Source organism: Mauremys reevesii, linkage group 10 (assembly GCF_016161935.1).
Source record: "Mauremys reevesii isolate NIE-2019 linkage group 10, ASM1616193v1, whole genome shotgun sequence".
In the NCBI taxonomy this organism is placed as follows: Eukaryota; Metazoa; Chordata; order Testudines; family Geoemydidae; genus Mauremys; species Mauremys reevesii.
Genome location: NC_052632.1, coordinates 19,787,722 through 20,895,172, shown reverse-complemented (window position 1 = coordinate 20,895,172; position 1,107,451 = coordinate 19,787,722). Strand labels below are relative to the sequence as shown.

Below are 1,107,451 nucleotides of genomic sequence, written 5' to 3'. Positions count from 1 at the left end.
TCACTCTATGTGGGATTAAAATGAATAAAACAGCCAACATGTTATGTGTTTGAAAGGAGCTACTGTGAAAGGAGCCAATGATTTAATTTCTTAAAATGGTGTAGTGTGTTGGGCTATGGAGTAGTTTGGGAAGAATTAAACTCCTTTTCATCAACAGTTGTAGGCTGGTTTTTAATTCCCTATTCAGCAAAGCACTTAAACAGATACTTCACTTTAAGCAAGTATTTAAGCTCCCTGGACTGGAATAGGATGTAAGCACACGCTTAAAGTTATGCACCTGTTGTAGTGCGTTGCAGAATTGGGGCCTTAATTTGAAAAGCACAATGGTACCATCTAGGTGATGTTCAACGTAATTATTGTGCAGCTAGAATACTATAAATAAAGTTACTTATTGTTTCTAACTTTACTTAGGCTTTGTCTACACTATTGGGGTAAAGGCATGGCTACACTCGCAGATGTAGAGTGCTGTGAGTTAAACCCGCCTTCGTAGAGCGCAGTAGGGAAAGCGCTGCAGTCTGTCCACACTGACAGCTTCAAGCGCACTGGCGTGGCCACATTTGCGGCACTTGCAGCGGCATTGGGAGCGGTGCATTATGAGAGTGTGTCAGCATGCTGTCTTGTAAATTCAGACCCCCCCCGCCGCCTCTCTCTCACTCACTCAAAGCAAACAGTAAATGTTTTCTTTTTCTCTGAGCTGATAAGCAGCTGGCTTCTCTGAAACGGAGCTTTGAAAGGGCATTTCGCATTCCTGCAGCTGATTTCACAACAATGAAAAGAGTGGTCACTTGACTTAAGGGGATTATGGGACATTTCCAGAGGCTGATCACAGCGCAATAATGCAACACCTCGTTCACACTGGCACCACGACGCTCCAGCGGGGGCGCAGCAAATATTATTCCACTCGCCAATGTGGAGTGCCAGCAGCACTGTAGCTGCAGAGTCAGAGCACTCTACGTGCCTTGCCAGTGTGGATGGGGAGTGAGCTAGGGCACCCGGGGCTGTTTTATTGTGCTGTAACTCGCAAGTGTAGCCAAGGCCCAAGTTACACTACTCCAGCTAAGTGAATAAGGTAACTGGAGTTGACGCAGCTTAGGTCAACTTACTGCGGTATTTTCACTGCATCAATGGGAGATGCTCTCCCATCAACTTATCAGGACGTGGAGTACCAGAATTGACTGGAGAGTGCGCTGACGTCAATTTAGCGGGTCTTCATTAGATTGGCTAAATTGAAGTATAAGTCTTCATTAGATTCACTAAATTGACACCGGCTGCATCAATTGCAGCCGCGTCAATCTCCCCAGTAGTGAAGACAAGCCCTTAGTTAGTCCCAGCCCCATAGAGTTTACAGTCTTTTTGTTCTGTGTTTGTACAGTTCTTAGCCCAGTGGGGTCCTGGTCCATTACCAGGGCTACTATGTATTACAATTAATAATAATACAAATAATATTAAATAGTAATCCATAATTAATTATTTAGCACAATTTGTCAAGCAATACATATCAAGTAGTAAAGCTTTTTGTCTTGGTCCATATGAAGCCTGTGAAAAGCACAATCTGCCATATGTGTTCCCTTCTAGTGATATTTACAGAAGAGGACTTCACGGGAGAGAGAATTAAATTTTAACTTTATATTTCATGAATTATTTTGTGGTAAAGATCTAAAGGCAAAACAATTATATATATGTATAATTTTTAATTTAGAAACCTAGCCAGAAGATTACTTTCTAGAAATGTTGACATAAGAACTATTTTTTATGTAACTTTCTGTGGTGAACAGATTGAATAATGTTAACATTCATTTGCTGCTACAGATATACAGGAGGTTCTGCCTTTTGCAAAACCACTAAATATGTAAATTCTAGAGAGAAACTTGACCTGAACTTTAGACCTATGGTCTCTATCAAGATTCTTCCATTATAATCTAATTCATTCACAGTCAGTCAGTATTCAAGGCATTTGTTTCATTCTTTCAGTTTAACAGTCATCTGTTTTTGCCATGGTAAGGTACATAAAAACAAATAACTGTTTCCTCTTAACTTTTTTTATGTAAATGAATTACAGCAGCACTTGTTAGTTGCACTAAAATTAAGGGGCTGTCAGTATATCAGTTACAAACCTCTATTTTCAGGGGCTTATAATTCAGTTGTAAAAATTCTCTCCAGTACACAATTCACTTGGCCAGGGGCGGCCCTAGGATTTCCGCCGCCCCAAGCAGGGCGGCACGCTGCAGGGGGCGCTCTGCCGGTCACCGGTCCCGCGGCGCCGGTGAACCTATTGCAGACGTGCCTGCGGAGGGTCCACTGGTCCCGTGGCTCCAGTGGACCTCCCGCAGGCATGCCTGCAGATGCTCCACCGGAGCTGCGGGACCAGCGGACCTTCCGCAGGCATGTCTGCGGGAGGTCTGCCGGAGCCGCCTGCCACCCTCCCGCGGGACGCCGCCCAAAGCGCGTGCTTGGCACGCTGGGGTCTGGAGCCGACCCTGCACTTGGCAGACATAGTCTTAAGTGAAAAGCACATTTATTTACACATTTTTTTAGTGATCTTGGGATGTTAATGTTTGGAAAGTGATTTGAGATCCCTTATATGGCAGACACTGTATAAGTGTAAAATATTGTTAATAGTTGGGATCATTAATACACATGGACAGCATATGCTAGAAGGACTCATTTGAGTCAGTGTTAGATCCTACAATGCCTCTATTAGCAAATGTCTCCTGGACGTTATTAAAGCTTCAGTTGAGATTTGGTGGTGACTTTGGCAAGAAGAAAAATTGCAATAATGTGGAAAGATGCAAAATATCCAGCTCTTAAAGATGAGATAAAATGTGCAATACTGGAGAATTCTCTTAGGCTGATGTTGTATAAGAGGGAAAAATTGAAGCTATAGATCATCCTTTAAACTTCTTGTAAAGTGAATGGGGAGTCAACACACTGGGAGTGAGGATAAGGATAAAGTACAAGGGTTTCTGTTATGCATTGATGCATTTATCATTGTGTCCCCCATTAAAAAATATTAGCCACCAATCCTGCAAACAATGAAACATGTGCTCTACTTTATGCACTGAAGCCAACAATCAACTTATGTGCTTAAAGTTAAACAGTACTTATTGTTTTTTAGGATGGGACCACATAGAGACATTGCCATTTGTACTAGGGCTTCAAAACCCAAAATAAGGCTTAAAGTTCTGAGAATAATTTCCTTTAAAGTTTATGCTTATAGCTGTATAAAATGGGCTGGAGGGGGGGGGCGAGCATCATTTAATACATTACAGGGAAATGCCATTTTCTAATTGCACTGAAAATTGATTTAGATAAGAATTCATTTGAACAAACAGTAACTCAGCTCTGTAGCTAACTGTTTACCTCTTTCATCCCCTGAAACAAATCCACAGGTATAGTCAGGGATATCCAGGCCTGTTCTTGCTGGGACTTTAAACATCATTTTTGCATCTTTCCTAATTTTCTCTTACTCAAAGAACAAATTAAAGGAGTTTTAGAAAGTGGAGTTGTCAATGTTCAATAATTATCTGAAATACAGTGGCTATAAATATCACACTGCTACTAAAAATATATTTAGAGCTTCCATTTGGGGGTTTATTAATTTCTTTTTAGAGGTTATTTTTAGTATGTTTTAAATTTTATTAGCTATGCAAAAATCATAGATTTCAGGACTTCCTTTTTATATACTGTATATATTTATATTTGCTTTAACAAGTATATGCATTAGTCATTACAGTAGTATGACTGTATTGTACTATACATACTACTGTAATAAGTAATCTTTATGTAATGTTCCCTAGAGCACTTTAACATAGCAATGTCTCATACAGCACTACTTTAAAGTGTGCTAGGGACCCTTTAGTATGCACCAGCACCTATGGACCAATTAGTGTGCTTTTACAGGAGTTCCTGCGACCAATTTTTTGGTGGCCTCAGAGTGCAGCCACCAACTCTTGCTGGTGGCCGCACTGACACTTTTTTTCCTAAAATTATTTATTTTTTCTAAAGTTAATAAAGCAATATGCATATATATAGATCCAAATCATTGTAATTTATTTATGTAAGATTTGGGATTTTTTTTTTCAGACTCAGTAATAAAAATCATGCACAGTTATCTCTAGTCTTTACTGGACCTAACAGAATAGAAACACAAATAAGGTGCTTTGCACATTCTTGTCTTTTTCTATTATTGTTTCTTTTGTTTTTTGGTAAAAGTGGTTGTCCATGTAACAATTCTGAAGTAAATTTAAAAATGCTTTGACATAATAGAAGTCCAAATAATAATGAAAAACATATCTGGGTGGCTTGGGTCTGGGGAGGAGAGGGGAGGCATGGCGGCGGCTGGCCCGGGGCTCCTCCGGGCAGGTGCGGGGCCTCAGGGCTTTGGCCAGCCCAGAGCTCCTCTGGATGAGGGGGATGGGGCGCTCTGGGCTTTGGCCAGACTGGGGCTCCTCCGGGCAGGTATGGGGGGGGGCAGATCTTGTGGCACCAGGTGCAGGGGTCTTGGGCCTCCATCTGCTGGGGAGGAGAGCAGGTAGAAGGGGTGGAGTCAGGGGCTAGCCTCCCCAAAGGGGGGCTCTATCCACTGCCCATATGCCCATCTCTCGCCTTCTCACCCCCCCACCCACAGCTCGCCTCCTGTGTCCCTCCTCACTTCCCCACCCACCGCTCACCTCCTCAATCCCCTGCCACAGACACGCCCACCCCCCCGCCCGCTGTGAGAACTCCCACTTGCTGGTGGCTTACTGCTCACCTCCTCACTCCCCCGCTTGCAGCCAGACCCCCCTGCTCACCTCCTCATCCTGCTGCTGGCTCGCCTCCTTACTCCTTGGCCAGGGCCCTCCCCGCCACTCGCCTCACCCCCACCCCACTGCCCCCTGCTGCTCACCTCCTCAACACCCCCCTGCTCACTCCAGCCTCCTTACCCCATCCCCACTCATCTACTCCCCCGCTCGCAGCCAGACCCCCACCCGCCCTCCTCACCCTGCTGCTGGCTCGCCTCCTTACTCCTCCGCCAGGGCCCCCTGCCACTCGCCTCTTGTTTCCTCATCTCCTCACCCATTGCTCACCTTGCCGCTCGCTTCCTCCTCCCCCGCCCACTGATGGCCTTACCTCTCTCCTCCTCATCCCCCCACTTGCCTCGCCGCTTGCTTCCTCACCCCCTGCTCACCTCTCGCCTCCTCACCCCACCCCCACTTACCTCCTTTCTCCCCTGCCAGGCCCTCCCGTCCACTGCTCATCTCACCACTCACTTCCTCACCCCCTCGCCCACTGCTCGCCTTGTCGCTCGCTTCCTCACCCCCGCTCACCTCTCGCCTCCTCACCCCACCCCTGCTTGCCTCCTTACTCCCCTGCCAGGCCCCCCCATCCACTGCTCGCCTCGCCGCCTCACCTTGTTCCTTAAGCGTTGTGTGTCCCACCTGTGTCTCCAGAGAGGTAGCGCATGCAGGAGCAACAGGGAGGAAGGTGAGTAGCTGATGCTCCCCCCCCACCATTGCACAGGAAACGGCCGTGGCCGCAGAGAAACCTCCTGGTCACGGTGGCTGCATTTGAGAAACGGTGCTTTAGAAATCACACACAAACATTATCCTCTGCTGGAATTAGTCTGTAGCCCAAATATTTTGATTTTGAATTTCACATATTTTAAAGCACGTTAAAATGTTGTAAAATCAAATAAACAACCTGATGAAAAAAATCCTTTATTTTACTGGAAACTTTTGACTCTTTACAGCAGTTTAATCTTTTCTTTGTCCTTGATAAGTGCAGAAACTATATCTAGTTGCCCTAATTTAAAACGGTCTAATAACTTTTATTGTTAAATCTGTATGTTATACCACTGTGTTTTTGAAGGTGACCTTTATAGCCAACAAAAAGAAAAAGTTTGAACATTTATTTGTATTTTCCAATGGTCTATAAACTCAAATTAGAAATCTTGGACTTTTTTGTAGTATCTGGGGATCAGCCAGCATGGGTTTGACATGAGTTTTGAAGGAATCCTTCAGATGTATTTCCCATTTGTTCCTAAAGCATTGTACCATCGACAACACTGTAAATGCAAATGAAGCTTTAGAAAATAAAAATTGGTAACACTGAGTAGGAAAATAACCCTTGTGATGTGACCATAATGGAATATATATATATATATATATAAGTAAATCATAACTTTTCAGGGTCACCTTTCTTACAAACTCAGTTTTAAAGTTTCCTCACTGATTATTTTTGAAAGTAAGAAATGTGGGATCAAATTAACAAATGCATGCACCTATTAATATTAATGCAAATCCCCATATGTACACACATCAGTGGATAGTGACCTGCAGACATGTGCGCACACACATAAAAAATCCAGTAGTGCCAAATTAAGATGTGCAAAAACCATGACTCCGGACCTCTCCAAATAATCACAAGATTGATTTAAAAATCATGAGGTTATTTTTTTTAAAAGTACTGGATTATTCTTATGTGACTTCTGGTTTCTGAGCCTTGAGGGTGCATTCTGTTCATGTTTCCAGGCTTTTCTCTGCAACTGTGAAGTCTAAACATTAAGATTATTTCAATGAAAATGGAGGTTCTCATATAATCATAGGATTGCAGGGGTAGAAGCTTTAAGAAAAACTCCATATTGTGACAAAATCATGTGGTGGCAACATCTCACATGTGGTGATCCACAATCTGCAGACAATGCACATGATGGGAAGTTCTGCCTTGAGTGATCTGACAGTTGTTTTAGCAATCCCTGATTGGATCCTTGATCCTATATAAGCCCATGGGACATACCAGGAAGTGTCCAGGCAATAATGTGGAATTTACCTATCTGACATGACTGTCCTGCTTCTCTGTTTCTGTATTCACCTCAGCTGTGACTTGGGACTCTGACCCCTGGAACCTTAACACTGACTCTGGTATCTGTTATTGACACTTGGCTGGGTCCCTGACTCTGTCTCCAGCTTTGACCCTCAGCTTGATTCTTGATGGCTCTAACCTCAGCTGGAGCTGCAGTTCCTGCTTCCCAAGCTCCTGCCACTAGCTCCTGCCTACCTTTGCCCAGGATCCTGACATTAAGTACATGCATCTTTGGAGAATTTGGGGGCTGATCTTGTAAGATATTTACAAATTGTTAAGTGGCCTTAACGCCAGCTCAAATCAGTTGAAGGTAAGGGCACTCAGCAGTTAGCAATGAGGCCCTCTGGACTGCAATCCAGTAAAGTATTTAGGTCCTGATCCTGCAGATATTTATTCACAGGCTCAACTTTATGCATGTCTACCCCATTGCAGTCTATCCCTTCTGAATACCTGAATAAACTTAAAAGGTGTGCACACATTCATGAAGTATGTCTACATTGCAATAACAAACCTGCTTGGGTGCTGGAGCTGTGAAGCTACGACAGCATGGACTTCAGCACGGGCTAACTGCCCAAGCAATTACCCAAGGTTCTGGGTACAGTCTGTGCTGAAGCCTGTACTGCTGCAGCTTCATTGCTCAGGTACCTAAACTAGCTGGATGAAAGCTAACAGGGACATGAGCTGCAGACGCACCCTGAGATACTGTACAGAGGTGTCACAATAAGGTCAGACTATGATGCATGCTGGTTACAGTATGTCCTTAGTTGTTTAATGCATCACAAAATGTTTGGATTCAAACATTTTAAGTAAATTGTTAATAGAAAATTACTATGTCAAACCTATCATGCTGTTGCTTTTCTAGGAACATTTTTCCAACAGATGTGAACATTAAAATTTGTAACACAGAGTTTAGTTTTCAGTCTCGTTTGGTTTCTTCATGTAGCTTTAGTCTTGCTAAAATGCATTTTTAAATAAGATGGGTTTCCATAATCCTTTTAATATAAGATAGATTTTTTCCAACCTACTCAGCATCTAATATTTCCATCACCTGTAAGTGAAGCAAACACATCTGTTGGCAAATTGCTTCATACAAGACTACAAAATTGTAGTCTATAGTCTCTGTATAAAAGCTATCAGTGTATCATTCAGTTCATCTACGTTCATAGCTGGGGTAGTTATTCAAGAAGCATATGCATGGGCTAATTGGATTTTCCATTTTGCATTTCTTCATTGTTGAATATGTGCAGACTTAGAAGATTCAGGCTAATAAAACAGGCATAATGCTACATGTATATGATTACCTCTGTCTTGTCAATGACTTAATCCTGGAGCTAGTCATTTTTTTCTCAGATGGGAGAACAATCCACCATCTATTACAATATTAAACTGACTCTCATACTGCATTATTAGATATGCAGAATTAGAACTATATTTAAAGTTCTTTCTGTCTAGAAAATTTACTCAGATCTACCATTTCTAGATAGTATTATAGAGCTCTGAGACTCTGTTGCTCCATGTTGTCTGAACAGCTGTTAAGAAGGGGGTTAGTTTGGTAAAATTTTAAGTTGACCAATTTTTACTGCCTTCATATTAACAACAGTGAAGGTATGGGGTTCTGTCACCACAGTGTTGGTTTTGCTTGTTACCACTAAAGAAAAATAGCATTTTAAAACACTGAGTAGTTCCTGGCTCCCAGTTCTGTGCTCAGACTACTAGATAATGTCTTTCTCCTGTTCGGTCAGCAATTCCCAGGCTTTTCTCCAGGATATTTGATATTATAGGCTCATTCACCCCATTTTTTTGGGAGGATTTGTGCTAAACATACTGATTCACTTTCATTCACAGATAGTCATTATAATAATATTAACACAGTCCCTGATATTTAATAAATAGATATTTTTTAAATCATATGCAACTTGAAGGACACAACAGGACTCAAATGCTTATAGTTTTTACCTATGGCTTTAGAAAATCACATTGTACATCTTTATATTATGCTGTACAATCTTTCAGGAAACAGCTCCTTTATCACATACAGCCCATGGTATATCCAACACAGGGGCAGCTCCAGGCACCAGTGCAGCAAGTGCGTGCCTGGGGCGGAAGCCGTGGGAGGCGGCCTGCCGGCTTTGGTGGCAGTTCAGCGGCGGGTACCCCGAAGGCGCGGGACCGGCAGATCACCCGCAGGAACACTGCCGAAGGCCTCCTGACTGCCGTGCTTGGGGCGGCAAAAAACATAGAGCCGCCCCTGATCAGACAGCATATTGAATTCTGCATAAATGACTTTCAAAGAGTCCTCACAACTCATCATACTGCTGAAGCTGCAGGAACAGTTTTCTGTAAGGCTTACTGCCAAATCTTTCACTTCTGTTATTCTCCTATGAAACTATTGCAATTTAGCACAGACTTGTAGTAAAAGCTCACATTTTATATACTTAAGAACTGCAAAAATCAATGCTTGAGTAGATGTACACATACTAAAGTGCCAGCAGTCTGAAAGGGGGGTTCTTTGTAAACCCACTTTATCATTCTGAATAAGCATCCCAAAGTCTGGAAGCCTATATGACTCTAAGCTTCCTAATGATGGAAATCTCATGAGAACACAGGATTTCTGAGATTTCCTGCTTTCCTTCAGTCTGGAATACCATGAGAATAGCCTTTTCTTCCTTGCAACTGGATTTTTGCTTCTGTCCTCAGATAAAACCAAAAAGTGAAGGCAGCTGAACTTTTGCAAAAGGTAACACATTTTTTTAACCTCCAGAAAGTTTGGTTTATGTTTAAGGGCAAAGATTCTGGACAGTTCTTACTCCGTCTGATCCAGTTCATTAATCCGTAACTGGAGATGCTCACCGTGCTTTATTTCAATGAATCAGCTCTCACAAAACAATCTTGTTGCATTGTCACATTCATCCTCATCCCCTCCCCTAACTATACATCTCCCATGCTAACATTCTTGTCAGGTGATAAGGTGGAAGTCATAAATAGCCCTGAAACTGCAATTGAAGAAAATATATGTGAATAGTACATTTAATTGCAATGAAATACATATGTTAAAAGAATATTATTAAGGTTGCAAAGTCAAGCACTCCAAAGTGAGAAAATGCCACATATAAGTCTGCCCATGCAAGTTTAACTAGGCTTCCTTGTGTACATGCATGATGATACAGGCTTTAATTGCATGATCACACTCTTTTTTCCACAGGACTCATGCCTCATTCAGTGCACAGGATGGATTATGCTCACCAAATGAGCAGCTATTCAATATTTTGTTTTCTCTTCATTGTTCAGTGTGAGCCCCAGACTTTATTTACTGCATGCTGCCCAAGCCCTACTCTGAAGACAGATTTATTAATCCCCTCATTCCCTCATAGTATCTGAATGCTTCATAAACATTAATTAATGCATCTTCACAATACCCCTATCCAACGAGGGGTATTATCAGCCCCATTTCACAGATGGGGGAACTGAGGCACAGAAAAACTGAGATGAAAAGTTTTTCTACTAATTTTGAGTGCCCAATATGAGATGACCAGAGTGCCTAGCATTATATAGTATGTGGTATATTCAAAACACAGCTCCCAGTGACTTCAGTTGCAGCTGTGAGTGCCCAGCCCCTCTGCAATCTGGACCTCAAGATATTAGAATGGGCAACCAGAAAACGAAGAACACATAAATAGTGCCCACCTGTGAAAAGATTGGATTAATCACCTAGGAACTCTATGGCAGAGGCGGAGATAGATCCAAATCTCCAGGGCAGCATGCAAATGCCTTAATCATAAGACTGTCCTTTCTCTTCCTGCAGTTTCCTACCTCATTCACTACCTTCCAACGTCTGCAACAACTGAAGCAAGGGTCCTACAGTCACCAGCCTCCGTCACCACACAACCCTGATTCTTCCCCAGAGCACAGTCCAGTCTGTGCATTGAATCAGGGAGGGGGCCTATGGAGAAATAGTATGTGAACCTGTAATTAAAAACTCTCATAATGCATACCACAAAGTGGCCAAATTAAGGTTTCATAGGTAACATTAATTCCAGCATTTTCTAATTTCTGAGTGTGTGATCTCGCAGTTTTAATAATGTGCTTTTAACATATTTGGTGTGTGTAATTTCCTGTAAAATGAAAAAACAGAAATTGCCTCATGTGGCATTGTATTGACTCCCAGATGGATTGTCGGTAGAGGTGAGCAATTGATTTTTTGGTTCAGGTGAGCCAAACTGAAAACTCTGGGGAAAAAAATAGTTTATTTTGAACTGATACCGATTTTTTAAATTTGTTTTTGTGTTTTTCTCACCAAAACAACAGCAACACACTCTGAAAGAAATAGTTTTGGATTGACAAACACTCAAGATGAAACAAAATGAAATAACTACTAATATGAACAAAAAGTTGAATAAAAAAGTTTGATTTCCCTGGTAGTTTTTAATATGAAACCAAACTTTTTGTTTATTTCAATTCTGGGTGTTTTCCACCCTCCTTTAAAAATAAATATAGGTAAATTTCAAAACAAAACATTATTTGAAAATAAAATAGTTGAATGATTTTGTTTCTAAATGGCCAAAACAAAATAAAATCAACCTTTTAAAAAATACATAATCAATTTTTGGGCAAAACTCTTCACCAAATTCAACTGAAATTCACAAATAGCTTCAGTGCCCTGAAAAATGCATTTTCCTGAGAATGTAGTATTTGCCAAAAAAAATTCGCCCAGCTCTAGTCATCAGCAGGCTTGGTACCTTTAGATCCATTCCACAGACCTCTGCCATTTGAGCTATCAATAAGAAGCAGTAGGTTGTAATTCTTTGTGGACCAGTGGTCTTGGTGCCACTAGATGGGACATAACACCACACCCAGGAGGTATGTCGGTTATATATTTCTCCTAGCTGAGGAAATGTGTCCCAGGCTCCAGAGACTTCCCAGTTGAAATCCTGGACGAGCCCCCACTTGTAACACCAACAGACTCTGGTTATCGTCAGGCGGGATCAAACCTGGGATCTCAGTGCATGAGCCTCTACTGCATGAGCTAAAAGCCAACTGGCTGCTAGCTAAGACTGTATAGCAGACTCATTAATATCTCTCTCTCACTAGATGGGACACGCTCACTCACTCTCTCTCCAGCCTTAACAAACAGCCAGTTGACTTTTAGCTCATGTGGTAGAGGCTCATGCCCTGAGGTCTGAGGTCCCAGCTTCAATCCTGCCCACCAACAACCGGGGTCTGTCAGTATTACACATACCTAGGTGGCATCTGGCAAAGGCACGGCGCACCTCTTCTCTCAAGTCCACATGGCTTAGCTTCGGAAGATGTATACCTGAGCCCTAATTATTATCAGGAATATGCACATGTATGTATAAAATGCCATATATGAAGAGAATGTGTGTATTCCATACAAGGAAATGTGTATAAACTGGGTGATTTAGTGCTGTTAACTGAGCAAGCCAGTGTCTATTCCAAAAGTGAAGCTAATCCCCCAAATCCAGGGAGACTGTAGTTAAAAACTGCCCTTCAAACTCCTTGCTGTTAATGGTACAGCCTAGATAGAGCACTTAGATCTCCTTGCTCTCTCTCTGGGTTAATTCATCTCCAGAGCAATATTACAGATCAATCACTCTGAATCAATAATATTTGCATGCACTTATGTGTAGTTCATGCTAAGGAGGGTAAGTCAGAGCTAATCAAGCCAAAACATCATTTGTACCCTTGGCAGCTCCCTGCTAACTTTGAACAGTCCATTACATTAAAGTGCAATGATCAAAAGATCTAGAACTGAAATAGTGAGTACAGCTGATTTTTAAATGGAATTACTATAAAAGTCAAAGTGCCTCGTGAAAGCATATGGGTTTCTGCAAAGCTAATAGACAGATCTAGCTAATACCTAAATGCAGGCAATACATTTCCCACAACCAGCAGACAGTTCTCAACAGGGGCGGCTCTAGGCACCAGCAAACCAAGCTGTTGCCTAGGGCGGCCAAATATAGGGGGCGGCAGGCTGGGCCGGTGGACCTGCCGCAGTCATGCCTGCGGCAGGTTCACCGGAGCCCCGGGACGACCGGACCTGCCGCAGGCAGGACTGCGGAGGGGGCGCTCGTCCCGCGGCTTGGCTGGACCTCCCGCAGGCATGACTGCGGCAGCTCAAGCGGAGCTGCGGGATCCGCGAACCGTCCGCAGCCGTGCCCGCAGGAGGTCCGCTGTTCCCGCGGCTCCGGTGGAGCTCCCGCAGTCATGCCTGCGGCAGGTCCGCTCGTCCCGGGGCTCCGGTGGACCTGCCGCGGGAGCTCAACCGGAGCCGCGGGAAGAGGGGACCCGCCGCGGGACCGAGGAAGGGCGGCGCAGCACACCGCGCTGCCTGGGGCAGCCTAATTTCTAGAGCCGCCCCTGGTTCTCAAATCTGTCTGTCTAATCTGTCCATCACGGAAATGTGGGGAACCTTAATCCCAGCCGTGCCTATATAATCTAGCTATCTTCCTACCTATGTATGTAGCCCCAAGAGCCACACTGATATTTAAAAACTGAAATAATATTGCTCTTCCTGCTTGGCCTGTAGGAGAAATAGCTCAATTTGTTTATAGTGGACAAATTTTTTTTTGTTATTTTTGCCTGTTTGATTATATGTGTAAGTGAGTGGGTGTGTTGTGTGCCTGTATGACTAATCAGGATTTCTTTCTTTGTCCGGAGGTGAGGATTTCTGAAAAAAGAGACTGGATTTTATTTTAAGGCCCTCAAGCCAGGACAGTTATGAGTTTAGGCACTTCTACAAAGCTGTATCTGTATTCTGGTCTCCTCTTATTTGGCAGCAGCAGCAGCAACATTCTGGCAGAATTTTTCAAACTGCACAGTTCACTAACAAATTACATGAACATGCAATTAAATATATCTGTGCTTTTGGTTTGCAATGGATTGAACATTAATCCAATATGCTTGCATTTGTGTATAGGATTTTTATATTTAAAGAGCCTTATTTTCATCTTTCGGCTTCTATTTGTGGGCATTCAAAACCGCATGTGCATATTTTGCTACATACACACACATTTTGCAGAATCATAATTCTGCATGTGCAATTACTAATTGTAATACCTGCATGTATGATATAGGCAAATGATAGATTTTGCATCCTCAAAAGCCATTTGTCCCACCAGGCTTTAGAGAGCCATATTCCGCCACTTACACACCTGCAAAATTTAACATGTTTTAAAGTATGTGCACAATGCTTTGAATCTGCACAGTGTGGCTGTTTGTATGTGTATGCATAGGTAGGGGTGTGCACATGTGCGTATAGATGTGGAGACCCGAAAGACTTTGAGAAGAAAGTTGCATTTACTACTATGAATAACAGTTCTTTGAACATTTTATAATTTACAGCTTAGGATACAATAGTAGCAATGATTGTGAATCTCCATAAAACATCACTTTTTAATTGCAGCTAGGGTCTGAGAGAGAGAGAGAGAACTTAGCTATTCCGCCAGGCCATACCACAGTCATTAGCTAATCTTGTCTGGGTAAAAATCCAAATTTAAAATTGTCAAACTGAGCAGCAGATGTTGAAAGGGAATTGGGCATTGCCAGAAAGTTGGTGTGCCAATGTAAGCTAGTGGATGCAGCATGGAGAAAATTGGAGAGAAAGGAAGTTCCTATTAAATAAAACCCAGCAGGTGACAGGGACACTGAAAGTTAAACTAGAACATCTAGCCAGGTTATATTTTGGCAACCACATTCATGTTTTTTACACTTCTGTAATACATCCCGACTCCATTCTCTGAAGGCTTGGACTGGCTTCCTCTTATTCACAGGTGACTCCTCTATAGTCTTCTCCTAACTTATTAGATGTCATGATCTGGTGATTTAATGACTCTGTTCTCTCCTCTGCCCATCGAGTTGTCTGCCCATGTAGCTCCACTGGTGCATGCAGCCATAGGCACATTACGCACAGCATATACAATTGGCAGCCTTGCTCCACTTCCAGCACCCTGTATTCCCTCTCAGGGATGGGGAGTGACACTGATCTGGAAGATGGGGGCTGAGTGTGGCATGGATTTGATGTGCAAGGAGCTGTGGGACAGTGGTTGCAAGGAGGATGATTCCACAGGTACTGATGGTATGTACCATTGGAAAATTTCTGGTGGCACCCCGACTACCTCCACCTGCACACAGTCAAAGAGGCTTCTATTGGGTATTTGTGGGGATGTTGAATCCACCTAGATTTGCCAGAGGAATAACACCACTGGGTGAATTGTCTGAAGGGAATATATATACATACCAGGTCTCTGATTTAGTTGGTCAAGAGGGAAGTGACTAGGTTGCACATTTTCAGCCAAAACATTAGCATTTTCATTCTTCTTTTGTATGGCGCTGGTGAAACGGTAAAAGCAACTGTGTGACTACAGTTGGATCTTGAGGTCTCTTATCCAGTTCAGAGCAGAGAGTGTAGCCATATGAATAGCTGTGACACCTCCAGGCTGAGCAGAGATTGGACAATCATCTGTGATATGTCTGACAATTTGCACCACGCCACAGTTGCAGTTCAACAATTCCCTCACTTTCCATCTTTGGAGTAAGTTATGAACATCTTCCATGTTGGGTGTGGATACAGTTTAGAGCTCTTCGTATGCGCCCTGGGGAGGGGAAGCCCAGAACTTGTACAGTTGGGTCATCAATTAGATATTTTTTTGGTACGTCGACAGCCATCCATGCTTCAAACCTCTTCTGCGAATGTCCTCTAGTGCCACAGCCCACTTCCACAAGGAGGGCTGTGGCACTAGACCAGATGGCTTTTCTTGATTTTAATAGGCAGGGAGGGGAGTGTTCTAGGTCATTGTGGAGCAATAGTGTGGTATTTGCCATGATCTTTATGTGCTTCCTATCTGTCGCAGTGTCTTGAGTCTTTGCTGGCACCAGTACTGGGTATTTGCTGGTGGCAGCCATGAAAGTGGCATTGATGTGAAGGTGCTGTTAATTATGCGAAGAGCGGTGTTAATTTTGGCATCCACTAAAATGGTGTAGGCCTTCACGCCAAACTGGGGCACAGTATTTCACTGTGGAATGGACCAGGGCTAGTATCAATATAGGGAGCGTGTGGCCATCACTTCCCCAAGATGTTTCTGCAAGCTTTTGTATGATGTTGACGCTGGTCTTCCTTTTCCTTTTAGTTTGTTCAAGATTGCGATGGAAGCTGAGCATGAGGTCCAGAGTTATCCCTAGGTATCGTGGATTTTCATTAAACCTGGAAAAAAGTCTAATTTTCTGTCTTCTCCCTCATCCAGTGTTTTCTGTGTGGCGGCTACTGCTGCTTTATGTGGCAGACAGCCCTGGGTTTTTTTAAATTTCCTTAGTTTGATTCATTTCTCTTGAATATAGATTTTTTTCTTGTTTTTGGCAAGCAGAGAATTCTGGCCTCAGTGTAGATTTCTGTCTCAGTCTCTCACACACATACTTCACTTCCTTTGCTGTGTCTCCAACCTTTTCAACTCTCTCTTTTATTGCTTGCTGCTTTCCCTTAAATAGGCAGTAAGCAATGGTCAGTATCCATGGGCCACCAGGAACTGTTAACTCATTAATAGATATAATGTGGTGCATGGATTTGGAGCCTCGCATGTGTCTGAAAAACCACACACATTAGCAAAATAAATTATTTTTCTTTATTTGTGGGTGTGTGTGAGAATTTAAGCTGTGCCACTGCTGCCCGTGCTATTGTGGCTACGCTACTATTTATCCTCATGCTAGCTTGGTGACAGCTGGTGAAAGTATGTGTACACCAGATGGGAATCATACCCCTAGCTGGTTGTGTAGATAAGGTTGCCAAGTTTCTAATTGCACAAAACCGAACACGATTGCCCCACCCCCTACCCCGCCCTTTCTCCGAGGCTCTGCCCCCCCCACTCCATTCCCCCTCCCTCTGTCACTCGCCCTCTCCCACCCTCACTCACTTTCTCATTTTCACCAGGCTGGGGCGGGGGGTTGGGGTCCAGGAGGGGTGAGGGCATCTGCTGGGGTTGCGGGCTGTGGGGTGGGGCTGGGGATGAGGGGTTTGGGGTGTAGGAGGGAGCTCCAGGCTGGGGCTGAGGGGTTCAGAGTGTGGGAGGGGGTTCTGAACTGGGGTAGGGTGTTGGGACGCAGGAGGGGGTTCAGGGTGCGGGCTCCGAGTGGCGCTTACCTCGGGTGGCTCTCCACAAGTGGTGACCCTCGGCTCCTGGCATAGGGGCGGCCAGGTGGCTATATACAGTCCCAGCCAATGGGAGCTGGGAGCTGGCACTCAGAGTGGGGGCAGTGCACAGATCCCCTGTGGCCTTCCCTCCACCTAGGAGCCAAAGGACATGTTGCTGCTTCCGGAGAGCCATGTGGAGCCAAGTAGAGAGCCTGCAAGCCCCGCACCAACCAGACTTTCAATGTCCTGGTCAGCAGTGCTGACGGGAACTGCCAGGGTCCCTTTTTGAATGGGTGTTCCGGTTGAAAACCGGACACCTGGCAACCCTAATTGTAGACGTAGCCTCAGTATGTGTTTTTGCACGGTACTTATCACAATAGGGCCCTGATCTTCATTAGGGCCTATGGACTTGATTCTGTGCCAATTGAAATCAAGAGTAAAGGTCCCTTGGACTTCAGTGATGCAAGATCTGGCCCTATACATGCTACTGTGATGCAAATAATAAAATAAAGGGTGTGGGTTCACAGCTAAAGAGATTGGAGTTCTATACTTAAGCACAGCCAGCAACAGCAGTGCTAGCTTCCCCACCCTGCTAATGTGCTTCAACACTTCCCTTGTATGACCCATCTCTCTGGATGAGATGGTAACTGCATGCCTTCAGTTCTTGCCATATCAGTCAATGCTTCCCATTAATATAATGGTACTTTTTGCAATATGGACACCTGTCCATCAGGAAATGTGCCAGGACCAGCAAACCCTTTTACATTTGTCAAAATGGGCAAATTGTCAAAATGGACATTCTGACCGTTTGAAACATTATTCAAAAAAATGTCGAGTAGAGAAATTTGTCAAAACCAACCATATCCCACATAAAGAAATTGTTTTTGACAAATCAGTATTGTTTGATGAAAAAAAATTTTGTCAAAAAATTCCTGACCAGCTCTACTCATTATTCTATTGATAATCCTCTGACCCAAATTCTATGTTGTTTCCTTGGAATGTAAATGAATATAGGGGTGTAGCTGAGATATTTTTGGTATATTTCCCTGTATACTTAATCCCAAATTGCTCACATATATATCTTGCCAATTTAGCATCACACTATCTGTATTATCTAATAATCTTACATTTTGCTACCTGAAATAATTCTTTTGTATTCTGTATATTTAGCTGAATTTCATCCTCCTATTTCCATCCTTACTAAGGGCAACTAGACTAATCTTAGCCAAGATTCCAACACAGAAAGGAAGGTGAAATTGCAAAAGAGAAAGCAAATGGCGATATTAAGAATAGGCTCTTTGTTTTGCTCAGTTCTCTAATCATAAACAAAACCCAGAACTCACCGAGGTTCAGTGAAAAGTTCATATGAACACTTTGCTAAATTTTTTTGCTGTCTGGCTTTTGGACAATTTGGTAAATGTTTACCCAAAATAAGCAGATTTTGTTGTGAAACTGATGAAAGTCAACAATCCCCTAGCCAAATCATCAGGGTTTGTTATGAAACCAAAGATATTTATCACTGTCCGAATTTCACATTGAGTTTTTAGGTTTGTATGAGAGAAAAGTGCCAGCCAGGATCACACTTCATTTCTCTGAACTTTGGAAACTTTGGAACTTTTTCTTCAGACCTGGATGTTGCAGTTTGGGTCTATTGTGTTTGAACCTGAAACACTGAGCAAGACAGTAGGATCTGAAAACAAGTAAACTGAGCCTAATCACTAGGGTTCACCAAGAGTCATGCAGAACAAAAGGAATGATTCATGACAAGCCCTAGTCTTACACTGAAGTAATCACCAAGGTGAGAAAGGGTGGTATGTTACCAAATACAGTAAAAGCTGTGTTATCCGGCCCTATCCAACCGGAAAGCTCTATAAACTGGCATTTCTAATCTTCATAGAAAGTCTGTTTATAGCCCAGTTGTCACGAGGCCGGCAGGCTCCCTACGTGGCTCCCCAGAAGCGGCGACATGTCCCTGCTGCTCCTAAGCAGAGGAACGGCCACGAGGGGTTCAGAGTGAAGGAAGGGTGTGGGGCGCAGGCTCTGGGAGGGAGTTTGGGCACAGGAGGGGTTGCGGGGTGCCGGCTCTGTGAATGCTCCCTCACCCCAGCACTAGCTCTGCACCTCCCATTGGCTGGGAACTGTGGCCAATCGGAGCTGCGGGAGTGGTACCTACGGACAGTGGCGGGGTGCGCAGAGCCACCTAGCCGCACCTCTGCCTAGGGGCCGCAGGGACTGGTTGCCACTTCTGGAGAGCTGCCCGAGGTGAGCCCCTTGGATCCAGCACCCTGCACCCCCACCCAGTCTTCTCTTCTCCAGACTAAACAAACCCAATTTTTTCAATCTTCCCTCGTAGCTCATGTTTTCTATACCTTTAATCATTTATGTTGCTCTTCTCTGGACTGTCTGCAAATTATCCACATCTTTCCTGAAATATGGTACTCAGAATTGGACACAATACTACAGTTGAGGCCTAATCGGCACAGAGTAGAGCGGAAGAATTAAATCTCATGTCTTGCTTACAACACTCCTGCCAATACATCCCAGAATGATATTTTCTTTTTTTTCTTTTTTTTGCAACAGTGTTACACTGTTGACTCATATTTAGCTAGTGATCCACTATGATCCCCAGCTCACTTTCCACAGTACTTTTTCCTAGGCAGTCATTTCCCATTTTGTATGTATGCAACTGATTGTTCCTTCCTAAGTGGAGTGCTTTTCATTTGTCCTTATTGAGTTTCATCCTATTTACTTCAGACCATTTCTCCTGTTTGTCCAGATCATTTTGAATTTTAATCCTATCCTCCAGAATACTTGCATCACAATACTAGTGATCAAGTATCAGAGGGGTAGCCGTGTTAGTCTGGATCTGTATACCTGCCCCTGGACATTTCCACTACATGCATCTGACGAAGTGGGTATTCACCCACGAAAGCTCATGCTCCAAAACGTCTGTTAGTCTATAAGATGCCACAGGACTCTTTAATACTAGTGATGTTCCTTTGTGCTTTAATCAGAGCATATGAACAGCCAAACTGTATGGAATTGCAAAAATGTGTCCAGAATGTAGCGTCAAAAATGTGGTATGATACTGAACTTTAGTAATGAATCCTCTGGTATTGAAATTGAGAGGGAGAGAGAGAGAGATTTATCTTTCTCTCTTTCTGCATCTATTCTCTCCACATTGAATAGTCATGCTTCAGTTCAGCAATGGTGACTGTTACAAGACTAAAGAGAATGGATATCAGAAATGGCACAAAGCATGACACTAGTAATTAGAGATAAGTGAATAACCGACTTTATTAATTTGACCATTCTTCATTGTACATTTTCTGCAGTTTCCTCCAATGTATTTATTATTCTGCATTATTCAACACATAACTTCTATGAATAGTTTTGGCAGAAATGAGTGTTTGATATTCCTAATCCACTACTAACTCCACGTCAGGTCGTTACAATGGTCACAATACTGTTCGTCGTCTCTGATTGGTTGAGTATATTTTTTAGAATTAACTTTCTGGAGCAAGTATTCATGATCATTGATTTCTGGGTGAAATTCACCCCTGTGCAGATGGCCAGAACCAGGCCGCACTTAAGTCCAATTTAAGCCATATTTTGAAGACCTATAGTGCACAAGGTATTGTGCTGGGCCTCCACATGGGGGAGACATTGATCCCCTCTGAATGTTCTTTGATAGTCACTGAATTGGGCAAATCATGAGTCCAGAACTTGGTTCTACTCTCTCTATCCTCTAATACCTGCCGCAGAGGGAGCCTGCATGGAACAGGGCTCTGTGCTAGTCACAGTGCGCTGTCTGCATAACCCCACCACCACACACCACTCCCCGTTCTTGCAGACTTACTGTCTCGTTTCTGTTTCCAAGAGGTGCTCTGCAGCAGAAGCTAGGGCTGTATTTGTCCCCAGATATACTGCCCTTTTGTGAATATTCCTACCAGCAAGATCATTCCCTAGAATATTCATGAAAAACCAATGGAAAGAATGCAGAAGAAGCAAGTTCAATTTTTTATTTAAGCAGCAAAGAATCCTGTGGCACCTTATAGACTAACAGACGTTTTGCAGCATGAGCTTTCGTGGGTGAATACCCACTTCTTCGGATGCAAGCCGAAGAAGTGGGTATTCACCCACGAAAGCTCATGCTGCAAAACGTCTGTTAGTCTATAAGGTGCCACAGGATTCTTTGCTGCTTCTACAGAACCAGACTAACACGGCTACCCCTCTGATACTTTTTTATTTAAGTGACTATTATAAATTTGCTCCACAGCATTCACCCCAACTGAATACATGATTTGGCATGAAAATGTTCGGAATGGAAGTATCTGTGCTTATTCACTATTCATGAGTCAAGAAAAATAATACCTCCGACATTCATGGAAAATTCAGTCTAATTACTTCAGAGGCTGATGATTCTGCTGTGCTCAAACAAAGGTTACAGGTTCTTGGATCTACAGGTAGTGAAATTAAGGAAGGAAATTAAAATGGCTGGTCAGCTTTAATTTTTAATGGTTCATAAATGTCTAGGTAATAAACATACACTTTTTAAATGAAGAACAGATTATTCCTATCATATAAAAATGGTTCTTTTCATGTCATTCTTTCATGCTGTTTTTAAGGATTGCATGAAAGGCAGCTTTCCCTTGAATAATACACTAATATCAGGACCATTCTACTCGGCCTTGCAAAGCTCTACTCACCAGAAAGCCCCAGTCAGTAACTTCTGTTAATGGATGAGTAAAATACCACTCCTCTTTCCTATCACTATTAGAATGATAGGGTGAACAAGAAGCATAAGTGCTTCGGCTGCTAAATTTAACAAGTGTGGCCTTAGGCCCCTCGGCTTCACATATGCGTTAGCAGAATCCTCTTTCTGCATGTACTTGTTTCTTTGTGTAAAGATTTATTAGTAAATAGATAAAAAGATCCAAACAGACACACCAAAGCCACAACTATGCATGTTACTACAGCTTGTTTCAATACAAGCATATGGATTAAAATATAGCAGGGGTAACCGTTTGCCTCTACTGAAATACTAGGCATTTATTAAATAAGAAGCCTCATTACCAATTCTGTATGCCACTTTGTTCAGTTCTAGCCTTTCAGAAAGCAGGACAATAACCATAATGTATGTACCTATATGATGGGCAGAGAAAGGGTCCTTCTCATTGTTGATGGAGATGGTGTTTGTATTCAATTTAAAAACTATTAAAAATAATTGAACAATGAGGGTGCATAAATTTCTGGAGCCTGCCTGAGCTTGACATAACTTACACAATATACATGAAAGATTTGCAAAGGGGTTATATTCAACATTCATAAAATAAAGAAAAAAAAGCTTATTAAATCACAGCAGCTCTACTACTCCAAAGATAAAGAGCTCTGTCTTGAACAATATTTACTCATGCACATTTCTACAAGACCAAGAGGATGAAATTAATTCACAGACTTTTGGTTAATGTGCAGCAGAGTTTGTCTTCTACTCAAGACAAACTGGTTAGAGAGCAGAGCATCACACTTCTGCCCTGGGAATATAACCCATCAGCACTATTTGATTCAATAACTGAACCCGCCTCCTTTCCAAACCAGTGCCCCATTCCTAAGCTCAGACTGCATAGACTCATCACATTCAAGTTTTCCCCACCACTTGTGAGTGATGAGATTCATCTCCAACTTATGAAAGTACCTTGATCTCAGAAACGGGGAATGGCTGACACATTTTACTGAAGTTATAATCCCTGTGATTGGGAAAAAAGCACGTTCTCTATTATTAGGGCCCTGCTGAGCTCATCATTGTAGAAACATATTGTAAGAGATGGCACCTGCCTTAAAGAGCTTCTATCCACAATAGATAAAATATGAGGCAAGGATGCATTGTTACAGATGGGGACCTGAGCACACAGAGAGGAAATGACTTGCTGAAGGTCACATAGTAAGTGTGTAGCAGAGCTGGGAATAGAACCCATCTCTCCTTAGTCCTGGCCCATTGCCTTAACCTCAAAACCCTTCTTCTCTCACTACGCTCATCTGGAGTGAATGTGAGTTCTGGGGAGATGCTATGGGTCCAAGTTGTTGCAGTCAGTGTCCCATTACACTCCCTATATGCATGTGTACTGCTGCTGCCAGAGGTGAAGGTGAGACAGAAGAACCCTCTAACCCTATCTCAGAGAGATGGGTTATGCGTTTGCAGGAGTGCCCTTAGATGGGCTGCGGGGAGAAGTCCCCCAGCCTCTTAGATTGTCCCCCTTCTTTGACCAGGCTGGCCCCTGTGGACCAAGGGGCAGGGCATTTCCACAGATCCCTCCCCCTCACACCCTCCCCCTCAGCCAGGGAAGGTTTTTCTCCTTTCCATGTAGTTTGAGATTTCACAAAACTGGAGCCCATTTTGTGAGGTTGTCAGACATTTGACAAGGCTCCCTCCCAAGTCCTCAAACTTCAGTGGGGCTTGAACCTCTCCAACAGGAACACACATTCACCCACCACTATGAACTCTCCCTTCAGGTGGAGAAAGGGCCTGATTCTGACCCCAAGGGACTCAACTGACAAACTGCCATTGACCTCAGTGGTACAGGATCAAGCCCATATGGCTCCATGAGCACCGTGTTCTCTAGACTAATGCTCTCCCCAGAGTCTGTCATTGCTCCACTGCTCAATCTGCTGCCTCCTATAGAAACCAAAGACTCTCTACTGCCATTGCCACTGTTACTGTTCTCTCTTCAGGCAAATGCTGTTCTGTAAAAACAAACACTATGGTGTAAAACAATGGCACTAATCAAAGTCAGAGGGCAGCATTCTCCATCCACTCATAGCATTGCAATCCAGGACCAAAACTGTTGATGCCAACAGAGGTATGACAGTGTAAGAGCAATGAACGTAGGTCCCAAAGTATTTTTTTCAGTGCATCCGGCCTATACTTCATTGAAGCCTCCACTTACAACACCACAGCCTGCCTGGAGTTCAAGTCCAAGAGCTCCTAGATTTCAAAGCCAAAGAAATGTAGCAGTTAATAGATATTAACTGTTTCATAAAAGAGGCGGAGCACATATTTAAATTAATACATTGTCTTAATTTCTTGTCATTCTCAATCTTTTCCTTGTATTTTCCCCGTTAATTTCTCTCCCCTCAACTTCCTCCTATTTATTCTGTGCTTTCTCTGTCTTTAAAATTCTTTGCTTTCTAGTCCCCACCATTATTTTTTGCCTCTCCGTTCTTGATTTTTCCCCTGCATCTCCATTTCATTGCTGTCCTTTATTCTCTCTCTCTCTCTCTCTCTTTCCCTAAATCCCTATGCCGCCCTGTCATTGATCTTCTTTTAAACACCGAAGAATGTGTAATTTTGTACCCTGTACTGGCCAAAGTATTGTGTGTCTTAGCTATACGTTAATCAACTGATTTTTAACTTTCTATAAGGCCAAATATGTTTCCATTTTTAGTAATGAGAAATCAGTGGTTTATAATCACAAAACAGATTTGACACATATTGAACACAAAGAAACAAGCGTGTGAGCAAAAATAACTAAACTATATATAAATAGGCATCCCACTGCATGTTTTTGTATAATACCATCTCTATATAATAATAATAAACTAGAATATAGTCTTCCAAGAAAAACTGTAGAGGCTGGGGTATGAACAGAAGATATATGCACTAGGACAACTCCATTTGAATGAGCTAATTGATTAATTACGTGTGCAAATCAGCTGTTTGCACATACAGATAATTGTGTATGGAATTTCCAGTTCATAAGTCTGAACCAAAGCCCAATGAAGTAATTGAGAGTCTTTCCTCTGGTATCAGTGTGCACTGGATTGGGTGCACAGGCAAAACAGATGGGTTTGCATATGCAAATGTGGGGTGCAATTAGGGTGACCAGATGGCAACTGTGAAAATTTGAGACAGGGTGGGTGGTAATAGGCGCTTATAGCAGAAAAAGTTCCAAAAAACGGGACTGTCCCTATAAAAATGGGACATCCGGTCACCCTAGGTGCAATGGACCTTTGCCTCTACATTTTAAAATGTGGCACAGAGATCTGAGAAGAGAGCAAAGTACATGGAGTGACCAGTTGTGCTGGTAATTTCATAAGTAAACTACTACTGCCTATACTGAGAATTTCTGATTGGGAGCTTGGCACAGCAGCTGTAAAAAGCAGTTCAGCAGGTAAAGCTGGAGGTAAAATGCGGTCCAGTCAGGGCCACCCTTCCTCCCTCACACCTCTAATCCCAGAACTGAGCAGGGGAGATCACCCCCTACGGGGCACTAGGAGCAATAGGTCAACCTCTCCAAAGTCATGTGACTTTTGAGAAAGAACCTGCAGAGAGAAACTAGCCAGAGACTGAAGCCAGTACGTCAACTGCAGAAGCAGTTTAAGCAGGGACCAATAGACATTGATGTTGTCTAGCTAGATCTCTGTCTAGCTAATCCCCTCTGAACATAACCCCATTGAAAGGGCTTAAATAATAAAAACAAAACAAATCATGGAGCAGACATGACATCTGTTGCCATCATGTTTACTTTTCTTGTGTGTTCTACCTCTTCCTTCTTCCTTTTGTCTGTCTTGGCTACTTAGATTGTAAACCATTCAGGGCAGGGACTGTTGCTATTCCATGTCTGCGCAGTGCCCAGTACACTGGGCCTCCTTTCGCCATTGGACCCGAGGCTCTATTGTAATAAACATGATGGATAATAACTATGCTGGCAACAATACATTTGGCCTCAGGTATCTTACATATGAACAAACCAGCCAAAAACAAATCAGCAGCTTTGGGAGGGGAAATGTTGGCCAAGGATGTGGATCAATCCCAGGTTCTACGGTGGGAGCTTTTCTGAATAAAGAACCTTAAGAATCCTTGGTAAAATGAATGCTTTTTGCATGTATCTGCACTTTCTCATCTGCCAGGGAACAGAAATGGACAAAATACAGTGAAATAGGATGCTCTTGCATTAGGTCTATCCCAGTACTGAAGACCCTAAAGGTTTGGATAGGGTCAAAATTTTGCTCCGAACATTTAGGTGCTTATCCAAACCCAGAATCAGCTTCTTCCAGTGATATTAGTGTTGCCACTATGTGGTGCAGGAGAAGAAGATTTATCAGACACTTTGGCAGCTACAAATCAAGGTAGTAAGAATGGGCCAGTTAATGATACCTTTACCCACAATCAATAGTACCATAATCCACAAGTGGTTCCTTTGATTTCAGTGGTAAAACTTGTGGAGTAGGCTTCTATTCAACATCAGTATCAGAATCTGCCCAGTATCATCAAGTTTGGTAGGATACAGGTCTATCTGTAAATAAACTGAACATAATTCTAGTGTAAATGTATTGTGTTTAATGCGTTCTTGGCAATTCACAGGGTAGTTTTTCTACCAAGTTCTATTCTTTACAATATTTTCAGTGCAAACTATTTTTCTTGATTTTGCCTGATTGATGGCTACATCTCTTCTGTTTGTACATGGCTTATATTTGTTCTCCACCTTTCTCTTGACCAGATTCTCAAATGATGCAGCTCCAGTGAAGTCAAGTACAATTATACTGATATATATGTCACTCTGTGAACCAGTGCTGATTTACTCCAGGTGAGGAAGGGCCCCGGATTTGTGCTGTCATTTGCTGTGTTGAACTGAGGGAATATGGCAATTTGTTGGGCTCTCAGTAAAAATGTAAAAGCAATGTAACTTTTGTTCCTCATGTCATATTTGTACATTCTAATTGAATCTGTAAAGATGGAGCTACAGCAGTTATCCATCTCATTAGTCCAATTCCAAGTTTCAAAAGTTTTCTCTCAAAATTTGGCTGCTTTTGGCCAATGATCTTTTTAAAAAAAACCTAGCATTTTCAACTTTTAACCCAAATCACCAAGAACAAGGGCTGAAGACTAGTTTTGAGTGGGTGTGTGACTGTGTTCCCCACCCACAGGAAAAGCTCATGCTATTTATCTTAAATGAGTGACCCAGTCTATTGGCCTGATTCTATAATTTCACAGACTTCAGTGGCAATGGATTCTGTTCCCTAATCACTGACAATACAACCCATTACTATGGAGGCTGGGTCTTGGTCCTTGGCTTCCCTTCTTTTTTACACCAAGGCTTCTCACAAAACATGATATCAGTAAATTGAGGCACAAAGCCATATTCCTCTCTTCAGATCCTGTTGCTGCTAGATGCTTGAGCCTGTTAATCTGCTTCTCACTCTCCTAAATAGAGGTTTCTCTTTAAATGCTTTGCTGAATTGAGACCTTTTGCAATATCCTTTGTTGGGCTTAAGGGTATTTGAATGTTCTTCTGTAGCTGGGGAAAATCCCCCCCAAAATCTGTCCTGATTGATACTGGGAAATTTTCTTAATGAAGTAGCCAGGGAAGGGATTCTCAGCCAGGGCTTGCGAGGCCTCCTCTGGGCAGCCCTGATTTCCCCTACTTCTTTCCCTGCCATCTATTTAGACTTAGTAAATATGAAGCTGGTAATTTGATACTTTTGCCTCTAAAGCTTACGTTATCCCTTGAAGGCACAGGCTTATGGCAGGGTGGATCAGTTCCTCCCCTGGAGGGACTGTGCCTGGAGCTCATGAAGGGGAGCACATTCCACCATCTTCAGGGCATGCACATTTCCCCCGTAATCCCTGGACTGCTGGGGGGGATTGTATTTGCAGGAAGTAGAGAGGGAGAAGAAAGGTGCTGCATGGTGCTTCACCCTCCCTGACTGGCCAGTGCAGAGGAGGAGAAGGGACATTTTCCTGCCTTTCCTCTGCTCCCTCATGGCAATTAGGGCTCTGACGTGCTAGGAGGAATCCACCCACACGGCAAGGTGAGCACAGGGCCTGTGATTTTTGAGTGGTTCTTGCAGGGAGGTAGCTGTGAGGGTGTTGGCACCCCCTCAGTGTGCATTCACACAAGGACCAGTTGCAGCCTAGCCTGTGATTTGGGGCACTTGAAGCCACTTAACTCTTCTCACAGAAACAGAATGTCAAAGGCAAACAGAAAGACACAGCAATTCCAAACACCCAGCTCAGAAAACAGTGGGGTGCCATACCCGAGTCTTCAAAATGTAGGGAGATCCTAGGAGCACTTTTTTAGAAAAATGTCTGATCGTGGTTGAAACTCCTCAGTGTAAGACCATTCATTTACAGTAGGAAATATATCCCAGCATTCTTTTGTGTGGTAGCTGGCCCTTTAAATTTGGTAGAGAAATGCAGTTGCAGCCCTAGAGGGGTCGTTAAGTAGTTGACTGCTTGTTGGTGCATTTCCCTTGCTTCCAACTGGTAAGTCTTCTTAGCCCTTAATATATTTTCCCCTACTGTTATTCCAGAAAATAGCCCATAGGCTGGGCATAGCATGTGGCAAGTCTTTAACTAGTTTTGAATGGATATATTATGTTTTCCACTTTCTAAATAACTGTTTTTAAAAAGCACTTCTCCTGGCAAGTGGTTTTTTTTCTTATTACAAATTTTAAAATGTCCAGTAAATCCTTTGTACAGGATCTACAAGATTCATGTTGGTTCTGTACATCCTGACTAGGGAGCCCAAGGAAATTACTAAATGTACTGGAGGAGTAGATTTGTTATGGGATTTAGAGCAGTTGTCTATTCAACTCCAGCCCAGAGCAGTAGTGACTAAAAGTTATCAGCTGATTGTCACTGAGTGGCCTCAGTGAAATGAGTATTGGTGGTCTCAGTCAATTTCCCTGTAGATAGTTTTCACCATCATGACTGACACCATCCCTTGCATTCTTATTAGACAGGTGAAGAATTCAATGGACCATAGATAATGAACCTTCTAGATCAGGATTGAGGTATATTGGCAGGGCAGTGTGAGGGGGAGTGTAGTATTGCTGCTTGTGCTTTATCTGTTCTGTGGATTCCATACAAAAAGAGTTTCAGCAGAATCAATCTGGCATAATTCACAAAGACTTTATTCACATACCATATTTACAAAGCGAAGAAATTCTGTTCCCAGAGCTGGTCTAACAGCCTCAGCGATGCTGATGCACAAATGAGGGAATAGCCCAAACAAAAAGAAAAAGAAGCCCAGCTGATTTCAGTTTAATTGAAAATGCACAGGAAGAAAAGGGAGTATTTCTCAAAGGGAAAAGGACAGAATTGGTAGCAAAAGCAATGTTAGTTGCAAACTCCTGCCAAACAACACAGAGACTAAAGAAAATTGCTTCCCCCCCCCCTTTTTGTTTTTGTTCGGATTGTTCATTATAAAACCAATAAACTAACACTGAAATACAAAAGAGAAAACAACATTAAAGACCTACAATGAAATGTTACTGAGATTAGTAAGGCTGTGGGCCAAATTGACAAATGTCTGCGAATGCAGAAGTGCACAAACACTTTGCCATGTGTTTGATTTTAGTTGTGCAAATACTTTGGTGCAGACTTTGGACAGATATTGGGCTTACATGCACACATAGCTAGTCACATATGTAGAGTCAGGAGAGTATAAAATTGTGGGTGCATTTTTCTCAGGCCCATTTACAAATCTGTCCTGTAAACCAACAGTGTCTCTTTATCTATATACATCTTCAGTGATGTGCCCTCTTCTTTCACACTTCCAAGGCTACCTGATTGTGGAATTGGAGTTTGTCTCTTGTGCTGATTTTCATAATGACTTGGTATTTAGTGTGTATAATGTAGTCTTACCATTTTTTTTACATTTTGGCCAACTTTCTGTTTCATGAACAATTCATCTCCTGCAGTGTGTTTTTTGCCCTTTTGATTAAGGAAGGTTAATGGCCTGTATTTGCAGAAAGGGCTTGTTTTGCTTTCTCACCTAATCTAATTTAAATGTATGCTGGTCTAATTTTTGCTAGTCTTTCTTTTGATCTAGTGACTACTATCACAGATTCTGAATCATTCCTCAGTGGTAAATATCACCACACCAACATTTGTAAGAAGCACTGTGTGACTAACTAATGCGCTTACACCTGTACCTTTTCTGGAGACATAAGGGGCCTGGGCCAGAGGGGATATGGCTTTTAGTATGAATTTCTACAACTCAGCATTACTTTTTCTAATTTATTGGAATTTGTAATCATTTTGGCAAACCAAGACATATTGGAAGCATGCAGGAAGTTACTAATCTTTTCAGATTCCTCATTTATCTCTAGAGGTATTAGGGGGATCATATAAAAGTCTGTTGCTGCAGAACTGTCTCTCCCCTTTCTTCACCCCATCCTCAATTTCCACAGGAGAAAGTAATTAGTGTCTTAAGAATAACCTCCCAGGACTCTTGTTTAATGGAACATGAACAATTTATTTGAGTAATTTTCACTTCCCAGGATTTTCAAAGTGCTAGTCAGAATAAAGTCTATTATGAATATACATAATGATGTCTACACTGAGTACTTTTGAACCTGAAAAGGAAGGCAACTTCTGTCTTTTTGTTTAAGATAATTTAGTCCTTTTTTTTTGGTCCAGTTTCCCTAGTGCCTTGGCAGCCTATTGCCATGTGGGAGACTTGGGTGAGGTTGGTGTTAGTAAATCTGTTTGTCCCTGGCCCTTGCAAGCTATTCATCATGCAACAATCTGGCACTAACTGCAGTAGCAACAGCTGCCTAAAATAAATGGTGGGCTTCCAGTAGTGAGTTCCCCTCTCAAGGACCTCTTTCGTACATTCCCCTACAGGATGACCATACTTTCAAAAGTAGAAAAATAAGGACATGACAGTCAGGGAAGTATTTAGGTTGGGGACAGGAGAGGCTTATGCAAAAGTTGGAAGTAAAGGGATGATTTCTTCACTTTCTTCCTTTCCTACGCCTTTCAGAATGAAACATTGGGCCAGTAAAGAGCCAAACTATAAAAACAGTATAAACAAAACCAGGTTGGATCTCAGCTAATGCCTGTGATTAAATGTGAGGAGGTCAAGGTGTCCAGTTTGCACTTTGATTACATAAATCAGTCTCCCTCAAGAGAAATCACTGGAGCTATGCTGATTTACGCCCTGTGAGAATCTGGCTCATGCTCTTAGCTGGGCTTGATGAACCCTACTGATTTCTGTGTGGATAAAAGCAGCAGCACAGAGTTGGGAGGGATTCATCTTAATTTCATCCTGTTGGCAATCCCCAAGCTGCTTCTTGTCAATTTCACATCACTGCCTCTCCCCATGCTGCTATTTGTCAATTTCACTCTGCTGCAGAGTGCTAAAATGACAAGAAGTGATACAGTGACCCTCACCGACATTAAAGTTATAATGAGAAGCATAGCAGTTGGCCAGCCCATATATTTTGCTTTCCATTCCTCATACATATATTATGTATGCCTGTTTTATGAAGTTGAAGGAAGAAGATTCAAGGTTGTTTAAAAGTAGGAGGGAATACCTGTGTCAGAGCCACTTTTCAATGCTAGGAAGGAATAAGTGCAAGAATATTATTTTATCAGCAAATTATAACTCTCTCTTTTTTGAAAGTTTAAAAACATTAACCTCAGGCCACTATGTAAAATCATATTTTTCGCAACAAATGCTGCTCTGGTGGCCTATTTCAATAATAAAAGACAACAGGAGACCATAAAAAAGGACAGTGCAAGATGCTGAGAAACATTCCTTTCCCAGGAGGGTGTACTTAGCTTTGTCTTCAGACACTTGAGAAGTATCATTACCATGACAAAGCAAAATGGCAGACCCTGGGGAACATTACAGTAATTATAAAATGATCCTCTTTTAAAAAGAAATTGTGACTTATTTGGGCTTTGCTCATTGATGTTTGTCACTTTCATCATTCAAACACTTGTTCACAGCTGCAGGGTAAAAAGCTTTATTAGATGAGAGATGGAGAACATGCTGGAACAAAGCATCACACATTGGCACCTCGGTTACACTATTTGGCCATTGTACAAAAAAAATCTACATTTGCAAATGCAATAGGCATAGACTCATCATCTTTATGTATATATTTGTATTACAATAGCACCTAGAGCTCCTAATCATGGACCTAGACCCCACTCTGCTAGGCACTTTCCAATCACAGAACAAAAAGACAATCCCTGCCCCAAAGAGCTTACATGTGTTCTGTGGCTGCATTGTAGGTGTTGACATTTGAGAACTCAGCCTATTTCTCTAATACATTGTAAAGTGCTATAGGAATATGTGTTATAATGTATTATTATTAAAATATTGATTTTTATTGCTCATTTTAAAGAAAGTTAGAGCCTAAATAAAGGTGTTTTTTAAAGCTTACGGTATCGTCTGTTTTACTAAGCCCCGTTCCCCGGGTTTAGCATGACATCAGAAAAACCAGTTCTTTTAATCAGAAGAATTGCTCTTTGGGAGCCTGGGCAGGGAGAGTAGGCCAGACGGGTTTTCATTTGTTTGTATTTCTGCTGTGTCCAATGGCTCATATTTAAAGAAGTCACCTTCTAAGGACAATAGCCACTTTCTTCCTCTAAGAAGAGCAATCAGGCTAAGCATGAATCAAATTAATTCCAGGAGCCAGAGAATGAGTAGGTATGCAGATGTGAATGGGAACTTCAGAGAGGGAGCTACCCAGAACTCCAGGCCTTAACTCACATGTGCTGGCAACATGTGTATGGGATTAAATAAATCAGTTAGGCGCCTAATAGAGCAGATTGCAACAGTCTTTATTGTAAGGCAAGGAGAAGACTGCACACTCAGAGAAGCTTTGCACTGTATACCTAACAATCTGCCAATATAAAGAGACTGTTTGGACAAACTCCATGAGGAATAGTTTTTGGGTGAGTTTCTTGAGGAAAGACACCACACAAGTACTTAATTAATATAGCACTTGCATGCTGCCTGTGTTGTCCATGCACACAGTGCACAATATCCAATAATAAACACTGCTTTTAAATGTACCTTTTACTACCTCATCACAAGCTGCATTGATTTCACCTCACATGCAGTGTCCTTAGCACAGAACATAGCAAGTCAAAAGAGAAAAATAAATAACCCAGTTTTCTGGGGTGGGGGGTTAAGTTCCATCTGGGCACATATGGAACAGGTTGTGTTGCAATGTAGCAAAATAAAATATTTCAAGTAAACGACCTCATTATCATCAACAAAAATAAAGCTATCCACCCAACCTTGCTATTTCAATTTTCTGCTGGTTTTCTTTAGTTCATGTCAGTCTCAGCACCCATTTTCTTTAGTTCCTGAAAGACTCACTGAAATAGCAAACCAATGAGCAAAGACCACTTTCAGACATGGTAATTATAATGAAAAAGGAAAATATCAGGAAAAAAGATTGAATTTCGACAGACTCTGCCATTTATAATCCACCAAACCCAAGTTAGAAGGGACTCACCTTTTTCATTTCTTCATTCCACCGCTTAAACTGTTAGGAGACTTGTGGCATGTGTAGCGATGTAGCTCTGATGCCTTTGCTGTCTCTCTATGGCACGTTTAAATGTCTCAGAAGGCTGCTTGTCCATAGGGGCAGCTGCCAGTGTGTGAGGCAGAGCTGATCTAGGGTATTGCAGAGGAGAGGAACTCCATGCCCTCTCATGCTGATTTTATTTTTGTTGTCATTTCTCTCGTTTCAAAATAAATCACTCATGCAAAATGTATGAGCTGTATAAAAACAGACCAAGGTCTACTGAAGAGATATAATAAAGATTTTTAATTGTTATTTGTAGAGGTATCACATGCAACCTGAGAGCATCTTTGTCCCATGGATTAGCCAAAGGACTGGGACTCAGAAGACCCACCTTCTATCCCTGGCTATACCTCAGACTACCACTGCCCATAATACTTCTGTGTTTAGTGCTTATCTGGCACCCATTATCATAGGAGCTGAACAGCTTGAAATCTTTAACGTATTTAATAGTGACAGTGCCCCTGCAAGGTTAGGATTCATCCCTATTTTACAGATGCGACATTGAGGCACAGAGAGAGTAAATGACTCACCCAAGGGCACACAGGAAGTCTGTGGCAAGCAGGGATTTGATTCCAAGGCTATTGCCCTAACGACTGGATGGTACTGTCCCACCTTGCAGTGGTATTGCAAGTCTTTATGCATTAATGTTTGTAAAGGGCCTTCTAAACTTTGTAGAGAAAGAGCTTTATCAGTGTAAAATGTTGTTTTATTCATGAACGTACAAAGCTTCCTATACTTTGCTGCAGGGGAAAAAAAGAAGAATCTAATAGGAGGCAAAGTTGGTCTGTCAAAACCTCTGTCTTTCCGTTTAATTAAGGAAGGAGAGGAGAGGGAAGTAGTGATAAAATCTAGAACCTTTTCTGAAGTCTGGGTCAGAGGGTAATAATGAAACACAAATTGAGTCAAGAAGTTAAGGGAAAGCCACACTCCAAAGTCACCATACAGAGGTCCAGGTTATTGCAATCGAAATTATTTTCAGGCAATGTCGCTCTCCCTAACCAGCCTTTAATGCCATAAGGCAGAAGGCCAAAGCAGTCAGCAGTCTGACAGCTTAGTTTTCTTACATCGATCCAGAAAATATATACTAGACCATTTGCACCATCTGCCACACAGGTGTCATTCACAGGAAGTAGGGTGGAAACCTGGGACTGTCAGTGTTGAGATGCCATTAGAGGATAAATAAAGGCTGCGGTGGGAAAAGCCTGAAACAACAAGAAACCTAAGAGAGCTGAAAACAACAACAAATAATACTTACAACCTCAGGGTAATCATGAGAAGGCAGAATGGGCATGCTCCTGAGACCTGGGGAAGCATACGACAACTTTCCAGCCTTTATCACCCAGAAATGGCTTAATATAACTCACGAGCCTGGCAAACAAGTTGACATTTTAAAAAAGTGTCTTCTGCAGCACAAAAGTGTCCCAGCATAAAAAGGGAGCTGCAGAAGCAAGATGTGCACAGTACACAACGAGCAGCCCACCTGCACGGATGTAGCAGACTGTAGTATTGATAAATCCACTGACAAAAAGTAACATTACCCTGATCCTTTTGCGATGTTTTTTCTTTGAACAAAACAGACTATTCGGTTTATGAAATTGTGCGAGGAAGATTAATGTATGCTGGGTCAGGGCCTCAGCAACTGTAAGGTGGAATTGCATTTCTGACTTCAGTGGAGCAATGCTGATTTACTCCAGCTGAGGATATGGCCCTCACTATAGAGGGAAGGGAATAAGGCATGAAATTCAGCTCTAGAGCCATACCTTTGACTCTCTGAATGTAGGGAATTGTCAAGTCCAGGGTGTTTGTTCAGCTGGGTACGGCAATAGCAGCCCACTGAGAAATTCAGATTTGGGTTTGGATTCCTCCTTCCCCCAAGTACTGGTGTGCTGGATCTGAGTTTTGGCTCATGACCATCAACTAGTCTAAGGCAAGCGGAGGCACTTCAAGGTCACATCAGCACATGTAATATGCAGCCTTCTGATTAAATGCTGGATGTCAGTTACAGACAGATTGGAGAATGTACCAGTCTGCCAGCTGTGTCTTGTCCTTTTCCAAGGCAAGTGTCATTGGGAACTGTTTAGCTTAATTTATTAAAGGTTTTGAAATAGATCACATTGTCATCGGCTTGTTTCAGCACCTGCTTGGAATGTGGTTCGTGCCCACTTCTGTCTCATTTATGCTAGCACATTCTGAGTTAAGGCTGTCCGCACCATCCATAACGTAAAGAGTAGTGGCCGCACACACTGCTTTGCATGCCATTTAAACTGGGCTTGCATAACTCCCTGCACAATTAAGCACAGAACTAGAATATGTGATTGATGTCACTCAGTGCTTAATTTGTGCCAGGGTTGAGCCCCGGCACCTCTAGGTTTGGCAGTCCTTAGCCCTGGCACCTCTGGGCTTGCCACGTCAGTTATGAAAGTAAAAAAATTGCTTCAGCCCCAGCACCTAATTGCTTGAGCCTCAGCACCTCCTTCATTACAAATTAAGCATGGGTGTCACGTATGATCTTTGGCCACTTTGGCTACTGGCCATTACATCAAAAAGAGTTTGGCTTGTTACAGGAAGGGAAAAAGCAAAAACAAACTAACAACTTGCCAATACATCAGCTCAAAGCAGGAGGTTCAAGCTCATTGGAAATTGGCATTCCATATGCTCGAGAGACTTCTGGAACAAGCACACTCTACATATGCTTCTGTTGGCAAGCTCATAAACAGAAAGGGAGATATTTTACTCTTCTCACCTAACATTGCTCCCACTCACTTGAAATGCTCACTTGCAAATGGAGAACACTCAAATATAAGAATGACGCTAGCTTATACCCAGTATATGTAACGTTGGAGAGAGAAAAATGCTGAATGAATTTGAAACTAAAGAAGTCATTGATGTAGTTGCAGTAGTAGAAAGTATAGCTTGTAAGATAGCCTCCCACTCCATAATCAGTGGAATAGTTAAAGGAGAATAACATTTGTTGTGCTGTGCTGGCCACATTTATTTCCATCCCAAGTAGATCCAGATTGCTGGGAAGATGCTTTCATGGACAAAAGATTTTAAGCCTGTCTAATTCTCTGCTTCTACTTTTTCTTCATAATAATGAAGCCATGATATGTGTGTATATATGGGTGCCTCTTGGGACATTAGAGTGTGTAAAAGAGAATCACCATGCTGGTAGCAGCAATATCAACAATAGACTATAAATGCACCTATTGTCTTTTTTTCAGACATGTCTTTTGGTCCTTTTTCTAAAAGGTCAAGGTAGAGCAGGAAGATCACCCCATCTTCTTAATTTGCTCCTACAAACAATATGCATGTACAAGTTCAAGTGTTTGTATGGGGGGAAAGGGGGAAGAAAAATATCTCTACAGTTTGAGAGGCCAGGTTGAGACAGCCTGTTAATCTACCCTTCAGTGACTACCTTGGGGAAGTTGTGTCACTGTATAACTAAACTCAATCTTAAAAAGAATAGTTCCTCAGTACGGAGTTGTTACTTCATGAAAGGAAAACGGAAATGTCAGTGAGAAAATAGTGCAGGAACCCGTGCTTGAAGTGGGTGGTTTATATGCATAGTGGTCACCATTAGTCAGCCTTTGCCAGAACTTGCAACACAGGAGTACCAAAGACTTTTTTGAACATGAAACAGCTGTGGGTAAGCAGTTGATCTGTTGACAAATTCTAAGTTTTTAAATGGCAAGCATTGTAATTATGCAGCACCCATCCTTCTCACTCGATCTGGTTAACATTTTTCAGATTTCAGCATTTTCACAAAATGAGAGTTTCCATTAAATTATTGTGAAATTTCCCATTATTTGTTGACCAACTCTTAGAGCTCGTGGAAAATTTTCAACATGTGATTTTTCTTCTAGAGGGGAAAATATTTTAAAAAATGAATTGTGCAATGTTTTCCCTGCCTCAATCAAATCTACTTCCTTACCCTGTCCCCTGGGAAAGGGGAAAAAAAGCTTGGGCACCCCGCCCTGCTTGGCTTGAGTTGAAGTTATAAAAATGAAACAGCCCCCACCTGCAAGACCTAAGACAACTGTTTATCAGATGTTAGATAAGAAGATAATGGAAGAAATTATTTGTTGTATGTTTTTATCTGTATGTGAAATGGTTACTTAGTTCAATGGACAGCACTGAATATAATACGTAATCAAGTACCTACAACCAGTAAACCTGACTTTAGACTGTATTTCAAGTTCCCTGATAAGCAACACAAAAGGCCCTCTGCTCCTCCAGGTGGTAGTGATGGAGTCCTTTCCCTGTTTCTAGCACCACACAATTGAATTAGAACATCCATGTCATTCAGCAAATACCCAGGGCTACATTCTGCACTGACCTGACTCCGACTGGCAAGCTCACTGAAAATCATTGAGGTCACACAAGCTGTAAGGCAGCAGAGAATCTGCCCCACAGAGGTTGATGTTAAATCTGATCTTAACAAATACGTGCCCACAGTATTAGCAATGATGGAAAAGGCTTCCAAGAAAAATGAGCACAAAGTAATTACTGGTATAAATACACACTGCTTCCATTAATTTAGGTCTTCTAATGCAACACATTCATGCTAGCAGAAAGGTAAAGCAAGGCAATGTATTTAGAACAGTTCTATCAACTTTAAAAAAACACACCAAACTTTCAATACCCAGAATTTTACACTGAATAGTTCTAATGTGAAACATTCCTTATAATAACCAACCAAAAGGACACAAGCATCACAAAACTGGCAGTCATGCTATGATTCTGATTCAGCTAAGAGTTTAAGCACATATTTAACTGGCAGGATCCCAATCACATGCTCAAGGGAATGGACTGGGGGGTATCACTAGCGCCTCATGCTGTCTGGAACAGCAAATCTGAGAAGCCCTTGGCTGGTTGCTATGACTCATAAGAAGAGAGAAGAGTGACACAATGATTTGCTTAATCAGAACTTTGGGGGTTGGCATGCATTGCGTCCAGAACCCCTTTGCTGAGCATTCATTGTATTTATACTTTTGCATGCTTCTGCACTTCCTGCTTTCACCAGGGATGAGAGATGCAAGTTCTGAAATTCTGTGGAGAGAAAAAAAGTCTGTTCCTTGTATATGGAAGCATGTAATTGTGACATTGTGTAAATAACGTGAGGGAAGACCTCGTCTTTGTGACATGCTCCAGGCTGTGTCCTGACTGGAATGCTTGGATAAATTCAGATCAGAGTTGTGTGGAAGTCAGCAGTTTTGATGTGGAAATGGTGAGGAGGGATCATGTGAATCTTTTCTTCTATTTGTATTCATCTGGCTATAGCGGTCACACAAGGTCACCCCATGGAAGAGCGTCCTGGACCTCAGTGGGATTTTTGCTCAATAAAGCTCTGCAGAATTTTACTTTACATTCCCAGATAGTAACGTGTGCTTAACTAATTGGTTAAGCCTGCGAGGCCCTCGAGGCCCTCGGCTCAGCTTTGTGGCACTTCTCTGGCTGTTTGGGTGTAATGCAATAGCTTTTACTCATTGCAGCTGATCAATTCCAAAAATTCAGGGGCTGTTCTAGGGGGAACCTTACTGATTTCAGTGAAAACTGGAAAACCAGTGTGTGAAATGGGGGGACACGTGGAAGCCCTGGCATCTGGTTACCAGACCCAGCAACTTCAACATGCACTGTTCTCCATCGATCAAAGAAATGGCATTCATTAACACTTTCCAGCATTGCAACGCCACCATCACAGGCTGCTGCCCTCCTGCTAGAGTTGAATATGTTGATGCCCCGAATGACTCATCTCTCAGGCAAAAAATAAAAGAAATTATAGTGAGGGAATGGGAGCCACACAGATTTCTGGCATAGAGGGGAGGGGATGAGGGGCTGCAGTACGGGGGTGGGAGGTCTAGGCAGCCACACAGTGACCCTAGCATTTAAGAAAAGGGGAAAACGAGCAGACACACACAGCCTCTGGCATGGGGGAGGGATTGAGGGGCTGCAGGGGGGGGGGAGTCCCTGCAATAGAGTGGGAAGGGGGCCAGTGACACACAGGGAGCTTGTGGGAGGGAATGGATGAAGGATCTTGGCCTATAGAAGCCACAGGAAGTGTAATCCCATACTTACAGGGAGTGTGACTTATAGGCAGTCGCATCTCCCAGCTTTACTAACGAGCCAGACTTCCATGCTGCTCTCCCCCCTCTCATTAGCAAAAACATACCTTGCACAAAACCTTTTTTGTTTGCATTTAGCCTCCATATCTCTCGCTGTCTGTGCCTGCTTGTTCTTCATTATCACACCTCTATCTTTTCATCACCTGGGGCCCAACCCTGTGAGATGCTGGACACCTGCTGCAATGCACTGAATGCTCCCAGGCTCCCACTGAAGTTCAGTGTTGTCACCCTGGGCTCTTCTAAGGCACACAAAAGAGCTTTGTTCCCTTTTTTCTTTTTTTCTCTCTTTTAATGAATGACATTAGCAGCAGACAGGCAAGTCCATTGTTCAGGAACACAGACAATACCAGAATAAACACAGCAAAGTGGGCAGCTGAGCCGAAACGTATTTATTTCTGTGGCCTGTGGGATGGTCTCTCCTGCATTCTGTTGCCTTTTCAAACATTTCTGAAATACGAGGTTTTTCCAGGTGAGTGACAGTTCACCTGTGTGCCTTGCCAGTCACATGGCTTCCTCTGGTACTAGCAGTGCCTATGACTAGGAAAGAAATAATGGATGTCAAGCCACTCAGTGGATGTTCTTATCACTGATACGTACCGAGATCTTGATTGCTTCTCCACCTCCTCCTCCGTCTATGCCTCCCTATTGCATAGCTGATGATTGCCTGCATGATGTGCGAAGGTTTTTCTCCCCATGCTATTGCATGGTTATTTTTCAGTGTACTGAATCTGCAGCATCTACCTTCCTGCCCTCTACTAATGCATTCTTCGACCCCATTTGAATGCTGATCTAAAAACACTGATGGTTTTATTTCCTCTCTCTCCAATAGCATTATGGCTATATTCTCTAGGATGGTTTTTCTCTTTAGATTCCCTCTTTCTCTTTAGATTCCCTGTGCCTTGCACCCAGAACCAATTCCTTCAGTCCTTCATCATTGAGATCAATGAGAATAGGATCTCATCTACAGGGTACGGAGTACAAGCATATTTTTAAGAGGCTACGGCATGAGAGATGCTGCTGCTCCTGCTGTACTTGTACCAGCCTGTTCCTCTCTCCTCTTTGCAGAAGGAGCACCCTGTCCTTTGCTCCTGTTCTCCCTCTTCTTCAACAAAACAAAAAAGAAATCATTTGGAGCTTTACAACTTTTCTTTTCCACTCACAAGTAGAAGGATTTGGCCTGCTGTTCACCCTTCTTCCCACTGCTAGAGCTTTCGCACGGTGGGAGTTAGAACGAATGAACATATTGCACACAAAAGTGGCATAAATACCATATGCAAAAGTAATTTTCTGTGTAGGCAGCAAATACAAAACTCAGCTTTTGACACCAGCATTTGGGATAAGGGAGAATCACACCTGGTGAAAAGACGTCATCAGGCAAAATGCAAATGTATCCATTTTTCATGTTAAGCGGGGGTGAGGGAGGCCCATGGAATACCTGGTTTGCAAACCTCACAAGCCAAGTTTACAGGGGTTGCAGGTCCATACACCTATTTTTCCCCCTTCCCTGTTGGTTTCTAGGGTAATTCAATTTAAAAAAAACAAACAATCTAGGTAAATGGAAGAATGAGCTAAATTGGGAAAGAAGGGCAATCCACAAAACCTAGGTTGATACTGGGGTCAGATTTAATACAGCTGACACAAATCTCAGACACCACAGCAGTTAGAAAGTCCACCCAAAAATGGCTTGCAGCAGTGCATCATACCCACACCCAAGGTCGGCGCAACCCATTAGGCGACCTAGGCAGTCGCCTAGGGTGCTAACATTTGGGGGGCAGCAACCGCAGCAGCGGGACCTTCCGCCGCCTCTGTTGGGGATGGCATTTCGGGGGTGGGACCTTCCGCCACCTAGGGTGGCAAAAGAGCTGGCGGCGCTCCTGCCCACACCCTCCTATCCACTGGGGGCCCCCACAACTAGCCAGCAAAATTCCAAACATGGGCAGTGTTGAATAAAGAGGGTGTGTGCTGATTCCCCACTGCAGCCTTAGATCCAGCTGCCGAGATTTAGGCTGTCCGCTCCCTGGAGGAAACTCCCAGGCAAAGTTGTTCTGTGAAGACAATTTGCACCTCCCTGCACTCACAGTTGTGACTTTATCCCAGATATTCATGCTGCCTGCCCGTTGCTCTGTTTTTTACCCTGGCTTTTTTTCGCTGGCCATTTTTCTCCCTGTCTCTTTTCTGCCCCCTTCTTTATACTCTCTCCTAAGCAGAATATGCACCCAGTAACTTCAGGGGTCAGACAAACTTCGGAGCCCACAATAGTTATGTGGGTTTCAGATTGGTTGAGCTGGTTTAAGAATGGAAACCTATTATTGTGTACAGTTGTCAATTGTTCAAAACTGGCCAATTCATTTTTTTTTTCAGAATCTTTTAAGGGCGTTGGAGTGAGTGAGATGAAATTTATATTGGACACATGAATGAAATGGTTTTTGAAATTTTCATTCAGCAAAAAATTCAATAGCTATTTTGCTAACAATTTTGGATTTTTTTAAAAAAAGGTATAGGGTAAAATCCTGGCTCCACAAAAATCAATCACAAAGCTCACATTAATTTTAGAAGTTGCAGGATTTCAGCCATAAATTTTTTTTAAAAAAATGTTTTTTAAAAAGGCCATTTTTCAATTAAAGCAACTTCAGAATTTTTTTGGTCAGCTCTAGAAATTAGATTAAACATGTTTGCATTGTGAACTGGAGACGAGAGCACAGACTTTTATTTCTAGGTGATTCAGGGACTCAAAATCACACCCTGTTTACTCCATACTTACAAGCAATAACAGCATCTTATTTTGCCCGGGAGACCAAAGTAGCTGATCTTCTCGGGGATAGAGAAAACAAGGTGTAACTTCATTTCAGAAGCTGTCTTGAAAGAGTTGGACATCTGAAATCTTTCCCAGATGTACTGAGAGCATAACTTGCCTCGAGCCATGAGCTATCAATTTGTGTAGTCCCATTAGCCTCATCTGACCATGTATTTTGGTCTTCTAACTACTTGCATCAGTGCTAGAACCTGACTTGGAAATGCGGTAGCAATCTAGGAATGTATTTCTCTTAATTTTTTGGTCACTTCTCTGAATTGGAATGTGGCAAATATTATAGCCCAGACCCTCAGCTGATGTAAACTTCTGCAGCTCCATTGCTGGGGTTTTACACCTGCTGAGGACCTGGCCCTATGTGTGTGCATTATAGGGGCTGCATAAGAACATGTTGATTCAGTTCCTTGGAAGGACTTAGCAGAAGGAAAGTCTCAATTACAGGCTTCTTCTGTAGCTGACTTTAAAACTCCCAGCCCCCAACTGTAAAATCTCAAACATTTGTAAAATAAAACAGTTTCAACATGTTGTTCTCTCTTCTGTTTAGACTGAAGAAATTAGGGGGAGGGCTCTTGTCAGTCTTTGCTGAATTTTCTGCATTCAGTGATATTTCCAAAGCTCAGTACATAAAAAGAAGGTACAATTAATTCTTCCTGAATTTGGACAGCTTGGAAGTTTTCTGTTGCCCTCTGTCAAGCTTGGCACATTGAATTCTCTCTTTGAGATGTCTTACAGCATGCTGTTTCAGGCATTTCAAAGATGTCTCTGCCTGCTCCCCTAGAAATACTCGAGATAGTTTGTGCAGAGAATGTTTCTAGGAATTGCATAGCAGTGGCAATCACCTGTGCTTGCCCTCTTCAGAATCAGAGAGCAAATATGTATTTTGTTTATTTGTGCAAATGCTCCATCAATTGGTAAGTCAAATTGCTATTACGAGATGAATAGGGGTCTGAGGTACAGACCTAACCTCTCATGCCTTTATATTTCATAGGGCATTATTTCGATGAGTGGGTATTAGCTGCCTCCAGTTGTACCTGCTAGTAACCTGAGTTCCAGTTTCCACTCCCTTCAAAGTTTGTGCCTAGTATCCCATAATACTTGTTTTCCATGTGGTTTGTACGCCCAATATTTTCAGTAGCAAAATGTTTTTTGGGTCCTCAAGAAGAACAAAAATGATTAAATTGTGGTTTTAGCAGATGAGAGAGTGGGGGAAATCCACAGGTTTCTGCAAAAGCAGACATTTTCAGGGGAACGAAAGCACTCTGAGCCTGGAGAAGCTGTTCATGACAGTGTGGGACATGAGAGGTGAAAACCTCTTCATTTATCCACACGTTGCTCTTCTCCTGGATCGCCTCAGAAATATCATTCCTTCAGCTCAGAACTAGGTAAATAAATTAAACTCAATAACATCAATTAATTCCACTTTTTTTTTGGTTCATGAACTGTCTGGGTCCCAGATTGTGATTGTCTCCAATTGATTCATTATCTGTTGAACAATTTTTGTGAATAATTCTTGACCTGTAGATTGTTCCTGGTTAGCACTTTAATAATCCAGATGTTTTGATCGAACACATTAGTCACGTGGTATGTTTCTGTGCCCTGATTGGACAAGTGCAACTCTTCAAGCATCTAGTATGGTTACAAATTCACAACTTGTTTCTCATTAATATTTTGCATAAAATTCACCATTTTGGTTAACGATCATGCAAGTGAACTAACTCATATTAAGTGAACACTAAAGGGCTGCCAGCATTGTCAAAGACAATTTAATAGAGCGCAGGCCAAATAAACTCCGTTCTGCAAAAAATCTCAGTTCAGCCATATGTGATAACTTCCTGTAGGTCAGATTACCCCCGGCTGTGAAAAGACAAATGACAGCTTTCAGGATTTTTGTAAAATATCATGTTCCTCTGAAATTAGGATACCTTCTCCTAAAGAAATGACTAGATTACTGTTCTATGGTGCCAGTTCTTACCTTTACTAAGGGACAACGAGCATATCTAGAAGGACTCGGCATATGAGTGTTCTATAGTTACACACTGTCTCTTAGCTTCCTTCCCCCATTAGAGTTTTATCAGTTATCAGATCCTCTCAGATGCTCTTTTTCCTCCAGCTGTATCTTTCAAACATAGTATTTTTCTTGATTTTGCTCTCATTTGGTTCCAAATTAAGCCAAGGACCTTGCTGGGCTGCTATACAGGTATCAGTATGGCTAGTGAACTCAGACTTTAAAATTGTGAGCATTGGGAGGAAAGCTCTTGCACAGAAATGGAGGTGGGTATTCCTGAGGGTTAGTAGCCAGGATTACTGCCTCCAGATTAATAATTTACAGCAATTAGCATGGAGATGGTGTTTTTTCACACCATCGAACAGATTGTTTTGCTCCCTAGCACTCCAGTAGTCTGGAGTCAGCCAAAACTTTCTCAGTGGGACCAGGGGCGGCTCTAGACATTTTGCCACCCCAAGCACGGCGGCATGCCGCGGGGGGCGCTCTGCCGGTCTCCAGTCCCGCGGCTCCGGTAGACCTCCCGCAGGCGTGCCTGCGGAGGATCCGCTGGTCCCGCAGCTCCACCGAAGCCGCGGGACCAGCGGACCCTCTGCAGGCACGCCTGCGAGAGGTCCACCGGAGCCGTGGGACCAGTGGACCCTCCGCAGGCAAGCCGCTGAAGGCAGCCTGCCTGCCGCCCTACCGGTGACTGGCAGAGTGCCCCCCGCGGCATGCCGCCCCAAGCACGCGCTTGGCGTGTTGGGGCCTGGAGCCGCTTCTGAGTGGGACTGGCCTTTATATATGTCCACAAGTTATTCTGTAATAACTAGTGTCCTAGCCCTTGCCCTTCACACAAACTATTAGACAAGGTTACCTCTTTCTCTCTCTTCTTGAGGCCTGGTTCCAATCTCATTTACAACATCAATTGTTAATAACTCCGTGGAGATCAACAGAGTTACACCATATGAGTCTGGTCTGAATCGAGTCCTTACTACTTTAGTCACTGAGTCTTTAGTTTTCTGTTGTTTGAGCTATTAACAGAATTCAAATAAATTGGGCCTCAATTTTCCTTCCTTTGGAAGGAACTTAGCTGCTTATGTTAAAACAATTGTTTTAACTCAATAGTCTCCCTCTTAGGAGACAGGTTTATTTCTTTTAAACATATTCCCTCCTTCGACTGAATGTGTGTGGGTATGGGTTTTATGGAAATATCTGCTTCTGACTCCTAGCTCATCAGTCTTAAATTTCTGCCATGTTATTTATTGTGTTTGGTATAGCACTGCCTAAGGACCAACCAAGAATGGAACACCATTGTGGTAGGCACTGTACGAACTCAGAATAGTTGACGATTCCTGCCTTGAAGAGTTTATACTCGAAACATGCCATGAGACTTCTGCAGGGTTTGGTTTCAACTGTGGGAACCATTAAATCTTAAGGATTACTAAGTAAAGAGAGATTGTGATTATCTACGTTGAGTTACCTAGACTATATTTTATTTTGTTAGGACAAGGGCTTCCCTTTATCAAGCTTTAATGGTTTAGCTGCCAACGTTAATTAGTTTCTAGGGCTTTTTTCACTGATTTTTACAGGCTATGGATGTGTTAAGATTAAGAAATGTCTGTTTCCCTTTTACTTCAAGGGATTCTCTATGAACTCAGCATGGTTCTTTTATGATACGATATCCATACCTAACTACCTGATCAGCCATTCTATCACTGTTCTGTACATGGTTCAGCATATGTGAAGGAGTTGGCTATTAGCCAGAATGGGTAAGAATGGTGTCCCTAGCATCTGTTCATCAGAGGATGGAGATGGATGGCAAGAGAGAGATCACTTGATCATTGCCTGTTAGGTTCACTCCCTCTGGGGCGCCTGGCATTGGCCACTGTCGGTAGACAGATACTGGGCTAGATGGACCTTTGGTCTGATCCGGTACGGCCTTTCTTATGTTCTTATGAGTTCAATTTTTTAACTGAGCAAGCAGGCTGATGCAGCACCCCCACCCCACTGCATCGCACAGCAGTGACTGGCTGACTTTGCAGGGCTTTTTCACTTCAAATAGCATTTGTAATTTGCTGCAGTGGCTCCAAAAAGCTACATAACCTTCTTTTATATTCATATTTGCCTGTTCAGTGATGGGGTTTTTTGGGGGGCAGGGGAAGTTGTTGAAAAATACACATAATTTATTAATTCAGTTAGGGATGTTCTGAGTCTGGCACAATTATTCCTTTTCCAGGCACATTGGAGTGGAATTTCTTGCAGTAGAACATCATGGGTTGTCCTGATTCCCATACATTTTCTTTGTGTCTCTGTGAAGTGTCCTCATGATAGTTCCCTTCTGCATGTTGTCTGGAAATCACAAAGCTGAGATTCAAAAATTAATGAAAATGTGGAAGCACAAAAAAGAAAATGAACAGCTGTAGCTATTGTAATGATTCCTACACCCACAGGCTCAGCAGGTTCTGGAGCAATCAGTTATAACTTGGCTTAAAAAGCGTAGAATTTCTGGTACTACATTAGCTGCTGCTTTGCCCAGTTTAATTGGTGGGGACTCTTCAGAAAGGAATAAGACTTGAGGTCTCAACTGAATTCCAGCCTGACATAACCTATGAGACCACTGGAATAAACATCGACTTTCAGGCCAGTATATACTGTCCTACAATGAACAAACTGTAAAAGACCATGATTTGTTGCCCAGATAGAAGAAACGGTATATACTTTGCAGCAGATATTAGGAATGGAGATGTTGTACATTTTGGGACAACCTCCACCTCTCTAATTCAAGCCAGAATCGTCTCCAGCTGAATTAGATAGATGGGTAGAGAATCTGACAGTGACACAGAGCAAGGCAGTGAAAGCAGAAACTCAGGATTCAGCACGGTGGCAGAGGGAGGATTAGTGCCAGTTGGACCCTCTCTCTCTCTCTCACCTGTCTGATTGCTGCTTCTTAATCCATCTAGGGAGGCCAGGGACCTCATTTTCCCACCCTCAGGCTACATGTAACTCCTATCAATGCCACGTATTCTGCAGTGGGAGAGGAGAGGCCCAGCTGTTTTACGGGGGTGACTAAAAGGCTCTAAAGAAAAAGGTTAAGCACAATTCAATCTGTGTAATGTTTTCTCTGTATGAAATTTGTACTCGATGCAGGTGGGGGATTTGCTCCTTGTCTCTGCTGCAACGGCTGCTCCTTCCATTGACCTTAATTCATTTCCATACCCTGGTCTCAACTTACTGCAGACTGGGGGGAGCAGTAGCCCAAGATAGCCATGTAAACTCTGTCATTTCAGAAAGAATGATGCAGGGGGCTCAACCTCCTGCGTAGTCAGAATGTGAACTGCTTTTCTCTCAGTAGATAGCTACATGTTCATAAAATCATAGCCACATCAGTTTGATTAAAGTGAACAAAAAGAGAACTCAATGCCTTTCCTTCTCCCTGGCAGAGAATGTGACACTCATACAAATGAGGTCCTTGTTTCCCTTCCATCCTATCTTCTATCTGTTCTCTAGCTGGTACTCCCTGTATTGCCACACTAACCCACATGTGGATCCAAATGGCAAAGGTTCTCTGTTTTTTATTTCTTGCTTGAGAGTCACTGGAGATGTCTTTTCCGCTTATTCAGGTTGTAGGGGGGAATCTTTGCACAGATCTCCATCTTCTCTTCCTGGCTGACAACTTCCTAACTGTTGGCTAGAAGATCCATCTTCAGGTAATGCAGCCCCTTTGAATTCCTCCCAGTCAACCAGAAACCCACATTTCTGGATTTGGCCTGCTAACCCTAAAAGCTGGCATTGAATTTTGGGAAAGGCTCAATGTATGAAGTATAGCCTTGGCCTTTCACAACTCCTGCTGCTCTGCAGAGTGACTTCCATTGAACAGCACAGAGTTCCTCACCACTTCCTGTTGAAGAAATTCTAAAGGGCAGAGTCGGCATGCACTATAGAGTACCAGTGATACTACCCTACAAGTTACATCATACTGCATCTCTGCAAAGTCCCCTTCATTCAGTGATCACACAGTAATTTACAGACTTTAATTAATTAAGCCTCAAACCTCCCTGTCAAATATATAAGGAGTATTATTGCCTATAAAATTGAGTAAGATGAGGCACAGAGAAGTTAAGTGTCTAGCCTAAGGTCACTTGTCATTTCTGTTTCTGATCTGTTATGTCCTGAATCCTCGTGCCTGGCTCAGAACATTAATTCACACTCCAGCTCTGAAATGCCATGACAGAGAGTTTGGGTAGCTACATCATGAAAGAGAGATTTGTGTTCTGAGTGGCACAAGCTGTTAATTTTCCTTGCTCTGAGCCCTAATACGCAACAGAAGAGAAAGGCACTCAGTTATTCTAAGCAAGAACAGAGCAAGGGAAGAGAGATCCAGTTCAGATAAAATACAATAATAGTTTGCCTTTATATAGCGACTTCCATTCAAGGTTCTCTGAGTGTTTTGCTGTTCAAAGGTGGGTGGAAATTCAACAATGTGTGTCTAATTAGGAGTATAGCTATGTAGCTAATGGTACCAATGCTCTAATTTGTGTTTACAGCTGACTTTTGCTACCTGAAAGTAATTTTGCAGGCTCATTTTTCAGCCACAAATAAGGAGGTTGGGCCTGAGGATTAGCCTTGTAACCATACAGTACTGCCGCGGGCACCGTACACAGCTGTCATTGCCTATAGTTTGCTTTCTCACAGCCCCAGTGGTATTGAGATAAATGGCGAACTGTTGCTTAACCTGATGCCATTTTTGTGCAGGGTATGTTTGTTTGTTTGCTTGCTTGCTTGCAAATCTGTTGGGTGTGGAGAGAGGATAGTGGGTGCTGTTAACATTTTGTCATCAACATTTTATCTGGGAGAAAAGTTATTGCCAGTTCCAGTGATATTAGGGAGGCGGAGCCAGATTTCCAAAGGTATTTAGGGGCCTTTAGCTAAAGCCACAAAGGGGTCCTAGGCTCAGCATTGAATATTTTCTTAGCTTTTCAATGATAGGTAATATGCTATTGTTGTTGTATATTATTTGTATTCCTATAGCACCTAGTCATGGAGCATGTTGTGCTAGGCACTGCACACACAAGGAACATAAGACCGTCCCCAAAGAGCCCCAGATACCATACAATGTAAGTACTAGTTTAAGTAGGTAGGGCCAGATTTACAGAGGTAGTTAGGTGCCTAAAATGCAGATGGGTGCCTAGCGGGATTTACAAAAGCATCCAAATAAATTGGGTGCCCAACTCCCATTGACTTTCAGCAGTGCCAAAGGGAGTTAGGTTCATTTTCAAATACCATTTGGGGCTAGATCTACAAAGAGAATTAGGCAGAGGCGGCTCTATGTTTTTTGCATCCCCAAGCATGGAGGCAGGCGGCTTTCAGCGGCATGCCTGCGGGCAGTCTGCTGGTCACGCGGATTCGGCGGCATGCCTGCGGGAGGTCCACCAGTGCCGCGCCACCGGCGTCTCCAACGCCGAATTGCCACCTAAGCTGCAGGACCGGCGGACCTCCCGCAGGCGTGCCGCTGAAAGCCGCCTGCCTGCCACCCTCACAGCAAACGGCAGGCCGCCCCCCACGGCTTGCCACCCCAGTGCCGGGAGCCACCCTTGGAATTAGGTGCTTAACTGCCATTTTAGCTGCCTAAGTCCAAAGTCACATCCTCTAAAAATCCGCTCAGCTGCTGCCTAACGCTGTACACCCCCGAAGTTTCTTCTAGTAAAATTCCTTAAAAATCTGCCTGTGAGCATGGGCACAGCTGGCCAAGTCCTGACTCCCAGCAGAATCCTCAGACTAGCCATGCCCCCCATCTCCTGCAGGGCTCGACCTGATAGATGTTCTTAGAGACTGCCCAACAGCTATCACCCTGCACAAAACACAGCTGGAGGGGAAAGAAGTGATGGTGTGAAGTCCCCCCACACCCAAACCTTTAGCCAGCGGTTAGAGCATTCACCAGGATGTGGGAGAACCAGAATCAAATCCTTCCTCTGACTGACGTGAAGCAGGCTTTTGAGCCAATATCTCCTACCTCTTAGGAGAGTGCCTAACCACTGGGCTATGGGATATCTGGGGGGTGGGGAGGGCCGAGAGGGAGTCTCTCAGTCTTTCCAATTGAAACTGTTCCTTCTTCTTCGAGTGCTTGCTCATATCAATTCCAATTAGGTGCGCGCGCGCCGCGTGCACGTTCATCGGAAGATTTTTACCCTAGCAACACTCGGTGGGTCGACTGGGCGCCCCCTGGAGTGGCGGCGCCATGGCGTCGGATATATACCCCTGCCGACCCAACCGTCCCTCAGTTCCTTCTTACCGCCCGTGTTGGTCGTTGGAACAGTGGAGTGTGGTTTTACTGACCTCCACCTCCCTAGCTACTCGTAGTTCTCTAGTTATTTTGTTGTGTATATAGTTCAAACTTTTTATAGTTATAGTGTAGTTAACATTGTTCATAGTTAGTTTATAGTTAAGAGGGGTTCGGGGTTTAGCCCGTTCCCCATACTCGGTGCTGGGGTCTATGCCTGGTTCACCGGGTTTCAAACCGTGCTCGGCCTGCCGCAAGCCGATGCTGACAGGAGACCCACACGACTCCTGTCTTAAGTGCCTCGGGGAATCGCACCTGACAGATAAGTGTCGCATTTGCAAGGCCTTTAAGCCTAGAACAAAAAAGGAGCAGGACTCTAGGCTAAAACAGCTCCTCATGGAGGCAGCTCTTACCCCCCCATCATTGGCACCGAGCGCTGGACAATCGGCGAGCAGAAGCGCCTCCTTGGTACCGGACCGCCCCGGTACTGCCAAGACCTCTCGGCACCGGCCGTCGCCGGCACCGAAGTCGACTAGACACCGCTCCCTCTCCCCGAGGTCGAGAGCCTAAGACTCCTGCTGCTTCTGTGCCACCTGTACCGCAGCCAGAGAGCTCGTCTAAGTCGGATCGCCCGGCACCGACACCTGCCACGGCACCAACAACGTCGGCACCGTCGATTCCGGTCCCACCAGGATCGTCGAGTCCGGTGCCTGTCAGCTTCCCGGCACGACCTGTGGTTGAGCTTACTATTCCATCCACGCCAAAGACATTCTCAACAGCGCGGGACCTGATTGCCATGATAGAGTCGACTCTGCCTCATGCCCCGGCACCGCCTGTGCGGGTAATTCAGTCTATCGGCAAGCCGGCCATGATACGACCATCCTCTGTTGGCACGCCAGAGCGGCACCGTTCCCGGTCACGGTTCTGCAGACATTCTCGGTCCCGCCGGCGCTCCCGCTCCCGACGCCGCTCGCAGTCCCGGCACCGTTCCCCTCACCGGTACCGGTCACATGCGTGGCGTCGTTAAGTATCCTGTTTGCCGACCCGCCACTCCCGGCACCGCTCCAGGCACCGTGACTCCCGTAGCCGCTCCCGACACCGAGCCTCGAGATCTTGGTCGACCTCCCAGCACCGCTCCGGTTGCAGGTCCCGATCTCATTCCCAGTACCGGTATGCCTCCCGGTACCGGTCCCCGATGCTGAGTGGAGCAAGGTCTGCTAGAGACAGAGGCTCTGCCCAGGGCTTCTCAGCTCCTCCATGGCCGTCCAGATATGCATCAGGGTCTTCCCACGCAGACAGCTCTTATGCGCAGGACCATGACTCTGATGTACCCACCAGAGTCTTCCAAGAGACCCAGGCTCAGGACCAAGGGCCCCAGCAGTGGTCATTCTGGACACCCTGGGCTTACCACCAGGCCCAGGGCATACCAGTAGTGCCGTCCCGCTCTGTTCCATCAGAGCACAGAGAGCCATTGGCAACGGTCAGCCGTCCCCCTCCGACTGCTACGGAGGATGCCGCAGTTCACCCACCGGACTCCCAGGTTCCACTGGAGCAGAAGCTTTAAAATAGGCAGCAGGTTTAAAACAAATAAAAGGAAGTTCTTCTTCATGCAGCGCACAGTCAACTTGTGGAACTCCTTACCTGAGGAGGTTGTGAAGGCTAGGACTATAACAATATTTAAAAGGGGACTGGATAAATTCATGGTGGCCAAGTCCATAAATGGCTATTAGCCAGGATGGGTAAGAATGGTGTCCCTAGCCTCTGTTCGTCAGAGGATGGAGATGGATGGCAGGAGAGAGATCACTTGATCATTGCCTGTTAGGTTCACTCCCTCAGGGGCACCTGGCATTGGCCACTGTCGGTAGACAGATACTGAGTTAGATGGACCTTTGGTCTGACCCGGTACGGCCTTTCTTATGTTCTTATGTTAAGAGCAAGAGGCCACACAGGACGCGCTCGTCCCCGGCATCTCCTCTTCCTCTTCTCCAAATGAGGCGGTGGCAGGAACATCCTCCTCGGGCCCTCCTCCAATAGACCTGAGAGCCCATCAGGACCTCCTCAGGAGGGTAGCACTCAATATGAACCTCCAGGTGGAGGAGGTCCCGGAGGTAGAGGACCCAGTAGTGGACATATTGTCGGCAGATGCCCCCACTAGAGTGTCCTTACCGTTTATTAGAACCATCCAGGCCAATGCGGACACTATATGGCAGTCTCCAGCCTCTATCCCTCCTGCGGCCAGGGGAGTCGAGCGTAAATATATGGTGCCCTCTAAAGGGTATGAGTACTTGTATATCCATCCTCCTCCCTGCTCACTGGTCGTCCAGTCTGTTAATGAGAAGGAATGCCATGGTCAGCAGGCGCCAGCCCTGAAATCGAAGGATGCTAGGTGCATGGACTTACTTGGCCGCAAAGTTTACTCTGCAGGTGCCCTACAGCTCTGGGTGGCAAATCAACAAGCCCTGCTTAGCTGCTATAATTATAACACCTGGGTGGGTGTGGGTAAGTTTACGGAGCTTCTCCCTCAAGACTCCTGCCAAGAGTTCGCTGCCCTCTTGGAGGAAGGGGAAAAGGTGGCCAGAACTTCCCTCCAGGCTTCGTTGGACGCCGCTGATTCAGCAGCCAGGACTCTGGCCTCGAGTGTTGCCATGAGGCGCATCTCATGGCTTCAGGCTTCAAGCCTCCCACCGGAGCTGCAGTATACCATCCAGGACTTGCCTTTTTTCGGAAAAGACTGACCCCAGGCTGCAAAGCCTGAAGGACAACAGGGTCATAATGCGTTCTCTGGGCATGCATACGCCGGTGACCCAATGTCGGCCTTTCCGTCCCCAGCCTCACCGCCAATTCCGTGCACCTAGGCAAAGACAGGACTTTGGCAGGCGGCGCGGCCGAGGTGGTCACAGGCGACCTTCAGGATCCCAAGCGGGCCAAAATCAAGGTCCCTCGAAACCACCACCAGGACCAAAGGCGAACTTTTGAAGGTGCGCCTGAGAGCAACGTACCAGTTACAGGCCAGGATCCCTCTCCTCCCTTCTCCAACCGTCTCTCCTACTTCCTCCCGGCGTGGTCCCAGTTGACTTCGGATCACTGGGTCCTGCACACGGTGGAGTATGGCTACCACCTCCAATTTCTTTCAACCCCGCCCTCCCACCCTCCAACCCCGTCCGTCTTCAGGGACCCCTCTCATGAGCAATTCCTCTTACAAGAGGTGCGGACGCTCCTCGCCATGGGAGCTATCGAGGAGGTACCAATGGATGAAAGGGGCAAGGGGTTTTACTCCCATTATTTCCTAATCCCCAAATCGAAGGGAGGTCTCAGACCTATCCTAGACCTGCAAGGACTCAACCAATTTATGATAAAGTTGAAGTTCAGCATGGTATCCCTGGGGACCACTATCCCGTCCTTGGATCCTGGAGACTGGTATGCCGCCCTCGATATGAAGGACACGTACTTTCACATCACCATTTTTCCTCCACACAGGAAATTCCTTCGCTTCGTAGCCAACTGTCAGCACTTCCAGTTTACGGTCCTGCCATTTGGCCTTTCTACAGCCCCAAGGGTATTTACAAAGTGTATGGCCGTAGTCACCGCCTACCTCCGCCGTCGTCGGATACATGTTTTTCCGTATCTGGACGATTGGCTCATCCGAGGGCCCTCCGAGACTCTAGTCACTCAGCATGTGGGCATCGTCAAAGACCTATTCATCCGCCTAGGCCTGATGATCAATGTGGAAAAATCCACTCTGGTTCCCACGCAGAGGTTAGAATTCATAGGAGCTATCCTGGACTCCAATCTAGCCAGAGTCTGCTTGCCACAACCATGCTTTCAGGCGATGGCAACAATCATCCAAGGTCTACAGAATTTCCCAACGACCTCGGCTCGCACTTGTCTCGGTCACCTGAGTCATATGGCTGCCTGCACATTCGTAACCAAATACGCCAGGCTCCGCCTCCGCCCTCTCCACGTTTGGCTCAACTCGGTATACTGCCCGGGCAGGGACCCAATAGACACGATAGTCACCATTCCCCCGAGCACCCTAGGCTCCCTAGACTGGTGGCTAACTCCCTCCTTGGTGTGTGCAGGGCTGCCGTTCCATCCGCCCCAGCCCTCAATGTCCCTGACGACGGACGCGTCGTCTCTCGGCTGGGGTGCTCAGCTCGGACATATTCATACTCAAGGCCTCTGGTCACCTCAGGAGCTGACATTACACATAAATGTCCGAGAACTGAGAGCAGTCCGCCTGGCGTGCCAGGCGTTCCAACATCACTTACAGGGCCATTGTGTCTCAGTGTTTACAGACAACACAACGGCCATGTACTACATAAACAAACAGGGAGGGACACGATCCTCCCCCCTTTGTCAGGAGGCCATCCGACTCTGGGACTTTTGCATAGCCCGCTCGATAGACCTGGTAGCGTCCTTTCTCCCGGGGGTTCGGAACACTCTGGCGGATCGGCTCAGCAGGTCCTTCCTGTCTCAGGAATGGTCCATCCGCCCAGACGTGATTCATTCTGTTTTCCAGAACTGGGGATTTCCCCACGTAGACCTGTTCGCTTCCCGTGTGAACAGGAAATGCCAGATGTTCTGCTCCTTCCAAGGTCTCTCCCCGGGATCGATCTCGGACACTTTCCTGATGCCATGGAATGGCCAGCTCCTTTATGCCTTCCCACCGTTCCCGCTGGTTCACAGGGTCCTGCTAAAACTCCTCAGGGACAGAGCGCACCTCATCATGATTGCTCCAGCGTGGCCCAGGCATCATTGGTTCACCATGTTGCTCGACCTCGCGATAGCCGACCCAATTACCCTGCCACTCCACCCAGACCTCATAACTCAGGACCACAGCAGACTTCGCCACCCGGACCTGCAGGCCCTTCACCTCACGGCGTGGCTGCTGCGTGGCTAAACCAGTCAGAGTTGCGTTGCTCTGCATCAGTACAACAAGTTCTCCTGGGTAGCAGAAAACCTTCCACCCGGTCAACGTATCTGGCCAAGTGGAAGCGTTTCTCCTGCTGGTGCGAAACGCATAATCTTACTCCCACTGAGGTCTCAATCTCCTCTATTTTGGACTACCTCTGGTCTCTCAAACAGCAGGGCCTAGCAGTATCATCACTGAGGGTACACCTGGCAGCCATCTCTACCTTCCACCCAGGGGAAGGGGGCCGTTCCGTGTTTTCACACCCTATTGTTTCGAGATTCCTCAAGGGCTTGGAGCGCTTATACCCCCAAGTACGCCAGCTGGCCCCATCCTGGGACCTGAACCTGGTCTTAACCAGACTTATGTCTCCCCCATTCGAGCCGTTAGCAACCTACTCGCTACTCTACCTGTCTTGGAAGACAGCTTTCCTTGTAGCCATTACATTGGCCAGACAAGTCTCCGAGCTTAGGGCTCTCACGGTAGACCCGCTGTATACTGTGTTCCATAAGGACAAGGTGCAGTTGCGACCACACCCGGCATTCCTCCCTAAGGTGGTTTCATGTTAACCAGGACATCTTTCTCCCGGTCTTCTTCCCGAAGCCACACTCAACACAACGGGAGCGGCAATTACACTCCCTGGACGTCCGTAGAGCGCTCGCTTTTTATATCGAGTGGACAAAATCCTTTCGGAAAACGCCACCAACTCTTTGTCGCGATAGCAGACCACATGAAAGGCCTACCTGTTTCCTCTCAGAGGATCTCATCTTGGGTGATGGCGTTCATCTGCACTTGCTATGATTTGGCTCATATTCCTCCAAGCCACATCACCGCGCATTCTACCAGGGCTCAGTCTTCATCTGCCTCCTTCCTGGCTCGTGTACCTATCCAGGAGATATGTCGTGCAGCTACCTGGTCTTCGGTCCACACCTTTGCCTCACATTATGCTCTCGTTCAACAGTCCAGAGATGATGCAGCCTTTGGCTCAGCAGTTTTACATTCTGCAACATCTCACTCCGACCCCACCGCCTAGGTAAGGCTTGGGAATCACCTAATTGGAATCGATATGAGCAAGCACTCAAAGAAGAAAAGACGGTTACTTACCTTTGTAACTGTTGTTCTTCGAGATGTGTTGCTCATATCCATTCCAAACCCGCCCTCCTTCCCCACTGTTGGAGTAACCGGCAAGAAGGAACTGAGGGATGGTTGGGTCGGCAGGGGTATATATCCGGCGCCATGGCGGCGCCACTCCATGGCGGCGCCCAGCCGACCCACCGAGTGTTGCTAGGGTAAAAATCTTCTGACAAACATGCACGCGGCGCGCGCACACCTAATTGGAATGGATATGAGCAACACATCTCGAAGAGCAACAGTTACAAAGGTGAGTAACCATCTTATTTTGTATAACATACTTCAGTAGTCACTAGAGAATGAGAATGATTCTATAGCTCAGTGGTTAGTGCACGCTCCAGAGATGGGGGTTCAACTCCACATCAGGCAGGGGAGGGATTTGAATTTGGGGTTTCCACATCCTGGGTGAGTGCTCTAACCACTGAGCTACAGGTTATAAAGGGGGCAGCTCCTCCTCGTGTGTTTTAGGGTTTTTTATTTTTCTTGTGAGAAGTGGCTTAAAGGCCTAATTCCAAGAGGAGGGTTCACAGGTGTGAACCTCAAGTGAAGAGAGTTGCCTAACTTCCCTTGAGCGGTGGAGCTTGGGCCACACTTCTCTCATCAGTATTTCCAGGTGGCTGTCGAGGTGAAATCCTGGCCCAATGGAGTTCAGTGAGTTTTGCCATTCAGTGTGCTGCCTTTTGTAGTTCCCATTTTTAGGCACTTAACTCTTCCCAAGCTTTGTACGGGGAGCCTGGGTGCCCATCTCGGGGCTGTGCATTCCATTCAGTGGCAGCATGCTTAAAGTTACATCTTGACTTTTTGATTGCAGCCACTGTAACTGATGTTATCCGATATAACCTCTGGTACCATTTAATGTTTTAATAAGCATTCAGGAATCAGGTTTGTCCAGAGTTAAGATCAGGCACTTGCCATTAAGATCACTAGCACTCACCTCATTCCGAGACTGCTCAGGTTTCTGAAAACATCTTGTGAAAATCCTAGCCCTATGGAAGTTAATGGCAAAACTCACTGAATTCCATAGGGTCAGGATTTCACCCTTGTTTTAGCATACTGGGCATGCTCAGAAGCTTAAGCTAGACATTAGCATCCTCAGTGGGTACCAACATCAGCTCATTAGGAGACTCACTCCCATGCTTGTAACTTGATACCTTGCCTTACACCCGTCACTATTTCCTCCACTGTCAGGAATAATAGCCTCTGTATCTTCCTCATTATTGCCTTCACTGTCATTGAGTTTAAAGGAGATAGACAGACACGCCACTGTCACCTCAATCAGTATCAGCTGTACCTGGTAATGTATCAGCTGAGTCTGACCTGACACACCGTTCTCCTGATATCTTTATTATCCTTATTCGTAATTTCAAGTTCAGACTGAATGACTGCAGCAGTTCCTTGAGAGTTTGATGTATCTGAGCTGCCTGGTTGGGAGGTGAACAAGGACTCCCCTATCCATCTGCTCTGAGTTGAGCTCCTTGCAAGCTCTGCTTGTTTCTCACAGATGACTTGGTGGTCATTCTCTGAGGGCTGATGTCTACTGCTTGCCTTATTTGATCTATTGATTGATTCTGTTTATTTTATCTTGTGCTTTTACTGGTGATGAGAGAGAGACTAGGTTGGATCCAGACACACAAACTAACTAGTTAATTGTTCTCATTCCCTACTCTTTAAACTGTTCCTCTGTGTGTTTGCTTAAATTGGAGTTCACCTTGTTTTTCTTCTTTCTTATGTACTTGCACCCGTTTTTACATATCCCATCTATATAACTCATGCTCCAGTTCTTCTCCCTCCTCACACTGGAGGACAATTGGATTGTGCCCATCCTTGTTGGGGCACAGCCCAAGGGCATCCAGTAAGCATAGCAATAATTTATGCTAGCAAGGGAATTTGTCTGTCTTTGCTCTGAAATTACACTCATCGAACTGTGCTGGGTAACCTTACCTGAATGCCAAAGCCTGCACACTGTGCTTCACTGAATATTTGTGCTGTAAAGTGTGGCAGATCATGCACAAAGATGAATAAAATGAATTGTACAAATACCAACCTTCATGCTGTTAAAATTGATACATTCCAGTTTTATGAGAGTGACCTAAAATCAAAGAGTTGACTCAGAATTACTGCAGTGGAGGAACTGGAGAAAATGTTAAGACCTTTGTGGTAATGAGCAACAATCCTGAATTATTGTCCAAGACACGAGAGCTCCTTGCCAGGATACATAGAAAGTTTGAGGTCAGAGGATGACTGAGAACTCAGTGAGAGAGAAGAATATTGAAATGGTAGCAATAAAGAAGCCCTTATGGTCAGGAATAGAAATGGAGGGTGTGTAGAAACAGATGGATACTACATGCTTAGGTCTCTGAAGATCCAGACATATAGTGATTTCGCTGGCTGATTATCAATATTGTATGTGTGTTGCAATCTAAAGCCTGGGACAGATCCTGAAGAGACATTCATGTCCATATAAAGCCCTGACAGAGCATAAACACAGTTTCTACCACAGCAACAGGCCAGACAGCAGAGACATCCTGAAGGAAGTATTTGCTTCTCCTGCACAGCAGGGTAGCCCTCCATAGCATTACATGGAGGGCTAGCAGAAGGGTTGGATGGGTTTGCATTGTGCAAAAAGCAAATCCAGAAGAGCCAGGCTCCCTCCTCTCTGACCCCTTTGAAGGACAGGAGGGCATTGCCTATGCAGCAGCCAGCTATGGGAAAGGTCTGAAGAATTCTGAGGCAAGCATTGTAGTTGTGGATTATTTTCCTCTGTCCTGCTACGGTTCAAAGCATTTCCATTGTATACTCTGGCTTTTCTCCATTACCACAGAGCCTCTTTAAGTCACAGGTGGTGGCCATAGCAAGAGTGAGCCTCTTCTGCGAGAAATAAGTCAGACAGTAATTATTTATAGAGATAGGGCAACCGAATATTAATTGGAATCAATGGCAATTACCATGCTAGGAAAAAACAAATTAAGATTAAATCAATTAAAGGTAATGCCTTGATGGAAGGACAATGATATTTAAATTAAATTGTTCTAAAGGGTACTTCACAGACACAAATTGTTATTTCCATTAAAATATTTTAAACATTTTAACATTGAAAATGAAATTGAATTCTTTTTGAAAGGTAAAGAGCAAAAGTGGTATTGGCAGCTTTTTTTATTCCCTCGTCCGGGTCTGGAATTGCATAAGTATCATTTTACTTAGCCTGCTGTGCACATTTATTTTATACTTTCAAAGTACTGTATATGGTCTGCTTGTGGGAGAGGCTTAAATGGCAAAAGGCATTCACGTCTTTTAAAAATGTACAGTTCGTACATTCAAGATCTTTTCTTGAATTTTTGTTGTTTTTCCCCCTACAATGAAAGATCGAGATCAAATCATCTCATCAAAGTGTCAATTACAAACCCCTTCAAATTAATGTTTCTTTGCTGATCAGTAGGAGATGTAAGATGTTTACCCCATGGTTTTTACATTTCATCCTGTTCACATACTTAAGGCTACAGTCTCTGAAGTTACATACAGTTGGCATTCTTGATTTTCTAAGCCTGGATTAATAGTAACAATGCTCAGATGTTGCCCAAAAAATAAGAGTACTGTCCATCCATCATCTCCTTCTCCTCCTCCTCCTTTATTATCATCATCCCTTAAAATAAGCAAGCCACTTTCTAAGTTTTATATAAGGCTATATATTATGCACTGTATGTGAAATACTCATCCTATTGAGATCAAGTGTGATTTGCTGTTGTCTGGGTGTTGATATATGGAAAGAATATAATAGGAGACTTTCAAAGGCATGTGTTAACTCTTCCCATCCCATACTTCCTACCCTACACAGATATGTAACACTGCCTGATGTGACATAGTATATACAGAAGATCTGCATCCTTCACATAGTAAAAACTCCTCATTTACTTCATTTTGATGTTTCATTGGGTGAAGACTGAAGGATCAAGCCCAATACCAGTATGTCTAAAAGAATTGTTTCCCAACTGGCAATGGTTTTGTACTGTAATTGATATGCTAGGTTTCTCTTTTCTTAATGATGGGCATGTGCCCTCTTCCCCATTGGGTACCCGTGTGCCAGACTCAATTCAGTTATGCAAAGTTTAAAGGCTTCTTTATAGTGGTACAGCTTTTTGCTAACTATTGTGCTGGTGATGTGAATACATTGTTCAGAACAATTGCAGATAAAACGCTCTAGTGTGAACAGAGACAGTGCTAGGGGTTGGCACAGGCTGAAATGCCAGCACAGGGAAAGCCTAACTCACAGCAAAGCTTGGTCTGATTATGAGACAGCCTCCAGCATGAACTGAGGTGAGTACAGCTGTTTGGAAGGCAGCTCACACTACCAAGGGTTTAGCCAGATATAGTGTTATAGTTGCTTGAAAAGGCTGGGAACCCCACTCCTAAGGCATATCAAGTGCATCTTAATTGGACTTGTTCTGCAGAGTACATCAATCTTCAGCAAAGTAGTCAGAGTAATAATTTCAAAGAAAAGCTATAATTACAGATACCCTTTATCAGAAGCTTTGCATGTTCTCTGAAGGATGTAGGTTTTGAATGTGTCAGGCCATCTATTTGGGGGATCCTGATAGCTTAAGCTGCTCCATGGCTTAAATTGCTTCAAGTTATTAGTTATATTTCACAAATGTCAGCGCTGCTCTGTAGAAACTTGAAGTGGCCTTACCCAGGCAGTGCTTCATTACTGACATTTCTTTCCCTAGCTAGTGCCTTGTCCTTGGAACCCATTGTCTTGAGTTGTCTGTCCCTGTCTCTGGCTTTTAAACCCCAGAGAGCTGTCAACTGAGTATCAAACTGGGGCCGAGGTAATGCAGGTCAGTGATGTTTTAACTGACACATTGCTTTGCATAATGTGCAGAAAACATGGGGGCTGAGCTTCAAGGTCAACCGCAAAATACGGGCACTCCTTCTTAATATTATTTTTGTAATAATTGCGCATACTCTCCATAGTGATGCCCAGTAATTTTAGGCTATATTTAGGAAAGATTTTTTTTTCCCCAGAAAAAGGCACAGGAGGTAAAAAAGGCACTTGTTTTTACTTTACTTTCCTGCAACGTTTCCATCTAACTCTGCCAACATGTGGAGAAATTAGCTCTGAAGGCAGTTCCTCACTTTATTCATGAAGTAGAGCTGCCATGAATACCATACTCCTACTTTTGCTGTTCTTTTTGGTGATAATCTAGAGAAGGTTCATGTAAACCATCTAGACCTATATAAATAATGCAGCATAATATCTGAAGCTAAGGCCAGATCCTCAGCTGGTGTAAATTGGCATAGCTCCATTGAGTTCAACAGAATTATGCTGATTTGTCCAGCTGAGGGTCAGGTCCTTAAGACTTATTCTAAGATAACATGGTTAAAAAGGAAGTTTCATAGGATCTGATTCAACTCTCAGCTTTCATTAATATGTCTCCATGGACTTCAGTTGAGTTACTCCCATTTTAAGACTGATTTAAATGAGAACACAATATGACCCACAGTGTACATGAATATCTTGATGACATTTATTTTGAAAAGGAGAACCAAAGAATTTATCAAACCAGATTTGGAGCTTGTCTATCTCATTATCTCAGTGAGCATCAGGTAGGAGAAGACATCCCTGTTCCAACTTAAGCTGTTGCGAAACTCTTGTTACAACAAGTATTCAAGCTTTCCCAGCATCTGATGATTTCAATGGTTTTTGAGTTTGCTATGTACAAGAAAAGTGGTGTTTGCTGCCTTTACAAACCTCTAGAGAAACATTCTGTGTAGCTCTAATTCAAACTAGACCAGCTGGGCAGATAAATCATTATGTAAAAATCCATCATTGCCATCAGAATATTTTAAGGAAATGAGCAAAACTAGGTATGCTTCCCTTCAAGAGTTTTCCCCCAAAATGCTGAATTTACTATAATTAGTTTTGTTCTCTACAGAAACCTTCATTTGGTGGTAACGCCATTAAACAAGTGAAATACAAATTACAAGTGACATTTATATGATCATAATCACTCCTTCCTGGCTGCCAGGAATATTTGCTCATAGAGAACCTGCATTTCTGCAGATGGTATGAAAAAAAATGAGGCCTGCAGAACACACCATTATTCCTGTGAGGCCGTCAGTTCATTAGTCGAAGCAGCCAAGTCTTGACGAGCCGCAACTGATCAGCAAATGGGAAATGAGCAGGAGTATAAATTCCCAGCAAACTGAATCATTAACATTTGCCGCCTGCATCCTGGAAACCCGGTAAATCAAAAGTGTCATGATGTATCAAGACAAAATATCATTACTAATTGGGATTAATTTGCTGCCGTGGGAATGCCGACCTTTGCTGAAAGAAAATAAAACTGCTCATTAACTTTTCTTACTTATTTTTTATTATTATTATTATTATTATTTTATTTAGGATAGACTAAGGTGCCACTATACCAAATCTTTCACTCAGTTCCATTCTTGTTATAGTTTGGTGCTTTGAATGACAAATGTAATATTTTCTGCTTGGACTGGATATTTGTGTTCAGAGAAAGTAACACACATCCACGCTATGTTAGTTCTGATTGAGAAGTGTGAAAAACATTATTAGAAAAATAATTAAGGTGGAATTTTGTCTATTTGAAGGAAAATAGGTAAAAATAAGACATTTTGGATTTACTTTCCTATTTCTTTTCATTGTTAAAATGAGGCATGGGACTATTGTGGAAACACCATCTCTGTCTGGCACTCATTGGCATTCCCCAATGCTTGATAATTCTTAGCACTTACAGAGCATCTTTTCATCTTCCAAGGACTTTGCAATTGTTATCCAGCTGATCCTCAAAACACTCTTCTGAGAAAATGCTACTGAGAATACGAGCTACAGAGCCATTTATGGAGGATCAGGCCTATTATAATTTTTCATCAGTGGCCGCAAGGAGCCCTGAAAGAGCATTCATTGATAAAGTGAAGGCCATCAACCCCTATAAATGTGTGATAGGGCAGTTTGGGTGGAGAGGACCTACTGTCAAACACATGGCACCTAACCACCTGTAAGCTGCTGGTGAATGTGTGTTACAGATCCCTCTTTGTGCCGATCCACAGAGCATATGAGTTGTTACAGCTCCCAGCTATAAAGTCTTGGCTATTTAGTTCATGCTGTAGCACCTAATGTTTTTAGCTCTGGGGGGTCCCCAGTTCAGTCTCTGGTGCATCGGCCATTGTGGATACCATCACACACTTGTGTCCTGGACCTCATTCATAGACTAGTACAAAGTGGAGGTGTGATGGGGTATTCACCCCACCCCAGCCCAAAAGGATTAAGGAAGCTGAGAAAGGGCCAATTAGTGAGATAGGCCACATATGAGGGGTGTACTCTGGAGAAGCAACCCCAATGAGAAGATGGAGTTCAGCTAAGCAGGTGTGGGCTGAGTTAGTATAAAGCCAGGAAACTGGCAATAGAAATGACTGCAGTGAGGAAGTCTGTAGCCACCCTCTGTGCATTAAAGAGGGAAGCCTGGGAAAGAGTAGGACCCTGGGAGCCTGGCCCTGAGGAAAGGGTGTACCCAGAAGAGAGAAGGGTGAAGATGAGAGCCTGTGGGAGGTGGGTAGGAAGCAGCGCAAGGCGAGAGCAGCAAGGGTAGGGACTGAGCAGATCTTGCAGTGGTGCTGGAACAATGTGTATAGTGGGGGTGCTGAGAGCCTTGAACCAAACTGTAAACCCTGTATATGGTGGAAACCACTTCAAGCCAGGGCGTGCCGCCACACCCCCAATGCCCCTATTTCCAGCACCTATGTTACCGAAATATTAAGGGGGGCCACCAGTAACTTTCACACCTATGAGACCTTTGCTGTGTGTTGTAGGGTCTCTGGACTGGAACCCAGATAAGTGGTAGGCCCAGATTCCTCTATCAGTCACTAACTGATTGGCTTTGCCTGGACAATGGGTCCAGTGAGAGACTGTACCTCAGAAGGGGAAGCCACATAGTAACCTGGCCAGAGGAGGAGTTCTGAGGAGGAAGCTGCAGCTCCTGGAGCAAGAGAGTGAGAGGTATGACAATGGGCTGAGAGATGGCAAGGGGAGGCATCAGATCTGGAAGACAGCTAATCCCCAGAACAGCTAGGAGCAGGCGCCAACTGCAGTGAGTACCCCATGATAGGCGGTTCCATTCTGACTGGTGAGCATTTTAAATTCAGTTGCATTGGTGTAAATGCCTACACAATGTCCAGGGCGCAATGAATAGATCAGGAATGACGATTAGGCCAAATAGTTGAATCCTGAAGATGATGAAGTTGAGTAGGCTTGTTCTTTCCTCAGAAGGCCTGCCACAGCCTTGGGTTGAAGTGAGGGATTGTTAGGCAGGGTTGTGGTAAAAAATATAGGCTTCTCTATATGAGAGGAAGATCTCCGGAGAGAGGTCCTTATCCAGTTTAAGGCAAATATATGGGTGGTTCCTACTCATCCATATTGATCAGGGAGAAAAAAGGAGGGAAAGAGGTGGTCAGGAAGGAGAAAATAATAGTGGCAAGGAACAGACAGCACTGTTGGGGATGGAGATGTCTCCTGACACCCCCCGTACCATCACCTATCAACACCCAATTGCCCAGTTCACCCCTTTACTTCTAACACCAGCTCCTGACCTACCCATAACAATATGAAAAATGGACTAAAGGAGAGTACACTGCTCAAACTCCTCCCCTCTGCTCCCCTTCCCCCTGCCCCCACCCCCCGGCCAGCTGTGAACAGGAAACATTTCACATGGAACCCATTTCCCACATAGTTCACAAGAGGGTGCCTTCCTTTATTTATTGTGAGGCTTGTGAGATTTTAAAAGACCCTGCCAAAATACGTTTGAGTGTTCAAATAGGAACAAGAAGGGTAAATGATACCTGAAAAATAACCCATGACATTACTGAGACAATAATATACAATTAGTTTAAAAAGTTGACAAAATATTCCTTTTTCTTTCCATAGTATTAAGCATATTAAAAGTTTTTCAGTGCCTGTTCAACATGTGCGTGAGTAACCATGTGCTTGAATCCTTGCCCACTCTGAGCTGCTCCCCAGGTCTGCCTTAATGCGTCCCCAAAGCCCTCTTCAAACAGTAGTTAAACATATATTTAGTCTGCCAGGTTTATGAATGTCCCTCATTACTTTCTCATGTGCACCCCAGCCCCTCATGATTCCTTGGCTTTCCTACTTATACACTAACTAAATCATAGTTTCTCCCATAAATACAGTACAACATGAAATTATTATCAGAGCTCCATGATTGTATTGAAAATGGGGAATGGTAGAACTGTAACACCTTCTTCTAATGATTTAAGTTTCTAATCTTGTGACCCTCCCTGCGTGCTGTCTCATAAACTGTAATAACATACTAGAGTTCACCACATATTTTGTCCGGAGCTTATTACTCTGTGTTGGGTTTCATAATGTGTGTGTTGGGGGCTCATTTTTATCTGCTATTAACAACCCCATTATTTTTCTGATCAACCCAATGAGGGGAGAGGATGTATTGTGTGTGTCTGCTCAGTCGCCTCACAATAGGCTATTCTATCTCCTGGACTCTTCCATCATTGTGAGACAAGGTAACGGTTATAGTAACATTGACAGTGCATATTTGGGGTATTCAAACTGACACTAGAAAGGACAATGGTCTATAAATAATTAAGAAAAAGTCATTTGTGCACTATGTTTAGCGCTCAGAGATAAGCTCTCATTTCAACTTCAGGCATGTTGCAGCCAAAATTGATAGTCCAAGGTCAACTTGAGTGTTGCACATAGCTCCATCTGAAATAATGTTGTCCTTTTCAGTTATAGGGGCCAGACCCAGCCTTGGTGTAAACCTGGTACTGAAGTCAATCAGAGGTTTCTTCACTGTTGTCAGTACTAGATTTGCCCCATAATTCTTTTTGAATATCTTTGGGCTGAGACTAACCTGCTGCAGTGGTGTTTAGGGGTCGTAAATGAACCACTAAGGTCCAGGGAAGAATTCTTTCATCTCAGGAGCAGTGTAAGGCCAATGGAAGCCTTACACTGCTGCTTCTTGCAAGCCACACAGAGGGGAAAAGCTGGGGCTGGCGGAGGGAAGAGAGATGTCGAGGAGAGCGAGGGAGTAGTGGTAGCACTTGATGCTGTGCAGAGTCTGGGCTGCGATCCATAAGCGCCTTGGGACAGGCCACTTTTGCCACCCCTTCTTGCTGTGCAACATCTGCTGTGTTTCTTCTCTCAGGAGACGCCAAAGACAGTCGGGGCGGGGGGAGAGGGGGGAATCAAGATCTTGAAATAGAAGGGCCATATTTACAGCAGAGATGGATTTGGCCAAATATATTTATAAACATCACATTAAAAAAAATGTAGGAAAAAACTGCTACTGTGTTTTCTGGGCATTTGTTATGTATATGTTAGGCAATGGACTCATCAGAAGACAATACAAATATTGAGAAATACTGTATGCTTATCAAAGATTAAATTAAAAACAGTTCTTATTACGGGCAGCTGTGTTATTCTTGTGCCCCAGACCTTGTGGCTCATCTGTTTAATATGTATGTAGGATGGCTTTCAGACACATGATAAACTACCAGCTTGTCTACTGAGCACAAGCTGACTTTATTAACACCATCATTAAAAACACACAGACAGTATTTCATTTATTTAGAAGCAAGAAGCTGTTTTAATTAGATACTGTAACTCAGTTTAAACTTCTCTTTATCTAACTTCAGCGTCAGACACCTGGATTGTGACAATGTCTTTAGTGAAGCAAAAGGTCCTTTTTCCAGCCAAATCCATAGGAACTTGTAACATTTACCAGTACATTTGTATTATTAAGATAAGCCGTGCCAGTCCACATCAAGAACAGGGACTCTCAAGTCAATAGGCAAACAGATGAGCGGCACGTCAGCAGTACAGTGGTTGGGGCACCAGCCTAGGACTTGGAGACCTGGGGTCAATTCCCTGCTTTACCACAGATGTCCTGACTGACCTTGTTGCAAGTTACTTAGCCTCACAGTGCCCCATCTGTAAAGTGGAGGTAAAAATCATGCCCTACCTCACAAGGGTCTTGTGAGGATAAATACGGTACAGGGTGTGAAGCACTTTGAGATCTACTGATGAAAAGTGCTATATAAGAGCTAGGCATTTTTTAATTTAAGGTAGTCTGTCAAAGTGAACTATTTATTCTCTGGCCATTCCTTACATAGTGAATTTAAAAAGTTGCATTAATGTGACTATGACTCAATATTAAAACAAGAATAAACTATTTCAAATCCTCCTCTAACATGGGAGTTATTTTACCCCTGAATATAGGTGTTGATGTTAATAATTTTACATCCAAAAGACTGTGAGGACTCTTCTCACATGGTGCTAGATGAGGATGAATGAAGGTGGCTCTGGAACTGAAAGGGGTCTAACACAAAGGTTCCTCCTCCACATACTCTAGTTCTGCCATATTTGAACTTTAAGAAGATTTTTCCAATGAAGCCAGGAAGCCAGCCAGCCAGCTAGCCACCCATATCTGCCCTAGCTACTGATAGAAGCTCATCAGCTTATCTACCAGGTGGTACCATTTTGTGCACTGTGTACGATAATGATCCTCTTTTGGCAGTAACTTCTGCAGAACCCCCTCAACCATTTTCCAAACTAGGACTGGTTATTCTGGTTTTAAAACTGCTTTTGGCTCACATCTCCCATGGATTTCCAGTTATTGCATCAGCCACGTCATCCAGTGGCACTAGTCAGTGCTGGATGTTCCTTTGCAGTGGTACAGGCTTTGTTTTGATAAGAAAATCAGAGATCAGCAAGGCATTTCTGAACAGGTAATCCTTCCTGAAAAGAACACAAGGCTTGTTGTGTTGGTTGAAAAAACCTTTCTGTGCAATACAATATAGAGCTAACTTATGAACTACCCCAAGCATCTTCTTCAAAGTTTCAAACTCATCACACACAGTGACATATTGAAATGTACAAGTTGTTAATGAAAGACCAGAAAGACTGAGCATTTCACACAGGTCTGGTAGCTATAGGGTAGGGATCAGCAACCATTGGCACGTGACCCATCAGGGAACTCCGCTGATGGGCCTGGAGGGTTTGTTTACCTGCAGCGTCCGTAGGTTCAGCCGATCGCAGCTCCCAATGGGGGCTGTGGGAAGCGGCATGGGCCAAAGGATACACTTTCCGCTGCTTCCCGCAGCCCCCATTGGCCTGGAGCGGCGAACTGCAGCCAGTGGGAGCTGCGATCAGCCGATCCTGTGGATGCAGCAGGTAAAGAAACTGTCCCGGCCTGCTAGCCTCCTCACCCTCCACCTCCTGGCCCAATTTTCAACACTTGCTGTCTGCAGTGATGAGCTCCCCAAATCCTAAGAACAAGTTCCCTACCAGGTCCTCGGTGGCACTTTGGCGGGGCGGGGGGGGGGGTCTTCACTCGCTCCAGGTTTTCGGCAGCATTTTGGTGGCAGGCCTTCACCTGGAATGAGTGAAGGACCCACTGCCGAAGTGCCGCCGAAGACCCAGTAGGGAACCATGTGGTGAGTACAGTACAAGCCCCACTTGCCTGTCTCCTCCCCACACCCATCCGACCCCAACCGACGTCCTGCCCCCGACTGCCCCCTCAGAACCCGCAAGTTTCTCCTCCTCCCCTCCCTCACCGGGGTAGCAGCAGCAGCCCAGGGCTCCGGGGGTTATTTAAAGGGCCGGGGCTCCCCTGCTTCTACCGCCCCAGTCCTTTAAATAGCCGCTGGAGCCCTGGAGTACTAGCGGGGCTCTTGCAGCTATTTAAAGGGCCAAGGCGGTAGAAGCAGTGGGAGCTCTGGACTTTTTAGTCCAGACCTACCCCAGGGCTCTAGCAGTGGGGCTCTGGTGGCAATTTAAAGGGCCTGGATATGCTGGAATGGATTTTCAACCCACCCATGAATTACAGATGCTGCTGTTTTCTCTTAAGCAAGGAGATGCTATATACTTTTTCAGAATGACCTTTATTTTAAAGACACGTTGTCATTTTGAAATCTGGTCAGTTTTCAAAACTTGAGTTAACAGGTAATGACATCTACCTCTTGGTCTCCCTGCCAATTTTTTTACGATTTTTTTTTCAATCGCACTTTCCAATTTTATAACATTTTTCTTTCCCCTGTTTGTTGTATGAAAGACCTATACAAACAACAAGGGAATCCAGCTAACTAAATTGAAAAGGAAACAGTGAAATTGAAAATGTGCCAAGTGCTGTCAAAAGCATAATATAAACTGAAAAATAGAGAACATTTTTTTCTAATCCCTTTAATTTAAACCAATCTTAGGTGCTACTTGACAAAAATGGTAAAACATTTTCTAACATAAGTGTGAGGGGTTTTTTTTTAATTTGTTGATTCTTTAGGAGAAGGGCTAAATAAAAGAGCACAAAAGGTAACATCTCCAAAAGAGAACATGCGATCTGTGGCTGCACTGCTCTGCTTTAGAAAATGGCAGCTTCCTTCTGTGTGTTGACAGCAGCTGTCTAGAAATTCAAAGGTTCAGTACACAGAAAACAAACAGGAAAAGTGGCATAGTTCCATATACCATAAATATAGGGGTGCCATTTCTAGCATAAAGAAAAAACTTCTTTTTTTCCCTTTGTACAGTCCAAAGGAAGGTCACCAGAAGGAACTTCAAGCAATTAGCTCCAGCTCTATCACTCCACAAAGCCTAGGTAAAGCTCAGCTGGCCTCTGCTTGCTTAACTGTGGTGGAATAAGAGCTTGAATACACAGCAAGACTGAACCAGTACCTCTGTTTATCTGTAGTAATAGGGTGTGAGCACTTCTGATTTTCCTAGAATGTTTTCTTAGGGTATGTCTACACTACAAGAGTAGTTCGATTCAACTTCATTCGAATTTGTGGAATTGACCTTACAAAGTCGAATTTGTGTATCCACACTAAGGACACTAATTCGACTTTGTGATTCCGCACTAACGGGGCCAGCGTCGACTTTGGAAGCGGTGCACTGTGGGAAGCTATCCCACAGTTCCCGCACTCCCCGCTGCCCATTGGAATTCTGGGATTTCCCCCCCAATGCATGCTGGGGGGAAAACTGTGTCGAGGGTGGTCTTGGGTAACTGTCAGCATTCAACCGTCACTCCCGCCGGCTGGAAATCAGTTCGTGCACTTTTCCTGTTAGTGACAGCGCGGACGCCACAGCACTCCACTGCGATCATGGAGCCCGCTGCGATCATCGCTGCACTTATGGCCGTTGTCAACTCCTCGCACCTTATCGTCCACCTCTTCAACAGTCAGATGCTGAGAAATCGGGCGAGGAGGCTCCGGCAGCGCGGTGAGGACATGAAGTCTCAGAGTGGCACAGACCTCTCAGAAAGCATGGTATGCCGCACCGTGGACTAATGTGTGTGTGACCTGCTGTAGATCCTGCCCCCGTGTATGTATCCAGGTAATGGTGACCGTCCTATGCAATTACCAAACCCCTCCCCCCCCTTCACACAAAGTCTTCTGTAAAGAAACATGACGGAAACAGTAATGAACAGCAAACTATTTTTAATAATCAACTACACAGTGAGGGAACGAAACTGGGATTTGGGCTTGGGTGATCCAGGAAGGGAAGGACTTCTCAAAATTTAGGGTATGAGAGCTTTTTGGTACTTGAGCACTCTGCTGGGGTGGAGTGACAGTTTTCACGGCCCCTGGTGCACCTCCTTCTTGTTATTTTGGGTGAGGGGGATATGGGACTTTGTGGCGGGGGAGGGCAGTTGCAGATACACTGCAGGAGGGCTCTGTCCTCCTGCCTGCGGTCCTGCAGAACATCCACAAGGCGCCTGAGCGTGTCCGTTTGCTCCCTCATTAGTCCAAGCAGCGTTTGAGTCACCTGCTGGTCCTCCAGACGCCATCTGTCCTCCCGTTCGCTGTGTGAGCGCTGCTGCTGGGAGAGGTTCTCCCTCCACTGGCTCTGCTGGGCCGCCTCGGCTCGGGAGCAGCCCATAAGTTCTGCGAACATCTTGTCCCGTGTCTTTTTCTTGCGCCGCCTAATCTGCGTCAGCCTCTCTGAGGGGCATGCTGGAGCAGGTCAGGATACAGGTGCAGCTGTGTGATGGGAAAAAGGGATTGACTTCCTTATAAAGATACATTTCCGCAAAGAGGAAACATAGTCTAGTCAGTCTCTGTGAACAAGACCATGCACAGCACTCACTCAGGGAAAGTTCGAATTTTCGGAATTCGCTTTCATTGCCTGGGGGTTGCACTGCAGACCAGACAAGCGGGGCGGGACAGCATAATCCGTGGAGCAGCCAGGCATGGTAAGCCAAAAACTTTTGGCTGCTTAAAAGTCAATGTATATCACTGTCCTCTTGCTACAGGCAATCCTGAAAGCATAAACTCTGCCCCTGTTGCACCCCCTCACGTCTGTTCCCTGTGAAAGATCCCTGTATAATGCCACTCTGCAGCCTCCACCACGTGGCTGTAAAGTGATGCTCATTGTTATGCAAAGGAACAGTGAAGCACTCCCAATACTAATAGTACACAAATTACTGTAATTAAATGCAGGAGTCTCCGAGCGAGATCACCCTGAGGAGGGTCACTGAGGCAGATAGAGAGCGCATGCTGCGTGAAAGCCAGCACAAACCAGGGGCCTATGCGGCCATGCTCGTGGAGTCAATGCTCCTGGAGTACCTGATGATAGCCTGGCGCGGAAAAGTGTGCTACCACGGAGCACCCAATAAGGCAGCTCTCCCCAGGAACCTCATGCGGAGGCTTTTCGATTACCTGCAGGAGAGCTTCTTGGAAATCTCCCAAGAGGATTTCTGTTCCATCCCCATATATATTGACCTTCTTTTCGCATAGTTAATATTCCTGTTCTGTTAGAAAAAATGTTTGCATGTTTAAAGCACTTACCGACTGATCCTTCCCCTGATTCAGGGTCCGGGGTAACGGCTGGGGAGGGTTGGTAGGGGATCTCAGTGAGGGTGATGAAGAGATCCTGGCTGTCAGGGAAATCAGTGTTGTAAGCGCTGTCGACTGCCTCGTCCTCCTCATCTTCCCCGTCCGCGAACATCTCCGAGGAACAGTCCGTCGACAGTATCCCATCCTCAGAGTCCACGCACACTGGTGGGGCAGTGGTGGCAGACCCACCGAGAATGGCATGCAGTGCCTCGTAGAACCGGCATGTCTGGGGCTGGGCTCCGGAGCGTCCGTTTGCTGCTCTGATTTTTTGGTAGCCTTGTCTCAGCTCCTTGACTTTCACGCGGCACTGCGTTGTATCCCGGCTGTATCCTCTGAGTGCCATGGCTTTGGAGACCTTCTCGTAGGTCTTTGCATTCCGTTTGTTGGAGCGCAGCTCCAAAAGCACAGACTCATCGCCCCACATAGCAATGAGATCCAAGACTTCCTGGTCAGTCCATGTTGGGGCCCTCTTTCTAGTCTGAGATTGCATGGACACCTCTGCTGGAGAGCTCTGCATCGCTGCCAGTGCTGCTGAGCTCGCCACGATGTCCACACAGGAAATGGGATTCAAACTCGTCAGACAGGAAAAGGAATTCAAATTTCCACGGGGCTTTTCCTGTGTGGCTGGTCAGAGCATCCAAGCTCGGACTGCTGTCAAGAGCGTTAACAGAGTGGTGCACTGTGGGATAGCTCCCGGAGCTACTAAGGTCGATTTGCATCCACACCTAGCCTAATTCGACATGGCTACTCCCCTCGTCGGGGAGGAGTACAGAATTCGAACTAAAGAGCCCTCTATGTCGAATTAAATGGCTTCCTGGTGTGGACGGGTGCACGGTTAATTCGAATTAACGCTGCTAAATTTGAATTAAAGTCCTAGTGTGGACCAGGCCTAAGAGAAAACAAATTTAACAACACAGGACAGTATTAAATCAGCTGGTTTGCATTGTCTTATGTGCAGATAAAGAAATGAGTTTGTGTGGCTCCATTACCAAAGCTTTAGGAAGAATGAACAATTTTTCTAAGATATACTAGAAAATAACACTTCACTTTAATAGTTAAAATATTTAAAGACAGTTATTCACCAATTTCTGTGTTTTAGCTAATAACTCTGAAACTCAATCCTTCCTGCACTATGAAATTTTGCTTAGGGCTGCTCTTTGCAATTCCTCTGTTGTTAAGTTCTCCATATGTTTTCCCTCTTGAAGGACATGTTCAATGGAGGGATTCTTTCCTCCAGCTGCCTAATGGTACACGTGCCATGGCAGACATTGTGGCTTCATTCTTAATATGTCCCATATCTTCTTTTCTAGATAACTTTGGACATAATACATTGTTGAACTCTTTGACAAATCTCAGCAATTGTCATAAATTCATTCAATTTCAGACCTACTATTCTTCTAATGCATTTGCTTTCAAAGGCATTTAGACATCTGTCTACCTTTGGTGGAATTCCAGCTTTCGCATCAGTTAGACATTTTTAAACCAACACTTTTAAAAAACAAAATAAGCTTTTACATACATTATGAACAATAGCCTGTGTTTAAAAAAGCATAGGCGCAAAAGTATGGGCCTGATCTGTGTGCTCAAAACACATCTGATGTATATACAAGTTGTGGCTGCACGGGTGCAAAGGTATGAGCAGATGCAAATCTCAACCTTATATGCAAGGATCAGACATACTTTCATACATTCATTTTTAGAATTTTGGGCCAAAGCATGTTTCCATATCTTTGCAAACAAGTCCCTTCCTCACTCTTAGTATTGTGACCTTTTCATGCTAGTTATGCTAATCTTATTCAGAGAGTAAATATTTCAGTTTTAATTGTATCAGAACTAATTCAGTCTAGCCTATAGATGGGGCTCTTTGAATTAGCTACGATTAACTTGAACATCTCAATTTCTTTGTATGAGAAAAATAAGACACTTTTTCCCCGTTCATTTCTGTTAGCTCAGAGCCGTAATAAATGAATACTGTAGGTGTTAACAAGCATGACTGTGCTACAGAGTAAGTTGTTCTTTTGCAATATCTTCTTATAACACAAGGGAACTGTTGTTTCAAACACAAAAGAAATGCCTCCAACATGTGAGATGTCTGACTGCAGCACATTTTTTGCTGCACTTCGTTTCTGCAGCTGCAACCCAACCAGAGTGTTAAAGCATTATGACTAAACATTCAAAGCTAGGAATGCTTATTTTAGATAAAGTAGGGAAAAGCACTTTTGCATTGTTGAGTACTTAAGTAATAAGTCTGACTGATGAAGAGGCTGTGTGAGCGGCAGCTCATCCTTATGCTGATATAACTTTGGATGTAGCTTTTATTGAAATTGCAAAATTATTTAGGACGATGTATTTAGAGTGCTTAGATGAATCAGTGTGAAAATATATGCACAAGTCTATTCCTGTTTAGTAAAAGCACTTAAGCATGTGATTAAAGTTACACAGGTTCTTAAGTGAATTGAGTCATGTGTTTTTTATATTTACTGTAAAATATCTAGTTGCTTCTGATGAATCTTCAGAACATTAAGGGTGTGTTTGCGTGTATTCTTCTCCTCTGGTAAAGAGGATAGGATTCAGACATTGTGTGCTAATTCTGCAGTAAGCCAGGTTGTTGAATCTGTAATTAAGATCCTACTGTGTAAGGTCCTCACTCCTCAGATATACACTCTAAGGAAGATTCTAACACCCTTTCTCCGTGGGTAGTGCTGATGACTATGATGGAGTAAGATGTTATTTGGGGTGAAAATCTGGTACTAAGTACTTAATACCATGTGGAAGAAATATGCAGGTTCTTCTGAAGTTAAGGCATCTCAAATCCACCAGCAGTTAGCTTTGTTGGATGGAAGTCTGCATAATGATGTTCTTCCCCAGCCTAGATAGTGAAGGCATGATCCTTTTTCTATTGAAGTCAATGGAAAGACTCCCATTGAGTTTGGCAAGAATTGGTTTAGACCCTGAGGAAGCAACTAGAATATCAGTGCTTTCCTTTCTGCAATAACTAACTTGTACAGTACGGATGTTTAGCCCACAACTTACTGTACTGCTCTGCATTTTAAAAGATTAGCATGGGATTTAGGCACACAAATCTCATTGCATGAGGAATTAGCCAGCCAATTCCCATTCTAATCAATGGGAACCACATGGCTAAATCCTGTGTAACTCATTGAAAACATAGAAGTTTCTCAGTTCTTTGTTGCCATATGGCTAGATAATGCTGGGAGTTGTGCAACATAAACATTAGTTTAAGTTTCTAGAGTAAAAAGATTAGGTTTGGCATGTTGTTAATAGAGCTTCAATCTCCTCAAATGGTGTAGCTTATCTTCATAAAAGTTGTTATGGCTTTAGATCTGGCTGCTGCTGCTTCTCCAAGCCTCTCCTGGTTATTCAGTCTCTCTTCCTTACTGCACTGCATAGTAAACAATAATATGTGTCAATTAATTCCTAGATTTCCTCCCTTCCTCCTTGCCCCCAAAAACCTGGGCTGAATTCTGTCCCCAGTGAAGTCAATGGGAATTTTGCCATTGGCTTAAATGAGGCCAGGATTTCACTCATCATCTGTCTGAGAAACAAACAAAATTGGAAAATATTATTTTCTCTTTCCTAACTAATTTGTCTGCAATTTGAGTGGTACGTCAAATTACACCTTTACCCCGATATAATGTGACCCGATATAGCACAGGTTCACATACAACATGATAAATCTCTGACATGCTGCTCTGAGCAGCATATTAAGGGTGCCGGGCCAGGCCGGGACTGAAGGGTTGGATAAGGGGCAGAGGGTCTCGGGGGCGGTCAGGGGCTCCCCCACCCAAGGGTCTAGGAGGCAGGAGTTGTGGGGGGACAATTTTGGGGGCCTTGCAGTTCCAGAGTGGCCTGGGGGATTAGCAGGGGGCCAGGAGCAACCCACTCCGCTTCCCTCGCCCCGGCCCCAGCTGTGTCGCTCGGGGGAGGGGATTTGGGGGAACGGCTCCCCCCGCACTCACCAGCAGCAGCGAAAGTGGAGCAGCCCGGCCCCAGCCCACTCCACTCCGCCAGTTCCCAGCCACGGCACTCCGCTTCTCGCCGCAGGTGAGTGTGGGACCTTTCCCCACCCCTCCTCCTTCCCCCCAGCGACATGGCTGGGGCCAGGGCAAGGAAAGTGGAGCGGGCTGGGGCCGTGTCACTCCGCTTCCCGCTGCAGGTGAGTACGGGGAGCATCCTTTCCCCAACCTCCCCGCACTCACCAGCGGCGGGAAGCGGATTGCTGCAGCTGGGAGGTGGCGGAGTGAAGCAGGCTGGGACCACATTGCTCTGCTTCCTGCTGCTGCTGGTGACTGTCAGGGGGCAGGGTGTGTGGATAGGGGTCGGAGCAGTCAGGGGACAGGGAGCGGGGGGTTGGGTAAAGGGTGCGGTCCTGGGGGTGATTAGGAACAGGAGTCTCTAGAGGGGGAGGTCAGGGAACAAGGAACAGGGTGGGGCAAAGCAAGTTCAATATAATGCAGTCTCACCCTACAACACGGTGAGATTTTTTGTCTCCCGAGGACTGCGTTATATTGGGGTAGAAGTGTATGATTTTTACAATGGATAAACGTTTTGAGACATCTGCCCACTTCATTATATATCTTAGGTGTGTTTTAATTAACCCATTCTCCTGCACGTCCCTCCAGCTCATCTTTCAGTTATGTTGATGATATTTATTTATATGTTTGTCTAATGCCTTATGATTTATTTTCACTGCTGTCACTGGTACTTCTAAATAACAGTCAAGAGCTCAGACAATTGATAGAAATGTTCACTGTGCTGTAATATTAAATGTCTTACAGCCAAACAACCCAACTATTTGTGTTGTACGGTATTCTTCTTTTCTTCTGAGAATGTAATACCTTCCTGTTCTTTCATCTCTCACTCCCTATTATCCTCAGAACAGATAATAAGAGCTCAAATTATTGTTATGGCCCCCAAATGGAGCATAATTTGATATACCATAGAAAATGCTAAATGACAATTTTCTCCACATTTTGAGGTATTGATATTACATTTGTGCCAACCATAGATCATTTATGGGACAAATTGCTTCAACAAATACATTTAACGTTGGATAATATAAATAAAAATATGCCTATATTGTTCTTTTATAACCCATGAATATATGATTTAATCATTTAATCAGATATACAAGCATGCACTGAGTGAAGGACTGAGTCCATAGAATGGATAAAAATGCTGTGTACTGTTGTCATAATATCTAGGGAATTTTGTATCCAAGTTTCTCTGTGTGATCATGCCGAGAAATCTTTTGTAAATGTGCATTAGCATGCAACCAAACTGAGGCCATGATCCTGCAAATACTTATAAATGTGCTTAACTTTTTATGCATGTGAGCAGTTCCATTGAAGTAAAATATTTGACACCACAGGGATTAAGCATAGACAAAAGTGTTGGCAGAACTGGGGGCCTTAAAAAGTACCAACTTTATTTTATGGAGCTAATGCACATCTGTCCTGCTCTATTGTATCAATAACACTATTTCCAATCAAGATTGTAGTGCCTTGTATTTAATAGGTGCTATTAGAAACTCAGCATTTGCTACTCAAGGTTCCTGCACTAACTGTGGTATCTACCTGTACTTATAACGGGGTGGCCAACCTGTGGCTCCAGAGCCACATGCGGTTCTTCAGAAGTTAATATGCGGCTCCTTGTATAGGCACCGACTCTGAGGCTAGAGCTACAGGTGCCAACTTTCTAATGTGCCAGGGGATGCTCACTGCTCAACCTCTGGCTCTGCCACAGGCCCTGCCCCCACTCCAACTCTTCCCACCCCCTCACCCCCAGAGCCTCCTGCACGCCACGAAACAGCTGATGGGGAGGGAAGGGGAGGCGCTGATTGGCCGGGCTGCTGGTGGGTAGGAGGTGCTGGGAGCAGGGGGAGGGGGGCTGATTGAGGGCTGCTGACATATTACTGTGGCTCTTTGGCAATGTATATTGGTAAATTCTGGCTCCTTCTCAGGCTCAGGTTGGCCACCCCTAACTTAGAATAAGAGATCCCAGTGTACCACAGTCACTGCAGTAGGTCAGATAGTGAGGTTTATTTTCTAATAACCTTTTACTTTTCAAAAGAACTTAAGAACATACATTGACTTAATTATGTATGTTATTTTACACTTCCTTGCTGTTCAGCAGATATTGTTATATACTAAAAAAAAGTTAATCAGTTTTACAGCAGCTGAATTATACATTATCGATAAAAGAAAGTCCGTTATCTAGGTATTTGCCAGGAATTTTTTGTCTCCTTTATTGGGTTTTCAGTTAATGTGTGTATTTCTCCATTACCATTATATCTTAAGCTTTATTATACCAGGTAGGAGTGTTTTCTTTTTCCATTTCCCAGCTAATGAGAAACTCGCTGCCTCTAGTAAATGTGTTATTAATGATTTAGGTTCTCCAAAGGCCACATCGTTAATTGGGAAACCTAAAAGGACCTAATGGCTCTTTACATTACATGTACTAGATTACATCTAGTCATTGATCTGATTTGGTCAGTTATCCTGCCCCAGTAACCTCGTGCCTCTGGACAATCCCACCTGGTATGCATAAAGGTCCCTGTATCCCCACATGCCCTAGAGCATCAGTCACTGGTAGGTTACAAATATTAAAAGCTTTGCTGAATTAAGGTACCACTGATAAAATATTTTAAAACAGTTTTCCCTTGTAATGGTATTTCTCTGGTGACATCTATTCCTCTTCTCTTCAGGATGCCAGCATTCCGCTTTATGTCCTCAGTGATCAGATATCTGCAGAGTTGTAGAAAGGTATCTTTTCCAGTTCTCCAATAACTGGCAAGTGACCCATACCAGCATGCTGCAGAGGAAGGTGAAAAATCTCCAAGGTTACTGCCAATCAGATCTGGAGAAAAAAATCTTCCTGGTCCCATATATTGTGATCAGTTACATTCTGAGTATGTTTTAACAAGAACCAGACAGCCGAGCACCTAGAGAGAGAGGAATGCTCGGTGCCACCTCACAGCCGTCGCCCACCACATCCAATGTCCCATCTCCAGCCTGGGCCATCCCTGATGCTTCAGAGGAAAGAAATTTTTTAAAATACCTGGCATAAACTGGGGGAAAGGAAATCCCTTCCTGCCCCCTGCAGGTGGCTTGCTGAAACTCTGAAGAATGAGCCTTTATATATGCTAATTTATGTGAGTGAAATGTGTGATTTATTTATAAACATTCATTAAGGAGATTTCTATAATACAACTGTGAATCATATCATCAATGGCAGAATTCACCCTAACTCCATTTACTGTCTTATCTCACTTAAACTTTCACCTAGATATGTTTGCATTATTGCACACACTCATAAGATAAATTTAAAATGAAAATGCCTGAAGCAATACCGTCCACTTCATTATGACAGCAATACTTTATTGTAAATCTCCTGCAGAAGAGTTAAGTCTATTCATTTCAGTGAGAGTCAATACAACCCTAACTATTAGTTCCTTGGTGTTGTAGTTTGGTTGGTTTTTTAACTCAAACTTTCTTGATTAGTTACGACATATACTTAGAGTTGGGTTTTTTAAAGCATTCAGCATTGGCCTAACTCTGCTTCCTTTGAAGTCATTGCTCCTAAACCACAGATCTCTACTTGCCACCTTAACTATCCCTTAACAAAGCTTGTTCTCTAAACATCTTCTTCAGCTTCTCTGTTGTATGTTTGTGAAAATTATTAGGAATCCTAATGAACACCATTGAAAACAGCTATCATGCAGGCCCCCACGCTGAAATTAATAGATGAAATGGAGAAATCTGCATATTTGAAATGACTCTATGTTGCTGTGAATGTAGAACTTATATTTAGCTCCTATAATTCCCTGCGCCCAAATTTTATAATGAAGTAAAAATTAATGTAAGGATAAATTCTCATCACAAAGTACAGCTCATAACTGTTGAAGTTCAGTTTATGGTCTGTTGATTGGGTAAGTCTGAGTTAATTGAAAGTAATTATAAATAGGCAATTTGCGAACTGTGAAAAAAGAAAATCAGAGTGAAAAATTAAGCTTCCATGGTCCAATTCAGCGAGTCTTATAGTTGGAGCAAAGAAACTCTGATATAAATGTAATTCCTCAGCGACCATGCTCTTCCCACGACTATTATTTGAAAAATAAATGTAAACAGATTCTGCACTCTCCAGCCAACAAAAGGTCCTATTGGCATGAAATTTCTCTAGTGTAAAATGTCTTCTTCCCTCTAAACAGATACCATACATTGTACCCAAAGCCAAAATATATTACAAAATATCTTTATATATATTACAAAATATCTTTAAGTTATGGTCTGGTGATAAAACATGACCTTATAAATATTTTGGGGGTTCAGTGATATTGTATGAATGTTAACGATATTTACTAAGAACCTTGTCATCTTATATTTGTCTGTAAAGCACTATGCACACCAGCAGAAAATAGCAATGAATAATAATAGTGTGATCCATGTATTTAAGTGGCATAAAAGCCTACCTAGGCTGTAGTACTTACCAAAAAAGAAAACATGTCATTATTTATATACTTAGTTACTCTGCAGTATGATTGTAAAATAGCTTTAAATCCTACTCAGCTCTTCTATCTCGGTTGATTACTTTTATCAGAACAGTGAAATTAATTTTAATTACAATATGACATTTCCATGAAATATTCTGATAGATGTTTGTCTTATTTCTCCATCAGTCATCATAAACAGAAGGAAACATTCATGATATTCAGCTACCAAAATACCTCCAGTACCGCCTACCAAAGATACCTTCAGTGTTCATCGATTAGCTCTGATGTCACACAGACGCCAAAGTATTATAATGTTATTCCCCAAAACAGCCCCTCCTTCTGAAAGTGGTTCTTCCGAGAATGATGTAGAAACATGTTGATGCTAAGCTATGAGGCAAACTGCTTGCCTAGCCATATTGTGAAGGCCCCTTTATATGCAAAAGTATCTGTCTCCTTAGCTGGGTAACCTGCAAATCTTTAGTTGATAGTTGTTCAGGAAAATGTAACACATTTTGCAGTCTGTAAGGCAGGATGCTCTGCTGGCCTATCTATACTCTACTGGCCTTACAGTCAGCAGTTTTGTGATCCTTAGCCTGGATTTTGGATATTCCAGAGATGATATCACACCACTTACTGTAGCTGCTGAATACTAATGGAGGAGTTAGGGAAGATTTGCAACAGCTGAGCCTGAAATTGTTTGAGAATTGTATTTGTACATTTCCCTTTGCAGGTTTTGTCAGGACTCACTTATCTCTGGCCTCCCACATCCTATATTTATTAAGAAACAAATATAAATTCCAAAGATCAATAATCTTGGGCCTGAAAGCTCTCTCCTCTGAGTGAAATACATCTTTAAAAGTGTAGATCCATGAGTTGTTTGCATACACTTGAAACTTCTGTTTAATTTCTGTTCTTGAGCCTCCTTTTTTAAAATCTAGATAAATGCTGGACTAGGTGTAATTTGTTAGCCCAACAGTAATATGCTTTCACGTGTTAAACTAATTGAACTGCTGTCTTCCCTCTGAATATTCCAACAGGCATACAGTAAGGATTCAGATTTTTTTTAAACACTGCAAATTAATCACAGAATTAGAGCAATTATGTAACAAGTTAAGATCACAAAGACTTACTTTCATAAATGCAACTCAAAATAGGAATGTAACCCTTCCCAGCTAGTGGGGGGACTGACATTTACTTTCAAGTGAGCAGAACAAGTCCAGAGTATCCTCAGTTGAAACCCCAGCCTAGAACCAGAGTCTCAGCACATTCAGGAAGAAGGGCTTTGTGCTTACTGATTATTGTACTTGATGGGGATTTTACAGGGTCCCGCTTACCCCAGACACAAGTTTTTGCAGGCCATTGTAGGCCAGCTTGACATTAAGGCATAGGAAAATTTGTAATAGTTTGGGTGGCATAATCAAGGGGCCAACAGGAGAAAGAGGAACCAAAATCAACTGATGGTTCTGCAATATGGCCTTAGTATAGCAGACAATGTGACCGCACGTAGGTGGGCACACAAGTAGTTAGGAAAGGGCTTATTGTGCAGCATTGTTGGAAATGGTGGCATTGGGTGTGTGGCAAGGGCGGGGAGCGTCTGGGACAGTGACAGGGGGGCCCCTGGGTGGTAAGGGGCTCTGATTGGCTTGCTGGTGGCAAGGATTATACCAGGTAAGGCGTTGTTGACAATTGAAATTTGTAATGTGATAGGGAATTTGCCAGACCCCCCACCCATAGGGTCAGAAGCAAACTGCATCCTAACCCCTGCCTTTCAGGCCCAGGCCTGTTAGCAAAACCCAATTGCTATATAGGACAAAGGTTAACTTCTGCAAAACTTGTTTGTCTGTATACGGGGCACGAGTGGGGGTGGTGGTGGTGAAGAAACCAGAGAAAGGGGAACTGAGAGAAGCTCAGCTAGAATGCGACAAGAGCCTTATCCAATGCAACCGCAAAGGAGGGGTCTTAAAGGCAGGCAGACTACCAACAAAAACCACATTTGGGACAATAACAGGAAAAACCCTAGATGGTGAGGGGCAGTGACAGGCTCACTAAAAGTAAGAAAGTATGCCAAATAAGGAGTTAATAAAGTATAATGTGTGTGATGTGTAATTATGCTTTGTGGTTTTAGCCTTTATAAGCTTGGTGAAAATCTGTTAAAGACAAGGCAGCTACCCCCCCTTATTGCGTGGGGTCATGTTGACCTTCCCTATATGCATATTTGTATTATAATAAAGGAGCATCAGGCTGTGTCTGACCCAAAATCAACGGTGTGGTCAATTTTTCCACAACATACTACTGCAGAGTGAAGGGATGCATTCATAATCAATAATTAGTCATTAAAACAGCATGGACTATCTTCCACAGGCAGCATCATTTTCGTTGGTAGCATTTCCTTCTTTCAAGTAATCTAAATGAGTCTGCTGGTTTCGTTTTTGTTTTCCCAGTCAGCATCTGATATACATGACGATGATTTTCTCTTTGTCACAGAGGCCCATTGCAGCTTCTGATATCTGAAAGGTCTGAGCCTATGAATATATAAAATATGCTAATAGGTATGTAACAACTATATAGAGAGCTGGTTGGAAATGTTCTGTCAACGTGATTTTTTGATAGAAAATATGTTTTTTGCAAAACTGAAATTTTCCACAGGAAATTTTTGTTTTTGATGACAATTTTTAATTTTTCACCAGGAAAATTGTATCAAAGTCTTTTGTTTTGGGTCAATTTGACTCAGATTGAAGCATTTCAGTTGGTTGAACAGAACCAAAATATTTTGAGTCTGTTCAACATTAAACTGCATCTGTGCATGGTGCCATGGTGCATCATGGGAGCTGTAGTTTGGGTGCTTCATCCTCCATTCTCATGTTCATTTGCCAGGCATTTCCTATGATGCACTGTGCCCTCCACTCTTACTGAGCCACGTGGTGCTTCTTAAGAGTCACGTAACTGTAGGTGCATCATGGAAGACATAGTGTGGCCATAGAGCCTGGCACATTGAGGAGACCAGGGGCAAGAGGCACCTATACCACACTTACTATGTGTCTCCGCAGCATGATAGGCAGATGCAATTTCCATTCAACACACTGAGACAAAATGTTTTGACATTTCTGATTCAGTTTTTAGAACTTTTCTTTTGATGAAAGTTTAGATATTTGAATGGTTTGTCTCAATTCAGGACAAAAACAATTGTTGAAATGGTAGAATTTCCCATAGGGCAGAAATTCAGATTTTTTTCTTGGCTCTAGTTATATGTATATAAACAAGTCTGAAGTCAAAGTGTTGGCCAAGATGGAAGACCAAAAGTTGGCCATTGCTTGCATGCTAGTAGTCTCAATATTAGTTCATATAATGAAAGCATATATCTTTCAGGATTCACCTATTACTGATGTAACTAAACAAGAATCTTTAAGCATTTAAATCAGGATTTAGACTGTAGCTCACTTTTGGGAAGGTATATAACACTGCTTGTTATTAAGGCATGATAAGAGGAATCTTGTACCATCTAGAGATTAAAAATGTGTATTTAGGGCATCAATCTACAAATAAAGCCTTCTAGTAGTAAGTAAAATAAGAAAGATGATGATAGATTCATGATTCATGGCATAAGCCAGATGCATTATGAATGATCAATGATCATTATCATCAGAACAATGTCCTACTATTACAATTATGGTGCATCATAAATGCAAATATAATTGCATTGTATTTAATGAAATACAAAAGCCTCATTTAAATAATAAAGTTAAGGTTGTGATTCAAACTGACAAAACCTTCACTATTAGAGAGACAAGGTGGATAACTTTTATTGGACCAACTTCTGCTGGTGAGAGAGACAAGCTTTCAAGTTTACACAGATCTTTTCTTCACATCACTGTTTATGCTTGAAAGCTTGTCTCTCTCACCAACAGAAGTTGGTCCAATAAAAGATATTACCTCACCCACCTTGTCTCTCTAACACCCTGGGAACAACACAGCTACAATAATATTGTGTAAAACTTTGAATACTCAGGTAGGCTGACATGATTTCATCCTTAACGCTTTTGTTACTGCTGGAACTTAAACATGTTTTGATAACACTTTCTTATGGACCATCAGGACATGCCTAGTGATAACATTGAACAAGTACTTTTGTCACAGGGAACTGAGGGACCACAGTATATAGACGTCTGTTCTTCCCATCCCATTTTGAGGTCATCTTATTGATTTCAAAGTATGCTGACAACGCTGCCAGGGAGTAAGATGCTATTTCAATAGCCATTCAGAGTGAAGGGTGATATATATATAAGTGTGTGTGTGTGTTTGTGTATATAATATACACAAACACACACACACACACTTCATTGTATAAGTGAACAAGCCTACCAGTGAGTTGAAATGCCATGATTACAGTTAAGATTTTTTCACGGTTATTTTTAGTAAAAGTCATGGACAGGTTGTTGGCAATAAACAAATTCATGGAAGCCTGTGACCTGTCTATGACATTTACTAAAAATAACTGGGGTGGCAGGCTGACTGTGGGGTAGACTGAAGGCTGAGCCCTGCTGCTCAAGGAAGAGAGGTTCCAGCCCCCGCTGTAGAGGCTGACAGTTCTAGCCCCCACTCCCCTGAGGCACATGGCTGAAGCTGAAGATGTCACTGAGGTCTCACAGAATCCGTGACCTCTGTGATGAAAACATATCCTTAGCCATGACAGTAGCCACTCAGGGTGAGAAGAAATATATACACTTAGATATATATTCACTGTGTAAATGGATAATGGAATCACTGATGGGAGTATGTTCATTGGAGTGTGTGACAAACACTCTTGGCCTCCCTGATATACAGTAGGCCACAGTTAGCTCTGATCTTAAACATTTTATGTTGCACTGAACTTAAATTGAAAATAGTGAGTCTGGTCCATTATCTGAACAAATATTTTAAATAATGTTCCAAGGATGAAAGGCGTAAGTTAGACTGTGCGGGTGCAAGTAAGCAAGGGTGGGGAAGGGGATACAATGAGTTTAACTTACTTGCCCCCTGTGTACAGGCTGAGTGCACCCCAGCCTCTTCACTCAAGAAATGCAAATAATCCATGAGTCTGGTGCCATCTGCAACAAGCTGCAGAGGGATTGGGGTGAAAACAGGGCCATGGAGGAAATTCTGCCCTCACTGAAGTCAATAGCAAAAATTCCATGGACTTCAATAGGGCCAGGATTTCACCTCACAGTCTGTCCCCGCCTCACCAGCCACCATAGCTGGTCCTATACTGTGGTGAGACCATGCTGTACCCTTTGCTAATGATGTACCAGTTGTCACATTCTGGGACGCATCCCAGAGCAGTCAGGGGTTGTGTTACTGCCTGCCCTGTAATCCTGGATGCCTTCCATGCTCTGCTGCTGTGGCTCACAGCTTGAACACCGATGGCTAGCCAACAAGCATGCACTGAGTATCTGTGTTAAGCAGCTCTGACTCAGAAACTCTGAGCCTGCTTGTTACAGCTCAGTCACACTCTGGCACACACCAGCTCTGGTTATGTCTGACAAGGTGACCCCAACACAACCTAGCTCTGAATTTTCCCCAGACCATGAGCTCTGCAATGTCCAGGACTTTCCTGGACCATTCAGAGGAATAATAAGGTTCATTTGGTCCTCTAAAAAGATAAACTGCACAGCTTATCACTGTAACTGGAGTTAACAATCACTTTAAGTCAGGCACAGAACGGGCTTGGTTTAGACTGAAAGTAAAACAAGTGTTATTAACAAAAGAATATAGGTATTCAAGTGAGTTCAGGTATAAGGGATAGAGTCAGAAATGGTTACAAACAGATAAAAGTGAAAAATGCTTCCTAGAGACTAAGATGTAACAAAACTACAGTCATGTTTCAAGGGGCTGGTCTATACTACGGGGGGAAATCGATCTAAGATACGCAACTTCAGCTACGTGAATAACATAGCTGAAGTCAAAGTATCTTAAATCGAATTACCTACCGTTCTCACTGCGCGGGATCGATGTCCGCGGCTGCCCATGTCGACTCCGCTACCGCCATTCGGGTTGGTGGAGTTCCGGAGTCGACAGGAGCTCATTCAGGGATCAATATATCACGTCTAGATGAGATGCGATATATCGATCCCCGAGAAATTGATTGTTAGCCGCCGATACGGCGGGTAGTGAAGACGTACCCAAGGTAAGACTCTTATCACTCTACCTTCCAGCGTGATGACTAGCCACGTGTATAGTGAGGATCCCCCACAAAGTCCAAAGTTCTCAGTTCCTTTGTCTTCTGAGGTAAAAGATCATGTGGGGTTCTTTGCCCCTCTTTTATAGTCCAGTAAACCCTTGAAATTGATTCTTTTGAAGATTACTCCCCAAAATAAAGTTCATTCAAGCTATGAGGAAGGCAACATGTAGTCTCCTGATGAAGGAAGTTCCATGCTGGTGTTTGCTAAAATGCTAATTGCTCTGTTTCCCATAATCTTCTGCCCTGCTGTGATGCTGAGTGGTTATCTTCTTCCCTTGTTAGCTGGATGGTCCTATTTACCTTTTTATGTAAATTGCATTGAAGGTGGCAGAACCACATTCCCTTTTCTACAGTGCGGTGGACATGCTTTAAGAACATAATGTCCAATATGCTTGTAATTTTGAGTTTTCCCACTGTACATGCACCACACAATAATAATAATCAGTATGTTATTAGCTTTCTATTGAGCTCTTACATGACACCTTTTAGGTACGGTTATGACATTCATGAGTTGGGGTGGTCAGTCCAGCTGAAACTCACTATCAAATACCAGTGAGCCCCTTGCCCTCTTGCACTGAGATGCTGTAAGGATCACACAAGCATCTGCCCTTCCTTTGCACTCCTGAAGGCACTGTGCTTCCCTTGTCCTGCATATCCTAGAACTGGTCTGGATAAGTACTCCAGTCTCTATACCGAGGACAGTGTGGGGAAGGATTTGTGGTGACAGGGAGTACACCACTTGGAACTACAGGAGGTAGAAGCATATCCTTGTTTTGGAAGCTCTGAATGTGCTCATATACTATGGGAAAAAATGTTAAATGACAGCTACCAATTCTCTCATTTACTGATTTCTTGACAAAGCCAGCCATTTTAAAAGGTCAAATCTTCTGCTTCAATTGATTGAAAACTGCCGACTGCTATATTCATAATGCTCGACAGGGAGATAATGATGTCACTCTTCAAATTATTTAATACATATATGCCTTTTGGGGAGCAGGTTTTGCAGGAGTCATGGCTTTAGAAAGTTTCTAGATGCTGTACGTGATGCCTGGTATCTACAGTAAATATTAGTCTCCTTATCTTATATAATACTCTGTGCTGTTTGTTTCAATAAGAATATAATATCACCTAAATTTTCAGAAGCAGTTTAAAGAAAATCAGATCCTACAAGATATACAGTAATAACTAGAATCTGCTTCAATATCTTTTTGTCATTTTCAATAATAGTGATGCCACAAAATGAAATTCTAAGCACAAAAGGCAACCCCATTCCTCTGCTATGGGAAAAATATAACTTTTATTGACTTCAATGGGCATCACCTGTATCCCATGATAAGGAAATACTAGGGGTTCCAATTCTTCTCTCAGCTGTAATGGTGTAAATCGGAATAACTCCACTGAAGTTAATGGCATGCCTCAGATTTGTGCTGATGTAATTCAGAGCAACATTTGGCCCACTAAGTTATCTTAAATATAACTGGAGTTTAATCCTACTCCGAAATTTCAGCTTAAGATGGGTTGTATCACTATTCTCCATATGAATGTTTAGACTCAATATGGGGTTATAATGAGAAAGAAACTTATTTACTAAATGTTCCCTAATCACCAAAAAATAAAGGTCTTTAAAGAGGAGCAAGGAGTTCTGTTATGGGCTGATGTCATATGGTGAGTCACCAGTCTAATAATCGCCAGCAATCAGAGAGGAGCAGAACGCAGTCTCGGTTAATTAAAAGACAGAGGTATAACTGGGCCACTGTCATTGGCATCACTGCAGTATGTTAGATTGTCTAAAAGTCTCCATTAAACTCTACATGAAAACACTTGACCCTTTGTTGTTATTAAAACTTATTAGATTTTTCAGCATATCAGTGGCTGAATTACAAAGAGCAGTTATAATCATAATAGTGCCCAGCGTGGAGCTAATATTGCTATCTATAGAGTACCAAGAGTGTTAAGACTGCTTTCAATAATAAAGCACTTGACCCTTTTAGCCCTACATTTTCCCAAAGTTTATAATTCTAACATTAACAAGAGCATTGTCATCAGCAAGAACATTTTATTTCGGGGTAATTTTAGTTTGGTTAAGAAGGTAGTCATAAAATATTAGATAATGAAAGATTTCTTTCCTATAAATGCACTTTAATCAAGCGTGATTTACATATCTCTTAATATGCAGTTTCTGTTAGAAAAATGTTCTAAAATTTGCAAAGGGTGATTCAAGGTAAATTGTCTATGGCAGGGAGTGATAAGAGATTTGAAAAAGTCAATACCTCAGCTGTGCATCCCACAACAACATTTTGAGCAAAGATAGGCAGGTATTCAAAAAACTGACAAGGATTAGAACTGTGTTCTGGAATAGGGGCAACAGCAACACATGTTGTGGAATTCCAAGTGGATCACATTTTGCAGGAAGAAGCTATTGAGAGATTAAACATGAGCTTTAAGGTTAAAATTATACCTAAAGACACTGCACTCTTTTGGGGATCTAGTCAAGGTATCTATAAGAATGTACTAATGAGATGGCTGGTGACTGAACAGATAATTAACAATGGAAAACTATGAAAAGTCTCAGTATATTGAACGGGTATGTTGGGTTGTGTGACTCCTGAAATTATTTATTTACTGGTAGCACCCAATATGTCCCAGGAACTTTCCAATCATTCCAGAATGTCAGTGTCTGTTCCAAGGAGCTCAAAATCTAATACCCGACTCCTTCAATGTACAATCAGCAGATAATTGCTCCACCCACACAGATCCTCACTGACTTCTGTGGGACTTCATGCGGGGACAGCATTTTACCCATGCATTATACATTGCAGGACTGGGCCCAAGCACAGAAAAATGTAGCGATTAAGAGAAAGGGAACAGAAACAACCATAAATCATTTCTGTGCAGTTTATAGGCAAGCTAACGCAATTTGCTGTAGGCAGTATGGCAGAAGTGGGTCCTTAACGGGGACTTAATTGTGGACACGTGAGTCTATTAAAATATATTAATTTCAGATGAATGAGAAGATGGAGGAATGTAATGGAATATGTTTTGCCTTTCTGAAGCGATACTACTAAATGAAAACATAAGTTTTTTAATCAATAATATAGGTCACATGTAATATATCTTCCTTGTAAACGGTTGCAGTAAAAATCTGTGTGTTGTTACTGCTATTTATTATTTCTTTTGTGCTAGTGCCCAAAGGCCCCAATCAGAATATCTGTTCATTTTCTCTGTCATTATCCATTTCTCACTAATCCCTCTTGCTTTGAAAATCTAAAATATATAAAACCAAGAAAGAAGAAAAAGGAAAGAAGAAGGGTTTCAACTGAGTACTTTCCACTAATAGTAAAATATTCGGGATATGGCTTGGAACTGCCTTATCTTTACAAGCCTTCAGTAACATGGGAGTGAAGGATATTTGGAAGCCATTCCCCCCTTCACCTGCTGATTTCCCGTGTCCTACAGGAGGCGAGCCTCACTTCTGTACAGTGCCCCAGATTCACAAGAGGAACTTGTCTCCTGTGGTACTGAGGGGTTGCACAGAAGCAGGGTTTCACTTCAGCGAGTGCACCATCCCCCAGTGAGCTGTAAGAGGTTGTTCCCTCTCACCTTGTGAGTTGGGTGCTTGTGACCAGCAACCCTCAATTTCTGCGAATCTTAGGAGGTTGGGTCTGAGCCTCCTGAAACCACCTTTGGTTTGTGGGTGCGTCTTACACACACGTGCCTCTTACACACACACACACGTTCAAATATTGGCATGTCCCTTTCACTTCCAAAACATAGATGGATGTCTCTTTCTTTTCCTTTGAATATGTCTCTTCCCTTTCCTTTGAATTCAGGGTGTCCAGTGTTGCTATGAGCATAGCTTGTGTGATGCGGTAGAGCAGCATAATCAGCTCCTGGCCACATCTATAGAGAAAGAGTTTATCAAACAGCTGCAGAAATACAGTTTCATCTTTAACTTTATCTTATACAACAAACAGCACAATGGCTGTGTCTATCAGTTTGGCTTGCCTTATGGTAGCATAGTAAAGGAAGGAAAGTTGCATTTGCTGAATTTAGTACTGTGCATCTTGGGAGCTCACAGTGATTTGCAAACACTGTAGAAACTCGTTTGTATTTAGGAGGGAAGTGATGAGACCTCTGGGGGTGAATGCAGGTGCCATTTTATACCAGTTACTACACGTCGCTTTCCATTGCTACAACCAGAGTAGTGTGTCCAATATGTCTCCCTTTCATTTAGAAAAGAGAAGATCATGCTGGCTAGATTTCTCTTCCTTCCCTCCACCCCCTGTATTTTGTGTTAGTAACATAGTGTATTGTATATTTAGATTCTTGACCACGAGGAATCACTGCAGCAAGCTTTAAATGTTCTATGAAATGCAAAATTCTTGCTTGGTGCATAGATCAAGAAAGAGTGCACATAGAGCCACGCAGTCATTGCTAGTTTGTGCTATTGGCTCCATAGAATTAAAGGATAATTTCAGAAAACCAGCAAGACGTTTGTATGTGAGAGGGAGAGCATTTAGCTGCTAGCAGTTCTAGGAACTCCTAGAGCATGAGATCCCCAGGCAGGAGCAGTTTCTGAGGGATCTATCGCACCCCACATTTTCCCTAACTCAATCACTACATCCTCATCTTCCCACCAAAAGTCATCACCTCCTCTTCACAAGGCTTATTTGCATAAAGGCTGTTATGGGGAATTTCTGTGATGATGTCACAAGATCTCAAGGGTCCCCTTTTGTAAAGTTGCAGCCACGGCTGCTCAGACACTGCTGGTCCAGAGTTGTTGGGACCTTTTATAAGCCACTCCCAGAGAAGTGGATATAGGAACCTACTGTCCCACATGGTCTGGGGAGAGAAGAGCCTGGTGCCCATAGTCCTGAGATTTGGAGATTCTAAGGGCAGGGAGAGCCAGCTGCTCTCTGTGATTAAACATTCTTTTTTTTATTTAAATGAAGAATATTTTAGCCATTGTGAGTTCCCTTTAACACAAGTGATGCATCCGTTCTATGGAGACTTGTGAATCAGATCATCAATCTGTAATACCTCTTGATAAATCATTCACAAAATATGCACTGTGGTTCATTCCGTTCCTTATGGAGAACATTATGAGAGAATATGAAATAAATGCATTTTTAATAGTGTCTGATAGCAGGAGCATTGTCTCTTCATAAGAGAAAGGAGTACCAAAATAAACCTCTGCTGTCTGTGTGTTAATTAAAGTGGCCTACCTCCTTCGTCTCTACATCCCCTCCACCTGCTAAACTGATAATTGGCCGCTGTGAGCTGAAAATGAAATTGGAAGATAGAGAATGTCAGGGGAGGTGCGGATGGAGGAGTGTGTGTGTGTGTGTGTGTGTGTGTGTGTGTGTGTGTGTGTGTATATCATCTATATTTAGGGTTGCCAACTTTCTAAATGCAGAAAACTGAACACCCTTGCCCCGCCTCCTGCCCTGCTCCTTCCCAAAGCCCCACCCCTTCTCAGAGGCTCCACCCCTGCTCACTCCATTCCCCCTCCTTCCGTTGCTCCCTCTCCCCCACCCTCGCTCACTCGCTCATTTTCACCAGCCTGGGCGGGGAGTTGGGCTGCTGGAGGGGGTGAGGGCTCTGGCTGAGGATGCAGGCTTCAGGGTGGGACCAGAAATGAGGGGTTTGAAATGTGGCAGGGGGATCCAGGATGGGACAGGGAAATAGGCTCTGGGCTGGGGGTGTGGGCTCTGGGGTGGGGCTAGAAATGAGGGGTTCAGGGTGTGGGGGAAGGTGCTGGCCTGGGGGTTGGGGTGTGGATGGGGATTCAGGGTGCAGGCTCCGGGTGGCCTTACCTCAGGTGGCTCCCAGAAGCAGTTGCCCTTTCCCTTTGGCTCCTAGGCAGAGGTGTGGCCAGGTGGCTCTGTGCATTTCCCCTCATTCACAGCTGTGGCCCTGCAGCTGCCATTGGCCCTGGTTCCCAGCTAATAGGAACTGAAGATCCGGCGCTCAAGGCAGGGGCAGCATGCAGAGCCCCCATGGCTGCACATCTGCCTAAGAGCCTGAGGGAAATGCTGGCTGCTTTCAGGAGCCGTGCAGAGCCAGGGCAAGCAGGGAGCCTTGCCTTACCCCCGCTGCATTGCCAACCGGACATTTAATGATCCAGTCAGTGGTGCTGACCAGAGCTGTCAAGATCCCTTTTCGACCAGAAGTTCTGATCGAAAACTGGATGCCTGGCAACCCTATCTATATTCTCTTATGTATTCTTTCTCCATTCTTTCGCTTTCCTCTTTTGGTTTCATTGTGCAGTATTATATTTCCCTGGGGTTTCTGGTCTAGTTAGAATCAGGAATTTCCACAAGACAGCCTACCCTCACCATGTTTTCAGCCCAGAGATATTTGGATGATTCAGACTAAGTTCGGATAAACATCCAAAAGTTTGAGTGCTAATCTGAATCTCAACCTACACATCTTTTCAGCATTACCCATTACTGCACAAGATTGGTATATGAGCTATTCTTGTGACCATAATTTCTGCTGCATTTGTCTGCAAAATTAATATCCTACTGGTTGTAATTTTGTAGACAAATTTGATATCTGTTTTCCTGATTTGCGGAGACAGTAAAGTAACTAACTGCCTAAGTGACAATAAAATGCACCCACACATATTTGTCTCTATGGTTATCTGAAAAATGTAGACAAAAAACCAAAGGCTGAGGCCCTTTTGAAAATCAGGGCCTATATATCTCCTTTGCAACAGGTCAGACCACTTATTCCTGATCCTGCACCCCTGAGTGTGTGACAGTCATTTAAACTGAGATGAATTCAAATCATGATTCTATACAGTCATTCCATAATGGCAGAGTGAGCAACGGTCACCCTGTTGCTTCGGTATCCATCAGGTACAAGGATTATTTCCAAACATCAGTAATTTTACATAATAGAACTGAAGTTAATAAGACAGAAAATTATCACAATATCAGTGCCTCCCACTTTGAAAATAAACATCCCTGCTTTTCCTTGCCATATATCTAGCAAACGAGAAAGCATTATCCTGTGACAATATTATATCCGTTATTAGTATCTCTTCATTATTGCAAATAGAATCTGTATTACTCTGTTGCTAGATGGCTGATTTCAGACTAATTTATATTTTTAGTACTATTTTCTTTTGAAATATTGAACTTTTGGCATTATCAGCTAGACCAGGATTCAAGAAAAGAAACATTACATATGTTACTTGCTTCTTGATGTGCTCTCTGAATAGCCTAAGACAGTATTTTAAGTCCTAACACAGTTCCATGTTCACACACTTAAGGGCTGATCCAAAGCTCATTAAAGTCAATGGGACTCTTTCCATAGAATAGATTGGGTTTTGAATCGGGCCCTTAGTACTTCTGAAATATATTACAGTGATTAAAGACATCCTCAAAGGGTAATTACTTTAGAGAGGTAGCAGAGTAATTGAAGATTGAGTGAAAAAACATATGCAGTTATCAATAGAGCTGGTTGAACATTTATTATTTATTATAATGAAGGCCTGCATACTCCCCAAGAAGCTAGACCTACATTCTGCCGCACTCTGATGGAGCAGACTGAAAATTCTGCAGCAGCCTCAGTCATTCATGTTAACATATGGAGCTTTTTTTAATGAATTAAATAAGAAAATGTGTGGTGCAATCAGTACATTAGTCCCTGAGATATTTCATGTGTCATTAAATACAATTTGTTTTAAGATCCTGTGTTTCCAGTTTCAATGCAGGGCAGATATTTGTATTGACAATGAATTATTGTATCATAGAAGTTGTCAGAGGCAGAGAGAGGTTTTGGGAGCTGGGCAGAGGGTAGCTTGGGCTTTCTGTGCCTGAAGAGGGATGGGAAGCAATTTGAGGGGAATAAGGACAGCAGCTGGATGTTTCTGCTATGATGATCAGCACTGAATTGTTACTGGTGTTGATAGTCACAATGTTATTTTTAAATTTCAGAGTTAACAACCTTTTGGGGCAAGTGAGTTACTTCCCAGAGCTATTCTTTTTGGGCAGTCTGCAGACTCAGGAAGCCAACACTGCACTGGTTTACATGCAATTCATGTTTTCGATGTTCTCGTCACAGCCATGAGAGCTGGAGATAGATACAGATATATGAAATGAAAGGGTAGATTTTGGAGAACAGTTCTGAGGCAAGGAATGGATTGTGAAGCAAGTTCCAACACTGTTGAATCACACAATATATAGGACCTTTATTATCCTTATTATTATTACCATAATACCCCCCCCCAATTATGCTGAGTCCTCCACAGTAAACATAGGAGATATGGCCCCTACCGTGATCCCAGAATTTCCAACTGTATGCAATGGGAGGATGATGAGATTTGTCATCCAATACCAACTGCTCAAAAAAACCAACCTCATGAGAGCAAAAGAAGTAAATGTTATAATTACAGATGGGGAACAACTCAAACAATTTTTCCGTTCCCCTCCACTGGGCTTTTGGGGCTTTGGATGAATTGAGATCCAGATCTGAACCACCTTTGCTGTCAGAAATGAGCAGTATGAACTCTCTGAATGGCACAAATAATCAGACCTATATTTCTGCGATGATTTCACTGGCAAAATGAAAAACATGTCCGTAATCTAACAATTAAATCAAATTCAGCTTAGAAGTAATAAGTGGAGGACCTCAAAGATCGAACAACAGCTAAAAAGAATCTAAAATGAATGTAGGGCAATTACTTAAACCGAACTAACAAACTGGTAAATTTCCAGTTTTGCATGATGATAGGGAAGTATAGTTTTAGAAAAAACAAACAGTTCAGACATTTATTTGATCTATTGTTATTTTCATCCAAGGATTTCAAAACATTATTTAAATAAGATGCAGAAAAGTACCATAAGCTACTGCTGGAAAGTTACATTATACCCATGTTACAGAGACGGACTGTGAGGCAAAAGCATTTTAGTGAATTATTGCATGGTGGATTGAGGAGGGAAACTAATCCAGGATTCATGACTCCCAGCCTCTTACTTTAGCAACTAGAATAAATTGCCTTTGGAATTTGAGTGATTGTTTTACATTTATTAATTTAGCTCTTCAGATTTACTGCTCTCTGAATTTTATATGTATACTGTGTACTACAGCTAAACTGCTTTTTCTGGAAAATCTCTCTTCCTCTTTTTTTCCAAAGATGGTCCTTTTCATAATTCAAAATACCCTGTAGATACTTTTCACACTTCCCTTTTTTTTAAAAAAAAAAGAAAATTAAAGGTGCGATTACTCTCCTACATATTAATTTTTCATATCACCAACAAGCAGAAAAAAATGTGTCATCAAGTTTTTCCCCATTTAAGCACTTTTGTGTTTGGATCTTTGCATAAAATCAAATAGCAGAGATAATAAAATTAGGATAGAAACATCTTCAACCCAGCCTACCCCGATGCAATTAATAATTAAGATCAAATGGGTTGTAAAATCCTAGCAGTACGATTAAAATGCTATGGAAAGGTTGCTGTAAGAATAATTGCTTTTTGTTTAATGTAACCAAAAAACAAATCTGTGCTTCAATATCTGTTGTGTTGTATGTTTTCTGTTTTTAAAATTAATATGACATAAGCCATTCTTTATGCTAATGTTATAGCTCCTTGGTCGAGTTTAGCACCATTATCTTCTTTAATGAATAATTCATTCCCTGTTGAAAACTTAACTATATCATTTTTACAGTGTGTAAATGAAACTTTGAAGTGCAATTTAACTTTAAAGAACTTCAGATTGTAGAGAATTCCCATAAACCACCAAAAAAAAGTGCTGTGCTGGTAATACTGCCTCATTCTGAAGTGTAATCACTTTATGGTAAGTATGTGTGAGATTTTTAATTTTGCTTCTCATTTTAAAAAAATCTTGGAGAGAATCCTTGCCATGATTTTTCTTTTAACTGATGTAATTTGTTAGTACAACAAGGCGTAGCTTCCTAGTGCCTGTCTTTAGAGGGTGGGCTCGGTCTTGAGGAACACATAGGAGAAAGCTGTGGAGTGGGAACAAAACCCTTTCACTGCAGTAGACTCCAGCCTTGTTTCTGGAGAGCCTTTGCCACTCAAGCACAGACTTATATTTAGGTGGAAGGAGAGGGAAAGGGAAGAAAGGACCCGTTGAATTGTAAGAGCATCTCACCATACCCAACCCAGATCTCTCCTTGCCTCCTTGCATTCTTTCAGAGCCATGTTAGGAGCTCAGCATCACACTGGGGTTACTTAGTGGTCTTTTTGTTCTATAACAATTTTGCTGTATATAAACAGGACCCCATATGCTTTAAGATTGCATCTTGCTTCACTCTCTACTGCAGACTTGGGATTTTCAATCTAAGCTTTCGCTTTTTTTGTTTGCCTCCCAAAGAAGTTGGGTTTCATCACAGTTTCATCAGTGTTATACTGCTGTAACAGAATGCAGAATGGGACCCAATATCTCTAAGGGGAGTGAATTTATCCATTCATCTCAATAAAGTGTTAACTCTGAAACCTAGATTCAATAAGTTAAAAATCAGTGTTGCTACCTGTTTCACAGCTGATCATTTTAGGCTCAACATTTAGTTTTTTTGTCCCAGACAGTCTCCCAGATGCCCGAATATGGGTGTGTTTGTGTATACTTCTATTTTTTTTTATTTAATTAAGTTCTTCTATCATCTGCTTCATTACATTTACACAGGCGTCCATACATTCTGCAATCTATGGGCATATAATTTGCAACAGAATGGAATGGAGAATCAGACCCAGTTTTTCTAGGATGTTAGATGACTCAGCATTGTATTATTTAAGAGGGTCAGATAACTGTAATATATATCTATGCCTAAATAAATATTCTAGTTACCTGATCCTTTGCCTGATACGTATTGAGACCCCCTTGTGGTGAGACCTCATTGATTTCAATGCCATGGTAATAACATGGCAAAATGCACTGCATGTGTCCAACAGATCAAATAAATGCCTTTCTTGGTGAGAACTCTAAGACAGTGGAGTGTTTAGATGAAGACATTTCCATGCAATAATTTTCATGCTAATCCATGCTTGTTTTGAAAGTTTCCTGATAAGACTAAACCCTCTCTCTCAAGGCTGGAGACATATCATTGTGTAAATTGTTTTGACTCCCTGTGGCAATAATAGCTACTGGTGATGGTGGGAGCTGTGTGTTTTCCCTTGTCACCAGGGTGTGCATTATCATCTTGATTTGGATTATATCCTCACAAAAGATTTTCTTTTGAGCCATTTTAAGGCTCACAGCTTTGAGGGTTTGTAGAAACCCACTTAATAAGTGCATTCTTTTTTCCCACTTCCTTCCAAGCTCCCTCGGTTTGCAAGCCAAAGGACCCTGAGGTGTACTCATTTAAAGCCAACAGTGAAATCTACCGAAAAATAAACAATGTACTTAATTTTTTCCCTGAGATAATCTCTTTCTGTAACTGGTATGATTCGCAGATAAAACAAATGAATCTCCAAATACATGCTAGCTGATTTCATGCAACTTCCCATGGCAGAGAGTTCCTCAGGCACTCTTCTACCAGTGCTTTAAATAGCACAGACACACAGACCTGTTCCTCTCAACTGTGGAGGAATTGATTGTGGGACACATCATCAATCTCAACACCAGACTTATCTTATCTGATCATGAATCTGCAGTTAATTTTACTGTATGTTCTTGACCTTCTGACTTCAGAAATGACTTCTGAAGTTGAGTTTATTGAAATGTTATAGAACTGATATTATTTCTACCTGCCTCCTCTGAAATTTTCTGTTGGATCCTATACTTGGAGTCTTAGCTGCACATTTTAAAGGCCTGTGGTCTTGGCTGCTTTTGAAATGTATATATAAATTCAGTATAAAGTTTAAGGTGTCAATTTACACAATGGGTCAGGGCATAAGAAATTGTAGAGGTGTAGCGGGGTGGTCACCCTGCTCCAGCCCTGAAGGGGTTAAAGCTGCCCCGGAGAGGGCTGTGGCTGGAAAAAGCTAGGCTGATTGGGGGAAGCAGCTGCAGCTGGCCCTCTAAGAGGGCTGAGGGCCAGAGGCTGACACACTCTTTCTAGCTTCTTGAGAAAGAAGGACCGGGCTGTTTGGGAGCTGAGATGGGTACCTGAGGTGGAGCAATGCTGGGGAAGGGCAGAGGGAGCTGGGGAACTCCAGCCTGGTAAAACCCCAGGCTGCAGGCCTTGCTAAAAGGCCAAAAAAGGTATTAGGGCTGCAGAGAGGCAGCCCAGAGATTGGCAACAGCAGCAGGTCCTAACCCCTTTGCTGATGATGAGTGGTTTACAGACTGCAGCCAGCCCCAGGAAGCGGGGGCTAGATGATGACTGGCAGTAGCCACTGAGGCAAGGTGGGGATAGAGGGTTGGGGGTTCCCCTGGGTGGGGAGACCCAGATTGTGGGTTACTGCTGGGGGCAGAACACTGATGTAGAGGGGCACTGGGGTCTGGGAGGGACACTGGGGCCAGCAGCAGATGATACACCAGCCTGCAGAGGGCACTCTGGCTGGAAGAGCTGATTCCCAGGATGACAGGCAGGAGGTGCCATGCTGGTGAGTCTTTGCCCTGCCACAAGTGGTGGAGAATGCGGGCACTGATCTGCCCCTGATACAAGGGGCAGGGCAAGGATGGTGGGACTATTGCCTGGATCCGAGAGGGGAGGAACTGAAGGTGGAGAGACCAAAGATGGACTGGTATTGGAGGGACTGGGTGGCTCAGCTTGCCGAGCAGCAGAGGGGGTTGTTCCATCTACTGCAGGGGTGGACACTCGGACCAGATGGGAGACCAGGCCCCAAGGGCTGGAGGCCAGTGCCAGGGCCTAAAAACTGTTTTGCCTGTTGTGGGCGACTGGGACACTATAAAAGGGAGTGTCCCTACCGGGATGGAGCACAGAGGCCCTACCCAGGGGGCCACAAACTTGTTGGGCCTGCAAGGAGCCCGGGCATCTAAGGAGGAAGTGCCTTACTGGACTAGCAGGGCCCCGGCTAACCCTGAGGGAAGGGCTAAGCCAGAAACAAACTGTGGGAGGGCCATGGCAAAGGGAAGGCATAGGAGGTGCTTCCACTGCCACACCAAAGGCCATTTAAAAAGACACTTCCCCCAGAGAAGGAGGGGGAGGCTGGAAGATTAGGCCAGGTCCGAAACTTCCCCGAGGGAGGGGGTGGTGAAGACCAAGGCCCCAGAAAGGAGAGGGTCTGGGACAGAGGGGCCCCAGATCAAAAGGGGAATCCACACGAGGGCAAGACAGGCCACAGTGGAGACCCAGACAGGGAGGGAAACCCACGTGGGAGCTGAGCAGGCTACAGTGGGCGCCCAAACCCTTCAGGAGGGAGGCCGGTTGCTCCTCACACTGGAGAATCTGCAGCAGCAAAGGGATGTCCTGCAGGCCCAGCTGAGGGAGAAACTGGGCAGGTAGAAACCCCCACCCCGGTGGGAGATTTTAAGGGGGAGTGTGTGTAGCGGGGTGGTCACCCCGCTCCAGCCCTGAAGGGGTTAAAACAGCCCCAGAGAGGGCTGTGGCTGGAAAAAGCTAGGCTGGCTGGGGAAAGTCTTCACCCCACCACAAGAGGATAGAATAGAAACAGGTAAACCCAGATGGGGAGGAGGGTCAGACTGGGGAGAGAAGTATGAATCATACCTCTTTGCATAATGTGTTGTCCTTTGCATAATGTGGCTGGCTGTGAGTGGAAAACAACATTTCTTCAAAGGAAAAATAACTCCTGCGGGTATTGTAGGCTCTTTATAATGGCAATTCAGCAATCTCAACTTGTGGTCGAGATTTGTGATATTTTTATTTTATTTTCATGGGATGCAATCATGGAAAGCTTTGCATTTGTCCAGCTGCACGTTACAAAGCATTTGAACATTTTCCCTTTCCTTAATGATAGCAAAGCTTCTTGAATCAAGTATATTTAAAATAGTAAATTCTTACGTTTTTCTAATGAGTTTATATTGTACAAAACATTGAAATAATCACAGTTAATCCCCTTCTTCAATCTAGGGTTCCAGCCCCTATGTCCCCTTTCTGTTCCTTTCTCTTTCTGACAATCAAAATCCTTTGAAGTCAAACACACACACAAAACCATTTTTACCTTGCATAACTCAAGCAGTGATCAGCAGCAGCAGCTATTATTACAGGAGATTAGCTTTGTCATTAAGGGACATAATCCCTACAATACTCCTATTCATCAGGTACCATTTAAATGAGGAAAAGTCTGTAGTCCTGGCAATTGTAAAATTGCTTATTAAAACATTATACAGTATCCATGCAGACTGCATGAAACAGTGATTAGCATGCTGCTCTCCCTTCCTTTTGAGATTATTTATTTTAAGGACATTTCAGATGTTAAAGTGAAAATTACAACCACAGTTTCAATAACCGTGTTTTCCATTTTATTGTTAGCCATTTCCTGGCTTCTAGGTTTCATTTAGCTATTTTTATTCATTTGGTCTATTGATCTCTCTCTCTGTTCTATGATGCATCTCAATATTTGTCTCAAATTCTAAAAGATAAACTAAGCCTGATGCTAATTTGTGCTTTTTAAAAGGCAATTGGATTCCTTTAGTCTTTGCTTATGGCATTGAAAAGATGCACACAAAAGAATAAAGGTAAAACTTTTCCTCTGTCCCAAATAACTCTGCTATTATGGTATTACCTGAGAATGAGACCCCGTTTTGTTTTTCTTTGGGGGGCTACCAAAGACTAATAGTATTCAATGAGTTAAGCTAACATTTGCCTCATGGCAATACAGTTATTAAGATGGTTTAACTTGAGGCTGGTCCAGCATTTAATCAGCTAGGGCTGTGTAAAATGATCACAACAAAAGTTGAAATCGTGCAAGATGTGTCTGGGATGGGTGTGTATTTTTTATTACAGATTCTAAATTAAGGCCAGGTTGGCAAAACTCTTGAGCAAACTTGGACCTAGGTTTGAATACGCCTGGAACAATGTATTGTTTTGCAGTGCAAACAGGCAAAAAATGCTGGTTTCAATTGAGTTTCGCTCAGTGTTTTCGTCTTGGAACCTGGAAACTCAAAGGGAAATGTGGGGAGAGATCTGAATCTCATATGCATTAAAAGCAAAGAAAATGTTGGCATGAACTCCTGTGAAGGGAAACCACTATGTTTCTCACAGCTCCGTTAATTGTGGCATTGTAGCAGGGTGGACCCCTGCTCCTGCCCTGAAGGGGTTAAAAACAGCCCTGGGAAGGGGCTGTGGCTGGAGAAAGCAGCCTTTAGGTTGGGGCAAGGAGCCTGGGCTGATTGGGGAAAGTAGGCTCAGCTGTGGCCATGCTCCAGTCAGGCCCAGCTGGCCCCTATAAGAGACTGTGAGCCAGAAGCCCAAACAGTCTCTCTCTAGCTGTAGAGGGAGATGGGCCTGGCTGCAGGGAACTGGAAGTAAGGTATCTGAATGAAGTGGGGCTGGGGAAAGGCAGAGGAGCTGGGGAGCTCTGGCCTGGAAAGCCCCAGGCTGCGGCCTAGTATTGGGCTAAAAGGTACTGGGGGTTGCAGAGGGCAGCCCAGGGGTAGGCCAAGGCAGCAGGTCCAAACCCTCCTTGCCAGTGATGAGTAGGCTGATACTGCAGTCTGCCTCAGAGCGGGGGCTAGACAATGACTGGCAGTAGCCATATACTGAGGCAAAGTGGGGATAGAGGGTGGGGGTTCCCTGGAGATGGGAGACCCTGAGAGAAAGGGGTTACTGCCCGGGAGCAGCACCCCATGTAAAAGGGCATCAGGCCCAGGGAGGGACATGGGGGCCAGAGGACAGATAGATCACTGGCCTGCAGAGGGCGCTCTGGAGCTGGAACCGAGCTAATCCCCGAAGTCACCAGCAGGAGGTGCCGCAGGGGTGAGTCTGCTTGTCTACAGGCACAAAGGGCATCCATGTGGTTATGAGCCTGAGACTTGTGCTTGTTCCTCGTTTCTGGTGCCATCGTGAAGTGGAAGGCTAGAGCATGGCAGTGGCCTTGTGTTCAGCTCTGGCCATTTCAGGGTGAAAGTTGATAGCCCCAGAAGAAACTGCTTTCCATTCATCTCCTATAGAGGAATGATCATCGCAAAGCCAAGTCTTTGTGGCTTAGGGAAGGGGACAGAGGTGTCTTCTCTTCTGTAACAAAAAAGATTGTGCAAGTTACAGTATTGTCATTTTCCTAATATTTCCCCCTTTGCACTGGTGGTTGTATCTTCGTATATGAGTGAATGGTTTCCTTGATTTACAAGGAGAAAACTAATTAAAAAAAAGTTGGCAAGGTTACTCAATGGACTGGTGCATTCATCTGTTACACTCTGATGCAAGTGCTGGCACAATCAGTTACATGATCATTTTGTTCTTTGTGTCAAACAGCCAGTTTTCAGATTCTGACCTCACTGGTGTTTGCTACTTGTAGAGAGCTATGTATGGCTTGTTGATTGAATTCAACAGCAGGGAAGGCAGCAGTGATCAGTTTTGTCCTAACTGAGTATCATTGCAGTCAACAGGAAATTCTATAAGAGGTTTCCAGGGATGATCTGCCAGCCAAAAAGCAAAGGCAGAACTAAATTATCATAGAAAATTGCAGCAAACCTAATTAAGCTGGGTTTGTGGAGAGAGAGATTGTTTTTAACCACATGAATGGCTATTATCTTCAGTCACTAAAGATGCTCAGAACATAGCCCATCCTAGCAAATCATGCAGCACCTAGCTAAAATCTATAAGGACTCTCATTCATATGGTTCCATATGGCACAAGGTGTTTATTATTATCCTTAAGGCAGCAAGTTTCTGTGACGTTTGAAAAATGCACACATATGCTCATGGTGAGGACCAATATGGCTACAAACAATTTGTGAACAGTGTGGATGACACCGCAATCTGCTCTCTCAAATGGCAGTTCTGCAACATGGAAAAATCAGAGAAGCGTTTCCTGAGCAAATGCAGAATATTGTTCCTAACGGGCCTGGAGTCTACAACCCACTGAGAATCGCATATAACATTCATTACCATCACTCTCCATTAGAAAGGAAAGCTAAGCAGTCACTAAAATCCAATAACATCTTTATCAAGCCAGCTGACAAAAGAGCGGATACTGTCATTCTAAACCAAGAAAATTGTATTAATGAAGCAGACTCAGATTTCTTACAGAAAACTATTGACTGCTCTGAAGATTATTATTATTCCATTAAACTACTGCCCAGAAACCCCAATCAAGATTAAGGCCCAGTGTTCTGGGCACTACTGCCCCAAATTGCTTACAGAACACACTGCAAGACCAACTCAGTTCTTAATGAGCTGTCGTCAGAGATGCTCTATGTTCCACTCCTCATGGCCATTATTCTCCCCAGAGACCACACAGTTGTACTGTATTGTCATCACTCTTACACCCTTGTGGTGGTTTTTCCACATATTTATGGTAAGTCTAGGAAATTAAAACTCTATAGCATCAACCTGTTGACACATTTCAGGGTGTCAGTAATACAGTATGGACAGAGACAACAGCTCCCTTAGGGAAAAAAGAAACTCTACCCAGAGCTGGAATACATCAGCACCTGCATCAAACTCCCTGGATAGTGAAGTAACTAACAAAGATTGTGGCCCTGCTAATTGGGTTGGCTGGGTTGTGCTTAGCCCAGGACTCTTCAAAAGAGGGGTGGAGCAGGCAGGACACCACCTTTATGACCAGCTTTATGACCCTGGACTGTTCTAACTTGTTTTGGTAGTAATGCCTCCCCCCACTAGGGTGACCAGATGTCCTGATTTTATAGGGACAGTCCCGATTTTTGGGTCTTTTATTTATATAGGCTCCTATTACCCCGCCCCCACCCCGTCCCGATTTTTTCATACTTGCTGCCTGGTCATCCTAATCCTCCCCCACCCCCCATGGGCCACTATGATGGCTGGATTGCTGGAGCATGTTCCCCATGCTGAAGGACAGGAAGGAGTACTGTATAGCTGCCTAGTCCAAGAATATCCACCACTCTTATCGCTAAAACAACCCTTACCACCTTTTATTTAATTGTTGGGAGGAAAGCCTAAACTAGGGTGTAGCATGAAAGTCACAATTTATGTTTGTTATAGATTTTTTCATACGAAAAATTAAAATTTTTCACAGGTTTGGGGTTTGCGGTGGTTTCATTTTGAGCATTCAGGAATTTGTCCAGGGCAAATATTTTCTTTTTCTCAAAGAGCCAAAGAGGTAAACATGGCTCTTTGAAATGAGACTATAAGAAATCCATCATTTTTTCTCACATTTGGACAAAATACCGACAAAGTGTTGTGGGGCTAAATGCAAAGAAAATGTTTGTTTAAAGTGCTAAATACACCTCCCATAAAGGAGTTGAACTTAGCCATCTTGTCATGCAATGGAAATCTCTCTGTCTTATAGTTATGCAATTCACAGTTAAGAAGTCACCAAAGCCCTGTAAAATCTTCCAGCATGTAAAGAGAATTGGATTTTGGTGCAAAAGCTCTATAATAAAATTCACACTATGTTGATTCAATAAAGGTATCACATTTTCTTTACCTTGTTCATAAATGGTCCCTCCTCTTTTTCATTACAAAAGCTACCATATTAGTATCCTCATTTCTTCCTTGCCTTCAACCAGTAACTCCTAGCATAGACCTATTGACCTACAGTATTCTAATGAACGTATAGGTTTTGTACAGTAGTCTTGGAGTTTACAGCTCGTATAGCAATTTTCTGCCCAATCTAGGGCCATATATTTTTCCTTTAAATCACCTGCAAGTGAAATTAATTATGGGCCAAAATTTTAGTATTTGAACCTGTAGCAACTGTCTGATTGATTAACTCGTGTGGGTGCAAATACCTAAATACTAGCACTTGTGCCTGAAATTAACTGCACCTGCAATATTGGAGGAGAGAGTTGAAACTCCTTGTAAAATTTGATCCCTAAAGATATGTGTTCAATGTAGACTCACAGATACAGTAGCTGCCAGTAAATAGTCAACAGCTGGCAACAGATATCATCACACAATTATATTTTATAATTGATTTTCAAAGTATAGAGAGAAACTGTGTCATCTGAGATACAACCGTGTGGCAAATGCTGACATTTTAAGAGAACCAGCTGTAGAGGTAATCAGTGCACTTTCTTATTTGTCACTGAAGGTAGAATTTGACCCAGAATTATTATGCTGAGTTATGACACAAAGGATGTCCTAGCCCTCTGATAAATTTCACCCATGCTCAAATGTGCCCTATTTATAAAGACATTGGGTTAATTCCTCAGTTGGCATAAATGGTCAGAGCTGCATTGAAACAAGTTGACCTGTGCCCATTTACACCAATTGAGGATCTCTCCCTTTGTACATAATATACAGCTTGAGGAACCAAAATAAACAGGAAGTTAAAGTAGTCACTGTCCTATTGTAACTTACTTTGTCTTCCAGGTTTTCAGCGCTCATTTAGACTCCCTGACACACAGATAGAGCTGCTGTAAGTAGATGACGGAATTTGAATGAGTGTAAAGAAGTCCAACTATTGCATCACCTTACGCATTACTTCTGAATTTTATCCCCAAGCACAATAAAATCTCCTTGCTTCTCCCTGCAAAGGGACTCTTTCTCCCCCCCCTCCCTCCAGCTTAGGACCAATGGGCCCTGCTGCGTTCCTTTATGATCCTTGGGCGATGTTGATTCTTAGCCTTTAGCTTGCTGGTCACTGGAGCTCAGTTGCTCAGTGCCTCCACCTAGTGAATAAATCCATGAGCAGCCTCTATGACCTGGAGAACATTAAAGACTAAACAGTGTCAAAACCCAACCAATTTTAAAAAGGAACAAATGTAACTATGTAAATGTGTGTATAATAACTATATTTACTAAGTAGTAGGACTATTGGCAGAATACAAGGGACTTATCAGGACACATGTGAAACATGATAATGTCAGGTCAACTTGTTACAGATAGAATATCAGGGAAATGCATAAAATAAAACAGATGGCAACCATAATGTTGCAAGAACCAAGGGACTTGGTTTTTACAGAAAGGCTAAAAAAAAATCCCCATCTCTAAACTCTTTACAGATGAGAGAGAAAGAGATGAACCTATTGAAGTATATACAATTCTGAAGAGAAGTGAGAGGATAGATGCTATGATCCCATTTGAACTTGTGTCAAATGCAAGAACAAGAGTCATGAACTGAAGCTAAGAAAGGCTCAGTTCCTGAAGGAATGTAAGTAGAATGTCTCTGAGCAGAGAATAATTATGCTTTATAACGAACAGGCAATGATATTAATTTCTAGTATAAATACCTTTAAAAAGGAAGTAGGCAAGTAGCTGGGGGAAAACATTGTGTGTTGTGTGACTACAAGGTTAAAACAATGGAATGAATCTTAATGGATATTAAGGCTGATTTTGTTTTCATAATTTCTATGCAGTTGTTGTTTTTAGATAAACTATAATTCTGATGCAAGAACTGTTCCCACTAGGAGTCATTGACATACAGTGGTACATACAATATGGAAAATAACAACAGGTACATTGCATATATAGTCTATCTGCTAAAACGGTTTTATATATATAAATGCAGGCGATTGTTGGATAGAGCCCGTATGTGTCTTTGAGTGTAAAATCATCTATACAGCACGCATTAACAGTAATCACTCACTTATTATAATAATAGCACTATATGGTTTGTTACTGTTTTTTACTTTCTAGCTACAGCTTATTTGATTGACAAAAAAGACAAAGAAAAAGAGCTCTTTCCAGATGACTACAAATAGGGCCAGATTCTCTACTGTGTCCACCTTATGCTGGGTCTGGAAGTTGGTTCCACTTCTCTGATTTTCTGCCCTGGCTCCAGCTGTTCACAGCAGCAGGGGGGCTGCTCTAACTTTGGCAGGTGGTAATTGTCCTGAAGGAGCACTCTTGCTGCCAACTCCAATATAATCTGTGCTAGAATCTGCAAGGGAGGGAATGTGGAAGAGCCAGCAGAGGCTCCTCCAGTAGACCTCTGCTGGGGACTCCCCCTTGCTGGATATATCCCAAACTGGGAAATTACAGAGATTTCAGCTTCGTTCTTGAGCAGCGCAAAGGCAGCAAAAACAGACCAGAGAACTTGGCTCATATAGTGGAATCTGTATTCAATCCATCATAACTTAGTACTTTCATAGTAAATGTCCATCAAGTTATGATGCAAATCTATTAAGGATATTAACATTTCCTAAGCCTGGCTATGCCTAATAAAAACACACTGCAAAGCAAGTTTTATTTCAGAATGCTGAGTGTCCAGTTAATGATTAATTTGCACCAAACATCTCATTAATAGCCCAGATTGTTTTGCCAATGCTCTTGAGCAAATATAATTGGAAAATTTATCAAAAATTTCTTAACACACTTAGGGCTGCGAAAGATAAAAGTGTGAAATTAATAACACTTGCTAATGATTTATTTACTCATGTTTTGATGCAGTGCTTTATCTGTTCCAGGGGTTCTCAAACTTTTTTCTTTCTGAGGCCCCCCTAACATGCTATAAAAACTCCGCAGCCCGCCTGTGCCACAGCAACTGTTTTCCTGCATATAAAAGCCAGGGCCAGGGTTAGGGGGTAGCAAGCAGGGCAATTCCCCGGGGCCCCATGCTACAGGGGGCCCCACAAAGCTACGTTGCTCAGGCTTCAGCTTCAACCCCGGGTGGTGAGGCCCAGTGTCCCAGGCTTCAGTCCTGGATGGTGGTGCTTCATCTTTCTGCCCTGGGCCCCAGTGAGTCTAATGCCGGCTCTGCGTGGTGGCCCCCCAGGGGACCCCGGACCTCTGGTTGAGAACTGTTAATCTATTCTGTGTGTTTGGGGCAAAAGCTATATTTCCCTGTGACCAGCATGCTCATATAGTGACATTCTCCTAGCACAACTGCCTTGTGTTCAGACTTCTCCTATGAGAACCAAACTTTGAACCCAGTCTTAACATTAAAGAAACTTGGCAAAACTCCCATTGATCTCAATGAGAGCAGGAGCAAGACCTTTATTTAGGAGTGTAGGTACAGACAGAGTGGCCTGTCCTGCCATCGTTTCAAGACTGGAACTTCCTTAGAAGCCAATGGGAGTTCTCTGAGTAACGCAGAGTAAATATTTCACAAGGAATAGCTTCTAAGACAAAATCAGCTTCTTTTCTGCTTTGCAGGCTGTCTGCAAGGAGGTAGCAATTCCCATGAATGTATTCAGTTCTCCAGATTACTCAGATGACTATTAAATATTTTTTATCTCTGTGGTTTGATTTGGAACAGTTCTGTGTGCTTGTTCAATATTGGCTATTCAAGCTGTGTTACTTGCTTATGATTGGTCACATGATATCATCTCGGTGTGCCCTGATTGCATGTGTGTGCAAATTCTTCCAGCACGAGTGGTGACTTGTTGCCTATTTAGCATTTGGTTTCTGTGAATTCTTTCACATGGAACTTTCAGATGTGCTTTCTGTGAATAAGCATGCGAGAAAATGATGGTTTCTGCAGTGGCGGTAGAAAGCAAACACAAAAGGATCATGAGCATGGCTGAAATTAATTAATTCATTTGTTTTATTCCCACAAATTCTATGAAAAATCCTTTTCACTATTTGCCCACCTCCAGCATTTGTGTGTACATTGGTAGCAGGACTGGACCCTGGGTCAGCGCAGATTGAAAACACAGCTCACTAACACACAAGGTCAAGCAGCAATCTGGAATTTGCCAGCCCTTTGGGCATGTCCAGAAAAGCTGGTATCAATTTCATTAACATGAGGTGTCAAAGATCAAGGGGTAGGAGGTCCATTCTTTTTCTAAAGGACCAGGTTTGGCTGGAAAATAATCTTCGAACAGCTAGTAAGTTTTAATGCCTGACTACTACCCCGCTCCCCATCAACTAAACCTCCTCTGAAACGCAGCTGTACTCGGTAAATGGCAAATTATACACAGTACTAGTGGTCAGCAATGTGTCCATACACAGACACCATTGTCCATGGTAAAATTTTTGAGGGCCATGTTAATTTTTCAAAATGTCCACCCCAATGTCCGTCACTATGTACAGTAATTTTGTCAAGTATCCGTCGTGCAAGATGGTGGTGCCAACCCCTGCACTTGTACATGTTGTGATGAGCCATAAATACTAACAGTGCAAATACTATGGCAAAGAACATACCTTAAAAACACAGATGAGGAGGTCAAAATTGCAGTTCTTAAAATGGGAACTTTCCAAATAAGAGCTACAATAACAACTTTCTTTTCAGATAGGTTCTGGGTGCTTCTAGGGGTCAGTATGGATATTTTCACCAATTCTAATTTGATTTTAAAAATGTATGTATTCCCATAAGTGAGTAACTGGAAATTAATTTTGTGGGGACTAATATTTCATGATATTTGATGAGTTGATGCCATGATAGGTTCTTAATGCCATTTCTGAGAGAGTCATTAATTATGTTACTATTTGATTGTTTATATTTCTTTTTGGTACTTATGGTTAAGGAACGAGAATGGGGCTTAGAAGATGTGGGTTCAATTCCTGGCTCTTCCACAAACTTTCCTGTGTGATCTTGGGCAAGTCATTTAATTTCCCTGTACCTCTGTAATAATCCTTTCTTTCTCCCACCCTATGTCTATCTTGTCCATTTAGGTTGCGGGCTCTTTGCGGCAGGGAATGTCTCTTTCTGTGTAATGCGCTGAGCCTGAGGCTAGTTTGGGGGCTAGTTTGGGGTCTGTAGGTAGGACAAATACAAAGACTACTCAATAATATAATTAAAGCTTTGAGTATGTCATGGAAGTCACGGATTCCGTGACTTTCCACAACCTCAGTGACACTGGGCCTCGCAGCAGCCCAGCCACCACCGGTTAGCGGGGGGGACCCTCCCATGCCAGACCAGCTGCTGCACCCCCTCCGGCAATTCCCCAGCCCCTGCAGGCAGCAGTGGATCCCATAGATCCCAGCCCCAACCAGTGGCAACGGACCCTGGAGTTCCTGGTTGCCGTGGGCAACAGGGGACCCTCCAGCTCCCAGCCCTGCAGGGCAATAGGGGATCCGGCCCAGCTCCTAGCCCCGCGATCAGGAGTCCCTCCCAGCCACGGGCATGGGGCCACAGCTCCCTGCTGCTGCATGCATTGGGTGCTGGACCCTCCTCCCCATTTTGTCAGTGATGGTTTTTTAGTAAAAGTCAGTGACAGGTCACAGCTTCCATGAATTTTTGGTCATTGCCCATGACCTGTCCATGACTTTTACTAAAAATATCCCTAACAAATCATAGCCTTAAATATAATTAATAGAAATAAGGAGACGACTTGTACTGTCTGTAGTTTAGAGGAAATGCTTGAAAAATAAATGACTACACCCCCTAATCAAAAAGAGCTGGTTATTCTGCAGTGTCTCAGAGGACTTGATGTGAGCAAGGCATCAGTTAGTGCAACCAGCTGATAGGTCATGTAGGTTCAAATTCATCATTAACATTCATAGGCGCCAACTTTCTAATTTCCCAGGGGGTGCTCAAACTCCCGCTCCATCGCAGGTCCCATCCACATCCTGCCTCTTTCTGTTCCCACCCCACCTCTTCCCAGCCCGTTCCGCCCCCTCCAACGAGTGCGCCCCATCCTTGCTCCGCCTCTTCCTGCCCCCTGCTTCTCCCCCCGAGCCTCCTGCATGCTGTTGAACAGCTGATTCACGGCAGGCGGGGGGCACTGAGAGGGAGGGAGAGGAGCTGATTGGTGGGGCTGTCAGTGAGTGCTGAGCATCCACTATTTTTTTTCGTGTGGGTGCTCCAGCCCCGAAGCACCCACGGAGTCAGCACCTATGGTAACATTAATGGGACTTAAGCACATAAGTGCTTTGCAGAATAGGGACAGCCATTAACATGTGCTTACCTGTTTTGCTGAACTAGGGCCATAAATTTAGCAGCAGGATTAGTGATGAGAGCAGAATCCTTAGGATCAACTATAGTTCCTTGGATATTATAATCTAGTCCAGGGAGCTTATCATAATGGCATTCTCATACAGCAGGCAGCATTTACCAACAGTTACCAATTTACCACTCATTGCTGTTTGAGCTATTACAATATTTCCTGTATCTAGAATTGGAAGTAATAGCGGAGTCTCAGCTGCCACTTTATGGTAATTGTTGATAGCCACTGACTTTTTAATAACAACTACTGTAGTGAGCTGTATTGGTAAATAAAATTTATCTCTTGCTACCATTTGGCACCTCATGATCCTACCCAGTACTCTCATCTTCTTCTCTTTAGTGAAGAACATTGCTTATTGAATGTCACATGCCCATCTAAACTAAAGAAACCTCAGATTAGAAGGAGTGGGACTGATATAACCTTGATTTGGTCATAGGCGGTTGGATCTTCAGATGATGTACCGGTAAAATGCTGTAGCTCTTTTAAAATCAGCTGTCCATTGAAGCTGATTTACACCAGCTGTAAATCTGGCCTAGATCCTTTTTATGACATGGTTCTGGCATGTCATCATCGGACATATTTTCCAAGTAATTATGTTTTGTGCCATAAAGGTGCTGGCTTCTTTACAAAATAGCTTTTGAAGTACAGATGTCAAACATCAGTGGGACAATTCTGGTAACTTTATTAATGGTTGTGAACAAGCTAGCTTGCAGTTCTCCTGCTCAGTTAGGGTTTGTGTGGCCCTTGTATGATGCAATGTGTAAAGACAGTTTACCATGAAATTTATGATAATTGTAAATCTGTTTCTCATGAATGTAAATCATTCCCCATTTTCACAGATGGCAAAGTAACTGAACAGCATAACATTCTCAGGTCAGAGGTCATAGAGCATCCTAGTACCATGCTACCTGGGCAAACCATAATTTCAACACAAACCCCTACCACACCAGCACTGAACCTAGTAACTAGAGAATATGCCCTCAAGAAATACATTACACATTAATGTGTAAAAAGAAAATACTACTTTATTTAAAAGCAGAACAGCATCCAATAAAACATCAATCCAGTTTAAAAGCCAAACACTGTTAAAATAAATCACGCACCCAACTTTCCTGCTGTTTTTTTAAATGAAAGAGGGTCATACAAGAGCACAAATAAACAATCCCCCCCCTTTTCCCATTTACATTAATAATTATTTACATATCAATATATTTGTGGCAGAGATCATTCCTTTTATATGTCTTTAAAGTGCTGTACAAACAGTGTTGTATAAATAATAACAATAAGCTCTTCCTTGCTATTTCTGAACCCTCTCAAACAAAAACTGTCTCTTGAAAGTCATAAAGGTACAGAAGAAAATCCTTCTCTGAGCTGGAGACAGGCCAAAAGAGATAAGGCCAAAAAATCTTTCTCCAAGTCCTTCAGATGATTGGCCCCTTTCTGCAAAAAACAGCAACGAAGAGCTAAAGAGAATTCACATTTCTGAGTAAAACCTAGGAAGGAAGGTTTTACTTGAACAGAAAGTGGGGAACCATTTACCTGTAGGAGAACAGATTCCTGAGTTTCCCCTAATTTTGCATTGTGATAGTTTGATGTTTGGATCCATAAGAAAGATGAGGCTGAGATGTGAATTCCGAACTGACCTTGGAGCTGGGTTTAAATTTTGCTTCAGACTTGAATGCATTTTAATTGAAGTTACATTTTACAAGGGAATACATTCTGTTTGGGTTGGCATGTGACCTCTGACCTGGCATTGTTATGTTCTTTTAAGGCCCAATCTAAAGCCCATTGAAGGCAATGGAACATCTATTCTGTATGAGACAGTTTCTTGTGTTTGTTTGCGTGTAGTGGGTTCTCTGGTGATGAGGGTTAACTAGACCTCAGTCCAATCTCAAGTAATACAGGTGCAATTTTGTGCCCATAATTAAATGATGGAGCATTTAATCATGTCTGCAGTTACCCCCAGCTGTCTGATTTGTGAGTGCTGTCAGTTGGTTAGGCTCATAAACAAGTGCATTTGCAGACCCACTTAATTTTGCATCCTCATTTAAATATGGCTGCACAATGGAATAAAGTAATTTGAGGCTGCTTTTGAAAAATTAAGGCCTGTAAATGCATTTAGGCGTATGTTTAGGCCTTTTATGCTAACTGTACATAGCTGTTCTCTTAATCCCTAGACATATCAATCTGAAGAAGTAATGGTTAAAGCAGCCAGTATACTCTCGTCTTGTGCATTACGAATATCTGTTGTAAAGAACTGTCATCCTACTCCTCCCTTCACTCCCCCCCCATTCTACCTTTCCCCCATGTTTATGAGTTGGGTTCATGAAACATTTTCTCCACGTGATTCTAAAAGGTATGGGGGGAAAGGGAGGCTATTGCACAGCATTATTTAATCTTTCTTACTTCCTTATACATTTGAGCCTGTAATATTGTTCAGTCCCAAGATATAGAACAGGAGCTCGTGAAGTTGAACAGAATGACTCACTTGTTTCACCATGAATTCAAAGTGGATATGAAGCATAAATCCCCCTTTTCCCTCCGTAATATAGTAGCCATGAATCACAATGTCACACCGAGTCGATCATAATCTAACACTTCACGCCTCAGCCAACAACTTGATTTGTCAAGAGAACAGTCCTGCAAGCTGCCAATAGAATTGTTTCCCATTGGAGAAGAAGGGATAATTAAGCCCTCTGTGAGCTAATTTCTTTGTTCTTTTATAAGAATAACATTTACTTTCATTTTTTTAGTAAACACAAATGAAGAAATATTACATATGTATTAGATCACTAAAGTGTTTACTTTCTCTAAATTACCAATATGAGTTTTCGTTCCATTAAAGTATATTCAAGAATATTCTATTTTGCCACAAAACAGTGCACTGTGTTATATCTTAATTAGGTAAACTGGAGCTAAAGCTAATTACGCTGTATCTGGACGCTAACTGGAGCAGGGCATCATTGCTTCCTGGGGATAAGTATGAGGCTGTCTATTTATGAGCTTGGTATTTTCTGTCCAGCGACTGAATAATCATCATATTTTGTTTAATGTTCTGGTTAAATTCTACTCCATGTGACCTATATAATGTGTGATTATATCAGGGTGACCAAATGTGTTTCATGGGTCTTGAAACATGTCCTCAAGTCATCATCCAGTGCTCTGTATTTGGTATGTAGAGAGTATTGATTCTACTAAGAAAAATCCCAAACTCCTATTCCTCCCTCATGACTAAGAAGAATGCCTTAATGTTTTGGATTCATGGCTGGTGAATTGAGCCAATAAGTGATTCACCTTCAAGGACAGTATTCAAGGACACCCTCTTCACCTATCAAGGACAGTATTGATGCAAATAAATATCATGCTTGGGTTTTTTTATATTATGTTATGTACATTTACATACAAATTAGATATAGCCCTGGCTGTCATGGAGAGTTGGCTATAAGGCCTCACTGTTGGAAACTTGTGATGTGCTAATGGCCAATTTTCCCTCTATGCACACCCTAAGTAAACAGTTTATGCAGAGAGAGAGAGAGATGTTGCAAGGTGGAGAGGAGGAATATTGAATTGCTTAGTGCTGCAGTAGACCCCATAGAAGTTGCTCCCTTCCTCTGTAGAGGAGAATAGCCAGTTGGTTCATATAGTCCAGGATTCACCAGTCTCACCACCACTCCTTCCCCGGGCTCTGCCTTGCTGAGCTATATTTCTTGGCAGTACATTAGGAGCCCTGAAGAAGGATGCACTTTCCTAGTGTCCTGACCTACCCTTATGTCATAGAATATCAAGGGGTTATCTAGCATGGGGAAAGCTCCTTCATTTACAAAGTCACAGAATAGCCAGGTAGAATCTGCCCCATGTGAGTATTAGGTATTCCGCTAATGACGTTGGGCCTGTTCCCCTACTTCTTACTAGCACTGAGATTAGATATCTAGAGTTACAGTATCATGAGGATGAATAAGCTTTTGTCCTCACAGTTAGTTCTTTTCTCTCTTCCTACAATTGTACTACAGTCACTGCCTGGCTTCTTATATATATTCCTTAGCTGCTGGGATACTGTCATGAATAAGTTTCATGGTTTTCCTTATTTTTTTGCATTGATGAAGCTAAATGTGGTACGTATCTTTCTCTAAGTATTTGCTTTGATAGTATTTCCAAGACATCTAGACTCATTTTCTTAGCTGACATTCAGTTATGTCTTTCCACAGTTGCACTAGATCAGAATGCAAACAGCATCCTTGGATATGGCTCTTAAAAAAAAACAACAAAAAAACTAATATGTTTTCTATATTTTCCTCCATAAGAGAGAAATTTTCCTCAGCCGTCCATATGCTATTCAAATTAAGCTATTCACAAGCTATGCTTATGAAGTGAATTTCGTAAATGGAAACTTATTTTGACATCTGTTTAAATTTTCTTCTATTTTGTTAGTAGTTAAAAGCATTTTGAGAGTCTGCCTGTTAAAAACGCCTTCGGCTTCAAATGTTGATACTGCCGGGGAAAAGCAGGCACACATTTACGGGGATCTATGAACTGTGACCACTGTGTTTAACTGGTGTTTGGAAGCGGTGAAGTATTTTTTTTAAAAAAAAGCTGGATCTCCCTGTTGTCCAGTAAGGACAAAGCTCCCTGTGCAAAGAGAATTGTTTCCTAAGCTGTGTGGTGGTAACTCCTGGCCAGCAGCTAGATGAGAGTGTAGGCTCTTTGGGGCCAGGACTGCCTCTTTAAAGAAATGTTTGTACAGTGTTTAGGAAGTCTGGCACCAATCCCTGATGGAGTCCTTAGGCATTACCATAATATAAACTTGTATGTACAGTGCCAAGTTCCTTGGTAGGAGCCTCTTGGTAATACTACAGTACCAATAAATAATACTAGATAATACTGGGTGATCGGGCGACCTAACATACAGTACCTAATGAATGTCAGCCATAAACAACTGTTGTTTATGGAGATATACATGCTAATTATACAGTATATGTAGCAGATAAGAAAAATAACTAAATTGTGTGGGGAGCAGAGAGACTCAAGTCAAACCCTAGAGTACTGTATAATTCCCTGGTCCCTCAAAGTCTGACTGGCAATATCAAATCTCTCTCTCTTGCACAGTTTGCAATTGCTTTTCAAAGTATGGTAATGAACATCTCTGTAATATTTGCAGCATTCCCTATGCTGTATATAGGGAATATGGCAGAAACTAACTACATGAAGAAGGAACATAGCAAATGTTTAATGGGGACCACTTTTTGCATGCATCTATTCTTTTATGGTAGAGATATATTCTTCTGTAATATACACAGCAAAGTTGGAGCTTTGTTGTTAATCTTCAGCAAAATGCTCATATGCTTGTCACTATACCACTCTTCCAAAACCAGAGCACATGCACTTTTCTAATTTGGGGGGATAAATCCTTTTCTGCAAACAAGGGAATGGCAATCCATTTTTTTTGTCTTTTTTGGTCTGTATACTGACAAGAAATCCTGCAGTAGATCTAAGTTTGATTTATGTGGTAATTTATTTATTCCATGCAATTTCTATGGAATTTGTTACACTAGGTATTTACAATGTTGCTTTATAATTCGGTGCGTGTCACATTGCCACCCATGAGACAACACACATCATTGTCCAGTACATCAAACTCCAACTAGTGTGCAGGAATCCAGTAAATTCTTAGTATAATTTTCCACTTCGCAGATTATTATTTATTTTGTGTTATGTGTTGTACAAACACAGTATAAAAATCTAGTTACTGCCCCAAAGTGCTTACAAGCTAAGTATAAGACTAGAGAGAACAGGTGGATACAAACAGAGCGGGGGGAAACTATGATACTATTGATATTATGATGGTAATATTGCTCAGCATGATAGGCAGTAATATCAGTACATCAGCCTCCTAACCATTGTCAAGTGTTTTGTAGGCATCATGGCAAAGGAGAGTTTTAAGGAGGGAGGATAAGGTAGCTTTACGACGAGGAACTTCCCCCAAGAGTGAGAGATGTAGGAGATAGCACAAAAGTGCTTGTTTGAGTGATGGAGGCTGGCATCTGGGCCAATTGGAGGCGAGGACTCCAGTAGTCCTTAAAAGAAATGCTGCATATAAATATAACAGACCAACTCCTGTGCTGCTTTAACCCAGCATAGCTCCATACACTTTAGTTGGACTGTGCCAATCAATACCAGCAGAGAAGCTGATCCAAACATGTTAAAATACTTACTTCTGAGAAACCCGATGCCTTTTTCTCTATCATTTTATAGAGGGTTATGTAGATGTGATGGATCATATAAAACAAACTTGTAGGACAATGCTGGACAGGGTTTAGCAGTGTCTAACTGGAAAAGGAGAACAATTGTGCTCCAAAGCAGCTCTTTATGCTAGTTCAGAAAGTAAATGCTCCATCCTGCACAGACATATTCACCTCATGCCCTCTTTTACCCCCTTTCAGCATTGCGGTGACACTTCTTGGAGTACCCAGAGTTGTGAGGCACCTTACTACCATCGGTCCTTAGCGTGAGAAAGTCTGATCTGTGTCTAGTGGGGGTCAGCTCCACATCACAACCAGACAGGGGCAACACTCCCCTCTCAGTCTATTCAGGCTCTGGTGTCTCTCTGCAGGTTAATGATAGATGTACTCCAAGCCCTCAGAACCGTCTTCCCCCTCCTCCCGGGAGTGTGCAGCCCCTGTTCCACTGGACCCACACAGAATTCACAGATTTGCTGATCCCAAAGGAACAGTACACACCAGCTTACCAGTTCCAGCTCAGGATCATCACTCCACTTAACCCACTTCAGTTAGATATGTGTATAGTGAAAACAAGGAAAGGCTTATTGAACAAGGTAGAGAGATCTGAGATGTAGTGAGTAAAGTTTTGGAAACAGTAAAATAAAATCATAACACACATTCTAAAGCCTAGTATGACAGAGTGCTAGCTGTAGCACCCTGATCATTGATATTGCTGCAGCACAGAAAAGGCTGCAGGCTCATCTGGGAGTAATTAGCCATTTTCTATTGGGGGGATGATGAGCACCTGGTGATGATCACTTGGCTATTGATACAGTTGGCAGTAACTGGGAGGGTATAAGTGAGAGGAACAGGAAGTGGGATGGGGGTGAGTTGTGCAGAGGAGAGAAGCTGTGTAGAAGTCATATGTGCTCTATTCTGTTTGCTGGAGAACTGAGGAACAAAGGTACATGTTGTGAAAGGGAAAGAGTCTAGGCTTGTTTGTGACTGAGGGACCATGGCAACAGGGTAGGACATGAGGCATGCAGGGTAGCTGAAGAAGTACTCTGTGATACCTAGGTTTAATTAACAAGATAATTTTCTATTTAATAAAGTTTTTAGTTCAGTCAAAGTTTCTGCAGCATTTTCCAGCCAGGTTGGCTGTGACCTTCCTTTCATAAGAGAGAACATGCTGACAATTCATCTCCTCTGTGAAGGTTCCAGGTACTACAATACCCCAGTTATATCCCCCAAATTCATTGTCTTTACTCATAAACAGGATACCTCCTGCTGTTTTTGTTTTTTTCCTGCAGCTCTCCTCTTGTGACTTTTTTGCAATCTCTTGATTAACCACAGACTCAGCAATGCAGATAAGCCTCCAGTGTGATGCATACAATACACACCTGACCGGAGAGAGAGCAGTGTGTTTCTCTCTACTCTATACCTGAACAGACTCTTTCCAAGACCTGTCATCTCCTGGTGACCTACTTTTAATGTCAAGGCTTTAAGAACATAATTCCCAGTATAGATATGTAACTTCTTAGATATTATCTGTACATACACTGTGCAATGACTATAATGACCAGTAAGGTACTGGATCTTGGTAGAGACCTTACACGCCACCCTTTGGTGAAATATTATACATATACTTGACCCAGGGGATCCCTGTGAAACCCAATGCATCCCCTCTTTGCCCTCTGTTAGTTGGCATCAAGAGGTCCCTGGGTCATAATTGCTACAAAGAGAATAGTGCAGAAAGGGGAGGAAAGTAAGAGTGATTTGGAGGAAACTGACCTACACAAGGCCGTAGGCTAGTACTCCTCCATCTAATATTAGAGAATAGAGCCTCTGCTCTCAGAGAAAGTACTCAACTCACACTGCATCGGATAATGAGCCTTGGGGGGGAGACTTAAAAATAGAATCATACATGAAGATTTGGATTCAGATTATGGAAAAATTACTAGCATATAGTGGGAACAGGATATCTTCTACTCACTGTAGTAAAACCTGGTGATTTCTGAACAAGATTTTCTGAAAATGTTGGCCTATCATAGAGCTTGATTTTTCAGAAGAGCTCAACTCCCATTTAGGCACCAAAATCTCGTTATAAATGTCACAATAGGAGCTGCTGGGAGCTGAACACTTTTGAGAAGTTGTCCTTTTATTTTGGTGCCTAAAAGGGAAATGAGGTCTTTGTGTAACCTATATCTTGTTGTGAGTGCAAAATAATGTGAATAACGAATATTTTGCTTTGGTGGCCAAACCAAAAAGTTGAAAACAATTTTCCTTTCAGATTGAGCCAAAACAAAAAAAATCATAATTTTTGGAAAACCAGGAAAGTAGAAAAAATTGTTTTGGGTTAAATGAAACATTTGGTTTCATATTCAAGATTGTTTAGAAAATGTTGAAATGGAAAGGTTCTGATTTTTTCCAAAAATATGTTGGGGGAGACTTGACCCTCAGAAAACGTGGCAAAGTTCAAACTAATTCATAGAATGTTTTAATTTTTTTCATTGAAAATGTTTTGGTTAAAAAAAACTGCCCCACTCCAGAGCCGGGCACTTAAAAATCAGAGGACCTTGCTTTCTTTTGAAAATCTGATCCCAAAATATATATTCAAACAATATATGCTAGATAAATTACACCCAAAACATTTGCCTACGTTAGGATTCACCTTCAAATATTTTTCATTGGAAATTTTTGTTTAAAGTAATGATGTGCCTATTCATTATTTACCTAACTTTTCAATTTTAACTAAATCAGAGGCATAAAAATAATTACTAGATGATTATGCTTATAGTAAAACAGAATTTCATAAAGATCGCATTTTCATCTCATGTAAACAAGCTGGTTTTCCATAATTTATGCCCTTTTTCATAGAAAATTGGAGATGACACTTGAAGTGATATGCATCAAAATGAAGTGGGAACAAAGATTTTATCTAATTTTGTGCTTTATTTCTTGACATTACTTTGGTGTATATTATTGCAGACATTTTCAGGTTTTCATTCTCGGAGAAAAGCTGTATAAACTTCAGTGGCAATTAGGGTGCAAAAATGACTTTGAACTAAGCAGGACTATTCTCTTAGCATATTGCTAGATCATTGACTTTTTAAAAATTATAAAAATCTCTGCATTAGCTAGAAATAGCTTTCTTAGCTGACAATAGGCCCATGAAAATATATTTTTTTTTAAGCAGGAGAGCCAGCATTTTATCATTTAGGCATAGAACTTCATGCATTCTGTAATACAATGTAACAACATAATACACCTAAATGACACAATATCGACGCCCTTGACATATAATTATAGTATTATTTTCAGCTGTGAAAGCCACTATTAACTCACATAAAGACTTCCCAGTAGACAAAATGGCAGTAAACCTGTACAAACTAAATATGCTGAACATGATAATTTAAATAAGAGGACAGCCCATTTCTATCTGATATTAGTTAAGTGTTTTCAGTCATTAGCTGATGTTTGAGGAAGTAGTCTCTTGGGAATGACTCCATATTAACTCCTCCTCCACATTCTGGATGTAACCAAAATGTCCTCAGATAGGGACATGTTTTAGTAAATGGTTAAATAAGTGGGTTTGCCTGAGTTCTCTAGGACCATGTTAGCACTGTTTCCATGACCATCATTAACTTTGATGAAAGGTTCTGTGGCTTTGAATCTAAACGTGTCTGAGTCAGTTTCAGAATGGATAACTGGCAAGTGGATAATGTGAAGCAGATGGGGAAGGAGGGAGAGTGAAGTCTGGACTTCTGTGGCAGGACTTTCATCAATTAATAACCAAAAAAATTGGTGACTTGAGGCATGTTGAGATTTGGTTGGGTTGATGTGATAGTATCAACTGAATAAATTTCAGTGAGAGCTTTGCAAGCTGAGAAGTTAAATCTCGGGTTGTTGGAGGCAAACAGTGTGTGTGAACTCAGGAATAACACTGCAGTTACAGAACGGGCTTGATCTTGGCTGAGGTGTTGTGGCCCCAGTCTACCAAAGTGCTTAAGCAAATGCGTAACTTTAAGCATGTCATGTCATGCTTAAGCTAAGCACATGCTTAATTGCTTTGCTGGACTGGGGCAGAGTGCTCTGCACTCTGTAGAATCAAGCCTTAAACCAGTGGACGCTCAGTGAACGCTTTAATTCATCCATAAGGGGTCCCATCTTGCAAACTTTTATACAATGAGACTTCTTGTGAGTAGGGTGACCAGGTGTCCCGATAAAATCGGGACTGTCCCGATTTTGAGGAGTTTGTCCCGTGTCCCGACCAGAGTACCATAACTACCCTAAAAATGATCATGCCAAAAGTCTATAGTTAAATGTTATGGGCCTGATCTTTGTCCCATTGAAGTGAGTGATAATATTGCCATTGACTTCAGTGGGAACAGGATCATGACCAATAAGGAGGAAATGTGGAGCAGAATGCAGTCACCAGTGCTATATATTTATGATTATTCTTGGATTGGTCTGAAACAATTAGGATGAAATCCTGGCCCCATTGAAGTCAATGGGAATTTTATGATTAAATTCAACAGAGCCAGGATTTCACCGTTATTTCTTCCTGGAATAGAAATCTATTCTATAGCTTTCCTAAATCCGCACCCATTATATTCATGCACCATGTGGCTAAACCTTGTAGCCGAGAGGTTCCATATGCTGTTTGTTCATTGTCTCCAGTTTTATTTACCTGAAATGAGCTGCTTTTGTTCCATAAAACACCTTTATTCCTTCTCTCATATGTCCATGTGACTTACCAGAGGAGCTTCAGCCAAATGAAAATCAATGAACTCCATTCTTGAAATCCCTGCAGTACTTTCTGGCCTTCTCATGCAGAATAAACAAAATTGCTTTGTCTTAACAACAGTATGTCAATATTCATAAGCATTTAACAGAGCAGGAAAAGATGTCAATGAAAGCCATCCCGCAGATACAAGAACAAATGTTTAGCCTTTGAGAGATGGGACCAGTTAGCTTTGTGATGGGGGTGTAAAACTTACTCATGACCAGATTATGCATGGATATTAAAAGTAGTGATGTGTGGATGTTAAAAAAACCCACCACCCATGTCTACTTTCAGGTACTACTATAAGAGCCTATAGGATATGATTTCCTGGCATACCTTCAAAAAATTAATGTTAGTGCCATGAAGTCATTCTCTTTGAGAATGCAACATCACTTTTTTATAAATAACTTTAAGAATATCATGAACCACCCAATAGGAAAATAAAGAATTAGGTGGTAGCAAGATACTTTAGTTATGTTCAAAGTTTATATCTCCTCATTTGGAGTCTGCTTTCTATATTTGTACCATTGTCCATGGTGACTTCTAAAACCGGACTGTTAAAAATGCTGGTTCAAATTCTGTTTCCCAGTTATTCTGTTTATAAGTTTGAAATAACTCCATTGACTTTAATGGGATTACTCTGGATTTGTACTGGTGTAACTGAGAGCAGAATTTGGCCCATCAACTAGAGCTTTTCATGCATCTAAATGAACAAGATTATCAAAGAAACTCCTTTAAAAATCCTATATTGATCAGTCTTGTCTGCACAAATTCTTCTCTAATTGAAAGGGGATCTGAACTTCAGAGACATTTTTAGCACATCTGCATCCTTTAACTGAGAGTGGTTATGAAAATAAAAACTCTTGTAGTATGTATTGGTTGTCAGCTCGATCTAAAATCTGAAAAAGACATCTGAACGTTGGAGGTTAGAAATTAGTTGCCCAATCTTGCATCTTGTTAGTGTGCTAGTCCTTACTTACATGTTTATTGAAGCCAATGGAACTATTCACATGAGGAAAAGCTACTCGCTTGAATTAAGAAGGCAGGTTTTGGTCTTAATTTTGTATCATGTCGTTGTCAGTTCAGTTACAGCCATAAATGCAATTAGTTTCAATGTAATAATGAAAATGATTGTTGTAGCTATATGGGGGTTTTAGCTCTATGTCACAAACAGAAGAGACCCTTCATTTACCAAAAGTGAAATTGTATTATTAATGAATTCAATAAACTGCCAACAACATATCGATAGTTTCCCCCTTGTTGGCTGTTAAACATGCTTAACTAAAACCCTGATTCTGATCTCACACCTGAGTAGCTCCATTGGCATCAGTGAAGTTATTTCTGATTTGCATCATGGTAAATGAAATTAGAATTAGGACTTCAAACTTGTCTTCTTAGTAGTTCTAGTGTCTTTTTGATGGGCATATAATTTTATTATGTTTCTTGTGTTAATGTTTCTTGTGCTGCCTTTTCTTTATTTCTCCAGCTGAATATCAGCTTCATTGAAGATGTCCACATAATGGTCTGCTCATGAGACAGGAGCTCTTGTATAACTTCTGCTGCAGGACAAGAAGTCACACCAAAATGATTGTTACAGATTATTATCCTAAACATATATTACTTAGATTGCAAGCTCTTTGGGGTGAGGACTGTTTTTGTTTTGTTTTGTTTTTCACACCTCACCTAGCACAATTCAAATTTAGCCAGTTTTTAAAGGAAAAACATGCACAAAAATAGTGACACCCTCCCTCTAAACCCCCCCCTCCCCCAAAAAAAGGCTGGATCAAAACAAAAATGGTTCAGACAACTACGATTTGTGGTTGACCAAATTGGTCAGCTTGAAACAATGTTTTTGGTGTGGGTTTTTTTGAGCCTTGCAATACAATGGGTAAAACTGGGTTTGGTTCAAATCAAGCTGGAGTGTGGTTTTTTCGGTTTGTCCCTGAACCAAACCCACCACCCAAAGTCTCAAGTCTATAGGACAGAGAGAGACAGACAGAGCTAACAGGGAAAGGGAGCACTGTATACTTTTTTCCTTTTTGTTTATTGAGTATACATGGCAACAAGCAGCCCCAGCAGAAGTGCATTTCCAAGAATGACCATAATATGGCGAGGATAGGGGACTTTGTGGATAAGCTCAGGAGGGTTGTACTATGTGTAAAGGGAAGCCTGGAAAAGGTGTGTAGGTGATTGAAAGTGGGGCAACAGTCAGTTTTTTCTAAACAAAAATGCACTCAAATTTATGACACTGTAGCTAAAAGATTATATTCAGATACTTACATCCCAAAGACGGATGGTTATTTGTAATGCTATTATTTGTATCAGGACACTTTCTGCAGTACTAAGATGAATGATTACTGTCTAAAGTTCATTGTATTAAGCCATTTCCTTCTAAACAGGAGCCCACTTGAATCGGATTTTAGGGACAATTGTTTTGAAACCAGAGCGGTCATACTGTTACTGAGCCAAAAAATGCCTGAACAGGCTCATTTGCTTACTCTGATTATCACAATAAGGCATTTTGGGCCACAACATCTCTTTCAATTTTTCTGGCAGTGGGGAAGGATTCAGCGGCGGGGGGGAAGGAGCAAAAGTTGCTAAAAACCTGTAGGAAGCAAGAGTGGCATGCTGCATCCCTCCATCTGACACCCTACAAGCTCATTTATATGAACTGCATACAGCCAGAGCTCTGCAGATTCTGAGGGGTCTGTCTAAATGGGAGTAAGGATTGGAATAGATCTTCTTCCTGTGGAATCACCCCACACCTCAGCAGACTCATGGGGGAACATGTACAGGATTTAATGGAGACTCCGTCAACATTTTGCACAAAGTGAAATTTTAGGCTTGGAGTTACAGAAGTGTGCAGAAAATGGTGAACTATGTACTATTTTCTGGAAGAAAAATCTGAATGTTTTTGTACATTTCCAAACAAGACGCAGATCTGTAGTGTGGCAGGTGTGATGCACTACTGCTTTTTCAACCTAATTCAAATCCTTCACGCAGCATAGAGTTGCTTTTGTTTGGCGTGCACGCAGCAACCAGGACCATTTTTTTTATTCTTGCCACGCATAGCACCCTGCTGTACAGAACACTCCTAGCAGCGATCACTGAAATAAATCAAGTCCTTTGATTTAGTGCCAGAGTTCAAAATCATCCAGTTCCAATCTCCACTTCTACGCAGTATTGCCATCCATTCAAGTGAAGCAATGTAATTTAAAGATGATACTGCCACGTTAACAATACATCACCTGATTTAGAACAGGTCCTTCAGGTTATAGTGCTGTTGATGTTGCACTTCTAACGATGTCCAATCTAATGGAAAGTCCCAACCTAGTGTATGTTTTTACGGTAGCTTTGACTTCTGTATTCGCCCAGTGCCAGTTCTTTGATACATGTGAAGAACCAAATTCTGTGCTCAGCTACACCAGGGTAAATCCAGAGTAACTCCATGAAGTCAAAGGAGATCAGAATCAGGCCCAAATTTTTGAACCTGGTGTATATAGATTGTGGGCCTGAGCCTGATTTCCTTGAGCCTTTTAGGCATTGGGCTATATGGGAGGTGCTGAAGACCCAACTTGATTAAGGAGGATCTTAGGGAGTTTCCTGGTGCACATGAACCTGCACAGATTGACCCCTCTCTTCGGATAGTGCAGCCTGTTCCCTCCAGTATGTCCAGCGCTCTCTCTGGTCATTACAGAGGTCGGGGTGGGGAAGGGGGAATCCTATCTCCTCCCTATCACTTGTGACTCCCTTTGGGAGCATGTTGAGGGAATAGTCTAGGCAGTCCCCCATGCCCAAGGACTGAAACTTTAACAGGCCCTTGTGGGCAGAGGGCAGAGACACAAGCAACCTCCTGTCTTTACCACTCACCTGTGCAAAAGCCAATCACAATCTGATCCTTTGTCTTCAAGGAGGCAAAGCCAGGCCTCTCATTCAGTTAACTTGATGGTGTTTAGATTCGTCCCAAGGAAATAGCTTGGTATAGAAACAGCCTCTGAGATGCTGTATTAGCCCTTTTACTTACATGGATTCTGTCTAATACCACCCTACTTCCACTTCCTATTCTTCTCATCCTCTTTATCCTCTTGTATGAAAATCACATCTTCCTCTCAGATATTCTGTTTGTGCATCGTTAGCTTTCCTAGTGTTGCCCAAAATTACTCTGTCCTTGCTCTAAATGTCTTTTAGTTGCTGCCAGTTCCAGTTATAAAGAACCACTTCTGAGTGGTGTTTTCATTGAAATAATCTCAAAGCTCAGCCATGTGCATACACTATTTTCTCCTTTTCCCACCATTCTCATCTCCTGTCCAACTGACAAATGTTCTCTCAACAATGGAAATAAAATTCCTGGATCACTTGTTTCATTCTAAACTTCTGGGCTTGCTATTTGTGATGCTTTCCCTCTTCTTCAATTTCTTTTTATGCAGGCTCCATTCCTGCATGTTCTGTCACTGTGACATCTCTTTAGAATGCATTGTTTCTAGCATTGTAATGATGTTGGAAATAAGGAGAAAAAAAGCGTTGTTGAGCTGATCAGATTGATAACATTACAGGTGTCGCTGACAACTGACTGAATCAACCCCAGAGAGAGGGAGGACAGAGAAGTTAGAGGTATGGTATGTTATGTGCAGTTAAATTACTGATCAACTGGCCACAAAATTTCTGTTCCTGCATTCTACAAACCAATCCTGGGGAAATGCCCTCTACCCATTTCTTGGTTAAAAGCACCATCTTTCCACGAACATATGGCCAGTGTTGTGTTCACCATTAATCAACACTTCCTTAGTCTGCCTGTCTGATGAGCAAAGGATGGTCTCGGGGCTAAACTACAGAATAGGGAATGCAAAAGATCTGAATTCCATTCTTGGCTCATGACCTGAGTGAGTCATTTCCCTTTCTCTGTGCCCAATTACCTACTGTCAACAATGGCTGAGGTATGGGATAGGACAAAAGCCATTCGTTCCCCTGGGGATCTTCAGTCCAAAATAGCAGGTGGTATCATGCTGAGAGCGGGTATGGCCAGTGTGCCCTGGAGATCCAATAAATTCAGTACATCCTCTGGATGAAGCTGCCAGCTTGCCTCTGACAGCTTCTCTGTAGTTGCCTCCCTCTGCAACAAGAACCCATAGGGTGCCAACAGGAAAACCACTGCCTGCCCTTCCTCCAGTTGACGTCTCTTCCCCTATAACCATGTCGCAGAGGTGCTGGTGGGATTCAGAGGGGTGTAACTCACTTTCACCTCCCCCTAGATTTTCCCCAGCAAAACCCACTTGACACTGTTTGTTCCAAAATATCCATTCTTGTCTGGCATATTGTTCAATATAGTCTATTGAACCCCCAGGTCTCGCATCTGACACATCCTCCCAACCACAATCCCAGTCTACAATAAATAAACCATTCACTTAATACAATGGACCCCAAAGATACTTATACTTAATTCAATGAGATCTCCCAAGGATATTGCAGGAAATTGTCATATGTCACACCAACCTCTTTTATAGTATAAGACGCCTTCGGATTTTCTACAGCCAAAGCATGGTGTTTATTTTATCCAGGTTATCTCTTCCCTCCTTATGTGGTGGTCATGGTTTGTAATATTCATAAAATACAAATCTAGATTCCCCACCCCCACCCCCTCCCTCTGTTTCTCATGCTTGAAGTTCACCAATCTAGCTAGGATGTAGGTATGTGTGATGTAAGGTACATTTATAAGGTACTGCTGTTACACTTCATTCCCCATGTGTCACACTGGAAACTTACCCCAATGGCTCTATGGGCTTGTGTGTTTAATAACAGTCATTTAGAGGAGAAGCCATTGTTAATACCATAACTGGAAACAGATGTTAGCTGTAGACAAGCACTGAAGAAAATGAGACAGAACTGTTTTGCCAGCCAGTGATTTGAATGCTTTGTTTGCTACAGGCATTCCTCTGTGTGTTGGTGATGATCACTGATTCTAGTCCAGTGTTTTACTTGATTTCCGATTCTGATAATGCAAAGATAAAGCATCAAGCTATGAAAGTGCACCCATCCAAAAAGTCTTCCAGCTGTGGAAATAACTTACTCTAAAAATGGCCGGTTTTGTGCAAAGCTGCTCAGAATACCCCAAGCTACACAACATTTTGTGAAGACTTTTTATTCTTTTGGGGCATGAAAACTGTTACAGCTTGAGCAATAAACAAAAAGGGAGAAAATTCCATAAAATATTGGAGATAATGGAACTAGATACCTGTAGTCACATCTAAAAATGAAAATGTAAATTATTACCAACCTTCAGGAGTCTATTGTTTACAGTGCCTGAATTATATTTAAAAGATTCATTTAGATGCAGCAATGGGCTTGTTTTCTGGGTTTATCTCAAGATGGCAGACTAAGAGTAATTACTCTCTTCAGGAAAACAAATGCAATTCAAAAAGATTTCTAGAAGCCAAGGACAAGAATAATGGATACAGCAGTTTGCCAGGATAAAAACAAACTTGTTCATCTGTATCAAATAAGATAGGTTTAAAATGATACTGTTTCAAATCATGAAAGAGCTCAAGTGCATATGTGCATACATCTGTTTTATTTAGCAGGAAAACTGTGATTAAAATATTCAGAGCCCATTCTAGATCTGCATCCCATGAGTCATTGGCACAACCCACAAAGGCATAGGAAATAGGAATGGGAAAACCTCAGAAGGTTTCAAGTTCACATTCAGGTCAGAGAAGCATATAAAAGACTGAATGCTTGCAGTGGTTGCTGTTAAAAAAGTTATTTGCCAAGTCTCTGATTCAGCAAACCATACCAATTCAGCAAAGTACTTAATGTGAAGCACATGCTTAAGTATTTTGCTAACAAAGGTTGGACTTAAGCATGCATTGCAGTGCCTTGCTCAATTGGTGCCCACGTTACTATGCAGTGGTATCTGAAGTATTGCAACTTTATAGATCCTAGGAGGAATAGTAAATAAAGGTGATTGAATAAAATATCATTTAAAAAAAATAAAGTATTCAACAAATGGTTTTCAAACCTGAATCGAGAGCACCCTATTTGAACCAACAGAACTTTGAGGAAGTTTGGATCTGAAGCTGAACTTTGAAGCTCATTTGTACAATACTGGGGCTCTGCACTAGCACAGGGATCCATGCTAAAGCATCAGATGATAGGATCACACCCAGAGTCTGCACACTTGGTTGATATGTCTTATTTTAACAGAAACGTTTCATCCCTCACCACTCCAAAGTTGCTCTATAACAAATTCTGCTCTATAAAGATTTAGTCCATTAAATCAGGGTGCTGCTGAGATACTTTCTAAAGTACAGTTGTTGTGATTTTTAAAAAGATGGACAATCTGGTGGTAACATGATGGCTTGAGTGTATTTGGCAAGGTGATAAAATTGTACTCTGATATTCTGTATTTCAAAGACCAGAAAGACAATTGTCAGTCAAATTGTTAGAGATTTTCTGGCTAGAACTAAGATGTCTTTCCTTCCTTACTATGTATTTAATGTGACAGATGTTGGATGGCTTTACTTAACCTCCTCCTTGCTCTTTGAAATCTTTTTCTTCTTATGGTTAACGTTTTCAAAAACAAGCCATACAACATTTGTGTCACAATAAATGTCTCTGCTCATTTGTCACCTCACTCTAGACGTGTTGCTGCATCTGAGTTAAATTTAACTCAACAAGCAAGTTAATTCTAAAGTGATTCCTAAACTAGAGAGCGCAGAGTGTATTCTGCACTTGTGCTGGAGTAATTTTTTATTAATAGTCATGAAGGTATGTCTCTCTTGAGGAGTGAACACACATGCATTTTTGTGTGTTATATGTGTATTGATCATCTCTTTTAATATTAATGCCCTCAAATTATTTGTTGAGTATCACTTGGAATGGGCTTTTTCTGAGACTAAAGAAAGGCTATTAATATAATGCATTTATTAAAAAGTTAAAATATTAAACTATATTTCATCAGCATAAAAACTACTATATTAATGCAGATGCATCATTATGCTAAAGGAAATGCTTCATGATGTTGGAAAATACTGTGCACCCTAAGGCATATTGTCTAGTTAATTACTAAAGAATAATCTCCATCTGGTAGACTTTTGTCTTCCCCAGTTCCTTCTAAAACAAGTCTCCAGATAGTCTCTGCAATAGTCTCCTTAAACACACTGCTTCCAAGGTTATTAGTAGTAATTGTGTTGCACAACCAAGGGAATTTTGTTTAGGAAGCCATGTCATTAGTTGATTCGTGTGAACAATCTTTGACAATATGTATTACCAGCTATAGCTTCAACCAGTGACATCTTATTATTCTGATTGCAGTTTGATTTGTCATGTTAAGAGGCAACAGGAAAATAAAAAGCAATCATCCCATATAAATTTCTGTGCATAGAACCATTAGAGAGTTTGTGTGCTTGGCCACCTTCTAGAAATTTCCTTTCCTCAAGAAAACTAGGCTCAGAGGTTGACAAATTCCTGTCACTGTTTTTGTAAATTATGAAATATGCTCTATGATTTCAAAGACTGGTAACAAGACTAGGTCATTTGTAATTAAAGAGAATCTAAAGAAAATGGGTCAGATGTTCAGCTGGTGTAAAGTAGCGTAGCTCAAATGTAAATCTGACCCAAGAAGTAGTTCTCAGTAAAAACAACTAGCCTTTTTCATACAAAAATACCTTGGGCCAAATTCAGGCCTCTATTGCACCATAAATCCAGGTTAACTCTCCTGACTACAAGTGAGGTTAACAAACGGTTGTTTAAGATTTGTACCAGTGTTATGGAGAATGGAATTTGGCCTCTTCTATCTATGACAGACACCCCAAAACAATGCAAGTGAAAGTAGGAATGCTGAGGACGCACTCTGAAGCAGTGAGAACATTCATAGGCAGGGTGGGTGTTTTTAATTCCCTGATACCTTTGCCAATCTGCACAGTAAACCTATGTCCCTTCATTTTATTCCTGGAGGCACTGTCCTGGGAATAATATCATACATAGGTCAGCAGCTCTGTTGGTAGGTCCCATGAGCACTAAAATACCTGTTTGTATTTTGCAAAGTAAGCAAGGGGAGCTACTTTTTGCAAATTTGGCCCATGTGGTGGTGTGATAATTGGGCCTACACATTTACCCTGCTGTGTGCTCAACTGTGAAAAATGCATGAAAGTTCGTAAAATGTCACAGTAACCTGTATTAACAAATGTTGATGGGAAAAGGTGCAAAAAAGGGGGAGGGGCAAGGACTGAATTAATCTAAACAAAAGGGGCTACTAGTATAATTCAAAGACTGTGTTAAGATCGCACCTGGTAAATAAGAAAAGTGGGGGACTAGAAATAAATGAACCAAAATTGGTGTGTCAGAAATTGGGCTTAATTGGTGTATAAAATAATGAAGGGAGTCCATCACTCCCTTTTGAGGTCCTTAGAAAGAGAGACTTTGGGGTGGAAAGTCTACCTTGACACTGGCTGACTAAAAGAAAGAGAAGGCGCGGGCTTCACCATCATGACTACTACCTCCACCATCTCCTGGGATCCCAGGTTCCAGAGTGACACCTTCGTGCCTTCTTTCTAATGCTGAGATGTCCTGACCTGATCAAGCCAGAGAGGGACCTAAATGACACTGACACTGACACTGCCATCATAGATGCTGGAACTAGGAGTGTTGGGGGTGCTGGAGCACCCCATGGCTTGAAGTGGTTTCCATCATATACAGGGCTTAGAATTTGGTTCATTGGCTCTCAGCAGTCCACCTCCCTATACAAATTGTTCCAGAACCCCTGACTGCCACTGGCTCCAGCTAATCCCAAACACCACCTGAGATGTGAGACTTTGTTGCCCCATGCCTCACCGCCTTGTATGTTCTTTTCCTTCCCTCTAATTTCTTCTCTTTCCTATCCTTCTCCTTTTGACTTCTGCCTAATAAGTCTGGCTTAGCAGGCCAAGACTGTATGTTTTGCTGTAAGCTTATGATCAGAAAGGCAACTAAAAGCCGTGCTCTAAACAGCCTGACATTAGTATGAGTTTGCCAGGTCTTAGAGAGGCTGATAAGACCATGTGCTGTGCCTGTGTTTTTCCACTATTGAGGCTGCAAGAGAGAGTCAGCAATGTAAGCTTCATTTTCTATCTTTTTCTGTTCTTTTCTCTCCCCTTTTGTGTGCGTCTGTCTCTTGTCTTCTAGGAAACAGGATTGGACTTCAACAGCAGCAGCTGTGGTCCATCTCAATTAACTGCTTCTCTCCCCCACTGCCCCATCCCAAAAGGATGTTGTTGTTATCTAAAATACTGTCAAAGAAAGGGGCTTTCCTTCTAAAAACTTTGTACACATAAATGAAAAGGGAACAAGGGATGTTATAAAAAGGAAAGCTTTTCTTAATACTTTACATTTCAAATGCTTTAACTCTTTTTCCCCTTTTCAGTATCTTTAATACACAATTTAAAAGATTTTTAATATTTGCTCCAGTTCTAAGAAGCCTGAAATCTCTGTATACCGAATCCAATCCTTGTTTTAAATTGTTTAGTATTGGACAGTGATGTTAATGCATTTGACTCTTTGGGCCTATATATTCCATCAAAACGAATACAACAATGATCAATAGTTTCTGTATTAGCAGTCATGTTATAAACCCCTATTTTGGTGCATTGTAAGTGATCTGTAAATACTAATCTATACCAAAACCCAGTTTTAGATTCTATTTTAACCCAGAGGTGACCTTTTTGCAGAAAGAAAAAATTCAAAAGTCGTGGAACTTGTTGGCCTATATTAAATGAATGAAAAATGCCTCCAATCCTTGTCTCCCCCTCCCCAAGGTGCACCAATTTAATTGTTTAACACTTTTTTAATATGCATGTGCCATTGGTTAAGTGAGTGACTGAGGCACACAATACAACTAGTGGTAAGGAAAGCAGAATCTGTGTATAAGCAGGTTATGTTTCAAGTTAGGATAAGTAGTTTGCATTACTGTCCATACTAGACTGGAATTAGGTAAATTAGCATCTATTCAACCCATGAGTAACAGAAGATAGAGCTGCACTGGAAAACAAAAAGGGAGTTTAGTATAAAAGGGAAGACCTCTTCCCTTCCCTTCTTCGTCTTCTATAATTGTGTAAAGGAATATCACTTAAAATCATAACTTGTGCTTCCCAACCTTGGAACATTTTTACTGGGTCAAATTATGCTCTGTTACACGTTGGGAATTGGGGTAACTCCATTAAAATTAATGGATTCACTCCATTTATGCCAATGTAAGTGACAGCAGTATTTGTCCTGTCTTGGAATCAGGTAGGCCAACAGTCTGCATTTCCATTAGTTTCTCCCTACTTGTTGAACACCATCTGCTCTAGGATAGTGCTAACACTGTATCTGGGAAAGGATCTCTAACCAAAATGGAACCATCCACAATTAGAGAGGCCTATAACATAATTAAATAGAACAAAAGCCTTAGTTTAGTCCTTCTATCTCTGATTCATGGGAAGCCATTTGGGCCAGTGGCTAGTGTCATGTGCTAGGTGCCCTATATACATACATAATGCAGTCTGGACCTGATTGGTCTCTAGCTACTACTGCAATATAAATGTTACGTAATAGCAATAATAATAATTAAGCTGAGCGGAGGAGGGGTTGTATCACAGAGCCTATGGTTGAAAAGGATTTGTCTCATTGGCAATAAGTAATGCAGCAGGCAGAGTTGTAGGAAAGAAATCTTTATTGAGCATGTGTAAAGGCCTGTGTTACTTGCAGAGAGGCCTGTGTATGGCTGGTATCAGCCTGCATTCACTAGCCCGGGGCGGCTCCAGGCACCAGCGCACCAAGCACGTGCCTGGGGCGGCAAGCTGCGGGGGGCGACCTGCCGGTCGCCGTGAGGGCGGCAGTCAGGCTGCCTTCAGCAGCGTTTCTGCAGGAGGTCCGCCAGTTTCAGTGGCAGGACTGGTGGACCTGCCACAGGCGTGCCGGCAAAAGCTGCCTGACTGCCGTGCTTGGGGCAGCAAAATACATAGAGCCGCCCCTGCACTAACCCCTGTTGGCACAGAAAACTAGATCCCACCTGACCCTCCTCCAGTTCCACTTATACTATAGAAATGTGACTAGCAGTTTTGGCAAGGGGTGGGGGACGGCTTCTAACTTCTATACGTGACTGTTGCGGGTTTGCTTCTCAACGTTGGCAAAGTCACTCATTGTCTCTGTGCCCTCTTTCTCCCCATCTGCAAAACAGCTCCCTGAATTCCTTTTTTTTTTTTAAATATTGGGATGTTGTGGGGCTCAATTAACTAATGTTTATAAACTGCCTTGAGAATCTTCAATGAAAGCTGTAAAGAAAAGCAGAGCCTTATAATCATCATAGATTGTATTGTTTTCATACTTAGTTATGTTCATATTATGAAACAGTTTTAGAAAGGAGTATTTGTGTTGGCTGGCAGTGATGTTATCAATATCACTAGTGTCCAGCTAATGCACCAACTGTTTTCCCTATTTGTATTATATCTGCAAAATTCTATTTCATAATGTAATAAGACATTCTCAGACATACATTTCTAGGGAATTATTGCGCCTCTCAGGTGGTAAAGTAATTTGGCCTTCACCTTCATACCTTATGACAACACTCGAGGAGCGCAATAATCGCTCATTCACCACTGCCTGTTATGTCTTATAGATTAAATACTGTGTATGGATTTAGAAGAATTGAGAAAACAAGAACAGAGTATGGTTTTGGCCAAACATGAAATGCAGTTTGCTGGCTGAAATCGATTCAATGCACTCAGCTGATGGCACTTGAGAGGTAGCAGGAAGGAACTTGTATTGTTTTGACAGGTAGGAAAGCAAATAAATGTAACAATCAACTAACTCATGCTCTCATCTAAGCAAGCACTGACACGCAACAAGGTGTGTGGCTATCCCAGGACACTTGCGTGCCTCAGGAGCAGTGAGGGGCCTAGTGCACTGAATCACCTGAGTTAAGTGCAGATATTCTTGTACCAGCACCGGTGCTTGAAGCATTTTATTGCATTTAAAGGGGGGGAAGGGACAAAAAGTGTACGTGTTTCTTTAAGTGGCATTAAATGCACTTTGGGTCATGAGTCCCATTTTGAAAATAACAAAGCAGTGGGCTTCAGAGGCTTTGGGATTTGAAAATACATTCTAGCTTCTGAAGAGCAAGTGCCTTGTACAAAAGCAGCTCTCTTTGGCAGCAGAGCCAAAGTCAAGAGTGGCTTGAGGTCATTAGGCCACCTGAGAACATCAAAACAAGGAACCTCACACCTACGGCTCTGTAGGAAATCTGAAGCTCGGGCCAGAGTTGCCAAGGTTCACAAATCTCTCTCTAAACCTGGGCTAAGTTTCAAGTGAACTTGAGCTCATTTATGGTTACATGTGGAACTAGAAACCGTGACAAGGTCTGTGGTTGGGACTGAAACCTGGCTGAGGTTCGCAGTTTCAGATGTGTTTTTTGCAATGTGTTTTTCTTTGTCTGCTCAAAATTCAAAGCAAAATCCATGGGTGCAAAGTTACCCAAGCCAAAACCTACAAAATGGTTTCCACAAAACCCTGTGAAGCAAAAGCACCGTGTTTTTCACAAATCTGACCATACAGTGCTATAGACTTTACCCACTTCAAGGCCTGCCTGTTTGTGGGGCCTCTAACAACTGGATGCAGAGACTGGGGCGGCCACTGATGTTGTAGGATCCATAGATATCTGGTGTCAGCCGTTGGCTATGTGAAAAATGTTGAAGTAAACATAGCCATTTCAAAGGCAAAAATTAATCAGGTTTTATTAAACTAATAAAAAAAATTTGCTTTCTCTCTTCCTCTTCCACCTTGCCTCAGAGCTGATTCCTTTGTAGATGACAATAAGTGTAATGGCAGAATATCTTTCCTTCCTCCTCCCCACTCTCCACTGCCCCCGCATGTGTCTGTCCCTCCTGTGCAAATATGCAGAGAATCCACACCAAACCCTGCGAGGCAGAACAGCTACTTTCCAATTACAACAACACAGACCCCCACTATCCATTTTGTGTTGATATAAGAAACAAGGAGATGCAAAGGTGTGCAGACAACCCAATCTGAAACTAGAACTCAGTCTCTTGTTCCCTGAGGAGGAAGCAATCTCTGGAAGCAGCAAGAAGATGGTTATCTGTGTATCACGCTCTACATCCTTTGGATGGTCAGGAGTGGAATTAAATGAGCTTTGCAAGTAAAGTAAAGCTCCTGCTAAAGTAAAGCTCCAAACAGTTCACTAATAGGTCACACAGAGGAAAAATAGGGACTGTGTGTGTGTGTGTGTGTGTGTGTGTGTGTGTGTGTGTGTGTGTGTGTGTAAGTAAAGAGAATGCTCTTATTTTCACAGCATAAGGTGAGAGTTTCAGCATAAAAAAACAAATGTCTGGAATGTCAAGGCATGAAACATTTTGATAGTCTGAAAACGCTGATGAGTGAGGAGTAGAAGGAAATTAAGTTGGTTTAACATCCATGTTGGGTATTACTTATCACCCCATTATTCTTTAGGTGCTCCAAATTGATCATTCAATAATTTGTTCCAGTATCTTTCCAGGTATCAAAGTTAGACTGACTGGTCTATAATTCCCTCCCTCCCTCTGTTCCCCTTTTTTAAGATAGGTACTATGTTTGCTCTTCTTCACCTGTCCTCCATGAGTTCTCAAAGATGATAACTAATAGTTCCAAGATTGTTTCATCTAGTTCCTTAAGTATCATAAGGTGGATTTCATCAGGCCTATCAAACTCATCTAAATAGTCTTTAACCTGTTCTTTTCCTATTCTGATTTGTGTTCATCTCCCTCCTTGTTGCTGTTAGTTGTGTTAAGCATGCTGTTACAATTCTCTTTTTTTTTACTTAAGCAAAACAGACATTAAACACTTCAGCCTTCTTGTTATTGTGCTCTCCTTTCCTGCCAAGTAGTTGACCTACACTTCCTTTGTCTTTCTCTTGTTTCTAATGTATTTATAGAAGCTCCTATAATCTTTTATATATTTTGATAGGTGTAACTCAATTTTTTTTCCCTTAGTCTTTCTAATTTTCTCCCAACATGCCCGTGCTATTCTTTTGTACTCATCTTTAGCAATTTGTCCATGTTTCCATTTTTAATAGGATTCCTTTTTGATTTTCAGGTATTAAAGAGCTCCTGATGCAGCCATATGGACCTCTTATTATTCTTCCCATCTTTCCTTTGTGTCAGAATAGTTTACAGTTGTGCCTTCAATGTTGTGTCCTTGAGAAACTGCCTGCTCTTCCAACCTACTTGTTCCCTTAGATTTTCTTCCCATGGGACCTTATCTACCTGTCCTGAGTTTTTAAAAAAAGCAGATTTTGAAGTCCAAGGCCCATATTCTGCTGCTATCATTCCATCCTTCCCTCAGAACAATGAAATCTGTCATTTCAAGATCACTTTCACCTACCTTGAGATTCACAATCAATTTCTCTCTGTTCCAAATAAAGTCTAAAATGACTGCACCCCTGGTTTCTTCTCCACTTTCCAAAACAAGTTGTTCCCCATACAGTGAAAGAACTTACAGCAAAATACAAAATGTCCAGTATTTCTTTTCTAACGGGTGTCTACATAGTTAAAGTCTCCTGTTACTACCAGGTCTTGCAATGGATATTTCTGTTGGTTGTTCTAGAAATGCTTCACCCACCACCTCATTCTGATTTGGTAGACTACAATAAGCTCCTCCCATGACATTGCCCCTCATTTATCTTCACACAGAGGCTTTCCTTTGGTCTGCCTCTCACCTCCTTCTGGACCTCAGGACAAGGGCATACATTCTTGATGTACAATGCAACTCTGCCTCCCTTTTTATACCCTCTCTCGCGTGCGTGCACGATCTCTCTCTCTCTCAATACTGACGCCCCCCGGGTTACGCAAATCCTCACTTGTCATAAACAGACAGTTAAGGGTTAATTCCTCTTTTACCTGTAAAGGGTTAAGAAGTTCACAATACCTAGCTGACACCTGACCAGAAGGACCAATAAGGGAACAAGATACTTTCAAAGTTGAGAGGAGGGAAAACAGTCCTTTCTCTGTTCTGTGTGTGCTTTTGCCTGATGGAGAGGAACCATCACACTCCTACAGGGTAATGAGTAATTAGAGAAGGAATGTACTAAATTACTTTTATTTCTATTTGTGGTTTCTTTTTTGCAAAATAGAGGGAGAATTAAATTGGGGTTCTGTGTACTTTAAAGTTTTGCCCAGAGGAAAACCCTCTGTGTTTTTAAATCTGTCTGGGAGATTATCTTGCATGTTAATCTCACAGAGGTATTCCTTTCACCTTTTTCTTTAATTAAAATTCTTCTTTTAAGAACCTGATTGATTTTTCATTGTTTTAAGATCCAAGGGTTATGGATCAGTGTTCACCAGTGTAGACGGGCCGCACTCACCCCTGCGGCACCTCCTGCTGGTGACTTCCTGGAATTAGCTCAATTTCCAGCCCCAGATCGCCCTCTGCAGGCCAGTGATCCGCCTGTCCTCTGGCCCCGAGTCCCTCCCTGGACCCCGGTGCCTCTGTCAACTGGGTCTCCCCCTCCCAGGGGAACCCCCACCCCACTATCCCCACTTTGCCTTAGTATTGGCTACTGCCCAGTCTCCATCTAGCCCCCACACCCTGGGGCAGACTGCAGTATCAGCCATTCATCATAGGCAAAGGGGTTTGGACCTGCGGCCTTTGCCTACCCATGGGCTGCCCCTTGCAACCCCCAGTACCTCTTGGCCTAATGCTAGACGGCAGCCTGGGGCTTTCCAGGCTGGAGCTCCCCAGCTCCTCTGCCTTTCCCCAGCCCTGCTCCACTCTAGGTGCCTTGTCAAGCTCTCTGCAGCCAGGCCCATCTCCCTCTACAGGCAGAGAGAGACTGACTGGGCTTCTGGCTCACTGCCTGTTATAGGGACCAGCTGGGCTTGGTTGGGACCTGGCTACAGCTGAGCCTACTTTCCCCAATCAGCCCAGGCTTCTTGCCCCAGCCACAGCCCTCTCCTGGGCTGTTTTAAGCCCCGAAGGGCAGGAGCAGGTAACCACCCTGCTACACCAGGAATTGGTGAGGAAATTCTCTCGAGTCTATCCAGGAAAGGGGTGTAAAGACTTGGGGGATGGGGAGGAATTAGTCTCAAATCTGCCCAGGAAAGGGGAGCATTAGAGACTTGGGAGAGATTTGGGGAAAGGCAGAGTTCCAAATGACTCTTCCCTAAACGTTTGTTTAAATCATTTGGTGGTGACAGCGAAATTGTTAACCTAAGCTGGTAAATAAGCTTAGGGGTCTTTCATGCAGGTCCCCACATCTGTACCCTAAAGTTCAGAGTGGGGAGGGAACCTTGACAGCACTTACGGAAAAAATTCCGTAGGCTAGAACTAGTTTTTTGTTTTGTTCTTGTTTTGTTTGCATAGTGGTCGGGTATACGTTTCCGACTTATGCAAAATTGGAGTTATGCAAGGCGTAACGGAACGCTTATGTAAGTCGGGGAGCATCTGTATTCTACTCATGAGATTTATTCCTGATGCTGGTTATATCATAATTGTGCTTGTTTACTAAGACTTCTAGTTCTTCCTGTTTGTTCCCCAAACTCCTCGTATATTTATATGGATATATAAGATGATGAGCAGATTTTCCCCAAATTTTCCCCCTATTTTTCCATAGGTTCCAGTCTGGTACTTTTTGCAAGCAGTACATTTATACATAGGACTCTCTTCTCTGCAGCTGAGCACCATTCAGGAAAAAAGGACTGGGCCAGTAATGATTCTGTGCCAGCTCAGCACTGGTGTGAATTAGAGCAGCCTAGGGGCTGCTTGCACACTACTGAGGTCAAGTCCCTAAAGTTCAGCATAGTGAGGTTGGACCCATTGTCTCCCTTTCCCAACATACCCCATGCACTGGAGGTGGGGGGATGAATTGCACGGGTGTCTACAGGCTTTACACCAGCAGAGAGTTTCATGAGCAGGCCACTTGTGATCAGAATCCAGTCAGCACAAGGCCTGTGCACCACATAAATCCCATATACGCCCTCAAGAGATTAAGTGGACCTAAGTGATGCACAGAGCTATGTTGGCCCTCAGCACAGGGTGAATTTCACCCTTTTTGAATACAGCTCATGCTGGTTTAGATTAGTTTTACTAGACTTAATATACTGTGAATGCTACCTGCTTATAAAAGGACACTCTTTGTGTAATGATGTTTTTTCCTGAAACAAGGCTTATGTCCCCAATAACCTGGTAGGATTAGATTAAAAAGCAACAAGGGGTAAAATTTCGACGTGAATAAATCTGCACAGAACCAAATATGGCCTGAAACAGAGAAGTGTTACTGAACTGTTACATGTATTTTTTGAGAACGGTTATTTTGCTAATCAATAGTGTACGTAGTTAATCAAATTCAGCAGGCTGGGCAAAAGGTCAAGCACTGATCACACACTACTGATCACGACATCTGCTGATGTTTCCTGAGAATTTAATTCTGCGTACTAATAAAGCCCACTTGCTATTAACATGCTTGAGAGGATGTGAAAAAAGGTTCAGTGCAATCATGTTTGGAAAGCATAATAAAATGTCTTTTTGTCAGGAATGCTCCCACTGTACAACAGGCATCAGAGAATGCTACATTTGCTATTCTGTATATATAATAAATAGCTGGTTAGGTATGTTACAGCTGAAACGTGAAATGTCAGTTTTTATTAATGAGTGCAGAAGGCTTGATTAAGACCGATTTGCTGTGTGTTCTGAACAGCTGGATGTGACTAGGTATGGCATGTAAGGCTGGCTTGGAATACTTCTCAGAACAAGCATGATCCAGTCTAGGAATATGCATTGGTCCCAAAATTTGTGATTTGGGGACAGTTCAGGTTTGGGCTTTGTGTTAAGGTAAAAGGAAAAACATAAAAAAGCTACTATGATGGAATGAAGGGCCTGATTCAAGGCCTATTGAAGTCAATGGCAGTCATCACATTGCCTTCAATGGGCAATGGATCAGGCCCAGAGCAGATGCAAAGCAGCCTACTCTAATAGTATGTAATCTCCATTAGGATAGGAGTGAGAGATCTGGTGAAACATGCAGCATTTCAAGTTTAGGGATAATCCACACCGTTGAGTTTGTTTCTGTACTGCAACAACCAATAGAATCCGTGTACTACGGTGTCATTACCAGCGTGTCATCCATATTGAAGTGTTTTGCCTTAGGTGATAGATGCTGTTGATCTTAATGTCTCTCAAATGTCAAAGCTCTGGAAACTGAAAATCTGTGAGAAATGGTCTGTGCTGAAATTTTGTTTGTTACAAGCAAGGTTGTTTCTCTTTTCCTGCTCCAGGTAACTTTCTGTGGGTTGTCAGGTGTCTCTTACAGTTGCAGAACACACTAATATGCACATCAGTTTGGTAACAAGCGAGAAATTATGGCCTCTGTTAGTAGCAATAAAATACATAACTTTCTCTAGATCTAATATGGAGCATGCAGCAAAACTCTTAGGGGGAGGGGAATTCCACTACAAAGAAACAGGGTGTTATTGGTAGGGTGGATACAGTAATACCTGCTGCCCTTGTAATTAGCAATTCAACGCTTTTGAATCATACCCTGAGTTCTTCTTTTGGAAGTTGTACTTCTGAGAATGATCCTGCAATGAGAGAGAAACAATGATTTGCTGATCCAGAGGCAACATTCCCAGAGGAATCACCTTTCCAGAGGCAGTAATCTGGGGAATGATACAATGGCATCCCAGTATATCCCTAGGTGTGCATACATCTGGTAAGCAAACAGCCAGGAGCAGTGGAATACACAGTTCCAATTAGGGATCCATAAAGTCAGACAACAGATTTAGATGACCTACAAAAAGTCCTGGGCTTTAAAGTGTGTGATGCCATAATGTGAGGCATGACTGTTGCACAGCATTGTGAATATTGTTAATATAGTGACTAGAGGATAAATTATGTGCATATATTTACTCATAGGAGAGTTGGAAATTTTTCTTCCAAATCAAATGAACAATAAAAAGACACATGCCATTATTTTCTATTGGGATAAGGATCTTGGGATTTCACTTCACTACTCCACTTTCAAAGACAAGGGGAAAATGAGCTAGGTTGAAATATTTTTAATTTTTTTTGCACACACAGTTGTGTAAAGGCTGTGCTCTCTCTGAGTGGCCAACTCTGACTAATGTGGCTAAACAAGAGCAGCCCACCCATCAGAGCACCAAAGAGTTCAGCGATCACTTCGTATAAAGCAAATAGCAAAAAAATTGAGTGCAGTAGCTTTCTTTTTTTGAGGGACAGTAGGCACAGAAATCCCATTATTTGCTAATAGGATTTTGCACATACCACCCCCTCACCACTTTGGAACTAATTTGAACTGCCCACACAATGTCCTCTTGGGTTGTCATCGGTGGAGCATCCATCTGCTTTACTTCAATACTTCAAAGTTAGCCAAGAAAATCAGGAAAAATATCTCTTGGTATTTTCAGTAGGCGCTTGTGGTTTTGTTCCTGCACCTGAAACCATCTTTCTTCAGGGGCAGAGTTCACAAATGAGGATTTAGGTCCAAAAGTCTGAGAAGTGCAGCCATAGAGTTAAGAACAACACAGGCACTCTGATGGGTCATAGTGCAGTACCATCATATAAAGTTATTATTAAAATGTACATAGAAATGTGTCATTTTTATACAGCGGGATTCATATATATGTTAATTATTTGGGCAGGTTCAGGTGAGATTTACTGTGGCTAAATGCAGTTTTCTTTATATATTCTGTGTTCTCCTCACAGCACGTTGCCGTGTGCTTCAAAGGGGGCATTTAGGTATATTTACAAAACCACAGGATAAATCCACATGAATAGGCAAAATGATTAATACTTTTATGGCATTTTTCCACTCAGCTAACAGGATTCTCTCCATAGGAATTTTTATAAATAGAGTCAGACACAAGATGTTCCAGGTGGAAGTCTCTGAGTATTTTTAGTCCTTGGAAATACCCTGTTTGCATCTCAGATTTCCCTTCCATTGACAAAATTAGTACAATAACTTCCTGCTGTCTCCTGTCTCTGAAGACTTATTCCTGTCCTGTAACTCTCATTTCCCTGGCTCTGCTGCAAAGCTGTCAAGACATGCTTTGAGTCTTCTGAACCAAAATGCCCCTACAGTGCAAAGTGTCTGTCCGTTTTGTGGGAAGGCTATTGTCAAATAAATAACTAGTGAGTGAGAGAATCCTAAAGTTTTGATGCGTGCTTTTTAAAAAATGTATTATTTTATCTAGTTGGTCTACTTCTGGTTTTGAATGTCAATAGCAGCCCTTGTCCCGATGATGAATTTAATTTCTCTTTGTTCTCTGCTACATTGTTGGTGTCACTTTTTCCCTTCTGCTTGCAAACTGGAGAGTTTTAATTCAGACCTGATATCTGTGTGCTCCAATCCAGAGGCCTGATCTATGCTGATCAGGTCCCTTTCTACAGTATCCTTGGTGTCACCAAGGATGATCATGCTTCATCACAGATGATGACTCTTCCAGATCAGCCTAAAATGTCATGGTTGCCAGAATGATATGAGATTTTCCCAAGTAGGGTGAGTGCCACTTATAATGCTGGGAAAATTCTGGATTTGAGGTTTTGGTTGAGAGTGGTGTTTGGGAAGGTGCCTATTACACAATTGTCATGGATTGGTCATTATCTCCTTTGGTTTGAGTCTGGGCATACCTAACTTGGATGGCTAAGGGACCTGTTTTGATGGGCTCCCTTCGAAGACTGATGAAACCAGTGAGCTTCCAGGCAGCCTTGAAGAAAAATATTGCTAGACCATTCTGTTGATGGTCTGGTAGGACTTTACAATGATGTGTTGTCTTCTATTATTGTACATGGAGTACTAGCCATCATCAAAGTCTCTGTAGTTCACAGATGATCTATGACCAAGGCAGTTAAAGGGGAGGCAGCTAGAGTCTGAGGCTGAGTATGACTGTGTAGCACACAGGTATTTTAAAATTGTATTCCATGGCAGTTTCAGAAGTGAAGAAAGGTGTGGGGTTGTTTGTTTGTTTTTTGTTTGTTTGGATGAACTCCTGAGGATTTTGCTATTGATTTCAGTTTTGCCGTTTTCACCTTTTGTTTCCATCCTGGCATTTGCCAAGTCTTGCAGAGCAGCACTGTTCTGGGAGGTTAATAGCATGAGTAATCCCAGCTCCTTCCACTCAGTCAAATTTTCCTCACTGTTAGTAATTGCCATAGTATTTTGCAGACAAAATCTCTCCAATCTGGATTCAGTTTTCACCGATGCCACTCATGTTGGCTCTCGGGGTGCTAGGGCTATTCTACAGCCCATGGGAGCTGGACACAAGATCTTCCTGGCCAGTGAGGAGAAAATGGCTCTACTGTTGGTGGAGATTGTCTCTTTGCTGAGGAGGGGGCACCAGCCTCTCCTGAGTTGTTGTAAGGCCTCTGCTCAAAAAACCTACTCTTCATGCTTAATTCATTCCAGTGATCCTGGAACAGGGTCTTCTGACCTCGTTGGGGTTTAAAGGGCCACTATATCCCCATTACAAGATGCAGGCTAGAAATAGGACTGTTTCAGATCATGTGTCTGTGGTTCTTGTGTGCTACAAATGCCTAACTTTTCCCCAGTCATTTGCGGAGAAGGTGGATTGAAAGGATTAATTGATTGGCAACAGTAGGGGGCGTACGATAGTTTTTTAAAATTGTTTGAGTCTTATTGTATTTTGCAGCCATTTATAATTTATCTTGTGAAAATAAAACTACATACGAGCACCCAGAGCATGAGAGAGATACTTGTGTGTGCTTTATAAATCTAAATAATAAATAGTAAACAAATTTACTTTGGTACTTGATCATGTTGTCTGGTAACATAAGAGCTCTGATTCTGTAAATGACCTTTTTCCCAATTAAAACAACTGGCAAAGAGTATGGTAATCTGCTACCTTTTTATAAATGGGGCGACTGAGGCAGACTAAAAACGGTATTCGGACCTAGAAAAGAGAAGCCAGCCAGTTTTGCACAATTATTATTGAGCTGATTTAATTCTTTGCTTTCATTTCTCCCAAATAATGTTTTAACCAGTTTTTAAAAAATTATGCATAAACATTAAATCCCATTATCAATGTTTTTTCTTTTCTGTAATAAATGCCTCTTAAGCAATACAGAATAAAAGCTATAGGATGTTGGGAAATATAAAGACCTTTCCCTCTAGCTTGCTAGTGACTTTTTTTTTAAACCCTCAATTATGCTGGTAACTTTTTTTTTGAGTTTTTAGAAAATGCTCATTGTAACAGTTCAAAGGTTTGAAGCTTAAAGAATAATCTAAATTCTCCTGGTTTCTTGGCAGCAAGTGTCCCCTAGCAGCAGTGATAGAGTTCCCACACTACAATGTCACTAGCAAGGTGTCCTGTACCAGACTCTTTTACCACAAGTAATAAGTTGCTATACTTCTGAATGCCTCCTGGATGATTGGAAATAGGACACTTTGTACAGTGTTAGGTTTATTACATTTCCTCTTGATAGCATCTTCATTTTTTTTCCAGAGCTGCATTGAGAATGTACCTGAGCAATGAATGAAATAATTGGGTCAAAAAATAAGGTTTTAGTTACTGATGGGCAGGATGCTGTAATTGTAAATAGGTTGAATCATTTGGGGGGATATTTTAGTCAGATACTATGTAATAATGGGGAGATAATGCACTGTTTTACTGCAGTTAACAGGCATATACCCAAATCTTGTGCATATGTCTTTCAATACTCACTTACAGCCAGATACTCCAATGGCTTCAAGGGAGCCACACCAATTTACACCAGCTGAGGATATGATCCATAGAGTGAATTTAGTGCATGGAATGAATGCTCTCTAATGGGAGCATTGCTCTCCTGTCATTCCTCCATCAGAGCTTGTTGTCAGAGTGCTCATACTCCCAGGCAGAGCCACGCCTCTTCATTTAGATAATGCCATGATGAAGAGGTGGGTCAGACTCAGAATCAAACTCCTCTCTCTATTGGAAGTTTAATCCACAGACACTCTTCCTCTGGTTCGAGCCCCTGTGATATGGAAATTGTCTTGTCAGCCAAAATGTTCCACATAAATACCTTCTGGGGAAAGGACAGAGGAATTCAGTGAGATGGCTGTATCCCAATCTGTTTAGAGGGGTGTTGTAAATGACCAGGACCTTGCACTGAATTTGGAAATGGATAAGCAGCCAATGTAGAACATGAAGCACTGATGTGATGTGCTCCTGATGCATTGTAATGGCTAGGAGGCAGACCACAGCATGCTGGTAGCAGCTTTGATTTCCAAGTGGCCCTTTTGATTACACCCACATAAAGCAGTCTAAGCAAGAAATGAAAAGGCATGGATCACCATGGCTATTAGGTTTTCCTCTGTCAGAAAATATGCAATTTCCTGACCAGCCATAAATAGAAAAAGGTAATTTTTCCCACTGCAGCTATCTGTGATTCAGAAGCAGAAACAAGACCACCAGGATTCTAAGGTTAAATCTCTTTTGCGTCAAGGGGCAGATATACTCAGTGTAGAATAAGGTCATAGACTCTGACAGTCCATATTGGACACCTTTTTGAAAGGTCCAATCAGTTCTTTAACGATTGCCAGCTGATCAAAATTTGGACATAGGCTGTCCCAAGATTAATTGTATTGTCAGATCACACCAACTAAAGCAAAACATGTTCTCACTTTCCTAAGGGGTTTGCTCTGATTTACATGCCCTGTTATTTTTGTGTTTTCTCAGACTTTATTCTTTTCTTTGCTCCATCTTCATACTATCTTTGATTTAATTTGGGTATAATTGTGGCCCTGTTGTAGTCAATAGGAGTTTTGCCATTGACTTCAATAGGGTCACATTTCCACTCTTTGTATCCTTTCCTTTGTCACACACTCATATCTATGGTTCCCTCTCCAGATCTACTTTCATGTTCATACTCCATGTCATTCACTTTCTTTTCTTCAGATCTCTTCTCTAAACACTATCTTTGGTGAAGCCCATCATAGTGAATCCACTATTAAAAAGAACCTGTAGTTATGTGATGCATTCACTTCTGGCAACCTGGTGCTTTGAATCTGTATTATTTGCCTTTGGGCCAAATCCTGGTCTGATTGAAGTCAGTTGGATATTTGTCAATCATTTCAATGGGTTGTAAGCTCCTTGGAGCTGAGGCCAAGTTATTCCTATTTTCTATATACAACAATGGCGCTTTAATATTCCACTTATCCTTGAAGGAATTCCCTGCCTGTCAGAGTGAATTCCACTGGCTAACACTGAGTTCTTGTATTAAAGACCCTCCCATTCTGCAGGGCAGGAGAAATGTGAAGGCCCCAGAAATGTGGTGCTAAGCATGCTGTCCACATTCTACAAGTATTGTTTTATGGTGTCTGTGCCATAACTTGTGCCTGGAGCACTGTCTTCTGCAGTTGTTTCACAGTGTGCCTTTACCACCAAAACCAATACACATTTTAAAAATAAAAAGAGATGTTTTGGAATCTCTTGTCAGAAAATAAAATCCACCTAGTAAGAGCCCACCTTTCTAAACAGATAAATGGCGAAACAGGTCTAGTCCACAAGTGTATTTAATGGTAATGAAGAGAGTATGGACCAGTTATATTGGAAAAGCAATAAGTTCAAAAAAAGCAAATAGCTAAGTTTGCTATACATGACATCTAATGTTGGTATCTATTGATTCAACTCTTATTGATATACCCTGCTCCCGAAAATGCAACATTAGGTAGAGCAAACCTTCCTTCAGTGCTGAATTCCAGTGTAGTTATTGTCTCTGCTGGCTTCTGATTACCTTGCTAATAGAGTAGTCAAAGATCCTGAAACCACAAGTTAGTAGCTTTAATTGGAGATGTTATGAGCTGCTTTGACTGTAGGTGAATGTTTCAATTTATGTATGAGTTTCAAGTAGGATTTTCAAAGGCACTCAGTGTTGCCCTAACTTTGCTTCCACTGACGTCAATGGGAGCTCCTATTGACATCAGTGGGAGTAATTAGGCCAGTTAAAGCAATTTTGAAAAATTCCATTCCTCACTTTTTAGTTTTGAGAAGAGAATTGGATGGCTCAGGAGACATTGGTAGCCTTTCACTGGTGCAAATGTGATTCCAATGCTTAGCACCCAAAAGTCATTGCAATGGGATAACTGTCACAAGAGATCATGGTTTGGAGCTAGAATCTAGTGGACAGGCACTACTTGATGGGCTCTTGTCTTGGCAGTCTCAGCAAAGACGCCAAGGGCTATGAAGGAGCTAATGAGCATGAGGCGAGAATCACATTGTCACTACGAGGTTATCCATCAAGGTCAAGCTGAGGGGCATTGGTGGGCAGCATGCAGGAAGCCTGAACTGCTGATGTAGCTACTCTGTGGGTAAATGGAAGATATCCATCTCCAAGGCTGTGAAATGGATACTATTTGTGAGCACCAAGCTCACTTAATAATTTTTGAAAATATGGAAAATGTTAATTATTTTCCATGGGATATCTCTGCCCAGTTCATATTGTGCTGGAAGCAGTAAAATATCCTTCAATTAAACAGTTGCATGCCCCTGGGGGCAGAATGAGGGCAGGAAATGGCATCACTCTACCTAAGCTCTGTTCACAATTCCAGGTGAGTTGGATGCTTGTGCTATATAATGATCAGGAGTGAAATAGTTGAAAACATTGAAATTTAATGTCATCCTTGGGTTTCAGGGTAAACACTTCTTCCCTTAGATGAATGCAGGCAGTTCACACTGTTCTTTCAAAAGTTCATGGTGGCATACGTGCTTGCTAAAGTGGAAAAATTTTGTGAGCCCAGTTTTATGGTTTGTGCAGAAAAATGAGGAATTTGGCTGGAAAAGCAAACAAGTGAAACAGAACAAAGAGACCAGTTGAATCGTACATCCCAGCTCAGGTAGACAGATTTGCACTAGCACCGCTCAAGCTAGCGCACTAAAAATAGTAGTATGGCTGTAGCAGCACTGGTGGAACTTGGGCTAGCCTGACTCCCAGGGCTGAGCTCTGGCAGCTAGCCTGAGCCACCAGCAGCCCCCCAACATCCAGGCTGCTATTCTTAGGATGCTAGCTCGAGCTAAGCTAGCGCAAGCCTGTCTACTTGCGCTAGGATTTGCACCTCCCAGCTGCAGTGTAGACATACCCTTAATCAGGGGTCTCAAACACGCGGCCCGCAGTGCAGGGCTCTTCTGTGCGGCCAGCCAAGCTCCCCCGACACCCTCCCCACATCTACCTCCAGGCCAGGGGTGGGCAAACTACAGCCCACGGGATGGATTCGGCCCGTGGGATTGCTCCCCATGGCGCCACGAGCCCCGTGCCGCTCCCTTAAGCAGCTGGCAGCACGTCCCTTCGGCCTGGAGCAGAGGGGGGTGAAGGCAGAGGGCCTCTGCGTTGCCTCGCTTCAAGGTACCGCACCCCCACAGCTCTCATTGGCCGGGAACAGGGAACTGCGGCCAGTGGGAGGAACGTGGGAGGTACGAAAGCTCACGCTCCAATACATCTGTTAGTCTATAAGGTGCCACAGGACTCTTTGTTGCATGTTACAATATGTTAGGATTGGTTAGTTAAATTTCAGTAAAATGACTGGTTAAGTAAGGTATAGCTAAGCAGAACTCAAGGTTTACTACATAGTCTGCAGTCAATCAGGAAGTAATGCGGGGATTGGAATCATGTTTTGCTAAGGGGGGAGTGGGAACAGGGAATGGGAACAGGGACACAGGCAAGGCTCTGTGGTGTCAGAGCTCGGAAGGGGGACACTGAGGAAGGACACTGGAATCATGCTTGCTGGAAGTTCACCCCAATAAACATCAAATTGTTTGCACCTTCAGACTTGTTGCTCTCTGTTCACGCTAGAAGGACCAGGGAATGGGAGGGTGATAAGCCCTGTAACAACAACTGGGGTTAGGGGTGTGATTTTTTTTAACCAATATAGTTACACCAGTACAATCAGATACTTATGTCCACATCGGGGGGGGGGTGTTATATAGCTTTAAGTATAACAGTACAGTTAAAGTCTTACAGCTTTTGTGTGTAGACAAGAGTTTAGACTCTCTAATCTATAGAATCAGCATCTGAGCAGCTCTCTTAATTGCCACAGCTGAAGAACAATGGGTTTTCATGTTGGTTTCAGAAAATTGTTAAAAAGGCAGCTTACATATCCTGTTGCTATCAACCTGCACACATGCTTTGTGCTCTGCAGCATCTCATCAAATACTTTAGTTAATTACTTGCTAATTATGACATTGTTGAATGGCTATACTGTGGCAACCATATAATTATGGAGCACAAAGTGCTGAGCAGTTATAAGCCTGAGCATATTGACTGGTTATAATAAATCCCTTGCTCATTATTTGTCACCTGTTTAACATTCCAAATCTGTTTGCATATCATAACCTCAAAGAAGAAGCATATGAAATGCTATTAGTGATATACAGTAATTTAAATTAAGAGCAGAGAATACAGAGAGGCTATGTTTTGTTTGTGTTTTGAAGTTATATTTTATATGAATGTACATTGTACATCAAAATAACCTGGAAATGAACCCAAACCCACCTTCAACCCCTCCAGAAAAACCCTTCTCAATTGTCAGTGCGTGTTTGTGTTCTAGCTAACACCAGTATAACTTCAAAGACTTCACTAGAGTTAATCCGAGTTTATACTGGTGTAAATAAAAGGAGAGTTAGGCCCAATGTGTTTTCATGAGTACTATACTGTGGGCTAAATCCATAGTGGAGCTGGCAAAGTGTAGGAAAGGTGCCTGCCTTTCTGATTTCCCAGTTCTGGGAACATTACAGGAGTTGAAATGGCCTCTGAAATTTAGAGCAGCCTAAGAGCTCTAACTAGGGTGACCAGATAGCAAGTGTGAAAAATCGGGACGGGGTCGGGGGTAATAGGAGCCTATATAAGAAAAAGCCCCAAATATCGGGACTGTCCCTATAAAGTGGGGAGATCTGGTCACCCTAGCTCTAACAAGTCTCTGATATGTGCAAGAAAGGAGAGCAAGTGGTGTAGAGATCTCTGTGCCACCTTTACACTCTCAGTGCATTCCCCTGCATCAGTGGAATCCTCAACTGCTGCTTTAGGGCAGCTTCCTGGCTGATTTTGTGCTCAGTAGCACAAAGTAAAGGGAACAGGGGATAAGAATCTGGCTATGTGTTTTGTCCTGCTAAATAAGTAAAATGTGCCATCTATAAACAAAATATTTTCTCCCTATCCCCTCCCCAAATCCCTGTTCTCACTCCCTTAAATATAGTTCTGGAGCTGGGAAAACTTTGAACTTAGTTGTCATTCATATTATACACGCTACCACCAAGACCAAGATACCAGGATTCCTACAGCTGTTGAACAAACAAGATAATTCATTAAAACTCAGTGTAAGTTTTACACTCATCTCTCATCCTCGCCATGCATAGTTCTCACTTTGTTCTCAAAATGGAATGTTAAAGCAGGAAATGTCTGATCAAAGGATTTTCAAGATTCATTTTAGAAAAGTGAGTCACTCAACATTTGTACTGTCTGGGTTCTCTATTCAGTAACAATGCCACCTGCAGCATAAATATGCACTTAGAGAAAAGCTTAATGACAGTCATGTACAGAATATCTAAGTAGCACATAGCTAACTTCTGATTTCCCAGTAAATGTAAAGATCTTTCCATAAAAACAAACCTTTGTTCTACTGTACTGTAAGTTCCTTGCCAGTGAAAGGAGCTTGACTCTTTCTGACTGGCTACATCCTTTCTCTGTAGTTGTCGAGAGGCTGGAGGTTGACAAGGCACCTACGCTGTCTGTGTGTGCTATTACTATATGAGAACTGAAAATACACTTTGAAGCTTGCTGCCGTTATTGTTGCTGTTCTTTTCAAAGGGGGGAAATGTTTTACCAAGCTATTTAAAAATTAATGTCACATGACATGTCACACCTTGATGGGTCTGGATTTGAAATACACTAGGAACCAGATAACTGCTGGCACAGCCATGTCCAACCCCAGCCACTGATGCATTTGACCTTTGATCATTTTTGTGACTGTACCCAGAAAGTGCAGTAACAAAGTATCGCCCCATGACAACTGTCATCTACAGCCCATGCCTGCTTTACTGATAGTAATGCTGCTATGTATTGATGAATTAACTGAGATCATACAACAAGAATTTGCTTTGTGTAACTACCAAAGCACATGGGACTGAGCATGTGCACCTAAAAATAGGCATGCTTAGGCACAGTCTCCCATTTTGCGAGCTAGTTGCCTCATCATGCAAAGACGTCCACTGACTCAGATCAAGGAGAGCTGTTGCATTATTACCTTCCACAAAGAGAAATGGCTGTTTTAAATCAGCAAACGTTTCTTGGCGTTGATAAGGGAAGTGTCTGTATAAACAAGAGAAAATATTCTGAGGCTGGGGAGAGCCACACTCCTCTACACTGGTTCTCCACTCATTCTCTGGAATGGCTCATTTTGGGGGGCAGTTTAGGGGGACAACACCCTCCTACCATTCCCCAAACTACGCCCGTGCCTGCACATAGAGTTGGCATAGAGCAGGCAGAGCTAGTTCTTTGCCTGCTATAGGGACATTCTGTGCCAGAGGTATTATCTATGAGACTTATGCCTGCCCCGTGACATCTGTGTATGCTAGCTGAGCTGGCACAACAGCACCTTCCAGCAATGATGAATTTGGCCCAGTATGTTAATTCAAGTAATCAATTAATCCTCACTGTGTGCATTCCAGTTAAAAACACCAGCCTTATTGTATCCATCTACTCTTCTTTCAAATCCTTGGGTGAGGACGGGTGGGAGAAATGTTTTCCCAAAAAACTTTTTCAGTTTGGTACCCAGAAAGCATTGTTTGCTACCTTTGTGATAAATGCTTTGGATTTGCCTCCATCAGAGGGATTTAGGCCGCCAAAAGAGTAAATCAGACGTGAGAGGAACCACTGCTTTTCTGTGCATTAATTGTAGAAAATTGCAAGGTCTGGAAGATTATTTTTCACATTTTTACTAGCAAAAACAATCCTAAGCTGGTTGAGACATAACCATGTAAAGAGCAGACCTTTTTACCATAGGAACAGGAGGGGAAAACATAATAGATGACTGGACTGTCTCCTTTCATTGTTTGACCTTTAATTGAAAGATTGAAGATAAGTAATTCCTGGGAGAAAGCAAAAGGCTGATTCACTTACCCTGTAGCTTCAAGTGAAAAAGCTTCCTGGAAGCCTTACTATATATTATGAATCATTCTCTTGTCATTCCAAGAAGTTCATAGCCAAGTAAAATGCTAGAAATGGATTTATAGTACAGTGATGGGCAGTAGGGCCTAAGTGAGAGGTGAAAGACCTCAAGATAATACATTCAGGCATCCCTTAGGAGTTTTTTGTAAAGCTGATGTTTCTGACCTCAGGAACGGCTGTCTCTCTGTATCAAGATTCACTGCTCTCTTAAAATAATGCCATTTTGGAAAGTTCACTACTTTACATGACGTTTTTACAATGTAGATAGACTCTGTTCCTGTTTCGTTTCAAGGAAAGCATATCAGGATCATCACAGCTTTATCTTTCTAGGATGTCGAAGCTTGCCAGCTGCAGTGATGTTATCTGGGTTGAGCGCCAAACTGTAAATTTCATGGAATCAGACTAAAGAAAAGCAGCCGCAGAACAGGTTTGTTTATAGCTAGTTGTGAAGTGTCCAATTAACAAATCCTAGGGATTGTGTGTCCACATGTCATAGAGGTGAATTTATTGTCTTGAACAGGAGCTGAGTTTTCAAGCTGTGTTGCCTTCTCCAAAGAAGTGGATTCAGGGGTAAAGGTGCTTACAACTCCGAAGGGTTTCTCAGTATGTTTTCATTTAGTTGGGGAACACAACCCCGTTCTCACTTTGTGATGTGAAATCAGTCTTGTCTGATATTTACAGTGGCTGTTCCTGTTTCTAGCTCATAGGACCACCAGCAGATTCTGGCTGGCGCATGCTATCAAAATGCTATCAGTGGAGGAACTCTTGTAAGAACACCTCACTGATTCTGTCTCCCACAGGAAACATCCTATTCTGCTGCAGGAGCTAACTTCTTCTGTGGCTCCTGTGTCAGGCACTTGTATGACAGGGAGTTTGACAGGCCAGGGGTTTATAGTATCTTTTTAAAAAGATACTACCGGCTACACCTATAAAGTTACAAAGAGTCCTGTGCCATCTTAAAGACTAACATATATTGGAGCATAAGCTTTCGTGGGTGAATGCCCACTTCGTCAGACGCATAAAGACTATAAAGTTGTTAGATTTCCTAGTAGAGAAAGGGTTCAATGTAGACTATCAGAGCTGAGATCCCTGGTGCCCTGAGCAAGTTCTCAGCTTAGCAAGACAAACATACTCCAGTACATTGAAGAGGCTCCCTTACGCTTCCCAGATGCCATGTATAATATAAGAAATGTCACGTTCACTAAGAGAATTCATTTTTTAATAAATAGGGGAGGGTGAGCAGTCCTCTTGCTCGGCTATCCTCCCCAGCATATATGTAACCCATACACCTTCTGGGTGTGGTGTTCTGACCCATCTAGTGGCACCAAAACCACTTAGAGAGAGAGATTAATGAGTCTGCTCTACAGCCTTAGCGAGCAGCCAGTTGGCTTTTAGCTCATGCTGTAGAGGCTCATGCACTAAGCTCCAGAGATCCCAGGTTCGATCCTGCCTGCCGACGACTGGGGTCTGTCAGTGTCACAAGTGGGGGCTCATCCAGGATTTCAGCTGGGAAGTTTCTGGAGCTCGAAACGCATTTTCTCAGCTAGGCGAAATATGTAACCTGCATACGTCCTGGGTGTGGTGTTCTGTCCCATCTAGTGGCACCGAAACCACTGAGAGAGATTGACTCTGCTCTACAGTAGTCTGTAGGCTGTCATACACTAGTCAGTCTGTCGTTATGTATACACACTGATCACTTTGTTATATAAATACTTTATATTTTCCACATAGCTAACACCACCCTCCCAAAAACTCTCCTTTCTGGAGAAGGATGGCTGGCTAAGGAAGATTGTATGGCAGTGGAGTTGTCTGCTTCCACAAGCGCTAAATTTGGCCAGATGTTTTCAAATACATTGGACTTGATTCTCATCTGTCACGCTGATACAACTCCATTGACACCAATGATCTCACTCTTCATGTACACAAGAGCAGAATCAGACCTCGTTTCCAGTTAAGAGTCATTCTTAGATTGTCTGAGCAGTATTACTAGGGTTGGCATTTAAATGATCACAGCTAGGACTTGAAGTGAACACTTCACAGAGGTGAATAAGGTGCTGGAGAGATTTTTCTTTTTTCTGAATCTATTGTTTAACTGGAGACAGCTTTCTGCAAGGCAAAAGTGCACTGTTTTACATTCTGAAGGTTATCTTTCCAATGGAAAAGGGTAGAATAGATTTCTTTTTTTATTATACTTTATTTTCTTTTTTGAGGAAAGGTTCTCTAGAAACACTGTTAATAACTGTCTTGAGTGGCAGTAGCAGTGAAGGGTTCTCTAAGCAATGGGATTTGATACTGGATGGATACATTTTATATTTTGGTTGATTTCTCCTTTGTTTCCCCTTGCACACTAGCAAGTGTATTATCACCCTTGCTTTTTGTTTTATCCATAGAATCTTTGGCTCATGTTGTGTTGATAATGGATATTCAGTTGGAAGATGTCCACTAGAGGATGATTAGGTATTTGACTTCTATTTACCCCATCTCACAAGTCCTTGATATGTGGAACTACAATTGATTTCATTCATACAGTAAAAACCTAATACTGTGTTATCCGAAGTGCGCTGTAGGATTGATTTCATATTGAATACTCCTGTTTTTAAAGTAATTGGGGGGTGGGGAGAAGAGGAAGAATTGTTAATCCCTTTAAAGGCCTACTTCTCTCCTTACATGAATAATGAAATTAACTTCAGTAGATTTACATGTGTAAGTAAGGAGAGAAGGGTTTGGCCCTTTATAAAGCAGGAATAGCTATAGTACACCAGCATCTAGATATTGTTATTGGGCAGTACAACTTCAATGTCTTATCACTTGGCTACAAGTTCACTTTACGTCTCTTCATTGCTCGCCTTGTTTGCCTTGTCAACATCCCTCGGAATTTCATTTGAAGATGGAGGTAAAAAGACCACAGGGAAGGTGTCTGTGATGGGGGTGTTTAACCCCACACTTACCCTGACCTAGACCATCCCTAACAAGTGTGTGTCCAGTCTGTTCTTAAACACCTTAAATGGTGGAGATTCTACAGCCCAACAAACCACAGCTAAGGGGAATCAGGTGGCCAAGTAATCCCTTGCCCTGACTGAGTGAGGGAGCCCAGCTGAGGAGGAACAAGCTGGGGCTATAAAGACAGGAAATGGAAGCAGAAGGGGTGGCTGGGAAAGTCTGCAGTCACTCTGGGAGCAGAGAAGAGTTCTTGGAGGCTACAGTTACTCCCAGAGTATGGGTGGGTTAGGAGGCTGGCAAACCCTAGAGAAGCGGGAGTGCCAGATGGTAGTAGACAGCTCAGGGAAAGGCAGTAAGGTCTAAAAGGGACGAGACCTTGACCTCTGGCTAGAGGGTCCCTGAACCAGAACCTGGAATAGAGGAGTAGGCCCAGGTTCCCTTGCCAGCCACTAAGGAAGTGGCATTGAGGCGGTGAATGGGAAGACTGTCTCGGATTGCTGAAGGAAGACTTTGTACCCCAAAGAGGAAAAGATGTAGGGTGACATGGCTGCAGGGCCAAGTCATGAAGAGGAGGCTGAAACTCGTGGAGCAAGAGTGGCTGCAGACCCAGAGAGAGAAGTGAAGAGATGGTGTGCAACTCACAAGCTATTCCCCAGCGTGACCAGGAGGAGGCGCCATCTTAGCAGTGAGTGGAGCACCCCATCATTGTACCAGACAGCTTTACAATCAGAGTGCTCACAAAACAAACTGGAGTTTGTGGTTTGATATATATATACTAGCATATATTAAATCATCACATATGGAAATTAGGCACACACCTGCTATTTGTGCCTTTGAAAATCATTCCCATAATCTAACACTTCATGTAAATTAATGTGGTAAAAGAAACTGTGCTCTTGCTTTTATTCAATTATTTTTTGCCAGTGTTTACTATTGAGATATTAACTGATTCCTTGTATTTGTAATGAGCTCAAAGGACTGGAATTAACATTTTAGTATGTAAGATGTTATCTCCTTCCATTCACTATATTTTTGTTTTAAATTCCAATATGTATAATGTTTTACTATTGAATCATGCAGGGGTTTCCATAAAGTCCGGTGAGAAATGGAATGAGGCTTTATACTTGGATTATTATAAGGACAATTAGAATTCAATTTGTGAACAGGTTGGGATGATTTTTATTAATACAAACAAAACCAACAAAAAACTCACTCAACACCTCTGTTAAATTTTCAGCATAGAACTTGCTTATCGCCTGATAAGTGGCAGATATTTCAGAAGGCTTGGAACTATTGGAGAATTAATGTTTTGGTTTAAAATAACTGTACCAGTTACAAGAGTTTCTAGAATTATTCATTCTGTTAGTTTATTATGGTGCAAATCCTACATTTCACCAGGAAGTCCCCAGATGCAGAAGAACGAGTGCAGTTCTACTACATAGGATTCAGGGAGGCCATGTCACCTTTGTGTACCACAGAGCATAGCTCCATGAGGGCTCCCTGAACTGCAATGTGGAGAGGCATTGGCAGGACAAAAGAAAGGCAGGCCACTGCTGGTGAATCCACAATTATGAATGTCTACCAGGCCATGGAGTGGCAGGCACAGCATACAAGTAGATACTGCTTCAGCCTTGAGACTGCCATAGTAGCCGTGCACACACTCCCCTGATGTTCTGCAGAATTGGAAAGAGGAACTCTTTCTTGGAACTCACTAACATAGAGCCTGTGTACTCAGTACATGCTAAACAACTTTGTGTAAGGTATTATATTTTATATTAAGGATATGTATCAAATCACTAGTATTCAAAAGGATATGCTAATACCTGTTATGTCTCTAAGCATGCCCATTGTGAACTAGAATATTTTCAGAAACCTGATTGGTTTCAATCTGACATGACTGATCATTGGTTAATGCACATGCGTGCCTTCTCACCAATTATCTGACTCCAGAGTGCTTACTAGACATTCTGGTCATTAGTCCAGCCCTTGGGTTGGAATAGGTCCCATGACGCTGCAGCACCATCATGTTTCAAACCCAGTGGATCTGTGCCAGAACTACTGGCCATATTTTCTGTCCCCTGACCCAACTCAGTATTCCCAACCCTCAATATATTGGGCTGCAGAGAGCCTAGTTCCACATGATACCGAGGCTGCAGAGCCCCCCTGTCTGCCTGCTTCTCTCTCACATGCAGTGCAACCATGGCAGTTCTGCTGCTTTGAGGGCTTCCATGGCCCTTTTATAATGGATGACATTTTAGCATAGAGAGCACTGGATATTTGTGGAGTTTCTAATGCATCGCACCTACTGATGTGTGATGGCCTCATTAGACGTGCATAGGCAGAGTTCAGACAGATATTTCCATTCCAACATAATGAATAAATGTGTTGCTGATTGGGGTAGTTTGTTCAGTTTTAGAATTGATTGAATGAGGAAAAATATTAGTAAATTTATTGAGTTATTGACCAAAAATATTTGATCAAAAATTTTAATGTTCACACTATCACTCTGTAATGCTGTGTTCTACCTTTTACTCCAGCTGTACATTTTCTCTGTTATATGTTTAAACAGGACATTTAAAAAAATAGCTTCCACAGAAGAAACAAATATCCAAGCAAATATTTGATTCATACAGAGTAGCCACCGGGCAGACTATTTCTCTAGTGTAAGCAGATGCAACTCCATTGACTTCAATGGAGATATGCCAATTTATACTGGGGCTGAATTAGCTCGTAAGTATTTTTTCACTGTAATATGAATTATTGTGCATGTGCAGCAGATACAAATCTGTTGTCAGTAATACTCCATGAAATATAAAGTGTCTCAAGAGATATATATGGTTCCATGGTTAATCATAACAATGGAAATTAAACCTGCAGAGGCTAGGGAAGAGTGATTAGGTGTCTGACTTCGGTTTACAAAACAAAGGAAATAAACTCCACCGTTAAGACAATATGTAGGGCATCAGCATAGCAGGGTTCTCCAGAAAGTGGATGAGCAAAAATGTTAAGCTCAAAAAAGTTGTGTTTTATGTATTATCTGCATATCTGGGGCCAGTATGCCCAGGGGCAGAAGGGGTAAGGAGGGTACAAGATGCCTCCACCACCTTCCAAAGCATAATCTCCATCAGTAACCTCTATAATTATAGCCCAGCCATTCTAACTTCAATACCTGGAAAGATACTAAAACAAATTATTAAATGATCAGTTCAAAGCACCTAGAGAATAATAGAGTTAGAAGGAATAGCCAGCATGGATATGTGAAGAACAAACCAACCTGATTTCCTTCTTTGACAGGTTTACTGGCCTAGTGGATGAAGGTGGGAGAGAGCAGTAGGTGTGATTAAAACTTGATTTTTAATAAATCTTTTGCATAGTCCCCCATGACAGTCTCATAAGGAAACTAGGGAAAAGTGATTATAGATGAAATTACTATACGGTGGGAGCACAATTGGTTGAAAAACCATACTCAGAGAATTATCTATAGTTCACTGTCAAAATGGGAGGATGTATTTAGTGGAGTCCCATGCAGGTCAGTCCTGGATCCATTGCTGGTCTTTATTTCCATTAATGACTTGGATAATGGAGTGGAGACCATTTTTATAAAAAAATGAAATTCAATAAAAGAAAATACTTCACTAAGGAAGGAAAAATCAAATGCACAACTACAAAATAGGAAATAACTGGCTTGGAGATTTAGGTAAGATATTAGGAAAACTTTCCAAGTATAAGGGTAGTTCAGCTCTGCAATAGGCTTCCACTAGGAAGGTTGTGGAATTTCTGTCATTGGAGGTTTTTAAGAACAGGTTGGACAAACACCTGTCAATGGTCTAGGTTTACTTGGTCCTGCCTTAGCTTGGGGGCTGAACTCGACAAATTTTCAAAGTCCCTTCTAGCCCTATATTTCTGTTAGTCTGGAGGGTGGACTAAGGGCTGGTCTACACTAAGGGGAAAAATCGATATAAGATCGCTTCAGCTCAGTGTGAATGAAGCTGCTGAAGTGAAAATATCTTATATCAATCTTCCCCTCCCTCCTCACGGCGGGATCGATGGTCCATCTCTCCCATGTCGCCCGCGCCACCGCCGCGGTGGTTGGAGTTGAATCGATCGAAGCGCGATATCGATCGCATATATCGCGTATATATATGATGATGATATATATCGATCCGATCAATCAAAACGCGCCCGCGCGTGGTACGATAGGGTAGGTAGAAAGTAACAAAAAAGCAGCATCAATCAGTAAAGGTAGACTTTAGCTGGAGCAAATCTTTGTAACCAACAAATAAGAGGGAAGTTAAGTCAGAATTAACCCCTTACTTAGTAGGGGCCTGATACTGCACCCTATGATACAGCTCTTGTGTTCTGGGTGCCAGTGTCCTCACATTTCAGAGGGGTAGCCGTGTTAGTCTGGATCTGTAAAAGCAGCAAGGAGTCTTGTGGCACCTTATAGACTAACAGACGTTTGGGAGCATGAGCTTTCGTGGGTGAATACCCACTTCGTCAGATGCTGGTGTCTTCACACCAGCCTGTGGAGCTGACTGCACACAGGGTATTGTCCCTGCCAGCAGGTAGGGGATCTTGGGGGACAATTACTGCACTGGTGGAGTGCAAAATAAACTTTATTAAGCAAATGCAAAAACAGAGAAAATTCAATAGTGGGGGTTATGGGGTTTGTTAAGGTAGACAATTGGGGAGGGGTTTCTTTTGGTGAACAGTAAGGGGGTTTCAATAGTGGGGTACAATACAGTAGGATACAATACAGTAGGTAACCAATTAACGCAGAAATATATGATGTAACAGGTAGTTAACAATTTCTATGTAAAGGGTGTGTCACAGCAGCATATAACCAACTAACAGTTATGGAAAAATATGTTAAATAACAAACAATTTTTGGTAAAAATGTGTCACAGTGGTGTAAGTGTAGAATGTGAGGTGTATCAGAGAGGGAAAAGTAACCAATGGGGTTTTATGCTAGAGATTTAAACTTAGTGAGACACAGAGAAAGCTCGGGGGAGGGGGGCTGACAGTGAGAAGACAGACTTAATTACAATCATACAGAACACAGCAAAATCTTATCTATGATTTAACTTAACCAAGAGTACACAAATTAGTAAGTAACAAAACACAATGCAACAATTCTCTAAGCCTAACTTACAGCGTACAATGTTAAACCTAACTTAACCACAGCTATGCAAAATGAAATTACAATTTATCTACACTAAAGGCTAAACCTAACCTAATGGGTGCACCTTATACTAGGGGTAGTTCTCCAAGGGTGTGGCTGCAGCAGTGGGGCGGCTGCAAGCAGGCTTATTTCTAGCAGTAAAGGTGCTGCAGAGTTAAAAGCCGATTACAGATACAGACCAAGGAGTTAGCTTGGGTCTGCCTGCTGGGGAAAGAAAGCCAGCAGCCAAGACAGGGGGAGTCTGCAAGAGGGAGTTCTTACCAATCCCCAGGACAGCAGCAAAGGCAGAAGCAGGCACAGCAGTTTCAGCATCAGAGGACTCAATTCGCTCACAATACTCAGGAGATCTCCAGGCAAAATTCGTTGTTCGTGGGAGGGGAGTTTAAAAACGGGGGTACGCTCAAAAATGAAACGAGAGCGGAGAAAGGAACCCCAGAACCCCTGGCTGATCAGACCAGGCAGCAATGCAGGAATCTTTCTAAGGTCTTATCAGAAAATGTCTGGTTATAAAGGCAAACTTAGGCAGTTTCCCGCTAGTAACTTTGATTGGTTCCCCTTCTTACAGGGAGGAGAGAAAGCAGGGAAAAAACTGCAGGTAGGCATAGAACATGTCTAGGCAAGTTTTAAGCCACAGGCATGACTCATATGCTCAGCTATGTGGCCATATAAGGTCTTGCACACCTGGGCAGAGCACCTCTACACCGAGCCCAGGTCTGAACAAAGGAGCCAAAAGCCCCCCTCCCTAGGCAGAGCAATGGCTCCAGTTAGTCTGCCCAAGTCATTTCCATGAACAGCAGGGCCAGGCTGTGACTTTTGTTAGCCCATGTCCGGGAGGGGCGGACACACAGAACAAGCAGACAGGAGAGGAAAACAAAAAAGAGCAGCAGGGGGACGGCTGTAACAGACAGGTATGTCTACGCCAGCGCTGGAAGGTGTAATTCCAAGCTTGAGAAAACATACCTGCTCTAGTTCTGATCAAGCTAGTGCACTAAAAATAGCAGCGTAGTCATGGTTGTGTGAATGCCAGGAGGGGCTAGGTATCCAAATACACACTTACTTAAGATCTTATATGAGATTGTACTTGAGGTAGCTACCCCCTCACACAGCCATGGCTACATTCTGTTTACTGCACTAACTCTGATCAAGCTAACATGATATGTGCTGTAAATTACACCTCCAGCTCTGTAGACCTATCCACAGAGGGCCGTGCTTGTTACATAACTAGGCTTTAATGATCCTTTGCATATAAAACTGAGCAACATCAATGGTGCCAACCTAACACTGGGAAAAATATGCTCCCTAAAAGTAGAAGAGTGGAGCAGATACTGAAAGATGCAGAGGAACAAGCTGTAACCATGCCAATGCTGGGGGACACTTGGGAGGTATTTGATGTTATGGGGGAAGAGTGCTTCACTGAGGCTGACTTGATACCAGGAATGCATTGCTGCTCAGACACAGAAGGGGGATTGAGGCAACTTTACAAATGTTGTTAGGCAGGCATATAAATAAAAAAGTTACTCTAATTTCTATTATACTTAATATGCCATAACAGCATGCTAACCTGGATACATTTTTGCACATGCGCACACACACATGTTCACAGCGTTTCTTACAAGTTATTAGCCTGGCACATCAGCTGTGAAGGCTTTTAATAAAAGTCTGTAAGTTTCAGTATAATACACTGTGGAATCCAATGCATTTCAAGATGTTAAGGCTTAGAAGTAATACAGCAATTAAAAATGGGAGGTATCAGAAGCTGCAGCCCCATGACTAATTAAAATTAAACTGGAAATCATGTAAATGTTTTTGTCAGGGGCAGCGTTAAACTTTACAAAGAACAAATATGCTGTGGTAAACCAATTAGAAATATTTATATTTCTGATTTTTCTGTAATGTGACTTTTATTTACCATGTTTGTCTAGTTATCTGGCTAATGTTTATCAGAATATACTATGACTGATGTTTGCTTTTTGGTTTCACTATGGTCTTAATCTGCATTTTCTAATCCAGAATATCAGAAAAATACAAAAGATTGTGTTTGAGATTTTTAGCATTGACTAGCATCTGTAAATTCCTTCTGGTTCTCAAGGGCTAGATAAATTCATAAATCCTTCATATTTTACACACATGAGCAGCCCCAACAAAGTTGCATGGGGGTGGGATAGCTCCTGTGGGAAAAAATTGTAGAAAAGGGCCACAAATGTGGTAACTGAAACCTTTGACCATATAAGTGTTAAAAATGAGATATGACAGGTTGTCAGAGAGAGAAAGGGGCTGGGATTTTCAAAGAAGCCTAAGGGAATTATGTGCCTAAAGCACATAATTCAACAGATGAGTACCTAATTCCCCTAGGTTCTGTTGAAAATCCCAGCCTGTATCTCTCTATGACAATCTGGTTTCTGATGCTGGTTCACCAAGCATAGTCCTAATAATACAGACATGTTTATGAAGATGTGAGGATTATGGAAATGCTTATATTCAGTCCTTTTATTTCGGAATAATGGTTTAAAGGGTTTTAGATGAAAATTAGTAAAGTGAAGCAATTTCCTGCCGAATGCCTAGCAATACAGGCTTTAGTCTGTATTAGGGATATAAACATATGCCTTAAACTTCATAATGGAATTTATGAAACTTAATGGGCAAATTTTTATTGTGTTGCAATGCTACAGTGAAGCTCTTCTTCCTTCTCTATTCTTTGCCTGCAGCTACAAATAAATTTCACACTCCGGAATTATGTTATCCCAGTTCGCTGCAAGTTTATAATGTTACCTGAAACCAGAACCTGTATTTGAAATTGCTGGCAAAAGTGGTTGCACGTCATGCCTTTCATTCAAATGAAAGAGGAATATCCAAATGCGTCTGATCACATGTAAAATGAGTTTATGGCAAATACGTTGTGTTCTATTTAACTATACTGTTATTGTTACTGAGCCTTCAGCTAACTGGAACAGCTGGAGTAATCTTCCCACGTCAAGGATTTGCGGTGGTATTGTGAGTAAATATAAATAGACTGCACTAATTGTAACTATCAAGTGTCCACCATTGTTCAAAACCATCTCTGTAGGAACCATATGTAATGTGCAAAATTCTACCCCACTGAAGTTTATATGATTGCATGAGTGTAACCAAGAGTAGAATTTGCATTCTGATTGATAAAGCTATGAACGTGGATTAATAATAGTAGTCTGCTTTATTTACAAGGTGGCCAAATTTGGCCCAGTGGGTTGCACAGCTGTAATGGGAGGTTTCATAGCTCTCATTACATTCTAAACCCGAACTCACCCCTCTTAGTTTCGTGTCTCATTACAAAACCCAAACTCATGCCAGAGTCGCCAAAAACTTTACTGAGGACTGAATGAGCCTAGGCTGGTATGCTGAGGGTTGGAGCAATCAAAACTTAGAAGGCTGAGTTTTGATTGATCCATAGTAACTGCAGGAACTATGGATGAATTTTGACTGCATTTTACAAGTTTCACTCTGATTTTTTTTAAGTTCATTTGAGCCTGAAACTTGAAGTGAAATTGAGGGTGCAAACCATTCTGACCCAAAACAAAAGAAAGGTTCCTACAAACCCCATATGAACCCAGGCTGCCAAGTTTCACATGGTTTGAACTGTAACAAGCCTTTACATTTGTAATTAACAGGGAATATTTTAGCAGTTTTAAAAATGTAAAGTTTCTGGGGTGGAAATAATTTATTAATTCAGTGTCTGTTTTAGCTAATTTCCTTCCCAAGAATAAAATAACCCCATGAATTCCAAATCTTCCTGACCAATTGGAAGTTCTGACAATTTCTTAACTTTCCAGTTAAATAATTGATATTTTCTTAATGTTACTAATGAACTGAATTAGTAACTATGGTGCCACTATTCCTTTAGTCATATGGCCTACTTCACCATTATTGCTATTGTAAGTACTAAAATTAAACCATAGATCAAATATGGGCATTTCCTTATGGAAATTCACCACAAAAGCTAGACAGATTTCGAACCAGTGAACTGTGATGGTTAATAAACCATGCTCTGTTCTAACACTGTGGGATAGGACAGCTAATATTTCCAAAACAATGGTCCTTTTAGCGTAGCTTAATTTAGCTTTACCTTAGCTTAGCTTAACCTTTCAGCTTACCTTAAGAGTTATAGCAAAGCTAATAATGTGTATAAGTTATAACATAAGTACAATTACTAATAAAATATTTTGCTCCTAGATAGAAATGGTAATGTAAAGTCCAAAAGAGTTAGACTGTAAGTTCTTTGAGGAAGGAGCAAGTTTTTGTTCTGTTCACAATGAGGGTGGTAGGCACTGGTGCAATACAAATAATAAATACCGCTAATAATCATAATACTCAGCATCATTATGCTTCACTGTTCTGTGCTGGGTGTAGCTGAAAGATGATTAATCACTCACTAACTTAAAGGGAACATTGGGAAGAGACCTTTTAAAAACTAACCTTGTTTTGTTTGGATGGTGAAATTCTACTGTCTTTTATAGCAATTTTATTCCAGAGTAACTCCACTGAAGTCAATAGACTTACTCCACATTTAGATTGGTGTAACTAAAGGCAGAATTTGACCCAGAAGTTCCAGACATCCCCCATTCAAGATGTTTGGAAGAATGGTGAGATTCTGTTTTGATGAAAGATAATGTTGTGGTCTGCCATTCAGAAGCTGTCACAAGGCCACAGAAGTCTCAGACTCATAGACTTTAAGGTCAGAAGGGACCATTATGATCATCTAGTCTGACCTCCTGCACAATGCAGGCCACAGAATCTCACCATTCTTCCTTCAGACTAAGGGTTCAACCCTGTTAATACTTAATACAGAAGTAGCAAAGCTGGATGAAATTCTTTCTTTTTTCCAAATTTAGAAGAATAAAGAGAAAAAAATTAAAAACATTTTTGTTAATTTTTTTCCTGCATAGTTCTACCAGTTACAGAGCTGGTACTGAAATTTTTCAATTTCAAAACTTGAAAGAAGAAAGCAGGAAAACAATTTCTCATCATTTCAGTTTCCCTGCTCCCTGTTTTTGTTTTGGTTTGGTTTTGGTTTTTCTCTCCAAACTCTAAAATTGAACTTTGTTCTTGCTACCCTTATTTAGTCTCATTGTCCCAGGCGCAAGGATGCAAGGATCCATAGTGTTTGCAGGCTATAATATAGGGTCTCCTGGGCTCACAAGCCACTTTCATCTCCCTACTAAGGCAAATCTTTGGAATTCAAAAACCATACTGAAATATACAGAGTGAAATCCTGGCCCAAATTAAGTCAATGGCAAAACTTCTATTGACAAGATTTCACTCCACTGTTTTTAGCATATATATGCCCTACCATTATGTCTTCGTGGTTTTATTTTTTTAGTGGGGTTCTAATTTAATCTATCCATCATCATGGTGTCTGTGTTAAAGAAACTATTGACGATGTTGTCAACCCTGCTAAAGTCAATGTGATGAACACTAGAATTGTCAGAATCCGCTGATAGGGAGAGGAAAGCCCTGGTTTTCATTAAGTAATTCTACCCACAAAAATGTAGAACAGTCTCCTCGTTCTTGCTTTTCAAGTGCAACAAAACCTTTTCTTTTCAAAAACATGTAAAATGTCACTTGCTGAGATGACATGCTGTGCCTTGTCATGCCCATTTATATGAGATTGATTGTGTAGTATTAATCCACAGTCTTTGAAACTGCTTCACTTGCTAAATCTTGTTGAGGATTGAAAGGTGCTTGGTAAATCCCTATAGTGCCTTGTCTCAGAAGAATTCTTTTATAGCTGCAACCAAGACAAACAGGCCTATGACGCAAGCCCCCTCACAAGGGAACTCTGCATCCTGTTGGCATTGGCATGGCGCCCTTGCAATTTTCCTTATCATTGACATCTGTTTCTTGGAAAGGTAAAGAGATCAATATGTTTATAGCAGCAGATCTTTTGCTCTCCTCTAATGAAATACCTGTCCAAGTTTCCATAATAAAATCTTGTGCTTCAGCGTTTTCTAACAGTAGAACAACTTGTTGTAGGCAGCATCTTCTCCGATGGAGTCTGATCCAAAGCCTGGTGAGGTCAATGAGTCTTTAATGAATTTCATAGGCTCTGGATTAGGCCCCAAAAGTTTTATCCCAGAATCATATTTTGCTGTTTCAAATCCAGTAGCCCCAAAGAGATCTTACTATTAAAGAGGTCATAGATGAGCAAAACCTCAGATGGCCAGCAGAAGTGATCGTTGTACAGACGTATGGGCTCCTATCATGTACGTTTTAAAATGGCTGTTTTCAAAATGAAACTTGACAGGACATTTAGGGTCCCTGGCCCTTGCACAAATAAATGGGACTGGGCATGCAAAGAGATTTTACCTCTGACTCCTGATACAAAGGCCAGTGACAGTCACAGGTCGTTGCATTCAGGGTAGCATGGGGATTTCTTCATCTGGTAGCTGACAGGAGTGGGGTAGGGAGGGATAAGTGGGCCTTTTTCCTGCCAATTCCTCCAAACCAGCCAGCAGATGTGGTGCAGTGTGCTGGGGTAGTATGCACTACACAGTGGTGAGTTCAGGGAGGGATTTTCCCCCAAGCTCCCATAGGTGAGGCACAATGCTCAGCACAGTGCTGTGTCTAACAGTTCAGCGTTTTCCATTTTGGAATTTTTATGCAGACAGTAAAAAGTCAATATACATATTTAAAAAATTAAAATTGACAAAATCCTATCAAACTCAGGGAACCAGCAAGATTCCTATGCTAAGTGACCTTGCAGGACGAGTAGAATCTCTCCACTCACCCACTGGAGCCACCTGCTTGACTATACATCATCTGTTTGGATTGTAATCTTCCCTGGGCAGGACTTTACTATGTGCAAAATATCTAGTCCAATGCTGGGACTGTATAAACAAAATACTTTCACTTGGTACATTTTTTTTTTCAAGAACATATTTAGTATACTGAAAAGGCAATGTTGACAGCTCTTCATGGTGAATTTTCATGATACAATAGAATGTAACTACCTTAAATTGCTATTTGTTTAATAGGTAAATAGTATACAGTTTAAAACCTGCCTGCATAGATAGATATTTGACAGGCTTTAAGAAGGACCGATAAGCCACTCAGCTCTCTCAAGTATAAATAATACACATGCTAAAAAACTGTAATTTGTGGCTGAATGATTTCTTTTTTAATGTGGAGACATTGCAAATATGTATCTTTATTTCTTCTGACACTTCATAGAAAAGACAACAGAAAATGCAGACGTGCTTCTCTCTGGCAGATTTCCCAAATGTACTTAGAGTTACCAACCCCATGTAAGAGCTTCTCTGTATAGAATATGCAATGACTTTATCACTATTATGAGCATCAAACAGAAGGTTTTCACAATCCTTCATTCTGCAGATGTTTCAGCTCAGTGTGCTGATCAGCACATTGCCCCAAGGAATTGCCTCGCTGATCAGAAAGTAAGTTTAAACTCCTCTGGTACATGCCTAGCACACCCTTTTCATGGCAATTATTAGCTTGGCACTAATAGAAGCCAATAGATGCAATAGACGAGCAGTTTCAAAATACCAGTGGGGCATCTTTCCTCAGAAGAGGGACCATAATTATTCTATGTGGAGACTCCCCTACTTAGAGGTAAAGTATTACATTGAGGATGTCTCTAAGGATGCATACCAGCTCCTCTGTATAACACCATCCCTGAGTAGACATATGCATTTGGAAAATCAGGCATAAGGACTTGGATATTGGTGGTGTCTTTTTTTTAGAAGATCTATTTACAAATATTGCTATATATAAATCCTGAGTATGGGGGCAACTTTATTGGTACTGTAGTCTTAAGACAAAATTCTTTGCTGGCATAACTCCATTGACTTCAGTGGCATTAAACCAGCAGTGAATTTAACTCAGTTTTTTTCCATATTCTCTCCTTTGCTAAAACAGAATGTGAGCATCAGTTTATGCATGGTTGGCTGGAGCAATGTTTGTTTTTAAGCAGTAAGGCCAACAGTTTCCAAAGCAATTGACGATTTTGAGTATCTTCGTTTTTGGGTTCCCAACCTGAACCTCCTTGTACTTGATTTTTAAAATGACTGAGCAGTGAGCACCAGCAGCTCCTAATGACTTGGATTAGAGGTGGGAGTACTCAGCACTTCTGAATACAGGACCCACATTAAGCACACAAAAATGAAGGTACCAAAAATATCAGTGGCCAAGAAAATTTGGACCTTAACATGTCCTTGAGATGGTCAAACTGGAAGCTAGCCTCTAGTGTCCTGTATTATTCTAATTTAAAACTTGAGCAGTCACTGCCAAATTCTGGCACAGATAATTCATTCATAGTAAGACATGGCCACCCAGGAGAGTACAGAGGCAAAAGGCAGCCCTTTGATCTTCTGGACTACATGGATCAGAGCTTGGGGGGAGGAGAGCAGACATGGGTAGCAGCTTCATTCTATACTCACCCAACCAACATGGTTCCATCAAAGCTAAACAAGTGCAGAGGGGAAGTACTCAATCTAGGGGAAGTAAGTAGCAGAGTATTTCTTCTTGAGCAAAGGGGGAAACCAGAATGTGACTCTCAAAGTCACAGATTGTGTCCTGCCCTGTTCCTGTGGTCCCCTCATAATGTTATAATCTAGCCCTCCATCATTAGCTATAGGGAGTATTTGCATTTTTCTTCATATCTGAGAATATGCAAGGATAGCGTCTTTTCTCTCCCCCACCCTCCATAAACCTTTAAGCTTTGTTAGAGTACATTCCTTATTTACCATGATGCTAAATATTTGACAAGTAATCATCTCTGGAAGGAAAATGATTTACTGCTGCAGGGGTGTCCATCAATAACAATAATAATAATGCTTGGCACTGTTGTATCCAGATGAAGGAGGATTTAGTTAATTGACATCCAGGACAGAATTCCAAAAATCTAGCTGTATGAGTATGTGCTGCTTCCATGTGCTGCTGAGAAGGTTTTCCAGGAACCAAGCCTGTTGGGATTCAAAGGACAAGGAAAAACATGAATGGAGACTTTATACAAGCTTGTAATTATGTTTAAGAATGGATTACTGGTCATGACTGGTTTTCTCCTACTTTACTTCACCCAAGTAGGATTCATTATGTGACTTTGAGCCACATAACAGAATTGCGTGGAGGGATTTAATTTTTGAGATAGGAGAAGGAGCAATATGAGCATGATTCTCTCTAGGCCTGGTGGAAAGTTTCCCATTGAATTTTTTTTCCAGTGAAAATTGCAGGTTCAGTGAAACAACTTTCACAGAAGTATCAGCTTTTGTCAAAATAAGTTTTTTGTTTTGTTTTTTAAATGAAAACCCCCAAACTGGAAAAAATCAGTTTTTGGCTGAAGAATGTGTTTGGGTTTTGGTTGCCCAAAAAAAAATAAAAATCTGTTTGGTTTTCTCAGTTTTTCAATTAAAAACTAAAATGTTGTGGGGGAAAAAAAAAACCATTTTCTAACCAGGTCTAAATTGGTCATTACTTGGTCAAACTTCCTGTTTCTGCACCTGGTATAATGAGAAGCAATGGGGCTTCCTCTGTAACCCAGATACAGCGGTTTCAGACACTTGTATGAACTGTCTATTCATTGGCTGTGCATTGGCACAGTGGATTTTTTTATGGGTGATTGCTTAAATAGTGCAGCTGAGAGTTGTGGGGCCTGGTGGTGGAACGTGGTAGGTCTCACAGGCACAGCAAAAGCCATGTGCCATTTAAATTACTTCATTCTGCATGTGATCTCTAGCTGAAGTGTTCAAGTTGAAACCTAATACCTTCCCAAAACCCTTCTGGAATCTGTGTTGTCAATCACACAGTGGTCTCTAACAATTTATCTCCAACCTTTCATTCAATTACTTACACCTTTTATTGTCTTCTTTCCAGGTATACCTATTTGGAATGGAAATATGAGGTGTTTTTTTAATGCACTTGAGTGGTTTTCATTTAGTGTGTGTATTGTAACTGAGCTTCCTTTTTTCTCTTTTCTATTGTAAACTTTATTGTGTTTGATAGATTTTATTACATATTCTCCCTGGTTTCACACCATTTACTTCATTAGTCATAAAAGAATCAGGTGCTCCCATCATTCAATCTACTTTGTTTATTACCCTTTTTTCTTTTCTTTTTTTCCCAATGAGTTCTTTAAAAACACACCAGCCTAAAATTAAAGAACCTTTAATCTCAATAATAGCCATCTTGTGTGTAGAAACTCTTTTGCACATGAGAATACAAAGAGATCTTTACTGACCACCTGGGTCCAGAAACAGAAGCTTTGCCCATGGAAAGCTGCCAGCATTATTACCTTGCCTTTCTTTAAAAAACAAAACAAAAAAAAACCCTCTTTATTAAAAAAATAAATAAATCTCAACGTGCACAGCCACAATGGTTTACTAGCATGATGGTTTATTAGACTGATTGAGGATGCTGATTCAATCAAGCTGCTTCTAATGACACTAGAAATACTGTAATGGATGGAACATTCCTTGCCTGACCTAAATTGGATTAGATGGTTCACTAATGTGATGTAGGCAAGCCAAATCAGTCTCTGATGCCATGAGGATTAAACTATGGGGACTATTTGATCTCTAATGTCCATGTTTGTGCTGAAGCACAGTTGTATCTTTTGATTTAATAAACCATATTTTAGACTTCCCAGCGGTATGCTCATTTGAGAAGAATGAGCTAATTAGTAGAATCACCCTTTTTAAAGGAAGTTTCATAACTTGTTGCTAAATTGAAGAACACTAAGTACTTCAATCTTAGGTGATTTGGGTGCTCACAAAAATTCTCTTTGATAGTTTAAATGCTGAGGACAACACAAGAATCTGGTGCTCTCTGTTAAGAGACCAAACTTAATGAGTTACTGTATCCCATTAAAAACTCGTTGTTATTGAACTGAGAAGCCATAAAAGGCATATGTCCTTATAAGTCCTAATATATTAGATTCATCAGAGTTTATTCCATTCATAACAGAACTTCATTAAAAATTAAGCCTTATAACCCTTATAACGTGAGAAATGTGCAGCTAAATAAATGCGTAGGAAGGTGTGGGTATATGTGAGAGAGAGAGAGGGAAAGAGTGTTTGCACAACGGAGTGCTTTTTGTTGTTGTTTAGAAAAAATTTTTATAGAGCCCAGATGTGTGTCAGGCACTTCTCAGAAGACATGGAAAGACATGTTTTCTGTCCCAAAGATCTAAAATTATAGCTGAGACATAGCAAGTGAGGGTGGCAAAGAGATGAGGAAGGATGAGGGTTACAGATATGTGAATCTGAGGTTACATGGTTTAGGCATGTGCACATCTGGGTACATCTGTCATAGTATAAAGGTGTTATTGATATGAATGTAAATGACTGCATTACTCAAAAGTAGCATAGTCACTAAAGGGTGGCATGACTGCATTACTCAAAAGTAGCATAGTCACTAAAGGGTGGCCTTGCACCCACTGAAGTCGGTAGCAGTTTTGTCATTGACTTGAATAGCAGCAGCAGAAGTGTCCTTTATCAGGTTAGGATATCCATAGTATCATTTTCCTTTCTTTTTCTACAGCCATGACATGGAATAAACTATGGACTCATGGAGTAAACTATATTTATTCTGTACCCTTCACCCTCCCAACTGCACTCTGCCTTCTACTCTCAGCTGGAACTACTGATAATATTCCAAACTTCTGGACTGGTGAAATGGTTATGAAGCAGAACCTACCAAAATTTTGTTTTCTTCCTTCCACAAATAGGGAATTTCCCCACCCAATTATACTGGTCTCAAATCCTAGACTGACATTTTTTCAGTCCTAGAATGGTGACAATTTTTGGATCTAATATCCTGACTAACACCAGCAAAACATGTGTTTCTAACCTTAGCCACTCACAACATATTAGATCATAAAATTATGCTATTCTGATATATAGAAAAGCTATTTTAGATCTTTTTCAGGGTTTTAAAAAATGTATTAGTAATATTAAGTCTGTCACTCCAAGGTCTGTTCATATAACTAAAGTAAATCTACCTTTAGAAAAGAAAGTATATGAAAAATAGTAACAATAAAAAGGTAGAACTCTTAAAAATGTTCCCCATACCTTCTGTATACTGTAACATAACCAAAAAATAATTATGGTGTTTGGTGGTCTAATGATGTTAATGACAATCATTTCAGATGACCTGTGGAACCTACTCACGGTTTTGCCCACTTGGTCATCCAAAATTAATGTCAGTAAAACTATTATACCACCAAGCACCATCATGTATTAGGGCCTAATTTTTCTCCCAATAAATTCAATCCAAGTCTTTCCATTGATTTATTGGTGATTGGAGTGGGTAGTTAGCTCCAAACTGAAACCTGTCATACATATCAATCAAAACATAACTACACGTGTGTTTAGCTTCCTGCCTTCTTCAGGTGGTAAAATGTGTGATTCATTGGCCACAGGACTGACTTTTCCCCTCCCCACCAAAACCCCAAATATCCCTAGAGTGGAAATTACATGGTGTTTTGTGTTACATACAAAGAGTTCCATTTGCTGTAGTGTTGTTTTACATTTCCATGGAATTCTCATCTTCAGCTGAGATTTTTCCAAAGGAGTTGAAGAGCTATGGGATCCAGCTTCCTTACACTTCACCATAGTATCTGACAGTTTGAGTCTATAAGGAGACATTGTTTTAAGAAAATAGACCTAGAAAGTATTTCCTTCAGACAGTTGTTCAACCATGACCTTTTTTCCCATTGGGAAAATGTTGATATCTGATAAGCTGTAGCATCTTTCAAGTTAGGCCACTGGCTGTAGATCTTGATAACTGACTTGTGATATCTCAGTCACGTCTGGAGGTCCCTGGAGGTCTTGCACATATTGTTTCTAGTATTTCTGTATGTTACTGATGCTGAGCACCAGCTTTACAAATACATGTGCTTGAATTATACATACAAGTACACCGATGCATGTACATAAGTTGAATATTGCATTTATGCTGAGCAATTGTGTGTGTTTCTGTCTGTGAATATACAAATGCCAATTTGTTTTTGTACCTTGATGCAATTATACACTTGGGTTGCCTACATGTTTGGAAATTTAACTCTGAGGGATATAAATCATATCATGTGGTTCTGCATACGAACTATTGCTAAAATTTACCTATAGTGTCACTAGTGAATTCAGAAGTTGGATGCAGGTGGTAATAAGATTCACAGCTCTGAATCGCAGTAGTCCATTCTTTTAATGTGAAATTCCTAACACCTGTGCAAAGCTAGTGTAAAAGGCATTTTGGGATGAGAGGGATGGAATTTATCACCCCAATTTTAGGACGGGACACAGAGTAACAACATATGTTGTGTACTGGTTACAGTCTACTGTCCCTATTGTAAATGGGGTTTGAGACCAGTGAACTCGGGCAACTGATGAATCCATTGGCATGTCCCCATCACTCTACCAACCCATCCTGCCATGGAAGTAGTGCTCATTGATGTACAGAGTTTCAGAGCTTGCTGGATGGCTGTCCTGTGGTTAGGGACAGACACTGTTGAAGCTGGAAAGTTTGTGGGAGGAGGGATAATTATTCTCACCCATAGGGAGAACAATTCTGGGTATTAATTCTTCTCTGACAATGAGTTTCTCCAAACAAGGAGGCTCGTATGAGGCAGGGAATGGAGGATGTGCCCTTTTGTAACTTAACTGAATATATCAAATGGTAAGTGTCTGATTATTTCTCTCTATTTAAGAGCTGCTGGATGAATATATTGATATTTATTTATACCATATGAAATGGTAATATCCATGTGGCAAAACCCTTTTTTGCTACCATATAATAATAATTAATAATAAATACCCACATGAGCTGTATTTACTTTGAATTTGTGACTTGCTCCCTGCACTCTGTCCACTAAGACACCAAACCTCTGAACTGCTTTGAAAGTTTTAAAGAGGGTGCCACAAACATGTCCCTTTCTTTCCCCACATGTGGCAGGTCGTAATAAGTCAGACTTTGAAATCATGACTCACTGGTATAAGGAGATGCTATTTTAAATAATCTAGTCTAACTTTCCTCTCTGTCCGAGACTCATACCTGGTTACAAAGGTACCTGGCTTTACAGATGTAGGGCTGCAATATTAAATAGTCCCAACAAAAAGTTTTCTGATGATTCCATTTATCAGAGTAATTTGAAGACAGTGTCAGTAAAGTATCATTTGTGTTTTGTTAATGCACTGTTATATCACCACCAAACTGTGTGCACCATTCCTCAGACTATTGCAATATACAGTACGAAGACCAGGTCTCATGCAGAGCATAGGAATAACTGTAGGGTGATGACCTGGAACAGCACAAGAATAATACTCTGATTTTTGTATTTCACCTCTTTGTACTCCTTGACTTTCAGAAGCAACCATTTCATAAAAGTCGTATTTGCTTTCCTTTGATTTACAATTATTGAAATTTTAATAAGGATTGTGCAGCGACTCCAGACATCACATACTGTCAGTGAGGAATTATAACTTTATTGCAGCACACACTGACAGCCAAATCATAAAAATGAATGACATTCTATATCATAACATCTCGTAGGCTGTTCGGCATGTTAATAGCTCACTTCATCTTTCTTTAGCATAATGAGGCAGACAGTGTACCAATATTCAACGTGAAAATGAAGATTAAGAAAATTTGAATTGAAGCAAGAAAGTAACATTTAACAGAGGATCAGACAACATTCGGATTAAAAGTTTCAATTAAAGTACTGTTAGCAAACATTTTATCACTCAAGCAAAGCTTTGTTACCAAAGACCGACAATTATTACAAGAAATGACTGTTTCCAGCTGCACTTGGCTTTTGAAACTGTTTCTAATAGGGTCTATAGTCTTTTCTTGCTGCTTCTGCTAATATTTCCCTTCTAAGTTCAGTTGGATAAAATAGTTAGATCATCCTGTAAAAAGCTTTTTTTTTCTGATAGATCAAATTAAAAACTGGAGAAACATTGACACGAGAGGATTTTGTGGCTCAGCCACATTTCTAGTGTACTTTTCTGCAGTCTAGAAACAAAATATTTTCTTCTGTTCATGGAATAATCTATAAAATGTTGTCGTCTATACCATTGATTGGCATATTTGAACATATCTGAAGGTATATTCATCAATGTATTTGAACCCCAAAACATGCAGTTAGAACAAGAACTGCATTGTACAGAAGCAATAACTTGTAAATGACTGTTAACTGATCATCTGTACTGCAGATCCAAGTTTTCTACATCTACCACTGGCAAACCACAAAACGCTGTCCTAGACATAACTGTTCATGGTGCCCAAACTCCTGTAGTCATGTTGTTCAACAAATCTATCATTGTACAGAGCCCTTGTTAATGGAGAGAGATGCTCATGAATTCACTAAAGTAGGGCATGGGCTTTTCCATACTAAGGCCCTGATCCTAAAGTACATTCCATTCAATTAAATGGAATCGTTGACATGAGTAAAGTTTGCACCTGCACAGGTCTTTGCAAGATCAGGACTATAAGTTGCAACTGGATTTTTGCTCCCACCACCTTTGCTAAGTGCTATGAGATAAAGAGATGAAAAGCAGTAGCTATGTGCAAAGCATATTATTAGCCATAATTTAGACGAGGTAACTAACCAATCCTGGCTGAGACACACTATGGTGTATGAGAGTGTATCATCTGCTGTGGAACCCAGCAATATGAGTTCTAGTTTTGGGTATGACACTTGGCTAAGAATTTCTAGCACATTTTTTTCCAACATTTGGCAACATTTGGCTAAAATAACTATGCAGAGAATACGCATATCTTTTCTGGTGCTCTTTGGAGCAGGCAGGCTCTGCAGCAGTTATTACCAGGTTGGCCAGCATCCTTCACCTCTTTAATGTGACTCAACCTTACTCTATACTGGTGCTACCACCCCCGTGTAATAAACTGGTGATATGCCCCATCCCATTTATTAATTTTTTTAATATTGTCTTCATTTAGCTGTGAAAAAGCAAAAAGGGGGAGAAAGTACCAAAAAAAAACTACCCTGGGGAATCCCAAAAACAAAAGATCCATTCTTGCCAATCTCTGCAACAGAGGTTTTTTGGATTTGGAATAACTAATAAAAATAATTTAGAGGATTGCTATTGCAATTAAATAATGTATCTGTCACAGTTCTTGGACCAGATTAGTCTCTGCTGATGCATGGAGGTGCACTGTGCCTGGGTTAGAGGGGTGTTTATCTTCTCCGACTGGGACAGTAGGTGGCCTGTTTCCACTGATCCCCTTCACAGTGGGTCCCTCCAGAATAATGACCGCTAAACCCTCTCTGGGGAAGATTTATTCTGTCCTAGTGACACTTATTGCCCAGACATCACAGCCCATTTTGGGGTCTGCACTAACTAGGTTGGGTCCTTCAGCATAGGGGAAGTTGCATGTGCTATGCAGTACTGCAGTCCCTCACCAGATAGACTTTCTGCCACAGAGGGTCCTCTGTTGCTAGACGGGGGCACTGGAGCTGGTTGAAACTTGGAATTTCCATTGCATGGGAAACTTCAATGATTTGAAGTTTGTTTTTGTTACGAATCAAAACAAAACCAGATATTTTTGAAATTTCCTGTGAATTGAAATTCCAAAAAATTTCACTTCAAAAATATTTTTCCGTGGGCCATTTCATTGAAATTGAGACATTTTCATGCAAAAAAAAATCAGTTTTCGATGAGGCATTTTCCAACAGAAAATTGTTTTCTGGCCAGCTTTGAAAAGAAGCTTTTTTCTGACCATGTCTGTATTGTTGTCAGCAGAGGGCTAAGAGACACAAGGTAACACTGACATGCTAAAAGAGCGACTAATGTCCAAACTTCAGACAGCTCTCCCTTCTCCAAATATTAAGAATGTTGCTAAAATTTATTTGTGCCATTTGTGGAAATCTGTGTGTGTGTGTATTTAGTTATTTTTCCTTTACCTGATCTATTTACTTTTAAATGGTCATTAATTCTGCTTATTGTTTACTTGGTACAATTTTGGGTCTCTATCGCCAACCATTCATTTTGATTTGTTAACTAATTGTCTAAGCTTGCTCCTGGTTGATTCTTCACTCTTTCAGGCTTTTTATTATGGGTGATTTTGAAATTTATGCTGATGCTTCAGAACATCCACTTCTACAGTGGATTAATGATTTGTCGAATCTCCTTAGTTTATCACATTATGTTAATTTTCTTTCTTGTAAAATGGGCCATATATTAGATTTGGGTATGTTACTTAATCTTCATCTCAGCCATTTAACACACTTTATCCTTCTCATTCATTTCCCCATTATTGACTGACTAAAGGTTTATCTCCCTTTCCTTTCTTATCCTGTGATATTTGCTAGCCATTCTGGGCCCAATCCTGTCCAGGGACCAGACAAGTGGTTCCTTATACCCAGGCACAGTTCTGTTGAAGTCAATGTACCTCCTCACAGGCAAAACTCTTTACAGGACCAGAGCCTATAATGCTGTCACCCATTATGGACTTATGTGGCTTCGTCCTTTTTCTTCCTTTTTATTTTGCATAACTGATGAGCTATTATAGCTTATCCTGTGCCAGTTTAGCTAATGGCATTGCCCTTTCAGGGCCAAAAAGTGATACCTGTCACTGATTGTTGAGTGTGTGTTACTTATCTCAGGTGATTAGGGCTGCCCACGAGGAAAACAAGGGGGAGGACATTGATCTGCTTGTGGGAGCACAGGGCAAGATCAGAGACTTTATTAGATTCTCAGCTCTGCTATTGATTCACTGTTCAGCCTTGGGCAGGTCGCAGATAAAATAAATACAATACTTTGTCTATATCTTATGGCAGGATACGTTTATTGGTGTGGGATTCTCATTTTCAGATCTGAATCAGTGTGTCTAAATTTTTGGGGACCCCACAAGGCCCCACCTCTTCTTAGAGTTGGTTTGTATAACTGGAAACAGCCATGATGAGCACCAGTGAGGGCAGCACAGACTGCCTGAAGAGAGGACACCACATGGACCTGGCTGCCTTTGGCAGGAGCATTTCTCAATTGCGGCCACTGCAGCTGCATGCGGCCACCAGGGGCTTCTCTTGTGGTCACAGCCTCCGGGGCAGTAATGGGGTGGGGGGGGAGCAGAAACAAGCAGCAGCCCCTCCCCTGGGGCTGCCCCTTTCTGGAGCCACAAATGCTAGAGGAGCAGGCAGCAGTCGTGAGTTCCCCTCCTTCCTGGGGGCAGGGGCTCTGGCTTCAGCCCTAGTGTGGTGAGTGGCAGGCTCCAGCTGCATGGCAGCATGCTCTGTCCCCCGGCTGCGGGTTCTGCCCCTCTATTATCCCTGGCCCCAGCTGCCTCCCTACCTACCTCCCCATCTAGGGCTTAATTTGTCCCCTGGCTTGCCAGGGCTGAATAAATCTACTGTGAAAAGTGATATTTGTATGTTTGCTAATATCACTTTTCGCTGTCTGCCAGATAGCTAGCAAGTTTGCTGTGAAAAGTGATATTAACAAACATACAAATATCACTTTTCACAGAAGCAGACTTACTAGCTAGCAAGTCTAAAGAAAAAAGCAACCAAAAAACCAAAAGAAACAACAACAAAAGATAATATGCAAAGCACCTTATTTATGTTTCTATTCTATGTAGGTCCAGTAAAGAGTAGAGACAACTATACATTTTTATTTTTGAGTCTGCAAAAAAACCCTACACAAAGAAATTACAATGATTTGGACATGTATCGGTGCATATTTTTGTTTTTCCTAAAGTTAATTATTTTAGGAAAAATTGTCAGAGCAGCCACCAAAAAGTTGTTGTGAGAACCTTCTAGCATGCCCTCTGCAAGGAATTTGACAGCCAGAGAAAAGTCCCCTCCTAGAAATCTGGTAGCCAATGGGGTATAGAGAGAAGGGCCCTCTTCTGATATGTAGAAAGTTTTCCTGGGAGGGAAAGGGGAGTATGACTGACCATCCCTGGTCTCTTCTAGTTGGGGGATTTAGCATCACACCCAAGCCCAAAAGACTAGAGGCTGGGGTGTGAAATACTCACAGGTAGATTTGCAGCTGGTGAGAGTTCAAAGACCCAGTGAAAGAAAGGCAGGGGTGGCCGGAGGGATCTCTGCTGTCCACTCACAGCACCCCATTCTGACTGAAAGTCTGTAAGAAAATGCTGTTTTGCCACATTAAAAGTTTCTGCAGGAACGGGTCCCTTGGCGTGAAATTTAATTTAAAAAACCCCAGAAAAAACAGCATTTTAATAAGGTCAAGACCTTCAATTTTGACCTTATTCAAATGAAATATTTTAATTCTTCTTTGTTATTTTATGTTACATCATAATTTGTAATATAAATTAAGAAAAGTCAAAATTATAACCAAAATTTGTATGAAACAGATTGTTTTGATTATCCCAAAATGAATTATTTTTGTTAAGAAAATTTTGTTTCATGGGAAATTTAAGAAGACTACTGGGGTAGAGGGGTTTCAGCAACCTCCAGTGCAAATTTGGTCCTAAGCTCTTTTGAAAATTTGGCCTATAGTTTCCAATCCTGCCAACATGTAAATGTGTGCTTAGCTTTTGACTTAGGTGGGAGCACTCATATTAAGCACCTGGAGAGATGTTGGCATGACTGAGGCCATAGAGAATCCCCAAGTCTCAAAAGTGATATAATATTTAAGAAATCCACAGTTTGGTGGTTTTTATTGATTCTTTTTCTGAAAAGTGTTAGTAATTATTTTCAAAGGTATATCTGTTTAGATTTCTTATGCCCTACCCCAATTCCACCACAGCATGTGAGCTTCACATACCTGTACCAAAGAATGTACCCTGGCAACACCCCATTGAGGCCTGGAAGTGTTGTTGTCCCCACATTTCAGAGTGGGTGACTTGCCAAAAGTCATGCTGAAAGTATGTGGCAGAAGCAGAACCAGGAACTGAACCCAGCTCTCCTGAATTCCAGACCAATATTTTGACCACAAGATCATCCTTCCTCCTTTCGGCAACCCAAAAAGCACTTTTTTGCCAAACTTCCTATTTTCAACACAATAAGCTTTAGAAATTCAGGGCAATGAGCCTCCAAAATTCAGAAAACACCATATCTGACACATCCCTATGCATTAGTTTGCTTCCCATTCCTGCCCTGTGAGTAGAGCAGTGAGAACAGCTGGTTGTTTGTTTTTTATTTGGTGGCCAAACTGAAAAATAGACTTGTGTCAAACAAAACAAAACATTTCATTCAATCAGAAATGAAACTTTTTGTTTCATTTTTGGGTTTTTAAGCCTTTTTATATATAATATAAATTGCAGTGAAATTCAAAACAAAAAGTATCAGAGGGGTAGCCGTGTTAGTCTGGTTCTGTAGAAGCAGCAAAGAATCCTGTGGCACCTTATAGACTAACAGATGTTTTGCAGCATGAGCTTTCGTGGGTGAATACCCACTTCTCGGATGCAAAAGCAGTGGAAATCCAGGGGGCAGTGTGTATATATAAGCAAGCAAAGAGCAGGAGAGAGATAACGAGGTTAGATCAATCAGGGAGGATGGGGCCCTGTTCAGCAGCTGAGGGTGTGAAAACCAAGGAGGAGAGAATGAGCTGTAATTGGTCTCTTTTTCACAGTCTTTGTTTTTTGTAAAAAAACTGAAAAAATTGGAAATAAATGAAATGCTCAGCAGTTTCTCTTCTGTCTCTTTCTGGAGTTTTTTTTTTTTGGATAATCTGCTATTGTGGGCCAGGAGGGTTGAGTGTTGTCCCTAGGTTTTTTTTGTTATATTGCCATTCTAATGTCTGATTTGTGTCCATTTATCTTTTTTCAGAGAGACTGTCAGTGGCCGGATGTATACAGCAGAGGGGCATTGCTGGCATATATGATGTATATTTTATTGGGGTGGACGTGCAGTGAAATGAACCGTGTGTGTGTGGCTGATCTGGTTAGGTCCTGTGTTGCTGATGTGGTGGTGTAGTGCAGAGGAGGCACAGAGGTTTGTTTGTTTGTTTGTTGGTTCCTGAGCTAGAGTTAGGGTTACTATGGTGCAGTTTGCTGTGTGCTGGTGCTTCAGGTTGGCAGGTTGTCTGTGGGCGAGGACTGGCCTGCCACCCAAGGCCCCTGTGGGTGTGTGGTGGATGTCCAGGATGGAGGATGGGATGTGATGTATGATGGTGGGAGGGGGGAGGGGGGGTGAGTGGTGGCCAGTGGGAGTGCCATTTCTTTCTTTCTGGCTTTGGCTTCTAGGTGTTTTGAACTGTAAAATCAAAACAGTTTGTCCAGATAAACCTTTCAATTTTTTTGAAACTTTTTTCTGTTTTTTTCCCCTTCCCCTGGCTGAAACAATTGGCAGATTCAAGCTGAAGTCACAAATAGGTTTGATAAACCCAAATCTACATTTTTGCACACACACACACACACACACACCCAGGTCTTGTGTGAAAAATTTCACCCAGCTCTACAGGTGGGAAGCTACCAGTCTCCCGCTACATACCTCTGATTATGTATCTATACACACCTCTCTACATCTGCATCCACTTTCTCCCCTGCAACTTCTCCTCCTCCTGCTATCCCTTTTTCCCTTTCACCCACTACCCTTCCTCTATTGCTTTCTCCTCCCATCTTATGTCTCTTTCCCCGACCCTCCTCTCCTTTCAGCCACTTACCTTCTATCTCTGCTATCTCCCCTTCCCTAACTGTCTCCTTCCTAGTTATAATTCACTTCCCCTAATTCACCTGGTTCAATAAGCTTCCTACTCCCTAGCAACAATGTTGATGACCATCCCATTTTCACAAAACTCTGGGGTTTTTGTGAAGAAAGATCAGATAAACTCCCTGTCACGGGGTGGCACTGGCCTTTTAAGGGTACGTCTATCCAGTGCATGGCAGCGAGCCTCCCAGCCCAGGTCAACAGACTTGGGTTCACAGGCTCATGCTATCAGGCTACAAATTGCTGTGTAGAAGTTGAGGTTTGGGCTGGAGCTTGGGCTCTGAAGCCTAGGCGGGAAGCTGGCCTTGCTGCAGCTTAAAAGTGTTGTCTTTGCAACTATTGTAGTACAGTAGTGTGAGCCTCAATCGTGTGGCCCAGGCTCAGTGGCTCATTGCCGCTGGCTGTGTAGATATACCAGAGGAGGAGAGAGGCTTGTGCACCTGTGACTGGTCATTTGATACCCAATTAGGTTTAAGAGAGGGCCCCTGGCCCCTAGAATGAAGCAGGCCTGGTGAGACACAGCCTTGGAGAGTCAGGAAGGGCAGATGAATGCTGCCTGAATCAAAGAGCTGAAGGAGAACAGTAAGTGTGGGCTGCCAGTAAGGAGCTTGGAGGAAGCTGTTGGTGAGCACTGACTAAATCTTTGGACCCCTAATAAGTGGGAGGCTCGGACAGTAGCCACTAGGAAAAGGGAAAGATCCAGTTTGGTCAAGGAAGCCAAGTTCAGAAGCAAGATGGTTGTTGCAGGAAGGTAGGTCCCCAATGCAGGGATAGAACTCCAGGTAGGGAAGCTTGGAGGAGTGGAGCACTTGGGGTGAAGACTTGAGTGAAGTGTTGTAGGAAGACTGGTCACTTTCAAGCGGGGGGACTTGAAGAGTGGAGACCTGGATCAGGGGCTATAAAGGAACTGAAAACATAGTGCTGCTATCGACTTTTTTGGGTGGCTGACTTGGAAATGATGTCCCCAGAGAGGGCAATGGAAAACCCCTAATATCTTTATATGTTTACTGTGGGAATTGGAGAGTGGTTTTGCTACAAGATTTCTGGGGAACTATGACTAAATTATGACCGGGGTGGACTTTGTATCACACACTGAGTGACTGTTTCTTTCATGGGCAGATAAAGGGAAACTGAGGCAGATACAGCCTGCCACAGGTCACCGCAGGTGTGGGTTGCCCTAGGACATTCATCCTCCATTTGTAGTTTTCACAGTAGTTTTGATGTTTAGTTTTTCTTTGTTGCCATTATCAACTTGTTTCCCTACATGTATCCACTTCATTAATGATGAGACTGCATTTATTATTCAAAAAAATACCTCAAATCAGTGGATTCATTCATCCTTGGTTGCCTTGCTTTAAATAGGCCATATCCCTTCCTAGGGCTCTTCACCAGTCTAGTTAATATTCCTGCTTACTCAAGATCAGCTTCCACCTCATTAGAACATGGCTGCAATTACTGTTCTAATTAAAAAGCTCAATTAATCTGACTAGATTCAGTTAGTTTTCATCCAGTCTCTAACCTTCTGTTTATTTCAGTGGCAGGTAAGAAGGTGGTAGTGAAATAGCTTTTGCAGCAGTGGCATATATTTGATTTTATCATTAAGTCTTAGTTCTCAGATCTCATCTCATATTGGTGAAACTCAGGAGTAACTCCAATCAAGTGGTGGGGCCAATTTATCCCTGTGTCATAAGTGAGTTCAGCACAGGGCTTGAAGGCCTGATGCAGAAATCCCACTCTAACTTTTATGTGGCTGCCAGTGGCTCATAGAAACTATTGCAGCAGTCAGGAATAGTCAGTATGCAACAGCAATCTGGCCAGACCTCCTGCACCAGGGTCTCCTGTGGAGGAAGTCATAGAGTCCGCTAACCTGGCTCTACAACAGGCAGGGATGTCCCCTGTGTTGGTGGAAAGAGCCAGCTTGATGGTTCCGCCACCATCACCAGAGCCAGCACAAATGAATTGGGGCTCAGTAGATTTATGCTGATGTGAAGCCAGTGTTAGTGGGCAGGTTTAGTTACAACCTCACATACGTAGGTGTAAATTGTGGATATTTCTGTTGAAGTCATAGGTGTTACAATGGTGTAAATCTGCGATGGGAGGTGAATTAGGCCTTTAGTCTGGCTTTGCACCAGCTCGTAGAGTTGAAACTGCTCAGCTGCAAACATGCAGACATGTCCTTCCTGCATCTGGTTACCACAGAGTATGATGCCATTTACCTGGTCATGAACTTTTTGTGGCTTATAATGCTACTAACCACAGTCCTTTCCTTTTCACCTGAGATTTTGGTCTGGTTCATCAAGCTTCGTTTATCTGTTTTCTGTTGTTTGTCTCATGCCATTCATCTGGGGAATTATTATTGCAAACTACCGACTGACATTTGTGGTCCCTTTTTATTTTTCATTTACAGTCTTCCCTTGGGTAAAATTATTCAGTCTCATTGTTTGTGGTGTCATTGGTATGCAGAAAATACTCAAATATACTTTCCAGTCCCTACAGATCTTGTGAGGCAGTTGATGTTTTGCATAATTTTCTGTGTGATATTCAATCATAGATGTCTTCAAATTCCCTTAAACCTAGTAGGTAAAATATAATCAAGCTCTTATTGAATGCCTGGGTTTCTATTCAAAGATTTCTAGTGTTGCACCTCAGAAGTAGACCATCCAGAAAAGAAATATCAGCTTTTTGCTTTTTTGTTGTTACAGATTTTTGCTTAACTGTTTTGGCACTGTGGTTATCTTTGGTTTATTTTGGCTTTTTAGCGTTATGTTTGACCATGCAAGAATCTTTTTTTTTTAAATAGTCTGACCTTTTTTACAAAAAAACCTCATGGTTTTAACCTTTATCAACAAGGAAAATGGCCTTCTTATATGATCAGTGCAGTCTCTTCAGTACCACCTAGGTTTAGCTGTGTACAGTTTGAAGGTTATGTGCAAATCATCTCAAAAACTTTTGTTAATGCATGATTCTCATCCCACTTGCACTGCTTTTATACCAGGATTCCACTGACTTATCAGGGTTACTCCAGAGTTACACTTGTGTAAGAGGGGAATCAGGCCCTATATGTCCCTAACTTTTTAAGGATGAAGACAGCCTTGTTCATGGAAGTCCATCAAGGAAGTCCATCAAGGCACCTGCGTCGGGACCGCTCGTCCAGCCGCCAGCGCCAGCTCCTTCGGCACCGGCTCCGACAGCGCATAGGCCATGCGCGGTGCCGTCAACTCCGGCACCGACAGGGCCGTTGAGTCCGGTACCTCCGTGCTCCCCGGTGCGCACCGTGGTCGAGCTACCTCTCCCGTCGACACCCGAGACTTTCTCGACGGCGAGAGAGCTAATAGCGCTCACTGAACCTGCGCATATCCAGCCCCCGGCACCGCCGGTGCGGGCTGTGAAGTCAGTGGGTAAGCCGGCTACCATGCGGCCTCCTTCCCCTGACAGGCATGAGGAACGATACTCCAGGTCCCGCTCCCGGTCCCGGAGGCGCTCTCGTTCCCGCCGTTCCGGATCTCGGCGCCGCTCGCAGTCCCAGTACCGCTCTCCATCGCGGTACCGGTCGCACTCGAGGAGACGGTCCCGGTCCCGCTCCACCGACTGGCGATATCGGCACCGTTCTGGATCTCGGTACCGGTCCCGGTACCGGTCACCCCGCAGCCGCTCCCGCCGTCGGTACACAAGATCCCGGTCGACCTCCCGGCACCGCCATGGTTGATGGTCCCGGTCTCGCTCCCGGCACCGAGATGGCCGGCACCGTTCCCCGGCACCGTCCAGGGACAAACCGGCAGAGTCGATGGGGCAGTCTCATACTCTCTCCGCCCCACCGTGGCCTTCATGCCAGCCGTCCATCTCCTCGCAAGTGGACAGCGCGGGGGATCAACGTACTGACCCGCAAGGGCAAGACCAGGGGCCTCCACAATGGGGCTTTTGGACCCCTTGGGCCTATCATGAGGGACAAGGGGTTCCCTTCTCTCAACGCCCCAGGTCCTCCGACCATAGAGCGCCTGAGGCCACGCTCTGCCGACCTCCTCCCTCCCCAGCAATAGAGGAGCCACTACCAACGGGGGGCCAGGAGCATCCCCCTGTGGCAGAGACCTCACAGCAGGTGGACGAGCCCCCACCGGATACGCTGCTCCCGGGTCAGTCATCCTCCTCCTCACCGGACGAGGCTGTGACAGGGGCATCCTCCTCGGGCCCTCCGCCGATAGACCTCTGAGCCCACCAGGACTTGCTCCGCCGGGTGGCCCAAAACAGTAACCTGCTGGTGGAAGAGGTGGCGGAGGACGATGACCCGGTGGTCAGCATAATCGGGGTGGACACTCCTCTTCGTGTCACACTGCCATTTATACGCACGATACAACGCAATGCGAATACGATTTGGCAGTCACCAGCTTCCATCCCTCCCACCGCTCGGGAGGTGGAAAGGAAATATTCGGTACCGTCCAAGGAGTATGAGTACTTATACGTACATCCGCCTCCATGCTCATTGGTTGTACAATCGGTCAATGACCGTGAACGGCATGGCCAACCAGCGCCGGCGCCCAAGTCAAAGGAGGCGCGGCGGATGGATCTCCTGGGCCGCAAGATCTACTCGGCGGGGGGGCCTCCAAATGAGAGTCGCCAACCAGCTCGCTCTCCTCAGTTGGTACACCCACGACCTCCTGGTGTCTTTGTCAAAGTTTACGGAACTTGTACCATCTGCCTCCCGCCCGGAGTATTCGGCCCTAGTTGAGGAGGGTAAAAAGGCGTCCCGGTCGGCCCTTCAAGCCTCTCTGGACTCCGCGGATTTGGGAGCCAGGACTTCGGCCTCGAGGGTGACCATGAGGAGGATCTCGTGGCTGCAGGCCTCCACGTTGCCACCGGAGGTCCAGCATACAATTCAGGACCTCCCATTTGATTGCCAGGGTCTGTTCTCGAACACGACAGACTCGAGGCTTCAGACCCTTAAGGATGGTCGAGTTACTATTCACTCCCTGGGCATGCACATGCCGGCTACCCAGAGGAGACCTTTCCGACCACAGCCTTACTGTCCGTTCAACCAGCCCAGGCCGCGCCCCGACAATCGGCGCAGGGGCAGAATGAACCGACGTAGACAGTCGGGCAATCAAGGGAACCAGTCCCAAGCGCCCTCCAAACCTCCCTCGGGCAATAAGCAAAACTTTTGATGGGATGCCCGAGGACGGCCCACCAGTTTATGTACTGGATCCTTCCCCATTATTTTTCAACTGCCTCTCCCAATTCCTACCGGCGTGGTCCCAGATAACAACGGACAACTGGGTACTTCGCACAATACAGTTTGGTTACCGACTCCAGTTTGTTTTGCCCCCTCCCTCCCATCCTCCCTCCCCGTCCCTCTTCAGGGACCCCTCTCACGAGCAATTCCTCTTACTCGAGGTTCAGTCTCTGTTGAGTTTGGGTGCCATAGAGGAGGTGCCGGACGGCATGCGGGGCCGGGGATTTTATTCCCGATACTTCCTAATCCCCAAGGCGAAGGGAGGTCTACGTCCCATACTCAACCTCCGAGAGCTCAACAAATATCTACTCAAGCTCAAGTTCCGCATGGTAACCCTGGGGACCATTATTCCTTCCCTGGATCCGGGAGACTGGTTTGCCGCCCTCGACATGAGGGACGCGTACTTCCATATTGCAATTTATCCTCCTCATCGACGCTACCTCTGCTTCGTCGTCAACAGCATGCACTACCAGTTTACGGTGCTCCCCTTCGGCCTCTCCACAGCACCAAGGGTCTTCACCAAATGCATGGCGGTGGTTGCAGCGGCCCTTCACCGTTGTCACATACATGTTTACCCGTATCTCGACGACTGGCTGGTCCGTGGGTCATCCCAGCAGCGCATAGCGTGCCAAACCTCCGAGATCCTGGGCCTGTTCCAAACTTTAGGCCTACTGGTCAACGCCGAGAAATCTATCTTGGCCCCAACGCAGAGGTTGGAATTCATCTGCGCGGTCTTGGACTCAAACTTAGCCAGGGCCTGCCTCCCTCTGCCTCGACACCAGACAATGGCTGCCCTCATCCGTGGCCTCCAATCTTTTCCTACAACAACGGTGCGGACCTGTCTCAGCCTCCTGGGCCACATGGCAGCATGCACCTTCGTAACCATGTACGCGAGACTGCGTCTTCGCCCTTTTCAAGCTTGGCTGGCGTTGGTGTACCGTCCGCACCGGGACCCCATAGATATGGTAATCACAGTCCCGAGGTCGACCTTCAAGGCGCTCAACTGGTGGCTGGACCCGGAGGTGGTATGTGCCGGAGTTCCATTCCGCCCACCCCAACCCTCCGTCAACCTGACCACAGATGCCTCGGCAATGGGCTGGGGTGCACACCTGGACACCCTGCACACCCAGGGTCTTTGGTCACCCCAAGAGCTCTCCCTCCATATCAATGTCAGGGAGCTGCGGGCGATTCACTTGGCGTGTCAAACCTTCCGCGCCCACCTTCAAGGTCGATGCGTGGCCATGTTCATGGACAACACAACAGCGATGTTTTATGTCAACAGACAGGGCGGGGCTCGTTCCTCCCTGCTTTGCACGGAAGCGTTGCACCTGTGGCATTTCTGCGTAACCCACTCGATTCACGTGGTAGCATCGTTTCTTCCAGGAGTCCAGAACACGTTGGCCGACCATCTCAGCAGGTCATTCCTCTCCCACGAGTGGTTGATCCACCCCGATGTTATCCACACAGTTTTCTGGCGGTGGGGCTTTCCCCAAATAGACCTGTTTGCATCCAAGGAGAACAGGAAATGCCACCAGTTCTGCTCCTTCCAAGGTCGCTCTCCCGGCTCCCTGTCGGATGCATTCCTCCGGTCCTGGACGGGTCACCTGCTCTATGCCTTCCCCCCGTTTCCCCTCGTGCACCGAGTTCTGCTGAAGCTCCGCAGGGACAGAGGCAGCCTCATACTCGTTGCCCCGGCCTGGCCGAGGCAGCACTGGTACACCCTGCTGCTCGACCTCTCTGTACAGGACCCCATCCCTCTTCCCCTCTGGCCAGACCTGATCACTCAGGACTTCGGCAGGCTTCGCCACCCAGACCTGCAGTCCCTCCACCTTACAGCTTGGTTCCTGAGTGGCTGACCCAAGCGGAACGTGGCTGCTCAGCGGCGGTGCAGCGAGTCCTGCTGGAAAGCCGGAAACCTTCCACTCGGGCTACCTACCTTGCCAAATGGAAGCATTTCGCACTCTGGTGCGATCAAAGGAGTCTAGATCCCTTCGTGGCCACTATCCCTATGATCTTGGACTATCTCTGGTCGCTCAAGGAGTCAGGCCTAGCGGTCGCGTCCTTGAAAGTACACCTCGCCTCCATTTCCGCCTTTAGGTCCGGCATCGGGGATCGTTCGATCTTCTCCAACCAAATGGTCTCCCGCTTCCTGAAGGGATTAGACTACTTATACCCACCGGTACGACGACCTATGCCGACCTGGGACCTGAACTTTGTTCTATCCAAGCTCACGGGAGCCCCCTTTGAGCCCTTGGCCACATGCTCCCTGCTCTACTTGTCATGGAAAACTGCCTTCCTCGTCGCTATTACTTCAGCGAGATGAGTTTCTGAGCTCCACGCCCTTACAGTGGACCCGCCATACACCATTTTCCATAAACACAAGGTGCAGCTTCGGCCACACCCGGCCTTCCTCCCAAAGGTGGTGTCGGCTTTTCACGTGAATCAGGAAATTTTCCTACCCGTGTTTTTCCCGAAGCTGCACTCATCACGTCGCGAACAACAGCTTCACACCCTGGACGTCCGTAGGGCCCTCGCCTTTTATATAGAACGAACAAAACCCTTTCGGCGTTCGCCCCAGCTATTCGTAGCAGTTGCTGATCGCATGAAGGGCAAGCCAGTGTCCTCTCAGCGGATCTCGTCCTGGGTGACCTCGTGTATTAGAACATGTTACGAACTTGACCATATTTCGGGTAGCCGCCTTACCGCTCACTCCACGAGAGCACAAGCCCCTTCGACGGCGTTCCTGGCCCATGTCCCAATCCAAGACATCTGCCGCGCAGCCACATGGTCTTCCATCCACACCTTCGCGTCCCATTACGCGCTGGTACAACAATCTAGAGACGATGCAGCCTTTGGCTCAGCGGTTTTACACTCTGCCACGTCTCTCTCCAACCCCACCGCCTAGGTAAGGCTTGGGAATCACCTAACTGGAATGCATAGGAGCAATCACTCGAAGAAGAAAAGACTGTTACTCACTGTTGTAACTGTTGTTCTTCGAGATGTGTTGCTCCTATTCATTCCAGACCCGCCCTCCTTCCCCACTGTCGGAGTAGCCGGCAAGAAGGAACTGAGGAACGGACGGGTCGGCTGGGGTATATAACTAGCGCTATAGCAGCGCCACTCCAGGGGGCGCCAGCCGACCCACCGAGTGTTGCTAGGGTAAAAATCTTCTGGCAATCGTGCACGCGGCGCGCGCACACCTAACTGGAATGAATAGGAGCAACACATCTCGAAGAACAACAGTTACAAGGGTGAGTAACCATCTTATCCCTGGAGATGCAACTACTTTCCCCTGTTCCTGTTGCACCCCATTTCTAGCTCTTCTCAAACACTCCATTCTCCATGGATCACCCAGAGCCAGATGCACAGAATGAGACTGATCTGGTGTCAAGGGTCATTGTCAGTATATTTTAACTGACACACACACACACACACACACACACACACACACACACACACACACACACACACACACTGACCTATCTCAGTAGTCAACTCCTTGCTGGACTTTTTGTGGGGACCTTAACAGCTGGTATCTAGTCTCCCAATAGTTTTGGGGTAAACTAATGCAGAGCTGGAATATGACTCTTATAATGCAAGTATGAAATATGTGCTCCGTAAAATATGTAACTGACTTTAACACTTTCAGAAGAAAAGATTTCTAGCTGTTAGGAAGATAACTATAATTACATGTAAGGAGGTACCTCTTAATCCAAAATCTATAGATACGCTGCCAGGTATCTTGTAAAATCTGCTTTTGTGTCTGTGTGCTCATACATTGTAAGAGGTTTTTCAGGCTATGCAGAGAGCCATATGGGAGCATCTCAAATTAGCCAAGCCCTTACATTCTAATTATTTTTAGAAAGCTGCAAGATAATTGCATTCATGGTTGAAGTATGTGTAAGGACAGTGAATGATTTACATTAGTCAGAGTAATAGCGCTGAAATATTAGCAAGGATAACGTATGATGCCATAGTTCATTTACTACTTATTTTAAATCTTTTTTTTTTTAAGAAAATCTTCTACCTATCTCACCAACACCTTTCCATAATGTCTGTTTCCTCCCTCCTCCACCCAGTTGTTCGATGCTACACCCAGGCTCTTATTTTATATATTTCATTTAATATTAATATGAGTATTATTAAAAATCTTGTGTAACAACCCACCATTGTTAACCTTATCACCATCCTATCTGCTGCTTGCTTCTGTTCTATGAGTTTGCAGTTGTTCATGTACTGTCCAAAGGAGCAATCTTTGTTTTGGTCAAGTACTGAACAGTTTCTTCATTTTGCTTTACAAAATGACTTTTTCTATAAATTGTCATCTCAGAGTTGGAATTGGGCAGCTGGGAGATGGAGGGATGGAGTTAAAAATGGCATGGGCTTCACCTTCAATAAAATACATCTAATGAGACCCAGAAGGAAGAACAGAATGTACATAAGAAAGCCGTGATATTGGCCGAAACCAAACTTATCAGTTGGGAAAACACAGGACTTTGTGGGATAAAACTGTAGAGTCTTATGCTTGCATTTATAAGAGAAACAAACATGTTTGTTGAATCTATAAGGACCATGAATTTATTGGTATTAAGTCTGCAGTCTCGAGTGCTGCTATGAATCTATTATGGTAAACTATGGGGTTCTTTGTATTCATGGCACATATCCAGTCTTTTTTTTGGGGGGGGAGTTATACTATTGCCCTAATTTGGTCTAAATTGCTATTATTTGACTGAAATATGTCCTATAAACTAGAACACATAGGATATTAAATATTGACTTTTCCCTTGGAAAGACCAATTCATTATCTAGCAGGAATTACACTATAGTAAATGGCCACAAGAAAACAGACTCTTTAGTATTGTATAATTCCTGTTGAAAACTGAGGTTTACAATAGCAGTTATGCCTTTCAGACCTTGTCTTCTGTAAACTCTGATACCTTCAATTACCTGGTGCTAGATGCTCCCTCTCAGGCATTGTTGTTTAAATAATGTCTGTAATCTAATTTAAACTAGCTGAGTGGTAAACCATCTAAACAATCACTGCTACTAGTTTGCTGAAAGTGGCATCACATTTTCTAATTTTCTGATGCCAAGTGCAGCAATCAAACAAGTGGTGGAAATTGACCTTGGAAACTTTGTTGGGGGTGTTAAGAGCTCTAACAAAAATATATAGAACTGACAACTTCAGGAATGAAAATGTTGCAGCCTTTTACTTTATCTATCTATCTATCAAAAATCAAAACTAATGGGATTGGATCCTCATCTGTGCTCTGTTCACAGTTGGTATAATGGAGCAGGGCAGGAAAGATGGCTCTAAATCATTGGTATGCCTCCCCAGATCCTGGGCTTCCTGGGGTCTGAATTAGCCCCTGGTATAACCTAGAGCAACTCTGTGTTCACTCCAATTTATGGTAACAGAAATAGTCCAGTAGCCCAGACTGCTAGAGGGCAGGACTCTCTGGCCCTTGCCACAACCCAGTCTTCCAAGAATGCCACTAAGCAAAGAGCAGAGGGATCAGGTGACATAAATCAAGTTAAAAGCCACCAGGTAATTTCCTTACATCAGAGCAATCTCATGTGGTGCAGTGCAAAGGAGATTTAACAAGGGCTCTGTGTGTGTGTGTGTGTGTGTGTGTGTGTGTGTGTGTGTGTGTGTGTGTGTGTGTGTGTGTGTGTGTACACACATGCAATGTCTAGGTTTGGGCACAAAAATTAAAACAAACAAGACGGCCATAAAATCAACCAAATTATTGGGAGGCAATTTTGGAGACAGCCTCTAAAGCTCAGGACCATTCTATCATCAGCTTCCTGAACCACATCCAGGAGAATATAGGAAGGTAATACAGTGATGTTCATATCAGCCTGTTCCACTTTACAGCTGGGCAGCCACCACATTCAACACGGCTTGTAGCCTCAGAAAGATCTTCGAGAAGCCCCAAGTACAGTGCACAGCAGCAGTCCAGCCTAGAAATGACAAAAGCATGGTTAATCATAGAATCTTAGGACTGGAAGGGACCTTGAGAGGCCTTTTAGACTAGTCCCCTGCATTCAAAGCAGGGCTGAGTATTATCTAGACCATCCTCGACAGGTAAAAATCTCCGGTAACAGAGATTCCACAGCCTCCATAGGCAATTTATTCCAGTGCTTAACTACCCTGACACTTAGGATTTTTTTTCCTAAAGTCCATCCTAAACCACCCATGCTACAATTTAAGTCCATTGCTTCTTGTCATATCCTCAGAGGTTAAAGAGAACAATTTTTCTCCTTCCTCCTTGTTAACAACATTTTATGTACTTGAAAACTGTTATCATGTTCCCCCTTCCATCTAGCTCTACTTCAGCTCTACTCTAGACCTACCAGCCTTATTAATGTATGAGAAAAGACAGGAAAAGGGTGATTTAAAGCATGAATATAGGATCCCATTATTTACATTACTGCAGAAACATATTTGTGGCACTGAACCATATGTCTTCTGCAGTTTAACCACCAAAGAGAAACCGATTAGGTGAACCACAAAAAATACTTATTCCAGTTTTCGTCCAGTTACATTATTATCTCTCCTGTATGACAGAATTTTAAAAAAGATTCTACAACAAACCCAAAATTGTGAATTAGAGTACCAGCCTTTTCTTGAAATCACAATGGTATTAATCACCATTTCAATAGCATTCTTCTTGAGTGTGGGTCTCAATAAACTGACATTATGAGGATGATAAATAGAGGCTTTTCTAACATGCAAAATCCTTATCAAATGTGCCTCTAAAGACAATACAGCATCCAGAGGTTTTAAATTTAAAGAAGCATGAATGCAGATCCAACCAATCTCCCAGGTTAACTCTTAGTAATATTGTTTTATTGATTATCTTAAAATTCCATTCAATCCAAGCCTCATGCAAACAGATCAATCATAGCTGTAACAGATCTAAGGTAGAAGGAAGCATGAAATCTTTGTATTATCCATATAAACTTGAAATCCTAAATACATAGACAGCAGCCTGCACTTTATTGTATATGCTAAAGATCAAGGGCCAAAATTTCAAATGTGATTAGTAATTGTGGGTGCCTTTTTTGGGGGGGGGTTCAACTTGACACATTAAAGAGAGCTGAATTTTAGAGGCTGGGTCTTCAGCACTTTAAAAAAACTCAGACCCTTTTAAGTCTTTCAAGTGGGGCACCAAAGAATCACTACTTACTTTTGGCCAAACATCCTAATATTAGAACTTGTGGTACACCTTAAGGAGAAGCAGAAGTAAAGGCCTCTAATGATGTCACTACTGATCACTAAGGGCTGGTCTACACTTGGGGAGGGGGCGGGGATCGATCTAAGATACGCAACTTCAGCTACGCTATTTGCGTAGCTGAAGTTGAAGTATCTTAGTTCGACTTACCTGTCCGTCCTCACGGCAGCAAGTCAACTGCCGCGGCTCCCCCATCAACTCCGCTTACTCCTCCTGCTGAGGTGGAGTACGGCGGTGATTCGGGGATTTATTTATCGCGTCTAGATGAGACTTGATAAATCAATTCCTGATAGATCGATTACTACACGCCGATCTGGTGGGTAGTGTAGGTGTGGCCTAAGAGGAAGTGAGCCTGTCCTTATTCCAGACAGTATCATAATAGACAGGAAGTAAACTAAAATAACATTGTAATCAGCAGTATCAAAGGCTACCAAAAGTCTAAAAGGGATATCATGTCTGGTGCAACTCCAAAAGAAATCATTATAAACTTAAATACCGTCAAACTTTTAAAGATATGTTCTCTTTTTCCCTACATATGTTATTTGGACCAAAAATGTTGTTATGAACTGGAAAATCATCCAGATGTGTTTCTACGTTTATATCCACCTGCTTATCATCAAGAAATTAAAACAATATTTGACACTCACAAAAATTTGACTTCCTTTTTAGAGACTCACAGCAAGGATCATTTGAAGAGCTGGTTAGAAAATGTTTGGGGTTTTTTAGTGTTTGGTGTTTTTTGTTTGTTTTTTGTTCTCCTGTAGACTTTCAACAAAAACAAAAATGATCATTGCATTGACATATTTCTTCAGAAGTTAAGGTTTGTCATAAAATTGAAAAACCCCAGACAGAATGTTTTGGCTATCAGTTACTGAAAATAGTAGTAGTAAAAAAAAATATTTTTAGGGAGCGAGGTTCAGTTTCCTAACAACACTAACAAAATTTTTTTGTTGACATTGGACACTTCCTGCAGAAATTTCCATTCTGACTAAAAGGCCATCATTTTAAAAATAAAAATTCAAACCCAAAACTTTAACCAGTTGCTTTTATAATATGCTCCCTCTGCTGATTCTGCAACATCGCTTACCAGGTTAACAATAGCCTCTGGCTTGGGTCTACATCAGTAATACTGGTGCATAAAGCAAAGATGAAAACAAAAAATAGCCATTTTAATATCACCTCCCTTTTAAACACAGGAACAAAATCAGGGCCAAATCTACAACTAGCCTCCAGTAGACGGCTTGCAACATTTTTATTTGCCCATGTTTCTTCATGCACGCACTCATACTAGTACGTGAACGTCCGATAGTTGTATGCCTCACTACCTAATTTATGCAAGCAAATGTGAGCTCTGCAGAATGCACACAAAGGTCACTTGAAAATGTGACTATCTGGTGGAAATGCATTTCCCTACCAACTATGCTTTCTATTTCAAAACTTCTAAAAGGCAGTTAAGCCCTGTATTTTAAAAAAGATAATTTATATATATTCTTCACTTCATCCTAACTTGACTGCTTCTGTTTTTTTATTAGTGAGTATTCCAGCAACTTCCCTTGAATGTTGCTTTTTAAGTACAGAATTCATAAGGTGCTGAAAATAGCTTCCCAGACTAGGTGAGTCTTTCCATTGTATTACCCCTATTTGAAAAGAACCTAATTGGCCTACAGTAATAATACGTTAGATTTTAAAGTCCTGATACCAACTTACAAGGCTTTGCATGTCTTGGTTCTGTCTTCTGGAGACTTAATCAAGGGGCTTTGTTCCGCTTCTTAAATAGCTTTTATCTATTCTACTTGTACAGACAATCTAATGGGTCATATCCATTTACTCACTGTACTCCACAGCAATGAAATGCGATTCCTTTATGTTTTACAACTCCAAAATGCTGTCTATTTTTAGGTCAAAATGAAAAATCCATTTGTCTTATTTAGCTTTTTAAATATTTATTTTACTGTATTTTACAATCTTTGTGCATTTGCCCTAGGGCATTTGTACAAAACGTGCTGTTGAAATGTGCATATGATTGATTTGATTTTTAAGGCTGACACAACAGGACTCAGGTTTCACTTTCTGCAAAACTACAGGAAAATGATCCGGACATAGTAGAGAAAAGGGAATATTGCGTTTGCAGTGCAGGAAGAATTAGCATTCCATTAAAAAGGAGAACATGATTAAACATTTAAAAAAAAATGGGCCAGATTCTCAGCTGGAGCTATGCCAATTTATGCTAGCTGAGAATCTGTCCCAGTATTTTTTACTGCAGTCTGTAAACCGGGGAGTGAGCAGTATAAAGACAAACCAGCAGCTCTTTATTTCCTTTTCAGCTGAACTCCTACATGGATAAAAATGATGATTATTATAACTGAGATGCAACAATAGACTCCCTAGCTGAAGCCTTCCTAAGACATCCCCTCAATAGGCCAGTAGTAAACTAACATAGTATTAGGGATGGAAAAATTGGTCTCCAGGACCAGGCTAATTGAACACTGTAATCCTGATTCTGCAGTCCTTATTTAGGTGGAATAATACTTACTCATATAAGTAGTCCCATTGATGCCTTTATAACCTTTATATGCCTTTGTAGTGGGTCAGATCTTAAAGTCATGACTCAGTTTTTACTCAGTCAGAATTCTCACTATAACCTACCTTGTCTCTTTCCTAGTCTGGGACCAACACTGCAAAGCTTGCAATCAAGGGAGTTTTGCTTGAGTAAGGATTTAGTAAAAACAGAGGGCAGCAGGATTTGAGCCTGTGACAGTAGCTTTGGAGAAGGCTATGCTTCCTGCCCTCTCAGCTAGAAGTTGGGTATTGTGAGGGAGCCAGTTATTCCAAGGAAGTTGGCAAGCAAGCACAACAAAAATAATAGAATTAGAAGGGGGGAAGGACTTTTTGTAATTAAAATGGCAAGTACTGGCATTTCTAGTATGTGGCAGAGATCCTGCACATTTTACTCCTGAGTAACAAAGAAAAGAGCTGTGTATGTCACCATGGAAATGTGAATGGAGCTCCTTTTACAAACAGAAATTTATGCCATCCCTTTCTACTCACGCTGTTTTGTAGTGGGGTAGAAGAGAAATGGGGTATGTCTGTAATAGAAAAGATACGAAAATGTTATTGTATTACTTTGATGCCATAATATTTTATTATGTTATACATTAATATTCAGTTTGTGTAATGCAGGACCAAAATTCTAATTGTGTGTACTTTTTAAACTCTTCAATGAAAAAAGACAGTATTAGTAATCAACAACATAAAATGGCAGAGATCTAAGTTGGAGCAAACAGCATAGAATGAAATACAAAAAAGGTCAAATGTGTTATATCAGTAGGGTGTCCCCACCCCCTCTTATCCAAAAAACTGCATTTCAGATTTCCAAAAGTCTTTTATTTTATATAATCTCCTATTTATTTTGTCACATTTTAAAAGGTTTAACTACAGTAAGTATAGAAATGTATTACTTATACAATGCACCATTAAAGTAGGAAAGTGAATAGATAACAGTTCATAAATGCAGTTTCCCATACATTATTATCAGCTATTTTATAATAGTGATCCTAAGGAAATGGAATAATTATCTTACTTTTCCTCTGTCTTCTCCATTGAAGAAGAGGAAGGGTTATTTACTTGTTTCTGCTGTCTCTGGAGAGGAAGTTGTATGGTGTGCAAAGACGGGACAGAGAGGCTATCTTGTTCTTCTTTATAGCAGTTCTGTGATGTAGTTGCAGGGAGAGACTAGCTAGGAAGCTGCCAAGTCAATGGAACTCCTGTGCAGTTGGAATTACAAGGTTATCAAGTGGGGAAATGGGTCCAGAAAGAGAACCGGTATTTTGGGGAGTGGGGAAGAGACTGCTAGAACAGCATATTTTATCCTGTCCTCCCATCCCCACTCTCAAACCTCAGGAAATCACAGTCAACATTTTAAAAAGTACAGCATGGTGCTGAGGTGGAGAACCTGCCAAAAGGAGCAGATTCTGATTTCATTACTTGCTTCAGTATCTAAGTTCTAGTGAAATGCTATGGTGTTTTGCCATTGTTAAGGTAACTTAATAAGACTGTTGTCATCAGATTTAGTGGACGTCATGGATTTGTAGGCCAGGCCACCTGCCTTGGACAGACTGTAGGGAAAATGCAAGACTGGTAAGGACACTTCTGTACAGCATGTAGGCAAATCTAACTCTGAAACTTTGCATTGTTTCTCCCTGAACTGGCTTCTCTCTTTACTTAAAAGACAGCAGAGTCTTCACTGTGGTTGTACATGTTCTTCCCAGAGAAGGTAATAAACAGCAATATTAATCATCAGCTCAAAAACTCTTGGCTAACTTCACACTTTTAGAAGAGATATGTAGGTTTTATAGTCCTCCTTTCTGGACTGCAGAGCCAGATGAATATCATAAGATATTTTCCATAAGCAGTTGCTTGAATTTAAAAAAGCATTCACATTGGTTATTCTTACACAAATGATGTGGGAAGTGCACTTCTAGCTCGTAAGCTTGACGATTTGAATCAAAAGTAGAATATTTAATTGTAGATGAGCAAAAGGGATGAGGTTTGCAAAACCCCTTGCCAGACTCATAGTAGAGAGGCAATTAAACCAAACAAGGGTCTGACCACAAACTTCACAACTATGACCATATTTACACAGACTTAAATTTTGTGACTGATATGAGAACATTAAGTTTAAATTGTACCTCAAGCAAATAAATGTTACAGTAGCCCATATTTTTTTTTCTAGGAATGAGGTTTAGAGAAAGTACTGTGGCTCAGAATGGAAAATTTTAATATTTCTTAATCCTGCTTATTTTCTACCTTTCCCAAACACATAAGAGCCCAGTAGCTTCTTCAAAGTATGCTCCTGATTTATTTTCATACACTCAGAGAACAGAAATAGAACAAGATGATTTACAGATCAATAACACCTCACCCACACCACTCAAATTTTGAAAATGAGGTTTAAAACATTTTCGGGGAACAGTTTTTTTGATCAATGCACAGTGTAATTTATTTTAAAAGTTGCAAAAACAATTGAGTAATTTTGATTAACAAAGAAATTAATAGAAATCGTGAGCTGCTTGAGGAACTTCCATTATCAGAAAAAAATCACTAAATGAGTAATTACCTCTCAAGGATAATTATTAAGATTGCCTAGCACCTATATTGGCTTATTAAAACTCGTTCAGGAGTGACCATTACCATATTTATTATGCATGTTCATAAGTCTCACATTTTTGATTTGGGCAAAATTCAGATTAGGAAGGATTACGAAAAAGGCAGAGTACTAAAAGACAATAATAACCACTTATATTTTATATAATTCTTTTTGCCACAATGGCGACAAGGTAATGTTCTATGTTTTAACCCATTATTGAAATGCAGCCAGCTTTGAAATGAAACAGGGCTGCTCTTCAATACCATGTAACAATACTACACAATAGTAAATAGAAAGCATTTACTTTATCTAGTTGAAAATATAGGATCATTTTAGGTAGGCAGAATGTTGGAAATTGGCTAGGACACAACTACTCTTATGAAAAATTCCATGGGAGCTTTAATGATCATGTTAGCAGAGACCTCTATTTTTATGTCTCTGCTAAAAGTTGGCACCTCAAGCATAGTAATAACCCTTTAGCATTATAATAGGGTATTTGTTCAGTCAATATCTACTCAGAGTACAGTACTACCTCCTGCATTTGGAATAGTACACTTTCTACAGAACCTAGATTTTCATTGACTTCTCCTAGTCAAATAAGAAGACTGGTATTGCTTAGTTTATGAAATTGTTATAAGTACATGGACATCACTTACTGTACTGAATTTTCCCTGATACACAGATGGGCCAAATAGTGGACTATTTTGTAGAAACTTTGCAGTGAATAATGTGCCCAACATCTTTGCATGACACTAAAAATCCCAGGATTTTGCTAGGACAAAAAAATGACTCTTGGATGAAACATTCTTTTGAATTTACAAAATAGGATGTGCCATAAAAACTGGTGGCTGTTATCCATATGTAAAGGTCTGATAGCCAGTTGATACACAAGTAATTTTCCAATGAATCTGTTCTGACTGGGAGTTACCCACATAAATCTTTTGCTCATCAGTGGGAGGATAGACCACATATGGCACATGGCTCATTTCTTAAACTTATTATTCTTTTGTAGTGTAATAATGGTATGGGTGGAAATGCAGGTGCGGGCACATCTGTGAATGGCAACTGCAGCTACTTTGGCGAGGCTAGAAAACTCTCAATGAACTATACAGCTAGAGAGTTTGTCACCGGAATAATTGTATCAAGAAGTTCCAACTCATTGAATCTGTTCTCTCCATATGCTTGAACATCTGGAATATGAAGCAGTTCTATATATGTGTACATATGTTGATAGGAAAAACAGTTGTACTGACTTCCACCTACTACAAACTAGTATCCCATTAACTTACCATTTTCTTTGTTTAAATGCCCAGGGGATACATCAGAGCCAAAAAACTGACAAATCAGTGGTCTAAAAAGATTTATGGAGGAAACTAAAATGAAGTCTTTGAAAATAATGTAAAAAAGAGCATGAAGTTTTTCTAATGACTGCTTTTCAACAGTTCAATTGTTCAGATGAAGTGAGTTGAAAGATGTTGAATATTCATATGTGTAACATTTCTTTCAGCCACATAGAGACAATCATTGACACCCGTGTAAGTATGAAGTAGGTCTATTGCAGTCAATGGAATTACTCCAGATTTATGTTGGTGGAACTGAGATCAGAATCTGCCACACTTAAAGTCCCAAACCGTTCTTACCTCCACTATTAAAAAAAAATCTATAGGATTTTTGTAGTAGTATTCACAAATAAAAGAAGCTAAGCTCTGTATTCATTCACACAGCTCATTTCTGATTTAAATCTACAAAGATTAGCATAGTGATTTATAGTAAATTAATAGAAAACCTAGTGCCATTGTACCACATTGTCAGAAAAAGTCTCATTCATTTTGTCGGCACCAGAAATGCTCACAGCACACTTCACAAGAAGGTATTCTCATCTGAGATATTGCATAACTAAATTCATTCATAAAGTGAACATAAAATAGTCCCCTTACATCTCTTCTTCTTTCTCTAAGGTGGATGGTGACAGCACTAAGAAAGGGTAAGTAGACTGAAGCAGGCTTTGTAGCATAACTGAGATCTCAGATATGTGTTGTTTATAGGAGAAAACATTGTAGCATCTACCACATCATGTGTCATGTCAACTGAGAAAAAAATCAAATCCAGTTCTCAAATGTAATTACTATAAGTACAATTAGGGAAGAAAAAAGAATCCTATTAGGTTTGAAGACTTGGTTTGTAACTATCTTTTTGTCTCCTTCTAGTTTGTTTGTTTTTGGCTTTATTTCCTACACCACTTTTTAAAATAAAATTATATTGATTTCTATATTGAGGTAATTATTGAAATTGAAGCTACAAGTACATGTGGCAGAGGCACAAGATAGTCTTTGGTACTGCATAGAATCATAGAATATCAGGGTTGGAAGGGACCTCAGGAGGTCATCTAGTCCAACCCCCTGCTCAAAGCAGGACCAATCCCCAACTAAATCATCCCAGCCAGGGCTTTGTCAAGCCTGACCTTAAAAACCTCTAAGGAAGGAGATTCCACCACCTCCCTAGGTAACCCATTCCAGTGCTTCACCACCCTCCTAGTGAAAAAGTTTTTCCTAATATCCAACCTCAACCTTCCCCACTGCAACTTGAGACCATTACTCCTTGTTCTGTAATGGCTATGCATGGGGAGGAGACAGTGCAAGGAGCTTCCCTTTGCTGTGCACAGGATCCAGGTTTAGAGAGGGAGGCCATCTCAAGAGATGGGCAGTAGATGTTCAGGGGAACAAGACTGAGACAGAGGAATTTGTTGAAGGAGTCTGAAAAAGTTAGGCTTGCTTAATTACCATGGGAAGACTTTAGGTAAAATATACATGTAAACCATTGTTTTAAAAACTTTTCTGTCTTATGCTTTACTCCTACTGCTAAATGAACAAATTTTGGCTTAAGAACCTACCTAATCGTTGTATACCCCGGTCACAGACTCCCAAAGGAAAGAACAGCAGGTGCCAGAACTCGGACTCGCTGGGTAAGCAGGGTGGATACACAAGGTACTGTAGCCCAGGGACAGACCTCAGAGTGGGAGAATTGTGAAATTCCACCCTGAGGTAGGTAAAGTCATGAGATTTGACACCTAAGGAAGTGTGCTCAGTGAGCCCAGAAAGGGGACTGAGGTGTAGTTAGCCCTATAACCATGACACAGATGCCTGTACAGTCTGAGCTATCCCTGGGGTGAAGGCCCATCCATCCAGTCCATCCTCAAGCAGTGGCGTAACTAGTTAAGTTCCACTTCACTCTTAAGATTAAAGACCAGTATTCTTCCTATCTGTTTTCTGCTAAGCAGTAACCCTAGAAGCAGTGAATCCACCCTTGTGAGGTTATGGCTGCTTTCTACCCCCATTCACTAATGGAAACACAGGGTGCTCACCATCTCATGGGATTAAGTCCATTATACCAAGGATGATATGATATAAAGTGCTCCAGGAAGTGTAGAGATGCCACACTTCCTGTATACTCTAGATATAGTCTTTGGTGTAGCCGGTGATACTTCCTTCTGGAGCCAAAACAAAGAAGCCCAGGACAGGGACATCACCAGCTGCAGCTACACAGAGCAGTGGGAAGTTTAGTTGCCTCTTTTCTGTAAATAGCTCCTGTTCATAATAAAGGGTTTATCTTGACAGTGGTCATCAGTAAGGGTAGGTCCATACTTACCCGCCAGGTCGACGCGGAGAGTTCGACTTCTCGGAGTTCGAACTATCGCGTCTAGTTCGAACTCCGAACGCGCTCCCGTCGACTCCGGAACTCCACCACCGCGAACGGCGGTGGCGGAGTCAACGGGGGAGCCACGGAGTTTGATCCTGTGGCGTCTGGACAGGTAGGAAATTCGAACTAAGGTAGTTTGACTTCAGCTACGCTATTCGCGTAGCTGAAGTCGCGTACCTTAGATCGAACCCCCCCCCGTAGTGTAGACCAGGCCTAAGATACTCTGTGGTACTGGGATGGGAGGCACAGTGTTCTGAGAGACCCAGTGGGAGGGGTAACATTGAAATGGCTGCTACAGACCCTGTGCCACTGCAAGTAAGTCCTCCCACCAGCCCTGAGACTCATGGGAAGTGCTAACTATGCCTGGCATTGGTTCAGACAGCAATTTGAACTCTCTCTAAAAGCCACTATGAATGTTATAGACCCTAAGGAGCTGTGTATGGAACATAAAGTGAATACTCCCACTTGTCCACAAGAAGTGAACTATTGCCTGAAATGGCAGGAATGAAATTCTTCCTGCTGATGCATCTAATTTGCTGATTTTGGCAGTTCCCCTTAGACACTGGGAGCTACAAGATCAGCACCCTCAATGCACCATTTGGCAGATACTGCTTCCTAAGACAGCATTTAGGAATATGTTTGGCTCCAGAAGTATTTCACTGTACAGTAATCCAGATGCTAGCGGGATGAGCAGGCATGACAGTGTACACTGATGACATAATTTGGGGCAGCACTGCAATTGAGGAGCGTACTGAAAGTTGAGAGAGCTAATAACCTTAAACTGAATAAGGCCAAATGTCAATTTCAAACAACGGAAATAACACACTTGAGAGAGAGAGGGAGAGAGACTGACCTCAAAAGGTATCTTCCCTGATGAATCAAAGATTCAGGCAATACTGAATACTAGGGAGTAGAGCAAACCCACAACTGGGCATCTTTATTTTTGAAAAAAGATGATTGAGTGTGGTGCAACCTGATAAATCTTCTAATATGTTAAGGGGTCTTATAAAGAGGATGGTGATTAACTGTTCTGCATGTCCATTGAAGGTAGGACAAGAAGTAATTGGCTTAATCTACAGCAAGGGATATTAGAAAAAGCTTCTGAACTATAAGGATAGTTAAACACTGGAACAGACTTCCAAAGGAGGTTGTAGAATCCCTGTCACTGAAGGTTTTTAAGAACAAGTTAGACAAACATCTGATAAGGCCTAGGTGCACTTGGTCCCACCTCTGTGCAGAGGGATGAACTAGTTGCCCTCTGGAGGTATCTTCCAGCCCTACATTTCTATGATTCTATGAACATGCCAAGACCTGAAGATGATAAAGGAATTCAAAGGCTGGTAGGCAGTTGAATTATATCAGCAAATTCATACTTAACTATACCGCTCATGCAACTCACCTAAGACATCTCCTCCACAAGGTCACCAATTGGGCATGGATACCAGAACATGAAAAGGAGTTCAATGATTTAAAGCACATTCTGACATCCGCTCCAGTGCTGCAATTTTTTGACCTCTTAAACACCAAACTCTCCACAGACATCTCGAAAGGAGGTTTGGGAGCAATACTATTAGTGTCATGGAGCTGATTGGTTGCCGGCCTCACATAAATCTAGGGCTATAATAGACGCAGAGAAATTGTAACTATGAACTGAATAAGAAACGTACATTACATACACCAGATGTAAATATTTCATGACTTTCTATATGGTCATAGCTTCAAAACAGATTACAAACTACTGACTTCAGGACACACAAAGGAATGCAGTGACTACTTTTGAAAATACAGAAGTATGTTGTGAACCTGAGAGTTCCAGTTGGGACACCACATAGCAATGACAGACACATTCCCAAGAGCATATGTTCCATCTGACAGTATTCAGCCTGGTGGTCTGGAACAAGCAGTAAACATACAGCACATGACACTTTTATGTTCACATGTATCTCCAGATATATGGGATAAATGGAAGCAGAAACAGCTAAAGATGGAATTCTTCAAGCAATGAGTAAAGGAGAAGGAAAAAAATCAACATTTCCAACCTTCTTAGTCCCACTATAAAAATGAGCTCTCAGTGATCTCAAGCATGCTCTTCAAGGAGACAAAGACTGTGATTACCACAGTGATGAGAGGAAATATTGGAATGAATATACAAAGGGCACCTGGGAATGACCAAATCAAAAAGGAGTGCTCAAAGTTGTATTTTGGCCACAGATGAACAGTGACAGCGAAGAAATGGTGAGAACACATCAGAAGTACAGCAACTCCCAGCAGAAAGAATCAATGATACTGTGCAGTTCCATGAGACAGAATTAGAAATGACACATTCAGCCTGGGAAGATGTCATCACCTGGTTACAATGGACTACTTCACCCCTCTCCCAGAAGCAGTCACACTTGAAGATACTGAAGCAGCAACAGTTGTCAGGTACATTAAATCTGTATTTGCATGTCATGAATTCCAACAGTAATAACTGACAAGGGACCATAGTTCAAGAATAAGGAATTCCTGGACTTTTTCTAAAATGTATAATTTTCACCATGAGACATCCAGTCTCAAATATCCTCAAATCAATGAATTTGTTGCATGTGGAATACCTATGGTGAAGAATTTGCTCAAAAAAGCCCTGGATGCAAGAGAAGATCCATATTTAGCATTACTCAGTTACAGAGCTACACTGCTGCAATGTGGAATATCACCTGTTGAATTCCTCTACAAGAAATACCTATCAATACTTGATGACAACAACAGGATGACTAAGGAGTCTGTAACAGTGAGGAAAAGTCTAGGAAAGCAAAGTCAGTCAAAATATTACACTGAAGGAGCAAGACCTCTTCCGCAGTTTTAAAAAAATATGAATAAGGCAAAAATATGAAAAAATGAAGAATATGGCAGGATGGGCACTGCCCAGGGAAAGCTACAGTGATCAGAGAAGTCACCTCACTCATACTCAGCATTCACAGATGAAGGCAAAATCTTACAAAAGAACAGTAAGCATCTGCTCAAGATACCTGACCAATTGGCTGAGACAAATGAAATGAGAGTAGACACACAAGGTGAAACAAGTCACAGTCTGACCCTGTTATTGATCATGAGACTGAACGGTCTGTTGCAGACAAGGATTTGCCTTGAGGGTTTGCAATACCAAATCAGGAAGATTGCTGAATAGGCTGATCGAAATATGTTGTGTTTAGGTAACTTGAAGGTATGTTAAGTTAATTATTGTGTCTGGTATAGTTTGTTTAATAGTGTTTTAGTTCAGTAAAGAGATCTTAAAAAAAAAAAGGAAAATGTGCTATAGGCTAAGTCATCCAGGACGTGCAGAGATACCAAACTTCCTGTACGCTCTTTATGTAGTCTTTGGTAGCCCATGACACTTGCTGCTGGGGCAGAAATGAAGAAGCCTGCAGAAGGTCAGTTGCAGACTGCAGCTACACAGAGTATTAGGAAGTTTGGATTCCTCATTTCTGTACACAGTTCCTGTTCATAATGAAGGGTTTATCTGCACACAGTAAGACACTACAGATGACACCCTTTGAAACCAAACTGTGTGTCCTTGCTTGTGATTTTGCGTTTGCTAATCAGAGTATTATTTAAAAAGAAAAATCCTAGTATGCTCTTGGGAAAACGATGCCATTATTAAAAGTGACCAAATGTGTTCCAAGAGAGTGGGCCAATTTTTCTATTAATTGAAGTACCAATGTATTAGAATGGAATCTTTTGCCAAGGCTTTGAAGTCTCTGGCACACACAGCCACTCAGACAAATCTAATAAAGGCTGCATTATTTGCATAATTACTTTCTATAGAGAACAGGACTATTGCAGAGCAGTAGGTGTTTTCATAGTTTACAGGAGAAGAGCAGAAAAAGGTCAAGAATGTGCTGTATGCTATGAGCTCGTGCTTGCGCTCGCGCTCTCTCTCTCTCTCTCATATATATGTATTGTGAAATGACACTCCTGCTTCCAACACCTAAGGGACCTAGCACCCTGGTGATCTGTTTCAAAGTTCAGTGTTTCTAATATGAATTCTGACCCCTTACACCTCACTTTCTCTTGCACTGATTGAAAACAGTGGAACAGCAGAGCTGTGGTTCTGCTGCATGGGGAAAGAGAAACTACAGAGGCCATGCAGACTGTAAACCCTCTAAGCTGAAAACCACTGCAGTTAAATGGCTTTCTTCACAGCAGTGCAGCCACTTTGGTGAGGCTGGTTGGGCCAATGTTGAAGTAGGAGCAAAACTGTAGTCTGCGGGGCTGTGAACTTGTATGTACAAGCCATGGAGCAGCTACGTGGTTGTTTTCTTCCTGGTCACAGGTTGGAAGGAAGAGGGCAGGACTTGTAAGTTCTATACAAAACCTGGTACCTTATGCTTTGCATGAAGGATTTGTGGTCTATACTTACCGATGTCCTTAAAGTTCACCTTAATAATTTTTTATTTACATAAATCTTAGTACACCGTCTTAAACTGTAGGCACATTACACACAAACCCTAAAGATAATTCCTGCGCATCCTAGATCTTTAAAAACAAAAATATGTTTTCCTTCTGATAACCAACAAAATCTCCCTCATGGCCTCCTTTATACTTCTTATTTACCTCTCTTTCCAGGAAATGGTTGGTAGTACTAGTGAATAGAGCTGGCTGGAGGATGACAATTCCATTCTTACAACAACTTTTGAGGGTTTGAAATTGGTTTTCATTTGGCATTGAAACAAAAGCAGAGCCTTTCAAACATTTTTCTGAAACAAAGTTGTATCAAAACATCCATTTTTGGATCCAAAAGGTCATGGGTTTTAATTCAACTCAAATGGCCAGAGAGCCTTGGACCTCAGAAAAATATCCCCCCAAACTTTGATGATATCAGGATAATTCTGTGAAATGTTGTAGCTTCCACAAGACAGCATATTTCAACAGAAGCATATTTTGTCAAAAATGTTCCAATCAGCTCTACTAGTGAGTCCGAGAGTAAAATTTTCAAAAGCATCTAAGTGACATCAGAAATTAAGTCTCATTTTCAAAACAAATTTAGACATTTTGGAGCCCAAGTCCCCTTGACTTTCAATGGGATATTGGGACCTAAGCATTCTTGAAAATCCTATTAAGCACCTATCTGGATCTTTAGGGCCCTAAATACCTTTTAAAAATCTGGCCCTAAGTGGTTTAAGGTTCTTATTCCCATTTTCAAAAGTTCTTTTTATAAAAATTACATCAGTCCTTCTCTTTGGTTGTACTTTTAGTTGCATAAGACCCACCAAAGAAATCTTTCTAAGAAAATTCACGGAAAAAGTTCACTGTGTATTAATATTCCTCATATCACTTTGTTTATATAATCAATTATTGTAAGGACAAATCCTGAAGCCCTCACTCAGTCAAAACTCTCACTGAAGTCATTAGACATTTGCCTGTGTATGAAATTAGTAATGCCTTCATTATTTGTCCCATTGTGTGGTTTGAATTCTGAGGGTCATAGGACACTGGGGTGGAGAAGTCCTGCCAAATATAATCACTGGTCAAGTGACATTACTGTTTCATCATTATGTACAAATGGCCTTAAATTCGTCTCTTACCGCTGAAATATCTCCTTGCCATCTCATGTGTTGAGTTGTTTTGATATGTTTTCTAAGTGATGAGTGTGTTTCTGTTCCTATCATCCATGTGTGCTTCATTACTGGGCAGGAATGCTTAGGGTCTTTATGTGCATGTGCGCCACAGAATTCAGAGCTTGACATATGCTGCCCTAGCACCTCTCATGGAATGTCCTCTATTTCTGCCTCTGCAGATGTCAGTGGAATCATTTGTACTGTACTTGAAGGCTTGTGGACAATTTTTCAAACCTTGGAATGTTCGTTCTTCCCATTCCCAGTGGGGCACAAAATGTCAAAGAAGAAACTTGCCTCTCCTTTCCCCCTGACCCCCCATAAATATGTTACAATCACTTTGTGCAATGTTTCAAGGAATGATTTATGGTTGTGAGAGCAGCCAGCAGATATGTAAGTGACCTGTGCCACAGACACCATTTTTACTGCTCTGATTCTTTCCCATATGAGGTGTCAAGATAAATGCATTCCTAGTGTTGCTCCATTAAGTTGAATAGACCAACAGGGATGGATTTTGTCCCAACTATGTTTTAAAAAAATCCTACAACAAAACATATATAATAATCCAATAGAAACTGATAAGTCATTCTAAAAATGTCAAGGAACATAGGCTGCATTAGTTGGCAAAGAACATGTGCAAGAATTAACTTGTGCGATGGTAGGAACCTTAAGTAAGACATCTGATGGACTTGTGAATGCTGACCAGAGGGAGCTGCAGCAATACATCGCCAGACATTCTAAAGTCAGCTTTGAATATAGTTAGACCGATCCTCCAAATGGTGTAAATTATCATAGGATCATTAACGTAAAGGGAGCTATGACAATTTGCACCAGCTGAGGTTCTGCCCCAGCATCTTTAGCAATCTTAGACCTATATCCTTCCATCATATGGATAGGATTGTAACAAATCTACTATGCTCAATGCAGAGGAAGATCAGCTAAACTTGTGTAATGCTTCTAGGGCTCAATCCAGCACTTTGCAAGATTGAGCCTTCAGTATATTTATTTTAGTTTATTACAATGACATTTACAAATTTCAGACCTTCTCCTCTGTGTTAGATGATGGGTTTTGCCTTTCGATCTTTCTTTCAGTGCTTCATCAGGTGCATTAGGGTGCCCAGTATCGTGTCATTTATGCTAATAAAATGCATAGTCATGAATCTGCCTTGAGGAGGTTTTAAATAAGCCCTTGCACATTTATGAATTCAGATGAATATATCATTCTTAACGTCCTCTTTAGTTACATGTTAAATAATTGTCATTTAATGCAGTCATTTCAATTTCAAGAAGAAAAAACTTGTTGCTAAAACAATAGAAAGAATTGTAAAGGCACTGTAGAATAGAGGTGACTTTCTCTTTTTAAAAAAAATCTTTATTGGCTATGGCATATACTTTTTACATTCTATATAACAGCAGTTCCTCCTGGAATATTTAAGGCTAGAATAAATGATCATTGTATAGCATATGGAGCACAATTATACCTCCTGCTGAGGGAGTGGGACGCTGAGGATGTGGACTAGGTCTACTGACCAAACAGCGTTGACTGAAGAAACATACTGAAAAGCAGGATATTATTGTACAGCTGTAGGCATAATCTCCCAAGAGCGGCCCTGCTTGGGTTCAGAAGGCACAACGCTATGGATTGCCCAGAAAAACCTCAGTAGTTTCTACTACTTCCAGCAGTGCAAGCAAAATTATGGATGAGAGGGGAGAGCCATCTGCACCCTCTTTTGCAGTGGTGGATTTAGAGATAGTGGGGCCCTGTATGCAGATTCATTTCAGGACCCAGCCAAGAAAAAGAACATTCTTTTATCTCTCCCTCCACCCCCCAACTTTTCATTCTTTTTTTCTTCATCCTCCTCCTATATTATAAGTAATAGGAAGTAAATGAAAATAAAGTGAGGTACTTTGATTGGGGCAGTGGGTTGGGGTGTAGGAGGGGGTGCGGGCTCTGGGCTGGGGCAGGGGGTTGGGGGTATGGGAGGGGTCAGGGAGGGGGGACTAACCTGGGGTGGCGTGGCTCTTAAAGCGACCAGCACACGCCTCTAGCAGTGTCTCCTAGGTAGGGGGGAGAGCCAGAGGGGTCTCTGTGCACTGCTGCCTGCCGGTGCCGCCCCCACAGCTCCCACTGGGCGCAGTTCTCGGCCAATGGGAGCTGCAGAGTCAGCACTCAGGGCGGGGGCAATGCATGGGGGCCACGGGAACATGCTGGCCACTTCCAGGAGTGGCATGGCAGGGAGACAGCGCAGTCAGGGAGCTGCTTAAGCCCTGCTGCTGGCACATCTCTGCATGCCCCTTGGAAGAAAGGGGCAGTGGGTCTCCATGCGCTGCTTGGGGTGGGGGCAGTGCGCAGATCCACCTCCCCCTGCCAGGGGCATGCAGAGACGTGCCAGCAGCTGGACGCTTCTGGGAGTGGCATGGGGCCACTGGCCACGGAATGCAGGCAGCCTGCCTGCCTGAGCCCTGCTGCACTGCCGACCAGAACTCGGGGGCAGGTTGGCAGATGAGATTTGTCCCGCATTTTGGGGGCCGCACTGTTTGTTTCATGGTAAATCCACCTCTGCTCTCTCATCTAGGGCCTGATACTGCAAGGTACTGAGAATCTCCTGAATAGTGCTGACTGCTTTCAGCTTCTGTTGACTTCCATATAAACTGAGGTGCTCTGCACCTTTCAGAGCTAAACCCTGAGGACCATTTGCACTGGAATGTCCATAATGTGGCCCACAATTAGTATGGTACAGAGAAAATGGGAGGAAGGAGATTATTCAAAGTCACTTTTTTAATCTTTAAAGGCTAGACATACATTTAGTCACTATTATTGGCTATGTACTGGCTGTAGGCCTTATCCAAAGCCAGTGGGAGCCTTTCCATTGATTATAATGGACTTTGGAGGAGGCCCTGTTTGACTGCTAGAACTGTCTGGGGAAAAAAAATTATACAGAAAATGTTGACCTTTTTGTTGAAAAGAGAAGACTGAAATGTTTTTTCCCCAAACCTGCCAAACACTTAAATACTCTCAGATTTAAAACTGCAAAAACTGGAAAGTTTCGAGGTGGTTTTTGTTGGTTTTTTTTTTTTTTTCAAACAAAAAAAATAAAAATTCCAAGAGAGCTGATACCTTCTGCAAAAATTCTCATGTGGTCAAACACAATTTTCTGTTGAAAGAGTTCAATTAACAAAATGTAATTAGCCCTAGTGACTGTCTGTAATGTAACTATTCTGATGATGATTTTTTTTATTTTGAGTTTTGAGGTGTTAAGTTGTAATTGATGGGTAGATGAAAACTACTGAGTCTAGTGGCTGCTTTGCAAGGGGGAAATAAGGACAGCTTGCTTGCTGTGGCAATTTTCTTCTGTTTTCATTAATCTTTACCTATTCAAATGACTTGTAATTTTACAGTTGAGCTCCAATGGCCCAATTGTGTGAGGATTCAGCTAGCTCCTCTGAGATGCCAAGTGCCTTCAGCATCCATGGGAGTGAATGAATGATTTTATTTTTTTTATGCAATGGTAGCCCTATGGGCCCCAACTAACAATAGGGCCTTATTTGATACACAGAAAATCTTGCCCCAAATAGCTTTCAGTCTAAATAAACAAGCCAAATGAAGGGTGGGAGGGGAAACTGAGGCACAGGGCAATGAAGTGACTGATCTAAGGTCACACAGCAGGTTAGCAGCAGAGTCACCACAAGAACTGCAGTTTCCTGAGTTTCAGTCCAGTATCCTAACCACTAAACCATACTGTCTCCCTTCTAGAACTGATAAGGACCGTGAAAAATTGATGCCCCAATTTTCCAACAAGAGGATGCCAAGTATTGTATCTGAGAGTCATCATGTGGTATGGAACTCCCCTAAAGTAATTCCAATAGAGTAACTGGTTAATTATGTATTTCTAACTAAATACTCATGTAATTTTAAAGGTGTAGTTTTCCCTAGGTGGACATAAATTTGAATGATAGATTGCATTAGGCAATTACCATTTTGAAGAATAGATGTTGTCACCATTCAAAGTGGGTACTTAGGACATATAATAGCAGTGTCACATTTGTCACAGCATCTAAGAGACAGGATGCTTAAATGCAGCGGAAAGGCTATTAATGCAGAAAGGTTTTAAAACTGCCATCAGATCTCTTATAGTCAATACGAGTACTTTACATAAAAATTGCCTGCACTGATGATAAGGTAAGTTGTCTGAGCTCAAATCATTGAAGAACAATCAGATATGATAAATGATTGCCAGGCGCTACCACTTTCAAAGCACAGACACAAATTTATAATAATGGAGGGAAGACAGAAACTTTAAGGGGGAGACCTCTTGAAGTATTGTGTGATTCCTGGCAATTAGGCAATGTAAAAGGGAGCCCCACCTTTAGGGATAATACTGGGAATGTTTTCAGCTGTGGGTCTCAACAATATAGTCAGAAATCTATCTACCTACAGTGGGCACAATTTACACAGAAAAGCAATACAGTTCCCCTACTTTATTTCTGCTGGTTATTTGAATTCACTGCATTGTCTTTACTGAGGTTCACCGAATGTTATCAAACCATGTTAGAAGATTTTCAAAGGTGCTGAGCACCTCCATTTCTTGCTGGTTTCACTTGGAATTGTGGATATATCTAAAAATTAGGCCTAAATGGAGCCCAAATTCAACGTGTCAGCATGTTGAGCGAGTTTTAGGCTGAAATTGTTATAAATACTGTATCCTCATTTTGTGTGTTATGCTTAGCAGAATTCTTTAGAATCTCATACTTTAAGCACAGGCTGAAAATGTATCTAATTTGCGGGGGAGGGAGGAGAGAGAAGAAAAAACACCTGTTTTGGACCAATTATGAACTGCAGAGAATTATTAGTCCTAATTACAAAATAGCTACAGGATTCTCATTTAAGCAAAATCAACTATACTTGAAAACTAAACTTAGAATGTAAATGATGCAATCATTCTTAATTCATTCTGCTACAGTGGAGCCCTAGTCAAGGCTGAACCAGTGGTAGGATTTGCACTTTTTAAATTTCTGAGTGTGCTTTAACACAACTTACACTAGATTTCAAAAGATGTCAAGGAGAAACCTAACTTTTATAGGCATGCTTTCTTATCCATATTTTGAAAACTGATCAACTGATTAAGATCATTCTCATACCTCTGCTGTTCTTCAAAAAGAAAGGGGTATCTCTCAATTCTCACTCAGAAAGGAAATATAAATAGTCTATCTTTGAGGAAAAAGATCAATTTCTGCTGCTTAACACAAATACAAGCTGCTCATTAAGGAATGTATGTTTTACTACTATTTGCATGACAGGTGCCTACTTATAACTGCTAAGTCAGTTCCTATATCCTGCAGCAGATATTATCTACTACCCATATATTAGTAGAATCAATGATCCAAGGATAATTTCTCAGGCAAAATAACTGAGGGCAAGACCTTAAGATCTGATATGCAGCTACAGTTCTCTTGGGAAAAGCAAAAGACTCTCAATATTAATCCTTGATTTGCAGGTCTCAGCCTATTTTCATCCTAGAACTACTGTACCATGCTCATGCTGGGTTGATTGCTATTATCCTTACCAATGGCAACTCATTATAGCAACTGGATATTAATTTGTTAAACTTCATTTTTATGTCTTTTTTTTGGTCCAAAAGTAACACCCTCTACACACACACACAAACACAATCCTGTGGATAGTTGATTGCTAGTACAATAAATTCAAAAGCAAGTAACTAACTAGTCCATGGTCTGTAGTGATACTCTCTTATCAATTGCAAAGGTTAGCTTTGAGTTCAACAGCTTTATCTATACGGCATTTCTGTGCACTGTTACGAAAAACTAAGTAGGCCATTGTTAATTATTTCAAATACTTTCCCAGCTTTTTCACAGGAACAATTTGTTCAGAAAATTTAGGTGTTTTTTTTTCTATTTGCAAATTGGTTGAACAGATTGTGAGATCCATTTATTTGTTTGCTATTAGCATTTGTTCGCCAAATATTTTGGTGAACAAATTTCAGCCTATTGAATGATCATAAATTGTTTGCTACTGTAACTATTCCTTTAAATATTCTTTATTCTTGATTCAGCATTCAAGCTTTGTGATTGGTCACTGTGAAAGAGTGTACTACAACCTCTTCAAGGGACAGGCTGGAGCCTGCAGATAATCAAGAAGGCCTTGGCCCAGCCTGGAGTTGAGCTATTTAAACAGGAACAGAAAACTGAACATAGAGCTCCAGTATGGATACGATAGAGGGGAATACAGTAATTGAGGTGCTAGAAAATCATTATATATCTTCTGGAGCTATCCTTTAAAGACTATACAATAGACAAAGGGTATGTCTATACTGCAGCTGGAAGCGTGCTTCCCAGCTCGGGTAGATAGACACAACATGCTTGCTTTGTTTAAGCTAGCATGCTAAAAATAGCAGAATAGTCAGAGTTAGAATGGGTGGCAGTTCAGGCTAGCCACCTGAGGAGAAAGCTACCAGGGGGGTATGTGCTGGGGTAGGTAGCCCGGGCAGCCACCTGTGCTATGCTGTGATTTTTAGCACACTAGCTCAAACAGAGTTTGTGTGTCTGTCTACCTAGGCTGGGAAGCATGCTTCCAGCTGCAATGTAGATATACCCAAAGAAAGAAGGATGGTTGATTTTGTCCAATAGAACTACTGCAAAACTATGTCCTTAAATGGGCTACACATAACTCTATAGTAAGTAAAATTAGTTAAAACCTACTACTTTTAACATATCAAGAATAAAAATAACCTAATAGGATAAATCACTTACTGTCATCCATTAATGTGTTAGTGAACCCTACAGTGATTATCATGTATGTGCAAAAGGTTTTGCAATGTGTTGCTGGTGTTTCTCATAAAAACTCAGTATTCTATGGATGTCAGTTACTTCCTTTTGGTATCTGAGTGTAATTCAACTTTTTGTTTTTAACCTGTAAAGTCCTATAGGGTTTGGGTCCTGATTGTTAGGCACTGCCTTATCTTCTTGCTCTGCTCCAGAAGCTGAGATCATTTGGGGTATTCTTGCACACTGTCCCTATATTAGTACCTCTAGGGATGGAGATAGGGAGCTGAGAGTGGAGGAGAGGAGGACCTTTGACTCTGAGATTTGCTTCCATAATTGGTCTGACAGACCATGAGTTCCTGACCTTAAGGCCATGTTGCAAGGTCTATTTATTCACTCAAGCCTTAGCCTCAATTGGTGTTTGGGATGAGTTGAATTTCTGTGATGGTTTGGCAATTTTTTTGAGTTTGACATTGGGTCATTCTAGGTAAAATTAAAGTATGCATATTTATATTTTATATGCACAGAGAGGTGCAGAAATTGACACTTTAAAAAATTTCATATCTTGAAAATCTGTAAATGATTTGAATTCTGCTATTAATCACTTTACATTTCAATGGGAAAGAAGGGTGAGAAAATAAGTCATAATATTGTTTCAGAGTTTGAAAACATAGCCTTACATATAAGCCAATATAAATGTCCACAGGTGATGGAGTAGTATTATTACACAATAATTAATGTAACTAAAGTGAAAACCCTACTGTCCACTTAGTGGGGTTAAAGGTGTGAAGTGGGAATATAAAGCAGGCTAAGCAATATAACTCTTGACATAATTGCATTTGCTATTGTGGATCCCATTCTTAAGAGCAAAAGGGACATGAGTGTGTATTTTAAGTGTAGGTTTTACTTTAAATCAATCTTTCTACTCATGTATTAGAAAATGTAAAAAGGAAACCTAAAGTTCCACCGCTCAATATGTTTAACCATTTATGAGTTATTTTATTAATATTTTATTAACTAACACTTAAGAGAACAGGAAAAATGCTCTTCACCAATTTAGAGGAAGCAAATGATCATTAGCTTAATGATCTAACATATAAGTATTATGAAATGTGCCTGTTGCTATTGTTTACACGCATTTTTCTAACAGAACATAGAGAACTAGCACATAGTCAAAGCCCTGCAATTAGGTTACTGCTATCCAGGGGGCTGCATGCTTTTTTCCCAAAAACCTTATTTTCTATCTTATTACACACATTTTTTGTTTGAAATCAGAATGTGCCACCTTGATTGACTTTGCCTCCTTTTTTGAAAGTGCACATGCTCATGATGCACATTTTAAAAGTAGTTGAAGCGCATAGAGTACTCAAACCTAAGTTTTGAAAGATTCCGTCAGTTTGAAGATATCCTATACTTGAAATGAGGCATATTGCTGTTATAGCTCTGAAAAAAAGAAACAACTTTACAAGTCTAAACACTGTACGCAAAAGGAAACAGGGTTCAAATTGGGGTGGTACGTGTTGATAAGACACACTGAACCTTTCCTATGGTGCTATCCTGTGCTCCAGACTCTTTCTTTTTTAAGTGTTTCTCACTATTGTGGTTGTGAAGAAAATTCTGTGAAGCAAATGTAACTGATGTAGTGATGTTGGCCTGAGTTTGCAGAGAGCCTGAAATAGTAACTCAGAGGAATGACCAATGCCATTCATCTCAGAGGTGAAAATTCAGATGCCCAACGATGATTCTTTGTCAGTGTAGTGGGGCAATTGCCCCACTTTGGCAGACAAAGAGTTAATAGCAGCCCTTGGAGCGGCCATGCAGAACCCAGCCAATCAGATAAGGGCAGAAAGTCAGCCAATCAGGGCCAGCCTAGGACCTACATAAAGGCTGCAAAGCAGAAGAGAAATCAGTCTCTCCCTGACAAGCAAGGGAGGAGGACTGGCTCCCAGGGATAGCACCTTTAGATAGAGCAGCGCTGGGAAGGCTCAGGGGAGCGGAGGGAAAGCTCCAGCCTGATACCTGCCAGGCTGAGGCCCCTGAAAGAAAGGGCTGCGAAGATGCAAGGGCCAAAGGGGAAGTGGCCCAGGGAGCACAAGCAGTAGAGGGGAGAGGAGGAGGGCAGGACATAGCTGCCACCAGAGGGTTCCTGGATCAGGCCCCAGATTAGTGGGCGGGCGGGCCTGGGTCCCCCCCCTCCTCCCACTTGCACTGTACCTGGCTGTGGAGGAAAGTAGCCCAATGCAGACTGTGGCTTGCCCTGAGGGAAGGGACTAGACTTTGGGGCTGCAGTTGACCATGAGAGCAGGTGAAGACTGAGGACTGTGGATACCTCCAGAAGAGGAGAGAACCAAATGGGGAAGAGAAGAGGACGCCGCAAGCCAGGGAGCAATGCGGGTCCCAGACAGCACAGCAGAGCAGGCAACAGGCGGACACCACCCACAGAGGGTGCTCCATGGCTAGGACAGAGCTAATTCCCAGAGCAACCAGCAGGCGGTGCCACCATGGTGAGTCTGCAATCCGTTACAGTCAGTATTACTAACTACTCACTGCTGGTCAAAGCATATAAGAAAGAAGAGGGAGGATAATATTAAGAATATCTATATAATCTATTGCGTCTCTCATAAACCAGTCTCTTATAACTGACCAAACCATGCAAGTACTCAGCTTTGATTTGCTATGGCACTCATGGGCCCTTCTGAAACTAATTCAAACAGGCCAGGATCTGTTTGCCTTCACAACTAGGGCCAATAAGAGGATCCCACATGTGGTTGTGGCCAAAGACAGATAATGTCACACAACTGCCTTCTGACCAGATATGATGGTGGACTGAAGGCTCTGCACTTCACCGTTGAGGCTGTTGTAAATTGGCTTGGCAAGTGCCGCATCTAATAAGAAGAATAATCTGTTGTGTGTGGGTCTCATTTTGTTGCTTCAAGTGCATAGAGGTTGGACTGGTATCAATTAGAGCTGGATGGGATTTTTTTGATGGAAATACTAATTTGTCAAACCCAAAAGATTGTTTTGGAAACACATCCAGTCCAATGAACTTCTGATGAACCACAGGCAGGGTAACAAAAGAAGACTTCCTGCCAGGTAAGGTTCTGCCCAGTTTCCTGCCAGCTCCTCTGGTGGGCTGCTGTGGACTCTAGGCTTCCAAGGTCCATAGTACCAAGGCAGTTCCCTCTCCCCCCCTCCTCCCCACACCCCCTCAACTAAGGATCCCAGGGCTTGCAAATTCCCAGGCAGCCTAGCTCCCTGAGCTGCCAGATACCTGTAGCCTGGTGAGGCAGATACCTTGAAAGTCAGGCAGCAAAGTGAGCCAGCTGGCCTGGGAGTCGGGAAGCCCTGGGGCAGTCCACATGTCCCAGAGCTGTAGATGCTGGAAGACCCATCAGCTGCTGCCTGAAATTGACTATTCTTGTCAGTTTCATGATTGCCAACCACTGAATAGCAATGGTGAAACAGTTTCACTACTGCTAGTCAACAGGGGAGCTTTGAAACTGACAATAATCTTGTCAATTTCAGGAATCAGCTGCTAGGTCCTGGGGAGCATATCTTGTTTCAGAAACAACATGTGTCATTGTTTCTGAAATGAAAACTCTCCAGAGTTTCTGGTTTACAGGTGCCTGTATTAAAAAATGTAGGGTTCACAGACCCATGACAGTTCTCTTGGTACTGGGAGACAAAGGACACAGAGTTGGGATGCATGTCTCCCAGCAACATTAATTCTGTCCTAAGTCTGCATCTCTCATGCTAACCCAAAGACTTTCAGATGCTGTACTCCAGGTGACGAATACATTGTTTTACTGTTATGAAAAGGCTGTCTGGTGTCATTGCAGATACTTAATGAGAGCATTGAGTCCTGAAGTCTAGCTTGGCTGGACTCACTGCAGTGAGCCACTGCAAGAAACAAGGATTGCTGGAACCTGAAGGCCCAGTTTTGGAATTGTGGAGGCCTGCCTCTGTGGAACAGTGAGGATTCTTGGGGTCCAGCACAGTAGAGGGGTACTCCCAAGACACTGGTTAAGGGCTGGGGCATAGACCAGAACCTGTGCATCTATGACACAAATATTTTTTGGTTAACTGTGTCATCTCAATTAAAAATGTGAATGATTTTTAAATGACCTAATTAAACTTTTATATATTCAAAGGGCTTATGTTTTATTTTGCCCGCTGCTTTTCCCATGTGTGTAAGACTGCCTACCAATTCCTCCAAAATATTTCTAAAGCTGTCTTTTCTCCAATTACTCTACATTCTCTCTAAGGCTTCACTCTGATTTTTTTAATTTTGTTTTGTTAAATATATAGTTGCAGCATTGTGAATCCCAATCATTCAAAAATCATGAATCATGCATCCAGAATCATAAGATTGGCTTAATCATGAGATTTTAATTTGTTTTCTGATTTTTGAGCATGGAGTGTTCATGTTCTCAAACTCTTCTTTTCAAATGTGGGCTAAATGACAATTGAGAGTCTCCATAATCACATGACTCTAGGAGCTAGGGCTTTAACACCAAATATGAGACTTGTGATTAAGTCATAAGAGTTAGCAACACTGTAGTTGCTCATCTCCTTCTTCATACATGGAAATATAAATATATCATTTCCATCCTCAGAAATCTTCAGTAGCTTTCTGCCCATTTCAGAATTTAGTACAAAATTATCCCTCTAAATATTCTAGGTTCTCTGTGTATTTGCTGTCCCTTTCACTGTGTCCTCATCTTTGTTAAACATATAAATCTTGACTCTAATGGCACTCTGTCCGGGTCCAGGGGCACTGATTAGAGTAACTTGTAGGATTGTGGCCTAAAGCATTTATTATGATTTCTGAACCTTATGCCCCAATCTCTGAAACTCTGGGTAATATTATTCTTTAGTATATATATTGAGAGTATAATAACTAAAGGCATTAATTTAAAGTTTTAACACCTAAATGGTACATTTATTGAGTCACTAATTTTGAGCTTGATTCATCTAACTTTAGTTGTCAGAGTACAGCTCCTGCATTTAATATTGAGAATATCTTTGCTTCTGAGATCATAGCTACCACTTCTTTAATGGTTTTCATCAGAGAATGTTAATGTTTTATGGCATTATTTAAAATCACATGGATCAATGCATATCCATACTTTATTTGCCTTTTCAATTACAACCCTAGAACTAAACCATTCTGTAAGCTGTTCTACCCTTTAAATATATCCCAGGTTTCCATATTATCAAATTCATTTTTTACTTTATCTGTTAAGGAAAATTGAATTTTTCTTGGTGTCTTCTTCACTAGCATTACTGATTTGCCTAACTTATTGTAGTATTCTCTTTTTTCAGACATCTTAAGCTTTGGAAAACATCTGAAAATTCTCACATTATGTCTGTTCTTCGTGCTATCTGGTGGCATTTGCAGCAAACATCTATTTTTTTTAAACTAACTTCATGTCTAGGCAGTGTTTTAAGATTAAAACAAGTGCTACATCAACATTTGCTATGTGGAAAGTTATCAAGTGATATTGAATTTTAAAATAAGATACAGTTTCTTGCCCTTTTACTGCTATTTTCTGTCTTGAATGTGAAACAAGTTCTGCTTTACACCTCTGTCCTTTTTTCTTATCTGAAGACGTATATTGGAATAACATTTCATTTTATGCCATTATCCATGTTAAAGGATAGAGTTTTGCTACTGATGTTTAGCTGTATTTACCAATCTGCAGTCATTGGACCTGATTCTCAAGCTCTAGCAGCTTGTGTAATCATTTACCCCATGTGTATGTGAACACTACCGAAGCAGAAGAGTAGCATTTTTACATCAACTTTGCACAGGGGTAAATGAAAAAATAAGATGAAAGTCAGTAAAAAAATCAGGCCTATTGAGCCTACAGTTTTCTTTGCAAGGAATTTTTAAAGCTTTTTACAAACTCAGCTGGGCATCATTTTACAATTTCTTCACATGTTAAAGGTTATCTTTGCAACCATAGGAACTAGAAACTTGATTTTTTTTTAAAAAAAGTGAGATTCTGAAGCATGATTCTGCAATGATGGGTGAATTCGGCAGCAAATTTCAGAACTACAGATTACACTGGTTTCCTGATGAGATGGTGTTCACTCTGAAATGAGACACTTAGGACACAGATTCTGCAAATGGCAATGTCTCAGGCTGAAGTTAAATCACTTCTCCACAGTGGTCTGTGCCCCTCTTGGTTATTCTGTATTCCACAAAGGAGTTTTGTTTGTTTTTTGTTTTAAATGCAGTCACATCATTCCCTAAATCATGTTTCAGCTTTAGTCTTTATTTTAGTCACATATTCATCAACTGGTTCATACTGCAAGGATAAAACAAACGTCTCATAAATACCATTTTATGGGGTTACAGTACCTAACAAATCGATCTATAATCCCTGACAAATAGTCATTGTTTTCTTTCTTCTCCCATGTCAAAACCACAAGTACCTGTAACATAGCCAAACCTGATGTGAAAAGTCAGTCTCTCTGCTGCATCAATGGCATTTAGAAAAAAGCCAAACTATTGTTTAAGCAGGTGCAATTTTTCTACTAACTTCCTTTGCAAACCCAATACACTTGAAGGAAGTAACTGGTTCATTATTTGTTTGAGATTCTTTAAGATGTGATGTAAAGAGCTGTACATTAGAAGCCAGTTGCAGTACACAACACATTTTTATTGTTGTGGCCTAGAGGATAGAGCACTGGAGGTGAACTCATGTTGTATTCCTGGCCCTGCCTGCTCAGTGACTTTAAGCAAGTTACTTACCCTCTCTGTGCTTCAGTTTCTCCATCTGTAAAACAGGGATAAATGATACATGGCCTTGTAAATCGCTTTGAGATCTACTGATAAAAAGTGCTATCTAAGAGCTAGACAATATTATAAAATTCCGGAACTATATTACATATTTTAGAGTGCCATCCTCTGGTGCTATCTATATAGATATAAGACATAGAGCACTATCATAACACTAACTCCAGATACAATATAACATGATTCTTGTCAGTTTGAACCAGCAACCAGCTCAGACTGACATTGCTTATGCTTCTGGAAAACATTTAGTGTATACTGGACATACTCAATGGCTTAACACATATCAAAATCATTCTAACATTAGTGTTATTTCTCCTTGGCAATAACCGCTCCCATCTTTATAATTATAAAAAATAACTGGGCATGTTTAGTTTTGAGAAAAGAAGACTGATGTGGGACCTGATAATGGTCTTCAGATGTTAAGGGCTTTTAAAAAAGAAAATGGTGATCAATTATTCTCCATGTCTGCTGGAGGTAGGACAAGAAATAATGGGTTTAACCTGCAGCAAGAGATGTAGGTTAGATATTAGGGAAAACTTTCTAATTATAAAGTAGTTAAGCACTGGAATAGGCTTCCAACAGAGGTTGTAGAATCCCCATCATTAGAGGTTTTTAAGAACAGGCTGGACAAATACCTGTCACATGGTCTAGGCATACTTCATCCTTCCTCAGCATAGGAGGCTGATCTTGATGTCTTCTCAAGGTCCCTACCACCTCTAAATTTCTATTGTTCCTATCCTTACAGAAGCATTCTGTAATTTGTTTAAAGAAATTATAAATTATGCTATACCAAATAGATTATCTAGTAATCTACTTCTGCCTCTATTTATTCACAAAAGCAATTGATCTGAACTCAAATACATACCAAACATATAAATATCTTTCTAAAAAATTCAGAAACAGATTTAAAACAAAGAAATTTACAAAGCAACTGCAGACACACACTTCTTTATAAAAATTATTAAAATATAGTTAAGAGTCCAAGAACAAGCTCACCTTTTTGTTGCTTTAGCCAGTTACCCTCTCTCTGAAATATAACTGAGTTATTTACTGTGCATAACTACCACTACAAAACTGGTAATGATGCCAAAAATTCAGAACTCAGCCTATGTTTGTGAACCCACAATGATTTATATGCATGAGAAAATACATTTTCAATGTGCAACCATATGACATTCACCAGTTTGCTCAAACCCTGACCTCTATTGCATGGATAGAAAAGAAAACATCCACACAAACTGGAATAATTTATTTGGCCCAAATCTAGTATTCTTTACTGTTTAGGGTAAATCAAGAGAAGAACTTTGTGTTTAAATTTAAACAGGAAACTTCACCAAGAAGTAAAGTAAAACAAAACATTTTGAAAAGAAAAATCTCTGTTTGATATCTTTCCTCACAGCTAAACCAACTCAGTGCTTTATTGATTACTGAAGAGCATGTGTGTGTCAGCTGGGGATGGGGGTGGGGAGCTGGTTCAGTCAGCCAGGCTGTTGAATTCCCTGAGATGTAGGCAATGCCGGCAGTCAATGCACCCTCATTATGGATAGTGTCCCTAACCCTCAGAAGAATTTTAAAAAAAGCCCAGTGAATTGGATTGCATTACAGGGAGGGCAGTAGAGACACAGGGGACTAAGAAAGACAAGGACAGCGGAAGAAACTGGGGAACTGCAGGGAGAGAAAAGAAAAGAAAAGGGCACAGAAAATAAAACTGGAAGGGGAGAGGGACAGAGTAAATGGAGAGGCCAAAACCAAGAAAGAATGGCAGACAGGAAGGAGAGGTAGAAGGACAAGGAGGAAGACAGTGGGATGAAGGAAGGACAGGCACTGAGAGGTGGAAGAGAGGAGGCCTGTGAGGTACAGCCTTGCCACTGTGGAGCACCATGAAGAGTGAATAGGTTCCAATAGCCCTAAGAGGGGGCTTGTGGAAGCACTACCTGTGAGACTGCAACTGAGGTGTAGGGGAGGGGGTCTGTGTGTCTGAGGCAACACACAGGTGTGGGATCTACATGGGCGGAGGAGACATTGGGTCTGAGAAGCTGCAAGACGGGGGTGTCTCTGAGATGGGGGCTGCTTTGGGGACAAGGGAGAGGGTGTAAAAGTGGTGCATGGTTGATGGAGACGTGGGTAGGACTGGGCTGTAAGGGGGTCTCCAGGAAATACTGGGATGAGGGGGAGAAGGCCATACTGAGACACCCAGTGAGGAGAGGAGGATGGAAGCAGGCAGAGGCGCTGGGGTGTGGTTGGGTCGGAGGAGGCACAGGCTGGAGGGGGTGGCCCTGGGAGAAGGGGACGCTGGGCGCGGCGATGGGTGGAAGAAGGAGGCTCTGGGGTTCGCTTCAGGCTGGAGGCTGCGGCCGGAACCCGCGTGGGGCTCTGGGGGTGGGGGGCGCTCAGCGGCAGGGAGGTCGCTACGCGACGCGCGTGGGGCGCTGAGGCAATGGCCGCGAAGGGGCGTTAGGCGCGGGGAGTGGCGGGAGGCGGGGGGTGGGCGTGGGGTTTGAAGTGGAGTCACCCGGGGCTGGGAGGGAGCCGGACCGGGAGTTTGCCGTGCCGGGAGCTGAGCCTGCACCGCCTGCCTGTCGCCGCTGTCAGAGCCCGGAGCAGGTGCTTTCCTGAGCGAGCCGCAGCCCCAAGTAAGTCTGTTCTCCTCGCTAGCAGGCTGCCAGGCCGGGGACAGCGCTGCCCGCTCGGCTGCAGCGCTCCCGGGCTCCCCGGGCGCCCTGACCGAGCCGGGGGGAGCCGGAGCGCTTCCCAGCGAGGGGCTGCAGCTCGCAGCCCAGACGCGGCGTCCCCTGGGTGGCGGTGAGCGTCGCTCCCACGCGGAGCTGCTGCACCTCGGGATTTGGGGGAGAGGGAAGGAAAGCGAGTGAGTTGGCCCGTGTCTTATTTTTTTCCTCTTATTTTTCAATCTTTATTTCCAAAGAGTAGCTCTATGCAGACTGTCTGGAGGTGAGACACCCCTACACACACACGCACACACACAGTCCTCCTGCGGTTACATAGGTGCTGGATCATAATGTCAGTGAGTAGAAAGATTTGCTACATTTAAAAAAAAAGGGGGGGGAGGGATCGGTGCGTGGGAAAAGTCCTGTGTGTGAGAGAGAGAAGGAGTGTGTGTGTGTGTGTGTGTGGTTTTTGTTGGAGAGGGGTCCTTTCTTTCTCAGGGTTTGGTCGGTTTCCTTGCATTTCTCTGGGTGGGTCTCTTTTCTCTTGGCTCATTGTTTTGCAGTGTTATTTCCATCCGTGCCAGTGGCCGGGAGACAGGGACGCTGCTGCTGGTCTCTAAGCGTGAGGAGATGTCAGGGTTCTGTACTTTGCTGAGAAGGATTGGTCTGGGGGTAAAACTGACTTCCTCACCGCAATCTCAGGATAGATGAGGGATTATGATAATAGTTGTCTCAATAAAGCAGACAGCTCCTGGCTTTGAGCGTAAAACTTAGAGCCTGTTCCCACCGTAAAGGAAGCACACGCTTGGAGATGAATGAAAGCCTCTCTGTAAAGCCAGTGAACGCATTTTAGGGGGAGGCAGTTTAATAATGGATTTTTTAAATTTTAAAATATTGGTATAAGAGATTCAGTGTATATAGTCTCAGTACAAATATGTACAATACGGTATGTGCTTTTCTTTCTATGCACTGTGTATGTGTTTGCACCTATATACCTTCAATGGTTTTTCTCTTGGTTTAATTCGTTCAGGATGTTTCCACTTTCCAATTATTGTCTCAGCTGGAGTGCTCAGCAGTTTCTATTTGATGGGCTGAGGAATTCTAATTTTTTTAATGATGTTATCCACTTCTCAGATCTTACCGTATATCATAGACATGCTATTAAAGATTCCTCTCCCCCCTCCACAGTGTCCACATGAACTCCTCCTAACACTAATGCAGGTGCACCCAGAGCAGAATAGATCAATACATTATTGATGCACATATATCACACACATATGCCTTTCAAATAATGTGTGTAACTGTATACACGCATACAGTTTCCCCTTCCTGTTTATAATTCCATCTCCCAGTCACTTTGTTTACTTCTCCCACAAAGGGGGTTTGATTTTAGCTGAACAAGATGCTAGTGATTTTTTTTAAAAAAAAAAAAATCTTTTGGTAACAACTGGTACAACTCTTAACACTAAATTGTTCATGTGCATCAAGTGGTGCTGGGTGTAAATCCCAATGGACTCTAACATATCTAATGCCCTGAATGTATTTTGGTTTGACAGTTCTTGACGGACTTGCTAAGTGCTCCAGTCTGCTGAAGCTTCGTTTCTAGCCCCCAGGAGAAACACGTTAGTTATATGAAAACCTCTGTCTAACTCAGAGCTTGATTTCAAAGGGAAAATCCATGACATAGAACTGGTGTTATGATTATGGAAAGTGATGTATAATTTATTTGAAGAAATAGGAAATTCAGAAGTGATTTATAAAATTAAATATAAGTATTTTACTAGCGCTAGATATGTTTTATCTATCATCAATGTACCCATTTATTATTTCTCTTCTTTAGTAGCAATCTGTTTTAATTTTTCAATTTATTGTCCTTTTCACATTGATTTTTATTGATTAAATGCTTTTGTTTGCCTGTCATCATAGCTGTCTGTCCCTAATTCAACCTTTAACAGTATTTCTAACTACTGTTCAGTTTGTCTCCACTTTAAAAAAAAAAAAAGCATCTATTCTATTGTCCTCTTCATTTTAGAGCACTGAATTTATATTATTGCGCACAGCATTGATCTTTCTATTGTACATTTGTTGTTGTTCTTTTCAAATGTTAGAATAACATGGACCATTTCAAGCAGATTTTGATTGAGATAAAGTGAAATATAAATTTGACTACCATTAATGGCCTTTTTAGCTCCTTGCATACTACTTGCATTCTCAGTTCCCCAGACTCCAAATTATAATGCAATGTGAATGGTAAGTCAGTACATCTATCTTTGTTAATGAATTTATTCATTAATAGTCTTGATCATACTTTTGTCAACAAAACGTGTGTCTAGCAATCAGCAGATTCATGTTTTGCAAAATTCATATTTGATTAAATGCGGCATTAAAATATGTACATCTTGTATGAATGATTTAAAAATCATGTAGAAGTTCAGAAGTAAATAAGAAAAGGTTTAATAGATTGTTGGAGACCCAGGGTTTTCTTTCTTTTGCAAAAGAGGCTTTACCAATGTTTATTGAATTTGCTTGTCTGCATGAAGAAAAGAACTGTTGTTTTGTTATGTAGCAGCTGTAAGAAGATTGACAGCTATAAACTGAAAATCTATGAAGGATCTGTCCATGACAATTTTGACTTTATTTAGATGGCCTACACGTCTTATTTGCAAAATTATATAAACAGATACATTTGTGGAGAAGATATAATATGTAGATAGTAACTATAAAGATTCTGAAGCTTATTGGGATAATTGGCAGAGCGCGGTCTTGTCTGGGATGTGACAATTAATTTAAATCTTATTAAAATATGAATACACAATTTAAAATTAGAATAAATACAAGAAATACTTATTTTAACCATGCTGGCTTAACTGGAAGTATATTAAGTGTAATAGCCTATTTATTGAGATAAAGAGAACATCATTGATGTCATGGCGTGCTTTGCATGTTTAAACAGAATCTAATGAATTACAAACATTCATTACACTACAAGCAATTGCTGAAACTTCTCAGGACCCCAAAATAGAGAGTTATTTGTATACTGATGCTCACATGTTTTCTGATTTTGGATTCACTGTAAAAAACAGAAATAAATAAAAAAGCCATTGTTTTGAAATGAATTCTCTGCTAGCTCTAAATCTTTTGTTGGTCTACTCCTGTCTCATAAATTTATGTTTAAATACCTCCAACGTCTTCAGGTTATAGAACTTTCTGTTGAGAAGTGTGGGAAAGCTGCATGGACGGAGCAGCCTTTATTAAATCTTGTAAGAGTAGAGGACATATAACACACTAGGGAAGGTCAGGTTTTACTAAATGTCTGAGAATAGAATGAAGATTGTTCCTTTGACCTTTCTAAATTCAAGCTATGTACTAATTTTAAAGGGCATCTTATATAAATATTGGTAATCCACTGCCTAGCTGCACATATCAAGATGCAAAAGAAAGATTAGGTCAGTACTTCTTGGACTGTTATACATAAGTATTTATTTTACTTTAACAATTGACTTCTACTTAAGCATGAGTATTATTAAAACAGTTATTGTCATACAGAACAAAAATCACAGTATGGGTTTGATTGAAAGCCCACTGTAGTCAATGGAAGCAGGCCATATTTTTAGGTCAAGATTTTTAACAATGACTTGTGATTTTTGGGTGCCTCAATCTGTAGATACTATGGGGTCTGAAGAAGAATTGTCTACAGAGCAAGTTAGTGCATGGCAAGGTAGGGTGTGAATCTTCAGCACACTAAGTTGCCAAGCAGTAATTTGCTGTAGAGAAACATCCAGAATATGGGTTATCGGTACTTTCTAAAAATCAGGCACCCTTAATAAGTCTCAAATTTGGCACCCAAAAATAGAGCCGCCTCCTCCCTCCCCACCCCCCGCCAAAGTAACAAGCCACTTTTGAAGATCTTGACCTGCAGAAATTGGAGGAGAGAGTAAGTAGGATAAGAAGAACCTGCTAGAACTGTCCATTATAAGGATTTTTATTTTGATATTGTCAACAGTAAAGATTTTGTAATGTCAGTTCAGATTTTGGCCAGCAACACTATATACCTACTTTTGTGTATATATGTGAGAGACAGCATGATGGTGTTCTGGAGTTACAAGATATTTTATTGGCATCAATTTATAATGGCCACATTAATTATAAGTAATAAGTCATGTGTGACGTATGCAGGTTATCCCTAACAAGTGCCAATAAAAACCTCATACCATCCTATCATCCAGAGTATTCTGCATATGCCTTGTATTTTAAATAAAATCTATTTTCAAAATGTCTTAGACAGATTTACAAAAATGTCTGTTTTTCATATCCCCTTTTGTAAAGCTGGACAGACTTCATTGCCACTAGTTCACTGCACAGAAGGAAAAAAAAAGTTATAACTAATACCTATCCTCTGAATGCCTGTCCTTCCTGCATGATAAAGGGTAGTAAGGAAGTATGGGGTCCATTTTTGGTGGGGATTGTCAACATTTCCCTTCAGGCGGTCTCTTAAGGAGGCAACTCTGAAACATTTGCTTCCCAACCAACCCTTGATGCTATCGATCTGATTAATTATTGGCCAGTATGACATCTTCTATTATGGGTTAAGATCATAGAGAAGTTTGTGGTGGTGAGACAACTATTTACATACTTAGATTCCTCAGACCTCCTTGATGTTTTGGGTACAGATCTGGGTATATGGTAGAAATTGTGCTGGTGGCATTAGTAAATGATCTGGGGATGAACAAAGACTGGATGTCTATGCTGATATTGTCAGGTGTATCAGCAGCCATTGACATTGATGACCAGAGGGGGTATTGATTTGTTTGCAGACTGTAGTGGGAGTAAATGGAGATGCTCTTGAGTGACTTCATTATTTTCTTAAGTGTTCCCCTAAGGTGGGACAATTGCTCTTCCTCCATAGGGTGCTATGGTGTGGAGTTCCACCAGGTTGCATCTTGTTTCCAATCTTGTTCAATCTGTATATGGTGCTGATCGAAGAATTAGCACCACAGTCTATAGTTACTCTGTTTCAATATGCTGACAACACCTCAACTCAATAGTACTGTCTCACCTGACTGTACCATAACTGTGGGAACACTGCCCTAGTGTTTGGAAGTGGCTGGATCTTGAATAAGAGTTGGCTGAAGCTTTATCCAGATAAAACCAAAGTGATGTTTCCTGCAGGAAACAGCCAAATGCGGTGATGCAGATGATCTATTGAGTGAGTGCACTGGCCATTTGTTACTCAAGTTTGCAGTCTGTGAGTACCTGCAACCATTTATCTTGGGTGTGGGTCTGACTGCATAGGTTTATGTGTTTATTATGTTGAGGCTAGATTCTTGCAATGGGGCTACACTTCAGGTTAACTTGGAAACTTGAGTTGATTTGGAATACAGCAGCCCACTTAGTAAATGGTATACTTTAATGAGGGCACAGAACACAAGTATTCCATGATGTGCACTGCCTGCCTGTTGGTTTCTGGGTGGATTTTAAGATGTTGGCTTTAATCTGTGAAGCCCCAACTGGCTTGGGGCCTTCCTACATGAGAGACTGCTGCCATACTTTGCTCAGCAGAGACACATGAGCTGGATTCTTTTTTATCTGACATAGAGGGGATTGAGGATAGAGCTTCCTCCATGAGGAGCCTTCAGTTGTGGTAGAAGCACTATCTTTGGTCTGAAAAGTCTGGGATTCTTCATTGGGAGGCCACTATGCAAGCCCCGTCCTTTCCCCTCATGTCTGAGTAGGGTGAGTTTGATAGTGGAAATTTGGTTTATGGGTGGTTGAGTTTTAGTGAGGAAAGCCCTACCTTTTGAATTGTCATGGATGGGATTTTGCTGGAGTTTTTGCTGCTGATTTGGCTTTGGTTTGTTGTTCAAATAATGTAAACTGTCTTTAGAGAAGCAGAAGGGATGAGAAACTTTTTATTACATTTATAAATAAAAAAAAGAGCTAGGAAGGGGAAGAAAGATGTTATAATTTTGAAGTCTGATATCTTGGGAAGTTCCAAGACTTACAAGCTAGTTGCTATCACATTGGAACACTAGGAATCTCCTCTTTTTGGTGGTGTAAAGCTCTTGTTTATTACCTTGTGGGGTCGAAAGATACTAGATTTCAAACACAGACTTTGGTTGCTAAGGCCAAGCTTCCCTTGACAGGAAGAGCGTTATTGCTTTCTCAGTATGTTGTATTCCACTTAAGTGCCTGGTCAACATAAAGGATAAATGCCTACTAAAGCTATTAACTAGTACAGTTACTCCTTTAGCTCAAATAGCACAGGAGTCTTTCTTGAAGCTGAAGATTCTAAGTTTTATCCACAAAGACAAATTGGCACAGAGGTTGTTGCATCAGTTTTGTGGTACCAGTTAATAATCTGCTTCAATCTTATTCCCTCTCCTCTAGTTTATTAATTCTGTCTTTACTCTCAGTCTATTGAGTTTGCATCCCCTTTCACTCAATCAAATGTTCATTATTATTCCCAGTCTATTATATTCTCAGTTCCCCTTCCCTAGTTCATCAAATCAGTTATAGCCTCACCCAGTCTATCAGTTCCATTCTCAGTTTCCCTCATCCCATGCAGTTCTCAGACCCATTCCAAATTTATCAGTTCTCAGCCTCATCAACTAATAAGTCTTTTCCCCAGTGCATCTAATATAATTCTAATACCCATTCCTTTAATTCAACAGTTCACCTACCTGCTGCCCCCAAGTCCCCTCCTACCTACTGTTCCTTCCCCCTACTCACTCACTCACTAACCCCAAAGAGTGTTACTATGAGAAGACTAACATTTTCTTTCCCTAACTTTACAGCATTAAAGTTTTTTAATTTAATATTATATGAAGATTTTATATTTTGCATTTTTAATTCCATGGACCAGTTTGTGACATCTAGTCCTACATGTGGATGGGTCTCTCCAGGGACATATCTCACTTCTCTTATACAGAATATTTGGGAAGGAGTCAGGTGCCTCTACAGCACTATTCTCACAACCCAACAAACAGTGCTCCAAGGTGTTAGATTCTGCATAGGGGAGAAGGAGGAGATTGGGCCCACCAGCCACACAGGGTTATCTGGGAAGTATAATACAATACCAGGCTTTTAGGCTTGTGAAGTTTACTTACAACCTTTGTTCATGGAGCTTGTTAATTTCTTGAACAGAAATTATGGGCTTTCTCAAGGTGACAGCCTCTACTCCTTTGCTAGCAGATCTTCTGCGGCTAACAATTCTCTCTTGTAGTGATAAATTTTGCAGAAGAAAGTTTCCCTTTTGCAGGGTTTATGAGCTCCACAGGAGCATAAGGATTTCTGTACAGAATCCTCCTGCTTTCTGATTTTCCTACAGAGAAAGATGTTGAAAACTTACAACCATGCTTGTTAACTACAGTGCTAATTCAGCAGTGCAGATGATGATGTAGTTCCCAACATTAGCAAAAATTGCTACCATGCATGCACAAATTATATCTGTTGTTTGGGTGTTCTTTTTTTTTCCCCCTTTGCAAGTAATGAAAGTGCCCGGTACCAAGTCAGAGCTAGCCAACCTGAAAATGTCAGTTCGTAAAGATCAGCCATTTTCAAATTCTGTATGTTTTTTAAAAAAAAAAAATCACTTAACATTTACTTGAAATGGGAAAAGTATACTTTTTTTTCACCTTTCCATAATTCAAAAACAGGTGAATGGATTTCTCTCAAACTTGTGTAAAAAAATAAAAATAATCTCTGGGTGAAGGGAAGTCAAGTATGGAACAAAGCAAAAGATTGATATGGAACATCTCATCTCAACTAGAAATGAGAAAAATCCAAAAATGATAAGCTTTAGCTTTTGATATTGTAATATATACTACATACAAAAACTATGAAAAGAACATTAAGGTTGCGAAATCAAGCACTCTAAAGTTAGGAAATGCCGGAATGAAGGTTTCCTGTACAATCTTAATTTAACCTCTTGTGCATATGCATCACAACACAGTCTTGTATTACATTATCACATACTACCCCCCCCCCCCTTATTCAGTGCACAGGATGGATGGTGCTCACTTAATGAATAGCTATTCAGTATTTTGTTTTATCACCATTGTTCAGTGTGTTGCCTCATGCCTTCCCCTCTCCTCCTCCCCCTCCCCCCCGTTCAAAGCTTCTCTGAAGACAGAATTATTTCCTTATGGGCTTTTCTCTGGTGCTCATTGCTATAGTATCTGAATGCTTCACAAATATTAATTATTTTATTTTCAAATATTTTGAAATGCCTATGACCTGATTTTTAGAGCACTTAGCATTATATGTTCAAATCAGGGCTCCCATTAACTTCACTTGCAGCTATGAGTGCTTAGCAGCTCTGGAGATTCTAGGGTCTCAAGTTGGTCACCCCAAAAATGAACATACAGATAGTGACCAATTGTGAAAACTTTGGTTTAAATGTCTTGCCTGGCATCACATAGGAACTCTGTGGCAGTGGAAGGGATAATATCCTGTACTTCGGGGCAGCATTCCACTGCTTTAACCAACCTTTCTTTTCCTGCAATCTGTCTTTTTCACTACACACCTTTCAACTGCTGCGACAAATGAAGCACAGATACTATAGACAACAACCTCTTTCATTACACAACTCGAATTCATCCCCAGCTCATTGTCCATCCTTTGTTCTGAAAGAGGCAAGGATCCTGTTTGGAAAGACCAGTATGTGTTCATATAATTAAAAACTGTATCATAACTCATAATTCCATCTTTTGAGTTCTTTTTAGCATTCTTTTAATGTTGATTTTTATGTGTAATTTCCTATGGTTTTAGAAAAGCAAAGTGAAAAAAATAGAAATTCCACCATATAGGTCATCAGCAAAAACCTTTACATCTGCTTAATAGACCTCTGCCATTTGTTCTAATGCTATTACCATTAACAGTAGTAGATTGTTATTTACTATGTGGACCAGCACAAGAGGGGAATGAGACACATGCTTTGTCAATGGGTTTCACAGATATTTGCTTACAGCAGAGGAATGATCAGACTTAGAAATCTTGGGTTCCATTTGGGGTCTGGAAGGGAATGTTCTATAGTGGGCACAGACCCTTCTGCCCCTGTTTCTGCCCACTGCTCTCCCTGGTTTCTCATCCCAGTCTTCCTCTCACATCCTGGCAACTAGTCTCAACCTCCCTCCCCAGGCTCCTCCTCCCAGACCCAGTCTCTTTTCCTAAACAATCCCAGTCTTTTTCTATTCCCCACCTCCTCCCCTGCTATTTCAAGTTGGCCCTTGCCTCCTTGTATGACTTTCCCCTCCCTGACCATGCTGACTTTCAATACCAGTCTCCTCTTCTTCCAACCCCACCTCCACAATGCCTTGTCCCAATCTACTCCCTCTGCTGACACCCCATTCCAGTTTCAGCTTCTTTCCCCTTTGTATATGAGTCAGGCTGCCTTCTCCTCCATGTTGCCTGGCCCCAGGAGGGGACGCTAAGGATATGTCTACACTGCATTTAGAGATCTACGGCTCGCCTGTGCCAGCTGACGCTGGCTCACAGGGCTCAAGATAGGGCACTGTTTAATTGCAGTGTAGACATTCGGGTTTGGGCTGTGACCTGGTCTTTAGGACCCTGTGATGTAGGCAGGTCCTAGAGCTCGGGCTACAGCCTGAGCCCAGACATCTACACCACAATTAAACAGCTCCTTAACCCAATCCCCATGAGCCTGAGTCAACTGGCATGGGCCAACCACGGGTGTCTAATTGCAGTGTAGGCATACCCTAAGAGTACAGAAGAGAGCGTCTCCTTGCTCTTTGTTCTGGTACCTGGTGGCACAGTGGCTCCAGCAACTGGCAGCAGCAACTGAAAATAAAGTCCTGCTCAGCAACTGAAAATAAAGTCCTGGGATGGAACATGGTCCATGCAGGCAGAATCTTCGCAGAATGTATCTGCCAAACACTAACAAGTCTCTACTAAACATGTGCAAATGGAGATTAAAACCTTATAACGTAGCCAAACGTGGGAGGTTTTTCACAGGAATGCAAAAGGCACATCCTCGACACCAGGGCGACACCCTCCCTGTACTAAATTCCAAGGCCACGCTTCTAGCATAGGAGTACTACAGCTTCTCAATGAAACAGTTGTAATAATTTTTAATATAGGTATAAGTGTATTTTCCCTAATCTTGTTCTCCAAAACATCTAAACTGTTTTAGTTGATAATACCTAGGTACAGTGCTGCAAGTTACTCTGTGCCTTCAGACTCCTGAGCCCATTCGGAGTGTCTTGGAGGTTTGGTCTCATACATTGAAAAGCAATTTTTTATGTGTGCATCTGTGTGTATATATAGATATAGACAGTGTGTGAGAGAGAATATATTAAATAAAATGAGAATACAAGATAGGATGGGTGGCATAAAGATTTCAGCAGCAATCCAACAAGAGTTTGAGTAGACTGCATTACTCAGAATTGGGAGATGTACATATGTTAATAGATAGATATGCGAAGAGAAAGAGATTGAATACCTACATACAAACCATCTGCTTGAGAGTGAAACAGCATGAGGATAAAATGCAGTTGAATTCTATAAACCGGTAAAGTTTGGAAAATAACATTGTTATGCAGTTATAATCAATGTACCTCATCTAACTTCACATACATGGTTCATCACTTTTGACAGACATCAAGGAGTTTCTGAAGATTGCAGTTCATTACTAAATTAGGATTTACCTTGCTGGTGTTTAGAATTTTAAAAATTTCTTTCCAATTAGACTCTTTAGTTTTGTATGTGACAGGAGAAAGTACACATTTCATGTTTTTGTTTTATTTTAATTGAAATGGTGGATTTCTTTTTATCCTGTGCATTAATTTAATGTGCTGCGAGTCTTTTTAACAGATGTGTATTCACAAGGAGATTGCTGAATGTGTTGTCACTGCTTTACTGGCTGGCAGACAGTTCAACTCTCTAAGCCTGTTTTTGTCAAATGAATTTTCTTGATTGTGCATGTGCAAAGCTTCAAAATGTTATAATTACCTTTTTTTAAAGGGGGAAAAAAAGAAAAGAAACTAAAGCTAAAATTCAGCCTCCCATTCTCATTTAATATACAAAGAAAATGGTATGATTTAAAGGAACCGCAGAAGACAGAGCAGAAATGTTATAACATGAGCAATCAAGATTTTGAAAATGCTGAATAGGTGTTGTCGCTGAAAAATCAGACTGCAATTTAAGACTTTGAATATGTACAAATAAATGTAAGAGAAAACTAACCTTAAACTTTCACACAAACTTGCTATCAATTATCAACATAATCTGAATGTTTGATGGACCAGTCTTGCAGGAGCTTTGGCAATGACATTCTCATTAAAATCAATGGGCATCCCTCTCCTCATGGAACATGTGCAGGATGAGGCCCACAGTAAGTTTTAGTATTAGAAATAGTTAATTTCATTTCAGCACTGTTTTATTTATCTAAATATTATCCCTAATCTATCCATTTAATCTACCTAAAAGTGTTTTAGTTTTGCATATCAGAGCATTAGCACGTTATAGAGAAGTCGTTAGTTTTTATAAAGTGATGGGGGGGAGCTTTTGATATATCTTGTGCTTTCTGAGACACATTTCATTTTACAATATTGTTATCTATGAATTCCTATTGTAATTTAATCCCTCCCCAAAATAGTTGCCAGCTCTATTAGTCAAGAATCCATAGAGGGTACAGATGTAAGATCTTGGTAAATAGACAATATTTCATAGAGAATTGTGAAACACACTTTGCAAGATTCATGGCATGAATTAAGGTGCTAGTTGATTAAATTTTGCAGCTATCTTTTCAAATACCCAAAGAAAGCAAATCCTTGGTAAGATAAATCTAGAGACCTTCTTAAAGAATGATACTGGAGTATTTTAAACTCAACTCATGAGATTCTGAAGTGCCAATACTACTTATAAATCAAAACTTTTTTCCTAGTATTCAAGACAATGTGCTTATGATGCCAAGGTTGAGGACTTCATGGTTGCCTTTTTGCCAAAAAATGCATGAATGCCTTGCAAAGTAAGTTCTCTAGCACAAGCTGCAAAAGATCTTCAGTCTCTTACCAGGAGGTGTCACTGCCGTTCAATATGAACTATTGAAGTACATCTGTAGGGACAAAATAGATTCAAGGTCTCTTCAGATATGAATGCTCATGTCATCAGATTCAGCGATGTGCTGCCAGTGTTTTAGAAAAGGAGTGCCATAATTTCCTCCTCCTACCTCTTTTAAACCTTGTGTACCACGTGCCTGCAGAAGGGAGAGTGAGCGACTATGGAATTTTTTTCCATTTAAACAAAAGTGCTTTCTGCTAACCAAGGAAAAAGGCAACATCACTTCGCGAAGAAATGTATATTAAGTGCACTTGCTAGATTGACACTTTGTTCCTCAAAAATATACTTAGTGCAGTGATTGTATAGTGCAACTTTCGAGGTAATATGAAGTGTGTGTGAGAAGACCTTGTAGAGGTAGTATCTTGGTGTATCCTCTCCTGGGATACATGGGATCCTGTTATATACCTGACACTTGTTGTAATCTGATCCATTCTCTTGGCCCTGTTCATTCTTTCAGAATAGTGGCAGACTTTAATACAGGGCTGCTATGAATCCCCGAAGCAATTCCCAAAGGTTATGTTAGGAGTTACTTTATAAGAAAATCATTGTAGACCTTGGGTGAAATCCCCATGTGAAAGGGAGTGGAGCGAGGGCCAAATTCAGGCACTGATTCATCTTGTTTCTCAGAACAGTTCTCACAATCAGTTTTACTCTGAGTTTAATGTATATTTCATATAGCCTGCTAATGAGGTGAAGATTTATTAATTATACCGGTCTGTGGAGTTATGTTTATGGCTCTTATTTTTCTATTCTCTGTTTGTGGCACACAATAGTTCAGTCTCCTTTGTAGTTGTAATATTTTAGTGTAATCTGGTTATTGGGCTTAGTACAGGGGCAACTGGGTGGGATGAAGTGGCCTGTGATGTGCAGGAAGTTAGACTACATGATCTAGTGGTCCCTTCTTTCCTTAAACTCTCTGTGTGCAAAAAATAATAATCAGCCTGGCTGGGTTCAAGCAGGTGATCTTCAGTTAAAAGGCAAGATTTTTTCCTCTGTCAGTTGAATATATGTGATTATACAAACAATAATTATGGAAATAGTTGAGAGACATTTTAAAGTCTTACGTTCAAGATAACCAGTTTTGGAGTTTTTTAACCTACTTGTTTCATAAAGGGCTGAATCCTCTCTGGCTGAGTCAGTGCACGGGGCAGTCTGAATGGACCAAGTGGACTGCCCCTTGGCTGCCTCCACTTGGCTGCCACGTTTGGAAAAGGGAAAGAGGAAAGTGGCCTATTGTGGGAAAAGCGAAGATGAGCAAGTCTCCCATGCTATCTCCTCTCAGGATTTGCTTCTGCCCTGGAGACGCACTAACAATCTGGGAGAGAGGAGCTGCCCAAGATTTCTGGATGACTGGGAGAGGGGGGCTTAATTTTCGCGAAATCCTTGTCCAACCACCTCCAAACAGCTCTGTGTCTTGCTGCAGTGGAGGAGGGTTAGCATGTATGTGTGCCTCTTCTTCACAAAGTCTTATTGTCCTTACAGCTAGTCAAGATAATGCAGACACAATGGGAAGTAGGAACTAATTAGCCCTAAACATCTGTGCAACTCAGTTTGACGATTTGGCCCAAAGTAAAGGGAACTGCTGGACCCATGGGAGCTCCACCTGTGAATTGCATGACAGATTTCAGCTTGTTTCTTGGAAACAAATTACTTGTATTCAATGGCCATTTGTAGCACTAAATGTATACGTGAAGGGTCTCAATAGATTCCTGGAGCTATCTATAGAATATTCTCGTAGGTGTTAATCTGCAAACTATTATAAAACTAACAAAGAAAATGCAAAGTTAACATTGTGTAATTACTCTTAAGAGTCAAGAGGTTTCAATTAACAATTGTTTTGGTGATCAATATTTCATTACACCCCTGAACTAGTCTGCAATGTTTTTGGAAACAATTAGTATTAATTGCTCATAACGAACTTTCATTAATTAACTGATCATACTTATTTACTGACTTAATAAAAATTCATGTGACAGAAATTGTCTAGCATATTCAGCAATCATTTTAATTATCATAAGTGTTAAAATACTTTTTTTACAGTCTTCCTTTGATTGTTTGCGAGTACAAATATAAAATAGGGTGATAGAATCAGTCTCTTCAGCAGGTATCCTTATTAAAATCATATATATGACTAACCAGGAATTTCTTAAAATTAATTTTTTTTTAAACTTAGATCCAGCTTAGAAAATGACATGCATGTCCCTTGATCAGCAAATTCAGGAGCACAAATAGGCACTGCCTTAAATAAATTCTTGCTAGAATTAGCCATATTTGTGTGTTGTGGGGGGAACCCTATAAACCAGGGGTGGCCAGACTTACTGACCTGCTGAGCCACATACTACAATCTTCAGAAGTTCAAGAGCTGCGCCTGATGGGGCTTGGGGCTTCAGCCCCACTCCTGCTGAAGCTCTGAAACCCGGCAGGTGTGCCCCGTTGGGCTGAAGCCACGAGACCCTCCTCCCTGCTGGGCAGAAGCCCCTACCCCACTACCCCGCTGCAAAGCAGAGGTCCTGAGCTCTTCCCCCAGTCTGGCAGGTGGAGAATGGGGGGTGGGAATGGGGGGTCCGCAAGCCACACTTTAACGGTAGAAGAGCCGCATCTGGCTTGCAAGCCACAGTTAGGCCACCCCTGCTATAAACTGATGTAAAATCTGCACTCAAGGTGGCTCCACCTATGTGCAGCTAAAATAATTCCTATCTTGCCCGTCTCTTATGTGGAAAAGTTATGTGACTTTGCATTTCATGAATGCTCATTTGTTCTAATTTATGTCCTGACCATTTGTTTCTACATTATAGCTTTGTTTGTTTAGAAGAATATTTCAAGAACCAGAATTGAAAACAAGTACACTCTATAAAGTAAATTTCAAAGTACAAACCATTAAGGATGTATGACATGGATTGTATAAATCTCCACTATATGCCTGAAGTGTGTATGTTGCAGTGAGGTTATTTATTTTATTCTTGTAGACTAATTTGTCTAGTAAAAAGGGTTATATTTGCCAGGCTGAGGGGGGGAAAAACAGAATGAGAATGTACATCCAGGGCCAGTATGTTTGCAGACTTCACTATGACCTTGGTTTCAATGCTTCCTCATGGATTATCCAGACAAAGGTGTCACTCAGGAGTTATATCACAGAGACAGCCAATATTTAAGAAACACAGGAGAAATGTCCTTTGTTTTTCATGCTGTGCCACAAATACACTGCAAGCAGAAAGAACAGGAGAATGATTCCTTTAGACTCATACAGACTGGGGGGTGAGGAGTCATATCCCCTTGCTACCCCCAGTGGAAGAAATGCTTCTGCAATCAAGTTACTGTTTACCCGTGTAGGGGGCCTGAACAAACTGTTGATGTTGCAGTGGGTTTAACTGATACTAACATTTGCCCAGTGCACTATTATACACTTTTTCAGAGATGGATCTGTTGGAAGTAGAGTGGAGGTGTACATTGGCAAGATGGTGTAGGCCAGTGCTTCTCAAAGCCGGTCCGCCACTTGTTCAGGGAAAGCCCCTGGTGGTCCAGGCCGGTTTGTTTACCTGCCGTGTCCATAGGTTCGGCCGATTGCAGCTCCCGCTGGCTGCGGTTTGCCACTCCAGGCCAATGGAGACTGCGGGAAGGGTGGCCAGCACAGGGTTCCCACAGCCCCCATTGGCCCCCTTTCCATTGGCTGTCCCAAGCACCTGCTTCTTTCGCTGGTGCCTGGAGCCGTCCCTGCAGGGGCTTTCCCTGAACAAGCGGCAGCCCGACTTTGAGAAGCAGTGGTGTAGGCAACATGCACTGCCACTGCTTCTGTAGTGCCTGTGTTGTAGATAAATGCAGATTTCAGGGCCTGAATCTCCTCTCCCTTGGCCTGATCTGCACACAGAAGCACTGATTTAATTAAACACATTTTTTAAAAAGTTAAACTGGTGCAAACCCCTGTGTGGATTCTCTTATATGGGTTTGAAATGTGTCTTATTGGTTTAGCTTATACCATTAAATTTACTAACAGGATTTTGCACCAGTTTAAACACATCAGTTTAAGAATGCACATTTTAGCCTGGCCTATGCACAGAGTTGTGTGTGTGCTTGTTCATTTTTGTTACAGGTGCAAAACCTTGTGTGGTCATATTGGTTTAAACCTGGCTTCTATGGGTTTAGCTTGTACCAGTAAACTTACAGGTGCAAGCAAAACTGATGTAGCCTCTCTCAACCCAATATAAGTGTGTCCACATGGGTTTCTACCAGTTTAGCTAAATTGGTTTGAACTGATTTTGGTTAAACCAGTGCAGTTTTTGTGCTGAGACAAACTCTTAGTTTATATTGATACCATTTTATGTATAGGCAAGCCCTTATATTGGTTTTACATCAGAGTAATTCCATTGACTGCAATGGGATTACTCCTGCTTTACAGTGGAAGGACTTTCACATATCCATGCTATCGCTCAACTTTCACAATCACTCAGTTTACTTCTGCCACCCCCTCAAAATGCATTTACAATTCCTGAAGGAGAATTATTGCTGCATTTTCTCTTTTTGTGTACACAGATTCTTTGCTACTCATCTGCCATCTCAAAGGCTATGCCCTGGACACATCACAAATTTAGTACTGCTGCTAGAGTTTCTTATTTTGAGTGAGTCAGTAGTCAAACAATAAAGATACTTAAAAAGGTTTTAACAAATGCTAAATAAGGGTGTTTCAGAAGTAGTAGTTATCCATTGGGAACCATGATCAGAAAAAAAAAAACTTTGGGCATTTTAATATCATTATGCAGTTTGTGTTTTCTGTAGCCAATGTATATTTAAACAATAAAGTGTGACAGGGAGTATATTTCAGAGGCATGAATGTACACCTCAGGCATATTGTGGCTGAAGGGAGAGAGGGTTTAACTACCTGAGTAATGCAATAATCGTTTTAGAAATGCATTACCTGATATCTTATTGCTATTACTAAACAGTAATTTTTAAAAAATCCTAAAAGAGCTATACTCTGGGATTTACTTGGGATTTTGATATGTTTGGTATCAATGGCAGCTCGTAAGAAAAGATACATTTACATGCTGAATTCTAAAGCTATTTGCTTCATTCATATTTTCACTAGCATGCAGTGAGGTAATAGCTAACAGAAGCATCAAACCACAAAATGCATATGCAACCGTAGTCAGTAGTCCCAGTGCATTTTTCCTATATACAGCATACATAAATGACTTCTTCGTTTAGCTTTGCTTAGAGTAAATTATATGTTTGAAGTTGAAAGCCGGCAGAAACCATAATGCACTACAAGCCCAATTTGTTTTTAGCATGACTAAAAAAAGCTTCACTAACAATGTACAAAGAATTTTTTTAAATGTACCTGATTTTTTTTCAGTATGAAACATCACATCAAACAATACATTAATGTGATATTTAGTGAAATTTTTGGATATACAAAAAGTGCAGAATCAGTCTGATTGCATCAGAAAAAAAGTAATAAACTATGTTTTATAGGAGAGTGTTTTTAACTAAAAAAAACCAAACCCAAATGATCTATAATCAGAGGTTTTAACATCTGTTCTTCTCCAATTGTTTTCTTACAGGCTACTGTAAAAATTACAGAAGAAATCAAAGGCTTATTAAACTTCTAGTAAGAAGGTGTGGTGGGTTTTTTTTCCTTCGTTTTTTCTCAGGGAATGCAAAAGGCTGCCTTTAAATAAATGTTAGCAAATTACATTCAAAGGAAAGGTATAATAGCTTATAATTAATCTGTGTCATAAAGGAAACCTGCTTAAGATTATTGAGTCTTCTCAAATTTCTTTGGATGAAGTCTAACCTCCCTCTCAAAAATAGACAAATAGGAAAGAACAGTGAGCATTAGTCATACTGGTTTTTGTGTGAAAGAGAAGTTTGTTTACTTGATATAATGTTTTCGTTGTTCTCTTTTTTTGGAGACAACCATAGGGGGGACAGAAAACCTTGACAGTGTAGAAGGGTTAAAGAATGTACAAAATTGGTGGTTACTGTATGTAAACAATTCTCAATTACACTTAATGCAAACATACTTTAGCTCTTTAACAAACTAATACAGGAGTAATAGAAGCAAATTAGTGTCTGGTACTGGTGCTGTCGTATGTGTGTATATATATGTATAAAAAAAGTAAGTGTGTGTGTGTGTAATATATAAACTTTTTTATACCTGTATCTGTGATCATACGAATTACTGTAGATCAGACTAGTATCCAGTCTCTGATTGTGGCCATTACCAGAGGCTTCTGGGTAAGTTTTTTTTTAAGGAAACCCATAGTGGGCAATAATAAAATAACCTGTTCTAAGGGAAAGTTTTATCCTAATCCCCATCACTTAGTGGTTAGTTTAGGTCATGGAACATGAGGGAATACATACCTTCATATATTAAATATATATATTTTTAAGCCAGATCTGTGTATTTGTAGGTACACTCCTTTATTTATTTAAATGTCTAATGCATTTCTGAATCTCTGATTGTAGGCACCCCGTATTCACACCCTACACACTATTGCAATAATATTCGTATATAATATGCCTTGTGAGTTATTGTATGTAAGCTAATAACATGCTGGTTATTAATATTGCAAAATGTGTGTGTGTGTTAATGGTATATGTAAAGTGCTGAATTCCCTCTAGACGTTACTAGACAGCCTAGCCGAGGTAAAGGTGATAAATAGGTCTGTCCTAGACCTAAGAATGTGGGTTTACATATTAGCAGAAAACAAAGCTATCAAGCTAAACCAGTAGGGGTGATCCTGCTCCTGAACTTGAGAGACCGAGAACTAACATGGCTCCTGCATCTCAAAGAGATGCAGGAGACTGTGTCCCTAGGAGGTCTTCCTGACTTGTAAGACAAAGACATCACTTTGGGAATATATGGAACAGAGGAAGAGACCTTATGAGACAAAGATACCAAACGATTTGATCTTTGTGATGGGCCCTGGCCAGGCTGGCCAGTAAAAAACCTGGAAAAGAGACTGGAGGTAAAAAACTATCTTGAACAAAGACTGTATCTTGCTAGATTAAGTTTTAGACTTTTAGATGCTTCTTTTCAGTTTTATTTGCTTGTAACACTCTCTACCTTTTATCTCTTTCACATGGTATCACTTAATCCATGCTCTCATTAATAAACTTGTTTTATGTTTCCAATTCAGTGCTGTGTTTGAAGGGAAGGGTGGAAAGTGAAATTAATAACCTGTGATGTACTGAATCTTTAACAGAGTGGCAAACTTAATTTCTTCTGAGACTGCACAGTAGGGTAGGGGCTGTGCATTGCAGAGAAACATCTAAGAGGCTGGAGTTGAGTGACTGTTACCTGCTAGGTGAGGTTTGGACAGGGAGAACTTCAGGAGTTTGCTGGTGAGGAAGACAGATTGATATGGTAGGGAATTGACACACAATCCAATTGTCAGCAAAACTCACACTTGCTGAGGCAGAGAGGTAAGAGAGTCACTCACAGCTCCGGATATCTTGGCCTCAGTTATGTCTTGTGATGATATGTTCCACAAGTTAGTTATGTACTGTGCAAAAAATGCATTTCCTTATATCTGTGTTAACTTTTTTGCCTTCCAATTTAGTTGAATCTCCCCTTTTTTCTTGTATTATAAATAGGAATACCTGATTTGCCTTCTCTATTCAATTCATTATTCTGTATAATTTTATCGTGTCCCCTTTTATTCAGCTCTCCACCTCCTCATAAATATTCCCAGTCTTTTAAATATTTCTTACAGGCCTCTAGGGATAGGTGATAAAAGTGATCGGAACTCATTTCTACTTTTTTATATTGTTGACTTGTGTAATGACATTATAGTATGTTAAATATTGATTTAATCTCATTCATTTTACATCCTAATATTTTATTTGCTTAAATTTTTTTCCCTGTAAACACTGAGCGAAGGCTTTCATTGAGCTGTCCACAATGATACTCAGGGTCTTTTTCCTGTGTGGCTGCAGTTCAGTTAGAACACCGGAAATATGTATTAGTCATCCATGTTATTCCTTCCAGAGAGAATTACCTTGCATTTATCTACTCTGAAGTATTTATTTTTCATATTATCTTGTGCTCTGATTCCATCATATCTTCTAATCTAAGCAGGGCTAGATCAGCATTTGGATAGGAGACCGCTGAAGAACATCTAAATACTGCAAAAGTGGTACAGATGATTCAAGATATGATTCAGTCTTCACTGTCTCTGTTGAATCAATGCCTTCACATAAAGTTAAGGAGCACTGTGCTGCCAAAGGTGCTCTGTTTTGGATATGTAAAAATAAGGTCCTGACCACCTGTAGCCATTAAAGATCTTGTGGCAACCTTAGCAAGTAGGGGGATATTCAGACCAGTGACCTGGCCAAATATTAGTTTGGGTTCTCTGCCTGCATTTCCCTCTAAAGTTTCAATTGGATTCAATATTCTTTATCCTTTTTCCAAACAGCTGTATAATGTGTGTCCTGCTTCCTTTATGTAATTTGGGCCTTTCATCTCTCTGTGCTGCATACACACAGGGGAATATATAGTTCTATGTTTGTAAAACATTTCAGGATCTTTGGGGATGAAAGACAGCATATAAATGGAGGAATATTATTATATACTCTGAGACCCGATTAAAGCCAGCAGAAATCTGTGGCTGCAGAAATTCTCTTTCAAAGAGGGTTAAACAATCAAATCAGCTCCATATGAATCCTATAAACTATATTTTGGTAAAAATATTAAATCAGAATGCTTTTTTGTACTCTATGTGAAGTCTGAGCAGAATTTAATTACTAAAAATGAGGCTACTATAGCAAATATACGGATGCATATCAAATTCATTCTTCAAACTGGGTGAGGACTATTAAAATTGTTCTACAATTTCAAAATCAGATCTTCCTTTTGGAAAAAAATCATAAACAGTTGAAATTTATCAAATGTAATTAGCTGTAGCCTGGAGTGTTGATTATTTGCTTCTCTTTGGCCAGCTGTAATTCATTTACTGAACACCTGATGATATTACAGTTGCTGAAGGAGCTTATGAGGAACTCGCATATTGTTAAGCACTTGAGTGCTAAGAGATTTTTGGAGCATTTAAAATAAAAGGAGTGGAAGAGAAAAATAAGTCCCTGGGAATTATGACAAAATTGTGGGCACAGGCATCCCACATAATCCATCCTAAAATGCTTCTATATTGTACTTTTATCTAGGGAATTAATATTTTGGCATTTCTCCCAAAGGCCATTAGTTTGTCTGTAAGAGGCAATTCTTCTTATGGCATGATGCTGCCCCTGCTAAAATTATTTGTAATGTTTTCAATACTATACACACACATTAATTATTCTGTATGTCTATACATATATACATAATTAATCAAGTCTTTCTCTCTCACACACGCATGCATGCATGCATGCATAATTATATATAAAAGAAAAATACAACCTGAGGTAATAATTCTCAATGTAGATTCATAGATTCCAAAGCCAGAAGAGACCATTATGATCATCTAGTCTAACCATCTAAATAACATAGGCTGTAGAGCTTCCCCAAAATAATTCCTAAAGCAGATCTTTTAGAATAATTTCCAGTCTTGATTTTAAAATTGTCAGTGATGTAGAATCCACCACCACCCTTGGTAAATTGTTCCAATGGTTAATTACCCTCACTGTTAAACATGTATGACTTATTTCCAGTCTATATCTCAAGTGTAGGTTTTCTCAAGTGTAGGTCATTGTAAAGTCTAAGCAGAGGATATACAATTGACAGCTGAAAGCATTTGTGTAACTTTGAATATTTCAAATTTCAGACCTGTCCCCCATGTGGCTAGTTGGAGTTTACTTTGTATATGCATCCTAGGGTGACCAGATGAGAGGGAGAAAATATCGGGAACGGGCGGAGGAGGGGGGGAAGGATTTGGGGGGAGGGGTCTGCCAGCGGAGCAAAAAAGCCAAGTGATCGGTCGGGACGCGGGACAAAAACCTGATTTTATTGGGACGTCTGGTCACCCTAATGCATCCTGTATGCATACACGTATATTTGAGGTTGAAGGAACCTGGCCCATTTCTTTCACATTGCTGGAGTTGCACCGGTGTAAATCCATCCCACAGGAAGGAGAGGGAGGACTGAGGTACATAGGGGGCTGCTGAGCAGAAAGGGAGTAGGCATCTGTGTTGTAGAGATGAGGCTCCTTTTCTTCCATATCTGCACATTTATGAAACTTCCTCAAGATTTGTCAGCCCAGTACACAACCAATTTATGTAGTCTTATGGGGCTTACATGACCATACTTTGTGGTAACCTGGGATCAAGATTGGTACCATGGATTGTTTAGCAATACACGAGTCATTTTTATATGTGCAAGTCTTTTGAATTTTTGATAAGGTTGTCACAGTATTTATTGATTTATAAAAGAGCTAATAAGAATTTAGCTCACAGACTATAATATTAAAATTATAGTCATATACTTTACATGTAATAAACAGGTGCCTTTTAACATTTTGTCCACTGCTGAGACCCAGTGAGCAAAACAGAGTTCTAACTTCTCTGTTTAGAGATTGTTTGAAATGAGCTAGCAAGGAAGCACATTTATAGAAGAAGGGAGGTGAATATAAAGAGGTTACAGTTGCTGTTATAAAGCCAATAATTATCAGTGCAAGGTGCTATATCTCAGCTAGCGTATAACGCATTTCATGGCCTACTAGGAAGGAAATTATACAACAAATATTTAAGTAATTCCCAAAGGAAGTAGGTGTAAGTCCATTGACAGGAGTTAGTGGAGGTGCACATGCTGACACCAGTGCTTAGTGTTGTCTGTGAAAGGGTTTTTTTATTATTATTATTATTATATTATTATTTAGGGCTTGTGACATTATGATCTACTCAGTATAAAAGGTTTTGGTGCATTGCTGTGGTAGGGAAATTGTGACTTGGGGGACTGCAGTCTCTCCCCCAGCTACTCCAGAGAAGTAAAGTGCTCTGGGTCTATAACAACACAGCATATGCATACACGAGGAGCTGGCATAAGGAGGTGCTAACTGGGCTGCAATTCATCCCCTAATATGTTGCTTTAATTTGGCTTTACAATAATGTGGTTCTGAGTGAAAGAAATATAAATTCAATTGATAATAAATTAAATAAATAAATTGATTGTTGACAAATAAGGAACTATTTGAAATTCTCCTACTTATTGCCTATTTATCTGCAGCCACCTGGAGCAAAGTCTTACACCTCAGAACTCTTCCAGAGAGCAGATAATTTTTGGTCCTCACTCAGCTGGAATAGTATCTTGCTCCACAAGAAAGCCTTTTGAAAGTCAATGGAGGAAGGTGATTGTAAAGAGTGTCAAAATCTGTCCTTAGTAAACTAGTCTTATTTAATTCAACTACAAGAAAGAGTCTCTCTCTCACTGTAAGGAATCATTTCTTCTTTGTCCCAGAAAAGATCACCTGCATCCAAGGCAACCCTATGAATTCCCAGAAACAATAAACCAATCCCACATTTGGAAATATAGTGCCCCATTGCAAGAATTTGGCCCCTTTACACAAGAAGAAGTGATATATGCTCTCAAGCATACTATTTGTGAATCTGATTCTTGACCTTTCTTGCTGTGAAAATGAGTAGGGAACAATGTCTAGGCCTTTGATTAACTAAGACGGTTAGTACTTCCTTGGATGAATGAAATCTAATTCTAAAGAAGTCATCAGTACATATAGTAAGTTTCCTGCAATTCATAATTGTTGCAAAAACAACATACCATAACGTTCAATAACTTAACCAAGAGCGGCTTGTCTGGCATCATAACTGCTTCTGACACCATGTAAAATGCTCCAAATATTTGCCCACATTTGATGAGGTTAACAGATCTGATGTTTACATTATTTAATTCTTTCTATAGCTTTAGATACTCTGAAGGACATAATAAGCACAAGGAGTTGCAAATATTCTTTTGTGCTTTGAAGGATACAAAATTTACCATCTCTCTCAATATTCTTGAAGCATTTTTACCTGAAATAATGTATCATCAGTGACTATACTGTATTGCATGTGGCTTGCTGGTAGCTAGTTGCCATACTGAAATGGTGCAATGGTGCTTCCAGAACTGGCATCAAAATGAGGCCCAGACTGGAAGAAAAGCTCTGTGTAGCTCATAATCTTGTATCTATTACCAGCACAAGTTGGTCCAATAAAATATATTACCTCACCCACTTTGTCTCATCAAAATGAGGGTGAATTCAACAAACTGTGAAAAAGCAAAACAAATGGAAAGTGGTGGTGGCTTAGAATACTTAGTACTTTGCATTGTCAAGGAACAACAACATCCATAATAGTCTATAAAGCAATATTATAGACTTCACTATTTCTTCCTATTTACGGACACTTTATTCGCACAGCTAAATGACAGATTTGTAGCTTTGTTTCCCAGCAAATACAACTACAGTGAACTTGCACAATCCATTCAGTGCTACTTTCCAAATTTACTGAAGTTAAGCATTAGTTGTGAAATCCTGGCTGAAGTGAAGTGAATGGCAAAACTCTGACATCAGTGGGGCTGGTATTTCACCCCAGGTCTCTATTGAGTCTGAGGCATAGAGTTCAATACTGGCAAGGAAAGAAGCCTGTACCACACAATATCATCCTGAAACTGACTGAACATGACCTGGTATTCTTTTGCCATTTCTAAAGATATTTGATATTTTTCATGTTACTACATCTACCGGAAGATGTGGGTTTTTCCCCCCACTTCTGTTCACCTTTAGAACTATCGATGGACTGCTGGAATTGTGTAACTTCAATGCTTGTTTATTGAAACCCAAGTCACTAAAAATCTGAGATAAAATACAGTTTACTAATTTACAACACATCCAGCATCTTCAAGATTATTGCTTGTATAGGGCATTGATGGCATACCTTTTACTTTCTTTCATCAAGATGTCGCCAATACTGGTTTGTTTGTTTTTTAGTGTCATTTATCTGCATGCTAGCTCCACCCACCCTCCGCTGCATAATTCTAAACCGACTTCTCATAAAGCAGAGTATTGTATTTATAAGACAAACCAAACCAGTTATTATTGTCAAAACATTTATCAACCTTTCACCTATTAGTCAAGTGCAAATTAGCAGAAATGTTTTTACTAACCACAGCTACTATCAGGAACTCTATTAATAATAAAAGATAACTTAACAGTACAATTGTGTGAATACAACAGCTCTTTCAAACAGCCTATGCTCATGACTTTAACTGAACCATTCTATTAGTTCCTTATACATTTCCACTCTTATTTAAAACATAATCAAAATAATGAAATAATAAACCTTTATAATAGAGAAGATCCTATATGTTTGTAACATCATTGCATTTATATGCTGGTCTATTAAAACTCAAAGCTCGCTTTCTACATGGGATGTTTTTTGTAGCTCAGAAAAAAACCTATAATGGGTTACATTTTCCACATGGGACGTTATGTACAAAGCTCCCATTAGTGATGACGTGTGTTGTGTGAATTACTCCATGTGCATCATGCTGAAAATGTGTTTTAACAAATCAGTGTAAGCAATTAAAAATGGAGCAACAGCAAGGCCCGGGCCGCTTCCTTTTTCATGTTCAGTGAAGAAAGAAAATGCAGAAAAAGAAAGTTTAGTGCTCTAGTACAGTTTTTCTTCCCTTTTGGTTGGTAAAACTGTTTTTGCATGCCTTTAAATGAGCAAATATAACATTTGAAGGAGTAACTATAGCAGATATGCACATAGATGCTACTGTGGCATGTTGAGAAATATTTGTTTTAAAACTCCATATAAATAAGTACTGTATTTATCCAGTAGACCAGAAGAGTTCCTAATGATGAACATTATTTAAAAATACAGGAACTGCCTAAATCCTTGAGGCTAGATTCTCCAAGAGAAAAGGGGATTACAGGGAGCCAGCTGTACCGCTTCCTGATCTTCACTGCCCATCTGCATGAGAGGCATTGTGGAGCTCTGCTCTGCCATTTCCTCTCACCCCTACCGCACCCCATTACAATGGTGGTTTGGGAAGCATCTGGCACAGAAGGTGACTATGGCATTTCCATTCTCTTTTCAGCAGCTGAGTTCATCTATGCAAGTAAAATTCTCCACTGGCCTTCCTCAGCAAGAATATGACCATTCTATGGTGACTGAATGCTCCAAAGCAGCTATATGCTTACCAAAGAATCCAGTTTTCTAATTTTTTTTCAAAGTTGCTTGAGTGCTCAGTGGACATGAATAAATTTGGGCTGACAGACAAATATGAGGCAAGAAAATGTAGGATGAAGGGAAAGGCCTACGTTGAGAGGAGAAGTGAAGATGGAGAATGTAAGGGAAGAAGGAGGAAAAGAAGTGAAAAGGTTAAGGATGGGAAAGAGAAAGTTGTGGAGTGGGGAAGAATGTGAAGATCAGAAAGGAGGAGAGGTAAAGGAAAGACTTTGAAATGAAACCCGTGAAAAAGAGAACAACAAAGAGCAAAAGAGGAAATTGAAGGGGAATGATTATTTCAATCTCTTGAGTTAATAATTCCTTATTCGTTATTTTTTCCTTGGAAGCTTCCTTTTTTTTTAAATCAAGGAAATTGAACTGAAAATGTATCTAAAAGATTTAGCACGGTTAAAGTGGCCAATAAAAATCAGGAAATTCAGAGTTAACACTGACACTGTCACCTTTACATATGCTATTGTTGGTGGTGATTTTTGCATTATTTTCCTTATCAGTATAACCGAGTTTGTGTCTCATATCAAAAATAGGACATGGTTCCCAAACTGATACAGCAATTACTTCCTTTATCACTCTCTGTGTTAGACTTTGCTTCAGGTACTTTTAAATGAGAATTCCTGAAATCTTGAAATTAAACCACTGGTTATTAGACATGATATTTCAAATCTCACACCGGGAGCAACTCCTTTTCATATTACATTTATGATAGGCAGTTCCTTGCATGAATAATAGAATGGCCTTGAATGAATTCATAGAGGCTTTTGCCTCGGGGAGAAACACTAGGTTAGGTAGATGACTTCGAGTATGATCCTTTGTCTGTTGACATTACTTTTAAACTTTTCTTCCACAGTCTGTGGCAATATGTATTAAATAAATGATAAACACTGATTCTCACAAAGAGCTTGCTAACCATTTGAGCCACAAAGGACACTTTCCAGGTAGTTGAGAGGTTAATATCTATGAATTATTTATTTGTTCTGGGTGGTAATTTTCTCCCCTCTTCCCCCCTCCCTATTTTCTCCAATGACTGGTATTCTGTGGAGGAAATGGATAGAATCCAGCATCTTTGTTAACTCAAACACATCAGAAATATTACACTGACTAACTGGTTTGTGTCTAAACCATTCAGCCATTGGTTCAATCCAAGGGTGGGAGAAATTGCCATTTTTAAAAATGACTGCAGTGCTATCCTATGAAGTTCAAATATTGGTAATGGAAAAAGTAAAAATACCAGGACAGGTTGTTTCTTTGATATAAATAATATATTTATTAATTGATCTAACTCCTCACAGTGACTTGCAAACTACTGTAACATTTTACTGACTGTGCAACTTTGATAAGCCTATCAAGGAATTTATAGGAACAAAAACACATGCAACAAATGACCTCTTCCTAAAAAAACATTTCCATCCTCAACTTATATTTTAGTATAAGTAAATATATTATATCCTTTTATTGAGGATGTGCCTTTTTACAGGTGAAACATTAATTCAGATGAAACACCAACAGCAGTGTTGTCATCATTTTGAGATTGATCCTTTGCTTGTCTCTTGGAATTTCAAGTTAATCAGAAAGATCACTTGGAGAATATGTGTATTGACCTTTCTATGCTGATGTCAATGGGAATTTTGCACATGTAGGCAGAGCAGAATATCAGCTGAGATCACCCATTTGGATCTAAGAGAACAATTTTTATCTGTAGATTCCTGCTGCTATTTTTGAAATTTTCCATGTTAAATATTTTTCTTTTAATCTGCTGTTTCTAAAGCTGTTGTTTGCTAAATAAAAAGCGAGTACACATTTTGTGTCCCGTGCAATGTAATTACCTGTATTTACAGTGAGAGTTAGGTTGACCTATATCAACGGAAGAAGTCTTCCATTGACCTAACTAAAACATCAGAGAGGTGGATTACCTACATCGATGGAGAAACCCCTTCTTTCGATTGTAGGAAGCATCTGCACTACGCCACTACAGTGGCGCTAGCTGTAGCGCAGTGGTAGTAGTAGTTTAGCCACTGTGGTGTAGATGTACCCTGACACACCATCAAAGAGAGGTAGGATAGCATCAAAATGGAAAAGAAAATGAATGGGTGAGGCATTGATTTCCTTAGTAACATTCCTGCAGATCGTAAATAGGCTGAAATGCAAAGTTTAAAGGCCAGGGAACTAACCCAGGACTCTAGAAAAATGCTGTGGTAATTAGTTATATATTTTCTTCTGTGCAGTAATAGAAGCAAATTTCCTAGATATGTAGTTGTGCCAATGCATCTGGGATTGGAAGATTTACACAAATAAAATCAGAGGTTTTGACTTTATAAGATGCGTAGATCTGGCCCCAAAAAGACAGGGAAATAGTGTTTTTGCAGAATAAATGTTTAGATTATTACAGAAATTTTGGAATGAAAGTGAATGCTTGTCTTCTACTTGCATTACTTTTATATAATGAAATTAACTCCAAAGTATTTGTAGAACTTCAAAATTGCAATTCTATCACTGAACCAATAGAATTTTTTAATTGGTTTACTGTGTTTAGTGTTTTGAGAGATGCGAGTAACTGCCAGCCCTCTGTTTATTCACAGAATACATACAGTAGAGAAGCAGTTTTCTGCACAGTGCCCCACTACTGTACGTTAGCAGTGAATAATATATACCATGGGCAGCAGATGAACCACGGGCTCGGGGAGGCTAGCTCTGCATCCCCGCCCCTTCTGCCTGAGGCCCCACCCCTTCCACACCCCCTACTGGAGCCTAGAGCCTCCTCCCCAGGCTAGCACTCCCAACCCCGCTGCCCGCCCCCAGCCCCAGAGCATCAGGAGGCCTGGAAGCGTGGCCCCAGCCCCGGAGCACCAGGAGTCCCAGAAGTGCGGCCCCATCCCCAGAGCCCTGGGTGGCTGGGCAGTATGCCCCAGCACCGGGAGGGCAGGCAGTATAGCCCCAGTGTCAGCTGGGGCCATGGCACAGGGGAAGAGCCATCTGCAGAGCGGGAAGCAGGAAGGAGATTTGGGGCGGAGTGTGGGTGGGGCCACACCTGGCTGTTTGGGGAAGCTCAGCCTCCCCCAGCCTATGATAACCTGCCACCCATACCAACTAAGTATAAAGAATTGTTCCCTCCTTACTACCTAAATCAGGGTAGCAGAGATTTTGGGCATATTTTCCCATATATACTAGTCAGTGGCACTGTTCAGATGCAAGAGCTGTTGTAGAAGGTACACAGCCTCTGTACAGGGCTTGTCTACACATTTTTTGTTTTTGTTTTACTGAACCAGTTAACTTGAGGAGGTTAACACCTTTGTAAAAAACTAGTCTGCACCCTCCCCAAAATTTGTTGTAAACAACAAACATTTGCAATTTACCTTAGGGATCAAACATTTGAAGCCTGGAATTAATGTTTGGGGAGTGTCCAAACTAGCCCTTACAAAAGCATTAACAACCTTGAGTTAATTGGCAAACAGCTACAAAATGTAAGGTAGTCAAACCCTTTAGGGTACATCTAAAGTGCAATAAAAAATAAACAGCATCAAGTCTCAGAGCCCGGGTCAATTGACTCAGCCTCACAGGCCTTAGACAGCAGACAGGGCTAAAAATTGGAGTGTAGACATTTAGGCTCAGGCTGGAGACTGGACTCTGAGATACTCCCCTTCACAGGGTTTCAGAGCCTGAGCTCCAGCCCCAGCCCAAACATCCACACTGCAATTTTTAGCCTTACAGCCAAAGCTCCATGAGTCTGAGTCAGCTGACCCAGGCCAGCCACAGCCATGCCGTACATATTTATTGCAGTGTAAACATAACCATAGAGACCTTTCTATGTGCTTCCATCTCTGAAAATCCAGCAGTTCTTTCTGGCTAGTCAGGAAGTCATCAGCTTCTCCATGTTATACCCAAATTTACCTGTTTTGGTGTTAACTAAGTTAAGATTCAGTCTGCATCTGTGCCTTTGTCACACAACAGTCCACTCCCCCAATCATCTCAATGGGATCTTAACTTAGAAGACTCTCTTTGGAGACTAATTTAAATGTTGACAACATTAGCGTTGTTGGGAGCTGTTTAAGAAGAGTTTAGTAGATGGCCAAAAAGCCATATTTCCACAATGAAAAAAGAGGACATCTTTTTCAGTGGCCAAGTGAAGGCAGCAATTAGAAATAAAATAAATAATGGAAAAGGGGAAATGAATAACAATCAATCTAAATTAGAAGTGATGAAAGTATAGAAAATTGGTAAGGGAAGCTAAAGACCTCAGTGAAATATCTATGGCTGGCAGTGCTAAGAATGATAAAGAGGATTTTTTAAAGTATGTTAAGAACAAAAACAATCCTAGAAATATATAAGCCTATTAATAGATGGAAATGGTAAAAATGTTAATACTTATACTGAAAAGACAAAGTGTTCAATAAATATTTCTGTTCTGTATTTGAAAAGAAGCAAGATGATAAATTCCAATCACAGGAAAATGAAAAAGTATTTTTGAGTTATAACTTAACTAAGTCTTAACTAAGGAGGATGTTAAACGACTTATAGGGATAAACATATTTTAGTCAGCAGGACCAGGTAACTTGCACCTGAGTCCTGAAAGATGAAGATGAGGAGATATCTGGCCCATTGATGATGGTTGATAAAGGTAACTGCAGAGATGTAATATGCCTAGACTTCTGTAAGGCATATTTGCTGTTGCTGCACACCAATATGATATTTTAAGTACTATATATCAATAAAGCACACATTAAATGGATTAAGAACTGGCTAATAGATCTCAAAAATTTGTCATATATGGGAGATTGTCACTAAAAGAGGGGTATTTCTAGTGGGATTCCACAGGACTCAGTACAAGGGCAGATGCTATGTAACATTTTCATCAATGATCTGGAAATATATATAAAATCACAGCTGATAAAATTTGCGGATAACACAAAGACTGGCGGAATGGTAAATAATGAGGGCAGGGTAATCATACAGTGCAATCTAGGTCCTTGCTAAGCAGGGTCCATTCAAACAAGATGTGTTTTAATATAGCAAATGTAAAGTTGTATATCTAGAAAAAAGGAAGGCAGCCTATACCTACTGAATGATGGCAATATCCTGGAAAGTAGTGACTTTGAAAAGGATTTAACGGTCATTGTAGACAAGCAACTCAACATGAGCTCCCAGTGCAATGCGGTGGCCACAAGGGCTAATGCGCTTCCTGGATGTATAAATGTGAGGACTGAGTAGAAGTAAGGAGGAGATTTTACCTCGTTTTGTGGCATTGATGAGACCTGTACTGGAATACCGCATCCAGTTCTGGTGTCCACATTTTAAAAAGAATATTAAAAAATTGGAGAAAATGTGAAAAGGAAGATCTATGGAAATGATTTGTGTTGTAGAAAATGAAAAGGCTTAGAGTTTAGTCTGCTTAGTTTATCAAGAACAAGATTGAGAGATAAATTGGTTACACTGTACAAGAGCTGGTCTACACTAAAAAGTTAGGTCAACCCAGCTACATTACTCAGGGGTCTAAAAAATTCATGCCCCTGGGGTATGTATGCCAACCTGATCCCCAGTGTAGACAGTGCTAGGTTGACAACGAATTCAACCACCTCTCAGGGAGATAGATTTACTATAGTGGCAGAAGAATCCTAGTGTAGATGTTATCTTATGTACTTTCATGAGGAGAAAATACAGGATAGTAAAAGGCTCTTTAATCTAGTGGAGATAGGCATAACAAGAACCAAAGGCTGGGAGCTGAAGCTATACAAATTTAAATTGGGAATAAGGCACACATTTCTAACAGTGAGGGTGACTAACCACCAGAACAACGGGAAGTTGTGGATTCTCACTCTCTTGATGTCTTAAAGACTGGGTGCCTTTCTGGCTGATGTGTTTTAGCCAGACATAAGTTACTGGGCTCAGTAGAGGAGTAATTGGGTGAAATTTAAAGGCCTGTGATATTCAGGAGGTTGGACTAGATGATATAATGGGCCATTCTGGCCTTAAAATCTAAACTCTATGAAACCAATTTACTTTACAGGTGGAGGCAAGAGGGGTGAGAATAGGGGAGGGAGGAGGAATAAATGAGCCTCTCTTCAAATTTAGCAGGCATGAGAATGAGAAACCCATCAGATTTGCAGAGACCCAGACAAATTATTTAAGTAGCTCTAAAAAGAATGTATAGCCTGTTTGGTCTCCTCTTGGCCTTAGTTACTCAAATGATTGAGTAGCAGCATCCCTAGGAGTCAAGAGTTTCCAGAGTAGAACAGACAGGCCTGAGAACTTTCAGCAAGTCATCCCTTGAGAAAGATACAAGGCCCAGCCATCATTTGAAAAGACATATGGAAAATGTCAGGTTTCTCTGGGGAACTTTCTGTAGTTAAATGAAGCACTTTTAATTTAAAATGATACTCTTTTGAAAAAAAATAGCACAAAACCTTATAGATACAGTTAATATGGGGTGGGCTAAGGAACTTTATCAGTATATTTTTCTTCCCCTCTTTTGTGCCTGAGAGGAACTGGGTCCCTGATCTCTCTCAAATCTATCAATTGTTCAGTCCTTCAATCAACTGAAATGCAAATAGGAGGCACAGGTAAAAGTGCTTTCACCGATTTGGTTGGGAGGCCACTATCCAAGGTACCCCAATAACTGATGGGACAAAGACTCAATTGACGGAGGCTCATTTGCAATGTACGACATACTGGCACAAAACTCTGACAGTTCCCTCAGGCTGTGAATGAAGCAGTTTGCCAGCAGAGAGTTCTGTCTCTGTCTCCTTGCCAAATTCCCTTTATCACTGGACCCTATCCCCCCACCTAGAAATTACCCCACAGGTAATGGCCTTGATATTCTCCCCTGCTTTACCCCACAAAATGCCTCATGGCTCCTGATCTGCCAATTCCAGGTCACTGGCTGATACTACCATTTCTGCCCCCCAGTACCCTCCTCCATACAGTATCTTCCTCCCTACCGCCCTCCAGAAAGACCCCTGATCTGATCGCCATGCTCCTCCTTTGTATTTTTTTTCTTCATTTTTAAAGGGCTCTCTTTAGTCACCTTGTTTTTCCAAAACAAACTGAAAATTAGTCTGGTTTTAAACTGGGTTTGTTTTGGTTTGACCATGTGTGGTCCAAACCCATTCACTGACTCAAGAGAAAAACTAGAGAAAATTAAAATTCACCACTTTGTAAAGCATTAGATATTGTGCTATTCACTGACCTTATAAAGATGCAGCTAATTTGCATAATAAATTGAATAATATTTATTTGCATGCCAGTCCCACCCACCTCTGTTTCAAATTTCTATGTCTATTATTGCTCAAAAGTGCACATTATGAAGTAGCACAGTAATGTACATTGTCAATCACTGTTCATTGCTTTTTGTACTGGAAAAGTCTTCTGTCTGTTAGTTACATTTGGGACCCTATCTTTGCTCTCATTGTAATGTTGCCTTCTCATTCAGTGGGAGCAGGACTAGGCCTTTTGTGCATAATCATTTTCACAGTGTAACCGCTGGTGAGAGGTTGCAATTTAGCATTTGGCTTCCAAGAGTGGGTATGAACTGCTAGGAAGATAAAAATGTGTTCCTGTTACTTATCTTTCAAGGACAAAGTCAGTTTGCCCATAAGTGAAGTCTCTCACTTTTTTGACCACTACTTTGGGGCTTCAGCCAACTTCCATTAACTCAGTAGAAAGGCTCCCATTGACTTTAATCAGAACTGGCTCAGGAACATATTGAAGAGAGCTTAATTGTTGTGTGGAGCTAAAATGTCATGGTGAGAGATACTTTGTAAATATCACTGATATAAACTCAGTGTAATCAAATCTATTTATTTGTACAGATATAAGAAGGAAGTGCCATTGTCCAAAACACTTTTTTTATCTTTTTCTATTAATTGTTATGCTAAAAAAGGAGGGGCACCCGAAATCTGAAGTGAAACTGTCCCATTGACTAAATACAGGAAGCCTCTATTCTAGTCCAGAAATGAGTGATGGATTATTTGCCTGATTTTTAGTTTTTAAATCTGTCATTTCTTTAAAACAACAACAACAACAACCCCTCCCCTCCAGGTGGTGATGGTGGTGTGTATGTGTGTGTGTTTGTAAATTAGGAGACTGACCAGAACATGGTAACAAAGAGTGCATCTGCAAACATAGATTTTCATTACTTGCATTATAGTTTTTATGTCCAGCTATTTTACTTACATATATATATAAATGTCAAACAGCAGAAATGATTTTCAGCCAAATAGAAAAGATTGGTAATCCAAGGGTGTTGCCTACGTGCATTTTGAAGGGACATGGGAATGACATCTGAGATATACTGGGCACTAGCCAATTAACTATTGCAAGTGGGGATTGCAGACATGCGATTCAATTAGAGTGGAAAGTTGCATAGCTTGGAAGATGGCAAAACTGAAGGAGGAAAGAACAAATCTGAAGTGGAAGAAGTCAGCCTGGTCCATGGGATTTCCACCAGGGATGCTTCACAGTGCAAGAGCAGGAGTAGATGAAGCAGATGCTGGAAGTGAACCAGGAGTGGTTGGCCTTGAAAAGGGACCGAGGGGCAAAAGTATGAAGGCTGAAGAAAAGTGAAGCATGGAGAAAATAAATATGTCAGTAGAAGAAAGGGAAAGGAAAGCAGGGAGGAGAGGGCTAAGAGTGGAAGAAAAATCATCAGTGCGGGTAGGCTGGAAGTCACAAAAGAGCTGGGTGAAGATGAGATGGAGGGGACAGAAAGGTGATCCTGACAGAAACCAGATGATGGTTATACAGGTGGAACTCCACATCAGAGAAACCAGAGACTACCTAGCTAAGGGAAACATTGCACATTACCAGAGAAAATATATAGTTTCTACCAACAGGAGAAAATTTAAGGTGAGATTATTGGAGTCTACTTCTATGATACCAAAATTGTAAATATAGATTATTGTGGGGGTATCTTGTATTTAGTACCTATTGGCTATATACAATTTCTTTTTGGACTGTTTTTATGATTCTTCATGAAACAAAGACTTATTAAATTTAGTTGGCAGCTGTAAGGCAAGGTAGAAAAAAAAAGCTGTGCTTGTTTTTCTTAAAGCAGCCTTTGGCAGTTCTCCATCTTTTATTTTAAGCTGATGAGACTCAGAAACAATTATTACATTTACTGCCTTTGGAAACTTTTTAACTTCATTTTTAGATACCATTTATTTTAATGAGAAATGTCGTGAAGTCCAGTTTGTGACCTAATTCAATAGAGGTTTAGTGAATTAAGTCTGCTTTCATGAAGTATAGTAATAGTGAACAACCAACCTTCTGCCGATGAGCCTAGCAAACTATAATAAATAAATATTACACTAAATAAAGATTGGCACATTTAGTTTATACCAGATGGGCCCCCTGTACAAATAATTCAGTGGTGGATGACTCCTTTTATAGGGTGAAAATATCATCAGTGTTTTTTATTGGAAGGGGTTTTTTGAGTCTTGGGTGCCAATCCAAATATTTGTTTTTGTTCATTTCAAGTTACTTTTACTTTTGTAACCTCTGTTTCCTTTACTCAAAGTAGTTAACAAGACCTTAAACCATAGTTTATGCACAAAGAACTTGCAACGATATATTTTTCTTAATAAAGAAATCGATTTCCTTTCATTTGTTTCAGAGGTTACTAGCCAAAAGAATGTAACAGATTAACTCACTGAAAAATGTCTTTGCTCCATCTCAGCTGGTTTATTGAGGTGAACTTCTACATTATATCCATGTCAGTTGTCACGGTTGATAGTCACCGTCTTGGTGGCAGAGCTAGCAAGAACAGGTGAAGCTACCTTCTTTGCCAGCATATGTGGCACTGCTATCATATGAGTACAGCCAGTCTCCTACACTACCTGTTCACTTTTTTCTCTTTTGTCCTTCCTTTGCTGCTTTCCTTTTCTTCTCTTCTCTTTCCTGCAGGGAACTACAATGCAAGCTAACTCTTCTGTTGCCTTTCCACTCATCATAAGTCCTTATATTAAGAATTTGTTTGACTGCCATATAATTTCTCCCCTTTACACATTATTGTCCAAATCTATCCTCTTTGTAGTAGATTAGATAGAGTATCATCTTCATACCAATGCCAGGCATATGTTTTGTCCTGTAATACGTGGCATTAAGGGAGATGCAATGGAGGGTTATTTTGTTGAACTGTCTGTCTAGATGCTATCTGTCTAGACAAATAGCATCATTTTAATGAAGAAGATATAACGAGATTTGTGTCCATTGTAGCTGACTGTTATAGGAATATCTAGTTTTTACTACTGTAATTAAAGTACACTCCAATGTTCAATACATTTATGCCCTAAAGAATGACAAACCAATGCAATGAACTACCACCCATGTTAAGGATGATGCTCAAATATTGCATAAAGCATACATTGTAAGAAAAAAATCTACTTTCTTCTTGGCATGGGCCAATATATATTCTATGTCATGTCAGTAATGCTAGTAGGCAAAATGGAAAGCTATGAGTACAACATATTTTGTTACCATTTCAGCATTCTTAACAGCTGTTTGTCTTAAAGTACGTACTGTATTAGAGAGATTTGGAGAAATTGAACCAGAAAATACTTTGGTTTGAGAATCACTGGTCTCTCATCACAATGAGGGGTTTGGTTTCATTTTTCTATTAATGTATAAATCATAATTGACTAAAGTCTCTCTGAATAATATTGAATTTTGTCTTCAGCCTCTGCAATTTAATTGATGATAAATTGTGACACTTTGGGCAGAATGAATGGAGCAGCAGCTGCCTACCGGAGAGGAAAACTGATGATTTGGCACTCAGCAAATATCTTGTGGTCATCATGACTTTTATCTGCAGAATCATCAATTTCCTTCAAGGTCTGTTCCATTTGTTTGGCAGGAAGGCCTATTTCCAAGCAGTCTTGAGAATGAGTTCTTTATTATATTTCTCAATGCTTGAATTTCCCGCTCATCAACTGCTTACCTGTCAAAGCAGAGACAACCTGTAATTCTTGATTGGGGGGGGCACAATTTGAAGGTTTGGGGGGCACATGACTGAACCTCGCATTGCCTCTAGTCTCTTTCCCATCCTCCCTGTGCCTCCCATACCCGCGGCAAGCCGGCACCATTCCCCTCATAGCTCCTTTCCCACTTACTTCTCCCATCGCCTTGCTGATGTGGGCACAGCACGTGCCAGAGCAGACAGCTATTGCTGAGCAGGTAATTACGGCTATGGGCAAGGAAGGGATGGGACTCAACTCAGAGGGCTTTACCATGTCCTCTCTGGCAGAGCTGTGCTACCAGCCCCATCTATCTTCCCTGCTCTGGGCATCTCCTAGTGAGAGCACTAGATGCCAGGGCCTTTCCCAGGCACGTCCGCCTCAGCATGCTCAGCCCAACTCCCACCCTGGTAGAAATCTGGTGGGGGGGCAAAATTGCCTCTCTTTCAATGGTAAACTGGGAGTTGAAAAGCAATTCTTTGTTGCCATAAGCTGAATATGTTTGAGTCTCTGAATATGTGCCAGCATTTAGAGACGATGCTATAAAGTTCCGGCTTATATGCATTTCTAGTAAAATCCATAGCAAGCATTGTTTGCAGTGGCACAACAGTTGATGGAAATTCCAAGCCATTGGAGACTGCACTTCATTTTTCTCCATGGGTGACTCTATATAATTTTATATTTTCCTTCGTATCTATTGTTAAAGGTCTATATATTGACCATAACACTGCTGTATGGTTTATTATTCTACTTTCAATCACTCTTTAATAATTCTTTAGTTATTACAAGAGAGTTGGGTTTATTCACAGATTTGTTATTCTTACCTTACATAATTATCGGAATTTACTACCTGGTCATGAGAATCTATTCTTCTGCCTTTTTATCATGATAAGGAAAAAACTAACAATATGTTGCTACACTGTCAAAATATACTTGTCCCAGGTAAATAGGCAACTGGAATTTTTAGAATGATTGTCTAAATTTAAAAAGTAACAATAACTTATTATATGCTGCTTTTCATCTTAGAAATACTCTGATACCAGGTGCAGACAACTCAGAAATTGGTTGCAGAGGAAATTCTATAAAGGTTTGACCAGCACAGAATTTTGAAATATTCAAGATGTTGTTCTCTCTATATTTTATTTTCATTCTTTACTCCTGGGGAATTCTGCACCAAAAAAAAAATTCTGTGCACAATGTTTTAAAATGATGCAACATTTGGCATATTTTATTTGTCAAAATAACACCATATAATCAAACCAGTTTCAATTATTTTTGGTCATTTATTTCAAAATGCCTGTCAGCAAGTATGCCCTGTAACTCCATTCCCATTCAGCCCCTGCCCTAGTCTGTCATTCCCCACTAACCCTTATGATCCCTTGTCTGCTGCCCCAGCACCCACACTGTCTATCTCCACATAGCCCCTATCTGCTGACCGGGCCTGACAGGCACTGCAAAGAAGGCAGGCTCTTCCTCTTCCCTTGCTGCCTGGGAGCTGCTGCTGTGTTCTATCACCACAGCATCCTCTGTGGGCAAAAGAGAGAACCACAGAAGTTATTTTCTGCTGGAAGCGGCTGCTGTTCTTGCACCACAGCGCCCTCTGGTGAGCAAAAGTCAGAACTGCAGCAACATTTCAGCAGAAGCTTTTTTCTGCACAAAATTTTTAAAATATGTGTGGCTCTTTAATTATGCATGCACACAGTAGTGCAGAATTTTCCCCAGAGTAATTCCTTAGGGCATGCTCCTGCGCACACTTATTCCAAGCAATTTTCTTAATTTGAGTAGCCCTACTGAGTTCATGGGAATGATGTTATTCCTGTGCACATGTGTTGGTAGGATCAGGCTCTTAAACATTACAAGAACTTTACAGAAATTATCATGCAGGTATCAGTAGCTCATAGTTCATAAAAATGTTTGTTAATAGAGAACTAAAAGTTATAGATAGATTAAAGCATAACATGTGGGGCATGGCCTGACTTAGCCGAAAACGTGCTAATTCAATGTCTTTTATTTTTGATAGTTCATCTCTTCCATTTATGACGGAGTGCCACTCATAGTGAAAACAATGTCAACAGGCAACAATGTGCCCAAAGTTTTGTAAGCTGAATTCTCTCTCTTCAATTTGTCTGTATCGTTCCTGTCATAATGGACATAAGGCCCAAATATACAGGCTGCCCCACTGAATGATGATCTCCAGATCCTAGAGGAAATAATTTTGCAGGTTAACTAACTTAAAATAAAAATTGGGCTTTAGGACAAGATGGAGTGAAAGAACTCTCATACTAACAGTACTGAATCCAGAATAGATACCTTTTGTGATCTATAGATGGGGAAAGAATAGCTGTCAGAAAATAGATACAGAAAGAAGGGTGACAAAGTACTAAATTACAACTGAAATGTTCAGGAATAAAGCCATATCTGTAGTTTATGATGATAACATCTCTATATGTATGCAATATTCATACCATATATTATGGATCACCCATTAGAAATGAAAGAGCATATAGAGTGCCCGGCAGAAATCCATCTAGAAATTCAGGCGGTGTAGAAACTATCTTCTGTAAATTGCCTGTTAGAGAGAAATATTTTCTCAAAGAAGTGAGTTTTTTCTGAGCATGGACCTGTTATGCAGGCAAAAAGGCAAGAATTAATCCCAATAAAGAACAGTTTCCAAGGGTGTGTGCATGCACACTCATAGACACAGAGAGACAGACAGAGATACACAATCCACCTTATTAAAACCAATCAATTTATGGAATGACAGACAACAAATACCATATTGTGCTAGGACTGTGAACAGGGCTGGCTCCAGGGTTTTTGCCGCCCCAAGAGGGACCCGCCACCAAATTGCTGCCCCTTCCCCTTGGCTGCCCCAAGCACCTGGAGCCGGCCCTGACTGTGAACATGCAGAACAATTATTAGACACCGTTATTAAAGATGTGGAAAAGAAAATGTAAAAATTCCATTTGACTTTACTAGTATCTCAATCATTTCTGATCCTTACTATTAAAAGAATAAATTGTAAATAGTTAGGTAGCACCATATTAGAAGTGTGAAGGTCTGAAGTTTTGTAAAGCAAGACTGTTAGCTGTGTGACTGAATACATCTTTCTGTTATGTTATAATTAAACAGAAAGAGCTATGTTAGTGTGGCATTAAAATGCAGTTCTGTTCTGAAAGGTGACTGTGAAAACAACACCTCTTTACTCAGCAGATCTGCTCCCTGCCTCTATTCAGAGATACACATGTTTACTTTGGAGGACAGGGAGTCGGGATGATTTTCACTGTTTTCAGGCCATACAGCCGTAGGTGAGAAAACTGGAATAACTTCTGTCTCGTATAACTGGGTAGCATTTTTTAGGACTACCTGTAAAGTCCTTTCTCTTCAACTAATGCTTTCAATGACCATGAAATCACCAAGTTGGTAGTTATGTCATTGAGAACAGATTTTGAGGCTGGTGTGGTTGTCCAGGTATAAATGAGGGCAGCTGTAGGTGATGCATGAGCAAGAAAGAACCTAGTTTGACTTTCAGATCCCAGACTTAGTCTGCAGGCCTGGCAGTTAGAAAAACATTGTTTCCTTGTAAGCTAATTAGATCTGGACATTTAATGGGGGGGGGAGAGTAATCATGGAATCACATAAGGCTGTGTTTACAAAGGCATTCTTAAAATAGAACCCGCATGTTAAAATTGCATGGTTAAAATTAGTCCAGAAATGCAAAATCTGAGATTCCAACAGGAATAGGTAATACAGTGTATGGCAATGTGGCCAAGTTGGTATTGATGCTGGAACTTGCATCTTGTGACTTTTTGTTGCTTTAAATGTTCAGCCTTATCATTACATTAACATAGGTTCTCTACATTTAATCTCCCTGTTTGAAAAAGAATAGGAAAAAGACATTTTCTTTGCATAATATTAACATTTAAGTTGTCCCAATATAATGAAAACGATTTGCAAATTTAAATATAGCAGGTGTTACCAAACTCTGACTATACTTTTCCATGGGTCGGAAAGTATTATTGGTTGATATCAAAGGGGATTTCTGGTTAAGAAATAATGGTATTATTTGGTTGTGTATAATTATAAAGTTAACTAATGTATGTTTTGTATGCTCATCCTCCTACAACATCTCTGGAAACAAATAGTAACAATTTTATTTTCCCCCCTTCTCCAAGAAAGCTCTTCATCCAGGGCCAAACCTACACTCTTTGCTCACCCCAAACTCCCACTCATGTCTGTGAACATTTGGGGTTCATGTAGTATGGGGAGAGTCAGGCTCTGTTTTTTGTAATTCTCAAAACAAAAAGTAGTAGTAATGGCCTTACAATAAATTGTTACAGAAAATGTGGTTGAATGTATAATATATTAGGAGTTTTGCTTCAGGTTTTGAATATTTTTATTTAATTAAATAAAGTAATCATACTGACACATCCTTTGACATTGTTGCTGAATTTTGAAAAATATACAGAAGCAGCCCAGATTCTGATCTCACTTACACCACTGTAAATCAAGTGTGACTCCTAGACCTGGTGTCAGATCAGAATGGGCCCCCCACTTTTAAAAAGGAGCATTTTCTGGCCAATATTCTAAAAGCGGGGGAGTGGGAGGGGGGCAGGAGAGGAGGGGTTAGGCAGGCTTGTCAACAATTAAACTAGGGCCTGAGAAAACATTGCCCTTCGTACCACAGAAGGACCACTAGTCATATAACCAGCTGGTATTTATGCAAATTCTTATTCATTGAAGCTTGAGTAGATGAAACAGAAAATAAACTGGGAGAAAATGTTAACTGAAAAACAATTTATGTGCTCTTACATAGTTTACAGCAATGTAAAAACTACGGAACTGCATATATTAGTTTAATGAGTATGTTCTTTAAAAAAGGCACAATAGATGACTATGATAGTATTTTATCAAAATACAGGACTTGAAACAAGAAATACTCCTGTTTTTCTTTAACAAATGAGTAAATAGTCCAATAAATATCCACACAAATGATCACCAGGTGTAGTTAATAAACATGTTGCAGAACAGTTTCTGTATGATTTTTTTTAACACCTGCATTTTTCTTTCCAGTTAACTCAACACAGTAGGGTATAGTAGATTAAAAAAAAGTGGTGGTTGAGCTGAGAGCTAGGAAGGAGTGGGAAAATATTAATAATGCCTAATAACTCTATATTTTTGTAGTATGCTTCTTGGAAAATCTAATAAATAGTAATATATGATATTATGGAGAGACACTACGCTCTCCATAGTTCAGTTTCTCAACTAGTGAGTAATGTGATCACCCTAAACTCATACTAATTAAGACCTTTATTCTACAACATACTGTACTCCAAAAGTGGCATAGCACAAACACTCTAAAATTGTCTTAATATGTTAGGTCTAGATTGTATTTTGGACTACATGCCTGTGCAGGGTGTTTAGAAAGGGGGAGTTAGACACCCCTTTCCCCCAATCCTCACATGGGGGTTACTCAGATCTTGGGTCTGATCAGACAGATTTGGGTGAGTGAAGATAGATACAAAAGGGTGAGGAACCCTGCATTGGGGGAATTTCCCTGGGGGGCTATTCCATTCTCTCTACTGCTCCTATATGTCACAGGTCAGAATCTGGCTCATGGTGTAATGGGTGCCCAGGGTTGACCATAAGTTTGGGACAGGAGCTGACTTATGATCTTTCAGATGATCATAACTAAAATTTCCATACCTTATTTTTAGGTGCAGACTTAAGTTTGAATTTAGTTTTGCCTGAAAACTTGTACTGGTAATAACAATTCACATTCTTACCCTTGTACGAGGGGGCAAAGTGGGTATATCCATGCCAAATTAAGGTGCCCATTCAAAATAACTGTTGCAAACACAGTGGGAATTATTTCAGCAACCACCTTGATTGAGCTATGGATAGTGAAACTAGAGCCAATACCTTGAACCATGAGAGGTGAAACTGTGTGGAAGTGGTCCCTTCGGCCCTTAGCTCATGAGCTGAATTTAAGCACTTCCCGCAAGGTATCTTTGATTTTTCAATGTAATTATTTTATTTACTTCCAGGGCACACATTTCTAAACACAGCTGAATTTAGACAAAATTATTTTTCCTAGCTGTGGAAGCAGAGCTATATTTTAATCTCCAAGAAAAGAAAAGAAGTATACTGGTATTGTGGAAACTTAAACGATACTTTTATAAAGCTGACTACCACTAACAGATGAGTATGTGACCTTTGAAGGCTACATTTACCCAAATTAAAGAGCAAATGATGCACATCCAGATTTTCGTGCAGTGTAATTTTGGATTGCTCTGGGATATTTAACTTTGGCAATAAGACTAAAGTTGATCAGCACAGCCAAGAAACAACAGTTCTTCCAGTTTTATCAGCAGGAGTGCTTTATTGTGGGCAAATAATTTAAAAAAATATCTGTGGAGATGGGATTAATTTGGGGAGATGAAACCAGGTAAGGTGATGTCTAGTAAATCAAAGAGAGAGAAGTATTTCAGTCTTGTAGATAAAGTAATGTTTTTTTCCTGTTGAAATACACAAACTAGATATGAATGTATTGCCCTAGGTTTGAAGAACCTGTATTCTCTAAAAAGATCTATTTTCATATTATGAGGTATTATTTAACATAAGCAATCATGAAAAAATAGAATATGTTAATGCTAGCCATATAACTCTCCATTGTGTGCAGCTGCACTGGAAGCTAATATGTTAATGTTTAGATTTATCAGAGATATTTTCCATTAGCTCGGTATTTAACAAATGATCAGTAATTGTGTATAATAGCCAATCTCCTCCAGTCTTAATGATCATGGATATACATAGTAAGAGATTAACATAAAATTAACACTGATGCAGCTATTTAAGAATCTCAAAAGAGTTTGAGATTCTAAATCAAGTAGGTTCCAACATGTATTGGAGCCTTGTCAAAACCTTCAGGCTGCTTGTGCTCAGACATGTTCCCCACACTGCACATCAATCTTTGTCCCTCCCCTTCCCCTTTGTCTACTACTTTGTACTAATATTCTAACTCCACAGAATAATTTATAAAGCTGTAGGGGGCACGTTCGCTGCTGAAATCTCTTGCACCCTCTTTGAGGCTTGTATCCTGAAAGGTGCTGAGTCCTTCCTGAGAAGTGCTGAGCATTTTCGTATCCCAATGACATTCATAGATAGTGCTTGGTCTTTATTTCTTTTAAAACCTGAGTGTCATAAAAGACACACAAAATTTGCTATTATAATTTGTTAGGCCTTTCATCCTGTAGGTCTGATACTGCTTTACATTACCTGGTGCTTATTATGTCTGGGTATCTTTCAATTAAAAAATAAATTAAACATTTTCTGACTGGTTTATGATTCTAGTGCTTCACCTTGCCATTCTCTTGTCACAGCAGTATGCTAAATCATAACACTATCCTAAAGCCTTCACTCTGGCTTTATTGTTGACAATCCATCCAACTCTACTATAGTTCCAACTTTTTTGGGACCCTTAACAGGACTACCCATGAGCTCAGTAAAGAAAAGGAGGAAATCATCAGCAACCCTGTGAGCAAAGGTATTAGCAAAACAAAACATTACCAAGCTAATGCAAATCCTTCAAATGGTTCTGAATGAATTCTGAATGTTTTCAGAACCAGAGTTTGTGCTGTTATGTTTTCTCTCAACCTGCCCTTCCCCGCTTTAAACTGGCTTATCTATCCCTACTGGGTAAAATTTACTGCGACTTGCAAAGCAGCAATTATCCTAATTACACTTCACCATTTAAAGCCATCTTCTGGAAGATGATTTACAAGAATTGCATAAAAGAGATCTATATACAATGACACACTTGCTTGTTTGGCCTGAAGCATTTTGTTTTCCAGCTTAATCGGAATGCTTATGATGAGTAGAGAAGTTCTAATGAGTTTCTGCACGACTCTTGCGCCTGAAGATATATTCAGAAATATACTTGGCTATTTTTTTCTCTCCAGTACAGCTGAAAGGGGTCAAACAATCCTTATTACTCTGACATACTATGAGGCATTTGTTATGGTATTCCTGAGATCACAATTGATACCAGTGTGTTTGTTCATTTCCAGAAGCTGAGAAAGTTAAAATGGACAAATACTTAACCTAGTCTAAAATATCATCAAGAGGAGCAGACACTTTTGCCAGTGTGTACCAATGTTTGAATGTTCTTAGAATCATAGACTTTAAGGCCAGAAGGGACCATTATGATCGTCTAGTCCAGTGGTTCTCAAACTTTTGTATTGTGACCCCTTTCACATAGCAAGCCTCTGAGTGCAATCCTTCTTATAAATTAAAAACACTTTTTAATATATTTAACACCATTATAAATGCTGGAGGCAAAGCGGGGTTAAGTTGGAGGCTGACAGCTCACAACCCCCTATGTGAGAACCCCGGGTCTTGTCTGACCTGCACAACGCAGGCCACAGAATCTCACCCACCCACTCCTGTATCAAACCCCTAACCTATGTCTGAGCTATTGAAGGTGAAGGAAACCATCAGCTATCGCATCCAGGAAACTCTGAGCCCTATTATTATTACTAGCACTTGTCCTCCAGTCTATATCTCGGAAGTTAAAGTCTCCCTGATCACACAATTCCCATTAGTATTTACTTCATTAAAAACGTTAAAGAGGTCTCTATCCATATCCAAATCAGATCCCGGTGGTCTATAGCACACCCCAAGCACTATCCCAGGGGAGGCTCTAATAGCTTTCTTCCCCATGTGATTTTTGTCCAGACAGACTCTGTCTTATCCATTTAATCACTTCTTATTTCTTTACAGGTTTCAGAGTGGTAGTTGTGTTAGTCTGTATCGGCAAAAGGAATGAGGAGTACTTGTGGCACCTTAGAGACTAACAAATTTATTTGGGTTTTTGAATGTTATAATTCTTGACGTCTGTGCAGTTTCTCTTTGGAGTCTGTTTTTGAATTTTTTTTGTTGGATAATTGCAACTTTTAGGTCTGTAATTGAATTATAACATTAAAAAACCAGTCGGAGAACAGTTCAACCTCCCTGGTCACTCAATTACAGACCTAAAAGTGCAATTATCCAACAAAAAAACTTTAAAAACAGACTCCAATGAGAAACTGCAGAACTGGAATTAATTTGCAGACTGGACACCATTAAATTAGGCTTGACTAAAGACTGGGAGTGGATGGGTCATTACACAAGGTAAAAACTATTTCCTCATGCTAATTTCCCCTCTACTGTTACTCACACCTTCTTGTCAACTGTTTGAAAAGGGCCATCCTGATTATCACTACAAAAGTTTTTTTTCTCCTGCTGATAATAGCCCACCTTAATTGATTAGTCTCGTTAGAGTTGGTATGGCAACACCCATTTTTTCATGTTCTCTGTGTGTATATAGCTTCCTACTGTATTTTCCACTGCATGCATCAGATGAAGTGGGCTTTAGCCCATGAAAGCTTATGCCCAAATAAATTTGTTAGTCTCTAAGGTGCCACAAGTACTCCTTGTTCTTTTTATTTCTTTACAGTCTACCTCATCATTGAATACAATGCTACTCCACCACCTTTGCCTTTATTTCTCAGTACCTGTACTTCCCATAGTAGAATTGGCAAAATTATGGAAACGAAAGTGCTGGAGGTTCCCCTACTCCTTCATAAACACAATCAAATTTTATTTTGTTTATGAAGGGTTGAAATTTGGGGACTAAATAAAAACAGCTGTTCAACTCTGGTGTTGAAGCCACCAATACTGAATTTGGGCCACAGCTGTATCTGTTCATCAGAACAATTGCTAATGCATGATGGGCAAGATATGGCAGTAATTTGATGTATGCTTCTTTGAAGTTTTGTAATAATTTATAAGGTCTCAATTTTGCCCTTTGTGAATATTTTGGAAAGATGCCTGCTGATGCTTTTGTACATGCATGCTCAGTAAACCGATATTCAAAAATAGCACAGTAATGAGAGCCATGAATCAGAGGGCTGAATCAAACCTCAAAAGTCCATATGATTGTGACAATATACCAGAAGATTTAGGTTAGAAACCCATTTTGAAAGACACTAATCATAGCTAGACTGGTTTTACTGTGAAATAAACTTGGCTGTGAGTTTCAGCTTCTTTCCTGAAGCAATTTACTACAAAGTTCCCAAGGTGCAGTTGTTACTAATATATTTCTGGAGTACTGCACTTGCTATAGTGAGACACTGAAATAAAAGAGCTAACCTTAAATGATTAATACCGACTCCAGAAATCTGATATCAAATAATTTAATATGGAATTCTCCCGACTGCACCATTTTTGTTTCCTATTTTATTATTACCATAAGCAATTAGTGTAGCATGTTAATGTTAGTATATTTGCTGATTGTACAGTGTACTTAACACTGATTACAGAACCATTCAGGAGCTATGCTTTTGAACATTTTAAGGAGGTGCTGCTACAAGAATGATTGTAATGGGGTTCAATATACTTGGGAATGTAGAAACTACTGCAGCTTATATTGGTTAGACCATTATAATAGAAAGCTTTGTAATGAAGGAGAAGAATAATTGAATCATCTACCATAATATTTTCTGCTTTCAAAATGTTCAGGGTATGATGATATGCAATTTAGTTTTACAAAACAGTTGAACACTCTTCTTATTTTAGATGTAACTGGATATACCAAGCTGTTCTGTTAGGCAAAACACCTTCCTCAAAGGCCTTAATGTATGTTACTGCTAGCACTGGGGAATAACAGAAAATAAAAGAATGGCTGATGTTTTCTTAAAATACAGTTTTCTTTCAAGCACATAGTAATCCCAGTTTTCCCTTTTTCCCTTCAATAGTAAAAAGGTATTGCATCATCACATAGTGCTTATCAGGTTGTAAACATTTCATACTGGGCAGATTTCTGAACAGACATTTAAATAAATGTATGTCCTGTATTAGAATCTAGCTGCTGACATTGATCTATAGGTGAAAGGCTCCATATACACTGAGTCAAATCCAGTTCAGGCTGATAGTGACCTGAAGTTATTGTATAATGGCTCTTCAATGGCCTACGTGAAATGTAGTTGTAGTCTCGCCCCAATTCCTGGTGGGGAGGTGTCCTCATCACCAAAGTTACCATCACAGTTCAGACTACTTGGTGTCTATGATAGCAATTGCTATAGAGATGACAAGGTTTGAATGGGCCTGCAGAATACAAATGGTCTCTTCAGGTTATGTTTGGGAAACTGTTGGCAGGGCAAAGTATAGACAAGATTGTTATTTAGATAAACAGAGGACATCAGTTTCAGGGCTATCAGTGCTGTAGCTATCATGAACGCTAAACTGATCCAGAAAAGCTGTATGAAAAGTATGGGGTCAATCCTGCAAAGCCTTATTCACAAGTAGTCTCATTGTTCTTACTGGGACTATTTGCTTAAGGACTGTTCATGTAACAGAGTGCAGGATTGGGACCTAAATTATTAATATTCAGTGTTGTTCAAGTCAAAGCTTGCTCTCAGAGACATAACAATCAACTTGTTTTCCAATTTCATGCTCTGTAGTCCAGTTTTGATGGTCAGACATAACCTCTGATTAGCAGCTGATGGGAATTATCTGTGCTCAATAGGTCAAACACTTCTCTGTTTTGGAAAAATGGATGAACAGTGAAGTGATGAAATTTGCAGAGAACTCAGAATTATTTAGTGAAGTCAAAACTAAAGAGGACTGTGGAGAACTTCAGCTAGGTGAATGGACAGCACAATGGCAGATGAAATGCAATTTTGGCTATTGCAAAATAATGCACATTTGGAAGGAATCGTTTAAACCAAACATTACAATCTTCTAAACTATAAAGACCAAGAAAAATGGCCTGGATGTATTTACAGAAAGTTCATTTTAAGGATCTTTACAATGGGCAGTGGTGGTCATAAAAGTTAACAAAATGAGTAAGTATAAAAAACCATTTTAAAAATAGTCTGAAAAAATGTGTCAGTATTTGAAAAAGCGATAAACTGGATGATCCTGGTAACTATAGTCCTTTCAGCTTGACATTGATCCCAGGCAAAATAATGCAATGGCTGATACAGACTTGATTAATTAAGAATTAAAGGAGGCTAATATAATTAATGCCTATTAACATGTGTTATGGAAAATAGGTCCTGTCACAATAATTTGATATTTTTGACTAGATTACAAGTTTGGTTAATAGAGGTAATAATGTTGAGGTAATATACTTCGACTTGGCACCAAACAACATTTGATTCAGAAAATAGAACAATACAGAATCAACATGTCTGTCACAGTAAATGGATTAAGAATGGCCCTAAACTCTGCCCCTCAAAGGGACTGAGGTGTCTTAATCTGGTTGGAGGAAGGCATCTTCCTCTGCTAAGGATTCACAGCCATGATGTCTCTCCTGGAATTAAGTGCCTAAAATCTTTCTGGCAAAGAACAAAGAGGAGTGATTGTGGTGATTCCCCCATTGTAACTTTTAGTCTAGTGGTTAGTGCATTTACCCAGGAACCTGGGTTTCTTCTTCTGTCTGATGCGGAGCAGGGATTTGAACTTTGGGGGTACCTTTCCCAGGAGAGTGCACTCACCACTTGGCAATGAGGTATTCTGATGTAGTTTTCTGTCTCTCCTTTTGTTTCTGCTCCACTGTGTATAAACAGTAAAATACCGAGTAGGAGTAGAGAGGTTATATTACTTCTGTATTTAGCTATTGGGATATGGTGTCTAGTCCTTGTGTCCTCACATCAAGAAGGATGCTGAAAAAATGGAGTGGGTTCAGATGACAGCCATGAGAAAGATTAAAGGATTGGAAAACATGCCTGCTAGAGGAAGACTCAGAAAGATCAATCCTTTAGCTCATCAAAGAGAAGGTAAAGGGGTTACTTAATCGCTGTCTGTAAGTACTGTACCTACATAGGGAACAGATATTTGATAATAGAAGGCTCTTCAGTTTTGCAGATGAGGTATAACAGGAACCAATGGCTGGAAGTTGAAGCTAGACAAATTCAAACTAAAAATAAGGCACAATTTTTTAACAGTGAGGGTAATTAATCATTGAAATAACTTATCAAGGGTTGTGGTGGAGTCTCCATCACTGGAAATTTGTACATTGAGATTTTTTTTTCTCTTAAAAGAAGTGCTTTAGTTCAGGCACAGTTTTTGAACTTAAAGCAGGAATTAATACAGGAGTGTTATAAGGCTTGTGGTATGCTGAAGGTCAAACTAGACCAGGGGTCGGCAACCTTTGGCACGTGGCTCACCAGGGTAAGCACCCTGGTGGGCCAGGCTGGTTTGTTTACCTGCCGCGTCCACAGGTTTAGCCGATCACAGTTCCCACTGGCTGCGGTTTGCTGCTCCAGGCCAATGGGGGCTGCGAGAAGCCCTGGCTAGCACATCCCTCGGCCTGCGCTGCTTCCCACAGCCCCCATTGGCCTCGAGCGGTGAACCGCGGCCAGTGGGAGCTGTGATCGGCCGAACCTGCAGACGCGGCAGGTAAACAAACCGGCCCGCCAGGGTGCTTATCCTGGTGAGCCGCGTGCCAAAGGTTGCCGACCCCTGGACTAGATGATCGTAATGGTTCCTTTTGGCCTTAAAATCTATTTATTACAATGCTATTATTCAAAATTGATGGTATGCCCTCACTGGAATGCTGTGTTCAGCTCTGATCACCCTTTCTAAAAAAGTATAGCAGAATAACAAGAATTTCTGGGAGGGAGTTCATGGCCACAAGTTGCCATTGTAGCAAAAAGCTACAAAAGGATTCAAAAATGGATTCGATATTTCTTTGTAAAATGAAAACACCCGTGTTTACAATAAACAGGATAAAGCATTTTTATACTAAATGTAAACTCTATAGCTTTAGGGCATAAGCCAACCACTAACTGAAGGTGGTTAGAAAGAAACTTCTGTATAGGCCAGTTATTCCATTATGGGTTTCTCTCTCCTTCTCTGAGGTGTCTGGAATTGGCCTCTGAGGTAAGTAGTGTAACAGAGAGATGAAACGCTGCTCTCAATTGCTGTTTGTAAAACTCTCCTTCTACTCTATAGGAGACATTGGTGCAATCGTGTTTACTCTGATGAAAAACACATTCTGTTTGGTGCAAATATTAATTATAAGTTTATGCTTTTAGAAACAAAAATTCTGGAAAAAAAAAGTCAACTATAAGCCTGTATTATTCAGTATAGGAATTATCAACACAACCAAAGATACACCTAAGGCAACTCACATTTCCACTGGATTGTAACCTCTCTTGCTGTGGGGTTTAGTGTTTCTGTTACTGATCATTGTAGAGACGCCGTAGCAAAAAAATAACTTCATTTGCAAATAAAATACTTTCACTGTGAAGTTGAGGGAGCCAGCTAGTCTGGATCTTATGAAGAAGAAAATCTGCCCCCCCACCACAATTGTTCTGAAAAATTCCACAGTAAAACATTCTCCTTGTTCCTGGACTTTGCCATCCAGTTTTATATAGTAAATATTTTTTGAAAAAACAGCAAAATCTCTCAGGAGACAAATGTGCACAGTAGAAACCTTGTTTAAACTTCTAACTTTAGAAATATTATTTATCAACTAGGATGGGGAAAAGGTTTAAAGCTTTGCTGTATTCCCCCTCGTTCCAAACTATCCCCAGTTTTCAGAACAGTCAGTCACACTGAATAAGTTTGGTTAGTGTTTAAAATATATATATTCTCTGGTGATCTGGCTTCTTTGCCTGGCCTGAACAATAGAAAGGGACTAGAATCTAACTGCAGCTGTGAAGCTGCAAATTCCACTGGCCAAGAGGAACTCTCAGCTGGCACCTATGCCCACCACTTCCCCATATTCCCCCACCCTGGCATATGAGGCATGTCTGGTGAGAAGAGATGGGGCATAACTCCTTACTGCCAGTTCACTGCTGACATTGGGTCCCTTATGTGCCATAGCCTGATGTCTTATATCAGACTAGCCATGTGGCCAGAGCCTCCTGAGAATCAAACAACAGCAAGTGACTCCCTGACAGACACCCACCCCCTACGTCCTGCACCTTTTCAATCTTGGTGCAGGAAGAATTCTAATCTGATAGCTGTAACATAGTGGGTTTCCATCTCCTCAGCGAGCTTTTCTTCCCTCTTGAAGACTAGGTAATTTTGTACTTCATCAAGTAGTGGGCAATTGCAGCAGCAAACAGGCTGGTCTGCCAACAGCCATTGGCTGTGGGGACAAGTTAATAAATGTCCATGCCTTCAAGAAGCCAAACTTTAAGCTCTGTCACCCCACCTCCATCCTTTCTGAAGTCTCTCCATTTTTATACCTATAGTTTGTCACAGATTTCATCTCATAGAATATCAGGGTTGGAAGGGACCTCAGGAGGTCATCTAGTCCAACCCCCTGCTCAAAGCAGGGCCAATCCCTAGACTGATTTTTGCCCTAGATTCCTAAATGGTCCCCTCACAAACTGAAATCAAAACCCTGGGTTTAGTAGGTCAATGCTCAAACACTGAGCTATCCCTCCCCCCAAAAAGCCTGACAACTGGCTGTCAGGAGCGGGATCTCTTAGTTCTGCATGTTCGTAGAAGCACAGTACCTAACTTCTTTAAAACAATCATTTATAGCATTTATATTTATCATAGTCACTGCTCGTCTGCCAGATCCCACTCTGCTGAATTAGCACTTCTGGAAGCAATACCTCCTGTCAATCAATTGACAGGAGGTATTGCTTCCAGGAGTGCTGATTAAGCAACATAAGGCACCCACAGCCTATAGGCTCAGCTGAATAAAATTGCAGTACAAGAATATTTCTTTTAAAAGAACAGGGTTTTTATTCTTTAAATGAGGGACAGAAGAGAGGGAGAGAAGGGCACCAAAAGAAATGGAAAAGTGCAAGACACAATGAGAGTAAGATAGAAAAGGTGGAGGAGAGTTGATTCATTTTTTTCCTATTCTGGCACTGCCCCTTTGTTTAAGAGGCAGCATCTTCTCCTTTTCCTCAGAACTGTCTCATTAATTAGTATTGCCTCTTCTTCCACACTAGTGTCACTCCTCAGTCATGTATGTGGTAGCAGAGTTCTGAGACCTTGTAGCTTGGCTTCCCAGAGAAATGGAAATCAGTGATGTGGAATCTAGGTATATTCTAAGTGTAACTTGCTTTATTTACACATCACTCCTGGCAGAGAGGGAGTCACAATAATTCCCCAAGCACTCCCCTCATCCAGAAATCTCAGTCCACACACCAATGCCTGGTTTCCAGGAAGCTACTTTGTCTCTAGAATTGCCTGAAAAATATCGAGAATAAGGCAGAGAACAAACTGTTATATGCCTCAGCTTCTCTCAGAGGACCACTGCATAACACAGCTAACAATAACACAGCATTTCTTCAAAGACTAAAAACTTGCTTGTGCTATAAGAGCATTTGTAAGTCTGTGTGTTACAGCACCATATGGCGACTCTTGCCATAACTGTATTATTTATTTTTATTTCTTGAATGCTCACAGGGTGCTTAGTGCTGTGCAAAACACAGACAAAATTATGGACTCTGCTAAGGAAATTGTAATTGAAATCACTCAATATTAGGGTGGAACCGCCACTCCCAATCTATGTAGCTTCACACAGGCAGCTATGTAATTTGTGCATTAATGGCCTGATCCCATGAAGAGCACTCTGCTTCGTGCAAGGTGTTGAGCACCACAAATGTATACCTGACAACTAAACCACATTGTTTAATGCCATCCACAAATTATGCTCCTCATACCCATGTTTATAGAAAGCATTTTATCACCCACATTTTGGCTGCAAGCCATAGGTGCTCAAAGACTTTGAAGTGCTGTTCAGTATTAGCACTGGCCTGCAACCAGGAAAGCCCTCAGAGAGGAGAGCAGGACAGGAATTCCCAGTAAGGAAGGGAAGTGGGGCTGTGCAAGCAAAAGAGACAGGGCCTGCACCCTGAGAGGGTGTTGCTGTTGAGCTCCAAGTGTGAATCAGATAAACATACCAGAGTTCTCATCAGGTAAAGACTGGGGGATGCAACAACCAGGAGAACATGCCTGTTCTCAGCCGCGTATATTCTCAGTATTTATATAGGTTTAGCCCCTTATGAGCCAGACAGTGAGAAGTGGTGGGGGCACTTTTTCTGAAGTACAGTGGGGTGGGTAGATTAGAGGTGACCATAATCTGGCCCCTAGTTGTCTCTGTGGAATGCGTGGGGTATAAGGGACTTGTAGACATCTTTTGCAGTCCATTTCATTTCAAGATATGGGGTACATGGGACTGGGAACTTATGTTTGTCTTTGGGACAGTGTTGAGGTGGAAGGAGGGCTATTGTGCAGAAAAAGAGGGAGATGACCAGGTCTGTCCTGATTGATTTTTGAAGGTCTAGTGAGGACATCCAACACTTCTATTAAATTGAGAGTTTAAAAGCCAAGAGCTTCAGTTCTTTGGAGATTCTAAACTCTCTGGAACTCAAGCCTGAAAGTAAACTGCAGAGCTGCAGCAAAGCTGCATTCCTGTTGAATTTAGAAGATCCTGTCATGCAGAGTTCAGTAGCTCTACAAGACTGAAATGGCGAAGCTCCTGTCTAGCAGAGCTTCAGTCAATGTGAACACAAAGGCCGTAACGACCACCTTTAGTTGAGTTAATGTGAGTTTGGAAAACCAGAGTTGTATTGTGCTTCAAGATGCAGCATGAGCAAGTGAGGAATGCCTCCTCCCTGAATGAAGGCTGAAAATATTTCAAATGGTCTTATTTCCATTTTTATTAAGGTAGCACCATTTCCATTTATATTTGCAATACCAGTAATCTGGACCCAGAGTGGGGAAAAAAGTATATACCTCCCTCCTCTAACAATTACAAGTGACCCCTTTTTTCATAACACTCTGTATTATTACTACAGTATTTTTCCATGGCACAGAGTTTACTTATTATTGTAAATTTAAAATCTCTCTTCAGATATAGGTCCCTGAACAGTATTTCTGCCTAAAAATATCAGAGATGTTTCTCAGCCTTTGGATAAGAAAGAAGTGATACCAACTTCCTGATTCCTACCCATTAAGGACAATATGTTTCACCCTTACTTTCCAGCCAGGAGCGCTCAGGATCAAGCCCCCAAACTAGGCGGTGATATTGAATGGATCAAAGTGAAAAGCCTGAGGCCGCCTCATTCTTTCCCTGCGCCATGTCAGCTAGAGGGGAAACATTAATTTTCATTGTGTACTGCTGCAGATCTGACTAATACTATTCTTAAATGTTTCAATAAAACCCTTTGTCTTTCAGGTGTCTCCCATAATCCCATATCACTGATGAGTTTAGACAGTGACAAACAGCAAACTGTATCTGACTGCCATTTTCTCTCTCTTTCTCTATCTCCTCCTCCTCTCTTTACCTCACCGATATGCATAATGCAGCAGTCCCTGGTTAAGCATCCTGTACAAATGGTGTTTCCTTTTCAAATAAAAAGGGGAGCTGGTGGTTGGTCAGATTTGGTTTATATCGCCCAGCCTATGCGTCTTGGCCACTGATGTTCCAAAACTGGAATCTGTCATTCAAGAGCCGTAACCCAAGGCACTGAATTTTGGTGATCATGATCAAGTGGAACGTGGGTCTGAACTCCCCCTCCCCCCGTTATTATTATTTTTTTTTTTTGCTTTACAACATGAAAAAACAACCAGTATCATTTTGCAAAACTAAACTTTTATTTCTTCACACAACCTAAGCTGGGCTATTTGATTTGTCTTCTTTCTGTTCTGCCTACTCGTGTTGAATATCTTTAATAAATGTGCCATTTCCCCCAACAAGCATTACTTCTAGGAAAACTAACCTAACACCTGCTTCTCCATCTTTTGTTCCCCGTCCACATACTGTTCCAATATCTTGGTGGTGTCTTTCCGCTTCTCAGTCCGCTCATTAGAGTTTATTTCCCTTATAGCCCCGGTCGTGAAATGTTAGTAATAACCCAGGTGCATTACATGGCTTCCTGTAGTTCCAAGCTTTCCGTGTTGCTGCAGAGTTGACACCTTCTTCCTTCCCTTGTGTAGATGTTCTCTTCCCTATTTTGCCTCCCTTTTGTTCAACCTTTGCAGTTGGCAGTATATGAATGGCAAAGGAGCAGGATTTCATTAAGACATTTCAGTATACAGTTGTTCTTGTATTTTTCTGTTCCCTGCTGGAGAAAAATGCTTGAAAGTGACATGGATTTGTTGCTTTAAGCAGTGTCCCAGGTACCAAGAAAACACTTGTGTAGTCACTGATTAGTTCCTACTAAGGTAATTGAATTTGGATTTGTAGAAAATTTAGAAGGCTTTCAAGAATGGTAGTTGGTATTAAATTACTTTGAACATTAGGAATCCAAACTAGTGCAGCTGTCCATTCTTCATTATGAAAAACCTCCATAAGCAGTACAGCATCTGAGAGGAGCTATTTTGTGAAAAACCATTAGAGGAAACTGATTTTCTAATGCAATTTCCACTAATTTCTTAGCTGCTGGGCAGAAGAATAACTGGAACTAAATTTGTGTACAATCATACTTAGAATCTGAAGTCTGCAGCTACTGCAAGCAAGTAACTTAAGAACATTTATTAAAAAATGCTATTTTGTTTTACGCCCAACAAAATAAATGCTTTACAAATGCTCTTAACAAAGAGAGGAGTTCAGTTCAGATTGTGTGTGCATGTGTGTGTGAGAGAGAGATACTGTTTAGTTTGAAACAAAGAATTATTGGCTTGTGAAGGCTCACTGGATTCCTTTAATTATTAAAATGGTTCTTCTGTTGTTCTGTAATATTCCCAGGATCTTTGTATGTACAGGACACGCTGTCTACAGCTTCATTCTTTCCCCCAATCTTTTAGGCTTTCAGCCATAAGGGGGAGGATTAAGTCAATATGCAAAAGTACACAAGAAATAAAGAGATTATGATAATTCCCCTCTTTCTTCACAGTAAAGTGCATGTGTACACATTCTGTCCACCTCTTCAGTTTGTGCTCTACCTTATTTACATGAAGGGAGAGGTGAGGACATGGAAAGTATATCAAAAAATGGGCCAAGTCCTTTATTGTGTTTCACAGTACAGAGGAGATAAATGTGTGTGACTCGTGAAATTTGTCTAGGGAGTTATAGCTACATTGTCCTTCCTCTTTCTGAGCCCAAACCTCCCCTGTGATAATGTGCATTTGGGGCTCTGTGAGAGTTTGGGCACGTGACCAACAGTATTAAGGGGCCTGGCAGACAGAGGGAACAAATGCCAGTAGGCAAAACATTCTCCTGAGAATACAGCACATTTCCCTGCCTAAGTTAATACTGGTCTTTGCAGCACAAATTTCCCTTATACTTTCTCTCTAATGAACAAGTGTATAGGCAAGACACAAGGGACCAAGAGCAGCCAGGCCACTGAAGCAGCTGTGCTGCAAGAAAAGAGTACATGTACCTTGGCCAAACCGGACAATCTCTACACAAAAGAATAAATGGACACAAATCAGTCGTCAAGAATTATAACATTCAAAAACCAGTCCGAGAACGCTTCAACCTCTCTGGTCACTCAATTACAGACCTAAAAGTTGAAATTCTTCAACAAAATAACTTCAGAAACAGACTCCAACGAGAAACTGCAAAACTGGAATTAATTTGCAAACTGTACACCATTAAATTAGGCTTGACTAAAGACCGGGAGTGGATGGGTCATTACACAAAGTAAAAACTATTTTCCCATGCCAATTTTCCCCCTACTGTTACTCACACCTTCTTGTCAACTGTTTGAAATGGACCATCCTGATTATCACTACAAAAGTTTTTTTTCTCCTGCTGCTAATAGCCCACCTTTTAATTGACTAGTCTCGTTAGTTAGTATGGCAGTACCCATTTTTTCATGTTCTCTGTGTGTTTATATCTTCTTATTGTATTTTCCACTGCATGCATCTGATGAAGTGGGTTTTAGCCCACGAAAGCTTATGCCCAAATAAATGTGTTAGTCTCTAAGGTGCCACAAGTACTCCTCGTTCTTTTTGCTGATACAGACTAACACGGCTGCTACTCTGAAACCTGTCAGAAAAGAGGAGGGAGCCCAAGGCAGTACACTGAGGGCCAGGCTAAGCTCTGTAGGGCCAAGATTGGGATTCATGACAGTAGAATATTTTTCTATTAATTTTTCCTCTTCCACACACTTCTTGGGCAGAATGTCATTCACCCCTCCAATATTGCTAAGATAGTGGATTTGAAAGGGAATGTGGGAGCTGTCAAGCATAGGTCGAGGAGCATGATCAGCACAGAGAGATGTCACATGCTGCTTTGCAGTATAAAATGGTTCATCACTAGATGTTCAGTGAAGAATCATGCCCATAGATTAAACAAAGCTACCTGATGACAGCAGGTTAGAACTTAATTGTCTTGATATTGTCCTATAGGTTAGTATCCTAAGGTAACTTTCCCAAGCATTGCAAAGGACTTAACTGCACATACCATTTAAATCAATGGGAGCCACAGAGCTAAAACCCCATGCAATGCTTTGAAAATGTTTCTCTTGGGTGTTAATTCCATCATCTAAAATATATAGGATAATGGAAAGTTACTGTATGAATACAAAGTTTTAAGTCCCTCTAGGGACTCTGCCGACAGCATAAACTCTGGGAGTATATATCAAGTTGTTTATGAACAGAAGCAGAGTCCCAAGAGTGATATACAGCTATAAATTCACTCCAGTCTATGGCTATTTATTGTTGTTTGTAATAAAGAGAGAGTGAGAGCAAGAGCAGTTTTCACTTAATATTACCTCCTTGAAGAGTTTTAACTGAGGAGCTCCACCTGAAAATCAGTGCTGATAGATTAGCGGCTTTGACAGAGGAAGGATTCCATTTTCTGTTATGTGTTATATGTATGTTTCTATTTTTCCATGAGTTCAGTAAACAAGTGAGCCATGTGAATGTATCAGGTGTTTGTGTGTAATTTTTAAAATAATATGCATTTTATTTACTTACTAGACCTATTATCAGATAAGTTATTCTGGTCCTAAACATTATTGTTTTAATTATATTATATGTGCTTGTGAATATGTACAGCTAGATACTGAATATATTCACTGGGTGATAATACACGCTTGTGCACACACAAATATGTGTGCTAAAGCTCATAACAGTTGCTTGTCAGCTAATATATCAGTTGCTGGTTTGTGTACAGAAAGCTACAATCTGAGTGGGAGTGTAATATGGAAAAATAGCCTAGAAGTGTTAGTGGACTAAGCAGTCAGCTGTACAAGACATCTGGTTAATAAAACAAGGAGTCTGAGCAAGGCAAGCTTATAGTGCTCACCGGTATCTTGAGTCTCTTCGAGATACAAATAAAACATGTTATGTGTTGTTTCTGTATTTATTTAGGAAGAGGTTCCTGATCTTTGTTCTCATGATGCCGTGGTTTTGGCTGCTCCCTGAATGAATTTACCACTACATCTTGTATTTTATAATGTCTCGGAGGGTGTTAGCTTTCCAAATGTCAGGGTAAATTTTGCTTAAGTTGCACATATGTGTCAAAGAACACACTGTGGCTGAGGGCATTAATTTTGGAAGTTAACACACTCCAGGTATTAGTATGTAAGAGTTCTCTCAATACTTTAACAATAGGAGGGAGAATGCAGTACAAATAAATCTGATCATTATGTGAGATTTTTTTTTACTTGCTCTTTTTTAGGAGCCATTGTTCCCACTTCATTTTTTTTGTGCTGTTCTACTGTAAACATGTTCACTTAAAGGGAATGCTTGAGTGTGTCTGTGCATGTATGCACTGTGACCTCCCATTTCAGAGAACAAACACAGAATATCACTAGTGGTGACTCTTCCATTTGTTAATGGTTAAGCCCAAAAGTATGTTATTTTAGTGTGATTTATATTTAATATAAGGTTAAAATTCTAGGTTATATCATGGCTTTTATAGCCCAGCATAGGGAGCAATGTGACAAAGCACTGTTCCAAGGAGAGGAGCACCAGGGTAATCAGCCCTTAGGCAAGCAGAATTTCTCCTTGGACTTCTCCATGTGCATGGGGACAAAGAGGGTAAGCGAGGGGTGTGCAATCTGCTCCAGCCATTTAAGTCCGTTTTGCACATCTCCAGTCTTGGAACCATTGTGTACTGGTCAAAGACTGACATAGGTTAGAACCCAGGTCATCTGACTTCCAGTCCGTTGCTTTATTCGCTAGTCCTTGCTATTTTCAGAGCTGGAGGTGAGGGCAAAAAAGACCTACTTCTCGTCCCCCCCTCCACCTCACCTAAGCCAGTCATTCCTGTTCTCTTTCCTTGTCAATCTCCCCACTTTAAAAATCAAAAGTAGGACATAAATGCTGGTATTTTCTTCCTGGTACCTGTACCTCCAGCTTGTTTCGTTTTAAAATTGCCCTTGCTCCAATTCTTGCCTTATTGTGCTCCTCCTCTCTCTACTCTTCTGCTCCCCCCCCCGCCTTGAACATTTCATTTACAACCTCTTCCTCTTCCCTTTACTTCTTAGCTCACTCTCACTGCCACATGAATTCATGCTCTCATCTCATTTAGTCTCAAATTGTCTCCCCACACACCCTTTCCCCATGCCTACCCCCCCTCCCCGCACACACAGATAGAAACAATGCTCTGCCACAAACCACGGCCCATTTCTAGGGTGGGGGAGATGGGAATGAACATGCCCAGGCTAGATCTGTGGTTGCTTGTACAAACTAACCATGTGGCTGGATTGCCTGAAGTAGCACTGCCTGGAGTCAGAGGAGAGTCCTGACTGTATGCAGATTTGACACTGCATGAGGGAGGAGGAATGGCTCATGTGCGAGGGATGTATAGTTCGTGGGGGTTGGGGTTGCACAGTTGGGGTACATCCACACTGGAATAAAAGACCAGTGTCTAGAAATTGATGTGTATGCATTCGGGCTTGGGCTGGAGCCTGAGCGGTGGGACTGTTCCCCCTTGTGGGGTCCTAGGGCTCAGGCTCCAGCCCAAGCCCAAATGTGCAGAAGCCTGAGTCAGACCCGGGCCAGCCACAGGTGTTTAATTGCTGCATAGACTTGAGAGGGCTGGGTGGCAACTTGCAATGGGCCTGATTGTGGAAGGTCTTTGAGACACACATGCACCCTGTATGCAGTGGTGTTGCCCCAGGATATTAGAGAGATAACATGGGTGAGGTAATATCTTGTATTCAGGGGCGGCTCTAGAAATCACGCTGCCCCAAGCAGCACGGTGCGCTGCGCCGCCCTTCCCCGGTCCTGCGGCGGGTCCCCTCTTCCCGCGGCTCCGGTTGAGCTCCCGCTGCGGCAGGTCGACCGGAGCCCGGGATGAGCGGACCTGCCGGAGGCATGACTGCGGCGACTGCCCGGGTCCCGCGGCTCCGGTTGACCTGCCGCAGGCCTGCGGGAGGTCCAGCCGAGCCGCGGGACGAGCGCCCCCTCCGCAGTCATGCCTGCGGCAGGTCCGCCGGCCCAGCCTCCCGCCCTCCCCGGCGACAGGCGACGCCCCCTACATTTTGCCGCCCTAGGCACCAGCTTGTTTTGCTGGTGCCTAGAGCCGCCCCTGCTTGTATTGGAGTAACTGTTGTTGGTGAGAGAGACAAGATTTCGAGCTTATACAGAGCTCTTCTTCAGGTGCACTTTGACAACTTCCTGTCAGTTTCACCAACTCATCTGCCTGGGGTCTCTCTTAGGTGACCAACCTGCAGGGGTAGCTTTAAGAAACACGACAAAACGTTTTTTTGGGGGGGAGGCTATAGTGGAGATACTGAAAACAGGTAGATTCCTTGTTAATAGAGACACATAATCACTGAGTTCCTACCCTGTGTACCGCCTATAAGGGGAGCAAGTCAAAGTTTGACCCCAAATTAAATTTCATGGTCAGATTACATATAATATGTTTGATTATAGCAGAACTTTTATTCCAGAAATGCTAGTGAGTGTTTTCTTTCTCTGCAATAGATGCCAATCTTTATTTATGCTACAACTCCTGTGATCCACCTTAAATGTCTGAGTTTTGTGAAGATGGCAGTCGTCTAAACAAATCAGTATTGTTTGTGTGAAGCTGGAGGGTAGGAAGCAGTTGGTAAACACTCCACTTACTCCATTTTAGCTGTAAACTTAGCTTGACTGCCAGTTTTGAAAACTGACTAGAATGGGCTCCATGATGCCAGGTGTCCCTGCTGTTTCTTTAAAAAAGTATTGTTCCACTGAAATAAGCACTCAGGCCTAAAATGTAAACTTTTTCAGTACCTTGTGTTGGACCACTGTGTTTGTTTTGATGGAATTATGCTTTCTTAAAGAGGATTTGGTGATAGCTGCATAGTGGAGTTTTATGTATAGGAAGAAACATTTTTAAATGAAAATTTGTATTGTGTGCATAGCAGTGCTGTTCTTTCTAGTAAGTACAGACATCAATTGTAAAGGGCGTGTTGGAATAACACATTGCAACAAAAAATGACATACAACTGTTTCAAATCCCTCCAGCCATTAAGATCAAAATTGATAAGGTGACAAATCTGATATTTTCCTTAGTTTATGTAGACCACAATAGTATTCTGAAAATTCAAAGCACAAGTGATAAGGGAACAGGCATAGGAGTTGGTATGTCAGCTTTGATGTGACTAGGACATCCTACATTTTACCAATCCATTTATAAAAGGTTGGATAATAGCCACATGAGCAGCCAGCCTAAAAAGCAATAACAAACTGGAGGTTCTATTCAGGATCCTTTACAGTCAATGGGAAGCCTTTTATCAGAGGTGAAAGTAATATTAAACTCTTACCGGTATGGGGGCCTAGCTCCGGGCCCCCGGAAGAGGCAGGGCCTCGGGCGGAAGCAATGATGGGGGGGGTCAGCCTCCCCCAGCCAGCCCATCCATGCTGCCTGGCCCCCACTGCCCCTCAGGTTCCGGTGGCTATTTAAAAGGGCCCAGAGCTCCGGCTGCTGCTGCGGTAGCAGTGGCGGTGGCGCTGGGACCCCCGGGCCCTTTTAAATTGTCAGCCCCAGGGCAGCAGCAGTGCTTTAATGTCGGCTGCATATGGGCTGGTGCCGGCTTCATACCAGTATGCCATACCAGCCTACTTTCAGCCCTGCCTTTTATTGACTTCAGTTGTGTATACATATATATATGCTACTGTTTGTTTACACTGAGTATTTGTATTAAATACCCTTTTAACAATATAAGATTGAGGAAATTAATAATTATCTCTAAGAAAAGATATAGCACACACTGTACAGTTGTTCTGCTCAAATCTATGTTAGTGTTTTTGAGCTATAAGATGGTTCTAGAGATGCAAGGGTCTCTTTCAATTAACATAAATATGTATCTTAAAATAGCCACTTATTACTTCATGTGCCTTAATTAATATCTTTATTAATAACCTGGAAAAAGGAATAAACAGCATATTAAATCTACAGATGGTATAGATTATGAGGAGTTGTGAATATCTGTTAGAGAAATAAAATAAAGGAGATTATGAATGTGGATAGAAAATAACAAGAATTCAGCTTTATAAAATTGCAAGTGAACACATTTTTGGAAACTGTTTGTGTGTGTATATAGGTGTCTGTATATTTATTTATTTGGTCAAAGTTCAAAGATTGCTCCCTATGCTACCAGACACTGATCTGACTGTGGTGATTATTGCAACCTGTTATATCTAGGTATTAAACTACATGCCCTGAAAAAGCTTTTCAGCCTGCTGTCCGGACTGGTGCCCCTTTGAAAACAGAGTCCTGTCTAGCCTTCAGTGTGATCACTGCTAGCTACCAGGGAGATTCTCTCCCTCTGTGTTTGACCTCCTGTGGCAACTGCATTCCACCAGCACAATGCAGCAGTTGACCAATAATGAGAAACTCAGTGCAGGAGACACAACTTTCATGAGACCTAGATCTGAACCTGCAGGAGACAGAACTTTCATGGAAACCTGGCTGCAAAAAGAGAAGTATCATTGTGGAGCTAACTACTTTCAGAACTAATTGCAAAACTCTTTTCTTCAACTTAGCTTTTTCCTCAATAACGTCTTCTCTGTTGTACGCACAGCCCACACGTGAACATAAACCAGCCAAAAATTAAAAATATTGAAATTATTCAAGCTATTTCTCTAACAGATTAAGAAGAAAGAGAGTACTATTGATTTCATTTTAAATACTTGAGAGGCATTTAGATTCTCCAGTGATAGTGGCCAAATGTCACAATCTGTATGTGTTCATAGTTATAAGTTCTCTGAATATTCTTGAGTAAAATAATTGTAAAGATGTATTTTGAACATAGTAGTATAGTTTACCTACAGTATTAATGTGGGAAAATACATGTATGCAAGAAGGTTAAAGATATAGCTGAACTACTCATAGTGAAATATATATGTGGGGGTTAAAACTCAGACAGTAAGTTCATTTATTATTTACTAGAAGTTTCTTCGTTTGTTAATTCTAACTGTGAAATTAGGGGCTAGATTCTCATGTGATTTACACAGATGTAAGTTAGAGGAGAATCTGGCTCTAGGAAGTAGATAACAGTCTAGCTAGAGATCAGTGTAGGGAAAAAGTGGTGGATTATTTTTAACGCCGCAGTGTTAGGCCAAGTAAAATATGGGGAAGCAATACAGAAACAGGACGATCAGAGCTTTAAATTGTCTGTTCTCATTTTCTTCTCATTCAGTAAGGACCTGATTCTGCAATTTTTACTCATGATGAGTAGCTCTAATGTGAGTAGACCTCATAAAAATCCATGCTACTCTGTATGAGAAAAGATTGCAGAATTTGTTTTATTGAAACTTACTGTAACAATGACAATTTTTGTTTTCTCCTCAGGAGACATGCTGGTTCTCAGCATCTTCTGGAAACAGAAAGTATCTGAGCTCGGCTCCTATGAGATCTTGCTAACTCTGGGAACTGAGCAAAACAAATAAATTGGATCCTGGAGTAGTTGAATAGACGTCCCAATGACGCCAAAGCCGTACAACTAATGTGTGACATTGTGAGAGTTCATCTCTAGACTATTGCATTCACATTTACTCCTCTTAATTTAGGCTATTAGCATAGTGAGAAAGGTTAAGCTGACTATTATGAATAGCAGATCTCAAGAACATGTGCTCCAAAGGGCTGGTTGAAAGTCTACAAAATGTGGATTAAAGGAGCCGATTCATAAAATATTATTTGGTCTGTTTCCATGGAATTCTTGAAGTATTTCTCACTGATAACTGTTCTTTGTGTACAGTTTCTAAGACAGTTTTCACTGTCTTGGAGCTCTTCCACAACCCCTTTGTGCTCTTATTTTCAAATAAGCCTTTTATAAGGAAAACTTTTTTAGAAAATCTAACAGGGAGAGGACTTTAAAATGTTTGCATCTCTCTGCATATATTACATTTTTTTCCAACCTTAACAAAAGCTTGTTTGTTTATCATTATTGTTTTTAATTATGTTTTTCCAAACTATGCTGGATATTGCATGATGATCTCTTTTTTTTTCAAAACAATTTACTGTTGAGTTTGTTAATGAAAGCTTCCAGCAGTGTTTGGTATAGTAACAGTACAGTGATTGGTGTGAAGCAGGAAATGAGATTGTACAGCAGAACTAAAAAGTGGCATGGCATTTGCCAATATCCAGTCTTGTAGCTCATCGGACTTGGAAAAAATATAATTCAGCTCCACTACTCCCTTCTGTTACTTCTTTCAAGGTTTTAGTGTAGTCTGAAACACTTTTCATGCTTCTTTGTTTTGCTTTGAACAAGACAGTGGAATATACCAACAATAAAGCTGATAAAGCCAGAATCTAGTTGGTTGCAAAAACAAAATTAAAGGGACTGCAGGTTTTTTGAGAAGTGAAGCTAAACGACATTGTGGAAACTCACTTTGGCAATAGGAGCTTGTCTATTATCTTTTATAAATAACTGAATAAAAAGGTTATGATTTGAAAAAATTATGAGTTTTGCCCATCATTATGTAAATAACATGACTCAGAGCACTCTGATCTGCACCATATGATTTCATCTTGATTTATACTGATTTTGTTGGATTTAATACAAAGTATTTAATGTACAATTATACTTTTAAATTCTTTTTTAATTTGGTAATTTTCTAGTAAAAAGACACAAACAGGTTTACCCCAAATATGTTGTTTCCTGCTTAAGTATTTATCCATTAAAACTTGACATTATTTGCAGGGGAAACTAGTTGTATGGTTGTCATCAGAGATAAAAGCAGATAGTAGTTATGGTTAGAAATGGCTGCTTGCCATTCTGTTTAAAAGAAAACTTTTGTGGTTTTCAAAAGGGCTTAAAATCCACATTGTGCCTCAATTGCTGGCAGCATCAGTATAGAAAAGAGAGATGAAGTGGGTTTATTTAACAGTCTAATCTGCCTAAAATGTGTGTGTCTAGTTGTCCATCCACATGGAATAAAAATGCACAGAGAACAGGTTCTGAATTCATTCTAAGTTTATCGTCAGAGATTTTGAACATCCCTTAAAACCTATTTAGAAAAGAAATAGGCAGGAAAGCAAAGTTTGAATATCTGATTAAAGATGGCAAAGGTTTAGATTTTCCCATGAAAGGCACCAAAACATTGTCCGACTTGCCAGCCAAGGTTCCACGTTCTCATCTATTCTTCTGAGATGATCTTGCATCTAGCATGCTGGAGAGGTGATAATGAGTAAGTTTGTCTATAGGGTAGCAGATAAGAGTATGAAGATTAGCATCTAATTCTAATAGTTTTATGCAGAACTAAATCTCTAATTAGAATTTCTATCAGTCTTAGATTTGCTGCAACATTTATTCTGTTTTGCTGCTCCTGGAGCATAAGGAAAAGCATCATATGTGTGTGTGATGTCTTCACTTTTTTTAATTGTGAGTAATCCCATCAAAACCAGAAATTAACCCTAAAATATATGTAGTGAAAACAAGCCTGGCAAAATCCACATATATATATTTTAAAAGCATGTAAAGTGTGCCTATCATCTATAGGCATCAAAATGGCAATCTCACTAGCAAATAAAAAAAGAGGTCAGCACTTTGAAAATGTTCTCACCTCTTGAGCCACTTTTTGGGATGTATCAGTGCTTTCAGTGGAACTGGATGAATACTGAAAATATATTGTCACAAATGAGTTTTAATTCATAAATGCCATAGTGGTGCCTAATTGATGTTATAAATTGGGCGCCTCATGCCCACTATTTATGGCCAGACTACATCTCCTATGAGGCACCATGGGCTCCCCTCTTAGAGTTTCTGCAGTGAATCAGGGGAGTCCCATGGGCCTGGTGCATCATGGGATATGCAGCCTGACTGGGGAACCCAGTCTATAGAAGAGAATGGGTCATGAGGCACTGCAACAACATTTCCAAATTGAAAGTTTTTAGGTTTGGGGTGTTGGTTTTTATAGGGAAAAAAATCACAGGTATTAAGATGTCCAAATGCCATTATTTATACGCACCCATAATTAATTGCTGGTGCAAAAGTGAAAGTGCTGCAGATATTCCTTTTAAAAATCTATCCCTCAGTTGGTTACCTGCACAAATAGTCCTGAACTTAACAATACCATTGCTATCAAAATAGCTGTGTATCTGGTTGCATTGTTTCCTATTACAGACCAGTGTATGTCAGACCACCAGAGGTGGAAATGTAAATATGAAGGTCATTGAACACCATGACACAAACTTTCAGCAGGCCTCTGCACATACACCTTAAATGCCTTGCCATTATTTGCTAATAGTATATCTATGCGCACATATGAAAATATGATTGTCATGGACTTGTATCTGACACATTTAGATATTTTGGAGTACACCAACATCTATTAAAAACGTTAGGCTGAAATCCTGGCCCCAGTGAAGTCAATAAGAGTTTTGTCATTGATTTTAGTTGGGTCAGGATTAGAGCTGGGCAAATAATGGATTTTCTGGTTTGCTGGCAATTCTGAAAAATTCAAAAACATTTAGTTTCGGGTCGAATTCATAACAGTCATTGGCCAGGGAAATAGAGTGAGAATAACTCTATAGTCTCATGGTTAGGACATTCACCTAGAATGGACACTCAAATTCACGTTCCTGTTTCAATGACTATTTAATTATTTTATACACAGTGGAAAAGCTTCACCAGAAAAAATTGAGACAGACCCCCCCCCCCACACACACACACACAAAATATCCCCAGCCTCGTGATTAGGGCATGCTCCTGGACTGTGGGAGACCCAAATTCAAATCCCTTCTCCACATCAGGCAGAGAGGGTAATTAAACCTGGATTTCCCATAGTGCGGGGGAAAAAATTGCCCAGTTCTAGTCAGGATTTCACCCTTAGACTATGTAAACAAGTAAACGCTTACACTTCAATCCTATAAAAGCTGAAGTTGAGACTTCAGTTTGCCCACTCAACTGGGGTGAGTTTATTTCAACACCGATAATAGTGAGCCGCATTCCTCAACATGTTAGTGCGGGGAGAAGTCTAGAAGTTATGCAGACAAATTAGGATCTCCTGATTGATTAGAAATCCAATTTTTTCTCTCTCTAGAGACTGACAGCTCTATCAACCTGTATTTTCTGAGACGTTTTTAATTTGTTTATAAAACATTAGGAGTGCAACCTCGAGTACATTAAATAAAAGATTAATTTAAAAGATTTTTAATGAGAAGTGCCAGCTGTTTGACGTGACATAAGGCAGCAGTTAAAATTTAACCTGCTTAGTAGTATAGTCATGCTATATGTTCTTATACAGTTCAAGGTATTTTTAAATTGCTCGCAGCTGTTTTACTTTTTCACAGACAAGACAAGATTTATGTTAATATCTGTATAACAAACTATCCTAAGTCTACTTTTATATAGAATTTCCACTGTAATGAATTACAAAGAATATTATAGTGTGTAATTCTTATAGTGTGTTCAGATGAGGACTGCAAACTATTTTACAAACATCACTTAATTACACCACACAACACCAGTGTTGCTCACTCTTGCAATATTTGGTGTTCTTTTGAAAGCCCCAGGTCCTGGAGGCTAGTGATTACATAAGAACCTCAGCTTTCATTTAAAAATAATAGTAAGATTCTAGTTATTGTGGTTGTGCAGAAATGCTTGAAAACATGGTCAAAGTGTGACCTACAGACTTAGGAACCAGAAGGCAAAAACACACCAAAACTCAAAATAGGTTATTGTTTTTAGGACAAGCTCATTATTTTTAAGCAAATCTCATGCTATTGGGGGCCTGACTCATGATTTTTGTGTGCTTGGGGTTGGCACTGATGTGGTGATGTGTTTTATCCCCATTTTCCCAGGCAAGTAAATTTTGGTTACAGAAATATTCAATAATTTGTCTTAATTTGCTCAGTGAGTCACTGGGATGGCCAGAACTAGAACTGAGATGATTTCAAAAATGTATTTACATAATGGTAAAAGAGAGTCATTTCTTTTTTTAAGTGAATAAATAGAGCTTTTCATTGATTTGTTTAATGTTTATGTGAAAATAAATTCTGTGTGTGGTCCAGACAAGGGAGGACAATACAGTTTCTATTATTTTATGGTTGTTAGTTATTTATATTACAGTAACTCCTAGAGGTCCCAGAGAGATCTGAGCCCCCTATATACAAAAACAGAGCATGAGACACCCCCAAAAAGTTTACAGTCTGTTTAAGACCAAACACAACAGATGGCTATAACAAATGAAGCGGGGGTGGAAGGGAGGACAGCATAACAATAATACAGATAGTCTATGCAAAAATATGTTTGCATGGACAATTTTTGGGTATAAATATTCTTATTGTTGGGGAAGAAGGTGGGATTATATAAATCATCAGTAGCATAAAGCCCAGGTCTCCCCCTTTTCTAGCCATGGTCAGATGGAAGTGTTCTGTAAGCATTCAGATAGAAGTGGGACATGAAGAGAAATTTGAAGGAACATCTGTGTTGCCAACCCCAGGCATTCAAAAACTATGAAATTTAAAAAATAATGGGGATTTTTTTTCTTGCTTTCTGGTTTTAAACCTCTAGGGTGCACTCAGGCCATGAATTCAAGCTTTTCTCCACAACCATGAGAGCTACAAACTTACTCTGTTGTTTGTTTGTTTGTTTCCTTCCATAAAAACTGAGGTTTTCATGTAATCACATAACTGCATGGGGCTTTCAGAAGATCACCAAACATCATGAGCTTGCAATAACAATTGTATGAGTTAGCAACACTGAGGAAGATAAGGTAGTAGATGCTTATCGGGCAGTCAGGAAGGAGCATTAAGAATGAGGGAGAAAAGTTTATAACAAAGCAAACATCCTTAATGAAAAAATCTTGGGGAAGAAAGTAAGGTTCACAGATGAGACTAACCCCTGAGTAAATGTAATGTCCAAGACTTGCAATAAAACTATAGCTAAACTGGCATTGCACATTACATAAGAATGGCCATGCTGGGTCAGACCAATGGTCCATCCAGCCCCATACCCTGTTTCTGACAGTGGCCAGTTCCAGATGCTTCAAAGGGAATGAACAGAACACAGTAACTTTGAGTGATCCATCCCACGTTGTCCAGTCCCATCTTCTGACAGTCAGAGGTTTAGAAACACACAAAGCCTGGGATTGCACCCTGACCATTTTAGCCAATAGTCATATATGTACCTGCCCTCCATGAACTTATCTAAGTCTTTTTTGAAACCAGTTATACGTTTTGCCTTCACAACATCCTCTGGCAATGAGTTCCACAGGTTGACTGTGCATTGTGCGAAGAAGTACTTCCTTTCATTTGTTTTAAACCTGTTGCCTATCAGTTTCATTGGGTGATCCCCGGTCTTGTGTTATGTGAAAGGGTAAATAACACTTCCTTATTCACTTTTTCCACACCATTCATGATTTTATAGGCCTTTATCATATTCTCCCATAGTAATTTCTGTTCTAAAATGAACAGACCTAGTCTTTTTAATCTCTCCTCATATGGAAGCTGTTCCATTTCCCCAATTATTTTTGTTGCCCTTCTCTGCACCTTTTCCAATTCTAATGTTTTTTGAGATGAGGCAATCAGAACTGCACACTGTATTCAAAGTGTGGGCATACCTGCTGCATAATTGTGTATTCTGTTTTATTATCTATTCTTTTCCTAATGATTCCTAACATTCTGGTTTTTGACTGCCACTGCACATTTAGCTTTTTTCAGAGGACTATCCACAATGATTCCAAAGATCTCTATCTTGAGATCAACAGCTAATTCAGACCCCATCATTTTGTATGTGTAGTTGGGAATATGTTTCCCAATACATTACTTTGTACTTATCAACATTGAATTTCATCTGCCATTTAGTGTCCAGTCACCCAGTTTTGGGAGATCCCTTTCTAATTCTCCGCAGTCAACTTTGGATTTAACTATCTTGAGTAATTTTGTATCGTCTGCAAATTTTGCCACCTATTTGCCCCCTTTTCCAAGTCATTTATGAATATGTTGAATAGCACTGGTCCCAGTACAGATTCTTGGGGACCCTGCTATTTACCTTTCTCCACTGTGAAAATTGACCATTTATTCCTACCCTTTGTTCCTATCTTTTAATCAGTTACTGATCCATGAGAGGATCTTCCCTTTTGTCCATCGACTGCTTACATTGCTTAAGAGCCATTGGTGAGGGACCTTATCAAAGGCTTTGTTGATCTACATAGTTTACAGTGTGCCTCTTATCCACTCTTTTAAATCACTGATTTTTGCAGCTAATTCAGCCGTTGAAAATTCAATTTGCCATTCTGCTGGGGTGAGTAATTTTTTTTTATGGGTGAGTAAAATACCATTAGCTTTCATTATCAGTCATGATCATGGTAAGGGTGGGTGAGATTTTATGCTGGGGCTGGTAATGTTTCATGACCCTATTGCATGACTGTGCTGAGTGGAATTTCACATGCACACTAAGAAAGAAATTATCCCTAGGAGGTATAAGTAGTTTTACTAGGATTGACTTATCTTGAACATTTTGCCCAACATGTTCGATACAAAAATGGAGCTCAATTCAGTCTCTCTGATGCAAGGAATTTCATATTGCAAACTACCTTCCTAGAGTAGTGGGAGCTGCTGAACCCCTGAAAGCCAGTTTTAAGTTGAATACAGGTCTCCTCTGCAGCTCCACAAGTAAAGGCCACCCAGTGATGCACTGATGAGTCAGGGCATACATTGGTCTCACTTCCCAGCCAGAGCCAGTCTGAGGCAGTATTGCATAGCCATGCCCCCCCCCCCACCCCCACTTCCCTGCGGAGGAAAGATTACAAACAGAAGTTAGTATAACCTGGAGCTGAATCTAGCCAATGAATTTCATCATCTTCAGACATGCATGGACTCTCACCTATTTTTGTCATGCTCAAATCATTTTTTAACAAATAAGAACCCACTCTCCACTTGTGTATGAGATCCTTTTGTTTCTTTCACACACTATACCAAAGCAGGAAGAAGATTTTGTCCAAAACCCATGTCTCTTTTTAAGACTTTGAAACCATAGTGCCATATAGCAGCTGTTTAATGTTTAACTGCAGTAGTAGTTCAGCCTTGAGGGTAGAGCCCTGTGTGGGACTATTTTTTTTTAATTGTGCTCCCATCCCATCCTGCAATACCTGTTCCCACATTGTAATTTTTACCATTAAATTAATAAAACAAATTTTGCTTAAACCAAGTAAAAAATATTTTAACTCCTGTTATAATAGACATCAAATCTCGTTTTATCCCTCACTTAAATGTAAGTATTAAAACCTTTATTTTAATAATAAACTTGCTTTGCACTACTGAAGTTCTATTTATAACAAACTGGTGAGAGATTTAGTGTTTGCCTGCAAATTACTGCAGTCTGGGTTTTTTTTTGCCCACCCAATTCCACCCACAACAAAGTACATTTTACCATCTCCTGCTATTAGGGTCCCGCAGGATCCCATAATAGCTCCTTTTTAGGGTCTTCCTATTGATTTTCCTCTTGGGAAATTTAACTCTATCATTCTAAAGTAAACAGTGGCATCAGGAGCTATAATGTGAAGGAGGAACATTTAGGTCATCATAAGTAGCTCTGTGTTCTGACTGGCCTTCTTCTACAAACCTGACCTGGTCCTACTCTCCACAAGCTGAAGGAGGCTGTTTCTTGAGTGGGGGATTGGGAATAAAGTGTTCAGTTCACAGTAATATGTGCAGTTATGACACAGTATGTGGTTAAAGGAAAAGTGTTTCTTTTCTCGTTTGAGATTCATACTCAGTTGAGTGACTGATCCAATTCACTACTGTATAGTTCTTTATTTTTGTGGTGACTAGTATACAGTGAATTCAACTCCCCGGTCATGTAGAGAATTCACTTACTAATGAATGTACTGCATAAAGGCTTTCATTCTCTTCTGTACGTGAGACCTGAGTTCTATTCCCAGTCCCAGTGCTTTGCTCACTTGGTTGTCAAGGGTTGAGCATGCTGCAGAAAGGAATTTTTTGTCATTCAGAAGTGACCCCTCCTGCTGCTTAGAGCGTGGCATTGATCGGCTCTGAAGGGAGTCCTGTCCACTCCTCCTCAGTCAGAAGGATGATGGTCACATTGAGGACCTCAATAATACAGAAGTATAAAACAATAGGGAAATACATGTCTCTTCAGTGCTGCGATATAAACATGGAGGATCCACCAAACATAAAAAAAAGATGTAGTTATATGTACAGAATACACTAATAAATAGAATCCTAAGGGTACGATTTTAAAAGCATTCAGCGTTGGCCTAACTCTGTTTCCACTTTGTTGACTTCACTGGGATCACATTTGGGCCAGTGCTGAGCACTTCTGAAAAATCTCACCTTAAATGTAATATACTGATGCATCAATATGTTTACAGATTGTTGTGATGATAAATTACTGTATTATTGCAGCTTAGCAAGTGAGAAGATCTAATGTATAGCAAATCCATGAGCATATTCTGCATATATATGAAAGTGCTGGGGTAATATACTGATACTGGGAATTGCCCAAAATAATAAAAATATCCTGAATTTTTTACTTGGGCAGAATTCCCATTGAAGTCAGTGGCAGCTGCAAGTGCTCAGCACCTCTGTAAATCACGTTACTCTTCTTCTTTAGGTGTATGTAAGTTTAGGTGCCTAATTTTAAAAATATTTGTTTTTATTTATATCTTTTAATGCATGCCTAGCTTTTAACAGGCTTAATTTGTTTTCTATACCAATGCACTACAAATCTGTGCTCTGTTCTTTTGATTAAAAAAATAGTTTATTTACATGTGGATGATACTAGCAGTTAATTTTTGTTTTAACAAAAGCATATTTCCTTTCTGCCTTAAACTCTTATCTGTTCTTTGAGTCTAAATATACCTATAATTCAAGATGTCACGGAACAGCCATTACCTGGGATTTGTGTCCTTTGGACTGTGTAAAAATAGGATTAACAGAACATCTGGCTGCACAGTAGGAATATTTCACTCTAAAGTACAAAAATAAAACCACAAAAGATCAAGAGAAAAAAGCATTGCAGGCAAGAAATTACCCTTTCTTTATGTCCCCATTGTCCATCAAGTACTAGCGTCTTAGAGAAAGAAAGCAAGGAGATAATGAAAGAAAAACAGGGAGAGAATTAAAAAGTAGCCTTACCTCATTATCACTTTTGCAGCTTTGATAGCCTTAAGTAGCACTCACAGTTGCTGCCATTAGGATCTATAGGAAGTCAGTGGGAATGCAGCAAATTGTCTGTGGCTCTCAGGAACAAGCCCTCAGTTAGCAGCAAGTTTCCAGAAAACGGGCATCCTACACTTCCACTGTGGCAGGTAAAATGAAATGAGAGATTAGGCTGTTCAAAATATGATTGGAAAATAATCCCCAAAATGTCATATTTCTCTTAAACCACGAACAGCCACAAATCTCAAATGCTCTGAGTGATGTTTGTTTTTAAAAGGCATAATTTGCAAACTGCGGTTTATGTGCAGAATTCACCTGTTCACATCTTCAATAAAAAATTTTCTTTACATGGTTAAATGCGCAAGAGGATCTTATCAGTTTGTATCTTTCAGTTTTCCTTAGGATATCTGAGACGCTTATGACTCACTGTATTTTCACTTTCAGTTTGTCAACTGAAGACTGAACTGGCACTGACCGTCATAAAGGAAGTAAAATAGTAACTAATAAAATAGTAACTAGATATTGATTGTATTGCCAGGGAGCAAAGATTCACATTACATGTCATAATAATTTTAAATACTGGAATTAAAAACACTATAAAAGGGTGAAATACTTTACAAACATTAATTAAGCTTCACAACACCCCTCTAAGTTAGGTAGGTGGTATTATCCCCACTTTAAAAATGAGGAAATTGGGCAAATCATGTAACCTCTCTTGTGCCGCAAAGTCACATAGAAGGTGGGTCAGGAATGGCAAATTGTATCTGAAAAGACCACACTCGAGAGATATCTATGTGATACAGTGGAATACTACCACATAACGTGCAATGTATTCAATATGCAATAGAAAGATATTGGGGATGCGCAGTGTGGTATGTGGTATGTGGAAAGTGGGAAGAGCCAGAGTAAATGAGATATTGCACTTATGCAAGTAGTATAAAGTCTGACAGTGACATTGCCCTTCATGGCACAAATTTGCAAACAATCATTGGTGCATGTCAGCCATGCAGCCAACCAATGCTGCAGTATCTTGGGAGTAATTTAGGGTCTTTCTGCCCTTTGTGTGCTTGTTTTCAGACATCAGGACTTTGTTGTGATGAAATTCACCATCTTCAGCAGATACAATCAGCATGTTTTTGTGCTGCATCCATTGTACATTTTGTATATGTATGTAAGAAAAAGATATGCCATAAGTTAGTAGGACAGCTCATTGAAACACTTTTTCTTGTAGAAATCAGTAATTTCCATGTTAAGATCTACAAAAGATCAGCAGCATGTGTCCCTTTGATCTAATGAGTTTTCTACTGTTCCAGAGACTGAGATCATTATTACGTCTATTCTAAAACAAATGTCTTGGATGCAGATCTTATCAATGTTTTTATCCCCATACATTTCTGTCTAATCTTAATGAGTCATATTTTACTTTGAATGGATGGAGATTAGATCACTGGACACACAGGTGATCTTCTTCAGTGCTTTCTTTCTTAGCGGCTTCAGAATTTTCAATTGGAAATGTGTCAGGGCTGTAGACTGAAAGCTGTACCTACTAATCCAGCAGTCTGTCATGGTCCCTGTGTTATTAAATATGCCTGCTACCTTAGGCAAGTAATGGTGCATTTTCCAGCGTTTATGGTGATAACACTGACATCTATTTAACATTTCAATTAAATAATGTTGGAGAAATCTCTGTACAGTCTCTCTTTTATGGTTGATGACAAGGCTTGGCTCACAGTCAACAGCTTCCAGTTTAGCTTTGACAAGATGAGACCCACTTCTTCTGAGAGCAAGTGTTTCCTGTAGCTTAATGCTCAGTTTTTTTTCCTCACACGGGTACGTTCAACATCTGACTAGAACATTGTTCGGGCATAATGGAGCCTAATAGGAATAAAGACATTTTACCAACTTTGCAAATCTTCCTCTGCAGATACACTCACTGGTATTTCTCTGCTTCTGGTATTGTTCTGGCAGTGCAAAGTGAATATTAAATGAAATGTGATCTGTTGGTAGGAGGTTTGCATCATTGTTGTTACTAAAATAAGTTGGATCTTCTATAGAGTTTGATGTAACTTCTTCCAAATTGTTTGACACCTTCACAGTGCATTAAACATTTACTGAGAAAGACAATAATAGTTAATAACAGCTGTAATGTCATCTTAGAAAATAGCCCTGCCATATATTTTCTCTGCTGTTTCACACACTGTACAGGATTTCACTGGAGGAGCTGAAGCCAAATCTGCTATTGTGGCTTTAAATACTTCAGTTGAAATTGCAAAGGCACAATTCTTTTTTTCTATACTAAAATATAACAATTATATTGAAATGAGGTTCATTCTGAACCTTGCTGATCATTATAATAATCACTTACTGTATTTTAGCAGAAACATACCTTTTGGATTTTACATCTCTGCTAAAGCACATTTTATAAATATCAGGAAAAAGGGAAGTGTCATATTTTTAAGAAGATTTATTTTAATTGCAAAGCCTTCCAGTGATAAATTATGGAAATCTTACATATTCAGGTGTGTGTGCATGTGAAAAACACATACGTTTTCATACTATATAAACACTGAGATATAAAAATACTTCAGTGTGCCTTTCCTTCATTCCATCTAAATTCAACCCCATTATAATCACCTTGTTCTAACATTATGTTGCTTTTATTATTTATATCACAGAGGACCCCACTTAGATTCTTGCCCTGTTGGGCTAAGTGCTGTACAAACACATAGTAAGAAACAGTCCACACATAAGAACTTACAATCTAAATGGACAAGGCAGAGGGTGGGAGAAAGTAAGTGCTGTTATTCCCCTTTTGCAGATAAACAGCTGAGGTACAAAGATATTAAATGACTTGTCCAAGGTTACACAGGACCATCTGTGCAAAGCTGGGAACTGAACTCTGATCTCCTGAGTAGAGCTGATGAAAACTCAGAATTTCTATTCTGCAGGAAATTCTGACATTTTTTTAAAAAAGGGTTTTGTTCTGATTCAGAACAAAACCTAGACATTTTAAAATTTCCCAAAGAAAAGAAATTTAAAAAAAAAATTCATTTTGGAAAAATCAAAATGTTTCTGTTTGAATTCTCTGAAACAAAATAGAGCAGCCAGGAATCAAGGGAGCTCCCACCACATAGTGGGGAGCTCACAAGACCTGAGAACCCCAGTTCCATCCAGAGCATCCAGTTCCCAGCTGCATAACAGAGAGGCTGAAACCCTTGGGGTCCCTGTCTCTGAGGCAGTCAGCATGATGGGGCTGCCCTGGAGACATGGACCCTGGAGGTCTGGGCTCCCCAGTAAAGCTGCCAAGTGAGGTGGCAGGAAGCCAGACAGGTTTCCTGGCTGGCAGGGGTCCATCAGAACACTGCCTGTGTTTTTGCAGAAGTTCTTTGAAAAAGATACTTTCCGCAAATCATTTTGGTTTTGACTAATCAGTATTTTCTGATGAAAATTTTTTTGTCAGAAAATTCCTAACTAGCTCTATTCCAAGCCTTGGTCCAGTGTCTGAACCACACGACCATTCTACCTCTCGAGTTGAAAAGCTCACAATATTTGGCTTACAATGATGGCATTACAATGAAGGTAGTTTGATCAACCCAAGATAATCTACTGCACACTGTGTGTTTCTTGTTAGCAAAGCGCGTTTAAAATAAGTCCTTCCAAATGGACCAAAGTATGTAAAATTTAACAGCTGCCTTCTGGCTTTTTGTTAGTTTCTTACTTCATGTTTATTATTGAAACATTAATAAAATTATAGATTAATCCTGACAAACTTTAAAAAAATGAGTGAGACACATACACTATACCCAGACTGAGCCAGGTCCTGGTGCATGTGCACCAGGAGGAACTTGCAACATGGAGTATCATCTCCCTTGTGCAGCCTGTGTAAAGGTCTATTGATGTGGTCCCAGCTTCCATCCACAGGGCCAGATGCACTGTGTGAGGAGCAGGCTGCGCCATTCTAATTACTCAGTGGCCCTGTACATCGGGAACTCTGGGAAGGATTGTGCCTCTCTCAGTTCCCATTGAGCTGTTTGTTCATGGACATCCCAAAGAGACAAACATTGCATGTAAAAATATATGTACCATGGACTGCAAGGGAAAATGCTCATACGGCATGTTGACCTATAACATCTTAAAATACCAAAGAGCCATGCCCTCCCACCCTTAATAGCCAATAATCAAAGCTCCCCATAAGCCTTATGTATACACAACCTAGTAAAGCAAAGCCATTATTTCATGTTCCTATTAGTAGAAATAGCTCCCAAGATGAAGAGACTATATGAAGCAAGTGATCAGTACTGTCCCTGAAATTACACTGGGCCAGATTCTCTGCTGGGATAAATCAGCACGGCTACGCTGAAATCCAATGTTGCTACACCAACTCTTTACAGCAAATGATCTGGCCTATTATTTAAATGAATATTAATTGAGACTGCTCATTGAAATAACCCAGGGACACAGCCATTGGCCAAATTATGTTAGTGTATGCTCTATTTTTTTCAATTTACATATTAAATACAGTTCACTATCCAAAAAAGAACTGTTTTCTACCTCTTTATAGGAATTATACTAACAGGTATATGGTTCGCAATTAATCATAAAGTGGAAGTATAGACTCCTTCATTGGAACCATATAAATTTATTAATAGCTACCTCACCATTCCTGTTTTTAAAAGTTCATTGAGAGAGGTTTTAGCACTACATTATATTTTTTTAACTTCTGCTGTGATTTGCAGTTTAGCAGCAAGGAGAACAGGCATATTAATATGGCTGGCCAAAATCATTTCCATTTCACACACAAAAAAAATAAGGTTTCAGGATTTGTGTTTGTTTTAAAGTGGAATGAAATGGAAACCTTCTAATTTTTTTTGCAACAAAAAAAGAGAGAATTCCTAACCCCCCAGTGGGTTCAGTGGGCAGGGTACTCATATTAGAGACCCACATACAGGTCCCATTTTCATCAAAACTGATACATGTCCCAACTGTGTCAGTTTTGACAAATCTGCATTTTCTGACAAAAAAAATAAAATTTTAACAAATTCCTGGGAAGCTCTATGTATTACAGCTGATCTGTAATTTGAGCCTTTTTGTGGTAATTAGGTAGCCCCAACCAAATCTAGGAAAATATAAACTTGTATTATGTTTCAGAATACCCTTTCAATTCCATGCAATACTTCTTGCATGACTCTATCCTTATCCTTTATAAGTGTAACAAGTTCTACTACAACTAATGAGTTTAGCACAGTAGAAGAGGAAATGTCAATAGAATTCAAAAATATTCAAAAATGTTCAAAGGAGATGTTAAATACATCATCCAATGTTGATACATTTTCATTAATATTTTTCCCATTTCCAATCAGCTCTAAACTGAAAAAAGAATTAAGGGCATTTTGTTTGAGTTTCTGGGATTGTTTTAGATATTTTATTCTTTTCCAACCCTCGGTTATATAAATTACATAACTGTTATAAATTACATAACAGTCACTTCCCCATATGTTTTTTCTGAATAGCTTCAGGGTGAAATTGACCATTTTAGCTATTTAAATAAATTCACTCATCTATTACAGTACAATACAGCTCACTTGTACCAAAGGGAAACTGAATTGCTCACTCATGATGTTGTCCCAAAGACGGAAAAACCCCATCAGACTTCAGCTCCACAATTTCTAATCTGTATGCTGATACCACTAGTTGAGGCTCTGGTAGATGATGTGTCAAAATCCTATGCTGCTTATTCTGACAGATAGTTACAGGCCATCTAGGGACATTCCCAAGCTTCTCTTAAGATATGAAGAGAAAATCAAATGTACTGCCAAAAATGAGAGCACAAGGAACATCTCTGTGCAGTGAAGGAAACTAGAAGATGACCAGCCCTTGCACTTGACCTCACTCCATACAAGGAGAGAGAAAAAGAAGCAGTAGCCACTCTATCCATACAAGGCAAAGATACAAAGTGGCGTCATGTAGACTTTTTGTCTTTACTAGGCCATGATTCTAAACTGGGTACAAAGAACATTCAGCACAGCTTAAAGAGGGAATATAACTATTGGCAGACCTTGGACTGATCTGCATTGGGCCAGCCCTCAGCACAGATTGGGAGAAGCATGAGTTGCTTTAATGTGTGTACCAGCTGGCAATGCCCCCATGGACTTGTTACTCCTGCTGGGGGTTGCCGGGGCATGTACATGCTCCAGCCATGTTTCCTTTTTCCCTTTCTCTACCACCCACAGTTAGAGACATGGGGGAGGAACCTCAGACAGCTCTGCCACTCAAAGGTCCTATACATTGGAAGTTTCTTCCTTTGGGTACTTACGTCAGCTGTGCTCACCTGTTCAGAGCAGGGGTAGACAGCAGGATGGTAAAAATGCTGCAACCCTGTCAATGCCAGCACTTCTTCTGTTGCTAGCACAAATAGAGCTGCAGTAGTGCTAGATAAATGGTACAAAATACCCTAGTGCTGACACAATCTGAGTTGACAGGAGAGTTCAGTATGATGGCAATTTATTATAGCCACAAATATGTATCATTTTAGACTCTCATTACTCCCAATAATATTTAAAAATAATAAAAGTTCTGAGAATATGCATATGCACTGACAGGCCCTAAACTGAAGCTGAACAAAACTAAGTTGCAAGCCAAATACTTTTTGTAAATAGGCTGTTCAGAGATGAAGTATTGTTTCTGCAATGATGCCAGATCCCTTGATAATGTCTGTTCGTATGAAGCAGTAGGGGATGAATCTGGGTGGAATATCTACAAAGTGTACCAGAGATAAAGAATTGACATGGTCTGAAACAGGTATCCAGTATTGTTTTCCAAAAGTGTAGATAGCATTGCTTCAAAATGAACACAAAAGATGTGTTTAACACCTGGTCAATTCACTACAGTACTAAGAATTAATGGTAGACAATTAGAAGGATGAATTAAGTCGTGGATGGCTAACTCATGCTCTTTTTGCTGCGGTTTTCTCATTCAGATATTCATTTTGCATTGACACATTTTTACTTCTATAGTTGTCATTCGTGGCTCCTTTGTTCATCGCTACCTTTATTTCAATAGCACTAATTCAGTTTGATCCTGAATGTAGTAGGAAGCAAACGGCTGTAATCTCTGTTACAAATTGATTTGTCCTTTTGAAAAAAAGAGTCAAACTTGTTTTACAACAGAAATGCTGAACATAAGCATTGGCTCCGACACAGGGTCCACCCAGTGGTTATATGAATGTTTATAGTTTGTGCTTAGCTTTCCAGCCAATTCCTAGTGTCTCCTGAAATTACTACTGTAGGAAACAAAAATGTTAATCTGCAAAACCAAACTCTTCATTTGAGTGGTATACAGCTATTATTCTACTTTATTCATAGTTTGCTAAAGGACAATAAACAAATGTGCCTAGACAATGCAGAAATAAGGAACTCGTGCTCAAGAATCAAAAGCAAATTCGGCAATGACTCAAATAGTTATTTCAATAACACATTGGGGTTGATTCTCCATTGCCTTGGACCTTGTGTAGTCATTTGCACCAATATAAAGTGGGTGTCAAGTATAACCAAATCATAATGGCAACATTGTACCTATACTTCTCATAAGTGTAAATTATTCCCCAAGGTACAAGTTGGTAGCGATTCAGGCCCTTTGTGTAAATTGGCTTGAAAATGCAAGTATTAAAGACGTGTCTACACTTGAAATACTACAGTGGCAGAGCTGTAGCACTTCAGTGTAGACTCTACCTACACTGACAGGAGGGGTTTTCCTGTTGGTGTACATAATCCACCTCCCCAAGAGTCAGTAGCTAGGTCAATAGAAGAATTATTCAGTTGACACAGCACTTAGATAATTTTTTCACATCTTAGCTCATAGAGCCAAGAAGTGATCTACACTGGGGGTTAGGTTGATTTAACTATGTCTCTCGGAGGTGTGGATTTTTTCACGCCACTGAGCAATGTATCTGGATTGACCTAACTTTTTAGTGTAGGCCAGGCCTAAGTAATGTAACTTGCTCTGAATAGGCATGTGAAAAGGATCTGGGGGTTATAGTGGATCACAAATTGAATAAAAGTCTGCAATGTGGTACAGTTATGAAAAAGGTTAATATCATCCTTGAGTATATTAACAGGAGTGTCGTAAGATGCACAAGGTAATTGTCCCACTCTTCTCAGTGCTGATGAGGCATCAGCTGGAGTACTGTGTCCAGCTCTGGGTGCACACTTCAGAAGAGATGTGGACAAATTGGAAAGAGTCCAGAGTAAAACAACAAAAAATGATAAAAGGTTTAGAAAACGTGACCTATGAGGAAAGGTTAAAAAAAACTGGGCATGTTTACTTCTGAGAAAAGAAGACTGAGAGGCAACCTGATAGTCTTTAATAATTTAATTTTAAGGGTTGTTATAGAGAGGACAGTGATCAATTGTTCTCCTTGTCCACTGAAGGTAGGACAAGAAGTAATGGTCTTTATCTACAGGAAGGGAGATGTCGGTTAAATATTAGGAAAAGCTTCCTAACTGTAAAGTAGTTGAGCTCTGAAATAGGCTTCCAAGGGATGTTGTGAATCCCCATCATTGGAGGTTTTTAAGAACAGGTTGGACAAACACCTATCAGAGGTGGTCTATATTTATTTGGTTCTGCCTTAGCACAGGGGGCTGGACTTGATGACCTCTCGAGGTCCCTTCCAGTCCTACATTTCTATGATTCTATGTGATGGGGGAGCAAAAGGGGTGTGACTTGCACATGGATTTGGGGTGAACTGCAGAGGAGACCCTGCTGTTACTTTGCCTGCTCCACACCCATCTCCCCATCATTGTGTGTTACATTTTCTTGCACACCTACTGAATGCCTAAAGCAAGTTATGCACCCTAATTTGGATGAACGGAGTACAAATTTCAGGAGTGAGCCTGCTGAATTTCCACATTTAAAATAGGGTTCAGTTGTGCCCTATAGGCACTGGTGTGTATCAAGATCAGCTTGGCACTACACTTCCCTAGGGAGAGCTTTGGGAGGATTCTGTGCTGCATTTCATTGGTACAAATTGCTCCTTTGAAGTCAACTTCAGATGTGCAGCATATTCCCTGGCATGCCTGTGCAGTTGTGCAGGACTGGAGTGGGTGCACAAAGTCACGATGCCACCCGTTCGCTTTTCCAGTTGAGTGGCTTACACCCTAGAAATGGAGCTGGAAAAAAACAGGGATGGCACAGAAATAATAAACTCTCAAGTTTTTTGAAAAACACTTTTTTCTCCTTTTGAAAATGTTCTGGAATGTTTTTGCTGAAAATTTTTGTTTTCTTTTACACACACACACACACACGCGCGCGCATTGGAAGGGGGAGGGAATAGAAAATTACAAATGAAAATTAACAAGAAAAATTCAAAAAACTAATTGTTTTCCAAAATTTTCATTTAGTAAAAAGGCAATTTCACAGTGAGAAACAAAAGTTGCTGGAAAAATGTAGAACAGGAGGGTGTGCAAGGTCTGTGACTGTACCCATCTGCTGTGCAGGGACACACAACAAGGAAAGTCCTTGAGCCTGCTACAACCCTTGAGCAACAAGGTACAATCTGGGGCCTTTAGTTATTTTAAATGACTGATATCAGTAACCATCTAATGAACATATTGATATGTATGTCTGTTTCAGACCAGAATGTATATTCTAATCTTCCACTCACTTAACATTTAGAATTATAAAATCAAACTCTTTAATAACACCATCATTAAATAGTGCACAGGCAAAGTAGATTTAAAAACTTTAAAATATAAGTTATAGAGCCTGGGATTGTTCTACAATACTACTCTACCACTTTTTCTGAACGGGATACTTCATATCCTGACTCATAGTTAAGGCTGCAAGTCTGTCACGGAGGTCATGGATTCCATGACTTTCCGGAACCTCCATGACTTCTGCAGCTGGCAGGTGCGACTGACCCCAGGGCAGCCCGAGCGGCGGTCCTGGGCCACCCCCGCAAGCAGCGGCTGCCTTGGTCCCAGGCTGTCCCCTGCTAGCAGCAGCAGCAATGGTCCCAGGATGCTTCCTGCCAGCAGTGGCTGCTGTGGTCTCAGGCCACCCCCCACCAGCAGCGTCGGTGATGATCCTGGGCCCGTGGGGCTATCCCCTGCCAGCAGCGGCTGTGGCGGTCCTGTGCCATCCCCACCCTGGGTACCAGTGGGTACCCTGGAGTCCCCACCCCAGGTACCAGTGGGCTCCCCAAAGTCCCCACCCCAGTAGCAGCAGGTGCCATGGACCCTCCCCCCACCCCAGCATCAGCAGGTGCCCCAGAGCCCTACACCAGAGCAGCAGCTGCACCTCCGGAGGTGCCCAGAACACCAAAGATTTAGTCAGGGGTATATAGTAAAAGTCATGGACAGATCACAGGGCCGTGAATTTTTATTTATTACCCTTGACCTGTCCATGACTTTTATTAAAAATGCCCATGACTAAATCTTTGCCTGATTCATAGTATGTTCATTAAAATGAAAAACCCTCTCTGAAAAAAATTGCATATCACCTGCTGCCATGTGAATTGGATAACTACAGGGAAGTACATGTGTTAAATTACTCTGATAGGAGGAAGAAAAATTAGAAGGTCAATGTTACTTTGTATTTCAGTATTTTTAAATAAATTGTGTTCAATTTGAAATATAAAGGCAGCATTCAGTATAATATTTTATTACTGACATTTAAAGTTTGAACTCTCACATGCATTGGTTCTAAAATTTAGGCAAATAACAACAGTCACTAGGGTTTACTCTTAGAATGTATAAACAGATTAGATTAAAGATTATATCTTGAACATGAAGCATGATTCTGAAAGCTACTTCAGTACTTGAGAAGTGTGGTGGGGGGGGAGATGTGTGTGTCTATAATATGACATACACACAGACTCAGCCAGATCTTCAAAAGCTGACTCTACAATGTTGTCTGATAAAATGTATTTGTGGATGACAAAGATTCATTGTGGATTGCTTGGTAACCTGGGTCCATTCAAATAAAATGCATTTTAACAAAACTGAATTCAAAGTTCTGCATCCTGGAATGAGGAATACAGGCCATACCTACTGAATGGGGAACTGTAACCTGAAAACAATGACTCTGAAAATAATTTAGGATCATATGAACAAGCATTCAAGGTGAGCAATTAGTGTGATGCTGTGATAAAAAGGGCTTATGCTGTCCTTGGATATATAAATGGGTGTAGTGAATAGGAGGACGACAATGATTTTACCTCTATATACAGCATTAGTGATACTGGAACATTGTGTACAGTTCTGGGACTCACATTTTAAAAAGGATGTTGAAAAAATTGGAAAGGGTGCGGAAAAGAGCCACAAATGTGATTTGAGGACTGGAGGAACTGTCTTACTGTTAGAGATTTTAAAAGTTGAATCTGTTTGGTTCATCAAAAAGAAGATTAAGCTGTGATTTGATTAATGTACAAGTACCTTCATGGGGAGAAAATATTGGATGCTAAAGGGCTCTTTAATCTAGTGGAGAAAGACATGACAAGAACCAATGGCTGGAAGCTAAAGCCGGACAAATTCAAATTAGAAATTAGACACAAATGTTTAATAGTGAGGGTGATTAGCCATTAGAACAAACTGCCAAGCAAAGTGATTTTGAATTCTCCATCTCTTGATGTCTTCACGTCACGACTGCATGCCTTTCTGGAAGACAAGCTTTGGTCAAACACAAGTTACTGGGTTCGATACAAGGGGACTTAATTAAATGTAACGGACTGTGATATACAGGTCAAAGTAGATAATACAGTGGTCCATTTTGACCTTAAACTCTTTTGAGTCTATCTTGCATGGGCATGGAGAGGGTTGTGAGTCTGTAGCACAGAGCCATTGGTATAGCTGCTGAGCTCAGTGCTTTGTTATTCACTAATGAGGAAAGGTAACCTGAGGAGAACTGGCTCAGTGAGAACACTATGCCCAGTGTAAGCCATGAGGCACTAAGCAGCTGGTTTTATGAGATAATGTTTAATGGAAACCTTTGGAAGTGTTTCTGTCAGTGGCTGTCCATCATGGCTGCTCAGTCTCCCACCTTCTCAGCATAGCTCTTTTGCACGCTTAAGTGAGCTATTGCTTTTACTGAGAGTAGGAGTAACTGAAAATCCTAAAAAACAAAGACTGCTGGGAACATCATTTCCGAGCAGCTTGGTACGGGGGTGAGGTGTGGGGGTGGGGGGTTGCATACGGGGCACGGGGTTCTGGGAGGCAGTCAGGGGACAGGGAGCAGGGGGCGGTTGGATGGGGAGCAGGTGTGGTTGGATAGGCATGGGATTGGGGGGAGGCCATCAGGGGGAAGGGGTGTAGATAGGGGTTCGGGCAGTCGAAGGACAGGGAGCGGGGGGTTTGGATAGGGGGTGGTGTCCCGGGGGCAATTAGGGGTGGGGGTGTGGATAGGGGTCAGGGCAGTCAGGGGACAGGGAGCAGGGGAAGGTTGGATGGGGCTGAGGTTCTGTGCGGAGGTCAGGGCAGGGCTGGCTCTACCATTTTTGCCACCCAAACTGCCGAAGCAAAAAAAAAATGCCAAACGGACTGTGCCGCCCCAAGAATGGATGGAATGCTGCCCCTTACCATGTGCTGCCCCAGGCACTTGCTTCCTCCGCTGGTGCCTGGAGCCAGCCCTGGTCAGGGGATGGGAAGGGGGGCGGGGGCCTGTCTGGGGGCAGGGGTGTGGATAGGGGTCGGAGTCCCGGGGGGGCCTGTCTGGGGGCAGGGGTGTGGATAGGGGTTGGAGCAGTCAGGGGACAGGGAGCAGGGGGGGTTGGATAGGAGGTGGGGTCCAGGGCGGCAGTTAGGGGCGCGGGTCCCGGGACAGGACGATCAGGGGACAAGGAGCAGGGGGGGTTGGATGGGTCGGGGGTTTTGAGGGGGGCAGTCAGGGGGCGGGAAGTGAGAGAGGGCAGATAGGGAGTGGGGGCCAGGCTGTGTGGGGAGGCATAGCCTTCCTTACCTGGCCCGCCATACAGTTTCGCAACCCCGATGTGTCCCTCGGCCCAAAAAGTTTGGCCACCCCGATCTACATGCACATTCCCTTCCGAGGTGCTGTAATTTATGCTAAAGGACTGGTTCGCTCCCTCTCCCCATCTTGTGCCAAGCACAGCTTGTCCAAACAAGAGGATCTGGCTGTCTGTGTCCATACAGACACAGCTGGGTTCCAAATAAGCCTGTTTGCTAACTATGTTGTAAATATACAATGCCAAGTTACATATATATGCTGCAGCTCTCTCATGTTCTGATGGCCTCTGCAATAGAAGACCGGGAGGCCCACTAAAGTGGGAGACCCCCAAACTATTTAAAGGGCTATTACCCAATTCCTGTGCACTAGAAATAGTAACAGGAGAATTTTCTTTGGAAAATGACAACAACAAAAAAACCAATCTCATGGAACCTTATAGCCATGTAGGTATTTGCCCATGAGACGCAAAAGTGGGATGGAGGGGAGGGAACATGTGATTTTGAGAATGCTGTGCTCTCTAAAGAAACTGATCCTTCTCTATCAGAAAGCACAAGGGTTGTTCAATAAAGGCCAAGAAATGAGAAATATTTAAAAGAATGGATGGTAGGTAGGATGGATGATAGACAAGCAGAAGTACCAAAAATAATAATACTAAACTCCTATCTTGGGGAGGCAGGAAAGCAACTTATAACATTGAGAGAACAAATAAATGAACCTGAAATCCTGACTAGTGAAGTTACGTAGGGAGTAATTTTTTTTTTCAGGAAAAGTAAGACATTTTTATGAATCACCCCGAGCTCAATGTTAATCCATTGGGGCACCTGGAGGGTACCAAAAGTTATTAAAGTTGAAGATTTTATTGAAAAGATGATGAATTTTTTACCTCCAACAGAATTTCTGTATTTCTTTTACTTTAATGGCATGAGCTAGTCAATCCTTGCCATCACAATACCCAGCCCAGGAGGGGTCCACTCTGCATGTTAATTTTTTAGTACGGTAATGATCTAGACTGAGATACCAATTCATATTTAGCATGTACTAATTCTGATTTAATTTACAGCTCAGCTAGACTATAATTATTTTCTGATTATATTTTAGGTGTTTATACTAGAAGGAAAGGTGATTTTTGAAGTTAAAGGGAAGTTGAGAAATCCGTAAGTTTAAATAGTCAATGCTTATCTTCAGCAAACTTGCATATGAAGGGCAAGACGAAAGTTTCCACTAATGCAGAATAGCCAATGAGTTTTGCTGAGTGTTACTTTGCACAGAATAAGAATAAATCAGCAGTGCATCTACAGCTCAAGATTAGTAAAGGTTAGCAGGTTTTTTTATTACACATTTTATGAGCCCTAATTAATGAGTGCACAGAAGACTTTTGCTAATTTACATTAGTGACTGAGAGACCCTTTGCAGATAAGTGAATATTGCAAATTAGCTAGTAAGTAAGCAAACAAAATTAGTAAAAAGTAAGGCTATGCATCACAACATGTATTTGTTCATTAATTTTGACAACTGCTATTTAGGTTTTGATTATCTGTTATAATGTTTCATAATGTACTTGTAAACATGTGGGAAATAACGAAGGCTTAGTAGTGTGGGACCTCACTGTAGTACTCTGCTTTTAAATCTTTGCTGAGAAGCAAGGAAGAGAGATGCCCAGTTTTTCGCATGAGTCAGAAAAATGCAGGTTCCTGCAATTCCGCTGTACATGGGGCAATCAAATGAAGCAATCAACTCTGATATTTCTTTTTAAAACATTTTGTGTTGAGAACTGGTCACAATGAGGTATCCTTTGTTTTCCTAGTGGTGTTACAGGGGACGTTATTTATGAATAACTGCTTCATTCAAAGCAGTCCTGGAGTGGATGATTATGACAGGAAAAATGTTCAATTGAAATGTACAATTTGAAGTCATTTCAACTGGGAATACAAGATTTATGTTGTGCCACAGATACACATTCAGGTATCAGCCTTGTCTTGCCAAATAGAAAGGGGGTCAAACACCTCCACATCTATACTCCCCTTTCCTCTAGACCCTACTGAGTGGTCTTGTTGGATCCAGGGATCTGTGCAGAGAGGTAGGGGGAAACAGGGGGCAGGTCAGTGCTTATGAGTTTCAAATCATTACTCACTGCCGGTCCAACAGTGATCAGGATAGACGTAAGGTTCAGCCTCAGGATTTAGTATTTTTCTGCAGTCTTCTTTCCATGTGTGGTGAGGAACCTCTTTGTGGGTATCACAAGGTAGCTGCTGACTGGGTAAAACTGATAGTGCAGCTCCAGAGGAACCAGACTACCAGGGAACAAGGGGCCTGGAGACCCACAGTTAGCATAGTCATGTAGCCACTGTACAGATTCCTGCTCTCCTGAGGCATCCACTTGGTTCGGGTGCACAGCCTCTGTTGTATGAGGACAAACCCCATGGAATGCCCATGAAGGGGCATCAAACAGGGTTGAAGAGAAGGAAAGTCAAGCTATAGAGCCAGCACGTCCTCTTTTCGGGTTCACTGGGTTCTACAACTTGCCATTCATGGAAACGGAGGCTAACACTGTGCCAGAAAGATTAAATTCACGCCAGTGGAGGGCATGAGTTGACCTTAAGGCCTTCTGAGGCCCCTCTGCTTTGAGGTGAGTTCCACACTAAATGAATAACAGCTTTATAGATAACATCAATGTCCTTGAAACAATCTCTTTACTTTCTGCACAATAGAAAATTACATTTAAACAGTGAAATAAAATAGTTATTACCTTTGGAATAGAAGCAGCAAACTATTGGTATGGCTATTGTATAAATAAGTAGTTAATAGAATTGCTGTATACACAAGATCCAACTTTCTGATGGCTCTATAACATATAATCCCATACTTACTTAATAAATGATTTAAAGAGTATTACAATAACATTTTTTGCTTACAGCCTTGTAATAACTCTCTTGATATAGGAGAGTTAATTAGATAAGCAGATCTTGCTCAATTAGGCCTAACCTTGCAGGGATTGGAGGAGTACCTCTTGTAGAGAGAGATTTGTTTTTTTTAATTGTTAACAAAAGCTTCTAAAATCTCTGAATTTCTCTATTCTGAGGATAACATTAGAAATGGAACCAAGGACTTTGTGAGTCCTGTAAACCTATTGCTTTATTAAGCGCATTAAGCAAATGTTTTAGCAAAATTAATTGCAGCGGGTATTAAAATGTTAATAATTTAATTGCTCGAGACCAGTCTGGCAATATGTCAGGTCAACAGAATGCTGACACTTTATGATACTTACTATCTTTAACTTCTAAAACAAGAGGGAGTGAGGGCAAGGGGATGGCGGGGAAATAATAGATACTATTAGAATTTTGTAATAGAAGTAAAAAAAACACTATTGATTCAGTTGTATTTGGCTGTTTCTGTTCAAGTATTTAAAATGGTTGGAATGAGATTAAATTATTATGTAATGTCCCAGAAAGGATATTTGTACTAATCAGGAAATATTTGAAAAAGGGTCCCAAGAGGACCAGGCACAGATGTCCCAAAATAGCTAGAGCTTCTAGAAGCAGTAATGAGAAAAGATAATGGAAATGTGAGCATTAAGGATCAAAACCTGAAAGAGGTGAAGCCCCTAACACAAGAGTCCATTAAGAAACATTTCCTACATACATTTTTTCCATTAAAAAACTTAACACATCTAAAAATGTCTATACAATGTTAAGGGAGTCTCATTTAGTTGTCAAATAATTAGGGACCAATCCAGAGCCATGGAGAATCCACAGCACAGAGCCATCAACAGTGTGATAGATTCCTAGGTATTAAGGTCAGATGGGACTTGTTGATCATCTAGGCTGACCTCTTTTATATCACAGGTCATTACATTTCACCCAGTATTGAGCCCAATAACTTGTGTTTAATAACTAAAGCATATCTTCCAGAAAGGCATCCAGTCTTGATTTGAGGACATCAAGAGATGAACAATACACCACTTCCCTTGATAGTTTTGTTACAATGGTCAGTCACTTACACTGTTAAAAGTGTGTGTCTGATTTCTAATTTGAATGTGTCTGGTTTCAGCTTCCAGCCATCAGTTTTGGTTATGTCTTTCTCTGTTAAATTAAAAAACCCTTTAGTACCTGGTATTTTCTCCCCATGAAGATACATGCACACTGTAATCAAGTCACCTCTCGGTCTTCTTTTTGATAAACTAAATATTGAGTTCTTTACATTTTTGAGTCTGTCACTGTAAGGCATTTTCTCCAGCTCTTGAATTGTTTTTGTGGTTCTCTTCTGCACTTTGCAGTGTTACTGGTCTGCAGCTGTGAAGGTTTCCTCTACTCATCAGGAGGAAGCACCCCCACTCTGAGATGGCTGAATTAAGTTTGTGCTTATCAAACTCCTCCCACTCTCTGTCCAGGATTGAGTCGCAGACTGCACCAATGTGATAGCCACATATAGCAACTGGACATAAGGTGATTACCAGGGAAATACTAAATGTGCCCATAGGCCCTGTCTACACTACACGATTTTGTCAACAAAAGTCAAGTTTCATCGACAAAACAGTGGAGGTGTATACACTACAATGCTTCTGCCGACAAAAGTCTCCTGCTTTGCTGACAAAATAAAACCACCTCGATGAGAGGTGTAGAGCTTTTTGCAGCAAAGTTATATTGACAAAGTGTCAGGGTAGACCCCATGCTTGGTTATGTCACTGTAAATTGCCTCCAGGAAGTGTTCCACAATGCCCATCCTGACTGCTCTGTTCAGCAATTCAAACTCCACTGTCCTGCACCAAGGTACACAGGCATCTGCCCCTCACCCTTTAAAGGCATGGGGATTTTTGAAATATCACTTCCTCTTTGCTTGGTGTGGACAGCTCACATCGCATCTTTCCAGCTGACTGTGGCGGCTCCATGCAGCAAACGCTGAGTTGTTGAATCTGCTGGCACTGAGTGGAGAGGAGGCTGTACAGTCCCAGCTCTGCTCCAGCTGTAGGAACTTAGATACCTATGGGCAGATTTCTTGTGGCTTGTTGGATAAGAGCTACAAACGGGATGGACAGCAGTGCCATGCAAAGATAAAGGAGCTGTGGCAAGCATACCAGAAGGCAAGGGAGGCAAACTGTCACTCTGGTGCTGCATCAAAGACCTGCCACTTGTATAAGGAGCTGGACGGCTGCCCACTGCCCAAACTTTCCAAAATAGTTCAGCCTTAGGCAGACACCTGGGATAGAAAATGGTTTAATTTTGTGAAAATTATAAGCAACTGAAAACAAGATCTTATAATGGAAAGTGTTGGGCAACTTTAACTATAGACAACATTACCTACACCATTTATAATACCAATGTAAATGTATTGATATCTCATAGTGAGAGCCTAATTTTTATAGGAGCTGGTCACCTGCAGCACCCCTTCACTGTAGCTGGAACGGCTGGCATTCATTACTTCTGAAAATCAGACTCCAAGTGAGTAAGAGATTGATCTGGGGAGGTGGTGAGCTGTCTCAGCTCCCATTGAGGTGAATGGGAGTTGAAGGCACCAAGCATTTTGAAGAAGTTCTCAGCACCTCACAGAATCAGCTCCTTACGTAAATCCTAACTGATCTGCGGATGTTCAAAACTTTTACAAAGCACTCAGATTCACATTGCTTCTTCATTCATTGTTGTTTTATATAATTGAGTAAGGATATTCTTCAAAAGGAAACAGTTGAAGAAGTCCAACATTAAATACATAATTAAAATGCTGGTAATATATACACTAGGTTGCATTTTTCCCGTTTATCTACTTCAAAATTATGGTTGCTTAGTAAAATTATTTTCATTTTTAAATGTTTCTTGCATTCTGTGGAAGATAATTTGTTCTTTCTCTGTTTCATTATTGTATATTTCTGGAATGCTTCAAGACTGATTTAGAATAAAATATATCATTGCTTTTTCAAGCCATAATAGTGATCAGTCACTTTGGTGGCTGAAAAATTATATTCATAGAACCAGACTGCAATATTTTACCTCCAAATTCATGCGGCAATGTCCAGACTCTTATATAGTAATTTTCTGAAATCATGCAAATATTTCGCCAAGCTTTTAGATAGATGTGTATTTTTCTATCTTCCCACTAATATCATTTGCATTACAAACAGGGCTTTAAATAAGGTATTCAAAAATGAATAAGAGGAAAGAAGTCATAAGTCATTCCATTAGTGTAGTCACCAGTAAGGAATTCCACTAGTCTACTTTCTATTTGCTTGTTTCAAAGAAATATGACACATAATCATATGTTAGTCACATTTAGTGTGCTGTTGATGATAACAACTGAGTATTGAAGGGAGTTTCTGGGGAGGGTCTCTGGGATCAGATCCCCTATTTATTCGCTATGCCGTCATCAAAAAGCCTTCAGGCCTAATTCTCCAGTGCCCTGCACCTTATGTAGGATTTTACATTAAAGAGGGTGTAAATACTACTAAATCAGAATGGTAGCATTGTTCACCCACTTTGCATTTCCTTTACTCTGCTGTAAATGATTACATCAGGTGCAGGGCAGCAGAGAATCAGGCCTTTCATGTCCAGCTGGCACTTCCCATTGGCTGCAACTCCCTCCAGACTTGTGAGCTCCTGAGCCACTCAGAGAGCATCTCTTTAGAAAAATGCAAGGCCTTTCACCCGAGGTACTGAGTGCACTGGCTCCACAGAACTCCCATCGCGCTCAGTTCAGAACCCAACCTCCTATCCCCCACTGGCCAGTTTAGCTAGGTGTTTTCTTAAACACTTTTAAAAACTAAATTAATTTTGAAAGCCTTGGAATAGAAGTAGTGATCCTGTGTTTTACTTTCCAAATCTCTTTATCATTCCAAAATGGTGTATTCAAATTATGTTTATCTAAAACTCAATTCCTTGTGAGGTTCAGAGGAATTTGCTACAGGATTCCTGTCAATTTGCCATCTTATATACAGTCTCTTTCACCTTATAAATATCCTCCCTTTAATCCAAACAATAAGGTATTTTAGCAGCAAAAATAAGGGAAAGCTGGCACTGTTGTTATGAAGGTGTGTTTGTTATAACACCTAACCTGTTTTAGTGAAAATTTCATTTGTCATGATAGCCGACTTGTATATAATATAAAATTTGTGCAACTTTTTTGCACCCATTCCCTATCCATTTTTGAACAGGGTTGAAAAAAACTCATGTAGCATTTGCATGCTATGACCACTTAATCAGACATTTTGAGTCAGAAGCAATGGAAGTGGTGCATTTCCAGTTTGCAGAACACACCCATTGCATTTGCAGCCCTCTGCATACAGCTTCTCAGATGGACTGTAGGGGTGGTAGAAGTGGGGGTATTGGAGGTATGGGGGTAAACTCATGCATGCTGCCTCCTGCCCACGGCAATCAGCTGGCTTATGGCATTCAGGAGGGAGGGGAAGGAGCGAGGACTCAGCGCACAGGCTCCCCCTCCCTCCCCTGCCTCCTGAATGCCGCAAACCAGCTGATTGCTGCGGGAGGGAGGAAGGGGGGAGGAGCGAGGACGCAGTGTGCGGAGTAAAGGGGGAAGAGGGGAGAGGGGAAGAAGAGGCAGGTTACGGGTGGGAGCTTGGGGAAAGGGGGAAGTGGGCGGGCCGAGGGTTGAGCCCCCCCGCCCCTGGTGTTTGCAGAGTAGGGGAAGCTGCTGCTGTGCAACCTGCTTCTCCTACCTTACACCACCTTCAGCCTCCTTACCTGCCTTACTTGTCTCCAGTGCCAGTGAGCTGTGCCTGTGTGGGGTAAGGCAGGGGCACCTCCCAACTATAGTACAGTACTGTATGGCAAAAACAATTTCCGTGGAACCTAACCTCCACCACACACACACACACACATTTACATTCATTCTTATGGAGAAATTGGATTCCCTTAACACTGTTTCCCTTAAAGTCGCATTTTTCAGGAACATAACTACAACGTTACGTGAGGAGATACTGTACACTGAAATGGCTCAGAGAAGAATTTGGCCCATTATATGTAAAGATTGTCTACTTTACTTCTAGTACAGAGTTACCATATAGTATTCAGCTTCAATTTATATTACAAATAAAACCCACAGGATTTTTAGTAAGAAAACCTTGAAAATGCACAAAGTTCAAGTGAGGTGAAAGTTTTTACTTTTGGCAAAAATTATTAGTTTCAACAGGGTTTTTTTTTAAATCTATGTATTTTCCCTTCTAATTTCTCTTAAGGTTGATCTCCTTCCATACAGTTGCCACTGAACTGTGGTTTCTTTTGATAAGTGGCTAGCTTAAGCAACTGGAGTAATACAAATGGGGTGAAATTTAATAGTGCAAAATGCAAGGTCATGGACTTAGGGACTAACAACAAGAATTTTTGGTATTAGCTAGGGATTTATAAGTTGGAAATGACAGAGCGGGAGAGAGACCTGGGAATACTGGTTGATTACAGGATGATTATGAACCACCAGTGTAGAGGGACTTAGTGTGGGTGGAATCCAGGTATGGGTTGAGAGGATTCTGTGTGGGACAATCTGGGTGCGGGGGGCTCAGTGGGGGATCCACGTGGCGGAGGGGGTCTGGATGCACACGGGCTTGTTGGGGGTGGGGGTTCTGGGTGCAATGGTAATGGGACAATGCGGGGGGAGGGATCCAGGTGAAAGTGGTTGGGGCTCAGCGGGAGGGTCTGAGTGTGTGGGGGGCAAATAGAGCTCAGCAGGGTGGTATGGGTGTGGGAGACTCAGTGGGGGGTCCATATGCTGGGGGAATGGGGCTCAGTGGGCTTGGGATCCAGGTGCAGCTGGTTGGGGCTCATTGGGGGGGAGCTGAGTGTGGGTGGCTTGTTGGGGTGGTCCAGGTGCAAAGGGGAGTAGGGCTTGTCAATGGGGGGTCTCGGTGTGTGTGGGGGGGTGAAGCTTAGTGGGAGGGTCTGAGTATGAGGGGGTCTGGATACACAGGAGTTGGAAAGTTGGGGGAGCGGCTTCCTGTAAAGTGATTCCTCCCACTTCAGCTGAGGAGTGATGGGTGCAGTAAGCATGAGGTTGGGGGTGGGGTTTCAGAGCTTCCTACAGCCATGGGAGAAATCTGGGGGTCTGACCCAGCCCCGGATGCCATGCAAGGAAAGAGGAAGCTCCATCCTCCCCAGCCTAGCCAGGACTAGCAGCTGAGCCCAGCACAGAGTAGGAGCCACCAGCTGTGTTTTTCCCCCTCCTGCCCCCACCCCACAGTGATTTACCTCTCTGCCGATTGCCCTGGGCACCCAAAACATACTGCTGGGGAGGGTTGCATGACCGCTTTTGTGGTTTCCCTTTGCTTCCCCATCAGAAAGTTTGTTTTTTTTTTGCGGGGAAACAAAGAAATCTGCGGGGGACATAAATTCTGTGCATATCCAGTGGTGCAGAATTCCCCCAGGAGTAACACTTAAACCACTACAGCAGCACAGCTGCAGCACTGCAGCTGCACCACTGTAGCGCCTCACTTGTAGACACTGTTTATGCTGACTGGAAGGTTCTCCCATCGTGGAGGTAATCCACCTCCCCAGGAGGCTGTAGCTAGGTCAACAGAAGAATTCTTTCCTCAGTCTAGCACGGTCTATACTGGGATTTAGATTGGCATAGCTACATCTCTCAGGGGCATGGATTTTTCACACCCCTGAGAGATGTAGCTATGCCAATGTAGGTTCCCAGTGTAGACTAGCCCTAGGATACATGCATGCACATTGGATATTAAAGGCTTGGAGGGCATCCTCTGTGAGCCTCGGCATGTCCCACATGGGGAGGGGGGGATTAACCAAGTCCACAACACTGTCCCTATATGTGCCCCCACCCCAAGACTTCTGCAAAAAGACAGGAGAAAGTTAATACACCCTGTGACTATACTAACTCGTATGGTTCCGTCTGTATAAGGGAACCCACCTCTCTTTGGAAGGGATTACAGAGAGAGCAGAGTATGGGGGGAGCCTTGACAGGTTTGTGCAGAGCGTGGGGGTGAGAGAACTGCCATGATATACACAGACCTGCTCCAGTGGGTATTTCCATGGGAGGTGGTGATCCAAGCTAATCAAATTCTTCCCAAAAGCCCATTTCACCTGAAAAGTACATCTAAAAGTAAATATAACACAATGGCTGTATCTGGGGTTGCCTGTACATTTGTGTGTTTATGTGTGTGTATCTATATATTTATGTAAAATGTCATTAAACCTTTGTTATTGGGACATGGCCATAACCATTCCACCACTTGTCTGCTGTCCTTGTCTGTTGTCCTCTTTTCCCTTTCTCGCCATCTGTCTGTTACTTTATTTTGTCCTTTTTGGGTGTGAACTTTTGAGGATGGAGACCATGCCTTCTTTAGTGTTCAGAAAGCACCCATCACACTGTGGGCATTATCAAAAACAAATAATGAATGATGAGGATGATAATAATAATCACCAGTACTATGACTGACATGCTAATAAATGTTGAGTCTGTAGATTTTCTGGTTCTTCAAAGACTGTCAGTTATCTTTAATCTTTAAATAAAAGATGTGAATTGAAAATAACTTTATGACTGAGATTTTCAAAGCTGCAAAAGGGATTTGGATGCCAACTTCCTATTAAAATTAATGGGAGTTGAGCATCCAAATCCCTTTGGTGGCTTGGAAAATCTGAGACACTGTTTTCAAGTTTATTTTACTATGGCTCTACTATTCTCACACTTGGGGCCATTTTACTAGTATTCCTTGCATCAGAAGACAAGAAGGACTAGGTCTGAACTATTACTTTACTAATAATTACTGTTTTGTGTTACCTTCTAAATTATATACACCCCTTCAGTTAATTCAGTGTGCAGAGAGATATATCTCTCTGAAAAACTTGGAATGGTATCAAAGAAATAAACACATTGTGAGTTCAGCCTTTAGCTTTATATGAAAAACATTGGATTAAACACAGTAGGTATTGTAGGTCAACTATATTCACTAATCACTACCACAACAAAAGAGATGGACTTTGTTGCATGCTGACTTCAATGAGAATTGTAAATCACTCCATAGACTCTCTGCTTATTCAGTTCACAGCATGATCACTATTGTTTCACCTTTCCTTTGAAATACAGTAGCACTCTCCACTTGGTCCCCATACATGAAAGTCACACTCCAAGTCTAGTTATCTGTTTTAAATGAGCTGACAAATACAGTCTGTGCCCACTGATCCCAAAATAAAACAGATTTCCTAACTTAACGATGTCGATAATTAAGTGTGATATTAAACTATTGAAGAATGGTGGCTACATGCAATTTTTAGCTTGAAGTAAGAAAAAAATCTATACTGTATTTTTTTACAGCTGGCTATGACAGATGATTGTGCCTGCTTTGTGAGTTAGAGTTCTCTATAAGTTAGCAGTGACTATGAAGTCTGTTGTAATATAACTTTGCAGGTAGAGCTGTGGGCAGGCATCCTGTGCAGAAAGAGCCCCCTGGGGTAGAGATTGAATTACCATGCTAAACAAAATTGCTTGAACAAAAATGTTTACCCAAACATCCATAGAGACAGGCAGAAGTCTTCCAAGTGCATTTTTTAAAGAATATTCTACACTGGAGGAAAGGTCTTTTCAAATACAATATGCAGAGGGGAGTTGAAAGACTGAATATTTGTGGGGATCTGATGTTACTTTAGAAATTTAATTTTAAAACTTAGAGTTCTTTTTTTATTAAGGATGAAGCGATTGAAGTGATACTCTAAACACTTCTGAAAACATTGACGTGTCTCTGCCAAAAGCAAAAGAATATATATATATTCTGTATAAATATCTATAATATTCAGATTATAAAAGATGGATCTGGGGTGTTAATTGACTAGACTGGCACACTGCCACACTGGAGCTGGGATTTGGGAACAGGCAACTTCAGGGGTCTAAGGGCCTAATTCTACTCCTATTAAAGTAAATGTCAAAATTTCCATTGATTTCATTGATACAGGTTCATGCTCTAGGAAACAAAGATTCCTTCAAGTGTGTTAGCTACCAAGTTCAAAGGTTTATAACTATAAACCTAAGTTTTATAGTCTTCTAATGCAAGTTTTTGTAGCCCATGACTAGATGAAATTAAGTTTAAATGTTTTGCTTGGTTTTTATGTGTTTTCTTCTCTAGTTCTTAACTAGACAGCATTTTTTTAAGCGTTGCTATAATTTGGATATGACTGTCAACATGTGGGTACATTGGCTGACTGGGCAGAGTAAGGATGTACATCTCTGCTTTGGGGAAGGGAGAGAAAGTGGGTAGGGTTGACTGACTTCAAGGTATTCAAGTTCATTTAAAGGGATCTCGGAAGGTGCTGATGTTTTTTCCCATATAGATATTGCAGATGATATGAATGGTAAATGCCATTAATTGACTGACAGTTACGGTGTCATTCTAAATAACAGAATCAGGTTAGACCACTGTAATTTGGTAGTGACAAAAACATCTCAATGACAGAGTACAGAAAACATGCCATCAAAGACCATGAAGATGTGTACAGCCACACAATTCCATATGCAAAGATGTACATCCTATGTTTGTGACTGAGTACACGAATTATGTGTATGCACTTTTACACACATGCAATTCTGAAAATTTGGTCCTTATTGCTTTTAGGCTGTTTTCTTAAAACACAGAAAAAGGTTATGATTGTAACTCTGCGCAGACTATGCCTCTGTATATATGTAGGCCCACTCCTTCCAAATGCAGGACCACTAATTTTGATGTAGACATACTATTGTGAGTTCCTCTTCACAACAGTGTCCCCCTTGATGTCTTCAGGGTCTTCTCAGGATTATGAGCAAATGGCCACTAGCACATTAGTTACATTAACTTTCAAGCACTAGTTACAGGCAGAAGAACTCGCCAATGCAACCCTATTGGGGTAGAGTGCTAGAGATGAAAGCTAAATCAGCTACATATGGGAAAGGATTAATTCCTGAGATGTGGTCATGTTGTGGATATGGAAGGATCACCTGGAAAAGTTTGGTACCAAGTGACTAAACTCAGTTTTGCTGCTCATCAGAAATATCCCTGAAATGTGTAAAAAAAAAAAAATCACTGATACTTGAATTAATCTGGCAGAAGAAACGGGAGACCCATGACATTCATTAAAGACAAGTGTAAAGTACTTCCCTTAGGAAGGAAAAAATCAAATGTGCAACTACAAAATGGGGACTATCTGGCTAGGTGGTAGTACTGTAGGAAAGAATTGGGGTTTATAGTGGATCACAAATTGAATATGAGTCAACAATGTGATGCAGTTGTGGAAAAGGTTCATATCATTCTGGGGTATATTAACAGAAGTACCATATGTATGACACAGAAGGTAATTGTCCCCTTACTTGGCACTGCTGAAACCCCAGCTAAAGTAATATGTTCAGTTCTGGGCATGACACTTTAGGAAAGCTGTGGACAAATTGGAAAGAGTCCAGAGGACAGCAACAAAAATGATAAAAGGTTTAGAAAACCTGACCTTTGAGGAAAAGCTAAAACAACTGGCATGTTTAGTCTAGAGAAATGAAAACTGAGGGGAGGCCTGATAAGTCTTCAAATATGTAAAGGACTGTTATAAAGAGGACAGTGATCAATTGTTCTCCATGTCCACTGAAGGTAGGACAAGAAATAATGGGCTTAATCTGCAGCAAAGGAGATTTAGGTTAGATATTAGGAAAAGCTTCCTAACTTTAAGGGTAGTTAAACTGTGAAATAGGCTTCCAAGGGAGGTTGTAGAATCCCCATCACTGAAGGTTTCTAAGAACAGGTTGGACAAACACCTGTCAGGGATGGTCTAAGTTTACTTGTTCCTGTCACAGTGCAAAGGGCTGGACTTGTTGATCTCTTGAGACCCTGTCCAGCCTTACGTTTCTATGATTCTGTGTTAAAATTAAATATTTTTCTTCTCTTTCCCATATTCCCTTGCTCACAGTATGTAACTGGATATCTAACCCTCATACATACTGTGGGTACACAATGGTCCCACACCTGCAGTTCATGGGTTGCCAGCCCAAGAGGTAGAGGATGAAATGATATTGTAATATTTGCCCCCACATACTCCAGTGGCACCGGGCATGAATTGGGTACTAACTGCTTTATGCCTACTGAGAGCTCTTCGGGAATATCTTAGCCCCTTCCTCTCCATGCACTTTAGTTCCGGTCACAAAAGAACATTTATATGCAAAAATGGTTGTCTTCAGAAGTGATTTTTTTTAATTTGTTTGTATTTTGGCTAATTGTATTTTGGCTATCCCCTCAGAAATAGGGTGGGACCACTAATTGCATTGTGTGTTTACAGTAGGCTCAGAATATTGTGTGAGAGAGTCTTGCCTGTCTTTCCAGAGTGTGGAAGGTCCTGCCTGTAAAAGTTCCAAACAGAACTTGGTTTAATAAACTTATTTCAAAAAGCAAGCCTCATTTATGGCTCATTCAAAATGCTACCCTCCCAGACCAGGGAAAGTTTTAAAACTGAAGGTTTATTAAACTTGGTATAAAAAAAAACAAATACAGCTTGTGAAAGCCCCATTGCTGCTCAGTCCTCTTAGAACACACACATTTCTACTGCTGCAAGCAGAGCTATCCCCTTTGATCCCATAAACAGACCTTCAATCTTTAAAGGAACAGGACACAGGTAAATCTAACCTTGACATTAATTTATAAGTGCTACAAAAACACATTCCTTACTAGCCTCTTACCTGTAGCTCTATAACTTTCCCCATCTGGCATGGCAGAGATGTCTAAAGTAGCATGAGGAGAAAAAGATTGTACACTTAATATTGGGCCTTTCAAGATGGGAAAATAGATGAGTCGCTTTTCAAGGAGGCCCAGATATGTGTGGCCCAGCTCCAGTTGTGACAACCACTTCTTTTTTTCCCTAGAAGTTGATAGTCTTAGCCACTGAATACCAATTTTGTCCTACGGGGGATTTTCTTCCTTCTGGGGTGGGAGACAAAATAATCTTTGAAATGTTTCCATGGTGGTGGAGGTCTCCTGTATCTGTGCCAAGGCTTAGTGATATGCCAGCTGGCTAATACCTATTACATGCTTTTACTCATTCATTTCTTTAGCTGATGTTCATTGAAAGTTTTCACTATCCCATCAGGCTAAGTAGAGATTTACACACCATATTTATTCTTAGTACAGGTTGAGCATATTTTTATATTACTTCGGTTTTTCAATTAACCTCGCTTCTGTGTATTTTATAGCATTATGAGCAATGTTGAACATGATTCATTTTTCCCCACGTAAAACTTCAAAATGTAACATTTCCTTGATGTATGCAAACTTGCAATATTTTGTAATATCAGGGTTTTGAAATACTTTCAGTATCAGATTTCCATTATTTGTAGGGAGTTACACCAACAACTTCCTGCAGAGTTTTACATTACTGTTGGTTATATTAGTAGTGGCCTATGCTGAATTGTATTGCTGCCCTATAGTTAAGTTGGGGTAGCAATGTTGTGATATACTGAGGCCCTTGATATAACTTAGAGTGTATGGATAGATGTAGGATTACCAGATAGCAACAGTGAAAAAACGGGACAGGGGGTTAGGGGGTAATAGAAAAATAATATAAGTAATATAAGAAAAAGTCCCAAAAAATGGGACTGTCCCTTTAAAAATAGGACATCTGGTCACCCTAGATAGATGCACCTTTTTAGCATATATGTATATACATAAATATTTTGGAAACTTCTATGGTATTTTCAAAGCATTCAATCTAATGAAGGGAAAATGAAACACAAATGCATGAAAGGGAACAAAAATAGTTATAGATCTCACTCCAAATGATCCATTATGTTTTGAACTGCTGCATTTTCACTCCTATTATGTAGCACAACTGAACTGGGGAATAGTCTACACCAAATTAATGGTTGTATGTGTGAACCAATGGATTAAACTATGATGGTTGACTAGGATAAGATATATTAAAATTAAGAATTATTATGAATCATTCCGCTCTTAGCAAAAATTTGGAAAAAGGTTCCTTTTCTCATCTATTAGACCATCCACTGCTGTTTCTAATCTGGCTGTGCCACTTTCAGATTTCTGAAAATGCCCTTTGACATGTGACTAATAATATTCTCTCTCTTTTTAAAACCTCATCCATCCTCTCCCTCCTTGCACTTGGTTCTAGAGACCATGACACAAAACTGTCACAGGGTAACTGCCTCTGTAATGGCAGATGGGTCCAGCCCCACCTGTTACACAATCATCTTGCCACCCCAGATGGAGGAAATAAGCAAAGTGACATGACAGACAAGTCATGCATCTAAAATCATCCCACTGTGGTGAAGATGATTTAAAAAAAAAAAGCCTCTAGAGAGATAAAGGAACAGAGAAGAGGGGCCCTATGAAGCAGAGCTGGAACCCTACTAGTAAATCTGGGAAGCCAGCTTGAGCCATTGCACTGCCCCACGAAAGAGGCCTGTGGAATCTCTTAACCAGGGGGAAGGATTTGGTCTGTGAACAAGTTATTTGGGAGAAGCAAGAGGAAACTGAAGCTGGCATGCCTGCCTGGCCATGCTGTGCCTTGAAGAGGTGTGCTCTGAGACAGCACCCTGCCACAACAACTTAACCAGCTAAGGTCACAGGTACTTTGCTGTCCTGGATTTGCCTCAATGTATCCAGCTTCTCCTTTTTGTGATTTGGAATGTAAATTCCTCTGCTAATGGATTCCTCCACTAAGGGCCCCTCTGGATTCTATGCTTGGGCCCCTTTACTCTTTTAGTTCCCTTATTCCCCTTAGCCACTTCCTTTCTGAATTCACATTTGGATGTCAGTTGTGGAAAGATGATACTTAAATCTCTGTTCCCTTCACAATTTTGGTCTCTTTTTTACTCTCTCTGCTTCTGTGTCATTAATCTCTGGTTCTGCTAAAACTGTGTTAAACTCCATTACTTTCTCATTAATAAGAATAGCTTCAACCAAAACTTCATTCTCTCCATTTCTCATACTGGTTTACCTTCACCCCTACTTTCAGGAACATGAGTGTTCGAATTCTCCCCAAACTCTCCTTTTATTTCATATCTCCCAGGCCTTTGAGTTTGCCTTCTATCAGCTCCATAACATCATCCACATCAGGCACTATATCAACCACTCTTCTGTCAAAGCTTTTCTCTAAGGTCTCCCTTTGTTTATAAATTATCCAGACTATGATGGTTCATCTTATCATCAATCTTTGGAATGGTGTCTTCTCCATTCCATTTTCCAGTAGAGAAAATTTCCCAGACCTTTAAGATCCTTCACTGGCTTGCAAATTCCATTACATTCTGTGCCCATCTCTATTGAAGATTTTTTTCCCTGTCACTTGGTCATTGCACCCTTTTTCATGCTTATCCTACCACATCTACACATGCCCTGTCTTTGATACATTGTAACCTCCTGTACATAGCTTATTGATGCAAAGTTTATGTCTGACTTCAATGTGTTCTATAATACTTTTGCATGAGCAATGTTATACAAAAAATAATAATTGCATTTGAAGTGAAAAGTCTTCTAGGCCTGTTGTACTTATTCAGTGATAGTATTAAAACACCAACTTTTCTTAATTTCCAGAATCAGCTAGAAAATGTGTTTGGAAGTGTCAGAAACAACAATGAAATTTGGAGTAAAGCAACTGAAAAATAAAATAAATGTAACATAAAAAGTTGATCTACTCTCCATTACCTGTCTCAAAGATCTATGATCAACAAAGGTACAGCATCCCTACAATGGATCTCCAAGATCTGGGAACTGGGATGACTTTCTCTTTAATGGCTGAAGATGGAACCTTTGGCCACACAGCCCTAAATCAGCCCTCCCAGTTACCAGCTGTGAACACTGGTGTGATTTGGGAGATAGGATGTGGCCACTGAGCCAAATATTCCATTCAGGATAATTAAGGAAGACCCAATATCTGACCCCTCACTCTTAATCATCAACATTCTCGAAAAATAGGGATCCTCTCTCCCACATCATGAGTGCAGGGGTTACTGCAGCCCCACAGCAGAACTGAACAGGGAGAGAATGGGACTGAGATCCACTGAGCACTTTGGGTGGTATGGGGGAGGGGGCAGTTTGGAGGAAAAGATTGCCTACCTTAACTCCTTGCCCCAACCCTTAGATGACTACACTTGGTTCCCACATTGTAGGGTGTCTCCACTTCTCTTGGCACATCAGCCCAATCTGACTATGGATAGGCTGGCCTGGCAGGGAGACATTTTAATAAGTGATGCTGTGTTTCCATGCCCCTTGTGTCCACCTTGATCACTCTGTGGATTTGGCTGAGAGAGAGAGAGGTTTCATCTGGCTTGGCTTTTAAGATTTCATGCAGTCTGGCTTTTGAGTACATTGGCTCTTGAGTTCATTTTTATGTATCAAGTCATGCTTTACATTCTGCAATATAGATACCAATTTTCTCTCAGCTCCAATACCAAGTACTTTATTCTAAACTGAAACTTGTACATCTGTTGCCCCTTAAACCAATATAACTCATGTGTTTCTGCAGCAAGCTTCAGCTTCTGTTCAAAACTGTATTAAATGCACTGAAAATCCCTTTGTGCTCCCAAAACTGCAGTGGATTGCTAACACACCCAGGCCTGCATATCCCTAAATTTAAGCATGGTCATGAAAAAAGTGGAAGGTTTCAACCCAGTGAATCAGTTGTTCATGTACTTCCACCTAGGTATGGCTATGACCAAATTTCAAGGAAAAATGGGAGCCTCCTAAGATGAGAAGTAAACAGGGTGTTCTCTTCCTACTTGTGATTTTACACATCTTTTAGCCAGCTCAGAGATCTAAATATACAATCCAGCACTGAGAGACATGGTGTGGATTTGTAATAGTTGCTAGAGGACTGTAATTCCATGGCTAGATTAAATTAATCAATTCACCTTGTTCTTTTCATCTGTAACCTATATAAAGATATGTTTTCATGTAGGGTCATACTGTGGTTTGCATTAATATGGGGGGGGAGGGGAAGGATATGTACAAGGAGCTTCCGTTCCGTCCTCCCTTGGGTCCCATGCATAAAAGCCATACACAACTGCAGTTCTTGAATTCAAGGAGTGAAGGGACTTCCACCTCAGTGTGGCCCTGGGATGTGCATCACCCCAAAGGGGTGATGAGGGGCTGGAAGATGGTAGGAACATTGCCAAATACCTGAACAATTGGCCTGGAACATTGGGGGTGGGGAGGTACGTTGTACCACTGGAAAGGATGGCCAGCATAGCAAATTGCTCAGGGAAGAAATGTTCCTTCCTGATTCACAACTCTTCCCAGCGGTACTCTGGAGGCAGCACAACTCTGCTGTCCTTAGTCCAGGTCTGCGTGCGTGCAGTGTGCACAATTTCGTCCTTTATACGTCATCCAAGTAGAATTCAATTCACATTACTAACAGGAGTTCAAAATGTTCTTCATTTTAGTGAACTCTTCCATAGCACTTTGTGCAAGAGAACATAGCTGGATGGAAATTGCTTTTGACAATGTGAGAGGAGAATGCAGCATTTATGTGTGCGTGTGAGAATGAGTGAGTTGTGGCAGCCTCTTGGCATATCACACTTTTGGTTTGTGTACCTAAGATATGCCATGATCTATATAACTGGGTATAAACATAGCTATATAACTATATATAACCGTTTGTGTACTATGAATTTGACACCACATACTGATTTAACAATCAGTATTTTCGGCTGAAACATATATATATTGAAACCACAACCACAGCCAAATGTGCACACAGGTGCTGCAAAAACAAAGAGTGGTATACAATGTAAGAGATGATTTGCCTTAATAGAATGTGCAGAGATACTGCTCTTTATCTACCTTGGGAAATGTGAGGGCTGAATGAACTCTGCTGGGATCTGAAGCTATGGTTCTAGGGTCACTGAGGTATTCCAAAACTGATGCTTAAATTACTAAACCATCACTTCCAGCACCCTTTTGATGGTATGCTCTACCAAAGGTATTAAAAGTCCAGACACCTTTGTCATGTTAAAGTTGATCTATTTTACAAAGAATTCTCTGAGTATTAGAAGCTGAGAACACTTTAATTGTAATTTTTTAAAAAATGCATTAACTATACAGTAAATTATCAGAATAAACCTTTGATCAAAGACTACTGTGTGAAAATTTAAAGATTTAAGCATGTAGATTAATGTGAAGGGCATTGGGAAATTGTTTGGTACATAAGGAACTATCTAATGCATTAATGGTGGGATTTTCAAAAACATTTGAGAGAATTAGACATCCAGTTCTCTTAGGTGCCCTGGAAAATCTCACCCGAAAGGACTTGTTACAAAGTAAAAAATGATAATATTTTCACAGGGAGCCTGAACAATAGAGAAAGAAAGAACTGTGGAGTTCTGCTATACAAGTCTAAAGATCAACTATAGCGCTTTGTAGTTTTTTAATTTTAAATATACGACGTATATTTCAGAGTCCTTTCCTGATTGCCTATTATTGTATATTACAACTTGAATTTGGTGCCCACTATGAAAATTAATAATTATCCTGATGTGAGAATAGACAAGGGTCAGATGATACAACAGTCTCTTTCTTGTCAAGTCCATTTCTTCTTTGTTGCATTTTGTCAAGAAATTCAGCATCCTAAACAGAATTTATTTTGAATAAGTCAACAAATTAGTTATGTAAAATATATTTTTCAATATATCTTTTTGCTAGAGATTTTAGTTTTCTTTGTGTGTGTGTGTGTGTGTAGAAACTTAAATAGTATTATTAAAAATGTTCCGCATATGGTAAAAATTACAAGTTTGCTTGCTCCTAAAGTGCTTTTGTACAAGTCCGCTCTTAAATGCCATCTCTGAATATTATTTTTCTGATGTCAAGAGAGATAATCCCATATTAGAATTACTAGGAGGCACATTTCCATGAACTTCAAAGCATCTTAGATCTAGAATTAACAACTGTGTTTGATACTACACTTCATTAATCTTAGATTGGCCACTGGCTTTTTTTTCTTTTCTTTCCCCCCGGCCCCATGCCATTGACCATCTTTCTAATACAGTTTATTAAAACTAACCATGCAGTGCACTGTTATTCTTTCCTGGTAGGATTGTTTTGTTGCATTCATGAAAGGACAATTTCTCTATAGAAAATGCCCTTTGGGAATCAGTATTCATGTTCACAGTTCCTGAAAAAGTCAACAAGTTGGTATGTTGCATTCAGATCTGTCTTAATGGTCTTATCATTAAACCTGCAGCAGGCATATTTAAACACGCTTTCTGTGGATGCTGAGAAAGCATGAGTAAAATAAATCATCTGTCCGATGAATATTTTTCTCTGACTTTTGGCAGGATCACCCACCTGAGCTCATGCCAGCCTATATGGGAACACTGATGCCAGCAGTTTAAAGATCTTCACATTTGCTCTAAGTGGTAAGATCTAAAGATAAAACAGTAAATAACATTATAATATTACTGTCAGATGTTAAAGTGCACTAAAAGCAAACTCGTATAAGATTAATATTTCTCTTTGACCATCACAAGGCGATAAGGCAGCTTATTACTGGATAGGACAACAGTTGATGGTAAAGTCTGAACAACAGAAGTAATGAGCAGTTTTCATCATAGTAATAATAATCGATAGTTTACAAAGGAAAATTGGAAGTCTTTATTTATGCTCAGGGCAGAATCAGGCCATTTTCATTGTCCACTGTATTAGAGTAGTTGCTCTCAAAAGGCATTGCTATTGAACTGGAATGGTGTGCATTTTGGAGAGCGCATCCATTTTCCACAAGCTTGGTGATCACCTGCAATAAAATGACCTCCAACATTTCTCCTCTTGGAGGGGAAACAGCAAATGTGACGAGACCTACCAATACCTTCCCAGTCTAATGCTGTCATTATAACTATAACCTGACTTTCCAGACACAACCATATTCTCAGTTCTTGTTCCACACCCTCTGTGCTCCTGAGAACTAAAAAGCAGACTTTTTCTGGCTATATGGTGAAAGCCAAGACCTATCCTGGTGAAGGGAAATTCTCAACTGATAGCAGAGAGGGGTCAGAGCAATTCTGAGCTGTCATATTGCCTCTTATAACCATAGCTAGGTCTCATAAATTAGAGCAGCCCCCAAGCTCCCACTCTGACTGACATACACATTCCTTCCACTCCTCAAATACCCTTAGTGCAGGAGTATGTAGGGGATGCCTGGTCTATAGATTATAATATTGGACTTGATGACATTTAGATGGGGATGGAGATGTTTAGTCCCATCATGCTGTCAGTCTGCATTTAACATTTCCATTTTCATGAATGGATGTACTGTATGTAAAATGATTGCAGAACCGGACCCAATATTTATTGTTCTATGTATTTTTTTCTAAATATGTGGGATAGGTATCCCATTATGATACCAGTTCACAGGTACCTTACAGTACTCGTGACAAATGCAACCAATATCTGTTACCGGCATGTGTGTATACACAGAACAACAGAGAGAAGGTTAGGAGTAGCTATAAAACTAGTATAGATGCCATAACATTTTAATGAAAATATATATAAAACATGTAGCGCTGTTGTTCTTCCTTTATTAGTTAAATTTTACATCATTCTTAACCTAAATAAGACCAAGAAATAGCAACATTTAGCCTAACACTGAAAATCACTAACAAATTCTTTTAAATTTGTTTGTACTGGGCCTAGTTCTGTGAGATGCTGCGCCTCAACCCCCTCAAATGTACCAGTTTTCCCCTGGCAAGCAGTGTGAATTTGCAATGATACATGGAACTAGGAGTAACAACCTTGGTACTGCTGGTCCTTGTGTTGTTGGGAGCAGAGAGTACAAGATTGTGCTCTGGTGCAAATTTGAGCAGTCTAGATGACCATGCAAGGTCTCAGTGCTCCACAAGGAGGCAAAATTAGTCTTCAGCATGTTTGCTGCTTTACTCTCAAGAGCAGATGTGAAGAAAGGGGGGGCTGGGTGGACGGCAAATGGATGCCCATAATCCTTAATATGCAAATAAGACACTTGGCAAAGTACTTCCCAATTTGGCCTGACTCCTGCTACTAGACAGGATTAACTTGGTGGCTGTGTAGCAGCTCTCTTCTTAATGAAGGGGAATAATTGACTTGCTCTCCAGTTTTTACTTGATGTTTTTATGTGCAGCACATAACACCTGTGTTGTGCAGGATACAGCCCAATGAAGTCATGCACCTGAATTTGCTCTTCCAACCAGTGAAGTCATTTTGAATCAGACTATATACAAAGTTAGCACTAAGGGGGAAACACAACCAAACTTTTCATACTTAACATTATTGCGCATTCCAAGAAATGACAGAATATAGCCCAAATGACTTCTAGTTTGGATTTGCAACTGTTTTTCAGCATTTCCTTGTCACAGTTTCCTGTCATTAATCTTGCAGCTTAATCATAACTACCGATTATTAAGAAGAGGTATCCTACAACAGCCATGTCTGCCACATTCCCATCCATCACATACAGGTTTCTATATAATAAAGTAAACATGATATCATTTTATATTATGAAGCCTCACTGCAGATGAAATTTCATTATTGTTGAGTGACTTTGTAAAACTGGAACATGTTGAGTGTCCCTAGAGAAAAACAATATCTACATCAGGGCCCAGGCGACCAGTATACTTCTTTATTAGAAACAAAAAGATACAGTTTTAATAGTGCCTTGCCTCATCAAGTGGCCATGAAAAATCTAATTAAGTGCTGAACAGCAAATTGTAAAGGCTATTGTGTAGGCAAACATCATGATCCTAGTAACAATTTTAGAAGCTTTCTAACTGTTCTGTATCACTCTTTGATTTCTTGATGTACTGTAACCTGGGGACCTGCAAGTCAGTGCTGCTGCTGAGAGGTGGAGAACCTGTGAGAACCAAAGGCCAGGTGGTGCTGAATGACAAGACCTTTTACCCATGGAAAAAGAGAGCTCTAATGATTCAGTAAAAGAAAGCAAAGGAGCCTCATTTGTTATTTCTGAATTAAAGCAAATGAAAATCCATCACAGGGCATGTAAGGCCCAGTCCTGTGGTAATACTCCCATTGACTGAAATGGAAGTAAGCCAAGTACTACTTAAGGACAAGAAAACAACATTTTAAACACTTCAAGATGTAATTGCTATTAGGTAAAGTTAGAGAATGAGTCTCTGGGCCAAATCTGCCCTCAGATTTGCTTGTGCAACTCCCATTGCTATTAGATAAAATTCAATATACCTTTGTGTACATGCTAAAACTACATATAAAACTTCCATGCTTACATTTTCAATATATGTACCATGTATAGCAGGAGCTATAAGAATAGTGACCTTTAGAACATCTACAGTTACCAGTTTAATTCCCTTATTACTAATTAAAAAAAAAGATAATCTGTGCTATTAAAGTAAGTGTGTCTGTCTGTCTGTCTGTCTGTATGCATGTATGTATGTAAAGGGGGTGAGAGATTTCCTTGTTATTGAATTTCTTTATTTGATCATCCTTTCACACTTCATTTCAGCCTTTATACAGCTTTTGTATTCAAACTTTATTATATTCTTGAGGCAAGAAAGGATTTCAATGAGAATGTGATGAATGTCCATATTAAATTGGATCCTCTTTTTAATTAAGTTCATCTAAATTTAATTTTGTAATTTTACTTCAGTAAACTCATCTGACTCCAGATGTTTAATGTGCCTTTCCTATTGCTGTTCTCACATAATTGTACCTGTAAAAGATTTATGACTTAGAGAAGCATTACTAAACCCTTTAGAGTGTTTTCAGCATATGCTTCATGGATGGCTAGTAACATGAGCAATTAGCATCCTAAAATGCTGTTCTGCTTCCAGGATTTCTTTTAATAGGGTAACTTACTTTTATTAGCTTGAACTTTACACAAATAATAAGTTTAAAAGAAACATTGTTATCAAAGTATCTCAATTGAAACTGTGAGATTACCCCCTAAAGAAACTTTAACAGTGCAAGTTAACACCTTGGAAACTAAAAAAATACTATAACAAAAATATAATAAAATAAAGAGGAATAGCTCTTTAATAGAATGAAAAAGAGTCTATGCAATTCACTTTCAATTAGCAACCTTCCTTTCAGTCAAATACTGTGGGATAAAAGTATTTGTTTCTGTGTGCAATGGTGATGTTTCTTGTTACTTTGTAACGTGGTAAACTCACTTCCATGAATGTCTTGATTTTTATATGTTTCAAAATGTTCTTGCTAACTTTGGTAATAGTTAGCATTGACATTGAGAATTAATTAACATCATTTCCCTTATCCCATTCTGTCATGACTTCTTGACCACAAAAATTGCTGGCAAATTGCCTGTCTTATTACAAGAATTACTTGGAAAACTATAATTATTCTGGTTCTGCCTCTATGCTTCTTTAGTCAAAGCATATCTAATATAATACTCAATATTACATGTGGGATCTGGTATAATGAAGCCCTTGGTCCTCATCAAAGAATCATATACCACAATTAAACCTTTAGACTATTATAAAGAGAAAAAGGCAACTGCAAACCAAAAAGATAACTGAACCTTTTTTCTCAAGTGAAAATCAAATTTCTTAGGTTTTTTATGCTATTATAATTTGTCTTGATGTGTTAGTCTGAAATATTCATCAGTGCAGTAAATAGATCAGTTTATGGATTTTGCCCAGAATTTAAGGTTCTCAATACTAATCACACTCTGGAACAGATTCACTATGACATTACTCCAGCTTTATGCTGGCATTTCTTCATTGAAATCAGGACTTACAACAGTGTAAAACTTTAGTAATGGTAGTGTTTTGGGTGAGAATCTGGTCCTATGTTTTTATTCTTCTAAACCCTCCGTAATAATACTTTGCACTTACTATTTAATTCTGTGAGATAGTCTTATTCCCACAGTGCACATGCAGGGAAGTAAGGCAGAGAAATTATTAGATCCTGCAGCCTCTACTTTGAGTAATCTCAAATTGACTGATATGAATGAAGGCTACAAGGTAGGGTCTTAAGCAACTTTCTCTAAGCCACAGAAAATCAGCTTCTGAGCCAGTATGAGCTTCTGACCCAGGAATCCTGGCTGGTGTTCTGCTCAGACCACTAGGTCACACCTATCTAGTGGCAACTATATGCAATATTAGACAAAACCTCTTTCTCACAATCATTTTTTTCTTTTTCTTTATTCCAGTTTATTTTTGGCTTCTAACAAGCTTTTTTAGTATGGCAATAGAGAAAGTGTTGTTCTTTCCCAGACTTCTGAACAATGCTGGATTAAATTAACTGCCATACATAAGGCGAGCAAGTGGACACTTATAAAAGTTTCAGCAAAGTCACTCAAGTAGCTCATTTAATTTCCAACAAAAAAAGAAGAAACATAACAATCATCAGACTGATGAAATGCTTCTGAGTTTTAAAGACTTGATGTGGGAGTCTGGATGAGACCCAAAGGAGGAAACACTTCAAAATTACAAAATGACAGTTATGTTTTTTTGTGAAATTGTCAAGATTCATTATTTATTTGTAGAGAAGGTACCCATACAAGGGTTTTTTAAAAGATACTAACTAGAGGAGGATATGTTAAACCTCCAAAGCCTTAAGAATGCCTAATGACTGCCTGCCAGTACAGCTGAATCCTGCTGGGTAATGGGGGAATGCCTACCATGTAAATATAAAGGGGGTTATTTAGGAGACCCAGTGAGCTGTGAATTATTGCCTAGGTTGTCACAAAAAAAGGGAAAATGAGTTGTGAAGAGGAAGAAACGTGCACTGGGTTCTGAATAGCTTTCTGAGACTTTTTTGTGATAGATGGGAAAACTTATATATTCTCTCTGCAAAATGAAATATTTGTTTTGTCAGATTGTGAATCTCCCAACCCACCTAGATTGCATTGAAAAACCCATTATGGAAACAAAAGTAGGCTATTTTTATACCTGACGTAATGCAGATTCAGAGGAAAATAAATTGGAAGCCCCATTGAATTATCTAACTTTTCAATATTTGCCCAGTAGTTGAAGTTAACAACTGTATTGATCCAGCTCTCGCTGAAGTCAATGGGAGCTGGATTGGACTCTTGGGGAGGTAAAGAGTTAATAGCAGGATTGAAAGGGGTGGTTGTAGGCAACAGAAGCTTCTAAAAACCCGTTTTTTATTGTGCATCGTTAGCACGAGCCAGTTGAAATAGAGAATTTTAAAATGATAACTTGGAAACACTTCAGAATGATTTTCTGTCACTTGCCATGCCAGAGTTCATAAACCGAGTCCTAAAAGAATGGAGTGAAAATCTACAATTTTTATTTCCATAAGAGTATGACTGCTAATGAAGGTTTTTTTAAGTTTTCATATAAATTACAAAGCTCATTCTTTTCAGCTTGCTTCATAAATGTAATTCATTTCCAAGTAAAATCTACCAAAGGGAAACTTTTGGATTTCTTGAGTTAGAACTTCCTCAAAACTGCTTTGTTTTATTACTCTTGATGATCCATGCTCATTCCACACTGTTTCTATCATAATAAATTAATACAATGTAGGTATTTTCTGCCATGTGATGCAGTTCTAGAAACTCATCAATCTAAATTATTCCCATCCTTAACTAAAAATAGCATACTAAGTATTTTTACTTTTAAATGGGAGACATTATTGTGTGTCAGTTTAAAAAATATATTAACAACCATAGGAAATGGAAATTTCTTATGTCACTTACCTATAAATTGTTAATTTTGAAAGGTCCAGCATGGTCAATTCCAACACAAGCTAGTTGGAAATTTTCCACTGAAACCTTTTTTTAATGGAAAAGATTTTCAAGTGATAAGATTTTTTTTGTTTTGTTTCAAAACATGAGTAAGATTTCTCTAGCAATCAACTTACATAAACACAATGAGAAGCTTTGCACAGCCTTCATGCAAATACTCTGAAGTGCATCCTGCTATATCAAAAGTTTACAGTCTGTACAGTAACTGGCTATATAGTAATGGTGGACCTGTTAGGTCATTACAGAACTGTGGGATGAGATATGGGAGACCTTAAGAGAGTGCTTGGAGAATATAAGTGTACTCAGCCATATTTTCCAGAATACATATATTTTATTAATCTTGTAGTGCGATAATTTCTTTTTCTTTCTTTCTTTCTTTCTTTCTTTCTTTCTTTCTTTCTTTCTTTCTAACTGAAATGCCAAGAAATATGTTAGGAACCTCAGTAAACTAGTGAAGAAACAATCTGTCTCAAAGAGCATAGAAGGTAAATTTAATATGACAAAACTGGTTAGGATCCTAATGGACAAGCCAGGGGAAAGGGGAAAAGGACAAGAATGACAAAATAAGATGCCATTGTTACTCAGTTAGACACGTACTTATAAACGTGGTTTAGTTCTTGTTGTTTATCATTTTTGTTGGTTATTTATTCTGCCTCTCTACTTGGCTTTTCAGCAGGAGGAGGAGTCAAATATGACCCCATGATTATGGGATCTGGTCTCAGAAAGGAGGGGGATGTTGTCAGCTCTGATGGAGAACAGAGGTGGGAGAGCGGGTGTTCTTATAGAGCTTGGGATGATAGTGAGATGACAGTGAGAGATCTGAGACTGGAACACAAGAGATTGCTCTTGGTGGCTTTTACACATTCCAGTTGGGTTTGAATTGTAAATTAATTTTTGTAGTGAAAGGATATGTTGGCTAAAATATCAAAAATCCTATCTGGGAGAAAATGAAATGTATGATATAGCATTAAGAAATCTTAAGGTGTGTCTCAGTGTTTCATTAATATACAAATGGTGTAGAAGACACTCTGTCTGTGGCTTTACGGCTCACTAAGGCATACCTTAATGGATCACTGGAACACTCACAATTGAATGCTCTAATAAAAATAGGATACTTCTGAGTCTTGAAAAATACCTGCAAATTCGCTAGTACTAGTGATGTATACTGCAGTACAGTAGTTAACAAACTTATTATTATATTACTATTTTTTATTCTTCACTGGGTTTTTCTTTCCTAGTAAATGTTCATAGCCAGTCGAAATGTAAATAGCAAATAGTTAAAAAGAAGAGTAATGGCCCTTCAAGTGTATCTGTTACGTTGTTGCAGAGAATTCCTAATGAGAACAAATTTGTGTATAAATAAATCTTTTATCCCCTTCATAACTCCTCTGTGTTCGTACAATGAAGTCATCCACCCAGACCTCCTTGTAATGAGTTGAAAGCCTCAATAGGCCCTTTTATTTATAATAAATATTGCATGCTAATGTTACCAACGTAATTGTATGATGTCTCAATAGAGGATTATGACTTCATGTAATAAGTTATCTTCTGATAGTGGAGTCTATTTTTTTCTTATGAAGAAGAAACCCATTTATTCCCACATCTTTTAATGAATATTCTGTGCAAAAACTATGTTAATTCAATATTAAGACTGCACAGTTAAGCACAAGTCAAAAAATATATAGAGTTAAAGTCATGTTTAATGTTAGCGTTTTTATGTGTGTATGCACTAAAGCAGTGGTTCCCAAACTTTTTCAGCCCACAACCCCCTTTGGGCTCATCTAGGTTAACATGACCCCCAATTCAGGTATTTCTTGTGACAGCAATTGTTTCAGCCCTGCTCCCCACCTCAACCCCCTCCCCCCATCCCAGCCCTGCTCCCATCACCCCCCTCCCTCCCTTCCTCCCAGGAGGGAGTTGCCATTGCAGCTCAGAGCGGGCAGAAGGGCATGGACTGGGCACCCCTGCCCCAGCAACGGCAGCTAGCTGCATGCATCTCTACTCGCCGCCCTGGGATGAGACCATGAGCAGCCTTCCTGACTTCTCCTGCCCTATCTACATGGTGCCCTTACCCTCTGCTTTCCCCAGCCCTCCCCGTCCACCCCCAACTCCTTACTGCTGTCTTGAGGCTTCCGGCAGCAACAAAGGAAGCAGCAGCAGGTTCCAGCAGGAGGACCAGGAAAGCAGAGCGGGACCTGGGTGCTGACCATGCTCCCTCCAGAACCCTTGCCTCCCCTATCCTGCTCCTTACCCCTCCTTACTGCTGGCTCAATGCCTCACAACCCCAGTAGTACTCTTTCATGACCACCCTTGGGGATTGCGACCCACGTTTTGGGAAATGCAGCACTAAAGTATGTATTATAGTTACACAACGCACAATATTTCCCAAATAACATGATCAAAATTATGATTAATTCATTTCCACGTACAGTGTTACATATGCTATATGACATGTTACTAAAATGTGTATGGATGCAGGAGTAATACAATGTTCTTATCACATATATAGTGTAAGTAGAAGACACACCGTGTTTATATTAATAAGTAGACAGGAAAACAGACTATCATCATGTGCTAGAGATGAACTATATGGAATAAGGCCTCAAATCAGAAAAGCTCTTAAAGCACATGCTTAATGTTGAGCATTGACTTCAGTGGGACTTGAGAACAAGCTTAAATGTAAACACTAGAAGAAGACTAACAGGTTAGCATGAGGATTCATATTTATATAACAATGCAAAATATTCAGAAAACTATAGTGTAGTTCTGTGATCTGTTAATGTAAATATCCAGTAGTACAACTAGATACTTAGCTCTTAGATATATAAAAAAGAATTTATCTGAAAGCTTATGAGAAAAATTCAATTTCAGATGAAAAGCAAAATTACATTTCATTTTAATAGTGTGTAACAAGTACAGGAGCTATATAACATAGCTATATAGCTAGATAACATAGTTATCTAAAGGCAAGTGTAAAATACAAGGTTTTAACATAATTCAAGAGTCAAATATCCCATCCTGTGTGAAAATAATACTTAAAGTTTTTATTAATAAAATTTTCAACCTACATGAAAAAAAGAAATTAAATAGCTATGTAAGAGAGGAGTTTTGGTAAAAACAAAACAGAAATGGAAAATATAAACTGTTAATAAAACAGCATAAAAGGACTCCTGTAAGAAGCAGTTTCAAAATTAATACCATAAGCTTATCCTAGTCCTATCCTATTCTAGATGGCGGGGGGAGAGAGTGTAGCAGTGTATATGTGCAAGACCAAGAGAGATTCTTAAATATACAAAGTGACCTTTTATGGGGAAGAGAATATATAATATCTGAAAAAGAATCTTCTATCACTTACGAGTGTAACTAGCTCCCTGGTGGCCAAGATGGAGTTCACTCAGCTGGAGCACCAGCCAAGAAAAGGCATGGGCAGAAACTCAGCTGGAAAACTCCCTTCCACCTCAGGGGCACCTCTTCCAACCCCCCCAGAGAAAACACACTAGAATAGTACAATTAATATAGGAAAGGGAAATATTTATTTACAGAGGAATGAATGGAGAAAAACAACAGGGGGGAAGACAGGAGAAGTGGTAAAACAGGGTTACATCCACAGGTCCAGTGGTACCACAATAAGAAATGGCAGATGCCAAGGAGTGTATTTACATTCAGGGTTCAGGAGTCCTGGGCAGAATTCCAGTCCAGCAGTGAGTCTCGGGTGCTCCAGGTCATCTTTGGTGCCAGTAAATTTCCCCCAACAAACCCCTCCAGTGCCCTCTTCTGCCGCTCTCTGCAAACCCATACAGAGCAACAACCTTCCCACTTAGCTAGCTACAGACTCCCTCCTTATTCCCAAGGCAAGGTCACAAGTCCCAATATACATGGTCCCATACAGCTCTGGGCAACCATGATACTGGGTCCAGCTCCGGTTTGTCCTTCCTGGGTGATTTCTCCCTCACTCCTGTCCTGGGCATCTCTGGTTGGCCCTGCCAGGCTTCAGACTCATTCTCAGCTGCTTCACTACATGAGGGCCTGCTCGCTATAGCCCTCTTGTCTGGAGCTACAGACATTCACACCCTGTTGCTGTCCCTCTCTCCACTCCCCTCGAACAACTAACGCTTCCTCTTCCTGGTACCATCAGGTTTTAAAGGAGCCATGCTCTCTAAACCCCAAGAGGGTTAACAAGTATAACCAAAAGTATATCCTATCAGTATGAAAATAGTGTGACTATTACACATTTGAATATAGGGACTAAATAACAACAGTAGAAATTCCATGTCTGGAGTGACTGAAGGATATATGTATCTAATGCAGAAAATATGTATTATTCAAGAAGCATTATCTAATCCAGTAATTAAAGACTCTGAACCAGATTCTGCTCTCAATTATACATACCAGTGTAAATCCAAAGAAATGCCATTGATGTCTATAGAGTTATTCCAGTTTTACATCAACATAAATGTATGGCACTGACTTGTAATACATACTGCCAATAGTTAAGGTTGAACATTGGCCTTTAATTGCACTTCCTGACTCTTCTATTTCTTAATTTAACTGTACAACACTAACAGTACAACACTAACACTTCACTAGTATCATTTTTGCACAGAATTTCCTTTATTTAAAAAATAGGAACAATTTCAAAAAGTGGTGGCTGTATGTAGGAATGGACAAATCTGTGTGTACTTTTTACATGATGTCCACTGACTGAAAAAGCATATGAATGGATTAATCTTTGTGCAGTTATAACTGAGCAGGAATGGTCACCCAGGTTGCATAGCTGCATAGGATGTGATTGGATATGGAATCTGTGGGCTTCTATGCTGTCCTCAGCATTGCTTGTGCAATGACCATTGACTGTGTTGTGAACTGCATTAGTAGTATATCTGAGGGAAGAATTGTGCCCTGTGTGTTTGCAGCGTGTGGATGAATCTGCAGAATTGTGTTTTACTAGGTGACTGGGGGCATACAGGGTAGATATACTTTAGCACGGAGAGAAGGGTGCATATAAAACATGCCAAATTCTGCTTAGGCTTAAACACTTTGTGACCTCCATGTGCAATATTGTGCTCTTGCTTACTCCAGTGTAAATCCAGAGTAACTCTGTTTAACTCAATGTCACAGCAAAATTCAGAACCGAAGGTTTAGTCGGATCTCACGGAGGTGTAGATTTGAATAGAAATTAGTATAGTAACTTCTATGTGCCCTATGGGTGTGTGTATCTATTGGGTTTCCAGGAAACAGGGCGGGCGAAGCCCGCCCCATGCTAACGGAACCCCCCCCCCCCCCCCCGCAGCCTAAGGGGAGGTTCCACAGGGCCTCAGAAACCCACTAATTGCGGGGGACAACTAATAAAAGAACAGGGACAGGAGTGTGGTCAAAGGGTCATAAGAAGGGAGCCTGACGGGGACACCGAGCAGAGAACCCCGGACAGCGCCCACAGCTCCTCGAAGGCATCAAGGGAGCCAGCGGACGCCGCCCAGAGGAACTCCGCCCGGAGACGTGAACAGACTAAGGATCGGAAACAAGCCCCACAGTCGCAGGAGTCCCCATTGGCCAACCGCCTCTCCCTGGTCACATAGATGGCCATTTTTGCCAGGGCGAGGAGGAGGTTGACCAGGAGGTCCCGCGACTTCGTGGGGCCACGGATAGGGAGTGCATGGAGAAGCAGGTGGGGGGAAAAGTGCAGCCAGAAACGCAATAGGAGATTGGTGAGGAGCCGGTATAGGGGCTGCAGCCTGGCGCACTCAACGTAAATGTGCGCCAGGGTCTCCCTCACGCCGCAGAAGGGGCAGGTGTCTGGGATAGGGGTAAACCGCGTCAAGTACACGCCCGTGCTCACAGCCCCGTGGAGGAGCTGCCAACTGATGTCCCTGACGGGCCTCGGGATCAGGGTGGAGTACAGGCTGGCCCATCGGGGCTCCTCACCCTCCAGAGGTGGCAGGAGGTCCCGCCACTTGGTGTCAGGGCGGGACACGAGGGTGAGGAAGTAAAGGGTGTGGAGCACGAGCGCGTAGAGCTGCTTCCTTGGCGCGGTTTGGAAATGGACCGGCTGCAGATCGTGCAGCCGGCTGGCGGTGAAGGGGCGGGGGGGCCGGTCGGGTCCACGGGGCAGGGGCCCGATGAAGAGGTCCGGAGGGCTCGGGGTAGGGGGTGGGCGGGGCGTGCCCTCACGCAGGACCCGGTCGAGGTAAGCCCGAGCAGCAGGCGGCAAAGCGGCCTTCACCTCTTGTAGTACGAGCCGGGGAGTACAAGGTCTGGAGAGCCCCATCCGCCGAGTGAGCGTCAGGGGATCCAGCCAGTCTCCCCGGTCGTAGTCCAGGAGGTCTCCGACCCTGGTGGCTTCTGCCCCCTATGGGTGTGTGTAGCAGGGTGGTTACCCCGCTCCTGCCCTGAAGGGCTTAAAACAGCTCAGGAGAGGGCTGTGGCTGGGGCAAGGAGCCTGGGCTGATTGGGGCATGGCCACAGCTGAGCCAACTTTCCCCAATCAGGCCCAGCTGGCCCCTATAAGAGGCTGTGAGCCAGAAGCCCAGGCAGTCTCTCTCTAGCTGTAAAGGGAGAGGGACCTGGCTGCAGGGACCTAACCAGGTATCTGGAGTGGAGCAGGGCCGGGGAAAGGCCAAGGGAGCTGGGCAGCTCCGGCTAGGAAATCCCCGGGCTGCAGGCCTGGTAAGACCTATTAGATACTGGGTTGCAGGGGCAGCCCACGGGTAGCCAGAGGCAGCAGGTCCAAACCCCTTTGCCTGTGATGAGCAGGGCTGCCCAGAGGATTCAGGGGGCCTGGGGCAAAGCAATTTTGGGGGCCCCTTCCATAAAAAAAGTTGCAATACTATAGTATTATGTATTTGAAAATGTAAAAAATAACCAGTGAAATACATTCAAAAATTTAATTTTTAATAATTTGAAAATACACCTCTACCTCGATATAACACTGTCCTCGGGAGCCAAAAAGTCTTACCACGTTATAGGTGAAACTGCATTATACTGAACTCGCTTTGATCCGCTGGAGTGCGCAGCCCCACCCCCCCGGAGCACTGCTTTACCATGTTATATTCGAATTTGTGTTATATTGGGTTGCGTTATATTGGGGTGGAGGTGTAAACGAAATACATGATTTAAAAACATTAACTGCTTTACTGGTATGTATACCTTTGCGATTACATAATGGGCTGTTGCTGGGTGATGGTGATGGTTGGTGCCAATAGGCTGTTGCTGCCTGGGGATGGCGCTGCTGTTGCCCAGGGCTGGGTGGGGAGCTGGGCTCTGGATCGGGGAGAGCCTGGTTCACAGGGGCTGGACTCAGAGCTGTGAGGGGAAGGGGCCAGGGGGTGCCCGGCTCAGAGGGGCTGGGCTCAGAGCTGGGGGTCAGGGCTATGGGGGGATGGGATCAGGGGGTGCCCGGCTCAGAGGGGCCGTGCTTAGAGCTGGAGGTCAGCGCTGCAGGGAGATGGGATCGGGAGGTGTTTGGCTCAGAGGGGCTGTGCTTAGAGCTGGAGGTCAGAGCTGCAGGGAGATGGGGTGGGGGGGTGCCCAGCTCAAAGGGGCTGGGCTCAGAGCTGGGGGTCGGGGCTGCAGGGAGATGGGGTTGGGAGGTGTTCGGCTCAGAGGGGCTGGGCTCAGAGCTGGGGGTCGGGGCTGCAGGGAGATGGGGTTGGGAGGTGTTCGGCTCAGAGGGGCTGGGCTCAGAGCTGGGGGTCGGGGCTGCAGGGAGATGGGGTTGGGAGGTGTTCGGCTCAGTGGGGCTGGGCTCAAAGCTGGGGGTCAGGGCTGCAGGGGTATAGGATCGGGGGGTGCCCATCTCAGAGGGGCTGGGCTCAGAGCTGGGGGTCAGGGCTGGGGGGGGATCTGGGGGTGTCTGGCTCAGAGAGGCTGGGCTCGGAGCTGGGGGTCAGGGCTGGGGGGGGATCTGGGGGGTGTCTGGCTCAGAGGGGCTTACCATGCTGCTTACTCCCGCCTCCCCCCTCTCCTGGAGCCTCAGCATGCCGCGTCCAGGAGCTGCTCTGGCCCCTGGACAGCACTGCAGCAGCCTGGCTCCATCGGGTCCTGAGCTTGCAGCCCCGCCCTCTTATCATGCGGCTCTGAGCAGGAGGCGCTCAGGCCCCGCCCCCTTACCATGTGGCTCTGAGTGGGAGGTGCTCAGGCCCCGCCCCCTTACCATGCGGCTCTGAGCAGGAGGCGCTCAGGCCCCGCCTGAGCCACACCGCTTTAGCTCTGTCCAGGGCCGCTCCTGGATGCAGCGCGCTGAGGCACCAGGGGATGGGGGAAGGCGGAGGTGGGTAGGGAGCCTCTGACATTCTCTCGTTGGGGCCCCTGTGGGGCCCGGGCCTGGGGCAAATTACCCCACTTGCCCCCTCTCTGGGCGGCCCTGGTGATGAGTGGTTTATACTGCAGTCTGTCCCAGTGAACAGGAGCTAGATGGAGACAGGGCAGTAGCCAAGACTGAGGCAAAGTGGGGATAGTGGGTGGGGGTTCCCCTGGGAGGGGGAGACCCAGAACTGTGGGGGTACTGCCAGGGGGCAGCACCCAGTTAAAGGGGCACCGGGGTCCTGGGAGGGACACAGGGGCCAAGCTGTGGCAGATCACCGGACTGCAGAGGGCGCACTGGGCAGGACATCAAGCTAATTCCCTGAGAGACCAGCAGGAGGCGCCACAATGGTGAGTCCGCCCCCTTACAGTGTGCAAGGATCTGATGTGTGTGTGAATGTAAACTGGTGAGGGGAGACTGAGTGTACATGGGATTCAGCTTGCAGTTGGCAAGGTAAGTGTGTATGCAAATATCATCTGATCGTCAATATTAGATATTGGATGCCTGGGGGCACTCAGTGTACACATACTTACATATGGACTTTGTTTCTTTGTGGTAACCATATGACTAAAAACTAAGTCTTCCATCCTCCAAAGATCCTCATGTGAGCAGGCTACCTGAGCTTGTGCAAAACTCACTGCAGGATTCAGGGGGTCTTAGAAAATTTATAATGATGAATGGAAGCAAATTTTCCATTATTGTTAACTTAGTTAATTTTACTTTGCTTGACTTCTGTGGCATATGCTCACAGTTCAGCCCATTATAAGTGTTGGCAGGATCAGTGTATTAAATTGTAGCTGTTTGGGGTACAGTAGGCCACAATAGTAGGCTGGAGCCTTTAGGTGCTATTGCAATATACTGTAAGTACTAGTAATGTGAAGTTGTAAAGTTCAGCCATTTTTAGTTATTCATGCCCAACAACACAAACGTATTTTTAAAGCAGAAAAAGGAGGATTATTTTGATCCCATTTTGATAAAGCAAAAATGTCTAAAGGGATTTTTCTTCAAACTTAAAAAAAATCAGCCAATATCATGAAATAGTTCAGTTGAATTTTGTGGACATTGTAAATGAATTAATACAGGAATGTCAAATGGAACATGAGTTTCCACTTTACGGGCTGTTTTTCTCTAATCAGATCTGGCTTGTCTGCACCACTCAATGAAAAAAATGTCTGGAAACTGGGCAAAAGCTGTCAACCAAAAATTCCCCTAACATCGTGGAACACATTGCTGGTAAAAGTATGCCACTACCCTTCCCAAACCTGCCATCCCCAACATCTCAGCAGAGGGGGCATGTGAAGTTGTGCAAATGGCTGGAAAGCGGACATGCTATGACTATCCTCTGTTGGCATATGGTCCACTAAGGATCCTAAATCAGTAAGAGAATTTACAGATTTCTGGTAGCATCTTTAACTAGCATCCATGCTAGGAATGTGCCCAAGAATCAAGGAATAGGCCCTTTTAGCATTTGCTGCTGTGAAAGTTCAATAATAAAAAAGACCTAAATGATATAGTCAAAAAATAGACTGAACTCAATTTTCATTAAAAAAAAATTAAAGAGTTTAAAATTTCTTAGGTTTTGCCATCACATGTATTAGTAAGATGCTCCAAGAAATTATTACTTGAATAAACAGGCCTCCATGAAGACAAATGAAAAAGGAAGCGATACTTGAACTCTGATTATGTTCTGGAGAAAATTAGGTTTCATCTAATTTTTCTGATTAATTTGTACTATTAATATACATTAATATGTACTATTAGAATAAGGTCAGTGAAAAAGTTAAAGTACTTTGATTTTTGTATGACAAAAAAGAAAAGCTGGAATAGACCAAAAAGATTGTAAAATATCTTCCATGGCTAGACCTGTGATAAGGGAAAAAGCTACCAAATTAATATGAGATGTGAAGAAATAATCTTTTGTTTTTAACCCTGAATGAAAAGGTGTGTTCAGAAGATCAGTTTTAGGATTTGTGAAATATTATATCAATATATTTTATAGGTTTAGCAATGTAACAAAGAATCTTATCATAAAATTTTTTATTGCAAACAATGAATGATATCTCAGCATGCAGAACAAATTACAGGGATCTAAACTGCTTTCACCTTGACAAAAAACTCAGAACACTTCTGTAGTTAACAGTAAGTTTTGATTTTGCCAAAATAAAGGAACATTAGAGTTTGGACTCTGATAAAACTGGTCTGAGGGTAGGGAAGTGTGTCTTTCAACTCCAGTTCATGTGCCCTTCAGTTCATGTTGCCAAAAAATGTTATGCCAAGTATTGCTATTAAATCTTTTTATGTTTCTGAGATTTTTGTCAACACACACAGGGATTGGGTTTTAAGTGGAGTTAATAATTGAACTTGGAAAAGAGAAACACTGTGGGTGTACTTGACTTAAACAAACAAACCACCACACAAGCTTCAGCCATTTCTATAATTATTACCCTGTTTCCAAGGTATGGCAGGTTAAGCATAAAATCTGTTTTACCATACCATATTTATTCATTTTTAAGTCTTGTAGAACAGATTACAAGAAGCACATATTTAAGATGGTGAGAGCTATATATTTGCCAGCAGCCACCTTGTGTCCCATTGAAACGGAATCTTTTGAAGTCAGCTTTAAGCAATTATATCTGAGTGCTTGTTTTGGAAGCCTTAAGAAATAATACAGAACTTTCTAAAGTATCATTGTTTTCCAAACCTTTTTGTCCAGTAAGTGTTATTTATCACATTAATGATAGATTAAAAATTAATTCATTCTGTCAGTAAAAACAGACCTTGAAATAAAATAGTATCCATAAAAACTATCCATAGAAGAAAGTAGTGTCCTTGGTTTATTCCCCATGCTCAAGCAAAAATGTTCATAAAAAAAACAGCATATTTTGTGAAAATGCACTTAGTAGCCAAAAATGTACAGTACATTACCACACTTAATGGTAAAGCATATTTTCTACACTGAAGGGTAAACATATATTTAGAAGGTGTGGTTAAATGATCTTACTATTACTGTGTGCCACATGTATGCAATCAATAAATATAGGTTAACTCTGCAATGGGAGATGCTAATAATTTTAGTAATTTAGAATGTGATCATAAGAACATAAGAACGGCCGTACCGGGGTCAGACCAAAGGTCCATCTAGCCCAGTATCTGTCTACCGACAGTGGCCAATGCCAGGTGCCCCAGAGGGAGTGAACCTAACAGGCAATGATCAAGTGATCTCTCTCCTGCCATCCATCTCCATCCTCTGACGAACAGAGGCTAGGGACACCATTCTTACCCATCCTAGCTAATAGCCATTTGTGGACTTAGCCACCATGAATTTATCCAGTCCCCTTTTAAACATTGTTATAGTCCTAGCCTTCATCACCTCCTCAGGTAAGGAGTTCCACAAGTTGACTGTGCGCTGCGTGAAGAAAAACTTCCTTTTATTTGTTTTAAACCTGCTGCCTATTAATTTCATTTCATTAATTTCATTAATTTCATCTCAGGACCAGAGAATATTGCGAAGAGCATGCTCAATTTAGGAGAATACAGAATGAACTTTGGCAAAACTAAGCTGCATTTTTATTAAGAACACAATAATTCCTGAGGAAAAACCCACCCTTCTGCACGGTGCACCCATCCTGAATAGCCAGTAAGACGAATGGGAGGCAGTCCAAAAGCGTGAGATGAAATCTTCCCCATAGGTTATAAACTGGCAATAGGGCTGCTGTTACTTTCTGTTGCTGCAGTGGCCTCTACCATTCCTGCACTCCCACTCTGTAAGGGTCAATGGCTTGTGGATCTATGTGACCCTGGCCTGCTTTCTCCCATACTGAGCCCAGATCCTACAGTAAGGGAGGGGCATTCACATAATTATGGGAAGGTGGGGGGATGACAGCCATAAAGTTATCCCCTCACTCTTTCCCACCCCAGCTTCTTCAGCAAAACACCATAATCTCCCCCTACATTTCTTATCTATAATAATCACCACCCCATGCACATGTGTCCTACAACACCTGATAGTGAAAGTGACACCCTCTGTAATGAACATGTTTGGAGTGGCAGCAGATTAGATGGCAACCATGGCAGAGTATCATTCCTGATCAATTTGCAGCACTCAGTCCCAGATGGGGACTAAAAGTGGCGGCACAGAACAGAAGGTCAACACACTCAAAGATAGCACATCAGTATGTTCATCAGCAGGCTGGCTGCTCTCTGTATTTTGTATCAAACAGAGGTCAACATGAGTGCCCTTTGTTAACGTCTCTATCAGTGCAGAAGCAATAACGATGTTAGGAGAAACATGTTGTAATCCAGGGATATTGTTTGGGAGGCAATGGCTGCAAACAACAAAAGGTACGATATCACTTTTGGTATGCCACATGAAAATGGTCATTCCTATTAATATTTGGGTAATGAAGTGGTTGATATGGATGGCAGATGTTAAGATAGATGGCTCAGCAGTAACATGCAGAAAATAGGTGTGGTTCCAAACTCAATCTTTATTAGCAGGCTGGCTGGTTCTGTTCTGTTACAGAAGCAGAGCAGTCAATCCAGGCAGCAGTATTATTATTCATTATTCTTATTATTTATTTGGTGTTACACCCACTGTGTGCCAGGTGCTTTCCAAGGAGGACGAACCCTGCTCCAAAGACCTCACTAGCACAGACAAGTAAACAGAGGTCAGAGGAAGGGGAAGCGCAATAGGCAATTTATATAGAAATCCCTCGTGTCACTCTGGTAATGCCCAATAGATCCTAAAGGGAGCAGGGCTGACCCTTTCTGGTGAAGCTGCATCCATTACTCCTTATTCAGAGAAAAAGTGCTGTACCATAAGATTTTTAAAGGAGGGGAATTTAAAGGCTGTAATGTCTTTATCGGTTGAGCTGATTAAAAAAAAACTTCCAACAAAAAATTGTGTTCAGAAGATGTGATTTTGTCAAAATCAATCTTTCTTGCAGGAAAATGCCCACTTCAGCAAAATACATATTTTCTAAAAGTGACATTTCAAGATGGAGCAGAACATTTTGTTTCAACATAAGAAAAATTCAGCAATTTTTGTTCCGTGAAAATTTTGCCTAATTTGTCTTTTTGCCCAGATTTGGGATGAAAACAAATGTCGACATACTGGAATTTCTTGCAAAATGGAAATTCCGTTTTCCGACCAGCTTTATTTATGTGTAAATAGTTAATAGAATATGTGACAGTTGATGATGGTCAAGAATATGCAGCAGTAAAATGTGTTCTTGAGCTGCACAAAGGAAGCCATTTGCAGTATACTTTACCTGACCTCTTAACAGGGGAAAGTTAGAAGCAGGGATAATTCGTTTAACTCTGAGAGGATCTTGGAGGGAGACCTCTGGAGAAAAAAATGATATTTATCATGCAGAATAAGGCTAGAATAAGCCTTCAGGCTCAGCCCCTGTGTACAGAATGGTGTGTAACTTCTCCATCCCAGCAGCAACTCCAGCAAAGAATTGTCACTCAGAATTTCCCTTGCTTCCCCTCTTGCTCCCAGGGAAGTAAATTACTGTAGATCCAGGAAGAATGCTGGAGATATATATATATTCTTCCCCATATATATAGTCAGCTACTCTGACCAGCAAGTGAGGGATTGGAGCCAAAGCTCTGCCTCTTCACCACCCTCTCTGACCCTACTTGCTCACACAGGGAGCAGGAGCAATTCTGTGCACCAGACGATGATTCAAGGTCGGGGGGGAACAAGGACAGGGGAGGAGTGTGCCTTCTTCTCGATTACACCTTTGTTAAACAAGGGCACAATGTAGCCCGAAGACAGGCTACATTTCAAACTGGCAGTGTTCCATTATTTGCATTTTTGTTCTTTTTTTTAAAAAAAACCCTCTTTTTTCCAGTCTAGTTCTCTAGCAGGTACAGCAGAAGCTGCTCTGGCAGGTATTTTTTAGTAAGGAATATTTTTCTAGAAGGAGGGGAAGCAAATGGATAGTAATAGCTCTGTGTTGCTTTGATCAAGAGCCAGAGAAATTGCACCCCTGTCCACTGCTTCTAAGCCTCAGAGCTTCCCTCCTTTATCTTTTATGCACATCATAAGGTATTGCCCTCCAAAAACGTCAGTAAAAAGGAGAAAAGATGCTCTTTGATACATTTGCTTCGAGCCCAATATTTTTCTACACTGAGTAGCAGCTGTGGCAATGCCCTGCTTAATGCAGGGAACATCTGGGCTGCATTCCGTGACAGCAAGAGAAGTGGCAGAAGTGTCATAGACATCCTTGAGCAAGGAGGGATCTTTACTTTTATAACACAGAAGTGTCAAAAACAGTATTACTGAACATCAGGTTCCAATTTGGCATGAAACATACAACTCTGAATAGATGTGACAGTTAAATTCCCTCTTAGGATTCTGCCACCTAACATTATTTTTGCATGGTTTCAAGTTAACTTAGGGAAAAGGGGGGGGACCAAAACAGGGGTAGCTGGATAGCTCAGTTGATGAAAGGCATGATCTCTCATCTTGTGGTACTTACTTCCCAACCTCACTGACTGTCCACTAAGTGAAATGAGATTGATTAATTCATAGTCATCCTCAGCGGAGCACATTGCATTGATCCAGCCTGAATCACAAAACCAGCACATGTGATTCAACTAACTTGACATAATTGAAAGTTCTGACCCTGGAAGGTCACCGAAATGAGCTCTCAGATATCCTTTTCTCCTCAAAAAAGGGTCATCCCATCAGATCAAATATGATGGCTTTTGCTTTCACGTTGTTAATTGCCCTTTCTGTGCTTAGTTTGAGGGCAAATGGAGACCTTTTTATTTTTGGGGGGGAGAAAAGGGGGTTACTTTAGCCACCTTTTTTATTCTTTTGCAAGCAATGTTGTAACCCCTAAAATGTTACCCTGAACCTTTAGTACTGAATCAAGCAAAATCCCAAGGGAAGTCAATGGGTATGTTCCCATATAGGGATCAGAGGACCACACATGTATGTATGTTTTTAATTATTATAAAAAAATACTAACTGGTCCCAGTTAAAAATTCATATCTGTAGGAATGGTAACATCGGAGAAAGCAGTCCCTTCCCCTTCTCTCTCTCTTTCTTTTCATCTCTTCTTCCTCTCCTATCTTTTTTCCCCCTCCTCTTTTCTATCTTGCCTCTCTTCCATTCACCTGCTGCTGTTTTCCCATGAATACCTCATTCTATACATCCGAAGAAGTGAGCTGTAGCCCACGAAAGCTTATGCTGAAATAAATTTGTTAGTCTCTAAGGTGCCGCAAGTACTCCTGTTCTTTTTGCGGATACAGACTAACACGGCTGCTACTCTGAAACCTGTCATTTTTGAGTGGTGAGACAGTGACATTAGAGAAGGGTCAACCTTAAAGAGCAGGCTGTTTAGTGTTAACTTTGTGACATCAAAAGTAAGTGGGTGATGTAACCAGGGGGCATGAGCGTCACAGGCAGACATACAGGCACACAGCTAAAATTGTGACCAAGATTTTTAAAGTGAGTAGTGATTTGGGGTGTTTTCAGTTAAGGCCAACCTTAAAGAGGTCTGGTTTTCTGAAGAAAGATGATTGGTACTTTTTGAAAATCAGGCCTTTTTAAGGTGTTTCAAATTGGGCACCCAAAAGTCACTTTTGAAAATCTTTGTCTATAGAAATAACAGTGTATAATTTGCAGTATATAATTTGTAATGTGTGTTACAAATGGACACATACAAACCACTCAAGTTTGCTGTGATGTGTTTATATTGGTACTAGAAACTAATCACAAATTTTGTCTGAATCTATACAGTGCAATGTGGAGAAAGCCAATGTCTTAAGAGGTGTATAGGCTTTGTGCTAGACCACTACACGGGGTGAATTTCAACTGTATTTTTATTTCCCTCTCTGTGATTGCCATTAAAAAGTCAACAATTACCAGCAGTTACCCCACAGAGACATTTCCATTGTGTCCCATTCTAAGTAGAGGGCAGTAAAGATATTGCAAAATGTTCTTAACAGTGATCACTGTGTATAATTTATCCCATAAAGAGCAGATTACAATATCTCCGCAATAGTTTTTTTGTCTAGCTTTGTTATTTAATTAAATTGTTTTTCTAGGAAGTGTTCCCTCTATCAGCTACATAGATAAAACCTGCAAAAAGAAAAAAGCTAAAATGTTACGTTCTTGTAATTAAGATAAAGGACAGCTGTTGAACTCTTGTGGGATACTAACTTGACATCTCTTTTTAAAAATAGATTAACATACCCTCATGTTTGAATCAATCAAAAAGTAATTTGTGGGGAAGGATTTTCAGAAAGTTAGCCGTATGCAACCATCAGTTTAACCATACAACAAAGCTTCCTGATAATAAAAAATACCACTGGGCTAAATCTGTTGGCTTATTAGAAGAGTGCATTTTGTATACAGAAAGCAAATAACTCATTTAGAGTGTTTGATACGAGTATCATGTTATGCATATTCAAATATATAGGTCTTTTTCTAAAATAAGCCTTCAGTTCCAAGCAGAAGGGAAATGGAAAGACACAAAGCAATAGTTTTATTGTATATTTTGTGACTCTTCTGAAAGCTAAATCCTGAATGTTTTTCACATTAAAATGAAACTTGCAATTGATAATTCTGCTGGATTCTTATCTATAGTATCATCATTTTAAAAGGAGGCAAATCAGATACCAGTATTTAGCATGAATAATATTGCTCCCAGCACTCTCCCTGCAGCCCACACATTGTGTTTTTTGGCATTGATCATGGCAATTTTTAAAAAATAAACATTTCATCTTAATTTTTTTGTCCACGAGCTATTGCAATCGACATTGACACAGCTGGCAAAGACGCTCAGTGAAAGGTAAACATGGTTCTTAAAATGTAATATAACATATTGCTGTGTTTGTTTGTAGAAATGTAATCCTCCACAAAGAATATTTTAAAACTGTTTATTTTGTTTACTTCTTTATGGAATATCAAACATAGTGATACTTGATCATAAAACTAGCCTTTTTAAACCAATGGCATTTGCAAAATTATATATCCTACAGACAATTTATTTTTTAATTTCTTTTTATTCTTACAAAAAAACCAGGAAAGTAAATGAGATACAATGTTATATTGTTCAGCAAAGCGCAATAGGCAGAGTTACTAAAATCAATTTCTGTTAATAAAATCATGGGAAAAGAGGGAGGTTAAATAACAAATGAGTTGGTCCATTTTTCAAGGAAGAAATTTCTAACAGGATTAGGATCAATTTATGAGACTTGATTCAGCAACAAAAATTGTCTCATTCCATGACAGAATTGCTATGATGGCATGTAGGTGGGGCTGTGGTAAAATAGTCCATACATAGGAAAAACGAACTACAGTTGTAGAAACAGTTAGATGGCAACTTGTGGGTAAGGCCGAGCTGTTGTCATGTGTGTTCTGGATTCCATGAGCTGCATATGAGTCTGTTTTTTTAAATCCATGAATTTGCATGATTGCTTATGATGGAGGTGAGTGTGATGGTATCATGGTGACATTTTTTTTCCTACAGTGGGGCCAAATCCTAGTCTCTGTCTCTTAGACAGCACAGAGTCAGCCACAGCTTCATGACCCAGTAGGGCTCATGGGTAGCTGTGTGGTGCTTATATGGACTCCAAATCCTGCCCCCTCCTTAAGAGTTCATCTGCAGTTAGTTTTCTGGCACAAGGGAAATGGATTTAAAGTAACAAACATGAAATACTTGGGCTCAAGGGCACCCATGACAAGTGTGGCAGAAGTCCAGGCCATATATATAGCTATATTCACACTTTATCACATGACACCCAAATGGCTATTGAAAATCCTGATTGATGTTTGCCAGTCTACATACTAGAACACTGGATGTGTTGTTTTGCAGTAGCTGGGCAATGCACTAGCTTTCTGACCCTGGCCATCTCAGAGATCCCCACAAACAGTGTCCCTGTCAACTTGCCTGTCATGCTTTCATTACATTTAAAATGAGTTCTTGAAAAGATCCGACTGTTCCTTTTGCTGATTAGAGTACTTCCCAGGCATTTGAGTTTCCAGCTCCCACTTATTTCTTCTTTAAGGCTTAATTATAAAAAGAATAAATGTGCTGCAAAATGGATATCTGCCCTTTTATTATCTAGGAAGTAGATCTCTAAGTACATTCCATGTGTTTAAAAAAAAGTGTAGATTCATTTTTAATTTATAATTTAATGGCATATGATAATACCAGATTAAAAGAAATGTTTGATATTTAAAATTTAGCCCAGCATTTAATAGTGAAGTAAGATGATTATCTTATAGAATCTAATACAAGTTTTCAAAAGCAATTTAGATGTTTGGTGGAGGCTCTAATGATCTCATAGTTAATGATATCCTGTGTAAATCAGGAGTAACTCCACTGAGGTCAGGGTAGTTATATCAGTATAAAACCAACATAAAGGGTGGGAGGGGGGAGGGAATTACCTCCATTCTGGTGACTAGGGAGTCACATAGGGTGAGTTTGATGCAAGGTCTCAGGCATCCCAGGCCTGGCTAGTTATCTGAGGGAAAGCTAGGAGGCCTTGCGAATTCTCTGGTGGTCAGAGGCAGTACAGTCTGTAGAACCCAGCCAGCTGCAGGAAACACAGACTGGAACTTCCCAAGACACAGTTCCCATGGGATCATTTGACTTTGAGAACGTGGTCCATGTCTCACAAAATCCAAGCAGAACAGCATAATGAACAGGCTGGAGGGTGAAGGTTTCATGCTGTGGGCAGGGTCCTGTACTTGTAACTGAGTTCAGAAAGCAAGCTCTTCACCAAATGGCAGGACCCAGATGAGGTGATGAGGAGAGTAGACAAGGTCCATTATACCATATGTACCAATTATATCATAGGACTAGAAGGGAGCAGTGAGAACATTACTTTCTCCCTCCCCCATCCTTGCAGGTGGCTGGGGACTGAGCAGGTATGACAGGGGAGCATGTACTTGGCTGCACTCTCCAGTGTGCTGGGCAGCAGATCTGAGCAAGCACAGAGGAGAGGTAATCTGTGGCTATTATAACCAATTACTCTGCAGTATAGACTGTCTCAGTTGGAACATGAGGGAACCAGAGAGTAATTGTAATTCTCGGAGTCCCAGTCCATTCTTTGTTGTGCTCAGTGGATGGCACAGCTGCAGGCTGCCCCTTACTTGGGACAGACTGTAAACTTTCAATGTAGCTCAAAGGTAGGATGGAAAAGACTATAAAATGAAAATGTTCATAGTTTTCTTCAACAATAAGGGTTATTATTAGAGAACCTGCAGTAGTTCTGTTTAAAAGGGAGTTGTTGATGTTAAATACAAAATATACAAGATAATTTTATCTCTATTCAGAACACAGGAAAAAATAATCGATGTTTGCTTAATAGAAAAAAGCAGAATCAGTGGGGAGAAAAATATATTTCCAAGCTTCTAAGCCAGTATTACAAGGTATTTAGAGTAAAAAAAAATAGTAGTAGTAAATAAATAAGTAAATAAAAACTATAAAAAATTAATTCACAGTGTGCTTTTTTTTAAAATCTATTACATTTCAGCGAACACTCTAATAGAATTTTAAATGCAAGTGAAAATGGGGAAGGCCTTTTTCCATTTCAGGGCTCTGTATTTTCATCTATAGATTTAAGCAAAAATGTTAATAGAGAAAAAGATTTTTTTTTTCTTTTATGCTCGGGTTCAGGATTTTTTCAGTCCAAATCAATAATTAAAATGCGTATTAGTTATTCTAGGGAACAAATATACTACATGAATAAAAATATCTATATATTGAGCATAAGTGAAATATTTATGTCTAGAATTTGTTTTGGGTCATAAGCAGAACTTCTGGGAAAAGACAGTATCATATTTGGTGGATACTATGTTCACTTACTGACAATTTGGCACATTTTCAGTCTGTTAGAAGACAGAAAGTAAAAGTCTGTATCTTCAAGAAGAAGCAGAATCAAACAGATTTATTTTAAAAGAGGTATTAAAGCAAGCATGGGTTTTGATGTAAAAAATTCTAAAAGATCACAGAGGAAATGTATCAAGTGATTATAGAAACTAAACTCCTGGTGTATCCCGAATTTCAAACACTGAATTAATTAAAAATGTTGGTTTAATCAAAATACACTTACCACTAACTAACCACTCCTTGTGGTTATATAAGACCACACAGACATACATATACATATATAGACAAATAATATAGATATCTAGGGAAAACAGTGTTGATCATGTGGAGGACTTAATGTTAAAAAAGCATTTTTTTGTGGATGATGCCTTTATTTTTTGCTATCACTTGGCGGGACCTTCAGAATATCGCAAACTGTCCCAAATAAGGGCTAGTCTTGGTCACTGCTACTTATCATTGTTAAGTTGTGTTTTAGAAGACTCATGTGTAAGTGGGTAGGATGTAATGTACATGCCAAAACCTAATGCATCTTGTGTCATAGTTGCGGAGATTTGACAAAGCAGCACTTCTACAATAAGTTGGCACTGTTCTGGTTAGAATGCTTTCCTTGCTAAGAGATAAAGATATATTTCTTGCTTCTTAGGTACCTGGGACTGTAGCACTGAAGATAATTAAGATGGGGTAGAGGGTTATTGTGTTAAAAATCCTCTTAACAATTCCAAAATGTCCATTACTCTTCTTAGATTAACTAAATTCAATTTCCTCTCTTTTTTCTTCATACTCCTCTCCAGCGCTGAAGTAGAAGGAGAGATCAAACCTGCCCATCTAGCCAGCAAGGTGCTAATAGGGAGTGCCACTTCACCCCTCAAATTTAAACCCATGGGGCAAACCAGTTCAAAGTATTGTTTCCCCCTTGTCCCACTCATTACAACAATGATTCGAGCCTGGAAAGCCCTACTGCCACAAATGTGCGTGTTTTCCCCTCTCAGATGGCCCTTATGCATGGACTGCTTTCCTTTAATGAGTCTGTAAAGCCACCACACTCCTGTTCCAAATCTCTCTACAAAGCCAGCTTCTCCTGCAACACTTATGAGAAATTATCTATCCAGTGATGGCTAAATTGTATGCCAGCTAGAATAAATCGAGCTAATTTAACCTTGTTTAAACCTGGTTCAGGTGTTTTGCATCCACCAAGTTGTAAAATAGCTACTTACGTAACCAATTTGATCTTATACCCATAACACTTGTTCCCCTTTCCTCCTGTCACAGCTATTTGTTGCATCTTGTTTCAAATAGAATTGTAAGCTCTGGGGCAGGGATCATGTCTACTTGTGTACAGCACCTAGCACCACCACCACCAGCATACTAAATACAACCAACCCCATCAGAAAAAAACTAGGTAAGCAGATGTGTTTTCAGTATGCTCTCAACACATTTTATCTATAGGTATAGCACATATTGTAATGCAGTATATTTCTTAGCAATGATATTCTCTGGGCTGTAGTATAAGTAGGTTTTATTCTAAAACAGGCCACATCATCCTGTGGGACAAATTAATACCACTGAGTTTTAAATGGAAACTGTCTTTTTTTGCGAGAGAAGAGAAAATTGAGTCTAATAGCAAACTCATGACTACATAATCAATATAATAAACAGTAACTAGCATATTTTGAAAAGGATGTCCATAATATGCAATAATCTGTGCCATATTCTGCTCTTGCATCAAAGACAATCCATTAAAGTTATACTGGATTAACACCAGTGTAACTGAGAGCAGGATCTGGCCTTTTGACACACCAACTAACTCTCTCTAAGAGCATTGATTAATGAGAATATCCTTCCTCCTGGCTTCATGAAAGGTTTGAGGATTGAAAGGCTGCTATACTTGAGAGTAAAAGAAACAAGCATGGTGAAGGAAATGCTCTTTTTCTGTAGGGAAGGAGCTATTAGCTCGAAGTGTAGCATCCCTAATTGGCTTCTAGTTAGATCTTTGGAAGCCTCCGGAAGAACAGTGTTCTGGGGTTCCATGCATCTCTGTGGTATTTGAGAGCATCTTTGAAAAATTTGCCAATGATTATATTTCACTTCTCTTTGCTTCCATTTCCTGAAAATGTAAAGCACTTTGAGATCCTTGGATAAAAAGCTCTCGAAACGAGCTAGTTTATTGATGTTTTCTGGTGACTGTAAATAATTGTTTAAAAAAACCTTCCCAAATCGAAAATCCAGGATCTATCAAAAGGCCAATCCCAGACAGTAGAGGCATCAGCAGTGCTTAATTTGTGCCAGGGCTTGCCAAGTTCATAGCTCCGACACCTCTGGACTTGCCACATCAGTTATAAAAGTAAAAAAATTGCTTGAGGTCCGGCACCTCCTTCCTTACAAATTAAACACTGGGCATCAGTCAGGTGTGGAAGTCAACCACCAGATGGACACCATTTTAAACACTTGTGCTTTTCTTTAGCAGAACCTTCCATTGCTCAGTACTGAGATAGATTTAGACAGTACGGTGAGGTGAAACCTACCCAAATTACACTGTACAAAGAGTCACAAATGCAATGTAGCTGGAAATACAAAGACTCAAATACTACCAAAACCTTTGCAAAAATAAGTAACAAACAATTTTAACACTGTTGAGAGAGTGGGGGATGAAACAATGATGTAGAAAGATTTTGACCTCCCTCCTCATCTCAACTGGAGAGAGCTGATCGGTCTTGGAGCTGCAGCTGCTTATATCACCTTGCTTGGAACATTCAGTGTTGTGAGGAAGCATGCCCCTCCAACCGTCAGAACTTTCTGGAGGGTTCCAGCTCCAGGGTCTATACCAACAGTACTTGAAGGGGAAAGGTAAGCTTTAAAAAAATCAGGCTAATGAGAGAGGCCCAGCCTAGAGAATGTGGTCACAGGCAGTGATGAGCTCCCAAAATCCTAATAACCGGTTCCCTACTGGGTCCTCGGCTGCATTTCAGTGGCGGGGAGGGTCTTCACTTGCTCCGGGTTTTCTGTGGCATTTCAGTGGCGGGTCCTTCACCCGGAGCAAGTAAAGACACTCCGCCCCTCCCCCGCCACCGAAGACCTGGTAAGGAACCGCGTGTTGAGTATAAACCCCACGTGCCTGTCTTCCCTCCTATCCGACCCCAACCCAACCCATGTCCTGCCTCAGAACCCACAACCCATCAACCTCCCTCACTCCTTGTCCCCTGACCACCCCCTCCCAAGACCAAGGGTGAAAGTAAGTCCAGTGACTTACCGGTATGCTGGGGCCAGCCCTTTAAATTGCCCCCGGGGAAGCCGGGCTGCCTCGGTACAGCAAACCGGCTCTTCACCTCTGCCCGAGACCCCCCACCCTAACTGCCCCCCAGCACCCCACCCCCTACCCAACTCGCCCCGCTCCTTGTCCCCTGACTGCCCCGACCCCATCCACCACTACCCCGAAAGACCCCCGGAACTCCCACGCCTACCCAACCTCCACATCCCCTGACCGCCCCCCCAGAACCTCCTCCCCCTTCAACTGCTCCCTGCCCCTTATCCAACCCCTCCTCCCAGCCCCGGCCCAGCAGGAGCTGCAGAGCTGCCCAGAGCACTGGCGCTGGCGGCATGGCCCGCTGGGGCTCTGCAAGGGGGAGGGGCTGGGGGGAGCCTCCTCAGCTGGGAGCTCAGGGGCCACACAGGACGGTCCCGCAGGTCGGATGTGGCCCGCGGACCGGAGCTTGCCCACCCGCTGGCCTCTTTAATAACCGGTTCTACACCGGCTTCTAAATTTAACCACCAGTTCTTGCGAACCGGCTCGAGCTCACTACTGGTCACAGGCTTGTGTCAAATCCCATTATATTGTAATATAGTTCTATAGTATAGGTAAGTATACAGAAATGTAAGCTCTTTGGGGCAGAGACTGTCTTTTTGTTCTGTGTTTGTACAGCACCTAGCACAATGAGATCCTGGTCCAAGACTGGGAGCACTACTGCAATGCACCATAATAAATAAAGTGTACAGGAAGAGAAGTCTTTGATTGCACTGACCAAGGGATCATATTGGTAAGCTGTTTGATGTACCTCCAAAGTAACAGGCAGAGGGAGAGTAACTGGGCTGAAATGACAGGAACTGACTGCACTAGAGCTGTGCAAAACTCAGCAGTTTCATTTCGGAGCAGGTTCGCTTCTTGTAAATAGTTCCTTTGCTTTCAGTTTCATGGGCTCAGACTCACAGATTTTGCTTTGATGTTCGAATGAACAAAGTGTCCAAGTGAAACTCAGTCAAAACTAGAGCTGGGTGAATACCGGAGAGGGTGGGGTCTGCATCTTTGAGTATTTGCGTTGATAAAACTAGTGAATGTGATCCACGTGGCCCTCGTCTATTTGCTGTTGTGAATATTCAGATAGACACGTTTTGTTCATAGGAATGTTCGGGCAATCGATGTCATACAGATAGACTTGTTCGCATGAGATTCTGCATGTTCACCAATACATACATGTGTGAGCAGCAGCAATGTGAAACTATGATAATTATGGTCATCCAAGCACGAACCAGAAACAATCTCATCTGCCTTTGCTATTCAAACTGCAATTGTGTGAACAGTGAATGAATAGTCACAACAAGCAGTTTGTGAGCAATCCATAAGCTGAACTGGTCACATGAAGTGTTTAACAAGCAATTGAAAATAATGACTAAATCAGGTGGGGGGAAATAGTGGGGGGAAAGTTGGTTTTGGATAATTTGCAACAGACAGAAAAATGGGCAGAAGGGTAGATTGTGTCTAGGCACGGCCCTGAGTAAGGGAGTGCCTACCTATGTCACTCTAGGAGACACTACAGAGGCACAATTCTTTCCTCCCTGCTTGCTCTTGGGGTAGAAGTAAACTTCTTTTGGCCTTTACCAGTAGCAGATTACTACACCCTACGTTGAATGGAAGGAGGATCTTGAAGGATGAAGCTGAGACTCTATTTCCCACCTTTCCCTGGCCTAGTCCACTTGCAGAAGGGTGGGGAGCCGTGGCCTCATATGACTTGCTTCCCTACACTATGCCTCGTTGTAAAGTCTAGGAAGGCCACACAGCACTGTATGTGTGTGGGGACGAGGCTATGGGGTGGTCTTACTCTGTCTTGTGCCTCTGCACAGCCTTATAGGGCCAGGCTATAACTGCCCCTGACTTCGTCTAGCAAAGTTGTGAACTATAAATGGATTGACCAGCTGGTCCTGGAACCACGTACCTTGGGGAACCTTTCTAGAAATCTGGTTTGAGTTTCAAGTTGCAGTGAAATATGAAAGTAGCTGGGTTTTATTGGTTGTAAGGTTTTGTTGAAAACCTTTCACACAGCTCTAGTCAGTTACTGTTGCTTTTTGCATTTCTCTGTAAAAAATGGTTAGAAAAATGGAATTCAGAAAGGGAGGGGCACCCATTTTTTCTTGTTTTCTTCCTGTTTTTAGTTCCCCTCCTAGTGGAGCTTCCCTGAATATTTTCCTATGGAGATGTCTGAGCCATTTAACTAACTTTGACAATAGAATTGTAGCCCCATTCTTCACTGGCTTAGGCAAATGGAAAAAAGAACAGGAGTATTAGTGGCACAAGTACTCCTGTTCTTTTTGCAGATACAGACTAACACAGCTGCTACTCTGAAACCTGTCATTATGCAAATGGAAAAGAAGTTCTGCAGACTCTGGCAAGTAGACAAGAAATCTGGAAAGGTGGTCCAATTCCCAACTGGCCAGTGGTGTTAGAAGTCTGGAAAGGCAGGCTACCCAGTGACTGGCACGTGAGACGGGAGGGCCCAGGAGGTGGTTAAGTTCCCAGCTGGCAAGAGGAATGGGAGGCCTGGAGAAGTGGGCTGCTTTCTGTTTGGCTTCATAGGTTGAACAAGAGGCCAAGAAATGAGGTTCAGTTCCCATTAGCCTGTCTGGTTCTTGATTTGCTTCCTTAGTTAAGAGAGGCAGAGAATACTGATGTTGTTCTGCCAGGGACAGGATTGAAATTGAGCAGCATGGAAGAATACAGACTTAAATAAGCACAGCTCACTGTCTCCACTTGCTTTTGTCAGTTGTTCAACAACTCTGCTGCCAGCAACCTTACTTACTAAAAGGCAAAGAGGGGAAGGGAAACAGGGGTCATGGGGAGGTTTTGTGTGCAGTTCTGTGTTTGGTTTTTAGCTTTTTTGTTTGTTTATTCCAGAACAGCTTATGACACAACAAACCACTTGTTAGACCCTCCAGTGTCCTGATGATCTGAATATTTAGAATCAAATTAGTATTTACTGAGAGCTTTTCAGGTGTTTTATGTACTGTACTTTATGGTCTAATTATTAGATTTGTCAAAGATATTTTACACACTAGACAACAGTGGCTTTATCAGCTGTATGAGGTGTATGTGTTTTTTAAAAAGGTGTATTATTTACCTGCAAAACTAAATGGCTCCTTTTTAAAAACTGGATTTTTGGATTTTTCCTTCATTGACAGTAATTGTTCTCTTGGAACTCGTTGGGCTATTGTTTAAATCATTCTCAAATTCTATACCAGGCTTGCTGGTTTTGTGATAGTATATTGTAGTTCAGTAAATAGGACACCTGTATCGTACCTACCCCTTATAACTTTCACTCAAAAAATTCCTTTTGGACTTAAATTCTCATCATCGAAGGCTTTAGACTGAAGATTATATTTTAACACATATACAGAGTTTCGATAAAATCTTCAAAGACACCTAAGTCCAAATTTCAAACTTGACTTAGACACTTAAGAAACTGAGGGTATGTCTACACTACCTGCCTGGTCAGCAGGCAGCGATCGATCCAGCGGGTGTCGATTTATCGCATCTAGTCTAGATGCACAGGTGTAGTCGACGGGAGTGGCAACAGTCAATTTATGGTAAGATGGTAAATCAATCTAAGTACATCAACTTCAGCTACGTCATCCCCTCCTCCTCCCTCCCAGTGTGGACCAGGCCTAAGTCTCAGTGAAAGTCAATGGAACTTAAGTTTCTAATTTCTTTTGAAAACTTTGACCTTTATCATAAACTTTTTAGCAGATAACTCTGAAATGGTTTGGTTACTGCATCATCTCTGTTATTTACCTTTGGGCACACCCAGTCCCCTCCGCATGGCTGCAGAAGGCCCCTTGACAGTGAAACCAATCATCCAGCCATACCACCCCAGGGCCAACCTCAGATCCAGTGACTGTGGATGAATCTGTGAGTGCGCTGCTTTATGAACGTGCTCCTTGGTGCATCTACTCATCTCAGTACCTCAGAAAGGTGCACTGAAGCTTGACACAGTGAGAGGTTTCTAAGGGCACTGAGTGTGTTGGGGTACATGGAGAGGATGAGCCAATGGGTTGAGGCAATCAACTTATCCACCAATCCCAAGACCTCAAAGAAGTACATCAACCAACGCAGCCCTACTATAGAAGAAAGTTCTGAAGCACATTAGTGCTCGGGGAATCTTCAGCTACATAGCTCACCCTATGTGGCCTAGCAGAAACAAAGGGAAGGTAATGTACTTAGAGCTAAGTTACAAACAAAGAGCTCAACTGTGATTTTTTTTAACCACAGTTGGAAGTAGGCGTCACTGATCCTTAGCAGGTGTTAGGAACATAGGACTGGAAGGACTTCCTCAGTCATCATGTCCAATCCCCTGTTGTTGTAGACAATCCCATAATAAAATCCTACTCATGAACTTATCAAGCTCCATTTTAAAAGTAGTTAGGTTGTTTGCCCCCACTGCTCCTACTGGGTGGCTGTTCCAGAACCTCATTCCTCTGATGGTTAGAAACCTTCTTCTAATTTCTGGCATACATTTATTCATGATTGGTTTTACCCATTTGTGCTTGTACCAACATGGTCTTAAATAGCTCTTCACCCTCCCAAATCTTTACACCCCCCACCAAATGTCTTTGTAGAGCGTAATTATATCTCCTCTCAGCCTTCATTTTGCTAGGCTAAACAAACCAAGCTCTTTTAGTCTCCTCTCATAAGATAGGCCTCCATTCCCCTGATGATTCTAGTAGCCCTTCTCTGCATTTGTTCCAGTCTGAATTAATCTTTCTTGAAATATGGGTGTACACAGTATTCCAAATGAGGTCTTACCAGTGCCTTGTAAAATGGCATTAATACTTCCCTGTCTCTACTGGAAATACCTCACTTGATACCGTAAGATCCTAGGATATATGTCTACACTGCAATGTAAGCCCAGGGTCAGTAGAACTCGAGTTAGCAGACCCTGAGTTTGTTTACCTTAGGCTTGAGACTGTACATTCATTTGCTGCTTCACAACTTCAGGAGTAGGATCCCTTTTCCTGGAACTCAGAGCATGCTCAGAGGACAGCACAGCTACTCAGGCTGTGGAAGAACATGGGTTTGGTCCTGCACTTGCCCGCTACAGAATCCTACAGAGATTTTTGTTGAAGTTTCTAAGTATCTTCCATAATCACACTTTAAATCTCAATATATCTGTAATTCCACCCCTTTTTACTTTCTTGTTTAAATACAAGCTGATTACTAAATTGTTATTGCTGAGTTACTCAAGCAGCAGTGCGTTAAACCAGCAAATTGGGGATTTTATACTCCTAAAAGCTTAAAATAGAAAACAAATTTCTTTTTTTATTAAATGGTTAAAAAAAAACCTCTGTCTGAGACTTTGTATGCCACCTTTCATCCTGGAGCATTTTTTTTCAGTTGAGTTCTAAACCCCTCATAAATGGGTTTTAAAGGAGATGTGCTGACACAGCCTTAACTATGGAATCTTGAATGGCAAACTGCAATAAAAGATCAGGCTTGTCATGCTGGAATAGGGAGGAAGAAATACGGTATGCAAAAAAGGAAAATGTTCACAGAAGTACTGGACCTCAATCCATTTAACCAAGGCCCTATATTTTCTTTTGCTGAATAAAGTTTTTTTTTTAATGTCAACAGTATTTTAGCTTTTTCCTATTGATCACTAAGATAGATCAGGCTGGAAAAGAGTAACATTGCTGGAAACAGAAATTGCTTCCAGGCAAATTCTTAAACCAATTCTTCAAACACTAGACGTTCAGATTTCAAATCAAAAGGGGCTGCTGCCCAAGAGGAACTGAGTTGTTGGTATAAGAATTGAACCACCAGGTCCACTAAACTTCCACTGAAGCTTAACTCACTGTAGCAGGTTACTGTCAGTCACATTTGGTATGGTGCAAAGGGAAGGCCTATCTGACAGAGCTGGTGAACAGTAGCCCATTTGCAGAGCACTATGCAAGTAAAAATAAAATATGTTCCTGACATGAATGTGCTTCTGTACGGACCTGTTAGCCAAACAAATCCATTGTGAGACATTTCAGCAGTGGTGTAGAGTAGCCACTGTCAGTGCAGCTTTTTGACAGTGGTAAAAGCATCCTCTGGGTCCAGGGTTGGTGCTTTGTGTTAAGCTAAAATATCATGCAAGAAAGGTTCATAAGAATCCTTATGGGATTCTGTTTTCCCAATAACTATGTTTACTGCTTACACTCTTCACGTTAAAGGATGGTTTGTATTAGCAGAGATCATGAGGAAAATCACCAGTCGAGCAGAAGAAAGAGATGACGGCTATTGTGCTTTTATAACTAAAAAGGCTGGGAAGCCTCTTGTGGAAGCAATCTGAACATGTCACTCCCTTTGTTATTGCTGAGCGTGGATGTACCTGTAATGTAGTGTACCTCGTGCAACTGAAAATCAGTTTGTTTTTTTCCATTCAAAACCAGTTCTCAAATTAAGCTTTCTAAAACATTTCCAATAGAACAAAGAAAGCTGGCTGAGATAATATTTCATCTTCTGAAATAAGAATTCTTCAAAGCCAGTCATATTACACTGGGCAGAAGAGGACACCGCTCACTTGAGAGTCTATTGAGAATCAATGAGTGCTCATAAGTTCAAGTCCATCTACTGCAGACTTCATGCACTACTAGCTATTACACTAGCTTGACAGTAATCTTGGCATCATCTTTTATTCCAGTCACAAATGGCTGTCAAAAAGCAAATAGCAAAAATTACTATAAACAGCAATGATTCAGTTTCAATGTCTATGGCTTTCGATAGTCTAGCAATGTAATCTCGTACTCTACCCTTAAATTGGATATAGCATATGAAGTCCATCAGCCATGCAGAAAAGGAAAATGTATATTGTTGAGGCCTTTGCTGTCTGGAAAACAGCTGATGAAGAGTCACAAAAGGAGTTTTAAATGCACTAGAAGAAATTCCAAGTAGCATTAAAGTCACAAATAGCAAATTTAATAACTCCCGCTGGACTAACAGACCTCTTTCAAAAGTTTTTTTTTATTAGCTTCATGCATCATTGTTATAATTTATTAATATACAAGCTGATGTTTTTTTCACTCTCTATGACTGGAGAAGAGTTACTGTAACTTCTTTTTCATGATAAACAGCTGTTGAAAAATTTGCCAGTATTCTCTCCTCTTATAATTCAAAAATACCTGCAGTGCTATTCATATTTCTACTGTCCCCAAAAGCATAATAAGATACTATATTTATGATTTAATCAGACACTTATCCTCTATAGATATTATTACATTGTTTAGATTGCTAATATATATATTTTCACCTAATCTCTTAAAAAAATAAGATCTCAGAATTGTAATGTTGTATCCACTGGTTGAAAGTTAGCTTCAGCGCTTTGCCTTTTTCAGTGTTCAGTAATTCTCTGACCATTCCAAATATTCTTAGATTACCGTCTCAGGAACTAAAAAGAAAGAGACAAAACTTAGATGTAAAAGTACAGGCTTTTGAAGAGGTCATCTACTGCAGGGATTAAAAGTTTGATTCCACCTGCTCATTATAAAGAATGTACCAAACAGGAAATGGCATAACTTTAATCTGTTTTTCCAACAATGATTGTTATGGGGGTAGGAAATGCTGTACATAATTCTTACTGCAGTCCTGACACAGTAAACCTATAGCCCTCCTTGCGTGCTGTAAAGTGTACCATCCTCGGATACCTGTGCTTCTGTTAAAGAGGAAATTTCAGACTTTCCCAATGCCTGGAGCTGCTGTAGTTTACAATGCAAGTCTATTCTCTATACAGTGTCAAAACAAAACAAAACAAAAACCCCAGTGCTGTGAGAGTTGTGCATTGTGATTTGTTTGAATTATGAACTCCAAAACTAATTTTAATCATAAACTTGCATAATAAATCCTTATAAACATGAAGCATTTACCAGGTGTCCTTCATTAAGTATTAAAACATCATTCAATTTGATATAGGTTAAAGACCAAACTAATGTGCTTTAAAAGGTTAATCAAGTTTAATGAGCTTGTTAAAGTAATCAATATTTGTTTTATAGACACATTTTTCATTTGGTCCCAAACATGCCAAGTCTCAAAGGAGGCCAAAACAAGGCTCAAGTGAGATGGGAGGGAAATGAATCACTAGGGAATAAACTGCAGTTTTCCATTAATGCCACTGTTGGCTTTCCAACTACACCACTACCTCAATATAATGCCACCCGATATAACACAAATTTGGATATAATGCAGTAAAGCAGTGCTCCGGGGCGGGGGGCTGTGCACTCCGGTGGATCAAAGCAAGTTCAATATAACACGGTTTCACCTATAACGCGGTAAGATTTTTTGGCTCCCAAGCACAGCGTTATATTGAGATAGAGGTGTAGTATACTCATATTTCTTGCTGCAAAATCTGGGTAACATAAGTCTCACAACTACTCCCATTGAAGTCAATGGCAAAATTCCCATTATTATTATAGCTTCTGTGCCTCATAATTAGAATTAAGTACAATATATTTGTTCTGGAAATGGTATGCTAAACCTGACAACAAAAGATCCATGGTATAGTATTATTCAGATACCTACATAAAAATATAACAATATTCTGATTCTCTGCATCACCATAGGTACTTCCCACATTCTGTGCTACCTCCCTATGGGGATGGATTCCAATGGCCTCTTTGCCTTCTCCCATACAGGACAGTAGTTGTATATAAACTCTGTTGCCACCTTAAGTAAGGAGTAAATAAAGCTAGATGGAGGAGGTGTTGAAGGAGGTGGTTCCGGAAGATGAATGCAGGACAAAGTCAGAGAGTAGAAGGAATGGGAATGTGGAATATGTGGAGGATGATTAATATTTTCATCAGCTATGTGCATATACTTAAATAACCACCACTATGTGCATATACTTGAATAACCACCACAGAATTTTTAAAAGAGGGGGAGAAAAAAGTAATACAATCTCCACTCCATTGGTTTGATACTAACTCATTGTCTATCACAGCAGTTATTTTAACATTCTATTCCTCAGGCTATTCCAGCACACATCACTGCAATGATACTAAGGCACAAAGAGAAAAAGTCATTTTGGCTTCTGCTCCATTACAAATGAAACAAACCAAAATGTTTCACAAATGTTTGCACTGTACTTTAGATCAACATCGTAACAGCAACTATTTTAATCATTACCCAGGGATTGATAAAGTAATGGTACTAGCAAATGTTTGCTGTGCATGCATTTAGCAATGGATCTAATAATATACAATATGATAAAGCAATATTATATTCCGCATGTTTGGCGCCAGAATGGCCAGCGTAATCTTTGCACCCTCTCCTCCTCCCCTCTTTAGCGGCACAAAAAACTCTTCAGCAGTCCAGGATCTAGCCCTTCATGTGTCAGTTCTACCCATTTTACATAGAAAGCCAGATTGGTCCTGGTTACACTAATTAATCACTTACACCTAGGGCTAAATTTTGTTCCCCTTTACTCCACTGCAAATCCAAAATAACTGCATCAATTTCACTGGAACTGCTCTGCATTTATATCAGTGTAACAAGCAGCATTTAGTCCCTGAAATTTAACATTAGATCATGGATTATGCCACTGCTGAAAAAGGCCCGTAGATTTACATGGGTATTGAATCCACTTAAACTACATCTGAATTTGGCCCTGCATATTTTGATTTTATTAAAGAAATTAAAATGTCTTAAACTGAATGTGTGGGTGGAGGGAGGAGGGCATCCTTTCAATTTCAGCCAACTTCTTAGTGGAAGGTACTTCCAAATCTCAACAGATTCGTGTCAGACTAGAGGTCAGAACAGGTTTTAATTCCATCTTTAACAAACATCTCACCCAGAAATGCAATACCTTTAACAATATTTAAAAACAAACATTTTCATTTTCTTGAGGATAGAGTTAAACCATAGGGAAGAGAATGTAGACAATACAAATTAATTTGAACGGGTTTGCATTTTGTTTTCCATATGTGCTGGCTGTGTATTGGCTTGCACTTCATCTCCTTTCTAGCACATGTTATAACTTCAGCTTGAGAGGCAGGAAGTGCACAGTTTGCTTTGATATGAGCATATTCTGTCTTTATTTTCCCACTCGGAAATTGCCATATCATTACTTGATAAATAAATGAGGACCATACTCTGCTCTCAGTGACCCTTATGAAGAATGTACAATGTTCAAGAGAGGAAGTTCTTGCTAGCCCCTCCTGGATCACATTTTGGCCTGGTATATTACCCTTGTAGTGCAATAGCAAATAGGATAATTAATGTAAGCATTTTTATAACACTTCCTATTTAAACATTTGAAAATAAGTCTAACAACATAGGTAAAAAGCATCATCTTCCAGTTATAGCCTCCCAGTTCACCTCCCATTGCCAATATGTTTCTGTTCCCCTTGCTGTTCCTCTTCGCCTCCTCCCCAGCATCGCTTTTTTCAACCTCTCTGCAATTTTCTCTCACTCACCCCCACCTCTCCCACCTCACCTCCATTTTCCTTCTTCTAAGTCTACACAGAAACAGGATCCCTACAGCCCCACTGGTGACTGCTGTTCCCATTGCTAGCCTCCATTCTGTCTGTGTAACATCTCAAGTAGCAGGGCATACCAGGGCATTGGCAGCTGTATCTTCTTCAGCCTCCCATGGAGGGCTTTGACTATCAGTACACAGAGCTTGAACTGGAGTCTGCATTCAGTGAGGGCTCAGGGCTGTGAGCAGGGCACTGGAGTGATGATCCCACATGTGTTGCTAAGCAGATAGGCTGTTTCCTTTTGTACTAGTGAGTTACAACAGTCAAGCATGATGCTCATGAAGACCTGGGTCACTGGCCAAGGCTGTCTGATAGGTTGGAGCACAGTCTTCTAGTCAGTCGCAAATGGAACTGGGTGCCGTTTGCCCCCATGTTTATATGAGAGTCTACTAGCACTGAGTCTAAAGGACCCCAAGGCAGAGAAGGGATGTGACAGTCTATGAACAGGGTGACTTAGGGGAGGGGAGTTCTCTCAAGCACTTCCCTCTGCCTACCAGCATCTCCTCATTCTTACCTGGGCTGAAGTCTAGCAACCCATCTGTTGTGAAGGAGACACTGAGTTGGGAGCACACTGCACACAGCTGGCAGTTCAGCCCCAGTGCATAAAGTGCACCTGGGGCAAGGGGTCACCGACCCTAGCAAATAAAACGTCTACCTCTCCAGCCAGGTGGCTGAGGGTCACACATTACAGTCCTGCCTGGCTGCCTTTAGATTGGCTGCCCACCCTACTTCCCCACCTCCTGGGATGTAAGCAGCCAAGCAGAGATGCTGCAGGAAACAGTCAGAGCTCTATGCCCTCCCTTAGGAGCTGATGCCACTCACACAGCCAAGGGAGGGAGCCCAGACACCCTTGTTCAGATCACTTTAAGAACTGTTTAACTCATGTTGTTTTACTAGTTCTCCCAACAGCTTTTTAATATTTATGTTGACTAATACGGTGGGAGAGGCTTGAATCTTATAGGGCTCTCCTCAGGTACAGGCTCAACAGGTGCAGGAACAGATGTCCATAGCAACTCTCTGGATTTAGCCAAAGAGGAACCATCATCAATCTGGTGCAGATGGGAGCAAAACCATTGGAGGGGTGGAAGGAACCCATACGCAGGGGAATGACAGCAACATGAGATGTCTCTTATACATCCTCTACTTTTCCTTTCATAACATAAGTGTGCAGCCAATTGGCTGCTTGGAAAAAGAGGAGAAGTGGTGAGGTTGGAAAGAAGCTGAAGAAAAGTCAATCTGTTTAATGTGTCCTGTTGCTTACATGAACTAAAGCCTACACAAATGGTGGGGATTAGTTAATGGTGCTTGAAACATCAGTCACTACTCCTTTGCACTTGTGACACAGAGTGCAGTGCCTGCATCCAATAGCACCTGGGACTTCCCATGAATCCAGCCAGGATTCAGCAAGAAACCAGCCTGGATTCAGTAAGAAACCTTAAGCCCAGTTCATTCCTGCCTAGCCTCACAGATCTTAACAGAGCATTTCTCCCTCTCTTCCAGCATGGCTGAGGAGTCAGCCACCTCCTCAACACCATCCTCTTTTACTAGCTCCAGTATCTCTGGTAGGGATGGGGCAAAGACTGGCCATGCCAGGGGCAGGGCTACATAGGACCCACATCATTCCCTGTCTAATCTGGGACCATATTTTTCTTCACTGAGTTCTCCTCTCCCCACCCATACCAGTCCCTACGTGTCACCATGTCCAGAGATGTTTCCAGTAGAGCAGCTCCAGGGCAGGCTGGTCCATTGGGGGGGGCCAAAGCCAGTGTAGAGATATACGATCTCCATGCCAACACCTGGGAATCCACCAAGTTTAAGGGTGGCCCCACATAAGAGCAATCTCTCTCTCTCTTTCTTTCTTATACACATACACACACACGTACAGAGGAATGACAGTGTCAGATGAGGAGATCATCACTGGGATTTCCTTCCCAAGAGCCATCGCCTGTGGAAGGAAATGATCACATCCCAGTTCTTAACTATGTGGTCTCCATGGTCACATCTCTCCGTAGCTCTACATTTCTGATGGTTCTTCACAGAGTGTGTGTTTGGGGAGGAGGTGGGGGAAGAGCATGACCCCTGAGGCACACTTAAATAGTTGGAGTGTTTTGTTCCTCTCCCTACATTTTTATTCCAGGAGGACACATGTGGGCAATTATGATTAGTGGGATGATGTTCCCACAGATAACTGGTATCAATAGTATTTTTAGTTGTATCAATGTAATAGCTTTATGACTGCTGTTAGTGTGACTATAGGTATAAGAGATACAAAAATCATCTAATTCAAATAAAAGCAGTCCTTGCAAGTTAGGCTTTAGTCATTTCTGCAGCTGTATATCGTTCTCCAGTGCTCTAATCTTTAAAAGAAGAGGGAGTATCAACTGAAATGTCAGCATTAGTCATTTACAGACTAAAATATATTTATTTGTTCAGTTTGCAGTTTGGTCTCAATCTGTATTATTTTCTGAAGGTGTCTGCTGTATACAACTGAAATGTTGTTTTTTGTGGGTCGGAGTCACAGACAGGACTAGCAACTTGTAGAATTGGGCCTGTAAGCAATGCCATCATCTCAGCCATGCCTAGGGAGGAATATTTATCACAGGCAACACAACAGCTAAAACCTTGAATGATCTTTTCTCGACTCACTGTGAATAATGCCCAGATTTATATCACTTATTATTATTATTATTTCCAGTTGTTTAACACAAGGCTGTTGTATTTAAGGCCCAAATATGTGTAGCATATGTTTGGCTATTTATAGCTTTACAATTACCTCAACAGCCAGAGTAAGACAGATGGTAAACATTACTACTAAGCATAAGTACATTTAGAATTAGACATTTAAATAAATTCAGGTCTGTCTCAAGCTTATTTAAGGGATTTTATCTCTTAAGCCATTTTAGGTGTCTGGTTCTGCTGAACGTCTGTATTGCATGCAGACATGGTCTATATGGCCTTTACTCTATAGATAGTTGTAGAAGGCAGATGACATTAGTGCCTGTACTTTGAACCTGGTTCATGCAATTAAGCTAATAAGACTAATTAATTTGAAAATAAAGAGAGATTAAAACTTTGAGATTGTAAATGACAATGGCTAACTTCTTTCATGCTGCTGAAAGAATATACATGCTTCAGGGAACATCAGTTGGTCTCTCTTAAAAGCCAGAAGACTTCATGCAGAGATTAGAAAACTGACAAAAGTACATGCCAGAGGGCCAAAGCATAATCTCCCAACTTCCAAACCTCAGGCTATGGTGGCTTTTCACATGAATATCACAAAGCAGCAAAAATAAAGGTTAGAACTACAGCTGAGGATTGGGTGAGCTATTTAGCTGAAATATGTTTAAAGATTCTTAGGACTGCTTAAAAAATCTTTGGACTCTTAAGAGTTATTACTAGACAATTTCAAAATAAAAATAGAGTCAAATTGTGTTGCAGAGTGAAACTAAACAAGGTTATAAAACAGATTTTGAAATTGGAATTGTTAACTTGATAATTTTTTTATACTGTTAAGATGTATTTACTGTATATCTTTGGACTTCTTCATCCAATATACATAAAAACCTCTAAATCTGTTTTTTCTATAGATAGCGGGAAAAGGATGCTCTGATCCAAATTCTGCTCTGTTACAATGGTGTAAATCTTAAGTAAATCCACTGAAGTTGATTATGTACCATGTAGCTGAGAACAGAATTTGGCACTATGTTTCTTCCAGACACAGGAGGCCAAATGGTCTCATGAAGCACAAAGGAGAGCAGAAAATGAAAATGTGCATACAAACACACTAGCTTAGAGAAATACTGTGTTTACTCTATCATGCTCCATACAGTCCATATCCTGGCCCTTGCTTAGAGGCTGCAGGGGATGTATTCACATTCTCCATGTCTGAGATGCTGTGAAATCCTCACCTGTACAGCAGGTCTTACGACAACAGAGTGTGGCTTTCAGACCTGTCTCTACACTGTCAATATTGGGAATCTGGGAGCTGTTGTGAATCATCTCCAATTACTTGGCACGTCCATGAAACAGCATCTAATACGTCCCTGTTTCCTGTGTATGTTGTCCTATTCCTTTTGCCTTGAATGGCTTGTTTCCCTGCTTGGAGATGGGGATGTGTGAGTTTGCCCATTGCTAGAGGCATACTTCAAACACATGTTCAAATCTCTCAGCCAAATGAGGCACGTACCAAGATGGATATACTTCACTGCTATCCTTAAGTGTTGAGTAGAGTTGTGGGGAGTTATTAAGCAACTAATATTTTCTATTCCTCAGATGGCTGCATTTCAGTGGCAATTCCGATAAATGCCTTACCTCCCTCCAAGAGGTTTGTGAGGCTTCATTAGTTACTGTTTGAAAGGCACTACATATCTATATTCAAAATTATTATGTATTTCCCTAGAAGAAAAAAAATACTTGTTTCTGATTTAAATTGGCTATGTTCAAGCCCCTATATATAATGTGTTTATGCAGGCATGTGAATTGCCACATAATCACCATTCTTTTTCAGTTTTCCATGTAACTGTGTTCCAGAATCAAAGCTTTCATTTAAAAAATCAAGTCCCTAGCCCTTACGATTGAGAAGAAAGCCTTAAAATTATTGAAAACCTACTAGAATCTGCAGAAAATAATAACGCTGAGAAAAGTGTGAATTGTCCTTATTAGACTATTAGCACTGAACCCTAATGATTTTTAAACAGCAGCATTGTCAACTAGAATCATAGAATCATAGAATCTCAGGGTTGGAAGGGACCTCAGGAGGTCATCTAGTCCAACCCCCTGCTCAAAGCAGGACCAAACCCAACTAAATCATCCCAGCCAGGGCTTTGTCAAGCCTGACCTTAAAAACCTCTAAGGAAGGAGATTCCACCACCTCCCTAAGTAACCCATTCCAGTTCTTCACCACCCTACTAGTGAAAAAGTTTTTCCTAATATCCAACCTAAACCTCCCCCTCTGCAACTTGAGACCATTACTCCTTGTTCTGTCATCTTCTACCACTGAGAACAGTCTAGATCCATCCTCTTTGTAACCCCCTTTCAGGTAGTTGAAAGCAGCTATCAAATCCCCCCTCATTCTTCTCTTCTGCAGACTAAACAATCCCAGTTCCCTCAGCCTCTCCTCATAAGTCATGTGCTCCAGCCCCCTAATCATTTTTGTTGCCCTCCGCTGGACTCTCTCAAATTTATCCACATCCTTCTTATAGTGTGGGGCCCAAAACTGGACACAGTACTCCAAATGAGGCCTCACCAGTGCTGAGTAGAGGGGAATGATCACATCCCTCGATCTGCTGGAAATGCCCCTACTTATACAACCCAAAATGCCATTAGCCTTCTTGGCAACAAGGGCACACTGTTGACTCATATTCAGCTTTTCGTCCACCGTAACCCCTAGGTCCTTTTCTGCAGAACTGCTGCCCAGCCATTCGGTCCCTAGTCTGTAGCAGAGCATGGGATTCTTCCGTCCTAAGTGCAGGACTCTGCACTTGTCCTTGTTGAACCTCATCATATTTCTTTTGGCCCAATCCTCTAATTTGTCTAGGTCCCTCTGTATCCTATCCCTACCCTCCAGCGTATCAACCACTCCTCCCAGTTTAGTGTCATCTGCAAACTTGCTAAGGGTGCAGTCCACACCATCCTCCAGATCGTTAATGAAGATATTGAACAAAACCGGCCCCAGCACCGACCCTTGGGCACTCCACTTGATACCGGCTGCCAACTAGACATGGAACCATTGATCACTACCCGTTGAGCCCGACCATCTAGCCAGTTTTCTATCCACCTTACCATCCATTCATCCAGCCCATACTTCTTTAACTTGCTGGCAAGAATACTGTGGGAGACTGTATCAAAAGCTTTGCTAAAGTCCAGAAATAGCACATCCACTGCTTTCCCCTCATCCACAGAGCTGGTTATCTCATCATAGAAGGCAATTAGATTAGTCAGGCATGACTTGCCCTTGGTGAATCCATGCTGACTGTTCCTGATCACTTTCCCCTCCTTTAAGTGGTTCAGAATTGATTTCCTTGAGGACCTGTTCCATGATTTTTCCAGGGACTAAGGTGAGACTGACTGGCCTGTAGTTCCCTGGATCTTCCTTCTTCCCTTTTTTAAAGATGGGCACTACATTAGCCTTTTTCCAGTCATCCGGGACCTCCCCCGATCACCATGAGTTTTCAAAGATAATGGCCAATGGCTCTGCAATCTCATCGGCCAACTCCTTTAGCACCCTCGGATGCAGTGCATCCGGCCCCATGGACTTGTGCTCGTCCAGCTTTTCTAAATAGTCCTGAACTACTTCTTTCCCCACAGAGAACTGGTCACCTCCTCCCCATGTACAACTAGTTCAATTCTGATCCATTTCAGGAGAAACATCAATCTCACGTAGTTGTCCATCCTTGTTGGATGTGGTGGCAAACAGTGCAAGGGCATGTAGTGAAGGAGCTAGTTGTTAGTTTGCTTTGTTGGAGTGGGGAATGACAAAATCTGCCCATACTTAATTTCTGTTCCTGTCCCAGCAGAGACAAAAAGAAATAAAATTAAATATCAAATAACAAGAGAAACTGTATTGATTGTAGTGGGATTGGTTGGGGAAGGGCACTGAGAAAGAGAGGACATGGGGGCAATACTGCATAATTCCAAGGTTTCTGCCACATGATCAAGTTGTATATGCCGCCTAGCACACAGGGTCTTTGCTGTAACCCCTGTTAACTTTATATATATGTGAAATAGCAGTGGTTATACATCTATATCTGCAAATTATGAGATGGCAAACAAAACATCTTTATTTGCTCCATGTGCAGGGCCAGCTCCAGGCACCAGCGCAGGAAGCAGGTGCTTGGAACGGCCAATGAAAAGGGTGGCAAGTCCGAGTCTTTAGCAGCAATTTGGTGGCGGGTCCCTCAGTCCTTCTCCGGGGGAGGACCGGCCGCCGAATTGCCGCCGAAGAATGAAGCGGAGCGGTAGAGCTGCCACCGAAGTGCCGCTGATCACGGCTTTATCTTTTTTTTTTCCTTCGCCGCTTGGGGCAGCCAAAAAGCTGGAGCCGGCCCTGTCCATGTGTATGTTAAACCCTAGACTTATTGAGGGAAGGGGAATAAATAAAATCCACTGCTAAAAATACAAACTGGAGTTGGTGTGTAATTCACTAACATTTTGCAATTGACAAGGATTCTTCACAGAGCTTGCAGCACTTTCTGTATATAGGGCATTATGCGAAGGCTTTAAACCATTTTATGCCATACTGAATTAACATGCTAAACCTAATCCCTGCTACCCTTGGAGACGAAGAATGAACATAACTCTCTTATTGCAGGTGGCTCAATCCACATTTCTAGTTGCCTGCATTCACTCCACTCTTGTATAGCTGCATATTGAAACTTCTCCTTCTCCTTGCATTGCCTTTGTAATAAATGAAGTCAGATCGGGGGAGGAGGGGAATTGATGAGCCTTCTACAGATTAAAAAAATATATAATAATAGGCTTACCTTCAAAATGCTGCCTCACACCAAGGATAAATCATGGACAAACAGAAAACCATTTGTAGTTTGACTAATTATAAATGGCTTAATATAGCATATAGTCATCCCCTAAATATTTAGTGTTGTGATCATTGTGAAATGTAATTACTTCTACGGTGGTTTAGTATTACAGAATCAATATGATCACTATGCTAATGTACTGCGGGTTTGTAGGGTTTCAATTTATGCAGCCCTGGCTAGTGATGTCCAAATTACAGTACTTCATATAAGAATGTTTCTTATTCTTTGTGATTGGTAAGTAAGACCCAGCTAAATAAATATGCCATCAGTTGCATTCCATGTAAAATCTAATAAGCTTTAATTCTGAAAGATCCGTATGTATACTGTCACTTCAAGAAGATATTAACGTAATTAGTATGTGTAGGCCGGTCATTTAGGTCCCTGATATTGTGTGCTTGGCCTGTTTCATAAAGGTTTCCATATTTCACCTTTATGAAATTAAGAGCAGATTATTTTGATCTGTGTTCTGTTCAGCATCTCTAGATTCTAATGAGTGAAACTTTATTGATAAAAATTATACAAAAGCAAAGTATTGTATCTGAGTTTTTATAAGTCAATGAGGGAACAGAGGAAGTAAACTATGTCTGAAGAGAGCTATTTTTTGTTTTTCTACTACTTTTCTGGAAGAGAAAAAAGTTGGGGGTCGAGGGGAAGCTCTAACTGTCAATGAACCAGCAGTGAGTGTCTTGATTTCAGTCCTCTTTAAGTACGAACCCTGAAGAGTACAGATGGGAAACTGTCTATTTATAGGTTTACAAGTTCTTATCTGAGAAATGTAGAAAAATACAAAGTGATGAATTTTAAGAGTGTACCAAATGGCTATTGGAAGCATTACAAACATTATGATATCTGGCCTATTTTCTGTACATTATGGTCAGAATTTTCAGAAGGGCTCAGCACCTACAACTATTTTCAGAACAGTTCATCTCCCACGTAGGCCCCTAAATGAGTGGATATTTTGAAAATCTAGTCAACAGTGCCACTGTGAGAGCTTCAGTGTGCCAAACTTTTGAAACTGTGCCCCTAATTTAGGTGCCAAATGGGAACTGACCTCCTGAGAAAACTTGGTCCCAATTTATATGAGTACTAAACATTTGAAAATCTGGGCCCCAAACACTTTTGAAAATTTGACCTTGTAACAATTTGTGTACGTTTGTTGCATATCCAGTTGCAGTGGTGAAGTGGGAAATCTCTCCCAAGTTTCCGGTTAAAAACTAGTGGTTTGGGGGGGAAAGGTGCATTTCTCCTCTATTCCTCCAGTGGGAATTGGACTGTTGGACTGGGTGCAGTATTAAAATTCTGGGGAATCATTTTAAATCACTGTAACTGGTTTCTGAACTTCATCACAACCTTATTTTTTCACCATTCCAGTGGGTCCCTGCAGGCCATAAAAATAATTCAGAAAAGATTTTTCACATTTCACTTGTCAGCCACAGACATGTGCAAGATCAATTTACAGAAATTCTGGAATGTGGAGTCTGCAAAGATAACTCTTCCCTCCAGCAAAAGTGTTTGATATTTGATTAAAATTGGTGCAAAGTGATAAAGAGACAAAAGAGCTGCTAGCTGTTTGTTCGCATTGTATCAACCACAGTAGATAGAAACATTCCCCATAGATTTCAAAAGATATTGCATGTCTGTGCACTAATGTACGGTTTTTTTGTTGCTGTTGAAAGCCCTTGCTCTCTGTAATATTTAACCAAAAAAAGTTGTTATACAGTCCAAATGAATAATTGCTCTCCTGCTCACCCAAGGTAATATTACTTTACATTGGTGGTAGGAAGCGGGTGCTTTGCCATACGGGTTCTTCACAATATTAATTCACTTAGATTGCATTGTATGGATGTGATGCACTGAGATGACATAACACAAGCGCTCTGTTCAAAAGCCTAACATGGTATATACATTAGTTTTCCGCAAAGAAAGCCTGATATCATTTCTTTCTCAGCTGCAATAACTCATTGTGCAGGTGCAAACTAAATGTTCTCACTGATAAGCAAACTAACTCCGAGTTTTCAATGTTGAATGATAATTGGAACAGAAACTGACAAGCTTATCTCCAAAATATATTTATATTTATCTTGATGTTTAGTCCATGATATCAAAGCCATCGAAATAGGAAAATAGTCACTCTGCTGTAAGGAAAAATATGTGACAGGAATAAATCTGAAAACTGTGAGAGAGAGATTTTGTAGTTGAAAAAAGTTCAGCACAGCTCCAAATGGCATGGCTACCTTTGAACTGCCTATGGACTCCAAGCATACTACTTTGTGTCTCGGCAAGTTGCACACACAGCAACAAACCCAGCCACAGGATGTGTGACTGTATTAAGTGGGATTGGCGGGCACATCAGGGCTATCATTACAATCACATTAAAATGATGCATACTGACATGACTGAGAATTATTTTTAAAAAAACAACAACCCCCTGGTGACACCCTCATTTTTAAGGATGTTCAAGGGGACACAGGCAAATGTACTCACATTTCCCTCACAAATATGAAATAAGCTAATTAGCTATATCAAAAATAGAGTCTCTTATAATTAGTTAACAGCCCCCCAAAATAATTACTTTAATACAAGCTGTTATAATGTAAAATATATCCAGTTAACAGATATTTCACAAAAACCTTAACTACAGTATAATATAATTAAATTTGATAGATAGCTGATTAGCTGATATAATTAAAATTGACATCAAGAAAGATAATGTACTGTGCTGGAATGGCTTTTGGATGTACATTATGGAATGGAGAAGAATGCTACTTTTCCTAAGTTCAGAATAAAAGAAAATAGAAATCCAGGCTTTATACTAATATATCATGGTAGGAAAAGTATGTCTGGCAGACCTAAGAACACTTAAAAGAAACAATAAATTATCTGAAATGTGATGTAAAAATAGAATGTTTTGCAATGTCTCTCAGTATCCATGGAAATATTATTCCAGTGATCACGTTAAAGTTATATACAATAAAACTATACTAAAGGGTTTGAGATTTTTTAGAAAAAGGTAATTTTATCTTTAATGTGAAAAAAGTAACATAAATGCAGATTATGATTTGATGCATGCAAGAAATCTGGAAATTCAGTTAAGGTTCCCAGAGCAATACTAAATTTTGCCTCCTTGTGAATATGTATTACAATAGGCTTTTTAATTCATGACCATATAGCAGTGGGCAATATGCCATATTAAGCAAACTATACATGTTATTTAATGGAAGGAAGCTAACCTTTCTATAATAATCACAAACATTTTATATGACTACTTATGCAGAATTGTAATATTATTCCTGCAGTAAGACTGTGTAAGTAAGTTGGCTGTTATACTATTGATTTTTTGTTGAAACAGCACTTTTTCCTACAACCTTATTAGATGTGTGTCTGTTTCATTTTATATTTCTGCATCTGTGCTGTGATCCTATAATGAAAGATCTGCATGTGTATAAGAAGCAGAATCAAGGCTGTTAGGAGAACCTTGAAACAGAATTTCTTAATTTTGTTCAGTCTAAATCTCAAACTTTGTTACATTCATGAACTTTTTACATATTCTTTTACCTTATTTTATTATTATTATTTTGTATTTATAGAATTCCAATTCTTTGGAAAGATAAACACATGGTCCCAACGTCAGAGTGCTTACAAACCAAAACAAAGATAATGCATAGGATGACATTCAGACTGGGAGGTAAGGGGACCGTCTAGAGCTGGTCAGAGATGTTTTGATAGAACCTCTTTCTGTTGGAATATGCAGTTCCATTGAAATGGACCAACAAAATCTTGTTGATCTTGTCAGAATTCTGTTTAGGAAGAAAACTGGAGAAAGAGATTTCCAACACTGTCACATGACTGTGGTACTCTACTGAGGCCAGGGAGCTCAGCCCATAGGGAAGAATGAGGACATGAGGCACCTGAACTACAACTCCCATGAGGCAACATGGCACCTTAGGCAGATTCAGTTTGATGACAAATTGATTCAAAACCAAATATTTGATCATTTCCGAATCTAAAATTTCTCTAACTTTTCATTCCACAAAAATGTCAATATTTCAGCATTTCATCCACATTTGTGATGAAAACAAGTGCAAAGTGTTGGAATTTCTTACAGGACAGAAATTCCAGTTTTCACTCAGATCTAATTTTCAAGCATATTCATCTGCTGTTTCTTAAGTTTGCAATTTACTATGGCTCCATCAAGCAACAATCTGTGCATAGGTAGGCCCCTGTGTTCTCACAGAGCCCCACTGGACAGAACAGGGCTCTGTGTGGGCTCTGGGGTTCTGCAATTTTCAAAGAACTCTCAGCAGGCCCTAATAGGGACAAAAATTTTAAAGGTATTTAGGGGTCTAATTCCCATTAATAGCGATGGGAGTTAGGCACACCTAAATGCCAACATGAATTTAATACCAGGATGACTTAGACTTCTATAACATAATATGAATGTGCTAAAGTTAGTTTTAAATTTGTGTTTGAACCACGACATACGTAACAAGTTGAGAAGTTTGGTCTCAATCCAGCAAGGTACTTAAGCACATGCCTAACTTTAAGTACACGAGTAGTACCACTAAGGCTTAAGTGCCTTGGTGCATCAGGGCCTTAAAGAGGTTTGTTCTGCAGAGAGAGGATGTTTTAGTTTTGTCAAATTATAAACTGCCTCCTAATCCTCATTTCTGCTGTAAAGTCAACTAAATTCACTGATGGCCAAGAGAATATAGCACTTTCTTTGGCTTATTTCAATTCAGGAAAGCAGTGTAATATCCACACTCATAACATGATCTTTAGGTAGCAAAATGATTATTTCAATGGCTGAAAAACATCATCTCTCCAGATCTCCCCCACCCACCAAAGAGAACTCAAAAAGGCTGAAAGGTTTTCTTCCACTTTCCAAAACAATTCACTCTGAGGCTACGGGCAAGCATGAGCAGCTGTAGCACTGAAGGTTTTTGGAAGTTTTTCTGGAACATTGAAAGTGATGAAAATAAGATAGAAGAATGGAAACATTGTATCAGCCTTAACTCTAGAGCCACTAACTGTATAAATCCTGGGTTATGTTTTAATTTCTGTTAACTTTAAATTGTCAATTTTGGAGTTTGACTATAAATAAAATGTTTGGTTGAACATACCTAATAAGAGCTTGTATCAGCGCCTGTCTGAGTTGATAATAGTTACCATAGCAACTTCACAATTTTGCTCTCTATCATTATTCGCCACCTTTGGTCACATTTTTTTAAAGCTTTGGTTGCTGGAATAGCACAGTGCACATGTAAATGCCTTCTCATCATTCTGTTTTTAAAGGGCATTCACTTCTTATTTCTGTCCCTTTGCAGAAGTTCTTAGTAGCAACATTATCAGTAACCAAAAATACAATTGATGTTTACTCTGCCAGTCTGAAAGCATCATAGAAGGATGGTCTTGTGATTAAGATATTGGACTGGGACTAAGAAGACCTGGGTGTAGTTTCTGGCTCTGCTGTGGACTGCTGTGTGACCTATAGAAGTCTCCCATTGACTTCAATGGACATTGGATTAAGTCTTTAATCACTCTCTTCCTCAGTTGTCCATCTGTAAAAATGTGGATTACAGTATTTTCTTTCTCCCACTGTCATGGGATGTACAGAGCCTATGATCTCCCAACTACTGAAGACTAGCTGCCTTCTCAGCTGTGTCTGATTGGTGGCCCTGCAACAGCTGTGGAGATAAAAAGGCTGCAGGTCTGAAGGGAGAAGTAGTTGCCAGGGAAGCTGAAGAATCACTGAGAAAAGGGACTTTCAGCAAGAGCCTGGTGAGAAGCTGCCCTCGTAGCTGGACCTCCTGAGGAAGAGGATCACAGAAAGTGAACCAGGGAAACAGCCTACAAGAGTGGCATGGTAGAAAACAGTAAGAAATAGGGAGAAATTGATTCCAACTGTTTCATACAGAGTCACTAGATTGGAAACCAGAGGAGTGGGCAGGCCTGGATATGCCTACCAATCCCAGCAGAAGGGGTTTTTTTTGGTTTGGTTGTTTTTTGTTTGTTTGTTTGTTTGTTTAGTGTTTACTTCAGTCTAGTTTTAAAAGCCTTGAGCAATGGGGCTACCACCACTTCCCTAGACAGGCTATTCTACATCTCTCAATAATCTGAATCCTGGCTGTATATGACACTGTTGTTCTCTTTGTGTGGTATCATGACAATTGAGATCAGCTCTGACACTCAAAATAATAATCCCCAGAGAAAAGGGAGGGAAATATATTTTTAAGTATTGTAACTGAGCTGCTTGTCTCTTCTTCATCTGACAGATCCCCAGTCTGTTGATCCTCATGGTGTGTAGAAAGGCTTATCAGGTCTCCCATGCTTTTTGAGAAAGGAGTGGAATAGGAGGGTAGATGTGAGTTTTGTGGGGATTAAAGCTAATGGAAAATTTTCCAAAATGCTGATTATCAAACCCAAATTTTCTCATGAAAACAAGTTGGATTCAACCAAACTTTCACTGAAAGGACCCCAGGAACCCAAAGCTTCTGGGGTCTGTGGCTCCAACATGTGGACTGCCCACATGACTCGTAGGGGCCACAGCTTTAGGGTAGCTCCACCATGCAATCTGTCCCAGGGCCAGGAGCCTGCAGCTTACAAGCTGAGTCTCACAGAGCTTTCAGGGTCCCTGCAGTAGGCCTAGAGCCCTGTAAACCCCAGCTCAAGCCATGGCTGCCAGCGTCTAGACTCCCAGCTCTTCAGCAAAGCATCTGGAAACCCTGGGAGCTGGAGTTCTCAGGATTTCCAGGCTCCCTGCTGCTTTGGAATCTCTGGGAGATTTGGCTCAAATTGTGGCTCTCATGGTCTAGGTTCCTGATACTTCAGCAGGGAGCCTGAGAGCACCAGCTAGATTTGGAGAAACCTGAAAGCCCTGAGAGCCATGGCTTCACTTGGGGCTTTCAGGCTCCCAGCCACAGAATCAAACTATCTGGCCAGCTGGCTCCCTGGGCGGCCCAACTCTCGGGGCAGCTAGCTCAGAGCTAGCTGTAGCTGGGCAGCCCAGTAGGGCAGCTGCCCCAGGATCCCTGACAGCTGCCAGGGATCTGGGAAGCACATTTTTGTTTCAGATACACTGTGGTTTGGTTTTTCTGAAATTAAAATTCCAGTTTGCAGGAATTCCCCTTTTTGGACAGTTCTAATGGCGAAGTTATTGACAGTCCTGATGCATTGATTGGGCGAGGAGGAGTTTATAATTTCTTGTTAATTTGTGATACTGTAGGTGTAATTTCATTGGACACGTACCTCAAGTGACTAGGTGGATACATTTGAAGCATCTGAATATATAAACTAAAATAGGCATTCTGGCCTGGAAGCTTTTATTGGTATTACACCTAAAATGACCCTTTCTTAGTTACACTCTTACTAAATAATTACTCTCTCTCCTTGGTCTTTGTACCCTTCAAATACTCGTACAGTTATTGTTGCCCTTAAGTCTTTACATAGCAAAGTTCTATATGTTTAGCACTTTCAGTATTTCCTCACAAATCTCTCCCAATGTATCTGCTCTTACTGTGTGGACTTTCCCCTATATCCTGCATTCCTTCAGTGACTACGACCTCCACCTCCCATTTATCCAACTTCTTTCATAAATATCTTTGTGCTTCCTTGCTGCTCCTAACACACTGAATGACCTTTCTGAACTGATTCACAGGGCCTCAAAACCCAGCTCTTCCATGATGCTTACAAGAAATTGGCCAACTAACAGTGAATAGGTAAAGGGGCAGTGAGGTACAGGTGATGAGTGTTTATCAGGAAAAAAAATTATAGGCAGTGCAAGAAGCAGTGCTTATAGATCAGGTTGCTCAATTCTTTCCATTCTAGGATCCTGTTTTCAGTTGCTTATAACTTTGCTCAACTTAAACTTTTGTGCAATGCCAAGTGTCTAGCTAAGGCTGAATAAGGCAGAGGGCTGCAGGAATAGAAAGGGCAGTCTCCCAGTTAAGTCAGCTGCACTGGAGTCTATCCCTGCCTCCTCCACAGAATTCCTCTATGACACTGGGCAAGTCATATAAACCAAAAAGTTCATAGGTGGCCACTGTGTGGTCCTCATTTTCTGGGTTCCCAACTTGAGACACCTGGAGTCTGATTTGCAGAAGTGCTGAGCACTCATAGCTGAAGCTAAGATCAATGGTAGCTGTGCTTTGAACATATAAAGTACTATGCAATATTAAGTTTTCTGAAAAATCAAGTCCTAGGCATCTCAGATTGGATACCCAAAATTAGTGAATACTTTTGACCTTAATCTTTTGTGCCTCAGTTCCACATCCAGAAAATGGGGGAAATAATATCACCTCATCTCACGGGGGAGTTGTGAAAATAAATTCATTAACATTTATGAAGCACTCAGATACTAGAGTGAAAGGCACCATAGAAAAGCCTATGAGGAAATTAATAATTCTGTCTTCAGAGTGGTGTTTGGATAACATGCAGAATAGAAGGCCTGGGGCCCTCCACGCACTGAATGATGATCAAAAGAAGTATTGAATAGCTGCACTTTCAGTGCACAGCCCCCATCCTGTGCACTGAATGAGGGAGGGATTCCATGGTAAAAATGGCATGTGATCATATAATTAAAGACTGCATCATAATGCATACACACAAGGGGCCTGAATTAAGGTTGCACAGGTGGCCTCAGTTCTGGCATTTCCTAATTTTGGAGAGCTTGATTTTGCAACCTTAATGTTTTTAACATGTTTTACACAATGATGTATAAAATCTATAAATATATCTACATCTATATATAAATATCATGCATATTTTGACTATATCCCTCTCCCTGCCCATTTGTATGGAGCTTATCTTATATTGGGAGCTCTTCAGGTAGGGACTGTGGCTTCTTGGTATGTGGATAGTGCCTTGCCACTGGAGTCACAAATAACTAAATAGTTTTAAATGAGCCAGTAGTAAGGCATCCCAAAGACATATTCAGACCAATATCATCTTGTTTAATATTTTTACAGCTTTTACAATAGCAATAAAACCCAAGTAAAATGTCTGAACAACACTTAAGAACATCTGAAGGCAACTCAAATGTCCTGTATTAAATACATTACCTGCAGCTACAGGGTATAGTTAACCCACATTGCTTAGCTCTCTTTTATTGGTCTCTCACTGATGTATTAGAAAAGAACAGAATTAATCCATGCATTATCAGGATTACCAAGACTTGAGAGAGCACAGAGAGATATGCTGAAGGGGAAAAAAGTAGAATGACCTTGAACTCTGTTCCCCATACATCACTGATTCTATTACCTCCACTGGCACAATTCCATTGCAGCAACATTGCAGTCTACCATAGCGATGATGCTATGGACACCAGTAGGAAAGAGCCAAATGTGAGGTAGAGAAAAGGCAAGGAAAACAAAAAGGGGAAAACACTCAACTAAAAAAAAAAAGCTATGGGTACTAATGGAGCAACGCTACAATTCCAGCTTAGGTCCTGGCACAAACAAGATTTTTCAGCTATTCCAAGAGCGGTGACAAAAAAAATCTGTCTTTAAATAGCTAAATTGTACATCTGCAGCTCATCTGTGGTAATAAACCAACTATATTTTAAAGAGAACCTGTATTATTCTGATATATTTCGAGTGCTGGATTTTTAAAACTGTTTAATGCTACAGCTGTATACTGTTAATCCTCCAAGAGAGCTGCCAAGAGTAAAATGAGAAGATTTAACTTATGGTTGGTTTTCACATATACTGTACAGTGCTATTCCGACTAGGGACACAGTAGTGTCTGAATATTTTAACAGATCTGAACTCTTTCCTGAATATCTTCACTTATGCAGCTGCTTTCCCTTTAAAACTCCATATAGGAAATACTTTTCATATCCCTTGAAATTTATGTCTCTCTCTACACACAGACATACATATGTGAGGGGGGGGTGCACGCACACACACCCTTTAAGTTATTTACATATTAGAAGACTAAGGAATATTTACTTGTGATGCTAAAATACAGCGATAGATGAGTGAAGATGGCTCCTACAAGTATTCACCACAGAACAGCACCATTCACATTTGAGGACATTTTTTAAAACTGTTTTCAAAGAAAATCCCACAGAGACCATATTTCAGAGCCTGTAATTACATGTCTTAAAACAACTTTGACAAAAATATTTGACTTAGATCAGGTAGCCAATACCATTCAGGATGATGGCATCAACAGGTTCTACTCTATCCTATTCCTACATAATAATACACTGAAGAGGAGACCTTAGCAGGAAACATCTAAGGCTTTGAGGTTGCTACTGTTGTGTAACCTTGGACCTTATGACCAGTGGAAGTGTGGAATGAGCAGGGGCAACAGATATATAAACCACCCTACGCTAGAGATCCATGGGAACACACTACACACTCCCTGCAAATGTCACTGGGCTCATATGGAACCATTGTGTATCCGTACTGCTGCTTCCAGCCCTCATAGTGATAGAACTGGAAGGCAAATACACCTAGCTTTGGATAAAATATCAGCTCAGACATTAGACATCTGATCTCAGTTTAAGGCAGATGGTTAAGATTCTGTTATCTGCTAAAAGTGAGTAATTTTGTTCAGCCTTGAACCATACACAGAAACTAGAACATCTGATCTATATCTCTCTAGTAGGCACACTGTAGATATGGCCAAATTTTTATTATTTTTTTCTGAAAAAAAGATAAAGGAAAAGGTAGTTACTGTGTAACAAATAATTCAAACTCCTGACCTCAACCTCAGAAAAGAGGTGAGTATGTAGACAACACTACTCTGGGAATGTAAATGACAATCTGGTCCTTTGTGTTAACAACAGGGCAAGAAGTTGGCCACGGTAGTTATAAATACACCTCTACCCCAATATAATGCTGTCCTCAGGAGCCAAAAAATCTTACCACATTATAGGTGAAACTGCGTTATATCAAACTTGCTTTGATCCGCCGGAGCGTGCAGCCCCACCCCCCTGGAGTGCAGCTTTATCGTGTTATATCCGAATTCGTGTTATATCGGGTTGCGTTATATTGGGGTAGACGTGTATATGCTGACGATAGAAAATACAGTTTGCAATTATATTTAAAGCATTAGGCCTTATTCAGGAGTAATCTACAAAAGTTAAAATCATTTTGGAAGATTGCTAACTTTATGTTTGTGCCTTACATGCATGTTAGCGAGAACTCCTAATGTGTCCCCATCCCCCAATCCCTGAGTTTGCTATAGCTAGAATTTGAAATAATTCTAACACGCCTGATAAGTAGATGGTTATTACCATACCTTTCTCCTAAAAATAAATACCGGATACTTCTTTTTTTCTTGAAGGACTTTCCACATGGAGTGGGTGAACTCCAAAAAATGTTTGGTTCCAGAAAACATTTAGAAGTTTTTGAGAAGCTCTAAAAGCTTCAAAGAACAGTTTTTCATTCTTTTGGGGGGAAAACAGCATGTTTACATGCGTGCTCTCTCTCTCTCTCTTTGTGTGTTTAAACATATTGATTTTTTTCCTAAGAGTATGAAAAACTGTTGTGTATGCATGCGCCTCCTTGATTCTATACTGAACAAACCCCCATGAGAAGAACAAGTTGAGGGTGGAAGGAACATATGATCATCTCTGTTGTTAATGACACTTAGAACCCAGCTCTCCCCTTTGGCATTCTACTGCTCTGATAGGGTAATGCACAGGAGTTTGGCGAGATAGAAATGTACAAGAGTTTGGGGAGAACGAGAAATTATAATGAAAGGATTCTGAAATCTAGCAACAATACTCCTATTCCCTTCTCCTCATTCTGAAACTGCTGTACACAGTACTTCATAGGAACAACATGGACAGGGAACATTGTTGTTAGATAGGCTTGATGGTCACCTATGTTCTCTCTCCATCCTTCCTTGATATCTGACTTTTTTTCCCCCCCTTTGAACTGAAAATAAACCTTGAAGGCCAGTTTTGTGGATGAATATTAGCCAGCTGTCCAGAAAAAAATCTTAAGATGCACTCCTGTATAAATGGAGATTAATTTGTAAAAGGGAAATGTGAACAGAAAGAAGACTGCTTTCAGAGGCATTCTGACATTAGAAATATCCCCCAGAAAACACTATCCAAAGGTCCAAAAAGGAACAAAGATAAGTACAGCAAATATCCTCTGGTAAATCAAAAATAAATAAACAAACAAAGACTGTAGAAGAAAACATCCCAAAGGCACTTAAACAAAATCACTTCCAAGGTGCAAAAAAGATAGGAGGGTCAATAGTCAACAACAAAATGACATTTCAGCTTCAAAGAGCCTTAATCATACCTTGATCCGGTATCATGTGAGGGATGATAAGTGCCCATTTCAGACAAAATGGTATTTCTTTTTTTTTTTTTTTTTGGTACCTCATTTAAGTGCCTTTTAGCTGTGACTCGTTTGAAATATTTTTTGAGTTATCAGTAGAAGTTTCCCTGACTTGACTTTGTCTTTTTTGCTGAATTGTGATCCTGCAATGTCCCAATAGGTTTGAATTGTAATGAAAAGAATCCTCCCATCGCTGTTCCGCTTTTGCATTAATCTATATTATTTCATAGTACCTTATTGTGATGCTAGAGCAGCAGATCAAATATGGAAATATATACAATCCTTACATACAATAATAATAAAACCGATAACGAGGAAAGAAGAAATGTTACATATGTGCTCAAAATAACACATACTGGGACATCTTGATTTTACTGGCAACATCAACAGTAGATAAACACTTTTTTCTAAGGAAATAAAATGTAAATATAGATTAACACATGACAGTTGAGACTTTACACGTACTTTTTTCAAAGTTGTGATTCCAACAGCAACTGTAATTTGAACTTCTGTGCTGTTTCAGAAAGGCATTAGAATTAACACCATGCTGTGTATAGTAGAACTATGAAGTATTGTAACAGGGCATATTATAGCTGATGTAACAGGACTTTAGATCCTGACTCAGTAAAGCACTTCAGCCAGTGCCTAACTCTAAGCATTAATAATACTGAAGTCAGTGGGATTTAAGCTTGTACTTAAGATCCCATCAAGGCACTTGCATCCGTGTGTAACTTTAGGCATGAGTGGTCTCTTGACTTCAGTGGGACTACTCTGCTTAAAATTACGTGCATGCCTAAATACCTTGCCAGAAGCAAGGTCATAGTGAAGACTGCCTACTCTTCTCCATTCAGAGAGTCTTTGGTCAGTTGCTCCTATCTTTTTGAACCCTTCGCTTTTTAGGTTAAAATTTTCCATGCTTGGTCTCTGCCTGCAGGTGACTTTGTTTTTAATAAAACTTCAGCAAAAATGGTTCATCATTTTTAAGAATAAGAAGAGTGCATTTCTCACTATGCAAATTGCATGTGACTATTATTGAACAACTCTAAACCCTCAGTGAGTGAGGACAGGAAACTGAATTTTGGAAGGAAGGCAGGTATTTGGGGGAAGAGATGCGCCTTTTAATGTTCCAGTGAAGATTGATTTTGATTTGCTGAGTGACAACTTGAAAACCATCATTCATTCCCATCTGGTAGTCTTTTCACAATAGCACTTTTTTATCCACCAACATTCTAAAGGGAAACTAGTCACAATGTAAATGTTCACTTAGTTGATTAACTGCTTAGTCTTCGGGGAAAATGTGGTGAACTTGTGCACTGAAAGAAGCAGGGGTCACATTGTTAAACTCACTTGTTGTTATTCCTTTAACTCTCTCCCAGACTCTTAATTTACTATTGCACTAAACAAGGTGCTGATGCTGAATTTATACAATGTTTACATACCTAACATTTCATTCATGCTTCCAAAAGTTTTTTAAAATCTGTACAGCGAATATATCATGAGATTTAAGCCACCACAGCTCTACCAGCCTGAGATTAAAAGGTTGGTGCTTATCAGACAAAGACACTGACTTAAGGTCAGGGACTTATTGTCCAATTTAAATAAAATAGGTGATAACTCAGAACTGCAGATATCATTCTAAGCAGTTTGTGGATCAAATGGTTAGCAATTCTGCAGTTGATTCAGATGATCATGGAAGCTGGGAGGTTTTCAGAGCAGGGTTTATTACTGCAGAGCTAGCTGGGGCTCAGAGGAGGGGGCCGTTGTCTTCTGCAACTTTTATTATCATAAACTACTCACTAGAAATAAATAGCTCTCTTTGGAATAGCTTATTCACTTTTTGGCCTCTGCATCCAGGAACTGCATGCATACAACAGGGAACGTGCACATGGCAGTTGAGAAAGGCTCTACATGTGAAGAACACTAAGCTATTCGTCACATTGTTTCAGGTGTTACTGCTATTGAGTGACTCACATAAAGTCAGTATAAAAGATTCATACAGTCATTAAATACTGTAAAGCTTTTTCTATTTTGGGTTAGCCTGCCCCTTTAGGTACAGCCTAACAGAAGGTGGCAGTGCAATGGAACATAGCTCCCAGGGTCATAGCGTCCAAGGCAGGCTCCATGGTTCTGGATCAGTACTTGTGGGAGCTTCTGCTGCAGACTTAATAAGGGGACAGTATGCAATTCTAATCCCACATGGGGCCCGTTCTGCTGGCTGGGAATTGGGAGTGACATAGCTCCAGCCCTAAGCCCCAGGGGAGATTCTTGCCTCCATAGACTCCAGCCTCCAATGATCGTTTGAACTCTGAGTGCAAGAACTGGGATGGTTTGGTCCCCATAGAGAGGCACAAAGCAGAGAAGACTCCTTGCACCCTCCCTGATCCTCATACTTGCACATGGCCAGATGCAAGCTGTCTCTTAATGATCAACAGGAAACAAATGATTGAACTCTTCTTAATGTGATGTTTGGGAAAGTAGACAGAACATTTAATATTAAAATAGCAAAGTAAAGCATGAGAAGTGTTTCCGCATCAGTTTTCCATTAGATTTCTGTGCAAAGATAAGGAGGGATAAATAAATGGTTACCGCAATATTGTTATTTCCCCAGTGAAACTGGAGTTGTTGGGGTTTTGGAATAGATGAATAAATAGGGAATTTCCAGAGAGTATTTTACAGTTCTTGAAATTTACAAGAAAATGTTAATTCAAATGTGCCGGTACTCTACTGGATGGGTATAATAAATCCACAAGAGGAGAAGATGCAGTTGTTGCAGGAAAGGCTGAAGGATCATTTTTTAAGGGGAACTGGTTTGCTCAGAAGATTGGTAGTTTGCCTGTAGAGACTTTTGTGTCCAGGTTCTCAGAGACCATATTGACAACCATAGTGATGAGCATTATATGGTGGAATGGATGCAAGTTTGAATCCAACCAAGGTTGGTAAGGAACTAAAGTCATTTTCATCAGGTGGCCATTCAGTGAAATGAGGAGTTGATTTTAGTCATATCCCTAGTCAACAGGTATCAGAATTACTCAAAGATTTGTTAGGCTAAGTATTCAAGGGATATGGAGATTCCCATCTCTAGACTTGTTCCTTCCGGGGCAGGATTGAAGCATATGGGTGGATGGGCCAGTGTTCAGGAGCTTCCGTAGATCAGATGTCACACAGATAGAATCAGTGACAAAACAGCAGACTTCAGTATCCACTCACCTTCCAGAAGGACAAAAAACGAAGGGAAAATTATAGTGGAGCAGTCGTATTACTGTACTTAAGGCTGCAACTAGATTACTCTTTAATAATCAATTTTTCTAACTGCTCTAAAATTCGCTTGCATACTTGGACTGTCTGTGCCTCATGGGGGTCCAAGGCAAGATTACTGATTCAGATTTGAGGTGGTTTGAGCAAGGTACCTTAGATACAGCCCAACTTTATAAAAAAGCAAATAATATCAAAATGTTATGGTTTGTATGTATTTTTGCACACAGCTGGGGCTCAGTCTGTGGTTCTGATCCCATGCAAATTGATATTGCTGGGTCAGGATGCATTGGTATCTAGAACCCACTGGCCCTTTGATAAAGCAATACTTTAAAGTTATTTGGGTTAAGGCTGGATCTGCAGTGTGTCACAAGCCAGGGAGTACAAAAAGAACAGGAGTACTTGTGGCACCTTAGAGACTTACAAATTTATTTGAGCATAAGCTTTCGTGGGCTACAGCCCACTTCATCAGATGCATAGAATGGAACATATAATAAGAAGCTATATATGCATACAGAGAACATGAAAAAGTAGAAGAAGCTGTACCAACTGTAAGAGGCTCATTAATTAAGATGAGCTATTATCATCAAGAGAAAAAAACTTTTGTAGTGATAATCAAGATGGCCCATTTTAGACACTTGACAAGGAGGTGTGAGAATACTTAACATGGGGAAATAGATTCAATATGTGTAATGACCCAGCCACTCCGTCTCTATTCAAACCCAAGTTAATGGTATCTAGTTTGCATATTAATTCAAGCTCAGCAGTTTCTTGTTGGAGTCTGTTTTTGAAGCTTTTCTGTTGCAAAATTGCCACTTTTAAGTCTGTTACTGAGTGACCAGAGAGATTGAAGTGTTGTCCTACTGGTTTTTGAATGTTATGATTCCTGATGTCAGATTTGTGTCCATTTATTCTTTTGCATAGAGACTGTCCGGTTTGGCCAATGTACATGGCAGAGCAGCATTGCTGAAGCCAGAGAATGTCCTTTGCAGATGTGCAGCAGGACAAGGGCTCTGTTGCAAGCCAAGGTTTGCAGGCAGGCTGATGTTAGAGTGGCTTGTGGTAGTGTACGGTGGCCGTTGAATCTAAGCTGTACCTATGGCTGTGAGTTTGAGTCCTCCCTTTGGCAGTTATGTGAGAATGTGTGGTGCATATTCGCTGTTTTCTTTTTGCATTCTGCAGGGACAACTTTTTCCCTGACAGCAAAGTTTCTGGTTTGAAATTTATTTCAAATTGATCTAAAATCCATATGCATACGCAGAGGGTTTTGAAAATTGCTATTCCTCATCAGTGACAGAGGTAGAGTTAGGAGAGCAAGTAGGGGGTCACTTGGTCCAAGACTTCCTCAGGTACAGACCCCCAAATAAGGAGCTTAACTCTTCAGTGCATAAACATTGTTTTATGGCACATCTGTACCCAAAGACCTCTTCAAAACACCCTATTTGTGTTTAAACTATTTGTGTAATGCACAATGTGTGTAATGCAGTCCACTCTGCTCCTCATCAGTTAGTCTTAGCTGAATTGGCAAAGAATTGCCCACTAACAGCCCTCACAAGCTGACACACTAATCAGAATTTACAGGGAAAATGAGAAGATAAGAGAGTAATGGAGGGAACATACAAGTAGGAAAATATGTGATCACAGAACACTCTTGGTTGCTAAACATTTAATAAAATGACACTGTCAGTGTTAACTGCCTAAAAACTTTGTTAATGCTGAGTTCAGGTTATGCAGTGGTGCCTCACAGAATGTGGAGAGCGGCTACCCTTAAACCTCAGAAAATCAGGAACCACCCAGGAACATACTGTGCCCACAACAGAACCTTAGATCCTCCCCCCCTCCCCTCCCGAGCTGGTAGTGGCCACTGGGAATGGTTCAATAAGGGTAGTGCCATAATGACTAGAAACGACAAAATAAATGAGTGTTCCATTGTTTGTGTTGACACAGATCTGAATTCCAGTGTTAATCCGCATGCACTGCTGCATTCACGGTGTTAGGTGCAGCAGTACTAAGGGATGGAGAGATTAGTTGGAGCAGATGGAAGAGCTGTGATTGTGATACGCAGAAAGATGCAAGTATATCTTAAAGGATCAAGTGAGCCTCATTTCAGTACTAAATTCTGTAGAAATGCACCAGGGTATCTTCTTGCCATGGAGATTGTCAGCAGTCTGGCGGCACACATGGCACTGGTCTCCAGGGCTTAGTGAGGGATAGGTGCAAGCATTGTCTCTGAAGGAATCTTCAGGGTGAGGGTGGTGTGTGTGGAAGAGCTTTCAGGATTAAGTGTAGGCAGCTCCTATTTGTTACACCTCACCTTAGCAAATGGAAGGTGTGAGACTTTGTTTTACAGTGCTCATGTGCTCCGTTCCCCAAATGTTCAGTAGTACCTGTAAGGGTAGGGTTCTAATATGTGTGTTAGCATGTTGGTGCGTTGCTCAAAGAAGGCAGAATTAAGGCCATGACTATACACTTACTGCTGATCGATGCTACTGCGATAGATGCAGCAGGGGTCAAGTTAGCAGGTCTAAGACCTGCTAAATCGGGGGAGGGGGGGCTTTTTGGCCTGAGGGCCACATCAGGGTTCCGAAACTGTATGGAGGGCCAGGTAGGGAAGGCTGTGCCTCCTCAAACAGCCTGGCCCCCACCCCCTCCTACTTCCTGCCCCCTGACTGCCCCCCTCAGAACCTCCAACCCATCCAACCCCCCCTGACCACCCCCTCCTGGGACCCCCTGCCCCTAACTGCCCCCCCGGGACCCTACCTCCTATCCAACCCACCATGCTCCCTGTCCCCTGACTGCCCTGACCCCTATCCACACCCCTGCCCCCTGATAGGCCCCCTGGGACTCCCATGCCTATCCAGCCACCCCCTGCTCCCTGTCCCCTGACTGCCCCCCCCGGGACCCCGTGCCCCATATCAACTCCCCCGCTCCCTGCCCCCTTACCATGCTGCTCAGAGCACCAGGACTGGCAGCCACGCCACCACGCAGTCTAGAGCACAGGGGCAGGCCGGCGGCTCTCGTAGCCGCGCTGCCTGGCAGGAGCTCGCAGCCCCGTGGCCCAGAGCATTGGCAGCTCAGTGAGCTGAGGCTGCAGGGGTGGGGGGACAGCAGGAGAGGGGCTAGGGTCTAGACTTCCTGGCTTGGGAGCTCAAGGCCAGGCAGGACAGTCCCGTGGGCCACATCCAGCCCGCGGGCCTTAGTTTGCCCACCTCTGTGCTAAATCGACAACAGAGCACTGTTTGGTCGACTCCTATACTCCACCATAACGAGAAGAGTAAGGTAAATCAACAGAAGTGCATCTCCCATTGCCGCAGCATGGCATAGACACTGCAGTAAGTTGACCTAAACTACGTCAACTCCAGCTATGTTATTCACGTAACTGGAGAAGCATAACTTAGGTCAACTTACCGCGGTAGTGTAGACAAGGCCTAAGGTTGCATTGTAGGGATGTTAACTTAAACCTCTGGAAACTAGGCAATACATAGTCAAGTCTATGTTACCTTAAATCTCCATTTCCTGGTTTTCAGGGGTTTAAGTACTGAAGCATTCGACATTCTAGAAGGGCACAAGCCACTATGGGCCAACCTTACATCTGTGTGAATGGAGTTTTGAGGAAGTGAATATAAGAGAAAGATGGAATTTTTATTTCAAACATGTAAATCATGCATAATTTTAATCATAAACCTAATGCTTCAGAAGTTGTAAGTGAAACTATTTATAAATTTATCATGCTTCAGATGATACTTGTGGAGCTTTCATTTATGATTTTAAGAATGCAAATATTGTGTTACTGTAGCATTTCACTGCTGAAAACTACCAATTGATTTGTTTGAGACTCTGCTTGTAAAAATATATTCTAAAGCAATAATAGCTCAGTGGGACAATATGAACTATCAATGCATTTGGTACAAGCTCACATCTAGTTACCTTTCATTATTATTTTGTATATAATGACCCTGTTCATGATATATTTATAGATATGATTGTTTTGTAAAGAAATTCTCAGTTTGTCTGTATGATTTAGAACTTAAACCTGGGTCTCTTACATCCCAGGTAAATGCTCTAACCACTGGACTGTTGTCTGTGTACTAGCTCTCTATGGATTTTCACCAAAACATGTCAGAAGGTCTTGGTATTGTCCCATTACAGAATGGGAAAGTTTTTTTGAAATCTCAGAAAGATTTCATGGGACAGAAAAAATGTTTCCCACTTAGCTGTAGATACATATATTAACTGAAAGGAAGGAGAGAGTTATTGATTGATTATTGAACTACTGGAGCACTAAAATGGTGAATATCACTTGAAAATAAGTATTAAAGAATGTGGACAGTACATACAGCTTTTCTATAAATCAATTTTAAGGTACAATGGGGAAAGGTCTTGCTTCAGTCAACACATTCAACAATTAATGGGTATCCATTCTTAAATATTTTTAAAGTGTCATCATTGGATTAAGATGCTAATTTTTCCCAGTGGGCGCTATTACCACCAATGATTTCATAAAAATACCATACTAAAAACCAGATGACCTATTAAGTTCTGTCATGAAAAATAAATGTAAATATATTGTCGTATGGCAGCCCCTCACCAGTATTCTTGTTCAGCAGAAGAGAATAAATAACTGTGTTTAAATATTAGTTTATATGCAAATAAGTAAATTAAAAAAAATTAAAATACCATTTGGGAAGTCTTTTGGATAAAAGAGAGAATGCAGTTTGGATTGGATACTGACCTTGTTAAGCATATCCATCTTCCATCAAAGCCCCAGCTCATCTTTGCTCTGACCTTGTATTCTTAGTAACATGAGTGCAAATCGCTACCATTCTGATCAGGTAGCCTTTTACACTGCCTTTGCACTGCTGTAAAAAACTGCACACTACGTGGATGGGAGCAGGATAAGACCGTTATTATTAATTAGCTCCAAAGACTACTATCTATTTTACCAGAATATTTTTTTTGTACTTTAAAGTGTTTCTAGACAAAAACTATTGCTTAATGGGTTAATTAGCATTAGTTTCCTCCACTTTAGCCAGTGAAACCCTGTGTGTTTAATGGGGAAAAAAGCCACTACATAACATGTATGCAAAACATCTAAAGCACAGCATCATTCCATTTATTGGAGGTTGTAATATTTTAAGACATTAGAATGAAAGCAAACAGTCTGAGGAGCTGCCATCTAGCTTACAAAATCAGGTATAGATATTCAGATAAGCTTTTGCTTAAAAATGAATGCATGCATGCTGCCTTCATTAAGTACAGCTAGCATAAGCACAGCATTAACTAACTAATGCACAGCAGAATGCCAAATACAGTCCAATCATAGAGATTCCAATGTACAGAATAGATGAACCAGTGACTTGATGTCATCTTCAAACTGTGCTGATATTGTTGTTAAAATTTATTTATTCCTCATTCCCTATATTACAGTCTGAGCTGGGTCACTTTCCTTTGGATTTGTGAAGGGATCATATATGGTTCAAATTCACGTTCCAGTTTTAAATCTACTTCCTTGTTCAAGACTGTGTATATTGACATATTATCATAAAGGAAAGAACAGAACTAGCTAGCATATCTTTTTTAACTGCACAACTAATGCATTATGCTGCAATTAGCACAAGGCCATATCTACATTTTTAAGGGTATTAATGAAAAGGAAATGAATATATGGGGAACACTAGATAAGACAAAAAATGTTGACACCCTTCTGAGACTTTCTTTTTGCTATGGTGTAACATTACTGCACAGCCAAATCTGTCATCTTAAAGTCTTGTTTAATCTCTCTTTTTTTTCATTGCACATTGTTTGCATTAGCTTGAGCAGCTGTTTTTATTGCCCTCTTGAGCTATTACTCAACAATATATTTAATGAGTTCTTTATGCAAATTAATACAAGTTCAGCTTTACCTTTCATTGAAAAGGTCAGAAGTTCATTTCCCAGTGAGAATGACTTTCCAACCCACTTATTTGAAATTATTGTTTCCATTTTTAGCTTTACTGCTATGTTCATTCCACTGTACAGAAAAACATCTTGGAAAAGCACTTAAAAAATAAAACAAACAGCTGATTTTATCATATTCTCCTGGGTAAGTGCTCACCTGGAATCTGTGAAAATGGTCCCTGCAGCCATAGATGCTGAGAGCACCAAATACCTTCTAATGGATCACAAGAGGCTGTGAGTTTTCCAGTAGGATACTAATTCATTATTCAGTTTTCAAGCTCAGATATTTTCATCTAAGCCCTAGTGTTCTGCCCTTTACAACAAGAAATTTGTCAGCCATACGGTATTATTTGTTTCAATTTTAGTCATAAAATGCCATAAGTGACAGGGGAGGGGGGATTTTTTAAATGTACCATTGAGCCTAAGGGCTTGTCTACACTGCGACATTGTCAACAAAACTTATGTATTTCACGGGTACTTAAAAAAGCCCCCCTACAAAAGACAAAAGTTTTGCCGACGCAAGTGGCAGTTTGAACACGGCTTTGTCGGCAGGAGCGCTCTCCTGCCAACAAAGCTAACGCCGCTCGCGGGCTGGAAGCATTTTGTTGGCAAAAGTGCCAACAAAATACCAACAGAGAGTATTCACACATACTGACTTGTCGCTAAAAGCTGCATAGTGTAGACAAGCCCTAAGATATTCCATTTTTATAACCTGATACTGTGGAATTAGTTATAGGGATGTGAGTTCCATTCCTTTCCTCTACACATGCAACTACCTCATTGATGACATCATGGTCTAGGGAATAGGGTACATGACAGGAAGAAGTTTTGCCATTGACTTCAGTGAGGACAGTACTGGGCCCTGAGTATTCTGTCATTGATGGGAGCAGTATAAGGCTGTTGTATTAATTACATTTCTACTTCTGCTACCGCCACACTGGTTAAACTTAAGCAGTCACTTCACTTCCGGGCTTCCATTTTCCCAACTGTACAATGGGTATAGTGATACATACCCACCATTGTACACGATGTTGAGGTTGACAGATTAGTGTTTGAAAATACTAACTTGTCATTACTCATGTGAGCAAGATGATCAGGATTTGATGCATTACCTGGAATAAAGTTACAGAGGATACTGTGTTAACTGAATAGTTGTTTCTTCGTGGCTATGAAGTGTACGCAATCCCTAGCCATGATATAATGAGCAGAAGCTGCACATTAAGTACACACAAGCAGCATCATTCAGAGTCACAATTATCCAAATCAAATATGCCTATTTCTTTCAGAATTTCTTTTGGGGGATTTTTATTTTCTCCAAAAACCCAAGTTCATCTTTAATGCCATGGAAACAGGCACAAACATGGCAAAGGCCTGAAAAGCTAGAGTCTGCAGGCTTCCGTAGGGTGTAAGATGAGCATATTGTTTGTTAAATTGGGCCCTGAAAATGACACAACTTTCATTAAAAAATCTTATGAAATTTGTTATTATTTCAGCATCATGCCAGAGTTTGGAATCAATCAACGGTGTTTTCTTTTAAAAAGGAGTCCAGGTATACTGGAAAAGATTTGCTTTCAAGCAGTGACTTATCAAGCAATTCTGCATAAAACTCAGTTAGGGAGAGAGACAATGTTTTGGGTATATAATTTTGAATATAACTGAGTGCAAATAGAAAGGGCTGGGTTCTCTGGACAAACTCTGCTTCCTCCACACTGCTCCTGTGGTGCAAAGGGAACAGAAAATCTCTGTGTCTCCCCAGCTTAAGGGAATCATCAGTGGTTGTAGAGACAGCCCTCCTTAGCCCGTAGCAAAGGGAGCCTGTCAGAGGGGGTAGCCATAGCACACCACACTCCAACAATCCCCAGTTGACACATGGTTTGTTGGTGACTGTAAACAGTTGGCACATCTTAAAGCAACCACTTAACTGCTCTAACCTACTCTATGGCCAGGGCTGGAGCAGGTTGGCCCAGAGAATTAAGGAGCTGTAACTAGCTGTCAGATGACCATCCCACCACCAGATTTTGGACCAGAAGCTTTCCATGGCTAATATGTTATGTAAGTATAATGAGATTCCTATAAAATCAAACACTAGATTGGTTAACTGAGTATATCTTCCATGCACCAAACTAAAATATATACAGAAATGCAGTGCAGTACCTCATGATGAATACACAATAGAGAACTATAATAAAACCTGAACAACAAGTCACATGGTAACTCTTGGAATCCACGTTGCTAAATGTTTTGCGCTTTGTGTTTTTGCATCAGTTTGTCAGATCTGATCCTTTGCCAATGCTCAGATGAAATCTAATCTGACCTGGCACAATGCCGTGCTCAAGTCATCTTCCAACATACTGTACTTTGAAAGGGGCTCTGATTTTTTTAATGTGCTGTAGTGGGAGATTATTAATTACAGTGCTTATCTGTTGTGTTATTTTGCTGCTGTTCACAGCTATAAAAGAAGCATCTGAAATTTCACTGTTGGCACATCTCACGCTTAAATATATAGTTTCTATTAATAGTACCACACTGTTATTTTAATCCACAAATCACATTTGGCAGGGCCAATTCAATAAAAAGGGGCTCCTGTGCCCAATATAATTCCTGGCAGCCCCAGTTTTGGTGGATAAGTGTTGATTTTCAAAGGACTGTTATGCCCTGAGCACATCATACTCCTGCTTGCCTCAGACCAGCCATCCTATGAAAGATCAAGGGGGGAAAGCGTGTCTGTTAGTAAAATGGTTAGTCTCCTCAGGCACTGAAACACAGATGGATTTTCAATCCAGCCATCCCCCAGAACACAGACTGTTTTTCAACAGACAACTGTTGAAACAGGGATGAGTGGTGTGAGTAGATAGGTAATTCTCTACTTTCCTAGGAGACATCAAACTTCCAAAAGCAACGATGAGCCCCAGAATGCCTCTGCCATGACTTCCTTTTCTTTTGTATGAAAGCTCAAATTCTGGTGCACGACTGAGATGTGTGTGCAGAGCAGTAAAGTGTTAATGAACAACAAACTGTGTACTTTATGTGGCACACATAAAAACAAAATGTGTAACAAAGAGCTGGTGAGCACCAGCTGAGAGAGGTATAGCAAATAGGATGTTGTTTTTGACTCATTCTAGATTGTGCAATACAACCTATACAATAATACATGCAGCATTCTCATACTAAAAAGGCAGTGCTCAGCGCAAGAAAAAATGTGAGCATTTGAAGTGAGCTTAGGGGACAGGGAGTCATACCTATGGCCACATTTGGTGAGTAACTTCCTCCAGCAGGGCTCTTGAGGATCCCAAATTGGGGTTGGAAATCTGTCTTCCAGAAGGAAGTGTGGTTACAGTATTGCTGCTTGTCTTCCTCTAGTATGCATTCCCACATCTATACAAAAGCTTCCACTGGTGAAACAGCACTAGTGGTGGATTACATGTCTAGTGAAGACAAGGTTCAAGTCCTAAGAAATCTAATTGTAACAGTCACGGAGTGGCTGAAAGAGAGGAGTGTAGAAAGAAAAGCAATTAACAGGAGGGTGAAGAATGTATAGGTGATAGTAGGTCACGTATACATTGACTTATACTTTCTATTGGCTTTGCAGTGGGCATATTGTGTCCACTTACACTCCCATAGCCTCTGACTCCCTTACCAATGTATAACCAATACCACCTTACATATCACCTTTGTTTGATTTGGGTACACACCTATCTGAAGGCTAACATGCCTGATTTGGATTTACATGAAGGCTTTGCACTCTACTTTTGCAATATAAAAGGGCCTCCCCACAAGTGAGAATCAGACGCTAGTATGGAAGGGAACTATGAGATGTATTTGGGCTACTGAGAATCAGGCAGCTTTACTGGGGCTCATTCAGCAGCAATTTCACTGACCTCTGCTGCCAGAGCCCAGAGCAGAACTACTGGCAGACCATCCAATTTGGAGTTCCTCTGTTGCACAAGAGTTAGAATTCTTTAAGAACCCTCATTTCCTTGCATTGCCCATGTGATTATTTTAAGAAGCAAGTGAAGTGTTTCTGCATTTTACATGTTTATATACAAAAAAGGTTAGAAATGAAAAGTAAAACAGGTGGATGCCCAATGTGCTAAGGGGAATTGGGATAAGAACTCTTGCTTCCACAGATCTGAGCTGATCTTTTCTTTCTAGGGCACCAAAGAGTCAGTGACTCTATGGCACCTTCTAGTCTCACTTCCTCTGGCCTAAAAAAACAGGATTCAGAGTAGCAGCCGTGTTAGTCTGTATCCGCAAAAAAAAACAGGAGTACTTGTGGCACCTTAAAGACTAACAAATTTATTTAAGCATGAGCTTTCGTGAGCTACAGCTCACTTCTTCGGATGGTACCCAGGCCTCGATTTCAGTCTTGTCACTGAATGGATGCATTTGGAGCAACAGTTTTGCCATTCTGGCTTTGTATGTTGTTTTTTAAACTTCTCTAGCGCCTTCTGTCTGAGGAGCTCAAAGCACTTTATCGATATTAGACTTAAGCCTCACGGCACCTCTTAAGATGGATACGTTTTGCAAAGGGAGAAACTGAGACCCAGATATTAATGTGATTTGACCATAGTTACCCCGTTTCAGAGCTGAGGGGTAGGTGGCCAGCTTTAGTGGTCAGAGCTGAAGTTAGAGTCAAGGAGTTGAGTCAAGGGTCGGAGCCAGGTTCAGAGACCAGGGCTCAAGGTTCAGGAACAGGTGAGGAAAGCATGGTTCAATGCAGCAGCCACGTCGAGTTCAGCTGTGCAGACAACTTCCTGTGCCTCTCTTTGGATTTAAATAGGAAGCCCTGACCCATCAGAGTTCATGGTGTTCCTCCAGTTTGGCCCAGAGAAGACCTCCCTGATGTAACCTCATGATTCATGGTCTTTCCTGATCAGCTGGTTAGTAGCAAGCTGCTGGGTGGAAGGAGGGTAACAACAGTAAACTGAGGGGTCATGACATGCAGTCAGTCTGTTGCTTTAACTAGCAGGCCAACCTTTCTCTCAATATGAAGACTTTCATTTCCTTTTTAAAAAGAGAGATGCTTTGTAACCACTGATTATTATTGTGTCTGTATCTACTCAATATATCAGGACACCAGGTGTTTGGGGGTTGAAGCCAGGATTAAGCACTGTTCAAGACGAAGGCCCTTTCTTCAACTGACTTGAAGTAAGAATCAGCAGGCCTTGATTCTGATCTCAGTTACACAATCATAAGTCAGGAGTAACTCCAATGAAGTGAACTAATGCTGGTGTAACAGCTCGAACGAGATCAGAATCTGGACTTCACACTTCCTACAGTAATAGTTTAGAACTGGTAGGCATGGAAAGCTCTTCCTCTCTGCCATCTTCATTGGCTATGCTCCAACTAGGCATAAGTTAAATTTCCTAAACCAGACAGAGATTTATTCTTAGTACCCACTTTGGGTAACATTTCAGCAGCATCCTGAGACAGACAAAGGCTCAGCTCAGCACAGATCCTGCAACTTAGGATGTCCTCTACCTTAGGCTATGTTTACACTAGAGACCTTGCAGTGGCACAGCTACACCAATGCAGCTGCACCAATGCAGCTGTGCCGCTGTACGATTTCTTTTGTAGCCACTGTATGCTGACAGGAGAGAGCTCTCCCATCGATATCATTACCTTCTCCAATGAGCGGCGGTAGCTATGTCAGTGGGAGAGGTTCACTACCACTTATGCTGGTGAAACTTATGTCGCTCAGGGGGCTGTTTTTTCACACGCTCAGCAACATAAGTTTTGTCGTCATAAGTGATAGTGTGGACATGGCCTAAGAAGTAAATGAAACATTTGCCAGCAGGAGAAAAGTTATATGTCTTAAAGTAGAAGATAGCCTCTGGCATCTCTTTAAAACTTATGGCAAACAATGGAAATCTAAGCAGCTACAGTAGCCTGCATATTAAAAAGGTTCCAATAGTAACATGCAAAGATAATAAAATCAGATTGTCCTCCGTACGCACCCAGCTTTTGAATTGCCATATGATTTCATGCTCTCTTCTGATGCCAAAATTTCTCTACCTAAATATCTCCCTTCTCTGTACAGAGTACATAGAAGGCTCCAAGAAATGTGGAACTCACCTGGGTAGATCTACCAGCAGCTCTGTTTGAACAGAGATCCCACCTAGATCCTGATTGTCTGAGTCACAAATCTCTAGGTCTGTTTTGTGGCTCAGACTGTGAATAACTTTGCATGGTCACAAGATATTTACCCAGAGAAGTTAACGTGAAAGTGCATAAGGGCCAGAAATCAGGCATGTATATTGGTCATGCTGGCTGTCAGTTTGAGGAGAATGCACATAATAACATCCAGTAATCTGAAGTGTAACTATGGGGAGCAAATTTTGCCCCCGTTATTCACATTAATAGCCCCCATTTACTTAAATATGACTCAGGGGAATAGGATTTGGCCTATGAGTTTTATAAACCCATGTTTCCAGCTCTTTTTTAAAACCCTCTCATGTCTGCATTTGTAAATATTTTCCACTGTCAATTTTAAAACTGTATATTTCCCTCTCTGTGTTAGTGGAGGATATATCTGACAGCCCTTTAATTACACAGTATTTAGATACTAATTACAACATAGGACTCGCTGTAAATCAACCAGTTAGAATAGTAATTCTTAATCTACACAGATTTTTTTATACAATGCATGAGTATAGATTCAGTAAAAGGAGGGATAATTCTATGAAAACATACATAGATTTTTGTCTGTCAGATTTTACATTTTGCGTATTCCTATGGATGTGGGATACTGGACGTTTTACATTCGGTGTATACCTATAGATGCGGGATACTGCCTTCTATGCTGGCTATAAGGGGTCTGATTCTCCTCCCATTTGCACCAGTTTTACACTGGTGCAATGCCATTGGCTTTAGTGATGTTATTCCTGGTTTATACTGGTGTAAGTGAGAGGGAAATCAGATGGACATTATGTAAAAATCTTACATTCCATTATTATTGAGTGTAACCATATGGCATGTCATAATTTTGTGTGTGTGTGCTTTAAGAGAATAGCATTAGCTGTGGCAATAAATTTTGTTTAGACAATTTTGTGACAAGTTACGGTGATGAGTACTCATCTCCCAAGATATATCCATGTAATGAATAATTGAAACTTGGACTCTTCATCTTACAGCTCATGGAAAGGTTGGTGTGTCCTTCTGATTACACTACACTAAGCTCTTGGGTAGGTAACCTGGTAGATGGACTGGTTCTTTGTATAGTCTGGATTCAAAGTACATCAAATTATCTGTGTTCCAGGACTATGCAGGCAAAATTTAATCTATAAGCAAAGAATTTTACTTGTGTCTTTCAATTTTGATTTTTAAAAAGGGAGACTTTTCAAATGTTCAGACTAAAAGTATCAAAGGTATTGGGGGGTTAGGACATTTTATCATACATACATAAAAGTTAAACTATAAAGGTGATTCAGCTTCAGTGCAGATAATGCCAGAGGGAATTGTCCTCATTGAATACAAGGTTAATTCTAAAAGCTATCACCTGAAAATTGAGAGAAGATTACTTTAAAGTTCAAACTGCAAAAAGAAACATTTTTTCCTGTTTCTGGTACATGTTGCTGTTTTATTAAGAGATAACTGTAGTTCATTAGCATTCATGGAAACTCCCCTAATTTGCACAAAGAAGTTGATCTATATGTACATGATGATAAAAGATTTGGTCACTTTAATGCTCTGATTATATTTAATGTATTTTATTTGAAAGCTTTGTGTTTTCAGTAGCAGAACATAAAATACAAAGCACAGAGCTAACAAAAACAGGGTAATTCTTAGTAACTTAAAACTCATTCTTTATTTTTAAGTAAAAGGATTTTAACACACTTCCATGCTTTTCAGTTTTTGAGGTAAATTATCCTGTGAATGCTAATACATATTGAATTTGAAACAGTAATATCTACAGAGGAATCACTATTGACATGTAGGAGAAGATATTCTGAATAAAATGTATCAACTTTATAACTTTAAAAGACTCCAAACTATTTTAATACTTTCTGGTATATCCAATGTTAAAATAGTTTTGACTGTAACATGTTTTTTAAGTCACATTGTGTTGTTTTCTATAAAGGAATATCTTTTTTTAATTGTGCAAAAACATTTCTTCGTTGGGTAAAGAAAGAAGGAAAGAAAGTCTTCAAGCCAAAAACAGGATCTCAGGAAAATGTGTATACATTTTGACAGTAACTAAGGCTCCTCAGTGTTATTTCTAAACTAAATGTTTCTATACCAATTCCAAAAGTTTAGTAAGAATGTCTATATATACATTTAATTGCATCAAAATAGCCCATCCATCTGTGTGCTTTGTTCTAAGCTTGCTGATAGAGTTGAAAATAAAGAATGTGCTCTGCAAACTCAGCAAGTTACTAACAGCAAGCTCTTTTGGGTGTTTTGTGAACAAATACTTTAAAAAGTAGCTGAGGAAAACTAACCACTGAATTAGTTGGAAAAATTTAACGGATTAATTCAATTGTAACTAAGCTAAACGTTTCATGGCAAAGTCAACACAAATGCATTTTCACAACAAATATACTTATGTGAACTGACCTGTTTCCCTCTTTTGTTTTTCCCCACTAGTTTTATTACTGAAGAGACAGTCCCCTGAGAAAGGTAAGCATTGCTTTAATATTCATTACCTTGGATCAGTGTGGTCAAGACACTTGTATCAGCTGTGTATGTATTTCTGCTGTGACAAACAAGGTCTCTTCTCAGTGCATTAGTGTGAGTGTTCTCGAGTCCCCAAAAGTTACTTTTTTCTGTTTGTGTTTGTGAACTAGGAAGACCCGACATAAAATGAAATGTAGTGGCTGAATACTCAGATCTTTAACAAGAGAGAGACAGTTTTTGTCTTTGGTTTTCCAGTCTGATTAATCCTTTAATAAAACTGAGAGTTGCTAATCTGGGTAGCTAGATCACATGACAATGGTTGGGGTTTTTTATGTCTCTGTAGTACAGCATTGCACCTTCAAGAAAGTCTATTCTTGAGACTTAAAAAAAAAAGTAGGTTGCCTCCACATACCACTGTATTGTCATATTTTCATTATGGTTTGAAATGCATTTCAGACACTGCTCCAGTAGGATTGCCCAGTTAACAAGGTGGTTCAGCATCGGCATATGAGATCAAGACATTTTCAGCAACTATTTGATTGTCACTATGTGAACGCTGAAGTATGAACAAAGGACACTTTACTCAGTTGTTATTAAATAAAAGGTTGTCCAAAATAGGCAGCATCTGGTCTGCAAATATAATATTAAAATCTCTGGAAATGTCTGAGGCTTCAGACTAGCAAGGCAGTCAGCACATGCTTAACTTTAAACATGTAGTTCTATTGACCTCAAAGGCAATCCTCACATGAGTAAAATTAAGCATGTGCTTAAGTAATTTCCTTGATCAGGGCCTGATAGGCCTCATTTTCAAATGCAAAACTATTTTTTTCTGAAAAGAACTACATATTGTAGCAATTAGTACTTGCACTAGAGTTTTAATATCTTATTGGATATTGAAAATCAAGGCATGCATTTCAGATAAAATTCAATAACAATATCATAGAAAATAAAATCATTTGGAGCCTTGAAATTAGATAGACCACCAAAATCTTTGAGAATACATTGAGACTGTTGGAAGGAAAAGGTGAGAGATGTACTGTGCGGGAGAAGGTAAGAGAGAAAGAAAACTAGTATAACTGGGAAAAATTCTAGAATTTAACAAAACAAACATTTCAGTTTTAATGTCAATTTAAAACTTAAAAAAAAGACAAATTACGGTGAGAATTGTTGTCATAAATCTTGATAGTATTGTAAATGTATTCGGGTGAAAATTAAGGTTCCAGTGAGGTGCAGTTATCTTCACTCCCTAATTTGCTATTTTCTGTAGAAGTCAATTGACTAGAAAAATTCACCAAAATGAAAAAAAATGTATTTCCTCCCCATCTTAAGGGTAAGTTGTGGATTTACCACTAGCCTCAAAGAAGGGACAGTGCATAGTTGCAGTGCCCCAGCAGCAGACCAGGGGCCAAAAGCTTATATAAGGAGCAAAATTCAGTCCCTGAGTCCCTCCTCCCTCCAGCTAAGAAGCAATGTGCACCAGCCCATTATGTGGCACAGATTACTTTTCTCTCCACTCAGGACACACACAGGGTGGAGTCAAGAGTCTGCCTACTCCTGTCCCCTTCCCACTACTCCCCATCTCTGTGCAGGGAGAGAGGTGGCAGTCCTGCAAAGTTTGCTCCTTCTCCCCACATTATAACCCAGGATGTAGATAGCCCACTCAGTGACAAAGGGAGATGCCTTACACCCCCATACTTCCTTGTGCAGATTTATAGGGCAAGACCTGTCTTGCACTTACTGTGGTGAATGTGATCTCTGTATGGAAACAAAACTCAAGCTTTAAAAACTGAAGACAGGAACTTTCCTCATAAGGGAAAAATTCACCTGGTGTAGAGGTCTATGCACCACTTAAATCCTGTTTTGTGTTCCATTGCATTCATGCAATTTAAAGGGTGCACAGGGGTATATTTCATTGAGGCTTTTTAGTCTTTGGTATATCAGAAAATAGATTAACATTTTAGGTCCAAAAAAGATATTCCACCTCTCTCTCTCTTTTTTTTTCTTTTTCCCCAAATAAGATTAATTATTTTTTCTCAATCAGTAGACTGAAAAACAAGCAATAATTGTGCATGTGCCAGGCCTTGCAGAAAGAGCACATACAATACCCTTATATATGTAGGGGGGGGTTGAAGTCAGAAATAGAACTCTAAAAAATGAATCATAGAAATATATAATTCCTCCCCCTCAGAAAACCCAGAAATACTTGTAACTGATTGTAGTATGTTTCAATTTTCCTGTGAAATAGCACTGTATATTGTCTTTAGTAGTTGCAGTAGTTTTGATAACAAATATGTAAACCATCCAGTTGTAGGAAAGCATACGTCACTTCAAGCTTCTGAAATGCACGCTTTATACTTTAAATTATATTAATGGTTAATGTCTTGCAAACCTAGAGCAAATGCCAAACCCTAATGCTTTTCATATTCCTTTTGCTTGTTTTTGAGCAGGTTTCACACAGTAGCATAAGCTTTAATATGATGGACTTAAAAAAATTAAAGTCAATCAAATTAGTCCTATATTTAATGTGTGTTTTTAAAAGGAGATGTTCTTTATTCTATAAACACTGATATGTTATAATGCTATATCGAAGAATATCAGTGCAAACACTGGGAGTTGCAATGTGCTGAATAGCTAGCAACTATTTAGATGAAAAACTTCAGTTCCTCTGTACTGCGGTTATCTTCAGAAACCACGTAGCAGTAAAGCTTTGTGGATCAGCTTTGAATCAGCAAAGCTGCTTCAGATTAACAATCCTTTTAGCTGCTGCCATATATTTTTATTCTATACAATAAAAACATGATTATCACAGAAATACCATGCTCTCCTTAACCTGTTTCTAATTGGGAGAATCTATAGTATGTATTCTACAGTCCAGCTGACACTGAAGATTGACGTGTAATTACAGTACAGGCAATCTCATCTCTGGTAATTACAGCTGTCACCATCGATCCAATTAACCAGGATAACTAACTCTGCTGAGCCAGAGTCGACAAAGCTTTCTTGCTAAATCCAGATTGCTTTATAAGGGGGTTTGTTGGGTTTTTGAGACTTTTCAATTGCCAAAATACTGTTGCTTAAAGAAACAGATAAATGTGGATTTCAGATTAGGGGCTAGAAAGGGAAATCTCATTTCATTACATTTTAATAAGTGAAACTTTTAAATGTGCTTGCAAACCAAGTTTTCAAAATGAGAAATAGGCTTTTGGGAACATAAAATGGGTGGGAGAGAGAGAGACCTAAAGGGCTACAAGTTAGGGTAGAATTTGGCCTAATGCTTCTAGTAAATGGTCAACACAGCACATAACAGCCAGCTTGCTTCTATCTCTTTCTGTCCTCGTTCTGCACCCTTTAATGGAGTTCCTCAAGATTTACACTTGTGTAACAGAGAGCAGATTCTACCCCAATTGATTGACGTATCCTCCCTCCCCCTTACCTGCCTCCCCACCCCCAGTAACTGGAATTGGTTTTAGATATACCCATTTGAAATATACTGTCTGTAATGACATCTAGAGGTGAAGGTCTGATTCACTGTGTACATAATACTTGAGCCCAGATTTGAAATACAAGCAGGAAGAAACCCTGATTCCAACAAGAAAAGGGAATTAGGTGCACCTCAACACACAATGAATATTTTACACAAGATTCAGCACAAAGACACACTTCTGTCAGACATACTGCACTGGAACTGGAACTGGAACAAGGGCAGGAGAACCTCCTTACCCACAACCTGCCCATGCTACAGCTGCAACTTCTGATGCATTAGAAACTGTTGCCTTTCCATCCTCTTGGTTGCTGACACTGTCTGCATTTAGGACCAGACTGTGATACCTTATTCTCATTAAGTAGTCCCGATGACATCACTGGGACTATTCAAGGGGTAAAGTACTATTCTGTGTAGATAACCACAGTCTGGCTTGTAGGGCATAGAGAGGGCTCTCAATTTCTTCATGTCAGTCATATTTCACAATGCAATCTGCAATTGTTCTAGAGCATTTGAGTCTTGAAGACATAAGTGGAACAATAAGATCATTTTGGAAGACCTCAAAGTGTTTATAGGTACAGGCTGGGTTAGTTGTGTCACTGGTGTAATATTGTGCTGTTCACTTCACTGGAGTTGACTCTGGTCCACTATATCAAGTATTACATTAGAGCTAGTCAGAAAATGTTGAAATTTAGTTGAAGAATGGAAAGAATTTGTGATTTACCCTCTGTTCCTAGTTTTCTGTCCAACAGTGTATTGTCTAGATTTTATTTGACCTCATCAAGACTACAAAAAATGAAATATGCCTGTTGTGACAACATTAGTGAGGCTGCAATGTATGGAATGAGCATAAACTCATGAAATTGCGAAGTCCAAGCTGGTCCACATGCATGCCCACGAGATTTAGGGACACCATTTGTTTTAACATACCATGAGCTTTGATGGGAGTATGCAGAGAGGAAGTCAGAGGAAAGTTGTCACTGCCATTACAATTCCTCCTAATTGCAACTCAGACTGTAGCATAGTGGAAAAGTCTATAGATCCCCCTCCATAACCAGATGGTTCACAAAACTACCATATGGGAAATTTTCCCATGAAAGAATTGCCCTATCTGAAGAAAGAAAAACACAATGGACTATTTCAAAATATAACCTCCCTTTGTTCAACATGCTATAAAAAAGAATGAATCGAGACAACTAAAATCTGTAGCATTATTCACTCCTTACTAAAATGACATAGTTACTTTATGTGCAGTACTTTGCTTGTAGCTGTATTTATGGCACTACTGAAGGGAAAAGAATACTAGATGTACTCCCTGTGGGACCATAAGCACAGCTGCATCTGACTAGTGTATAAAAATCAACCTGAGAATACAGTGAATGACTGTGCACTGGACATTGCTCTCACTATAATGTCATATATTGTATAGTCAAAATATACAATAAAAATTGTGAATCTATGTCCCATAGATTATAGGGACATAAATGGAAAAATAAGATTTTTTTTGCATTAGGTATGTGAATGGGTATGTCCAAGAAAAATATAGATGAAACAAGATAAAAATTCATGTTTGATGTTATGGCTGAATCAATATTTGAGGGGGGGGTTAGAGAAATATCCCAACCTTACCCTGAGCAGCAGAATTGTCAGCTAGACTTAATCAACTAGAATTTCATCATCTTTTAAAACTATTACTTTTGTTTCCTTAACACATTCGTGAGTAACAGTATTTTTAATAAAGGGGTAATTGTAGAGGAGCGCACCATACTGACTCACTGTTTCAACAGTGAGAGTAATTAATCACTGGAATAATTTACCAAGGGTCATAGTGGATTCTCCATCACTGACCATTTTTAAATGAAGATTGAGTGTTTTTTCTAAAAGTTCTGCTCTAGGAATTATTTGTGGAAAGTTCTATGGCCTGGGTTGTACAGGAGATCAGATCAGATGATTACAATGGTCCCTTCCAGCCTTGGAATCTTTGAATCTATGACTAAGAACTGATGCATCTTTTATCTATTGCCAAACCCTTTGCAGCATCGATCAGTGGTGTTACTGAAATCTCTAGCCTAGTGCATCCTGGGAAATCTTAATAGATCAAGAAGATGGCAATTGTTGAGGTCTAGGAGCTATGTCACTAGGAGCCATTAAAGAAAATTAGGGAAAGGGAATATAGTACAATTTGTTGTGTGTTCAGCCTGCTAAGCATGTATATTTGAAAATGTTCATTCTCTCTCCAAGCAGCCTGCTGTATACTGTTTACTCAGGCAAAACTTCCGTTAATTGGACTAGGACTTTTGCCTGTGAAAGGAGTGCAGAGAGAAGACTTTTTTTTACTTTAAAATATTATTCAGTTAGTACATTAGTTATGTAGCAATTAAGTCCTGTTAAGACCAGTGAATCCTGGCATTTTCTGCCCTATACGTTTGACTAATTTGTAACATGTGCAGGTGTCTCCTTAGAAATATTGTAGATGTTTTCTGTTTATGAACTTGTGTTAATTGTTCAGGACCAATTCTCTGCCCTTCTCTGTTAATCTCTCCCTGCTTTGGCCTTGTGCATTCTTACAATATCTGCCAAAAGGCTGTCCCATTGCATAACAAATATCGTTGCTCACACATATCGGTGTCATCCAAGCTAGATGGGAGATTTGCCTGTGTAAGTAACCCCTCTAACCTGTAGATTTAGGGCAGGTTCTCTCCACATTAGCAATCTGCTTGGTTCTACCTGTTTCTGAAGGCCAATACTGGCCCAACATGACTCAGAGCTGCTGCTAGGCAGCTCTAAGTAAACCTCTACTACAGGATCCTTAATAATAAAGAGGCAAACATATATCCCCTACAAAGCATACACACATTATTGATTCATTATAATCCAGCAGGTATGCAGCCTACTGTGACAGAAGACGTGGTCCTATATAGCCTCCCCATATAGTATTACTTAGTGTTTGTATTACAACAGTGCCTAGAGACCCCATTTGAGATCTGGGCCCCATTGTGCTAGGTGCTGTACATTCACCTAGTAAAGACAGCCCCTGCCCCAAAGAGCTTACGGTATACGGATGGAATTTTCAAAAGTGATCAGCACTCCTGTAACTCTGCTCCCATTGAAGTCAATGATAAAACTCTGACTTCAATAGAAGCAGAAGTAAACAAATGTAGCATGCTTTTGAAAACCCAACTCCAAATAGACAACACACACACACACACACACACACACACACACACACACACGCGCTTTTTACGATTGGGGGTCTGAGGCACAAAGAGATGATGACTTGGCTACAGTCAGAATGTGGTAGAACAGGGAATTGAACCATGCTTTCCTGAGGCCTGGTCCACACTAGGACTTTAATTCGAATTTAGCAGCGTTAATTCGAATTAACCGTGCACCCGTCCACACCACAAAGCTATTTAATTCAACATAGAGGGCTCTTTAGTTCGACTTCTGTACTCCTCCCCGACGAGGGGACTAGCGCTAAATTCGACATGGCCATGTCGAATTAGGCTAGGTGTGGACGGAAATCGACCTTAGTAGCTCCGGGAGCTATCCCACAGTGCACCACTCTGTTGATGCTCTGGACAGCAGTCCGAGCTTGGATGCTCTGACCAGCCACACAGGAAATGCCCCGGGAGGGAGAACCTCTCTCAGTACCAGCGCTCGCACAGTGAATGGGAGAACAGGTGGCGTCAAGAGGACCAGCAGGCGACTCAAACGCTGGTTTGACTAATGAAGGAGCAAACGGACCCGCTCCGGCGCCTTGTGGATGTTCTGCAGGACCGCAGGCAGGAGGACAGAGCCCCCCCGCAGTGTATCTGCAACCGCCCTCCCCCGCCACAAAGTCCCATACCCCCCTCACCCAAAATAACCAGAAGGAGGGGCGCCAGGGGCCGTGAAAACTGTCACTGCACCCCAGCAGAGTGCTCAAGTACCCAAAAGCTCTCATACCCTCAATTTTGAGAAGTCATAGAATCATAGAATCTCAGGGTTGAAAGGGACCTCAGGAGGTCATCTAGTCCAACCCCCTGCTCAAAGCAGGACCAAACCCAACTAAATCATCCCAGCCAGGGCTTTGTCAAGCCTGACCTTAAAAACCTCTAAGGAAGGAGATTCCACTACCTCCCTAGGTAACCCATTCCAGTTCTTCACCACCCTACTAGTGAAAAAGTTTTTCCTAATGTCCAACCTAAACCTCCCCCTCTGCAACTTGAGACCATTACTCCTTGTTCTGTCATCTTCTACCACTGAGAACAGTCTAGTCCTTCCCTTCCTGACTCACCCAAGCCCCAATCCAAGTTTCATCCCCTAACTGTCTAGTTAATTATTAAAAATACTTTGCTGTTAATTACTGTTTCCGTCATGTTTTTTACAGAAGACTGTGTTTTAAGGAGGGGTGGGGTGGGGTGGGGAAGGGGGTTGGTAATTGTATAGGGCAGTCATCTTTACCAGGGTACAGACACGGGGGCAGGATCAGCAGCAGGTCACACACACAGTGCAGTCAGTAGGCACCCTGGTCGGTATGGGAGGTATTTTCCAGGTTCTGTGTGGGTGGGGGGGTATGTGACTTTGTAGCGGGGGAGGGCGGTTAGAGATCTTATGCAGCGGTCCTTGTCCTGGACCACAGGGCCACGCCACAAGGGAATCTGTAACCGTCCTCCCCCGCCGCAAGGTCACATAGCCCCCGCACACAGAGTCCCAAAAAGGAGGGATGGCAGGCTCCGTTGAAACAACCAGTCCAGCACTGCGGACCGCTCTAGGAGCAGGAGCCTGTCATTCCTCGAGTTTAGAGGCGGTCTTTACATCACCGCACACCCTACCCAGCATAGTCTGCGTCCCAGTTTCAACCCTTTAACACAAAGTCATTAATAAATAAACCTTTGTTAAGTGACAATGGAACATGTATTTTATTTTTACACGTGTGTTGGAAATGGGGTGAATGGGATATGTAACTGCAGAGAATAGTCAACAGTAACTGGGTAAAGAAACAGGGGCAGGTTCAGCTTCTCTGTAAAGAAACTGAACAGTCACAGGTCTCGCTGCTCGCTGGTACTTGAAGAGTTCCTTGTCGCTGTCCAAGGCGCCTGTATAGGGCTTCATGAGCCAGGGCATTAGCGGGTAGGCTGGGTCCCTGAGGATCACTATAGGCATCTGCACATCCCCAACAGTTATTTTGTGGTCCAGGAAGAAACTACCTTCCTGCAGGCGTCTAAACAGACCACAGTTCCTGAAAACACATGCGTCATGAACCTTGCCCGGCCACCCGAACGTTGATGTTGGTAAAACGTCCCCTATGGTCCACCAGTGCTTGCAGCACCATTGAAAAGTAGCCCGATTTCTCAGCAGCTGACTGTGGAAGAGGTGGACGATAAGGTGCGAGGAGGTGAAAACGGCCATAACTGCAGCGGGCTCCATGCTCGCAGTGCTGTGGCGTCCACGCTGTCACTGACCAGAAAAGTGCACGAACAGATTGCCCGCAGGCGCTTTCAGGGAGGGAGGGCGTGATTGACGGTTCAATGATGACAGTTACCCAAAACTACCCTCGACACATTTTTTCCCCCAGCAGGCATTGGGGGCTCTACCCAGCATTCCAATGGGCAGCGGGGACTGCGGGAACTGTGGGATGGCTTCCCACAGTGCACCGCTTCCAAAGTCGACGCTGGCCCCGTTAGTGTGGACTCACAAAGTCGAATTAGTGTCCTTAGTGTGGATACACAAATTCAACTTCGTACGGTCGATTCCACAAATTCGAATTAAGTTGAATCAAACTACTCTTGTAGTGTAGACATACCCTCAGTGCCAGACTAGTGCCTTAACCAGGAGCAGACAAACTTTTTGGCCTGAGGGCCGCATTGGGTTTCAGAAATTGTATGGAGGGCCAGTTAAGGGAGGGGGTCATGGCCCGGCTCTCACCCCCTATCCGCCCCCCCGGGACTCCTGCCCCATCCAACCCCTCCTGTTCCCTGATGCCCCCCCCGCTCCCTGTCCCCTGACCAACCCTGGAACCCCCACCCCTGACTGCCCCCCGCCGCCTCATCCAACTCCTCCTCTCGTTCCTGATGGCCCCCCTAGAACCCTTGCCCCATCCAACCACCCCTTCTCCCTGTCCCCTGACTGTCTCCAGAACCACTTCCCCTGCCTACCCCCCACTGCCCCATCCAACCCCTCTTCTCATTCCTGATGGGCCCCCGGGATCCCTGCCCCCATTCAACTATCCTGTTCCCCGCTGTTTGACCGCCCCGACCCCTATCCACACCCCAGCCCCCTGACCATCACCCCGAACTCCCCTGCCCTCTATCCAACCCCCGCTGCTCCCTGCCCCCTTACCATGTTGCTTGGAGCACCAGTAGCTGGCGGCACTACAGCTGCGTCGCCCGGCGGGAGCCAGGCCACGCTGCTGCCACTGCCATCGCCACCGCGCAGCCAGGCCTGGCTCCCGCCAGGCTCTGCAGGCCAGGCTCTGGCTCTGCAGCTGTGCTGCCCCAGGAGCTCGCAGCCTCGCCACCCAGAGCATTACGCTGGTGGCGGAGTGAGCTGAGGCTGCACTGCGGGGCAGGGGGAACTGCAGGGGAGGAGTCGGGGCTAGCCTCCCTGGCCGGGAGCTCAGGGGCTGGGCAGGAGGGTCCCGCGGGCCGTAGTTTGCCCACTTCTGGCCTTAACCATCATCTCCATCATTAATTTCAACAACAGTTCTGTATGTGTTGGCATTGTAGGAGCTGGCACAGGATTTCTTCCTTTTCGTGTAACCTTTAGGCCACTTCTGTTCAATGATTTGTCTTTGCCATATGTGTTTTCACAAGTAGGTGGGTGTGCTCTGTATTTTATTGTCTAACATTGTCCATTATTGGCTGCACTGATTCATATAACAGTGTAAGCAGAACACAAACAATTTATGAAGTGTTTGCACAATTCCATGTGCTGCCATGGCTCTGGGTGACATCTTTTCTGATTGATTAATACAGTGTGCATGTTTTATTAATGTACGGTATCAGATCTTTAAATATCTTAACAAACACTGAAACGAATCATGATTCAATATTTCTTTGTTCATATTTTCTCTAGAGAAAAATTCTAATTCTAATCTGATTTTTTTCCTTCCAAAATGTAGATCCACAATTTCTCTGAAATAGTACAATCTTTCCCACTTCTACACAGCATTTGCACTTGTCTCCATATGTTTATTGCTTGTGCAATTTGTTTCTTCTGATATCATATTATGCAAATATCATGCACAGCCTCGCAGTATAAATAAGGAGCCTTTCTCAACATTAATTTCTTTTTCAAGCTCTGCAAAGCACATTTCACAAACATAGTTGTTTAAAAACAATTGGTTGAATTGGACAATAAATGAAACAAGATGCAATAGAGGAAATTCCCCAAACTGCTAATCTTAAAGGTCACAGACTAAAGTAGTTTAACTTCATAAAATGGGACCCTGTGTTCTGCAGGCTGGCTAGGAGAACCTCAGAACATCTTGATCGAAAGAGAGGTGAAAATCTTTGAGTGTCTAATGCCCGATTTATGGCTCTGAGGAGATCTGTGGTTGTTTTTGTAATCCCAAACACAGCTGTTTGGTTAATTGGAAAGACCTTTAAATAAAGCTGAATGGTGGATGCTTTTCAAGTAATGCAATTCAACAACTGAAGCCTTACCTCAGAGCTGACACAATGACACTGCTTTGCCCTAGCAGCATTGTTCATTTTAGAAACAAATGTTCTTCTTTGAGTGCTTGCTCATGTCCATTCCAATAGGTGTGCACGCGCCGTGTGCACGATCTTCGGAAGGTTTCACCCTAGCCGGGTACCCGTTGGGTCGGCTCTGGAGCCCCCTGCAGTGCTACCTTCAAGGCGGTGTATATAGTCCCCTGCCAACCCGCCATCTGCTCAGTTCCTTCTTACCACCAGTAACAGTCATTGGAGCAACTTGTCTCTTGCTTGAGCAAGTGCTTTCCTAGTGTTTTTTGTCCTGCACATAGTTGTTAATTGTTATCATAGTAGTTAGTAAGTTTCTTAGTTAGTTAGTAACTAAGTTTAAGTTTTTCCCCGTCTAGGGCATGCCGGGGCTTGGCCCCAGGGATTCAAGCCGTGTGATAGGTGCAGTAAGCCTATGCCCAGAAGGGATCTGCCCGCTGCCTGTCTGAAGTGCCTGGAAAGGGACATTTGCAGGACAAGTGTAGTATTTGCAGACGCTTCAAGCCCAGAACCAAGAGAGAGAGAGACTATCGGCCAAAACTCCTTTTAACGGAGTCTGCTTTCCAGCCTCAACTGGCACACAAAGCAGCACCGGCAGCCTCAGTGCAGAGCGCACCGGCCTTGGTGCATGACACCTCGGCAACGAGGAAGGACTTGCATAAGGAGCATGGGCACCGCTCTCCGGCATGGAAGGCCGGCTCATCGGAGCGACACTGATCACAATCCCTGGTGCTACATAAGAAGAAAAAGGCAGAGGGGGGCTGTTCCCCTGTCAAGAAGAGCACACAGGACACCAGTGTGGTGCATCCCACGCCAAGACACCAGAAGGCTGGTCCATCGGCAGGGGCAGCTCCAGGCACCAGCACTCCAAGCGCGTGCCTGGGGCGGCAAGCCGCAGGGGGCGCTCTGCCGGTCGCCGCTAGGGCGGCAGGCAGGGTGCCTTCGGCGGCTTGCCTGCAGAGGGTCCACTGGTCCCGCGGTGCCTGCGTGAGGTCTGCCGAAGCCACGGGACCAGCGGACCCTCCGTGCTTGGGGCGGCAAAATGTCTAGAGCTGCCCCGTCCATCAGTCCCAACACGGTTGACTCCAGCCTCGAGGGGAGGTCCGTCAAGTCTGGTGTCGATGAACTCCCCGGTCCTGGAGATGTTGGAGGAGGACCCAGACCTTTCCTCCACACCAGATACTTTCAAGGCCATCCGGGACTGGATTGACATGATGGCACAGTCCCCCGCCTCACATTCCTAGGCAGCGGTTCAGGTGCAGACACCACTTCAAGCATGGACGGTGGCACTGATGGCAGTACCACCTATCTGGCACCAGGGCAAGCCCACCATGATTCGGGGCCGTTCCCCATGGCCTTGGTACCACTCCCTGGCACCCTAAGGGTCTGCCTCTCCCTGGTCAGGCTTGGGGACCCTGGTGGTGGATGCAGCAAACCGCAGGGAGCGGCAGGGGAACTGAGGCCTGCCCCACAAAACAAGGACGCCAAGAAGTTGGACCTCTTCAGTCAAAAGGTATACTTGACCAAGGACTCCAGCTTTGAATTTCCAACCAGCAGATGGTACTTAGCTGCTACGCATACAATTCTTGGAACACCCTCTCCAAGTTTCAGGAACTGCTCCCTTCGGAGTCACAACAGGTATTTGCTGCAGTCCTAGAGGAGGGCAGAGTGGTGGCTAGAACCTCCCTCCAAGCTGCTTTGGACTCCACCGAGTCATTGAAGCGGACTATGGCTATGGCCATTACAATGAGGTGTAGCTCATGGCTACCAGTCTCGGGACTCCCAGCAGAGGTCCAGAATACAATACAGGACCTTCCATTTGCTGCAGGACTGTTCACTGACAAGATGGACTCGAGACTGCACAGTCTCAAGATCTCACAAGCAACCCTCAAATCTCTGGGAATTCACATGCCAGCACCTCAGAGAAAGCCCTTCAAACCCCAGTCCCCCTTACGCTTCTATCCAGGACCCCTTAGGCAGGACTATAGTCGATGGAGAGGCAGAAACAACAGGAGGCGACCTCCACAGTTCTCCTCCTGCCATGGCCAGGGCACCTCCAAGCAGCCCACTTGGCTCGAAAGCAAACTTTTGAACATGTGCCCGAGGACGGAGCACCAGCCCAAGTCTCAGATCCTTTCCCTCCCTTTCTGAATTGTCTGTCCAACTTCTACCATGCCTGGGCCCAGATTACTTCAGATCACTGGATCCTGAGCACGGTGGGGATGGGATATTCTATCCAATTCTGTGCCTTCCCACCCACCTTCCCCGTCCCTCTTCAGGGACCCTTCTCATGAGCAACTCCTTCTACAGAAGGTGCAATCGCTCCTCGCTCTAGGGGTGATAGAGGAGGTTCCTCAGGATTTCAAGGGTAAGGGATTCTACTCCCAATATTTCCTCATCCCCCAAGGCCAAATGGGGGCTCAGGTGTAGCCTGGATCTGTGAAGTCTCAACACGTTTATAAGAATACTCAAGTTTTGTATGGTCTTTCTGGCCACCATCATTCCTTCCCTGGATCCAGGGGACCGGTACGCTGCCCTCGAACTGAAGGACGTGTACTTCCATATATTGATTATTTTGGCGTGCAGACGATTCTTGAGATTCGTGCTCAGCAGCCGACACTATCAGTTCTCTGTACTCCCGTTCGGGCTTTCAGTGGCCCCTCGCATGGTCACAAAATGCATGGCAGTTGTGGCATCCTTCCTTTGCAAATGCAGGGTACAGGTTTTCCCATACCTGGATGACTGGTTCATCAAGGGTGACTCTTGAGTACAAATGCAAGAGCATGTGGCATTGGCACACGCCACTTTCAGCAGGCTGGGGCTCATTCTGAATGGGCCCAAGTCTACCCTAGCCCCAACCCAAAAAATAGAATGTATTGGGATTCTCCTGGACTCTACTCGAGCCAGAGCTTCCCTGCCCGAGCCCCGGTTCCAAAGCATAAGGGGAATCATCGAGAGACTCTGCCGGTTTCCTACAACTATGGCCAGAAACTGCATGAAACTTCTGGGGCATATGGCAGCCTGCACTTACATAGACAACACGCCATATTGTGCCTTACCCGCTCCAGGCTTGGTTGGTGAAGGTATACAGACCCAGCTGGGACTCTCTGGACAGACTTTTTACCGTCCCACCCCCGATTCTCAAGTCCCTCAGGTGGTCTGTGTGGGAGTGCCCTTTGCCAAGCCTCAGCCCTCACTGTTGCTGGTCACAGATACATTGGAGATGGACTGGGGAGCGCACCTGGGCAGTATCAGAACTCAAGGCCTGTGGTCACAACTAGAACTATTGCTGCATATCAATGTCAGAGAGCTGAGAGCCGTTCGCCTGGCTTGCCAGACATTCAAGACCCATCTTCAGGGCAAGTGTGTCTCAGTGATGATGGACAACACCACAGTGATGTTCTATATAAACAAATGGTGGTACTTGCTCCTCTCCCCTGTGCCAGGAAGCTCTCTGACTGTGGGACTTCTGCATCACACATTCCATCCAGCTACAGGCCTCATATCTGCCAGGAGCACAGAACGAACTAGTGGACCATCTCAGCCGCTCATTTAACACTCACGTGTGGTCACTCAGAGAAGACATTACCCTTTCCGTCTTCCAGAGGTAGGGCTTATCCCCACATGGATCTGTTTGCGATGCAAAGCAACAGAAAGAGTCAGCTGTTCTGCTCCTTTCAGAACCACAGCCAAGGCTCCATAGTGGATACCTTTCACCTATCATGGACAACTCACCTGCTATATGCATTCCCGCCCTTCTCTCTCATACACAAGGTCCTCCTCAAGGTCCCGCAGGACAGAGCTTCAGTGATCCTCATAGCACCAGCGTGGCTCCACCAGCACTAGTTCACCACATTGCTGAACCTATCAGTGGACAGGCCAGTAGCCCTTCCTGTGCTCCCAGATCTCATCACACAGGACCACGGTCAACTACAGCATTCCAACCTGGAGTCCCTCCATCTCATGGCATGGAAACTCCATGGCTGAACCTGCTTCAATTACAGTGTTTGGGACCTGTTAGAGAAAACCTCTTGGGGAGCAGGAAACCCTCTACTCATACAACGTACCTGGTGAAGTGGAGGCGTTTCTCCATTTGGTCCATACAGAAAGGTACCTCCCTGCAGCAAGTCCCTATTCCTCTTGTCCTAGACTACCTTCTGTACCTGAAACAACAGGGGTTGGCAATATCATCTATTAAGGTGCATCTGACTGCCATCTTGGCATTCCACCCAGCCGTGGTGGGTAGGTTGGTCCTTGGACATCCCATGGTTGTTCGGTTTCTCAAGGGCTTGGACAGGCTTTTTCCTCAGGTGTGGCAGCCTGTTCCCCAGTGGGATCTCAACCTGGTTCTCTCCAGACTTATGGGGCCCCCATGGCAACCTGCCCTCTATCCTACCTGTCCTGGAAGGTGGTTTTTCTGGTGGCCATAACCTCAGCCAGAAGGGTCTCTGAACTCAGAACACTGACTTCTGAGGCCCCCCCTACACAATTTTTTATAAAGATAAGGTGCAGCTACGCCCACACCTAGTGTTCCTACCCAAGGTAATCTCACACTTTCATGTAAACCAGGAAATAGTTCTACCAGTATTCTTTCCTAAACCTCATGCCAGCAACAGACAGCGAGTACTCCATTCTCTGGACATCAGGCATGCCCTAGCCTTCTACATTAAGTACACAAAGCCATTTCGTAAGTCACCACAGCTCTTTATTGCAATCGCTGAAATGATGAAAGGGCTTCCCATCTCATTTCAGTGCATTTCGTCATGGATCACGTCCTGCATCAGAACGTGCTATGGCCTGGCTAAGATTCTAGCCCAAGCATTAACAGCACTCTCCACAAGAGCACAGGCTTCTTCCACTGCATTCCTCGCACAAGTCCCTATTCAGGACATATGCAAGGCAGCAACATGGTCTTCCACCCACAGCTTCACGTCGCACTATGCCATGACTCAGCAGGTGAGAGAAATGATGCAGCCTTCGGCAGTGCAGTACTTCAGTCTGCAGCTCAGAGAACTCTGACCCCTCCTCCGTGGAAACTGCTTGGGAGTCACCTATTGGAATGGACATGAGCAAGCATTTGAAGAAGAAAAAACGGTTACTTACTATCTCATAACTGTTGTTCTTTGAGATGAGTTGCTCGTGTCCGTTTCAAACCCTGCCCGCCTCCCCTCTGTCGGAGTATTCTGGCAAGAAGGAACTGAGCAGGCAGTGGGGCAGCAGGGGACAATATACACCACCATGAAGGTGCCACTCCAGGGGGCTCCACAGCCGAACCGACAGGTACCACTAGGGTAAAACCTTCAAACAATCGTACACGTGGTGCATGCACACACCTATTGGAATGGACATGAGCAACACATCTCAAAGAACAACAGTTACAAGATGGTTTCAGAGTAGCCATTTTTTTTTCAGCTTTATACTTTTTCCCAGGGATGTCAAGATGCAGGTACTGGTAAAAATAACATTCATTTTAATAAAAAAAACAGGAGTACTTGTGGCACCTTAAAGACTAACAAATTTATTTTAGCATGCTCAACCCCCGAGCATGCTAAAATAAATTTGTTAGTCTTTAAGGTGCCACAAGTACTCCTGGTTTTTTTGCGGATACAGACTAACACGGCTGCTACTCTGAAACCATTCATTTTAATATCATTGAGATCACTGTCAACATACCTAGTTTTAAATGATGTGTCAAGCAGTTTATGCTAAAGTGGAACTAGCAGCATCTCCCACTAGGCCCACCCAGGTGAGGATTGCTGAGGCAGTACAAAAGTGCAGGGTTAACCCTAGGTCAGAATAGCTTTCTTTCATAATGCATGTGCCAGCTCGCTCTATGACTATAATCCTGTTATCTCCAGCCAAAGATTTGTTTTCACTCATATCCACACATATCTAAAGTCCAACCCTGCAAATACTTGCTCACACAAGTAACTTTTATTGATGTGAGAAGTCCCTTTCAAAGCAGTGGGCCTACTTTCACTACACCCAGCAGTGTGTGATCTGTTCTGCATTCTGTAAACAAACGCTCTACATTCAGTCACTTTATTTGTATATGTTAATCTTTTCCAATATTAAGAATGTTCTGGTAGAAAAGTTTTTCCACCTCAAAGATTGTCAGCCTTAATACCTAAGAAGCAAGAACAAAGTCAACATGAAGGCTAATGTATTCTAACACATGGCCCTAGGACCTGTTATTACTATATCAATCAGATAAAGAAGTATGTAAGAAGCACTACAGCACAGAAAAAGCAATATTAACCCAGCAAAAGGACCCTTTTTTATTTTAAAGAAATACACTGTACATGTATTGAGTTTTCCAAAGTATTCCAGATAGTTTTTTGAGAAAATGTTCAGGATAATTTTAAACTAAAATATTATTATTATTATTATTATTTAAACTGTATTTTAATGTCATTGAAAGCTTTTTCCATAATAAATCTAACTTTAGAGGAAAGAATCTGTTTTGACAGGAATACTCTGTAGTATACAGGTTGAGTGAGATAACAGTGAGTAGAGATGTGTGATTCAGGGCAGTTTCAATTTACAAAGAATTGGTGTACTTTTTTTAAAAAGTGGTTCAGCATATGTAGGCTCTCATCTCCAAAATTTTGTTGTGAATCTTGTACATACCCAAAAACTCAAAGCAAAAGTTAGTTGATGCCATCAAGCTTTTGCCTGGTGACAAAACCATGTGAAAGAAGTCAGTTGCCTATAGTTCCACCAGGGAACCATAAATTAATACAGATATATAGGCAGAGAAGACCATTCTGCATTCTAGACCATCTTAGTCCAATTGATGTGGCATCTGTTACTGATGGATTTTAGAACCAATACTAGCCATACAAATTATGGAAACAAGGACACAAGGCTTTGTAAACTCATACATGATTTGATAGCAATAGTGCAGTATGTGGTCAGCCTAGATGCCATTTGAATGGGAGTTACCCAGGTTAGTGAGGGTTTCATTTATATAGATGGTTTGTGAAGAGTGGTTAGTGGTGTCTTGCGGTGCCCTGCTATTCGCATGCACCAAAGCATACTGAAGCATCTAGATTGTGATCATTTAAAGATTCTGCTTAAATCCTAGTAGAATGTTTCCAGAATTTTACATTAAATCTTTATCAATCTTTCTGTTAGTTTTACAGCTGGGCATATACTGAAAAATGCAGAGAAAAATTTTAAATGATTAAATTGACTTCAGTCAGCTTTTAAAACTGAATTTGCTTTGACTGTACCCAAGCCTCTTTTGTGTTAATTTTCCACAGACATACAAGCAAATGGGAATACTTGAGGTGGGCGAGGTGAGCCGTGGGTGAAATTCACACCCGTACAGAGGATCCTCAACAGGTCTATGCACCACTTACATCCCAAGTGCACCCTCAAAATACACCTAAATAGTGTTTAAATGGGACGGGAGTTGTGCACAGGCTTTGAGTTGGCACTTTGCATGTGGAAATTTCACCCAGGCTGAGGTATGAGAACCAGCTTGGTATTCTTTATTTGCTTAGAAACAGTGAGGATGAGATTCTCATCCCCTTTCTGGCATTTTATACAAGGTGAAAGGGCTAGAGCAGTATAATCAGGTTCTAAAAGCCCCAGATCCAGCTGGAGGAGAATTCACCTGGCACAGGAGCTGAGGTAGACCGATGCAGGCTGTCTTCCAAGGACCCTTTTGCAAGCCCTGGTGTAGGGGGCTCCAGAGTGGGACGGGAGTGTCATGGACAAAAGCCGGAACTAGGTGGCAGTACATAGTGGTTCAGATTGTGGACAGCACTTTTGCTGTAAGTTAAGCAGCTCCATAGTGCTGTCTGTGTTACTTCAGCCCCAAGAGCAGCCCACAATCAGTAGGGTGCAGAGATTATTTAACCTTAGTCTCTCTTCACCCAGGGCTGTGAGTTCTGAGCTGTTCCTGAGCTGTGCCTCTTAAAGGATTTCACCCTGAGTGACCAATGACTACCTGGATAGTGTAGTAGAGATACATGGGACAGGAAATACAAGTCACTACATGTATGTGGGAGGTGGGGAGGGAGAGGCCTGAAACAAGCACTCTAGCCCTTAAAGAGAGAGCATAATGGGGAAAGAAGATATTTAAAAGGCCTGTACCTCCAAGGTAAATTTTGAATATACATATTAATAATTTCTCAGGGAAAGTAAATGCATAAGAGGCAAATTGTTATATTGTGCAAACCAGAGAGGGGCAGCAAACTATAAGAACATAAGAGCTGCCATACTGGATCAGTCTTGCCCAATAGCCTGTCTCCAACATTGGCCCATACCAGAGCTGGTACAGAACAGGGTAATTATGGAGATCCACCCCTGTCTTCCACTGTGGTAGTCAGAGCTTTAGGGTCACCCTGAGCATGCAGATGTATCTCTGACCATCTTGTCTAATAGCTGCAGTCTATCCTCTATGCATTTATCTAGTCCTTTTTTTAACTTTTGGAAATCACAACATACCATGGCAATGAGTTCCACAATGAGTTGTGTGAAAAAGTATTTCCTCTTGTGTGTGTTGAATCCATTGTCTGCTAATTTCATTTGGTGACCCTGGTTTTTGTATTGTGGGAAAGGGTAAATAACACTTCTCTATTCACTTTTTCCACACCATTCATGATTTTATAGACTTCCGTTATATCCCCCCTTAGTTGTCTTTCTTCTAAGCTGAACGGCCATAATCTTTTTAGTCTCTCCTCATATGAAAGCTGTTTGATACTCTTGATCATCTTTGTTGCCCTTCTCTGAACATTTTCCAGATCCACTATATCCTTTTTGAGATGGGGGCAACTAGAACTGCACACAGTATTCAAGGTGTAGACACAACCATGGATTTATATAGTGACATTATGATATTTTCGGTCTCATTTTTTATCTCTTTCCTAATAGTTCCTAACATATTGTTAAGTCTTTTTGACCGCTGCTACACATTGAGCTTAAGCAGGGCCGGCTCCAGGCCCCAGCACGCCAAGCGCGTGCCTGGGGCAGCAAGCCGTGGGGGGCGCTCCGCCTGTTGCCGGGAGGGCGGCAGGCGGCTCCAGTGGACCTCCCACAGGCGTGCCTGCGCAGGGTCCGCTGGTCCCGCAGCTCCAGTGGACCTCCCACAGGCGTGCCTGCGGAGGGTCCGCTGGTCCCGCGGTTCCAGTGGACCTCCCACAGGCGTGCCTGCGGAGGGTCCGCTGGTCCCGCGGCTCTGGTGGAGCATCCGCAGGCATGCCTGTGGGAGGTCCACCGGAGCCGCGGGACCAGCGGACCCTCCGCAGGCACGTCTGCAGGAGGTCCACCAGAGCCGCGGGACCGGCGACTGCCAGAGCACCCCCCGCGGCGTGCCGCCGTGCTTGGGGCGGCGAAATTGCTAGAGCCACCCCTGAGCTTAAGTTTTTAGAGAACTATTCATGGTGACTCCAAGATCTCTTTCTTGTGTAGTAATAGCTAATTTAGAATCCATTATTTCATAGGTATAGTTGGGATTGTTTTTTCCAATGTGTATTAATTTGCACTTATCAGCATTGAATTTCATCTGCCCTTTTGTTGCCCAATCACCCAGCTTTATAAGATCATAGAATCATAGAATATCAGGGTTGGAAGGGACCTCAGGAGGTCATCTCCTGCTCAAAGCAGGACCAGTCCCCAATGAAATCATCTGTAGTGCCTCACAGTCTGCTTTGGACTTAACTGTCTTGAATAATTTTGTATTGTCTGCAAACTTTGCCACTTCCCTAATCACCCCCTTTGCCATATCATGAATGAATATGTTGAATGCCACAGGTCTTAGCGCAGATCTTTTGGGGATCCCACTGTTCACCTCTCTTCACTGTGAAAATCGACCATTTATTCTTATCCTTTATTTCCTATCTTTCAACCAGTTACTGATCAATGAGACAACATTCCCTCTTAGCCCATGGCTACTGAGTTTCCTTAAAAAACTTTAGGTGAGGGACCTTGGCAAAGGCTTTCTACAAATCCATGTGTTCTGTGTTGAGTTTATTATATCATTTGTGGAACATTGATGTTTTAGCTTATGCACACAGGGTGGTGAGTAAAAGCTGGAGAACTCTTCCAATACTATGGGCTATTTCCTGCTATAGGAAGAACCTCTCTATTCCAGCACTCTCTGGTCTGGCAACATCCGTGGGCTGGCATGATTTTAGTTAGCCGGATGTCCGTTTATCATGGGTGGAGCCAAGTTTCCTAAGGTCTGGCAAAGTTTGTTTACAGCCACCTGTCCTGGCTCTCAGTGTTCTGTGCTGTTAGTTAGCTCTAATTTACCCCTAAATATGTCTTCTAAGAGACCAGCAAGCAGTGGAAGTGTTGGTAATGCTGCTAAGCGTAAGCATGTATCAATATCGATACAGCAAAAGGTGGAATTGTTGCAGAAATTGGAAAAGGGCACATTGGTACGTTGTTCCGTTTATTCGCCTTGGCGAAATAAAAATAAAAAGAGACCCGCTCGCTACAATACTGTATTGACCTCCCGTGGTTTGGCAAATTCTCTGGTTCGGCGCCAGTCAGGTCCCGAGGGTGCTGGGCTAGAGAGGTTCAACCTGTATAAAGAGGATTGAGCTGAACAGCCGAGAGGCCCTTCTCTCCTTAGGGTTTAGGCACTGGGGGAGATAGCCAGTGCTTAATTTGTGCCAGGGTTTGCCAGGGCTGAGCCTTGGCACCTCTAGTTTTGACAGTTCATAGCCCTGGCAGCTCTGTATCAGTAATGAATGTAAAAAAATGCTTGAGTCCTGGCACCTAATTGCTTGAGCCCGGGCACCTCTTTATTTACTAATTAAGCCCTAGAGGTAGTATCACAGCAGACAGAAGACTGGCTCCAGGAATGAGCTTCAGGCTACAAGCTTACCTGCTTGTTTGTGATGCAGTTTAGCAGATAACTCTTTGCGTAATAGTTATTTTTGGTTGTTGGAGGTTTCTATTGTTTTGTACTTTTCTATTTGTCTCTCCTTAATTTTTTAGGGGAAGTTTTTATTCCTTTAAAAGACATCAGGCAGAAATGTTCATGGAAACAGCAAATGTTAAGAATATCATGGAGTGTATGTGCAAAAGGTGAATTTTAAACACATACAAAACATGTGTCTGCATCAGAAATCTGATTCTTAAGAGTGATACTCACCCAATCATGAAAGTGAAATGAAGTCATGTGACCTACATGGCACTCAGAGCCCACCAACACATCTTGAATATCACAAAGAACTGCTCACAGTCTACCTAACTAAAATTATTTGCTGGAATTATTTGGCAAATAACTTGGAATAATGATTGAAGCAAACCAAACTGTAAACTGCTCATAGGCAGATCATGAACAGAACAAGAGGCTACATTTGTGCACTACATTATTCACTGTAAATGGTTTACTCAGTTCCAGCTAGTTTATAGGCTGTGTTACACCAGATCCCGCGGGGGCTGAGTCTAAGTAATCCAACAAGAAGAAACCTTGTTACCGCTCATGATAGGATGTTCTCAGTAATCCTCATGATGGAAAGTCAAATGAAATGAAAATAGTCCTCACAGTATCTGATATGGAATTCCAATACTGCTTGTAGGCATGAATCAAGTCACTTGAATACTTCCGCCAGTGCTGCCTGAAAATAAGGCTGAAGATTAAATGGCAGGATTATATCTCAAACATTAAGGTCCCTGAAAGAACCGATATTGCTGAAAATGAAGCTATGGAAGTCAGTTCAGATGATAGGTCATGTCATGGGATGTTCAAGATTACTATTTGGTCAAATGACTGAAGAAAATTGCAGGCATGGAATGCTTTAAAGAGTCTCTTAATACCCTTAAAGCATGCTCCATTTCTACATACACTGCAGAGCAGATTATAGATAACAGGATAGAGGGCAGCAATGGAAAACAGCAGTGTGAGTCTCAACAATCAATGTACTTTGCATACCAATGATAAACTTGCATGGGGAAAACAAATCCTAACAAGACCTGTAATAACAAAACATGCAAGCAGTGGAGAAACTCAGGAAATGTCAGTGGAGATTCCACTGTTTCTTCGGCCTTGTCTACTCTTGCAAGTTTCTGCGCAGTAAAGGAGCTTTCTGCAATGTAGCTCCCAAGGTTTACACATTGCCAAGCCACTTAGTGCGCAGAAACAACACTGTAAAAAAAACACCCTGAAAAGAGGCATACAGCTTTCTACGCCGGGGCTACAGCACTGCGGTGTCAGTGTAGACACTGTGGTCGATTACAGAGCTGTGATTGGCCTCCAGGAGGTGTGCCACAATGCCTGTTCTCGCCTCTCTGGTTATTGGTTTGAACTGTACTGCCCTGCCCTCAGGTGACCAACCATGAGCCCCACCCCTTAAATTCCTTGGGAATTTTGGAGGTCCCCTTGCTGTTTGCTCAATGACGCATGCAGTGGTCTCGGTGCATCTTTCCAGGTGACCAGGCCTGCTCCATGACCAGGCAGTCCCCACCTTGGAGCAATGCCAAGCTGCTGGACCTCATCAGCATTTGGGGAGAGGAGGCTGTCCAGTCCCAGCTGCGCTCCACCCGTAGGAATTATGATACCTTTGGACAGATTTCATGATGCATGACAGAAAGGGGCCATGACTGGGACACACTGCAATGCAGGGTCAAAGTGAAGGAGCTGCGGAACGCCTATCACAAGGTGTGGGAGGCAAACCACTGCTCTGGTGCTGCACCCACAAGCTGCCAGTTCTACAAAGACGCAATACTCTTTGGTGACCCCACCTCCACTGCAAAGCCCACTGTGGATACTTCAGTGGTTCACATGCCAGTCGAGAGTGGACTGAGGCAGGAGAAGGATATCTTGGAGGAGGATGTAGAGGGGGAGAGGGACCCAGAGGCAGAGGACGACTCGGAGGTCAGAGATGCATGCAGCCAGAAGACCTTCTCTACCCTGGAAGAGGCTAGCCAGTCACAGCTTGGGGAAGCGCAAACAGGAGAGGAGGCCCCTGGTAAGTGGCTTTGATTTTGGGAATTGCTGAAGTGAGTTGTTGGGGGCAGGAGGGTTGCAGAAAGCAGGCTTGTGTCTGTATGATGCGCGTACCACCACATGCCTAGTCTGAGTGACGGAACAGGGTGTTGATTGACTCCCTCACTTCACGGCAATCTGCTGCTGCAGGTGCTTTGGCAGAGCCGCTTTGCTTCCTGCCCCATTAAGGGTAACTTTCCCACACCACTCTGCCATCACTGGGGGGGAAGGGGGGCATTGTTGCACACAGGCGAGCTGCATAAGGGCCAGGGAGGAAGCCACAGTCTTGGAGAAGACCCTCCCTTGATTTCCTGCTCACCGTCAGCAGTGAGATATCTTCCATGATGAACACAGCCTGTGGAAAATGTGGGGACAGGAATGATAAAGCCCCCCTACAATGCTGGCTCTCCCCAAGAGCCATGTGCCCAGTGTACAGTACAGTCCTGGAACACTGATTTCCCCTGCCCCTGCAGTTACTCACCATTTTTGGGGTCTTGTGGCTCATGTGTGCTTGCCTGGGGTTAGCCAGTTAGTGACGGGTATGTGAATAGTGGCTGGGTTTTAAATCCCTGAATCAGTGGTCTGTGCTTTGCAAACAATACTGCTTCTGTAAAATGTTGTGTTTTGGTTTCACAGAGATGACTTTGGGAGCCCAGGCTCCCTGTCTGTTATTGACGGCTGAATGGCTGGGCAGAATTAGAAAGTGGCCACGAAGAGCTAAAGAGGACTTTCTGTAGACGTCATGATGCACTCCACGGCCGAAAAACAAGAATTGAAGGAGTGGCGGGACAGCGAGAAAAGGGACTGAAAGGAGAATGCAGCATGCCATAATGAAGCCACAGAGCAGCTTTTAAAGGTTATGGAGTGCCAAGAGGACACACTCCAGGCGCTACTAGCACTGCAAACCGAACAGCTCCGCGGCCGCCCTCCCCTGCAGCCACTGTCACAAAACTCTTTCTCATGCACCGCCCAGACACTGCCAACACTCTCTTAGGCCTGGTCTACACTAGGGGGGAGGGTCGAACTAAGGTACGCAAGTCGAACTACCTTAGTTCGAACTACTCACCCGTCCAGACGCCGCGGGATCGAAGTCCGCGGCTCCCCCGTCGACTCCGCCACCGCCATTCGTGGTGGTGGAGTTCCGGAGTCAACGGGAGCGTGTTCGGAGTTCGAACTATCGCGTCTAGATTAGACGCGATAGTTCGAACTCCGAGAAGTCGAACTCACCGCGTCAACCCGGCAGGTAAGTGTAGACCTACCCTTAGCAACATCCTGGCTTCAGTCTCTACTCGCTGCACTCAACTCCTGCCCTGTCACAGTCCAGTCCTATGGATTCCCAGTACCCAGTGCACTCAGCACCCGTCCCTCTGCAGTTTAGCCCTGCTGAAGTACAGTACCTGCTGCACTGTACTCCAAAGGACAAAGTTGCATATGATACCTGGACATACATAAATCTTTAACCATCCCGGGACCCCACCTCTTCCTTGGATCCTACCTTTCCCACAGTGCTGATGTGTTATTTTGTTTCTCTCTCTCCTCCGGTTGTTGTTTTTTTTAATAAAAGAATTGTTTTGGTTTGAAAGCCATCTTTATTCCATTAATTGAAAGCAAACAGAGCCCTGCAAAGCAACAGGCAACTTTCTTAAACCTTCATAGTGCATCATCTGCACCAATCAAAATCACCTCCTAGCATTACAAGCACTGCACTTCCGAGCATAGCAACAAATATTAATGGATTTCAGCCTCAAATTGCTGCCTCAAGGCATCCCTGATCCTTATGGCCCCGTGCTGTGCCCCTCTAATAGCCCTAGTCTCTGGCTGTTCAAATTCAGCCTCCAGACACTGAGCCTCAGCGGTCCAGCCCTGGGTGAAGTTTTCACCCTTCCCTTCACAAATATTATGGAGCATACAGCACATGGCTATAAGCAGAGGCATATTGTCATTGGCCAAGTCCAGCCTCCCATGTAGGCAGCACCAGCAGGCCTTTAAACATCCAAAAGCACACTCAACAATCATTCTGCACTTGCTCAACCTGTTGTTGAATCGCTCCTTGCTGCTGTCAAGGTACCCCGTGTATGGCTTCATAAGCTGTGGTATTAAGGCAACTCTCTTTCTTGTGTCATTGCACTGCAGGGCTTGGGGTGAGCTCATCACACAGTCCCATGAATGTGGCTTTCCTCATCCAAAAGTTCTGCAGACATTGCTCATCATCCCGGATGTGCATGATGATGTGATCCCACTACTCAGTGCTCATTACCTGAGCCCAAAAGTGGCATTCCATTGTGGTCAGCACCTCTGTGAATGCCACAAGCAATCTCGTGTCATAGCTACTATGCGTGATGAGATCAATGTCAAACTCCTCTTGCCTTTGTAGTTTAAGGAATAACTCCACTGCCACTCATGACATGTTAGTGAGAGCAAGCAGTGTATTGGTCAACAGTGCAGGATCCATTCCTGCAGACTGAAGGAGCAGACTGCTCAGTACACAAACTGTTGGAAGATGGCACCAAATGCAGACAGAAGCCTTTAAACAGCCAAAAGCACTCAACAGTCATTCTGCACTTGCTTAGCCTGTTGTTGAACCGCTCCTTCCTATAAGCCTATAAACATTTGGGCCAGCCTCTCCGCTGGTGTACATTGCCTTAGCTTCATTGATTTCAGTGGCGCTGTGCTGATGTACACCTGCTGAGAAGCTGCCCATTTATTATTGTTGTCTTTAAACTCCATTATTTTTAATCCAAGAGTGTCTCTGTAACTAATTAAAATAAATTAGGTTAATTCTTAAAACATAATCTAATGTCCTTTACTGTTATGAAAATGGCCCTTTGTCTAAAAACCTGCTTCATTTTTAGAGTTAAACAATTTACTACTGCTAGAATCAGAGCTCTTGGTAATGGATATTTTCCAAATGTAGATTATATGCACTTTAAATATATGAAAATATATGAAATATATGAAAATATATAAAAGTTAGAAAATTAAGTTGAAATAACTGACTTGTGAACTATGGCCAAAACAGAAGAATACTAGCTGGTGCAAACTATGAAACTTGAGTGAGAGAGAGACTCATTGGAAAGGTTTAATTCTGAAATGGTACGTGTGCATGAGAGACACGTGAACACAGAATTATTACCATGTCCAAGCTTTTCATGCCCAGTAGAAGCAACGAAGGTAATTTGTATCCATTTTCATTTACCAGTCATGCATTCTGAAGTGATGGAGTTTGGCAAGACTATGAATTAACAATTATTAAATGAGCCTTACTGTAAAAAAATAAAATAAAACCCATGTTGAAATAAACTCGCTTATCTTTCTGATTATATGAGACTAAAAGATGCTTTGAGACCAATGCAGAACTGTCATTTACAATATTAACATTTATTGAATGAGCAAAGATTATGCTGACCTGAAAAACAATACACAAAAAACCCTAGGTGATTATACAGATAAATGTACCAGTCTTTGATTTGGAGAGCTGTGATCTGACATGTTGTGGCAATTTTCAATTGCTTCCCAAGTGTTCTTTTGGAGATATTTACTGGACCTCCAACTGTAATTGCTGAAACTGAAATTTTAAGGTTTCATGTAATGTGATTTGAAATCGGTATGATAACCCCAGTGCTTCTCTTTAAAGATGAAGCTTTACAAATTTTAAAGAGAAAGTCACTCACTCTGCAGATTTTGCACAAGTAATATGTTCTCGGTTTTTATTTTCATTGGATGGCAACATGTTAGCATCAGTATTTGCTTACCCATATGTTCCATAACCCTATGAATGATAAAGGAAAATGATGTTTAACTATATGTATTGATATTTTACCTTCTGCTGCTAATTAAGGCAATCTTAATTTAAAAAACACCTTAGCTTTCAAATGTGGCAGCTGTTTTTTATTTTTATTTTTTTATTTTTTTAAAAAGCTTTCCTCCGTATATTTAGATTTCTGTACAGTGTTACATGTGGACAACTGTATTCTGTATTTAAGGCTGCTAAAATAAAATGTATATTGAGTTAGCATACTGAAGTCAGTACATTAAAAATCATCTTTACAACATAAAAAATGTGTGACTCATTTATATAGTTTTTGGTGTCAAATTATGTTTGACAATAATCATATGATAATGAAATGTATAATTAATAATAAAAATGACAACATCTGTTAGCCTGTTAATACAGGCTGATTTCGAGTGTAGTGTTTGGAATGTGTTGTTATTAACCTAATTTTTATTAAAATTCCTCAAATACAATCTGCTTTCATTAGTTGCTAATTTAGGCTGGCACATGGCATATAGAAGAGGTTCTATTTTTTTTCTTTGTCTATAACCAAATTTCACAAATGTTTTCAAACCTGCTAAAATAACCCAAATGTCCTATCAGCAGATGGATCAGATTTGCCGGCTGGGTTACTCTCAGCTGTGATTGATCGGCCACCTGAGCCTGAGTTGGTATCACTCATTCGTTGGAACAGTGCCTCTCTCCATGGACACTGTCTGTCTCCTGATGCCCTTCCATGCACTAACCTGTTTGTTTGCTCTATCTGTGTCCTCGTTGCCAAAGTACAATGCATTCAGAGGCCAGTGCAGTTCACAGCTGCACCACAAATTTCCTTGAATGTACAAGGCTAATTTACACAGTCATACAATGGATGTTCATAAACCTGAGACATAGTTCTACTCCTCAGTAAGGGGAAATGCACAGTCCTGGTCTTAAAAGTCAGATTTCCATAAAGGCTTGACCAGTAACCAGATGTCGTTACTAAATGAAAAACTTTTTTTTTAAAACATTTAACAAGAGAAATATTGGACACCAGGGATAGTTTGTTGTGTGGCAAACAAACAGAGGCTGTGGCAGAGGAGAAATTCCCATGCACACGCTATCATACCATCTGCAGGGAAAATCCTACATATGGGGCTAACTATGAGGAATTGCAGAAAAGAAACCTATAAAGCAAGTCTGCCTGTCTTTTAACATGCAAATTAAAGGCATTCTGTAGTAGTCTGAAAACTCTCTGGGGAGTTGCAGTGGCCATCTGAAAGCTGCTAAGCTTCACAATAACGTGACCGGGTGAAAACATCTGGTTCTGGATGAAGATCTCACAGAAATATCCCATTCTCTCAGCCTGAGCTGAATTGGGAAGCATTTTGTCACTTTTGTGTTCGGAGTCTGTTGGTGGCATGTGTACCTATAGTCCTTCACTGAAAAGCCATTCAGTTCTACTGAAAACAGCAGGCTCGGCAACTCAGCACAGAGCTTCACCCCATTAAGCTTTCAGAAATCCAATATTTAAACATTTAGTATAAATGCTAATTGGTTATTTTTAAATAATACATAAATTGTGGATCTTGGACTGTTTATTAACAGTGTATATAGTAGAGAGTTTTTCTTCTTTGCCATATATTAAAGCTGTCCATAAAAAGAGCCCGATCCTCTCCTGATTCTATTGGTGGAGCTTGAGCTGTAGTAAAAGCTGCAGGATGAGACCTGACAATCTTCTACCTCTTTTTTGTTTTCTTTAAATTTTATTTAAACACATGAATATGCACTCTGCCAAGCAAACACAAGCAGCTCTGTTTCAGTGAATGCAGTGGGGAACAGCTCTTGGTGTATTTTTGTTGGTTTATATATAATTCACAAGTCACAACTAACAGGTCATAAAAATGTGCTAATTACTTGAAGAAATAAAGGGAATCCAAGATTAATGCTAACCACAGCACTAAGCCATCTTTCTTCAGCTTACAATGACATTGTTATATAAATGAAAAAAACCACCAATCTTTGTAGTTAATTAAAAGCAAACGGCAATGCCATTTTAAAACACGATATATAATCATTCATATCATGTGGGCTTAGCATTTACAATGGTTTCTTTTTTGTATTGACTTCCTCATACTGTACCATTGGCTAAAAGGGAATAACATCTATTGACCTCAGGAATTATATGCACCAAGCCAAGAGAAGACCGTGACCCAAATAAGATTCTAAAGGCTTTTGTAAACCTAAAAACCCAGAAAGTGATGCAATAAAGAAAGCCCTTCAAAGGCTTTGTTTTTACATGAACTGCTTCTTTGTTTCATAATTTGTTTGTGGTAATAGCTTGGGATAACTTTTTCAGGCAGGCTATATTATATTATTAGGAGGTAGGGTAGAGCTTCAGAGGTGGGTGCAATTCCAATTTTAAAATGGTCTAAATTTGCTATTGTTTTGTTTTATTTGTTAATACCAGTGATTCATCTGTTTACAAACACCTAAAGGCCTGATCCAATGGCCTCTGAAGTCAATGGAAAAACTGCAATTGACTTTGGTGAGCTTTATAGCAGGCCCTATATCAAGCAAACATAGCGCAAAAAACGTATTTTTCACTCTCTAAACTTAGTGGCTAGACAATGGGCATGATGCTGGGGGACTATACCATGCTTACTCTATGAAACATGCGGTTATTGTGTGTTACCTCACCCTCCATTTGTTAGATTGTTAGCTCCCTGGGGCACAGACTGTCTTTTTTTTATTATAAGTGCATACCTGGTTGGGGTCTGTTAGTGCTATCTCAATACAAATAATTAATGAATTAGTCAGTGTGAGGGGTCCTAGCAGGCCTTGTGAGCATGTGACACTCAACCCCCTAAAAATATACGCTCCTGAAATGATTGCTTAGCCTAGAGAGTTCACAGTCATAGCGCAAACCAACCAGGGGATTTTCTGCTCCCAAAGCAGAGGCCCCTATCCCAATCTCCCTTAGCACCTGTAGGTCAGCCTCCAGAGGGCGGTGGAGATGCAAATGCTTTAGCAGATCTCACACTGTATGCTGTAGAAAGCGGTAGTGCACATCCACACAAAGAATTACCAAACATGTACGCACTAGCATATAGGCAGAGCATGGCCAATACTTTATCTGGGCCATATCTTGAACCCATTGAAATTGGTGGCAAAACACCTATTTGCTTTAATAGCAATAGGAATTGGCCCTTTGAAAGCAGAAATAAGGACAAAGTAAAATTCTTCAGAGACAACTAATACACATATGTAATATTCCTACCAGGACTGTATCAAATTCTAAGATGAATGGAATAGGGCAGCACAAATACAACATTCCCATTGGTTCCTGTGTGTGCATTAGCTCACATAGGTAAGAACTGATCATATTTAAAAAATATATTGTTTTCCCCATAGCACAGGGAAGCTGCGGATGGCCCAAGATCTGGCTTACTTCTTTCAGCTGGTGGAGAGTCCAGCCATTATATTTCTGATATCAAGTTACATCAGCTGTGCACTGGGTCCCAAGAGTTAAAGAAAACACAGACCAAAGTGTCTGTCCTGAATTTTATTTTTCATTTGATAGCTATACTGCAAGCCCTCCTCTGCCATCTCCCTATGTCAGTCCTATGAAGACTGACATAGTGGATATTATTCTGTAATCAGTGACTGAAATGTGCATGTAGCACATTAGCACATTTTTCTCTGTGCTGTTAATGTTTATAATAATGTAGCTTTGAGGGATGTAATTGCACCTTTGTTGAGAGTTTTAGCACTTTGAATCCCTATGAATAGTGTCCATGAAGAAGACAAAGCATATCCTTTTGAGGCCATATCTTAAAACATCCAGGGACTTTTGAACACAATGGAATCTATTTTGCTAAAGCTATTTTTTCCATCAGCTGAACGCCCATCATATGTGAGGGTGTAATGAATATGTCATACACCAAGTCAAACTTTAGATTTCAGTGTCCTGTTTGTTACAGTGTTCATGTGATTACCTTGTTGCACCTTTCCACCTCCTCTCTGCTGATTTAAGATTTGTTATTCTCAGCTCACATCTGTTTCTGACAAAAAAAAAAAAAGTGTTTTAAGGGAATCAACTGAAAACTTACATTCACTAAATACGGCTTCCGTCACCTAAGTTTTTGCTAAGGAAATTGGTGCTCAGGTGAGCCGTGCAAAGTAAAGTGCCCTCCAGGTAAGAAATCTAGGTGACCTATCAGACATTACAACTGATTGCTATGTAACTGATTTAAATGTGCAAAGCCACTTCTGAACTGTATAGTTCTTGATTTGCATATGGCAATTCCAGACCAGTTCAATGGGTTAAAAGGTTATCAATGGACAACCTGACAAATAAGAATTTAATTATAAGGATGGCTTTGCACTCAGAACCTTCATGAGGTTTTTCAAACCCAGGTGATCCTGTTTCTCCTATTAAAAGCTACACAACATTAAACCCAGTGCTTCCCACTCCTCTAGCATAACACAGAGCATCATGCCACATTATCCTCTCTTCTCTCCATTCATCCCGAAAGAGAGTGTGGTTCAAATGCTGAATGTATTCAACTGACTAAGCTCCGAGAGTACATTGTTGCCATCATCTCTGGAACCAGAGCACAGGCTTATGTGCCAAGGGTTCAACTCTCTTGAGAAATGGCACCAAGTCCTACAGACATGAATGCAAGCAGGGCAAAGAGCAGGTATGTCAATGAAGTAGTCTTGCCCTAGGCATAATCCCCATGTAGGAACTATGTCTGCTCCTCCTGCTATAGAGGACTTAATACAACTCTCAGATTAATTCGCTTTTAATTTTAAAAGTCTCCTATGGTCACATTTTGGAACCCACAATAAAATGGAAGCACCATTATCTTTGTGTGAAGGGGAGAGGTTGGAGAGACATTAAATTAATGTTTTAGTTTTTTTTAATTATTTCATAATAGGCAAAAAATGGAAAGAACCATATCAAACTTGTATAGCTGCACACATTTAAAACATCAGAAGAAAAGATCTAGGCATAAAAAGGCCATAAAGGCTAGTAAGATGAGATCCCAATGGGCTTAGTTCATTCTGGACTTCAAGGGCTGTTATGAGTTGCAGGAAGCTGGTCAATCTTCATAAGCAGGCACATAATACGAATATTTTGTGCATGTATGAATTACAGTGGCAGCTGGGAGCTGAAAGTTGAGGCAGGCACTAATAGCAAAGATTGCCTTCATTCATCATTGTGGATTTACTTAAATGTGTTGCAAATGAAACAGGCACCCTTCAAATAAATACGGCATTATCTGAAGTAAGTATTCATCATCTAATTTGTTTGACATAAGATATGGATATAGCAAAAAGACTGCTTAAAGACAATTATTTTTGCAGACAACAAATTTTTGGTTTAGTTTTTATCAGGGCTGCAGTTATGGCCACAAATAGCTAAGCGGAATACCATTTAATTGGGGAGCAACTGATACCATAGTATGTTTTCCTAAACTCTGAGGCACTAGCTTGTCTAGTCACTGCTGATTCAGTCACAAGCATATATCTAGATTTTCTTTGGCTATCAAAAAAACAGATAAAGTGATTTGCTTTACTATATTTTTATTAGTCTAAACTTTGAAATTACAATTTTCCTAAGAGAGTAATATTTTGTATATAAAGCGTACTTTACAATGTATTGCATTTTAACTACAAAGATATACACCTTCATAAGTAGAGGCTATTAAAACAATTTAATAGTGTGTCAACATGCACCGATATGTACATAAAAACAGAATCATTGGGTTTGTTTTAATGCACTGAACCAATTCAGCTCTGCACCGTCAAGTGCTATTGAGAATCACTTTGCACTAACAGGATTACATGACTGGAATTGTTTTCAGTTTAAGTCTTAATTCTCTTGAATGACACATAGAGTTTAACTGAATGACTGACATTTTGTGAACACATGAACCAAGGAACTGTGTCACAAATACTGCACTGAAGGTTGAAAATTTACTTCCATTATATATTGTATACAGAGTGACTATATAAGAGTTCATTAAAGTAGGTGGAGGAGTGGAGCTGAGTAAATAATTCACAATGAATCATTTATCAGACAAATTTAGCCTGTTCTTCTGCTTGTAGAAAACCCGCGAGCAGATCACAACTTTCTCAAATCTAATTGCTATTCAGAGCTATTTTGGGATTGTTTTTTCAATTTCCAAAACCATCGGTTGATTGCAGATAGTCTCCAAAAGAGTAAGATGTTTGTTACTCATGCTGTGCTGGTTAGTTGTGATTGGACAGGTAAGTCACGTGGTATTGTTTCTGTCTCCTGGTTGGGTGAGTTTGCAAGCACTTCCTACGCAAATATTAGTAGTGCATGTGCAAATATAAAATTTGCTTTCCATCAATATCTCCACATATGACATTGTGAAATTCACTTTCCATGTATGTTGGTGCCACTAAACATAGACTGCATGAATATCTGTGAAAATTAAACATAAAAGGTGTGTCTGAAACAATCAATTTTAAAATATAAATGAATATTTGTAAAACATTTTTCAGTATTTGTTTCTTTAGTAGGTGGGCTAGGTGAATATGTAAGTTCAATAGAAGGTAGGTAGTCAACGGTAACTATCTGTATCCTGCTGAAGATGTGCAGCAAATATCCATCATGTGCATTACACTACCTAATGCATTGCTGCAGAAAGGACACGTCAGATACAGCTGCACTGAGGATATCTTTAATGGTATCACTCCTATGGATAAGAGGTGAAATCCTGATCCCACTGAAATTAGTGGGAGTGTTGCCATTGACTTCAATGGAGCCAGGATTTCACCCAGCCATGGCTGTCCTCTGTGAAGCTGGTGGCACAATGTACGGACTTCTGCTGCTTTTTTCCTTTAAGAGTTAGGATCCTTTATACCACAGATTTTGTTTTTCCCCCTCTTCCCCCCCCCCCCCCAGTAGTCAGTGCCACTATCTGCTTTGAGATCTGTGGATTAAAAGCTTTATATAAGTGCTAAGAGTTATCATTATTACCATTTTCAGAAGTATTTCCCAGGAGAGCAGAAATTCTAGGAATCAAGATCATAGAGTCGGACAGTGTTGAGTGGCTGACAATATAATAGCAAAAGAACTATTTCAGATGGCAAGGTGGCTGTTCCCCTATTCGTTCTGATAACTCATGAGTGCAGTCTGTGCAGAGGATATTTGGAGGATGCCTGTGGGTAGAGTTCCATCTCTAATCAGAAGGGAACAGTCAAAAAGTCAATAAAATCAAATTCCCATTGAGAGCTGTTAGAAGAAAAGATGCACTTACAGTAATATTCAGACACTGAATCCCATTAGCAAAACCAACGAGCACTTGATATTTAAAGACATATAAAAGATTTCTGTGGATGCCTTTTTAGAACTCTCGTGTTGCCAAAGGTTATGCCCTACCTCTTTTTCTTTTTATTTGACAAACATGCCTGTACACCTGGAAAGCAGCAAGCTGTGTTCTTAGGCACAGAGGGTGGATTAGGTTACAGGAGGAGGGGAAGATGATGGGAAATCCTCAGGAGGCATGTCTGAATTATTTTGAAGACGAAAAGCTTCAAATGGCACTGTAACTTGATGCTTTTTAAATGTGTAAGCATGTTTAAAGAGCAACACTATTTGGTTTCTCTCTACTTAAGAGAAATTTAAAGCCTCAGTAAATAACTCCTCTTCAAGTGCCATACAAACTAAAACCGCATGATCAAAATGCAGACAAGCTCCTACTCTTGGTGCACCTTCCAGATCATTCAAGGAGGGGAAGGATGGGGAATTATTCTTATTTCCTAAGACACAGCAGGTTCAGCTTCTCACAACAGAAATTACAAAGGACCAAATTCTGCCTTTGGGATACATGCACAACCATCCTACAGTCAACAGGATTGCATGGATGTAATCTGAGGGTAGATTTGGAAGTCTATGGAGGAGGATGGCATGCTGAGTGCACCTCTCTCTTATTAGTCACTTTGCTGGCATTAGTTTCAGAATAAGAGTCCGCCTCACCTTGAAACAAACACAGAGGCACACCCACAGACTGGGCAATAATAGACAAGAGAGAGAAGGCAACTGGGAAAATAAAGAGACAGTGAAGATTTTGAAAGGTACCTAACAAATTAGGAAATTCCTCTCACTTTCTTCTAAGGGTCTTCAGTCACAGGTGCTAATGTGAATACACTCCCTCAAAGCTAAGGCTGCAGGAACAGGGGAAAAAGTAAAAACAAACTATCAAAATGATAATACACCCTTCCATAAGGTCACTGCTGGCTGGGCAATGTGGTTATACTAGTTTGAGAGTATAATTAGTGGTCAGCATGGGAGTGAAGTGGGGCATGAGTGCCAATGTACTTCAACACACAGATCAGTGTGCAGGGAGGGAGGGTGTACAAATCAAATGCAGGGGCCTCAGTCTCTCCTATTGAATTTGTTCCATTGTGGATAAGGAAAGAGTCATTGGGCCAGAGAAAGCATGAGAATGATTCTGTAGCCTGATGGTTAGAGCACTCGGGTGGTAGGTGACCCAGGATCCAGCTTCTCTGCTCCAATGACTTTTTAAATTGTTTATCCACAGTGAACAGCTTCAGCAGAGACTGAGGGAGCCTTGCATCAGAATAGCCCATATCCTAGTGATTAGGGCACTCACCTGAGAGGTGGCAAATCCTTGTTCAAATCTCTTCTCCCCCTCGGGTGTAAGAAGGACTTGAACCAAGGGTCTGCTGCATCTGACTACCTAGTCCCTTACCACCGGGTTAAAAGTTCAGAGGGAGGTTGGCCTTCTCCCTGGCCTCTTACAAAAATGGCACTTAATGACAAGAGAGGGTTTGCAGCTGAGAATCCCAAGCAGAGATCGGTGCCTCCCTGTAGCTGGATTTAGGCACCTCTCTCTCTGAGACAGGTGGGGCTGAGGACGCACCCCTTGTATTGACATCTCCCATTGGATAGCTTAGATGAGGAGCTACCCAGCTGGTTGGCTTTTGTGAATCCCATTGCAAGGCACCTCTCCCACGTCTGGTATAGGGAGCCCAGTGCCTCACCCAAGCTTTATGAATCCCAATGATTTTCTAGGTGGCCAGACATTAGGCATGGTGATGCTCCGTGTTGCCATACCTAAGTTCATTTGTGAATCTAGCCCTCAGTACTCTGCAACTAATTGCCTGCTGCTCCAAGAGGGACTCAGGGGAAAGTTGAGGCGGTATCCCCAGAGCAAATGGCTGTTGGCATATTCCTTGCAGTTCTCTCAGTGATCATTCAGAAGGAATAAAGAGTGACAAAGGGCATGCAGAACCCTGCTTGTATGTGCCCTAAGGTAAAATAATAACCAGCTGATGGAAATGCCTCAGCAGCAACGAGTGTCAAATCAGAAAAGTAGAGTTTGTTGCCCAATAACATAGATGATTTATAATGAATCTAAACAATTGTGCTGCTGACCAAACTGCAGATACACGTTCACCAAGAGAATATACTGAATACAGTTCTTGGCACTGCTCTTCTAAATATTTGCTGTGCACTAAGAACATTCACAGAATAAGATTCAATCCAGCAAGCTATGATAATGAAACAGTTTTGGCTGAGATTTAAACCTACAAAGCTCAGAAATTCAGAGGGAAGGCTAGCTTACTCTTTGTTCCCATCCCCCCCTATTCGGTGACTAAAGTTGAGAATGTTTTAAACCTTCATTGTAGGAAGCAGAATGCCCAAACACCCATATTTTAAAGAAGAACCTTGCCATGTACACCTGAATTATTAAGATACCATGTTGGGAAATGTATTACAATGTTAACACAAACAATCTGAAAGAAAAGACCCATACATCATTTTTTTCAGCTGGTCATGAACTTAAAACTGTGCATTCATCTCAGCAGTTTCATTAAGCAGAATAACCTTATTTTCTTACTTCAAGATGTACTAGAGTTTTCTCTGTAACAAATGATTCTTTTGTTTCAATGCTAGTTTGCAGTATCACTGACATCGCTGAAAAAAAGCCATACTTGTGAAATGTTGCCTAGAAGTGGGTAAATTGAGGAATGATGGAGATGTTGCCACACTTATTGAGACATTCCAGGTGGCATCAAAGGAATGTGGTATGCAGGTTGAAGACGAGTTATGCCAATGATTAATGGACTCAAAAACAAACTATATGCATATCAGTCTGGCGCTCAACTTCTAACAGCTACTTACAGATTTCATTACTATAGTTATCTTGTCACACTGGGGTGCTGACTGGTAGGTGTGTTACAGATGTGTTGATTGCGTTGCTTTGATAGCGTGAGGTTACTGATTCAATGTAAATTTACTTAAATAGTATTTCTTGTATAAGGACGTCCTAACCCCTTTGAGCTCATCTGCCTATGACCACATTGGTTTTACATACAATGAAAAATCTAATGTTTCTCAGTTGCAATAACTACAATAGTCTAGTTAGGTATATTCTATTGAGGGCTTATAGTGAGCCCACATGTAAGATCACAGTTTGAGATTGATCTAGTAACATACCTTATCTTCCTGGATTTTATTGGATTCTGAGTCTTGTTCTAAATATTTACCAAAATTAGTGTGTCATCTTAAGGCCCAGTTCTTCCCTGAGATATGCATGCACATCTCCCATCCACGTCAATGTCAAATAAATGGAGGTATCGGTAGGAATGATTGTGAACTAAGGCTATATCTACACTAGCATCTTTCTAAAAGCTTCTTCTGATGCAGTACTCCACCCTCCATAGTAGTAATGGAGGAAGTGTTAGTATGGACATGACACTAATATTTTAACTGCCATATAATCTAACCTTGTTTATAACATTCTCCCATTTTAAAAAGCTCAAGATTTTCTGGTTTTCAGTTTTGCAGACCTTGAGCCCAATTATGCACTTATCAAAGTTGATGGAAAAACTCCCATTGACTTCAACAGGAACAGGATTGGGTCTTTTGCAATGATTAAAGTTTAAAGCGAGGTCATAAACTGTGTAAATAACAATGAACTGTCATACAATATTAAGTGCTAGCAAATCAGTTGAGTCATTTTCTTAGGCTTACTATAAAAAGTGATAAGGCCTTGGGCATAGCAAACATTAAAACTAATGATAAAGTATGAGACATTCTGGCCTGGCCTTGAAAGTTTGGAGCTACTGCAGCTGCTGGTGCTTTATATCACTGCACATCCTGTTTATAAACAGCTGGCAAAAATATGTAATTTTCTCTGATTTTTAGCTGTTTGCTCTGGGTAAATATGTATGATAGTGCATTGAATTATCTCAGCCAATCAGAATACATTTTTCCTTCAGCTATACAATTCTCAGATCACTAATTGATTGTGGTCATCTGCTGTGTACAAACACTATGCAGTTATTTCTCAATAATCATGCTAGGAATATGCAAATATCTCTATTCTAATTGGTTCCCATTATAAGACTTTTCAAGCTGTTTGTCTGACAAGCCTGCAGCTTATCACTCTTTGCAAGCAGACAGATAACTCAAAATTGTACACAAAAAGAAAAAATAGCACACCAAAAAGCAAAGAAAGTTGGGCTGTCAAGCTGCTGGAAGAGAAAAGCTATCAAGAAAAAGAGTTTAAAAAAGAAAATTTAACTTAGTTACTTTTTTCTAAGGGACTACACCCATTTGTGAGTATTATGCCCAGCAATAAGTACTGCTCATGGCAATAAACCGGGCAGTGAGTGTTTGCAGGCTTGGGTCCATGGATGAGCCACATTCCCAGAAGTCTTAAAGTTTATGCAGTGTAGACACTCAGCACCACTTTCCAGTTCAATATTCAGTATTCATCTATACTGACTGTACCAAGTGAAAGTGTTTAGGAAGGGCTTTTTAAAGGGTGGTGCTGTCAAATAGTTTTCAGCCTAAAATACAGATTTTGTTTTTAAAGGGAGTGTTACCGTATCTTTGTGTGAGTTTGTGCATGTATGGATAAATGTGTGCCCAAGCTTCTGCATGTTTTCCATCTCTAAGTACTGATCCTGCAAAGGCCTATGCACTTGTATAACTGTACACATTATTAGTAGTCACTCAGAGGTCAGTGGGCCTTGGGTCCTGATCCTGCAATGAGATGAGTATCAGCAGAGCCTTATGCCTATATGTAGCTCCATTCAAGTGAGTGGGGCTCTGTGCTGGTACACAAGTGTCTCCTGACACACATCTCATTACAGAATGGAAGCCACAGACCTCAGTTAAGCAAAGCACATAAGCATATGATTAAGCCAAAACTACTAAATGGGACTTAAACACATGCTGAACATTAATCATGTGCCTAAGCGCTATGTTGAATGAGGTCCTCAAAGGGCAAGTTTGATCTGAGCAAGGACTTCAGAACTGGTCCCAGTGTGAATGGGCAGAAATGTGCACATGATTTCTTTAAAAATTCAGTTAAAGTAACATAAAAATATATGTAAATATTTCCCCTGCAATGTTGGAAACAAATATAATTGCATTGTGCTAGGGTGGGAACCAGAAAAAAAAGGTGAAACTGACCAATCTAATCTAATTTCTCAAACTCAAACTAGATTGGACAAAGTAAACAAACAATACAAATGGAGAAAAGTTAGATATTTAAATGTCTTTCCCTTTTACTAATCTAAGGTACTGTGGGTCACATAAATAAGGAGGTTTTTAAATTTAACTTTAGAACTGGATGAATCATAAAAACAATCAAAATATTTTTTAAACTTTGCAAAACTTCTCTAATTATTTGGCAACTATGTTCAGATTTGCAAGCTACATGAGTTTTGAAAAACAATTGCCTCATCATTGCTTCAAAAATATCATGAAGTTCATGGAAGAAGTTATATGGGGCTATACTGAACCTTTAGGCTCAGCCTCATGGGAGATGCCTGGCTATACCAACCCAAGGGTCACAGTTCCTCCTCTGCTCTTTTGCGCCTGTGAGAAATAAGTTCTAACACCCCTTCAGAATGGCTCGGCTAATTTTCCCCCTTGCATTGGCATAGTTCTGCTTGTAGGCTCTTAGAGGAGTGGGGAAGGGGAAAGTAACATGACTGTGCAGAGAAATGTGTTGGAGGAGGTAGTTTTACTCGCCCCCTGACTCCTATATGGTCACATTAGGGCCAGTCATGATCTAGTGCTTGACAAACATTGTTTGACTAGCTCTAGTCCTATTAATGTTTTAAATGATAAGAGCGCAGTGATATTTGTATATGCAACCCTAGGTTGTGTCTACACTAAATCTGACTGGGAAATCTTCTACCATTGGTGCCACCACGCTGGTGGGAGAATGGTGGAAGCCCTAGTGTAGGCAGGGTAGATGCAATTTTACCCTCGTGTAATGTAGACCAGGCTTCTCCAAGCTGTGGGTTCAGGAATGCTGCTTTTGCATTGGATTTGTATAGAAAATACAAATGGCTATGTGGAGTGTTCTGTAAGATTCTCCAAATGCCTGTGCCAGCTACAGTATAACTAAAGTCTTTCTGCAGTGACTCCTTGGAACCAGGGGCTGCTGGTGGGGCTCCTTCACCAAGGGCAGGTTAACTATCTCCTCCTCTCTCAATGCTCCCCCTGCTGCTGCTCAGACAGCTGGGAATTGCTGGGTAGGAAGCAGCAAAGTGGCTACTAGCACAGTCTCCTTAGACACCCAGTGTGAAAGAGAGAGAGAGGGGGGTCAGGAGAGGTCACGCTACCTTGCATTCATACAGACAGCAGCTTCAGGCTCAGGTCCTCAGGCACCCCCTACAGCCTCTTCACTCAGAAAACCCACCATCTACCCCCAGTCAAACCCAGCTGCACCCAGTTCAAAGCAGAACAAAAGCCTTCCCTGCTATCCAGTTCCACAACGTCTGCCGTCATCCCATTCTGCAGATTCTCTATTGCTAATGGCTCCGGATTGTCACAAATAAACAGGGCAGTTAAACTCCTCAAAGGTTAGAAGAACTTTTTAAAAATGTTCACTTTGTGTAATTATTTTTCTGCATAATAGCACTAATATGTGGCTGCGAGTAGTATCCTCACAGTTAATGGCTTTCAGGTCTGGTAGACACTTCATCTGGCAACCATTAGACTAGTCACGACCGCACATTATCACTTAATTATGCTGAAATGATATAGGCTTATCTAGTCAGAGTGCAGAGATGCTACAGGATTACTGAATCACAACTGTATAACAGATTTCAGTAACCACTCAGCATGCATTGCCCTGCACACCGATTGGATACAAACTGCATGCTTGTTTTAGTAACCATACAGTGTGTGTAACCCTGAACTCCGACTGCTTACTCTACAAGCCTATATCCATCATGGTCACTTCCAACTTCTCAATATGCCCAGCTGGCAGGACAGTTAAATCTTCAAATACAGTCACTTATTGGGATTTCCAGGCAACATTTAGTTGATGGTGCTTCCTGTTTATAACAATACTTATCTCTCATATAGCACATCCTCCATAGATCTCAAAGCGCTTTACAAAATAGGGTAAGTATCATTACCTGTATTTCACAGATGGAGAAAGTGAGGTCAGAGCAGGGAACATAATCCAAGTGTTCTGACTGAAGCCAGCGCCCTCTCTACTGAACTATATTGCTTTCCTTCTTTGTGAACATATCAAAAACTACATGATGTACTCATAAACACCTTGGCCTCAGAGTTTATTTAGCCCAGGATTCAGTTATGGCTTCATAAACAAGAAACACCCACCAGCAGGGCCAGCTCCAGGCACCAGCGAAGGAATCAGGTGCCTGGGGTGATCTGTTATTGGGGGGCGACACATCCAGATCTGCAGCAGCAATTCGGCAGCAGATCCTTCAATCTCGCTCTTCCTCTTCAGCAGCACTTTGGCAGCAGCTCAATTATTTGGGTTTTTGTTTGTTTTTTTTGCTTGGGGCGGCAAAAAAGCTGGAACCGGCCTTGCCCACCAGTTATCATCTGTCATTTACTCCATCATAAAAATGATTGAAGCAACATAAAAAATATTTCACCATTACTGGCCCAAATTCTGCTCCAAGTAACACCATACATTAAAGATCTCCTGGCAATTTTCTTAAGAGGGAGGATTTTTTTCTGGTGTCCTTGGCTAAAATGTTCTGCTCTCTATGCTGTTATGTAATGCACTAGCCAGACAGTGGCTGTCCTGCACTCCACAGGTAGCAGTGTTTCAGTGGTGCTTTCAGAATTTAGTTTTTAAAGAGCTTGGGATTTTCTAGATGAAAGTGGCTGTCTTTACGTAAAATGATATTATTACATGAGCAGAGCATTTGTCTGTAAGTAATATGTTAGGAAATGCTGAACCAATTTAAATAGCAGTGAAGTTTTTATTGTTTGAGCTTTAGAAAGGGAGCAGGCTAGATTCTGGGCTGACCTGCAGCCTGTGTAAACTCACTCTTTACGAGCATAGCTTGAGGTATAAATCAATGCAGAATTAGCCCAGTATCTTTTCCAGGTTATGACTCAATAACTGAGTTTTTACATTAGTTCGATTACAATTTCATTGCATGGAGGACTTTCCTGCATCTATTTCACAGATATCAACCTTTTAAATTTTATTTAATTTGTATTGATTTTTGCTGCACTTTTATAAGCAGACATCACACATCTGAGCACACACAAAAATGATTACTTAAGTGATAATTTAAAAATAATGGATGTACATTAGCACATGAATGATTAATTCCTTTGTGAGTACAAGCATCCAGGCTATGGCTGAGTAAAATATTGATGGTACAGAGGAAATGAGCTGTTTCTTAATTTAGTTTTGTTCTGGTAATGTGTAACTAATGTTGTTTCCTTCTAGCAATATGCATTTAGTGACCCTTTTAAATTTTAATACCTAGTGATAGCTAAACTAATAGCTGCACAAGGATATACAGGGTGAATTTTTAAAAAGTATGGATATGTTTTACATACATTAATTTGGGGCCCCTCTCTAGCAGATAGAATACATGAAAGCTGTAGAAAGACCCAGATAAAGCCTCAACACTTGAGCTGGTTTTCAATAGGACGCCAAGACTAACCTGTAGGCATTTTGCCAAGATATATAGCTATAGGAGAACTGCTGAAGGCTGGAGACTTCATGCTATCACTCCCTTGCCCTCATGGCACACAAATCCTAGCTCACCAAGGCCTAAACAGTTACCTTAAACATCTATGAAAGTAGCTTTATCTATACCATTAGTAGAAATAGCAGAGCTCTGTACTCCAAACCACAAGCATGGATGTACTTCATCACCTGACATTTTGATGTTCTTGGATGGGAATCCAGCTCCTTTTACACACGGCTAATACACAGACTGGTTCTCTGGCAGGCCTAGCCTCTTGTTCATCTGTTAGAGTGTAATTTGCCCACTGATGTGGTGATATGCTAGTTTTCATTTGGAGTACGGGCCTTCTAACAATGGGTTTAGAAAAGCAGCCTCTTCAAGGCAGCAACTGACACTTCTTCCTTCAATAGGCTATTTTTGGAATGGGAACACTGGTAGCAAGCAACACAAAAGACCCAACCCTGCTTCTATTGAATCAATAGCAAAAATCCCATTGACTACAATAAGGGCAAGTTTGGCCCCAAAATTAGAGCCATTAAGAAGATCGCCTCCTTTTGCACTTGTTAGGGTCTTCAGGTTAGCTATTAGGAACAGCTTTCTAACCAGATAGTTAAGTACTGGAACAAGTTACCAGGGGAGGTTGTGGAATCCCCATCACTGGAGGTTTTAAGATCAGATTAGTGAAACACCTGTCAGGGATGGTCTAGGTCAGGGGTCAGCAACCAGCGGCACATCCCTCGGCCCGCGCCACTGCCCCCATTGCCCTGGGACGGCGAACCACTGCCAGTGGGAGCTGCAATCGGCCGAACCTGCGGATGCGGCAGATAAACAAACTAGCCCAGCCCGCCAGGGTGCTTACCCTGGTGAGCCACGTGCCAAAGGTTGCCGACCTGGTCTAGGTATACTTGGGCCTGCCTCAGCACAGGGGGATGGACTAGATGGCCTCTCAGGATCTCTTTCAGCCCTACGTTTCTATGACATTGAGTGATGACAGGAGAGAAGGAGCTGCAGAAGGTGAAGCGAACTTGTGCAATTAAAGGAGCAGGAGTCTGGCAGTGCCAAAAATCAAGGTTGCCCGTGTGTTTGCCTCCTAGATGATACACTGGCAGTATAATACTGATGCCAAGGCTTAAGTGTGTGGTTTATATTGTGTGTGTTAATTCACCTTCTGTAAGTGGAAATTTTTATCCTGGACTCTCATTAACTTGAAGAGCACAGAATAGAGAAAATTAAATCTTTCATGGATAGTTCCACTGTGGCTATTCAATGGAAAGATTTTTGCAGCCGAATATTGAAATACACCAAAGAGAACACTGATGTTCACTCAAAACCAGAAATATTTTTTCAAGCAAAGTGGCATGTCAGATAAGACCAGCAGTTGAAAACTAATTAAGGGGATCCACCTATATCCCCAAAATAAAATGCTATAGGCTAAGGTCTGATATTGACATGTTAAGGGGCATAATACTAAATGTGAACCCAAGTGAATATTGCCAAAGGCAAAATCTCATGTCATTACTGAGTACATGTATGCTATGAACCTTATTATGTGTTGCGGGGATAAAAATAAATATCATCTTGATCATCTATGTCCAAAGCTACACTTAGACAGATAGGTTTAGCTAAGTGTCTAAACTCAGTTGGTCAGGAATACCTGTGAGGAACATGGGAAAGCCTTTTCTTAGAGTTTAAACAGATATAAACTAACACACAGTTTATTCTTCTGTCTTTAGTCAGCAATTTTCTAGGTATACTACATACATCAAATGTTATCAGATTTGTGGTATTTACTGCCCTTGATGCATAGAGAGTTATATAAGGTTCGCACACACATAAAAAACTCGACTCTTTTTAATGTAATGCTAAAAAAAACCCTCCAAATATTATACAATACTATCAGCTGTTGTCAGTGGATTCACCTTTGTATGGGATTTGAAAATTGTTATATGAAGCCAAGCTGATTCATGTTGGATTTTGTGGACTCTGGCATGAATAAAATGATACTATTCCACAGATAGAGTGAGCAACCAGTGAACAGTTGCCTCATCCATTATCTACAGGTTTCAATATGCAGTAGTTACATACAAGGTAGTTTTACTACAACATTGTTGAGTTGTTTAGTGCTATCTATGAAACTTGTGTTATTGCTAAAGTTCTAAGAGAATATTTGATCTACCTTAAAGAAAAATCAACACTATAAATATCAATATAGTAAATATCTCACCTTTGAACATTTTTACTGATAGGTAGCAATGTATCTTTTGAGACAATATATAAAGCATTGAAGTGTGTGTTAGGATATAGATATTCAAGCCTGTCTGGCCTGTGTATTCTTATCACTTAGCTAGTTATAGAGGTATAAAAGAAAGAATCAAAATAATTGTCTAGCTGTGTAAGGGCCTTCTCTCACTGTGACAGTCTGAGGCCCTGTTTAGTCATATTGAAATAAGGCAATCTGGGGCTGTAAGGAAGGTGATCCGATCTATCACCTCCAGAGAAAGGAAAGAGCCTAAAACATATAAAAGGAAATTTAGTTTGATAGTTTTCTGTCTGGTAAGAACTCACTTATCAATAGACACAACTGGAGAACCCTTATGTCTGTATAGATGTAGTTGTGAAATCCTCACTTCTGTACTGTTTTGTGTGTTTATTTGCATGGTCTCTGTCTGGTTCTGTAATTGTTTCTGTCTGCTGTATAATTAATTTTGCTGGGTGTGAACTAATTAAGGTGGTCGAATATAATTGGTTAGCTAATCATGTTACAATATGTTAGGATTGGTTAGGTAAATTTTCGTAGAATGATTGGTTAAGGTATAGCTAAAAATATTACTATATAAATTAGGGGCAAACAGGAAGTAAGTTGGGATTCGAAAATAAGGAAAAAGGAACTTGGATTTAAGTTTGCTGGAAGTTCACCCCAATAAACATCGACTTGTTTGCACCTTCGGACTTCGGGTATTGTTGCTCTCTGATCATGCGAGAAGGACCAGGGAAGTGAGAGGGTGAAGGAATAAGCTCTCTAACAGTGTGATGCTGATGAAGTCAAAAAATGGAAAAATTATAGTTCATCCCCATGTTTTATTTTCTTTTAATTTAACCATAAACAAAAAGGAATAATGAAATGTTTTCAGTGCCAATCCGGCCATTGGAGTTGGCAGGGGGCCAGCCACACAGAATCAGTTGCAGGATCAGGGCTTTTGGAGAGAAAAGTCATTTTGTGTAATGCAGATGTTGCTACATGTAATTAAATGTATCCTGTTATACTCCTTGTAATTTTGTTTGCAGCTACACACAACAAATATAAATCTAGTACAAAGATTTTTTTTCATCCAACTATGTCCGATTTTACTACCAACGTGGGAAACTGTAGGCGAATGTTGATGACTTCAAGTGTGTACTGTATGACGAATGAAAATCAGAAAATTAAAAGTGCAGATGTTGCTGAAGACCTTCCATTAGTCTTGGAAACATGCCATTAAATTTAATTAATGTAGTCCACTGTTTTTGCCCTAAATGTCTGAAACAAACTCTCTCTGTCCAATGATAGGCAATGTTATGTACCAAACTAAGAAGCTAATAACTATAAAATAAAAGAGATTTTCCGCTTTATTTTCATGTTTCTTGTAGACACAGCATTATAGTGAGCCTTGTGAAGTCTGCCACTAACAGTGCAGCTAAAACATTCAGAAACACCTATCATTGTCAGTGCATTAGATTTAATCATTCTCTTAGTTATTTCCATTTATTTCAAAAACAAAAAAAAAGATGAATTGGACACTAACACCCTCTGAGACAAGTCATGTGAGCTACAGTCAGAGGTTAACTCAGGTCTTACAAAGACCTGTCAAAAGAAGCAAACAATAAAGGCTTCCCCTACCCATGTACTTAAACTGAGAGTTCAAAAGAGGCTTTTAGTGGCCCAGATCTCTTTAAAAATTAATAAATGATTGCTCTGTTGCAGCCAAAGTTCAGGATCTTAACAGAGTGGATTTCTTCCCACCTCGTCTGCCCATACCATATTCTGTTCTGTTTAGGTTCTCTTACTACATCTATCTCCATTGTTGCTGAGCCTGACCCGCAAAGGTGTGGCTACTTCAAAGCCCTTGGAGCTGCTTCTTACAGGGCCTGATTCTGCTCATTCAAATAAATGGGAGCTTCAACGTTGACTTCAAGGGCTGTTCTTGGAGCATGAAGAGAATGATATAATTCACCACAGCTGGAGCTGGCCTCACTTCATTCAGCTGGGTCCCTGACAGTGCCTGCACTGAGAGCATGCAGCTGGACTTCTTTCCTCATGGAGAGAGTAAACCCTCTCTCTGCCAGCCACTGGATGGGGCCTATACAGCCTGTCACACTTGGTTTATTTACAGGGTGGTTCTTTTTAAATGATTAGGAATTATGTAGTTTTTACCACTGCAGCTTTCTTTGCAAGGGAACGCCAAAGCAGAAAATTTCTTGAAAGAATGTTTGCTTTGCACTTCATTTAAAATCAAAAAGTTCAAGGGGAAAAGGTGTTTGTAAAAGCTATTTTGCCAGCTTCTATAGACTTTTTAAAAAAGGCTCAATGTTGTGACTAGGGCTGGGGTATGCTAGGGCCTTGCTATGTTCACTCTTTGAATTGATTTTATTCTCTTTGACTTCTAAGCACCCAGACTTCACTTTAGGTGTTTGGCAATAATTAAAATATACAATACAAAGAATTTACAAACAACAGACCAGTGCCTTACTCCATCTTTACTGAGGCAATCTTTACTCTGCAGCCAGCTATGAGGGGCCTAGAAATTCCTTGCCCTGCACCACCTGGCAAGTAGCAGAATCCTTCTTGTTAGTCACTAGCTGAGCAGGGGAGTAGGACAGAAAATAGGCCAGGTGCAACACCAAATATTTGTGGGTCTCTTTTATTATATTAATTGTTACTACCACATTGCATCTGCCTCCACTGAGTGGATTGGGGGTGTAGAGACAGACGCAAGGCTGAGCAATCGAATACCCAGCAGAGGAGCCCAGAGACAGCAAGCCTGTCGTCCTGTCCCAGGACATCCTGGCCACCGAGGGCTCTGTGTCCTGCCGCATCTCCCCAGTGGCAGCATTGGCTTCAGTCTGGATCTGACACTTACTACTACATTACATCTGCCTGCATCGAGTGGATTGGGGATGTAGAGACAGATTGAAGGCTGAGCGTGGATTTCAAGCTTATCACTTTAAAATCCCAATATATGGCTCTCCTGCCTGCAGCACACACCCCAAGCTTTCAGTGGCTGTTTTGTCTAAGGAATGCAAGATTGGACCCCCTGTTCATATTTTAAATGAAGTGCAAAGCAAACATTCTTTCAAGAAATTTTCTGCTTTGGTAAAAACTACATAATTCCTAATTATTTAAAAAGAAAGAAATGTAAATAAACCAAATGTGACAGGCTGTATAAGCCCCATCCAGTGGCTGGCAGAGAGAGGGTTTTGTCATTTATATTTCTAGATAGTGTAAGTGTATTCAGACATTGACGCAATACAGTTGCCAAGCTGGGGTGATGGTAGAAATCCCGTCCATGTTAGCAGAAAATTATCCCCATGTCTCTGAGATGACAGGTATGTCACCTAAGGCTGCCACACATCTGGAGACACAAGGCAGGCTAGAAAAATAGAAAACAGGAGAACAATGATTTTAAAGTGAGAGTTTGACAGTCAGAAGCATTTTAAGAAAAACTTTCAACTCAACCATCATGAAGGTGCTAAAAATGTTATATGTCTATTAGGCATATTTTAGAAAACTGTAATTGCTTAAAAAATCTCTCCCATATTTTTTCTTGAGGAGCAGTACACTGGGAGTTATTACAGAAAACTGAGGAAATACCATTTTTAATGTTGTGGAGAATGCTGGTAATGTACAATGTGGACTGGATACTATTTAGCGATAAAACTGTGATCTCTACCTTTATGCTTGCCGTTGGTCGGTGCTGTACTTGTTATAAATATGTGTTTCTCAGCATCCATACAACCCAGCAGTCTTATAATAGCAATTTGTGTGTCTAGTTTATTGCTGTAAATCACAGGCGGAAGTAGTCCTCTTATGACTTACATTATTGGAAATCCGGGCCTCAAGGAACAAAAGTGGCTGGCCAACTTGTAATGCTCTGCCTGTCAAGCAGAGGAATTTGAATCCTAGTCTTATATTCCCCAATCCAGCAGGAGCTGGGAGCACTGAATAGGCAGCACACTCAAGTCTGAGCATAGAGCAGCTCCACTCTGGCAGATTAAAGCCTGGTGTTAATGTGTTCTAAAGGGAGGTCTGAACAGTCAGCCACTAACGGGATTTGGTGGCTGTGATGTGGATTCATAGGGGCAGGAGGCTAAAGCCAGGGAACCAAAAGGTTCCTCAGGTATCCATCAGGCATATTAAACCCCTTTAAATTTTGTATAAGGAAATGGTAGGATTTGAACACCTGGTAATTAGCAGCTACAGGCTGTAGACCCATACCCCTGTACCAATGATGAGAGAAGAAATATCACCGTTTGGGCTTCCTATTTTCAGCATGTAGGCTTTTAAAAATCCAGAGAAAGGCATCAAGAAGCGGGTTCTTTAATAATCAGTGCCGATGAAAAGCCCATTTTTCCTTGAAGAGCTCTGCATGTATTCACGTGGTGCTCAATATACATGTCTGTGACTATCAGCCCTGCCCCCTAGTACCGCTCCTCAGTGTGATATTGACTGGGGCTAATGCTGCATGAAACCAAAAGCTGCATGAAAATAATGTTTTGTGCATATCGGTATAAACTAATATCAGTACAAATTATTATTTACCGCTGCTTTGGGGGTTTGGGAATTAGTCACTAAATAGCACCTTAAATCTAAAATTGTCAGCCCTAATTACAAGCAGCCATAATAACTACAATCTAGTTCATTTTTTATCTTTGTTTATTACAATAGTGTAAGTCATAATGTATCTGTTCATTTTGCAAGGCTGAGTCAAAGGTGGTTAATACAATAAGAACTGTGCACATCTTCACAGCAATTAATTACATATCTAATAGTTCTGTACAGTAGGGAGATGCCTTTTAACTCCATTGAAATGCATTGGATTAGGAATGTTTATTGAAGGAAAATAATAGAAAAACTGGTAAATATTTTTGTTAAAACATAGTGACTGTGATGATTTAACCATTATCAAATCCTAACATTATTGTGATTTGACCATGGCACCATAAGTGACACCCCTATTCTTACAGAAAGCGTAATTGGTCCTTAAATGAGAGCACAAGACATCAAACACCACTTTTACGACTTATCCAAAGGACATCATCTTGATGTCATGTGTTAAACTGAAACCTCTTTTAAAATTATATGCGCATTCTCTGATTGGTCTCCCAGTCTGGTATCTGGAATGTTAAGGGCCAGATTGTGAGTGGGGAAAACAGATCACAGGGAGTCTTCCTCCCCCTTTGCTCACCTGAGCTGGAAAGCATGCAGACAGCACAAGGCGAGTGCTGTTGGGTGTGCTAGACTTCCCATGGAACCTATGCTGTGGTAATCCTAAATTTAAGTGCTAGGTAAATTTTTAAGGATCAATTACAAAACCCTTGAAGAATGAGGTTCAGTATGAAAATACTGGTATGACCTCATGGACTGCAGTTTTCCTAGTAAGAACTGCTGTAGGACATGCAGAGAACAGGGAGACTCACCCCATGCCCAGGTTTAATTTTTTGGCATGGGCAGCCTGCATGCATGAGTCTGAAAGTTCTGTAAAATGAGAGAATAGAGGCTCTGTGCAGCGTATATGCTTCTGAGTATAAAGACTGCAGAGATATTTAGTGAACTGAATCCTTCTCCGTGATGCAGTCACACTGCACGCTATAAGCTTTCTCTGCCCTCAGGTTTGCATCTTGATTCCTAATCAAGCCAACAGTCACCATCCCAGCACTTTCAGTCAGTGTGAAAATTTTAATGCCTGCAGCATAGAGTTGTTCCCTCAAAGCAGAAAATAAAGAATGTCCTTACACCTCTAAAGAGGCAAAAGCTTCTGGGTCACAAAATAGCTATGCTGGATGTCTGCTGTACAGAAGCCTGCAATGATGTAGCTTTCAGCCTGTGGCCACCAGAGAACATCAGAGTGAAACAGACAAAGGATTGATGTGCCAGAAATGTCCTAGTCCCATGACTGAGAGTTTTTTGGAACAGTCAGTGAAGAGAATTCACTGTGGGCCAAATCCTGCAGTCTTTACTTAGTTTACTTGGCTCTCAACATGCAAAACTCCCACTGTGGAGGCAATGTGAGTTTTGGCTGAGTACAGACTTGCAGGATCAGCTCAGCATATTTCTTCAGTGTAAGTAGCACCTACTCACAAGTTCTGTGAGGGGAAAAAAAATTAGGGGAAGGACAGTTCAGCAACAACCCGCAGGGTATTTACTGTTGTTCAGTTTCACAAGTTTAGGTGAAACAGTTGGGGTATGGATTTCAGAGGGGTAGCCTTGTTAGCCCGTATCAGCAAAAACAATGGCATAAGCTTTCGTGGGCTAGAACCCACTTCATCAGACGCATAAAGTGAAAAATACAGGCGCCGGACCTCAAGCTTGAGTAACTCGAATGCTTTCCCAGTGACAAGCTGTGCATTATTTTAAAGATGAAATTCTGTTTTCCCACCATAAAAGTGAGCACAGATGATAAAGTTTGGGGAACAATCATTTTTTCTTTTCTTTCTTTTTTTCCCAAGGAGCCTCCAAAGTCTTTCATGCCATTTTAAGCTTTAAGTGATTCATAGTCCATCTGAAAATTAATAAATAATAGCTGGCTCATGGAATTAATTTCTAAGATTAAAACCTTTGTTTCTGAATATATGACTTTTTTTCTGCTGATGATGGGCTACTTAAAATGATGTCACTTCAAGGACATCTTTTTTTTCCCCCTTTCTCCTCCTCTTTCACTGTAAAACTGACTTTCCTTAGTGTGCAAAATTATACTGGACTGAATGGCTTTCCTTCAAAGTGGACATAAGAGTGCCTGTGTGTACTCCACACAAAGATAAAATGTCAAGTATCAGAGGGGTAGCCGTGTTAGTCTGGTTTGATTGCCTCTTCCCAACTGTTTCCCTTAGAGGTGCTAAAGTGGTGGTGTGATGGGGAGGCAAGAAATTGCCTGACCGAGAAAAACTAAGGCTGAACTTTGCTGAAAGACTGTGCATGCAGCTCCTTTTGGCAGTTTGTCCTCAGGATGTCTGAAATATGCCCTGCATAAGAAAGGCGGGGGAGGGGGGCGAAAGCGGGAGAGAGCAGGCTCCTTCATGACCGGTGCCAGTGTGGCTGAGGTGCAACTAAGGCTGAACTTTGCTGAAAGACTGTGCATGCAGCTCCTTTTGGCAGTTTGTCCTCAGGATGTCTGAAATAAGCCCTGCATAAGAAAGGCGGGGGAGGGGGGCGAAAGCGGGAGAGAGCAGGCTCCTTCATGACCGCTGCCAGTGTGGCTGAGGTGCTTGGAGCTGGTGTAGCAGCTCCTGGGCGGTGGGGGCTGAGGCGGAGGAGAGGCCGCTGAAGGGTCACCCAGCGCTGGGGGCCTCAGCAACAACAGACAGTGAGGGCGGGCGGCCCAAGCCTGCCTCCGCGAGCCTAGGGGGGTGGGACCCTGGGCTCCAGCCGCTCTTGACGGATTGACTGGAGCGGGATCGAATTACACCATTTGCTGTGCGCGCGTTTGTTTTGCTCCCGGTTTGTCCCGGCGCTGGCGGGGTTCAGGATTACGCCGGAGCAGCCCGACGCTCGCCTCCGGGTTTGGGTTTTGCCGTAGCGCTCGCCTTTCCTTATGAGGTAAGCGCTTCATTTGCAGCCCTGGGCGCTGGCAGGGCTGAGGCTGAGCCGCGGCAGCAGCCGCCGCATCTCTCGCCGTCGCTGGCTGCACAGTGCCCAGGCGAGGTTTGCAGTGCGCATTGCCAGGCTGGCGTGTGAGGGACAAAAATAGGCTGAGCAAAGGTTATTTTTACTTGCTCGTTGCCGACTCTGCGTGCCTGGGGCGGGGGGCGGGGGTCGAGGAGGAGACAGGAGAAAGGGTAAAAACTTCCCAGCGTCTGCAGGGACGGTGCCGAGCCCGTCCCCGTTTGCGCGGTGATTGCCTCGGCATTAGCGGCTGCGTCCCCGGGCTGCGACGCGCAAGTTGGTCTCGGGAGCCCAGTGGTGTTTATTTTGGGCAAAGGTAGGTGGGTCCGAGGCCGGCGGGGAGGTGCCGTCTAGAGGCCATTGGCACTGAGCGGGGCTGGGCTGGAAGAGCTGCGGGCTGTGCTGGGGAGGGCTTGTTTTGAACGCCTCCCCCCCGGCTGTGCCAGCCCGCGCTGCCCGGAGTGGGATGGGGAAGCCTGGCAGAAGGCACCGGCCAGAGAGCGCCCTTAGCAGCCAGCCTGCCGTGGGGACCCTGGGGCGCCCCGGCTCCAGCCGCCCGCTGCACAGCCGCGGGGGGAGCAGCGCGCCGGGACGGGGGCAGCAATAGGAACTACCTGTTACTCCTGCCGCGGTGCTGGCAGCCGCCTGCGGTGCCCCGCTGCATGGCTCCCCCGCCGCTCCCCAGCACCGCCTCGCGTGCGCTGCTCGAGCCAGTCCTGCCACTGCCAGGCGCCGCCGCTCCCCCAAAGCAGCCGCCCCTGCCCCAAAGGCGCCCGCTCCTGCGCCCCTCCCTGGGCACGTTAAGTGGCTTTGAGGTTGCATGTGAGTTAACCAGCCGCTCGTGAAGTCAGGAGAGCACGGGGTGCTGAACTGTGTGTGTGTGTGTGTGGCGGGGGGGGGGGTGGCTGAGAGCCACTGAACCAACCTGTAAACCCCGGAGATAATGGCACCCACGTCAAGCCAGGGGGTGCAGGAGCACCCACCACCCCTAGTTCCAGCACCTACGGGAGAGCGCTTGCCACGCCTGGGCTAGCAGGCTGCGAGCTTCCTGCTGGCGGGGGCATGCAGCGCCCGTGCCCAGCGAGCTCTGGTGCTGCCTGCCTGGGAAATTCCTCTGCGTGGCAGCGCCAGTCTGCTGCTCCCGTCGGAGCCGGATCGGGCCCCTCTGTCCCCCGTTAGAAATGATTTATTGGATAATCTTGGCCGAACCTTCGTGGTTCCTCCAGTAGTCGGTACTAGTCACGCGTTGGGAGCCAGAGGGAGCTATATTTCAAGCTACCATCAATTATGGATGGAAACAAATAAGAGTCAATTCTGCATTATCCCTTTGCAATGGCAAGACTATCTTAACCCTTTCACCCTGCTCGCCTGATGAGAGCAACGTTTTGTTTAAGTGTAAAGTGGCGAAACTTTGTTTCGGCTCTGCAGCAACTGGTACAGCAGCTTAAACAGAGTAATTAGCAATTGGTTGCAGCTGCCTTTATTATTTATAAAACCTGGATAGAAATGAAAGGGTGCACAGTTATTTCTAGGTGGAGATTAGTCCTGCGTTTTAAAAGGGATCTTTTTCAAATGCCCTGTCATTGTGTTTTGTATTTGATGTCTCTTCTACATAAACGTATTGTATGGCTGGAAAATGCAATTAAATGCTTTAAGCTTTTGAATTTCATTAATTCAAAACACTATAGTTCCAAGTGTGTAGCATGAATATAGTACTCCAGTAAGGTAGAAGACATAGAGGTTCTCTGGTCTCCAAATTGTTTAATAGTGTTGGTCAAATTCTGCTAGTTTTAGGTCTATGAGAAAACCTCCGAGCAAAATTTGGCCCTCAGTGTATAAAATAGCTACATACACACACACATCTATGCAGACGGATGTACTTACTCAGGCATGTGTCAGCAGTAATGTGACTATTGGTAATGTATACAGATGTAGTACTTACTATGCAATCAGTACTGTAGTTTATATGTACGCCCCACACAGTCCCAGCGAACGATATAGAGAATTTGCAGCAAAGAACTGTAACTGAAAAATTAATCATCCTTGACTTATGTAAAATCCATGACATTTTGCTTAGTTATTTTCAGGGGGGAAACAAGTCTGTACTAGAATAACTTTAGCTCTGCATTAGGTTATTAGTGTTCCAAAGAAGCATAAAAGTCTTTTAGTAATGGCATTAATTCTTCCTTCTTTTAAGTGTTGTCGTCTTGGTGGAATTTCTTCCTAATTCTTCAGAGGCTTTTTAATACTTGTGTATCACTCTCATGAAAATCCTTTTATTGAGGATGTTTCCAAGATTCCTTCTTTATATTCTTGAGATGTCTGGAAGCTCACTATGAGGCTGTACTAGCTCTGTAGTGGCAAAAGGCTTTTATTCGGCTTTATTCACGCTATAAAAATTATCCACCTCAAATGTGTATGTATCTAATTCAGTAAATTAAGCTGTATACAATCATGTTTAATGCAGTGAGTGACAGGCATATTCTGTTATGTTGGCAGATATTGTATAAACATTTACTCTGGCTTGGACAAATAGAAATTGCCAGATGAGCCCTGTGATTTTTTTTCTCTATATAATCATAAACTTTAACACTTTTTATAGGAACTAATATACTCGGCTGTTTTAAAAACGGAAAGAAAGAGTTTGCATTAGGAATTTACTATCATTTTTAAATTAAGTATATTGAATTTGTTTTCAAAGGATAGCCAAAACTGTAACCCAGAGGCTTTAAATTGGGTTATTTAACAGGCTGCTCACTTTCATCTGCATCTTTAGTTACATTGAACTACCATTCTCCTTCATATCCTGCAGTCTGTCACTACCTCTTCATTTCTGCTAGGGATGCAACAAAGATATCATCATCATCTAAACATGCTTTGTGTGATGCAGGAGGGTGTGCTAGGAATACAGTGACCAGCTTTGTCACAGCTCCACAAGCCAGCTGTGTGGCTGCATTTGTTTCAATCACTGATGCCCTTTTAGCTGAACCATCTAACATTTCTGCCTCTTTTGTATGGCTGATTTGTTATGAGTGTGGCAGCAAACACCTTAGCCCTTGGAACTGCTAGAACTTTGCTCTAGTCTTATGAAGTTCACACATTTAGAGAGAATGCTTAATTGTGTCCAATTCACCATGTCTAAATAGGTTCTAGATCAGATATGTACCATCAAATGAGATATAGGATGGTAATGAAGTAGTAGTAAAAAAATCACTTAAAAAATCTTAAACTACAAGGCTCTATGTAGATATGACTAATTATCACAACTGCTGGTCTGATTACATACATGTTTTAAATTACTGCACTTAACACAGGAATGGGTCTTGCTCACATTGAAGGCAATAGGAGTTTTGCCATGGGCTTCAATGGAAGTAGGCTAAGGCCCCCTTTTATATACATATTGAAAATGGCTTGGTTACTACTCTTCTTTCTGAAAAAGAAACAAAAAATTTCCAGCAAGAAATCACATGAAGAGCATATGTGGATATGGCCAGTTCTTACCTGCATGTTATAGTGAGTAAAATTATAAAAAGTAGCTTTGCTTCAATTTTTGTCTTTGCCTTGTAAGACCAAGGAAATACTTGCATTGTTTGTTTATTGCTCAGTTGGTCCCTAATATTTTCCAACAAACATTTTTGTTTTTTTGCTTTGATTAATAAATACAGGAGATGGAGGGAGGCTGCCCTATTTCTTGCTTAGCAACTAAATAAGAAAATAAGAAGGTGATCACATACTATAATTCCAGTAAGAAATGTAAACATATATCCTGCTATTGGAGAAATTAAAAATTTGTCCCAGGAACAGTTAAGGAAAAGATGGAAGGCATAATATTTGCATTGGGTAATACAAGCAGTCCTATACGTAATTAAAATGGTGCAAATGTTGATCTAATCAAAACTGCTGTTAGAACGGATTATCTCTTTTTATGCATCAGATAAGCTTGCTGCCGTTACAGTTAAAATCCGTCTAAGCCATTTTATTAAGTTGTTACTTGTTCTGTGAATAGCTGCCAGCTTCAAGTTCAAGTTCTCATGTCACATGAAAGAAATGTTCAGTGAAAGTCATATTGCTAGCCTTATGATGCTGTTTTCAGTAGCTGTGTGTATTGTCTGCCTTAGTCCACTTTCCCTTGTCATGCCTTGACAGTAATTATAGTACAGCTAATAACAAAAGTTGATTCAGTTTATTCAAACAAGAAAACTGTTAAATTGTCTAACTTCCAAAGGCAAATGTTTGTCTAACTAGAGAGATCAAATCTGGAGTGTACATATGTAACATATGAGGTGTGTTTATTTCCCCTAACTTTTCTGTTCCATTAGGCTTTTGTTAACTAACCTAGATTAGCATTTTAACAACCCTGAAGTGAACTTCTGCCATTCTTTCAACTTGGGCACTGTGTGTAGATCATCCATCATTCTGTCCTTGGCCACAACAGGCTACTGGCTTCATAACCATTTGGAGCTACACAGAAACCATCCGACTGTGAACAGCACAGCTGGCTACAGCAATTTTGTCTTCCATACCACTGGCAGCATTGTCTGGCTATGGTAACTAAAGTTAACATCCACAACATGAAGTTTCTTTTGTTTGGCAGGTTTGGCCTTGCCCTGAGGCAGCTCAGTGGCCACACCTGCAGAAAAGTCACAAAATGGTCGCTAGAAATAAAAGGCACCAATGGACAATTTTAAAAAACCAGGCTTCAGGATCACAATCTGTTGCTTAGAGTGTGATTATTAATTCAATTATTACTTGAATGAGAACATTTTATTCAAATCCTACTCGGTTTCAGTTTGGAGATTATGGCATATTTTGAAAAAAAGATAAAGGAACAGAACTTGCTTTGACTCAGCCAGTCAAACTGCCAAAGAGCACAGAAAGAAAGAGAAGACTTATTCCATGTATTCTACATGTTATTGCAAAAGCTCTTTTCCTTCCACAATGGGAAACATGTGATTTAGCAGAATCAGTGCCCAGAATCTAACAGTTTCAACAGATGCTTTTCGCAGATTTAGGTACTTAATATAAAAGAACTACATACATTCCAGTACTTATTGCTTTACTCTTGAACTGTGCTAAGAAAGCCAGGTAACCAGCAAGTGAATACAGTCACGGCTCTATTGTAATCTTACTTGTTGGGGTGTTAGGATAATTCAAACAAGTTGGCCTAACTGGCTGTCTCTTGGTGGAAATCCATGGCTTTCAAGAAGTAGAAGGTCAAGAAGTGTTATCAAAAATGGAGGGAGGGAGAAAGTGGAAAAAGGGGAGGAGCACAGGACTTAAGCAAGCGAGTGACATTTGTTTTGTCCAGAATGTTGAAGAACATTGTAAATTAAATCATCAATCCCTAGACAGCTTTGATTTATACACTTACACAGCCGATTGCCCTTGGTCTGTCTGACCCTGATAATATTACAGAGGTCATATTTACAAACACATATTCTTCTTGACTAATGGGTAATTACTGAATAATGTTATTTGCTGCCATTTCTGTACAGGTTTTTCTTAAACAAAAGCCATAGTTCATCTCTTTTCTTCAGCTGAAATAACTGTGACAACATCCCTCTTGTAGTATCTTGAGTAGTAGTAATGTACAAGATCATGTCCCAGGCCCTCCCAGTGGTAGGATTCCCCTCAGAGTTTACAGTGCCATAAAACAAATGGTACTTATCTCACTTTTCTAAAAGCATCTCTGCATTAGAGCCTTATTGAGAGTCACATCCCCCACATGGGCATGCGAAGATCCATAGTGTGCTCTGGTCCCTTTTCCCAAGGATGTTTATTGGCACTGCAGTTAATCAGGCCCTAGGAATATCACCACATGGACAGATGGTGTTGCTGCTACTCCACTATGTACTGTGACATACACTAGTCATAGAGTCAGAAGAAAATTCTTGTACTCATGCTTGAAATCCTCCTTCAATCCTTCAGTCAAACATTACGCAGGCACCAGTGTGCCTGTGTGTGCTTCGGGTTGTTCTGGGAGGCTGCAGAGGAGAAAAAAGTATATATGTATTTAAATTTCAAATGCCAGAATAAGATCCTAAGCATACATATAAGAGGTAAATTTCAGGGTGGTATAAAACCTTAGCTGATGTTTTGAAAACATTAAAGTGTTAGTAAAGTAGCCATTACTCTGCCCATTATTGTAGGCTGTATTTTAAAAAAAAAATTTAAGGGACACATCTGCAGTGCACGTCTCCACAGTTGAATAGCACACAATTAAATGGATGGGCATAAGATCTTGCTACCACCCTGGCTAGAGCAGGCTTGGTAATTTACAGAAGTGATGCATTCAGTGTCTAGGATCAGATAATCAGCAACCCAGTACAGAATCACTCTCCACTCCCGGCAGTTGGCTAAGAGCCAGCTTTTTTGCAACTATAGCTATTCTGTGTACTACCACCTGGAGAAAGGGCGCTGAGGTGAGAGGGGTAGGGATAAGAGTGTGAAAGTTGTCAACAGTGAGAGAACAATGTCCCCAGGCGCCTCATGGAAGGAGTAATAAGAAAAAAATCATCTTACAGAGTTGAATGGTTTAGTTCAGTTTGCAAAGATCTGCTTCTCCATGACAGCTCCTTAAATCCAACACATGTGTATCAAAGATTAAGACACTTGAAAGGCTAGTCATTTGTTTTTGCTGACTAAATCATATACTACCTAGATTCAATTCCCTTTTCTGCTACAGGCTTCCAGTGTGACCTTGCGTTAATCAATTATCCTCTCTGCACCTCAGTTTCCCAATGGGTATAAGTTTCTCCTTACCGCATGTAGATGGGCCAGCGCCTCCTGCTGGTTATCCTGGGAATTAGCTCATTCCAGCCCAGAGCGCCCTCTGCAGGCCAGTGATCCGCCTTCCAGCTACTGGGCCCCCCATGTCCCTCCCAGGATCCCAGTGCCCCTTTAACTGGGTCTCCCCTTCCCAGGTTAACCCCCACCCCACTATCCCCCCCCTTTGCCTCAATATTGGCTACTGCCCAGTCTCCATCTAGCCCCTGTTCACTGGGGCAGACTGCAGTATCAGCCACTCATCATAGGCAAAGGGGTTTGGACCTGCTGCCTTTGCCTACCCCTGAGCTGCCCCCTGCAACCTCCAGTACCTCTTGGCCTCATGCTAGGCCATAGCCTGGGGCTTTCCAGGCAGGAGCTCCCCAGCTCCTCTGCCTTTCCCCAGCCCTGCTCCACTCTAGGTCTCTTGTCTAGCTCCCTGCAGCCAGGCCCTTCTCCCTCTGGCTCCCAGCCTCTTTATAGGGCCAGCTGGGCTCTGACTGGGGCGTGGCCCAGCTGCAGCTGCTCCCCCCAATCAACCCAGCTCTTTCCTTCCACAGCCCCAGCCCTCTGCAGGGCTGGCTCTAACCCTTCCCAGGCAGGAGCGGGTGACCACCCTGCTACACTGCACAATATGTTGTGAGGATACATACCTTTAAGATTTGGAGATGCTCAGATACTACAATGATGTGGGCGATAGATATAAGAACCTGGCAGCTGGTGCACGCTGGCCCCATGTACAGGCTACAGCTGTCCTAAATTGTGCCCCTGTTGCAAAGAGACATGACAGTGGTGCAAGAACATCTACCATTCCTCCTTCAGTCTCCGAAACCCCACCCACTCCCACTGCAGGTGCCTCCTATTAGGGTGGGGAGTAGAGCCAGCTTTGCAGCTCCCGCAGATGGCCTTTTACACCAGGAATATCATATCCCCCCCCCCCCCCGCCGTGGGTCACAGCACAATAATGAATTCCCCTCTCTCTCACAGTGTGTGCATGTGCATGTATATGATACATTTGCAAATATACACTCACAAACAACAAAAGTAGCAAACGTAATAATGTGATCCAAGTGTTCAGTGTTAGGCTAAAAAGAAGTATCTGCCATTATGTGAAAATCTAGCGTGACTGGAACAGAGTCTGCATTTGATTAGACAATTTAAAAAATGTAAGAGACTTTACACTTGAGGGCAATGCTGCAAAACAGTTGCACAGTACATGTTATAAAATTGGTTTGCCTTCACCAGATTTCGATGCACTGTGTCTCAAATGCTAAATATGAAATGTCACATGGTAAATTAATACTTTTTGATGTCATAGAGTAAATAAAAGCAACAGGGTAAACAATTACACAAAAGTTTAAATAACCCATGAGAGAGAAGAATATAATTCACAGTGCATTCTCTTCTCTAGCACAAGAGAAACATTCCGTACAACATTCTTTCCCTGTTGTAGTTAATCTTTAACACTCAACAAGATAATATTAAGAGTTAAGTTTGAGCTCCAGCTTTGTATACTTTTTCACGCCTGCATTTGCACATGCAGTTGATTGGTCTGACAAAAGTGGCAGAGCACATGTTTTGCATATCCCAGTGGGTCAGTTTAGTGACCAACTACTAGATTAGTCCATAGAGGAGGCCAACATATATTCAAAACAGTTGTTCACCCATTTTTACAGGCTAAATCAAGTGTGTGGGCAAAATTTGAGGCTGGCTAGTAACCCTGCTCCCAAGGTGCTTAGGAGGCTGTGATCTGTTTGTTGCCATATGTGACTCTTCTCTTTCCCTTCACCTTTTCTACCAGCCATTTACTTCCTCTTCGAAGTGCTGGCACTCCTGTGAGCCCTCTCTCCCCCACAAAGCAGCATTCCCGACCTGCACCCTTCTAGCCAGCAGCCACACCACGACCTTGCACTGACATCCAGCAGCTGCAGTATCTTCCATCAGCACCACCCCGCAACCAGGGTCAACAATTCAAGGCAAGAGGTTTGGGATGGGGAGGAGGTGTGGAGGAGGATATTCTTCATGAAGCAAGATTCAGCACTACATTGTCTGGGCCAGTGGCTGTTAGACAACAGATATGCCCCCTCCACAGTGCATTTCTCTCACTCCTCAGCATCCTACTCTCGAGGGCACTAAGGGCCTCTTCAAATACCCTCCTTTCCATTTCAGAACATCTCAGCCCCCTTCTCCTGCAGGCATACCCAACCCTCGCTCTCTCGTCCCTCATGTGCTGGCCCGAGGTGCTAGTGGACAGTGCTGATGCTTTGGGTAGGAGTCCTAGGGAGGGGCCATTTTCTCCATCGTTGAAAGATGGTAGTGCTCACGAAAGAGAGAAACTGATGCTTATGTAGCTGAATAAATTGCACCTTAGATCTACATTATATCCTCACTTGCACGCACTGGTTTATAGTGTCCCATAGCTCTCCCTATCAAGGACTACTAACCATGCTGAAATGAGTGGTGGTGTTGCAATATAAAATCAAGCACTATAGGTCTTGTATAAAAACAGTTATTTATTTCACTTGTGACTCCCATCCACATTTGAAAGTTAAGTCTCCAGCCATGAAAGGCATCAGTTCACTTTGGCTTCAGTCTTTTTGTTTGTTTCTAAGTCTATATTAAAGCCTATATCTAATCATATAAATATTTGCATCATCATTAGAGAGCATGGAAACTTTTTAGATTTCAGTCTCAAAGAAACTGCACACCCAAAGGCAGGCACCCATGGAACACACTGGGCAACTTTGACATCCATTTAAAAATCACAGGAACATGGAAGTTAACTCTTAATGGGTCTCATGAAACACAGGTTCATGAGCTGAGAAAAAAACAGAAAAAAGAAAAATACCTGAGTATTGGTGGACCCTAAACTATTATCTTGCTGGTAGGATTGGTCCCTGCAGGACTGGACCAGAGCACTGAGTAAAAACTTTCATTATTGCTGTCTGTGCTGCACCTGTTCTGGGAATAAATGGAAGACCTACATCTCCAGGGCTGGCAATACGGCACTTTTCTAAAAACAAAGCAGCTACACACCAAAATCCGCTCTTCACTTTCATACCATACTGCTTGAGTGCTGTAACCAATACATTCATCATATCATAGAGCAGTCCCAGTCCAAGGCAAGCAGTTTGCATTAGTAAAATGTAGGTCTGTTAAGATGGTTAATCAGAATACTGCATAAGCAAATGTACCTTGCACTTTGTCACCAAGCTCAGGCTCTGGCAAACTGTCAAAGGGAGTAAGTCCCACAGGAGCTATATAACATAGAGAACAGCTCTGGCAGCAGATACAGCTTCAAAACAAAGTTTGTTTTCAACTGTAGAACATGTGTAATGCCCTGGCAAAGGCCAGAAAATGGAGTAACAAATCAAAAACCAGCGTAAAGAACGATAATTGAAGGGATCACATATGTTTTGGTCTAATCTTATTTCATTTTGTGCTGAAACTGCCTTGTTTGAGTAAATTTTTGATCACAAGAGAGTTCAGTCCTCAGTGTGTCTAATCAACCACTGAACTTTTGCATCACTATAAGTCACCCTAGTCCAGTGGCTCTCAACCTTTCCAGACTACTGTACCCCTTTCAGGAATCAGATTTGTCTTTTGTACCCCACGTTTCACCTCGCTTAAAAACTACTTGCTTACAAAATCGGACATAAAAAGACAAAAGTGTCACAGCACTGAAAATTATTACTGAATATATTACTGAAAAACTGCTCTCTCATTTTTACCATATAATTACAAAATAAATCAATTGGAATATAAATATTGTACTTACATTTCAGTGTATACTGTATACAGCAGTATAAACAAGTCCTTGTCTGTATGAAATTTTAGTTCTGACTTTGCTAAACAGGCTTTTTACGTAGTCTGTTGCAAAAGTAGGCAAATATCCAGATGAGTTGAGTACCCCCTGAAAGACTTCTGTGTTCCCCAAGGGGTATGCGTATCCTTGGTTGAGAACCACTGCCCTAGCCATTTAGCAAGCATTCTGTCATTTCTTCTAGAGGGAGGTGTGCTCTCTCTGTAATGTTACTGAAGTGTAACTAACAGTACTATAAGCCAATTAAGATCAAACCTGTGATATTCAGTACATGGTTTCATCACTTTAATATTAAACAATTTTTTACTTTGACATAGCTCAAGAAGGTTTGATGCAGCCATCTTTAAACAAATCAGGCAATATCTTAAAGAGACATATCTTCTATTTGCTGTTTCAGAATCAGTTAGTATCATGGCTCCAAATACTAAATTTCTCCAGAAATTTTATAAAAATTGTCCCCATAAAAAAGTATGAATGTGTGTATATTGCAGGATAAAATGGAGGAGCCATCACATCAAAAGTATGCATTTATATGGTCCATAAACACATTTTCTTCAGTTCATTTTATGACTGATGTGTTTAATTCTACGCAGTCTTCAAGTAAGCTCAAGGGCCGCAAGAATAGTGTAAGTATGTGACTTCGTATTGTAAGGCCAGAATATTCTCTTTCTCTACTCTTTATTTGATGATTAGCCAAAATGGGCTAACGTTATCAAGCTTTTAAATATGGATTTACCATGGCACAGCCAATGTGTGAGACTTAAATATAGAATAAACACCCTGTGCCAAATGTTGCCCTCAGTAACATGCATGCAGAATCACTGAAGTCAATCCATGTTAAAAGGAACACACATGAGAGAAATTCCATGGAAGAAACCAACTTTTGTCTACCTTCAGTAACTATACCAGTATATTTAAAATCAGTACAACTCCCCGCCCTTTGTGTGGGTAAACTTATACTAGTAAAAAGATGCCTTATATTGGTATCACTGATTCCCCTTCCTGTATGACAACTTGGTGCCTTGAATGAGATTTCTTTGTACTGGTATAACTTTGGGGGGTGGGGGGAATCACCCCCCCCCCCCAGGAGACATAGTCATTCCAGTACACAAATCTGTGTTCAGACTAGGCCTAAGATCAAAATTTGGCCCCTTGATTGTAAAATATGTGTACATTTAAAGAGCCTTGCATAAAAACTACTGAATATTTACACTGCTCCTGTGGTATAGGAAGTAAACATTATCACCCCCATTTCACAAAACAGGAAATAGAGACTGTGAGATATTAACCAAGGCCACAACAACATAGTAGCACACCCAGGATTAGAACTCAGGAATTCCTCCCCCTAGTCCTGTGCTCAGGCCACTAGACTATACTGTTTTTGTCTTTTAACTTGGAATATAGAGAATACAGTATTTTCAAAGTTCATCTACCGATATGTTGGGCCTGATTCACCATTAGCCTGGACCTTGTTAGACATTTACACTTGCCACAGGGGGTATAAAACGCTACTATTCTGATTTAGTAACACGGAATACCCACTTCACCCAGGTATAGATAACTACTGCACAAGGTGCTGAGCAACATAGAATCAGGTTTAACTTTAGCATGTTTGGCTTTATCTGTTGGGACCTGGATCTAGTAAAAAGTTTCCAAAGTCCCTGAGAAGGATGGCCTGCCATAGATGGCAACAAAAAAAAACCAACGACCCCAAACAAAAAACCCACCTTACTCCTTGGGAGTGAGCTGCACCTCTTCTCCCCTGCATCCTGCTACTTTGGCTTTTCAAGCCCTTCTGCCATCTCACCAGGGGCCATTTATCACCCATAGGCAGAATATATAGTGAGAAATCCTGGCCCCACTGAAATCTGGCAAAAGTACCATTGACTTCACTGGGGCCAGGATTTCACTCATTGTCTTCCACACAAAAACTCATCCCCAAAAGGCCATCCAGGAATATGTTCAGCATGTCCCCTCAATACCATTGTCAAGAGCATGAGTACCATACTAAAGTGCCACAGAAGTAGCTGCAGAATGCTGCGTCAGGTGTACTCAGACTTCTAGAAAAAGTGTCCATTCTTCTTTGGAATGGGGTGCAGCATTCACAGTTGTGGAGCCCAGGAAACTTGGTGAGCATGCGTGAGCCAGCAGCGACAGAGGAGAATTGGACCTGGAGCAGACCTTTACATTTGCACTGTTATTGGAATGAACAAGTTTAAAACTCTTTTCAAAAGGTGCACCCTCAAAAGCATACTAGCATGCATCAGGACTGCAGAAAAGCACCTCTGCACTCAATGGCATGCACATACCTATTTTTACTCACAGGTATAGTCATATGTTCGTGTTAGTTTCTCAGGGCACCCTTATTTTCAAATCTTGGTGCTTCTCAAACTTTGAACCAGCAGGCAAATTCCAGATTTATACAGAAGTGAGTCTCCAAACCTCAGGGGATAGTAAAAAAAACAAACAAACAAAAAAAAACCCTGATGACTTTGCCAAACTAGAATCTAGTATTGAAGTGGCAGTAATCTGGTAATATGGTGCCCCACTTCAAAGACACACCATTTCTCCCAAAGAAATCCCTTTGCTGCCCTCATAACACCTGGCTTTGTTCTGTGCTAAGTGCAGAAAGAAAATGGCAAAGTTTGACAAAGCCTTATTTAATATTTTTCATTACAGTAGCTTTTTTAACCCCCAAGTTTAATTTATTACTCAGTTTCATTTTTCCCTCCTAGAGGACATTTCTGATTAGTAGCTAGGTTTGTTTCTTTCTAACCTGGCCCGAAGTGCTCTTTGCATTTCCCTGCCCCCCCGCCCCCCCCCCCCGATATCCCAGTCTGTGCTTGGTAATTTATGAAATATTGGTAGTATAAAGTAATTTGGCTATGATTTTTAGAGGGGAAAAACTGTCAGTTTGGTTTTAATCTATTTTATTTAATTATTGCTTCTCTGCAGCTGGCTCACTTTCCCTTCCCTCATTTCCTTTTACATGGCAGAAACATGCAACAGTGATTAATGGAATGTCACACATAAATTGACAAAGTTTTGGGTAGATGAATGAATAAGGAACACTGATCTTTTCCCTATTAAGTGTGATTGTTTGAAGCCAGGCTCATGTTTTAAGGGAAATGGTATTGGATTCCACCAATCAAGAATTGAAAGGTGGCATTCTCATTGAAGAATGACAGGAATTCGCCACAAATAGGCAGCTAAAGATTTGGGGCAACTTCTTGCTTTTTGCACAGCCAGCCCTTTATTTGCTGTGAACTAGCCAGTGAGGATTTTCACCCAGGCCAGCTTCCTTTTTACAGGTGAAAGTTTGTACCAACAGACAACTATCCTTGTATTTTAGTACCTGCACATTCGAGTTAAGGCACTGAACTGGAGTCCAGAAGATCTAGATTCAATTCCCATCTCCTCCACAGCCTTTATGTATGTATGACCTTGGACAAGTCACCTGACCTCTTTGGAAAATCTGACCGTAAAACCTAGTAGCTCCCATTGTTCTCAGAGGGGCTTACTGGCTGCTGAGCTCTTTGAAAAAATCTGCCTCTAGTTGTAGCTGCTGAGCCTGCCTGAAAATTCTGGCTTTCATCTGTCACTTCTTCAACTCCCCCTCTGTGAAACGGGGCTAGGAATACTTTTGCTGCCAGTATTTGCACCTACAATAGCAAAAAAGTTGGTGCTGCATTTTGTAGGCAAAATTCATCAAAGACCAGTTTGAAGCCTGGCTGAAAAGAATCAGACCCAGGGAGCGTAATTGAGCTCTAAATTTTCTTCTGGGCAGATATTTCCAATAATTCATAATCAGGTGATTCTAGTGAAATAAATACCTCAGCGTTTCTATTTGCATAGTCCCCTGCAGACCTCCATTAACAGGGTTGAATGAGGTAAGAATTATGTATGTGTTTCACAATAGCATATCTCTGTGCGACAGAAGTATTTACCTGGCTGGCAAAGCCAGTGTTCTAGTGGCCAGGTTGAGTAAATTTTCTGTTCATCACAGGAACAGTCTATCTTCAGGTTTTATTCCTTCCTGGCAGTCTTGATCTCAATCTGCCAAAGGTCTCATAGTAGATCCAAATACCTTCACAAAGTGGCTGCCCTTTCCCTCCTACACATACTGGCAGTGTGAGTTGATACTCATTTTCTTTCAATGCTTTTAATATACTAAATAATAAAGAAACCTTTACCTCTACAATCACAGGTGACTGAGTCTAGCTTTCCCTGTTGGATCTCCTCCCTCTTCATGACACAGACCTTCACATAGAAGTAGATGTAGGGGACTACCTGCTCTTTTCATTTCCTCTGAAGCACCTGAAAATGGCCACTGTCGGAAAACAGGTTATTGGGCTAGATGGATCTTTGGTTTGACTGAGTATGGCCATTCTTACCTTCCTCTGATAAGGGTCTGTGAGAGGCGAGGTTGGGTTAGAAGGTTAGGTTAGGAGAGGTTGGGTTAGATTATCAAATTTAACAATTCCCAGGTTTTTACATTTGCATAAAGTTTCCATCTTTGGATCAATACTCTCTGCTCAAGGAAGATTTAAATGTGGGTTTGTCCATGTTTGTCCTGGAAAATTTCTCAGTGGGGACTCGTCCACTAGCATTACACTGCACTTTAACTCCTGGATTTTAATGCGTTACTGAGAAGACTGATTCTGACTTTGTTCGCTCTTTATTTTGGGGGGGAAGTGGGGGGCTCTTCCTTTTAGCAAAGTTATTTTTTATGTCACTGTAATTTTTGACCAGCACACATGTAGCTAGCTACCCTTTGTTCTTCACTGCCATTTTGTTTTTGTTTTTTAAATTTTGCTCAAGTAAATAAAAGGCCCTGCTCAAGTACTCTTCTTTGTGTCAGAGTTTACATCAAGATTTCATGTGACCTTTGTTCAGATGTTTTCCCTGATCGTTTTGGGTTGGGGGATGGGAGGAAGAAATCCTTCCTGTGTCTAATATACCCACAATCTCAGAAATGTCTTCATGGTAGATTGGGAATTGAAATCTCAGAATGTGTTTATTTTGTGGAAGGGGCAAGGGCTCCAAAAAATCATGGTGTGAGGCACATGGAATTGATGCATCTACTGATTCATCCAGCTCATGTATTTCTTCCAAGCCAAAAGAGCTCTTGGTCAGTTAGAATTGATGGCCCTTCCACTTACCCTAGGCCTCCTCCTGGCTTGATGGAGGTTTCAGGAGAGGAATTCTACAAGGTTCTTTACCAGCCATTTTGCCTTTGTATCGGTTGTGTTTGACCTACTACATCTTGAGGTCTTTGATGCCTCACTTCATTCTTTTCCTAGTCTTGAGACTAGGATTGGTATTCAAAGCGTGTAAGAGCCAGAGTTCTGTTTGCAGAAAGAAGAATGTATCTCAGAGCCACCAAGCTGCAGTATCCCACTCTGATGTGTACTTGAACAAGAAGGAACTAACTTGACTAACATTATTTATTCCATTCTGTTTAAGTGCATTCACTAGCAATTTAATGCTAGATGCGTTATCTGAGGAGGCTGTGTCAAGCCAAGGATGGTGTCAGGAATCGTTAATGTTTATTAGTCACTGCTGCTTATCAGTCTTGCCTAAAAGTGCGACCCATCAGTTCTTGGCTGGTGGACTTGAGATGCAGAAGCATCATTAACAGTTAAAAATGCATCTTTTTCAGGTCAGTCTGTAATGGATAGGACCTCATATATACCTTCCATTGCCAAATACCTATGCTGGTCTCACCTACTCCAGCATGAGCTCACTCAAGTCAGCTGCCATAGGAACTTGGACAATCCTTGCACAGAACCAACCCTGGGAGTGAGACCAACTTTTTCATCCTAAGCATCCTAACTTTCAGTCGCACTTAAGCACATTTTAACTGGGTCTCAGAAATATTAGGAATCAGGAGATCTGTTTTATTTTCCTAAAACAAATAATTTACTAGAATTAGTGATTTCAACAACTGCAGGACATAGTGTTTATGATTAAATCAATAGAGATTTGTACCTGCAACTCAAAACTGAACTAATGCTTTGGAAAGTTGCTATGAGGTATGGTACTGCAGTTGCCATGTTTCTAATGTGAAATAAAACCTATGCCCAGACTACGTGTGCTCATTAAAAATCCTTGAGACATGTTTTCTTGCATCTTGCCCAAATTGCATTTCACTTGCCCCCTAAAGTGCTACTACTGCATTTCCATGGCATATGTCGTGATCTCAACACATACTGTACAATCTTTTGGGTGCCTCAGACTAAACAAGGTGCTGCGTAATTAGACTTGGAAAAATTAGATTTTTAATCAGTAAATATTAGTAAAGATCAGTTTTGTTGGACACAACAAACCAATGAAAAAATATTCCCAGGGATGATAATCAAAATTTACAGAGAGACAAAGCAAGGAAAATGCTTCTTGAGAACTTGTAGAGTTTGATTTAAATAATTTACTTTGTGTATTTTGACGTTCACATTTTGGGTTTTAATGGTTATAAAGCTTTAAACTTTTTGAATCTTAGCATCTACTGTCATTAAATAATTATTGTCTGAACCCCCCCCTCCGAATTTCCCACAGCTGTGAAAACTTAAATTTAAAAAAATGAAAAAAATGCTTAAAACCCATAATTTTGCACAATTTAACATTTAAATTGATAAAAATAAAAAATGATATTATACATGGGCCTTATAAAAATAAAAGTTGAATGCTGCCAAGTCTGTACCTACTTATCTGCATTATTTAGTTAGTTATAGCATTGGATGGGGGAAATACATTCTCAGGGACTGATTCTCTCCATTGCTCTGCATTTTGCACACCAATGCGAAGGAAGTGCTGTGCAGAGTGGGTTACAAACACTACCGAATCAGAATGTAGCATTTTATGCTCACCTTGCACACGTGTAAATCACTGTACAAGGGAATAGAGTGTCAGGCATTGAGGGCTAGAGTCACAAAGAAACGTAGGTGTGGTCACTATGTAGTCAGCGTCACGCCTTTTAGGTGCCTAGAAAACCACTGGAGTCACAAAGCCTGAATTAGGCTTCCAATACAATGCATGGGGAGAGATAGATGCCTGAGCACGGGATTCACAAAAACCCACGTGCTAGCAGGGACGGCTCTAGCATTTCCGCCGCCCCAAGCAGGGCGGCACGCCGCGGGAGGCGCTCTAGCGGTCGCCGTCCCGCGGCTGCGGTGGACCTCCCGCAGACGAGCCTGTGGAGGGTCCGCTGGTCCCGTGGCTCCGATGGAGCATCCGCAGGCATGCCTGTGGGAGGTCCACCGGAGCCACAGGGCCAGCGGACCCTCCACAGGCTCATCTGCGGGAGGTCCACCGCAGCCGCGTGACGGCGACCGCTAGGACGCCGCCCCAAGCGCGCGCTTGGCGCGCTGGGGTCTGGAGCCGGCCCTGCGTGCTAGGCAGCTCCTCACCAACGGAAGGTGCCAAAGCGAGGGGTGTATGCTAAACCCCACCCCTCTCTCGCAGATAGGCACCTAAGTCCAGACTGCAGGGAAGTGCTTCCTGACACTTGGGAGTCTCAGCAGCAAACCCGCCTTTGCTGTTAGGTGCCTATACCATTTCTGCAAAAAGCCAGGCAATGGGAGGAGGCACTCCCTCATAACTTTTAGCTATGTGGTTAGGCTGCTCCCATGGGCTAGGTGAGGACCTCCCCTGGTTCAAATCCCCCCTCAACTGTGGGTAGAAGAGATTTGAATTGAGATCTGCCACCTTTCACATGAGTGCTCCAGCTATGGAGCTATGCAATATTCTGATATGGGACTCTCTCAGTGAAGCTGTTCCACTGTGGATAAATAATGAAAGAATCGCTGGGGCCAGAGAGAGTGCATGAGAATTATTCTATAGCATGGTGGTCACAGCACTCACGTAGGACACCCAGGGTCCAGTCTCCCTTGATGTATGCACCCTGACTTGATTTAGGCACAGTAGAACTGTTTTAACTGGAGACAGTGAGAGCACTCCACATTAGACTATCCCTTAGCTACTCCTGGAGGAATTCTGCGCCACTGCATGTGTGCAGAATTCATGTCCACCACAGATTTCATTGCTTCTCCACAGAAAAACAACTTTCTGACAGGGAAGCAAAGGGAAGCTGCAAGAGCAGTCATGCACCCACTCCCTAGCTGTACATCATTTCAGGAACTCAGAGCAGCCGGTGGAGGACACCCCAGCCGTGGCTCCGACCTGAGCCAGGATGAGCTGCTAGTCCCGTCTGGTCTGGAGGCAGGAGAGGATGGGACTTCCTCTTCCTGTATCAGACCCTCCCTCCCACCCCCCACAAAAAAAACCTCCCTCAGCTGCAAGAAGCTCAGCATCCTCCCCTGCTTCCTGCCCCATCGCTCCTCAGCTGTGGGGGGAGGGATCACTGTATGGGGAGCAGCTTCCCCATTTACCCAACCCCCATGCATCCGGACCTCCCAGACCCAAAAACCCCTGACAAGCCTCACTTCGTACACCCAGAACACCCCTATCCCTCCATACCTGAACCCCACCCCACTGAACCTCAAATCCTGCACTCAGATTCCCTGCCTCCAGGCACCCACCCCTGCACCCAGACCACTGTCCACTGAGGTCCCTGCACTCAAACCCCTACCCTGATGCCCCACCTCAAGCCCCTACATCCAGACCCCCACACCACTGACCCCAACTAGCTGCACCCAGCCCCCCATCCCACCACGCCCCACCCCCCCACCCCCCCCCCCCCGCTGAAACCCTCCCACACACCTATACTCCTCTGCTGAGCCCCAACCACCTGCACCTGGAGAGTCCCATTGCCCCTGCATCTGGAACCCCACCCCCCAACAAGCCTCTGTGCATCCAGATCCCCCCACACCTAGACACCCACCCACTGAGCTGTCTGCACCCAGATTGTCCCACACATAATCCTCTCACCCCTGGATCCCCCATATTGAGCCCTTCCACACTTGGATCCTGCCTGGTTGAACCAGCCTGCCTCAAACCTGGTGCAGAGGGGCAGGGCCCTAGGGTGTTTCTGGGACAGGTCCAGGCCTTGTGCTGTATCAGGATTGGGTAAAGCCGCACCACTGAGTCTGTGTCCCGGGAGGGAGGGCTGCAGGATGCTCTCCGACCTGTATGCAGCCAGTAATCTGTGCTCCCCGCTGCCATGCTGGAGCCTCTGCATTTATCTATTGACAAATAAAACTGGCAGAATTTTAAAATATTGTGTGAAGAATGTTTAATTTTTAGGTGCAGAATGCCCTCAGGAGTACATAGCCCAGTGAAAGCACTCCACATTAGACTATCCCATAGCACAGAGGGTAGGGCACTCACCTGAGAGATGGCAAATCCCAGTTCAAATTACTTCTCCCCCTCAGGCGGACTTGAACCAGGGGTCTCCCGCATCCCGGGTAAGTACCTAATTATTGGACTCAACGTTATGAGGGATCGTCTCCTCCAGACTTCCATAGGGCCCAATCCACTGGCAGGGTCTGAGCACGCTTACTGGATCAGGCCCACAAGCGAGTTAGGTGTTCCTCTGCTTATCTTCCCCTGGTTCGTGCCCTGGGGCTTATGCGTCTGACACCTGGTGTGGAGCTGCTGTGCACATACTCAGAGGAAGAAACATAAAGGGCCTAGGGAGCTTTTATTGCAAAATTTTAGGTGCCGACAGAGTTTAGGTGCCTACAGGGGTTGAGTGGGGGTTTTGTGAATCTCAGTGGGGCCTGATTCTGGGATTTAAGTGCCTAAAGTGGTAATTAGGCACCTGAGACCTAAGAACATTAGACTTAGATTTAAAACAAGCTTCAATCTAAACACTGACTTGAGGCATACACAAACAATGTGTGTCTTGATGTTAGTAGAGAAGATTTAGGTAGTTTGTGGGATAGGATTTTGTTGGCTGACATTTGGTAATGGAGGAAGGGAAAGAGTTAGCAATTTAATTAAAATTCTAATCTCAACTTTAACAATGTTCTCACCAAGTCAGCAGCCTACACGTATCTTTGTGATTTAGCTAGGATAACATTCATCGCCTGCCTCTAAAATACCTCTAAATGCAACTAAAAATTAGCAAACATCAATACGGTTCAGAAAAGCTTTAGTCAGCATTGTCACATAGTAGTTTTCCGTCAACATACACAAAGGGGCCTTTCATAAACGCTAGTTTACTCCACCACTGCTAACATTAAAATAAAAAAAAAACCCTCTCTGCAATAAGAAGTCACTTTTATTGTCTTGTAGTATTGAAACCTCATTGCCACATTTCTGTTTTACAGGTAGTTAAACAGTATTACCAAGAAGCTGGTGCTATTTTTCACCAGCCATGAGGCTGTGTCTGCTTTGTGTTTGTGTGATGCTATTGACTGTGTCGAGGTGCCTAGCTGTCAGCTTTCCTGAAGACGATGACCCTATTAATGTTGTTGACTACCATTGTAAGTAATCTGCAAATTGCTTGCCTTTAAAACACTAGACTATTGTTCTGGTTAATTGAAATTTTAATTAATATGTAGACAAGTAAAAATGTTTATTCTTTTGCAGTTCACCACATTTATTTACTGGCTTGTACTCGTTTAAAAAAAGCAATCAGAAATACTGTGATAATTTGAGTAAAAAGAACATTTGCTGACATTAGCTAGCTTTTATTCATTCATATTCAAGACATTACTTGAGGAATTTAGTTTAAACCCTTCTACACCTAGTATATACAGCTAATCAATGCTGTATATTGATTCTTTAGCTCTATAATCCTGAGTGATGGTGTAGCCCATTTTTACTTGCAGATTCAAGGCAATATCCAGTATTTAAAGGACGCCCTTCAGGCAATGAATCTCAACACAGGCTGGACTTTCAACTGATGCTGAAAATTCGAGACACACTTTATATCGCTGGCAGGTAATTTTCCTGTAGTCAGTTTATTAGATTTAAATTCTTTTTTCTCCTAGGTATGCGTTAATGTGGGCAATTTATTAAAAAAATAATCTGCAGAATTAGAATTGGGGGGGGGAAGCCTCCCAGAGAAATAAACAGTATCTATGCCTCATGTATAAAAATTGGATTTGAAGGCCAAAAGCAGCAATATGCTGCTGCGTTATGCTAAACCGTTTTCCTTCGTTTACATTACAGCTCTAATTAAAACATATCCTGATCACTTTACACGTGGAATGACACTTCAGGGATATAGGAAAAGAGTCTAAAACTTTCGCATGTTGACACACTGAGCTGGGCTTGGACAATATGTGAGATAAAAGCTGAATAGCTGAAAAACACAGATGCTATCTAAAACCATTACTGTATTGGGAACCAAAAATGTTCAGTGTTGACTCAGAAAATCCATAAAGGCTTCAAAATATATTCTTTGTCTATCAAGTCTCCTAAAAAGTAGATCTATAATAAAAACCATCCATACATCCAACATATTCATGCATTCACTTGATGTGTCTTATGCCCTTGTTTCCAATAGGGATCAAGTTTATACTGTAAACTTAAATGAAGTTCCCAAGGCAGAAGTTACTCCAAGCAAAGTGAGTAGATGTGAGGAAATTGATTTGATTTTTTAAAGGAATTTTCAGGTCAAGAAGTAAACTTTTTTATTTGATTTAAACAGAAATTAACCTGGAGATCGAGACAGCAGGACAGAGAGAACTGTGCCATGAAAGGCAAACACAAAGTATGTTTATCATATACAGAGCAGCAAAATACTACTACTAAGTGCAGGCGTGAAATCTGTTCTTAATACAAGTTTCTCTTCTTTCAGGACGAATGTCATAACTTTATTAAAGTCTTTGTTCCCAGAAATGATGAGATGGTGTTTGTTTGTGGTACAAATGCATTTAACCCCATGTGCAGATACTACTGGGTAAGCACATTAAATAAGTCATTAATCTGTTGTTTTATAGGTTTGCAAAATAATTGTGTTGTGATAGTTAAGCTTTTTGGTACAACTGCAGAATGCTTCTTTTCTGAAGTGTCATGGAATATTAGATAAAAAAGGACAGAAACCATCATTTAGAGTTAAGGTATATGTAAAAGTAGTGTTGGCATGTAGAACAGAAAGGACCACCACCACCAAATTTATTTTTCTTCTCTAGCTGAATACCTTAGAGTATGACGGAGAGGAAATTAGCGGATTGGCAAGATGCCCATTTGATGCCAGACAAACCAACGTTGCCCTCTTTGCTGGTAAGAACTTTTGATTAATGATGCAGAAGGTGCCAGAGGGCTTTAAAAGAAAGCACAGAGAAGCTGCAGGTGTCACGGTGCCTCAGATTCTAAGATTGTGCTAAAGGGTCTCAAAAGGATTAGAAGCGAAATTGTTAAAATATAGGTTAGAGTAATTTTGGGGAGAGTGGCAGTACAAAGAGAGATTACAGACTAGTAAGAGTTCTATGTATTATTAATGGCCCATTAATACCACATTTTGACTATTGTTTTAGATGGGAAATTGTATTCAGCAACAGTAGCAGATTTTCTGGCAAGCGATGCTGTTATTTACCGCAGCATGGGAGATGGATCTGCCCTAAGAACAATAAAATACGATTCCAAATGGATAAAAGGTAATTTTGAAAAAATTACTTTCCTGTGTATGTGACAGATATAATTTTATTGACCTTGAGGATTAAGTGTATCATAGTCAGTATGTTTTTATATAAACACTGTGTTAACATACATGCAATGTTTAGTATAGCAAGATCAAATTGATAAGAAAGCAACTTTGTGCTGATAAAGCACAATCTTTGTTTAAAATGTAAGGGTTCTCCCCCCACTCACAGTTAAATAGGTTAATGAATGAATCTGTAGTAACAAAGAACTTCACTGTAATACAATTCCTTTGAGGCCTTTTTACAGTCCATTAGCTGACATTAAAGACTACAAGTTCATTTAAGCTTGAATGCACCCATATTTGGACTTCCTAAAGTGTCTTGAATATTGGAGTTCCCTTTAGTTGGTATGTAACCAAGGGAAAGCCTTTAAGTCATGCAGAGCAGGCAGTGTCTTATACTTATTGAATGGTTCTTTTAGGTAAACAGCTTTCTCTTCATTCTTTTACAGAACCACATTTCCTCCATGCCATAGAATATGGCAACTATGTTTATTTCTTCTTTCGAGAAATTGCTGTAGAGCATAATAATTTAGGCAAGGTAGGTATATAAAGTCAGTGTGTCACAGTCGGCTGTGAAGTATCAAAAATCCTATCAGGGTGAGATATGGTTGTTATGGAAAATAGCCTCAGCAACAAATATAGTTTACATCATATTGTATTAATGGTATAAAGTTGATATAGTTTTTTCATCCTTATAATTGTCAGGTATCTTGAGCCTTAAAGCTTTTTGCATTCACCCTGTCTTGTTAACAAAGTTCTCCACAGGTATCTTTTAGCTTTGCCATTTCCTTAACGCAGGAAATAAACAGAGTAGCTGTTTTTGACTACTGTTAAAAAAAAAAAAGAAACGGAGGGGGGGGAGGTTCAAAAGGTGGCTCCCTAATGCCTCTCGCTAATGAATATCTATCATACTAATGCAGAATATGATACTTCTGCTTCACCATGGAAGGATATTCTATAGTAAATTACTAAACCATTTACACATGGTTAATTAAAGACTTTAAATCTTACTAACAATATGATTTTGAAAAAAGGTGGAGGCAAGGCTGGGAGTATTGTGTTGGCTCAATGATGCATTAAAATGCTTATGCATTAGCAGCTAAACGTTGTTTGCTTTCTTCCTTTCTATACAGACTCAGAAAAGCAGCTATAGAGCCGCAATGTTCCTGTTAACAAAATTATCCTGGGAAAATGGGGGTATTTTTCATAACATTTCATAAGCCAATCTCTTTGCCTTTTGTCCCCTGTACAGGCTGTGTATTCCCGTGTGGCACGCATATGCAAAAATGACATGGGTGGCTCCCAGAGAGTGCTGGAAAAACACTGGACTTCATTCCTAAAAGCTCGGCTCAACTGTTCTGTTCCTGGGGATTCATTTTTCTACTTTGATGTTCTGCAGTCGATCACAGACATAATAGAAATCAATGGAGTCCCTACTGTTGTCGGTGTATTCACCACACAGCTTAACAGGTGAGAGATGAGCAACCTAACATCAAAAGAAGCTCTCCAGTTCCCTGTTACAACTAAGATTGTTGCAAGAATTCAGACTACAATAGCACCAGTTTTTTTTTATTTATTTATTTTACAGCATCCCTGGTTCAGCCGTTTGTGCTTTCAGCATGGATGACATTGAGAAAGTATTCAAAGGAAGATTTAAAGAACAAAAGACTCCAGATTCTGTTTGGACAGCTGTACCCGAAGACAAAGTACCAAAGCCAAGGTAAAAGATTCTTGCTCATGACACAATAATATTATTCCTGTAAACTGCTACCTTTAAATCAATGACACATTGGAGATTCTAGTCATGTAAAACTGAAGTAGTGGCTTTCACTTGGACCATAAGTATTCTCATCTGCAGCCTGCCATGCTCTTTCAGGATGCTTACCCTGTCTCATTAACTAAAATATTGAGAAAGAAAAAATGTTGCTTTCCTTTCAGACCCGGTTGCTGTGCAAAACATGGTCTAGCAGAGGTTTACAAAACCTCCATTGATTTCCCGGATGAAACCTTATCTTTCATCAAATCCCATCCACTGATGGATTCTGCCATTCCATCAGTCATCGAGGAGCCCTGGTTCACAAAGACACGGGTCAGGTATGGCATCTTTGTGAAGTAAGTCACATCTGTACATCAAAAAAAAAATATTCTTCTGAATAACTATGTGCGTTTTGGTTTTTGGTAGATATAGGTTGACTGCAGTTGCTGTAGACCATTCCGCTGGACCCTACCAAAACTACACAGTCATATTTGTTGGCTCTGAAGCAGGAGTGGTACTTAAGATCTTGGCAAAGACCAGACCCTTTTCTTTGAATGACAGCGTATTACTGGAAGAGATTGATGCTTATAATCATGCAAAGTAGGTATTATTTTACAAAAACTGCTCTCCAGGAGACCAAAAATATTCCAGTGTGTTTCTCACCTAGTCATTTTCTTCTTGTGGCCTAACAAGCAGTGGTGTTTTTTCTTTTTTTTGTAAACACTTTCTCTCCAAGATCCTCATTCTTTGTCATTTCCCACTGTTTATGGAGGAGATATGCTGCTGAATAACCTGAAAATATTTTAGTACATACATTTTTGGGATAGCAGAGATGTTAAGTCATTGATGCAATCTCTTCTAGCTACCAAGCACCAGTACTTATACACTATTACCTTAGCTAAAGAATTCCTTTAAAGAATTTCAGTGTTCAATGATAAATAAAATAATCACTGATGAAATAAAGATTGTTTGTTCTGTAAGCAAAGAATTTGGGTAGGGCTATGTGAAGTGTTCCATTTAAAATCCAAATGGACCAAGCGCAGATTTTGAGATTCTGCTCTATGACAGGTGTATGAGACACAGTGAGATCACAAAGCTAATGGGTTTGGAGTTTTCCTACCTGGATCACAGAACTTGTCACCCAGCTGCAGATCTGGGGCCAAAAAAACAGCTCTGGTAATCCTTAGGGTGTATGGGGAATCACCCTAAAAGTAGATTAAGTTACACTGATGTGTAAGCATTTCTACAGCATTCATCATTGCAATGTCCAAGCAATAGTAATTGTTGAGCATACAGTTTTCAGTTCCTACACAGCTGTAATTGACTGACAAATCAAAAATGTTGCCAGTGTAAGCTTTACACAAGATACTCTGGTTTATATCAATAACTGTTTCAAATGACTTTTACCAAACAGGTGTAATGCAGAGAGTGAAGAGGACAGAAAAGTAATTTCCCTTCAGTTGGATAAAGAACACCATGCTGTATTTGTGGCATTCTCCAGTTGTGTTGTTAGAATTCCCCTCAGTCGCTGTGAGCGTCATGGATCATGTAAAAAGTAAGCCTACATTCCTCAACTCTCCCATAAAATAAAGGCACAGAAATCTCTGGTGATGGATGAAAGACATTATTTTCTCTGGTTTGATCTTGCACAGGTCTTGTATTGCTTCACGAGACCCCTATTGTGGCTGGCTAGACCAGGGGGCGTGTGGAAGGGTGAAACCTGGCATGTTGTAAGTGTTATTTTTTAAATCAGCCCAGTGTATCTACAGTAGGTTATGTATGTGCATGGACTCATTCACTAAATCTCCTTTTTTAAGGCTCTAAAAATACTACGGTTCTCTTAGTATATGTAAAAAACCAGAATGCTAAATTCTGGTCCAATTCTATAGTCTTTACTTAGGGAAGACTTTGATTTCAATGTGTGTTTTACCTGTGTAAGGACAATCAGACCTATAGGGAGGGCTACCTGGAGCACGATGCAGACAATTACTGACCATAAGCATCATCAGTTTAGCAAAGAGATTACAATATTCTAGTTACTCACTCCCAGGAGACCACAACACTCAAGAATGAGTTTTAGACTTGGATTATTTCCTTTCTCATTTTCACTGGCTCATAACTACATGGGGAAAAGTCTCCTACAGCCTAAATTTTCTCTTTGTCTCAACTTTTTGGACTGTTTAAGTGAAATTTGCTCACTTGATGTTTACAAAAGTGAAAAAATACATTTTATAGCAGAAAACATGTAAGACTTTTCCACAGCCAATCAGTACGTTTCCAAAGGCATTTTGCAGAAGCAGGCTCATGGAGCACATTGCATTAGTAATTGTGATGTTAAATGTGATATTTATAATGGGTCCAATATTACCCTTAGATAGGCATGCACAACGCCAGTTGATATAGTTGGAGCTGCATGGATATACCAGCAAACAAGAATGGTTGCACGATACATAAATTGATTAGTGTGAGAACTTGATTTATTTCTTGGTGTAAGGGCTTAAAAATTTAAAGCCTTTACATAATTTTTATATTTAATATACAGTCTTTCTGCTGTCCTATACTGTACAACTCCCCTTTCCCATAAGTTTGCTGAACAAATGTGTGTCTGGTTTATGCTTTCAGAAGAAAATCATTTGTTTCCCTATTAATGCTATTAATTGCAGGTTCTCTTTGTTTGTTTCATACAACCACAGCACTGGAGGATATGAGCAAGATGTAGAATACGGCAATACAGGACAGCTTGGGGACTGCCATGGTAAGACACAGTCACTGCTGCTAATTTATAATGTGTCAACAGTAGTTTGTGGATGTTAAATTTATGGTGAGCCGTTCAGTGACACCCTGCAGGCACCACCTAGTGTTACCACAAACAGTCACAAAGCTGAGCTACTCCGGCGGGGGGTGGCAGAAATGTTTTACGTCTCCCCCTCTCCTTCCCTCACTTTGCTATTGACTCCAGAGAGCTGTAAGGTATTGAACAATTTCCCTTTTTTGGTAACAGATCGTATTTTCTTTTTTATTTTCAGTTACTCAGGTCTTAAAATCTTTTGCTTTCTTTTGGTTACTTTTCACTGATTACTTGTTCCTTTAATTCTTTTAGAAATTTTGCCTACTACAACTACACCAGATTACAAAATATTTGGCGACCCAACATCTGGTTAGTTTTTTTTAATTTTTTTGAATTAATGACCTTTTCTTTCCTTCAGTTCCGCATTTTCAGCCCTTTTTTCCCTTCCTTTTGCGCAGGTGGCAAGCCTTCATTTTTGTGCTTTTACTCATGTTCCCACTGATAGTAAAGCTAGCTGGACTCTTGTTGCCCAGCTCTTCACCCTGTGTAGCTGCATGTTAACAGCTCATTATTTATTGAGACACATCCTTTATTAAAGAGCCTGATTAACATAGATGACATCTTCACTGCACGGAAGTCCACTCAGCTGCGCCCCCATGCATTTGTGAATGCCCTTCTTAGTCATCTCTAATAGATAGATGGCAAAAATCTCATCATCTTCCTTTTTTTTCTCCTTCCTCTCCCCCTCACCACCGATCTTATTAAGCAAATACACATTTTCTAAAATGTGTATTTCTACGTTTTGGAAATGTTTCAATAGTTATGCTAATGTTAATCATTTAATCTTACCCACGGTATAGCAGAACACGGGCTATAGCAAACTGATGCTGGACTAGAGACCTTTGGTGCAGTGTTGTCCTAGGGCCTTCATACCCTTGACTCCTTTCAACATTTTTTCACAGCATTTTCATTGCAAATCCCTATTTTCCAGGAATATAGGCACCAGTGTTGCTCTGTTGAACTCAGTAGTAAAACCTTTATCGAGTTCAACAGGAGCACGATCAAGCCCTTATTTTCCAGAGTTCAGTCCAGACTGAAACTTGGTCTCTGGGTTTCAGCCCTTGGGGACATTCCTGTTTGCCAAATCTGAAGGAAATGTGTTGGCCTGTTTAAGTCAGTGGTTCCCAAACTTGTTCCACCGCTTGTGCAGGAAAAGCCCCTGGCGGGGCGGGCATGTTTGTGTACCTGCCACGTCTGCAGGTTCAGCCGATCATGGCTCCCAGTGGCCGCGGTTCGCTGCTCCAGGCCAATGGGAGCTGCTGGAAGCAGCGCGGGCCAAGGGACATACTGCGGCGCGGGCTGAGGGATGTACTGGCCACCGCTTCCAGCAGCTCCCATTGGCCTGGAGCAGCAAACCGCAGCCACTGGGAGCCATGATCGGCTGAATCTGTGGACGCAGCAGGTACACAAAGCGGCCCAGCCCACCAGGGGCTTTCCCTGCACAAGCGGTGGAACAAGTTTGGGAACCACTGGTTTAATTGTGGGGCTGGTATTTGCACTTCTGTATCTCAACAAGGGGGCTGTGTTTGATACACAAACAAACACTTTGCAGATTTATTTGCCCATAATATAATTTAGAGCGTAAATTTGGGGGGGAAATGACAGCCATATTACTTGAAAGTGCTGCCTTACTTGCATGAACGTTCACTTCATTGATTCAACTTTCAGTCTGATTTTTTTTTATATACATAATGAACCTGATTTTTGAGCCCTGAATTAACACATATTTGAGTGCTTACTTTACTCAGGCAAATCCCCAGTTGCAGGCACACATGGCTATAAATCTGTCTGGTCCTGTGCAAACAAATCAGGGATTTGCACCTGAAAAGTAGGCTCAGTGTAGACTATTAGGTTCAGTAGGTTTGCTGCTCATGGGCATTACCACATAGGCCATAATGACTTTATACACTCAATTCATTACTAAGAAGGATCTAGCAGCATAGTTCCTTAGGAACCATTACAATATAAGGGGTAAAAATATGTGTCTTGTCTCCCAACGGTGCCTAACTACATCAGTTCCTGGTGATTGTAGCAGTTCTAACAGAGCTGAGCTGGTCTCTCAGGGATATTTAGTATTTTGGTCTCTTACAAGGTCACTAATAAACATCTTTTTAGAGATTTTTAAAAGACAGTGAAATGCGCTGAAACAGCTTGTATAAAAGTAAACAATACAGCAATAAAGTAGAATAAGTCGTGCTTTCCCCCTCCTTCAGTTGCTTATGATAACTTCCACACTGCCTTCCATTTGACTTTCCTGGTTTTTGAATAATGGCTGTAATGTTATTTAATGTATAATTTGTACTTTTAATCTGATTTTTGGCAGCCCTGTGTACTTCTTTGAAGTGTAGGTCATATATTGCCCTGACATGCAACTCCCATTAAATGCCTTCTCCAGCTATAATTTAGAAATACCACAAAACAGTGAGGAAAGCCTGTTTGTAATACACATTAATAAAAATCTGTTTGCCACCACAGACATGGAGTTATCCTCAGCTTCCATTACCACAATGGCAAGTATCCCAGTTATATCACCTAAAGTGATTGGTTCCTGGAAACCTAAAGTGACTGGCTCTCGGAAATTTGTAGTTCAAGATGACCCAAACACTTCTGATTATTCTGATCCATTATCAGGTGTCCCAAAGGGTAAGGCCTTACCAGGGAATACATTACAGCTGAATGGAAACCTGATAGGTACAATTAGAATTTTGAAAATGCTGGGACTGTTATGTTTATACTATTTCCTGAATATACAGAAGGTGCAATCATGGTTCTCTTGCCCATTTGGCACGTGTGTGTAAAGTGATATTCATAGTTTGCAAAACTTCAGCTGATGTCAGCAGGATGCATAGCAAATGTAAATTCAAGCCTTACAATCCTCACCTGCCCTTCATGCAGTTGGTTACTAGAGCCGGGTGAAATTTTTCAGCTGAAACTTTTGCTAAAAGAAGCAGATTCAGGTCACCTGAAATATTTTACAAATACACATTGTTTTCACTGAATTATTCTGATTAAATAAAAAAAAATCTGAATAAAGCAAAACTTTTGTTTCAACATTTTTGAAATGAAACATTTTGATTTTTCAGTTTGAAACAACTTTTTGCTGCAAAATTTACTTCAAGTGTATTTTTAAAATGATTAAAAGTGTTTTAAAATGCTCAGACTAAACAAAACTTTTTGATCAACCCAAAACAGCACAGTTTTTTCTTTTACCTTTTGGTTTTCCAAACATTTTGACAAACATTCTCAGAACATTTTTTTAGAATGGCCAGTGAACCGGAAAATCTATTTGCCCCTCTCTATAGGTTACAGAACAGCAGTAGTTCTAGAGCTTGAATGAGATTGCTGGTCCTCTCAGCCAAACAGATAGTGCCTTGGCGTATTAGCTAATGTTTAAAGACAAATTCTAAAGTGCAAAGTAACAGCCCATGGGTATGTGGACAAAACCACTCAGATGAGGTCCAGTGTTGTACTCATTGAACACCCAAAACTCCCATTCAGTTCAATGGGTTTGCAAGGAACTGCAGGGTCAGGTTTGAGATCCAATCCACTGAAATGATACTTTGGAGAGAGGAGCATGGGTGCTTGCACTCAGACAGCTGTGTAGAGTCTCCCAATACACACTCCCGGCTTATCTGAAAACTAAAAAAATCTGAAGTCTGATTTTATAGATTACATACAATTCATCTTCTGTTGCCTTTCCTCCTTTCAGTCAAGTGAAACATTGCACAGGCTGTTACAGAAACAAAGATTTCAGATTGGCAAAACAATATTACAATCAACAACAGCCAAAACTTCCTGAGAGTCTTTTATTAGTACATATATTATCTCGGTGACAGACATGTTTGCACAATTCTGTATTTAATGAAAGTCACAAGCCAAGGGAAGAGCCTCGGTTCTACAAGTCACCAAAATATATCAGGTTTCCTATCAGCCATTATAGCAGTGCATTGATCATTTTAATTTGTTTCAGTTTTTTCAGTTTTATTTGTTTAAGTCAATATGTTTTTGTCCTAATTTGCTCTTATTTCTTATTCACATTCTGTGACATTTCTATTAGTGAACCTTTACTCCTCTTTCCTTTCCTCTTCTACACAACACCCATTAAAACCTATAACCCTGAACATTAACAATGTTCAAAGGCCTTGCCTCTAACAAAAATCAGTATATTCCTTTAATCGCAACTCTTCTTTATTTTGACTTCTCCTGGTATAGCTAACAGAATTACTTTTAAAAACTAACATTGTCTTAATTGCAAGATGTCTGTGGTTGCTTTAAAAACAAAAACCCAAAAAACTAAGAGACACTGTGATAATATGTGAATTACAAACTAATCCAATATTCATTCTTCTAGATTTTAACAAACTCTTATACTTTTTATTAACCAATGTATTTTAAATGATACGCAGTCTGGAATGCTCATTACTGAGTAAATAAGAAAAAAAGGAAAATACCTGTATAAAATAGTGTAATCTTGAATTGTAAAAAATATGTAAATAATCATGCAGAGTATGGTATTCTAAGGATAGCAGAGTATGAATGTATTAGTTCATGTGTTTTGCACAGTATTAACATGTTTATAACACCACAATATGTACATTATTTATTTTTACATAACATTTGCATAATCCTGTCTCTCTTTTGATTTATGAGTTGGGCAGGAAATTGAGAGAAAAATTCCTCCATGAGTTATTAATTGCAGTCTGGCAGAGTAGCACCTTTTAACCCCAATTTTCCAGCAGAAATTGTTAATATTAATAACATACAAACCACTATTTGTGAGCCTTTTAAAAGATATTTGGGGACAAGGCTAGACACTAGACCAGGACAGTATATAACTAAATGTAATTTGGGTAATGGAACACTAGCAAGCTTTTCTCATTCGCAAATGAAATGCCTAGTCTACATTTGTGCTGCTCAGTACTAGCAGTGTAATTTTTATTTAAAAAATTTACACTCTGCAATGTGATGGAGGATACAATCCAGACAAATTACATTAACACTAGTCTATCTTAAACACTCATCTAATTATATATCCTTGTCCTTCACCAAGGCAGGCAGCCTTGGTTTTGGACTGTGTCTGTGACCTTTGTTATTTTAATGTATCACATATGTTTGTTGCAGGTGTAAGGTGGGAAGTACAGTCAGGAGATTCCAACCAAATGGTACACATGAACGTCCTGATCACTTGTGTCTTTGCTGCTTTTGTCCTGGGAGCCTTCCTTGCAGGAGTGGCCGTTTACTGTTACCGAGATATATTTGTACGGAAATCCAGAAAAATACACAAAGATGCAGAATCGGCTCAGTCCTGTACAGACTCCAGTGGAAGTTTTGCTAAACTGAATGGGTTATTTGATAGTCCCATCAAGGAATATCAGCAAAACATTGATTCGCCTAAACTGTACACAAATCTGTTGAGTAGCAGAAAAGAACTGCCACCGAACGGTGATACAAAATCCATGATAATGGACCACAGAGGCCAGCCTCCAGAATTAGCTGCACTTCCTACTCCTGAATCCACGCCAGTACTGCAGCAAAAGACACTGCAGGTGATGAAGAGTCAGTCAGACAAGGCACATAGCAACCTCAATGCTTCAAGAAAAGAAACCCCTCTAAAAAGCCCACAATTTTTTCCTTCTAGTCCCCCACCCCATTCTCCGTTAAGTCATGGACATATTCCCAGTGCTATTGTTCTTCCCAACGCTACCCATGACTACAACACATCTTTCTCAAATTCTAACGCACATAAAGCGGACAAAAAGATGCAAAATATTGATCACCCACTTACAAAACCGTCAAGCAAAAGAGACCACAGGCGATCTGTTGATTCCAGGAACACCCTGAACGATTTTCTGAAACATTTAAATGAAACTCCTAATAATCCCAAATCAATTATGGGAGACATTCAGGTGGCTCACCAGACTTTAATGCTGGATCCAATGGGAAATATGTCTGAGATTCCACCTAAAGTTCCTAACAGGGAGGCATCTTTATACTCTCCTCCATCTACTCTTCCAAGAAATAGTCCAACAAAACGAGTGGACGTCCCTACTACCCCAGCAGTACCAATGACTTCTTTAGACAGACAAAGGGGCTATCACAAAAATTCTTCACAAAGGCATTCAATATCTGCCCTGCCTAAAAACTTAAACTCACCAAATGGTGTTCTGTTATCCAGACAGCCTAGTATTACCCGGGGGGGATACATGCCTCCTGCTACAGGCACAAAGATGGACTACATGCAAGGGACGCCAGTCAGCGTTCACCTACAGCCTTCTTTATCCAGACAAAGCAGTTACACAAGCAATGGAACCCTTCCTCGTACAGGGATAAAGAGGACACCATCCATAAAACCTGACGTGCCACCAAAACCCTCATTTGTTCCTCAAACAACTTCAGTCAGACCACTGAACAAATACAGCTACTAGGACTTGTATATTCTATTAGAATGTGGTATGGACCAGTACAGGTTGTGGGAGGATGTTGTGGGAGAGACATAAGACAGAGACTTGCTTGTAATTAAAGAGAACAAAGTGGCCAAAGAAACTGTCTTTACTTCAGCAACATCTATGTCTTGCCACACATTGCTACAGCAAGACTTGCTAAAATAAACAAAGGAAGGTGCTGGTCATTACATTTCTTTTGTTTGGAGCTAAGGAGACATGTAGCACAATGGGAACGGGGGCTACTTTACTGTTCTAACTAGCTGATAAAGTACTTGGAAAAATCTGTAAGCAATTACTTGAAAATGGGTTCCATTTTAGACTGCCAATATGTGTGGTCTTCCCATTAAATGTGAACATTTTAGTATGTATGCATTCACCTTGCCTCTTGCACAAATGTCAGAAAATGGTAATGTCTCAATGAATATCTGGGTTAATAAGCAATTTGCTGAAATTCAGTCTCTGGCCCAACAGTAGCATTGTTTGTTTCCATGTTTGGCATTTTGTTTATGCCACAGATAAAGTGTGTAAGTGTGTGTGTGTATGTGCGCGCGTGTGTATTGTACACACTAGGTCATACGTAGATTGCCATCGCATCTTTTCTGCTGTGGAATTGTTTACATTGATCATGACTGAACAAACAAATGACTCTCTTCCTTCTGCAGTCCATTGGGTTCAGTTTGGAGACAGCTAGAGAGGAACTGTGCATCTCAGTCAGCGTTCCAGATTATATACATTGCTGAATTAGTAATCCAATGAAAAAGTACAGGTGTGTTAATTCTAAAATAACTTTATTATGCTGCTATCGATTCAGATCTGTACATTTCAAATCTAGTGTTTTGGGGTGGGATGTGGGGAATCTCACTGTGCTTCCACAGTTCCTCCATTCAATACCTGGCGACTGTGAATTTGATCCCCTGTAGTTTTCACTAAGAGCAGCTAATAATCTAGAACACACTAGGCAATGCCTGTGTAATAAAGTTACCTTTTTGTTGCATTTAATAACATCCTACACTCTGATAGACCTTTGTCAATATCAAGGAGGAACTGCTAATTGGCCTGGCAGAAGCAGTCTGTGAAAAGTCAACTGTAGTGCAATCAGTTTGTTTATGTTGTGTAATGTAAGTATTTTCTCCAAAGTCATGCAGGTAATGACGATATTCTGTAAATATTATGTGTGAGTTTACCTGAATCTGTGCATTTTGTGCCTTATTCATGCAAATGATAAAAGTACTAAGAATCTGTCAATTGTCCTCCATATAGCACATATTTCCTCAGTGCCAGTTGTAATTCTTTTAACAAGCACCCAAAAAAAGATAAAAAGCAAGAGTAATTAGTGGTAAATAAAGGCAGCCTGCAATTCAAGAAGACAGCAATATTAAATCACCTTGCCATGATAAACATTCCACTGATCAGTTATAATGTGAAATCAAATAAGGTTTCTAGGGTAATGGAACACCTGCTAAAGTTGTGTAAGCCATTTAGTAGGTTTTACAGTATCCACTTGCAGCTGATGTTCAACACAGATGGCTGTTTTAGCTTGCAAACTACACACTACCACATTGTTTATTGAACATAACCATAGAAATAACCATGGCAGAGGAATACTCAATTAGTAGGACAAATAACTTTAGTCGGTTTCTGAGACAATGAAGATTTATATTACATATCGGAGGAGGAGAAAAGATTAGTCTGAAAACTAGATCACTGTTACAGAACATAGAATAAAGGATAGAAATGATTCCTTTTTTATTTTTCTCTTCGCTTTAAGGCTGTTTTTGGTAAGGAACTTTTGTTTCCTGAGACCTCTGGATCCAAAATCCTGTGATCTCTTTTCTTAAATGTTTCAGTCTCGCAACTAAAACACTACAGATTAATAACAATTAAAAAACAAAATCTACTCAGTCAGCAAATGACAAAAACTGATTTGAATTCACTTCACAAATATTAATTAATACAGACTTGTGTGAAACCAAAACATAAATGTATGTGAACCCTGATAACGTTCTGTAACATTGTGCTGCCTTGTAGATGGTAATGTGAGTTCTATCAGTATTTATGTTGAAATTTCTAACATTCAACCTAGTCATTCTGTTAATTTAATAATACAAAAGATGCTTTATCCATTTGTGCAAAGGTAAACGCAGATTGTATCTTTTTTAATGGTACAGCATAAAAAGTAACCCTAAAAATGAAGCTGCTCTATACCACAGAGTACTTTAACATGTATAGATCTCTTGTAAACTTGTATTGTGGATGTGTAAATAATACGTTCTTTGGGTTTTTAACACCGCATGTAAAGTCAAAATAAAATATTCAAATCTACTGAATGTCTGACTTTTTTGTTATTGACTGTATTTATAAAATGTATTGTCCTATTGATTAAAAAGAAGGAAAAACTCTGCTTGCTTTTAATAGCTGCATTAAGAAACCACAGACACATCCCCTCATCAGCAGTATTGGGTGTCATGCAGATTGCAAAAGACCAATAGCATGGCACACAAGTGTACTTCCGTTTTCATAACAGTCTAATGCTGACACGAAGGCTCTTGAGAGCCTTGTGCAGACAACTGTTAGACTCCTGAGTTAAAAATAAAACATCAAAATAACTGGCATAGAGGGAAAATGTAACACCATGTCAGATTAGTCCATATGATTCATTACACAGATGCATTTTAATTTAAAAAACATGCAACACTCCCCTCCGAAATCTGTACTGTAACTTGATTTCAGGCTTACAGTTGGTAGATTTGCTTCCTGGAAATCTCTCTAGTGTCTAGTAACCCTTCTCTGTTCCATCCCTTATGCAAATACAGCACACTATTAAGGTGGACAGTTTTCCCCTCCATAATATAGATAATTAATGTTCACAATTTCCAGCAAAGCTATTTTTAAACTTAAACTAAATCAAGTATTGGCACTTCCCTAAGTAAATGATGCTTAAAAAGTACAGGTTTTGCTGCTGTTTGGATTTGGGACTGGTAAAAACACATAGCAGAACCATATACAGCGCACATACTTTAAACCATACAGTTGAGTATAGTTAATACAGTATGTGCCAACATCATGGTTAACTTTTAAATAAGCAGGGCAATTTTGTAAAGCAAATGTTCAGCATTCTTTTAATAAGATTTGCTTTTAAGTGATAAAAATGGTTTACTATAATTTTCTTTTTCAAATCATTAACCTGAAATTACTTTACAAGTTATACCAAGAGAGTGGCACCGAAAAGTGGTTTACTAAAAGCATTTTTAAAAATTTTAAACACATTGGCTAAAAACAAAAAAATTTAGATTTGTGGACTGTTTTAGCTGATACACATTTCAAATCTGTATTTAACATATAACTTCATTTTCTTCATTTGCTCAAAGTAATTACATTTTTCCATTGTCAAAATAACTATACTCAAGACAAAAATGACAGTAAATATATTCAAACTTGTTCCTTATATGTAAGCATAACACCTTTTGAAATTGAATAATTCTCAGACAATAATGGTATAAGATTACAAAAAATTATTGACTCAGCACATAAAATACAATTAGTTCCACACAGTGGGATGCTTTTGTTCCCAAAATAGTTGTTTATTCTAGCCCCAAGCCTTCCATCACCATATTCCACATTTTTTTTATATTGAACCTTTCCATGTTTCCCAGAGTACTATGTCATTTGGTACTATATTATACAGTATTTCATCAATATGGACACTCTGTCCTAGATGCCATAACTGATGCAACCCACCATACAAGCCTGTGAAAATGCTTTAATTCAGCACTGAAATTAGAAAATTGGGATACAAGAAAAAGATCCTTTCAAAACTTCATTATTAAAGGAAAAAGTTCCACTCTCAAAAGAGAATCCAGCACATCATAGCCAGCTCAAAGTATACTGTTGCTGCAGCTGCAGATTCAGATTCAGTTACTTTAGCAGCGAAGACAAGGCAGTTGTAGATAGGTTCTCTATCCTGGAAGGGAATTGAATAACCAGGAGGGGTTATCTTGACCTTGAATGTTTGGGTTTTTTTGGGGGGGGGGGGGGCGCTTAAGTGTCTAGAGTACAATTTGAACTTGAAATAAAAATTATACATGTAGGTATTGAAGCTGAAAGGCAAAAGATGTTTTGCTCAGAAAGTGAACTAGGTGGATTTGGCACTGACTGAGGGAAGCATGTGTCCAAGTATTAAAAGTTTAATCTGGGGGCTCAGTGCGAAGGAGAGGCCCAGCAAGTTTATCCATCTTCCTTCATATGGGAGCAATAGGGAAAGAAAAAAGGTCCTGCTCTCTTTTATGTCCCTCTTTCCAAGCTTTCAGAATAAAAGAAAAACGTAGGTTAACAAAAATCAAACGCAGAAGAATAAGGCTGCGTTCACATGACAATGGTATGGTTGGAAGGGAGAGACAATTTGTGAAAATACTAAGCAACTACATTCAGCAAAATTCAGTGCAATTTTAAGGCTGTCAGAAAATTACGCCTTATTAAGAACCATTTGTATAATGTGGTTTAGAGTAAGGGTAGGTGATGGGGAGTCAGGACTCGTCTGTCCTAATCCCATATTTGCCACTGATTCACTTTGCGACCTTGGGCAAGTGGGTGTAATCAGTTTACTGTTTACATCATGCTTTGAGATCCTCGGGTCAAAGTATTATATTGAGTATGTCAAGTTTCTGTATTTGAATCAAGTTTTCCCTTTATGGAATTTTACATTTTCCTCCACCTCCCATTGTGGGCCCTGCGGGCCTTATTTACTTCTTGCAAGTATATAAAGGGAAAAGGAAATCCCACTGAAGGGCACTTTCCCTGAGAAGGTTAGGAGGACCTGGGAGGTAGACGTGGTAGTTTCCCAAGTATATACAAATTACATGGAATGGAAAAATATTTTTAAATTAATCAAGACCCACTAGCCTCATAAACACAGCATTTGGTGTTCAACTGGCGTGTGAGCTGTAAGTATAAAAGGTATTGCCGGAAGAGCAACTGAGTTTGTTTGCGCAGTTCAAAATTCATATTAAAAAAAGGAAGAAAACAAAAAAAGTCTAAAAACCCTTGAACTGCTTTTTTGTTGGCTTGCACTTCACTAGGTGGATTTTTACTCTCAAAAATCATGAACACCTGCCAGCCTGGGGGGAGGGGGGACAGAGTCTATTTTCACTGTCTGCCACACATTGCTGCCTGCATGCAAACGCCTTTGTGAATTTTTTGAGACATACTGCATTGTGCTTCTACACATCTGAAATTATAATCTGTCCTGAACCATATACTGATGGATGTTTCTACTCTGCCTGAAATGAAATGTATTGGAAGCTCTGATTTTACTAGTGCTTTCTGAATTCATACAATGACCTGATTTATGGCCTGATTGCTTGCTTTTTCCTACAGTCAGACATGCTTTGGGAACTCTTTCTTGAAATGGAACGTGGATCCAGATAATTGTGCTATCCAGCTAACATAGCTCAACAAAGTATACATGCTATTGTATGAGGCCCTCCAGGCGTAGTCAGAGAAACTCCTATGCTCCTAGGGTGGTACTGAATTTTTCCCAACAGATTGGCACATCTGCTCCTGACGTCAGCCACTGAGAGCTGTATATACTTTGTTGCTCTATCTTGTATAATACTTTGAGGAAGAGAAGGAGAAGAAAAAAATCTTCCTGGCTATTGTCAGAAATGGCCCTATCACTCAGCAAGGAGAGAGGTTTACTGGGTGGGTGGTGGTAATTTAAACAGCAAGAATACTGCACACTCTTACAGTCCCAATCCTGTAAAAGTAACTGCTAGCACAGACCCTTATGCCAGGGCAGAGACCCACTGACATCAATAGACTGTGCAAAGGTATAAAGGGTCACACCAGTGGATTGTTTTGTTTTGTAGGATCAGGCTTAAAAGCATTAAAGGGTTTAAAACCACCTCCAGAATTTCAGTTTAACCATGGTCAGAAACAGGACACCAAACTAAACTGATCATTGTTCTGTTCCTGTACCTGCATGACAGTTCTTAGAGTGCATACAGCCTCTGATAGAAATGGAACAGTTACCTAACAAGACAAGCGGGGATGGGTTTTGTTTTTAAGTGGGTCACTTGGACCACACTCATTTCCCAACTGTAACTCACATTACTGATCACATATGGTAAAATTATTGAGAGTAAAGCTGAGTGCGTGAGCCACAACAACCAATATATTAGATGAATGTAACTTCCCTTTCTGTTCATGAAATAGCCAGGAGATCATGATTTCCTCAAAAGTACTTGTTGGTCAAATGTAGCCAAGGAATATCTTCACATTTTTTGTTAAGGCTTGACTGACTATTTGAAATTCAAGCTATGTTGTGTAATAATGAACAGTCAAATTAGTCACATGGAACAGTTGCTGTTCCATGATTGGGTGAATTTACAAGCACTTCCATCTGTGAGAATTGTTTTTGTGAGAGCTTATGCATTCACAGAGAATATGGCTGTAAGTTTCCATAACTTTTACATTCACTATGAAAGCACATACTATGAGAAACAAGATAAATCGAATTGACAGCTTGGGCCCCAATCCCACATGCACGTAACTTTATACACATGAACTCAGTGAGATTACTCAGGCAAGTAAAGTTAAACATACAAAGAAATATTTGTGGAATCAGGGTCATCTTTAGTACAATATTTTGCAGCGGACTTCAGTTTTAGTAACTACAACTTCATATATTATATTACTGCTCTTAATCTTTAAAACCTTTCAAAATTTCCTCTTTGCAAAAATGAATAGTTTAAGAACTTTGAAGGCTTTTTGGAAAATATCAAAAATCCTTGAGCATTCATGAAATTTTCATTTTTGAACTTTAATTGGAATAAAGTTTAATGTAATCATCAGTTAGCTTTACCAATTTTTATGAAAGACCTTTTATATTGAATAGTTCTTTTTTTCTCATAAAAGTTTAAGTCTTCATCTTCAGGACTTACTTTGAACCATTCTTCCCCAGGCTGAGGGAAGTTTGGAAATAGACTATTAGTTTTACAACAATAGGCAATAATTCTCTTTAACATGCATGAAGTGTGCATCCATAAGAGAACTACATTGTTCAGTTCCCAGAGGGCATAAGCCAATCTTAAAATGCAACTCCATGTGAGTCCTGCACATAAAGTGACACGATCAAAATCTAGGTTATGTAAAGTACAACAAGCTGTGAAGAAGTCACATGTAATTTCAGAGCTGCTCCATAATTGGGGCTGATAGTCTGGACAGATCTAAAAAATTACATTTCCACTATCCCGAGTGTCTGCTCTGTGTTACGACACCTTCAGGTTCCTGATTATGTATAAGCATAGCTGGAATGTTTAGTCGAAGGTGGATTTTCTCCTTCCTAGGAACAAAAAATTCCTTTTAATTCCATTGAGATTTATGCGTATACATCAAGGAGGAGAATGCACCTCAAAAGTCCTTATCTGTGCCCACCGTGAACAGTCTCAGTTCTAAGAGTCAGAATTACATAAGCCACAAAGTACAATCAATTGCCAAAAATATATTGTTTGTCACATTTCAGAATAAAACCACTTAGAAACCACTCATGTGAGTTGAGGGGGGGGATTGTTTGATCTGAAATTGGCTGACAGAGTAGACAGCTTCACGATGTTGGCTTCTAAAGAAATCTCGCCGCACATGCCACACAGATGAACAAGGTCAGCAGTTTATACTGAAATCCAGCATATTACTAGCTTTTATATAGACTTTCCCATCTACTCTAAACCACAGTTCAGCATGCCCTGGTCAAAACTAACACCCTTTTTGTGGTTTGACTTCATTAACAAACAAATGAACAAGATAAAGTCCAGTCCAAGCCTTCTCCTCTGCATGGCTGCTCCAAAGGCCAATAGCTTGCGGCAGCTCAGTCTACACCCTGTCCTCTTTGCCTCAGACCAAAGATCCCTCTCTCAGGGCAGCCTCCCTTAGAAGCCTGATTTCTCCATTTTAATACCCTCCTTCCAATTTTGATATTTCTGGTAACTGTTGCAAGGTGGAGCGGGTCTGAGCCCTGCCTACAGGACAGACTGTTAAATCTTTCCTTCCTTGGTCCAGTGTGGGGCTGCCCATCCCATCAATAGGAGCTGGGCACCTAACTGCCATTTGTGGGTCTGAAAATCTCCTCAGTCATTCGGCCAGTTAACCCTTGGCCTTTCCATTGAGACCATCAATCAGGGTGCCAGTTGTGGTGAGAACCACCAATCCACCAGCAACAAGAAAGAACTGTGCCACCTACGGAAAGCTGACTGAACCACCCCTCATCCAGAGAAAATCACAGAGGCCAAACAGCCATTGCATAAAGATAAGGGATGGCTTTGAACCAACAACCTACAAAATTTTGTGTGTTTAAAAAATGTTTGAATTTTTCAAAGATGTGGATCATTTTGAGACGTTTTTAGTTTATTCTGGTTGTGCAGGGTGGGGTTTTTGGAAGGGGTGAGATTTTTAAATATTAATAAGTTTATGCAGATTGTTGTTGCTGTGGTTGTTCGAACCTAAACATGTTTCAAAAACTGGCACTGAGAACTCTGGCCTGAACTCTGATTTTTTCAGATTTCTTAAGTTTGTGTGAGGCCCAAAGCATTAATTTTATACAATGAATGTTAAACCTTGGAAGTTCAATGGAAGTTCATGAAAGTTAAAGTATTTTTAATGTGTAATTTCTCAGTCTTTTTCAAGATGTACATATTTTTGCTCCAATAACCAGCAAAGCTGCAAAGGGATCATTAAGGTCTTTTGACTTGGGGTACGTCTACACTACGGGACTATTCCGAATTTGCATAAACCGGTTTTGTAAAACAGATTTTATACACTAAACACATTAAATCGGTGGTGTCCCTTGGCATTTCCGGGTTGAGATCCCAGTGCCTGATGGGGCAAAAATCATGGTTCTGGGTACAGCCTCACCTGACAGCGGCAGACAACCGGCACAGCAAGCATGGACCCTGCTCAGCTCCATACCGCAATCGTGGATGTTTTTAACACCGCGCACTCTCGCAGTATATGCTGAACCAGGACCGTAAGAGGCGGATATGACAGTGATGAGGACGTGGACACAGAATTATCGAGATCCTGATGGTAATGGGGCAGATTCTATCCATTGAACGCCGATTTTGGGCCCGGAAACAAGCACTGACTGGTGGGACCGCATTGTGTTGCAGGTGTGGGACGATTCCCAGTGGCTGCACTTTCATGGAACTTTGTGACTTGCTTGCCCCCCCCTGAAACGCCATAATACCAAGATGAGAGCAGCCCTCACAGTAGAGAAGCGAGTGGCGATAGCCTGGTGGCTTGCAACACCACCAGACAGCTACCGTCGGGAATCAATTTGGAGTTGGAAAATCTGGGCTGCTGTGATGCAAGTAGCCAAAGCAATCACTAAGCTGCTGCTACGAAAGGTTGTGACTAGGCCATAGTGGATGGCTTTGCTGCAATGGGATTCCCTAACTGTGGGGCGATAGATGGAACCCATATCCCTATCTTGGCACCGCAGCACCAGGGCATTTCAATGGTGCTGCAAGCACTGGTGGATCTCACAAACATCCACGTGGGATGGCCAGGAGGGTTCATGATGCTCGCGTATTCAGAAGCACTACTCTGTTTAAACGGCTGCAGCAAGGGACTTACTTCCCAGACCAGAAAATAACAGTTGGGGATGTTGAAATGCCTGTCGTTATCCTGGGGACCCAGCCTACCCCTTGATGCCATGGCTCATGAAGCCATACACAGGCAGCCTGGACAGTGGTCAGGATCTGTTCAATTACAGGCTGAGCAAGTGCAGAATGGTGGTGGAATGTGCATTTGGCAGACCTCAGCCAAACCAATGTCCCCTATGTTATTGCTGCTTGCTGTATTCTCCACAATCTCTGTGAGAGTAAGGGGGAGACCTTATGGGGGTGGGAGGCTGAGGCAAATCACCTGGCCGCTGATTCAGCCAGACACCAGGGAGATTAGAAGAGCACACCAGCTTCATCAATGGCCAGGGTACAGTGTGACTGCTGTGTTTGTTGATGAACATGATTGACTCAGTCCCTGTTACAGCTTACTTATGCAAATAAAGTCACTCTCATTTAAAAGCATTAATTCTTTATTTTTTCATTATGTGTGCTTTGGGAGGAGGAAAGGAGGGATGGAGAAGGCCATTAAAAAAATTCACATCCTTCTGGTTGGGCTGTCCACGGGGTGGGAACATGGTGAGGCTGCAGCGGCACTCTGTGATCCTGCTGCCGTTCCTGAAGCTCCACAAGGCATGTCAGTCTGATCACGCAGCAGCCCCAGAGTTGCATCCCGCCACCGCTGATCGTCCTGCACCGCTGATTTTCCTGCCGGTCTTCCTGCCGCCACCTCTCATCTCGGTTTTCCCTCCTGTCCTCACGTTCACTGGCCTCTTTCCTGTAATTTGAAACCACGTCCTTCCACTCATTCAGATGAGCTCTTTCAACTTCCATAATATCTGAGAACATCTCATCTTATCTGTGCTAGCCTTTGGGATGGAGGAGGAGATAAATATTTAGAAAGATACATTTTACAGAACAATGGTTATACTCTTTCACAGTGAAAAGCACTATTCACCTTACATAGCACATGTGATTTTTTTCATCTTAATAGTGACTGCTTGCATCTCTGGGGTTACAGATCTCACAGACACAGGTCCAGGCATCAGGATTCAGCTTGCATGCGGCCATGGTAGCCACTGTCTCAGTGATTTACCCACCCACTGCTTGTCCGGTGACCAAACAGAAAAGATCATCGGCATTTCAGCAGGAAAGTGTTTTTAAGCTGCTGCATTCCACAACCCAGTAGAAAAAAAACCACCCCTTACTTAAATTCCTGATTTTTAACCAGGTTATCCTGAACGATATCACTTTGCTGAGGATAACAGAACAAGATAAAGAGCGGATGCTTCTTGAATGCCAGCAGTCCCATGATACCTGATTACTTGCTACATGCATGGCATGGTAAAGTGTTGGGCAGAACAAGGATGCCTTGCCCAGAAACCTTCTGCAAAGGCTTCTGGAGTACCTACAGGGCTTCATCGAGATGTCCCTGGAGGATTTCCTCTCAATCCCGGACATGTTAACAAACTTTTCTAAGTAACTATACCATCCCAAGTCCTCAGGGCAAATCAATCATTAAAAAGGCTTGCTTAAAAACACTGTTTGCTATTTGCAAAGGTACACTCACCAGAGCTCCTTCCAGGGCCATTCTCTGCAATAGTTGCTTGTGAGGGCTGGGAGCAAAAGCTCCTGGCTGCTGTCTTCCTCTTCTTCTTCCTCTTCATCTTCCCGTCTGCATAATCCTCAGACATGGCAGAGATTACAACCCCACCTCGGAATCCACAGTCAAAATTGCATGCAGCTCAGCATACCTTCCATTTGCTTCTTTGGTTTTCTGGTAGGCTTGTCTGAGCTCCTTAACTTTCACTCTGCACTGCACGGAGTCCCTGCTGTGGCCTTTAGCAGTCATAGCCTTAGAAATTCTTTCAAATACTTTTTCATTTCAGATCCATTACCTCCCGAGCGTCCATGCTGGGGCTCTTTTCGATTCTCAGGAGACTGCATTGTTAACTGTGCTGATGAGCTGTGCGTGGTCACCTGTGCTGATGAGCTGTGCGTGGTCACCTGTGATGATGAGAAATGAATTTCAAAAGTTTCTACCTGGCCAGTGCATCCGAGTTGAGAATGCTGTCCAGAGCGGTCAGTGGTGCACTGTCAGGCTTCAGTGAGTAATGAAGGACTCATTGGCATGGAGCTAACAGACATGATAGCCTGCTGAAGCTATTGCAGTCTATCATGTTATTGTGACACTAACACTATCTACTAAAAATTCTTGAGAAAAGGTTACTGCCTACACAGTCATTTTTCCAAATGCACTCAATTGTTAGTTTTCTGGAGGGACAATTTATTGGCCACAAAGACCAATCACCTGCTAACTCCCATTTTAAAGAACAAAGACCTTTTACTTCTGAACCCCCTAAAACAGCTTTTGAAACCAGCCATTTCTCCCGCATCCCACCCTACAAATGACAGTGGCCAAGCCTGTTTTTATTGTATGTATAATAAAACCAGTAGAAGAGATTACCCCTATAAAGGAAAATCCTAGTCTAAGAGACCACCCCAAAATATTCCCAAACATACTCCATACAATTATTCTCCACCTTTATTATAAAGCTCTCTCTGCTCAGCAGCCAATTGTTGTTGGCCACATAAAACAGGTTTCACTGAATACATACACACTGGGGTTATGCTTGTGGACTGAGACTGAATTCAAGATGATTAAGTAGAACTCTCCCTACATCACTGGTAAAATGGTCTCCTGGATACATACATGGAAGTCTATAAACCCCTGATATCTCCACTTTTTGTCTTTAACTGTAGTCATTGTTTAAGGTCATTAAATACATCCAGCATCACATTCCTAACAGTCACTTAAACCAAATGTGAAGAATCATAATGGAGCGGGGAAGGGACGAACTATTTAAAAGACTCAAACTAAAACAAGAACTTAAAAGTAAAATATTCAAAGCATCGCAAAGGGTTTAGCTACAGAGCTCCATCCCAGTGGAGCACCAAGTGTTTTTATATCCACTGTGCCTGCAAGAGGCAGAGCTAATGTGCTAGAAAGAGAATTTCATGCTGCAGAATCCTTTCTGTGAGTTTAAATCCTCAGGCACAAATATCTTGGTTTATTCCCCAGATATTTAAACAGCCTAGAACTAACCTGGCAAATTGTTCCTGATCATGTTAGGCAGGGATTTATTAACACCGCCTGAGTTCTCATCATGATAGCCACCTTATCCTTCGTGGCCACATTTTGTTCTTGTTAAGTAAACAAGACTAGCACGCTGAAGAGTACCCTGAGCACTTTATATTAGGTACTGGACTCAGATGAGCATTTCAATTAGATTCATTAAGGAAGTTATTACTTGTTAATTGAATAGCAACAGACTGCTAAGGATCACTTATTGAGGTCTACTAAGTATGTAAGAGAGAAATCTACTCCTCATGTAATTCCATCAGCAATAAACTAGTGTAATTAGATTCTTACTAACAAACTCAAATTGCCAGGAATGTTGAAGCAGATAATTGGCACTTACTACAGGTATCTTCCTCAGTTAGTGCAATATCAATTAACATACTTACTAAATGTCAGTTTAAACTCTTAACAAATAATTAATACCAATGGACTCTGGGTCACCTGGTTAAATATTTAAACTTTCATATTCAGAAAAAAAGTAAAATACAAGTCCACTAATTGCTCTTTATACTACCGGTATTTTGGATTTTAACAGCACCTTCTATCACAGGATCTTGGATCCCTTGGCAATATGAACGAATTAAGACCCCTGTATACCTGGGAAGTCTCCTTAACCCCACTTTACAGATGGAGAAACTGAGGCAGAGAGCGATTAAGATTCAGCAGGATTGTGGCAGCCCTAGTGTAAAGTCCAGTAGATACAGGGTATGCCTGCACAATAAATTAAACTGTGATTGTAGCATCAGTAGGCATACCCATACTGGCTTTAATCTCACTAGCCAAGGTAACAACAGTAGTGAAGACGTGGCCGCATGGACTTCACCACAAGCTAGCCTACCCGCGCTACAATCATATCTTCATTTGCTATGTACCCTCTGTTAGAATCTTTCAAATAGTTTCTGTTGCTTTCTACTAGTTTCACTTGCCTGAGGAACCAGTAGACCAAATAAATATTCTGATTGATTCCATAATCTAGTTGGGCTATTGGAACAAGTTGGACATTTTCAACTGGAATTTCTGCTCAGGATAGGCAGGAACAGAACCCTACACCCTTTAACTACACAACCATCCTCTCTCCTAGTGTGCTAACTCCATGTCTGAAATGGGAACACCTCTGCTTTCTGTTTAAGCTCACCCCCAGTTTGGCCACAGGAATGGCCCATTTGGACAATGACACGGCCCTGTACTTTTGGAGGCCCCACCTCTATCAATGTCCCATTACAGCATGAAACCACCTGCACACACAATACACACACACACCAACTGCTGGTCCACTATGATTAACTGTTTAGGCTTGGTCTACACTAAAATGTTTTGCCAGCATAGCTTTGTCGGTGGCAGGGAGTAGGCTAGCGTGTGATTTTTTTAATTTTATTTTTTGGTGACATAGCTATGCTGGTAAAACTCCTAGGGTAGACTGGCAAAAAAGTTCTTTTGGCAGCATGGCTTACTTTGCTTGGGGATGTGGTATAAGCTATACCAGAATTTTTTTTTTCTGATATAAACTGTATCTACACTTGAAGGCAGGGAGTGTAGACAAGGTCTTAGACAATAAGCTTTTAGGGCAGGACCATTTCTTTGTTTTGTGTTTGTATATTGCCTAGCACAACGGCGTCCTGATGCATGAGTAGGTATCCTAGGTGCTGCTGCAACAATAATAAATAAATAATAATAGTAATAATAATAATAATGAATCTTAGGTCCAAACCTTCTGAGTCTCATAGTGACAGTGCCCTGATCGCCCTCACAGAACTCTCCAACATTCTTCTACTAACACATTTCTAAAACCAGTTCAGCTGTCAAAACTCCCCTCCGGCCCAATGTGGCTTTGCGGGTATCAGTGTCTGCCTGGGGCCCAGCATATCTCATTTCACACAAAGACCCCACAAAACCTAGGGCTGTCTCTGTTTCCCTCTAATTCCTGAAGAACCTTGAAGTGTCTGAAGGATGGTTGAGTTCCATATGAACTATACAGAATCTAAGTATTTGGGGAAAAGGCAATCTCCAATAATAAACAACACAGAAACTCTAACAACGAGGAGTCCTTGTGGCACCTTAGAGACTAACAAATGTATTTGGGTATAAGCTTTCGTGGGCTAGAACCAAACTCTAACATACTTTTTAAAGTTAAAGCTTCAGTCCCCTTATAATTTAACGTTTGAGATGCTACTCTAGTCCTCTGGAAGCCTTTTCTCTCTCCACTGGCAATGATGGTCTGCCTTCCAAGACATTTGAATAATGTCTCTGTTCCTCTTGTAACATCTTCCTTGCCTGCTCCTCATGCATAATAAAGCTAATAATCTTGCAGCTTTCCGTGACATTTTTCTTCCCTTAAGTGAATGCCTAGTTTTATGCAGGGCTGTTTTTTCAGTGCCTTGTCTTCTGCATGTGTATTTTTATGAAATGGTGTACCTACGCACACACTAGAGTCTGTTTATTATTTTCTATTATGAGTTGCTTGTGTTCCACTTAATAGTATACAGGTGAAACAGATTAAGTGATTATTTATATTATGCAAATTGCAGCAATGCTTAAAGGGCCCAATCAAGATTAGGGCACCACTGTATTATGTACTGTATAAATGCATATGAAGGCATGATCCACGTCCTGAAGGCCTTACACTATTATAGTCAACCAGGGGCCTTTTGTACGTGAAATGAACTTGATCCCCAGTAAATTATATGTTACAAAGTGTTATGTGCAGCAGTGTAGCAGAACTGTATGTTTTATATGACACCCTCAGCATGGATTTCCACAGCTCCTTTCCTCAGAGATTAACTCAGCTTCACAACACTCCCATAATGTAGGCAAACACTCTCCCCATTTTTCAGATGGGGTAACTGGGGCACAGAGAGGTTGAGTGAGTGAGTGGTAGAGCTGGGAATGGAACCAAGAACTCAATTCCTAGTTCTGTGCTCTAGTCACTAGACAACAATGCTTCCTACCTCAGGTAATAAATTAATGTTCCTTATGTTTGTAAGCTATCTTTAAATACCTTCTTAGTAATCACTAACTCCTAGAAGTAGCTTTTGTCTCATGTAAAGAGATTTGTTAAAGAGTCTCACTGTTTCTAGAGTTTCTCCATAATCCAAATCCCCACATATCAATGTCAATGCAAGTGCGTTTTATATGAATAGTATTAACAGTTTTGACTTAACTTTAGTGGAGTTACACCAGGGTTGAATTTGGCTTAGGGACTTCAACTTATTACAAAGATTATCCCTGTTAACCTGACCACTGTTTAGAATTCAGGCGATGAGACAATGGTCCACAAATCATCTATCTCAGGGCCACGTATGTTTTTTAGCATTCCTCCCATTGTTATGAGTAGCTGTAAAACCCTTTCTAGATAAAAACCAAGAGGTGCCATTTACACCCACTGAGAATCTGGTCCTTTTAAAAAATAAATCATGAAACAATGTTGCGTGCTATGTTCTCAAAACCAGAGTCAGAGTTACATGCCATTAAACATAAGAAACATCTTATAAAAAGGTCTTAGAAAAAGTGACAAAAACACAGACATGTTCAGAACTGCTAACGTGATTACAGCAAGTGCTGTAATAGTCATTGCTTTTCTTTGGAACTGATGTTAACAAGTAAAACATTTTACTTGTCTTTGTTTACTGGGGTAATGTAAATACTGCATGAACTGCATTTCCTTGCCATCTAAGCATTGTGTACATGACGGCAGCTTGTTCTAACAGTGTTTATAATTTCAAAAGAGTTGAAAAGCTCAGTGGTTGAGTGGGAGAGTTTGGGGTCTTATTTACATGCGAAATGTGCTGTTCCTTATATAGCTGAAAAAACCACCAGTACTTCAGACCTAATTCTTCCTGAGATCTGCAGTGCAGATCACTAGTATGTGCCTTAAACACAATGGGTAGCATTTTTAAAAGCACCTTGATGACTTGGGAGTCTATCTTTTTAAAAGTGACATAGGCATTTAGGGCTGGATTCACAAGGGTGATTTAGGAATCTAACTGCTATCTTAGGCACCTAGCTCCAACATTTAGTTGCCAACTTGCCACCAGCACTCACACAACCCCTGCAGCCATCTAAAGTTCCTAGGCATGTACGTTCCGCTATTAAGGTCCACAAGCCACTTAAATGTCTGCTGCCGGGCATGCTGATAGCATCAGGAGAGAGGCCCAGCAGCCACTAAATTTCAAAGAAAATAGCTTGATTGGTCTAAAAAAGCCATCCAATCATGCGGGGTGGGGTTTGCATCCCGGCACCATCGCACTCGTCATGGGGGGCAAGGTCTGGTCCAAGGAAAGGGAAAAAAAAGCACCAAGATAAGCAAAAAGCTTGAGGTAGGTACAAGTAGGTAAAAATCCCACTCCATCTTTAAAAGATAGCCCAAACCTTGCTTACAACCAGCTACTTGGTAGCCAGGCCAAACCTGCCACCCCAGGCCTATGAGGACAGGGCAGCAGATTGTCTAGAGCAGCCTCGGGTTTTGAGCACACCTAGAACAGCTGGAGAAGGACCTCCCTGTTATAACCATTAATGCAGTGCTTAGAGAACTCACCCAGGATGTGGGAGACAGGTTCAGTTCCCCCTTATGCCTGATATGGAGTAGGGAGTTGAACTTGAGTCACTCACCACCCAGGAGGGCAGCCTAACCACTGGGATATATAGTCATTCTAATTCTTTCACTGGCCCAAATTTAATAAGCTTTGGATCAGGCCCCTAGAGAACATCTAAAGAACAATACAAAATAAACTGACCAATATAAAAAATAAACAGACATATCCTCCAAATTAAGCCATAAATATAACAAACATGCCATGGCAGCAAGCAAACAGCTGAGCACAGAGATGGGCTTTGCAATATGCTTGGCGGAGGTGATACCAGACACCTCTGTGTTCTTGGGGAACCAGGGTGCAGTATCCAGCCTGACTCATGAAAGACTCTCTCCCACCCCCCAGCCTCTGCTTAAACCAAAACCCATCAGAGGAAAAAACTTGCAGAGAGCAGTGAAGGGTGTTGGGAGACACACCTAGACCCCTCATGACAAGGGTGACAAGATTAAGACATCTCCATCAGCATACAGAATGGAGAGCGGAGACAACTCCTCTAGCCTCATCTGCATGAAAGATGGGACAGGAAGACATCTCAATTTGCATACAGAATGGAGAACCAAGAACCACACTGAATTCTGGGTCCAGAAAAAGCAGGGAAGCACTGCATCATGGGAATCTCTGCTCCAGATGCTAATGAACCTATGTCTGCACACACCCAGCTCAGCAATTATCAGACCAATTCTAGTAATGAATCCTTAATTGATATCCAAATACTGAAGCAGCCTAGTTGCATTGTGAGCTCCCTGGAAGAAAACACCACCCATAGCCAAGAGTGATCAGCTCCTTTTGTCTAGTCTAAAGAAAACCCTTGAGTTATCAGCCTTACCTATAAACAAATCTATTGTTCTCCCTTGAACAATTGTATTTTCTCTACAAAAATCCCTACTCACCCTCCAGTCAGGGTTCTGATGCTTAGATCCAAACTCTGCATCAGTTCCACTAGGACTCCATACTCTCCTGACTGATCGTGCTGGGAACTCTGCCTGCCTCCTGCCCTCAGGACCCTCAGCTGCAGGGGCGGCTCTAGAAAATTGGCTGCCCCCAGCGCGCGCGGCGCGCGCCCCCGCCCCTCCCCCCCCCGCGGCCGATCCCCGCCCCCTCCTCGGGTTGGTTGCAGCCTCCCGCGTGCGGCAGGTCCACCGGGCAGGAGCCCGGACCGACGCTGACGGGCGGGCCGGTGGGTGCCGCCGCGGGCCCGCTTGAGCTGCGCCAGGGCCAGCAGGCCGAGCAGCCGCGCGCGGGCACCACCGCGGCCCGGCGCCGCTGTCTCATGCAGCGGCTCCCCCTCGGCTCCAGTCCCCTCCAGACCTCACGACTGCGGAAGGTCCGCCAGAGCCGCCCCGCCCCCCCCCAAGGGGCCGCCAGCCGCTGCTGGGCGCTTGGCTGTGCCTAGCCGCCCCTGCTCAGCTACCAGCATCATCTGGGAACCCCGACCAGTTCAAGCTTCAGGGAGTGGTGAGATCCCCTTCTCTCTCTTTCTCGCTCTCTCTTTTCAATTTTCCTTTCTACCTTAGGTATTAACCTTTAATAATGTATGTTATGTTGGTTTAGCCCTCCTTGTGTAGTTATCACCAGTATTCAATAAATAACTTGTATGTTTAAGCTGGTTGCTTCTCTCTCTCTTGCTGAACCTTACTCTTTTGTGTTTTTAGCTTCCCCCATTTACTCTGCAGCAACGCTTCTTTTACCTAAGCTAAAGATCCCTGCAGTGCCCAAAAATACTGTGGGGTTTGCTCAACAAGTAGGTTACTGCCAGTACAATTGTGTTGTGAAGGTGGGAATAGGGACGTGCTGAATCTGGGACACATCAGGGTAACAGCTTGAAAGTGCTGCTTGACCCAGTCCATGGAGCCCAGGGGCATATAAGGAGAGTCAGCTTAAAAGTGCTGCTTCATCCAGCCCAGTGAGTCCAGGGACATATAAGGGGTCAGCTTGACAGTGCTGATTGACCCGGTCCGCTCAGACTTGCTCTGTTAATGTATGTGTGGGTGGGTGGGTGTTCATCCGGTTCTTGGGCTGGAGAAACCCAGCCCTGGGGAACCTAGGTCCTGCAGGGTAGCTCCATTGGGAGGGGACTTGCAGAAGGGAGAAGTAGAGCTCCATATGAACACACAAGGTGACACAAGCAGCACATTGACAGAATTACAGAATCCCCTTCCCCAGAAAAGTAACCCGAATAAATGAGCATACCCCAAAGTAATGGGCAAATCTGGTAACAGAGGGTGGGTGGGAGAGGAGTGAAAATCCCCTTTCATCAATCCCCCTATATCCAAATGTAGGGACTTTTGCCAAGACAGTGAGAGCTTATTTCAACTTAACTGCTCCAATATGTGCATGATGGACAAGTCCAGTTCTGCCTGCAAAAGCTGCACACAGGCTGGAGACACATTGTTAGGATATCTGGGGCCAAAGGAAAATGAAATGATTTCAATATTTTTGTTTAATGGCTGAGCCAGGCCAGTGAAATATATTTCTATATGATCTCGTTATCTCTCTCTTAATCAGGCCAAAGAGGACACGTCCTGCATACAGTTCTGGGCACCACACTTTGGGAAAGATGTGGACAAATTGGAGAAAGTCCAGAGGAGAGCAACAAAAATGATTCAAGGTCTAGAAAACATGATCTATGAGGAAAGATTGAAAAACCTGGGTTTGTTTCATCTGGAGAGGAGAAAAGTGAAGGGGGGACACGATAACAGTTTTCAAGTAAATAAAAGGTTGTTATAAAGAGGAGGATGATAAACTTCTCTCCTTAGGACAAGAAGCAATGGGCTTAAATTGCAGCAAGGGAGATTTAGGTTAGACATAGGGAAAACTTCCAAACTGTAAGGGCAGTTAAGCACTGGAACAAGTTAACTAAGGAGGTTGTAGAATCTCTGTCATTGGAGATTCTTAAGAACAGGTTAGACACCTGTCAGAGATGGTCTAAATAATACTTAGTCCTGCCTCAGTGCAGGGGACTGACTAAATGAACTATCAAGGTCCCTTCCAGTCCTACATTTCTATGATTCTATGATTCTGCTATCTTGCTGGAACACACCAGTTCTGACTTTCCATTTCATATGAGAAGCAAAACAAGAAAATGAAATGCACAAGTGTTGTTGTTTAATTTGGCTAACATAAACAGGGCTGTGCTCTGTAGATTAGTGGATGAAACATTAGCATCAAGGACCACCAAGCAAAGAGCAGCAGCTGGCAAAAAAATCTATTATAAAGCAAATTTCATGTTTACAGAGGAACAGGAAACTGCAAATGGAAGAGCGTAGAAAAGGGAATTCTAACAGGTTATACGTTCTCAGTGCTTCTCTTTCCAGCTGCAGTGAACCTACTAATGTAAAGCAAAGGACCATAGTCCAAACACCAGCAGAAGTAAGACAGCCCCTAAGGAGTCTGTCTCTGGATGATATAATTTTAATATGGTGGATTTAAATGGTGATTAGCTAGTCTATATATATTAGAGAAAGTACTGGAATAGTGGAAAATGAAGTGTAAAGCATCAAGATCTAGCCCTGTGTTTGGTGTTGCATGTCAAAAAAGTAATGAAAAGGCTCAAGTTAAGGAGCTTTAGGGGAAAAGAGAGCCGGATTTATAAAAGGAACAGATGAGTAACCTTGATAAGCATATATAAATAGGATAATAAAGCTCTGATGGTTAGAAAGCAAGAACAAGAAATGAGCCAAGGAGTCCTGGAGACGAAATGTTCTTGACTAGATATGGAAGAGAAATAAACCAAAAAGCAGCTAAACTGCAGCCTATGCTATTTGCAAACATGTAACAAGAGGATGAGAATAGATACAATGACAGCTGCAGCCTAATTGATGGGAGACTTGCCCAACAGGTTGTCAGACTGCTGTGTGGCTTCAGTCCAGGCCACATTGCTGGAGGCACAATGTTAGAAATACTGACAAGCGTTTACTAAAAATAAATAAAAGTTTTCCAGGACAAAGGGAAATATAGCTCCAAGTAACTAGTCACAGTATTGTGTTAGATCTCTAGAAAAGAAGAAAGTGTGCAGCAGAGAGTGTGATAGTTCCCCAAGGCCCACAGAAGAGACATGGGCAGCCTGCTAAGTAATTTTATAATGGTGCCGTTTTGCCACGGGCATTGGCTCTGGGTGTGTTGAGAGCATAACATTGCAGGGGCGAAGAAAATAACTACCAAATTAGCAAAGAGGGTTGATTGACGAGGGGAAAAAGTGAGCTATGATATAGAAATACTCAATGGGCGGAGGAAAAAAATCACAAGTGAGTCTCTCAAGAAAGTAGAACAGAGGAAATGGACTCAGTTTTCCTTGTGATTAACAGGAAATGTGAGAATGATTATCTGGCCACTGTAGATGGGATTTACTGGGAGGTGTAAGAGGGTAGAGGTCAGGGAGGGGTTTGGGCACAGTACTGAGCAAATCAGCATTCCCGAAGAACTACTCACAGCGGAGGGTGATGCTGGATAAAGTTTAGGCTAGTGCTTTTTAATGTTAGCAGAAACATGCTCAGGAGATATACGGGCAGAGGAGGTTTAAGACAGAACCTTTGGACCAAGGCCCTGAGGTCAGCAGCAAGTGCAAGGCAGCCACCTACCTCATTCTGGTGAGCCACCAGGCTCATTTGGGGCCAGCGTAAAAAACTGCAGTGGGAGGAAGGCCACAAGCCATTCAGGAGGGTGTCCTTCCAAGCTAGGAGAAATGCTCTGTCTAAAGGGTCCAAGTTTGGCCCTGGATCTGGACCCTGTTTTCAGGAGAAACCCCCTCAACTTTCTGAGCTAATCTGACATACTAACTAGAGAGTTGTGTCACATACTACATTGTAAGCTCCTTAGGCAGGGGCTGTCATTTTGTTATGCGTGTGCACAGTGGGGCCTTGAACCACGAGTGGGTGCTACCATAATATTTCTCTTATGACCAAGACTTTAAACAAACACTTAATAATAATAATAAATCTAGTGCCTGAATTTAATGCTGACACAACCACCAAGAGAGCAGAGAGGAAATAAGCTCCACTAGTTAACGATAGTCACACTCCATTCATATAACTCTTCAATCCTTGCCATATTTACTTGTGGTTACTATGCATCGTTACTCAGGACAAATCAAACTCACATTAATAAGAAGTTTGGTGTAAATGCTCTGCTGATTAACCATTCCTGATTTTACCCCTAAAATACCTAATTATATAACAAACATGAGAATGAATGTTAGGATTAATGCTGTATTGACTCATTGGGAGTCTCCAAAGAGTTTATGAGGAATCCATCAGCTAAAATATGTTTGCAAGAAATAATCAAGTAATTTCAAATAACGAATAAATTCATAAAAATCAAAGTCTCTGCAAAATGAAAAAGGGTAACATTAATAGAACGAAGAATTAGTTAGGAACAGTTCTCTCCTCTCTATGCAGAAATGACTAAATGAGGTCTTAAGCACCTATCTGAGCCCTGAATCAATCTCTACAGATATTTTTTTCAAAGTAATATATGGGGATCTGGTCCTGGGGCTCCCATTAAAATCAATGGGACAATCAGATGGCTAAAACTCCCTGAAGCACTTTGAAGATGTGCATCTCAGCATTTAGCAGGATGTATGGCTCATCAAGAGAAGTACAAGACAGCGAGTCAGAGCTAGAGGAGTCTGGATGACAGGAGTTCACGGCAGCCAAGAGCGCTGTATTTAACTGAGATACTGTCAGAACTAGGTTTGAGAGCTAGGTTTTCATGGTGGTGGTTTTTAAATCCTCATGTGCAGATCAGAATCTCTCTCTGAAGAATGAATGTGAGGAGAGTTTGCCCCATGATTACTCCATTTATTTTTCAACACAGTTCCCAGTGCCTTTTAGAATTTAAAATAACAAAGCACAAATTCAGCATAAGGGAGACTTATAGCTCATAAAACAAAGGTTACTAACCAGAATTTGAGTCAAATTCTCGAGATTTCTGATTGGCCAGTGCATTTGTGAGGAGTTAGACAGGCAGTTACATTTTAGTCCATATGCAAATGCCATTTTATGTAATCAGGCAAAGAAGAAGCCTTTTGAATAATTGCAATTAGAGGTGAGCCTATATCAAATCTGTGTACCCAAGCAGCCCTAAACTGTGCATGTTTTGAGTGTATTGTATTAAATCTGGGCACTGAACAAACCAGACAAGACTAGGCAGCTCATTTCCATCCCCAGGTCTGGCTCCAAATGACAATTAACCCTATATTTATAATGAGTCCCCAGGTCTGGACTTTGAGGAGTTTAACATTCTGATTCAGGTCTGAATTCTGCAGCTCTGGCCAATTTCTCAATGTACTTTAATGTACTGCAATGAGAGAGTAAGGCCATTATGAGAAACGTACTGGCTTTTTGCTTACATTTCTAAGTCTCTACCATTCGTTCTCTCTCCTCACGCATCCATCCTTGCATCAGAAATTAGAGACCTCTCAACTTTTCACAAACAAAATATTGATTTTTCAAAAAAAAACAACCCACGAATGGGTGACATTTATCAACTTGCTCCTGCTCCCATTAAAGTCAATGGTAAAACTCCAACTGACTTGAAAGGAATCAGGATTGAGCCCTATAATGACCCCCCCCCTTTCTAAGTCAGACATATATTCCGACGCTTTTTTGTGTGACTTCAATAGACATTAAAAAGCATTCACACTTCTTTCAATTCATGACACTCCCCCCTGAACAGAAGCTTCATGCACTTCTGAGGCTCCGGATACCGAATAACTGACCTCTTCCATCAAGCAGTTTTAATCATGAGTTTGCATCTCAGAACTACAGGTCAGGTTTAGATCTCAGCTCAATGTATGAGCACATAGTGGGAGTGAGGAGTTATTTTCTAGGGCATATGAGTCAAATGCTCCATGCTGATAGAGAAAATGGCGTGGTTACAGAATGTAAAGGAATTACTGCTTCTTTACAGCCACCCCACTTCAGCAGAAATCTCTGTCAGAAATACTGTAGAATCACTTTCTGACTGAGCAAATCACTCAGGAAAGATCTTGCTTATTGACAGGGAATGAAAGATGGGAGAGGGAACAATATGGGAATATTAAATGCATGTGTATGTTTTATTATCATTATCAACGTTTTACATTTAAATTTAAAAAGTAGCAGTTAAGCCATTATGCAGGGGAGCAAATTCAGAGGTGGGGAAATCCAAAATTAACAGCATACTATACCTCTTGCACCAGGTTTGAATTTGAACCAAGAAGTCCACATAGCCAAGTAGATCATAAAATACTGTTGCCCCTTTTGCCCCTAGTGGTTAGCCAATGCCTTGCCAGGCATTTCCATTAGGAAGAGAAATTGATGGAGTCGGGTATTTCTTGGGTGCCATCGTGTCAGTTTACAAAGAATGAATATAAAAGACCTATTTCCCTGAACTTAGTAAGAATCAAACACTAGGCAGTTTCCTTTTTCAGAAATCCAAGTCTGCTGCCAGCTAGCACTGTACACCAAAGAAGCTCTGACCCTGTGCTTCCTTCAAGGCCATGCTACCAATGCTTCTCTGGCTTTTTCCTGCTACATCTCTGCTTCTCCACACACAGAGCTATAATCCAATCAATCCCCAGACCCAAAGCCTGCATGGCTCAATGGTTGTCTACACGTGGGGTTGTTCCATAATAGCTATTCTTCTTCGAGTGATTGCTCGTATGCATTCCAGTTAGGTGTGTGCGCGCCACGTGCACGTTCGTCGGAAGATTTTTACCCTAGCAACACTCAGTGGGTCGGCTGGGCGCCCCCTGGAGTGGCGCCGCTATGGCGCAGGATATATACCCCTGCCGACCCATCCGCCCCTCAGTTCCTTCTTACCGCCCGTGTCGGTCATTGGAACAGTGGAGCGCGGCTTAGCTGACCTCCACTTCCCTAGCTACTCGTAGTTTCTCTCGTTAATTATAGTTCAGATTTATATAGTTGTAGTTAACTTTATTCGTTTGTAGTATAGTTAGTGTATTTAATTTACAGGGGTTCGGGGATTATCCCCTTCCCCGCACCCGGTGCCGGGTACGATGTCCGGTCCACAGGGTTTTACAATGCTTGGCCGGCCACAAGCCGATGCCGACAAGAGATCCTCTCCTAAGTGCCTCGAGGAATCTCACCTAACAGATAAGTGCCGCATTTGTGAGGCCTTTAATCCGAGAACAAAGGGGAGCGGGACTTTCGTCTCAAGCAGCTCCTGAGGGAGGCAGCTCTTGCTCCTCCGCTCTTGGCACCGAGCGCTGGTTAGTCTTCAAGGAGCGCTCCCTCTGCACCGGATCGCTGGTACCGCCAAGGCCTCCCGGCACCGGCCGTCGCCGGCACCGACGTCCACTCGGCATGGATCCCTCTCCTGGAGGATGAAGAGGCACAGGACTCCTGCTGCGTCCGAGCCGCCTGCTCTGCAGCCCGAGCGCTTTGCTAAGTCGGATCGCCCGGCACGGATATCTGCCGTGGCACCGACAATATCCGCACCGTTAACTCCGGCCACGCAAGAGCCGTCGAGTCCAGTGCTGGAAAGCTCCCCGGTACGAGCCGTGGTTGAGCTCGCTATTAAGCTGCGTCAGAGCCGCCTGCTCCGCAGCTAAAGCGCTATACTAAGTTGGACCTCCCGGCACCGATACCTGCCGTGGCACCGACAATGTCAGCACCGTCGCCTCTGGCCACACAAGAGCTCTCGAGTCCGGTGCCGGAAAGCTCCCCGGTGCGAGCCGTGGTCGAGCTCACTATTAAGCTGCGTCAGAGCCCTGCTCCGCAGCCTGAGTGCTATACTAAGTCGGACTGCCCGGCTCCGATACCTGCCGTGGCACCAATACCGGCACCGTCGACCCCGGCCACGCAAGAGCTGTCGAGTGCGGTGCCTGAAAGCTCCCCAGCGCAAGCTGTGGTCGAGCTCACTATTCCCTCCACGCCGGAGACAGTTTCCACGGCGAGGGAGCTGATTGCACTGACAGCATCTGCGCTGCCTCAACCCCTGGCACCGCCAGGGCGGCTTATATAGTCGACCGGCAAGCCTGCCTTGATCAGACCACCCTCCATCGGCACTGCAGAGCGGCACTGTTCACAATCGCGGTTCTGCAGATGCTCTCAGTCCCGTCATCGATCGAGGTCCCGACGCCGCTCACAGTCTCGGCACCGTTCTCCATTTCGGTACCAGTAGTACTCGTGGCACCAGTCAGCGTCCTGTTCGCCGGCCCGGTACACTCAGCACCAATCCAGCACCCGGCACGGCTCCAGGCACTGGGACTCCCGTAGCCACTCCCGACATCGAGCCTCACGATCTCGGTCGACCGCCCGGCACCGCTCCGGTGGCAGGTCCCGTTCTCGGTACCGGTATGCCTCCCGGTACCGATCCCCGGTGCCACGTTGAGCGACGTCAGTTAGAGAGGGAGACTCTACCAAGGGCTTTTCAGCTCCTCCAGGGCCATCCAGCCACGCATCAGTGTCGTCCCGTGCGGACACTTCATATGCGCAGTACTCTGTTTTCCGATGTGCCATCCAGAGTCTTCCAAGAGACCTATCAGTGGTCGTTCTGGTCACCTTGGGCGTACTACCACGCCAGAGGCGTACCGGTGATCCCATCTCGCTCTGTTCCGTCGGAGCTCTGGGTGCCAGAGGCGACAATTAGCCGTCCCCCTCCGACCGGTACAGAGCAAGCCCCGGTTCAACCGGGCTCCCAGATACCACCGGATCAGGAGGTCGTCCAGGAGCACGAGCCCCACAGGACCCGCTTGTCCCTGGCCTTTCTTCTTCCTCCTCCCTGGATGAGGCGGGGGCAGGAACATACTCCTCGGGCCCTCCTCTAATCAAAATGCAAGTACATGGTATCCTCCAGGGGGTAGGAGTACCTATATGTACATCTCCCCCCGCCCTGCTCCCTTGTTGCCCAGTCCCTCATTGGGACGGAACACCATGGCCAGCAGGCACCAGCCCCTAAATCCAAGGAGGCTAGGCGAATGGTCTTACTGGGCCGTAAGATGTACTCGGCGGGGGCCCTGCAACTTCGTGTAGCAAACTAGCAAGCCCTGCTTAGCCGCTACTATGGGCGGCGGTGGGCAAATTTACAGAGCCAGTTCTTCAGAACTCCCGTCAAGAGTTCGATGCCCTCCTGGAGCAAAGGAAGAAGCTGGCGAGAGCTTCCCTCCAGGCCTCGTTGGATGCAGCTGACTCCGCTGCCACGACTCTGGCCTCGGGTGTTGCCACGAGGCGCATTTCATGGCTCCAGTTATCGAGCCTTCCCTCGCAGCTGCTGCACACTATACAGGACTTGCCCTTCAATGGCAAAGGCCTGTTCTCTGGGAAAAAACTGGCCCTAGGCTGCAAAGCCTAAAGGGCAGCAGGGTCACTTTGCGCTCTCTCTTGGCATGCACACGCCGGTGCTTCAGCGCCGACCTTTCCGTCCCCAGCCTCACCGCTCTTACCCTGCGCCTAGACAAGGTCAGGACTTTGCCAGCGGGCGTGGCTTACGCGGTCGTAGGCGTCAATCAGGACCCCAAAGGAGCCAAAATTAGGGTCCTTCTAACCACCAATGGGGCAAAAGCCTACCCATCCTCGTTCCTCTTAGGGACCCCTCTCATGAGCGATTCCTCTTGCAAGAGGTGCGGACGCTCCTCTTCATAGGAGCTATAGAGGAGGTACCTAAGGACGAAAGGGGCAAAGGGTTCTACTCCCACTAATTCCTAATCCCCTAGGCGAAGGGAGGTCTCAGACCTATCCTAGACCTGCAGGAACTCAACAAGTTCACGATACAGCTAAGTTCCGCATGGTACCCATGGGGACCGTCATCCCATCCTTGTATCCCGGAGACTGGTATACCGCCCTCGATATGAAGGGCGCGTATTTTCACGTCGCCATTTCTCCTCCACACAGACGGTACCCCCAGTTTGGGGCCTACCGTCGTCATTTCCAGTATACGGCCCTCCCGGTTGGCCTCTATACAGCCCAAGTGTATTCAAAGTGCATGGCGGTAGTCGCCGCCTCTCTTCGCCACCGTCGGATACACGTTCTCCGTATCTAGACGATTGGCTCATTCGAGGGACCACCGGGTCCAAGTTACCAGTCATGTGGTCATCGACATGAACCTATTCCTGTGTCTAGGCCTGATGATCAGTAGAAAAATCCACTCTGATTCCCACACAGGGAATAGATTTCATTGGGGCCATCCTGGACTCCAGTCTCGCCAGAGCCTGCTTACCTCAGCCTCGGTTTCAGGCGATGGTAACAATTCTACAAGGTCTACGGACCTTCCCGACAACTTTGGCTCGCACTTGCCTAGGTTTCCTGAGTCACATGGCTGTCTGCACGTTTGTAACCAAACATGCCAGGCTTCGCCTCCGTCCACTTCAATCGTGGCTCACCTTGGTGTACCACCCGGGCAGAGATAGCATACTCGTGGTCGTCTCGTTCCCCCCGAGCATCCTAGGCTCCCTTGACCGGGAGTCGATGCCCTCCCTGGTGTATCCAGGGATGCTGTTCCATTCACCCCTCGGGGTCCCTCATGACAGACACCCCATCTCTCGGCTCGGTGCTCACCTGGGTCAGTTTCGCTCTCACGGCCTCCGGTCGGCTCAAGAGCTGGCCTTACACATCAATGTCCGAGAGCTGAGAGCAGTCTGCCTTGTATACCAGGCGTTTCAGCTGGCGGATCGCCTCAGCAGATCCTTCCTGTCTCACAAGTGGTCGTTTCCTCCGGACGTTATCCATTCCGTTTTCCAGAAGTGGGACTTTCCCCGCACAGCCCTCTTCGCTCTCGCGAGAACGAAAAGAGAGAGAAGTTCTCCTCATTCCAAGGCCTCTCCCCAGGCTCGATCTTGGAGTTTTTTCTGATGCCGTGGATGAGCCATCTGCTATACGCTTTTCCACTGTTCCCGCTGGTTCACAGGGTCCTGCTAAAACTCCGCAGGGACAGAGCGCACCTGATCATGATCGCTCCAGCATAACCCAGGCAGCACTGGTATACCACGTTGCTACACCTGTTGGTAGCCAACCCTATTCCTCTGCCTCTTTGCCCAGACCCCATGACGCGGGGTCACGGCCAGCTTCACCACCCGGACTTGTAATCCCTGCACCTCACAGCATGGCTGCTGCGTGGCTAAACCGAACCGAGTTACATTGTTCTACCTCGGTTCTACAGGATTCTCCTGGGTGGTAGGAAATCTTCCACTCAGTTAACGTATTTGGCCAAGTGGAAGCGTTTCTCCTGCTGCTACGAAACGCGCAATGTTTCTCCCGCCGAGGTCCCGATCCATTCCATCTTGGACTACCTCTGGTCTCTCAAACAGCAGCGCCGGGCGCGATCATCATTAAGGGTACACTTGGCAGCCATCTCTACCTTCCACCCAGCGGAGAGTGGCCGCTCCGTATTCTTACACCTTGTGGTTTCCAGGTTCCTCAAGGGCTTGGAGCGTTTATACTCCCCCCAGTTGGCCCCGCCAAAACCTGGATCTTCAACCTGGTTCTAACCAGTTTTATGACGGCCCTATTCGAGCCACTGACAACATGCTCGTTGATATACCTGTCCTGGAAGACAGTTTTCCTTGTAGCCTTTCCGTCGGCCAGACGAGTCTCCGAGCTTCAGGCTCTCACGATGGACCCACGGTATACTGTGTTCCTCAAGGACAAGGGCAGTTGTTACCACGTCCGACCTTCCTCCCTAAGGTGGTGTCAGCCTCTCATATCAACCAGGATATCTTCCTTCCGGTCTTCTTTCCAAAGCCACACTCATCGCAAGGAGAGCAACAATTGCCCTCCCTAGACGTCCATAGGGCGTCCGCAATCTATATTGAGCGGACAAAGCCCTTTCGTAACGCCCCCAAACCTTTGTCGTACCGGCATACCGGACGAAGGGCATACCTGTCTCCTTCTAGAGGATTTCATCTTCAATGACGTTGTGCATCCGCACCTCATGTGTTTTGGCCCATTTTCCACAGAGCCACCTTACTGCACATTCCACCAGGGCTCAGGCATTCTTATTCTGGAGTAAGTCTGTCCACATATTTCAAATTTAATGACAATATATATCTCCAGATCAGTGGCACCGCTATGGGCACCCGCATGGCCCCACAATATGCCAATATTTTTATGGCTGACCTGGAACAACGCTTCCTCAGCTCCCGTCCACTCACGCCCCTTCTCTACCTACGCTACATTCATGACATCTTCATCATCTGGACCCATGGGAAGAAGACTCTGGAAAAATTCCACCATGATTTCAACAGCTTCCACCCCTCCATCAACCTCAGCCTGGACCTATCTACACGGGAGTTCCACTTCCTAGACACCACGGTGCAAATAAGTGGTGGTCACATTAACACCACCCTATACCGAAAACCTACCGACCGTTATGCCTACCTTCATGCCTCCAGCTTCCATCCCGGGCACACCACAAGATCCATTGTCTACAGCCAAGCACTGAGGTACAACCGTATCTGCTCTAACCCCGCAGACAGAGACCAACACCTAGAAAATCTCCACCAAGCATTCTCAAGACTACAGTACCCACACGAGGAAATAAGGAAACAGATCAACAGAGCCAGATGTGTACCCAGAAGTCTCCTACTACAAGACAAACCCAAGAAAGAAACCAACAGGACTCCACTGGTCATCACATACAGTCCCCAGCTCAAACCCCTCCAACGCATCATCAGGGATCTACAACCCATCCTGGACAATGATCCCCACACTTTCACAGGCCTTGGGTGGCAGGCCAGTCCTCGCCCACAGACAACCTGCCAACCTGAAGCATATTCTCACCAGCAACTGCACACCGCACCATAGTAACTCTAGCTCAGGAACCAACCCATGCAACAAACCTCGATGCCAACTCTGCCCACATATCTACACCAGCAACACCATCACAGGACCTAACCAGATCAGCCACACCATCACCGGTTCATTCACCTGCACGTCCACCAATGTAATATATGCCATCATATGCCAGCAATGCCCCTCTGCTATGTACATTGGCCAGACTGGACAGTCTCTAAGGAAAAGGATAAATGGACACAAATCAGACATTAGGAATGGCAATATACAAAAACCTGTAGGAGAACACTTCAACCTCCCTGGCCACACAATAGCAGATTTTAAGGTGGCCATCCTACAGCAAAAAAACTTTAGGACCAGACTTCAAAAAGAAACTGCTGAGCTCCAGTTCATCTGAAAATTTAACACCATCAGCTCAGGACTAAACAAAGACTGTGAATGGCTTGCCAATTACAGAACCAGTTTCTCCTCCCTTGGTTTTCACACCTCAGCTGCTGGAACAGGGCCTCATCCTCCCTGATTGATCTAACCTCGTTATCTCTAGCTTGCTTCTTGCTTGCTTATATATACACCTGCCCCTGGAAATTTCCACTGCTTGCATCCGAAGAAGTGGGTATTCATCCACGAAAGCTCATGCTGCAAAACGTCTGTTAGTCTATAAGGTGCCACAGGATTCTTTGTTGCTTCCACATATGGAGTTATTCAGGAATAGCTATCATGCTTTAAATTCACCCCCTAATTTAATCCAAATTAACTTTCAAGTGTAGACAAGATCTCAGCTTCTGCTCCAGTCTTGCCATGCAGCTCTGTGATTTGAGCAGTGTCTTGTCTTGTATCAGCTGTCACTAAACAAAGAGTTTTAATTGTTCCCTCATTTGGGCTGAATGAAACATGGCTACCATATATCCAAGACATGCTTACTGACTGCTGCTACCAACATAACAGCATAACAACATCATCACTAAACTACTGCCTAAAACTCTGGGATGAGGACCATAGTCAACACCACCACTCTTTTGGCACAATGGAACTCTGTACCTAAAAGGTAAAGATCATCTGTGTAAGAGACAGAGTTTTCTCTGGCATCGGTCCAAGACTGTTGAATAAACTTCCACAAAAATTAAGGATCATCACAAACCTCACCCCCTTCCGCTCCACATGCCAGGCGCACTTCTAACATTAACAAATAGCAGCATGTACATTAAAAAACCAAACCCCAAACCAAGTCAAAACACTTTACTGCACACACAATTCCCCTTGGGAGAGAATGAAAGAGAAAATGAGCCACATGTGGCAGAGGTTACGCATGTCACTTAATGACCTACTACAAGGCACTCAGATACCTTGGTGATGAAGAACCAGTGTAAGAATCCACATAGAACAGAATGGAGTGTTAACATACTTTAATCATGGCTGTACCTTTGTACCTTAGCATTATTTCAGGGCCACATCCTGCAGCCCTTATTCAGGCAAGAGTCCAAAAATGACTCCAGAAATAAACACTCTCCACACCCCTGCATCTACCTGCAGTATAAACAAAGTACATTGATCCTGGAGGCCAATTCACCGTTGGCTTGCATCTAAATTGGGTACATTAGAATGCTATCATTTCACACTGACTTTACATTGTCTTTACATTATTGCAAGTGAGCACACAAGGCGCAGTACAATGATAAATCAGCTCCTCTTCATTCTGCTATGGATGTAAACTGATCTGTGGAATGAATGGATCCATTTTGTAGTGCTGTAGTTTAATGATTCTTATCTAGGGGTTATTTATTAATTTCAATTATTTTATTTAGCCAGTTTAAATAATAGTTGTCCTGTCAAGGAAAGTTATTTTACACATGCTGCTGAAAATATAGACATGCTAACATACAAAGCTATGCAAAACAGAGGTGAAATTCATTTCCGGTTAGCACTTTGGGAAGGAATGCTTTACCTACCTTAACTTGCACTGGACTCGTTAACACACAGAATGTTCAGCTAAGATGTATATAACTCAGAACTGCTATAAGAACAGAGATTATAGTTTGCCTGTAAGACTTCAAGCACTGCTTGTAAAGATTTATATTAAACACAGATGCTCAATGATTAGCGCTTAATATATGATTTACATATTAATAGATGCAACTAATAGCCAGTTAGTGAACAACTACTATGATTTATTGAGCGCCAATAATGTGCTAGGTGCTGCAAAGGGAGAAAGACACAGACACACTGTCTTTGCCCCAATGAGCTTCCAATACAAAGATTTGATCCTTAGGCGCCTACTGCAGTCTTCAGTGGGACTACTTATATGAATAAGGTGAACAGGACTTGGCTGAGACCAAGCATGGCAAAATGCAGCCCAAAAGAAGAATCTCAGAAATCTGGACATTACAATGAACATTCTGATGTAACCTTAACACACAGCAATCACAACTATCGCTGGGATAACCCTGGACTTCACTTGATGGAAAATACGGGGCATTGCCTTAACAACAAGCACTGAAAACTTTTGAGCTGAGCTGATTACTCCATTTCACATACTACTAATCACAATGAGGCAGATGGTCTAGAGATTAGAGCACAGGAGTAAGGAGTTCTAGTCCTTTCTGTACCACGGATGCTCTGTAACCTTTGCCAACTCACTTAACCTCTCTGTGTTTCAGTTTCCCCATCTATAACACAGGGTCAGCAGAAAGTTTTTTGTGGCCAGCAGACGGAGAGCACGAGCTAAAATGCGAATCATTGTTAAGCTGTACAAAAATCATTTTCACAGCTGCTGTATGGATGGAGAATTTATCCAAATGTACCAAAAATTATTTTTTTTTCCTTTTCAGAATTCTTAAGTTTTGTTTCAGATACTTGAGTTTTTTTGAGAGCCTGGCATAACTACATGATTATGTATTACTATTCTAATAAATAAACAAGTTCTAGATATTCTAATTTACAACAGTAACTTATTATGCATGGTATGATGATTCAATCATAAATCTCTAAATATAATTACCAGATTTCCTTTAAAAAACCCCTCTCTTGCTTATTCAAACTCAAGGTGATTTTCTCTAGATTTGTCAGTTCACTTAACCCTGTGCATCTTACTGCAAGCTTTAATCCTTTTGCACATTTCCATTTCAGCAGTATCATCCTTTTAGCAATTGCATTTGCTCTTAATAGAAAATTTCTTTTGTGGTTCATTTATATTCCAGAGACTATTCGGGTCACCTAGTTGAAATATTTTCAGATCACTGGGGATGTCACTGTCCGGAATCACATTCACTCTATTTCTTACCACTTCCCAAAATGAACACACTATGTATGAGGTGTTGAGAAAATCCTGGTTGTCATTCACCTCATTTTTAACTACGGAAGCAAAACACACAGTAGATGAAGTCTGATTTCCATGAAATTGTGCATGCCCGCATATCTTGGTAATAATCTAGGGAACAGACATTCTCTGAGCTCTGCTGCTGTGCATATTTTCTATTTTTAATTCAGTTTGTGTGTCATTTTCTACATATTTCTTTGTTGAATTCAGGAAACAACACAGGAGGGGTTTCCTTTAAGTCAGTGTTTCCCATATTTGGGATGCCGCTTGTTTAGGGAAAGCCCCTGATGGGCCGGGCCAGTTTGTTTACCTGCCCTGTCCGCAGGTCTGGCTGATCGTGGCTCCCACTGGCAGTGGATCGCTGCTCCAGGCCAATGGGAGCTGCTGGAAGCAGCGGCCAGCACATCCCTCGGCCCACGCCTCTTCCTGCAGCCCCCATTGGCCTGGAGCGGCGAACCGCAGCCAGTGGGAGCCGCGATCGGCCAGACCTGCGGACAGGGCAGGTAAACAAACCGGCCCGGCCCACCAGGGGCTTTCCCTAAACAAGCGGTGTCCTAAGTTTGGGAAACACTGCTTTAAGTTAACACCCACCAGTTCACGTGGCTTCTAACCCAAAATTGTACAAATCAGTAGCCACAGCACCTCCCTTATATTTTTAATGTAGTGAGTTCATAGTGTATGGAGCTGATATTTTAATTAACACATGCATCTAGCACAACCTGTTTTAAAACCATGAGGAGGGAAAGATATGCAGTTGAAACCTCATGGAGTGATGCATCCACATTAGAGCTGGGTGAAATTTCTCCAAAAAAACCCACCTTTTTTTGCCGACAAATACTGAGTGGAATCAACTGAAACATTTTGCAAATTTGTGCAAAATTCACCAAATTGGTTTGGCTAAAAAAGGCCTTTAACAAATAAAAATGTAAAAAAATAGAAATGTTTAACTGACATTTTTTAAATTAAACATTTCAGTTTTTCAACTTGAAATGACTTTTTATTTTGAAATCTGCTTCCATTTTATTAAAAAATAAGTTAATGAAATGAAATATTTTGAAATCTTTCAAACATGCAAATGTTTCAAAAATGAAACGAAACATTTAATTCACCCTAAAACAAAAATTGTTTTTGACTTTCCAATTTGCCAGAAAATTTTCATCTCAAATTGTCTTGAAACCATTTTGATTCTATTTTTTTAGACTGGAAAGCAAACTGAAAAATCACTTCTTCACACAGCTCTATCCCTTATAGCATGTTTTCATTCTGTGAGCATGACAGCACATGCTTGAACTTTATTCTAAAGTTCAGGCCTTTTTTCTAAACTGGGAGTGTTGTGATGATTTGTTACTCTTTTGTAGACTTGGATTTAGATGATCAGCAACACAGCCACCTCGAAGACTGTCCTATGGTAGGGGCCAGCTGCCAGTAAGATGGTCTTCAGGAGTCAACCAAGCAGTAGATGGAAGCAGAAAAAAAAATTGCCATTGTTTCTAACATTATCTTCATCTCCTGGCTACCAGTGCCACTGACTCAGCAGACACAGGCTGAACGCTAATGGTTTCAAGTCTTGAAAGATTTTAAGATCTTAAGAATTGGAGGGCATTCAATATTCCTTATTTCCAATTATTTAATCCTGAAAATGCTATTTTATTTCCAGTTCCCAATGTATAAGGCAGCGATACTCAGTCTGAGGCTCACGAGCCGCAAGTGGCTTTTTAATGCGTCTCCTGTGGCTCTTTGCAGCACATGATATTCAAACAGTGTGTGATTTAATTATTAACCAGTCGGGATGCTTTTACTATGTTATTAACCAATTGTCGTTGATAAAATAATAATACTTGGTCAGTCATTTTGCTGAGAGAATAAGATATTATTTATATTATATAACACTAAATATTTCCCTATCATGCTGTTTAAACATGAATATATAGTACTATAGTAAATGGAAAAATGAATTCCCACTGCTGTGGCTCTTGTGAGTAATAGGGAATCGCTAATTTCACTCCTGAACCCCTGAGGTCTGAGTAGCACTGGTATAAGGATTGCTTAATGGTCTCAGCTGTGGGTTGGGAACACATACATTCTTAGAACCACAGATTTTAATCTCAGCCCTGCCTCTCTCTGAGGCAGGCAAACTGAATATCATATAGTTTACCATCTGGGGGCCGTTCAAACAGGTTCTTAAAATGTTCATGGCATGTTTGTCAGGGTAGTGAATTGCCCCAGGGTTCTGTGATAAAACTTCCCCTTTTCTCCACACTTTTGCAGCATGCTGGGTGCTAGCTGGCTGGTGCCTCTACCATGTGAGACCTTTATGGATGGGAAGAGCTCTATAAAGGTAAAATGCCAGATTACTAGAGGTGCCTGCAGTGTCCAGATAAATGTAATGTGTCAAACAAGTGGAAGTAGGTGCTTGCATCTTTTCATCTGACATCACTTTTCAAATGAATAAATTTTATCCAGAGCCAGTCCCATTTGTGTGTGTTTTAATTTAAAAAAATTCTCCTTGGCTTGCTAGTCCCAGTTGCACAGCTCCTGCCTTGCTTTCTGGGTTGATGCAGAGGTTGCTGGTTCTGCTCTCACACCAGCATGAGCTGGAGTCCAAAACAGCACCAGAGTGGGGAGGTAGACTAGTTGCAGAAATTGTGCCTAACACTTTTTCTCTAAGGTTATGTCTACGCTGCAGCAAGGAGCTGACCTTCCAGTCTGGACAGACAGACCTGCGGGAGCGGGACTCAAGCTAATCACTAAAAATAACAGTGTGGACATTGCAGCTCTGGCAGAGACTAAGGCTAGCCACCCAAGCTCAGACCCAAGGGAGAGCCCAAACTGCTACACAAGCCACAGCCTGAGCCACCACAAAGCCATCACATCCATAGTACTATTTTTAGCATGCTAGCTCGAGCCCTGCTACCACACGTCTGTCTACCCACGCTGGAAGGCTGGCTCCTGGCTGCAGTGTAGATACATCCTTAGGTCTTCCCTACAGTTGCAACATTGGGAGCCCTAGTGTACATGGGATTTAGGCCACAGATGTGGCTTTCAGCACCATGTGGATTAGGCTTATCCCCAGCAGAGTTTGAAGATATGGTGCTGTAAACTGTGCCAGCAGCACAAGCCTCACCGGCACTAGGGTGCCCAGTGTTGCTAACACCAATGACACCAAACTAGTGTTAGCAATAGTGAGAAACTTTACTAACATTTCCCTAATGTAGCCTGGGCCTAAGAAGAGAAATATTTTCTGCATCACATCCCTGTCTTGGAAGCAGGGTTTGGAGTAGGGTTGCCACCCCTCCAGGTTTTACCTGGGACAGTCTGGTTTTTGGCTTCTGTGTCTGGGTGCCATTTAAGGTTGCCAGGTGCCCTTTTTGGGGGGACCTGGCAACCCTAAATGGCACCCAAACCACAAGTCCGGTTACCGCAGGGCAGGGAGAGGTGCTGGGTCATTAACCCGCGCCAGCCCCTACTCAGCTGGGGCCGCCTCCTATCTGCAGGAAGGCTCCTTGAGATGATCCAGCAAGTGATTGGGGGAGGAAGGGAGAGAAGTGAGTGATGGGGCGGGGCCTTGGGGAAAGAGGAGGAGAGGGTCGGACCTCCGGGAAGGACGCGGGCTCTCCGGGAAAAGGCGGGGTAGAAGCGAGACCTCAGGGGTCCAGTTACCAGCAATTAGAAAGGTGGCAACCATAGTTTGGAGAACCCTGCATCTTACTCCTGCTACTGTGGGTGGAAACTATAAAGCTACTGGCAGCAGGGGCAAAGGCTGGAATGGCCAGAGATAGAGAAAGCAAAGCCAGGGCAGGAGAAGGGGTGATGCCTTACTCTATGCAAGTTCTGGACTTTTTGCCCACCAGTCAGTAAATAGAACTTGGAGCTGCAAGAGTTAATTAAAAAGGGGAATAAACATGGGCGATGGGCATCACAGGCTGGGGGAGGCTGTGCCCCCGCCCCCGTTCCACCCCCAGGCTTCCTCCTGCCTGCTTCCCTTCCCGCTCTTCCATGGTCGAGAGGGCGGGGCAGGCAGGCTGGGCTCGGGGGGCTGGGGCTGGGGCCATGCTGCTCAGCCCAGGGAGGAGAGCGCATGAAGGGGCTGGTGGCTGCGGGGTGTGTGTGCACATGCACTGTGGCCTCCAGTGGAGGATGGGTAGCAGAGGGGGAGGGGTGGGGCCTCAGGCAGAGGCTCGTTCACCCGCCACCCATAGAAATAAATTATTTAAAATATTAAGTTGTGTTCCCTCGAACCACAGAAAGTCCTAAATGGATTTCTCCTTTCATAAGCGATATTATTCCCAGACCCTGAGTGAAACAAGATCTGCTTGATACAGCATGTAAGCAAAGAGATCAGAAGAAACTAAACAGAGCTAAAGGGAGAAAAATGAGAGGTGAGAAGTGGGACTTTAATTTCTTGCAATACTACATTGTGTTCTGCTGGGTCATAGCAAGCCTCTGAAAGCACTTTATGCTCATCTTTTCCATATTTTCCCAGTTGGATAGAACACAGCCTGATTCTAGAACTACATCTATCCATTTTATATACATGATCCACATCACCAATACAAGATGTGCCTTTCAACAAAGAAATGTCTCACTATAGGTAATAACAAAAGAACAGGACCCCCCTTCCCCTCTATATTTGAGATCAGTCACTGACTCAAACACAGAAAACATCAGGAATTCCCAGGGATCGATGGAGAAAGGTATATTCCTATGGTTTCAGGCATATATACTGTATTCTGCCCCTAATCCTTTCATACTCAGCTTGATTTATTAGTCTTACTTGCATTCTATCTTGTAGACCTGCCAGAAAAGCACAGTGGGATGAAACAGCTGGTAAATTTGCTCGAATTCTATTATGAAATATCTTCAGTTCAAGTTTCAGTGAAAAGTAAACAAGTCATTGTCTCTAAAAAGTGATTCACTTCGCTGTCAGAAACACTGGCAATCTGCACCAGACGTTAGATCTTTGTTAGAGCTGTCAAGTGAGAATACTTCCTACTGTGGATCTCTATGGTGGACAGAAGGTCATGTGATTCTTTGCTGCTTCAATGGAACACACATTCACAAAAGGTGTATTATTTATACTTTCTCACTTCTTTGCAATGACATTTGTTTAGCTGCATATTTGAACACTATAAATAGGGCTGTAGGAAGAGAAAATTGGAAAACTCTCACTCCAGAGCAGGAAAGTGCTAAGTATGCTGTTAAATACGTAGAGACTGTCCATTCTCAGCCAGGAACATGTGGCAGTTACATGGAGTGCACAGTATGGATCTGCAAATAAGTAAACCTCACCTGAGCACAGAGTTGGCCTAAATCATTTACATAATCCCTCTATGGCTGAGAGCAGGGAAAGGAGAGAAGAAGCCACTATTCCAATCCACACACTGGAATAGCATCCATACAGAGTTGTTCTTCTATTCTGATAGCTATCAATCAGGGAAGAATGAATTTCAACCCCAATCAATCACTCACGCTCTGTGTGGGGAAAGAGCTGAATTTCCCCCAACATGGATTCTTTAGCTATTGCCTAATTTCTGCAGGAAGACATTTTTTCAGCCAACAGTGGCTTTGAAAAAAGGGATATACTGGAAAAGAATCTATTGGTGGGATAAACTGCAGCTCTTTACTGTATGCCTCCACCGTGAACTTTTTTTTAATTGGCGCAGAGGCTCTAGAGGCTGTTTGACTTTCACACATTCCTGTGCTGTGTGAGAAATGTGAGAAAAATATGGGCAGAAAATGAGACTGGATAATGAACACATTATGGATTGTCCCTAGTAGAAAGATAACTATAATAAAGGGTTTACTCTCCTGTAAAGAGGCAGGTGGCATTCGTTTAGGTATTCTATGCGTAGGATTATGGTATCACGCAGAATATATATTTCCTTGCATGCACCACATATACACACTGTATAAAATTCGCACCTTACAGAGAAAATGATAGTGACTGCATAGTTAAGGTTGCCATGAAGTTAACACAAAGCAGGACTAGAAGTCCCTCGGTTTCACACTTTGAAGACTGAATTTAGTCTTGTGAGGACAAATTGATTTTCCATATCATTTTCGCAAAGAAATGTGTACTAACTTTTGTTTTAAAAATGTGCCACATTTGAAAATTTGCCCTGATAATCTCATGGGGGTAGATGCCGGGGGGTGGGAAGAGTTGCTCTAGCTGAATCGCCATAGTCCCAACATCTCAACTATAGGCCTCTTTTAAAATGTTACAATTAAACAAAGTTATTTCCCATACTCAAGATAACCTAATGCATCTTTGTCAGAACAGGACAGCTCAGACCTGTTAGCGACGTCCTTTTCTGATGTTACAGGGGACATCTGTAAGCTCAGACCTTGACAAGTTGGGGGTCAATTCTCTCTCCCTGCCTCCTCCCACACCATCCTTAATAACAAGGGGCCATGAAAGAAGCCAGGAGAGGGGAGCGGGTGTTGAAGAACAGATCATCAGAGACCTGCAGCTTGCAGCTCCTGTTGTTTGTGCTAGTCTAAGGGTATGTCTACACTTTAGCTGGGAGATGAGTGTCCCAGCACAGGCAGACAGACTTGTGCTAGCCCTGCTCAAGCTAGCATGCTAAAAACAGCACTAGGACATTACAGTACAGGTGATGGCTCCGGCTAGCCACTTGAACTCAGACCCAGGGGGCCAGATGGGATTGGATTTGGGTGGCTAACCTGAGCCACCACCCGTGAAGCAACGTCCACACTGCAGTTTTTAACACGTTAGCTTGAGCAGAGCTAGGGTGTGTCTACCCATGCTGGAATCACGCCTCCCAGAAGCAGTGTAGACAAACCCTAACAAACTTGAGAAGTAGTGAGTCTGCTTCCAGGCTTACCAACTGGGGAGAGCAGCAGGAAGGACAGGGGAGCACAGATACAGGGAAAAGCATGAATAAATGGTACAGAAGTTGACAGTGGGGCTGGGAAACAGAGATTCCAGCTGACTTACTGGCTTCCACTACTCATCAGTCTCCAGCCCCACTGCAGGGCCCAAGATACCTGGCCTCAGTGGCAGGGCTGGCTCCAGGGTTTTTGCCGCCCCAAGCAGAAGAAGAAGAAGAAGAAGAAGAAGAAGAAGAAGAAGAAAAAAGCCGCGATCGCGATCAGCTCTACAGCCGCTGCTTCAGTCTTCGGCAGCAAGTCGGTGGATGATCCTTCACTCCGAGAGGGCGAATTGTCGCCGAAGAGCCGGATGTGCTGCCCCTCTCCGTTGGCCACCCCAAGCATCTGCTTGCTGGGCTGGTGCCTGGAGCTGGCCCTGCTCAGTGGGCAGCCTGACTTTCTAGCTCCATGGGCCCCTCTGTGCCCCATCCCTCATGCCTCTAACTCCCATTCATTGTAGTGCTCATTTACTCTGATCAACAAAATAAACAACTAGAACCAACAATTGGGAGGGAAATCATTTTCTACTCAGAATGGGGATTAGGGGAGTAAGGAGCCCTTAGTACTAGCAGACCAGGCTGCCCATTGCCCCCACCCTCCACCCCCTTACTCATTCCTCTATATCTAGAGCCCTGAACCCTTGCAGTTAAGCCTATGGAAACGAGGCCCTGAGTGAGACAAACTTCTGCAGGTCTCTCAGTCCAAAGCTCCCAGTGGGGAACTACAGGAGGCCTTCCAGAGAGAGAAGCTACCGCTGAGATAAAGCTGTGGGTGCCCTCCTCCCACCATGTCCCAGGCCCTGTTACTAATGGGCAGGAGATGGGGACACTTGGAGGCAAGCTAAGAGCATCCCCCTGGCAGCTGATTTTCCTCTGGAGAACCTCTTATGCTTTGCCAAAGCAGAACCCTGGTCTGATGGAGCTGGGCTGGTCCTTTGAACTTGAGCTCCTGATGGGGAATGACCTCTCAGGGAGCAGGGATGGTGCCTCATGCTGTCCCACTCTCCCTCACTTCCACCCCTCACAGGCCACAAGGAGAACGAATTCCCTAATAGCCAGTTAAGCCATTATAACAACCCTTTGCACTGCCAGAGCTGCACAAAGGGTTCATATTACAACTGAGAACCAGATCCCTAGTTGCCAAATTACATATTGCCCCAACTCAAATCATACAAAGCAAGCATATCAATCATTCAATACCCCATCTATGCTCTGCTCTTCAGTTCCTCTCAGCATCAGTTGTCTTCCTTGCACTCTACTCAACCGTGGTCCCGAGGCCCGCCGGGGATATCAGTTGGCGGCTCCTCCATGGGCCCGTGAGCACGGGCGTGTACTTGGCGCAGTTTACCCCATCCCAGACACCTGCCCCTTCTGCGGCGTGAGGGAGACCCTGGCGCATGTTTACTTAGAGTGCGCCAGGTTGCAGCCTCTATACCGGCTCCTCACCAATATCCTGTTACGTTTCTGGCTGCACTTTTCCCCTCACCTCCTTCTCTATGCACTCCCTATCCGTGGCCTCACAAAGTCGCGGGACCTCCTGGTCAACCTCCTCCTCGCCCTGGCTAAAATGGCCATCTACACAACCAGGGAGAGGAGGTTGGCCAATGCGACTGTGGGGCTTGGTTCCAATCCTCTGTCCGTTCACGCATCCGGGCAGAGTTCCTCTGGGTGGCGTCCACTGGCTCCCTTGATGCCTTCGAGGAGCAGTGGGCGCTGTCCAGGGTTCTCTGCTCGGTGTCCCCATCAGGCTCCCTTCTTATGACCCTCTGACCACACTCCTGTCCCTGTTCTTTTATTAGTTGTCCCCTGAAATTAGTGGGTTTCTGAGGTCCTGTAGATCCTCCCCTTAGGCTGGGGGGGGGATCCTTTAGCATTGGGCGGGCTTCCGCCCGCCCATTTCCCAGAAACCCAATAGATACACCCAACAAAAAAACAAAAAAAAAGTAAGTGAGGCGTGGTGTCAGATTGCCAGTGGGAGCTCGGAGACAAGTTTATCTGTCAGAGTCCACTGCAGGCTCAAGAACAGAGAGGAGTAAGATGTATTTACTCCAATCCCCTTCCTGTAAGTGTAGGGTCCATTGGAACCATTTCCCCTACTCCTTTGCCCTCTCCCCAATGCACAGGGTACAGAAAGTTTGAACAAGAGGAAAAATGTCTTTAAAAAATGCTTTGGGGACATAATCCATGTAGCAAAACAATGGATTTTTTCCCTTAGCAAAGTACAGGCTCCACTCTTCCTTCTGTCTTGTCGCACAGCTTCAGACTTTTTGTTCTGTAGCAAAGCTCTCCATTCAAGCGCATGGCATTTTCTGGGCACTATATCTTCAGTATATTCTTTGCAGCAGGGTAAATTTTTTTTTATATAGTCACTTGAATAATCAGCAGGCAGTGTTAAAATACACCATTGTACACTGACATTGCTAAACCGCAGGAAGCAGCAGAGGATGAAGAGGAAAGGCTGCATTTCTTACTGGCCTTGTTTTTCTCTCTTTTCTTTGAGAGCTAATTCTTTATTTCCTGCATACAAGTATCTCACACAGTTAAAGCCAGCCCTGGTTGTCTATAGCCAGCTCTTGTTCCTGCCCCTAACAGTACAGAACCACAGCATGGGGGCTGTGAAGCCTAGTAGCAATCTAGCACTGGGTTTTTAAGAACGTCCCAACAGGGAGTTGTTTGCACAACAACCCTCTGTGCCCCAAACCTGGATGAAAAGTGCTTTGGTATATTTTTGGGTACAGAGTCAGACCCTTGATGCTTTGCAATTGCCAACACACAAAAACACGCTACATGGCTTACCAGGCAATTAGCCTGCATGGTAGCTTCAGGTCCTGAGCTTTCAGATTTGGTATGTATTCTATAAATAATTTAATGAGCCATCAGAAATTTGGGAGGGGGAGACAGAGCCATGTTTGAAGGAAGGGAGTTCTCTAGTCACAGCTGTAATCATTTACTTTTGTTACACATAGCTGTATTCTTTTTTAAGTGCTCAGCCTTTTTAATGCTAATCCAAGATTATTGTCTCTCTCTGCCAGCCAGCCATATGTGACCCCTGTTCTTTATAAACATTACAAACTGTGCAAGAAGATTATGTGGATACAGGCAACATCTTTGCCTTCCTGTAAAGCTAAATTTTACTAGTAAGCCAATACCAATGGCTTCAGTATTTTCCTGTCTCCTTTCTGCCTTTACAAGCTCAGTGAGGTAATATCTTTCACTGGACCAATTTCTCTTGGGCCTGGTCTTTACTACACGGTTAGGCTGATGCAAGGCAGCTTATGTCGACCTAGCTGTGAATATGTCTACACTTAAATTTTGTTCCCACCGATGTAACTGCCCCGCTATATCAACTTAATAACACCACCTCCCAGAGTGACATAGAGTCAGGGCCAATGAAGTCAGGTCGACAGTGTGTCAGTTTAGACACTGCGTTACTTACCTCAACTCTTATTGGCCTCCAGTACTACAGTGCCCCACACAGACCGCTCTGGTCACCATTATGAACTCCACTGCCCAGGGATCAGGTGGACAGCCGCCCCTCCCCTTTAAAGCCCTGCAAATTCCTGCTTGCCCCACTTGGTGAGCACACCTCGCAGATCTCCACTGTTGCATGCAACCTCCCAGCCAGCTATGCCGGCTGCATACTGCAGACGCACTCCTGCCTAGAGCACAGGAGATATTGGATCTCCTGGGTCTGTGGGGAGAAGAGGCTGTGCAGGCATAGCTCTGATCCAGCTGTAGAAATGTCAATACCTATGAGCAGACTGCTGGGAACATGGAGGAGAAGGGCTACAACAGGGACCGCCAGCAGTGCGATGTGAAAGCCAATGAGCTGTGGTGTACCAGAATGCAAGGGAGGCCAACAATCCATCTGGTGTGGAGTCACAGACCTGCCGCTTTTACAAAGAGCTGCATTATGTCATCCTCGATCCCCAAAAGCCCTGTGGATACTTTGAAGGAGCATGAGTCACAGGCCCCCACCGTGAATAGTGAGGAGCTGGATGAGGAAAAGGAGGAAGAAATGGGGAACAGGTGATGGGGGGATCCAGCAGTGCAACGAACCAGGACCTGTTTTTGATTCCACCACAGTCCAGCCAGTCCTGACAGCTGAGTCTGATGCAGGGGAAGAAACCTCTGGTCAGTTTGCATTTTGCTTTGAAATTACAGGGATGGAACCCCCAAAGTAGTGGACACATCTGTTGATTTACTCTTTTTTTACCTGGGCTAGAAGAGACAGTGAAACAACCAAGAGAGACAGAGTTGCTATCTGCTTCTCATTCCCCCTGTAGAGTTAGGCGGGGAGGGGGTGTCACATGGAGCAGTTTGTTTACGTGGGATGTCCAATAGAGATTACAATGAAACTTTCCTGGAGGTATCTGCAATCCTCTCCCAAAGATTTCTTATTTCTTCTGCTATGGTAGGACACTTTCCCACACCACTTAATGATTACTTCAGCAGGCACCATTTCAGTGTACACAGGCTAGCAGCATACTGGCCCGGGCGACATCAGGATGCCAGCAGCAGCTGTGCTTTCTCTGCCTCTGTTGCCCTCAGGAATGAGATATCAGCTAAAATCACCTCTGCCTGTGGAAAACCATGCCAGTATTCAGTTCTATTGCCCTACACAAATATACTCAGGCCTGTGAGTTATTTCCCCCTTATTTCCCCAATCCTCCCCCCCCCCCCCCCGAGGGCCATACTCATCATGGCCGGTGCTGTGATTGAAATAATGCTATATCAACCCCTAGGAGCAGTGCGAATGTAGGGCTTGCAACTCTTGGGAATCAAGGGGAGTGAGTTCAGTTTCCTAAGTTTTGACTTACATCATGATTACCCTGACAATGGTACCTCTGTGTGTTGTATCTGCAGCTGCTGGTATTGTGGCCTTCAGGGTCTCCCCCTCCGCACTTACAGAATGCCTGAGCCAGATGATGAGGAGAAAGAAGAGGACTCAGGATGACATGTTCCAGGAAATAGTGCAAGCTTGTGCTGCATCAGAGAACAAGACCAGGGCCTGGAGGATAATCCTTGCAGACAGCATGGAGAAGGAAAGAGTGGATAAGAGAAAGACTGGGGAGTACAAGCAGGAAAAGGAGAGGGAGATGCACTAGGACATAATGGAGCTTCTCAGGCAGCAAACAGAGATGCGGTGGACTTAGATTTGCAGGTTCACAATCCCGTGCTCACTTCCCTCTGCAACCCATAGACAGACAACTCAGTGTCAGGATCTCCCTATACCCCTCCCTCAACATTCCACATGGCAGCAATGATCACTGCACTACCCCTACCACTCCACCCCAGAGGACATTAAAGACAATCACAGCTGCACATACACTGACCTGTGAAACACACAGCTGGTGTATGTGTACCTGAAATGGAAATGACTGTTCTTTCCCCTTCATAAGTTCTGTTCCCTTAATTTATTAAGTTTTATTAAGTTCCATTTTTTTTGTCTAGTTCATGTTACAGAATAAATTTTTTTTTGGAACATAATTCATCTTTATTAGTTCACAGCATATGCTCACTGGTGATGAGCAGATTTGACAGCGATCAATTTCTTGTCGCTGCACTGTGTCACAGAATCCATAACATCATCCACAAACAATACTAATAGATGCATTGACAACGTTAGATTCCTACATATACAGCTACTACAAGAATCATACCAGGCTGCAAATGTCAGCATTTCAACATTCCCGATGGTAATCCGTGTCAGGAAAGAAAGTCTCTTCTTGGAGCTTTCTGAACAGTCCTATATTCTTAAACATGTGCACGTCATGCACCTTCCCTGATGTTGGTAAAGTGTCCTGGATGATCCACCAGTGCTTGCATTACTATAAAAAAACAGCCCTTTCTGTTGATGTACTCTGCGGCAAGATGGTCTGGTGCTAAAATAGGGATATGCGTGCCATCTATCGCCCTAATGGAGTTTGGGAATCCTATTATTGCAAAACCATCCACTATGCCCTGCACATTGCCCAGAATGACAGTCCTGCTTATCAGGAGGCAATTAATGGCCCTGCAGACTTGCGTGACAATGGCTCCTGCGGTGCATTTCCCAACTCCAAATTGATTCCCAGCTGACCAGCAGAAATCTGGCATTGCAAGTTTCCACAGTGCCCATTCCCACTCACGTCTCAACTGTCAGTGCGACTCTCATTTTGATGATGCTGCGCTGGAGGACTGGGGCGAGCTCAGCACGCAAATCCAGGAATGTGGCCTTGTGCATCCAAAAGTTCTGCAGCCACTGCTTGTCATCCCAAACCTGCATGACAATGCAATCCCACCGGTTAGTGCTTGTTTCTCAGGCCTAGAACTGGTGCGCCACCATCTGTAGCTGCACCGTGAATGCCGTCAACAACCTTGAATTGTTTCTGTGTCCCCCAGCAATCTAGCCACCAAGGAACCATCATGTTCCCCACAACTCCTCTTGCAGCTCTGCAAATACTGCAGGATCAGGCACTCCATGCTCGCGACACTCATCACAATAGTGCAGAGCCAAGCAGGATCCATGGTTCTGTCAGAGATGCTAGACAGCAAGGAGGAATGTGCAGGTTTACAGGGAATTCAAAAAGAGATGTGAAATATTATGGGATGCAGATGGAATTATGGGACGGAGAACATGGCATAATGGGAAGTTGAACCCATGCTCCCAGTCACCCCTGTGCAACTTTTTTGGCCCCCTCAGGCATTGCAAAAACTTCCCAAAACACCTTGTGCTGTATGGTGGTGAGTTGCACAGTGGGATACCTACTCATGGCGCACTTCACTCTGCATCAGTATAAGCACGCCGAGTGAGGATGCGCACCACTGACACAAGGAGTGTACTGTGCACATGCACATGTGATGTAATAACTATGGCAGTTGTATGCCAATGTAACTTAGGTCAACATAATTTTGTAAAGTAGATATGGCCTTGGTGACAGAGACAAGCTTTCAAGCTGCTACACTGAGCTCTTCCTCAGTTCCAGAAAAGGTACTCAAAGTGTCACAGCTAAATACTAAATCAAACAGATAGTTTAGCATAAGCTGTTAGACACATTCTAAGGGACCATTCAAGGTGAAGTGGCCCATTAACACCCCTGCAGTTTTAGGACAAAAAGGGGGGCTAGTGGGTTACAGATTGTTGTAATAAATCCAGTGTCGTCTGCTTTTACAGTAAAGCCCAGGCTCTGAGCTCCACACAGCAGAAGTGTAGAAGTAAGAGCCTCTCCAAGCAACAGCGGGTCTAGTGGAGGGGGTTCCAACCAACCCTTAATTTCAGGTTTCCTCTTCCTCCCATGTTATCTCTGCCCCTCCTCACATTAGTTACAGCTGCTCCAAGTTAATGCAGCTACCAAGAGGGGTGGTAACTTATCTTGAGGCCACTTGACCACTCCTCACAGGCCTAGTGAAAGTATAGTACAACCTTCACTCTCCCTCATTCCTGCCCCTCTTGTAAGAAGATGCCCTCATGTTGTCCTTGAGCTATCTTGATTTGCTACATTGCTGATAAGAGCATTGTGGTCCATTGCGGCACCACTAGGCTGCTATTATGAGAATAAAGTTACGGGTGGCCAAAGGAAGCCATGGTGACATTCCTAGTCCAGACAGAGTTAGGAGTTTTCAATGTTCCTACAAAGCAAACTGGTCTAGAAAAATACTAGACCTGGATGCATGTGCGCACACAAGGGCATGCTTGCGTGAAGTGCTGAACACAATCAGCATTTTATTACAGCAGTGGGAGTTGAGGATGCTCAGCATTTCAAGGGAGGCACTTGGCAGCAAGCGGAATCCATCCCAATGACAATGTGGTACCAAAACCTAGTGGAGAAATGAGAGCCAAGGGGGAGCTCCATGTTAACCCAGTGATGCCTTCAACCAGTTCCTGAATTACACTAAATCAATACAGGCACACTGAAATCCAAACAAGACACTCCAAGTGGGGAGTTTAATATTCTGATGTAGGCAAGGCCTTGACAGACTTGGCAAACACCGGGAAATGGAAGATATGGAATTAAGCAACCACACTGATCCTACTCTTGCAGTAGTTCAGAGCTGGATACCAATTAACAACAAATTAACGTTAATCTCCATGGCCCTGATCCAACACAAACCTTAATATTATGCTTAACTTTAAGCATGCCAATAGTCCTATTGAAGTTAAATCACATGCTTAAGTGCTTTGCTGAATCACTGTCTATTTGGTTATTTGATAGAATGCCCCAATCATACCGCCACATGGTACTTCTGGTGCTGGCATCTGTATTCCTCTTACAAACACTGTACCAAACGGCAACCCCTTTCTAGTTCCCAGGTGGTGACAATAACATTAGTAGATTTGTAATCCAAACTGGGTGAAGATCAAAAACAAGAAGAAGAAAAAAGATGACATTTTGGAAAAATGAGGGAAGTCCAGTGAGATAATTCAGTGGGAGAAAGGACACAAAAGGGAAATGAACAATGGTAACAGAGAAATTACTGCATTCCCAGAGTTGCATGTCACCTAGTAATAAATACAGTAGGAGGAGATAAAGGCCACTGTCAAACAGGGAATTACAGGAAATAATCAAAAAGGCATGAGACAGAAGAGTAGCATGGGAAGTAGAGCGAATAAAGCTATGAGAAAGCACAATGGGCATAAGGCAGGCTGAGGTAAAGGATGAACGAAAGATTGTACAAGGAGTAAAGACACAAGAATTTTTCAAGTATATAAGAAGCAAAAGGTCAGCAGGGCATCTAGAGATCACCAGGATTATTTAGTGACAGAAGAAAAAGAAGAAAATTGAAATGAATTCTTCGCTGGAGTGTTCACAAGAAAGAATGAAGGAGTGCGACTGGAGACAGAATGACATTTTCTATGAGAAGGGGACTCAGGAACTCAGGGTCATAGCAGAGCAGGGAATAAAGAAATTACAGTGACTGCAGCTGGAAAAGGCACAAATAGGTGCCCTCGCAGAATAATAAAGGAGGCAAAGGGGGACTTCTAAACAGTGATATTTAAAATGTTCTGTTAGAAACTGGGGCAGGAGAGAAATTAGTTCCTATACCTTCATCCTTTGCATTCTTGTTTGCTCAGCATGGGCAGAAGACTTTACACCCTTCCAGTTTGGGGCACTCTGGAGACTGAAATAGCCCCAGAGAGACTTAGCCTGGGGGCTGCTCTATGTTACATCAACATCCCTGATTCTGCAAAAAGACAGAGCATAAGCCAGAACACGCATGTCCACTACAGTTCCCAACTCTGACTCCACCTCCAAATGACAAAACTTGCTGGGGACTAAATTAAGCAGCAGAATTTCTCCCCACATTCACAAGTCAGGAAGGGATTTACAGAAGATCTAAGGTACATTAAAACACCTGTAAGTTTATTTGGAGTAACAGGAAATATGGTGCATTGGAAAAACTGACTAAAGGAACACTTAGAGTTTGTCTACCTTGCAACTAGGACAGTATGTGTAGGCACATCCAAATGAGCCTTGACTGAGCTAGCTCACTAAAGACAGCACTGGTAGCCATGGTGGCATGGGCAGCAACATAGGCGAACCACCTGAATATTTAACTAGGATCCTGGCGGGATTGTACTCAGGCAGCTAGCCCATGCCACCAGCCAGTGTGACCATGGTTATACTGCTCTTTAGTTGAGCCAGCTCAAACAAAGCTAACTCAGATATGCTTACACGTGCTGCAACTGCACCTCTTGATTGCAGTATAGACATACCCTTACAGCATGTCTACACTACAAAATTAAGTTGACTTAACTTATGTTGGCATACAGCCGCTGCAGTAATTACATTACTTGTGCGTGTCTATACTTTGCTCCTTATATCGGCAGTACATATCCTCAACAGGAGTGCTTGTACTGACTGTACTGTCAGTGTGGGGCATTGTTTTGTGGGGTGGCTTCTGAAAGCTAGTAACAATCGATGTAAGCAATGCAGTGTCAACACTGACACTGTGTTGACCTAACTACATCAACATTGACTCTTTGCCTCTCCTAGAGGTAGAGTTATTAAGTTAGTATAGCAGGGCTGTTACGTGGTGGGGAACAACATTTTGGTGTAGACAACAACATAGTCAGGTCGACATAAACTGCCTTGCATTGACCTAATTCTGCAATGTAGACCAGGCCTTAGTAGCAGAGGCTGCTCAAGACAATCTGCTGCCCTAGGAAAATCTTTAGTGTGCTACCCCCTTCCTGTCCTCCAGAATGGAGGCTATCAACTGGGAGGTTGGGGGGGGGCGCTTCAGACTTTCTGGGGGAGGGGTGCATTAAGTTTCTGATAGTTTGGTGGTTATGGTAGAAATGGGGGGCCAAGAGCCAGGTTGCAGCGCTACTCACTTGTGTTTGGCCCGGCTGCCCCTTCATCACGATGAGGGGAGCAGAAGGACCAAATCTGAGAGAGTGGCATTGCAACCTAGTGCGCAGTCACAGAGCCACTCAGGTTTGTCCCAGCCTCCCCTGTCGCACTAGGCAGCTTCCTGGTTTGACCATAATTAAGGAGTTACAAAAAGAAAGTCACGGCTAGCAAGCTAGAGAAAAGAAATAAAATCTTCTATAGGGAAATGCTGTGGGTAGAGGTTTCCTGAACTTTATAAGCAAACTTCCCCCATCACTACACCCCCTTTTAAAAAGGAAAATCCCTCACTTTAGGAGCTGGATATTCTAAATTTTAAGGGTGCACAACCCAAAAGTGTGGAAAACAAATACATACAAATGGTCAGCTCGTGCCTCCTCCCACCACAGTGCTTATGAAATGACATGCCTTCGGAATGGCTATTAGCAAAGAGTGTGCTTGTAATGGATTACACCTGCACCCGCTTTCTAGACAACAAACAGTGTCAACAATATGTGTTTTCTGGGCTGCAAACTGCTCTGAACTAAGCAAGGAATGTGCTTGGTGGAATAGGAGAATTAGGGGGAGGAGGGAATGTCAGCGTTTTGCCTCTGCTAAATGTCGTACTTCATTCAGATGTAGAAAACAACACACATGGAGCAACGGTAAAGATCAATATATTCCAGCAGCTCGCAGCATACTGAAGAATTAAAAGAAAAAAAAGAGTAAAAATGCCAATGTTTTCCCCTCCAATTGTTTTTATTTAATGGGGTATCTTTCTCTCAGTCGTTTCTCCATGTTTGCTATTAGAATACAAGGTGACCTTTCTATGCTTAATTAACCGAACAAAACACACGGAACATTAATGCCATAAATGCCCCTTGTGCATTCTACTGCATTTGCAGATGTTTGAAATAATCCATCCTAATTTCTTTTTTCCTCAGTTTAGGGTGAATCTGGTCCGATACAAAAAAGGGAACCGAAACAGAAGAGTGAGAGAATTAACATACGTTGACAAATGTACAGTGTAAGTATGTGCATGCAGCAGAATGTTTCCTAATGGGCTTTTGCTGATGAATCCAGAATGGGCGCTTGATATTAATGCTTTCCTTCTATCACAGTTTTCTTGCAAGGAACTCAAAAACACTTTACAAACGTTAATTCATGTTCTACATACCTTAGAGATAAAGAGGAATTATACCAATTTTACAGAAGAATAAACTGAGGTTCAGAGGAGTTGGATGACTTGTTCAAGGCCACACAACTCAATGAAAGAGGCAAAAATAGAACACAAGAATATTAACTCCCAATGTCCTGTTACAACTTCCAATCCACACACTTCAACCCTGGACCTTGCCTACAGAAGACTCTTAGAATTGCCCACCACTCTAACTCCATCAGCTGTAGCAATGACTGGAGCTGTCATGCTGACTGACTGCTGGCATTTTAGTCACCATGTCATCCAGCTCTATTCAGACTACGTGTAGATGACACAGTGGTTGAAATGCTGCTGGCCTGTCTACATTAGCAATCCCGCACCTACTACCACAGGTAACGAATACTAATGTATCAATGGCACATTAAAGAAAAATCTAGTGTAGAAGAGCACAAGAGATAAAGCAACTATAATAAACATCTACTCTTTGGACAAACTAAACTGTGGCAAACAAAATGTTAAAATCAGCTGTGTTCATGAGGAGGCATGAGCCAATTAGACTGCTTGATTGTCTGACATTCCTAACACTATAATTTTGCACACAAGGTGCCTCATGCATGAATGAAGATGGTGTTTTGAGGCTTTGCTATTTATCAGAATTTTGCATATTTCTGGTTGAAACAAACAAGCAATGTTAATTTCACTACATTGTTTTATTTCTATCATATATGCTCAGGGCACCTAATAAATTAAATTACTGTTTCTTTATCTAGTTATTCTTTGATCATTTAATTGTTTTATAATAAACATATGTTGTGACCTGAATGAATTTCTATTTGAATCCCAAGATTTCTCATTTGCAGTTTAGGTACCAAAAGAGAACAGTTCAGCTTCATTTCACAGTCCTCTAGCCTGATGCCCAAATGGACATGGAGGCAATTCAGATCATTCAAATGGAGACACCCCAGGGTGCCATATACATTTAGAGAGAGGAACAATTGAGAAATAAGAGGAATATTTAATACAGCAGAAAAATGTCCCTTAGGCAAGGAGAGTTCACCAGCCACTAGAGAGGTTCCTGGGATCTACACTTTATACCACAGCCAGTCCATGCAAATGGGCAAAATACAGTTATTTTTCTGCTTTTTACTGTGCAGGTGGACTTCCTTATGCACACTGCTTAATCAGTTAAGATTGTAGTATCTAGGTGCTGTGATTATACATGTAATTAAGATACATATAGCTTATCCTGTCTTTCACTAAAATAATACTTTGCATTCACTTAGCATCCCCTGTTGAAATATCTGACACTTCTGGAAGGTATGCGGTTATTGTTAACTTATTTTACAGATAGGGCAATCTAGGTTATGGCTAAGATTTTAAAAGTGGCTTCTAATTTCTGGTGCCCAACTCCAGATACCATGGGCCCAATTAAGAGGTGCTCAGCACCAATTCCAAACATAGACAAGGGGACCCATGCTTACTTAAAAGACATTGGACACTCCATAATTAATAGGGATTTTTGAAACTCTTGGCCCTAGTGACTTACCCAAGGTCACAAGAGGTGTTGAGGTCACAGCTGAGAATGGAACCCACTTCACTTGAATCCCAGCCATTGGGCCTGATATTATTGCCATCAAAGTCAATGATCCTTGCATGAAATACAATGATCAATTATTCAGCACTGACTAGAATATCATGCCTAGTATGGACACTTGCCTCTTCCAAGCATGATCCTCGTATTATGTATGGGTTACCCTCACACTTTTACAGATATGTGGTGATAGCCCTTTAGCCTTTCATCATAATTAAAAATTAAGGCTTAGTATTCTTTGTTATCCTATGTTGCACCCACTCTAAGGCAAAAATCCTTTCTTCAGCACTATTAGTAGTACTGGTCCCTTTCCCAAAGGGCATACATTTTTTCTTAAACATAGTAAGGATTTTACCGGGGTGGGGGAGTGGTTTCATTTCAACAGGTTCCTTTTTTTCGTCTCTTCTAATTTCTATCATTTCCTAGTGTGGGGTTCAATTTGTATGAATTGATACAATAGACCCAATCCAGAAGTTCATTTCTTAGCATCACTGACTTCAACGGGTTTTTGAAGGATTGCATGATTTGGTTCATAATTAATCAATAAATATTATATAGTCTTTTTATAGTATCATTTAACATTAGGGCTGCTGCATTTTCTTTGTGCCATACTTTTCTCCACAATAGATGTGTCACCAAGAGGGTAATGGAGAAAAGTTACACATATAAGGTGTGAACCTCTGAAAATATAATCCACATATGTTCCTGCTAATGGCATAGTTTATTTCTTTAACTGAAACAACATTCTAGAAACAGTAATTTCATTAAAACAAACCCACAACTATTAATTTAGTCGTATAGTAAATTGAGCTGTGCAATTCTTGAAAGTGTATTTTAATAAATATCCATCATATTTGCAGATTTCAAAATATCTACTAAATATTTAGGCATAACAACAGGCCTGGACTCACCAATGGGTTGCTGCATTTTATGCTGATGTAACACCATTGAGTTTAATGGACTTACATCAGTGCAAAGCTGGAGCAACACAGTTTTTTATATCAGCATAAAATTGGAGAAATGCAGTGGGGTTTTTTTTGTTTTGTTTTGTTTTGTTTTTTTGGGGGGGTTGATGGGGGAAATCCTAGTTCCACTGATGTAAGGGGAAAAAATCCTATTAGCTTCAACGGGGGCAGGATTTCATCCCCTTGTCATTAGTTTTGTTCCTGTATACCTTAAAGAGCCAAATTCTAAGTTGGTGTAAATCAGTGGCATCAGGAAGCCAATGGAGGATCTACCCCTGGACTTTACCCAATCCCTGATGTAAATATTAGAAAGATCAGATATGTTCCTGTATATACTGAGATGTCAAAGAAATTAAAGGCTGGATGGATTTTTCATATCAGACTGTTGAAGACTAATTATAACAATGCTTTCCTGCATACCAGTGATTGTAGGCTAATTTTCTGTTATGAAAACAGAAACCAAGGTTAATGAGGCTAATTGTGTTTACCAGTGTTTCTAACAAAAATGAAGCCAACTCAATTTTGAAGTGAGTTCTTTGTCAGGAACAAATTGTGGAAAATTGCTACAGCTGTATCAGCATTTCCTAAAATTGCTTAGTATCATGCTTGGGAAACTAACACTCTAGAACATGAGCTAGAGAACATGAGCTACAGAAAATGAAGCTTATTAGAAACTAACTATATCAAGTTCCAAGTGCACTGCTGTGTAACTTAAAGTGATGGTTGAGATGTTGAAAATAATGCAATTGGGAGTCATTAATAAAGTATCTGACCCTCAGTCTAGCTCTGCTGCGTTAGTAAAAGAGAAAAATTAAGAAATCCAGGTATGCAGCAATTTTTGTCAGGCAAATAATAGCTCTGAGTTTCACATCTTGTGCCAAGACTGATTAATTAATTACACATGCTGGAACAGTCAATAAATGAATTTATTCTAACAAATCAAAATTTACAATCAGACAAAAAGGGTTTTAGAAAAAATTCATTTGTGTTTTCCTCTTTTAAACTAAAATTCAAACTATTTCTAAAAACCAGTGGTTTTCAACCTTTTTTTCATTTACACACCCCTAAAAGATTTTGAATGGAGATGTGGACCCTTCTGGAAATCTTAGAAATAGTCTGCAGACCCCCAGGGGTCTGCAGCCCACAGGTTGAAAACCTCTGTGCTATGGTAACAAAAATCTTTTGTGGTCCCCTTAGACGTAGTCTTAGGGTATGTCTACACTACCTGCCGAATTGGCGGGTAGTGATCAATCTATTGGGGATCAATTTATCGGGTCTAGTGTTGACGCAATAAAATCGATCCCCGATCGCTCTGCTGTCGACTCCAGAACTCCACCGCACGCAAGAGGAAGAAGCGAAGTCGACGGGGGAGCAGAAGCGGTCGACTCGCTGCCGTCCTCATGGCCAGGTAAATCGACCTAAGATATGCCAACTTCAGCTACGCTATTCACATAGCTGAAGTTGCATATCTTAGATTGACTCCCCCCCACAATGTAGACCTAGCCTGAGGCTGAAAACTACTGCCCAAAACAATTGAGTGGCTTTAGTATCAACAAAGTGAGCAGGAGAATAATAATAGCTTCGCATCATAGTGAGAGTAGCTGCTGTAGGAGGTATATCTCTGCCAATTGCGCCTCAATTTTGACCTTTAGCACCCCATGCCACTCCATTCCTGGGTTCTCCTCTTGGTCAGAAAATTCCCAGTCATGCCAAACAATGATGCAACGTGGTTTTGTGGTATGAATAACTGGAACTAAAATGAAACCAAGTTAATTTTTACTTCAGAATGGTGCTCAAATTAAGCTGTTATGAACTGGTTAACCACACCAGTGCATTCAGCAACAAGATATAGAGACATACTGGCTGACATTTTACCTTTCTGCAAATTCCATAACTTCTCTTGCTCTTTGCACCAGAGCAGAAGAACCTTGGAATTTGCAAGAAGACCCGACTGTGCCAGAGACATTGGGAGAGTTGATGTGGGGCTATTCCTAAAGAAATCCACCATGCCCATACATAGGGGAGCCCAAAAATACCCACTTGGGAGGAGAAGGAAAAAAGAACAGACGAGGAGATGGAGAGTCACAGGGGAGGAAAAAGAGATGTGTTTGGCTTGGCAGAGGACAGCAACGAGGACAGAGACAGTAGAAAAGGTCCTGAGGGGAAAAATAAGAAGCAGAGGAGGAAGCACAATAAGCAGATAAAAACGGAGAGGAAGGAGGAAACACAGGAATGAGGAAGAAGAAGGGGGGGGATATAGAGAGAAGAAAATGAAACTGAGGTGGAAAAGAAATAAATGGAATAAAAGAAAAGAAACTAAACAAGGAGACAATGTGCAATGCTGAGGTCAATAAAGGTTACATAATGTTTGTCCCACATTTCCTTTCAGAAAAGGGTTCGTGGGAGGGGATTGGGTTGGGTGAGAGACTAGCTAGGATGAAGAGAGCCTGGTGGTTGGTGTGAGGCGCACACCAGCACCTGTGTTTGACCCCATCTAAGATCTGAACTCGGGTAGTGACAGGCTCATTTGATCTCTTTTGGTTTGAAATAAAAGCCAGCGGCTATCCAATTCCACTGGCTCCACTGATTGGAGCATTTTGCAGTCTTTACTGTGCTTGCTAGAAATCTACGCTTCCGTTTAGAAGAAAAAATGAAGTCTGCAGTCCTTCTGGTTTGCCAAGATATAGCCTTCACTATGTAAATCAATGTGCTGCTGTCTTGTTGAATCTACAGCCTGAGGTATGAACATCTCCCATTCATCTTAATGGGATGTTAACCTCAAAGCTTCATTGTGACTATCTGAATGCTAATACTATTCTAAACAAGTTGTCTAACAGACAAAGGCTGGGCTTGAGTCACTGACATTTCAAAGGGAGAGCTGGATCTGGGTTTGATTTTGTACCTGAAGACCTGAAGAAAAAAAAAGCACCAAAAGAAAAAACAGAATCTTCAGACTATCCCCAGCCACCTCCACAAACTACTTCCATTTTGTGTTTGAAAGTATCTGGGTTTATAGGGCTTGGGGTTTTTTGGGGGGTGGGGCAGGGGAAATGGGATGTTTAACTGGCAAGAACTCTCTCTTTTGAGTGTTTCTTGTGTTCTCTTTTCCCTCTCCCAGATTTTAACTACTCCAGTCCCCTTTGGGTTTATTTCTAAGGACCTGATGCTGATACACTTACTCACATCTTGCACTCCATGAGCAACCCCCACAGGGCTCAGTGCCGGCTGTGCACCTGCAGAGGATTAGAGCGGGTAAAGAGCCCCTTTACTCTACTGCGTGGGCTACCTGCCTCACTGGATGTTCAGGTTGGGGAGTGGAAGAGAGCAGGCACTATAGACAAGAATGCACAGAGCTGTGCCTACACTCCCCAATGCTCCAGCCTGTGCACTGCAGTCAGCACAGAGGGGGAAATAAACTGAGCCAGCAAAAGAACTGGCACCAATTGCTACCTCCTGGAGCATGGAACTAAACAGAGACTCAGAATCAAAATCTAATTCCCTGCCCCACTCCTAGGACAATGCAGCTACATGCAGCCCCTTACTCATGGTGCACTGCGAAGCAACAGTCCTGCCATCAGTAAGGCATTACACAGTGTGAATAGAGGTATCACACAATGCAGCCCTAATCCTGTAGGCCAAGTGACCGGTGATATTTTTTGGCTCTCAACTTGAAACACCTTAAAGGTGTCAGATTTTCAGAAAGCATTAACATTCTCCCCGCAAATCAGCCCCCTTTCAAGGTGTCTCAGCTTGGACCACCACATTTTAGCCACCCCAAAGCCACTAGTCACTTTTGGAAATCTTGGCTGTAGTCTTTACTCAATCAGAAGTCCCATTTAAGTCCATGACACCAAGATTTGGCCCTGAATTAGGACTTCAGTACTGGGCCTATCATCATAGGCATTTACATAGCCATTCAAAAAACTATATCACAAGAAAAACAAGAAACTATTCAAATGAAACAGCCACCATCCCAGATAAAATCCTAATTAAATGTATGAGGAAAATAAAGATCTAAAAGAATATCTGCAGGAAGATTAAATAAGCATGATAGTGTACGAAGAAAGTGAGCAATGAAACACAATCCAGTTCAGATGGATCAAGTGTAAGAGAACCTCATTATTACAATAAAGATCACTTGCCTACATGTATAATTACAAATTCATATACACAACAAGATAAAAGTGACCAGCTAATCCCACTGTAACCAGCTATAATACAGCACTGTCTATGTTTTAGAAAATCCTAACACTCTCCAAAAATAGGCATAACAGGGTTCATTAATGAAGTCTTCATTTGAACTAAACAAGTTCCTTTTATCTACTTCTTAGTTTTTCTTAGAGTGCCAACAAAAGCCCTCATGAGACATGTCATCTTAGTCCAACTTTTCCACCCAGACATCTGTGACTAGATGGAATTTAGCTTGAGACAGAACAGTAACAATGATATCCAAAGAAGCCAGCTCAGATTTCAAAGTCTAGTTTTCTTCTCATAGCTTTTGCTGCTCAGGCTATAATTGGAGAAAACAGTATCTTGGATTCACCCCCTCCCCCTGCTCTGAAAAGTAACGCCTCATAATACGTCTCAACCTGACTGAGAATACAGTTCATATCTTAGACTGAAATGTTCTGTAACAAACTGCAATGAAGAATCCGCAGTGGGAGGCATAAACATTTCAGTTAAATTTGGAAGTCTTCATACATCTGTGAAGGAATATTTCTTTTTTTTCCCTGAAAAAAGTCACTAAGAGGCAACATTTTACAAGGATCTCCTCTCTTTTCTCCTTGCATAGGATTAATTATTACTTACTATTTTAATGCCAGTAATTTGAACAGCAAAATCAAACAAATCATTTCACTGGGACAGGCAAAAGGCTAGAAGACATTCAATTTTACCTACTCCAAAAGAGGAAGAAGAAAAATGTGTACATTCTTCAGGCTAGAAAAGAGACATTTTTGACAGATTTCCAATAGTTTTAAATTAACATTTTGTTTGCTATCACAGTACATCATGTTGAAGCATCTCCCTGCACTTTTTGCACATATGCATACAAGTTCTAATTGGCATTTGATCAATTACCAAAGATGTCAAGTGCATTATCACGGCTAGTCAAGTCTGAAATACTATGGACAAAAAAATGTTCCAAAGCAAATATCAACTGACCTAGTTTCACAGCCCATTGTTCCACATTATCAGGATTTCACTAACGATTTATATTTGTTTCATCTTGTCAGAATGACTTGTAGTTTATGAAATCCATTGATCTACAGGCAAGAATTAATTGTAGAATTCAGCGACTTCTGTCAAAGTAATATTTAAGTTGAAACCCTGTATCTTTCTGTGGTAGATCTTTGTTGATGTCTCCCAAATTAAAATTCAAAACTTAAAGGCAGAACTCCCTAGGAATCTCAAAGCGTCAAGTGGAACTTTAACAATTCTCTCTCATTTTGTATTCCACACTGAGCTCAAGGTCAGTTAGCAAAATATATTCTGTGAATAAAGGAATAATTATTGATGTAACTGATAGTGCAAATGAAAGAAAATCATTACTGTTTACTGTTTAATTAACAGTACATATGTCAAGAATGCAGTAAGAAAAAAAAGCTTGGAAATAAAATAATTTTTAGAACATAAAAAACGTCTATCTCCTGTTCTGAACAGAAGCCACAAGCATTGTATATTGCATAATTTCTTTTTATAAATAATTCACTCTACATTTTGGACATTTCTTCTAGTACACATTTAAATCTCAAGAAAGCTTAGTGTGCTAAGAGAAGCTTAATTAATCATCCTCTGTTCCTTGAAGCATATTTTTAACTATGGTTTCTTGATGAAGAAAAAATAATTTTTACTTTAAAGTTTCACATCAGAACTTTTACTAACATCCCCTCTAGGATGTCAGATGTTTTCAGTTGCTTGTACATTTAAAAAAAACTAATCTGGATTTTAAAAAAAAATTGTATATTTTCTAAAGTTAGGAATACAAAACCTGATCGCATTAGCGTCACTGGGATCATAATGGGAGGCACATTGGCCCCATAGGGCTCAGCTGTAAAGTTCTTACTCTGTTTAAAAATTCCCATTGATACCAATAGGTGCTTTGGAGTACAGATCAGGCACCAGTTCAATCGCATCAAAAGTAGCATGGCTGTTGGGAGCTAAACACATGAGACAGCTTGGGCTCAATTTGATGAGGCACTGATCACCCAAAGTCCACCAGAGACCTCCCCTGATAACCAGGTTCAAAGTGGCTTATTATTAATATTATCGTCATACGTTTATTTGTACTGCAATAGGATCCCTAGGTGCCACAATCATGGAGCAGAGCCTCTTTGTGTTATGCAGTGTATAAACACATAACAAAGACATATTGTGCTCCCCAAAATTGAGACATCCAAAATCAGTGACTATTTATGAAAAATTGCCTGTGAAAGGGAAGGTGTGCATATATGATCCCAATCCTGTCACCTCTTGAGTGTGGGAATATGCACTTTTGGTAAGAGTCCCTTTGTCTTGGACAGGACTATTCACTAAGCACTAAGCTTGAGGGTTTGCAACCACCTTAAAAGTGTCATATACTTCAATTATTAAACATTGTTTCTAAATACAGGGAAATAGCTAAGGTGAGATCTTCCCAATGCTGGATTTGTAAAAATATTTTTCATTAGAAGTTCATATTGTGAATATCGCAATACAAGTGTTTAGAGATGTGTAACTTTGAAAGAATCATAGATACATTGCCAACCAACGTACAGCTTTTCAGTAAGCTGATTCAGTGAAAGTCACTTTGCAGAGAATTACCACAATAGTTACTATTTTCACTGACAAATTTAAAAGTAGTTTTATTATTTTTCATCTTCTATTAATCTAACCCTCCCCTCTTCAAATGAAACAAAATCAACTGGCGTAAATGAAACATTATGTGCCAAATGTTTAACACAGAGAGGCAGCCTGCATGCTAGAAATGTGAATGTACTTATCACATTTGCACATGTAAAAGTCACTTTTAAATGTTTAAACTGGAATTTGTGCATATGAAATACCCAATTTGCATGCATAAATCCAGGTGTATTCTTTCAAGCAGGGCTCAGTGCTTTAAAATTTGGGCTGTGAAAATAAGACTTCATGGCTACCTTGAGGAAACACACTGCAAGGCCAAATTTTATCAACACTGGGTTTTATAAAAACAAGCTTTTACAGAACCTTTAGAACCAGCAAATATTTAATTATTTTTATTGTAAAGCAATCAAAGTGGAAACAGTTTGTTCCTTTTTATGGATTTATTTATTTTCCCAGCGATTTTTGTTTCTTTGGAAGGGAGGGGATTGTTTTGTTTTTAAACAAACAAGAAAACAAATCTTTCAACCCAAACATTGTAGTGTTGTACTAGTACATAAAAACCAAGAAATGAAACTAAATCTTCCTCTTCCAAGCTCTAAGAAATGCAAACAGTAAGGAAGCAGAAGAAATAGCACAAGTAAATGAGATTTTTAAAGTTCTTTCGGTTTTAATGATTTAACAGATTATTTGTACTCTTGGTAAGAAAGTTTGTGGGGGTTTTAGAATGATTTCTTTTAACCTGATTCTGTGTAAGCTCAAAAGCTTCTCTTTCTCACCAACAAAAGTTAGTCCAATAAAAGATATTACCTCACCAACCTTGTGTCTCTAATATTTTCCCCAGTTTATGCTGAACATGGAATACTCTATCATTAATAACCAATTCCAGTGCAAAAGATGGTATGCTTCATTGGGTTACAGAATAAGTATCGGTGAAGAGTGAAACTGAGAATAATCTAACCCTACCAAGTTAATGGTCAGAGGCAGATTTTTCCTATCATATGAGCTAAGGTTCCTATAGTAGGCAAGCATTTGGGATCTTGTCCAGCCCTTTGCTTGGGTATATCACAATTGTTCATCTCTGGAACTCTGCCCTGGAAACCCATAAAAGACAATATTCCCTTTTAGGCTGCCCCACTCAACACAGTCGAAAGCTCGCTGTACAGATAGATTTTTAATAAAGAGGGACAATGCAACCATCAGTTTTTCAACAAAACAAAGCAAATTTAAAACCACCCACTGAACTCTACCATAACAGATGTGACATTCCACAATGCAGGGGGTAGAGGGCAGATTGAGAGTCAGCTTATTAAAGACTGGCCTGAAGAGAGTACATTCACTGGGTGAAACCACAGGGGTGTCTCTGGATTGTTAAACCTTTGTTTAGAGACATTGAACTCCACAGAGGACTGACACAGTATCAGGAATAATTAACTGCATTATAATTCGCTACAGTGCCAAGCATTGTTCTTGCCGAAGTAAAATGAATTTTGTGTTTTTCCTTGCTTAGCAGCTACAATCAAGGAAAACAAGCCTGAACACTGAAAGAAATTCACAGACAGTTTTCATGGCTGATGAGAGGGCATTGTTTTTTTCTTTAGCACAAGCACTGTATTATCCTTCACTTGCACAGAAAAAGATGTCAGTATGAGGCACACTATATGTGACAATTTAAATTTGTGCCGTAGGGCTTGAAGCAATGCAGTGCCACAGTCTAGTGATACTAGCAACCACAGACAAGCTGACCTCAGCTGCAAGCCTCAAAAATAGGCTATGTTGCCTAAATTCTAAAAGGAACAAAGCCTCTTTTAAAAAAGACTCTGTCCAGTATTTGATTTTTTAAATTTGCATATTTTGGCAATAGCTTTTCAGAAGATTGGAAACATAAAAAAGTTCCTTCCCTGCAGTTTCTGTTTTTCACTTATTAAAAAAAAATCTTATTTAATGATTTTTTTAAAAAATGAACTATGTTCAAACATGTAAAATATGCACAAAGAGAATAAAATGATTATATGCATAGCTATCAATGGGCAAAGCAAGCACAGCAAGTGAAGTAAATTTCTAACTCATCCGACCTTCTCAAAAGCACGTTAGAGACGTGTCCAGACAAAAATGAAAAAGTGAAATAGGGCAAAGGGATGATAAATACAGCTAATAGGGAGGAAGAAATTTGAGTGCATATGATATACAAAGGATGAAAACCTCACCCCACTAAAGTGAATGCCAAAACTCCTATCAACTGCAATGGGGCAAGGATTTCACTCAAAAGTATTGAGCAACCACAACAGTGCAGTCAAGTGCAGATACTGGTGCTTACCATTGTTTTAAATGTACCTTAATTGGTTGCTTTGTCTGCACACCATTTTTGTACCAGTACAATTAGTGTTGATTTTTTTACTGAAATAGATATACCAGCTCAACACCTAGCATGAATGCAGTTACAACAAGATAAAGGTGTCTTCTACCAGTATAGCTTATCCCCATCTCATACAAGAATAGCTGTAGCATATTTATATGGGCATAACTGTGTCCACACTAGGAGGATTGTATCACTTTAACTAGACTGGTATAGTGGTACAATCCCCCTAGTGTGGGCACAGTTACACCATATAAATATACTTTAGCTATTCTCGTACAAGATATCAGTCTAGTTAAAGTGGTACAACTTTTATGTATAACCAAGGCCAAAACCTCGGTGTTACCTTTTCCAAGTGAAGCTGTTCTGGCTAAGGCAGCCATCCATTTTCACACTGTTGGACACCTATTATCAAACATTGTGTTTCTTGTTTTGCATTTTGAATGGAGCACAGATTAACCCCACTCCATTTTTTATTTACTTCTGTGTTTGCACAGCACAATCATCACTGGCAGAGGCACAGCTGGGGGAGAAACTGATCCCCATCATCTAGTCCACACACCAATACAACTCCCATGAATTTCCATGTGAATTTTGCCAGTGTAAGAACTGAAGGTTCGCTTTCTGTGTTAGATAACTGCTGCAAATCCACAGAGCTAACAAAAGAGATTTTTTTTAAATTAGGTAGGCTATGCAATGTTTTCTAAGTTCCTTGGTGGCCAAGAGATGGATTTAAAAAATAAAATATAACAGCTACAATATTTAGAGACAAGAGCCTTTCCCCCAATTTAATTCCTACCATTTTAGATCAAGTCACATATTTGGGTAGTACTATTGCATGCAGCAATATCACTTTAGGCTGCTCAAGGAATAGATGACTCAATTATTCCCTGACATTATACCGCATTATAAAACAAACAAAAACTTGTGTACTTCATTCTCACTAAAGGACGGTCTAATAACTAACAAGCTACTGTTGCTGCAAAGCTTTAAATGAAGCTTCCTAACATTACTGTAATCTACTGCAAATCCACCCAGATACCTGGATTTCTCTGTGCAGTCATATTGATTTACAACATGGAATGTAGTAATTACACTATAGGAAAAGAAGCTGTTTTAGGGCAAAGTCTGACCCCCTCCCATCCCATCTCACTCCAGTTGTGTACCTAATGCATAGGGAGGGGAACAGAATGCTAGGATGCTCACAGGGTGTCTGCACCCATTGTATGCCACACATCTCTGTTCAGCAGGGGATCATTGCACCCCAGCATGCAAGGGAGTTTGGTGCTAATTTGCTGATACCCAATCCTGCAGCCATAGCTGCAAGGCCATTGCAGCTCTGAGGCTGCATGGCTGTCACAAAGTGATTATTCATGTTATGATTTGAGGCCATTGAAATCAGCGGGGAAGAAAACTTCCTAGATATTTATGTTCTTCTCATAATAAATCTGTGATTGTAAATTCCCCAGCAACATAACAACATGCAGTGCGCTGTAGCATGTGGTATCCAGGCCTTGTAGGGGAGAAGAGCTTCTTGCTTTTTCTTATGATGACGGGTACAAAAACCAGGCAAGTGTTTCTGCATTTTGTTCAATACAAAACAGGAAGAAAATCATTTTCAAAGAAACTACTGTATGAAAATGCAGCCTCCAGTATACAACTGGATCAGACAATCTGGGCTCAACAACTGGATCTTTCTGAATAGATGCCAAATTCCAGTAATATCCAGGAAAAAAATCAGATCTGTTTTTCATTTGTATATGTAAATTTCCTTTCATAACATCAGCAAGAGACTCGAGACAATGCTCCCCAGCATGTTCACTGGACTTCTTAAATTACATTCACTCAGACTTTGCCTTGCAACACCAATCATGCTCTAATCTTCCAGATATGTATACTGAATGTTGTCTTAGGATTCAATCCTACATGGCACTGAACACCTCCTTCTCCCACTGAAGTCAGCAGAAGTTGAGGTTGCTCAGCACCTTCAGGATTGAGGCCTTATTATTTTAATATTTTAACATGATGAGCGCTAATAGTTTTGACCACTGCAGTGGATGTGCCTAAACAATTCAAAGAAAATAGGCAAGCTTCATTGCTTTAATTTCTGTCTCTGGCCTCGGTCTGCCATTTTCCAGCTCACTCCTTCACTTCTTATTCTTTAAATTGTATTTGTAGGTCTGAAAAGCATCCGTCAGTCTCCTCAAGCTGGAAGCCATGTCTCCTTCATTGCTGCGCCAATGCACAGGCCAGTGGCAGTCCACTGAACAGCAGAACCTCCTGAGAGGCTTTTAAAAAAAATCTCTACATCCTAATATGAGATTTTATTATTTTTAATCGTGTTTATATGGTAGTGTCTAAGGGCCAACCAAGAATGGGACCCCATTGTGCTAGGCATCATTCCAACACCGAGTAGCAGCCAGGCTCTGCCCCAAACAGCCTACAATCTAAAGTCTGACTGGCTCTTCTCTGCAGTTTTCCACCACATGAGAGAGGGTTGGGGAAGAGGCATCATCTGGGTCCTAGTGCACCCAGAGTAAGGGAGTTCTCCAGTGCAGTTCCGAGTGCAGGAGTGGCCCCGGCTGGGCATCATTTTACCCATTCCCACACCAGTGCTGCAGTCCCTGCAGACACAGCTGTGACGTGTGCTCAGAGCTACCCCACAATAACAGATAACTTCAGCATGCATATTGCTACTGCTGCAGGTTTCAAGGATAAACAATCTTTGAACTTTTATTTTGGTTTGGTCAATTAGGAACACATTTAAGCAAAACCAAAATAAACTTCACTTAAACCAGAATAGGAGTGACCACATAAAGTTTGGTAGTGCTTTAACTAAACTAGAGCAAGTTTGTGTATATATAACCTTTCAGACACGTATTGGGACAAAAAGCATACAAAGGAACACAATAAGTATTAACTTGGACTGTGAAGCAGAACACTAATCCTTCACCCTTTTGACCCTGCACCATATTGCCAATAAGTCAAACATCTTCAATTTGCTTAGCCAATATAAATTACGTGCATATGCTCTTTGTCAATAAGCCTTCAAATGTTTCTCTTACCATTAAAAGCCTTTTTCTTGCCCCCTCAAGCATCAGCAGAGTTTCTTAGCTGTTCATGAAAATTCAAATTAAAAATATCGACAAGCAGTTCATTGCTTTTAGGCAAAACACAGCTTCATTTACTTTTACTTTCCCTTGCAAAGGGAGGACAATGCCCATGGAGCTTAGAATTCCACCTTTTCAAAAAGTAGTACATGTCAGTTGTTTGTAGGCATTAAGGGTGCAATTTTCAATGCTCCTAAGGGATTTAGATGCCTGGTTTTAATGGGATTTTGGCATTCAAATTCCATAGGTGACTATGAAAAAAAATCTCACCCTAAAGATCCTGTGGCATCTTTCATAAAAGTGAGGATTTGCCATTGTGTCCTTAACCAAAATTTCCCATTTTCTACTACTCACGCTCCTAGAGGCTGAATTTCTACGGTCCTGTATGTGTATCATTTGTGACGAGCTCTGGGATCCTTCAGCATGAAAGGTGCTATTTAGAGGTAAAATAGTTATCATTGCCATACAATAAAGGCAAAAGAGATCTCTGTGTTCACATGGGCACATTCTGCTTAAAACTCAGAGCTTCCCTTGGAACAAAACCTACCTACTCAGTTAGTACCAGCTGTGTCACTCTGCTCATTTATGGAGTGCCAGAAGCTAATCAGAGAATGGTCTTTCTGACAAAGGAATTCTGTCACTTTGCTCAGCAAAAATTAAAGACTGGGGACAATCGGGGTGGTTCTGCCTTTACGTATGAGGAGGAGGAGATCACTCATACAGCACAACCCTATAAAGCAACAAAATATCATTGAGACCCCCAATGTGATCAGAAATGGGCAAGTGTCCCCAAAGCTGCTCTGCGAGATATCGCTTGCATTGCATGTTTGTGTACATTTGAGGTAGTAGAATAATACCTATTACTGTTAGTTAAACATTGAGAAAGACAAAGGGAGGGTGGAAATGGGGGAATGTAACCAGAATAGGATTTGTTTGACCACTTAGACGTGTGCTATAAAAGGCATCATCCAGCCACCATAGTACTGCCCCCGACATCAGGGCGGGACAGAGTACAGAAGCTTTACAAAGTTTGTTTCCCAAGTGGGGTCCCAAAATATTGCTCAAACATTCTTCCTGGAAATATTCCACTGTTACTATTCTAGGCCCCCAATCCCGCAACAGACGCTCTAGAGTGGACCCCCCGTGAAGTCCCATTGACTTCAGTTGAGCACCGCAAGCATGCAGGGCTCTGCACTAGCAGATCACACTGCAAGATCAAGGCTCCAGTGAGTTATTTGCCCTACTGATGAAAACCAAAACCTGGGACATCAAACCCACAAATGAATTCACTGCCGGGACCTTTAACACTCCTTTAAGAGGATTTTCCCAATGAACTCTCTCATGACTTAGTACTCCTGGTCTTACTGAAAACTAAAGGCCAAATTATCACTAGCTCTGTACAACTGCATTGGAGGAAACAGGGCACAAGTTGCCTTCCCTGAACCCCTTTACATTTTCAGTTAAGTCCCTTTGACTCTGGCAACTGTACCTCATTTCTTTAAGGAAACTGCACCGTGTCTTTTTTACAGTTTCCCCAAATAAAAAACAAATCACATCAAATTCTATGTCTCTGCCTTGACTCAGCCTTGGGTTACCAGCCCTGGAGTAACTTGTGACTAGCTATGATTTATCTGACTGGTCAGAGGTTACTGTACACAGAAATGCAATTTCTTCCTCATACTTGGCTCTGTCCTTCTTGGAAAACTCCAACTGTTGCCAACAATCTAAAGCATGCTGTCATGTAGCCTGTTTTCAAGTATTGTATTCACCTGGTGCATCTGGTGCACTGTGCTCCTCTACATAGTAGCATAATTATTAATTGATCATCAATAGAGGTTTATATTCATTCAGTATAGTTCTGGTCTTTTGTTGCTATTCATGTGCTACATTCGTTGGATACGACATGATAATGTCTTTCTAGTACACACTTGCATACATGTTTGGAATGCTGCCTCTTTGGAAATTATTCTTCAAAATGACCTGTTTTCTCCTAGGTTCATTCTTGCAGGTTAGTTTAAATACCTCTTTTAAGGTATTTATTTGTAGCCTTTTTGAGTTTAGCGCTTTGATGACTCATTTCAACATCACAGCACTCGGAAGAATACAAAGATTTGCCTGCATCCCTGATTAATACTGTTTTAAATGAAAAAAAAAATCATCCAAATCGCAGAATGTAATAAACCTCAATTTGCTTTGCAACAGTCTCATATTTATTGTTTCATACAATCTCCTGTCTGACATAATGAGTACAAATTGTGAGCAGCCTCTCTCCCTTTCATGTATATCTACAAGCTTTCGTAGCTTTTGGTTTTCCTCTGTTTTTTGACTGAGGGCCCAGAATAACCTACAGTAAACCATTCAAATCACCAGACCCTTTTCCACTTTAACTGTTAGCTAAGTTAAACCTGCTTGGAGGCGATGTTGCTTGCAACACAGCTGAGACTGGCCCACTCAAGTTCAGAAGCCACATGCAGCTTTGTTTCATCATCACTACAGAGGTTAGGATATTAGGAGCAACAGGAAACAAATTATTTTTTTCTTCCTCGTACTTCTGTTAGTTAACTCCTGTGTTGTCTCTTCTGCTATTTCATTCTGAAAATACTTCTAATATCAGGCACAAGAAAGAAAAGGCAGCTGAAGTGTCAACACTATTGTGCCCAGGAGACTTATGAAATCAAATAATTTAAGGAGTTTGGGGAACTTATGGATGATACAAGTACAGGAGGATCCATCAAAAAACAACCAATCACCCACCCACCCAACAACTCTGTCATGTCATAACAGCAATGGATCCAATCCCACACTTTAGTTAATGGTTTGGTTTTTTTTACTGACCTCAGTGGGAGCATGATTGGGCTCAAAATAAGCAAGAACGTAACAACCATCCATGATTAAAAAGATATTACTGTAGTGAACAAAGGTTGTCTCTCTGATGCGGAAGAAGAGAGGTTCCAATTTTCCTTACTAGATGTCCCAACAGCTCCTATTAATGTTTATGGCATGGAAAAATCCTACACACACAGACTGCTTTTTAAAAGTAGGAGACTTTTTTCATTTTTATCACACCAAAAAAAAAAGTGTGATTGTTATCTGAAGACAAAATTTACAATCCAGGATATTATATAATATGAGGTCCCCAGATCCATAGTTAGCTATAATCAGATACTGTAGTCTGCTTTTCAAAGCAGTTTGGAGCTTGGATTGCCCAGCACGTCTGCAAAATCAGGTGCCTAGTTATGGCTTTTGGAGGTTAATTCTAGGTTCCGAGATTTTAAAATTTTGGTTTAATGACAACTCAAGATTGATATTCTCTGTCACTTAGAATTAGCAAAATGAAAGTGAAGATGGCATATAGTAGTAAGTCAGCCAGTGAATATACTAGAGAACATTATTCTGTTAGAGGAGTGCACTAAAGGGAAACCAGAATTGGTCTGTAAACACTGTAACCTTGTCATACAGCCAAAGAAAACAACTATGTGCAACAAGAGTACAGCACATTACTTTAAAAAGCCTTAAAATTCAAGCAATTTGTTTTGCAGTTTTTTAACCTAATGTCCACTTTTTAAATGCAAAAATCCTCCAAGAAAAACTGAATTCTCTCTAAACCACGACCTTATCTCCCTACCAAACAAAAAACAAAAAAACCTCAACCAGTTTCTGTAAGCCTTAATTAGGATTTGACCGCATAGCATTATGCACAATTTCGTAACAGGTCAAAAGATCAAGCGAGCATATGGGCAAAGGAGACATGTTGCAATAATGATTCACTCACTAGAGTCTAACATTAAAATTAAACATTTTAATTAGAGTAATACAGTCATCAATCAATAATATATTCAGAAACGTAAGTTAGCAACTTTATTACAAAAACTCCAAACCACTGAACAAATCAAAAGTCCACATTATGTAAAAATACCAATATCCTGGCTCTTAGGATGCTAAGGCAGATTGAGTCTGAGCGTCTCATTTAGTAAACTAGTTTCAGGTTCCTATCAAGCTGAATTATTAGCTAGCTAACTAACTCCCACACAGCCACATGCCTGGCTTTTTCACTTTTTCTTTCTTTCTTGTTGCTCGTTGGTTAGTTTTAACCCACATATTCCAGACTGCTCAGGGGTGGAAATCCATGCAGCAGACTATCCAAACTCATTGCTACAGTCAGGGATAATCATTTACCGGATTAACATTAAATGCATGATATGCTGTATCAGGTTTCATTACTTAGGCTGTAGCATGTCACGTCATGTCACATCACCCGAGGTCAACATTTAACGTGACACAAAGTAATCTAACGTGATGCAATGTTACTGCAGCCTATATAAAAATCTCAGGTTTTTTAAAAAGCAGATGCATATTAAGGAACAGTTTGTAATAATTCTGGGAAACTGAGTAATTAATAAATATATTGCAGCATATGCCAAAATCCCTTGTCTACCAAAGAAGCTGTTCCTGTTAAATGATGCTTCCTGTTAACTCAACCTATGGTTGCAAGTCATGAAAAACAATCTTTTAACAGAACCCTAAGAATGGCAAGTTGGTCACATTGCTGTTGGGTCTAAAATACAGGAGAGAAATTTAGAACACAACTCAATGGACATCACATCCTCTGAACACTCTACCAATACTACTTTCTCTTACCTAGGTTTCACTGAACTGTACTCTAGAATAAACATATGCGGTGCTAGCAGGGCCGGCTCCATTGCCCCAAGCAGCAAAAAAAAAAAAAAAGCCTTGATTGGGATCAGCTCTACTGCTGCCGCTTCAGTCCTCTGCGGCAGGGCCGCCCGGGGGAGGGGGGGGGGGCAAGAGGGGCAATTTGCCCCAGGCTCCGAGCCCCACAGGGGCCCCCACCAGAGTTTTTCGGGGCCCCCGGAGCGGGGTCCCTCACTCGCTCCGGGGGGCCCGGCAAACTCTTGCGCGGCCTGGCGCAGGAGCTGCTTCTGCTCCCGGTCTTCGCCGGCGGGGGGTCCTTCCTCTCCGGGGCGGAACGACCCCCCGCTGGCGAATTACCGCTGAAGACGGAGCGGGACCTGGCGCCGAAGCGCAGCCCGGTCTTCGGCGGTAATTCGGTGGCGGGGGGCCCTTCCCTTCCGGGACCCGCCGCCGAAGTGCCCCGAAGACCCGCGGCGGGGACCCCCCGCCGCCGAATCACCGCCGAAGACCGGGCTGCGCTTCGGCGGCGGGTCCCGCTTCGGCGGTAATTCGGCGGCGGGGGGGGCCCGCCACGGGTCTTCGGGGGCACTTCGGCGGCGGGTCCCGGAACGGAAGGGCCCCCTGCCGCCGAAGACCCCGGGCCCCCGGAATCCTCTGGGCGGCCCTGTTCGGCGGCAATTCGGCGGCTGATCCTTCCCTCCGACAGGGAGTGAGGGACCCGCTGCCAAATGGCTGCTAAAGAGCCGGACGTGCCGCCCCTCTCTGTTGGCCTCCCCAAGCAGCTGCTTGCTGGGCTGGTGCCTGGAGCCGGCCCTGGATGCTAGTAGAATGAAGGAGCCAGGGGACACAAGCTGAGTGATGTTTTTTGGCCTAGACACTGGCAAATCACAGGAAAAAGACATGGTTAGCTGTTGTACCAGGCTGAGAACAGGTTCCAGGAGAAAGCAAAACGTTAAAAGGTTCTGTAAGTTGGGAGGGGAGGGGGGGCTGCTTCAGGTTGCTTTTTGTAGCATCACCCTTCCACTTCACACATGATATAGCCTTAAAATAACAGACCCAATTTTGACCTCAATTATACAGGTGCAGATTCAATGGCTTAATCTGCAGCAAAGGATATTTAAATTAGATATTAGGAAAAACTTTAACTATAATGATAGTTAAGTACTGGAATAGGTTACCAGTGGAGGTTGTGGAATCCCCATCACTGGAGGTTTTTAAGACCAGGTTAGACAAACATCTGTCAGAGATGGTCTAGATATACTTGGTCCTACATCAGCATGGGGGCAGGTGGGAGACTAGATGACCTCTCAAGGTCCCTTCCAGTCCTACAATTCTATGATTCTAGAAGTAGGAATTGCATATGTATGCTGAGGACAAAACTGGACCAGTGACTGTAGTTTACTAAAGTAAAGTTCAACTGAATGGGCCAAATTCTTCCTTCAGTTACAGCCACACAACCCCATTGTATGGGTGTAAATGCTGATTTCCCTAGGGTTGCCTGGGTGTTAAATAGGTATGAATTTAGCCCACTATGATAAATGTAACTGATTAGTGAAATATATGAATGAAGATATACACAAAAATGGTGTTGCTTATAAGCTCAGCAAATAGAGACAGAGAAAAAGTTTGCATTTTATGTTTATTAAAAAAAAATTAAAAGTGATAACGTGACATTAACCACGATGCAGTTTTATTGGCCAAAGAGATCATCTAACTTTTATGTTCCCCAAAACAAAGCCTCGAGAGTCACTGTCTTGTTACTGATAACATAAGTGTGAATCATTTTTAGAACGAAGGCCAGTCTAATAACAGCTGACTTCACATCTCAGTCTGTTCTGTTTGCCTGTGTAAACAGAAAGGTAATGTTTTCTTTTTTTAATATTCCATGAAAACAGAAACATGGTGGGTTGTTTTGTTTTAACCTTTAATTTTATTTATTTATTTATTTATTTGGTTGCTCTCTTTCCATTTCAGCTCTGGAGCTCTGATGTTCAAGTGACATTGGATACACCTTAAGGGCTCAAAAAAAAGTTCAAATAGGCTTCATAGCCTAAGCTTGAAATAAAGGCTACAGAGTAAAAAATACTCCCTTCTTCTGTGACTTTGAAAGCCACAGCTGTCATTTGGTTCCCCGCTCTTTCCTCAGGGTAAAGAGGCACTGAGCTATTACAGTGATGAACATGGTAAAAATGCTTAGATAGATTTGACAGAGGAAGCAGATACCTCTATCTAGTCAACTGGCAATTAGTGGTATTCATGGGGGCAGGGGATTGGGGGGAGGTGAGGTGGACTTCATTAGCCCCAGGGCAGCTCCACTAAGCATGCAGGATCCCTATCATATCTTTCTACCTGGATGAGCTTTCTCAGGAGGGCTGTAATGACTGCTTTAGGTAGTCAGTCAAGTAAAGATAGAAATATCTATTTCATTGCTCAACTGATACACCCTGCAAATGCCTGTCCATGCTTTTGAACAGCATCAGTAGCTTCTGTTGTGCTTTCCATGCTGAGGCTATGAAGATGCCCCTTGGATCTTACTATAGGTAAGAGAGTAGTTTTGTTTGGGTTCCTGATATTCACAATTGACCTAAGATTAGGAAATATTAGAAAATCTGAGATGTTCACACCAGAGACTTTCTGCAGCAAGAGTGTGAATAAAAACATGGAATTATCCCTGACAATGGTAAAGCTCATGGAGTTATCACCCAGACTTCATTCTCATACACTGCACCCCATAGTTATTAGGAAAAAAGGCTGGCAGCAACCACCCCACGTAATGGAGAGCTTTCTGCTGGCCCTCCATGTTTCTAAAATAGGAACAGCAGAGAATGAAAAAACAAAGCTGACATGATATAGTGAGTGCATGGAAACCCCCCTGACAGTGCTTGTCACAGCATCAGTGCAATCCCACCTATATTCTCCCTCTGTGGTCCACCCAGGATACCCACTTTAGGTTTCTGGTTCCCAGATGTCATCTCTCTTGGACATAGACTCTTATCTCACTGTCTCCTGACAGGGATTTTAACACTGCAGAACTCCTGCTTTACACTGTGATATTTCCAGCAGGCCAGACTAAACATAAGAATAGCCATACTGGGTCAGATCAATGGTCCATCCTGTCCACCCAACATCCTGTCTTCCGACAATGGCCAGATTCTTCAGATGGAATAAACAGAACAGGAAAATTATTGATTGATCCATTCCCTGTTGTTCAGTTCCAGCTTCTGGGAGTCGGAGGTTCAGGAACACCCAGATGATGGGATTGCCTCCCTGACCATCTTGGCTAATAACCACTGATGAACATATCTTCCAGGAATTTACAGAATTTTATTCTGAACCCAGTTATACTTTTGGCCTTCACAACATACCCTAGCAACAAGTTCCACAGGTTGGTGTGTGTTGACTGAAGAAGTACTTCCTTATGTTTGTTTTAAACATGCTGTCTCTTAATTTCATTCGGTAACCTCTGGTTCTTATGTTATGTGAAGAGGTAAATAACACTTCCTTATTTACTTTCTCCAAAGCATTCATGATTTTATAAATCTCTATCCTATCCCCCTTTAGTTGTCTCTAAAAAGGCCCAGGTGTGTTCTTTGCTTTCTCCCTGAGGGCTAGGACCAGTGTATTGCCTGCAATTTACAAAAGTTACCTAACAACTTCTATGCAAGCACCTTTACCCTTAATGTAAAAGTGTTTCTGAGAAAACATTAAAATAATAGAAGAACTTACACAAATGCTAAAAAGCTTACCAGAGGTCACCCTAACTCCAATGAACGGCTCTAATAGGGTTTAGTTATTCAAAATCCACAACTGGGTTTTCCCCATGATTACAAGTTCATCCATCCTAGATCCAGAACTAGAACCACCAAGTGGACAGTTCAACTCTTTCTTTATATAGCTTGGGTCTTTGATCTTAGCTTTCTGCAGTAAGTAATCAGCAGACAATGGCCCTCTCCTCAGGCGTAGCTTCAAAAGTCTGGGGTTTTGCATTATTAGAAATGTGGTATTTGCAGTAGCCAATCTCCAGCAATTTCACCTAGAAATCGACTTAAAATTTATTGTCTCAAAAAGCCCACACTGATTTGTCATAATTCAATATTGTCTTAGCACTTCCAAGATCTCACATTGGTCATATTTTCCCCCCTTTAGGGGGAGTTATGCCTTAATACAATAAGGTCTCCCAAGGACATTGCAGGAAATTGCAATATCTGTCATAGTATTGAGCTAGAGTGGCATAAAGCATCAAATATTTTCAACAGAATAATAAAATTGCAATTAAATAGATATTTTCACTAAAAAAAATTCAGTTTTCACCAAAAAAAAAAGAGATTTTAATCTCAAACAACAGAACCTGGAAACCACCAAAAGATTTGTTTTCAAGTTTTTTGTTTCTTGATGAAAATCCAAACAATTTTGAAGAGAATTTCTTCACACAACACATAGTCAACCTGTAGAACTCTTTGCCAGAGGATGTTGTAAAGGCCAAGACTAACAGGGTTCAAAAAAGAACTAGATAAATTTATGGAGGATAGGTCCCTCAATGGCTACGAGCTAGGACGGGCAGGGATGGTGTCCCTAGCCTCTGTTTGCCAGAAGCTGGGAATGGGCAACACAGGATGGATCACCTGATGATTACCTGTTCTGTTCATTCCCTCTGGGGCACCTGGTGTTGACCACTGTCAGAAGACAGGATACTGGGGTCGATGGACTTTTGGTCTGACCCAGTATGGCTGTTTTTATATAAAATTTTCTACCAAAATGAGAACATTTTTATTTTTGTCAAAAAATTGTGCGTGAGAAAAATTCATTTCTTGATGAGCTTTACAAATTCAGAAAGGGCCTTACAGGGAGGGAAGGGGCTTAGCATGGGGGGCTTTCCAGCTGCTGGGTGCTGTACGCATGGGCCTCTGAGAACTGCACTCCTGGACTGCTCCCTTCATGAGGCCCCAGGAACAATCCAGGATTGGCCCTGTTTGCCATGTCACACTGGCCCATGGAACAAAGCCAGCTCAGTGGGGGTATTATGCACCCCATGAAAGACTGTAGTAAAGGGCATTCTTCTCTAGCACACCTCTCCAAATCAGAATCCTCCCAAAGCTGCCCCAGGGATGCATAGGAGAGAGACATAATAGCTTATCACTAGTACCATACAGTCTGGCTACTCTGCACCACCCGTAAACTCTGGTCTGCATGCAGTTAACAATCTAGCTCTAGGGCAACAATACACTATCTTTGAACAATGGCACAAGAGCAAATTCAGAACATTTAAGTCACAACTCAGCAACACAGTTCTAAATATATATAACAGCAGTCACAATGGAAAATGCTACCAATAGTGAAATATTGGGTCCTGGTGGTAATTTCTACTCCAAAGAGCAGGATAATTTGAGTCAGTAACTAAGGCCTTGTCTACACTGCCACTTACAGCACTGAAGTGTGAAAAAACACCCCCCTGAGTGATGCAAGTTTCAGCGCTGTAAAGTGGCAGTGTACAGTGCTGGGAGCTCTGCAGTGCTCCCAGCACTGGTAGTGGTAGCTATTCCCCTCGCGGAGGTGGTTTTATTACAGCGCTGGGAGAGCTTTCTCCAGTGCCGGAGCCGTGACTGCACAGCCACATCAAAGTGCTGCACTTTAATGTTGGCTGTGTAGACACACCCTAAGAGGTAAGGTGATCACTAATCCTGTAGAGCAGGGGTCAGCAACCTTTGGCATGCAGTTCACCAGCGTAAGCACCCTGGTGGGCCGGGCCAGTTTGTTTACCTGCCGCGTTTGCAGGTTCCGCCTATCGCAGCTCCCACTGGCCATGGTTCACCACTTCAGGCAAATGGGGGGGCAGGAAGCAGCGGCCAGCACATTGCTAGGCCCACACCGCTTTTTGCAGCCCCCATTGGCCTGGAGTGGCAAACTGCGGTCAGTGAGAGCTGCGATTGGCCGAACCTGCAGACGCGGCAGGTAAACACACCGGCCCGGCCCACCAGGGTGCTTACCCTGGCGAGCTACATGCCAGAGGTTGCCAACCTCTGCTGTAGAGAAAAGTGTGGCAAGTATGCCTCTGTATTCAAACGAGAGATGGATTCAATTAAATGAATTAAGGAAAAGCTTTATGTTTCAGAAAGCAACTGCTAAATTACATATAGCCAGACCTGCATATAATGCACTGGGAAACACTGTAGATCAGCAACTCAAGGAGCTAAATAATCATGCCTGCTGTTCATAACGAATGGCCCACATTCATTGTGTGCACATCTAAAACAGATGACGGGGTATACATTTTTATGGGCTACGAAACAACAGTCAGTTGTTGCTTAGATTCATATTAAGACCCCATCACTAACATTCAGGATTTGTTTTAAATGTTGGCAAGAGTTAAGAAATTCAGCGGTTTAGGGTTTGACATAGTCTTTAATGCAGCTGGCACAAGATATAAAGAGTAAGTTGTCCTGGCCCTGCCTCTTTAGCTTGAGCTCTAAAGACTCATGCTTTCAGCTTTGCAATGCTCCGTATGGGCCAAGATGGTGGCAGTCATATTTTACCTAGAGACATGGTAGAGTCTCCATCACTTGCAGTCCAAGTGAAAACTGGATACCTTCCTAAAAGACAGGTTATAGCTCAAAACAGAAGTTATGGGTTTGATGAAGAAATTATTGCATGAGGGTGTCTGGCTTGTCGTATGCAGGAGATCAGACTAGACAATCATATCAGTCCCTTCTGGCCTTAAAAATCTAGGAATCATCTTCACTCCATTAAAAAAAAATTCAATTATATCCTACTGGAACCAAGGCAAGTAGATCAAAGTTATATATTGCTTCTATTACTCTGTTATTTACCAGGGAGCAAGTGCAGCTGGTAGAGCACCATAGTGATGTATTCCTGTGTTGCCAAGCACTGGAGCTTTTTCAGGGAGTCTGGCTTCATTCCCAGATATCAATGACAATAATTAAGCACAGAGGTAAAGAAGCTGAAGGGACACCCTCTTCTCACTTGTCACAGGTAAAGTTAGGCATTTTTTGCTACCATAGCTATTTGGGCATAATATACCACTGAGAAGTACTTAATCTAAGGGCCAATTCCCCCCACAGAGGGGATAAACTGACAGGCAATAACTGAAATGAACTGGTTGTATGTACTGACAGTTTTTTAAAATGGATTATGCAGGGAACGGACACTTAAATTTGCTACAATGCTGCTAGTGGTGGGCTCTCTATTAGAAACAAGTTCCTCCCTTCCTATCACACATACCCAACCCTCCATACAGTCAGTGCTAAGGAAAGTTTCAAGCAGGCCAGCAATGTATTTTTCTTGTCTCCGTGAGTTTTAACGAGTGTATTGACCCTCCAGAAATAAATTTCTTATCTAGACTGCAACACCCAGGGCTACAGCACTCAGCCAAACTAAGGTGTAAATAGTAGGAAGTTGAGTTGAAAGAAGTACAGCAAAGAGGCAACAAATAGGCGAAGGGGCTGGCAGACAGAATCTTACAGAGGAGCAGAGAAAAAACAATGTCGCTATCTCTGCTGCTGTCCGTTTGGTAGGACAACGCTAAAACAGAAGTGAGCAGGAAAGCCTTCTGCTGCTACCTGCATAATTGAGCATAAATGTGTGTATTTCACTTTCTAATGCTGGGATAAATTAAGAATATATTTTACCTTGTAGACTGTTAAAAGAGACAGTGAATCCTCATAGAAAACTTTGTTTGCAAATAAAATCTTTTTCAACCAAGCTCCACATAGTCCAGAGGTGGGCAAACTACAGCCCGTGGGCCACATCCGGCCCATGGGACCATCCTGCCCAGCCCCTGAGCTTCTGGCCGGGCAGCTAGCCCCCAGCCCCTCCCCCGCAGCCATGCCGCCCCGCGGGCAGCGCTCTAGGTGGCGGGGCTGTGCGCTCATGCAGGGCAGCGTGGCAGTGTGTTTGGCTCTGGCCGGGAGACGCGGCTTCAGACATGCTGCTCTGAGCAGCATGGTAAGGGGGCCGGGGCTGGGGGTTGAATAAGGGGCAGGGGAGTCCTGGGAGGCAGTCAGGGGACAGGGAGCAGGAGGGGTTGGATAGGGAGTGGAGTCCCAGGGGTAGTTGGGGCAGGGGTCCTGGGAGGAGGTGGTCAGAGGACAAGGAGCGGGGGAAGGGGAGGGAGTTGGATGGAGGGGAGTTCTGAGGGGGCCAGTCAGGGGGTGAGAAGTGGGAGGGGCAGATAGGGGGCGGGGACCAGGCTGTTTGGGGAGGCACAGCTTTCCTTACCCATCCCTCCATACAGTTTCACACCCCGATGTGGCCCTCGGGCCAAAAAGTTTGCCCACCCCAATATAGTCTACAGTCTCTGTATTTTCTTTTCCCTCAGTCTTTATTATAAATGTACCTATTCAAGCAGAACTATTGTTTTGAGATTTCAGCTGCTCGTGGCAATTATTCCCCATTTGAAGTCAGTCCTCTGTTGGAGATGTCATAATCGTTTGCACAGCAACCAATTGTGATGTCACATGCAGAGAAGATTGTAACTTTACGTAGGAGACTGGCAGTAGAAGCAGATGAGCTCTTAAGGAATAAAGAGTCTGTTTCCATATCCTTAGTTAATAGACAGTAAGAGGAGAGAGATGCAGAAGATATAGGCTGGTGCAAAAAGAATTATTTCTAAATGGATTGTTTTTCAAAAATTACCATGGGGAAACTAGCAGTCCTTTAATGAACTGCTTGACAACATCTCACTGAAAGTGATATTTACAGTCAGATTATTAGGTTATAGGGAGAGGAAAATACAAGGAAAATAAGAGATTATGTACGGGTCACATGAAGTTATTCTTCAGGTCAATTTGGATGAAGATGTTGGCAAATGTATAAAGATATTTTTAATCCCATGCAAGTTGGGATCCTGCACTGTCTTTCTGATCCTTCACTGAGCTAGTGAATTTGATACTCGTTTGACTGAAATTTGATATAACGATCCTTGGAGCACGAAAAGCAATCTTTAAACAAGCATGCATAAATAAAGGCAGCATTGTCAGAGGATATGCTGCAACATAACGACAACCTCTGGCTTACTTCATCTAACGAGGTCTATCCTGTAACAGTAACTAGTCTGCAAAAGAAGGGTTGCAGTGTTTCAATATGTCAAGAAAGTCATCTTGCTGGCCTTTAAGTGGAGAAACCAGAGCAGTGCTGTGAATAAGCCTTAGATTTGTGGGGGAGGAGGGGATTCCTAGAACCAGATTAGCTTTTACTGGAATCCTCTCCTCTCACTGGGTTGTACATATTAGTAGAAAGATAGAAATTGGGTAAACTCTGCCAAAAAAAAAAAATCTTTCCCAACTAGCAAGCTGCACAGTAAATTCAATGTTCCCTCTGCATCATACATCTTCCAATTCCACTGGCATCAAATAGTAATTGTTCTGCTCCGCTACTTGTTTTGAACAATGCTGCATTTTGTTTTTCCTTCACAACAGCCTCTTAAGTCATTTGAGTTTTAAAATAAGTGTTAAATTACTCTCACAATGAATGGATATGAACGGAGTTCTTGCTGAAGTTTATATATTTATTTCAGGATTTAGAGGGTACAATAATTTTTATTAATTCCTAGACTTTGCTAGGGCATTCATAATCATAGCATCTGAACACCTCACAACACCGCTGTGAAGTAGGGAAGTATTATTATCCCGATATTTAACAAAAGGATCTGAGGCAAAAGACAGATTAAGGGACAGATTTTCACACACAGCAGCACCTATTGTTCCCAAAGGGTGTTGAACACTATTGAAAATCTGGTCATTCATTTATGTCCCTAAATGGCAAAGGAACTCTTTTGAAAATCTGTCCCAGAAGCCCAGATTTGTAAAGGTATTTAGGAGTTGCTGTGCATCACCTAATTGATTCAGGAGGCAAAATTTCATATTTAAAAGGGATTTATGCTCCTAAGTGCCTAAATTGCTTTTAAAAATTAGATTTAGGCTCCTAAATTAGTGAGGCATTGCAATGCTGAGCATAGCCACACCCGAGTACCTTTAAATATCTGGGCCTAAATGATCTGTCCAAGATTGCAAAAGAAGTCTGCGGCAGAGCTGGGAATAGATTCCAGTGCATCTAAATTCTATTCAAGTACGTCAAACACAAGACTGTACATCCAAACTAGTGAAAAGAGCCCCATAACCTTTCATTTGTGTGAATTTGGCAATAGCAATAACATTTCATAGCAACCAAGTATTTATCCTTTGCAGATGATGTGGCAGTTGCCCAGTATATAGACTGACCATTCCAGTTCAAGAACAGAAAGTGCAAATACACACATGCTGTAATGGATAATGTTTTAGTTTACACAAAACAAAACAAAAAACACAGATTATAGTCAGCATAGTTGGGTGACAGAAGGAAGATGGTGAGTGGATGATACACAGAGAGAAAGATTCAAAAGGGAACTACTAATATAAATAGGCAATTTGCGAAAGCTACTTTGAAATTCAAATGTGTGTAAATTTTAAATACATATATGTGTTATGGAGCTATAAAAAGGACAGAGTGATCTACAGAACATACATATAATCACTGGGCACTTCTTTTTGGACTACTGAACTCCTCCACTCATATGGAGACATTTTTTTTTAATCTCCATTGTCTGAAACTAGATTTTGGATGAATGCAACACAGCAGAAAGAAAACAAAGAATCTGCACTAGTGGCAGGAGGAGAAAAACAGCAATAGCTGCAGTACATGCCCCCAATTGCTCAGCCAGTGATTCAATAACTGTAATCCCATTCAGCAGGTTTATATCCACTTTCTGGACACATGCTTTCCCCAAATATCTACACTTTGTAGTTTATTTTTGCAAACTGGGTAATGCATGTATGTCAAAGCCATACGTCTATAGCGAAGGAGAGACCTTCAGGCCATTCAGAACAAGCCCTGTGTCTAAAGAAGAAAAGGAAAAAGAAAAGGAAAATTCTCCAAAGCCATGGCACTTTGTTATTGTAAGCAACTTTCCACCCGTCAGCCAATCAAGCCAATCAACAGTTTTTCTCCTTTCGCAGTAGCTTTGCAATACCGTTTATAGCTAACTGTTCGCCAATAAGTATTTCAGAAGACATTTATGAAGACTGGATTCTCCCAAAACATGGATATTGCACTCTGCATTATGTGATGACCAAATACTTAATAACTATGTTAATCAGCTGTTTTTGAAACCTATCTCCATTGTCAGTGACCAAGTAATTTCATTGGAAACATTCAAAACACAAGGTGGGTGAGGTAAACCTTATTGGACCAACTTCCGTTAGTGAGAGAGACATGCTTTCAAACTTACAGAGCTCTTCTTCGGGTCAACATTCTTCGGGGAAAAAGAACAGGAGTACTTGTGGCACCTTAGAGACTAACAAATTTATTTGAGCATAACCTTTCGTGGGCTACCGGGAAACATTTAAGTTATTCGGAGGTAGGGGGAGAGAACACCATAATCTTCGCAGAAACATGAAATTAAATCAACAGTTCTCTTCAGAAAACAAAACTAGATGAGTGGCATTACAGCACACATATGCTGCATCCCATGACCTCCCAGAGCAAACAAAACAAATTTAAAACTCAAATGAAATTTAAGGAACATTCAGGTAGAGAGAGGAGTCAACAAAAATATGATGAGAGGAGAAATGGTGCAAAGCAGATCCTGCATTGGATGTTAAAGGAGTTAAGAAGAGTGTTAAATGTTCATTTAAGAAATAATGGGCATCAGTTGGAGCCCACCTAGATTTATGCACCAAAATAATTGTGTGTACTGATTCAACTCCTCCAGAAATTCATTATAATGCAAAACTAGTAATCTAGAATTTGCCTCTAACACAAAAGAAATACCATTGAAATCTAATACTTAGGATAGTGGTGCAATTGCACTGAAGTCATTTGAGTTATGCCACCAGAGAATTTGGCCCTTAATTCCTACATGCTGACCTACAGATAATATAGGGTCACCGCCCTTAGCAAAAGCTTTCTTTAGCTCCCTGCTTTACTAACCCACTGTCCTATTATCACAGTGAATAATTTCTTGTTCCTAAATAGCCTTGTTAGGTCTAATTGCTAATGCCATATCCTCACACTACTAAACCCTAGCTCAATTCAAAGCTGTTTTAAATACGGCCTCAAACTCGGTCATTATGAAACAAAGCACACTGAGGCATCCTCTTGATTAGCGTCTTCACTATCAAAGATATTTACTAAAAGTGTCCCTGCAAATGGTCAAAGGAACTCCATGTAAAGTCACAAAGCACATTTCAATGGATATTTTCCTCCATTCTATAGAAAGGGAATTTTAAAGCCTTGTTTAAAGGAACATCCAGGGTGTTAACGGTGCTGTTTTTGTTAGGCAAACAAGTACATGCTTTGCCTCTTGGAAAGTGTGCAACCCTTGTATTACACAGCTAGCCATTAAATCATGCAATACATAACACATATTGGTCAAAAATATTTTAGTGCTTTTGTGCTTACAGTCTGCTGTAGATAAGACAGTGCTAATAGTGCATGTACTTTTTTGATTCTTGTCAATATATTTGCCAGGAATGCATATTTTGTTCTTTGATCCTGTCTCTGTATTTTGAGCTAGTCTTATCAGTGGTCAGGGGAGGCCTGTGTGGACAAAGGAGATTTGAGGAATCTAGGAATAAGGTAATTTATGTTTGAAGATGCATTTTGTGTTTTTTCTTCTAAGTTATGCAAATTTATTAACATAACATGCTGATTCTTTTCTTGTTGAACAGGGCCCTTAGACATTAGAGAACCCTCTACTGCCCCAGAATATTAAACCAAGCTTTTCTTAACAGCATGCTAAATGTGACTGGGGGAATGGGGGGGGATACAAAGCACTGGATAATCCCCTTTGCAAGATTTTTAAGAACTTGTCCCCTCTGCATAAAATATTAGTACAATGTTTAAACAACATTAAGGATTTGAAGAACAGACAGGAATTTCAAAGTAAAGGCAAATGCTCCTTCTTTAACTCACACCATTGTGATTATGATGAATTGCAGCATATGTGGTACTGGTGTTTGTACAGTACTCACCACAACGGAATCATCCCAGGCTCAGCTGGAGACATGAGGTGCTACAAACAACAACAGGTATTGCAGGGGTCTTGGATCATCAAACACAATGAAAGAAGTTACACAAGGATTGTAGACTTCATCTTATTTAAATCTACACAACCATACTGTTACAGTATTTAAAACTTTTTAGTCATTATAAAAAGGCAACACAAACTTCAGACCTGCACAAGACTTGGCATAAAAGCAGCCTGTTGAAAAGATTTAGATGTGATGTACAACATGCTACTACCTACCTGCAAGGCATCTTCCTAGAAATACTTATTCTTATAAGATCATTTTTACTAGAGTCTCCTTCCATTTCAAATAAAGCTCCCAAAATAGTTCTTTGGTGGAATGAAAGTTCTCTGTGTGTTTGATATTCGACTACAGGCTACGTCAGGCTTAGGGTATGTCTGCACTGCAGTCAGAGGTGTTACTGCAGCACATGTAGACCTACCCGAGTTAGTTTTAATCTATCAGTGAAGACGCGACAGCACAGTCTTCAGTGCAAGTTAGCTGTGCAGTGCAAGTACATACCCAGGGTTCCAGGTGGGCTTGTACAGCCTGTGCTGCCTCGGCTTCACTGCTATTGGTACCCAAGCTAGCTAAATTAAAGCTAGCTTGGGTAGGTCTACACGTGCTGCAATCACACTCCCTGGTTGCTGGGTATACATAGCCTTAGAAATCCTGGAAATAGTCCTATCCAAGCAAGCTAAGGGTCTGATCTTGCAAAAATCTTACTCCTTTATGTAATCTTACTCATGCTCATGAGTCACATTTACTCACAAATATCCCATTCAAATCAAAGGACACACCTTCACTGGAGGTTTTCAAGTAGTGGCTGGATACCCATCTTATGTTAACAAATCCTGTATCTTGGCAGGGGGTTAGACTAGATGACCCTTGGGGTCTCTTCTAACCTTATGGTTCAATGATTCCATGATATGTGTAAAGGCTTGCAATAGTGGATCCTATACTTGGTAATGGATCAACTCATACATTCACATCAAGTGGAATAAATTTGGAATGGCACATTTTTGTACAATATTAGACAAATAATTCTTAATACAGTAGATTGACAATCACAGCATATCTATATTAGGTATCAAGATGCTTTTGGAAGGCATTCAGTAACTGTAGAAATTCTGTACTTGGGCAGACTGGATCCTGTCAGGGTACTTTTTGCTTTTTCCTTGCCTAGATCAACCAGCTACATACTATGCCTCTAGCACAGAGGTAGCCATTGAACTGATCTCTCCTTAAATTTCATTCCCCAGTCACTCTTAATAAATGTCTACCCCACAAAGCCCTGCTAGGGATAGCATAGTTCCACAGTGATACAGAGCTCATGTCATTTTCTATGACACTAATTTAGGTATTGTTGGCATTAGAAACTCTACTCTTGGAGAGTAGAGCCTAAAAACCTGGAATATAGTTTAGAGAATATAAGAGAAATTAAGAGAAATCTAGGAAATTGGAACTCTGTCTCTGTTCAGGCTTTTTTTGCGGGGGGGGGGGGGGGGAGGGATGGGAGGCTGACTTCAAATACAAGTATCCGATATCGGAAAGAGAGAGTTCATGAGAAGCCTACAGTGGGGAAGATTTGATAAATTAACAATGCTTTTAGCTAAATTATACCAGAAAAGTCTATCAACCTCAGTTTGGTTAAACTAACAAAAAAGGTAAAATAATTTATAGGATTAACTATTCCAAAAGCAAGGAAATCTAGTATTGCAGCCTCCACTGGGTTTTTTTTAATATACCCTATAGAGTCTGGATATTAAGAAGAGTGAGTGAGCTTCCATAACATAGGCACTGCTGTTACCAACAATGGGATATAGTGGGGATAGAGTAGTGGCCTGAACTGAATTTCCTTTCTAATGCCTTAAATCAAATCATGTTTTAATTGCTTAAAAATGTCTATCTATAATATTTTAATTAAAAATTCTAATATTCTAAAGTTGCCCTGCTGGAGGGGAGGGGGAAGCAATGTGATGTCAGTCCAAGTATGCTGAGTGCATAATGGATTGTCTTCAAACCCAAGCTTATTGACAGCTTAATGGCACCATGACATTACTCTGCCAATGTAACTATATTAGACATTTATGTTAACACAGCGTGTATCTTAGCAGGGGGAAAGCTCTTTCATTTCCACTGAAACAGCACTTCAGTGTCTAACTCTCAAGAGGCATTGAAGCTACTAAGTGATTCAAACTAGGCATTCAGACCCCTTCTCAGGATCGTGCCTCCAACTGCTGTGACAGTGAAAATGAACCTTATGGAACTGATGCCATATGCATGTAAGCTATCCCTAGAAACACAGTACAATTATGGGCCTCATTTTCAAACAGCATCATCCAATTTTGCAGGTCCGGGTTTTCTTCCGCAATTAATCGTTAGCTCAGTCACTAGAATTTAGCAGTCTGTTATGCTACTGCACATGTACATAGCATGTACTGTACTTGCAGGAAATCAGATATCCAGCAAGGCAGGGATTTTAAAAAGTACTCAGCATGGACTTAACTCTCCTCCCAGGGAAATCAATGGGTGTTCTACCTTTGCCTCACTGACTCAATTGACGTCACTGGGACGAGAGAGAGAGGTAAAGACTGAGCACTTTTGACAAATGCTAACATCCCTAACATCACTGGGTAGGGGGGAGATTTTCAAAGGCACAAAGTGGTAGTTAGGTGCCTAAATCTCACTGAAGGTCAATGATATTGGTTGATAGCCAATGGAAATTAGATGCCTGACTGCTATTTGTGCCTTTGAAAACCTTCCATGTGCTCAGGATTACGTCGGTTTGTATCTATAAAACAGAAGACCACTTTAAACACCTACACACACACATACATAGAGTGATGCAAAAGTGGCCTTTGTAGAGCAGCAGCTACTGAGGCTTTTTACTACTGAAACAAACACTGCCTCTTTGGTATAATCAGGTTTGCGGTACTAATTTAAATATATATTCAACAACATTTAAGAAAGCAACATTATTTAGCTTCCATAACATTTTAAAGGCTTTGATATTTAGGGCATGTCTACACTACAAAATTAAGCTGACCTAACATATGTCGGCATACAGCCACCTCAGTAATCATGTCACTTGTGCATGTCTACACTTTGCTCCTTGTGTCGGTGTTATGCGTCCTCACTAAGAGCACTTGCATCAATTGTACTGTCAGTGTGGAGCGCTGTAGGACAGCTCCCGAAAGCCAGTAACAGTCAATGTAAGCAATACAGTGTCTACACTGACTCTGCATCAACCTAACTACATTGATCTTGACTCTACACAACTTGTTGGCATAGCAAGGCAATTGTGTTGGCAGGAGTGAAATTTTAGTGTAGATGCTTTCATAGTTAGGTCGAAGTAAGCTGTCTTGTGTCAACCTAAGGACATGTCTACACTTGCCATTTAAAGCGGAAAAAGTCCCTTTTTTGCGCAAAAACCGTGGGAGTGTCTACACATGCCAATGACTTTTTGTGGTGAAACTCAGAAGTTTCACTGCAAAAAGAAAACCACCTCCACGAAAGGCGTACAGCTCTTACCGGTGATGCTTTTGCAGTGATGTACAAGTGAAGACACGTTCTTTCTGTTTACACACAGCTTTTAGCCTCCTGAGGATATCCCACAGTACCTAGGTGACCACTCTGGCCAGCAGCTCTGCTACTTTGCTACCAGTTAAACAGACATTCACCCATCCCCCTGTAAAACCCTGGGAACTTTGAAATTCCCCTTCCTGTTTTCTTGGCAAGTGCTCACTTATCTGGCCAGTTGATAATGCCTGCTCCACCGAACAAACAATTCTCTGCTTATAGCAATGCTGAGCTACTGGAGCTGCTCATTGTTTGGAGAGAGGAGGATGTGCAAGGACCCAGGATGCCCTGCAATCACCTCCCCCCCTTTTCCACAAGACCCATCTTCAAAATGGAGAGAGCTGTACTGTGGAATAGCTGCCCTAGAGCGCTGCTCTCATCAGCCATGGAAGTGCTACTAATGTAAACACTCTCTGACACTTGAGGAATTAAGTGAGTACACAAACCAGTGCTCAACTTTCACCAGTTCCCTATCACTAGTGAAACTTACAGCGCAAAAACGCTATGAACTCTATAGCATGTTTAAGGTGACAATTCTCTTATTTATAGAGATAGTTCTTCTGGACATAAGGGTGTTTCTTCTGTATGTACAGGTACTACAACACACACACGCACGCATTTCCATTTCATCCCAAGAGGTTGCAAATGTAACAGTCACGACTCATGTATTTCAACATCAGTGGAGCTGCTATGGTTTCACTAATGTGTCATACACTGAATGTAGTCTAAGGCATTACCTTCTACTTAGTCATAGGTCCTTTGGGCATCAGGGTGTCAGTATGAGTAAGTGGGATCACATCAGCACATTATAGGGTCTGTCAACCCCTCCGGCAGACTTCAATATCACCAGAGCTGCTATGATAATGTCCAACGTTCTTGCATAAAATTATTTAAATAATTAATTTTAAGGCATTATTTAAAAAATGTCAACCTCCTACTAGAACTGCTCAAAAGACAGAGGAAGAATTGGATGAGACACTGGACTAGGACTTGGGAGACCCAGGTTCTATGCCCAACTCTGCTGTTGATTGGTGTGTCACCTTGGGCAAGTTACTTTGCCTTGATTTGCCCTCCCAACCTGTGTTTTTCTTCACTATTTAAACTGTAAGTTCTTTGCGGTGGGGACTGTCTCGTACTATGTATTTGTACAGTACCCAGCACAACAGGGCCCTGATCTCAGCAGAAGCTTGTGTGAGCTAAAATAATGCAAACAATAAAATGATAATAGTATCAGAGGGGTAGCCGTGTTAGTCTGGATCCGTAAAAGCAGATGCATCTGACGAAGTGGGTATTCACCCACGAAAGTTCACGCTCCAAAACGTCTGTTAGTCTATAAGGTGCCACAGGACTCTCTGCTGCTTTTACAAAATGATAATAGTAGCCCTACAATAACAGCGCATAGCCCCAATTGTGTGATTTAAACAATGCTTTGTTCCCGCTGCGTTAAGCAGCTAAGGTGACAAGAAGGCCCTATAAACATATGGATAATTTAAAGAGGAAATCAGTTTATCTTACTGTACTGTTAATTTTGTATATATATTTTAATGTTTGTGTTTATTTATAAATAAAAGTGTACTTTGGGATAAAGGATAGACAGCCTCACTAGTTAAAAAGTTGGTACTTGCACAAAATATATGCCACAATTCCTATTTTAGTCTAAACAGTTTTCCTTTTTTAATATGATATTGATGTTTTATTAGTCTTACTATTACACTGTCATAGTCTATCCTTTCAAGTGCCTCTATGAGCTACACGTGCAGTCAAGCCAGCTCAGTTAGGAAAGCACCTTCCTAAAACGCTGAGGGGGAAAAAAAAAAGATATTCTTAAAAGATAAAGACGTCTTCTTTGTTTTAATGATGGCCTCATAAGAGTGTGAGCACCATTTTTTTTAAAAAAAATTACCTTATATATAGAAGGAAGCTTTGATTTTCCAGACACAGAATATCTGCCTTTATGTAATAATATTCAGGTGTTTCAGAGCTTTAATAAGGAGTCTATAGTGTAGTTGACAATAGAAGATGGCAATAAAGCTATTTGTATAAAGAGATACTTAATTTAGATCAAGCACACTCAGGTTTTGACTGTTGTACAAAGGGATTTCAAGATTTGGTGAGAGAATGGAAACTGCACTAATTAGTATCCCTTTAATCTCAGGCACTTTGTACATAATACAAAATGCAGTTATCATTTACTCAGCCCACATTTTCAGAAGCACACGCACAAGTTTTCTGCCCACCTGAACCACACGCCCTAAATGCTCGGGGTGCACCCTAACCACTGTTTGGCTTCTACTTTCAACTTCTTCTTGAAAGTGAAATTTAACAGTGGCACCAAACAGCATTTTCGCAAAAGGTGCTATTAGTTAACATTTTAACACTCTAGATTACCCTCTAGGGCAGTGGTCTCCAAACTTTTTTGATCACGCACCCATATCAGTAAAAAAAATTTGAGCATGCACACCCTGCCGCACTGCAGGGCCGGCTCTACCATTTTTGCTGACCCAAGCACAAAAAAAGAGCCGCTTGGTGGCACTCCTCCTGCCGCGCACCCTGAAGGATCCTCTTGTGCACTCCCTGGGGGCACGCACCCCACTTTGGAGACCACTGCTCTAGGGAATACTACCCATCTAGTAAAAACAGATGTACTTCAAACCCATGATTACAGGGTCTGACCCAAAGCTCATTGAAGTTGGTGGAGAAACTCCCATGAACTTCAGTGGGTTTTGGATCAGGTTGATAGTGTATCCCTAAACTATTAAAATATTGATAAATAACCATTTATTCTTTAAAAGTCCATCTTTAGCAGCCAAACAAGAATATTAAAACATTTTGCCTAATGAGATTTTTTTTATATTATTGGATACAAAAAAAGGACAGTGAATCCAGTAAGCACAGATGATATGAACTCTCTGTGCATCACCCTAGCAATTTGAGATATGCCAGGACCTAAGCATAAACATATTTTCAAACATCTAATCAACCACTTTTCCTGCTGTCTTCTAACAAAAATAATTCCAGTATGGTTTATGTATGCCACTGTTGTTGCTTGCTTTTACGGTTCAAAATAGAATCTATATAAAGAATTCACAGATTTTTTTTAAAAAAAGCTCTTGTAGTAGTTATTCAATGTGCTATACCACAGGTACTACAAAAGCTGCTATACAACTCTCAGTAAAGGACCAAACATTTAAGCATCTATGGTTTGTACAAACAGACACCATTTTATATTTTGTCTGCCTCAGAATGGATTTTATGTGTATTTCATATTTCAAACCTGGATTCCATCATATCCTAAGATATTCAGTGCCTAGATTGGTAGTATACAAACACCTAAAATAGACCCTTTTAAAAAATATATAAACCAGTCACTGTCCTTGCAGTTTTAATCTCAAGAGACTTGCTACTTGACAATGATTAGGCATCTGATATGTTGAAACTACTGCCTATCATGACAACAGATACTGTCTCCTTGTCCTCCCACATCTGTTCGCAGTAACCCAGTGTCTCTCATCTTATATTTAGATTGTAAACTCCTTGGGGCAGAGACCATCTTTTAAGTTTTGTGTTTGCACAGCAGGTAGTACAATGGAATCCTTGTCTACAAATGGGACTTTTAATACTTGACTTCAGCTGAATATGCCAAATGCTTTGATGTGATATTATCGAAAAAAGGGTTGCGGGGGGGTTTGTCCTGGCAAAAATCTTTGCAAACTAGCAAAATATTTTTGGGGAACAACCGTTACATTAAATGCTGAATCAGTTACTCATTAAAAGCCACAGCATGGAATAATAGTTTATTTGTATCCGTAAAAGGGGAGAACAGAAGTGGTCCTTTTAATCTTACCCAGGGGAGAAGCTGCCATCCCTTGAACTGTATCCAAATGACATTTGTAAGATACGCAATAAAGCTCATGTTCAGAATGACTAAATATTCCACTGGATTAAAAATTACTATTTTTCTGAATACTTAAGTCTGACAACCATTGAAAACATGAAAGCAGAACATGCAGCTACAAGATTACTACAAAGAAAACTTTACTCATTGCAGGTACAGCTGATCAAATAAATGTGCTGCTAGCTATGATACAGTATGCCAGGAAAAAAACACTATGCAAAGATTATGGTTTGTTAGAAGGAAAAACAGCTACTAATCTTCCATAACTGTTATTCTTAGAGATGTGCTGCTCATGTCCATTCCATGCTAGGTGACTCACAAGAAATATCCCTGGAGATGGGCTCGGAGTTCATGAATGTGCCGACTGCAACACTGCTCTCCAGAAACTGGCATCATCATGGACCTCTTGGGTGATGGCATAGTGGGACACGAACAACCGCATTACAGCCCTGCAGATGTCCTGGATTGGTAACTGTGTTAGGAACGCTGCTGGTGAAGTGTGTGTTCTTGTGGGATGAGCTGTACCAATGGCCAGCAGCGGAACCTTTGCCTTGCTTGTAGCAAGCTCAGAAGCAGGTGGTTATCCAGGACAACAGTAGTCCTTTCATCTTGTCTGCCACAGCTACAGAAAGCTGCGTAGAGTTGCAGAAGAGCTTAGTCCTTTTGATATAGAAGGCCAGGGCCCACCTAATGTCTAATGTGTGTAGCCGACGTTCCTCATCGGTGCTGTGAGACTTTGAAAAGAAGACAGAAAAATGTCCTGGTTGATACGGAACTTCAACCACACCTTGGGTAGGAAGGCCGGGTGGGGGCGCAGCTGGACCTTGTCCTTGAAGAACACCGTATATGTCAGGGCTTTGATCTCGGAGACCCTTCCGGACGAAGTAATCGCCACCAGAAAGGTGACCTTCCACGAGAGGAGCAGTAAGGAACAAGATGCCAGTGGCTCAAAGTGGGAGCCCCATGAGACTCAACAGGACCAGGTTTAAGTCCCAGGGGGGAACTGGGTCACGAACCTGCGGGTAGAGTCTTTCCAAACCCTGGAGGAACCCGATTGTCATCTCGTGGGAGAAGACTGATCTGCCCTAGACTGGAGGATGGAAAGTCAAGATGGCTGCCAAGTGAACTTTGCCCAAGGTGGAGCAAACAGTCCAAGACAGACTGCAAGGAAGACAGAGATGGAGGTAGTAGCCCTGGTGGAAGGTTTCCTACCACTTAGCAAGACTTGTGGGACCTGATCTGAGCAGGCCAGCTCCTCAGGGTTCAGCCATCAGGTGTAGGGAGGCGAGGTTCGGGTGGAGCAACCAAGTCGTGGTCTTGTGAAATCAAGTCCAGATGGGGTGGGAGCTCTAGTGGAGTTGCTACCGAGAGGTCCAGAAGCGTGCTGAACCAGTGCTGGCATGGCCATGCTGGAGTTATCATGATAACTTTCGCCTTGTACATCTGGATTTTTAGGAGCACCTTGTAAACCAAGGGGATGGGTGGGAAGGCATACAACTGTCCATCTGCCCATGAAAGCAGGAAGCCATCAGACAGGGAGCACTTGCTGAGCCCGCGCATTGAACAAAACTGGTGGCATTTCCTGTTCTGTCTGGTGATGAACAGGTCCACCTGGGGAGTCCCATCACTTCTGGAAGATAACACTGGCAAACTCTGGGTGAAGAGACCTCTTGTGTGGCGAGAGGAAAAGAACCCACTCAGGAGATCTGCCAACACATTCCAGTTTCTTGGGAGGTGTGCCACCTCGAGCTGAATGGCATGGCTCACACAGAAGTCCCACAGTCAGAGGGTCTCTTGACACAGGGCTGAGGAGCAAGTTCCTCCTTGCTTGTTGATGTAAAACTTTGAGGCTGTGTTGTCCGTCAAGACCTGCATGGCCTGGCCTGAGAGCTGGGGAAGAAACAGTTGGCAGGCTAAGCTTATCGCCCTGAGTTCCCTGACATTTATGTGCAGGAAGAGTTCTTCCTGGGACCAGAGATGCTGGGTTCTAAGTCTGCCAAGGTGGGGCTCCCCACTCCATGTCTGATGCTTCTGAAACCAACATTGCTGTTGGGTACAGGGCAGTGAAAGGCACCCTTTTCATCACCAAAGGTGGGTCTGTTCACCAAATCAGAGAAGCTAAGACAGTTGGCAGATCTTGAAAACTGAGTCCAAGTGGTGTCTGCCCAGGGAGTAGACTAATGCCAGCAACATCTGTAGGAGTCTGAGGCAAAGCCGCACGTACTGCGCCACATAGGTGAATTCTGCTATGTGACCTAACAGCTTGAGACTGGCAATTGTAAGCAGGTGATCTGTGATGTGGGTTATTAGATCTGATATAGTTTGGAACCGGGCCTCCGGCAGATAGGCCTTGACCTGAGTTGAGTGGCGCACTGCCTCTATAAACTCTCTTCTCTGCGCTGGGACTGGTATTGATTTCTGTTCATTTATTAACAGGCCCAGTGCCTGACAGGTGGCCAGTACTATGCCAATGCTGTGCTGAACATGAGCTCGCGAGCGGCCTTTGATCAGCCAATCATCAAGGTATGGGTAGATTTGTACGCCTCTATGTCTCAGGTAAGCTGAAACAACCACCATTCACGTTGTAAGAACCCCTGGGGCTGCTGACAGGAAAGGAAAGGAAAGGAAAGGAAAGGAAAGGAAAAGGAAGCACAGTGAACTGGTAATGGCGCTGGCCCACCACAAACTGGAGGAATCTCTGGGGTCCACGGAAGACAGAGATGTGGAAATAAGTGTCCTTTAAATCGAGGTTGGCGTAGCAGTCTCATGGATCCAGGGAGGGAATGGTGGAGGCCAGGGAGACCATGCAGAACCTCAATTTAATGAGATATTTGTTGAGGCAACGCAACCCCCCTTTGGCCTTCGGGATTAGGCAATATCAGGAGTAAAACCCCTTCCCTCTCAAGTCTTGAGGAACTTCCTCTATGGCCCCCACACGTAGGGGGGTGCAGCTCCTGGATGAGAAGTTGCTCATGAGAAGGGTCCCTGAAGAGTGATGGGGTTAGCGGGTGGAAGGGAGGGGTGGATGAAAACTGCAGGATGTCTCCAACTGTCAGTACCGAGCACCCAACAGTCCAATGTTATGCAGGACCATGCAGTGTGGAAGGGTGATAGCCGGTCCAAAAACAAATGGGGGGATGGATCCTGAACTGAGTCTGGTATGCTGTCCTCAGGCGTACCCTCAAAAGGCCTGTCTGGACCCACCCAGGGCGCAACTGGGAGGCTGATAAAGACCATAGGGGCTGATGGCACTTATAGCCCTTCCCTTTCCTCTTATAGGATTCCTGCCTGGGAAGCCCCAGAAACCTGGGAGGCTGTTGAGGCCTAAAACGCTTCCAGGAGGCCGGGGCATGTACAGGCCTAGAGAGCGGAGTGTGACTCTTGAGTCTTTGAGGCTGTGCAATTTGGAGTCTGTCTGCTCAGAAAATAGAGAGCTACCCTTGAAGGGGAGATCCTGGACTCACTGTTGCACCTCATGCGAGAGGCCTGATGACTGGAGCCACAAACAGAGTCTCATGGTGACCACCGATGCCACCTTTCTGGCCACAGTCAACTGCATCCAGAGCTGCCTGAAGGGAGACCCTGGCCACCATCTTGCCTTCCTCCAGCATGGCCATGAACTCTTGCCTCGACTCCTGCAGCAGGGAGTCCTTGAACTTGTCCACATAGTCCCACAGATTAAAATCGGACCTTCCCAGCAACACCTGCTGGTTAGAGATATGGAGCTGGAGGCTGCCTGTGGAATAAACCTCTCTCTCGAACAGATCTAGTCTCTTAGCCTCTTCATTCTTTGGTGTGGCACTGGACTGTCCTTGTCTGTCCCTCTAGTTCATGGCTGACACCACCAGAGACCCTGGTGTGTGTGTGCGAGAATAGAAGTACTCGAAATCACTGGCCTGTACATAATACTTCTTTTCTACCCTTTCTGAGGTGAGGAAGGGGTCTGCCATAGAGCCCTGACTGGTCCCAACACCACCTCATTGACTGGGAGGGCCACTCTGGAGGGAGCTGCTGCAGCCAGGATATCAATCAGGCTGTGCGGACTCCTTTAGCTCCTCCACTTCCAGCTCCAAGTTTGTAGTGATCCATTTCAGGAGCTCCTGATGGGCCATGAAATCGTACCGAAGGAACAGGATAGAAGGACCTACTAACACCTCATTCAGGGACGAGGAGCAGGAGGCTGATAGTGTCATGGGAGGGGCTGCTCCTTTCTCCTCCCTTTGTACCTCCTCCAATGGGGCCACTTCAGTCACCTCAGTGCCAGGGTTGGTGCCAGAGTGGGGGTCTGGTGCTGGTCGGGACAGCGCCTTGGCTCGTCTTTCAGAATCGACTGAGTAGGACCACTGGGAAGGGGGTACCGGTGCTGGGGGAAAACCACACAGGTTCTAATACTGCCAAATCATGGGAAAATGTCCTGGTAGCCAAGCAGTGGCTGCAGGGCCGGAACTGAAGTCCAGCGCATAAGTCGGGTACCGGTACTGTAATTCTTTGGTGGAGTGAAGGATTCCACTTCGGACTCTTCTCTCAGACAACATAGAAGAGCTGTACTTGGTTCTGCCTCCAGGCAGTGCCAGGGGATTGGTGACTGACGTCACAGCGGAGACCACTGAGGCGGTGCCATGGAGGACTTTCCTCTGGAAGGTGCCACTACAGCCAGTGCCGCAAAGGAGCTCCCCACACCTTGCGCCCTTCTGTCCCTGGTAGCACTGACAGGCATGGGACCCTGGGGAGTGGGTGGGTATCAGGAGGGACATTAAGTCCTTTGCAGCATGGAACGCCTCCAGAGTCGAGGGGACCCACAGGCATGAGGTACCATGATCACTCCCCAGAGTCAGAGGTGGGTCCCAGACTGGGCTTGGTGCCCTAGGCGGAGTCACTGGAGCCGACCATGGCTCTGGGGAGGACAAGTGGCCTGGCATAGGTCTCACTAGGTTGGTTGCTCCCTTCTTGTTCCTCCTCAGCACTGGAACGCACCCTCTCTCAGCATGCAGAATGGTGCCGGTGGAGCACTTTGCACGGAGGACAGTCTGAGGGCTGTCTCCATTAGCAGAGCTTTGAGGCAAATGTCTCTGTCTTTCTGAGTCTGTGGTCTGAAGCCCCTGAAGATCTTACATTTCTCCTTAACATGAGCTTTCCCATGCACTTTAGACAGGCTGAATGTGGGTCACTCACAGGCATGTGATTTGCCACAGGCATTGCATGGCTTGAAGCCCCTGGAACAACGTCCCTCTATGACTGGGACCGCTATCCACATTATGTATACTAAGACTAACTGGTAACTAAATTCGCTAACTACAAAAACTAGATACAACACAGATCAGAGTCCAAACCACTGTTAGGGAAGCTTTGCAAGAGCAAGAAGATTGTTCCAATCAACCGTCACTGGTGATAAGAAGGAACAGAGAGGATGCACAGCTGTTGGCGCCCCTTATACTGGTGCATCTGCACAGGACTCCAGGGGGCACTAGAGCTGGCCCTGCGGATACCACGAAGGGAAAATCTCTGGCAACTGTGCATGTTGTGCGTGCACACCTAACATGGAATTGACATGAGCAAGCACTCGAAGAAGAATTAGGTTAATGATTTTGAGATCTATATAGCAGCATAGGTCATGCAGTTCCTTCCAAAGAATTCAGTCACTGGAAAATTTGATCCTCCATTTAATTTGATCAAACGCTCTGGAACCAAACTGTTTGTATGTGCAGCAATCTCAGCCCTTTATTTCGATCAGATTTTAGCACTTGATTCAACAATACCTGCTTCACAATTGGAATTCAATTACTGACTAAAGAAAGCAGCCATTTAATTAAAAAATGCCAATATAGAAGAGTCCAAGGAAGGTCCATCTGATGATTAATTGAAAGTTGTGTTATTCAGGTCATTGTTAACATTATAAGCAAAAAAAATAATTAAGAAAACAAAATCAAAATAACAAGAATAGGTATGGTTCAAAGCAAGAAGAAAAAACACTACAGCATACATGTGAAATAAGTTACTCCTCTTCTAACTTATTAGTGTCAGTATGCACTGGCCAATACCAATCCCACTGCTGCATTACACGGAGCCGAGTTTCAGATTGGGAATTTGACAGCTGCTGTACAATTATTTCTAGGACACAACAGGAAAATGCACTGCTTATTGCCTTAATCTTGTTTTGTGAGATAAGACAGTTACCTTTCCGTAACTGGTGTTCTTCAAGATGTGTTGCTCATGTCTATTTCACAATAGGTGTGTGTGCTTGCCACGTGCACCAGTGCCGAAAGTTTTTCCCCTAGCAGTACCTGTAGGGGGGGAGGACCCCCATGGCCCTGGAGTGGCGCCCGCCTGGTGCAGTATAAGGGGCGCTGCGCACTCCCCCCACCCTCAGTTCCTTCTTACCAGACAACTCTGACAGAGGGGAAGGAGGGCGGGATGTGAAATGGACATGAGCAACACATCTCGAAGAACACCAGTTATGGAAAAGGTAACTGTCTTTTCTTCTTCGAGTGATTGTTCATGTGTATTCCACAATAGGTGATTCCAAGCTATATCTGTTGGAGGTGGGTAGGAGTTCACAAGTCCCCAAATGGAGGCCAGCCCTGCCGAACCCGGCGTCATCCCTGGGCTGGGGGACGATCGCATAGTGCGAGGTGAACGTGTGAACCGAAGACCACGTGGCGGCCCTACAAACGTCCTGGATGGGGACATGGGCCACAAAGGCAGCCAACGAGGCCTGCGCCCGAGTCAAGTGTGCCCTCACAATGGGTGGCAGGGGGACACCCACCAGTTCATAACAGGAACAGATGCACGAAGTGATCCAATTGGAAAGCTGCTGAGTGGAAATCGGTTGGCCCCTCATGTGCTCAGCCAAGGTGATGAACAGTTGTGAGGACTTTCTGAATGGCTTAGTCTGCTCGAGGTAGAAAGCCAGAGCCCACCACACATCGAGCGTGTGGAGACAGCACTCCTCGCTGGACCCGTGAGGCTTGGGGCAGAGGACCGGTAGAAAAATGTCCTTACCCATGTGGTAGGCAGAGACCACCTTTCGGAGCCCGAATCGGAGGAATGCGGGGTGTGGGCGGAGCTGGACCTTGTCCTTATGAAAGACCGTGTATGACGGCCCGGAGGTCAGGGCCCTGAGCTCTGAGACTTGCCTGGCCGACGTGATTGCAACCAGGAAGGCCACCTTCCGTGAGAGGTGAGACCAGGAGCACATGGCCAGTGGTTCAAATGGGGGCCCCGTGAGAGAAGCCAACACCAGGTTTAGGTCCCACGGCAGGACCAGGGGTCTAGAATATGGAAAAAGAAAGACAGTCCAAACCCTTAAGGAACCGGCCAGTCATAGCATGGGAAAATACCGTGTGCCTTTGCACTGGTGGATGGAAGGCCTATATGGCTGCCAGGTGCACCTTGACTGATGAGGGCACCAGGCCCTCAGGTGGTGGAGGTAATCAAGGATAAGCTGGATCAGCGTGGTCACGAGATGGGGACCAACGAGGCCGGTGTTTGCCACAGGGCATATGAAATCTCAGCCACCCCTTCATGGAGAGGCAAGGCCACCCTATCCTGTGCCAATGGGGACAATACGTTAAACAGAGAGTCCGAGGGACCCTCCATTTCCTCTGCCTGGAGGTGTAGGCTTGCCGCAACCCTCTTTAAGAGTTCCTGGTGGGCCCTGAAGTCCTCCTGCAGGACGGAGAGGGGTGGGGTGGCAATCGCCTCCTCCAGAGAGGGTGAAGAGATGTTGCAGTTCTCTGGATGTTGGCCGGCACCGGAGGGTCCACCACCTGGTCGGACTCCGGGCACGGTGCCGAGGACGTACGACCCACCAACTCCTTTCTCGGGGGTCTGGAGAGAGGGGCCGACAGTGCTTCCGAAGGTCCAGCTACCGAGCGAGTTCCCACCAGGGGGCTGCGCTGGAGGCCATGGTGCCCACTGGTACCATTGGGCTGGCCATGATGCTCAGTGCCACTGCACCTGCTGTGGCACTGGCAGGGCCGGCTGTCAGGGTTGGCTGGCCTGGCCCGGCCCATTGAAGGACTGTTACGAATGGAGACCGGGCTGATGTAAGATCTGCTGCTGTTTCTGGACCGGGAGGAGCAGTGGTGCCAGGATCTATGATGGCCACGGGACCACAATCTCGATGTGGAGGACTGGTACCAATGCCAATAGCTGCTCCACAAATGGCCTCAACAGGTGGACCCGCGACAGCGAGACATCAGCGATTGACACCAGGGCTGCGATGTCTTGGCAGAGACTTGGAGCGGGAGTCCGAGCGGGAACAGCGTCGATGATTGTGCCGTGACCGACTGCTGTACCCTCTCCGAGATGAGGACCGACAGCGACGCCCACCGCGGTCCCATCAATATTCACTCCTTGAGGACGAGCGGTGCCGCAAGTCCCAGCCAGACGGGACCCAGCCAGACAGTCTGCTCAGTGTCGAGGGCAATCCACCTGGACTCTGCCCCGAGCGGTCGCTGGGCAGTGATCAGCATCGGGAACGTTCCCTCGACTGAGACCATTACCGAGCCAGAGGTGACTGTGGAGATCCCAGTGACGGCTTGGCTCTGGAGCGCAGGACCGACATCAGCAGCGCTCTGGGCACCGGCATGGACATGACTTCAGGCATGGACGGCATCCGGACATCTGGAGAGGCCTGTCCCAAAGGGGCCGGGCTACTCCACTCAACTTGAGTCGGAGGCCTGGGGCCCAGTGGGGATCGAGGACTGCCCTATATGGGCCTACCCTCTGTCCCAGACTTCCCTCAGTGCCGCTGCGAAGAGGGAGTCTTTCTGGCCCTCTTGGCGTACCCCGTGGATGGGGAGCGGTGCAGGCAGGTTGATGGCACCGGAGGGTCGCCACATACTGACGCCGCGGTGCTGGGTACCAGTTCAGAGCGGCGTGCCGGGGTCGGGGTCAGCGCCGACTCCATCAGGATGGCCCACAGCCTATTGTCTCTTTCTCTTTTCGTCCAAGGCTTAAACGACTTGCAAATTTTGCACCTTTCGCTGATATGGGTTTCTCCCAAGCAGCGCAAACAGTCTGCATGTGGGTCACTTCTTGGCACAGAACACTTACAAGAGCCGCACGACTTAAACGCCAGGGCGCAGGGCATGCCCTGACCTCGACTCACTGACTAATTAAACTAACTAAACAGCTAACTAACTACAGGTACTAACACTGAATGAACAAACAGTTCTGGGGATGAGCTACAGCAAAGCTGGAGCAGAGCAGTTCCGACACACCTTGACTGGCAGCAAGAAGGAACTGAAGGAGAGCATGCAGCACCCCTTATTTCATGCCTGGTAGGGGCCACTCCCCCCCTATGGGTACTGCTAGGGGAAAAACTTCCAGCACCGGTGCATGTGGCGAACACGCACACCTATTGTCACTCGAAGAAGAATCATTCTTGAGATTATGCAACATAGCTGCCATCAGCTACTTGATAGAACTGAAATTTGGCAGAGGAAGCATCAAAATGGATGAGTTTTAGGTTAAAAGTAAGTTTTTAAAAAATCTTATCAATTAGTCTGAAAACCTGGCTTTTCCACGGGCTCATGGTGAGCTGCTTTCCCAGAAAATGCTGCAACCCCGGTCTGATAGCCTTCTGACCATTCTCCTATCAGTCTGGTAATTCAGATTAACAATAAACGGTTAGGAATTGTCAAATCAGAGTCCCATCGAGACCATTCAATCAGTGAATGCCTCCCGCCCATTCCCCGTGAGTCCTTGGACCAAGCATTACTGGCACAGTTGCTGTAGTCTCTCTCTAACACACACACACGCAGGGAAGACCCTGAGTTCCACTTTATTCATATTGGTGCTGATCTTTGCCCATGTGACTTTCCCTGTCAGTATGATTCCTCTCCCCAGCTCCCAAAGCCCCCAGACTAATAATAAAGAACAACTTTGTCCTCATACAGTAGTTTTCATCCCTAGGGGTATGGCTACACTTGCAGCTGTACAGTGCTGCCGCGGGAGCGCTCCCGCGGCAGCACTTTGAAGTGTGAGTGTGGTCGCGGCGCCAGCGCTGGGAGAGAGCTCTCCCAGTGCTACAGGTACTCCACCTCCCCATGGGAATTAGCTTACAGTGCTGGGGCACTGTTTACACTGGCGCTTTATAGCGCTGTAACTTGCTGCGCTCAGGGGGGTGTTTTTTCACACCCCTGAGCGAGAAAGTTGCAGTGCTGTAAAGTGCCAGTGTAGCCAAGGCCTAGATCTCAAAGCACTTTCAAAAGGAGGGTAAGTATTCTCACCTTTTCATACATGTAAAAAACAGTCACAGAAAGGTTAAGTGATTTGCTCAAATCCCAGACCTTCTGACTCTCAGTCCCATTAGACCGCAATGCCTCAGGAGGGCCCACTCCAGAGATAGAGAACAAAACAATACAAGGCTTTTCTCCTAATGATAGCTTGAACAAAGCTTCCTTAGAATTATAAGAAGGCTGGAACCCTAGCCCCCATCACATGTCTTTCTGTAAGATTATGACCAGGTAAACACAAGTAGGTTTCACCACCTGTATTTGGGTGGAGAGGGAGGAGAGGGGGATGCCTTCAGAAGGGATTATTTCAGATCAACCACCAATTTACTACCTGCCTATATCTGTCTTTAACGGCACCAGATTGCTTTGTTTAATTTTGCTGCCTGTTTTGTTTACAGGTCTTTTTGTGCCAGCCTTTGTGTGTCCATTAAGTAAACACTCTCTCCGTGCTCATAGAAGCATGTTTGGGTTTGACAAGATGTCTATCACTTAATAACCAAATGAAAAGTTTAATCACCAAAAAGCTAGCTTTCAACCTGCAGGGCTACAGTAAACAAAACAGAAAAACTAAGGGTATTTCATATGCATTTTCTCTCTACTGCTCCTGTTACTGGGTTTGCTAGTCCAAACAAGTTTGGCACTTAGTATTTAGTCCTGTAAATATCAGCTCAGCATGTGGAAACAGGCAGCATTTACTTTTGCTTCAGAGTTCTCAGAATCAGTCCAACAACGGGCATCAATTACTCATTCCAATTCCCAAAGAATGATTGTTTTTGTTACTTATTACTGAGGACATATGATACAGAAAGAACACATACTAACAGCTTGCTGCGCACACTGACTCACCAATACTGAGCAAAACATGACATGGAAACCAAAGAGGAAAAAATATGAGTCATGCCAAGGTGTCATTTTCACAAAGTGACTTTTTTTTCTTTTAAACCAAAGAGACAAGATAATATCCCAAGATGGGACAATAAAGCAGTGTTAAAAACACTTGCCATTAACAGCCATCTGCTGTCAGCAATAATGGGGGTAAATTTTATGCACAGCTGACAGCTTTGCATTGTTCCTCCCCCTTCATGATAAAATCTCTCACTTCAGTGTGCAAAGCCTTTAAGAAGCAGGATCTATCCAATGCATTTACAGCTTATTATAGACTGGTGCTTGTACTAAACATTTGACATTCTGTTGTGGATTTCCAAAACAGAAAGCATACACATGATTTGGAAAAATAGTATGCTAATAATATTCCAGTTCCCCCTAATAATATTCTGTTCATGACAGCATTGCCTGTAAAAATCAAGAGGTAAAGTGTGCTCACTGCCCTTGACATACTCAGGTGTTAAGAAAAATCAAGAATACTTTTACTGTTCTCTGAGAAATAAAGATACAGCTCTGCTACAGCCTATCCTTCTTGATCAGAATCTCTCTGGTGTCCTGATGCTGTTTCTCCTGTTTGAACTTGTCTCTTCAAAATATTTAGTAAATACATTTCATGTTCACACCAAAAGTTAAAGTTACCTTCCTTTTATTTCACTGGATGTTAGAAATCTTAAAATACATAAGCACGACAAATGGCAGGGTCACACTCCCCTCATTTGCAATCTCACAAAGAACATTTATGCAGGAAAAAAATGCAGAGAAAACTAAGATTCCATTAACATTCAGAATGTACTGTGACTACCATTTTCCATCCCTCAGATCTGATATAATCCTAATACATATTAGGAAAAGGGCCAGAAAAGGAAAGTGAAGCAGCTAAAAAAAGATTTGCCTATTGCTTTAGAGCACTATGTTCATATCTTTCAATTCACAGGAGTTTGTGGTCAAGTCTGTATATTTGGAACCCATGTTGAGAAAATTAACCCTCTGTCTACGTGTCCTATGTCAAATGCTATATTCCTTTAAAGAGACAAGGTGGGTGAGATAGTATTTTTTATTGGACCAACTTCTGATGGTGAGAAAGACAAGCTTTCAGGCTCATACAGAGCTCTTCTTCAGGTCAGCCCAGACCTCACCCACCTTCTCTCTCCAATAATAAAACATCAGTGCATACAACATATTCCCTTACGTCAGTAAAGAATTTGGCCCTGTTTGCTGAGTTGATGGTTCCTCCCTGGTTTCTCTCAGATTTTCTAAGGAACCAGAAACAAGTTCAATCTGGAAAAAAAAATGTAATCTGTCTTTTGAACACTGCAAATATCAAGAGGTATTTTTATGTTTGATGCATTTGCAAAAATCAGATTCAGGTTCAATTTGCAAGCATCCAGATTAGGCCCCAAATTCTGGTTCAGCCACATCTTATTTAGAACATAAAGAGCCCCCTGGGTTTTTGTTTTTTCCTTTCAAAGCAACCGTACAAACCTAACTGGCCTTTAAGTAACAATCACAATTGGGAACGTGTAAATTTCTCAGCTAAATCTACATTTGGATTTTCTTTATTTTTCATGTAAAGAGAGACTTACAGCGGGTTCAAGATCTCCGGCATTTTAAAAATATTTCATTTCATTCCCTTCCCCACCACTGGGTGTCTGATACAACACCCTGGTTATGTCAATGGAAAGATGCTCCATTGACTTCAGTGGGCTCCAGATCGGGCTGTTAAGGCCTAATGTCTGAAGCTTTGCACAAATGATTTAAGGGAAGGTTGCAAGAAAGAATCCTGCATATGACTAAAAGCTTGGTTCTGAACAACTGTACCATTGCCACATTGTTACAGCCTATGCAATGGTGCATCACATGACTTGCAGCTAACCCCCTCATTATTGTGGAGGCAGGAATGGGTTAGACCTATGGATCCAGAGGGGTAGCCATTCCCATCTTAGGATTCAACATGCTCTTTTTCGCTAAATTGTAACTTGCTGCCATTGTGACAACTTTTGACTCCTAGCAAATACTAGTCCCTTTTGCTATCTCCTATGTAGATTTTACCCTTCTAAACTGGCATTCTGCTTACGAGACTCATCCCACCAAATCTGAGTCATGCCCGCTAAATCCATCTCCATCCTTTACCAACAATTCTGCTGTGGCTCTTCTTGTTACAGTGAGAATCATGTCCAAACAGCTGCCTCTCATCACAGTACTCTCTGAATCCAAAACCATCCTAGCTGCCCAACTGGTACATTCATTGGTTGGTCTCCAGTATCAGTGTTATCCTTTCTTCACTCATGGTTGGCGCCCTGAGATCACTTGTTCCCACAGGCCCTTGAACCCATTCTTGAGTCTATCAGATTTTGGTACCCTAGCATTTAGTCCCACATGAATTATAAATCAGTGATAATTTCCCACCATTCTTCGAGGTACCTGGCACCATTATTGCAATAGTCTTTGTTCTTGTACCTACCCAGCACCACACTATCTTGTTTTCCTTATCTGAGCTACAGATGTTTTGGACCACATTCCTCTCTGTAGAGTCAGTCAGAATGATTAGCCTCTTTTCTGCACTCTTTCAGTGCTCACCTCCTTATCAGTGGGCGGCCTACTGCCAATTACCTTGGGGTTTTCTGAATCTGAGCTCTATCTTGTTGCAATTGGAATATCTGTCACAGGTACTAAAGATTAAATAGCTCCATCCGCATTTTCTTTCTGCTCTTTCTACAGCTTCTAGTCTTCCCTGAAACCATGTTCCTCCACCTCCATCAGCTCTGAGATCTCTGCTTGTCCAGCCTTGCCTAATTACTGTTCTCTTTGGTCCCTATGAAATTTGGTTGCCTTTGATTTCATCATTGACTTCTACTGACCCCTCGCCATTTTGCTTCAAAATGGAAAGAAATTTGCACTTTAGACATGTGTAGGCCACATGCTTTTTCATTCAAAAACAGGAACATGATATAGGTTTCACATCAGATTATTTTGGATAATTCAGTAGCCACCCTTGATAACAATCACTGCTGCTCACTTCATGATGCCTCTTCTCTAGTGGGAATCCCTGTTAGCAAAAGACTAACTTCTTACAAGTTTCCTGCTCTCTGGTGGGCTACTTTTAAAATGGAGCAAAGAGTCCTGTGGCACCTTATAGACTAACAGAAGTTTTGGAGCATGAACTTTCGTGGGTGAATACCCACTTCGTCGGATGCATGACATGGGTTTATAATCTACCTCTGATAGGTGCCAAGTGGTAAAATGCCTTCCACACAAATCAAAACATCATTTTTTACTGGATTTGCTTTGTACCTGGTTCCCCATCTCAGAGCCAAAGGCTAGGAATGGTGCACACAAAGCATTTGGATTTTGCAAAACTTTGTTAGTCAGACTGTGACTGCAAAATGAAACTGAGGCATTTTGGATCTGGAATCCATTGCATCCAAACCGAAGTTCGGGTGTTTCAAATAAAGAGCTCTGATTTGGCCCATTTCTAAGTAGGATCATACCAGTAGGGATGGGCAAATTGGTTTTAGAACTGACCCATACTTCCTCTAAAACAAAGTGAACTGTAATGAACAGGGCAGACAGCATGTCTACCAATAGGTGGTGATGTATCTTTATCTTAGTGATAAATTATTATCTGTTTTGCTATTACGTCATTGTACCTGACGGGGTGGGAAGTGGAAGGGTGTTGTATGAAATTTCACTCCTGCCTGGTGTACTAGAGTTATCTGTGGTGTCCCAATAAAGTCTTTGGTTTCTGTGAGTATTATAGAACCTTAACTAAACTCTGAAATGTAATATAGTTTTGATGACTGATCTTCCTCTGCTGATCTCTCTCCCCACCCTGTCTCATTTTCAGGGGCCTTTTCCTGTGGGTACTGAGAACAAAAGAGATGAAATATTCCAAGAAATTCTGTCGGGATATAAGAGGAATCTCATGAGAAAGTCTGTTCTCAGATGATTTCTAGCCAAATTCTTAGCAGGTTTAGATTTAGACTCAGGAGGTTTAGGTAAGTTTCCCGAAGTCTGGGTGTTGATACCTTTGATTTCCCCAACACCAGGAACAATCACCTCCTGAAAGTTACTCTTAATAGTCTCATTCGTCAGTCTCTGGTTGGATGTGAAAGCGCCATTTCCAATACGTACAGCACAAGCGTAACTGAAACAATCTAAAATAATGAATTAGTTTCGACTTCTATTGCTAGTTGTGATGAGATAGCCTGCATTAAAAAAAAAAAAAAAGAATGTGCAGAGGCAGAAAGGCCTTCAGTATACCTGACATTTCTTTTTCTTGACTGTAGGATAGCCAGATATTCACAGATCTAGTAGAAAGTGATTCTGTCTTCCTATATACCAAAAGAAAAATTTGCATGTGCAGGTTTATTTTGTTGTTGATAAATAGAGAATGAAAGAGGATGGGCCAATGGGATTACATTGAACCAAGTAAAAATCATAAACAGAATAAATTAAGTATGAATCTTTTAAATTATGAAATCTTTGGGGCAGAGCCCATACTCATGGGTGCTTGAAAGCCTAGCATAGCATAGTAGGTACTATCATAAGTAATAATAATAAGAAATCTGAATCTGAGTTCTTGATACCTGTGCTGGACTGTTGTCACCTTCTTTCCTGAGAAAATAAAGCTAAATTAGAACTTGCATCCGACATTGTCAATTGAGTACTTGGGCCATTTTTCAGTTTCCCATCATCTCCATTCCCTATAGCCCCTTGGGCTTCTCAGACTCCAGTATGGGGCTTTCCAATATCATTTTTCAGAACAATATAATTTCACTAAAAGAAGTTAACCTGCCCTCCTGATATCTCCTAGGTGTAAAATATGCAGCAACCTGCAGTACACACTTCATCCTGAAGCGTCTGTTCTAAGATTTACTTTAACATTTATCATTCTAAATTGTGAGGCTGCCTGTCTTAGGAGGTTTTTAATACAGGCTAAATCCTATTCCTGCAGGATAGACACAATAATAAGATTGGGCTGGGTGAAAAGGGAAGGTTTCCTGGTCAGTGCCTTTAAAACTTGTGTGTGAAAGGCAGGAGCAGCATTATCCATTCTGTCAGCCAGAGCAGAAAATATGTTCAGCTGACCCTGCCTCTCCCCCTTGACCGAGCCCCCTAAGCCCCCAAAAAGCCGAGAACTGAGCAGCACTGCATAACTGTTCACTTTGGAAGTTGGCGCCCATGGCAACCATCATTTTTGTCCACTCCTAGAACTGGCCTAGTGAAAACTAGGCATGCCACTGGGCTGCTGAACACATTTGAGAATAGCTAGAAATGAGACTCAGCCCAGACAAATACAACAGGCCTAGTTTTGATCAAGTCTTCTACGCTTTTCAGTACCTTTATTTAAGAGAGTGATTTTTCACTTCCCAGACAGGTACTAATCTTCAGGAGCACACCCTCACCCTTCTGGAGTCCTCTGTACACAATTAGTCAACCAACCTCAATTTCTCCAGCTCTGAAACCATCGTCCCTGCCTTTGCTTGGTGGTATGAAACTTATTTCTTATTGTAATGCATTATTTTATTTTTAATGACTAGACCACACATACTTCCCAATAGTGGCATGATTAGGGTCTGACAGAAAGACAATCATTGACTTCAGTGGGTTTTAGATCAGGCATGTAGGAAAGAGCTGGCTATTTAGAAAGATTCATCTCTTGACATAATCAAGTGACAGCAGCAAATTCAGACCAACTAAATGATTTATGAGCTGGAAACTATTATACTTAAAAAGCTTGCAGAATAAAGGTAAAAAAAGTCAACATTTTATAACTCTCCTTGACCTTTATGCAGTTTAAGAAGGATCATTTTTTCATCCTAAGGTAACTGTTGAGGGCACCCGGTCAAGGAACTATATCAGGTCACTAATTGAACCCAAACTAATGTGACCCAAGATCAAAATTTTACTGTTTCAGGAATTGAAAACAGTCTGTATTCACCTCCCGACAAGAAATTCATTGCTTGTTTCCTGTGCCACTTGCCATTTGTAACCTGCATCTTTGCAAGCCACACCAAAACACATTGCAGCAGTAAAACTTTTAGCGATAATTTGATTTTACAGTCAGTCAGCACTTGAGTATTATTAATACTTTTGAAGCATTACATACGTGTCTGAAAACATTAGCACTCAGGTAATTAACTCTTCCGTTGGGTATCCAGTTTATCCTATTGAGTGAAAACAGATTGTTCCCACAGCGACATGTGCTGCATGTAAACAAGTCTAATTCCTGAATCTCTACCACAGTCAGCAAATTCAAATCTAGGACGTAACAGTTAAATGATTTGGGGGTGTGGTGTGGTGTGGTGTGGAAGGGCATTTCTTAGCAAAACAACATACACACCAGCATTGAACAACAGGAAACCAGGTCTGGAAGAGCCTGTGCTCCGCATGGCTCCAGTCAAATCGAATAGGTGAATTATTGTGACATTAGTAAACAGGTAATTAATTTCACATGTCATTGTTAACCACCTCAACCTCATTACCAAAGTCTTACAAGAGTCTTTTTACAAAATTCTGTCCTGTTTGACCTGCTACCAGCTATAGTGCATTTTGAGCACCCATGAATAAAATGTAATCTTGACAAACTGAACACACCTGCTCCCAGCAGGAACACCGCTTATGAGTTGCCAAGTCTGTTGTTACAGAACTTGAGATGCAGAGTTTTTTCCATCTGGGTATACCAGCATTAGCTTGGCTGCAGCCCTGAAAAGCTATCTGAGTATATGTATTACCACATGCAGCACAAACAGGTAGGAGCAGGATGTGCATAAATGGGACAAAAATACTCTAATTTTCACTATTTGTAAGGTAGGTTTTTGAAACCAGTGTTTATGGGAAAGCTTCTGTCAGTTATGCACTGTACTTTGTGACTGCCACTCCACAATTGTGCATCTAGAGCACTCAGTATTTTACTCTTGCTGGGTGAAATTCAGCACTTTAGCATCAGCAAACAGAGGTAAGGAAATACATTATTTTATTTCCATCATAATATTTGGATTTATTTTTAATGTTTTATTAGCCTCCAATTTTATTTTCCGTAGTGGGTGGGCGTGGCATGGGGGTCTGTTTAGAATCTCAGTGTTCCCATTCAGACATTAGTGGCCAGCTAATTTTAGCCACTCATTTCTTGCTATCATTTCTGCCCTCCAGAGACTGCAATCAGTAAAATCTGCTCTACATCACTTTATCATATATATGCAAATGTTACATTTACAATTGTGAGCATCTGTTCTTAGGCCAATATTTTAAGTTGTGCTTTAAATCCATTTTGCAATAAACAAGGGGTATGTTTCAGTAACAAATGATTTTCTCCTGATTAGTAAACTGCTGTTGTCTCCAGTGTTTCATTCTAATTACAGCTTGTTTAGAGTCACAAGAAAACAGATTACTTAGTCAATAAAACCATCCCTTTATTTCCATCTCCACAAAGCAAGGTCTAGCCTGGGGAAACAGTTTTCAGGTGAAAGTGAAAAATGTTGCATAATAACAAACATATAATATGGGAAGGAAGGTTTAACCAGAAGGATTACCACTCTCCATTGTAACTAGTTTAAAAGTTTTAAGACTTTCTGGTCAGAACAAGCTACTGTATTTGCAGCACTTACATATTTTCTATTGGTTGCCTGTATAAAAAAAATTATGAAAATTCTGCCAGTGTGGTTCTTTAAAACAGATTAAATTAGATTACAAGAAGAAAATACCGAACCTTTGGTATTTTGTTATAGAGCAAACCGACACTAGAATTTTGAAATAAATCAGTTTTAAAAGGTAAAGTTTTCTTGGACAATTGACAGCCTCTCTCAGAGCCATGCATTTCATTGGGTGGGTACATAACTTTATATGCATCAGTACATGATGCTGTAATAACTTGGATGGCCATTTATATGGGATACAGAAGAGATGAGTGCATCATGCATTCCATCCTAAGCAAGGACCAATATAGTCTTTAGTACCACATTCTGCATATTGCATTTCATATTTAAAAAAGCATTTAAAAAGAAAATGCTTTTTAAAAATGTATTGGTACTATTTATTCCCCCCCTCCCGCCCCCACATAAAGTTGTGCTCTCTCAATACTATACTCTATCATTCCTACTGTACAAGATGAAAAGCATAACTAATGAAATTTTAAAAGGTCCAAAAGTTACCCAAAAACCATTCTACATAGAATGATTTTGTAATTTTTAGGTCAAAATATAAGTGTTGTCCCATTAGAAATCTGAGAGTCTCCTCTTTCTAACAGTAACCAGCCCCCATCTATAGGCCTGATAGGTAAACAGAAATTGCACATCTACTATACATGCAGGACTGAATATTCTCTGCTGCACCTTAGACCATTAATGTGGGGAGTGAGGGGAAGAGAGATAAGTTTCTCTTTTGCTTATTTAAATAGCAGCTGCTTGAAGCTGCTCTAGAGTCTATTAAAAGCAGCCCCAAGAGAGGTTAGTGAACAGAGTATGGGTGAGGTCGGCCAAAGTAAAAAATAAAAGCAGTTTAACACTTAGCTAACACTATCACATTTATATACCTGTGATTTATGTAAAGTCTAGATGTACACATATGAAACTCTAGCTCTGCCTGCTGTATTTACAGGGATCCTATTTTATTTAAATTAACGACATGTAAACTAGGCATAACAGTAATTAAGCCCCTTGCCTCTTAAAGCACTTTTTTGGGAAAAATAAAAAAAAGAGCGCCCACCAATGGGGAACTATATGGCTCATTCTACAGTCACAACAGAGATTTTATATAGGAAGCCTTAAAAACGTGAGAAACAACACCATTTAACCCCAGAAGTGCTTCTTATGCGACCAAGAAAACTTCCACTTATTCACAAATGGCTAACAGTATGCTCCTTTCCTAGAATTACAGACGAGTCACTAAAAAATAGCAAATTTGACAAAATTGTCCAACAGCCCATTAACTGTACAACTGTGCTAAATAGTCAGAGTAGTCTAAATCTGCCAGAACCAGTGTCTCTTGAGTCTGCCAAGGGTATAGATATTTCAGCTGGATAAATATGCATTTGCAGCTTGCCACCTTCTGGACCCTGCCACCAAACCAGCACCCAAATGAAGGGCTGGTGTGGGACAACAGAGTAAGGGGCACCACAGTTCTCATCTCGCTCCTGGAAAAACCTTTATTTCTGAATGGATATGGTTGTGGGGGAAGCGGGATTTTTTGACTGTTTGGAGAACTTTGGTGCAGATTTGATGGAGCCCCTTGAAGCTCTATGTCAAGTTGAGTATGAGCAAAGCGGGTCACAAAAAAGTCACTGCAACTTTTTTAGAAATTTTGAAGAGGTATAAAAATATCATTGGCATTTAAAAAAAATTTAGATGTCAAAAAAACCCAAAAGCTTTCTTTGAGTATTTATTTGAGGGAAAACAGAAGTGGGTCATCGAAAACAGAATTTTTTATAAAAGATTTCATCACAAACTTGAACTTCAGGAAAATTTCTACCTGCTTTGAATCTGAGTAGTATATGGAACCAACTCAGTAGAACTCAATCGCAATAGACTAGACTAAGCAATATTACTGCATTAATACATTCCAAATAAAAAAACCAAACATGCTAGGGTAGGTCTGTAATGAATTAATCTGCATTTTACAGGCAAGAATTATGAAGCCAGGGTTTATTTCCCACCCATTATTGGTTGAATAAAAGTACTGCTAGTTCGACCAAAGTTCAACTTTTCAAATGTGGAAGAGTTCCCTTAAGTTTGACCCTCTCAACAAATCTATGGATGGAGCACATAATATTATTTTGTATTTATGTCTCTTCGTAGGAGACCCCTCTTCAGAACTCCAGAACCACGGAGGAAATGGTAATGTTCAGTGATCCTGTGCTGTTAAAGTGCACGTTGATTTTACGGATCTTAACATTGGATGATTCATAGCAAATTGTGACACCAATCACAATGGTTCTCTGCAATTTTCAAACCATCAGAGCAGCAGAAACCTCATTAGGTGCAGGCTTTCTATGGAACCACCCTATTTCTGTCCATTCCCTACCAAAGGAGACTAGTGTTCAACCCAACTGGAGTCTCATACATGACCCTACTAGCAATGGACAAGAGGAAGTTTCTCTGATCACAGCCCATCTGTCCTCAAGCCATCAGATAAGCCCCACCCAGTCTCTCATGGGTTGAATATCACACAACCAAATCATCCATCCCTGCTGGAGAGAGTACACGTATAAAAAATGAAGAGCCATACATGTAATCATTTTTTTGTTTTAGGAATATTATCTAAATGCTTATGACATTAGGCAAAACATGACCTGGAACTTCCTGGCTGAGTTCTAAGAATGGTTCTGTCTTTGCACACATTGACCATCAGACTGACACTGCTGAGCTTTCTTTCATCAAAACTGATAGAAAACTATGGTTATCATTAGAGCCCCATGTGGATACAAAAATTTGGATCTGCATCCAATCCGCAAAGATGGTAAACAATACAACCGCATCCGCAGATGCAGATATCCACGGATTTGCCGGGCCCTAGTTATCATCTTCATATAAAATACATCCCTAGAAAGAGAGCTAACTCACAAAGATCAGAACCCTGAGAGGTGCTAAGTACTCTCAACCAAACAGGAGTTAAGGGCACTCAGAACTTCACAGGATTGTTCCATATCAAATTAATCACATTCCTCACTGGAAGAAGAGGTTATTCATTGGCCCAAAAAAACAAAACAAAAAAACCAGATTGCTTGAAAGGGATAGAGATTTCTTTTGGAGGATGCAGCAAGACTGTCTGTCCCTTAAGGGATATCATAGAATTAAAGAAATTGATCAACATGACTGGAAAACTTTGCAAATATTTTAAAAATAAAGAGAAGTTTCATGTTTAGGTTGAATCAGGTCATTCAAGAAGACCACCAGACATTCCTTTCTTTATATATTTGAATGCCAAAAACAAACTGAGGAATGACAGGATGTTTAAATAAGATCAGTAGAACTACTAAAAGGAAACTGGGAACAATATTTTGGTTGACTCAGCACAAATTGCACTGATCAGTTTCTAAATTACTACTATAATGAGTTTTAGCAACTGTGCAGTGTATATCATTAGCCAATCAAGTGCCCAGTATATCATGATGCAAATAGGCTGGTGATAGCCTGAATATGATTATTAGGTGAAAGCAACATTGCTACTTGTAAACTAACACAGTACCTCTATCTCTTTCATTATTATGGGTGGCTCCATTATTTATATGGTACGGTACACTGGAAATTTATTTTGTATATTAAGATTTACATCTTCTGTCATTGTTGAGCACTATCAGGTTTCTATAGTGCAGAAAACATAATTTCTCAAGCAAGCTTCATATTTTTTGTTTGGGGGGGAGGGGAAGAAGAGGTGGAAAATGAGAAAATTAGCAGCAACACCCTGGTTCGATTTTGCTCCTGAAAGGCAACAAAGCAGGATGAGCAAAGGTTCCTGCTGGATGATAGTGATCTCCATGAATTCTCTACTGTAGAAAGCAAAGTAGAAGATTAATACAGACCCAGGGACAAGCGATCAAAAATACAAGGAGCAACTTCTAACTATCAAAAATGAAGGCTTTTTTCTAGGTCTGAATTTTTTTTAAAAGACATTTTAAAATATCGTATCCAAGTATTTTTTTAAAATGCAAACTGTGAAAACCTCGTACTGTGATCTCAGATCTTTCAAGATACAACAGGTACAGGCTGTCAAGGAAACCTTCAAAATAGGCTGCTGTTTTAAGTGCTTCTGATGGTTTGATATTTTGTGCTCTTCCATCAGCTATGCTGATTTGTGTGTTCGTGGTGCTGGTTGTTCTTCCCTCTGAGGCTGCAATTTCCCAATATGAAGTTACAAGATTGTGTTGTTGGAAGTGCCATTTTCCACACAAGATATTAAAGCAGCTCTGATCTTTTGAGGACACGGAAGATCCCAATTTACATGGAACTCTGTGTAAGAAGAGGGCCAATAATCCCCAGATAATGGCCAAATTCCAATTGATGGTTACATTGTCTCCCTATATTCTCCCTGTGGTTTTTAAACAGAATGTTTTTTATTTCCTCCCCAAAATTGTGTAGCATTGTGCATTTTCAACCAGAAGCAGTGTACCACCTTAGCAGTGGCTGTTATAATCTGTGTATGGTTTGTCTAACTTATGCGAAACAATCTGTTCCATCTTGTATTTAGCTGTGACACTCTGAAAATTGTTTCCAGCTCTGAAGAAGAATTCTGTGTAGCTTGAAAACATGTCTCTTTGGTCCAATTGTAAACTATTACCTTACCCACCTTGTCTCTATAGTTTGTAGGTCAATTTATAAAGTGCTTTGGGATCCTTCAGAAAGCAAGCTCTCTCATATCTCATCTAGGTTTATGGTGACCCTCTAAGACACAGAAGCTCTGGTCAGTCCAGACATTTATCCAAACCATTTGAATCTCTGATGTCTGGAAATCTAAGGAACAGGCATTTGAAAGATTTCTAGTACTTCTCAGGTCCATTCAGAAAAACTATTAGAAGAGCCAGTCACTATAATTATCTGGGACACCAACAAACAAACAATTACTTCTTCTGTAGGACTTTACAAAGATAAATCCTCACAAGGCAACCTTTTGCAGTAGGTACTATCCCCATTGTACTGATGAGAAAACAAGACATCTGGTCACTGCTTTTATACATGAGTGCTATGCTACCTCAAAGGACAGTGATAGAAAGTGTATCAACCAGAGCTATTAATTTCCTGGCTTTTGTGTGTTCAGTTCAGACACTTAATACTATTTAAAAGAAGATTTATGTCCTTCAAATTCCTTTATCATGGTACAAACTGTTTTTTTTAAAGCATGCAATTCTGAATATTCAAAATGATTGTTTTGAACGGTGCCTTAATACTAGATCCCCTTCCAAGGAGCTTGCAAGAAGGGTCAGAACAAGGACAGGAAAAGCAGGAGGGTGGACACTAAGACCCAGTGGTGCCCCAAATTTTCAGGTGTCCTACCCAGCTGCCTATGCCTAATGATGGCCCTGGGTGCCCACAACCACTTGGCACCCTAGGTGACCGCCTAGTTTGCCTACTGGTTGCACCGGCCCTGCTTAATAGCAGTAATTCAATTGATTGTCTCTTACTATAAATTACAATAGAGACTGATGAGTAGCCATAGATAGAGACAAAAAACACACATCTTTGTCTATGATTTCCTGACAGAGCCCTGAATGTGAGGCCTTATGACTTAAGTAGAACCATCAACTTCTTGAAATCTGAAAAGTAATGATGTTTGGAAAGTCTTTGTACGTCTGTGCCACAGTTTATAACAAGATTCTCATTTAAACTATGGAAATAGTTTCCCTAACAATCCCATGAAACTTTGCATCTCATTCTATTATTAATTGTCACTTGTTACAAAAGATAGGTTTTAAACTAACTAAGTAATTCAGACTGGGATCTTCTAAAAAGTCTGATAGAGTAAAACACTTATGTTTCACTTTAAGTCAATCACAGTTGGGCACCTAATTTCTTCAGGGTCTTTGAAAGTCCCAAGCTTAGTAGTTAACATAAAGGAACTTTTTGGGTGTGGGGGGGCGGGAAGTTAGTAATTTGAAAAATATTCCTCTGGATATTAAGGACCCAATTCTAAGAGGTGCTGAGCTACCTTTCACCCCCACAGAAGTCAATGGGAGCAGACAGGTGATAAGCACAATGTAGGACTGACTCCAAACATGTCTGTGTGGATACATTAAACATAATTGTACATCGTGAAATAATAATTGCTTTTATGAAACCAGCCTTTTTATTGACAAGAAGAAAAGTCAATTACTAATTTGAATCCAGCCTAGATTGATAGGGACAGACAGTTGTTACTACAACTGGCCAAAACCATGGCATTTCCAAAATTTTGTTTCATTCCAAAACTGGACAAGAAGATCTGGGAATTTTAAGTGAAATAAAATTATTTCAAAATATTTTGTTTTGACTTGTAAGTCAAAACATTTAGACCTTATCAAAATGAAACATTCTCATAATATTCTGTTAAAAATTGGTGAAATCAGTATGTTCCCATGAAACATCTGGATTTACTCAAATCTGCATTTTCCAATGGAAAATTGTGCCATCAAAAGGTTTTCAACCAGCTCTAGCTGTTACCATGAGTGGCTGTTTGGCTTATGGGAAAATGGACTTGACAGTTTCAGTTCCTGTCCTCAGCGACACCACCACAAATTACTAGCTTGGAAGATGAATGATTCAAAGAACTACAGAGACCAAGTTCCCCTTTTGCTCCTAAGGATGGGCCCTTCCCGGTCAGGTTTGAGGCACACTTGAAACGCAGTGAACGAGAAGCTTGCATTGCCTTAGCTTGCGCTGTACATGTTCTGTGGATGAACAGAGGACTTCATCTCACATCTATAAAAACATGCACTAAGAGGTAAATGGGAGAGTGAAGGCCATGTCCATATAAATTTTAACTTGCAATCAGAATTAATTCAAATGACAGGTGATCGATAAAATAAACCCCACACTGCTCCACCGCATTTGAAAAGGCATTAAACATAATTAGCAAAGAAGCCAATTATACAAGAGCTGTTTAATTTTTCAGTGATTTTATGTTTGTTTTCTTAGTGGCACCTGCAGGGGCAAAAGACAAGAGCAGTTTCTCCTATCTTTAATGAGACAGCCTGGCACATACCCAAATCTGACCAGTTAACCACAGTAGACCATCACCCTTTAACTTCATCTCATGGGGAAGCAGCTTTAACAAAATCCTTATTCCCTCATTAAGAGTGGTGCAAAACTCAGCATTTTTTTCCTACAGGTTGTTTAGATCCATGTAGGTTTATATCCAAAACAGACACATATAAGGCATTACTATACTTGAATTCATTCAGTGATCCAATCCTAGAGATCAAATAGGGAGCGGACTGGTCAGAGGCGACAGACTGGAGATAGGGAAGAGATGCTGAGAACACTGGACCAGTGCTAGGACAAGCTGTAGAAAGAATCACAAAGGACAAGAAACGGTGCATGGGAGGAGGAGACTATCACCTCCCCAAGCCATAGCAAAAGGCCATACCCCTGCCACCTGGAGTATAACCTGGCAGGAGTTAATAGCCACTGGAGTCAATGGATACCATCACACTCAATTATTCTACCCATGGTAATAAAGGAATTAGGGGCCCTGGAGTAAGGGTATTGCACACTGAGTTACGTTTGTGGCAACAATCTTTACATGTTTCCAGAAGGACCCCTTGGGTGAGTTATTGCTTTTAGAGGTTAAAACAAAATTCGCCACACTTTCCAAGTAGAAAGTAACTGCGTTATTTGCCCATCCAATACACAACTGTAGTGTACTTTTAAACGATGTGTGCGCAAAAGCCCATTCATTCATCATGTCATCATATACTTTAGCCAGCACTGGATAATTTTTAGTTTTGCATTGTACCATGCCAATTGTCACTGGCAGTGTTTCAGATTATGCCATATAGAACATATTGTCCGTCTTTGGCTTCTCTTCAGTAGCCTTACCTGTCACTTCCAAAGGCAAGCAATCTGCTCCCATCATAGTCAGTAAAACTGCCACTTTTCTCTCATTGGTTCTATGATTATACACTGTTCCAGTCTCTTGGTACAGGAGGGCCAGTTTTCTACAGAGCTGTCAACCAAGCCCATTTTCCCCGAACAGCCAGACACTTAATCCTTATTTTTATTTCTCTCTACATCAGCGGTTTATCCACAGTCCAAGTGGCTGCAGTCTGCAGTTTCCTTTTCAGTTTCATGAGGCACCTGCAAGTCACTATTTTACTGTATTCCTGGATCAGGCTCCCATCTTTGTTGCCTGTTGTTCTATTTGCTCTGTACACAGCATACATAATATGAAGGAACTACACAGGCACAGGGTGTCATCGTTCAGTTACACTATCTCAGGCCTAGTAGGAACTCACACAGACACAATCAGTCTCTGCTGCTTTTCTATGGAACTATGGGAAAAGACACCCACACTCAGTTAATATACCAGAAGTAATGCATACCAATCTCAAAGCAGAGATATACAGAAAGTGTGTTGTCCATGCGGGATGAGCTGCAAGTGTTGCTGTGTTACAGTTTATCACAATTCCATGCAGAAGGGTACATTTCTGTGGATCATGGAGTTGCCTGGAATGACCTTAAGATTTGTCAGGAGCATTATTTCAATTATTGGAGGAGGTGGCTGATGTAGAATAATATCAATGTTGGTGGCAGAGGAGACAGTGGTGCTGACTAGATCGTATAGCAAATGTGTATGGACGTGTGCAGTGCATTGCTATTCACTATATAGAACAGTATCATCCAAGTACTCTCGCATGGTAGTGGTAGTGCTGGGCTAGGTGACATTAACTGAACTGGAAATAGGAAGCAGTACCTCAGCATTGCAAGTTTGAAGACATTTTATAGCAAGTGGCTTTAAAGAGCTGGAAGATGAAGGAGTTCCTATTTTAAACATTAGCCTGCAGATTCACCAGCTTAAGGCTGTATCTGGTCAGCTACGTCAATATTTTAGAGAGCGTAGTTGAGGTGATTGGTGACTAGCATTGCTGAAGTTTCTGCTCTCTCACCTTGTGATGCAGCCATCCTCTAAAACACAGGGGTCTCAAACTCAAATGACCACGAGGGCCACATGAGGGCTAGTTCACTGGCCCAAGGGCCGCATCACTGACAACCCCCCCTCGCTGCCCCCAGCTCTGCCACCACTCCACCCCTTCCATGAGGCCCTGCCTCTTCCCACCCCTTCCCTGCCCCCATTCCCACCCCTTTCCTGAAGTCTGGAGGTAGGCCTGGAGAGTGGGGGCAGGCGCGGGCAGGCGCGGGCCACTTGGCAGGTCGCAGGAAATAGCCTCACAGGCCGCGTGTTTGAGACCCCTGTTCTAACATAATGCCCTTAACCCAAGAGGGTAAGCTTCATAAACCAAATGCAATATAGAGCCAAAATCCCAGATCCAAACACCCCACGGCCCATGATGGTACATGGAACCTGATGGTATTTAAGTTCTGCAGTTTGGGCCCATCTTACCAGAGTAAACACTGTCTGAGCCATCAAGAAATGGCAGTGTTGCAAATGGTAACTCTTCATGTTATTATGAAAAGGGAAAACAAGACTTCTGAATCCTCACTATTTATAAAGGTGATAGAATATAATAGTTTGTCATCCATTCAAGCAAAGGAAGATGTTATAGTGGAGTATTATAAGTCCTTTGACATGAAAAGCAGAGACTGTATACATTCCATCTGAGAAAATGGTCATTATGGGGATCCAGTTACCAACCCAGGAGCCCCTTGATATGATCCCAAAACAGGTATGGTAAACTTAGATGTGTCTCACTTCCATACGTGAAGGGAAAATCTGGAGTAGCAGTGTGATAATACCAGAGGCGGCTCCAGGCCCCAGCATGCCAAGCGCGTGCTTGGGGCGGCATGCCGCGGGGGGCACTCTGCCAGTCGCCGGGAGGGTGGCAGGCGGCTCCGGTGGACCTCCCGGCGAAATGTCTAGAGCTGCCCCTGGATAACACTGCTCAGATAAGCAGTAGTTGTTGGAAGACAGCTAGGCAGTGTCAATGAAGCAGATAAACCTACATTATCAGAAGCCTTATTGGTGGTGGTAATGACCTTCTGGACTTTAACTACCACCAGTTAAAACAGTCAGCTAGATCGTCGGCACACCAAGCCAGCTGCTTCACGCACTGAAGATGGCCTAGCTGAATCAGAAGTCTGTCTGTGGTCAGAATACAGCTAGTGCCAGTGTAGCAGGGTATATGACACCTTCTCCTGTCTCCTTCCAACCAGAGGAGACATGCTGAGGGTGGCCCTTTGTGGCTGGAGCTCACTATGCTCCAGCAATCCCGAGCCAATTTAACAGCCGCAGGGGACCTTTCCAGCTTGTATAATTAAGAACAGGCCTTTGGCTGCTCTAAGTTACACCAGGGCACCAAAATGGCTCATAGCCAGCCCAAGTTATATAAGTGTCCAAGGGGCAGTCTCTGCTTGCAGCACCTGATTGGTGCACACTGAAGTAGGTCTGCTTGCAGCACCTGATTGGTGCACACTGAAGTAGGTCTGGGCTTAGGTTGCCTCTCCTATCTCTGCTGGAGGAAGAACAGGATCTTATGTGAGAAAACTCTTATGAAAGAGCACGGAGCCCCATGGACCGTCCCTCCATACAGGGCAGAGATCTATTTTTATACTTTTAATGGGAGAGAGGTCTGGGCTTATTAACTATTAGCAAGGCAGGAATTGATAACACATTTTAAAAAAATTGTAATTACTCCTATTATCTGTCCCCGCCTTTTGTATGTTTCTTTTGTCTTTTTAGAATGACCCTCTTTGGGGCCAGGCTGCTCTCTTTTTATGCATGTGCAGTGTCTAGTGCATTGAGGCACTACTGCAATACAAATAATTTTTAGGACTGACAGCAAAGTTTCTCCTCCTTTTTTTAATGGCCCTTATAAAGTAAAAGCCCACCTGTGCTAAACAAATGAAGAGGGGTACTATGGAAATCAGAATGACTTTTGTCAAAAATAAGTGTTTTGATTCATGCAATTTTTGACCTTTCTGGGATGCAATAATAAAATAAATCTAAATGACAGGAACAAAAAGATGCATAGGCTTCCCAATGCCCATTCATTGAAAACTGCAAATTTCCAGTATTTCAATAGACCCAGTTCTCTAAGCCTCTGATCTCTAGCTTCCCACAGCTCTTAAATCTTGGAAGCCTGAGCAGAGAACAAAATGAAAGTAACGAACTAGAGGAAAAAACAGACAAAAACAAAAAGGAGGAGCCATGTTTAGAATGAAAATGCAGAAGCTCACAGCTAGTACCGAACAGGTGTTAAGCTTTTCAGTTCACTAAAGACTCACCCAAAGACAGCAATAACCTTAGCAAGGGATTGGATGGCCTCACCTCTAATCTTTAGTTTCCTAATCAACTCAGAAGAGTGAAAACTGGCCATTCGGCTGCAGATAGAGCAGGAAGATGCTGCCACCTACAGGTACAAAGATCATGAAGACACTAAATCATAACTTCTAGGGTCCCCAGCATGAACTGTAAAAAATATAGGGAAAAGTCAGGAAGCTCATAGTTATGTTACCCACACCAACCAGATCTTGGCCATATTGCACAAATGCATATGCTGAGGTATTACAGTTATTCCTTCTCTACACAGCACCATGCACACATAACATATAATAACATGCTTTACATATAGAAATCAAAGTCTCCGTCTGACAGCACTTAAAATGTAAGGATCAATCCTGCAGAGTTTCATTAGACGTGGAGGGTTCTATGCACCTAATCATAAACTGCGGTGATTTATTTAAAAGGGCACGGGAGTGGTAGGGTGACAATTGTGTAATTTGGACTATTTGGCTTACACATTCTTCTCTTTGGTTTGGGGTCATTTTTTAAAAGTATCATATCTTACCATGGGGGCAAGAGGAAGGCTAAGCCGAGAGGAGTTTTTAAGAGTGGTGCAAGAAGCTTGGCACAGTGGAGAAGGGTGACATTCCAGGCATGTGGGGAAGCATAGCAACAGGAGGCAGAAGGGTTTGGTGCCATGATTACCATATACCGTTAATAGTAAATATTTTTCAAGGGTTCTAATTTGACAGCTCCCTCAAAAGCAGAACTCTAAATTCCTTAATGTCTGTGCATGTAAAAAACTCTCAGCTACATTAGATCCTCAGAGTTATGAACAGCAGAGTTATGAACTGACCAGTCAACCACACACACCTCATTTGGAACCGGAAGTGCGCAATCAGGCAGCCGCAGAGACCCAAAAAAGCAAATACAGTACAGTACTGTGTTAAACATAAACTGCTAAAAAAATAAGGGGGAAAGTTTAAACAAAGATTTGACAAGGTCAGGAAACTGTTTCTGTGCTTGTTTCATTTAAATTAAGATGGTTAAAAGCATTTTTTCTGCATAGTAAAATTTTAAAGCTGTATTAAGTCAATGTTCAGTTGTAAACTTTTGAAAGACCCACCATAACATTTGGTTTAGAGTTAGGAACATTTGAGAGTTACAAACAATCTCCATTCCTGAGATGTTTGTAACTCTGAGGTTCTACTGTATAAAATTAGATCAAGGTAGCGCTTAAATGTGTGATCACTGACCACAGTGCTGGTAAATGTACACACAGAATAGGCACACACGCAATTCAAAAAACCTGGCCCTTCACTTGCTTGCTGCTTTTTCTTGTTAGCTTTGTTTGGGTTTTTTAAAGGAGGGGGGAAATAGCAAATACAGCTATTTTACTGTACAAACATTTAAGTATGCCAGCCAGTGATAGCACTTTGAAGTTATGAATGATATAGCTAAAGTCCCCTCCCTCAGAAACTTTAAGGATCAGATTTTAAAAAATGGACTGTGGACTGAACTACTCCAATTTTGTTTTGTTTTTGTAAAAATCAAAAACCTGACTAATGAAGTTTTACAAAACCCAAATGACCATCCCTCAACTGAAAGAAACCTAAACCAAAAATCTACATACCATGGATAGTTAGGTCCACAGTAGGTGAAATCTGACCAGTGTGGCCAGACCACTCTGCAGTCTATAAACAGTGACTGAACTGGGCCAGCTCATTGTGGCTTGGTAAGACCTCATCTTGTGTTTTGCAATCTAAGCTTTAATTTTAAAAGAAAAATTTCTCACTAGTATTTAAGGTGGTGAAGATAGCTTTTTAGAGCTCAACCAGATGTAAACAAAAGCATCCCATACTTCATAAGTCTACAGACAGCTTAAAACAATAGCACCAATACAGGAGCAAACAGCTCTTCTCAATGGAATGTTGATTCTGAAGCCTAACAAAGACCATGTTAACTCTCAGGTTACGATCTGTTTCATTGCCAATAAAAGCAACAATGGAAATTCCACTGTAGAAAGCTCAGAGTAGGGTTAGGTGACATGGTGGTGTCAGTTGTTTGTTTCTAGTACAGTCATCGCTGGTGGAGAATTAGGGGGGTTGAATTATCCCAGGTAGATTCACCCTCAGACACCTCCAATGTTTTCAGTAGAAAATCACCTCTGCATGAGTTTTTTTGGGCCTGATTCTCCAGTGCCCTGCTCATTGTGTAGCCACTTATACCTGTGCAAAGTGAGTGCAAGGTGGGTGTACACCACTATCCAACCAGAATGGCAGTGGCTTTTCACCAGTGTAGTAAATGACTGCACAATGTGCAAGACATCTGAGAATCAGGCTCTTCTTTCTTCATAAACATTGGCCTTGATTCACTTCTGCCAGTGGGACCCAGACTGAGGGCCCTCAAAGGCAGAAAGTCTGTCCCAGGATGAACAGAAGTCATGGCACAAAACTCCTGCAACCCCCACTCCTCTGGGGAGCATGGAGCCAGCTAATGTAGACTGGAAACTGGTCAGGGAGACCAGGAGAGAAGATCTGGCCAAGACACCTATGTGATGATACTGTGCATCCCCTGAGCCGCCTGTGCCTGGAGAACTTATATGAGCCCTTCTCCGTTCTGCTGGATTTCTGAGGTGAATTTCCTTCTTCAGTGACGCTGCCCACAGAGCTGCAGCAATGTGTTCAAACTCCACTCTACTATACTCACACTAGTGGATTAAGCCCACACTAGGTGCAATTTCATCTCATTTCTCTACACTGTATTAATATTCTGTCTCCTCACTACATTTATCAAGAACAATGCAAAGCACTGATCGAGTTTGTCACATTGGATGGATGTTGTTGCTAGTCAACAGGACATATGCACTGGAGGAAAAATAGATTTGCTGTGACACCTTCTCCTCCCACTTTACATTGGGGGACCCCCACTGACTTCAGTAGAATTGCTCCAAGCTTTACTGGTGTAAAGGGAGATGAGAATCAGGCTCATGTATAGAAATTAAGCACAGTACATTAAAATTCAGGCTAATAATTCACAGTCTTAAAAATTCAGTGGTAATTTCTTTGAATTAAACTCACCTAACCTCTGTTGGGAGAAGCAGCAGCAGCTTGTGTATCAACACCAGTAAGAACAGATGCTAAACATTGGCAGGAAAATTCCCACTTGGATGCCATTCTCCTCATCTTACCTAGCTGAACAGAGCTGAAAACTGACTCTGAAAATGAACAAAACATGCAACTTTCCATCTAGAGGATTTCATATTACGGAAACAAGCAAAAAATATAGTCCCAGATACTGCAAGGAGCTTTACATGGGCTGAGCCTGTAATGGGAGAAGGCTTCTTGCAGGACTGAGACCACAAAAATCAGAGAGGAAGAACAAGAATTCAGTCACTCTCCTCTGCAACATTCTGCATTTAAACTGTAGAACCAAGAAGGTAGCTGCTTCATACCTGCCCCAGAAGCAAAGAGACGATAGACTGAATTCCTCCTTGCATTCATCCCTACATATACCACAGATCATATCTGGAATCAACATAGGCTTTTCATACTGGCTCAGTCCAATGATGCATTTCAATGCCTTCATTGCCGATGCCCAATAGTTCATAGGAAGGCAGACACCTTTACCCTAAGGCAGGGGTGGTCTAATGCAGCCACGTGCAGCTCTTCAGAAGTTAATATGCGGCTCCTTGTATAGGCACTGACTCTGAGGCTGGAGCTACAGGTGTCAACTTTCCAATGTGCCACGGCGTGTTCACTGCTCAACCCCTGGTTCTGCCACAGGCCCTGCCCACATTCCACCCCTCCTGCATGCCACGAAACAGCTGAAGGAGGGAGGGGAAGGCGCTGATCGGCAGGGCTGCCAGTGGGTGGAAGGCGCTGGGAGGGAGCTGATGGGGAGCTGCTGACATATTACAATGGCCCTTTGGCAATGTACATTGGTAAATTCTGGCTCCTTCTCAGGCTCAGGTTGGCCACCCCTGCCATAAGCCAGCTGAGAAAACAATTCCTTTGGAGCCCAGCCAGCACTCAGCTTACGCTCTAGAGCACTTTGTTTGATTACCCTTAACTCTCACACCTACCAATGCCCATAAGAGTATCATGATTATCAAGCCTTTTTATTCCAACTACAGTAATTGTTCGTGTTTAAGTGTTACAGCTATAAAGCATGAGTATATGGTTATGTCAATACACTGACTCTTAAGAAGAGTTTGTGTCACCTGCATGCAACGTAGTGGTAACTATGTGGGTCCCAAGATATTAGAGAGACAAGGTGGATGAGGCAATATCTTTGGACCAACTTCTGTTGGTGATAGACACAAGCTTTTGAGCCACACAGCGCTCTTCTTCAGGTCTGGGAAAGGTACTCCCAAAACGCAAGGCAGAACAAACAGTTTATCATAAGCAGTTTGCACATATTGTAAGGGATCATTCTAGATAGAGTGGCCTGCTAACACATCTGCAGTCAGAGGACAAAAAGAGGAGGTTAGTGGGTTATAGATTGTGGAACTAAGCCATAAATCCAGTGTCTCTGTTCAGGCCAGGACTTTTAGTGTCTAGCAGAGTAATGAATTTAAGATCCCAGGCTCATCTTTCGAAAGTGTTGTACAGGCTTCCTTTGAGGATGAAGACTGATAGGTCAAATACACAATGATCGCTCTGTGAAAAGTGTTTCCCAGCTGGTAATAGGGCATTTTTGTCTTTTATCATTTTCCTGCATAAGTGTATTAGAGAACATGGTGATTGTGTGGTTTGACCCACATAGTTGTCATTGGGTCATTTAATGCACTGGATGAGGTATACCACATGTTGTGATAAGCATGTGTATGATCCATGGATCTCAGAAGGTGTGTTGTGGGGGGGTGTTGATCACTGTACCAGACATAACTGCAGGTTTTGCATGTGTTGTTCTGGCAGGGTTTGGTGCTCCTTTGATTGGTGTGTCCCGGTTTGTGGGAAGCTTACATCCAATGAGCTTGTGGGGGGGGGGTTGTTTGAATGCCAGAATTGGGGGTTCAGGAAAGATTGCTTTCACGATGGGGTCCCCATCCAGTATGTAGCTGTTAGCCTGTACAGGTTCCAGTGTGAGGTAGTAGGTGACAACTGGGGTGTACAGTCGGGGGGGGGGGGGTTATTTCTGTATTGAAGCAGCTTCTCTCAGAGTATTTGGGTGGCCCACTCCATGATGCAATCTACTTCTCTGGAGGAGATTTGTTTAGGAAAGGTGGTTTTGAGTGTTTTAAGGTGCATATACTGGACTTTCCTGGGAGCATATTTTATTGAGCATATTCTGAGTGCCTGTCTGTAGATAACAGATTTCTTGGTGTGTCTGAGGTTGGCTACTGAATCTGTGAAGGTAGGTGTGGTGGTCCTTGGATTTCTTGTATATAGTTGTCTGTAGGGTTCCATTGTTGAAGTTGATTGTGGTGTCCAGGAAGTTGATGCTCGTGTGAGCGTGTTCCAGAGAGAATTTAATGGACAGCAGGTGGCTGTTGAAGTTGTGGTGAAAATCTATGAAGGCATTTAAGCAGTCTGTCCAGAGGATGAAAATATCACCAGTATATCACAGGTATATCATTGGTTTCATGGTGCATTGGTTCAGAAATTCTTCTTCAAGGTGGCCCATGAAGATGTCAGCATATTGGGGAGCCATCCTAGCAACCATGGCTGTTCCCATGATTTGGGCAAAGTGTTTGCTGTTGAATGTAAAATTGTTATGGGTGAGGATGAAATGGATGAGTTTGGCGATTGGTGTTTGGGGTGGATTTCTGGGGTGGATCCATTGTTTTATAAATATTGGAGACAGGCAGCAATGCCGTCATTATGAGGGGTATTGGTGTACTGGGATGTGACATCCATGGTGGCAAGGATGGTGTTCTGAAGGAGGTTTTTAATATTGGAGAATTTGTGGAAGAAGTTAGTTGTGCCCTGGAGGAAGCTGATCCTTTGTGTGATGAGGGGTTTGACGATGATTTCTATGAGTCCCGATAGTCCTTCTCTCTATGTCCTTCTCTCCCTCTCTCCATATCTCTTTATGTCACCTGCAGACATTTTGGTAAAAAGAACAAGAATGCCTGTAATGATAGAAGCTTATGTCATAGGAACTAGGGATTTGCAGAAGTCGAGATAGAAAGCTAAACCAAAAAAGCAGTATGATTTGGGGTCCCAGGAGTTGCCACCACTTCTTGAATATGACAATGCACTTATATGATAGAAATCAGTGGTCACAAACAGCCCGGGTGTTGCATGAAGTTGCCTCATGGTCTTATGAGGTTGTCATGGACACACTGAGGAGGAATAGGTGATGCCTTCAACTTCTAGATGGGAGGGACTTACGGGGCACTGAGTTTGCTATTTTGCCATAGGAGGTCTCAGTTAGGCAACAACCATAATGGATAAGACAACCAAGCCCTAGGATGTAACACTGCCAGAACAAATGGACTCACCTCAGAGGTTAATCAAACATTGTCAATAAGTTTATTTAGTAGGTTGGTAATAAGAAGACTGGGGCAGAGGAGCTGCAAGAGCCCATGTTCCATTATGCAGAAGCAGCGGATACTGGTCACTGCATAAAGAGGATCTCTTCCAAGCACACTGGAACTCACAGTGGTTACTGCAGGGGTAGACAACCTATGGCATGTGTGCCGAAGGCAGCACGTGAGCTGATTTTCAGTGGCACTCACATTGCCCGGGTCCTGGCCACCGGTCCAAGGGGCTCTGCATTTTAATTTAATTTTAAATGAAGCTCCTTAAACATTTTTAAAACCTTATTTACTTTAATATATAACTAAACTATTGTTGTATGTATAGACTTGTAGAAAGAGACCTTCCAAAAACGTTACGATGTATTACTGGCACGCAAAGTGCCAGTACATTAGATGAAGACTCAGCACACCACTTCTGAAAGGTTGCCGACCCCTGGGTTACTGAACACCACAGAGCACCCATGAAATCTGGCACTCACTCCTTGACGTCTGCACACATGAAGGAGAAGGGCATGCTGAATATCCGAGGACTGCCTTGGCCAATCCCTGCTGCACAGCTGGGTCAACAATTGTTTATATAGGGGTTGCAACAGTGATGATAGATTTGTGACTGCTGTGACTGTTTTGAGTGCATTTTGTAACATGGCTCAGGTTTCTACATGTTTGTCTTTTCTTCCCACATCACATGGGAAATTAGTGACTTTTGAGGGGACCCACAGATTGAGTAAATCTAGGTAATATTTTGTCTTCGGGCTTGTCTACATTTGAAAGTTTTACTACTTCAAGTATACTGGTATAGTTAAAGAAATACAACCCCATCTAGCATGTTTGCAGTTAATGCACCAATATATCACTAGATAAAAAGACATGGAAAATGAGAAAAAGATAAGGCACTGGCAACAACAAGGAAAGAAAACCAGCTGGCAGAAGAAAAAGTGACCATCTACAAAAAGCTGGTAGTCTCTCCACTCACTAATCTTGGCAGCCCAATAATCTCTGGTTAAGGATTTTTGAAGTTTCAGATTTCAGAAACCAGGCACACATGTTTTGCCATCAGCATTTTTATATTGAGGAAAATAAATCTAATCTGGCCAGTGAAAGGAAAATTCTGCTTACTGATTACAATTTTTATCGCCCCCACTCTTCACACATATATTTTCCTGTGGAATAAAATGAGACCAGAATCTTACCTTACAGGCATTTCTCTTTTCATACAATTTCCTCTTCAATACTCCAGTGACACATCATTTGGACTATCCTTCTGCATCAGTAGCTCTATCTTTTGAGTTAACCAAACTAAGTTTCTTGCTGGGTGAAGATCTAGAATATGTCCCTTGACCCCTTGCTCAAGAGTGTCATACAAGATTTTTTTTAATAGTGGAACCTAAATTTAGGCTCCTCGGTAGCCTGATTTTCAGTATTTCAAGCACCCAGATGAAGCCGATTTCAGATGAAATGCCTGATTTAAGTCAAGATTACTGCTAGTTGTTCAGTACTTTTGAAATCAGACTACTCTTTAGATGAACTTGAAATATGAACTTATAAGTCTTGGCACCTATTTTAAAACTGGAGACATAGTGTATCCAAAAAGCAAAAGCTGTGGAGGTAGCAGCAATTTTGAGACAGCTGCAGTGGCATGTTAAAAATGCATTGAGACTATTCTGTCCTTTACTATGACACAGAACACTTTGGCACAGGATGTCCTAATGGAGACCACTACTTTGTTGATAAATAAATCACAGAGTATACAATCTGTGTTAAGATTTGCTCATTTCTTTCACATTGTTGAAAGAAGGAAAATCATTTCTGATGCATATGAATGAGGAGCAAGATAGAATTATTCAACACTGACAACAAATACACACCTTGAGAAATGGCTTCCTAATTTGCAACAGATTTATAGTCCTTATCTCAAATTTTCAAAATTAATCTGAATCTCCAATAGAAGGTATTTCAATTCATCAGCAAATCTTTCATGTCATGAAGAAAACTCTAAGAATCAGTGTCCCTTAACAGTAAAAGAAATGATAAATCTGATTATATAATTCATGACAACATATCAAGACATTACACCAAATGCTTACACAAGACCTATTTATGCTACTGTTTTGCTAGAGATATTCCCTACAGAACCATCTACTCTCCTTTTCTGATCCAAACACTTGCTCTGGAGAAAGCTTTTTTGCCCTGCTCTGAAGAGATGCACAAATTTCATTCAGCAACCATTTCTCGTGATGGAAAACTAGTGGCTCTCAACCAGCAACATATAAAAGTAAATGAAAATTTACGTGCAGATCAGAAAGAAATGTGATACAGTATGTCTACTTAAAAAAAATTATGATCTCAGACATCAAGTCACCCCTTATCTATAACACGTTGATATGAATGTTAAACTGCCCTTGGCTGGGGAACAAAAGTTTTAGCTTGGTTACTGCCAAACAACTTCCCCAGTCTTCATGTTTTAGTATATACAGGGCTATGCAAGCTGGAAAGCAAATAAGATCTTTCCTTTGCTCAAACCTTTCTAACACTCTAATACTCCAATGAGTAAACCATCATAAACAGTAGTAGTAGGATAGATTAACACTGATACTTTGCACTTAAATAGGGCTGAGAATCTCAAAACGCTTTACAAATATTAGTTAAGTCTCTTAACACCCTTTACAGCTAAGTCACCACTACACACATTTTAGGAGAGGTTAAATAGTCGTTCCGAGAGATTAAATGATTAGCATAAGGTCCTGCTCTATAAAGTCAATGTAAGGTTGGAGAAAAGCCCACAACCATATACATACAAAAAGATTTCCTTCCCAGGAAACCCAATTCAAAAGGAAGGAAGGAAGGAAAAGTTACATCTCTCTGCAATTGGTTCAGATGGCCATCAGGTGTCTGCCTCAAAAGACATTACAGAGCAAAAAGATTACACAAATCAAACAGAGTACATTTACTTGCTCATAACTTTCAGGGTAACCCAGCAGCAGCACAGCTTGCTTCCTTTCAGAATACACTCCACCTGTGGAAAAGAGTAGGGTTTATATATTCCCCTTATTTCCCAGGAGGCCTTGCCCCAGGCTAACATCTACCAACATGAGCAGGCAAGTCAGGATTATACTTAGAAAGCCACAAATCTCCACATGTATATTGAATGTAAAGTTCACAATACACCACCCAGTTACCCATCATTCTCACTGGGATGGTTTTTAGTCAGTGGTATGGAGGGGGAGAAAGTTGCGAGTTTTAAATATTTATATCTTCAAAACATGTTAGAGAAATTAATTCTTAAAGAGGATTCAGTTTTATCCTAGCAGCACTGTGCTCAGGACCTGGTAAATAATGGCAGATGTATGCTAGTGCAGGAAGCCCAACAGTCTGCAAGATACGAGGACTATTAGAACAGATGGAGCCTGTACAGGTTGGATAGGCTATATTTTAAAAATGTGGGCACCAAAATATTTCCTAAAAGGACTGCCAAAAAGTTCGGATGGGTGTTCACGTACCCCAGTATAGAAGTGTTTATAAGTGTAGCCTACCAGCATAAATCACCTTTATAGCAGTATAACTGCAATCCACACTAGGACTTTTACTAGTGAGAAGAGGGAAAAAAGACATTCCTAATAGACATAATTATCTCAGTACAACCCAGTAGACCAACCTGGTGTGTAGATCAGCCTCTAATTTGCCTTTGCTTAGCAGGTGGGGGAAAGAGCCTGTCTAAGGCTCCAGCTGGTCTTAACAGGTCCCTCGAGAAAGTCGCTTGAGCCTCTCTGTCAGCTGAACTGTAAAACAGGATAAAGCTAGACCTGAATCAAAAATGGATTCCCTATTTGAGCTATTCTTTACGTCTCAGTAGAAGTTTTCAATAGGAATAATGTATCAATATTTCACAAGATAAAAGGAGATGGAAATGAGGAAAAGATAAGAAACTGGCAACAACAAGGAAAGGAAACCAATGGGCCAATGAAAAAGTAAACCCTCTCCAAAAAGTTGATAGCCTTCACAGTCAGGAATATCAGCAGATCAAAAATTGCTGGTTAAGGAATGTTGAACAGTTTAAGAATTCAGAAACCAAGCACACATGTGTTTTGCCATCAGTGTTTTTACATTGAGGAAAATAAATACAACATGGCCAGTGGAAGGAAAATTCTGCTTACTGGTTACAATTTTTTGATCCCCTCCCCGTGTCTTCTTCTGGAATAAATGGAATTCAGGATGTTACCCGACATGCACCGCATATCTAAAAAATATTGCTCTCATGAGTCCGACTAGCTGACTGAGTCAGATATATCTACATATTTAAGTACATTAGCTTTATTCAAGTAAGGGACTAATGTAACCCCGCTGGGGTTTAGAGAGCATGGCCCCTTTAAAACCTTGTCCAGAGCCAGAGGAAGTTCTCATGGTGCCAGGAAGAGGAAGTGTTAGTTGTTAAAGGGGAGTGGAGAGAGGGAGAGCACAGAGTGTGTGTGTCTGTAGCTCCAGATAAGAGGGATACAGTGAGCAGGCCCTCATATAGTAAAGCAGCCGAGAATGAGCCCAAAGTCTGGGAGGGACGAGCGGCCGATCAGGGACACCCCAGGACAGGAGCCAAGAGGAGTACTCTGTCAGGGAGCAATCACCCAAGAAGGGCAAACCAGAGCTGGACTGAGTATCACTGCTGCTCAGAGCTGTATGGGGCCATGAATCCTGGGGCTTGTGACCGTGCATTGGGAACAAGGAGGGAGGCTGTAACTAGCTAAGGGTGGAGGTTGTCGCTCTGTGTGGCTTTGCAGAGAGCAGCAGAAGAGGGCACTGGAGGGATTTGGTGTTGAAAGTTTACTGGCGCCGAAGACTACCAGAAGCACCCAAGACTCACTGCTGGACTGGAACTTGGCCCAGGACTCCTGAATTCTGAGTGCAGACACACTGCTTGGTGTCTGCCCTTTCTTATTGTAGTACCACTGGACCAGTGGGACCTTTTATTGGATGTAACCCTGTTTTACCGCTCCTCCTACCTTCTCCCCTTTTGTTTTTCTCCATTCATCCCTCTGTAAATAAATATTTCCCTTTCCTATATTCATTGTACTATTCTGGTGCATGTGTTTACTCCAGGGGGTGTGGAACCAGCGTGCCCTTGGGGTGGAAAGGAGTTTCCCTCCTGTGTTCTTGCACACGCTTTTTCTTGGCCAGAGATGCCTGCAGAACGGACTCCAGCTTGGCCAGGAGGGCACTACAATTACACTAATTTGAAGATATTTATAAAATGTCTGCTACATCTCACCAAGGATGTTGGCCTAATGATATTTTACACTTATATAGCCCTTCCATCCAAAGATCATGACAGTAGCATAGGGAAGTATAAGTGACTAGCCCAAGATCTCAACAGAAGTCTGTGGAAGAATTAAGAAAAACAAATTCAGGTTTATTGACACCCAGTGATATGCTTTCGACTACAAGATCTGTCAAGCAGTAATGGCTTGTTTTTCACGGCCATTTGAAGAAATGTTGGCCACTAATATTTTAAAAAAAAGAAAGCGGCAGATGAATTTTGATAATGGAGTAATATTGGCTGCATTTCAAATGGAATGTTTTAGGACTTGAAGTCAAGAAACTGCAGAACCCAACTCTTTTTCAAAGTGATTTTTTAAGGACTGCCGTATTTAGATTATAAAAGCAGACAAAAGCACTGTTGTTTTGAATAAAAGCGACTATCCATTAAAGTGAAGGAACATTGCCATTGAAATCTTTATGACTAATCTGAAATATAATGCTTTAAACCAACTTAATTTTCAGCAAACGTTGTCCAGTTGCTATACATATGACATATTTCTTATCCACAATAAAAATGATGAAGGGCCCACAATGAAGGTATTCAAACAAACAACCAGAGATCACCTTCACTGGAGAGAGACTGTTCCTTTGCTAGATATCAGAGTTCTTTTCACTCAAAGCAATGAACTCATAACTACCTAGTCTGAAACAGCGTTTTTGAGATGGTGGCCATTAAAGAGACTTCAGTAGTTAAGTTTTGAGAAGTATGGTATTAAAAGATGGAAAAATGTTCATGCCCTTTCCTACAGCTTTGCTAATGTGGGATGTCTCTCTTTTTCCTATTGACTTGCCTGTCTATGTAATACAGCAGAACCACACTGAAAGGCCTGTTACAACTTACCAGAACTAACCAAAACACCATTAAAGAACCCAGTCAAAGATTCCATGGCACAACTTACTGTGTTCATTTATTTTTTAGGAGTGTAGTTTAGTCTTATGTCTACACTGCAATTAAACACCCGCAGCTTGCCCATAACCAGCTGACTTGGGCTTGTGGGACTAGGGTGACAGGGCTGTTTAACTGCAGTGCAGACATTGTGGACCCTCTGAGCCCAAACATCTACACTGCAATTAAACTGTCCAGTAACCTAAGCCTGAACCAATTAACATGGGCCTGCTGCAGGTGTTTAACTGCAGTGTAGACATACCCATAGTTCACCAGTAAACAGATTTGGGTAAACTCTAAGAGAGAGAGAGAGAGAGAGAGAAAAAGCATGCTCATGAGCACTGATTTGAATAAAAGCTGTGAAGTCACTTGGTTGGTATCCTGTCTGAACATTTAAGTTTTTGCTCACAAAAACCATTTGTGGAAAGAGGAATGCCATGAGCTCACCATAGTGAGAGTGCATATTTGCACAAGTATTCACACCAGAAGTGTTTGTGGGGCCACCTTGAAAGATCTCCAGGGGTTCAAGAGTTATCCAGTCAATGAGTAGACCCATCCTGTGTGCTAGGTGATTAATAATACATTGCATATTTGCTAACGAGGCAACAGCCTGCCATCCTTTGATCCCTAATCTCTTTAGGCTCCCTTAACAAGGGGGCAGGGCTAACTCAGGGAGAATAGGAGTTTAAAAAGCCAGCTCACAAGCAACCAGAGGAGCTAGTGAACAGAAGCAGCAAACAGGAGAGAGTATTGTGAGGGAGTGTGACAGCCAGAAACCCCTAATAACTCACTCCCCAAAGCACACACACAAAGAACAAAACAAACCATCCAACCTGCTGCAAGAATAAAAATGATGCAAGCAGAAGTCCAGCAGCAGAGTGAGGGCTAACCAGTTCATTGCACTGAATGCGGCATGTAGGGTGACCAGACAGCAAGTGTGAAAAATCGGGATGGGGTGGGGGGTAATAGGAGCCTATATAAGAAAAAGACCCCAAAATCGGGACTGTCCCTATAAAATCAGGACATCTGGTCACCCTAGTGGCATGTATGATTACCTGCCTGGTGTGCAGGTGGCATGTGTGTGTGCATTCCGTGCAAGCAGCTCATGGCCCTCAGACACTGAGTATGGTCTATTGCAACCTGGGTGGCTGAACTAGAGGAACCTAACGGAGATGGACAGGTACATAGATGAGCAGTCCCATCCCCAGTCTGACAGCCTCTGTGCTGTGAAGGAGGAGGAAAGTCTCAGGGAAGGAGAGCACCAAGCTGGAGCGAAGGGCAACAATCCCATAATTAGGAGCCTCCTTCCAGATGATGTCCTGGTACCCTCTCATATTGAGGATACCTCTCCATGGGAAGGGATCTCTTTTATTAGGAAGAGACAGGTAATAACAATGGGAGATTTGATTATTAGAAATATAGTTGGGTTTGTGATGACCGGGAGAACCACATGGTGAATTGCCTGCCAGGTGTGACAATCGCAGACCTCTCGAGACATCTACACAAACATGCACAGTGCTAGGGAGGAGCCAGTGGCCATGGTAGATCTAGGTACAATGACGTAGGGAAAGGCAGGAGTGAGGTCCTGGAGGCCAAATTTAGGTTTCTAGGTGTAGTGGGGCAGCTGCCCCACTCCTGGAGAATTTAGGCTGCAGCAGGCCAGTGGGCCTGCTCAGACAGGCAGCCAATAAGAAAAGGGCTTATAGGGAGCCAATCGGGGCCCAGATTGGAGGGAGTCAATCAGGGCCAGGCTCAGCCCTATAAAAAGGCTGCTCAGGAAGGGAGCAGTCAGTCTGTCCCAGGCCTTCTAGAAGGGAAGGTATGTCTCCAGAGCTGGGAGACTAGCACTAGGGACAGCGCAGTGCTTGGCAGGCCCGGGGGAGCAGAAGGGAACTCCAGACCCGTGTCTGCCAGGCTGTAGGCCCTGAGGGGAAAGGCCTAGCCACTGCAAGGGGCCAAAGGGGAGGTGGCCCAGGGACGTGGACAGATGGAGGGAGAGAAGGAATGCAGGATGGCTGCCACTAGAGGGTCCCTGGGTTGGGACCCAGAGTAGTGGGTGGGCCTGGGACCCCCACCTTTCCCCCTTGCAGTACATCCAGCCATTGGCCGTAGGGAGCAGCCATTATAGACTACGCCAGATCCCTGACAAGAGGGATTAGACTTTGGGGTGTGTGGTTGTACATGGTGGCTGGGGTGCGGAGAGACTGCTGATCAACGCCCCCCCGGAAGGGGGTGGGGATGGACTATGGGGCACTGCCGGAGGGCAGTGGCCTCAGAGGACGCAGCCGAGCAGGGAGCAATGCGGGTCCAGAGACGCCAACCAAGGCCGAGACAACGGACGGGACACCAGCAGGAGGGGGCGCTCCATTGGACTGAGCTAATTCCCAGAGTCACCAGCGGGAGGCGCTACGGTGGTGAGTCCCAACCTTGTTACACTAGGCAAGAGATTAAAAACCAGGATCTTCATGGTAGCATTCCCTGAAATGATTCCAACTCCAAATGCAGGGACAGTCAGACTTGCAGAACAGCAGGGTCTCAATGCGTGGATGAGATAATGGTGTTCGGAGAAGTGGTTTAGGTTTATTAGGAACTGAGGAACCTTTTGGGAAAGTAGGAGCCTATACGGGAGCGATGGGCTCCACCTAAACCAAATTGTTGGCATGTAAAATTGAAGAGGTTGTAGAGCAATTTTTAAACTAAGGGCTAGGAACAAGCCCATGGCTGTGGAACACCACATGGTTCACACAGACATATTGCCTAGGAGAGGATTTATTAAAGGGAATACTCTATATGTTAGTAAAGAGGAGAGAATAGAAGTTGATAAAGTACAGCTACGAATTGAAGAGAAACAGTCAAACAAAATAGTCCCATTCAATTACATCACATGAAGGCAGACAACTAAATATTAATAAATGTTATAAGTGCTTGTATACAAATGCAAGAAGTCTAAATACTAAGACAGGTGAACTTGAGTGCTTGCTATTGAATGAGGATATTGTTATAATAGGCATCACAGAACCCTTGTGGAACAATGATAATCAATGGGACATGGTAATACCATGGTACAATATATATAGGAATGACAGAGTAGGTTGCACTGGTGGGGGAGTGGGACTATATGTGAAAGAAAGCATTGAGTCAAATATAGTAAAAATCTTAAATATTTTAAATCAAACAGTACCACAGAATCTCTATTAATAGAAATTCCATGTTTGAATAATAAGAGTATAAATTAGCTGTTACCACTCAAGAAACATCTTGGAGTCATTGTGGATAGTCCCCTGAAAATATCTGCTCAACGTGCAGCAGCAGTCAAAAAGCTAACAGAATGTTAGGAACCATTATGAAAGGGACAGATAATAAGACAAAAAAAATCATAATCCCACCATATAAATACAAGGTACACCCACACCTTGAATACTGCACGCAGTTCTAGTCACCCCATCTCAAAAAAGATATTAAAATTGGAAAAAGTACAGGAAAGGGCAACAAAAATTATCAGGGGTATGGAACAGCTTCCATATAAGGAGAGATTACAAAGACTGGCACTATTCAGCTTGGAAAAGAAACGACCAAAGGGGAGATATGATAGAGATCTATACAACCATGAATGGTGTGGACAAAGTGACTAAGGAAATATTGTTTACTGCTTCACATAACACAAGAACCAGGGGTCACCCAATGAAATTAAATTAATTAAATTAAACCTATCATAAAGGAAGTACTTCTTCACAAAACACAGTAAACCTGTGGAACTCATTGCCCAGGGATATTGTTTACAACTGGGTTTAAAAAAAACCTAGATAAGTTCATTGAGGATAGGTCCATCAATGGCTATTAGCCAAGATGGTCAAATGCAACCCCATGCTCTGTGTGCCCCTAAACCTCTGACAGAAGAAGGGATTGAACAAACAGGAGATGGCTCACTCAATAAATTGTCCTGTTCTGTTCATCCCCTTTGAAGCATCTGGCACCAGCCACTGTCAGAAGATAGGATACTTGGCTAGAAGGACTATTGGTCTGACCATTCTTATGTAGTCCTGAGGCACTATTTGTACAGCAGTAGTCACCATGGAGAGTTTGTGAACAATCCACAGAATGAAACATTTGCAGAAACTGGTTAAGGAACCAATCTGTGAAAATCAAGGCCACTTGCAAAGGGCTAAATTCATAACATCGGTTGTTGGCTGTGAATAGCTCCCCCTGCTCTGCTAGTTATATGCTACCATACATTTAATAAGCGTAACAAGAGAGCACTACAGCACTCATCTTATTACAGCTCTACTGAGAAGTGGGGGCAAGATGACAAGGGGTTTTGTGAGAGCTCTCATGTTTGTGAAGGGAGATCTGGAGACATTTTATATAATACGTGTTTTGACTCAAAGACTTAAACTCTGCTTTTAATTTGGGTAGTTTTCTTCCTTTCAATAAAGGAAGCAGCATATTATTCTTCCTAGCTCATCGCTGAATTCCTCTTACAGTCAGAATCTATGGCATACAGTGACATTTCCTGAAGGTATTGACTGTCTGAGATTGTCAGGCCAGTGTTCACAGGAGAAGCAGTCACAGGCAGTGGGCTAAAACCTCAGCTGCATTAAGGCAATTTTGTACATACCACCAGCACAAAACTGTCCCAAAGCTTCCTTAACCATCCCTGGCAGGATCTTTCCTATGTATGGGGATCCACTTCAGAAGTACAGTACTTATACAAGTTCTACTTTAGCAGAACATCTATCACCACTTCTCATTATTCAAGTACTTCAGCAACAATTCAATGGCTCACCTCTCTTCTAGCATGCCAAAAGCACCATCTTGAATTTTCTATAATCTACTGCACTGATTTTTCAGCCCCTCACTTCAGATTCTGGTATAACCTCTGAACATGCCTTAGTATACACATTTTTAAAATTTTAACTCACTCTGATAAATGCTGTCTTCACATTCCCTGCTTCCTTACCTTCCTCCTCCATTAGGAGCCAATAGCTCCAAGAAAGAAAGTACAACTCAAAGCATTTTGTTAAGACTGAAATGTTTACATTAACGTATTTCAGATAAGAGTAGCCAAGAACCCATTACCTGGGTCACAGAGCAAAAACATCTGGGGTTTATAGGACTCTTAGATCCAGCTTTGAAAGAAATATTAGAAACTTATCCTGGGGATGTTTAGAACTTACCTGAAATATATTATATATCCAAACCATCAGTGAAGTAAGATACCTCCATGCCTTCAAAGCTGATAGCTCCATCTCAGACACACTGACTGGTTTACACATTAGAACTCCCATCCACCACCACTCCGAGAAGAGTTATTTTAACTATTCTCTTTTGGACCCTGGCCTACTTTGACTTTTCTGTTGAATTGGAGAGGGCTGTTTGGAGTTGGAAAAGCAGTTTCTTAATCTCATTATCCATGAAATCTGACCACTTCTCTACTGTGAAATAACTCAAACCATTGCAGAACTGGACAAATGCCAAAAATGTTAGTTTTGCTTTGGATGAGGGGAAAAAAAGCCTCTGTCTAGCAAATCCAGAACTCTGGTATGTCCCTTGTAAGGGAACCTGGAGTAATTCCTCATCTTTTACTCTCCTGAAACAAACTTCTTATTGTTTAGCTCAAAAAGGAATCTTACATACCTAGATCACCTCCAATATTTCTCTTCCCTTTCCCAGGATTTGCAAATTAACATCAAATAACTGCCTGAAGAAAATCCTGCCCCTCCTGCAGCAGGTAGAATCCATGCACTTCCATGGCTCAGGGTGGGGAGAAAAAGCCAAAACTGGGACCTCATGCAGGCCTTCTACATGCTCTCTGCACTGCAGAGTTCAACTCATGAGAGGCACATGGGCACTCAAGCATCTTCTGTTACAGAGATTCACCATCCTTTTCTCACCCCTCTGTGGAATGAGCACATATTGGTTGTGGACACAACTATCTCCAAGGCAGCTGTAACAGCCAGAACAGCCCTGTTGTCATTCTGTAGCCTGGGGATGAGTGAGGGGATTCCATTGCTCACCAAACCCTCTCCATCTCATTGTCCTCTGACATCCACCCACTTAGCCTTAGCATATGGGATGTAGGAAGGATTTGCCCCAAATAATTCCAATGTGCAAATCAGCTAAGTCCCTCCCACCCCATTCCCCCTGTGCAATGGCATTTTGTTAAACAAGCACATGTACATGTTTGCAGGGGCAAAAATTGTACCTTCTTTGAAAGTTTGCTCCCTTACATTTGTCACTGAAAATCCAATATACTTTAAAAATAAACGTCTGTAGGGGATAACACCCTAGGAGCGGGCAACTATAGCAATGAAAGTCTCCTGTTCCCTTTCTTCTGTTTCTGTTTCCTACTGTTCCAAGATTTTCAGACTTTTCCTCTCTTCCATTGCATTTTACTGTATGAAATCAGAAGTACTGCAATGTATCAAAGTCGAATCAGATTTTAAATGTGAGCATGTTCCTCTGTCTGTTTCCTATTAGTTTCTATTTTGGTCAACTTACAAAAAAGCCGACAGAAGTCCTCTCTTTCCCCTCCTCTTCTATGACTCAGTCACACAGCAGAAAGTCACATGGGAAGCTTTCAGAATGAGATCAATAGGTCACATTGCAATTTCATTCTCTGTGATTTCAGGTGGGATGTGAAGTTCATTATTCATGTTCCTTGAGCTTTTAAACCTGTAAGCTTCTAGGTTTCATTCCCCTCTCATAAGCCCACCATGAGCCCAAGAGATGAACAGCAGCTTTCCTCTCATACTGTACACCCAAAGAATCTAACTGGCAGCAAGGAACTTACTAAAAAAGTAGTGTGGAACTACACTTCCTATCTCATCCTAGCTCCTCTGAACTATTACTGCTACTTTACTGTAACTATAAGACAAGTGGGGCCATCAGGCACTACCATACTGTACATTTGTCATCCATTAATTGTTCATGAAGACACTCTGCTTATGTGTTTTGGCACAGGGGGGAGGGTTAAAAGGGATTTAAACAGGGATTCTAATATAACAAATGACATTGGGAACTCTATTTTTGTATTTAAGAGTATGCCTACACGTCAAGCAGGAGGTGTAGCTTTGATCAAGCTAGAGCACTGAAGAGAGAATGTAGCTGCAGCAGTGCGAAGGGCTAGCTGCCCCGAGTATAAACCCACTGCCTCTAAGCCTGCTCCTCCCACCATCATGGCTACACTCTACTTTTAGCACACACCAGCTCAATCTCTGCTTGCGTATGTCTCCTCAAGACAGGAATTACACCCTCAGCTTGAAGTGTAGACATACCCTAAAATTATAGGCAGTAGCTTAGTTTAGCAAATACAAAGAGCAAAACACGTATTACCAGGAACAAAAGATAAAAATCATTTGTCTAAGACTGAAGATTTTCAAATATACTTGTGACTAAATGAATTTAATAAACTACATATTTTGTTTAGTTTAGTTTGATTTTATTTAACATAGGCACATAGGGCCAGATCCTCAGCTGGTGTAAATTGGTGTGCACCTCTCTTGATTTTAGTGGAGCCGTGCTGATTTTCATAGATTAAGTTAATTTTAAGGCCAGAAGGGGACATCATGGTACAGTAAAATCTGCATAACACAGACCATAGAATGACACCTATTAATTCCTCAATTGAGCCCAATACCACTGACCATTTCCACCAGCCTAGGATCTGGCTCCCAGTTTAAGAGATCTTTGTACAAGTATATGACAACACTAATAGGCTGACACACTTCCCCATCTCTTGGAAACTCACGTGGAGGCCAGAAAGGGCAGCGGGAGCTGAGGTTCCTTTGCCACTCTGCTCTTCTCTCTATTGTAACTGAAATCTCATGGCCTCCCGCCAGGGTCTGAAAATGGATTCCACCAGCCAACACAGGAGGGGGAAGGAAACACATTCCACTGCTTTTAGCAACTGCCCTGCAAAGGCAGCACCGACTGAATAAGTCATGACTTCATTTTACCCAGCAAGCTGCCCAGCAGCAGTTTAACTGTTGTGCGATTGTCTGGAATGCTGCTTAGGGGATGCCTTTAATAGATATCATGTTTAGTCATTTGTGCAGAAATGCCAGGATTTGTTACTTTGTTGGATTTGCTTTGCATGCTGGGTATTGATTTTCCTTTTGGAGAAGCCATGCTGTGAAGAAAGGGTTTTGGCTGTGCAGTTCCCCCTTTTCCTCCCCCACTACTGCAAACTGAGGCCAATTGGAGGGCATAATGAGTGATTTCTTATCTTTCAGATTAGATGATAAATTGAGTCTGACTTTTTGTTACTGTTGTGGACAGACATGGTGATGCTAGCATAGGTCTGTCTGCGTGTTGAGGTCTGAACTATTGATCTAACTTTGCAGCAGTATATATTCATCCAATGTGATAATGGTGCTGAAGTCATATGTGGAAGTTTTTAAAAAAAATACATATTGCTTTTCTGATCTCCTCGAGGAAATTATTTTGACCTTATATTGCTGAGAGTTCCCCCAGAGTTATACTGCCAGAGCTCCTTTGTGGCAGACGAGTTTATTAAAAAAAATGTCTGTTGCAGATTTTCAGATCAGAACCTAGAAATGCAAGTCAGAGGCTCCTGTTCAGCTGATTCAGTGATAGCTCTCTTAGCAGGGAGAAATTACGTTTGTGTAAGAAGCAATACCCAACTTATTTCAAAACTCAGCCTCTAGCAAATCCATCATAGAAAGAAACATTCCCCGTTTCTTTGACAGATTGGCCTTTGGCTGAAAGTTAATCTAACGTCAGAAAAGTATATAGTAGGTAAAGAGAAAAGAGCTATAGCTAATCCGCTCTCAGCATTTTACATTAGGTCATATCGGGGGGGGGGACACATTTGCTTATAGACAGTATAAGTAATGCCACAATAAATCTTCAAATTAAAACAAAAAGGGGGCATAAAGATATGCTATCAATTAAAAAAAAAGTAAATGTGCAGAATTAGTGGACTGGAAACCATAAGCTACACTGGTGCTTTAAAAACTACTGCCACCAGCTACTACCACTAGCTAAGATCTAAGACCATTAATTTTCTCCATTACAGATCAATTTTCTTTTCCCTTAATCCCTCTGAAAAAGAGAAAATAATAACTGGGTTCTCCTACTTTAATAGCATAAATCCATGCTCACATGCATTATAACACTTTACCAAATATAACAGATGCCAATATTATCAATATTGGATTTTGTTGTTCCATGTCTCACCTCCTCTACCAGCAAGGATTTGTTTCGGGTTTTTTTTCTTGCTGATAAGGCCCCTGAAGTTGTATAAACTATCACTGCTCAAGGTATGGCTACACTTGAGTGTTGCAGGGCTGGGAGTTACAGCGCTGGTCGTACAGCTGTGTAGGGAAAGCGCTGGTGTGTGGCCACACTCACAGCTACCAGCGCTGCAGTGTGGCCACATTTGCAGCATTTGCAGCACTGTTGGGAGTGATGCATTATGGGCAGCTATCCCAGCGATCAAGTGGCAGCAACGTGCTTTTCAAAAGAGGGGGGTGGGGTGCAGTGTGACAGGGACCGGGGGAGAGAGAGAGAGTGGATTTTTGGAGCCGACACTGTGTATCAGCTCCCTGCCTTGCAAAAATCAGAAAATTTTCCCGACCCCTTACTCTTAATTGCAAACAGCCTGCAGACCAGATAAGCAGCTGCTCCAACGGACTCCCTTTCTCCCCCTCCCCCCACTGTTTCTGTCATCAAGCAAACACTCTTCCCCGTGCCTGCCTCACTCACAGCAAGGTAGTGGGTTTATCTCATTTGATTGTTCAGTCAGTTACAGATTGATCACGGCAAACAGGAGCTGTGTTTGTTTTTTTAGATAAGCAGCTCCCAGAGCCCCGAGTTCACAACAAAACAAAGAGGCAGCATAACAAAACAAAGGGAGTAATTTAGTTAAAAGCATTCTGGGATATATCCTTATACCCTGGAGGCCAATAACAGCGCTGGTGTGTGGCCACACTTTACGATCAGCGCTGCAGCACCAGCGCTGCAATGCTTATACACCAAGCAGACCCAGGTGTACGGCCAGCGCTGCAGCCAGGGAGTTGCAGCGCTGGATGTGCCCTGCAGGTGTGGACAGTTACTAATTGCAGCGCTGGAAAGCCTCCACCAGCGCTGCAAATCTCAAGTGAAGCCATACCCTTAGAATGAAACATACAGGCATACTGTAGTTTCTACTATAAACTCTGAGCCAGATCCTGACCTCTGTCTACCTGAAAGCAGCGGAGTTATTCCAGGTTTACAGCTTTGTGACACAGCATTATCTGGCGCAGAGCTAGAGATTAATGCAAAACTGTCAAATTTTTCAACAAAAAATGCAATTTTGTTGAAACCCAACTGTTTTGCAGGAAAGTATTGATTGATGAAATTAGACAGAAAAGTGTCAAAACATTTCAGCTTAATAGTTGAATTTTGTTTTGTTTTAACATTGTATTAGATATAAATCCACAATATTGAAATGATTTGGCAGGCTCAAAATGATTCTATGTTTCCAAATTAAAATTTTTTGGAATTTCTGTTCCAATAGAAAAATCTCAAAATTTCAGCGCAGATTTTGAAGTGTCAGAATTTCTCAGGTGACAGAAATTCTGTGTTCTGACCCAAAGGATTTAAAGAGGATGAAACACTGCACATTTATTACTGTCTAAATGCACAATTACACTTTTATCAAAATTTTTATGTTGACAAGTTTCTTGTGAAACATCAATACTCCTGACTTATCTGCAAAGCGTTTATTAAAAGAAGGCTGAGAAATTGTGAGAAAGGAGTGTAATTACTAATCTCTGCATCATGTATGAATTAAAAGAACACAACAATTGAAAACAAACTGATACACATTTGTTAAACCTAGAAGTTCTATTAGACTCCCGAATGCCTTACAATGTGTCATCTGAAATACCATTTTTAATACTTAAATATTTTACTCCCCATTCTTAAACATTGACTTTTTTCTTCTAATGCACTAAAGGCAAAATAGCCACTGTCAAAACAAAGGGATTTTTGTAATGCACGCTAACTTAATTCAGTGCAGGTTTGGGGGTCTTTTTTGGTGGTCCTTTTGCTGACATCCACAGTTTCCAGCCAGGTCAATCCAACTGCAGTCCCATCAATCTCTGCTGAATTGCAGTTATTTATTATGTTATTAAAATTTTCACTAATGCTTAACCAAGTACAAGTCAAAAAGTGAGTTTTACTTAGCATGAGGCATCAGACCTAGACCCAACAAGTAAAATTTTCAAAAGTGCTTAATTGACTTCAGAGCCTAAATTCCACTGACATTCAATGGGATTTACCCTTTGACACTTAAGGGCCTATGTCTACAGTGCAGCTGAAGGTGTAATTTCTGTCTCGAGTAGATGTACATGCTAGCTTTGATCAAGCTAGCATGCAAAGAAATAGCATAGCCACAGCCATACAGGTGGTAGCACAGGCTAGCTACCCAAGTACTTATCTAGGGTATCAGATAGGATTATACTTAGCCTGTCCCATTGCCCCCACTGCCATGGCGACATTACTTTATTTGCATGCTAGCTCAATCAGTTGGAGAAAGTCCAGAGAACAGCAAAAAAAAAAAAATTATTAAAGGTCTAGAAAACTTGACCTATGAGGAAAGATTGGGAAAACTGGGTTTGTTTCGTCTGGAGAAGAGAAGACAGAAGGAGGACACAACAGTTTTCAAGTACATAAAAGGTTGTTACAAGGAGGAAGGAGAAAAAAAATTCTGAGGATAGAACAAGAAGCAATGGGCTTAAACTTCAGCAAGAGAGGTTTAGGTTGGACATTAGGAAAAACTTCCTCTCAGAGCAGTTAAACACTGAAACAAATTGCCTAGGGAGTTTGCGGAATTTCTGTCATTGTCTAACCTGTTCTTAAAAACCTCCAAACACCTGACAGTGCTACACCGTTAGCCTCATGTAATGGAATAGAGGTGAAAACATAACAATGGATCTTCTATATTTAATATGACCAAGATATGCTATGAATTTAACTGGACATATAAGGTATCTAATACGTCTTTCACATCTCATAGAGATACTTTGAGGATTATTTCATGAGTGTTTATAAAACACCTTGAAAATGTAATGTCATAAGTATTATCATTACTATAATACAGGTTTTTAAAAATGGCCAGGCTCATGTTAATCCAGCACATGCCACCCATCCAACCTGATAGCTTCCAAATGTATACTTTGGCCTTCCAAGAGTCTTTAACCCACAGAGAATATTTTTTTAATTGAATGTGAAGTATAAATGCTCCAGAAGACAGGGGATTCCAAGTTAATCTGTTTGCACCAAAGGCCATCTTAGCCTACTACACTGTTTTTATGGTAATTGTAAGTCAGACTTGTCACCCTCCCTTTCTACTTTTCCCATGGAGTAGTTATAGCAGCATATGTAGGGGATCATGGTAGAATTTGCTTCCATACAAAGTCATTCCGCTCCTAGGCAGTTGGGAGAACCTGCGGTACTTAAAAAACAAAACACAAATAAAAATAACTTTGGAGTCTGTTCCTCCAATTCCAAAAGAGAAATGTAAATGTTTTTTATATCTGTTAACATAATTGCCATAATAGTAGTGGACTCAGAACTGCACTCATTATGACATGGCACCACTTTAAAAATGATCAAAAAAAAATACTGTGGGTTAAATCCTGGCCCCATTATGGATAAACTTCCGTTGATTTCAGTGACACCAAGATTTCACCCTTTCCTTCTTCTTTAGGCAAGCTCTAATGAAGTACCACTAGCAATACTGCACTAGAATATGGGCTGAATGAACCTATAACTGCAAATATTAGCAAGTTTTCCAGTTATATTCTGCATGGCCAATGACAGAGGCCTTCCAAATTCCTGATATGCCATGTCAGGAGCTGTGGTTACCATGCTGTTTTCACTCCTGCTGAAAAGCAATGGCATCACAAGATCGGCCAATCAACATTGCCAGACATCAGCAGTACAAGAGCATGAGCATATCTACACTATGCTCAGAGTAGCTTGCCACACTAAGGCTATATCTACACTTAAAATGCTGCTGCAGCGCTTCAGTATAGACATTTATTACAGTGACGGGAGGGGTTCTCCCAGCACTGTGGTAAATCCACCTCTACGAGAGGGAGTAGTTAGTTAAACAGAAGAATTCTTCTGTCGACTTAATGCTGTGTACATGGGGACTTCAATCAACTTCACTACATCACTCAGGGTGTGGATTTTTCACATCCCGAATGACATAGCTCTGTAAATCAAATATTCTAGTACAGACCATCCCTGAAAAGGTGGTTAGCTGCACTCCTCAGTACAGCACACTGCAGGACTTTACCAGAAGTGACAAAGAGACTAGAGGCCAGAGCTGTGGGAGGACAGAAGTTCCATTTCACGAAGGATTTCGAGATTTTAAAATCCAATTTTGTTCTAAATCAGAATGAAAACTGACAATGTTAAAATTTTCCACAAAAGAAAATTCTGAAAAAAATTCTTTTCAAATCAAAGTGTTTCAACTGCACCTTTTCATTTTGTGTTAAAATAAAATTATTATATAACAATACAAACAGACATTTTGAAATTAAAATAACTTCAAAATGAAAAATCGAAACATTTTATTCCCAAAACATCAAAATGGGTGGTTTCAACATTGTGGGAACTTGTTTGGGTTTTCTTCTGAAACTAAATTGTGGCAAAAAAACCACAAACAACTTGATTTCATGAAACATCTTGACTTCAATAAAAGAGCATATTCCAATGGCATATGGTTCTATTGAAACTTGTCCAGCCAACTACAATAGAGGTACCACTTTCAGGGTGTAAAAATGGGAGGCTGACCCCTGAAAAGGTTTTTTTTTCTTTCAAAAGGATTCATCAGAAGTTAGTGTAAACAAACAAAGGGTAACAGAAAGCTCTTGTCGGTCTGCAGTTCAATCTAGCCCTCACTAAGAGGAATGATCCCTGGAACACCAAACTGTCCGTTGCTAAATCTTGAGCGACTCATCAATATACGAGTGATAGCTTTCCACTCTCTACAAGCTAGCCAGATAGCACCACTTTGCCCATCTGGCACCCAAGAGGCATGATCTAGTTATCAATTCCTGTTACAGAACAGGCCATACTGAACTGATCCATCACAAGACTCCAATATCTGAACTTATTAGAAGCAACCTTCCTAGTAATCTTTAATCTAAGATGGATGTAGCCTCCTGATTAAATAGGCACTCTGTTGCCTCCTCCTCCTCACCCTGACATGGGAGCACCAACCAACCATAGCAATGCCCTCCACTCTGGCACTGCAGCCCTAATCCTGGCCCAGTGAAGAAGGGAGGTCCAGGAGGAACAGTCTGGGAAGATCCCCTCCCTCAGCCGCAGCGTCCAACTCCTCGCTCTGGGCATTGCACATAGTGTCTCAGTGCCACTCAGTCAATTTTGGTCTAGCCACCCCACTAGGATGGCTGAGGGGTGAACAGGAAAAATCTGAGTTGTGTGGGTGGTTGGTGGACTCCGGTCGCCATACCCAGCCCCACAGGACAGGAGCCACTGCTGTGGGATTTCTGTGGGTGCAATTGCTCCCATGAACCCCTGCTAAAGCAGCCACTGTTGTATCAACAGCCAATTATGAAATCATGGCAGATCGGCATAATCAAAAGAAAAGTATGCACCCTCAGGATACTATTCTTGAGGGGCTCCCCCCAAAAGCCCTTCTTCAAAGGATTTCCTCTTGGGATGAAAGTGAATCTGGTGTTTATTCCTCTGTGCGCTGGCATTTACAGCATAACCACAGGAGCCCCTCTGAGAAGCTCTTTCATTTCAAGAAAACAGTTGCACTGCTGTCAGTGCGGCACTCATGACAGTGTGTGCGTTTGAAGCAAAAAGGGAACAACAGATTTGATCAGATCACTGCAAAGGGAAAGTAAACTGCCAACATCCCAAATACAAAGAGAGGGTGCTGTCTACACTCTGCCTCGACACCTGTTATATTTCAGGACTAAAAGCTCAGCCTAAATTAATTGTACCCTTCTAGACCATGAGATGGAATGAAACCTTAAGAAAAATGTCTGTAATTACATTACTTCCCCGCAACACCAGATGTGTCCACCAGGGACACAGTTTGTCAAGTATTATGAAGAGGATAACGGGTTTAATGAAATAGTTTTCCCATGCTCCCTTAAACCCTCGTGGATGTTACTATCCCAGACTAGGGTTCACAATCTCAAGCTCTTCTCCACAACCATGAAAACTAAAACCTTAACTTAAAAAAAAAACCCACATATAACACCAAGATATTCTCCTATAGTCACATGAATCCAGGAACTGGACCCTACAGGAAAACACCAAATCTTGTTCTCACTGTTCATCAGTTTTTATTACTATTTAGACTGTTTTCCAGTGCCTAAAACTTGCTGGACATATTCCAAGCACCAAGGAAAATAGTCCCTAGCCCAGAGAGTCAGACCTTCGCCCTACTAGTTTCATTCATTTCATTTCCTATTTTGTTTTATCTTCTCCTGTGTTGTTTCCTCTCTCTTTTGTATCCTACCACCTCTTATATTCTCTCTTTCCCTGTATTCTCTACCTCCGTCTTTCCTCTTTTCTTCTCCCCTCACACTCTTTCAGTACTCTTTCACACAGTACTCTGAACTTCTCTTTTGCATCCCATCAATCTTACCCCATTACTCTTATCCTGACTCTGCAATCCCATCAATCTTACCCCATTACTCTTATCCTGACTCTGCCCCCAGCCCATTCACTCACCCCAACACATATAGGTAACAGGTAAAATAACTAAGTCCTAACATCCAGAGGACTGGCCTACTTACTATATAAAGATAGGGGAACCACTGTCGAGGCAATCCACAAATGAGAAATCACCTCAAACTGCTAGAATATGGGAGGCTACCAGGATTCCTACCAATGTGCTGTTCTTGGATCCTGTCCAGGGTCCTCATCTTTCTTATCATCCTCCCTAGGCTGGATTAAAGAATTTTGGGGCCCCGTGTACTGTGGAAATTGGGGGCCCCAACCTCTTACTTAAACTAGACAGAGTGTGTGATATACAGTCTGTGAATGGGAACATCTCCATTTATTAATTATTTGTGTAACTGCATAATATGTAATCAGTTAACCGGGCTTTGTACCAATACTCTAGTGATTATAAGTGAAAATGAGTACAGAGAGAAAGAGAGACAGACATCCGAGATTCAGAGAGAACACCCTGTATCACAGTCATTTCCCTCTTCCACCTGTTGATTTCAGTGTAGGAGAATGGATTTGATTTCTAGGCTAGGAGTGGAATTTTGCAGCTCACTTGTTTCACATGTGCACAAGCTTGAGCTCAGTTCCCTAGTACTAAAATGAATGCCTGTGCCAGCCAATCCCATATAACATGGTAGGTCTGAAATGAGATGTGGTTGCTTCCTTTTATGGCTGACAATAAAATACCCTTCAGAACCTCAGATCTCCATAGGATCTAGCACTTTTTCTCTCCACTCAACTGGACGTCAGGCATATACTACTGTAATGAGTAATGGCAGCTACAAAAACACCCAATTTTTGGACACCTACATAAAACTCAATTGTTAAAAATAACCCCCAAAAGATTATTAATAAACCCTGGAAAATAGAAGGCCTAATATTATAGTATCAGTATATCACTATGGAAAAAGCTATTGGCCTTCAACATGAGTTACAAAACTTACCACATCCTAGCCTAAAGGATAGGCAATTTCCAGAACACTGTTGTAATCACACTCCATCCACACACTTCCTGCCATCACTACAATCTCCCTGCCAGCTTGGTTTTTGTGAAGGAGCACAATAGTGAAACTGACAAGAATCCCACTCTCAGAAGCTCTGGCAGGGAAGCATTCTTTTCCATCACTAAACCATGTCAGACCACAAGCAAAGAGCAGGCAAGGGAAGCAAAGGGACCAGACAACACATACAGTCCAGTGTGTAGCTGAGTTGCAATGAACCCAAGAAGTTCCTGAGAAGCCAGGATCGGGTCAGTGCTGCACAGTTCAATGTAAAGCTCTGGAAATGTCCATAGGAATTTCATGCAAAGAGGAGTGTTCTTGTTCGGTTACAATATGGTATAATGCTTTTCCTAGATGGCTGTTCTAAAACCCACATCATAAATCATGATTCATAATGAACCTGATGGATCTACCCATGGTCTGATGGGACCAGGTGCAGGAGGGAGCACAAGGCTGTTGGAGAGCAGGAACAGCAGCCTGAGAGCTGGCTGTAGAAGGAAGGCCAGGGTGGAACTGGAGGGCCTGAGAGCAGTAACTGGAAGCCTTCAGAGCTGGACAGCCAGACACACCATGCAGCTGGCAGCAACTGCAGCACAAGAACAAAGGGCTGCACCCAGACAGGACAGCACAGAGGGGTTACATTGGGATTAATGAGAGTGTGCTGAGGGCATTTGCACCTTTTATTTCTGGCAGCCCTAATAAAGGAATCCTATTTAATCCAAACATACAGGTGTTCAGGGGCACCCACCACGGACTAGAACCTGAAGTGCCCAGTGCTTGGAGTGCCTACAACGCTCATCTCCAAGCCCAGCATTCTACCAAGACATCCAGGGGACTGGGGCAATGTGGCACTCACAATGACACCCTGCAGTGGAGTGGGTTACAGCATGGAAAGCTATAAAGTGAGATTATCAGTGGGATTTGGATGCCCAGTTCTAATCGGAAGATCTCAGATGTAACATACTGTACTGATTAGTATTGCTCCCTTAAATGGTATTTCTACCCTCATAGGAAGCTACAGGACGTTCTTCCTACTTGTTGCTTAATAAAGTTAACCCAACATCAGGTGCATGCTTCTCATACAGAAGCTTCTCTCCAAGACAGACTAAGGAGATCATGAGAATCCTGTATGTACTCTTTCCCCACACATAAGCAACCTTCTCTCCTGCTATGCCCTTCTAAGGCAGTTGGCATTCACCTAAGACAAGTTGCCATTGTCTTCCATCCTGAGGTTCAAACTAATTCAGACTGGGGACAAGGCCTTCTTTATTTCAGGGACCCATCTTCAAGACAACCAGCTCAAGCATGCCCTTTGGTGGCTCTCTTCTGGACTCTCTGCAAGGCTTTGTTGTTCACATCATTTGGATAATTTCTTTTCCCTTCCTTTTTCAACAGCTTCCTTGGAATTTATTTACTCATCTGGTTATGTTTTATGACAGCAGCTGACAGCCTAGCCACACTAGGACATGCTTTGTTTGACCAGTGCTAATTATACAGCAGCCCAGATGCCAGCAATAGACATTATAGAAATCAAATAAATCCAGCAAGGAATTAATAAAATAAGTGACTGTCTGCAGCAAACCTACAGATGGAGACTTCACTCAATGCTCCTAGCAATCTCTCAAAAGTGGCAAACTTATTGTCAATAGCTTTGTGAAAACTCTTTTGTGGCAAGTCAAGAGAAAGAAACTGCTAAAACAGAGGACCTAAAAACATGAGGGAGGAAACAAAAATAGGTTATAATAATGTATCAAAAATATTAATAAAATACCACTGTGACACAAGACAGGGCTGGCACAATAGAACAAAAACACAGCCCCACAGCTTGCAGTTCCTAGGAAAAATATTTTACCTTTTATTATGCAATTTCAGAAATATTAAAATTAGAGCTATCGGAAGATACGCTACTAAGGGTGAGAAAATATGAAGCGTTCCTAGGCAAGATGGCTCAGCTAGAGACATCCTTGACAAAAATCAGAAAGTACACTCACTACTTTACAAGCGTTGCAGTCAAACAGATACATTAGTGGGTCACAGCACCACTCAGGTGGCCACTTTGACTCACCCAAAACAGAAGTTGCACAAGCACCAAAAAAGAGCTATAAAAGCACATAAAAATCCCACAAAGATATGATATGATACTTGAACCTCCAGCCATTGAAGGACAAAAGATCTGACTGACATATCAGGGTTGGGGGAGAACAATAAGACCCCAAATGGAAAGACAGCAGTTCTCTTAAAAGCTGAAACTGATTCAACATCTTCCATTAAGGCTCGGGACTCAAAATTCTTCATGAAATAGGGAGGCCATCCCAGTATATGCAGAAAAGGGAATCTTATATTCAAAAGCTGCCATCACAGGGGAGACTGAAATAAGCAAATCTTTCTCAAGAATTATGAGAGGGAGAGGCAGAGAAGTGTGCACAACTCATATTGGAAATGTGCATTTAGAACAGTTAATACATAAAATATGGTCCTGATTCTGCAAACAGGGGCATACAGATTCCCCATTAGGGCCTGCATATGTATATCCACCTGCACTCTACACACTGCAGGATCAGGGCCTATATTTTTAGTTCTCTGATTTAGTCCCTAACCAGAACAAGATTTCAACTGGAGAGGGGCCAGAACCAAATCCAGGCTTGAACATACTCAATAGTTGCCAAATGGATGGGATGGTGAGAGGGAGACAGGATTCAGAACCTGAACCCAGATACAAATTTCTACAGCCCGACCCTGTCTTTAATGGGCTGAAATAAAAACTACGGTGTGAACAAGCTTCAAAAACCTTGAGAGTTTGAAAGCCAGAAAGTTTTGCAGTTTGAGTCTATCTTCAGTTACAAACAACTTGACAAGAGTTTGCCTGTTGGTGGGCAAAGACCACAGCCCATCATGCTGACCAATATTATTGCATTGTTCACTTGTACTCCCCCATCTGTCTCTATCTATATGTTGCCTCTTGTCTTATACAGTAGATTGTAAGCGCCTTGGGCCGGAACAGTCTTTTTGTTCTGTGTTTGTACTGCACCTAGCACAATGGGGGTCCCAGTCCATGACTAGAGCTCTTAGGTGATGTGCTAATACAAACAATAACAACAACTTTAAAATGAAGTCTCAGGGAAAACAGTATTTAATAGATACTAGGGTAAAAAAACAAAAAAAAAAAAAAAGGAGGGGGGAGGCAGAGGGAGTTACTGAATAATATGGAAGCCATAGATAGCAAGGCTGCACATCCTCTATTCCTTTCTCTAAATGAACATTTCCTCTGTCCCCTTCTTCCCAATCTGGAGAACTCCAAAGGACACAAAGACTTTTAAAGGACTTCTGTGTCATCATTTCTGCATCAGCTTAAAATATTAGTGTGTTAAAAACTGAAACTTGTGTACTGCAAAAAAAGATGTTCCTGTTATCTTGCTACCTCTTATTTTGTAATATGAGAAATGGGAGATGGAAAAAATAACGATTGGGTCATTTTTCTCTCCCCAGCCAGTGCAGGATTATTCCCTACAGCTTATTTTCTTGTGCTTTACCCATCACATTATCTTTCAAGAGCCATAAATAAGTTTTTAAAATATAGTAATTTGAACTGGGGGCTCAAGATACTGCAACATGCTTGCAAATAAATTACCATGTGATCATGGTACTCAGAATGGAGCACTTCTCAGGGACAATTTCAAATATGTAAGAGAAAACAGGGACCTCTATTTGTATTGGTTGTTGTTGAGACGGCTCTGTGCAATGCAGGCAAGGATTTTCCATTATAAAAACATGAAGACCTTAAAACTAACTTCCTCTACCTGCACACTCAATCCTCCCTGACTACAAAGTGGCTTTAAAAAAAAATTAGCTAAGACCTTGTAACAGAGCCAGACCATTTCCCAGCTATGCACAGCTACTATATATGAATAACTAAATGCTTTAGAACACTTTCCCTCGTTGTGCAAGTTGAACAAAAGGAAAGAGTTGTCCTGACATCTGATGTAAATACTTACATAAACAGCACATTCTGCAAGTAACAGAAACAAAAAGCGCAACAAGATAATTCTATGAGATACAACTCAAAGAGCCTATATATGTTTTCTACACAGGATGCTATGGATCATACAATGTTTTTGCTAGATCTGAAGAAGCCAACAGCTGCTCATCTATTACAATTCATATTACAAAAGGAAATAAGATCATTAAAGAAAGAGAATTACTCACCAGTGCTACTGGTTGTTTCTGCCTTGAGGATGAATGACCTTTATGTCCAGAAAGGCTGTCGGGCAAGTTCAGACATGTATGCCAGGCACTGCATTGACCTATAGGGAATAGCTCCACTAGTCATCATCAAAAGCTGTAGCTTTTTATCTAAAAAAGGGCTCAGTTCATTAATGAAGCACAGTCATATTTTTTAGGTAGCAATATTCCTGCTAAGATTCCTGCCATGGGTTTTGTTTATCAGTTCACAGCTGCCTACATCCATAGGCGACAACAAGCTATTCTCTCCTGAGTGTGTAATTAACAGAATCCTGGTGTCTGTCTAAGTTGTGAAAACAGATCTAGGAACAAAAGAGACAAAGAAAAAACAAGACTGTGAGTTGTTATGAGTTCCCCTTCTCTGGCTACAATACAAGCCACACATGTGGACAGAACAGTATATGGCCCAGAGTGGGTAAGCTCTCACTAAACTGCATTTTGCTAATAATTCACACTTGTAGCCAACAAATTATGCTGGCCAAATAGCTCCTGTCCAGGTAGCTGCACTGGACAGGAGCTTATCAGTTTAACAGCTACAGCTTGTTTTTGCTTAATATGGTTTGTCTTGTAATTTGACAGCTGGATGAACGCTCTAGTAGTTTTTAGCCAAATTATTGCAAGGTTTCAATTTCCATCTTAAACCCTGCAGATAGATATGTAATCGTATTATGCTAATAACTAATCAGTGCTTCCAAGGTCAACAGTGGAACGTGATCCCAGAAAGTGTACAAGGCAAAAATACAAAAATTCTTAAGCATACTCTAGTTCTAGTTTGTTTATTTTCCACTGATGCCTGATGCTCTATTAGCCCAGGAAATTGTGTTTTGATTTTATCTCTGCCATTTATTTTAGTATCCAGTGTATTAGTTTCAGCTGGACCAGGATATTTGACTTGATGGACTAATGATTTTACTGAAAGTTTTGAGTTCCAATAACATATTTTACTGGCTGTATGGTACTGGCTGTATGGTAACATATTGTACTGGCTGACAGGGAACAAAAAGAAACCTCATCAAAACAATTGTTTTACATGCACAGTTTGCTAAATATTTCTTCGGAAGTGCAGATATTCTGGAAGTGCAGTGTTCACATCTAGCGGTGATTAATTCTCATCCCAAGTTAACTATCACGATAATAAGCAAGAACCACCTACATGGCGGAGATACGATTTAGACATTCCAAGAGGCTGTTTTTTACTGTGCTGTATATTGTGGCCACTCGGAACTTCCTGGCAACCCTGGGGCCAGAACTTAGATCCTCCTTGTCCTCCAGAAGTATACATCTACCCACCTGAGCAAAGGATAAGTATACTCTTAACTGTTAGCATTATAGATAGTGTCTGACACAGATGGGCAGTTCTCACTCCATCCAGTAGAGGGCAGTGATATACACTAACAAACTCATTACAATATTTTTAGATAATGTTTTCACCTCTTAGCTGTTTGATACTAGCCAAGTACACATAAGATATTTCAATGCTTTTATTAACCCAGCTGTAGGAGAGAGACACTCAGCAGACACACCCTCTCCTGGCTGAGCATGGCAAAGCAGGTTCTCCTCCTCTGGCACCACCTGTTAACAACTGTTCCTGGCCCTTCTGTTGGTCTGCTTCCTCTCATGACTCAGCCCTCTGGCCAGGTCACATTCTGTCCCACCTCTTCTAAGGTAACAGAGTCCCAGAAAACAATAAGTCCAATAACCTTGGGTCAGCTCTTGGGCCTAACTCTGGGCCCAATAGTTCTTACACCCCTTATATGAGGGAACTATCATACCAACCTTGACTTTCCTAACTGAGACTATAAGGGGAACCCAGACCTTCCCTCTACTCTTGAGTTCCAATCCAGGGACCCTGTAACAAGTAGCTATGGTCTGGTTCCTCAGACTCCTTGCTGTATCCCTGAACTACTTCCTATCAGGGCCTGTTTCTAGGCCCTTTCCCCAGCCCCTTTCTGGGCTCACTCCTCCACAGGCTCTTTGATCCTTCATGGGCTCTGCAGAGTTCTTCTCAGCTACTATACTCAGCAACACCACCCCGGGCTTTCTCCCTGGAGGTCCAGCGCCTCTGCCTCCTCAAGACATGTTTGTGTCTCAGACTGCCTCCCTAAAGATCTGCTCTTTTGTCAAGGCTCACCAGAACTTATTCAACCCCAAAAGCTTCACAGTCTTTTCCTCCCGGCCCTTTGCCATAGCTTTTGGAAAGAATCCTCTCCTCCCAGATCTCCTGCCTTCCTTCTATTGCCCTGAAGTGCTTTCTTTATCAGTCACCCACTCCTCTCAGCGGGACTCATCCTAACTTGAGCCTGGCTCACTGTGCAGGCGCACTAATTTCTCTCTGACTCCAGTGAACGCTCTCTGCCACTGTGGTTACGCAACCCATCACATAAGCATAGTCATGTAACTGTTGTTTGCTTACCTATTTGCACTGACTAATCAAAAATGGAATATCTACAAATACTCATGACACCACTTCTGTTTAACAACCATTCTGTTGGCAGCTGAGATTTCTGTCCAAGCATCCAAACCTATCTTGGCAGGCTCTCAAAGTAGGAATGTATCAAGCAAGATTTGCCATAGCTCAGGATTTGACCAGTGAAACGTTCTCTCTTACACGGTACTATTGGCTATGCAGTCAGATACCAGGGTAGCTAATTTTAATGCTGGAGAAAATAACCAAAGTACAGTTCTTGACTACTTGCTGACAATTAAATTATTTTCTAGACTCACATCCCATCAATACCAGTCAATACCATCCCAAGGTATTATCCTGGGATGTCTTGATTTATGGATGACTTCATAAGAATTCTTAATCTTATACTTTTGCAAATTATTTCAGGCAGTTAAATGTACAAGCCAGTAAGCCTTATTTGTGAATGTAATGCTCACTCATGCAAGTAGCCCTTAGGTGAAAGTCGATGGGACTACTGGTATGAGTGAAAGTTGTAGGTTCAAACCTAAAATTGGAAAAATGTAAGAAGCGAAAAAAATTGATATAAACATCTATATGTAACCAAGAACTAATTTATAACAGTTGAAATTGATAACACTGAAAATACCTATGTAGAGTATGTACGTGTTCACACATACATACACACACGGGAAATACAGGATTGTGTGAGGTGGCACAGCATAAAGGTTATCATGAGTTTGAGAAGACAGAATTACTTCTAAGCAGCAAAGCCACCAGAGAGTTATTCAGGTCATCCCAAACAAGTGCTGATAAAACCTTTAGAAAACAACTTACCATAATGTATACTTTTGATGCCACATAATACCCAACTCTTATACATTGCACTTTTCACCTTCAGATTTCAAAGCACTGTAGTAAAGGTCAGTATCATTATGCCCATTTTACAGATGGGGAAATGGAAGTACAGAGAAAGAAGTGACTTGCCAAGGTCTCCCTGTAGGCCAGTGGCAGAGCCAGGAATTGACCCAGGTATTCTGATTCCCGTCAAGTGACCTATCTACAAGGCTGCCCCATCTCACATTACAGTAAAGCCAGTGTAGAAAGTTTAAGGCTGCGGGGGGGGGGGGGGGAGGAGGGAGGTGTATTTTGTTTTAAATAGGGAGTACTTTTTGTTTTAAATAGGGAGTACTTTTTGAATCCTTCTACCCGTAAATCTAGGTGCCTTATAACTAAGGCTACATTTTAGTCATGGGTATTTTTAGTAAAAAGTCAGGAACAAGTCACGGGCAGTAAACAAAAATTCACGGCCCATGACCTGTCCATTACTTTTACTAAAAATACCCATAACTAAAACTTGAGGATGGGGACAACACGGGGGGCGGGGCATCATGGATGCTAAGGGGGAGGGTTGGCAGGGTTGGGGCAGGCTCCTTACCTGGCTCCTGAGCTCCATGTGCTGCCTCTGCTCCACCTCAAGCCCTGGTTCTGCAGCTCCCATTGGCTGTCAGCAGAGGCAGCATGTGGAGCTAGAAGCTGAGGGAGGGGAGTTCCTGTAGCCCTTCTGAAGAGCCCGTCCTAGGTAAGCACCTCCCCACACCCTGATCTCCAGCCCTGAGCCCCCCCACACCCAAACTCCTGCTGCTGGGAGGTGAGGGGGGGCACAAAACTGCCCCAGCAGCAACCGCTGCAACTGGCCCAGGGGCAGGCCAGGCACACCAGCCGCTGCAGAAGTCATGGAGGTCATGGAAAGTCACCTCTGTGACAAACACGGAGCCTTACTTATAACCAAGGGTCTAACCAAAGAAGGGTCAGAGAAGAAGCCATAAAAGCATCTAAAATGACTTAAAACAATTATCCTATGCCAAAAATGTAATGACTTTAAAGACTGATATCCTTCATAGATTCCAAGGCCAGAAAGGACCACTGTGATCACCTCATCTGACCTCCTGTGTAACAAAGGCCATAGATCTCCCCCAAAATAATCCCTAGAGCATATCTTTTAGAAAAACATTAAATCTTGATTTAAAAATTGCCAGTGACGGGAATCAACCAAGATCCTTGGTAAATTGTTCCAATGGTACATCATTCTAATTACCCCCTAGCTTCAGCTTCCAGCCTCTGCTACACTGAAGAGCCCATTATCAAATATTTGTTTCCTTGAGTCTATAACTATAAGGCTGGTTTTCTAATCCTTTAATCATTCTCATGACTCTTCTCTGAACCCTCTCCAATTATTCAACTTCCTTCTTGATGTATGGACACCAAAACGGGACATAGTATTCCAGCAGTGGTCACTCCAGTGCCAAATAACATCTCTGTTCCCAACTGAGATTCCCCTGTTTATGCATCCAAGGATCACATTAGCTCTTTTGGCTATAGAGTCACCCTGGGAGCTCATGTTCAGCTGATTATCCACCACAGCCTCCAAATCTTTTTCAGAATCCCCCATCCTGTAAGCATGGCCTACATTCTTTGTTCCTAGATGTATACATTTAGCCTTATTAAAACACATTTTTTGCTTGCAACTAGTTTACCTAATGATCCAAATCACTATCAGTGACCTGACCTCTTTGTTATTTACCATTCCCCCTCATTTTGGGAGCATCTGCAAACATTATCAGTGATGGTTTTATGCTTTCTTCCAGGTCATTGATAAAAATTATTAAATAGCATAAAGCCAAGAACTGATCTCTGCAGTTCCCTACTAAAACACCCCTGCTCAATGATGATCCCTCATTTACAATTACATTTTGAGACCTACCCATTAGCCACCTTTTAATCCATTTAATGTGTGCCATGTTAACTTTATATTCTAGTTTTTTAATCAAAATGTTAAGTGATATCACATCAAATGCCTCACAGAAGTCCAAGTATATTACAGCAACACTATTACCTTTATCAACCAAACTTGTAATCTCATCAAAAATATATAAATCAAGTTAATTTGACTGGATCTATTTTCCATAATGCCAGGATGATTGGCATTAATTCCATTATCCTCTTAATTCTCTGTTCATCAAGGCCCATATCAGCTATTTCATTATCTTGCCCAGGATCAACATCAGACTGATTAGGCCTATAATTACCTTTTAAATATTGGCACATTGGGTTTCTTCTGGTTTATGGAACTTTCCCAGCATTCCAAGACTTATTGAAAAATCAACATTAATGATCCAGAGGGCTCCTCAGCCAGCTCTTTTAAAACTCCTGAATGCAAGTTATCTGGACCTGCCGATTTAAACACATCTAACTTTTATAGCTGCTATTTAATATCCTCCTGAGATACTACTGGAAGGGAAAGAGCATTATACGATGAGACCATCTCATCTGTTTTCCCCTCAAATACAGAACAGAAATATTTATTGACCACTTCTGCCTTCTCTGCGTTATTATTGATAATTCTTCCATTTCCATCTAGTAATGGAGCAATACCATTGCCAGGATTCTTTTTGTTCCTAATAAATTCTTTCTTATTGTCCTTAACTCTGGTGTCCATAGATTTCTCCTTGTGTCCCTTTGCTTCCCATATCAATTTTCTGCAATTCCTAACTTCTGATTTATATTCTTTACTAGCAGCAAAGAATCCTGTGGCACCTTATAGACTAACAGACGTTTTGCAGCATGAGCTTTCGTGGCTTGCATCCGAAGAAGTGGGTATTCACCCACGAAAGCTCATGCTGCAAAACGTCTGTTAGTCTATAAGGTGCCACAGGATTCTTTGCTGCTTCTACAGAACCAGACTAACACGGCTACCCCTCTGATACATATTCTTTACTATCTTCCCTATTCTTCTTCTTCTTCCTTTTTTTTTTTTTTAATAGCTGCCTTCAGATCCCTGCTAACCCAGGTTGGTTTGTTAACCAATATGTCCTTTTTCCTCAATTGAGGCTTTCTGGGCATCTAGTAAAGTGTTAAGCAATTCCCAATTATCATTATCATTTCTTATTAAATTCTTACTTCCAGTTGATATGGATAATTATTTTCAGCTTTGTGAAATCGGCCTTTTTAAATTGGCTTTTTTTGGTCTGGACTTTATTCTATTTGTACATGATCAAGTCATGATCTCTTGTACCTAAGCTACCATTAATTTTTAGTTCTGTGATATGATCCTCTTCATCTGTCAAGACAAAACATTTTTCTGAGTTAGGAAATTGTCTTCTATAATATTTTCGCATTCCAATGATCTTTTAGTACTGGCAGCATGAGCATATGTCACTCAAATTGAAGTCCCCCATGATCATGCAGCTTTGTTTCTTGCACATTACAAACAGATGCATAAAGAGCCAGTCATCCTGTTCCCTAGTTAGATTTGGTGGTCTGTAGCAGACACTACCTAATACCCCATCATGTGCTTTATCTTTTAGGACATTGATCCATAAGTATTCAAGATCATTTTCTTCTGAGTTATCACTGACTCGGAAACAGGTAACACCATTTTTGACAGAGTGCCATTCCCCCTCACCTTTTGTCCTCTAAATTCTTCTTATGTACGTTATAGCCATTAATTTCAACATTCCAACCATATGAATCATCCCACCAGGTTTCAGTAAATCAAATTTATGCTCATAAATGAGCTATTCCAATTCCTCTTGTTTGTTGCCCCATCTCCTAGCATTGGTGTATAGGCAATTAAAGAATTTTTTCTCTTCATGTCCTTTGGTTCCTTAATTAATTTTCTTCCCAGGATCTCAATTTTGTACTAAATGAGTGCTCATCTCTTTCCTCTTTTTACCTTTCTGGACCCCTAAAGGGCTGAGAGAGTGTGCTATTATCCTTTGCACCACAACATAAACCGCTCATTTCTAGCCTTGCATGACCACAAAATAATGTTAATCAAAACCACAACCTACTTACTTGTAGAAAATCCAGCAGCAGCTCAGGTCTAAACATTACCCATCCTGGACCTCAGGCTAAGGTCCCCTTTAAAACAAAAACTCCATACATAACAGAGCCGCACTTAAATATTCAGGGTGCCCTTTTTGGGTCTTTGCCAGCCTGGTTCTGAGTCACATGCTCCCACCTTTCTGGACCCCTAAAGGGCTGAGAGAGTGTGCTATTATCCTTTACTCCTGTACTCATTCCCTTCACCTGGGGAGGAAGGCAACCCCATGACACAAATGAGGCTGAGACCAACTCGTGCCATAGCACAACAGTTTAGGGAAGAAGGAGGAAACATTTTTCTGGCAGGTAGACTTTTTAAAAAAATGCACCCATTTGAAATATTGCATTAAGGCTTGGAGTAGAGGCAGCATTTAGGATTGATTACCAGGCAGAGAACAGGTGATGTGAGCAATGATGCATAAATTACTTTATCACATTGCTTTGCAGTTCATCACATGGTTAGTATCTTCACATATATGTGCCACAGACAAACATGTGCTTTTTAATTATATATTATTTATATTAATTTAAACAGATCAATGCAGGTGTGCATATGTTTACTGGGAGATCAGCTGTGTGATTTGTTCAAGAGCACATCATAGGGAGATTGGTTCAGGAACAGATAGTTCTAAGATAGTAAGGATATTATAGAGGTATCTATAATAATGTCAGAAGTCAGCTTGGCATCCTCTCCAACCATTAAGATGCTGAATGTAGGGCTAGCACCTAAAATGCTGCTCTCTGTAACTGCACCATGGCTGGAAGAATTGTAAGTAGCAGTAGTAGCATATGTTTCTCGGAAGTGCTTACTGAAACTTCCATACAGGAAACATCTTCCCTTGTATAAAGCTTGTAGGGCTGTTACAACAGTACGCTTTGTTGCTTTCCTGTTTTAAGACACTGTTCTCAACACAATGTTTTAAAGATATTCCCATCACGGTTTCCCACAAGATCAGGCTATAGCTCTTAATGCATTTATACTGCATGAATACCAATTGAAAAAATTGCAGCCACAGCAGTCAGCAGGGCATAGTCTTACAGATCAGACTGAGTGCTTGCTGGGTTGAACAAAAAAGGAGATTACAATAACCTTGTGCCTTTAAGACAACAAATACTAAATTAACAGCTGACACTAGCAAAGCACTTTCATTTTCGTCATCTGTGTCATCTGCTGCCAGTTCATCCCTATCATGGTTTTTAATTACTTCATATTCTGCAATGGTGGCACCCAGGACATTTATCTTAAACTTGTAAATCATTGGTGCTGTTACACAATAATACCAGAAAGAGTAATTTTTAACCAAGGGTAAAAATTGTCTACTTTATGTCTTTCACATAGAAAAATAATTTAAAATCTTGACATGAAACAGGAACATACTTTTTGAGAAGAGAAAAATGTTGCACTGTATTGATTTCATAATCATTTAAATGATCATATTCTCTCTTCTGTGTGCCTGCATGCACGCTGTCTATAAACATTAGTGGGAGTTGCATGAGAATCAATGGGAAAACACAACCCTAATTTCCCAACATGCTTTTAATAGGTATTCTTTGCCATTGTTTTGGATTATCTGTGTTGGCCATAAATTATTTTAAAATGTCTATGGATTTTAAACCATAAAAATGTAGATAGGTACATATTGGCTGTTTGCAGCAGATATTTCTTAATCACTACAAAATTATGCTGCTTAAATCAATTTGATTTTAAACTTAACAAGCAACACACCAGCAGCTATGACCTTGGTTTACTTATTTGACTAGCTTTCAAATAAAGATCACCAGCAGATGTTGATACTTCAGACACTGCAAAGAGGGCAGATGAAGCAACAACTAACAGTTACAAGACAGGATATAAGTGGGTGTTAGGGAGTCACTTTAAAATGCATGTAAAGTACAAGCACTGAGATCTCAGAAACTATATCTGTATGATGGAGAGTTTGCAGTATTCTGCCCCTAATTGTGACCACCTACATAAGAGATTTTTTCAGTCCTGTAAAAAAGGAAGGACAAACGAAAGAAACACAAGACAACTGTTTTGCATATGTATTAAACTCAGCTTGACTTGCTTTATCTAGAGGCACCAGCTGGAGGTGGCAGCATAACTATGTGAAAATGAGGCCAGAAAAGGAAGAAGTTGGTTGGACTGTGTCACATGCATGCATGAGATATCAGATGCTCCCTACAAGAGATGAAACAAACACAGGACTCCATCCACTTCGAAAGAGCAGAACATTCAGCTCACAAATCACACATTAAAGGCATGGAGACCAGAGGGAGAATTACTGCTCATTGTGTACTGTTTCAGATTGGCAACACATACAGCTATAAGCCCTGCTCAAAACCAGATTTATAGTGTTTTCATTTTTATTTTTTTTGTTTGTTTTTTCGTCTCCATGCCAGTACAAATAAGAATTACATAGTTTTCAAACACTGTGGCTGTTGTGCATTTCACATTGTTCTGAAATGTTATAGGAGTGACCACCACAAAACTGTTTCAGTTAATTTATTTCAATTGTATTGCTAGCCCTTTTGTGTTCACTTTCTGTAAATATTCTAGCAACTGAGTTGGCTTTTAGGACCATTTGTCAAAAACAGCTACGAGTGTTGTAGAAAGCTCACAGAAAACTGCTTTTCAAATTTGTAGTGGTGAGTATTTGCACTGGACACCTGATTCTAAATCACACTCATACAATCAACCATCATAAATACTGTATACAGGGGCGGCTCTACAAAGTCGGCTGCCCCAAGCAGCGCGGAGCGCTGCGCCGCCCTTCCCCCCCCCCGCCCGGTCCCCTCCTCCTCGGGCATCCTGGGGGGGGGGCGAGGGCGCTCTCGGGGCTCGTGCCGCCGCCGGGCCAGGGGCAGGGAGCGGAGCCGCCGGGACGCGGGACCTGCGGCCGCAGCGCGGAGCGGGAGCGCGCGGGGAACGCGGACCGGGACGCGCGCGACCGGCGCAGGTCCAGGTCCCCTTGCCCCGGGCTCCAGTGCACGCCGCAGGCACGAGGCCCACCGAGCCAAACGGAGCCACCCCCCCCCATGGCGCCTCCCCGCGCGGCAGTGCCCCGCCCCCGCCGCCGCCCCTGACTGTATACCACAGGAACGTTGTCTAATTAAAGCAACTTGGATTTTGCATATTTGCAACAAAAGCTACAGATCAAGAATTACACCTCTACCTCTATATACACTGTCCTTGGGAGCCAAAATATCTTACCGCGTTATAGGTGAAACCGTGTTATATTGAACTTGCTTTGATCCGCTGGAGTGTGCAGCTCCGCGCCCCCCGGAGCACTGCTTTACCGCGTTATAACCAAATTCGTGTTATATCGGGTGGTGTTATATCGAGGTAGCAGTGTATTTGCAGACATGTTCAGGCCGATAATTTTGTATAATACATACATGTTATTTTCTCAAAATCTATAAACAATTCACACCTAGAGAGGTGAAATTCATATAAGTAGAGTTGGCAGTATCATTTGTAATAGCACTCAGTGCTTTTAATGTAATATTTTAACACCACCTCCCCCAAGAGTGCCGACTAATTCTGTTGGTTCAAAAGTGGGCCAGTTGAACAGCAGACCTAATAGTCTTTATTACAATATCTTCCCATTTTCTTCTCCCCACCCTCCCCCTGTTTTCTTGTGCTCTGAATTTCAAGGTATAATCCTGCAAGATCTCAGCAGGCAGAAACCAGTAGGTGTTATGCCTTCTGGGTTTATGGTGCTGGGCTGTCATCAGTTCCCCTCTCTCACTGGCATCCTGTAATCTGCCCCAAGCAAGGGGCTGGGCAAAGCTGTGCTGCCCCAGCAGCAGAGCAGGAACCAGACTGAGATTCAGAGCCACAGCTTAGAAGCTGTTTCCCCCTCCACACCAGCTGGAACGTTGTGCGGGTAGAGCCAACGTTCTGCCCACTTATACAGGCAGATGAGTTATGGTCAGGCGTAGACAGCAAATGTGAAATATCGGGATGGGGTGGAGGGTAATAGGAATCAATATAAGAAAAAGACCCCAAAATCGGGACTGTCCCTATAAAATCGGGACATCTGGTCACCCTAGTCAGGCGGCAACTACCCCCTCCCCTTCACACTCCCCTCCCATGATGCAAGTAGCAGGAGGGCTCTTTTTGCCCCCTTACTCCCCTTTGGAAAGCTTTACCGTGATTGGGATCTATTCATATGTCTGTCAGATATATCACACTAACCCCACGTTCATGTTCCACTGCAACATGGCATATCTCCACCGATACATGCAACGAATGCTTGGACCGCTTGCATAACTATTTCTCTCCTGACATATGTTTGCATGATGAAATTAAGTGGGTTTTTATACATATCTACATAAAATCCACACATTTTGAAAATAAAATAATGAAGACCATCACAGAGGGTTTGCTGGAAGCACAACAACCCAGATCCACAAGGTACTTAGTTGCTTAAATCCCAGTTTGGGGCACCACCATGATTTTCATAACTTCTCCTTGGCTGCTGCCTAACTCTGTAGCCACCTAATCACACTTGTTGCCTAAACTTTTGCTGTAAAAGTTCCCTAGGCATGTATTTTCCTGCCTGAGGGTGAGCACTCTGCTTCCTCTCTCTAGATCAGTGGTTCTCAAACTTTTGTACAGGTGACCCCTTTCACATAGCAAGCTTTGAATGCGACTCCCCTTATAAATTAAAAACACTTTTTAAAAATATATTTAACACCATTAAGGTGGAGGCAAAGCGGGGTTTGGGGTGGAGGCTGACAGCTCATGTAATAACCTTGCGACCCCCTGAGGTATCCTGACCCCCAGTTTGAGAACCCCTGCTCTAGGTGTCTGCACTGCTATCTCCCATCTATGCCTTGTTGCAATCCATGAACCAGAGGAAGACAGGTGGAGGAGCACCATCTCACCTGAGGGGCCCTGTCTGGGAAGCTTACTCAGAGGCCACCTACCGTTCAAAATCTGGGGCATGTCCACCTTATAACTTTTACCCCAATGGTTACAGCACTCACCTGGGATGTAGGAGATGCAAATTCAACTTGCCCTTCTGCTTGATGGGGAGAAAGGATCTGAATAGGGGTCCCCTACCCCTCAGGAGAGTGCTCTAACCACTGGGCTATGGGATACGCTGATGTGGTGCTCCCTCAAATTCTCCTGTTGAAGCTGCTCCATCATTATCACTCCTCTCATCAACATCTCTCCTTGGCTAGCTTAGGCAGCTCCCCACCTAGCATGCTGGCTTTTGTGGATCATGTTTTTAGGCACCTGTCTCTTCCCATTCATTGTATACGTGCCTAACTTGGGCTTTGTGGATTTCTTTGTTGTGATTTTCCTGGCGCCTAAAAGTTAGGCACTGGAACATCTAAGTCTCTATGGATCCAGGCCAATGTTACTAGCCAGAAGTCGTAGGTCCAGGCATCCCTCTTCTCAAACTGTTAGCAGCTGGGAGTGCCACAGAAATTATACTCCAGTCCAGGTTCCAACCTCAGTTTGCACTAGTGTAATCACCGGTTAATTCCACTAAAGTAAGTGGAGTCGCCCTGTCTTTAGGAGAGGTGAAAGGCATGACACTATATGGCAGCTAGGCAGTAGCAGCAGGGGCCTTGTGTCATATTCTACTGTGTGGCTAAAGATTTCAGTTTAAATGTCATATGGGTTTGTGTCTTGCAAGCACCATCCTGGTGACACAGTGAACAACAACTGCAGTTCCTCTGGGTTATATTTTGAAAGACTTTTTCTCTGAGCAAGTGGAGGAACATCAAGAGGCCAGTCCTCAGACAGGTCTTAAATACAAGCAGCACTACTGACAGCATAACAAAGGCTCTGTTGCGCTACTACACAATAGAGCCAAGCGCTTAGAAACCATTTTTGGTTTCATGTAGCAGTCAGATTTTACAACCTCATCTTATTAAATGCAATAAAAGGGAGGGAGAGTTTTAATGATAAGTATCAAAATATAAAATTCAGCCACATTTAGTACTGTGAAAATGAAGCCACCTCTTGTAGTCTAGAAATGACAGCCTTGCATTAAAAAGTGGCCCCAGACATGCAAAGACTCCAGGAAAACCTAGAGTAAAGGCACCAAAAAAACCAAAGTGCAGCTGCTCTTTTTACTGTTTAAATCATTATATATTAGCAACAAATCTTGTTGTTGGCCAACACTCAAAAATGGCATACGGCCAATAAAAGGTTCAGTGGAGTTTTCCATCTGTCGCTAAAATCAGCCATGGCTCCAGCTCATGCAGTCAGTTCACTGCCATAATTGTTTGTGTTCTGGATTTCTATCATTCACTCTAACATAATCATTTGACCATACAATCTGCTAAGTATACGGGCTGTGCAAAAGTACTACATAATAGCATTTGTAAAATACGTGGGAAGAGTTTATAATACATAGAGCAAGATAGCGTTATCAGCTAACAGTAGATGGAGCAAAGGAACAGAATGAATGGACTCTTGCCACATTAGATTATGCAAATGAAGGCATCCTAAAGAGTCCTTTAGAGATGTAACAAACACACAGTAAGAAAAAACTTTGCACTGTGCTTTTGTTAAAATCAAAGTTAAATATATAACAGCTGGCAAAAGGCAATGTGGGTCTGCAGAGATTTCTTTTACCCATTTATTTATTACAGATAATGGGTAGAGATTTATTTTTTGGCTTTACTGTTTCACCGCCTTCAGAAGTAGGCAGATAACTGTTTGAAAGGTTGTTTGATTCCACTTGGTAACGTTTGGTAATTTATTTTATTTAACTTCTTAACACAGCAGTTCTCAATAGTTATCAGACAACTAAAGCAACAGAGAACTAAGGAGATGGATTCTTTTCCCCTTTACCCACACTAATGTGCAAACACACACGTGTCATGAAGCGCAATGCTATGCTAGATTTGGATGTGGATTTTAAAGACACCATAATTCAAGGTGTTGAGAGTCAAGTCTGGATTCATATCATTAATAAGATAAGGATCATTTGTAAAATTTAGATGCAGATTAGGATTCAGATTTTAAACAGCCCAGAATTATAAGGTGTTTGGGCCCAGGGCTAGGTAGGGGAATGGGCACATTTTTGTTTTCTCAACTGGCAGGAACAGGAGATGCCTTTTTTAAAAAATAAATAAATAAAAAGATTTTTAAACCATGCTGGCACAGAAAGCAGAAGGGAAATTCTGTGTTGTGTGAGACCATGATGTTACCATTTCTCTTCCTAGATTCTGACTGCTCTGCACCTGTCATAAGTGCACTGCCAGAGGCTGAGGCTTAGAGGTGCTGAGCCAGACTCATGGCTGGTTCCTAATATTTAGAATTTGTGAGAGTAAGCAAGAGTGGGAAAGGAATGGAGAGTTGACAAAAGCATTTTCTCAACCTTCACCAAATCCTTTGTGAATTGGTCCAAAGCTGGCAGAAATTGACATCAATGAGCTGATTTGCATAGAAATTGGCTCATGACTCCAACAGATGACAACAGTTTACAAGAACAGATTTCTACTAAAAATGGGTCCTGTGCATAGTCTCCTTTTGCTCACTAACAGGGAAAGGGTGGGGGGGAACCTTAGCATATTTTTAAACTTAAGATCCTGTCTGAATTTCAAACTCTAAAAGCAGGCACTCAATTAAAAAGATAGAATATTCACTACCTCAGTGACAGAATTAGACTGAAAACTTTTCCAGGCAGGGACCTCATTCTCACACCTGCCCAAAGTTCCCAGCAGGCTCCTGTGATGTGCAAATAATCATCTATTTATCAGAGGAAGAATGTAGAGCCCATGGAATGAACAGCCTTAATTTTCAAAGTATCAAAATTAAAGTGTTCAGACATCCATTTAAGGTTCAGGTTTTTTAAGAGTATCTAGAGATTTGAAAGAACTTTTACGAATCAGCAGGCCTGCTCTGTGCAGAAAGATCAATCATATGTAAGCAGGACCTTGTTTCTGTTATTCATAGTTGGCTGTGGTACACACTGCTTCATGTGGTAGTATATTAGAGACTGGTTTTCATTTTGCCTACAAAAGGATTTCCAAAGGCATAAACGCCAAGCATCTCAATAGGAATGAAAGCCACTCTGCACCTCCCAATACTGGCCCTCATTTAACAACATGGCTATGCAGACCCATACTTGTGACTAGTCCCATGTTGGATTTGGGACTGCCCCAAGTCCTCCTGCTGCTAGTGCACACAGGAGTTTGACACAAGCAAAGGGCCATGCAATGAGCCAGATTTATTCCTGCACTGCAACCAGTGGCAAGGCAGCTTCCACCTCTCCTATTCAGAGCTGATGCGGCCCCTGGCACAGGTTAGAGGAATCCAGAGGGCTACCCTAAGTTGCACCCCTGCTGTAATAAAACATTATGAACCACTTCAGGAGAACAGAACTGGCCATCCACGCCAGCCTGCTTCCCACCCCAAGTCACCCTACCCCAGAACAGCCCCTGTACCAGGGCTCCTGTGGAGATAGCTCATAGCAGCCAGATCCTGCTCTACACCAGGCCAAGGGCTCCCTGTACAGGGTGGTATTCTTTAGCCTAGTTGACACAAAGGGACCACAGACCACAGTTGGGCTCAGCATCAGCTTCCTGCCATAAGGGCATATACTGACGGAAGAAGTGGGGGAGAGACTGAGCTTCCTTTCTTGCTTTTTAAACCCTGGAGCTCAATGTTCTCAGGCAGCGAGAGAGGATGCGAAGAGCATGCAGCCAGCCAGCCTGGTCAGCACCAAGCAGCAATGAAGGCCTCCACTCCCCCTATGACGCTATCAGTGGCAAACACTTCAAATCAGTTATAGGAACACATGGGTGGAGACAAAGGGCAGACACAAGAATGGGGCAAATAGGGCAGACAAGGGAAACATAGGATGATGTGGGGAAGCAAGGGAGGGAGGCAGAAGAGGGAGCCACTGAGGCAGGAGAAGATAAGAGGAGCCAGGGAGGTAAAAGGGAGAGCAGCATAGCTAGGGGCAAGCAGGAGAGAGCTGTTAGGATGAGGAAACAGGAGGAGAAAAGTGGAGCATGTTTTTTCATACTAGCTGGGAGCCTGGGGCCGTTGGAGGCTTTATGTACACCCAGCTGACTTTTAGGGTTTAATACCCTTTTCCCCTGTTGCCCTTCTAGCAAGAAAATATTCTCAATCCCACCAGAATGTGCACAGAACGGTCCAGCAGCTGGAGACTTGGCTGCCATCAGATCCCCTGCTTATCAGGAGAACTGCCTCTGGCAAACATTTTCACATGCTGGCACCCGTGCAGGCCCTCTTAGTGTGCACTGATGGTTTTTATTAGTGTGAAGTTCACTGATAACCAGGGAGCATAGCTCCCAACCTGCCAGGGAATAAAGGTGCAGTCAATGGCCTTTGAATTAGAAAGATACTGAATTTTCTGAAAAAAAAGAATTGAAAAAGTTTTAAGTTATGTTGGCGTCAGCTTCAAATTTGTACCCACCTGCCACTGAGCTGGATATCTCCCCAGATCCAACACCTGCACTGACATGCCCAGTCTCTTGCAAGGAGGTTTATTTTCTTAACAGAGGTTAGCAAACAGAGAAACACAGTCCTTTTAACTAATTCCTTAGCCTCCAGCTTCAGGGCCACCCAGTCCAGGGGTCTCTGCCACTCCTGTTCCTGGCAGCTTCTCAGTTCCAGTCAGCTCTGCTCCCTTCCTGGAGCTGCAGCCCCAGGGCTGCTTCTCTGAGCCCCTTACTCCACAGATCCACCACAGGAACTAGCTCCAGTCGAGTGTGGTTTTTCCATCCCAGGGTACAGCTGGTCTCACTCAATCTCCCCCAGCTGCCCACTAGCATCCCTTTATAGGCCCAGCTGTAGTCCAACCCTCTTTAATTGGCTGGACTAAGCTTCCCTGCTCTGCTCCAGGGGAGCTGGGCTGGCTTAGTTTATCCACAGTGACAAGCTATCCTGTAACACCAGCCTATCACCTCAGCCCCACTGTAATCATGATCACCCAAAACAGACATACTGTTACATGCTCTTATGTGATGTACATGGTGTAATCACTGACACAAGGTGTAGATAGATCTAGCAATGCATTCATGAAAGGCCTGATAAAACATGAAATGTTGCTCTAGGAAATTCAAGTGGTATGTTCTAGCACAGTGGTTCTCAATCAGGGGTGCACATACCCCCGGAGGTACACAGAGATCTTGCAGGGGGTACATCAACTTATCTAGATATTTGCCTAGTTTTACAACAGGCTACATAAAAAGCACTAGTGAAGTCAGTACAACCTAAAATGTCATATATAGACAATGACTTGTTTATACTGCTCTATATACTATACACTGAAACGTAAGTACACTATTTATATTGCAATTGCTTTATTTTGTAATTATATGGTAAAAATGAGAAAGTCAGCAATTTTTCAGTAATAGTGACACTTTTGTATTTTTATGTCTGATTTTGTAAGCAAGTAGTTTTTAAGTGTGGTGAAACTTGTGGGCACGCAAGACAAATCAGACTCCTGAAAGGGGTTTGGTAGTCTGAAAAGGTTAAGAGCGACTGTTCTAGCATAAGTCTGCCTATCCTCCAATGACATTAGTTGCTTTAACATATACTTTTATAACCCCAATTTCACAAAGAATCATTTCAATGTTAACATTTAGAAGTAATAAACAGCAAGAAATGACTACCAGTTTGCGGGAGCTACAGGGAAATTTGAGCCTCAGATAAGGAATGTATCAAATGATACGATATATTAGAGGGAAGAGGAAAGGGCTTGCAGCAAACTAACAAAGCTCCACAGGGTTTACAAACATTATATGCTCATGACATTTGCACTACCCAGTTTGTACAGTAATGGTTTATCATTGTTTCCTTGTTAGAAGCCAAGAACTGACTTTGGAAGACATACGTAGGCCCTTCATTCTCATGGTGCCTCATCGTTTCCAGAAAAAAAGCAGGCAGCTGCACTTGTGCTTATCCTGGGCATTATTTTGGATTTTATTTATACCAGCTCCTGTCCATGGTGCAAACTGGGTGAAGTCATTTGTCAGGAAGGGTATTTTGTCAAGTTCCAACCTATTTTCATAAATCCCAAATGAAAAGAAATCCAGTCAAAAGGCATTTTTTGGCACACAGCCAGTTGGCTATAGTTTGCCAGAGGGTTCATCTCTTCAATTTGGCTTAAAACAATGGGCAAGGAATTGCAATGTCTATTTCTAGTCTAATCTTAGGTACTTGCATAGCCCTCATTGCTCACTATCTTTAATGTAGTTACCCTCACAACACCCTGGCCTCACAGAGAAGTACTATTCATCCCATTGTACAGATGGGGACCTGAGGCACAGAGAGACTTAGGCCCATGTTTTTAAAGGTATTTCTGCGTTGCTGTGCTCAGTGTGCAGTGCCTAGCCAATTTAGGAGTCAAAAAGGACACAGGAGTCAAAATCCTGTTGATGGGATTTTGGCTAAGTGCCTAGGTCTCTTTCAAAACTGTGAGTTAGGTTCCTAAAACAGGCACTGCAACACTCAGTGCAGCACGACATACATACCTTTAAAAACATGGGCCTAAGTGACTTATCCAAGATTACACAGAAAGTCTGCGGTAGAGCTAGGAACTGAACTTGAGTCTCCCAATGTCCATGCTAGCACCCTAAGGCCGTGTCTACACTCAGGAGACTGTAGCAGCACAGTATAAATCCTGTGCTGCAGATGCAGTCTATGGTGACAGAAGGAGAAGTTTTTCCATTGCTGTAGGAACACCAAGCAGTGGCGGATTAGCCACTGGGCCACCAGGGCCGTGCCCAGAGGCCCTGGCCAATTTGGGGGCTCTGAAAAAATGGGCAGCCCCACACCCTGACCTGCTCCACCCGGCACGCCTGCCAGGGAGTGGGGTCAGGGCACAGGGGCTTGCCCCATTCTGCCCGGTGTTCCTGCCTCTCCCCACCCCTTTTGGCTGCAGTTCCCCCCAACCCCACCACGCTCCTGCTAGCAGCAGGGAGGGGGAGACTGCAGGCAGAAGGGGTGGGGAGGGGCCCCCACTTGCTCTGGCCCACGGCCCCACAAAACCCTAATCTGCCCCTGTTGCCAAGTGACGGTAGCTAGGCTGACAGAAGCATTCTTCTGTCAACCTTGTTGCACCTACACCAGGGGTCAGGTCAGTATAGCTACGGATTCTTCACACCCTTGAGCATTCTAGTTATGTCAACCTACATTTTAAGTGTGGACCAGGCCTAGCTGATCTCATGTAAAATAAGTAAGTTTCCAAAGACATAACTGGGAGCTGAGCATTTTACTGCCATGTGTGCCTTTGAAACATTCCCCTGCCCCCAATATTTCTTTTGTTTCAATTTTTAATCACAAAATGAAAGTTCATTGTGGATAGTTTGAGTTCACTTTTGAGTTCTCTCTTATATCCCAAGGAAAGGGACGCTTACACCTCTTCAAATAATTTAAATCTAAGAGATTATATTATCAATAAGACTAACAATCAATTAAGATACTTGCACTTAAGAAATTATCTTCAGCAATGTACACTTCACACATAATCACAAACCAAGTTTGCTTTTGTCCCAGACACCACTGAAAGAAAGATGTGGTTTAATTAGGCTGCAAATATATTAAGTAGCACATCTGGGAACTATCCCAAAAGACCTCATCCAGTGCACATCAGCTTTCCTTGGTAATCCATTTCACCATTCCAGCTGCTAACCCAGTACTTTCAATGTGAACCCCACAGCCCTCCCCTTATACAAGAGTTAAGGGAGTGGGGAAGAAGGGGTTGTCTCCTTACTCCCACCTACCTCACTGTACCAGACATTAGGATCCTCACACCATTCCCCACCTCCATTATGAGCTGTCCTCTCCTAATCCAAGGTCAGGGAACTGGACCACTATGGAACCATCATCTGAACTGGGCACCTGCCAAGCTGTGACAAAAACCTAATCTACCCACCAGGTCCCTGGGCTGCTGAGAGGAAGGTGAAAAACCCACAATGCCCAGGCCAGTCTGGCAGAGGGAAAAATTCCTTCTCAGCCTCAAAAAGGAAACCAACATGATGACCCCAGCAAGGCCCCATGTCCCCCTCACTCTAATGCCAACGGGGAGGTGGAGGGTGGGGCAGGGTTGTCTTCCAGTCGCAGAACGGTGCCTGCAGGTGCCACAGAGCCCCCTTCTCCCCTCCTCAAATCCAAGAGGAGGCCCACCAGGAGAGGAGCAAAGGGTGCAATCCTTAGACGGGCCATAGGTTTTTCTTCCGCTTCTGGCCAGACAAAGCCTCCCCACTTCTGAGACCGTGAGGGGGAAATTTCCATGAGCTTGTCCCAATGCACACAGTGAACATAACAATTAAGATCAGCATTATTGATAGAGACTAGAACTATTGCACTGAAAGCTCAAGGCATGTAGAAATGCAAGGGCGCTTTTCCAGATTGAGGCAGAGTGACAAAACCCAAAGTACACAGATGGTATTGCTGCAATGCACCGTATTTTATCAATCGATTTCTAAAACAGAAAGACTCCCCAAACCAACAGAACCTATTACACTGTACACTTTGTTTCACTGGATAACATCAGCACGTACTGGGTACTTGGTAACCTATTAGAGGGATAAAACTATCAGTGAGTTTTCTCCAGAGATCCCTGTCAATAATTATTGTTATTCTAATGCTAATTCATAATTGTATGAAAACATGAAGAGATTAAAACATTGGCGAACAAACAACTGGTGTTATTTACATATAGATGTTTTTGTACTATGAGTTTAGATGATTTTATCTCGAGCTATCACAACACACATTGCAGATTATAAGCAATGGTTATTCTGCACTTTATCTATCTGGAATAGAAGTCTCGGTGCACTTGCAAAGTCAAGGTCAATTGAAAGTTACAGACAAACTTGGCTACCTTGTACTGGGCTAACCTTCAGATAGAAAAATTCATACCAATAAACCCAGCAAGCTCATAACAGATGCAGTGGCTCCCAGCTGGTGCTACCAAAGACTTCTCACATCAGTGATGACACTAGAGTAATACAAGGAAATGCTGCCTGATTGTGGATAAAGTCAGAGCACAGACAGGGCATGATCTTCAAGATGGAAGGGAAAAAAAAAGAAGAGAAAGTAAAGAAGAGAGAGTGGGGAGGACTGCAGAAGAGAGAAAAAAATTAAAGGAGCAGGCTTGATCATCTTGTGGTTAAAGCACTGGGCTGGGACTCATGCAATCTAGGTTCCATTCCTGACTGTCACAGACTCTCTTTGGACCAGACACGATCTCACTGTGATTTCAGCGTGCCATATGTAAAACAAAACTCCTACACCTCATATAGTTGCTCAGGTGCGGTACTGATGGATTGATGTCATCATGCTTATTATTCACTAACTCATAAACCGGTAATACGAAATGGGTCTTCCACTGAACTAGCCAAGTTCCACTACTCAGAACTCATGGCACGTTCTATGAAAACAGTTGAATGAGATCCATCTAAACCTCCTGACATCCATGGATCCTAATGTTATTGAGAAAGGATAAGTAGGAAGTCACAATTTACCTTCTCTACTTCATTCCATTTCCCCACTACTAACATCTCTATCAAATCCTCTTTTATACTACAAACTTCAGCAGACATAGTTATGTCAGTCAGAGATGCGATGAGGTGAGATCCCTGACTGCAAAAAGCACAGTTTTGCTGGTATAGCTTGTTTCATTCGGGGTGGGCAGACAGAGAAGGTATAAGCTATCCTGGCGAAAAACAGAGTTAGGAGCACTTTGCAGTACAGTATGCCAGTTACAGCTTTACTGGTAAAGCACTACTAGTGAACACCTGGCCCTAAACTGTCCCAGTCTTTTCAATCTCTCCTACAGAAATCATGCCACGTGTTATGCTAGAAGGTATTAATGGCTACCATCTAGCAGGTCCTAGATCTACAGAGAACCAGAGACCTTCTAAGGTTGATGGGTGTGTTAACAACCCCTTTTTCAGGCTAAGTGAAAGGAGCCCCTTTAGGGAGTGAAATAACTGGAGACAATAGAAGCTACTGTTCAAGATATGGGCCTCATGGCAAAGCCTGAGCAGGGCCAAAAAATGTGGGTTGAAAAGTTTCCCTGGGATTGGATGCAAATGCAGGACCTATGTGATTGTTTGGCAAACTGTGTGTATTGGAGGAAAAGTCCAGATAGCCAGCAGATAGCGAGAAGAGCCGTCTTGAGCACGGCCCTGAGATATGGTTGCCAACCCTCCAGGATCGCCCTGGAGTCTCCAGGAATTAAAGATTAATCTTTAATTTAAGAGTATGTCAAGTGATGAAACCTCCCGGAATACATCCAACCAAAACTGGCAACCCCACCCTGAGAGAGATCAGAGAGACAGAGCTCCTTGAGTCACAGGACCGGCTGGAAAGTCAGGCTTAGAAATTGTCAGCAAGGAAAAGGCCTGGTGTTTGTTTCTACTGCATTGAGAGAAACAGAACTTTATGCATATTATTTGTAAAATAAACAGGATAGAAAGAAAAGGATTACCAGAACTGAACACAGAATTCCAGGAGACGGCATACCATTGACTTATGTAATGGTGTTATAATAGTCTCACTATTTTCTGCTTTATACATCCTAAGATTTTGTTTGCTTTTTTGACCACCACACATGTACATGCCTGATTTGGACATTCACGTGCCTGTCCAGAATACTTGGGGAAACTATAGTATTTAGCGTCAGAACAGCAAGAAGGGGTTAGAATCACACAGGCTTGATACCCTTCCTTCAGCTCCATAGCTTTCCCTCTTGTTGTCTGGCACTTCATTTTGTATAGTTTTCTCTGCCAGAGCCTTTCAGAGCTATTTGTTTCAGAAAAATATTCAACCACTGTGCATTCTGGGGAGAAATCCAGTAATGCCAACCCCAGAAGTTCTCAAATTATGAATCAGGCCCTCCAAAATCATCAAATTGGCTTAAAAACATGAGGTTTTTTTTTTTTTTAATAATTAATTTTGGATCTTTGTATTTGCCTCTTGGTGCTGGAGCCTTTAGGGTTCATGTTCTCAAACTTTTCTCCACAACCTCATTCTTTTGCTTGCAAAAACAACTGTGAAATTGTAAACTGAAAGAGAAACATTTATGATTATTAGAGCCTGCAGCCCTCAAGCAGCACTTCATTTGGACAGAGAAAACTTGCTGTGATGGAGCAGCAGCCTGGTCAGATGCTATTAATCACTAGGCCAGCCCACAGTCTATGCTAGTGAACTAACAAGTCTAGAGGATTTTCCTAGGCAAGTTTTCATAAGTACATGATAAAGAACAGTTACTCACCTTCTTGTAACTGGTGTTTTTCGAGATGTGTCGCTCACATCCATATCCATTAGGTGTGTGTGTGCCGCATGCACAGTCGTTGGAAAGTTTTTCCCCTAGCAGCACCCATCAGGTTGGCTGTGGAGTCCCCTGGAGTGGCACCTCCCTAGCTGTCTATATATGATCTTGCCAACCCAGCGCCTCCTCAGTTCCTTCTTGCCGGCTACTCCAACCAAGGGGAAGCTGGGTGGGTTTGGAATGGATATAAGCAACACATCTCAAAGAACAGTTATGAGAAGGTGAGTAACCGTTCTTTCTTCTTTGAGTGATTGCTCATATTGATTCCAATTAGGTGACTCCCAAGCCTTACCTAGGCGGTGGAGTCGGAGTTATGGAAGTGCTGACTGAAGCACTGCTCTGCCAAAAGCTGCATCATCTCTAGCATGCTGAAGAATGGGGTAATGAGAGGTGAATGTATGTATATATGTCACTGCCCTGCAGATTTCTTTGATCGGGACTTGGGCCAGGAATGCCACCGATGAGGCCTGTGCCCTTGTGGAGTGTGCCATAAGTGTCGGAGCTGGGATCTCATCTGACCAACTCGTAGAATGTGCGGATGCAGGACGTGATCCAGGAAGATATCCTTTGTGATGATACCAGGAGTCCTTTCATCCGGTCTGCCACTGCTACAAATAGCTGGTTCAACTTTCTAAATGGCTTAGTATGTTTGATATAGAAGGCTAGCACCTACCGAACATCCAGAGAGTGCAGCCTCTGCTCACGGTTACTGGCATGAGGCTTAGGATAGAAAACGGGCAGGAATATGTCTTGACTCATATGAAAATGTGACACAACCTTAGGAAGAAAGGCCGAGTGAGGCCTAAATTGCACCTTATCCTTGTGAAAGACCATGTAAGGTGGGTCAGAGGTGATGACCTTTAACTCAGACACCCTCCTTGCTGAGGTAATGGTGGCCAGAAAAGCTACCTTGCACGATAGATAGAGAAGGGAGCAAGTTGCTAGCGGTTCAAATGGTGGCCCTATTAGTTTGGAGAGGACCAAGTTAAGGTCCCACGTAGGAACTGGCTGTCTAATCTGTGGATGTAGCTGTTCCAGGCCCTTGAAAAAACATCCCACCATGGGATTGGCAAATACAGAGCATCCAGATACGCTTGGGTGGAAGTCCGAGAGAGCAGCGAGGTATACCTTGATGGATGATACTGCCAGGCATTGTTGTTTTAGGTGTAGGAGGTACTCTAGGATGAGTGGTATAGGCACTTGGAATGGAGGTGTGTGACGCTGGGCACACTAGCAAGTGAACCTTTTCCACTTAGCTAGATAAGTGGCCCTGGTGGATGATTTCCTGCTGCCAAGTAGGACTTCCCTTACAGGTTCCGAGCACAAAAATTCCATGAGGTTTAACCATGAAGCTTCCAAATCATGAGCTGGAGGGACTTGAGGTCTGGGTGGAGCAGGCGACCGTGGTCTTGAGTGATCAGGTCTGCCTTGCTGTAGTGGTCGGGAATTGCCCGAGGCCTTGAATGATGTTCGACATGGTTTGGAATCGTGTGTCCATCAAAAACGCTCTTGCCTGCACCGAGTCCAGCACCGCTCCTATGAACTCTATTTTCTGGGTTGGAGACAAGATTGACTTGTTCACATTGAGGAGGAGGCCCAGTCTCTCAAAAGCGAATCAGAAGAACCAGACCTGAGACTCCACCTGCTCCCTGGTGTGACCCCCGGAGCAGCCAGTCATCAAGGTAAGGGTATACCTGCACCTGTCTCTTGCGGAGGAAGGCTGCTACGACTGATATGCACTTGGTGAACACTCGGGGGCCGCTGAGAGACCAAATGAGAGAATAGTGTTTGTGGTTGACCACAAACCTTAGCCATTCAGCCTGTGCACAGGCGATTTCTATGTGAAAGTATGCGTCTCATGTCGAGGGCAGCATTCCAGTTTCCCAGATCCAGGGAAGGGATAATCGTGCTCAGGGAGACCATATGGAACTTCAGCTTCACCATGAATTCATTGAGTCCTCACAGGTCTAGAATGGGTCGGAGACCCCCCTTTGCCTTGAGGATTAGGAAATAGCGGGAGTAGAATCCCTTGCCCCTTAGCTCCTGAGGAATCTCCTCCACTGCTCCTATGGCAAGGAGCGCCTGCACCTCCTGGATAAGGAGCTGCTCGTGAAAGGGGTCCCTGAAAAGGGATAGGGAAGAGGGGTGGGAGGGAAGGGAGGACCAGAATTGGAGAGAATATCCCACTCCTACTGTGCGAAGAACCCAGCAGTCCCATGTTTTTTGGGACCAAGCACGGTAGAAGTGGGATAGACGGTTCAGAAAACACGGGGAAGGATCCGGTGCTAAGACTGGTGCTCTTCAAAATGACTGCTTTGAGCCCAAAGGTTTAGTCGGGCCCTGGCCCTGTCCAGGTGGGAGGGTTTGCGCCTACCATTTCTGCCCGTGCGTCTGTAGGGATCCTGCCTCGGCTGAGGATATGACCGTTGTTGCTGTGGTTGGGGCTTAAAGGGCTCTCTTTGGGTTGCCAGGGTGTGCATACCCAAGGATTTCAGTGTAGCCCTGGAATCTACTGATAGGAAATCCTGAGTTGTAAGCCCCGTTGTAAACTTTGTGTCCGAATAAATCCAGGTGCTTGGCATCCTTGGACTTAGGTGCTGGGGCTTGCTGTCCCTGCCTCTCCTTCTCATTCACTGTAGCCTCCACTAGGGAACAGGGCTGCGGGTGTGTGAAGAGTTATTTGTACCTCTTTGAGGGGACGAAATATTTCCTCTCCACCCCCTTGGCAGCGGGAGAGATGGAGGCTGGGTTCTGAGAAATGGTCTTTGCATTGGCCTGGATAGTTTTGATGAGTGGTAGAGCCACCCTACATGGTCCCTCCGGTGCCAGAATATCCACCATAGGGTCCTTGGACTCTATCACCTCCTCAGCCTGCAGGTTCGTATTTTGTGCCACCCCATGTAGGAGTTCCTGGTGGGCATGGCTATCTATCGGGGAGGCCCAGAGGTGCTCACCACAGCCTCGTCCAGGGAGGAAGACGAGAAGGCTAGAGGAGAAACTGGGTCCTCCTGACCTTCCTGGTCCTCCGGTACCTCCTGTCCTGCCTCTAATCCAGGGTCAGCAACCCCAGGGTCAGGCTCAGGAACAGGGGTGGGTTCTGGAGGAGGTGGTAGGACTTGTAACTTCTCCGCACCCTTTGGGGTGGGACGACTGGCCACTCCATCCGGGACCCTCGTCTCGGACGCCACCAAACAGGAATCCTTGGACTTGGTGCCCTGGGCCTGGTGATACACCCAAGGGGTTCAAAATGGCCACCGCGCTGGCCCTTGCCACTCTGCGGGCCATGGTGCCACACCCAGGTCTGGTCTGCTCTGTGTCAACTTGTATCGGGCCCCCCCCCGAATATTTAGACCCCATCTCTGAGCCCGAAGACAGCGACCTAGACCACGAGAGCCTGGGCAGTGCCGAGCATTGTTGGGCCAGGGAGCAATGTTGCGAGGTTGGAGAGCGGTGCCGCGAGCAGGGTCTGCGTGATGACATGGAATGGTGCCAACACGGACTGTGCCAGGACCAGGACCTGCTGCGCAACAGTGATCGACACTGCCAATGGAAGTGCTGGCGGGACCTGGAGCAGTGCCGCAAGTCAGACCGGCGCCGCGAGTAGGACTGGTGCTGTGAGTGTGATCGGCACCGGGACTCCAAGCAGCACCGGGACTCCGAGTAGTATCCTGCCTCTGGTGGTAGCGCCGAGGGGCGGAGCATTGCTGGTTTTCCGCGGGACGGTGCCAAACGCTGTGGCACTGGAGGCTTGGCGCGAAGGGCCAGGAACTGCGGTGCCGTCATATCTATGAGGTCTCTCGGAGCCTCAAATGTGTCTGGGATGGAAGGCATCTGTACCTCCTCCACCACCTGATACGGTGAGTCCAACTGCACCGGACTCAACGGCCCTCCTTGTGGGACCAAAATCAATGGTGCTGGCTCCAAAGTTTTCGGCACTGGGGGCTCCTCCCTGGGACGTGCCCCACTGGCCAGTTCAAAGAGGGTGGGACCTGAAGTTGATGTTTCCAGTACCTTGTTTCCAGTGCCACTTCTACCCCCAGAGAATGGTAACGGTGCCGAGTCGTCTCCGACTGTTTCTGCACCAGACAACAGCAGTGCTACGGGTCTCGTCCAGAGTCCTTCTGCGATGCTGCCTCCGTTACCGCTGCCAGGGCACTACGCACCGATGCACTCGGTCCCGGGTCCTGCTGTGCCGATGCTGGTTGCAGTCTAAGTGCTGCCTCCATAAGAAGCTGCTTCAATCTAAAGTCCCACTCCTTTTTCATTCTTGGGCGAAGCCCTTTGCAAATCCTGCACTTATCCACCTGATGTGTTTCCCCCAGACACATTAAGCAAGCGTCATGGGAGTCACCCGTTGGCATAGGCTTGTTGCAGAACTTGCAGGGTTTGAACCCCTAGGACTTAGGCATGCCCTGAGTCCCCAGGAAGAGCACAATCAGCTTGGAGGGGAACCCCCAACTCCCAACAGCGAACTATTAACACTACACTAACTAATAACTAACTAAACTTACTATGGAAGACAAACACTAACGTAAATAGAAGCTAGGGAAACGTGGAGAGCTGTGCTGAGCAAGACGCCACAATTCCAACGACCGTCACTGGTGGCAAGAAGGAACTGAGGAGGCACCAGGTCGGCAGGGTCATATATAGAGCACTATGGAGGCGCCATTCCAGGGGGCTCCACAGCCAACCCGACGGGTGCTGCTAGGGGAAAAACTTTCCGACGACTGTGCATGCGGCGCACACGCACCTAATTGGAATCAATATGAGCAATCACTCTAAGAAGAATTGCTGTTCTGTTCCAGTTAGAACACACATTTCAATCAGAGCTGCAAATGTCATTTCAACCAAGAAAAGACAGAAACCATAAAAAAACTGAATTGAAAAGATCCTCTTTAAACACACTGGATACTAGAAAGCTGTATTGCAGTATTCATTTAGTAATGGGTGGGCAATCAGTTTACCTTTATGGAAGAGATCCAGGGGATGGTGCTAGAGACCTTTTATAGGAAGACCCCCTTTATTGACCTACATACATTAGATCATTTAAACAGTGACTAGAAAGAGTTCCAGTTCCAGAAAGTCCTCCTCGGTTTGTCTCTAGTAAAAGTGCACCCATAGTGAACAACAGGAATCAGAAAAAATATGGATTTAAGTTTCCTTATAGATAAATCTATCTGGGCCAAGATGAAGAGAGAAAACCAGGGGGTGGAGATGGAAATCATGTCAGAGAAACAGGAGAAACTGTGTAAAGCTTTTGCCAAAATTTTCAAAAGTAGCTAGTAATTTTGGGTTCCCAACTTGACACACCTTAGAGTGGCTGATTTTCAGAAGGCACTGCGCACCCATCCTTTAAAATGTCTCAGGTTAAGCACCCAAACTCACAAGCCACTTTTGAAATCTTGGCCCTTATAATTTATACTATTCTGGGAGAGAACAATCACACTGTTTATAATATTGAGACAAAGAGGTGCTGGAGATTGATATACCTATTCTGGCTGACTGGGCTGATTCAGAATATTTTTTTAATTGCCAGTCTCCACCTGTCCTAATGATGTTTTGTAGACACAATCTCTTTTATTATAAAAAGGAAAAAAATTCACCCTACCACACTTTTGCAGTGGAGTTATGCTATCACATCTTATGCATACTATACAGTGGTCAATCATGCATTATCTAAACCAGCATGGGAATAAGGAGCAGTACACTTAAAGGATTAGGATGCAGTGAAGCAAAATAATGTTTTTCAATCTGCGAGAGAAATAAACCCAAATATCTAAATGTGAGTGAGCATTAGCCCTGCTCCTAAGAAAAGGCTAGTTACAATATTGGCACTTTACAATGTCATTTCACATAATTGGACAGTAAACATTTATGGAAACTAAGTTTAGAAATTGATTTGATAGAAACCTAACTCAGCTTTTCCTTCGGAGCAGCCAGTGATAGTTTTGTGGGACCTATTAAAATACATTTTTAAGCAAGAAAGCTTTGTATTTTATCTTCAATTACACACCTGACTTCAATGTTGAAAGGTCATCAGACAAAGGGATGGAAACAAGTTTGGGTTGCAGGCTCTGAAGCAGGGGCCTGTGTGCTTGGTCTCACTGTGACTCTTGCTGAATAATTCATCTGATGGGTATGGAAGTCGTCTTCCCCCACAAACTTGGTATTGGCATCACCCCGCGTGGGAACTCTGGCACGACCCAATGGGACTAGCTGAGGCTGTACAGTGGTGCAAGGAAGATAGTCATATCGGTATGAGAGCAGCCTACATTAAATCTCCTTCCCATCCCAACATTTGCACAGTCTCAGCAGCTTGCAGCAGCACAACAGGGTGGTGGCCAACATGTCACATGCTTTGTCCACAGTTGCAGAAACTAGGGGCAGTTAGTAATAATAACTGAAGCCTCCAGTCTGCAACCCGACAGACCTTTGTCTGTGCCTGAGCACAGGGGCCGGAATCCATTGCGAGACCCGGGCCTGCCCCAGAACTTCAGGGCTCTTTGGGTGCTGCACTTGGGGCCTGGCACCCTTCAGTGGGCAGGCTGGGCCCAGCGCCTCTGGGGGCAATTCCTGGGCGAAGCGGGGGGGGGGGAGCTACCCTAGCTATGGCTTGTGGTAGCCTCGGCTAAGGGGACTCCAGCCCGAGGCCTGGCTGTTGCAGAACCGGGGGGAGGGGAGCAGCCACCCCGCGGGACCAGCGAGGGCCCGAAACTCAGCCCCACCTGCCAGCAGCACCCCGGCGTGGTGCGCCTCCCGCTCGGGCCAGGGCAGGCAGCCCGCGGTCCGGGCCGCCGGGAGAACGAACCCGGCTCTGGCGGCATCGAGCCTGGGCTGCAGCAGGAGGCGAGCTCCCCCCCCCCCCGCCCGGGGGAAGCGGCCAAAACCGCCCCCTCACATGATCCCGCCGGCCCCTAATCCCCTCTGCGCCTCCCCCGGCCGCTCAGTGCGAGGCTGAGGCCGGCGCGATGAAGGGAGGCTGGAGGAAGCGGGCAAGAGGCGGCCGGGCAGCCTCCGTCCTGCTGCTCCTGGGGGCTCTGGCCGCCTTCCAGCTGCCTCGCAGGGGCGCTGCCGCCCAGCGGCTCCGCGGGGACACAGGTAGGCTGCGGGCGCGGAGTGTCAGGCGGCTGCGTTCACACCTCGGGGGCGGCTCTGCTCCGAGCGCCAGGGCGCGGGTGGGGAAAGCGCAGCAGCTGCAGGACCAGCCATCGCGTGGGCCGCTCGGTTTACTGGGGCTTTTCAGCTAATCAATCCGCGATGCACACGGTGCCCAGGGGGGAAGCGTTGGGAAGAACTGGGACCTGCCTTGTCGCACTAGCGGAGTTGCTAAGAAAGGCAAATTTATTCAACTGTTTCAGTGTGGTCCTGAGTTTTCTCCCCTTCCTTCGCTGGCTGTTTTCCTCCCCGGCGGTTGGGAGGGAGCCGTTTATTTCTTTTGCCAGGATAACTCGAGCATGACCTGTCTATGACTGGAAAATGTCTACGTTTAAGCAAACCTTCTGTGGCCATACAGGGCACGCACCCTAGTTTTTTTGCCTCTCTGGAGTCTTAACTGGGAGTCAAATAGAGTTGGACTGGAAACCTCAGGCTACCTTAACATTGGCTGCTCTAGAAAGGTGTGTGTGTCAAAGGCTCCTTAGGCAAAGGGTTGGAAACAAGTTTGGGGTGCTGGCTTTCCTTAGTGTAGGTTTCATAGTATCGTGTGCAGGTAGGGTGACCAGATAGCAAAGGTGAAAAATCGGGACACGGTGGGAGGATAATGGGAGCCTATATAAGAAAAAGACCCCAAAATTGGGACTGTCCCTATAAGAATCAGGATATCTGGTCACCCTAGGTGCAGGAATGAAACATTAGCAATATCCCTATCCCCTTATGTGTATTGCGACAGTTCTCTAGGACTTCCAACAATTAACAAATCATTTAAAATAGGTTCCTATGTTTCACCTTGCCAGAATTCCATTGAAAACATCCTCAAAAGTTTTGTAGCTGGGGTGGGGGGAAGACAGTATTTGATAATATGCACAAGACCTTTGTATTCTCTTTTCAGAAAATAAAACCCAATGCATCCCCCCTCCCTCATCGGAATTTCCTGACGCATTTTTTACACAACAGGAGAGAGAAGATGGGGGGATCATTATCTATTTCATAATTATCCTTTACATGTTTGTGGCTGTATCCATTGTGTGTGATGATTACTTCCTTCCTTCTCTAGAGATCATTAGTGAATGTAAGTTATGTTTTAAGTCCTAGTAATCATTTCTGTAAAACTGAACCGCTATTGGCAAGATTATTCTCTTGGCAGAGTTTCACAGTATGAGTACAACTTAGAAATAAGAGCAGAAAGTTCAACACTCAATATTTAGCTTAGCTGGGAAACAGTGTACAGGCAAAATGGGCTTAAGGCTGGTAAACTACAGCAGTGTAGGAGATGGAATACTGACATCCAGGCTTAACACTAAAAAGAAAAATATTGTAAATAAAGTGATTAACTTTAAAGTGATTTAAAAAAGGAAAGTACCAGATGTCCTAGACTAAGGCACATAGCTTTTCCCAGGACACTGGTTCATGTAGAAAAGTTTAACAACACACACACTAGTACCAATGGGATTCCTCTTGTATGCAACATGTTGATAAATTGGAGTGTTCAGAAAACAGCCACAGAATGATTAAAGGATGAGAAAACATACCTTATAGTGAGATTCAAATTCAATATATTTAGTTTTATCAAATAGATGGTTACGGGGTGATTTATTAACAATCCAAGTATCTACACAGGGAACAATAATTTATAATAGTGCTCTTCAATGTAACAAGCAAAGTGTAACAATATCTAAAGGCTGGAAGCTGAAACCAGACAAATTCAGACTCTAAATAAAGGCATACATTGTAATAGAGTAATTAACCATTGGAACAATTTACCCAGGGCTGTAGGGAAATCTCCATCACTAGAAGTTTTTAAATCTAGATTGGATTTTTTTTCAAAAAGGTTTGCTCTAGGTCAAACAGGAATTAATTTGGGGAAGTCCTAAGGCTAGTGTTAGGCAGGTCAGGCTAGATGATCAACACTCCCTGCTGGCTTTATCATCCCACATGCAGCAGGACAGAAGGACAATGTGCACACATTTGCTTTCTATCTACAGTAGATATCTCCTAGCTAAGTGCCTATATTTTAAGATGCTGGATGCATTAGCAATATCTTCCTTAAAATCAGCTTAAGCGGGGGTGGGGGGAGGGGGACGGGACACAAAGGTGTTAACTTGTTAGAATAATCAATAGTTTACCTAATAAATAACCTGACAATTTCCCAGAGCATAAGGACACAATGGTAAGAAGAGTGGTGCCCTCTTCTACCAAACATATGTGCTAGTGGAAACAAGGGAGTTTTTCCATAAAAGCTAGTGTAAACTTAGCCCTAAAGTTTCCTTCATCCCAATACAATGTGGTTTAAAACCAAAAAACGTTCATCTTTAAGAAAGACAATTGCTGGGTAAAATGCCCAGTCCTGAGTGGGCTGGTAACTTCATGTTTTGTTATGCTTCAAGGGATCTTAAGCTGCTTAATTAAGGCCATGTCTACACTACTACTTATGTCAGCAAAATATATGTCATTCAGGGATGTGAAACCACCCTCCCACCTCCCCCAGGATGTAAGTTTCACTCGCATAAGTGATAGTGTGCACAACACTATGTTGGCGGAACAGCTGTGCCGCTGTAAGCTTAATAGTGTAGACATGGCCTAAGCCTTACACAATATATCCATGAAGCAAGTAGTACTATACCCATTTTACAAATGGATTCAGCAAGTGAGTGAAGTAGGAACTACTTGTCAGTTGTTTTATGCTTCACTGTTATGCATCATAGTTGCTGATGCTTGACTTGAGTGTATTTTCCTCACAATAGTAGATACATCTAGAACATCAATGAACTTGGATTTAAATCTGACTTTAAATTTTTCAACCACAAATAAAGGTCCCAATCCTACAAGTTTATAAATCTTGTGCACTTATATTAGAGCAAAAACTATTTCCACACTTAAACCTATACACCCTTCTTTAGAAAAGTTTATAAATGAAGTTCTTGATCAATTGTCTTACTGACATTCAAACAATGGTCTCCAAGCATCTGTGTTATAGCTTATTCTGTAACCAATAAATTCATTTTCTTCTGCTAAGAATGTTGATTTTGTGATTCCCATAATGTAAGGAGCTACCATACTTTTTACACATTAGTTGCAAGTAGTGTGTGTAGACTAGAGGTGTAACTTTTGTTTAATAGTAATTATTTTATTCCATCTTCAGCCCTTGGCCTCTCTCAGGATGTTGCTGGAGCAACTTTTATGGCAGCTGGTAGCTCTGCTCCTGAATTGGTCACTGCTTTTCTAGGTAAAATGAACAACTGTTTAACAATTCAGAATATATATTTGCCCCTCCTCCCAAAAAAACTGAACAGTGGAAATTAACTATGTTGAACACTATTTTGCTTACAGGGGTATTCGTGACAAAGGGAGACATTGGAGTTAGCACCATCCTTGGATCTGCAATCTATAACCTTCTTGGTATCTGTGCAGCTTGTGGGTTGTTATCTAGCGTGGTACGTAAAACACTGATCTAATTCTCCTCTCTTTAGAGCCAAATGATTGTAACTTTCTATGGTTTACTGACAAAGGCCACAAAGCAAGTTTAGTATGATAATAGTTCAATTTATTACTCAGTAGCAAAACAGCATGTAATCAATCAGAAGATAACCAATAAGATTAAAAAAAAACTAATTACTTTTGAGTTACATTTAAATAATTTCCTAAAAACCAAGTTAGTCACATCAATACAGAAAAATTAAGGCAGCATGTTTAGTACTTGGTGAAAGAACCACAACAGATTTGAAAAAGTAATTTGTGTCCTGCAGGTTTCGAGGCTGTCTTGTTGGCCACTGTTTCGAGATTGTTTTGCATATGCAATTAGTGCAGCAGCAGTCTTTGCAATGATATTTGACAGCAGAATTTACTGGTAAGTGCACAATTTGTGTTAAGTTCATGTTGGCTGGAAATTAGTGTATGTAAAAAATAAATTTATTTTGTCACTTTTTCATCAAGCATTAACCTCAAGTGTCCCAATCTGAAGTTAGTGGTATTATACATTGACAAATATGAATATCTTGTTGGCTTTAAGAATTGTATATTGAATTCGGTGTTCATGAAGGCTGTTAATTAACCGTACTGTGGATTCCTGCTTATAAATCTCAACTAGCATAGGCTTCCTTGCACTGCACTTCAAACCTGTTCTGGTGTCCCCTCCCTTGCACAACCATTAGTCTTTATAGTCTAGTCCTTTGCTAACCTCTTTTGTGCACCTGACTTGAGACAGTTGTCCACTATCAAATGGACAGAGTAACTCATATGAACTGCTGAACTATCCAATGCTATTTTCAGTCAATATTGACCTCGATTGGATTTGAACCTATGAGGAGAGGCTTTAGTCTTTAATTACCAATTTCCTGAACCATTCAGCCTCCGCTTTTCTTCTTTCCCACAGAAATTAGCCTGCAATATGCATGAGATCTTTACCTGGGTAATGGAAGCACCTACCAACTGTCATTATTCCATGTTCCTTATTAAATACATTGCACTCATTTGGTATTTTTATCTTCAAAGACAATTAAAATCCTCAACATCCTTGTGAGCAGAGTTTACAAATAGTGGACTCAGTTCTAATATAAAGGGACAACACTACTTAAGTCAATGGAGTTGCACCCATTTGTACCAGAAGATATTTGGACTAGTTTAGCTTCTTTACAAATAAGTTCCTCTGTGTAGCCTTTAGCAAATTAGCTAAACCCAGGAACAGAACTCTGAAGTTCCTGGCTTCTGAGCAGAACTCAGACCATGCCTTCTGTTAATACTTTCACAGATAAGTGTTTGTGGGACTGGGGCTGTAGTCTATTAATCATATTGCTGTAAAATAAGGAGAGTCTCCATTATGGTATCTATACATAATGTGTCCCCTTGTAAGTTAGAAATCTTTGATAATCTGCATTGGGGAAATATAGTTATCTAATGAGTGGGCAGTCACTTAAGTATTACTAAGCAAAACCAACTTTTTTAAAATCAATTTCTTTAAAAATAAAAGATAAAAATGAGTTGGATTTTTATGTAAAATCCAATTTTTATTCTAGGTATGAAGGTGCTTCCCTGCTGCTGATTTATGGGTTATATATTCTGGTGCTGTGTTTTGATATTAAAATCAATCAATATATTATGAAGAAGTTTAGTCCCTGCTGTACTTGTTTTGCAAAAGCTATGGAAGAAAACACTGAACAGCAGCCATTAATTGGCTGGAAAGAAGAATGTGAACCACTAATTTGTCGACAATCAAGAACCGATAGTGGAATTTTTCATGATGAATCAGACTACTCACAGCTTTCTATAAGTTTACATGGGCTTGATGAAATTTCTGAAGGTATTAATACAGCCTCTACCAATCTACGTGTCTCTCTAATTATGGGAGCAGGGGTTGAGTAAATGGTAAGACTAATTTCAAATGATTTAGACTAGAAAAGAACTCTAGTTGAGTTTTAATACACTACTATTCCTTCTTGGAATCTGACCTTTAGCAAAATCAAAACACAGAGTTGGTTATATAAAAAGTTATCCACTGGAGGAATGCCAAAGCAGTCATTCATTTGAGCCACAGGAGAAGAACTATGAATGATGGGTAGAGTAACTTTCCTTGAGATTCTTTGAAGTGCATATTTGAAACTTCTCAATGGCTCAGCTGATAAGTCTTTCACTTGATATAACTGCCACCTGCACTAACTGTGTGATACTGGTGTTCTGTGAAACCTGCAGTTTTATAGCCCCAAAAGCTGTGCTATAGTATGGATTTCATTAATGCTTCTGAGACAGGAATTTAAAAAAGAAAGTAACAGCCTGATGTGACTAATCATCTGGTACCTATGGAAAAACTTCACTTATGGACCTAGTTACTCAGTAAGAAAGCACCAAACAAACCTATTACAAAGCTCAGGTTACTCAAGTAAGCAAAATAACTCAGGGGGCTTTTCCTAGTGATGAAAGAAAGGGAAAACTTGTTTGAGACTGTATTTTTGTATGCTTTTGCCCATCATTCTAACAAGTAGAGTCAGGTTATCAGATTATACACCAACATAGCCTCATTACAGGGATAGTTTAAAATGGTTTACCTTTTAATCTCCAACAGATCCTCCAAGTGTCTTCACCATACCTGAAGCAGATTTAAAACGAATTCTCTGGGTATTATCTCTTCCTATTATTACACTACTCTATTTGACCACACCAGACTGCAGAAGACACTTTTGGAAAAACTGGTTCATGGTGACATTTTTCATGTCAGCTGTATGGATTTCTGCATTTACATATGTTCTTGTATGGATGGTAACAATAGTGGGTATGTACTTGCTGATATATCATATCAACTGACTCAATCACTGAGGAATGAATTATTTTTCCCCATCTAGTTTCCTTTTCCACAACTGGGGAGGGTTAGATCTTAATTCTGTACTCTTCTGAGAAAGCTTAGCCTCAGATTGCATGTTCATAGCGCAAGTTCCTCCCCCACCCACTGCCCCAAAAAAGTGGTTGACAAGATAATTCAGCTATTACTGTTTTGGAAAGGGCTACTTCAGAACTACCTAAAGACTGTATTGAGAAGTTTTCATAGTTAACTTTCTTTCTCCATCTTATATTTCGGAAATTGAGCTTGGCTGTACCATTGTGCTCTACCATCAGCCTTCCCAATCTAGGTGATAGGCATCTGCTCATGTGGCTATGTAACAATTAATGCATTTGAGAAAAATATTTACATCTTCATTACTCAAGTTGTTCAGAAAATTATGGATTTGTTCTACCTAACATTAAGATTTTAAACAGCATTACTGGTATAGCATTATTTTAAACTGATTTACCAAGCAGGTATCAAAATTACCAAATTTATCTGCCAAGACTGGAGATAAAGGTTCAGTTCCTCTCATACAAGAGCAGTTATCACTTAACTTTACACATCATTTCCTTGCAAGCATCAATTAGGAGATGAAGATCAATAATGGTCATATAAAGAAATGAACAGATTTTAGTACCTTTAGTGACAAGTAAAGAGTTTTAACAAGTTTGCGGTTTGCCTTGTTTGCTGCTTGAATTGTGTGTGTGTTAGTGTGAAAGTGATTTAAACCTTTAAAATCATGTGTGTCTAGGAAACTCAGGGAAAACTAGAGTACTTTCTGGCAGTCTCAGGAACTCACATCTTAAGTGAAGGGGCAGAAGTGTTAAGTCTCTAATTAAGTCATCCTGTCTCCTCAGTGTTTTAGCAACTGGAGTTAAATAGGTGTAGAAGCGAAAAAAACGTTTCTGAATGCTGACTAAACTGTTTTCCTCCTTTCAGTTGCTCAACTTTCAGTCACATGGCATAACTTGACTAGTTCTCCAGTCATAGCTTTCAGGGTAGACATGAAATTTCAGCATGTTCTTAAAATTTGAAAACTGACAAGCCTTTCAAGCTTTATCTCTCAAAAAGCAAGGGCGAGGGAGTACAACCCTTGCGTTTCTCCTTTGTAGCTTACTTTAAGTCTGCCTATGTAGTCTCCTAATTCACCTCTAAATTTGTTTTGAATTAATTCTAATTGAATGTCTTAAATAAGGAAAAACAAATCCTGCCAACAGAGGCTTGTGTAGTTTGATGCAACCAAAATTAAAGAACTAGCTGTCAAGTGGTCTAGTGTACTGATGGAGGTAATTCAGCCCCTACTACATTCATTCATTGTTTATAAAACACATCCTACTCATAACTAGGTAAAAGCAGGTAAATTAGTGTAGTGAGCTAGGAATCTTTGACAATCTTTCCCATATTGCGGGCAAGAGAGATTGTCATGGCTCTAACTAGCAGATCAGCAATGTGAAAGTGGGTATTGCCAAAGTTTCAAACAGAGTGAGTGCTGGTCTACTTTGAAAAGTGATTAAAAGTGGTATTGGGAGGGGGTCTGTCTCTTGCGGACTTCAAACTATGTTTGTTCTGTCTACAATATAAAGCTTTGATAACCCTGCATATTCAACCTGGGTTCTCTTCTTTTCATAAATCAGTTTTTGTTAAAGTTAATGCACTAACACTTATCCTGCCCCTGGACTTCATAGGGTTTGTACAGGTTTAACATACTGGAACTTAATTCTGGTGCATATGAAGAATAGAATCTAACAACAATTGATAAATTCATGGAGGATAGGTTTATCAATGGCTATTGGCAGGGATGGTGGCCCTAGCCTGTTTGCCAGAAGCTGGGAAATAGGTGACGGGATGGATCACTTGATTACCTGTTCTGTTCATTCCCTCTGGGGCACCTGGTATCGGCCACCTGGTATCAGAAGACAGGATGGTGGGCTAGATGGACCTTTGGTCTGACCCAGTATGGCCGTTCTTATGTTCACATTCCCTATTAGTACATTAGTCCCATCTTTACATAGTCACTTACCAGGCTAGATCTGCACTTTTAACTATGAAGCTGATAAAACTATGTAGTGAGGAAAGAGATCAGACTCACTTCCATTTATGTTCCAATCTGACTTTCTAGGGCTAGAAGCTAGCACTCCGTGCCATAGGCTAAAAAATTCATACTTCAGCTCTCCCTTGTCATGCCCATTACTTTTTAGCCTTCTCGGTTTACAAGCTGACTTTCTTCCTACGCTGATTTCTTAATCTGGGGAGGGAGGGTTTGGACCATTACAAATTCCAGATCAGAATCACTTTCAATCCCTTCCAACAGAGAAGCAGCAGTTTTAGATTCCCTATTTTTAGGTTTTGCCTCTAACTGACTTAAGCTGGTATCTGGCATGCAACTCCAGTGCACGTAAGTTTACAGACAATCCACTGCATAATTCAGTCAAACAAAACTGCTTATTACTGTTTGTCAAAACCCTTACTATTATGGATGAAAGGACCACAACAAAAAAATTTAGAGGTAGACAATACACTTTTCAGTAAAGTGAATTAAATTATCCATTAAAAAACAAGAGTTTAAATAGAGATCAAATCCTTCAAACGTTCTCCCAAGTTTTATGAATTTCTGCATTAGGAGAAAAATGGAGACATCTGCTTGACAGTAAAATCAAAACTAAAGGCTGCTCAAGGTTAGCCCAAAAAGATAGAACTGCTTAACTTGGATTTGAATCTCTTTAAATTTTAGTTAAGCAACTGAAGCACAAAGATGAAGAGTAGGAGTTAATCCATTTTCAATGTATAAATGGCTACTAGTGGGGAAGAAAGTAGTGTACTGCTACTGAAGTTAATGTGAGAAAACTAGTATTTACCTGTGGGAAACATAGGCTTCTAAATAAGTAGAAGTGTTGCAATTATATTTTACTTAGCATTTTGCTATGTATGACTACTAAGACTTGGAAAGTTGCATTTTTTGACGTAAGTGAAGTTTCACAGCAATTAATTTGGACAGTACAGTAGTAAGGACTAAAAATCTTTTCATATGTCTCCCCAGGGAGTTCATGTGCTTTTTTCAAGAGTGAATGATTAAAGGGGTTACTGCTTCATGTGACTTCCAGAACTCATGTGATAAAATGCCCAAAGAACACAAGGGATTAGTCTATTTCCAGCAGTGCAAAAAAAAAAAGTGTCACAATTGTCAGAAACCTCTAACTTTTACTGTATCTGCAGGAAGTCAGTAATAGCCTCCTACCTCTTGCTGAGTGGGCATATTTATTTTCAAACTGAAAACAAATTCTACATCATGTTACTGATAGGTGCTTGTTCCATTAGTAAATAACCACTGACTAGTAAAAAAGTTAAAACAAAATCAGTGTCAAGCCTGTAAGATTTCAGTAAATAAAGTTAAGCTATCCTGAATTCTTACTGGCTTGCATGGATTCCTTTTGGAATTAGCATACAAATACCAATCCTTTCTTTCTCTGGTAAAAACAGATATGTAGCAGTTTCCTCTGACCAGACTTCACCTATGAAATGTGTTGTTACTCAGTATCCTTATTTATCCACTACAGGGGATACGCTGGCAATTCCAGAGACAGTAATGGGTCTTACATTACTAGCAGCAGGGACAAGCATACCAGACACAGTTGCAAGCGTACTGGTGGCTAGGAAAGGTAAGAATTTCAGCATTCATGCTCACTCCATTAAGAACTTGTTTTAGGAGCTAGGGCAGAGAGGTCTCAACACCGATATTTCACTATATCTGAAAGGTTCACAGAGCAAGTCATAAAGCTGCTACTGTTTGAGTGTCTAAACCAAAATTCATTAGTATTAAATACTGAAGTTCACCTAAAGTCAATTGTAGCTTAGCCTTCTAAAATTTAAAGTTAAAAAAATATATATCAAACATTTTAGGAGAAGTCTGATTGCTGTTGGACAAGAATTATGACTACTATAAAACTGCAAGTTTAATTGTGCTCCAACATGATTGATTTTAGCCCAGTGGTATATAGCTTACTTTATCAAGTGATCTCAATGTAGATGCTCATAGTTTAGGAAGATGCTTAGAAAATTCTTTCTACAGTACAATAAAAGTAAGTGAACCCTTGGTGTTTTTTGTTTTGCAGGAAAAGGAGATATGGCTATGTCTAACATTGTAGGATCCAATGTATTCGATATGCTGTGTTTGGGATTACCTTGGTTTATAAAAACTGCCTTCATAGATACATCAGCACCTGTGGAAGTGAATAGCAGTGGTTTGACTTACACAGCTGTTTCTCTCATTTGTTCCATTATTTTTATTTTTCTGGCAGTTCACCTGAATGGCTGGAAGTTAGATAAAAAACTGGGAGCAATCTGTCTAGTAATGTACTTAGCATTTGTTATAGTGTCAATTTTATATGAACTTGGGATCATAGGGAACAATCCTGTAAAGGTCTGTGGCGGCTAGTTTTAGCCAGTGACTGTACTGAGGAAGACACAAAACAATGAGAGAGGATCAATTTCTTCATTTAGTCAAATAAAAAAATCCAAAACTCCCTTTGGGCTCTAAAACTTATTTACAGAAGTTCTAAATCATGGCATAAAAGTAATCTTAAAAATAAAACAACATCACAGCCTAATTGGAGCCCTTTCTTTTAGAGTCAAGAATTACAGTGTGACTACAATGCATATATAAAACCAAAATTCTGGAAGGGACATCTAATTTTTTTACATTACAATGTTGATACGAGCTGGGGGAAATCTGAAACACTAAACAAATCCCACTATGCAATCTTGAGAACAGAGAAAATGGCTTATTTTATTAAAAACAGTATAACCATTCATTTAAACTGAATGACTAGAGACACTTGGCCTAATTTTCCAGAGGTGCCAAGCATCCACAGCTTCCACTGTCTTTAAGGGGACTGCAGGTGTTCAGTACCTCTGAAAATCGGGCAAACTGTCCTTAAAAACCAAACATAGTAAGATTTAGTTAACAAGAATCACAGTATATTAAACACTATACTGTTAAAGGCTGGTGGGATTTAAAAGTTTGTTTTTACTGCTTTTGTAAGCATACAATGTTACTAAAAATGACTTACTAGGATATAGAAGCTAAACAGACATAGGAATGTTCCTGAACACAGTTTTAAATTATGCATTGCGATCCAAGCGTACATCAATTTCTCTGCCATTGATTTTTATGCCGTTCATTATTCTACAGGCTTTTTCAGCAGATTCTGGTGAGTCAAACCTGACTGTTCCACAGCCTTTTGATTTTCCATTCTCCATTTTTATTTCAGCAAACATTACATGACCTGAATAAATAAGTTAAACAGCAGTTACTATAAAGGCTACATTGCACTACCTAGTTAGAGATCCAATGGCAGATTGAGGTAGAAAGGCATTTAAAAAAACAAAGATTTTAGGAGGCATCTAAGCTTAGATGTTAAAATACAATTTAAAAACATGCTACCATCAAATGGGCTAACCAAGTGTAAGGCTTGCATCCATCTTACAGCAGATTGAATCTTTGGGTCAATCTGAGGTGTTAATTACATTTTTATTGAATAAATAAATAAATAAATAAATAAAACAAGGAGTTGCTATTCCAATACATTCAGGTAGTGTTTACTTCTTGAAAGGAAACATAAGTGTCAATACAGCGGACAAGAATCAGAGTATGAAAACTCCCTGGTCTACACAAATAGCAACAGTCCTTGTCTCATACCAGTATAGAATTAAACATGCCTTTGCTTGAATTAATTGAGCTCAGTTGCACAAACAGAAGAATCCTATTAAAATAAGACCAGTTTTGAGGCCCTTTCAGCCACAATTTGAGCTATCAGGCAGTTTAAAGATGCTAGCAATCACATAGTGATTACTTAAGAGGTGCATGTTACAGTAAAACAATCATTGTACAGATCAAATGGGGTGGAAGTTCTGTTACTGGAGTGATTACTGAAATAAGAATTAGATGACTTTTCATGGATGGACATTCCTTTATCCTCAATACACTTCTTTAGAAGACGCAAGATTTAAAAAAGCACTCAAGACAGAAAACTAGTCATTAACTGGGTGTTTTAAGAAAGACATTTCATAATGAGCTATCCTTTTAGCTGCATCATGCTAATACAGTCAAACCTCACAATAACGCGCCCCACCATAATGCGAAATTGCATACAACGCGATCATAAGTTGGCTCCCCTTTAAGGCCTAATACCAGTGATCCCCAACGCCATGGCGCCTGCCGGGACATTGATGTGCCCCCGCCTAGTGCCCAGCAGGGGAGAGAAGCTGCGGCCCCGCACCTGCCGGGGACAGAGAACTCCAGGGCTGCGGGCACCGGTGCTCTCTGTTCCCGGCAGGCGCAGGCCACAGCTCCTCTTGAAGCCGGAGAGGAGCCACGGCCCCGCGCCTGCCGCAGCTCCTCTTGAAGCCGGAGAGGAGCCGCGGCCCCGCGCCTGCTGGGGACAGAGAACACCAGCATCCGCAGCCTCGGAGTTCTGTCCCCAGCAGGCGCAGGGCCACAGCTTCTCTCCCCTGCTGGGCACTGGGCGGCATACATCAATGCACCGTGTTGGGGACCACTGACTTAAACTGACCGGCTTGAAACCCCGCTATACCACAACCCTGCATTTATCGCAATGGAATTTTTTGGACCCCAAACATCGCGTTATAGCAGGGTTTCACTGTACAGCCAAGCCCCCAGAAGTAGGCAAACCTCTCTAAAATATAGGCCTCATTTTTAAGAGACTCATAATACAAGACTCACTTTTCTCAGAATGATGAAACATTAAGGGACTACAGAGAATATCTGTCTCTAAATGATATTTGCATGATGTACAGATTTTTCTGATTTGTACTAATCATTCTTTTCTTAAAATCATTCAACAATTACTACATTAGCTGCTGTGAAGAATGTTAAAGAAAAGCAGATGCATTTCTAGGGCTCATCTAGTTAAACCTGAACAGAAATTGCGTTGTTTAGAAACAGGGATACTGTGGGCACAGGCTAAAATGCTTTTCAGTATAGCTTATTTCTGTAAATTTATGGATAAAAACTACTCTGATAAAAGCACCTTTATAACTGTATAACTACATCTACACTACCAGTATTATTGGTTTAGAAACTGATATAGCTAAAGCAGTACAAAAAACTGTATTTGGACAACCCTTAAACAGAGATTCTGTTTTCATACTTCTCCTTAGTTCCCCTCCCTACTTCTCCTTTATACTAATACCTGCAGAATGGCTTGTAAAGATTTTTCCACATTTTAATTCCACATTCTTCTAATGTTCACAAAATTCTTTTAATTTTAAGATGCAACATTATCAAGGTTACACATGAAAAGAAGGCAGCTATTAAGATTAGCGCAAATGCAAAAAAATGGTTACTACTGTTTGGGGCAGGGACCATCTTTTGTTTTGTGTTTGTACTATGCCAAATACAATGGAGCTCTTATCCATAACTATGTGTTCTAGGCACAACAGTAAAACTTGAAGATAGCCAAGAGGAAGAAAGTTTAGGTACAAAAATAGCCACAAGAGACTGGAAAATAGTTTACTATCTTATGCACTCCTGCCAAGTAGCATAAACACAGGGAGGGAAAAAAAAACCACACATCCCCTGTAGCAGCAAGTCTCAAAATCTGGGTCAACTGACTCGGGCTTGCACTACAGGGCTAAAAACAGCAGTGTAGATGTTTCCACTCAAGCTGGACCCCAGACCCTGAGGTTCCCATACCCCTCCTAGGTTTCAGGGCCCAAGCGGGAGTGTCTACTCTGCCATTTTTAGCCCTGTAGTGCCAGCCCAAGTCAGTTGACATGGGCTCTGAGATTCACTACCACAGGTTTTTCGTGTTGTTTTTTGCTGTGTAGATGTACCCATAACATCCCAGCAATGAACATCTTCGCATTAAGTCAAAAGCAGGAATACCTGCAACTTCATTTGCTTGGACAAAACCTATGTACATTTGCTATCAAATTTGTAGAGCACAAATGTTTGATGGTCTATTCAACATCTCAGCATAGCACTGCCATCTGATAATTATTTCTTCTGCCCCTCTCCCCCCGCAAAGTAAAAAAAGCCAATTAGGTTCTGAGTTCAGAAAGTGAGTTTTCAAAGGGGGAAACAAGTTGTTTGTTCTTACATCTAAGCCCCATGATTCATGCATTTTTAGCAATAGGGCCATAAAGGCTTTCTGAATTACCTGCATAAATCAATGCTATGTTGAATATCCACAGCAATCCTGCACATCTTCCATACACAAAGCCAAACAATATAGCAAGAATGCTTTTATTCCTTTTAATAAGCCACAGCCCTCAGATAATACACAGACCAGGCCCATCTAGCTGAACAAAAACAATCTGCCTCCAGCTGTAAGACACATCTAAAGTCGCAAGAGTAAATTTAGTGCAGTAGTTTTCCTAGAAATTAAAGTATGTGTGCAGGATAAGGCTGGCCAGACTACTCTTCAGGCTATTTAACATTTTGTCTAGGCAATAACTACATCCCACTGTCCCTGTAGACTGAACATTTGTTAAGCTCTTACTTTATGGCTTATGCAGGACAACAACATTTGCAACCTTCCATATACTTACCACATTGACTGAATTTCTCTTTTAGCTTCTGCCAGGTCAAGTCAAATGGAAGCTAGAATGAAAACAGGTATTAATAATATATATAGACACCCAGTGGAAAAAAATAGGTGGCCGTTTGAATTCACATGCTTACATTTCTGACAAATATCTGGTTGCCTTTAGAACCTCTCTCTCTCACACCACTTCCCATCGGGCCAGCCACAAATCCTCGGTCCATATCAATGTTCCTGTCAAGGCCAGCTCCCATAGCTGGTCCCATTCGATCAAAACTGGAGCTCATCCGATCCATCCCCATCCCCATTCCTCCAGTCATACTATTCATACCACCCATTCCACCACCTAGGCAGAGAGAGGAAGAAAAGATGTTCAGGAAATAAAAATAAGTTTACTTCATGATATTAAATTAAATGCAAGTTATAGCTGTACTGTAAGTGAACTTAACTAATTAGTATCAGAGGGGTAGCCATGTTAGTCTGGATCTGTAAAAGCGACAGAGTGTCCTGTGGCACCTTATAGACTAACAGACATATTGGAGCATGTACATGCATCCGACAAAATGAGTATTCACCCACGAAAGCTCATGCTCCAGTACGTCTGTTAGTCTATAAGGTGCCACAGGACTCCTTGCTGCTTTAACTAATTAGATCTCTTATGTAAGGAAAATGCAATCATTTTAGGTAAGAAACCTGGTCTAGTACAGAGCATAATGAAGTCTGTCATATTTCATATAAGCTCCTAGCAGATTCAAATATTAGCATGTTAGCCTGATCACAGTTACTACATTCTTTGCAAGTTACTAAAATTGATGTTTTTATTTGAACATTTCTGAATTATCAAAATATCAGTACTGTACAATAAGATACCAAGTAGCAGATACAGAAGTGTTGATGGACTAGAACTGTATCTATAAAAAACATTCCAATGAGTAACATCACAAACCTCACAGGAATTGAAAGTTCAATGATTTTCAAATTTCACTAAGTCATACAGTGGACCAAGAAGATTAAATGAAAATTTTTTAGACATTTTAGAACATGGATAATTCGAGCATTATAATCCAGGAAGGCAAAATAAAAATACATCAGTTTTCCTGAATGCAGATACACACACTTTTACCTACCTGATGGCATCATCTTCTAAAGGAAGGGTTCTTTGGATATTAAACTGGATTGGCATTAATAGCCACTACTTGATATCAGAAGCCTGGACTTTCCAACATTAAATGCTATTTTAAAGCACATTAGTTTGTGTCATGTGTGTGAAACTACTGGCACTCAGATAAATATCCTATTGAATATTTTATGAATCCACAATTAAAATTCAGGTAAGGCAGGAGCTTCAACTTCATCCACATGTCTTGAGTATCAAGGAAGTGGATTTCCTAATATGCCACCCAAAATAGCCAATGGCAAGGCATTACTGTCTTTCAACTATCCCAATGTGAAGGTGTCATGCCTACTGACTATGAATGCTGCCTTTACACAAAAAGTTAACTGTATTATATCTGAAATTCTAGACCACAAACGATGGTTTCTAGCATGCTTTACTTACTGCAAAAATTACAGTATTGAAAAATCAGAGTTGTAGGATTCCTACAAATAACTCACCCTACCTTTCTTCTAGCAAAAAGCTTACCAGAATGCTGCTCCTTTCGTCAAAAATACTTAACATACTAAGAAGTTTGACAAATTCCAACACCAGATTAAGAGTTAGAAAGGATGTAGTGAATGAGGAGGAAACTCCATGTTTATATATAAATAGGGCCCTACTAAATTCTTGGTCCATTTTGGTAAGTTTCACAGCCAGAGGGTTTTTTTAATTGGTCAATTTCACATTTTCAGATGTTTGCATCTGGAATTTCAATGTGTTGTAATTGTGGGGGACCCAACCCAAAAGGGCATCATGGTGGGGTGTAAGGTCGCAGGATTGCCATAAAGCTTCCTGCAGCCAGGGGAGGTTCCTGGAGGTGGGTCTGATCTCCCCCGTAATGCTGGGAGTGCCCCAGCCGGAGGCTCCTAGCTACTAGTCAGGGCCAGGCTGTGGAGGGACAGGATTTTCTCTTCCACTGCATGGCCAGGGGGAGGAGAGATATCAGACCCACCTCCGGGTACCCCAGAGATGGGTCTGATCTCCCCTCAGAGTGGTCATGCAGGGGAAGACGAAGCCCCATCCCTCCCCAGCCCAGCAGACCAGCAGCTGGAGATCAGTGAACAGTAGGAGCCCCCAGTTGGGGTGCTCTCAGCCCTGCTGCTCCCCTCCAATAGCTAGATTTCACGGGGGGAGGCCTGATTTCACAGTCTCTGAATTTAGTAAGGCCCTATATATAAGGAAAGCATCTCTAGCAAAAGAGCTCCTCCAAAAACAATTAGAATTACAATCACAACCTGGGTCTGATACATGAATATTTTCCTGCCACTGAAAGTATTGCACTAGAACAAGTTAATTATTTTCAAAAAAATCTTCTGCTACATCTATACATTGATCATTTACATTCTATTGAAACCAAATCAACCTACTCATTCCAGATCCTACTGGGCCCATGCTAGAAGCACCCATTCCTCCTGCAAAACCACCAACCATTGCACCACCTAAACAAGGATAGAAAAAAAATCAAGTTAACAAAGCCAGACATATTAGCAAGTACACTAGTTAACATTTAAAACTACACAAGACATTCTTACCTTATGATTCTTCTCTGTGGACTGGTTTCACTTGTGTAGATTAGATGGGTTGGTACTTTATTATGCAAGCTGGATGGGAAGCCTCTAAATCAGTGACTTTGATAGCCCCTAGTCCTGAGCTCTTTTTACAAGTTTTAAGATGCTTTCCAAAGCCTCTTTCTAGGAAAAAATTCTTTTGTACGGACAAATTGCCATTACAGCAAGATAGATGGAATAAAGAAAAATGATCCTGCAAGAACACCAAAGCAAGGCTAACAGGACCACCTTATTGTGAAAAATATAGGGTGAAAAGGTCTTCTGTCATTCCCACTCCCAACTGATGTACCAATACCAGGAGAATTACTTGAAGCTTTTGCTTCTCTTCCAAAAGATGCAAAACAATTCAAAGGAGCTGCTTATTAAACACTCAAGTAAAGATTCCACTGGGAAGGCTATGTGGGTCAGAGGAGAGAACATGCTTTTAGGAACAGTGCTAGGGATGTGGAAGAAAAGACACACCAAATTCATTAAACTCCTAAGAGCTGCAAGACTGAGGCAGCAAGGGAAAAGAACTTTAATCCCACCATTCTATAACTCTCTCATGATGGCTTTGGTAGAGGTTACCATAGCACTACCCCTACTGTCCCTGTCCAGATTCTGTTGTAAGCAGCTAAATTGCCCTTCTTTCTGGAGTAAATCTCAGTACGAGGCGAAGTGGTTGAAACTATAATAGTAAAGAACTGAATTATCAGACACAAATGAGCACGATATATTGGGGAAGAGTCACTGAGGCTTTTGTTGAGAGAAATAATACCTCACCATTCTATTAGAATTCTTTGAGGATGTCAAAATAAGCATGTGGACAAGGGTGATCCAGTGGAAATAGTGTACTTGGACTTTCAGAAAGCCTTTGATAAGGTCCTTCACCAAAGGCTCTTAAGCAAAGTAAGGAGTCATGGGATAAAAGGGAAGGTCCTGTCATGGATCACTAACTGGTTAAAATCTAGGAAACAAAGGGTAAGAATAAAGAGTCAATTTTCACAATGGACAGAGGTAAATAGTGGGGTCCCACAAGGATCCATACCGGGACCAGTTCTGTTCAACATATTCATAAATAATCTGGAAAAAGGGGTAAAGAGTGAGAATAGTGAAGTGGCAAAATTTGCAGATGATACGAACTTACTCAGGATAGTTAAGTCCAAGGCTGCAAAGCGCTACAAAGGGATCTCACAAAAACTAGGTGACTGAGCAACAAAATGGCAGATGAAATTCAGTGTTGATAAATGCAAAGTAATGCACATTGGAAAACAATCCCAACTATACATACAAAATGATGGGTTCTAAATTAGCTGTTACCACTCAAGAAAGATCTTGGAGTCATCGTGGGCAGATTTCTGAAAACATCTGCTCAATGTGAAGCAGCACTCAAAAAAGCTAATAGTGTGAGGAATCATTAGAAAAGGGAAAAACAAGAAACAGAAAATATCATATAGCCACTATATAAATCCATGGAATGCCCACACCTTGAATACTGCATGCAGTTCTGGTCACCCATCTCAAAAAAGAAAAAAAGAAAAAAAATTTTAAATTGGAAAAAGCACAGAGAAGGGCAACAAAAATGATTAGGGATATGGAACAGCTTCAATATGAGGAGAGATTAAAAAGACGGGGACCAGTCATCTTGGAAAAAGAGATGACTGAACAGGAATATGATAGAGGTCTATAAAATCATGAATGGTTTGGAGAAAGTGAAGAAGAAAGTGTTATTTACCCCTTCACATAATACATGAACCTGCGGTCACAGCAAATGAAATTAAGAGGCAGCAAGTTTAAAACTAACTTAAGGAAGTACTTCATACAACCCACAGTCAATCTGTAGAACTTGTTGCCAGAGGGTGCTGTAAAGGCCAAAGATATAAATGGGTTAAAAAAGAATCAGATAAATTCATGGAGAATAGGTCTGTCAACGGCTATTAGCCAAGATGATCAAGGATGCAACCCCATGCTCTCAATGTCCCTAAACCTCTGACTGACAATAGCTGGGACTAGACCATAGGGCACAGATCACTCAAACTGCCCTATTATGTTCATTCCCTCTGAAGCACCCTGCACCAGCCACTGTTGGAAGACAGGAAACTGAGCTAAGTGGACCATTGGTCTGACCCAGTATGGTCATTTTCATGGAGAAGAGAATAGACAGAACTCTCTCTGATAAACCTAGATCTGCTAGACTGTGACAAAGGCAGCGTCACTGTGACAATAGATCCTGATATGAGAAGACAAATGGGTGTGGTTCTAATACCATCCAATGTATGCCCACAAACTGATGACTTGCTCACCCCAGAACTATCAGCACAATCTTGGCTCTGTCTTGCTTGATTTTATTACCCTTCACATGAAAGAAAACAAGAGTGAGCATGGTATGGGCTAGAAGGAAGAACACTGAAAACTTCATGTTGCCCATGCTACTTTATCTGCTGGAGAACCTTTCACATTCTGGGGTTTTTTGTTTATCTGGTCTGGTGTTTTTTGCCACAGAAAGTCAGTGACTGACTTGCCCAGACTGCACACACTCTGAATACCCAATTTCTGAAACTGTTCCCCAGGGTGGATATATTTTCTGCATAATGAACCTGATGACAGACTGGTTAGCTCAGCAGTTCAAACGGAAAGATGATTGTTCTCTGCAAACCTGAGTAGAAGGATGGTCTCTCAGAGGAACAGTGTTTCCCCCTTTGCCACACCAGTGTTACCTGACCTCAGAATAACGTGCTGATTCTGGCTAGAGTACTGAGCTTGTTCAATGCAAGCTGAGCTTTTCAGTGCTCCAGCGGGTGGGCATCAAAAGCGCTCTCTCTGAAGTACAATATTTCCTTGGGTCAGATGGATGCTTAGACCGGATACCCAAACCCAAAAAGCTTGTGTTCGGGTCCTGCAGGGGCATCCTTTTCATTGTTGCATCACACTGCAACACATTTTGTGACGTATAGGGGAAAGACTATTTCATACTTATTGCTTTGATTGAAAGTGTCCTCCATGATAAGGAACTGTTTGCAGCAGAGTTTGAAACCAGGGTACTAAATCCCAGCAGGATACAGTAAGGTCAAACAACATCAGCAGAGCTCAGATTGCTGGAGAAATCTACCATGCTAATTGGGCAATCAGATTTTATCCTCAAAGTGATTCTCTGAAGGGAATACTAGTCTCCAAGCATTTGTTAGGAGCAAGAAAGCGTCTGACAAGCACGTCTCATTAATGAAGAGGCCTAGACTCAAGAACATCTCCACTCTGGCCACAGCCATTAATACACAAACTTATAAATAAGCTAGTCATCTAGGTAGATGATTTCATAGATCTTGTTCTAGATTCATAAGTTTCCTTGATATTGTAGGCAAGGAAGAAGGGAGAGCCTTTTACTTCAAACAATACCCCTTAAAATGGCCAACACAGTCTCTTGGGTGCATTAAAGCTTTGAAGACCCTCTTCGATGCACCAGTGGCCCATTTTCCTTAAGTAAGAAGGCAGCCGCCTAGATATTGGGATAGGAGGACAGTAGAGTCTTCCTCAGCTAAACACAGCATAAACCAATAGTTATGATGTAAAGTCATAATAGTTTTGCTAGCAAAAGGAAAAAAGTTATAGGTCCTCTGGGATTCTGTCAAGTTCTCACTAAATACAAAGGCAATGCCAAAATACAATTAAGAGAAGCAGATATCTGGTATCTTCCAATTACTTCCATTCTTGACACTGCTATCCTGCTCAGTGATCCCTAAACAGTAATGACCACAGGAAGCAGGGATATAGACTTTGTAGATACAAATCAACCCAGGACACTTTCACCTTTCAGTATGTACTGTCTTGTTCTGTTACAGCAGCACCAGAGAATGCAAGTATATGGCAGAGCCCTGCTGTTTTGCACTCTACTTGGCTGAAACCTGCTCCCATCTATTGCATGCAGAACTCCCACATCCAATTCCTCACAACAGTATTAAAATGCACAGACTTAATACGAGCCTCTGCAAGACCAATATGCATCATCAATACACAGGAAAAAAAAAATCTGATATTCGTATAAAACAGGGGTCTGCAACCTTTCGGAAGTGGTGTGCCGAGTCTTCATTTATTCACTCTAATTTAAAGTTTCGCGTGCCAGTAATACATTTTAATGTTTTTAGAAGGTCTCTTTCTATAAGTCTATAATATATAACTAAACTATTGTTGTATGTAAAGTACATAAGATTTTTAAAATGTTTAAGAAGCTTCATTTAAAATTAAATTAAAATGCAGAGTCCTCCGGACTGGTGGTCAGGACCCAGGCAGTGTGAGTGCCACTGAAAATCAGCTCATGTGCTGCCTTTGGCACGCATGCCATAGGTTGCCTTCCCCTGGTGTAAGACATCTGCAGTCAGAGCTAAGTTTGTACTTTCAACTGTGAAATTTGGTCTACAAATACACAGAAGCCACTATATCAACCTAAATATATTCTATTTTGAATGTCTTAACTTCCAAGGAACTGTTCAGCCACTTTAAATCCAAGATGGGGCAAAGATTTCCTGTCATCTTAAAAGATGGGAAATAGTCTAAAACAGATAGCAGAAAATCTAATGTCTTTTGGAAAGGGGCAAATTAACCCGATTGTGCAAAGAATGATTTGCGAAGAATCTTCTTTTCCGCCCCTGAAGAAAAGACTGAATCATCTTGTGAGACAGGGAGGCAACTCAGAAATTCAAGATAGTCAAGAGGACCCACTGATCTTCTGTGATGTGGACCCAATCCTTGAAGATGCCCCACCCTAAACAGAGAATGTATGAAGAGTAGAAGCCATTCAGAGGCCGGAAGAAGCAGCGCTTCCAGACTGACTTGTGTAAATAATGGTTCGCTAATTTGACTTAAGCACCTGTCTAAATGGGGATTTTCTAATTAAAATTGGTAATCATGCCTGAATCTCCTTCAGGGAAAAACTGTTTTACAAGCAGACTTTATGGTGGCAACCTAAACTAGTCCCCTCTGCCTCTTCCACTGAGGCATCCATATATCATGAAGGATTTTATGAGTCAACCTCATGCTATTCTTCACCTTTGCAGAGTGGAGTTACCAGAAAAGAAAGTCAATCTCTTTAGCATGTCCACCATAAAAGGAAGGCAGTAAATAGCTACATTTAGGCAGAATCCAGGCTCATCCTTGAACTTCTGGTCAACCTAGACTCTACTTCTGCAGAATACTTTTTGTCCTAAATGAGCAAGTGAAGCCAAGAGAGTAGTGAAACCTACTCAGTCAAAAAAGTGCAACATCCTTGCACAGGACATGGTGACCTAAAAGTTGAGAAAAATATCAGCACAACCTCCTGAGCTGTCTTTACTCTTGGGGATGTTCTGCGCCACTGTGCAATGCTGAATTTTTCAGAAATTAACATGCACGCAGAATTTCCTTGCCCCACAGAAATGGACTGCAGGGCTGAGGACCACAACTAGTGGTTGCTGGACCCAGCAGAGCCCAGCTCACACCTAGAAGACAATGCCGAGGGGTGGGGGAGGGAGCTAGAGGATTCCTGGCAGCTATAGTTCCCAGCATGCCCTGGGGGAGGGAGAGGCAGGAGCTTGGCTGGGCTCTGGGGGTGGGGGGTATGGGATGGGGGGAAGGGGTATACTGGCTGGGGGAGCACAGTGGCTGGCTTGGGGGGGGAGGGGGAAGGGGTTGCGGGTGTCTGCTCCCCCCAGCTGGGCTCTGGGAGAGGGGAAAAGGGGCAGAGAAACAGGAACTGGGTTGTCATGTGGGTTTCTTTAACTCTCTACTCCTGGGGGAATTTGTGTGTGTGTCTGTATTGTTACAGACATACTTGCTCACAGGTATTTTAAAATAAATTACCAAAAAATAAACTGCTGTGATTATGTAGTGTGATTTTGACAAATAAAATTCAGAATTTTAAAATACTGTGCTCAGAATTTTTATTTTTTTGGTGCAGAATTCCCCCAGGAGTATGACTTGCATCAAAAAAAGAAAGGAAGCAGACTGGGCCTGTACAAGGAAGGGGAGGAGACAAAGATGGTAAAATTTCACTGTTTCTATTGGATGCCTCCTATCCAATTTACATAAACAGGAAGGACAACCTGTCTAGTGTGCACTAATGAGACAAGGCCACAGAAATTGCAAGACAAATATTTGAACAGCTGGTATGTAGTTTCCAGAAAGTTGTCCTAGAATTTCAGTTCTTCAAATACTCAAAGTTACTAGCTGTGTTAACTTAAAATATTCTCTTTAAACACTCTCTCATTTAAAAAAAAAATTGTTTTTGGACAGGGCCACCATACTTCCATCTATGTAAAGATCTAAATTTTATCCTCATTGCAGCACCAAAACACTCCAAATGCTTTTTGGAGACTGAGGTTGAAGATGAAGAGCATATCGATTTACTAGTTGTTTTACTTGTCAAAAGAAATAAGAAATGTGATTGCTCAGGAAGAACTCAAGTTTGACAGAGTTACCATACCCATTCTTCCAAATGAATCTCCAAAGCCCCGGTTCATTGCCATGTCACTCCGACCAAAATCTCTGTCCATACTTCCTCCCATTCCACCACGAAACATTTCTGCTGAGAATATACCAACAAACAAGCAGAAGTTACAATAGATTTTCTGATACGTAATTTATGTACATCTTATGTTGAAAATGTATTTCATGTTTGCTCATGTAAAGGGAAATAGTTTAAAGCACAAATCTGAAGAGCTCACATTTAAGTTTGCTAACTTACCTCCCATGCCAGTTGCCATGCCTCCCATGCCGGTTCCTATGCCCCCACTCATTCCACTGCCAATATTTCCTCTGAAGTCATCTACACTCCCCATCCCTATGTAAAGAAAAGAGTTTTAATAACAATAATTGATTAAGAGAAGAGAGAGAGAGAGAGGAGTTCACTCACCTCCCATTCTGCTGACGCCACCAAATCCTCCCATGTTAGTCATTCCTTCCATTCCACCAAATCCACCGATACCTATGCAATAAGGAAAAATGTTTTCTATATGATATTTTAAAGACATTAACAGAAAAGAAATAAAAAAATACATATACCTCCTCCCATTCTGTTCATTCCTCCAAAGCCTGGGCCATCCATTCCCATACCTTCAACCAAAAGTTATACAAATAGTTTAGAACACAGAAAAAGCTCTCTCTCTATTTCTATATTATTACTCCTGTGGGAATTCTGTACCAAAAAATTAATAATTCTGTACACAATATTTTAAAAATCTGCATATTTTATCAAAACACCACTATATAATCACACCAATTTCAATTATTTGGGTAATTAATTTCAAAATACTGTCAGCAATTATGTCTGTAACAATACAGACAAAAAAAAATTCCCCCAGGAGTAGAGAGTTAAAGAAACCCTTACAACAACCCAGTTGTGTTTCTCTGCCCCTCTCCCCAAGCCCTGCCTCAGGGCCAGACACCCCCACACTCCCTCCAGGGCCCAGCTCCACCTCAGACACTCATGTCCCCTATCCGCCCAGAGCCCAGGGATCCAGAGGGAGAAACAGCTTGATGCTGGGTCCTGGGATTGTACAGAGTTTCCTGCATGCCGCCTCCTTCCTCCAGGGCAGGGGTGACCAACCTGTGGCTCCAGAGCCACATGCGGCTCTTCAGAAGGTAATATGCAGCTCCTTGTATAGGCACTGACTCCAGGGCTGGAGCTATAGGCAACAACTTCTAATGTGCCGGGAGTTGCTCACTGCTCAACCCCTGGCTCTGCCACAGGCCCTGCCCCCACTCCACCCCTTCCCAGCCCCTCCCCTGAGCCTGCTGTGCCCTCCACCCCCAGAGCTTCCTGCACACCACGAAACAGGTGATCGGGAGGAAGAGGGATTGGCAGAGCTGCCAGTGGGTGGGAGGCGTTGGGAGTGGGGGAGGGAGCTGCTGACATATTACTGTAGCTCTTTGGCAATGTATATTGCCAAATTCTGGCTCCTTCTCAGGCTCAAGTTGGCCACCCCTGCTCCAGGGCATGCCGGGAACTGCAGCTGCCAGGAACCCTTCAACTCCCTCCCGCTCCCCCTTGGATTGTGTTCTATTTGCAAGCTGGGCTCTGCTGGGTCCAGTGGCCCCAAGTGGCCATCAGCACCTCTGCAGCCTATTTCCGTGGGGTTAAAAGGAAATTCTGCATAGAACATTAATTTTGCGCAAATACTGTATTGTGCAGAATTCCCCTAGGAATAATTTATGTAAGTCAATTAATCAAATTCACACAATTCAAGGTTTACTTTGTTAGAGCAGACAATTTTTCCTGAGGCAAGACCAAGAACCATTAACATTATAGAGAAAAGAAATAAAAGTATCCTCACCTCCTGGACCCATACTCCCCATTCCACCACCCATGCTCAATTGGGTTGCACTGATGGGCTGTCCTCCTGGTCCAAGTCCCATCCCAATACCTCCAAGGCCACCTTTGAAAACCACAGTAAGTATCACCATCAGGAGTCAGGATTTCTGTTACCACAATGAGACCCTACAAACGTCATTCATGCCTCCTGGTGCAGACATCACACAGTTCCAGACTGCAGATCATAATATATGAAGTTCAAGGAGTAAGAAACATTATAGCCCATACTCACGAGGTAACTGTGGCGTCTTGTTCTCCACCACACGGAAGTCTTCATGAGGAATTGATTTGTCATCCTGTTGTGAAATGAGTATTATTAGGAGGGATTTCACTACATTTTAGCTTAGCTAAAACTAAGGTACAAGGGGACGGGCAGACAACTCACCATTTTTACATGCATGGGTCTATCGAACAGGAACTGTCCATTGAACATAGCTGAAGACCAAGTCAAAGAAGTTTGATCTGACTACTGAAGGCAGTCTAACTAGTTTTAAAGACTCATTTTTATGATTTAGCTTACCCACCTCCCTCACCTTTCTTAGTGGTTTCCTCCCCCCTTCTCCAATCAAGGAGATCAGCTAGTTAGAATGACAGTTATAGACAATCACTGAACAAATCAGCTCCTTTTTCAACCTTAACTACTGGACTGCAGAGTCACCCTCTCTCTCCGGCCCAATGATTATTTAAGTGTTTATCTACATTTGAACAGTCACTGGGCAAGAGAATGTTTCTGAATTCCAGTGGTTAGAGCACCCACCTCAGAAGTCGCAGAACCTGGTACAGTCCCCCTGCTCCACTCTTTCATCATTTATCCACTACAGAATGGCTTCAACAAGAGAAGTTGAGGAAGCCCCACATCAGAATATCCCATAGCTCAGGGGTTAGAGCACTTTCTGTTCAAACCCTCTCTCCCAAAGGGGTGGTGGGAGAGATGAGAATTGTACCTGCAATTACACATCCCAGCAGAGTGCTCTAACCACTGAGCTAACAGTTATAATGTAGGCACCACCACCACCTGGATTTTGAATTGGACCCAATCTGGTGCATGCACCCGGAGGCTCCCAAAAGCCACACAAACCAACAAATTCCTATCTTCCCCTGGTTCATGAATTGCTCTGGGACTTAGGCACCTGGACACCTAGAGTAGAATTGGACATGCCCCAAGGTCTAAAACCTAGAAGGAGTTGCGTGGACTTCAGTGGCGCCACGCATAGGGATTTACGTGCCTCATTCTGGAGTTTAGGTGCCTAAGCTGTTTTGTGAAGTGCATTCAAGGTCTTCATGTACACAGAAACTGAAGTTTAGCAAGCACATAAACCAGCTACAATGCAAATGGATATAGCGTAGCTTTAAAAATCAAACACAAACTGAATCCACATTTAACAAATTGCTCCTTTAACCAGATAACTAATTCTCAAAAAATAAGGATACATATTGCCTGAACTGCTTCAATTGCTTGTTCAAAAGTGACTGTTCCCATTCCTCGACTCTTGCCATCCTTGTCTTCTTTGATATCTGCACGTTTTACAGTTCCAGCAATGCTGAACACCTCCTTTAGTTTTTTCCAGCCAACTTTAAAGTCAAGCTGAATATACAAAATTACACAATTCCAATACATTTATCTCTTCTCATTAAATAATTTAGAAGACATTTTACAGCATAGTAACTTTTTAAACTCTTAAAAACAATATATTTTTATAGCACATGTCCACCACAATGAGTCTAACAAGTCAAATCTCTTTAAATGTGATGAATTTATGTCACTTCTGTATGCGTTCCTCCACCTCCTCAACTTTTAACATGCTGATTAGGAAGGGAAATCAAGTACATTCTCTTAAATTCAAACTGGCACTTAAAGAGAAACAGGAAACTAGTTCCAGTATTTCTTAAATTTGTGCAAATTCTGAGCTAGTAAGAGAATCAGAATAAATGATCGCATTGAAACAATACTGTAAAATAGAGTTTGTATTAATGCAAAGTAACTGGCAAGATTCTCTGCACAAGGTGGATACACATAACAAATACACTTGCCAACTAACAAGTACACAGTTGTAAAGAAAAGCCAAGTTATTTACTGGAAATAAACCTATCTGTAAATACTATTTTAAAAAATTGCAAGAAAGGACTACAGCAGAGTGAGACCTTCAAAGAGATGTACTAGTAGTAGTCTGCTGCTCCTTAAAATTCATTTAACTTATTTCATTTTTACACCCCAATCTGGACACATGCATGCGCTCTCTCTTCAGTTTCAGGAAAGAAATACCAGACCTTAAAATTAATTCATATGCATTTCCTTTTAAAGTGAAGAGAGTAAGTGGATGCTCTTGTGTAATTCACAGAGATTGGTACTACTGAACATAAGGATTTTTTAAGATAGACATTAAAATTTTTAAATATGTGTTTAAACTTACATTAGCAACAAAAATAGTGGACCCAAGCCTGCCAGCCTGCAAATTACTAATAATCTCAGGAGGAATGTTTGGATTATTGAGAATTGAAGGGGGTAAATTCATCAATCCAGGTGCCATATCAGGTCCATGTCCTCCTGGGAATGGTCCTCCCACACGCTGCAATGCCCTGCGAGCATGTTCACCATCAGGATCCTAGAACACATTTAAAAGTAAAGCTAACACATTCATCAACAGCAGGATTGACAGTTGAACAAAAAGAGTACTATTTTAAAATTCCGTAAAAATCCATCAAAATCAACTAATATCCTTGTCAGCATCAGCAGAGGGATCAAGCACTTAATTAGCATGGAGACCTAATTCCCTCACCTCTAGAGGTGGGTCCTTTCAGATGAGGGTTGAGGCATATTGGCAAAGCACTTGTGGAGGAAGCGTGCACTGCCACTTCACATGCTGTACCTAGCCTATGGACAAGTAGAAAAGATTTCAATCTAATGGGCTGTCAGTCTAGTACCTTCTTCCAACTGAGTTAATAAAATAAAGTTCATTGAATTATTTGTTAATTCCATGATTACAAATGTAACAGAACATTCCAAAGAACTATTATAGGACCCAAGACTATATATTACATTGAGAATTTTGATACTTATTTGAGATCTCAATTTGCACAATCACCCTATTTCCACCCCCGTCCCACTACAAAATAGTCAGAACAATCTGACTGGCAGACTAGAGTTAAAAGTCATATTTTGATAAAAGTATAAAAACTGAAAGTAATAGCCTGGGATAAAAGAGGGAAGTGGTAGGAAGTTAGGAGGTATCTACCATTTAAAAAAAGGCATTTGTTTATTTTGGCATACTACAGTCTTTAGGACATATCATGATTTTGTCACATTAGCTCACAGAAGGCACAATGCCAAGGGACCAAACAGGCCCCTGGCTGGCTAAGGAAACATAAGAGGCCTCTCCACTATCGAAAGTAGAAGATATGTATAACTAATAGACCACCTAATGTTAGTGTAAAGCCACTTCAAGTGTTCCTAGAAAAGATTTAATCAATTCAAGCTAAAACAAAGTAACATTCATACCTCTTTAATGTTCAGGGGTCTTCCACTAAGGTCATATTTGTTCATAGTTTCTAATGCTTTCTTTACGAATTCTTCATCTTTGAATTCAACCACACTTAAGAAGGAACAAAATATTTAGAGTATTAAAGTAAAGTTAATTTTAAAAAGCTAGCAGAGTATTTGTACAGTAGTGTCTTTACACACGCACAAACACAAAAAAAACAAAAACAAACAAACAAAAAACAAAACTTACCCACATCCCTAAATCAATGATGAAGATTTGTGAACACATGTTAAGGAGGAAAAGAAAAAAAAAAGAGGAGTGAGTCAATAAACATAACTAATAAAGTATTTTAATATTCCATATTACTGTTAAATAACTGTTAGTAAAAAGCATGTGTTTATAAATTCTGGAGTTGAAATTTAACTGATAGGTGAAATTTAATTTCACCTAGGGTCTTTTGAACAAACATACTACAGTGGATATTACAATTAAAAAGCAAAGACAATATTCTAAACTCTATTTTATTCTCTTTGAGCCAAACCAGAATTGGACTATAGAAAAATGCCACACAGATCGATGTAAGGACAGTTAAAAGAATGTGATCAGAACACTCAGTACAAAATTTGAGTACAAAATTAAATTCCACATACGTATAGTATACACGGATTTTGTGTACCTTTCTGAATTACGTTTAAAAAAAAGTTACGTTACTTTTCATGAAAGTAAATTATCGACTGCACCAAAACCCATTTAATAAAGCAACTAGTTTAGGACTGCTTTAAGTGAGCAGTAATATAGAGATTAAACTGAAAACACACCATTTTGTTTTACAAACGTTAGGGAAATCATTTACAACAATTATTCTTGCTTAGTTAGAATCAAACCTGCATTTCTCAGTTCATACAGCAGGTTCAAATCTATTATAGTTCAAACTTTTGACTGAAAAAAGACAAAGGAGCTTTAACATTCTTCACTAAGTGTCTCATTGCTGGCATTCTCTTGGCTGCCAACCACCTCCTTACATTCAGTTTAAAAAACAGGCAAATTCAGTAATCCAAAGTGTTCAGAGCACTAGTCCTGTAAACTCTTCAAATTAGATTCTTCAAACAGTATATTCTATACATTTTTATACTTACTGGTCTCAAAAATATTACACTTGCAAAATTTGTCAATTCAGTAGTTTGTTTGTTTTTAAGTCCTTTACATAAAACAGATCTAGAACACAACAAAAATCCTAAATTAAAGTGTTGGCTGAAAAGTATTACCTTAGGAGAATTAAGTAAATGCCATTTGTTGACTTTATAAAATAACTCGTCCCTTACAGCCAGCTAGTTTGATTTACATGAAAGTGTCAGACTGATTCTAATACAGAAGCCTCAAATCTATCATAAAATAAAAATGAAACTTACTTTCCAAAAACTGGTACAGGTATTATACAAAAATAAAACTGCTGAGGAACTTTTAAACCTCTAGCAGATTGTTGCCCACGGCACTTACCCTTGATTTTCCTTCAGCATCCTTAAACAGCTCCACGTATGTAACCTCACCAACTACATAAGACATACAAAGGGAAAATACCAAGAGACAATGCATTTAAACACCAATATCTTGCTTTACTGTGCCCCTGTGCACAACTCTACAGAGAAGCACCTATTATTCACCAACAATCAAAACCAGACCAACATACCTCCTGTCAATGGCTATATAATTTAGCTAATTTTCAGAAATATGCAGCAGCCACATTCTCAAGAGCTATACAAACAACTATATTTAACCTAATTCATACTACAGATCATATTTTGGCCAGTATGATATAGTTGGTGAACAAATTCAGATACACACTTGGTCCCTTAACCTATCAGATTAGAACATCAACATTAGCACTTTTCAGTGACATTTGTCATCCTACTCACAACAGCTGTTTTAAGGTGACTTTCTACCTGAATGTCTTCAATCATAAGAGTTTGCCTTCAATATAATAACCAAATTTACAAGTCAAATATTTCACAGCAAGCCACACACTTTCTAAAGTTTCGGTGAATAAAACCAATCAAATAGTCATGTCACCTTACAACAGATACACCAAGCAAAGTTACAAAAAGTTTTTGGCATTATTTAACAGCCTAGAAGCCAAGTGTGCTTTGCATTACTTTTAAAGAATCGATAGTTTCAAGAAAAATAACAGATCTAACTTTTTACAGAATTCTTATTAGAGTTATTTTCCCCCCAAAACTGTCCAGAGTAAAACATTTGGGGTATCCAGATTACTCTATCAAAACTGCAACAGCAGTAACACACTTTTAATATAGATCTCCAGTCAGTCAGTCATGGCAGTAGTGACAATGCAGACAAAGTTAATTCCACAGCCAGATTCCACCAAGGAAATACAAAACATCTTTTGAAATACACACTAAGTGTATTGCTTAAATACAATAGCCCTTTAAAAATCTACAAAGACTTCAACTAGACAAAACACAATCTCTTTAAAAAGTCATGAGGGCATGCATATGCTGTTGGCTCTCTACTGTCACACTAAAATGGCAAGATTGTAAACACTTCATTTTCCCATACTACCCTGCGATGCAGTTGTCTCAAATGAAAGAGTGGGGGGTAAGATAGATGTATCAAGTAAAGGCCAGAAAAAAATAAAAAAAATGCAAGTCAAATCTGTGTGGCTCAAAGGACAAAAATATTTTAAGTTCCTCCCCTTCCTATATGAAGTGGGTTATCAGGAGTGAGTTACCTTTTTCTCTCATAAGATCTTTAATAGCTTGCCATTTCATGTCATATGGGATGTTGCTAATGAAAACTCTGTTACGGTTAATAGTCTTCTTTTCTCCAGTGCCTGAATTCTTGTCCTTTGAATAGGGATGGAATCTATTCTTGTTTCCAAGAGATGGAATTGCCTTCGGTTTTGGAACATACTTTTCCTTCACAGGTGCTTTCTCTTCCTTTGCTGCCTCATCATTATCCCTATATTTTCAAGAGAGAGAGATTAGTTTTGCCTTGAATTAATGGTACAATTCTACATTAAATAGGGCAAATCCCACATTTTGCATGCTATCAGCTTTGCAACTACCATTCAGAACTCCCTAGTTCCCAAGATATTTAAGAATTATTTCATTTTAAACAGTCTCATTTCATGAACACACTTTTATTTGGCAACAATAAGAAGTGTTCCATTGTAATCACAGTAAGGAAGTCTAGTTAAGTTGTACTTCTGTACTATGCCTGTTAAGTTCCAGCAAGGTGGTGTTATAAAGAAACTGATTTTTAAAAACGTGTGTAACTGAGATATATCATCCTAGTTATTACAAGCCTTGAGACTTAGGAGTTTTAAATAGTGTACTGAAAGGTCTTTGCATAAGACATCAGTTGCAATTACGCAATATTCCTCTCATATTTAAGTGTTACAAGATTGCAGAAAAGGATTTGGAATCCTCTTGCTTAACTTATTACATGAGCAAAACAGTATCTTCAGAATGCCTCACAAGCTGTATTTGTTTCAACAGGCTTGCAGGACCTAAAATTTGACACAAAATTCTGACACTTTCAGTATGTAGCTGAAATGACCTAAAATACATATTTCAGTTCTATAAATACAGTACATCGCTGGACTGTTTGGTTTGTGTTTATTGAAGAATTATGAAATTAAGAACTAAGATTCTCTTCATGAAAACTACACCTTCAAATGTAATCAACCTGCATATCCTGAGTGTGCAATAGTCAATTTATTACTGTTGTGCTAAGTAAATGAAAAGTTCTACAGTGTGGTCCCATTTATTATCCACCCACAATGCCAAACTCCATTTTAGGAATTCAGAGCATGAATCTGAAGCAATTACTTTTCTTAGAATTAGAAAGCACTGGTGTGAAATGGGCTTTGTAGCCAAAATATGTAATAAATCAAGTTAGTTGAGAGATTATTGCAAAGTTTATATCCAAAAAAAGCTATTATATCCAAAGAGATTATATCAAAAAAACAAGCATATGTAGGTATTTTCATATTTTATATATAGCAAAACAATCTCTTTGAAATAATCTCATCACCTGAGCATTCATAAGGAATACAGAAATCCATAGATGCAGAACTTCTGTACATTCTGGAAGGAGAGGCAATGTTTTCTGTAAAATATGAGCTATCACTTTAAATAGTTTCTTCCCTGACTACAAAGAAAACCTTCTAAATGGGATTCAAAGCAGCATTACCTTTGTGGTCTGGAGACCAACTGAAATGACAACTTTAAGAGCTATGAACTTCCCTATCTCACTTTAGTGAGGAGTCCATTCAGTCAGAAAAAGTCAATCAGTACAGAATTCCAGTACAGTAATGAAATTAAGCAATACAGGGACATCAGTTATAAATTAGCTAATTAAGGCCAGGGATTTTGTCTTCATACTTGTCTGTAGAGCAGCTAACAAACTTTTATTGTTATACTTGACTTCTTGACCCAGATCCCCAAAACAGCAAGAATTTTCATTATTAATCAATTTTACGTAAAGGGATTTTTTGTTTGTTCATTCTGTGGTCAATCACTTGATAGTTAGATGGACCCAATGTAGTATGCATCGACATGTGCTGGGGCCACAGCTGAGTAGGAACAATAATATGATTCTAAACTTTGATTACAATCAACAGCATTTATTGTTAGCATTTACTGCATAATGCTTAAATAAGACCAAGAAACAACTGATTTTTATTTTCTGATTCCAGATATTACTAGTAATAAAATTTTAACTAGAAGACTGCATCTGTAGGAAACAAACTGAGGCAAACATTTAAATCCAAATTGTGCAGAAAATAAACCTTAAAAACAAAATAAATAAAAAGATAAATCTTTCAAGCTTATGTATAAAGAACCCATAGAAAAAAATGATTATAAATTGTAATATGCACATGATTTCTCATGATATGAAAGTTAACAAAATACTTACAGCTCAGAATTCTAGTTATTCACTGTACTGTGTTGAAAAAGTTATTCTAGGAACTTCTATTGGTTCTGTTCATAAGCATCCCTACAAACCAGTAGGTGGGTACAAAGTGGCAGTGTAGGATGTTCCACAACTAAATGCCTGATCCTGCAAACACAGATGCAAATTTTTAACTTTACTATCTTGAGTAGTCCTATTACTCAACATAGTAAAGTTAAGTAGGTGCATAAGTAATTGCAGGATTGGAGTCCACTTTCACATAAGCACTATCTGGTTACAGGAGAATTTAAACAGACTGAAATTTGTCTTTTGACACACATTAAAATTAACACAATGCTTTCTGTACATGATTACAGGGGGAACAGAGGGGGGGATTATGTGTACATGAAACCCTGATACCCAGGATCATATCTTGCATTGCTTTCTAAATAAACCAACTCCACCAAAAAAATATATGGTAACAGGTTTTTTGTTAAGTCACTGCCACAGTTGTTACATTCCCAGAAGAAAATGAAAAACTGTGATTACCACTGTGTTGCATTTTGATGTTTGCACAGCAGTTTGAAAATGCAAGGCCCTACATATGGCCTTAAACCAAGAATAATACAAACCACAAAAATCAGGAGTGTGAACATTTAGAGCCAGGTGAACACAACAAAGGAAAACCTGGCTTAGGTTACCCCAAAGTATGTAAAATATAATCTACACAACTATCATATAAGGTCAAGAATACCTTCATTCTTCACCCCTTTTATGTTTTTATTTTGAATCTGACCTCAAGTGTGTGTGTTTACCACAATCCATACTTTTAAAATTTCAAATGTCAACGCAGCTTTCAAACAGCCACCATGTATTAAAAGAAGTCAGTAACAAATTACTTTCCTCCCAGGTGTGAATTGGGTAAAATGAGAAGCGGAAAGTTGTACTGATTTGAGATCAAAGACTTCCTACGTTCAATCATTGCCTAGTAACAGTTTGAAGGTCTGATGTCAGGAACCATCAGCCCTAGAAAATCCATTTGCTTTATTACATTGGAAAGCTGAAATTCCAAGCTTCCTAATAATATTCCTTATATGTACCTCACAGGTCATGGTTTACTGGATCTTAAAATAGCACCACAGTAATTTATAGGAAAGCTGATACATTTTGAAAAGGTTTTAAAAATTGTTACAAGTACAGATTTTTCTCTATCCACCTGCACAAGAGAACTCATGGTTCTAAGACAACCTGGCCTTACAGATAGAGGGACACACACAAAAAAAAAGCAGCAATGTAAAGTTACAATATGTCTCCAGAAAAGCGTGGTATAAACAGAATAGGTTATGGTATTTGAAGGCATAAAGGTTCACTACTCAAAAGCGACCTGTGGCTTGCCATGGAGTAATGATCAACTCCCACCCATATAATCCTCACATACTTACTGTCTGTGTTACACGCACAGGCTTGGATTCAGCGAGCAGACACACCAGCATGCAAGGAAGCGCACTGCTCCCAGTGATCACACCGAGAAACCTCGCCATCGTCAATATAATGCAATTGCCTTGCCTCCTGCCTTGCCGCAGGGCCACGCTCTCCATGTTCCCAAGAAGAGGCTAATGGGATGGGGGAAGCAACCCTCCCCTAGCGCAGTACCCCACCGCAGGGCAGCCCTCCTGAGCCTCCCCTCCCCCTGCTCTTAGCCCCCTCCTCCGACCTCCTCGTTATCCCCTCCTCCACACACCGCCCCCAAGCTACACCACAAGGGCTAACACTAACCGGGGGGGGGCTCTACTTCCCCTCCCAGGTGATGGGGGCTCCCCCGGACGGGGTAGCCCCATCCCCTCCACTCCTGGATGGGGGAGGAGCCTTGCGGAGGGAGGGGGGAAGGAGAGGACGGGCTGCCTCTCACGGCCTAGGCGGCCCGCTGAATCCCCGCGCTCAGGTAGCCCCGTTGCCTGGCCCCCTCCCGCTTGTCCCCCGGCTCGGAGCCCAGGCCCAGCCCCGCACACACATTTTGACGCCATTGGCGCTGCCGCCGCTCTCGGTCGCTGTTGCCGCCGCCGCCTCCTCATCCTGCTGCTGAGGCTGGTTGTCGGGGGCGGCTAAGGCCTCCTCCGCTCCCCCCGGGGGCGCCGCGGCCTCCGGCTTATCGTTCTCCGCCATTTCTTTGCCTGCCTCCTGTGCCGCCGCAGCCGCTGGGTTTGAAAGGGCCCCTGAGCGCCCTGGCCTCTCCGCGCCGGCCCGGCCAGCTCTCGCGAGAACGACTCCGGAAGGGGGGGAGCGAAGAGGGCTGTTGGGTTACCATAGTGACACCATTGTGCCGGAGAGGCCTGTCGTCTCCATCCTCCCCTCTCCTAGGCGGGGACGTCTTATAGGCGTCGGTCGAAGGACTCCCCTTAATTAGCTACTTCCAGCTCGAAGTGTAACCCCCCCACAAAGACATTACCCAGCGCTCTGTGTGCATCCACCCTCCCCAGAGAACCTACTGCCAATTCTGTCTGCCCTGAGACCCCTTCCCCCCCCCAAATACCTACTCCCACTTCTGAATGTTCAACACCCCGAGCCTCGCTTAGCCCCCCAACATAAACACTCCCACCTCTAAATAGTCAATAACCCCCATTCCTCCCAGCATACCCCCAAAACTCCCACTGCTACATTTCAATCACTCCCCACCCCTGCTACTCACCCCCAACATAATCCGCTTTCACCATTCATTGTTCCATAAATGCACCTAAGATTACACCAAAACTGTCTGCACCCAGCACTAACTTCAGTAGTCACCCACTCAGTCCCAAAGGTCTCCCTCAAAAATTATCCATTTACCTTTGAACACAAAAAGTCCATAATCTGGATACAAATGGGTGATTTTTATACCACAAAGCAACAAAGAATCCTGTGGCACCTTATAGACTAACAGACGTTCTGCAGCATGAGCTTTCGTGGGTGAATACCCACTTCTTCACTTGCATCTGAAGAAGTGGGTATTCACCCACGAAAGCTCATGCTGCAGAACGTCTGTTAGTCTATAAGGTGCGACAGGATTCTTTGTTGCTTTTACAGATCCAGACTAACACGGCTACCCCTCTGATACTTTATACCACAAATAACATCCTGCAGGCCAGAGCATAGCCTCTTAAAAACAAACTTTGTCCTGTACTTGTCATATGCATGGCCATTATTTCTTTGAAATCCAGATCATCACACCAATCTTTCCCCCAGTGACATTCTACTCTTTGCCACTAACTTAATTCCAGCCTTAGGGAGGTCCCCACGTATCTGTGCAAACTTTTGGCTTCCCAACTCTGGACCAAATTCATCCCTGCACTAGTGAAGAGCACAGCACAGGGGCAACATGCCTCTCCAATCACAGGGCTGCCAGGAGCTGCTTTTGACCCACTCCACACACCGCAGCACACCCCAACACAGGTCACAGCATCCCCAAGGGCTCTCCTAGTTTTAGCCCCAGCGGCAACTATTTCCCTATGAGCAATTCTAACAGTTAGGAATAGCCCTGGCATAGGAACACCCTGGACACTTTCCTGGCACACCTCTTGAGGTGAAGACTCCTGATGAGGATAGTCAAGAACCAGCTATACTGACTGTGTTGTTGAAGTTGTGGGCCCCTCTGTTTCAGGTGTATTCTCTAGACGGGCTTACAGTGGCCTCAGTGCAGGAATGAATTCCTGCATGTCCAATTGTGACACTACCACCAAACTATCTGCTCCTAGCTCATAAAAAACAGAAAGTGTATTTTTCTTCAGGCTCTTCTCTACATTTTTCTATGGTTTGCATTATCACTTGCTACACATTAAGATACAGTGCTGTTTATCTCATTCCACAGCTTCAAGACATTTCTGTGTATCCTCTCATATCCCACTCCCCCTGCCAATGTTGTGACATGGTGTTATTTAGCTTGATCTGCAATTTTGATATGTCTGAGTCGCTTTCCATCCCCTGTATCTCAATATTAATGCAGTACCATGAAGTATTATTATTTGATTATTCAGTGCTGCAGATAATGTATTTGTTTGTTAGTATTTAATGCTGCTGGGTGGTTCTTATTGTTATTGTAAGTTTAATTATTGTTAGGATATTCAGAGCTTATGCATGGGCATTAATTTTATTATTAAATCTAAATAATAAAAGTCTGCACAGCACTTTACAGATATATAAGAAGATACAATCAATACCCCAAAGATCTATAACCAAAGGAACTGATCCTGTCTCACACTGGCAATGTGTACATACGAGCCTGCAAATGGAAACAAAAAAGCCTGAGATATTCCTTTCAGCATAGATTGTCTCCCTCTGCCCATCCATTTCATCCTATTTTCTCCATATCATTTGAAAAAAATATTAACGTTAAATGATTTGGGATTTAACTTAGAAATTTATAAAGCAGTCACAAGTTTGGTATCTCAGCATCTTTTAAATGAGGAAGAATATTATATGCCCTATGGTGAATCTAGACCATTCTAGAGCTCAGGATCTATCTTCTTTGTGGGACTCTCTTTTGCCCTATATTTTCATGTTATGACACCACCAGCCTTGACAATACTACGGAGATTTTGGAGGAAATCCTGAGATTTTATGTACTCTCCTTAAAGTCTAGTCTCAGGCTATGTCTACACTATAGGGACTACAGCAGCATAGCTATGAAGCTGTAGCTATGCCGGCATAACCCAATGGTGTAAACGGGCTACAGCGACAGAAGGGGTTTGCTGTGGGAACACAACCTCCCTAAGCAATGGTAGCTAGCTCAATAGAAGCATTCTGCATCTGTCTAGCTCAGTGGTCCCCAACCTTTTTCGTCTGGCGACGAGCCACGGAGGACCGTGGCAGCGGATGAGCATCCGTCGAAATTCCGCTGACAAGTGGCAACGTCAATAGGCGTCAATCGGCTCCATTTCAGTGGCGACACCTCTGGACACTGCAGCTTGTTGGTGGCATTTCGGCGGATGCTTGTCTGCCGGTCAGTACGTGGGCGCACTTAGACGCCCCGGCGGGTGCAATGGTGCCTGTGGGCACCGCTTTGGGGACCCCTGGTCTAGCTGCTTCTACCCCAGGGGTTAGTTCGGCATAACTATGGTGCTCAGGTTGTGGATTTTCATGCCCCTGAGCGCAGTAGCTATGTTGACCTAAATTTTAAGTGTACACCAGGCACATCAAAAGCTAAGGGCTTGTCTACATTACCCACTGGATCGATGGGCAGCGATTGATCCAGTGGGGATTGATTTTTGTCTAGTCTAGTCTTGATGCAATAAATCTACTGCCAAGCACTCTCCCGTCAAATCCCGTACTCCACCAGGCAGGGCCGGCTTTAGGAAGTGCGGGGCCCAATTCGAACATTTTCGGCAGGGCCCTGGCAGGGATGACTAAAAAAAAAAAAAAAAGTGTTAAAAAAAAGGCTTTCATTTCTTCCATGTAGTATTTACTTTCTATAACTATATAAATAATAAAATTATATATTATGTACATTGCATCATATATGCTGTTGACTGGTTATTAATGACTGCCGTTTCACGTGTGGGTCTCCGCCACTCCCTGGGGATGTGCACATGTGTGGGTCCCAGCTGCTCCCTGCCCCCCTCATTGAGGCAGGTGTGCAGGGTTACTGACCTGGGAACTTCAGGGCACCAGTGGACATAGGGCTGGTTGGAGGCAGGGCAGGGGCTGACTGGAGGTAGGGTCTGGCTGCAGGCAGGGCAAAGGGTGTGGGGCTGGCTGGAGACAGGGGAGTGTGGGACTGGCTGGCTTCAGGCAGGGGGGTGCAGCAGGGGTTGGCTAGAGACAGGGCAGGGAGTGCGGGGCTGGGTGCGGGCAGTGCAGGGCTGGTGCGGGCAGGGGTGTGGGGGGGGCTGGCTGGCTTTGGGCAGGGCTGCAGGGGTGTGTGGCAGGGGTTGGCTGGAGACAGGGCAGGGGGTTTGGCAGGGGCTGGCTGTGGGCAGGGGGTGCAGAGCTGGCTGCAGGCGGTGGGGTGGGGCTGGTGTGGGCAGGGCAGAGGGTGAAGCAGAGGCAGCTGGAGCCCCGGCCCTTTAAATAGCCCCCAAGCCCCCCGCTATTGCAGGGCTCTGGTGGCTATTTAAAGGGCCCAGGGCTCCCCTGCTTCTACCCTGCCCCGGACCTTTTAAATAGCCGCGGGAGCCCTGGGGAATGCATGAGGGCGGCAGGGCTCCCATGGCTATTTAAAGGACCGGAGTGGCAGAGGCAGCTGGAACCCCAGCCCTTTAAATAGCCCCCGGAGCTCCCCGCTACTCCAGGGCTCTGGGGGCTATTTAAAGGGCCCGGAGCTCCAGCTGGGAGAGCGGGGCTGTAGGGTAGGGCTTGCCGCGCTCCGGCCAGAGCTCCAGCCGGGTGAGCGGGGCCTGCCGCGCTCCAGCCAGAGCTCCAGCCGGGGCCGCGGGGCTTGCCGCACTCCAGCCAGAGCTCCAGCCGGGGCCACGGGGCTTGCCTCGCTCCAGCCAGAGCTCCAGCCGGGAGAGCGGGGCTTGCCGCGCTCCAGCCAGAGCTCCAGCCGGGAGAGCGGGGCTTGCCGCGCTCCAGCCAGAGCTCCAGCTGGGGCCGTGGGGCTTGCCGCGCTCCAGCCGGAGCTCCAGCCGGGAGAGCGGGGCCGCGGGGCTTCCCGCACTCCAGCCAGAGCTCCAGCCGGGGCCGCAGGGCTTGCCGTGCTCCAGCCGGAGCTCCAGCCAGGGCCACGGGGCTTGCCGCGCTCCAGCCGGAGCTCCAGCCGAGAGAGCGGGGCCGCGGGGCTTGCCGCGCTCCGGCCAGAGCTCCAGCCGGGGCCGCGGGGCTTGCCGCGCTCAGCCAGAGCTCCAGCCGGGCGCGGGGCTTGCCGCTCAGCCAGAGCTCCAGCCGGGCCGCGGGGCTTGCAGCGCTCGGCCGGAGCTCCAGCCGGGGCCGCGGGGCTTGCCGCGCTCCGGCCGGAGCTCCAGCCGGGGCCGCGGGGCTTGCCGCGCTCCGGCCGGAGCTCCAGCCGGGAGAGCGGGGCTGCGGGGCTTGCCGCACTCCAGCCAGAACTCCAGCCAGGGCCGCAGGGCTTGCCGCGCTCCAGCCAGAGCTCCAGCTGGGGCCGCGGGGCTTGCCACGCTCCGGCCAGAGCTCCAGCTGGGGCCGTGGGGCTTGCCACGCTCCGGCCAGAGCTCCAGCCGGGAGAGCGGGGCCGCAGGGCTTGCCGTGCTCTGGCCAGAGCTCCAGCTGGGAGAGCGGGGCTGTGGGGCAGCCGCGCTCCCGCCGGCACTTTGGTCAGGGGAGCGTGGCCACGGAAGACCCCGGAGCAGACCGCAGCCAGGGTAATTAAAAAAAATTAAAAAGGCGCCTAAGGCGTGGGGCCCTCTTAGGCGTGCGGCCCGATTCCCGGGAATTGGGCGAATCGGCCTAAAGCCGGCCCTGCCACCAGGGTGAGAGGTGCAGGCGGAGTTGACAGGAGAGCATCAACCATCAATTTACCGCAGTGAAGACATCATGGTAAGTAGATCTAAGCACGCAGATCTAGCTTATTCACATAGCTGAAGCTGCGTAACTTAGATCGATCCCCCCTCCCCAGTATAGACCATGCCTAAGATTAGGCAGGTAGGGCTAAGTGCATTCATAGAATCATAGAATTCAAGATCAGAAGGGACCATTATGATCATCTAGTCTGACCTCCTGCAAGATGCAAGCCACATAAGCCGATCCACCCACTCCTTAAGCAAGCGACCCCTGCCCCATGCTTCGGAGGAAGGCGAAAAACCTCCAGGGCCACTGCCAATCTACCCTGGAGGAAAATTCCTTCCCGACCCCAAATATGGCGGTCAGCTGAACCCCGAGCATGCGGGCAAGACTCTCCAGCCAGACCCTCTGGAAAAAGGCTAACAATATCCTATCATTGACCCATTGTACTAATTACCAGTGTGGCACTTTATTGACCTATTGACTAAGCCAGTTATCCTATCATACCATCCCCTCCATAAACTTATCTAGCTTAATCTTAAAGTCATGGAGGTCCTTCGCCCCCACTGTTTCCTTTGGTAGGCTGTTCCAGAATTGCACTCCTCTGATGGTTAGAAACCTTCGTCTAATTTCAAGCCTAAATTTCCTGACTGACAATTTATATCCGTTTGTCCTCGTGTCCACATTAGCACTGAGCTGAAATAATTCTTCTCCTTCCCTGGTATTTATCCCTCTGATATATTTAAAGAGTGCAATCATATCTCCTCTTATCCTTCTTTTGGTTAAAGAAAACAAACCGAGCTCCTCAAGTCTCCTTTCATACGACAGGCTTTCCATTCCTCGGATCATTCTAGTGGCCCTTCTTTGTACCCGTTCCAGTTTGAATTCATCCTTCTTAAACATGGGAGACCAAAACTGCACACAATACTCCAAATGAGGTCTTACCAACGCCTTATATAACGGGACTAGCACCTCCTTATCTCTACTAGAAATACCTCGCCTAATGCATCCCAAGACCGCGTTAGCTTTTTTAACGGCCACATCACATTGCCTACTCATAGTCATCCTACGATCAACCAGGACTCCTAGGTCCTTCTCCTCCTCTGTTACTTCCAACTGGTGCGTCCCCAGCTTATAACTAAAGTTCTTGTTAGTCATCCCTAAATGCATAACCTTACACTTCTCACTATTGAATTTCATCCTGTTACTAATACTCCAGTTTACAAGGTCATCCAAATCTCCCTGGAGGATATCCCGATCCTTTTCCGAATTTGCAATACCTCCCAACTTGGTGTCATCCGCAAACTTTATCAGCCCACTCCTACTCTTGGTTCCCAGGTCAGCGATAAATAGATTGAATAAAATCGGACCCAAAACCGAACCTTGAGGAACTCCACTGGTAACCCCCCTCCAACCCGACAGTTCCCCCTTCAATACGACCCTCTGCAGTCTCCCCTTTAACCAGCTCCTTATCCACCTCTGGATTTTCATTTCGATCCCCATCTTTTCCAATTTAACCAGTAATTCCTCATGCGGTACCGTATCAAACGCCTTACTGAAATCAAGATATATTAGATCCACCGCATTTCCCTTGTCTAAAAAATCTGTTACTTTCTCAAAGAAGGAGATCAGGTTGGTTTGGCACGATCTACCTTTCGTAAATCCATGCTGTAATTTGTCCCAGTTGCCATCGGCCTCAAGGTCCGTAACCACTCTCTCCTTTAAAATTTTTTCCATGACTTTGCATACTACAGATGTTAAACTAACAGGCCTATAGTTACCTGGGTCACTTTTTTTCCCCTTCTTGAATATAGGAACTATATTAGCTAATCTCCAGTCAAACGGTACAACCCCCGAGTTTAGAGATTTATTAAAAATCATCGCTAACGGGCTTGCAATTTCACTCGCCAATTCCCTTAATATTCTAGGATGAAGATTGTCCGGGCCCCCCGATTTACTTCCGTTTAGCTGTTCAAGTTTGGCTTCTACCTCAGATACCGTAATGTCTACCCCCATATCTTCATTCCCATCAGTCCCTCTATCACTATTCCTTAGCCCTTCATTAGCCTCATTAAAGACCGAGGCAAAATATTCGTTCAGATATTGTGCCATTTCAAGATTATCCCTAATCTCCACTCCGTTTAAAGTTTTAAGCGGTCCCACTTCTTCCTTCTTGGTTTTCTTCCTATTTATATGGCTAAAAAACCTTTTGCTATTGGTTTTAATCCCCTTCGCTAGGTCCATCTCCACCCGGCTCTTTGCCTTTCTCACTGCTTCCCTACACCCTCTGACCTCAATAAGGTAGGTTTCTTTGCTGATCCCTCCCATTTTCCACTCCTTGTACGCTTTCTGTTTTTTCTTAATCACCCCTCTAAGACGCTTGCTCATCCAGCTCGGTCTAAAACTGCTACCTACGAGCCGTTTTCCCTTTCTCGGGATACATGCCTCTGACAACTCCTGCAACTTCAACCTGAAGTAACCCCAGGCATCATCTGCCTTTAGATCCCTAAATATGTTAGTCCAATCCACTTCCCTAACTAGTCACCTTAATTTAGTAAAGTTAGCCCTTTTGAAATCGTAAACCTTAGTCTCAGATGCAATTTTGATTATCCTCCCATTTATTTTGAAACTAATTAGCTCATGATCACTCGAGCCAAGGTTGTCCCCTACAACTATTTCCTCAACAAGGTCCTCGTTACTCACCAAAATCAGATCTAAAATGGCATCCCCCCTCGTCGGTTCAGCAACTACTTGATGAAGGAATTCATCAGCTATCACGTCTAGGAAAAGCTGAGCCCTATTATTATTACTAGCATTTGTTTCCCAATCTATATCCGGGAAGTTAAAATCCCCCATGATCAAACAGTTCCTATTAGTATTTACCTCCTTAAAAACATTAAAGAGCTCTCTATCCATATCCAGGCTAGATCCCGGCGGTCTATAGCACACCCCAATTACTATCCCAGGGGAGGCTCTAGTAGTTTTCTTCCCCAATGTGACCATTGCCCAAACAGACTCTGTATTGTCCATTGCATTGCTAGTTATTTCGTTACATTTCACCTCATTATTGACATACAATGCTACTCCCCCACCTTTACCTTTGCATCGGTCTTTCCTAAACAGCACATACCCTTCCATACCTGTACTCCAGTCATGGCTATCGTTCCACCATGTTTCGGTTATTCCTACGATATCCGGTTTCAATTCCTGGACCAGGAGCTCCAGTTCCTCCATTTTGTTACCTAAGCTTCTCGCATTGGTGAACAAACATCCTAATTTTTGCTGTTTGGCTCCTCTCACCCTTTTCACCCAACTTGGTAGGGACACAGTACTACCAGTATGACCTGTTGATGTAGTATCCGTCCCCCCATCTTCCTTACACCTAACCGTCCCCCTCTGGCTATATCTGTTGTTCTCCTGTTGTTCTCACTCCCAATGTATAAATTTGGCGTGGAGAGCACCTGGACCTCTCCCAACCGTCTCCCCACAGTGTCTAGTTTAAAGCTCTTTTAATCAGATGAGCCAGCCTTCCTCCTAGAAGTCTACTTCCTTCCCTACTTAGGTGGAGCCCATCCCGTGAGAACAGTTGTCTGTCCCCAAAAGCCTCCCAGTGCCCATACATCCCAAAGCCCTCCTTGTAACACCACTCCCTCAGCCAACTATTAATCGTCACGATTCTGTCACCCCTTTGGCGCCCTTCCCTAGGGACAGGTAGGATCCCACTGAAGATCACCTGAGCCTCAATTTCCTTGAGCGTCTTGCCCAACCTGGCATAGTCTCCCTTGATCCTCTCTAGCGAGAATCTAGCCGTGTCATTTGTTCCTACATGAAGGATGATCAAAGGGTTCTTACCTGCTCCTCTTAGGATCCTTTTCAACCTCAGGTCCACATCCCTTATTTTAGCGCCTGGTAGACAGCACACCCTTCTGTTCTCTGGATTGGCCCTGGTCACAGGCCTGTCCAACCTTCTCAGTATGGAATCCCCAATCACGTAGACCTGCCTTTGCCTGGGGACAGTGCGGTCCTCTAACCTATCCTCCGTCCCCGCTGGTTGCAAGCTCCTTTCATTCCTATCATTCCTTGTGGTTCCCGTTAAGCCATCCTGTATCCTCCCTTGGCCCACACTTGGTGCTGCCTCCATGGACTCCTCCCCTCTTTCTATCGGACTAGCCGCTCTTCTCTTTTTCCTTGGCCTCCCACTGTCAGCTACCAGCTGCTTTACCCACTCCTCATTCTCCAGACCTTCGAACCTGTTCCTTAGCTCTATTTCTCCCTCACTGGCTCTCCTTTTTCTCGGCCTGCTTCTCACGGTCACATGCTTCCACCGCCCATCTTCCTCATCCGGCGGTCCCCCCTCACTGGCCTTAGCCCCTGCTTCCCCCTGTACCCCTGGGCATTCCCCTTCAGTCACTGCTTGCCATTGCTCCATCAGCTGCTCGAACCCCCTTCTATGCTCTACCAGGGTTTCTACCTGCAGCTCTAGGCCTTGGATCTTTTCCTCCAGCAGCTCTATTAGGCGGCACTTCATGCATACATAGTACTGTTCTGGGTCCCCTGCTAGGACCATGTACATACCACAGCTGCTGCATGCTCTCATCCTCAGTGTATCCTCCACAGCTTGGCTCATGGCTGCTGCTGTCTCAGCGTTGCTCAGCGTTCTTACCTGGGGACCACGGAGGACACGGTGCCGCCCCCTTCCACCTCCCCCTGTAAATTCCCACTCAAACTCCCCTGTTAGCCGCCCTGTTGGCCGGCTCCTGGGCCGCTGCGATCAGCTGTGCCGCTTCCTGGCTGGGCGGCCGCTTTTATAGGCCCCCTCCTCCGCCTAGCTCCGCCCCCTAATCAGGGCTCAGCAGTCTGCCCCGACAGAGAGAGACACAAGCACCCCAAAGACAGACGCAACACACAAAATACCTGGCTCCTCCAATGGGAACTCCCACTCAAACTCCCCTGTTAGCCGCCCTGTTGGCCGGCTCCTGGGCCGCTGCGATCAGCTGTGCCGCTTCCTGGCTGGGCGGCCACTTTTATAGGCCCCCTCCTCCACCTAGCTCCGCCCCCTAATCAGGGCTCAGCAGTCTGCCCCGACAGAGAGACACAAGCACCCCAAAGACAGACGCAACACACAAAATACCTGGCTCCTCCAATGGGAACTCCCACTCAAACTCCCCTGTTAGCCGCCCTGTTGGCCGGCTCCTGGGCCACTGCGATCAGCTGTGCCGCTTCCTGGCTGGGCGGCCACTTTTATAGGCCCCCTCCTCCACCTAGCTCCGCCCCCTAATCAGGGCTCAGCAGTCTGCCCCGACAGAGAGAGACACAAGCACCCCAAAGACAGACGCAAAACACAAAATACCTGGCTCCTCCAATGGGAACTCCCACTCAAACTCCTGTTAGCCGCCCTGTTGGCCGGCTCCTGGGCCTCTGCGATCAGCTGTGCCGCTGCCTGGCTGGGCGGCCGCTTTTATAGGCCCCCTCCTCCGCCTAGCTCCGCCCCCTAATCAGGGCTCAGCAGTCTGCCCCGACAGAGAGAGACACAAGCACCCCAAAGACAGACGCAAAACACAAAATACCTGGCTCCTCCAATGGGAACTCCCACTCAAACTCCCCTGTTAGCCGCCCTGTTGGCCGGCTCCTGGGCCGCTGCGATCAGCTGTGCCGCTGCCTGGCTGGGCGGCCGCTTTTATAGGCCCCCTCCTCCGCCTAGCTCCGCCCCCTAATAGGGCTCAGCAGTCTGCCCCGACAGAGAGAGACACAAGCACCCCAAAGACAGACGCAAAACACAAAATACCTGGCTCCTCCAATGGGAACTCCCACTCAAACTCCCCTGTTAGCCGCCCTGTTGGCCGGCTCCTGAGCCGCTGCGATCAGCTGTGCCGCTTCCTGGCTGGGCGGCCGCTTTTATAGGCCCCCTCCTCCGCCTAGCTCCGCCCCCTAATCAGGGCTCAGCAGTCTGCCCCGACAGAGAGAGACACAAGCACCCCAAAGACAGACGCAAAACACAAAATACCTGGCTCCTCCAATGGGAACTCCCACTCAAACTCCCACTCAAACTCCCATTCTGCCCAGGGGTTAAATGGAAGGAATGATAACATTCTATTCAAGCTTTACCTACAGCTGCAAAATAGCTGGATGTTTCTGCTGTAATGAACTAGTTAATATTGTCTGTAAATTGTTGTCAATATGTTTTAGAGCTATCACTCTACTGAGATGAAAGGGAGTAATTCATACCTTTATATTATTGGACCAAGTACGGACAGGGCCGCCCAGAGGGGGGGGCAAGAGGGGCAATTTGCCCCAGGCCCCGAGCCCCATGGGGGCCCCCACCAGAGTTTTTCGGGGCCCCTGGAGCGGGGTCCTTCACTCGCTCCGGGGTGCCCGGCAAACTCTTGTGCGGCCGGGCACAGGAGCTTCTGCCGCTCCCGGTCTTCGCCGGCGGGGGGTCCTTCCGCTCCGGGGTGGAAGGACCCCCCGCTGGCAAATTACCGCCGAAGACGGAGCAGGACCTGCCGCCGAAGTTCAGCCCGGTCTTCGGCGGTAATTCGGCGGCGGGGGGGCCCTTCCGTTCCGGGACCTGCTGCCGAAGTGCCCCGAAGACCCGCGGCGGGGCCCCCCTCCACCGAATTATTGCCGAAGACCGGGCTGCGCTTCGGCACCGGGTCCGGCCGCGGTAATTCGGGCGGGGCGCGCGGTCTTCGGGGCACTTCGGCGGCGGGTCCCGGAACGGAAGGGCCCCCCGCCGCCGAAGACCCCGGGCCCCCGGAATCCTCTGGGCGGCCCTGAGTACGGAATCCTCTGCATAAATGGGTTTTGCACAAGGGATCTAAAAAATGTTGAGGAAAAGGGAGTCCTATACCCCAAACACAGTGCATTGGTGCAAAGTGGCTAAGGGATGACTCCTCTGCCACTTCATGGCCCATATGCTCTATTAGCAGCTAAGATTCTTGTGTACTTCCTACACGGATATTTAGAGTCTAAACTTTAGACCTGTGTACGCATGCTGAAAGAGCTCTACTGGCTCTACTATCTTGCCCCCACCATGCCGTCATTTATGGCAGTATGTGTCTTTGGCCTGGTCTATATACAGATTTTGCACTGGCATAACTATTTTTGTTAGAGGTGTTATTTTTTACTGATATAGTTATATCAGTACAACCCATAACATTGATGCACCAGTATAGCTAATTCCTCTTCCTGAACAGGAATAATGCCATGTCTACACTACAAACTTTGGTATACACAAGTTATGTTAGTCTGAGGTAACACGGAATATGATCCTTCCCCAACCACACTGCCTCCTATTAAACAAAGGTTTCTCCCCCCAACCTGCAAAAATTGGGATGTTTACATTTTTGAGGGCCAAAATGCCAACCCATTGGAAGGGACAAACTGCAGAGGGTTGTTTGTTAGCAGAAATCTCCCACAAGGAACACAGCAGCAGTATAACAAATACAGAACTGAAACCTACTAATATCACTGAACTTTATACCTTTATATGTGCTGCCGATTGCTTACAACTGTCCTCCTTGCTATTTTAGCATTTTTCCAGTTTGTCTTTTTGTTTTAAAGAATAAAATACTTCATCAGGATTCATTGTTTTTCTCTCTCTAGCCTCCTTCTGAGTTTTCAAACAATAGTGCTGGTTCTTGTATATGACTATATGTCCCAGAGTCTGCTCTGGCTTTTACTTCATTCCCAGGTATAAATCAAGGTCTGGGTTTTGATCCATTAAGCTTTGATGGTTTCAACCCTACCAAATTGGATATGCACACTCTCTTCATGTTTTAACACAGCAGCGACATCTGTTGGGACACTTAAATTGACAGTTCCCAGATATATCAGTTAGGGCAGTGGCCCCCAAACTGTGGGGAGCACCCCAATAGGGGGTGGAGAGGAACATTCAGAGGTGTGCGGCGGGACCCAGGCCAGCCTCCACAGGAGTTGGGGAAGGAGCGTTACCCAGCCCCACTCTTCCCTCAGCTCTGCTCCAGCCCCATCTCCAGGTCCCAGTCACGACTCCACTCTTGGCTCTGGCCCTGCCCCTAACTCTGCCCCCAGCCGCGGCCCCGACCATGGCCCTGTTTCCAGCCCCAGCTTCCAACCGCGGCTTCAGGAGGGGTGGACAGCGGTAAGGGGGGATGTGAGGTAAAAAGTTTGGGGACCACTGAGTTAGGGCCTGGGCTAGGAGGCAGGGCTTTCTCAGTGGATGGTCTCTGATTGGTCCAACAGAGCCTGGGTTTGCTAAACTTTTACTCAGGGTATCTCTATGCTGAAAAATGCTGCACCATTGTAATGCTTCAGTGTAGAGACTACCTATGCAGATGGAAGAGGTTCTCCTGTTGCTATAGGTAATCCATCTCCCCAAGAGGCAGTATCTAGGTTGACAGAAGAATTCTTCCATTGACCTATTGCTGTCTATGCCAGGGGTAAAGACAGTATAGCTATGTCTCTCAGAGGAGTGGATTTTTCACACGCCACAAGATGTAGCTATTCCAAAGCAAATTCTTAGCATAGACAGAGCCTCAGGCTTTTTTTGGGTGGAATGTGCATGGTTGGTGGAGAAGGTCTCCCTATTTGGCGTTTTAAAGATTATTTATGCACTTAGACCCCAATCCAGCAAAACACTTAAGCATGTGCATAACTTTTAGGACATGAAGAGTCCCACTGAGATCAGTTTGACTACTCATGTGTATAATGACATATGTGCCTAAGAGCTTTGCTGGACGAGGCCTTAAAGTCTAGGAAATCTTTTCTTTATTTCTCTCTACTTCCAGATTAGTTTTCCTGTGTTGAAAACTTTGCTGCCTTTTATTTCTTACTCAGCAATGGATCATCTGAGATCTTGGTGTACAGTGTCCTGAGGGGGCATGGAAGAGAAGTGAAGGGGGTTGCTGGAGGCATAGAGAGGAACAGGGTGAGATGGAGTGGTATATCATTGTTAAAATTTTAAACATCAACAATTTCTAGATATAAATAATTTAGCACTTCAGGTTTGCTATGTGGATAAAAGCCTTTCTCCATCAACATGTTCATTCCTTTCGTTGTCCACTTCCCCTCATATATCACCCTACACACCTCCTAAAGACTTGCCGAAAGCTGTAGGATGGGAACCCTGATTGATCTATGCCAGATCTTTTGGAACAGGGCTCCCACCATTGATATTATGCACCAACTCAATTTAAATTTCTGGCAAGTGTTAAAAAATTTGTCATAAACAGATAGTTAAGGGTTAAGGTCTCTTTTACCTGTAAAGGGTTAACAAACTCAGTAACCTGATGAACACCTGACCAGAGGACCAATCAAGGGACAAGATAATTTCAAATCTATGGGAGGGAAGTCTTTGTCTGTGTTCTTTGTTGGGTCTTTGTTCTCTCTTTGGATCTAAGAGAGGCCAGACATATTTCCAGACTCTCCAAGTTTTCCTGAAGTATTTTCTACTATTCAGTATTGTGAGTATTAGAAAGGCGGATTAGTCTTATAATTAATTTTTACATTTGCAATTGTGTGTTTGCTGGAGAAATATCTTTATTTCTGTTTGCTGTTACTTTGATTATTCTGAGAAAGGGGGCGGGGGAGTCTCTCCAGGTTTATAAGCTAGACCCTGTATATTTTCCACCCTGGTGTTACAGAGATAGTGTACTTTCTTTCTTTCTTTCTTTTAATAAAATCTTTTCTTTTTTAGAACCTAATTGATTTCTTCCCTTGTTTGGAATCTCAGGGGAAGGGAGGGGGGAGAGGGAATCCCTCTTTGTTTGATTCAAGGAGTTTGAATCAAGGTATCTCTCCCAACGACTAGGGGAGGGGGGAAGAAGGTGGGGGGAATGGTTTATTTCCCTTTGTGTTGAGATTCAAGGAGTTTGGATCTGTGTTCCCCAGGGAAAGTTTGGGGGAACAGGGAGTGTGCTAGACACTGGAACTTCTAGCTGGTGGCAGTGTACCAGATCTAAACTAGGATTTAAGTTTAGAGGAGTCCATGCAGGTCCCCATCTTGTGGACGCTAAAGTTCAAAGTGGGGAATAAACCTATGACAAATGGGATTTTTAAAAAGCTATTAAAAATATTAAGTTTGCAAGTGTGTAGTAATGGAGCCTGGTTACCTCTCAAAAGAAGTTACATTTTCTTTACAGTTCTACAACTAAACATTAAAAAGTCTGAAAATAAACAGTGACGTAAAAACACAACATAAGAATGGCCATACTGGGTCAGACAAAAGGTCCATCTAGCTCAGTATCCTTGTGATGGGTTGGGTCACAGAAACCCCCTTGGGACTGCCACCTGATGTCTCAGACTACTCCTGAACCTGTTTTCCCTAGCAGCTTGGGACTTCAGTACCTTGCCTTGTTTGAGCCAGACACGCTTGCCTGCTGCAAACACAGATCCAAGTCTGAACCACGTCCCCCACAAGCTGCAGGCTTAACTGAAAACAGCTTAAGAAGTGCTCCTGTCTCCAGCACTCAGATACCCAGCTCCCAATGGGGTCCAAACCCCAAATAAATCTGTTTTACCCTGTATAAAGCTGGTAAACTCATAAATTGTTCGCCCTCTGTAACACTGAGAGAGAGAGATGCACAGAGTAAGTATTAATCCCCCCCTCCCAGAATTAATACTTACTCTGGGTTAATTAATAAGTAAAAAGTGATGTTATTAAATACAAAATGTGGGATTTAAGTGCTTCCAAGTAATAACAGACAGAACAAAGTAAATTACCAAACAAAACAAAATAAAACACGCATGTCTAAGCCTAATACAGTAGGAAACTAAATGCAGGTAAATCTCACCCACAGAGATGTTCCAATAAGCTTCTTTGACAGACCAGCCTCCTTCTAGTCTGGGCCCAATCCTTTCCCCTGGTACAGTCCTTGTTCCAGCTCAGGTGGTAGCTAAGGGATTTCTCATGACTGCAGCCCCCTTTATTCTGTTCCACCCACTTATATATCTTTTTCAGAAGGCGGGAATCCTTTGTCTCTCTCTGGGTTCCCACCCCCTCCTTCTAAATGGAAAAGCACCAGGTTAAAGATGGATTCCTGTTCAGGGGACATGATCACATGTCACTGTAAGACTTCATTACCCACTTGGCAGCACACAGGTATACAGGAAAACTTACAAGTAAACAGAGCCATTTACAACCAATTGTCCTGGTTAATGGGAGCCATCAAGATTCCAAGCAACCATTAATGGCCAACACTTTGCATAATTACAATAGGACCTCAGAGTTATATTTCATATTTCTAGTTTCAGATAAAAGAATGATACATTTATACAAGTAGGATGAACACACTCAGTAGATTATAAGATTTGTAATGATACCTTAAAAGAGACCTTTTGCATGAAGCATATTCCAGTTACATTATAGTCACACTCATTAGCATATTTTCATAACATCATATGGAGTGCACCGTCACAATCCTGTCTTCCAACAGTGGCCAATGCCAGGTGCCCCAGAGGGAATGAACAGAACAGGTAATCATCAAGTGATTCATCCCCTGTTGCCCATTCCCAGCTTCTGGCAAACAGAGGTTAGGGACACCATCCCTGCCCATCCTGACTAATAGCCACTGATGGACCGATCCTCCATTAATTTATCTAATTCTTTTTTGAACCTTGTTATAGTCTTGGCCTTCACAACATCCTCCGGCAAGGAGTTCCACAGGTTGACTGTGCATTGTGTGAAAACATACTTCCTTTTGTTTGTTTTAAACCTCATGCCTATTAATTTAATTTGGTGGCCCCTAGTTCTTGTGTTATGAGAAGGAGTAAATAACACGTCCTGATTTACTTTCTCCACACCAGTCATTATTTTATAGACCTCTATCATATCCCCCCGTAGTTGTCTCTTTTCCAAGGTGAAAAGTCCCAGTCTTCTTAATCTCTCCTCATGCGGCAGCCGTTCCATACTGTGACGTTCCCCTGGTGTTATCTGGACCAGTGATCTACTAGGTCACTCCAATCCTCAACTCTGGGAGCCAGCCTTACCCTGCTCCGCTGTGAGAACCCCCACTCCTGGTCTGTTCACGGACAGCCGCTGGCATATAATCTGCCCCCAGCTACATGAGTGAGCATTCTTGGCCAGCCACTGCTTGGATTGTGCAACCAAATGACATTAGCCAAATCTCTGGTCCCAGACACAACCCTAGGAACCTCCGTCTTACAGTGTCCGGTTATGCCCGCTGGACGCTGCAAGCTTATATGAGTTTCTCAATTTAACAAAGAAATTGATATGTACCAGGCTTGTTATCCCAAGGGGAGACTCTGACAGGCTTCAAACCAAATGCACTGCTTCAGGTAGAATAAACAAACAAATTTATTAACTACAAAAGATAGATTTTAACTGATTATAAGTCAAAGCACAACAAGTCAGATTTGGTCAAATGAAATAAAAGCAAAATGTATTCTAAACTGATCTTAACACTTTCAATGCCCTTACAAACTTAGATGCTTCTCACCACAGGCTGGCTGGTTGCTCTTCAGCCAGGCTCTCCCCTTTGATCAGCACTTCAGTCGCTTGTTGGTGGTGTCTGTAGATGTAGGTGGAAGAGAGAGGAAGAGCATGGCAAACACCTCTCCCTTTTATCATGTCCTTTCTTCCCTCTTGGCTTTGCTCCCCCCCACCCCTTTAGAGTCAGGTGAGCATTTCCTCATCATACTCCCAAACTGACCCAGGGAAGACGGGGACTCACTCGAGAGTCCAATAGACCCTTTGTTCCTGCCTAGGCCAGTGTCCTTTGTTCCTGTGAGGCTGGGCTGGGTTTGCCCCATACATGCCCTGATGAGCTGTGAACTGCCTCTCTGCTCTTAAAGAGTTTTGCCTGGCCTCTGCTCCTGGAGAGTTTTTGCCTGGGCTTGTTTTAAGACATGAGTACACATTTTCAGCCTCATAACTACATACATGAAATTACAACCTATAACATTACTATAACAACAATGCTTAGTGCATCATGAGCCTTCCAAAGATGCCCGACATCACAAACTTTGCATTGGATACCACACAATCATATTATAAGGATGAACATGGGGGTGCAGGGTGTTCCCCCGAGGTACAGAGCATCACATATATCCCTAATCATTTTTGTTGCCCTTTTCCGAACCTTTTCCAAGTCCAATATATCTTTTTTGAAATGGGGCAACCACACCTGCAAGCAGTATTCAAGATGTGGGTGTACTATGGATTTATATATATATATGACAAGATATAGCTAGCTTCCCACTGCCACTCACTCCCTCCCCACTTGCTTTGCACCACCTAGCCAACCTTAATTTTGCCTGATGAAATCTGCAAAGATCAAAATACTAAATTACTAGATGACTATAAAATTTCAATTCCTATTCAAGGGATCCATTTCCAATGTACCCTTAATCTTCTTTAGGAAAGCAATCTAGGGTCAAATCAGTGCAAACTCTAAATGAAGCTAATGGGTGTTGTATTGCTGAATTTAGTAGAAAATGAGGGGGTGAAGAAGGTTCCATCTGTTCAGGTATCTAGCATACCAAACACACTTAACTAGTTTGCCATCCAAGGGGGGAAGTGGTGGCTTCATTTATTTTCATCTTTCATTGTTTTTCCATTCTAAAGTACAACACTTTGGACTGCACAGGGAATTTAAAAAAAACAGCACTATTACTGACAACCATCAGCTCTCTCATTCTCAGTTGCAGGCTACCCACTGCTTCTCTAGCTTGGGTTCCATGAAAAATGGAAGTCAAACAGATAAAAATGCAGTGGGGGGAAATGTTTGAAATAGAACTGCAAGTGCCAGTTTCAAGAACCAGTTACGAGATCAGGCTGTAATAGTATAAATGTGAAGAGAATAGTTCCAATTTTTAAATGATTGGCCACAGCATCCATTCTTACAGGAGGGCACCTGAGGGGAGGAAAACAGCATGGGGATTTCCCAAAATCATTCCAAGAGGAGGCAGGGGTGAATGAACGGCACTTCCATGCCTTTAACACTATGGAACTTGAAGGATCTTCAGGAGGCAAGAACCATCCACAGAGTGGCTGGCTACCTCCACAATGGCTCAGGAAGGGCTGGCCTTACCATGACATGAACTGAGGTGGCTGCCTCAAGTGCCAGACTGTGTGTGTGTCAGAGGGGAGACGCCACTAGGACCCAGAGTGTAGAAAATTGTGTCTGCTGCTGGTGCATATGTATTCTCTCTGCTCTAGATGCACAGAGATGGTGGAGTCTGTGCTGGAGGAAAGAGGGCACAAGAGACATAACAGGCAGGCAGGAGAAAAGGTGAGAGGGAATAACAGAAAGCAGCAGGAGCTGCAGGGAGAGAGAGGAGGAAGAGCCTCTTATGTACCTCTCTGGCACCCCCAGGAGCCTGGACTGATTAACACTAGCTTCTCAGGGAGCTTCCTGTTTCCTGCTGCTTTCCTGAACCTACTTGAGGAGAACAAGCAGTCAACTGAAGTAGGAGCCAGTTAGGTCCTTAAGATGCTGATATCTTCCCTCACTCAGGCCCTGCTACCAGCCTGCTTATTTGTCCCCTTCAATTGAGTGTTGAGAGCCACTATAGCTGGCACAGAACAGCAGTCATGAGTGAAAGAAGAAAATGCCCCTCTGGGGCAGCATTCAGAAAAAAAAAAGAAAGCAAAGAAGGATTTTCTATCTAAGCAGGAAGGAGCTCTCCTGAGATACATAGACACAAATGTTCACGGTGAGCCTTCCAGCCCCAGTGAGGATGTGAGTGGTGAGCAGATGCCTGATCTTCCAGTTAGTCAGAGTGCAGGTGACCTGGCAGCTACTGCAGCATCCATATCTCCATCTCAAATGGATGTAACCATGCACATTCCTGAAAAAAAGTGTAGATCAGAGAAGAGTGTGTTGGAGGCACAAGAAACAGCTGCTGCTGAGTTTAGTTCCTTAAGTCTAGATGATCCAGGACTGTGGACCCACTTGAGCAATAGCCTGAGGGAATTCCTTGTACTGCATAGGCCACAGCAAGTGAAAAATTTCATATTCCCCAAAGACAATGAAAACAGAAGTTTCCATCTGGCGTGAAATACCCAATGGTGACAAAGTGGAGAGGCCATCGCTTATGTACTCAAAAACCCAGAATGCTGCATACTGTTTTTGTTGCAAACTCTTCCAGTCTAATGTTCCAGCCACATTGGGTTCTACAGGAACAAAGGACTGGAACAATCTGGCGAGAAATCTGGCATGCCATGAGAAGGCAGCAAATCACCAGAGAGCATTCCATAGGTGGAAAGAGCTTGAGATGAGACTAAGGTTAAAGGCCATCACAGATGATCAGCATCAAGAGGAGATTGCATCAGTCTCTTTATTGGCAAAATGTTCTGAAAAGGCTCATTGCCCTTGTGAGAATGCTTGCTACCCAAAACCTAGCACTGCATGGCACTTCAGATCAGCTGTATGTGTCAAACAATGGAAACTTCCTTAAAACTGTGGAGCTGATGGTTGAGTTTGATGCTGTACTCCTAGAGCATCTAAGAAGAGTCACCACCCAAGAGAAGTTTTTCCAAGGTAGTGGTGTGTGTACAATTCAAAATGAGATCATACAGTTACTGGCAACAAAAGTCAAACAGAAGATTGTGGCAGTTCTGAAGTCAGCAAGATATTACTCTGTTATTCTGGACTGCACACCTGACATCAGCCATACGGAACAAATGACTTTAATGGTGCATTTTGTAACAACAGAACCTAGTGAAAATGTCCCTGCAATGGTGACTGTCAGAGAGCATTTTCTAGAATTTATTGACACTGATGATACTACAGGAGCTGGTATGACAAATGTGCTTCTTAAAAAGCTGGACGATATGGAAATTGCAATAGCTGACATGAGAGGTCAGGGCTACGATAATGGTGCCAACACGAGAGGAAAGAACAAAGGAGTGCAGACACGGATCCGAGAGTTAAACCCTCGAGCTTTTCTTGTCCCATGCAGTTCTCATTCATTGAACTTGGTGGTCAGTAATGCAGCATCAGCTTCTAGTGAGACTGCTGAATTTTTTAATGTAATTCAAAGCATCTATGTATTTTTCTCTGCATCAACGCATCGATGGCAAATTTTGAAGCAACATCTAGAACATCCTCTCTAACACTGAAACCACTGAGTGTCACACGATGGGAAAGTCAAGTGGAGGTGATAAAGCCTATCAAACACCAAATTGGGAAGAAAGATGATGCCATAGTTTCCATACTGGAGGATAATGCTATGATGGGAACTGTTCGTGGGAGAACAGTGGCAGAGGGAAATGGAATCACCAGAAACATACATAACTTCAGATTTCTGTGTGACTTAGTGTTGTGGCATGACATACTGTTTGAAATAAATGTTATAAGTAAGAGACTCCAAGGTGTTGACCTTGATATAGCTGGAGCAATGGAACAACTGGACAAAGCAAAGTCATACCTTCAGTCTTACCGGTCAGATGAGGGATTTCAAAGTGTTCTGAAGAGTGCACAGAAGTTGGCAGAGGAACTTCACACTGAAGCTATTTTCCCACCCATTCAAGAATACAAGAGTCACCGAAGAAGAAGACATTTTGATTACGAGGCACGGCATAATCCCATAAGAGATCTCAAACAACAGTTCAAAGTTGAATTCTTTAACCAGGTGCTAGATTGTGCAATACAGTCAGTTGAAGAACGTTTCATGCAGCTCAAGGAACACAGCAGTATATTTGGGATGTTGTATGATATTCCAAAACTCTTCACTATACCTGAAGAAGACCTACACCAGCAATGCAGGGCACTAGAGACAGTGTTGACAAATGATGACATGCACAATATTGATGTGAGTGATTTAGGACAAGTGATGAACTGAAAGCCCTTTCAAGATACATTTCAGCAGGATCAACTCCAAATACTGTTCTGGAATATATGTGCACAAACAAGATGACCACCCTCTTTCCAAATGCTTTTGTTGCTCTGCGCATACTTCTAACGCTTCTTGTAACAGTTGCCAGTGGAGAACACAGCTTCTCCAAGCTGAAGTTAATAAAACACATCTACACACACAATGACACAGGAGAGGCTAGTCGGCCTTGCACCCATTTAGAGCATGAACTGGCCCAGACTATGGACCTTCAGGAAACAGTTTAAATCTTTGCAACCAAGAAGGCAGGGAAAGCACCACTTTGATTATTCAAACAGATAAAAATGCCAGTGTTTACTATGCAGACAAGAAAAGTTACATTTGCTGTTCAGGCATTTGAAAGTTAAGCATTACTTAAAATGTTTGAACAAGGCATTTTAAGTTGTTAGTTCTCCTTTATTGGGGTAGGTAGCAGAGCAGTACCATGAGAGGAGTAGAACAGGAAGAAGGCAGAATTGAGACCTTTCAAAGTTTTGGCCCAAGCGAGGGGGCATAGGGGCGTCATTTGAGCTCCCCGCCTCAGGTGCCAAAATGTTGTGGGCCAGCCCTGGGCTCAGGCTTGCCCCTCCCCTGATTTGCAGCCAGCACAGCTCCATCCAATGGAGCCATACCATCAGCTCCTTCTCTGGCCCCGGCGATCTGAAGGCCCACTTAAAGGATGATTCCGCTGTGTCGAGAGGTTCAACAGAAGAGGTAACAGAGCTTAGTAGAAGAGCCTGGAGCTGTATGACCTCTCCCTAGTAAATGGTGCTGAACTGTTGAGGAGATAATGCGGACCCTCCCAATGCCTAGCCTAAACCTGCCCACTTCCCATTTCTCCTCTATGCAAATCTTAACTCATGGAGAGCCTTTTGCAGGGTCCCAGAAAAAGGGTGGTGGTGCTGCGGAGGCAGCAGGGGAGAACCACACACAGAAGGCCCCCTTCACGAGTATATTTTGGAGGCAAAATCTGGCCCATCATATCCTTTGAAAGGATCTTTTTTAAAGGGACCAAGTGTCTTTACATATAATAATCCCTTTAAAAATTAATTTTATATATGTAACATTTTCCGTAATACACATTGTTCATTCTGTGATTATGAAGCGCCATTACAGGATCACAGTCACACAGATTTTTAGTAGTAGTAGTAGTAGTAAACATTTCTATTATGAGAGGGCCCAAAGTCTTAGCCCCCTCCATTGTGCTAGGTGCTGTACAAACACTGAAAAAAAAGATTAATATGTAAATATAGCAACACACAGCAGGAAAACACCTTCCCCCCATTTTCTCTGAAAAAATAACTTCACAAATAATATTTATTGTATTTATTTAACAATAGTTAAAACTCTATTTTAATTAAAGCAATAAAAAAACCTTTCAAGATATGCATTTATACCAGGACTTCCCCTGTCTTTAGCCTTGAACCTTGTGTTTCAGCACATACCTGAGGTGTATAGATAGCCAGTGTAACTGCAAACCTTGTCATCCTTGATACTTACCCGGATACCAGTCCTGTGCCACTGAAATCAGTATGAATTTCCAAAGGAGTGCTTAATTACTAGAATGCACGGAAATGGAATGATTAGTTACAATGTGCCTGAGCGTTTTTTTAAATTTAATATACAGAAACATAATATATTAATCTTACAACAACTTAAAAACAATTCTTCATCCAGTGGCCACATACATATTAATACCACCTTCTAATATGGCAAGAGGAATCCTTATTTTTTAAATTTATATTTGCAAACAGAGATCTACAAGACATATGTAATTTAGGCACAAACTTGGCAAAGAAGCTTCAGCACTAACGACAGCTCCTGGACATGATTATTATTAATAATTATTTATTATTAAGCGGCTTGCCATGCCGGAGGTAGGCACAAAATAAGACGAGACCATCCTTCAGCTCACCCCGCACCTCACAGAAACCAGTTGAATGTTATGGGCTACATCTTGCTTGTTTACTCCACACCAGTTGCTTGCAGGAGAGCAGGATTTGGGCCCGGGGTATTTAACATGGCTCTTCCGGTCTCATTAATCACTAGATGGTAGAAAGCGTGAGATCGAAAGCCGTGACCGCTCCCTCGGGAGATCCGGGGCTGAGGCGGCTAGGATTTTAGCAGTGCACTGATTATATACCCGCGCTGCCTACTTAACCAAACTGCACCCGAGGGCTAAATTAACCGACCTAAATAATTCAGATATCCCACACAGAATGAAAGGCGAGAGCCCCTGCATTGGTCTGGAAATATGCAATTTAATGCAGATAGCCACAGAACACCTTAGTCAATTTCAAATCCCGCCTCCCCGCTTTCACTTGCTCTGCTTGAAAACCAGCCTGTGAGAAAACCCTTGTCTATGTGACATTGTTGCTTGCACGGTAAGGACCCCTCTGACTCCTAAACAGAGCTGCTGCTGCTGTGCCTCCAGATGCCATGTCCCAGAACCTTGTGTTTCAGGAGGGAAGGTAGCTGCAGGCTCCCGGTGATCCAAGAGAGAAATCGCTGGGCAGCCGCTGTTGCGGCTGCTGCAGCATCTGGATGGGTGTGCAGCAAAGATTTGCTGATGCCTCTCACGTAGTATTTTGCAGGAAGTTTCCATACTTCTTCAATTCAGTCGGTAGAAGGGGGGTTGGAGGGAAACGGGGCTGAATCATCCGAAAGGGGTTTTTCTTTTTCGTTCGTTTTTTTTTTTTGAACCCAGTTCGAGAATTTCCAACCGCATCTTCACCAAGTGTTTGGAGAGGAGTCCCCGAGCGATGCGTCCATCCGTCTGAAGAAACACCCACCGATGACCCCTAGAGCCTCCGGAGGGGGTTGCTGGGGATGTGTAGCTTGGGGAGCCTCACTGGGTTTGTGGCCACAAGGGAGAATCCCAGCAGCCATAGGCTCAATCCTGAGGTTTCAACAGCTTGAGAACCTACGCTGTGAGCCACTGCAACTTCTGCAGTTCATCAGCATGGGGAGAGGGGACAAGGAAGAACAGGGTTTGTATTGTTAGGTTTTCATTCGATAAGGATGCTTCTCTATCTAGTTAGAAAACAAGAAGAGGGGGGCTGTGCACATCTTGGCTGGAGAATTGCACTGGTTTTGTCTGTTTAAATTCTGCAGGATATCTTGAGCTTGCTATGCTGTTGTGTTATGATTTCCTAGCTATGCTGTAGATTTGCTTTTAATAATGCATATAATGACTGTATTATGGCCAGGTAAGGGATATTCTCAGAGAAAGCCTTTCTTAGGGTAAGACAAAGCAGGTAGTTTTTACAGAAATTAAATGTTTTTTTTTCAATACTGCTCCTTGAAATTTGCCGTAAATGATTATAGACTGAATTCTATGTTTTTGTAAATACATAAGTGTCCTGGTGCAAAAGGATGCCAAAGAGAAGTGAAAGCTATAGATATAACTGTATATCAACAGTTGCCTTGCAGATACTCCATATTTTATGGTACAATTATACTACATGCTCATAGCCAGTGTACTGCATTATTTTATGTTCACAAGTCCAAGGATGATGACACAATTTTTTTTTTCTATTCTGTTTCTCACTTATCCAGACATCCCTAGCTCATAAGAATAAAAAGTGCATTACAGAGCACAGGATCTACCAGCAAATGGATACTCTAGGTATTGTGCATTTACTAAGAGTAAAATCTTATCTTTACAATACTTTGTATATTTGAGGGGTGGAGGTAGCTATCCCTTGCTGGCTCAGATTTGCAGGGGAATGCACAGTGGAATGGAATTTACTGCTGCTCCAAAAAGGTGCAGTATGTCCTGTGCTTACGTACTGCAGGCCACACCAAGTCCTACTACACTCTCAGAATGGCTAATTACACCCGTCTGATACCAAACAGTGCTGGGCAGCATGGCACTGGGCTCCCTGCATAAGACTCTCTTGAATGCCAGATTTGGGATCATGACCTGCTGGCTGTATAGGGTGGGAAGAAGAGGCTGACTTTCCAGCAATGATTTAGGGATGCAATATGCATATTAACTGAAGTGAGGTTGGCTCTGCAGTCACAGAGCTGTTCTTGTGACATTTCCAGACCAGTGTTGTCATCTCAGATGGTCCAAATGGTTTGGACAAACTTCCAAATTCATGGAAACTGGAGAGAACTTTTTGAGGTGTACCCATCACTAATCCTCTCCCTTCATTACCTCCTTCAAATTCCTGCTACAGCAATTGTAGTGCCTGAAGTGCCACTCCTCGAGCCAGGTTTTTAAAGATTCTTAGAAGCATTAATCTAGAATCCAGGCCATTTGAAGCATCATCAGAATGACAGGGTCACTGCACCACTGCTTCAGCTAGGCAGCCTCCAGTACTTCCTGAACGATAACTATCTGAGTACCATGGCAGCAGGAATGACTTTTTATTACTATTAGGTGAAACTTGTGATTTACAGGAGTTACCTGAAACTCATTAAGCACAATTAGTTTTTTAACCTGGGTTGTAATTTGTAATATGAATTCTCCGTCAACCTGGGCTTGATCATGCAAGGATCTGAGTCTTCTCAACTCCTGATGACTTCAGTGGGACTTAAGTATACTCAGCACCTCCCCAGATTGGGCTCTTACACGGTGATCTTTACAACAAAACCTGTTTGTTTTTGAGGGTAAGGCTAATATTCAGCATGCGAGGAAGAATCTTGAGGAAGTCTTGTAATCAGCAACCTTCGGAGGCTGTGGTCAGACGTCTCAGACCCTTTCCCAGGAATGTCTGGAATTACTGTTAACACTTTCTTTTTCTAAAGTCTGGAAATGTGAGGGTGGGTTACTAGGGTTGCACAAAAAGTTCATATTGAAACCCTCAAACCACCCATAATCAGGGTTGGATTCTAATGGAACTTTAAACATCAGCCCGGGTCCACAAACATTTGGTGGATATGGGTAGATGCTGTTACAATAACCTTAGGCACTCCAATTTATCTACCTATTTATCTAGGCTTCTATACGGTGCTCACTACCATCTTTTGACCTCCTTAGCACCATTTATCCAGCAACACCCAGCTGCTTCCCACCCTCTACTTACCTTTGTCATCCATGGGAGTGAGGCATTTGTACCACTCCTGCTTCCTGGTGGCCCCCTTTCTGGTCTTGAAGGGCCATCAGATGGCCTTTTCCACCACAGCAGGCTATTCAGGGATCCTTGCTTCTCCCAATCCAGAGGGATTTTGAGGGGCAGTCGAGTGAAACTACATGGAAGTAAACTGCAGAAACTGTACCAATAGGGATAGGTTTGGTGGCACCTCCTGACAAATGGACCCTGCAAGTTCTAGTTCCTGTAATGCATGCCCCTGATCTCTGACCTAGTGGTTACCTACATACTTTGTTGGATTAGAGCCCTCTAGCATTCATGGTCTTTTTGCTTATGATTTCAGACATACTCTAGAACAGATGACATTATGTATGCATAACTGCTGGCTGCGGCCCTCAGTCGCCAATCTGTAAACAGATTTACAATGTAAACATATCCCATTCCCCCAAACAAGTAAAATCTTACCTTTATATGGTACATATTTAGGACAAAAGTCTCCACTCCAATCTGTGAGTATGCAAGGCATGAAATGCAGTGGAAATACTACATCTCTGCTGCTCAGGATGGGGAGAAGGAGAGCTCAGGGCTCAACAGAGAGACACAGTATGGATTGACAGGCCCAAGGCCCCTGCACAAGAAATATACACTATTACTCCATATAGCCAATGGCACCCACAGAGCCGTTCCACCCCACTACCGCAGGTTGGGGCCAAGAATTCTGTTCCTCAGCCCTGTATGCATTTCCTTGTACTCCCTGCCAATTTACTGAGGCTTTGCATGCTGAAGATTTGACCCGTAATTGCCAGTGATGATGAAATGAAGAATAAATAAATAAAATAATATCAGTGTGGGCTAATAGCAAGTGTTTAGTAGAGCAAGCATGCAAGGGCCAATAGCAATGGCTGTTTCCTAGTCCATGTGAGAAATCAGCCCAAATATTGGTCTAACCCTATTCATTAAGCCACAGGTTCCAGGGCATAATACTCCTGTTGGTGCTTTAACACTGGGTCTTATGTGTCTCTTCTTCATTCCTGACTTATGTTATCATCCTACCTCATTAAAATAAATGGTATTACGACCAGGTTTGGTTTGATTTGGTTTGTAAACTCTATCTTATCTTGGAACCTGCTTCTGCACTCGTTTCTCAGGCAAAACTCCCATTGACTCCAATGGGAGAGAATTTTGCCTGAGTAAGACTGCAAGATTGGGAGTTTATGCTCCTCTGGGAGTTGGGGGCACAGACCTCTGCATCCAAGCAGAGCCCCACTGATTTCTATGGGCTTCACATAGGCACAAACGTCCCCCTCCTGCAGACCAAGTGCAGAGCCTGGGCTATAGTTTGTCTCAGAGACTTCTGTGTCTTTTATGGGTGTACTTTATTTTCTGGCACTATGTCTTCTTGCTTTAGTGTACAAATCATTTCCCAGTATAAGCCTTTCATTTTTTAATTTCCCAGTGTCCCGGACTCCTGGAAGGGGAACTTTCTTCTTGGCTGGATCCTGTTACATATAACTGATTTGGGCAACAATTTGAGAATTCTGTGATTTTACTCTCCAATCTCTGCAGCTGTTAAACCTCCTGGAAAAACTGGAAACGTGCCTTACATGAAAACGTGTGAACCAGGTGGTTTCATCTATTTCATTTGTTTTCTTCATATAGATATCAATTATTGTGATTAAATTGCTGTTGGTATTATTTTTGGTTACTACAGGCCATATACTGGCACCTTGTCTCTCACTCAGTAGCATCACATGCCTCAAGTTGTACCATTTGGTTCAATGGCACAATTCACAGAACAAGACATTACTCAACAGGAGTAAAGATCTCATGACTCTGATGGACAAGCCTCTAAGTAAGGGGAATGAATTTTGCTAATGAACAACGTGTAGAGGTTTGGACTGGGAGTCAGAGAGAGAGGAAAGAGAGGGTGGTGGGGAGCTACTTAAACCAACATTTTCCAAACCTTAAAACAGGCGCAGGTTGTAGGGCCAAATCCAATGGGTATAAACCAGTGTAACTCCAATGAAGTCAATAGCTCTACGCTGACTCACATCAGCTAAAGATCTGGCCCACAGTTTTTAACTGCATCCTTCCTTCCTTCCTTCCGTTTTATCCTTACTCCTTATTATGGACTAAGTTAAACGGAAGCTGCAAAAGAAAAAAATAGGTTTGGTTTCTGCCCTTTTCTCTTCTCCCCTCCCTGTTTTTGGCTGTTTTTTAATTTTGGTTCTTTATGATCTATATAAAGAAAAATGGAGGTTATCAGGAGGGAAAGAGAGGATCCAAACGAGAATCTTTTACTGGCTGCTGTTTGTTTTTCAGCTAGAAGATTTCTGGAATGACTTTGAAATTTGTAATGGGATCTTCCTTGAAGGAAGGGTGGGTTGAACACAAGGAATGTTTTCCCCAAGTGTTTTAGTTAAATAGGTGTTAACAACAGCCAACAAAAACAAACAATTAGCCTAAAAATGATTTTTTCCCCCTTGGTACTTGGTATGTTATAATCCTACCAGTTCTCTAGTTGTCTATAGAGTCGTCAGAGTAGGCCGAATATCCGTTTCTAACAGGAAACCAAGCAGACAAAAATTATGAAGAAAAGAAAAACCTCTTTGGCCTTCTTTATCATTATAAAGAAGCCAATAAAAAGTGGTGGAGGGGGAGTCCAATTTCTTTCCCCTTTGCAGATCACCTATCATGCTCTAACACCTTGAGGTCTGCTGAGTTGTGGTGGTGGTGATGAGGCGGGTGTGGCACCTGAGTGGAAGTGGCTGGAACATAATGCCCATCTAAGGCTCAGGCAGGCGTATTGCTCCCAAGAGCACAGGAGAAAGCATGTTCAGAAATGTCACTTGGACACCTCTAAAAATTGTGGAATGTGTGCTCAGTCCAGCAGCAGTCTCAAGGCATCAGCTGGGGTGTATGGGTGGGGCCTTGGCCATGTTCCCTAGCCCACTTGGCCACACCCTCTTTGCAGCCTCTACTGCCATTACATGGGCTAGTGAGCCCCTCCTCACTCCTCCCACCCACACTAAGGCCTGGTCTACACTGGGGGGAGGGAGATCGTTGTAAGATACACAACTTCAGCTATGGGAATAGCATAGCTGAAGTCGATGTATCTTTTTTTGACTTACCTCCCGTCCTCATGGCGCAGGATTGACGGCCGCAGGTCCCCCGTCGACTCCGCTTCTGCCTCTTGCCTTGGTGGAGTTCCGGAGTTGACGGGAGCGCTTTTGGGGATCGATTTATCGCGTCTAGCCCAACAATATATAAAAATGACGTTTTCATTCTGTACGTTTCGTTTATTGCAGTTAGAGTTCTAGGCCAAAATACATGGGCCCAATCCATCAGTCTGACTCAGGTGAAATGCTCATTGAAGTCAATGCGTGTTTCACCAGATAAAGGACTCAGATGCTGATAGTGCAAGCTCTCCAGCATAAGTTTCCCATTTAACTCTGCACATGGAGGCCTTGCAAGCTCTGACCTGATGAAGATTGGCAGGATTTTGCCCAATCTGATAAAATGCCATTTAAAGCAGCCAGTACTTTTCTATTTTGGGTGGGAGGGACAAGCAAGTAAATGATCGGTTTTTCATTGTCATTGTCAGGATTAGCAACTCCAACTAGCTTTTGTTCAGGGACTACCAATTTCTAATGACAGTGTTGCCAGGCTGATTTGAGTGTACAAAAATGTACTTTCACTATTAATGCCCATGCAGTTTTTGTTTTCAAATTTCTTTTTATGCTGATAATAGCTCAGAGGTCTATGTTACATTTGGCCATAACCAAACGGACTCCACTTTTGTGTACAGGCAAAGAAGGAATATGAGTGAAAATCCCGAAGACTCACCAGTATGTGACGCCCAATGATGAGCAGTAGCTACTGCAGCAATGCTTCAGCCAGCATGAGTGTCAACGAAGTGTCCACCTTCTCACTGACCTTGGAGCAAAAAACTGGCTTTGCCTTTGTAGGGATTCTGTGCGTTTTCTTGGGACTACTCATTATTAGATGCTTCAAAATCTTACTGGACCCCTATAGTAGCATGCCATCTTCCACTTGGGAAGATGAAGTCGAGGGTCTTGATAAAGGAACGTTTGAATATGCTCTTGCATGAAAACTCAAAAGAGTATCCTGCCTTACTTTTGATGTTGATTTCATTTTGAAAACCTAGTGCTGATACATTTGTACTATATACCTATGTTTTGAAGATTTGATGGTGGCATCCATTTTGTTAAATAAATATTCGTTGCAGACTCATAAAACTATTTAATGCTGTTTTTATTTTGGGAATTCACCTTTTGTGGAGCTGTGGGTAAGAAACAGCTAATGTCAAAGAAAGACTTTAGGGAGATGATTCACTAAACAATCAGTGAGGAGGAGGGGCAGAGAAATCTCTTGAGAATCAGATCTCTCACCTGTCTCTTCATAGGCAGAATTCATGCCACAACATCACATCAGTGAAAAAGAGGAATGGGTGTGAAATATTTTTGGATAGTAAACATAATAGTAACTCCCAACTCATCCAACATGATTTCTTTAAATCCAGAAACTGACCTTGGAGACCTCATATGCAAAAACTGAATCAGCCCAATGTACTGGACCAGCTTAGTTTGCAAGATTAAACAGCACAACAGGATCACAGCATAAGGGGTGAAGCCTGCAGGTACTCATGTGTCTGCATGTGGAAACTCTTGTTTTCAGTTACTAAGAGAACAGAAAAACCAATATAAGAGCTAATGGTTATTGCAGTCACTAATGAAAGTCCCACCCTTGAACACCTGGAGGTGCTGTCGCATTGGCTAAATCCATGTGAGAGGAGCATGGTGCTGCTCTACTATATCCAGTGTTTCCTCAGTCTTTTCAGAACAATGTGTAGGGCTGTTTCTTGCTCCCAGTCTGAGAAAACTGTTTACACTTGCTGAAACAAAGCTTCCCTTCTCCTGCTGTAATCAAATTCTTAGCTGGCCAAGCAAGAGTTATTGGGATGGGGGTGGGGGGTAAATGTAATTAAAGATGAGTTGGTTGCTATACATAAGATATATGGTACACTCAGCATTGCAAGACACATGCCAGCTCAAAAATCCAACCAGAGCCTCTAATTCCATCCCCGCATCCTCATACTGCTGAAAATTGGTTAGTGGCTCGCATGAGAAAGCAAAGTCATTCTGAGCCTGATAAAGAGAGATTCACAGAGATGAGGGGAGGGGAAGAGAAAAAAGCAAATATTAGTTAAGGACCCATTCTTCCCGTCTAGTTGAGCTGTGCTCAGAGCAGGACCTAAAGGGGTGTATAGCTGTCTTTGCAGCACCTTTGTGCTCCCCTGGGGACTGGTTCAGCTCTTGGCAGAAGTTGGAACGGCCTTTGCTGCTCTAACTTGTGTTGGATGGTAACAGCCCGCAATGGCCATAATATCAGCTGGGGATTGCCAGAGTACAGAGGCAATCTGCAAGTCTCTCTATACCAGTGGATCAAAAGAGGATGGAACCTAGACCTGTTTATGCCAGCTGTGCACCATCCAGTGATTCCCCCCATGCTAGAAAAGCCCCAACAGGCAGGGCAGGACAGTTTTTCAGTCTCTTTGCACTACCAGAGTGGTGCAAAAGGGCAAATCAGGGGCCAGGATCTGGCCCTACCATTGGATTGGATTTGGAGTGTCATTCTGAGGAATTCTGTGGCAGAGGGTCCTAGTAAGACAGAAGAGGTAACACAGAGAAAAAAACAGAAGCTGAATAGTAACATTCCTCAAGGTCACCTCTTAGCACAAACAGCTGCTGTGTGAGAGTGTCAGAACTTGACAGTAATTCAATTCCACTTTTGAGAAACTTGGAATCAGACTTTTGTTTAGGCACTGTCTCTCTCACTATACAGCTATGTGTGCTAAGAGATACAGAGACAAGAAGATGAGTTGTAGTGATTGTTTGTTTTACAGTAATTCAGCAAAATCCATATTGTGCCACATGCTATATCTGCTAGATAAGTGGCAGTGAAGGGAACTTGGCTAAGCAAAATGCCATTCACGAGGAAAGACACTCAATTATCTGGGAAAAGCCATGAACATCATGCCTGGGGCTAATAGCAAGAAAGAGAACAGTACTGGTGGTACTGACTCTTTTTGGTGGTCTTCTCCATCCACTTCTCCAAAGTGTACAATGTAAAAAGCTGTGACCTGGAACATGTAGCATTTAAATGGCTTGGGTTCCAGTGTGAGAAACCTTTGAGGCCACATAGCTTGAATATACTCTATCTATTTTTGTTTTAATTCAAATATAAATCAAGTATCTACCGTGCAAAATTATCCAGTGCAGAGATTTAGCACACTGTACACATGCTCATAATTATCCTTTTCATCTTGGTAACAAGAAATAATGTACTAGTTCATTTTTACTCTGGTCCATGAACTGTACTTAGTTCTTTGACTTTACAATATTTTGTTATAGCCATATACAAATTCCATTTTGATTACAGAGCAACATTAGTTGTTTCTCCCTCAAAAGGAAAGACTCAAGCCTACAAGAAGGAGTGCACAAGCTGGAACTTTTCAAAAGGTTTTCCTCAAAAATACAGGGCAAGATTTTTAACAGAGATAGACTCAAAAAAGTTCACACACAGCCTGATTCTCCTCTCATGTATTCTTATCCCCAATTTACTGATGGGGAAACCAAGGCACGGAAACAGGTAGGTTAAATGACCTCATCAAGGTCACAAGGAGAGTCAGTGGTCTCATCCATGCTGGGGATCTAAATGAATGCAAGATTATGCATAAACATGCTTCCAGCTAAACCAGTTTTAAACAGTGTTAATAGGGGATGTTGATGGGGCTAACCAGTGTTCTAAAATGTGTTATAGCCGAAGCAAGGAGCTGAGCAAAGCCATGATTTTAAACATAGTGCCAGCAAAGTGTGACCCCATCAAACTTTGGTTTTTTAAACACAATTCCCAATTTCTTTTCAAAGACCTGTCCAAAGCTAGGCTTAGAGCACCAGAGTACCTGACACCCAGACCTATACTCTGACCGCTAGGCTATGCTTTCTTCAGCATGAAGCTTTATATTAACTCCCTGAATAGTGCCACTGTCCAAGTCTCAGATGTGGTGATAGGCACATCACTCACAGAGGCTGAAGTTCACCCCGTCTGGAGGCTCAAGCTCAAGCACTACGCCCAATAGGCATGAGTTTCAATCCCAAGAGGAGAGTTTACTGATAATGATGTAGCTGGCAGATCCTACAAACACACCATTGCAAAGTCAGAGTAGTCTGTGAACAAATAAACACGCTCCTTTCAAATGATACAACTACTTGGCCCGATGCTGCTACATGCACTGTCGAGATGGACGGACTTGTGCTTAAGTCACTGGATGAGGATTCAGGAGATTCAATTCCCAGCTGTGCCACATTCCCAGTGAGACCCTGGGCAAGTCACTAACTCTCTGTGTGCTTCTATTCCCCATCTTTAAAATAGAGATCATAATACTGCCTTTCTCTCACTCGGTGTCTATACAGACTCCAGTCCTGCAAAGGTGTCACCGATATTTAACTTTATGCACATGAGCAGTCCCAATCAAGCCAATGGTGTCACTCATGTGCTCAAAGCTAAACACATTTAAACTGTGAGTAGGCCCTTTAGGAACTACCATAATACAAAAAATAAATAACCACAGTAATAATGAGTAGTATCTTATTCCATGAGTCTTTCCCATTGACTTTAATGGGACTACTTGCTGGACTCACTGTTCAACTTCCAAATGCGATCTGCTAAAATCAGATTTCCAGTCGTGGAGTTTTAGAAATTTCAATGTAAATTCAGCCACCTCTTACTGTACCTCTTCCCCAATCCCTAAGGTATCAAAGAACAAAAAATCTAAAATGAAATGATCCACGATCTTAAAGAAAATAAACAGGAAGGACATACGTACATGCAAGTGCACATAAGCAGATCCATAGTTATGGGACAGTAACTGATACAGCTGCCTAGAAGCCTGTAGCTATATTTTATAAATTCTAAAGAAAAACAAACCAACCTATTTTTCTCCTATGACACACAAGCACAGTTTTATTCCTTCCTTCCAAGAATTAACAGGTTCATTTACTAGTTGATATTTAACAAGCTAGAATGTCCCTCTAAATCAGTCATTTAGGAGAGTTTTAGAGCATGTGTCAAAGACGGGTTGGGTGAGTCACTTGATATTTTGCACAGAAGAAAGAATTAGCCAATGAGGTAAAATCCATGCTGCATAAGTGAGACGGACAGTCTATATACAGAAGTAAATAAGAGGCTGATTGCCCTTCACTACAGCACGGGACCGAGAGGTAAGTTAAACTATCGTGAACAGAGTAAGCTTGTTAACTTATGCATAATACAATAATACTACTAATAATAAATTTAATGGCAAATAACAGCATCTAACAGACCTCTGGAAATCTACTGCAAAAAATAAATCATGATTTGCAAAGGCAGCAGAAAGGTAAGAGACTTTTATTTTCCTGGTGGCAGAAACACTTACCTTAGAAGTAAACTTGGAAGGTGAAATTATGGGTCTACTGAAGCCAATGGCAAAATTCCCATTGACTTCAAAGGGCCAGGATTTCACCCAGAGTCTACAAGCACAGAGTTAGGACCAAATCTGGTTTTTACTGAAGTCAGCAGCAACACTGTTAGTGACTTTAGTAGGATCAGGATTTGGCCCTTATGTAAGAAAATATTTCATTTCTGTGCACACTTTTTATAAGATTTTTATGCTAAGGGGAAAAGCATACAATCTATGCTCAGAGATTACCAATCAATAACATAACAAACGTAATATGGCTCAGAGGTGACCAAGAAAAAATAGTACCAAACAAAGAAGCTGAAAGAAGGAACTTCTTCTTTCTGGTGGAGTGCACAAAACATTAAGCAGAAAAGAAGAGCTTGCTTTGAAAAACCAATATCGAGAGGGTTATAAAGAAATTTTGTTGTGATGAGAGTTTACAGCAGGATATTCTATATACAGAGACAGAGACAGAGAGCAGATGGGAGTCACGGAATCTGCATCTGATTTGCATTCAAGTGCTATAGCTAAGTCTCATAATGAGGTTTCAGTACATTTGGTTAAGGGGCTCTTCAAGTTATAATTCCCCTGTGTGATTATTCGATATTTTATATAGGTAGGCATATATAGATCTATCAATAGATATGGTTAATTTGTCTTTCAATTCCCAGTTCATTCTTCTAATGGGTTTATTTATTTACCTGACGTTCAGTTGGTATAATCCTTTTATAATATTGCATATTTTTTCTCCAAAATGTCCTGCTATCAGATATATTTTCAAAAGGGCCCAAGACCCAGCATGAGCTCAACAGGGACAGGCTTGGACTTTTACTGAATTGTTCTACACAGGGTTGTAAAATCACATTTCTTTCGGTACTGAAAGTAGTTATCAATATATGCATTATTTCAAGCCTCATATTGATCTGGCACAGGATTTAGTACAGCTCACAAATAATTTGTAATACATGCCATTTCAGAGTCAGCTAACCTGACAGCTTGTTCTCCTTGGACCCAATCCTGAAAGCTTAACCATTTGCAGGACTGGGCCTTATATATACCCTTTTTTCCTTTTTTGGAGGGTGGGGGCCCTTCTGCATCCCTCACACATTTAGTCCTAACCATCTGCCACTATTTATTTCAAATGGTCTTAAATGGGTATTTGGGGACACAAGGAATGCAAGATCAGGTCTGTAAAATTATTCTTTGAATCTTGTATTGCCTAAAACTATTGCTAATATATATTTCAATAATAAATAACTGCCATTTTGCTATAGTTATTTGGGCACATTCATTTATTGCATTCATTACAATTTAGTAAAAACATGTTTTTATATACTTCAGTTTTCTAACATTTATTCCTTTATGTGACATTACTCCTAGATACATCTAAAATGTATAGTTTTCAGTGCTTCAGTCACCTACTCATAAATCATCTCACATTTTGGAATTACTGAAAATTGTAAAGACTTATTTGTTTTATTTTTAATAGTCTAATATATTACAGTTAACTTAAAAAAACATTGGATTTTTTGAAGAGTCATGACAATTTACTTCTGCACTATGGGTGAAATCAACCAATGTGCAGTGACAGATACCATGTGCATGATCTCTGGTGAATTCCATCCTTCTTGGCTAGATGTTGCATTCCTTTAATCTACAATGAACCATTGGGCTGTACATTAGTCAAAGAAGTACTATGTTTAGTCCCTGAAAAGATAATATACTCAGGGAAGTTACTTTTAAGTATAGTGTTAGACTATTTAGGGCCCGATTGCAGCCCACTGAGATAAATAGCAAGACTCCTATTGATTACATTGACTCAGACTTTGGATCAGGTCCTGTTTGTAAAAAGTTATGAGGTTGCTGTCTCACAGGGTTTGTAAGAAATCATGGAAGAGTTACATTACTGTGTAAGTTAATTAAATATAGAAAAGTTTTACTTATGTTTTTGATGACAGAGTCATGCAGGACAACCTTAAGAAGAATACTTACAAGTGAACACTTCAAGAAAGTCTCCATTCAGCTTTGCTAGATTAAGAACCAAGATCTTTCAAATGCAACAGCATTATTGTCTTATTGCAGATAAAGCAACACGACCTCCGACTACAGAAGAATAGAAAGATTGGTGACCTAAGCACATAACATCCCTGAAAATGTCAATGAATAATTCTCCAAATGTATTCTTGGAACCAAGTCCAAACAGGTTTCAAGTTAACGTAATTAATGAAAGCCATGACAATAATGCAACACCCCAAGAGGATGCCGATCCTCCACATTATGAAGAAACATCATTTACTGAAGAAGCACATGGCAGACACAGGATCAGTCACAGGCCTGGAAATAGAGCATTATATGAAAATTTTCTTCAAAATGGGGATACTGTTAAATCAGATGGAAATTTACATCTCTATGATACTCATAGTAACACATACTACCTAAAAACCTTTGGCCATAACACAGTGGATGCAGTTCCTAACATTGATTATTATCGAAACACTGGCAGCATCAGTGGAGTCAAAATGAACAGACCAAGCTTGTTAGAAATTCATGAACAACTGGCAAAGGTAAGTTGAAAGTAATGATACAAACATTTTCCTTTACATTTCCAAGCTAATTTTGTTTATTAACATATCCAGCCCCTTATCTTGTGAACCCTGTGCAAGAGAAAAAACTATAACTAAATACTTCCCTTATTTAGATGTGTACCTGCAGGATGTTCTCTGTTCTGTATTCTGCTAGGAGCAAAGATCTTTGTTAAACAGGTTTGTATCTGGTTGAAAATAATGAATGTACTCAATCAGTAGAAAAATATGCCTATTTCTTGTCTACAGCTATAAAACCACAGGATTTATTTTATGTTTGACTTACAGTTAAATGTATAGAAGTAGCAATTTAAGCCATAATTTAACCTAAATCAAATATGAAAGTGTCTCTTCTAACCTTTAATCTAACACCTGATCATAACTAGAGTTCTATTGATTAGTTTGTTGTGTTCATTCAATAATCCGGTAATAACTGTTGCATTAAAGTTTTATAATGTATAATAAATACCATTATCAACTAGTCAGAAATACAAAGCTTTACCCAATTGTGCTATGAACAAAAGCTACCAAATTGTAAGAAAAGGTGACAAGATGAAAATTAAGATGAGTTTCAAACACATAAAAGAATGTGTGTTGGTTCTGAAAGTATTTGCTTTAAAGAGGTATATGTTATCAGACAATTCTTGGGGACAAATTCATCCCTAGGGCACTGGTTACCCCACTGATATCAATGGATTCACACTAGGGATGACTTTGGCCCTCACTATTTATTGTAACAATGATTTTTGGGAGGGTCTGAGAGGCACCACTTGAGTGATCGTCTATCAACCATTTATTCAGAAATCATTTGGCTAAATCCTTTTTTTACTGCCCAGGGCAAAAGAGTTGTTTAGAATTCACTCATATACTATGGTGATGTGACCATGGAAGTATAGAGGCAAGACAGACTTACAGAAAACTAGTTAGAACCACAGAGAACAGCTGCTCTTGACAAATGAGATACCTAAACCGCTTTAAATGATTTTCTAGCGTTGGGGTTATTTCCCCTCTCCTTTCTAGGGAGATTGTGGCCTTAGTTTTGATTAACTGAATGAATAGGAGAGTTTAGCACTGACCCACAAGATTGATGGGTCTAATGAACAGAACTTCCCCTCCAGCAGTCACTCGATGCATGCTCCATTTTATCTGCACAGCCACCTCTGGTAAATTGATCATTAATTAACAAGAAACAGGCTCTTTGTCATCATAATCTTCATTTCTGTTGCCCTCTGCACCTACTTTTCCCACAACGATTCACCAGAAATGCATTGTCTAGGTTTGATTCCCTGCACTCTCAAAATTCCCCTTAAATATATTTGAAAAATTTATAACAGCAAGTCTCAGACTGAATCACACTGTAATGGTCAAGACCAACCTTCTGAATAGCAGGGTTTCACAAATGTCTGTGCTACTTCATGTGCACCAGTGTAATTCATTTCTATTAAAAAAAAAACCTTAATGGAATGTTGGGGGCCTGATTCTGCGATGCTTGCTCCGTAATCACACACATATAAAGTGAGCGAAGAATAGGTGTAAAACACAACTGCATGGAGAGTTTTGGGTGGACAAAGACTACTAGATCAAGCCCTCTATATAGTTTTCTTTGCAACAGTTAAACAAAGTAATTGAAAACCTTCTGGAAGAGATTATTAGGGATGGTTCAACTGATTTGGATAAAATGAGAATCCCTTTTACCCCCAAACCATGGTGACAAGTTCTCTATAAAAAGCATTGCTGAGATGTAACCTTCACCCCTTTTTTAGAGTGGAAATCAAACCATTTTTTCCCCGAGATTCTAAACTGTTCAGATGTATCTTAGAGAAGAGGTGGGAGAAGGGGATTCATGTCTAGCTTCCAGCTGGGACTAGATGTGCCAAAATACAGTAAGAAAAAAACAGTTCCTTTTCTATTTCTGGCCAAATGTGGAAGCAGAAGTCTCCAGAGAAAGCCTGCTCTCATTACAGTTACAACTCAGCTTTGCATATTTGTGAGGTCTGAATAATTTGGATAAGCATTAGACTTTTGGATGCTGATTCAAATGCAGTTCAAACTTCAAACCTTTTGAGGTTCACCCATCCTAGGCAGGATCAATCAGAAGTACTGAAATCAAGCCTAAAGTTAACCATTTGGAAAATCAGGGCCTGACTCCCCCCCGTCTCCCACATTGGGACTCCCATTTACAATAAGGCCCCTGCCTGAGCTGTGTAAAGTGGCCTTAATGTAAATGAGAATCAGGTCCCTTGTGTGGTCACTTACAGCTACCCAACATGAATGCCAAGTGGGTATAAAACACTATCCCTGGTGTAAATGAGTGGAGAATTCCAATTTAGTAGCTCCACTCACTTTGCAGATGTACAAGTGAAAACTCAAAGGACAAGGCAATGAGGCATCTGGCCCTCCATGTTCAGATAAGCTTCTTGTATTATATAAATGAATGACACTGGTGCATGTGCAGTAGCACAATGAAAACCTGGTGTCCAGGGATTTAAGTCTTGATCTTTATAACCTAATTCAGTCTGAGGTTTGCTACTGGACAGCTTTTCAGTTTGGGTATCTGTTTTTGTTTACAGAATGTAGCTGAACTTTAGCTGTTTCGTTTTTGTCCTTTGAGGGTTTTTTTAGTGAACGAAGGTCAAAGCAAGAACTGTCTGGCTCATTTCAGAAGCTTCATAACATTACTTTTTTAACATAAGGTTTTGCAGGTCATGACTATTCTAGCTGTTGACACACAGCACTAGCAGTCAGGATTTTTGGGCTGTAATCCTGGCTCTTCCACTGATTCATTGTATGATGTAGGCAAGCCACAAGTTCCCTGGGTCTTAATTACCCCATCCATAAAATGGGGATATTAATATTTAACTGGACCTGAAGCAAGTGCTGTGAGGTCTAAGTTATCAATGTTTGTAAAGTGTTTTGAGATCTTAACCTGAAACACTGGAGAACACAGGATAAGAACATAGAGAAGGCAATTTTGGTATTTAGAAAAATAAATAAATTAGATGTAATTGCACGATAGGTCAGGATAGCAAGCACTATGCAAGCACAGTAATTTTAATTGTCACACTGTTTTTAGTGCACATGGGATATTATGGAATTGTTATAGTAACTGATTATTAGTGAAATAATCACATTTCATTCCCTTTATGTGGAACAACTCCATGTAAGCTCTAGACCAGTGGTGGACAGCCTGCGGCCTGTACACATCCCATCAGGATAATTCGCTGGCGGGCCACAAGAAAGTGTTTACATTGACCGCTCGCAGGCATGGCCTCCCACAGCTTCCAGTGGCCGCGGTTCACCATTCCCAGCCAATGGGAGCTGCGGGAAGCGGTGCGGGCCTCGGGGACCTGCTGGCCACTGCTTCCTGCAGCTTCCATTGGCCAGAAACGGCAAACTGCAGCCACTGGGAGCTGCGAGAGGCCATGGCTGTGGACAGTCAACGTAAACACTGTCTCATGGCCCGCCAGTGGATTACCCTGATGGGCCGCAGGTTACCCACCACTGCTTTAGACTACAGTTGACACTAGCAGAATGATTATGAAAAGTAGTTCCTGTGCAGAGGAACTTAGGCCAAGAATTGCAAAAATTACTAGTGATTAGGGGCAGGGGAGTCTCAGTTTTGCAGTGTCTATCTTGAGACCTCTTAAAGGTGTGTGATTTTCAGAGGGTGGAATTTTCAGAGCACTTACTGAATAGCAGCCGACTTAATGGTGTCTCAATTTGGGCTCCCCAAAACTGGGGCAATCCAAAATCACTAGTCACTTTTGAAAATTAGAAATTCGTGCTGGAGAAGACCTATCAGGCAGGGCCGGCTTTAGGCCAATTCCACCAATTCCCCCGAATCGGGCCCCGCGCCTAAGAGGGCCCCACGCCCAGTGGCAGGGCTGCCAGGGGGTCAAGTGGCCGAGAATCCCTTCCATGGCTAGAGGCTCTTTTTTAATTTTTACTCACCCGGCGGCGCTCTGGGTCTTTGGCAGCACTTCGGCGGCAGGTCCTTCACTCGCTTCAGGTTCGAGGCAGCACTCAGCCAGCAGGTTCAGTGGAGCCGCCCCAGAGGAGTGAAGTGTGTTTTTATGTGTGGGTTTTTTCAGTCATCCCTGCTGGGGCCCCATGAACTGTTTTTTGGGGGCCCCCCCTTAAAAAAAAGCCCCTGTATCAGGATATCAAGCTTCTCCCTCTGCCAGGGCTAGATTGTTCCCTGGGGTACATTGGTTAGTGCTTTGTGTTAGCATATGCACCAACTGCTTCTATGATGGAAATAACTCAACCATTCCCCATGCAGTTTGTGAAAACAAGCAAGGGCTTGATTTCAGTGGGACTTTTTCAGTTAGCATTATAATGACTCTAAATTACACAATGGGCCTGCTCTAACTCCCAGTTAAATCAATCGGAGTTTTGCTATTGACTTTGGTTCTGCCCTCTGCCCCCTAAACATGTTGCTGTTACACTGTGCGAGAGGGAGGTAGGACTTAAAGAGCTTGCACAAGGTATGCCCAGCCATCCTTGCAAGCAGTGGAGCCCAGCCCTGTGGTAGCTCCCTGCAAACCACTGTGTAGCAGGAACTTGTTATGTGAGTCAACCTGTTGCTTAAAAACACCTAATGGGGGTTTTGAAGGATGACGCGGCAGCCATGGCAAACTAGTTTCCATGGGTGATCATCCACAGGTGGGAGGAAGAATTCTGCATTATGCACAGCCTGGTGTTGCTCCTGCTATACACAGCTGTAGTAGGCTCATCACCCTCTATATGTGACCTAGCCTACACTAGAGGGGAACAGAGCATCACACTGAGTGGTGTGGGTTCCACTAGCAGTCCTAGCTGTGCATGTGACGGTTTGAGGAAGGGTGGTGGCCTTTAAATACAGGTGTATGGGCTTGTGATTCATATGACCATTTATGCAAACCCCACACAATGTACCATATAAAGCCCCGTAATCCTGCACCATTGCTAGTGTTTGATGCAGTGTATGCCATACCTGGCTGGTGCATTAAATACTATCCCTGTCTTTTCTCAGTGCAGTTCACATGGAGGTAAGCACATCTCACTAGGAGAAAACTAGATTCAAACAACAAAACCAGACAAAGTTGTCAAACATAACTAGCCTGTCTGAGCCCATTGGTGGTAGCTAGAAGCAATATATTTTGTGACTCCAACTGTCTGAGTCCCACATAAGCCTTTCCATTGTGCTTTGATGCTAGTTTAACATCAGAAGATAAAACATTCATCTTTAATACATTTTTTTAAATGTATAGTTTTTCTGCTGCCAGAATTTAAGCAGACTGAAAAGAACATCTGAGCTCCAGCTCCTTCACTACTGAAGTCAAACGTGTGTAATCTTTTAACAAGATGTGTCATTTTTAGCTCGTATTAAGCTCCAAAATGCCAATTATAGCTAAAGATATATTTTGTAAGAACTATTTCACAGCTGGTAGTGGGTGAGAATTGCTTGGGTCTAACAGTTATCCCACCATAAAAAATAATTTAACCTTCCTTCATCTCCTTGGCTGTTCTCCACACTTATTATGTAGATTGGATGAGCTCATCGTTACTAGCCACACAAGATACTAAAGCTGAAACGTTCTGAAATGAAGAAAGGAAACTTTTTAAAACAGCAATAACTTTTGATTTGGGTGACTTCTTGAAATGTTCTGTCACCTTTACTCCTTATCCTTAATGCATGAATTGCCCAGGTAAAGCCATTTGGTAAATAAATAATCATTCCCTAAAGCACTCCAATTTAAAATGCAGCATGGAAGGTTTAGGACCATAATTTACGGTAATGGAATGTGAAAGCACAAATTAATTTGAAGTGTGTAAGAAACAACGAGTTTCAAGTGGCAATGACTGAACCTTTTATTTTTTGTCTTTGATGACTTGATCCCATGAATGTGCAATAAACAAAAATTCATGTGACAATATTATGGCTGCTAATCCTCCTGGCCTCTACTTAATAATTGACTGTATTTTGAGTGAATGTAGCCGCTATCATCTTGGGTGAGATTTTCAAAGGCACAATGAGATTTGTGCTCCTAAATCACATGGGTAATGTGAAAATCCCACCCATAGATGCACTTAACGAGATAAATTCTCTCCAAAGAAGTTCAGCATTGTTCTTCTTCATCAGATAAGATGGTAGGTAGCACTAGTAGGAGAATATAGACCATCAGGTCTGATATGTAGGTGTGTATGCAGCAAAGCTATCTACTGTTTGTGTATCTGAGGGCAGAACTAAGCCCTCAGATTTTCTACACAATGAGCATACTTAATTCACATTGACTTGGTGTTATGGGTGCTCAGCACCTTTGAAAATAAGGTGCCATAGCTCTCAAGCTGGACTCTTAAAAACTGAAGTGGCCAAAATTAGAGGCCACTTTTGGAAATTTTGGCTTTGCTCAATATCACACTCTGAGTGAATGGCAGATCCAGAAATAGAATCGAGTTCTCCTATGTCCCAGACAGGTAGCCTATCCCCTGGAATACATTGCCTTTCATAAGAAGAGATGCGTCTGCTTTATGGTACACTTAATGTTGTATGAGGGTCATTGTAAGTATATGTTCCTGATTTTGTAAGATGTGTGATAATGTGTTGCTGTTACTGTTATAATGATTGTAATGAATTATGTTCCTGTGGTGTTATCACATTAAAGCAGGTTCTTCACAGCTTTAATTACACATACAGTAAAATCTTATACATTATATATTTTTACATTAATACATATATGTGTACACTACAGGTCAAATCCTGTTTGGGCATGCACATGCCAGCTGACAATATGCAACATAACTAGGCAAGTATTGGCGGGCACCTACCCAATAGAGTGGCAGCACAAAGCCCCATTCTCTGACACCTCTCCCTACTTTTCTCCTTCCTAGCAAGGGACCATGATTTCTTCACCCCGATGGCCTTCTTAAGAACATAAGAACGGCCCTATTGTGTCAGACCAAAGGTCCTCCTAGCCCAGTATCCTGTCTTCTGACAGTGGCCAATGCCAGGTGCCCCCGAGGAAATGAACAGAACAGGTAATCATCAAGTGATCCATCCCCTGTTGCCCATTCCCAGGTTCTGGCAAACAGAGGCTAGGGACACCATCCCTGCCCATCCTGACTAATAGCCATTGATGGACCTATCCTCCATGAATTTATCTTTTTTGAATCCCGTTATAATCTTGGCCTTCACAATATCCTCTGGCAAGAGTTCCACAGGTTGACTGTGCATTGTGTGAAAACATACTTCCTTTTGTTTGTTTTAAACCTCATGCCTATTAATTTAATTTGGTGGCCCCTAGTTCTTGTGTTCTGAGAAAGAGTAAATAACACTTTCTCTCCTCATACAGCAGCAGTTTCAAACCCCTAATCATTTTTGTTGCCCTTTTCTGAACCTTTTCCAAGGCCAATATATCTTTTTTGAGATGGGGCAACCACATCTGCATGCAGTATTCAAGCTGTGCATGTATCATGGATTTATATAGAGCAATATGATATTTTCTGTCTTATTATCTATCCCTTTCTTAATAATTCCCAACATTCTGTTCACTTTTTTGACTGCCGCTGCACATTGAGTGGATGTTTTCAGAGAACTATCCACAATGACTCCAAGATCTCTGTCTTAAGTGGTAACAGCTAATTTAGACCCCCATCATTTTATATGTATACTTGGGATTATGTTTTCCAATGTGCATTAACTTGCATTTATCAACATTGAATTTCATCTGCCATTTTGTTGCCCAGTCACCCAGTTTTGAAAGATCCTTTTGTAGCTCTTTGCAGTCTGCCTGGGACTTAACTATCTTGAGTAGTTTTGTGCCATCTGTAAATTTTGCCACCTCACTGTTCACCCCTTTTTCCAGCTCATTTATGAATATGTTGAATAGGACTGGGCCAAGTACAGACCCCTAGAGGACACCACTATTTACCTCTCTCCATTCTGAAAACTGACCATTTATTCCTACCTTTTGTTTCCTATCTTTTAACCAATTACCAATCCATGAGAGGACCTTCCCTCTTATCCCAGGACTGCTTACTTTGCTTAAGAGCCTTTGGTGAAGGACCTTGTCAAAAGCTTTCTGAAAATCTAAATACACTATATCCACTGGATTTCCTTTGTCCACATGCTTGTTGACCCCCTCAAAGAATTCTAGTGGATTGGTGAGGCATGATTTCCCTTTACAAAAACCATGTTGACTATTCCCCAACAAATTATGTTCATATATGTGTCTGACAATTTTGTTCTTTAGTGTCAACCAGTTTTCCCAGTACTGAAGTCAGGCTTACCAGCCTGTAACTGCCGGGGTCACCTCTGGTGCCCTTGTTAAAAATTGGCGTCACATTAGCTATCCTCCAGTCATTTGGTACAGAAGCTGATTTACAGCCGACAGTTAGTAGTCCTGCAATTTCACATTTGAGTTCCTTCAGAACTCTTGGGTTAATACCATCTGGTCCTTGTGACTTATTACTGTTTAGTTTATCAATTTGTTCCAAAACCTCCTCTAATGACACCTCAATCTGGGATAGTGCCTCAGATTTATCAGCTAAAAAAAATGGCTCAGGTTTGGGAATCTCCTTCACATCCTCAACCGTGAAGACCAATGCAAAGAACTAATTTGGTTTGTCCGCAATGACTTTATCACCCTTGAGTGCTCCTTTAGCATCTTGATCATCCAGTGGCCTCACTGGTTGTTTAGCAGGCTTTCAGCTTCTGCTGTACTTAAACAAATATTGCTATTACTTTTTGAGTCTTTGGCTAGCTATTCTTCAAAAAAAATTTGTGGCCTTCTTAATTATATTTTTACACTTCATTTGCCAGAGTTTATGCTCCTTTTTATTTTCCGCATTAGGATTTAACTTCCACTTTTTAAAAGATGCTTTTTTGCCTCTCACTGCTTTTTTTACTTTGTTGTTTAGCCACTGTGGCTTTTTTTTGGTTCTCTCCCTATGTTTTTTAATTTGGGGTATACATTAAAGTTGAGCCTCTATTATGGTGTCTTTAAAAAGTTTCCATGCAGCTTGCAGGGATTTTATTTTTGGCACTGTTACCTTTTAATTTCTGTTTAACTAACCTCATTTTTGTGTAGTTCCCCTTTCAGAAATTAAATGCTACAGTGTTGGGCCGTGGTGGTGTTTTCCCTGCCACAGGGATGTTAAATTTAATTATATTATGCTCAAGCGGTCCAGCTATATTCACCTCTTCGCCCTGATCCTGTGCTCCACTTAGGACTAAATCAAGAATTGCCTCTCCTCTTGTGGGTTCCAGGACTAGCTGCTCCAAGAAACAGTAATTTAAGGTGTCAAGAAACTTTATCTCAGCATCCCTTCCTGAGGTGATATGTACCAGGTCAATATGGGGATAGTTGAAACCCCCCATTATTATTATTGAGTTTTTTATTTTAATAGCCTCTCTAATCTCCCTGAGCATTTCAGAGTCACTAACACTATCCTGGTCAGGTGGTCGGTAATATATCCCTACTGCTATATTATTATTATTCAAGCATGGAATTATTATCCATAGGGATTCTATGGTACAGTTTGGTTCATTTAAGATTTTTACTTCATTTGATTCTACGCGTTCTTTCACATATAGTGCCACTCCCCCACCAGCATGACCTGTTCTGTCCTTCTGATATATTTTCTGCCCTCGTATTACTGTGTCCCATTGATTATCCTCATTCCACCAAGTTTCTGTGATGCTTATTCTATCAATATCCTCATTTAATAAAAGGCACTCTAGTTTGCCCATCTTATTATTTAGACTTCTAGCATTGGTATACAAGCACTTTAAAAACTTGTCACTTTCTAGCTGTCTGCCAGTACATGATGTAATTGAATGGGACTTTTTTTCTTTTCACTGTTTCTCATCATATCCTACCTGTATTTTATCATCTTCCATCCTCTCCTCCTTATTAAGACATAGAAGGATGTAGAAGAAATAAATGGAGATTCCCTGTCACCTACATGCACACAACTTGACACATTAATTGGGAACCCAGCTATGGCTATGCACTAGTATGTTACCCCTCTCCCTCCTCCCTTTGCATAGTTACCCTCTCTGGAAATGTCCTCACACCCCACCAAATCCTGGAAAGCACTGAGTTCCCTGAACTACCAGCTTCCTCCATCACCCTGACCCTCTCACTCACCCCAATGGGATATGTATCTTTCTTCACACAGGGCCTAGCCTGCACCTGGATGTTGTCTGCCCTTATGCTGATTCTCCCAGAAACTTCATATGATGAAACCCAGAACCAGAAGGGAGCAATGAAGCATAATTTAGAGGTCAGGGACATGGTCTCTGTGTTAGTCCACAGGTACTCCCTGACCCACCAATGGCTGTAAGGTGCAATCCTCTGAAACAACTTATTCCTATCCAAATTGCAAGCTGCAGTCCTGGAGCTGAACTTTCTCAAAAGCTAAGAGGCAGGACATTGGGGTTTTTGATTGTCCCATTAGAGGGACAGAGACAGATCTAAGTCTGTATCCAGATCTGAACTTTCCCAAAACTTTGGGATGTTGGTTCAGCCATTCCTCTGTGTGTAGGGAGAAGGCTTTTCAAAGCCAGGATGTGAGCACACACGAACTCTGCATTTGGCATGTGGTTATGGCACCAGCATGCCAGAACTTGACCCTGTATGCTTATATTTCTATTAGAGCTAGTTTAACAGTAGAACAGATTATTCATTTAGTGTATTATTTGATGCATTTTTGCTGCTGTTCATCAAATAACATTCTCACTAAAGAGAACTTAAGCTACAGAGTTGGTCCAATTCTGCAAAGGACTGTATTATCTGATGAAAAATGGTGCAATTCATAAAATAATGTATTTGCCAAGTAGTAGTCAGCAAATTCTACTTTATTTAGCCAGCACTACTACTTATGTTATATATTTTATTTTTATTATTAATAACAATAATTTACATTGCAGTAGCATTTAGAGGCCAACCAGGTCAGGACCTCAGTGTGCTATACAAACATATAAGTATGGTATATATGCTGTATACTGTTAACGCTTACCCATACACACACACACACAGACAGTATTTAAGTCCAGACTATGATACACTTACTCATTCTGATTATACCTTGAGTAGTTCAGCTACTATTTAGTGTAGGAGCATAACATTCTCTTCCAAAAAAAATGCAAAATACACTTTTATTTTCGATCCCTATTTTTCATGTGTTCCTTATGTAGCTAGTTGTCATCCTCTTGTTATATTGTTTATCAACTGTACAGAATATATTTGTTTTTTGTGTGATCTTTTAGAACATAGCAGTGAACCCCGGTTCAATCGAGAGAGTTACTAATGGAGAGGGCTCTCCAGGAGAGGAAACAACAGCCAACAAGGAAGAAGAAAGCAAAGGGGGATTTGTGAAGTTTGGATGGGTGAAAGGTGTGCTGGTGAGAGAAACCTAAACCTTCCTACCAGAAAATTATCTGTATCTTACAAAAATTAATATATTAGCAATTATTAATTCCCTTAAAAAGGGAGGATTGTTTGCTGCTTTTAAAAAGCCTACTCGTTTTCTGCAATGCACATTATTAAGTTTCATAATACTGTTTGTAATTTTATAGTGATGCAAGATCATTTGTTTAAAACTTAGGTGAGATGCATGTTGAATATCTGGGGTGTGATGCTTTTCATTCGACTGTCCTGGATTGTAGGTCAAGCTGGAATTGGTATGTATTTTTTCATTATAATTTTCAACAGCATAAAGAATAAAGGGTAGAAACTACACATGATCACAATTAATATTTAATCTGAAATGTGAGTTTGCATGTTGCACTAACTTCCAAGTGTTTGCTAGGGTATAAGAGCTACTGGAATTTTCCAGACTCCTAGCCAAATTACTCCTTAGAGGGATGTGCTGTCAACTATATACACAAACATATAACCACCCCCATCTTTGGTGAAATTTGTATTTAGAACCAGTTACAGCTCTCGATTTCATGACTGAAGCCAATTTATAATGTATAGTCATGCACAGTTGACCTTTCTACTTCACACTTTTCGAATCCATGAACCCAAACCGTCATTAACACACTATTTTTAACTACAACACAGAACCAGATACTAGTGGTACCAGGAAATATCTTATTAAAACTCAACGAAGCTTTTCAGATAAATTAACAAAGTACATTTGGTGGTGCAGGACCTTTTCTTTTTCATTATGTCTGCATCCTAGCCAACTCCCACTGAATTTAATGTAATGACTCACCAATCTCAGTGGGGGTTGGACCCTGAGGGCTCAGTCATGCATGGTAACGAGTGCTCAAACTCCCACTGAAGTCAATGGGAGATGAGTGTGCTCACCACCTCACAGAGTCTTCAGCATCTTGCAGTATCAGGCTTTTATTCAGGAATGTAAAATCATAGCATCACAGAGTTTAAGGCATCATCAGATGATTTAGTCTGATCTCCTGTACATCGCAGGCCACCAACACCACTCAGCAACAGCACACTAAACCCAACAACTGAACAACCAAAATGAGACCAAAGTATTACAGCTCACAGGAGACTAGACTATTATGTGCACAGACAAGAGAATAGCAGGGACCCAGGTGCACCAGTGCCTGAGACCCCTGCAGTGTCAGGAAAATGATTGAGATATACCCAGCTAATCCTGGCAAGTGACCTGCACCCACATGCTGCAGAGGAAGGCAAATTCCTTCCCAACTCCACATATAGCAACCGTTAGACCCTGAGCATGTGAACAAGAACCAGCCAGCCAAGTGCCTGAGAGAGAGAAGGCTTGATGCCACCTCAGAGACCAGGCCCACACCATCCTATGTCTCATCTCCAGCCCTGGCCATCCCTGATGCTTCAGAGGAAGGAGTTAAAAAAGCCCTCCCAGAATACATTGGGGTTGGAGAAGAAATCCCTTCCTGACCCCTGCTGGCAGCCAGCTGGCACCCCGAAGAAAGACCCTTCAGAACATAAGACATAAACCAGAAGTGAGCCCCAGGGCTGTTGAGCCCTGCCCCCCACCATCATAAGCAGTCCTGTCATACAACTGCACTCACATTTGTCCAACTCTCTCAAACTCATTAAGTTGTTTGCCCCCCAGAGCTCCTATTGGGCGGCTGTACCAGAACACCATCCCCTTCCTCTAATTTGCAGCCTGCACTGGCTCATGGCCAATTTATATTCATATGTTCTTGTGCCTTTTTAGCTTAAACAACTCGTCACCCTCCCCGGTATTTACTTCCTAATGTATTTATAGAGAACAATCGTAATCTCTCATCCTTCTCTTTGCTAGGCTAAACAAGCCAAGCACTTCCAGTCTCCTCTCAGAAGACAGGCCCTCCATTCCCCTGATTGTCCTAGTAGCTCTTCTCTGTTCCTGTTCCAATTTAAATTAATCTTTCTTGAACATGAGTGACCCGATGTGGAATATTACCAGTGCCTTGTACAATGGCATTAATACTTCTCTAGCTCTATTGGAAATGCTTCTCCTAATATACCCTAGGATCGCATTTGCCTTTTTCATAGCCACATCACACTGGTGGCTCATAGTCATCCTGTGATGAACCTACACAGCCAAGTCTCTCTCCTCCTCTGTCACTTTCAGTTTCTGGTGCAGACCATGCACAGATTTACTTGATATAAGTAAGCTCTTCAGGACAGGTCTCTCTTTTTGTTCCATGTTTGTACAGTGCTTAGAACAATGGGGCCTTGATCGAGGCCCGTAGGCACTAGTAGAATACAAATAATGACAGCAATAAGCCGCAGTCTCCATAACATCAATAGCAGGTATTTTCAATTATTATTCTACTGGTTTTCTCTCAATATAAATTGGTATTAAAGAGGAACTTGAACCAAAACTTTGGATCTGGGATCTGACCATGCCTGATCTCTGGGGTGATTCAGAATCCAAACGTGGATGGATCTCTGGGCTGAAACAAAACCTCAGCTCCATGCACCCCCTCAAGACTTTTCAAGGGCTTAAATCTCATCTCAGGCAAAACTCCCACTGGCATCACGGAAGTTTTGCTTGAGTGAGGATTTCTAGATTGAGCCCTGAATTTGCAATTAGGAAACCTCTGTGTAACAGATCTTCTGAAAAAAGAAAAAATAACATAAACTTACTCTGACGTAAGGTTGAAAAGGCAAGAAAGTTCCTGAAAGAAAATGGAAGAACTCTGCATATTTTTACAATGTTCCATATTTGGCTCCAGTACTGTGCCTGGCCCTGACAAAAGGGTGCTTGCTGATTTTATGATGCATACCAAATGAGGGTTTGCAGCCACAGGGTACACATAAACGTATGCCTTGCCATGAAAACTCTGCATCTTAACATTGCCAAGACTTTGCTCCAGGGTTTCATGCAAAATTAGTTTTTTAAGGGCAGTTTAGTAACTTATTGAGATCATCAAGAAGCATTACTTTGTTTTGAGGTGTGAGAATAGCCATAGGCAAGAGTAATTTATTTTAATGCAATTTACTTAACATCCGTATGTCTGGGTTTCAATATAAACTTTAATCAGATCTTATCATTACTTTGCACAACAGCAGTTACAATGGCCCTGGTTTCACATTTAATTTTACAGTTGTAATTCACTAATAATCAAACCCTCCCTTCTTGCTGTTTATTGGTTTGTTGTTATTTTATTTAAATTACATCTTGTTCCTAAAGCAGGGCAGTTTCATTTTTTAAAATGGGACACTGAATTCTGTTTGAATAATCTCCCAATGCATTTTCTGAATATCCTATAAGCAGTGAGCATTATGTCCCAAGACAAATTATTTAAGGGGAGTAGAGATGAAGCTCATCACCACCATGGCTCGGGGATTTCACTGGCCACTGCTGCTAACATGGAAGTTAAATGAGTCAGTGAAGCTACCATCTGGGCCCCATTTATAGCCCAATCATTAGAAGGGAGTAGAGAGCAAACCCTTTTCTTGCTAAGTTGTCTTGGGTACAAGCTGTTAAAGAGGAAAAAACAGGTTGAGACAAAGTTCTCTAATCATAAGAATTTATCATCTATGAAAAGAGTAGTAAAATCTGCTACTGAGAGGGTTACATTTCCAAAACCATCCTGTTATTTTGCACTTGCCATTTTGCAGCTCTCCCAAACCTTGTAGTTAGGCAGAGGTGTGAAGAGGGGCAAGTTTAGGCCATTAGAAAATTTTGCCCCAAATGTTACCATATAATAATGAAATGAATAATATTCGTAGTATTTTGTTTTGCCTAGCTCATTTATCTCTTGCATTGTGCCTGTTGAATGTTTCCTTTTTTTCTGGATTGGTAACAAATTCTGTCCAAACAGACAGACACATCAATTGTCTAATGAGCAGAATATATAGCCCTATTTAGCACATTTGTTTTGATAAAGTATGTTATCAAAATGTAATTGAAAAGCTCTGGAAGGTACTTTATACAAATTACAGGGAAAATGTTCAATCTATTTTGAGAGTGATGTGTCTGAATTATTCAATTTAATGAATTAACAGTTTATTAAAAAGTCAGATCGTGGCCTGCCATTCACCAGGGTGAAAAACACCCATTGGATTCAGTTGGATTTTTGTGTGCAGATTGTGATAGGATATGGCCCAAGGAACTGACTTTGTATACAGAAGTGTATACCAAATAGGTACATCCTTGGTTAAAATTAAAGCTCACAAGTCAATAGTATAAGTGTGATTTATCATTTAAAATATCTGACTTCATGCTATATATCACTTATATCTCCTGCACGATGTTGCTCTGCCTTAAAGTGCTGTGATAACATGCCTATCATTTTAGAAACAAAGAACATTTGTTTGGGGATTAGATACCTATAATAATCCAATATGAAATGAAGTCAGCTATCTGCTCTGAAATGAAGCCAGCAGGTAGAACTAGGGCAGATAAGTCCATACATTGTAGTACCTCTAACGGTTTGCTAGTTACAGTATCCATGTTTCAGTTCTGACAAACCATGGCCAATATTTACTGCTACAGGCTAAGTTTAGCCTTCCAGTTTAAAGTGAAAATGCACATACCTAATGGGAGCAATAGAGTTACTGAGGCAGGAAATGCTGAAGTAGGGAAGCGTGAAGAAGTTCAGATACAATTAAGATTTCACACAGAGAAATTAGATGAAAACAGAAATACACTTGCTGGAAGGTTGCAACTTAATATTACCTTATTTCTTAAAATTCTGAATGATAGCACACAAGAACCCAAGACAGAGAGAAAATAGGCTGCTCCCTAAGGCAGCAAGGCACAGCTCACCCCACACAGCTTTAAGCTGGCTCCTTCCAGCCTGGCTGTCCACTACTGACTCAGATAATCCAGATCACATGGCTTCCTTCAGAGCCTCCAAGCAGGAGCAGGGAATCTCTGACACTTAAAGTGAAAGTTTGTCATTTTTAATCAGTTTCCAATACGCCACAGGAAGTAAAAGCAACAAAATAAGAGAAAAGCTGTTATAATATTTCTTGCCTGACTAGAAGCAGGAAAGTAGTTTGGAAGGAAAACCTCAGAAGCAGCCCTATTCTCATGAGCTTTCTAGTCCAGTTTTGCAGAGTTAAGAGAACTGCACTGTATGGATTAGGTCCAGTAAAACACGCAAACTATCTGAACTGTAAAGAACCTCAGAACCTTTCAAGGTTCACCTTTTACTAAAATAAACCTCCAGGTATTTGATTAGTTACATGTAATTCCACAGTATGTTGAATTTTAGTTAAACAAATGGAACTCAAAGTTACCTTTTCTGGTCCTCTTGTTAAAATGAAGATTCTCTCAGAGCCACATCCCCTCCTAATCCCAACCCAACTCTTCCCAAAGGCTTCAGCCCCAGACAGGGGGGCCTGTAACCTGAGCCCCGCTGCCCAGGGCTGAAGTCCTTGGGCTCTGGCCTCGGGAGATGGGGCTCGGGCTTCAGCCCCGAGCCCCAGCAAGTCTAAGCCAGCCAGCCTTGGTGACCCCCATTAAAACAGGGCTGTGACCCACTCTGGGGTCTTGACCCACTGTTTGAGAACAGCTGATCAAGGCTAAATGTATAGCAGACACCTGACAAAGGTGCATATTTGTGTACTATTGTTATGACCAATCAGTTGGTGATAGGCACAGTATGAGAACCAAAGCAGAATAAAATGGAAACCAAATTATAACTTTTTTTTTGTTTTTCCCTATACAAGAACTTGTTCAAGATCCATGTTTTAACCACATGACTGAAATATGGTTCTCTAAAATGCTTATAGCTTGTTTATTCCAACCATCTACACAAGAAAAAAAGACATTATAACATTGCTTGGTTGCTTAATTTTTGTAGTATCAAGGGGGGGGGTCAAAGAAAGACATGAGGCACCCATGCAGAGAATTGCTTTTTTATTAATATTTTTATTAGTTTCAAGAAAGTCTCTGGAAATTATAAGAGAGTCCATGACTGGGCTACTTCTGTCAGAAAACATCACTGCTTGAAGACTGATGGATACTTTGCTATTGTGATAGAAGTAGCTACATGGATTTGCTGGAATTGCTCCACAGACCACTATCATTTCAGTTCAGAGCTCCGATTCTAGTTTGAAAGTTTAATTTAAAGACAGAATGATTTAGAGGAATATGGATCACAAATAAAATATTTTATCTTTTCATTACTGACAGGTCTTGGAGTTGTCATAATTCTTCTTGCCACCACAGTAACCTCAATTACTGGGTTGTCAACTTCTGCAATAGCAACTAATGGGTTTGTCCGTGGAGGTAAAATCTTTAGGGTTTCTTATGTTCTCAAGACTCAGAAAGGTTTAATTATATTCTTATGAGAGAAACCAGAGGTCGTATTCCCTAAAATACCACCACCTCTAAGGATAAACCAAACTGGACACCTAGAACCCAGATGAATCAGCAGGTAATACATTTAGCCAACACTATCCACAATTTTAGAATGTTTGAGTTGTCATTTTAATAAATCCCAGTTTCACCTCAGTTTGTAAAGTACATTTCAGATGTTCCTGTCTGAGACTGGAGGAGGAATGGATTCCACTTTGTCCTGGAGCTCTTTGGTTCTTACTCTTTTAATAGATCGTTCTTATTCAGAGCATTTCAGGTTGCATTTCCTTGGAGAGAGTGAATATTATGAGTCTCATTCCTTTAGCTTAAAGGCTGATGCAGATTGATGGATACATTAACTTTTATCACTTCCTGTACATTTCCTTATAAAATATTTTTACATTTCAGGTGCTTCTTGGAACATAAGTGATTACTCTTGGTGCAATTCCAAAGTCTAGTACATTTCAGGTACTTCACGAAACTTGTATCTAAAAGTTTAGTGCATTTCAGGTCTTGAAGGTACACCAGGTATTTTCCCGACAGTGGATGATGGTGATTTCTACTACAGGATTCAAGTGCTGAGCAGGTATTTAGGTTGAATATATTCTTTTTGGGATTTTTCAGGTCTTGGAATCGTGGTTATTATGCTGAGTGTGGTAGTAACAACATTAACAGGTATCTCAATGTCTGCCATTTGCACTAATGGAGTAGTAAGAGGAGGTACGTAAATATAACTATATGGAAAATATGGAAATCTGCAGGGATGATTTAGAATAAAATGGAGAGATTGTAATGGTGTTAGCCCAGTATGGTAAAGCAAAGAGAAATCAAAATATAAAAGTTTTGGGTGATCTCTTTTACTGAGCTAAATCCAAATAACAACATGTCTCTTCAGGAGAGCTGATTTTAAACATTCTGACATTAAACACTATGGTTCATTATGATAGAAGGAACTATTTAATTGATTGAGGTTCCACCTATGTAGAAATGCAAAAACTTTAAAGACTTTATGGCTTAACTCTGTGGACTATTTAAGGACTGTATTGTGCATGTTTTTATCTTGGCGAATGAATTTTTACACTGACAACGGAAGGATCCAGGTAAGGAAAAATCCTTTCAGTGGTGTTGTTTTCTTTTTAGCATCTGTGTTTTAATTATATACCATTAGTGGCTGGTTTGCATACCAAATAATACATGCTAAAAAGATATTAATCATTCCAATAGCTAGTCATTTTCAATATTTAATATTTGAAATACTACAGTAAGTTCCGAAAGCTGAATTTTTGCAAACACTTTTCTGGGCCCATCCACATGCAAATTTTCTCCTTCTATTAATAGGGCAAATCCTCAAGCAAAAAACAAAACTCCCAGTGGTATTACTCACATGAATAAGGTAAGATCTGGCAATAGCTGAATTATGTTAAAGCAACAGTCTCTTCTGTTGGCAGGTGGTGCTTACTATCTTATCTCAAGAAGTTTAGGACCTGAATTTGGAGGATCAATTGGACTTATCTTTGCCTTTGCCAATGCTGTAGCAGTAGCCATGTATGTAGTTGGATTTGCTGAAACTGTTGTAGAGCTTCTAAAGGTAAATATGAAAGTATATTTGTTGCATGTGGTTAAACCACGGAATTCTGTCAACTTTTCTAACTGCTTCAGTCTTTGGTTCTTATTTAGATCTCTCTAAATGGACCACAAATCCTACTTAATAAGATTTTCCATCACTTCTAACTTATATCAGAAGCATTTTATACAGTGCTACAAGAGCTCCAAAATTACTAAAGGGAATAGGTTCCTAATTAGTCAACCAGTAATCTCAACTACTAGGCCCAACTAGCACAGGAAATCATTAACCTCTGAAACTGTTTAAGCTCATTTACTCATTCCATTCTATTTTAGCTGGTTGTCTGATCTATCCATCTGATCATATAAACTGTGTTCTTACCCTTTCCAGAGCAGTGGTGCATTGATGGTGGATGAATCCAATGACATCAGAATAATAGGCTCCATTACTGTAGTTGTTCTTTTAGGCATTTCTGTGGCTGGTATGGAATGGGAAGCAAAGGTAAGCTTTAAAAGTTATGTATAAATAAGTATTATTACACTGCAGACTATATGACAGGGGGAGGGATAGCTCAATGGTTTGAGCATTGGCCTGCTAAACCCAGGGTTGTGAGTTCAATCCTTGAGGGGGCCAATTAGGAATCTGGGGCAAAATCAATACTTGGTCCTGCTAATGAAGGCAGGGGGCTGGACTCAATGACCTTTCAGGGTCCTTTCCCACTCTATGAGATAGATATATCTCAAATTATAAAATGATATAAGCATAAAACAAGGGTTTGGGGGTAGAGATCTACATATGACAGGTGGGAATTTCAAAAGTACTCAACAATAGCTTCCCAGCTCCCTTTGAAGTCAATGGGAGTTAGTTATTGATGTCAGTGGAAGCAGAGTTAGGCTACAGGCTCCCTCTTTTCCTCACACTGAAATTTGTGGGGGAAGAGGAAATTTGTGTTCTGCAGCCAGTTTAATTTTATTTGTTTTTGTAATTTATGGCAGGATCATCTATAGCCTTAGGTAGATGCCCCTTCTATTTTTTTTATAGCTCTATAGAAATAATAATAATAAAAATAATACACAGTCTAGCCATGCTGCTCTGTGTAGAATAGTGGCCCCAAAGTGGGTTGTTATATTGCTATCCATTCGTTATCCTCTAAGGATGCATGCCTTCCTGTCTACTGTTCAAATGTTAAAAATCTTAGTCACGTTTATTAATAGGAAAACACCCATAAAATAAAGGAAATGTTACAGCAAAAAGACTCAAATGTACCTGTCAAAATCAGATCCAGAATAGCAACCTTATCTTTATGTTCTGCTGTGAGGGGAATTTAGAGCTACTTGTAAGAGTGGTCAATTAGACATATAATACCCATGATGTAACAACAGCCTGAAACTAAACAAACAATATAAAATGTTTTAATCTAAATATTTATCCATCAGCTGTTTCATTTTTCCTTTTCTTGTAAAGGAAGCAAACTACAATATAAAGCGGTAGTCATAAATTTCTATATTTCATATCGATTCCTTGTTACAAAATATTCATTATTGTCATAGAGCTTAAGGCAGTTTGTCTTTTAGTCATCTTGATTATTGAATCATCTGCCCAAGCAGTGGTTGAGTGTGTTCTAATATTGCAGAAATTTGAAATACATCATAAGTAATACATAAATGCCACTACCTACATAATTACCACCATATTCAAAACAAAAATGAGCCCACTAGTAAAATGCCTTTGTCTCTGTTAACAGGCTCAAGTAATTCTTCTAGTCATTCTTCTTATTGCCATTGCAAATTTCTTCATTGGGACAGTCATTCCGACCAGCAATGAAAAGAAGGCCAGAGGCTTTTTTAATTACCAAGGCAAGTGTTGCTATGACCAAATAATATAAAATAAATGAATATTTTTGGCCCAGTCCTGCAGCCTTTAGTTCTGCAAAATTCCCGTTGATAAATGCTACAAGATCAGGCTCTTTTATCCAAATATAAATGAGCATGTAAACTAAGGGAACCCAGGGTTTTTTTTTAAAATATATTTCTGGGTGACTGGATTGAGTCCATTTTTATTTTTGAACCTATGAATGCCTCTGAAACTGACACACCGGCAGTAGCGGTTTGAGCCATTTATATGTGGGCACACGGTTTTGTCTATTTTAATCTGGACCTGGAACACTCCTGTTATTTCAATACTGAGCTGTAGTTCTGTGATCTGGAGAAATGTGGACTGTAGCGAACTAGAGGGAGATGATCAAATTCACCTCACTTATGAGCTAAAACAGATTGGAACCCAGTCTTCCAGAGGTGAAGGGCTAGTTCATTTACCTACTTCATCATGTCACTTCAGAACCAAGTCTTGGTGGTAGGCTTAATTTTCATTTGTATTTGCAGCGTCAATATTTGCAGAAAATTTTGGACCAGATTTCAGAGGTGAAGGATTTTTCTCGGTCTTTGCCATTTTTTTCCCAGCAGCTACTGGCATTCTCGCAGGGGCCAATATCTCAGGAGATCTAGAGGTATGGATTTTATTTACTTCATAATAGTGGTTAGGCGATGGAAGGGCAAGGATGAATAAGATACAAAATTATTAATCAACACTATATTCAGTTTCAATACACAAATAATTCCATGAGGCAAAATTTTCATTTTAAAATGTGTTTTATTATCTAAGCACATCAGTTCCTGTTTTCCTTTTAATGTAATACAGCTATGTATTAAAAATTACTTAATTTAAATTAGGTGTTTCAATAACCCAAAATAACATAACATTAACAGATCCATTATGGAAATTAGCTGTATAATTCCATTACAATTGCTTCGCTAATTCCCCTTATATCATACTGAAAAGTATACCATAAAACTCAAGTTTTACACCCATAAAAACAAGGAAATGGAAAGCTCATGTGCAAAAAAAGAGCTTTTTGGTAAAACCAATAGGAGAGCAGACCCTTAAGTGTTTCCTCTTTACCCTTGCAACCAATATAAATTATTTTAGGTCACTAATTTTTCAGTCACTAAATTTTCAATTAAATGTTTCCAATATTTAAGCAAACTGGTAAATTAAGGATTTGGTTTTAGCTTTAACTATGAGGGCCATCTAGTTTTTATGGCTTTATATTAGCTCTTTAGTGATACCTAATATTATAGCGGATTGAATCGTACTTGTGAAATACAAAAAAATGGGGCTTTTCTGGCTTTGTGAAGTACTTGATGAAACAGTCACAATACTTGTGAAGCTATTCAGTACTCAGTAATATTCAAAGAATATCACAAACAAATCAACGGCCGTCTGTGGAGTATTTGAGACGCATTGGTGGTTTGGACTTAGAATTTGAGTTATAAAATGGTCTCCCAAATATTCTAGTGGGTGGAACACCCATAAATTAAATGTTAAATAAAGTTCTTGAGCCTTATCATGCAGTCTGGTTTTGCGGATGTATGCCTGTTAAAGTGCTCAACTCCAGTCAAATTGATTTGATACGCAAGTATTTGAAAAACATCCACAAACTGCTCCAGTTCAATCTAAGGGCCAGTTGTGTCATCCTTACTCACACTGAGCAGTGTCATAAACTCATCATCTTTAAGGCCTGAAGAGACCATCAAGATCATCTTGTCTGTCCTCCGGCACATTGAAGGCCATGGAAGCTCACCTGCCCACTCCTCCAATAGGCCCATACCCTCTGACTGAATTACTGACGGCCTCAAATCTTGAGCTAGAGATTTTAAGTTATAGAGAATCCACCATTTACTCTAGTTTAAACCAACAAATGACCTGTGCCCCATGCTTCAGAGGAAGGCGAACCTCCCCTCCCCGCTAGGATCTCTGCTCCAAGAGCTTGGGTTGCCTTTGTTTTACTGGGGCTGCTTTTGAAGCCAGGTGCTACTCAATAGGAGTAAGCATGATAGCATCCAGCCAATAGCATTTGTAATGGATTTCTTTTTTTTCATGATTTTTAGAAATGATTTTTCATGATTTTTCAAGCATTCTGTTGAGACTGAACCAGGCCCTTCTCATTCCAGCTGAGAGAATCCCCATTATTTCATCAAACCTAGTGTGCACAAGAAAAGCAGCTGCTTTGATTTAGGCCTTTGCCTGGCAGGCCACTGATGTGAAAGGAATCACACATATCTCAGTAGAGCTTCCACTGCAGCATCTCTTCCTTCCCAGACAACGTGGAGTTCTCTCCACAGATCTCAGGAACCACTCAGGAACTAGGACAGGGTGGGGAGTGAATGGATTGGTGGGACACATAACATTCCCACTACACATCAGCCCTACAGAGCTGTATTGCCTGCTGTATGGATGTTTCCACAGCCCCCATCCACAATGAGAATCCCCCACTGTCCATGCTTAGATGCATCAAGAGCGATCTAATGAAATTAATCAGCCTAAAGAGAAACCTGAAACACAACATAAGCTGTAGTTTAAAATTTAGAAGTAGACAAACTAAACTGCCTCTAAAGTTTGTAGCCAAGTTATAAGGCCATGTCTCTGAAACAGGCAGTCATTCATTCATTCATGAAGGGCCTGATCCAAAATTCATTGATGTCCATGAGAGTCTGCTTTGACTTCAAGGGCTTTAGCTCAGACCCTGAAAGGGTGATGGCATATTGAGAAAATGTCCTTCTAGTTAGTGTTTTAAGATTGCAGCATAAGATCCTACCTATACAATGGCTACTTGACACATGAACACTGGGATGGCATGTGTTAAAAGCCATAATGACTGAAGGTTAAGGATTCATATGCAACTGAAGTGATTTGTTTGGGGATTTTTAGCCCAGTGAAACTTTACTACATTAATTCTTGTTTGATAATGTTAAGAATTAACATAATTAAGTCATTCATCCACATTACACACAATGATTTGCTACATTTCATTTGGAAAAACAAATCTTTTAAGTAAATAAAAAAAAAAAACCCACTAAACCAATTTAAAAAGAAAATTAACAACAAATTGCTTTCTAGGCTGAACAAGTATATACCAAGTTATTGCCTGCAAGAATTTTTTATGGTATTAAAATCTCCTAAAAATCATAATTAATAATGGAATGTCTTAGAGCCCTTTATCCACAGAAGCATGAACAGTGCTGATATAGTCTTCAGTTACAGTTTATAAAAGAAATGCTGACCCAACTCACTTGCCTCTCCCTGCAATAACTTTTTTCCCAGCAGACTTTTCCTGAATAATCTAATGTAAAAGTAAAAGCAACCTGAAAGGTAGGAGCTCACTTTGGACATAACTCGGGATTATGAGTTTCCAACAGTAATAGTAGTGTCTTTCTTTCAAAATGACTGTTTGCCCTAATCTTACTGGCTAATTGAATTGTACAATGAGATGGGTAGTTTGAGTGAGTGCTTAAAGCAGGACATTAAGGACCACTGCTGTGCTGGTGCAAAGGGGACTTAAAGTTACACTAAATGTACAGCATGGGAGTCTCACAGTGTGGCACTGCCCTAAATGGAGTTCTGGATCTGCAGTGCCTCCTTTGCAGCACTCAGGGGACAGGGATGGTGTCACTCCACCCTGACTCCACCCGCATGCTGGAGAGTGAGTTCCTTGTACAGATCTAACTGGTAACAATTTCTCCCTCCCCAAAATATTTTCATATCACAAAGTGGCAGCACCAAAACTTGCTAACTTGTAAATAATCACAGTACAAACTCTTAATTTACAAATATATAAAGGACTCACAGCAATTTTTGCAATTACAATTTTTAAGGACCCACAAGCTGCTATACCCAAAGGAACAATGTTGGCCATTCTGATTACAACTGTTGCCTACATAGGAGTTGCAATATGTGTAGGTAAGTAGTGAACATCTGTTTTGTGTCACAATTAATATAGTTAAGTAGGTTTAGAGCTCTATACACATATGAATGGTCAACCTCATCATTACTTTTGATCTGGAGGATTTGCTATGTAGTAAGACAGCTGTTTTGGCTTTATAGTATTTAAAAACAAAACAAACAATTCAACAAAAGCAAAAATCTCCATGTGGCATCTGGGTGGAATTGATTCAGCAACAAAGACCATTCATGTACAGTACAGAACAACAAACTGGTTTGGTAGTAAAGGGTAGGAGAAGTATCACAAATAAATCTGTTCACGATTTTGCTCCTCTGTCACATGAAAGGTCTCCAAGTGGCCTCCAGCTGCTCTCCTGCTGGCATTACTGCACACACAAGTGACAGAGTTACATGCAAACTCTGAATCTTCACATCTCAAGACAGGAAAAATCAATTAATTCCCTAAAGAAGAAATGTTAGGCCACAAGGTGTCCTATGACACCGGAGTTTGGAAATGACAGTTCAACAAAACAGACACAGGACAGAACACAGGCTTGTACTGCAGGCATCATCTGTGTAAGACAAACATTCAATGATATTCTCATTACAAAGGGTTCAATTAATCTTTGATCAAGAAATAAAAAGTTTCTTTCCACTTTAACATTGCTGCAAGAAACAATTTAGTAAGTGGCACTCTTCCCCTTTGAATATGTGCCCTAGCATGTACTAGGGCTTGGTGGGAAACTTCCTTTAAAAGGAGAGAGAAGAGAAAAGTCTTCCAACATTTTGGGTGTTGGTACTTCATGCAAAAGTAGATGTGCTGTACCTCTTGCCCTAGCCATATTCAAACTCTGGTAACTGCATTCTGTGTACCTGCATTCCCCCTGCAATTTCAGTTTCAGAATTCAGAAAGTGAATTCTGCTTCAAACCTGTGTAATGTGGCTCTGTTCTGTTAAGCAGCTGCTGCACTTCAACCCCAGAGGGGGCTACATTTCAGTGGTGGATGTGGTCATTTCTGTTCAGTTTGTAGATTGGCTTCTACATATAGAATGGTATTTTGGGATCCTTAAACCATTTTTGTTTTTATATAGTTTTTTCAAACATGTCCAGTTACACATTAGCAGCTAAAGCTGTTGAGATCAGAACTCTGTAAGTTCACTTCATGTGTTTCTTCCTTCTTCTGGGGGGAACAAACAAAAAGAGAGTGAACATAAATATCATTAGTAACAAAGAGACTTTGGACCAAATTCTCAGCCCAGGTAAATCAGTACAACGCTATTGACTTCAATGGAGCTACAATGTTTTAAACAGCAGCCGATGATTTGGACCTATGAAGCCAGTGGGAACCTTGGTTAGACAAGAAATGTATGCTCAGACCCTAAACTGTTTGGCAACATGATTGTCTTTGAATATTGCTAGTTTTAGAAGGGCCATAGATGGACCTTTTACTTCACTACATCAATTCCGAGTTAGTTCAGATAATTTTCTGCTGATTGCCAAAGTACTTAGTGTTCCACTCCCATGAGTAAGGCAGTCCCTCTCTCCCCCACTGGCCCAAGTTCACAAGCCAGAGAAGTGAACTTATCCTACTGAAAAGTAATACTCTGTGGGATAAAACTGAAGCACCCATTTGTACACAGTCCATGCAGGCTAAGCTCCAAAGTATGGGGGGGACATTCTTCTGTTGTCAAAAGAAAGGGAAATAATCACATGCTGTTTTTTTCCCCAGCTGCGTGTGTTGTACGTGATGCTACTGGGAACACCAATGACACAGTTGTATCTGGAATGAACTGTAATGGATCCTCTGCCTGTACCCTTGGCTATGACTTTTCCAGCTGTAAAGCCCAAGAATGTCGTTATGGGCTGATGAACAATTTCCAGGTTTTAACGTGTTTTATTTATATAATATGCAAAATCATAAACAATACAAGCACACACACACAACGATACACACACATATATAAACACACACTTTGTTTACTGACAGTTAAGGCTGCATCAAGACACACGCCCCTAACTGAAAACCTGAAAACCATAGAAATAAGCTACAAAGAGATGAGTCCTGCCTTGCTTGCCACTTTCACATTGCCTATAACACTCAAGAGTTCTCTCCAACACTCCATAAGGCTTTTTAGCTTTACCTCCAAAAGATACTACAAAGCAGTCCATGCCCCTGCATCATGAAACTGACACTCTAGGGAAAAGCCTTAAGTGATCTTAGCTGCTTCTATATCAAGAGATCAGCACACCTGACTGCCACACATTCCATACATTTGAGGAGTTATTTTGCCTTAAAGTTGCTGAGGTCACTGTTAAGGTTTTATGCTGATTGTAATGGGAGTTAGGCACCTAAATACCTTTAAAGATTTGGCTCTTAGTCTTTCTGTGCCTCAGTTTCCAAACTGTAAACTGAGGTAATGTTATTTCCTTACCTCACAGGGGGTTTTGCTGAGGTACTCTGGTAACTGGAACCATATAAATAGTGACAATGGATAGGTGTATCCTATTCACGAGCCTGACAGTTCTTTACTTTTGTTGCTTCTAAAGGTTATGAGCATGGTTTCCGGCTTTGGTCCTCTAATCATTGCAGGAATCTTTTCTGCGACCCTCTCGTCAGCTCTAGCCTCACTTGTCAGTGCACCCAAGGTTTTCCAGGTACAATAAAGAGCACCAATTTCCTTCTACCCTACTTTGCTCCCAAGATATGTAATTTGCTGAACTATATCTTCTTCCCAGCAGTGATATAAAATATTTTAGTAAAGTCTTATTATTCATATAGAAAGAGGCATGGCATATTGATCTGAGCATGGGATTGAGAGGCAAGAGCTGTGGGGTTCCTGCGTTTAAATCACAGCTCTGCTACAGACTTGCTGTGTGATTTAGACAGGTCACTAATTTGTGCCTCAGTTTCCCCCATTTAACTACCTCTCGTAGGTCTTGTGAGATTTATCTGGTAAGTGTCTGTAACACACTGAGTGAGTGTTAAGCATCACTCATTATTTAGCTACTGTACTCTAGGGGGTTGATTATCACCTTATTTCAGTGCTTAGATATCATGACGATAAACATCTTTGAAAGAGGTAGATACAATTATTTCTTACTAGAGCATGTGTCGTTTTGGGTCAGCTTTCCCTAGTATGAAATAACTTTTTCTAATGCAAAAAGTACTATTAAATTCTGATTTATCTCCCAGGCTCTTTGCAAGGATAACATCTACAAAGCACTCCACTTCTTTGCTAAAGGACATGGGAAGAACAACGAACCTCTCAGAGGCTATGTTCTGACTTTCGTTATTGCTATGGCATTCATTCTGATTGGTTTGTATATTTGTTCCAATTGCCTGCTATAATTTAGAAACAAATAACTGAGAATTTAAATTCATTTTCATAAAAATATCTACTATTAAATCCCTCTTCATCTTGGCATTTAATTTAATGTGTTTTTAATTCATTTCATTTTGCAAGAAAGTAAAAAGTGCAACAAGTGCAGAACGCATTTTACGTTGCCACTGGTTATTAATGCATCCTATTCTTAAATAATTAAACAAACACTCATCACAGATACCAATCAATGGTTGAACTAGTTCTGCCCACACATTACTCTTGACCCACCTAACTGTGGCTCAAGGCAAGAACATTTGTTATTTTGGCCATTGACCTCCTTCTATCAAATCCTCAAAGCAAACACTCAGGGCAAAAGAATCTTAACTGAATCCACTGATGAAATGTTTGCTGTACAAGGAATAGGTGAGACATTAACATCCACTTTAGAGGTGCCAGTATTAAGTTATAGTGAGAAACAAAAGTAATACTGAAATTGTATAAATCAGTTATTTTAATATTTAGCTCCAGGCCAGAGACATCTATAAACTGGTTAAGAAATTGTATGGGGCTTGATTATACTCCCACTGAAAGCAATGGCAAAAATTCCTTTATCCTTAGATGCAGTAGGATCAGGCCCATAATGTGAACAGGAAACATAAGTGAACTATGGCAATTTGTTATTACTGCCATTATGGTGTTATTTTAAAAGGTGCTAAACACCCACAGCTCCAGTTGATTTCAATGGGAGAAGTACATGCTCATCACCTTAGGAAATCTGGCACAGCCACTAAGACACTTCATACACTTTCCATTTGGCATTAATTTCAAATCTCTTTTAAGTACTATACAAACCAAACTGATTTTGCAAACCTTCCACACAGAAAATTCCCACTGACTTCTGCACAAGCTCACAGCACTGGTCCTTGGAGATTCCCGCTATTGCTTTCCAGTATTTATTTGATCATTATGAGCAGCAGTTTGGGATGTCTGGATTTTTTTAAGTTAATTTTTCATAATTCTTCAAATTCAAGCTGTGTGACGTGTTGTTTTAGAATGTCTCTTAAAAAGCAAAGAAAATGAATTCACCATCACCTTTTTGCTTTTAGGAAGTGCATCATCTGCTCAATTACATTTTTTAAAATACTTAAACCAAAATTAAAGGCCAGATTGTGATGCCTTTCCATTGAATAGTCTCTTACATCACAAGTAGTGTCATTAAAGTCAATTATATCATTTGTGGGGTCAGGTAGTACCCAATATGAGTAAGGGTTTCACAGTCTGGCCCTAAATTAGCTCCCTCCCCACCCCTGGAAAGATACCCAGGTTTTGCAGGTGTAACTTGAACTTCTCCAATCTGCAAGTATTAGTGCTTTGTGAGGAAACAGCTGTCTAACCCCAGTGCCATCAGAAACACATGCACATGAAATCTAACTTATGCTTCTTTCTTGCAGCTGAACTGAACACCATTGCTCCCATCATCTCCAACTTCTTCCTGGCTTCATATGCGCTTATTAACTTCTCCTGCTTTCATGCATCATATGCAAAATCTCCAGGTTAGTTTTAGGGCCCACTATGGACTGAATGTAGGCATCACAGTCTGTGATATCAAAATAGCATAAAAAGGTAACTTAACATTTAGCTGCTGTCCAGCGAAAGTTCCAGCATCTTTAAAATGACTAAGCTACATGATAGAGACAAGTAGGGTGAGGTCATATCTTTTATTGCACCAACGTCTGTTGGTGAAAGAGAGAAGCGTTTGAGCTCCACAGAGCTCTTCTTTCCCAGACCTGAAGAGAAATAATAAATAAAAGATAAAATAAAATGTCTCACAAAAGATATTAGCTCACCCACCTTGTCTCTCTCATATCCTGGGACCAACGTGGCTATGACAACACTGCAAACAAATAAAATATACAATGTGCAGCCTGACCATGCTCCCACTGAAGACTGTGACTTATCTCTACAAGTTAAGATTAATGGTTCTCTCTCAAACTGTAATTTGGCTCTGGAAATATATACCTTTATGCTCTCTGCAGCTGCACAGTATGGAAGGGAGCAAAACAATGGGAAACGCTGTGGTGGAATCCAGTGGAGGGTAAAAGCTACTACATGAGATGCTTTCCCGGCTACATAATCACTTCCACCTCCCCCATTGCAAAACTCCATGTGGTCCATCAATCACCGGGGGAAAGTGGGTAGGACAGGAATGCGGGGAAGGGGAAAAGCCACATCAAGTAGCATGATCTTCTCCTCAATAAATGCTGAAGCTCTGCAGGGCATTTTGTAGTACATTATTAATAATAGTAAGATTATTATTTGAAATGGCAGCCCCTATAGTGGGTTACATAGAGCAACAATGAACCAACAAAACAGTGGCAGCATAGCTGGTGGGCCTGTCATAGCTAGTAGCAGGGTTGTAGAGAAATTCCAGAGAGTCCCTCCACACGGATGACTGGGATCCATGAGGCCTCTGCTTAATGTTTTGGTCCGAGCTCTGACCTCTGACTAGTCTGTACCACTGGAAGTCCTGGACGGGGGAGGAGAGAGAAGAGAATGAAGGACCTCTCTCCAGTTCTATGCAACGGGAGCATCCAGGTGTATTTGTAGCACCACGGGCAGAGTAATCCTCTTTATTTTCATGAATGAAAGGTTGACAGCCAGAAATAAGGAGAATCATCTGAACGTTGCCCTTTTTGACCAGCAGTAAAGGCAATTTTCCACTACTGCAAATCAATTATTCATTTCAAACAGTAGAGCAATACACTCTTTATTTCCAGTGTGAAAGAAGCCACAGTGGCAGCATAAACATACATATCAAGTCCCTTCCCACAAGTCTGCATGTTGCCAGTTGTGCAGAGGGCAGAAAAAATAAGCACTTCTGCTAATTATCTGCCGAGCTGAACAAATGCAGATCTGCTCTGTGCTGCCATAGAGCTCAGTACAAATTACCTCTGTGCTCTTCATGTGTGCATCAGTCATGATTCTGAAACTACTTAACATTTCATATAAAACCATAGCAATTTTTTCCCCTTATTTTCCTTGCTTCCTTTGGCTAATTTCTTTGGCTCCTGTCAATTCACAGTGATGGATGTTCCTAATTGCAAGGCTGCAGGACAGTAAATTTCTTCACAGTGGTGTCTTCTCATTCCATCATTATTATGGTGATCCATGTTAGGGTACTGGGGACCTCTTTATATCTTTAGTGTTTTTCCCTCGCCAAAGAATCTGTTCTGAAGAACACCTGGTAGAGACCCACAAACCGTGGAGGTTCACTCTTTGACTCATCATTTTAATTGCTAGCAAGGGAAGTATTCAATATCACAGCTCAAGAACAGCAGGAATAATACCTTTCTAAAGTCAATTGCAATTTTTTTTTCAGTGATCCCAAATGATTTCTAAGTTTAAAAGGCAGGAGCACTTATAATATTGGGATATATTCTCCTCTTGGAGCGTGTGTAACTCCCATTAACATTAATGAGAGTTATATAAATGCATCAAAAAGGAGACAATAACCTATTACCTGCAGTTATAGAAAAATTCATTTTCAGTTCTGAATCAGTGATCTGTGATTTGGCAAAAGCATGTAAATGCACTGGCTGTTTAAAACCAAACTGAAGAAAGCCATCAAAGAGGTACTGTAGGGAACAATCCTGCAGTAGCCAGGGGGAGGGACTTCAGAGACCCCAGTGGTCTGAATATCCAAGAGGTCTCAACACAATCTTCATCCTTTTGCATACAAAATGATATCAAATACTTACAAGCGCCCTTTTACAGCACACTCATTTCCATCTGCAGGCAGTGCAAATATACCTTCCACCTTTTCCATCTCTGATTTTTCTGATTCTAATTTAAATAGGCTGGAGACCCGCATTCAAGTATTACAACATGTGGGTGTCACTTTTTGGAGCCATGCTGTGCTGTGGTGTCATGTTTGTCATCAACTGGTGGGCAGCTCTCATCACTTATGCCATTGAGCTCTTCCTCTATATTTATGTGACATACAAGAAGCCAGGTGAGACCGGAAAAGTTGTTTATTGTTTTTTGTTCATGATATGCAGTTAATTGTGGTTGTCGTAGTCATTCCTAAGGCTACTGCCTAGGCCCTGTGGTCATTCCTTTTTCAACATAACTTCTGCCATAAGGAGGACTGGAGGCCCCAGGCACTATGGACAGCACACATTGAAAAACAGAGAAATCCCATTCTACAGCTTGCTGAAGGCAAAACCTCATTGTATTGTGGATATTGCAAGCAGCCCAAGGCCTGGTTTATACACAAAGTTCATGTCACCAGTTTAACTTAAGATACAATTTAGAACCAATTCAGTTAAGCAGATGTACATTCGTGTGTGGATGCTCTGAAATCAATTTGAACCTGGCTTATATACAGGTGCAATCTAACTGATATAAATTTAGCATAAACAAGTATTAGAGCAGTGGTCCCCGATCTTTTTCGTCTGGCGCCTGCCAGACGAAGGACCATGGCAGCGGTCGAGCATCCGCCGAAATGCTGCCGAAATTCGGTGGCATTTCGGCGGCGACGCCGCTGGATGACGTCGCTTGTCGGCGTTGATGCTCGACTGCCGGCCAGGACGTGGGCGCATTTAGATGCCCCCAGCGGGTGCCATGGCGCCTGTGGGCACCGCCTTGGGGACCCCTGTATTAGAGTATTCACACAGAGGTTTGCATGGGTTTCATTAAACCATTTTTTTAATCTGATTCAAGTTAAACCAATGTAACTTCTCTGTGCAGAAAAAGGCCCAAGAGTGGTAGAGAATTTGGGATAAGTGAGTATAAAAATATATAACTAAGAAATCACAAGAATACTACTTTAAAATTTCCAAACCATGGCGCCCTAATAAAGGTCCTTTCCCTGTGGCACATTTAATCCAGCCCTTTTGGAAGCAGAAAGGAGATACCCTAATCACAAATTCCAGCTCTTGTTAGGAGGTATAAACTCTGTTACTCATTCCTAGATCAGAAGTCTAATCTTTACTTTCAGGCTGCAGCGGTCATCTGGTCCTCTCAGCCAGCCCCTTCTGCTGCTAGAACCACCTCTGGGGAGAAACTTCTGAGGGAGCTTTTTAAGAAACAGCTCCTCTCTGCCCCCAAACACACACCTCCTTATCAGGCTTTTGCAACCAACAGTCTAGCTCAGCTGGTCTTAGCAGACTCACCTGCGCAAAGGAACCAAGCTGTTCTTTCAGCTTTTTAATCCAGAAATGACTAATCTGCTACACCCCTCTTTGGAGTCTTAAATCAGAATGGTCACTACTTTCAGGGTATTTCTTCACAGCAGAGTTAACTGGGCCACTTACCTTAGTGTCGTCCTTACCCCCCCTTGCTGTCACACATAAGACCCTCTCACCAGAGTTTGTGGTGCTTTCAACCTGGGTGTGGGTTACAGCCTGGGTTCCTCTTTCACTCAGATTGGTTACCCACTCACTTTCCAATGAGGATGTAGGCTATATCACCGGAGTGCTGATAGTCCTCCAGTGCCTAGAAGGATGAACAAGTAACAGGAAAGAATCCTAGACCAGCTCAGCTTACTGCAGTACAAAGAACCACAGACTATGCCTCCCAGACGTCCTAGTGACACGCAGAGGGAAATGCAGAACCAAAGAGAACAGAGTAACTCACACAGGGCTTTGCTCTGTGGCTGGTCACATCCAGGCAAAACCAAGCAGGTGCTCAGACCTGGATTCCAATTACCAGGGCTAACTCTGCAGTGAAGACATACTCTCACCCCTGAGAAAAAGCAACAAGCTTCCCAGCTCATACATTTGCACATAAACTCTCCCTCCCTCCCACCAGGAGAGGAGCACTTCTACTAACTACCCATATGAGATGTTACATTCTTTACTGACAGCTGAGTGATACTCAGAAAGGTGTGACATTCTTTCCTACCTTGGAAAAGAAAAAGAAAATCAAAAAGTCCATATTCAGAATTCAAAAAGTTGCATATAATGCTGGTTCTACCCTGGCGTAACTGCTGTTGCTTCCCATTTACACAGGCATGACAAGAGAATTTAGAAATAATTTACTGTATTTCCAATCTGATTCCTTCAGCCAAACATCAGTATAAGTGAGAAACAAGGATAGCAGCAGCAAAAAGATGTGGCTTTTGGAAAGTAATTACATACAGCTGAATGATCACATTCTGCCAGACCAACAGTCTTGAGTATCTGAGCAAACAGCTGGGAAATTGAGCTAGATTTTTATAGCATGCCCATAACTATGGTACCTGATTTAGACCACTTGCAGGACTGTGTAATCCCTGCACAGTTTGGTTCATGAACTGAGCCCGGGGCATTCAGTTTGCAGGGGTTACAATGAACCGACCCTTAGGTTTGGACTGTGAAGGTAACATACCATGCCCTCTCCCTCACCACAAGCCAAGGACTAACCCCCATTTTATTTCAGAAGTTTTGACTTGCTTCTACTTTCTGCTCTTAGAATCAGTCTTAGGTAACATTGATGGGCTGCCTTGCCAGCAGGCCCTTTAGGAGGCACATGTACACAGTTTCTGCTCTCTCCAAATCTTGAGGGTCCCCTTGAAACTATGCTTAGGATCTTGGGGCTCTACTGTTTCCTTTCTTTTCTTCTACTGGGTGAACAGGTACTTCTTGTCCCCTTGCATCCCTCAATACCCTATATGAATTAGGAGTTCAGCAGCTGTGCCAAGAAGCCCAAGGAGTGTTGGATGCAGAACTGCCACTTGGATCCTTACTGAAGCCTAGTCCCAGAATGGAGCGGGATTATTGTCATGCCCAGTGCACACCCGTGAAGGGTGAGGGGATCCAAAGGGTTGGCTGTTAGGAGTAGGGAGAAAGGACAATGGCATGTTATATTGTTATACAAGTATTCCTTTACCATGACAGTATTCTTTGTCTCTCAGACACCGTGCACTATAAAGAGGTTGCAACAGTATGCATTCAATAGCAAGGCAAACTAGCGTGTGGGTGGCTGGCTGGCATGTCTCAGTAAGTGAGGCACCGTACCTTCAATTTTCTTCTTTGAAAGCATGTGGTTTTTAGCTCATTGGGGCTAGTAATGTGCCTTCCTAACGGCTTCATTTCCTCTGCTGAAATATCACATCAAATAACTGCATTACTCAGAGGTGTCCATTTTATATGTGGGAGAAGGGAAGAGAGTTAATGGAACAGAGAGCAAAACATCTCTTAAGCAGAGGAAGAATGTTCCCTATGCTTTTCACACAAAGAACAAGGCAGGATTTGTTTGTATGTTTGTATTTGCATCACGCCCCCCTACCCCAACATTTATGTGGCTGAGACCATGATAGAATTTAGTGTGCTATGGCTTATCGAGAAGACGATGCTGACATCTGTTACACCACTTATTAAAAAAACATGGTTTAATATGCAATGTTTTTCTTTGTCATACACAGAGGTAAATTGGGGCTCATCTGCACAGGCTCTTTACTATGTTAATGCATTGGACAGTGCACTGGAATTAACTGCTGTAGAAGATCATGTGAAAAACTTCAGGTAAGGTTTGCAGGGAAGTAGTGAATAGCTCAGTCTGGAGTTAGATAGATAGATTCCCAGTTAAATGTAACCTTTTATTCCTTCCTCCAGACCCCAGTGCATAGTATTAACAGGAGGACCCATGACAAGACCTGCTCTGTTAGACATCACACATTCGTTCACAAAGAACAATGGTCTCTGCATCTGCTGCCAAGTATATACGGTAGGGTCTATGTATGTGAACCTAAAAATTAAGAGCAAAATTCTCCAGTGTGCACTGCAAAGCTCCATTCTCCACTCATTGGGCACACAATGCTCCCATTGATGCTGGTGGGTAGATGAATTTTGTCATGAGTCTTGACAAGAAGGCTGTCAGCTGATTTGGAGCCTGCTGGCTAATGCCTTATTGAGATGTGTCTCAGAGTTCAGAGTAGACCAACCAAAAATGAGAGAAGGTTTGGAAAAATTAGAGTTTCAAGGAAAGATTTAAAAAATTGGATAAGCCAAGGTTAGAGAAAGTGCGGGGACAAGAAGTCAGCATGATTTTGGGACTAGAGCAAAAGAGTCAAAATACCCAAGTTCTAGTCCCAGCTCTGCCACTGATTTGCTGTGCTGACCTCAGTTTCCCCATCTATAATATTATAATAGCAATACTCTTCCAGCTTTTGGGGAAAGGGATTCTGCTCCAAAATCTTATGAAGAAAGGAGCTACCTAAGTACACCTTTTTGTTATTATATGATAAGTAGCTACAACTATGTGCAGGGAAACGATGCAGTAAAGATTATAGGGATAATTTAATAATGAGCTTATATTGCAGCAGTGAAAAGTGTAGTTTAAATGTTAGGACAAACTTTTTAACTGTAATAAAAACTGAATACTGGAACAAGCTACAAAAGGGGTTATGGAATTACCCTTGTTAGAGCTAGTCAAGTCCAGATAATGCACCCTTTTCCTAGTGTTACTGTAGTGATTATTAAATCAATGCCACCAAAATGCAGAAGGGTGGACTAGAAGACCTAGATAAGCTCCCTTCCAACCCAAACAAGTCTTTGGGCTTCTCTGCATGGTGCCTTAGTCTGCACTAGAGGGGTGTAAATTCTAGTGCGCGCTAGTGTGTTGTGCAACAATTGGCCCACATGGACCCTGCCACCACACACCAAGAGTTCCCCACTGCATGTTAACGTGGTCCCATTTCAAACAGTATTACACCAGGGAACTTACAGTTCATGGCAGCAGGTGCCACATGGGCCAGTGAGCATGCAACATGTAGTGAGCATGAGACTTTACACCTCTCTACAAATGGGAGTTTGCCATTAATGGCCGTGGGTGCAGACTAGACAACTTCATAACATGCCTTCAGCAAGTTTTCTTATTAGGCATTTTCCTGTATTATTACTGGTTAGGAGATTTCACGTTTGCCTATAAAACACAAGTTGGTTGTGCTAGTGCAGGCATTTTTGTTGTTTTTTCTTCTCTAACAATTTAAGCTAAATTTAGTTTAGTGGGTAATAAAAGTGTGACACAATGAACCACTGTGATTTGTATAACTGTAGAAATAACCTAGTGATAAAAACAGCTATGTGTTGTGAGTGGGAATCCCAGAATGCCTACAAATATTGTAACGGTTGGATTTTACCCAATTAAGCTATCAGATGATCACTGTAAAGACACAATAACAAAGGAGCTTGTGTGTCCAGTTGGGTAAGGTCTAGTTTGCCCTTACTGTCAGAAGATAGACATTTAATGTCTGCCTAAGATCAGTTGAGCCTTCCTGTAGGGTTACTTATGCAGTCAAGTCAGGTAGGGAGTTTATTCACTCAGAGATACTTCATCACAATATTGTTCTAAGATGTTACAATTCAGAGTAGTCTTTCCTTCTGTCAGAATCACTATATTTAAGTAGCATTAACAGCCTCCGTCCTCTTGAACAGAATGTGAATTATGTTACCAGCACCGTTCTTTTACAAGCATTGAATCTCCATGGACTCTTTTTGGAAATTTATTTTTCTGACTCCCTCCATTTCCCCATACAGCAGACTAGGTAACTCCTTCAAAATCACAGTGCGATGTATAAAACAAAGTCTTCTTACTAATATTTTATTGTATCCTACAGGGACCGCGCAAGCTGTGTGTTAAAGAGATGAACAGTGGCATGGCAAAAAAGCAGGCCTGGCTTACAAAGAACAAAAGAAAAGCATTTTATGCTGCGGTGGCAGCTGACAGCTTTAGAGATGGAGTCAAAAGTCTCCTTCAAGTAAGCTTTTTATTTACAAAATGCGTACAAGAGTATTACATCAAAGTTTCCCTGTATGTCAAGCATTACTGTTTACTTGTTAAAAGGTCTTGTATATAAGGGATAATATGTTATAAATGTAGAGAGTGTCCTGAGGATACCTCTTTTTGTAGTATAGTCACTCTACTTCATGAACAGATTTGGTTCCAGGCTATGGAACTGAAAAACAAGGCTGGCTGATTCTATCCTAAATGAATGAGGCCCTATTATGAAAATAGAGGTGCCTATAGAGCACCATACAAATGTCTGTGCCTGCACTTAGTGCACTGCAAATGAGTTCTGCTTGTTGGTGATATGCAGTATGTTAGACATTTGAGAATGTTTTTGTATTTCATATCACAGAAAATATTTTTATCATTTTATATATATCAATTTTGCAAACACAGTGAAGCCCATCTCGATTAATAAAAACTCACTGCCTGAAACATTTTCATATCACTCCAAACATATTCCAGATTGCTTATAAACAGTCCATTAAAATTAACCTACCTTCACGGAAGATAGCATTGTCAGAGGCTAAACTGGTACCACTTTTAGATTCCCCATTTTCTTCGCTTTCACATGTATGTGTGCAAACATGTACGTCTGGAGGCAAAACATGGGGGAAGAATCTCACTATTCTCATGTGCAAAACACGCTGTGAACCTCACTACAAGAGCATGGCCACCCAAAAGACTTTTTGTTAGTTCTATGGTAACAGCCACCCACTGGTAGCATATTATGGGTTTTATCATGTTTGCTGAATGGACAGCAGAGGTGAGTAAGATGATGTATTAATGTAGCAATGTGTTAATACATCTTTCTGTTGTATTAAAGCTCAATGAAGAGACTTTATCTTGAGTTTGTGTACAAAACAGCTTGCCAAGCAGCAGTTCTTTTTGTTGTTTCTAAGAACTGTTATTCCTGATGATCTTTTCTTCTTCCATCTCTTTTAAAATGCCATGATCAAAACCAAATAAATGAGTGCAAATAAACACTTCCCTTTCAGCAGTTTGGGAAGGTGGCACAACACCAGTACATTATCCTGGAGAAATCAGTATGAAATTGTTTTGCAGACAAGCTATTCATTTAAATGTGTACAATATGAATGTGTCAGTACAACTCACAAAAACAATTTCCCATAGCACCATGTCCCTTTTGTTAGCAATAAAAATATGCAAATACAATACCTCAAGAGCTAATATATTTGTGTATCCTAAGAAAGAATTCCTAAAATATTGCATTTTTTAGTCTACACTCATACTTAATCAAATTAGATTAACTGGAACCATGGGGAAGCTTGAAGCTAGATCTGGTCCCCTCTTAAATTTGGATCCAACTTTTAGCACTCAGACCCATCTCTACCTAAAACCTGCTGTGAACATCTTGTTGGAAGAAGCCTGGTCTGATGTTACATCTTGCCAAATCTCCTATTCTTCCTGCGCATTTCCAAATTATTATTTACATATAAGGTGTACTCAGCTACTTTTGGATCATCTTCTCCGGGGGATGGCGAGAACCCCTAAACTAAAGCAAAGAATTTGTTTTTAACAAAGGACTGCCACTCCTCCTCCCTCTGAGTGCTTAAAGTCCTTAAAGGGACTTCAAGACCTAGTTGATTTACTTTATGTTACAAGCCAGACAGAAGCTTGATGCACACAAACAGCAGCATGAACTGGCTCTTGGTTTTAAGTTACTGAACCATTTTCATGAGAGCATGTCAGAAGAAATGCAAATGAATGCTAAATTAGCAAAACTACATTTCTTTAATCTAAAAACCATTTATGACCGGAATAATGTAGATCTAATCTTTCTACTTTCTGCTTGGGTACAGGCATGAAGGACATTCACAAAATGCAATCAAATCTTAAGAATCTCCAGAACATTACTTCAGTTATCTTTTGCCATTATTTCTCATTTACAGCAACAGCCTGTGTGTATGCACCTTTTCATGCAGTATTTTGATATCACTAGGCCTCAGGTTTGGGTAGGATGAGACCAAATACCTTGGTGCTGGGATTTAAAACAGACTGGCGGGATGCGTCTGCTGTGCAAATTGAAAACTACATGGGTGTTATACAGTAAGTTATGGTTCAGTTTCATCATAATATTTTCTGTGGACTCAAATTATTTTGCATTTCTAAAAAGAAAAGATAATGTAAATATTTCTAGTAAGTAAAATTAAAAGTAGGAAAAGGTAGCTGGGCTGGTGCTCTAGCTTTTCACCTCTGGAGATCTGAGCTCATCAATGAAAATATGCTCAACCTAGTTCCTAAAGGATGTATGTTCAGAAGACAAAATCATCCCCACTGTGGCACATCAGGCAATGCCTGGCCCATCACTGCCACAGCAGAGGTGGTTTGACAAAGCTGCATAAGGAAGCTGCACAGTTCTCAGTTTTGTAGGACTACATTTTCTTCTTTTCTGTGGACTGGTATGGGGGGAAAAATTAACCCCAAATACATGCTTGGTGGAGAAGAGAGAATAATGGCATTCTCCTTGTAGGCCCAAAGCACTATGGAAGCCCTTTCCTTCAAGAATCATATGGTTGAAGCACTGCGGCTTTGTGAGTTGGGTTATGGCCAGGGTGTAGCCACTCTGAAGCGTGCTGCTCCCAACACCGTCTGAATTTCCAGCTGCAAATCTGCCCACGAGCGACTGCTGGTTCAGCCAGCAGTAAAACCCACTCCACGTCTTCTGTTGCTCAGCAGGCATGGAATGGGGCACTATCATGGAGGAGCCACTCAAGGGTGGCACAACTCCTAAAGAAGCTGCCAAGCGGGAGCTTAGAGGCAAATGTGAGAGGAAGGTCCATTGCAGGGACAATCTCTCGGTTTCTCACCAGCACCAACTCCTCTGTCTTGAGAGGGGGAGGTCACTGGAACCCTGCAAATTCACATTTGCTTAGTTTTGGCCCCATTTCACCTCTGGTGGATTTAGCCATTGCAGGGCAGGGTGTGGCCCACAATGCTTCATATCAAGCATTAACATTTCTCTGAATGTCTTTAAGTTAGGCAGCTCTAAGTGCCATCTCTGGGGTAGGCAGTAGTGTAGGTAAGGATAAATGCGGGTAAATGGAGTTTAGGTGAATACTGAGTTTAGTTTGGGTTAGCGTACCCACTTTTTTTTAAACACAACACCACTGGTGAGGAAGTGCCCATAATCATTTTATTTTTGTTTTCAGCGATGCATTTGATTTTGAGCTTGGCGTGGTTATTGTCAGAATTAGCCAAGGCTTTGATATATCTCAAGTCCTCCAGGTTCAAGGTATGTAGTGATGGAATAATGGAATTGTACTTATCTTGTATTATTAAGATATGCTTCTTTTTTAAACTATCATTTTCCCACTGGTTTCCAAACATATCAATCTCTGAAGTTCCGCTCAATGACTTGTTAACCTACAGCTTAATGTAAGATATCCGGAAGCTTAGAATCAATAAAATATGTGTAACTGCTGGAGCATCACACCATTTTCTCCATGTTAGTGAAAAAAAATTAAAGGTCCACTGTCAGCTTGAAATCTAGTCATTCCCAAATAAAGAACTAAAAACAGTTTCAGACAACTGTCCAAAGGTTGTCTGACACAGATTACTTCTCGAATCCCCCTGGTCCAAGGGATGAGACTGAGACTCTCAGAATCACAGTCTGGTTTCTGTCCTTCTCCTGAGGCAACACAGCTACCTACTGCCTCTTACTTGTAAGCATGTAGCCCTTGCCAATATCCTTACTGTGGCTGAGCTCCCAGAGAAGTCAATGCAAGTACAGTAACTCCTTGCTTAACGTTGTAGTTATGTTCCTGAAAAATGCGACTTTAAGTGAAATGATGTTAAGCAAATCCAATTTCCCCATAAAAATTATGTAAATGGGAGGGTTAGGTTCCAGGGAAATTTTTTTCACCAGACAAAAAACTATATTGTAGATAAATATTTACACACACAGTATAAGTTTTAAACAAACAATTTAATTCTGTACACAGCAATGATGATTCTGAAGCTTGGTTGAAGTTGTGGAGTCAGAGGGTGGGATATTTCCCAGGGAATGCCTTACTGCTAAATGATGAACTAGCACTCAGTTGAGCCCTCAAGGGTTAACATATTTTTGTTAATGTAGCCTCACACTCTACAAAGCAGCACAAATGGAGGGATGGGAGACAGCATGGCAGACAGAGACAGACACACACATCACGTGTGAGAGAGAGACACACATTGCCCCTTTAAGTACGCTGACCCCACTCTAAGTACATTATCTTTTTAAGTAAATCAGCAAGTTGAGACAGAAGGTGCTGCCAGCAAGCTCCCTCTGTCCTGAGCCTTGTTGTGTGTGTCTCCCCACCCCTTGCTCTATGGAGATGGGATAAGTGGGGGGCAGGAGCAGGGGGAGGGGGACACCCTGACATTAGCCTCCCTCTCCCCCACTGCACAGCAAGCAGGAGGCTCCCGGGAGCAGCTCCAAGGCAGAGGGCAGGAGCAGCATACAGCAGTGGGGGGAGGGACAGTTGAACTGCCAGCAGTTGATAGCCTGCTGGGCAGCTGATGCATAGGGAACTTAGGGGAGCAGGGAGCTGATGGAGGGGGGGGGATTACTGGTCCCCCCTGGTTCCAAACTCCCACCAGCTAGCTCCAATGGGCTGCTCTTTCTGCAAGCCGTGGACAAAGCAGGCAGCTGCCAAACAATGTTATAAGGGAGCATTGTGCAACTTTAAACAAGCATGTTCTCTAGTTCATCAGCAACGTAACAACAAAACAACGTTAACCTGGACGACTATAAGTGAGGAGTTACTGTATTGCCCTGAGAAAGGCCTTCAAGGGTGGGCCTTAGAACTGGTCAGAGGTCCTGCACGCTGCTTCACAGAACTGGGGTCCCAAGATACCCCCTCCTCAGCATGGACTGAAGTAGTAACATCAGGCACAACTAGGGGACTGGTGGCTCCAACGTATGTTCCCTCACTGCTCTTGGAGACTCTATAGGGCAGGTCCCCAAGACTGACATTGCCGGGACTTGTGGGAGCTACCACTCTCTAAATCCTGTCTGTGCTACTGTGTGTCACCGTAGATTTCAGCTGCAAAATCCACACAAAGTTAGTGCAGCTATATGGAGCACCAACTCCCTATTGCAGCTGCAATTCTCCTTTCCAAAGGGGACAGCGCACAGTTCTAGTGGACATGGGGTGGCAGGGTTCTTCTAGTGTAGGGGTTTCCTGGATCTGCACAGTTGCCATCACTTTCTCTTTTCATCGTTGGGATGTGGAGGGTTTGTAGGCATCTCACTGCCTCCCAAGGACACTCAGAGAGGAGAATACCAGATGAAACCCCACCAGAACCCCCCCTCAGGATTTCAATAGAATTATTCTCCCACTGAGAGTTAGTCCACTGAAGGAGAAACATCTGTCCAAGCTATAGTGATTAAGCCACGGTACAGAAAATAAAGTATTTTTCTTCTGTACATGAAGTGGAATAAATCTCATACGAAAATAGGTATATGAGTTAATCAGAAAACAGACTGACGACTCTTTGCTGCCACCTGCTGGAAGTTTGCCTCTCTCATTTCTCCCTGCAGTATCCTGTTGGTACACATACCAAAATGCAGTCATTATACCTAAGGGAGATGTGGAATAGCAGAATCTTCTATGCAGAAACCACAAAACTAAAGCCTGTCTTCCTTAGTTGGCAAGCTAATTTTGTAATGCCCAACAGCAAGTCACCTTAATCATTAAGGATTAAGAGATTCCAGAACTTCCTTTTAAAAAACTAGAGCAGATGAGCACTCCACTTCCAAACACACTGTTAAATTCCGAATCAGCTTCTGCGGTCTTCCCTGTTGATATCCCTAACACTTCGATTACTTGACTGGAAAAGAGTCAAGAATTGACTCCTATTTTAAACCTCTCTGGGAAAGCACATTTTATAAGACTCCAATGTAATAGTGATGAATACCAACTCTGAACATTTACTTTAGTTTATCAGGGTGCAAATTGACAAAGAAATATAAATACAACTAGAAATTACAACTGACCCTAAAAAAGCCAACAATGAGAACTCTTTTGAAGCAGATGATACTTACCATACAAACATATTAGGCTAGGAAGTGGGAAAAGAAACAGTGTGTTCTATTACATTCACTACCAGGGCCGGCTCCAGGCACCAGCGCAGGAAGCAGGTGCTTAGAGTGGCCAATGGAAAAGGGCGGCACATCCGGGTCTTTGGCGGCGAGTCCCTCAGTCCCTCTCTTTTTTTTTCTTTGCCACTTGGGGGAGGGGGGGAAGCTGGAGCTGGCCCTGTTCACTACAGCATTATGTTTAAAAGAATAACTGAATCTTTAGTTTTGAGTAAGTGTATGTCAGTGGTTATCATCATGTCCTAATAAACACAGGCATTATGCTATCATACTGGAGTCTAATTTAAAGAAAATTTTAGCAATTCAGAGCACCAATAGAGCTAATAAACTCTAGTGGCCGCAGATGATTTTTTATATGTATGCACACAGATAATTTACCAGCCAAGGAAGATTACTTTTGTACCATGTCTCACTCCAATGAAAACACCTTTCCTTATAAAAAAAAGCATACTACGGACCAGTGCTTACATGATATTAACTAGTGCCTCATCATAATAAATTCAATAGCAGTGGATGCCACTTTTCCTTGGAGAAAAGCTCATTTTCTCCAAGACAGAAGGGATTTTTTTATATTATTATATATACAGAATAGTTTAGCTGACTCTTCTGTCTCTGCAGCAAGCATTTCAAAATGCATCAACACAAGATAAAGTACTGTAATATTTTCAATATATACAGTGCTCACATATTCAGTGTAAGTACTCAAATATTTATGAGCATCTCAAAATAGTTGGCAGTCTGCTCTTGTGATTACTGAAGGGGACTGAGAATTAGACAACTGGATCCTGTTCACAATTTAGAGTCTGATCCACAGTCTACTGAAGTTAATGAGAAGACTCCATTCACTTCAGAGGACTGTGCACTGGGACCTTGGTTAGTGACCTCAGTCAGCCCCTCCTATTCTCTGCCTCTGGCACGTAATAGTCTAGTCACCTGTGGGCTGTAATACTTCTGTCTAATTTCGGTTGTTGGGTTTAGTGTGCCAGTCCTGGGTGGTGGTGGTGGTGGTGTTTGATATACAGGAGGTAAAACTAGATGATTGGGTCGTCCCTTCTGGCCTTAAACTCTATAACTCACCTGGGGCAAATCACTACTTCTGTGCCTTGGTTTCCCAATCTGGACAAAATCAGCTTTTATAAAGTGCTTTGATATCCCTGAAAGAAAAAAACCCCAAAGTATTATCTTACTATAAAGTACAGTGATACTGCTATTTCTGATCTGGTAGACTAGCAAACTAAAGATAGAGAGCAATGGAGTAACACTTGATAGCAATGCAATCTCTTTGGATGAGTATGGTGCACCCTGAACTAGAGCTTTCACAGATTCATTGAGTTTCCTGCCACCTACTAGGAAAATCATTTCAAAATTTGTCCATATCCCAATATTTTTACAGTGTATACTAATAATCATAACAGATAATTATAACTCTCAATGTTATTACCCATCAACAGTTTAATTTAAACTGCAAATTATTGTGTTACTAGTTTCCAGTGTTGCTTTCCATTAACAGAGGAATTAGAGAAGTTAGAGCAGGAGAGGATGGCACTAGAAGCTACCATTAAAGACAATAACTTTGAAGAAGAAAGTCATGGTATCCGTGGATTGTTTGGCAAAGCCAGAAAGCTCAATATTACCAAGCACGTAACCAAAAAAGGTAAGCTTGTAAATGACATAAAACACTTTCACTGATACACAGCTATACCTTCATTCTAGAGAAAAGTTTCTAAGGTACAACGGCGTCCTTTGACTTTAGCTAGCAGAGCTGCCATTTAATTCAGACAACACATTAGGGAAATGTGCCAGTGGAGTAGGAGAATGCTGTGGACTTGGGTTCTGCTACTACATTTCGCCCCCTGAACATAAATATATTAGTTGAGATAATTATGTAATGAGGTATATAGTGATGTCTGCTGGTATAAGATGTTACCTGATATGACAGAACTAATTTCTTCTGTCATTTTTCAGAGGAAATGCATGGCTTTGGTTTTTTACTTAATCTAATTGATAATATTGGGTATGGCTACTAAATGTTTGAACACAGATCAATAAGTTATTTTCTTATATTGAGGTCATTTTTCTGAAATTTTATAAAAATGTTGAACTGTGCACAGAATTCAGGGAACAATTATTTATTATACACAAAAACCACAATGTGTAGATGAAAAATATGTAATAAAAATGACCATCATTCTATGCTGTGGGTACACTATCATACTAAAGGAGTGAACCGATGTATGCATAAGCACTGAAAGCAAACATACAACATGTTATGAAACAAATAAAATGGACTGTAAGTAGTATAGTGTGGTAGGATCTAGACTATTGAAATTTATATGGGATGTAAACAAACCATATGAGAAATATAGTAAATCTACAGCAAAAGATTTACTGAATGAAAATTCTCATTTCACAATTGTTAGGGAATGATAATGACCCATCCAAAACCATTTTTGCATTCATAAAAATATTTTTTTGAATTTTCTACTACAGAGACTATGATCTATCTATACACTCAACTCCCAGAGATATCAAGAAATCACAGACTAATAGCAGAAAATGTCATCAATTCTTTACTTGGCAGTGCTCAGTTAATTTTGCATGTTAGAATAGAATTCCCTCTCATAACAAATGCTACAAAATATAATATGCTTCAACTACTCTTTTCTGGTCAGTTCAGAAAGAAAATAGAGCTGGTTGGGAATTTTGCACTGGGAAATCATTTTGACAGAAACTGCCCTTTTAAGAAAATTGAAATTTTCTGCAGGAAGGGATTTCTATTTTCTGGTCAGCTCTGATAGGAAATACATATTGCACGCTTTTGCTCTGCACACTTTTCAAACAGAAATATGAAAATATATTATATTAGTAAATATCTCTGTCTTCCCATTTTGTTTATAAATATATTCTCCCTGGAGTTGTTAGAACTCCCAACATAGATGCCATACTACACAGAAAAGCTGATAATTGTTTTAGAATTATCTTGTCAAAACTCTAGGAACACTCGAAGACTGCGCAAAGCATCTTCTGAACCTAATACATCAGAGCAAAACCTATAAAGAAGCCTGTCTGCTCCACTTTAAATATTGCTCTGGCTTTGAAATCATTGGAAGATAACTGTAATAAAGTCACTGGCTTCAAAGAATGATGGAATGGGAAAAAATATTGTTAGTATATAGACAAAAATGTACATTTTTAGACAGAACCAACATTGCAACAAGAAGCAAATCATATTTTTAAATTAACACAAAGACCTTTCAGGGCATTATATATGTCCCATGCTTACATTTTCCTCCTACCCTTAGGGTTTGTCTACATGGGGAAATTGCCCAGAAGGTCTTTAGGTCTTTGCCCGACCTCAACCTTCTCTGTATCTAGTTAGTTGTCCATGTCTCCCTTTTGCAAGCCCTATAATGTATTATATGGAAGATTCTATATTTTGCAACACTATGTCTATGATATAAAAGGTAAAAATAATTGTTATTCCTTACATTTTCAAAACAGTTCCTATCTGCCTATGCTTCAATGATACCTATTTTAGAATAGGTTATCTCATCCACAGAAACCTGCTCCCTTTTACAGCTGTTATAATTTGATGCAGTAAGGTCCTAATATCATACAAACTAACACCAGAGCAAATTTGCTCATGCGCTGCAGTTCCAATTGGTACCTATGGAAGTGGTGTGTGCTGACATATTAAGGTTCAGAAGATGATTTATTTGTGCAGTACGGGTTTTCAGGATTGAAGCCTAAGAACCATGTTACCAAGACAGTCCATGTATCTTCAACAGACATAACTGGAAGCATGCCCCAAAATGACACTAAAGCAAATATCGTGTAAGCATTTACGCACATGCTGACTTTAAGTATGAAAGTCAAAGCAAGCTCATGTGGTGACAATCAAACAGGAGTCATATCACATGTGATCCCCCTCACTGACAGAAAGCACCATACCATGCCTTTGTGAGATACTGAACTGAATGCTTTCACTATGTCAATGAAGATGTCTCCTAATGTTTTGTGGGTTTTTTTTGGCTTTATTTATGTGAATACATTTAAGCACATGCATAAAGGTGTGTAGGTTTGGGGCCTGAATCATTTCAATACGTTATCTATATAATAATTAATGGTGAATAAAATACCACTTTATGCCATTATCTAAAATCAATTCATTGCTTTATAACTCCACATTTAAAAACTCGCATATATTCTTTGTTTAATGTAAAAGATAATATAAACTATTATGAGATTAGACAAAATTTCACTAATCATTTTTGATTCCCTACAAGACACATCATTATTTTGTCCAAAGGGTTCCAATTCCCAGAAAGAAACAGGAGGAAGAAAAAATTTACCCAGATGATGGGTTTTTTCCCTCCTTGTTTCCTGAAAACAGATCTATCAGAAAGTTGCTTTGCTTCAGTTCTCAAAAGAAAAGAAGATACACAGTTTTCTTTCTCATTTCAGACAGCAGCATTAACACAATCCAGTCTATGCATGTGGGTGAATTCAATCAGAGGCTGCTAGAAGCCAGCAATCAGTTTAAAAAGAAACAAGGGAAAGGAACAATTGATGTTTGGTGGCTGTTTGATGATGGAGGTAAGAGATTGAAAAGGACACCACAGGGAGAAAGATTTTTGCGTTGCCAAATATAAATGCATACTTGAGGATTTATATAAAATGATAACACTTACATTATGTAGGTTATTTTTTACATGGCTTAAATATTTTCAGATACATGTGTGTATATCACTACGAAGAAAAGGAGGCGGCTTTATTTTTAACACAGGCACCGACTTTCATTTTTCTGGGTGGGTGTTCCACCCCTGCTCTGCCCCAAGGCCCCGCCCCCACTTTGCCCCTTCTCCAAAGGCCCCACCCTTGCTCCGTCTCTTGCTGCCCCGCTTTGTCCCTTCCCCCAAGGCCCCACCCTTGCTCTGCCTCTTCCTGCTTCTGCTCCACCCCCTCACCCCAGTGCCTCCTGCCCACACCGAACAGCTATTTTTTCCCATGGGTGCTCCAGCACCAGAGCACTCACGGAGTCAGTGCCTATGATTTTTACCACACAAGATACTCATTTGATCTCCTTGTGATTTAATATGTTTATCCAGGTTTGACACTCCTAATTCCCTATATTCTGACTATGAGGAAAAAGTGGAAGGATTGTAAATTAAGGATCTTCACTGGAGGAAAGATCAACCGGATCGAAGATGAGAAACTAGCGTAAATTTACCTATTTTCCCTACTACTGTTTAAAATGTTTTGATTGCTTATAAATATTATTTGTATATAGTCTCCTCTAGTAGTAACCTTAGCATTTCTGAGCAGGTCCAGCTTGCTTTATTTTGAACAGTAATAAAAGTATATTTCATATAGAGATGTCTAGCACTTGACAAGGGCCTTAGGGGTCATTAATCTTAAATATAAATGACGATTAGCATAGGAAGATCACACCCCACATATTCTCTCCCTAATTGGTCATGTTCCCTCCTTAGAGAATGACACTGTTTAGTCTGTAATGGGAAAATCATTGTGTTTTATAGGGTCAACATGATTTTGACTAGTTAACAAGTGAAACTGCATATGAAGCCTCCTAGATGCACATGCCATAGACCAGTGGTTTTCAAACTTTTTTTCTGGCAATCCACTTGAAGAAAATTGTTGATGCCTGTGACCCAACAGAGCTGAGGATGAGGGGTTTAGGGTATGGGAGGAGGCTCAGGGCTGCAGGGGTGAGGGCTGCAGGGTGGGGCCAGGAATTAGGGGTTCAGAGTATGGGAGAGAGCTCTGGGCTGGTGCAGGGGATTGGGGTGTGGGAGGGGGGTTAGGGCTCTGGATGCAGGCTCTAGAGTGGAGCTGTGGATGAGGGGTTTGGGGTGCAGGAGGAGGCTTTGGGCTGGGGCAGGGGATTGGGATGTGGGGTTGGGGCGTGGGCTTACCGCCGGCGGCTCCCGGTCAGCAGCGTAGCCGGGGTGCAGAGGCAGGCTTCCCGCTTGTCCTGTCACCACGGACCGCACTGTGCCCTAGAAGCGGCCAGCAGCAGGTCCAGCTCCTAGGTAGAGGCGCGCAAGTGGCTCCGTGCAGCTCTTGCATGCAGGCACCACCCCCCAGCCAGGCCAATGGGAGTGCAAAGCTGGTGCTCAGGGTGGTGGCTGCGCACGGAGCCCCATTTCCCCCCTGCCTAGGAGCTGGACCTGCTGCTGGCCGCTTCCAGGGCACAGCATGGTGTCAGAACAGGTAGGGACTACTAGTTTTTACTGGTCGGCTGCCAGGGTCCCTGAGTGCTGAGCAAGGCAGTACTGGGTTGTGACCCGAAGTTTGAAAACCACTGCTATCAACAGACAGCCCACAAAAATGTGATTAGCAAGTGCAAACTTTTAAGAGCTGAAAACCAAGTCATTTAGTTTTAAAACTTTCTAGACCTCTGAGCTATAGTCTGCTTTCCATCCATGTGCAAAACAAAGTTGCTAATGTAAGCTCATTATAATAATCATTTATATAACACCATTCTTTCCAAAGCAGCCAATTTGGAATGGAATTCAGTAACTATTTAACACAACAGAGCATCACTAGGCAACTGGTTAGGACAGGAAGTGAAGAATAACTATCCAATTATCACTACAAGGGGAATTTAAGTAGGCAGGATATAATTGCATGAGTTGGAAATTAGCCATGACAAGGCTGCTCTGTGGTTTGGTTGCATTCTCTTATAAGGACTTGAATAGCTGACATTCCACAAGGGCATGGATGAAGTTCCGTGGAGTGGGACTGTGAAACCTCTCTCCCCATTGTGGCACTGAGCTCTGTAGATCCTGCCAAGCTTCCCACACCTGTGTAAAAAAGGCTGCATAAGTATCTATGGAGGGTATTCCAATCACTGAGTTGGTATAAACCATGCAGAATGGCTCTGTAGTTTCTCCGCTGCCTGAAAGGAAGGATTCCTTCCCCCCACGGCCACCATGCAATGTCTGGTCTAGCTACTCAGACTAGCAATTGGCTTCTGGATTTTGACCTTGCACAGAAAACAATCAATTTCATTTAGAGCTGAAGCAAGATGTTTTGGCTTCATTATGGGTATGTCAGAACTTAGTAGCTTTACTAACCAATGGGTAGCCACAGGTATTTTTATTGCCACCACTGTTTCTACAAATGCCAGGACCCAATGCTCAAGCTGATCAGTGCAATCTCTGTGGTCAATAAGGTCCTTACTGACTACCATTTTATCATTGACAAGTCTCCTGACCTAGTCTGTGTGGATGACTGACACTGCAGACTCAACATGAGTTTACCTCGTTCTCTATACCCATAGCCAGGTAAGATTAACTTGGAGAGAAATTGGTCATTCTATTCCTTTTGACTTTAAATACAGGGACATCATCATTTGAAACAAAATCCTTGGTGTATGCCCATTTAATCTGTGAATCCAGAGATGCAACTAACCTGGGCATCCTACTCATCTATCAAACACTAAAAGCTTTCCAAAGGAGCTGAAAGAGACATTGCCTGACATGGTGATAAAGTTTAAAAGATTTATCTTCTGAGGAGACTTCAGCATCAACACAGACAACACTTTTGATACTATACCACAAACCAAACTCTCCACTTTAGCATTCTCACCGTTAATCTCTGCACCCACCTCCAACTGTCAGCCATACCCTGGACTAGATGTAGACATAAGCTGCAAGAAATGCTCCTCCTCAATCCTGTTCAGATAACGTTTTCCTTCAAGTGAAAATAAAAACTCTCCTCTTAGGCAAGAAGAAATCACCACAATGATCTGCCCTAGGAAACGCTTGGATCCTTCCAAATTCCAAAAATTAATTAAAGAAAAGAAAGCAAGGAACCTGGAAAGTGAATCACTGCAACCACTCCCTGACTACTAATGTAGAAGTAGCCAATTTTGGAACTAAATGCAAAACCAGTATCTGACTTGGCTAACCCTCAAACACAGTGCACACAAATAAAACCTGTAAAATAAGCAAGCTATTTCTCCTACAGACTGGAAAGGAAGAATTGGAGATAGATATATACATCGTTTTTCTATTTTTATTTTTTTGGGAAGTGCTCAGATACTGTAGTAGTGGAACCACATGAGTGCACAGATTGATAAAATTCCAAATAATACTTATCAAGCCTGTGGGCCAAATTCTCCTCTCCGATCGGTACAATTGTGCTGTATTTATTCAATGCACATAAAATCAGTTGATAACTCTGATGACACAGGTCTGTACTGTCGACTGGAAGAGAGAATTCTCTCCTATTTTTTTTATATATGACAGATCTTTCGGAATTTAATCTTTTAAAATATTTGATCAAAGAACTAATGTTTCCCCTAAAGTGTAAACATACTTCCCTCTGTCTGCTGCCCCTGCTTTCTGTATCTTTATGCAATTCCCACTGATCTTCTGCTAAGTAACTTAGGGCTGGTCTACTCTACAAAATTAGGTCAGCTTAACTACATCGCTCAGGGCTGTGAAAAATTACATGTGAAATAATTAGCAGTAAGGCCAACCTAACCCCAGAATTCTTCCATCAACCCAGCTACAGCCTCTCAGAGAGGTTGATTTACTACAGTGACAGAAGAATCCCTTCCATCACTGTAGTAAGTGTCTACCCTTCAGTGCTACAGCGGCACTGTAGCATTTCCAGTATAGCCAGATCCCTAGTTTATAGTTGATCTATAAAATTCTGTAATTGAAAACAGAAACACTAACTAAAGCATTTCAGATAAATTCACTTGTCATATAGTTAAAGTTAAAATACTAGATGATTGCTTTTGATGACTTAACTCATTTACGAGCACTCTTTGATCTGAGGTACTTAAAAATGCAGTGATGAAATGTTCTCCCCTTTGTTTTCAGGATGACTTCGCTTCTAAGCAAATTCAGAATAAAATATGCTGATATTAAGATCATTGGCAACATCAATATGAAACCCAACAAAGAGAGGTAAGAAACATTTCCAAAACCCATTATTTCACTGCAGTTCTTTATCTGGGAGTTGTTTCTTTTATACTGATTATAAAAAATTATCAAAGGATGAACTCAAGAGCACTAAAAAAAAAGTCTTTTAAAAATCACAATACAAAGGTTGATACTACAAACGGCCCTCCACTTTATGTTGTAATGATAAGACTTTATTTTAATACAAAGACTAATTAGAGACCCACAGTTATGAGCCACTGAATTTAACAGGGATCATTTTATAATTGCTTTTCATATCTGTTTTTGTTTCCATGGCCTTGACTTCATCATGCTATTCATCAGATTTCACTGCAGCTCTTGAAGACTCATCTTCCCCTCTGACTCAGACTTTCAGAGTCCCCTGGGTTTTATCTCGCCCAGGCATTCAGTAGCTTACCATCTTGCAGGCCGAACACACACACTACTCCTTTCCCTAGAGAAGGACATTACCGCTCTCTCCTATCACTCAAATATAATGAAGGCATAACATCTTTTTTTTAAAAAAGCTTATTCTCTAGATAAGTCAAGTGAGGACTGAAGAATGGGTAATATTCAAAAAATTCCATCTCTGAGTGCCTTGGCCAGAGATATTCTGAGACCTATGCCAGCATTAAACATTTTGCTGTCCCTGGCAAACTAGAAAACTACCGGCCCTCACAGCCACTTCACATTTTCTAGCCTTCTATTTTGCTGCCTTAGATGACCACCCCTCTGTTGCCTGCAGGGTAGTAGAAATCCTGTATTTCAGAACCTGTTGTAGTTAATCCCCATTCAGCAGGTAAACGTGCCTCTTCTCTTCTAAAACAAACCACCACCTCTGGATTTCTGTTGAACCTTCCCCAAAGTGAGTAGACCCTGCAAGTCCTCCTTCAAAGTCAAGCTAAGTCCCAACTTTCCCAAGGTAAATCTCTCCTAAATAGAGCATTTCCTCACCAATACTCAGAGAAGGATATACCTCCCCCCATCAGAATCCAGTACAAAATCTCTCCCTTGTTCTTCAAGGTCCTCTGTGAAATTTCACAGTTTACTCGTACCTCCTTCTGCCCTCCAGCCTATTATCCATGCTTCTCTGATACCATACTTCTTTCTTTCTGTTCCACACACCCATCATCTTGGACTTCAGGTATAACCATGGGGAAATCACTTAATCTCACTGTACTTCCATTTCTCTATTTGTAAAATGGTGATAACAATACTTATCTTGTTTCTTTACTGCTTATACAGTCACTGGATGGGAGACACTATAGAAATGCAGAGTATTATACTCTTACGAACATATAAAGTATTTACTATTTGATAACTATATTTCTGAAAAATCAGCAAAGCTATTTAAATTATTCATCCCCTTTCTGATTCCACAGTCAGTATTTTCTTCTTAATTATAACCTAGAATGGTGAAGAGCATTATTCTTTTCTTCTTTCCCATGTTAACTGAGTAATGATCTTCCAAAAGTACATTTGCAAAGGAATCAAACAGAAATACATTTGGCATTCACATGAGCAAATGCATTTGAAAGCTCAGCATTATTTATAACACAGAATAAATGTATATCATGACTGGACACCTGCAATAGTGTCATATTTCTCCCAGAACCTGTGTGCATATCCCCTTGATTTTATTAAGAGATGTGCACATGGATTACAGGCAGGATTACGTTCTGAAATTGCTGCTGAAAATGATAAAATTATCTATATAGCTCAGCCTGCGAGTACAGTAGTGTCAAAATACCTCACAGTTGTTTATTAATTTATTTTTCCAACTCCCCTACAAGATAGGAGGTATTATTAACCCTATTTTACATATGGGAACTGAGGCACAGAGAAACTGAGGTATGTTCAAAGTCACACAGAAAATCTATAGCAGAGTTGGGAACTGAACCCAGATTCCTCAGTCCCACTCCAGAGCCTTAGCCGTAAAACTTCTTTCCACCTGTCATTAGGGTAAACGTACACAGACTAGCTATTAATTGAAGTAAAGCTGTATACTGATCATTCAGGTGACTTCTAACACTACAAAACTCTGAAAAATGTTTATGCGTGTTCAGTGGTGGCATAATGTCCTGCATTCTTTATTAAACGGAGACCTTGTCTACACTAGAACTTACTTTGGTATAACTTAACATCACTCAGGGCAGTGAATAATCCACACCCCTTAGCAATATAAGTTATACTGACCTAAGCACTGGTGTAGACAGGAGAGTTTCTCCTGTTGACATAGCTACAGCCTCTCGTGGGAGGTGGCATAATTAAACTGAAGGGAGAGCTCGCTCCTGTCACCTTAAAGCATCTTCACCAGAAGCGCTACAGCAGTGCAGCTGCATTGCAGCAGCTGCGCTGCTATAGTGCTTCTAATGTAGATGCAGCCTTAGTAACTAATACTTTCCAGTTTGGGCTTACGATGAAAACATTTCAGCATCTTAAATAGGCTATGTTACAAGGACCCCAGTGCTTGCTGTAAATTCATTGTAGAGATAGTGGGCCAAAAGTAGCTCTTAGTTATACCCATATAAACTCATTTTAGTGGGGTTGCACAGATGTATCTGAGGGCACAATTTGGCCCCAAATGTTTAAAGATGTTGCATGTCATTCAGCTGCAATTCTGCAGTCAGTAGGGACCTGCCTTACCGAAATCATCTGTGAAATAATGAGTTAGTACCCTGCTAGGAGGCCTCTTTCATAATTCTTGTTTCAGCTGGAAATTCTTTGAAGAGATGATTGAACCATATCGCCTCCATGAAAGCTGCAAAGATTTAACAACTGCTGAGAAATTAAAAAGAGAGACTCCATGGAAAATTACAGATGCAGAGCTGGAAGCATTCAAGGAGAAGGTAAATCTTTGCCTAACTTTATTATATATTGCTGGCTAGCTAGCTAAAGAAACTAGGGAACAAATCTGAAATATCAACTGAGAATTTGATATATATGTTAACTATGTGTCAGCATTTGATTTTTTAAGAATTGGGTTTGTATTGTACATATCATAAGAAAAGTTATTTTCCTTCGTACAAAGATCTGGAGAAGACTATCTAGAGTACTCAGTGTGGCTTTAAACGTTTACCTCTGCAGCTATACACTCATTCAGGGAAGGCCAAGAGCAGGATTGCTACATGAAGCAAAAGAATGGAGGGTTTTAGCTACGAGGGCAGGCTGAAGAGAGGAGACCTATACATTTAGAGGAGAGGAAAGAACTTATTGAAGTATTTAGAGAAGAACCTAAACTGGAACTTTAGATCTAAACACCCCTAAACTTGGGAAACTTTATTATCCAAATCCAGACTTTGTGGCTTTGGCTCTTAGTTATTAACATAAGACCCAAATGATTGAATAAAAACCTATTTGAACCAATAAGCAACATGAAACTGCAGGGCCACTCATAGAAATAAGAACAGCAACAACAAAGTTTAGGTTTACTGCATGGAGTTTTTTTTCCCCCTCATAAGAACATAACATAAGAACATAAGAACGGCCGTACCGGGTCAGACCAAAGGTCCATCTAGCCCAGTATCTGTCTACCGACAGTGGCCAATGCCAGGTGCCCCAGAGGGAGTGAACCTAACAGGCAATGATCAAGTGATCTCGCTCCTTCCATCCATCTCCATCCTCTGACCAACAGAGGCTAGGGACACCATTCTTACCTATCCTGGCTAATAGCCATTTATGGACTTAGCCACCATGAATTTATCCAGTTCCCTTTTAAACATTGTTATAGTCCTAGCCTTCACAACCTCCTCAGGTAAGGAGTTCCACAAGTTGACTGTGCGCTGCGTGAAGAAGAACTTCCTTTTATTTGTTTTAAACCATGCTCAGGGGTTAATCAAACGCTGGAATTCTCTGACCACGATTAGAACCAGGATTAAAATTAGAGAGGAAAATAATAGTAGTTATTCAGATACCAGTGGCACTTTAAGGTATCATACATGGGATTAAATGCTTAACTAAATTATGGTGATTCTTATTCATTATACACAGGATTAAATTGAGGGCAAGATTTCAAATTGAGACAGAATATTCCTTAAAAACAGATTGATATGAACCATAGTTTATTTATTTTTCCTTTCTCTAGAGTACTGGACAGGTGTATTAGGATGAGGAGGCTATATCAAACTCCTTGTAGGTGAAATTCACACATGTACAGATGTCCCAATTTAAAACCTATTAGGCGTTAGGCACCAATTGACATTAGTCTTCCATGTTCTTTTCTTCTCTATTATGTGTGTTGTGTTTTGGAAGCCTTTGGAAACTCAGTCTGACTTTGATATAATCCTGGTTGAACCGCAATATAGCATTCATGAATGCAAGTGGTTATAGTCCATAAAAATACATGAAACAACTATAATATTTTTACTCTTTATATATTACGATCAGTCCTCTAGAAGTTTTAGTAAAATGAATAACCTCTGCTAGGTTGCAAGCAGGGGCGGCTCTAGCCAGTTGCCAGTCCCGCAGCTCCGGTGGACCTCCCGCAGACGTGCCTGCGGATGCTCCACCAAAGCTGCGGGACCAGTGGACCCTCCGCGGGCATTTCTGCGGGAGGTCCACCGGAGCCGCCTGCCAGCGACCGGCAGAGTGCCCCCCGCGGCATGCCGCCCCAAGCACGCGCTTGGCGTGCTGGGGCCTGGAGCCGCCCCTGGTTGCAAGGTGGTTTATTTATTTACATAATTTTTCACACAACGCACAGTCAACCTGTGGAACTCCTTGCCAGAGGATGTTCTGAAGGCCAAGATTATAACAGCATTCAAAAAAGAACTAGATAAGTTCATCAAGGATAGGTCCTGCAATGGCTATTAGCCAGAATGGGCAGGGATGGTGTCCCAAGCCTCTGTTTGCCAGAAGCTGGGAATGGGCAACAAGGAATGGATCTGTTCTGTTCATTCCCTCTGGGGCACTTGGCATTGGCTACTGTCAGAAGACAGGATAGTGGGCTAGATGGATCTCTGGTCTGACTCAATATGCCCGTTTTTATGTTCTTATTTTTATACCCATTGAGATGGCACCTGGGCACCTAACAAATTAAATGTAGTAACAAATTAAACTGCAACTACAGACAGGAGTTTCCCCAAACAGTCATAATAAGTAATCTACTGCCATAATCCACAGTCAAAGAAATATACGACAGCCATAATCCATTGTCAAATATTTGACCAAAATAACCCGTGGCTTCTCAAGCTCTGGTATGTTACCACTGTGACATACACAGGTACAATCCAGACTAATGAGCACCTGGGTCTCCCCTGCCCTGCAACCCTGGATGCCTTGCTGAAGAAGTTCCCACCTGGGCTGCTCACAAACAGCCTGCCACCATGCAAGCCACACCCGAGTGTCTGTGTGCAACTGCAGCCTGTCATCCACACTTGGGTTACTCTGGCTCTCCCCAGCCTTGGTTATACTGCAGAGTGACTCCAACACACCCTCAGTCTTAGATTCCCCCCAGAAATGTATGTCCTGTACTGCCCCGCCGCCTCCTGGAGAATACAGTTATATTAAGTCTGTTATTTCTTTAATAGAAATAATATGCACACAACTTGCCACCCCAATGGAGTTTCCCAGACACTTGAATTTAAACACAATAGATTAGATAAAACAATAAAACAAGCTTATTAACTACAGAGATACATTTTAAGTGAATGCAAGTAATGAGGCATAAAAGTCAGAAATGGTTACAAGAGAAATAAAGATAAAACACTACTGGTGCCTAATTTAACAAACTATTTTAAATTCAAAGCAAATTTTCTCACCGCATATTTTCAGCAGTTGTACTGACCAAACGTCATAGGTCAGGATCCCTTCTCTCAAGAGACCAGCAAAAACTTCCTCCGTTGCTGCAGGTGCAGTGAATGTGATGGGCAGGGGCAGGGAGAGAGAGGGAGAGAGAGAGAGAGAGAGAGAGAGAGGTGTCCCTTGGGGCATTTGTCCCTCCTATTTATAGTTTCAGTCCCCTTCTTGAAAAACATTTCCAGCTGGGTAACAGCAGACAAAAAGTCTAGGTGGAAGGATGTTCCCTGCTTTTTCCTCATCTGATTGAGCTTCTTTTGTTTCTCTTCCTGCTTGATGACTCTGTTTACTGCTTAAATGCAAATTAAGCAGACCACCCTTTCCTTTGTTTAAGAAAGACCTGTTTGCCAACCTCACTTTGGAACATGTGTTAATAACACCATCCAGTGGAATCTTATAATTTCACATGCAATGTCGCCACACATATTTTATCAGGATGATACTGATCAGCAAATGATGAGTTTTTGAAAGATACCTTAGAAGGCATACTTTATACAACGATTATTACAATAGTTCATAGGGTGTGAATAAAGGGGTACATTTTGTCTCAAACACACAGAGTAATTTCCACACCCAGGAAACTGTATTGTCTAATGGAATCTAATTTCCCCCCCCAGAGTTACCGTCAGGTCCGTTTGAATGAACTCTTACAGGAACACTCTAGGGCTGCTAATCTCGTTGTCCTGTAAGTTGCACAATTTTAACTCAGAAAATGAATAAGTTAACCTATATATAGGGGTTTTTGTTGTTGTTTTTTTTTTTTAATACAAGCAACAGAAAGATGTATGTTAATTCACTCAGAGTGAAATTCACTTATGTCCAGAGGTCCAGCACAAGGGCTATGTATCATTTAAGTCCCTTTTAAGCTTATTTTGAGGACTTTTGTGGAACTTAAGCAATGCACAAGCCTCATGCTGGTTCTCTGGACGAAGCTGAAGCTCACTCTTAGTTAACAGTTCTTTGCATCTTAAAATGAGGTTCTACTCTGAAAAAGAATTATATGAAAATGGCATCTTCCTACCCAACAAATTTACTCTCTGCATATTCAGAGTTGTATCTGCTTACTATCGTGGCAAAAATAATTCGCTAACTATCTTTAACATTGCAAAGTCAACTGATATCAGAGAGAGAGAGAGAGAATTCTTCTTTTGGTTTATGAATCATAACCAGAATTGTTAGCTAGGTTCAAATTGCAGGACCACTCTGTTTTTCCCAGGGAAAATCCAGTGAGGACAATGGAATTTACTCCTGAGGGCATTCTGCACCTAAAAATTAAAAATTCCGAGCACAATATTTTAAAATTCTGCAAATTTTATTTGCCAAATAAATATGGAGGCTCCAACATGGCATTGAGCAGCTCAGGCTACTGGCTGCACAGAGGTGGGAGTTCACTGTGCAGCTCCCCCCACCCCGGACATGGACTCAGTGGTGAGGCTGCACCGAACCCTGACACAGAGCAAACACCCCTCCTCCATGCCAGGTGCACCAGTTGTGGGCAGGCAGGCACAGCAAGACAGGATCCAAGTGTGGAGGGGCTTAGTGTGGGAGGATCCAGGTGTGGGTTGAGAGGGCTCTGTGTGGGGCAATCTGAGTGTGAGCAGCTCACTGGGGGATCTGGGTGCACATGGGGCTTCTTATGGGGATCTGGGTGCAATGGTAATGGGATTCTGCAGAGAGGTCCAGGTAAAGGTGGTTAGGGCTCAGTGGGGGGTCTGGATGTGAGAGGGGGATAGAACTTGGCAGGGGGGTCTGGATGTGGGGAGCACGGGGGGTCCAGATGCTGGGGGAATGGGGCTTAGTGGGTGGGGATCCAGGTGTGGCTGATTGGGGCTCAGTGGGGTGGCGATCTGGGTGAGGGTGGCTCGTCAGGGTGGTCCAGGTGCAGGGGGAGTGAGGCTCATCATGAGGGATTCTGAGTGCGGGGGGAGGCGGGGGGGGAGGATCAACGGGAGGGTCTGGGTATGAGGGGTTCTGGATGCACGGGGGTTGGGTAGGTGGGGGAGCAGCTCCCTGTACAGGGATCCTTCTCCTGCAGCTGAGGAGTGATGGGTACAGGAGGCAGGAGTGGGGGGAGAGTTTGCAGAGCTTCCTGCAGCTGGGGGAGAAATCTGGGGCTGGGTCTGACCCAGCCCCAGATGCTGTGCAGGGGAAGAGGAAGTCCCATCCTCCCCAGCCCAGCCAGGACTAGCAACTGAGCCTGATGCAGGGTAGGGAGCCAGGTCTTCCCCAGTCCCGCCCCCTGCACTACAGTGATTTACCTCTCTACCGCTCTTGTGGCTTCCCCGTCAGAAAGTCATATTTCTGCGGGGAAGCAAAGAAATCTGCAGGGGACATAAATTTTGCACGTGTGCACTGGCACAGAATTCCCCCAGAGAAGGAACTGCACAGGTTTTACTCGGGGTATAATTTGGATTGAAGAATCTTTAGGTGAGGATCTAAGAATCAGAAATATGTACTTTTAGGGTCCAGGTTGATGATTGTGCAGGAATGGCAATTAGAAAAAATGCTTACTTGTGAACTCGACAAATAGAATAACCAATACACATGGAACCATGAAGCTATTTTTTAAGAGAGCCACTTTTTAGAGCAGAACCACACTTTAAGTGCTTGAATAAGCTTCATATACTGTTTTGTTTTGATAAGCCTCTCTGACTCTGCTACTAACACAATCTCCTAGAGGCAAAAACTGCATTTGCAGTATACAGTATATGGAAAATTACTCTATGTTGTACAACCCAGATCTCTCAGGAATAAACTATCATAAAATAATTTAGAGCAGACCTTGATTGATACAAAGCAGATGGAATGTATGACTTATCATTTTTATATTTTCTCTCCTCTGATTCTTATCAAGCTAGACATATAACTAATTTGTGATTTCTATTACCCCAATCCTGCAAACACTTAACTTTATATGCTTAACTTTACTATCATGAGCAGCCCCATTGATTTCACTGGGATTACTCACATTAGTAAAACTAAATACACATGTAAGTGATTCAGGATCAGGGCCTAAGAGAAACCCCATATATTATAAGATTAACATTTTGAATGTTCATGCTTAGGCTGTGTGATTGTTTTAAGTAGATGAGTAGAAAACTATAACCAAAGATAGTATTTATTGAAAAGCATATTATCAGGGTTACCCTATATTTATAGCATTAATGTTATTCCTCTTTTTACTTCAACAGGAGCTTGCCAGTGGCAAGAAAAGGAGTAGTGTCTGATCACCTGTATATGGCTTGGTTAGAAATTCTCTCAAAGAACCTGCCTCCAATCTTACTGGTCAGGGGCAACCACAAAAATGTACTAACTTTTTACTCCTAGAAAAATATAAATACCTAGAATACAGTATGTTTGATTTCAACACAGGTACTTTTAAAGACAAAGCCATACTAAAGAGACACTATTGAGTAGTTTAGACCCAGAATATTACCTACTGATGGAGAATGTCCTCCAAATCACAAATATCCTGTTTTTAAAAGAACAACTATGTGCCACATATCTGTCACCAAAAATTTAAAAAGCTACTATTTATATAGAATCTAAAATGCTTTGGGTTTTGTTACTGAAGACCCAATTAACAGGAGGGGCAGAAATTATTTAAACAAACACTACTTTCAGAACTGTGCTGACATCGCTGCTGATAGCTATATGTGAAGGAGAATGACAATAACATCAACCCATATTGACAATATCTCTAAAGTTTAATTGCATTTGACTAAAAATGATAATTTAATGTAATATAGATATATACCTTAAAATAGTCTGTTTAAGCTGCGTTTCCCAATGATATCATTTCTCAAATTACTGACTATATAAAAATGTACTATGTATCTATCTTAGACACCTACCAAATATATTTGCCAGTTACTCAGAAGACATTATTTGCAAACAGTTTCTAACCAACTAGCTGAGAAACAGGCAAGTTAGATTTATGGAAAATTAGTTTCTAAATTATAATCGCTGATCATGAATTTTCAAACTATTGTATGCAACCAAATTAAATGTATAATTGCAATAATCACATATGGTTATGAAATAGATTTAAAAGTGAAGTTAATGAAATACTGAAGTAACATTCTGTTAAGATTTGTTATGAACACTGTGGTTTTCCCAAATGTATACTCTCATATGATTTAGAGGATCACATTTTATACTGATTTGGCAAATTGCAAAACAACTTATAATAAAATAAACATTACATTTACTCTTTAGTTGAATGTCTTAATTTTCCTGGTCAAAAGAGATTATTCCTTTAATTGCTGGGCTTTCTAAAGAACATCTGTTAAACATTTTAACTTGAAATGAATAATTGAAGTCCACTAAACTATCTGTGTGTCATGTTCTTTCTATAGTATATTCTGGAATATTACAGTACTATATTATCTCATTCATTATCATTAAAAATAAGCTATTTTATTTCCATTAGAGAGAAAATATATGTATAATTAATATTTAAACTACAAATTACTAAAAGGTATAGTTAAACAAATGACCCTAAACCCCTTATCACACATCCTTGCACTGTGTCTTTTCATTGTAAAGAAAAGGAGTTACCTGCACCTGCCCTACGCTCACACACTTAGCCTACTCTGCTGACAGAATACCACACTTGTGAAATTTAACAATCACTTCCCACTTTAAAGCAGTGCATGAGTATGGGCATGTTGAGGCATCACTCAAAAGGCGGCAGAGTTAAGGTTACATGGGCATACACCTTAGCTCTGTAGTTCCTTATTTTCTAAAGTTTGAGTTTTCTGAACTTGACATTCTGAAAGGGCACAAGCTACTGCTGGGCAACCTTAACTCTGCATTAATGAAGGTATTGCCATTTAATTTCCTTGTTTTTTTAAGCAGAAAGGGAAATGTTTGTTGGTAGGAGTTAGTGCTCAATTAGGCATTTGTAATTCTCACCTGGGTTTGCAGCTGATATGCTACTGTGGTTAGGTAATAATCAAAAGACCTAGTTTTTAATATAGTGCTTTTCAACATTAGATCTCAAAGAATGTTACAGATGGGAAACTGAGGCATAACAAGTCACCCAAGGTCACCCAGCAGGCCAGTGGCAGAGCTAAGAATAGTTCCAGGCCAGTGGTCTTTGCCCTTGGCCACATGGCTGCTATGTGATTCTTAAGTGCTGCTCCTGTACATTTTGTTACAGTGGACTGGGGATAATGGTCATACTTTGAAATGTTCGCAATGTGTATCTGCTAACAGGACCAGAGAGAGAAATTTCATCTATGGTCTATGTCTCAGCTTCATAACATGTTGGTTACAGTAACTTTAAGCATGTGAAAAGACTAGTATATCTCGCTCCTTCTTTACCCTCTTTCCCCACCATTCCCTGCAACATATAGCCCCCCCACTCCCAACATTTTCAGCTCACCTTCCCCTTCCCATTAAGCCATTAGTGAGCACTGTAGCAGCCATTAACATGTAAGATGTTGCTCCTTGCTGTTTCCTACCTTCTGCTGCTGTGTACACAACACAGCCAGCAGCTTATTGGAGGGCTACACCACATTACGGCACCCTAAGCTGGACCTCTCACTCCCAATACTCACCCGCAGCTGCAACTCCTGCCCCTGCTTCAGCCAGGATTCCTCACCCATGCCCCAGGTTCACCCAGTTCACCCCTTTTAAACCAGGCCCCTGACCTACACACACTATGGCCAGTCCTGCCCCCTCACCTCCTGGGGTGTTTGTACTTTAACTATTCGTTTTCTGGACTGCAGATGTTTAAATCTGCATTACCTTCAGCCTTCGCCCAGATCCCAGCACACATGGAGAGAGGCTCAGACACCCCACCAGGAGCCAGGTCCCCCAGATTACAGAACACACAATGGGCAGGGAAAAGAGATGTGTGTGTAAACTCAAAAGCATACCACTCTCACCAACAGATGTTGGTCTAATGAAAGATATTACCTCACCCTTCTTGTCTCTATAGTAACTTTAATTACAAATGACACTTGAAAAGACAAGTATGCAAGCATTTTACTCTTGGGGGAATTATGAGCCAAAAAATTAAAAATTCTGAGCACAATATTTTAAAAATCTGCAAAATTCTGCACATTTTAGTTGTCAAAATAATATAATCACACTAGTTTCAATTATTTTGGTAATTTATTTCAAAATATCTGTCAGGAGGTATGTCTGTAGCAATACAGACAACAAAAAAAGATTCAGGAAATGTTTTTTGACAAATAGGTTCCTTACTAGGAATATTAATACAGAACTTTGCGTAATAATTCATTAAAACTACAATACAGAAATGTATTTCCTGCACCCCTAAGAAGCACTGCAAGGGCTTGAGGGAGTCAGGGGTAATGGAGGAGCTGAGGGAGAGGGAAGTAATTGCTGGGAAGGAGCTTGGGAGTGAACATGGAAGATTAGTGGGTGTGAGTGGGAGAAGTATAGAACAGTTGTTTTTCTGGGCGGGAGGGGGAAGAGGACGAGGGACCGTTAGGGAGTCGGGGAACCTTCATGCAGACTCTGGCTGACCTCTAGCCTCTCACATTCAGTCAGGCACATCTGCCCAGTCCCCCCATGTGTCCCTGTACTCCCATTCAGCCACCCTTCCTCCCCCATCCCCATGTATCCCTGCACCCCCACTCAGCCACCCCCTCTTGTCCCCATATCCCTGCACCCCTACTCAGTAACCCCTCTTCCTGTTCCCATGCATCCCTGCATCCCCTCCCCCATGTTCCTGCACCTCCACTCAGCTACACCCTTCCCCGTGTCCCTGCACCCCCATTCCCATTCAGCCCATACCAGTCTGTCCCCCACACTAGCCCTTCTGAACCTATGTGACCCATGAGCAACCCCTTGTGCCGCCCGCCCCCAATCCTGTGCCTCCTCACCTGGCCCCACAAGCAGGGTACTATGAGGAACACAGCTTCTCCAGGGCTGGCTGCCTTCTGTTCTGGCACCACAGCAGCCCATGGTGGGCAAAAGGTGTAACTGCAGCACCTCTCTGGCAGAATGTATTTTCTGCAGGGGGGGGAAAAATCAGTGGGGAACATGAATTCTGCATGTGTGCAGTGGTGTAGAATTCCCCAGGAGTAGCATTTCCTCTTTTCCCTCATGGTATGAAAGGGAGGACTAGAAAATGCCTAATTAGACAAAGATTTAGCTTCACTTCTTGCTATTTATTTTATAATTTGAAAGTCCATTATTGTAGGCACACTTCTACAACATTCATTCTCTCTTTCTGTATTTACCCTTTTCCTTATGCTCTTTTCACTTTCACGTGATTTTAAGATTTCACATGAATCATAGAGTTTGAAAGGACTGCAAGGTCATCTAGTCTAACTCCCTGCCAAGATGCAGGATTTGTTGTGTCTATTGTCTCTAAATCATTCCAGACAGATGCCAGAAATCATTCCAGACAGATGCCAGCCTTGTTTTGAAAACCTCCACAACCTTCCTAGGTAGTCTGTGCCATTGCCCTACTGTTCTTACAGTCAGGAAGTCTTTCCTGCTATTTGTGTATCTCTTTTCCGTGACTCCTTGGTCAGGGTTTCTCAAACAGGGGTCGCTGCTTGTGTAGGGAAAGCCCCTAACGGGCCTGGCCGGTGTGTTTACCTGTGAATTTCAGCCAGGACACTAGAGATATTGTTTTGATCCCCGTGGAAAGTACCACGGGATCTTTATTGATCCGTGACATTAGTTCTACATCTCACCTGAGACGCTGTACCTCACAGTTGCCCTGTGCAGGGGCGGGAGCTGCCTACCGAACAAGCCGACCCCGCTACCTGCTGCACCCTGAGTTTTCCTGGGCGGCTCCCGCCTCCCGCCAGCTCATGAGCGGAGACCACAGCCGAGGTGATGCCTCAGGGGTGGGTACAAAGCGGCCAGCGCGGAAGGGCGGTCTGGCCCTCAATGGACAGGCAGCGGCCGCAATCACTGCACTGGCCGGTGATTACCGGGGGCGGCTGCGTGCGCCAAGCGAGGCCTACAGCCAGGCACGAGACGGCCCGGCCTTCGCGGCTGTTGAGCAGCTAGTTCCTCCCTCCCCCGAGCTGCGGCAGGCGCCATGCTGGGCAAGCGCCTCGTCGGGCAGCTCCTCCGCGGACACAGTAAGGGGAGGGGAGCGAGGGGCTGCGGAGATATTAACCCTGTGCAGCGCGGCCCTGGCGCCGCAGCACAATCCGGAGAGGGGCAGTACGGCATGGGGCGCGGAAGCGAGCTGCAGCCTGGTTTTGCAGGACCAAGGCGGGGGTGGGGGGTTGCAGGGCTCCGATGTTGCCGGGTCGGGGGAGTTGCAGGTTCAAGTGCTGCAGGCTCTGAGGGGCGGGGTAGAGGTTTTGTACGGCGGTGGGGAGAAAATGGCAGGGCTGCGGGGGTGCGTTGCAGGACTCCGTGCTGCAGGGCCGGGTGGTGGTTATGGGGGGCGGCGACAGGGTGGTGGTAAGATGGCAGGGCTCCGGTGCTGCAGGCCCGGGTGGTGTTTTGGGCGGAAATGGCACATTGCACAGCTCCGGGGTTATAGGGGGGCGGGAGGATAGCAGGGCTCCGGTGCTGCAGGCCCAGGGGGGGGGAGGAGATGGCACATTGCACAGCTCCGGGGTTATAGGGGGGCGGGAGGATAGCAGGGCTCCGGTGCTGCAGGCCCGGGTGGTGTTGGAGGGGGGGAGATGGCACATTGCACAGCTCCGGGGTTATAGGGGCAGGAGGATAGCAGGGCTCCGGTGCTGCAGGCCCGGGGGGTGGGGGGGGGGGGGGGAAGGAGATGGCACATTGCACAGCTCCGGGGTTATAGGGGGGCGGGAGGATAGCAGGGCTCCGGCGCTGCAGGACGCGCGGCTGGCAGGGTGTCCCTGTGGAGTTTCCGGCCTGGCCACAGCCCGTTGGCGAGGCGACAGGGTACCGGAGTAGGGGCGGGGCCCGCCGGCTGAGGGGGTGGGGTCGGGAGAGCCCATTCTGTGCCGGGGGGGGGGCTGACTCCGCCTCATGGGCCGGGCCGGGGCGTGGTAACGGTTCGGATGGCGCGGGCGGGAAACGCCGGTGCTTCCCCTTCGCTAAGCCCTGTCTCCCTCACCCGCTCTCCCCATGCCGTGCTCCGGAGCAGACCCCGCCGCCTCCCCCAGCAAGAGGCTCAAGGCCTCGGAGCCTGACCTGCGGCTCCGCTTCGCCAAGCTCTCCGAGAACGCGTCCGCCCCGTCCCGGGGCTCGGCCCGCGCAGCTGGCTACGACCTATACAGGTGAGGGGCGGCCCGCCCCGTGCCCTGCCCGAGAGCCCGCCGCCGGGATCAGCCCCCGTAGCTCCCCCTCGGCGAGGGCTCAACAGCCCCGAGGGCGCGCGCGGTGAGCGGAGCGGCCTCTCCTGGGTAGAGGGTGAGTGGCTGCCATGCGCCCTGCGGAGCCCGCCACCATCTCCCGCTTCCCCTGTCGCGGGCCCGCAGAGCCCCTGCTCAGCGGCGCTGGGGTCTGCGGCCCACTCCGTTATAGGGCTCGTGGGCCTCGGAGCGTGGCACGAGACCCCCGCCGGGTGAGCTAGCCCAGCGCTGTGCTCTGTGCAGACACCAGCCCCTCACATCGTAATAAGTGTGTCTGCAGGGGTTTGCACGCGAGAGTGGCCTTACTCTTACCACTTCTGCAGCCCCTCCACGTTGGCCTCGCTCTTTTCCCCTTTCTGCTCTTCTCCAGGGCACCCAGCGTGCAGCAACTAGCATCTTCCTCTTTTGCAGTTTGAATCCTTTCATTGGCTTCCTACCGGCTTCTGCTTGCCCTAACCCTTTGCTCACCATACCATTGCTTTGTCTCCAACATGCTAGCTTTTATACCTTCTTCCACATTGCTTGCTGCATTTGGAAAGGACTTCCTAATGCACACACAGCCTTCCTTTGCCTCCTCCAAGGCCTTGAACATCAAGTCTTTCTCAAGACCCACATGTTCTAGTGTGTAGCAGCAGATGAGGACACTGTAATTACTGTTACCAGCCTTTTGCTAGTCCTGCAGTTAGATCAACACAAACAATTTATTAGGCTCTACCAAGTCTGAATATCTGCATCAAATTTTGCAGATTTGTGGGTGGCTCTTACACTAACATTGTGATAGTTCTTACCCCTCAAACCCTGTCTTTACCATGTGTCATTATGGATGCCTCGATTAAGTCATTCTATTACAAAGAAGAACGTACCCAAAACATTTTAAGTAATTGTTGACATATGTTTGCTTGCTTGCTTTTATTTAGTGCCTATGACTATGTGATTCCTGCTATGGAAAAGGCTATAGTGAAAACTGACATTCAGATCTCCCTCCCTTCTGGATGTTATGGAAGAGTAGGTAAGTTAGCAGACTGTAGAAAAGCTTCATTGAAACAAAAACAACATGCATCTGAAGTGAGGTTTTTTACCCATGAAAGCTTATGCCCAAATAAATGTTAGTCTTTAAGGTGCTACCACCCTCCTTGTTCTTTTTGTGGATACAAACTAATATGGCTACCTCCTGATACTTCATTGAAACAGGTTCACTTGCCACAGTGGCTTGCCTTGAGGCTTCATCTGCATGCAGAAATTGTACCATTTACCCAAGTCTGTTTCTATATTGATTTAGTTAAATGGGTTCCATTCCTTTGCAAGGATGCTCTTAAGCCAGTTTGAGTGGCTGCACAGGAGGGGTGTACCCATTAAAGTAAAATCTTTGGAGAAGTGAATGTGGTTAAATGGTGTAATTCCTCTTTAGAGACTGCACCTTACTGGACTCCTTTTTAACTACAGCCCATTGACTGTGACTAAATTTAAATTATCTTTAACCCGGTACTCCAATTAGGTAACATGCTGCTTACCTATTCCCACATCGTTTGGTGAAAATATTTGAAGATTTGATGGATGACTCATAATAAACTATGTAAAATACTTTTGCTAATAAAAATGTGTATAACTTGTTTGGAGTATAATAGAACCTACCTATATGAAAATTTTTGGATTTTTCTACTGCATAGTGATGTGTAGTAGCTGTAGGACAAAGCAGCTGATCTGGTTAAAATATTTTAAATCTTAGTGCCCTCCCCCCCAATATTCTGATCAAAGTACAGTACAACTTAATTAGTACACCCTAGTGCAGGGGTCAAGGTCCTGGCCCGCAGGCCATCTGCGACCCGAGACCCTCCCCACTGCGGCCCACGGAGGAAGGAGGCATGCAGATATGCTACCGCAGAGGGGGGCAAACTTTTTGGCCCGAGGGCCACATCAAGGTTGCAAAATGGTATGGAGGGCTGGATAGGGAAGTCTGTGCCTCCCCAAAGAGCCTGACCCCCACCCCTTATCCTCCCCCTCCCACTTCCTGCCTCCTGTCTGCCTGCCTGCCCTCAGAGCCCTCAACCCATCCAATCCCCCCCACTCCTTGTCCTGGGACCACCCCGCAGGACCCTGCCCCCTATCCAAACCCTGTCCCTTGACTGCCCTAAACCCTATCCACACCCCTGCCCACTGACAGGCCCCCAGGCCCTCACATGCCTATCCAACCCTCCATTCCCTGTCCCCTGACTGCCCCCCCACCCCCAACATCCACCATATCCAACCGCTCCCTGTCCCCTAACCGTCCCCTGGGCCCTGCCCCACCCCACCCTGCTCCACTCCCTGTTCCCTGACTGCTCTGAATCTTATCCACACTCCTGCCCACTGACAGACCCCCAAGGACTCCCCCGTTCCCTGTCTCCTGACCTGCCCAACCTCCACCCGCTCCAACCGCCCCCTGTTCCCTGACTGCCTCCAGGACCTCCTGCTCCTTATCCAACTCCCCATCCTTACCATGGCGCTCAGAGAGGCAGGACTGGCTTATTGGAGAGCCTGGGAGGTGGGCGGGCACAAGCTGCACAGCCCTGCAGGAGGGGCAGATCAGAGCACTGCCCATGTGGCTGCATGTTGTGGGGGAGGGGCTGTGGACTAGCCTCCCCAGCCGGGAGCTCGGGCTGGGCAGGACAGTCCTGTGGGCTTGATGTGGCCCACAGGCTGTAGTTTGCCCACCTCTGCGCTACTGGCAATGTCTGCTGCAGGTGCTGCCCCTGCAGCTCCCACTGGCTGGGGGAGAGGGACAGAGATACCATCGCTTGTTGCCGGGCAGAGTCAGCCATGGAGGCAGCATCATTAGTTGCTGAGCAGAGTCAGCCATGGAGGCAGCATCACTTTTTTTTCCCCCCACACTGAATATAAACAAGTCAAAATACCTAACACAACTATCTGATGCACACCTTGCTGCAATTCTGAAGGTTTCAACTGCTCAGTCACTGAGGCCAAACATCAATAAACTGACAGAACTGAAACGTTGCCGGGAGTCTGGCAAACACTAAACTTTCTGGCAGGTGAAGAATTGTATAAAGTTGTATGACAGTTTTATTATTTCTAAGAAATTTGAAATAAAAAATACAACATAAACGTTTTCTTTGCTGAACACCATCTTCAGTGACATTATTGGCCTGCTAGGAGGATTTGAGGACTGGCACTGGCCCTAAGGTAAATTGAGTTTGAGACCCCTGCCCTAGTGGAAATAACTCAGATTGCTGTTGGCCAGCTTATGAAAACTTAAATGGTATTTTAGTCAAGTTCCTATTGGAACATGGTCACTTTCAGAACTAAATGAAAAGCTCCCTGACTTAGATTCCTCACCAAGTTGTAGACATAGAAAACTTGTATAAACTAATCAAGCCATTTCTTCCACAGGCTGGGAGGAAAAGGATGTATCTGTTTTTAAATACTTGAGGTGCTTTGATACTATGTTGTAGAAGGTTAAGTACTTCAATAATGATTGTCTTATCACAAAAACAACGTCTACAGTTGGCACTAGTTTCCTCTTGGCAATCTCAAGAAAGGCCAAGGATAAAATGGCTGTAGTCTCAACTATGTTCTTTAGTGGTGGTTCCTCCATGTAAGAATTGAGGTACTTCTTTAGGCTTGTGCTACTACTTCTCATTCTTTGTAATTATTATGTGTACTTAGATTTACAAGTGGTAAAGAGGGAAGCCTGTCCTGGGTTCTAAATGTAGTGTATTCAAATATTCAGTGAAATAAAAAAGGACCAGCAACCATCCCAAATCAAGAAAATGACAGTGTTTCCATCACTGTTTATTACTAAAATTCTCCAAAAAGGGAGATTTTAAATTGGCTGAAGATGAGACATGTACAATCTTTGTGGAAATAGATAAAGCTAGTAAGGCAACATTTAATCCCCATAGTAAAGCAGCTTGAAGTAAAGCCTTAGCAACAATTAACTTGCATTAGGAACTGTCATTTAAAATCTGTTAATAGGTTTCAGGCTACACCAGAATTGCAGTTTCAAGTGAGCTAGGTATATTGTTGTTTTGTGTAAATAGAGTACATTGCACTATACCTGAATTCTTTGTGGTGATTACTATGGAACAGGTGTTTCAACGGTAACCAAGAAGGGCCAAGGAGTAATATAAATAGCCATAGTATGAACCACCTTTCATTTAGTGGTGTTTCAAGATAAAACAATGCATTTCAGCTACTCTAAATAATCATACACCCAATTTACTTAATCTGCAATCTTACTATAGCCTGTAACTGTTGATATTGTCACTTATTGCAACCATGTAATGACTCTTGCTGTACATTTTGTAGGATTACATGTAGGTTTTGGAAGATGCCAAGTCAGAGTTTTTGGTGGTGGGACTTACTGATTTTGAGCAACCTATCGTACATAGAATGCATACTAAAAATCATTTTCAGAAGGTTTCTTAAACTTTGAAAAATGTTTTTCATTTTCTAGCCCCACGTTCTGGATTAGCTGCAAAACACTTCATAGATGTTGGTGGTAAGATGTTTATGTTCCTTTCACAGTCTCTGTAAATCTTTTATTTTATGTCTCAAAGTGAGATTTAGATACTAAAACTATAAAGTGACATCTCAGCTTCATTAATAACGTTACTTTTATGGGCTTCATTAAAATAAATGGAAACCATGATTTAAGATTTTCAATCATATACCAGTATCTAAATTCCCAAACTGTTTTGAACTGAATCTTGTTTAATTAAGGTTTTTCATTTTCTTACCAGTCTTTCAGATTGATTTGGACTGGTAAAAAGAAAGTTTAGGTCACATTTTTGGGCTACAGTAAAGCCATAATTCTTTTCTAATCTGCATATTGATTTTTTTTCAGATTCAGAAAATAGTAACCAAATGACATTCTCTCTGAAGTAATGTCTATGTAGCTAGTGTTTAATGGGCCAAATGCCTGTCTAACAAACATTCATCAACCAAATGATGATAATTGAACTAAGTACAACATATGTTCCTCTGTATCTCTCAAGTTTAGATAAAGCATTGGGACCAAATTCAACTCTGCCATGAACTCATTTACATTGGGGTTGAATTTAGACCTTTTCATAACCTCTCGCACTTCTGGGGTTTAGTGTAAACGGGTAACTAAGTACTAGGGATGATTTTTTTCCCCCTTGTTCTTGTATTTTTCTGTCTTGTTCAGTAAGACTCAAACTTTCTAAAAGGGCTTGCTGTTTTGCACTCTCAGCTAACTACTGACTACCTTTCCTGTTAGATCTGAATCCCCTATTGTTTTTGTTTTCTTGGATTAAAACTAATTGTTTCTTTCATACCTATTTTTTCTCTGCCCTGAACTTTAACAAAGCTATAAACATCATCCCAGAATTTTAGACTTAATTATGACTGTCCTTGTTTCTGTTAGTCATCCTTTTATTGCTGTTCTTTGTACTCCCATGTCCTCTTATTATGCATTGGAAATAGTCTTAAACATGTTATTTAGCTGCTACTTAGTAATAATTATAAGAACCAAAATATTGGCTTCAAGAGTAACTCATTTCTACCGCCAGTTTCCTCTGTTTGACTATTCATCTTTTTCCTTGCCCATTTTTACCCTTACAAAAAGTTTAATATTTAAAAGGTCGTTGGCATGTAAGTTTAAATGGGTATAAGAAATCATCATTCCTGAGTATTAACAGTATAAGCTAAGGAAAATTTTATATATATTTTCATATCTAGCTCTTCACAATCAGAAAATGACTAATTAAGATGACGACTTAGCTTTGACTAGTAAAAGATACTATGGTTTTACATCTTATTAATCAAAGCTTGGTGGGAAATAATGAGATAAGGATTCCCAGAGGCAAATTTGAAAGATAAGATTTCTGCTTTGTTATTCTAGGAAAAAATGCTTTGGAAAAAGAATAGTAACTTAAATTTTAGACTCCACTCATTATTCAACCTTTGCATAAATCTAGTAAAATCAGAGTGGTTTTGAATAATAGTGAGGATATGTGATACTTTCCTCTGAATATATATCAGTTGTAATTACAGATACTTGCCAGACAAGCTCCCTTATAGCAGTAGATAGGATATGTAAGATAAGTAGGTTATAAGGAAGCTCCAGCTGGTCCACCTTCCCATCAGCCACACTCAATACAAGTCATTGTATATGAAGATCCAGATCCTTGGTGCAGCTAAGCTGCAGCCAGCACAGGACCCATGGAGGTGGGGAGAGATGGATCTAAGCCATTTGTTTCCCTCCTCTGATCCTGGAGCCAAAGCTGAAACCACTCCCAGTATAATTTAGAACATCTTACAGGCCCTGTAAATCAGCTGAGGATCACTGGAACATATTACAGGCTGGCTCTACCCCTGATATATTCACTATGCCAGCCTAATGTCCTAGGATTCCCCAGAAGGAAAATCCCCTATGTTGACCTCAGGACAGCTCTCTGTGTGTGTCTGATGGAACAAGAGGAACAGGGACAAGATGTGACCGAAATATTTTCCTGGAGTATCTGGTATACATAGTGTATTGTAGAATAAGATCTATGCATCTAAAGTTGTAGAAAAAAAAGAATTGTGATCATGTAATAAGACTATCAGTGCATATACACAGGGGTAAGAGTTGGGGTAGAGTAACTTTGGTATTTTCTGAATTGAGTGCCTTAACTGTAATCTCATGTTTAACTTTTGAGTTCAGCATTCAAAAAAGGTGACAGTTCAACATCATAAGTGAAAATCATGACAGTTGATAGGGTGCCTCTTATGAAAAATCAGACCTTGATGTTTTCTTGGATCTCGGTGTCTCGCATAAGCACACTTAACAGAGAAATGTTTTATTTCAATACAAATGTATTGTCAGCGGTCCCAGGCTGTAAATAAGGGGCCTGGGGAAAAAACTGAGCATGCAGGATTCTGTTCAGAATCCACATCTGGTAGGCGTGGATGGTTTTCCAACAAGTGACATGCCAGAGTCTTGACAGAGTAAGGGCTTTTGCATGAAGTCAGTATTTCACTGTGCCAGTTCCAATGCATGATTTTTCCAGTAATGACTTTCCACCCCAAGTAGATCATGCAGAAAAGTGTCCTAGCATTCAAGAGAATGTATAGCTGTTGTAACTTGATGTTTTTGAACAATAGAATCCCAAGAGGTCTGTTACATTAACCCTAAGCAGAGCAAACTTCTGCCCTGCTATCTCCTGTTAATCCATACCAATTACTTAAATTGAGTGCCTCTTATACAGAACAGAGGATGTTTTAGCTCCCTGCCTAAAGTACCTTTACATTTTGTGATACAGACAATGTAATTTGAACACCAAATGGAGGTCGGTCTCAGTGGTGCACTTTTACACAATTAAAAAAAAACCAACCCACTATTGCAATACTTCTTAAATTCTTTCCTTACCAACCCTTTTTCTATTTGGCAAACTCTTACCCTGCTGTGTTTCTAATGGAGCTTGAAAGTAGCATAGCTTTGACAGCATTTTTGCCACTTCATTCTGCACAGCAGTAGGTTAGCTGCAGCATATTCCAAAATCATGTTGCTTATCATATCTTAGATTTAGGTTCCAAGGGCAGATCCAGTCTATAGCATGTATGCTTTCAGGGCAGAAGTCATCTTTCTCTATTCCATCCTGAAAAGGAGAACTTTTCACACACACTGCATAGCCTGAGTTTGATTCCTGGCTCTATTAAAAAAAAAATCCTATCAGGCTACAGAATCTTTATAACCTCTGTCTAGTAAATAATTTTACCCTAGGAAGTGGTGTTAAATCATTAAACTGGTTCTATCTAGTGTAATGATGATTTCAGTGGGGTTTTTTTTAATACTAGGACTGGTTTTGACAGATTTCTCTGACTGAACTCCCCCTCTTAACTTGGCTTTTATCAGATGTAGCCTTTAACTCATGGGGAGGATGTTTTTCTCTTCCCCACCCGCAGAAGACGAGAGGGATTGAATAGCAAAGTTAACCTATTTTAAAAAACAAACCAAAAAAAAAAAATCAGGAAATTCCCCTCAAGTAGGAGTTTGAAGAGAGCTCTGACTACAGGGAGTAAAACCTCCAAACTCACAGGCCCTGGGGGATTGGTGTGATGGCGTCCCCAGAGAGGGTGGATCTCCTTCCTGTTTCCTCTGTTAGTACATGGAATCATGCTGTCACTGGCTGAGTCCTCCTGTGCTGCTTGAAGGGACCCAGTGGCAGTTAACTCTGCTGCAAGCACTCTACTTCTGTGTAGAAATCACATAAGACTATAAAGACTGTCATGGAGGGTGGTTGGTTCAATGCTTCACCCTTATCTAACCATCCTGTAGAGAAGTTTCTGATTGTCTGAGAGAGGGGAGCAGATGATGCTCATAGGCAGCACTTCTGTGTAACCTGGAAATTCTGGCTGTATAGGTGGATATGATAATCTGTGTCTTGCTGTTAAGACTTAATGAATCAGTAAATGGGGTGGATTATGACTGAAAGAAATGGTGCATAACACCTTTTACGAAAGGCCAGTCTAGTCATCTTCAGGAAGGGTTTCTACTAGTTTACAAAATACCTCACATTCTGTGTAGGTAAACTTGCTGTGACTGAATTTGATGTTTTTGGAACATTACTTCAAGGCAGGATTTAGTCCTTAAAATTTATGCATTCAAGTCCTATGGACTTCAGCTGGAGTTGCACATGCACACTGGAGTATAGAACTTGGGAACAAGATAGCTGTTTTTAAGTTTGGGTACTAGGGAGCCAGGTGTTGGAGTATCTATTAAACAGACCTGAGCTGTGTTTGTTAAATGTTAACTCAGCAAGAAACAGTATTCAGAGGCTATTTTGTCTGTTACGTGTGCTGTTTGTTTCAGGGAAGTGGTGAAATGGAGATGGCACATCAATGCCAAATCTCCATGGCAACATTTGAGGGGGTGCTCAGAAAAAGCAGGAGCCTGTTCTTTAAAAGAAAATATTTGGATGGCAACTTTACAGCAAACACTTTCAGCATGTCATAGTGAGTAGTAGGCTGAGATGGGGTTACTGAAGCAGCATTATGAAGCTTTCCTATTTTCAAAGCCCCAGCCAGTAAAAGGGAAAGGAAAGACTTCAAGCCAGATCTTCCTCAACTAGTGTAAATCAGCCTCCAACATGCTAGCTTTTGTACCTTCTTCCACATCGCTTGCTGCATTTGGGAAGGACTTCCTAATGCACACACAGCCTTCCTTTGCCTCCTCCAAGGCCTTGAACATCAAGTCTCTCAAGACCCACATGTTCTAGTGTGTACCAGCAGATGAGGTCACTGTAATTACTGTTACCAGCTTTTTGCTAGTCCTGCAATTAGATCAGCACAAACAATGTATTAAGCTCTGCCAAGTCCGAATATCTGTATCAAATTTTGCAGATTTGTTGGTGGCTCTTACACTAACATTGTGATAGTTCTTACCCCTCAAACCCTGTCTTTACTGTGTGTAATTATGGGTGCCTCTATTTCGTCATTCTATCTCAACTGCTCCAACAAAAATTGGAGTCTGGCACTAAATAAAAACAATTTATAACAACTCTGAATTTAAAACTTAACCTACGGTAAAGTAACTGTAAAAAGTAAAACGATGACTCTGGCATTTCACTTTACAAACCGTTAAAGGGGCTTAACTCAATGGGGTTATGCCAGTTTACGTTAGCTGGGGACCTGCCCCTTAACTATTGTGATTTTGTTCCCCCATCCCTGTTAGGATGCTATGGGGAGAGCGGTCTAGCTGATGGTCCCAGTCATCTTATTTAATGTGGTGGCACTGGTTTCCTCCCTACTCATTATTCCTGAGTTTAACTAGTTTATTTTTGAGCACTAAGGCTAATTGAGGACCCTCTCAACTTTTCTTTGTAAAGCAAAAAGTGAATGTCACTAAATGTAACTTTATTTTTAGTTTACTGCAGATTCCTAAATAGCCAATTAATCTTATTTTCACTTTTTCCCCCCACTTTGACTCAATTTTTGTTAGAGGCTGGTGATATTTATTTTAGAACAAATTCACAATTAAGACAGGTTTTTTAAAAACCTCAGTGGTTTTGTCTGTAACACCAGACTCTAAGAATAACATGAACTTCACTACGGAGTTAATTAGTCTCCAGTATGCACAATACAGAGGAGTGCCACTTTTTATTACTAGAATAGGCCTGAGGGTCATGTATGCAGAGCTGTATGAATTGTCTGTTTTCCCAGAAAATAATACCAGTACTGACAGATTTAGAAAGTAAACTAGTAGTAACTAGTCTGCTCTAGTGTGATCTAAACCAGCATTGCAAGCATGGCTTTGGCATTACATGGGAAGGGAATTTATTTAAGTGTATGAGAGTTAATGCTTTAATTAGAATAGTTTGAAATTGCCAGAATTCTTCTACAGATTTCTGACACAAACTTTAACCAAAGAGCAGCACTGAATTTAGATTTTTGTATCTATCTAAGCAGGCTGTCTAAATCTCCATTGTACATAAAACTTCAGAGGATGACTACGCTTTTAAAAATACTAGGACTGTAGTAATCCATCAATACGCAATGTCGAACCATTAGAGTATTTTGTATATTACTTTTGGAAATAAAACTAGCTCTGATTATGTTAAATTAGCAAGTTCCATTCTTATTACAAAGACTAAGTAGCAATATCTAGTTCATATGCTGAGACAAGAAAAAAAATTACTTCTAGCTGAACAGAAACACTTTGAGACAATAAATGTCTTAAGTAGTTCAGATGCTTAGGTCAGATACTTGGTCAGATAAGGTACTTAGTTGTTGCCGCACCCATTGGCAGTTGATGGGATTTAGGCTCTTAAATCAGTTATGCACTGCTATGCTGAGTGCAGCAACACCTACCTTTAAATAGCTGGGCCTTAATGATTTTTAGTAAGTATTTTGAAGCTTACTTGTGTGAACTGTATGTGCTTTCAACCCTCCTACCATTCCATTCAGAAAATGTTCCACATTAGCTGATGCTCTATTTAAAGAAGAACTTCAGTAAGGCTAAAAATATGATTGGCTATCTTATATTCTTAACTTCATATATGACAGCCAGGCTACATTTTCCATCAATAGTGTCCATTTTAAATCCTGAAGAAATCTGTTGTTCTAGACAACCAATTTGATGCAGTCCCTTTCTCAGCTAAATTTGTTTAATCTTATATATGGGATAGCCAAAAGAAACCATTATATAACTTAACAGTGGTATTAAATGCTTGTTGAAATACGCATGTTACATTTTAGAAATAACGCTCTAGAAAAATGTGATAGGGTCTTTTTAGTTCGTAATGATTGCAAATTAGACTTGCATTTGGATATTCCAGTATTTTAAACATTATCTAAAAATTGTATCTATTCTCTTTAGAGAATGGGTGGATACATTTCAGCACATTAAGTGTATCTACTAATCTAACTAACTTAGTATTTCATGAATATTTTTCTTCCTTGATATTAACATCTCTCCAGCAATTGTAGATACAGTTCTGAATTACTCCCTTTATTACAGCTGGGGTCATTGATGAAGATTACAGAGGAAATGTTGGTGTTGTACTTTTTAATTTCGGCAAGGAAGATTTTGAAGGTAAGTGTTAGACTGGGGGAAAAACCTGTATTTGAAGTTGCAGCCAGCCACCTAAACTTGATATTTGCATATTCCCTAAGGAAAAAAATAATCCTTAACTGTTCACCCAAGGTTAAGAATATGTCTCCCTCTTTGACCTGTAAACACATGGAAAAATCAACCAAGTCTTATCCATGCCTTGCAACAGGCAACCATGAAGTCTTCTGCTCCCAGTATAACAGGTGGCACGGAAAGACTTGTAGCTCCAGGACTGAACTAGTAGCTCTGCCCAGTGGCAATTTTTTCATCTGGCAAATTTGCCTATGGTTCACCAGGAGAGGAGTCCCAGTCTGATGGACACAACTGGGACAATAGTTGGGAATGATGAAGACCTCCTTGGAGCCTGGGGGATTAGTGTGTGGGGGAAAGGGATGGCTTACCATCAGCTATGCTACCTTACCCTTTCCCTCCCCACAAACACAAAGATGCCCACCCCTCCAATGCTTTACTATTCTACTTCCCCTGTGCTCCTAGATGTAATCAGAATATATTTTGATTCTGGGGACAGTTATCGATCTAGAGAAATTCAAAGAAAGGTGAGGAAACCAGGGTTGCATTTCAAAAAGGGAGCACTTAATGCAAAGTCTGCAAAAATAAATATTTTTCTGAAAAACTTGTGTCTGAAGTTATTAAACTAAACTTAGTGATTAGTGGGAAGTTGAGTGAGTTTTAGTCTTGCTTAAAGTGCAGATTTCTGAGCATAACCTGAACTCAGATTGCTACAGATGCCTACATAATTTAAATTTCAAATTTAATGCTAATGCCATAATGTTTTATGGGAGTCTTAAATATAGAGGTTGAAGTTGTATTGGGTTTGTTTTAAAAAATAACCTATTAACTTCTCTTAAGTTAAAAAAGGGGACAGAATTGCCCAGCTGATCTGTGAACGCATCTTCTATCCTGAGCTGGAGGAAGTTCAAGTAAGTTACTGGAATGAAACACTTTCATTAGTCTGAGTATATGGAAGAGCTGTATTTAATCTCAAAATTCAGAGAACAATTGGGCTTTTCAAAAAATTATTCACTTCCGTTGCTGCCTATAACATGTAAATTATCATTGTTTGAATTAAAAAGGAGAAATGTCTGCAGTTTAACACTTAATTCTATGTCTTTACAAGCCTGTTAGGGAGGTCGGGGATGTGAAGAGTTGAAAAATCAGTGATTCTTAAATATAAGAATTACAAACAAGCTTTGGTTTTTACTAGAAATCTGGAATCATTTCAGTTTGTAGGCATGTCTGTTTACAGTTCTATAATTTATGACAACCACTGCAATTTGCCGATGTCAATGCAAAAGAAGGAATGGTCTGATAATCCCACCCTGAAACAACCAATTTAAAGAAATAAACTGAAGAGATTGATGCAATTTTCCTGGAGATGAGCAATTTACAGTTTTAAAGTATTGAAAACATGGCAGACTAACATCTTTATTTTGGACCTGTAAGATATTGTAAAAATATATTTAAAGTGTTCAGTTGACTACTGAACTTAATTTTAGTTTAAAAAACTGAAGCTTATTTATGCATGTGCAGTAAAGATCTCTAAAAGAAAATGTACTGATTTTTCTGTGGGGAAGATGAAGAGTATGCAAGAAACAAATGAGTATATTACAAGCATAAGTTTTTAAAAAGCTAACCTTATTAATTTCTTTCAGGTTCTGGATGACACTGAACGTGGTACAGGTGGCTTCGGTTCCACTGGCCAGAATTGAAGAGAGATGTTAGATGTAATAAATTCTTACTGTATTTGGATTTTATTAAATTAAAGGTTCTTTTTTTAAAACAGTCTTTCAAGAATTGTTTCAAAAGGGGAGTTGGGATTTTAGGATCTGTGAAAGTAAGGGGACTCGTAACTCAAGCATTATATAAGCGTCTACAAATCTCTGCCCTTTTGTCCACTTCCAAACTGATAGCAAGTGATGTTGAACAGCATACTAGCTTGCAGTACAGAGAAATGTGCACAAGAGATTTGACAAAGTATTTTTTGTCAACTCCTAGGATCCTGAACCAGCGTTTCTATGGAGATGGAAGTTTAATGGTACTAATTACATTGTCACCTTTGTGCAAGCTAGATTTTTCTGACATCTTCAGATAAGTAGTCTTTTGCAAGAGAAAAGTGTGTGACACTGTCTTGCAGCAGATTAAAGAAAAACACAACTCTCTTCTTTTGGAAACTAAGAATTTATCTTATGCCCAGATGCTGCCTGGTGTAAAGACTGCTTAATACAAAACTTGTCAATGACTCAGTACTTCTGCAGTCCTGTCAGTCTGTCTTTCTGGTAAAAATGTGACGACCTCAAACTATGAGACATTGAAAAGATGCTTAAACACTCAAGTCTTTCATGTAAATAAGCCTGTGAGACTTCAGTATAATGTTCAAAAGACAGTTACGTTGGAGAAATATGATCCTCAAATGTTGTAAAGATGACAAACTGTCATTCAACATCCAACAAACAAGGTTTGTTTAGTTGCAGTTTGATCTGTAAATACAATCCTTCACCTATAGGTGGCTTCAGTACATGCAAAGAACAGAATTGCCATGCCAACAAAAACAGTTCATACAGGGTGAAGTGTGAATAAATACTTCACAGAAAGGGGACTCAATCATTACTGGAATGGTCCATCCAGAGTTGTCTTTTAGGTAATAGTCATTCCACCAATTAGCAGAATGTTGTTTTGGAGTTTATCCCAAACCTGATTATTTCTTAAAGCGTAGGAGATCTATAGCTTAACTCAGTGTTTCCTAAACTTGGGACGCCGCTTGTGTAGCGAAAGCCCCTGGTGGGCCGGGCCAGTTTGTTTACATGCTGCGTCTGCAGGTCCGGCCGATCGCGGCTCCCACTGGCTGCGGTTCACAGCTCTAGGCCAATGGGAGCTGCTGGAAGGAGCAGCCAGTACGTCCCTTGGCCCGCACCACTTCCAGCAGCTCCCATTGGCCTGGAGCAGCGAACAGCGGCCAGCGGGAGCCGTGATCGGCCGGACCTGCGGATGCGGCAGGTAAACTGGCCTGGCCCGCCAGGGGCTTTCCCTACACAAGCGGCATCCCAAGTTTGGGAAACACTGGCTTAACTGATCTGAACAGAGGTGAAGGAGCATGCACTAAAAAAAGGGGTAAGGAGGAAGGAATGTGAAGTAGTCTTTTCTGTAAAATGACTAGAAGAGTTGTGGGGAAATCTAAAAATAAAAACTTACCCAGAGGAAGAATTGATTAACTTTCCTGCAATTGCCTGTATTGTATTGCACATCAATAATAAGAAAAGAGTTTAAGTGAACGTTGCAAATCTGTGGAGACTTTCATTTAAGAAAGTCTGTACTTTACAGCTTCCCATTGCTGAGAAAGGTAAGGGATCTATAGGGTTATGATGAGTGTATGTTCCTCCACAGGTCTACACTAGAATTATTACTGCCAGCACTGCTAGTGCACACACACACTGCCAATGGAAGAGAGCTTTCCTGTCTGCAGAATTACTCCACCACCGTGAGCGATGGTAGCTATATTAGCGGGAGAGCATCTCCTGCTGACATAGTGTTGGCCACACCAATGCTTACATCAGTGTAACTTGCATTGCTCAGGAGCGTGGCTTTTTCCACACCCCTGAGCAACTTAAGTTGTATTGAAGTAAGCACTAATGTAGACCTTCCTGTCTCAAGCTTTGTGGCTCGAGTGCTTTTAGTCCTGTCTCCTTTTCTAGGCTTAAATCATATTATGCTGACAATCAGACTCTTACTCAGTATCGTATATGGCACTGTTATCCATGCCAATTTCTCAGTATTCTAATGCCACTCATCTCTTGCATCTTGTAGTTGTCCTAGTGTCTGTTGGAATTTGGAACCTAAATACCAAGTGACCAGAGTTCAGTGGTTGGGCAGGATAGAGAACTTTCTGATGTACATCTAGCTGTAGTGACTGCTTTATTTCTGCAACACACTTAAGGTATTTGATCACGAAGGCCTTAGAAGTTGGCTCACCATGAAACAGCCCATTTCTGATGAGACAGTTTGAAGAGGGCATGTCTCAGTGACCTACTTTTGAATCCATGTTAAAGTGCTAGTCCTGCTCTTTACAACAGTTAGAAAGTGAGGTCAAACAGCTTGGTTATTTTGTCCTTTGTGACCTGCTAAAGCAGCCGCAGCTGTCAAAGATTGTGAAGGTAGATTCTCTTTTAGGATAGAACTTACAAATATAAATGATTGCTATTGTACTTTTAGATAAGTGATGCCACTACATACAGCATTGCCTGTTCATGGAGGAATACCTAAAATATTGCAAATGTTGAAGGGGAGGGGGAAGTTTAGTGAGCCCACTCTCAGAAAGACAGCTTTAGAGTGTAATCTCATGAACAAGAAAGGGTGTTTGCAATAACTATGAAACTTTGTAGAGGTGGTTGGTTATGCACGTACTGTAAAACAGCTCCCTACATATGTGGACCATTGCGAATCCTTGGCAGAGGATCAGAAAAACTTGAAATGTTTCACTCCATAGTCCATTTCTCGCTACCTATTCAGAAAGGTCAGAATGTAGCTGAAGTGAAGCTGCAGGACTCATGCCAATAAGGAGCTGGGAAAAAGTCCACCCATTTCAAAGGGAAATTACACTGCCTTTTAGTTCATGACAAATTGAATTCCTTCCTGTGTGACTCAAACCACAGTGCTGAGGAGAACTCTACCTGGAGTCAGTCACTGAGAGTCCCCGTCCCCCACGGCTTTGAAGCCATGTATCTGGTTCAATATTATAGTTTTGAATGGCAACACTTTATTCTCTTGTGAAGAGGATAGTTCCTTTTTATAAGCACCTAACTTCTGTAACCCAAAGAACCATGGAGTAAACAGTTTACAATTCATTATTTTACAGTTAGTGGCCTGTCTACAGTAGATTAAGGCCTACAGACTTTAAGGTCAGAAGGGACCATTATGATCATCAAGTGTGACCTGCACAATGCAGGCCACAGAGTCTCACCCACCCACTCCTGTATCAAACCTGTGTCTGAGCCACTGGAGTCCTCAAATCATGGTTTAAAGACTTCAAGGTGCAGAGACTCTTCCAGCAAGTGACCTGTGCCCCACGCTGCAGATTGGCAGAGGCCCTGGGGATTTTTTGCCTATCTGCCCTGGAAGAAAATTCCTGCCCGACCCCAAATATGGCAATCAGCTAAACCCTGAGCATGCGTGCAAGACTCACCAGCCAGACACCCAGGAAAGAATTATCTGTACTATCCCTTCATAGAAGGGGAAAAAATAAAAAGTTACTGTTTTTGAAGTAAATCTCTTCCCATGTGGGAGAAGGGTTTACTGGCACTATCACATCCCCTCTCCCCCAACTGCACCGTGAGGCCCATAGATTTAAGAACACAGACGCAGAGGTTCTGCCCTTCTGTTGTAATCTACATTTCCTCTTTTTGACTTGCTATGGGGCCACAGTGTAACTTGCCATCCAGCTGAGCCTCCAACACTACACACAGAACAAGAGAGTTAGCAGTGAAACGGGCCATTAACTCCCATTGGAATTTCTGATTGAAATCCTGCAAGTATCAAGGCGAGTGCCTTTCAGAGTAGCTGTTCCTAGTCTTTCCAGTCTGGCCATGCAGTGTTCAGCTGGATTCGTTTCCCACCCCACTACTTGCCAACCAGATTTGGTTTGTATTTATGTAAATATTATTCCCACCAGAGCAGGGACATGGACGTAGGCGGAAAAGGGGCCTTATCCCAGATTTTTAAACTGGCTTAAAATGTTAGTGTACAGATTGAATCCTATTTTAATCATAAATACATTTACTGCCCTGATTGAACAAAACTAATGGGGGATGGCTTTTGCAGCACAACCGTCTATAAAAATGCGGTCAACATGTTTTCTTTGAAACCATTCAAATTAAGTACAAATTAGCTTTTCAAAAAGAACAAGAGGCTGAACAGCACAGTGGTGCTTGGCTTGCTGTGTTGCTATTACATCAGCTGAAGCCTTGGTTTTTGGTCTGTAGTGACATAAGCTAGCTGTACAAAGTTTATGAAACTAGTTTGTGTAGTTCCATGTGTTTGGCCACCACAGTTCAGGAGAAGCTAAGGACTGTTCTGAATAGCTGTTATTTCACCTAGCTAGTAGTTTTTCCAAATTAGGGCAGTGGAAAAGTTGTTTGAAATCTGCCATACCTATTACAGGATGGCTGATCTATTAGGAAAATAAATCACTTCAATGTTAAGTGCTTTCAGTGCCCAAGTTCAAGTTGTTAAGTAGGCAAGGCCTGCTAGGTGGGGATAGGAGAGGAGCAAAGGAGAAAGGTGCCAAGAAATTGGAGGCTCACTTGCTTAATTCACAATAAAGTCACTTAAATCAAAATGTTTATGCGTGATGAAAAATTTCCCCATCTCCCTTCAGCAAGTTTAGTCTGAACTTGATATAAGTTTAAAACATCAACCACTGGGACTGCTTTAGAGGGAGTGCTGTATCCCAGAGAGGTTTGATGTGGACACCCTAGGGATGAATACAAAGCAGGCAAAGATGGGATGGCTCTTCACCAGGGCTCTTGAGCATGAATAAGTGGGATCTGGTGCCTTCATGGAGAGAAAAGTAAAGATTGATGGGAACTCTCACTGTCAAGACCCTTCCCTCAGGGAAAGGAAAGGGAAATTACGACACAATTTTTTATTACAACAATAAGATCTGGTGTCCTGTTTAAGAAATGGTCTTGTTATAACTAGAGTTGGATGAAATCTGAACCTCAAATCCAAACCCTAATCAATCTGTATGGGAAGGGTGGCTTTTGAAGTCAGATGGTTGACTCCAAATCCATACCTGTGATTTTACTCCGATGAGACTGTTTTCTAGTTTGAATTGAAATGCAGCTGACAGCTTGAAACAAATATTTTTACAAGATGTGAAACTCCTGAAGGAACAGATTATTGCTATGAGAGTTCCACCATTCAATATCTCCATTTGGGGGCCAAATATCTTACAAGGACTGCTTAGAATTCATTGATACCATTGAATCCAAGCCCTTAAGCTTATTCCACACCATACTGAATCCTATAGCCTAGCTGTGAATCTGAACACAGCCCAAGCATAGATATAACAAATGCATTGCCCTGGGGTATGCTCAGAATTATTTTTGTATGCAGAATCATTGTAACTGTGTTGGTTCTAGCATATTAGAGAAGCAAGGTGGGGAGAAAACTCTCTCTTATTGGACCAACTTCTGTTAGAGAGAGAGAGAAGCTTTAGAGCTTACACAGAGCTCTTCAGATCTCAGAATTATTTTTGGCCCTTTCAAATGTTTTCAATAAATTAACCACTAGGTGGCACTTAAAGTTTGCTTTTCCATCCTGCATCTTTTTTGTGAGATATTTTTCAAATTGTTCATCTATAATTAAGAGTGGATGACTCCCAATGGGGCTGTGTTGGCAGAAATCAAGATGCAGCAATAGTTGAGTGAAAGCAGGCAAAAGTATTACCATTTAAAAAGGGAACAATGACTATAATTTAAATAAGATTTGGGTGGTTGCGGTGTTTGCATAATCCGTCCTGGCATACAAGAACAGTAGAGAAGCCTGTGGCTTTGCTCTCCTGCTGTGTTTCAACAACAACAACAACAAAAAATGGAAAAATTGTAACAGCAACATTTTTTCTATCTTTCATATTCTCTCTCTTCTCCCTTCCCCAACCCCCTACTTTCAGTGGAAATGCAATTTACTTAATGATTGCATTATAATGAATGCTAATTTTGAGCCTGTTGAACTCTTTATTGGGCTGTCTAATTTGGCTGCCTTTTGCTGTGAGTTCTGAACATACATTTAAAAAAATACTTAACACTTCACTTAGTAAAGTGCAGATGACATACAGTGACATGGCAGAATTATGGGAATTTTTAGGAAGGTTCTCCAGATTTTGTATTGGCTGGAACTCCTGTAATAGTTTACAGGTACTCTGCATCTGTCTTTTTTTTTTTTTTTGATTGTTTGTTTTAAACTGCCATTGTATTTTGGCTTCAAGATGGTTAAATAAGTTTCAGTATTAAGTAAACTTCTCTGACCCTGCCTACTTCCTGTCCTGTCAAACCTTTCCTTGTAAGAATAACAGTGTCCTTTTATTTGGGAGAGTGCAGCATGATGTTTTTGGCAGGCCCAACATTTTTTACTTACATAAGTTTGTGACCTTAAGTGCAAGAAAAGTGAATGCTTGCTTCAGTGCCACATGGTCTCTGCCTAAAAAAGAAAAGTGCCCACTTTTCTGGTCATTGTAGTTTTTGAATAATTATCCACATAATTATTCCACCTTATTGTACATGATTGCCCTTCCATATGAAAGGATCAGAGCTAAAAATGGGATAATTTTGTAACTAGTTATACAAGATGCCCAATCTCTGAATATATAGGACAGACTATACTAACTTATTGATTTCTAGAATTGGCACAAAAGGCCCTTGCCTCGCTAGCAAGTATTTCCAAACCTCTTCCTCCATAAAGATCCAATGCTGCACAATACAAGGCTGGGACTACCGCTGGGTAAAGGGCTCATTGCATGACTAAAGCCCACAGGATCAGACCCTAATTTTGAACTGAATTAATATAGTTGTTCATTTTATGTACTTTGAAACTGCTCTTTCATTAATTGTGTGCTTATTTAGTTTTTTACAACTGAATCTATGACACCCCTTCCCCCCATTCTCTATTATAACATGTATCAGTTAGAAAACAACCACCCACAGCTGATTAAGCAGTCTGATCTGAATATTTGACAAATTAGGTCTGCAATTTAAAGTCCCCAACCAAATAGAAATTGCTTAATTTTAATACTTAAAGAACTTAAGAAAGAATAAAGGTGCATTAGCTGTACATGTACCTGTTATTTTTCTCAGTAGGTTTTGATGACTTTTCAATTATGTTACAAGACTAATATCTAATTATGGATTCTGTACTTAACTGTTAACACCTGTTTAGGTTTTCTTGTGTACCATAAATATTGTTTATAGCCCTGTTAGCAATTAAAGCCGATATGTTTGAACTGAAGCAAATATTTATCTTGCTTAATGTTTATTACAATAAAGTTTGAAAAAGGGAAGCAAGAAAACCAAACAGTCATAAAAGAAGAAACTCAGGCCAGATTCTTTTAACATGAGCATTTCGTGGTTTACAGATTCCTAGCCAGTCAGAAAGGTTGTCTCCAACTATCCAAGACAAAATAACCATGTGCCCTACTTGGATGAAAACCTTTCCCTTTCCTTTGCAACTAAGTTGATTGTGTATGCAGTTTCTAGCGAGCGAGGCAGTAAGCATAATATGCCATGCAGCTCTGCTACTACACCTAAAGACTGACCAACACATCCCTGCTATGCCAATGCAGGATTGTGCTTGATTGCATGGTGTTTTTCAGCAGATGCATTATAGCCTCTTTCGCTCCAGGATAGAAACACTCCTTGTTAGGGGAACCCATTGTTTATGCCTTCCCATTAAAAGGAAAAAAAGCTTCCCGTATCTCCCTGTGGGAGTACTGCTGCAATCAGCCAAGCTTCAAGTGGTGCTACTGTTCAGGCCATTAAAAGATGCTGGGAAAAATCAGAGGTTTTCCCCTCCTCCCTTTGGTGAAAGGGCTGTGTCAGGGGTAAGCAGGCTAACATTAACCAGGGAGGAGAGATAGCTCAGTGGTTTGAGCATTGGCCTGCTAAACCCAGCGTTGTGAGTTCAATCCTTGAGGAGGCCACTTAGGGATCTAGGGCAAAAATTGGTCCTGCTAGTGAAGGCAGAGGGGGCTGGACTTGATGACCTTTTGAGGTCCCTTCCAGTTCTAGGAGATTAGTATATCTCCAATTATTACCTTTAAAGAAAGGTTGGAACAGCTTTTGTGAAGGAGAGGTTAGGTATAAAGTTTCAGCTGGAGCCCTTGTTCCAATCTGTTCAACCTGTGTTGGACAGAGCCAACATATCAAAACTTATTAAAGAGGAAGGAGATGCAACAAAAGGTAGGAAGTCACTACCATCCCTTGACAGGAGGAGGACAACTATGTCAGGGTGGATGGAGTGGGACTTCCTTTTCTGGGTCCACATCACCATCTTGGTTTTAATCCCAAGTGAACTATTCAAGCCCTTTTTGCTTGTATAAGGGGATCATTTTTGCTGGGCTTCCAGGAGAGTAAGGATATCAAGAGAGCATGCCAAGCCATACCAATAACAATACAAATAAACTAACAGCTCCTCTACCACTCTACATGACTGATCCAACTGACCATCTCCCCCAAGTAGCAGCAGCATCTCGTTTGCATTTCTGTTTATTTGATGTTTACCACCCATTGCTTTATTTAAAGGTGATGGGTTGGGTAGGTTGAAACCATACCTTCCAAATTTATGTTTAGACTACAATGGACTCTAGAAAATTTGTTTCATTCAAAATTTTCCAGGTTTTAAACAAAAAACAAAAACAAAAAATGAAAACCAAACATCTTTCAGTTTTCATTTTTTTTCCATCCAAAACTGACTTTTTGTGGGGAAGAAAAAAAAAATCTAAAGTTTCTTAGGAAAAACTGAGTGGATTCCCTGTCTACAGCCAATAGTCAAGTGAAGCCAGATCGTTAGCTGGGAAGGAGGAAAATGCTGGTCTTTCTATTAAGATACTGTCCCAGAACTAAACTCAAGGCGCTCCATCTTTCATATCAGCTTCTAGTCAGTAGAAGTCTGATGATTTTGAAGGGGGCTTCAAATTTCCCTAGCTGCTGGAAAGGTGAAGGCAGAGTCTCTCCCTCCCTTCTGCCCTGTACACCAGAGCTTCCTGGCTATGGTGTGAGTGCGTTCTATACTTGTCTACTTTTACCCAGCCTGTTTTTGACTGCTCCTCCCTAATGCCTTCCCCTGCTATTGCTCATAGCTTTCCTAAGTACCAACAGAATGAATCTGACTAACATCAGTCAAGAGACAAGGTGGGTGAGGTAATATATTTTATTGGACCAACTTCTGTTGGTGAGAGATGAGCTTTCCAGCCACACACAGGCTTTCCTCAGGACTAGGAAAGGTACTAAGAGCATCACAGCTAAATTCAAGATTGAACAGATAGTTTAGCATAAGTAGTTAGCATATACTTTCAGGGACATTCAAGGAGAAGTGGCCCATTAACACCCCTGTAGTAGTAGGACTAAAAGGGGAGTGTGTTACAGATAGTTGTAATAAGCCATAAATCCAATGTCTTTATTAAGATCATGATTTTAGTGTCTAGCAAAGTTTGAATTTAAGCTCCCAAATTTTCACTGCGCTATCTTGGAAAAGTTCTGAGCAGCAACTGAAGCACTGGAGCTGTGTGTCTGCTGAACGGGGAAGACTTCACTGCATCAGTTTGCATTTGGTTCACATTTAGAAGGTTTTCTTTGCAGCCATGAAGACTAGCAGCTTTTTTCTTAATGAAATTTAAGATTCTGCAGAATTAATCTCACTTTCCTAGGGAAAAAAAGTTTCCTATTCACCACAGATGAGTGGATTTTTCAAACGTGTTCCTATTTACATATGATTGCCAACTGCTTTTTTAAATCTGAGTTTTTCTGCTGCTAAAGGTTTACTTGAAAGATATTGATGGGCTAGACTAATAGTGAATTTAATAATAAATTGGATTCCTTATATACATGACACCCTACTGCTTAAATTTGCCATTCAAATGTTAAGAGTTCATGTTCAAAGGTATATATTTTAGAGCATGCAAGTGATTAGTGAGATTGAGATTTTTTCATTTCTTGATAGTTGGTTTGTATCACAATTACCTAATTTTTTTAAGAATTGCATATACAGTACCTGGTACCAAAATATCCTGAAATATTAATTCTAAGGGCAGACATTTGAGAAGAAAATACAAATGTGTATGAAGTTATGATGAACACAGAACAGTGGAAGCTACTCATGTAACTGTTTGCATAGAGGTAGTTATTTTTTGGTTCTTGCTAGAAGTATTAAGAAGAGGCTCAGTCTAAGTGGGGGAAAGTTTAATGTTTTAGATTAATATTGCTGTGTCTAAGCAAACAAATGGGTTGTGGGCTTTTGCTAATTTTTTTCACTAAATAATAAATGTTAAATCTGAGATCCTTTTTGCATGTGTTAAAATAGCATTTGATTTTCTCAGTTGTCTTGATAAGTCAGTTGTCTCTTTTATAGTTCTCAGTTGTTTCTGTTATAGTTCAATTATGGTGTAGTACAAAATAAACTCAGCTAAAAACTTTTTGCTAGTAAAGCTACATTCCAATAAAAATTGCTTACATGTAAAGAAAGTCCACATCTATGGAACTGGTATGCCTGCTATTATTAGAACAGAGAATTTGGAAAGCATCACATGTACCATAGCTGTAGGGTAGAAATAGATACAACCATGTACTGTAAAACTGGAGCTATCTGACTGGCGTAGTGCCGTCTATGACGACGGTAACTTGGTCTGGTATTGGCATTTAACTATGAGGTTGGGAACATGGTTTGCATTTATTATAAACTGCTCCACCACCAAAATCCAAACAAAACACTATAGTGACTATACAAACAGAAAGTTATAAACCAGTATATGTAATTAAAAAGTACCATATCTAGATAGTGTCCTATAATAGCATCACCCTCCCACATGCCTACCAACCTTACACAATCTGTTTCTCAGTCAATGTGTCTTGGTTCACCAAACCCTTTTATTTTTTATCATGCCAGATGACCCATGAGCGAGAAGGCAGTCATAGGTGCTTCAGATGCTATTCTTGAATAGTCAGTTGGTAGATTCCCATAAAACATACCCCTTTCTAATAAACAGAAGAGGAATCTTCAGGCTTTACTAGGGCTTGTGGAAAGGAAAAGGTGCCTACGAACTAGATGTACATATTATAGTGGGAATTAGAAAAAGGTGATCAGAAACATACATTTCACCTTAATTGTGTTCTCCAAAGGGCAGTCCAATAGAAGGGCACAAGGATAACATTTCTTTTGGGCCTCCTTAAGTTTAATAGCTTGGTTATCTCTTCAAGTCCAACCCTTTAAGAAATTCCATCATAGGGGTCTCAATGGCCTGAGACTTGGTGACCCATTCTTGTCGTCATATTGCCTGGCCTGGACCTAGGGTACATGGAGCCCTGTGTGGACTCTGATAAAGAGACTCAACTGCTAAAGGCAGAGGCGATGCGTGTGGGGAGCGGGGCAGACGGGAGGGGAGGGCAGGGCTGAGGATGCAGGGTCACGTGGCCCCCCAGATTTGCTGCTTGGATTGTACTGAGCATGGTCAGTAGCACTGCTGAAGCCAGCTGCCCTTGCTCTACCTCCCACCCCCAATGGCAAGCACAGGTCGTTTCTGGCTAAAAGATCAGGGAATTGTATCCCTGCTACCATTGAAGGCACCCTGGGAACTGGGGTCCTCCTGCAGCCACAGAAGCTGTAAGTGCCTAGACTAGAGCCAGCCTGACATTGCCCTCTGCCAACCATCTAGCTATTCATCTACAATCAATAGCCTAGCCTGCAAATACATGAGTAATCTAGTCACAAGTAGTCCTCTTAGAAGTCAATAGGACCACTTGTGTGAGTAAGTAGCCCCAGATGCCCAATGGGCAAGAGGATTCCTGCCTCGTTCCTTTTGCACCATACAACCGCTCCCCTTCCAAAAAAAACCCTCCCAAACCCTTTAAAATTGCTCATATTTAAAGAGCAAAGTGGAAGAGGTAAAGGTCCCACAATGCATGTTACAAGATATTCATGGTTCCAACTATACCCTTTCTCCTGGATACTGCCTCATTCAGTGTGCACCTCCCGTTCACAGCTATGATAGTTACCCAAGTATACTCATGGTGGCCTTCTATAGCTGTGGAACTTAAAAGTATGGCATTGTATTGTTAAAGTTACTGCACATGCCCAAAACAATTTTCAATGGGTAACAACAGCCAAATCAATATAAGTTCTCACTGGACCACTCAACGACAACTCTTATTTATTTACTTTGGATACTTTGACTCTAGAGATGTTAAAAAACACCTCAAAGTGTGGTTTGTTTTATTTCTGTAATGGGGAAAGTATTTCTTTGTCTCAAGAATGGCTCAAAAATAATTGACCCATATTCATTCAAATTTCTCTCCTTGTTCCCCTCCCCCACCCAATACACACTCCCCTTTATACAAGGACTAGGTCTGGAAAATTTCATTGGAAAAGATTAAAGTTTCAGAAAATTATGGTGATGGAATGAAGAGAGGGTCTGAAGGGGGGTTTAGAATGGAAACTCTTGGGAGCCTTAACTATATAGCTGCCTCATTCACTTTGCTCTTAAATATGAGCAATTTTAAGGGTTTTTAACGGTGTAGTTGTAGAGCTCCTGACAAATAAAATTAGTTGTCTTAATAGCTGGACAAAGCAGAAGGGATATTTCATTGTAAACATCTCATCAGTAAACATCTGTTAAGTGTTTTTTATTCACCTCAGAAACATGCCGGAGTGATTATTTTTCAGTAGGTTTCGAGGACATCCCATTACTAATAGCCAAAGAACTTTGGCACAGTTAAAGGGAGTTAGAGTCAGAGAGAATAGTACATGTGACAGGGCAAATTCTGAGCATTAGCCAAATGAAATGCAATTGTCTGGGGGCGTGGGGGGTTTATGTGCTGCTTGCTGCTGCCGGATGACGTATAACTATGTCCAAGGAATAATTATTGAAAGAGACAGCTGTGGGGTGGGACATTGTTAGCCTCATATGATCTGAATGCAAAAATAAAAGGTTAAATTTGAGATTCAGTACAGTCATAAGACTAGGGTCCTTCACCCATTTTCTGTCCACCTGAATTAAACAGTTTACTTTTATTATTTCACAGAATCAAGTTTGTTATCCCTAATGGTGACATCAAGTAGCCTCTGTAATAGCTTCCTGAGGGAAGTAGTGGAAACCCCTTGGCTTGGCACATTTAAAGCCAGACAAGACAAAGTAGAAGAACAGGGAACAATCTGACCTAACAGGTCTTTTAAATGATTTTCATGCCTGAAGGCCCTGTTCCCATTCACAATACTGCTGCTTTACTGGAAACATCAGTCAAGGTTTGCTTTTGAATATAGAACAGTTAATAACCCTGTATGAGTAACTTTGGTATGAGCCGACAGGAAAAGAGAGTGCCAATGCTCTCCTAGTGCATAACAGATCACAGCTGAATGTGCTCAGAAAACCCCTTAGCCCCAGGAATCTGCATTTCCTGAAGCTCTCTCTTCCCCCTGTAGTAACTGTACACACTGCAATTGTTATCAGCGTATTACACTGGAGAAGAAAGATTTGCCCTGCATGGGAGATACAGTGCCCAAAATGTCGAACATGTTAATTTCCCAATATGCTATTTGGATCTATTGGGTTTCCAGGAAATGGGGCGGGCGAGCCCGCCCCATGCTAACAGAACCCCCCCCCCAGCCTAAGGGGAGGTGCCACAGAGCCTCAGAAACCCACTAATTGCGGGGGACAACTAATAAAAGAACAGGGACAGGAGTGCGGTCTGGGTGGGCACTCCACTCAATGGTAGTTAGTTCCCTACTCCCACCCCTTGTCTCACAGGGAGACCTCCCCTGCTCCCTTTGCACTAGAGGCAGGAATTCACCCAGAAACCACTCCAGCACCATTATCAGTAAGAAATGCTCAGCTTATCAGCAACAAGTTGACCCTGTGCCCACCCCTCCAGCATCAGCCTCTTAGTCACAGAGCAGGAGTTTCTTCCCTTTGGGCTCTGACTGATACTAACATGAAGCACAGCACAAGTGCTAAATGTCTCCATAGGCCATGTCTTTGTGTTCCTGATGAGAGTGGCTACATCTGGTCTCTTTTATGCAAATATGATCCCTGGCCATCAAGATTTTCTTAATTCCCCAGTATAGACTTCAATTGGGCAACTCTGGGTGTCCCTGGTTTAATCAGATGATTAACTAACAAGTGGATCCCATTGCTACTTCATATGCTATAAAAACAAAGCTTGAAAGAGCCTTCCAATTGAAAGAGGGTTGGCTCTGAAAAATACTTGTTTGAGACAACAATTTTGGATACAGTTGTACATCTCTTATATGAAATACATTTGAAATATGTCTCATTTACTTATGGGAATGAGTATTAAATCAAAACCATGTATTGCTGCAATGTAAAAGGCAAAAGGTAGCATAAGCTAAGATGGGAAAGCCAGGTGGTTTTATATGTACATATTCTTTAATGGCAAACTAAAGTTTAGAAAATGAGGCTTTTCAGAGTATCAGAGCACTTGTCTAACTTTTGGATGACTTGTATGGAAAAATATAGCTGTCTTTTGGTATTCAGGAAAAGACAACAAAACACGGCATGGCTTAGATTCCAAACCTTTCCATCTGCTACAAAATGGCTGCTGAATGGAGAAGCCTTCTTGCAATGAAGGTTTAACAGAATATTCTGCCCAAGCCTATACTCAGCCACTGTTCTGAAGCTAATAGGTGGCAAAGGTACTTAAGGCAGGATAGAATTTGCCATATTTGTGTCATTTTAATATCACATTATTCTTATGAGTTCAGTGAGCTTTGTATTGCTCTATTGCAACCTGATTTTTGTTCCTGTAAATTACTGAGGCAGTTGGAAGAGTGAAGTTGAAACCAGGTCACTGTAAAGACAGAATGATAGATCTGTAGACTGTTAAATTAGTACGGAGGGCATTCATGATTTTCCAAAGAATTGCAGGTAAAATCCTGGCTCCACTGGAGTCAATAGGATTTTGCCATTGGGTTCAAGTGGGGAAGGATTTCACCCTTATGGAGCGGCCCTGATTTAGCTGTAATTGAAATCATTTGGAGTTTGCCATTGACTTCAGTGGAAACAGGACTGTGTCCTGACATGGGGATCCTTGGTTGATTTAATGTGATGCTTGGTGATAAATCCTGCAGTGCTTTATTCAGGAAAAACTCCCATTGGAATAAATGGACGTTTTGCTTGAGTAAAGTCTGCATAACTGAGCCTTTAGTAACAGGTATAAAACCTCAGAGCAGGTCTTTTAACCTCCTCCTTCAGTCAAGGGCACTGGAACAATTTTATAGTGGGGGTGCTGAGAGCCATTGAACCAAACTGTAAACCATGTACATTATATAATGGAAAACACTTCAAGCTAGTTTCAGCACCTATGCCTTCAGTCTTGAAAGACACATTGAGGTTGAGATTTTGATGTTGTTAGCTCAACACTTTCTACATCCTGGACTAAGTTGTGCCTGGGTGTCTGGGCACCATTCCTTCACAGTACCTTATGCCAAGGCTAACCTCTTTCACATTCTATCCCATGATACCTCAGTCATCCTTCTTCTGAACATTGAAATAATTTTGTCTCCTCAGCTATATTCAGTTCTGTAAAACATTTTCCCTCTATCCTATGCAAAGAGCTTTGGTTTCTTTGTACGATGGTATAGAAAGTGTGTTTGAATCATACAAATACATTCTCTCTAGTTAAATCAACAATAGGTAATAACCATCTGCAAAACTAGTAGTAAAACGCACTGTGACCTGGAACCATGTTGAGTCAGTTTGTTTCCAACTGTGTGCCTGGCATAGATGTAGCTCTGTATGTGTCACCATTTCTCTATTCCTTATGGCATTTTTGTGTGTGTTGTGCTTAAAGAGAAGTCATTTTCAAGCTTACCTCAGTGCAATATTGCAGCTGTGAAGGCTCCCAGGATGGGTGCTAGATAACTGCAGCCTCACAGCCTGTCCTCTACCCTGAGTTCGTTACATGAATGACCCACCTTAGTATTGCTGGGGCTGAGCTTGGGAACCTCAGTCTGTTCCAGAAACCAGAGTTCCCATAACTACATAATGCATGGCTATCATATTACTGGGCTAGCCTCAAATTGACTAAGGATGGTGAAGTTGTAGTATGAGTAATTTCCTGGGAAGGGTGATTTGTTCTTTACTGCTGAAGTACTTTAGATATCAACACATGCAAATATTAAGTCCCAGTGAGACAAATGATCTGACAGTCATGTACAGTACAAAACAAAAGGTAATTCACGGTGAAGGTTTCCAGTGTCTTTAATTTGGCCTTGTATCTAAACATTGCAAGGCCCTGAAATCAGTCAGTGAGGTTACGTACCATCTGTGCAGCTGCCGCTGGGAAGCATAGGTCAAGATAAGACTAGCATGTAAGACCACACATTGCATGACCTTACTGTGGGGGTGGGGGTGGCAGAGCATTGGACTGAAGTCAGGTATTGTTCCTTCTCCCTTTTGTTGTCTGCATGTGGAGTGAGAGGCTGACTCAATTCACATTTAATGAGTGCAGCTCCTTCTTCGCCACCTGCTGACTTAGTTCATGCTAGAGGCAATCAATGAACCTCACTTCTTAAAACTCTGGATTTCTTATAGCTACTGCTGAATCCAGGTTTCAAACCATTACAGCTGCTGTTCACTCATCCCTAGTAGTCTATGAGCATCCTAGCTCAGCTGCAGATCTAGGACTCTAGCTACATCAGCTGCTCTGGTTTGGAGACAGCAGGGCTTACTTACCTTTTCTTCATCATCTTGAAATCTTAGGCACATCCTTCATTACATCAGATTTTGCTATGTACACCTTCCAGCCAGCTCAGTATAACAAACTCCCACATCTCAACCTTTTGTAGTATCAAACTCCAACTAATCCACACAAGCTGTACCACATAAAATCTTCTACATCATGTATAGACCAAGCAATGAAACATACTAGCCAATGTGCTGCAGCCCATACTCCCCTAAAGCAGGTTGCTTGCTTACAGTTAGGGTTACTGATCTATTTTGTACAGTTCTTCTTCTGAAGAAGTCTCCCAAATCCTCACCCATAAAAACTTATCTAAAAGCTTGCATAACTGACAAATGCTGCCTAGGGTCTGGTGGGTTACATGCATTGCAATCACAGCAGGCTTTTCTCAGCTTAATTTGCATATTCATCCATGAAGGATTTAGTTCCAGCAGTGTAGTTTTACATTCACTACATTAGGTAATTTTTGTTCATCTGAAAAGGGTCGCTAGGTTTGCTTTCCACCATGTATTCAGTCAATGGAGACAGGGTTTTCTGGGGAGGGTCTCCCCCAAAATAACTGACTCATACTGAACAAAGGCAAGAGTGATCTTTTCAACACCACCTCACTCCCATTCTGCAGGAACAGGTGGGAGCACTGCTTGTGATGGGGTCAATGAAAGCTTGGTAATAGTCAGAAGTCAGGTACAATCAGGCAAGGTTCTTAGGGCCACAAGGGCTGCTGAAAGGCTGCATGCTTTTAGGTGGATTTTAGGGTATATTTCCTGTATGCATCCCCCATGGTTACCTATAGATTCCAGAGTTATCAGCAAGATTCATTTAATTCTGGTTCCCAAAATATACTATACACATTTTGGAATATCATTTGTGCCTCTCATTCTCTAGTTGCATTAAACAGAGCCCACCCTTTCCTGCCCACTTATGTGGCTGTTGTGATGGACATCCTTCCCCATAGGCTGGCTGCTTTTTGCCAGAGGAAGAGCCTGGAAAACAAGTGGCTCTTTGCAGGGTATCTAACGTGGGCTCTGAGGAACCAAGCCAGAAAGCATGTTCTAGACCAGGGGTAGGCAACCTATGGCACGTGTGCTGAAGGTGGCACGTGAACTGATTTTCAGTGGCACTCACACTGCCCAGGTCCTGGCCACCAGTTTTTTTTTTTTTTTTTTTTTTTGGGGGGGGGGGGGGTTGTGCATTTTAAATTTAATTTTAAATGAAGATTCTTAAACATTTTAAAAACCTTATTTACTTTACATACAACAATAGTTTAATTACATATTATAGACTTATAGAAAGAGACCTTCTAAAAACATTAAAATTATTACTGGCATGCAAAACCTTAAACTAGAGTGAATAAATGAAGACTCGGCACACCACTTCTGAAAGGTTGCCGACCCCGTTCTAGACCCAAGGCACCCTGACAGAGCAGGTCAGCCTTACAGGCTCTCTACTCCCCTGTAGAGATGCATGCCCTATGTGACAGCCTGGGTGTTTCAAACCTGCCTCCCAGAGCTCCCACTGGGGCAAGATGGCTCTGTGTTACACCCTACTGACAGCTCAGGCTAAAAGCCACATTACACTCTGCAGAGTTAGATCCACAAAGGAACTTAGGTGCCTAACTGCCATATTAGGCACCTGAATCAACAGTTAGGCACCACCGAGATCCTCAAAACCCTACTCAGCTGCTGCCTAACCCTGTGTGAGCCTAAATGCCATAGATGTCTTAGTGCCTCCCAGTAAAATTCCCTTGCTGCCTCAGTGCCTGCTAGTGGGAATGTACAAAACTGCCTAAGTCTTGATGGGCCTGAGCTGCTCAGCCTAAGCCCCAGCAGGGTTCACACACTAGACTTTTTCCTGCCTGTCTCTCCAGGGGGGCCCAATGCATTAGGTGTTTTCCAAGCCTGTCTACTGGGGTCTGAGCCCTGCACAAAAGATGGACAGGGGCAACCAGATCAGGAATTTTAGGTGGGTGTCCCAGAATACCCAGCAGCCCAATGCTCTGGGCACCCACAAGGGATACCCAGGTTTCAATCCCCACTCTACCTCATTCAGAGCAGAGACTTGAATCCAGGTCTCCCACATGAGCGCCTTGGCCCCCGCACTAAAGGGCAGTCTAGGGTGTTTTTTCTCCCACTGGAGCGGTTTTGCTTTGTATAAAGAATTAAATAGTCATTGAGAAAGAGAGAGGTTGACTCTAGGCACTCACCTGGGAGGTGGGTGACCCAAGTTCAAGTCATTGCTGCAGAGCAGGAATTTGAAAACAGGTTTCTCGCATCCCAGGTAAGTGCCTCAACTACTTGGCTATTGGTTGTCATGGGGTGGGAGGGTCTCCTGCTTCTGGTGAGAAAGGGCTGACCTGGTGTAGTCACCTACCTCTAGGAGAGAAGGTGTGGCTGGGAGTCCTGAGCAAAGATAGGCACCTGACTCCCTTTGAGGGGCAGGGCCTAGTGTTTCCTACTGGCTAGCTTAGGCAACTCTCCCCACTCCCCTCTGCCTCACCTCACCGGCTTCTGCGATTCCCTTATGTGTGTAATGGGGCTGTGAAGTCCATTGGGTGGCAGGGCACCTACAAGCTAGGCATTGCAATGTTGAGCACTGTGATGTCTAAGTGCCTTTTGGAGTTAGCCCTTAGTTTATATTTTTGAATCTATGGGCTCAATCCTTGGGCCCTGCTATGGCTGCTTTGTGCTGCTATAGGAGCTGGAAAGCGGCCTTAAAGAGGCAGCCAGGGATTCCCCCTAACTGAGAGGAAGCTCTGTGCCACCTGCTTCCTGGTACACGGAGCCAGGTCAGTTTGGAAAGGGGTAGCAGGCTTACCAGGTGTGGGGGAGGGGCAGGGTTCTATGTTAGGCTGTTCTAAGTTACAAGGGAGGCCATTTCATCCCCTAGCTAGCCCCATATTGGCTGAGCTTACAGCCACCTTTCCACCCCACTCGCTCCTCGGATAGGCCAAATGTAAACCTGAGGCTGCTGAAGTCTGAGCCTTCTCAGCAACACAAAGGGCCACCTAATTTTTTAAAGCTGAGATTAGCTCTGGCATTTAAAAGGGCCCAAAGATCAGGAGCCTGGCAACCAAGTCTGCATACACTACAAAAGCCATATATTTTTTTCTTTTATGATCCATTCTATGCATCCGCTGTAGCCCACGAAAGCTTATGCTCACATAAATTTGTTAGTCTCTAAGGTGCCACAAGTACTCCTGTTCTTTTTACGGATACAGACTAACATGGCTGCTACTCTGAAACAAACACAGCTACCTGACCCGTGAGCTGCCTTCACAGCTCCTCTCTGATCAGTAGGAGTGTGGCTAAGTGGGAATGTAAAAACCACTTGAATCCCAAAAGGAGGCTTTTGGTCAACCTGGCCAAGGAGACGACTTGGGAGAGCTGTCAAAAAAATCAGTAATAGGAGATATTGGATACCAAACAGGAGCAAATGTGTCAACTCCCAGTACAACTTCTTTAAATATATTTGGAAGACACAAATAGTGAAAGAGAAAATTAGTCCACTTAAATCAGTAAGAGTGGTGAAAAGTCCCATTGTGGAGCTAGCAGCTTTGTCAGCCCATTATCTGACTCATCTGGTTACAGAAGGAGGTAAAAGAGGGTTTTTTCCAACCGCAATCAAATTCCCTGGGATGAGGGGTGAGCACTGTACTTGCAGGAGACTACAAAATGATTATGAAATGATCAGAAGCTCTGGATGAGACAGGTTCAGGTAATATGCCACCAGGCTTTTGAAGGTGGCTAGAACAGCTTAAGCTATGGTTTGAGTTCTCAAGGGACAGGTCAGAATCCACAGAACTGTAAAGTGGCAAATAGAACATCAATATTGAAACAAGTGTTGGCAGGAACTACTGGTTCTGTCCTCATTTCTAATAACATTTTAATGTTATAAACTGTTCTGGAGCTGTACAGTCAATTAAACGCACACAGAAAAGTCACCACCGAGCGTGAGTTATTGGTTTCAAGCTGAGACACTTCTGGGTGGGTGTCTATCTGTTCCTTTGGCTGCATCTCCCTAACTATGTTTCTGTTTCTTACACTGGCTCTCTGAGAACTTCATCCTGAGCACACTGAAGTCAATAATAAAGCTCCAACTGACCACAATAGTGCAGGAGCAGGCATTAATTGCTCGTTGCGTTGTGTCTCTGTGCATCCTTTGACACTCACTTCTCTAGACCTCTGGTTCCCGCCGGCCATGTCTCTCTGATCACTAGGCACGTCTGTCTTTCTCTGTGCCTGAGCCCATTTCACATTGCTCCTTTAGCTTCCCCCCCCCCTTTGTTCCCTCTAGGAGTGTAAGTGGAGAATTCTGATTTGGTGGTGTTTTACACTCACTCTCAAGAGCATGGGCTCAGTTCCTCAGCCCTGGAACAGTTATTCACAGCAGTGGGAAATGCTGCTAAATCAGCACAGTAGGACTGCACTCTCACCTTATGCTGGTGTAAATGATTACACAACATGCAGGGCAATGGTGACCTGGGCCCTACCTATTTGTACTCAAGGTACAAGGAGCGCAGGATTCAAATCCAGAACTAGTGGGCAGAGTCTCCATTCTGGCCCCTTTGCACTCCCTGTCACTCGGAGGCCTTACCTCCGCATTTTGGATCCCATTCCTGCCAGGGTTTTGAGATGCGGCCTTCACCTCTCTGCCTCACTTTCCCCAATGGAGATAATAATCCTCCTCCCCCTCGGAGGGGTGTTGTGAGGATGGCTTAGTTAGCATTTGTACTCTGAAGATTGGGGCTCAAATCCTGGCCTCATTGAAGTCAATGGGAATTTTGCCATTGACATCTATGTGGCTAGAAGTTCATCTATAAAGTATTGATATATATTTCTCAGCCTTATTGGCAACCTCAGCAAAAGGAGGGTGGAACCTGAATTACCCTCTTACTCCTAGAGGTGGTCTCCCTGCCTCAGGGCTGAGGTATACTGGCCCCAGTTTCTTATGTCAAGGATGGCAAAAGGGGTCTGTAGGCAGATGTTAGCCCCCAATACCCAGGGACTAGCCCTAGTGCAGAGGACCTCTACATCAAGCACAGAGCAGGCTGGAACAGTTTTGTGCCACCATCACAGGAGGCGATGCCCCTCCTGGCATAGGGGATGTTCTGGGGCAGGCGGGGACGTGGTGAGGCTGGGATGGTTCTGCATCCCAGCAATTCTTCTCCCTTGGGCCCTGGCAACAAGGGTGGACTTCCCTAGCCTGCTCTGGGGACAAACTGCATAAGTGAGGCACAGACCACCTAGTGGCACTGGCCCAGGGCCAGCCTCTGCACTAGCACAGGGATGAATTGGCCCATTGCCAAGGCACCATGGGAAGCTCTTGTGCTAGGGTGGCCAGTACTGACTCCCTTCTGTAGCTAGACGGGACTCTGGTGTCAGCCAAGTGCACTTCACTATCAGGACATTCACTTTACTTAAAAAAAAGCCAATAAAATAACAAACAAACAAAATGTCCTACTGCACGTGGAAAAGGGCTGAACTAATTCAAACCAAATTCAGAAAAGAAACTCCTCCCAGGTGGAGACATTTTCTGTCAAGCTTCAGCCCTGGGAGAATTTTTGCAGCTGAGCTGTATACATTCTTGCAAACAGAGATTAAGGTTCTCATCAGCACAAGGCTTCTGACATAAGGCACAGCCTACAACAATGTTCAAGATTTAATCCATAGGGCTGGGCTGGGCTGAAAAGGATGGAAAGGGTTAATCACAATGTTTGCCCAATGAACATTTCCTAATATTGCCACTTTTTACTTACAAGTTACAATTTCTCTGTTACTATAGAGGCAAGTTGTTGATACTGGATTCATTTTCTGGTTTATATTCCTTTTTGTCATTTTTCCCATGAACTAATAAGCCACAGTGGATTTGAAAATATGAGCAAATGTGAACATTATACAAAGCACTTTTATGTTCTATTGACATTTGCTTTCCACCCTAATAATTTAGAGCTGCTAACAAAAAAAAATAAAAAAAATCATACTTCCCATCACTTTTATTTCCCAAGTTTACCAACGAAGAATCATGAGTAATTTCCCATAGTTATTGTTTATAGCACTACACATGGTCTTAATTATGGGGATAAGAAACACAAAGGGTTTGGTAAGGATAAATTATTTATCTATGGCTTTAATTCAAAACGTATCTTTCTATACCATAGTTTACATTATATTGATCAGCCATCATTTTCTTTTAGCATTTTATTAACATGATTCAGACATTCTTACCAAGACTCCAGGTCATGAGAGATTTGCCCTGCTTACGCATATATAGAATCATGAAATATATGCAGAGCAACCATCCACCCAGTCCCCCAAGTACATCTGACTTCAAAGCACCCTGTACCTCATGTACAAATTGGAGGCAATACAAAATGTTAATACTCAGTTCTGTCCTCACTTACTGCTTCCAGTGAAGGCAACAGGGATTATAACAAGATCAGAATTTGCCCCAGATCCACATAGTGCCAGGAGTAATCCAGGCCTTCAGTTTAGAATCATAGAAATATAGAGCTAGAAAGGACCATGCAAGGTCATCTAGTCTATCCCGCTGCACTGAGGCAGAATCAAATATACTTAGGCCATCCCTGACAGGTGTTATTCTAACTTGCTCTTAGAAACCTTCAATAATGGGGATTCCACAACTTTCCTTGGCAACATATTCCAGTACTTAACTATCCTTATAGTTAGAAAATGTTTCCTAATATCTAACCTGCAGCTCTTTTACTGCAGATTAAGCTGCTTTTTTTTGTCCTACCTTCAGTGGACATGGAGAACAACTGAACACAATCCTCTTTATAACAGCCCTTAACAGATTGGAAGGCTATTAGGTTCCCCATCTGTTGTCTTTTCTCAAGACTAATCATAACTGTTTTTTTTTTAAACCTTTCCTCATATGTTAGGTATCTAAATCTTTTATCATTTTGTTGCTCTCCTCTGGACTCTCTCAAGTTTGTCCACATCTTTCATAAGGTGTGGCACCCAAAACTGGACACAGTACTCCAGCTGAGGCCATACCAGTGCTGAGTAGACTCCCCCAAATTATTTCCCATTTCTTACATACGGAGTTCCTGTTAATACATTCCAGAATGATATTATCCTTTTTTGAAACAGTGTCACATTTTGTTGGCTCATATTCAATTTGTGATCCACCCTAACTCCCATATTCATTTTTGCAGTACTACCACCTAGTCAGTTATTCCTATATTGTGTTTGTGCATTTGATTTTTTTCCTTCCTATGTATAATACTTTGCACTTGTCTTTATAACATTTCACCTTGTTGATTTTGGACTAATTCTCCAGTTTGTCAAGGTCATTTTGAATTTTACTTCTGTCTTCAAGGGGGGTTGCAATGGGATGGGTATTACTTATCAACATATTATTCTCTAGAGGCTCATAAATTGATTGATTGACAATTTATTCCAGTATCTTTCCAGATGTTGAAGTTAGGATGGCTGGTCTATAATTCCTCAGGCACACGATTTCCCCTTTTAAAGATAGGGACCGTGTTTGCTCTGGACCTCAACCGTCCTCCCAGAGTTCTCAAAGATAGTGGCTAACAGTTCCAAGCTTGCTTCAGCTAGTTCCTTAAGTATCCTATGGAAAATTTTGTCAGACCCTGGCAACCTGAAAACATCAAATTTGCCTAAATATTCTTTAACCTGTTATTTTCCTATTCTGGCTTGTGCGCCTTCCCCCTTGTTATTACTGTTAATTGTGTTAAACATCTGGTCACAAACTTTTCAGTGAAGTCTGAAGCAAAATAGACATTAAACTCCTCAGCCTTCTTGGGGTTGTCCATTATTAGCTCTCCTTCACTAAGTAGCAGACTTACGCTTTCCTTGGTCTCTCTCTTGCTCCATCTGTATTTACAGAACTTCTTCTTATTGCTTTTTATGTCCCTTTCTAAGTGTAACTCATTTTATGCCTTAGCAAAAAACGTGTTTTCCTTAAGGAAAACACGTTATCTAGGGGTATGTCTACACAGCAAAGAAAAACCCATGGCTGGCCCATACCAGCTGACTCAAGCTCATGGGACTCAGGCTGTGGGGTTGTTTCATGCTGTGTAGACTTCCAGGGTCACAGAAAATCTCTAGGGCTGATTCTCCACTGTCTCCCACCTTATGTTGCCTTTACCCCTGTGCAAAGCAACGATGAAACACAGCCATTTTGGTTTTGTAGCACCAGCTGGCTGCCAGGGTGAGTCAGCAAAATAGCGCTACATGGTTTTGTAAGGTCCCAGAGCCTGACACCCAATAACATGGTATGGTCTATTTTTCCACCAAATGTTGTCATAGCATCTAGGTGCTTAAAAAAAAACAACTCTTGCAGCCTTCTTCTAATGCAGCTGCGGGCAAACTTTTTGGCCTGAGGGCTGCATCGGGTTTTGTAAATTGTATGGAGGGCTGGTTAGGGGAGGGGATCGTGGCCCGGTCTCCATCTCCTATCTGCCCCCCCGAGGACTCCTGCCCCATCCAACCCACCCTGTTCCCTGATGGCCCCTCTGGACCCCTGCCCCATCCACACAACCCCACTCTCTGTCCCCGACTGCCCCCAGACCCCTGCTGCCCCATCCAATCCCTCCTTTCATTCCTGATGGTCCCCCTGGAATCCCTGCCCCATCCAACCACCCCTTCTCCCTGTCCCCTGACTGCCCCCAGAACCCCTGCCCTTGACTGCCCCCCTGCCACCCTATCCAACCCATCCTCCTTCCTGACTGCCCCCTGGAATCCCTGCCCCCATTCAACCCTGTTTGCCCCCGACCACCATCCACACCCCTGCCCCCTGACCACCACCCCTAACTCCCCTGCCCTCTATCCAACCCCTTTCTCCCTGCCCTCTTACCGTGCTGCCTGGAGCACCGGTGGCTGGCGGAGCTATAGCCATGCTGCCAGGCCGGATCCAGGCCACGCTGCCACCACTGCTGCCGCCACCATGCAGCACAGAGCCCCGGGTCAGGCCGGGCTCTGCAGCTGCGCTGCCCCAGGAGCTCAGAGCCCCGCCATTCAGAGCATTGCGCCAGCAGCAGAGCGAGCGAGCTGAGGCTGCGGGGGAGGGGGAACAACAGGGGAGGGGCTGGGGGTGAGCCTCCTGGGCCAAGAGCTCAGGGGCTGGGCAGGACAGTCCTGTGGGCTGGATTTGGTCCGCGGGCTGTCGTTTCCCCACCCCTCTTCTAAGGTAACACATTTTATACCCTGTATGCAAGAAGCAGAAGCTAAAAGCCTTCAGTGATGGGAAGAGGTATCTTTGGCAAGGCTATTTCAAACATGTGGACTGGGCAACCTGTTCATTTCTTTTTTTGCTGAGTCATTTTCCCTTTGGATTCAGCAAAGAAGGACTCACCTTTGTGTAGTTCGTACTCCACACTTGACATTTTGTTTTATCATCACCTGGATTTGACAAGGTTCAGGGAGTCTTTTTAAACGTTTCATGAGTTAGCTTTGTTCATTCCCCCTCCCTGGAGTGATCAAAACCTCCATAGGAAAGCCAACCTCAGAGCCTGAAAATCACACATACAGCCTCCTGTGACTTAAGGCCCAAAATGGCTTTTCTGGAAATAATGTTGGTACAAATGCAGTATGTTGACATGAAGTGTTCTGGATAGTTACCCATTTCAGGCCCAATTCTGCCCTCAGTTACACAGGTTTAAAACTAGCCTCTAGAGCCAAACTCTGATCTGAAGGGGATGGTCTAAAGCATGATTCAGAGGAGAATTTGCCTCTTACTTGTTAAGATCCTTGCATACTTTCCCCGCCTAAACCAATTGTGCCTAAGATATGGTCCACACTTGGTGGGGAAAGAAACCACAGTTGATTTTCCAGAAGAATGACGCTCCCAGCTGCTTAAGGCATCTCATCTTTCTCCATAGCTTCTCTGATCGCTTCACTAGCGAAATATTGGACCAGGTAAGAAACAAGGAGAGGTTGGGTTTTTATGGCTTCTCCTAACTCTGAAAGGCAGTATTGACAGTCATAGGGTGGGAAAAGTTTGAACATTCTCGACCTGCAAAGAATGATGGGCAGAAGAGGAAGGGAGTAGGGAACAAAGGAAAGAATAAGAGAAACAATAGGATTGAGAGCAAATGAAAGCCCAGTACAGAATGAGGGAGGAAAATTACCTGAAGCCCCAGGAAGGTAAGAACCATTATTTCTTGGTCACCAAAACTCTGGACTTAGAACCACAACGACATTAGTCTTACAGTGCATTTCACTCAAGGATGGCAAAGAGTTTTACAAAAGAGGGGAACTATCATCATCCCCATTTTACATGTGGGGAAATGGAGGCACAGTAGTTCAATGACTTACCAAAGTCACAGAGCACATCAGGAACAGAACTCACCTCTTAGTCATGCGTATCATCCACCAGACCATACTACCTCCCCGAGATGTGCACCATTGTCCTGACCAGCTCCATGTCAGAGCCATACATGGTGCTGCAAATCCTGTGTTTTAGGACTGCAATCAACAGTGCTGGAGTATGTGGGGGAAGCTTTTCACTGAACCACCTAGCTCCCAAAGCTGGTCATTTTCATGTATTGATGACACCTGATTTGCATGAAACAGTTAGTTAAAGATCACTCTATAGCTGTGATGAACTAGCAATGCCTAACAGCTAGTTCCTCTATTCATTAATCCTAGTTTCCTCCCAGTATGGATGTGGATTGACAGTGTGGTTGTCTTTATATTCCTAGTCTACTTTTCATTGGCATCTTGCTTCTCATTTCCTGTTGGCCACTCTTAGAATATGTGTTTCTCAAAGCAACAGTAACTTGTGCTATCACCCTGCTCTGTGGCCTTACCATTTATATTCCATAGTCAGCTGCTCATATTCTGCCTGATACTTGGAACCAGGTTCTGCTCAAATATTTTCCAGCTACAGTTGGGGGTTGGAGCAGAAGGAATCTCATGACCAGGGGTTTTAGTGACTATTATTGTTACTTTTTATTGAAGACAAGTTTATGTCTCCAGATCACTTTAAAGAGAATGAACAAGAAAGTCTTTTCAATTGTTGGCTGTCCAAAAGGGAGCCATCCTATGGCTAAACTGGCAGCCCTAGCTTCTGGGCTGTCTCTTGTAACATTACTGGTAGTTCTGAACTGCGGGCAGCAGCTGGGCTGAGAAATGATGCCAAGTAGCTCTGAGTAGTTCATTAAAATAACAGGTGGATATTACATCCTCCCACCAAGTGTGTGTGCACCATATTCCAGCACAAAACCATGGGGCCCATATTCACCCCTGGGGTAACTATTGCTTTCAGATGTGGATTTGTCCCCGGGACCTAAAATGTGTGCTATGGAACTAATCTGCTCCCACTGAAATCAGTGGTTTAAACCACAATGGGGCTGGCTCAGGCACCAAACCTGTATATATATAACCTCAAACCATGAGCACAGGGAAGCCCCCATTGTGGGATTGGTCTTATTAGAGCAGCGCAAACCCAGGCAATCTCAGGTCCAGGAACCCATGAGTGGAACTTCAGGCATGTCTGTACTCCCCCTGATTTTCAGGACTACTCACATGCTTAAAAGTTAAGCACATGCTTACATGCAGAGCTGGGTTGCAACCTCACTTTGCAAACCATTTTCTCTCCAATTTAGTTTGTGTGGCCTCACTCCTCTTCCCCCTGCTATTTTAAATCAAAGTGAAATGCAGCCAAAAATGCCAAGATTTCTTGGTTTCAGCTTGAAACTAAGGACAGCCTCCAAGTTTTGTATGGTTTCCACCTAAAACCATAAATCATCCCTGCTTCACCTGAAATTTGTTCCAAATTTGCTCAAGAGTTGGCCCAGGGTTGCTTGAAACAGAGCCCAGTTTCAATGAGAGGTTCATGAACCTTGATAAACCTGGCCCAAGTTTTGGGCTTGTAATGAAACCAGAAACATGCAAGTTTCACCTGGTTTGGGTTTTGTTACAAATGCTTCTCACAGAGCTAATATTTATTATGATTACAGTTATAACACATTTAGACAGGCCTGTGAGCGTATACACCACATTACAAACAGAAAAGGCCCAGACATATTTCCTGCCCCGCAGAGCTTATAATGTAAATAATATACTGATTTCTGTTTTATTTACATATATGCATAACCAAACATTTATCCCATGTGACTTACTTAGCAGAAAAAAAATCACCTTGAAGAAGGTGCAATTGGGACCCATTGGAATGACAAGAGTTAAGAAAACAAAGTTGAAGCCTTGTGTTGATGGATACATTCATAAAAGCCTGCTTTTGCAGATGACAAACCCGAGATGTTGGCTGAAATGATGCTGTGTTCATCAGGTATATTCTCAATTGTTACTGCAACCTTGGCTCTTCCAAATACCCAGGGAAGATTGACTAATAATTAAAGCATGGGCCTGGGATGCAGATGAACCAGGTTCTGTTCCTGACTGCTACAAATTGTGCTGTGGCCCTATGAGAGTACATAGTGGAGAAACCTCTGTGCAGCTGCAACAACCCACCCTGATTACAACTATCAGCTCTGAGCATGGAGGGTGAGCAGGAGACTGCAGGCCTTATGCTACCACCTTAAACAAGTGGATAGCTGGCTGGGTATGTGAAAGGGGTCTAGTAAGTTACCCTCCTTATTCCCCCCAACTTTGTCTGGTCCCAGAAAGGAGCCCTGGGAGGGACTGTGCCTCTGAGGGACAACTTCCTCAGGCAGCAGTACTATGTGCCTTCCTATACTAAAGGCTGACCCTAAAGGCCTTATTCTGGGTGTTTGACCAAGCCTATACACTCCTCTGTCCTCCATTCAGAAAATACTTATGCATGTGCTTAAGTCTGTCCCTATTCAGGAAGGCACTTAAGTTAAGCACATACTTTCTTGAAGCAGAACCTCTGTTTTTCAGTTCCCTCTCTGTAAAATGGAGATAACACAAGCCCTACTTCACAGAGGCGTTGCAAGGATACACACTAATGTTTGCGAGGTGGTCAGCGACTACAGAGCTGGGAGCCATAGAGAAGTTATAAACAAACAAACTAAACGAATGTTACATTGTGGTGCTCAGACATGTGAGAGTTCTGGATGCTGTTCAGTATGATGAAAGCCTCTAGCAGGCCTGTATGAAAAAGTAATATAGTTTTTGGGTACTTAGCAAAGGTTTAATGTAGTGCATGTCTGCTTTGGCAGACGCAATGGGAAATATTCAGCCTTTCTACACTCTTCTGTATTTAAATATATATGAGAAGTCAGTTATGACAACAATACAATAACTGAAACAATTGGCAAGCTCACATGGTTATTTTTTCAGAAATGAAACAGTTTCTGCGCATTAAAGGAAAGGCCCTAATCCAGCCCGCCCTGCACCCGCCCATCTCCCGGGTAAATTTCATCTTTAGAAAAGTATTTGAGAAGTGGAAGAGGGTCTCTGACGTACAGAACACAACATTTCTATGGCCCCAGTGCCTTCAGCAGGAGTTGCTTCAGGCCCTCTAGCCCCAAGAGTACTTCTGCTAATGGGAGAGTCTAAAGGGTTTTTCTAGCTTTTAAAAACCTAAAGTGACAAGTGAAAAACGAGTGTTTTGTTCATGCTGAAGTGAGACATTGTCATTCACACGTGACGATGGGAATAACGTATAGACAACCAAAGTGAAGCATCCCCTAGGAGAAATGGAGCCTCAGATGGTGAAAATTTGAGTGCCTTTTAGTCCCACTGAAACCAACGGGAGTTGAGGATGCTCAGCTCCTTGCAGGACTGGACCAATGATGCCTTAGGATTTATATGTGAGCTGCTTTAGGTAGCACAGTCAAGACTTGCGCTCCTGCATCTTCTTTGCCTAAGCTCTTGGCGTGATGAAAAGCACAGGAGACAGAGGATAAACTACCCATCATTTTAATTTCATTACAGACACACAGCACTGGCTTTCCTTAGTACTCTTCAGGCTCACCCGCCGCGCCCCCCTCATGACACCAGTGTCATTGCTAATTAATTATTGGGCCACATGCACAATGGCATGGTAATGACGGACGTGCAGAATCATCCCTCTTTGGCCTCTTCTAGTCAGGCTTTGCTGGAAGTCAGCTGACGTCTTGCATTTCAAACTCCCCTCTTGTAGAGGTAATGTAGGCTCAAGTAACCAACATCTTATCTAACCCCTGAGAGCAAGATCCTTCTCGGAGGAACAGTTTATGTGCTAAAGTCTCAGAGTGCACAAAGCTTGAGGAGCTCAGGTTTGCTGTGGAGACTCAGCTATTGTATGATCTATATGCTCATCTTGCTGGCTGACTTAACTCAGTGCACTGAAGACGGCCACTGTGAAGAATACCCTTATAGTCATGCGTCAGCTGCTTCAGGAAGTAGAGGGTTGTGAAAAATGGCTGCAGAATGAAAGTGTAGGGAAACAAAACACTGCATCTGAACTGGCATTCAGGACAGGGCTAAATGTGTTTGGGCAAGGACTGCATGCTTAATGGCATCTACGGGTATTAAACAACTTCTATACAATGGACCTAATTCTGATCTCAGTTACACCAAATAACTCTAATGCACTCATGGAAATTACTCTGGATGTACACTGGGATCACTGAAATCACAGTCTGGCCCAATATACCACTGCATGCCGTGGGGAAAAAAAGGTAAAGCTTCTTTCAATGAGAATGCACCCAGTAGAGCAGATCACATAATTTGTGACCTTTTGCCTCTGAAATGAATCTGAGCATCAGCAAGACTTTAGCTTGCAATAATCGCTACAATAGTTTGAAGGGTCTGAATCTTTAATATTACCGCTGGCCAATAACTATATTTCAGTGTGACAACCAGCATGCAACTGTCATCAGCTATAATCCCCATAGGCAATGAACTGGGGGAGAGTGTTCTAAACTTTGCAGGCAAAGTATTTTGTTGTGACTAAATTGTAAAGTGAAAGTATGAGTGGTCTTTTGCCAGGGCACTTTCACATAAGAACAGGATAGCCATACTGGGTCAGACCAAAGGTCCATCTAGCCCAGTATCCTGTCTTCCAACAGTGGCCAATGCCAGGTGCCCCAGAGGGAATGAAAAGAACAGGTAATCATCAGGTGATCCATCCCCTGTTGTCCATTCCCAGCTTCTGGCAAATAGAGGCTAGGAACACCATCCCTGCCCAACCTGGCTAATAGCCATTGATGGACCTATCCTCTATGAATTCATCTAGTTCTTTTTTGATCCCTGTTATAGTCTTGGCCTTCACAACATCCTCTGGCAAGGAGTTCCACAGGTTGACTCTGCGTTGTGTGAAAAAATACTTCCTTTTGTTTGTTTTAAACTTGATGCCTATTAATTTCATTTGGTGACCCCTAGTTCTTGTGTTATGAGAAGTAAATAACACTTCCCTATTTACTTTCTCCACACCAGTCATGATTTTATAGACCCCTATCATATTCCCCCTTAGTTGTCTCTTTTCCAAGCTGAAAAGTCCCAGTCTTATTAATCTCTCCTCATACGGCAGCCGTTCTATACCCCTCATCATTTTTGTTGCCCTTTTCTGAACCTTTTCCAATTCCAATATATCTTTTTCAGATGGGGCAACCACATCTGCATGTAGTATTCAAGATGTAGGCATACCATTCATTTATATAGAGGCAATATATTTTCTGTCTCATCATCTATCCCTTTCTTAATGATTCCCACTATTCTGTTCACTTTTTTGACTGCTGTTGCACATTAGATGAGCTTTAGCTGTGGAACACTAGTTTGACAGACACATCCTTTGAAATCTGTGTTTGGTGGGTAATACCTTCTGAGAACCCCAAGAATAATTTCTTGTCTCACTGATTTTATCCTTTTCCCTTTGGATAGTATTGCTTGCTCTTGTTTTTCACAGCATGCAAGCCAACACAACTCCACCTTTTGTTATCCTGTTTTGTGCACCAGCTCTGGTAATATCAGCAGGAACGTGCAGAGCAGAGATTGTCCTTGTACAGGTGAAATTTGGGGGCACAAATATTTACCCAATGCACAGAGTAGGTGTTTAGCCAGGCATCTATACGTTCCTCCCACACTTATGGAGCAGAAGCTAATGGATTTTCTAAAGGTAAAGTTTTCTCCGAGGTGTTATTTTGATATGACCATATTAACGTGATGACTAGTGGTTTGTTCTGGAGAGCGCTCAGAAGGGGACACTCAACTTAGATTTTTCGAGATGACTACAGTTAACGCCAAAATGTTACAAAGGGCTAAATTCAGGCCATTTTGAATAAGAAAGTGTGAAGGTCACTAAAGTGAGGCACACTATTTGCACCCAATCCTAGCTCCCCTCGCTTCCAGAGACCATGCAATACCATAGAGAGGGTGGTATAGGATGAGGGCTGAAGGTCATGGGCCACCTGTTTTTGTACATACTCCATTATCCCTGGTGCCTCCTTCTCAGCTGGGATTGTGCTCTTGGCATGAGTAATCTGCATTTGCAGCTGTGCAAAAGTTGTGTGGGTACCTTCATACTGACTGGAACATGGATATCAAATAGAACTTTCTTGGTCTTTTTATTTTTGTCCCCATTTTGAGTGAAAAAGGAAGAGGGATTTGAACCCATCTGGTATCTATCTAGGTCCCAAGGAGTGTGCATATGGCATTTGAACTTTGGTTGCAATGTACTGATTCTGGCTGAAGTAACTCTGATCCCTAAAACTGGTGTGAGGCTTTAGTGCTGTGGCTTTAAAATGGGAACCTAAAAAATGCTTTTTAAAAATTGACATTTGCTAGAAAGAGAGGTGAAAGGCTCAGAAGGTAAAATCCTGCTCTGTCACTTGGCTTGATCCAAGGTGAGCTCGAATGTCAGCAGTTTGATGTGGACTGGTTAGCATCACACTTACCTGTAGAGGCAGGTGACAGCTGAATGTGAGTAACCAAACAGTCCCAGAAAGGTGTGCTGAGAGTCGGTTACAGCAGCAGGCAAAGATCAAATGTATCAGACTCCTAGAGGGCAGGCCCTACCTGTGCTGAGGAACCTAGACTTGTCTGTTCCAGAGCCCAAATCAGAACAAACTACAAACTAGAAACCTTTGCATTAACATATGACTTTGATATGAAATCCCAGCAAGAGCAGCTACCTGGAAATTGGTCTCAGACCAGCTATAAGAAAGACAAACAGTTTGGGTTCTTTGCAAGACCGTTTAAAAGGGAGACTGTGGAAACAGTCATGTCCTGCCAAAATACACATCATCTGTCAAGCTTACAAGATACTGTTACAATACACAGCAAGTCAAGAGACTGGGTTGATATATACAGTAATGAGACATTTTTGTTAAGTTGTATGTTAACCAGATATTATAATATTTTGGCACATGCATAAGTTATGCACAAATTCACTTGCTAAAAGCCACAATTATTTCAAAGAGCTAAAATATGTATCACCATTTCCCTAACTCTAATATGAAAACTAACTTTTACGTACAAAACCATACTAAAGCTCCTCCTCCCCTTCAACTCCACTGCAAGCTTAGAGTCTCTGTGAATCCACTACCAAGTCAAATACAAGAAAATAGTTGTATTTAATTGCTCTTGTACATTCCACAAACACCATTGGCTAAACACTCTTTGTTGTTCATCCCAAATCCAGGAGTAATTAAGAAATTAAACTCATGTCAATAATTATTGACGCTAAAAGTTCTAAATTACATCGACAGGCATACAGAGGCAAATCTCAATTCAGGGCCCAATCCTGCAAAGAGAGAGACATGGGTCGCTACACACAGATCTGTTTGCAGGATTGGGCTTTGCATTCTGAACCCATTAAAGGGACATTGTCAAGATTTTGTAGCATAACATTGGAATTGTTCAAATATTGTGTTTAGCTGACAGAGAGAACTTTCTGATTCTAAACATCTCCTCTTGTCTGAATATATCACTCCATGACACAGAAATACTATTAAATAGTCTCTCTTTTGTGAGACCTACGAAATCACAATATTTCAAACTGCCTTTTTTCCCCTTTGCCATAAACAAAGATGATTTTCAGAGCTGTGCAGACAACATTGAGGCTGCTGGAGCACAAACACCTTTTGGCATGATAAGGTGTTATATAAAGATTTAAATGTTAAACCAAGAAATCCACTTGACATTGTCTGTAGATTTCTCTAAAATAATTCCTTTTAGTTCCCCTCAGTTTTTATGTACAGGAAAGAAAAAAGCCAAATACACTACAATGTACATGCCTTCACTGGCATAAAAAAACCCACCTCACTACCTATTGAAATGGGAATGGTATTTACAATTGTAAAACTCTGAATATGTTTTGCTATAGCTAATCAACATGTGGAAAATATGCTGTTCAAAACTGTGGCACTATGGTAAATAAAACCAGGCATGGACTATTGAAAACATCATGGTGACCCTCCGTGTGCCAACTTCTTTTTATATTATTAAGCTGGTTATGGAGAAAAAAAAATCCGAGATGAAATCTGATTACAGAAAATAATACCCCTCTGAGTGAATTACTGCAGAACATTTCCCTTTCACAAATGATTGTGGCTCAGTGTATTTCCATCTATCAACTACAATGCTGTCCAAACAAGTTTTTGCACTGTATTTTCAGTGCCACAAATTGTTTTCTTTTTTGGGGGGTATTACATTGTCACATATCAATAGAATGTTCTTTTCCTGCTAAAGTGGTAGCTTGTACCATTTCATAGACAAACACTGGCACCTTCACATTATGCATGTCATATAATTTGCAGTTGATTTCAATACTGGATTATTCCTTTGTAATCAGCCTTGGATTATTTGACAATAGATGTCATGGGGAGGGGAGGAGGAGGAAGAATGGAATACTTTTTGCATGCCAAAGGGGCTTTAGGAGACAAGACTTTTGAAATGAAATTTTGCGTGTTTTGGCTATTAGTTACTGATTGACAGGATTATTTAGGTCAGCTCATTGGAAATATTCTAACTTGCCCTTTGGGAGCTACATTTTAAAGAATTCCATTGCTGAATCAGTATTGTGACTAATTCTGTATTTTTCTTCTGTCTTCCTCCGTAGGAAGACTGAATAAACTACAGATGCACATAATCAGTAACTAATCACCTATACATGCAATATATCCCACACTATACAGGAATGCATGAAGCATAAACATTCAGTTTAGTGTACTGAAGAGCTAGTACTAGCAAGAACACAAAGTCACAGAATAAACTAAAAAAACCCACTGTTTTATTGTGACATTGAACCCTTGTTGATATGAATGATTATGGGTACTCTTGACATGTATTACATAATGTCATGGTGTAGGATGGCACTGATTATCATCTGACTTCTGAGAATGTTTAATGGTCCCTACTGACCTCAGTGCATTTTGGTAAGTCACAGAAATTTCATCATCAGGTTTGTGTATACAGTTAACGAGTAGTTGGTCTTTATAAGCACCATTACAAACCCTCACATTAAGGGTATTATTAATCTAGTTTACAAATGCTTCATTGATAAAAATAGTATGATTACAGTATACACACACTTAATTTACATGTACTGTATTATAGGCATAACTGAGATAAACTACTGAGCTAACTTTGGTTGATTGAAGTATGTAGACTGAATAATTGCAATTTTGGCTTCTAAGTTGTGTAAATATTACAGTGCATTTATAAATCTAGATTGAAAATGTACTAGCACCAAATGGATATCATAAATGGCTGACCTAGTAAGTTGTAGTTGGAGAAGCAAAGTTTAAGAATTACAAAAATAGAGAAGTCCATCAGTTGAAAGCACGTTCTTGTACCTCTGCTGAAATGATGTGTCTCAGCATCAGTGGCCAACCTCCAATGATAAAAGTCCCAGTTTTCAAGATTCAACATATCAAGGTAGCTCAGCTACACTTTAAGAAGCCTGAGAAAGTGGTTGTTTTGATCTAGGGTATTCATTCTGTACCTTGCTTATGTAATAATATAATAGTGCTCATTCATACAAATGTACTCATGAAAGATTGTACCTATGATATGGAGAATCTGATTGGGAGGAACATTCAGTCCTACCTATCTATCTTTGGTTTTAATTATTTGGTCTTTGGTTGATGAATTAATGAAGCAAAATCTGAATTTTCATTTTCAGGTTATCTCCCAGCTCACCACTGAGGTAGTCTTTGTCATGTTTGTCTTCAAGCTGATTAAGTTCCTTCTTTTTATAGAGTGGAATACTACTGATTTGTAATGAGTAGGTTCCAGGTATTGGCTTCTTCTTTGTGAAATGAAGGTAGCTTATCCCTTCCTTCTGATTGATTCTAAAGAAACCATCTTCGTTTCCAGAGTCAATTAAATATCGGTTGTGATTTGTCAGTGTTGAGAGAGCGGGAAGAAGTTCCAGGATGCGATCTTTGTTATTAAGCCCAGAGATGTTGAAGGAAAAGACGGCTGTTTTTTCACTATCCCAACTGGCAAGACTTACTTCTGGTTCCACCTCAGGTTGATCCTGCACAAGAACACTAACATTAGTCTCTGCTTTGTCACAGAACAGTTTCATCCATTTATAAACAACTTAACTTTTATAAATAAAAAAGTTGAAAAGAAAACTATATTGTTGCCCGTCTTAAACGCCAGGCAACTCCATTTGCTCCAACTGACTAGCAGAGGGTCTCGGTCAGAGCAGGATTTGAACCTTGAACTGAGCAGTTAGTCCTGTGTATGAAGGCAAAAGAAAAGAAAGTCTTAGTTACTTGCAACTAGCGTTCTCTGAATGGGTCATCTCACATCAGGCTGCATGCTGCACATGGCTCTCAGAGCTTTGAGATGATGCATTTCAGAGTTCAGACCCTTTTCTCATCTTCCACACATGCTAGGTGCACATACCTGTGTCACACTTCCCAGTCTGTCAAAAGCAGTAGTGAAGTGAAGCTAATAATGAGCTGTGTGAGGTAATGTGGTTTGTGGAGCAGGTGAGTCATTTAATGGGTGTGACTTAGTTTTCTTCTTTGCAAGCTTTCCTCTACTTAGGCACTCTGTTGGAACAGGCTTCAAACAGCTTCTGTGCTACAGCCTAAGGGAGCTAGAGATGAAGTGGGTATCAGCTCTTGCCTCTAAGGACACATCTACACTGAAGCCAGAGATGTATTTTCCTGCTTGAATAGATTGCACTGGCTTTGATCGAGCTAGTGCACTACAATTAGCAGCATAGCTGCTGTCGTTAGTGGCAAGAAGCATTAGGTGCCCTGAATACAACCTAGGGTCCTGGATGGGGTTATATTCAGGGTGGATAATGTCTCCCACCACCTGCACTGTGATGTCTACACTATTTTTAGCACACTCACTCTATCAAAGCTAGCATGTGTATATCTATCCAAGTGGGACATTACACCTGCAGAGCCAGTGCAGATATAGCCGAAGTCAAGGTGATTGAACTCATATAAGACATGAGCTAAACTCCACTGAGATGAGTTATTAGTAACATTTCTAAAAGGCAGAGTTTCAGGGAACATAAAAGAATGTCAGCTGGAACGATATTAATTTGGAAACTTCCTGCAGCAGGCCAGGGTATGCCAGTGTAATTCTTCAGCCACAGCGACAAATTACCCTTCATCGGCTAGCAAACACGCTAAGCTTTGAAACCCTGATGATTTTTAGGGAACAGTTATCACACCTGTGGCATTCCAGCTTGCTTCACACTCAACACAGCTTCTTCTTCAAGTATATTTATTGTGCTTTACTAAATCATTGATCTTGCATGATTATAAACTGCGCATCAATTGCAAGGGGTCCAGAAAAGTGCATCCAAAACACTTTTGCGTGGGCAAAACCCCCCTACTTTTGCACATGTGGATCATGTACCTGTGTATACAACTTGGCTTGCACACACAAACTTGAGTTATTTTACATGTGTGAAGGGTGTTCCTGATTCCCCGTGTTAGCACGTGAAAAGGTGAGATATCTGCACATGCAAATATATATACGCTGAAAGCATGCAGGACGCTTAGCTCGGTAAGTGTGCATGTGGTACAGGGACATTTTAGGAGGCCCTTTAAAGTTTTCTGGGTTATACTCATCAGGATGCACAACACAAAACTAAAAAAAACCCGTACTTTCAGCTGACTTATATAAAATCTGTACAACCTGAAGACTACAGCAATGGCCCATTCCCTGGCAGCTTCTGTGCATTTTAATACAAAGCCTGCCACTATCAGTTTATAGTTGTCTTAGAGCAGCTGGAGAAGATGGAAGGGAATCAATTAAATGAGCTTGGATCTGGTGTCATTTCTAATGTAAATTAATTAAAATTTCTCAAAAAGAAGAATATGAATTTTGTAGTATAAATTAATTGAAGGAAGTTCTCTGGCCTGTGCTATACAAGAGTTCAGACCAGATGATCACAATAGCCCCTTCCGGCCTTACAAACTATGAAAGGAGCCAAATCCTGCAGCCCTCAGTTAGACAAATCTCCCATCAAAGTGAGAGAGAATTCGGCCTGAGTCAGAGTGCAGAATTTGGTCAATGGACATGCAAAGTTGAACCTGCCACTATGGCTTCTTGTGCACAGGCATTGTAAGATGCTGGAAACAGAAGGAGTCTAACATTTTTCTGCCAGGCAAGTTAAGAACAGAGCAGGGTTGACTGTTTTAACACCAAAGTTACTCGCTTTTGTCAATTCAAAACAAACCGTAAGGATGAGGTTGATGCAGTGTTTATTTTCCTTTGAATTTATTTTAAGGAATGTTTGCTAAAAATGAAAAGAAAACCGTCTCCCATTGGACTGAGTGAAAGGCGACTTGTAGATAGGTGCAACTAGTCACACAACACACTGTTTTTAATGTAAATACAGGTCATTACATCATCTATTAACAACATTATTTGGTGCAAGAGGCCCATGACAACAGCAGAGAGGAGGGGGAGTTGGCTGAGCATCACAGCAGACTGTAGTAATTTAAATTTCACAGTTACCCCAACCTAAAGATCCCAACATTAAATCTACTGATCACTCAAGTGACCTTCCAACAATTATGTTCTGAATTCAGCTTCCAGCTCTGCTATCTGGGCCACACAGGGAGAACACTGTTTGCCTGTCTCTGACAGCCTTTGGTCCACAGCCAGATTGTGGGTGACCAGAAGCACGTCCACATACCTTGTGAAAGGCTGAAGTGACTGGATGCACAGGAATCCCAGCAGTTTCTGAATTTAGCCTTTGGAACACAGTATTTCCTTTGGAGAGGGTCCCACTCCCACCCACTCCATGCTCAACACAGTCCCTTTCAGTGGGGGACTCACCCACTCCCAGAACTAAATGTCCCTGTTTTGAGACCACAAGGTCACAAAAGTGTTCTACACTCATGCTGTCCTTTGATATCGAGAATCATCCTTGCTCTTGAGCTCACCCCTTGCTGGAGAGTTGGATGGGCATTTAGCTTTAGCGTTTGACAAGAAACAGGAAATGAGCAAGCGTGTTAGGATCTTCTAAAGATGACCTCTCCCTGATGACTGTGAGTATGTTCAGAAAGCCCACCCAGACATGCAAAGTCCCAGAGCAACTCCTTGGGCCATGTTGAACTGACATGCCTGGCTGTGGTCTGAAATTTTCCCTCTGGATTCTTTCTTTGCACGCTAAGTCCCTGATTCTGGCTCTTAGAAAACAGCCCAAATCCCTCCCCAAGAAGGACAATTACCTCTGATTCATTTGCAATAGTTTCATTAGTGCTTCTGCGCTTCCTTCCTCTCTTGGGATAACCGTTGATTTTACATTCATAACAAGCCTCGGGGGAGAGAGAGTTGTCATCTACTTCACCGCTGACGGGCAATTCCTGACCATGACCTTTACCCAGTCCCACTCCAGAAACACAGTGTCTGATGAATTAAGAAGTGAAAATTAGTTCCATGAAATTAGTTCCACCCCTCAAGAAAAAACCCATACAACATTAAGAACTTGTATTGCTCTAAACCAGTGTTTCCCAAACTTGGGACGCCGCTTGTGTAGGGAAATATCCTGGCAGGCCAGGACGGTTTGTTTACCTGCCGCGTCCGCAGGTCCGGCCGATCGCGGCTCTCACTGGCCCCAGTTCACTGCTCCAGGCCAATGGGAGCTGCTGGAAGCAGCAGCCAGTATGTCCCTCAGCCGCTGCCGTTTCCAGCAGCTCCCATTGGCCTGGAGCAGTGAACCACGGCCAGTGGGAGCTGCAATCGGCCGAACCTGCCGACGCGGCAGGTAAACAAACTAGCCTAGCCCAGACCACCAGGGGCTTTCCCTACACAAGCGGCGTCCCAAGTTAGGGAAACACTGCTCTAAACACACACACAAATAACGTAGCCAATTTAACTGGTAAAATTCCTACTGAGGTCAACAGGCCGAATTCTCTTCTCAGTCACACTTTGGCTTCAGAGAAACTGGCCCAGTGGGGCTTTGCCTAAAAAAGACCTCCAATGTTTGGCTGTATGTAAATACTGATTTACTAATATTATGCTATGTAAATAATGATTTATAAACACAGGCCCTGATTTTCAGAAGTAGCTAGTGATTTCGGGTGCCCGATCCAAGACACCTTGATGGAGGATATTCAGGAAGCACCGAGCCTCTCATCTTAAATTCCTCAAGTTGGGCACCCATAAATCACTGGTCACTTTTGAAAATGTAGGCCAGGATCTTTATCCCATCCACCAAAGTGCCTGAACCTAGATTCTTCACACACCTAAAAGTCTCAATGAAGCTAATGGAAGGAAAAGTGCCAAAAGTCTTCAGACCCAGGCCTGTATTTTGTAGGTTGCACATGAAGTTCTAATGAGCACTATTCTCTAATTTTCATGCCAGCATAGACATATACAGAAAATAATTCCCTTGGAACTTGGATGCCATTCAACTAGAAACACAGGATCACTCCAATATAAAGATATTTCATTCTAACGTCATCAGTAAAAGACTGGGATAACAGCAATTGTTTTTAGAGCCATACAACTCCCCTTTTCTTAGAGAGGAGCTCTATGCTGCACAAGAATCAAGTGCATACTGACGGGGAAAATCTCCCTAGTGCACAGCTCAGGTACGTGGGGTAGGTGCTGGGGTTCTTTGTAGGAGAACAAAGGAAGAGAGGAATCGTCCCTCCCAACAGGAGTGGCTCAGCAGACACTACTCCAGCTTGTAGTATCCTTTGTGGCCCTGAGCCAAACTTCCTTGGCAAGGCCTAGAGAATCCATCTTGCTATAGATCCATCATCCCCACCTTCACCTCCCCTCCGGCCCTGCCTCATCTCCCTTGCAGAGCTTGGCTCCAAGCACAGGAGGGAGTGTGCAACTCTCAGACGCCTTCCCCAAATCCTACCCCTTTTCCAGCAGCTCCACAGCAGAGGCAAGGGAGCAGATTTTGCCACTTAATGGCTATTAGTTTAAATATGAGAAGCCCTTACCCTTGTCCTATCCTGAAGTAACCAGGTGGGCATCCACAGACATAGCCACCATCAGTATTTGAACAACCATAACTGCATGGGGCTTGTGCAGAACTGCATTCATTGACATCTTGGCAACCGCCACTAAATTGTTCATACTGAAATCCGGTAGGGCACATACATTTATAGCTTCCCAAAGTATTGTGACAAGATGCTCCTCCACAAACATGTGCACTGAGGCATTCGTTTTCATCTGGAAGGGAAGCACAGCAGATTAGAGACTGGCTTTTATTCTTAGGACTAATTCAGCCTATCGCTCCCCTCTGTAACTTTAGATAACTTGATAACGGAGCAGATTCAAACATGCTGCCACATCATATGTCCAAATCCAAGAACAGGGCTCTGCCTCATCCCTGGCTGCTGCAGCAGTCCCTAGGAGACCACTGCAACCAGAGTAACACAGAGCAACCCTTGGACTACTCTACACCATACCAGAAGCTTTTTCAGCCCAGCCCAGCTCAAGGGAGTAGAACAGTGGCTTATGTGCCACCTTCCCCACCCACCTCCCTTCTCAGCTATGCCAAGTGTAAACTGGATGAAGCTGAGGAGCTGGCCCGGTAACACCATGTTTATTATATTGTAAAACATTAAGGGGAAAGAGTGAAGAAATAATGGATGACACCTTCAGTAACTACTGAATCTTTTTTTGATTAAAAAAGGAGATATAGATGAGGTACAGTTCCTTACAGAAGAAATAAGCAGGAAAAGCATAGTATTAAAGCCCCTTTGCAAGCATATGTAAATATTAAAGATGGACAAAGTTTGGATCTGAACTTTCCCCCAGTTGAGTGGTATGGTGAGTTGGAGGTCAGGTTGGACTCATCTGCAGTAAATATATAGCTTATTGTTCAGGATGTTTTCAAGAGTGCCTTGAGATTTATTAATGCTTCTGTTCTGTGACAAAGTTTAGCTATTTTTCTATATTTTAAAGCAATCCCTTACATTTCTTGCAATATTGAGTTATGGCTTGGCAGACAACAGAACTGCCTGGGCTAGAGAAACAGTCATACACTGTACAAGACATGGGAGGATCCAAAGCATTCTTCGGTGATTAACTAAATGTGTGTTGCAGCAACATCAAAAAGTCCCTGTACGCTTCATGTAATAAGGTCAAAAAGACAGAAATGATTTGCAGATTCAAGATTGCCAAATTACATGAAGGAAAGGTCCTGCAAAAGCCTGTGACAAAAATTCTTCCCCTGTGGTATGCCCAGGGGCCCCAGATTAATATCTAACCATACTTAAGACATTCATACTCTTACATTCAGGAAACAGTAGAACCTAGAGCCTGACCTTGACTCCCTGAAGTCCACAGGTGTTTAGTCATTAACTAAAACAAGGACAGGTTTGGGTTCTATGTCACTAACTATGGCTCAAGCCTACATACTTATTTGCTGCTGAACTCATGGTTATCTTGCCTACATTATGAATGTAAGTTTGGGTTATAAGAAGGTTATAACAACCACAGCAACTAAGAACAACGAATTCATTTTACCTAATGTTGAATCAACTAGAACAGGGGTTCTCAACCATTTTCTTTCTGAGCCCCCCGCCAACTCCATGGCCTGCCTGTTCCACAACTTTTTCTGCATACCCAGTAGATTAAAAGCCAGGGCTGGCATTAGGGGGTAGCAAGCAGGGCAAGTGCCTGGGGCCCCACGCCACAGGGGGCCCAGAAAGCTACGCTGTTTGAGCTTTGGCTTCACGCAGGGTGGTGGGGCTCGGGCCTCAGCTTCAGCCCCAGTGAGTCTAGCACTGGCCCTACTCTCTGGTTTATTTTGGCAGACCCTGAAAACTGCTCGCGGCCCCCCCAGTGGGCCCCGGACCCCTGGCTGAGAACCACTGAGCTAGAATTTAAGAATTGATTTCTATTTATAGGGGGACTGTGACGAGGAAAAGGGGAGAAAAATCCAGTGGAAAATGATATAATAAATATACCCTACAGAGAGGATCCATTGGTATCAGCCCAGCTTATCAGGGGCTCACTCATTTTTAATAAACATTGGTAGCATATGCTTCACTTTAGCTAGAAAAATGGGTTTCAACTGTGGAATCATCCTGCAAGACATGGGTTTCAATTACAAGCAATAAAGATCCAAAATATAGTTTGAGGTGCTCAGAGAGAGTTCCTCCATCCTTAATATTTAAGAAAGCTGGAAATTACAGCTTATTCTTTTCAGGTTGTTTTTAAAAGGGTGAATTAAATCCCAATTTAAATCAAATCTCTCCCCTCCCTCACATTTAATTAAATCTTTCCATAACCAAACACTTTTTGAATGAACCTCAAATTCCCCTGCATGTAAAACGCACTGAGCACTGGAGCAGAAATGTCTAGACTCCCCATTCAGGGCTGTGTAATATGTCAGAATGTTTGGTAAACATAATTAAAAGCAGAGACCTCCCTAGAGCAGCAGAACGATAATGAACAAAGGCATTTTTATATGCTCTTAAAAACAAACAGAGCCAAACAAAGAGTATGAGGCTCTTAATTCTCAAAGATGGGGTCATCAAACATCTCTCTTTAGCCAGCCATGCAAAACTGCAGATTGTGCGGAACCCAATTAAATCAGACTGGAAATACACGCAATCCTAGCCAGCAGAAAAATAATGTGTCTATCATTTGAATATGAAAGGTTCATGTTGTCCTGCTGCAGTATAATACAGAGTTGTTTCCTATGACTTCTGGGACACATAGGGCCCAAATCTGTCTGCTGAAGTCACATTGAAGAGTAACATTCTCCAGGAGTAACCCCACTGATGTGGGTCACAGCAACTTGGGACGTAACCAAATTTTAGATGGGGACCAAATGTTTCATTTTAATCTGCAGGTGAATTTATTTCCTAACACACTGAAGAACCAATAGCAGAAACAGTGTTGGGTACGTGCTCCTTGTAAACTTTACCCCTAAGCTCTGGGGAAGTATCTTTGGGCAGATACAGTCAAATCTGGCTGAATTTTGACAAATCATGTTTTAGATTTGTAATGTGGGCAAACCTCCACAAAGCCTTAGGAGAACCTATCATTCACTCATGTGATCTCAGCAGATTTTAAAGCTAGTTCTCATACACAACAGCCCACTTGTGGGACTGTAGCTAAAAGATGGAGGTGCAGATGCAGCAGGATTGTCCTGGAATATTAGATGCTTGCAAAGTGTTGTGCTAGATGTTTAATCTTACAGGTCTATTAGAATCAAACCCTGTATTTGGATTGTGCCAGTTGCTGTGTGTCGTCAACTTTCAATTAGAGTCCTGTCTGAGTAAAGACAGAGATAGCTGAGTAAGGTTTTCTGCATTTGGGCCATGTCCGAGTCAAAGTACTTAAGCATATGAGTAGTAGTTCCCTTGAAGTCAATGGGACTACTCACTAGCACACACTTAGCTCTGATTAAAGTGCTTTGCTGAAGCAGGGCTTTGCCCATTGGACTTCAATGGGAGTTGAGAATGCTCAGAATGTCACAAGAGGGGCTCAGTATCGTATCAGGTTTGCCTTCTGCTGGACAGAGTTTTATGAAACACATGGCTAAACAAAATACAGAAACACCCCTCCTCTCCTCCCCCCCAATCTTGTTGCTAACACAATTATGGTGTATTTTATTTTGTTCACAAAGAAAAGTGACTTGCCAACACATTGGTTCCACTGGTAATGCTGGAGATATCCGTGTGGGCAGCTACACCTGTATCCTCCAATTATATTCTGGCAACCATGCTGGCACCGGTGGTTTCCATCACATTCATCAACATCTGTAAGGGTGAGACACAGTCCAAGTTTCAGGAATTCTCTCTTCTCAACAGAGATATTAAGTAATACCGTATTTTCCGTGGTTTCTAAACAAGGTTTTTTTCTTTTCTTTTTAATCCTCCTAGCCTCCATAATCAATGTCATGTGATCAGCGAGGAGAATTTGTGAAAGGTGGGCAAATATGAGTGGCAATATAAAACTGTAAGAGAGAGGAATATCAGAGGAGGAGTAAGCTAACTTCAGTGGCTTCTCGTGTTAGTTCTCTCGTCATTTGGGAATTATTTTATGACACAAAATGTGATCATCTTTTTAAAAAAAATACTTTTAAAACTGAAAGCAGTGTATCCTAGAAACAGTGGCCTGTAAAATATTTTGCTCAGAATTTGAGCAGTACACATTAAGTGTTGTTGCATTCCTTAAGAATGGAGCGTTTATGACTGAATGGAAGCACTGGCAGACAAAAAGATCTAAATGAAGGGCATTTAAAAAAGAATATAATGTGCATTTTAAACGTGCATTGTAAGATGAAATAAAATTTGTCATAAAAAAGGATTGGTTTTTATTAAACATTTTAGGTTCTATCTTTCTGATTCTTTTTTCTTCACAAATTCTATTAACCTTCATTACTCAGGCATCAATCACTCTTCTACTTCATACATGCAAGAAGTGCATTACACGCTGAAATTGACTGTGCACAGTGCTCCTTTGTGCTTCATACTGTAATCCTTCTTCTAAACTAGACAGGGAGAGCCAAATTCAGAGCTGGTTTAAGTTAATGGCGTTGCATGCACTTGCTTACTCCAGCTTTGAATTAGCTCCTGGATGCAAATGACTTCAAATACAGTACTTCAAGTACAGCTCCTACTTACTTCAATGGAAGTGAAACTGCATAGCTGAGAGCAATGTGTGTGAGTATTTCCTTGCGTACTCACATCGGATGCATGATTACTGTTCCCTTCTTCTATGGGGCATGTATACGAGGCCAAATTCATTTCTGGCACATCCACTGACTTCAGTGGAGTTGTGTTTGCTTTTACTAGGGATGAATAGGATCCACACAGTAGAATTCCCTTCCACACTCAGACAGAGCCATCAGAAAATCAAGGCATCCAGGGTTCTAACCTCATTGTCTGTGTTTTGCCCCTTGGAGATCTTATTGTTTTAATGTATATCAAAGCTGATCTACAAATAGCAACAACCCCCATAGGAAGGGAAGGGAAGGGTTTCACAAATTCTGCGGCAAAATTCAACAGGAAGTCACCACACAATGTTCAGTTTGGAACAGAGGCGCTTGGCTCAGCACAGAGGGAAGATCACCATCTCCTCATGCCTGTGGGGAGAAGTGAAGGGAAATCCAAGAGGAACCGTCTTATTCCCCAAATTCCCAGTGAGGCAGCACAAGTCTATGTGCTGTTGTCTTTGAGTTTATAATGCCGGATGCCCCAGGCTCATGTTGGGACAATAGAAGACCAGCGGGCTCAAGTGGTCTGTACTATTTACTATTTACCTTCACAGCTGACTCCAGTCTGATCAAGGGAAAAGCCACGCTGGCATTCACACGTGAAGCTTCCTGGTGTGTTCTGGCAAATACCTCTCGCTCCACACAGATTGATTTCAGAGGCACATTCATTATTATCTAAAGGTAAAACAGATGAAAGTATTAGTGCTGTTCTGCAAGGTAATTACTCATCTCAAAGACAATCATTCAAGGATGTTAATAGTATAAGAGTGCATGAAAAGCAGAAAAGAAACATAAGTGACACAAGACATTGACATGACTGACACCGCGCTCCTTTCCATCCTGTACCTTGCATCAAAGAAAGGGGAGAGAGAAATCCCTACTTTTCCACTTGACAACACTATCAGGAGACACAGTTTGAAGGGAACTGCTCTCAGACCTTCATGCTGGATCTTGACTGAGGGGAGGAGATGGGGGATAGCTCAGTGGGTTGTGAGTTCAATCCTTGAGGGGGCCATTTAGGGATCTGGTGCAAAAAATCTGTCTGGGGAATGGTCCTGCTTTGAGCAGGGGGTTGGACTAGATGACCTCCTGAGGTCCCTTCCAACCCTGATATTCTATGATTCTGCTCTCCTTGCATACACAGCACAGACACTGATGCCACAGGAGCACAGAATACTAGAATCAAGATCCAGATTACAGAACTGAAAAGGAGAGATTCTATTTTATATTTAAACTGATCTAATATGGATGTATACATAGGCCAAGTTGTTCAAATGCAAACATTTAGGGCCAACTTATTAAAGATACGTTAACATTGGACCCAATTACAGGCACAACACTGAAACTGCTGCTAACTAGTGAAGAAAGGGTCAGAAACATGCACAGTGCGATCAGTGTACAGTCCTTGCACTTAGGGAACTCAAAGACTTGCATGCAGGAAACAAGGGACACGGGGAGGGAGGAAAGGCCTTTTTTCCACCTCTGCCCCTACTGTTTCATCCAGTGCAGTCCTTCTCTGTTCCTAGGGCTCTAACTACCTGATTTACTGGTGCATTCATATAGACACTGACACTCTCTCATTTACACAAGCAACTAACTGCGGGTGCAAAATATAGAGGCTATTTAAAAAAACCATGGCTCTTTGTACAAACATATTGGTTTATTCTACAGTAAATAACTGGTAGTAGCTGACACAGCAAAGGAAATCTGTTTGTACAACAAACTTATTAGGCCAAATTCCATCCTTTGTGGTTGCCCTGCGTAAGTGGAAGCAGAATCTGGTCCAGTATTCAGCATAAATAGCCTCCATTTCTGCACCTCCTTTCTTCTGGAAGATGAATTACTCATCCTGTTACAACACCGTCAGGAATGAGATGCAATAAGAATCCTCAAATGGGAGTTTCCACTTAATGAAGAGCAACATCCAATGTCACTTACCAATACACGCTGTATGATGCTGAGTGAAACCAGGAGGACATTTACAAGTGAAGCCCCCTATGGTGTTGACACACAGGAACTGGCAGTTATGCTGTTTCGTTGCACATTCATCGAGATCTGAAAGAGTAAACCAACATTCCTTCCATTTTCAGTCCCTACCAAGGTGCTGACATTCAATGTAGACACCGAGAGAAGTGGCTGCAAGTTAGCGGTTCAACATATAAATATGTTGTAGAAGAGTAAAACGTAAAAGTATATTGCACAGGCCTGGCCCAGTGCTCTAGCAGAGCAGAACGTGATACCAGTCAGAGGACCTTGCCTGTTGTCAGCTAGTGGGACAGGAGAGCTTCAGGCAAGAAACATTACATTTTGATTTATTTAAGTAATGCCCTTAATATCAAAGGGCTGAGTAAAGCCCCTGTAGGTTACAACAGCAATTCCAAACTTGGCATAGGAAATGCCATTTTACTTTGTCATTATTGTTTAAATAGTTCCTTTGGGATTACAGCCCATTTCAGCAGAATACAGTTTATAGCCTGCTGAAGCTCCTTTGGAAGACAACTGACTTCAGTGGTAGCATACACTTGTTTTGTAGTAGCATCTTTCAGACAGATGATGATGCCCATGATGCTGCAGTGGGTTCCCTTAGTGCCGACTGTGATGTGCATGCAGAGCCCTTTTGAATATAGTAGGACTACATGTGAAGGGAGCTACAAGCCATTGCAGGATTGGAGATTTGACCTAAAAATGCTTTCACAGAATGAAATAATGCGGGCCAGAAGACAGCGTATTGTATAAATTCCAGAAATTACGGACCAAATTTTCAATACACATGCAAAAGTGCTTCCACAGTATTGTGCACCTTTACCACAAATACTCATAAATTGGATATTGCAAATGCGAACAGGAATTTAAGTACACAGCTACCTACTTGCCTATGCAGTTGCAGTAAATTATGTGCATTTGCAGATGTGTAATTGCACAAGCTCCTCTTTGCATGTGGAGCTTCACCTCTCCGCACTGAAAAAGTTGGTTCTCTAGGATGAATACATGTTAGCATGCAGCCATAAAGCCAGCAACAAAGGGAGAGCAAAATGGAAATTACTGGCGATAGAGAAAATTTCATCATTTTAAGGTGAAATTTGAAAAGAGATGGATATTGGACAAGATATAGAACTACAGAGAGACTCTTCCAGATGACAAAGCCTGCAGAAGAGAGGTCTCCAACCAATGGTTTTGCAGAAAGAGACAAAGAGGAGACAGGTTACTAGATGAGCAGAAGCAGTGGAGAGGAGGAGAGACAGAGAATATCCCTGAACTGGATCTGCATGGGGGCACCAGTGAGGCTGTTTGAGAAATGAGGTTTATTGGTAGTTCCTCTTGGGACTTGTGAGAAAGTGGGCAGCAACAGTGGAGAGCTTGATTGTAAGGCACCGGGACCTGAGAAAGCCATGGAGCTGGGAGTTGCTTTAGACAAGGGGAGGAGAAATGAAGGCACAGATGAGAGTTTCAGAATTGGTGGAGTCAAAGCAGTTATATGTTTAGGCAATATGGTCTCAGAAGGGACCACCATGATCATAGTCTGACCTCCTGCACATTACTGGCTACAGAACTTCACCCACCCACTCCTGTAGTAGGCCTTTAACCTCTAAATTATTGTCTCTTCCTGTTAAAAGGCAGCTTTGTAGACAGGAGAGGTGTGGAAGAAAGAAGAAAGGTGAGGGTTGAGCATGATGCCAAAGTTACTGGGAGATGGGAGCCAAGGAAAGAAACGGAGGAGACAGAATATTCTCCTCTCCTTCATTTCCCTCTCTCGTCCAGTGCTGCAGGAATGGTTAGTTAAAACACTGCTGATGCTTGACAGTGTATTGCAGAACTAGTTGATCTTTTTGTTGCAAACATTCAGTCTGAGCTACTATAACTTGCATTAATTAAAGTGAAATTATTATTGCAAGGCATGGCTTAAATCAACATGCTTAAAATCAGAAGAAAAAATATTTATACCAGGGAGCAAATATTGCGGAAGAAAAGTCTTAAAAAAATATTCACTGCTATAGTTACTGGAATATTCCAACTGTCTCCAATATTTTTGGGCTCGCCTCTGCTCTCACATTTACTCCAGTTTTAGACAGCAGGGTTCAGCGGAGATACTCCTGATTTACACCAGAGTCAGACCCTTGGCACGTATCTGGATAGCTATTTGTCTGTGAAATGTATCTTTGGGCAGATACAGTCAAATCTGTGAAATGTAGAGTTCCTCCAGTCAAGTTTTCCTTTTCAGTTTTTACCTTTACAGCTTCTCCCGTCCTCTTGTAAGATGTACCCTTTTGGACACGAACACTGGTAACTTCCTTCCGTGTTCTTGCAGATGAAATTGCAAGGCTTAGGAGACTGGTTACATTCATTCAGATCTAAAATGAGAAAAACCAGACTCTTTTTGGCGATATCAACCAAGATTTGTAATGAAGAGTTAAAAATATCCAGGAGATTATTTCACACAAAAATATTCACCCAAAGTCTGGTAACACATGATGTTTTGTTTTCCTATGATGAAAGAAAACCCTTATTTCTTATTCCTGGAAATTTCCATTCAAGTTAATCTCTTTAGTAATGTACTGGCAGGTGTAAAATAATGGAAAACCTACCTACGCAAAGGGTGCCTGTTATATCTGGAGTATAGCCAGGTTTACATATGCAGCGATATGATCCATGCTCATTGATGCACTCTCCATTCCGGCAGACATCGTGAATAACCTTGCACTCATCAATATCTGCAATGCAATAAATATAAATTCAGAGAGAAGACAAATAATAGGAAATTACCGTACCTGATTCCAGTGAGACTCCTGTGCTTTGACAAGAAAAATGCAACATCCAAATAATGAAATGCTCCATGCATTTAGGAGGCATGTATCTTTAGAAAGAAAAATATGCATGGATTTAGGCAATGCAGCACAAATTGAACATTTAAATGTAATGAGCAAGCTTTAAATGCAAATGAACAGAGTAGGAGGTCCTATCAAGAACCTCAAATAAAAGACTTGTTAAAGCTCCCATTTAAGCCAGTGATGAAGCTCACATTTTCTTTTACGAATCTGGCCCAAAGAAAATTAACAGGGATATTTCAGCATATTTGCAAGTGAATTTGTGTAACATTTTCAAAATCACATAAGTGACTTATGAGCTGAAGTCCCATTTTCAAAGATCACATGGGGCAGATTTTTAAAGGTATTTTGATGCCTAAAGATGCAGATAGGTGCTTATGAAAATTCCACTAGGCACCCGTTTGCTTCTTTATGTGCCTTTACAAATCTGGCTGTTATGTATTTAATAACCTACCTCAAAAGTCAAAGTGACTTAAGCACTTTTGAAAATGTTACCCTTTAGGTATTACGTTTCTTGCAGGTTTGCGAAGCTGAGTGTAACACTGCAGCATAAACTTTGCTGCTGACAGCTCACACCACCACTGAACATCACTGGGGACTACCTAGAACAAGCTAAAGTCCCACTTTTCTAATACTGCATGTTTTAAAGAAAGTTTTCCACCTTCTCCTTCCCCAAGGTGTTTTAGTTAGCACAGCACACTAGAAAAAAAAACTTCACCAAACTATGCTGTATTGGGGTAAATGGGACTTATCTCTCCATGGCTCCAGCACTGTTCACAGGGTGCGTGCACGCAACTCACCAACCAAGAGCACGCTGGAGCATCACACTGAGCAGGAGCCCATGATCTTGGGATGGGGAGGGAACAACACTTCTAAGAGCTGGTGAAAAACACCAATGCTTAGCATCAGGGACTACTGTGCTGAAACGTCCCCTGGGTCATTAGGAGTACTCAGTGGTGTGTTTAACTGTAGATCCTATTAAGTCCATTGTATGTTTTTGTCCAGTTATCTTTAATCAAACCAAACAGGTAATTACACCAAACACAAATGCCAGGTTTTAAGTGTCCTCCATTAGGCACAGGCAAAAAGCTCAAATTTGAGTGTGCAAACATAGGTGCTGGAACTAGGGGTGCTGCTGCACCCCCTGGCTTGAAGTGGTTTCCATCATGTACAAGGTTTACAGTTTGGTTCAATGGCTCTCAGCACCTCCACTGTACAAATTGTTTCAGCACCATTGCCCGTCCATGTGCCTGATTACCTGATGTCTGCATATAAATGTACATCCTGCCAGTGAATGATTTGGGGAGCCTGCTGAAATTTGGGATTTAGTTGGTGCCTAACCATCTGAGCTGGCTGCTCAAATACCTTTTTGCCTATGCATGTAGGTCCTCAGCAAATTCTGCATTCTCACCATTGGAAAGCTTGCAGAAAATTTGGACACAATTTTTGTTACAATAGAGGATTTCCATGTGCTCAAAGGTGCAGCAAATGGAGTTTATACTTTATCTCTTGTTTTCATGTGGTCTTTTGATTGCAGATTTCCCCTTAAACTTTTACAGACAGAAGTACCTGCTCCATTGGTCATGTATCCTCGGCCATGGGGGCAAAGCTTTTTAAAGGCCACGGTGCCTGGGAAGGGGCAGATCTCACAGTTTGGCCCCCAGCCACGCCCGCCATCACAGCAGCATTCAGACTTAGTGACAGAGTTCCTATTGCTTGATCCAATCTGACACAGACTTTGTAACACTTCAGTGAAGCAGTAGCCCTCTCTCTGGTCTGAAAGACAAATTATGTTGCAAGTAGAGTACAAGAGGCAATGGCTGGGGGGGGGGTCATGACATATAAAGAATTTAGACAGAAATATCAAAGAAAGGGAAGCATACTTAACCCTGAGACTGTGGAAGTGAGAATGAAAGTCTGGCAGCAGCAAGAAAGAGAACATGATGTCTGAGGGAAACAAAGGAGACAAGAAATTTAGTAAGAGGGTAGGAGTGAAGTCAGCGTGTGCCTAGAAAAGATGCACTTCCATTTGAACCCAGAGAAGAGAAGAAGGGCTCACTGAAAATAGAACTATCAGACAAAAGGACAGAGTAACTCCTGCTGATTGATACTAATCAACAGGAGGCTTTCATAATAAGCCAGTGCACTCTAACCAACTGATACAAGTGTACAATTAGCAAAGGAAGAATATAGTGCCAGGATGGTGCCTAGTGACAGAGGGCTCCACCATACAGACACTTAGTTCAAATTTATGCAAAAATAGTAATATATTCTTAACCAGTGAAATAATCCCAACCTACTGCAAACTTCCGGTACCAAAGGAGATGCTAGTTGGCTTTGCTAAAGCATTAACTTGGTACTTACCAAGGCATTCATTCTGGGTGTCACTGGCAGTGAATCCTTCATTGCATTCACATCTGTAGCTTCCTATTGTATTGATACAACGTCCATTTTCACAGATCCCAGGTTTCGTTTGACATTCATTTTCATCTGTATTTTTTTAAAACGATGTGACAAAAAATAAAATCCATAAACATGTTAGTCCAGGAGTGAAAAAACAGCATGAAGTTTTGAGTTCATGGAGAATAGGTTCATCAATGGCTATCAAGATGGGCAGAGATGCAACCCCATGCTCTGAGTGTCCCTAGCCTCTGTTTGCCAGAAGCTAGGAGTGGACAACAAGGTTGCCTGTTCTGTTCATTCCCTCTGGGACACTTGGCATTGGCCACTGTCGGAAGACAGGCTACTGGGCTAGACAGACCTTTGGTCTGACCCAGTATGGCCGTTCTAATGTGGTGCATTTTCACTGGTTAAGCTTGAGGAAGGTATCAAATGGAACAAACAGACATAAACAATGATATTTCTTAAACACTCTGACATTTAGTGTTTCAAGGGCTAGATTAATCTAAATAGATGACAGGTAAACCCATGCCACACACATTATTTCTAAGATTTCCCTGCATCATATTCCATGCTATTGATTCATTCAAAAATTATTTGGCAGCCATTGCTGCATCCCCTGGATTCCATGCATAGTTTAAAAACAATACAGACATAACATTACTTACAGTCAAAATGCAAGGTAGTATGGTATTTTAGGAAAGAATTTTTATTAAACAGTATGGTTAACCTTGTGATTCATTATACCTCAGAGCTCTGTATTATTTACTATTTTTATATAATGGTGCTTTATAATGGGGAAAATAAAAGTATTTATCTAATTTATGTATATTTCATGTCTCTTGGGTAAGGGACCTCATTGGAAGGGACCTACATTTCTTCCTGTTTTTTGACATAATTAAAGAAGGCAGGGCCAGACCATTGGCTGCTGTAAATCAGCATAGCTTCGTTAAGTTCAGTGGTGATACACAGCATCTGAAAATCTGGCCCAGAATGTCTGATTACAGAAGAGATGAAGTCCTACAGAAAGATTTCTGAAAAAAACAGTTTAATACAGTGTCTTCCTACATTTTTATCAAGTGGTAAATGTGATGACGTTTAATAAATGAGTATGCATGCAGCAACTGGTGCTACCGGTCTGTATGTTAAATCATGGCTGACAACCGTGGCACATATCTTAAATCAGTGTTTCCCAAAATTGGGACGCCGCTTGTGTAGGTAAAGCCCTTGGCGGGCCCGGCTAGTTTATTTACCTGCTGCATCTGCAGGTCTGGCTGATCGCGGCTCCCACTGGCCGCGGTTCACTGCTCCAGGCCAATGGGAGCTGCTGGAAGCGGCGCGGGCTGAGAGACATACTGGCCGCCGCTTCCAGCAGCTCCCATTGGCCTGGAACAGCGAACCGCGGCCAGTGGGAGCCGTGATCGGCCGGACCTGCAGATGCGGCAGGTAAACAAACTGGCCCGGCACGCCAGGGGCTTTCCCTACACAAGCTGTGTCCCCAGTTTGGGAAACACTGTCTTAAATAAAATGACCACTCATTTTGGGGACTGTAACTCGCAGGCAGAGCGGAGCAGAAGACAGGACATTGTTTTGGATAAAATATTTTGAAATACTAAAGTCTGTCATTTTCTCTGCTCTTCTCTAGTTTTCACCCGCTTGAATTTTGGGTATATCTGAGTTTTGACTATATCCAGCCTGTGGACCTGATTCTCTACAGCAGGGATTGGCAACCTTTCAGAAGTGGGGTGCCGAGTCTTCATTTATTCACTCTAATTTAAGGTTTCGCGTGCCAGCAATACATTTAAATGTTTTTAGAAGGTCTCTTTTTATAAGTCTATAATATATAACTAAACTATTGTATGTAAAGTAAATAAGGTTTTTAAAATGTTGAAGAAACTTCTTTTAAAATTAAATTAAAATGCAGAGCCCCCAGGACCGGTGGCCAGGATCTGGGCAGTGTGAGTGCCACTGAAAATCAGCTCACGTGCTGCCTTCGGCACCCGTGCCATAGGTTGCCTATTCCTGCTCTACTGCCTGTGTAGGCATTAACTTCTGTGCAAAGAGAATGTGCAATGCTTCCGGATTCAAATTCTCCATTCACTAACAATAGTGGTAGCATTTTACACTTATCTTCCATATGTGATCAAAGATGTAAGGCAGTGGAGAAGTAGGCTCTGCATGATCCTTTACCTGCAATCATGGGCACAATTATACAGCTAGATGAGTGATTCCCCCCCCCCCCCAATTAGTCAAATCCAAAATTGCCAATTTTTCTCCAGAATCTGGCTCTTACCTGAAATTCAGCTCAGCTCTACAGGGAAAACTCAGAGGTTTAACACCTCAGTTTCACTTACCTATACAGCCCTCACCATCCTGTCTGCGCTGATATCCTGGTCCACATATGCACATGTAAGTGCCAATCAGATTTTTACACTCCATTTGTTTTGAGTCACAATCATGAATTCCTTCTTCACATTCATCCTGATCTGAAAGAGTTCATATTGCAGAATTATACATACTTACAGAGAGAGATTCTCATGGAAACTCACAATAATTAACTCTCTGTTTTCAAAGTGAAGTCACAAACAACTTCTTTCTGCTGTGCTAAATTAATAATCCAAAAATACTGGTCTGGGGGTAACTGATTTCACTTAAGATGGGAAACCCTTTACATTGATACTATTACCCTTTTCATAGATTCATATATTTTAAGACCAATGTGATGAACTAGTCTGAACTTCTGCATAGTATGAGCAGGCCATAGAATTTCACTCAAAATTGTAAACTGTCCTGAGGTGACCAGAGAGCAAGTGTGAAAAATCAGGACGGGGGTTGGGAGTAATAGGCACTTATAAAAGATAAACCCCCAAATATCAGGACTGTCCCTATAAAATCAGGACATCTGGGCACCCTAATCTTCCCCTCCAGGGATCCCCGGGGATTTGTATCTGGGACTGTTAGCACTGAGAGAACTATATCCCAACCTGTCTGAAATGACAGTATCTTCTAACTATGAAAACTTACCTTTGCACATTCTCCGGTCTTCTCTAAGAACGTAGCCAGCAGGACACTTGCATTCATATGATCCGTAGGTGTTCACACATCGGAAGGCACACAGTAGAGAATTCTGAGCACACTCATTTACATCTGTATTCAGACAAACAACCATATGCAAAGTGAAACTTGCTTTTGCAAAAGACACCAGCTGAGAATGTATGTTGTTTAGTTTAGTTATAAATCAGAGATGCCAAATTGCTCAAGGTTAATTTTTACTGTCAGATTTGTGATTCTACTGACTGACTGTACACTTCTGCATAGGAGCAGGGCCACAGACATCCCTGCTTGCCTAGGTTTCCTTATGTGAGCAGGCAGCAGAAATCACTGCCTGCAGCATCCATCTGGCAATGGGAGTAGTTTCCAGCTTTGTACTGCTAAAATACTATCAGTGTTAAATCAACACCTGCCCTCAGATCTTGTTCACTCTTACACGTGTTGTTGATTCTAGGCATTTTATTTTAGCTACCAACAAGACAACAGACTCTTCCGTAGCCTGCATTTTACAAAATATTATCCTTATTGGGGATAACATTGCCTGAAACATATTTATTCATGTGCCATGTAAACTGAAGAAAACTACATTCTGGTGTTTATGCACGTGATCTACCTCCTGCTGAAGTCAAGGGGAATCTTTTCCACTGACTTCTGTGGGAGCTGGATGAGGCCCTAAGCGCTTATAACAGTGGCGCAAGCCAGTCCAGTGGTAGAATTACCCTGTGGTGCATTGCTGGAGAGAATTAGGTTATGGCAGAAGGTCTGAACTCTCACATCAAAGTTGCATGCATAGTGAATACAATCAGTAACATTTCTGGAGAGGGTCCTGAACGGAACTTGCTTATGTTACCCCCATCTGGGCAATCCATCAGCACGCACAGGCTCAGAAAGTGAAAAAGCTGCTCACTTAGCTTTCCAGTTAGAAACAGGGTAACATGGTAAAAGGATTCACATTTGGATTGGGAAGCGGGAGTGATATATATGCCTGTATTTGGAATGGGAATGAGGCTAAGGTCTGCCATAGATAGTTGGAGACATTGCACAAGAGTATCTCTAGTTTGCCTGCTTTGGCACCTCAAAATTTATCAGTTGTTTCTGAAGTTACTGATTGTTTACCATAAAACTGAAACTGAAAGACCCGGGCATTTGAGAGTCTTACCTTCACACGTCATCATTGGTCCTGGCTCAAATCCCTCATCACAGGTACATTCAAAACCACCTACAACATTCCTACAAGTTCCATTTCCACATGGATTTCCAACAGAGCATTCATCAGTATCTGCAAGCAGTTAAAACAAGACGTGAATGCATGTTACAGGAGGCTGAAGTTGCAAGCGTCTGACTCTGATCACGTGCAAGGATTCTGCATTATTCATGAGCATCAGAGTTTAAAAACAAGGAATCAGGAAGGGTCCTAAACTGGAGTCTCATCTATCACTACTACTCTTTATTGTTATACTTGGGGAATTAGGAGCCATTAAAATGGAATACAACACTTATACTTACCTACACATTGAGCTCCCTGAAGGATATAACCAAAAGGACATTCGCAGCGGAAGGACCCATCCGTGTTGATACACTGCCCAAATCTGCAATTATCTGGGTCAAGGCACTCATCCACATCTTAGCCCAGAAACAAAAATGAAAGGGCTACAGTTAGTGAAATTAATTAAATGCCATTTCTGAGACTAATCTAGCATGATAAACATGAATTTAGGACTGAATATTCCACAACTCGCAATGAAAATATTTGAAAGGAGATTAGCTCACGAGGGACAACAGGAACTTACACGCCAAATTTTCCAAGGGTGGCACATAAGTTGCAATGATCTTAAAGGTTGGATAAAGAACCTTCTTAGGAGGGGTCCTGGTGAGAGGAAGCATCATGATATAGTAGCCATCTCACTCTCCTGATATCAAAAGTTACCCACAAGCTTTGAGCTAGAGTGCTGTTTGTCTATGGAGGGAGTTAGACCCAAGAATGTATACAGGGGAATTGGGACTCTGTGGTTTTCAATACTAAGAGATTAAAACCATTTCTCACAGCTGAGCTGGGTATAAATGCTTGTAAGAAGGGGATATATGCAGCTTGGATTCCTTCTCTAGGTTCTTCAGATTCCTCCTGGTATGTCTGGTCATTATAATTTAAGACAGAGAACGGTCTCCTCAAGGTTAATTAATGGAGTGGGAGAGAAGTTCACGTTTGAATTTTACATTTGTGTAAATAATTCCGTGCAAAGTGTCTGTGCAAAACAAATCCAGGGCTTTGGAAGGGAGGGTGGCTGATGGACAGGAAGTAGCCTACTAGAGTTGTGAGCCTGCAGTAACATTCAGAGCACCAATCACTTACCAACCCGTATATCCCCTGGTCCAATAAGGATGCCAATTCCAAATGGACAAATTTGACGAAATGCCTCTGTAAGTGAAATACGTATGTTAAACCATGTCAGAACAATTAATTACAGATAAATATATTATCAGTTTAACGTATGGTGGGATGAATTCTTACCATTCTAGACTGGCAGCTTTCATTTATATATTATATTCAAGAGGGCATGCATGTGTGTGCGTCCATACACACACACACACACACACTCTCTCTCAAATGTGGTACATAAAGTATATATACCTACACTCCTCTACATATAATGTAACTGTATGTTCACTTCATTTTTATGAGGTACATATATAATCTTACAAACAATTAGAATTTTTTATTTTATTCTTATGGAAGACATGAAGTAAAAGATTTCTATGAAAAGCAGTAAAATATCAATAACTGTGTTCTTTTTTCTTGTAACTAAAATTTCTGAAGAAAATACAACCTGATCTGCTTGTAAACCTATTTGTTGAATCCTGTAGAGCAGTGTTTCCCAAACTTGGGATGCCATTTGTGTAGAGAAAGCCCCTGGCAGGCCGGTCCGGTCTGTGTACCCGCCGCGTCCGGCCGATCACGGCTCCCACTGGCCGCGGTTCGCTGCTCCAGGTCAATGGGAGCTGCTGGCAGTGGCACAGGCCGAGGGACATACTGGCTGCTGCTTCCAGCAGCTCCCATTGGCCTGCGAACTGCGGCCAGTGGGAGCCATGATTGGCTGAACCTGCGGACACGGCAGGTACACAAACTGGCCCGGCCCGCCAGGGGCTTTCCCTACACAAGCGGTGTCCCAAGTTTGGGAAATACTGCTGTAGAGCCACAGGTTAATAGCTGCCTTTTATACATCAAAGACTGATTTTATTACAGATAGGCTGAGGTGCTGTTGTCTCAGTTCAGCTTAGATTTATAATAGAATTAGTTTGATGTCAACAAACCACTTGAGCTCTTTTTGCAAGATATCTAATGGCAGAAGTCTTGCAAGATCAGGTAGCTGTCCACTCTTTGGTGTGGAAAGCAGGTTTCCCGTCGTTTATATGAGTCACTTAGCACACTCTGGACACTTGTAAAATAAATAAAATCATCATAAATTTCCACTACACTGAACCAAAAGGTAATGAGAATGGATATGCTCCCAAGATTTCCATCAAGTCAGATTCAGAAAATAGAACCCTTCCGATTTTCAGGGCCGGCTCTACAGTTTTCGCCGCCCCAAGCAGCGTGCGGAATTGCCGCCGTGAGCAGCGGGGGCCGTCCGTGCACCCGTAGGGCGGCAGGCGCGTTTCCGCGGTGGCGGCAATTCGGCGGCAGCTTCTATGTTTAGCTGTCTGCGGCGGCTTCAGCTAAACATAGAAGCTGACGCTGAATTGCCGCCACCGCAGAAACGCGCCTGCCGCCCTAAGGGTGCACGGACTGCCCCCGCCACTCACGGCGGCAAATCCATGCGCTGCTTGGGGGCAAAACAACAGGGACAGCTACCCCTTGCAGATTGCCGCCCCAAGCACCAGCTTGGAATGCTGGTGCCTGGAGTTGGCCCTGGTGATTTTGAGTCAGATCCAGGACAAAAAACCCCACAAGCTTTGGGGTTGAATCCAAAACTACTCCTCCCCCCATGCACCCATAAAATTTATGCAGGAAAGTGGAGTCTTGGATTTGAGATTAGTTCAGGCCTCCCCTTGAGATATTATTTATCTACTCTACACTCAGAATATAACAGATCCTTTCGCAAGATACAGTAACATCCTATTCTGAAGTACTTCAGTACACTAGGAGTAGGCTTACAATACAGCAGACTCATAGTTTTAGAGACAGTTGCAGATGTTTTGTCTTATGGCTTATTTTTAAAATATTGGCTACATTTTGCTGAGATTGTATAAAATGAAATGAAACAAAACAGAACGGTGTACGATAGTATTAAAAATCAACCAAGTGCCAGACCAGCTGTTCCTCACAGAGAGTGAAATTCAGCCCCATGCAGGGGGTCAGCAAAAGGGCTATGCATCACACCCGCCTTTAAAGTAGGTCTTAATATGGGACATAAGTGATGCATAACCCTTAGGGTGACTGCCTGCTCAAGGGCACATTTCACACGGAGGAGACGGAATGCATCAGGGAATTCAATACAATGTTTAAAAACTTCTGCATCCTCCATGCTAAGGAAGTTTTCTAAGCTCAGAAATTTGTAAGCAATTTCTTGAGCCTTGATCTTGTCATCTGAGAACGATTCAGACTGGGACAAACGTATGTGCGGGCACTTCAGGAAAACGATCTGAAGCTCACCATGCTTTTATAATTCACTCTACTCTTTTGGCTTGTACATAGATAGGCCAATTTGATCACCCACACTTAGGGAAGAAGCCTTCAAGAAATAGCACAACAGGGAAACCTGATGTTTTGTTTCTTGGCTTCTGAGAGTATGGTCTGCTCAACATCTCCACAATTTGTTCATGAGCTGAACTGCATTAACACATCATTGAAAATAGTAATACTGTTAATCACGATCTGTCATTCTGAATTAATATACCTGTAACATAACTTTACTGTAATAGCACTGACACTGTGAATTCCCAAAGTGTCTATTGAGTAAAAACCGTACACCAACACTTTAACTGAGTGCAGCATGTGCTTCAGGGCTATCCTAAATCAGGGCTGCAGTGAATAATCAGTTTCACCATTTCCCCCTGTTATTTGAGTCTTTCATAGCTACAGGATGGAGAAAAACTTTTTAGCATTAAGAAAATGTGGTTGTAAAACCACAAAGACAGGCAAGGAGATTCAGAGAGGCAAGTGTAATAGCTGTACCTACTTTTAGCGCTACCGTTTTTTAAAAAACTGACTAGATTTCAAGCTTATGGTGGCCCTTTCTAGATTTCATTTTGTTTAGATGAAATTCACTTGTGTCCCATAGAGTTTTAAATTTACAGCCTAGCAAGGACTTAATACTATTTTACCAAAATTGAAAAATAAAAGATGTATAGCATTAGAAAACTCCAGAGCAGAGTACTTGAGACTTATCTGACTTACTTTCCATAAAATAACACAGAAATGCTACAAATATTTTTTTTGAGAAACAGGTATGTTGTGTGCCTTTCTATAGCACAAAGGCCTTTACTTTATTAAAAGAAATATTAAGTGATATGGTCAAACAAAATAATCTACCATTCTTTGAGGAAGATCATTGTTTTCTAATTCCCACTTCTATGACTCTCACAGTTATTGTCTGTCTTCTTTCAGTTCTGAGTGCCCATAATACCATGATTGCATTATATCTGATAACGTACCATCTCCTTCCTGTGGGCAGAGCTCACATGGGTCACCCCATCCTTCTCCTTGCAAGGCGCAGCAACATTCTTGCTTGGAATGGTTTCTGGATTTGGGAACTGTGCATTTGCCTTCTTCAAATTTGGTAAAGCAATAACTCACTCTCAGATCTGCACAAGCAAAAGCACATCATAATACAGTTCTGCATTAAAGGCAGTAGGACTTGGTGCAATTGGTATGTGAAAATCAACACTTAAGCTAATTACCAAAGTGCTTCCATATGGCTGATCTTAAAAAGCATTGTTGTGGCCAGTGATTACAGTGGATTGAAACAGAAGAGAGAGCTCTCTCTATACCAGCCAAGGAAGAGAAGATCCATGGGAGAGAATTGTTTACTCTAGCCAGGGAGAAGAGGGGGAGCTCCCCACTGCTTTAGAAGAGGAGGGTGAGCTGTGTTCCTCCCAAACTCACCTACCTTTCCTGCACCCTCTGAATATTAGCTTAATTTATTTACATTCTATTATTAGAGCAATGATCTTTCGCTAATAAACCACATGGAAACTAAAAAGCATGAGTTAACCCTTGATGATAATGCTGTATGTAAAAAATAATGGAGTGGTAATTTTCAATAGCACCTTTTTGGCCCTCAGTGCTTTACCAAATTACAGATAAAGGCCCATTGGTTCTGTGGTACCACATTGTGCTTTTACATGGTGGATAACCTAAACATTGGAACAAAAGTGAGATGACAGACCACATGCCTCCAGCACGCAGACAGCTGGCAACTCCTCAGGTTGGCACTCAGACAGGATAAGGGTCAGTTGCAGAAGCAGCTGCTCATCCAGTTTTCTGGCCTCAAGATCAGTGCTGGGCACTGTCCAGACTTCAGGAAAGCTTTAGGTAATGTGAAGTTTTAAACAGAAGCTTGTTTGGCTCAGTACACTCAAAAAACCAACCTTCTTCAGAAAAAACACATTGCTTTAACATCAATGTACAGATATAAATTAATTTTCCTGTGACAATCCACATGAAACACTTGTCCTCTTTCAGAGGAAGATAAGATGAGGTTGTATTATTTCTACAGTTATTTTCTTGGCTTTGTGGGTGATTTTTCAGAAGAAGAGATTGATAGCACATGGGCTTTAAACAACTATGTAAGTGCAGCTCAGACAGCGCTGCTACTTTCACCACTATTTTCACAGTGCCAAACCAAATGTTTACTGCAGGTTGGATTCATCACACCAAAACCACAATCTCATTTAGCTACCATGAGATGAAGAGCTCAGTAGGGTTTCAACAAGCATCCCTGTGTTTGGGCCAAACATAACTACAGAGATCCTGGAAGGTCTTGTCACTGGTGATTTTGCTGGGCCTACTGTACATTGCATTTGTGAAACTGGATATTTGTTTGTGAGTTGGGAAGTTTAGATCTACTTGAGCATTTTCAAAGTCTTTGAGATGTCCTTCTCCTTAGTTTGCTGCACTTCTGTGTAGGCAGTAACAAGCATACATCTTTCCATTCCAAGCTGTTTAGCTTTTGATCTCTTTTCTTAGTCAGTTCCATGTTTATCTCAAAACACTGTGTGTGATTCTGGTAGACGGGGCTGGATTAACTTTCCTGTGGGTCTGGGGCTATTAGATTTTGTGGGGCCCCTGTAGACAAGTCTTTTTCCTAATTTAAAACAGAATGATCACAATGATGGCATCGAAGCTATTAACGCTATACTACACTTGCCTTTTAATTAACATCAAGCCGTTCCGTGGTTACATTTCAGTCTTAAAACATGTAGAATATAGTTAAGTTAATTCAAAATAGCCTACTTCTTACCTTAGAACAGCTGTTATATTAGTTTCTTTCGGGGAGGGAATTTGGGTGCAGGAGGGGGCTCCGGGCTGGGGCAGATATTGGGGTGCAGGAAAGGGTGAGAGGTGTGGGCTCTGGAAGGGAGTTTGGTGCAGGAGGGGATTCTCCTCTTTGTTACATTAGAAACAGGCATCTAGTAAAGTTTTTAGTAAACCCAAAGCAAATAAATATATATAGACCAAAATGTATAAAATAACTTGCCTTGGCATCTTCTTCCTGTGGAAGACAGTACAAACCCTTCAGGACATAAGCATGTGAAGCTGCCTGGAGTATTGCTGCATGTACCCAAGGCACAGATTTCTGGGTCTTCTACACACTCGTCAATATCTGCAAGAAAAGTACGACAATACTTCAGCAATCAAAACTGCTGTATTGGCAGCTGTAAAACACAAAATGGAATTCACAATACCCAGCATAGTAACTGAGACCTAGCAGGTATTACACTGCATAGTTTCAGCTGACAGCAAATCCCTGTGCCCTTATGAAAATAAACTTTAGCGCTCTATTAATAATCAATCCAGGTGTGCAATCTGGGACTAATTTCCAAAGACATTTTCAGTGGGCATGCCCATAATAATGAGACATCTCCAGGCCTTACAGGACTTTAAAAATGTCTTTCTGGGGTCACGTCCTGCAGTCTTTACTCAGGCAAAACTGAAAGGGATTTTTGCTCGAGTAAGTACTGAGTACAGCACAGGTTATCGAGCATTACCATGAGAAAAGTAATACTGGGTATTTAGATACCATAGCGACAGGTACCTAGACAGACTAATGGGTTGCCCCCCAAATGAGTAAAAGTCTCTGTGGCTGGATAGCCTGGAAGAATTAATTTAATTATCTTTTTTTAAAAAATCAATACCATTTATACTTTATCATACATATTATACTGTACACATGTACATAAAGTTTACAGGATACTTAATTTTGTTGGAATGATTCTATTTTATGATTAGGTTCAGACACTTGACAGGGGTCAAAAATGACACGTCAAGGCGTAAAGAGAGGCATGACTATACATATTATTAGGACTGAGAGCTGCTTTTGAGCAGGCTGCATTATGAAATACAAATGACCTTTACGTACCTTCACACCTGTCATTTTGCAGAATGTATCCAGGAGGACAGATGCATCTATACGTCCCATCCAGGTTCTGGCACGTGCCAGGTGAGCATCTACCAGGCACCACTGCACACTCATTGATATCTGCAAGCAAAGAAATGAAAGCGCAATATTCAGAACAGTTATTGAGGCAGCTTTAATCCTGCTCATATCAAGTCGAGTGCAAAACTCCTGGCGAAAAGGAGGGCTCTCTGAGGGCCGGGAGGCAGTCCCTTTTTACAAGGAGATTAATGTGCTTATAAATTATTTTATAAATCAAGAAAGATTGAAGATTCCTCAGCCCAGGAATCAATATCAATTCATCCCCATGACAGACATGGACAGGGATGTAAGTGGATTAAACATAGCTGGCAGGGAGCAGGCACCCAAGAAGTGTGAAGTGCCCCAAATGCTGAACACTTGTATTAAGCACCCAAAGCCTTCTGTTACGCTGCTCCCCGTGCCTTAAGCAGTCTCCCCCACCCTGTCCTCCAAGCATTCACCCTCACCTTCTTTAAAACTGGCTTCCTCCAGGAGTCCTGTCTACCTTCTTCCCTTCACTGCTAATTCCCCACCACCTGCCTTTTCTTATCTGTTCTGTGTCCTGTTGTCTTGCTTTGACTATCTGCCTTACGACTGGATCCTAAAAACACAACTGCATGTATATTTAGTTCTATGCACAGTGCCACTGAAATTATACAAAGGCTCTGCTGGACCAGGCCCTATGCAAGGGTGCGTGCTGGCCAGGCAAGGTGTCATACTATACATTTGTAAAGTGCTATTGTAATCTGCAGAGCTATGTACATTCTTATTAAGAAGATTAACTATTATAGATGAATGAAGTAAAATCTGACTCCCATGAAAGAGGAAGATTTGGGAAAGTCACTGGACCTGTTTGTTTCCCTCAAATATATGCAAGATGTTTTTTTTTTAAAAAGATTTTCGTTTTACACGCATTGGCCTCCAAGGTATTTGACAATAACAAACAAACACACCCACCCACCCACCCCGGAGAGGAAATAAAGGTAGTTTTAGCCAGTCCTAGAGCAAAATTCCTTCCTGGCTGTGTGCACAATAACTTAGTGAGTATTTCAAGGAATACAATATTCCAATGCAGCATGCTCCCACAGTATTTGTGCTTTTCTACAAGGGCATAGTGATAGCAGGGGAAGTTCTTCTCTAACCTGCCTCTTTCTCACCATTTTACCTGGGACCACGTGCTGAGGGTTTACGGTCCTCTTGCCATAGTAAACCAATGCTAGATTAAAAACTCACCCACACAGGTCCTGCCCTCGGGGGACACCTCATAGCCATCATTGCACAGACATTGGAAAGACCCAACTGTGTTTATGCAGCGGCCATTCCTGCAGAGCATCCCATTTCCACTTGCACATTCGTCCACATCTAAAACAAAAAACTAACATGAGAAATGCACGGCGAATAGCCACAAAGATTAAATACACGTAAGAAGGAATTCTGTTTATTAAACTGACTTTCATCCTCACAGCACAATATTGATACATTTAGGGTGGCATAATTATTTATCTGTCTCTGTATGTAAAGCACTATCCCCAAATGTGGGCCCTGGTCCTTCTAAGGGATATGCACACATGGGTTCTTCCTCCCACCTGGAGCCCCATGTGCCTTCAGTAGGGGCACAGACTAAGACAGACTTTCACACACTAGAATCCCATTAATTGCAGAGATTTTAAGTCCACAGTATTTCTGTCCCTTTCTGAAGACAGTCAAAACAGTTTCTTCTGTATCATAAATAGTCTTGCTTTTCTCAAAAACTATTGGGAAAAATTGCAGCCAATTGATTGTTGATAGATAATTAGAACAGACTATATATTCGGAAAGCATATGTTCAAGTGGCTGCCAGAAGAGGTGAGTAAATTACATAGCAAGAGATTAGAAACACAAGGTGGGTGAGGCAATATCTTTTATTGGATCAACTTCTCTCTTATTTTTATTGATCCAATAAAAGATATTACCTCACCCACTTTGTTTCTCTAATATCCTGGGACTGACACAGCTACAACTACACTGCATAGAGTATGACACTGATAAACTGACTTCCAGAGCATAGAAATTGCTCTTTACCTCTAACTGTATTGATTATACAGCTGGGATTCGAATTCACTGGAAAAAGATGGTGTTTATGACTATGTAATTAGAATAACAGACAATCTTAGAAAACCTGGACTGATCTCAGCAACGGTTTTAGAACATCCTTACCTATGCAGTCATTATTGTGTGAGAGAATGAATCCATTGTCACAGCGGCAGTTGAAAGAGCCAATGGTATTTCTACATGTCCCATTGCCACATGGATCTTTTTCACACTCATTAATATCTATGAAAGAGAAGCAGCAGGAAGAACTCTTGTTACTAATTGATAGTGAAGAGGGAGGCCAGATAGCCAATCAATGTGCAAAGAAATGAACTAATCCTGGATTACTAAAAGAGCAAATGGGAGAAGAGAGATTAAGCTCCCCCCCCCCCCCAAAAAAAAAGGAAGATACGAGACAGGGTTATACATTTGACTGATGATGTCAACAGATGGTTTCTTGAGCAAGGGCTGATCCGCAACTTGTTTACATGCAGCTGCCATCTTGCCCTTTCCAAAAGAGGCATACACTAACCTTGTCTATAAGGGATCTGCAATCTTCCCAGGGGCTTTTAGGTGGCTAGTCAGTTCTAACCCAGACGCCCAAAATCTCAGTAAGAAAACTGGGTGAAACCCAGGACAGAGGGTGTATTTCTTCTCTCCCACTCTAACAATGTCCACATGGAAAAGGGACAAATTGGCCCGAATCAGACTAGTCTTATCTGAGATGAGCACTACGCAAGCAAATGCTTAGAAGGTTTAGATGCAGAAGACTATATTCTGAATTCACTGATTGCATAAGCGGGCACAAGTCCTCTGAAGTCAGCAAGGAATTTGGCCCTAAACCTGAAGCTTTCAAAGGGCTTAACATGAAAGCTCTTGTTTTACTTAAACAGCTTTGTTTCTGCCCAGCAGCAAATCAGTCCTTTACACGCTTCAGCATTAGATAGTTTTACAATTATTGCATTCCAATGTTGCATTATTAATCTGTGGAACTCATTTCCCTGAGGTCTGAGTGAAACCACGGGGTTAGTGAAATTCTAAGAAGGATTGAATATTTTTATGAAGAACAAAAACATCCCTCTTCAGCTATGTTAGATAGGATACTTTTTTTTTTTAAGTCATAGGCGCTATTTACTTTAGAGTATAAGATAACCACTAACTGATGCAGAATAAACTTAGCCAATGGTCAGTTTGATACATAATTGTGAACTAAGGTGTTTCTTGCTCCTTTTTCTGAAGCATCTTTTACTGGTCACTGTCAGAAGCAAGTCACTGGACGAAAAGTGCCACTGATCTACTCGGATCTGGCAATTACTACGACAGAGAAAAGGCCTCAAATCCCTTATTCATTAAATTAACAGCATAACTTGATACTTGCCTATGCACATCGTTTGGTCAGCATTGGTTTTGAATCCTGAGTGACATATGCAGTAGAATCCTCCAATGGTGTCAATACACTGGCCATGGCTACAGATATTGGGAATTTCTAGACATTCGTTGCGATCTGTAAATAAAAGGCATCTGAAAATTGTTCCATAAACCACAAAGCCAGAAATAAACTATAAGTGGCAACTATGAAAACTAGTATCCAATTCATGGTTCTAATTTAAAATGACAATTGTTCTCTCTGTTGGCAATAAAATATTAGTTTGTTAACACAATGGAATATTCATGGTAAATTAATTTTTGCAACATTTGCAGATTTGGAAAATAATTGGGAAAAGTTACTTACAAGTGACTATTTCTAGCTACAGCAACAGGGCACCGCTGTTAGGCCATGGGAATAAAAATAATGCAATGTAATTGTGTGGGGAAATCTCTCTCAGGCTGAATTAAACAGCATGTAAACAAAGAAGAAGAAACAATTGTGCAGTGGTTTGGGAGGTTTAAGAGCTTTATCTGTTATGGTTGTACATATTTCCAGAGGAAAATACTACTTGCTTGCAGACATGTTTGATTATAGCACGGAATGTAATATGATCACCTTGATTAACTATCAGAGAACTTATACAAATGAGGAATGGAGCTAACATCAGCCCTTCCCTGCAGTAGGCTCTCAGAAAGCCAAAATCCAATGGGCAAGCAGAGTGGTGCACAAATAATATGGCTACAATGGTGCACCCAAGTATGGTTGCATCTAAATCTCATCTAAAGTGACACTACGCAAACCATGATCAATGGGAGCGTGATTAGCTTAAAACAGGGACATGCCTGGCACATAATTTGGGCAGCACATTTCCTGACAATAGCCATAAATGCTTAATTTAGCACCATCCTGCACAGAAGAGCAACAAAAAGTACCATACCATGCAGTGCTGGTCCAGTGCATGACATGCTGCCTTCTGATAGCAGGATGTCTTTTGCGCCAGTTGGATATGTGACTACTCACTGCTACCCTTGCTGTGAATGCTTTCCTCTGTAAGTTCAGGATTTAACCAGCAGTCAGCAAAACACATATAAAGAAGCAGAATGTTTACTATTCAGCACATTTCTCCTCATAATAAGAGGAAGTAGAGATGGAAAAAATCTAGTAGGGTCATCTTGTCTACCTCCATTCCAATGAGGGCTGGTTCCATTCAGTATATGCCTAAGTGTTTTGTCTATTCTAGTTTTAAATGACTCAAGAGATGGGGTACTCCATTTTCTCTTCAAAGCTATTTCACAATCTAACTATTCTGGCTATTAGGTAATTTTTTCCTTATATTCAGTCTAAAGAAAGAAGCAGCTTCTTCCTGGTGATGGAGAGATCCATTATCCGGAAGACCCTTGTTCTGTCTTCGCAACTTGCAATGGTTGCACTCCAAGTGTTATGGCCAGACCCTGGGAGCTTCTTTTGTGATGAACACAGAACATTAGGAACTGGGAAGCGCTCTTAGGCATTATGAAAGGAAGTTGGATGCAAAGGATTATCTTGCCATAACAGGTAACACCTGAATAATTCTATTTAGATACTTAGAGGAGTAACTAGCTCAATCTATCAGGTCATATCTGGATATAATAGCACACAAACAGTTCTAGTATTACCATTTTCCATGCAGCGTCTGCTCTGTGGGCCCAGTTCTACAAGGTGCGCAACACCCTAAACTCCCATTGATTTCAGTAAGGTTGCTGGGCACTATGCTCAAGGCTTTGCAGGCTCAAACCCTTCATGAAACACTTTTATTTTGACTGTGATCGTTCCACCTTATTTTCACTAAATATAAAATAAGAGCAAAATACAGGAAGTAATGCTTGTGCCTTAGGGTATTGTGGCTCATATCAGAGCCTTCCCTGGTTTTCCTGTTCTGCTAAAATGAAGGAGTTACAACAATCATGTTAACAATATGCTAAACATTTGCACGTGTTGCCATGTATCTTAACAAAACAAGCTTTAGTTCTCAAAATGATTTTCTTTTCTGCCCCTACACCCTTTTCCCGCGAAGGTCTCGTAAAACAATGCAAAACTGCACTGCAATGAAAAGTGCACTTCCTAAAACTCAAAAGCTTAGAAGCAGAAAATCCAAGGAAAATGTTATCGAGTTCCTTTGTAATTATTATTTTGTCCAGAAATGTATACAATGTTTACAGCCACTTGGCACACAATCCTCTATAAAACCTTTGCGATTCTTTAAATAATCAAGATAACAAGAATATCCTTCTTGCTATGATGTCATCCTTGGAAAACAGAGTGAATGGAACAGAGAAATGTAGTCCCAGTCAAATAAGTATATTAAAATAATCTTTAGGATCTTGTTTAAGTCCATAAAAGTGTGAAAAGCTCCTTCTTAAACTTTCCAAGCTAGCTATTGAACATCACCTAGCAGATAAGACCACCTTGTCATCAGAGACTCCTAAAAGACAGTGATTATTTGTGAAAATCTGAGAGGTAAATAGTGTGCTAAAACTGAGGTTAAGATTTTGTCACGGTTATTTTTAGTGAAAGTCACGGACAGGTCGTGGGCAATAAACAAATATTCACAGCAGCCCATGACCTGTCTTTTACTAAACATAATCAGGGGTGAGTGGTGAGCTGGAGTGTGGGGGGTGTTAACTGGAGCCCCATGGCGGGGACAACTGACAGCCTGAGCCCTGCCAGGAGGGTGGGGGAACTGCATCGCTACAGTGGGGGAGCACACGGCCCTGGCTGAAGCCATGGGGCAGGGGCAGGGGCAGAGCACCCAGCCCCAGCTCCAGCCATGGGCCTACAGTCCAGTCTCCGGCCCAGCTGTAGGTGTTCACAGCTGAAGCCGCAGAAGTCACAGGGTCCATGGCTTCTGCGACTAAAATCATATCCTTAGCTATAATACATTTAGCAAGTGATAATGCAAACCATAGTAATTATGTAGAACAGGGATTGGCAACCTTTGGCCTGCGGCCCACCAGGGTAAGCCCCCTAAAATCCCTTGGCCCACGCCGCTGCCCACAGCCCCCATTGGCCTGGAACAGTGAACTGCGGCCAGTGGGAGCCGCGATCGGCCGAACCTGCGGATGCGGCAGGTAAACAAACTGGCCCAGTCCGCCAGGGGGCTTACCCTGGCAGGCCGCGTGCCAAAGGTTGCCGATCCCTAATGTAGAAGAAGGGGGAAAATACTGCACATTCCCTGGGAAGTTTTTGAATTTTCAGAGCCAGAAAACAGTAATTTTCCTTGGCTTCACCTCCAAATATATATCATAGATAAAGGGTTAAGCACAACAGAGTTAGTTCAAGGAAGGAGCTTTAGGGATAGATGGGCACAAATGGCCTATTTAGATACCTAACTGCTTTGAAAATCTACCCGTTAGTCTTTATGAATTTTCTGACTGTAACACTGACCATATAAGTTCTTCTAGTTCAGTTTATTCTTAGTTTCATTTTCATTTTTAAGGTTAATTAAATAAAGGTAGAAAAATATTATATGGCCTTGCATGAGATTCAAATAAACTTTATGCGCTGTATTATACTACTCCATAGCCAGACACTGTGGTCTGTTATGGAGGTATAAGCACAGAGTCCAACCAGCTAACACTAGTCACGCAGTAAGCATTGTACTGAGTGCAAGTCAAGGCCTATATTTTAGTTAGATTTTACTTGTAACCATTAATGAAAATACTTCATTCAGTGTTTGATTCAAAGGATACACTCTTGACAGATGACATTTCAAAGCCCCTCTTTGAGGTTCTCTGATTAGACTTATTTTGCAATCACACACCTGAATTTTTGCAGGCATGAAGTGTATGTAAACCATGAGAGAGACAAAAAAGCAGAACATTCATCAAAACCATTATATATTGTTAGGAGGCAGGTCCTTACAGCTCATAAATATAGTCTGCACACATTCCAACAGAGCAGTGGTCTCCAAACTGTGGGGCACTCCCACTATGGGGGTGTGGAGGAATGTCCAGGAGGGCACAGCAGAGCCTGGGCCAGCTCCCATGAGTGGCCAGGGAGGAAGCACCACCCAGACCCTCTCTGCCCTCCGCTCCGCTCTGGCCACGGCCCCAGCTACAACCCCGCTCTCAGCCCCTGGCCACAGCCCCACTTCTGGCTGCAGCCCCCGGCCCAGGGCAGGGGGGGAATAAGGCGGACACATTCCATTACTGGTAAGGGGAGCACGAGAGGAATAGTTTGAGCACCACGGCAATAGAGGGTTGTTGGGGGGGGAAACCTATCTTCTCCCTACATTCTCATCATATTAGTTTAGAGTGACACAAACACTACAGCCTGTTAAAGAAAGAATATGATTTTAAAGGTTTTATTTTTGAAGGCACTATCTACTGCATACTGAGATACAAACAAGCCTGGAAATACTCACCAGTGCATTGGCCTGTTGACGTGAACCTATAGCCAGGTTTACACTCACAGCGATAGCTGCCAGCCGTGTTGACACATTCTGCATTTCGTTGACACACTGGTCCATTCTGGCATTCATCCATATCTACCAATGCAAGAAAGAATATGATTTTTAGGATAAACTGACAACGGACAAGAAAACAAAATGTATTTTTAAACTCAAAGAGATGCTCTCTAGCCTACAGTTAAGAAATTTTTTTTGTTTGGTACCAAATTTAATGTATTTTTTTAAATGTAGAGAAAAATATTTCAATGAGAGTAGGTTTTTGGTTGGATTTAAATATTTCCCTACCATGATTCTGAACCTGCATGCAATCCATCACTGAAATTCATCCCTTTGCAGGGAGCCAATAGAAGGCTCTTTTGAAGTCTACAGGCCTTTGGCTGGCACTCTGACCATGGGTGAATTTCAACCCGTGACCCCAGTCCTGCACTATGAATCATGCAGGTGGACTGCCGTGTCCACACAAAGATCCACTGAAGTCTCTGAGGCTCCACACTGATAATGGTGCAGGACTGGAGCCCAAGTGTGGAACTCTCAATGACTTTAACAGGTATTCAACATCAATAGTGACACGCAAATAAGACTTCTAATACCATTCTTTCAGTTTTCATAACCTAAGACTCTAGTAAAAACACAGGTGAGAAGAATTAGGGGAAAAAAATCATTTTCACCCAACAGCTTTTCTTTGAAATATTTTTTTTTCTTTTGAAAATTCTTAAACTGAATTTAATTATTAATTCTTTACCTGCAACTTAATTGGTAAGATTTTTGTTTTAACTAATTTTCCTCCCTGCTGCCTACCAACAGAGCAGATGAGCAAATGACACATTTTCCATCTGTATTATTGACCAGTGTCAGTCCCAATGTATTTACTGCGGGTGGCTGGGGGTTGCATGGGACACACCCATTTACAATAGCTGTACTATTGTACATAAGTCCTATAAGCGAGCAGGATCTGAAATACCTGATTTCATGAATAATGCAAGCACTAGTTACCCACAAAGAGGAAGACAGCATTAGAAAGAAGACAGAGTGTGAGCCACTATGGTAGCTAGAGGCAGTAGTGTGTAATAATGAACATGAGACCTGGGCTTGAATTTGTGTTCTCACTCCCCAAAGTGGCATGGACTGGAAGCATTAGAGAGGCAACATGTGCATCTTCCCAGGGGTGGAGTGTTACCTTGGTTATTCAATAGTAACACCTAGGCGGCAACAGCAAGTGAGATCTGAAAGCGTATTATTTTAGCTCCCCTGGCTGGAATACACTGTGGTGGGAGAAGGGGTGCATACAGGAAGGTGCGGAGTTATACGAAGAAACAGATAAGGACTTCAAGAAACTAAAGTTTTTTTCTGGGTGGCCTATTGCCAAGTGCCTAGATTTCACGGACTTGTCAGCTTCCCTAGAAGTGGTTCGGTCCTTTTGGGGAGGGTATATTATTCCCTGGGAAAGTTATTGCCTACTGACAGCTGTGTGAAACTGAGGAGATATAGTACCCAAAGCAACTCAGCATTATTCTTCAAGAAGAAAATACAAAGCATTTTGTTTGTGTTGTAGCTGTGGTTTTTTAATCATACAGTAGATTTAAAAGATATATTTTTCATTCCAGATACTATTTTGAATCTTGATAAATGCATCAGCCACATCCCATTAAAGAGCATCAGCTAACCTATGGGACATAGCAGATGCTTATGTGGACAGGCAGTGTGATCTAGTAGAAAGAGAACGGGACTAGGACTCAGCAGATATAGGTTCTATTCCTGGATCTGTCACTGACTTTCTCAAATATGAAACCAAAGAACTACTAACTGCAGTATGTAACCTATCATTTAAATCAGCTTCTATACCAGATGACTGGAGGATAGCTAATTTTTCAAAAAGACTCCAGAGGCAATCCTGGCAATTACAGGATGGTAAGCTAACTTCAGTACCAGGCAAATTGGTTGAAACTATAGTATAGAACAGAATGATCAGACACACAGATGAACATGATTTGTTGGGGAAGAGTCTACATGGCTTTTGTAAAGGGAAATCATGCCTCAACAATCTATTAGAATTCTTTGAGGGGGTCAGCTAACATGTGGACAAGGGTCATCCAGTGGGTATAGTGTACTTGGACTTTCAGAAAGCCTTTGACAAGGTCCCTCACCAAAGGCTCTTAAGCAAAGTAATCAGTCATGGGATAAGAGGGAAGGTCCTCTCATGGATCAGTAACTGGTTAAAAGACAGAAAACAAAGGGTAGGAATAAATGGTCAGTTTTCAGAACTAAGAGAGGTAAATAGTGGTGTCCTTCAGGGATATGTACTGGAACATATTCATAAATGATCTGGAAAAAGGTGTAAACAGCGAGGTGGCAAAGTTTGCAGATGATAGAAAATTACTCAAGATATTTAAGTCCAAAGCAGACTGCAAAGAGTTACAAAGGGAGCTCACAAAACTGGGTGACTGGGCAACAAAATGGCAGATGAAATTCAATGTTGATAAATGCAAAGCAATGTACATTGGAAAACATAATCCCAAATATATATACAAAATGATGGGACCTAAATTAGCTACTACCACTCAAGAAAGATATCTTGGAGTCACTGAGAATAGTTCTCCTAAACAGCCACTCAGTGTGCGGCAGCAGTCAAAAAAGCTAGCAGAATGTTAGGAACCATTAGGAAAGGGATAGATAAGACAGAAAATATTATAATGCCTCTATATAAATCCATGTCATGCCCACACCTAGAATACTGCATGCAGTTCTGGTCACCCCATTTCAAAAAAGATATATTAGAATTGGAAAAGGTACAGGGAAGGGTAACAAAAATGATCAGGGGAATGGAACAGCTTCCATATGAGGAGAGATTAAAAAGACTTGGACTTTTCATCTTAGAAAAGAGATGACTAAGGGGATATGACAGAAGCCTATAACATCGTGACTGGTGTGGTACATGTTATTTACTCCTTCATGTAACACACGAACCAGGGGTCACCCAACAAAATTAATAGGCAGCAGGTTTAAAACAAACAATAGGATGTACTTCTTCACACAGCGCACAGTCCAGGGTATGTTGTGAAAGCCAAAACTATAATGGGATTAAAAAAAAGAACTAGATAAGTTCATGGAGGATAGGTCCATCAATGGCTATTAGCCAGGATAGGCAGGGATGCAACTCCATGCTCTGGGTGTCCCTAGTCTCTGATTGCCAGATGCTGGGAGTGGACGACAGGCAGGGCCGGTGCAACCCATTAGGCAACCCAGGCGGTTGCCTAGGGCACTAGCATTTGGGGGGCGGCATTTCGGGTCCTTCAGCAGCGACCGCGGCGGCTGGATCTTCGGCTGCCCTGGTCGCCGTTGGCATTTAGGTGGAGGGAGCTGAGGCAGGCGGGCGCGGAGAGGGCCGCCTGCAGCAAGTAAGGGGGGTGAGGCACGCAGGGGAACCGCTCCCTGCCCCAGCTCACCTCTGCTCTGCTTCCTCCCCTGAGCACGCCACCCCACTCTGCTTCTCTCACCTCCCAGGCTTGCGGCACCAATCAGCTGACTGGCGCCGCAAGCCTGGGAGGTGAGAGAAGTGGAGAGGTGACGGCGTGCTCGGGGAGGAGGCAGAGCAGAGGTGAGCTGGGGTGGGGAGCTGCCACACGGCTCCCCAGGCCGGGGGAAGCTGCCACGGGGGGGGGGTGTGGCGGCTCAGGGCAGGGGGGGGGTGTGGAGAGCTGCCACATGGCTCGGGGCGGGGGGCACAAGGTGGAAGTTTCGCCTAGGGCGTGAAACATCCTTGCACCCGCCCTGACGACAGGGGATGGATCACTCAATGATTGCTTGTTCTGTTCCTTGCCTCTGACGCACCTGGCATTGGCTGCTGTCGGAAGACAGGATACTGGGCTAGATGGACCATTGGTCTGACTCAGTACTGCCGTTCTTATGTTCACAACCACCACAGAGAATGAAGGAAATTCATACCATAATCTTTAATTGTTTAATGACAGTAACTAAGGGCTTTTGTACATGGCATTGCAAAGCACTCCAGAGAGATGCGATATGTTACATGCACTAATGTGCTGTGCTCTAACTGTACAGACCTGCATAGACCACGCCGACGTGCTCTAAAAGGTGCCTAGTTGTCTAGTCCAGGCAGCTAGAGCACAACATGTGAGCTCTCTCTACAAATCACATCATTCTAGGGCGTTCTGCCAGCACCAAGTAGCCAACCCCTAACACACTGCTAGGGAACATTTATCCAGATTTACTTGATATGAAAATCCACTACAATTTTTTTCATCATGCCTTTCGAATATTTACACAAATGTTGTTTTCATTAGGAAAAAAATATCAGCTTGGAAGTGAATGCTGGTCTTGATCTGACACGGGAAGACCACCCACTGCTCATATTTACATCCAGACCACGAAAAGTAAGAAGAGTCACTTGCCACAACTGGTTGACTCAAACTCATTCAAGACCTTTATACTAGTTGGAAAATCTAGTACTTCGTTTCCAATAGAAAACATACATGGCACCAGAATTTCCAGGGAAAAGCCAAAATGTCTTCATTAAGACACTCTTGGCCCACATTTCTCTGATCCTAGTATATACCCTTGTTACGGATGAATTTGCAAGTACATCAGATTTGCCAGCGTTTGAGTTACCAGCTGACTAATGATCCAATTTCTATTTGTGATGGAAGTATAAGCCTCTTACCTTCGCAGATCAGCAACTTGTCATTGTAAAAGAATCCCACTGGACACTCGCATCTGAAGCTGCCAACCATGTTTATACAGACTCCATTCTCACAGACTCCAGGGATCTCTCGGCATTCATCAATATCTGTAACAATTGATTTTTAAATAGTCTGAAAGTGCCAATTCATACAATCTATAGAAATGATTCCTTATTCTCATGGGATAGTATCACAATGTTTATATTAGTAGTATGATCCTGTTACTGTGCAAAAAGGTATTAGACATTCAGTAATTCCTACACATGCTGGAAAGCTAAATAGTCTACTCAATGGCTCTCTTTTTTCACTATATCCAAGATATGCCTAGCCCAGGGCAAGTTAGGCTTGCACAGGACTCTCAAATTCCATCCCCTATCTGATCTGTCCACTTCCTGCCCCGACATGCCTCCTGCTATCTGTTATGCTGGAGGTGAGGCTGCAGGTGTGAGAAGCAGCAGAGCCATCTTCACCAGCCTGCATACCTGCAGAAAGTTCCCCTGCATGGGGGCAATTCTCCACTTGCCATTTCTAGCCACTTTGAGGCCACTTTGTGCTACTCGCATGGAACAAAGTGTCCTTAGGGGACCAGAGAATCCAGCCTAACCTATGTTGTTGTCAGGTGAGAGTAATATAAACTGAGCTTCTTCTGTATTAATAAAAAAAAAAAGCTCTCTCTCTAAGAGGCTGATCAAAGGACTCACTGAAGTCAATGGAAAGTCACTGTCTTTAGACCATGCTGTCCTTCAGCATTTGTTATAACTCAACTTTACATCCACTTCCACCATCTGTTAAAGCTTGGTTAGTTTAATGCCCTTTTACAAAAGTTCTGAAGGTACCAAGGACTAATGATATTTTAAATGCTTGCAACATACTATGCTTTTGCATTGATTATGTCCAGCAATTGTCCTTCCTGTTTTAGTAGATTTGTGAGGCAATTCATTGTTTTTGGCCCTAAAAATGCAGCCAAAATATAAATAGTACAAATCTCACTTATTGGGCTCTTTAGCTATATGTCTCTTTAGGGGTCTAACTTCAGAATACAGGTCAGAAAATCTATGGACGCCTTTTCCTTTAGTAAAGAATGCTGTCTGCAGGGATCCACAGAAGCCAATGAACATTATGGGAAGGGATACACTACACAGCTCTCTTTACACCTAAGGTAGTTTGCTTCTGATTTTGAAGGGGCCAGTTTTGCTCCTGGACCAAGCTTTTAATTTCCTACACAAGATTTGATGATGCTGTTGATTTTTAGCCTGCTGATTATAAAAGAAGTGAGTCAAGGCAGAACCTAACTCTGTTTCTGTCTCCCACCATCAGAATCAATCATCCCATATAAGGATGCAGAACTCTAATGGAAAAAGTGGAACATAAACATAATGGGAAGAAAGTAACTCAGCATTTCTGGCACTGCACAATATGGACTGCTCCTGCAGTGGCACAAGCCAGTATGCCTACTGCAGTAGTTCTCAGTCTTAACATTGTGGGCCACATATGCAGTTCTCCACGGGTTATGTGGGCCACATCCACACAATATCTATACTACCTGTAGGGCGCTGAGGATGTCACATGGGCTGCAGCTATGTGTTGATTGGACCGCAAGCGGGCCATGGGTTGAGAACCACTGGCCTAGTGTGTGTAAGAAGTGGGAATGGCTACTACTGCCCTCCTGAAGAAGTAAAAGAAGCAGTTCAGGTATCACAACCCAGCAAGTCCTATGACGGTCCCAAGAGTCACTGAAAAAGTGTATGTTTGCTGCACAACGTAGCCCTAGGTGAGCAACTTGTCTCACCAGAGTGGCTGGTGGCTAGGGATACACTAGTACATGAGGACACCAAAAGTCATTTGCATTGGCTGCTGCACTCCAGTTTGAACAGAGCTAGCAGAATAAAATACTACAGCTGCCAGAGGTGCAGGCTGCAACACGTGCTAATAATTGCTACTGCAGGATCTACATATGGTGCACATTTACATTATCCCACACCTACCTAGGGTGATTCCATCCTCATTTGCACAGTGACACCACATTACATTGCACAGACAATGCTCAGACCATGCAGGGCTGGACACAGTCTCACATGACTGCCTCTGATTGAGCAGGTGGTGGGGCAGGTACTTTACTACTTGCCACCTAAAACTCATGTGTAACTTAATTTGCTGGTCATAGGGTGCATGATGGATTTTGGTCAATGAGATCTGATGCTTTGCTCCTCAAAAGACCAGGAATAAAATGTACAATATGTTTCTAGTAATTCTTTTCCTTGTTATACACTATATCTTATTAGAATTGATTGATTAGATCCTATTGTAGGGTTCTGTAGTGCCCATCACCATAATATACGGATGATAATTCACTTTGTTGCTGTCTATATACTATAGTTCTGCTTGTCTGTTGCACAATGCTTGCTCCACCTCTTATTTGTCTTTTTGTGGGAATAAAAACAAAAGGAATCCCCCACTAGGGATGAATTTGGCATCTTTGACGAAACAAAACAAAAAGAGAAAACGAGGAATTCATTTGTCACACACAATACCAATGTTACACATGATACCGCATGTGAGAAATATTCTCATGGAACAGAAAAAGGGATTGTTGGGTTAAATCAATACACAGAGGGATTGGTGTGAAATGTCAGATTAAATCTGTGCTTTAGTCAAAAGGAAACACCCCTAATTCCTCTGAAACCCAATGTTCATTGGCCTTATTCTCAGAACCTCTCCACTCTCTGGTGTTTACAAGCCATTCATCTAGCTCAATTACCATTTCTTCAGCGCTTTAGATTGCCGTGATCACAAGCAGCAATAATCAGAGCTGCCAGCTAGGAGGAGTTAGGCAGAAAGTTTGCAGGATCTGATTTAAGACAAGGGTTAAGGGTTGCACAGAAGGTTGAATTTCGTGGCATTGTTTAGTCTTTATTCCTCTCCAGGAAAGAGCTGACAGTGAAAACAATGCCTCCCTTTCCCTAGTACATATGTAGTGTGGAATTTAACTCCAAGCAGAGTAATCCAACTCACCAACTGGTAAACCTGTATAAATGTCAATGAAGAAACCAGGCCTTTGACTTCCACAGAGTGTTGCAAATTCATCTGTAGCAGAAAAAAAAGACAACAGTTATCTTGAATGTATCAAATTAAGCAAGTAATTTCACCCGAAGCCTGAGAGAAATGCAGTCTCCGTTTTTTTCCGTGCCTTTTGAGGGACTGATTTTCAAAGAAGGTATGTGGTACCTTGCATGAGTGCACACACTACTGCCGGATTTGTAATGGGGTTCTGATCCCAAGCCCAGTGAAGCCAAATGGAAAGACTCTCCGTGGCTTCAGCTGGCTTTGGATTGGATACTTATTCAGGTATTATTATTAGGTACACACTTGTCAGGTTATGTGGGTGCATTGTACTTTGTATGCACAGGTCCAGGTCTGTACTTCACAAACCTGTGTCGTAATTAGGAAATCGACACATTATTTTCAAAAATGGCAAACGACCAGGATGGAGCCAGTTCTCAGGTCTGATAAGTCTGTTTTGCGCCTGCTCGTCAGCATGAAGCAGAGGACCACCTGGTGGATCCAGCTTGATGAAGATTCCCCCAGCGTGGAGGAATCGTGCAATGGCACAGGACTGTCAGAGCGACTCCTACGCTACACGCTTCCTGTATCCCGGCATAGGGACCATCCTTGGAAGGGGCTGAGGTGCCCCTGCAATCCCTGGCTGCTAGAAAGGCTCCTTGGGGCTCTTGGCAGCCATGGGTAAAATACAATTGTGTTTTATGATGAGGACTGCGCTGGGCCTGGCTGCCCCAGGATCAGGGGAACATACCGATGGCTTAGCACCACCTATGACCCCACTCCTGGTCACATGCCAAACACAGCTTGGCTAGCCCATAGCATCTGGCCCATACATGTTTGTCAAAGGGGACAGATGGACAGTCGTGCAGAACAAAGTCCTCCAGTAATTCAGTAATTCACAGAACAGGCAGAGCATAGCAGCAGGAGTGCAGAGTGCTCTACAATGACCTACTCATGTTCCTCAACCCTTACTTGAAAGGATCATCTCCAGGGTACAAGTATAATGAGAAATTTATTATTTAATATTTATATATTGTACAAATACAAATGCATAGCACTTTCCTCTCTCGAACAATTAATTTTATAGCAGCTTGCAGTAATCGTATTGTCAACAGGGCCTTCAGCTAGCTTTCAAATTAAACATACCGGTGCTAGGGATAGGGCATTGTTCACAAGGCTTATTCCATGCACGTCCAATATTGTAGGAACAGCAGCACATTTTCTTGGTCATATTGAAGAGCAGTTCTCCATCACAGGTTTGATTGTCAGCATAATAATTTCTGTAGCACAGACTCCTCCTCATATCTGCAAAGAAAACGAAAGTATAATGATGGTACTGTGTGTTAGCACTTCGCTGAAATAGATGAAGTGTCAATGAGAGACCACTCTTATTAGACAGCCTCCTTTCTCCCAAGTTCCTGGGCACAGTTCTGTGCTACCTTTACTTGGTCACCTCTTTTAAACATCTGATCTGTAGGTCCCTCAAGCAGTCGCTGAAGGTAGCTTGTTCTGTAGTGTTTTATATTAGTCACCCCCAGCCATTGTAGAGTCACCCCTAAAATTTACAACAAAAATCAACCCCCGCCCCAACTGGCCATAACTCAGAGCAGACTCATCAAAGGATGCACTAAGGCCTGCAAACCCTGGCCCAGACTTGAGCAAACCTGAGCACATTTATGGCTGATCTTAAAATCATGCACAGTTTGTGACTTCACATCATTCTGATGCAAAACCAGGTGAAACTCAGTGGTTTTGCCAAATTTCACATGGAGATTTTAGGTCTGTATCAGTTCAAAAGCCAAAGTGAAAGATGGAGGGGGCCAAACACAGCTAAACTGAAACCAAAGGAAACAAGATTGCCATACAGTGCAGAAGCCACCCAAAACCTCAGGGGAGTTACTGCAAAGCATCTACGCTGTGATAAATCCTGAGAGGTGGACTCAAATCTGTACTCACTGACACCGGGTTCAAGGGTTGCATGGTGTCAGGAACAGGAGCATTTAGCCCATCTTCTCTTCATAAAAGTCCTTATAATAGTGCAGGCCACTACCATATGCACTATTTTACAACAGTACATATTCAGGGTGAGACTGTGCCTAGCCCTGCACAGATTGTGAGACAAAGGTCACGGAGGTCTCCATCTTCTGGTCCGGAGCCAGGGCTGGGCACTGTATCAATTCAGAGCATAAGGACAGGCATCACAAGGAGTCTGGGATTCTATCAGCACCACTGGTGTTAGACTCCCCAAAGTAGGAGATATAGGACAAGCAGCCATGGCTAACATGTGAGCTCTGCTGGGGCGGTGTACATCACCCCTAATATGGCCAGTGTTTTTACAGCCACTGTCTGGCCTTAATGCTCCACAAAGATATGGTTATTGGTCTTTTGGGGCCTGATCTTGGTCCCACTAAAGTCAATGGAAGTTTTGTCACTGACTTCAATAGGAGCAAGAACAAGCCCTTCATGTTAGGAATTTCCACCATAAAAACATTATAGCCAGCCAACAGTTTTTACAATGAACTCTCCAGTTGGGAGGTCTGTGCAGAGATCAATAGCAGATATGGCTCATGAAAACTCACCCTTGCCAAGAGATTAAAATGTGAAATTCATGCCATACAAAGAGTAAATATGACACTTTCTGCTGTGGGTGTAAGGAAATGGGAACATGTCGTTACGCTGATTTAAACAGACTCTACATTGATCTGTGAATTGTGGTTTTTAGTAAAGCTCTGACAAAAACCTGTCTTCATTGACGTAATACAAATAAAGAAATAGGCCAGAACCTCGGTTGGTGTCAATGGGCATTAACTCCATTCAAGTCAATGATTATTCTTTTGTATAAGTGAACTCCATAGAGCTAGGCTGATTTACATCATCGGAAGCCCTGACATGCAATGTAGAAGGAACACTTTAAAAAAACATACCCATACAGTTGTTGCCACCATTGACTTGCATGTAGTCGGGAGGACAGATACAGGTGTAGTTCCCAACAGTGTTATAACAAGTGCCAGGCCCACAAATGCCAGGTGTTTCACATTCATTAACATCTATAAGAAAACAACAAGACATGAAATAATTGCAGCAGATTTTGGTCTACATTTCTTTTGTGAATCAGTGAATTTGGGTTAAGCTGTTTTAGCAGCGCTAAATCTGAGCTACTGGGTCATGATGGGGCAGGCCTGCATTGCAGAAAGGGTATTCCATGATTAAACAGGTCTATAGGTGAGCCTAAGGGCCTCACAACTAGCCAGGGGAGTGGACCTCTGGCATACTCAATGGGTCCAGAACAGTGAGAATCCATTTCCTCTCTGCATCTGTTATCCAGAAAAAATTTGGAGACGCTTTGAAATAAGGTGGTATCAGGACAGATCACACATTCAACACTCCTGGTCTCTCCATCTCTTTGTGACAAAAGGGCTCAGCGATCAGTCTGTCCAGGTGTGTCTGAATCCATAAGTCTGACAGGGGTCTACAGCTGGTGGATAGAGGCAGAGAGCCCATCTGAACATAGGATGCTGCAGTGGACTGCTCAGGCCTTTAGGGAATTTGAGCTATTGAGCAGGGAAGGTGAAAGAGCTGCACCCATTAAATAATGCCACATGCACATCAAGGGGTTCCAAGCCAAGGGAACAGAATAAAACTCAAAGCTTAAAATATATTTAAAAAATCACTAAGTAGCCTTCTGCATTTTAAACAATCTGTAGGAATAGGTAGATTTATATCTCCTCTCTCTCGACTGCACACGAAACCAGATGCTGAGCTCTACATGGTGCAGAACTTCACAGAAAGTATGTGTGTCTGATTTTTAATTTAAATTTTTAATTTAATTCTCCGGGGCATGAATCTTCCTGTAGGTTTGCACAGGGCTCTACACGTTGTGGGCACTATGAGAAACAAACAATTATAGCAATGAGCTGGGAGGCTGAAGGCAACCTGGAAAATGAAAAACTAGTGATCAGATTTGGGGAGTTGGGCTAAAACTTTGTACAAAATACAACCTAATGGCTGCAGGACTGGGTTTAAGTGTATGGCTGTGATGTTCTGAATGCATGCTACCTACTGCAAGGGAGAAGGGGAGAGGGAAGGTTGTAATAAGACAAATATTTTCAGTCAGAGTCTCAGATCATCACGCTTTAGCCTGCAGGAAGATGGACAATGAGCTATGGTTAAAATGGATGATGCCATTTCAGCCAACCCACCAAACACAAGCAGAAAGCTGCTTGTTCGTTTCAGTGCATGGTCATGTAAAGAATTATATTGTCCATCAGCAAACTGCTATTTTTTAGAGATGATCAAGAAATGACGTTTTTATGCAACTGGAAACTGAAAACTGTTAGATTTTTGTTTTTGATGAAAACCAGAAAATTTTAAGCAAAAATTTCCATTTAATCGAAAAGGAATTTTCTGTTGAAAAACTTTTTGAAGGAAAAATTTTGACCAGCTCTACTATTTCTGCAATTACACTGTTGGTGTTCTTTTAAGGAACAGATAATTTTGATGGATGCTCAGTTGCCAGTAGTTGATAAGAAATAAATGCCCATGCCGAGTAAACCCTAAGACTACATACCATCACATACTCGAGACTCTTCATTCAAATAGTAGCCATTTGGACACTGACAGTGGAAACTACCAAATGTATTAATACATTTTCCTCCTTGGCAAAGTCCAGGTAGTTCTTGACACTCATCAATATCTAACAAAGTAAAAACACCAGCATTATTTCATGCCATGAAAAATCAAGTTAGTTATAGAATGTTGCAATTTAAGACATGTAAAAGCATGAAAAAATAAGCATTACCCTCCAATATAACTGTAATAGGGTTTGGTCGGAATCCTTCCCCTCCAGGGCACAGAACCTTATATTCAGCTGAAAACAAAAGAGATTTTATTAACCTAAAATAGTTTAAACAACATCTTAATCACAATGATCTTTGAACTTGTAAAGCTTATTATAGCACATTATAAAACAGCCTAATACTAAAACAAGGCCCCACTGTGCAAAATCAGGTATCGCTTTTCTCATTGGCTAACACAGAGTCTGGTGTCCAAGCAATAGCACAACTATGCAAGAGCCATTACAATGCACCTGCTGATTGATAATATTTCAAAGCCAGCAGATTTTGTACCATGACTGGTGTAATTTTCAGGCAGTTTAGTACTTGTATGTACCCGGTACATTATTTTACTAGCATTCCCACTATCTAGAGAAAGTAAAGAGAGACAGAAAGAAGCATGCATATATGGTTAGGTATAATCCAGTAAAGCTGACTTACTTGAGTTCACAAGTGGGCAATGTTCACAGGGAACCCCCCAAGCTCTCCCCAGGGAGCAACAGCAAGAGGCCTTGGAAACACCAACCCCAATCTCATTGCTGCAGACTATATCTCCGTTGTCTCCTCGTGGTTTAATATCCAAGTAGCAGTTGCCAGAACGTGTGTCTATTCAAAATGCACACAAAACAAACATTACATCTGATGGAGGGGAAGAAAGTTTTGTTTCCTTGTGCTTCCCCTCTCTGTCTGTGCCCATCTATTGTCTCATGCTTCAGTTGTGAGCTCTTTGGAGTAGGAACCATCTTTTTGTTCTGTGCTTGTACAGTGCCTAGCACAACGGGGTCCTGGTCCATGATTACGGCTTCTAGGTGCTATGAAATAAATGAATCAATAATACTCGGGCAGTCTCAATGTTGAGAGAGAGCGAGAGTGCCAAATTACCTCCATTTCACACGCGAAAGCTGTGGTTGGAAGTAATTTAGTGTCACGATTACTTTGGGCAGCACCTCACTCTGCGAACAGTCTCACTGCAATCAATGGGACTGCTCATAGACTAAGGAACTTCTGAGCGAGAGTGGCAGACCCAGGTCCTTCATCATTTAGATGCCTATTCTTATTCTCACATGCTTGTATTAGCACCTTCCTCCAATCCTAGGAACTGCTCCTCTTTTCTGTCCTTGAAATTAATGAGATTTACAAATGAAACCATCTATTCAACACATATACTTAGAAATTAATATGCATTTCAACCCAAGGAAACAATTCAGGACCAGAGAGCTACAGGGAGGTCCTGAGAAAGTCGGGGCCTAATCCTCCAGAATCTCCTCACAAGAGTATCTCCTCTGACGATGATAATTAAGTCTGGCCGAGTTGCACTCAAAGCAGGATCCAAGGGTGTATGTTGGCTTTATGCCACACGTTTGTGTTTCTTCAGTCTTAAGGCCAGACAGAGGCTGGTTTGGCCCTGGTGCAATTTAAAACAGCCTCTAAATTGTGCACAGCTGCAACAAGCCCCAAGGGGCTATTCTGGCAGCAGGGAATGGCTGAAGTGCAGTACTGCTCAGGCCACATTCCCTACCCTTCACCACACCCTATTAGCCAGGAGCAGTAGGGTGGGAACTGCAGAGTCTGCTCCAAGAGCTTTCCATCATACCCTGGGAATCCTCAGCTGGCTGTTTAAGCTAGAGTTACTGCCCCTTTGTGCCACTTCGTCTCTAAAGAATACAGGAAATGACAGCTTACCAACACAGCCAACACGGGTGGGGTTCAGCTCAAAATCAGGAGGACACTCACAGGTGTAACTGCCAGGGGTATTGATACACTTGCCGCTGATACAGGTGGTGGGGTCTGCACATTCGTTAACATCTGAAACAACAAGGGGGCAGTTAGCGAATTCCCCAATATTCCACCAAAACCCACAACATTCCAGGTGTCAGAATGTCAGTCTCAGGAAATAATCAGTTCCAATGCTTGTTGTGGGGTGTATGTTCCCTCTACAGAAATCTACACACAAAAAACCACCACTGAAACTGTGGAAGCAGAGCACTAGTCCAACATGAATTCAATATTTCACTGAGAAATACTTCATTTTTGCCAGAAAAAAATAATTCTACATAATGAAATGCACCATAAGAAAGGCCAAAACATTAATCACATTGGTCAAAAATATCAAGCAGAGAAATCATTTTGATGGCCATACTGTCCCATGTGTCTCTGGGAGCAGAAAGTACAGGGCCCAGCAGATCCTAACCTGTGGGAAATGTGGACGGGAAAGCGCGACACCTCTTCTCCATCAATCCTCTCTTCCCTTGACCAGTGGAACCCCAGAAATTCACACCTCAGCAGGGAACAGATTTGGGGATGATCACACAGCCCTCAAAATCAGGCAAAATATTTGTGTGTAACTTCCTACTGTCCCTATTTTGCCCACTGTGCTGTTTTGCAGTGAAGGATCTAGTGTAGTTCCATACTTTCTTATTTATAATCTAATTGTTATGATATAGCTAAAGCTTTGCTTAAGGAGTTGGTCAAGATATGAACAGCTGTGGTCAAAGGCCGCTCAAGAGTCTGCCACTCTAGACAAAACTTTGGTGTGCTGCTGCCTCCTCTTAGTCGTAGAGCAGAGGATTTGGTGCTTGAGTGAGTGGCACTGTGACCTGACACACTGGGTCATAACACTCAAATTTGGCCTAGCTGCCCCTCTGACATGATGGATGCCCTAGGTAGCAGCTGAGTCCATTGACAGCTAGCTGTGTTGAAAATCATCTTGTTTAAAACCAGTCTTCACCTGTGCAGTTACCACCGGTTCTGTCCAGTTCATAGCCTGTCTCGCACTCGCATCGGAATAGACCAGGGAGGTTATGACAAGTCCCATAGACACAGATGTTAGGAAGGGAGCACTCATCAATATCTGTAAGAACAAAAAGGAGGGGAAAATTAGGTTCTGTGATCTTTTCGCTATAAACTTTGGACTAAAATCTTGTCTGAATAAGCGTTCAGAAAACTAAGCATGGAACTGGATTCTGATTGCTCCTGCATGTTTTGTAAAATATACTTTAGATCTGCAATACTAATATATAGGATTTGCATTTGCACCCAACAGGGTCCAATCTAGAACCTCTTACTTAATTGCTTTGGAAGTGAAATTCAGCTCTATGCAGATGGCCAGCACAAGGGGCTGAAGGGTTAAGTGGGACTTAAGTGATGCACAGGCTTTTGCAAAGAAATTAAATTCACGTTTTATTCAATTTTACTGCATATGACAGATTATTAGACGTACTGTGCTTATTTCTTGGGTGTAACTTCTATGGTGTTTTGCCTGAGTGAGGACTGCAGTATCAGACTCACTGTTTATAGTATACTTATATGAACTGCATAATGAATGACTAACTTGATCCAGTAACAAAGAGAACATGTTTACAAAGGACTTTAAAATACTTCTGCAGTTAGTATACACACCAGAGACTTCAAGAGAAGATTGTTGTAGCAACAGGAGAGAGGCACCATGCAGGCTGTTAAAGTTAGTTTGAAGATTATATAGTTTCAAAGTAAATGGTTTCATACATGAAATACTAAGAAATCTAATTTTGTTTTTAGTTTACATAGAATTTCAACTTTCACAATTCATGCCTCTTCCTTTATTAGTAAGAAACAATACATGAAACAAATTTTGCCTATTTATAGTGTACTTATGAACTTCATCAAATACCAGTATCTATAATGCATTTAGGATGGTTGAGTTGAAAGATCTCAGCCTTGGGGAAAATATGCATTTATTTATGAATCAGAGCAAACAATTCACAAGGAGTTATTCATTTGTTACGTTTCTCTTCTTATTCTATTAGCAAACAGATTGCAAAATTCTAACATATTTTCAACACTCAAAATTATTTGTGATTTTCTAACTTCTCTATTATTTGAGTACTTTGTAAACAATTAACTGAGAAAATTCAAGATTTAAATTTTTACATTTATGCTGTCTAGGTTATTTGTCATATAGTGCCTTATGTTCCTCGAATGGATGACTTAAATTACTAAATCACTACAACATGAATTGTGGCTTTCAAATGATACAATCAAATATACAATGTGAAACATGATTGCAGCAAACATTTGCTTTTCACAAGTATTTGCACTAGCAAAGCTCAAGCGCTTGAAAGTGTATATAAAAGGGCCGCAAAGAGTTGACTGGCAACACACTTTCGAATCTGATCACACATTCATAGGATTTAATTCCTTATTGTTTGCCCAGAGCTGTCTCTTTATTAGCTTAATAAACTGTGCCCTTCCGCAGGGTTGACATATATATGCTTTTGCACTTCACAGAAGCTGCTCAGAATGGGCTGGCTATCAAATACCAAACCACAGCAGACCTGGGACTGATCTAAAGCCTACTGAAGTCATTGAAAGTCTTTCCATTGACTTCAGTGGGCATTGGCTGTCCCTTGCTTCCCACACACTGCTCTCCCTCTAGGTTAAAGACAATATTCTGCCAACCTCTGCTGAAGAGACATGAGCAGAAAGGGAGACAGGAAAAAAAGGTGACCAAGGGGAAGCAGTGGCTGAAAAGCCTTTGGATTGCCAGATCAGTGAATAACTAGCTTTGTGGCAGTAAAAGATTCCGCAAAGAGCTGTTTTCATTCTCCATAGCTCTGTGTTTAGACCTCTGAAACCAAAATCAGTGTCCAGATGCATGAACTGAAAAAAAGTAACAAAACTTTATCCTAAAATATTTTGGAAGTGAATCCAGCTTTCAATAGTAAACACAACTGCAACCAATTGTAACATTTTTCAAATATAAAATACTATTCAGGCAGATTTAGTCAAGTATTGTTTAAAGGTTACAGTGAATTACCTTCACATGCTTTCCCATCTGGACTTGGTAAAAATCCCATATCACATTCACAGCGATACCCTCCAGGGGCATTGAGACATTGCCCATTCTCACAGAGATTCAGGTTTTCTGAGCATTCATCAAGATCTGTTAAAGGAAGAGGAATTGCATTATACTGTAAATATTTTTTCTCACTGGTGTTCAGTTCAGCTAAGACACATATATATCCCAAAGTCTGAACTGTTACATTAATTGAGAACATTTTCAGAAGAAACTGTAGGCAGGTTATGTGCAGCTCTTGTCATACTAAAAGGCTTGGGGCATTTCTGTCACTCTGAAAATACAATTTCTAATGAAAAGGAAAAAAAGAAGCAATTAGTCTAGATTTTTAAAAGTGGTTAAAATTAGCAAGAAGTGGAGGGAGATTGGTGACTGCTGTGTAACAATAGAGCCTAGAAGCCCCAACTGGGATCAGGCCTCTACTGTATGAGGTGCTGTACAACGTACTAATAAATGGTAAGAGATAGAGTGAAAACTCTTTGGAGCAGAGACTAACAAGACAAAGACAGACAAAGAGAGGGAGTGGAGACAGAGCCAGACAGCGGTGAAGGTCATTCAATGGGTCAGTGGCTGAGCTGGGAACAGTGCCCTAGCCACTGGACTACACTGCCTCTCAGAGAGTTTGGCTCTTAGTCTTTAGCTGACATTGTACACATCACAAAAACAGCACAGTTGCTGCAATGCAGCTTGGCTGGCAGTCTCAGCTTATAGAAATCCAGGACTGGAAAACCAAAGATACTGCATATCAGGATTGAGGTGCACACATTGCCAAAGCTGTGCGGAAACACTACACAGTACTAGTCTACTCTAGTGAATTCTATCCAGCTCTCAAATTCATGAGCAATAAGCATTACAAGGATTTCAAGATGAATTCTATCAAAATCCAGAAACTTAATTAATACTCATTAAAAAAAACCCCAAAGATACAGTTCATACCCGCCTCAGAATTAAGGAAGGACATATAGAAAATAAAAAAATGGAGGTTACAAAGGCCATTTGAGAAGCTGAATCAGATTCAAGAATGAACTGTATAACAAGCATTAACAGAATAATTCAAATGTAATTAACTTCAAGCGTGTGGTGCCAGATTCTCAACTGATGTAAACTGGCACAGGTAACAGAGCGCTGCTGATTTACCACAGCTGAGGATCTGGCCCACTCTCTGTATTTCTATATATTGTAGGGGTTTATACTGCAGCCTATCAATGTAGTATCATATAGTATCAACTTCTACATCAAATTAATAGCAAAGTTCCTAGGGACTGATGTGAGGTGCTAATTTGTTCTTCAAAGCAGAAGACTTAAGTCTGGGTGGGGAATGTCTGGTGACAATTTACACAAGACATTACTCAAAAGTAGCTACTTTGGCCCATCTATGTATGAGCACCACATCCTGAGGGTACTACGCTGATCATGCAATAAAAGGGCAGTGACCACATGCTCACTTCTGAAAAGGAAAAAACCCAAAATATTTTAGGCAACTATACAAAGGAATTTTAACAGATGTGCCCTATTACTCAAATGTTACGTGGGTGGCCAATAATCTGGTTTGTTAACTGGTCCAATTATACCACCATGCGCTGTTTGAATAAGTTTGCCACCCACATCTCTTTACAAGCAACAGTCATGAAAACCTTCCATTCTCACAAGGGAAAAAAAATGCTGTCAAGTTATACTGCTCAACTTTTTCATGCCAGATGATGTCATGCTACGTGAAATGGGAGACATCTCAACATGACATATCAAAATACACCTTAACATGAGGCTGGAAAGTGTCAAAGAAAACACTTTGCTGCCCAATCCTGATCCTGTAATTGATACACACTTCAAAGTCCAATTCAGTGGGAATTCTGCACATAGAAAGACTGCAGGATCAGGTTTTAGATTTAGATTGTAAATATTGACCCAACATTGCACATTTAAATTAGTCTACCTGTAAGCAGTGGGTACATTTTCCCTAGGACTAGTCACTAAGATGCATGGTTATTATATGCTAAGAGTTGCATCACTCCAAAAGAAAGCTCACCTGTACAAGTGAAGCCATCCCCAGTGTAGCCATCCTTGCAAAGGCAACGGTAAGAACCCATTGTGTTCTTGCAATTGGCATGTGGGCTGCACATGTGTGTTCCATTGGAGCATTCGTCCAGATCTTTAATATAACAAAAATTGCATTAGTAAAACCAAATCCATCGTCAACGCAACCTTTAAACTCCTCAGTTCATAGCACAGGGAAACTACTTTAAATAATCTTTCACAAAAACAAGACACACATTTATGATTTTTTACTTGACATGTTTTAACAGACTTTAATAAAACACCCGACATTTATCACTGGATATTCTGTGTTGGTGCATTCACTAGTTTAGAGCAGTCCAGCTGTTCTCTCATTTCGAAGGGAGATTTCTTGTTTATTCTCTTCATGACAGGCACTTCCCCCTTCCCCACTCAGATATTCTTCTCTGACAGAGAATTTTCAGCATATTTGCAACTCAGCTAAGAAAGTTTGCTTGGATGTCTGTGTTACTTGGGAACCACTAAGACCCCTTCCCTTAAAGATAAAGGGTAAAATCCTGGCTCCACTGAAGTCAATGGCAAAACTCCCACTGACTTCAATGGAGTCAGGCTATCCCCCCAACTGCACAAACTATCTCAATACATTGCTTCATTTTCACCAGTCTTGCAAGCCAAGGAAGAGAAACTGTTCATGCTGACATGTCTCCCACATGACAGTGAATTCTTCCTTTGTAGTGTAAGATAAACTGACATCTTTAACATGTGTGACAATTAATTTTAAAGTTTGTAGATACAATGTTGCTTTCCACAGCTGTCTAAACACTTTTGTTGATGGCTTACAATGCTAAATCAGACATAATGTATGAAACTCACCTGTGCATTTGATGCCATCTCCAATCCAACCTGAGCTGCACTCACATTTGAAACTCCCTGCCGTATTTGTACATGTGGCATGCCTGTCACAGTTATGGGCTCCGATTTCACACTCATTGATATCTGTAATAACACAGGGGGAGGGGAGTGTTTGTGAAAGAGCTCACACATCAAACTTTTCTGACATCCAGCAAGACGACGTTTCTTTCTTAAATTGATTCTAACTGCTAGTAGCATTTAAGAATTAGGCATAAAAGAAACAAACTCATGGCAAAGAAAAGCTACTGAATAGCTGGCTTATTTCAAACATGTATTGGCCTACTATTTTGTGTTTTGTTTTCGGGACGTTTGGGGCAGTTTTTAAAGCAGCACTTTTGAAGCACGTAGCACCTAGGAGCCCTGTGGTGTAATATACTCTAGAGCCCCAGTAACATCTGCAGTGCACGGAGTGCCGTATTTGTTCTTTTCATTGGGGGTGATGCTGGAAGAGTGCTGGTATGGGGATTCACAGGCCTCCAGGAAGAAGGGGAACATCAGCCATGGCAATCGCTAGAGCAGTGAAGCTGCAGCAGATGCTCCGTAGCCTGGGGTTCTATTTCCCCCAAACAGCCTCGAAAAGCCCTTTGGCAAAACCCGTTTAACTCAGACCCAGTGCCAGGACCAGGATTTGCACCCTACATTACAGAGACACCAACATTTTACCAGCCTGTATCTTGAGCTGTACTTGGTCGCTGAGGAAAAGGAGGCAAAGTCTACATTACACTGTTACCACCCAAACCCTGGGGCTTGCTGGGGGCTCAGGGCTGCTCTAAATTGCATTGAGTGGTCACAGGCCCCAAGAGGCCATTCTTCCAGCAAGGGATCACCGGGGCGCAGCACTGGGCACACTCCAGACAGTATGAATGGGGTTGGTGCTATATCCCAGCTCTGCTCCACTAGCAGATTCCTCCGTGCCAAGGATAGTCCCCACGCCCCAGCGAAGCCGATGTTTGCACGGCCAGAGTGACGCAAAGCAGATGGCAGCGGGGGTGTGTGTGTGTGTGTGTGGGGATTTGGCCTATGTTTGGTCCTAGTGTGAAGGCAGATGGGAGAAAAGCACAGGACTGCGCTCTTTGGGAGTATTATTTATTAGGAACTCAGCAAACCTAAACAAAGGGAAGAAAAGGACACCTTCCTTGAGGACAACATATGGCCAGCTATACTAATCCTCAACCTTCACAGGCTTGCCAGCACATTCCATTTCAGCACTTGTTGTTTTCACCTTATTTTGATTCTTGGGCAGCGTACAATTGTATATAGAGAAAAACAAACCTAATGCAGCTCTTTCCTTATCACAACACAAAATTAGTGCTTAATATAAGCACTTGGAGAATGTATAAACTCAAAGACAATGTTTTCAGAAATTATTTCTGGTAACTAAAACAAACGCTGCAGGAATTCTCTCACACACATGAGCCATGGCTTTTACAACATTTACTGTATCCTAGGACTCTAGGTGTGTTTTCTTCTACTTCCATACAGATGTAAACTGTCTAGAATTCACATCAAGCCTCTTAGAGTTTCTACCAGCTGTTCCCAGACCTTTTAACTGCCTTTAGTGATAACTTATGTCAAATCATCCCATTCTGCAGAACAATTGATGGAAAGGAAAAATGCAGGCAAAAAAACCTCTGCATGATTTAACATACAGAGAACCCAACCCATTCTCCTCTTGGGGTAGATTAAAAAGGGTCGGGGGTCTGGACTAGGAATCATGGGAATTCCCAGCTCCAAACCCAAAGATCTCAATGCATCTACTATCATGCCTACCAGAAACTATCCAACTAATACCAGTTAGGGAGAGGAGCAACTGGGGAGAGTTTTATATTTCAATTTTTTTTTAAAGTATTAGCTAACTATTGCATCATCAGGATATGTCTAAACACCATCTTGTATCTTGTATTCTTTTCTTCTACTCTTTCTTTGCCTGCCTGTTTGCCTTTTAGACTGTAATAGCTGTACAGAATGTTTGTTCCCTCACATGTTATCTATACCTTAGTCTGCCTTTGCCCCCAGTCCCAGAAGTATGTCTGGTGTGGTGGCTCTATTGCGCCTCTGCTCTGGTTTTCAGTTTCAGTGCACAGTACCTCTCCTTCAGAGGAACTGGCAGCCAACATATGTAACTTAATGCTGCAAGGAGCAGCCTCAAATTAAGCAAGGATTAACCTTCTAGATGTTATAGGTTCTTAGGGGAAGAAATCTAGCTAGAGAACCCACTCCCTAGATCCTCCCCCTTCCAGAGGTGCTGTGACTCTGGGAAGAGGGAACTGATGACCTGTAGGCCAACTCCCTTCATTTTGCAATTTAAATCCCAGTTTGGGCGACAGTATTGAGCCTGCTGTGTTTTATTTTTTCTCCTCTACGCAGCGCAATGGAAGAGGTGGGGTCCAGTCTTTTCTGTGGTCTTTCAGAGGAGTCTGGAGCAAAACCCTGAGATCAACATCCCCAATATTTGGGTGGGTCCAAAAGTTGGTTGCTGGGGTCCAGAACCAGATCTGAATCTGGCAGCCTGAGTCCACTGCTCATTAATCTAGACCAACAGTAGCAAACCTAGAAATCATGCAAATGAGACCTTTTCAAAAAAGTTTAAAAACAAGGCCAGGAACAGATAACCATATAACGTATTTTCCTTAATCATGTGCAGAAACTTGTAAGATGATAATATTACCCTAGGCAGGAAACCTGTGTCTGTTAAAGACCTTAAGGGTGATCAAGAAAGCTAATTTTGGCTTAGAGTGAAGAGAAAGGCTAGAAATAAGTTCCAGAGGTCAACTACAGTATGTAGTGACAAGAAAAAACAGGCAAGCAGTCTACATCTTTAATCTCAACATGAGTGTTTTTAAAATGTTGTTAAACCACTGGTAATACTAAGGGTGCTCTGTATTTGATTACTTGATGCTCTGAAATATTCAAGCGATCACATGCTTCTTCATAACCTTTTGAGCACAACAAAACATAAAAAAACAACATAATGCCAGATTTTTCTGCCAAGAATTTTTTAAACCACCAGTAAACACGAAATGGAAACTTGCATGCAATAGTTATGCTACAGTTATGTTATATACAGATTCAATTTTGTAAGGCAACTTCATAAATAGTAAACAGACCTATATCATCTGATCACAGACACAGTCCAGCTCTCATTGATTCCACTGGAAGCAGGGTCCATCCTTCTGCTTTTATAAAGTTAGATGCTGCAATGCCAAGGAATGAATGGACATTCACTCCACTTGAGTCTAGTGATATCCTACTGTTTAGTATTCTAATTGTCCAATCTATCAATGGCAAAAAAAACCTACATGCTAACGGCAGCCCTATGTAAAGGGGGAAATGAAATCAATGGGAGTTGTGCCCACTTACACTGGGGCTTAATTTGGCCTGAGGATGCCATAAGTATTGAATTCAGACTTCTCAGGATGACACACGCAAAGGAGAAAGTGAGCTCTGAAGGGGAAAGCTTTTACTTAAACACATCTCTCCCAGAACAGCACAGGGCCAGATTCTGCCACCTTTCCTCAAAGTATGAAGTGCCCTACTCTTCAAATAGTTCCATATATTTGCATAGGACTACTCAAGGAGTAAGGCACCACTCAACTGGAATAAGAGTACCAGAATCAGGGCAAAGAGATCACAGGAAAATGCTAGCCAAGTGAGAATTTGACACCACACTTTACTCCGACAAAATTCCCATTGACTTCAGTGGGATTCTTACTAAAATAAAGAATGCAAGGTTGAGTCACTGATCTGTATAAACACTCTCTTTTTGACTAAATTTCCTCCAGTGTGAAAGTTTCCCTTTAAATATAACACTGTGGGAAGCCAACAAAAACAAAGGAATTACAATCTAAGGCTCACACTGCATCCTCAGCTGGTCCCATTGTGTACCCACACTGCAGCACACGTGTTCTCATCTTTGTAATCACAGTACTCCTATTAACACCAAGGGAGCTGACTGACTATAGCAGATGACTATGCTCATGGTAAATAACAGGCAGCTCTGACATCATAGCAATTCCAGGCTCAGTGGGGACAAACGGTCACTCTTCATTTACTGTTGGCTATTTTACTTCTTTTTGATATCTCTTAATACTTATTTTTCTCACGCCTTAAGTAATAAATAAGGTGTCTCCCATTAATCACAGAGGCACAAATGTTTCTAATTCTGCATGAGCAACAATATGTATACACAACTGGCATGTGCAATTACTGTACTTATGCTCACAAAAGTGGCAACTGCATGAACAAATAACCAGCTAAGATGCGTGCACAATGACTACACACACCAACTACGTATGTGTATTTCTGCATGTTTTGAAAATCCAGGGCAGAAAGTAGAAATGGCAGAGACCTATTTAGTGGTACGTCATCAGCACCTTGCTCATGCTTTGGGAACCCAGTGCATTTCCTTGAACCGGAATGGAGTGGGAGAAGCCATGCCACCAGTGCTGGCAAGAGCAAGGGCGGTGGCAGAAGGAGGCCAGACTTTATGAATAAAGGATGTTTTTTTACATTTGTACTGCAGTATCACCCTGAAGCTAATGCACTGAAAGACCATGAAAACTTACACACTCACCCCCAGACACAGAACCCATGCAAGGTTCTATGAACCATTTACACTTCACATTAAGGGCTTCAGTGGGGCTTAAGTAGACTAGAGGGCCTGGAGCATGCTGTCTATAGGGGTGAATTTAATCCAGTGTCAACCTGTGAACCAGCTTTGTTTAGCTGGAATTATTTTCATGTCTGCAAACTTCTGTAAAAGTATTTTCTGATTTTTATTTATTGGCTCTTTCTGCAAATCTGTCAACTTTATCTGACTGATGTTCCATTTGTATTTTGAGTTTGTGCCCAGATCCCATGGAGAAGATCACATAGAAGTCACATGGCATATGTCCTCCTGGGTCCCTGCCTGATGGAGAAAATCCCATATCAGCAGGTGGGTCAGCAGAAGCAATTTGCAGAAAATAGATTTGCGTAGAAAAGTAGATCTCAGCAGAAATTCATCTTCTGATGCAACTAGAGAAACCTAGGGGGAAAAACTTTAATTTCTCCTAGTCTTATCCCCATGACTTCCTGAGTGAGTGGCCTAGGAATAAGTGAGTGGCCTAGGAAACCATTACCTTCCATTGGGAACTGTCTTGCTTTTTATTCAACAAAACTGTGAGCATCTCCCAGTTTTCCATGGGTCAATTCATGTGTTTGACAGACACCATCAGCTTTCTGTACTTCCCCGACTTGATGTATTATCGTCCTTTAGTATTGGACATGATATTGCCAGCTCCTCAATTCATAATGGGAAATGTATGTGTTTCACTGACATCACAGTGCTCCTGTGCCACCAGACTGAGGCATAACGTGTTTTTAATGGATGGAGGCTAGAGGAGAGGCAAGGAAGAGAGGGAAGCAGGCTTAAGAACGCAGCACATTTTACAAGCTGCAATGTTAGGGCTACTCCAAGTCAATGGGATGGCTCTTGAGTGACAGCTGCAGGGCTGGGTCCTTGCTTTTACCATACTCTTTTGCAATGTGTTTGTTTTCAGGTATGCAGTAATGAACAGTCGTGTACCGACCGCTCCTTTATATATATTATCTTCTTCACAAGGATGGGTGGGAGTGGGCTTTTTGCTCTAATTCATTTCTCTGTTCAAGGCTGGCATTAGGGGGTGGCAAGCACAGCAATTGCCCTGCAAAGCTAAGTTGCTCAGGCTTTGGCTTCAACCCTGCGTGGCAGGGCTTGGGCAGGGCTCACTGGGGCTCAGGGCAGAAAGTCTAAGTGGGCCGAGCCCCCCACCCGCCACACAGGGCTGAAGCTGAAGCCTGAGCCCGCCCCGACTGCGCGGAGTTGAAGCCTTTGGACTTGGGCTTCAGCCCCTCATGGCAGGGCTTGGGCTTTTTGCCCTGGGCCCCAGTGAGCCTGACGCTGGCCATGTCTCTATTGCACCCATGGTGCTCAATGCTGCACACTCCTTACTCAGCTGATCCTCTCGCTGTCCTCACTGGGAGTCCTGGCTGAGTCATAACTACAGGATTGTGCCCACGTTCTGAACTTTTCTCAATTCTCTGAACCTGCTGTGGAGAAGGCCGGTTTATCTTCTGCTGCATTTGTTACCTGACTTTTATAAACATTCATCTTCAGTGCTGTGACAGTCTGAGCCCAATTCTGCCCTAATGTGTACCTCAAGCAAACCTGTCTAGTCCCCACACAACTCTCACTGACATCAACAGAAGGGGGGAAGGATAGCTCAGTGGTTTGAGCATTGGCCTGCTAAACCCAGGGTTGTGAGTTCAATCCTTGAGGAGGCCACTTAGGGATCTGGGGCAAAAATTGGTCCTGCTAGTGAAGGCAGGGGGCTGGACTAGATGACCTTTCAAGGTCCTTTCCAGTTCTAGGAGATTGGTATATCTCCAATTATTACCTATTACCTTTACCTTTAAGTTGCATGCATGCAGTGGCAACAGGATAGGATACATGGGGCATAAATCAGAGCTGAATTTGTCCCTCTGTGTACAGTATATGGAGGTCAAATCCAGTAAATCTATGGCTTTAAAACAACCAGACTGGGATATTATGAACTGACAGGCAACAGTTAGGCATGGGCAATGAACCACAATGAAAAAAAGGTGAGTTTGTGCCAATACAGGATTTTACCTGTGCATGAACACAAAGAATTTATGTTCCCCACCACATAATGCGCGCGCACACAGTGATGGGAAATTCTGGAGACAGCTGGACAATCTGGAATGAGGGGAGGGGGCTCTGCGCACCTCTATACCTGACCCACAGTGCTCTTCTCTAGCAACTACATCCCATTCCCTCTTTATGAAAAATTAAAATCAGCTCGCCTAATTTGGTTATGGGAAAGCCTGTTTTATAGGTACATAAAAATGAAACATTTGTAGCACTCTCCCTAGACTGGCTTCATAGGCTATGTACATCTTTGCATAAAACAAACTGTTTTCCTAAACTCCGTCTGCATTCTTACTGAGAACTGAAGGGGAAAAAAACCCTAACATCTGTGTGGGATGGGAATGTAAGTCAGTGGGTGGATTCTGAATACTGCTAAATGATTGGGGAAACAACATGTTTATTTGTTAAAATGGAAACAATCAGTAATGGCAAGGGAGGTGAAATATTTAGACAAAACTGTAATGTAACCCAGAGGACATTATTTAGTTGTTCTCAGGAAACAGAGAACCTCCCCTTCGAAGCTCCATACACATTTTTGTAATTTTTGTCACAGGAATGCTTGTTCTTTTAAAGAAGGGAATGATTTTGAATTATCTATATGAGGCAAAGAATTCTGTGCTATGACCATGGTGCTATTCAGCACAAGTGCAGAATCCCTTCTATGATATCAGCACTAAATGCTGCTTCCACAGTGCTAATCTGCTTGGGCACAGGAAGTCTGGCTGTGACACTCGATTTGTGCAAAGAATGATGGGAGAGTATCAGAGAGGTAGCCGTGTTAGTCTGGATCTGTAAAAGCAGCAAAGAATCCTGTGGCACCTTATAGATGGGAGAGTGCAACAGTCTATAGACAAACTGGGTTTTTTATTTTAATGCACAGGAATGTGCACATTTTGACTGCAATGTGGACTGTACAGTTTTCATTTCTGTCTCATCTTTCACACCCCCTTCATCTTCACACACTGCCAGCCCTTGTGTTCACGTCCCTTTTGTCTTCATTTGCTGCCCACTAGCTGTGTTTTCTGTAGTAGTGTGATGCTGATACAGCAGTGATCCCAGTGAGCCAGCTGTGATAGGACAAGGAATGCTACTGGGAGAGTACAGCGAGAATGGAGCCAACCTTCAAGTGATGCTGTTCTAACACAATGAGCTTTTCTTGTTTTTAAAATGTGTTCCATTGCCCTGATTCAGTAATGCTCTCTTGCCTGAGCTGGGCCACCAGCTGACCAAGCATTTGTACACAAAGCCAGTTACATGTAAGGAGAGCCTGTCCCCTCCTGTACACAAACTGCAGGTCTGTGCAGACTCCAGCCTTCTCTGCCTGGCGAGCTGATGAGCTAACTAGACAGTTGCACAGCAGCACCCCTTGTGGTGGACTGCAAGAAGTGTTTCCCTCTGATTTACTGTACTTCCCCTCCCCAGTAACCGGCAGAGCCAAAGCAGCTGCTCTTCAGGCTTTCTGACCCCTCTCTTACTGCCACCCTCCTCCCCCCCAGAAAGAAGCTGCTCTTGAGATACCAAGACCTTTCAGCCTCCCTCTCCATTTAGCTGGATTCTCTTCACAATATCAAGCCTCCCCCTCTCCTCCTTGCACTGGCTGTGACTGGCTAAGTGACTCCATGGCTGAGAGAGTAGTTAAGCCCAATATTTCGAGCTGAAGATGTAAATTCCAGCTTGAGGAGGCATACCCACACTAGCTCTGATTAAGCTGGCACACTAAAAATAGTGTGTCTTGGACAAGTATATACTTGGGGTGATTAGCCTCTCCTTCCACTCATGCTGCCATGGCTTTAGCATTCCAGCTGGATCAGAACTAGCATGGGGGGGGGAGGGGAGGAGGGGGCTGTCTGTGTTTGCTCATGCTGGAATTTATATCTCCATCTTGAAACGCAGAAGTGTGATGAGGTAGGATGGGTGAGTAAGGGACGGGGAGGGAATGGCTACTTTGGGAAGAATAAAGAGAGGGAAAACTGATGAATTACTTTAGAAAACAGAAGTACACCTCTACCTCAATATAACGCTGTCCTTGGGAGCCAAAAAAATCTTACTGCGTTATAGCTGAAACCGTGTTATATTGAACTTGCTTTGATTCATCAGAGTGCGCAGACCCGCCCCCCCCCAGAGCACTGCTTTACCGCGTTGTACCCAAATTCGTGTTATATCGGGTCATGTTACATCGAGGTAGAGGTGTACCAGAAATAGCAGGTTCTTTCTATCTGGATATCAGTGCTTAAATCAGAGGATGGGATTGGAAGGAAGAGATTTCTCAGCCTTACTCTGTCTATTAGTAAACCAACACTGTCATGGATGAGTTTTCAAGTGAGATTATTTTCCCAGTTACCCTACACCAGATGTCACCAATATGGCAAGAATTTCCAGAAACTCTTTCTCTGAATAATACCCCAGATCCTTTCCCTGTAGGACCTTTATTTGCCCTTTCATCTCCTACCAATTACTTAATATTTCCTGGCTGCTTTAACCGACCAGTTTAACCTTGTAGATGTCACAAACCAATATTTGTGTCATCACCTTTCATTTCCCTGAGAGTGATAGCTGCAGTGGGTGTGACTGAACATCACAAGGATTTTTCAAGTCTGCAGAACTAAAGCTCTGTATCTTTTTGTGTAATTTAGAGTAGAAACAAAGAATGTTGAAATGTTGGTCTACAGGGTAAAATCAAAGACTTCTTGGATTTAGATCAGTTCACATGTCTGTAAAAGGCAGCTGTTAATAATGAACAACTTCAGGCGAGGTCCAATATACCAAGCAGAACACCAGCTCCCCCATTGTTCTATGTACGCTGTAAAAAATCAGCATAATCTCTTTTTCACACCTACTGTACAACATTAATTAATATACTTCTATAAGGACAGACCTATCAGCATATATACTTGTCTCAAAGGTTACCAGAACCGTGTTTACTCTAAATCCATATTCAAAATTAAATTAAACATATGTTTGTGCTCATATTTTGGGCAAAGCTAATGACTCAACACCTTGGCTCAGATACTAACATCTTGTGTTTTTAATGCTATCACCCTCTGAGCGTGTAAATTTGAACCTCAGCACTGCTGGCTGGCTGCTGCTGCTATGAAATAATTTACATTTTGGTTTTGCCAAAATATGTTTATAATTCAGCTAGTCAGGTATCTGTACTGCTGCCACTTTGCAAAAACTGTAAATATATTTTAGGATAGATTTAAAGCCACCAGTGTTTGCCAAAATAATATTTGGAATAGATGCCTGTTATTTGCATATACAATTATCTAATCCAAATCCAATGTGGTGGTCTTCATGTGGTCTTGTCAAGTTACGCTGAATTATATGTTCTTTTCGATCATACCAGCAACCATATAATAATAGACCCAACTTTGCTCCCAATGGGATATTTGTCATTCACTTCAACAGGTGAAGGATCAGGCCCAATATTATGCTATACAAACACAATACCAACTCAGTGACTCTGTACAGTGTAACATTTCACAGAGAACAGAAATCAAACAGATTCAAGAGAGGTTTTAAACACTAGAAAAGGAAAATGAAGAATCAGATGATAATTATTAACTTTAAAATTTACCTGTACAACCAGTGGTTCCTTTTTTGCCTGAATATCCCATATCACAATGACAGATAAATGAGCCTTTTGTATTCTCACAGCTTCCACTTAGACAGATGTTTGGATTTAGGTCACACTCGTTGACATCTAGAAAACATAATTTTAAGATTTTACAAAGTTCTTAGATCGTAACTAACCCAATGTCTTGGAGACATTAATGCTGGTACAAAAATATGTCTACATGTGCAGAGAAAAAAAATAAATTAGGCTAAATATTCTTAACCAATGTAAAATACTGTACATTTCCAAATCAGATTTAATATTGCCATGTTATTGCCCTGGTATTTATTTCTCAGCCTCTCATCTTTAATTCCAACTTTCATTAATAATCACAAATGGCCAGATTTAATGGGGTTATGCTAAGGATAAACTTGGCCTATTATCTGTCCTCAATATATTTTGTTTTTTCTTGCACTGATGTTTCCACAAGGGCAGTAAGTGTGTTTCAATTTTAAAAGGCAAATGTAAAATTCTACTCTTCTAGCCATGCAGCAAATCTTGACTTCAATATTTTGCTCTACCAACACGTGCTGAATTCCCACATGGTTTTGTCTTGGTGTCAGTTTTGGCCAGAATTCTGATTGTGGCTCATCCCTAAATCTGCCATCCTACAGCACCCTTTACGATCTGAGTTGCATAGAGACACTCTGGAATGGGACCCAAAGAGAGATGGCATGGTCACCTTATCTCACCACGTATGCTCCTTAACTCAGCCAAGAGCTCTGAACACATGCAGATGATTCCTACTGTTGACAAAAAAAAGTCTGCATAGAGGGGTTGTCCATGTGGCCACAGCTAGTCAAAATACAGCAGCACTGCCTGCTTTTTAAGTTTTAGCATTTGCCAGTTTTGAGGCAGCAGTCCATCTGGCACAGTGCTGGAACCAAAACTCTTTCTTTCACCAAATGCAGGTATCCAAGTATATTTGTAGTGTTGATATGTAATGTCAAACGATACCTGATTGCCTGGACACTCGTTATTCTTGCTAGGACACTCACTGTTGTTTTTATTTGCTTACATATTTTAAATAATTCTAGTTTTATCATCATCTTTGATCACTTAATTAAGGAAGATAGCTTGTTAGAAAGATTAGGAATCAGAGGTGTTTTCACTTACCTATACAAGTCTTCATATCCTCAGATGCCATGAATCCATCGTAACAAAGACACCTGTATTCTCCTGGTATGTTAGTGCACTGGCCTCCATCACAGATATTAGGATTGTCTTCACACTCATCAATATCTATAGGGAAAGTTTACATTAACACATGTTTTAGATAGGTGTTCCTTGTTATGAAATGCACTGCAACGAATCATCGCAAACAAAATTCTTGATGCTTTATGATATATGTGCATGTGATCAGTCTTTGCAGTTAAACCAAATGTAGCTTTATATACAACTCCAACTGATTCCAGTGGGAGCAGGGGCAAGTCTTGTATGCACAAAATCACTTGTAGGAAAATAACTAAAGGACTTTTTTCACGCCACATAGCTCCACACAATCGGAAATTTCAGGTCCAGCCTTGCTGTCATAGAAGTCAATGGGAAGGTACTGGACCTTAAATTATTTTAAAAAGCCATTCCACATACAAAATTCCCACACAAGCAGGATTAAGCCCAATATTAGAATAATTAACATGGATGTATTATTTCACTAAAATATTATAAGTTACTTGGATTTTTTTGTACCTGCTGACCAGTCAGGCTATATCTTTACACTCTCCAGCATTTAAAATATGTTCTGATCAGCACATCAGCCATCACTGGGGGTTGATCTGAGGAACTGAGATTGCACTGTTTATTGCAACCATGATAGGATCTGGACTTTTTAAAACTCAAGGGGTTAGAATTTCTTTTAAAAACTCTCCAGATTTTTCTTTGTCACAAACAACATATACCAGCACAGTTGAGATCCAAGACTCGGCTCAGTGACTGCATGGAAAAACCAGCAAAACAAGGACATGAATTGAGAACCCCCTGAGAGGGAAAGGGTGTAACTCACTATCAGACTGGTCTGTTGTGGATTTTGGTAATTATGCAGCTGCAGAACACCAACTCACTTTAACTGTTTGTCCTAGAATCTTATGTTTGTTATTCTTTTTTTTATATTTCTAACAGCAGAAAACAGAAATGGTTGCACCTAAAGTTTTTGTATGGACAATTAACTCTTACATGTTAAAAAGCGGATTGTTTACTGTTCATCCTACGAATCAAACAATGCTGGCATACACATTAGCCCGGAAATGTAGATTTGGAAGTGGAATGTGGATTTATATGCAAAATAAGTGCTGGAAATGAGTATAGGAACCACAAACATAAAGAACTTATTTTATAAACATGAAGAACTTTATATGCTAAACTGCCAAGGTTTTACATTCATAGTTAGGGTGGAAAATTGGCTGACAAAGAATGTATTGTTTCTCCTAATTGAATTGATTATTAATGCATAACCTCACCAACCTGACCCACTATTACAATGAATGGAACTCTCAGCAGTTCAATTATGGAGAAATATATTCTGCAAAGGCTTCTAGCCATGTGTGATGTCACAGATAAAATACATTTGTGAACAACGTATAGAGAAAACTGAAAATCATTGTTCCTTAAACTCAGTCCACAATGCCACTAAATGTATATGAAGTTGTTTATACGGTCACATAGTGTCATAGGGTAAAGCCACACATTTATCACAATGGCCACTGACTGTCAACAAGTGCACCTTTTCTCATTTTGTTGAATAAGATTCTTGGGGCCAAATTTTCAGTAGATGTGCATGTACATTTTTGGCAATTACATATTTTGCATGTGCAGAAGAAACTATTTGTATATTTTGCAAGCACTGTGAAAGAGGCCCATTAAAATTTGGGGTAGCACCCGACTCCTCTGATTGTGGCTGCTGTTTTCTCCCCACAACGCATTACAGACACAAATACATACTGCTAGCTAGCTGTCTGGTTACCTGATTTGTAGGAGAAAACACTTGGTGAGGCATCTAATTACTAATATTTGGGCTCACAGTTGCAGTAAGTTATGGATGCCAATTTATACCTGTAATAAGAGGCTGGTGCTGAAAAACTGGCACTTCATGTCAATCCTTTTAAAAGGTGACAAATATTGACAGTAGTGCTCCTTCTGGGGATCCCATTCATGTTGATGGAAACGACTTCTAAAATCAAGTTCAACAGTGGTTCAAAGAGAGAGTGCCAAGTTCTTCAGAGGAGCTGCATCTACTACAGCCACATACTTGAAATGCTATTTCGCGGCTTTAAGAGCACAGATAAAAAGGGGACTTTTGACTATCGGTTATGTAATTTCTGTATGAATAAATCCCACTAGATGCAGTGACCTAGGTTTTGTTTTTGTTAGGTATTTTAAACTAGTTTAGGGTCTAAGGCCCTCACCCAGCAAGACACTTAAAATATGCTTAATGTTAAACTTGTAAGTGCTCTCATGGAAATCAATGGGACTACCTGTGTACTTAAAGCTAAGCATGTGCTTAAGTGCTTTGCTAGATCGGGGCCTAAAAAAGGTACTGCAGGTCCACAACACCCATCGACTTCAGTGGGAGTGGAGGATGCTCAGCCCTTCACAGAATTATGGCTTGTTATAATTTCTATTGCACTTTACTAATAAGAAACCACAAGCAATACATTTCCAAAGAATTACTGCACTTCACTTGTGGTTGAAGTCAGTCTTCTGCCTGGTGCTTCCCAACGCGGTAATAATCCAGAAATGTACTGCCTGTTCATGCCTTAATATACTACAGAGTGGCAGGGAGACCGAAAGAGAAAGAACGAAAAGAAACCCTGGAGTGATTGTGTGCATGATTCCACAAATCTTTACTTATTCCCTCATTCACTCGGCTCAACTATTCATGTAAGTAAGGCCTTGCAGTATCAGGCACTAACTTTCTAACTCCATATTCATGTATCTATTATTTCTTTTACTTCACTAACCAAATATTGAGAAACTGCAAGACTAGAGCCTTTGAAATTTCAAGTTTCAAAGGTGGAAATGTTGTCTTTTGCATCCAAGACTTTGTAACAAGATAGTACGATGGTGGGTAGTTGTGAATAGCTGGCTTCTGAACAAAGTCCTAGCTTGCACAGCACTTACGGTTGGCAGGCATCCGGATTTTAACCAGAACGCACAATCAAAAAGAGACCCTGGTGGCTCCGGTCAGCACCACAGCTCCCTGCCTGCCCTGGCTCCGCTTGGCTCCCGGAAGTGGTGGCATGTCTCTCCTGCACCTAGGCACAGGGGTGGCCAGGGAAGCTCTGTGTGCTGCCCCCACCCTGAGCACTGGCTCCACAGCTCCCATTGGCTGGGAATCACGGCCAATAGGAGCTGCGGGGGCAGCACTTGCAAGCAAGGGCAGCACATGGAGCCCTCTTGCTGCCCCTGTGCCTAGAGGCCGCAGGGACATCCTGGCTGCTTCCGGGAGCCACCTAAGGTAAGCACTGTCTGCAGACCGCACCGCCTCCCATACCCCAACCCTGCCCCAGCCCTGAGGGCCCTTCCAGAGCCCACACCTCAACCCTGCACCCCAACCTCCTGCCCCAGCCCTGAGCCCCCTCCTGCACCCCAAACCTTTCATCCCTGGCCCCACACCAGAGCCCACACCCCCAGACGGAGCCTTCCCCCCACACCCCAATCTCCTGCCCCAGCCCAGAGCCCCCTCCCACACTCTGAACCCCACAGCCTCATCCCACAGCCCAGAACCCCCTCCTGCACCCCAAACTCCTCGTTCCTGGCCCCACCCCAGAGCCCAACCCCCCAGCCAGAGCCCTCACCCGCACCCCAAGCCACTCATCCCTGGCCCCACCCCAGAACCTGCACCCCCAGCCAGAGCCCTTACCCTCCACACTCCAACTTCCTGCCCCAACCTGGAGCCCTCTCCCACACGCTGAACCTCTCATTTCTGGCCCCACCCTGGAGCCCACACCCCCAGCCTGAGCCCTCCCCGCCTCATCTCAACCCCTGTCTCATCCCAGTGAAAATGAGCGAGTGAGGGTGGGCCTTGGGGAATGGGGGCGCATGGGTGTTCGGTTTTGTGCAATTAGAAAGTTGGCAACCCTAATAGCACTGGCAGGGTATAAATATGCAAAGACTTGCAATCAAATTTTTTAGGCCCTTTGTCAGATTTGACTAGATCCGCCCGTGGACATGTCTATAGTACAGTTAACTTTTGATTGAAGATGCTAAGAGCCCATCCCTGTCCCTCCAATAAAGGTCGATCAATCATTTCCTTTTGACATTGGAATGTGATGAGTTGTTAGATTTATAGTGTTATGGGTTTTCAAATCCAAGTCTGGGGTTTTCTTTTTGCTTCTGTTTGCATGGACAATGGGTTCAGTTTAACAAGCATTATCAGGGCCTTCTTACTAGGGCACAATGTCTCATCTTTCTACTGCCGTGTAGGGGATGGGTGGGCCGAGGAGGGAGAGGGGCGGAACCAGAGGCAAAGGCTCTCTGGTGATTCCCAGCCAGTGCAGCTTCATAGTCCTTCAAGGCTGCTCTAAGTTATGCTGGAGGCCAGTTTGGTCCCCAGCTGAGCCAAGATCAGGGAAGCCAAAAGGTGGCTTAGACCCACCTTCCCCACCCCTGTCTCTTGCTCTTTCACACACACAAAGTCCTGCTGGCACTAGGATTCTGATTTCACCTTCTGCACACTTTCAATTACATGGCTCTACTTTTGCATTGAAAATGTGCTCAAAAATGTGATTTTTGGCAAGTTTTGGATGCAAAGTTACCTTCACTGGAAATGTGACCCATTTCTGCTCACACAGGAAAACTACTTCTCATCTAAATATTTTGGGTACTAGACCTCAGGGTCCATCATGTTTTCATTTTTCTAGTTGAGTTCTGCCTTTCAACCCACTTTAAAACTCCTTTACACTGCTGTAAGGATGGTATTCAGTGGTCTTAATGTAAATGACAATCTGGTTTTCTCCGGCCACTGGCTGCACAGCTGCCTCTGCTCCTCCTGAGTCCTCTGGCCTGGGCTTGCAGGGCTGCATTCCGAAAGGGGCTTTAGAGCTACAGGCCAGGGCCCCAGGGCCCCCATAGCCCAGGGCCCTGCAGCCCCTGTGTTCCAGGTGGCCCTACCTGCTGGGGGGGGGCAACTTCCTCGCTCCCTCCCTCCCCGAAAGTCCTAAGCACCACCAAACAGTTGTTTGGTGGCGGGGCAAGCGCTGGGAGGGAGGGAGGGAGGGAGAGGAGGCGGAGAAGAGGAACTTGTGCAATGCTCCCTCGTAAAGGCAGCCAAACGATGTTATAAGGGAGCACTGCACAACTTTAAATGAGTATGCTCCCTAATGGAGCAGCGACGTAACTTCGAAACAACGTTAAGTGGGAGGACGGTAAGTGAGGAGTTACTGTACATTAGATTTTTGATGTTGCTTTTTACTGTGAAGGAAATTTTGGGTGGAACAGAGCCAGGAAGGGAGGGTGGCTGATGGTCTGCAACTACTCAGCTCCAGCTGGCAACACGCGACCCTGCTCTTGTGGATCAGAAGTGGGTGGGACAGTGTTTGGGCAGCACAAAGCTGGAGGAGGGGCTGGTAGAATACTCTTCTCCCTAACCCATGGGGAACCCTCCGGGCACAATTCACATTCTCAGCTTGTGCACAGGACCGGGACTTGGCTCCCAATGATGACACTGAGCAGTTAAGTTGCTCACAAAATTTTCTAAAGATCACTATTGAGAATGCAAGAAAGTTGCCTAGCAAGATTGATACCAATGAGGTTTTAGACTGTCTGAAAGAGATTCAGTTTTGAAGTAACATGGAATAGTCACATTTGGCTAAGAGGGGACATATTCACTACTGAGTCACAGAACAGGAGTAAGAGACTCTAGTCTCTCACCAAACTAATCATTACTGTACATACATATCTCGAGTGACTAGAACAGGCTCATAATTGTTCACCTCGTGTTGAAAACCTTATTGCTTATGACTGTGGACCCACGGGTTTGATCCCAAGCCTGTTGAAACGAGGGGGAGACTTTTCATTGACTTGATGGGCTTTGGATCAGACTCTAAAAGTCCAATACATAAGGTAATACTTTGCACTGGAGGAGAAAATTCACCTACTACACAACATCAGGGCCGCCCCGATGGAGGGGAAGTGCCAGCGTCTGAAAGGATCCCCAAACTGAGTGGCATTGTAACCTGGTGCACAGGGTCACAACACCACACAGGTTTGACCTGGCCATCCCTCCTTTACGACAGAGGAATGAATGGGCCAAACCCAAGGTTGTAACACCCAGGGCAAAAGAAGCCGGGCTCAGGTCCATGGGACAGGAGCTGCCACTGTGGGGTGACTGCGGGGCAGGCTTGCTCTCTAACACCCCCCTCCCCAGGGGTCTCATCTCAGTGTTTTTGCACCTTGGGTCAGGGACCCCCTCAGTTTCAGCTTTTGCCCCGGGCCCCCAAAAGCCTACGTGTGGCCCTGCAGAAGATAAACTAGTTTTTGCTCCCAGACTCACAATGGACGCTGATCTTTCCTGTAATAGCAACAGGCTCTGAAATAATACAGCTACAGCCAGCTGTAGAATGGACAGCTAGAAATATGTATCTTTTTTTGTTGAAAAAAAAAGGTATTTCCCTGAGAGTTAGTGAGCTGGAAGTTGTGAGGTTGTGACTTTGGTATTGTTCTTTTTCCTCCAAGGAGAGAACCAAATTCTGCCATGCATAACATCTAGCTACATTATTTATTTTTACTTTATGTAATATTTGTCCAAATAAAATACATTAATCATAACATGTTCAATTCAGAGTTTTAGGTAGTGTGCATGGAGAACTGTAAGAATTAATGAAGATAACTCAGTATAAATGATTTCAATCTGTACTCTTAAAACTACATCTAATTTTTCAATACAAAATAAAGAGCTTTCAGTACAAATGCTCACAAAGCTACTTTACCAGTGCAAGATCTGTGGTCTGGCATTAGTGCAAAGCCTGGTTTACAGCTACATTCATAGCTGCCCTCTGAGTTTGTACAGAAGGTGTCACAGCCGCCATTCATTATGTTGCATTCATCAATATCTAGAAGGAAAGAAATGAAAGTTAAACACATACACAAATAATTTTTTTGTTAATCATATTTCAGGGATACATTCTGGGCCAATTTAAAAAGGGGGTTCAATCCAGCATCTACATTTGCACACACAATTTCTGCTCACTTTTTACACGCCCGTATTTGCAGGTGCAGGTACTTGGATGCACACGATACATAGCCCATCAGGGAATGAGATGTCCAATTAACTGAATGCATGTGCAAATGATCCTGCACTTCTGTCTCTCTCTGGGTGCCTAGATAGTCCCCATTACTGTAGTTCCTGAATCCCCCGAAGTCAACAGAAATGCTTGTGTAAGGGTTTACAGGATTGGGCCTAAGTCCCTGACTGCACACACCTTATTCAGGCAGGACTAGAGCCACTGTTTTGGTATGTACATCAGAATTTTTCAAAATACGAAAAGTGCATTCATATTTTTTGTACACAGTGTCTGGTACGAGCTTAGAAGCCCTTTCTGAATGTATGGCTTTTAAGGAAACTGACAGCGGAAATTTATACAATGGAGATATTTACAGATTAGTTTAAGGATAAATGCCACTGAGTCACACACACTATTCTACTCTACCAATGCATTGCAACCTCATAAACGCCAACCTGAAATAAAATACAGATCTGAGGGATATCACAATGCATTTAAGTGTCCTTGGTTACATTTTACGCCACTTTCAAAAAAAATGTTTTTTTATATCTTCTGGTTAATTTACAGAAGAAAACGATCCAATAAATAAATATGCTGTGTAAATACTGAGCGTGTTGGATGGGCAAATAGCAAAGAAAATGCGGGCACAAGGGTCAGATTTGAAACAGTAATGTAGCTTCCTCGATCTCAAAGAAAGGGATGTGCATGTTCAGGTTACTTCACACTGCTTTGACACTGTGCCTGAGATTAGTGATCAGATGTAGTTATATTTTATTAGATAGAAACAATTCTTTACATCAACTCTTGTTAGTGAATTGGCAAGTATTAATTGGTAGTGTATGTTCATTAATAATTACAGCCTCTCTTACCAATACAAAATAATTTGTCGGGAGTGGACTGATATCCAGGGTTGCAGGCACACTGATACCTTCCAATCAGGTTGACACAATGTCCATTTCTGCACAGGTTGTGGCTTAGGTCACACTCATTGATGTCTATTTCAAAAGAAAAAGGGAACACATTTTAAGTCTCTGCACTGCAACAATGTTTGAGTAAATGCCATAAATGCATGCAGAGTTAGAGTCATGAAATGCAAATATAGAAATGACCTATATATGGTGCACATTTTGCCTGCACCATCATACCTATACATGCGGAGATATTTGGAGCCAGTTGATGACCTGGAGGACAGTCACACTGAAAGCTTCCTTCTGTGTTTATGCAAACACCACCTCGGCACAAAAGAGGATTTCGCTGACACTCATCAATGTCTGTAAAAAGAAAGGAACACACATCACTGCAGGTGCTAAAAGGCCTTGCATGCAACAGAGAATAAAGTGCTGGTGCTAGACAACAACATTGGGAAACAAGTGTTTGTTTGATCCCTGGAATTCTGAGAATGCATATATGCAGATCCTCCCTGTGTATTGCTCCCTCTTCCGCAAATAGTATTCTGACCTCTTCCAGCAGCTGATCCATCCTTCACACATGGAGACACACACCCAGGTACTTACCCCCCACACACTCAGAGAATCAATAAAACTGTTCCTCCCTGCCATGTGGACAATTTCCTCACTTTTCTATTTGCCTATCTGCTCTGAACTCCCGCCTCACCCAGACATGTGCTCCAGGTCCACCAGCTTCCTTTTGCTGGCTGAGAACCCAGCAGTCAGCTTCAGACTGAGATAGCAGGAAAGGGCTTCAGAAGGAGCTCCTGCTGCAGAGCTGGAAGGGTTTCAACCAGTGAGGAAGCAGGGCAAGGCAATCCTTTGAGTGGAGACAGGCCAAGCCCAGGATCTTCTATCCTAACTCTCTCCCAAACCCAGCCCGAATATGTTAGTGGTTCAGATAAAATGAACCAAGACCCAACTGATGGATTTGACTAATAAGATTCTGCAAATCCCAAACCAGCCTGATTTACCCACTGTGCAAATGGGTCAAAACCAGAACCTTCTATTTGCCTTCTCAGTAATATGGAAGCTAGATCTAGAAACCAGATTAGGAAACCAGTCCTGTTTCAGTTCCCAAAACAAAACCTGACTAACAAGGCTTTGCAAAACCAATCCCAACATATACACTCTGTACCCCATCTTTGGTATATGACATAAAACATACCCATGCAGTTTTTCATCATCATAAATCCACTTTCATAGCCTTCAAAACATTCACATTCGAAGTCCCCTGGTGTATTGACACAGATGCCTTGGCCACAGAGATCAGGAGATATGCGGCATTCATCAATATCTGAAACACAAATAATTTTAAATGCATGTTAAAATATAATTCAAGATCTGTGTTTTCAAGACTATGTTCTGAAAGCTACCAGGTAAGACTTTTACCTGTACAATTTCTTTCTTCAGAATCAAGTGCAAATCCGCTGTCACATTTACACTTAAAACTGCCAATGGTGTTTCTGCATTTTCCATGGGTACAAAGACTTGGGATCATTTTGCATTCATTGATATCTAAAAATGAGACAAAGAAAGGTTTGGTTATTTTTAGTAACCATCCAATTTAGTAAAACTTCACTGAAAGAGATTCAGGTTAGTAAAATTCTAAATCCAGCAATAATGACCAGCTTCTCAAAAGCAGCAACTACAGTTTTGTGCATGCAAACCACTACATTCAAATAATAATGACACCATGTAAGCAATTATAAGAGCCCTTTTCATCCATAGATCTCAAAAGCACTTTACAAAACTAGGAATGTATTATTATTCCTATTTCACAGATGGGGAAAATGAGGTACAGCCTGTTCAAATTTCATTTGGACATATGGGAACAAAAACAATTTATGAGAAAAAGAATATATTTGCAACACACAGTAACAAATGTAGAGAATGATTTGAGTGAGGATCTTTTGAAAATTTGATCCTGTGTATTTATTTAAAGTAGTTCATTCCCTTTTTACGATTTTACAGATGAACACAAAAACCTTCACAGATGATGCTGTCAGTAGGAGGTAGAGTGAAGGGACTTCACACATTGAGTTACTAGGGAGAGTGGAACTCTGTGAACCAGTTCTGAAGTAACAGTAACATTAGCAGCATTTGCTATGTAACTAGGTTCTAACAGAGGCCTTCATCAATGCAAAGCTATTCAAGCTCCATATACCTCTCAGCTCCTTTCCTTCTATGATCCTGCACCATAAAATACAGGGCTGCTGGGAGGCAGGATCTGGCACTAAGACAACCGGTGATCTAAAGTCTTGACTTCACATCATCTTAACAGACCACATTACTAAGTTCCTATAAACCACTTTCCATGCATATGACAGCAAGAACTAGGCCTGCATACCCCTTAAAACATGCAATAAGGGGCCATCATGTGAGCAGTACAAAGGACTCACTACCTTCAGAGTTCAGTGTATCACATCTATCATACTCGCACCTCTTTCACAGCCTGGAGACCGCAACAAGAATTCATACTGAGAATCACCTACATAGTAATGCAAAGCACTAACACACATGAAGCTGACCCCCAGTTTCTTTTGTCACTAATGGCTAATTTTCCTCCTTTATCTAACAGAGTCTGATCCAGGGCTCACTGAAGTCAACGGAAAGACTTTTATTAGCTTCAGAGGGCACTGGATCATGCCATAGTGGCCAAAGAGAACCACTCCATCCCCTGATTTCTGAAAAAAATAAGACTTCCATGAGTCAGAGAAAATATAGGAATACTTCTGGCACCTTAGAGACTAACAAATTTATTTGAGCATAAGCTTTCATGGGCTACAGCCCACTTCAGCGGATGTTGCATCTGATGAAGTGGGCTGTAGCCCATGGAAACTAATGCTCAGATAAATTTGTTAGTCTCTAAGGTGCCACAAGTACTCCTTTTTGCAGATACAGATTAACACGGCTGCTACTCTGAAACCTGAGAAAATATAATTATCCTAAACAAAAGCACATTACACTTCTTTATGGATAATTAATAGCCTGGTAACTGTTTATAAAACTGATCCCGAAACAACCACCACCAATTGTCATTCTCATTTGTGTTTTCCCTTCCTTTCAAATATTAAAGCATATGGGTTTTCGGTTAACTAGTTTCTTTAAATGCCTTTTCCCAACACATCCACATGCACTTTCACTTTTGCTACCATGTTGCTTAATCTAACTGGTAACCAAGAGAAGAAGCTTTCAGAATGAAGTGCCAAGATGGTACTACCCACCCTACTCCCATTAATGCTGGAAATTTACCCCACAGCGTCATAACATGACCTAAATGAATAAAGTCTTCATTTGCTGTTTCTACCATTAGAATATAACAATTTGGCCAACAAAGTCCATGACTCAGACTCTAGCTTAGGTTCACTTTTGCATGGCTGAAGCTATCTTTACAGAACATAGTATGTTTCTCCCTCCTCCTTCAACAGCTGTGCAAGGATTTTCAAAGTGTTGAGAGTCTCTTTCTCCCTTGATTTCCAAGGCAATTTAAGCATATGTATCAGGTGCAGTAAGCACTGGTTCTATAACAATTCCGAAGTTGGCTACTCATTTTGTTTCAATTTATAAGCGGCCGGGGCCAGATTTTCAAAGGTATTTAGGTGCCTGAAGATGCAGACAGGCACCTGGTGGAACTTTCAAATGTGCCTACAGTAGGTTAAGGGCCCAGCTCCCAATGAAATCTATGGGAGTTAGCTGCTTAGGCACTTTAAAAAAATCCCACTAGGCACCTATCTGCATCTTAGGGTGCCTAAATACCTTTGAAAATCTGGCCGAATGTCCTTACTCAGTAATCATTCCATCCTTAAACAAGCCCTAACTCTTGCAGACTTCAAGTCCATAGGAATTTAACCTGAGTAAGAAAAAAGTAAAAACTAAGGAATGCTATCAAGATGTAGCCCCCAATGGCTTTACAAATGAATTGAAAACCCCTTACATACCTTTAAAGAATGGCTTTCCATTTATAATCTCTCCTCTACTAGCAAATCCAGGTCCTCTTGGACAAAGAGTTTCAAATTCAGGAGTTGCCTTCACAGGACATTCCTCGCATTCAGGGCCCCATGCTGCACCAACAGAACAGCAGCAACTATCCATTCGGTGCCGGCCTGCTATCGGCAATGTACATTCTTCATCTTCATGCTTCAAGTAGCAAGTCTCCAAGCGAATGTCTGTTGGGTAATTAAATAGTGAGATGATGAAAAATTATGTGTGCACATCCACATCTGTGTGTTTAATGAGCACGAGTGTTTGAATTTATGTGCATTTGACAAAAAGTCTGCCTCACTGGGGGACTGGAGGGAAAGCATAAAACACAAGTATCTTCTCCCAGAATCCCTTCTCAATAGGACTTGCTCCATTTCCTCAGATCAGGAGGATGCCAGAAATACAGCTCTTTTCACTGGAATTACTGGCACTAAGCTCTGGAATTAACATTTCCAGATTTAATAGGCCTAAAACTTTCCAGGAAATGGGCCTCAGCATTTGAGGTCAGTTTTGGATCAGGGAAGAGAGGGCCTCAAGCATTCCAGTTCTGCCATAACCTGTCTTTGTCCAACAAAACTTGAAGATTTGCTGATAAAAAGAGGTGAATACACAGCGGATGAAGTCTATAGTTGGCACCTGAAACGGAAATATTTTTCTGGACTTTCCTCACAAAGAGATGTAGAATGGGGAGAAGCAGTACAGGCTTTCTCAAACTCATGTGTACCTCAGCCCTGGCTTGGAGAGACCACCTCCGGGGATGAGTGGGACTAGTCTCCACATCCATTCTATCCTTGACTTCTTGCTGAGGCCAACCAATAAAGGTTGCCAAACATGGCCAAATTTGCTGGGGGTGTTACAACATTGACACCTGCCCTGTGGGAAATGGACCACATAAGTTTCTGACCCCCCATCAGATGAGTTTTGGTCACTAACTATGCTACCTAGTCCAAGTTCCAACTGGCAACCTGGAGTTGAATGGCTCTGTACACCATGACTGATCCCATTTTTAAATGATTATGAATAAAATCTATTTCCCTATTTACAAGAAAGTATAGAATGCAAATCTTTGTTTGACATACTGAGATGTGGGTTCCCTCCTCCCCAAACATGAAAAAAACCCTGTAAAATAGCTTGATACCTACCAAGACATGTCCGTCCAGAGGCATCTAAAATCATTCCACTGGCACACTGGCAAACAAAGGAACCCAAGGTATTGACGCACTGACCATTCGGACAAACCCCGGGAAACACTTCGCATTCATTTACATCTATTTCCAGACAAAATTATAAAAATGAAAATCAATGCAACAAACATACCCAATTAGAAAAATATAACATTTTAACACTCCCATTTTAGGACTATGTATCAATCTGCAAAGTCTGGCAAAATTCCAAACTCTTGGGCTTTCCTATGCAAATCAGACTGAACTAATTAATTACAGCCCCCTGCCACTGATTAAAACAAAAAGTGTTGTCAATTGCACCTTTGATATGTCTATTGAAATCAGGTTCATAAATAAAACAAAATGAGGTCACTGAAAAAAGCTGTTCTACTGCATGTTCATTATGAGACAGATTTTTAGAAGTATTCAGGTGCCTAAAGATGCAGTCAATCATCTAGTGGAATTTTCAGAAGTGTTTAGGTGTCTAACTCCCATCAAAACAAAATTATGCAAATATTCAGGAACTTTTGGAAATCCCGCTAGACACCTATCTGCATCTTTAGGCACCTACATACTTTTAAAAATCTGGCACGATAGCTTTTTCAACCACTTGAAACATTAATTTAGGTTCCTGAACCTATCCCTGGTGAGCATGGAATTTAACTTGATTGTGTACAAGCATCTGAACTGTATTTTTTAAGAGGTAAACGCTGTACTATTTTGTATGATGAGGTGGAAAGCATAATTCAGCCTGCTGAACTAGGATGGCCTGAAGATAAATAAATGGCGTGTAACGTCCTTCCACCCCTCCTTCTGTGTAACATACCATATTTCACACAAAGACGGCTTGACCGTTTTTGTTGAAAATTGTCTTGGAAATTAAATTAGAGGCCGAGATGAAGCATCAGAAATTTAAACAAATTAGGAGGGAGCAAACTCAGGAGGTTAGAATGGAAAGGCTCTTACAAGCTGTAGTTGCATTGTGCAGTCAGAGAGCGAAGCCAGGAAATTGGGCACTCAGATTTGTAGCGTTGCCGACTCTCGCAATATCTTCATGAGTGAGGTGAGTCTGGCCTATGCTGGAGCCAGGCTGGCTTTGACAGGGCTCCAGAACACTTATGAATATCAATTTCTGAGGTAAAACTCCACTGACTGGCTGCCTTCTCCATTACCTCCTCCTGGGAAAGAACCCCTCATGGAGCTGCTTCAGACAGAGCTTTCCACCTATCCCCTCAGGCAGCCAACACCATTCTCACTGGAGGGAGGGAAGGAGGAAGCAGAAAGAGTCCAGCAGCGCAGGGGGTTCTATTATCTCTTCCCCTCCTGTGAGCAAGGGGTCAGGCAGACATGGAGGTGAGAGCTCCTGAACCAGGGGGCCAAAATCACCTTAATATATTTGGGAACAGTGGCAACACTAACCTGTCACACATGTTGGGGGAGGACAGAGTGAATTCAACAATCAAAAAACAGACCCATAACACATCATCTTTTTAAAAAGTCTCCTGATTTTGGGTGAATCACATGATTTTTGGGGTGTTAATTTTTGGGGCTGGCAATACTGGATTTATTTGGCTTATAGGGTGAAATTCATAGTAGGGAAACAGCCTACGCAAGACTCTTGAGCTGGTGGGGGAGAGCAGTGTGGCGAGAGATGCCACTAGGGGACCTTTGCATTTCTTGCACACTCCAGAGGGGTGAGTGACAGCTCCATCGTGGCTGGGAAGTAACACTAGTGGATCCATGATTATGTGAAACAAATGGAACAGACTTCATTGCCCAAAGTGGCAGATGACCTGTGGACACTTTCAGCTTCAGGGTTTGTCTGTGGGTTGGAGGCATGTTGTTAATTCCATCCCACATACCTCAATTTATTTCCCTGCACAAAACCCATTTTACACAAACTGTGCATGGGGAGGAGCGAATATCACCTTGGGAAGCCACATTTACCATTTGGCCCCTCCCCCCAAATACATTTCCTCAGCAAATATTTTCCCTGCATCCTCTGATTTGAACAGTCCTTATGTTGGTGGAAGCCAAATGCTACTTTAATACGTTAGGAACCAGGGTAACTAGTGTGAGAAAGTTTGGGCTATTTTGGCCCACTGGAATGATAAGGATTAAAGCATGTAACAGTTGTAAACTAAAGTGCTGGTAAAAGAAATGCTGAAAGCACGGTGTTCACATCTTGGATTAATAAATTTTCCATCCCAGCAGTGTTGAAAATGTTCTAAGTGTTTCCTCGTGAATAGAGATAGGTGGGGCCACTTCCCACTCCCCCCCTTCTTTCATTTACACACTCCAGAAAGTATTGCTGAGGTCAGAGAAGTTCTATACAGAGGGTCTGGGGTATAGAAGCGCCAAGGTATTCAGTCACCACTTGGAAAGCGCAGGATACATGTGGGGGTGTTCTACTTATTTGATTTTTTGCTTGTGTTTAGTTTGTTCATTTGTCAAAAAAGTGCTTCTTTCTAGAAGCCACATATGGGAATAATTTGTTTTTAAAATATTTTAACTGCAGTGTCATGTCAGATTGTGTCAGTCATGATGACCTGCTACAATTTGAGACTCTCTGAGCTTGTGCATAGAGGGAAATATACAGTACAGCTCTTTGGCTGGGGTTCAAATTAATCCACAATAAGGAGGGAAAAGGGCGTTGGGGCTTTACATTTTCACTGCACAATATGTGATGATCTCACACACTGCAAAAAAAAAAGTTTTAAAAACCAACCTTTTCTTGAATTAATGTTTTACCGTGGCCCGAGACAGATTTCTTATATAACAATCTAAAGCTAGAAATTATTAAAAAAGAAAAATAAATTATTTAAATTTGATTTTAAATTCCTTTTTAGAGTTCTATTTTATTTGTATATGTTTATGGAATGTTTTAATGACAAAATCCTATTGTTATATCATAATGCTACACTTCTGTAATTGTTATTATGGACACAGGATGCATTTTATTTTGACCCAGTATTTTACTCCACAATCAGTAACAATATTAGAAAAGACAGAACCCAACTCCATAGACTACTCTAGCTTGTATTTGCAAAGATGTGCATACTGAGTGAGTAGCATCAGTCTACGTCATTGTCATATATCACCCAGTGAGACCATATTAACCCCAGGTGTAAATCTAATGAGGCCAGTAGAGTAACATTAGGGATGAATTTAGCACTGTTCTTCCATAGCAAATAACATTAAACCTCAACACCAGCATTTCAGCATTCAAAACATGATTTATGTTTGAAAGTAACAGTAAATACCTTCACATATTGTTCCCCTTATTCTTGAATATCCTTTTGAACAGATCGGGTCTGTAAATAAATTAAAAAAAACATGAACTTTCAGAGTACAGAGCTTGCTGCTATGATTTACTTTATTAACAAAAAAGAAAACCCAAAACAGTAACATTTCTTCCTATGAAAAATATGGGCGTCCGGAAAGGAACTTCTGAGATAATAAGGACACAGAACAGGATAGCTACGTTAACAATGGAATGGACCGTTTCCCCACTAACCAAACTAAACTAAAGGTGGAGTTAACTCCAGCTTCATTCACAGCAATTAAATACATTAAAATGTTACCCTACAGAAGTCACAATACATTATAGTCATTGAGCTCCTAGGGCCACATTTACTACTGGGGTACGAGTTTCCAGTGAAGTTTGATGGATGAATTTAATGCAGAGACTTCAATAGTATGCACGATTCAGCCTTAGCGAACAGGATCCTCTTTACATGTCTGGGTTATCCACCTTTCCCTGCATCAGAGTATTTCCACTGAACACTTACATCTGATTATCAAGCAAATAGACAAGGATCTCAACCCATCTCTCCTCAGATGTAGGATTCACTGTGTTACTAAGTAAACCAGGGTTTGTTACAACAGGGGCTAAAACCTCCATTACTACACTAAGGTCCATATGTCTACAAACCTTTTAGTGGGAGCTCTGGAGCCATCCATCTAATCCTGCCTTGGCAGGGTCCCTATATCACTAACTAAGACAAACTATAGTACAGCAATATGAAGCATCACAGAATGTAGGTGTGGTCCAGTCCTTCAAATCTTACTGCACAATATATTAACCTAAAGCTCCAAATTCAGGACATTATATGACCAACTGGTGACCCTCAAGCATCACACTGGCTCTTCTCCATGCTGGGTGGGAAAAGGGTGAGCAACATTATTTTGTAATGCAAATTTTACCAACCTATGCCTGGCTGCTATGGAAGTGTTGTTGGCCTGACTCTAAACAAAGCTGGCTGAAATTTTCAGAAATACTGAGCATTAGTGTGCCTAACTGCTGTACGTGCCTGTTGTTGTACACCTACAACTTTATACCATCTCTTAATAGGGCAGGCAAGGCACAGAAGTAGCTTTGTAGGTCCCAGCCAATGCCAACTGACCTCCTTGCCCTACTGGCCACACCCACAATGTGTAACATTTGTGCAGAGCTGGCCTTACATATCTAGAAATTAAGACTGTGTCTACTACCCCTTTTTAATGTGCCATGGGTACATAAATGATCACTGGCCTCTGTTTTAGTCATTAAAAGTGTAAATTAGGTGCCAAATAGTTTTGGAAATCCCAACCACTTGTCTTTTTTGTAGGCTTAGCCCTGCTATACCAAGGCCATCTGACTGAAATATTAAGATATTCATGCATTGCAGTAGCTTTATACATTAAAATGTAAGAGGAGAGGAGGAAGTAGAACCATTAATATGACTCTTACCACAGTTGTTAAATAGAAATAGGGGAACTGTCAGAATAAACCAGAGGTGGGCAAACTACAGCCTGGGGGCCACATCCAGCCCTCCAGATGTTTTAATGCGGCCCTCGAACTCCCACCGGGGAGTGGAGTCCCGGGTTTGCCCTGCTTCAATGCTCCAGCCGGGGAACAATGTCGGGGGCTTGTCCTGCTCCATGTGGCTCCAGGAAGCAGTGGCATGTCCCCCTTACAGCTCCTATGGGGAGGGGCAGCCAGCTGCCCACACCCAAGCACCGCCCCCACAGCTCCCATTGGCCAGGAAACGCAGCCAATGGGAGCTGCAGGGGTGGTGCCTGCAGACGGGGCAGCACGCAGAGCTGCCTGGCCACGCCTCCATGTAGGAGCTGGAGAGGGAACATGCCACTGCTTCTGGCAGCTGCTTGAGGTTAGCGCTGCCCGGCGCCTGCACCCCTGAGCCCCTCCCATGCCCTAATCCCCTGCCCCAGCCCTGATCCCCCTCCCACCCTCCAAACCCCTCCGTCCCAGCCCGGAGCACCCGTCTGCACCCCCAACTCCTCATCCCCAGCCCCACCCCAGAGCCCGCACCCCCAGCCAGAGCCCTCACCTCCTCCCACACTCCAACCCGCAATTTTGTGAGCATTCATGGCCCGCCATACAATTTCCATACCCAGATGTGGCCCTCAGGCCAAAAAGTTTGCCCACCCCTGGAATAAACCAATAATCTTACCTCGTTCACAGGGTGTACATGGGCTACCCCATGCAGCACCTAGCGAGGAACAGCACTGGGACTTGAGAGTTGCCCCATTAATATTTATTTCACATCTTCCATTCACAATAGTCTGCCAACAGGTGCCTTTAATAGTTTCTGTTGGAAAAAACACAAGATGCTGCCATACAGAGTACTTAGCATTATATATATTCACATAAATACACCACACACACACACATTATATATTTTTAAATGGTTAACGTATTTGCCAATATACTTGCATTTCAGCATGCAAAACTTATAACTGACAATATTAGAATGGAATATATTAAAAGTGTTCTTATTGTACACGTCCCTCTACTGAGCCACATCCTGAAACCTGGCTCAGTACTGAACACCTACAATGTCCACTGACTTTATACCTATTGATCCCAGTGGCACCATTCAGGATCTGGCAGGGCCGCCCAGAGGGGGGGGCAAGAGGGGCAATTTGCCCCAGGCCCCGAGCCCCACAGGGGCCCCCACCAGAGTTTTTCGGGGCCCCTGGAGCGGGGTCCTTCACTCGCTCCGGGGGGCCCGGAAAACTCTTGCGGGGCCGGGCGCAGGAGCTTCTTCTGCTCCCGGTCTTCGCCGGCGGGGGGTCCTTCCGCTCCGAGGCGGAAGGACCCCGCTGGCGACTACCGAAGATGGAGCGGGACCCGCTGCCGGGTTCAGCTCGGTCTTGGCGGTAATTCGCAGCGGGGGCCCTTCCTTCCAGGACTCGCTGAAGTGCCCGAAGACCGCGGCGGGGCCCCTCCGCCAAATTACCGCCGAAGACCGGGCTGCACTTCGGCAGCGGGTCCGGCTTCGGCGGTAATTCGGCGGCGGGGGGGGGCCCCGCCGCGGGTCTTCGGGGCACTTCGGCGGCGGGTCCCGGAACGGAAGGGCCCCCCGCCGCCGAAGACCCCGGGCCCCCAGAATCCTCTGGGCGGCCCTGGGATCTGGAGCACTATATTTACTGTGACTCAGATTATATATCTATGAAGAACGGTAAGAGGGAGAACAAACTCCATTTATGCTCCTAGTTGATCCTTGGGACTGGGTGCATGAGAGTAAGCTGAGCTAGTGTCCTGCCTTCTCCGAGCAGGTGGGCAGGGATTGGCAAAGAATAAGCGAGGACTTAATGGAGGGTGGGTCTCCACCTCCCTGCTCACTGGCCAGAGAAGGTGAGCCAGCACAGGAGTTGGGCTTAGTAATTTACTGCTGATATGTGTCAACAGTAAATTATTGACTCCCAGAAGCAAAGAGGAAGCAGGAGAGGAAATGTGACTCAGGGGAGTATCTCCAAGTCACAGTGGCTTGTTACTCCTGGGGTGTGACAGCCTGCACAGCATCTCTTGCTCAGGCTCCACCTCAAATCACAAAGTAGCCCATCCTCAAATTATAATCTGTGCCCATTTGGTACCCTCCCTTGTAGAAGCACCCAATGGGCATGTATAGTTTTGAGGAGCTGTGCATCTGTATACTAGGCACAGAATCTAGCATCTCTCTCTCAAATCTGATATAAAAGCACATTATGTTCCCAATAGCTAGTCATGTACCCACGGTAATGGTGAAAACAAATACTTTCTTAACATTTTTCTGTAATATTTTCCCCTAAACTTATTTATCTAAGTTATTTTTAAATGCTTTCTGGATTTGGTGTGCAATATTTGTATGTCACCGGACATTTTCAACAAATGAACACGTAATCTTTGATGAATAAATACCTATGCAGATGGTTCTTGTTGTATCCAAAGTACTTTCAGGGCTACATTCACAAGCAAAAGAGCCAAGTGTATTTTTGCATATTCCATTAACACAGGGATTAGACTCACACTCATTAATATCTAGAAGAGAAACACACTCACATTAGTGCCTATTGCTGCCAGTAAGACTTCAGAAGGCCTCCTTCAATCTAGCTAGAACAGAAAATCTTCCTACTTGATAGGAAATTCTCCTGTTACTTTGGTTTCCAGCTATGGTGCTCTTCCTGGAAGAGTGATGGAATACATGACCCAAAAATGTGCTAACTCATTACATTGACAGGAAAGCTTTACTCAGCTGCTGCATCTGCTTTTTTCAGTGAGGTCGAACTGCCCAGTTTTACAACTGTACTGACTGAGTTGGGTCAGGTGATTTGGCCACACGTTAAGTCTGTGGCTCAAACTGGATTTGAAACTAGGACCCACCTGGCTCAGTGGGATTTATACAGCCTATTCTAAAACACTTGGGCCTCATTAACACTAGCACTTTCCTCACTATTGTCACAAGCATTTGTGCAGTTCCGCTGGTGGTAGTGATGGGGGCAGTGCTGACTTAGATCAGACACAGGTGTTTTTGCCATCATGTTGTCCAACCCTCATATGTTGCATTCTTGTCCCCCACCCATAATTTCCCTTTGTCTTTCTAGACTGCACACTCTTCAGGCCAGACACTGCCTCTCCCTTGGTGTTTCAAATATACCGGGCACATTTTCAACATTACTACATGGTAAATAATAAAAACTCTTCCCTGTCGGCATCACTACCTGCATCGCCTATACTAAATAAATAAATAGGGCAAGAAGCTTTGTTATGTAAATCTGACATGTGTCTTTACAACAGAAGTTAAAACCTTACCCCTGAAACTCTCTCAGGAATACAAATACACCTCTACCCCGATATAACGCTGTCCTCGGGAGCCAAAAAATCTTACCGTGTTATAGGTGAAAGTGCATTATATCAAACTTGCTTTGATCCGCCAGAGTGCGCAGCCCCGCTCCCCCAGAGCACTGCTTTACCGCGTTATATCCGAATTTGTATTATATCGGGTCACGTTATATCGGGGTAGAGGTGTAGCTTATTTTTTTGTTCCTTTTTTTAATATTCAGAGTCAAAGGTATAATATTGGCAATCTCCATGCTGTTCTCAGTAGGCTATTAATACATCTCTAGTTTGCATTGGAGATTTTATTAGATTTTAAGCTTTCATGGATTGAATTGACACTGACTAGTTTCTATCCATTAGTAGAATATATAACTATTCTATTCTGCCTTAACTGGAAATCATATCAACTTCTGGCTAAGAACTCCAGTAATACGGTAAAATGTTTTAAACTGCAATTAATATAGCTAGAATGTAATGGGCTGTTATCAATTACCTTCACATGTTTTTAGATCTGGCTTATATATAAATCCTTTGGGACAGGTGCAGGTGAAGCTTCCAGGGGTATTTCTGCATTGTCCATTGTCACACAGCAGCCTGTTCAATGCACATTCATCAATGTCTGCAATGAAAATTAGAAACATTATGAGAAAAAAAAAACATGCCTTGACAAGAGGCCATGAAATAATTCCCTTTCCAAACAGCCACATTTCATTAGGACTGATCTTCCTGTGTGTGTGTGAGGTGGGGGGTGGGGGAAAAGAGAGATGTCTTGCAGTTTTGCAAAGCCACTGAAAGAGCAGCACTTTGGAGATCTTTAATAGTTTACACTTACAGGAATGGCCCTTGAAATTATTTAAAATAAAAATAATGCCCTGTACAAACATAACTACAGTCCTACCAGAAAGTAAAAAATTAAGATGATATATCCTTTTATTTTACAATTACTGTACTTTATTTCTTATCTACTGAGGATCTGCCAGGAAAACAAGAGTAACAATAACAAATGTATTAATTTTAACTACCTGGGTATCAACTAGAGAAAATTTCATTTTTTCCTGTTTATTTTATTTTATTCTTTTTAAAATTGGGAAAATTTGAAAAACTTGTTTATATGTTTCTGGATCCCTTTCCTTCCTCCTTCCCCTTCCCAGTGCTCTATTATTTTAATGAATATTCAACCTAGAGAAGTTTTGCCATTTCCTCTTTTTATAAAAAAGATTTATCTATTTGGCACAGTCATAATGGTGAAAATCACCCTTTGGTCTTGTCTACACTAGAAATTTTCTTCAAAATTTCTCACCCTTCATACTACTGCTGGAGTTGCTCCACTGACTGTAGAAATGGTGAGAGCACTAGTTTGGTGCCACTGGCATTTAAACCCCCATGTTTTCTAGAGTTATTCTGGGCTGGGTCAGATATTGTGGTGAAAGAGACTAGTCTACACTAGCTGCAGGGGTGGGAAATTTGAATAAAAATGCTAGTGCAGACATGATCTTTGGGAAGCCAAAGCTCAAGACTCCTTAAGGGATCTTTGCATGAGTTTGATCATTTGAGAGAAGCTGCAAGAAGGTGGCACGGGCCCATAAAGGATAGGTGAACAGCAGTAAGGCCCAGAGAGCAGTTAGGCAGAACTGGACATGTCAGAGAGACCTCAAAAAGTGTTGAGAGAAGCTGGGAAGGTTGTAGAAAAACAGAGAGCCAAAGCACCAGCTGGGAACGGCAGAAGTGTTACAAGGGGCAGGAAGATTTGGGAAGTCAAGTAGAAAGTCTCAGAAGCTTAAAAGCAGGCCAGGAAAGTAGATGGAGAGGGCCAGAGGAAAGACTACAGAGGAATGGGAAAAGAGTTGTGATGAAACATGGAAACATACTGGTGCAGTAAGTGGGTGGGCTTGGAGGAGTGGCTGGGAAGGTCACAGAGTTGAGTAGGACAGAAGAGATTCAATAATTAGGGGTGGGCACTGAAGTTGGACACAGCATGCTGGAGGATAGGAAGAGCATTGGAGAGCACAGAAAGGAAGATAGAAGGATCAGAGGAAAATCAGATAATATCAGTGGAGCAGATGGGAAGGATCAATGGAACACTTGGGCGGAGGGAGTCAAGCATGAAGGTTTGATAGGAAAAAAGGGAAAATTCATACCAATGCAGTTTTTCCCGCTTGCATCCACTTCATACCCAGAATTACATATGCATTTATATGTTCCCCGCAGATTCTCACAGATTCCATTTGGGCAGATATCATGATTCAGTGCACATTCGTTAATATCTGAACAAACACAACAAAGTTCATGATTTCCTTTGGACTATCACATTCACTAAACTAGAAAAAGTCATATTTTTCAATATCAAGAACATTGAGTTCCCACGGTTTCACGAAGATGCCTTTCTAATTAAGAACTCTCATACAGAAAGTGACCCTCCCAAGAATGAAGACCCCCACCTTCATGGCGACTAACCTCCACCGCTAACCCACAGGTTTTTGAAGTCCTGCAGAGGTAAACAGGAGCTGGAGACTACTTGAAATCACTTAAACCAGGGTTCTCCCAGGTGAAAATACAGAGTGTTAAGGAATCACTGCATCGTCCACTTCATTACACTTGCAGGGTAGTGCTCTGTGGCCCTTACTCCTGAACACAGCCTGCTTTCTATGCAGCACAGTCCACTGACTCCAGTCATGAGCACTGTTTGCAGAGTAAGGCTTTGCAGGAACTGGCTCTAAGATGACAAGGCTTTAAAGGGAACCACAAGAACCTGCTAATCTCTGACCAATCCTGCAGGACCATAATACTGTTAAAATGAAGTCATTGCATTATGCACAGCTGAGCACACATTGCTCCTGATCCCACTGCAGAATGGGCCATGGGCCAGTTTCTCAAAATAGGGTAAACTGGGAGGCTGAGGGATCATTGGATAAAGAGAGAATCAACAGCACAGAGCTTTTTCCTCTTTGATGGCTCCCTTTTTTCTTCTCTTCACAGTTGGTCTCTTCCCTGCTCCAGCTATGGTGCTGAAAATGACGAGCAATCCATCACATGGCAGTTATTTGTGAGGCAATTTACAAACATCTGCCCTGCATTTAAGGTCAAATGGGTGATTTATCAGGCCTCCTAGCACCATCCCAGGAGATGGGCTATGTTGAAGTCTCCAGTAAGCTAAATGCACACTGTGTCTTGCTGTTCTGTGTGGCTGGGGTTCTCTAGATAATGAAATGTAGAATACTGCAGTAAAAATACATGGTTTACAAATCTGCTGCTCCCAAAGAGCGTTCCCACATAAGCCTGATGAGTGTATGTGCTTGAGCAGCCATTAGAGTGAAATGATGCGTTCCAGGAGTTTAAACCTAGGCTTATTTCTTTGCTTTGCAGCATGTTCATTCAGAGACCCTTCCTCTCACTACTTCCCTACAGGGTACAGTAACTCATCACATTGACTCTTTTACCCTGGTCTAAATTTCAAGTGATACTGTTATGTGCTCTTACCTCTTCCTTCTAAATCCAGGCCTGGTCCACTGCTGCATAGAGCCTGGTACTCAGCTGAAAAATATTAAAAATAGATGTTTATTTTGTTTTTTTTTAGCTAACTGTTTGCAAGGTCATGTACAAGCAGATTTATTATCCCATTGCAACAAAGCACCTTGCCATCACTCTAACAATGTCATTACTATCACCTGGCTCTAAAGCTCATCAGCTTTAGGCTATTTTAGCAAAAATACACAAAGTGCACATGCAAATTAGCCACGTGTGTATTTTGTGACAAATCCAGGCCATAATGATATGTGCTTAACTGTAAGGTGGACAAGCAGGGAAGTTTTCAGGCACTCACAAGAACTCATTTTTACAAGGAGTCTCAAGTTTCTGTGCATGCCTAAATTCTTCTGATGAGCTCACAACGCTCAGATAGCACTGCACAGCCATAACCAGACTAAATACCACCACAAGATATGGGTCAGCACCTTCCACTGCATATGTATTTTGCTAACTGCCCAGATAATTACACTGCTGTTAATTTAGGTAATAGCCAACCCTATATACCTAGTGGTCTCTCTCTGTCTCTCTCTCTTTTCAGTACTGCCACGTGCAAAATGTCTTCCACTGTCATCATAACAAGCAATTTAATTTGTGTACCAAAGACCTACGTGTAACAGATGCTCTAACTCATGAAAACTGCCAATAACTTGGATCAAGTGTTTGCTCCCTGATCCCAAAGAAATTGAAACAAAGGTATGCTGGGTTAAAGATCTTGCAAAGGGACTCTGCTGAACTTGTTCTGGCAAAACTCCCATGTCAAGACTAGGCCTGAAGTAATCTTACACACAGAAATGTGAAATAGATTGCTTTCACTGCCTTGAATCACATAACCACTTTCACATACAATGAAAAGAATCTAACACACATTGGAGTCAGCACATGGCTACATTTAGAACAGGGGCAGGATACATTTAGAACAGGGCTGTAAGGTTAGTGTGGGAGGAGTTTCTGAGCAGCAAGAGAAACTCCTTCCTTCAGTTTCTGAAACAATAACTTATTTCTGAAAAATTCTCTCCTCCCTTCTGCCTCGAAAGCTGAACATGTCCTATATTTTACCTTTCATGAGTTGGCATCTTTAACAATAGAAGAGGAGGGCAAAAGAGCCCAGAAGAAATAACTTCCACATGTGTAAATGTTCTGTTAAATTAATTCAAATATAAAACAGAAGTCAATGGCATTGGGCCCTACATTTTCAAAACATTTTAACTGTACTGAGCAATAAGAAGGGAGCCCTGGTATCAACAGGCGCTGATGGAAAGGCTCTTTCCTGCTTTGACAACATTCTGGTGTTTTGTTACTATTCTAACCAACGTGGCTTATTGTCAAATGGTGAACAGCAAGGTCTCTTTGAAGAGCATACGTCAACTAAACTAGGCTAATTTGTTCCAACTGGTTACATCTCCCTGTCCCTTTTCATAAGGTTGCCAATTAAAACTAAGATCAAAAAAATCTTGAACTATCTTCACCTACAAAGTAGATATCAGATTATCATGAGATCCTTCTGTGCTACCCATATTATGGCACATTTCGCTTGAATACAATAACTTTGTAGACAACGAAGAGAACCAATAGATTAACTATGGCCCTGATTCTGCAATTGGTTCAGCACAAGGACCTCCGTGGAGCCCCGTTGTCTTATTTATTGGCTTCAGTCCCGGGACTGTGTCAGCACACTGTTGCTGTAAAAAGTGCTTTTCTAGCAGCAGCACCTGCACAGCGAAAATGACTATGATTGCATGCTTGCCAGAGTGTAGTTATGGTCCAAATAAGTGAGTGGTATTGTTTTCGGGAGTTTCAGGTGAGAGGCTCAAGTATCCTTAACTGGCTCCCCTTTTTGCATCCACAATTGGAACACATGATTTTGACTGATCCCACAGTTATTTGTGGACACAATTTAGATCATTTAGATATCCAGACACTTGAACGGAAGGTTCAATTAACTATTCAGACACCCTCAATTGCCTAAAATGTGTCTACAAATAATTTTGAGGTCAAAACTGTGTCCAGTTATTCACGTTGACAACGATGGAGGCCATTTCTTGAAAATCCGGCATAAAGCTTGCAGTGATCATGGGCCAGAATCTTGGTGTTTATTTATGGCTCTTAAAAAAAATTCACCCCTGTACTCTTCAGACATGCACGGTAGCAGATGTTCCAAGACACAGCGATGTGTGTGTCATGCACCTAAGGTTACACTTCTCCAGATTTCGGATTTATGAATGACAAGATCAATGCATGTGACTTTCTATTTTAATACTGTCAGAACTTAGATCTTTGTAAAAATTATCAATGAAAAGTTTAGGTCAAATTTCATACTTCTTAAACATACCGTACCTGAATTTTGAGCGGGACATGGCTGACATGGTTCTCCAAAGGCATAGTCAGTGCTGGCACAACAACATTCCGATTTAGTAACAGCGCCAAATAATGGTTTAACACATTGACCTCTCTTGTATTCACCATAGCATGTGCTTCGCATATGTGTATCTAAATGAGAAACAATCCATCAGGGATCTAGCATAGCCACAAGAATAATGCCATAAATCAAAATATATTCAGTCACACCTTTAGAACCAGATTTCAAACACTGTGAAATAGCTGTCAAATATCATTTTTATTTATAATTTTCTCAGTAGATCTCACTCAAATATAACATCTCTCATCACTTAGTGCTCAACTCAATGCAAAGAATTCTGCTTCCTCACACTGTAAGCCTGACAGGGGCTGAAAATCCTGAGGAAAATCAATTCTCCATAGCTACTGCATGCTAAATTAAGCTTACTGAGTTGAGCCCTTATAGAGATAGCCTGTCAAAAAAATCAGCTTTTGAAAACTGAACAATTTGGCCAGGCTATTAAACAAGAGATAATTTTACATTACTCTGGGACCTTTCATCTCAAAATATTTATTAATGAAATCTTGCAACTTCCATGTGAAGAATGTATATGCGTAGGTATACCTGTATTATTATTATTATAATTATTTAATGGCATGGTCATTGCAATTTTAAACTGGCAACCACTGTAGTAATATAAATATAAATATTGAATATAGGGTGGCTTCAAGACCTAACGGTAATCTTGAGAGTCAGTCATGTGACAGGGGCATTAACTTTTCATAACATTGGCCCACCTCAGGATTCCAGAAATGAGGATTAGCGCATACCAACACTCTGAGGTGTCACACCATTTTTGAAGGGGAAAAAAATACATAAACAATGTTATTTTGGAATAGTCCACTTTATTCTCAGATTTTGAGGGTGGATTTCACTTTACATCAAATTGTTTTCCTCCTGTTTCTATCCAAATGTATTATTTGTTCCTGATTCATACAGGCCCAGGCATACATGCTGGAACTAGGGTGCTCCTGCATAGGGGTGAAAGAAGAAATAGGGACTTACCGGTACGGGGCTGGGTTGGGGCCAGCTCTGGCCCCTGGAAGGGGCAGGGCCTCGGGCGGAAGGGGTGAGGATGGAGGGGTCAGAGTCAACCCGGCCCACCCTGTACCAGTAAGTGCCCTCCCCCTCTCCTGCCAGGGTATCAGCAGCAGCCAAGGGCTCTGGCAGCAGTTTAAAGGGCCAGGGTTCCCCTGCCTCTACCACCCTGAGCCCTTTAAATAGCCACTGGATCCCTGGGGTAGCGGCAGTGGCGGAGGGGCTCCAGGGACTATTTAAAGAGCCCAGGGCAATAGAGGCAGCGGGAGTCCCGGCCCTTTAAATAACCCCCAGAGCCCCACTTCCACTACCCCAGGGCTCCAGCAGTGGGGCTCTGGCGGCAATTTAAAGGGCCTGGGGCTCCAGCCACTGCTGGGAGTCCCAGGCCCTTTAAATTGCGCCTGGGGAAGCCGGGCCACCCCGGTACTGGCTTACTTTCACCTCTGCTCCTGCACCCCCTGACTTGAAGTGGTTTCCTTTATATACAAAGTTTACAGTTTGGTTCAATGGCTCTCAGCATCCCCACTATACACGTTGTTCCAGCACCCATGGGTCCAAATTCATCACTTGTGAAACACCAGGGATTAAGCCCAGCAAGTTAGTATTTTGTGCAATATAAGGGTCAGGACAGAAATGCTGAGCTAAGCAACTCCATTCTGCAGCCTAACTTCCAAATGGCCCACAAGCTATCTCCAAAACAAAGTGAGAATCTGCAGCCACACTGCAACCACTTCACTGTTTTTCCTTAGAGACACAGAATATACACAAAAGCAAAAACACGGACACTTTTGTTTTAAATTGATAACTCATAGGTCAAAAAAAGGGCTAGACATTTGGAAGTTCGCATAATTTGTAACAGTAAACAAAAAGGGGGGGGGAGTTTAAGCAGATGGGACATAGGACCTCTGGCCCTGATCCTTGAAACACTAACAAACAAGAAACCAGGCTATTCCTGTGCATAAAGTTAAGCATTTCTGTGTTTGCAGAAGCAGGGCCTATAGATGGTACATGATTTTTTTTTTTCAATCTACAAGACTACAAATTATTTTAAAATGGGTAGCAATTTTTCTTGGGTACGCAAAGAGAAAGATCTCTAGACACTGGAAAAGTTCTCATGCCCCACCTTAAAAAAAACCTGATATGTTGACATAGAAGTACTTCATGGGAAAATGTTATCTATAATGTTAATGACAAAACTAAAGACTATCCCAGAGAATATTGGGAGAATTTCTGTCTTATCTAAAGGAAAGCAGTGAGGAGCTAATGGGAGGTACTTGTTCTTAAGTACCGTTTTATTATGCATCTGTTTTAAAATACAGTGGCAGATTTTCAGCTGATGTAAACCAATATTGCTCCATTGACTTTAATATTGCGGTCCTGATTTACATCAGCTAAGATACTTGCCTGAGAAATTTTTCGAAAAGGAAAGAAAGAAAATAGAGAAAAGTGAACAATTATAGTGAGCCTCACAAATAAAGACATTCATTAGTTTGGGAGCACCTACCAATCCACTGTCATGTGGTATGTGCTATGAGCTAACCCATGGTGTGTCCATCATTGCAATTTTAATGCTTTAACTTAGTTAGTTAATTGTGATTTGTCTCACAATGAGTCTGTCTTACCAACGCACACACGTCCATCTAGTCCCACTACAAGACCTGGAAAGCAGTCACATCTGAAAGAGCCATCAGTGTTCACACAGCGCCCGTTCATGCATATTCCAGCTGTCTCACACTCATCGATGTCTGTTAAAGAACAGAATAAGCTTTATTAGAAATTAAATTAAACAATTTTCAATGCCTGGCTGAAACTTGCATTTGCAAGGTTTATTTTCAATGTATTCAATAAAAAAACAAACATCACTTCACCAAATGAAATATTAGTGCAATTTTTTTTTTATTAAAAATAAAAAACCCTCCAACTTTAGCTCACTCTATGAAGCAGGGAGAGAGCAAAATTCAGGGTGAAAAGTATCCTGCTCTCCGTGGACTTTCCTCCAGTGAAAAGAGCTACATTTTCCTAATATGTTCCCAAGAGATGCATAATCCAAAATAGGGGGTCACTCATGCAAAAACATAATTGGAGGAAGAAGGAAACAATGACTGTTAAGACAAAGGACTTGTGTAGTGGTTAAAAGGGCATTCCCTTTCTGTGTTACCATTTAGTTTGTGCTGTAAGAAATCAGGCCAGATAGCAAACTGAAGCTTTGACCCCTATGACTAGTCTTCACAGGGCCCCCAAAGAATTTTCTTCTTCCCGCTGTGGGTTCAGTTTTTGGGAGCACTTCTGAAAGCTAAGCATCCAAGCCCAGCCCACACATCATGTCCCCGTGGTGATCTGCATGACAATTGGGTTTTTATATCAGATGCTTGTTACAGCCCTTCACATAAACTTTTTAATGGGAAAATTACACACCAGCCTCGTAAGGAATTTTTTAATGAACTGAACCCTGAACAACTGTTAAATACAAGCTATCATCTTTGTCCAACAATAGCCACACGGAACAATAAGTTCTGTAGCACTGAAACACAAGGTTAAAACTATTTAACATTTGAGTTGGGATGTCAAATCAGTCAAACATTTTAATAGACTGCATATCCTGCTAACAGAGATAGCATTTTCTTGACACAGGGAACATGCTATTTTTCTACAATTAGGGATTACAGAGGGAATGTTTTAAAATATTGTTTGGAAGCATGTATAACACTTACAAAATAATCAGTTTAGAACAACTCTCCTTTATATATACACACAACGGATGATGATTTCCTTTTTTGTCCTGACCTTAAAAGTGCAAATTGAGAGTGAAACACCTCTATGTTTTACTTGGGTTGTGTTGTTTGGCACAAAACATATCTTGTATGAGCCAAGATTCCTTGCTCAAAATATATTTTTAAACAGAAGTTATATTTGAGTGCATGGGCTAAATTCATTTCATTTAGCTTGCAAGCGTTTGTTCTGTTTCAAATGGACAGAACAATCATGAATTCCTTCCCTACTTTATACTCAGTTCTTACTCAGACAACACTCTCACAGAGTTTTGTTGGAGTAAAAGCGGAGACAGAACTTCAGGATTTGGTCCACGGTGTGTATCAGTGGAGACTGTTCTTGATTAGACAACAAGCAAATCCTTTTAGCAGGTATACACGTTCTATGAAACATCAGCTTAAACTTCTGTGAATGTTTATTTTTAGGGGTTATTTAAAAGAAAGAATTGAACAAGCACAAATGTGTATATTTTTCCTTTGTCAATTTTAGTGAGTTTTTAAAAATGTTTTGTAACTTTTGTAAAATTAAAGATTGGAATATAAAACACATTTTCTTTCCATACAACTCAATGCACTTTACAAAGACAGGTAAGCATTATCACCACCTTTTTAAAGATCAGGAAACTGAGGCACAGAGAAGTAAAGTGATCAGCCAAAACAAAACAAAAAAAAAAATCACACACTTCAGGTGAAATGCTAGCTTCACTGAAATCAGTGGCAAAAGTCCTATTGACTTCAACATGGCCAGGATTTCACCCATTAAGTATATCGCAGAACCAGAAATAAAACCCAAATTCCGGCACTGACTGGACTATGAAGCCTCCTTCCGTGAAAGGATGTCATTCTGGCAACCCCAACAACCGTAAGCTTTCCCCCACCGACTTCGTTAGCATGTCTCAACCTTGTTCTCAAGAAACTATCTACAGGATTCACTCTCCATGTCTAATCCGTCTTTGTCCTGTCCACTCAGATTGCCAATTAGTGCCAACTGTGAAGGACTTTTTGGATGTGCAAGCTGTACGGGGAGACTTTGGCAAACCTGTAAAGTGCCTAAAACCACTATTGCTTATTGTTAAAGGCGGCCTAGTCAGCAAGCTGTAAATTGGCCATTCAGCAATCTCAGCTTGACCAAGGCAGGAGGGGAGGGGATTTGGGGTGCCACAGCAAGGGCAGCTTGACCCTGCGTCCTTCCTGATAAGAATTGTGTTGAAGTTGCTGATACATGCATTTTAAAAGAGCAGGAGGTACCCTCAGGAATGGCTATTGGAGGTCTCAAGGCTGCAAACCCTGGAAAGACCCACACCTGGTTAATCAATAATCAGAAGGAACCTCTTGCTGGATCATTGAAATTGCTTACTTAACAAGGTTTCTTTAAGGGACATGTCATTCTATTACTAATGTATAAATAAGGGGAAAAAGCTTGAGATAGTTGGACTCGTTTGGGGACTCTTTTGGACTCTCCCTCTGGATATATCTTGCGGTCCCCACCGGCAGATGGAAGATTTGGCCACCGGAAGCCTGCCGCTGTGTCACTCAAAAGCCACACAAAGCTTTGGTAATTATCAAGGGCTGGGAGTGTTTTACTAATCTTGTTGCGGACATGTGTAAGTGCTTGAGACTAGTAAAGTTTAGCTTTAAGTGAAAGCACTCTTGTGTTGTCCTGTTTGTGCCAGCCATCTATCGGTCCCCTGATTTATTTCCTGACACCTCCTCGCACAGAGTAAAAGTTACCAAGAGCTTTGGGTTGAAAGAATCCCGGGTAACACAAGCTAGTTCCCTAAATTCTGAACTGAAAACAACTCATTTCACAGGCCACTAAACAACCACTTTCAATCCTGCTGACCAGGGCAGGATTTGTGATCTGAAGGTGAAACAATTTATTAAATGTTTAAAACAGGAACAATGCACCCAAAATGCAAAATATCAGATAAGGGAACTGTCATGGTAAATAAGTTTAATGTCCCTTGTATTACAGGGAATACTCACAACTATGGTGTAACATTCATTTTGGGTACATTATTTCATTAAAGCCTGTGTGAAATTTTTCAGACAGCCAAGTACATGCCCCCTATTCATACTTAAATGCCAGTTTTATGGAACTAAGGGTCAATTTCAATATCCTAACAAGGGGTTAGGAAAGTGTTTTTACGGCATCCATGTTTCAAAACTCAGCTTACAGTGCATCAAATGAGATCCTTATAAGAGTGGGATGGTGTATATTGCAGATCTTATATTCCGTTGTATTTGATCCCCTAAGAAGTTTGGCAAAACACTTGTCAATTTCACACCAATACTGTAGCCAGTTTGCTACATCACTGTCAGTTTCTGTGCACACATACCCAACTTCCATGTGTAATGATAGTAATTGCATGTGCAAATTAGAGGCCAGATTCTCGGTTAGTGTAAACTGAGGTATCACCGTTGACTTCAACAGAGATTTATCAGAAGAAAATCTGACTCTAGGATTGCAATTATATGTGTTTGTGTAGGTGCATGCAGTGCAAAAATCTGGCACTCAAAGCTTACTTACTGAAAATACTACTTTTCAGGTCAGAAAGAAACCATTTACTCTGTAATGGTGTATACAAAGAGGAGTTAATGAGGATGCAATAAAATCCACAGGGAAAGTCATGAAACATAGTTGTTGTTGTTGTTTTTTTAAACATACGTAACTGTTAATGTGATGACAGAAGTTGAATAGGGAATTATGTTAATTTTAGCCACAATGTATTTCTGGGAGCTAAGTAGTGTTATTTCAGGAAGGTCTCTGGTTTGAGGTGGGGAGGATGGATAGCTGAGGTGAATATAAAGTTGAAAGCAAAGTGAAAATGGATTTTGACCAAATAACAATCTCACCTTTCCTGGCTATTTATGTGCTCATTCTTAGAGCTCAAGGTTTACTATGAGTGTTGAAAGATAATGGGGGAAACCCTCTATTTTATTGCAAAATCTGTTCCAGCTTTCAGCAGGAATCATTTGAGTTGCCTGCAATTTTGGATAATTTTCAAGCCTTTTCCCTTTGATGCACAGAAGTAACATTTCTCTGGGCCAGGAATACCTTTTTGTCTGGATCCTCACTCCTGTTTGGCCCTCAAGCACACAAATGAGGTTGGGGAAGTGGAGAATCACAGGTTAATTTTTTAAGACCACGAGTCAATTTCTCTACTGAACTTTTGATCTATGTCATTTCCTTGCCAAAATAAATTTTAAAAACATTAAGATGATTATGCCAAAAGTGAAAGTCAATGACGGCCTTTGGGATAAGTCCCTGTGAGGGGCTCAGGTTGCTGGTGGCACCACATGTCAAACTTTGTGCCAGTGACACTGGTGTTCTGCAGCAGTTGCTGCCAGGGGCCTTATGCCACGGCAACCTTCCACCCACCAAGTGTGTGATCCCACATTCCATTGCCATTCTGCACCCTCACCAGCTGAAACACTGGCAGTGCTTCCCTTCACTCTAGGATGATGGCAGATGCAGATAGAGTGTTACTGGCCACATCTGCTTTAAGAGATGAAGGAATAGTATTGATGGTGGCTGCCAACATTGCTAGTGATGGCAGCTGTGTGTCCACAACAAATAAAGAGCAGCCACTAGACAGCGGTGCTGAGGCAACGACAACTGTCACTGGGCTTTACATCTCAGTTAGTGTCTTGCCCATGTTTGTATTTTCTCTTGCTGCCCAGTCAGACACTGACATACAGAAAAAGACAAGTTCTTAGTCCTCTACTTCTCAGTTGTGTCCTTATCACCCATCCCTCTCCCGCCCTAACACACAAAGAGGCTGAGTGAGCATTCTCAAAAAACAAAACAAAACTGAAGCAAAAAAAAAAATGCATTGTTGTACGTCTGTGCAAGTTACAGCTGGCCCAGCCAGTGACTAAGCTCCAAGGCTGAGGAGACAGTTGGGTAGAGGCAGAGGTGTGTGTGTGTGTTTGTGTCTGAGGGGGGAGTTAAGTGTTTGCTTGAGAAATTAGTGGAGAGTTGTTTCTTCTATGACCATCTTGAACAAACAGCCCTATGGGCTCTACGAGAATAAGCTGCTCTCTGGCACGAAACATGCAACTCTCATCCAGTTTCCTGAATTTTGGATAGATCTGCCTTGCAGCTTCAGTAGGAGAGGTGTCAAATTATTATTGTATTAGCTTTTCAGAGCTCTACAAGATCTGTTGAACCTGATCTGGGTCCAAGTTCTCAGACAAGGTGTGGTTCCAATCCAGACCTTAAGACATGGATTCACATTCATTCGTCTTTTGTACTAACAATTGCTTAAAAAACAGAGTATTAACTTGAAATCAAAACCATGATTTTTATTACTGCTCTTCAGGAAAAAACAAAAAAAAAGGAAAGGAAAAAAAAAGCTCAAGTGTACTCCAATGAGCTGACTTTTTTTAAAACTTACCCTAGGGTATTGTTGACTTGATCCCCAGAGCTAAAAGATTTATAATTTAAAAAAAGAAAAACTAAGTAACTTGGCTGAGTGTTTGTTTATTCCTTGCTTCAACTTCTGCTTTGTGCCTATAAAAATTGTTGAAATATGAGATTTATACACAGAAAACTTCCAGTTTCTTAAGGGACAGGATGGAAACAAGGATGACATAGCCAGCAAACAGAATGCTACATTGTCGTTCAGTGAGGGTGAGGCTGAATTATCATAGCAAAGGGGAAAGACTAAGCTGCTGTGGTGCTCTCATCTAGGTCCCCACCAACCAGGGTGCTGAGCCCTGCTGGGAGGTGCTGTACAGGGTCAGAAGCACAGAGACAGGAGGGTGAGAAAGATCCAAGGAGGGCAGAGAGTCAGGATGTCTGGGTGGCCAAGGAGAGAGGAACAGGAAGAGACAAGAAAAGGGAAAGTATGTGGGAGCCAAGCTGCAGAAGATGTTATAGGTAAAGACCAGAAGTGTCATTGGGTCAAATCCTTCAGTCTTTGCTCAAGCAACATTTCCCACTGATTATTTGGGAGAGTTGCTAACACTGTGGAGAGGAGAAATTGCCTTGGTCCATGACAGATCTTTCCAGCTGATTAAAGAACTTATTTGATGGAAACTTGCTGAATCCTTCTTGGCCTCAAGGGTCAGTGTGGAGTGGAAGAGTAGGAAGAAATTCAGTGATTCTTTAAGCTGTCCCAGAGATATGAATCACATGTCCTTTGAAAGCACTAATTTATTGTAATCAAACACTCACCATTGCAATAACGTCCATCAGATGATAACTGGAAACCAGGTTTACAAATGCACTTAAAACTTCCGTCTTCATTGATACACATCCCATTAAGGCACATGTTCCTTATGCTACATTCATCCATATCTGAAATTGCACACAATGGATACAAATGTTCACACTGATGAAATAGTAAGAGCTTCTGTTAACTACCTCCTCAAGATAATGAGCCAAACCAAACTCTCATGTGGCTGTGTGAATCTATGGCGAATATCAACAGGCAATGGAACCAAAATCCGTTGTGGAGGATTACTCATATTTATAGCAATGAATCATTTGTAGATGAAGAAATAAGTTTGAAATCACTGAAAAGCACAAAAAAGTGAAATCCTTGAAACTGTCACCTGATAAAACACTTGTTGTTTTTTAAATTGAGACCTTAAACCTCCCTTGGTGAAGAGGAAGTATGGTTTTCAGATATGTGAGAGCCTGACTATAGGCAACCTCCAGGCTAAAAGGTAATCACAATTTTTCTTTTGCTGTTAAGATAAGACCACCTATAGGTGGGTGGAGGAGAAGATTGTGTTAGGAGTGAAAACTTCTCTAACCCCCATTAGTCCCAGATTTGTGTTACGTAGACTCCCTATGATGTTGTTGAAACCTGCACAGGAAAATGCAATGGGGCTCTCTTCAGATGCTAACATTCTGATCACCAGCTTCCATTTAAAATAAAAGTATCATTTCACTTTCTTTAGGTGACAAGTTGCCTATTAGAATACTTGCTGACTAACCATTGAACTGTACAAGCCTGGGGTATCCTCTGTGACCTAGTTGTATGGCATAAAAGATACTTTGCTTGTTTTGTAATATTGAAAATAAATGTAAATTAAAATGGTTTTTCTTCATATTACAACCTAGATATTTCTCAGACAATAGCAATCTATTGGTTAATACTGACACACAAGTTATAAATATAATAGACAAATTCTCCACAACTCTTACATATATAGTAAAGTATTAATTTGGATATTAAAAGATAGATAAATGGGGTCAATTCGTTGCTGTCCTGCACCTTCTGCAATCATTCACATCAATGCAAAGTGAGTGCAAAATGCTCTCTTTCATCTTGGTAACATTTTATACTCGCTTTGCATTTATTCTGCACTGGTATAAATGAGTGTGCAAGGTGCAAGACAGCAATGAACTGGGCCCATTAAATCTACCAAGGATCAGGACTAGTAATCAGTCTAATCTAAAAGGCTACACTTATAGTCTTATATACGCAGAACAATTCCCATTGTCTTTAACCAGAACTGGATGTGTACACCCCCGAGAGCAAACTTTGACCCATTACAGTGCAGCAGATGCAATGATTTTAGAAGTTGATGCAATACACAATGCTCAGATACATTCTGGCAACATGCTTAATGGAATGACAAATGTTTTATCAGATTGTCATATTTAGTGCTCTGGTTCTTATTAGCACATGGAATTTAGTGGGAAGGGAAGAAGTCAGGCCTCAGGTAAGAATGGATTTTCATTTATATTTAAGTGACGTAGTTACATATTTGATGTTTAAAAAGAAGTCTATAGTGTTAAATTCAATCTAAAGGGAGCAGGACAAATAGATCCCTAAAATGTCTGTCTCTACCAAGGATTAACAAAATCACTACTAATATAAAATCACTGGATCATAATAACATTACAATATATTCAGAATCATGCTATTTTCCTTAATTTTGCAGCTGTCTTGGATAGAAATTATACTCCTAGACATAGCGTGGTTTCTTTTTACTTACAGGCGAAGTCTGACCAAAATTATTTATGATTTTTTAAAAAATTGTGTATCTATCCCAACCAGGAATTTTGGCATTAAGTCTTAGAGCTGAATCACTGAGATAATATTCTGCCAAAAACATTTCTAAGAACAGTGCTTGAAATTCTTTTAACGTATGAATAGATCATTGGGAACTTTCCCAAGGACCTTGGGAAGCATGATAAAGAACATTCTTCATTTTTTTTCACTGTAGGTCTATGAGGTAGGAACACATCAGTTAAGTTCACATTTTCAAATTTTGAAACACCTAGTTTTTTTCCAGGTTGGACCAAACTAAATCCACATAAAGCACACTGCTAGTCGCCCAATAAAGTCCCATTAAAGCATGCTGTTAATCTCACAATAAGATCATGCAGCATGTGACTTATTCTCCCCTCTAAAACATACCACTCCCATCAAAGGAACTCTTCATTTTGCGATAGTGGTATGTACTATTTCTTTTGCTGAACAGACATCCTGTTGCCGATTGCCAAGCCACGGCTCCAGAACTGGCTGCAAAGGATGGTTTACTTGCCCTCCCAGACACAGGAAAAGGTATTTAGAAATTTGATTCCCAGCTCCTTCTCTCCCTCCACCCCAAAGACTTTTTATTATTTTTTAAAGTGAAAAATCTCTTGGAATTGTAATTACCGATGGGAAATAACTTCAGAAAAAACTCTTACCTTCACAGTTTTTTCCATCGAGTGCCACATGAAAGCCAGCATTGCAAACACAGTGAAAACTGCCATCTGTGTTTATGCACCGTCCATTATTACAGATCCGGCCATTCTGTAAACATTCATCAATATCTGAAAGCCAAGCAAAAAACCAAAACTACAAGTGTGATTTATTTTCCAGTTTTTCGACTCCATGTAAAAATTACCTTTGCCTGGAAAAGTTTGATTTGCATAACTGAACATTAAGAAGGTGGAAAGAGTATCAAATGATCAGTTTGAAAGAAATTTCAATTTGTAGTAGGAACTGAGCCTTAATTCAGAAAACACTGAAGTGTAACTTGCTAAAATAGGGTTCAGGCTCCTTCTAATTGTTTCTATGTGGATTTCTGCATTTCAGTTCCTTACAAAAAGGGTTTTCACTAAAATCTAAACTTATTAAAATTGAAAGGTTAAATAAAACCAATGGCTTTTTGTCCCTCGCTGCTGCTGTATGAAGTAGGAATATAGTGGGAACTTTTGAGACTTACCCACCCCCAAAATATGTTTTCTGATCATTTTTATATTTAAAACATCAGATCCTCATTTCCCTCTCTCTGCTGGAGGCCCTTGGCAAGATCTTGGAGGACCTGCCTAGTGATACCACACAAGGCTGGCAACTCTCCCTCTCTCCCAAACGAGGGGGAGGAGATGCTGAGACAGACTGTCTAGACATTTTTTAGATTGCTCAGTGTTCTTCATCAAGGGCTGGATCATGTCCCAGAGATTCTTGCACTCAGGGGACTCTGTGCACAAAGATCTCAACCAGCTCGTGCAGATGCCTACTCCACTACCCAGTCAGTCTCCATTTCCCCAGACATACTGCAGATGCCCCATAACAGGTGTTCAGGACCAAAAGGGCTCTGCTAGGGGTTGGGGATGAGCAGAGAACAGATTGCACTCCAGACTCATGTCCCTTCCTAACTATGTTGGTATCTGAGGCAGAATTAATGGCACTTGAAATCCACAATTCCCTTCCATGGCAACCTATGTTCACCAAGCACCTGTAGAGGGAACCCAGTCTACGGTTGGGCTGCCAGGGAATGGCGGTACCAGCAGAGGCAAGAATCATCACATGGACAGTTTCTGCCTCAGCAGATCCCATTCCCCATAATTCCTTGGGAAGCCTCCTCTTAGAGTGTCAGGAAATGAGGCAAGTGGGATTTTCCTGCCCCTTGGGCCACTTCCTTCAACCTCCTGGTACAAAGTTGAGTGTTGGGCTTGGTCTCAGATAATTATAATGGCAGTTCTTAAGGATCTTGACTTTTATTTACCTGCTGCTATCTGACTCGTGGTGAAGAAAATAATCTTTGCAGTTTTGTTGTTCCCTATAAGCAAATGGCAGGCAGTAGACCCAACGCTATGTTTTGTTCCACTTGTAGTTTTTAATTATATAACTTTATATTTAATCAAATAACTGTTGATTTTTCTTTTCAGAACTATTAGCAACCACAAAGCTGCCTTTCACCTGAAGGAGCCGTGCATGTTCTTTAACGTCTACCCTTTCCATGCATGACCCATCTCCTCTTGCTCTTTGAAAGGTTATAGCATAACAACATCATGAAGCTAGAAAACCAGTTTGTGGCTCTCTGACTCCCAGATACACATGCCTCTTATGGTTAATCCTGGTAACATTTCTTATAGTTTTTCAATGCTATTTTACTTGCCTCCTTATGTCACTGAATTAAGTTCTCTAGGTTTTAATCACTAATCACAGAGTTGTCAACTTTATTCAGGAAAATCTCTTTACTGGGCCCTAGTTTGAGATCCTCATTGATTTTTTACTCAGCGTTTACTCAGTCAAACTCCCACTGAAGTTCTTGGGAATGTGACTGAGTAATAGTTGAGTAAGTACTGTGGGATCTGGCATGCTATGTTTAATGATTACATCAGTGGGACTCGGTCATAATTTAGGGCAATTGCACCTGTGTCCCAAATCTTTGGTCCCACAAGGGCACCCACTCTAGGCTTCAGGTTCCCCTGGCTGTCCCCTCTTCTGAGTGGAGACATCCACCTCACTCCCTTCTTACCAGGGTAGTTCCAGGCCACACAGCCCCTGACAATACTGTCATATCCAAGCCAGCAACTCTACCTAAGCAAGCTTGCTTACTTTCTCTTTGGAGACGAAGAATAGACTAATTGTCCACCATTATAAGCATAGCACTTCCTATGCACGCCTATTGTATTCTTATGGTAAAAAAACTACAGAGAAAACAGAATAATCTATATGCATGCTAATAAGCCTACCAGAGATCACCCCAGCCCTAAAATGGGCTCTAGCAGAAGAAGTCCTTCAAATCCCACCAAGGGGTTTCCTGTGGTTTCAAGTTCATCACAGCCTCAGCTCAGAACAAGCACGCAGTCTTATGGGGCCCTCCATAGGCCCAGTCCTCCTAAGGATTGGGACCCTCTGTGGACCAGGGTCCTGTCCATTTGCTGGATCAGGAAAAAGGCCTGGAGCCTGTTTAAAACCAGGCTATTTAATCAAAAAATCCTTTCTTTGTGTGTTGGTCCCTGGAGAATCCAGTTTGAATTAGATGCAAACCTCTCCAAAGGGCTGATACCCTGAGGAATTACATTAGCACATCTTAAGTTACATAAAATCACACAACAAACAAACAATTGCATGTTTAATACAATGTACCCGAAGTCACTGAATCTAATTCAATCATATTTATCTTTATTCCATAAGGTTTGGGCAGGATATTATCGTATCTGTCACAAATTCATTCCATGGTACCTCAGAACCAGGAATCTATAAATGTCCTATAATTACTTAGGACTTTTCAGAAAAGGGTGCACCTGCAAAAGCGTACATGCAACTGTACAAACTCACATTTGTAGGTGCAACAGAAATGCTTGTACAGGCAGAACAGGCAGTTGCACGTGCAGTTGTCCGCTGCAAGTGTAAATGCTGTTTTTTCAGACACAAAAGGAGCATGCACATTTTGGCAAACACACTTTTGAATAACTGTTCCTTAAAGTCCTTCGTATAGAAGTGGTCCTGCCTGTTTTAGCATATTTTAAAACTGCAGCTAGACAAGCAGAGCTGTGATGAATTGCAAAGGGCCTATTAAGTAACCACACACTAACTGCAATGGCCACCAGGCTTTAGACATTTATGTGTTTAATGATTCACAGCCAATCAAATTAGAGCAGTGTAACAAACATGACTCATGACTAAACTCATCCCCTGAAGTCCAACTTCACCATTGCTTCACTAACAGATTGACCGAGCGACATAATGTGATTCTCTCACACTATTGGCATGGCTTTTTGGCAGACACTTAGGTCAGATATTCCTATAAGTGCACATCACTGGCACTTTTTCTGCATGCCCGACTGTTCTACAGACAGCTGTTTGTACTGCTACTGTCCTTCTGAGTCAGAAAGGAAAATCCCACACCAGTGCCGGTGGCTTTCTTTTCAAGCTTTTTGGCAATGAGGCATGTGGTCATGAGCCTCTCGTCCCCTCACTGCTAGGGCTGCTTGCAGATGTTTTCTCTGGGCTTTGTTTTTTAATTCTTTTCTTCCGTCTCTGATCCCCTAATCCCACTGAGATTTCTGAACTTTGCTTTCTTTTGAGTGTCCGATAATATATCTTTAACCAAGCATAAGAGCGCTGACTTAGTTCTTCTTGAGGCTCCTATGTGTAATCGTGTTAAGAGTATCCAATTCTGACCTCATTAGGTGCTAAGGTTCACCCATGCCGTATATAATAAATTGCTGGTTTAGGCACCACTGCTTTTGGTGATTATCTTCACTTCTTCATTTGGTCTTTCCTATTGCAGAATGTAGAGTACCCTAAGAACTGGTCTACACTGAAAAGTGATATTGGCACAGATACATCTTTTCAGAGGCATGAAAAATCCACACCCCTGAGAGACATAGTTAAGCTGAGCTAGCCCCCCAGTATAGACAGTCCTTGGGTACAGGAGCTGTAGGAAGAATTCTTTCATTGACCTAGCTACTGCCTCTTGGGGAGGTGGACAACCTACAGTGGTGGGAGAACCCATCCCGTCGCTCTGTTAAGTGTCTACATTGAAGCGCTACAGTGGCATATTTGCATCTGTGCCATTGTACCGTTTTTAGTTTAGACAAAGCCTACCTCCCAGATTTTCATCAGCAACTGATCTTTGCTTAGCCATGTACGGGGTTAAGAGACAGGAGAATGGACACCCAAATCCTGGCCTCCCAGAAAGGTACACAATAGTTCACCCTAAAAACAGTCACTGCAGCCTTACGTTCTGTAATGACTGCTCACAATCCCCTTCTGGGTTTAATTATTGAGTCCCTTCGTACTCTTGGAAGTCTGATCCTAATGTAGTACCAAAGGGGCTGGAAGGTGGCAAGGATCCCATCCAGTCACTTTTTGGAGTAGAACTGCACTTTACGTGAATTCACTTGTGTCTCCTTGTAATGTCATTCAACATGGTCACTAAATGTATTCTATTGGTTTGTTGAAGAAACAGTTCACAGGATTCTTGTGAAAACGAAGTTGATGAGGCAGATTCTTATCCCAGGTAATAATTTTAAATTAATATAAAGAAAAAAAGTCTTCCACTTCATGAGGACTTTTCAGTAGGCATTAAAAGCTACTCATTGAAGGCTGGGGAGAATTTGAGACCTTCCCATTTATTTTATTTTTATTTGTTTGTTTCAGTCATCTCCATTACCGCACTCAAGTTCAGAGTGGGTGCATGGCTAGAGAATCCTCTTCTCTGTACAGAGAGGGAAATATGATGAGGGCAAACCTGGGTCTTTGAGCATTCAAACTCACCCTATTTTATTTGCAAGGCTCTCTTCCTCTAATATATCCCAAATATGCCCTCACAGAGTAGTCAAATGCTCTCTCAGTAGAAGTGTCTCATTATCAGTTAACTAGCAAGGGAACAGATCCACCTTTAAAGGCAAATTCACATCCCAGCACTGACCAGGAATGTCTGAGAGTGGTGAAAAATGAATCTTGCATCTCAGGGGTAGTGCTGCCAGATAGATTCCTCCCAAGCCCAAATGTCTTTCCATAGTCCTAGCCTCCTCTAAGCGTTAGTACTTTGCGCTACCAACTCAACCATCAGGTAAGTTTGGGTCAGCCTTTTTGAAAGAATATTTTTTACTCAAGTATTTAATTTATTTTTAAAAGTTCTTATTAAATGCATATGTTTAACTTTGCTTAAGAACAACAAATATTTTCCCTCCTTAGTGTGTATACAGGAGTACATCTAGGTATATAATATTGTACTTCACCTCGACACTCTGTCCTAGTTAGTGTGCTCTGAAATCCAGCACGACACTGGCATATGTAGGATCCTTGGTTATTTATACAGTCTCCACTAATACAAGGATTCTTCTCACACTCATCAACATCTGTAAAATACAGACAGTATATTTTTAGTAAGACATTGCTTGGCAGGTATTCAGGCCTGAGGGCTAATTTATTAGTTTATTTTACATAAGCAACATAATTTTTTTTATAAACTCTATTATGTAATACTCAAACATTAGGAATATTTTTTCTCATCAATGTAATTCTGTTATGTAGCATTTCATATTCAAAAGTTCTAGGCAGGTACTGGATACTAAGTCAAACAATATTTCCCAGATACATGTTATAGCTTCAAATAAACTGAGCAAGTCTCAATGTAAATTTCTGGATTTACATTTTAAAATTATTTGGACTAACCTCTAGCAACCTGATTTAGAACGTGCAATTCTATTCATAGACAAATGCAAAAGGACTCATGTAAACACACTGTTATATATGTGGTTATTAGCAGCAGATCTATGCAATCTATACTTTCTGACCCTATTTTTATAAATGTTACTTTAATCTGTGATTGTAACTTGCATATTTAAGCTGCAGGCAACTCTTTAAACTGATTACGTTTTAACCACAATCAACCACATTATATTTCTAAAAAAAGAAAAAAAGTGCTTAATTTTGCACACTTAGAATAATTAGAACTTAATTTATCACAAAGTTTATTTGTTTTTACATGCAATACACTAGAGGTAAAACTATTATAAAATATGCGTTTACATCTGAAATCAAATTAAGTGTTACAGCCATTATAAACACAGAGCCTGCTTTTGTTTTTTGTTTGTTTGTTTGTTTTGTTTTAATAAGAAATGAATGAAGGCCTTTATATCATATGGGACAGGAAAACAGTTTAATACAATTATCACTGTCTCATTTACAGAGCATAAGGAAAATCCCATACCAATGCATTCCCCTCTGACATCCAGCTGGAATCCTTTGTTGCACTCGCAGCGGTAGCTCCCAGGAGTTGGAATACAACGCCCATTAAGACAGAGATGTCTGAATAGCTGGCAATAGTCAGTGAAATTAACTGGCAAGACCACTGAAACGAAAGAGTTACAAAAGTAGATTAATAGGTTATAATAATGATTTTCTGTAATACATAACTCATACTGTGTTCCCCATTAAAAGTTAACATTTACCTTCCCATCACCACACAGATTAGAGAAGAACTTGAACAACACTAAGTGCGGGAAAGCAGCGCTATGGCCCAGGCATTCTCTTTGAGAATGGCTGGTAAATGTTGACTTTCTGATGGTGACATCTATGACACAACATTTAGGGCTAACCCCATACATACATACATACACAGATGCATAAGGAGTAAAGTAGGTATGTGGTATTATATAGGGATTATAAAAAGTCAGCATTAGCCAACAGCTGCAACACAATAGCACAGTACCTCAAATATCTCCATTTTTATAGCTAGGAATTGGACAGAAACTCAGAAGATTACTGTGGTAACTATGTGGTATCAGTTGGCAAGTGCTTACTGTGGGCTGCATTGGCATTTTGAAAATGAGCCTGAGTAAGAGACAGGATAGGGAATAAACTGACGCTCTGAAAGTCCGAGTTCTTTTTCCTGCTTCCTCCTTGCACCAGACACACCTAAACCTTCCCCATGCCTGTTCCTTGGCACTGTTTACCTCTCTCTTCACACTGGCTCATTTGCACAGGCCAGTGCACTGGATGAGTACGTGAGGCATGGTGAATTGGAGCTTTGGTTCCACCTTCTCCCCACACCTGTCTGCCCAATCCCCACTCACCTAAGGAACAGCGGAAGTAGCTGCCTGGCAGCAGCAGCTTCTCTCCCCCATGCAAATGGGAGAGAGAGCAATTTCCTGCCCTATCCTTGGGAGACCTTACTGCATTCAATTTAAGTATCTTTGGGGTTCATTGTATCAATGTACTACCACGGGCTGGGGTTTTGCGAAACCTCTCAAGGGGGGGCGGGGAGAGGATGTGACAGATGTGAGACCTAGAGATTCAATGAACTATATTGAACAATGTGCCTGACAAGAATGGACATTTGGAACAAAACGTGTTAAGTGGTTTTCCTGGTGAATATCTAGAGGAAGGTGAATGCTAATTCCCTACCTCCAGTTAAGCAAAATCCCAGCCTGGGGAGTGGTCCATTGTCTGCTGATCACCTGCTGGATGAGGCCAAGATCAAAGTCTCAAGCTGTATAAAGGAAGGACTAAACTATTCGTGGCTGTTCTGGTTCTGAACGTGAGATGGTTATGAACTTGTAACCACAGGGAAATCCCAGTTGTGGGTTTTGAGGGACCGACACCTACCAGAGCACGGAGGTTGGAATCAGGGTGACCTGTAGTAAGCTTTATAGCATGTGTGCGGGTTCTTCTACTGTTTTTAATATGTTTTCTCTCTAATGCTTTCAGTCTTAAGAATAAATATACTTGCTTATAAAGAGCTGGGTGCTAACTTATAGCTGGGCAATTACACTGTTCATAACTTCTGGAGAGAAAGTAAAAAGCAAATGCTGGCTTGCTAGGCAGTCTGGCTTGCTGGGGATATCACAGTGTAGACAGGGAACTGTGTAGCCTGGAAAAAACCCTGGTCAGGAGGGAGAGAGATGCAGGTCTCTGCCCAAGAGAGGTGATGGCTGAGGAGCCAGGATCCTAAAGTGGGTGCCAGGCCACAGAGGGGGAATACACGTGCTGCTGCCTTGCACTGTGACAGCAAGGACTTGCAAAATGAGTAGCCTGCACAGCGGAGTGAGGGAGCTCATTATACTCCTTACTCCCCTGCGCAGACATGCAGTTGGGCTCAAGACTGAGTCTTAAAAATGACAACCAGCACAGCACACAGGCGACAGCAAATATAACGTAGAAGTAAAGATGGTACCTAATTAAGAGGGGATAATGTTACAGAGAATGCAAGTTACCACAAGGGGCCTGGTTACAGGGAAAACAGGATATGGTTACTCTGAAACCCAGTCAATGCACATGCAACCACCCAAAGCAAGCACAAGACAGCAGCAATCGGAGTGTGCACACTGCTCCTGAGAGATTCACATTTTTAACGTCATAAAGACCCAGTATCCTGCAGGGAAAGGGCTAATATTTAATTCTTACCAGGACCGCGGGATGGAAGTGGTGGAAAAACAATGTCTGGCCGAGATGGTATGCCAGGAATCAGAGGAGGATATCTATCATGAGGATATCCATCAGGAACAAGGATTGGAGGATGGACTGGAGGAAGAGGTCTCCCAGGCGTTAGGTCAGCAACTACACATAATTTGCGATATTCCTCTGAAACATGAATACACAGCACTTCAATCTGGTGACAGTACACATGAAATACCCTCCTGGAAAATGGAGACCAAGTGAACTTATTTCGTAACAGAGGACCTCATTCTGTGAATCATCCTTCCAGTGCAAAGTAGAATTCAGTACACAGTTCATCAGAACACTGCCACGAGGGGGGCATCAGGGAACCAATCTTATTCTATTTACTTAGTCCCTTTCAAGCAAAACCTCTGCCGAACTCAATGGGCATAAGAACTTTTGGACCGGGTCCCAAATTAACTACCATCCTGAAGTCCTTAAAATTTTGGCCTGTCCTGCAGACTGACTTCCACAGAAAAACACTGAGTTTCTGTGAAAAGAAAAAGAAAAACCTTTCTTGTATGTCAAGTGACATTTTAAGGCTCCGGGGTTGTATTTTTGTCTCTCATTAGCATCTCAAGTTGTAAATCCCTTTATTAGCCCAGAATAAGAAGAGTGAACTTGAAGGCTACATAATTTACATTAACAAAACCTATAATATGTAAAGTGATTTTACATATATTTTCAAGATATAATATACTGATACAACTGTTGATCACAAGGCCACATCTTCAACTGGCCTTTCAATCAAGTCCACAAAACATGTATATACAAATAGTCATTAGAGTGTGTGCAAATCTGAAGGCTTTTGGGGCAATAATGAAAGGGTTCAGTGAAAATGATTCTAAGATAAATTAATTCCTAAAAAAATAAAGTCGTACGTATGTACAAAACACTTAACATAGCAAATTACAACCTGTTCCTAAGGACACTGCCAGGAAAGTTAGACTGAATGCTTTAGTTTTTAATCCGACTGTCCAACAGCTTATATGCTGTTCAATACGTTAGAGCAGATTTGTTAAATATGATATTAACCTAAGATTCTCTTTTCCCCGTCATGATCCACTGCATTTGTTTTGCTACTCTTGGACAAGCAGGCGAGACTAGAGAGATTGTTAGTATTGGATCACAGTATTTTTTAAATTTATCACAGTTAGCAGGAATCTAGTTATGTGAGAATACCGATGATAGAAAAGCTCTATGCAAGTAATTACACCAGTTTCTGAGAGAGGAAATACTGTATGTTAAAAGTCTGGTGGTTTATCAGCAAAGTAGCTGAGTGTAACACATTACTGGAGCAGCCCCTCTCCACTAGAACAAATCACACCACCCCTGTTAGCACTCTACCCAATGGAGCCAAGAGACAATACCAGGAAGTGCTTAGGTGAGATGTGGACCTACTAGGCTGAACACTTTAGATACCAATTTAAAAGTATTTATAGTTTTAATGGTGAATTATTGCTGTGGTATGCAACAGAATACAGTGCAAGCCTTTTTTATTGGAACTCTAATCTCCATGTATAATTGCCAGCAATAAACAGCCTATTTTATAGTAACAGCTGCAAGAGGGTCTGCTGCCCACATTGAAAAAGCAACTGCCTGGTTATGCAACCAATGCTCTACTTTGTATTACATTAAATTTCCATATCCAAGTTGTAGAGACTTGGCCTCACCAATGTCATTCACTGACAGCCCTAAAATTCCTAGATTTGGGCTCACTCTTAGGACATATTTAGAAACCAGTGAGCTTGTAATACTATTCATGATAGTGCTGTGTGTGCCCATGTGTGTATCTAGCCTCTCTCACCAGAGGAGTTGAAAGCACTTTAGAAAGGAAATTATAACTTACTAATTCCATTTTAGGTTAGGTCTACATTACGGCTGCGTGTACAGTACAGACACTTCACGAGCCCCTGATATGTGTATAAATAGCCGTGTAGAAGGTGAGACACCGCTTAGGCGAGTAGAGACATGCTAGAATCTTAGGGCACGTACCCTGCATGGCTCTCTACACACGACATGCTACATGCTTCCCACATCCACATTGCTGGTTTTAGTGTCCTGAAGCCTCCCCCATGCCAGAGCCTTTCCTCACCACAGTGAAAGACTGACAGTGGGGAAAGGCTCTGGCATGGCAGAGGTAACGAGAAAAGGCTCCTGGAGAATTTCTCCTCTGCTTCCCCCCTGCCAGAGCCTTTCACTTCCATTGCAGCTACACACCGCAGCGTGGATGCTACCTATTTTTCACTGTGGCATTTAGCTACACTGTACCCCACACGCTGTTACTCTGTCTTGAAGGCCTTTTCTGGTAAGAGAAGCACAGAGAAGTTAAAAAACTTGCCCAAGGCAGCATGAGCTGTCAGACTTGGCACAGGTTTGGGAGTCGGGAAGTCGTAGGTTCTCAATTCTGCTCTGCCATTGACTTTCTATGTGGTCTTAGGCAAATCACTTTTCTGCCTCAGTTTCTTCAGCAGTTAAAAGGGAATAATCAGGAGTTGTGTAAGGGAAAGTGGGCAGGTGTTAAAAGCAGAGGGGAGCTCCCACTCTTCCCCCGTCTTGGGAAAAAGCACTTTCCTGCAGCTCCCCATCCTATTTTAACCTACTTTAGGCAGGGGACAATACTTGCTTAGTACTAGTCTAGAATTCTAGTCATTGTCTGTACACTGCTTCAAACATGTAAAGTACTATATGAATTTGAAATAGTATCATTCAAGTCACTCAATAAGACAGTGACAGAGCCAGGAAGAGAACCCAGGTTCTGGCCTTAGAACCCTGCTCTCGTCACTAGATCATGCTGCCTCACTCAACCGGTTAAAAATAGGGATTGTAAACGTTCCCCCATCCTGTGAACCAAACCTGCATTTTTTCATATTTACATTGCTTTGCAGAAAGAGACCAATCCACCTCCTCTCTAGCCTCCTCCCTCTCCCTAGCTCCTGATCTAGTGTGAGCTCCCTCCCTGTAATCTTCCTCAAGTCTCTTGCATGCTTCTTTCCTGTGACTTTCCAGTAGGCCTTCAGTCCACCTTCTCTCCTAAACACCCTTCAACAGACCCATCCTCTGGTCCTTTCCACTTGGTTTCACAGTCCACTTGTGTTACTACTCTGCTGGGCCCTAGCCAGCTCTGAGTCCATATGTCATGTTCTCTGGGACACTCAATGCAATGTAGGGCAAATAACTGCAGAGCGCATGAATTCAGTGACCGTCAGGACCAGCGGTGAGGAATCACATGATTTAAATGAAAGGACCCTCAGTGGTTGCAGGCCTTCAGAGAAAAGGGGCCAATCAGAAGATTGAGAGACAGGACAAAGGGAGATAAAGACTACCGGAAGGTCATGGTGAGAGGAGAGGTGGGAAGGAACTAGAGCCTACTACAGGATTGCGGTGGGAGTAGCCTGTGCCTATTGGCAGGGTTTTTGAGAAGGATGCCTAAAATTTAGGTTAAGGCTGAACATCCAGGCCTTTAGAGATTGCTCATCACTAGCCATAATCCTTTTCATAAGATTCATAAGTCTACACTGCAAACATTACTCACAAAACAGGATAACGGAATGGGAAAGTGCTAAACCATTACTGTAAGAATGCAAAATGATCCATACCAGTAGCTCGGATTGGGCACATTTCAGGGGCACTCGTTGCCCCAGGAGACCAGCATCGTCCGGTGTCACAGCAGCATTGCATTTTAGTTAAAACCTGTGGGAGCTGATTGCCGCAACGGCCATTGGTCAGAGAAGAGAAACAGTATCCAGGACGTACATCTAACAGGAGGAAAAAAATGCACATGGAAAGATCAGCCCGATAAAAAGTGCATCTTTCATTTACAAATCCAATGTCTATTGCTCCTAATGCTGCCTTGACAGCAAATGTATTGGTTTGCTTGGTTGAGTAGGATTGATTCAGTATCAGTAATATTAATTTTAAAAAGTTGAGAACAAAACAAGAAATTGGGTGAGATTTGGTAGGTTGGGGGTTTTAAAAACTCAAAACCCAGCACAATTTTCTCAAGTGTTGCCAACTCTCAGGATTTATATTGTAAGTCTCAATAAGTTTAGAGTTTTCTTTAAAGGTCCTGAAGTGAGGTGATGTGAAAATCTCAGCTTTCATTTTAAAAAACTCTAATTATCTAGCCTTAATGGTTGCAGAGTAAAGCTTGAAAATGTGAACAAGAAGGACTCAAAATCCCGCAAGCAAATAAAAAGAACCCCCAAAGGGATTCTTCTCAAAATCTCATGATTTTAAGCCAACCTCGTGATATTTGGGGCCTGGCTTAAGTTTTTTCTGAATGAGGATGGCAATACAGAGAGGTTCCCAAACCTTTTGTGTCAGCTTGGACCCACTTGTGAGTCATCACACCACTGGCAGATTTATGGTTTCACTTCAAAACCAGGTGGAGTGCCATGATTTTTTATGAGACTTTGCTGTGAGTTCTTAGACTCATTGAAACCTGAAAGCTAAAGTGCAATTCAGAGGTGCAAACCCTACAGGAAGTAAAACCAAAGAAAACGTGATGTGAAAAAAACCTCTTCAACTAGGAGTCCCACGTTGTAATAAAATAATAAATGTATAACAGTGTGGGAGAGGAGAAAAAGGAGAAAGAAGAAAAAGTTTATTCAATATTTAATGTTTCAGCACCTTCACAGAAAAGCCCTATAGTGCTATAATTGTCAACATTATTACAACCAGCATCAAATCATTATTGTTTCAGCTTTAATTTAAAGGTTGTGGATGTACATTAACAAACAAACTATAGTTCTCACGGCCACACATTAATTTATTTTTCATTAATTCTGGCTTTTGAAGCTGAAGTGAATGATGACTGAAATTACATATAGATGGCAGAGCAAGAAATTACAATACAATTACAATAGGTGCCATCAAATTGTTCATGGAGACGTGTTCGCTTTATATCTAAAATGGGCTTGCATGTGTTCTACAAAGAACAGCTTATATCCAGATTTCACCTTCTCAGCTCTTGCGACATTTTACAAACATCTCCTATCTTAGGGGGGGAAAGAAAAACATCCAAACACCTTTTCAAAGTCTATGATACAATCTGCAGTTTTGAGTAATTCTTTCAGCGTGTCACATCATGTCAACGTAATTCAACTTAAAACAAGCTGTGGCATGATTTGATGTTGCACGATAAACCAGTAAGTTTTTAAAAGCAGAAGAATGTTCACTGTCAAAATGTAGGAGAAAAACATGGACGTAATCTTATATCAGCATGCAACAGTCCTTAAATAAAGTGTTTCGGTTATCGAGGCTGTGGCAGATTCTGCTGTCCAGCATCTCAGTTATCCAGAGTTTAGCAGATGAGATACTACAGTTTGTATAAAAATCCAAGGAAATTCCTTATTATTTTGAGGGAACTGATGATATTCAATGATCTGATGAGAGAGTCTGTAATGGTTTTGCCTTTCATTAGCTGGAGTCCTAAACAAAGATATTAGTGGTACTACAGATGATGGAGACAGTCAGCCATTGCTTCAAGTTTTAGAACGAATTCAATTCAAATCATAGAATCAGGAAAATTTGAGATAGAAAAGATTTATTAGATCATCTAGCCCATGGGTTCTCAATTTTTTTTTCCATCCACAACCCAAAAGTTGTCCCATGATCTACCATGTTAAAATGAATCTCGGACTGAGCCAATACAAATGAAACATCTATGTAATGTTCTCCATGCTACATTAATTTCTTTGTTAGGTTTCATTCTGACTGCAGAATTATGAGGCTGGGGGAAGTGTTGAAAGGATGACAGGGTGAGCATAGAAGTGGTTCTAATCCCTGCTCCTTAATCCAGGGCCCTTTATTTGTAGACCCAGAAGCCCCCTCCCCAGACCCGTTAGCTAACATTTATCTAACACTTTTTACTTGAGGACAGACATATTATAACTAAATAAAGACTAGATGTTCTGCCTGGCTCTAATGCAGATTTTGGCAATATCCTTGTTAATACTGCAAATGCACAGCTTGCAAATTAAGACATAAATCTAAACTATGTGCAGAAAATTAATAGTGCTTCACATTTAGCACATTTTTCCTTGAACGTGACGCCGAATGTTAATGATGGCTCATGGCCTGGCGTATCATTTACATTGCTTCTTGTCATCACTTCAATATCCAATTGTTAAACTAAACTATTTCAGCCTGGAAACAGAGGGAGGGAGGGTGGGAGCAGACAGTATGGTTGAAAATCTGAAGGAATCTAATGTGAGTGATGGCATCAGACAATCTTGCCTGCACAGTATCTATAGAACAGCAGAATCTGCACTACCCTAGTGAGTTAAATTCAAAATGTTATTAACTAGTATTATACTGAAGGGAAAATGCACATCTTATATCATCTCTATAGCAGTCTGCATTGCTTTGTGTAAACAAACATCTAATATATACAATATCTAGTGAGCAGCACAGTCCTTAAGGGGCTACTTGTCCAAAGCAAGAAAAGCAATGACCAGGTGCATTCTATCCCCTCTAAATACCACCTAACTACACAAACAAATACTGTGTCTGATAGTGGAAGAGATACTGTTAAAGGAAATGCATTTCTGAACATATACAAAAGTATAATGGCAACCTTCATAATGAATCATGTCCTAATGTCTTTCCAGATTTCTAGGGAAAAGCACTTTTTTGCTGGGAAAATTATTCTCCCTCTATACTTTCCTTTCAAGAGTTGTTTTTCTGCTCCGTCCTTTACCAACTGATCTCTTCCGAAAGGTGCTAATATGGGGAGACTGCCTTATTCCACCTGGTTTTCAGAGCCTTTTAGCATTTTAAATAAACCAGCCAAAACCATGGAAATTTAATTTTCATTTAATTTGAAAATGACTATGAAGCTCTGGGTTTCAGGACTGAATAGAGAACAACATACTAGCAATAAGTTTAAAGGAAAGAGAAGAAACAATGGTGCATCCTAAAATACCTGACCCAGTTGGAAACATATGGATCTTATTCTAGACTGGGGATATCAGTAGTCACCAGGGAGCAGGCAGACTAGCTCCTTCCCAGAAATAGTGTTACTTCAGTGCACTGTACTTTGGAGACCATGACACCAAAGTGTCAGTCAGTGAGTTATGGCAACCCCCGATACCTTGTCTGGAAGCACAGTAGCAACTTCAGAGATACTGCTTTGGAGCATTATGTGATGCAACATGACACAAAGACTGCTTTGGAGGGTTGTATCCATTCCATCACATTCAAAGTAAGACACAACAGCACCACCACACTATGAATGTCACAAAAATCACACTACTGCATGCACTTCAAAGATAGCAGCCACCAGCCAGTCTGATTCAAGTCATTACACATTATTTTCTTTAATGAAAAACATTTTGAATAAAACCTATAAAGCCTGTGACTGACAATGTTTCAAATTTCTATGTCTATGATTTTATTTCTTGGGTTTTTTTTTTTAAATAACCAGGCAGCGAAACACATGCTGCAACAAAGATTAATGTGGGAGAAGGGGGAAATAAAGGGAACCCTGTAAAACAAGTTCAGCTCATTTTAATGCAACACACTTTTTTAAAACAGCTTTATAGAGAAACCCTGAAGAAGAAGAAGAGGGAAAAGATCAGAAAAAAAGGAGAGAGGAAAAGGGATGACTACGGTAAATATTGTATAGCATTACCCATCTTTTTAGTTTAAAATATCAAATGATTTCAGAAAGGGAGTAGCCAAATGGACTTTGTGTTAAATTGCAAGAGTATCATTAGCTACAACAGCAAAAAGAAAGAAAACAGAAAACTAATCTTTGATGATGGCTGTAGGCACTTGCTCTCAAGAGGGATTTCAAGAGAGCTCCTATGGTTATTAAATATATTCTTGTACGATATTATCTACTTTTATGGATATATGCATGTCAATTGCATCTACTACTCCAAAACTTATGGTTTTATACTCACCTATACATCTTGTGCCATCAGGAGCTGTATAAAAACCAGGTGGACATTTGCAAAAGTAACTGCTAACAGTGTTAGAACACTCTCCTCCATCACAGATTCCAGGAATGGTGCTGCATTCATCAATATCTACAATAAAAAGAGAGATCTGATCAGCTTAATTATCAAGATTCCAGCATTAAAATATTTATCATTATTGTTATTTAAGATCAAATTCCTTTACTACAATGGAGTTATGCCAGCAAGGTTTATAATATGGCACCAATAGGTTGCCCTAAAATGGGAGCGGAGCCTTATTTTGTTAGGCATCAGATAAATAAATATGAAAAACAGTCTTAGCCATGAAATAATCTGAATCTAAGGAAATACCATATTTTCTAAATTCCAGAAGCACCAGAGAGTACACTTCACTGTTTAATAATGATGGGTGCAACCCTGAAACTTTGTTTAAAACTGTCGAGGGAACTTATTGAATGTAGGCAAAATGCAACATCCCACATTTAAATTTAGCTGGTGCACTGGAGTTAGCAGTCTAATTTTAAGAAAACTGCCATTGGATCTTTAATGACCACAAGTGGTCCAGAGCCCCATTTTATGTCTCATGGTAATTCCAGAACTACGGTATGCTACTAACACCATGCTTGGGCACTAGTTCAACTTTGACGCAAAGGGAAGCGTACCACTTACTGAATTACCAACACCACTCCCTACCATGCCTAGGTTTTTCTTGGAAGCCTCTCACTCAAGTATTGACCAGACAGATGTAATTTAACTAATAAGCTCCGTTAGCATTACAGCACAAGGCAGTCAATGAACATCAACCTTTCTGCTTCTTCCATCTTTAAATAACATTGCCCTAATGCTACCTGTACTACTCTTTACCAGCATACAATATTTGTCTGAAATAAAGGTTTTCATGTGCTATAGATTTCTAGACATAAACTGAAGTATATAGCACAAAACAGATGGCAGAAGGCAGATCACATCCATGATTGTCTTATATGTTGAAGAAAAGGATCATGCAATGGATGCAACCTGTAAGAGATATATTGCCCATATACAAACTCTTCAAGTGACAAACCATTTACAGGAAAATCTTCACTGTCAGCATAAAAAAAATGACAGCTCATGCCTCCGTATACCTGAGCATGCCTGCTGACACTGATGATAGAGTCTGTAATCCTGAAGGTTCTATTCCTTCCACAGCACAGTGCTTATGTGACCTGCAGTGGCATGTCAATATCAACCTATGCCAACATCAATTGTTCATCAATTGCTGGTGGTAATCAGCCTATAGTACTTTGTCATCCCTTTCTTTTTCAGTGGCTCTTCCCAATCTGCAGCTAGTACCACTTAGCTCTCTAGGGAGCTCAAGCACACAGGAATGGAAAGACAGACAACTTTTTCCATCATCTGCCATGTAAGTGCCTAAAATATGAACACGTAACTATCAGCAAACAGGAAGAAAGCGTTCTGGCAGCCATAAAGGCAGGCTGCATTCTGGAAGATGCTCTGGAAACCAACAACCACCTGTCTAAATGTCTGTAACATCACCATGCAGCCCTCAATGTGATGAGAATCCAATGGCACCAAAGGCCCAGATGAATCAACAAGGTATAGAAAATAAGTGAATATAACAGGGGTCAAATTCAAATTAAGTAGCTGAAGAAGCTTAATCCCAATTTATTAACAGTCCCTCTTATGTGCAGCAAAAGAAAACAAGGGATAATGTCCTTGGCCTCTGTATGTCTGATTGTGTGGAACATGGCAAGGACTATATTGCACCTTTCATCCAGAGACAAACAAACTGATAGACCAATTTTATACACGTGTATGTAGGAATCACTTCTTCCATCAATGAAATATTTGAAATGAAATATAGCAAATGGTTAACAGCTACATCACACAACAAGTTAGGGCACGCTATGAAGATATCTATTTTATGTATTAAAAATTATTTGAGGGAAGTTTGGCCACAATAGCTGGGCTAACACCTTTACTAATTCCCACAGGGTCTTTAATGAGCACACATAGAGAGGACCTCAATTGCACATCTCCTTGGAGGTGTCAAGGCAAGAAAAAAAAATGTTATTAATTTGGCTTCCTGCCATTATCAGCCTGAGAATCAGGTGCTTAGTTTAAACCATCCTATAATGAGATCTGCTTATTCTGCTAGGAGAGTACAGACCATCTAAGATTATATAGAGATTGATTCATTCTAAAACCCTCCTCATGTCTATCAAAAATGCATTCTTCCAAACATCTCAGTGAGCTGTTATGATGTCATTTGTGTGGGCCACATTCCACACATTGGTGTATGGGACAGGTGTGACTTCTTGTTCAGTGCTACTTAAAGGGCATTGTCAAAGCCTTGAGTCTGAGCTCCCTGGGAGCAGTGTTGAGACACTTTGACTTCTGCACCAGGATTATACTCCACAGGAGTCCCAAAAGTCTCAGAAACAAAAAAAATGTGGAAATTGAATTTTGATCTGAATAAAGCACTTAATTAACAGAGAAAAATGCAGTTGTAAATGGATCTGATTCAAGTATCTTCTGACTCAAGTTCACCACTGTTTAAACTCAGTGCTGCCACTGTTTATATAGACTCTGACCTTTTTAAAAGCAAAATCACCACTCTTTATTTTAGGTTGAGCCTAACCCAAACAGCATTTCACTGTTTATATTACTGTTGACATTAATATAAATAACAGTGTCATTATTAAGCACGTGAGTTTTATAAAGGTAGGTATGTCTGAGGTACTTGCAGTCATAAAGGTCACTGCAGAAAGAATTACCCCAAGAATAACCATCACCAGCACCAAAATAAAAGTTACTTGGCTTAGCATTAGTGAAACTGAAATGGAGATGATGGCATGAATCAGTGAAACAATCTAATATTTAATGTTCTAAATCTAATCTTTCATCACCTGTGCTGGTAAATAGCACAATAGCTAAAAGGTTTTTGGCTTTCCAACTACTTCTGTTGTCTCACAAGCTAAGAAAGGTCAGAGTTGATAAGAACTTGGATGGAAGACCTCCATGGAAGAGATACATACTGCAGGAAGTATAGTGTTGGTGAGTCAGTAGACAGCTGAGCCAGATCTACTGTATGAATGCCAGAGATGGCATTAGGGCTACCAGAGATGCTACTTAACAGACAAGATGTAGAACCAAGGACTTGACCACTCGTGGTAATTACTGATCCTTGGGGTGTCCTAAAAATGATTCCAATTTGAGTAAAGTACTTTGTGCTTAGTTACATGGTCCCTTCAGTATTTTGAAATGGGGTGTAATGATGCTGTAAACTGTTCAACAGCCATCCCCTTTCACACCAGAGGGAGCTGAAGTGTTATTTTTAATTATTTGCATTGGCTCCAATTGAGAGTAGGCCCCATTGTGCTGGGCACTGTTCAGTCATTTAGTAAGAATCAGTCATTAATCCAGTTTAAACAGACAAAAGGTGGGGAAAAGGAATCATCATCCCCATTTTACGGATGGGGAACTGCTTCACAGAAATATTAAATCACTTGCTAAAGACTACACATTAGGTCCACGGCAGAGCCTGGAACTGAACTTAGGTATCCTGAGTCCCTATCTAGGACTTTACCCACAGACCACCCTTCCTTTCAACACAGTGATTCCTGCATAAATATTTGTACTGTTTGTAATGCACCTAGAGATCCTTTGGGATTAAAAAAACATATAGATATTTAAAAGCCACTCTCCTCTTTAGTGTACAAAATTTGTCAGAAAATTCTGTCATTATTGAATCAAACTTCAGCACAATGCTGAGGCAGCAGACAACTAGAAGCACAGTCTTTTAAATGAAACCTAAATCCAAGGGCTGCCTGGTAACTCATGGTCATTAATGATTGTGACACATTGCACCCCGAAGTAGCACCGTGTAATCCCCGTATTCATCACTGGGGCTAGTTGTGCCATGTAAGTTATCATAGGAAAGGTCATGATCTGCTGAAACCCACTGCTCTGTCAAACTATGTACATTGTTAGTGTGCATGAAGTTATGAGATTCTGCTGTACGGTTGTTATTGAAATATGTTGTGAGTTTGGGAGTTGCCCACTGCTAGTTCTCTAGTGACAACAACCAAGGAGGTGACCAGTGCCCAAGAGGATGTTAAATGGCCATTAATCAGCCAGGGTGTTGTAAACAAAGGATTCACAATTCTTTAAGAGAGTTGCACAAGACCACACCAGGGGTGCAGGGGTGGTGGGATTGCTCAACTCTGACTCAGCAAGGCCCACCAGGACACAGAAGCGGCTCTAGGGATTTTGCTGCCCCAAGCACGGCAGGCAGGCTGCTTTCGGCGGTACGCCTGCGAGAGGTCCACTGAAGCCGCGGGACCAGCGGACCCTCCGCAGGCAAGCCGCGAAAGGCAGCCTGCCTGCCGCCCTTGCGGCGACCAGCAGAGCGCCCCCCGCGACTTGCCGCCCCAGGCACGCGCTTGGTGTGCTGGGGCCTGGAGCCGCCCCTGCCAGGACATGTCTGGGCTAGTATTTTCCAGGCACATGGACTGGGGATATAAAATAGGGGACAGTGGCATCATGTGATTACTTTTCTCCTTCTCCACCTACGCTGAAGACAACAAGAATGGAGGGAAGACAAAGATCTAAACTGAGGTGACTGGTCATAGGTTTAAAGGGAAAGTCTGTGTATTACCATTTGTAACTTACCTGGGGTGAGAAAAACTGCTTGATCCAAATATTGCTTAGCGTAATAAGGTTTAGGATTTAGACTGCATGCTTACTTTTTATTTTCTTTGGCAATTATCTCTGACCTTTTATGCCTACCACTTATAATCACTTAAAATCTATCTTTCTATTGTCAATAAACTTATTTTAATGTTTTATCCTTACCGGTGACTTTGTCTAAAGTGTTTGGGAAATCTGCTCAGTTTACAAAGGTTGGTGCATGCCCACTTTCCTTTGACGAAGCGGTGAACTAGTTAATAAACTTGCACCACTCAAGAGAAGAGCTTAAGCAGTTCAAGGTGGTATATTCCTGGGGTGCAAGTCTGGGGGCTTCTGAGATTTGCTGGTGTTTCCCTGTGTATGGTTCAAGAAGGGCTTGGGGAGCCTTCATGCAACTTAGCTAGGCTTGCCTCTGCATGCTGGTGGCTGAGTGATAACAGCGCCTGGAGGGGTTCACTGCTTGTTACTGGCAAAGAATTTTGATAGACAGTCCAGGCTGGAGAGTTAAGGAGGCACAGCGGTCCCACAGTTTCAGGTTATACCTCAGGGATCCCGTCACAATGACCCTGTGCCATCTCTTAAAAGTAGCATGTTAGCCCAGAAGTCCTAGCAAAATTTCAACATGTGTAACTGCATTCTACCTATGGTATCAGCATTCCCCATGGTTCTTCAACGAGGGAGGCTGATAACAATATAAATAACTAAGTAATATTGTGATTATGTTCCACTAACTTTTCAGATCACATATGCATGCTGATTGAAGGAAAATATAACTGACTCTTCACTGCTGTCAGAACCTGCACATGTCTCTGTAGCAGTCTTTAACAGAATTTCCATTCATTGCAACGTAACCACAGGATACACCAGGTATAGCATATGGAGATAGAAGTTTCCTATACAATTCATCACTGAAGGACCTGAAAATTGCAGTAGTGGTGTTTGCTGGGATGTCCAGGTCTACAGGGTTTCAGTTTTGCCATCATTAATATTTCACAAGACACACGTTCAGTCTTTATTATTCTCCATCTCCTCAGTGCTCTATCCCTCAGAAGGAAAGCCAAACCACCACCAGCCAATGTGAAAAACATACAATATGCAAATTCTTACAAAATGGCTTTCCATAACCCCCAATTAAACTAAAATGTTTGTAAGATATTTATTACTCAAAATGGGGATTTTACCTTTTAAATGACTGTGCTCCAAATTTTCAAAAATGACTAGTGATTCTGGGCCCCTCAGTTTTGAGGGGTCCAATCTGAGACTCTTGAAAGAGGGATGATTTGCAGAGGATGGGTGTCTCTCAAAATCAGGCTCCTCTAAGATGTTACAAGTTGAGCACCCAAAATCATTAAACACTTCTGAAAAATGTAGAGCTGGTTTCCTACTTCTGTTAACATGAATCTATTTTAAACATAACGCCCTAAATCAGAGATATTCAGTCTGAGGTTCTCTTTAATGCATCCCCTGCTAACCCCGCAGGCCTGGGTGCAAGTCCTGATCAGGGGTGGCTCTAGCTTTTTTTGCCGCCTCAAGCACGGCAGTCAGGCAGCCTTTGGCGGCGTGCTTGCGGGAGGTCCCCGCAGGCAAGTCACCGATTCCGCGGGACCGAGGACCTCCTGCAGGCACGCCACCAAGACTGCCTGACTGCCGTGCTTGGGGCAGCAAAAAGGCTAGCGCCATCCCTGATCAGGACTTGCACCCAGGCCTGTGGGGTTAGCAGATAACTGGCATCTCCATGCTGCCACCCAAGGGCAGCTGTAACTAGGCTGCTCCCTGTGATCCACAATCCACAGAAGTTGAACACCATTGGAAGTTCCACTTCAAGTGATCTGACTGACAGTTGTCTTAGCCATCCCTAATAGGCTGCTTGACCCTACGGAAGCCCATGAGGTGTACCAAGCAGTATCCAGGCAACAATATGGATCCCTAGCTAGCTGCCATGACTGCCCTGCTTATGAACTCCTGGTGTTGACCTAGGCTTTGATTTAGATTCTGACCCCTGATCGACCTCCAGAACCACAACATGGATTATGATACTAGGTATTGACACTCAGCTCGATTCCTGACTCTGTCTCCAGCTCTGACCCATGGCTTGACTCCAAACTCTGACTCCAGTTTTCAGGCTCTGCTTGACTCTTGACCCTAACACTGGCTCTGACCCGACTCCAAGATCCTTCCACTAGTCCTGCCTCCCTTGCCCAAGCTCCTGATTGTAATGCACATTTCTGCATTGCCATCTGCCACTCATCTACATAACGAGGACCAAAGCACTGATAAAGGAAGACAAAACACTTCATCTAAAGTAGAAAAGAAAAAACACACAAAATATACAACTTCCAAGGATAGTTAAGTCTTAATCTTGCAGTTGTTACTCAAGCCAAGCTCCTATTCATGTCAAATGGAGTGTTACCCTAAGTAAAGAGAGGGAAATTGGATCCTGCATGTCATATAAGCATTCTTGTAAATCAAATTGTGCAAAGACATGTGCCTCAGATATTTCTAAAGCAAAATATTAGTTCATAAATATTCTATGTTTTCATGTTTAATTTGATTCAGATGTATCTTGAGTTTTTAAGTCTGTAAAATGTTACATGAATAAAACTGGAAAAAGCTGCAGGGCCAATATTTTCTCTGGTTTAGAAGAAGAAAAGCAGATTGTTCATATGTGCTGTGTGCAATATCATTTGCATACTCAAGGAAATAAGAGAGACTGGAACATTTGTGACAATCTTCTAAACAAAGCTGGCATCAAACCAAAGATTCCACCCCCCCCTTACTTTGAGACGAAAGTTCTGAAAGTTCTTACCTTCGCATTTTTGTGTCACTTCATTAAACTTGTGTCCAGCTGGGCATTTGCACTCAAAAGATCCAACAGTATTAATACAATTTCCCCCTTGACAGATCCCAGGGATGGCTTGGCATTCATCCACATCTATCATATAATAAAGGAAAAACACCCACATTTAATTCATTCTTCAGAAAGAGCCATAACAATTTGTCCATGCAGAAACTAAGTAAATATGCCTAAATCTGTTGCTCATCCCATCATAATATTATGATTCTTGCCCGTGAAGAGATTGATTTTGTAATTATATTATAGAAAGAATGATTAATTACAATTCTCTAAAAAAAAATTTGTAAGAAATTGCTTGCTTATTATTGTTTCACCCTTTCAGCTTGCTGCTCTAATATTTACTTCTGTTTTTCAAAACATTCGGGGCATTTTCAATACAGGGAACACTGTCCTCTGAAAATCAGGCCCCTTTAAGGTTTCTCAAATTGGGCACTCACAAATCAAACCCCTTCTGAAAATCTTGACAGGCATGTACAATAAGCATATGCAGAATGAGGCATATGCAGAAATTTTGGATGAGCGCAAGAGCTGCAAGCTACAACCTGTGGGAGAGACCCTTGTTCTTTGTGGTATTCAATCTACTATCGATGGGGAGTTTTTATTCTTCACTCCCACGGGGCAACGGGCCAACTACCCTTAAATAAGTTGTGGTTAGGACCTGGTTTAAGAATCCATGACTGACATTAATGAACAATGTACTTCGACATTATTGACGTAGCTTTTTACTTTCCCTTTTTTTCCTCCTCCTTATATTTAATCTTTAGTTTTAAGAAAATGAAACAACAAAATTGATGGCACCTTGTGGGTAGGAAATTAAATGTGAACATGTCAAGGGATCTCCATTTTTTGTCCCCACATCAATCTTAACAAAGCAAGGCTGCACATAAATATTAAGGTGCAAAAGTCTGGCTAGACTGTGGCTTTCAGCAATGGCTGCATTGGAAAGTGGAAGGGAGGAGCAGCAAAGCAGCAGTGGAAGGTCTTGGAGGTCTCAGAGAATTCTTCTGGGAGCTGCATGGTAGTGCAAGTCGGACCCTGAGCTTCACCATCTGTGAGAGCATTCAGAATGGTCCTCCCACTGGCCGCAGCTCCACAATCCTTGTCTTCTAGCCTCTCTCTGGGGAGTCTATTGCTGCTGGTAAAACTAGATGATTGCAGTGCTTGTGTTCCTCACCGTTACTGGCTTAAACACAGGGACACAAGATGGAGAAAACTCTCTGTCTGCCCTTTGTGAACACCACAAAGCCAGCCACAATCTGGCCCATAACATCAAACACAAAATTACTTTGTCTACAAAAAGGGCTGAGATTCATGTGGGGGCTACAGATGGGATTTTCAAAAGCACCTGAGTGATCTAGGAGTATAAATCCCATTAAAAGCCAATGGAACTTGTGCTTGTAAATTACTTAAACACTTGAATATCTCATCCTACATCTCTGATTCCCCTGATTTTTAAATGTTTAAAATCTCAACCATGACACTTCATTGATTTAACCTTCTGCATTTTTTAAAATATGCCAGATAGACAGACAAAGAGCAGATTTGAACAGTGGGCAACAATTTTGTATTTTTCTCGACACATTTATTTATATTATATATCTTAAATGTGTGTCCATTTGTCTTACTGACTCTCAAACATCACAGATGTGTTCTTTCTTCAGAGAACCTGCGTGAACAAGCCTGGATTTTATTGAACCTGCTTTCATTTTACTATTTAGATCAAATATGGATGTGAAATAACATCCACTAAGATTGAAGACATTTAAGTTATCTGATTTGAAGAGGACTGGATGTCATACAATTGCATGAAGAATAAAGATAACATATAGTTCCATAGCTGGTCTGTTAAAAGTATGGACACAAGAGAAGAGATCAACTGGAAGTACAAGTCAAACCTACAGAGTCAAAACTGGATTGGCATTGCATGTAGTTGCGTGCTAAGAAACCTGCAGTGTGAAGAAACATCCTTGTTCTGGACCATACAAATCATCACAGGTCGCTCTGCAGCCTTCCCGTGACAGAAACAATGGAGAGGTGTAACAAGGTGCAGCCTGAGAGCTGAGGGCAGAGGTCAAACATTTATGCACATACAGTCCCTGACCTGCCAATGACTGCAATACTCAACCGTCTACACAGTTTCTCCCTGCTCTTTCACAGTGAGAGAGGACTGTGCCTTAGGACGTCTGAGGTCAGAATATGGGCACATGTATCCTACAAAAGTAGCATTAACATGTGTCCATCTAGAGGTATATCAGGCCTGTTTGCAGGCACCAGACAGGACTTGGCCAGTGGTACAAGATGTCTAAATGTTTTAATGCAATGGAATGCCTTGAAGTTCTTCACAGGAATTTCATGATTAAATAAAATTAGTAATAGATTTATAATATTTATCTTCTCTATTCTCACAATACAAAATATGTTAGAGAGGTCTAAATGAACAAGTCCCAAAGATACAGTCCTGGGAATTTATAATCCACACCAGTTCAGTACATGGCTGCCCCTGTTAACTTTCTCGTTTCCTGCCAGACATCCAGACAATAAAAGAATTTGTACAGCTGGAAGTATTAGAATAAAAGCCAAAAAAGCAGCGTAAGGACTTTCTAGGGCGAGGCATGCTCAGAAAGAAGCAAGCAACATCTGGGTGGATTTTACAATTTGAACCAAATGCAAATGTATTTCCAAAAATTGTTTAAAATGTACAATAGGGCATTTTTAATTTGGGTGTTTTAAATGGCACGACATGCAGTTTTCTCCAGGTCAGATGAATGTAGCTCAAAAGACAAGACATACAGACCAAACCGAATGCCAACAAATTGAAGTAAAAAAAAAAAATTAAGATAAGCAGAGAGAACAACATCTTCACAGGTTTGGTTTTCTGTCTATCTTGAGTACAGTTTGAAACAGAACAAACCCCTTCTCAGAGTGGTAATGTGTGTATAGAGAAACACCACTATCCAGTCAAATGAAGGAGCTGCTGGCAGTGAAAAAATCATTAAGAACCTGGCTGCTCTCACATGACCTAAGTTACTAGTGCACTTACTTGAACATCATACACTTAGCGAATCATAAAGTAATGTATCTGACATCGTTTTTCCATTCTTCCCCCGTACAGCAGAGAATGGCTTAGGACAGGTTATACAAAGCAATGTAACTCAATCAAGATTAAGCCATTAATAATTTTAGCAGCTCTTGGTGAAGCTTTGCAGCTAGCTTACCTTGACAGGCTCCTGTGCGAATATTTGGAATGAAACCCCGGCGGCAGGGATGAGGCTGAGCTGGACACATTTCACAGGGGTGGCCCCAAGCTCTCCCAACTGTTGCACAGCAAAGGGTTTTTGTGCAGACTATTCCAGTGAGCTGTCCCTGGCACATCTGATTGGTTACCAGTGTGAAGCACGGGCCAGTCCTATAATCTGAACCAAAGAAAGGAAATCTAGTCAGCATCATATTAGAAAGACATTACATAACTCATAACAAAGCAGCACTGGGTAAATAATTTGCAACTAATAATTGACCCCATAAAAATCCCCCCAAATCCCTCTTTCCAACATAGTGATTGTCCATGGGCACATAATTTCTCTCAGGTTTATTTTTAATAGTCAATATATTTGAATATGAAATAAACATCTCTGTGGATTGATCACGATTACTTTACCATGAATATTTGATATTCAAGATGCTCCAAGTCTCCTCATAATTTTCAGGACTAAATGTAAGCCCTGTTTCTTTGTCTTAGTTTCCTTACCATTGCTCTTCATAGAGCCCACATGTATTTGGGTGAGAGGGAGAAGTGAGAAGAAGAAAAAGAATTCCACTACTTTTTAAGGTATTCCTGCACACAATGAGGAGTGAGAGTTTTGTTGTTTTCTTTTATTTAATGGGAGATGCTCAGATATTATCATGATGAGGCATACCTCCGTAAAATGGTAGTCACTCAAATTTATTTGTAACTGGTCAGATAAGTCAGATGGTATTGTTTGGTCCTTGAGGGGATGCATCTTTGCATGGGTACATTTAAAATCAGTCTCCATGGTTATTCACCAATTCAGCTATGCAGGTCCCATTCTGTGAATGGCTGTGGCAGTAAAATTCAACCCCTCAAATGTTCACAGAAAGCCAACACTATAATGCACATGAGCATGGCTGAAGCTACTGTAGTTCAGTTACAAATCTGATCAAATATTTGTACACCTTTTTTGCTTAATGCATGCTTGTATTTAAGATGGTCCCAAAAGGAAAACTCCTTAAACTGAATAACTCCCACACTTTGGGGAAGTTAAGCTCTAGATTTGGATCCACCTTGCAGTTTAGGTTCATATCTAGTAATAACATCAGTGAGGTCTTTTCATCAAATTGAATGAAGTTTGTTTTAATATTTAGCACAGTACTTAAAATTACCCTTATAAAAGAGGTTCTGTTTGTTTCCACAACTGTTGTTTTTAAACAGATCTCAAGGGTATGTAGTCTACATGAAGTTAATTAAGCATAATTTTCATGGTTATACAGACATGTTCCATACCAACCATATGGGTAAACTTTGCCTACATCTGAACTGAGGGCATGTGGAATACATCTGCTTTGATTTGTTTATGGTAGTACAGGCCATTTATCCAACAGACAGAATTAAACTGGGATGTTAATAAAATATTAGTAGCCTTTATTTTGTTCCATTCTCCCACAGCAACAACAAAATAGAAACACCAATTCCTGCTGTCTCCGGCACATGCCAAATCCCACTCATCAAATAAAAATTTTGATCTTTTTACAGAAGATTTATCACTCCCTTTTTTTTTTCTCTCCTTTGAATGGAAAAATCTGGAGGCCAATAAAAAGGATTAGTAAAAAGATTAATTTGGATGCTCACGTTAACCTGTGTTCAGAGAGAAAACCATGCTGTTTTTCAGTGCCAGTTTTTCATATAAGGGCCTGAGCCAATGCCCACTGAGGTCAATAGGACTTTTACCACAAACATCAATCGGCTTTGGATTAGACACAAATAATATATGCTGATACAGTACAAGGTGAATGCTTAGAAAAAGAAAGTGAAATGAGTTCCAGTCAAAATATTAGAAGAAGAAACTCTAATTGTAGAACAAGTAAAGACATTATAAAATCATAGACATGTAGGGCTGGAAGAGACCTCGAAAAGTCATCTAGTCTAGGCGCTTCCTTATGCAGAGGCCGGACAAAGTATACCTAACACATACATACTTATATCACTCACTCCATTTACATTCCTTTAAAAAAACATGTTTGGCTTTGTAAATCATGCTGATTTCAAGAGGTTATAAATCTTGGGCCTTCTTCTACAAGGCCCTCAACTCTCCCTGACTTGGGTCTTGATCCCACAAACTCTTCCTCACAATCTATATATAATCCATCCAAGCTCAAGTCAAGTCAATGCAGCTACTTCAATAAGCAAAGCACAAAAATAAGGGTCTGCATGATCAAGCCGTTAGTTAGGATTTGAGAGTAAAGCTAGTTGAAAAATGCCAGGTAAAAAATAAGAAAAAAATTCAAAAGTTTTCATTGAATATTTTCACTTAAATTTTTGAAAAATCTAACCCTTTTTATAAGCTGCTTGAAAAACAGAAAAAAAAAACTTTTAAAATACCAGTATAGTTGAATTTTGCAAACATTTGCTGCTGAAAACACAAACATTTTCAACTAACTCTAGTTGATGGGACTCAGCACTTTACTGCAGGTGACCACCAGATTGTTGGATAGGGCCATTATTTATTTAATGGGCATTCCACAATATTATACATTCTTTCATGTATCTACTAGTTATTTGCATAAGCCAGTTCCAATGACAGTTTGTCTCAGAGCATGCCTGCCCTGTAGCACTCCCTCCTGACCTAGTGTGGTGTCAGAGCCACTCATTGCCTTAGTTTCCCTTCTCTCGGGGCCCCTTAAGAACTCCATGCCATCCAAGGGGGTATAAGATATAATACCTCTGCTGGGTTCTATCTTATTAAATTCAAATAAACCTGATATAGTCTCTCCCCTTGGGTTCAGGGAGTTGTACAGTCTCCTTTTGGGGGGGCCTAAATTTCTCTGGGAGCGGCTTTCCCTTAGGAGAGCTTCTCTTTGTGTGAGCACCTACCTGCAACTGAGCCTTGATGGCCTTTTATCAGGCTCCAGGGCTCATTATTCCATTATTTGCCTACATAGGCAGTCATTCCCCTTAAATTAGCTTGTCATGGGTTCAGGCTCCCCTTAAAGGGGCCAGCAACTCCCTGGCACAGTTGCATACAGTTCATAAAAGGATGGCAACTGTAACAGCACTTGTGCTCTCACACATTGTCACAAAAAGAATATTAAAGTCAATGGAGTTAGGCCAATTTACGTGAGCTGAAGATCTAGCCCATTAAATCAAGGGGAAGGAATGAGGTTGTGCTGCAGTGGGTCACTCTTGCACTGACTACAGCAACTAGACAACTGTACGTATTTCTTTAAAAGATCCCTTGTGTTCATTAAGCCACCACATTGGCTGCCAAAATACGTACCATTGGCAGACTTGGACCAAAATGCAGCACCGCGATACAGAACGATAATTGGTCCAAGTACAGACTGGATGGCATTGCCCGAGGTGACTCGGAGTATTAGGCCATCTGCAACAACTGCAGCACCCAGATCTGCATCACCCTGGGATCTTTAAGTGCTCACATCACATTAACCTTGATGTCTGTAAGTACAGTGTGTCTTTCTTAAATGTAAATGTATTCTTTAAAAAGTAAATTTTAAATGACTGGAGCACTGATTTTAAAATTCAGATCGGTCTAAGGACCAGAGATGAAATCCTGCTTGTCTTACTCACAGGAGTTACCATCCTTAAGTTGATGGAAATTCTCATGCAGAGACTTTGCACCAGCCTTAAAGGACAATGGTTCAAACTAAGGGCCTCATCCCGCATTATACTCGATGACAGTCCATGTAGATGTGTGGATAGTTTCAGGCATGGTTGATGGCCAAAGTTGCCAGACCCACCTCCAATTTTATTTTTGGACCACTGATTTAAAAACCATCTGTAGAAACCAAGACCCCTTTTCCACTTTTGCAGATTGGCAGTCTGATTATAAAGTACTGGAGCCCTTCAAAATCAATACACAATTTCACAAGGAAATACAGCCACTGATGTTCATTGGAGTCACGTGTACCTAAATGCACATGAATAGCTTTGAAAATTACCTTTATATTTTAGCTGAAGATGAGACTAAAGACTTAAGTCATACTAAAGAAGTAGACTGGGAGAAGGAGTTTGCTTTAGTCCATTGTGAAGCAGGGTGGAAAAAGAGAAGAGGATTATACACAGACCACTATGTAGAAAAACAGTCTCCAAAGGTCAGCGTAAATGAGATATTCCATGTACTACTACAGCTAGCCAATGATCAAGAACTGTCAAATCAACCTCATCACGCAGGCAAGGAAACATGTCAAAAGAGAAGGAGTTATTTAACACTTGGAATCTGGTCAGTGGATAATTTGTTACAAAAGTATCAGAAGAAGGAAGAAAACACCTACTGATTTCCATGTTACAGTGTCACCAACCCAGGTTTCTGAAACAACGCAAGAAGGAGAAAGGAGAAAAACAAAATAATGGAAGAGGAAGGAACAATATGAGGAAATATCTTCAACGTACTATTACAGCGTACGGGGAGAAATTTCTACTTTTGCCTTTCACATCAATGGTATTTGTGGCCTATACTCCTCCTGTCTTCTATAGGAACTTAGCATTTTTCAACTGAATTCACCCTAAAAGGGCCAGGACTTTGATCAGGGCTCTAGTTATTAATAAGGAAAAGCATTTAATTTACTAGATAATTAAAATTCAGTGAACAGTAATATAATGGTAGATGCTATATGAGAGAGAGTTTCATTTTTTTGTCCCAGTCCCCTTCCCCCTGGGATGGCAGAGGCAGAGACTGCTCTAGCCACACATCCAGTTCTGTGGAAGAGGGAAGTATTTGCATTGCTCAAGAGAGTCCCCATCAGTTGAAAAGAAAAAGTTGATGGATTCCAAAAGGAATTTCGTCCAGTCTTTGTCTAGAAGTATGTGGCGGCATCATTTATTTTGGGGGACAAAAAGGGAACACAAGCAAAAGGTTGGATAGGAGAGAAAGGGAACACATGCGAATCCCTAGACCTCTGGAAGGGATTCCAAACAATGTTGGACAGTTTTGATCTGATTGAGTAAAAAAAAATTCTATACTGTACCTCAACTGTCCAACAGACAAAGTTGGAATTTAGTACTTTGGGTCAAATTTTCAAGAGGCCTCAACTCAGTTTCATATCTTGTGCCTGCAATTTTGTAAGCACAAATTCGGTGCATGCAAATTAGCTGTGTCTCTAAAATTACAGCAACAAATTTAGAGACTACTTTTGAAAATTGAATCTTTATTGGGAGGTGGGAGTAACACAGAATATTTTATTTTTCAAAGAATTAATACTAAAAATATCCTTATGTCTATTATATAACTATCTAGGTAAATACTACATTCACCTAGATTGGTACAAAGAAGATTCATGACATGATAGAATTTCCAAAACAGGACCTGATCCTGCAGTGCTTACACAGGCTAAAAAAACTCCCATTAACTTAGCTGATGTTACAAAGCTGTAACTACATAATTATGCTATCATGTACTGTTAAAGAGCTTGAAACCAATGACCACATAGCAGCAGTGTGAATGTTGTAGTAAATACTATCTGTTACAGTTGTGATTCTTTGGGAAAACATTCTTTCTTGATAGGGTTGGAAAGTTTAGATCCTAAAGCAAAAAGTGTTACCTGGGATTATTAAGAGTCTCTTCCCACAATTTTAAGCCACAAAAGACTTCCAGGCCCATGGTTACTTCTCAGACAAGTACAGATGCTTCAACAAATATTTTATGTTTGTATGTTACTTTTAAATTGTTTTTAACATTTGTAACAATGTAACACGAGCCCTCTTTTAATCTTCTATTTGTGTATATCTGATGATTTGAAGATGGGATCATGATGATCTTGATTGTAGCAAAGATTCCAGATCAGATGCAAACTTTAAATAAGATCAGCATCAAATACATCAGTGCTGCAATCTAGAAATGGGATGGAATCAAAACTTTGAATCCATATGTTGAGGGTCTTCAAAATCCAATTGTAGATACAGATCTTGATTTTGAAAATGAATCCTGGTCTTGTTAGTGAACCAAAGCAAACCTTCGCATCTGTAAACCTCTGAGCTTTGGGACATTCAAAATGCACCTGTGGAACATGCAAAATTTGTGGCTTGAGCCCATCACTACTGTAAACACTAGTGAGAATCTATCAATCACTGGACATCTCAGTAACACTGGTTTGTGACAGCAAGAGGAAAGATCACTGAAAAAAGTACCTAACTTAACTCTTCCTACTGAAAGATCTCAGCTAAATGCTCATGCCAAGATAAATCTAACCCTGGTGACCTTGCAAGCACAAAATGCTTCCTGTAACGAATTAATTAGCATCAGAAATGCAGCAGCACAGAAGTGGCATTTCTGGCAAATTAATTTTAGAGAACTACACATATTCTGTAAGAATGAACACCAGTCTGTAAACAATCTCATGTGGGAAGGTGAGTGGCAATTTATTGACTCTAATTAAAACAGATGCTAATGACACCTCACAAAGAATGGAACCTACAAGAAGATTTCCGAGGGTGGTTGTAACTGCCTCTCTCTAATAGTAAAAGCACGGGGCCAAATTCTGCTGCTCTTGTTCAGACAAAGCTCCCAAAGAACTCAAGGGGAATTTTGCTTGAGTAAAGATGGGAGGATTTGGCCCAAAGATTGTAGGAATGGGCAATATATGCATTCCACAAGCAATAACACTGTTCTGAAGAATCTGTATTTTATCTATTTTGTGGTTTGTGACTCTGCTGTCAAGAGGATGCAAATATTGGTTTATTGTAGTGTTCACTCTAACAGATGATGTTAAGGTTACATACAGAGGAGAGACCTGCTCTTAACTTCGAGGAAAATTACTCTGTGTGGGTGAAACCTTACAAATAAAATATAGGCGGTTTCTTATTTTTTTCCTTTTCTTGAAAAACCAAGAAAATTAAATGCAAATAATTATATGGATGTGGTTTTTCTCTCAAACTAGTATAAAGCATTAGTAACTCCACATAAATCTCCACATAGTAACTCCACATAGAAACCTGCTTAGAAAATATATTGGGTTTGCCCCATAAACTGCAGTATTAATGTTCCAAACTGTTGTTTGGTGTATTAATATTATAGTTTATATAGAACACGAGATATGTGTTATACAGAAACATAACCATTTGCCACAGCAGTGTGTGCGTCAATAGTTTATTGGTGCACAGCTCCTTTATGCATACCCCAATACCATACTATTACTCATCTGTTGTGGCTAATTTCTTAACAAGTCAATACCACTGACTTACTTTTCTAGAAGTCTTGAACTGAGCAGCCACCTGCCGTGGGTGTATTTGTGCTGAGCAGGCCTTCAAGACCAATACAACTTAAAATACTAGTTGCCTCACTTTCACTGTTAATATACATTTACCTCCCACCAACTACAATATTAACAGAGAAACACTGTTTCAGTCACCACATGTTCCACAGTATTTCAGTCACTACTGTCTCCTGAACTAAAAGAGCAACAGAACTGCATGGAAGGAACAAAATGATGTAAATTCATCCATCAGTCTCCAACTATTTCGAATCCAAACCTTTATAACAATTATAAACAAAAGGAGGAGCTATATACTTATACATGACAGAGAAGATCACAACATGCCTCTTTCCAGAAGGTGATGTGTGCTATGACTGAAACAAGATTAGACTGTATTCTACAAATTACTGTGAGGCCGAGAACTGATGGGAAAGTGACAGACGACTGAGTGTAGTATGTTATTGCCTGATAACCAGACACGCTCAAGGTCCTATGGTAGAGGAGGGAGAGCTTGTATTTTTTTTTTTAAACAAATATTATGCTTCACACACACCTTGCAAAAAAACCCAAATAATGCAATCTAATGTATTTCACTGCCGTAAAGAGGTGGGGAAGGCAACTACACTGTGTCCCTGCTTCCCTTACACAATGTCCGTCAGTTGCTTATATATAGCACTTTCAACTTGGTTATGTGACTCACCTAACGGCACAGACTGAGTCAGCAGCAGACCTAAGACTCAAGAGTTCCTAACTTTCTTCATCTAGCTTGCTATTTTGTATAAAGTTGTCCTTTTAATAGTGTATCAAACTATGTGGCAAGAAGAATTTCAACCAATCATCCCCAGAGTACCCAATTACAAGGATTATCCCTTCACAGGTGACACTGAAATTCTGCTTGATAACTGTGTCCACTCCTTTTTCTACATGAGCCATTTCCTCAAAAAAAAAATCACTATTTAATACTCACATTCTCCCCCACACATGCATCCTAGCCAAGCCCTAAAACGTATCATTGCCATGGATTTTCCAGGAGACGCAGCAGGGGGCTTTCAAGCCGTCATGAGAAAAGAAAACAACAACACTGTAAATGTTTATAATACTATTTCTTAGTATGCTTAGCTGCCTCTCATTATTTTCCTTAGTCATGTAATAGGAATAAGGATCATGATGTTGGCACGCACAGTACTTGCAATAAGCTGCTTTATTGCTCTAACTTCAGCATTTAATCAGCCACAAAAGTTGTTTACTGCTTCATATACTGCAGCACCACAAATGTCATCGCATAATTTATAACTTCAGTGACCCCATTTCTCTATGTCTCCACCACCTTTCCTTGTTGCTCGTACTGTAGTCATAGATTGCCTCGCTGGCACAGTTTAACCTAAATTTATTTTCCATTCTGTAAGCTTTTTCAAAAATCCATTTTTGCAAGATGATCTTTTTAACATGCCTATCTAGCAAATGCTATCTAGTATTCCTGGGTACTGGTTAAAGAACAGGGCTTTTAAATAATAGTTTATTATCCACATAAGCCTAATTATCTTTTATCAGCTGCATTTGATGTACAGAACAAATCAGGCTGACCATTTTAAAAAGTATTTTGGCAGTCCATGTTCAAGAGCAAATATACAACTCTTTTCATGCCAGTTTTGTTCTTGCAACTGACCCACTTCTCAAAGTCTGTCATTGAAAAGTAAAACTAATAAAATAAAAAATAATATTCAAAAATTATTATAGAATTGGAGTGATTTGTTGCACACATTTTAATCCAACATGCAGACTAAGCATTTCACCAAAATCAAGGCTTTAGCTCTGTTGGTCCCAATTATGTGCGGCAGTAGTCCAAATACAGAAAATTGTTACCACATTTTATTCTTTTTCATGATGAAGAAAACAGTAAGCAATGCAACTAAACGGAGAACTTCTCATATCTGAATAATCAGTTACCTGACACATTCTTCCCCCTCCCCCCATTTCCTGTATATCCTAAAAAGGAATGCTCTGTTGTAGCTTTTCATTTTTTCAATTCTTCTCAAAAGATTATAACAATAATGAAATAAAATTCAAACTGATTTTTTTTCTCTCCTCCCTTTTGCAAAGAATAACAAATTTTGGTGACATATTTACTGTCGAGCCCCGATGATTATTAAAGAGAATGGGTTCAATTTAAACAGTCTGGAAGTTCCACTTAAAAAGAACAAGTTGGCTGCAGTTATTACTTCTTTTTAAAAAGAGTTCTTAAGAAGTGCCACGTTATAGAAACTCTCCTAACACACCACAGATATTAACTATTAAACAGCAAGGTAAAGACAACACTAGTAGACTAACTCTTTGGGTCTGTTTTTCTATCTGGCTCCAAAAGACATTGACTAGAAAATAGTTTAGACTATCCAAAAGCAATGCAAACTGTGTAAGAAAAATAGATCCTAATGAGCTACAGTAGATTAAATAGAGCAACCTCTGGGGTACAGGGAGGGAGGGAAAGAGGAGAGGAAATGCTCTTACACAGACAATATGACACCCAGAACTGAAAGGGATACATCCACAATTTAAAAAAAAAAAAAAAAAAGGTGCCGGGTAATTTTTGTTTAAAAAAAAAAAAAAAACTAGAATGTTCTCTCCATTTCTTTTTAAAATATAAATATTCCTCTGCAGTGTGATGAAGCCAAATGCAACCATAGCATGCTGGGGTGAGACCCAGTCCAGAAATTAAACGGATTACAAAGAAAAGGGGGAGGTGAGATGAAGGGAACTGGCCAGTTTCAACGTCCAAGCTAAATGAAATGCAAAGAGTGAACGCACAATGGAAATGGTGGAAAAGAAATTAGAATATGTATTTCAGATTGGATAATTTAAAGTGATAGCAATAAATGTGGTCAGGAAGTTTTTTGATAGGAGTATGTTTGCATCATACATAATCGCTTTTGTGATCCTCTCTCAGAGTGCAGGATTTCTAGACTTCTGGCAGTCCCTTAATGAGATTAGAGCAATCGCCAGTCTCTTCTTACCCCATTCTAATGGCTGCCAAAAATCAGCTGGCTTGGGAAGAGAAAGTCTCTCCCTCTTTACCATAACAAAATGGAATCAGCACTCATGGGAAATTATGGCTATGGAAAAAAGTTTCCCCTATGCAGAAATAATAAGCGTGCAGACTATACTGGAATGTGGACTCTGACACACAGCACATGCTCACTCATCCAACTCTGTTCTGCCAGGCATTTGTACAGATTTTCAGGTTAAAAATCTAAGCATTTCAGAAACATTTGATTAGTCACAGATTTTAACTGCTGTAAAAATTAAAGTCCTTCATTACTCAATTTGTTCAATTATCAGTGCCAATAAGCAATAAACTATCACTATTTTTTGCATAAGATAAGGGAAACTTATATAATTCCGTGCAGTAACTGCTTGGCTAAATGCACCAAAACCACTATTTGGAGACAATAATAAATAATATACAAATATTCTATTTCATCTTCATAGTGTGTCCTTGATCATGATTTTATATCCACATTGCACTTTGCATCCCAAAAGGTCTCAGAGCATCTTATAAATTGAAACAGATATAGAAACAAATAATTTCAGACACCAATATGGTACATTCAACTCAGCAGCTAATAGCACTCAGCAACACTGCACAACCATTTTTGTCATGGGACTAGATTCTGACTTCATTTACAGTGCTGCAAATATGGAGTAATTCTCACATCAATGGAGTTACTCTGTATTTACACTGGTGTAACTGAGATCAATCTGGTTCGACATGTTTAGCCATCAAGGTGGTGTTCATTTTACTGTGTATTTTAACAACGAATGCATGTAGTACTGATACTTCAATAACTCTGATTAAACCATCACTGAGATTTGATGGGAAAAGTGTACAACAGGTATGAGAATAAATCATGTCTCCATTACATCAGGTAATTAGGAAACACCTTCTTTTCTCTTTGTAGGCAAAAGAGCTGATCCACCTGCATAACATTGTAACCTATAAACATTTGGGGTTTAATTCAGGCTCAGACACAGTAGCTGAGATTCCACTGAACTGGAAGCAGCCTATGAAACACCGCCAATCCCAATTTACTAATATTTGGTTAGAAAAAACTAACCTCTGATAAAAATGGGAAGTGGTATTGTTGCTTTGAAAGGATCCTAACAGCCATTCATTTCTCGGTCATGCATAGCAGCCATAGGGGATGTAGTTCAGGGAGTGTTCTGCTTGTGAAGTGCTATTGTGTGTGCGGGTGTTCCAAAGACAGCGAACAGCTACACTCTGCATGACTGATGCCTGCAGCAATGCTCTGTGGGATGTTCATCATCCCAGGGACGATAAAACTAACTGATTTCAACTCACAACGATGCCGTCACCTTTACATTAAAGCTACAAAATCCAGTTTTTCTAAGGAATAAGAGGCATCAAGCTAGGCAAAAATAGAAATCAAAACCTGGAATCCTTAGCCATAGGCTGTTACCAAGTTTTAAGGTCAAATTCTGCCTTTATATGCATGATAGGCAGGAAGTCTTACTGAACTTCCCAGTAGGCAACTTAATGAAGATCACCATTATTCAATATTTGTTAAACTTGACATATTGGTTAAAGTAGAATTGTAAGTCTTCCTAAAAGGCTTTGGGCATTTTCATGCATACCAACTATGGCAGACCTATTGTTGCTATTCAGTATGTAAAAATAATTCCACGTTCTCAACATATTGTTTAACATTTCCTGAATTTTGTATAACATCTGTGATGATGTAATTTGCTTTTCCTTAGTCTTCCTGCTAGCTATGTATACATTAATGTAACAGGTACTGCAAAACTATCTAAGCATTCAACAAAAACAAAACAAAACAAAAAAACAACCCCAATTCTTCTACTTCCTGGTGGGAGATCCTAAGATTCTATTTGTCCCATGCTTGATGCCAGTACAAGCCAATAAGTCTTGTAGGCTTCCCATGGGAACAACTGCTTTCCAACATACCTTGTTACCTACCAAAATTTAATTTCCTCACCAAAATTAATTGCTGTAAACAAATGACTGATACAAATTTTCGGACGTGTCTACTAATTTGGGGCATGTCCATTTCCAAAGTGCTCAGCTTTAGAAGTCTATGGTGAAAATTCTGGCCTCAATTAAGTCAATGAGAGTTTGTTGCCAAGACAATCATTTAAATAACACCGCTACATCCTCCTTTTCAGAGGTGCTTAACACCTTTCACCCCGTTTGAAGTCAATGGGGGCCGCCGCTGCTCAACACTTATGACAACCCATCCCTAAGGGTGAAACCCTGGCTCCACTGGACTCAAAGGCAGAGCTCTCAGTGATTTTAATGGGACAGGATTTCATGCTCAGGGACTACAGCTCTGGATCCAAAAACAGAACCCCTCCCCCACAAAGTTAGAAGCCTCTTTTGAAAATCAGCCCCATCTTGGCTCAATCATAAATGACATGGTCCAGTTGTATTTTACTAATGATCTGCTCCTGGGGAAGTGTCAAAAGCTTGGAAATCTTAATTTATACCGAGTGGTCCATTGCATGATTTGCTTTTTAGTTCTGGAAGATTCCTAGCTAGTTATTTTGAAGATCCCCTTGCAAAAAAATAAAGGCTTCTCTCACCTCCACGCTGTGTAAATCCCAAAGCTCCTTCAAAGTGGAACTTTTTATTTGTTGCCAGGACAATCATTTAAACATGTCAATGTAAATATGTAAAACATCTGGATCCAATGGAGTCAAGCAGTTGATCCAGAACAGTGGTGCTCCCAGAATCCATGTCAATGGGAACTAATAAATAGGAACATTTTCTCAGAGGGGAGGGGGGGAGCAAAGGGCTCAAGCAGGCTGTCAGCAGAAACTCAATTACTACACTGACATGAACACGTAGTTCTGTTCATTCCTTGCATGCTTACACAGAACACTGTTGCTTCCACACAAAATAGCATGATCTCTTGAGTGGGAATGGAGAACATATATGAAAGGGAGCCTGTGCTGTGTTTCCTTCCCCCTAAACTAATTGGGGGACAAGTGACTAAAGCAAAAGCTTTGATTTTATTATATACTTTGCTATATTCACTATATATGTTATGCTATAGTATATAGTACTATTTATTTTATAGTATAGTATATACACTATACTATATATTTTACTATGATACTGTGGATATAAATAGAATTCAATCTCACTTGAGTGTTCATACCTGGCATTGGAGAGAACATCTCAACTGTAGGCCGACGTGTTGGAAACCTCCCTAAATCCCAACGTGGGAGTTCCTAACACACAAGTAGAGTGGGGTTAACCTGCCTCCCCTTTCTCTGTCTCTCTCTCTCTTTCTCCAGGGTAACATAACTGAGTGTAATGTACTACTTAACCAGGCATGATGCACCGTGGTTAATTCATCATGAGAAATGAGCCATGGCAGGAATTTATAATATGAATATTACTGAAAGCCATGAAGTGTGTGGGGTGGTGGTGGTGGTCATGAGAGTGTATTTAAAATACATTTATACCCTTAATATCTTTTCAAATTTGTCATAGTTAAATATATTATTTATGGCTTAATGCTAAACTTTTTATAAATAAAAGCAGTTTGGAAAAATTTATGAACTGCATAGCGTACTCCTGCTAACAGGTGAAAGCAGATGCAGGAACTGAGGTCCAGATGCCTGTCTAATGTATATGCATCACTTGATAGTTTTACCAAGCGCTGTATATAATAGGCTGGAAATTGCTTACTGACTGAATCATTAAAAAGGAAGGATGCTCCTCAGTTTAAGACAGATGGCTGGGACTCAGGAGACCTGGGTTCAGTTCCTAGCTCTGCCACAGATTTCTTGTGTGTCACTGGACAAGTGACTTAATTTTCTGTGCTTCAGTTCCCCACCTGTAAAATGGAGTTGACAGTACTTCCTTCATACACACACAATCCGGGAGTTCTGCCTAACGAGACTGTAATCTCTTTGGGGCAAAGATCTAGTATATGTTTGTACAGCACTTGGCACAATAGGGCTCCAAGCTCATTTGAGACTTCTTGGCACCACTGTAATACAAATAATAAATAAGAACTTTCATGTAACATTTTTTCATGCTAAGATCCTCTAACTTTCTATGCACAGTTGGTCCCCAGCTTCTAGTCAAAGTCCATAGGAATTATTTCCTGAGATTTTCTGTGTTGTACAAGAGTACCGGCAATAGAACACATTCCTCGGAGGAATTCATGTGCACTCAATTAGATAGTCTAATTAATTTTCCAACTCAATAAGTTGCATGAACAATTTTTTACACAAAAATGTGCCTCATCTGGGCATATGCGAAAAGCCAATCCACAAGCCCTCAGAATCTGTCTCTTGGCAGCTAGACAAGGGGTGTTCACTCGCAGCAACACATTCCCATGTGGCAGCAATGCCCTCACAGGTGGGATTCATATTTCTGACATGAGAGGTGGCTTAACACATCAGGGAGAAAGAAGAGGGTTTTTTTCCAATACAGACAATGTAGAGAGAGTTGCCCTAACAGGACCCCTTAGGGCTGATCCATCAATCAGTATTGATAATACTTACGTAGTTTTCAACCAGACGGAAAGTGATGTGCTACATAGCAGCTAATAAGGGGCTCAATCACGCAGTTCTTAATTAGGCAACATTTACACTGAAGTCAATGGGAGCTTTTGCCTGAGTATGGAGTGCAAGATTGAGCTTGAAATACGTGAGAAAGGAATACTCTATGAAATGCAGCATCTCATCTTACTTGGGAACTCTTTTTAAATACCAGGTTCTTCAGCAAACTTCTATTTAGCTGCCATGACATTTGCCTGTACTTCCTTTCCCATCATTGTGATCGCTAAAAAAATTCTTATTCCACACTGACGTAATGAAGTGTTTGTGAGACCACAATTGCAATTGTAAAGTCTGAAACAGTGGGCTGAAGCATTTCTAAAGGAATCCTGCAGGAGACAATAGCCAATTATAGAGGAGAAAAGCTGTTATTTGATACACAGATTTCTTGGTACACAGCAACAAGGGTAAGAAGATACAGAAGAAGTATGTGACACTTTAATAGGGTTTTTATTGGATGTATTACTGTAAGATTTGCTTGAGTGTAGACTGGGCTCATAAATCCATCAGGCTCAGGAAAGAGAGGCATATACCAATCTCCACAAGCCACCAAAATAAAACCCTCAAAAACATTTTTAGATGGTGTTTTAGTAACAATATAATTTCCTCTGTTTTAATGAAAGTGCCCAGGCAGTGCCTCCAGTGCATGGGGAGGATGGAACAAATTTGAGGAAAAGGGGGAAAACAGGAGAGGAAAGGGGTTAGAGAACAGGTGTGAGGGAAACAGAGATAAACAGCCAACAAAGAAAGACAGAGCATAGGAAAGAGGGATGTAGCAAGGGAGAAAGGATCAAAGTGAATATAACGGGTGGGGAGGCAAACAAGAAGGTGGTAAAGGGAGCAAGAGGAGAGACAAACAATGGGAGTGAGGGGAGGGGAGAAAAAGAAGAGATGGGTCAGCCAGCCATGAGGGGCCAGCCAACCAGGAGAGGGAAGCTTGCCAGCAAAGGCCAGCCAACCAACTAGTTAAAAGGGAGGCATAGCCAGGAGCAGCCAGCTAGGACAAGAACCTGAATACCAAACTGACCCCAACAAGTCTTGGTTCCACCCTGGGAGTAGGGCACCTTGCCTTACTGGATGTTATTTTCAAAGAAAGAGAGGAACAAAAGCAAGGTTCTGTTCATATTCTGTCCAGCAGAAAGGTATCGGCTTGAGAAATGCATGAGAATATAAAAGCACCGTGATAAGTAGATCATTAACATTAGACTGTCTTCTCTGGCTATTTTCTCTGACACATTATGTACTAACTAGCACTAGGCGACCACATATGAATAAACAAAGTTACATAAATTGAAGCCATTAACCTCATATTTTCCAAAAGGACCATTTCCCATCTGTAGACAGTTGATTTCCACATTCTTTTTGGCCTGTTCTCCTCAAGCTGATGTGGTCCAAATGTTTTGCCCTATATTATTCTCATCCTTCATTGTCAGACAATAGGAAAAACAAATGCTTCACCAGATGAAGTAAGAGTTAAAAGGTTGCAAACAACATCAGGAATGGCTTAATCCAGCTGCAGAGATGACATATGCCATAAATGACATAACCCCCACCCACCCACCTCACACACACAAAATGCAGTAAATTGGCAAATGAAAGTAAACCTGAAGTCAGTGAGAATCTATTACTTCAACAGGCTTTGAATCAAGCCCATGAACCTGTTCCAGCCAAATCCAACTCTCCCAACCTCTCAGCCAATACAGATTCACACTCCGAAGTAGTGGACATTATGCCTATTAGGGACCAACTTCTGTCTAGGATTTAAGGCAAAAGAACCATTAAGTTACATGAGAGTACAGGGGCTTCCCATAATTGTTGGGAGGAGAGTGGAGAAAATGGAAAACAGGATGGGGTTAACCAGTGATAAACCAGAACTCTTCAAATTGAAGTGTTAAGGAGAGTAAGCTTATAGAATGCAATACAGTATATACAGTTCCTCTGTGGGAGCTCTGGCATCAGCCTGAAATGCAAGGTTTAGTAGTTATGGTGCCAATTCAAACTTGTACTTAAAAAGAAATTTTTTAACTATAAGTTTGCAAGGTTGAAAGGAAGTTTTTGGTTTTAAGTTGTAATTGAAGGGAACATTTACGGATTTAGATGGCCACTGATACACACACATCAGCCCCAGAAACGTTAATGGCAGAACAGACTATTTTGACTGATACTGAAAGTTACAGCTGCATTCACACCAATACTGTGGGAAAAGTTTTAGGTGGCTTTAAAAAGCAAAGCAAAACAAGAACATCCCATAAAACAATAGAAAGCCCATAATTTGGGACACTTCAGAGACAGAGAAAACTTCCTCCTAATTATCACAGTTATTTTGCATTCTGTCCAAAAGGCAAGTTCCCAGAAAGTATGTTATTTATCCGTATCCTTCCTGTTAGGAGGTGCTCGGGTTAGGAACAGCCGTGAACCCTTATTTTAATAATTAAGCACCGCTTTTCATGCCATACTTCTGATAGATAAATTGGAATTAGAAAAATGTTTTTCAAGCATTAAATTATTTAGTGTTATAAAATAAAATCAGCTTGATGTGGTTAGGCTGCCCTTAAGCACAGAACTTTTATTAGTGTGTAAATATACTGTAAGCCTAAATTATAAAGATAATGTAGTTTAGCCCACGTTTAAAATGAGATAACCACCAGACTGGAACTCTCACTTGGCAAGAAGACTGCTTTGATGCTCCCCCTCCCCCGGTTCACTTAATTAGGAACTAAAAATTGAATCAGTACATTTTAAACAGCTAATTAAAACCCTATTCATACAATGATCTATGTGAAAAAATCAAGAAATCTTCATGCTCCTGTTTGCAGGTAAGTAAAATACAGCATGCATGTTGCATGTCTGGGATCAAATACTGCTCATGGCTGGATGCATAGGATCCCATTCACATCAACGGATGCCCTGTATTTGTAGAATGTCCCTATGTGCAGTTGCAAACCAAGTTCAGGTTTGATTACTAAAAGATGAAGTGCCCTCACTGAAAAGAGAACTCATGACTTTTCCATGCACCAAAGTCAGGGCCTGATCCAAAGCTCACTGAACTTAATAGAAAGATGTAATGGGATCAGGCCCCTGGTAAGAAATGCTTGCATTCCCTTTGCAAAGTTAATGGGCTACCTGCTTTTCATTGGTAGCATTGTTTGGGGTACACATGCACATGCTGCGTTCTCACATTTCTATATGTGACTTCCAATGCATACATGAACATCCCAACATCCAAGAAACACCCATTTCTAAAGCATACGCATAACACAAAAAAATACATGGTTTTCAAATGCAGGGTACGAAGCTCAAAATAAAGAGTAGACGGAATTATCGGCTGTAACAGTAGCAGACCTACTTAGTTTGCCATCATTTTAATACAGTATCTTTCCCTACCGATAATCACCAATTTATTATAAGACCTAAATTCCCCTGTCCAGGTAATGACAATCCCCATCTGGCACCCTGAGCCTACAGAAAAAAAAAAAAAAGGAGTCTTCTTTGCTAACGTGATTTCATATTTGTAACTGAAATGTCTGACGTGTATCCAAAATTATGGACTGCAACAAATGCGCAGGTGCCTGTGCACAGAACAAAGTGCCTCCAACTCCCTCACACCCCTCACTGGAGTTGGCGGACATAAGCTGACTACTCTGAAGTCAAATCCTTTCTTTGACTCATTGGGCTTCGGATCAGAGCCAGAATCAAAGAGGGGTTCCATCCAGGCTTTATTTCCCCTGACAGTGCAGAATTTTTTATTTTTTTTAAAAAGACTCGGCTATAGAAAAAGTGCCCATGTGTTCTTATATACGACCAATTCCTTTGGGAAACACGTGTAGAATTTATCCTCTGGATATGACAAAATGAAAGTTGTGGAATAAATGCAAGCCAGGCCTGTGGGGTTTGGGCATCATTTTTTAAATGGCAAATCATTATTTCTTTTGGTGTTCACTGTTATGTTAATCACCTTGAATTCATTTGTAATTTCTTTGAATGCACATGCCTAGGAACTCAATTTTACTTAACATTATTTCATGCGGAGCTGGTATATGAATATTTTTACAAGATTACTCGTTTATTTATGAAAAGAGGATTAAAAGCTTCATATGTCTAAAAACTTGCCATTTGAGTGTGTTCCTGGGGACTACAAGTAGTACCATGAAAGGGGAACTAGATAGTCATGAAGATATAGTGGCACTAACAGGAACATCTCAACAAGGCCATGTTCATGCGCCTGGCACTGAAGGAGTTAAAGTCAACTCCTGTCTTCTGAGCAAATCAAAACACCTGAGGTGAAACCCTGCTTCTCACCCCTCTCTGAAGTAAAAGACAAAACTCCCATTGACTTAATTGGGGCCAGACTATCACGCCTGGTATGTTTAGAAGACAGCTGAACCTTTATAACAGCAGAAATACATAACAAAGAGAAACGTATCCCAGTTTGGGACTGATGTGAACAGCAATAATATATGCTGAGGAAAATTGTTATTATTTCTATTCAAAATTCTAAACAGCTGTTTTCAAGGCAGATTAAAAGATTTTTCAGCATTTGGACTTGATTCAAGAGCTTTATCTAATACATATTTTGCATTTGAGTCTTTGTTGAATTAGAAATTTAATAGAGCAGCTGAGTATTTTAAAATCTTCTGGAAGACGTAAAAAAGGGATGTGAACTCTAGCGCACCCTGTAAAACATAAATTTCTTACCAAAAGAATATGTTATTCATGTGCACTGTACATTAGGTCAATTATTACTCACTTTCTTTGGAGAACAACCAAGTGTCTCCACCCTTTATAACAGAGCACACTGTAATCAACTGTAATAAGAAGAGCAGAATCATTCTCACACACATTGGTGGCTTAGGTCTTACCCCCAAGAAGTTTAATCAAGAGTCTGCAATTGAATTTGACAGAATTTTTACCATTTAAAAAAAAAACAAGGAAAAAGTAAATAATTTATTTATTATAAATAGTAAAAATCCAGAGGATTTTTTTCCCACTGGCCTCAAAGTTAAACAATCCAGTTATTTAATGACAAAACTCTTCTACTACACTAACCTAATTTACCCTCTCATCTTCCTTTCAGACAGCAGCTATAAGTAGTAATACTGGTACTTTTTCTTTCCTATACGGATGTCAGCAAATAGCTGACACATCGGTGCTAGATATAAGGGGGGGTTCTAAAAACATGACTCCCTGGACTGTATTTGGAACTAATTTTGCTCTGTTAATTTAGTACATCGGTTTTCTTTCATGTAGCCATGTCTTATTAGGTTCCTGTTCGAACAAGAAGGAAAAAACAATGCGACTATTTCCTCAGACCATGGTAGCATGAGGCAGAAAGTACATCTCTACGTCAATATAATGAACCCCGATATAACACGAATTCGGATATAATGTCGTAAAGCAGTGCTCCGGGAGGGGGGGCGCACACTCTGGTGGACCAAAGCAAGTTCGATAAAACGCGGTTTCACCTATAACACGGTAAGACTTTTTGGCTGCCGAGGACAGCGTTATATCGAGGTAGAGGTGTATGTCCCCTCACTTTGCCCATTCTGTCTCAGACCAAGAGAAGTATTTCACATGGTTTAGATAACCACCCAGGTTAACTACCCAAGCTAGGTAACTTGCAGAAGCTTTCATCTTTTATTGCTTACGCTTGTGTCTCAATGTTTTTAACAGAACAGCCATTCACATGAATAGAATGCATCTCTATTCGTTTCCCTCCCCTCGTCTAACATTCAGTCTAAACTCCTTGTCCCTGCCTTCAATTAAATCTCAGGAAAAACTTCCGAACTGTCAGAACAGGAGGCCAATGGAATAGACTGCCTAGGGAGACTGTGGAACTTCGTTCACTGGAGGTTGGATAACCATCTGTCTTCGATGGTTTAGACACAACAAATCCTGCATCTTGGCAGTGTGTTAGACTAGATGACCCTTGTGGCCCCTTCTAACCCCATGGGTCTATGATTCAAAGCTCTCCACAGCTCCACCCCTCTTTGTGGTACATCTACACAGCCAGTGGCAGCGAGTCGCAGAGCCCTAGGGAGGGGGTGGGCTTCAGAGCCTGAGCTCTAGCCCAAGCCCGAATATCTGCACAGTTATTTTTAGAGCTGCGGCATGAGCCTGCAAGCCCAAGTCAGTTAACCTAGGCTCTGAGACTCACTGCCATGGACTGACACTCGCTGTGCAGATGTACCATGAATGTCAAAAGCTTTTGGTATCTCACTTCTCCCTCAGCCCCTCTGTTACTGATTTCACATCCTTTTGCCTCTCTTTCCCTCACCTGTTTCTGTGTCACCTTTATGATACCCACTACTGATGGAATGACCTTCCATTTCCAGTCTGTGATATTATCTGAATAAAATATGACCATGTAGATCATTGTTGCTACCAATGTTACATAACAGCAACAAATCGTATACAAAAGTGTGTCCAGTAAGGTGTCAATAGGAAAGTTATGATTTGCTGAATATGATTATGCTATTTGTATGAATGTATCATTTTTGTATCTCAAGTTATGAATATTAACTATGTACCTGTATTTCAAATGTTTGCTCATGTGGTAACAACAACAAGGGTATATCTACACTACCTGCCGGATCGGCAGGCAGCAACTGATCCACAGGGGTCGATTTATCGCGTCTAGTCTAGATGTGATAAATCGACTCCCAAGCGCTCTCCAGTCGACTCCCGTACTCCACCACCGCGAGAGGCGCAGGCGAAGTCGATGGGGGAGTGGCAGCAATCGACTCACCATGGTGAAGACACCACAGTAAGTCGATCTAAGTATGTCGACTTCAGCTACATTATTCATGTAGCTGAAGTTGCGTAACTTAGATCGATTCCATCCACACACAGTGTAGACTAGGCCCAAGGTATTTAGCCTGCACATCTTGAAGGGACTATTCAAGTTAAATGGCTCATCGAGGAGCACTTAACTCACAATGGACCATAGAAGACACCTGTGATTCCTGTGAACCTTCAATCTGGAATATAGGTAATGGCTTCTGCTGTGACTAAGCGAAATCATGCATGGACATATCACTTGCCCATGTGACTCCAAACACCATCTTGTTACCTGTAATTTTCCACAGTGAAAACAATGGGTTTCCCTTCAATTGGCAGAAGCTATAAAAGGCCCTGGAAACACCTCCATTTTGCCTCTTTCCTGCTCAAACCTCTGGACTATGAACTTACACTAATGAGAGCATTCTAACCAAGGGACTGAGCATCTTCCAATCATTTGGAAGCGACCAGAGACTTAACAAGCCATCAGTTTGTTCCAACACTGCTACAAGCCTGATCCAAGAACCATTTAATTACTGTTGTATTTTATTCCTTTAACCAGTTTTAATTCTAATCTTTCTTTCTTTTTATAAATAGCCCTTTAGATTTTAGATACTAAAGGACTGGCAACAGCATGATTATTGGGTAAGATCTAAGTTATATATTGACCTGGGTGTGCAGCTGATCCTTTGGGATCAGAAGAATCTTTTGTTTGATTAAATTGGTTTTAAATAACCACTCATCTTTCAGTCTAGTGTCTGGGTGTTGAATCCAGGACTGGAATGCCTAAGGAGACTGCTTTTCTGACTTCTTGTTAGCCAGTGTGGTGAAACAGAAGTTTACTTTTGTTGCTGGTTTGGTATATCTCATGGGAGAATAACCACCAGTTTTGCGGTGTGGCTGCCCTATTTCTCAGCAGTTTGTCCTGAATTTGGTATTCTCAGTTGTGATCCATGGTGGCCCAGTGACACAGACTCATAGGATAGGTCTACACTGCAATCAAAACCCCGCAACCCTCAGTCTCAGAGTCCAGGTCAGCTGACTCAGGCTTGCGGGGCTCAGGCTGTGGGAAATTATCTTTTGTAGTATTTTAGAAATTCCAAGGATGTTTTAGTACCGACAGCATAAAACCTCCAGCATATGTCACTCAAGTTGAAATCCCCATGATCACACAGCTTTTTGTCCTAAACATTGTAGATAGATAGGTAAGGAGCTGGTCATCCTATTCCGTAGCGTGATTTGGTGGTCTGTAGCAGACACCAACTAATGCCCCATCTTGTACTAATCCCCCTTCCTCTCCTCAGGTCAAATCCCCCCTAAAGATCCCCATAAGAACTAATTCATGTTATTCAAATCTCCTCTCCTCCCCCGTTATTATGGAATAGGGCCAGGGTCAAGGAATATGATAAAAAGGAAGTAACATTTTAAGTTATGTCCAACTTCTCATCGTTCAGCATGTTTTGTCCTTACTCTCCATTGTGCACTAAAGAAGATGGACAGCCTCAACATCATACTGACATCATACCGGTATCTTAAATCTAGACCAACAAGTCAGCTTTTCACCTGTATTGCTTGATGCCTTGCTCCATCTACCACAAGCTTGTTCCAGGGGCACAAGGCAAAGGTGAGATGAGGGTCTGTCCCCCTCAGATTGCAAGCAGGAGGTCCTCTCATAAGGATAAACAAGTAGCATAGGAATGTTCAGCCAACAATAGTGAGAAACTATGGCCTGGTCTACACTAGGCGTTTAAACCGGTTTTAGGAGCATAAAACCGATTTAACGCCACACCCGTCCACACTGAGAGGCCCTTTATATCGGTATAAAGGGCTCTTTAAACCGGTTTCTGTACTCCTCCCTAACGAGAGGAGTAGCGCTAGTATCGGAATTACCATATCGGATTAGGGTTAGTGTGGCCGCAGATCGACGGTATTGGCCTCCGGGCGGTATCCCACAGTGCACCACTGACCGCTCTGGACAGCAATCTGAACTCGGATGCAGTGGCCAGGTAGACAGGAAAAGCCCTGCGAACTTTTGAATATTTCCTGTTTGCCTAGCGTGGAGCTCAGATCAGCACGTGTGGCGATGCAGTTAAAAATCAAAATAAAGAAAGAGCTCCCGCATGGACCATGCGGATGTGATCGCTGTAAGGGCAGGCAAATCTGTTCTATCAGCGCTCCGTTACAGAAGACGAAATTCAAAATCATTTTTAAAAAATCTCCAGACAGACGCCATAGCAGGGGCTCAGCGCACTGCTGCGTGACAAACGTAACGGAAAGCCAAAGAATCAAATGGACGCTCATGGACTGGAGGACTCAAGCTATCCCACAGTTCCTGCAGTCTCCGAAAAGTATTTGCATTCTTGGCTGAGCTCCAAATGCTTCTAGGGTCAAACACAGTGTCCGCGGTGGGTCAGGGCATAGCTCGGCAATTTACGCACCCCCCCCCACCCCCAGAAGTGAAAGGGAAAACAATCCTCTCTTGACTCTTTTACATGTCAGCCTATCTTTACTGAATGCTGCAGATAGACCCGATGCTGCAGCACTCAACACCAACATCCTTGCTCCCACCTCCCCCCGTATGGGTGGCTGATGGTGCAATATGACTGGTATCCGTCCTCATCATCATGAGCTTTTTGGTACGTGGTGCAGTGCAAAAGGACTGGTAACCATGCCGACTAGCATCTGTCAGGTCCCCCAATGTCATGTGCACCTAATTTTTCATGGTAAATGGTGCAGTATGGTTGATAACTGTCTTCATCATAGCAACAGGGGGCTGAGCTTCATCAGCCCCCACCCTTCATGTGTAAAGAAAAGATTCAATTGCCCCTGGACTAGCAGCAGGATGCTGGGCTCCTCTCCTCCACACTCCTTAATGTCCTGTCTGGACTATCATAGCAGCTGGAGGCTGCCTTCCACTCATTTATCACTAACAAGTCACTGTGTCTTATTCCTGCATTCTTTATTACTTCATCACACAAGTGGGGGGACACTGCTATGGTAGCCCAGGAAGGCTGTGGGAAGAACGGAATCAACAGGTGGGGTTGTTGCAGGAGCACCCCTGTGAATAGCATACAGCTCATCATTCCTGCAGGATCTGACACAGAGCAGCTGTGCTCTCTGGTTCTATGATACAGTGGTTCTCTAGTACACTTGCCCATATTCTAGGCAGGACTGATTCTGTTTTTTGATACCATAAAGGAGGGATTGACTCAGGGAGTCATTCCCAATTTTGGCTTTTGCGCCCCTGGCTAAGAGCAGCCAGGGGCAATTATGACAGCAACAGATGGCGCAGTGCAAAAGGACTGGTAACCATGATCATCTTTTTACCAATTTATGGATTGGTAGATGGTACAGTATAGTTGGTAACCATCTCTGCTGTCATGCAAAAGCAAAAGCATGCTGCTGTGAAGCGCTGCTGAATCGCCTCTGTCAGCGGCATCTAGCACACATACGGTGACAGTCACAAAAGGCAAAACAGGCTCCATGATTGCCATGCTATGGCATCTGCCAGGGCAATCCAGGGAAAAAAGCCGCGAAATGCTTGTCTGTCGTTGCTTTCCCGGAGGAAGGAGTGACTGACGACATTTACCCAGAACCACCCGCGACAATGATTTTTGCCCCATCAGGCACTGGGATCTCAACCCGGAAATAAGGCTGCAGGAACTGTGGGATAGCTAGGGAATAGCTACCCACAGTGCAACGCTCCAGAAATCGACGCTAGCCTCGGACCGCGGACGCACACCACCGAATTAATGTGCTTAGTGTGGCCGCGCGCACTCGATTTTATAAAATCTGTTTTACAAAACCGGTTTATGCAAATTCGGAATAGTCCCGTAGTGTAGACGTACCCTGAATGATACAGCAGAGATTCGATCAACAAATAACACAAGGTAAACATTTGAGAGGCTGCTCTGGTTCTTCTGGCTCTTAAGAAAAATAAAGTTCCCTCCCTTCTTTGTTCTTTCAAACACCCTGACCCAGTTCAATCTTTCTTCTTTCCCGTGTACACACTGGCCCTTATGGCTGCTCTAGCTTATATCGGCGCCAACTGTGGACCCCGAACATCCCGGAGACAAAGAGATGTAAACGTAGCTTAGAGCCCCCTTTGCCTCTCCTTCCTCCGCTGTATCAAGGGGGAGCTTGGTCCAGACGAGGATAAAGCCCCAAACATACAAACACATAGACTGTAACTACACAAGAGCAGAAAGACAGACTTCAAATAATGCCAATAAGTCTGGTGTTGAGAAGGAGTACAGGCTCCAAAACCAAGGTAAATATTAAGTAAAGAATGAAAAGTGAGTCTTTCCTGGCTTGTTGGCTTCCCTAACACACAGCTTCTTGGACGTCACTGGCCTGCATCTGACACTCTCTTCCCGACTGAAGAATGTTAGAAATGAAAATGAAAGGCTGACTACTTTCCCACTGGCTTTACAGTGATTACATGATATCAATTGCTCACGCCAGCCAAGAACCACAGTAAGGAGACACCAGCCCAGCAAATCCAGGTAAAGGGAGGACTCCAAACAATCTTTGTGTGTGTGTGCTGCAACCCTGTTACATTTGCACACACCTCTGCAGATACAGCTTATTCCCATAGAGCAGCAAACAAGTTAAAGTGGTATGGCAATGTTGTCACAACTGTCTTCTTCTAATCTAAAAACTGTCCACAGCATGAAAACAGGTCTTTAGCAAGCAACACGGTATTGGTTTACTTTACCACCTACTTGACCCTTATTTCCCTTGTAGTAAATGGTTGAGGTTGGCTTTCTATTCCCTCTTTGTGGATACAGTAACTGGAGGGCAGTTGTGTTAGTCTGATTTCTTCAACACGTTGCTGTTCCTTATAATAATGAACACTAGTCACAAGGTGAGGAAAATAAAGAGACCTAAGTTCTTCTCAGCTACAGGATGAGTATGAACAATAATGGGAATCATGCTCTTAAGAGAGGTGAAACCCTTCATTCACATAGGAAAATAACTTCACAGTTACTCTAATTATGCCAGAATGATTCCTGGCCTGTCTACTTCTATAAAAAGCATCACCAAGAAGCTCACTCACACAGTCTCTCTCATCATGCAGGAGCTGCCCTCTGGGCATCTAGTCAGATAATTTAGGGAAGCTCTTTTCTTGTTTTACCTAGTATCAAAGAGAAGTGATTTCAGATAAGATTCCAACCTCCTTTTTAGGGCTTCTCTAGGTGAGAACACTCGGGAAAATTAATCTGAATTAATTATGGTAAATGCGTGGATTAGTTAAACTGCATTAAACCTTGGTGTGGGCACTCTCACTTAGAATGAAAGTGGCTTTAATGCGGTTTACTTTAATCCACTCTTTCACCTTTTGGTAAATACTCCTTTCACCACTCAATGAGTCAGAGCCAAACACTGACTTGGCACAGAGAAAGTTTTAACCAGGGTTCCTGAAATGATGCTGATTGTGGTTGGTCATGTCTGCACTTGTAGCTAATTATGTTCAGCCTAATTATGTGCTCAACCTGGGGTCCAACTTCAACTGACTTCCAATATCAGGCCACAAAATAAACATGTATGGAATGACCTTCCCAGGCCCCACAGCACCCAAAGAGACTACTCCTTCTATACCTCACAGCTGTTGCATCAAAGGAAAACATGACAAGGTGTTAACTATAGCCCTCAGTGTCCTGGTTACCAAGATGAGTTCCACAGATATCCTGCCCCAATCCTCACCTATTTCATCCGATGGCCAGTCTATAACCACAACAATGTGGTTGGCTTTACAGTGCAAAGTAATGCACATTGGAAAATGTAATCCCCACTATACATACAAAACACTAGAGTTTAAATTAGCTGTTACCACTCAAGAAAGATCTTGGAGTCATTGTGGGTAGTTCTCTGACAACATCTGCTCAATGTGCAGTGACAGTCAAAAAAAAAGCTAGGAGAACAGGAACCATTAGCAAAGCGATTGATAAGAAGACACAAAATATCATAATGCCACTATATAAATCCATGGTACATCCACACCTTGAATACTGTGTGCAGTTCTGGTTGCACCATCTCAAAAAGATATATTAGAACTGGAAAAAGTATAGAGAAGGGCAACAAAATGATTAAGATATGGAACATTTTCCATATAAGGATAGATTAAAAAGACAAGGCCAGTCATCTTAGAAAAGAAATAACTAAGAGGGGATATGATACAGGTCTATAAATCATTAATGGTGGAGAAAGTGAATAAGGAAATGTTATTTACTCCTTCACATAATACAAGAACCTGGAGTCACCCAATGAAATTAACAGGAAACAGGTTTAAAACTAACATAAGGAAGTACTTCTTCACATAACGCACAGTCAACCTGTGGAACTCATTGCCGGGGATGCTGTGAAGGCCAAAAGCATAACTAGGTTCAAAAAATAATTAGATTAGTTCATGGAGAATCAGTCCATCAAGGGCTATTCACCAAGATGGTCAGGAAGGCAACCCCATGCTCAGGGTCTCCCTATGCCTCTGACTGCCAGAAGCTGGGACTGGACAACAAGGGAGAGATCACTTGATATATGACCTGTTCTGTTCATTCCCTCTGAAGCATCTGGCACCAGCCACTGTCGGAAGATATGATACTGAGCTAAATTGAGCCAGCCTAGCCATTCTAATGTTCTTATGCTCTAATACAGCAGTTCTCAAAATTTAGCAACCCGAGGACCCCCATATTGATTAAAAAAATTTGTGGACCCCCAACCTCCCTGCTCAGCCCCAGGCCCCACCCCCACTCCACACCTTCCTCCACAGCTCCGCCCACCTCTACCTGCCTCCACTCCACTCCTGCCCCTCCTCTTCTCTGCCTCTTTCCACCCCCTCCCATGAGCATACCCCATCCCCACTTCTCCCCTCCCTCCCAGCGTCTCCTGCATGCTGCTGACCAGCTGTTTCCCACTGTGCAGGAGGCACTGGGAGGAAGGGGGAGGAGTTGATCAGCAGGGCCGGTGGACCCCCCTGGAGTACCCTTGCAGACCTCCAGGGGTCCACAGACCTCAGTTTGAGAAACGCTGTTCTAATACATTAGGTTATCAAAGATCCCAAAAATATATGGCTCAAAAGTGAAATCGATGGCACCACAAATGGGAAGTTTACAGGTGTAAATCTCACTGATGCCAATAGGCGCTAAGACTACATCTCCTACACGTCAGTCGGAAAGCAGTTTTTCCCCCTCCCCCAAAACCTTTGTCAGCTTGAATTTTTTAAAACTGGCTGTTCTATTTTCAAGATTTTATTAGGCAAGTTCATTAGGTATTGTCAGCAGAACATGTGCTTTCCCTTCACAGCACTCAATTAATCATTGCTCCACTCACTGGATAGCACAGCACATGCACAACAGAGAACTCAAAACATTCTGGATTATGAACACTTTGACAACGTGGGCACTAGCTCTTTCATGGACTGCTAAAGTGCTCACTGATGCCATTAGCTGGGTCACAAATTATAGGCAAATGCACATTTGTTTCAGGTTCTCGAAAGTCAAAGTATTATTTTGAAATAATGCTTTCTCTCCGGTATTCTTCCAGCTGCCATACATTTTTCAAAATTGAAATAAAAATAAAAAAAAGTCATCACATCCCTGGGATGAGCATCACCCCACAGACCTGCAGATACATATTTTAATTATGTGCTCGGTTTCCAGAAGAAATCACAGCAACTCCCCTGGCCTTGCACAAAGCTTACCAGCTAATAAATTAAATGAAACTAGCATGGGCAAGCGAAGATAAAGAAGGAGTTCTGGGAAGGATGGTGACACTGAGACTGACTGAAGTTCAGAGCCCTGCAGGTGGACGCCCCGGCAAAAACAGGAAATATATTAAATAAATTAAAAGGTTGAAATGCCATTTCTTACCTTCCTGTTGAACTCACTGCTATTGCTGCAGTGCCAGAATGTCACCCTGGCTGCCAATCTGCTCTTGCCAGTAGGAAGTGGGCAGCAGCTCAGGCTGAGAGCAGCAGTGCCAGGTTACTGCTCCCCTTCCCATGCTGACAGGCAGACAGGAATTGGGAGTGGGTGGAGCCTTGGTTATACTCCTCTCAGTGCACCAGCCAGCACAACTGAACTGGTGCAGAGGGGGGCTGGAGTAGTTTATTCCCGCCCCTCCAAATAAGGGGGAAGCAAGGATTGTATTGTTGTTCCTTCATTCACAGTTCAATCCCTGCTCTGCTCCTGGGCCAGCTCAGCATAAAAATCACTGCTGATAGCATTTGCAGATGACTCAAAGATTGGCAGAATGGTAAATAATGAGAGCAGGCCAGTCATACAGAGCAATCTGGATCTCTCGGTAAGGTGGGCCCATTCAATCAAGATGTGTTTTAAGACAGCCAAATGCAAAGGTATATGTAACCCATGTTTCTGTCGCTGTTCATAGAATCATAGAACCTCAGGGTTGGAAGGGACCTCAGGAGGTATCTAGTCCAAACCCTGCTCAAAGCAGGACCAATCCCAACTAAATCATCCCAGCCTGGGCTTCGTCAAGCCTGACCATAAAAACCTCTAAGGAAGGAGATTCCACCACCTCCCTAGGTGACCCATTCCAGTGCTTCACCACCCTCCTAATGAAAAAGTTTTTCCTAATATCCAACCTAAACCTCTCCCCACTGCAACTTGAGACCATTACTCCTTGTTCTGTCATCTACTACCACTGAGAACAGTCTAGATCCATCCTCTTTGGAACCCCCTTTCAGGAAGTTGAAAGCAGCTATCAAATCCCCCCTCATTCTTCTCTTCTGCAGACTAAACAATCCCAGTTCCCTCAGCCTCTCCTCATAAGTCATGTGCTCCAGCCCCCTAATCATTTTTGTCCTCCACTGGACTCCCTCCAATTTTTCCACATTCTTCTTGTAGTGTGGGGCCCAAAACTGGACAAACTACTCCAGATGAGGCCTCATCAATGCCGAATAGAGGGGAATGATCACATCCCTCGATCTGCTGGCAATGCTCCTACTTATACAGCCCAAAATGCCATTAGCCTTCTTGGCAACAAGGGCACACTGCTGACTCATATCCAGTTTCTCCTCCACTGTAACCCCTAGGTCCTTTTCTGCAGAACTGCTGCCTAGGGGGGGAGGGATAGCTCAGTGGTTTGAGCATTGGCCTGCTAAACCCAGGGTTGTGAGTTCAATCCTTGAGATAGGCCACTTAGGGATCTGGGGCAAAAATTGGTCCTGCTAGTGAAAGCAGCAGGCTGGACTTGATGACCTTTCAAGGTCCCTTCCAGTTCTAGGAGATTGGTATATCTCCAATTATTACCTTTAGCCATTCGGTCCCTAGTCTGTAGCAGTGCATGGGATTCTTCCGTCCTAAGTGCAGGACTCTGCACTTGTCCTTGTTGAACCTCATCAGATTTCTTTTGGCCCAATCCTCTAATTTGTCTAGGTCCCTCTGTATCCTACCCCTACCCTCCAGCATATCTACCACTCCATCCAGTTTAGTGCCATCTGCAAACTTGCTGAGGGTGAAGTCCATGCCATCCTCCTGTTCATTAATGAAGATATTGGCCAAAACTGGCCCCAGGACCGACCCTTGGGGCACTCCGCTTGATACCTGTTCCTTTTGAACAGGAAAAGTCAGTTTGTGGGGGGCGAGGATGGGGAAGGGAGCCTGCCTGGTTTTGTGGACAATGTGCTATTGCCAAACATAAGTTATTGGGCTCCGTACACAGTAAGTGGGAAAAATATAATGGCCTGTGATATGCAGGAGGTCAGAGTAGAAGATCCAATGGTCCAGTCAGACTTTAGACTCATTAAATTTATGAACTATATGCTGCCCTTTACTCAGGGCAGATTGTAAGACTGACACAGAAATACAATATTTATTAGTAGCATATTTTAAACAGTAAAAAGGCAAAACCCATTTGGGTAGGGATTTGCCACCTAGTTAATGTCTGGTTGGAGGCAAAGCCCTTTAGTCCAAATGGCCATCATCTGAGAAGAAACGCTTGTGCTAGGGATCATTATTGCTACTGTCATCATCATCATAAGCTGAGCTATAAAATAAGAACACGAACTAAAACTAAGGTAAGGATTATTGTATGTGTTAATGGTAAAAGTTATACTACCAATTAAAACCGGGGATCAAACTTTCAAAAGCACCTAAATGACTTAGGAGCCTAAACCTCATTTTCAAAAATGGCTTATGCAATTCAGAGTCTAAAACTCACTGAATTTCAATGGGCTATAGGAGCCTAGGTGCCTACGTCACTTTTGAAAAATGTGACAGTCATTTAGGTGCTTTTGAAATTCTTACCCTAGATCCTCAGCTGCTGTAACTGTGTTACAGCTGAGGCACTGGCATTGTGACGTGAAGGAACCCTGGTCTGAACTGCTTGAGTCCTGTACTGTAGCTTTGCTGCAGAGAGAGGATTTTAGCCTCTATCCATCTGTTTCCTAACCACTATGTGCACTTAAAATAAATATATTAAAAGAAAATTTAGAAAGGGAATAAATGAGAAATGTGATTTTCAGAGTGAATTGGAGTTCTGCTACAGCACAGGAACGTTCTCTCTAGTGCAGCGGTTCTCAAATTGTGGGACTCCAAAGTGGGTCATAACCCCATTTTAACGGGGTCGCCAGGCCTGGTGTTAGACTTGCTGGGGCTCGGGCCTGAAGCCAAAGTCTGAGCCCCGCTGCCCAGGACTGAAGCCTTCAAGCTTTGGCACCCCAGGGCAGTGCCCTGGGTGGAGGGGCTCGGGCTTCAGTCACCCTTTCCGGGATCACATAGTATTTGGTTGTCAGAAGGGGGTCACGGTGCAATGAACTTTGAGAACCGCTGCTCTAGTGCAAAACCACACAGGTGGCAAATGGATGCATGGGAGAACCCTACGATAAATCTTGACATTAGAAGTACAATATGTTGGACTGGGACGTGAATGACAATCAGTAAATGAGCTGGCTAGATGAGTAACTTTATTGTCCTATGCTGTCTGTAGATATTGATATGTATAGTTGAATTTTGTTGAACTCTGTTACCCAAAGTCCAGTTAAAGAATTATGGATATTTGTTTTAAAATAAATGTGTAATTTTAAGACATCTAGTGGTGTTCATTTTTAACAAAAGTAGAGGTTTGTTGGTTACTTTCCCTAATCCTTAGGCATTAAAACCTTTTTACAAAGAGAAATCCTCAACCCTGCTTTCTTTTCTCAAGTAAAATGCCTATTAATCTCAACAGGAGTTTTGTCTGGTTAAGGAGTGTAAAACTAGCTTTTTATTTTACAGCAGAGCAGAGTTTGGAGACAGATCTTTCTCTTAGGGCTCTTTCCTTTTCAGACCTTATTTAGGCCTCTTTTCTTTTCCTACAGCATTGCTCCAGAGTGCCAAACAGTACATGCTGTCACTGAAAAATATAAAAACCACTCAGTCATTATTCCTGAACTTCCCAAGGCTAACTAGAAGTGTGAATGTGGCTGTTGTAACCGTTCTTAAGTAGTTATTTCCTATCTTCTTTTGCAACTTTTATGCTGAAATTAAATTAGGAAATTATTTCTAAATGCAACATTTACTGTACAAAAGCATTGACTTTGATAGGGAAAAAATTCATCTACTTTATTACAAGTGGGTTAAAAGGGGATATGACAGGAAAGTTGCACTGACTATTCTGACCACCTCTGCTTAAGATCTGTTTTCATTGCAGATAATCCCCATTTTGCAGCTGACCTACACACAAGAATTGTTTTATTTGGAAATACCCTTGTCAGTTTATCCTTGCATCAAGTATGATCTATGATGTTTCAAATGAGGGTCTCTTTCCTTTATTAGAACTTATCATTATTCAAGCTTCGGATCATTTATTTTTAAAAAAAGAAAAAAAAACCCACACATACTCAACTATTTGGAGAGCATATGCATTGGAATTTCACTACTCTGTCTCTTTCTGTTGCATTAGTAACAAAACTTGCAGCTTAACGGCTCAATAAGGGGGAAAGAGGGAAGTATGAATGGAAAATATTTACATAAAATTTCTTGGTGATTCACAAAGAAAACATTTGTTTTCACAGCAACAAAAATTCTAGGTACTTGTGCTTTCTTATATCAAAACACAGAGGCCCAGAGCAGAACGAACATTTTTCTCCATAAATGGCTGCATGCACAGTTAAATAGGTTCTCAGCCTCTATTATTTTAACCCCAAGAATTACCATTTAGGAAGCCAAACACCTCTCCAGCCAGAGCTCCTACAGGAATTCCTTTCTCTCGGCTATTGTATGTTCTAGGAAATATGTACTGAGCAGTAAGCTGAGAGGTACCTGAAATGTAGGTAACCGGGGAATATATTTGTAATGTTGGTGAAAAAGTCAAAATAGCTTGAATGTTCATGCTCATCATGGAGGCCAGAGATGTATCTGTATGGAGACAGCTCAAAAGCAAAGAATAGTCATTCCTGCAGTTCCTTCAGTGCATGAAAGAATCTGTCTTTCATAACACAATTCAATTCTACATAGATTCCTCCAAATTCCCTACAGGACTTCACAGAGTGCAAATCTAGCAATGCAAGCTCTTCAGGAAGTTACATTCTTCACCTATCTGCACTGTGTACGTAAGTCATATCAGTACTAATGTGAAATCTGACAGTCAAGCAGGCATGGACATCCTTTCTTGTATATAATCTCAGCAGAACCCATTGATGCAATTATGTCCTTGCACACAAGGCTTCTTAGATACTAAGGGCCAGATCACGTACAAGAGAAGTTAATGGGAGTTTTGTCATTGACATCAATGGAAGCAGAATCCAATCCTTGAGTAATTATAAGTCACACACATGCGTACCCCAAAGGAGCTTGTAAACTGCTCAATCTTCGCAGGATTAGGCTCATACTTTGGGCAACAAAACTCCAGGAATTATTTCAATCCATTATTATTTTTAAAATATCTATATTACAATTTATGAAGTCTGTCTGCATAAATTGATACAGTTAATTGCTGATGATGGGTTCCATCTTTTCTACACTGAACACAATGTGGAAACCTTGATTGGCATTTGAATTTTTGCACACATCTACCAAAACAATTAAAAAACCCCAAAACCTAAAACCCAGTACATCATTGCATATCTAGAGGTCATTGGCCTTAACAGCCTGTAGATAAGGTAGAGGTTTTTGCACTTTATTGTGGCATTTGTGAAAAAACACGGGAATTCTTGTTGATTTGGTGGGGGGGGTTGGTTGGTTGGTTTTTATTGTTGGGTCAAACTGAAGTGTGTGTGATGGTTTCCCTTCTCCAAACAGAGCCCTGACTTCAACGAGAATTTAAAAAAATGCCTGACACTATGCATGAAGAATTAAGCTCCTCCCAGAAGCACCTAAGTCCCTCTGCACTGAAGCATATGTATCATGATCAGCTTTATGTATCTCTTTAAATAAGCACTTTTTAAAGATGCTATTTAATATCTGGAGATGCACAAGGCATAGAACAGGCAACAATATATGGCTAGTTAGACAATTATATCAGACACATATATGCAAGGAACAAAACAATGGCCAAGTCCTTGCCCTACTCAGGAACTACTAGTGCCTAGTACAGGGGTGGCCAGCCTGTGGTTCCGGAGCCACATGCGGCTCTTCAGAAGTTAATAAGCAGCTCCTTGTATAGGCACCAACTCTGGGGCTAGAGTTACAGGCGCCAACTTTCAAATGTGCCGGGGGTGGAGGGGGAGCTCACGGCTCTGCCACAGGCCCTGCCCCCACTCCACCCCTTCCCACCCCCTCACTCCTCCCCCCTCACCCCCAGAGCCTCCTGCATGCCACAAAACAGCTGATCAGGAAGTGTGGGGGAGGCACTGATCAGCGGGGCTGGTGGTGAGTGGGAGGCACTGGGAGCAGGGGAAGCTAATGGGAGGGCTGCTGACATATTATTGTGGCTCTTTGGCAATGTACATTGGTAAATTCTGGCTCCTTCTCAAGCTCATATTGGCCACCCCTGGCCTAGTACAACTACCCCTTCTGAAGTGTGTTACTGCTTACTCAAAATCCTTGCTACATTTGTTGCTTTAAATAACTGAGAGTTTTAACTGAATTTATCAAATTCAGGCCTAGAGATCCATTGATTATACTGTTGTGTATTTTAAAGCATCTTAAATTGGGTGTGTACATTGTGTAATGTGGACTATTGTCCACAGGATTAAGCTACAACCTCCATTCCAGGAGTGAAAAACTCAAATGGATTATCCATTTAGTTCACTCTCTTTCATGCACAAAAATCCTCTAAAGCACTAGCTTATTTAGAAAGAAGAGCTGCAAATTGGGTTTTAGAATTGAAAACATTTTATAATACAGAGTTACAAAACTGTGCTCAAAACATTTTAAAGGAAGAAAAAAAAAGTCACTCCAATGCTGCGACTGAATCGACTAAATTTCAGCCTGGTGCAAATTTTCATGATTAAGTTATAAACTCATGAAAATAAGGGTCTACAATAGCAACAGTTATTACAGGCCTTCAACTACAGCTGTGTTAGAGTGTGCTGCTATAATACTGTACATGCATTAACGTTACTGGGCTGCAGAAATTACATGTCTATGTCAACAGATGTGTTTCTTGGAAGCCAGCTACAAAAATCAAGTTTATTCAAATGTTTGCCAGCTACCATATGCTGCAATACTACTTTAAATGCAACATAAGGCTTTGAGAACATACTTTTACTGCTATCTACACTTTGTTATTTACTTTCCGTTTAGACTAAATACCAGAGACGGGGCACGCTAAGGGGTGCAGCGTCCTTGCTGTAAAAACATATTCTACCAGTTGTAATATTTAGACAGAAGAAAATATGCATAGTACTAAGGCCTGGTTTGAGCACAGTTAGTGTTCGCACTCACATAGAGGATCTCTGGGAAAGACGATTTTACATAAGGCATTCAATTAGGGAACTTTTAATAATGGCCAAACAATTAAAAATCAAGCAAAAATCCCTGTATGAAGACAGCAGTATAGGAATGACTCGGTGTGCAGGAAAAGAATTCATTTGCTCATATTCTGAGTCCAGAAAAAAAAAACCATGATACATTTTAAATAATATTTGAACTACCTTGGGTCCAATCCTGCTCTATTAAAGCCAATGCCAAAAAGCCACTAAGCAGCAGGATTGGACCCTTTATGTTGCCACAAGGACTTGAACAAATAAATAGGGCTGTATCTTGTTCCAAGAGCTTTCACTATGTTTCTCCAAATGGGTCTAGGTAGCAAAAGCATGCTTTTCAGGTCGTTTTTGTAGTGCAAGTACAGCAACCATGTACCGCATCAACTGTACATTATATACAGTTCACCCTATTAAAGTACAGAAGAGAGTGATATGTTCAGAAAATCAAGGGAGCTTTCAATGTAATTAGCAGGCAGTGGAGGGTCTGAACCTATTTTGGATTATAGGGGATTTCTGATCATTAAGTTTGTACTGTCTTTTCTGAACTGAACTTTTTTGTTCATAAAGTGCATGATTCATTGAGCTATTTTGAATGGCAGAAGGAAATCTGATTTTTGGTTTATTAATCTATTATTTGGAGTTTATTTTCACTAAGAACTTGATCCTGAGAGACTCACACGCTCAAAGTTAAGCATGTGCTTAAGGGCTGTGAGCACTTGGGCGCTTATCCAGCAAAGCACTTAAGCACATGCTTAACTGCAAGCACATGAGTCTCTTGGGTTTAAAGTTCAGCATGTGTTGAAGTACTTCACTGGATCAGGGCCAGACCACTCAGCACCTTGCAGGATGGAGACCTAAAAGCTGAAATCCTTTCAACCAAGCTAGGCTCCATAAAATATTCTCCCACCTAGTTAATGTATCTTAAATCTGTCTTAAATTCTTTTAGGAAGCTCTTCCAATTCCATTACCCTTTCATTGTTTAATTTATGCCATGTCCATCTTTCCAATAAACATCATCCCAAAGAAATACCAAGTCAGTTTTATTCATAATGATGCATCTGCATATACTTGGCACTACGCCCAGTAGGCTTCCCCTGCTCTGGAAAGGAGCCAATTACTCTACTCAACAGCTTAGAAGTTATCAATACAGGTATATGACTAATGCAATCATGCCATAGCCATCAAATAAATCAAGCTCTAAGAGAATATACGTCATTGGTGGCATAATATACTCTCCCGCAATGTGCTGAAGATCTCCAGCAAAGTAGTAAATAAACAACATTCCTTTTGACTTTGTTTATAGTATTTTATGTCAGGAAGGCTTCCACTGATCCATACAAAATACAATTTGTATGCTCTAATCATCCAGGGCCAGATGCTGCCCCTTCCAAGTCAAAAGTACTCACGCCACAGATTTCGGCAGATCTCACTGCGCTCTCATGTCAGCAGAATTTCTATTGTAATAGGCCCTTTGATTTGCTTGCTTTGGTGCTTGAAGGAGCAGGCCGCTGGGAAGGGCTTTTAGATCTTCATTTAGCAAGCACATGGCCAGCATTTTTAGATAATATAAATCCAGCTTGTCTCACGTTACATATATGGACCAAAATATACGTAACAGAAATTCTATTTAAAACAGCATAATATTAGAGGCAAGAACCACGTTGCATACCTCGGGATCTAAGAAATGGATACAATCTTTGCTACAACAATAGAGCTTTTTCATTGTTTTCCACTCAGATTATTAGGATGCTTCCAAACAATGTATTAGATTGTCCAACAATACACTGTATAAGAATGCTATAAGCTGCAACATTATGTAGTAAGGGTTGCAGGATTCTTTGGCATGTGACATACATGAACTAGAAGGCATGCCACAAACATGCTTTTTTGACTGCAATGATTCTGTAGACGAAAGCAGTGTATAATTTGTAGCCATAATACATGATTTAGACCATTGGCACAACCCAGAAGTCAAACCACAGCTACACATGTGTGATGTGCAAGGCACATACCACAAAATCCGGCCACTCCATCTCCCATTGCGTTTACCTAGAAATGGTACTGTCAAACAAGAAAACTGGGTCTATTTTGCTCACTCCAAAATTGAGATGTTTTAAAAGAATGCTGCCACATGTAGTTCTCATTTTATTCATGGTGCTTCCCCTTTGACATGTCAGGTTTGGTCAGAAGAAAATAGGTACTGTTTTACTTTACACAGTATGCAACTGTAATCCACTCATTGGCTCACATCCATCCATATACATATAATAAGTCCTCCAGGGAGATTCAAAAATCTACATCATGTTTCTGATGCTAGTGTGTGTATTTGGATCTCTGATTCAACTGACAGATGTGTAAAATCACATGCAGGCAGAGTGCCCGACAACTCCCTAGCGACAACACAGGTGCAGATGGTGAACAAGGCAAATTATTCCAGTCAAGGTCGGCATTAGCTTATACTCAAAATGTTCCCTTCGGAGTGGAGTTTTTCTGATGACATAGAATGACTCAGGGATCTGGAACCCCACCCTTTCTGGTGAACTGGAATATATTAGCTCAGCTAGGTACAGAGGCTTCAGGGATGAAACACATGCAGCATGTATGAAAGAAATCCAATTTCAAAGATCCACAGGGAACACTATCATTTGACCTCATCTTTGCAATAATCCTCACCAAGAACAATTAGGGTGTGTTAATCACAGTTCTCTCTTTTTTCTGATAATTATGAGATCAAACATGTATGCTAAGAAAATGCCTTATGGCAAAGGCATACGGATTGAAGACACTAGGCCAGGCACTGGCCCCTGCTACGGCTGCTTTGCTGTGGTCCACTAGCACAAAGTCGCATGGAATTGGCTCCGTTGCCTGCCCAGGATTCCACAATGGCATAAAGGTTGGCTTAGCCAGCTCTCTGGCCCCTCTTCCAGCCTGATATAGGGAGTATGGCTGGGAATGTGGAGCATAGCCAGAACACTGCTTGGCTCCAACAACCCCCAGCTGGTGTAATGGTTTGCAAGCTGTTGCTGCTAGACACACATTTGAGCAGCCTACCACTGCTCTAACATGTGCTGGGAATCAAACTGGCCCCTGGCAGCCCCAGAAGCAGAGGGCATAAGGATGGCATACAGCCACCATTGTTCTCTCCCCCCTCATATCCTGGCACCAGGCAGAGCCTCATCAGATCCAAAGCTTGATCCCAAAGGCTGCAGTAACAGGCTCTGTCTGCAAGGCTGTATGAATAGTCCCTGTCCAGTAACCTTCAGTACTTCTGAGTACAATGCAAACACTAAGATAATTTTATTTCCTTCAGATTTAGAAATCTTTAATCTCAGATCCTTTAGCACTTTTTGATTCCTCACACTCCTCCCCACTTCACAGACTTGAATGGCACCTTTAATCTGCATACCATCCCCACATGACGTACAGGGCAAATTTATCAAAGTCATTGCAGGAACTGCCCATTGCAAAAGCACAAATCAGGACCCGTGCAAACCCTACTTGTGCACATGAAATTTGAAAATATAGACCACAGTGGTAATGGTCAAATTCAGAGGTGGTAAGTAAGATGCTGTGGGTTATATGTCAATAATTAGGTCAACATGGTTGTACAGCCATCTATGGAGTTTACAGTGGCACATAATTAATACGCTAAGGAACTGGAAGAAGGCATAAGAAAGAGTAAGAGTAAGAAGGCACTCCTTTAGCCTACATATTCATATATCTTCCAGCTGTTAGTTGCTTTTCCTGCTACACTTGTGTCTTATAACCTTTTGGCCATGTGCACCAACTCAGTGCACCAACACTCAGTGGGTCAAATTCAGATTTGATATGCAATGGGATTCAAGTTACACCTCTAAGCTTGTGTAGAATTTATGCTCATGTGGTGTACATGCAGAGGGCACCATGGAAAAATGCAAGATGCATACACTTCAGACTCCCCACAGAATCTGACACGATAGCTTCTTACATATCAGTATCATTCTCCCTAAAAAATCTCCAGAAATCACCAGTTTAAAATATTGATGGCAAAAAAAACAGAGGATTTGTATGGTGCACCCATACAGTTTGCAGAAATATTTCACCAGAAGCTTTGATCGTAAGAGCAAAACCATACTCAAGTGAACTGTACGCAAGACTTTTCTTAATGCCAATTGTAGGAGTTCTTTCTGCCCTAAGCAAAGTAGGAAATGCCTACTACTTCCCACCTCGTAACCAAAGACAGAACAAACAGTCATATATTTTGCTGCCTCTAATATATGGCCGCTTTAGCCTTTAGGTAACCACCTATTCTGCCTGTATAGGAGAGCCAGCCACAATTAAGGGCCTGAAGGTACAAAAATCCAGAACACCCACTGAAGTCTAGGGGAGTTTTGGATGATCAATACCTCTCAGGGTCAGGCCCAAAATGAGCTCTGTAATATCTACAATGCATGTTTCTTTAATATTATTGAGCATATACTAAATTCTAACTTATGGATGATCTAGATGAATTTTCAAAAGCAGCAGATTAATAGACCATTTTATCAAATTTAAACAAAGGTTATTTTCAAGACTACAAAGAGTTCAACATGAGGATTACAGTAAAACAATGATGCCTGGCCTCTGTCCCCAGTGAGCCATTAAACTGATTTAATTTCCTTGAAACAACCCAGTATAGCAGATAAGGCAGTTGGTATGGCTGTGTTTTCCTCTGGAAACAGCTGTGCTTGTTGCTATGGATACGCTTAAGCAAAAAGTTTCAAATCAGTAACAACAAATTCATACAAGATGTAAAGAACTGAGTAAACCATGCCAAAAAAACCCAAAAAGAGTCAGGATGCAGCTTATCATCATTAATTAAATGCATCAATCTGACTGATATGAAAACAACAGAGCTATTCTCATAATTTAAACGCAGAGCTGACGGCTTACGTAAAAATGTGTCTTGATGCTTTTGTTTGACAGCTTTTGGATCTAAGTGTTTTCATGAGCATCACAAATGGAACAAAACATATGCCTTAATCAATTTCATATGTCTTTCATTCTGGGTCCTGTTTTTAAATCAAACTTAGATATTTCTGTAACTAACATTGAATATTTATTTTCAGTCTAAAAGTTAAAATAAGACTCATTCAGTTGTGGGGGGGAAATGTGACATCTCTACATCCCCTGAAACAGTAATTAAATGGGGAGTTTTGCAACAGAAAAATAAAATGAGACTTGCAAAAAATCTATCATCGGGCTGCACAAGGACTATAGGACCATCCATCAATCAAGTACATGGAATGGAAAGTTAAGAAAATAGGAGACTGAATTGTTAGTCCTATATAGACAATAGGTATTCTATCCATCAATAGATCAGCCATCCTCAGAGATTACATCCACAAGAGTTAAGCTAGTCTTACTCCATAACTTTGCATGAATGCATATAAAACCTTCACAATTCTCTCAGACTGCAGTTTTGCTTTCAATGAAGAATGTGCATGCTATTCTTCAAGAAGAATCTTATTTATATTAATCATTCACGGTCAATAATAAAAGTCTACAGTCTAAGTTGTGTCACATCATCAGTATTTTCAATTTACAATTATAATAAATAACCATTAAACCAGTTTCAGTAGAATGCTAACATATACACCAGCGCTCGTGATCTAGAGCACTTACCTCTTTCACACTGAGGTCCAGTGAAGCCATATGTACAAGCACATCGGTTTGGAGCCACACATCTCCCTCCATTAAGGCACCCATTTTCACAGACAGCTGCAAGAGAAGGGGAGAAAAAAAATAATCTTAATTGACATACTTTCATAATAGATGTAGTTTTACCAGCTTCAGGAAAAATGGTGAAGACTGGGGAGGTAATGAGACTGGATATTTTAATTTAGTTTAGATTCATTGAAAAATAGATCCTGTCTTTTTAAGTCTATTTTTCAGTTTTTACACAACTTCACAGCCTTAATTGAGTGAAGAACATTAATTTTTCCAAGGGCATATATTGCAAACACCTTAAAAATCAGAATCTTTCTGGGCTTCTGGTGTTTCCCTGTATGGTACAATCTGATTGCACTAGTTTCAAACATCCCTTTACATTTCCCATTAATCTAAGTAACGTTTAATTACTAGAGAGTAAACAGATTAGGACTGGGAAAACACATTATCTCCAAATCCTCCAAGTTCTATCCATGCCTTTGTACAGTCCAGGAATAAATTAACAGACTGATTTGTTCACTCAGACCTATCAGAAATATGATTAAATGTCCCAGGCTTTCTTGTCGACAGCCAGTAAATCATGGTATCAGACAGGATAGTCAAAAAAGATATCAGCTATTCATGTTTCATTGTTTGGATCCAAAAAGAGGTACACCAGGTCTTGCAGCCTCATATGACATGTCATGAGATACAGAACTCACTTCTCCTGACATGAAAGTCCAAAAGCATAGTTCCAGTTGTCAAAAGATAATCAGTAAATGTAATATTCACATGAAACATACCTACTGGATTTTACATACAATTTGTTTTCACAGTACCAATTGAAAAGGCAACTGATCACTTTCCAAATGGAGCAGACCCACAGTTTCTGCTCTCCGATGTGACTCTGTTTAAGCAATATCTGTCTTAGTAATCCTGCCTCTACTTAAGGAAACATCTATAACACATTTTGCAAGATCGTCCTCCCTTACCTACTTGCTATTTCACATCCAAACCACACACATTGATTCCACCTCCTCATTCATAACAAAGTTCTCCCTCTCCTTCAAATTCCTATAGTGAAATCCTGGCACCACTAAAGGCAGTGGGAGAGTTTTGCCATTGCCATCAATGGGTCGGGGTTTCATCCCTAGTTCTTACCCAAGGAAGAAATGTTTTTTGTCTGTATTTAAATACATTTTCTTTGTAGGACTAATAGCTCACTGGATAGCAACATGACAGCACTGGGTTCAAGAGTTATCTCTGAGTTTATTAGAACTGTTGCAGCCCTGATGGGAAAGACACAATTAGCATCAGCCTTTGGTACTCTTTAAACAGTGGAGTCTGAAATGCTCGTGGAGACTCTCCCATGACTGCAATGTTCCTGGTTGTTACAGAGGAGAAGAGGTGGGTTTATACAGGATCTAGCAAATATCCTATCTGAAAGAGGCAAAGGACTCTTGTCATACATTACAGAGATCTCACATGCCTAGATCAACTATATGCTTCTTTAACAGAGCTGTACTTACGTTAAAGGCATTACCAGCTATTTGTACTGCCTAGTTAGTATAGCTCCAGTCTGAACACGACAGCTAAGAATAGATGTAATTCAATGCAAAATATGTTGGTCAAGGAGAGTAACTATTTCAAGCAACCTTAACTAATGCCAAAATTAACAATCTGGTTATCCGGTACACTACATAATTCTATATTTAAAAATCCTCACATTACATAAAGTTATTGCATTAAAAAAAACCTTGAGAAACTCTACTGTATAGAAACCGAATCCCCTGATAATACTGAAATTTAGGGCCTATTGCTGCAATGTGTAAACCCATGGAGGCCAATGTGAATTTTGCTAGCCTAAGAATTACAGGATCAGGTTATACCCAATTATTATGAGTTTACTTGATGTTTATTTTAATAGTTCTGATCAGAAAGATTTCCCTTGGCACTTAATTCAAAACGTCACGTGTGTTCCTGTAAAATTCCACTGTAGTCCACCAAGAGCGAGTCCAGTGTTAGCTTAGAGTTAGATTTGAATTGTGACTGATCTGTGTGTCTCAATATTGTGTATCTTTACAGTCTACATACATAAATATTGGTTACTTACGCTGTCCACAATGTGTTCCTGTGTATCCTTTCTGGCAGAGACAATGGTCATCACTGCAGCTACCTCCATTCATACACCTGATGTTACAGTGTTGTACTTGAAAGAAAAATAATAATTTTTCACAAGTTAGCAAAATAGTCAGGAATAGCCAAATGGCTCAGTGATTATTTTAGGGCTTCATTCTGTGAAAAGCTGAGCATCAAGAGAGTCATTAGAAATAGAGGGTGCTTAGCATCCTTTAGGATTAGGTCTTTGGTATGTAGAAAGTGGAAGAGAAAACAAAATTAAGTTTCAGTATTAAGGGACTCAAAACACTGCCAGAAACAAAAGAGGGTAGAACCTCCAGCTCCTATACATTGAACTAACTAGAATTTCACACACAAGTGAGGGCTACAGGATACAGCTCCGGTTTACAGTGGTGAAACTAAGCCAGCAGAAAAGGGAAAGCAAAGATGTTGGCAGACACTACCAGGCGGTAGTACCAGCGTTTAGCATCAGCACAATGGAGGAATAGGCTCATGTGGGGAGCCAGCAAGACCCCTGCTCCTGTTAACACATGCAGATCAGGAAGGGGAGCTGCAACATTAGGACCTCTAGTGGGAGAAGGTGGAACTGCACTGAAAATTCTCTGACCTGTCTATGTGGGGTCTTTACATCACCAGACAAAGGTGCTGATGTGCCAGGGAGTGTGGAGGAGAAGTTTACGGCAGCAGTGCTCCCCCAGGCCAGAGAAAGGGGAAGCGCTTCCACATCTTTTAGCAAAGGAAGGGTAGCTGTATTTCATGCTCCCCCATACTTAAGCATTTGCCATTTACGAATGGTTAACATGCAATCTACCTCTTACGCCAATAAAGCTGAAAAGCCTGCACTGCACTTTTCTGATAATAAGGACAAATATGTTATTCAACGAAGACGTCAGGAACCACTTAAATATCAGGCACTTCATTTGTATGGGAGCGGAGAGGCCTCATGATTTAATTCTCACAGCTCCCAATGTCTGATAGATTCCAATTGAGGCAGACATTCTGAATATGTAGCCAGGAAATGTTTTCCTTCTTAACAGGAACCACATGAAAGACTCCTCCCAATATAGGATTACTCTCAGATTAAGGTTTTGGTAGACTGGCACAGAGCACAGGATACCTACTACGCTGTCTGAAATGCTCAGAAGGACTGAGGAAAAGAGACTGCACAAGCAACCACTGCATGTTACTGACAGATGGCAAACCACCACTGAAAGTTTGCTGCAGCCAAAGCTCTTTAGATCCCTTGGCAATTTAAATCCACAAAGATGCAAGTGAGGTGGTTGTTGGGTTTTTGTTGTTTTTAAGGAGAAATAATAATTGTAGCATTTGTTGCCACAGGTACATCTACCACTCTATAATATATCCACCAATATAAACACACATTGTTAATGTTTAAATTGTCTGAGGTTAAAACTAGAACTTATATTTCCCATGTTTCTAATAGGTGTGATACATCTTTGCTTTTCTGTGGAAGTACTTTAGGCAACAAAAATTGTAATAACATTCCTCAACAAAAAGTGAAAATATCTGAAAATATTCAGAGTAAGTGTCTAAGTGAAAGTTTTTGGACAACATCCTAAGTAGGTCAGAAAAAGGTGTATAGTTACTTTAAAATGTGTAGTTCAACTTAGCTTTATACAATCTTAGAAAAACAGAGGGGATTAGAAAAAGCATAGGAAATGATATCATCTGTCAAGCAGGGTAGGAACTTAAAAACCACAAACTGATTTCAATTAGAGCAAGCCAAGCCAAAAGCTAATTTCCATTCCCACATGAGTACCAAAGCCATTTAAATACTTTGAACTACATCTGAGATAAAAAGGTTAACAGTAGCTTAACTACTAAGTTTTATATTATTTGTTCGAGCTGAAAGCAAAAGGATATTCCCCCATTTTGGGAAAAGGAATGGTTTTACATAGAATTCTGAAAAAAATAGTTTCCATCATTTGTCTCACTTCTCAAAGGCACTCTTCCAAAGTAAAATATTCCTCTCTACTTTTTAAAATACAATGATGGGAGTATGGTGGTACACACAGTCATCATTACTAAAATGGCCCATTCAAGTCGGTGAGCTGTCTCCTCTAGTACTATACAGCAGAACCAGTGACATACAACAGGGAATCTAAACATTGACTTTGGATCCTCTTTTGATGATGTTTGGAAACACCAGTAAGAAACCATACTGAACATTCTAAAGTATCAGAATGTATAGAAACACATGCACAGACTGGCCAGGGTTTGGGTCTATGATTGAAATTCTGAAAACCAGCATACTAATAAAGAGCCAGACACTCCCCTTGGTTACACCAGCAATTTCCTCTTATTCAGCTGTGTTATTCTAGCTGGGAGAAAAGAATCTGGCCCAAAAATTGCAGATCAATTACGGCACTAGCAAAAAAAATACAGGAATTACATGGGACTGGTCAGCTAATACACATGGCTTTGCCATGTCTTAGATTGCACAGGAGATGGTTAAAAAACCCAAAATAGTTGTTCTTTCAGGCCCAATCCTGAACAAAAAAAAAATCAATCAATCAATATTCACCCAGAGTTGCCATTGACTTCAAACAGGAGTAGCTGCAGGAAAAGGGCCTTATAAATCTACCGATTGCACTGACAATTAAACACTCAAAACTATGTGTAAGTAATATTAAAGCTGCTACGCAAATGGAAAAAATGGGCAGCACATTCAAAAGTAACAAATCCTGAAGTTCTATCTAAATTTTCAGTGACTATGAGTAAGAACTTCAAGATTTGGCTTCACACTGAGTTTCCACAGCATATCATCACACCAGTATAGCTCACAACACATTCAAAAGATGATCAAGCAGTAACAAGGTAACACGCATTGTCCAGTCAATGACTCCAAGCAGGGAAACACAAGGGTCTTCAGTTCTGATGTTAAGGGCAAAAGCAGCAGTAATATCATTTTGTAGGATCAAGCACAGGAGTATCAGAGAAAATATTAGTGGCTATTTTTATTGTATTCTGAGACAAGAAAGAACATTTCCACTCTAGCCCAGGTATTATATAGAAGAGTTCCAGCCAGCAGCTGTAAATGTGAAATGAGATCTTCATGGCAACCCAAATGCAGAAGAAATGCACATCCCAAGCATGCTTTTTTTGCGGTGTGGCTGACTCAGAAGACCAGAGTTAGGCAGTGGACACTAAGCCATGGAATTATAACCACTGATCATGAGAGAAGGTGCACTCTGCCTCACTGCATATTATACAGACATGGCAGGAAAGTTGTGATGTCCCCAAAAGTCTTGGAAACATTCAAAACTTAAAATGATATAGCTTCTTCCTGATGGCAGCAAAAAGAAGAAAGACATGAGCTTTGGGAGGTTCTGTTTGGTTTAGTTTCCATTTACAGAAAGGTGACCTAATCAAATCCCATTGGGTGATATCACTGACTTCGGAATCCCCCATCCCAACTCAACAAATAACTCCTGAGGAGATGTTCCAAGAGGGAGGAACCAGGCAGGTCAATATCTTAAAATATCAAAGAAAAGCCTTTGCTTGTTGGCTTGCTTGACTGCAATGACTGCTGCCATTAGCTACTGGCCACAGGACATAAATGCTACTATGACTGACCAAGAAGCCAGTGTTTTCTACGTCCTCCTAGCTAGCCACCAAGGGGCAGGAGTCCAGCAGCATGAAACACTGGAGATTTGACATTTACAAGGAAGTAATCTCTAATCAGCCAGCAAGGCTGTTGAGATTAAAACATCTAAGCCAAGAAAACCACCATCTAATCTTTTCAACCATGTACCAGCTCCCTAAAGCTGAATGAAACCAAAAAAAGAATTGGGACAACCCAACCATCCTGCATAAATAGCAACTTTTTTGGTTTGGTTTTCTTTTCCAATCTTCTTAGCAGAGTAATTATTTGGGCAGGCTGCCTTAACTGGCACCAGAACTATAAGTCTCAACATTAACTTCAGCTTGGGAGCTCCCTGTATCAGCTATGTGACTGGGACATGAATGTATCCACTGGCACTGAGATTGAGAATGCCTTGCTATTTGAGGGGCTGATAAACAAGACTGCCGCCTTCCCAAATTTTATGTAGAGCTTACAGGGAACTGTTGGTTTATTTGATATGATTCAATCAACACGATAATTAGATTAATTTGATGATTTGATATTAACCTACTTACTTTAAATTTGATTTGTTTGTATTTATTTTATGCTTTTGCGTAGTTTAGTTCAATTAATTAAATTTATACATGTGGAAATCTGGGCGGTTCACACATCTTCCACAGACATCAAACCTGACCTGAAGAGTCCTGAGGTAAATAAGAGTAGCAACTCTATGACCCACCAAATGGTGATCCATAGGACTGCTCTACAGTCCTCCCATAAAAGGGTCCAAACACTGTTAGCTTTTGAAGGAAAGTTGACTTCTGTAAATACCTTTTCCTTCAATAAGCAACTTAGGTTCCAGAACCTTTGAGGGCCCAGGGTTGCAGGATGCCAACTGATCAACATCAAGACTGATCAATTCCCCATACTGTACACCCCCCTCCTGCGCCCCACAGGCTGTATTATGGATGGAACAGCCATCTTAACTTTGAATTTTCACTCCTCCTTAGGTCTGTCACAAACTTAAATATTGTTGAATCAAACTCATGTTGTGTTCAAAAAAATGTCTTTACCCATGTTAATAACGGCACTTTAAGGGTCGCTAGCTTGTGCATTCATTACTTAGGTTGGTGAGTACTGACTCATACAAGATGTCTCACTGAAGTCAACAAGACCACTCATATGAGTGAGTACTCGCCAGTGGTAAGGTTTGCACTATCCAACCCTACACTGTGAGAAGTCAATGTTTAAAATACAACATGCTTGCCACTGCATGCTACCTTTTGCATGTCTCTCAGATGGGACAGTGAAAAACAATGACGTTTGTTTCACTGTTCTTTATATGGTTTAGTTTCAGGTTCTTAAGCTGCAGTATTGGCCATGTAATTTTTGAAACCCAATGATTACTGGTTTAAAAACAATTGTTTTAAATCAGAATTTATATTTATTTTTGTTAGCATCATTTGCAGAACATTTCCGTTTGTCTTTGGTTTTATAAAAGCTTCTTTTGACAACATTTTAATTTGGAGCCAGATTTAAGTTGATAATAACCCTTTACTGTTAAACAGGTTTTTTAATGTCACATTTCCTTTCTTTCTTAATGGCAGCTCTAAGCTATTGTGGTCTATTGTGTACATATATATTCATGGAATCTGTCTATGATGCCAACTGTGCTAACCATTCACACAAAGTCTACCTTCTGAAGTCCTTGTGTGCTTGAAGTGCTTGGTGATAAAAATTACTACATAAAAGCTCACCTAGGTAGTAGACTGTGTTCTAATTAACATAACTCAGTCACTTTTTATTGTAAACACTGGTTTGTTTTACTGATTAAAAAAAGTGTGACCTTCAAAAGTGTGCCTAAAACTACTGTACCATTTATTTAAGTCCCGAGTGATTTTTTTTAACACGAGCTGCATGTTAAGTTAAAAAGTGTTAGTTGTTTCTAGTGTATATAGGAAATCCACAATGTTAAAATAGCCAAAATCTAAGTACAATACAAGGGAAAAATTGTCAGGACTGATTAAAAACATCAATTAGTATAATACCCTAAGATATAACAGGAAATGGCCAAATTCTGTTTTCGGTTACACCTGGTTAATCCCTTTGAAATCAGTAGGATTACCCAGGTAAATAGGAACAAAATCTGGCCCTGCCACACCCCATATGACTTCACTGGGAATTTGGCTCACTGTCTGCAATGACATGTCTATCATGATGCACTTTGTGCTGTCAATGTGTGCAAGTCTAGTGTCTAGTAGAGAAGAGGAATTTTCCAGAAAGTAAAAAATGCTGGAAATGAGAGTACTGGCAAGCTAATTTGGTTTTAATTTGGCAAAAAGGAGCATCTCCCATAGCTAGCTTCTGAGTCATTCTTCAGTTTTCATCACAGGGGACTAGGCCTTCTTTGCTGTGGTAAGCAGGTCTAGTGACTCAGAGGTTAGTTGTCTGAAACATTATTGACTGCTGATAGCTTGACAGACTGCAAACAGGAACGGAAAGTACAGCAGAATACTTACTTGACTTTGAACCACAGGAAGGTGCTATCTGGCCATTTGGGCATGTGCACATGTTTGGTCTTGAACAAAATCCATCCCCACAGGAATGTCTGCAAATTGCTATAAATAAAATAAAAAAGGTTTTAAAATATGTTTAAAAAAACCCCAAAAGGCATCTGATTCACAACACAAATAGAGTATAATTACTAAAATATCTACAGAGACAAGGTGGGTGAGGTAATATCATTAATCGGACCAACCTAGACACCCATAACCCGCAGAGAAGCATGCAGGTCACACCCTGCGTGTCTCGTGTGCTGTACATCCCTGGATCAGATTCTAACTCCAGCAGCCTGCCTATGGCACGAGAAGCCTACCCTGGCTTCTGCCCTCTTGGGGTCACCCTGAAAATAGTAACCAAACACACTCCCAGTCCCAATTTTCACCAAAACCATCTGTCCTGAAGTGTCCAGCCCTCTCCTTATGCAATAGATGATATTCTCTCACTCACCTTCTCTCTCTAATATCCTAGGACCAACACAGCTGCAATAACACTGCAAACAAAATCTCTGCACACAGAAAGAAGATTCTGCGTGTGGAAATGGAGAGCAAAGGGGGCCCATCCCATTATTTGTAGCAGACGGGCCAGACTCATGCTCCCTGAGAACAAGGCATGGTCAGGCATTAGGACCACCTGTAGTACTAGATGCCCAAAAGGGGACACGCCTTAGGAGGCATGTGACCATGGTGTTGCCTACTATACCACTAGTGAAGGATGGTGCTGATGGGAGTGCAGGCCTGTACCTTTCATCTAGCACCAGAGATGTACACTGCAATGTGTTGTCACCTCAGATATTATTCTCCCTGTCTGTGTCATCCACAATCAAAACACCTCTGACAGCTGTTGCTAGTATGGTACGCCTTTACACAAACACACACATACAGATATCTATAGTTGCAGATATATTTTATAACCCCTACGTATATTTCAGGACTAAAGTATAAAGAGGTCCAGCACTTGCATGTAGCATAAGTTCCTTCGCCATATGGTGTTGCCTCCCTCCTAGATTATGAAAAAGCTTTCTTGTTTAAATGGGGAAACAAAGGAACAGATCCCACGGCTCCTAACTCCTGAAGAGCCCGAACATCGCTTGGCTCAGGGGATTTACCACAGACTCAAGAGGAACATATCTGTGGGACCCCCTTGTCCAAATATAGTCAACACATCAACTATATACATGCTGTACTGTAGCTCAGAGGGGTTTTTATATACGTTAAAACAGTAAATAAATGTAGTATGGCAGGTACTGAACTGATACCAGCAATAAATTCAGCTCTGCACAGTCAAGACAAACACGCACACAATGCAATGAGAAAAGAGAAATCTTGGCCACAATGTTCAATGACAGTAACTTACGGACTATGCATTGATTTCCACCAGGTAGCGTTTTCCATCCAGGGCAACAGTAGGCATTGTAACGTGATCCACACACATTGGGTCTAGAAGAAAAATTGGTTCTGGTTTTTCTCCAAAATACATTTTAATAACCAAGATTTGAAAACGTCAAAAATAAAAGCAGTGCACTACACATTCTGGGAATCGGCTCTCAGCATCAATGTAGCTAGTGGTCTATTCATATTTAACAGGAAGTATTTATACTAGTTATTGGCTTTAGTCATGCCTACCCTCTTGTGTTGCCAAAAATTACATTGCAAAAATGTGAAATTAATTAATATAATTAAAACTACTCAAAGCAAAAGAAAAAATGTAACAGAGATCTGATAATTCAGATGCTACTGGGTATTTATGTGGACACTGTTAATTTAACTTAGTAAACAGAACATATACAGGGTTCAATCCTGCATTCCTCATGCCAGCAAAACTCCCACTGAAATAAGAATAACTCAGAATAACTCCCGAGACCTTGCAGCTTCATGTACTTTTCAATGTCCTTACTGAGCTCTAAAATGCTATACTACTCCTATTTTGAGCAGAATAACAGGAATGCAAACTATTACATTAGCCAAATTAAAAAGCCAATATATGTAAATATTTATTTAGCAAAAATGTGTTGTTAGCAAAAAAAAATTAAAATGTGTGTGGTTCTAGTGAGCTGAAATGCCTGTGAATTAAATACTAAGGCACCTGGTATACTCAGAACCTATTATTGCTACTCACTTCTTAGATATAGGATCCACTGGGGCCAATCCTTCAAACTCATACTTCCCAGCAGTAATACCTTTTAAGTGAGTGGTAGATAAGTTTTGCAGTAGAGGTTTGCAGGACTGGGCTCTGCAGTGTCATATTTCTAACAGTCAGTGAAAATACACAAGTTGAAACCACCATTCTGTGCCTCTCTAGGTTCAAATCTTGCTTGTTTTACTCCCGTGAGTAGTCCTACTCAATGGAACTACTCTTGTAAGGAAGACTAATAGAATATAGCTCCAAATGCAAGAAAATAGATCTTCCTACTTTTTTACATATCATAACTGTACTAGGGGCCAGATCCTACAACCTTCCTCAGGCAACACAACTTGAGTAAAGTACGCCAAAATCTAGACCTTGGTAAATATGGATTCCTTAGCATACACTCTGATTTACAGAGACAGATTAAATGCTTGTTTTTCTTTTTAGGACATTGTCTGACCCTTTTTAGATTTAACTATTACAATGTGTAAGTAAACAGCTGCCCCGCATGGTGAGCCAACTCAAGCACGGATTTCCAAAATTCCTTGATATTTATAAGCATTTATTTGTGTGTATGTCCCAAATTACTGCCTTATATTTATCTACTAATATGCATTATTAATAGAATCTTAAGTACACCTCTACCCCGATATAACACGACCCAATATAACATGAATTCGGATATAACACGGTAAAGCAGCGCTCCAGGGGGTCGGGGCTGCGCACTCCAGCGGATCAAATCGAGTTCGATATAACACGGTTTCACCTATAATGCAGGAAGATTTTTTGGCTCCTGAGGGCAGCGTTATATCGAGGTAGAGGTGTATTGTTATTTCACCAACTTCAACGGCATCACTCTGGTGATTAAGGACCTGATCCAAAGCCCAGTGGCGTCTATGGCAACACTCATCAACTTTACTAGGTTTGGGGTCAATGGCTCCGTGCTTAGCAAGGTAAGTATGGGCTGTATAATTGGGCCCCATTTCTCAGAACATCACACTACTCTGTTCTCTAACTGCTTTTACAAGTTTTAAAACGCCTCATTCATATATTTTCAACATATTCAATTGTAATTGTTTCAGCTGCATCCCCCAGGGCTACAACCATGTCACTTTCTAGGAGTTCCCTAGACAGTACAAAACTGCTCCAGTATCTCATGCCAAATCAAGACTGGGAACCAGGAAAGTGAGATTTCCTTTCACCTTCTCCTGTCTGAAGAAATAATGGAACTTATTAATACAGACTGGCTGGCGTTGTTGGTACCTGTTGCAGCTGGAAACATAAACTGACAGTATCCAGTTTTGGTTGGTGATAACCTCTAAGCATAAGGCCACAAGACAACAGTTAGACACTGGGCCAAATTTTGGTCTCAGTTACACCAATTAGAGCAGTGTAAATCCACAGTAAGTAGATGGTCTTGTGGTTAAGACACAGGTTAAGAATCAGGAATAGAGCTAGACAGAAACTGGAGCTCCTCCTGTTCCATGGGAAATTGTGAAATTTAAAATTTAATTAATTAAAAATAATTTCAAAATGGGACCTGGCGAGCTGACTGCCCTGGAGCCAATGACACGAGAAGCCTTAGGAACCCTAACAGAAGCAGCCGGGGCCTGGCTTTTTGAAGCCTGCTTGGCAAGCAGGATCCTGTTGGAAACCACCTGGTTTCCACTGGAATTTCATCAAACTTGGCATGTTCCTGCAGCATGTTTCAATTTCAACAAGTTTGCATTTTTTGACAGAAAAACGTAGTTTCTGACCAGCTCTAGTGAGGAGATCAGTGTTCAATTCTCAGCTCTGCCACAGATGTCCTGAGTAACACTACCCTGTGTGGATCAGTCTGTCTTATTTATGTAATGGGGATAAGGATTCTTGAGTTGTGAGCATAAAACTAATTAACATTATGAGATGCTCAGATACTACAGTAATAAATGCCATAGAATAAATACATTAATTGAATGAGATTAGAATCTAGTCTACTTTATCTTCTGTAACGTTGTGATAGTAATATATAGGTTGGACTAAATTAATCAAAGATTTAAGTGGACACAACTCCATTGATTGCAATCACTTATGTTCATGGCCAATTTTGGTCACTGCATCTAAATACATATATCAAGGCTTATAAAGTTATGTAAGTCTTGCTTTTCACCTGCTTATATCCATGTCAATAGTCTAGATATGCCAGTCATATTCTTCCCCTTCCTACCGTTCCCTCAGTACAACCAAATTTAAAGAGGGCAGCTGAATTACATAAACTTGGGATAATGAAACAAAATTATAACAAATGACTAACATTTATTTTGAAGGTAAATAAAAAATGTAAGAGGGACAAAAGCTCATATTTAAGTAATATTTTGTGATTAAAATATACATATATAAAAACAGATAAGGTATATAGTACAATAAACTGTTTGTTGGTCCACGGCAAGTTATGGAACGGAGCAAATTCACCAGGTTTCTTTTTTAAATATACTATATTTTAAGATCACTTTTATTATTGTCAACCAGTAAATTTTTTTGTTATAACACTGTCAACAAGGTCACATAGTCGGAGGCTATATAGAAACGCTAGCTTTGAACAAATACATGTTCAAAGAACAATTTTTTCTGTTAAAATGATTGGTTAGACACTAATGATGCATTATGAGGCACAATGCTAAGGAATATAACAATTTCTCTGACTGGCGTTACATGGAGAATGCATTTTTATTATAAGGTAACTTATAAGAACAAAATGGGTAAAACATTTATATGCCTCATAAGGTCTATGCACTACATACAGAATTTCTTTACTTTTGATTGAGATAGGTGTCTTTTTAAGAAGAAAGACGTTACCATATTCTTCTTCCAGCACTGGCCAACACCCAGTGTTCCAGGGAAAAGAAATCCTTTTAATGCAGCTAGCCAACGTAATGCTGTCTATAAGGGAAAACACATGCCAGACCTCAATGAGCAACCATGCTTATACACTGAAGCAGGTCATTCAATTACCCTTATTACAGCCTTATTTTCTACAGCTACAAGTGGTTCAAATAATAATAACCCAGCGTTCATCTTGGTGACCTCCTCCAGAAGTGACTTTCCCAACTCACAGATTCTACACTTCATAAAGAAATACATTCTAAACTCACCACCATTAATTTTCACAAAGCGTCCCCTTGTTCTTGGATCATGGAACAGTGTAAAAAGGAAGCACTGAGAAATTCTGCACTTACAAACCTAATGACTCTGACTACCTCTGTCAAGCCCCTCCCTCTCTCCTCTGCTTTGGAAACTAAACAATCCAAGTCTTTATTATACCTCACCATAACTGTCTATCCAGATATTTATAATGCACCCATCAGTCAATTTTCTAGCTTACCAGAGCTAGACACTGTTGTGTAGATGAGGGTGTACCACTGTAAATTTACGAAATTACTTCATCCTATTTTCTGGGGGGGGGCGGCATTTGGGGAGAGGGAAGAGGTTCCAAGTGAATTTAGTGCTGGAAAACGTGCCAGGACAGTCCTGGACCCTGCAGTCCTCTCTCCAGAGAAGGGGTCTGCAGCAAGTGGGCTGTGATCTACCGGTAGCTTATGAAGCCTTCTCAAGTAGCTTGCCAGCAGCTCTTCCCTCTCTCTCCATCCAGCAGCACTAGTGGAATTAGCAGATAGCTCTCTCTGCATCACCTCCTGCTGCCTCTATGGCAAAGGAAGGTACAATAGAAGGCAGAGGGAAGGGAGGGAGCAGCACACACATCTCATGGGTTGAAAGTGAAGATCTCCAGCAGCTGACCCCCTTCCCTCCCCAGGCCTGAGGCGGGGTGAAGTTCTCCTTGCCTCTGCCTCACTCCCCAGGCCTACGATCACATCCACCACAGATGGGAGGGGAGGTGTATCAATGGCAGCCCCCGCAGCCTGCAGGAGATTGAAGGGAGAGCTACAGCAGCTCCTCTCACCTCGCAGAGGGCACTGTGAAGTGGGGATAGAGTAGTGAAGGTCTCCTCTGCTGCTCATCCAGCTACCCTCCCTCACCACAGCCAACAGATGAAATGGAAGAGCAGCCAGGACACAGAGAGGCACTTAGATGTGGGCACAGCTGTGGGCTTCGACTGATATTCTGACCTGCTTGCATATTGAGCAAGCATGCATTGCTTCTTTTACGTGAATCCTCATTACCATCAAATCCTTCAATTCCTTGCTCTTCCCTATCAAACCTATCATTTGCCTCCTTGAGTTTCCCACCCAGCCCCCTAGCCCAGCTTCCTCTGCTCAAATTTCCCTCTTCTCCCTAGTCTGGGTCCTCCATAGATCTCCCCTCATGCTCTGGTTCCCCGCATCCCTCCTCGCTACATCCCCCAGCTTTCCTCTGCCTAGAGCATGGTCACCAACACGCCCATAGCATAGAAGCATGGCTAGAGTGACCCCTTACATCACTCTGCACTGCATTACCCTTTATACCTATATGAGTGCAGCAGGTTGGTGCTATGCTGTAGATATGATCTCTATAGCCAGAGCCCTCATCTAGGGAGGACTGCGTAGAATGCCTCTCCCACAAGGCTGCAATGTCTCCAATTGGGAGAATGAAGCCGCTGCTCAGAAACACAGCATTGAGAACAGAAAATCAAGAGTCTCCCAGACCAACTGGGAGATTGAACAGGTCTGGATGATGCAGGGGAAAGTCAGCCAGACAACCCACTAAAGTGCAAACGACTCAGCTGTACTCTGAAAAAGAAGCAGAAAATGCACCATTTTCATGACTTTATACACACAAAAGGAAGCTACTCTACTGCTTGTATTATACCTTACCCCCACCACCTGTCTAGCTCTTATCTTTCAGACTGTAAGCTTTTCAACGCAGAGACTGCATCTTCCTGTGTCTGTATTACACCTAGCACAGTCTGAGTACTACTCTTTTAAATATATATAATAAACTCTTATATTCCCACTCTGATTAATGTACAAAAGAAAAAAAAGCCAGCATGGGCAGCTCATACATCACCCCAAAGCTACTGTTGGCAAAGAGGGTGATTTGGACAGTCACCTTCGCCACACCTCATGAGAAACACGAAGACTATTCCAAAATCTTCAAATTCGGGGTCCTATTCTGCTACCCTTACTTCCACCTTCCCCCTCAAGTAGTCCCATCAAAGTCAATGCACCCACCTACCCAGCATAAGTAAGGATGGCAGAATCTGACTCAAAGAGAGCACATGCATTTTGAAAACTTAGATGACCATATGTTCAAAGTCTTAAAAAAGGGGGGGGGAGGGGCACGGAAAAGGCTGCATTTTTCAGAGTTACTTATATAGTCGCAAACATTAAAAAGCTTTCCCTGATCGCATGGTGATGAAAAAAGCCATGACTGAAGCCCACAGCTTTGTTCAAAGACTTCCAAAATAAACAAATTCTGTCTTCAATTAATAACATGCGGGTGAAAATGCAGTAGCTAGATGAGTTGAATTACTGTCAAAGGATGTTAGTCATCTCCTGGAAAACTGATAAATGTGTATGAATGTTGTTCTCTCTCTGTTTCCATTAACCGATACATGAGACTGACATGCTCAGCTGGTGATACTTCTGCGTCTGAAGCTTGAAGACAATAGCTTGAAGAAGGCTGTTTCTTTAATGGTATTGTTATTGAATGCAAGTAGTATGTATGTGGTTAGCAAGAAATGGAATACGCCCATCTAACACTGGACTTGAGGCTTCATTACTCCGCATCCTCAGCAGGCACTCTGTGAAGCAACAGACTCAACATGTCATGGGAGTAGTGGTAAATGTTGTAAACTGCATATAAGTCAGATGCCTTCAGCATCACCAATGCTGTCAGTTGTGTGTACAGATTAGGTACATTTCTATGAAAGATGCCTAGAGCACTGGATAGATACTTTTTTCCTTAAATAAAAATCTCACCCTAGAATTCTGGACAGTAACCGCCTACCGCACAACATTAACAACACCTGAGCTCATTACACTGGACTAATATAAAACTTAGAGATCTAAAGGGCAACAAAGTAGCTCAGTGAAAAGGCTGGAGAGGCCTGAACTAGAACATGGTAGGCAGCAGAGCAAGCCACAGTGCCCTGTCCACATATCTCAGCTGTGTTCAGACCTCTATGGGGGGCCTGATCCTTCAAGACCTCTGCTTCCCACTGACGTTATTTGGATATGAACGTTTGTCAACTAAAACTGGATTGAGACCACCAAATCTTCACTGAGTTATCCAGAATGGCTCCCACGTCTCGTTTCTCAGAGGATCAATGAATTTCAAGCCCCATCAGTAAATACGATAAATGGGTTATTTTTGCCAATATGCCCTTAAACTATGAAAACTTACCTCGCATTTTAGTTGTGTAGAATCAAAAAGGCCAGCAGGCCACAGGCACTTAAAGTCTGAAATGGCCTGATAGCAACTCATTCGTCTCTACCCTGGACACTGAACTCTTCATGGTTTAAACTGGTTTTAAAATATTTTTCCCCCTCACAGAAGAGGACAAAAACACTCTTGTTGTCTGGGGAAAATATATGGGTGGGTGGGAAGGTGTTTTGGAGGGAAAAGGAAATCATGGTCCACATTAAAATCCATCTGCCATCTCTTGCTGCTTAATCTTCCTGTTTCTGAAAGCCTTCTAGAATTTGTCATAATTGTTCCAAGCAGGCAAATGCTGACAATCATTCTTGCTTTTTGCAGCATATTTAGTACTGTGCACTCGCTGCAGCGATATGCACTCCTAACATGTGAAAGATGGAATCAAAGGATTTTTAATAAGAGATTTAGGTACGTATAAAAAGCAACCTCAGATCTCTGTGATGGTATCTGTGAGCACAATCCTGCTCCCACCTCTGAGAATTTGCCAGGATAGAGACACAGCAGAACTAGTCTAGAAAGAGAGGGTACAGGCAGTGGTGAGCCTGAGCCGGTTTGCGCGAACCGGTTGTTAAATTTTGAAGTGGTTTTAGAACCAGTTGTTAACCCGCTTCCCTGTGAGGAGGGGGTGCTGCGGCTTTGATGGGCTCCAGCCAACCCCTGCCACACCCCCATGCCCAAAGCCAGCCAGCTCCGCACCCCCCTGCCCTGCCTCCAGGCAACCCCACGCCCTGCCGACAGCCAACCCCACACATAGAATCATAGAATATTAGGGTTGGAAGGGACCTCAGGAGGTCATCTAGTCCAACCCCCTGCTCAAAGCAGGACCAATCCCCAGATTTTTACCCCAGTTCCCCAAATGGCCCCTCCAGGATTGAACTCACAACCCTGGGTTTAGCAGGCCAATGCTCAAACCACTGAGCTATCCCTCCCCCTCCACACACCTGCCTCCAGCCAGCCCAGCCCCACACCTCCTTGCCTTCAGCCAACCCCGCACCCCCTGCCCTGCCCGCAGCCAGCCCCGCAATCCCTGCCTCTAGCTAGCCCTGCCTCACGCCCCTGTCTGCAGCCAGCCCCATGTCCACTAGTGCCCTGCAGTTCCCAGGGCAGTAACCCTGCACACCTGCTTCAATGAGGGGGGCAGGGAGCAGCTGGGACCCACACATGTGCACACCCTAGGGTGACCAGACAGCAAGTGTGAAAAATCGGGACGGGGTGAGGGGTAATAGGAGCCTATATAAGAAAAAGACCCAAAAATCAAGACTGTCCCCCTATAAAATCGGGACATCTGGTCACCCTAGAACACCCCCAGGGAGTGGCGGGGACCCACACATGTGAAACAGAGCTCATTTCTAGTTCAGGTCCATTTTTTTAAAAAAAGAACTTTAGGTAGGGTTAACATACATCCATATTTTCCCAGACATATCAGGCTTTTTGGTTCTTAAATCGCTGTCCGGGAGGAATTTTTAAATTTTAAAAATTGTAAAAATTTCTCCCAGGAAAATACGGAAATATGGTAACCAGTGGACGTGGGGCTGGCTGTATTGGTACAAAAAATACATACTGTGGCATATCCCTTAAATCATAACTTTTTATAGGGAACCGGTTGTTAAGATTTTGGCAGCTCATCACTGGGTACAGGATTTGGGCCAATACATGGAGTCCTCCCGCCCTGCGTAGTAGGACCAAGTCTGGTTCTGTGGTGACTCCCTTCACCGCTGGATTGGGGTTGGATGGAGGTAAAGCAGTGGCAAGAGCTGATAGACACACTGCTATGCAGATTCACCAAGTATTGACCTCTGTGGAGGGGTGCAGCAGCAGAAAGGGCTTCAATAGCAACAAAAGAGCATTTCTCCTGTGAAGTGAGGGTTCCTTCACCCATCATCCCCACAGAACTACCTTAAATCAAAGCCTCAGACTTGGTGCACGTGCAAGGACCTGGGCACAGATATACAGTGCTGCTTATTCACAATTTTAACACAGATCTAGAAGAGAAGCAACAAATCAATGGCTCTGTAGCCGGTGCCACTCCAATCATGATTTTGCATGCACAACATATATGATGCACATACATAATCATGATACATTAGGCATTCATGAATCCTCCTTGTTCTTTTGTAGCATTATACCAATATTTTATTAATACTACCCTAGCATCAGCTTATTCTGATAGCCATGATTGTTCAGTGCCCCATCATCAATTAAGTCCTGTATAATATAGATCTGCTAGTTCTGCTCCATTCTGCAATGCCAGCTGTCTCTACCATACATCTTTGACCTGCCTCTTCTCTACAGTGTACAGCACTGTCCCACTGTTTTGTCTTCCTTTCATCAACCAATTCCTCCTTTGCCACTTCAGCTTCACCCTGAAATATCACCTGGGGGCGGCTGCCTGTTTTTTTCACAATGGAACTTGCTTACAGAGAATCTATTTGAGAATTCATAAGAGACAGGAAGATTCCATGAACCAGTGTAGCAGAGTCACTCCAATATCAAGCACCATCACCCAAGCACTGTGACTGCCAACTAGTGTGACAGGAGCTGGGGAAAGGGAAGAGTTTCCCTTATTGAGGCAGCAGCAGGACTGGGGAGAATTCGATTCCAAGGAAAGGTTGGTGGCATGTGCTCTACTTGCCCTTCCCAGGGGTTTTGACAGGGGAAGGCAGCTCTGAAATGTAGCCAGACTAGTGTAGGAGCCCCATGGTGAAGTCTGCCTGGGGTGGTGCTGAATGCTCACATCCCCCAGCTGCCCTGGCCATGACCCTTCACAGAAAGCACAGCTCATTACTGGGGAAGACACTGCCCATCTGTGCATGAGAGTCGCTGGCATTGCTGGGAGATGTACCACAGACAGACAATCTGCCAGGAGCCCTGCCATACACTAGTCAAAGCTGGCGTAACCCAGGGATGAATAAGCGTGGGTTTGGAATAAATTAGACAGAGCCTAGACAGAGTAGGCAGAGCAAGGCTGAGAGAGTAACAGAGAAAATTTGCTTGTCAGATAAAGACTGAACTGAAATGGAGAAAAAGCAGTTAGTTAAACTGTTCAAGGGGAAGGATGTTGTAATGATCAGATACAAGGTGAAATCTCTAATCTCTCTGCTCCCCATTCTCCCCTACCACAAAACATGCACCTGGACTCTTATTTTCAAGGAAAAGTTCATTGATGTTAAGAATGGTCTTTTCTTAACTCCTTAGCTCCAACAGCTGGCATCTGCTTCATGTAAAAAAGCAGCTTCCTGGTGCCAAAGGTAAAAATCAAACTAATACAAGTGGCCAGATTTTTAAAGGGGCCTCTGTCCAGTTTCCTCCTTTTTTTGAGCAAAGTTGGTGCCTGCAAACACTGCACCCAAAAGTAATAGCAGAAACAAAACTGACCACTTAAACACGGTACTTAATTATGAATGGAAATGAGGTCTTTGGCTAAAGTGTCCACATTAACGCATGCAGTTAAAAGTGCCTGGCCTTTACAAATTTGGCTCAGTGTTAAAGTACATCCAGTATGCCAGTAAATGCCACTGAAGAATTCTAAAGGTATGCAGAGTTGGCCTTATTATCCTGTTTAAAGCCATCTATAATCATATCATTACCTTTTACTGTAAAATGGCTTTGCGGACACTTGTGTGCGCCTATCCACATGCAGAGCTCCCCAGCTTCCTGCGGTGGGGCCCATTCATCAGCTTATGTAAATTGGGGTAGCCCCACCGACTGTTGACTTGGCCCTGAAGTTTTAGTCCAGACTTAACCTACTCCCTCAACTCCAACAAAACTGTGAAGCAGTGAATTGGAACTTTAAAAAATCATGCATTTCCATGACAGCTGATTTTCACACATCCCACTGATTATTAAACTAGTTTTGACAGTTATCATCCTCAAGCAAAATAAGGCATTTTTACCATTGTGCTTTGTCTGTCTAAGACCTTGGTCCACCTAAGATCCTGGGAGGAGGGGGAGAGAAGAGTGTGTTGAAAACTTATAGCAGCAGTGTAGAAGAGAAACCCATGAAAGCATTCAGGTCTCAGTACCAACAACCAGAGTGCTCAGGCATACTGCTTATTATCCCATAAAGAAGATATTAAGCATCTGTCCCATGTCACCAAAATCTTGTGCCATGTTTCATGCACATGTATGTGTGTAATACACAGGATCTCTTATGACTGTCTGATTTTCTTCCCCTGTAGCGTGAGAGTGTGGTGTGTCTGTGCCGTGCAGTGAGCTTAACATGATAATTACCCCTCACTCGCACAGGACAGTACTACTGTCCCAGAATCTTGGCTCAGTTCAGCTGAGGAAAGAACAGACTTGGTAGCTCCACAGGTGTCCTTGGCTCTGCAGTCCTGAGGCCAATGCGCATGTCAGGAACTCAAAATGACCTGCAAGATCTTTCCTTCAGCAACACTGAACATCCTGCAAACCCCAGCTCCTATCATACAAATACAGCAGTTGGGTGATGGTATTTGACATTGGGGGACTCTGCTACACTGCTTCATGGAATCTTCCTGTCATCATTTTGCAGGGACAGATTCATCTGACTTGACAGCCATGCATTGTTCTCACGCTTAGCCACAGAATGGCAAATTCTTAGGCATATTCTCTCATTGTTCTACATGCTAATGTCAGTGGGTCCAGCCCTAGACCCAATTTATGTGGCAGTATGAGGCACATGAGCCCCAGCATGCCATGGAAACTAAAGGCATGCTGGGCCAACCAAGCATGGTCCATAAAAGGAAATGAAGGGTCTCTCATGCAGTCCATGAGCAAGAACTATAGACATGCTCAAGGGATAGCATACCCCAATCCTCCCTCTCACCTCACCTTTTAGGGCCAAGACAGAGGTCTGTAGTCACCCCAAGGTAGTTCCAGCCGGGGAGAGAGGGAGGGACTAGGACAAGGTTTCTGCACCATTGCCAACATTCACAATCTCATTGCCAGTGACTGGGGTCAACTGTGGGAGTCTCTTACAGTCTCACAAGGAAACAAAAGCAGCTCAGGAATTTTGGGGGATTTGCATGGCGTTTCCCGCTTCGGCTAGAGGCTGCTTGCACACATCTTGTGTACTCTGAGCGGAGTAGGCAAAGCACAACACAGCTGAGCAGCTTCTCTCTGAGGACAGCAACAGCAGTCTCACCTCCCCACAGGGCATGAAGGTGTGTGAGAGTGTTGGGGAGCATTAGAGGAAAGAGCTCAAAGGAATCCACCCTAACCCTGCAGGCTAGAGACTGGTAGCACCTGTTGGAAGCTGGCAGAGGACTGGAGTTGCAGGATGTTGCCAGTGAGGCTGAGAGAGTGGGGCACTGGGGGAGGCAGTCAAGGAGGGGCAGGCATTGAAATGGAAGTAAGTTAGGGAGCAGGTGAATAGGGGAAAGGGGACCTGAATTTCTGTGCATGCACTTTGTATGCTCTGAAGGTTGAATTTTCAAGCTCCATTGTCGAAAACATGTTGGGGGCAGTGGAGAGGTAGGGGGAGTTCAAAATCCGGACAGATGGCCAAACAGCATGATTTTGGGAGAGATTTTCAAAGGCACAACTGGCACTTGGGAACCTCCCTGCCGTTGAAAGTCAATAGGAGCTAGGCACCTAATTGCTGTTCATGCCTTTGAAAATCTGCCTGAACTTCTCCCTCACCCGCTCACCTCCTGTGATTTTCAGGCCAATATAAGGGTGAGAGGACTTGTGGTTTTTGAACTCCTGCAGCTAGCAATACTGTTCCTGTGTTTTTAAAGTAAATTAAATACATCTGGTGTGGAGGAGCGGGAAAGGGCTGCTGCTAGTGAACATTCTACTTCAGCCCATCCCGCCTTCAACAGCCACAAGAAGGGAAATCAACCATCTTTAGCTTTGGAGTTGTCAGCCCAGCCATTGTCTTTGAGGCACGTGCTCCCATTCAGCCTCTCTCTCTAGTGGATTGCTGTCCAGCCACAAAGGAACCTGCTTTCCACACTCCTCCCTCCCCACTCCAAGAACAAAGAAGTCCACATGAAATATGACAGTCTGAGATGAGTTTGTGGCCCAGGGAAGGATGTGCGGCTACATAAACAGTATATGGACTCATTTTGGGAGTGCTTCCTTCCGCCTCAGAAGTGGTTTAGCCTCAGCCGCTCTCCAATCCAGGCGGATCTCTCATCTTTTGTGCATTCCATTCTGTTTGACCCAGGAATGGGCCCAAAGTGACTTCCAGCCACCAAACAAGGAGAGAATATTACTTCTAAGGTTTTATGTCCTGTAAGACATCGTATGGTATTACAGAGTATAGTAGTTGGCCCGAGCTGGAGCTCTCAGGAAGAGCTATTGAAAGGTACTTTGTAGTTCACTTTAGACATGGGGAGCAGCAAAAAAATATAAACAAAAACCAAATAAAAAAATGTTCTATGCAGGAGGCTCTCACCTACATGTCTCAACCACCTCTGTGTGTCCTCCTGGATCTTAAAATATCTGCAGGTTTAGGGGAAGAAGATCCCACTTCCAGCTTGGTGTGGGAGGGGTGGGAGGAATACAAATTATTCTCCCAACCCAGAATGATTCCTGGGGGCCTCTATGAGTAGAAATTCACTAGTACCTATGAGGGTTTTTCCAAATAGTGGTAGGACATGGCCCGGGTGTCTTTGCTCAATACATTTCTATGAAAAGGAGTTCCCTTTTGCTTCGTTATTCAAACAGTTCAACAGTGCTTTTGTTAGGTCCCCATGTTGTCAATGTGCTAGTAATCAGATGCAGCTAAATGCACAGATATGTCCAAAATAACCCCGATGAAAATTTTCTTTAAAGTCCATACAGAGTTAAATATGGAACACAAGTCATAACAAACAAGACACTCTTTGTACTAAGTGAGCAACACTTTTGCTGAATGGCAGCACATCAAATGAACCTGAGCGGAAAACAAAGGCTGCAACTTTATTCAACAATAGCCAATGTAAGAGGGCAGGTAGGCAGCCCAAGCCAAATGTTCCTCCTACCTCCTCCAAAGAGACTTATAAGGACCTACGCCTACATCAAATTGCCAGGGTCCTTGAGCCCAAATACAGGCCCAAACTACCCAGAGTAGGTGTGTTAAGCCCCATGCAGAGTAGTTTGCCTGGGTAATGAGACAACTATATGAGGTCACGCTGAATCTAGCGAGCAAGCGTGCAGACTGGCCCCCAACCAAGAATCATCAGTATTTCATGTACCACATGGTGGGTAATAACATGAGAGGCCTCCATGTTTCTAAAACTAAACTGTCTTTATTAAAAACTATAAACATAGAGGTGCCGCAACTGCAGCTACCATTCCCACCATATGCACACAGACTGGCTTCCTGGTGCCTTCTCCAAACTCTTCCCTCCTGCAACCTGCGCTCCTCCCTCCAACTTCCATGCAGGTTATGACAATCAGACATTATTCTGCCACTGTTACTCTTCCTCCAGCCCCACTCCAACTAAGCGTTCAGTTTCTATGCACTGGTTACCACTCACCCGTCTTTGGGCGAGCACTGCCCATCTGACCTAACATAGTAAACTGCAGCAAATAAACTGTCTGCAGATGGACACATATCAAAAGGCTACAGTCCTATGGGCAAGGCAATACAAGAAATAAAAAAAAGACACCAATACAAAATCAGAAGCCACAGCACACACATGGATACCAAACTATGGAAAGCCAACACCCTACACATCCCCACAGGAAAATGATGCAGTGGAACAGGCACATGGAAACAGATTCAAGTCCCATTACATATCTAGCCCTGTAAACAGAGGTCATAGCATGACCCCACTTCTGACCTGCCAATCACCTGGTCACATGTAGCCAGCCTTGCACATGACCTTTCCTAATCCATGCCAGACTACTGTGTTTGACTTTCCAGGCTACAGGGCTAGCCATCATGAAACCCCCAGCCTGTTGGGCAGAAAGTGGCCCAATCAAATACCCTGTCCAATGGCCAATTGTGACCCCCACCTTGCAGCCTGCTAGGCAGCCTGCCACAGCCTATCCTGCACAGTCAATTAAGCAGGCAAAAATATCTCACCCTCATCTGCACATCAAAGTGTCTTCCTGGCAAAGTGGCACTTGGTGTTCAGGCTTCACCTGACTGCCCGGAGCCAGTTTTACAATATTTCCGCTACAGCTATGTTTCATCCTGTATTGCAGAGCAGCTGTGCTGTATTCACTTTACTATAGTCTGTTTACTCTCTCTGTTCTAGTTACGATTTATTACTGAGACTCTATGGAATAACTTGGGTTTTTTTCAATTGAGGGTTTCTGGCTCAACTATCAAATAATACACAACCAGCATGTCAAAAGATATTTGTGCTCTGTCTCAGAATCCAGTTAAAGCATCGGTGTTTGATGGACATAAGAAAGACATGCTGGGGAGCAGTGTGGCTCAGGAGATTGGTAATGGAACATAGAGCCTCCAGGTCACTTGCTGGTTGGAATACAGCCCTTAATGATGATTCTTGATTGCTTTTCAGTGATCTGCCTGAAATTATTTGGATGTGTCCCCGATCCTAAATTGTGATCCACACAGGCCCAGGAATCTGCCAGTGCAGATCACAAAGCAGGATCTTTGGGGTGTCTTGGTTAATCCAGTTTATAGAGTGCTGATGGTGACACCACAATAATTACAAGTATCAATGGAGAGCACAGGGACCTCATGGACCTGGAGACTGAATTACTCTCTCACTCCTAGAAGCTGCAGAACAAGACTGACATATTGGCAAGGTGGTGTGGGGATATTTGCACAGCTACTGGCTGTGAATAGAGGATTCCAGGGCTATAAGACAACTTTCACTAAATTCACTGAAAAATAAATATTTTCATTAAAAAACCCAACAGACTAATTAAACACAGCACACAAAGGAAGACATCTGTATTATCAAGGATTAAATGCGATTTCTTGTTTTCTTAAATTTTCGTGCTCAAGTAAGTGCTGGCACTGGTTAGCACTAGCCACAGCAAAGGTAGACTTTGAACATGCTTTCGTGCAGGGCTGTGTATATGCTTCCCAATCCTGCATCACACCGTTATCAAATGGTCTCATACTCTGTTTTTTAGGCACGAGCGGACCCACATAAATGTATACTCCAACTTAAATGTATACCCCAAATTAAAAAACACAGTAAAAAAAAACTAAAAAGGAGCCACCGTGGCTTAACAACCATGTAAAAGAAACAGTGAGAGATAAAAAGGCATATTTTTAAAAGTGGAAGTCAAATCCTAGTGAGGTAAATAGAAAGGAGCATAAACACTGCCAAATTAAGTGTAAAAATGTAATAAGAAAAGCCAAAAAGGAGTTTGAAGATCAGCTAGCCAAAAACTCAAAAGGTAATAAAATGTTTTTTAAGTACATCAGAAGCAGGAAGCCTGCTAAACAACCAGTGGGGCCCCTGGACGATCAAGATACAAAAGGAGCACTTAAAGACGATAAAGTCATTGCGGAGAAACTAAATGAATTCTTTGCTTCAGTCTTCATGGCTGAGGATGTTAGGGAGATTCCCAAACCTGAGCCGTTCTTTGTAGGTGACAAATCTGAGGAATTGTCACAGACTGAAGTGTCACTAGAGGAGATTTTGGAATGAATTGATAAACTTAAAAGTAACAAGTCACCAGAACCAGATGGCATTCACCCAAGAGTTCTGAAAGAACTCAAATGTGAAATTGTGGCACTATTAACTATGGTTTGCAACCTGTCCTTTAAATCAGCTTCTGTACCCAATGACTGGAAGATAGCTAATGTAACGCCAATATTTAAAAAGGGCTCTAAAGGCGATCCCCCCCAATTACAAACCAGTAAGTCTAACATCAGTACCGGGAAAATTAGTTGAAGCAATATTAAAGAATAAATTTATCAGACACATAGAAGAACATAAATTGTTGGGCAAAAGTCAACATGATTTCTGTAAAGGGAAATCATGCCTTACTAATCTATTAGAGTTCTTTGAAGGGGTCAACAAACATGTGGACAAGGGGGATCCAGTGGATATAGCGTACTTAGATTTCCAGAAAGCCTTTGACAATGTCCCTCACCAAAGGCTCTTACGTAAATTAAGTTGTCATGGGATAAGAGGGAAGATCCTTTCATGGATTGAGAACTGGTTAAAAGACAGGGAACAAAGGGTAGGAATAAATGGTATATTTTCAGAATGGAGAGGGTAACTAGTGGTGTTCCCCAAGGGTCAGTCCTAGGACCAATCCTATTCAACATATTCATAAATGATCTGGAGAAAGGGGTAAACAGTAAGGTGGCAAACTTTGCAAATGATACTAAACTGCTCAAGATAGTTAAGACCAAAGCAGACTGAAGAACTTCAAAAAGATCTCACAAAACTAAGTGATAGGGCAACCAAATGACAAATGAAATTTAATGTGGATAAATGTAAAGTAATGCACATTGGAAAAAATAACCCCACCTATACATACAATATAATGGGGGGTAATTTAGCTACAATGAGTCAGGAAATATATCTTGGAATCATCGTGGATAGTTCTCTGAAGACGACTACTCAGTGTGCAGAACAGTCACAAAAGCAAACAGGACGTTTGAAATCAATCATTAAAAAAGGGATAGAGAAGAAGACGGAGAATATCTCATTGCCCTTATATAAATCCATGGTACGCCCACATCCTGAATACTGAGTACAGATGTGGTCTCCTCATCTCAAAAAAGATATACTGGCATTAGAAAAGGTTCAGAGAAGGGCAACTAAAATGATTAGGGGTTTGGAATGGGTCCCATATGAGGAGAGATTAAAGAGGCTAGGACTTTTCAGTTTGGAAAAGAGGAGACTAAGAGGGGAATATGATAGATGTATATAAAATCATGAGTGGTGTGTAGAAAGTGAATAAGGAAAAGTTATTTATAAGAGTCAGGAAATATATAATATAAGAACTAGGAGCCACCAAATGAAATTAATGGGCAGCAGGTTTAAAACAAATAAAAGGAAGTTCTTCTTCACGCAGCGTACAGTCAACCTGTGGAACTCCTTGCCTGAGGAGGTTGTGAAGGCTAGGACTATAACATGGTTTAAAAGAGAACTAGATAAATTCATGAAGGTTAAGACCATTAATGGCTATTAGCCAGGATGGATAAGGAATGGTGTCCCTCGCCTCTGTCAGAGGGTGGAGATGGATGGCAGGAGAGAGATCACTTAATCATTACCTATTAGGTTCACTCCCTCTGAGCACCTGGCATTGGCCACTGTCAGTCGACAGGATATTGGGCTGGATGGACCTTTGGTCTGACCCAGTATGACCATTCTTATGTTCACATGTGCATTAGGGACTAAGCCAAAATCTCCTCACTTGTTTCATTCTGACCTGAATTAGACCTCAGTTCATGTACAGGAAAATGTAACTGTAACAACCACCATCAATGGCAAGTAGACTCAGGGACAAGTGTAGTACCCAACACTACTTTTAACTGTCAAAGGCCTTAATTCTGCCTCAGGATCTGCTAGTACTGGAATCTTGCATCCATACTGGCTTTAAACTGTAAGATCTTTGGGACTTGAACTATGCCTTCCTCTGTGTTTGTAAGCCATCAAACTCAGACTGGTTGCTATATATAAAATAGCAGCAGTTTGTTAATTTTTTTAATTGGCCAGATTTCAAGTTGATGGTGTTCCCTCTTAATGCTGCAATTTATGTGAGATATGTACTGGCAAACATCTCTAAAGCCAAAAGACCCAATTTGCCCTGCATTTACATTCTTTTCACTTTGTTCCCAATTTGAAGTTTTCAGCTTTCAGTTTCACTCAGGTCCAGAGTCTGACACTGACTGGGTGTGGCATAAGTGGACAGCCAGAGGTGTGTAGGCCAGAAGTGGTAAGAAAAATGTTTGAGGTTTTCAGTATAAACCAATATTTACCAGTACGGTAAGTCTGCTTTTCTTCAGCAGGTTTTTAGTGGCAAGTATTGGTTTTAAATGAAAACCAGAAGCCTTAATTATATATTAGAAAACTGGAATTATGTTATAGATTAAAAAGACTTATTTTATTTCAGTGAGCAGTGATGCAAATGAAAGACCAAATCCTGCCTGGTTTATTCAAGTTTATTTAGCCCCTATAAAACCAGTGCATCTTGCTTTCGGGACTAGGGCAAGCAACATTTAATCCCAAAAGGATAATAATCTGCTTGTAGGAGAGCTTAATTTGTTTCACTCAGAGTTTCATGAATCAGATCAGTGCCAACTATTCTGTTCTGTAATATTCACTATCATTTCCAGTTCTAGTATCAATTTATTTAATTATAGTCTTATTTAGAATAATCTTTTATCTCACGGTTCAGCTACCTCAAAGAAACCTTATTCATTTTAAAATTTCAGTTTCAACTGATTGTTAAGGTAGGTATTACCCTCTTCCACCATTACACTTTGAGAGGAAGCAAATAACCACTTGTCTTATTTAGTAATTGTTTCACTTTTTTTAAAGTTACAAGGTCTTTCCCCATTTTGGGAAGAAATTCTAATCAATGTCGATAACCATAATAAAACAAAATACCTCTCTGCCATTTAGTCCAAAAGGGACCAGATCATAAGAAACAACTGACTTTTACTTTATATTCAAGGGTTAAGTTTACACATCATGTTCTTCAAATGTCTATTATTTAGAAAGTTTCCCATTGGAGGCCCAGTCCTGCAGTCCTTACTTGGGCAAAACTCCAAGTGACAACAGTGAGAGTTTTAGGAGTTCAAGGGTTACAGGATAAGACCCTTACAATATAATATACTAACAGTCTTTAAAGCTCTTGGGACTCTTCTGAATGAATGATCTATCTATATACACATAAGGTGTTTATTATTTTAAACATGCTATAGGGTAAACCATAATGGATTCCAGAGATATATCTATTTACCATGTTGCAATATGTATTTGGATGTGGAAACTGACACTGAAAAACCAAAGTATACTTTCTGAAAAAACAGTTGCTACCTTGATGATAGTTTTCTGATCAACTAATAAAAGTATGAAACTAACATGTAAACATGCATGTTAGATTAGAGGAATTGATTTTAAATACAAGGGATTCAGCTTTTGCCAAAATGCCATTTGCTCAATGGCATAATGGTTGAGTCAGAATTCTATGTTACAGGACAAGCAGTAGGCTTGAAGTCTTAAGGCTCAGGCTAACATAGAGGAGTATCTGCTCCAGTTAAAGTCCTCTTCTTGTTTTCAGCCATCTCATCGGCATAACTGATAAAGCAATGATAGTGAGGCAGAAAATAACCAACTTTAAACTTGCAATAAAATACAGAATTAGTATGAAATTAGATACAAATTAACAGTAAACCCCAATTGTATTCTTTTATATATAAAACCAACATATGCCCATAGAATCTTAATATTTTAAAAGCTACATGCTTTTCAGTGTTCCTTTAACCAAACAAACACTAACGAAAGTCTACTACAATTTTTTCTCTGAAAATCTTTGAAGAGGCACCCATATCCATGCACTGACCATCAATAGCAGAAAATACTGTAAAACCAGATTCGGACTTATGTGGCCCCCCAAAAAACTATCTGAACCATCATAACATGAAAACAAAGTCTACCATTATGATTTATATTTATAATTCTCAGAGCTCCAAAGATATTTGTACTGATGGACAACTGAGAAAAATAATGTGAATGTGTCTTCTCCTAGTCAAGTGAATTTTCTAATAATGTTTTAAGTCTATTTAACAACCACTGATTCTCTGTCTAATGTATCTGCAATTCCTATATACTCGGTGCCTATTTTCCATACGGATTTCACAGAATTAACCCCAACCCGGCCTGTTAAAATGACAGCTCTTTTTGTACATTAGACTGCCACACCAAAGAAAGTTCTTGTGAGTTCCAAATTGGAAATGTCCAACAGGACTTCCCATAACAATGATAAGGATGTTTATATGGCTAACAAAAGAAAAGATTTCCGAAGCTTAAACAATTTGGTCACTTTTTACTGTTGTATGAGGTGCAAAAAAGAGACTAATGACTGACTGAACTAATGATTTGTTTTGTGTTTTACTGGATCAGACCCTTTGGCAAAATGCTATAAGCTTGTTAAGTATCTGCTTTCCAGGGCACTAAATCAGAATTGTAATATTCCAAATAATTAACCAAGCCATGGTCAAATGGAATGTCTAAAACTAACATTGTTGTTAACTCTAAACTCTCGTGTTGTCTAAGATACATTAACTCACTCACAAATATTTCTTATGCAATTGCTACAACATATTTTATAAATAAAAGATGTCTAACTCATGAAGCAAATCACAGGACTAGACAGTTGTGCTATTTCTTCAGTTTTCAGCAGTAATCAACACGTGAAATCAACAGCTTTTTCAAAGATCATATTGCAACAGTTTGTTCTTGCTTTTTTTATTACTTTCTAAACACTCACAAAAAGACAGTGATGGTTATTTTCAACAAAGCAATTGTGTCTTCCAGCACACACATGCAACTCCCACTGAAGACAACACATGTACTGGAAAGGCAGAATTTGGTCCCATGATTAAGTAATAGTGCTTTTTAAACTTGATACTTTAATTCAGAACCCAAATTATGCAAAGGAGGAAAAATGGTTGAAAGTCATAGTATACATCGTAAATATCTGTCTGAAAAGTAATTCTCTAGCCCTTTGAGAGCTTTTATTATTTACAATTATCTTTGCAATCTTTGCTTGCAGTCCTTGCCATCAACAGCAGTTTTGCCCAAGTAAGAAGTGCCAGAATGTGCACTGCCCGGCTATCTCTCTGGTGACAAGACACCTGGAAGTAAAGGGCCTGACCATGCAAACTCAGGCTGTTGAGACTACTTGGATGAGTAAACACTGATCACTTGAGTATGTTTTTTTGCAAGATGACACCCAGAAAGGATAAAGTAACCTGAGCCACCTCCTCGCTCAAGGAACTATAAAATTACCACATTGCACACTTACATATAGATATACGTCATGATCATTATATGCATAATTTGGCAAAAGAATGAATTCCATGTATCTAACCTTCTAAGAATAAAACTGTAATGTTTCCTTATTAGGCAAATAATGAAATAAGGAAAAATATAAGGACCAATCTTGCACTTCTCACTCATGCAAAACTCCCATTGATTTCAAGAGAAATATTTTCCGGATTAAAGACTGCAGAATTCAGCTCACTTGTGGTGCCTGCTAATATCAATATAGCTAGGCTTGTATCAGAACATTCATATAAACTCTACTTTCAACAGTTGAGAATTTTGCCCTGGTGATGGGGCAGGAATCCACATTACACACCCATACAGTGATGAGGTCTTATTTCGAGGTTTCCCATTTAACAAAACAATTAAGTTTTGAAATGTGTTGTTTCAGCATCTTTAAAGACATTTTGTTTTATAGGCTGAAATCTTTAATACTGAAAATAAACTACTAAGCCTGCACCATGACATTTCACCATGATTTTATTACACTTAAGAGTACTTAGGGCACATGCCAATGTTGCTACTAATACTGTACTAGATATTAATAGCTCCAGAAGAGTGGCATTGTGAGGATGGTACATATTTTATACATCAGACAATAATGGTACCAAATGAGCAATGATACATATTACAAAATGGTCTAAATAGGCATGACAAACCATAATTGATCGGAAAGGGTTGGAGTTATGGGCATTCTGTTTTAGGCAAACAATGGGAGTCCTGTGTGAACAAGGAATGAAAGACTGGCCCTGATTATTTTTAAAAAGGGGGCGAGGGGGTGGAATAGGACTGGTTTTTTTTTTCTTTTCTGGAAGTTAATTTAACAAGCAACAAAACATTAAAATATAATAATCCAGGGGTCGGCAACCTTTCAGAAGTGGTGTGCCGAGTCTTCATTTATTCACTCTAGTTTAAGGTTTCGCGTGCCAGTAATACATTTTAACCTTTTTAGAAGGTCTCTTTCTATAAGTCTATAATATATAACTAATCTATTGTTGTATGTAAAGTAAATAAGGTTTTTAAAATGTTTAAGAAACTTCATTTAAAATTAAATTAAAATGCAGAGCCCTCTGGACCGGTGGCCAGGACCCAGGCAGTGTGAGCGCCACTGAAAATCAGCTCGTGTGCTGCCTTCGTGCCATAGGTTGCCTACCCCTTTAATAATCTTTACTTTGAGTTAAAAGTAACAGTTATCAAAAAAGCAAAGCCTGGACTGTACAATCCTGGTTCATCCAAATCTCCCATTAAAGTTCCTGGAAGTTTTGGGTGCACAGGGAATGCAGGATCAGGCCAAAAACTTATCCTTACCAGGCCTGTTGTGCTCAGTGTGTAATGCACAGGGTATATCTATGACCAGCTAAGGACAGAGCAGCAAGAATCTCAGTCTCAGCTTGGACTTTCCTTGCTTTTGTCAGTATGATCACACCCTTTTACTGTATTTAATAGGGGAGGGCAGGAGACCACAGATCAATCGTTCCCACTACCCCACACTCAGAGCTTGATTTGGGGGAAGTATAACCCTCACTAAACATAAGAGAACAGAGACAGCCAGATCTTGCCTCCTTACAACTTCAGGGGCTCCGAGGAAAATACCATCTCACCAGGCTGGGTAATAACAGTGGCTTTTCTTCTACTGTAACCATCCAATTTGTCCCAAGCTCTCTGACCTCCCTTTCGCTGAAGCCCATTGGGCGAACTGGACGGTGCGAAAACACTAACGTGTCCCAAGGATGGCGCGACTTCACAGCAATTGCCCTTGCAGCCTTAAGGTGCGCCAGGTTCTGTTATTCCCAAACACCCCGTGGTCCCCCCCCCCCCCGTCGCCTCCAATTACCCTTTGAGCGCATCGTGCCCTCCTCCGCCTCCGCCTTGTCCTCTCCTCTTGGCTCTGCTGGCTCTGGTTTCCTTCGCGTTATCAGCCTCCAAATTCCCTTCGGCACCTTCGCTCGTATAGGAAGATAAAATCACTGTAAATCCCAGGGCGAACTTCAGCAGCCTCCCCAGCCACATCGCGCCGCCTCCCTTCTCCGGCTCGCCTGGGCTCGGAGCGCTGCGAGCGGCTTCTCCTTCCTCCCCAGCCGCCTAAATCCGCAGGTCCCAGCCGACCGACTCCCGATCAGCTGCAAGAGGGGAGGGGAGGAGAAGGGTTTTCAGTGACACGGAGCGAGCCCTCAGCCATTCCCCGCACCACCCCCATCCCCAGCTGCCAGAGCGAGCCACCGCAGCGCGCAATGCGCAGCTCCTCCGCTCGCCCCTGCCCGGAGCCCGGCCACTGCGCAGCCTGTCTCTGCCCCAGGCGCCCAGGCTGCAGCCCCCCCTCGCTCCCGGCTGGCTGCTCCGCCTGCGGCTGCCGGGGCTCCCCATCGCTCCCGGTCCCGTACCTTCCCTCCGACAGCATCAGCAAGGGCTGCACAGCCCGCCCAGCGCACCGAGCGGCGGCTGCAGCTGCTGAGGCTGCTCTGGGGCTGGGACTGTCTCCAAAGCATGAACCTGGCCAGGCTTTGCAAAGCAGCACCAAAACAAGCGGGAGGCTAAGGCGGCAGGAGAGAGGTGTCAGGCTGGGGGCAGCCCGGGCGAGCCATGCACGGGGCGGGCGCTGACCCCCGTGCCCAGCCGCAACGCAACCCGAGGGGGGGAAAAAAAAACCGCTGCCTTCACCCACTGGTGCCGCCGCTGCTGCGGAGGCTGCTGCTGCCGCCGCTGTTCCCGCTGCTGTTCCAGCCGCGGCCGCTGCACCCACCGCTGCTCCGGCGCCCCCTCCTTCCCTTCTCCCTCTCCCCTCCTCTTCAAGTACCGTCCGCGCAGCTGTGTCTCGCGAGAGGCAGGTCAGCCGGCCTCCCCTCCCCACTCCCCACCCCGGCTCCTGAGACCGGCCGCGAGGCTGCTCGGGGTCCTGGCGCGCGCGGGGGTGCCAGGCTCGGGAGCCTGGACGGCAGCTGAACCTCTCCCGGGAGGGCGGGCGGCACCTGCGCCAAGAACGCCCGCGGGCAGCCAGGGAGCCGCAGGGAAGGTGGGGATGCCCTGGGGGCCGAGGCCAGCCGCCGCCCCTGGCCCCACCCTCCCTCCGCGCTGGAAGGAGAGGACCAAAAGCCAGCAGGAGCCAGCTGCTCTTCCCCCGGCCTGCAGGGTTAGGTGCCTTAGGTGACCCCACGCCCTGCAGAAAGCATCAGGTTCCTGCACTACCTACCCGGGCCTGAGTACAACTGCATGAGGAGGCGAGGACTTGCCTGTTTAGCCAAGCCCCAGCCTGATGTTAATGTACCAACAGGTCACGGGGCCTGGTCCGAGGAGGGTACTTGGGCTCAGAAGCATCCAAATCACTTTCGTGGTGGGTTGTATCAGCAAAGCAATTTATAAAACCTTCGGGGGAGGGAGGGGAGACAGTGGTGCTGCTCCACCCCAGGGCTTGAAGTAGTAATAACAAACCCCAAATACATGCAGCAGCACCCTCACTATAAAAAGTTATTCCAGGACCCCTGACTAGGAGAAAACAAAACTGAAAGAGGTGGATTCCTCAGCGTCTGTCTGAAATCATGTGTCCTAGAGGTGCAGCAGTTTAAGTCTGATTTAGTGGCTTAAAAGCATAATGGTATTTATGTTTCCCTTATAAGGGAAACAGCAGAGATGTTGACTTTACCTTGGAGGTTGCCGAATAATACATTCACTATTGACTAGAAGATAGAGAAGTCCAACTGCAGAAGTACAAGGCAAACCAGGAGATCAAAACTGCAGCAGTTAGTAAGATTTAAAAAATTAATAAATAGAACAGTGAAGCCAACAACTAGAAGCTTTTCCTTTGTGGAAAGTCAATATCACATTCTTCCAGACTTGGTAGTGGCACAATCTTGGCCTTGATAGAAATATTCTTTTCGGCCCACACACAACAAATTAAGTCTCGTCTGATTTTTAAGCAATCTTTCTTTGTAAAATGGAGAAGTCTGGTGCCTGTGTGATTAATTTTTAGTGCTTTGCATTTCTGGGTGCCTGCTTTACACTATGTACTTCAGCCCTGGATGTGAGGTTTGGTGCAGAACTAGAATTGCTGCTCTTGGGAGCTTACACACTAAAAGATAGGTACAAAAAAGATAAAATGCAGTAGGAAATACAGAGACAAGGAGATGAGATCATTATAAAATGTAAATAATCTTATGCTATGATAATGCGTGGTACAGAGAACCATACAGCTAACCCATCAATCAAACTGCCTATGGAAAAATCACTAAAATGAGAGAGAAGATCTGCACACGTTCTGCTGCATTCTAAGAGGAGTAAGAATCCTCTAGGAGCTCACTTCTCAAGTAGCTACTTATGTTTATAATATTATGCACAGCTCCCACTGATGTTCTAAAAATGGAATTGTACCCTTTTGATAGGAAGTGTGGATGCTAACAACTTGCAGCCAATAGGCCCAATCTAGAGCCAGCAGGAGGGAACAGAGACTTTCATTGACTTCAGTGAACTTTAGATCAGGGCCTAAAAGAGTAACAGAAGTCAGTCTCCCCTTTAATTTTAATAGCTCTGGCTGCAAAGCACTTTTGTAGCCATGTCTGTGGTTGGTAAGGTCTATAGTTTTCATTCATGCTCCTGTAGTTACTTTTATTACTTCAATATTTTTAAATCACCTTGCAAAACAAAACCTAATCTCACTCCCGCTCTCTAACCCACTGGAGCCTCTATTTATGATTTTTGGGGTTCATTTCATTGTCCATAATCAAACAGGTCAGTACTATAATTAAACTATCCTAAATATCAAAACTTCTGAACTTACAAAACACAACTGAAAGCACACAAGCATCTTAGGGCTTGTCTACACTTACCAGGGAATTGGCAAGCAGCAATCAATGCAGTTGATTTAATGGATCTAGTGAAGATCTGCTAAATCAACCGCAGATTGCTCTCCCCTCGACTCCTGTACTCCAAATCAAGAAGAGTAGGGGGAGTCGACGGGAGAGCGTCTCCTGTCAACATCATGTAGCGTGGACCCCACAGTAAGTAGATCTAAACTATGTCGATATGAGTTACGCTATTCATGTAACTCAAATTGCGTAGCTTAGATCGAATTTCCCCTGTAGTGTAGACAAGGCCCGAGTGTGAAGACAATAAATATGAACATATTCATCTCCTTGCTAATAAGTATTTTGATAGACATGTTAGATTTTCAAACCTGAAAACATTCCAGGTTGTCAGTTTCAACCAGCTATTCCATTGTGAATGGTCCTACATTACAAAACTGGTCTTCCAAAGGCTTTGCTTTCAGTTGTGCTTTGTAATTACAGAAGTTTTGATATATAGGATAGCTTAATTACAGTACTGACCTGTTTGATTTTGGACAAGGTACAACCTTACAGCAAGTAGCTAACCACCCTCACGTATGCCACCCTGCCCAAAGCATGCATTAGGTAATGCATGCTACATCTGGTGCCATGAGTGCATTATTAGAACAATGCAAAAAAACTTTGTATGGTTACATACTGCATCTCTTACATACTGTGCTTACAACTCTAATCTAATGTAGTAAAAAACATGATGGACATCATTTGAAATGACTATAAGGAGCTGAAATCTCTTTACAGCAGTTCTTTATATTTTATTCAACACACTTTATCCTTTTAAGTATGTGGGACCATTTTACTTTAAGCCATCCAAACAAATGCAGTATTTTTTGCTTACTCAATAGAAACAGCATTCCATTCATTTTATTTTGGAAGAATTTTATTGAGGGGATCAATTAACTTTATATTTGTACCCCCACTCATTTCATTTTCACCATTCCAGCATAACTAATCAGTTAACACTAACTGGACCGACAAGGACGCAGAGGAGACCATTTCCAAAAGGTAAACATTTTTCATAGATTCATAGAACCATAGATTCCAAGGCCAGAAGGGACAATTGTGATCATCTAGTCTGGCCTCCTTAGAACTCCCCAAAAATAATTCCTGGAGCATCTCTTTTGGACAAACGTCCCATCTAGAACATTTGTTAGTGATGGAGAATCTACCACAATGCTTGTAATGTTACTTTCACCATTAAAATATTAGGCATTATTTCCAGACTGAATTTGTCTAGCTTCAACTTCTAGCCATTGGATTGTGTTATATTTTTCTCTGCTAGAAAGAAGAGTCCATTATTAAATATTTGTTCCCCTTGTAAATACTTGTAGACAGTAATCAAAACACGCCTTAACCTTCTCTTGGATAAGCTAACAGAGCTCAATTATTTTTGTGGCTCTTCCCTGAATCCCCTCCAATTTATCAACACCCTTTTCAATTGTCGGCACTGGAACTAGGAACGGTATTCCAGTGGCAGTCACACCAGTGCCAAAAAGAGAGGTAAAATAACCTCTCTGCTCCTACTTGAGATTCCCCTGTTCATGCACCCCAGGATCGCATTAGCTCCTTTGGCTAGCATCACATTGGGAGCTCATGTTCAGAAGATTATCCACCACAACCCTCAAATCTTTTTCAGAGTCACTGCCTGCTTCCCCGGATAGAGTCCCCCATCCTGTAAGTATGGCCTACATTATTTGTTCCTAAATGTTTATGTTTACATTTAGCCATATTAAAACATGCATTGTTTGCTTGCACCCAGTTTACCAAGTGATCCAATTGCTCCAAATCAGTCACTTGGTCCTTGTCATTATTTACCACCAACTCCCCCCCAAATTTGTGTCATCTGCAAACTTTATCAGTGGTGATTTTATGTTTTCTTCCAGGTCATTTTGATATTTAATAAATCCCTTGCACTTTGCAATTCAGATCTCTTAACCTGGACTCCCAAGAGGGTACCAACCAAAAAAAGAAGGATGTACTGTCAAGGTAGGCTGGATTTACAGGAAGGGTGTGAAGTCCCAATGGACAAGTAAAATACAGATATACATTGAAATATGATGACTGGCTGGCTGGGCAATGGGATACAGAGCACTGCACATTATTGTAGATCATCGGTCTGATTCTGGCCTAGGTTGGTAGTGACTCAAAACTTATCACTACCATTCAGTGGCCTGTGTGAAAAAAGTTGTTTATTTACAATAAGGATCAAGTCACTAATTTTTACCTTGTTGGCACTTTCAGAAGAGAGTCCTTCCAAGGAATGAATAGCATGGAGGCTGAAAAACATTTACACTTCTAGAAACGCTAGTTTGGTTTTCAGCACACTCATGAGGCAGTGAGGAGAAAGCTGGCATTGATGCCACTCATACTGAACCCATTCTGGGGATAAAAAGGAAAGTAATTTCTTCAAAGCTGTTCATTCAGATTCCCTCCCGCACCCAACAGTATCCTGTGAAACAGAAATATACATATGTTGTGCAAGGGATTTTGCACTCCTTTTGTAATGACAAACTTATTTTAAAAAGGAAAGTTTAGATGAGGGTGGTGGTGCAGTAGCGGAGTTCTTGCTACTACAGAAGAATACAGATCAAATGTATGTAATGGGGCAGTCATCTTTGGTTCCCTTACTTTGGTCTTGCTCTATGTATAGCGAAATCTACACATTTACTAAAGTGACTCTGGAAGCAGAGTGCTTTTAAACTATATTATTGCAAAAACTGCTGCTAGAAAATGAGGTTTATAATGAAAAAGACACAAGTAAACACAAAGGTAACAAGTCCTGAAAAGTATTACCTTAATGAGGCACTTATAAACATTCATTTGGACTCAGATTTTCTCTTATGATTGCTTTCATGCTCCAGGTTCAGCTTCTGAAAAGATATCCAGCCTGCATAACAGGTTAATTAGAATCTGATGACTGCTATCTGATGAGACATTTATGATGTCTTATTTGGTATCTTGCATGGTTACAGAAATGTAGATTACAGTAAATGAGGTAATGTTACACAATACACAGGCTGACCATCAATTAATATAGGGAAACATGGAGATCATCAATTTTTGGTGTATAGCACTTTTAAAGACCATCAGCTTATACATACTAAGGGGGAATATTTATCTGATTTGTTTACAGATTTATAATGGTATCTATCTGGGCATTTTAGACCCTTTTAAAAAAGCCAACCAATAACAAGTACCTTCTCCAAATCAAAAGACTTAACAGAACTTCTTTTCTGTGTTACTAAATTGATTGCTCTTTAATAGCAACCAGAGACCTACAAAATGGATAACTCTGGCACAGCCATATGAAGCTTGCCAAACCTGGACTCTAGAACATATCTAGAAGGAAGAAGTTCCTAGGCCTTCCAACTATGATGCCCTGCCATCCATTCAAGAGTATTTCACTCCAAGGACAGACAGCAGGAATCATCCAGCATCTCTCTGCTACCAGGACAGGCCACAGGAGAAGACCTGATCTCTTGGATAACAGATCCAGACCTTTGAGGACTTTTTAGACCATAACCAACACCTTGAACTGCACCCAGAAATAAACCAGTAATCACAGCAGCTTTGGTAACACCAGTATTGCATGTGCATTACAACTTACCTCCATGAAGAAAATGTTCCAGATGATTTTCAGGAGTAACCCCAAGTAGAGTGCATTGCAGGTAACAGTGGTGTGGGTTATGGTAGCAGGGTCCACAGTAAGAAGGAACAGTGGCAGCTGATTGGGTCAATCATAGGTTTGGGGTGGGGGAGACGTGTGCTGCCTCTGGCATCTGGGAAAACAGTAAGAGTCATAGATCCGATATAAACCTAAGAGTGGAAATTATTTTTGCAAAAGTCAGGACTGCATCTTTAATAAAAGACATGTTCACAGCCACCACCCACTGCTTTGGAGGCATCTCTTTGCTCAGCAGCGTAACTTCCTTAGTGTCTGCTTGTTCTCCACTACTACTTAGATTGTAAACTCTCTGAAGCAGGGACCATCTCTTTGCTGTATGTACAGTGCCTAACACAATACTGCTGGGGCCTCTAGCCTCTACCATAGCACAAATCGACAGTGATACATAAATGGTTCAGTTCATTTTATAAAGTGGCTGAGTTATTAAAATAATAATAAAATCATTCCTCCCTACCAGTTGTACCAAGCTACCTCTCCAAGTAAACACAATTGTAATTCCATTTTAGTTCTGTTAGGAGTCTGTGTGTCTGGAACTGACTTGCTGATTTATTTTTTTCCCCCACTTACACTGGCTAAGTCTGACAGATTCTTTTGCTCAGGCTGCTATGTAGTAACTTAAAAAACCCTAGTCTATAATTGTGTTCTATTGTGTATGTTAACAGGAATTTGTGTTTAGGATTTTCATTGGTAATTATTCTGTTTTTCTGGATATTAAACTCTCTTGTACATCTAGGATGGTCTCATCATTTGCCTAAAAGACAATTAAATTGCTCAGTAATGCTCACCGTATATAGCTTACCTCCAGACAAATACCCCAGTTTACCCTGCTGCACACGTCTCATGAAGACACATAACAGACTTTTGGTTTGGAATATTGCTAGTTCAGGAGTGCTTAGTCTCTTTGCACTGTCTTTCCCTCCATTTGAACTTTTACTGCTCAGACAGTTGATTTTGTTCCAGCATAAAAAAAAAATCTCTCCCCCTTCTTGTAGAGCCAAATATTGATTTAAAAAATGTTCACACTTTATACTGAATTTTTTTTTTGTGATAAAGAAAATCTAATAGGACAGAATTAAGTACTAGTCTCTAGCTAGCTAGCTGTATTTTTTTTTTAAATGCAACTACCTGAACTTCCGCACTAAGTGAATATTTAGATCTGCAAATTGTGTTAATCTGTTTCAACCTACATGAACAGAAATAATATGTTCATGCTTTTGAAAAGGTCTGGATATCTTAGTTCAATTGGCTACATATTTCTTAGTTAGTAAAGGAAACCTTGATTATGCCAATGAAAACAAATAGTGTGGGAAAGATTTTTTTTTAAATGTAAGTATTCTAGAAGCACAAATAGTAATAATACAGGTTTTGCCTGAATGTAAAGTTAGATCAAGTGGCTGGTTTAAATCTACAGAAGCCAGAGCGAATTTTGAAACTCCCCAATAAACCACCCTTTTTCCTGACAGTGTACGATCAGATCATCTGTAATAACTAGACACAAGAAGATATGTTATGGATGAGTTTCAGGGACAACTCCTCAGAGACGTGGCTCTGGGGCCACAGATTTCTATTTAATCTTTGCTTATGGTTTTCTTCTGTGTTTTCATTTTGGTTTGAAGTTTTCATCTCTCAGCTGAGTTGGTAAAGATGAAGGAGGATGAAATGACACAATGTCAGACCTGTTAAGGGGTGTGCTGTGCACCCTACTGGAATACAGCGAAAACTAAAGATTATCCTCTAGTTCACACTTTCTGGTCCTTATCCAAAAGCGCACACAGTCCCCCAGTTCTATTCCAGCTTGTAACCACAAAGTCCTGGCTGACCATGGAGCTGTTACACTTTGTACAGGCTTAAAAAAAAATCTCTCCCCTCTGCTATTACTTCCTGTGGAAGGTGAAATGCCTGCAGGATTTGTAGTCTTGTATCCCTTCAAGCAAAACAGTCCCTTAGATTTACAGAATGGAGAGTTTGATGGCTCCACACTGAAAACTGGAGACAATTTGGGAAAGAATCTGATTGCCCTCAAAGTCTAAAGGAAACAGATGTGCTCGATCCTCTGATACACCTGGCTTCATGAGTCAGGATGACAAAGAAAAGCAACAGGAAAAAAAAAAGATGCCCAAATTGAAACTCATTTTTCTACCTTTTTGTTATTTTTAGGGGTTGTCCATTAACACTTTAGTGTTTTTTTCCTTGTCCTAAGGTAGGTCAATTTTACAATTAATCTTCACCCTCCTGAGAAAAGGGGAATGAGATCATCATCTTTTAGTGGCTGGAGATGTAATCCAAGCCCCTATTAACACCAACATAGTTATTCATGAGGGCCCCTACACAAAAGATTATTAATGAGTCAGAAAACCACCAGCTACTGGGGCTTTTCTGATACTTCTGGCCCCCAGGGAAGGTGGAGTTTGACCTAGTTTTCTGCATGACTGATGTCAAATGCCATACAACCAAATAAAATAAAAGTCTCTCCTAGCAGGGAAAGGCTTTGAAAGGCAACGTCCAACCTTTGATGTTGGCTTAACATATTTCCAATACAGTGTAATGTACTTAAGGAAACATATCTACCACTATATAGGTATGTAGATAAGCCAGTGGTTGCAAGAGAAATTCTGTTTCTTTGATTTAGATGTAAAAAAATTAAATGCAGCTTTGAGAACTATGTACAAAATAAAAATAAATGTTCATGGCATGTTCTTCCTGGTCCTCCAGTCACCACTCAAGCCTAACTCCTGTGGACTGAAATGGCAATATTGGCTAGTAAAGTCTACAGATCGGCCCACTGAATTTAAGCCAATGCTGAAGCCAAATAATAGATGACTGGGAGGGTCTTACCTTTGGACTCCTTTACTGTCGCAACTGACATTTTGCATAATGACAACCATCACTAGGTTCAAAAGCAAAAGTAAATTACCATACTTATCACTGGGTGAGCTTTCAGAGTGAAGTGCTGAGCAAAATGGATGCAGCTTCCTTTTCAGCTACACTGATTACATTCCAAATGGCTGCAAGCTGGCATCTACTAGTGTGTTCCTCCAGCTCTCCCTCATGCAAAACTCCTCCCTGACCTCAGTAATGACTGTAGGATCAGGCCCTACATTCCTTACAACATTGTGTCAGCAGTGGGATTGGGCGTCTCTACTGAGATATTCTATCCCAGCATTCCTCTGGCAATGAAATGTTTCAGTTCAATGGGAGTTTCCCCACTGACATAGTTTAAATAACAACATGGCTATCAGAGACCTGGGATTAGACCCTGAACACATCGTGCTTTCTCTGCCCAATCTTTCCCATGAGACGCACCAGTGCCATGGCTTTGGCAATGGCACTCATGCATGGCCATGGTCAGTCTCCAACCAGTTCAAAGCTCTGATGAATAGTTCACTACAGCTCTGGTCTGCCTGAGTCTGCACTTTCACTTATTCAGTAACAGTTTCCAAAGTATGACCTCATTTCCTCAGGTTTTCTAGATACTGGCTTAAACTAAGTGAGACAATCTGATTTGGAGTCTGTCACCTTCTACTGGGTGTAAACCCCTTTGGGGATTATTTTTCCATGTCTGCCTTAACTGCTGATTTTTGAGTTAAAATAGCCAAGTGGTGATTCTCATTAAGGGATTTTCATCAGATCCAAATTTGGCATTAGCCAGTCCTCAGAAATCATTAATTGCCTCAAACCGCACTGGAGATTATAAGAACCCTTGGCAGAGTGCTAGAAAACATGTTCCATCTTTATTATATAATACATATATTTTAGTATTCTGCATCCTTACATTGTGGGGTGCAGGGCTCAAAATATTGTCACCTAAGCGCATCTAGGGCCTGATCTAAAGCCCACTGAAGTCAATAGAAAGACTCCACTGACTTAGGTGTGCGCTTTTTTGGTTATTTGTCCCATTCACGTATACACTGGATTAGAGAAACACTGCAGGGTACGTTTGCATTTGAACTGGGAGGTGTGATTCCTAGCTCATGTAGACGTAACCCACACTCGCTCTGCTCAAGCTAGCACCTAAAAATAGCAGTGTGTTCCCAGCATCTTAGGGTAGCCACCCAAGTATGTACCCGGGCCGTGGGCAGGATTAAATTCAGGGCAGCCTAGCTGAGTGGCCATCTGTGCTGCTGCGGACGCTGCATTTTTTAAGGCACCAGTTCAAGCGGAGCTAGTGTGGGTATGCCTATGCAATCACACCGTGCAGCTCAAATGTAGATGTATCCATAAACTCATACTATAATTCATGACAAACTGACTGTTTCCTAAGAATACTGGCATGAAAAGTGTGGATCCTCTGATAATGAAAATACTGTAGCTGCACACCAGAAAGAGGAAACAACAATTGGAGTCAGGACTGAAACATTACATTACTCGCACAGGTAGGCTTAGTGAAGTAAATGGGTAAGGCAAGAAGGATTGGGTTCCAAATACTGATTCTGAAACAGTTAGTAGAGAGAGGTAAAGCACATATTTTTGCTACATGCAGATTTGAGATGAATTAGAAATACTAGACTATCTAGGCTTAAAGGGGTTATTTTTTAGGGTAACCTGGTTTGTACAATAATTTCTATTTAACATATTGCTGATATCAAGATTTTTCACTGCCGATAACACATTTGTGATGCAAATTACTGAGAGAGATTGTAGTTTGAATGGGGAAAACAATTCTAACATGTAAACACTTCCAGTTTGGGGGACACTGGATTTACAAACAAATTTTGAATTGAAAATTACCACCAGCACTAGGTCTGGTGTTCGTATTAGTTGGGGGGTGGGAGGGCACTTCCTCCTGGCTGCTCTGGGGATTAGCTCTGTGAAGCCAACACCCCTTCCTGCGATTGCTCCCTGTCTCTTTGTCACTCTCTCGATCTGCAGCTCCTCACTCACTCCAGAAGCTGCTGCTTGCTGTTCACGACTTGTCCCTCAGGCCAGGTCACTATACATTATTTCCCCCTTCCAGAATATCAGTCTGTCTTCCCATTCACTGCTCCAAGTTCCACTCCCTCAGTAGGGGAACCTGGGCCCATCCTCTACTCCAGGCTCCAACTCAGGGACCCTCTAGTCAGCAGCCAAGTTCTATTCCCTTCTGAACCTTGCTACCTTTCCCTGAGCCTCTTCTGTACCTTCTGGCTCTCCCCCCTCCTCTGGGTTTGCCAGCCCAAATGCCCTCCCTGGGAATAGCTGTAGGTTACCTGTCTCTGTAGCTTCCAAACATACCTCCCTTTCCCCTAGGAGTGACTGTAGCCTACTTCCTGCAGCCCCTTTCTGTTGCTTTATAAGCCCAGCCCAGCTCCTTCCCCAGGTGGACTTAATCAGCAAATTAAGCCTTAGCACTCCCTGATTTTCCTCCAGGTCCAGTCTATAGGGTAAATTGGTCTAGTTTACTCCTTCCAGCCTTGTGTAGGGTAGGCACCCCATCACAGGGGGAAAGTTACATTTGTATTGATTTTTTTAAAAAAAATCTTGATAGACTGACACTTCATGAATTGTAAATAAGTGTTGAAACAGTTTTTAACTTTGTGAACTCTTGTCCATACCAAAAAAAATACCACATTACTTCAGACGACTAAGAACAGAGGTTGAGCAGGCACACAGTCAACAGAGGAAGTGTCACCCGACACCCACAAGGGAGAGCCAAGGAAAAATACTCATGGGCAGGAGATGCCTGAAAGGGAAAAACATTTTTGTATATATAGCACAGCAGACTTTTCCCACTCCTGTCCCTCAGGAGTAAAGCCATAAGGAAAAGGAAGCCTCATTTATTGATGGAAAGGTGGAGATTATAAATAAATTGAATTGGTGGGTGCCCCTTCAAGTTGAGAGGAACATTGAGAGGCTGCAATTTGCACTCAGATTACAATAAAATGTAGAGGCGATAGCAGAATTTCCCACTCTTGGGTGGCTGTGAAAGGATTCACTGGGCACTAAGGGCCTAATACAAAGATCACTGAGGTCAATGGAAGTCTTTCCATTGACTTCCATGGGCTTTGGATCATCCCCTACCTTCATTATGGAGTACCTTACCCTACACAACCCTTTTATCTTACAGCTGAGGTGCTCCTGAAAATGACATCAGGTTGAGGCTAGTGCATTCTGGAGAATGAGAGATATCCTAGCACAGAAGTGGGGTACTCTTTGGCCAATGAATAGATTGTTCCTCACTTTCGGGACATTATGGTCTAGGTTTATAGTGGTTCTCAAAACTGTTCCATACTTTGACCCCCAACCCAAGCATCATTTCCCACCTAGCAGGGTTCCCTGTCCTATATAATTATATGGTTACAACACCCCTGACGGGGAACCCATGGCCTAAGTCTTAGACTCTAAAAGGATGAAAATATACTTAAAAACAAATACCTAAATAACTCTTCACACAGCTTCTTATATGCAAGATACTTCTTCCTCCTTTGAAGCTGCTGCAATTTAGCTGGTAAATAATGAGTTTTCAATTAGCATGTGGATCAAGCTGCTTGTTTACTTGAGATCTATGGTCAATGGACTAACTCAGATTTTGAAAATTTAATAAGTACTAAGATAAGTGCCTCACTATTAGAGTCCAAAAGGCCTACTCTAGAACGTTGGCTCCAACATTTTCACGTTTTAGTTCTTTAACACAGTTAAAGACACACAGCCACACACAAACCAACCAAAGGAATCCCCTATTGCTTTGCTGCAGTATCCATAGGAAAGAACAAAAATCTGACAGTGCACGGATTTTGTCAAGGGTAGCACAGCAAGATAATGTAAAGTAGTCCTAGTGGTATCTTCTGTTTGCTCTGCTTTGGTTGGTTTGCTTCACAAGTCTAAACATTTTTTCTCCCAATAACTATATGTCTATAGTGTGGTAAAAATCATTTGATTTATTTATTGGTTTATGGCTTCGACGGATACAGGAAGTTTAGCCAGACACTTAATCAACTCTCATCCCCCCAGGACAGAATTAATCATCACGTTTGGAGCTAAATCCTGCCCTCTGCTGCATTGTTGTGCCAGGACTGGGCTAGAAAATGGGCATTCTTCACCCATGCAAGCAACAGGGCAACAGCTAGCACCATAGAGTGCTGCAAGCTATGCAAGCACGCTAGACTGTGCATCACATCCACAAAGGTGTGTGGGACTGCAGTTCAGGGGGCTGTTTAGCCCCATCCCCTGCGTGGACCAGCACGTGTGTTGCTCTCAACAAAATACTAGCCAGCAGCAGGCAGAGATTATGCTACTGAATCTTAAGATGAGAGGCAAAATGCATTCTACAGTTGGCAGATTCCTACAGCAGAGAACACACTGAACAACTTAGGGCATTAGCTGATGGCATTAGTATGTGTATTAACATCTAATGCAGTGTTTCTCAAACTATTGTACTGGTGACCACATAGCAAGCCTCTCTGTGTGTGCGACCCCCAACCCCTTATAAATTAAAAACACATTTATATATTTAACACCATTATAAATGCTGGAGGCAAAGAGGGATTTGGGGTCGAGGCTGACAGCTCGCAACCCCCCATGTAATAACCTCGCGACTCCCTGGGAGGTCCCAACCCCCAGTTTGAGAACCCCTGGTCTAGTGTCACCAAGCAAGACTGGGACCCTACTGCACTATGCATATTGTAAGAGCCAGCCCCTGCCAGAGTGCTGGTTATTTGGCAATCCATACAAGGTCTAGGCACAAATGGATGAGTTAAGGAGAGACTTTGGGCCTTCTGTTCTTTTTCTAGCTTTTGCTGATTTCAGACAGCCCTTCAAAAACACAAGTTTAAATATATATTTTTTAAATTTAAAATGTCAACAAAATTCTCAAACCCAGCATGTGCACTACTCAGTTACCATTAACGTTGATTGATCGGTCCTTCAGCCCTCGTAAGATTGCGCCAATCACAACACATCTTCCATTTTTCTCATATCCTGGCCTTCCTTCTCCATTGCGCCCATGTCTTTTCACAATAAAATCTTCCCATCCCTTTGGAGGTCGACCGAGTGATCGTTTCAGTTCCCGTGGGTACCAGTCGGCGACAGCTGCAGTCCATCGATGGTTAGTGAGCCTCGCTATATGCCTGGCCCATCGCGTTTTACTATGTCTGCTTTCAACAACGACGTCCTGCACTCCACTCTGCTGTCTGATCACTTCATTGGAGACTCAGTCGTGGATTGAAATTCTCAGAATTCTTCTTTCCATCGCCCTCTCCGTGACAGTTGCTGCTCCTAAGTCTTTGTCAGTGCCCATGTTTTGCTGCCGTACAACATTGCTGGCAGTACTGTTGAGTTGAAGAGGCTGGCGCATGTTGCCTTGTTGACTTTTCCTTGGAGGACATCCTTGATAGAATTGAATGCGCACCAACCTGCTTTCTTTCTTCACGAGAGCTCACCTTCCTGATCATGGTGCATGTTAATTTCTTGGCCCAAATAGACATATTGCTCAACTTCTTCTATTTGTTCTCCCTTTATTGTTATTTGGGCTTTTGGCAAGGTGTCCGACCGCATACATTTTGTTGTGGAGCAGTCAATTTTCAGTCTGACTTGCCTACTTTTTGTGTTGAGTCCTTGCAACATTTTCTCTAGTTTGATAGTATTTTCAGCGATCAACACAATATCGTCCGCGAATCTGAGATGGTTTAACTTCTCTCTGTTGAGGTTGATTCCACCCTTCCAATTCATCTGCCTCATTACCATTTTGAGGATCCTCTGAAACCGCAAGAAGGAATGAGAGTTTCAGTGCCCTTGGCAAACACTGGGAAATTTTAGCAAAAGTTTCCTATTGGTGCTACCACCAGTTTAGCTTTATCTGGCAGTAGCAACAGCGAGCACGCTA

General features: G+C 41.9%; 7 protein-coding genes and 4 long non-coding RNA genes across 53 annotated transcripts; 6 read left to right on the top strand and 5 right to left on the bottom strand.

Moving 5' to 3' along the window:
* Nucleotides 1-194,816: 194,816 nt before the first annotated feature.
* Nucleotides 194,817-225,457, bottom strand: LOC120373377. The gene is made up of 4 exons (XR_005585514.1): nt 225,339-225,457; nt 224,298-224,322; nt 199,370-199,407; nt 194,817-195,047 (listed from the first exon to the last, which is right to left on the bottom strand). It is a non-coding gene; the product is annotated as an uncharacterized LOC120373377 (long non-coding RNA).
* A 1,396-nt stretch (nt 225,458-226,853) lies between these two features.
* Nucleotides 226,854-504,052, top strand: SEMA6D (semaphorin 6D). Of its 21 annotated transcripts, none has more exons than XM_039491727.1 (23): nt 226,854-226,975; nt 335,858-335,938; nt 387,299-387,396; nt 412,333-412,383; nt 413,786-413,818; nt 488,360-488,515; nt 488,864-488,975; nt 489,544-489,604; nt 489,688-489,750; nt 489,838-489,939; nt 490,172-490,262; nt 490,517-490,636; nt 491,133-491,221; nt 491,936-492,153; nt 492,272-492,403; nt 492,622-492,777; nt 492,866-493,039; nt 493,854-493,994; nt 494,092-494,169; nt 495,103-495,194; nt 495,540-495,596; nt 497,763-497,930; nt 500,409-504,052. In XM_039491727.1, exons 6-23 carry the CDS (start codon nt 488,407-488,409, stop codon nt 501,710-501,712), a joined length of 3,267 nt encoding a protein of 1,088 aa, XP_039347661.1. In that variant the 5' UTR covers nt 226,854-226,975; nt 335,858-335,938; nt 387,299-387,396; nt 412,333-412,383; nt 413,786-413,818; nt 488,360-488,406; the 3' UTR covers nt 501,713-504,052. The 21 variants fall into 21 exon arrangements, with proteins under 21 accessions (XP_039347661.1, XP_039347667.1, XP_039347666.1 ...); XM_039491726.1 differs by lacking the exons at nt 226,854-226,975; nt 335,858-335,938 and adding exons at nt 365,208-365,253; nt 366,326-366,440; XM_039491732.1 differs by lacking the exon at nt 335,858-335,938 and having other exon boundaries at nt 226,895-226,975.
* On the bottom strand, nt 471,156-688,646 carry LOC120373376. The gene is made up of 4 exons (XR_005585512.1): nt 688,454-688,646; nt 687,742-687,950; nt 658,122-658,459; nt 471,156-473,526 (listed from the first exon to the last, which is right to left on the bottom strand). It is a non-coding gene; the product is annotated as an uncharacterized LOC120373376 (long non-coding RNA).
* SLC24A5 (solute carrier family 24 member 5) lies at nt 688,412-700,358 on the top strand. 2 transcript variants are annotated; one of them, XM_039491753.1, is made up of 9 exons: nt 688,412-688,826; nt 689,776-689,955; nt 692,026-692,109; nt 692,214-692,317; nt 692,630-692,730; nt 693,896-694,179; nt 694,939-695,145; nt 698,751-698,852; nt 699,306-700,358. In XM_039491753.1, exons 1-9 carry the CDS (start codon nt 688,697-688,699, stop codon nt 699,626-699,628), a joined length of 1,515 nt encoding a protein of 504 aa, XP_039347687.1. In that variant the 5' UTR covers nt 688,412-688,696; the 3' UTR covers nt 699,629-700,358. The 2 variants fall into 2 exon arrangements, with proteins under 2 accessions (XP_039347687.1, XP_039347688.1); XM_039491754.1 differs by lacking the exon at nt 688,412-688,826 and adding an exon at nt 689,000-689,344.
* On the bottom strand, nt 699,672-725,514 carry MYEF2 (myelin expression factor 2). Of its 6 annotated transcripts, XM_039491752.1 has the most exons (19): nt 725,373-725,493; nt 725,200-725,236; nt 721,021-721,250; nt 719,775-719,827; nt 718,527-718,534; nt 718,295-718,388; nt 717,210-717,401; nt 716,230-716,383; nt 715,184-715,233; nt 715,031-715,094; nt 714,761-714,862; nt 713,490-713,540; nt 713,341-713,412; nt 713,173-713,268; nt 712,912-713,013; nt 706,281-706,352; nt 703,898-704,103; nt 703,765-703,816; nt 699,672-700,478 (listed from the first exon to the last, which is right to left on the bottom strand). In XM_039491752.1, the coding sequence occupies exons 1-19, from the start codon at nt 725,491-725,493 to the stop codon at nt 700,315-700,317; spliced, it is 1,920 nt and encodes a 639-aa protein (XP_039347686.1). In that variant the 3' UTR covers nt 699,672-700,314. The 6 variants fall into 6 exon arrangements, with proteins under 6 accessions (XP_039347686.1, XP_039347682.1, XP_039347681.1 ...); XM_039491748.1 differs by having other exon boundaries at nt 712,912-713,010; nt 725,200-725,514; XM_039491747.1 differs by having other exon boundaries at nt 725,200-725,513.
* Nucleotides 725,515-749,602: 24,088 nt separating this feature from the next.
* On the top strand, nt 749,603-756,713 carry CTXN2 (cortexin 2). Of its 3 annotated transcripts, none has more exons than XM_039492547.1 (4): nt 749,603-749,815; nt 750,990-751,059; nt 753,927-754,093; nt 756,279-756,713. In XM_039492547.1, the coding sequence occupies exon 4, from the start codon at nt 756,333-756,335 to the stop codon at nt 756,579-756,581; it is 249 nt and encodes an 82-aa protein (XP_039348481.1). In that variant the 5' UTR covers nt 749,603-749,815; nt 750,990-751,059; nt 753,927-754,093; nt 756,279-756,332; the 3' UTR covers nt 756,582-756,713. The 3 variants fall into 3 exon arrangements, with proteins under 3 accessions (XP_039348481.1, XP_039348480.1, XP_039348482.1); XM_039492546.1 differs by lacking the exon at nt 749,603-749,815 and adding an exon at nt 750,151-750,421; XM_039492548.1 differs by lacking the exons at nt 749,603-749,815; nt 750,990-751,059; nt 753,927-754,093 and adding an exon at nt 754,519-754,637.
* Nucleotides 756,714-763,144: 6,431 nt separating this feature from the next.
* Nucleotides 763,145-826,557, top strand: SLC12A1 (solute carrier family 12 member 1). 2 transcript variants are annotated; one of them, XM_039491773.1, is made up of 26 exons: nt 763,145-763,555; nt 774,828-774,962; nt 775,166-775,241; nt 781,943-782,038; nt 782,767-782,906; nt 783,273-783,383; nt 784,627-784,738; nt 785,264-785,388; nt 788,594-788,678; nt 790,391-790,542; nt 791,209-791,316; nt 791,855-791,978; nt 793,436-793,537; nt 795,841-795,996; nt 799,390-799,489; nt 799,580-799,691; nt 801,583-801,723; nt 803,716-803,822; nt 804,926-805,008; nt 809,366-809,509; nt 812,320-812,451; nt 812,964-813,075; nt 816,714-816,800; nt 819,508-819,643; nt 823,205-823,272; nt 825,779-826,557. In XM_039491773.1, the coding sequence occupies exons 1-26, from the start codon at nt 763,145-763,147 to the stop codon at nt 825,912-825,914; spliced, it is 3,291 nt and encodes a 1,096-aa protein (XP_039347707.1). In that variant the 3' UTR covers nt 825,915-826,557. The 2 variants fall into 2 exon arrangements, with proteins under 2 accessions (XP_039347707.1, XP_039347706.1); XM_039491772.1 differs by lacking the exon at nt 781,943-782,038 and adding an exon at nt 781,154-781,249.
* LOC120373384 lies at nt 782,669-829,573 on the bottom strand. 2 transcript variants are annotated; one of them, XR_005585518.1, is made up of 4 exons: nt 829,448-829,573; nt 808,933-809,009; nt 783,264-783,360; nt 782,669-782,900 (listed from the first exon to the last, which is right to left on the bottom strand). It is a non-coding gene; the product is annotated as an uncharacterized LOC120373384 (long non-coding RNA). The 2 variants fall into 2 exon arrangements; XR_005585517.1 differs by lacking the exons at nt 782,669-782,900; nt 783,264-783,360 and adding an exon at nt 785,656-789,841.
* A 688-nt stretch (nt 829,574-830,261) lies between these two features.
* Nucleotides 830,262-845,219, top strand: DUT (deoxyuridine triphosphatase). Of its 4 annotated transcripts, none has more exons than XM_039491777.1 (7): nt 830,262-830,411; nt 831,658-831,790; nt 832,783-832,874; nt 836,316-836,360; nt 843,324-843,398; nt 844,287-844,357; nt 845,090-845,219. In XM_039491777.1, the coding sequence occupies exons 1-7, from the start codon at nt 830,390-830,392 to the stop codon at nt 845,144-845,146; spliced, it is 495 nt and encodes a 164-aa protein (XP_039347711.1). In that variant the 5' UTR covers nt 830,262-830,389; the 3' UTR covers nt 845,147-845,219. The 4 variants fall into 4 exon arrangements, with proteins under 4 accessions (XP_039347711.1, XP_039347710.1, XP_039347708.1 ...); XM_039491776.1 differs by lacking the exon at nt 830,262-830,411 and adding an exon at nt 830,433-830,665; XM_039491774.1 differs by lacking the exon at nt 830,262-830,411 and adding an exon at nt 830,738-830,854.
* Nucleotides 845,220-878,962: 33,743 nt separating this feature from the next.
* On the bottom strand, nt 878,963-1,106,700 carry FBN1 (fibrillin 1). 9 transcript variants are annotated; one of them, XM_039490873.1, is made up of 69 exons: nt 1,106,470-1,106,700; nt 1,098,577-1,098,748; nt 1,097,763-1,097,856; nt 1,097,194-1,097,348; nt 1,091,972-1,092,257; nt 1,068,104-1,068,186; nt 1,066,708-1,066,806; nt 1,060,577-1,060,672; nt 1,058,440-1,058,535; nt 1,016,324-1,016,521; nt 1,013,061-1,013,186; nt 1,005,548-1,005,673; nt 1,001,237-1,001,395; nt 997,605-997,781; nt 995,410-995,550; nt 994,436-994,555; nt 989,159-989,284; nt 986,684-986,806; nt 980,356-980,478; nt 977,635-977,787; nt 975,253-975,306; nt 973,914-974,039; nt 972,269-972,394; nt 970,858-970,977; nt 969,128-969,265; nt 966,935-966,985; nt 963,651-963,776; nt 962,466-962,693; nt 959,917-960,042; nt 959,693-959,821; nt 958,723-958,848; nt 958,447-958,572; nt 957,284-957,406; nt 950,475-950,600; nt 949,320-949,445; nt 939,016-939,138; nt 938,156-938,278; nt 936,091-936,216; nt 934,024-934,146; nt 932,979-933,101; nt 931,737-931,901; nt 931,262-931,330; nt 931,031-931,156; nt 929,388-929,510; nt 927,610-927,768; nt 926,416-926,487; nt 923,385-923,510; nt 918,662-918,784; nt 914,269-914,394; nt 913,017-913,133; nt 912,054-912,182; nt 910,764-910,883; nt 909,882-910,007; nt 907,837-907,986; nt 904,535-904,600; nt 903,691-903,807; nt 903,344-903,463; nt 902,158-902,280; nt 901,488-901,619; nt 899,098-899,223; nt 898,303-898,509; nt 896,494-896,619; nt 896,137-896,259; nt 893,849-893,965; nt 892,457-892,585; nt 890,832-890,951; nt 887,172-887,403; nt 885,444-885,621; nt 878,963-882,265 (listed from the first exon to the last, which is right to left on the bottom strand). In XM_039490873.1, exons 5-69 carry the CDS (start codon nt 1,092,145-1,092,147, stop codon nt 881,876-881,878), a joined length of 8,628 nt encoding a protein of 2,875 aa, XP_039346807.1. In that variant the 5' UTR covers nt 1,092,148-1,092,257; nt 1,097,194-1,097,348; nt 1,097,763-1,097,856; nt 1,098,577-1,098,748; nt 1,106,470-1,106,700; the 3' UTR covers nt 878,963-881,875. The 9 variants fall into 9 exon arrangements, with proteins under 9 accessions (XP_039346807.1, XP_039346806.1, XP_039346810.1 ...); XM_039490872.1 differs by lacking the exon at nt 1,106,470-1,106,700 and adding an exon at nt 1,103,841-1,103,869; XM_039490876.1 differs by lacking the exons at nt 1,097,194-1,097,348; nt 1,097,763-1,097,856; nt 1,098,577-1,098,748; nt 1,106,470-1,106,700 and adding an exon at nt 1,093,104-1,093,174.
* LOC120373046 lies at nt 1,092,971-1,099,272 on the top strand. 2 transcript variants are annotated; one of them, XR_005585342.1, is made up of 5 exons: nt 1,092,971-1,093,465; nt 1,095,913-1,095,974; nt 1,096,606-1,096,643; nt 1,096,896-1,096,955; nt 1,098,234-1,099,272. It is a non-coding gene; the product is annotated as an uncharacterized LOC120373046 (long non-coding RNA). The 2 variants fall into 2 exon arrangements; XR_005585341.1 differs by having other exon boundaries at nt 1,096,853-1,096,955.
* Nucleotides 1,106,701-1,107,451: the final 751 nt, after the last annotated feature.

What these genes read in the sequence shown, in the direction of transcription:
- SEMA6D (XM_039491727.1), top strand. Translation starts at nt 488,407, where the DNA reads ATGAGGCTGTGTCTGCTTTGTGTTTGTGTGATGCTATTGACTGTGTCG. An exon ending in CGATTCCAAATGGATAAAAG is followed by an intron (nt 490,637 to 491,132) that starts GTAATTTTGAAA and finishes ATTCTTTTACAG; the next exon opens with AACCACATTTCCTCCATGCC. An exon ending in AGCATAATAATTTAGGCAAG is followed by an intron (nt 491,222 to 491,935) that starts GTAGGTATATAA and finishes TCCCCTGTACAG; the next exon opens with GCTGTGTATTCCCGTGTGGC.
- SLC24A5 (XM_039491753.1), top strand. Translation starts at nt 688,697, where the DNA reads ATGAAGGGAGGCTGGAGGAAGCGGGCAAGAGGCGGCCGGGCAGCCTCC. An exon ending in TCTAGAGATCATTAGTGAAT is followed by an intron (nt 689,956 to 692,025) that starts GTAAGTTATGTT and finishes TTCCATCTTCAG; the next exon opens with CCCTTGGCCTCTCTCAGGAT. An exon ending in TTTGACAGCAGAATTTACTG is followed by an intron (nt 692,731 to 693,895) that starts GTAAGTGCACAA and finishes TTTTTATTCTAG; the next exon opens with GTATGAAGGTGCTTCCCTGC.
- MYEF2 (XM_039491752.1), bottom strand. Translation starts at nt 725,493, where the DNA reads ATGGTAACCCAACAGCCCTCTTCGCTCCCCCCCTTCCGGAGTCGTTCT. An exon ending in CAAGACGCCACAGTTACCTC is followed by an intron (nt 714,863 to 715,030) that starts GTGAGTATGGGC and finishes TGGTTTTCAAAG; the next exon opens with GTGGCCTTGGAGGTATTGGG. An exon ending in AGATTCATTTGGAAGAATGG is followed by an intron (nt 706,353 to 712,911) that starts GTATGGTAACTC and finishes ATCCTTGTTTAG; the next exon opens with GTGGTGCAATGGTTGGTGGT.
- CTXN2 (XM_039492547.1), top strand. Translation starts at nt 756,333, where the DNA reads ATGATGAGCAGTAGCTACTGCAGCAATGCTTCAGCCAGCATGAGTGTC.
- SLC12A1 (XM_039491773.1), top strand. Translation starts at nt 763,145, where the DNA reads ATGTCAATGAATAATTCTCCAAATGTATTCTTGGAACCAAGTCCAAAC. An exon ending in GAGTCAAAAGTCTCCTTCAA is followed by an intron (nt 801,724 to 803,715) that starts GTAAGCTTTTTA and finishes TGATATCACTAG; the next exon opens with GCCTCAGGTTTGGGTAGGAT. An exon ending in GCTGCTAATCTCGTTGTCCT is followed by an intron (nt 823,273 to 825,778) that starts GTAAGTTGCACA and finishes TTACTTCAACAG; the next exon opens with GAGCTTGCCAGTGGCAAGAA.
- DUT (XM_039491774.1), top strand. Translation starts at nt 830,758, where the DNA reads ATGGGGCGCGGAAGCGAGCTGCAGCCTGGTTTTGCAGGACCAAGGCGG. An exon ending in CGGCAAGGAAGATTTTGAAG is followed by an intron (nt 843,399 to 844,286) that starts GTAAGTGTTAGA and finishes ACTTCTCTTAAG; the next exon opens with TTAAAAAAGGGGACAGAATT. An exon ending in CTGAGCTGGAGGAAGTTCAA is followed by an intron (nt 844,358 to 845,089) that starts GTAAGTTACTGG and finishes AATTTCTTTCAG; the next exon opens with GTTCTGGATGACACTGAACG.
- FBN1 (XM_039490873.1), bottom strand. Translation starts at nt 1,092,147, where the DNA reads ATGTGGCTGGGGAGGCTGCTGAAGTTCGCCCTGGGATTTACAGTGATT. An exon ending in GTGCCCAATCCGAGCTACTG is followed by an intron (nt 997,782 to 1,001,236) that starts GTATGGATCATT and finishes TTCATGTTTCAG; the next exon opens with AGGAATATCGCAAATTATGT. An exon ending in GGATATGAAGACTTGTATAG is followed by an intron (nt 949,446 to 950,474) that starts GTAAGTGAAAAC and finishes TATGTTTTCTAG; the next exon opens with ATGTCAACGAGTGTGACCTA.